The following is a 1,153,433-nucleotide window of genomic DNA, read 5'->3' on the forward strand; positions in this document are numbered from 1 at the left end:
AATGAATTAATCTATGAATACATTAACAGAGTTGTAAATGACCTTCGCTTCAGGGAGTCCCGGTTCGATTCCCAACCGAACCGAGTCGGTATTTTAACTGCGTATGATTTGTTAACGTCTTCCAGCTCGGGGACTAGGTATCTGTGAACGTCGTAACGCATATCTTTATATACACACGACATATCACACTGGGCTTAATCGACCCTGATGCCGACACCAGATAATTGTGATAAAGGCCAGGGAAGAAGGAGAAGAAGAAATAATAAATTATCAAACGAATGAATGAATAAATGAATGGAATAAAAAAGGAGCATAAGGAAAAATAAAATGAAGGAAGGAAAGAAGGAAATAATTTTTTTTTTTTTGCTATTTGTTTTACACAGACACAGATAGGTCTTATGGCGACGAATGGATGGGAAAGGCCTAGGAATGGGAAGGAAGCGGCCGTGGCCTTAATTAAGGTACAGCCCCAGCATTTGCCTGGTGTGAAAATGGGAAAGAACGGAAAACCATTTTCAGGGCTGCCGACAGTGGGGTTCGAACCCACTATCTCCCGATTACTGGATACTGGCCGCACTTAAGCGACTAGGAAAGTAAAACATAAATGAACGGCGTATGGCTTTTAGTGCCGGGAGTGTCCGAGGACGTGTTCAGTCCGAGGCGTTGGCTGAATGGTCAGCGTACTAGCCTTCGGTTCAGAGGGTACCAAGTTCGATTCCCGGCCGGGTTAGGGATTTTAATCGCTTCTGATTAATTCTTCTGGCTCGGGGACTGGCTGTTTGTGTATGTCCCTACACTCTCCTCTTCATATTCATACAACGTACTACACTATCAACCATCACAGAAACACGCAATAGTGATTACATCCCTTCAGATAGGGTTGGCGTCAGGAAGGGCATCTGGCCTTAAAACAGGGCCATATCCACATGTGCTACTCAGTTAGCACCCGTGACCCCACAGGTGTGGGGAAAAGCAGTAGTAAAAGAAGAAGAAGAAGTGTCCGAGGACATGTTCGTCGTGATGATGAAGACACATACACCCAGCTCCGTGCCAGAGAAATTAACCAATGATGGTTAAAATTCCCGACCCTGCCGGGAATCGAACCCGAGACTCCTGTCACCAAAGTCCAGGACGCCAACCATTAGCTGGACATTTAAAGTAAAGAAACAAGAAGAGGGACTGGAAGAAAGAAGATACAAAACGAAAAAGAGAAAAAGACAGAAATGAAAAAAAAAATGAAGAAATGGAAAAGTCCGCCTCTGTGGTGTAGTGGTTAGTGTGATTAGCTGCCACCCCCGGAGGCCCGGGTTCGATTCCCGGTTCTGCCACGAAATTTGAAAAGTGGTACGAGGGCTGGAACGGAGTCCACTCAGCCTCTGGAGGTCAGCTTAGTAGAGGTGGGTTCGATTCCCACCTTAACCATCCTGGAAGTAGTTTTCTGTGGTTTCCCACTTCTACTCCAGGCAAATGCCGGGATGGTACCTAACTTAAGGCCACGGCCGCTTCCTTCTTTCTTCCTTGTCTATCTCTTTCAATCTTCCCATCCCTCCACAAGGCCCCTGTTCATCATAGCAGGTGAGGCGATCTGGGCGAGGTACTGGTCATCCTCCCCGGTTGTATCCTAGACCCAGGACACTGTCCTTGAGGCGGTAGAGGTGGAACCCCTTGCTGGGTCCGTGGAAAAAACCGACCCTGGAGGGTAAACAGATAACGAAGAAGAAGAAGAAGACGTTTTCCTTTGCTACGTCCATGGATCAATTTACAGTGATGACACGCATATAAGGGGGAGCCTTATAAGGAGAAATTTCAAGTTATTTGGTGTTCATAAAACTTAATTATAAGAATCTTTTAGGTTATACGCGTTGCCTGTCTGCGAGAAAACAAGGGGCTGGTGAACCACCCGGTATTTATATAGTAGAATGCATTATTGTTATTATTAGGGAGCAGGGTGTTGTAGCGGCATAGCTGCCTACGGTGGTGGCAGTGGTGATCATTGTTTTAAAGAGGAAGTACAAATGGGAAAACATCCTCTAGATAACACTAATCAGAGAGAAAAAAATGGAAGGGATGCGACACTTCGAAAAATGAAGGTATCGGCCAAAGAAAGACAAGGGCCACGAAGGGCGTGAAGATGAAAGACTCCCTGGGATTCGCAACCTACTACCGTCGGGGTCGAAAAGAACAAGAGTTGACCAAGGGAGGTCGGATAGGATAGACGAAAGTGACGAGCCTGGCACAAGCAAGTGGAAGCAATGCCAGGACTCAGCTAAGGGCGCCGTGGTCGCCAACCCACGCTCAAAAGTTCAGAGCCCCTGGGGCCTCTTTAAGTCTCCTATTCAGACAGGCAGGGATACCGTGGGTGTTATTCTACCACCCCCAACCACAGAGGGATTAGCTGCCTGCCTGCCGTCCAGCAGACCGCGGTTTGATTTCTGCTGTTGCTAGGGTGGGATTTTCAGTTGAAAATTCCGGGGTGCCAGGAAGGGCATGCGACCGTAAATCCCTGGCCACAACTCTTTCATGCCTCAGTGCGCGCCAAGTCCATGAAAAATGTAATGTCTTATGGCTTTTAGTGCCGAGACGGGATCGACTCGCCAGGTGAAGGTTTTTTTATTTGACTCCCTTAGGCGACCTACGCAACGTGATGAGGATGAAATGATGATGAAGACAACACATAGGCTACACCCAGCCCCCGTGCCAGGGAAATTAACCAATGATGGTTAAAATTCTCGACCCTGTCGGGAATCACACCCGAGATCATTGTGACCAAAGGCCAGCACGCTAACAATTTAGCCATGGAGCCGGACGCCGAGTCCATGAGCAAGCGGGATAAGCTCCGAAAGATGATGATGATGATGATGATGATGATTATATTTAATATTATTTGGAATCCAGCAACAATCATTTGCTATTTCTGGTATACCGGTAATCGCAGTATATTCGTACTTCGGGGGTACGGAGGTAAAACAATTGGATTTTGAGGTTACGCCAACTAAAAAGTTTGAATACTACTGCTGTAGACCATTCATGAAATATGTATGCTAAATATTTTATCTTATCTACAGCACAGCTGTAAAATGTCCATACCTATGTCACAGGAGCACTGTAATAAAGTAAAACTTCATGTAGGAACAATAGTGTAATGTTTTCAGAGCCCTCTGACACGGAATGACATGTGTGGGCAGCTCTGGAAGAGTGACAAGTGAAGAGCTCGGTCCGTGACATGGCGGCGGTCCATTTCCACTGCCAACTCGATACGGAGCGCAGTTTCTAAACATTCCAACACGGCTTGTTTTATCATTCACAAAACTGGTGTAGTCTAGCTGTAACGGACATGTTCAGTCAGAGGACAGTCGCGCTGTGAATGTTCTAATTATAAAGTTCAAAGAGATTCATGAAGAACCTAATTTCAACTTCCGATGGGTGTACCTTGCCTAGTATATAAACCGACCGCTCAACTAGCAGAAGCGATTTCCATTTTTATTACTGAAAAATAACAATTTTAATTTAATTTCTCATGCAGCTAAAATACTAAGAGCAATAAACATAAGGATTTAAAGAAGAATGGAGAATTATATTGGTGAAGAACAATATGGATTTAGGCATGGAGTAGGCACAAGGGATGCCATTGGTTTACTGAAAGTCATAGGAGAAAGGTACATAGAGAAGAACAGAAAAGTATACACAGTCTTTGTAGACTTAAAGAAGGCATTTGACAGTGAGGTGGGATAAGCTCTTGGAGATACTTAAAAAACATGGAGTGGAATGGAGAGAGAGAAAGAAGACTGATCAAGGAATTATATTACAACCAAACAGCAAGAGTGAGAATAAGAGGAGAATTAACAGAAAAAATCAGACTGGGAAAAAGTGTTAGACAGGGTTGCTGCTTATCACCAACTTTGTTTAATATTTACTTGGAGGAAATTATTTGTGAATGCTTGGGTGGTAAAAGAAGTGTCAACGTTGGAGGCAAGAGAATTAAATGTATAAGATTTGCTGATGATATGGCAGTAATAGCTGAAAATGTGAAGGACCTCCGCAAAATGCTGAGAGAATTAAACAAAAAGTGTGAAGTGTATAGAATGAGCATAAACAAAAAGGAAACAAAATTCATGATACTTGGAGGTAAAGGTGAAAAAGCGACAAACAAGATAGGGGGAACAGGTGAATAAGTTTAAGTATCTTGGAAGTATTGTGACTGAAGACCTTCACTCCATAACAGACATGAAAGCTGGAATTGCCTTAGCCAAAGAAAGCTTCAACAAGAAGAAAAAAATACTTTGTGGCCCGCTAGAGAAAGATCTGAGGAAGAGACTTCCGAGGTGTTACGTATGGAGTATAGCTCTATATGGCGCTGAAACATGAACTTTAAGGAAGGAAGAACAGAGAAGAATAGAGGCATTTGAGACGTGGATTTGGCGAAGAATTGAAGGAGTAAAGTGGGAAGATAAAATATCAAATGAGGAAGTTCTGAAGAGAGTGGGAATAGTGAGGAGCATGATGACCGTAATCCAAAATAGGAGGAAAAATTGGATAGGGTATAATCTAAGACAACACTTTACCACGAGTAGCAATTGAAGGGATGATAAAAGGAAAACGAGGAAGGAGACGATATCAGTTATTAGACAGCATTAGAAAAAGAAAGGAAAATTATGCAGAAGTGAAGGAAAGGGCACAAGATCGAGAGATATGGAGGTCACAGCCATGACTGGACCTGCCGGATGGAGAACAACCTATGATGATGATGAAATGTGTAAATAAATTATAACCATCCCTTAGTTGTGATCCGATCTAGTTGGTAGTAGTAAACCGCCGTGATGAATCACACCGGGAAGGAAATTTAGTACCCTGCAGTATATCAATTGAACAAGTAAAACAATTTTGCTACCTAGGAACCGTAATCACGAGTCATAATCGGAGCATATCAGAAGTCAAAAAGAGAATAATAATGGCAAAGAGAGCCTTTAAAGATAAAAAAAAGCATATGCTGGAATGTAGATATTGAAACTCGGAAGGCCTTTGCAAAAACCTTTGTATGGAGCGTGCGATTGCGATTGGACGATTGCGAAAGCTGGACATCAGGTGAGCAATTGAAATTTGGATATGGAGAAGAATGAAGAGTTTAAGTTGGACTGGAATGAAGAGTACTACCGAAATCCTTAGAAAGAGAGGAGAAAAACGGAGTCTGGTAACTGAAATTGAAAAACGGAAAATCAAATTTATTGGTCACATTCTGCGCCAAGAGGAGTTTATTTCTAACATCATTGAAGGAACAATTGCCGGGGAAAGAGGAAGAGGATGACCCAGAGTTTTTTATTTCCAGAACCTGCTTCCGAGAATGAACTGCAAGATCTACGCCGAATTGAAAATAGATACGTAGACATCTATGGCTCCGGCGACACAAGGCTTAGCCTTTAGAATATGATGAGGGCAGTATATCACTGTCGAAACTATACTTATGTAATAGAAATTCTTCTAAAAGTCTAAAGTAAATATTATTCCAAAGGGAATAAACCAGGCAAATGTTGGGGCTGTACCTTAATTAAGGCCACGACCACTTCCTTTCCAATCGTAGCCCTTGCGTCACCGAAAACCTTCAATATTTTAGGGCAACGTTAAACCACTAGCAAGAAAATATCACAAAAGTTTGCACTGAATAATTTTTAGATTTCTTACTGATTACTTCGAAGACATATCACTAGCATCCCTTCAACAGGTGTTCTTCATGCTTCCGCACATTTCAGTCCTTTTACCCACATGCACCTGGACAGTTAGAGGTGGGCCAATTATTTGGCCAGCACACTCCCCTGACTTCAACCCTCTGGAATTTACCTTTGAGAACACGTAAATTCTGTCGTGTATTCGACTCCTGTTGATTATGGACCAACTAAAAGGTCAGATAACTCTGCATTTATGCATATCTGGAACGCAAGGTCAGTCTACAGCAGGGCCATCCAAACAGCGCTCCCAGAGCGCTAGCGCTCTGGCCGCGCTCCAAGCCAGTGCTCCGAGCGCTTTGGGGTAGGTAGTGGTGGGAGAAGCTTGGCTGGCTGAGCGAGCGGTCTGCCCGCCGCGCCGAAGAGAGCAGTCGATCTATCAGTCGTAGCCTAGTCTACAATGACTCTATACATAGAGTGTAGTGTCACTGTAGTCTAGTCCAATGCGCTTTGTTAACAGCGTGTAACTAATTAACTAAATCAGTTTCGCAGTCGTGATGGCTCAACATCATACAAAAAAAAGGAGTGGTGAAGCTGCAGCCTTCAAAGCAGAATGGGAAATTTCATTTTTCTGTACAGCTTATAAAGGGCATGCCAAATTTTTAGTGTGCCACCGAGATTTAATGTGTTTTTTAAAAGCACAATTTGGAACGGCACTACAGTGCCAACCACATGGATGATTACGGTGATTTGACAGACGCCAGTCGCCAATCGAAGTTGGAAGAATTGAAAGAAAATTTCAAGCAGCACTGTTCTGGAAATATTATTTTAATTTTTAAATGCTTGTTTACAAATGGGAATGAAGAAATGATTGAATTATCTGAAAAATACTAAAATTGTGACTTGCCGTATTTTTGTCTGACATATGATTGAGGAGAGCGAGGTTGGTGGACCCATTTTACGAACAAGCTTCAAATGTTCGCCGCGAATTGCCAAAGCTGGGAAACCCTTCACGGAAGGGAATGTAATCAAGGAGTGCCTAATGGATGCGGCGGCATGTATTTGTCCTATGGAGCCAGTTGAGAAATTTGATAAAATCTCTCTTTCTCCACAAACTGTGGCTCGCAGAATAGACGACATGTCCGTTGATATGGAACAGCAATTAATGGGGAAGGCAGCAAATTTTGTATCATTTTCCATCGCCCTCGACGAATCAGCCGACATTGCGGACAAAGCTCAGCTCGTTATTTTCATTTGAGGGGTGGATGACGATCTTGGGGTTACCGAGGATTTCCTAGACTTGGTGGCTCTCAAAGACACCACTATCGGTTTCGATATTTTCCAAGCAGTGGAGAGTGTTTTTGAGTCAATGGGATGACAATGGGAGCGGTTGACGAGTGTAACGACGGATGGAGCTCCTGCTTTACGTGGTCTACGCACGGGGTTCCTCAGCTATGTAAAATTAAACATGGCTGAGAGCGGTAGTACCCTAATGGCGGCGATCCAGTGCTTTATACACCAGGAAGCAATCTCTGCAAAAGTCGCCAAGCTTAAAGACATAATGGGAACAGTTGTGCGAATGGTAAATCTTATTCGCTCCCATGAACTCACGCACCGTCAATTCAAAGAGTACTGGGCGAGTTGGCCGTGCGGTTAGGGGCGCGCAGCTGTGAGCTCGCAATCGCGAGACAATGGGTTCGAACCCCACTGTCGGCAGCCCTGAAGATAGTTTTTTGTGGTTTCCCCTTTTCACACCAGGCAAATGCTGGGTTGTACCTTAATTATACCTTAATTAAGGCCACGGCCGCTTCCATCCCATTCCTGGGCCTTTCTTGTCCCATCGTCGCCATAAGACCTATCTCTGTCGGTGCGACGTAAAGCAAGTAACAAAAGAAAAAATCAGAGTTCTTGGACGACATCGAAGCGGAGTATCCGGATATCCCGTACCATGCAGTAGTAAGATGTCTGAGCCACGCGAAGTGCTTCATCGAGCTTTTTGCTTGCGGAATGCAATAGATACCTTTTATGACATGAAAGGGTGGCCCGAAGTTCTTTTGCGTGATCCTAAGTGGGTGGCGGACTTGGCCTCTTTAAGCGACTTTACTGCTCATCTGAATACTTTGAACACTTCGCTTCAGAGCGACAAGAACATTATCTCCGATTTGGTGGAAAAAAATCAAGCGTTCGAAAGAAAATTGATTTTGTGGGAAAACCAGTTGCGTGCAAGGAACACAGGACATTTTCCATTGCTTGAAACAGTGAAATACGGTGTCGACTTTGATGAGTATTTGCAGGTAATTCGCCAATTACAAAAAGAGTTTGAAAAGAGATTTTCAGAATACAGAACTCCAAGCGGTTTAGATGTATTTGTTCGACCATTTTCTCTTAGTGCAGACAGTGCTCCACAGCTATTTCAATTAGAGTTGCTTAAACTGCAGTGCAATGTTCGTATTAAAGACCGCTTTGTAATGTCACGAAGTTTAGAAGAATTTTGCAGCGGCTTTCCGCAAGAAGAATACCCCCTTTTGTATAAACATGCATGTAAAGTTCTGTCAATGTTCGGCTCAACGTGCATTTTTGAGTGTTCCTTTCGGTTCTTAAGTTTACCTAAAGTAAACATCGTGCAACGATAAGCGATAGAAACTTGCGCAATTGTTTAAGAATAGCTGTGTCCAGAAATATTGTAGGCCTACTCAATTTGGAGATGATTATTTGCTCCAAAAGTAAAAGCTCGTGAAAACGACTGACCAAAAGTCACTCAATGTCTGTACTATCTGTTCATATCGGTAAAACGTTGTTGAATTTTCCTCTCAGATATGTTCAAATTTCAGTTTTGAATAAATCACATTGCTGTATTCTTTACTTAGCACTTGATTTCGTTTCCTGCATATTCCTTGCATCGGAGTGCCTTTCGATTTGTAGATGCGGTATATTTTTACGGCAAAATAGCCCTATCAATATGATGTCAACAAACCCACAAAAGCCGTCGGACGCAAGACTGTACGTACGTATCTGGTCAGCGCGGTCCGAACATCGTCTTTCTCAGGTCTCCTCGCTGCCACACTGTAGTGGTGGTAGGGGAAGGAGCGCTAGTCTGACTGCCCAGTGCTCCCCGGGCGCGGGCGCGCTCTCGGAGCGCAATGGCTGGATGGCCCTGGTCTACAGCATTATCATCTCTGAGCTACCCAGCTATTTATCACCAATTAATTATAGCACTACCGTTAATTTAATGGCAAAATTATTATTAATATTACATTTAGGATGTGTTAGTCGATCATTCAGCAAAGTTTCATTGAAATACCGGCCCAACCCAATAGGCGTTTGGATGTCTGTTTTGTTCAGCCGGTCTTTAGGGTTGGAGTTCATGGATGATGTCAGAAGCAACATGCATTACTTATGTTACACCATGCTCATAGTAAAATTTAATATATGTCGACCCAAATGTACAACAGAATCGCAGGGCCATCTCTCGTAGCACTGGAAGCTGACACGGAGGAAGACACTGCATCCAGTACAAATTTATGTCCTTGGCGCAGAGGGTTTCCTGATTAATAATACAGCGATATTTGAAACACTTTCTCTTCAGATAACCTTCCAGAAGAAGAAAACCTATAATACTGGTGACACGTACGTTCGATAAGTAGAGTATTTAAAAAAATATTAAACTGATATATGCTACTACTTCGTTAGACTCCTTGACTGAATGTCCTCGGATCCAGTAAATCCACGCTGTACTTGCTACCAATCAGATCACACTTGATAATTGAAGGATCGGTGAATTCATTGGATGAGACAGCTTTTAGCGCTGCCTGTGAATCGACGTTGATCGCATATTTGTTGTTTGCTTTTAGGTTGTGGATTATTCAATGTATAGCCATCTCAATTCTTTGCTTGAAACAGTGTCTTCAAGTATAGTAAGTCACTTAATAATATGTTATATATATATATATATATATATATATATATATATAGAAATACAATTTTGTGTGTACCTTTCAAATATTAGCATCATACTATGTTTCTTTCTTGGATCAGTTCAGTTTTTGTCAGTCTTTATGTCTCCTTTTTTGTTTATTCGTTCGTTTCAGGGTGCGAAATCGCGGGGGGTCCCCCCTACCGATGATTTTATCTCTAAGGTCCCCCCCCCCCACTAAAATTGCCCAGGGGGGATTCTTTCATTATAAAATGAGTAAAATGTAACACATATATTACTGAAATCAATGTCTTTTACTGTGTACATTTTCATAAAAACGTCAACAATAATACACATAAGATAGAAATAATAGGATGACTGCTAGACCTTGGGCAATAAATCAACCCAGCGGTGACAACTCCGCACATGCAGCCTATGTTTCACGTTTCATTCTGGCAAGTCCATCTGAAACCCGGGAATAACTTTCCATTGAACATAATTCTTTTTACAACAACAGAATTCAAACAACATTTTAAATTTGCATTTTAAGGGGAAGGGGTAATTAACTTAGAAGGGAATTATATACGCCTATATTCTGTTTGAATTAAACATTAGTAGTTAAGCCCTACGATCCTTCTCCCACCCCCCACCCCCGCCACCCACCATTTTTTTCCGATTTCGCACCCTGGTTCGTTTGTTTGTCTATTTGTACATTAGTTTGTTATCTGTCTATTTGTCTGATTGTTGTCTATTTGTCTGTTTGCTATCTGTCCATTTGTTTGTCTGCCTGATCGTTTGTCTGTCTGTCTGTCTGTTTGTTTGTCTATTTGTTCGTCTGCCGTTTGTTTGTCTATCTGCCTGGTTGTGTGTCTGTTTTTTATCTGCCTGTCTGTTGTTTATTTGTTCGTTTGTTGTCTGTACGCATTTCTGGTTTTGCCTGTTTGTTTGTCTCTCTGTCATATTGTTTTACTACTGTTTGTCTGTTTGTATTTTATTTGTCGATTTGCTTATCTGTCTGTTTTTTGTCAGCCTATCTGTTTATTTGTTGTCTGTTTGTATGTGTACTTATTTTCTTTGTTCATCTGTCTATTGATATGTTTGTTTGTTGGGATTGTGTGTCTGTTTTTCTGTTTGTCTGTCCATTTGATTTTTACATCACAGGAAAATGGCTAAACAGAATTTCTCGAAACTCTGTAGTCTTGTTCAGGGATGGTCAGAATTTGCACTGGGATATAAACTATTTGCCCAGTACTCAGTGCTAGCAATGTTAAGGGTGTCAAAACAGGAAATGTCAGATTACTCCTTTAATATTAGCTGTATCGAAAAACGGTACATGATAAAAATTGTACAAAATATTATTGCCGATCTTTTATGTTTCATATGTTTTTGCAGTGTGTTGTGCCGGCTGCCGAAGCCTGTCGCACTCCTCTGGGGCAATGATTAATGAATGATCAATGAAATGAAATGATATTGGAGTGTGTTGCTGGAGGTCATTCTAAAATTGAAGATATTGAAAAACAAGAACCTCAAATTCTTAGAAAAATTTTCGGCTCCGTACAAGAAAATGGAATTTGGATTAAAAGGCGAACTGCAGACCTCTATACAGATAGTTTCATCAATACTGTACGCAGGAGACGTTTGGCATTTTTGGACACATTTTTAGGATGGATAATAATAGACTCATAAATTCCCAAAACAAGAGAATAAATTGGCTTGAGGAAACAAGAAGGGACCTAAATGAATTGAACATCGGAGAAGACATCGTGAAAATTCGCCAAGTCTTCAGGACCTCAGTAAATAAACACACATTTGTGGTCAAAACTAGCAACAGGACTGGTACAAAGTGGTCAGAAGAACGGATGAGGCAACACAGTGAGTTCATGAAGAGATTTTGGAAGAATGTATGTTGGGTATTCAGCCCGAAGGCTGGTTTGATCCTCTACAGCTCCACCAACAGCTGTCATAAATAGCCTAGGCGTCACTGAAGAGGCGTACTAGGGAAATGAGGAGTGAGGTAGTTTCCCGTTGCTTTCCTCACCGAGCCAGCCGTTGCTATTACATAGCAGTCTGCCAAGCCCACTGAAATGCATGCACCAACCGACCCTATGAGCGATATTTTCACACCATTCATAACAGGGACTGGCTGCATAAGGAATAGTATTACTATCACTCATACCTCAGTCACTTTCATATTGTCAAAGCCAAGTATGAGATTGAGACAGGTCAATGAAAGTAACAAATTTGATATAGCCCGTACCAGAAGACATAGTGCACTGTAAACACTACATTTCGCCAGCAAAGGCATTTTGGAAGAATAGGAAGGCGAAAATCATCAAGCCAATGAACAAGTTTTAACGTGTTCTATGAATGGGCAGAACAAAACATTAATAATAATAATAATAATAATAATAATAATAATAATAATAATAATAATTGTATCGGGGTTACACCTTCTCCGACCCGTTGAAGTGCCCGCCTTCTAGAAGGCCATTTGTGCTGTGAATCCTAAAGTATGTATCACAAAATACTTGGACTTTTAACCTTTAGATGTCTCTACTATCGGCCTATGCGCCCCCTCTGGCAGGATTAGAGACAATTAATTTTTAAGGGAATTTTCAATGTTTCTAAACCTTAAATGTTTGCAGATTTTTTTTTTATGTGCTAAGGTTATCAGCTCATCTATGTTTTTCTTCTTCCTGAAGTTATTAACCAATCGGGAATTGTGTGTATTTTTCTCTCGCTATTTAAAATTGTGGGCGTGTACAGGCGTTCTGCCTAGCTGAAGAGAGTTCTGGAAGTTTCCCCTCTGAGATGCTACTGTATCAAAGTTGGGCGCTTTAGGGCCGTATTGTCATCTTCTTCGGTCTAATGAGTGCGGCGAGTTATTCGGAGGCAGGGGCTGCAGGGCGGCGTTCGGAAGGGCTAACAACTCAAGGTAATGGCAGAAATTTCTTAACATGTGATAGGTCCAGGCAGATACCTTGAGGGGAAGGTTTCGAACTTATTTTCTTAATATAAAGTTCTAAGGGAATGGTTTAAATGTAGATTTTCGGCAAGTCTGAGGACTCTGTTCAAATCCCTGCTGGGAAACATGTAAATTATGGGATTCCCATTGAACTTGGTATGGGGTGACAAAATTTTTTTTAAACCTCTAAATTCTTAACACTATTTTGGCAGTTAATATTTCTCGTTTAGTCACCCCTGTGCAGTATAGGCTTAGCCTCTGCAACTTCGGGCCATTTAGGGTTTTAAGAGTTTTTCTAAAATGAGTGCAAGTGTTAAAATTTTTATTTTTATTTTTACATTAAGTCCATTTAGTATGGGCAATCATTGCCCCCGTTTAAATTGTAATTATTGATAGACGAGTGTGCAAAAAAACTGTTGAGCAGAAGCGACTGTAAACACAGTATTTGAAGTTTTATCAGGCGTAATTTTGTAAGAAGCTTGTGTCTCTGAGAGGCTGGACTATCGTAACTTTTGGAGCTCAGTCTTCTAGGATGTAATTTAGTGGACCAAACATGCTCTTATAATAGTGTACCTGTTCAGAGCTATAATGCTCGTACCTTGTTATTGCACTTGATTGCACTTGTTTTTATCAGAGCTGACGAACTCATTTGTTATTCTATTCAACTGTTATTTGTTCCAAATCTTCTATCAATCACATATTTTTTAAAGGAGGAAAGAAATAAAATTTCAACATTTAGTGCTTTAACTTCTACTCTGGTAATTTCCTTGTCCGCCCATTCACACCGACATCTTCATACACCTCTCTGTTTCACGATATTTCCATAACAATAATAATAAAGCATATTTAAATGCGCAGGAGTCCATTTAGTCCGCCTCTGTGGTGTAGTGGTTAGTGTGATTAGCTGCCACCCCCGGAGTCCCGGGTTCGATTCCCGGCTCTGCCACGGAGTTTCAAAAGTCCACTCAGCCTCGGGAGGTCAGTTGAGTAGAGGTGGGTTCGATTCCCACCTCAGGCATTCTGGAAGTGGTTTTCCGTAGTTTCCCACTTCTCCTCCAGGCAATTGCCGGGATGGTACCTAACTTAAGGCCACGGCCGCTTTCTTCCCTCCCCCCTTGTCTATCCCTTCCAATCTTCCCATCCCCCTGCAGAGCCCCTGTACAGTATAGCAGGTGAGGCCGCATGGACGAGGTACTGGCCATCCTTCCCAGTCGTATCCCCCGACCCAGAGTCTGAAGCTCCAGGACATTGCCCTTGAGGCGGTAGAGGTGAGTCGGAGGGAAAAGCCAATCCTGGAGGGTAAACAAATAAAGAAGAAGGAGTCCATTTGATTACAATTTACGGGGGGGGGGGGGTATGAGAAATGAAAATGAAAATCCTCAGCCTGTTTCCAATTTCAACTGGGTCGGAAATGGAATTAATGAAGCCCCCATCTAGGAATTCTGCCGGCTGCCGAAGCCTGTCGCACTCCTCTGGGGCAATGATTAATGACTGACAGATGAAATGAAGTGATAGTGGAGTGTGTTGCTGGATTGAAAGATAGCAGGGAAAACTGGAGTTTCCGGAGAAAAACCAGTCCTACGTCCGCTTTTTCCAGTACAAATCTCACATGGAGTGACAGGGATTTGAACCACGGAACCCAGCGGTGAGAGGCCGGCGCACTGCCGCCTGAGCCACGGAGACTCTTACGAGGTGGATATGCGTAGTAACAGTAATAATACAAATAATAAAGCACATTTTAAACGGATGATTTTATAATTTTATTATGTTTTAGTATATATTTACAATAAGGAGTACAAGCGCCTAATTGGGGAGAGGGCGGGAATATATCCCCCTTAACTACGCCAATGAACAGACCCAAACGATGAAGAACCGGACGAGACCGCCAGTATCACATGCGGCCCTGTCTAAGAAATTCGAGCCTAAATACACACATTCTACTGGATGATTACATCGATGTGTCCGTAAGAGAAATTAAGCGTCCCGTCGTGAACAGAGATTACGGAGAGCGGAAGCTGTAGCGTTAATTAAGGAGACCATGAAAGTGTTTTTCCCACGTCAGGTCGCGCCGTCAATACAATGTGAGGTGCTAATTCTCTTCATCTTCGATGTGAACAAGGTTGCATGCTACTTTCTTCGTCTATAAAGATGGTAGGAAATGAAGGGAGTGATAAAAGCATGATCTGAGCACAAGTTGCTGGCCGAATTTTCTTACCGCCATTAACATTGAAGTGTGCTTATACGAGACACCCGTTTCGGTAGCTTTACCATTAAGCTACTTCTTGAAAGGAAAAATATAGTACTTCAATATCTCTAGAGGGCGATATTCTTCTTCTTCTTCTTCTTCTTCTTTATCTGTTTACCCTCCAGGGTAGATTTTTCCCTCGGACTCAGCGCCTCAACCGCCTCAAAAGCAGTGTCCTGGAGCTTCAGACTTTGGGTCGGGGGATTCAACTGTGGAGAATGACCAGGCGGCCTGACCTGCTATGCTGAACAGGGGCTTTGTGGAGGGATAGGAAGATTGGACGGGATAGGCAAGGAAGAGGGAAGGAAGCGGCCGTGGCCTTAAGTTAGGTACCATCCCGGCATTTGCCTGGAAGAGAAGTGGGGAACCACGGAAAACCATTTCGAGGATGGCTGAGGTGGGAATTGAACCCCCCTCTACTCAGTTGACCTCCCTAGGCTGAGTAGACCCCATTCCAGCCCTCGTACCACTTTTCAAAATTCGTGGCAGAGCCGGGAATCGAACCCGAGCCTCCGGGGGTGGCAGCTATTCACGCTAGCCACTACACCACAGAGGCGGACATTATTATTATTATTATTATTATTATTATTATTATTATTATTATTATTATTATTGCGCTATTGAAAGAAAAGATAAGGAAGATCTCTTCAAAATTCATGGATAGATTTTGCAAGAAGAAGCTATCAGACCAAGCTAACAAGTTCAAACGCTGTCTTTAAATTGGGCATAACGAAGAAATAATAATAATAATAATAATAATAATAATAATAATAATAATAATAATAATAATAATAATAATAATAATAATGTTTTCAAGCTGTTTTACGTCGCACCGACACAGATAGTTCTTATGGCGACGATGGAATAGGAAAGGGCTAGGAGGTGGTGATGGTGATGATTATTGTTTTAAGAGGAAGTACAACCATCCTCTATATAACACTAACCAGAGAGAGAAAAATGGATAGGATCCGACACTTCTAAAACTGAAATGTATCGGCCAAAGAAAGACAAGGGCCACGAAGGGCGTGAAAATGCGAGACTTCTTAGGCCCCGGGTGGTCTAATACCGTCGGAGTACGAACATTTCGGGCCGTAGTTATAACTTAAATAGTTGTTTCGACAGATTGGAAAGCATTAAAGTTTTAATTTCTAAACATTTACATTCGTGACCTTGTCAACACGCCAACGAGATTTTTTTCCTGTATGATGAAATGGTATACTAATTGAGCCCAATGCCGCCGAACACGTTTTTTAGACTTTCTCCAGTGTCTCTCTGACTCTGAACAAATTGAAGAGTACACGGAAGGCTTGAAGGAATGCTGTTTAGCAACGCCCACGGCCTGCTGTGAGTGTGTTTAGGGAAACAGCTACATGATATGTTGGTTTAGCAGGCTGTGAGGAAACAAAAGCACGGACTATTAATTACCAACAGGCCAAAAGCGCGAATTAAGTCAGCTTGGGAACAAGAAAACTCACACGTGGGACAGAAGAGGCATTGTTTACAATTACGTCTTGAAATCGTCAAGGAAACAATTCAATCGGAACAATGGGTCTTGTAATATAATACGATTCAACTGTGTTTCTAAAGGATGTTAAATGCTTGAGTGGAAATAATCAACACTCGACTGTAAATCAGAATCTATAATATGAGATAGGGGTAGTCCGACTCCTTGGTCGAATGGCCAGCGTTGAGGCCCTCGGTTCATAGGGTCTCGGGTTCAATTCCCGGCCGGATCGGGGATTTTAATCGCGTCTGATTAATTCTTCAGGTTCGGAGATTAGGTGTTTGTGTTTGTCTCAACACTTTCCTCTTCATACTCATACAACATCCTACACCACCAATCACCACAGAAACACGCAATAGTGATTACATCACTCCATACAAGGTTGGTGTCAGGAAGTTCATCCGGCCATAAAACAGGGCCAGATCCACACATTCGACACAGTTCGCACCCGCGACCCCACAACTATGGTAAAAGCGGTAGGAAAAGAAGAACAAGAATATGACATATTTTGTTAGGAGAAGTTATTACTACAGAAAGTTGTTAATGCAAAGTTATTCATGCATAGACCTTTATTATTATTATTTCTTTGATTTTGGCCTACTTTGGATCACGGTTTGGACTTTTCATTTTGTTATCCCTGGAACCCCTTGAATTTATCAATTTTAGCTCGAAACATTTCTCTTAAAAATTTCTTTTGGATTGATGCCCACTTCCTCCATGTCTTTTCTTGTTTCTTCTACCCAATTAGTAGTTGCTTTCAATTTGATGATGTAGCTAGTGAACTCTCCTTCATTCTTGTGAGGTGCCCACAAAACTTCAGTCTCCTCTTACTTATGGTGTATGTGATCTTCTCTGTCTGTCTGCATCTTCATTTCTCCTACTCCTCCATGTACCATCTTTTCTTGTTTTGGGTCGTAAGTGCTATCTGAAGATTTTTCTTTCTTTCTTATCATTTCTTCCTGCCTTTTTCCATCCTTTTCATTTCTTCCATCTGGCTTTGATGTCTTTCTTCTTGTTTTCTCTGGTAGCTCATCCATATCCCCTTTCTTGTTCAGTATCAGACATTCTGAACTGTAAAGTCCGTCTGATTTATAACCGTGCTATAGTGTCTGATCTTTGTTCTGTAAGATATTGTTCTTTTATTATTATTATTATTATTATTACCGGTTTTCGTGGATCACAGAGAGGTGAAAGAAGGTGTGGGCTTGAATGGGTCTAACTACAATGTCAAAAATTAATTTAAAAACAAAATAAAGGTTATATTTCTTTTCAGAAAATCAAACTTAACATTTGTCACTTAGTGAAAACAACAAAGTATCAGGTACAATGACAATTTTGATATAAAAATAGACAGCCCCAGAATAGGGAATTTAACACATTTGGGCTTCAAGCCCCTAATTTACAAATTTACAATGTCGCCAATGTAGCGTTTACATAGACAAGGAGAGAAATCTCCCAAGACAGAGCACCTTGCTCCAACCGATTCCAATTCACAGCCTTCCAGAGGCAGCCATCAATGTTGACAATGTTACAGCAATCTCTTACATAACAATGAAAGAGCTTACAAGCTCCACCTTCAAGTTTACATAAAGGATAGATTTACATTACTCAGCCCCTTTAGGCCCAACCTACAAGTAACAATTTTGGTACACAGAGGTATCTAATATCCAAACTACTGGGCTTTCGTGGAAAGAAGAACAGGTTAAATTACTGGCCCAAAACACAAAATGTATGGAGGCGTACACAAGCACTCCTTGAAAACCAAGTATAAAATAATAATTGGGCACGCGGCCCGATGATACAGAGGCTAATCCCAAGCTACTGAGGTGACTGGAATGAAAGGTTAATTTAACACTTTACAGGGAAAGAAACATTTACAAAATCGTAGTCACCTCAAGATAAATTGAAGGGGAACTTGAGAGGGTAACACACTCTCTATCCCTGATTTACAGTTTAAGACTTAATGAAATTTTACATGAGCAAGAAGTAGTTTACATTTTTAGGAAACCGGTGGTTACATAATAAAAGATTAGTACCTTCCCCTCAGATAAGTTTGCGGAGATAGCTACAGAGATAGAAAACTAGTGGCCATTACCTGGGCTGATGTTCTGCCTGCCGAAGAATGAGGCTCCCCGCTTCCTGTCTTAACTCACACTCTCTCAGAAATTTAGCGATCTATAAGACAAGATAGCTTGAAAAAACCGCATCTTATATAGCCGAGGGGAGGGTTTGAGAAGGTTCTGGACTAAATCCGGACACACCCTATCATTTTACTGGCCAAATAAAAATCCACAAGAAACCTGTGATAGGCTGAAAAAAAATACAAAATTTCTAATTGGCCAGATTCAAAAGCTGGCAGAATGAGAAGGAAGTGCTGCAAACCTTGAAATAACAAAATAAATGAACGTTGATTTAGTTTTGAAGACCTAGAAACACAAAACTTCTTTAAATCACAAATTCTTCCACCTTGCACTAGAGTGCATGACCTCAGTTTTTTATAAAGACATCTATGGAGAAAAGTTCAGTCTACTTGCTGTACATCAAAACAAATAAATCCAGTTGGTTTAGGAAACTTTAAAATAACACAATACTCTGTTATTTATGAGTGACATCTTCTGATTAATGTCCCAACTTCATGCAGTAGCTGTTTCACGTTTTGTTTGGTAGGCGCTTCTTTTAAATGTGCGAGGTTGGGGTGTACCTCCCGGTACAGTTATTATTATTATTATTATTATTATTATTATTATTATTATTTACGAAACTTCCCTTAGTTGAATATTACCACAATGAACAAAGCATAATGAAACAAAGTAAATTATAATTTTGTTTTCAATAATTTTGTTGATTACATTATTCTTATAATTTCTTTAAACTGTAAGAGTTATATAACACGTAGCAATGATTTCTCTGTAATGAAATGGAACCTCATAAAGCTAATAAAGAAATAGTTTGTAGTTCCGGAACGTCTAAATTAAATTGCTTCCAAAAATTCACAATGAATCGAGGATAGTCCCTCGAGCTTCTTTCATTAATCCTATCACTTCAATGTCCTTCAGTCCAAATTAATCTTTATAATAAATTATGATCGGTTCATACGAGTTCAGCTTCTTTTTCCTATCAACGTCCTCTGGCTGGTCTGGGGAGATTTCAAAACGAACTTTGGGGTCAATTATATATCCCACATCCTCTGATTCCTTGTAGGCTATGTTGTCAGTTCTGCTGCTAACATTATTATTATTATTATTGCTTTGCTGGCGAGACCTTGTGTTTACAATGCACTATGTCTTCTGGTATGGGTTAGAGCAAATTTGTTACTTTCATTGATCTGTCTCAGTCTTGTTCTTGAAAAAAAAAAAAAAAAAAAAAAAAACAGGGCACAACAGCCCCGAAGGGCCGCGGCCTACCAAACGACCGCTGCTCAGCCCGAAGGCCTGTAGATTATGAGCTGTCGTGTGGTCAGCACGACGACTCCTCACGGCCGTTATTCTTGGCTTTCTAGGCTGGGGCCATCTCACAGTCAGATAGCTCCTCAATTGTAATCACGTAGGCTGAGTGGACCTGGAACCATTCCTCTGATCCAGGAGGTAAAAATCCCTGACTTGGCCGGGAATCGAACCCGGGGCCTCCGGGTAAGAGGCAGGCTACCCCTACACCGCGGGGCCAGCAATCTCATGCTTGGCTTTGACAATATGAAAGTGACTGAGGTATGAGCGATGCTAGTAATGCCATTCTTATGCAGCCAGTCCTTGTTATGAATGGTGTAAAAATGTTGCTCATAGGGTTGGTTGGTGCATGCATTTCACTGGGCTTGGCACACTGGTTTGTCATAGCAACAACTTCTGGCTCAGTAAGGAAAGAAACGGGAAACTACCTTACTCCTCATTTCCCTAGTATGCCTCCTCTGTGATGCCTAGGCCATCTATGACAGCTAATGGTGGAGCTGTTGAGGATCCAACCAGCCTTCGGGCTGAACATACACATCATTATTATTATTATTAATATTATTATACCCGTCGCAAAATCAACTGATGTCAGAACTGGAAAAGACCCAAAGGAAAACAGCATGACTTGTTCTGAGAGATTTCCGACAAAACAATAGTGTTACGACAATGTCGCAAACTTTGGGCGGGGAAGACTTGGGAGAAAGGAGACGAGCTGCTCGATTAATCGGTATGTTCCGAGCTGTCTGTGTAGAGATGGCATGGAATGACATTAGTAGATGAATAAGCTTAAATGGAGCTTTTAAAAGTAGGAAAGATCATAATTATTTGAAGATACATTTGTAATTCAAGAGGACAAATTGGGATAAATATTCATTTATAGGACGAGGAATATAGGATTGGAATAATTCATCAAAGAAAATGTTCAAAAAACGGTGAAAAGGCTAGGTAAACAAGTGATAGGAAATCTGGGCAACAATCACTGATGACTGATTTGAATTAATGAGCTGTTTAAGTTAAAGCCGTTTAATACACCGAAATGGAATAAAAACATACCTGCACTCCGAATCCAGAAGTTTAATTTTTCCACAGTTTGTTTCCATGAATTTTGGTGCATGTTAGTTTCAGGTCATGAATTCTGTCTTTTCAAAAGATATCTGAAGGTCGACTTTCTCTGCTATTTCTTTCAGGAGTTCAATCTGATTTTGGGCTGTTGAAATGTCTTGAGTTAATATTGCTAGGTTGTCCGCAAATGTAAGCAATCTATCGCTAGTTTTCCTCTGCCTAAAGCGATTGTTTGGTGAAATTTGAGGACCAATTTCTGTTTGCACCATTCTTGTATCACTTTTTTCAAGGACGCAGTTGAAGAGCAAACTCCCATTTTGATTTCAAAGGGATCTGAGGTTCCCCCCATGAATTTAACCTTGGACTTGTCTCTGTGTCTGTTTTATGATTGCAAGTGTTTTCTTTTTGCTAGTTGCTTCTCGTTGCACTCACACAGATAGGTCTTATGGCGACGATGGGACAGGAAAGGGCTAGGAGTGGGAAGGAAGCGGCCGTGGCCTTAATTAAGGTACAGCCCCAGCATTTGCCTCGCGTGAAAATGGGAAACCACGGAAAACCATCTTCAGGGCTGCCGACAGTGGGGTCCGAACCTACTATCTCCCGATTAATGGATATTGGCCGCACTTCAGCGACTGCAGCTATCGAGTCCGGTACCAAGTGTTTTCATGTCTAAACTTTGCTCTTTCATTATTTGGAAGAGCGATTTGCGATCAACTGAATCATAGGCTTTTTTTTTTTTTATCAACAAATGTGCAGACTCATTTCTGCTACAAATTCTCTGATGTCTTAGGATTATCGTTATTATCAAATTAACATGTAGAATTTTACATTACAAGGGGTTGTATACGTTGTTCACTGGTTTATTAGCTTCCTCGGTATATCAGTGGTGGTGTCCGACTCATGATCACAGATTCGATTCCAAACAACAAAAGAGAATACTAAACCTGAAAGATTGCATTTCATTTGAGCAGATCTACCTATAAGAAAATAATATTACTCCTATAACAGCAGCCCTGCAGTGTCTTCCTACACGGATGTAGAAATATACAGGTGAGAAATACCAGTGGTCTATATAATTAAGTTAGAAGTATAAGGTGAGGAAGTATATACGATGAGTTATCATGGTTATTAGTTAGCAGTGACGATCTGACAGAGCAAAGCCTAACACACGTATCGCCCGGTCCCCTCATCTATCGGAGATTCAGCAACAAGCCGCTTGAGGTGAGTCGAGGGGACGTAGCGCTTGGACTGCAATATCAGTCTCTGATGCCTTGCTCTCAGAAATACGAGCGACGTTTTTCCTCATTGCTTTCAAATTTTATAAATAGAACAATGTGTCATATGCTTACAGTATAATGTGCTTTAAGATTTCCATTGTACTCATTTGAGGTTTGGGCTTTACTGATAGCCCTCAGTATATGCCATTGTCCAACAGTGTCTAAATCCTTGTTACTCCTTGTAATAAAACAAAAAATGCTCTTAATGTATACAATGGAGCATTCTAGTTTTTGTTCATGAATAATTGTTGCGACTCATGCAGAAATGCCAATTTAATGGTCCGTTATTGGACATTATAAATTTTCCAGCTAACTCATTCTTGGTTGCCTGCGTTTCGCCCTCGTGTGCTAAGTTAGGCTCGTCAGTTGGAACTTAGCACACCACCCAAGACGCAAGGCTAGTGCATACCGTGGAGGCCACTGCATAACAAACAAAAATATTGCCCCAGTCATTCAATCAATGAAATGGAAATGGCATATGGCTTTTAGTGCCGAGAGATCCCAGGACGGGTTCGGCTCGCTAGGTGCAGGTCTTTTGATTTTACGCCAGTAGGCGACCTGGGCATCGTGATGAGGATGAAATGATGATGAAGACATCAACCAATGATGGTTAAAATTCCCGACCCTACCAGGAATCGAACCCGGGTCCCCTGTGGCCAAAGGCCAACACGCTAACCATTTAGCCATTGAGCCGGACAATCAATCAATACTGATCTGCATTTAGGGCAGTCGCCCAGGTGGCAGATTCCCTATCTGTTGTTTTCCTAGCCTTTTCTTAAGTGATTTCAATGAGATTGGAAATTTATTGGATATCTCCCTTGGTAAATTATTCCAATTCAAATAAATGAATATATGCCCTAATTTGTCCTCTTGAATTCCAACTTTGAAAGTAGGAAAGATCACAATATGAAGGTAAAGACGCCACTCAAACTTATTCGTCTACTAATGTCATTCCATGCCATCTCTCCGCTGACAGCTCGGAACATGCCACTTAACAACAATAAAGGTGTTTTAATTTATTCCACCTAGTCGAGCAGCTCGTCTTCTTTCTCCCAGTTCTTCCCAGCCCAAACTTTGCAACATTTTTGTAACACTGCTCTTTTGTCGGAAATCACCCAGAACAAATCGAGCTGCTTTTCTTTGGATTTTTTTCCAGTTCTTGAATCGAGTAATCCTGGTGAGGGTCCCATACACTGGAACCATACTCTAGTTGTGTGAAAACCATGACTGGTATTACAAAGCATCAGCGGGTGAACTTTTAAGTATACTGTTTAAAATTTACTGTAGCTTAAGTTACGACGATGCCGTCACTGCCGTGAATACCAATTCAGAAACGTGCGAGTATGTGGTTGAAAATATTCCTATTCAAGTGAGTTATAATTTGGTAAGATCTTTAATACCTACATTGTCTTATTTACTTATTGTCTGATCTGTTTGCTGGCTGTATTCCATTTAAATTATCGAGTTTATAAAACAGTAATGTTGCCTTTAGTGTGTGCTGGGGCTGCAATTGCTTTTTTTTTTTTTCCAGCTGGAGTAACGAAATGTGTTAATCGCACGCCACTGGTATTAACAGAGGGTAGTTGCCCAGATGTATTTCCTCCTAAAACAATAATCACCAGACTATTTTTAAAGCAGTAGCCACTTTCAACATGTACGCTGCAGCATCAGATTATAATGCAAGCATCTGAATGTTTAAATGTGCTTCTTTTGCCTTGCCTTGCATTCAGAGCCATACACAAGAGCAGATCTGACCTCCATCTTGTAAACTCTCCCTTTAAGCTTAATGGGCATCTGCCTGTTGCACAAGACACACGTCAGTGATCGTTGTTTCAACCAACCAAGATAATTTTTTGCTAGGAACTTCGCACTAATGCATTCAAAGTTTTCAGTGATGCAAGTATGGGAAGGTAATGGGATAGGGATGTGGCATCTATGGCCTTAAGGTACAGCCCCAGCATTTGCCAGGTGTGAAATTGGGAAACCACAGAGAACCATTTTCACAGCTGCCGATGGAGGAATTTGAACCGATCATCTCTCGAATGCAAGCCACAGCTACGCAGCCCTAACTGCACGGTCAACTTGCTCGGTAAAACCAAGATTGATGCAATGCTTGATATTGCTATTGAGCTTGAATACTTCAACAAATTTATTACCTCTCTCAACAGTCTAGATTAAGAACAAAGTTATTTTTACAAGTTCAAAAGGTTCCATATGAAATAACAATATAGACAGATTTGTAAATGCTCATTTTATTAATGATATTAAAATATAATACATATCATTTCCAATAACATCAATGGTAACACAATATATAAAACTATAATAAAGCATACTATAAAAAATAAAAAAAAACTGGCCAGCTAAGTATTGTTGGCATTGAAGAGAGGTTGAATTATATTTGAGAAGACCTCAGCTGCCTTATAAACATACACTAATTTCCACTGAGCAACAAAAGAAAACTGACCTGCAGCTATCAGAGTTAGTGATCTGTACCAATACTGAATAGGGAAAGTGAGCTTGACTAATTAAGAGGTACTTGGTAGAGACTGGCTTTGAAAGAGCTACTGACAACAGTAAGGAGAGGAGGGATTACAAATTATGAGAGTATGGTGACCTTTATTCGTGGCAAGACGACACAAGAACAATCTGAGATATGAGCAAGCAAATAGCAGTGCTACAACCTAGTCAAATACTAAACAATGTTTGATGTTAAGACTAAATTTTATAGGAAATGTATACAACAATCTAGAAGAAGTCCAAGATTTCATATTTTTTTTCTTTAACTTGTGATATACTAATTTGCAGATGAATTTCAACACCACCTTTTCCCTCCTTTATGTGGTGCTGATCGACCATCCAGGTTCAGTTTCCATCCTGTGCACAACCCCTCTAAACTTCCCGTCATTCCTGCCACAACGTCATTTTTCGGATGATCATTCCAACGCAAGATTTCACTAGTATTCAAACCATGAATCATCCTGAAGGAAATCCATCAGCTAACACACTGCACTTATCATGCTCCCATGCGTCTAACATTTTCTTGAAAGGTTTTATTAAACAAGTGTCACATTATTATTATTATTATTATTATTATTATTATTATTTGCATTCAACTCACAAAATCTAATACAGCAAAGATCACTAGCAGATTTCAGAATTTCGAATTAAAAAAAAAAAAAGCTTATCAAGTCTGTTTTTACATACAATACTTAACAAGAGTGTCGACGAAACACCTTTGATAGACAAAGGCATTAATGGGAATAGCAGCGTGGTGAACTAAAGTTTTCTCAATGTTCTCAATGCTGCTTGTCCATATTCTTCCAAAATTAATAAATTTTTTGGACAAACAGAAACATTACAATTTAAAAAAAAGATTGTGTTCTAAGAATGAAGATATGAAATTTTGCATTACTAATGGTATGAATGAATTTTGTGCATCCCATCATTCATGAACGCTACTTTAGGAAGAAGATGGCAGAATGATTCACGTCGGCCAACTACTAACCACGATGGCAAAGGTCTAGACAGTAATGTCTCTTCGTATATCCTCCCACCCACACTAAATAAAAGCAGTCTATAACTAACTTGAGCAGTTGCAACTAACATGTGGTGTAAAAAGTAAATATTTCTCTTGATTTTTGAGGCTGAGGAAAACCTTAAATTGGCACTGATGGTACAAGAAAACTAACTCTACAGCTCTAAGGACATCTCTCCACTAGCTTATTATCTAAAAGCTGGCAAAATATAATACATTAATTGTATTTACCATTTTCTGGTAACAAGGAAGGCACATCATCTTGGAAACAGTGTAACACTCAGACTATATTGTAAACTGCACATACTTGCTGCTCATGAAGGCAGATTTCCAGACATCTGGAACCACTTAAAAAGGGTTCTCTTACACAAACTTTGTAGGTACTCTTTAACAGTTAGGCAAGTGGTAGTCGCGTGACTGACAAACTACATATCCGGCCAGCAAAATTTGGGAGCACATGATGACCAGGCATGCTGGAAATATTACATTAAGAAACAAAGTCTTATAGAAAACAGATAGCAGAAGCAAGACTTTTATGATGAAGAAGGAAATTTACTCACTTTCAACATGAAAGTGAAACATGAAGAGCATCAAAGGAAAGTCTTTGAATGGGGCACTACAGAAGAATGTTCCAAGGTGAAGTGGTAAACTGTAAGACAACTGAAGAAGAAATGAACAAGTTGGTAAGAGGACAATATGGCAAATTTTGATCAGAATAAGTGGTGGATTCATAGGACATCTGACACTCAGAACTTGTTCAGTTTGTATTTGAGGAAAGTGTAGGAGGAGGATGCAATAGTTATGTAGAAAATAAGATAGGTAATATATAGCTCATATGTACAAAAAGTTTCTGCAATTCTGTCTGTTCAGATTTCCAGCAGCAAGCACCTCAGAAATATTATATTTAATGTATAATATACTTTTGGAAGATGGTTCAAGCATCACTAGTTTACAATATACAGGAAAAATAGTTCTGTAACAGGCATGCTTCTCTTAAGGCAATCCTAAACAGCAAGATAAGTAGCCTAAGTAAGACGAGTATTATTTCACAGCACATTCCAAGTACAAATTCAAGCTGAAACAGCACTTCCCTTTGAAAGGTTGGACATACCTCAGTGTCCAGCAGAAAGACCAGATTAAAATGACTATGCTAATTTGCAACAACTAAAATTGTGGCACTTCTTGGTATAGTAGGTTAAAATTCTAGCAAAACAAACAATTTTATCTCTGCTAATTTTACCATCATGAGCCACGAGACGTACAGAATTGTGCGTTTCCATATTTTAAATATCCCACGTACATAGATCAGTATTTAAACTGTAGCTAGTGACTTTATTATTGAGCTAGTCTGATTTCAGGTCTTCGTTTTTGGGTGACTGTAATGTTTCAGCTCATTTTCATTCATCATACAAACACACTGTTAAGAAAATTCTCATGGAAACTAGTGCAGAGCAGCAACTTACCAGCTAAGATTGTGGTTAACAAACATTACAAAGATCCAATTTTACCCTCTTCTTGACAGATGGAGTTTGTATGAAATATTTTCGATATGCTTGAAGCTTTCCTTCCATTAGAAACTTTCTCTTTTACTGGAGAGGTTTAAACAAAAGTTTTAGGTACTGTGTTTGTCATCTACGCAAAAATTTCCCCATGGAATACAAAGCTCATACCAAAAATTCAGCATCAAAGTAGTAGTAATTATTACTATTCCGAGAGCAAATATCGCCCGAGGTCAAATGCAGAGCTGTATTCTAAATTTGAAAAGCTCTTGCTTTACATTCATCTGTCTTGAATGCCGAACAAAAGAATATCTCGAAAAATGTTTGATCTTCTCATGACTTGGGAATGTGCCACTCCACAGGCAAAAAGTAGAGAAGAAGGATCCGGCCAATGTCCCTTCGGACACTGGATCAAGAAAGAAGTAAGTTCAGGACCTGGGTACATGGGATAAAGGATCTTCCGGAAAGAATGGTGCAAAGTGGTCCAAAGAGCTTAGAACTGCTTTCTCCATCATGATGGAGTATTGATAAATATTAACCGTGGTCCTCAGAGGCCGAAAAGATATGTTTGAAAAGAAATAATAATAAAAATAATTTAAAAAATAATAACAATAACAGTAAAATCCTAATTTTTCCTGCTTCGTATACATAATTAATTTACGAATAAAAATAAATGTACTGTAGTGTACATTATTTTTCCTGCTTTTAAACTGGCTTTATCCAAATTAAGACAGCAATACTCCCGCAGCGTGTAACAACAGAATACTGCAACCATCATTATCGGTCTAGTGTGTTTGTGATGTTCAGTTGTTAATCAGTCTTACCTTGTCAAACCAGAATACCCGACAACGAAAGTCTGATTTTTGAAGGGCAGAAGTCCATTAACGCGCCATTTCGTATGATGTCAGCATGTGATATATCTCTGGTAAAAACATCTGGCATTTACCCGAAAAAAATTTGTTATAAACTCAGCCGTACAACGCCCAAGGAAGATTCGGTTGAAATTGAAGAGCAAGCAGCCAGTTGTCATCAAATTAAAGTGCTTGCACACTGTACCTGATGCTATGAAATTATTATTATTAGTGAATTCTCCCAATATTGGAAGATGTTAAGCAAATAACTCAATAAATTCATCTGCGAGTTGTTCTTGAAGTTCCAATAGGCTTTCATTCTTTCCGAGGAGGCTTGTTTACGTTCTGCCGACCACTTTGGTCTGTACTGTTTTTTTAGTGCTTGTTCTGATGTAGCTTCTCAATTGTTTACTTCGTGTCTTAGGGTGTCTCTTTCTATTATTATTATTATTATTATTATTATAGCAGAAAAATGTTTCAAAAATACTTTAATACTAAAGCAAAAATCTCCTAAGTTATAGGAAAATAATAATTCAAGAAGAAACAGTTACCTGCCACATTGGTGGCCGACTACTGAATAGGAGCACAAACTGTCTGCAACTGATCCTTGTAAGTTCAATAAAGTCTACAGGTGAGAAGTTAAAAAGTCTGATTTTTACAGTGGTTTTTTAAAAAAAACCTCATCACCTGTACAATGTGTACAGAGAAAACCACGTTATTCCATGAAATTTCATTGAATTACCTGCGATTTTCGTGCGTATTGCCCATTTCAATAACCCGAATAACCAGGAATTACTGTAATAATAATGCCTCAACTATCATGATAGGAATTTCTACCTGATTCCACTTGAGCTGAGCTGCTTATGTGTCGATTTCAATCAACACTGTCACTAACTCAATAAGATGGCGGAAAATCAAATATATTGGGGGTCACGTTCCTGCGTTTTACTTAATTTTCTCAGGTAAACGCCATATGTATCACCAGGAATCTTTTACAACTCAACATCGTGATAAACTGCCAAATTAACTTATCTTCAACCACTTCCAATATGACACTGTGTACTTAGGGTCTGAAGGCTCACGAAGGGAGATCTCTCTTCTTCTTGACTGCCAAAGGTTATACCAAAAATAGTATAGCTGAGAAGTATTTCCCTTCTACCAACCTTTCCGAACTGGCAAGATGCTGTTCTCTATCCGTCATCTTAACACACACATTTCTTTCACTCCTCAGCCTTTAAGTTCATACTGTTAAGATAGTTAAGTTTCCCAGACTGATGATCACCATACAAAATACACACCCATATAAAAATCTCGTACTCCCTTACAGATACATACATACATGTGAAAAAACACAGCAATAACAAAACTCGTCATTAAGTACATTGCAAATGAATTCGCAGTAATCAATACACCCTTCTGCAACTGATTATGAATGGCCGGACTGAGAAACAGAAGTACGTCACCTCAGCCCAAGAACTCTCTAGAAATTCACATTGCCCGCAATTGTGTAAAATTCTAATTATAAAATTAATTCTAAATATTCTATGGATGTATAATATTAAAAAACAAACAACAATACTTATTCTTTTGTCACCATGCACATTGCAATACAGTAGAACCATAATTATCTGTTGTCTCATCAGAGGAGTGTAATGCCCTGAATCGAGAATCATGGGAGCGCACCCAACAATGCCAAGTCTGAATTCCAGATATAAGAATGGAAATAGATAGCACGCACGCACGCACACACACACGCGCGCGGCTCCTGAATGGAATTCCCAGGGGCCTAGAGGAAGAGCAGGACTATCAGACAAAAGAAACAGAGGCGGTGGCAGTTGGGAAGTCTTTGAAGAACATCATAGCAGTAGCAACAAACTGAGCTAGATGAAGATACAGTTGCCATATTTGTCTTCAACAAAACTGGAGCAATAGTGTATGCGACAAAAATAGGTGAATTATTAAAAAAAAAGAGAGAGCTCTTAATAAAAATAATTATGTTATTGTTTTTACGCCCCACTAACTTACTTTTTTGACCGTTCTAGGAGATGCCGAGGTGCTGGAATTTTGTCTCAAAGGAGTTCTTTCACGTAAATCGACCAACTCGAGGCTGCCATATCTTAGCACCTTCAAATGCCACCAGACTGAGCCACAATCCAACCTGCTGAGTTGGGGTCAGAAGGCCAGTGTATCAACTGTCTGAGCCACTCAGCCTGGTCATGAGCTTTATTTAAAGCAAAAACAATATGAGAATGGTAAAAAACACCTCTTTCACCTCAAAATATACCAATACTGTATTTTTATTTGCAACAGTAAGGCTCCTCATTATATCGAGTTCCGACTCCATGGTTAAATGGTAAGCATGCTGGCCTTTCGTCCTAGAGGTCCGGAGTTCGATTCCTGTCCAGATTGGGGATTTTAACTTTCATTAGTTAATTCTTTGGCTTTGGTGGCTGGGTGTTCACGCCAACTAGAAAGACCTCACCAGGCCTCACCGTAGGTCACACACCATTATCATTCCAATAATATTTTTCATAAACTGCATTATGTCAAAGTACTTTGATCGTTTTTTTTCTTTATGCAGTTAAATTTATTAAAACAATCTGTGCAAGATACAAGTGACTAGTTATACAGAATGTTAAGAATGGCCTTAATGGATGACAGAATTAATACATTCTGTAGGAATACAATCCTGAATCGTGGACAATGGAGTCGACACACCGTGTGCATCAAGCAAAGAGAAAACAGAATGTACCATCTGTTCTACAACAGGAGAGTTATTACTTGAGAGTCTGAAATTATTTCAATATTGTATCGTAATATACAACTCCATGAAGCAACAGCCCCGAAGGGCCATGGCCTACCAAGCAACTCCTGCTCAGCCCAAAGGCCTGCAGATTATGATGTGTCATGTGGTTGGCATGAAGATTTCTCTCGGTTGTTATTCATGGCTTTATAGACCGGGGCTGCTATCTCAACATCAGATAGCTCTGCTAGTGTAATCACATAAGCTGGGTAGACCTCATACCAGCCGCCATATCCAGGTAAAAATCCTGGACCTGGCCGGAAATTGAACCAGGGGCCTACAGGTAAGAGAGGGGAATGCTACCCATACATCGCAGGGTAAACGTAAAAAATCTGGGGCTTCTACAAGAACTTTACTGAACCAGGTATGACAATTTTATAGAACTAGAATGTGGGACAATCCCAGTTTTCTAGTACATATGGCAACCCTAGATAGAGAGCTCCTGTAAGTGCCCAAAGCTAGGAATCAAGTTGAATCACGGAACCAGATAAGCAAGGTTCTACTGTCGTCACTATGCAAGAAAAAACTTGTTAACCTTATCTTAAAATGGAGAAAATGTCATCTCTTTGTCCGTGCCCTCTACCTCAATTATCTCAGCTAAATAATACAGTTTAAGAATGCCTTTTTGTCAAAAGACATAGGTTTTAAGTAGACAAGACTAATAAAAGAGTTGATTAAAATCAATTTCTCTCGACACACATTGCTATACCCATGCCTCCGCCAATGCAGAGGGCAGCCACACCACGTTTTCCTCCTGTGCGCTCCAGGGCATGGAGCAGAGTCACTAGGACACGAGTACCTGAAACAAGCAACATGGGACTGTCAAGTCAGAGGTTCTTTTACATTTCCTAGCCTTACCATCAATATTAATATTACAGAGAAACCTTGCAAGTTCGAATATGCATGATGATCTCAGAAATCATTCAACAGATTTCAGTTTTTCTTTCACCACTGGAGAGTTTATTTCTTCCAGATTATTATAAGCTACAAGTTGCTATGCTAGCTTATCTGGGAAGCAGGTAGACTTTTTTTAAATGTACAGCACATCAGAAATATTTTGATCTAGGATCCTTAAATGAATGTATGTATGTATGTATGTATGTATGTATGTATGTATGTATGTATGTATGTATGTAAAATCTCTACATATAAACTGCCTGTTACAGCTGCCAGACACAGGGCATTATACTATAAAGATATAGAGTATAACCCCAATTTTGTGTGACTTTGAGCGCAAACCTGCATTTAACACAATAAATTTCCAGTCCTGAAAATTATTCCATAATAAGAATGCAATTTTTTATTTGATTTAACGTAATTCACAATAGGGCAAAACACGAATTCAACGTTAAGTAAATATTAAAATTCTCAAATATTTTATTTCTATTCGTTTTGGTTATGGGACATTAAGAACCTATGAAAAAGACTTCATAAGCTTGTTGAGGATGATTCGCAGAAGAGGAGTTTAGAGTGCAGGCACTTAGGGCTAAAGTGAGATGTCAGACTTAGATACACATCTGAATTATCGAGCTTTTACTGTATATTGTACCAAATGCGAATATACTGTTTGCGAGACCATACATGGCAAATATTATACAGCAAGCTATAAGACATAAAACTCTACGTGAATATATATATACAAGATATATACAAGATATAAGGAATTAGTGCATATGCAAAATATGAGTAAAATCACATAAAATTTCTCATATATAGTTGCTTCCAGATAATTCTGTGATTTAACCCTAGAACTGGCAATGTTAAATCTTGTGGTGGCAGCCAGATTTGGCAGCTTTTAACTGTCTATATAAAATGCAAAATATCTGCAAGATATGAAATAAATCTATGAAGTTTTATATATCTACATAAAGCTAATACACTGAGGATTGTTGTACTGACACATTTTCTCACTAGAAAAACTTACTCTGTTCAAAAGGTGTAATTCGTAAATTCAAAATAGTAATAACATTTTCGATCATATGTACACAAAACTCGAACATTTCAACTGAGGTATACAGATTGTCGATAATGCATCTGTAATGCACAAGCAAAGGTTTCATCACTCTGAGAGGTATATTCTTGAAAATACAAGGAAAAATGTATTGGCATGCAATCATTTGTAGGCGTGACTTTGACCACATTATGATAGGTTGCTTTATGGGAAGTTTGTCATCACTTTCACTTCCAATATTTGATGTGAAGAAATAGCCGATAGATCATTCCAAATTTAACTCTTAATCTGTCAATTCATTCTCAATAACCTCAAAGTCAGATCCGTCACTTCCATCTTCCAACAAATTTCACACTAATTCATTACTCAATTTCAATAATGAAGTGAAGATGCAATATTTAGACACACACTGAACTAAATATGTATATAATCAATTAAATAATATATATACACAGTAGTAAATAGTCACACCAAATGGGGAAATTACAAAACAAAATGAAATAGAATAGCAAAGCAGAGCCCGTGAAGGTTTGTTTACAAACACTACATAAATGGTGCTCAAACAGAGGGTCGAGAAACTACACTCATTTATTTCTGTGAAATTGCGCACAAAGAGATTGTAAATACGAATGAAACTGAACTCATGGCTGCTGTGGACAGTGAGAACGACAAGAAGAAGACTGACATGACATCTACTGAAGAAATGAGGAAATTACGAGAAGAAATACGAACATGTCGGATATTTGACAGTGCTACCACAGCAGGGACCAAAGTGTTGAATATTCGACAGTTGCCAGTTCAAGGGTTAAACACAAAGTTTTTTCGCTAGGGGTTGAACATCATACTAACACGTCAAAGGTTTTTGGCATCACGAGGAGGGGAAACGAACGGGTCGTCCACCACTATTAAATTCTGGCTCAGGATGTCTGATCAGTGGCTCCAGGCCTAGCTGAGGCCATGGCTAGGTCGGCAATTTCTAGGGTTGGACGAGGCATTTGGTAATAGTTTATAATCTTAAGATAAAGACACCTTTCGAGTACATTATATAATATGCATGCAGAGAAAAGAGTGAGCTAACAGGCAGGTGGCCAGAAGGATTTGGAAAAAATCCGCACTGAGTTACGAACAGGAGAGAACAATTAATGTCATCCACAAGGAAATCATAAAAGATCACAGATGACATGCAAGACCAATTCTAGAACCTCAAGCTCTGCCGCAACACTGGCTAATCAAAACTGCTGAAGCTCCTTGTTGCTGTCAAACCTAGCGGTCATTTCTCCCTATTCTCATCCATTTCTAAGATCCCTTCCATTGGACTTCTGCCTTTATCGGTGTTATTCAAAATATTGTGGCCCTCGTGGGCAGAAGCTGCCGATGCCTATTTCGACCTTCTTCATGTAAGACTATACAATGTCCCTGTATCATTTTTGCTGTGCTCCCCGATTGAATGCTACATCGTTCAATTAAGAATACATCACTTGCTTCGGAATGTGTCTCTTACACATGGCAGTGATGATTGCTGCTGGTGGCACAGGCCTGTTCGACGGTTCTCTTCCAAAATGGTATTTTTTCAGACGTTCTTTCTTGACACACTGCTTGTTCACTACACTCTGCTTTTAGGTGCTGGGATCTTTGGCTGTCAAGAAGTTCTTTGTAAACACAGTTGCTACCCACGAAGTTTTGAGATTTTGAGTTAACTAGACATACTAGAGGTGGTATAGGTGGTACAGCACCCTATAACCGTAATTTGAGCCCTGGGTGTGACTGCGCGCAATTTCTACAAGTGGCAGGGTAGCACTTGATAATACAGGGGTGTGCGCTGCGGCAGTATTGTTGCCTCGGCAGTGGTATTGTTAGTTGCTGGGATCTCTGGCCATGTTAGAGAGGAGCGGTCTACCTGCTCAGTCAGCATAACTACGCTCAGTTTGGAAAACCTGTTGGAGTGTGGACAAGGATATGGTGTATTCACTGTGAACACTCAAGCAATATTTTCTTGCTTCAGCAATACCATGCTGCGTGCTCGTCACCAGCTGTATATGTTTTTGCACAGCCAAAGATCCCAGCAACTAAAAGCAGAGTGTAGAGAACAAGCAGTGTGTCAAGAAAAAATTTCATAAAACTTGTGTGCCACTGAAATACTCATGCTAGTGATACCATAAGCCTGCTATTCCAGGTTTCCCTGCCTGTCTTTCCTTCCTGTCTATCACAATAATAAACTATAGAAGTGAAAGAGCACTTCCCAGTCTACACTCCCTGCCATATAAGTGCATACACTTACTCTTTCTCCCCTGTTAATACTGAATGTAGTAATTCATAGATATTTTTCAACTGCTTCGCTAACCATACAGTTTAGGGACCCTACTTGCTGACACGAGTCTTACAGTTACTGTAAATCTTGCACTTCGGCACTATACAGTCACGGTCTTTTCCTGACTTGCGAGATTTACGTATTGCCACTGCCGTCCCGTGAAATTCACTTGTGTTACATTTGCGGGTACAAGTGAAGCATGTTTTCTTTTTCTGTAGTATTAAAAATCTGTTTGGGTAATACCAGGTAAGTAGAATTGTTGAGGTCATCGGCCCCTAATGATGCGAAATGAAACGACAAATTAAAAACCCAAAATCCTCCACTGACCACAATTCGAAACGTGAGGATGAAGAATGAATGGACGGATATGAATTTAAAACGATCAGTGGAACTGACCCACAGTGCCTCACATGCTCAGAAGCTGGCGTAGAACAATAGTATTACTGACCAAGGGACTGCCTCTACAGGACGATACTGAAACGATGATGCTTATATTCGAAAGGAGTCCAAAATCTGAGTCATCGGCCCCTCGTAATGGTACTTATCGCTAGAAAAATAGAACCATGGTATTTGTCATGTTGCGGTACTAATCAAGAGTAGCGTAGACTCGCTGGTATTCCACACATTATGGTACTACTCACAAGTAATGAAATTCACACATGTATTACAGACCTACCGTGTTTCGCACATTGCGGCGCCCTTGACAGGCAGCACAAACCTATGGTGTTCATCACCTAAGTGTACTAACCACAGGGACTCGTACTATCCCGTGGTGTTCCTCATATAGTGGGTACTAATCATAGGCAAGCCAACACCATGGGTTCCTTCATCCCATGGTGTCGCTCATATAGTGCTACTAATCACAGGTACTGTAAAAGCCGTCGAGCCCTCGTTTGCTACTAATCACAAATCTATTTGGTACCGTACCCAACATAGTGGTACTACGCGCAAGTAAAAGCGAGCCATGGTGTTCCCCGCATGGTGGTACTAATCACAACGAGTTCCTTGGTTGTATATAATCATCCCTTGATCACCTCTTTTAGTTGCCTCTTACAACAGGCAAGGGATACCATGGGTGTATTCTTCGTCTGCATCCCCCACTCACAGATGGTAAAGTAGAATTGTGGCATGTTCGAATAATACACTTAATAATGTAGTTGGTGTTAAAAATGACGAACGCAGCACTTTATAATACGGTCTTATTTCGTCCAATTTGTACGTACAGAATGCAATTATGATGAATAAGAAGCAAGAACAGCCTGCAAGAACGCTTCCGATGAGGAAAGCAGTGTTACCTCCTCTATGAAGATAAGTTCAGTTGAAACAGAAGGAAATCTCGTAATCAACCTAACCTAATCTTGTCTAGTCACGACTTTGGCACAGTTTGCAGACTCAGCCTTTGTGTATTCTTATTGTCTTACAGCATAGGTACACGTAATATTTAGACTGAGCGCACGGTGTTTGAACTCTGCGCTACAGCAGCTGCCTCAGCCCAACTTACGTCGTGTACAGCCGCCCTGCATTAAGCGTGTATCCAGTCTTATATGAAATCTTACTTTATAAAAGATGCTGGAAGTGTCATCCTCCATAATGAGGGACTTAATAAACACCATTGGGATATTCTGCACAACAATAGCGAGAGGTGACTGTTCACACGACCATTAAGATGCAACCAGGCCTCATCCGAAAGGAACACAAGCCGTGGGTCGAATAAACGATCATTCAATGATGCACGATACCACTCACAACATTTAATGTTATTTGCTTTACGTCCCACTAACTACTTTTACGGTTTTCAGAGACACCGCGGTGCTGTAATTTTGTCCCGCAGGAGTTCCTTTACGTGCCAGTAAATCTACCTACACTAGGCTGACGTATTTGAGCACCTTCAAATACCACTGGACTGAGCCAGTCAGCCCGGCACTCACAGTATCTCACTCTTGTGGCTGGATCAGCGGGTGTTAAACAATGGACACGTGTGAACCTGTATGATTTGACGTGTAACAGCTTTGTAGTTCTGTGTGCCGAAGAAACCAAAACACCAACTTGTGCTAATTTTGTAAGTGATTTATTTGGTGACCGTTCGAGATTCGCACCAATGTCATCTAGCTTTTCCTCCGTTAAAACCGTTTGGGCGCGCACATGTTTTTTTCTTGAGCACTGAGCCAGTAGTTTCAAATTTATTTACAATTATGTGAATCTGTGCTCATGAAGGTGGCACACCAGGAAATTGCTGAACAAATACATAGCACCGACTCGTATTCAAAGTAACTTTTATGAAAATACGGTGTTGCAATGGTAACTGTCTCACCAAGTTAACACCTGAGATTCAGACTGGCTATTGATGCTAGGTTGAAGATGTGCTCGCTCCTTAGAAGGTCAAGAACGATGCGTGCGCCTCCCGTACAGCTGCTTAGGTCTCAGACTAGAAACACCGCTGGACGGTCTGAGTTTACAAGAGAGACACTGTATTTGCTTGTGTGTATTATTACGGTGTGGTTTCAAGTGACCGACAAGTGATAGCAAATTTCAAGAAGGGAGCTGAATTTTTTAAAAATATATTATTATTATTTTACAATTTGTTTTACGTCGCACCGACACAGACTGGTCTTATGGCGACGATGGGATAGGAAAGGCTCAGGAGTGGGAAAGAAGCGGCCGTGGCCTTAATTAAGGTACAGTCCCAGCATTTACCTGGTGTAAAAATAGGTAACCACAAAAAACTATCTTCAGGGTTGCCGACAGTGGGGTTCGAACCCACTATCTCCTGGATGCAAGCTCACAGCTTCGCGCCCCTAACCGCACGGCCAACTCGCCTGGCAGCCAAATTATTCACACCAAGCAAACACCGATGAATATGGCTATATTAATGCATATATCAAAATAAAGGCAGAAATATATAACATTAAGTGAGGATGAGAGAGAGAGTGTGTATTTCCTCAATTCCTCATCGAGCTTGAAAACCAACTTAACTATGAATATCTTGATTGATCATTTACTTGGGTAAAGAAACCTCCATTATAGATACATTGAGTTAGTTTGATGATGGTTATGTCTCGTGATTTCAAGCGGGCAACAGTGATGAGCCATTAAAACAAAGAAAAACATGAAGAGAGAGAGAGATTAGGGTAGCGAGACGAGTACTATAAAAGGAGGTGACTGGAGCAAACATGTAGCAAAACAGGGGGAGGCATTTAGAGGATACAACAAGAGAACAACTTTACAAAGACTGAAATACATGGAAGTACATCATTCGCACAAATCCTGCCTGTTAAATTCTCCCGCTACTCACCCGACGCTCCAAGCGGATGGCCAAGAGCAACGGCGCCACCGCAGATGTTGACTTTCTTGATGTCCACTCCCAGATTTCTTACGCAACCCAGCAACTGGGCGGCAAAGGCTTCGTTCACCTCAAATAGATCCACATCGTCTAGTCTCCAGCCCGCTTTAATGAGCTGAAATAAAACAAGTCATCACATCATTTGTACCTTAACCTACTTGTTGCTACAATGCACTAACGAACCGTACTACTGTGGTACAGGAGGCTTGTTAAAAAAATAACCAAATGTTGATTATACAACCAAGGTTAAGGTTAAAGGAAAAATCCTAAATTCCAATACTTTCTGTTTAATAGCTAGTTTATGTAACTACAAAAAAACTTCAGCTTGAAGTCCACTTGACTGACTGAAAGAATAATACAGATTTTGTCCCTCTGGTTTGGAACATCTTCGTATCCATTATTTTCCTTAAGGCGACACTCCGGAGATAAAAAGATACGGGTTTACACGAAACTTAGTGGGAATGTCACCTACATAAAAGTAGACATATCACAAACATTTCTTTCATATACAATTAATGGTTTTTCCAAAAAAAAATTTTTTTTGAAATTTTTAATTCCATTTTTTCAAGATATTTAATTAACATGTTAATGTAAATTAGTAATTAGGTAGGCATGCTTCTTTTAAAAGCACTACGTATAGATTTTTCTGTACTGAAGTTTTGTGTAATTTTTACGTTCTAAAATTATGGACTTAAAAATCCCTACTACTTGAAAAAATTCTGCAATAAAAAATTCCATACGCAAGTTTCTTAATAGAGTTGTGATACACATACAGTATTACCCCGCATTTATGTTCCCGACTTTTATGTTTTCCAGTATTTTACAACATTTTTTGTTGGTCCCCTGAGATTTCCTATGCTCACAATGTATTAAAATCCTCAAATTTACGTTTGCAACATTATACCTCCCACTATTTAAGCCACGACAGGCCGTTTGAGAGGAAAAAATTTGAGGTAAAATGGCGTTGCAACTAACCTAAAATGCCTTTGAGTAACCATGGCATGGTGACCAAATCAAACAACCATGGTCTATAATAACTCTTCGAACTCTCAGTACTGAACTTCTGCCTAACCAACGCAGCGCATTCTTTGATATCACGTGTTTTCCACAATGTCCTAAACCTTATTTTCAAATCCGACAACGATAAAGTGCCCATTAATCTTTCAACAAGAAATCTGACAATGAGTTGAATTAACAAAACCGCAAAGGAGAAGAAGATATCGGATGTTTGCTCTATTGCTAAATACAGTATAAGCCACAAGAAGGAGACGTTATCAAGTGCGTCAGTATTTGTCTTGTCTGAGTTCATTATTTCACAGTCATTGTATGCAGCTGTGAACTTGCATTCGGGAGATAGTGGGTTCGAACCCCACCGTCGACAGCCCTGCGGATGGTTTTCAATGGTTTCCCATTTTCCCACCAGACAAATGTTGGGGCTGTACCTTAATTAACTCTTCGCAGGCAGAAACGTATATATGTTCCGTTCGAAAATCATGGGTTTATCAGCCGAGGAGGTACCCAAATATGCTCAGAGATGGCAGGAGCTGTTTTTGCAACTCTTCCAGTGAGGGAAATTCCCACAGCATCTTGCTGAGTTTGTTCTGTTTGTGGGAGTTACGTAATACATATGCTGTGTGACACAGTTTTCTCGTGTGCGTACTTCCTATGTATATTCGTGGTTTTCCGGTAAAATGGATCAGGGATACAGACAGTGTCAATATTGGATAATACGGTCGAAGAGTGTCTGAATTTAGAGAATGCAAGTCTGAGGACGAAAATTATTTCTCTAGCTCTTCTGAGTGCAACAGGGACACAAGTGACGTTGACACAGCAACAGAGCGGATGACTGGACGGACGTGAGTAATTATAATCTATTAGCTTCATGTCCGTATTGATAGATACTACAACGTAAAAGTAATTGAGAAGTCTCCACCTTATCAATACATTAATTTATTTACTAAAGTAGTAAATTCTGTCAGTACCGGTTTCGATCCGTAAGGGATCATCCTCAGCTGACACACAAAAAGATTTATATAATTACAAAAACATCACATATGGGAGATTGTACCTTCATTAATAGTCCAATTCAATCAGACATTGAAAGATTGTTTGTTGATATATTAGTGGAGCTTGATCTATTGGCTTAAAAATACCATTGTGTGAGGTATATAACTTTGTTGTGTTCAGGTTATTGAACATCAAGTGGATTTTACACTTATATACACTAGTGTTTGTAATTGCTGTACAGGCTTAAAAATCTATAGTATTGAGGCATATTGTTTCATTGTGTCTAATCTAAAAACACCAAGTTAGTTTTTACATTTCTTGCATTAATTCTGGGACGTTACTTTTTTGTAAAACTAGTCCAATGGACCAGGAGTTAAAAATACTTATTAAAATAGAAAGGATTCTGAATTTAAAATTCCTTGTTGTATGATGCCTCGTGTGCCTATTTTTAACGTAAAATGGGGTTTTACACTTGTTTACATTAATATTATACAATATGTATCAACATTATCAAAAAGTTTTGATCCGACATAGCAAGCCGGTTAAAAATGTTTGTAAACCAGGTGAAATAGTAACAAATGGAAGAGTACAATTCCTTATTCTAATTTTCACTGTTTACATTACTACACTGCACTGGTGAATTAGTAAGTATATTGTAAGTTGAAGCTTATGTTGCTTTATCATTAGTTGCGATTTTCATTTTTGACGTCAAAATTGACAGTGAAAATTAGAATAAGGAATTGTACTCTTCCATTTGTTACTATTTCACCTGGTTTACAAACATTTTTAACCGGCTTGCTATGTCGGATCAAAACTTTTTGATAATGTTGATACATATTGTATAATATTAATGTAAACAAGTGTAAACCCCATTTTACGTTAAAAATAGGCACACGAGGCAACATACAACAAGGAATTTTAAATTCAGAATCCTTTCTATTTTAATAAGTATTTTTAACTCCTGGTCCATTGGACTAGTTTTACAAAAAAGTAACGTCCCAGAATTAATGCAAGAAATGTAAAAACTAACTTGGTGTTTTTAGATTAGACACAATGAAACAATATGCCTCAATACTATAGATTTTTAAGCCTGTACAGCAATTACAAACACTAGTGTATATAAGTGTAAAATCCACTTGATGTTCAATAACCTGAACACAACAAAGTTATATACCTCACACAATGGTATTTTTAAGCCAATAGATCAAGCTCCACTAATATATCAACAAACAATCTTTCAATGTCTGATTGAATTGGACTATTAATGAAGGTACAATCTCCCATATGTGATGTTTTTGTAATTATATAAATCTTTTTGTGTGTCAGCTGAGGATGATCCCTTACGGATCGAAACCGGTACTGACAGAATTTACTACTTTAGTAAATAAATTAATGTATTGATAAGGTGGAGACTTCTCAATTACTTTTATGTTGGACGTGAGTAATAGCAACCCTGGGCCAACAAATATTATTCCCGTTCGTTATACTGATCAAGGGCCAATATTACCATCACACTTTCATTCTGATGCGCCCCCTGTAGAATATTTTCATCTATATCTTTGATAATATTTTCAGTGAAATTAAATTACATGGGAACAAAAGGAAAATACAGGCAACACAAAAAAGTAAATTGAGAAATAAGACACACCCAACATTGCGTGACAAAAGGCATTTATTGGTGTCATCAAAATGGGGCTTCACACCTTGCCAGATGTCAAAGACTATTTTTCAACAGCCTGGGTTAAAAAATGCAATTTTTTATAACCAAAATATCAATGAAAGTAGTTTTTGTACATATATTTCATAATGGTGGACTACAGTGTATTTCTAGTTAACCACTGTCACATCATGAAGTGGAGTGTGCCTTGCGCCGTTCTTCCAATGAAAAAATGATTTTACGATTGTTACTTTGTCTTCAAACGGCTTCAAATTTGGATTTCGACTCCTAAACAAGGTATGTGGTATATTCAGGCATATTTTTATGGTTTTAGTAAATTTCCCAAAAAATTTTGCAATAATTTTTATTTTTGTATTTTCCTTGTCGCCTACGGCCATAAATGACCGCCACCTGCAAAGGGTTAAGGCCACGGCCGCTTCCTTTCCAATACTAGCCGACTGTCGCCATAAGACCTATCTGTGAAGTGATATAAAGCAACTTGTAAAAAAAGAAAATATATATATAAGTGGAGGAAGGGGGGGGGGGGGGGGGGGAACAGGGAAAATTATCTTCAGGGCTGGGTGAATTATTACCTAGATATGTAAAAAAAAAAAGTTACATTCTTTGCATAATATGTAATAAAATGATGTAGTATTACAAATATGTAAAAATCTAATTCAAGAACCATAATTCAACGACATTATTTGCATTTACAGTAGTCTACAAGTAAAGCAATGGAATATGTCATTACATAAAAATCAGGCTCTGAGCAGGCACCAGAAGAAGTACTGTATATATGCGAATACTCTGTATTTTTTAAAAATTTGGCACCACAGAATTCAGATGCACATATTATTCAGGGCAAGGTAGTTACCGTCATAATATCTTGTTATACTTCAGCGCCATGCACGGCGTCTGTAACCTAGTTAGAAGTGAGGTGTGAATCACATGCTAAGTACGGATGCAACTAGTTCTCGTTATCGCTCGTTCACAGCTAAAGAAAAGCTCCTGGTCACTGAAGACACAAAATACTGCAAGCCGTGCAGCAGGAAGGAAAAGAAAAGAAAACATAATAGTAGAAATCTACTTCAAGAAACAAATATTAAAATCTAGGCATTTCATGAAAAAAGCAAAGCATTTGGTCATTGAAAATAGGCTGCATGATTATGTGAATGAAGACAAGTAATATGGATGTGCAGTTACAGGTGAAATGTGTCAGCTAGAAGTTCTAGCTACAGCCCGGGAACTAGGCAAAAAAGGCTTCAGTGGGGCTAGCTAATAAGATTTTTTGATCACAATGGATTGGGCTTTCAGAGGGAACTGTTCACTCATTGGCTTACAGGTGATTATGAAGAACAGGTGTTGAGTTTTCATTGCTATCTAATGAATTTGTGCAGAGAGCATTCTTATAAACTTTCACACACTGGCAACAAGGATCACACGCTGGTCCATTTTGAAATCACACTAAACAACACCGTCATTGAAGAAGAAAATACCACAAGCTGTGCAACAGGAAAAAAGTATGGCATCAGTAGAAGTAGTACAGTAAAACCTTGTTAATTTGAAGTCGTTGGGATGCTAAAATCAGATTCTGAATTACGTGATTTCGAATTGACCACCGCCAACTCGAAATTAAAAAATGCCAACCTTTGCTGCATCGAAAGATCTCTGCGCTCTATGCACTGCTCTTCGTTTGATGAGGGCTGATGTTGGGAATAAGAGAGGGTAGGGTAGAAGGGGGGGGGGGGGGGGTCCAGGGGTAGAGTGGATGGGAAATGGTGTGTCCTGAGGGGTTCTGAGTATGTGATTTTATTCTTGTTTAATGATATCCTTCAAATACTGATTTTTGATTAAGGGAATAGTGGCATCATAAAGAACGTTAGTTTTTTTTTCTGTTATTTAATTAAGACTATGATTTGGGTTGGCGTATTGATCCAGATTTATGCAGTATTCTTCAATGATGCTGAGCAACATACCTTTGGATGTTAATTTGAGAATTTTCAGGTCACCTTCGATATCAGAAAAATTATGTTTAAAATCCACCCTGTGTTGTCCCATGGAGGAGTAACGGTTGTGTTTGACGGCATTAATATGTTTGTAGTGAACAGTTAAAGAAAAGTGCTACGTGTATAAATACAACCACTCAGGGATTTACAGAATGAAATATGTTAACCATGAGGCAAGTGATGTTTGGCAAACAGGTAGGAGTTTTATCATTCATTACTCTGAACGTGTTAATGAAACTAACAACATATGATACAAAACATGATTGTTATAGGTACCTACAGCTTTCTGAATGGCGGGTACCGGGCCCATGCCCATTACAGCAGGGTCCACGCCACTAGTTGCATAGGAAACAATCTGAGCCATGGGAGTGAGTCCTTTTGCTTTGGCCACGTCCTTTCTCATGAGCACCACAGCTGCAGCTCCATCGTTGACACCCGATGCGTTGCCAACGGTTACAGTCCCGGTCCCGTCCTGCAAACAAAGAAGTCGGTTATGGACTGTACTGAAGAGACAGAGATACTGATTAGTTTATTCAAGCCTGTGTTAGTGGTTAAGTCCAATAACTTACATCTGGAGTAATAGTAAACTAAAAAGGAGTCACCATTTTCTGAGTTCTTGATTCAATAGAATTATTTTCATTACATCAGAACATCATTGGTCCACATGGATTTGGACAAAGGAACCCAGAAGGAGAACAACTATTAGATCTGTGCAGAAGAAATGATCTTATAATCAAAAATAAATTCTTCAAAAAAAGAGACAGTCACAGAATAACAAGGTACAGTTGGGATGGCCAGTATAGAACATTGATTGACTACGTAATCACAAATAAAGATGGTGGCAGGTACATCACAGATGTAAAGGTCATCCCTAGTGAAAGCATGGACTGTGACCACAGATTGTTGGTAGTAGACTTCAAACATAAGACAAATGAAACGCAGAAACTTATTACGAAAAAACCAAGGATTAAAACTTGGAAGTTGCAAGAAGTCCAAATAAAGGAAGAATACAAACTAAGGATTCAACAGAGTTTGCCGAAGTGTGAAGTAACCAGCGTTAATGAAGAATGGAAGGCCTTCAAAGACACCTTTGTGGGAGAAGCCAAAAACCTATGTGGAGTTACAAGTTCTATCAAAAGAAAAAAGGAGACACCATGGTGGAATGATAGAGTGAAAACAGCGGTGAAAGAAAGAAACCAAATAAAGAAGGCACTGGACAAGGAGAAACAAAAACAGGGACAAGAACGAAATGAACAAGAAATACAAAGACTTCAAGGAGTATACAGGAACAAGAAACTTGCTGTAAAGAACATTGTAAGGGAAGAAAAAGAGAAGAAATGGAATGAGTTTGCAGACAAACTGGAAGAGGACAGTAGAGGAAATATGAAATTGCTATACAGAGTAGTGAAAAACAAGCGAAGGGATCAAGAGACCATAAAAGCAATAGAACGTGATGATGGAACTCTGGCACAAGAAGAGGGAGAAATTAAACAAGAACTCAAGATCTATTTCGAAAAGCTGCTGAATGGAGATACAGAAAACATAACAACGGATGGAGGAGAGCCAAGTCGAGGAACCACAACTGAACCACCAATTACATGGCTTGAGGTTGAAAATACGCTCAAGAGCATGAAGAAAGGAAAGGCAGTGGGCGTAGATGAACTAAGTGCAGATATACTGAAAGCAGCGGGAGTTCCAGGAATCCAATGGCTCTATAGACTGCTCAACAAGATATGGGAGGAAAATACTATTCCTGAGGACTGGAAGATGGGCATCATTTTACCTCTGTTCAAGAAAGGAAGCCGACGAAAATGTACTAATTACCGTGGTATCACACTACTGTCTCATGTCCTGAAAATATTGGAAAAAATAATAGAGACCAGAATCAGAGATATTGTTGAACCAATTTTGGAAGAAGAGCAGTATGGTTTCAGACCAGGAAGGTCAACTACAGACCTTATATTTGCAATTAGGATGCTAATGGAAAAATACTGGGAGAAGAACAAGCCTTTATTCCTAATATTTTTGGACATTGAGAAAGCATACGATAGTGTACCAAGGGAAAGAATTTGGCAATGCATGAAAGAACTTCAAGTGCGAGATAGCCTCATAGACAAAGTGAAAATGTTGTATAGTGGGAACAGAAGCTGTATTCAAGTAGGATGTGGTTTGTCGGACTGGTTTGAAACAAAGAGAGGAGTGCAGCAGGGCAGCTCATTGTCACCACTTCTATTTATTATTGTAATGGATGTAGTAATGAAATCTATTAAAAGGAAAGAACATGGAGATATCAAAGCCTTCACATTTGCAGATGATGTTGCGATCTGGAGTGACTCAGAAGATGAATTGGGAAAGAGAATACAAAGCTGGAATGAGGAGTTTAAGAAATATGGTTTAAACATCAGCAAGACCAAGACGGTGGTGATGAAAGTGTATGGGGAAGGAGCAGAACCAATAGTCATGTTAAATGAAGCTCAACTGGACAGCGTTCCAGTTTTCAAATACTTGGGTAGCGTTATATCAAATGACAACCTAGCAAAACATGAGATGAACAATCGAATCAATAAGGCAACACAATTCTACCACCAGGTAAGACACCTGCTGTGGGATGAGCAAATACCCATGAAAACAAAAATGACATTGTACAAGTCCTATTATACACCAATTCTTACATACAGTCTCGAAACCACAACACTGACCAATAGAGATAATTCCAAACTTCAGGCAGCTGAAATGAAATTCCTACGCACTATGATCCAGAAAACCAGGAAAGACAAGATTAGGAATGAGAAAATTAGAGAAGTAGGAACAGACAATTCTCTCCTAAATAAGATTCAGATATCAAGACTGAAGTGGTTTGGTCACATGAAGAGGATGCCAGTAAACAGAACTGCAAGGAAGGAATTTGACAGAAAGGTAGAAGGAGGACGACCCGTGGGAAGGCCACGAAGGAAATGGATAGATTTAGTTAAGAGCGATGTAATGCTGAGAGGTCATGATTGGGACAAGTTGGTGGAGGAAGAATGGTACAAGGACAGGATGAGATGGAGGAGGCTCATATACCACACCCGGGAAACTGGAGATGGTTTAGGATGATGATGATGACAATTTGCTGTAATTCATTCTAAATGGTTACCGTGCTGACCTTAGGTCACAGGGGTCCTGGGTTCGATTCCCAACAGGGTCGGGAATTTTAACCCTAATTGGTTAATTCCCATGGCACGGGGATTGGGTGTGTGTGTCATCTTCATCATCACGACATGCAGGTCGCCTACGGGCGTCAAATCTAACGACCTGCATCAGACCTCTCCAAAGGCCACACACCATTATTATTATTATTATTATTATTATTATTATTATTATTATTTATTTTACATACTTTATGCCCCCATTGGAGCACTTTAATCAGTCATATTTAAGTCTAATAGTATTAAGTAATCAGCTTTTAAGCTGCTTTTTCCGCTCCCAAAACTTCTTCATCCTGTCGGACCTGGCCACCGTTTGGTTGTCGGTAATGGTGGACTTCCTTCGTTCAAATGCTATGAGTTTGGATCGTAGGTGTTTATTCCTTAGAATCCTCTACTCCCCTCTGCCTTCAATTTGGACCACTGATAAATTTAATTCTTCTAAATCATTCATGATCTCTGTGAACCAAGTGTTCTTTCTTTTATTTTTACAGAAGTAACTGTTCAACTGCTTCACTAGTCGGGTTTCTGGCAGTCTGAATACATGTCAAACAAAGTCAATCCTCCATTTCTGCATTGTATCTATTATTGATTCGCTTTCACGATATATGACTTCATTAGGTAATAATCTCTATTGGTCATCAACTTGGTGTTTCTTATTGATGACTGTCCTGACGATTCTTCTATCTACTTTCTGCATTTTATTGCTTGTTGATTTAGTATTCAACTAGAAGAGGGTTTCGCTAGCATAAGTTGCTTCGGGTTTTACAACTGTATTGTAATGTTGAAATTCAGCATTCATGGAGAGAGATTTTTTAAAAATAAGTTGCCAGGTGATTCGCTGTGCTCTTTTCAGTTTATATGTTCTGCTGTCGATCAATGTTTTCTCTTTTGTGTTCTAGGTTATAATTCTCCAAGATATTTGAACTTATTCACAATCTTAATTTGTTTGCCACTGTCGAGGTGAATGGCTGGTGCTTCAATTCTGAAGGTCGACATTTCAGTCTTTTCAAACACGATTTGCAGTCCAATTCTTGCATCAATTTTCTAAGACTTCTTCAATCTGAAATTTAGCTTCTTCCCTACTACTTGCTAGTAATGCAAGATTGTGTCCAAATGCTAGGCAATTAAGTTCAATATTTCTGCCTATCTTGATGTTTGAATGACATTTCTTTACCCATTCTCGCATTACTTTTTCCAGGGCACAGTTAAACAATACCGTATTTACGCGAGTAATCCCCGCACATGTTTTAAAATATTTCGAGGCACGAAATTGGGATGTGGGTTTTATTTGCGTCAAGGTTGCCAACACGTTTTCGATGCTGAGTGTACAGTTATGCTTTGTGCAACCGTAGATGGAAGAAAACTGTCCCCATATGTCATATTTAAACGGAAAACAATTTACTCTTAATTCTAAACTGAGTTTACATTTCTTTAAAATAGTACCGTATTTTACAGAGTAATTTAAATTCAAAATTTCTCCGCGTCACGAAAGAACGCGTCTTCCGGAATGTGCAGGGGTAGCTTTCCGCACTTTCACTCACTTTGGTGTTTCTATGGTGTGTTTCATAGTTGAAAATAGAGTGAAATCGTAATTCTTTTGTACTCAGCGTTTTAAGGAACGCCACAATATCACGTAGCAGGCAGTACTTGGAAAAGCAGAATCCGCGAAAATTGGCGAGGGTTGGCATTTCTGAATTACAAGATGGCTGTTAATTCAAAATCACATAATTGGAAGTCCGATTTCTGTATTACAAAGACTTAGAATTAACAAGGTTTACTGTATCGCAAAACTAACATCAGATTTTGCCGGTGTGTTTACATTGCACGAAAAGAATTATCCACCACCGGTCGTGTTACTGTCCAGTGAAAAGAGACGTGTTAGAAGTGTTTTAGGCCCATATTCACCAACATCAGTTACTTTTGCTGTTATCTTAGATTTTCAAAACTCGGATAATCTCATTATCTTGGATAACGCTCACTTCCGTATTCACCACAGAATTTATTATCTCGGTTTACCAAATCTAAGTTTTCGTTTCAATCTGAGTTTGAACCGCAAATTTTTCATACTAACGCATGCCCGTATGGAAAAAAATGACTATGTGCTGCCACCGCTATCGAAATGTAAACCAAGTTTACGATTCCATTCGGGGTTTGCAAATAATTTGCATAAATTCTGTCGGCTATTGAGCAGAAACGAAGAAAGAAGCCTAACATGACTTTCTGAGAGAGTGATTGTTATTAAATCTGGTGGCAGAAAGCATTAACAAAGATAATAAGAAATAAATTATGGCCTACCCATTGTATATTTCACTCAAATTATAAGGCACTATTTCTTCGTTCTTTATTTAAAAGTCACCCAGTCGCGTACCATACAAGATATAATCGAGACTTCATTTTAGGCTTATCTGTGTTGGGAATTCCAGATTATGTTCGATTATACTGACAGTGTCGAAGCTTTAGATAACCTAAAATGTGTCTGGTCGTCGTAGTCCTCAAAATATGCCGCACGTATTTTCATCCATCTAAGACGTTTGTTAATGGCATAATCTCGATCATATTACTTGTCGCTGTGATTTTCTCTAGCAATTAGACATTACAGCCATCTACGAGTAGCCATCTTAGATTTCCCATTCTACCGACCAACCAATCTCCAAACAGATCAGATGTAAGGCTTTTCAGGCGTTTGCTCTATTAACCAGCGTTTCGTCTTAGGTCTGACACTAGACTCATCAGAGTGGGATGTGTCAAACCCTATCCACTGACACTGGAGTGTATGCAGGTGAACTTACCAGAAGCCCTTATAAGAGGCACAGTCTGATAACTGCATACGGGAGATAAATCTCCACAATGGAATTATTGCCCGCCTAGCAATTCCGAATGTAAAATTCTACATTCCCATGGAGGGAATTAGATATTTTTCACCAAGAGCATGTCAAAAATGTCCAAACAGATCAGATATAAAGGCTTTTCGGGCATTTGCTCTATTAACCAGATATAATACTCGTTATCCGAGATAATGTTGTTGGTGAATACAAACTTAACTGTTATCTTGGATTACGTAGCACTAACTAAGATAAAAGCCAACTCCACGAACTTGTAAGTAATTTAGGAGAGGATTCTAGTGATGCAAGAGACAACGAATCTTAACATCTACAGGGAATCCAGCCTATTGCAAATTCAGATTAATGAAATACCTGTCACGCAAGTAGACCTACTTGCTCGTTTTCATAGAAAATATATTTCATAGCAGTGATATTTGCATACGTGGACCTCGCGGAGTGATACGAAATATTTGTTTATGCCTACATTACTCTTTTGATGGAAGGAACTTTGGTCCATTTTATTTTTTTCAAAATGAGCCTTCTTAAAATGAAGGTGCGGGCATTATTCGACGGCGGGGATTATTCGGGTAAATACGGTAATGGCGAGAGTCCATTCCCCTGTCAAAGTCCAGTGTAGATTTCAAATGGATCAGACAATTCACCTCTAAAGTTGACTTTCAACTTGGTAAAGAGTGATTCCAATACGATTGATGAGTTTTTGGCGTAAACCAAATTCTTTAAGGACATTTAGTAGTGACTCACGATGAATACTGCCATAAACTTTCATGAAGTCAATAAAAGTGATGATTAATATCTTTTTCCGAACTCTATGGTGTTTCATGATCCACTTAAGACTGATGATTTGATCGGGACAGCTTCGTCCTGGTCGAAATCCAGCCGGATATTCTCCCAGTTCCTGGTCAAGTTGTTCCTGAATTCTTGTATATATAATTTTAGATAAAGTCTTATAAGTAACATCAAGCAGAGATATACCCCAATACTTACTGGGATCCGATCTATCATATTTTTTGAGCAGTGGCTGGATACTTGCTGTAGTCTATTCCTCTGGCATTTCTTCAGTATTACAGATGTCTATGATATTTTTATGTACATTTTGAAGGTTTTGTTTATTTATTTGCATTCTTCCATAGTTCTGCTACAAATTGATTCTCTCCTGCTGCTTTGTAGTTCTTGAGGGAATTTACTGCTTTGACCGCTTCATCGTAAGTTGGCGGTATAACTTTTTCCAGTGGGGTTTTATTTTTTAGGGAAGGATTTGTTCTTTTGGATCCCCACATTTAAGTAAGGTACAGGTGTATTCTGCCCAAAGGCAGGTCCGAACCTCCGCAGAGGTGTGCCTGAGCCAGAGTTTACCTAGGGTAGGGTGGCCAGTTCCTTTTCGCTCCTCCATTCCCTTACCCTCCACCAACAGCGTGTGGCAATCAATCACAGTTATGTAATTCTTTAAAATAGTCTGCCTTAATTTTTGCATTATACATATTATTGTGTGCCATTTCCCCCTTTTTAATTTTTCATCATAAGTGTAGGTGGAGTGTACTTTGATTGATATTGTTGGAATGTTTTTTACTAGTGTCTTGTTTTATGTTGACTAAATGCTTCATCTGTGATATTCAGTGTTTATTTTTGATAATTTCGTTTAATTCTTCTAATTTCTTTGGCTGTTTGTCTTCTGGCATTCATGAGTTCTTCGCAGGATTTTTCCGTTTTCCGTTGTTGGTCAGATAACCATGCTTTATGCCTTTCTTGAATTGCACTGTCGCATTCCTCATTCCAACAGGCATGTTTCTTTCTCCATTGAACAGCTACAGTTTTCAGTTTGTTAATTATCATCCTCAATTTGTCACTGAGGGGTGTTTTAGATCCCTCCATATGTATTTTATTATTTATTAAATAACTGATATCATAATTTCTTGGTCAAGTGCATTGAAATTTTTTTGTCTCCGTTTAGGTGTTGACATTATTTTTATTTTTTATATATGATGATCTGAATCAATGTCGATGCCCCGGAGGACTTTCACATTATAAACTTCTTTGTAGTAATCTCTATCCATGGTTACATAGTCAATTTGAAACTCCCCCAATTTTACATTAGGACATTTCCAAGTCATTAATTTGTGTGGTTATCTCTTAAATCTTGTGGTTTCCAGAATAAGTCCATGGTCCTCACAAAGTTCAATTAATCTCTGCCCATTTTTGTTTGTGAATTTATGAGCTGGCCATCTTCCCACTACTGTACGATATTTTCTTTCTTGCCCTATTTTTGCACTGAAATCTCCAAGCAATTAATAGCAGATGGTGCAGTTCTTCCCAAAATTTGTCAGTTTCATCATCTTGCTTGCATTTTTGTCGTTTGTTGGGGGGTGAATATTTATCATTCCCCACTTTAATTGTAAATTAGCTATTCTTGGAGAGATTGATGAGAAGTCCTTGATCGAGTCTATTATACTCTTATGGACTATGAATCCTATACCAAATTGGGGAACATTCTCCAGAACTCCTTTTCCCTGGAGGGCCTTTAAAAACGCGATATCCACCAGATTCTATTGGATCTTGATCCGTATTCCTAAGTTCCTGAAGCGCTGTTATTAAAATTTTACGTTGGTCCATTATATAAACGTTTCAATTTGCCAAGTTTCGTTTGTGAGTTTATGTTGAGTGTAGCAAAATATGAAAATTTCTCTGGCTTGTTGAATTTAAGTGTTCTCTTAGTTTGCTGCGACTGTATGCTGCTTTGGGCTTCCAGGTGCTCTAATTCGCCTTGATCATCTACGTGACACCCCACCGTATCCGAATGGTGCCTTTGCCCAGATCCATGATGATGTATGTCTCAGCTGGTGGATTCATTTCTTAGAAGACTCTTCACGATTGGCTGATTGTCTGATCATCGAAATATTTCTGGCCGAGGTCAAGGTTTACAATTCCAGATGTGATCTGGCAAGGCGATTGGTGAGGTATGAATTGGTGATTAATGAGGTTGTGAAGTGTGTGTTTGGTCCACAAGAGCTATTTTATTTCGCTCAAGTCCACCGGTATGTCAGTGAGGCCCCCCTACCCTCCACCAGGGACAAGCCACGTCGGAGTATCGCCTCTCTCCCTATTATGACACCATAACAGGTTCATGGTATTATTATTATTCACCTAAATATTAAAAGTTCTTTCCCTCCAGAAATCTTGTTGTCATGTGGTGTAGTTCTGATATATCTGACATCAATTTTGTGTTTTCAAATGAAATTTGTAATCCAGTTCAAATGAAATTTGTAATCCAGTTTTCACAGCTTGTTCCAGTAATAGTTCAAGTTGCTTTTGTGCATTAGAAAGGTCTTGGGCAATTAATGCCATATCATCCGTAAATGCTAAGCAGTCTATTTCTATACATTTAGACTTCAGAATTGTAATTATTTCTACTACTTTATTTTTTTATTTCGACTGACCACAACATTCAACTTTCTGGCTTAGCGTAGACCTTTGCTCCTGCCCAGTAATCGCACGTTCTCTGGCTATGCTGTCCCTTTTTCTCCTTCATCCAGGGCTGTCTATCCTAGAATCTGTCTTGTCTCAGTATCCTTCTGAAAGATGATCAGCCTCTGATGTCACCTCCTGTTACTGAATAGTTGCTTCAGGTCTTTGTCCATTCTGTTAGCTATCTTGCTATTCTCCCATTAAGTAACAAGCCAGCTGGTTGGTCTAGTTGGGTTCATCCGACACATATTTTCCTGGCCACATCTACGACTTTCTTCCGCTTAATTGTACAGCTATATGTTGGGTTACCTTCTACATTCGCAACCTACCTTAACCTTTTGACAAGTGAGCATGGCATATGCTGTGCAATAATGACGGCTGAATAAGAGTATGTATTTGATCGGAAAACAACCTCTGGGGAGTAAGAATTTTTTTAAAAGTTACAATAAACTTACCGTATAATCTCGAATACCACCCGCACTGTTTTTCGAAAATATTGCTTTCAAAATTTGGTACGGACCTTATTTAAAATCGTGGGAAATTTATCTTTCCGAATGCGCATAAATTGGGCATCACCGCCGGCGCAGCTTGGCTACAATGCTCTCTCCGCTCTCAGTATACGCTACTTCCGCGCTTGGCATCAGTCTCAATTAAAATTGAAATAATTGATAAGGAGATTCCACCTATTCAATACCAAAGAATAAGAAATGTAGTGAATTACATTCTCATTTAATAATAATAATTAGAAATGGTACCGGTTTCGACCCTAGTCCAGGTCATCATCAGCCGATTAAGAAATGGAAAACAATGCATAGGATCAGTAGAAGAGGCAATATGAAAAGGAAATGAACGGGGGTAGACACTGTAAAACTTAGAAGAAGTAAAATACAAGTCATTCAAAAGAAAAACAGTGCGCAATTCTCTTAGCGGCAGCAAGGCACACGTAGCGCTAGGCAAAGTCCCACAATGATTACGAATAGCGGAGAACTGTTCAAAGCCAGTCAGGCATAAAGTCACATCACAATCGAACACATACGAAGGTCCATATTCGTGTAGGAGTTGAAGACGAGCAGATTCATTGAAGCAACTTGCCAGCTCCCGGTGATCAGCGCGAACACATTCAATATAAGGCACTATGGTTTCAAACGCCAAAGTAAAATGGAGAATGGCTTGACGATCCAGTTATTTTCCTTAGTTGCGGGAAAGTAAGTATATAGATAAATATACAATTCAATATAATTGAGTAAGTAATTGTGCTCCTATAGGATTCTTAGAACAGTTGACGTGAAAAAACAATTGTGAAGAGAAAAAATATAGTAAAAAGCGCAATACGGAAACAAATGAAAATGTATATGCATAGTGTGCAATTTTTAAAACGTAAAAAATTTAGGTCTAGATTGAAGTAGTCGAAATCTGCGTAAGGCAGGAGTTGGGTATGGATGAGAAAAATCGAAACGAAGGTGGAAATGATTATTTTTTTTCTTTTCGTATGTGTTCGATTGTGATGTGGCTTTATGCCTGACAGTGTTTAAATAATTGGCTTTGAACAGTTCTCCGCTATTCGTAATCATTGTGGGATTTTGCCTAGCGCTACGTGTGCCTTGCTGCCGCTAAGAGAATTGCGCACTGTTTTTCTTTTGAATGACTTGTATTTTACTTCTTCTAAGTTTTACAGTGTCTACCCCCGTTCATTTCCTTTTCATATTGCCTCTTCTACTGATCCTATGCATTGTTTTTCATTTCTTAGTCGGCTGATGATGACCTGGACTAGGGTCGAAACCGGTACCATTTCTAATTATTATTAAATGAGAATGTAATTCACTACATTTCTTATACTTTGGTATTGAATAGGTGGAATCTCCTTATCAATTATTTCAATTTTAATTGTGATATTCTTCAATACGGAACAATGAAATTTTTAACTTTAAATGGCATCAGTCTCGCGCACGTTCTCAGAGTATCAACATGAATTCCGCAAAGCGTTTGTGATCTCTTACCGCGACTGAGAAACTGAAAGAAGTTCGGGAAGACAAAATTATTGGAAATCGTGCCGCCGGTAGGAAATATGATATTGACGAGTCATGTATTCGTAAGTGGAGAAAGAAGAAAATGAGCTATTAACATGTAGTGGTGATCGTACGCTTTTTGTGGACTGAGTGCACAATTTTCAGAAACTGAAAAATAACTATAAATATGTGACAGAAAGGCAGGAATTGGGATATAGTGTGTCAGCTAAAGGCATTAGAGATCACAAAGGAACTTTTATTGAAAGGGTTTAAGACAGGACGAGGATGGGTTTGTAATTTTTATAAAAGAAATGGGTTGAGCGTACAAAGGCGAACCTCAAGTTCACAACATCTTCCTGGTGCCTACGATGAGAAGTTATTGTTTCAGCGTCACATAATTCTGTTGCGGAAGGAAAATGCATATTTGCTTTCCCAAACTGGCAATGCAGATCCGACACCAGTCTACTTTGAAATGCCAGTGGACAGGACTGTGAATGTTAAGGGTGCAAAAGGTGTTACCATTAGAACAGGTGGTAATGAAAAACAACGGTGTACGGTAATGTTGTATATTCTCGCCGACGGAACCAAATTGCTGCTGTACATTAATCTCAAGCGAAAGACTCTTCCTAAAAATCTACCTGCTGGTGTTATCGTCAGATCTCAGAACTCTGGCTGGATGGACAGTTCACTTGTGGAAGACTGGGTAAAGTGTGTCTGGCAACGTCACCTTGGTGCATTATTGGGAAAAAAGAGCTTGCTTGTTCTCGACAGTTACCGCGGCCACACAATAGACACTGTGAAGAAACATATCGAGGATGGGAAAACCGACCTAGCAGTAATTCCGGGCGGGACAATGTCTATGCTACAGCCGCTGGATGTCTGCATGAACGTCCATTTAAAGCAGCCTTGAAACAGCTCTAAGAGAATGGATGGCGGCTGATAATCGCACACTGACGCCAACTGGTCGCATTCAGCGCCCAGAAGTTCAGCTGCTGTGTTCGTGGATTTTGACGGCGTGGAATCGTATCCCTGGAGACCTCATATGGAAGACCTTCAGGAAATGTAGCATTTCTAATACTATGGATGGCAGCAATGACGACATTTTTTAAAATTTTATATATTGCTTGCAGCAGGATTTTCATTCCAATTACAGCAGCATTCTCTGTGGTACACAGAGAAGTTAAAAATAATTATTACTTGATATTACCTATCCTAACTTAAATCTATTCCAAACTATGTAATGTTAACCTAATCCTTTTTACAGAAAAACTGAACTACTTTCTAGACATTCTATATTGCCATAAGAACAAATTTTAACTACATAAATAAAAGTATCACAATAACAATAACAAAGTATACAGCATCAACATTTGGAAAAAAAAAATTTAAAAAAAATAAATCAAAGAACAATACACTGCTTATTAGGACATTAACGGGAATATAAAGGCCGGCCAGTGTGATGCTCCATTCTGACTGTGGGAAGGTGATGGTGACCAAAGTTCCAAAGTTGGTACTACTGATGATGAATGAACCCGTTTGATATCATTCTGGAAATGTTTGTTTACTTTTATTTGTATTTTCTGATCATTTGATGTGTGTTAGTAAAGATTGTAAATAATTTTTAAGTAACTATTTTTAAAAATTTTGTTCTTTCAAAATAAGGGTCGGGTCTTATTCGGTGGCGGGTGGTATTCAAGATTATACGGTATTTATTACAACTAGGAGAGACTTTCAGACACATGAAAACACATTTTGGATCGAGAAAACACTGTCATTTCAAAATTTTTTAAATTTATGATACTGTTCAAAGCAAGGATGTATGCAGAGAGCGACCTTACAAGTAGAACACTCGTAGCTCGTTTCTTTCCTCTTCTGTCCTGATCGGGTAGTGTATTTGTACACGTAGAATCGCCTGAGAAGTTTACGCTCCTTTGATTCACTCTGTGGGAGTGGCCTCATAAAATGGCGACCTCGTACCTGCCAACTTTTAGAAATCAAAAATAGGAAAATATTTTATTTTTTGGATTTTATCACGTATACTGTGCCACGATCTAAGGAGAAAAAAAAACCAATATAAAAGGCATACATATCTACAGTTTCAATGTGAACTGACCTTTAAATTTAAATCTTAAACTAAGAAAAAAAAATGGTTACAAGAAAATGTAACAAACACTGAAGAAAATGCATAATTGCTTCCTTTATTAGACTGTAAAAGGAAAGGAAATTCAATTTCATAGGTTTTGTGGCCGTAATGTGAATAAGAAACATCAGAAACTGTCAGCAAAAATACTCTCTCAAATACATTCAAGTCACTAAAATTATGAACGAAGAATGAACACAAATAAACTGAGACGCGAAACCACCCCATAAAAACAGATCAATATGTCTCATACATTATTAACATACGACTTTGTCAGGGGAAAAGGCATAGAACTGCAAGAAAGAAAGCACGTAGACTACAATCTAACGAAACTACGCACAGAAATTATGTTAACAGCGGGCAAACCACACAATAACAAAGTAAGAACAAACTCATTTTTTTGTTCCGAATCCCAATTAACGGAGTCGCTAGCACACACTAGCCTTTCTCACTTGAAGGAAGATTTCAGTCTCGAATTCCCAGCTGTTAAGCACACGCTGCTGTAGTGAGCGAGAAACACGATACAATCGCCAAATAAGGCATCAAATAAATACATCTGAAAAAGAGTATTTGCCGCACTGGAGGTTATACTAGTCAAAAACAAGATGAAGTAAAAATAAATTGGAAAATCGGAAGACTAGTTAAAAAAAAGGGAAGTTTGAGGTTAAATCGGAACGGTTAGCAGGTATGCGACCTTCAAGGTGTAAGGGATCTTTTATCTCACCTCCAATCGGGCGTGGAAAATTCCTTCCGTTATTTTTTGCAGTAAAGTGTCCAGGAACTCCAATGCAACACTTGTAAATCACAAAAGAAAAAATACGCACAATTAAATTTACAAAAACCAAAAATATTTACAGCTACGAAGAGCACAAACAGTTATCCACATTAGCGGCAATCATAACACTAGGCTGTAACCTATAGGCTAACAACGTGCCAAACTCATACACTGTAGTGAACGTACACATTCCCGTCAGACCACCACCATACAGAACTAGGATTTGTACGACACTATTCGAATAATTGAAAAAAGAAGCCGCTAGATGGCAGATTACATCAGTAAGCACTTAAGTTCTCAGTACTAGCCTAAAACGACAAATGCCATGAACAGGTTAACTGATCCCAGTATCTTCCTGAATGTCCAATTTATCCATATCCTTTCCTGTTGACTATCAAAGACTCACTGCTGTACAGGGCTTCTGGGCAGATAACTGCATGGTAATGTCTACATTTTATATTGTGCAAAAGACACTTCTTGCTCAAAGTGTTCTTGGCAAGTTGGTACGCCAGTTCTAGCTTGTTGGTCCAGGTTATCTGTGCTGCGCTATCAGAGAGATTGAGTTTGTCATTCTCTCAGGTAACTGAATCTCTTGGTTTAATCTGACCCAAAAGGGGTTCAACAAAGTAAAGCAGAGTAACTAATAATACATTTGTTAGTACAATTTTTAATAAGAACTGCCATGCAATCTCAGTACCAAATATTTTATAATTGTGGTTACGATGTTGTCTAGTTAACTAATGATAATCACCATCGTTCAGACAGATTTATTCATCTATTATGGAACTGTTTTATTTTTCTACAACTGTAGCATTATTGTCATGCACAATTATGGAGTTTAATATATAATGCAACACACTTTTTTTCTACAAGCAGGTTGGATTTATTGAGGATTCAAATACAACATGTTATTCCCCACTCCTTTTGCTACATTACCCTATTTATCAACACAATCTCTGTTCAATGCTACGGCCTTACGCCACCGTAATGCAAGACTCTGCATGCCTGAATGGCACGACTCGACTGGTCAACGTCGAAGCCAACGTTGTGCTGCATCAATAACTTCCCCAGCATCCATGTACTGCTTCCCGCGGAGTTCATCCTTCATTAGGCGAAACAGATGGCAGTCAGAAGGCGCGGGATGGACGAGGAAGAATAGTCCAGATCAGTCGGGTTTGTTCAACGATGTTGTGATGAAACACGCCTCTCCCAATGCTGTTGTTCACTGCCAGGTCTCTGTAAACATTCTGCAAGCACCTACGAATATATCTGTGATGCCCTGGCTTTCCGCCAAAATAAACTCAATAACTGCTTTCTGTTTGGTACGCACTTCCGTAATAGACAAAATTTTGAAGGCTAGTTATAGAGCTGCCAACTATCGGGAATTAATAAAACTCTGAGACAAAGCGGGATATTCAAAGATGTCCCAAACAACATTTCAATTTTTAAAAACCAAAACTGGCCGAGAAATAAAATATGTTGTTTTATATATTGAATGTCCCTCATAGGTTATTATTAATGTAGTTAGTATAATTTTATTATCATCCACACCTAGCTTAATATCAGCGGTATTTGATTTAATATGAATATCTTTCAACTGTGTAAAATATTTCTTCTTAAAACGCTGTCTCCGTACGACAGTTGGTGATCCAGTTGATAATTGTAACTTATGAAACAGCGGCTCAAAATGTTTCTACAGTAGTTCGTCCATACCAGCGGCGCAGGTCTTTAAGCCAGGAATTTCTCCCGCCTCCCATAGTTTTCTCATGTGTGATTAGTTGCATATTTCTGTATTAATGGTTTACGACTCACAATTACAGAGTTTTCCGACGTTCTCACCTAATCAATACCATATATTATGTTGTAAAATTTATTTATTTATTTACATCTAAATTTCAGTACTAGTTTCGATCCATGGATCATCCTCAGTTGCTTACTCTAACAATTAAAACAGTACATCACAATCATTAGAAACTACTTTCAACCTTTGTTGGGAGACTGTGTCCCAAGAAGTAATTTACAGAGTAGAAAGATATTAATATTAAATCAACTTCAGCTATATTCATTAAGCAACCAACCTATCTCCTGGCCTAACTATCAAGAGCTACCTGATAAACCACTTTTCAACACATTCTGGCAGCCAAAATATAAGATATATATACTAGTGTAACTAATTTCATGAAGCCCTATTTTCCTGAGATTTTAACGTAGCGCAATAAGAACAAATTAAACAATTGGCTACTAGATTTTAAGATGGTAAATTTATAGAAATCCGAGAAGTGTGTTTTGAGGCAACAAAATGACATAATCCTGACAGATTTATGGTTCCCCATTCAACAGACAGAGGTACGTCGGAGAAATGAACAGGAGTTTTATTAGATTTTAAGACTGTAATATATAACCATAATTCGAAGAAATGGTTTCTTGATTGTGAATCGTTAGTGCAACAAACCAAACAAACTAGTTACTAGATTTTAAGACAGTGAATTCATAGAAGTTTGAGAAGAGTGTTTTAATTCAACTAACAGCGATATGCTAGTGAAATGAAACATGGACAGTTATTAGATTTTAAGACTGTAATACATGACAAACTCAAAGACAGTGGTTTTTAATGATTGTGATGTACTAGTTTAACAGCTGGTGTAAGCAACTGAGGATGATCCATGGATCGAAATATAGATTTAAATAAATATATTTTACAACGAATATAGTATTAATTGCGTAGGAATGTCAGAAAACTCTGTAATTGTGAGTCCCAACAGATTGTTGTCCCTCAATTTTCCCCTCGATGATGAGCTGGAGAAGTACATATTGTTCATCTCTCACGCTGGGCCTGATGTATCCGAGCTTCCACTCCTTCATGGTTGAGGACTTCATCACTGGTCTTCCTGTCTACCCAGGATATTCAAAGTATTCTTCTGTACATTTCAAAAGGTTCAATCCGTCTCTGCAGCCAAGGACTGAGAGTCCAGCCTTTGCAACCGTAGAGAAGGACAGGGAAAACATAGGATCACAACATCCAAACTCCGAACTGAAGCTCGAGTTCTCTACTGGTGAATACGGCCCGTTACACTGCTGATCAAATTTTTCGCCTGCCCGCTCCTGGATAAGATTTCATTCTAGGGATTGCAATGCTCAGTCACTATAGTCCCAATATGTTTGTAGGATGACACTTACTGCCATTAGGTTAAATGACTTCTTTTTTATTATTATTATTATTATTATTATTATTATTATTATTATTATTATTATTATTATCATCATCATCATCATCATCATCATCATCATCATCATCATCATCATCATCATCATCATCATCATCATCATCTCAGTGAAACCCCTCTAAGTTGGACATGTACGGTTTGTTAAAAATGTGTCCAATGTAGTGGGGTGTCCAACTTACAGGGTGGACGTACAGTATTTCAAACGTACACTAATAACAGTGCAGGAAATGAAACAGTGGTGTTTGAATTTATATAAAGTACACTGAATTTTATGCCTATTAAACGGTAAAAAAAAAAAAAAAAAAAAAAAAAAAGCAGCAGCACTACAGTATTGTCCTGTTTTAATTTGCATATTTTATTGTACAGTCCTCACTCTTTAATGATTAGTAAAAAATCAGCAAAGTCTCCGATTTGATTTTTGGATTTTTGAACGTGCCCATTCTGATTCAATTTTCCGAATAGAGTTTCAATCATTCCTGGTGATTACACACAAACATACAACGTTCCAACTTCTTAATACACTGAATAAGCTTTTTGACGAGGAGGTGGCTCCTTGGGGACATCAACAGTTTCTTCTTAAGGCAATCTTTCTTCTGAGGAAATAACTTTATATAACACTCCACTAATTGTTCCAGGAACATCATCGTGGACTTCCAACACATTATAGAAATTACAAAAAACATCAATGTCTGACAATTTAACGCGAAAAACTTCAGGGAAACATCTCAATTCCTCAGTTAACGAGTTGTAATCTATGTGAGATGATTCTTCCCCTTCAGTTGACTGAGGCACAAATTCTACAGACAAAAAACCCCACGGCGCAAACAGCCCCGAAGGGCCTTGGCCTACCAAGCAACCGCTTGCTCAACCCGAAGACCTGTAGATTATGAGGTGTCGTGTGGGGAGTACAACAAATCCTCTCGGCCATCATTCCTAGTTTCCTGGACCGGGGCCGTCATCGCACTGACAGATAGCTCCTTAATTGTAATCACATAGGCTGAGTAGACCTCGAACCAGCCCTCACATCCAGGTAAAAATTCCTGACCTGGCTTGGAATCGAATCCAGGGCACAAAGTTTGCATGATGGAAACATTTCATAATCGTTTCTTTAGACCAGCAAATAACGTTGAGGACTGCCGTACTCCATGTAAATTCGACTACATTAGTTTAGAACCTGTCCAAACTGTCATTTAAGGGCTGTCCAATATTCAAAGTTGATGGGTGTCCACTGTACAGAGGATTTCTAACATGTAAAAGCATAGGGAATTAAACGGTGTATTCAATATATGTCCAATCAAACAGGGTGTCTAGACTATAGGGGTGTAAGAAACTGGATTCTTCCCAGCATAAACAAATCCAGTCATACCTTCACAAAGGCTGGATTCAACTTCTGGAGACCTTCCAGTGTAGTCCCGTGCCTTGGGAACTCGTCCTCTGTGACGACAGTAGAGCCCTTCCTTCCTTGAACAGTGACTGGAACTATTTCCTTCTCAAAGTACTTCTGCTTCTGAGAGACTTCCGTACTTTGTTGGGATGCGAGAGCCTGCCTGTCTTGATCCTCCCGTGAGATATTGTACAGTTTTGCAATATTCTCGGCTGGAATAACAAAAACATATCCAGTAAGTTTATTTAAGAAGAATGAAGATAAACAAAGCAATCTTTCGAAATAAAAGACAACTTGGGAGAGAAAATTTCTAGAACTTGGACTGTGTATTCTTCCAAGAGGGAGGTATCACAAGAAAACAGATAAAGGGTATCTATATATTTACAGAACTAAAATTATAATATTGACAAACTTCACGTCTTTGCCTTACACTTCGTAAATAATAATAATAATAATAATAATAATAATAATAATAATAATGGTTTTTACATACCACTAACTATATTTACCGTTTCTGGAGATGCCAAGGTACCAGAAATTTGTCCCACAGGAGCTCTTTAATGTGCCAGTGAAGATTGATGTATTTGAGCACCTTTAAATCACGGGTGTCCACAATTAAAGTTATGGTATTCAGCGAGGTATAGCACGGACTGTTCGCAGCAGCCTGAAATTTTGTAGATATGCTAATTAAGCAATGCGCCTGTGAATTATGTCACAAAAATATATTAGTTCCAAGTTCTCCCACTAGGCGAAAATATGGCACTGTAAGCAACGGTAGGGGTCACAGAAAAAAAGGCAGGAAAGATCAAACACATGATAACGGTGGTTCTGGGAGGTTTATTAGCATGTATGGTTACAACAAACAGTGTTCAATATGGCCTCCGAACTCCACAACATGTTGCATCCGTTGTCCGCAGCATATCAGGTGAAATCAGAGCGACATGTCGTGATATGCTAGCCTTGCATCCAGGCAGAGACCGGACATGTCCCTGATAGACATGATCATGATCTTTCAAATATCCCCACAACCAGAAGCCACGTGAATTTAGGTTGGGGGACCTCGAAGGCCGCACATCTGGAAAATGCCTAGAGATAATACCGTCATTACTGAAAATTTCTCAAAGTAATTCTTTCACCTGGCGAGCGATATGTGGGGTTGCCCCATCCTGCATGAAAATAACTGTGTGGTCAGTTGCGTTCCTGTACATCTGGAATCACATGCTGCACAAGAAGGTTCCTATAACGTGCAGATGTCACTGTACACCTCACAGGCCCACAAGGGGTCATCTCCTCAAAGAAAAACACATCGAGAATGAAGAAACTTGTAAAACCACACCGAACAGTCACATAAGCTGAATGCAATGTGTGCAGCATGCAAATCCCATATGTGACAGTTCTGTGCAATCACTGCACCCTCCAGAGTAAAATGCGCCTCATCAGTCCACAGAATATTCCCTGGCCTCGAGTCCACTTCCAAGTGCGCCAGCAATCGAAGGGCAAAGTCATGACGTTGTGCAATATCTTGGGGTTTCAATTTGTGAACAGTATGAAGTTTTTAGGGATATCAGTGTAAAATGCACCGTAAAATCTTGTGAACTATTGACTGGGGTAGCGACACCTGACACACTTCAAGCACTGGTTACAGAATTGGGAGAATGTGTTGCACAGTCTGCTACAGCTACAACAACTCAACAACATCCACGGGGATGGACGGCGGTCCACTCTCTGCTGCGACACCTAATTCACCGGCTTGCTCGAATTTCTTAATCATTTTCTTCAGCCCATTACTTGTCATGGAACCTCTGCTCTGCCGTTTCTGTTGGCAATATTTCCACAATGCAACATTGCTATGGCTGCATTTCTGATAAAACAACTTCGCTAGTAGTGCATAGTCTCTCTTCCCAATAGGTATTATGTTTCACATGGAAAATTTCAACATTCTTACACTACAGCAAAGATTTACTTCACAAAGGGAATCAACATGCATCACCAAGCAACAAGCAAGGAACTGACAATGCAATTCTACCGGAAAAATATTTTGACGTCAGTTACGGAAAATTGCACATTCTGACCGCTTATTTTTGCCTGGTAGCAAAACTTGGAACTGATAATTTTTGTGCGTAATTCGCTTAGATAGCATATCTACAACAACTAAGATCACTACAGCTTGTGCTGTACAGCGCTGAATACCATAACTTTTATTGTGTACACCCGGTACCAATGGACTGAGCTGCGGTCGAACCTGCCAACTTGAAGTCAGAAAGTCCAGAGCTCTACTTGGAAAGGTGAGGGCTTCTAGAACTCCAAGATGTCAACCTTGATGGTTGAGATAAATCCATAACGCAGAGGTTCTCAAACTATTATGAGACTATACCCCTCAATAATGGCTAAAAGTACAATGTACCCCCACAAAAAATAAGCCTAAATAATAGGTTTAAAAAGTACGAGTACCTGGCTAAATATTGGGGCATTTTAAATCGATTATAAAAAAATTTAAGTACATATAGTAAATAAGACGAGATTGTGAAATTAAATACATTTTTACAACACATCGCAAGAAATTTAAAAATGAAAGAAGAACTGATCTGAACTGATCTGCTCCTCAAAACTGAAAGAAGAATTATTAGAACTTGCAAAAATACAAAGTACCAGGTTGAAGGAGACTGGAGAATCCTCCCCAATGAAACTGTCTATCGAGAGATTGACCCAGTTACCAGCACGATGAAGAAGAAAAGAATCTCTTATTTCTTTCACATCTTACGATTACCAGAAAGCAGGATTTTACGACAACTACTGATGAGAAATCTGGAAAAGAAGACAGGAGGGCATTGGATCAAAGAAATTCAAGAGGATCTCCAAACAGTTGGACTCGAAATTACAGATGCAGAGAACAAAAATAAAATTACCACCCTTCTTAAGAATCACAAATGTTCAACTGAAATGATGCACAGAAGGACCGTAAAGATTTCAGATGAATTAAAAACACTGTGATCAGAACGAATGAAGAAATACTGGGCAGATAAGAAGATTCAAACAGTACAACATTCAAAGAAAAAGTGTACATGGAAGACTCAAGTGGTCCAATGTGGCCAATAAAGTTAATAATAATAATAATAATAATAATAATAATAATAATAATAATAATAATAATAATAATAATACAATGATAATGAATTAACACACGATACCTGGTTTGTATGAAAGTTTCACAAAATGCTACATTTTTGCCTCAATATCAAGTTATTAAATAAGAATGAAACATCTTCTATCTTAATTCTGGTGCAATAGAGTAGATTGATGGTAAATTAGATCTTAGTTGATTATGTTATGAAACAATAACCTTTGTTTTACAAAATAATGACAATGTCCTTTATTTCCAGCTAACTCATTCCTGGTTGCCAGCGTTTCGCCCCAGTATGTGCTAATTTGGGCTCATCAGTAGGTAAATAGCACACCTATCAGGACACATGGCTAGTGCATATCGTGGAGACCACTGCCTAGGCTATTTGGAGCCACCGGCAGTGCCAATGCACTATGAGAGACTGGCCATCAAATCCCTATTTGTATAAGAACGTGCTGTATTTACAATGCTAAGATAATAGTAATTGGGTCACTCAATCTGCGGTAAGTCATAGTGTAAATATTTTGAAATACGTAATAAAGTATCGATTTGGTGGTTTTTAAATTAATTTGTTGAAGTGGATGGCTCGTAATCCTTAAGGTACGTGTGAATTTGTATAGGACGGTTATGTAATGTTAAAGCTAGTTTCAAATGATCGTTCCTGTCACATCTCTGAACATTGACCATTGCTCTGGAATAGATTCTATCTTAAATAAATTTAAATACATTCCAGCACTTCTTCACCTACACTCTGATGAGGACATGGGTGTGATCTGTGTTACATAATATACGAACATGTCTGGATTCTAGCCCCACATGGAGAGATGTACGCTGTCTGAGGTGGCTAGTAGTGCAATGCATGTGTTAAAGCAAACAGAATTTCCCAATCCACAAACCAGAGGATTTAACCACATGCAGATAAAATCGCCAGCCAGGCCTGGAATTGACCCTGAGACCTCTGAACTATTCAGTCACAGAACCAGACATGTATTATCTATAACTGAGGTGAGCAATTATAGTTTAGGGCTTTTTCGCTTGTGCTAGTCTACATTTCATACCTTACTTACATCTGCCACCCAGCTAACTACACTTCCTACTATACTGAAATGCACATCGCTAAAATATCAAACACTGAGTACTACCAAAAAAGAAAAAAAGAAAAAATAAGGTTCACAAAACAGTTAAAATCACAACTGCACACCTCAATCTTGATACAAATCAGCATGCAGCAAACAAATTCACTGACCTTCAAAAAATATCTAAGGGACTTATGCTATTATACAGAAAAAAAGAGGCAAAGAACGCACTCAAAACCGTACGGAGTTCTTTCATCACTGACGCCCTTAAAAGGAAATCAACTGTTCATAAAGTAAATTTCCTGTTAAACAAATGCTCTGGTTAAGAAAAGGGTCTAACTGATGCTAAGGTGCTCGGATTTGCCCCGTCTGATGGCAGTGGTTATTGTTTAAAGAGGAAATACAGTACAACTGGTCAACTGCTATAGTGACCTATAGCCCTAATATTCCACATGTAAAATAGGGTTTGTACTTGGATAACCAACAATAATTATAATACCGAGCAAGTTGGCCGTGCGGTTAGGGGCACGTAGTTGTGAGCTTGCATCTGGGAGATAGTGAATTCGAACCCCACTGTCGGCAGCCCTGAAGATGGTTTTCCGTGGTTTCCCATTTTCACACCAGGCAAGTGCTGGGGCTGTACCTTAATTAAAGCCACAGCCGCTTCCTTCCTACTCCTAGCCCTCTCCTATCCCATCGTTGCCATAAGACCTACCTGTCGGTACGACAAAGTCAATTTTAAAAATAAATGCTGCACTAACACATTGAAGGTTTTTGAAAAAATGGAAGGATGTGAAAGGACTGGGATTGTGAAGGAACAGGCCATGGTCTCAATTAAGGCACAGTCTCAGCATCTTCCTCCATCCTGTCTTAACACTAATGGCGAGAGGAAGTAGAGCTCGGCCATCATTCTCTATTAACACTATTTAAAGGGAAAAAATGGAGGTGGCCTGACACTTCACAGAATGAAGGTACTGGCCACACAACACGCGTGAAAATTAAAGACTGCCTAGGCCTTGCAAACATAATACCCGTCAGGATTGGAAAAGAACAAGAGTTGACCAAGGAAGGTTGGCTAGGAAAGATGAAAGTGTGGGACAAGTGAAAGCAGTTTCAGATTCAACTAGGGATCCCATGATCACTACCCCACATTCTCAACATTAGAGCACCATAGATCACCCCCTTCAGTCACCTCTTATGATGGGCACAACCTGCAGGACATTCTAGCTCGCATTCTCCCACATCTTCATTTGTACTTTGCCTTCAAAAACCTCGTATACTTCTACTCGTTCCTCTAAAACGAACCCCCATCCCAAGCTGGTGCAGCTCTTTACAGGAACAGCCCTAGTAGAGGTGAACTGCATGTACCAGCTCTCCTGCCAATCATAAATATCTGGCAGTACCAGGAATCGAACCTGGGCCTCTGAACTCGTCCCACTACCTTGCATGTTATTTTTCTTTCAAAGATCTCCAGCATTTTGTGGCTGTTTTCCTTGGACCAAGATGATTCAGAGCAATAGGTCGTAATTGTATCATTATCTTGGATGGAGATTTTGTTTTTAAGACTTTTTGAAGGGAAAAAAATCTGAAACCTCCCTGGATCATCAGCTCACCCCTCCAGCAGGCCAGGTAGTGGGGGTAATGAATAAGCCTCCTCTAGAGTTGTCCATCTCTGAATGCCATCCTCTCCAGTCCTCTCCTCTAGTCTCGACATCCTCTCAAATCTTGATACTATCCCAAGTTTCAAGATATTTAGTAGGCAATTCAATTGCAGTATGGGCTTGAAATGCATTGATCACTTTGAGATGAGTATTAAAAAAGTATCAGCCTTACGAATATATCCGCTAATACTTTTCCAGAAAACAGACACAAGTAGAATTATGTAACCCAGAAACTAAGGTCAAGATCCTTGATCTACTGACCAGTCAGATGACCTACAGATATTAGAGTAACGACTTTATCAGTCAGCTGCATCGCTTGGCTTTCTAGACCGAGTCTTTAGCTGACCTTAGGGGGCTAAGAGGCTGAGTGAAGCCCAGTCAGGCAATTAAAATTCTTGGGCAACTTGGGGATGGTGTGTCTGTGCAAGACAAACACAGCACCCCCACATTATGAGGATTAGCTTAGCAGCTAGATCATCAGCCCCATTCTAATTTGTATATTCTTGACTTCCAGTGCATCTTTCCCTTTACTCTGATGAGGGGTGTCAATGGGTAGTAACAGAATATATGACAAAGTTAACTGAAATGTACGTTATGAATAAAATAATATTATAGTCATTGGTGTGTACAGCTTCTGTAAAGTGTTTGTTTACCCTCTCTTTCAGGCCTAAATTTTGTTAAGTTGTACACAGTCCGGCCCCGTGGTGTAGGGGGCAACGCGCTCGCCTGTCACCCGGCGGCCCCAGGTTCGATTCCCGGCTGGGTCAGGGGTTTTTAATTGTAATTATTAATATCCCTGGTCTGGGAACTGGGTGTTTGCGACATCCTTAATCTTCCTTTCCGCACACACAACATTCCACACTACCGCCTTTACAATTACACGCAGGTTCATACAATATGGTGCCAGTAGGGGCAAAAGATCCACATGGGCTGACGCCCCGAACAAATAGCATTTTAAAAAAAAACCCTGTACATATATTTTAAGGTTGGAATGAGTGTTAAGATGAGTGCTAAAGGGACAAGATGGCTGAGTGCAGCCATTCAGCACGGCTTCAAGTTTACATTTATCGAATGCATCTGGTTTTATATATTCATGTTTTCTTTCTTCTCTCTCTCTTTTTTTTTTTTTTTTTGCTTTACGTCACACCGACACAGATAGGTCTTATGGCGACGATGGGTTAGGAAAGGCCTAGGAATGGAAAGGAAGCGGCCATGGCCTTAATGTACAGCCCCAGCATTTGCCTGGAGTGAAAAATGGTTAACCATGGAAAACCATCTTCAGGGCTGCCGACAGTGGGGTTTGAACCCACTACCTCCCAGATGCTAGCTCACAGCTGCGCGCTCCTAACTGCACGGCCAACGCGCCCGGTAACAAAAAAAAAATCTTTAAAATTATTTAAGAAAAACTAGGTAAAAAGGCAGGTAGAGAATCTGTCACCTGGGCGACTGCCCTAAATGCAGATCAGTAGTGATCGAGTTATGAGCTCTTTAGAAGAAAAATGGCATGACTCGATTTTAATAGTTTGTGTAAAAGGAATGTTGTGCTTTTACATGATATACTGACTTTCAGGAGCTTTTCACAGTTCTTTATCAGCTAATATCAAATCAATCGCCATTGATGTGCATTTAGACCTTGTGGCCAGGTGGTAGATTCCCTGTCATAAGTTTTCTTCCTACTCTTTTGTAATCATGTCATATAAAGACAGGAACATTAGAGGGAGCACACAATAGGGCGAACAAAATGACAGGCTAGAGGAGGAAGAGCGAGCAACAGAGAAAGAAGATGAGGACAACGTGTTCCTTTTAACGTTTGTATCTTTATACATGGTGGTTAATGGGTATCTATAAGAGTGAGGATCAAAGGGAGAAACAATGGAAGAGCCACATCCATTAAAAGGATTCAAGGAGACAGTCTCACTTCAGATCAAATATCTGGGTAGTAAATACGAGCGCGAGAGAGAGAGAGGGAGAGAGAGGTGGACAAGATGGCGCGTCCCAGACAGACCACATGTTTAGATCAGGACAAAATATTTAACAAACTCCATGCAGATAATTATTCGCAATGCCCCCATGGAACGTTGAAAAAGGTGAGTTCGATATTAAAAGCTGTTCTGATGAAAGTGTGATAGTGAATGTGAAATCTGTGTAAGTTGCTGTGTGCCCCTTCACAGAGATCATTGCTACACAACTTATCACATCAGAAAACATTATCAGGACTACTTCAGAATGTTTCCAATAAATATTATCACAATCAGTACAAGGCTGATGAAGCCGGGCTCATTTGATTCTATGCGTGCATTTTCGCACTAAGTTGCTCTGGAAATGGCTGGGCACAGGGGATGGACAGTGTGAGAAGCACCCGGTCAAGCAAAGCAAAAGCAAAGTCATCTCCGTACAGGTCATGAAGACCCTTGGAGGGGTGGAAGGTAAAGGCTTCCACTATCCGTAACCTCGGCACTAGATGGGGTAGAGTGGTTAGCTCTACGCCTGGCCGCCTTTGCCCCCAGGAATTAACCTGGTACTCATTTTTGGTGTAGGCTGAGTGAACCCCAGGGCCATATGCACCTCCGGAAGTGGAAATCTCTTTTCTTAAATTTTACGACTTCCTGATGGAGATTCGAACCCACGTCCTTCCGGGCAAACCGAGCAAGCCCTTACCGTCTCAGGCAGGCAACCCCTAGCACCTGGTCAGCTATGTGTTAAAAACTCCAGTCAAGTTTATATGTTTACTAATATCATTATTTTCCAATTAGCATATGCAACTTCAATTATAGATACTTTATTCCATAATTAACAACAAAATGACAAAATGATCCTTTGAGATGTGAGAAAATGCCACTCCAGGATTTTTAAAAATAAATGTTACATTGATGTCACTTTGAACATCTTATTTATTAAGCAGTTTATACAGAGTGAGTACAGTTGCACCTCTAGGTGACATCAGGGATTGCCCGTTTAAGGTGAACTTCTCAGATGTCTTGCTCAGTATATCACTAAAGGACTCAATTACTTCAAGTTCATGGTCAATATTGGAATGGGAAGAATGACATTCTGTTATGAAACCGGTGCCTTCAGAAAGGAATTCTGTGGAACAGTATACACACTCGTCGTTTCATTCGTAATCTTGGCCACTAATCGGTAGCTTCCAACCAATAATTTATTCCTCACTGTGTCTTTATCCTTAGGTACTGTGAATGCATGCCCGGCTAGCAAATGGTCTCTCTCAATTCATGACGTGGCCTCCAGAATTGAGATGGAGTAGTAATGTAATTATCGGAGAAAGGCCTGTTCTTGCTTGTGACACCGATTTGCCCTATTAGGTACTGACGTTCCCGATGAGACTCTCCTTAGCATGCCAGTAAGGAAAGAAGGGAGATGCTCAGCTATACTGCCAAGTTAATGCTCATGGTTGGCGTACATATGATCCCCTTGACACAGAGATCCCTCTAAAACCCTGAGGATAATGGAATGTATCTCAAAAAAAGAAATGAAGTGTTTTGTGTATGTACATTTTCTTGTTATGATGATGTTGATTGTTTAAAGAGCCCTAACAGCTAGGTCATTGGTCCCTAATGGTACAAAGTGAATGAAACTAAAATTAAAACTTCAAAATGTATCCACTTACCAGAATCTGAAATTAATTATGATGAAAAGATCGTGAAACAAAAAAGTCAGTGGATCCAATTTGCAACAACTTAATTACTGGGGTCCAAAATCCAGGTCACCAGCCCCTCATAATGGTACTAATGACATGCAATGTAGACCCATGGTGTATCACATTATGATAACGCCCAGTGATACTAATCACAGGTAATGTAGACCCATGGTGTATCACATTATGATAACGCCCAGTGGTACTAATCACAGGCAATGTAGACCCATAGTGTTTCTCATAAAGTGGTACTACTCATAGGTAACGCAGATCCATTCTGAACACAGTGGAACCGACCGGTGGAATACACATGATGGCCATTATCACAAACAATGCCCAGACTCGTAGAGTTTCTCGCATAATGGTACTGCTCCTATGTAACGTAGACCCACGGTTTTCCTCGCAAGTGGTACTAGTCGCAAGGAACGTCAACTCATGACGATCCACACCATTTTCATGGTCCTAATATCATCCCTTGGTCAGCCCTTTTAGTTGCCTCCTAAGACAGGCAAGGGATACTGCGGGTATATTCTTCATCTGCATCCCCCACCCACAGGGTTTTTTCTTATGTAGCTTTTAAATATGACCGGTGGAGAAAACTATGAGAATTTTACTACGAGGGGTAAGGGTTAATGGATAAACTGCAATGATCCAACCAGCCTTAGAGCTGGACACAAAAACCCACACCAGCACACTCCCACAGTCCAAGCACTGAACCAAGGATACTCATTAAACAATGAACATACTGCATAAACGTGAATACTGCAAAGGATCCCTCTACATAGTGAAATTACTGGAATCACATCCCTGGAGGTTTTTAACAACGAACAGCACCAAAACATCTCAAATGTCATGCACACAATGCGTTACATCAGTAAAAAAAACCATTCTTAAACATACTGTGAACTAAAAACATGTGCAAATTAGCTAAGAAACATGCTCAAAACTGAGAAAAAATTAAAAACAAACCAAAAATAGTGTCTGTAGCCTTCTTCAGTCTTAACACTGCCAATAGTGCCATGCTGCTCACCTAAAAAGAATTAACACCTGCAATTCAGAGGAATGTAACATCTGTCATGAACAAAAAAGTCTTTGTCAGAAACTTAATGCAAATTTAGGAGCCTCTAATAATATCGGTCAATTATACTGGGGTGGTGGTGGTGGAAGCAGCAGACTTTGTGCCACTTTGCAAGATTCGCAAGACACTGATTGCCAGCGTACCTAGCGGGATGGCCTTGAAACTGAGCTAGCATTGCTCTATACACTATAAATTACGCCGAACGTGTCAGGTTACAAGTTGTCATTAATTAAAAACTGGTTACATGAATGTTCCCATTTGACATTGGATGGTAGAATTATGTTCTGTGACGTTCGCAGCAGTCATTGCTAGCCAAAACTCACCCTTGTTATCAGCTGTGATCGCGCACATACAGTAATTGCTTTCAACAGTGTTCTCACATGTGAATTGTGCAAAGTGATGGGAAAGAAACACAGTAGTTATGACACACAATTTAAGTTGACTGTAATAGAATTTGCAAGAAATGACGCCAACCGTGCCGCATCTTGTGAATTTTCCATAGCACCATCACACGTGCGTTACAGGCGGAAGCAAAAAGAAGAAGTACTGTGTACCAAGAAAACAACTTCATCATTTTGGGAACCAAAAACTGGGAAGCATTCAGAAACTGAAAAGGAAGTTGTTTCTTACATAAATCAAATGAGAAATGACTGCTTTTCAGTTTCCTGATTTTAAAGCAAGCAGAGAGTGGTTTTGTCAGTTCATGAAAAGGAACAATCTTTTTCTTCGAAGAACGATGAATGAGATGTAAGTCTATTTCTTTGAAGTGAAATACATATTAGCAGAGGCAATTTCACATATTTTACCCTAATAGAGTATTCTAATTTATTTCAGATATCTTCAGCAAATTCTCTCACAACATTAAAAGACAACAGTCTTCGTATAATTATTGCAGGTGACACAGCGTCAGTGGGTAGGGTCTGACACATCCCACTCTGACGAGTCTAGTGTCAGATCTAAGACGAAACGCTGGTTAATAGAGCAAACGCCTGAAAAGCCTTACATCTGACATGTTCGGGTAGTATAGTTTAGAGAATCCTCGGAAATCATAAAGTGCCCTCGACAGTTGAAAGGAGCTCTATATGAAGATGGAACGAGTTTCGTCAAATGTTCGTACTTGCGAAACGTCTACATTATGTCCAAGGTTGGATGTTTATTTATATTTTTTTTAATTTTTTTTTTTTTTAGTGTGTCGCGGAACAGCTTTTTGGCATTTCCCTCAGGGCACGGTATAGTCACTGGGCTTTCAGGCAGGAATCAAAACTGCTCCTTCTTAAGTAACACAAATTTAGTATTTTAATATTATAGTAAACGATTATGTTATCGAGACCAGAAAAGATGTTGCACCTTACATACATAAAGCCATGGGAGGTTTTGGGATTGCATATTACTGTTTTTGTCCTAATATAAGACTTGGAATTTCATGTTTTTGTGTTAAAATGTTATAAAAGCCGCAGTTGTCTTTTTTTTTTGCGCACGTTGCATTTAAAAACTTTGTATCATTTCGCACTTGTACCGACTTGTACAGCGAGCGCGCTTTCCAGCTGAGTTCAAGGTCGCGAATAATCGTAAATTTGGAAGTGTTAAATGATATTTTTCCTCTTTCCAAATTGACTGTGATTAGTGACGGGCAGAACTAAATATAATGCGTTCGAGAACTTGAGGATTGATACGTTCGAAACCATATTCTCGCGTTCAACTTAACCTTTAAAAGTCAATGTAGGCCTAACTTTTGCGGTACATGATTTCCATAAACTGACCAGGAACAGCATACCGGTGACCAAATTACAATGGAAAATTAAAAAAAAAAAAAAAAAAAAGATGTTTCCATCATGTTGGATGCTTTTGTATCTAATGTGCTTTATTTTATTAGATTAAAGAATGTAAAACTACTTGTAGTCGATTGTTGTTTGGCTTGGCATTACGGGTACTGCTACAAGATTTTTCGAAGATTTGGGCTGATCAAAGTTGCTGAACTGAAAGAAGTTTTCAAAGGAATATGGCGAAGTTTTCAGAGGAAGCTGACGAAGTTTCCCCAGTAAAACTGAATGTAAAGTTTCGAGATTTTTAAGTCGGGTACTGGTAATTAATGTTTCAAGCCAACCCCGCGGTCTAACTTGCCTGCCTCTCACCCGGAGGGCTCGGGTTCGATTACTGGCCAGGTCAGTCATTTTTACCTGGATATGAGGGCTGGTTCCAGGTTCAGTCATTCTACAATTACCTTTAACTGAGGAACTATTTAATGGTGATAGGGCGACTCCAGTCTAGAGAGCCAGGAATAAGGGCCGAGAGGATTCGCCACACTGACAACGCGTCACCTCGTAATCTGCAGGCCTTCGGATGGAGGGCGGTCGCTTGGTAGGCGGAAGGCCCATTGGGGCTGTAGTTTGGTATGGTTTAGGGGCGTTTGTAAGATTATAAGTATACATATTTTATTTATGTGATATTTAGCCAAATTGTTGATGGTTCATTCATTCCCGGATTTCCTGTTTTCCCGTGTTGTATTTTTTTCCGTGGTCCCTCCAAAAACAGAGAATCGAGGTTCCACGGTATTGGTTTTGTAAAAGAAATATCAATGTACAAGAACATAAACTTGTTTTTTAAGCTGCCGGGAGGATATTACCGTATAATCTCGAATACCACCTGTACTGTTTTTTCGAAAATATCGCTTCCAAAATTGGCTGCGGGTCTTATTTAAAATTTTGGGAAATTTTTCTTTCCAAATGCGCATAAATCGGGCATCACCGCCGGCGCGGCTTGGCAACAATGCTCTCTACGCTATCAGTATACGCTACTTCTGCACTTGGCGTCAGTCTTACACACGTTCTCGGCGTATCAACATGAATTCCACAAAGCGTTTGCGATCTTTTACTGAGAGTGAGAAACTGAAATTAGTTCGGGAAGCCGAAATTATTGGGAATCGTGCCGCCGGTAGGAAATACGATATTGACGAGTCGTGTATTCGTGATTGGAGAAACATGTAGTGGTGATCGTAGAGCTTTTCGTGGACTGAGTGTACAGTTTCCAAAAATTGAAAAAACTATATAAATATATGACAGAAAGGCAGGAATTGCGATATGGTGTGTCAACCGAAATGTGTCAACTAAAGGCATTAGAGATCGCAAGGGAACTTTCATCAGAAGGGTTTAAGGCAAGCCAAGGATGGGTTTGTAATTTTTATAAAAGAAATAGCTTGAGCGTACAAAGGCGTATCTCAATTTCACACCGCCTTCCTGGTGCCTACGATGAGAATTTATTGTCGTTTCAGCGTCACATAATTCGGTTGCGGGAGGAAAATGCATATATGCTTTCCCAAATTGGCAATGCAGATCAGACGCCAGTCTACTCTGAAATGCCAGTGGACAGCACTGAATGTTAAGGGTGCAAAAAGTGTTACCATTAGAACAGGTGGTAATGAAAAACAACGGTGTATGATAATGTTGTGCATTTTCGCCGACGGAACCAAATTGCCACCGTGCATTGTTCTCAAGCGAAAGATGCTTCCTAAAAATCTACCCGCTGGTGTTATCGTCAGATCTCGGAACTCCGGCTGGATGGAGAGTTCACTTGTGGAAGACTGGGTAAAGTGTGTCTGGCAACATCGCCCTGGTGCATTATTGGGACAAAAGAGCTTGCTTTTTCTCGATAGTTACCGCAGCCACACAACAGACGCTGTGAAGGATGGGAAAAGCAACCTAGCAGTCATTCCGGGCGGGATGACGTCTATGCTACAGCCGGTGGATGTCTGCATGAACCGTCCATTTAAAGCAGCCTTGAAACAGCTCTATTTAGAAAGGATGGTGGCTGATAATCACACACTGACGCCAACTGGTCGCATTCAGCGCCTGGAAGTTCAACTGTTGTGTTCGTGGATTTTGATGGCAAGGAATCGCATCACTGGAGACCTCATATGGAAGAGCTCCAGTAAATGTAGCATTTCTAATGCTATAGATGGCAGCGATAACGACATTTTGTGGGAAGGTGATGGTGACGAAAGTTCCGAAGTTGGTTCTGATGATGATGATGATCGAACTCGTTGGATATTGTTATGCAAATGTTTGTTTACTTTTATTTGTATTTTCTAATCATTTGATGTGTCAATAAAGATGGTAAATTATTATGACTTCACTTTTTAAAATTTTGTTCTTTCAAAATAAGGGTGTGGTCTTATTCGGTGGTGGGTGGTATTCGAGATATACGGTAAATACTACGATTTCCCCACAAATGATTTCGCATTATTGCCACTGTGAATTTTATAATCGTGGTCATAATTTTGCCTTCAATATTTCTGAACAGTCTGTACGGTTTGTGCCATTCAACAAAATGTCTGGGGATGGTCCTTGTACCACCCAGAAGCAGTGTTACTCTTATGTTCCTAATGCTGTAGGCTCTTTGGAAGTAGGGTATTGTTGGTGCATACATATCCTGTTTTTCTTTATGTCATATGGCTGGGAATCTCCGAACCTTATCGTAGGGTCAATAATTTCTGCTTTGTTTTGTCTTCAAATTAATAGCAATACACATCAATATGACCGTTACCTCCACCTACTGCTACACAGTGGAATTCTTCATGAACTTCAAGGATTTTTTTTCTTTGAGACTGCTCACTAATAATGATCTCACTGCGTTTTGACGCTTAATGCGAAGTAACTGTCACCAAGGGCAGCTCCCGAGCACATGGGGTGCGGTTTCATACTCACTGCAGTGACCTGTGCTCATAGAATGTCCAGGTAGTGTGCACTGGGGTGACCACTGTCATCACTTTTAGCATGTCTCACAATTCTGAGGTTGACAGCCCATTGCATTTCATCACCCAGGAGTTGGCAGATGGTACTTTGGCAAATTATGGAACTTCTCTCCCTTTATGCGGATAGTTACTCCAAGCATGAAATTCCTTTAGTCGTAGAGCTTCTCGGATCTCCTTAACCCTCTTGCTATTTTGCTTTACATCGCATCTACACAGATAGGTCTTATGGCGACGATGGGATAGGAAAGGGCTAGGACTGAAAAGGAAGCGGCCGTGGCCTTAAGGTACAGCCCCAACGTTTGCCTGGTGTGAAAATGAGAAACCACGGAAAACAATATTCAGGGCTGCGGACAGCGGGGTTCGAACCCACCATCTCCCGGATGCAAGCTCCTAACCGCACGGCCAACTCGCCCAGTCTTACAGCTCTTGCATTTGTCATCAGTACTTACATGCAGCTCTGAGAAGCAATGATTACTGATGGCTTATAATCTCTGACGGCACTAACATGAGGATCATTCAATACTTCCAGCTTGCGGTTGATGTTTAATGTTGGAGATATGCCTCCCAATATGCACATGGTATAGACAAGTCTTTATATTTGATTCTGTACAACATACTGTTGGGTGTTTCACTTGGTAGCTAAAGAATTTCCTTCACTGCACTCTTGATTAGATTGTCTGCTTTTATTAAAAATTTCTTGGGAATTTTCTCTATAAGTGCCGAGTGGAAAGGATATATTAAAATGGGGCCTTATGAACTGATTATGACAAGGCAGCGAGCTTGTCTAAACTATAAATAGATGTCTTACAGTGCCTAGAACATCAGCGTCAAGGATGACACTAAGTTCCCTTAGCCTTTCTTATGCTATACATCTTTAATCTCAGAGCACAGTTTATGTTGCTGTTTTTGAGTGAATCACAGACCTTTCTGTATAGAATGTGATGTAGGGTAATGGAAATAGCCTCTATTTTCACCAATAAAGTTTGTTTTGTTTGCACCCACAGGAACATAATGAGTTTAATGTGAACTGCACATTTTAAGGAAGTGAAACATGGACAATAACTAGAGCAGAAGGAAAAAGAATAGAACCCACTGAAATATTTTTCGTAACACTACTCTTTTGTTGGAAATCAGCCAGAACAAATCGTGCTACTTTCCTTTGGATCTTTTCCAGTTTTCGAATAATGTAATCCTCATAAGAATCTCATACACTGGAACCATAATCTGATTGGGGTCTTACCAATGACTTATCCACTCTCTCCTTTACAACAACCCTTAAATACTCTCATAACCACATGAAGAGATCTGTAAATGTTATTCACAATCCTGTTAATTTTATTACCTCAATCTATGTCCGAGTTTTAATTAATTTGTTCGGGTAAACATCAAATGTGTCACCAGACATTGTACAATATGGAGTGCTTCATTAGGAATAGGATTCTTCTTAGGATTTTGTCCCATGTCCTGGAGTATGAACGTGTCTTATGAGGATAACTCTCAACTTTATTGCTTTTCGTTCTCAGAGTTTGTTCTTACTATGTATAACAGCAGTTAACACGAGTGACCGATCTGTGTTGCTCTGGAGTAACTATAGAGAGGAGGGGAAAGGTCAGAGCTGTGAAGTTTGCCCATACTACCCGCACTCCTGAGCACTTGAAATCATTGGCTGTATCATCTTCAATCTTACTTTATACGGGAAAGCCAGGCAAACTCCAAAAAATGTACATGCAGCCGCGTGTGTTGGATGCCACAGATTAGTTTCACACTAAAACACAAATACCTTGTGCTGAGTTTGTTTTTACTCCTCTGAGAGCCTCATACTATTTAGTAGGGAAAGAGGTTAGGACAGGATGGAGTGCTACATCAAACCACCCTATCAAATGATGACCCACATAACAGCACATGTTCAGCTGGTTTTTTAACAAGTGTTAGGTTCTTCAGTCTACTGAAACTAATTTTGAGTAATAAATTTATATATAAATAAACTACCTGCAAGAAAACATATGGTAACAGTATTATATTTGAAAAAGAAGCAACTTAATTTATTACTCAAAATTAGTTTCGGCAGACTCAAGAACGTAACCGTTATAAAATAACAGAGGCAAAACTGAAATGAACTGGCTTCAGATATTTAAAAAAAGTTCAGCTGTGACAAGGAATAGACAGTGACCTTGAGACTGAACAGTACCTGTTTCTCCCATGGTTATCTGATTGAAAACATCTGTGAGGCCATCATTCATTATCGAATCTTGCATGGTAAGAGCGCCCAACCTGGCCCCGTTCCTTAGATGCATTGTGTGTGGAGCTTGGCTCATCGACTCTTGTCCTCCGGCAACTACAATTTTGGCATCTCCGACCGCAATGGCTTGGCTCCCCAAGATGACAGACCTGAGAAGAAAAACAGCTAGTTGTTAGCTTCGATCTACATCTGATGGTTTATACAGGGGTGTCGCTTATAAACCCTGACCGTCCAGCAGCGGTTTCACTCTCAGAGACCAAAGCAGCTGTACAGGAGGCGCATAGTTCTTGAGCTTGCAAGGAGCGTGCACGTGTTCGACCTAGAATCAGTAGAAAGTCAATCTCAGCTTTTAACATGGTAAGACAGTTATCATTTACAAGACCATATTTTTGTATGAAAAGTTATTTTAAGTATGAGTCAGCTGGACGGGTACGTGATGCATCTGTTGACCGAATAAATCACTCATAAAATTAGCACAACAAGTAGGGGTTTCGGTTTCTTCTGCACATAGAGCTACAAAGCTGTTACACATCAAACCGTACAGGTTTACACGGGCCCACTGTTTAAAACCTACTGATCCAGCCACAAGAGTGAGATATTGTGAGTGGCATCTTGCATCACTGAATGATCAGTTATTCGACCCACAGCTCGTGTTGTTTTCGGATGAGGCCTGGTTTCATCTTAATGGTCGTGTGAACAGTCATAACTTTCGTTATTTGTGTGCAGAAAATCCTAATGGTGTTTATAAGTCCCCCATTACAAAAGTTGACACTTCCAGCATCTTTTGTAACGTAGGATTTCATATAAGATTCTATAGACACTTAAAGCTATTTGGTTTACATCGCACCAACACAGATACATCTTACGGCGACGATGGGACAGAAAAGGGCTAGGAGTGAGAAGGAAGCGGCCTTGGCCTTAATTATGGTACAGCCCCGGCATTTGCCTGGTGTGAAAATGGGAAGCCACCGAAAACCATCTTCAGGGCTGCCGACAGTGGGGTTCGAACACACTATCTCCCGAATACTGACCGCACTTAAGCGACTGCAGCTTGGTGACACTTCACGTGCGACGTAAGTTGGGCTGAGGCAGCTGCTGTAGCGCAGAGTTCAAACACCGTGCACTCTGTCCGGGTTTATATGAGAGACCCTGTATAGGGTGGTGAGTCAATAAGAAATATTTCTTATAGAGATTAACATTTTGCTTTCATTTTCTGTATTAAGGATTCACAAAACAAAACAATATGCTCTCCTTTCCCATGGAATTGCTAATGACAGAGATATCAATACGAACTTGAACTATAGAGGTTTTATCTATCATAATTATTAGAAGTACCTGTTTGTAGTGAAAATTTTAGCTTAATTTAGTCATTTAAAAAAAATTGTTATTTCAGTATATTTTTGCTATTTCTATTTTATTTTGTTAATAATTTTGCTAAACTGAGGTGGTTGACGTAAAAAGGGCACACAGACCTATGGGCTCGTTTTACGCAGAACACATAGGTTTGTCCCCCATTTTCTCTAGTTAATTACAGCTAAAGATTCAGCAGGATATGTTCAAAACTGATGTTACCCCTGTTTGAAGTTAGCGGTGCAACATTTCCCAGTTTGTGGTCACAGCTTCTCAAAGTGTGATAGGAACTTGGGACTTACCAGACGTACATTAACCAATTGAGGTGTGTTCCTGTTCTGTGTTCTCACACCTCCACTGCAAATTTCAACTGTTTTCACATTTGAAAATATTCTTACAGACAAGAAAACTTCACCACTGAAAAGACCTCTCCCCCAGACATCAACCGAAAGAAAGTAAAGGCTGTACAAATTTATATCTGAAGACGATGCTGCATTTGAGGATATAATAAACCAAGACTGAACAGAAAATTCTATTCTCTGACAATACTGATCTATAAATAGCCACTTAATTTTTTACACAAACTCAATCTTTGGTATTAATACTGGATAAGAAATAAGGTCTAATCGATTGACTTCACCTTTACAATACATTATTATCTTTTTATTTTATTATTTCACTCAATCAATTAGACCTTATTTCTTATTGAGGCCGACAATACGGATCTACTATGAAATTTATTTCTTGCAATTAATACTGGATTACATTTAATTTAAAGCACTGTAGGTTTTGTTTATTGAATTTTTCTACTAAAAGTGCTGACTGTGTAAAAAGGGCTCATGATATTGATTTAAACATTCTTGTTTATTTAATTCATGAGCCACTTAATTCATATTTTACATGAATTATTCATATCTGAATTATTCTAAATAATAACAAACCCTACAGTACGGAAAAGAAACGAACACCGAAGAAAAACAAAGAAAAATATTTCTTTTTTTCTTCAAAGTGAGTTGTCACCTATTTGCCCTTTTTACACCGACTGCCTCAATTTTATTTCCACTTTTCAGCAATAAAAGCTAAACTAAAGAATGTTTGACAGCATATTTGCAGTGTAAAGCAGCGCATTTTATTTTTACATACACTATGTGAGCAAAAGTATCCGGACACCTGGCTGAACATGACGTACAAGTTTGTGGCGCCCTCCATCGGTAATGCTGAAATTCAATATAGTGTTGGCCCACTCTTAGCCTTGATGACAGCTTCCACTCTCACAGGCATACATTCAATCAAGTGCTTAAAGGTTGCTTGGGGAATGGCAGCCCATTCTTCACAGAGCCCTGCACTGAGGAGAGGTAGCGATGATGGTCGGTGAGGCCTGGCACGAAGTCGGCGTTTTAAAACATCCCAAAGGTGTTGTATAGGTTTCAGGTCGGGACTCTGTGCAGGCCAGTCTATTACAGGGATGTTATTGTCGTGTAACCACTCCGCTACAGGCCTTGCATTACGAACAGGTGCTCAATCGTGTTGAAAGATCCAATCGCCATCCCCGAAGTGCTCTTCAACAGTGGGAAGCAAGAAGGTGCTTAAAACATCAATGTAGGCCTGTGCTGTGATAGTGCCATACAAAACAACAAGGGGTGCAAGCCCCCTCCATGAAAAGCACAACCACACCATAACACCACAGCCTCCGAATTTTACTGTTGGCACTACACACGCTGGCAGATGATGTTCATCGGGCATTCGCCATACCCACACCCTGCCATCGGATCGCCACATTGTGTACCGTGATTTGTCACTCCACACAACGTTTTTTCCACTGTTCAATCGTCCAATGTTTACGCTCCTTACACCAAGCCAGGCGTCGTTTGGCATTGACCTGCGTGGACTTATGGGCAGCCACTCGACCATGAAATCCAAGTTTTCTCACCTCCCACCGAACTGTCATAGTACTTGGAGTGGATCCTGATGCAGTTTGGAATTCCTGTTTGATGGTCTGGATAGATGCCTGCCTATTACACTTGACGACCCTCTTCAACTGTCGGCGGTCTCTGTCAGTCAACAGACGAGGCTGGCCTGTATGCTTTCATGCTGTACGTGTCTCTTCATGTTTCCACTTCACTATTACGTCAGAAACAGTGGACCTAGGGATGTTTAGGAGTGTGGAAATCTTGCATACAGAATTCTGGCACAAGTTACACCCAATCACCTGACTAAGATTGAAGTCCGTGAGTTCCGCGGAGCGCCCTATTCTGCACTCTCACGATGTCAAATGACTACTGAGGTCGCTGCTATGGAGTACCTGGCAGTAGGTGGTAGCACAATGCACCCAAGATGAAAAACGTATGTTTTGGGGGGTATCCAGATACTTTTGATCACAGTGTATGTATAAGAAAAATGAGAGTTATGTTTCTGCTCAAAACATATTACAGAGGCCGATGACCTTCGATGTTAGGCCCCTTAAAACAACAAGCATCATCATCAAAACATATTACATATACTGTACTGAAGCTTGGATGATTGGAAAAATTTCATCCTGCCACTTCAACAAGTAGAGCCTAGCCTACATACGTAATTTACACATCGGTCTGTAAAAGAGAGAGATACCATGAGTCCCATATTACTGCGTGTCAGAGCTTTTCTCTTGTCAGATATTACATTACAATATGTTGAAAAAAAAAAAAAAAAAAAAGCATTCACTGCTGCTTCCACAAGATGCCCATATTCTGATTTCAAGGAAAGAAGAATGACTATCACATCAATATCTTTACCAGCTCCACAGGAACTACTAACTAGATTCCTAAATACTGTGTATGGTTGAAGATATACTCATGTTGAAAGTTCTCATAGAATGGGGAATTTGCTCTATTAGATGAGAACAGTTTCTACATCACCTTTCATTACGCTCCTTGTATCAAAGAGTGATTCCACATAATTTTGTCAATTTCACAATTTTGCTTTGAGGTAAACAGTTTTGTGTTTGGAGCCAAATTTGTGAAATTTTGCAATAGTTCCATGATTTTGTGCTTTGCAAACAACAGATGCCTCTAATCATCATCAACATGTACAGCTTCCACACACTGGCCAGATCTCTTTAGAACAGTGGCATCCACAGTGTGCACAGATCCGCACAGTATGTGAATGAGAATTACTGGCCAGCGTCACAACTTTGTCATTATGAGAAAACCAAAATTATTGGTCATAAAATATTAAGCTTGTCAATTATCAAATCGCATTTCACGTGAAAGGAGGGGCTACAAAAGAAGCAGCAATAAACTGCTTTTCAGGTTTTCTTGTCTTTATACGCAACCAGTAGATTGTCACGTTGCCTAAAGTAAAATGTGAGCCTAAGTTCAAAGTTTTATATCTAAAACGAACTGAAACAATCCCTTCGAAGTTTCATTCACTGTTCCAATGAAGTACACATCTCTTTCCACTAGTTCGTTAGCTAAAGGGTTTTTTGAATACCAGTTATCCGTAAATGGTACCCACCGTCTAATAAGAGAGTTCTCTCAAGTAAAGTTAAAATTACCTTTTGCTTAAATGGATAATTTCCATCTTTTTTTGTTATAAACTTCCACATGCAAAACAAGGTTCTGCTGTCGCACACCTCAAATATCTTTTATGCCAAACCGAGCACATCTTTTAATTGACATTTATTTGGAATGAAAATTGAACCACTGCACAGTGGGTAATTTCTAGCATCCAGCTGGCCAAAAATATTTTCAACCCTTGTCTTTGGTACGCATTTTCTGTGAGTCGTGTTTATAAGACTCTTGGGTACAGTAATTGATTATCTAATCTCACCAAAGACCTAAAATGGCTCTCCTCAATTAGGGCATCATATTCTGGCGAGGCGAGCGCGCAGTTATTATTATGTGAGGGCTCAGTAAAGACAACAGAACTAAATATTTCTTTAGCTTGCAATGTGATTATATTAGATGAAGGTATGCATTTTATATAGTTTGTAGCATTTTTTGAAAATTACTATATTGTTGTCCGGAATATGCACTTAAAATTCAGGTACACGGTGTACAAGCGTTATCTAATTATACAAAATTGAGCCGACTTTCAAAATGGATTTCTGCAATGAGAGTCTTTTGGATGAGTTGTCTATACTTTAATAAATAGAAAACTGTGACTTTTTGCTGCGACCGGGTGCGACCATGAGAGTAATAAATTTTTTTCAGAAGCCACGTACTCTGCAACCTGGGGGTCGGTTTTCGAGCTGTTGAGGAACAGCAGGGAATATAAGCAGAACGATGATATTGTGAATGTTGTAATGGAACATTTAGGCTTTGAGGATTGTTCCGATGATATATCCAAGTCAATAAGGAAATCTGTCAGTATTTTGTGTGCTAAAATTCTATCACGCTGGACAAAATATAGTAGAAAAAGGAACAAATTGCTGAACTACAATAAAAGTTGGTTCGAGCAGAGAATGAGCCTTGCAGAAGGACGTGCATCACGACAATGTTAGGATGAGCCTGCCAGTGCTATAGCTCATTCCATGTTAAGAAAACAGTATTGTCCTTATGACAACAGGGTTGCCATATCGAACGGCCCCGCTCAACGCCATCACGGGAAAATGGCGGCACATAAATTTGTGAAATTCAGTATGCAAGTTCAAGACAAAAGGCTGAGGAAACTAAGCTACAAATTACTTTTATGAACTGAAGAGGACGTGGGGTTTACAGGGGCCACTTTTGGTTTGTACAGAATCAGAGGTAAACTATATAACTATATATATAACTATATAAATATAAGGCAAATTGCGAGAGAAAATAGACAAATAATTTTATGGGCTCGAGGGGCGGATGTATTTAATTACATTGAATAAATTTATCCAGACAATAAAAGCTAGAAAATGGACGCAATAAATAAATACTGCAGATGACTACAAAAGATCACAGTATTTATGTCAAAGAAATAAATCACAAATGTAGGCTTATCGCATAACTCTCACTCAACACAATACATTTACGTACTGACTTAAAGCCTAAAATACACACACAATAAATAAATACTACCGGGCGAGTTGGCCGTGCGCGTCGAGGTGCACGGCTGTGAGCTTGCATCCAGGAGATAGTAGGTTCGAATCCCACTATCGGCAGCCCTGAAAATGGTTTTCCGTGGTTTCCCATTTTCACACCAGGCAAATGCTGGGGCTGTACCTTAATTAAGGCCACGGCCGCTTCCTTCCAACTCCTAAGCCTTTCCTATCCCATCGTCGCCATAAGACCTATCTGTGTCGGTGCGACGTAAAAAAATACTGTAGATGAATTCACTACAGAAGTTCAGGGAAGAAACGCACCTATTGGTTGATATCCGAAGCAAAGTGCAGGCAATACCAATGATGGAAACCGCTAGAAGATTCTTAAGAGAGGCTTCCACTTCTGCGGATATTACTGGAGTAGATATAAATTTAATAAACCATCTACGTACCATCGTAGAAACTCTTTCGTGTGGGTATGCCACTGATAAAGTGACATTTGGCATGTACGCAAAGGACACTATACAATTGTACTTACAAAAATACAAATCGTACTTCATGCCTGTAACTTTGCACAAACTCTTGGTTCATGGAGCACTGTATTATACCTATTGGACAACTCTACAAGGAAGCCCAGGAGACCAGGAATAAAGATAATAGGAAACCTTCCAGAAAGACACAAAACTGACCTTTTCCATAGGCTGCTTATATCATCAGACCCTTATATTACCAGCTTAGGGAAATGAGGAGAAAGTTGATTCCGCTTTCAAGAGAAGTGCTCAACTTACTGTCTGAGCCTCCTGTATCCGGTTCTGCCGAAGGAGATAATGACAGTGACGACAGCAATTCTGATGTAACTGCATCTAATGAATAAATTGTTTGGCAAGTACATGTATTCCTGTATATGTTTATAAACATTTTAAACAGCATGTCCCACTATTAACATCTATTTAATTTCTTAAAGCTATAATGAAATTAAAATGACAAAGATTACTAATTCTATTCCTGGCATAGTAATTTGTTCTTTGTACTTGATTAACCACACACTTAATTATCTCCAATAATAGCAGTTACATACTAAGTTTTAGGTAAAACGGTCCATTAGTTTTCAAGATACAATTTTGTGTACTGTGGTGTTAACTGGGCCTTGCAAAACTCTACTAAATCAGCAATAAGAATATAAAGAAGCAAATGAGAGTCACATTTATTACAGAAAAAATGCGAGCAGCACATTTTAGAGGATGTGGTCATACTGTGAGAAGGGATGAGGATTTAACAACATATGACCTAGGACAAACATGAAAACACTACAAGGACAATCTCCACAACTTCACATACCGATGTCTTCAAATAGCATGGGCTCTCCAATCCTTCAGTCTTTTCATATTTTCCTCATCTCCTCTTTCTACACCGACCTGTCATCATGTTTATCCTCTTCATGATCACATCTACTGAAGACAATGAAAACTGTCGATCTATATCTCAATATGGCCCACCGTTGAATGAAATGGACACGGGACAGCCACATACTGGACACCCTGTCACAAAGCGAGACAAATACTGGATAACACAATGATGATGAATAGGGATGTATCACGCAAAACTTGTCCGCCGGACAGCATAATGGTAATAGAGGGTATGCACTTTCCGCTTCTCGATTGTTTGTTTTAATCTTGTCAATCTTATGTTAATTTTAAGGACACTTCATCTAAAGCATTACTTTGTCAATTTTATATATTTTTCATCTAAACAGTGTTATGTGGCTGAAGATGTTGATAATATACGAAACATGTACCACTTTTGACCATTAAAAGTTGCCTTAAGCAATCATTGTATCGACTAGGTGGAAAATAAATAAATACTTAATTGTGAATCTCGATTGTTTTACGTGGAGCATTTCTAAATTTATGACAATCAAAACGTAATTAATTACATGAAAATGAACTTGCCATATTCTGCTGATGTGTTGAAAGAAATGGGAAATAATATAGGAGCAATGAGGATTGCGGATTTGAAGGAAAAGGCCGGAAAGAAATCCGGAAAGAAGCAAGAGTTGATAGAAAGGCAAGGACTAAATGTGGCTACCTCTTCTTTAATGTTCGTAAGACTGAATTCTTTAAGTGCAAATAGCCTTTTGAAAACATGCATGATTTATACATTTAAGTTAGAGGCGTACATAAGGCACGATATTAGTACAACTGCAGTACTAGTGGCTACAACCAGTACTACTGACTTGAATTTTCCTTCAGCAAACGAGTTTCAAGAACTTGTTTCAGGTCACAAGACAGATGAATATTTCAAATTTGGATTTGATGAATTATTTCGTGTTCGGTAAGTCTGAAATTGATGGTGCTCGAGTGTCAGCTTATAGGTCAATGTGATTCAGGGTTCACCATCACACATGGTGTTATAGCTGATTCCCTACTCTCAGAGTTATTTCCAAGGTACTGGTGCCATTCCATAAAAATACTGAAGGCACGACGTCCTCCTTATGTCTTGGTCTTCATGTAAAATTATCGAAATAGGTCATGTTAACTACTCAGAACGTCACTAAATTATTATAAAAATATTCCTTAATTACAACTAATTAGCTTATTTACCCATTTCAGTAATGACAAAATCTCCAACTGCAAAATGCTTCGAGCCTACCTTGATATTACAGTCACTTTTACAAACTTCATGCAACCACTTTTTTTTTTTTTTTTTTAATTTTACAACTTGCTTTATGTCGCACCGACACAGATAGTTCTTATGCTGACGATCAACCACATTTTACCACAGGGCACCTGCTTTGGAAATTTATGGTATGAATACCACTGACCTTGATTTTGGAACATTGGAACAATGCAATAGTCAGGCATAAGTTTTCTTGTTCTCTTTTCTGTTGTTGCGATATCTTAAAATTTTAACTTCATCAATTAACTAGGCAACTTCCATTAAAAACATAGAGGAACAAATGACGATCGACAAGTGCATACCGTCAACTACTCTTAAGATGTCTATCGGCAGTGTTCCAGTACATCCCTATTGTATAGCCTCGGCTACCATATGCAGGCATTTTAATTGGATGCCATTTAGGCTACCTACACGTTAATTTCCATGTTGTGTTCTTACAAGACAGCAGAGAAATAGATTTCTGTTACATCATCTGTGTCAGTTTTTTCATAAATTTTGTCAGGTAAACACCTAACTTCTCAAGAAAGATTGTTGACATGTCACCATCGTACAACACTGAGTGTAGAATGGACCTGTATTGACGCCCTTCAAAAATACAACTACTGGGTTTGTTTCAGCGATCTTAGGATCTGGAGGTCAAAACTCTACCAAAGATCCACACAGGAAGCTAACATTATTACTGTTATTATTATGATTGTTATAATTTCCTCTACAGGAGAAGCAGCACGTTTTGCAATACCAACAAACTTACTTGAGTCCAGATCCACAGAGCATGCTGACGACATAAGCAGGAGCATCGTACGGGATATCAGCCTTCACCGCAGCCTGTCTTGCTGGATTCTGGCCTTGTCCTGCAATCAGGACCTGCAAGTAGTACAAGGAGCTTGACAGAAAAGACATAACACAAGACTTAAAAAAAATAGTGCTTTAATTGCTTCTCACCTGTCCCATGATCACTTCATCAACCTCACTGGGCTGCACTTTGGCCCTGGCCAAGGCTTCCTTGATGACAATAGTCCCCAATTCATGAGCCTTCAGTGATGATAACGCACCATTAAATGATCCTGTAACAAAAGTACATTATTATTATTATTATTTTATTATTATCATAATTTTTCTCTAAAGGAGAAGAAGCACCCTTTTGCTGCACATCCAATTTAAAACTGGGCAAAATATGGGGGATAATGCACAGATATTGTATTGCATATGACTTGACAGTGGAGGCAAATAAATTGAATTGGTGAAGACTTTCACGTACTTGGGAACTGAAGTGGTATAGCATACAAGACTGGATGCTGAGATTAGCAAAAGGATTCAAGCTGGAGGGTGTTTGTATCACAATGAATGAAAGTATGGGATACAGAAGTGTCACTGAAACCAAAAGAAATTACATATAGAGCAGGAACCTGGTTGATGAGAACCACATAGAGGTGGCAAAAATGAAATTCTTGTGAAGTATGGTGTGGTGGAGAAAACAAGAAGAGAAAGTGAGGAATGAAGAAATATGGAAAGAAGAATGGAAAAGTTAAATGATAAAATGGAGACCACTGGGTAACAGATAAGCTATTTCAATGTCATGTTTTAAAAAAAATCTTATAGGACTAATAACAAAACCTTTTGAATTCACAAAAAGTTGACAGTGAATATCATAGATCAGGTGTTTATATCTTGACCTGCCAGGAGTGTCAAAAGCAGTACATCGGACAATCAGGAAGAAGTTTAGAAATTCGATATAAAGAACACACGAATGCAATGAAACACAGAAGATATTCAGCAACAGGGTGGCGCACCAAATGTCATAAAATGAAAATGGTTTATAAAATGTGTCAATCTGGACTCAGAACTATGTCTTTTTGTGAACAGAAACCTTATTCTATGCATGATTCGACAGACAGCAGCACGTAACGCATGTGTACTGGCTTTCAGTTATACAGCATGGTGGACAAAGGGCGGTTGACGCATGAACGAAAGGTGACAATAGTGTAGTTTTATGTGGAAACGAAGAGGTTACAAAAAGGTTGTGTGTTCATTTCGGTACCCGGTGGGTTCCCTGCTGGCAGACGGTGTATAGACAGGCCAGCTGCTATTTCCAGAAACGCAATGATTTGTGCAAGATGAAGCTCGTCCACACATAGCAAATGTTGTTCTGGATTTTCTGCATGAACATTTCAGGTCTCATGTGATGTTCCATCCATATTCCGAACGTTCTTTTTCAGTGCAGCTCAATCTGGCCACTATGTAGCCCATATCTTAATTCATGTGACTTCTTCCTATAGGACATGTGACAAGAGTGATCACAAATATTTCAGTGAGTGTTGTAATGCCACATTTTATTAAATATTTTGTATATTAAATATTCTATAAACAATTTCCAGTTGATAACATTTTGCACTCCACCCTGTATGTGCAAACATACAGATAACAATCAGTTTTATGAATAAACAAAAAGACATGAAATTACTCCACACAGTTCAGAAAGGGAAAATTACATCACCTTGCAGAAACTGTTTATCTACTTGTCACAAAAAGGTAACAGTGACTTAAATTTGAATGAAATTTCGGCAGAAGAAAACTCATAGATTAAATTGGCAAAATCATATATGTTTACAAAAAAAAAAGGAAATTAAATAATAATGAATCTACGACATTTATCCCTATCAAGATTTAAAACACTCCTCCAGTGAGATTTAACACATTCACGCCCGAATTCGAGTTAATGCCTATAGTGCGTGTCCATACTCTGGACTGTATCCAAGTTAGTCCAGATAAGCAGAACCTTGAATTGTACCCGTTCCTAAGCTATTTGCTTTACGTCGCACCGACACAGATATGTCTTACAGCAACAATGGGATAGGAAAGGCCTAGGAATTGGAAAGAAGCAGTCGTGGCCTTAATTAAGGTACATCCCTTGCATTTGCCTGGTGTGAAAATGGGAAACCACGGAAAACCATCTTCAGGGCTGCCGACAGTGGGGCTCAAACCCACTATCTCCCGATTACTGGATACTGGCCGCACTTAAGCAACTGCAGCTATCAAGCTCGGTCCGTTCCTAAGCAGCTGAAGTTTATTTTTTTGTCACAAATGTGTGTGTGACAGACCCTTATGAATGCTTCTACCTGCTTGTGCTCACCAGAAACCACATGGCCTTGGAGATTTTCCCTTCTAATGCATTATTATTGTTTCTAAACGAAGGCTAGTGCTGGCCAAGCTAGCTGCGTAGTTGTTTTGTTATTGCACAAGGGTGTGTGTATAGTCACGTTCTGAAGTGTAACCAAGGCGCTTAGGGACAACATAAGTTTTGACGAAATTGCCGACATCCTATTCAATGAAGACTCAGGTGATGAACTAATTCCTGAACTAAGTGAAATTGACAGTGAGACAGTGAAGGAGATTCACCTGGACACTTAACTGAATGCACGGTACCTGAAGGTGTAACATTAGCTACTATACTTTCCAGAGATACTAGAGGACTTCTTTAAGGTAAGTGCAAACTTTTGTTTCCATATTTAGTTTAGAATTTATTGTGAAAATAATTTGTTGTTTGCTGTGCCACTAACAGCTGGAGTAGCTGGACCAGCCATTTAAATAGCCGCTCAGATGATTGGCGTGAATGTGTTAAGACGTCACCCATACCTGCACTACATTGATTGCCACAGCTGATTTGCACTTCGCAGCTATAGAAGAAAAAGTGCGTAGTTTTATCTGAGGGGACCATTTTAATAGTTTAAGATCTTAGAAGATGAGAAAAATAGACATTATATAATAGCTATATATTCAATTGTTTAAATAATGCTTCAATACTAATTATTTAAATTTTAATCAATATTAGCTCGCTGAAGAAGAGAATGATCTTTTCTTGAAACATGAACGATTAAATTATATATGAAGGGTGATGGCTAAAAATGATCATAGTCCCCTTTGGTCAAGAATTAATGTGCAGTGCCATCTAGTAGCTTAATTCAGATAGGATACATATATGATTCAGTTCAGCACAGAGTCCATAGTCGCACAGTTATAGAAAGAGAAAGATATTAGTAACGGGTAACAGTGATGAAAGTCCACACGCTGATGAGCAACAACCGATCAGGGTCCATATGCCTCCCCACTCCACTCCACCATTACAGCGGTTCAGTTCACACAGAACATAACCTACTTGCATCAGGCTAAGTATATAGTTGACAGAAGAACAATTTCGATAGTGTTAAAGTTGTATTCCCAATACAAGGACATTCGTATGTGGAGGGCAATAAAGATATGAGCCTTGAAAAGTCTTACACTGAGACAACAGATGACTGGAGGGATGTGCTTAGAAGCAGGTAGAACGAAACCTTTGCCTTTCAAAGTAGTAAACTGTGGTACTGAAGTAAACTTTCATAGCGCCTGACACTGTTGTACAAATCAAAATGCCTTATGCAAACAAGACAATCAGAATAGCATAAACTGACAAATATCAGTCGATGTTTATTTTACATATAAAAGTACTTAATTTGGAAGTTACAATAAAGCTGTTGTTTTTTCAAAGAGGAAGACAAAAAGAAAACTCTGGGCCCCACAGAACTAAAAAGGTTGTACACAGTAGATAATTGCCTATAAAATCTGCAAAGTTGAAGGACTTAGTACACCTGAAACAGTTTTTGGTCAATCCCAATGTTCAGCTGTTCTACCAAGCATTAATTCCAGACAATATTCTGAACGAAGACGAAAATGACATTGAGTTTGCAGACAATCCTCCTATAGATGACGGCGCCTAACCGGCAAGAAAAATTAACGTCCTGTATTTGCCCTTATAAAAATTGTGTTTTTCATTCCACAGTACATGTACGCTTATTTTTCTATATACTGTATCATGTGTATTAAAATAAGTTGCTCTATGTAATAAGTTTAATAACAGTATAAATTTTCCCTCACTAGTTTAAAGTAAGATAATTGACTTGACACCTTAAAAATGAAATTCTAGACAATTAACAAAATGTGACTGATCGTTTATAGCAGTAAACCTTCATATATTAAATACAGTCAAAACCGCTTATTGCGACATTGCTTTTAACGAATTATTGGATGTAACGGTGAAATCTAATGGTCCCGCCTAAATTCTATATAAATACTGTATTTAAAAAAACGCTTAGTACGACATATCGTATACAACAATGTATTTTGATTTTTCGGATATGTGTATTAGCTATTACAGCCAATGATGATTTTTGTTTATTACATATTTTGGGATTGGTGACAATGAATTGCTTATTACTGTAGATTTCAAATCAGTCTGTCAAATAGTCAAGGCAAGAATTGCCATGAAGATGTCGCAAAAGGAAAGTGTTTAATACTGAATAAAAGTCACACTTAATATGGAGATTAGAAAATGGAGATACGAATGCAGCTTCGCAAAGGAACTTGGTGTATCACATTGAATGATTTCTACAATTTAGAAGGACAGAGAGAAAAAACAGTCTCTTTTCGAAGAAATGTATTTAAAAATTCAAGGGGGCCATATCATCCGAGCATAAATAATATTGAAGAATCTTTACTTGGATCGTTTAAGCAGCAAAGAACAAAAATGTGATGATCAATAGCCAATTAAATTCCTCGCAGTCCTACTCCACTAATACTGTACTGTAAATACCCTACTATTTTGGTTTGGTTTCCTTTTTTGAAGTTTTAACTTAATTCTGTTAATTATACTTCTTTTCATAAGAGATTAATCCTGATGTAAACAAATAGGCGGAGCACCTTACCTTTGCACGTGGACGAAGACATACTTCACTGGAGAAGCAACCGTCGCACTCACTCGACTGTATGCGAGGTCGAAGAAAAGAAGTACACCACATTCATTTTATTTTATTACATTTAGAGAGTTTGGAAGAAGGAGGTATGAAGGCACAAGACACAAGGTGTGGTGTAATACAGAAAGTCTTCTCATAGTGGGGAAAGTCCCAAGCTGTACAGTGTGGAGATGAGGTTTTGTATCTTCCAGCAGTCAGTGAGTCAGTCAGTATTCATAGCGAGAGAATTGGAGCAAGAGGTAGGACCATCGCGTGTAGGGAAGCACGAAAGAGGAAGACCACTCAGAAGTGACCAAAGGCTGTGCATTGTGAATGTGAATAAATTAAGTGAACAGAATCCAGGTTTAGTCGTTTATTCAGAAGTTCAGATCTTCGCACTGTTGTCGTATGCGATGCGCAGCCCTGTATGTCTGAACACGAGACCCTGACGGGATGGAGGTCGGTACTACACGCTCAGCAAATCACAACTCTTTCTTCGGCAGAGACGTAGACATACCATGTTTACATCAAGATTAAACTCTTGTAAAAATTATTATAACCATGTAAATGAGCAGCATAAAACTTACAGATATGACATTGTCAGAAAAAAGAAAGAAAAACGGCTTGTGCGACTATCGGTTATAACAACTGTTGATTGGCGGTCTCTTCGGGGTTGTTATAACCGACTTCAGCTGCAGTTTTTTGAACAGTACTGACAATCGAATAAGAATGAAATAAAAAACTTTTGCACCTGATTGATACTTTTATTATTTAACCATAGGCTAAATTATGTCATTATAAACTGCAGTACATGTTTCAATTGCTTGGCAATCATCATCAGCTGCTTATCTTATAGCTTAGGCGAAAGAACATAAAACATTTGATAATTAAAATTTGTTGGCAAAGGACACTTAATGGTGAGGGAGGGTGGGAGTGGGGATGTTAAAAGAAGATACACAAATTGAAAAGCTATTTCTAAACTAAAAACTTCACCATTAAGTGTCCTTTACCAACAAATTTTAATTATCAAATGTTTTATGTTCTTTCGCCTAAGCTATAACATAAGCTGATGATGATTGCCAAGCAATTGAAACATGTACTGCAGTTTTTAATGACGTAATTTAGTCTAAGGTTAAATAATAAAAGTATCGATCAGGTGGAAAAGTTTTTTACTTAATTCTTATTTGATTGCAATATCGATACGGAATGAAGTGGATAGTATGTAATACAGTACTGACAAGGCGGACTCAGTGCAGTAAGACTGTCACAATAAGTAATCAATACAAACCACCATAGGCCATTTCTATGGTGAAGTTTATAGGTTCTAATCTATTTGAAGACAGCAATATATGAAGATTTGGAGACTGTCCTTGTCCTTTTGTGTTTCCATGTTTGTCCTTTGTACTCCTCTCCTATTATGTATATTGTTAGTTTTGTAATTTAGGCTGATGACAATTCAGAAATGTGTCGAAACCGGTCCTTTGAATAAAAACATGTTGTAAACACTATCCTGTACAACATACACTTTGTGTTGAAAAGGTGAAACTTTCACTGAAATTTAAACTTTTCTGTGTCGAGGTGTTAGCAAAGGGGCACGAGTTCGTCGTTGGCTGGTGAAGCCTATGCGGTACAGTTGCCTCCTTACAGTCCTGGCAGAAATGGATGCTTGACTCCCAACATTCAACTGGGCGGTGATTTGACTTACAGTAGCCCATCGAGCACCCAGTATGGTTCTGTGGAGGCGCCGTGGTGTCCGTTTGTTAAACACCCGTGGTCTTCCCGTGTAGAGGTTTATGCGAGTGGTAACAATCCCTCTTAGATATTGAAGATCCATCCTCGACACTGTTGACCTTGGAAACCCGAATTCCCGTGTAATCTCCGCAATGCGATGACCCATGCGCCAATGATCATCCCACGTTTAAAGTCGGTTAACTTGCGATGTGTTGCCATCTTAACGACAATGGTGTCTGCAACTGACTGCTCAGCTACGCCACAGCTAGTCGCAACACTCCGGGATCATACACGGCACATTTTCTAATGGGACACCCCTTCTCGTGACTTTTGGCCACTAGTGTATCTAAAGGTTAAACTGTATCTGGAAAAATGAATATGAGAGGAACTTTTGCAACACCATGCACTTTTCCATTATTCTTTTCTTTGAGCGATGTACAAATATAGTGTGTTGAAATGTGCAAGCTATGATTTACATTTTCTTGGATGGGAATGACAGAATTTCCAATAAGAAAAGTATTTGTATTTTGTATTTTTTTGTTTTTGTATCTGTAGGTATTATTATTATTGAACATAACAGGCGTTCAGCCCAGATACATGTCCACAATGAAAACAATTTACAAGAAAAGGAAAAACACGAGACTCCCTGGGCATGCCATGAGGTCCATCAGATACTCCGGAAACGTGACACTCCCTCGGGAGGATCACCACAGCAGTCATCCTCAGTCGCTACATGCAACGTCCATCGACCCCGCTGGATATTAAAAAATTTAAAAAAGTAAACTACCAACCTACTACTACTGCTGTCTGGGCATGTCATCATCCCTGGCAAGAAAAAGGCCACCCTCCCAATTGATGACATGACCAGTCCTATCCGTGGGGCCCAAAAGAAGCCCCCAACAACCCCTACCAGATGACAGCGCAGCTTTCTCACCATTCCATTTGTGGCCGCCTTGTGAGGCTGAAACCGCTTTTCTCCTGTACCCCGCCTCTCTCCTCCTCGTTCTTCATATATCTCTCTTTTACTTATATAGGGTAGGCAAATAAAAGTATAATCCCTATTATCCATTCAGTACAACATAACACATAATTCAATAAGTTTTACGCTTGATTTTGTGCAGTATTCTGGCGTTTTAAGACTTTCCCTGTTCGTTGAGTTTAAAATCTATCTCCAACCATTTTTATGCAAACGATCATGTTTCGCTTTGCAGTGGTGTTATGTGTTATACCTTCTTGATGTAACAGACTGCCCCTATAGTAGACATTTGCACAGTCCACTGCTAGCAAAAATAAAATTCTGTTCTTCCCACTGGCTCTCTGCAGAGAGATCTGGCAAAGCCCATTCTTTGTCATTAATTTATGTCACCATTTCGAACTCGGGTATCACCGCAGTGATCGAGTCTGACAGGCAGGGCTTCGCCTGCCGTTGACCATCACAGCCTGTGACGTAACCACAAAGTCACTGTGGCAGAATAACATGCTCATCACCTGCCCGCCCGCTTACAAGGCTGTATGCCTGCGGGACGAAATGCCAAGCATGAGCAACTTAGTTCTGGAAGGGCAAGGTATGTGGGAGAGAAAAAAAAAAAAGGAGGTCAGCAGTGGGTACACAGGGCTCAAAACAGTAAGGAAGTATTGGAGACCTACAGACTGGAACAAGGTTTATTAATCATTCTTCTGTTCAGGGAAGGAAACAGGCAAAGAGCCAACAACTAGACAATAAATACCCTTCAGCCACAGACAAAATCATTAGAGCAGAGACTAAGCTATCATAGAACCACAGCCAGAAGAGCTCTGCAAAGTTTTAGAGCCTACTCCAGAATGTTAGTAACACAAGGCAACACTATGTGGTGGACGCGAAGTGACTGTCCTATGTTTAATACTTAGGTTTCCACCAGTATCGCTGAGGTAAGTAGAGGTGAGTAGAATAGCACTGCTGCCAACTGTTAGTTGTATACTGCTAATAATAAAAGTTGGCATGCGACATTTCTTAGAGGGAGGTCCGTTTACTGCCTGCCGAGGCGGGATAAAGGGAGTGGCTGCGTGGTTGCCATGGAAACGAGGGTGGGGCGACTATGGTTGCCATGGAGATAAAACTTCAGGGCAGCTCGTCTTGCTGGGAGTTGCCAAACCTGTCACTGTCACTGATAAGAACCTGACTGTTTGTATAAGAGTGATCGCAAGTGGGATGACGCCGCCTGGCCAGGTAGTCTACAACAGATCACAGAGGTCAGAATGAAGGAGGGAACAAGTGAGCTGGAAGCGAGGGGTAAGAGCATGTAGAAAGGAATGCTGGAATGTGGCAACATCGTGAAATGGCACGTGCAGTGCTCCTCCCTCCAACCTTACCTGTCAGACGCCAACTTTAGTTAAGTCTAGTATAGGTTCGATAGGGCTGTACTTTTTCCTTGCTGTGCGGACAATATGTGCCGCGGCGAGAGAAAAGAACCTCTCGAAGGGAGTGTGGCCCCGTTCTCCTGACAGATTGGCCTGGATGTGCAAAAACATGTTAAAGCTAATAAATGACCTTTTTTTCTTGCCATAAGCCCCGAGATTAAAGGAGGGATTGAGAAAGTGTAAAGTTACCGTCCGATGTCACGACACCTTCAATCTTCGCGGGCCTCGTTAGTCTTTATTTTGCCGTGGTTGGTAACGTTGGCCAATACCCATGATCCTTGGCAGAAGCAATGGATAATGATGCCCGGAACACTACTTTAGGTTATACAAGTAAATATACTTCTAGGGGCTGGCGGATTAGTCCATGGTAAGTGTATATGAACACATCTCTCTTCCACAATCATTTTTAGGTGAGAATAACAGCATTTAAAGTAACAAATTCTGTAATAATCCTTGCACAGTAACCTCTGAATTTCTAACCATTGGGATGTGGGAGAAAAGACAAAAAAAAAAAAGGACAGGGTCAGTAGTGGGTACACAGGGCTCAACACAGTAAGGAAAGATCGGGGACCTGCAGACTGGAACAAGGTTATTAATCATTCTTCTGTTCAGGGAAGGAAATAGGCTCCCCAAAGTACATTTACAGTACTTATATAACCTAATAAATGTGCAATTGGATATGAAGTCATTCCCAGCAATCAAAGAAAATACACTCCGTTACCAACCAACACAGAATAAACACTGTCAAAGGCGGGGACTTGTTACACCGAATGCACTGCAGTCTCGATCTCGAGGCACTACCTACCCAACACTCAATGTGAATTGGACGGCACGGGACAGGCGAGGAGATCATATTGTCAACAACATCGCCTACAATCAACTTGTGCAATTCAACAAAGCCTGCCTTTCTTTTAAATCAATGCACTAAGCTAATTTAAATGTGGCATTAATCTTGCACAGTGCATGTATACACTCAATAATGTGTGCAATATTTCTACAATGTTGTTGTATTAAATCTGTGCAATCCACGGACATAGTGATGTATTAACCTGTGCAACATTTGAACGTTGTGATTCACACCATATTCATGTCAGTTTTAAGACTGAAGACTTAACTAGACGCTGTGTCGCACTATAAGATGCATAGACATTGTGTCTAATGGTTTTACTGTATCCTGACCATATTTTTAATAGTTTTTCTTTGTGACTGAAGAAGTCTTGAAAGCGGGACAAAACATGTAGGCTATCATTAATATATTTTAATGTAGCCTAGTATTATCAATAAAGAGGAGTTATGGTTTTGTAAACGTGGAACGTTTGATGTAAAGATTTCACAAGTTAATACTACAGTTATAACACTGAAGATATCCCCCACACTACCACTAGGTAGATCAGTCATCTCCTCAAGGCATGGAGCCAACTAGATCATACTTGAGTCTGGTATTAATTCAACTCTTTTTAATCTTTCGTGTCCACTGGTTGACACTTGTACTCTCCCAAACCAACCAACGGCATTTGGGTTCTGAAACTAGGAGAATCTTTACCTTCTCATGACCAAGTTTTCTTAATCTAATATGCTATATTATTTTATTGAGAAGTGAAAAGTGTTCTTTCAGCAATGGTACAGGCCTACAATTTTCCCTCAGTCAAGACCAGTACAGCCCACCAGCACGCCATTGTTCTCTTCTTCCTAGTCAGGTGGTGGTGATTATCGTTCTAAGAGGAGGTACAACTGGGCAACCATCCTCTATTAACACAAATCAGAGGAAATATGAAGAGGTCCAACAGTTCAAAGACTGAAGGTATCAGCAAAAGAAAGAAAATGGCCACGAAGGGCCAAAAATGAAAGACTCCCTAAGCCTCTCAAATCTAATACAGTCGGGTTCGGAAATGAACAAGAGTTGATCAAGGGAGGTCGGTAGGAAAGATGAAGGCAAGGAGCCTGAAAAAAGTAGAAGCAATGCCAGTATCAGCTAGAGGACCCGTGGTCGCCAACCTACACTTCCCAAGATGAAAGCACGTGGACTCCCTTTTCGTGGCCTTTTACGACAGGCAGGGAGCATGGTGGATGTAATCTACCTTTCCAATCTACAAGATCAACCCTGATAGTTTAGCTTGGCCTATACATTCTTTCTAACTTATTCCAAATATTCCTGAAGTCACTGGAGCCCCCTAGCTCATTTTTTTAAATTTTCTATGATGGTTTAACGTCGGATGACCGTCCTGATATCACATGACACAGATGACACTGGACATCAGCGTAAATTAGGGCGATCTTAAAGGCTACAGACCAACTGTACCCATTGGGCTTTATACCTCACACGTTCGAATATTACATTTTTAAAAAGCTGACACTGACAAGCACACCAGATATCATTTCATGGAAGTACGGATTCAATAAACATGAACATCCACAATAAACATAAGTAGGGTGGACATCAGACCATAAACGTCACGCCATCTTCTCAGAGGATCCTATTGGCATAGAACATAACCTACATTATACAAATATCACAGAGGAGATATAGCAACAGTACACACAAAACATCTATATATATTACCTATTGGTGTGCGAACAGCCGATACAATGACAGTGGTGTTGTCGCTCATATTTCCTGGAAATAAAAGAAAAAAATAATGGAAATCAAGAGCACGATAAGACTACGTAGCTCCCCTGGGATCACCTGCCGGAAATTGAACGTCGCTGCCGGTCGCTGGACATAAGTTCATTTGTTTTTTACCCAGAATGCCGTTCGGTGAGTGACTGGTGCTAAGATGGCTGAAACGAAGGAGATGAATACGGGGCTCCGGGAAAATTCAGGTAAACAGATGTTTTTGTGCTATTGGGCGTGGATTCAGTGATATTATGGATTTTGCCATTAATATTGTAGTATTTCTGTACTATTTGGAAGCCACCAGACTCGTCACTAAGTCATTTCATCCAGATCCTGAAAAGTACGTTCTTTGCACTTAATATTTTACCATAATGGGCATCGAAATTTAATGTTTTCTTCGTGCGCTGAAGTGTGTTATTGGAAGTGGAATTCATCTGTAGGTATGGTGTTAACCTGCGAACATATGGTGACAGCTACTTATTGTGTATTGTGGGAAATATATGCTCGAGTGTGTGTATAAGCGCATCATGATATGTTATAGTCGTGGCCTTGTTGGGCAGGGCAATCAAGATAGCGAGCGTATTGTCGGTGGCTCCTAAATTCCTAATCCTGAGATAAGATGCACAGTAAATATATACAGCATATGGTTGACTTTTCAGTGGTTTCTGTCAAAATTGTGTGTGGTCAGTAAATTTTATTTCGTCTCCCCTTCTACCGAGTACAGATGTGTTCATACGTACCTTGTTGCCTTTTCGTTAACTATGTCCCGAAAGAACAATTGATTTACTTTGGGAATTAAAAGACAATACCTAAATGACAATGCCATTCTTAGTTGTTAATGTTGAAAAATGCTTTTATTCCTTTTTTAACGTCTGATAAGTACTGTATACAAAACCAAGAATGATGTCGAGTTTACTATACCATCCACTGTGATGAATGTTGGTTGGAATTTGTGGTTTAGTGAGGAGTATGTCCAGTTTTGTTTAGTGTTCATTGACAGAATATACCCTTTAGTGATATTCGGGAGTGGATAATGTTTTTAAGACGCTTTGATAGCTGTTGCCGAATAAAATGTATGATTTTCAGAAGAAAACAAACATACTGTCATTAGAAGTGCACAGTAGGTCCATTTCTTGGGGGAAAAAAAACAAAAAGGCAAGTTTTGCAGGTGGAACATATATCATGCCAAAATGAATTTCAGTTACGTCCTACTTGACCGTTAACATTAGGTGTAGTAGTATCGTTAACACTTATGTATCACATGAGGGAGTATCTTAGAAGTTTCTTATTGATCACTGTCTCTCTCTTCCTTGGTTGCAATCTTTGAAGTCCTGTATTATAGTTAGCCTAATAAATTACGTAACAGGTAATATACACATTCCTGATCTTGAAGTCTGTGTGGAGATGGTGTTATCAACATCATGCCTCTATTGGTCTTTGCCATCCCAGATTTCCGTGGTACTCGTATGTAAAAAAAAAAAAAAAAAAAAAAAAAAAAGACAGAGTTGTAACTGGTTCATGATTGTGCGTTATTGTAGTGTGTGTGGCACTACTTGTATAGAGCTATCGGAATTGGGGTAGGTGATGAAGTGTTACTGTTATAAAATATAAAGAGGCTTCCAGTGTGATTCAAACAGAGAGAACATTGCTACTTCCTGGGTTCAGACCTCTGTGACTGCATCTGAAATTTGTGTGAATCAAAGCTTTGACAGAACCGGTTTTTCCAACATCCCATGCCGCCGCCGCCCCCCCCCCCCCCCCCCTCCCGTTTCATTCATTGCAGCAGCATCCAGAACGAACCTCCTTCGTGGGGCAGCAGATCCATCCGGCAGTCTGCTTTACTTTGACACTAGTTGGACCTTCGCATGAGGCGACGTTTCCCTGATTTCAGATGAAGCTTAGCATTATTATTATTATTATTATTATTATCATTAAACATTGAATGTATTCATATCAAGTGCAGACAATAGTGGTACAGTTATTTGTGGTCGTTGTTAATTTTCAAGATAGCGGGTTCGATACCTGCTCACTCCGGTAGTTTTTGAAGGTGTTCAGTTACTCTAGCCCCGTGTCGGTCTATTTACCAGCACGTACACAATCACGTGGGACAAAATGCCAACATCTCGGTATCTCCGAAAACCGTAAGAGAAGTTCATGGGACCGGGCGAGTTGGTCGTGCGGTTAGGAGCGCGCAGCTGTGAGCTCGCATCCGGGAGATAGTGGGTTCGAACCCCACTGTCGGCAGCCCTGAATATGGTTTTCCGTGGTTTCCCATTTTCACACCAGGCAAATGCTGGGGCTGTACCTTAATTAAGGCCACGGCCGCTTCCTTCCCATTTCTAGGCCTTTCCTGTCCCATCGTCGCCATAAGACCTATCTGTGTCGGTGCGACGTAAAACAAATAACAAAAAAAAATAGTGGGACGTAATGTTAACATTATTATTATTCATGATGTAATATTTTTAGGATTATGCCGTGTAATAAAGTATATAAGCACTCAGCGCGCGTTCCGAAAGGCACCGTGCCTTTCTTAATCTCGACGTATCAGTGGTTGCTATGATAAAGGGAGGACTTAAATGGTACTCTTTAAGATTTATTATTATTTACAATCTGCTTTACATCGCACCGACACAGGTAGGTCTTATGGCGACAATAGGATAGGAAAGGGCTAGGAGTGGGAAGGAAGCAGCCGTGGGGAGGTACAGCCCTAATATTTGCCTGGTGTGAAAATGGGAAACAGGGCTGCCGACAGTGGGGTTCGAACCCGCTGTCTCCCGAATGCAGGCTCTCACAGCAGCGCGCCCCTAACCGCACGACCAATTCGCGCGGTATTATTATTATTACGTTTCGGTGTGTTTCAACTGTAACAACTCCGCGTTTTTGTCAACCAGCACGTTAAAGAACTTAGCGGGATAAAAGTCAGACTCATCGGCGTCTGTCGAGACCGTTAGGAGTTAGAATGAACGTTAAACAATATTACGGTACTAGTGACAGTTATGCAAATGCAATATTTAATACTGTTTCCAGAAGAAGGGTATTGTGGCATGTCTACGATTGCAGTTTCATCCTCGTATTAGACTACTACTAAAAACTGTTGAAATGTCTGTCCTAGTCATTTAAAGAAATATCCGGCTCCATGAATGGTTAGCATGCTGGCCTTTGGTCGATTCCCGGCAGGGAACATTAATTGGTTAATTTCGCTGGCACGGGGGCTGGGTGTATGTGTCGTCTTCCTCATCACGCCGTGCAGGTCGCCTGCGAGTGTCAAATCAAAAGACCTGCTTCTGACGAGCCGAACTTGTCCTCGGCACTCCCGGCACTAAAAGCCATTTCATTTCATTTAAAGAAATCAGCCAAGGTAGTTGCATTTATTTATTTAGCGTATAATGAGTTGGAGTTGACACATCTATTATTACAAATCCACCTATCTCAAGTGTGCAATAAAATGACTGGTCCAAATCCAATTGGTAAAGCCACTAAATATATTCGTCATTCACGAGGCAGAGGTCTGTCGTATTACCCTGGTGAGGATAATGGAACACACTGTGATCCCTAGTCTGTATTTGGCCACTACTGCCATAGCTTCATGAAGTCCGCTATACCCATTTCTTGAGTATAACACCGTATCTAACATGACCAGTCCTGATTCGGTGTAGTGTCCTTCCACTGACGCGTGGATAGATGAAACCTGCAGTGTGTATGCATTACTTGTCAGTGATGTATTTACAGCGTTACTCACGTCCGTGACAATACTAGTAACGCTTGTGTCCCGAGGTTGGGTTCTGCTCTCCTGAGTGGCTCAGACGGTAGAGTGCTGGTCTTCCGAGTACAAGTAGCGGGTTCGATCCCAACACGTAAGTAACTCATGCATGACAAAATTTCGGCACGTCGGCGTCTCGGAAACAGTAGAATTAGTGGGACGAAAAAAACATCGCCTATAGGTGGCACAAACCTCCCGGTCGACTAACAGACGCATTCGACAAGATTATAACATTGTATCTTTTGTATTTCTGTCAACTCAGTATCGAAAGCATGCATAGAACAAAACTGTTCTCTTACATTCGGGATATAGTGGGTTCGAACCCCGCTGTCGGCAACCATGCAGATGGTTTTCAGACCAGGCAAACGCTGGGGCTGTACCGTAATTAAGGCCACAGTCCCTTCGTTCCTCACTTCTAGCCCTTATTCCATCGTCGGCGTAAGATTTACCTGTATCGGTGAGACACACGAAGATTGGTGCTCCCTTAAGGTGCGTACACACTTGCGAGCCGAGCGGCTCGCGAGCACTGCTTGAGCCATTTGCTCGCCATTTGGAAGCAGGATCAGTCTGTGAATTCCATGCAAAGATGTCTTCTGAGCATGAAACTCTGCTTGCTGTGATGGTAGCTAGTGGCGTAGCTATGATTATAGCCTATTTAAATAAGTAAAAGAAACCTCGACGGTATTGGCGCACTGAGCTGTACAAAAAAGCGAATTAATGTTGGACATGAAGTTCCAGAGCCGGGAATCGAACCCGGGCCTCCGGGGTGTAGCAGCTAATCACACAAACCACTACACCACAGAAGCGGACATAAAGCCAATGGCAAAAAATAATGTATTAATAATTATTAATGAGAAAATAATAATAGCTCGTAGCACGTTACCTGAGGATTCATTCCCCTAACTTATACACACCACCCGGTTCACTAGACCATGAAGCGAACGGAGAAATAATTGAAGGAACATGGAGACACAATGAAGAGATGACTTCCATGAGACGGCTACGAAATGTTCCTAGGAGATCTTCTGCTTACGTAAACAAAATTAGAGATGAAATAGCTGACTACTGCATGAAAGAAGCAGCTCTGCCATGGCAAAATACGTACGCTTAAACGAGATAAAGAAAAGGAAAAATACTCTGAGTTTAGCGTCTGTCTTGGTTTATATCTTTCATTGAGGAACCCCAAAGTTTCATACGCAAACCATCGGCTTTTGCAAATTTCCGTAGCTCCTTTAAAAGAAAAAGATAATTGTACAAAATATTATTGAATACGGTATTGTATAGGTACTACCTATTGAATTGCAACCTGTGTTCACTTTTGATATTTATTGATTATTATATCATTACTTGTTTACTACAGTTGTTATTTTAAACAGATAATAAATGAATACATCATGTACAAAAAGGAAGTTCAAGCTTCATTTTATTTAAACACGAGAACTTACCTTTTCCAATAGTGCGACTGCTTTTCTCTTTGCTCCTTTCCCTCCGGAGTGATGCCAACAAAGAAATAATTTTCTTTTTACATTCATCCGCGGGTCGTCCAATTGTTGTGCCAATATCCCGCCATGCATCCTCTTTCACATTCTTTTTAAAGTGATCGCCATTTTTCGGGTCCCACAAAACAGAATGTGTCCGATAAGTGTCTATTAAAGTAAGCACATCTTCATCCGACCAGGCCGCCATGCTCACGGGATGCTCACTGTAGCCGTACACACTTGCGAGCACGTTCCTTGGCCGTCCACACTGAACGCGAGCATCCCTTTGTGCTCGCCTAGAAAACCGACTCCAGTCGGCTCGCAGCGAGCGGCTCAAAACATGCTCGCTTTACGCTCGTTACCCCGTACACACTTGCGAGCATCGTAGTGTGAGCGGCTCGCAAGTGTGTACGCGCCTTTACTATGCTGTGAACTTCTTCGGCAACAGTGTTACTACGTTCATAGGTGGTGCAGACAGAATCAGTCTAACATCAGTATATAGATTGTTAATTTTCAAATTTATTTATAAGAATTGTAGGGTTATTATGTCAATTAATAACGGGCACGTCTTGACTCCTGTGCTGAAGCCAACTGCTCCGGAAGTAAATATAAATACTTGCTTCCTCTCCGTTTCGATTGCCTCTTCTGTCCAAACTTGACCGTTTTATTAATTTGTTTGACTTTCTGCTTGTCATACATTTGATTACCTTTTTGCGTCTTTTGTTCATTCGACTGTGATCCAACGAGTAGAGCTCAATACTGATATTGCAAAGTATCCAGTTTCTTCGTTCTCCGCTTTTTCCCCCACACCGTGATGTTTCAGTGGTGGTTGGTCCTGTGGTATTGTGTGTACTGATATTTAACATAAATACCCAGTCCTCAAATCAGAGGAATTAACCAGACGCGGTTAAAAATCTCCGACCTGACCGGGAATCGAACCCCGGGATCCCTCCTGAACCGAAGCTCGTGATGCTGACCATTCAGTGTCAGATAGGACCTACTGCACAAAATCGTACTAAAACATGAAAATTAGTGGTTTGCTGCTCAAAATGTGATTTATTTATTTATTTATTTATTTATTTATTTATTTATTTATTCGCCGCATGGCTTTTAGCGCCTGAGTGTCCGATGACATGTTCGGCTCGCTTGGTACAGGTTTTCCTATTTGACGCACATTTGGGTGTGACATTAGGATATAATTAGTGAGAGGATGAAAGCCTGTGTCTGCACATAGCCTACTCCTGTCGAATAACACTAAGGGGTCTGTTCAAGGATTAACGTCGCTATCCGACGGACAAATCGCCAACAACAGTGACATATTATACCCTCACTCTATATGAACACTGCAGATAGGTTTTAAATTGAATCCAAACTTTAGGCACACAGTCTAGTGATTAGAAATTGTATACTGCCACATCTCCTACATTCTGATATTGAATTTGTTCTACCAACGGGACTCGAACCGGCTAACCGGGTGCCAGTGGCCAGACCGTATAGACCTAGCGCCATAACGATCATGGCCACCAGGGTCCTGTTCCACGAACGAACATTTGAACTTTTTAACTTTTCACTTTTCAATTCTTGCAGACTGCAAAGTCTTTCTGTTCCACCATGATCTATGTTGTACTTTTCAATTTCTTCGCAAGGTGAAAAATCTTTGCGAATGAGTGATCCGATCAAGTTTATTCCATGGGCAAACTGTATAGGCCTAATACTCCATGATTTTAATGCTTTATTTTTCGCGGCTAGCTTCACGGTATAATTGTGGTACCGTTAGTTTTAAACTTTCTATCATGGGAAAGAAAGGTTATTACAAGAAGCTGGTTGTGCTGAAAGTTGTCAAGGAGAAACGGGACATCCTTTTTGGCAACTTTAAAAATAACCTCTCAAATGATGACTCGCATCAATATTAACGAGAGTACCCCCAACACATCCACACACAGAGGGAAATTCACCCTTCATTAGAAATCCCGTTGCTACGTTAAGTGGATTATCAGGCCAACGTACTATGTTAGGAAATATTACATTTACTATAACATCTACGACTTTGGTAACAGTTCTGCAAATAATTGATTTTGATGTCCCATGCATTGCTGCATATAAGAATTTGTTCCTTTTCAGAAAGGGATTGACTTCCTTTTGTTGCATGTGTCAATAAATGACGGATGATTTCAAGAATATTGTCAACCTGTGTTGGAATAATACGAAATCACTCGAGAAATTCCGTCGAAGTGAGGTTATGAAAACGAATCCTGTCTTTGCACGTTATCTTGTTGGAGGATTTTTCATCACTGTCTTCACTTGATGCTAACAAAAGCTCTCGTCGTAACGTGTTTATAATCACTAAACCAAATTCTACGCCTAGGAACTCGCGTACATACTTTTTAATTAACAGATGAAAACTTTTCACTTCATGTCTTTGCACTTTTAATTTCTGTACCAATGGAGGAACATCACAGGCTTGAAAAGTGAAAAGATTCCTTACTTTTCACTTTTCAAGCTAAATCTGAAAAGTGATGGTGGAACAAAATCTGAACTGAAAAACGAACAGTTGCAAATTTCGTTCGTGGAACAGGCCCCATGCTGGTGCGAGTGTCAGATTATAGTATCTGTCAGATAGCAAGAATTTTAGCCTCAAGAGTTATCGCATTATTCCACCCGCTCAGTACGTTGCACTCCGCGAAAAATTTCACTCAGGCGGGCTGAGTGGTTCAGACGGTTATGGTACTGGCTTTCCGAGCCTAAGTTGGCAGGGTCGAAACTGGCCAAGTCGGGTGATATTTCAAGGTGCTCAGATAATTATGTCAGAACTCAACTTCCGGCACCTCGGTGTCTCCGAAAACCGTAAAAAAAAGTAGTTAGCGGGACGTAAAGCCAATAGTATAATTATTTAAAAAGCCCGCTTGGTCTATAAATGATCTGTCACCGAGGTTAGCCGGTTCGTGTCCCGTTGCTCGAAAATATTTTCACCATCAGAATGTTGACCGGCAGGGTAGGAGAGGAGGTGATATACAATTTCTAATCACTAGATTGCATTCCGAAAGTCTGGATTAAATTGCAAAACATCTCCGCAGTGGTCATATGGAGACAGGGCATATCACGCTGTTCATGGCGATTCGTCCGTCCATATGGGGGCGTAAAGACTTGATGCTATTCGATAGGTTCGATAGGCATTGGATTTCACCCTCTTCTTTCCTACTGTCATATATCACGTCATTCATCTCATCTCTTTAACTCCTCTTGAGGAGGTTGACTTCAGGAAGAGCATCCGGTCGTAAAAACTCGCTACGAAGATTCATGTCACTTTATATCAGACCGCGTAGAGACACGGGACGAGGGTTGGGCGTAGAATAATAATAATAATTATTATTATTATTTTAATTTCACCTCATTAAATAGCACTTACACCTGGCCAATTAATTTTTATTTCATGAAAACGACTTGTATGGAAACAACTTCCTATTTGGGATGGACATCATCATCTTTTTCAGCTTTTATTATTCCCGTACTAAGTGGGAAGATGGTGCGGAGTAACTTCCTCCAAATTATTGTTCATGTCTGCGACCAAGTTTTCCTGTAGGTTCAGCTCTCATATCCTCCTTCGTATATACCAATCATCTTTTCGGTCTTTCCTTTCTCCTTTTATCAGATACAACCGCTTCCATTACCCTTCCTCCTACATAGTCTTCCATCCTGTTATCATAACCGAGCCACCTTAGTCTTGCCAAACTTTTGTGCTTAGTTCCTCACCTAAAATGTTCCTCTGATTGTCTTATCCCTTACTCTATTTTTCCTTGTCAGCCCGCACGAATATCTCAGTCTTCATCTCTGCAACACGTATCTTTTTTTCAGTAGCCCTCTCGTGACAGGCTACGTTTCCGCTCTATTTATGAGTGCTGACCTCACAATTACCTTGTGTATTTTCCCTTTCAATAGTGCGGTAGTCCTCTCGCAGGCCTGAGTTTCTATTTTCGAGCCTCATCCTTTCCAACGGATCAGCTCAGTTTGTTTCCAGGGCACAAGCTTTCGTGACCAGATGTTCTCAGTTATCCTTTAGCTAAGTTCAAATTCGAGACCCATGGCAGTAGATTTACTAGGATATTAAATCCGACAAAGGAGTAATGTTACGAAAATGTTGCAACATTTGAGCTGGGAATACTCGACTATGTAGTATGTTTGGAGCTGTCAGTAGAGTGTTGGCGTGGAATGACGGAAGTAGACGAATAAGCTTGAACTGGAGCTTTTAAAAAGTAGGAAAGATCATATGAAGATCAGGAGGACAAATTGGGGAAAATATTCATTTATAGGACGAGAGGTGAGGAATTGGAATACATTATTTAAGAAAAATGTTCGATGAATTTCCAAGTTCTTTGAACATTTTAAAGAAAATCGAGGTAAACAATTGATGGGGTATCTGTCACTTGCGCGACAACCCTAAATACAGATCATTGATGAATCCCATGTTAGAACAGAATCGCGCCACGTCTTTTTATATATATATGGAAAAGATCGTTTCGTGGCTCTACTAACAGTTTCCTTAGTTAAACGTTTGACATCGCTGCCTTGAGATCTACAACTGAGACACTCAGTTTAATTTTTTTTTCCCCGTATGGCAGAAGGGTCAAGTTTACAAGCAATGATAAAAAAGTTATTGCCGTTTGCTTCACGTCCGTAGATTTGAAAGAATGATGGACACGCGTTGTCATCTTTATCTGAGGTATTCAGAGTTTGTTTTTATCCATTCTTCAATATTAAGAATAATAGTAGTAAAGACCATTAGGGATGCTGCATTGTACGAAGCGGAGATCCTGACATTGAGCAAGAGAATTTGTATACGATTGGAGGAGGGAAGAACGATCTTGAAAGATATATGGGGTACCAAAAACATAGTTAATATTGGGTAAATATATTAAAACAGGAGCTGTTACGAGAGCATAAAACCAAATTCGAGCGTAATACAGAAAAGATACGTGGGACTCTTGATGGGGATGGACGACAACAAATTGACCAAAAAGATACATGGAACACGCAGTGTTAACGGGAAGTAACTAGTTGAAGGAATCGGGGAGAATTGAAAGACTTTTTTTTTTTAATGTCCACAGACGACTGGACACGATAGGTCTGGGTACAAGAGACAGGTGGAAGGTCACAAATGGATCGACACTAGGATCGAGATTCAGATCACTGAAACAGAGAGGAACAGTTCACCGAGAGAAAGAAGGGGTATTGGGAAGAGCGAATGCGCGGTAAACTAGTCATTTGCAATCGTAACGAGTCGTAACGAACCAAATAGATCAGTAATAAAGACCTATCCGGCTCCTTGGCTGGATAGCGTCGAGGTTTTCATTTCAGAGAGCCTTGGGTTCGAATCTGTGTTGCCGAGCACTTTACCAACTACCATAGAAACACTCGGTAACGAGCCGGTTGGCTACATGATTTGGCTCTCGTAGCTGTCGACTTGGGTGCGGGAGATAATGGGTGTGAACCCCACTGTTGGCAGCCCTGTGGTTCACAGCAGCCAATTGCTAGGGCAGGGGAGAGCGCGGGTAGACGCCGTCTTGTCCATTTTTTTAGAGGAGAACTTTTTTTCATGGAAAAGATCGTTTCGTGGCTCTACTAACAGTTTTCTTAGTTAAACGTTTGACATCGTTGCCTTGAGATCTACAACTAAGTGAGATATTCAGTGCATTTTTTTCGTATGACAGAAGGGTCAAGTTTACAAGCAGTGATAAAAAAAGTTATTGCCGTTTGCTTCACGTCCGTAGATTTAACCTTAAATTTTACCGTACACGTGATCCCCGAGTGGTGCTAAGAAAGCAATAACATTGGCTGCTGAAATTAGAGCTCTGCTTTTGGATATCCCAGCAATTAAAGGATACACTAGTATGAGGAACTCATAAACATGCCGAATTCACTACGTTTTGTTCCGGTGGCTTGTATAATTTTTTAGGTGACCCCTCCACTTTTTTTTGTTAGAAATTAGACCCTGGCTAGGCCACGTTCGCTCCCTTCGTAATCCTGGCCCTTTCCTATCCTATCATCGCTATAAGACCTGTTATGAATTGGTGCGAGATGAAATAAATAGAAGATAAGAAATACAATAGTGAGTACATCACTCCACATACGGTTGGCGTCGGGAAGGGTACCAGGTCGTAAAACAAGACCGAATCACCGAGCAAGTGGCTGTGCGGTTTGGGTCAAGTAGCTATCAGCTTGCATTCGGAAAATGGAGGGTTTGAACTCCTCTGTTAGCAGCCCTAAAGATGGTTTACCTTGGTTTTCCATTTGTTCCCATTTGCACACCTGGAAAATGCTAGGGCTGTATCTTGAGGCCACGGCCCCTTCCCACTCCTTCTTCGTCATACGACCTATCTGTGTCGGTGCGACGTAAAGCAGATTGTAAAAACACAAGTCCGAATCCGCAAGTTGTGCGACTCTGCTGGGGTGTAGGAAAAGTGGCGAAGGATTAATAATTATTAAGTCGAAGTTGAGAAGGTTCCATGAATGTGAGAAAGATCCGAGATAGATCGGGCTCCCAGAAAATAAAATCTATATCATAGGTGAATGTCGACTAATGATCGATGCTTAAAGGGATAGTTTATAAGACGGTTGTCAGACCTGCCCTCGTGTATGGCTCTGAATATTGGGTAGGGCAGAAGAAAGGCCACAGGAAACGAAAGCTACGGTGGTCTACGAATGTTGCTGTGTCCGACCGATGGCGTAGTGAATAGGTGGCGGATTTTGCGTGCCTGTTCTGTTTGCTGATGCCTGGCCTTTCAATGAAATTTTTTCCCGTTTTTTCCCCACAATTTTATTTGCAATTCGTATAGGCCTGAATTCGGACCTGGCGTGCATCAAGGACCAGAGATCTACAGAACCTCAGACGCGTTCACAAAGCTTGAGATAAAAACAGACCTTTGGTAGAAACTCTCGACGTTGTTTGGCAAATTTCCAGAATCCTTGAGGAAGCGCAAGGTAGCGTAGGCCGAGCAGCGAATGTCAACCTGCAAAGTGTATTTCAGCGTAATCCAGGATGGAAAACCAATGCAGTGATTGGTAGTATTTTATAGGGTAATTCAGAAACTCCAAGACAATTCTTGAACCACGTGAAATTGCTGAACTGTTTCATGTTACTTAGGAAAAAGTTCTTTCGACATAAAAATATTCTGTGCGCCTGTGTGGTGTAGCGCTTAGTGTGATTAGCTGCCATCCCCGGAGGCCCATGTTGATTCCCGGCTCTGCCACGAAATTTGAAAAGTACGAGGACTGGGACGGTGTCCACTCAGCCTCGGAAGGTCAACTTAGCCATCCTCGAAGTGGTTTTCCGTGGTTTCCCACTTATCCTCCAGGCAAATACCGGGGTGTTACGTAACTTAAGGCAACGATCGCTTCTTTCCCTCTTCCGTGCCTATCCCTTCCAATCTTCGCATACCCCCGCAAGGCCCCTGTTCAGCATAGCAGGTGAGGCCACCTGGGCGAGGTACTGGTCCTCGTCCCCAGTTATATCTACGACCAAATGTGTCACGCTCCAGAACACTGCCCTTGAGGTGGGAAAGGTGGGATCCCTCACTGAGTCGGGGGGGGGGGGGTGAACCAAATCTGGACCGTGAACGAATTATATAATAATAATAATAATAATAATAATAATAATAAACAGCGAGAGACCTTTTTGCCGATATCATATTCGCAGATTACTTATCGTATGATTTTTTCTGTTATTCATCGCACCGACACAGATAGGTTTTACGGTGACGATAGGATAGGAAAGGTCTAGGAATGGGAAAGAAGCTGCCGTGGCGTTAATTAAGGTAGAGCCCCCAGCATTTGCCTGGTGTGAAAATGGGAAACCACGGAACACCTTCAGGATTGCCGACCGTGGGGTTCGAACCCACTATCTCCCGCAAGCAAGCTCACAGCTGCGCGCTCCTAACCGCACACCAACTCGCCCGGTCGTATGATTTTTAGTGCCGGGATTGTCCGAGGATATGTTACGCTCCATGGGCAACCTGCGCGTCTGTTTGTGAGACGGTGGTGATTTAGTGAAAAGATGAAACTCTACGTCGGCATATAACCTACTCCAGGGTCTGCTCAAGTCTTAACATCGCCTTCCGGCGGTCGAATGATTATTAGCAGTGTCATATGGCCTCACTCCATGTGAACACAGCGGAGAGGTTTGGAATTGAATCCAGGGTGGCTTTTTTTTTTTTCACGTAATCTAGTGATTAGATATCGTACCCTACCAGCAAACGTTCTGATGGAAGTTTTCTCCCACCAACGGGACACGAACCGGCTAATCAGGGTGTCAAACCGTATAGACTTGACGTCTTAACGATCATGGCCACCAGGTGGGCTATATCATATGATGTGGAGTGCCGAATGGACTTTTTCCGCCCTTCAAATTTCCAGCTACCGCAGCCAAGATCTGGAGACGAACACTGTTTTTCACAGTCTGTTTTACGTCACGGCCACACAGATAGGTCTTATGGCGACGATGAGATAGGAAAGGGCTAGGAGTTGGAAGAAAGCGGCCTTGATTAAGGTACAGCTCTAGCATTTGCCTGGTGTGAAAATGGGAAACCACGGAAAATCATCTTCAGGACTGTCGACAGTAGCGGTTCGGACCCACTATCTCCCGAATGCTAGCTGATAGCTACGTGCGCTGATACTCAATCTCTGATTCACAGACGGATGTTTTTCACTGCACAGAAGGTAGAGCGCTGACCTCGTAATCTCAAGCCGCCAGTTCAATCCGGCTCGCTCCGATGTTACTTGAAGGTGTTCAGATTCGCCAGACTCGTGTCGGTAGATTTTTCTGACAGGTAAAAGAACTGGGGGATAGGATTCCGGCCTCTCCAAAAACCGTGAAAGAAGCACGATCGTCCTCTTCGCGAATGGATCGCTTAAGATCACGCGGAATCAACATTATTTTTTTGGCCTTCCTTTCAGACCGTTATTCTCTCATACACAAAGAGTGAGTGTGCCATGTATGTTTTGTATTCTTCTCAACCCGGTTTTGTGTGATTTTTTGTGATTGCATCTCGGTTCTGTAAATTCGGCGATCCTAAATCCTTGAAGGTCTTTTTCTGTTCGCTTGTTCCAGTTCGTTGTAACGGTCTTGATTTAAGGAATGTCTGGATTTTGTTCGATAGTCTATTTGGGTTGTTATTATTATGTTTTAGGTGTCCCATGAATTAGAATATTCGCATGCGCATTGTATCTGCGATTTTGGGGATTTGTTTGTAGATTTCTGAGTTGGGTTTAGGATAATTTACTCCGTCTTTCGGTTCTTGATCCTGGATTTTTTTCCTCATGATTTTTCGTTTATTAACTTCTAAACTCTCTTTTGTATTAGGTTCTGCTGGCAGATTTGCACTTCCAGGAAGGACAGTTTTGTTAATTGATAAGCAGTTTCCATTTACTTATATTTTCTTCTCCTTTAAAAAAAAATAATGCTGTTCGCTTTACGCCCCACTAACTACTTTTACTGCATTCGGAGACGCCGACGTGCCCAAATTTCCCCCTGCAGAAATTATATTTCTTGCCGGTAAATCTACTGACAGGAGGCTGTCATATTTGAACACCTCAAATACAGTACCAAATACAGTTCAGAAGGCCAGCGCTCTAACGTCTGATCTACTCAGCCCGGCCCTATTCTTTTCCTTTTATCTTTTTAATCTGTATGTCTTTGTCTATCCCGACTAGGAAATGCGCACGTTACCGGGCGAGTTGGTCGTGCGATTAGGGGCGCGCAGCTGTGAACTTACATCCGGGAGATAGTGGGTTCGAATCCCACTGTCGGCAGCCTTGAGGGTTTTCCTTCGCTTCCCATTTTCACACCAGGAAAATGCTGGGGATGTACCTTAATTAAGGCTACGGTCGCTTCCTTCCCACTCCTAGGCCTTCCCCATCCCATCGTCACCATAAAACATATCTGTGTCGGTGTGACGTAAACAAATTGTAAAAAAAAAAAATGTGCACGTTAAAAATACTGTATCATAAACTCGTTTACTATCGACTTGAAAAATCTTTTATAATTTTATGACAACTGCTGCAGTTATGAGAGGTGGAAAGAGAATGAAAATGTTTAGGTTTCTTAACGAAAATTCAGTGAAAGTAAAGATAAAGCACTGATGCTATGATTTGTTTTGATAACTTTTCCTTTACAGTGGTAATCAACGTCATCAGTTACCACTCATCTGTATTTAGGGCAGTCTCCCAAGTGGCAGATTTGCCATCTGTTGTTTACCTAAGCTTTTCTTAAATAATTGCAAAGAATTTAGAAATGTATTGAACATTTTCTTTGGTAAATTATTCCAATCCCTAACTCCTCTTCGTATAAACGAATATTCGCCCAGTTTGTCCTCTTGTTTTCAGCTTTATCTTCATATTGTGATCTTTCCTACTTTTAATAACACCACCCGCACGTTTTCGTTTACTAATGTCACTCGACGCCATCTCTCCACTGACAGCTCGGAACATACTGCTTGGTCGAGCAGCTCTTATCATTTCTAACAAGTCTTCCCAGCTCAAATTTTCCGACATTTTCGTAACACTGCTCTTTTGTCGGAAATCACCCAGAACAAATGGAACTGCTTTTGTTTGGATTTCTTCCAGTTCTCGAAATCATGTCGTTCTGATGAGGGTCCCATACAATTGTACAAGTTTGTCATATCTTTTTTTTGGCAACATAAATCACTTTTATTGTCGTATGATACATTACTGCAGGTTAATGTTCAATATATAGCGTATCTGTGTGCGATCTTCAAACAAATATGAAATTAATTATACATTTATTAGAACGTGAACATTTCTTTGTTTTGTAATTAGCGGAATTTTATACCGCATGTTTTGTAATAAAAATTAATACTCATCAATGAATACAATTTTTTTCACGTTAATAAATTAAAGGAAGAAAAATAAAAGGGAGAAGAACCTTTACATATGAGGGGTTGACACTCCTTGAACCCATGACTCCGGAGAGAAAGTCGGAGCTGAACACTAGACCAGCGATGCTCTAGATACTCTCACACAAATTGCCAACATGTTTGAAGACTGTTAAATTTAAAGCTTTTTGGTTGTTGTTTTTTTCTCTTCTTTTTTTTTCCGTTAAATAATTAGCAATCGGGGTTCACCATATGGTTCTGTTCTGCTCGATGTTTCCCTACTATGACAATATATTGTTTATTCTCTGGTGTATTGTCGTGTCCTTGACATTGAAAATTGATGTGGAAGTCAGCCGAAACTAATTGGCCGTGAATATTATCTATCGTAATTGGAAGGCAACGAAAGTTTAGCTTAACTCTCTGGATGATTGGGACTGAGGATATATTAGCTATCAGTATTGCCAATCCAACCAGTTAAAAAAAGCAAAATATCAGTAGATTGCAGCAGAATTTCCAGCTGATAAAAATGACTTTCTATTTACAAAGTACCATGTGGGACAGGTACGCATTCATTTCAAACTATTTAATTGGTAATACATGAGTAACTAAAGATATCGATAGGTTCTCATCGAAGAAAAGAAACAGCTGTTCATTACGACCGTAAGGGAATTAGTCTTCTTCGCTGTCATACAAATCATTGTGAGTACATTTCTGTCACATTGAATGAATACCGCTGGGATTTCGTCTCAGGTCTCGTAGTATGAAACAGTCTACCTGATATCTTTGTAGACGGTCTACGTATTATTATTATTATTATTATTATTATTATTATTATTATTATTATTATTCTTTTTTCATTGAGTTAACTGATGAGAAAACTCTGTGCACTACAGTGCTGGAGAGAGGTAGCCTATACTCAAGACACCAAATAAACTTTTACAGGAGAGGCGACACTTGCCCTGTCCCCTTTGCGTGCCCTCAAACCAATAGCCTAACGGAGGTATATCCAACCCTTGTCCCATTTCTCTACGGGTTCTGGTATGAAGCGAGATGACTCTTCGTAGAGAGTTTTTACGACCGGATGCTCTTCCTGACGTCAACCTCATCAGAGAGTTACTGATATAAAATGAATGACGTGATATTATTTAATAGTGGAAAGCGTGAGGGGGAAGTCCGGTGGTGGCACATATCCTCCTAATGTTGAATAGCGCCAAGGTGTCTGCTCAAGGCTTGACCTCTCCTTCCGACGGGCGAATCTAGTGATTCAAAATTGTATAGTCTACCCCCACCTCTCCTACCCTGGCGACCAACGTTCTGAAGGTGACCTTTTTTTTTATCAACAGGACTTGAACCGGCTCGCCACTTTGTCAGGTGATATATACTTGACGCCTTAACGATCTTGGCCACCTGGCGGGCACCAATAGTCTAATCTACCTATCCAGGCCAGTGTTCTGAAGTGCTGCCTCTTGATTCACCAATGTTGGCTACCTTTGTTTTATTACTTGTGACGACGTCCGATTCGCGCCATGTTGGATCTCTACCCTATCTTTTGCGAATGGTCAGCTGAAGTTTACCTATCTAAACGGAGAGTATTTTGATGCCTTTCAGTCGCAGAATAAAATGGTCTGAACCGCAGAACAGAAACACTGCAAGGGAGGGACCCAAAATGTGATATTGTTTATATTTACAAATTCGCCATGTAAATGTTCATTCCCGGTCCTCATGAGGGGTCCTGGTTGAAGGCGCGCTGCGAAACCGTGATGGTGATACCATATAGGTTGTCAAGTGACCCTTTGGTACAAAGTTATGCGGGTTCCACAATTTTCCGGGCTCATCCTTTCTTTGTCATATTTACAGCAAGATTTTGTTTCGTCCTTGAGTCTGGTTGATTACGCTTAACACGCTGTGAGATTTGTAATTGTTTAGGTTAGCATTACATAGACTGGTTTCATGCAGAACTACCTGTGCTAACCGGATCACAGTTTACTGAACTGAAATGTACGATCCACGGGATTTCTCACTTCAGGGACGTAATTTTGGTGACCGCAGGTTTCCCCCTAACTGTTGTTTCCCATTTGCTTTTGCCTGACTCCTCATTTGTATCTTTCCTATCCGACCTCCCTTGGTCAACTCTTGTTCCTTTCCGACTCCGACGGTATTAGGTCGCGAAGCGTAGGGAGTCTTTCATTTCCACGCCCATCGTGGCCCTTATCTTCCTTTGGCTGATACCTTCATTTTTAGAAGTGTTGGACCCCTTCCACTTTTTCTCTCTTAGTGTTATATGAAGGATTGTTGCCCAGTTGCACTTCCTCTAGCACAATAATTAACACCACCACCACCTCGTGAGTGCGAACGGTGGAATACTCCCATGGTATGCCCGGTAAGTGATGACTGGAAGAGGGACCTCAAGAGCCGCCCAGTTTGCTCAGGGTCCTTATAGGTGGAGATTGAGCTTGTTGGTACGCAGTATTCTAGCTTCCTGTACAATAAACAAACTTTGCTTGAACAATCCCGCTGTTGATTGCTGTCAACACCTACCGTCTTCAGCAGTAATTTTCTCGCCAAAATATGTGGAAGTTTTCACCCTTTGAGAAACGGAATACGGGATCATTAAAATAAGCTCTTTTGGTTCTGTGGTATCACAAGTAATTCATTTATACTTTCTTGATAAACTCCTCTTCTAATGTTATTGGCTTTACGTCCCACCAACTACTGTACTTTGACGGTTTTCTGAGACGCCGAGGTGCCGGAATCAATCAGTCACCACTGATCTGCATTTAGGGTAGTCGCCCAGGTGGCAGATTCCCTATCTGTTTTTACCTGGATTTTTCTTAAATAATTGCGAAGAATTTGGAGATTATTGAACATCTCCCTTATTAAATTATTCCATTTCCTAACTCCTCTTCCTATAACCGAATATTTGCCCTAATTTTTCCTCTTGAATTCCAATTTAATCTTCATTTTGTAATATTTACTTAAGCACCACTCATACTTATTCGTCTACTAATGTAATTCCACGCCATCTCTCCACCGACAGATCGGAACATACCACTTAGTCGAGCAGCTCGTCTCCTTTCTCCCAAGTCTTCCCAGCCCGAACTTTGCAACATTTTCGTAACGCTACTCTTTTGTCGAAAATCAAGCTGCTTTTCTTTAGATTTTTTGCAGTTATCTAATCAAGTAATCCTGGGGAGGGCCCCATATACTACAACCATACTCTAGTTGGGGTCTTACCAGAGAATTATATGCCCTCTCTTTTGCATCCTTACTACAACCCTAAATATTTTGTCCCTTACGGGTTATTTTACGTGCCAGTAAATCTACCGACACGAGGCTGATGTATTTGAGCACCTTCAAATACCACCGGCCTGAGGCAGGATCGAATCTGCCAAGTTGGGCTCAGAAGGCCAGCGCACCAACCATCTGAGCCTCTCAGCCCGGCAAAAAAACCTTCTCTTCTTTTGGAAATACAGGTACGGGACACGTTTATCTGATTAGACCTGCGTGTTGAGACACTCCATGTAATTCAGGAAATATATTGTTATGACATTACTGTACATAGACGAAAGCTCTTATTACATTCATTTTCAGTCTGTCTGTCTGTCTGTCTGTCTGTCTGTCTGTCTGTCTGTCTGTCTGTCTGTCTGTCTGGCAGTCTGTCTGTCTGTCGCGTGCGCATATATCACTTTGCACACTGTATCCTTCCTTTCCTACTTACGTGTGTTGTGTTATAATGCTGTGCCATCTCAAAATATCCTAGTTTCAACACATCCGAATTCCAGAGGACTGTTTGAAAAGCCAGTTTGCTACCTGAACAACGAATCTAAACATTTCCGAATGTCCAATGGTGGTGCTGTTTTTGGAATCCCCTGCATGTACACAGTATTATATAAACACAAAGTAATACAAAAGGGTGTGAAAGGGTTCATTGTTAACACCAGCTGGAGTGCGAGCCCTCTTCTAAAAATGGTACCGCACTGTCGGCAGCCCTGAAGATGGTTTTCCGCGGTTTCTCATTTTCACACCAGGCAAATGCCGTGGCTCTACCTTAATTAGTGCCACGGCCGCTTCGTTCCCCTTCCTAGCCCTTTTCCATCCCAACGTCGTCATAAGACCTATCTGTGTCGGTACGACGTTAAGCAACTTGCAACATAAATAAAAAATAAAATAAAACTGTACCTACCTCTGCCGGCCTCGCACACTCGTGTAAGACAGGGGATCAGTAGACCTTCGGATGAGATGAACCCGCGCAAAGTTAAGCCTAGACCCATTTCCTAATGCAGTTATTACTTTGTCATTTATTTACTACCCTGATTATTTACAAATGTTAGTATGAACATATTTCTTTTCTTTTTTTTCCGTCAGGTTTCAGTCCATTTTGATGATGTGAGAGATTGTTCTCCTGTTTCTCCTGTTTCCCCATATTTACAGGTTTCAGTCCATTTTGATGATGTTGGAGATTGTTCCCCTGTTTCTCCTGTTTCCCCATATTTAGCTGTAGACCAGGCATGTCCAACGCGGCGCCTGTGGGTGCCATGGCGCCCGGAGTACACGTTTTTAAAGTTTTTTTTAGCGCCCTCCGAGTGTACATATATTTCCATCAACTTTAACCACATCAGAAATTCCTTAAACTTTTCTTATAGGACCTTGATAATATTGTATAATGCTCTTGTAAGATCAAGACTAGAATGTACACCTCGATTTTTTGGAACCCCTACACAGTGAAATATGTCGATCTAATTGAGAAAGTCCAAAGAAAATTCCTTAGATATGTTTATTATAAGAGGTTTTATCCCTGCTACGAATCTACGCCCTAATTCTCAAAGCTGTTGATTTTATTTGTTCGTGTCAGTAGCACAGTATAGATTACAGATGCAAATTAAATAAATTACACGAAATTTCAATGAAAATCCACAGCCTATTTTCAGTCATTCGACCGGGTCAGGGATGGAATGAATGAAGCCCCCATCTAGCGGCGAGGATAGGAAACGTAACGGCTGCCGAAGCCTGTCGCACTCCTCCGAGACAATGATAAATGACTGACAAATGAAATCTTAATAGAGAGTATTGCTGGAATGAAAGATGACATTGAAAACGGGAGTGCTCGGAGAAAAACCTGTCCCGCCTCCACTTTGTCCAGCACAATAACATTTCAGTAATATAAAATTATACAGTTATTTACAAAATACCGGCCCAGAATTTGACCACGTTAACAGCACTGATACTGGCCTGTGCTAGTTCAAGTCTCAAAGCTGTTGATGCTAGGGAACTATCTCGCAGAAAAAATTGTCAGGGTATGTATTTCCTTCATAAAGTAATAAATAACAAAATTGATTATAGTAAAATCAGAGAAAGAATTGACATTTATGTTCCAAATATAACTCCCGTTAGATTCCGGAATATATTCTTCGTACCGAAAACTAACACAGACTCACACAAGAACTCGCCTTTATACAGAATTATGACTCAGTGTAATTTAGTACACCATCTTGATATAGACATCTCTAGCATGTCGAAAAACCAGTTTGCTACAACCTGAGTGCTACAATCTTTGTAAGATAAATGATGTCTTGATGTAACTAAAAATGTCTAATATTAATATTATTTCCTCTTCCTATAGCTCTTTCTTTTGTAATTAAGTACTGTCATTAGTTCCAACCTTTAATTTACCGTATTACTTGCTGTTAATATTTAAAAAGCAGTGAACAGTGGAATTGGGGAGACCTGTAATGTTTACAACAACGCTTATATTAAAGAATTAAGACTATTTTTGAACGTGAAAGTGATCGTTCCATTTTTCCCTGACATACGAACAATTGTGATTCTCCTCTTTCTCTTCTTAGTTGTAGCTGTACTCATTCCAGAGACCACATACCCTGATATTTCAGAATATTCTCTCAGGCATTATGCGCTTTAGAAACACAGTCCACCGTGTAACTGTGACAGCTCCGTACATTTTTATCCCTGCTTTCTATTGAGTGCTGGGCGTTTTCGAGAAAGGCTGAGGGATGAGGTGAATATGTTGACGGTATTTACCAGTTACACCACCTTCCAGGAAACGAACGCATTGTGAGTATTTTATCAATCCTTCTTTCTCAACATTCTTGCAAAGTATCTGCTCTGGAACAGATACATAGTTTCACTGAGTCCTCAGTTGAATTCGGATTGTAACGCGACAAGAAGCAGTGTGCCAGTGTTAAAAAGTATTCAGTCAATATTAGCCTACTTGTTTTATATTATTATTAATATAATTACTGTATTGCGAAAATCGAACGGTGCCTGCGCCTCCACACCCAAAATTTAGCTGCGCCCCATTACATGAAAAGGTTGGATAGCCCTGCAGTATAGACCTTTTGATTCCTTCGTGTAAAATGCAATATTTTTTCTTTTCGAACCTTCGAGATTCATGTTCATCTTGGCTATCTGAAAATCAGATGTTCAGCTTTCTTTTTCAAACAAGATACCAACTCCTTGAAGCAGGGATGAGGCCTGTTATCAGACGGTTAAACTCAGAATACAATACCTTCCTTCGATGGTATTGTTTCTTCGGTATCGTTTTCCATGACAGTTCCCCAGCTCAAGTGGCATTTTTGGATTGTCCACGCACTGTTCGACGAAGTAATTGGCAAAATCAAATATAATTAATCAAAATTCATCCTTACCGTAGCGAAGTACGGGCACCCAGCTAGTAAAAAATGTTTGTTCTTAAAGTCACTGTCACATATGAAGGTACCTATACTATTCAGATATTTTGAGAGTGATTAACTTATTTATTTCATCTACACATTTCTTGCGGATATTTTGGTAGTTTTCTGATAATTTTATGCCTGGATATTTTGAGACTGCACCGGTATTTGCATTCTTCACGTAAAGGTTTACAACAAACCCTGCACATTGTTCTGATTCTCATTTTCGACATCTTAATTGCAGTGGAAATGGTATCTCCGCCTTTTCTGCCCTTCTACATATCAGTGGTCCCTAACATTGTCCAACTTTCGAGCTCTTTTAGAGGAACGGCCTGTAGAAATTCGTCTTGTTTACTTTCGTCAAGCATTAACCTCTTTCAGAAAAAAAATTCGACCTACTCATCCAAGAATTTCAGCCTATTAGGTTTCAAGTTTCCCTTTAGTTATGAAAAGGTTCATTTGTTCGATTGTGCAATTATGAAATTAATAATAATTTTTAGGAATCAGAAGCCTCCGTGGCTCAGACGGCAGCGCGTCGGCCACTCACCGCTGGATACCGTGGTTCAAATCCCGGTCACTCCATGTGAGATTTGTGCTGGACAAAGCGGAGGCGGGACAGGTTTTTCTCCGGGTACTCCGGTTTTCCCTGCCATCTTTCATTCCAGCAACACTCTCCATTCTCATTTCATAGCATCTATCATTCATTAATATAAATCACTTTGGGAGTGGCGACCCCATCGTAATAACAGCCTATATCTGATTCATTCATTACATCCCTGACCCGGTCAAAGACTGGAAAACAGGTTGTAGGTTTTCATTTTCATTTAGGAATCAAGTTCATATAGCAGAGTCAGAAATCGAAACATCTGGAACAGTGAGATACTTCTATATTTATAGAAAGGAGAATCGTAATAAAAGTGGATGCCAGTTGCTCACATAACCGTAAACGTGTTAACACTTAGCGTGACCTGGAAATTACAGTCTGTGGCCATCGGAAGTGATCCGCAACGAAATAAGTCTGTTCAGAATTAAAATTATGAACGGGGACTCCGATTCATTCGAACTTGTAGAGAATACGTATTACAAAAATATGTAATGATAATTAGAGGGATGATATTTCGCGATAGAGATATTACATGAAATCCTTACAAAGGTTTCTACTTGTCTGGCTGAGTAGATCTGTCGGTAGAGTGCTGGCCTTTCTGACCTCAACTTGGCTGGCTCATTTCGGTGGTATTTCAAGGTGCTCGCATACGTCAGCCTCGTGTCAGTAAATTTACTGGGACATAAAAGAACTCCTATTGGACAAAATTCAGGAACCTCTGCATCTCCGAAAATCATAAATATGTAGTTATTGGAGCGAAAAACTAATGATTATTATTGGGTTTCTACTCTTGTCTTTTCATTTTTCATGACCTGTAAACTACAGTACTTTTTAATGTGCTCTGAAAATGCATAACGTATATTAAAATGCGAAACCGGCGACTTTTTTTCTCTCTGGATACCTAAACGGAGGAGTTTGTGCCGCCCCCCCCCCCTCCTTCCCCGCCCGAAATGCTTAAAAATTGCTGTTGAGAGGCAAGCTGCTGCTGCTACTACTACTAAAATGTTTTAATTCCTCCCCTGAAGGGGGAGGCGGGCCTCTTAGACGGTGAAGCCGTATCTCAGGCCAGGAGATTTGTTACGATGAAGGAGATGCTCGGAGAAGGTGAGAGGGTTGGCTGTCGTAGCCTATACTAGGAACTGTCCCAGCATTCGCCTTAGTGCAGGAGAATGGAAAACCACGGAAAACCATTCTCAGGACAGCCGACGGTTGGGGCCAGTCGTGAGGTCCAGCCCTGTCCCGTCTCCCGATTGCAGAGGCGTAGAGCCACGGTGGAGCCGTGGCCACCTCTCATCACAGTCAAGCTCAAATACCCAGAGTTTGTCTAAACAGCTCTGCGAAGTAGTTAGGGGTCTTACCGCGATTATTGAAGCTGAAAGAAATGAAATTTCGTGATGATAATAATAATTTTGTCAGATTTCCCTTTGGGAACATCAAGTGATCATAAATATGTTTCAAGGAATTACACTGAATTGATAACGATTAATTAACTTGCATCTTACGAATCGTTTTCAAGAGACATCTGTATGAAATTTGGAGTAGTCAAGAGTAGGATTCAGTGCATCTGGGGTGGGGTGGACTGACACAGAGTCCAGGAAACTACCACGAATGAAACAATTATTTCTTTAGAATATTATGAGGCGAGGCCTCTTTGATAATAGAACCTTTCATATGTCTCTCATTTATGGCGATCCGTCAGTACTTCACATCACAGTCTGTAAGATTGCATTGACCGTATGTACTCTTTGATAATATACAGTGTATCTCAGTCATTGTCGTACATTAATACGTCATATCCACCGTATGTAACTTGCTCTAACACCCCTCTTCGATAATATGTCTCTCAGTCGTGGCAATCCATCAGTACTTCACATCACAGCCTGCATGGTTGCTAGGTAACATCGCGCCACGCATTTTGTAGCCTATCGCTAATTTCATGCAGCAAATTTTCAGATGACCCCCAGCTGTGAGGCATATTTATTATTTATGTCAGTAATAATTTCGTGTTGTGGTTGCTAGCCTTGTGCAGCCTTTGTAAGGCAAACCCTCCGACGGGGGTGGGTATCTTCCGTTTATGAGAATTCGCATGATGTTATGATGAAGGATGGTATTGCGTATGGTGTAATAAATTGCAGGGATTTTGCGGACGGCACGAACACCCCTCTCCACGAATCGAGGAAATAAACCATTTATGACCAACGACGGTAATGTAAAAGCTTTTGAAATTATTAAAGTGGTGAAAAACGATCAGTTGGACCGCAAGCCATCCAATAGGCCGTGGTTCGGTGAAGCCCGCAGCCAAGGGGATTCCCCTTTCGGGACCGATAATAATCGCAGGAGTAGTTGATATGAACAGCATGCAGAGGAGAGATCCATCTTTTAAAGCAAGCATAGGCTGGCTTGATAAATATACATTTACCAAGCAAGTTAGCTTCGCACGTGTGAGCTTGCATTCGGGAAGTAGTGGATTCGAACCTTATTGTCCGCTGCCCGGAAGATGGTTTTCCGTGAATTCCCATGTTCACACAGGACAAATGCTAGGGTTTTACCTTACTTAAGGCCACGGTCGTTCTGCCCTGTCCTATCCCATCGTCGCTATAAGGCCTCTATGTCGGTGCGACATAAAATCTATAGCAAAAGAAAAAAAAAAAGTTTCGTCATAGTATTAGACGTTGAACATAGGTGGTGAAAAACTGAGTGCGACTTGCGGATTGATTGTTTTCTTTTTTTCTTCTATTAATCGTCTGTTCTCATATCCGTCACGGCTTCGGTGCTGACTCCTAACGGATAATCGAGTTTCTTCTTAATCATTATTATCGTCATTTCCATGTAATCCCATCCCGTTGTGAGTGGGAGCGGTAGAAGAACACCTACGGTATCGCCTTCCTATCGTAAGAAGCGATTCAAAGGGACCCCAGGAGCTCTTAAGTTGGGAGCGTCGGTTGGCAACCACGGGGCCCTTAGTTAAGTCCTAGCTTTGCTTCAACTAACTTGTGCCAGGCTCCTCACTTTGACCAATCCTATCCGACCTCCCTTGATCATCACTTGTTCTTTTCCGACCCCGACGGTATTAGGTTCCCGAGGCCTAGGGAGTCTCATTTTCACGCCCTTCGTGGCCCTTGTCTTTCTTTGGCCGGTACCTTCATTTATCGAATTGTCGGCCCTTCCCATTTTTTCTCTCTGATTAATGTTAATAGGGGATGGTTGTCCAGCTGTTGCCTCTTAAAACAATAGTCACCAGCACCACATGTACATATTGCATTATTAAAATCACTGGCAATGTAAATATTGGTTGCACCGGGTCCCCACAAGTAATGTCTGGCCTCCCCTCCTCCTGAACTATGTAAATTACAGATCACATTACCGCTGGACCAGTTCGTGAGGCCAGAAGTAGCCGAGGGACAGTGCTTTGGGTACCCCTACTATATTTCAAGGTACAGATTTCGACACGCGTCGCGAGTACACCCCGCCCCTCCCTCTCGTACTTCCTTTGTATTCCTGTTTTTTGTTGTTGCTGAAGAGGCGGGCACTGAATGACCTATCCACTGTGGCTTATAGTGGCATAGTTCACGAGGTGCGTGGTTTGCATCTCATGGTCGACAACAAGTTTGACACTTAAGCTCAGGACTACAAGTTGATTGAAGGTCAGGCAAGTTCACTCCCACATCTTGTAGTTTTCGTCATTTATCTACTGTACTTGTATTTTTATTTATTCAGTAGGATCACTCGATTAAACATGTTTTCTTTCGGTTCTGTCGAAGGTTGGCGGCTATTGTGGAATAATTTTCCTTCTTTTCTTTTCCGGAATCGGAGTTGTATCGTCGTTGTCGAACTACTGTCGGAGGTTCTGTGCTTAGGATAATCTCGATTAACCGCCGTCCCCCACTGTCGGCAGTCCCGAAGATGACTTTCTGCGGTTTTCCATTGTCACACCAGGCAAATGCTGGCGCTGTACCGTAAGTCCACGCCGCTTCCTTCCCACTCCTACTCCATCGTCGCCATAAGGCATATCTGTGTCGGTGCGACGTAAAGCCAGTTGTTGTGACCGAGCTCGATAGCTGCAGTCGCTTAAGTGCGGCCAGTATCCAGTAATCGGGAGATAGTGGGTTCGAGCTCCACTGTCGGCAGCCCTGAAGATGGTTTTCCTTGCTTTCCCATTTTCACACCAGGCAAATGCCGGGGCTGTACCTTAATTAAGGCCACGGCCGCTTCCGTCAAATTCCTAGGCCTTTCCTATCCCATCGTCGCCATAAGACCTATCCGTGTCGGTGCGACGTAAAGCCCATAGCAAAAAAAAAAAAAAAAAAAAAAAATTCAAAATTTGGAAGGGTTTGAAGTCGAAAGAACTGCGAAGACGAGAAGAGCCTGGACGGATGAACAGAAGAAACAGAATAGCGCCCATTTGAAGGAGTAGGCCTACTAGAGGAAGAGGAAACTTCAGACGAAGAAAAAAATGAAATTGTAGCGTGATCCTAAGTGCTCAATTCTCAAATATATATATTTTTAAAAATAAGGAGCACTCACGTGACAAGAATGAGTCGTGAAAATCAACCAAGCAGAGTGGTGGTGATTATTGTTTTAAGAGTAAGTACAACTAGGCAACCATCCTCTATACAACACTAATCAGAGAGAAAAAATGGAAGGGATCCGACACTTCGAAAAATGAAGGTATCGGTCAAAGGAAGACAAGGGCCACGAATGGAGTGAAAATAAAAAACTCCCTAGGCCTCGCAACCTAATATCGTCGGGGTCGGAAAAGAACAAGAGTTGACCAAGGGAGGTCGGATAGGATAGGTGAAAATGAGAAGCCTGGCACAAGTAAGTGGAAGCAATGCCAGGACTCGCTCCCAAGTTGAGAACCCCTAGGGACCCCTTTAATCGCCTCTTACGACAGGCAGGGGATACCGTGGGCGTTATTCTACCGGCCCCGCCCACAGGGGGACAACCAAGCAGATCTCCTACTTCCAAGATAACATGATAAACGGGGCCTGGTTCGGTGAAGTAGAAAAACATCTATAAGAGGTGGTCATCACACATGATGATATACTGGAGCACAACCCACTTAAAAAGAAACTTCAAGACCACAAGAGTTTCCAAGAAAATGCGAAGCTGAAAACAGGGAAGGCGTGGACCAAAGAGAGAAAGGCACAACGCCGCCAACGAATGTGGGAGTATTGGGCAAATGTTAAAGCCCGGGGAAGGAGATAGTTAAATTGCGTGGTCCTTAGTTGGCCGAAACGAGATGAATGAAGGAGCACTCAAATAAGTATTAAGCTTAGTGAATTTCACACTTTGCTGGATTCAGTGCTTTTTTTCTGTTTTCACATTGTAGGAGATCGTAACGTCGCTCACATCTTTGCACATATTTTGTGACGGAAGCCATCTGGTTATAACATGTCTTTTTTCTTGAAACGGGGAAAGACGATTCAGATAGTGTTCAGAAAAGGCAGCAAGATGGCCATATACGACGCCATACGTAAGAATTAGTCAAGAAATTCGAATACTTGGGCATCACCTTTCAAACGACCATGACATCCTTCTAGACAGAACGATAGCAGCAATCAGGATCATTCACAACATTAAGAACCTACCTATGCTATCGCTCAACACACGATGCGATTATTCACGACGGCAATAGCCACATTTGTCACACACGGAATCGAAATAATCTGGGACAACCTGACCATTAGTGACCTGGAGGAGATGGAGAAAGTCAAAGTAAGATTCCTCAAGAAGACCTAGGAGTAGGTAAATTGGCACCCTCCAGACTCGTTTATGTTCTGGCCGGAGAAACGTATTTCATGGAAGAGCTAAGACTCAATCTACCGTTGTCATCTACCGGCCCATTCCAAGCACTCGGAAAAAACTTCTAAGGAAACGCGCCGGTAGAGACCTTAAATCCTACGGCAGTGACTGTGATGGAACGTAACTGGATCAAAGTGTATGATTATGACTCGGGTGTGGAAGTTTATGACCTACAGAAGTGCAAAATATGCAAGCAAATATGTCCTAAAAAAGGTAAAATATACGAAGGCAAGTCGATAAGTATCTGCAATCAATTTTTATAATTTACTACAAAAAGAATAAACACTTTTTATTAATATTTTTCAACATAGTCACCCTGCTTTTCATTGCACATGGTCCACCGTTTCACAAGCTTTCTGATGCCCTCTGCGAGAAAGGTTTTTGGTTTCGCAGCAAGCCACGTATGCACCGCCTCCTTCACCTGGTGATCGGAACTGAAAGCTCTTAGAGCATTTTGGTTTGCCACGTCAACAACAGTCGCTCGTCTGTTATTCAGGATCATATCACGCACTTGTTCAATATTGGCATCAGTTACGGCTGCAGGTGGACGCCCGGATCTTTTCTTATCCGTCACGCTCGTTCGACCCGTTTTGAACTGTTCAGTCCACTAGTAAACACTTCGCTGTGGCAAAACATTGTCCCCGTGTTGCGCTGAAAGTCTTCTATGAATTTCCGCTTCTGGTGCACCCTTAGGCCACACAAAAACGGATTACGGAACGCTGTTCTTTCTTGGTGCAAATAGAGAGTGGTGCGGCCATCTTTACGTTGCAACAGCGCAAGCTGTACTGATCTGACAACGCTGAAACCTACCACAGACGTAGACAACGATGTAATCTAGTGGCTGGTGAGCACACAACGCCACAGAGCCAACCTAAAGACAATTAGAGCAAAATTGCAGATACTTATTGACTTGTCTACGTAGGTAGGGGTAGGCATTACTAACATTAAACGTGTCAAAAAGTGATTAGTGATAATACAGCAGACACATTTATTCGCGCAAACTGGAAGAGATACATTGGGTAAGTTAAACTTTATACATCGTGTCCTAGCCCTGAGACGCGATTCTCATTCTTTTTTTTTTTCTAAAAAATAACCAAAAATGAAGTATTAGCATGTTTTTTTTGTAATCTGCCGGCGTACGGTCGTTCACCATCTCTTTCTCGGAGTTAATGTATTCTAAACCTGCTATCTACCTCTTTCGGGAAAAGAAAGAAAAATGCATCTACTACGGTATTTTGAAATTCTGTGTTTGAAAATCGATGCAGGTGACGTGTACCTTGTTAAAAACGAAGCCTCAGTTTGAACAAAAATTCTCAAAATATAACCAAATATGACCTTTTATCACTGAAATATCGCCAAAACAGTAAAAATGGCCGAAATATGCATTTATATAAAACATAAAATATTGCTTTAAACGGGGCCAGGGACTGATCATTCACAGTTATTTCTCAGATTTCGAGTAAAATTACCTCAGGAATGAAATATGACTTTTCCTTAACACCCGAACCTTAATTATGACATACCATTATTTTCTATTTACCTCTGTCATCACTCTCTCCCGTTGGATTACCGTATTCATTCATTTCTGTATCCGCATCAAGTAACATTTTGCCAGTGAGTAGCAACAGTTATGGCTTTAGTACTTGCAGCCTCTTGCATCAGAACATTATTGACCTTCATCAAGGGGCAGACCAGCAAGTGATACCGCAGGCGCAGAGCTCATCAGTGCTATTGAGAATGTTCCACTTCTTCAGGTTGGTCTTGAAGCGTAGAACTCCGGTCCTCATCCTGTCCAACAATTTGCAAATTACATACGGCGAGCTGTGTCGTGACGCCATTTACTCTAAGAAAGGGATGAATGGGTCCTTGACTTCTCCCTTCCAATATTTGGAGAGCTTTTATTCTCCTCCAAAGATTACTTTGTGACTTGAGTCTTGTCGGGCTCGTTGATGGCAAAAAAATGTGTATGTTTTGGGTCAGTTTCTTGCCGTTTCTTTTCAGATGCCGTTTAAAAGCTTTCTACGCACTATTTCCCGTCGGACCACCATAGGAAGTTCTTCAGCTGGCTTCTCTCCCGCCTGGCTACTGTAGACAATTCTTATACGCTCACTTTCATTTCGGACTACTATAGAAAATGCAACCCAGTCTCTGTCGCCGCGACGGAGCAAGTGGCCGAGCAGTTTGGGTCACGTACTGTCTGCGTCTCACGAGAAGTCGCGGCAACTTGTAGGTACGAGTAACACATACTACACTAAGCTACAAACATTAGTCGTGATAAGCTGTGCGAGCTCTCTGAAAGAGATGCGTGTTTATTATTAAATTGTTCATTATGCAAGTACTTGCAGTAAATGTGTAACTAAAGCGCAATTGCACTACCAGTTAGAAACTTCACAGCAGCACCTTAGTTCACAAGAATCACCGCAGACGGAACCGATGTTTATTGTCAGGCCTTGAGACTTGAGATTCGCGCATGCGCAGCAGCCATGCTTACCCTCCGCAACCCCTTACCCCGCATGCAGGCAACTTCCCGTCAGACGATAATAGCTATCAGCTTGCGTTCGGTGGAAAGGGCTTCCAAGCCCATTGTCGGCAGCCCTGCAGAAGTTTCTGTGTCGTTTCCCATTTTCACACCAGGCATATGCTGGAGCTGTACCTTAATTAAGGCCACGGCCGCTTCCTTCCCACCCCTAGCCCTTTTCTACCCCATCGTCGCCATAAGACTTATCTGTGTCGGTGCGACGTAAAGCAAGCTGTAAAAAAAATTAAAATCCTCCTGTGTTACTCTGGTGTGACCGAAGACCTCAAACTAGAATGATCAAGATACATATGTTGCCTCATTATAACATGCCTTGGTGGAAACATTGTATACATGGGTTTACTGAGTACCGGTACATTTTAAAAACATTTCTATTACTGTAGTTCCGGTACTTCTGTTTCGTGCTTGTTGATTTCTTTGAAATACCGCTCCTACAGAATGATGCAGATTTTAGTTACATTTACTCATCACGTGTTTTACAGATTTTTTTGTAAGACAAACACACGCCCAGTCCCGAAGCTGGAAGAAATAAACAGATGCTGCTGAAATCTCCGGCCAGGCCGCCAGTCGAAGTCGGGACTCTTTGAACAAAAGGCTGGTTCACTGACCCTTCAAAGTAGGAGCCGGATATATATGACATCAAACTTAATCTGATTTATTTTTATATTTTTGGGTTAGAGGGAGGAGGAAGATAGTATGCTAACTGTAATTAGCCAGTCATGTTTTTTAGCAACGGAATCCAGAATTTGGTGTAGATCGGTACTTCTACGCGTTATCCTGTTGGTACGGATCAATGAAAGCCACTTCCTTCTGTCGGTCGCATCTTCTGGGCGTGTACAGTCAACTCTAGTTATAATGAACTTCTAAGGACTCAGACATTTGGGTAGGCGGCAGAATAACATTCACGGTATCCTCTGTCTGTCGTAAGAAGTAGCTAAAAGGGACCCCAGGTACTCTTTAACTTGGGAGCGTGGATTGACGACCACCGGGCCCTTAGCTGAGTCCTGGCATTGCTTCTACTTACTTGTACCGGGCTCCTCACTTTCATCTATCCTGTCCGACCTCTAAAGTTCAACTCTTGTTCTCTTCCGACCCAGAGGATATTAGGTTTTCGAGGCCTAGGGAGTCTTTCATTTTCACCCCTTCGTAGCCTTTTCTCTTTGGTCATTTTTTGAAGTGTTGGACCCCTTCCATTCCTTCCCTCTGATTAGTGTTAATAGAGGATGGTTTCCCAGTTGTACTTCCTCTTGAAACAATAATCACCACCACTCAGATATTTGGTTCACTGTACCTGACGCCCACTAAAACCGAACTGTCCTCCCTTAACCTTATCTGTTTGGAATGGGGACGGCAACAATAAACTATCTAAAGCAAAATAAATTCCATCGATTATATGTTACTAAAACGAAGGAAATACAGCACAGTAAACACAACCAGTTATACAGTACCTAGCTTACTTGGCATTGGAATGCAGTAGTAAGTTGCAGGTGTCTGCTTGCTGCGCACAATTGTAATGAATATTTTTTGCAGAGCCTTCCCTAATGTTCGTGCTCTATTTACACTAGAATCCACATTGCCCATATATTCTAGAAATCTTAGAACAGTCCTGATAGATTCTTCTTTCACTTTTGGAGCACTATCGACGTCATTTTCACCCTCGTTTCCTCCCGTACTGGAACCACCTTTCTCAGCTTCAACGAGGGTTTAGTTTGAAAGGATTTCATTTGTTAGAAATGAACGCAGAAAAGTTCTGAGTGCCTTGAATTTATGAAAAAGCATCAACGACTTAATACGGGTGGTCGAGAAGTCATTGGCGACATTTTCCTGATATGGTCCACTCGTTCAGAAAACTATGGTTTGGACAGGTGCAAAGAATGGAAGATGCCACAGTCGATGACAGGATGCAGGGAGATTGTACTGTTGCTGATAAGGTGACGATCTCCCTTGGATGTTACGATTTATAGGTCTACTATGGCCTAAGTTGAGGATTCGCTATAAACGAAATATTTAGAGTAGGTATGTTTTAAGTGAATCTGGAAGAGTGACAGCCGGAAGTTCACTAAAACCAGAGTTGCCTATATTTAAGAATTTCAGCTTGTTTTTGTGAGGAATTCCCTCCCCCTGAACACGAGATTTCTTCATTAAGGGGTTTCCCTAGAAATGAGCTACTAATATTTTTGATATGTATTCATTGCTAGCCATAAATAAATACTGTTGACGTTATCGAACCGAGCTCGATAGCTGCAGTCGCTTAAGTGCGACCAGTATCCAGTATTCGGGAGATAGTAGGTTCGAACCCCACTGTCGGCAGCCCTGAAAATGGTTTTCCGTGGTTTCCCATTTTCACGCCAGGCAAATGCTGGGGCTGTACCTTAATTAAGGCCACGGCCGATTCCGTTCCACTCCTAGGCCTTTCCTATCCCATCGTCGCCATAAGACCTATCTGTGTCGGTGCGACGTAAAGCCACTAGCAAAAAAAAAAAGACATTATCGAGGCATCGCAGCTTTCTTCGTACTCGTGGTTGTCCATCATCATTAGGGTGAAATGCACTGTTTATGACAGTGGGGTGCTGCCGTTAACGGCATGTCCATACCTACGAATTCTTGCACTGACGCATGTTTTCATGGATTGGTGCCACTCCATCCCGCGTCTGATGGTTTTGTTACAGACATGATCATATGATGATATTCCCGTTTTCCTGTGTAAGATACTAATTTTCACAGTTTGGGGAGAATGTTCGGCATTTTTCGAGGTGGCTTAGCATTCGCTGCTGTTAAGTGCAAACGATCTTCCCATAATCGAATAAACATTCGACTTCTTGCGGCATGACATTTGTTTGTCTCAAGCGGCATCTGCGACTCCTCTCCATCGCATCCGTGGTGCGGTGATACTCGGAACTCGCTCCTTCATTCAGACTACCATCGCTTTAAGGGGATTCCATTAACTTATATGGGGCTGGTGTTTGTGATTAGTTAGCGTGCTTAACATGACGATTATTTTACGCGCCGAGATGGACGACATGGTGTGTGGGTTGGACTTTACCGACTTGAGAAATTCACAACCTCGGTTGTAGTTGATACCGCAACCTTGGACACTAGAAGGTACCACGTAAACCATTCGACACCGTCGTGAGGTAACTTACTTACTAGTGTATTATCATACATCCTCTGTATGTCCAACTCAGTGCACTGCTTATCAGCCTTATAGTTTCGCTTCGGCGCTACCATTCGACCTCAACTGATTTTGTTACTTATTCTGACCATAATCCAGTCTTCATCATGCCATGACCACACATCCTACCGAAGGACCACTTGCATGAGAATGAAACATTATGAAACCAATTACTTTAGCCGGCACGAACACCTGAAAGCCCGCCCGATCTATAAAGGTGGGGGTCAGTAACTCTGCTAGGGCCTTGGAGCATTTTCTCTCAGCCGTTTGAAACCTACTCTTTGCGTATTGTGTCGGACCGTATACTCTTCGATATTCTAGATTCTGGAGGTCGTGAAAATTTTACTGGCGTGTCTCATATTCTCCTATGATGGTGATTCTCCTCGTGGTATCGTAACTGTGGTTGCCAGATTTCCAGATGGCAAATAAGGAACACTTCAATTTCTTTGCCATACGGCGCTAAAATGAAACAACATAGCCATTTAATGAATGAGATGAGAGACCAGGAATGTAATTACTAATAAACACCTGTGATAATGTACCAGCGTGAAATATTTATTCTTCTCGATTCGTTATATCCAACTAAGGAGCGCGTTTGAACTTATTAGCACTTTTCTTAGGTTTTCTTCATCTTTTCCCAATATCTCTTAATCCTCTCTCTGCGTTCCCTTTTACGTTCAGTCCATCCCATATTTAGTCTATTGGATTTTACAGAACATTTGTGTTTGTGAATCAAGGTTCTAAATGTTATTCTATCTTGAATGGTTTCTTCATTAACGCCAATTTCATTGATTTTTTTTTTTTTTAGCCAGTTATTTTGATTTTCCATTGATAAGGCAAGTTTAACATTTTCTTTGTGGGCCTATTATTATCCATTGTAGGTAAGTGACCACAAAATTGTAATCGCCGTTTCCTGATTCTATCTTGTGATCATGTGATTTCTTCTTCATCCAAATTCCATTTTCGCATTTTGGTCTTAAGATTGTTCTGAGGATTTTTCTTCCGTGTTTTTTGACCATCTTTATTCGAGATTTGCCACCGGTTGTAATAGTTTCAGATGCATACAGTGCTTCTATTTTAACTGCTACGTTATAATGTCGTAATTTTACCTTTTTTGATATAGTTCTTTTCCCAGTCCAGAAAGCCAAGAATAACGCCCGAGAGGATTCGTCGTGCTGACCACACGACACCTCGTAATCTGCAGGCCTTCGGGTTGTGTTTTATTTTTATTGTGAAATATTTATTATATTATTTCAAACTAATAACGCTTTAGTCTTTGGATTGAAATGTACATTTCACATATGCTTGTCTTTTGAAGATGCAGTTTACAAGAATTTATTACTCAGTACAAGTTGTACAATTCCTTACAATTCTCTTCATAGTTGAAGTACAAAGAGATTGTATTTTATTAAATCTACAGGAGCTTCTCTTTCAGTCACCCCTCCATTTTATTGTCATTATTAAATGCAAACCATGGAAATATAATTAACACAATAGTACCATCGAAATGTTCTGTTGTTTCTAGGCCAATTAAACCTGGTATGGTTTTAACCGGCACCACCCTCCCGAGAAAACAAATTGACTATATTTGAACAACTTTTGAACACATCTCATCCATATTCAGCTTTTCCTCTAAACCTATTGTCTCCACTAACTTTTAAATCTTTCTGAAGTGAGGTGAATTTTTTATAGAGTTATACAGTTCATCAATGCATCAACATTAGAATCACTAAAATCAACCATTTACACAAACCTCGTTGACACGTTTAAAGTCATTTTCACATATTTCTTCAGTAAATAAATTTATTTATTTTTATTTATTTTTATTTATTATTTATTGTGATTTTTCATTGATAAGGCTAAGTTTAAAATGGTACTTTTGTGTTAATTATATTTCCGTGGAATGTATTTAACGAAATATTATATTCAATAATGGCAATAAAATGGAGAGATGACGGAAACAGAAGCTCTCTAGATTTAATAAAATACGATCTCTTCGTACTTCAACTACGATGAGAAATGTAAGGAATTTCACAAAAAAAAAAAAAAAGTAAAATGTCTAAATTTGGCTTTGTGTGTCTAGAGGACAGTGTGTTGTGTTTATTGTGCAGATTCCAATGAGATGCAAGCAAGTGACAATTTGATCTTTTTTTACAATTAATTACCAGTCTTTTAAAAAATATGAACATTATTTCAAAAATCGTAACGGAAGTTTGTTAATCATATGAATGTTTAATTAATTAACATTTCTTTTTGCATAGGTATAAACCTGTCATTTTTACTCAATTTATTTAATGTGTCACTCCCTTTGTTTATAAAAAAAAAACTATTCATGCTCTACATGCACGCTAGTACCGCTAGCACACTGCCAGAGGCGCTGTTCTCGGCTGTGACGATTGATCTTCTGGTCCAGATACAGAACATTTTGTACTCGATCATAACCGCGCTCTTCTTCGATACTGTACTACTGTCTAAACCGCCCGGGGAGGGATTTAAACAAAGACCTCCGAGCTGACAGGATCGCGCTACGGTGACACCGGCTGAAACCCGCGGGGCAGTAGCGTAGCCAGGATTTAAGTTTGGGGGGGGCCCATTTATTTTGATAGGTGACCAAACTTCCAGAGTTTAGGTGGTATAGAATACCTAAAAAGGAAATGAGTGTCCTTGGATCCAAGTAAGAGTGGTGGATATATGCGGATTCCGGAAGCTAATAGTGATCTTCTTCTTCTTCTTCTTCTTCTTCTTATTATTATTATTATTATTCCGTTTTTCCTACATCTGTGGGGTCACAGGTGCGAACTGTGTCGCACATGTGAATTTGGCCCTGTTTTACGGCCGGATGCTCTTCCCGACGACAACCCTATGTGGAGCGATGTAATCACTGTTATGTGTCTCTTTGGTGCTTGGTAGTGTAGTATGTTGTCTGAATATGAAGAGGAAAATGTTGGGACAAACACCAAGTCCCCAAGCCAGAATATAAATACGGTAATTTTATTATAATAATGGTCATGTGATAAGCTATAAAGAAGTGACATTTTATACGATTAATGCGGCAAAGAAACACACACGTCGAATAAAGGTTTCTCGCCCTTCTCCATGGCTAGATGTTGAAACCAAGAGAATGATGGCCCACCGTGACTCGTTATTTCGACATTATAAACAAACCTTAGATAACACAGACTTCGAATCTTACTGCATCTTAAGATATCGCACAAAGCAGTTAATCAGAAATTTTAAAAAATGTGCATATTTCCGGAATTTAGCTAACAACTTTAATTCCAGTCGCGCATGGGACCAATTTAGAGCTCTGGGAATAGGAAAACATCAACAGAGCCAGACAACTCCTGCCATTCTACTTGACGAACTGAACGATTACTCTAGTAGAATAAATATTCAACCTACCCCAATTAACTGCACCGAATCACCGCCCTCCCCTCCAGCCAATCCACCATTCACATTTCACAGTGTCACAGAAAATCAGGTTAAAAAGGCTTTGTACTCGATTAAATCAAAGGCCACGCGTGTAGATGATAATCCTATTACTTTTATACATAACATTATTGGTGCTGTCCTGCCTATACTGACGCACATACTGAACTACTGTTTTCTAAAAGGAATTTTCCTTACTGTCTGGAAAACAGACAGTATTGAATATTACACTGGTACCTAAGAGTTTAGACCCACAATCTCTCTCTGACATTCGTCATGTGTTCATACTCCCTGCGCTTTCTAAAGCCTTTGAACGTTTAGTATATGAACAAGTTCTGGAATACCTAAATAAAAATGCTCCTTTGAACCCTTTGCAATCTGGATTTAAGAGGGGTCACAGTACCGCGACAGCACATTTGAAGGTAAGAAGAAACGCTATAGAGAAACGACTGCTCACTAAACTTATAATTCTTGACTTCAGTAGCACCTTTGACACTATAGAAATTCCGATTATGATAAAGTAAATGGAACTGCTAAATTTCGACCTGGCTGCGCTTAAGTTTCTTAGTTATTATTTGAGTAACCATCAACAGCGTGTAACAGTAAACGACAAGGCCTCTAAATGGAAAATGAAACTTAGTGGTGCCCCGCAGGGCAGTATTCCAGGGCCCTTACTTTTCTGTATTTATATCAATGACATGCCATCCGTAACAGGAAATAACATATCGACACTGCAAGACAAGATATTAACAATGACCTCTGATGACTCAGTATATATTCACAACGAAATTCTCTTATACTAAACTCCACAAAATTTCAGGCAATCGTAATTGGACCACGAAAATTACTGAGCTGCTCAAACAATGTCGCAATCCCGCCTATCCTACTGAATGGGAACATTATTCCCCGCAGTAAACCGGTTAAAAATCTTGGCTTAATTATGAATGAAACACTTGATTGTTCTGGTCACACGAAAGAAATACGTAAAAAGACTTTTGGAGTGCTTCACCCTCTTAAACGGCAGAGGGATATATTTCCATTTGAGCTAAAGGCAAAACTAATACAGACACTCATTCCCCCTATTCTTGATTACTGTTACGTTGTATTAGTTGATATGATGAGAGAAGAAACACTTAAACTTCAACGAGCACTGAGATTTATTTACAAAATCGGGTACGATGTTCATACCACCCCATACTATCAGGCTGTCTCATGGCTGAAGCCTGATAAACGTCGGCAGCTACACACTTTAACGATGGTGTTTAGGAGTGTTAGCTGAAAGTCAGCCACTGTATATTTCTTCTAAATTCACCCTTTTATCATCATTTCACAACTTAAATACACGTTCTAGATCCTATCTTTCTATTCCACTGCACCGCACAAATACAATTAATAGATTATTTGTGGTGATCGGCGTCACATTATGAAATTCCCTGTCAGCTCAGGTCAGAGAAACTAGCTCTTTATTAAGATTTAAAGTCACCTGCCGAGACGTCCGACTCGTTGGCTGAATGGTCAGCGTACTGGCCTTCGGTTCAGAGGGTCCCGGGTTCGATTCCCGGACGGGTCAGAGATTTTAACCTTCATTGGTTAATTCCAGTGGCCCGGGGGCTGGGTGTTTGTGCTGTCCCCAACATCCCTGCAACTCACACACCACACACAACACTATTCTCCACCACAATAACACGCAGTTACCTACACATGGCAGATGCCGCCCACCCTCATCAGAGGGTCTGCCTTACAAGGGCTGCACTCGGCTAGAAATAGCCACACGAAATTAAATTAAACCTGCCGAGACTACCTGCTGAGGACAGCTGACTGAATGGTTGAAGTGTGAATGTGTGCGTGCCTGAGGATGTCATTTTTAAGAGTTTTTAATATTGAAATGAAATGGCGTATGGCTTTTAGTGCCAGGAGTGTCCGAGGTCATGTTAGGCTCGCCAGGTGCAGGTATTTTTATTTGACACCAGTAGGCGACCTGCGCGTCGGGATGAGAATGTAATGATGTTGAAGACGACACATACACCCCGCCCCCGTGCTAGCGAAATTAACCAATGATGGTTAAAATTCCCGACCCTGCTGGGAATCGAACTCAGGACCCCTGTGACCAAAGGCCAACTCGCTAACCATTTAGCCATGCAGCCGCACTTTTCAATATTAATTAGTTTTAATATTAATTTAGTTAGTAATGTATTTAAATTTCTTTTTAAAACTATTAATTTATGTAGTTTTAACTGTTTTACGTATCTCAGTATTTTATTTAAGATTTTGATTAGTATGTGGTTAAGTATACGAGAGGGCCTCGAGCCCTAACTTCGCCACTGTAAAAAAAGGCACTAATAAATAAATAAATAAATAAATAAATAAATAAATAAATAAATAAATAAATAAATATAGAATGTAAGGGGTATGTGTATAAATATTTTGTTGGTAAAGAAAAATATATGTCACAACATATGCTAGGGAGTGTTTACCTTGTCCTATTAGTTTCCCTAGTGGTTAGGGCAGCGCAGCTGTGAGCTTGCATCCGGGAGTCAATGGATTCGAACCCTTCTGTCGGCAGCCCTGAAAATGGTTTCCCGTGGTTTCCCATTTTCACACCAGGCAAATGCTGGGGCTGTACGTTAATTAAGGCCACGGCCACTTCCTTCCCACTCCTACGCCTTTCCTATCCCACCGTCACCATAAGGCCTGTCAATGTCGTTGCGACGTAAAGCAAATTGTTAATTCGTTTCCCTCGCAAGCCTGGGGTGCAGAATATAATAGCATTAAGTTACAGTTTTATGACGCTAATATTCGTATGTATAATTTTTATTAACATGCCAGAAACCAACAACGTGGAGCTGTTGCCATTTCAACACCGTTTTGAGGGCCACCGACCAAAGTCGGGATTTGAACCTGCGAACTCGGACTCAGGACAGCGACTCAACCAACTGAACCACATGAAAAGGAGGCGTTTGTGATTATTGTTATAAATAGATTCAGTTAGTATGTTTACACAGGTTTTATGAAGAGCATTTATTAAGGCGTACGTTTTCCAACTGTCCTAAATGCACGAGACCGGACGGAAGAACTAGCTGGAAGCGAAAGAGCCTTGCAGGGGTGCCGCTTACTTCTCTGTACACTTTTCCAAACCAAACTCCATGGCGTAACAGCCCCGAAGGGCCATCGCCTACCAAGCGACCGCTGTTCAGCCCGAAGTCCTGCAAATTATGAGGTGTCCTGTGGTCAGCACAACGAGTCCTCTCCGCCGTTATTCTAGGCTTTCTAGACCGGGGCCGTTATCTCACCGTCAGATAGCTCCTCAATTATAAGCTCGTGGGCTGAGTGTACCTCGAACCAGTCCTCAGATCCAGGTAAAAACCCTGACCTGGCCGGGAATCGAACCCGGGGCCTCCGGTAAGAGGCAGGCAAGCTACCCCTACACCGCGGGGTCGGCTTGTTACTTTCAGGTCACCTTATTTTAGAATTAGACTTAAGGCATCCTGCATTCGATGCCCGCCACTGACAGAGTTAAGAAAGGCATGGGATCGGGAAGATACAGCCTTGTTTGTGGGTGCAATAGAGTTGGCCATGAGTCTCCCGTGATCGAAATATCTACGACCTGGCAGGTAGTCACCTTTACGGGGCGTCGTACCAAAGTGGTTCTTTTTTTTTAGAAGAAAAATTAAATGAAGATTCTACTTCCTCACAAACGAAGAACGATATTATCAATTTTACGAACAGTTTCAATAATGGAGCCGGTTTAGAGTACAGAAGCTATGATTTCGAATGTTGGATATAATTACATGGTAACAACCAAAACCATCAATATCTACAGAAGATCCGTCACCGCACTCGGTAGGACCGGCTTTCTTTTCATATCCACCGGGCGAGTTGGCCGTGCGGTTAAGGGCGCACAGCTGTGTGCTTGCATCCGCTTCGAACCCCACTGTCGGCAGCCCTAAAGATGGTTTTCCGTGGTTTCCCATTTTCACACCTTAATGACAGCTGATGGCGGAGCTGTTGAGGATCCAACCAGTCTTAGGGCTGAAGACTGAACATACAACATACAATTAAGGCTACGGCCGCTTCCTTCCCACACCTAACCCTTTACTTTCCCATCGTTGCCATAAGACCTACGGTGCGACGTAAAGCAAATTCTAAATACAAAATAAAACATCTTTTCACAACCCCTTTCATGGAAAAGTTGTATCCACGCTACTGGCCTAGACTTGGCCACTGAAATTATTTCGTGGGTACGCCACTGCATCCACTCACCATTTAAGGTACAAGGTAAGCCCGAAGAATGGTTGATACTCAAAATACACCATCATAAATGATGCGGTTATTACTCGAAAGTACTAAAGAAAGGTAAGGCACGCGACCTAGTGTTTTAAGCAGAATCTGTATCAAAAGAACGTGACTTCCCATTTTAAAAATGTTTCACGCATCGACTGCGACTCAAGCCTCGGCCGTCTTGATGAGAAGATAGAACCAATGGAACTGAGTTATCACGTCCGCTAATTACAAGATAGTTACAAGCAGTACAGTGCCATTTGAAGTTCCAATCAGTCCCCGGGCATTTGACAAAATATATGGACCTACCTATAGAACTAAGGTACGCATCTGCGATCTGTCTTGCTATTAGAATTTTAAAAAAATCATAACTTACCGAGGATGCACATTATTTTGCCCTTAGTGACAAAGTTATTATATGGCACAAAATGAGAAACTAACGTGCAGCTCACAATCCTGTCACAGTCTTCCGAACGCTGCAACTTAAACACAGCACATGTTTCAACCACGGTACAACCCCAGTTTCGTGGAACTGATCTTCAAAAGCTGACACGATGTTGTTCAACTGTTTCTGGCTGTGGACCCCGTTATTTCGGTGGTCACGTTCCGGCCCCCTACTGAGTAATCCCTGGCTAATTGCCCCTTTCCTCATCTTTTGGCATTTGTCAACACATTCCCAATACTGAGGCCTCTACAGTGAAATATCCTCGCGCATCACAATCCTAAGTGACTTCCTTTCATTCAAGCAGTACAAATATGGAGAATTATGAATGGCCGTATTGAGCCCTGCTAGTATATTCTTTGTCGCTACGTTAATTCGTCATTTAGGCGTAAGTTTTAAGTTGTTCGTATCGTACGTAAAACAACGGCTGATCCTCGCTCTAGTTTCAGGAGGCATTTTGGGGGGGGCCCGGCCCCAGTGGGCCCCCCCCTTGGCTACGCCAGTGCCGCGGGGTGTTTGATACTGATTTCTCGGCGTTGCTCTCAACACGGTTTTGCGTCACGTACATATTTAGCAACATCGCCTCTCAAAGCTCATTTGAATTCGCTCGCGAAGCGATCTGATTGGCTAACTTCAGTAGCTGATAAAATGACAACGGCGAGAGATATAGAATTAATTATTTCAAATTATTTATCAGTATGGCCAGCCCTCTAACGGTTAACGTTGTTTCCGACCTCCTTGCATATGATGTATCAGGTGTTCATTTTTTGTCGCTCATGCCATACATAAGTATAACTTGTGGTGGTGACCTGATGTTTGTGACTATTTGCTGTTTTCTATCAAAAGTATAGATGGCAGCCTCGTGTAAATGTCAAAACTTGGTATAGCCCCGATGTGTACATATATATTTAAAAGTCATATTTAAAGTCATTTTCACATATTTCTTCAGTAAATAAATTTATTTATTTTTATTTATTATTTATTGTGATTTTTCATTGATAAGGCTAAGTTTAAAATGGTACTTTTGTGTTAATTATATTTCCATGGAATGTATTTAACGAAATATTATATTCAATAATGGCAATAAAATGGAGAGATGACAGAAACAGAAGCTCTCTAGATTTAATAAAATACGATCTCTTCGTACTTCAACTACGATGAGAAATGTAAGGAATTTCACAAAAAAAAAAAAAAAAAAACTAGAACTCTCCAAAATTCGGCTTTTACAGGTATGTCTTATTTTTCTCCTTAATGCCGAACTAAACACAAAACAATATTAATGTTTAAATCTTTCCCTGAACCCCCCAAAGGCCCATGCCCAAAAAATGCTGCCCTCTTTATTTATTTATTTATTTATTTATTTATTTATTTATTTATTTATTTATTTATTTTCCTAAGGTATGTTATATTTTCCTCCAAAAGCCCTTTAAACACACACACACACACACACACAAAAGGGTTTTAAAGTGTCTAAATTTGACTGTGTGTCTAGAGGACAGTGCGTTGTGCTTATTGTGCAGATTCCAATGAGATGCAATCAAGTGACAATTTGATTTTTTTTTTTTTTACAATGAATTACTAGTCTTTTTAAATATATGGACATTATTTCATAACTCGTAACGGAAGTCTGTCAGCGGTACGAATTTTTATTCAAGTAACATTTCTTTTTGCGTGGCTGTAAACCTGTCATTTTTACTCAATTTAAGCTTGTGGAGGGTTCACCCCCGCACCCCTTCAAACAGTAAACGCCACCAACTGAAACCGTCTCATCATTTGATTTACGAGGCCTGCACTTCTCTGTCACTAGTACATAATAATTGCTTTGCATTAATTATGGGTGTCTCCTGCTTCTTTGGATTCGATTTTCAACTTTCCCATGATATTCTGTCTCGCTATCTGAGATATACGTTCACGCCCCAATCATGACAGTCGTCGGCTTCACTCTTCAACTCGAGATACAGCTGATCCAGTAATGCACCACGGAAATAGCTGGTGCATGGTGCACATTCTTGGCTCGTTTTGTGAACTGCTTATTCACCGGCTGGCGCCGATAGTGCTGAGAGCGACGTGTCACTGTTATTCTGGGAACCTTGACTCTCGCAGTTTTTGATCTGGTCCTCACGCCCACGTCTGCAATATTCTAGACGCCGACATCAAACCTTAGGAAGACCGACATGCTGAATAATATGTATGCCGACTAACACTAGGAGGATGGTTGGGATACGAATGTCATATCCGTCTTTCAAACCCGCTGAAATTAATGCACCATTTGATCCTTTGAGCGACATTTTCACTCCATTCATGAGAAGGACTGGGTATATACGGAATGGCATTACTACCATCGCTCATTTCTCAGTCACTTTCTCATTGTCAAAGTCAAGGATGAGACTGACACACGTCAGTGAAAGTAACAAATTTGTTCTGGGCCGTACTAAAAGACATACTGCACTGTAAATAGTAAGTCTCGCCAACAAACTATAGATATAGGATAAAATAAAACACAGTGTTCTCGAAATATTTTGCAGTGGTGCCAGATATTGTATGAGTGAATACCAAGTACATTTCGACAAGCCTGTCGTGGTGAACAGTGCTGGCAGTGGTTTGATTAAAAATCAGCTAAATGCATCGAAAATTGCTCTTAAAACAGGTCAGGTGCTCTTAACAACTGCTAGAGAACTTTCCTAAAATAAAATAATTTATTAATCCGGATGAAATTGTGAAGCAAACAGAGAGAGAATTTATAAATTACAAAGGCCAGGTACAACAACAAAATCAATGTCACGGAACGGTAAATGAAAACACCGTAATTAAGCCTGAACCATTACACGCATCACAAACCTTGATCATTGGAGGCAGATCACTAACTAAAACTTTAGAAAAACAAGAAAGAAAATTCCTCAGGAACCCTTTGGCCCTATGCGTAGAAGGGGTGTGGATGGAAAGGAGGTCTCCTGAATTATACCAGCTCTCTGAGAAAATGTCTGAAATTTTATGGCCATATTCAAAGAATGGGCAATGGAAAACGTACTAAAACTATACTAAATTACTCCTCACTAAAAGTCAAGAGTAATTGCATAACCGAAATTGAAAAAGACCTTCAGGTGAAATTTTTTTGTGACAGGCCTAGCTTTAGAACGTTGGTGAACAAACATCATTTTGCTGAAAAGCCCAGTATGAGAACCATAGCAGCATGGTCGGAAGAACGGGGGGAAAAACAGAGGGAGAGGATGAAGAGATTGTGGGAAAAGAAGACAGCAAATTCATCTTCTAAATAAGTTCAGACGTGCTTCTTAGTTAGGCAAAAAGTTGTGGAAAAAATCGCTAAGTGAAGCAAAACGTGTTATCACAGAAACTCTGTAAGTGAAAGAAATCTTAGGTAAGAAAGTAGTGATGCGGTAATGAATTATCTCCAATAGGTGATCGGTATACAGTAGCTTCCTCTGTTGTTGAATGACAGTGTCCCGGCCACGAGGTGCCAAAATCGCGGGTTCGAACCCGGCAAGGTAGTCGGAATTGTGTAGGATAATAAAAAATCCTTTGGGCACTCCATGCCGTACGATGTCTGGTAACAAATTTGGTGATTACCTGATAAAATGAATTGAAACTCAGCTGCAGGTCGCCCAACAGAGTTCTCGTTTCTCCGGCTTAAAATGGAACGTCGAAAGTCACATAAAGACTTTCGTAAATGATGCCAAACAAAAGTGCTTTCACACTGTCTATTTCTCACAATTTCCTTGTTAACGATCGGCACGCTTTTGAAGTCCACATTGGGGGGCCACGTGGAGTCTCTCATTTACAAGGCAAGCTTGCTACTGGTCGACAGTCGAGCCGGCAGGTGGTTCTGCTTAAGGTTTGAGACGCCGGTCATCAACGAGAAAATTGCGAGGACTTCTATTGAGGCCACAAGATTCTTCTTTTTTCTTGGCCAGTTGTGGACCACGTGAAGGAACATTTCTGCCTGTCTTTCAAGTATGTCTTCATTCTTTCACTATGGTTCTGTCCTCCCTTTTCCCGTCCCAAACTCCGTAATCCTTTTTCTGAAAATGGCTCTATCTAATATCAGTCTCTTTTCTTGTGATACCCAACTCTGCCATATACTGTTTATTGAAAATCCACATTCTTTTTCAAGTCATATGACCAGGAATAGATGAATGAAGTCCCCCATCTAGCGGCGAGAATAGGGATTGTGCCGGCTGTCGATGGCTATCGCACTCCTCTGGGGGCAATGATTAATGACTGACAGATGAAGTGATATTGAGACAATGTTGCTGGAATGAGAGGTGACAGGGAAAACTGGAGTACCCGGAGAAAAATTTGTCCCGCCTCTGCTTTGTCCAGCTCAAATCTCACATGGAGTGAACGGAATTTTAACCACGTAATCCAGCGGCGAGAGTCCCGCGCGCTGCCTCCTGAGGCACGCAGGCTCTATGTCGTTTATTATTATTATTATTATTATTATTTTACAACTTTTACAGTTGTAATATGGTTCGTATTTCTATAGATTAAGTACGGGAAATAGACGTTAATCATAATTTACATATTAAAATAAACTTACGATATACGCATTGAAAATTGTTTATCTGAAAATTTTCATTATTTTCGTCTGTATATAGGTTTTGTTCCCTTCTATTTCGGGAATTTTATGACGATGTTGCGGATCTTCAAAATTGCAGCCTTTTGTGCCACATTTTGTGTGTGGATGGGGAGCTTTAGTATATTTAAGTTTTCTGGAAATGATTATCATCATTATCGGCGGAATACAGTCACATAAATCAAAAAAGCTTGCTTGTTTTTGCTGTGGGTGCGTGAAAATAACTGGAGAATTTATAAAAATAGAAGGCAAAGTTAATTCAGAACTCGGTGTACAGAAAGTCAAATCCACTCAAGGTGTAGTGATGGTAACGCATTGAGCTCCCATTTGTGATTCGTATTGCATATTCTGAGAAGGAAGTTAGTTCTCAGACGAAATTATTTTGTTTTCAACCGAGTTTGCCGTACGCCGGGGATAGTTGAATAGCCTCAGAATACTGTATTCATAAACTTAAGGTAACATACATGAAAGTACCAAGAAGGATTTCTGGTACAAGTTGGCGGGAACAACGATAGGAATACACTTCGAATAAAGTGATAAACGCTGAATTAGAAATGAACTCGATGGATGTAGCTGTACGTGGCTGGGTCATGTGGGGCGAAGAGAATTATGGGCTAACCGTGCTGACTAACAGTGACAGGGGGAAGATATATGTTGAGTTAAAGGGTATTTCCATCGGATGATAATAATAATAATAATAATAATAATAATAATAATAATGGAAATGGTCTGAGGAACGTAAGATTGAATTTAGCCGGAAAATGAAGGACTACTGGGCCATCAGGAAAGCTCGAGGTACCAACAAGAAAACAGCTGCCAAACTAGCCGCTAAGAACACCAATTGTGGCAAACAACGACGATGACTTCAAGAAACAGTTAAAACACAAGCACCGTGGTCCATAGATGGCCCTAACGAATTAAAAAAAAATAATGGCGTCAGGCCTCCGAAGAGGCCTGGTGTAGATCTTTCTCGTTGACGCCGTATAGACTACTTGCGGGTCTATGAGGATGGGGCCCTACCTATGATGAATTCTAAAAGACGTCACCTCCCCTCCCCCTAGCCTTCGGAAGTAATCAATAAAGGTTAAAATCCCCAGCCCAGCCGGATATCGAACGCGGGACCTCCTGGACCAAAGGTCAGCACTTTAACCATTTAGCCATGGAGCCGGACATTCCATCGAATAAAGATTGTATTATGTAGTCCGAGTTTAAACCTTCATCGTAGAACCCGAGTTTTAAGTGTTATGTCTTCTCCACTTTGATTACGGTGCAGAGGCTTGGACGCGCACGGCCGTGATAATTAAACTGTTACATGCCTTTGAGCTCTGGAGTTATCATCGTATGCTCAGAATATTTTGGTTGTATCACTTAACAAACGACGTCGTTATGCAGCGCATGAAAAAACAATTAGAAGTAACAAAGTCCATCACAGACAAGAAGACAGCATACTTCGGCCACATTATGCGTAAAGAGAAATACCACCTCGAACAACTCATACTTCAAGGACAAATTAAAGGAATAAGAGTCCCGGGCGACGACGCATCTCTGGTTGGGAAACCTGCGACAGTAGTCCAATTCATCATCAGCTGACTTATTTAGAGCAGCTGTTAGTAGGGAGGCCTCGACCAGATTGACCGCCAACGTCCATTGAGGATATGCCACTTCCAGAAGAAGAAGAAAGGGTCTAAATGAGGCCACGCTGCTAGTTGGTAATGCTGGTTTCTGGTGACGTTTAGTCCATGCACAGGGGCTTGCAGGCCAACACTGATAGTGGTGATTATTGTTTTAAGACGACGTTACACCTGGGCAACCATCTCTTCATAAGACTACCCCTTCGAAGAATGGGAGACCGACGAGATTTCCGTGCTGTTAGTGTCGCGACGCTGTGAGCATGCATTTCGGGAGGTGGTGAATTCGAATCCCACCGTGGAAGGGCCTGGAAATGCTTTCCCATTTTCACCCCAAGCAAATGCCCAATCCTAGAACTTTCCCGCCCTTGTGTAGCCGAAAACCTTCGATTTGTTAGTGCGACTTCAAAACACTATGAAGAGAAATGTGATCTTCGGCAAAAGGAGCGCGGTGGACGTGAACGGGAAAGAACTGGGCGTCGCAAACGTTAAATACCGCCGGAATCAGAAGAGAGCAAGAGGTCGGGTAAATAAGGAGCCTGCTGCAAGTACGTGGAAGTTATTAGAGCCCCTTTTGGTCGCCTCTTACAACAGGCAGGGGATACCGCGTTATATGAGGCCGATGAGGGGAATAAGTTCCCTCGCAGAGTAAGGGACTCGATATAGCGTGTGCTAGAAACCGAAGAAGACGAGTATAAGTAAAAATAAATATCTACTGCCTGTTCCCAGTCATTCGACCGGGCCAGGAATGGAATGAATGAAGCCCCATCTGGCGAGAATATGGATTGTGCCGGTTGCCGAACTCTGTCTCACTCCTCTGGGGCAATGATTAATGACTGACAGATGAAATGAAATAATATTGGAGAAAGTTGCTGGAATGTAAGATGTCAGGGAGAACCGCAATACCCGGAGAAAAATATATCTCGTCTCCGCTTTGTCCAGCTAAAATCTCACATCGAGTGACCGGGATTTGAACCACGGAACCCAGTGGTGAGAGGCCGGCGCCCTGCCGCCTAAGCAGCGGAGGCTGTACGATTATAAGTATAGCTTTCTAATTATTTGCGGATAAAAGGTGTAACATTAGAAAAGACCACACTGCTAGTTGTAATTAGATGTCTTTGGGGGGGGGGGGGGGGTATTTCATTCACAGAGGCTTGAATAGAAGTCTACCACGAAGATGTATGAAGGTATGCTAAGTGTACGTATGTGTGGACAATGTGAGTGGTGTAGTAGACCAGTGGAGTAAGTTGGAAGAGAAAAAAAGATGTTAACTGGTTTTGAATCCCTGGTTAGTGAAAGGGATCTTTTCATTCATTTGTTCGTTTATGTAGATTTTGATGGTCGAGCTATCGATTGGTGTTTGAAGGAGACAGGCCCGCCTTCTCTGTGAGTTAGAAATAGCATGCAGATGATTTCTGTGAGTAGTGAAAGAAACCTTCGTTCTCTAAGAATAGACTCCATTCAACACTCGCTGTTGTTGGCGTACTTGTTCAGCCTAAAGATGTATCTGATGAAGATACAGTGAAACTTTTCCCTTTAAGTCAACCGCCCCCTATTCTCGACCACTTTATCCAGCACGGAGTGATGTTATCATAAAACCAATGTATTTTCACCCTCTTCAGGATGATCACCCCTTTCCCTTACCACCGAGCTCGATAGCTGCAGTCGCTTAATTTTGGCCAGTATCCAGTAATCGGGAGATAGTGGGTTCGAGCCCCACTGTCGGCAGCCCTGAAGATGGTTTTCCGTGGTTTCCCATTTTCACACCAGGCAAATGCCGGGGCTGTACCTTAATTAAGGCCACGGCCGCTTCCTTCCAATTCCCAGGCCTTTCCTATCCGATCGTCGCCGTAAGACATATCTGTGTCGGTGCGACGTAAAGCAAATTGAAAAAAAAATTTCCCTTACCAACAACCATGAATTTTGGTCATAAATAATCATAAGTCAACAGTGTACCCCCTTTCAGACGACCAGAACAAAATTAAATAGGGGTTCATTAAAACTGTATAAATGATACAAGCCGTGATCATACTAAGTTTCTACCATCTGCGTAAAGAGCTAAGAAATTTCTCCGTTTTGACCGCTCAGAATATGATACAATGCAGTATTGTAAACCAAAGCAAACCAAACTCCGATGGCACAACAGCTCCGAAGGGCCATGGCCTACCAAGCGACCGCTGCTCAGTCCTAATACTTGCAGATTATGAGGTGTCGTGTGGTCAGCACGACGAATCCTCTTGACCGTTATTCTTAGCTTTCTAGACCGAGACCGCTATCTCACCGTCAGATAGCTCCTCAATTGTAATCACGAATGTTGAATGGACCTCGAGCCAGCTCTCATATCCAGGTAAAAATCTCTGACCTCTGCAGTATTGTGTAATCGCTCAAAAAGAATGTACGTATGGTATTGTATGTTCATCGCAGATTGAGTATTTATCAGACTTAGTTTTAATTATTATATATCAAAATATAATTCATGTCCTATGTACATACAATCTTTGTGAATATCCACAACGAACATTATACCTATATGTTCATTTGTTTCTGAGAGGGGTGTGCCTGCAAGAAACGTTCACAATACCATGCGCTCAATTTTTTGTCTTTCTTTTCTTAGCGACTGTTCATCCCTGTACATCCCTCCATGCACTATTCTTGGAATGTCTGATTCTCATTGTTACCAGATAGCAATGAGTGTAAAGCAAAAATGAATCTCCTGTCATGTTTCTCTGGAAGAACGTATTTCTGTCACTGTAAATAGGTACACACCTTTGTCGTTAATGTCGAAATGACGGCTTGTTTTTTTTCTTCATGTGTAAAATCCAGAAAATAGGAAGAAAAAAGAGCAGAAATCAAGATATACATGAATTAAGGAATGTAATATTGAAACCAGGATGTCTACTTGTTGCAGCCACTGAGATTCTAGACAACTCCACAACTCTCCCTTGTCGGTTGGTCTCACTAGACGGAGTGTCCGACTCGTTGGCTGAATGGTCAGCGTATTGGTCTTCGGTTCAGAGGGTCCCGGGTTCGATTTCCGGCCGGGTCGGGGATTTTAACCTTAATTGGTTAATTCCAATGGCTCGGGGGCTGGGTGTATGTGGCGTATTCAACATTAGAAATCATCCTGGGCAGGGCCTTTATCTTCACAGACATGCAGGTGCCTAATGGGCCGTCTACTAGAAAAAGACCTGCACCAGGCCTCTCCGGAGGCCGTACGCTATTGTTATTACTAGACGGACTAGCTCGCTTTGATGAGGATCTGTGGTAGTGTCAGCCTCCGTATTTTAAAATCGCAGATTCATATCCGGCACAGGAGTTAGATTTTTAAAGGGCGGAAGAAATTTCCGGTGACACATTTGATGCTCACCCGACAAAATTAATTAAAACTTAGCCATAGATCATCCAGGAGAGACCCGGTTTGCTTGCCATTTGATATGAGTGAAAAAGGAACGTGGCAGCTTGTATGGCCTCAAATTCAAATATTCGCGTATGGTAGCTGAGTTCAGAATTAAAACCTGTAAACTGGTCTCTGCGTAAGCAATTCTACATCACGGGGCTGGGCGCAAAATATATTGCACTGGATTATAAATCCAGGAGAAAAGAAAATCGCGTAGCAAATCCACGAAACGACTGAGCTGCAATTAACTGCGTCACATCTCTCGTCCATTTTAGTCGCCCACTTGGGTTGGCATATAAACGAAAAGTGCTGCTCATTCAGGATTGGCCAAGTATCTGTCTCTCCCTTCACTTGGTAATACCGTGCTTTCTGTGCATTTTAATTAACGGGTAGTCCTGGACGTTCTGCTAACTATTCTAGCGACTCATTCAACTGCGTTCTGGTTGTGCTTGTGGAAGAAAAACATCAGACGTGAGATCAAGGTCCGCCTCTTTCGTACGCCGAATTGTCTCATAGTCCGAAGCATGACTTTCCTGAAACAACCACCGCATCAACCTCCTCCTCGACACAGGTAGGTGGAGGCAATGCCAGACTCGGGTCACTGGTCACTCCTCCACGCTCGCACTTGAAGGTGCCCAGTGTTCCCTTGTTAATATTTTCTAACAATATTGTATTCATATGATCTTCCCTCATGGGGTAAGAACCATGGAGGCTCAACTTATTTATTCAATACTTTGTAGAATCTATTAGATAATGCACAAGTCAGTAAACCACATCCTTGGTACAGTCTTCTTTCTCGGCTTTATTCACTATTATCTAGGATGCGCAAATGTGTACATTAATCCTAGTTTAACGGCCGGTGCTCTTCCTGACGCCAACCTTATGTGTGCGAAAATATTCACAATCAGCAAGGTACGGTTTGAAACTGAAGGTTCTCTTTCAACGTTCGGTGGAGCCTATAGCATACAGTACATCCTCAGTTCGTATGTCAAACGCTTATGTCTCTGGATCTAACCTTTGTGTGTACTTTGTAAAAGAGCACTGTTTTAAAACGGTTTCTCATTTAACATCTGTTCGGCTCCTTGGTTGATTGGTCAGCAGAGTGGCCTTCGATTCAGAGGACACCGGGTTCGATTTCCGGCGGGGGTCGAGAATTCCAATCTGAAATGGTTAATTCCCTTTGCTCGGGGACTGGGTGGCTTTGCCGACCTTAACATCCCTGCAACTCATATACCACACGCAGCACTAAACACGCATTTTCATATTCACGGTGGGCCGATGACGTTAGATATAAGGCCTCTTTAAACAACAAGCATCAAGCATCATATTCACGGCAAATGCCGCCCATCCTCGTCTGCCTTACCGGGCTAACAATAGCCACACGAAATTATAAATTGCATTGTTTAACATCTAGGACATACAAGCAAAAAAAGAAAAAAAAAACAAGTGAAATTTCAACCTCGCCTGTCAAACATTTTAGAGAATGAATATTTTTGTTTTCGTCTCTTAACCTCCTGTGGAATGGACTTTTTTGAAACTTTGTCGTAGGCATGTTTGACATCTAAAACATATCACCTTCATGTGAAATTTCAACCTCGTAGGCCCTACGTCAAACACTTTCGAAGGAATGAGTATTTTTGTTTTGGGAGATAACCCCCATTTAAACACCTTAGGGGTGAAATATTTCTTAAATGACTTCCAGGATATAAATGAGGACAATTTGAAGTCCGTAAGTCAAACGATTTTGGAGGAGTGAATATGTGAATGTGTTCGTTTTCGGGAATTAACCCTTAAGTGATGATTTTGAAGGTAAATTTACATTCCTCGACAACGGGTACATGGAAAGAACAGTTTTAAGGCGCTTTTAATGTTTGGGTAGAACGCGTGTCACCGAGAGTATTTAACTTACGATTATGTTTAATATCTCAATTGAGAACATTTGAAACGTAGTTTTCATGAAATAGCGCTTCAAAGTAAGGCAGAATTTGTGCTAAATATGCGACGTCACACGCATACTCTGTTATAAGATGGCGCAGCGTTGACTCGCGCGCTGTTGGAGGTTAGCTGTCGTTGTGAATATCGCTATTTTTCTTTCTAATTGCGACTTACGTAACCTCTAGGACATTAAAAAAACCCACATAATGTCAAATTTCAACTGTTCGACGAAGGGTTTCGGAGAAATTAATATTTTGGTTTTCAATCTTTTTCATGTAAGTGAAACCATTTTGCGAAATTTGAACTTTTTACATTAGCGGATTTCGGAAATGCAGTGACTCACTGGGTTTTCCATTTATTTATTATTTATTTAGGGTATAATACAAGTTAAGCTTCGCAAAAATTGAGGAAGAAAGAACATTTGAAAAACACAATGAATAATTAACAAAATAAATATTAAATTGTGACGAAAAAAGAGATATGTACAGTATAGGAAATAGATAGTAAATAAACAACAAAAAAAAGTAAAATTTAAATTAACAAATTGACAAATGAAAAACGTGAATAAACGAGAATGTCTCGTTTTTGCAACCACTGATTTCGGAAATACAGTGACTCACTGGGTTTTCCATTTATTATTTATTTAGGGTATAATACAAGTTAAGCTTCGCAAAAATTGAGGAAGAAAGAACATTTGAAAAACACAATGAATAATTAACAAAATAAATATTAAATTGTGACGAAAAAAGAGATATGTACAGTATAGGAAATAGATAGTAAATAAACAACAAAAAAGAAGTAAAATTTAAATTAACAAATTAACAAATGAAAAACGTGAATAAACGACAATGTCTCGTTTTTGCAACCACTGAAAAACCATTGTTGACGCTTTCAGAAGGTTGACGATAGTTCCGGAGAAGGCTCTATGTGAGCACTTGAAGGTGAATGGGTGATGTGTCGCATTGTCTGGAATTCTTCTCTACAGTCACAGCTTGGAGAAGGCCGTCTACTTCTTCCTTGTCCAACGTGCACTCTGTTTTCGCTTTTCTATGTATAGATAAGTGTTTCTATGGTGGTTTCTACTGTGGTATGTTGTATATAGATGTGTATTAGAACGATCACGAACACTCAGCCTGCGAACTAGACGAATTTACCAAATGCGGCTAAAATGCCTGACCCGGCTTGGAATCGAACCGAGGGCCCTTTAAATCGAAAGTCACTACGCTTACCATTCATCCAAGAAGTCAGACAGAACCTTGGCACAGCGACAGTTGGAAATGGCAAGTTACAACATAAATGGTTCCGGGATGTGATCTCTTTTCTTCGGGGAAAGACCTGCCAACTTTCACACCAGTATTGAGTTTGTATACGGAGAAAATGTGATGTACGGCCAATAAGTGAGGAAGTGGTGCAGTGAATATGCAGAGGCCCGACCGACTGTGTAAGACCGCCCCAGAACATTCGATACATTTCATAATGTCACTGATGAAATGTAACGGGAGAACAGATGTGTAGCGGTGAATCAGCTGAAAGTGTTCATTGAACAGAACGGCACTTTATGTCGTCAAGGAAAGGGGTCGCTCATATTCTATGAAGAATACTTGAATAACTTTGGTAATTTGGAAAAATGCAGCAGTGATGCTGGAATAAAACGGTGTTCTTCATCTTGACCACCTACTAAACATTAGAGAAACTCTATGACTTACTCTCCTAATAACTGCACAGCGAAGTATCAAGTTAACATCAGTCTACTTCCTCATTTTCTTGAATCATGAGAGTTCATTCTTAAAGGTCTTCGTTCGGACTATAATTAGTCGTGGGCTCCAATGAAGCGGTTAGCATCTTGGTTACCCAGTGGGTTGGTGTCGTAGGATCCTCAGTTAACAACCATCTGGCCAGTATTCGACGAGCGTTGGGATTTGTTTCTTCTGATCTAGTCCGCATCTCGACATAAATGTGCCTGTCCAGTGTTTTGATGAAATTGTGATTAACAGGAAGATACATCGTGAAAGTGGAGTCTACTTCAAAAGGGGTTGCTGGAAAACAAATTAATAGTTTCCCTAATTATTCTGCTCAGAAGATAAACAAATACAAAATAAACACATAGTTTTTTTCATGTTCATCGCATTGAATATTTCATCAGACTTAATTTTAATTAGTATCAAACTATCATTCACCTCTCATGTAGATACAAACTCTGTGGATAATCACAACAAACATATCTGTAAATTCAGTTGTTTCTGAGAAAAATGAGCCCGCTAGAAGCGTTGTACAATACAAGGTGCACTTCTTCTTGAGCGATTGTACATACTGTATACGGTACCTTTTCGTACAGTCTTCAATTTCCTTGCTTCTAGCAAAGTGCCAATTCTGCTTTGCTCTTCTGATAGATCGTCTGATTTGACGATGAAGCAAGTCATACTGAGCTTGATCTTTGTTTTTCTGCTTCCTTCGCTCATCCATGAGTAGTAGGATTTCATTAATTATCTAAGGTTCCTTCTTCGTGGGTAACTTCTTTTTTTCAGCTCTTCTTACACTGTTACTGTGGTTATACATGATTTCATTGCGTCCCACAGTTCTTGCACCAGAACATCATCACCTGGATGTACGTGAAGCTTATCATCCAGTCTCTGCTTAACTGGTACATCTTTCAACCTAGCGAAGGCTTTCTTCGAGGTTTATTTGTTGCAAGCAGAAAGGAGTGGTATATGGTTCATTTGCCCTCGGTAAAGTTTTTAGAGATTTGACAGCATACACGTCCAAAATATGCCCATATATGCACGAACAAACATGCCTGATATGTCTTCATTCAATATCAAACATGTTTTTACTGGTACGAAGATTTATTAAGATATGAGCATGCATTAAAGTATGCATTTGTATATATTTCTCAACTGTAGTTATAAAATTCTTGATCAATGCTTCTACAACTGCAATAATACAAGCCTTCTTCTTAAGACGCCGTCTCCGAGCGAAGGTTGGCGATCCACGTAACTAGCTCTGATCCTGACAGCGCAGAATGGAATGCCACTTTTGAAGTACAGCAGTGCCATCTTCGAAGGTCTTTCAGCAATGAATTTCTTCTTCCCCCAACAGATCTCTTCCCCTGTATCTTTCCTTCAGTAATAAGCTGTAATAACTGATACCTCTCACCTCTCATGATATGTCCTAGGTATTTCCTCTGTTTTATGGTGAACAGTAGTTCTTTTTGCTTGTTCATCCGACTAAGGACCTCGACATTTGAGATTTTCATTACCAAAGATATCCGCAAAGGACGGCGATACAGGTACATTTCGAAGGCATCAATACGTTTTTCTATGATTGGATTCAGAGTCCAGCTTTCACATCAATATAGGAGCCTAGATATAGAAATATGAGCCACCTAACTCTTGTGCAAAATCTCCGTAAATAGGATTGTGTGACGTGTGGTTTCACCATCGCGTTCTTGAGCCTCAGACTGAAGAGGCATCGTTAGACTGTTCAGTGCTGTGTGACTTGCATCTCTATGTTTACAGACATTGATATATCTACCTGTCATCCGCCGGTCACGAGGTGTATCAGATGGTACTCAGGAGCTCAAGATAAGGAATTAGTTGTGGAGATAACCACGATGATATACGGTCTGGTCTGATTATGTCAGGGTAATACTGATATATAAGCATTGAATTACTGTGTATTGACTACACCGGAAATATGTATTTATTTATTTATTTATTTATTTATTTATTTATTTATTTATTTATTTATTTATTTATTTATTTATTTATTTATTTATGTCGTAGCAGTGGATAATTTAGTGTTCGTGACCCTCCCTTACACTTAACAACGTAATTATAACATAATAAAGAAATATAATTTAATTAAATGGCTTAAGAAGATAATAGTTTGAAAAATAGCGATGCGCATCAAAGAAAAGCATGAATCACAATAGTTAAAAAGTAATGAGAAACAATATATCATAATGAATTCGTACTTGGTCTATTCATATACGTAATAGAACATGTATATCAGTATATCTTTTTCTTTTTGCAATTTGCTGGACGTCGCACCGACACAAATATGTCTTGTGGCGACAAGGGGATAGGAAAGGGCTAGGAGTGGCAAGGAAGCGGCCGTGACCTTAATTAAGGAACAACCCTAGCATTTGCCTGGTGTGAAAATGGGAAACGACGGAAAACCCTCTTCAGGGCTGCCGACAGTGGGGTTCGAATCCACTATCTCCCGGATGCAAGCTCACAGCTGCGCGCCCCTAACCGTACGGCCAACTCGCCCGGTATATATCGGTTTACAGTAACTACTTAAATTACACGTATTAAAAGATAAATAGTATACGTATATACGGCATTATTTGAAATAATAATAATAATAATAATAAGTGATATTAGTTCGGGCCATGAATAGCGTATTTTAATTGTGAAATCCATACATACAAACCCCATGGCACTACAGCCCATGAAGGGTCTTGGCCTACCAATCGACAAATGCTCAGCCCGAAGGCCTGCAGATTACGAGGTGTCTTGTGGTCAGCACGACGAATCCTCTCTGCCGTTATTCTTGGTTTTTAGACCGAAATCCGTACATACGTATACCATAATAGCACAACCATACAACCTGTCGTACATTACCAGTCACACGAAACAGTCAGCGGGGTTCAGAAGGAAATCTCTGCAAGCAGTCTTTAATTTTGCACAGGTCTTACATTGTGAAGTGTTAATGCGAAGCACGATTCGCGAACAACCTGTGCTTAATTGTTTACGAAAGAGTTTAAGACTGGAAGTGTTTTGGCAAAAACCTCCAGTAAGGTCTGCAGTCCGGAACTAAGTGGCAAAATGGCGTGCAACGGGCTCTTTAGAGAATAAAAACCGTAACTATCCGAAAAGAGTTCGAACACTAGAAAATATTGCTTGATTGAAGGACAACGTGGAACGAAGTCCGACGAAATCTCAACGCCATTTATCTCTGCATGTGATAATTAAGAGATCGTTGTGTCGAACCATTGTCAACAAGGACCTGCATCTGTATCCTTACAAATTTACTGTTGGGTATGCGTTAAAGCGTCCAGACGAACCTTCGCGTGTTGAGTTCTGTCGGTGTTTTCTGCGGGAAGTGGAGTCAGGACTTTCAGATCCTCAGTTTTGCATTTCTTCAGATGAGGCCATTTCCAGCATCTTGTGTGGTGTTCATCAACACGGGTCAGTCCCGCGTCAGTTCTATTGTATATATTTTCCGGGCTAGTTTTATTTTGCCCATCCGTTATATTATTGTGCAGTGTTCAAACTAGAAATGTAGACATACATTTTGAGGTTCGTTTTGCATTATATCGGCTTTGGCGCACACAATTCTTGCCCATAAGCATTACAAACGATGCGTCGGTCAGAAACTCTGACAATCGACGTAGGGTGCACGAAATCATGTTGTTAATTCCTAAAAGTAAGTAATTCATAAAGGAAGTTAAATATCAGTCTTTATTTTACTGAAGTTTGAAGAAATTTCTTGTACATCACCCCGACCTAGACACGTCTTACTGCGACAGTGTTATAGAGAAGTGTTACAAGTAACATCATCTCTTACATTCAACTACACATTTGACCCAAACCACGTAACGTAGAGGATGATAGAGCGGTTGTACTTCCACTCAGACCAATGATCACCACAACCACCCAAACCACGTAGTCATCTTGCTCGATAAATAAACTTTTCAACTTGAATTTAATATTTTTCCTCATAGCATTTTCATAAAATACTTCGCATTAACTCGTCAGAAATAATCCTCTATAATTGACTCGTGTTCTGAAGCTCAACATGTGCTTCGAATTCCGTAATATTGTCTCATATTAAGTACATAAGTACTTGTTCGTCGTGTAATAACAGTTGTTATTAATTTCACAATTTTTTCCTAGTTTTACTTCCAGGCTGATGCCGAGACAGTTCCTATTCATAGGACACAGCCGATTCCTTCCACCTCTTTACCCATTTTCACTCACCATCATTCATTCCATTAGTTCCTCAACTGAGGTTGGCGTCAGGAAGGGCATCCGGCCGAAAAACATGCTATCATATCATCTCTTCCCCGACCCCGTATCAAGTGATGGGACTAAGGGATGGACATATATACTAATTTCACCAATTCTAGCTGCTCGGTGCGTGAGTTTCATTTTGCACAAATAATAGGCAGTCTCTAAAATGTGTTGTTAAACTTTTCAAAAATGCCAGTGTCTGCTGCGATAAAACGCTTGGCGGATCGCTCTGCGCCTATCTTTGATTTCTGTAACGGCATGCATGAACAAGAGCCAGTTAAATAAAGGATAATTTCTGAAATTTTAACTTCATTTCAAACGACAAAAGCTAAAGACAAATGTGTTTTACAGGCAACTTTGAAATTATTGTAAGTCTGTAAGTATAGAGAATAAGGCAAAATGTGTTTATTTGAATTCGGGAGATAGTGAATTCGAACCCCACAAGTGGCGGTCCTGAAGATGTTTTTCCGTATTTTCTCATTTTCATACCAGGCAAATCCTGGGATTTTGTAACTTAAATCAAAGCCATGGGGCTTCCTTCCCACACCTAGTCTTGCCCGACCGTCTCGTCGCAATAAGAACTATCTGTGCCGGTGCGACGTAAAGCAGATTGTAAAGACACACACACAATAATGTGTTCACCAATCGCTCCGTAACTGGCAGTAACTCCTCATGAATCTACAGTCGAACTTCGATATCTCGAAGTGCTTGTGGAGGCTGGGCTGAAAACACTTCGAGTTATCGAATATTCGAGGTATAGAATAACGTGTATACTACTTCGGCTCCACCAATGCCATTATATTTCGTCTGTGTCTACAAGTTGGTGTTTTAAAATAAATTCGTACCGAAGAGAAGTTCGTAATGTTCCTTTAGACTACCGTTTTCTTCATAACGCTGTACACTCTGCAAATTACTCTAGCATGTTGACAGCACCAAGCATGTCCTCGCCAACTGATGACTGTTCTTGAAAATCTGGGCAGAGTTTGGCAAGGCCAGCAGGCCATGAACTCCCAACTTACAACCCCGTACTGTCAACAGTAGCCTGTAGTAGGATTTGAAATAGCCATAGTAAACGGCTACTCAAGGTTGCTGTGTGCAGTACAGTACAGTACAGTTAAAATGGCATGCAGCTAGTTAAGCAGTGCACTCTGACTAAAATTTAGAGACTGCTTGTACTCAAATAAGGAGACACTTAAGTTCAGGCTCCTACAGGAAGTAGTTTTTCGTGGAGATTATTTGTATGCATGAACGTAATGTTTTGAATAAATTCGAGTTACAGAAACGCGTTTGACAACCCAACTGGGCTTCAAATATCCTTCGAGGTATTGAAAAATTCGAGTAATAGGACCTCGAGTTATAGAAAATACTAGCTGCAGTACCCGTCGTTGAGTTATCTAACTCCCCAGCTACTTTCCGCCAATATTCAGGCATGCTGTTTTACTCGGGACGCAGCAGTAGTCCCATCTATCGGAGATGAGTGGCAGCCAAGTCATATCAATCACATCACAACAATGGTCAATGTAACTTTATTCTTGATCAGCTTCATGAGCTTTCGATATCGTAGGCCTTCGCATTTAGTTTTCTTCCAACTCTGGGATATTACGCAGAGCATCTACTGTAAAGGTTCCGTCTTTCATGAATCCCTCTTATTTTATTCTTCAAGCGATCGTTCTTGTACGTTTTTTCCCCTCATTTTAAAAAATAATCATCTTCACAATTTTCCTTGTCGGCATGGACAGATGACCACGCTGTTTTACACCTTAAGACAATCATGACAAAAACCTTCGCCAGTTAACACGATTGAACAATATTTCCATGTTAGCGGTTGACATGGTCTTAACAACAAAAATAGAAATTCATAGCCTTTAGTGTTAGTCTTTCTATTATTGTTTACTACGTTTTATTAAATTGACTCTGTTTTAGTTTGTGTTTGTATATTTGAATGTGTGTTTAAAAAATATTAATTTGCATAATATATTATTGCATTTAAAGAATGCCTTATTCTACCATAATCTATCATCTTTCATTCTACCGAAAATAAGGCATTGCGAATTATATCCAGTGTTTATTTTGTACTCACAATCATTGTTCACCATCCTCTGTTTTAAATTATAGTCAGTGGATATATTTTAAACTTTTAATTATCTTATGTCGTCCATCTCGTACCATTAGGGGCCGATGACCTTAGATGTTAAGCTCCTTTAAACAACAAGCACCGAGCTCGATAGCTGCAGTCGCTTAAGTGCGGCCAGTATCCGGTATTCGGGAGATAGTGGGTTTGAACCCCACTGTTGGCAGCCCTGAAGATGGTTTTCCGTGGTTGCCCATTTTCACACCAGGCAAATGCTGGGGCTGTACCTTAATTAAGGCCACGGCCACTTTCTTCCCACTCCTAGCCCTTTCCTGTTCCATCATCGCTATAAGACCTATCTGTGTCGATGCGACGTAAAGCAACTAGCAAAGAAAACAACAAAAAACAACAACAACAACAAGCATCATCATCATCATGTTATCATAGCCGGTACAGCAAAAATGTATAAAACATAAATGATCGGAAATTTAATTCTATATAACTTTCGGTATGTAGTATTTATCGATAGGACCATTAATAACATAAATAATATTTAAATTTTAGTCCTTGCCCTGAACTGCCATTTCACTCAGCGTGAATAAATTATTTATAGCCTAGATTGTAGTGCCTCATTCCCCGAGTTTACATACCAAATTTCATTAAATTCTCTTTAGCCATTTTCTTGTGATGCCCGTACATACGGGCAGACAGAGGGATACGACGGAAAATTAAAAAGTGCATTTCCATGTTATTGTGGACACGACTGATACAGAAATACCATTATTTTTAAAATTCTCTGCCGGGCTGAGTGGCTCAGACGGTTAAGGCGCTGGCCTTCTGACCCCAACTTGGCAGGTTCGATCCTGGCTCAGTCCGGTGGTATTTGAAGGTGCTCAAATACGTCAGCCTCGTGTCGGTAGATTTACTGGCACGTAAAAGAACTCCTGCGGGACTAAATTCCGGCACCTCGGCGTCTCCGAAAACCGTAAAAGAGTAGTTAGTGGGACGTAAAACAAATAGCAATATTATTATTTAAAATTCTGAGCAAAGTACAGACGGAACTTTTATATATAGAGATATATCACGTAAAACATAAGATTCTGTCGGGAAACGTAAATCCCTTCGAGATGCCGAAAATTCGAGTTACAGGCGTTCGATTTATAGAAATTTGAATCTATCACCCTGTGGAGTAATACTGGGTAATAGGCCTGAAGACCGACCATCGTGTTGCAAAGAGAACGTTAACACTGCTACTCCCAACCTTTCAAAGGTGAGTGAACTCGGACGTTAAGCAATACCTTCAAGGAAATTATTGTATGCCGGGGCGCGCTTCTTGGCTAATTTCAATGTCTTGATGACTCATACAGTAGTGAACGGATGACAGGTAGAAGCGACCAGCATCTTCTTTACACGTGACGAATTATGAAAGGAACCACGACTCGCTTCATGAATGCATCAACGATCTGCGGTTTTACATCGTTAACCTAGGCTAACGCATTTATTGCGTCATCAAAATTCGGACCGAGCCTGTTCTCCGCACGGCTTTTTAATTCTAAATTGACAGTGCAAAACACGTGAGCAGCGCATTACCAATGTTGCCAGCGCTCTGCTGCTGCAAGAACAGCAGACCGAGCTCGATAGCTGCAGTCGCTTAAGTGAGGCCAGTATCCAGTATTCGGGAGATAGTAGGTTCGAACCCCACTGTCGGCAGCTCTGAAAATGGGTTTCCGTGGTTTCCCATTTTCACAAGAGGAAAATGCTGGGGCTGTACCTTATTAAGGCCACGGCCGCTTCCTTCCCACTCCTAGACCTTCTCTGTCCCATCGTCGTCATAAGACCTATCTGTGTCGGTGCGACGTAAAAAAAAAAAAAGAACAGCTGATGCACTACAACCGCCGCACGTAGCCCTCATAAAATATAACACCGTACTCAGAAAAACTAATGAATCACGAGTGAAAACAAATTCATAAAAACTTGCTGCTAGCGCTTCCTAACGATATCCGACACAAGAATCTATATATTTAAAAAAATCTATGAAAACAAGTCAGTCAGTCCGGCTATTCTATCCGGTCGATTTCCTTCATTTCTTTTTTAACTGAAAGGTATTCATGCACAGATTTGTCACCAGGTACTATAAATCACTTAACTTCCGCCTTCCTCAAATTATTTGATTTTTTCAATTTTTATCTCCTTGAAGCAATCATATCTTTGGTTCTAATTGAGGTACGGAGTTCGTTTTGGCCTAAGAACACTCAGTGGGTCAAGCTCTTTCATTTCAGCTCTTAAATTTTCAAATTGGGCGATTCTGAGGAAAGTTATGAGTACATTTGTCTCCATTACGAAGATCTTTGAAGGACTTTTTAACAGTTCGGCGCGTAGTGTTGTTCCAAAGAACGTTTAATTCAATTTCTTTGTGTGATGTATTTTCAAGTGTTTTGTTGACATAATATTACATTCTATTACCACAGTAGATCATGTGCTTTATTTCGTTAACTCGGAACTTTGCAAATACATCCGTGAGGATAGTAACGAACAACGCCATACTTTGTACATTGCGGGCGGAGCCAGCGGGAAACTGCTAGTACGTTATTAAGAATAAAAGCATTACTCGGTTATGGCTGATCTCATCTGCCACTTGCCTTTCACAAACTACACTGAGACATCTAATGCACAGATGAACTATACACTAACCAGCACATGGATGTAAATAAAACTACAGCTATTAAACCTATATAACAGGGCTGGCCACAACGAGGCTCGCGAGCCGCATGCGGCTCTTGAGTCAGTCTCGTGCGGCTCTTGACACCAAGCTTAGAGTAAAATTAATTTATATAACTAATGGAAACTAACATCATCTCGCGGCCGGCGGCAGTCAGTAACAGCGATGTGCGGCTTAACGTTATTCAATGATTTGAGATTAGTCAAACCTTCATTTTCATTCCTGCAAAATCCTATTGCTGTTGATGTTGTTGGTGATGGCTGTCCTGTTTCATCACCAATTACAAAGGATACAGGAGCTGTAGAGTTGGAGCTACTAGAAATGCAAGAGGACGAAAGAGTAAAAGGACTCAAACGAAGTGGTGTTTCTACCATAGACTTTGGAAGAATGCTCCAGAAGAAAAATACCCACTAACAAAAGAGTGTGCTAAGATACTTATCTCAATCTTTGGGACTACATATGTGTGTGAATCACTGTACTCAACGCTTAAATTCATTCAAACTAAATATCGATATTAACTAACTGATGAGCATTTAAGTTAACTTGTGCGAATTGGGCTTACCAATTATCAGCCAGATTTCAAAAAACTAACAGCAAAAATGAACACTCAAAAAAGCACTTCTCAAAAGTATACTTTCATTCCTTGATGTGTACCTGAACAATAACATTCTGTGTAGTGTAGAAAATAAAGGTTACTTCATTTGTTATAAAACGAAAAACGTCTCTTCATTTTATAAACCATTTTCTAAACATGCTCCCTGTTTTGTCGCCTAAATTTGCGGCTTTCAAAATTAAGGTTAGTGGCCACCCCTGCTATATAAACTATAGGCTGTTGTACTATTGCCGGGCTCAGTGGCTCAGACGGTTGAGGCACTGGCCTCATGACCCCAACTTAGCAGGTTCGATCCTGGCTCTCAGTCCGGTGGTATTTGAATGTGCTCAAATACGTCAGCCTCGTGTCGGTAGATTTACTGGCACGTAAAAGAACTCCTGCGGGACAAAATACCGGCAACTCGGCGTCTCCAAAAACCGTAAAAGTAGTTAGCCGGACGTAAAGCAAATAACATTATTATTATTATCAATATGCTATGCTATATTGTAAACTATGCTGTACTGTACTATACTAGAGAGAAAAAGACTATAAATTACAATATGAAAAACACAAATAACTGAAGAAAATGCAAAAGATTACGAACCGTACCGAAATATCACACACCGAACGAGGTAGCTTAACCACGTGGTGAATGTACACAGTACAGTTGGCACAAGAACGACTACAATATATGCAGTATTGTTGGTAACTAGGTGTAGAGATCCCGCTCAACCTATAAAAATCTATATGAATGACAGCGTGGGATTGGCTGGGTGTCTATATTTTCCGTGCACGACCACCAGATAGAGCCAAAATCGGCCAAAACGTCAATTTAGAAGAAATGATGTTCAGAGTACAGTGGAACCTTGGATTGCGAGCATAATTCGTTCCGGCAACATGCTTGTAATCCAAAGCGCTCGTATATCAAAGCACGTTTTCCCATAAGAAACAATTGAAACGCGGATGATTCGTCCACAGCACAAAAATATTTATTCGCATACCATTTCTGAAAATAAATATAACGTAAAACAAATTAAAATGCACTTTACCTTACCATAGAATCATTGTTGGTGAGAGGGAAACGAGAGATGACATGAGAAGAGTTACTGTGTAGCACGAATTTCACGAACGGAATCACTGCTGTCTGTTGGCTCAGTTGAATCGTTTTCTTTTCGTGCGACTTTAACGCGGAACCTGACCAGTGACTGTTGCTTTTGCCTCTTTTTGAGGATTTCACGAAAATGTGACATTACATTGTCATTGAACTGATTCGTCGCTCGAACTGTTATAGCCATATTCGGCTGGTGTTTCTCTACAAAATTTTGCGCCGTTTCCCACATTTTGCACTTCTCCTGAATCTCAGTTGAAGTGAGAGTTTCCATTGATTTTTCCTCCCCTTCTTCCCCGGACGAGATCTCCTCCATAACCTCCTGCTGTTGTTCACGATGCAGGTCCATGAGTTCGTTAGTGGTCAGTTCCTGGCTATGTTCTTCCACTAGCTCTTGAATGTGCACGTCATTCACCTCCAGTCCCATAGTCTTCCCTAAGGACACAATTTCATCAGCAATCGGCGGCTCATTGTCACCAACAATCCCCTCACAGTCCCATCCAAGAACACAGGCCACAGCTTTCCCCAAGCGGAAGTGAGAGTTCGCTTGGTGACTCCATCCCCGGCTTGATCGATGATCTTCAAGCAGTTCACCGATGGGGTTATGATTTCTCCCAAACTCACGGAGGGCAAGGATTCTTCCTTCGGTCACTTCGAAGCATCGCTGAAATAGTGCTTTGGTGTATAGCTTTTTGAAGTTCGAAATGACTTGCTGATCCATAGGCTGGAGTAGTGTTGGGAGGAAGAAACTTACCCTCAACGAACTTGAATTCCTCCAGTAAGTCGTCCTCAAGGCCTCAAGGCCTGGAGGATGAGCAGGAGCATTGTCCATAACCAGCAAGACTTTGAGCGGCAGATTATTTTCTGAAAGGTATTTCTTCACTACAGGACCAAGACCACGTCCATCCATTCAACAAAGGCACAGGGGAAGGGAAAACGTAGGCACACGTGACGCTCGTATTGCGCAACTTCACTCGCTTATCAAGTTACAATTTATTTAAAATGTTTGCTCGTCTTGCAAAACACTCGTAGACCAAGTTACTCTCATTCCGAGGTTTCACTGTATAGGCTGACGATGCAAAACAGTAGGCTGCTGATGGATTCATGAAGCGAGTCGTGATTCCTTTCATAATTCGTCACGTGTGAAGGAGATGCTGGTCCCTGCCATCCGCTCACATTTATTTATACCCCTCAGCGTCCAGTCTGTAATCCTCTCTAAATTAACTGACCACGTCCAGAATCCCCTATTTCAATTAGCTCCGCGACCTCTTTTAGGACCACATCTGTAATCATCAAATTTAAAGCTAAGTAGCCCTGATCTCTCTCGTTGAGTCCATTTTTTTCGTAGATAACCTCTCGTTCTCACTTGGCCCACTCCACCTCCCGTTCCGATTACCCTCCTGCCATTGTTTCCACATGTTTATATCAGCAATCCTTTTTTTTCCGTTACTTTCATGTTTGTTACGTCCACCTTACGCACATGATATCCAGGCTCCACCCAGCTTTCAGTCCCATGCAACAAAGTCTGTCTGAAAACAGACCAATATATAGTTTTGTTTGAGAGATGACCACATTCTCCCCTGTCCGTGAGGGCGGTAGGATAACACCCAAGGGATCCCCTGCTGGCGACTAAAAGGGGCCCCAGGGGCTCTGAACTAGGGAGTGTGGGTTTTCGACCACAGGGCCCATAGTAGCTGAGTTCTGGCATTGCTTCCACTTACTTGTGCCAGGCTTCTCATTTTCATCTATCCTGCCCCGACTCCTTTGGTCAGCTATTGTTCTTTTCTGACCTCGACGGTATTAGAGCATTCGAGGCATAGGGAGTCTTTCATTTTCACGCCCTTCGTGGCCCTTGTCTTTCTTGGCCGATACCTTCATTTTTCGAAGTGTCGGATCACTTCTCTCTCTCTCGCTCTCTCTCTCTCTCTCTCTCTCTCTCTCTGATTAGTGTTGTATAGAGGATGGGTGCCAAGGGCATAACACATTTAATAGGGGCCCGCCTGCTAAAATAAAAATTCAGGCCCCCTCGAATAAAATGTGAAACCTATGAATAACGTAATATAAAGGTAATTACAGCAGGTAGAATTAATCCAATATACTGCGAATTTATGTGAAGAAAGGTTTTATACGTTATTGTATGATCATCAAAATGTAATGTTTAATAGTTTTTATTTTACTGCCTCTGTGGTTTAACGGATAAGCTGCTGAATTGCCAACTATAAACCACTTTAGATGTTCGAATATTAACGTTCATTTCATTTTTCAATAACTACAGAACTGTTCTCTGTGGCCGATACCTATGTCTTGGTTACAATAATTTATTCGATACAACGCAGAATAATATATCAAAAAATTAAATTAAAAACTGTTCAAATAAAGTGTGTAAAATATCAAACTGCACAACTGATAATGTTCTGCAGAATTTGTGCATAATACTCAGGTACACTACACATAAAGAAAGTATCGTTTCATAACTAAAATGTGATATTTTGGTATCAATTTTCATTACTGCAATTAGTTTTATATAATTTGGCGCAGGTCTTTTCTGAAGAATGTGTCGCGGTGTTGCGAGAGACGGCAAGGGCAAGTATTGTTTATAGCTGTGTTGTCTTACACTCAACACAATAAACCGCTAGATGCAACCAAGTACAAATTGTATATATATAAACATTTCGAGTGATTCTGTTAAACCACCCAGATCATTTCCATGCAGAGTAGCGTTAGGCTAGATGTACGATGTATTATTATTTATTATTATTGCAGGCCCTAACGTTATGCTCCTGATGCTGCCAACTTTTCCGATTTAGGCGGGAGACTCCCGATTTTCGACAGTTTTTCCCGCCTTCCTTTTATTCTATTATTTCTCCCGATTTTAGCATTTTTTTTTTTTTTTTTTTTTTTTTGTGAACTTCAAACATTTTGTTTTCAAATCCCGCAATTTCAGCTTTGTACGCCAGTGGCTGGCAGTCCTTCGCTCATTGGCCGCTTTCAAGTGAAATATCGACGTTTAGTAATACGAGAAATACTTCCGAATGTGCGATGTTTATTGAAACCTGTATATCGATTGTCGATATCTCGTTCTCGCGTGCTATGTTCATGTTCGTTCACATCCGTCTAGTCGATTCTGGAGACTTCTCGCTAGATTTGTAGTATATTTTAGTGATTTATAGTGACAGAATTTCAAATACAGGGACTAGTGACTTTTCTAGAGATTTTAGGACCCATTTGCAGATAATTCTGCGGAATTTAAATTTATTACCTGATAAAAATAGCACTGCGTTTCGCATATTCGCGCGGGCGCGTGATGCGATATATTAATCTATGCATTTGCTAAGTAATGGCATCTAAGTCAGTGACTGATTCACACATGTGGAGCATGAGTGCATACTATTTTCGGAAGGCTTATCAGAGACCGATCATCTCACTCACACTCTTCCTGTGAGGGAATAGAGATGTGTAGTTTTTAGCCTTGTAGCCTCGTACAGTCGGGTTTTGAGACAATACGTTATGATATATACCATAGTACTCCTGTATTGCGCAAGACATGTAGAATAAGCACTTTTGACCAATTGTATTTCCTGATTTTCATATCAAAATCTCCTGATTTTGTAAAGTTGACAGGTAGGCTATGATTGGTTGCCCAGTTGTACCAAATACACTATAGATAATACTGCCACTTTGCGAGATATCGTTGCTTACCAGCGCTCCTAGCGGGACGGCCTTGAAAGTGTCAGGTTACAAGTCGTCTTTGATTAAAAAGTTGTTGTACAATCTTCCTGCAACAGCTGCAGGTTGCCCAAAGATAAAGAGTACCTTAACAACAATAATGTAGGTATATGGATATCGTATGATGTTACGTGTAAGCAATCGAGTCAGGCATGTCAAACATTTGTTTGAGGTCCGCAAGCGTGGTACTTGAAGATCATGATGGACTTCTTGAGTATGGTAATCGCGATGTTATAGATGAAATCTCTATTCAGCCCAAAGGTATTGCAGAAGTTGAGAAAAAATGTAGGTATGGTTCCTCGAGCACCTAACATCTAGCCGATTACAGAGATGGATGAGAGCTTATACTTTCCCCATTTCACATCGGATGGTAAAATTATATTCGGTTACTTTTGCAGCAAAGAGGTGAGTGAAGTTTGTTTTGTATTTCGCCCTAACGAATTATTATCAATTTAGCAAGATACACATGGTATTTTAAATGACGCCTATTAAAATACGTAAAAATTGAAGCCGCCTAAAAATATTTTAGAACCTATTTGGGAGTCTTATTTTTAGCAGCTTATTTAAGCACCTAAAAATCCGAGGTCTAGTAATCACTATTGCATATTTCTCTGGTGATTGGAAGTGCAGTGCGTTGTCTGAAGAGTGTTGGAACAAACACAAACACCCAGAAGAATTAATTAGACGCGATTAAAATCCCCCATTCGGCCGGGAATCGAATCCGGGAACTTCTGAACGAAAGGCCTCAACGCTAACCATTCAGCCAGCGATTCGGACAAAACGAAATCATTATCGAGTTTTCATTTCTGGCAGTATTAACATTCAGCTTTCGTAGTAGAACAAAGCAAAAATCATGGTTTAGTTTCATTAGATCTATCAATTTTAACATAAAACTTACGTAGTTTCATTCTTACCGCCTGATGTATAGATTCGGGCCGCCATGTCAACATGTCCCTCAGTTTAGAAATACGGAAGTGTCCAGTATTGTCTATAGTGTATTTGGTTGTACTTCCTCTTAAAACAGTAATCACCACCACTGACTACATTCTTACTGAGTAACGTTGATCACAACTGAGAGCTCACTGCATTAGTAAATCTGCACGTGGCGAAGCGATCTGATTGGCTAATTTCAGCTATGATAAACCGACAACGGCATGAAATACTGATATCTGTTTAAATTGTATATCAGTGTGACTAACGCCCATATACCCAGTTTACGTGAACCCTAAATACAGGGTGGTCGGACCCCTTCCACTTTTTCACCTCCGATTAGTATTAATGTAGCATTGTTCTCAGTTGTACTTCCTCTTTAAACCATCACCGTTATTTCAACCTGAGTTGTTAATCTCAAACGTGTGTGTGTTAGGAAAAGAAATATATTTTTACCTAAATTCCGCTGTCTACTTAAACGTCAGTATATTTTATAATAAATAATAATAATAAAAAGGAGATTGCAATTTTTTGGACATATTTACAGAATGGATGATTCCAGGTTAACCAAAAGGATTTTCAAGTACCTTTGGGACAAAAAGGCAACAACTAACTGGATTCAAGAAGTAAAGAAAGATTTAGAAAGAAATAATGTAAGAGAAGAAGAAGAAACTATGGACAGAGAGATTTTTAGAAAGAGGGTAGTAAGTATGGAAGGATTCCAAGGAAGATTGATCAAGAAACCTGGTGCGAAGTGGTCCGCCGACGGAAAGAAACAGCATAGTGAAAGGATGAAAGAATATTTGGAAGGAACAGAAGAGAAAACAACAAAGTATGAAGAATTGAATTGAAATTGGCACGTGGTCCTTAGCAGGCCTCATCGGAATAAAGAAGAAATAATATTATTTGCTTTACGGCCCACTAACTACTTTTACGGTTTTCGGAAGCGTCGACGTGCCGGAATTTAGTCCCGCAGAAATAGTTTTACGTGTCAGTAAATCTACCAACGCGAGGCTGACGTATTTGAGCACCTTCAAATACCACCGGACTGAGCCAGGGTGGAATCTGCCAATTTGTGGTCAGAAGGCCAGCGCCTCAACCGTCTGAGTCACTCAGCCTGGCTCGTATATTTTATTTCTCTGACTTTAAACGTGCTGTTTGTCCTTATAAACGCCGGCTTGTCACACTACTGTTTGACCTGTCCTGATTCTTTCCTTTGTCTCTCATACAGTTCCTGTCATAAGCTTTCTCTAGGTCAATGAACACACATCTTCACGGTAATGCTCCACCAGCTGACGTGTGGCTAAGATAGCATCTGTCATGTTGTCGAGCAGGCATGAATCCGAACAGCTCATCTCTTATCCCGACATGATTTCAAAGTCTTAGTACACTCTCTGTCCGGCTCGGTGGCTAACTGCTTGTTTGGTCCAAGGAGTTTCGCGTTGGATTCCGGCTGGGTCGGAGATTTAAAACATTACCTGTCTGGGTGTTTGGGCCGTCTTCAAACATTAGATTTTACCGGGCGAGTTGGCCGTGCGGTCAGGAGCGCGCAGCTGTGAGCTCACATCCGGGAGCTAGTGGGTTCGAGCTCCACTGTCGGCAGCCCTGAAGATGGTTTTCCGTGGTTTCCCATTTTCACACCAGGCAAATGTTGGGGCTGTACCTTAATGAAGGCCACGGCCGCTTCCTTCCCATTCCTAGGCCTTTCCTCTCCCATCGTCGCCATAAGACCTATCTGTGTCGGTGCGACGTAAAAGCAAGTAACAAAAGAAAAAAAAAAAGATTTCATCCTAGGTAGGGTCTTCTCCTCACAAACGCGCAAGTCGCCTGTAAGAGACAACTTAGAAGACCTGCACCACGCCTTTCTGGAGGCAATACACCATTATTATTATTATTATTATTATTATTATTATTATTATTATTATTATTATTATTATTATTATTATTATTATTATTATTATTATTCATACGGAAATTCCGTGGTTCACAGATGTGTAAGAAGGTGCTGGGGTGAATGGGTGGACAGGGAAATGACCAGAGTATAAGCACTAAATTTTGAAATGTTATTTCTTTCCTCTTTTTTTATTTTAAAATTTGATAGATAATCTGAATAAACAACAATATTATTATTTTTTTTACTAGGGGCTTTACGTCGCACCGACACAGATAGGTCTTATGGCGACGATGGGATAGGAAAGGGCTAGGAGTTGGAAGGAAGCGGCTGTGGCCTTATTTAAGGTACAGCCCCAGCATTTGCCTGGTGCGAAAATGGGAAACCACGGAAAACCATCTTCAGGGCTGCCGATAGTGGGATTCGAACCTACTATCTCCCGGATGCAAGCTCACAGCCGCGCGCCTCTACGCGCACGGCCAACTCGCCCGGTAATATAATTATTATGAGCTCGGGTAACAACAGCGGACTATAGGTCCAGATATCAGGTACAGTAGAGAAAATTGTCGACACAGTAGTTTTCTTAATGCTATTTATTCGTGGCGTCGACGTTGCCCCTACTTTGCACCATATGTTATGAACCTGCGTATATTTGGAAACGGCGGAAGTGTAAAGTGTTGAAAAGTGACACAAACACCCAGTCCCCAGGCCAGGGATATTAACCATTTACAATTAAAAAACCCTGGCACTGCCGGAAATCGAACCCGGGGCCGCCGGATTACAAGCGGACGCATTGCCCCCTACACCGTGGAGTCGGACGACACAGTAGTTTACAAGGGATGAGCATTGTAGCTCTGAAGGTACACTGTTTTACAAGAGCATATTTGCTCCACTCACTTATATTCTAGCAGACTGACCTCCGAAAGGTTACTGTAGTCCAGCCTCTAAGAGGCACGAGCTTCTTACAAAATGATTTCTTGCAACTTAAAAAAAAGTGTTTGCAGTCACTCCTGCTCAACAGTCTGTTACACACTCGTGTATCAATATTACACTTTAAACCGGGTCAGTGAGTGCCCATACTAAATGGCCTTAATGTAAAATTAAAAGGTTTAAGACGATCGGCCGTAACAAAAGGCTAAGAGGCGAAACACTTGCACTGCTTTTCGAAAAACAACACTTAAAACTCTAAATGGGCTTATGGCCTGAGGTTGCAGAGGCTAAGCCTATACCACAAAGGGGTGACTAGATGCGAAATATTAAGAACCAAAGCAGAGTGAATAATTGAGAGGTTTAGGACATCTTAGTCATCCCATACCAAGTTGAATGGGAATTAACAGAGGGTAAACACTCTATATTCCCTTAATTTACATATTTCCCAGCAGTGATTAGAACAGAGTCCTCAGACTTGCCGAAAATTTACATTTAAACAATTACTTTTGAAATTTACATTAAGAAAATAAGTTTGAAACTTTCCCCTCCAGATATCTGCATTTACCTTGAGAAGTTTGGTCTTCCGATGATGGCAGGCAGCCCCTGCCTCCTTATTACGCCGCACACACACTAGACAGGAGCGATGAAGAAGACAAGCATCTCTGAGGGGAAGATTCCAGAATTCTCTTGAGATACGCAGAATGCCTGTACACACCCTCAGTTTTAATTGGCTAGAGAAATATACACAAACTTCCTGATTGGTTAATAACTTACGGAAGAAGGAAGCCGTAGGAGTATTGACAACATTGATCCATTTAAAAAACAATCTACAAAGACTTAAGGTTTGCCACTTTCAAAAAAATTGAAATTCCCTTCAGAATGAATTGTCCTTAATCCCGCCAGAGGGGCCACGTAGGCCGATGGTAGAGACATCTAGTGGTTAAAGGTCCAAGTATCTTGTGATACATTAGTTCGAGATTCCTACCACAGATGGTCTTCTAGAAGACGCGCAGTTCAACGCGGGACGGAGAAGGTGTACCCCCGGTACAATTATTATTACAATTTGTTTTACGTCGCATCGACACAGAAAGGTCTTATGACGACGATTGGATAGGAAAGGGCTAGGACTGGGAAGAAACCGGCCTTGGCCTCAATTAAAGTACAGGATGCCCACCATCTCTCGAATGCAGTCACACAGCTATGTGACCCTAACCGCACGTCCAACTCGCTCTGTCTTCTTCTTCTTCTTGTTCTTCTTATTATTATTATTAACTGTGTCTTCGTACAGTAGTAGAACAACGGAATTAAATCATAAATAATCAGTGGACAAAGACAAAATGTTTTTGTATATGATGGAGATTCCTGTAACAAATGCAATTAAAACTCATACTCAATCTGTTCGTGTGAAATAATATTGCATTATGTTACGTTTATTTAATTTATGAACTGCGTGTAGACATCATTTTGGCATGTAATATTTCGGTTAATATTCCCATTCTGTTTGACTGTTTGAGAAGTGGATATGTTATCGCGTGTATTTCTTTAAAAATGATGTTAAATAACAGACAAGCTCGAAATCCGGGAGAAAAAAAATATTGAGGAAGATGTCAGGAAGAGGAAGACCAGTCAAGGAAGGGAACGAATAGAAAAGGCGACCCAACCAAGAGCTCTACAAATACTGTGAAAAAATCACGGACGTCGCCAGGAAGAAACGCCTAGCACTTTATGGACATGTTGCATCATGCCAGGTTGACCAACCAGCTTCTCGTTTTGGCAAAAGAGGAAGAGCAAATCACCATGGTTGACGGAAGTAAAGATCTGCTGGAACTGGAACAGAAATAGACTTAACAGAGCGGACATCTCTCAGGAGGATGCTTAAACAAAAGAGGTTCCAGGACAAACCACTAAGAAGGAAGACAGCTTCCCTCTGGCCAAAGGAGAGGAAGGTACAACACAGCTAGAGGATGCGCAGTTACTGTGCAAACATCGAAACCCACCCCAAACGCAATAGTTGAATATCGTGGTCCTTAGTCGGCCAGTACGAAACAAGAAAAAGAAATAACTGAAGTGAGTAAAAGTCGCAATTATTATAATTATGTTCAAACATATTTGAAGTCGGGTTTTTTAGGTACAGGGGCGTGGCGAGCGCGTTACCGTTGTTACGGGCGGTAACAGTAAAACATAAGAGACGGTTGCTTCTAAAATTTATCGTCATGATCGTTGAGGCGTCAAGTCTATAATGATTTGACATTGTGGTTAGTCGGTTCGAGTCCCGTCGGTGGAAAGAAATCACCATTAGGATGTTGACCGGCAGGATAGGAGAGGTGGTGGTATACAATTTCTAGTCACTAGATTGCGTGCCTAAAGCCTGGATTCAATTCCAAACCTCTCCGCAATGTTCAAATGGAGTAAGGGTATGTGATGTTGTTGATGGTGATTCGTCTGTCGGATGGAGACGTAAAGCCTTTAGCAGACTCTAAGCCTTTAGCAGACTCTTTGGTGCTATTCGATAGCAGTAGGCTATGTGACGGCACCGAGTTTCATTCTCTCCCTTCCTATAATATATCACTTCATTCTTAAATGATTTCTAATTGTGTATATATATATATATTTATTGCTATTTGCTTTACGTCGCACCGACACAAATAGGTCTTATGGCGACGTTGGGATAGGAAAGAGCTAGGACTGGGAAGGAAGCGGCCGTGGCCTTACTTAAGGTACACCCGTAGCATTTGCCTGATGTGAAAATGGGAAACCACGGAAAACCATCTTCAAGGCTGCTGACAGTGGGCCTCGAACCCACTATCTTCCGGATGCAAGTTCACAGCTGCGCGCTCCTAACCGCACGGCCAACTCCCCCGGTGATAAAAAGTATGGAACTAAAAGAGTCCACACAGCTAGTTACAAATAGAGGATTATGAAGGCGTGTAATAAATTCACAGATGCTAACAGACTGAACGCTAAAAGGTATAATAGTCTATAGTGAATAAGTATTTATGTATTCATGTATGTATTTTAATACTGATTTACTACTTTTTAGATGAACTGGATGGGGAATTAACGCTTTCACCATATTCGAAACAGCGAAGACCAGCGAGCAGGCAGGAGTGTTTGGTCTGTTTGGCGGATTCCTGAAGCGGTCACGTTTACGCCGTCAGTGTAGATTACCGGTGCGCCTCACGCAACTTGTCCTGTCCCTGCGCCATTACGGGAGAGCTATGTTATAGCTGTTCGCTATCAGTACGACTTCGGCACAACTTTATCCAGCAGTTTGCCTATGTGCCCCTTACCGACGGCCGTTGAAATAATTATCTCCTTTTCGTACAGCACAGAATTTTAATAGATTACGGTTTAATACACTTCAGTAGGCAGTTTGTTTTAGGTGAGTTAACTTCAGTAAGCATGTACACATGGAGGTTGTATAATAAATACTTCTATACAGTATAGTATACCGAGCGAGTTGGCCGTGCGGTTAGGGGCGCGCTGCTGTGAGGTTGCATTCGGGAGATAGTGGATTCGAACCCCACTGTCGGCAGCCCAGAAGATGGTGTTCCTAGTTGTCCATTTCACACCAGACAAATGCTGGGGCTGTACCTTAATTAAGGCCACGGCCGCTTCCTTCACACTCCTAGACCTTTCCTATTTAATCGTCGCCATAACTATCTGTGTCGGTGCAACGTAAAACAAGTTGCAGAAAAAAAAAAGAAAAAAAATCGCAAATGACCGAGCATTTTCTGAGTTTTCTATTTTCTAGACAAGGGTGGGGGAAATTGTGGTATAAGATATTTGACATCATTTTCGAATGGAAGCCCCATAGTGTGCCGGGGTTCGCAGAGCAGCATTCCTTGGGATCCGCTCTGCAGGTCAGACAGCTTCTGCGTGCATTAGGTGCTATATCAAACAATGCATACTCAGAAAATGCTCGGTCGTTTGTGAAATAATTTGTAGGGCACATTTCTTCCTTGCTGATTTAAAATATAATACGTTAGAAAGAATCCACCAGTAAGTCAGAATTGCATCACAGTTAGATATTTTTTATTTTATTGTCAAAAAGTCAAAACATTTTCGGTTGCTTAAAAATATGTACAGTTTTCTACAAGGAGTAGACATCGTCGTAGAAATAACTAGTTTGGGCCAAACAAATACCATAATAATGATAATAATAATAATAATAATAATAATAATGGCGTGTGGCCTCCAGCGAAGCCTGGTGCATGTCATTTATTTTATTTTTATTTGACATCTGTAGGCGACCTGCGCGTCGTGATGAGGATGAAATGATGATGAAAGCGGCACATGCATCCAGTCCCCATTGCCAGGGGATTTAACCAATTATGGTTAAAATTCTCGATCCTGCCGAGAATCGAACCCGGGACCCCTGTGACCAAAGGCCAGCACGTTAACCATTTAGCCATGGAGCCGGATACACAAATACTAATTTCCCATTGTTCAAAACATTGTTATTTAACCTAATAATAGGCTATAGCGACAGGGTCGCCTATGTTCAAATGATAGTCTTTCCCTAAAATTTCTGGAAAAAACTTTATACATGTTGGTAAGTGCCTACATATAGTAGAATAGCACTAAATAGCCTACTTAGCATCGTTAAATGTTTCCTCTTAACACACTCCTGGACACCAGGACTGTAAGATGCACACATTAAAAATACCTAATTAAAACCCAAACGTTGTTGGAACGTAAGACTAAATGAGTCATCGATTCCAATTCCAAAATTTTCAAACTCTGGCACTGTTCAGGTAACAGCAGTCGTAAAACGAGATTCAGTATCCGCATCACTACGGACCCGATCATTTTCGCTCTACGACGGCTACATATGCATCGGCGAAACACTCGGAGAATAGACTATCCAACTTGTCCTTGATAAAGACAAATTTGTTTCGGAATCATGCAGAAAAGAATTTTAGATGTGTTTACTGCAAGGGAAAAAAAAAAAAAAAAAAAACCTCGCCGAATTGAATTGATGTACGGTCAACCGTCGTAGAAGATGGCTGTCTTTCAAAACCCTCTTGTTTCAAATAGGATGAACATATTGTGCAGGTGGTGTGTTACCTCATCGGACACAAACTAGCCACAGTTTACGAATGTCCTCGCGTTTCGAGAATATATAAAATTAAATATATTTCAGTGCTGGCCAGTTTTAGTGAGGGTGAGTGTACAAGTAAACTGAAACCCTGTGTCAGTGTTTTATATTTCAGTGCTGGCCAGTTTTAGTGAGGGTGAGTGTACAAGTAAACTGAAACCCTGTGTCAGTGTTTTAAATACGAAACTTAGCTTAACGTATCATTTTATAAATGGCTTGAGCGGTAATAAGTCTTAAAACTTAATGCAAGGCCATTGTTCAGATATATACTATTTTTAAGTTCCATATTTGCTCTTTTATCATCATCATCATCATCTGTTTACCCTCCAGGTTCGGTTTTTCCCTCGGACTTAGCGGGGGATCCCACCTCTACCGCCTCAAGGGCAGTGTCCTGGAGCTTCAGACTCTTGGTCGGGGGACACAACTGGGGAGTATGACCAGTACCTCGCCCAGGCGGCCTCACCTGCTATGCTGAACAGGGGCCTTGTGGAGGGATGGGAAGATTGGAAGGGATAGGCAAGGAAGAGGGAAGGAAGCGGCCGTGGCCTTAAGTTAGGTACCATCCCGGCATTCGCCTGGGGGAGAAGTGGGAAACCACGGAAAACCACTTCCAGGATGACTGAGGTGGGAATCGAACCCACCTCTACTCAGTTGACCTCCCGAGGCTGAGTGGACCCCGTTCCAGCCCTCGTACCACTTTTCAAATTTCGTGGCAGAGCCGGGAATCGAACCCGGGCCCCCGGGGGTGGCAGCTAATCACGCTAACCACTACACCACAGAGGCGGACTTGTCCTTTTGTACTGAAAGAAATTCAGAATTTTGATGGAGTGTGAGAACTTGTTAATTCCATTGTTATATTTTATTAGTATTACAGTAGAGATAGCATCAGTTTTTACTTTAATAGTATACAAATTTAAAATATATGTGTTACTTTTCAGTTGTCTATTAAAATGTTTACTAAATTATAAAAACGTGATGAAAATAGTTCGTCTCGATTATCTCAGAAGTAGGCTACTGTGTTTGTGTTTATCAGCTTATATAGGTCTTCAGTTATGGTTATTTACGATAGTTTCTCTGCTGTCTTCTATGTTACGTAAAAGATCGACCCTACTTCTGCAACACGACTTTTTTTATCGACTGTTCAACTCTCCCCTTGCTGGTTTATTCCCATTCGTATTGAACACTTCTTCGGCTTATGCTGCCTAAACTACATGCGTGAGAATTGTAGAAGATGTATAAAGTTCTGGAGAAAAGTCCCTGGGACCACATATCCTTCTTAAAAGGTTGCCATAATAACAGTTTTTATATTTATTAACAATAGAAGCCCTGCGCTAGGTACGGGAAAAACATTCCTTAGGCTTGGATTAAAGCTCACTTTTTCGGCTTACGCTGCCTGAATCTCTGTAATTTCGTAAATATACTAATTCCTCATTAAGTAACAAACAAACTCAAACAAAAACATTAAACATTAGTCAGCATTAGTTAACGTGTAATATCTTGACACTCGAGTTTTACCTAGAGTTTACTCGAATCAATTTTACTGCCATAGCTATACCTTCGTGTTTCACTTAGTGATTTGTTTACGAAAATGTAACTTAAAAGCTTTTCAGTCTGTCGAATACACAAGTTAAATATTACACTGGTAATATACCTGTAAAAAAGTACATATTAAACAAGGAATATAATTACACACTACTAATGTTCAATAATGTGTTTTTTTACAGGTATGTTGTAGAGTAAGATGTATATTTAAGTTGTGTGTTCGACGGACTGAAAAGCTTTTAAGTTACATTTAACTAAGTCGATACTGGAAGGTATGGCTTCCTTCTTAGCAAGTTGTTTACGAAACACAAAGGAAACTATCACATGGATTCACAAAGCGTAATTGACCTGGGGGGAACCACGGTTAAAAGCCAGCGTTCTGTATCATCACTTTGTGAGCCTGGTTATGTTGGACCAGGCATTTTTTTTTTTTTTTTTTTTTTTGCTAGGGGCTTTACGTCGCACCGACACAGATAGGTCTTATGGCGACGATGGGATAGGAAAGGCCTAGGAGTTGGAAGGAAGCGGCCGTGGCCTTAATTAAGGTACAGCCCCAGCATTTGCCTGGTGTGAAAATGGGAAACCACGGAAAACCATCTTCAGGGCTGCCGATAGTGGGATTCGAACCTACTATCTCCCGGATGCAAGCTCACAGCCGCGCGCCTCTACGCGCACGGACCAGGCATTAAGTGTACGTATGCTATGTTTCGTCTTAATTGTAACCTATGAATTGTTAATTTAACTTCATTCTGTACGGTTTAACTATTTTGATGCATGTTTCACTAATAAAATAATAAAATAATAAAAAATAAAAAACTCTCCTTTTTTAACCACTGCAGTGAACAGTATTCTAATTATCTGGCGAACTAACCATTCATTCCGCTAGCACTGTAGTTTCTAGATCCATAAAATCTCTCGCCTTGTGATCCTTGTTAAGCCGTCATCTCTTTTTATACCACTTACAGTTATTTATATACAAGGTAGAACATTCGTCATAGACCTCACACAGGGGGGAGGTTTAAAAAAAGGCAGCACACATGTTTCTCCTGTCCGTGATCTGATGGGAAACGGGCTGGTAGCCAACTTGCTTCTTAATACCGTACTCGACTGTAATGAAATAGTGAACAAATTATTCGGTAATTTCACACATCTCACGGGAGAAATGTAGACAATAGAACTTGGAAAATTAAATTTCGAAGCATGTAATGAAAAAGAACTCTGTAATGATTACGGCAGTGTTGTTGGAGCTGTATGGTTTCTTATTTATGCAGGGTTCGCCTATAGAAACATGTATACACATTTAAACAGATGGTGTCTATGTACTGTTATGGAATTATCGTTTGAGTTTGTAGTATGCAGTGCCGGATTACTTAATAGGCAGAGTATGCTGCTGCCGACGGGCCCCGCCCTTCTAGGGGTCCCAAGACACCTTATCAAATGTAGACTCCATTTAGTAAATTGTGAACTGCGGATAAGTTTTTCGAGCCAGGCTGAGACGGTTGAGGCGCTGGCTTCTGGCCCCAACTTGGTAGGTTTGATCTTGGCTCAGTCCGGTGGTATTTGAAGATGCTCATATACTTCAGCCTCGTGTCGTAGATTTACTGACACGTAAAATAACACCTGTGGGACAACATCCCGGCACCTCGGCGTCTCCGAAAACCGTCAGAAGTAGTTAGTGGGACGTAAAAACAATATTATTACCAGGTGTAGGCGTAAGTTTTTGCCGGTTTTTATGGTAAAGATAACACGTATTTTTCAAGGGATTTTTTTTTTTTAATTCAAAATATTGGCCATCGGTTTCTACACACTTCGCCCATCTTTTAGGTAAGTTATGAGTACGATGCCAGAAAAAATGCTTGTCTTTTGCGGCACACCATTCGTCGAGCCATTTCCCCACTTCCTCGAAATTGCTCCCATTGATGCGAAGAGGTGATAGATGGCGCCATAGAGTTAGTATATTATACACTAGAGGTAGCATTGGCGCTGCAGTCGCGTGCGAAGTTGAACGAGCGCGCTGTTTGGCAAAAGCTGGATTGTTTGGCACTGTCACTAACGGAGCTTCCCAATAAATTGAAGTTTATACTTCTTTGAAGGAAAATGTCAATCTCCTGTGCAGCTTATGGCTACATAGAGAGGTTCATAAAGGGCCATAGCATATCATTTCACAGGTATTTTTCCTTGAAATTCATTTTCGTACGTATAAAATAATACTTCGCATGACACTCATTGTCATGTGAATTGGCCTACTTAGGCTGACTTCGCGACTGATTCCCCTGTGGGGCTGAATGAGATCCTTTGGATCTTACCTTAAAGACTGAAATTAATGTTTTACGATATATAAGGGATGGCATTTTCCTTTCACTGAATGGCCATGTGCATGATACCGAGCGAGTGGCTGCAGGCTTTAGGTCACGTAGCTGTCAGTTTACATTCAGGACATAGTGGGTTTGAACCCCACTGTCGGAAGCTCTGAAGATAGTTTCCAATTCTCACATCAGGTAAATGCTGGAGCTGTACCTTAATTAAGGCCAAAGTCGTTTTCTTCCCATTCCTAGCCCTTTCCTGTCCTATAGTCATCGTAAACCTATGTATGTCGTTGCGACGTAAAGCAAATTGGTACAAAAAAGAAAATAAGGAAAGATGTGCATGATAGCCTGGAATTGTGGTCCGTTTTTCACTTTTTGTGTGTATTTATATTAGGCCTATTAAAAGCTATTGAATATATTTTCTATATAGGCCTATACAGTTTTTTGTTTTCCCTTCATACAATGCGTGTAGGAGTCACCATTCATAGCTTACCACATTTTACAATGTAGAGACTAGATGTGCCACACCGTGTGAACATCTGAGTCCTTTACTTTCGTCAATATTATTATTCCTTTAAATGCCATACAGGACTGTATACAAGCATAATGTATAATAGACTGAACGAGTTTGAGGTGCGGTTAGGGCCTCGCAGCTGTAAGCTTGCTTTCGGGAAATAGTGGGTTCAAACCCCACTATCGGCAGCCCCGAAGATGATTTTTCGTGTTTTCCCATTTTCACACCAGGCAAATGCTGGGGCTGTACCTTAATTAAGTCAACGGGCGCTTCTTTCCCTTTCCCAACCCAGCATCGCCGTAAGGCCTATATGTGTCAGTACGATGTAAATCAAATTGTAAAAAATATTGTAACTACTTTTTCAATCCTCTTCAATCATATGTTTTACCACTCTCCCTTTCCATTAACGGAAATCATTTTACAAGTTAAAATCTTAAAGCAAATCATACATTTCAGGAAAAGCTAAATAAAAACTCTATAATAGGCTGAAACCACAACCGAATGTCATATTTCCACTTGTAATGATGTTTAGAAAACATCGACAATAATAATAATAATATTAATAATAATAATAATAATAATAATAATAAAAATAAAAGTGGCTTTACGTCCCACTACGTACTTGCACGGTTTTTGGAGACGCTGAGGTGTCAGAATTTTTTCCCCAAGGGAGTTCTTTCATGTGCTACAAGAGGCTGACTTATCTGAGCACCATCAAGTATCACCGGACTGAGCCAGGCTCGAACCTGCCAATTTGGGCTCAGAAAGCTAGGGTCTAAACCGGCGATGATAATATTTTTTCTACTTTACCCCAAAATCTCGCCAACGTTTTTAGGCCTAAAATTTCGCTCATCCGCTTCGTACGAGAGAGGACATTTTCGGTCGTTGGGCAGAATTATACCAAATTTATGGTAATTTACACAAAAATAGCGAAATATACGAGCCCTCCTTCTAAACGTATGTTGTTAGAAGACTTAATATGAACAGTAAATTGACTTTTGTTACTTAACTGCACCTGAACACCGTCCCCTTTTATTACGCTTTTAATCCTGTATTAATGCTTTTTTGGCTTTCTTTTTTATTGGAGAGAAGCATCACAAGTATACTGTAGTATCTGAGAATATTTACATGTAAGAATTTTAAACCTTGTGTATATCCACACAGTTTTAAAAGGCCCCGATTTAACATTGATGAGTACGGCGGAATGAGCTTTTTGCCAAACAGCTGCGATTTCAACATGCTCCGCTCGCTACATTGATTCTCTCGTAGACGGTGGCGCCAATGCTACCTCTAGTGAATCATTTACTAACTCTATGGATGGCGCCAGGTCGGGGGTTACGGCAGGTGCGGAACGATGGCCCATCCAAGCGATTTCAAAGTGTCTTTCACTGTTTTTGCTGTGTGACACGGCGCATTGTCGTGTAACAAAATCACGTTGCCATGTTTTCTGGCTCATTCCGGTCGTTTTTATATCAATGCATGATTTAAATTAATCATTTGTTGGCGATAGCGTTGTGCGTTAACGGTTTCGCCGGGTTTCAAGCGTCTTCGCACTTTTGTGGTCTACCAGAGCTGGCACTGTCTTTCACATTGAAATCACCACGTTTAAATTGTCGAAACCATGTCTCACATGTTCTAATCGATGGAGCGTGTTGAGTATATGTTTATACCAGCAAACGATGACTTTCTACAGCCCTTTTTTTTATTAAATAAGAAAAGCAATGCGTGCCGCAAATGTTCTTTTTCAGACACAAACATCGACATGATCACTGAACGATACAACACAGACGCTAGTGTTTGGCGGACTCAACTTGTGTGTATTGATAGGTTAATGTCAGACAAACAAACTGACGTATGTGTCAAATTCATACGCTGTGTACTGTTCGCGCTGGCGCCATGTGTTAGTGAAACCGGAAACCTGCTATAAGTTTACGAAGAAATTTGCTAGTAGTTTCTGAAGTACAATTGAGAGGCGAGTTACTTTAAAATAATGTTTGTCGTTTGAATAGCACTTGACTTTTATACTGTTCATGAAGTCTGCAACTGGACACCTGTTACCATACTTGTCACATAAGGATGCCCATAAGAACCAGTTTAAATGTCCAAATTTCCTTCAGTGTCATACAGCCTCATTAAAAAAAAAAATGCAATTGGTATTTCCAAATATCATGTCGGCAATGAGGATTTATAGGGGCCTCATGATAAATGGATCTGCTGAACGGATTATTTTTTCAATTAAAACTACTTAAGAGTTGTCATCTAATTTCACTGATACAAGAACGACTAAATTCTCTTGGCATTCTCTCTCTCGTTCTCCTCAACCTGATGGTTAGTGGGTAGCATGACTGTCTTCGTCCAACGACCTTCTATCTTGAGTCAGCTGCTTGATTAGTTGATACGGACGTCGCCTTTTAATGCCATCGAGAAACCCTGCTCTTGGTCGTCCTCTTCTAGTCTTTCCTTCCAGTTTCCCTTCAAGCAGTGTTGTGCACCATGATGAACGCCGGAGTAAATGACCTATCCAACTACATCTTCTTTTCGTGATCATTTTCTCTAGACTGATGGTTTCTTCAGCTCTCTTGAGAACTTCATTTGTTAGCCTGTTAGTTCAGGATATTCGTAACATTCGACGCCACCACCACATTTCGAATGCATCTATTCTTTTCTTATCACCCTTTAATGGAGTCCAGCTTTCAGAGCCATAGGTCGCAATGCTCCAAATGAAACTCTTAGTGAAATTCTTTCTTACTGATAGGGATATTCCCTTGAAGGTCAACAAGCTTTTTTTTTAATTGAAAGCTTCTTTAGCCTGGGCTATTCGAGAACGGACGTCCTTTTCACACCTCCCATCAGATGCAATGATGCTTCCCAAATAACTAAACTGATTTACTTGAGTCAGTTTTTCTCCTTCCAACAAAACATTAACATTCTGTTTACAATCCGGAGTGTATTTCATTATCTTGGTTTTTGTTTTGTTGACATGTTACATTTTAGTATTAGTAGATCATTCAGTTTCTCTATTGAGGGCAATATCATCCGCGAAACGTATTGTTTGGTATAGTTGGCCATTTGTTTTTATTCCATGGGTGGAGATGGCTGAAAACCTCTTTCATTGCTTCTTCTAAATGCACATTGAGTAATAGAGGTGACAGACCACATCCTTGCCTTATTCCTTTTCTTATTTTCGCGTTGTTTTGCTCCTTTCCTATAAGCGCTGTCTGGTTCTTGTACAGCTGATGGATGACTTTCCGATCTCTGTTGTAGTCCACTTTCAGACTTCTAAGGGCTTGAAACATAATATTCCAGTTAACATTATCAAACGTTTTCTCTATATCAATGAAAGCAATTAGGATGTTCTTATTGATTCTTAGGGCTTGTTCAATAATTGTTCTAAGGGTCAGAATTGCTTCTCTTGTTTCTCTGTTTCTTCTAAATCCGAATTGATCCTCTGAGAGATTTTCTTCTGTTCTTTCCTCCATGCGATGTTAAACAGTTCTTGTAATTGGCATTATTTCCACTTAATAAGACATCTTGTAACAACACAAAAATCAAAAATAACTTTCGAGATAATCTGAATGATTTTGTTGCAAAGACAGGAAAGAGAATCTTTAAAGTGACAGTTTAGATTTAGCATGAGATTTGTATTATATTACTTAACCTTGTTCGTATTATGTCATACTATTTCCCTCTGAAATAACTGGAATTTTAATTAAAACTTAATGATATGGTAATGTTTGGCTTTGTTAGCTGTTTCATTAAAAATTTGGGGAGAAGTTAAATACTTGGTAGAAGGTATTTGTCAAGGGGACCCCGAATAGCTAAACTGCCTATGTACCCATATAGGGTTTAATGCGGCCCTAGTTGTATGGTGGTTCGAACCCCACTATCGGCGGCCCTGAAGATGGTTTTCCGTGTTTTCCCATTTTCACACCAGGCAAATGCTGGGGCTGTACCTTAATTAAGGCCACGGCCGCTTCCTTCCCACTCCCAGCCCTTCCCTGTCCCATCGTCGCCATAAGACCTATCTGTGTCGGTGCAACGTAAAGCAACTAGAAAAAAAAAAGTTGTATGGTGATTTCTTAAAAGATGTGACAGCTCGCTTGTCAGTAAGGACATTTAACGCATTATAGTGAAAGAAGATGGCTGGAACACGGTTGACGTTTGAGAAACGAGAGTGCATATTAGAGTTGTGTATCAAGTTTGAAAATGTCGCTGAAATTCAACGTTAGCATCGGGCGAGGAGGTACACTTGAGTTCATACCATGTTCACCGGATTTAACTGAAGGATGTTGTGTGTGGCAGGAAACCAAGTACGTTAGGGGTCCTATGTGCAGAAAATACAGTGGCCTGAAGCCTTTGACTGAAGTTGCTCAATCAATTGTTCGCCGTTGTAAGTAGGTGTCTGCATCACTTGAGCATTTCCTTTAACTGCACGGGTATAGAGAACTTGTTAGAACTAAGTTTATATTATAGTGCATCACAAGTTGAATACAAGATTTCTTGCGATAACGTGTATATGCATTTTTTTGTGTGTGTTTGGATCCTAGATTAATAATTGCCACGGATAGAGAACCAAATTCTCAGGTACGGCTTTTTGGGGATATTATTCTATATAGAGTAATAAATACAGTAAGTTACGCGATTGTGAGAGGCTGCTAGAAAATCTCGACAAAGTTGTAAAGTGGACAGCAGACACTTGTTTGATGGTAAACGGGATGAAAAGTCAGGTTGTAAGTTTCGCCAAGAGAAAATTTCACTTCAGTTTTAGTTACTGTGCTGATGGGATGGCAGTACATACCTAGGTGTTAATATAAGGAAATATCTTCATTGGGGTAAACACATTAACGAGATCGTAAATAAGGGTTATGTGAGGATATTTAGGGGTTGTAGTAAGGATGTAAAGGAGAGAGCGTGTCAGTCATTGTTAAGACCCCAATTAGAGTATAGTTTCAGTGCATGGGACTCCACACCAGGATTACTTGATACAAGAACAGGAAAGGATACAAAGAAAAGCAGCACGATTTGTTCCGGGTGTTTTCCTACAAGATTAGTGTTACAAGAATGTTGCAAACTTTGGGCTGAGGAGTAAAGAGACGAGTTGCTCGACTAAGCGGTATGTCCCGAGCTGTCAGTGGAGAGATAGCATGGAATTACATTAGTAGAAATAAGCTTGAATGGAGTTTTTAAAAGTAGGAAAGACGATAAAGTTGGAATTCAAATTGGAACAAATATTCGTTTATAGGAAGAAGAACTCAGGATCGGAATAATTTGCCATGGGAGTTGTTCGGGAAACGTTCACGGCCAAATTGTACTCGAAATAAACCTTCAACGTAGGTCCCTTCTGTCTTCCTAGGTTACTTTACGAGGGGCTATGATCCATTCTCCACGTCCAGTAGCATCACCGGTGACAGAGTATTGGGTCTACGGGTACGAGGGGGAGGTAACTACATGACTTTGCACTGCGACCAAATTAGAACACTAGTGCTTTGTCATTAAGATTAAAGTCTGTGTATTTTGATTATCCGGCACATATCTTTGGAAAGTAATAATTATTTTGCTGTGTCTTTGATAGAAAAACGTCACTAGGTTCAGTATAAGTCATTAAAATTGGTAGCATTTTATGTTGGCTACTTAAAAGGTGTGCGTTTTATTGCTTAAAACTAGGTTTTATTGACGAAAGTTTTCTATAGGTACATATTCAGTTGCCTGAATTTTTAAAGAAGAGATCTTTTGTATCTCTTGCGTAAGCAGATATAGAACACTCCTGAGTGATACGCTGAACTCCTCCCCTGAATGGGGAGGCGGGCCTCTTAGACGGTGACGCTGTCTCTCAGGCCAGGAGTTTTGTGACCGAGTTCGATAGCTGCAGTCACTTAAGTGCGGCCAGTATCCAGTATTCGGGATATAGTGGGTTCGAACCTCACTGTCGGCAACACTGAAGATTGTTTGCCGTGGTTTCTCATTTTCACACTAGACAAATGCTGGGGCTGTACCTTAATTAAGGCCACGGCCGCTTCCTTCCCACTCCTAGCCCTTTCCTGTCCCATCGTCGCCATAAAAGACCTATCTGGGGTGCAATGTGAAGCAACTTGTAAAAAAAAAAAAAAAAAAAAAAAAGTAGGGTTTTGTGGTGGTGATGTATGTGGTTGGCGATCGTGGCTTATACTAGGAACTGTCCTGGCATTCGCCTTAGTGGTGGAGAATGGAAAACCACGGAAAACCCTTCTCAGGACAGCCGACGGTGGGGACAAGCCCCTCTGCGTCTACCGAATGCAGAGATGTAGAGCCATGGTCACCCGTCCTCTGGTCGGTTGGAGTGAAGAGCTGTCGGACCGCGGACTAGCCGAAGCTTACTCTGGGACCTTAACAGGAGGTCTTCACATAGTCCATGGTTCGTCCATATGGGGTTAAGTGTTGACCAGACTCTGCTAGGTAGATCAAAACCTCAAACATGTTCTGTAATGCAAATGTAATAAATGTATAAATGAATTGTAATAAACCTAAAAATAATATTATGGTCTCTGCTACCAAATTGCGTACCCTATGATATTGTCATCTACCAGGCGAGTTGACCGTGCGGTTAGGGGCGCGCGGCTGTGAGCTTGCATCTAGGAGATGGTAGGTTCAAACCCCACTTTCGGCAGCCCTGAAGATGGTGTTCCGTGATTTCCAATTTTCTCACCAGGCAAATGCTGGAGCTGTTCCTTAATTAAGGCATGGCCGTTTCCTTCACATTCCTAGCCCTTTCCTATCCTATCCTATCGTCACCATAAGACCGACATGTTCGGCTCGCTTGGTACAGGTTTTCCTATTTGACCGCACATCTAGGTGTGACATTAGGATATAATTAGTGAGAGGATGAAAGCCTGTGTCTGCACATAGCCTACTCCTGTCGAATAACACCAAGGGGTCTGTTCAAGGCTTAACGTCGCTATCCGACGGACAAATCGCCAACAACAGTGTCATATTATACCCTCACTCTATATGAACACTGCAGATAGGTTTTACATTGAATCCACACTTTAGGCACACAGTCTAGTGATTAGAAATTGTATACTGCCACATCTCCTACATTCTGATATTGAATTTGTTCTACCAACGGGACTCGAACCGGCTAATCGGGTGCCAGTGGCCAGACCGTATAGACCTAGCTCCATAACGATCATGGCCACCAGGGTCCTGTTCCACGAACGAACATTTGAACTTTTTAACTTGTCACTTTTCAATTCTTGCAGACTGCAAAGTCTTTCTGTTCCACCACGATCTATGTTGTACTTTTCAATTTCTTCGCAAGGTGAAAAGTCTTTGCGAATGAGTGATCCGATCAAGTTTATTCCGTGGGCTAACTGTATAGGCCTAATACTCTATGATTTTAATGCTTTTTTTTTTTTCGCGGCGAACTTCACGGTATAATTGTGGTACCGTTAGTTTTAAACTTTTTATCATGGGAAAGAAAGGTTATTACAAGAAGCTGGTTGTGATGAAAGTTGTCAAGGAGAAACGGGACATCCTTTTTGGCAACTTTAAAAATAACCTCTCAAATGATGACCGCATCAATATTAACGAGAGTACCCCCAACACATCCAACACACACACGGATTTTCACCCTTCATTAGAAATCCCGTCGCTACGTTAAGTGGATTATCAGGCCAACGTACTACGATAGAAAATATTACATTTACTATAACATCTACGACTTTGGTAACAGTTCTGCAAATAATTGATTTTGATGTCCCATGCATTGCTGCATATAAGAATTTGTTCCTTTTCAGAAAGGGATTGACTTCCTTTTGTTGCATGTGTCAATAAATGACGGATCATTTCAAGAATCCGACTCGTTGGCTGAACGGTCAGCGTACTGGCCTTCGGTTCAGAGAGTCCCGGGTTCGATTCCCGGCCGGGTCGGGGATTTTAACCTTAATTGGTTAATTCCAATGGCATTGGGGGCTGATGTGTATGTGTTGTCTTCATCATCATTTCATCCTCATCACGACGCGCAGGTCGCCTACAGGCGTCAAATAGAAAGACCTGCACCTGGCGAGCCGAACCCGTCATGGGGTATCCCGGAATAATACGAAATCACTCGAGAAATTCCGTCGAAGTGAGGTTATGAAAATGAATCCTGTCTTTGCACGTTATCTTGTTGGATTTGTCATCACTGATGCTAACAAAAGCTCTCGTCGTAACGTGTTTATAATCACTAAACCAAATTCTACGCCTAGGAACTCGTAGACATACTTTTCTATTAACAGATGAAAACTTTTCACTTCATTTCTTTGCACTTTTAATTTCTGTACCAATGAAGGAACATGACAGGCTTGAAAAGTGAAAAGATTCCTTACTTTTCACTTTTCAAGCTAAATCTGAAAGGTGATGGTGGAACAAAATCTGAACTGAAAAGTGAAAAGTTGCAAATTTCGTTCGTGGAACAGGCCCCAGGCTGGTGCGAGTGTCAGACTATAGTATCTGTCAGATAGCAAGAATTTAGCCTCAGAGTTATCGCATTAGGCTATCCTACCCGCTCAGTACGTTGCACTTCGCGGAAAATTTCACTCAGCCGGGCTGAGTGGTTCAGACGGTTATGGTACTGGCTTTCCGAGCCTAAGTTGGCAGGGTCGAAACTGGCCAAGTCGGGTGATATTTCAAGGTGCTCAGATATGTCAGAACTCAACTTCCGGCCCTCGGTGTCTCCGAAAACCGTAAAAAAAGTAGTTAGCAGGACGTAAAGCCAATAGTATAATTATTTAAAAAGCCCACTTGGTCTATAAATGATCTGTCACCGAGGTTAGCCGGTTCGTGTCCCGTTGCTCGAAAAGATTTTCACCATCCGAATGTTGTCCGGCAGGGTAGGAGAGGTGGTGATATACAATTTCTAATCACTAGATTGCATGCCAAAAGCCTGGATTAAATTGAAAAACCTCTCCGCAGTGCTCATATGGAGACAGGGCATATCACGCTGTTGATGGCGATTCGTCCGTTGCTATGGGGGCGTGAATACTTGATGCTATTCGATAGGTTCAGACTATGAGCTGGCATTGGATTTCCCCCTCTCCTTTCCTACTGTCGTATATCATGTCATTCATCTCATTTGGGAGAAAGGAGACGAGCTGCTCGATTAAATGATATGTTCCGAGCTGTCAGAGGAGAGATGGCGTGGGAGGACATCAGTAGACGAATAAGTTTGAGTGGTGTCTTTAAAAGTAGGAAAGATCGCAATATGAAGATAAAGTTGGAATTCAAGAGGACAAATTGGGGCAAATATTCGTTTATAGGAACGGGAGTTAGGGATTGGAATAACTTACCAAGGGAGATATTCAATAATTTTCCTATTTCTTTGCGATCATTTAAGAAAAGGCTAGGAAAACAACAGATAGGGAATCTGCCACCTGGGCGACTGCCCTAAATGCAGATCAGTATTGATTGATCTCTTGATTGATTGATTGATATCTGTGTCAGTGCGATGTTAAAAGCAAATTTGCCGGGCTGAGTGGCTCAGACGGTTGAGGCGCTGGCCTTCTGACCCCAACTTGGCAGGTTCGATCCTGGCTTAGTCCTGTGGTATTTGAAGGTGCTCAGATACGTAAGCCTCGTTTCGGTAGATTTTTGGCACGTAAAAGAACTCCTGCGGGACTAAGTTCCGGCACCCCGGCGTCTCTGAAAGCTGTAAAAGTAGTTAGTGGGACGTAAAGCAAATAAAATTAAAATCAAATTGTAAATATTAATATTTAAAGAAAAGATGTCATCCAACCGTTCTGTTCGACTTTCCACTTTGCTGCCATCTAACAGCGAAGCGAAACTCTTCTGGATGACTAGTAAGGTTTTTGCTTAGTAGACGCAAATCGCCGGGTTTGCGGTTACGGAGTAGTGAACCTTCCTTTTATCATAAGGGCCTGGGTTCGATTCCCGGCCAGGTCGGGGAATTTTTCCCTGAAGCTGGTTTGTGGTCCACTCAGCCTACTTGTGAACAACCGTGGAGCTAACTGACGGTGAGATAGCAACCCCAGACTAAAAAGCCAATAATAACGTCGCAATGACTACGTGTCACCTTGTGATGTGCATGCCTTCGGGCTGAGCAGCGGTTGCTTGGTAGCCCAAGGCCATCGGGATTGTAGCGACATGGGGTTTGGTTGTTTCTTGGACACGGGTGCGAGGTAGTAAAGGCGTGGTCGGTTCACCCGAAAGGACATGGGATCGATTCAGGAAGTTGAAAAGTGTAAGGGTTAAATTTTTTTAAAAAGGAATACGTTTCAGTTTTAAAACAACTCTCGACGATAAATGCACAATGATAATGCCGTCAACTACCACCGACATCCGAAGGATATTCATAGCAGTGTAATTTAAAATTAGAAATGTCACCCGTAACCTCAGTTATGGCGATGGACAGTTTCCAAATGAATCAACCTTTCAGACGCGGACTATTTTGGACAGAAATGGGGTTAAGGTCTGGGTCCACATTCTCAAGTCACGTTTTTTATTGTTCTTCCTCTCTTATTCCAATAGTCCTTTAGTGTTAGGTTTGTTTTACCTTTAGATAGAGGTAGATAATGCCTTTATTGGTGGCGAAGTTAAGGCTCATCCTTTTGCTGTGGCTCTACCTTAATTAAGGCCAAGGCCGCTTCTAGCCCTTTCCTATCCCATCGTCGTTGCCATAAGACCGATCTGCATCGGTGCGACGTAAAATAGATTTAAATAAAAGCTATTGTTTTTGTCTTTCTCCCTCCTTCCATACGCTTCACTTGTCCCAGCCAAACAAGTCGTCGAGAATTCACAAATCTTACAAAATCTTCTCTAACGAATTAAAGTGATGCCTTTATTTGATTTAGCTAGAGTGCGCTGTTACTTCCTGGTAGTCACAGAAAGCTTGTCGGACTTGGTAATTGTTTAGCAGTCGTTAGTTATGCTAGGAAGACATAATGAAGTTCTGGAAGGCTGGGTTGCGAGTTCGATAACATCGTCTTCACTGTCTGCTCCTGGTGTCCTCGCTGCTGTACCATTCTTTATCGTAATATTAAAGCAACGTAAACACTGTACGTTAAGAATACGCAAATGCGGTTCAAAAATGCGGTTATGATGTTCGGTTTGCAGATGTGTTAAACGGACTTAAGGGCACGAAACTATAAAGCGGTGTAATGCGGTACCCTCGAATTTATTAAAGACGGTAACATAGCTGGAGGTCACTGTGTCAAATCCCGCCGCTGTCGGTTTGTATTTAAGATGGCTCGTGAATGATTGCCCATGACGGTGAACATATTTCCAAATTACAATTGAGTATGGGGAAGAGGTATTTAAGGGCTATATGATTTTGAGAAAACTAAGGTGTGTGAATTTTACTGTTGTTCCTGAGGTTAATTTCTGCTTTTTAATATAATTTCGACAATTTAGCAAGTGATCTGACAGTTTTTTTTTTTTAAGGGGCTTTACGTCGCACCGACACAGATAGGTCTTATGGCGACGATGACAGGTTTTAATCCCAACACTGTGACTAAAAGATATGTAGGAAAAAAGGGGTCAGTAACGCGTGCAGTTAACATTTGCATCTGCATTCATCTTGAATTAAATTAAGCATTATCATCTTACATAACCATTATTTTAATCCTATGAAACTGTATGGTAAAAGAGTTGGCTATACTCATGCAGCATAATAACTCAATCACATGAATTCACAACACTTGAGGCCCAATGTACAGTATACTGTACATGCATATAAATGAATAATACACAATTTCTAATGAAAATAACTCGTAGCAATCTGTCACATTATTACATTCAAACATTCTTCTTCTGCTTTTGTATGGTAGTTGACCTTAAATATGGCAATATGTTACAAAAAATATAATTTATTTTTCACACTTACCTAGCTGATTAACACGTTGCTCCACCATCTTTTCTGTTAATCTTCATGATTCACTGAATTGTGTATAGAAGGCACGCTGATCGTAAATTCAGTACAGAGAATATATAAATGTATCAAGAGCAACAAAATAAAATATAACTTGTAGAGTATTCTCTGCACTCTCATTGAATAAATTGCATGTACACTATACTGTACATGGGGACTGAAAGGGTTAAGCAATTATATGATAATAAAATGAAAGCATTCAACATTAACATGTATTACCATTTTTACTGTTTTTATCACTACTTTTTAGTATTTCATTCACTCGATGAATTCAGTTTGTTGTATTTTCCTTGGTTTTCCTCTCTTCTGGTTTGTACTTCTGCTCCCGAACTTACGTGTCCACGAAATGATATTCCATCTTCTTCCGTTTCATCTGGAGTTAGTGGTGTTTTTTCAGTTCCAGTCTACAAACGGCGTTGTTATGAAATCTTTGTCGTTTTCAGTCAGCTTTTATGCCCAGGCTTTTAATAGAGTCGCGTCCATGTTTCTCGTTATATCCTCAAGATCTTGCTTTGAAAAGTTTCGCCTCCAAACACATGGAGTATAATACCAGCCTCTCAGACGTGCACTTAATTAAGCTGTAGCTTTGTATCTTAAACATATCCTTCCCTTCGGGTGCCTGTAGAGAATAGCTTTATTCTTCCCATTTTCGGTTTATTTCTTTGTCATAAAGCACTTCAGAATAATAGAAATTAAGTACATTTTCCTCAATAAGCAAAAACAGCTGATCCAAGGGGAAAAATACTGCGCGCTAGAGGAAACCTAAGCCGGCCCCGTGGTGTAGGGGAAGCGTGCCTGCCTCTTACCCTGAGGCCCCGGGTTCGATTCCCAGCCAGGTCAGGGATTCCCTGGATCTGATGGCTGGTTCGAGGTCCACTCAGCCTACGTGATTAGAATTGAGGAGCTATCTGACGGTGAGATAGCGGTCTAGAAAGCCAAGAATAACGGCCGAGAGGATTCGTCGTGCTGACCTCGTAACCTGCAGGCCTTCGGGCTGAGCAGCGGTCTCTTGGTAGGCCAAGGCCCTTCAGGGCTCTAGTGCCATGGATTTAGGTTTTTTAGAGGAAACCTATTGAAGTAGAATTTGGTGAAAGTTTGAAGGGAGACATGGTTAAAATAACGCATTACGGGAAGAATAGACCAGTAGGACTATGTACCCTTATTCCCCAGAACCCCTCAATCCCAACACTCCCACATTTCTGAAAATATTTAACAATTGATTAGACTCTAAACACATTTTTTAATTATTATCATCATCATCATCATCATCATCATCAGCCCACCTGGTGACCATGATTGTTAATGCGTTGAAGTCTAAACGGTCTGACACCGAGGTTAGGCGGTTCGAGTCCCGTTGGTCGAATACAATTTCTAATCACTAGATTGCGTGCCAGAAGCCTGGATTAAATTCCAAACCTCTCCGCAGTGCTCATATGGAGTGAGGGCATATTACGCAGTTGATGGTGATTCGTCCGTCGGATGGAGACGTTAAACCTTGAGCAGACCCCTGGGTGTTATTCGACATGAGTAGGATATGTGGCGGCACCGGGTTTCATCCTCTCTCTTCCTAATATCACATTGCGTCTGATGAGGTTGACGTCAGGAAGGGCACGACTGATTCATCCCACCTCATACCCGACCCTGTAAAACGGAACAAGGGTTGGACAAACAAACATTATTATTATTATTATTATTATTATTATTATTATTATTATTAGTAGTAGTAGTAGTAGTAGTAGTAGTAGAATAGCTCCCTCTGTGGATCAGTGGTAGTGTCGGCCTCCGGATCCCAAGATAGCGGGTTCAAACTCGGTAGTGGTACAGTGATTTTTGAAAGATGGAGAAAAGTCCATTCGACACTCCATGTCGTACGATGTCGGCATGTCCCTGGTGACACATTTGGTGTTTACTCGACAAAATTCATTAAAAGCTCTGCCATAGACGCCCACGAGAGATTGTAGTAGGCCTGGAGTAAAATTGAACGTCGAAATTGACGAGCAAGCAGCCAGATGGCGTCAAATTATAATGCTTGCACACAGTAGCTGATGCCATGCGATTATATTATTATTATTATTATTATTATTATTATTATTATTATTATTATTATTATTATTATTGCCATTGATGCTTTCACAGCCCGTACTTATAGACATGATACTGTATAGTCTTCTACTACTATTATTATTATTATTATTATTATTATTATTATTATTAGCATGATATCCATTAAATCGGCTTATTTATCAGCCCGTTAGCAAACTCTTTGACTTTGACGAGTGTAGAACGTATACAGTAGTATGTACAGTGTACACTTGACCCATTGTTTGAAATAGGATGAACATATTGTGCAGGTGGTAGGATTCCAAGCTTTATATCTTCGGCCACCATTTATCCACAGTTTACGAATGTATTTCTCTGTCGGCCAGTTTTTGTGTGATTGAGTGTACATTGCCGCTGAGGCGCCATGTGAGGTTGGCGGTACTTCTTACTTGTAGCAGGCTGCGCTAAATATGAACCATCCAGTTGCAAAATTATTTATTTGCGCGAAATTTAAGGTGAAATTCTTTACGTTTCGCAGAGAACTTTACTCTGCGTTTTCAGAAGAAAATCTCATCTGGTCACGAGCAAGACTTTGTTAATAATTATTGGCTTCTTTCCAATTTCGGATTATTTCTTTGTATAAATAACTTAAAAAGAGTAGAAGTTTCGTACATTTTCCTCAATAAGCACAAACGGCTGATAAAGGGGAAAAAAATGCTGCGCTCTAGAAGAAACCAATTGAATTGCAATTTGGTCTCGCTCGTAAACAGTCGGGGTTTTCTTCTGAAGACACGGAGAAAAGTTCTCTGCGAAACGTAAATAATTTCACCTTATTTTCTTGACACGGTATAAGCCTAAAAGCCTATATCATGTCTATATTAATATGCTCTTCAGTATCTGTCGGCGTACGTTCGTACAGCATCTCCATTTTCTTTCTTTCTTTCTTTCTTTCTTTCTTTCTTTCTTTCTTTCTTTCGGAATCTTGTTTCTTAAACCTGCTACCTATGTGTTTCGGGAAAAGAAAGAAAAATACATCTATTACAGTCTTTTGAAATCCGGTGTTATCCTTTGTTTGACACTAGAGGCAGATAGCATGTACTACCTTGTTAAAAATGGCGCCTCAATTTAAACTAATATACTCACATTATCACCAAATATGGTCTTATATCACTGAAATGAGCAAAATATGACCAAAGCATTGAAATGGCCGAAATATGCATTTATGTGCAACGTGAAATATTGCTTTAAACCTGGTCAGGGATCCATCATTCACGGTTATTTTTCAGATTTCGGGTTAAATTACCTAGGATTGTGACGGATGATGTGCTCGGTTTAGTTTTCAGGTACTCGGTCTCCTTAATTTCTAGATGCAGGCTTAGGCGTTCACTCCATATTTGAGTCCTGCAGTTCCTCTATGGTTTTAGCTGTAGGTATGACGTTGTCGGCATGCAATACCGTCCAATGTACACACTCATGCAGGTCACGTGAGCCGGTATCCGTAACAAGTATGAAGAGCGGCGGTGTCAGGGCTGATCCCTGATGTACTATTACTCTCACAGGGGAGCTCCCACACAGGCTAACAGCGCACCTCATTCTGCTTCAAGTATTCGCATAAGGCATCCGGACCTGGTCGATAAGGAGCTGTGGTCGCTCGCCACTTTCAGTTTATATTTCCTGAGTCTGCAGCAGACTTGGAGAAAAAGACTTGGAGAAGGGGTACAAAATGAAAATAAATAAAGCCAAAACAAAAGTAATGGAGTGCAGTCGAAGGAAGTCAGGTGATGCAGGAAAAATGAGAATATTAAATGAAGTCTTAAGGTAAGTAGAATAACAGTAAGGAGGACATAAAATGCAGACTAGAACAAGCAAAGAAAGCCTTTCTTAAAAAAACTATATTTGCTCACTTCTGACATTGATATAAGGATTAGAAAGATGTTTAGAAGACTTTTGTCCGGCGCGTCGCTTTGTATGAAAGTGAAACATGGACGGTAATTAGCTCAGAAAGAAAGAGAATACAAGCTTTTGAAATGTGGTGTTACTGAAGAATGCTGAGGTATCGAGTCACGAATGAAGAGATGCTGAATCGAATTGATGAGAGGACAATGATTTGGCTACAGTTGACCGGAAGAAGGGATTCATTGATAGGACACATCTTAAGACAACCCAAGACTTGTTCGGTTGGTTTTTGAGGGAAGTGTGGGCGGTAAGAGCGGTCGGAAAAGACTAAGATATGAATACGACAAGCTGATTAGAGTAAATGGTAGGATGTAGTAATTACGAAGAAATGAAAATGTTAGCGCAAGGTAGGGTGGCATGGAAGGCTACATCGAACCAGTCTGTGGACTGATGACCCAAACACCACGTTTCCTGAGTTCTCGCACATCTCGCGATTATTATTATTATTATTATTATTATTATTATTATTATTATTATTATTATTATTATTATTATTATTATTATTATTATTATTATTCCCGAGCGGAGTAGTCTTGCATATTAACGAACTGTGGCTGTGGAATGCTCTGCATTCGGGAGACGCGTAGGTTCGAACCCCAACAAGAATAGTTTTCAGTGGTTTCCCATTTTCACTTCAAGATAAATGCCGCTATTCTTAAGCCAAAGCCGATTCCTTCGAACTCCTTACTTCCATTCAGTATCATTCATTTTATCTTCATTAGCTCCGCAACTGAGGTTGGCTTTAGGAAGGGCATCCCGCCGTAAAAATTATCATATAAATTCATCTCACTTCATTTGCGACCCCGTGTCAAATAATCGGAACTAGGGGGGTGCTTATTATTATTATTATTATTATTATTATTATTATTATTATTATTATTATTATTATTATTATTATTAAGATGACGTCGCTGCATACTCTACGGAAGGTGTCTGCTGAGGTCTGTGCCATACTTATTTTTCGTGCGCTAGTGGAGAGAGTGGAATGAATGGCGAATATGAAGGCCGCGCGCTGCTGTGTTTGGAATGTGCCGCGGTCAGCCACACCTCTCATACAGACAGGTTGACTGAACCTCATCTCTCGCACTTCCGTATGAGCTACCTCTGCACTCGCCATTCATTTTACGCCTTCATGCTAGAGACATCCTGGTCAGCAGTCCTGTTCACTTAGTGCTGCCCATCGGGCTGAGTGACTCGGCTGTAGAGCGCTCGCTGTCTGAGCTCAAGTTGACGGGTCTGCCCGGTGATACTTCAAGGTACTTAAATACATCAGCCACACGTAGATAAATTTGCTGGCATGGAAATAGAACTCCTTCGGGACAAAATTTCGGCATGTCGGCGGGTGGCCCCTATCTATAAGCCCAAGAGAAGATACGTCGCCCTGACCTTTCTCACCTCGTATTATAATCTGCAGGTTTTCGGACTGAGCAGCGGTTGCATAGTACGCCAAGGCGATCAGGGCTATAGTGTCATAAAAAACAAGTTACTGCTCCAGCTGTGGATCAGTGGTAGAGTGTCAGTGTCCGGATCCCTGGTTCAAACCTGACAGAGGTAGCCTGACTTTTGAAGAGAGCTCTGGTGACATATTTGGTGTTTACCCGACACAATTAATGAAAACTCACCCATTGATCGCCCAACAGAGTTTCAATTTCTCAGCCACCTCTGTTAAAATGAAACGTAATTTTGAAATTGACACACGGGTAGCCTAAACGGCGTCAAATTAATCTGCAACACAGCGGATGAGGCCACGTGACTGACCGTTACTCTAGTGCCATCGGATGTGCAGTTTCTGTCTTGGCTGGGAGCACGAGGCGGATAGACATCATAGCCTTTAAAGCCGACTCAAAAACTGGCTATATACTAGATCCAACCGCGAGTGCAGACCAGCCGCAGGAGGTTGACGACGAGAAGAAGGCTATCTACGAACCTACAGTGTCCAACTATAAAAACAAGTACAACCTTGAATGTATTGAGGTGATTGGATTGACGGTGGGTGCTCGTGGAGCGATACAAAGCCTTTTTTTTTTCTCAAAGACTTGCAAAATGCTAGGCATCCCTAATAATACAATAAAATGTATTGCTGTCTAGGCAGTTACGGGATCTATCGCGAATTTACGAAATCACTTATATGCTACATCATAATGTGTTATTGTTCTTAATCTCTTCTTCTATTTGCCTATATTTTATCAGCAATTTATAACCATATGTTTTGTCTTTGTTATGCTTTCTCCCTGTGGCAGTCTTGATAATTTTCAGGAAGCTAATAAAATGAAAATAATAAAAATACGAAACGGTTGTGAATCAGACTTCTTTTTTTACAATTTTACGTCGCACTGACACAGGTAGGTCGTAAGAGCGACGATGGGATAGGAAAGGCCTAGGAGTGGGAAGGAAGCGGCCGTGGCCTTAATTTGCCTGGCGTGAAAATGGTAAATCACGGAAAACCATGTTCAGGGTTACGGACAGTGAGGTTCGAACCCACTATCTCCCGGATGCAAGCTCACAGCTCCACGCTCCTAACCCCACGGCCAACTCGCCCGGTACGTTAATTAGACTACAGGCCTACTGTGTTACCTTCATAATCTCCTCCCGAATCATCGCCTTTGTTTCTTGCCATGAAGGAAAGGTTCATCCTGTAGGTTTCGTTAATTCAGTAGAGGTTTAATAGGATGATTAAGCAGTATAGGCCCACCGAAAATTGATAAAGTAAGAACTTCCTAGGAAGCGTTATGTAAATCAGGATCGATCATATTCCCCATCGATTTGTTTATTTTACGCATTAAATCTGTCACACTAGAAACAAATCGCGGTTGTGTATGTTCCTTCAGAAGTAGGATAGGTGTAAAGCGTTGACAGCTAATAAAAGTCGAATAGCCAAGTACGCTTGACCAAGAGACCCATTCCCTTGCCACGCTTTAAGCTCCATTGGTGAAGGAAGGGAGGAGGTCTAAGAGTCTAGAAACAAGGAATTTAAGAATAGATTTCATTTTTATTCCGAAAGGTATCCCGGAAATCGAATGAATATGTCCTCAATGTGCTGTTAATATCTCTTCTCTCAGGAAGATATAGAAGAAAAAAAGCCACGCAGTTTGACTAAAGAGGTTCTGAACATGATTCGGGCACCAGAATTTTGTTCTCCGCTTGATGGCAGCAGAGACGACAGCAACAAAGCGAACGAAGCTGAAGAGGCCCGGTAATAGCGTCCTGTAATTACTCCCCAGACCAGACTTCTGTCGTGATTGAGAATCGTAGTTTCCGTTGTTACATTAGCTTTACGAAAACCAAAAATTACTTTGTATGCATGACAAGACAATACTGCTAAGAATAAGCGGGTTTGGCTTATTGTGCACCGGAGGGGTCGTATGGATAGTGGATTCGAATCCCAACGTCGGTAACCTTATAAAATGGTGTTGTGTGTGTCTGTTTTCACGCCAATTGAATTCCGGCCACGGTCTCTATTGTTAGCCTCACTCCCTATCACTTTCCAGTCTCACTATCGTCGAAATCTTAAATAGGTTAGAGTGAAACGCACTCTTGCATTTGCAGTTCATTCCGCCTTTTTATGCAGGATGTATCATAATTAATAGAACCAATTAGATTACAGAAAATTGTAATGAAAGGAAATTCATAACTTCAAGAATTCAAAAAGATGGAAACTGCTTTCCAACTAAGAAGAACCGTTTACAATAAACAATCTATTTCATGGAACAATAAGATACGACATTATAATACATTAGTTAAACCAGAAGCACTTTACGCTGCGGAAACTCTCAACCTACAACAAAAGGGATTAACGGAAAAATGAGAAATTAAAGAACGAAAATCATGAGAAAAATTTTAGGACCAAGAATCATAAACGGAACTCATTACCCTAAACCTAATAGTGAAATATACAAGCACATTTCCAAAATTACAGATGCAATTCGAATGCGACGAATCCAATTTGACGAATGAACCCTAACAGACTTTCATATCAAATTTTCAAGGCCACTAGATCAAAATGGTACAAATTATTGAAGACCTCACTGAATTAGGATCGCCAAATCTACAAGATCGAAAGGAAATACCAAACATCATTCACACACGGGGATTTGAGGAACAAGAAAGGAAACCCTCACGATCGGCATGGTCGGAGGACCGGAGATGTGCACAGTAATTGAAAACGGGGTTAAAAGTCAGGTTGTAAGTTTCACAAATAGGAAAAGTCCTCTCAGTTTTAATTACTTCGTTGATGGGGTGAAAGTTCCTTTTCGGGATCATTGTAAGTTCCTAGGTGTTAATACAGTATAAGGAAATATGTTCATTGGGATAATCACATAAATGGGGTTGTAAATAAAGGGCACAGATCTCTGCACATGGTTATGAGGGTGTTTAGGGGTTGTATGTATGTTCAGTCCTTAGCCCTAAGGCTGGTTGGATCCTTAACAGCTCCGCCATCAGCTGTCATAGATGGCCTAGGCATCACTGAAGACGCTTACTAGGGAAATGAGGAGTGATGTAGTTTCCCGTTGCTTTCTTCACCGAGCCAGAAGTAGCTATTACATATAAGTCTGCCAAGCCCACCGAAATGTATGCACCAACCGTCCCTATGAGCAACATTTTCACACCATTCATAACAGACTGGCTGCATAAGGAATGGTATTACTAGCATCGCTCATACCTCAGTCACTTTCATATTGTCAAAGACCAATGAAAGTAACAAAATTGCTCTAGCCTATACCAGAAGACAGAGTGCACGGTAAACACTAGGTCCCGCCAGCAAAGGCATTTAGGGGTTGTAGTAAGGATGTAGAGGATAGGGCATATAAGTCTCTTTTAAGACCCCAACTGGAGTATGGGACCCTCATCAGGATTACTTGATTCAAGAACTAGGAAAAATCCAAAGAAAAGCAGCTCGATTTGTTCTGGGTGATTTCCGACAAAAGAGTAGCGTTACAATAATGTTGCAAAGTTTGGGCTGGGAAGACTTGGGAGAAAGAAGACGAGCTGCTCGACTAAGTGGTATGTTTTGAGAGATGGCGTGGAATGACATCAATAGACGAATAAGTTTGAGTGGTGTCTTTCAAAGTAGGAAAGATCACAATATGAAGATAAAGGTGGAATTCAACAGAACAAATTGGGGAAAATATTGGTTTATAGGAAGGGGAGTTAGGGAGTGGAATAACTTACCAAGGGAGGTGTTCAATAAATTTCCAATTTCTTTGCAATCATGTAGGAAAAGGATAGGAAAACAACAGAGAAGGAATCTGCCACCTGGGCAACTGTCCTAAATGCGGATCAGTAGTGATTGGTTGAAGATGAACCACTGGCCAAAAAAGAAGGTCGAAAAATGTTGATTCCGCGTGGTCCTAGGTGATCCATTCGCGAAGAAGAAGAAGAAGAAGAATAAGAAGAAGAAGAAGAACCTATTAAAACAGCTGTAAGTACTGGATACTAGAAGCAAAAGAGTCTTATTAAACATGGGTACGCAAATGAGCCGTTTGCTTACCAGCCACTACTGACTTGATTGTGTGTAAACGTCATCCCAGTTAGGAAAAGGTACCATTACAACATTAAGAAAAGTTGTTTTTAATGCACAAGAAAACAGTCTTAGTATGTTACACAGATGCCGTGCATGAATCACCACATCAGCGACATTTCTCATTGAATGTGTGAAGGGGTACTAGGTGATCGCCTTATCGGGTCGTACGTTTTACCAAACAAACGCAGTGGACGGAATTACCTTCGGTTTCTGTGGTATCATCTTCCAGGATTGTCTGCATCGGTGTACAAGGACGACACTTTGAACACTTCCTTTAACTATGAGTAACTACACTGTTCAGTCATTTTAACATGTAACTCTAACATACTCAGTAAGACTGTTTTCTTGCTCATTAAAAACAACTGCACTTCTACCAAAGTATCTTATAACTTTTCTTAATGTTGTATTGGTACCTTTTCGTAACTAGGATGACGTTTACATACAATTAAGTCAATGGTAGCTGGTAATCACAAATCCTAAATTATCTCGGAAACGGCTCGTTTGTGGTCCCATGTTTACTAAGACTCTTTTGTTTCTAGTATCGTGTACTTACAGCTGTTTCAATTTGCGCTATTAATTTTGATAGACCCTGTATATAATAAATATAGTTTACTTTTTTTCTTTTCTTGTTGGCTGTAACCAGAATACGGTACATAAAACGCCGGGCAGACTAAACACCCGGACTTTAATGCTCCCTGTAGGATAGGCAGTCATGCTCATTTAATGGTACATATGCCCCTTCCACCTTACCCTACATATCTGTTGGCTGGCTTGCCTGCCTGATGTTGTTACGGCCGGCTTCCTGCGCGGGGCGGAAATAGGAACTTCCTTTTAACCCTCCCCGAGAACGCTCTGCTCTGTTAAGGTACAGATACAGTAGATACTCTACTAATGACCTGGTGATAATTATTCGATAAAACACACCACTTTCATTTTCTATACTGAATCTAATCATTTCGCCCTGATGACATTACAATGGCGAATGTTTATTTCCATACAAATGACCTCGAAGCAGCGCTGGTGCTAATATACTACTCTTTATTCGAACAGTAATATAAGTAGATTGTTTGTTTTGATAAGTAATGCAATCAAACCTCTCCTCAGAGGAAACCCAAGGGACCGGAATATTTTTCCGCTGTATACAGGATTCCATTTCATAAGGGTGATTAAAATGTATAAAATCATAGGTACTATCCGCGAAACTTTTAGTGCCACTTCGTTTTATGGGGGTGAGGGGCAAGGATGGAGCTAAACTCTTCCAGTAGAACTGCAGACTGAATGGAATTGAAATCTGAATTGCATCGATAGTGCGATCGATATGAATATTCCAAGCCTTTATTATCTAAAGCCCACAATTGCTTCACACCCGCACATATGTATATAGTCTTGTTGTGACACTTTTCTTTATCATCCATATAATATCAGTCATAGAGAGATAGAGTAGCTTAACTTTAGGGGTGCGTGGAGAGGCAGAAAATGTTTTAATTCTCTTAATTGTGGAAACAGATTTTCCCGTTTATGCGACAGATCGTTCAATCGACTTACTGTGATAGAAGAGCAGCTTTTTTTTTTTTTTTATCACAGCAGTCTTCTGCGTCTGCTATTATTTTTCTGCCTTCATTGTGTATAGACAGTGATGTTCTTTTCCAAGTAGGAGTTCAAGGTGTTCATGTCATATACTTGGATTTTCCTCAGCCATTACAGTAGGTTTCAAAACATTTCTCACCTATGTTTCTTTGCTTTGTTTTAAAAATAACGATGGTATTCGAAGTTTTGTGATTACACTACCAGATGAAATGAAATGGCGTATGGCCTTTAGTGCCGATTGTGTCCGAAGACATGCTCGTCTCGCCGAATGCAGGTCTTTTGATTTGACGTCCGTAACCGACCTGCGCGTCGTTATGAGGTTGATATGATGATGAAGACGACACATACACCCAGTCCCCGTGCCAGCGAAATTAACCAATGAAGGTTAAATTTCCCGACCCTGCCGGGAATCGAACCCGGGACCCCTGTGACCAAAGGTCAGCACGCTAACCATTTAGCCATGGAGCCGGACACACCACCAGACGTCTTACGGCGATGCATAATCGATTTACTTTTGGTGCCATAGGTTGCCAATCCGTATCTCGAAGATAACCGAGGTCTGACGATTGAGCACTTTTTTTTTTTGCTAGGGGCTTTACGTCGCTCCGACACAGATAGGTCTTATGGCGACGATGGGATAGGAAAGGCCTAGGAGTTGGAAGGAAGCGGCCGTGGCCTTAATTAAGGTACAGCCCCAGCATTTGCCTGGTGTGAAAATGGGAAACCACGGAAAACCATTTTCAGGGCTGCCGATAGTGGGATTCGAACTTACTATCTCCCGGATGCAAACTCACAGCCGCGCGCCTCTACGCGCACGGCCAACTCGCCCGGTCGATTGAGCACTAGGGAGCCGAAGTGTCACTAAAAGTTTCGCGGATAGAGCATACCTCCGTTACAGGGGCGTAACGTTAGGACCTGCAGGGCCTTCAATGCAGGCGGGCCCGGGCAGTTTAAGGGGCTCCGCAGACTCCTCGCAAAAACATAAAAATAATATACTGTATGTCTAGCTTAATGTCACTCTGCACGGATATGATCAGGGCGGTTTTTTAGAATCAGTCAAAATAGTCGTTTCAGTCAATCACTACTGATCTGCATTTAAGGCAGTCGCCCAGGTGACAGATTCCCTATCTGTTGTTTTCCTACACTTTTCTTAAATGATTGCAAAGAAATTGGAAATTTATTCATTTTCATGCCCTTCATGACCCTTGTGTTTCTCTGGCCGATATCTTCATATTTTGAAGTGTCGGATCTCCTCCATTTTTTCCTCTCTGATCGGTGTTATGTAGAGGATGGTCGCCAAGTTGTACTTCCTCTTAAAAACTATAACCACCACCATCACCTCCACCACCACCAGTCAAGGAGAGGCTCATGGAAAAGATTAAACGAACATTCTTGAGATACTTCGGCCATATTTCAAGGAGGAAGTAAGCTATGGAGAATGGTGGTAAAAGGAAGGTATCAGGGGGGGAGACCTGAGGGGCGTACACTTGCGTAATGGGTCAGTTGGCCAGCCTGAAGTCGTGTCTGTATATGACTGTCCCTCCTTCCTTGTAGATGTGGAGCTTCAGGATGAACCGATATCACAAGATTTTCACAGATCATTAGGTGTAATGATCGCTGCAGTGATAGATTTTGTAGACATTTCCTCACGTGTGGGGTGATTAAGCTCATTGCTCAGGGACATCGTCAACTCTTTCCGACTGACTGGTTTTTCTTTTCTTGTTTTTAAATCGTAAATGATGTATGCATTCACAAAAGCACTGTTTATCATACCAATGGCCAGTCTTTTAGCTGCATGCACTTGTTCAGCGCCTTTGATCCTTGGCCTCTACAGCATCTTTTGTGTTGTCATACATATGGGATCAGTTTTGCCTCTTTTTTTTTTTTTTTGTGTGTGGGTCTAGCTCTTTTCTTTCATGAGTAGTTGATAGCAACAAACAACTTAGTTTTATTTAGATATTTTTTGTATTATATGAAGCCATCTCTTATCAATTTTGACTCAGCTAATTTATAACTGTTAGGCTCTTCAATATACCGAAACTAACTATGAATAATAGGCTTTTTAACTTTTTGTTTTACAATTTGTAAGTAGAGGAACTGCCACGTGATTGCACCTAGCAGCAGTTTATTGTACTGAGTGTAACACAACGCAGCTGTAAACAAATTACAACAATGAAAATATTGATCCCAAAATATCATATGTTAGTTAGAAAATGATATTTTGTTGATGTATAACGCACCTGAGATCATATTATGCACACATTTTACTGAACGTTTAACTTTTGACACACATTTATTCGACAACTATGTGTAATTCCAATAAGATGTTGGTGTACTAGAAATCAAGTCAACTCTGTTTCGACTGAGCTCCCTCTGCGCGAAGTTAATCATAGATTAGGCTTATCAGTTGTACGGTTTGATAATTTTCACACTTTATTTGAACAGTTTTTGATTTAATTTTGTTATTGTGTGTGTATTTTTTTCAATCGAATAAATTATTACAACCGATACTTCGGTATCGATTACAGAGTTACTGAAGAATGAAACCGGGCTGAGTGGCTCAGACGGTTGAGGCGCTGGCTTTCTGACCCCAGTTTGGCAGGTTCGATCCTGGCATTGTCCGGTGATATTTAAAGGTGCTTAAATACGTGAGCCTCGTGTTGGTAGATTTACTGGCACGTAAAAGAACTCCTGCGGGACAAAATACCGGTACCTCGGCGTCTCCGAAAATCGTAAAAGTAGTTAGTGGGACGTAAAGCAAATAACATTATTGTTATTATTGTTAGCTGAAGATGTTCCATATTAGGAATGAAACATGTATTTTTTTTTTTTTTGCTAGGGGCTTTACGTCGCACCGACACAGATAGGTCTTATGGCGACGATGGGATAGGAAAGGCCTAGGAGTTGGAAGGAAGCGGCCGTGGCCTTAATTAAGGTACAGCCCCAGCATTTGCCTGGTGTGAAAATGGGAAACCACGGAAAACCATTTTCAGGGCTGCCGATAGTGGGATTCGAACCTACTATCTCCCGGATGCAAGCTCACAGCCGCGCGCCTCTACACGCACGGCCAACTCGCCCGGTACATGTATTTTTTAATATTGTAATTAGATTTTGATTATGACCGAGCTCAATAGCTGCAGTCGCTTAAGTGCGGCCAGTATCCAGTATTCGGGAGATAGTAGGTTTGAACCCCACTGTCGGCAGCCCTGAAAATGGTTTTCCGTGGTTTCTCATTTTCACACCAGGCAAATGCTGGGGCTGTACCTTAATTAAGGCCACGGCCGCTTCCTTCCCACTCCTGGGCCATTCCTGTCCTATCGTCACCATAAGACATATCTGTGTCGGTGCGACGTAAAGCAACTAGAAAAAAAAAACAAAAAACTGGATTATGTTACATAAATACATAGACTAGCAATAAAAAACAAGTATTGGAAGGTGGGATTCTCCATTCAACTTAGTATTAGATAAAAGAATGTCACTAATCGCACACTTGCGTACATTAATCAGTCTTCTTCTTCTTTTCCTGCCGCTTTTTCCCCACACCTGTGGGGTCGCGGGTGCGAACTGCGTCGCACATGTGGATTTGGCCCTGTTTTACGGCCGGATGCCCTTCCTGACGCCAACCCTCTATGGAGGAATGTAAGCACTATTGCGTGTTTCTGTGGTGGTTGGTAGTGTAGTGTGTTGTCTGAATATGATGAGGAGAGTGTTGGGACGGACATATACACCCAGTCCCCGAGCCAGAAGAATTAATCAGAAGCGATTAAAATCCCCGACCCGGCCGGGAATCGAACCCGGAACCCTCTGAACCGAAGGCCAGTACGCTGACCATTCAGCCAACGAGTCGGACATTAATCAGTACATACACTTATTTAATATACAATACATGTTTTATAGAAACAGCACCAATAGTAATACTGTACAGTAATGTCATTTACTTCTTCCAGTGTCCGGCTCCATGGCTAAATGGTTAGCGTGCTGGCATTTGGTCCAGAGGGTCCCGGGTTCTATTTTCGGCCAGGTCGTGGAATTTTAACCTCAATTGATTAATTCCGATGACTCGAGGGTTGGGTGTGTGCGCCGTCTTCATAATTAGAATTCATCACAAGTATGACCCCACCCTCATAGAAACGCAGGTCGCCTTTACGATGTCATCTCGAAAGACCTGCACCAGGACTCTTCGGAGGCCACACGCCATTATATTACTTCTTCGAGTAATCCAGAATTGTACGCTGGACATAACTGTCCCTGTAGCACGGTTCTCAATTAAAAGGCGGGCGCGGCAAATAATGTCGATCAATTTCGTGCCATTTTTCGCCAGCGAAATAGACTGAATGTCCTTTACGGCTGATAGGGCATGTCGATAGTATTTCACCTTCTTCAATTTTGATTTTGCACACAAAATGTTGTGTTGGCTTTGAACGCCGAGGAAGATATATTTATCGTCTTATGAAACTATTAAAGGAATTTTCTACGATCCTGTTTATTATTATTATTATTATTATTATTATTATTATTATTATTATTATTGTTGTTGTTGTTGTCCGGCGACAAGAAAAATAATATAAAACACTTTATGTAGCCCATAACGTAAATGTATTAACCTACGTTACATCATCTTATATATTTACTTCGTGCATAACAATTACAGTCAAAGCATTACTTGAGATAACAAAATGTTCTTTGATTAGCATCTACTTCGTTCTTACAGATGGCGCAACAGATACGCCCAGTCCCAATTGAGCCTTGCACCAAGTACAAACGAGCTGAACCAGCTATTTAATATTCCATCAATTATTAACAGAAATTTCAGTAATTGTGGGAATATGTATTGCAGTTCTTTGCGTGAGTGACCAGATTGGTATTGTATCTTGTCTCGAATGCCTCTCATTTGTGGCGTGTTGCGGGATAAACTGGAGTGCTTTGCGTGCCGGAGTATTTTTAATATGGAATTCCAAAGTCCGCGGGCTATAAATGTTAGTCGCCTGCTATCTTTGTGCTACAGGATAATCTTCTAGACTAGATTCCTGGAAAATAAAGGAGAGAAAGTTTAGGCTTCAGATTACAGTATGTCAGCTTTGACTGAGGATGGTGGAGGTGGTGGTTCCTTTAAAACCATTTCATTATTTAGTGTCTGTTACGGTACCAAGTACTTCTACCTAGATAAAAAAATGATAGTTCTACAAATGAAAATTTGAGACTCCTTAGGGTCGTCGAGTACTTAACTAGTCACTAGTTACCGCAGACTTTGAACGACTAATTGATGCTTGTTGAAACTCTAAATTGATCCCCAGTTGTGAACATTTTTGAACTCTTTACGTAAAGATTCCTATTCCTAAATGAGAAAACTGTGTACTGTATTTCTTAGTATGTTTATTGTTCCGACGAATAGTAAATTAAATAGGAATGGATTCGATGGATGAAGCTGTACGCATAAACCGGCTTCGGTGGTGGGGTCATGCTAGGAAGAGGAGTAGAGGGAGACCAAGACGACGATGGTTAGACTCAGTTTCTAAAGATTTAAAGGTAATAGGTATAGAACAAAATCAGGCCGCAGAACTAATTACAAATAGAGCATTGTGGCGGCGTTTTGTAAATTTACAGGGGCTTGCAGACTGAACGCTGAAAGGCATAACGGTCTATAATGAAGTTGTAGGCCTATGTAAATTTTATATGGGTTTGACAACTGTCTGCTTTATAGTGCAACATTTTTTAAATAAATGTTATCTGCGTGGAGGTACGTTTATTCTACGTTGCAGCTGTCACACACTACTTCTTCAGAAGTGTAAACGTTTCTATTGGTCGCTCATTTCTAAATTTTCTAATTCGTAGATATATTATACTTTGTAATGTATGAACCTTCTTGTTTTGATGTGGTTACCGCAGTCTTGATTGGAAGATTTTTAAAAACGGTCGAATACTATTTATGCAAAGTTATTTTTCCAACATTTTAGCGAGTTTTGACATGATTACCGCTGTCGTGACTGGAAGATGTCCCTTTTTTTGTTAAGTCTAACAAATATAACTCCATATGCCGGGTGATTCAAAATGTTGCACAGAAATAGCAGTAGTCCATAGAGAGGTCGAAATACAACTACTTTAGGATAGGAACGTATAGTCTAGCGCGAAACCATGTGTCAAGGCAAGCCAGGTTGTAAAATAAGTAAGTCTGAAAATAGGTTTACGACCTACAGTAGACGATGGCGCTGGGGAGATAGCTCAATTCAAATGCTTCCTCAACATCGACCCAGAAATCCCACAGCTTTTTTTTTTTCACGCTTCCTATTTTCCTGTCATCTTTTCTAATAGCCCTTAGGTTTAAAGTTTCGGCCGAGTAGAAATTTAGTTCCAGTTTTCTTCGTCAATTACTTGGCATCTGAGGCCATAAATGGGTCATTGTTGCATTAGTATCCGTTCAGTATCCGTAAGGTGGGTATTTTTGCGCAAAATGTGCATAATTGTCCCGTTAACTTATCTTTCTACGAAGTAAAATTATAACTAAATATCAGTAACAGCAATGAACAACTTGGTTTCCGTCATCCACACTGGAGAATGTCAAATAGCGGGATAACTGTTATGCAGTAATGTTTAACAGAGCCATCAGCACAGGATGGCAGCTGTCAGATTCACTTTATTTTACGTCAAAACACATGCGTACGATTGCGCGCCACGCGTATTTCTTCCACCCCACTCTACCCCATTACAGCTCAAAAAAGTTAATTGCGGGTTCCATTAAAAATAAATATAAATATTGTCCCAATCTGTTTTAAAATGAATCTTTCTTTCTAGAGGTAAAATAATAAAGCAGTATCAGTAACTTTATTTCTGGAAGTATATTTTCTTTGTAGATCATCCCAGTTTTTCGCAATGATAACGTATAGCGTTTGGGTCCTAAGGATACAACAATCTAAAATATTATAAACATTTATTTTCACATTATTTTACCATATTCGTTCATTGTGTAAAAATATACATGTACTGGTTTTCCCCGTACGTCCGGTACTTATTAATTCCCTTGAAACCGGGCTGAGTGGCTCAGACGGTTGAGGCACTGGCCTTCTGACCCCAACTTGGCAGGCTCGATCCTGGCTCAGTCTGGTGCTATTTGAAGGTGCTCGTATACATCCGCCTCGTTTTGTTAGATTTACTGGCACGTAAAAGTACTCCTGCGGGGCCAAATTCCGGCACCTCGGCGTCTCCAAAAACCATCAAAAGTAGTTAGTGGGACGTAAATATATTATTATTATTATTATTATTATTATTATTATTATTATTATTATTATTATTATTATTATTATTATTATTATTATTATAATTATAAATTCCGTTGAATGTTATACTAGAACTGAACATCTTTTCACAGTTCATCAAGTTTTCTTCCAACAAGTTTATTCTTCTTGGCAGAACAGTTGCAGGTTTTTGCAATAATAAAGTATAGCATTTTGGTCCTAGGGATACAAGTATCTAAAATATAAATTTGTGTTGTGTCGATTTCTTGCTCATAAATGTTAATACAGTTTCATTTGTTGCCTCTGCTAGAATAGTTGTATTTATTTATTTGTTTTATTGTTCACAGGTATGGTGTTCCCTGACAAATCTATCTGATGTCTAGCTTGAATGAGTGAGTACAATCATTGCATAATCTGCTTCCTGTATATTCATCACGCTAGTTCCACACAGAATGAATCCGAAAGAGAGAAAATAAATGGAATTCATTGGTGCTTTGCTGCAAGGTATTGAAGCTTTCAAGTCCCCTTTCTGCAGTCTGCAGGTAGTTTTTAGTAAAGAAACTGAGCAACACTGAGAACTCTCTAAAGATAAAGTACCGAGCTTGATAGCTGCAGTCGCTTAAATGCGCCCAGTATCCAGTAATCGGGAGATGGTGGGTTCGAGCCCCACTGTCGGCAGCCCTGAAGATGGTTTTCCGTGGTTTCCCACCAGGCAAATGCCGGGGCTGTACCTTAATTAAGGCCACGGCCGCTTCCTTCCACTTCCTAGGCCTTTCATATCCCATCGTCGCCATAAGACCTGTGTCGGTGCGACGTAAAGAAAAAAAAAGATAAAGTATACCACGAACCCAAACATTTTTTTTTGCTAGTTGCTTTACGTCGCACCGACACAGATGGCGACGATGGGACAGGAAAGGGCTAGGAGTGGGAAGGAAGCGGCCGTGGCCTTAATTAAGGTACAGCCCCAGCATTTCCCTGGTGTGAAAATGGGAAACCACGGAAAATCATCTTCAGGGTTGCCGACAATGGGGTTCGAACCCACTATCTCTCGGATGCAAGCTCACAGCTGCGCGACCCTAACCGCACGGCCAACTCGCAAATTAGGAAGTTGTGTTATCTATATTGTACTTCATCCTTAGTAGCAAACGTACTTTTTCAAAGTAGGCTACAAGTTGCAACATGAGTAAATACAAAATAAATGCGAAGAACTATGATTCTGGCTATAACATTCATATGCATGCTAAATACATACCTGCCAACTTTCCCGATTTAGGCGGGAAACTCCCGATTTTCGACAGTTTTTCCCGCCTCCCGATTATTTTATCTTTTCTCCCGATTTTAGCTTATTTTTTGGTGAACTTCAAACATTTGATTTCAAATCCCGCCATTTCAGCTTTTTTACGCCAGTGGCCGGAAGTCCTTCGCTCATTGGCCGCTTTCAAACGAAATATCGAAGTTTATTAATGCGAGAAATGTGCGCGAATGTGCGATGTTTATTGAAACCTGTATATCGCGACGCGTATATCGATTGTCAATCTCTCGTTCTCGCGTGCTATGTTCGTGTTCGTTCACGTCAGTCTAGTCGATTCCATCCTCTTTGGTCGATTCTAGAGACTAGTCGCTTTCTTAGTAATTTAGTGACATAATTTCAATGATAACGACTAGTGACTTTTCTAGAGATTTTAGGAGCCATTTGGAGACAATTCTGACTAATTGTAATTTATCTCAGTATAAATAAAATGTTTTGTCTGTACATTGCTCAGAATTTAAAAAGAACGATATTTCCGTACCGGTCGTGACCATAGTAACAAGGGGGAAATACACGTTTTAATTTTCCGTAATTTCTGTCTGTCTGTATGTCTGTACGTACGCAGGCTCATCACGAGAAAACGGCTGAAGAGAATTTAATGACAATCGGTATATAACGTCGGGGAATAAGTCGCTACAATCTAGGCCATAAATAATTTTATTCACGCTGAGTGAAATGGTAGTTTAGGGGAAGGCCTAAAATTTAATTCGCAAATATTTATGTTATTATTGGCCCTAGCGATAAATACTACATAACTAAAGTTATATATTATTAAATTTCCTATCATTTTTGTCTTATGCATTTTTACCGTACCGGCTGTGATAACGGAGATATTCATGAATTTGGATTTTTTTTCCTAAGTCCGTATCAGCGCCGAGGTACAAGAAAATGGGTGATCAGAATTTTATGTAAAGTCAGGGAATAAGGAACTACAGTCTATGCTATAAATAATTTTATTCACTCTGTTCGAAATGGTAGTTGAGGGGAAGGTGCCAAAAATTTAATTTTTAATTACCTATCTTAGTGGTCATATTGAAAAGTACTACATAACAAAAGTTACAGAGAATGCAAATTTCTGATTATTTGTCTTATTCAGTTTTGCAAGAGACAATTCTCATGATTGATTCGTATTGAAACTGACTTAAGCAAATTATCACAAAAAATATACTCTTATTATCACCACGTATTCAATACAAGCCACGTGCTACGTGGATGACATTCAGACATCTGAACTTAAGGTTTCCTAAAGGTTGATGATGCCCTTAACAAGGGGCTAAAAATGTCCCTGAGAAGTGTATATAGTATTACGTAGATTTCATCCATGTAGCACGTGGCTTGTATTGAATAGGTGGTAATAATGGAATAAATTATTTTTGTGATAATTTGCTTATTCAGTTTTACCGTTCCGACTACAATAATATTGGTGGTGATGGTGATTAAATTTTGAAGATTATAAGAATGAGGAAAGTCACGAAGGAACGATCGCTTGAATAATAACACAAGAGGGAGTCACGAAAGAAAGGACAACTCGCTTTACATTAGATGCTCTAATATCACAGATTCGGAAGAAAACTAAATGTGAAGGCCTCCAATATAGAAAGCTCATAAAATTGATCAACAATTACATTGACCATTGTTTGTTGTGATGTGCTTTGTGTATTCTGCTGCCATTTATCTACGATAGACGGGATTACTGCTGTGTTTCAAGTATAACAGCCTGTTTGAATATTGGCGGGAAGAAGCTGGGGAGTGGGGAGTTGGATCTCTCTTGTTTAGCATGCCATTCTTCTGGTTCATAAATTTTCTGATACTACTGGTACGTAACACACTGGATCATCATAGTATTCCAGCTATTCGATCCCTACTCTGAGGTAGTGATTTGAATGAGCAGTGTGCACACTTAAACAGAATAATTACACAGGAGTGTTCGCGGCTGTCTGCAGCCTGGTCATTCTAGCTCTGAAACTTTGAACTGATAGATTTACACTGCAGTACTTTTCGCTAAAAGTGAGAAAATGTTCTGTTTTCATTTTATCGAATATTTCGTATGAAAGCATTGCTTTTAATCGCGACATTCATACTGGCATCGTCGTAATGACATGTTGACTTCAGTTGGGAAAACTATAAGGACAGTCTTTCTGAGAATTCCGTAGCGAAACACGGGAACATCAGCTAGTTATTTGATCCAAATAGCATTGTGCTTCACATAGTTGCGCGGGCACTTGATGCAATATATTAATTTTTGCATTTCTAAGTAATGGCATCTAAGTGCATGACTGATTCACACATGTGGAGCATGAGTTCATACTATTTTCGGTAGGCTTATCAGAGACCGATTATCCCACTCACGTACTTCCTGTGAGGGAATAGAGATATGTAATTTTTAGCCTTGTAGTCTCGTATAGCAACAGTCGGGCTTTGAGACATTAAGTCTTATAAATACAGTATATCGTAGTACTGTGTTGCGCAAGACATGTAGAATAAGCAATTTTGACCAATTTTATCTCCTGATTTCTCCTGATTTTTCCTGATTTCCAAATCAAAATCTCCTGATTTTTGGTTTTGTAAAGTTGGCAGGTATGTAAATATCTATCCGACTTTCAATAATAATAATAATAATAATAATAATAATAATAATAATAATAATAATAATAATAATAATTTCGTGTGGCTATTTCTAGCCGAGTGCAGCCCTTGTAAGGCAGACCGTCCGATCAGGGTGGGCGGCATCTGCCATGTGTGGGTAACTGCGTGTTATTGTGGTGGAGGATAAGTGTTATGTGTGGTATATGAGTTGCAGGGATGTTGGGGACAGCACAAATACCCAACCCCCGAGCCACTGGAATTAACCAATGCAGGTTAAAATTCCCGACCTTGCCGGGAATCGAACCCGGGACCCTCTGGACCGAAGGCCAGTACGCTGACCATTCAGCCAACGAGTCGGGCAATAATAATAATAATAATAATAATAATAATAATAATAATAAATCGTTTACGAACATATTAAAGAAGCATCTGGAAACAAAGTATGGGAAAGTCAGGAGGTCAGATAAATTTAAATATTTTGGTGAATGGATCCAGCCGAATGGGCTCGATAAAGAAGCAACTAAGAGAACGGCCATAAAGATGGAGGTAGCCTATAGATTAGTACAGAATAAATACAATATAAGAACGATGTCTTATAGAGCGAAGATCAGACACTCTACCACGGTTATCAAGCCAGAGGGCCTTTACAGTCCAGAATGTCTGATACTAAATAAGAAAGGGAAAGTGGATGAGCTAGAAAAGAAAGAAAGAAAAATCTTGAGAAAGATCATAGGACCCGAAAACATGGAGGAATAGGAGAAATGAAGATTTATACAGACAGACAGACAGAGAGAGATAATCACAGCCACCATACATAAGTGGAGACTGAAGTTTTATGGGCACTTCACAAGAATGAATGAGTGTCGACTAACAAATGAAATGGTGTATGGCTTTTAGTGCCGGGAGATATCAGGACGGATTCGGCTGGCCTTTGATTTGACTCCCGAAGGCGACCTGCGCGTCGTGATGAGCATGAAATGATGATGAAGACAACGCATACACCCAGCCCATGTGCCAGGGAAATTAACCAGTGATAGTTAAAATTCCCGACCCTACCGGGAATTGAACCCAGGACCCCTATGACCAAAGGCCAGCACGCTAACCATTTAGCCTTGGAATCTTTAACTACATCATCAGATGAAAAGTAACTACTAATGGGTAGAAAAAACAAGTTAAGACATGAAGGAAGTTGGCATGAATCCAGAAGAAATCTTGAATAGAGATATTTTTCGAGTTAAAATAGATAAATTCAAGGGGTTCCAGGAAAATCAGAATGGTAAGTCTAAGAGCATGTGGTCAGAGGAGAGGAAGAGGAACCGCAGCGAAGAAAGAAAGAAAGACTAACCAGCAAGTACATTGTTTACCGTGGTCCAAAATGGAAGAAATAATAATGTAGCAGTTTTAATTGTTTTTATGGAGAAGGAGGGAATTCATGGTACAGGAACACTTGGGACTCAGCGAGTTTATTCGGGAATATTTATTTCGGGAGTTTGTTTTGATTTGTTTACTTTTTTCTTTATTTTGTTTGTTAATGGCGAAGTTAGATCTCTTGCACCCCCTTCCACTGTACACTGAACCACCATCTCCTTACAGGCCATGGAAGTCTTAGGACGAGTGGAATATAAAGACTTTTATTCTCCGTCACCTCAGCGCTAAGCGGGATTGAGTAGTTAGCTCTTTGTCCCCAGGAATTAACCTGGTGTAGGCCATATTCCTCTCCAAAAGTGCAAATCTTGTTTGTAAAGTTTTCTCCTTCCTCCTTGGGAATCGAATCCACGTCCTTCCACGTGCACCGGAAAAGACCATTAGGAAGGAAAAAGATTGTTCTCCTAGAACAGACTTACTCATATTTATTTTTGTATCTTAATTCTGATTTGGTAGTGATCAGTTTTCCGGTTGCTTCCTTCGATTTCTCCAAGATAGTTTCGTAGAATATTAATTTCTACAGATGAAACCCCCTCCATGATTATTACATATATCGGATGTTTTAATGGTAAGCCGGAAGTGTGCATAATTTGTTCATCTTATTCATCATCATCATCATCATTTTCATTTTCATTTTCTCTTGTCCAGCTCCTGCCAGGTCGGGGTATTGATGGCACTTCTCCACCGTTGCCTATCCTTCCACCACTCCTCATCAGTAATTGTATTGCATTGCAACCTTCTTTTTCTTATACTATTCTTGGCAGAGTCTATCCATCTTGCTCTTGGCCTCCCTCTTCCCCTCTTTCCCTCTACCTTAGCCTCCAACACTTGTTTTGGTTAACCTTCCTTCCTCCATCCTCATAACGCATCCGAACCATCTCAATTTATTTTCTTCATCCTATCACTCAAGTTTTTTTTTTACCCCGATTTCTTTTCTTACCTCAATATTTTTTACTCTGTCTGTCCTTGTCTTCCCTACTATGCTCCTCTTAGGCACTTCATCTCGCTGGCCTGTCATCTCTTGCTGTCATTGTCCAAGTCTCTGATACATACGTTAATATGTTCATCTTATTATTTAGATAAAAGTAAATAAATTCACTGTATCTGAATAAAATCAAGAGTTTTGTCTGTTCTGTGATTAGAATGTTTAAAAATTAATATTGTTGTTTCGTTCATGACTGCAATAAGAGGGAAATACACCTTTTAAATTTCCGTCTTGTATGTATGTATGTATGTATGTATGTATGTATGTATGTATGTATGTATATGTATATGTTTGCGTATTACGAGAAAACTGCGGAATAGTATGAAAATCAGTATGTAAGGCACTACAATCTAGGCTATGCATAATTTTATTCACGCTGGATGAAATTGTAATAATAATGTTGTTGGTTTCTACGCACACTAACTAATTTTACTTTTTAGGGTTTTCGGAGACGCCGACGTGACGAAACTTAGTCTCACATGAGTTCTTCTACGTGTCAGTAAATACACCGATACGAGGCTGACGTATTTGAGCACCTTCAAGTACCACCGGACTGAGCCACTATCAGACCTCCCAAATTGGGCTCAAGGAGGTCAGCGGTCTGCCGTCCAAGCTACTCAGCCTGGCTATGAAGTAGCAGTGTAGAGGAAGGTCTAAAAAACAAAAATTCTCAGGCATCTCCGTTAATACTGACTGGTCTTGTCGGTAAATGCTGTATAAAAGAAAAGTTGCAGAAAATTAAAATTTTCTGTCTTATGCCCAGCACAAATGAATTCTACGTTGTGTGACGAATGGTAGAGGAAAAATCTAAGATTTTATATTTTAAATTGATTTGCTTGCCCTTCCGTTGTTAAGGTTAGTAATCATTTGTCTCTTGTAGTAGAAAGGATACCGGTCCCGATATTTCGAATGTTTTTCCTCCAAAGCGGGCCGTGAGCGGACGTCTGCATGTCGCTCCATCTAGGGAGGAGCTGGAAAGTTGGATAGCTTTCTTCTTTAACTTGCCATTTCTCTGGATCGTATGTATTCTCATAACTACTGATCCATCGTAGTATCATGCTGTCGAGGAGCTGATAGGAATAGGGAGTTTACAGCCTCGTGTAGATTGCCCTTTACCCCCTGTGTTTGGGGGACACAAACGAAGAATACACCCACGGTATCCCCTGCCTGTCGCAAGAGGCGAATAAAAGGGGCGACCAAGGGATGATTGGTTTAGAACCATGAGACTACCTACTTGTAATTAGTACTATCACGTGAGGAATACCATGGGTCGCCTTTACTTGCGAGTAGTATCACTATTACAAGTTATTATTTTCATAATTGTTCCGTATTGAAAGTGACTTTATATCAAGAATGTTTGTTTGTTTGTTTGTTTGTTTGTTTGTTTGTTTGTTTGTTTGTTTGTTTGTTTGTTTGTTTGTCCCGTTTCTCTACGGGGTTGGGTATGAGGTGAGATGAATCTGTTGTGGCGGGTTTTATGACTGGATGCCTTTCCTGACGTCTTTATATCAAGAATATTACAGGAATATATATTCCTGTAATATTATTTATATATAGTAGCACTATGTTAAGTACACAATATACCGGGCGAGTTGGCCGTGCGCGTAGAGGCGTGCGGCTGTGAGCTTGCATCCGGGAGATAGTAGGTTCGAATCCCACTATCGGCAGCCCTGAAGATGGTTTTCCGTGGTTTCCCATTTTCACACCAGGCAAATGCTGGGGCTGTACCTTAATTAAGGCCACGGCCGCTTCCTTCCAACTCCTAGGCCTTTCCTATCCCATCGTCGCCATAAGACCTATCTGTGTCGGTGCGACGTAAAGCCCCTAGCAAAAAAAAAAAAAAAAAAAAAAGTACACAATAGGTTTGTGATTAGTAGCAGCAGAGGGTGAGTTCGTATGGGTTATACAGTACCCGTGGTTACTACCACTGTGTGCGGAACACTACGGGATAGTACGAATCCCTGTGATTAGTACACCTATGTAAGGAACACCGTGGGTTTGCGTTGCGTGTGAGTTGCGCCGTAATGTGAGAAACACCATAGGCCTGCGTTACCTGTGCGACGTACAATACTGGTGAGTAGTACCATAATACGTGGAACAGCGTAATTCTACGTTACTCATGATTAGTATCGCCACGTGATAAATACAATGGTTATACTTTTCTAGCGATAAGTACCATTATGAGGGGCCTTTGACCTGGAATTTGGACCCCTTTAGACAATAAGAATCATCGATTCAGGACTGTGCTTTGGAAGCAGCCCCTTGGTTAGCAATACTGTTGTTTTAAGATAGTTTCTGGGAAGGTGGGGCATTTCAGGTCGAATCCACTGATTGTTTGAAGTTCATAATCATTGTTCATCTCTTTTTTTTAATTGTAGTCAGTGGATTACTTGCCTGCGATTAGTTAGTGCCATTGAGAGAAATACCACGCACACCACGGGATAGTACGACTCCGTGTGATTAGTACACCTGTGTGAGGAACACCATGGGTTCGCATTACCTGTGAGTGACGCCGTAATGTGAGAAATATTACGGGTCCGCTGATTATTTTAAATTCATATTCATCCATTCATTCTTCATCATCACGTTTTGAATTCTGGTCAGCGGATGAGTTTTGGACTTTGAAATTGTCATTATATTTCGTCTCATTTCGTACCATTAGGGACCGGTGACTTAGATGTTAGGCCCCTTTAAACAACAAGCATCATCATTGCCTTTTTCTGTTTACTTAAACCACCTACGGTATATGATCGAACTGTCGCAGACAGGTACGATAGCTAGTATGAAATAAAGGACGCGAATGTATTCGTTTCGAACATCTCTTCTCATAAATAACAAAGATCACACCGCCGCTCTGAACACTGGCTGCGACTGTCGGAGCTCAGTGACATTGGCGGCGCTGGACAAGGTTCGGACCTGCGAGGTGGACGAGTAACGCGATCCTGTAACAGATCCAGTGTTCGCGCTTCACGGCCCAGCTGTGTCCGAGTAAGTCTTCCTACCGATCAGTGCAGTACTCTTTCCTGTACTTCCTATCCCCGACTTAGAACGCGACGAGCATTATGTCAAACTCATGGTTACCAAATGACTTCAAGTCATCGGGCCCGTCAAGAACTCACAGTAGTCAACATATAAGTTTGTTGCAGACGGGATATCCCATGTCATAAGACAAAAAAGTGTACTTTTTAAAAGATTTTCTACCTTTACTAGTTCATTCGTAATATTTTTGTAAAAGTTTATCTTTTTTTTTTTTGCTAGGGGCTTTACGTCGCACCGACACAGATAGGTCTTATGGCGACGAAGGGATAGGAAAGGCCTAGGAGTTGGAAGGAAGCGGCCGTGGCCTTAATTAAGGTACAGCCCCAGCATTTGCCTGGTGTGAAAATGGGAAACCACGGAAAACCATTTTCAGGGCTGCCGATATTGGGATTCGAACCTATTATCTCCCGGATGCAAGCTCACAGCCGCACGGCCAACTCGCCCGGTAAAGTTTATCTTTTGGAGAAATGTTCTATATAACTATATTCCGCATTTAGTACCGCGAGTGTCCGAGGACATGTTCGGCTCGCCCCGCGCAGGTCTTTCTGTTCGACGCCAGTGGAAAACCTGCACGTCTGGATGTAGGATGATGATAGTAATGCGGTAGGGAGAGGGTGAAACCCGGTGTCGGCACGTAGCCTACTCCTGTGGAATGACACCAGTGTGTCTGCTTAAGGCCGGCGGACGAACCACGGTCAACAGCGCCATATGCCCTCACTCCCTATGAACACCGCGGAGAGGTTTTGGAATTGAATCCAGACTTTTGGCACGTAATCTAGTGAGTATAAATTGTAATCTCATCCTCTCCTACCCTGCCGGCCTACGTTTTCATGGTGATTGCTTTTTCACTAACGGCACTTGAATCGGCTAACGATGGTGACAGACCAAATAGACTTGACCACCAGGCAGGCTGCTGTAATCAAGTTTGTTGAACATAGGAAACTCATATCGTGCGAAAATTAATATCTCCAAACACTTTGCTTTTTCTGAGATCATTTTCATCTTCATCGTAGATTTTTTCCAACGATTTGGATGAAGCCCAGTTTTCATCCGGATGCCCTTGCTGACGCCAACCCTATATGAGGGATGTATTCACTATTGCGTGGTGGTTTGTTGTGTTTATGATGTGTTTTAAGGCGATTAAAATCCCTGGCCCGACCGGGAATCGAACCTGGATTCACCGAACCGAAGGCCACACTACGCTGACCATTCAGCCTTGACTTTATTTTTGCAATATTATTGTTCCGGCCCCGCGATCTAGCGGTAGCTTGCCTGTTTCTTATTCGCAAACCCCAGGTTCGATTCCCAGCCAGGTCAAATATTTTTATGTGGATCCGAGGACTGGTTCGAGTCCATCCAGCTTGCATGAGAACAGTTGAGGAGCTATCTGACGGTGAAGTTATTCGTCGCGCTGACCACGTGTCCCTTCGTAATATGCAGGTCTTCGGGCTGTGCGGCGTAGGTCTAGGACCATCAGGGCTGTAGTACCATGGAGTTTGTTTGTTTCGAGTCCCACCGTCGGCTGCCTTGAGAGTGGTTTTGTGTGGCTTCCAATTTTCACTTCCAGGCAAATGCCGGGACAGTTCCGTTTCATAGGCCATAACCGATTCCCTACCTCCGTACCCAATGTTATTTCGAGTCTTCATTTAGCTCCTCAACTGAGGTTGGCATTAGGAAGGGCATCTGGCCGTAAATACGTGCCCTTTCCATCTCACCTCATCTCTGATTCTGTATGAAGATCAGGACTAAGGGTTAGGCAAACATGTATTTATTATTTTGTATGTCCTGTTTTAACATGGAAGGTCCCATGTATTTCATTTCTTAATATTTTCCTTTTTAAACGGCGTGATATTCGTATGCCGTGGTCTCTGGCTTCTCACCAAAGCGGCAATGGTTCGAGTCTCAACCAATGCATCTGGGATTTTTTTTAAATTCTAAAATATAACTGAATATCATGTGCATCATGTATATCATCTATATGAAACGTGCAGCCGGATTACGCAAACGAAGTGTTGAATTTTCTGGACATATTTCAAGAATGCCCGACGACAGACTCGCTAAGAAGACATTTAACCATTTCAACAAGCCCAATGGGAAAGGCAACTCTTATGAAAAGTGGTTTCTTAGCACCAAAAAGGATCTGCAAGAAATGAATATCGTGATTCAAGACATCCACAACAGAACCGCTTTCAGGAACAAGATACACACATCTGAGGGATTCCTAGAGCTAGAAACAGTGACCTAGAAGAAACGACATTGGGCGGATGAAAAGAAAGAGACTGTTGGAAAGAGAATGAAGGAATACCGGTGCCAAAGAAAACTCAAGTCATGAAGAGTTATTTACGAGGTCAATAGTTGGCCAAAATAGATTATGAATGAATGAATGAATGAATCATCTGTATAGCAAATGTGAGTGACTATGCCTCTTATTTTTGAATGATCAGGGATTTTCAGATGTAGAGATCTTCCAGTATTCAGGAAAAGAATACCTATATTTATGATCATAAAAACTCCCTGCAAGCCAGTTACAGCAGTGGACAGTGAATACTTTGTTCTCAAAACTGAATGAAATAACTTATTTTGTGTTGTAAATATCGGTGACCAATTAACTGGGAAGTACAATATAAACAAAGCAATCATTTATATTGAAGATTAGGGCAGTCTGTACCGAGTACGTGGCTATGCGGTTTGGATGACGTAGTTGTCAGCTTGCATTCGGGAGATAGTGGGTTCGAACCCCCCCCCCACTGTCGAGAGCCCTGAAAATGGTTCTCCGTGGTTTCCCATTTTCACCCCAGGCACATGCTGGAGCTGCACCTTATTTAAGGCCACGATTGCTTCCTTCCGATTCCTAGTCCTTTCCTAGCATTGTCGCCATAAGACCTGTCTGTATAGGTGCGACGAAAAGAAAATCGTTTTTTAAAGCAGTCTTTATCAGACTGTCGGCACTGAATACTCATGATGAATACTGTCTCTTCACAAGTTCGCATTGCAGTGTGTAAGTGCTTGTTTCGAAACCCAAGTGTCGTGATTTTTTTAAAGTAGTAGGTGTTTTAATTATTAATATGAATAAAATTTGTATGATTTCGGTATTAAAAAATTGTCCTACTGAAGGCATTTGTGACGCAACTACTAGTGACACACCCACCTCAGGGCCTCACGGGGGTTCATCAGGGAAAAATGAAAGAAGAGGAAAACTACCAGCACACAGGAGATTACGCCGTACTTGGTTAATAATAAAAATAATATATGCAGAATTTCCAGCAAAAGTGCAAGAAAGATCAAATTGAAACGGCATATGGGACAATTTCACAGGTATCATATTTTAAATACCTCGGAGAAATTATTCTTCCTTCGGGATTAGACAGTTTGGCCAATACAGAAAGGGCCTCAAAACTTCAGAGGGCATTTCGACTGACATGGGATCCGTGGTAGAGTCTCGGCCGACGGATCCCAAGATAGCGGGTTCAAACCCGGCAGAGGTAGTCGCATATTTGAAGGGCGGAAAAAAGTCCATTCGATACTCCATGTCGTACGATGTCGGCATGTAAAAGATCTCTGGTGACACATTTGGTGTTTACCCGACAAAATTCATTAAATCTCAGCCATAGACGCCCAAGAGAGATCCGATTTACTCTGTCTGCCATCTAGCGGGCCTAGAGTAAAACGGAACGTCGAAATTGACGAGCAGACAGCCTGCTGGCGTCAAATCGAAATGTCTGCACACGGTAGCTGAGGCCATACGATTATTATTATTATTATTATTATTATTATTATTATTATTATTATTATTATTATTATTATTATTATTACAATAAACGAGTAATGTCCCGTAATGCTAAACTGAAACATTACAAAACAGTGTAGATCTCTATAGTTAAACAGAGAGTTTCATCAATACTGTACGAAGGAGACGTTTGAAATTTTTTGGACACATTTTTGGGATGGATAATAACAGGCTCACAAAAAGGTTATTCAATATAATAAATTCCCAAAACAGGCGAATAAATTGACTGGAGGAAACAAGAGGAGACCTGAATGAATTGAGCACCGGAGAAGACAACATGAAAAATCGCAGTCTTCAGGACCTCAGTATATAAACACACATTTGTGGTCAAGATAATAATAATAATAATAATAATAATAATAATAATAATAATAATAATGTTTTATCCCACTAACTACTTTTTCTGTGTTCGGAGACGCCGAGGTGCCGGAATTTTGTCTTGTAGGTGTTCTTGTACATTCCAGTAAATCTGCCGACACGAGGCTGACGTTTTTAAGCACCTTCAAATACCACCGGACTGAGCCAGGATCGAACCTGCCAAGTTGGGGTCAGAAGACCAGCACTCTACTCAGCCGGGCTCTTGGTTAATATAGATATATTACATCTAATTGGTGTACCTGTGCTTCGCTACGGAATTCTACGTTGTATACAGAATAATTCTAGATGAAGTCATATACACGTTGTGAATAAGATTTTATTAAATTGCACAATAACACAGTTATTTAAAATTTAAATTTTAAATGCCTTCCCCTAAACTACCATTTCTTACAGCGTGAATAAAGCAATTTATAGCCTAGACCGTAGTACTTATTCCCCAACTGTACATACCGATTTTAATTAAATTATGTTTATCCATTTTCTCGTGGCTCGGCTTTGATATGGATTTAGCAACAACATTCGAAATTCATTAATACCTCAGTTATAGCCGGTACGGTGAAAATATATGACATAAATGATCGGAAATTTAATTCTTTATAACTTTAGTTATGTAGTATTTATCGATAGGACTACTAATAACAAACATTTGAGAATTAAATTTTTGGCCTTCCCCTAAACTACCATTTCACTCAGCGCAAATAAAATTATTTATGGCCTAGGTTATATATAGTGCTTCATTTCCTGACTTTACATACTGATTTTCATTAAATTCGCTCCAGCCATTTTCTTGTGATGTTTGTACATGCTACATACATACTACAGGACGGAAAATTAAAAAGTGCATTTCCTTGTTACTGTGGACAAGAAAAATGAAAACCTACAACCTGATTTCCAGTCGGTGAGCGAGTCAGTGATGGGATGAATGAAGCCCCCATCTAGCGGCGAGGATAGGAATTATGCCGGCCGCCGAAGCCTGTCGCACTCCTCTGGGGCAATGATTAATGACTGACAGATGAAATGAAATTATAGTGGAGAGTATTGCTGGAATGAAAGATGACAGGAAAAACCGGAGTACCTGGAGAAAAACCTGTCCCGTCTCCGTTTTGTCCAGCACAAATCTCACATGGAGCGACCGGGATTTGAACCACGGAACCCAGCGGTGAGTGGCCGTGCGCTGCCACCTGAGCCACGTATGCTCTTGTGGTCATGACTGATATATAAATACCATTCTTTTTAAATTCTGAGCAATGTACAGACAAAACTTATTTTATATACCGGTATATATAGATTGGCCCGACACAGATAAGTCTTATGGCGACGACGGGACAGGAAAGGGCTGGGAATGGGAAGGACGCGGCCGTGGCCTTAATTAAGGAACAGCCCCAGCATCTGGTATAAAGTGAGAAACCGTGGAAAACCATTTTCTGGGATGCCGACACTGGGCTTCGAAGCCACTATCTCCCGAAAGCAAGCTTATACCTACGCGCCCTTAACCGCTTGCCCAAGTCGCTCGGTCTTCTTTGTTAATACTTCTGTTAGTTAAGTTTAATACAAAGGCAACCGACAGATTTTACTTTTCTTTGAAACATTTGTGATTTGCTTCTCAATCTTACTGGCAGAGTCCGGCACTCGTCAGCAGTCTGTTCGTAATATACAATTATTAAAAAGTGGAGACGTGTTTGAGTGAATATGTTGATACCGCGTCCTCGTCTTGTAGGGCATTTGTTTGGTCGCGGTCTCTCAAAGGTTGAGAAACGCTGGCCTACAATGGCCTGAACCCCCCAAATCGGATTAACAATTAGTTAACAGTGATTGACGGTGCGCTTTCTTTTCTGCTGTCACTGAGCTATACTAGATGGCATTATTGCTGCAATGATAAACAAATGTTATTTGTCAGCTACGGTACAACAGATAACTGATGATGATAATAATAATAATAATAATAATAATGATATTAGCTCTTGTCCGTTTTAAATACCAACAGGCTGCAGGGCATCGGAACTTAATTGCTCTGGAGTTTTTTGTCGGGCTGAAGGAGAATTAATGTTCGGATTTGTCGCATTTAAACACCCTAAAAAATGTTATTACATTACGAACAGACTGCTGACGAGTGCCGGACTCTGCCAGTAAGATTGAGAAGCAAGTCACAAATATTTCAAAGAAAAGTAAATGTGTCGCTTGCCTTTGTATTAAACTAATTCTAGTTGTGTGGTATTATTGAAGTTCACGCCACCGTAACGATGAAGCGCCTCTAGTTTCAAGGCTATATTTGCATCCTCCAGAAGTAGACCGTGCGATATCAGTGACGTAACTGTACTTGCTCATTAAAGATAATTATAATTAGCTGTCGTTTGTGAACACGAACACCTTGTGTGTGTATCAGTCAAGTGAGTGTGCTGTGGCGGACAAGATGATGACGAGCGGCTGTCGTCAGTGATACCTTCCTTGTACGTAATCTCAAACTTGGATAAGATTAAGGAGGTTCAGTTACCTTTGTGTGTGTGTTTGTGTGGATGTCATGTGAAAATGTGTGAAAGACAGTATTTGTGTTGAGGGAAAGAGGGATTGTAGTTTAGCCTATCAGTTATTTGATTTATACATCTTCATTAATATTTTTGTCTCAAAAAACAAAATGTACGCTCAACTGCACAGAAATTGAACGGCAAAGAAATATTTAATTTCATACCTTCTGGAAACTCGAGAATATTCGGAAGCTGTGGATAGCCCGTGACGGAAGACATGATATTTAACCTGCTGCACAATATGTTTATCCGTTTCAAACAAGATAGGCCAATTTTTGTGCTGTTTAGTGTACTACGTTGATGGGGTGAACGTTCCTTATAGGGATCACTGTAAGATTTAGAAAGATCTGCATTGGGATAATAACTTTAACGGGATTGTAAATAAAGGATACAGACCTCTGCACATTGTTATGAGGGTATTTAGGGGTTGTAGTAAGGATGTAAAGAAGACCCCAACTAGAGTATGGTTCCAGTGTATGGGATCCTCGCCAGGATTGACTCGAGAACTGGGAAAACTTAAGAAAAGCAGTTCTATTTGTTTTGGGCGATTTCCGACAAAAGAATAGCGTTACGAAAATGTTGCAAAGTTTGGGCTGGGAAGACTTGGGAGGAAGGAGACGAGCCACTCGACCAAGTGGTATGTTATATATTTATAAGGAGCACTCGAATGAGTATTAAGTTTGTTGTGTTAATTTACATTTTGCTGTATCCTGTTAGACTCTTTAATCTGTTTTTGCACTTTAGCAGATGGTAGCGGTCGCACTTTTCCTTACACAGTGTACAAACACAGTCATCTGTTGGGTTGTGGAATTTTGTCTTTACGCATATTTTGTGGTGGAAGCCATGTATCGCATATCTTGTTACGACGTGTCTTTGTTCTTGAAGTTGTTTGGTCCAGTTAGATCGATCATGGCGTCATTGCCGTAGAATTCGGGGCCTATTTCCGGGCGTTTCTTAAGAAGTTTTTGACCAAGTGGTATGTTCCGAGCTGTCAGTGGAGAGATGGCGTGGAGTGACATTAGTAGACAAATAAGTTTGAGTGGAGTTTTTAAAAGTAGGAAATATCGCACTATGAAGATAAAATTGGAATTCAATAGGACAAAATGGGGGAAATATTCGTTTATAGGAAGAGGAGTTAAGGATTGGAATAATTTACCAAGAGAGATGTTCCATAAATTTCCATTTTTTGGGCAGTTATTTAAGAAAAATCTAGGTAAACAATAAATAAGGAATCTGCTACCTGTGCGACTGTCCTAAATGGAGATCAGTGGTAATTGATCGAGAGCTATACTGGAATATCTACCTAACCAAAGCAGTATAAAATCTGCTTTCTTTTATGTCTGGAGTTATTTTCATAGACAAATGGTGGGTCAGATATTTTGAAAAGTAGTTCTTCTTCATCTTCCTTTTCTGGCCTTTTTCCCAATTTTCTGAAGTCAGTACTAGCCCTTCCTGACGCTTATATGTGGAGGGACGTACTCAGTAATGTATTGCGTAATGTAAGGTGCTCAGGTTCGAGTCTCCTTAAGTTCAGTGTTTATTTTTACCCCGTGCTGTTGTTTTTAACTCTAAATCTTTTCTCTTTCGTCCTTTTATTGATAATTTATTTCCTTCTAATTTCCGTAATTCACTTTCTGTGTGTAACACATTAAGAAAATGGCATCCCCCTAATAGACCATTTGAATTACGAGAAAGAGGAAACACTATTAATGAAGACCTTTTAATTAAGTTCAGAGGAGCGAAAGAAAACTAGAAACGAGAGCGTTGGAATGGAGGGGGAGGGGTGGGGAAGGTTCGACATTACTGAACCATCGCCTTGATCACTACGCTACAATACTTCTCTGATTGATGGCTTATAACTGGTATTTGAAAATTGAAACGCTAAATTATACAAAATTCAAACAGCTATTGATTTTGTACCCGTGTATATTAGCCTCCCGAAAGCTCGATAGAATCGGTGTTTGTTACACTGCAGACTCGCCTCGTTAGCCTGTACATTCTTTGATTCGCACGAGATAGAATGGTAGTTAAGAGGAAAGTCTAAAATTGAATTTTCAAATATCTCTGAAAGTATTTTTTCTTATCGAAAATAAAGTTTAGGGTAACAAAAAAGTAGTAGAAAATGTTATTTCTGATCTCTTATGTCTTATAAACGCCTCTGCTGGCGTGACCTAGTGTTGGCAATGCACCTTGTCTTCTGGTTATGGGTTAGAACACATTTATGGAATTGACTGAGGCATGAGCGATGCAAGTAATGCTATTCCTTATGCAGCCAGTCTCTGCTATGAATGGTGTGGAAATGTTGCTCGTAGGGTCGGTTGGTGTACAAATTTAAGTTGGCTTGGCAGACTGATATGTAATAAAGTCATATTCTGATTCAGTGAGGAAAACAACGGAAAAGTACCTCACTCCTCATTTCCCTTGTATGCCTCTTCAGGGCCGCCTGCGCTTAGGCCATCTATGACAGCCGATGGCGGAGCTCTTTAGGATCCAACCAGCCTTCGGGTTGAGTACCCATTAATTAAACAAACATGTTTTTCTATTTTTCTTATACGAATAATGGCCCCGGATATTGCTCCACCCTTTTTTTTTTTACTATACAGTTTTCGGTGTTTGTGATTTATAAATGATTGACTTGTAAGGGGTTTAATGCTTCTTCTTCTTGTTTTTCTTTTTCTTATTTTGAGACCACATTGGTTTGTCGATTTCTTGGTAGGAACTGTCCGAGCCTTGCGGTCCCCCCAGTACTTCTTCATACGTGTTGATATTCTTGCCCTTTCTTGTGTAGAGAATATTCTACTTGATGTTTTCTTCTTTGTGAGTGTAAAGTGGAAAGTCATATTTTTTAGTGTTGTGTGTGTTATCCATAATGTCATCCGGTGTAAGGCCAATTTCTTTCAAATCCTCCCTAATTTCTTTTATCCATCTGCATCAAGTTGTTGTATTTCTTGAAGCAAGATTGTACTGCACTAGCTGTTTCAGAAGTCGCGAATCTGGCATTCTCAGAAAATATTTTATATCTCTGTAGCCATTCTAGGGGATTTTCTTGAGATTTGGTCGGTATGTATCTCTATACCACAGGGCTGGCATCACATGCAGACTGTTCAGTTTTACGATCGGTTGCTTTTCCTGACGCCAACACTATGTGGAGGGAGGTATTCATTATTACAAAATGTTTCGTATGCTGGTTGGTAGTGTGGAATGGTGTGCTTGTCTGAGTAGCTCAGGGCGTAGAAGCGCTGGTCTTCTGAGCCCATGTTGCTGTTTTTGATACCAGCTTAGTCTTCATGTATTTGGAAGTGCTCACATACTCTACCTTCCATTTTGGCAATTCGATGTCTCCAAACATGGTAAATGTAGTTATTGGGACGTAAAACTAATGGCATTATTGTTTCGCATAGTGTTCTATATATTGAAACAGATACAAATACCCTGTCCCCAAGCTAGAGGAATCGACTTGTCTAAAATCCCTGCCTCGTTCGCTAATCGAACTCGAAACCCTCCAAACCGATGGTCGCTACGCTGACCATGGGTGTTGGTATTTAATTCTTCTCACAAGGGAGCCTTCTGAAAATGCAGCTCATAGCTTAATAACGATTAGTGTTATTAGGTGCTGTCTTCATGGGCCCGGGTTCGATTTCCGGTACTGCCAGGAATTTAAGAATGGCAGGAGAGTTGGTATGTGGTTGGAATGGTAAATGCAGCTCACCTCCATTGCGGGTCTGCCTGAAAAGAGCTGCACCAGCTCAGGACGAGGACACGAGTTTACTTTTATTGCATTTTAATTGAATGTCGTGTGCTGCCTGCTGTCCAGAACTCCTGGGTGAGGTAACTGATAATTGTGACTCCCAAGATATTTCTTTGGAAACGCGTCAGCTTATAATAAGTGTTACACGTCGTAACATCCCCAGTATTATGTGTTATATAACTAAGGGCCGGTTGCAGAAAGGTCCATCAAATCAGTCCTTGATGGGAGATCAGCTGATTGCCCATCAACTTTAATTTCAGAGCGCGTTGCAGGAAACCTAAACCCCGATCAGGTTTCTCCAATTTACTGATTGAGAATCTGAGGAGAAAATATATCTGGCAACAGCGCAACTAGTGACCACTGCCGTGTTGATTCGTTAAGGAAGGTGTGTAGCAGAGACATCAAAGTGGCAGTGAATCAGAGAACAGCTGATCCAGATCGTGTTTGGAAAAGTGAAAAAGAGCGGGTTTTGAAGCGATTGAATTAGTTTTCGGCTTAAAATGAGTGATATCCCCACTAAGAAAGTGAGAGGGCCGAATTTTTCATTAAATGATAGAGCCCTCTTACTTAGTATAGTTGAGGGATACATGCATATAATCGAAAATAAAAAAACAGATGCTGTGTGGGCAGAACAAAAAGAGACGGCTTGGAAGAAAATTGCTTCTGATTTCAACGAAGCCAGTTGCGAATGTTCCAGGACACCGCAGCAGCTGAAAATTGCCTATGAAAATTTTAAAAGAAGAGCGAAGAAACAGGCTGCAGATGATAAGGTAAGTTTTAAGTTTTTATCATGTTGTTGGTTAATTAATTCAAATTCTGAGTGTACAGAAGTTTAATATGCCACAGATAAGTACCAATACTTATTTCAAGGAATTTCATTTGCGATAATTTGTTAAAATCTGAGTTGTTCTGAGTCCAAAACCGGTAGAAGTTGAGGTTATGTTAGATTATTGACTATGGATAACAGAACATTACATAACTCCTTATAAGATAATTACACCTTGTACATATAACATTTCAGTATATTTAACGAAGAATAAACCACTTCAGATTTAAAAAAAAAATGAAATTGGTACTATATAGAGGAACTTGGAAAACATAATGAGCAATTGAAACATTACTTCATCAATTCTTTTATCACCTTTCCAGGCTGAACTCTACAAAACTGGTGGCGGGACATTTAGAAAAAGCTTGGATGCAGATGGGGAAAGACTGGTATCCAGGCTAAACTCCCATTTTGCACCGTTAACCAATCCCTGTGATAGCGATGGCCAATATCAGGTGTTTGAAGGAAGTTCTGAGGATACTTCCAATCTTGAGGCAAGTATAAATACTTTGTATAATTTAGGTTGTAAAATATATGTACCTAACTACATTAGCCTACTTGTCAATGACTACAAAAGGATCAGGGGTAGATGGTAAATAAGACCCTCTGAAGTGTAAATTACATTATAGCAAAAGGTAAACAATGGAAATCTTCCCAGAAGCAAAAAGAGAGAGATATTTCCTTTCTAACTAAGTTACTGTACAATAAAAAGTCCTTTACAGCCACTCATTCCCTCTGAGGGCTGTTTGATGAACACCCCTGACATGTCAGATCAATGTTTTTGTCACTATCCAATACATACATAGTCTAATAATTAAAAAAGTCCTAAACGATACAGGCCAATGACAGAAACAAAATCAGTGTTAAACAAAAATTGATTTTTGTCACTGGCCACAAACCAAAAAAGGGAAGCTGTAGCCCTATTTATTGAAAAACAGTCTATGTCCCATACACCCTTACCTGTTTCTCCCCTACACAACTTCTGGAGTTGTGCAACTAGCAACAGTTCATTGCAAATAAGCCAATGTGAGTGCTGCATGTGGAGCATCTCACTAGCAACAAGACAGTATGTTGCAGAGAGATGCCTGTGCTGCACATGGAACATCTAACAACTAGCCTACAGGAGTCTTATTTTTTTATATTATATAGTTTGCAAGATAAAAATATGTAGGAAAGTCCATATTTTAAATTTATTTTAAGGTGGGGCTATGCTGAATATACATTTTTAAAATTAAAACTTTAGGCCTATAATAATCATGTACCTTAGCATGTATTGCCTGGCTGCACTGAATTCTTAGATATTAAATATTTTTGTGGTTTTTATTTCCATAATGATCACATTTGGAGAGAATGGAGCTCTATTTTTCAGTACCGAGCTCGATAGCTGCAGTCGCTTAAGTGTGGCCAGTGTCCAGTATTTGGCAGATAGTGGGTTCGAACCGTACTGTCAGCAGCCCTGAAGATGGTTTTCCACTGTTTCCCATTTTCACACCAGGCAAATGCTGGTGCTGTACCTTAATTAAGGCCACGGCCGCTTCCTCCCACTCCTAGCCCCTTCCTGTCGCATCGTCGCCATAAGACCTGTCTGTGTCGGTGCGACGTAAAGCAACTTATAAAAAATATATATATTTCAGTAACTTATAGTATAACTTATAGTATAACATGAGATATTTCTATTTTCAATATACAGTATATACATTAAATATTTTCTAATAATAGATCTTAATGATAGTTTATGTTTCTTTGTGATTAACAAACAAAGATCATCTGTAATACAAGAAACAACTTGGACAAAAATGAAAATGCATGCATGACTGGATGGAGTAAAAGTTATACTTCTCCAGATATTCATTAACCAAGTAATAAACTGTATCAGTAAAGAATCTCACTTGACTGTTCCAGAATAGCTGATATTTTGAGATTTAAAACATGCTCTTGCTCATAAATTAAGGGTAATATGAGCTTTTGGTACCATGGGGCATGACTTTGTACTAAACTAGTGCTGACAGCATAGATACAGTCAAACATGCAAGAAAGAACCAATGCACACATGTGATGCATAACTATTCTTTTGAGCATATACACAGGTTTCAGTGTGGTATGTGATGACCGTGCACATAGATGCTGTACATACAGTACAATGGGTAGATGTATTGTGGATCAGGTTGTCGAGCAGCTGTTGGGAGATGGTCTCTCATTCTTGCACCAGTGCCTGTCATAGCTCCAGAAGATTTGTGGGAGGGGAAAACATGCACCCACACATCGACAGAGAGCATTTCAGGCACGCTCGATGAGGTTTAGAATATGGGAATGGATAGGCCAGGCCATTCATCTGGTGTCTTCTGTTTCATGGTTGATCGCAGCCCAATGTAGTTGTGCATTGTCATCCATCAGTAGGAACGTGGGACCCACTGCACTCCTTAAAAGGCAGATGTAAGTTTGTAGATTGACATCCTGGTACAACAGATGTGTTGCAGTTCCCTGCATAATGCTGCTTATAGCAGGTAGATACCTCGTTCATATTTCACACCAGACGATTGCGTGACAAAAAATCACTCTTGAGAGTATACTTGGAGTAGTCAGTGAAGCGAACCTGGGTCCACTCTATACCAGGCATTACAGGCTCCTCTGTGGGCATTGGTCAGTGGAAAGTAAATTGTAGGCCTCCATGCCCGTTGAGTCATCTGTACACTGTGTGTCCAGGAACAGCTGTTCCAGTGGCAGCAGCAAGGTGCCCTTGCAGTACTCATGAACTTATGGTGAGATACCTTTCTTGTACACTGTAGATGTTCTCTGCTGTATTGCCAAGATATATTTTATGCCTGGTGAGATGACACTTCATGGCATATGTAGCTCCCGTAGTACGCCCTTCTGCATTAGGCCAGCCTCTAGTCCCTTCTCTATCCTGCCCCTCATGATATCATCATTATGTGAGTTTTGAGCCATTTCCAACTCACAATCACCACTGACAGCAGAATCACACCTGTGAGTCATCAGTCCAGTTACAATGCCACCACCCATCTGACCAAGATCACAGTTACTGCAAGGTGTTTGGTACAGTGATTTCAAGCCACAACATGCACACCAAAATTTTGTTTGCACCTGCTTCAGAATTAACCTTAACTTATGAGCATGTGTGTAAGGCATAAACATTATTTCTACCCATATAGCTAGGCTTGTTTTTTGAAAATTCTAAAAGCTTGCAGCCTACCAGTGCAAGCAAGTCTTTTTGTCTTGTATTGCAGTAATGAACAGTATAACTGAGTTTTATAACATTACACATTGTTTTGAATGTGTAGGTGTTTGCACAGTTCATTTTATTTGAATTTTGCTAGGTATCCAACTTAATGGCTAGTTTCTGCAAAATTTACAAAAATTCTGCTGGGAAGTATTACCTCATAATTCTGTGCCATATGTTGTGGGGAAATAGATCACTCTTGCAGTGCTGACAGGACCTATTTAACCACTATTCTGAAGATAAAGAGTCCCTTACTGCTTATGTGAACTAATTTCTCTGTATGTTTCTTCAGAGTAAATGTTCATCTATTCTCATTGATTGCATTCTCTCCACTGCAGATGTACAGTTTGAAGTTTCAGATCAAAAGTAACTTTAATTTAACATCAAAAATAGTTATGAATATTACTGGTTTTGAAGGGGAGAGTATCCTTTCATAATTACATAACAGTAACAGGATACAAAAGTGATGTGGAGATAACCTAAAATTGAATAAATAACCAATGAAAGGAAGAGTGTATATATAAGAATATTGAAAAAATGTAACTGAATTATTTACTTGCAAAATGTAAGACAAAGTACTATGGTACAGTCTAGTATGTGTGAAGATAAACAAGTTGGCAAACAAAACAAAGTTACAGATAGTTGAACTGCAGTGCCTGGTAAACTGAATGATGAAGTTCAGTGGTATCTTTTCACAGTGTAATAGAGTTTGACCTAGAGAATAATAACTTATTTCAGTTTAAGTTTAAAAAAATCTAAAGGTCACTTTTGCCCTGAGAATCACAACCTGTTTGAGCATCATAATCTGGATGCATTACATGCTGTAGAAAACTCTCACTTCCTGCAAAACATAAATAGGAAGAACGCAGAGTGCTGATGGTTTGGAAGGGAGCCTGCCATATAGGAGAGTAATATTAAGGAGAATGCAGAAATAAAGAAATAAATACAGATTTTAGTTGTTACCTCAAACTAATTTCAAATATATTATCTCAAATAATGACAAACTATTCTATTGAAAGTTTTGACATCTAATTAATGGAATGCATCTCTTCATTACAGGATACGCAGGAAACCCTGTTAGATGTTTCCATCCCTGTTGTGACACATCTCACTGTGACTGCTGGCTGTGATGATTCTGCAGATCGCGCAGAAGATGAAGTTTCACCTGTTCTCTTGTCTTTGTCTCCTGCAAATAAAAATTCACATTCACAGTCAGCAGTTCAGCATCCGCATGCGGTGTCACAAATTTTGAGAGGAGGCAGAATATCCAGATCCAACTCATGTGTTTCTCCCCAGCATGTAAAGCACAAAAAGAGGAACAGGCTGGGAGACTACACTGCCAGCAAAACAGATTTCACTGATTTTAGACGCCAACTCTTACTGGAAAAGCATGAGTTGGAGATGGATATTTTACGCACAAATCTCCAGGTGGCAAAAACAGAATTAGAAATAAAGAGAGCTATTTTAAATAGAGAAATTAATAAATAATTTCCATTTCAGTGAAAGAATGTGTTAAAACTTTATTTACCTTTCTGCCACTTCCATAAAATGTGTATTTATGAGTGCAGCTCTGACTGCATTTCTCCCATTTCCTCTTCCTCCTGCAAGTAATTCATCCTCATCTGCCTCTGGGTACATTCCTGCAATTATATCTTCATCGAGAGGTGGGGGATCATTTTCTCCTCTCTCCAGTAGTAGGTTGTGGAGTGCAAAACATGCAGTAATGCATTCTAAAGTGATAGATCTTTGCCTTCCCAGTCTGAACCGAAGACCCACTGACAAGCATGGGAACCTTCTTTTTACAACTCCAAATGCTCGCTCGATGCAGTTCCGAGTGTATATCAGAGTAGAATTGTACAACATCTCTGGTTCAGTCCTGGGATTTACTAAGGGTGTCAATAGAAAATTTGAGCATGGGTAACCTCCATCACCTAGAAGGATTCCATTGCCCATTTCTCTATTGACAAACTGAGCACGCAGCCTACTCATTAAAAGTATGGTGCTGTCATGTGTAGATCCCTGCCAACGGGCTACAACATTCCAGAACTTTAATGAAGGTGTACAGACTGCCTGTACATTTATAGAAAAGAAACCTTTTCTATTACGGTACAGTTCTGCATCATTTCCACCTGGTGATATGATGGGAATGTGAGTACAGTCTATACAACCAATCACTCTTGGAAACCCTGACATGGCAGAAAATTCTCTTTGTATTTCCAGACGTTCTCTGTCAGTAGTGGGGGGTTGGATCAAAGTTTCAGCGAGCACTGCAATCTCGTGTGTCACTTGCCTAACCACTCTGCAGATGGTTGATTTGTGAACCCCTACCAAGTCACCCAAAACAATCTGAAAACACCCGGTAGCGTAAAACCGAAGTGTTATTAGAAGCTGGTTCATGGGAGAGAGAGGGTGGTTTCTATTTGTTTGCCTACAAATTCTTTCCTCAATAATTGACAACAAAAAAACACACGCGTCCTTACTTAACCTAAATCTTTTCACGAACTCACTTTCGTTACACATAAAAAACAGTTCATGTCTATCATGAAAAATTCGTCTTCTTAATATAATTTCTTCATATTGTTCAAAGATTTCTTCGTCAGAAGAATCCATGTTAATAAATTACTGTACCAGATACACTTGTAACAACTGACCGGCGAGCAGGCCACGGCAGGAGTAGGAGTACGGCACGGTACGAAAATTACAAAACATAAACAAACATGCTGCGGGATAGGCTGAAGTTTTGTGTCATGTTGGCTTATTAATTCTAAAAAGTCTGGTTTTATATAGATATAAAATGCCAGAGATAAGTATTTATTTCAAGATTTGGGTGGTATAAATTAATCGTTCATGTTCAACATTGAGGTTATATGTGAGAATAATGACTACGGAAAACAAAATAGTACGTCACTCAAATCCCATTTTCTACACGAACTTGAATGTATTTATCACTGAAACGTTAAATCAGATGTATTTAATAAAAGAATAGCATCCTTGTATTTTGACGACTGCAAGAACTGATTGGAGAATCAGTGCTTGATCAGCATGAATTTGCTGGTCAAATCTGATGGGAGATTGATCGTCGATCAAACACTGATTGCTGTTTCTGCAACTCACATAGGATGATTGCCAATCAAACCCACACTGATTGCCAGTCAATCTCCGGTCAAACTCTGATTGGCTTTTCTGCAACCGGGCATAAGTGTTGTACCCGTGCTTCGCTACGGAATTCTACTCTGTATACAGAATTCTAGACGAAGTCGTGCACATGTTGTGAATGCGATTTTATTAAATTGCATAATAACATAGGTATTTAAAAATCAAATTTTAGGCACCTTCCCCTACAATACACCGAGCTCGATAGCTGCAGTCGCTTAAGTGCGGCCAGTATCCAGTATTCGGGAGATAGTAGGTTCGAACCCCACTGTCGGCAGTCCCGAAAATGGTTTCCCGTGGTTTCCCATTTTCACACCAGGCAAATGCTGGGACTGTACCTTAATTAAGGCCACAGCCGCTTCCTTTCCACTCCTAGCCCTTTCCTGTTCCATCGTCGCCATAAGACCTACCTGTGTCGGTGCGACGTAAAACAACTAGCAAAAAAAAAAAAAAAAAAAAGCCCCTACAGTACCATTTCATCCAGCGTGAATAAAAATGGTTTCTAGCCTAGATTGTAATGCCTTATTCCCAGACTTTACATTCCGATTTTCATAAAATTCTATTCACCCATTTTCTCGTGGTTCGGCGTTGATATGGACAGCAGCAAAAATCGAAATTCACGAATATCTCTGTTATCATAGCCGGTACAGTAAAAATGTATAAGACATAAAAGATCGGAAATTAAATTCTACACAACTTTAGTTATGTGGTATTTATCGATAGGGCCACTAACAACATAAATATTACATTTTACATTTTACAATTACATTTTAGGCCTTCCCCTAAACTACCATTTCACTCAGCGCGAATACAATTATTTATAGCCTAGATTGTAGTGCCTCATTGCCTGACTTTACATACCGATTTTCATTAAATTCTCTTCCGCCATTTTCTCGTGATGCGCGTACATACATACATACAGCGATGACGGAATTTTTTTTTTTTAAAAAAGGTGCATTTCCTTGTTACTGTGAACACGACCGATACAGAAATACCATTATTTTAAAATTCTGAGCAATGTACGGACAACATTCGTATTATATAAATGTCACTTAGCGGTCATGAAAGTCTACGTCTATTATTTCCTGCACATTGTTTGCAGTCTTATATTTCTTAAACGTGTTACATGGGTAGTTATTATTTTCAGAATATTTTAGTTCTTCCAAATGCAACTGGCTGCATTTCGCACTGTTTATAAGGTTCCCTTGTCAGTCAGAATGGTAAAACGGAGTGTTGTGTCTCGTGATCTTATCAGAGATATCGTTTAGGAGCTTTCCAGCGTAATTGTTGTTATTGCGCGTACAGGCCGCAGCGACCTGGGTTGAGGAATAGCCTTTCACCTTGTGAATGTCGGTCGGTATGTTGTGTTGGGAAGTTCATTAGCTCAGCTGGTATGTACAGTGCGTGCCAGTCTCGTCTGCTTGGCTTCCCTACTCGGTCGTTTACCGCACCGCCATATCTCAACTTAGCTCATCTTCCTAGGATGGTGCTGATTGTACAGCCTAGACAACCATCCTCCTTAAAACGACCACTTCCATTAACTACATTAATAACATGTTACTGTATTTATAGCCTATTGCCAACAAACGGCACACTTCACCGGAACTGTTCTTATTGACCAGGTACTCGTCATTGACCGGACAGTCATTGAGCATGTGCATGATTACATTTTTGTCGACCCTTCATGTTGTTCCTGAGATTCTGAGGCACGTTGGTGGATATACCTCTCCCTGTCAGTGAGTTGTCGTGACACAAGATGCGATTATATATACTGTAGGCCTACTCGCTGTTGCTCGTTGGGGACTCCGCCCCCAAAACTTTTCATTAGAAGTGGTCATTTGGAAAATTACTGTGGTGAAACGGCACGTCGTATCAATAAACTGATTGCGCCACCGGACGGCTCTTTTAGTGGTCTACGTGTTTAGTTCTATGACATTTTCTCGTATATTGGCTATTAATAGCACTGGTAGAGGTAAACATTTCTATCTGGGGTTTTCACACGTTGAGGAATAACTTTCCTCACCTAATGGACAGCTACAGTCTTGAAACTTGGGAGGCGTATCGTAGATGAAACGAAGTAAAATTTTGGTTCTGTGACGTTTTGTCGTATCTCCATCGGGTACGTCTTTGATTGGTTTAGAAACTTAGATTAGGCTGAAATTTGAGTACAGTTTCCACATATTTCTTTCATTTCTTCATAGTTACACGAGAGCTAGAATCATAAGTCTTATAAGTGTGCCGAACAGTAATATTAATTACGAAAAATGTACAAAATTGAAGAAAGTCGGGAAATGCAGCTCTATGTGAGGTATAAGGGATCGAGATGTGACTAAAAGTCATAGGACCAAAATTGTAGATATCTTCGTGATGGATTACGAATGTGCTGTCGTTTCGGTATAGGACTTTGCGTTTAGCCACAAAATACCGCGAAACGATGGTCTGCAGCGTCATAAAAATTGCCTGAACATTTCGATATTTTTCGGAGGTAAAACGTTGGAACTCTTCCGGAATTTCTCCGTCGGTTACAGGCTAAAAGCTATAATTTTACCAAGTGTCAAATTTCTAGCGCACCTAGAAGTTTGCGTCCGCCATTTTGGATTGGGGGGTTAAAAAAATTGAACTTTTTAGAATTTTAGAACATACATTACTATGACGTCAGGAAGAATGGCGCGATTAAAAGCAATGCTTTCCTATGAAATACTCGATCAAATGAAAAACCACACATTTTCTCACTTTTAACGAACACTACTACGCTACCGATCTAACAGTCCAAAGTTCCAGAGCTGGAATGACCAAGCCGCAGAATGTCGTGAGCCGTGAACACTCTTCGTCCCTTTTCGGCGGGGAAGGAGTTGAATAGTGGCGACTCCCAGGGCCAAAATTATGCCCTTTTACTAACCTGTTTCCAAGGAGTACTAGAGTATTAGAGGACCTGTGCTGTTCCTCGGCATTCGTTTTAAATAAGTGAGATAACTCGTAGTCAAATTGTTTTGCCTGCTCTCTTCAGTTGTCTTTTGGACATTTAATAAGAATCGCGTTATGGTATGCCGCAGTTTGTAGTCAGAATTCATCCACTCTGACGTCATCATGCCGTCTGTCGGGTAAAAAATCTATCCATATACTCGCTTTTTTTATGCTGCAGTTCTTGATGTAAAGCTTGGTGTTGTGTCTTAAAAGGCAATGGTTTTTTTAATCGCAGTTCTCGAAGGAGCGAGGGTTTTTTCTTTTTTTTTTCTTTTTTTGTCAGACAGAGAACATTTTTTTTAAAGGTACATGGTCTTCACTCTTTCTAGTGTATCTAAGTTATCCTTCGATAGGGGTTCCCAGATAAAATGCCTGAGGTGTATGTCATGATGGGGTCTGTTTGTACGTAGGCTTTTTTCCTTTAGCGGCATGTAAGTTATTAGGAACGCTCTGCCATCTCCTGAATATATTTGGAAGGTGCGAAAGGTTGGAGAATCAAAGCGTATCTAGTAGGGAATAGTATTCTTCCGTGATCAGTGGAAGTGTATACTCTCTGTCTTCATAGGTAGTAATCAAACTTGGCTACATGCAATGACATTACTAAGGATCAGAATATTAATGAAAGTGTTAGTCGCTTAGCAACCTGCTAAGTACAGAATGTATTGCGGGTTATTATTGGAGTGATCATTTAATGATTTGATTTTATGGTTGGCTGAACTTAAAGACCTATCAATGTCCCATGATTCACCGACAGGTAATTTCGGAGAGAATAAAAAAAAAAAAATGAAGCAAATTGGTCCAGTAGAAAGGACGGACGGACGGATTTGCCAAACTTGTTTATATTAAATCTTTTAATGTATAGTTTATTATTATTATTATTATTATTATTATTATTATTATTATTATTATTATTATTATTATTATTATTATTATTATTATTATTATTATTTTCAGTGCATTACAAAGGTAATTGGGGCAACATATCAAACGAAATGCAATTACGCTGTAACGAGCCACCGGAGACCACGGGTCCCTTCTACCAATATACTCAGAAGGTATCCCTGAACAACCTCCGAACGTTTGTAGTTGGGGTTGGGATTCACCCTGTACCTTTATCTCCTTGACATCTCGAAATTTTCCCCTAGCACTGTCTCAGCTGACGTAAATAATAGGTCGTTGTTTGCGTTTTGCTTCTGAGTCCCAAATTAGAACGTTCCGCCTCAGCTCCTTCGCGGAGTTTTGAGTTTTCGTTTTTTCTAGGGATCTTAAGGGTTTAAAGTTGTTCGGTACCAAGTTGTTAAGTCCCTAGAGTATATGAAATTGACTCATTAATTCATGACTTGTCTTCTTCTTCTTCGTGAATTGGTCGCTTAGGACTTCGTGGAATCAACAATATTGTTGACTTTCCTCTCACCCAGTATTCTTTCATGCGCAACGAATGGCTTTGTTTCAATTGCTCCGACCCTGTAGGCCTATATCGTGTGGTCTTTCTCTCGTCTTACTCGAATCCCCGTGTTCGCATGATTGTTACATTTCTCTCTTCGCGGGGCTGAGTGGCCCAGACGGTTGAGGTGCTGATTATCTGACCCCAACTTGGCAAGTTCGATCCTGGCGCCGTCCGGTGGTATTTGAAGGTGCTCAAATACATCAGCCTCGTGACGCTAGATTTGCTGGCACGTAAAAGACCTCCCGCGGGACTAAATTCCGGCACCTCGGCGTCTCTGAAAACCGTAAAAAGTGGGACGTAAAGCGATTATTATTATTATTATTATTATTATTATTATTATTATTATTATTATTATTATTATTATTATTATTATTATTATTATTATTATTATTATTTACATCTCGGTCCTGTAGATTTAGGGATCCTAATTCTTGAAGTTTTTCCTGCTTGCTTATACCAAATCGGCCTAGTAATCTTGTTTTTATGTGTATACCTAACCTGTGTACATTGCTGCATCTCGACCTCCAGTATATCTCCTCAGTTTCTTAAAATCACAAAATGCACCATTGAGCACTTGCAACTGCAAGCATTGAATAAAATGGAGGAGTGGCTTTCTACAAAATTTAATAAAAGTGACTTTTTTATGGTTAATAATATTGATTTATGCCGTCTATGATTTCTTTTTAATTGTTCAATTTAGTCATAAATAGATATACTCAAGTAACCAAATTCCAGCGTACTTGATATCAATCCTCACCGGCATCCCAACAGACAGCCGTCTAACATGAACCATTTATCTGTCCCCAATTCGAACTCGGGTCACCGTAGCCATCTCCTTGGAAAAAGTGTCCCAGTCGGTGGCCCGCTGTATTCCAAATGGCCCGTGATAAAATATGGTATTTCATTGGCCCTGATTTATTAAAGTTTTCCTTATGGTTGTGGGAACCAAATTTACATCAATCAGTCAAACAACAGGTATTTGTAATAAATTAGCGTAATTCAGAACAACGCTTGGTTAAAATTACTGAATGAAATTTGATATATCTGGAAATACCTAGTTTTCGCGAGTGACGGATTCGCAAAACATAATTGAATTATTCTCGTATATTCTATTTCGTGCTCTCCTGGGTGGAAACATTGTCGTTTAAAGCGAAATTTTGTGCTCCACACGAAATGAACATCTTAATGCGACATTCTGAGTTTCCTCGACGTGTTTTTGCTTTCTGTGGAGAAGTTCCGACTGTTTGCGTAATATTTAGTCAAGAACTCTGCAATCATAAAAGTTTAGTGCTGCGAAACGAAGGCCGAACTGGTGAACAAGTGAAACGCTATAGCATATAATCGTGATCCGCGTGACGTAAACATCGTGCTTAAACTGTTCGAGTGGATGATAATTTTGTAGACAGTATAGAAAATAAAATGTTCTTTGAATATTGAATTTTCACGACCGCATTGTAATCGATATCTACTTTCAAGGCATTAGGTCGTGTCACTGTACATACATACAGCCTAGTAAGTGTTGAGGAGATGTTCAGTACAGAACAGAAATGGCCAACCGGACATTAGTGGGATCCGTACGCACAACCTCGCGATTTCCCGTCGGTTGCTCTGCCATTGAGCTTTGGTGGCTTAGGTCATATTTGTTCTGTTGGAAAGAATTTAAGGTACATGTCTGGCACTACTGCCATCACACTGTAGAGTGCGTGCAAATCGTCCGTTGTGGGCCAAGTAAATTAATATTGAATGTTCACGACCGCAAATGACATATGACCCAGACCACCATAGCTCAATGGTAAAGCAACCGACGCGAAATCGGGAGTTTGTGGGTTCGGATCCTACTGCTGTCCGGTTGGCCATTTTTGAACTGTACTTAACATCTCTTTAACACGTAGGCCTACTATATGTACGTAACACGACGTGATAGGTTGAAAGTCGAGTTCTTTGTTCACAGATTTTATAACGATGTTATTTTAATGAAGAAATGCGTGAAATATCTTGTATTTTTCTTCTATATGCAGCTTTAATTTTGTAGTTTGTAGCGTAATATACCGGCTTCTCTGTACATGCTAACTACTGTTACAAGCTACAGCTGAAAGCCTCAAGGTTGCCTTCATCATTCAGATCTGTTGCTTTTATAGAACTATGCAGTATATTATTATACCGCGAGGAGGACTTTAAAGCTGTTCTGCTTTTGTGCGAAAATAATGCCGTATTTATGTTTGTTATACGAAATAGTACCGAAATTTAAGAATTGTATTCACCATGAAATGTTCTCCACTGGTATAAAGTCAAAAAATTTCACCAGATTTTGAACATCTGATATGCGAGAAGTGATGCCAGGCTTCCGGTACAAGACTTTTACCTTACAAGCTAATGTAAATCTTTTAAATTGTATGCTCACGTAATGTATTTCTGTTCTTGCAATTTGTTTAATTATTTATTAATGCCTTTTTTTACAGTGGCGAAGTTAGGGCTCGAGGCCCTCTCTTACACTTAACCACATACTAATCAAAATAAATAAAATACTGAGATACTTAAAATACAGTAGTTAAAACTACATAAATTAATAGAATTGAATATAAATTTAAATAAATTACTAACTAAATTCATATTAAGTTAATTGATATTAAAAACTCTTAAAACTGACTACTCTTCAGGCACGCACACATTCATACTTCAACCATTCAGTCACCTATCCTCAGCAGGAAGTCTCGGCAGGTGACCTTAAATCTTTGTAAAGAGCTAGTTTATCTGATCTGAGCTAGCAGGGAATTCCATAATCCACAATTGATCTATGAATTTTATTTGTGCGGTGCATTGGAATAAAAAAATGATCTCGAACGTGTATTTAAGTAGTGAAATTATGATAAAAAGGTGAATTTAGAAGAAATATACAGTGGCGGACTTTCAGCTAACACTCTAAACACCATCGTTAAAATGTGTAGCTGCCGACGTTTATCAGGCTTCAGCCATGAGAGAGCCTGATAGTATGGGGTGATATGAACATCGTACCCGATATTGTAAATAAATCGCAAGCAGGAATTCAGTGCTCGTTGAAGTGTAAGTGTTTCTTCTCTCGTCGTGTCAACTAGAACAACGTCACAATAATCAAGAATAGGGAGAACCAGTGCCTGTATTAGTTTGGCCTTTAGCTCAAATGGATATACATCCCTCTGCCGTATAAGAGGGTGAAGCACTCCAAAAATCTTTTTACGGGTTTCTGTCGTGTGATCAGACCAATCAGGTGTTTCATTCATCATTACGTCAAGATATTAAACCGTTTTACTGTAGGGAATAATGTTAGCATTCAGTAGGATAGGTGGGATTGCGACATTGTTTGAGCAGTTCGATAATTTTCGTGATCCAGTTATGATTGCCTGAGATTTTGTGGAGTTTAGTATAAGACTAGCTGATGTACCCGTGCTTCGCTACGGAATTCTACATTGTATACAGAATTCTAGGTTAGGTAGTGTACGCGTTGTGAGCAAGATTGTCTTAAATTGTATAGCTCTTAACGTTACCCTAGAAACGCGACGGGAGGTCACCAAACATCGTTTCTCATATGAAGGTTGAGGGATTTTCACTGTAATGGCAGACCCAATTTCACACCATCAGCCACAATCAGGTTGGGATGTTTTCATTATAATGCCTTTTTACATCCTCAGAAAGACTGTCTTTAGTGGTTTTCCCAACTGAAATGAACATACAATGACGTCAAGAGGAATGGCGCGATTAAAAGCAATGCTTTCATATTACGAAATACTCGTTCAAATGAAACACCACACATTTTCTCACTTTTGCGAACAGGACTACGTTGCCTATCCAACAGTCCAAAGTTCCAGACCTGGAATGACCAAACCGCAGATAGCCGTGATCGGTGAACACTCTTCGGCTTTCTTCGGCGGGGAGAGGGTCTAATAGTGGAGACTCCCAGGGCAAAAACTATGCCCAATTACTATTCTGTTTCCTAGGAATACCCGACGAATCGGAAAATATCAATTCACTACACTGGCGGCGGAAAAATCTATCTGACTTGAAGGCAAATTTTTCCTCCAATCTAGAAGAGAAACCCCCTCTTCACTGCTAGTTTGGAATAAATTGAATGTAGAATTTAATGAAAGTGAAGGGAAAGAAGCTTTTCTTAAGAAATGGCTCTTTTCAGAGTTGAATTTTGAGTTATTTAGTGAATATTGTGGTGCTATAATTTGGAAAAGTCTTCAATTGTTATTCTAGACCAGGCCATACTACTACTACTACTACTACTACTACTACTACTACTAAGTGAGGCTCTGCCTTAAGTATGCACACTGCCCATTCAAAACAGCGCGTCAGAGTAGGGATCGAATAGCTGAAATACTATGATGATCCAGTGTGTTACGTACCAGCTGTATTAGAAAATGTATGAACTAGAGGAATGGCATGCTAAAGAAGAAAGTTTTCTAACTCCCCGGCTATTTCCCGCCAATATTCGGTCAGGCTGTTATACTCGGTACGCAGCAGTAATCCCATCTATCGGAGTTGAGAGGCAGCATAAGAGACAAAGAACATCACAATAAATAATGGTCAATGTAATGTTATTGTTGATCAATGTTATGCACTTTCGATATTATAGGCCTTCACATTTCGTTTTCTTCCGACTTTTAAATACCACTCTTAGCATAGTCTGTACGGTAAAACTGAATAAAAGATAAATGATCGGAAATTGTATTCTCTATAACTTTTTTCTATAGTACTTTTCGATAGGACTAATAGCATTGGTATTTAAAAATTACATTTTAAGCACCTTCCTCTAAACTACAATTTCATCCAGGGTGAATAACATTGTTTATAGCTTACACTGTATTTTCTTATTCCCCGACTCTATATACCGATTTTCATTAAATTCTGTTAACCCATTTTCTCATGGCTCGGCGTTGATATGGACTTAGCAACACAAATACAAATTCATAAATATCTGTGTTATCATAGCTGGTACCGGTACGGTAAAAATGTATAAGACATAAATGGTCGGAAATTTAATTCTCTATAACTTTGGTTATGTAGTATTTATCGATACGACAACTCATAATATAAATATTTGAGAATTACATTTAGGCCTTCCCCTAAACTACCATTTCACTCAGCGTAAATAAAATTACTCATAGCTTAAATTGTAGTGGCTCGTTCTCCGACTTTGCATACCAATTTTCAATGAAATATGACCACAAATAACGTAAATATTTAAAAATAAAATTTTAGGCCTTCCCTAAACTACCATTTCTTCTGCGTGAATAAAGTTATTCATATGGTAGATTGTAGCGACATATTCCTCGACTCTGAATACCAATTTTTATGAAGATAGGACTATTAATAACATAAATATTTGAAAATTAAATTTTAGGCCTTCCCCTAAACTACCATTTCACTCAGCGTGAATAAAATTATTTATGGCCTAGATTGTAGCCACTTATTCCCTGACTTTGCATACCGATTTTCATTAAATTCTCTTTGGCCGTTTTCTAGTGATGCGTGTTCATACATACATACATACATACATACATACATACATACATACATACATACATACATACATACATACATACATACATACATACAGACAGACAGACAGACAGAAATTACGGAAAAGAAAAAAGTGCATTTCCTGGTTCTTTTCAAATTCTGAGCAATGTATAGACAAAACTCTTATTTTATATATATATATATAGATAATTTCGTTGTGCATATACTGTATACTGAGTCGTCGGAGTTCATTGTTAATATCTTGTATTGTTTCACCTAAGTCAGAAGTCTTGCAGTGTCGATAAATTTGAAGATCGTCAGCATAGTAGTGATGTGTGTTATTTCCTGTCCCAGATGGTATGTCATTGAAATAAATACAGAAAATTAAGGGCCCTAGAATACTGCCCTGTGGCCACCACCAAGTTTCATTTTCCATTTAGAGGCCTTGTCGTTTACTGTTCACGCTGTTGACGGCTACTCAAATAAGAACTAAAAAACTTAATTGCAGCCAGGTCGAAATTTAGCACTTCTATTTTCTTTATCATAGTCTGGATTTATAGAGTGTCAAAGGCGCTGCTAAAGTCAAGAAGGATAAGTATAGTGAGCGGTCGTTTGTCCATAGCGTTTCAAAAGTGCTGTTGCGGTACTGAGACCCTTCTTAAATCCAGATTGCAAAGGTTCCAAAAGAGATTTAGGTATTCCAGAATTTGCTCGTATACTAAACGTTCAAAGGCTTTAGAAAGCGCGGGGAGTACGGACACAGGACAATAGTCAGAGGGTGAATGTGGGTCTAAACTCTTAGGTACCGGTATAATATTGGTTGTTTTCCAGACAGTTGGGAAAGTTCCGTTTAGAAAGTATAGTTCAGTATGTGCGTCAGTATGTAATGTATTATTTTCGCAGCATTTATATTATATCAGTTTCGATAAATTGACGTTGTATCATCTCATTCGGTGGCCCTCTTATGCTCACGTGAGTAGGTTATACGGTACGCACACCAGGTGGAGTATGACACCCCTGACCGGATATCCCTGAACTGAAATAGCTAGTTTTGAAGACATTCTGTCTAGCCAGTTTCCTGTGAAGTTCAAACTAACATCCTTGACGGACAGATAGACAACAATTGAACTGAACGTATCTTTGATTTCGAACTCTTAATCAGACGAAACGAAGTCTGAGACCAAATTGTTAAGTGTATGGACAAAATAATAATTTTATAAATATATATAAGTGAAAACCAGGGCTCCAGATTTTCTTCGAAGAAATTAAGTTCATGGCAAATTTTAAAACTGCACGCTATCACCTATAAGCAAGGTATGGTAGGATTGCGAGAGTTGAGAGCTTCTGATATCTCGCTAAGGTTGTCCAAATGAAAACATGTGCAAGGGTAGCCAATAAAAGCTGGTGAGAAAAGATGGTTCCTGCTTTTCGTATAACTCAACTTTTTTACCCCTGTGGGTGAGGGTGGAAAAATAACACCCTCGGCAACGCCTGCCTATCGTAAGAGGCGACCAAGAGGTGCCCCGGGGGCTCTCAACTTGGGAGCGTGGTTTGGTGACCATGGGGCCCTTAGCTGAGTCCTAACATTGTTTCCACTTACTTGTACCGGGCTCCTCACATTCATCTGTGCTATTCGACCTTCCTTGGTCAACTCTTGTTCTTTTCCTGCCCCGACGCTATTAGGTTCCGAGAGCTAGGGAGTCTTTCATTTTCCCGCCCTTTGTGGCCCTTGTCTTTCTTTGGCCGATAGTTTCATTTTTCGAAGTGTCGGAACCCTTCCATTTTTTCTCTCTGATTAGTGTCTATAGAGGATGGTTGCCTAGTTGTACTTCCTCTTAGAACAATAATCACCACCATCACGATCACCAACGTAGTGCGCGGATCTGACCGATCTTCGCCGTAGTCTAAAACTTCTACCAATCATTCTACGAGATGACGAGCAGTTAGTGGACCTTGTCGTCCGTTTTATGAAGGATAGTGGGCTGTTCTATTTTTTTAAGTGAATTTTTAAAATTTGTTTTTAAGTAAAAGTAGCGAAAATGATCGCTGTTACAAACAGGTGGCAACATTGGCAAGGCGATACTCGGAATGGGGTGATAAAGGCCAAGTTAGGAATTATGTCAGTGGAAGAAGCAGTACGCACAAACCGACTTTAGCGGTGGGATCATGTGAGGCGAATGGAGGAAGATAGGCTACCTAGGAGAATAATGGACTCGATCATGGAGGGTAAGAGAAGTAGAGGGATACCAAGACGACGATAGTTAGACGCAGTTTCTAATGATTTAAAGATAAGAGGTGTGGAACCAAACGTTGTCTCAGGGCTAGTTACAAACAGACGATTGTGGACGCTTTTAGTAAATTGCAGACTGAACACTGAAATACCTAACGGTCTATAATGAAGTTGTATGTATGTTTGTTAACTTTTCTTTTATTGTATACCCCGTTTTTATCTTGACTATGTTTTAATTTAAACCAGAAAACAGTAGGGCAGTGGAAAAATGCAGGGAGGCCAACAAGGAGGTTGCGAAGAAAGTGAAGAGAGATAAACAAGTGTTTGCAGACCAAGTGGCAACGCAAGCAGAAGAAGCAGCAGGAGTCGGCTACAACAAAGAAGTACATGCCATTACGAGAAAGCTTTCTATACTGAAATTCAACTCAAGAGCTTAGGAAAAGTATCCTTCCGCACGTGAGCACGTCCCCTGTTCCCCCTTCCCGTCTCCGTTCGCATCTCCGCCACAACCAGCTTATTATTAACGTCGTGCGTCTATCTGACAAGTACTTAATTCTGAAATAGTGAAGCATCAAACGAAATCACATCCTTTCACATAGCTGTATTTTGTTTATGTACCATACCTATTTATTCCTTTACTAACCATGTAAAACCTACAGATTACTGACGAATACCGAGGCAAGAGAAGCAAGGTTTATTTTTATTGCATAATGCAATTTGTGTGAGGCACATGGGAACTTAGCAACATAATTATACGATTCCGCTCCCGTACAACGACTGTCAGTGGCAGTTTCTTACATTTCAAAAAGCTGAAAAAAAAGCACCTGTGAGTGGGATTGCAAACTACATTGTATCCAGGAATGTTGTAAATATTGTAGTCTGTCATTCGGAAGGTAAAAACGAACTCATGATCCCCTCATGACAACATTTCTGCAGGTAGAGGGCGATTACGAATAAAAAACAAAGTACAAATTATTATTATTATTATTATTATTATTATTATTATCATCATCGAATACGCCAAGGATCCTATTCCCATACCATGTTAAGGCCCTTCCTGTTTTATTTACGGTGAATGCTGAGCTGACACACAGACCTTTCGCTGGAGACTTGGGTTTTTTGTGGAGTTTAAATTCCACGCGAACGGCGTAAACACTGTACACAGAAACGCCGGTTAGCTGCGCGGTGTTTTTCACCACATCTTCCACAGTCCACGGCGGATTCTCATCTCGTAGTCTACTGTAAACGTTTAAAACAATTTGGTTTAGATTTTCTACTTAATTTTTCTCCACTTTTGTTAGCTTTAAAGTATTTCACAGGGGACTCAAGCGTCACCGCATCACACACGTCTTGCTCACAGCTGGCAGCCATTATGAATACTGAACCAGCTGCTGCAGCCAGTATTGCCAACAGTTTTCTTGGATCCATCTTCAACGTCGCACATATTATGCGAACTTATCAGCAATGGAATGAACTCGAACAAATCTTACTAAGTACACAGTGCAATAAGATATCAATATCATAATAAATTATTATTTTGCTGCATACACCACTGAGAACAATAACTATTCATAGCCATCTACGTATGAAATATAAGAGTTGGTAACGAACCCGAATAACATACAACCTGTGGTATATTTTCCATACTTTAGAGGGCAAACTTTTTTAATTCGTCAAGTCAGTTCACCAGAATATCTAACCAAACTGAAGGAAGCTTCTGACTTCAGGAACAAGTAAGAAACCTAGGGAACTATTTGGCGCTGCGGAAGCCTTTTCACCGACCAGAAGTCTGACTAACATCAAAGGGACCGCTAAGGTCTTGAGTTCACTTTCAGTATAGGAGGAACTTTTCAGGGGAGAAACCAGCCAGAGATGCAAACGGAGTAGCCTTTTCATCTGAGATAAATAATTGGAAAGATGGAGACATCAATCACTTCATGGAAGTACTCAATAATCTTGGTGAGGAAACAAGAACTGAAGAAGCTGAAACCATTTTGGAGGATCCAAACATCTCGGTAGAACCATCAACACGACAAGAGATTGCACAAGCAGTGAAACAAATGAATAGTGCCAAAGCACCCGGTGTAGATAATATTATCCCAGAAGCCCTAAAGGTAGGTCCAGATTTAACAGCGGAAATCACAGAGCCACTTCTAACACTAATATGGAACGAAGAACATCTTCCTGAGGAATGGAAGAAGGGTGTCCTTATCAAGATACCGAAGAAAGGTGATCTCTCAGATTGCAATAACTGGAGAGGAATAACATTGCTGTCATATGTGGGGAAAAGTGATGTCAAGAGTCATACTGAACAGAATAAGCAGAGCCGTTGACAGGAGACTACATCAAGAACAGGCAGGTTTCAGAGAAGGTCGGTCTGATGTGGATCAGGTTAACATACTAAGGCTAATCATTGAACTATTTCCTGAGTATCAGACATCTCTGTATATACTTTTCAGTGATTTTGGAAAGGCCTTTATTTCTGTCAACCGGAGGAAAATGGGGAAGGCTATGGAAAAGTTCGGAATTCCACAAAACATAATCTGTCTTACACAGGCAATGTATGGTGGACATACTGTACTTGTCAAGTAGAACATAAAGAAAAGCTGTCTGAACCTTTTGCTGTAGCATCTGGAGTAAGACAAGGGTGTCTACTGTCGCCAATCTTGGTCGTGATGACATTGGACTGTATGCCTAGAGAGGCAACGAATAGAAAGCGTGGCATTCAGTGAGTATTATATAACCGATTGGATGAAATGGATTATGCGGGTGATCTCTGTCTTCTTGCAAAATGTTTTTGGGACATTGAAATCAAACCGAATCACTTAAAAATAGAAGCTAAAGAAGCAGGCTTAAAGATTAATAACAAAAAGACCAAGGAAATGCGACATGTATAGACTTTGGAAATGGAACCTCTATCTTTGTGCAATGCAGCCTTGGCTCTTAATATGCTTATCCCTACCGTGGGGTTAACACGGGAAGTAGACTTGGTTTAGTTTACCTTTTCATATCCGGTATGAATAAGACTCCCCTTGTCCTCGTCTCCCAGAGATACATGACACCTTAAACAGGCCCCAATGCTTATCTCTGGTCTCCAACACCATTCTTTATAAATACTAGATTTCGTGAGATGTGTTTACCATTTAACTTCGTGCATTCTTCAAGTAGGTACTTAAAAAAGTCTCCTGACAAATGGAGTATGAGACTGACCTAATGAGGAGATTTTTCGCTATGTTTTGGATTAGTCGGAAACTCCGTGCCAACTATTTGTCTATGGGCAGACCACGTATCTTAACCCTGGCGATACACACGAGAGCAGCCTATTTTGGTCACATATACCGAGATGGCAAATGCAGCTTGATACAACTCATCACGGAAGAGAAGAAAGAGAGGAGAAATGTGGACGTAGCCGCAGAATATTTTCATGGACGCGGAACTTCCGACAGAGATCCCATATCCACGATACGGGAATCTCGAAGTAGGAAATATTAATCCATGTTGGTCGTCAGCCTTCTATTTGGAGATGTCACCAGAAGGAGAACTGTGTATCTCGCTCTAATTCAGGTTCAACCAGTCCCATAACTTCTGTACAGTGAAGTCATCTCAGTGGTGGTGGTGGTGATTATTGTTTTAAGAGGAAGTACAACTCTAGGCAACCATCTTCTATATAACACTAATCAGAAAGAAAACAAAATGGAAGGGGTCTGACGCTTCGAAAAATGAAGGTATCGGCCAAAGGAAGACAAGGGCCACGAAGGGCGTGAAAATGAAAGACTCCCTAGGCCTCCATACGTAATACCATCGGGGTTGGAAAAGAACAAGAGTTGACCAAGAGAGGTCAGATAGGATAGATGAAAGTGAGGAGCCTGGCACAAGTAAGTGGAAGCAATATCAGGACTCAGCTAAGGTCCCCTTTGTCGCCAACCCACGCTCCAAAGTTCAGAGCCCCTGGGGCCCCTTTTAGTGGCCTCTTACGACAGGTAGGAGATACCGAGGGTGTTATTCTACCGCCCCCACCTACAGGGGGAACAGTCATCTCACTCCTGAGGTATTGGGTGACCCTGCCTGTCGTAAGAGGCGACTGAAAGGGGCGATCAAGCGATGATGTTTTTGGAACCACGAGATTACCTTCGATTAGTACAATTACGTGAGGAATCCCATGGGTCTGTGATCAGTAGCGTTAGGGGAGGAGCTCGATGGGCTTTACATTACCTGTGATCAGTACCACTATATGAGGAACACCACGGGTCTTCGTTAACTGTGATTAGCACCACTATGTGAGCTCTGATTAGCACCGCTATAGCTGCCTCTGTGGATTCGTGGTAGATTGTCGGCCTCCGGCTCCTAAGATAGCGGGTTCAAACCCGGCAGAGGTAGTCGGATTTTTGAAGAGCGGAAAAAAGTCCATTCGACACTCCATGTCGTACGATGTCGGCATGTAAAAGATCTCTGGTGATACACTTGGTATTTACCCGACAAAATTAATTAAATCTCAGCCATAGACGCCCAAGAGAGATCCGGTTTACTCTGTCTGCCATCTAGCGGACCTAGAGTAAAACGGAACGTCGAAATTGACGAGCAGACAGCCAGATGGCGTCAAATCGAAATGTCTGCAAACGGTAGCTGAGGCCATACGATTATTATTATTATTATTATTATTATTATTATTATTATTATTATTAGCACCACTGTGTGAGGAACACCGCGGGTCTGGGCGTTAGCTTTGATTAGTATCACTAAATGAGGATTACCATGAGCCTGTGATTAATACCATTGCGTGAGGAACAGCATGGTTCGATGTTACCTGTGATCAGTACCACTATATGAGGAACACCACGGGTCTACGTTAACTGTGATTAGCACCACTATGTGAGGAGCACCATGGGTCTGGGCGTTGCCTTTGATTAGTGCCACTATATGAGGATCAACTCTCGATGCGTCCGACTCGTTGACTGAATGGTCAGCGTACTGGCCTTCTGTTCTGAAGGTCCCGGGTTCGATTCCCGGCCGGGTCTGGTATTTTGACCTTCATTGGTTGATTCCAGTGGCCCGGAGGCTGGGTGTTTGTGCTGTCCCCAACATCCCTGCAACTCACACACCACACATAACACTATCCTCCACCACAATAATACGCAGTTACCTAAACATGGCAGATGCCGCCCACCCTCATCGGAGCGTCTGCCTTACAAGAGCTGCAGTCGGCTAGAAATAGCCACACGAAATTATTAAACTCTCGGTGCAATGAATATACAATTTTATTTCAAGAAGTAAATTACTAGTAAAAATTACTTTTTTTTGAAGAGTAACGATTATAAATAAAAGTTATAAACAAAACAGTCGTTACGAGTAATTCGATTACTTCCCAACTGTTGATGATTTGGTATGAATACACGAACCAATAAGGTACCCTTCTAGTAACCTTACATTCAAGAAATATTAATGTGGTCAAATTGTTCTTCCTCATAGTAGGCCTACTCCGAAACCTTTCGTATAGCGGACATTGGCAGCTACCTCACGACGAATATCTACCTGGTGGCACTAATCAATGAGAAATACTAAGATTAAGATATTAGCGGATACATTAAAAAGGATCTGATTGACAAGGTAACATCTCAATAAACAGAACTGCTCTATAGCAACAGATGAAAAAGTAAACGATACAGATATCTGAAGTAAATGTGGAGATAGGTTCTTAATGATTAAGATAAGATACCAGGCCAGTTCTAATCCTAGTTTGAGAAGTTCCTCTACAAAGATGTAAACGGCAGCTATCAGGAATTAAGTGTTAGGAAAGGATGTAAGTCATCCTAACACATGAGACATCCAGGGCATTTCCTGGTTAGATAGCCATTAAGATGAACAGCAGCTGGTCACAAGGCAATGATGAGTTTAACATTGACCTAAAGTAGTGCCATTTGGTATGGAGTGATACCGAACGAAAGAGGATACCATATCAAATGATTGTAAGAAAATTAACGGTAATTTCTGCTCTCACGTGGTTTTAAGATTTTTGAATGTGTCCTGCAAGATTTGATACGGAAAATCTAGAGGAAGAATGAAATCCGGATATAGACATCCAGGATCAGCATTGCAAGAAAATGAGTTTCTTCTTCTACAGCTTTTCCCACTCTTGTGAGGTTTCAGGCGCGAACTGTGTCGCACATGTGGATTTGGCCCTGTTTTATGGACGGCAACCCTATATGGAGGGATATGATCACCATTGCGTGTTTCTGTAGTGGCTGGGGGGTAGTGTAATGCGTTGTCTGAATGTGAAGAGGAAATTGTTTGGGAAAACACATTCACCCAGTTCCCAAGCCAGAAAAATTAATTAGACGCGATTAAAAGCACCGACCCGGCCTGGAATCGAACCTAGGATCCTCTAAACTGAAGCCTCAACGCTGAACATTCAGCCAGGCGGTAGTAAATACCTTGTTACATTATGTGCATATCTAATTGAATATTTGTAATGATGTTAAGAATCTTATTGGTAGCCCTAATTTGCTCTCTCTGTTCAACTTGTCTGTCCCTAATCCATCTACTACCGAGCTCGATAGCTGCAGTCGCTTAAGTGCGGTCAGTATCCAGTAGGTTCGAACCCCACTATCGGCAGCCCTGAAGATGGTTTACCGTGGTTTCCCATTTTCACACCAGGCATATGCTGGGGCTGTACCTTAAGTAAGGCCGCGGCCGCTTCCTTCCCACTCCTAGCCCTTCCCTGTCTCATCGTCGCCGTAAGACCTATCTGTGTCGGTGCGACGTAAAGCAAAAAAAAAAAAAAAAAAAAAAAAAAAATCTACACCGGGTGAGTTGGCCGTGCGGTTAGGAGCGCGCAGCTGTGATCTTGCATCCGGGAGGTAGTGGGTTCGAATCCCACTGTAGGCAGTCCTGAAGATGGCTTTCGGTGGTTTCCCGTTTTCACACTAGGCAGATGCTGGGACTGTGCATGAATTAAGGCCACGGCCGCTTCTTTCCCATTCCTAGGCCTTCCCTACCCCTTGGTCGCCATAAGACCTATCTGTGTCGGTGTGACGTAAAACAAATAGTAAAAATTAAAAAAAAATTCTTCTGCATACCTAAAACATTTTAACTTCTTCTGCTCAAGATTAAGAACCCGACAACATTCATACTGTAATTATACGTGATGGTAGTGATGTTATCGAAGATGATGATGATGATGATGATGATGATGATGATGATGATGAAGAGAAGGAGGAGGTAGATGGCATTAATAGAAACCACTGTTAAAGTCATTGAACATTTAATAATATAGCAGTGAGTACAGAGTAGATATATTTGCAACGACATACTCTTCAGTAGTAAAACAGTGTCAAACAAATAACTTAATTGTTTTCTATTCTGAAGTAAAATTCCACTTCATAGATTTAATTAACTTTCTAGTAATGCCATCTACCTCCTCCTCATCATCGTCATCTTTGATAACATCACTACCATCCTGCATAATTACAGTACGAATACAGGTTTAAAGCCGGTAGTAAATACCTTGTTACATTATGTGCATATCTAATTGAATATTTGTAATGATGTTACGCTACTGAATAAAAGTGTATTGTTATTTCATATATGACTTTATTTTACAAGGACTTGCATAGGGGATAATGTAATTTTAGATTGGTATTTGTTTTGGTTTAATGTACGTGAACGAATCGTATCCATTAAATTGCATTATAACTTTTGTCGTAAATGGAAGATAATAATTGCTTTTAAGCAAATTAAGATTAAAATTAGCGGTAAATAATAAATACGATTATTACTAGAGAAATTGTATACATACATACTTCGCTACATTACGACTATGACTTCTACATCACTGCGCTTCACTATATCTTTTGTTCATGTAACACTTCTGTGTGTTCAACCTTTGGTAATTTAACTTCTCTGAACTCCTTTGCTTTGCTTCATGTTACTTGGTGGGGCGAGTTGATGACTTGTGCCCATAACTCATTAATTAATATAATTATTGGTCCAGGGATTATACTATTTTTCTTTCCGCAAAAATAACTTTTGTGTTATTCACGATATACTTTTCACCTGCATTTTCCCGTTTGAACTGCTCGCGCTAGTCATGATGGACAAAGATATTGACAATTCACAGATATAGTACTTCCATTCGTCGGTGCTAGCCCTGGACCTCGAGAAGGAAACCACAGACGGCATGAAGCGGAATGCCCCAGAAGAATCTCGTGTCTACTCAACAGCGAAATAATCGCCGTAGTTACGTGCCTATATTTCTCTAGTAATAATGATATTTATTAATTTACCGCAAACTTTACTGTTGATTTGTCTGAAAGCAATTATTATCCTCCACTTAGGACAAAAATTACAAAGAAATTTCGTGGATATGATTCGTTCACGTAACCGTAGTAGTTTGGGCCTATATGTTTAACATCATTAGATTTGTGCTTGTCTGAAGCACAATAAATAAATAAATAAATAAATAAATAAATAAATAGATCATCTTACGCGCAACCGTGACCTCCGGTGAAATCGTATGTCTTGCGGGTGCTGCTTTACGATGTCGAAGGCTGGACACTATTAGTGAATCGACTACTGGTCTCTGAAATGTGGTCGCATCGCAGAATGTTCACGATCCCGTGAGTAGACCGCAGCACCAACGAGGAAGTACTCTGTGGTGCAGGGAAATCACGTGAAGTCTTAACCCTCGCAGAACACAGGAAAGCAACCTATTTCGGGCAAATCTTCCAAAATAACAAATGAATTTAAGAGCCCGATGGAAAAGAGGCACATGCCACAAAACCTTAAATTTATAGGATATACCAGTTTGTGTCATTCAGTCTGTTACCGTGTAGAAATAAGTCATTGAATTGAAATTATTGAAACGTGTTCTTGAAAGGGATAACATTACACATAAACTATTAAATATTGGTTAAAGTATAATCGTACTGATTAGTGTAATTTGCTGGCACTCCCGGAGGCCTTGGTTCAATTCTCGGCTGTGCCCCGAAATTTGAAAATTGGTATGAGGACTGGAACGGTGTCCACTCAGCCCCGGGAGGTCAGACAATGCGGTGTTCTGCAACACCACGAGTAAAGCTAATAAAAGTTCTTGATGTGCTTTGTAAAGATTGTTTCTAATCGGTTGTCATTTTCATTTATCCCCTCTACTGCCTGTGGTCGCCCACCAAAAGTTGGTGTAGATTGTAGCCTGGTCTGTATTTAGAAAGAATGGCGCACACCTCGGGTATTGATCCTTATACCGCAGTATTCGAGCTCTACTGAACCTCTCTCTGTTCGCAGGTATGTACCTTCTACTCAGTCATGGAGTGGGCCGACGATTTGTGGTTCACGGTAGTTACCAAGAGCTTGGGTGAGTTGGACATTTTTTTTTAATGTGTGCTTTCTGGAACTGAGAATTTACTACTTCACTTATCCGTGACGTCGAGTTTGTTGTTGAAATTATTTTTCTTGGAGTTTATGTCACTGTGCTCAATACCATCAGCCTCTCCATATCAGGGCTGGAAACTTGCTGCGAGAAAATTTACTGAATGGAATTTCCTTCCCTTTGTGGGTCCATTTTTATCTCCCAATCCTTTGTCGTGAACATTGGCAACAAGGAAACTGCAATAACTGTGGTTTCAGTTGAAGTACAGTTATTGCAATGAAATATGGTAGGAAGATCAAAAGATAATAATTTGTTACTCACTTTTAAATGGAATATCGCAAGTAACATTTTAATGAATCTTTGTAAGATGATTAATTAGGATATCAGAACATCGCTGCTCGCCTGCCGTGGTTACTTAGACTAAACAGCGCGACATAATTAGTGGTTCTGAACAGGAAACCGGCACTTTCCTCGTTTGCGCCAATAAAAGATTACTGTATTAATAACATGCACATTTATGTGAAATGACGCAAGATTTCATACTACAAAATACAAATTTTAGCTTCCGTTACAGTTGATACACAAACACTAAAACCCTAATATTTCGATATATTCATACCCTGTACATATTTAATAAAATTTAGTGAAAATCTGTTCGGGTTTTCAAAATCGCATTTTGTGTATAAAGTATTTGACATAACTTGAAAATAGAACTGTCGGTTTATTTCTACAAAACATACGCTATACGTCATCAGCTAACTGCTCCGAATCTCCCAGCAATTTTTCGGCAATTAATTATAACTTAATCGCAAAATGAGTATTACCATTAAATTTAGGATATGCTAGCAGATCATGCACCCAAGTTTCTTCGAAATCTATCTAGTCTAACCCAGACACTTTCCTTGTTAGTGAAGTTCGTCAGTAATTTCAGGATAATTGTATATTTTTACAATTTTGAGGATCATGATACTGTGTTTCATTGTTGCGAAAGATTTGTCCCTGCTATAGGCCCAAGTCTCTTCTTAGTTGATACGTCACCGGGCGAGTTGGCTGTGCGGTTAGTAGCGTGCAGCTGTGAGCTCGCATCCGGGAGATAGTGGGTTCGAACCCCACTGTGGCTGCCCTGAAGATGGTTTTCCGTGGTTTCCCATTTTCACACCAGGCAAATGCTGGGGCTGTACCTTAATTAAGGCCACGGCCGCTTCCTCCCCATTCCTAGGCCTTTCTTGTCCCATCGTCGCCATAAGATGTATCTGTGTCGGAGCGACGTAAAGTAAATAGCAAAAAAAAAAAAATTGATAAGTCGTGGACACAGATCTTAGTCTTCATTGCTCCTGAGATAAATATCACCAAAAAGTGTCTTTAGAAAAGTGTGATTGTAGATTCCGTTTTCTTCGAATGAACTTGACTCGTACGTTTGTTTATTTTGGCTATTTGCTGGCAGGACCTAGTGTTTACAGTGCACTATGTCCTCTGGTATAGCCTAGAGCAATTTTGTTACTTTCATTGATCTGTCTCTGTCTTATCCTTGGCTTAAAATATGAAAGTGACTGAGGTATGAGCGATGCTAGTAATACCAGTCCTTATGCAGCCAGTCCCTGCTATGAATGGTGTGAAAATGTTGCTCATAGGGTCAGTAGGTGCGTGCATTTCAGTGGGCTTGGCAGACTGATATGTAATCGCAACTCCTGGCTCGGTGAGGAAAGCAACGGGAAACTACTTCACTCCTCATTTCCCAAGTACGCCTCTTCAGTGATGCATAGACCATCTTTGACAGCTGATGGTAGAACTGTTGAGGATCCAACCAGCTTTAGGGCCGTGGACTGTACATACACAATTTAGAAAGTACACAGAGTAATAATGAAAGAGAATCAGTACTTGTAGGGCTAGATGACGCGCAGCCCAAACTCTTTACGAATTATGTATGGCATTTTCATCCGTCGAGATTTTCATTGAAATTAGATCTGACTATACAAGATAGCTAAAATGTTTCCTTCAAGCGTTCTTATTGGTAATTAGAAAAGAAGTCCTGCTTCGTTTACACATTAATTTGGCAGCATGTGAAAAACTGGGATGATACGACTGATCAGTTATTAAGCACTGTAAGCATTAACTAATGGACCGATCAGACTGGAATGAATTGGATATGTTGTTTTTAAGCAGTGCCTGTTTAGGCAGTAATAGGTTAGAATACAATTCTAGGCGTTCAAATTGCCCGGGCCCCTGATTTTTACGCAAGTCTCATGGTAGAACGGTTGTCCGGGCTAGAGTATACTTCTTACTTGCTTCAGTAAGTTCGCGTTCTAACACACATTCATGCTGTGTTGGTTAATTTAAAGTTTCAACTGGCAACACTGCAAATAACTGACTGGACAGTCAAGAGTAAAGTCAAGAGTTGGCAGCAGTGCATAGTTTGGTGTTGTTATCAGAATGTGGTTGGTCTTGAGACACGCGTCCGCTTAGTAGAGTAAAAAGAAAGTTGTAGCAACATTTGCGTTTAATGGTCACATCCAAACGAATCATTCCGTTCTTGTGCAGAGGAGGTGCTTTGATCGGGAAATCTGTCACCAGGTAATGCGCGCCAACACACTGCCAGCGAAGGAATGGACAGTCGGCCTTGTTTTCAGTGGGGTCTTTGGATCATCCGCTTTACAGCCAAGATGTCTTCCCTTGTGGCAGTCACGTTTTTGGTCTGTTGTAAGAAAGCCCTTGCGACTAAGCGTTGTGCCACCTGTCAAGCGGTTCCTGTTGCCGTGGGTCAGTAATTCAGTCAGCATCCTTCAGGGTGTGGAGAAACTTGTTCTGTGTTGGGACAGGTCGCTAAACTGTGATGGCGATTATCTGTAGAATCGCGTCACTTTGCTGTCGTTTTGAAATAGTGTTATATTGTCTAATACAAAGGCGGGCACAGTTCGGCTCAATGAGCAGCGCTCCAGCTCAGCCAGGTAAAGGAGCAGAGTATGTACAGCCTGGTAGCTGCTTGCACGGCTCTCAGTTACAACTAGTGAAGGGGCGCGTATTTATTTAAACTTTTAAAGTTTTATAATGCCTAATTTCTCTTTCCGTTCAGTGCATTAGATTACGGTGAGGAAACAAAGTAAATTATTTTGTATACAAACGCTATGTGCTAAGTAAATACGTTTAATTATATCCGTTTCATTAGGTTATGCGTAGGGAACATTTTGACGGGAAAAACTAAATACTCCTTTGACAACAACATGTACTCATAGAAATACTGCAGGCCAAAGGCTTCTTTACCAATACAGCCCAAATTATGATCGAACTGTACGATTGTATTGCATAAATATGATACACTCAGCCAGGTGCATTGCTGTGGCTTTGCTTGCGCCTTGACTCCGCATATTGCCATGTAGTCCATACAGCGCTCTCGGCTCTTCCCGTGCTCATGCCATTGGCTCAAAGAGCGAGGCTCTCTCATCGCCCACCTATGGTCTATGTTTCTGGACACCTTGTCTTTGTTTCAGATGAACAATCCCTATATTTCACAAGAAGGTCTTTTAAGACATAAATCAAAATCGAGGTATTGGATTTCATTAAAGGATTTTTTGGAACGTTCCATGGATGACATTTTAGGCTTCTTAATTCAAAATTCGGTGTTATTGTTCGTACAACCTCTGTAGGTATACACTTTATTTTCCAGATGTTTTCCCTGAAGTGCAAAAAACATCTTCGGTATTTCACAATTTAAATATCTCAATTTTAACCTGAATGAATTAGCCCTACACTACATAGTAGGACTCATATGGCCCAAAACATATTTTCGCTTATTGCAGGTCGAAACGACATCTATCGTGGATGATTGGCACTTCCCTTACACTATAAACATTCCATGTACAGTATAAGTTCGCGTTTTACCCACCAGAGAACATGAAATGATAGTATTGTATATCTTAGTAGATAACCTCTATGGAGTAGGCTATTTTGATTAATGAACAGCATTGCAAAGCAAATTTAATTCACAGGAGTTCATTATATTTTTTTTAATGTCACGCTGAGTTTTTGAAGCTTTTAGAGGTACTCCAAACTGATATTTTGCCCAGTTACCTGGTTTTCAAGTGTCATATTTGATTATACAGGCGTGTTCCTCCTGACACCCATCATGCAATGAGGTCAAAATGACGCCAGACAGTGAATGTAAACATGTGCTTACATATGGGCCTTTGTATACGTGTGTTTTGTAAAAATAGACTGGTGAAGCCTTTATAAATACAGTGCACGCAGAGTATGTTAGTTATTGTTGTTGCTTGAGGGGCGGAACAGTGAAGTCATCAACCCCTAAACAAAGTATACCGGTATTATCATCACAAAAAGTTTGTAAGTTACGGCATAACCTGATATTTTCAGTAGAGTTGTAAGTTGACTATCAGGATGAATGCAGAATACTTAGATGATGATCACCTAGAGTCTGGTTTGGAGGAGATATTAGCTATTCCTTCTGGCAGTGGTTTTGATTCTTCAGATGATGATGATGATGAAGACTATGGTGATGACATCGAGGGCAAAAATCACCATATTCCTGTGTCTGATGATCAATTCCCATCCGCATCAACTGCATCTGTAGGAAAATACATTCATCAGCTTCCTACGAAAAGGCGTGCTCCTGTGACGGATGATCCACCCCCACCTACATCAACTGCATCTGTAGGAAACTACATTCATCAGCTCCTTAAAAAGGCGTGTTCCTGTGACGGATGATCCACCCCATCTACATAAACTGCATCTGTAGGAAACTACATTCATCAGCTCCTTGAAAAGGCGTGTTCCTGTGACGGATGATCCACCCCATCTACATCAACTGCATCTGCAGGAAACTACGTTCATCAGCTCCCTACGAAAAGGCGTGTTCCTGTGATGGATGATCCTCCACCATCTACATCAACTGCATCTGTAAGGAACTACAGGTGGGCTGCTACCATACGACGATCAAGTGACATCAGTTCTCTCCGAGACAGTGCAAAGTACAGACATCCCATATGGAAGATGAAGAACATTCAACGTTCAGATAATGATATACGGTTCCAAAAACGAAACCTGTGGCGCAAGAGTCCCGAAGGACGTTGGCCTACCAATCGACCGCTGCTCAGCCCGAAGGCCTGCAGATTACGAGATGTCGTGTGGTCAGCATGATGAATTCTCACGGCCGGTATTCTCGGCTCTCTAGACCGGGGCCGCCATCTCACCGTCATATAGCTCCTCAGTTGAAATCACGTAGGCTGAATGTACCTCGAACCAGCCGTGATCCAGGTAAAAATCCCTGACCTGGCCGCGAATCGAACCCGGGGCCTCCGGGTAAGAGGCAGGTACGCTAGCCCTACACCGGGGGTCCGGCACCATGCAAGGTTCCAGCCAGTGATATTCGTTATCATCTGAGACATATGGTTATGTCCCATTGGGATATGGATTGGAAGGCGACCTCTCTTCCAATAGTAAGCTCAGAACGATAAAAGGAACCACGAAGGTCTGGAAGGCTTCCCTTCGGGTTTCTTGGAGAGAAGCAGTGATACTATGTCGTCTTCGGATCGGCTACGGTATAGCAACGCACTTCTGCTTAGTGAATGAATTACGGAGTGCGTTGACCTGGTCGATCTGCGCCGTAGTCTAAAACTTCTGAGTAACATCTTCCTCATTCTGCGAGATGACAAGCAGTCATCAGACCTCGTGCTCCATTTTATGAGGGATAGTGGCCTGTTTTATCGTGTATAAAAATGTATTTTCTGTTTGGTTTTTAGTTTTATTTTATGTTAACTACGTTTTATTCTATTGACACTGTTTTAGTTAGTCTCTTCGTATTTAAATTGAATTATATATTTGATATTACTTCAAACGCAATGCCTTATCCTATTCAATCTACTTTTAAATCATTTAATAAGAAAATAAGACATTGCGAATTAGATCCAATGATTATTTTAAATTCATATTCATTCTTCATTATCACTTTTTAAGTGGATGAATTTTAAAATTTTAATTATCATTACATTTCATTTCATGTCGTATCATTAGGGGCCGATAACGTAGGTGTCAGGCCCCTTTAAACAACAAGAATCATCATCTATCTCTACTACAGCTTTTGAGGTAGCTCACTGCACGTGAGTTATCTCTCATATCCGTCCTATGAACTTGGCTTTTGAACTCTTAGTCTGCATAACAGAAGACTAGGAGACAATGGCAAGCTCGAATTAGACCTCTTTTGAAAATGCGCACATTCTCTCTATCAAAGAGCAAAACAGGACTCAAGATGGAGCAGAATCTCTTTGATGCTAACGGAAGGCATCATTTCATGTGGTATCCTGGTACGTTCTGTTCCTGTGTGTTTCCCATGATTAATGTAGAGTTGTAGAAAATGAGTTCTAGCGTGGAAATAAAGCGTTTCCGGACCCATGTTCATATAACATATTTATCTCTTCTACGGTGAGGAATGTATCTTGAAAGTTTGGCTGTACCTTAGTGTTACACTCTGTATTTGCATCATAAACATTTAGGAAGTACTAATTAAATAACACACTCTACGCTGTTAGTACTGACATGAAACTAAACAATCTCGCTTCTTAGTGAGGCTTTTGGATGTCTTTTTGTTTACCTGTTCTTCAGTGTTGGGAGTTCATAGATGATGATGATGACAGAAGCAGCAGGTTTTTAAGATGCTGATCATTGGTGATCGATCCATTCACATATGCATCTCGATCCATACTGCAGCACAGCAGGGCTGGAAACTGACTGGTAGGAAGACACAAGATCCAGTACATATAAGACAGTTTCCATATCATTGGCGCAGAGGATTTTTCCTGATGTATAATGCAGTGGTATTTGAACATCTTCCAGTAGAAAACTATAACAATGGCGGTACGTACAAAACACAGTGACTTATGTTTCGATTAGTAGGGTTAAAAAATAAATGATTAAATTGTTACTTGTTACTACTTTGTGCGTGGCACTAAAAACGTTTTTGCTTGTTCAGCCATCCTTGGGTTGGCCGCCCTTGTGTTAAATCAGTACAGAATTGAAGAAAGTACGATCGGAGTATAAAAGACTACAAATCACGACTCGTCTACCTCCTCGCACGAGAACCATTCCTCATTGAAGACCTTAAAACACTAGAGCCTTTGCCCAACACTAAAGCCTCAGAAAAGCTACTAAACATCACTTTAAAAAAAAAAAGAAAAGAAAAGGAAGATATATCTCCAGTATTCTATGGAACTGGGGCTATGATAGGCAGGACGTGGACAACATCCAACTGTGAGATGAGGTACGTGTTTACAAGATTGGCAGTACATGGTTTTCACTATATTATTTGTACCAACACATCTTACCATGAACCGTCCGTTCTGCATGGCTGAATGGTTAGCGTGCTGGCCTTTGGTCACAGGCATCCCGGGTTTGATGCCCGGCAGGATCGGGAATTTTAACCATCATTGGTTAATTTCGCTGGTTCGGGGGCTGGGTGAATGTGTTGTCTACATCATCATTTCATCATCATGACACGCAGGTCGCATACGGGTCTCAAATCAAAAGACCTGCATCTGGCGAGCCGAACATGTCCTCTCGGACACTCCCGGCACTAAAAGCCATACGCCTTTTCATTTTACCATGAACCAACAGAGACGTGTGAATGTAATGTGGACATAGGCCACGTGTGAACACTACCGATTTGAACTCTCCAGCAAAAGAATGAAATCGGTTAAAGACTGCAAAACAAGTACGCAAATTCAAAGTGTCCTGACCCTTCTTTTACGGCTATTTGTCTGCAATAAAAGTATTATTAATTCAAGAAAGAATACATCTTTGAAACGATGTCCATTAAGCTACCATAAGCCAGTCGGTTGAACAGTGTATAATGAAATAAATGTTAAGACATACGATGGAAGTAAAATACTGTTATGAAAACACAGAATGACATGTTTCGCCCAAACAAGTGGACATCCTCACATTCCTTCCATCCAGTCATCAATTACAAGCCACACACAAACAGATAATTTACATTTGAAAATAATCTGTTGTAGTGCACACAATGTCTAAATTCTTCTTGATCCTAATATGTTGACTATAATTACCTTAGACTGGCATAATTTAATTAGACTACTAGTCTGGATGCTCAAGGTTAACAGTGATAGTGTTGGGATAGTGCCATCTGTCGAAGGCTAGAATTTTGGTGATACATCAGCCCTGCAGGCGCCTCGTGTTCTCAGGGTGGGGGAGACTGTTGTGAACGACGCAGGCGTCGCTCCGATCGTCCAGGACCGACCAGCTATTGACTTTCGGTAGGGAAGCAGGCACACTACTCCACTGGGGTCTGCCATAGCGTCTGCTAGAGGGGGGTGTAGAATAACCAATACATTATGTGGTGCTGTAGACGACTCAATACTGCAGATTCACAGCCTATTACTACAATACTGAAAGGTAACAGCAAGCAAAATAAAAATGATCCCGCATATACAAACCAAAAGTGACCGCACTTGTTTGTGGCGATGTGCCTCTGTCTCTCGCTTCTTTGTGCACCGCTCAGTCTCGCTTCTTTTGTATTGCTGCTTCTTATTACCGCTTTCTTCTTTGTCTCCGGCATGTGTTTGTTATTTATTGTTCGCGATTGTTTCTATCAGTGCAGTATTTTGTATGTGTCTTGTGCTACCCTCTGGTGTCTGGACCAGAATGCAGTATTCATAGGAGGTTTTTCTTAGTCATCCTCTCTGACGATGAGTGTTGATGTTCTTTTTTAAGTGGTATATCATGTGTCTGGGACAGGATTGTCAAAATCGAAGAACGGAAAACAAAAATATTTGAATGTAGGGGAAACTTTCTGACATAGGTTGCTCTCTTATGACTTGTAATCGTATTATGATAGGAAGTAGTTACAAACGGCTTGCTTCTGAAAGCCATAGTATGCTATAATAACCGATAATTCTATCAGTTTCGGAATAAGTTATCGATTCTTGTCACACCGGCTGTTCTATACGCGCTGTTGTCGTAATTCCTCACATCACAGTTTGAAATAAATGTGCTTCATCTGAAGAGAAACGAGCTGAAAATTCTGAAGCGATCGTGTGTATTTTAATTCACAAAGCAAATATTTTATTTTGGGAGTTAAACGATTTTGTTTAAAAAACGAGCTGGATATTCTAAAGTGATTTTGTGCATTTGCTATTAACAAAGCAAAAATCCCTTTGAGAATTAAATTCGTACAAAGACTGAGTTGAACACGTTTTAAACCACGTTTGTGCATTTCTCATTAACGAAACAGTTCATTTTTCAAATTGAATTCTAGCACAGAGACCTAGCTGAACATTCTGAATCGATTTTATGCGTTTACGAACCTAATATTTATTTTGAGAATTATATTCGTACGAAGACTGAAGTGAACATTCTAAAGCGATTGTGTGTATTTCTCGTTTCTTATTTCTTTTGAGATTAAAATTCTAGCTGAATATTCTAAAGCAGTAATTTGCATTTCTCATTAACAAAATAATATGTTTTAAAGAATTAATATCCAACACACAGACCAAGTTCAGTTCTAAAGTAATTTTGTGCATTTTCATTAACTAAGCTAATATTTCTTTTGAGAAATTCGTACAAAGACAGAGCTGAACATTGTAAAGCAATATTGTGCATTTCTGAATAGCAAATCAAATATATCTCTTTCAGAATTGAATGCTAAATAATTTACTTGATGAAAATTAATTGCTGGCGGAAATCTGAAGACAAATCTGTATAAAAGGCCTTATTCCCAAAGTACACTAAATCAAAGAAATGAAATTCTACGTGTTTTCTACTGAAACGTGACCACTTCTGGTCCGTTGCGCTTGAAGGAATTCGTCGGATTCTTTGTTTTTTTTTTTGGGTGCGGAAAATCAATATTGGGTTGTGTTCCCCAAGAACTCTGATGACTTCTTTCGCGTTTTATATTGAACATTGCTCAATTTCCTCCATCCGTGTAACTTGAGAAACTCCAATTATGTATCAGTGTGTTTTCATCTGCAACTTTTTGTCCTAATACTTCCAGAAGTTTAGATGGCCGTTTTATCAACTCTGTTGGTCTTTATGTCCATAGCAACTGATAACCCACACAAAGGGGGCGATCGATGGAACTGCAGTTATTTATTAGCATCTTGGAGGTTTAGGGCAAGATGAAACAATAACTCACTGTTTAGGTCTACGCAAGTAGGCGTACAGATGACCAGAATTGCGTAATGTTATTCAGGTTAAGTAATGCCCTATTGATTTACTAGGCTCAGCTGTAAAGGTTGATAGCTTTGCACCCTCTCCTACTGTTTTGAATGTGCCTTGGCTTGGATGCTTTCTGCGATATATATACAGGGAGAGTAATCTAAGATGTTCATCTCAAATAACTCTCTAACGGTTAAAGTTATCTAAAATATGTTTTCACTGTCAGTAATGTTCTGTAATGTTAAAACGGGTACACCAATCTAACGTGCTGTACTTCTCGTGGGTGTTACTTGTCAAGAAAGCAGTACTAACTCTGTAGCTTTAAGTGGATCTATACTTTTTTTTCTATATTTAGCGTTAGAAGAATGAGCATTGTGAATTCGGGGTGGGGGTGGGGGGATTACTTTTAAAATCTGACAAGTAGTTGTCGACAAAATTGAAACATCTTCAAATATACTTCATTATCATTAGAGGCATGAGTTTTTGTAGCTCTAACGATAAACGCATCATCATCAAATGACGATTTTACTTTTACGAATTAAAGCGATAAGGTCAGAGAACAAGTATTTCTGAACTTCACAGAAATACCTCCTCGTTTTAATATTCTAGGAAATACCTTAGTGGGATGACCATTTAGGATGAAAGGACTAAGTATCCTGATACAAATATTGTCCACGGTTATGCCCTTGCTCTCTTGTCAAGTGAAGTGTTTGGAATGTTGTCCTTGTCATAACTGTCATTTCTGCCCACAGAAGCTAAAATTCTCGGAAATTCTTAATGACGTCCAATACCAGATGTACTGCGTCTTTTGATGTTGTTCCATTGTCTGTGTATGCGAAGGGTCGGTGGATTTATAACGAAATTCTGGTTCAGGTAAAATACATGAAGTGGCCAAAGAATCAGTTGCAAAGATGGTGTGAACAACGAATTTCAAAGTTCTTTCTTATCTTTAATAAAGAATGAATACGATGACATAATCGTTATCAACTATATTGATTAGGCATATAATAAAGTTAAAATATGCTATTATATCTACCTTTCACATAAATAATTCACAAATCATACTAACGAAGCTTTTGTGAATCATTTTAGGACATATTGAAAGCGAAATTTGAGCAATAGGGCAAGCTCTGTTCGTGAAATAAAAACGAAAAATTGTTTCCGTATTAATTTATACGAAAAAGCATGCCTCTAATTATCATTAGTTAGCCGTGGGCCACCCTATTCGAATAAATTACTAACCAGGTGGTCAAGGGATGCGCTGCGTATGCTGTTAACATAGAGAGATCCTTTATCATCTTCTGACAACTAGGTATTCACTCTGACGTCCACGTGAATACACTATGATGACACTGCGTGGTTCAAAACCTTTAATATTGTTGAAGGAAGCAAGTAAAGAAAACAGAATAAGTTTCTAAGGGACAGCATTATTATCCTGACGTGCCCCTTTATAATGTACGTTGAGAATTTTGTATTTTCATGTAATGTTATTACGGAATAAATAAAACGGTTTAATAACATTGTGTGATTAGCTAACCCTCAAATGCTCTATTTATTTCTCTCACATGTTACTTTTTCCATTCCAGAAATAACGCATAATCATCGGAAAAATATTTAAAGAAATATTTCAATTCAATTCGAAGTCGAGATGTTATGAATTCTGAATATTTTGCATATATGCAAAAGTTGTGCAATTAGCTTCAGAGGATACGACACTTCAGTTTTGGGAAAAGCCCATGTTCATGAATGCTCTGAAATAACATTTTAGTGCTGAATTTACCTCACTATTTAAAAATCACACTTCACTCCAGCTAATTACCATGAAAAGCCCTGAAAACTCTTTTGCTTCTCCGTTCAGTTAGAGGTTTCCTTACATTTTTCACATGTGATTGAAGGTGTCGGTTTTACGTAACTTGCATGTGGCCAGCGGGGGCTGAATCTTTCCTTACATCGGTAGGAGGGATTGATGATTCACGAAAGTTAGCTCTCCTTTACTCATCGTTGTTCGAACTTGGGCTCTCCCGCTTGAAATATTAACTTTCCATTCGGACACAGGTTGGTTCTTTTTGCAAGATCAGTGCAAATTATTTCTGGTTGAAGATCTTTGTGCACTCGCCAGCTTTTTGCGTGGTTAGATTCATTTACTTTTCATGCAGCATCCAAGCATTTTCCATTGCTGTGTCAACCATGTGGTGAAACAACAGAAAATAGAACTTTCTTAGTTTCATTTTGTTGCAACACTGAACTGTCTAAGACAGTATTTCCTAAACGTTTCCCATGGCGACACCTTGCCGATGTCGCACATTTTGTGTGACACCCTACCCGTCAAATGAAAGCATCTCATATATTAATAGGCTAATAGGGCAATCTTCGTAAGATAAATAAAACAAATACACGTATTTTCAGGATTATTTATATTTTATTTGCGCTGAAAGAAACACATTTTCATACAATTTTAAGACTAGGAAAACAAGCACGTATTTTCACCTATAGTTTGGCGTATTTAGTGGCTCGCGTGTGCGTGGCGAGTCTTACAGATTTTTATTTAGACGATTATGGGATAAATTCACTCGCGTTTCTTCAAACATTTTTAAACTGCTACGTTTCACTATTTTGATAATAGTCATCACTGCAAATCTTACTTCGTAAGAATATGTTGTCGAAAAATGCAAAATAACCACTGGAGTCCGTTTAGCCACGTGCGGAAATTTTTTCTGAAGTGAAATCCAAAATTAGTTCGTCTCATCTTCTTGGTCATTTAACTTATTCCGATAATTTTAAAATTCTTCTTCTTCTTCTGCCAAGGAATATCCACTAATTTCCGATGAAAAACGATAATTTCTCATCTAGTCATGAGGTTTGTATTTGTGTTCAGGCCTGGGAAATAACTTTCGAGTTTATCTCTGAGTAATACCAGGTAGTTTGTAATTGTTTTTCTTCTTCAAATCACAGTGAGATGTGTTTGGCAATATTTCACGGCTGCTCTCCATGTCCAAGTCCAAATAGCTACCTTACGACATCCCTATGAAACTTTAGGCTACTCTCAGTTTGGAAAGCACCGATCTAAGATGCTCAGAAAGGTGACTTTTTGTAGTGCTGCACATTGAAGGTTTAAGTGGTTGTACGTTTTGCCATATTGCGACACCAAGTTTGGGATGTTGTAATAAGACGCAGTAGACATGAGATGTTCGCCGACGTAGCAGGCTGAATGTACTTGACGAGTTAATTATGCTTTGACACGTCTTTTCGACTACCGGATATAAATCCTAGGGAGTGATGTGATCGATGGAGCTCCCGTTTGTGAAGCCTGGGAGTTCGTTTCGTGGTGCTGCCTTTCTCTCCACTTCTTGTTTCTCCTTCGAGCGGTCTCTCCATCCTTTTCCTTAATCCCTAGCAATGGACTTGGATTATTTTTCCCACTAGCATAGGCGCGAGGTTTCTCATTGACCGCTTAATGTTATTCTGAAGGATAAATTATCAACGAAAGTAGTAAAAGCAAATTTTTGTTAATTAATACAGATCTTTTGCGTGAAAAATTCTGATCACTGCAAACAGACGTGTTCATGGACGTGTGGTCACTCGGACCGCCAGAGCTAGCGTATTCTTCTGTCACAGGTCGCACAGATCCCACGTCCATGGTTAAGGGTTAATTTCTCGAAGGGGAATCTTACTTGCCAGAAATGTCCGCTTTTTTGCTCCTTAAAGGAGTCGCACGTCCAACGCGGTATCGGGGAAACTGTGGGTAAAATGCAAGGACCAGTGTTGCGAAAACCTCCAATATCGTGTGAAAATGAAAATAGAATGAAATGACGATCAGTGATATATGCTACAATATGTATTTTGATCATTAGTATCACTTTGGGAAATGTTTGTCATCACGCGCGCTTCTTGTAGCGCAGATTCAGTCCGCTTGCACGCGGGTAAGGAGGCGAGGCGAGATTAAAGGATCTCGACTTAAACTTGTGCTGTGAAGACAAAGAGTAAGGAAAGGTAACCCGGTACCGCAAGGTCCGGACTGTCATGCGTGCCACTTCCGATAGGTAAGCTCATACTGACAACCTTCGCATATTGTTCACGCGGAGCGCTGAAACACTGCCATTGTCTTACGGGATAGAAGGCGCGAGCCACTCTTGGTTGAAATTCATATCAAGTATTCCGCGCGTAAGAAGCCACGGGTAAACACTAGTTCATACACAAATGTATCAGTAAGATACGGGCAAACTTCCAGGAGGCATTCCTCAGACGTGGAAAAAGGAAAAGAAAAAAGAAAATATGTTATAAGGACATGGGTCCAGAAACACTTTATTTCCATGTTAAAACTCATGTTCTACAACTCTTCGCAATACGTTAATAATGCAAAGCACAGAGGAAATATTCAAAATGCTCTCTGTTGACATTGACACAACCGCCGTCACATTGAATTCCGGACGTGCTGATGTATCCATGGAGTACTGTATGTTCTGTAGAAACGATTAGCATTTCAGTCACCGAGGTTCAGCATGAGCCCTGGGTCCTCCATAGGCACTGATAACTTGTTCTATGCGTGATGGCATCGACGTGTATAAGGCGCGAATGGCGTCCTGGGGTATAGCCATCCATGCTGCACTCACCTGGTTCCACAGTTCATCTTTGGTGGTTGGCACTAGGTCACAGCGCCGCACCCGTCGTTTCGCCATATCCCACATATTTTCGATTGGCGACAAGTCCGGTGATCGTGTGGGCCAGGGCAACAGTCTTGACATCCTGCGACAGCAAGAAGGCATGTGTTCGTGCAGCAACATGTGGTCGCGCATTGTCCTGGTGAAATATAGCGTCTGGGATGTCGTGCAGAAAGAGTATGGCTACGGGTCGCAGGATATCATTCACTTAGGTCAAACTGGCCACAGTGCCCCGGACACGCACCAACTGTGATTTGTGGTTGTATCCAATAGCACCTCACACCATAAGGCCTTGAGTTGGCGCTGTATGTCTTGTGCGAATGCAGTTAGTGTGATGCCTCTCCCCCTGTCTGCGGCGAACCAAAATGTGGCCATCATTTTCAAACACACAAAACGTCCGCAGTGGCGTTGTTCCGTACACCAATGCAGTCTAGCACGTTTATGCACATTAGTCAAAGGTAGGCGGAGAAGTGGACGACGCGCCGGTAACCTAGACCGTAATAAACGGCAACAGACTGTCACTCCTTATAGTGTACGATGTGTTATTACACTGTTCCACTGTTGCGCCAAAGCCGAGGACGATGCAGATCTGTCCTGCAATGCCATTCGGATGAGGTGTCGATCTTCTCGGGGGGATGGGTGGGGGGGGGGGGTGTCTGGGTGCTGCGACCAGACCCATCTCATCGTGTTGTGCGGCTTTCTGTGAACCATTCTGTACACACCCGATGCACTTGCCGACACACTTCGTCCCACACAAGCAGCAACTTCCCCGATGGATGCATCACGTTCTCTGATGCCAATAATGCGCCGCCCTCTTTCAAACTCATTCATTTGACGGCACGGTTCTCGCTTACGTCTGCGAGGCATCCTGTACGTCTGCTCAAGTTACACTGATCCATTTCCTTCGGTTTATAATGACAACGAGAGCCGGAGGCACATTTTACCAGTCGGTGCTGGTGCGCCGAGATACCGATGTGGACCTTGAACCTGACGGTCGACATGGTTCAAATGCTAATCATTTCTTCATGTGAATATGAACTTCCTATCCTTAGTCTTTCAAGGTGTACTGTTTTTTTTATTATTAATATCTGTGTATATACGTGTGAGAAATGTGTGCTGAAAGATCGGCTGTATGTTATTGTTACATTCTGTACAGTCGTACGTCCACTTCTGCAAGCAAATTGCACCAAGATTTTTTCAATGTAGTGAACGTGTTTGTTGTTACTGATAGTGGAAACATACATCATTAGTTAGTCCTCTAAGTCTTAAATCTTCAGCCCACAGGCTAATTGGACATTCAAAATAGCACCAATCGAAGGTTATACAGTCCGCAAAAACCGATGGTGCAATAATGAGGCGTACAAGCTATAAGGAGGGGAGATAGTTTGCCATTATTTTCCTCACTGCGCCGGAAAGTGCTGTTGCACCACGATCGGTTTAACACTGACACAAAATCATGCTCTGAATGTTATTACTTAAGCACTGCACATACCTTAGGAGCTTCTATACTGTCAGCCATAAATGGGACTAAGACTTGAGTAGAAGCTACATTTTACTCTTGCCTGTGTCAAGAGACTGTTAATGTCGTATGGCTTTTAGTGCCGGGATATCCCAGAACGGGTTCAAGAGACTGGTGCAAAAATACTGAATCCCTCAGGAAATAGCAGTGGGTGGATAATCGTGCTTAAAGTGGGATTGGCACTTCAGTTCGTAACACTAGACTTAGTCGATCGCCTTTAATCGGCTTCACGTTGCCCGAGTTATAGCATCACGCCTACGTTATTAAACAGCTCTGTCGATCGATCCGCGAATTGCAACTACTTCTATTTCTGAATCTCCTGCCGCTCGCATCTAGCGAACAACCTTACGACCGTGGATTTTCCAGATAAGTCTCACTAGGTTTTCATTTACTTGCACATATCAACTCCAATTCTCTTTTCGGACCCGAATGTATTAAAAATCTTTCTGCCTTTCGTGAACCATCCCTTCCTTAAATCGGTCATCTTAGTTCCTCAACAGGTGCACTTTATGATGTATAGGTTTTATGAATAACTCCATAATGAAATCATCTGATGAATTCGAGATTTACAGGAAGACCTAAAGCAGTATTTTTACTTTTCTGCAGTAGATATTCATTTTACGAAATAGTTATGGCCTGCATGTCTAAATTTAATACTTCATTGTATAACATTTTTTGCCTGCGTATTTATCGATCGCGCTTATTTTCAGAAACGAGCATGAAAAGGCCTTCTGTTATTAGTAAAGTACTCAGATCTCTTCATATAGTTATGAGATTAGTTAGGGGTTGTAAGTATGGTTCCAGTGTTGGGACCCTCGCCAGGATTACTTGATTCGAGAACTGGAAATGATCCAGAGGAGGAAAGCAGAACGATTTGTTCTAGGTGATTTCTGACAAAAGAGCAGTATTAAGAAAACGTTGCGGTCGTTGAACTGGGAAGACTTGGGAGTAAGGAGACGAGATGTTTCGAGCTGTCAGTGGACAGATGGTGTGGAATTACATTAGTAAACTGATACGCTTGAGTGGAGTTTTAAACGTAGGAAAGATCATAATATATGAAGATACATTAGAATTCACGAAGACAAATTTGGCAAATATGTGTTTATAGGAAGAGGAGTTTGGGGTTGTAATCATTTACGAAGATGTTAAATTTCCAACCTTTCTAAACTCATTTGAGAAAAAGCTAGGTAAGCAATTGATATGGAATCTGCACCCTAAATGCAGATGAATGATGATAATGATGATGATGATGATGATGATGATGCAGGTAAGTAGCTACCACTACGCACGTGACGCACAAGGTATTTATCACAATAAATTGAATTCTGAACTGGTGACGACGGTGGTGGGGGAGAAAGACAACCACATTATGAATCATACTAGTAGGTCATCTGTTCCATTAACGAGACAAGCTGGGCAAACAACTAAAGCCAAACATTTGGAAGGGATCGATAGATGGCAGCTGAGTGGAATTGAGGCGTGCAGTTTGTACAGCGAGCGTTTCATCTTCATGAAGATATTAGCAGTGTGTGCTGGGCTAGTCATGCAGTATTACTGTACTTCTCTCTCCAACACTGCCACAAGCCGGCGAGCGAAATCAATCACACCTTCTTTCTCGTTGAACAAGCTACAAGGACTCTCGCACTCGCACAGTTTTCGTTGTTTAAAGAATGCCTGTCAGTTTTTAAATATGTATATAAATGGCCGAAAAATCAACTAATAGTGAAAGAGTTATAGAAATGTTATCTTCTCCTCACTGTGTCTCAGTCGTTCTTCTTCTGTAGTGGTTGGTAGTGTTGTATGTTAAGAGGACCGTATTAAAACTCAAATGCCCAGTCCCAGAACGAGAGGAATAAAAAGTCATGAGTCTGTACAGAGTTCTCCTCCACATTCAACGGACAATATGAATGAATTGAATAAATGAATGATTGCATGACTGAATTTTATTCATGCATATTTAAATGAATAAAACTCTTCTCTCCCAGTCGCGGATTACTACCAACTGGGGAGAAATGAAATGGCGTGTGGCATTTAGTGCCGGGAGTGTTGGAGGACAAGGACGCGACCTGTGCGTCATGGTGCAGATGAAATATTGGTGAAGACGACACATACCCCCAGCCCCCGTGCCAGCGGAATTAACCGGTTATGGTTACAATTCCCGACTCTGCCGGGATCGAAAACCCGGGCCCTTGTGACCAACGGTCAACGCGCTAACCATTTAGCCATGGAGCCGGACAAGCGGAGAGAGAACATCCGTAATTGAATTAATTAATGAATTAATTAATTGAATACTTTCGCCCTATAGCTTCGGAACCCCAGCAGTTACGGAGAGAATATCATTCTGAATTAATGAACGAACGAATGGATGGACGGAATTAATGCATGCATGAAAAGAAAACGAAACCCTTCACTCGTAATCACGGATAACCAATAACGGCAGGGAGATCCCTCATTATTGAATGAATGCATGTTCTCATCCTGCATGTACCGAACTTCAGCAGCTGAGGAAGAAACATTCCATCTATTGGAACCTAACCCATTACATCCAATGTAACAATTAATTGCATTAAGAAGTAACAACGACGACACTACAACGATAATAACTCTCACTATTCTAATTACCACTATCGACCGATTCTTGTACTAACAGATTAATGGCTCAAACTTAGCTATCTAGCCATAGTCTGGTCTGCATGTATTACAGGATCTTGCAACTTTCTTATGTATAAATTTCTAATTACAATAAATAACTTACCTAAGATTGCTAGGCTTTGACCATTCATTGCTTATAATTCTAGTAATTCTGACCTTCTGACTCCAACTTGGCAGGTTCGATCCTGGCTCAGGTGGTATTTGAAGGTGCTCAAATACGTCAGCCTCTTGTCGGTACATTTGCTGACACGTAAAGTAACTCCTCCGGGACAAAATTTGGGCTCCTTGGCCTCTCCGAAAACCGAAAAAGTAGTTAGCGGGACGTACAAACAATAACATTATTATTAATTCTGTAGCCATTCTCATCGTGACTTAACACATGTCGTTTAATACTATTCATAAATTTCCTTTTAACCGCTAGAGTTTCTTTACAGCAGAGAATGGGAATAAAAAATCTCGCCACTCTGGTTAGTTTCCATGTAATACATTCCGTGATGTGGCCTGTGATGGTCGTTGTACTAAGAGCACGTAAACCTACAAGTTCGTGCGCTTTTAATATGTCATAGAGCAGCCGTTGGATCCGTCAGTAAACTCGCGACCCTCGCTGAGAGTGACGAGGTCAGCGACGATCAATACCGTTTGCTCACTGGTAAGTCACCATTTAATAGTCCGATAATACTAACTGGTGTATTATTGGACTTCTCTACAGATTAACAACAGCGCCGATAGGGGCGCGTAGCTGTGAGCTTGCATTCGGGAGATGGTGGGTTCGAACCCCACTGTTGTCGCTCAGGGGATGGTTTTCCGTGGTTTCCTATTTTCACACCAGGCAAATGCTGGCGTTGTACCTTAATTAAGGCCATGGCCGCGTCCTACCCACTCCTAGCCCTTTCCTATCATTTCGTCGTCATAAGACCTATCTGTGTCGGTGCGACGTAAAGAAACTTGTAAAAAAGAGTTAACAACTGGCACCTCAAAGGACTGATTAGAAGAGAATGGGAAGGGAAGAGGAGGAAGCGGAGTTGTCATTTATCTTTCTGCAGTGCAGTGTTTATTTGTTTCAAGTTTGTTGATCAAGCAAACTATAACACAGTATCAAACAAAACAAGATGTTGCAACACCGCGCGTTACTCTACGCGGAGTTGACTAGGTACTGTCATCCAGCATTATCAGGTTTTCATCAGATATCGTATGGCTCTCTCTTACCGGTGCGGGCTTGAGTCAAGGAATATTTCCCTCTTGTCTACTGAAGCTATCATTGGTGCGGCACAATGCAAGGAACATCGAAGTCGGGCCGCATGGCGATGTTGGGGCCCTTACACACGAGCGTTTTTCTGTTGTCGTTGTCGACTACAAAAATACGCTGGCCCGCCAATTCAGTACGACCACATTTTGTGGCTAGGCCAGCGTCAAAATGTCGTACGGCCGGCTTCACCGGATATGGAGTACGTTCGGAGAGTGGAACTTCGGCCATTCACATTATATGGATTCTGCTCATGCGACGACGCAGAATAAAGGAGAAAAACGCATAGAATGTAGTTACATCCAATTGTAGAAGTCCGGCTACAGTTTGGACAGTTTCATTCTTTATATTACGAACTTTTTGCAGTCATCCGGATAAGTGTGTTCAGTTCTTCAGAATGTCTTAAGAATTCCTCGATTGTGCTACCACAGGAATTGCACCACTTATTTCAAGAAGAGACACTTTGATGAGGAAGGCCATATCAACATCATGATAACTGCCGGCGGGAACTTGTCACGGTGTCGCTGACATGTCGCCCGTGTGAAAAGGAAAGCGCTGCAGTTGGGCTGTGGTCAGTGGACGGGATCGGCTACAGCTGGCGACAGTGGTTCACATGTGGTCAAGAAAGCGTTCGTCTAAAAAGTGGAAGTATTCTTCCGTTTCCAGTATACTGTAATGGCAAAACGGCATCAACCGACCACACATGAACCACTTTTTACGGTCGACAACGATGACAGAAGAACGCTCCCGTGTAAAGGTCCTTAGGGAAGTCCGATAATACCCGTCGTTGATGGCTTGCAAGAGAACTGTCACTACCTTCATGTTGAAATCTACCTTGAAACTTTGGTGTCACGAGAAGACCAAATTATGTTTCCCATAAACTCTCAAAACACGAAACTTGCCCGGTTTCGATGTCAGCTTTTGGAGGCCGTGGTATCTTCAAACTGCCGCCTGAAACCTCTATTTATATAGCAACAATACTAGTTCGTTATTATCAACGCGAACTCCGCTCGCATCCTCCTCCTCCCCCTCCTCCTCCTCCTCCTCCTCCTCCTCCTCATCATCATCATCATCATCATCATCATCATCATCATCATCATTTTCATTTCCCTTTGTCCACCTGCCAGTTTGGGGTGTTGATGCTACTTCTCCATCTTTGCCTCTCCTTCCATCACTCCTCTTCGTTAATTGTATTCGAGTCCAGTCTTATTTTTCTTATACTGTTCTTGGCAGAGTCTATCCATCTTGCTCTGCGCATCCCTCTTGCTGTTTTTACCTCTATCTGAGCCTCCAACACTTGTTTTTGTATCCTTCCCCCCTCCATCCTCATGACATGTCCAAACCATCTGAATTTATTCTTCTCCATCATGTCACTCATTGTTTCTACCCCTATCTCTTTTCTGACCTCAACCTTTCTTACTCTGTCTCTGTCTTCCATACCATACTCCTCAGGAACTCCATCTCGCTGGCCTGATTTTTACCCCAATCTCTTTATAGTTCATAGGAACTACTCTGTTCCATACGAGATTCCTTACATTCTGGTAGAACGTATTTCCCACTTGCACCCTTCTGCTGATCTTATTCAATCTTGCATTATTTCACTTCCCAAATATTTTAAACTATCACCATTATGGACTCTCAAAGTGTTGTGCAGAAGTGACAAAATCTTCAGTGAGATCTCCGAATGAATGGTTACTCGCATGCCATCGAGGACTGTGCTCTAAATATTTACTGTTTAGGTAGCTCTGTAGCATTTATATGGGTTAGGTCTAAAGGATATTGTGGAATTTCATGCACTGACGTACTCTCCAAACGTGGTGTAGAGGGAAGTATCGCAGAAGATCATTAAGATTTGGAAGATAAACATGTCTTCCTTCCATAAAATAAAATGGTAACGAAAAAGTTATTTCATGTCAGTAATAGTAAAATCGAATAATTGTATGTGGAAAGTTACATGAAGTATTAATAAGCAATATATAACGTCGCGGTGAGTTTCGAATTTACGACATGGGGGCTCATTAGTAAAGCACACTGTCAGTGAGCCAGCTTGAATCTGTACGCGTATTGTCAAAATAGACGTTACTATGACTTCTTTCGACGAGATGTATTCTGGTTGGCAATCGTTGACGATAAACCTTCATATTTTCCACGTCGATTAATGTGTGCAGTTATGAGATACGATGACGATCGAGTTAAAACAGCAAATACCATTCCTTTGGTCTGTATCAACTTGTGAACAGTGATTTGCGTCCTTGCGCATGCACTGTGCTTACTATTTTGAACTTTGACAATACACGTGTGTCATTACTTATTTTTAGTACATTGGAATGGTGTTTTCTGAGTGCATCAAGGTTGCCGAATTGATGGCTGAAGAAATCAATTTTAGAACCACAAGCTCTGCCGCAGTACCTGGCATGAAGCTCCTTGTTATAGAACCTGGTCTTTTTTTTCTGACTTTTCCGTTCTTTTCAGCGACCTCTTTCATCAGACTTGTGCTTTCGTCATTGGTGTTCAGAATGTCAAGGACTCTCGTGAACATTACGTCGCAGCATCGGCCGATCAGACGCTACTATACATCTTTCCAGTCGTAGATGTCAGATTTGTCACTTCTTCGTGGATGTTAGAACGTCTTTGGATTGCTTTTGTTCTCTTCCCCGATTGCGATGAACACCCTTCAATAGAGAATACATCACTTGGTGTGGAAGATATCAGTATAATGTATAGGCGCGAATGGCGAGAATTATTGAGTCTTTCTTCTTCATCATTTCTTCTTCCTGTTCTCGCCACAAAAGGCTAGCGACTGTCATGAAGTTGTTATCCCTATTGTGGTATTGCGGCTGCCTCTGTTGGAGGTTCGGCTGCTAGGATAATCTTCCCCGTCCACGTCCATATCTCCCTCCTGTCTTATCTTTTTTGATCAGCTGTATGACTATATTTGTCATTTGGAAGATACAAGTCATGACAAGTATTATTTTCCTCACATTTGCACTGTGCTACCATGCAGTGGTCGTATGTCCTGGAAAGCAATGGCACTCATACTACATGGACACAGCACGAGATGGCGGTGCGTTGGACAGGTACCACGCACAGGGTGATGGGACTGCAGTAGTAAGTTATGCTTCATGCGGAATGGATGTGGCGAGGCAAGAACAGCGTGCGAACATTAAATTGGCTGTTTGTCGGGATCGTAATGTCAAAGAATGTCATAAAGAGCGCGTTGAAGCTAAGGAATAATGCCCTTCCGTTCCGAATCGTTGTGAGATGGACAGCTGCATTTCAGCATGGACGTGAAACAGGCAGCGACATGCAACGGTTCGGAAGACCTCTTAGTGTTCGGAATAATGTGTCACAGTAATTACCCAGTGCATGGACATGTACTACTTGAGTTACTAGCCGAAATATTGTCGTCGTTCTCCATGACAAAACTAACCGCATGCTGCACAGGAGGCAACTTCAGCGTTGGGGGTAGGAAGTACTGGAACGCCCGTCACACTCACCGGACATGTCTCCGTGCAATTTTGACCTCATCCCTAAAGTGAAAAAAACCATTCCGTGCGATGTGGTTTGGAACTCGAGAGGACATTGCCAACGCTATGAAACATGAGACTGCAAAATTCCTGCATGCTGAGGTGACTGGTATCCACGTCTCGCGCATCAGTGATCACGCGTTGTGGGCAATCTATGGGACTACTCTGAAGGTTTACCGTAGAGGTTGCTGTACTCTCTGACAATACACATTACGTAGCGCAAGGATTTCCTGGCTGGCAGTTTCCTCACTTCATATCCTACACCCGGTAAACCTACTCGTCATTGTTCATACATTCCACAGCATCTTACCCCCCCCCCCCCCCGCTCTCATCTGTATATTACCGGGCGAGTTGGCTGTGCGCGTAGAGGCGCGCGGCTGTGAGCTTGCATCCGGGAGATAGTAGGTTCGAATCCCACTATCAGCAGCCCTGAAGATGGTTTTCCGTGGTTTCCCATTTTCACACCAGGCAAATGCTGGGGCTGCACCTTAATTAAGGCCACGGCCGCTTCCTTCCAACTCCTAGGCCTTTCCTATACCATCGTCGCCATAAGACCTATCTGTGTCGGTGCGACGTAAAGCCCCTAGCAGGAAAGCATCTGTACATTCCATTTGCCTGGCGGACCCCGCATTCATGCCATGATTTATGCCCCAACACTCGTATGACCGAAATATACATCTTTCCTGCATTTTGTGAAAGTTAGGATCACGATGTGCAGACATGACAGGAATATCTTCTCCTTGGCGACGTGGTCTACCCTTGACATCTTGGCGGACTGCTATCAGTTTTAATACAAGATAAAGCCCTGGAAACGGTATCTTTTAAATGTCAACTGACTGTACCGGGATATCAGTACTAGACCTATCACAACAGCTGGACGTATTTCAAACACCTTTTTCGAATCATCCAATTTAGGAATAGGTTTAAAGTCTTAAAGGAAGTAGATGAATATTGTTACTTGGGCAGTAGAGGAACCAACGATGGCAGAAGTAAGGAGGACAATAACACAAGCAAGGAAGACCTTTCTTAAGAAAAGAAATTCCCTCACATCGAACATTGATATAGAAATTACAAAGAAATTTTTTAAAGATTTTTATCTGGAGCGTGGCTTTGTATGGGAGTGAAACATGGACGATAACTGGCTCAGAAAGAAAGAGAGTAGGACCTTTTGAAATGCGGTATTACAGCAGAATGCTGAAGGTGAGATGGCTTCATCGAATCACATGTGAAGGGACATCGAATCGAATTGGTGAGAGAACGATTTGGTGAAATGTGATCAGAAGAAGAGACAGCATTATAGGACACATCTTAAGACATCCACGTCTTATTCAGTTAGTTTTGGAGGGAGGTGTAGGCGATAAAAACGGCAGGGGGAGACCAAGGTGTGAATATGACAAGCAGATATAGGATGTAGTAGTTACGTAAAAATGTTTGCACAAGATAGGCTATGATGGAGGGCTGCATCAAACCAGTCTATCAAGTGATGACTCACACAACATGTCGACTTCTCGCTTGTCATAGCGGATTGCCCGCCACAAATGGAGACTCGCGTTTTATATGTTGGTTCTGGCACTACCTGTTTTGATGAGGGAGTTGAGTGGGATTTTCCGATGTCTCGTGTGAAGCCACACGTCATATTGGAATCCGATCTTTGGATCTTCTTATCTCCTGTTTTTGTGTTAACTCATGTCTACTGAGAAATATTTGTCCGGAATAATGTTCTTGACACTTGGGCGTGTACGGTGTTCACAAGACAGCTAGTTTCCCCCATTTCGAAAGGACATTAAGGAAAATTACGGATGTTGGTCATCTGCTCTAAAGAGGGAAGTCCCACCGCCTCCAATAAGACAGTGGTTGGCGTACAATAGCCTAAGCGCATTGAGATACTTTTCAAAAGATAGAACATCAATAATAATAATACGAGGAGGAGGTGGATGCAGCACTGTTCATTGTCTGAATGATCAGTGTATCTCAGGGACTGGGTGTTCTTAAGGAAAAGCTGATGAGAATCAATCAGTTCGCACATTGATTGCTGGAAGCCTCCGTAAACAACACGTTTTTCAGGAATTTTTCTTTGTTTTAAATAACTGATAGGTTCTTCAGTCTGTCGAAACTAATTTTGAGTAATAAATGTATAAACTACCTGCAAGAAAACATATGGTAACAGTATAATACTTGAAAAAGAAACAAGTTATTTAAAATAGAATGCCATGTTTCGTTTTTAAAAGAACAGATTCTCTCAGATCACACTCAAATATTTCGAAAAGTACCGTATAAAGTGCATACATACTTCATAAAAATATACAGAGGAAACAGGACTTCATTAAGATATGTTCCACATTTTCAAATTCAGAAGTATTTAAACAAAAATAAACATATGTTTTTAATTTTCTAATCAGAAATAATATGTTGGCAAAATGTAAAATATTTATTTATTTATAAGTGAGAAAGGAAGTTGCAGCAATGCAATTTGATCAGTGATGTCACACACGGTCTTGGCTAATAAATGAGATGTTCTCTCTGTCCTTTCAAATTGTAGAAATCGTTGAGTGTGAGACACCCAATTCCTTCGCGATGCTGATCTTTGTTTCCCCATTTTGTAATCACCATATTATGTGTGACTTTTCTTCAGTATTAAAACCTTTCTGTTTCTTTCGCAACATCTTCACAGCGTTGCTTGCATTGACTATTTAACAGACTGACTGATTTGAAGCCTACAGTCTACTGAAAATAAGACTTAGAAAATAAGCTTTATATTGTCAGCAATCCCCAAACGCGTAACAAATAAAAATCAACATTGGTCGTTACATCAGATACAGTTCTCCGAAAATATGATAAAATTACGCCGTTTTATACGATATATCGTAATAAGTGATGTCGTACTAAGTGGTTTTTAAATACAGTGTTCATAAACGATTTGTCGTTATATCCAGTACGCCGTTAAAAGCGGTGTCGTAATAAAGGGTTTCGAGTTAATTGTAAACCTGATTGGTCTTAAAATAACATTTTTTAAAAGGAAAGGTACATATTTTCTCCCCAAAATTTGAAGATGTTGCTTAATTTCGAGAGATGTGGAGCGGGAGATTCTTCCTTTGTGTTTCCTGTTGCGTCGCGCGTCAACTATGAGGAGAATTTCAAAGACGAGGTCGGTCGGCCTTCCCCAATGGTCCTGATCTCACACGTACTGGGACTAAATATAAACCCAGTGTCACGGGCCTAAAAATACAGCTCCCCTCCCCACAGGATCTGACAGTCTGGGCGCGGGGGCGAACATCTTGTCTTTATTTCAATATTTACATCGCCTTTGTCAAGAATATATCGGCTGGCTAACTGGTAAGTAACCTTCACTACACTACAACCCTATCTTATACAGAAATGTATTTATTTATTTATCGTATGGCGGAACAACACCTCTTAACTATACGCAGAAATACAAATAAATGCCGTAGAGAAATACACAAAGCATATCGACGGTGCGCGAGCAATACCTCGTATCCCACAATGCTCTTCCGATCTCCTCCTGAAGACTGGTCACGTCTCCCGGCCGCACATGGACATGCAGTCCATCAGCGCAGTGTTCGTTACGTCCATTTTCCGGTGCCAACATGTAAAGGTAAATGAACCTTAAATGCATTATACTGCCATGAGTGCATACATACTTCATAAAAATATACATTCCTGCTGTAGGGTATAATAACGTTCATTGAACGTAGCGAACATTGTGCTGATGGACCACATATCCGTGTTTGGCTGGGAGGCGTGACCAGTCTTAAGGAAAATAATGGGTAGGAAGACCATTGTGTGATACGAGGTATTGCATGCGCACCGTCGATATTACTGAAGTATATTACAAAGAGGGTATATAGAATTCGAAGTCTTTTTCATATGCAAATCTCGGATATTTAGGTGTTAAAAATGTCATTTTAGGTGCCTAACGTAGGCTCTCAAATATGAGAAAATAGGTTCTAAAATATATATTTAGGCAGCTTCAGTTCTACGTATTTGAATACGCATTTATCAATTGAAATACCTTTTTTTTTTTAATTTTGCTAAATTGATCATAACGAGGAAATATAAAACCTATTTCACTCACCTCTGCTGCAAACGTCAGAGAATATAATTTTATTATCCAATGTGAAATACGGAAACTCCTAGAAATATTGTTTAATTAAAGACGACTTGGATGCCGACACTTTAAGGAGAAATGAATACACTGAACAAACGGACTCACAGAATAAAAATAAGTTTTTTTTTCAGCTGGTCAATGGAGACACTCCCCCGGTTCGTGACACAGACTACGGGCGTGTTTACTGCGGCTGGTTCTTAAGCACATCCAGGGCGTGTGGTTTACACCTTCCCGCTTTTAAGATTTTGCTTTGATAGTATCTCAAGAATATACTGCTCAAGAGACTGAAACGAGTTTAGTTTCTCGGAATACATTAAAAGCATTTTTAAATAATTTACGGATACAAATGAGGAATTATAGGAATATAAGCAAGTATAGGTTCTGACATCAATTAGGCATTTTTAGGCACTATAGGACCCCCGTTTTTAGCCTTATAAATACATTAAAAATGTAAATGCAACTTCACTTAAGTTATCTCTTCAGGAGCAAAATAGGTTTTTGCCTAAAATCTGAGGTCTGATCATAAGCTGACATCTAGCGACTGCAGCCTTGGTCAGAGCTGAGAGTGTCGCATCGGTGAGGTCCTGGAACAGTCCATGGTACTTCCATGAGTGACCAGTCGTTTTCGAGATGTTCCAGAGTCACAGGCTGGAGAGTTGCAGAGTTCCCATTTATACATGGAAGCGTTGTTTCGGGCTTGGCTTGTCCCCATTAGGTTCAGTCTAGTCCTAACATTCCTGTAGTTTACTGGTAGGATCTGTAAAACCTTGGTGGTTAATTGGTGCTGAGTTCCAAACATGGCACCATTCTTCTTTGATACTGAAGTATCCTCATGCATCTTGCCATACTGAGTCCCTTCAGTCAGCTTAAAGGGAAGCTCATTTAGGCCCCCCTGGTTTTGGAAGACCTTACTGATGGTTGTTATAATGGTACTGTAATTTGTTTTACTCTATACCGGGTGTCTCAGCTAAGAGTCGCCAGGCCCCTGTTCTCTGGTGTTTCAGAAGATATCTTCAATTTCGTTTTTATAAGGTGTAGGTATAATCGGTCCAGACAAAAACTGCTCATCATGCGACGTCCAGTGGCAACGAAAGACGACGTTTAGGTTCTCAGTAAAAACTAAACGTTGTTTAAAGTATAATTATAAGTGTCCAATCGGTAAAGCAACTTCGGATTAGTCTAGAACGATATTCTGTTCAAAAGTATTTGTTGACGGTGATAGTACAGCTTCCCAGGTCGCACTGCCGTGTAGTGCGCCGTGCTGTCTCCACTCTACTGTCACAAAGCGGAATTGCTGTTGTGCTATCACCGTCAATGAATATTCTTGAACGGAGTATCCCAGTAGACCGATTTGAGGCTGCTTTATCGACTGGGCGCACAAACATATTGCTTTATGTCGCACCTATACAGATAGATCGTACGGCAACGATGGGATAGGAAATGGCTAGGAATGGGAAAGAAGCGGTCGTGACCTTAATTAAGGCACAACTCCAGCATTTGCTTGGTGTGAAAATGGGAAACCACAGAAAACAATCTTCAGGGCTGCCGACTGTGGGATTCGAACTCGCTATCTACCGGATGCAAGCTCACAGCTGCGTGACCCTAACCGCATGGCCCAACTCTCTCGGTAAATTATACTTTAAACAACATTTAGTTTGGAGTGAGAACTTAAAGGACGTTTCCCGTTGACTATGGATGTCGCATGACATGTTTCAACGCCCATATTACAAAAATTACGAACGATGCCAACCGTATGATTAGGTTTATAATAAGGAGCTCTAAATTATTTACTCAGTCATTGATAGTTGTTTTAGTTATTCACTAGCCGTATTAGGGGTAAATGAGAATATGCATCTGTAATTTGGGACCCGCGTTCAAAAGAACAAATACATGCTATTGAAGTTGTTCAAAATAAGTTTTTACGGTATCTGTATTACAAAACAAATACGACATTTTGCCCTTTTGATACATCAACACGGTATAATTTTAACCTCACGTCGCTGCGTCACAGAAGATATTTCGTTGAAAACGTTAATTAAATTTGCAAACAAATTTGATTCCATGGGGCACTTGAATGTTGTTCTCTCTCATTCTTCACAATTTAGAGCTCGCAGGAACCAGTATTTCACATTCAAATATCCAGAACATCTCTTCACTTGAATTCACCTTGTATTAAAAGGCTTTGTTTTTACTACACATTTGCTGCAGGAATAGATTTATTTTTAGAATCACACACTGTCATTAATAAACATTTAAAGCCCTGTGTTTCTAATTTATAAATTTAGATGTTATACTTTTTTAATAATCGGTACTCCTTAAGGTATTTATTATTGTAGTCACTTGTTACTTGAGTAAAATCTTTGTTTTCATTCCTGTATTTTCATAGTATGGAAATATCATTGTACTTTAGATCGCTCTTTTCTCTGTGTATCCACTTTCTTATTTTCATTCTTCTTCCTTGACTTTATTTTGTATTTATGTTTACTCACAGATGCATTAGAAGTATTGATGTGTTAAGAAAGTACTGAACTGGGCCTACTGCCTGTGTACTTTCAAAGGGACAAATAAATAAAGACATAAATGACGTACCTAACGAGCAGTGTTTGTTTGGGCTGACTACCTACATGTTACAAAACAAACGAAGTTGAAAACATCTTTCGAAACACGAGAAAAAGAAGGAACCTGACGACTCTTAGGTGAGACATCCCGTATGCGATTTTTCAGTCAACAGTTTCGCTCGCTAGGACAGACCAACCCACCTTTCACTGTGTCGAGCGGGTATTATTCACAATACTCCGACGTTTTGAGACTACCGACTTGTGAGGAAAGGGAGTGACGATTTTAGTGAAAAGTTCCCCAAGTGCCTTCTTGGATTACGCTGCCTAAACCGTCACCGGTAGATCCCAAGTACAGGTAGACCTCGTTATACGCGATAGTTACGTTCCGCGGAATTGCCGCGGATACCGAATTTGCGTAAGTAGAGTCATTTTATATGTAAAATATAGGGTTAGGTTTCCGTTTACTCACATATTAAATTTAAAATAGCAGAGATTCTTAGGACTTTAAAAAATAGACATTATGATGTTTCTAAAACGCATTTTAATGCAAACTTTATACACTTAAAAATTTAACACTGAAACACACAATAATAAATTAAACTCTGCATACAAGCTCTTGGCTTTAGCTTGAATAGCAGCTCCAGAGGGAGGCATGTGCATTGGTTGTGATGCTGAATCTATTCTATTTTTTCCATTGCTTCCGAGTGAGATTTGGTCACTCCAGTCACACTTAAGTTAGTAGAAGATTGAGCAGTTTTTCGAAATGATTCCGCATTGTCACGAATAGTTCTAGCAATAGATTCAATATGTTCCAAAGTATGCTGAATGTCAACAATACGCTCACCTTTCTCATACCGATCCCAAACTTCTAACTTTGTTTCTAACGAATACGACTTTGGTACACGCTTCTTTCCTTCGACAGGCACACTTTCTTTCCTTTTACCCGGCGTTTTAAATACGAAACCTGTCAAGTGCAACTTCACAGCTCTACTGACCGGAACTGACGATTCACATCTCGACAAACATGACAGAAGGTGCGCGTAGATATGCTCTTGTCGCGTTTAACCTTGGCGTGCGACGTAGTGTACGTTATAGAGTTCGGCACGCATGTGTGTACCCGCCTTAAGACACTACAGCTTCCACGTACTGTTAACAGATGGCAGCAATAGACTTAAAACAAAAATCGTGTATATGCGAAATCGCGGATAACGGGGTTTACTTGTATGTGTGCAAGAATTGTTGAGTAGAGAAAAAGCTCTAAAAATGTCCGTATCGATATATCGCACCTTGGGAAGAAGAGGGCCACAATTTCAAAATGAAACGTCTGAGATAATCGCAATGTAAGATTTAAAAAGGTCGGGTAAATTCAGTTTTAATATATTTTTATATATTTTAAATACATGTTTGCATTCTTACATTGCAATAATCTCAGAAGTATCATTTTTACACTTGTTGCCCTCTTCTTTCCATTGTGCGATATATCTTGTGTTAAAAGGCAGACCTCAATAAGCTGTTTTATTATATATGAGGGGTGTAGAAGCAAAACTCACATTGTCCACTTTTCATGATTTACGGTAAAGCTGAAAAACTCTCAAATGTGCACACCTGGACGAATCTTGCTATATACGTTTCTTTTTACATCTTGAACGTGATAATAAATGACGGACAGCATCTTTTCTTGTGGAATGTGAACGTGAAGGCGGAAAATTACATTTTAAGTTTGGAGAATGTGAGTTTTGCTCCACGTTTTTGGATAATGTGAGTTATGCATCACAAGGCTGTGGATAATGTAAGTTTTGGTAAAAACATTCTTATGTTTAGTAGGTTATACGAAGCTAAGCAATAGGATTCAAACAGTGAACAGAAGGTAATAAATAAAAGAAAACCGGACACTTGGAGGAGAATAATAAGAAAAACACAGTTTATTAAACAGTAATGCATAATATTAAAACATAGTTGTCTAGGGAAACGTTGTCTTTATGCAAATAGAATCTCTCATGAAACCTGCGAAGGTCTTGAGCTCCAATTGTACGACATAAGGAGGCCCCGTGAGTGTGATTGCATTCTGGTAACTTTGGTAGGTAACCTCTTTGAAGAATATATGGAAGAAAACAAATTCAAAACATGTAAATACGAAAAGTTGGAATAGTGAAACCTTCTCTTAATACTCCACCTCCAGAGCAAGAAAGTGCACATCCAAGTCATCTCATTTGTTTAGCCTTGTTTCTTTTCCAGTTAAATTGATCTCTACACCTCTTCCGACCTCTTTCCCCTGGAGAATGATTCACACATTCTTCCATTTATAACCCTTATTTTGGGGAACTATTTATATTAATTCAATAACTGATGTACTGCTGAAACCTTCACCTAATAATATGGCATAACCTGTAACATAATGTAAACATGGGATACCCACAATGCACTCGGAAACAAGTGTATAATAGCAACATGATTGGTGTAACCGGAGAGTGTGACTTTTGCTTCGTGCTGGGAAGTGGATAATGTGAGTTTTGCAACTAACCCCGAATTTCAGAATGATTTTATACAAGTAAAATGTTAGTTCCGCTACAAGTTTTTCATTGGAAATGATGCCCATTAAGGTAGAGAACATGCCTTCTCACAGAACTCAATATTTAAAAAAATGGAGAATGTGAGTTTTGCTTCTACAAGCCTCATATACGCAATGCATATCAGAATAATTTGTTTATTCTCCGGAATAATCATTAGTATGTAATTTATTTGAATGATTTAGAAATTATCGGGGGTTTTTTAAAGTAAAAGTGCAGGAACGTCTTAAGTATCGCCAACAGGCAGACGGCCGGAAGGGCCTTGGGGAAATGCAGCACTGAGCATCGCGAGGAAAAACAGCGAATGCTTACGAGACCTGTTGGCATAAATTCAAAATTGCTTCCGTGCGAATCCGGGGTGAGTCACTGGTACACCTTAAAGGAAGGGTGAAAGCAATGCAGCACAGGCCATTTGACTACGATTCTTAAACGAATTAAATGTTCCAGGGGATATATTGATGGTTATGAATTTCATGTTTTTGGTCCGTATTGAACAATATATAAGTAATAATAATAATAACTTAAATGTTTCCACCTTTTCAATACAATATATTCACAAAATTACAAAATTATACGGTACTAGTTTCGACCCATCTAGGGGTCATCATCAGCCGTATTGGAGCAAAGATCATTTGTGGCGAAATCCTAAGACAATATTATTTTAAAGAATAACAAGTGAAATGAGATGTTATGGTAATAGTTAATAATACAAGGAATATACATAATAAGAGGTTTTTAACAAAGAATAAAGTATAAATGGGGTGTTGTAAAAATTATAATCATGGAAATCAGTAAGTTCTTGTATTGAAATGAAATATGGCTTAGGAAGAGGGCTTAAGGTGGGGCTGAAGGGTGCGGGAGAAAGTGTAATTATCTTCGAAAAGTACCTTTGATTAAATTTAGGATTGAGTTTAGGTTGGCTGCATTATTGTTTCTGAGGAAAGTGATAAATAGATCGAAGAGTATGTTGGGTTTCTCTGAGATTTCATTGAGATTGTGACTGGCATTAAAGTATTGGTCTAGGTGTATGTAGTAATTTTCCATTATGTTCAGTAAAGGGCCCTTGTTTGCTAATACGAGGATGTCCATGTCTTGTTCAATATTGGTGAAATTATGGTTATAATCTTGCATGTGTTGGCCGATGGCTGAAAAGTTGTTGTATTTTATTGCGTTAGTGTGCTCGTGGTATCTGATAATGAAGTTTCTCCCGGTTTGCCCGATGTAGGTTTTTTTACAGGTGGTACATTTGATCCTATAAACTCCTGATTTTAAAAAACTGCTGGTCTTGTTGATGTGTGAAGTATTGTATAAAACATTCATGTTCTTATTGTTGGTTTTGAAGGTTATTTTAACGCCTTGTTTCTTAAAGATGTTGGTTAACTTGTAGATATCATTGTTGAACGTGAAGGTGGAAAATGTTAGAGGTTTGGTTATTTCTTTTTTGAGGGTAGTTTTTGGGCGATGTTTGTGTTTATTGATTATCCTTTCTATAAAATGATTGCTGAAGCCGTTGAATTTTGCGATTCCGCGGATTGTGTTGAGTTCGTTTTTTAGATCTTTATTGGACATAGGTATGCTGAAGGCTCGGTGAACTAGGCTGTTGTATGTGGCTCGTTTGTGGGACTGGGGGTGCACTGAAACTTGGCGAATGGTGGAGGCTGTTTGAGTGGGTTTTCTGAAAATTTTATAACTGAAAGAATCTGAGTTTCTAGTGATGGTTAAATCTAGAAAGTTGATTTTTTGATTTGATTCGGATTCTAGTGTGAATTTGATATGAGGATCAATATTGTTGAGTCTTAAGAGGGTGGTGGGTGCGTTAATTGATTTTTCATTCATGATTACAAAGACATCGTCGACATATCTGGCCCAAAAGAGAATGTTTTCGAATTCGTTGTCAATTTTGGTGTATTCGAGGAAGTCCAGGTATATTTCTGCTAAGATACCTGAGGCCGGTGACCCCATTGCCAAACCATTTTGTTGATATATGACATTGTCAAAAGTGAAGAAGTTATTGTCGATGATAAGTTTTAATATTGTGATAAAGTCTTGTATCTCTAGTTTGCTTAAGTGGCTGTTTTTGTTTAAATTGTTTATAATTATCGGAATTAATTTTGATACTTGTATGCTTGGGTACATGTTTACAATATCGAAAGAGTGGATGGAGTGATCCGGTTGCAAATTGAACTACTTAAACAAACTCTTAAAAACACTTCATTTTTATTTACCGAACAGGAAAAATCCAAACTCATACATATGAACCCAGGACTCCCCACTGCTAAAGCTCTTCCCAAAATTCACAAAACCGGAATTCCCATCCGGCCAATTATCAACTATAGACCGAGCCCCTTATACAGAATATCACAATTCATCCAATGTTTCTTAAGAAAAAATTATCAATTCTTATCCAAAAAGTCTATTAAAAACACATCTGAGCTAGTAGAAAAACTAAACAAGTTCAATTTGCAACCGGATCACTCCATCCACTCTTTCGATATTGTAAACATGTACCCAAGCATACAAGTATCAAAATTAATTCCGATAATTATAAACAATTTAAACAAAAACAGCCACTTAAGCAAACTAGAGATACAAGACTTTATCACAATATTAAAACTTATCATCGACAATAACTTCTTCACTTTTGACAATGTCATATATCAACAAAATGGTTTGGCAATGGGGTCACCGGCCTCAGGTATCTTAGCAGAAATATACCTGGACTTCCTCGAATACACCAAAATTGACAACGAATTCGAAAACATTCTCTTTTGGGCCAGATATGTCGACGATGTCTTTGTAATCATGAATGAGAAATCAATTAACGCACCCACCACCCTCTTAAGACTCAACAATATTGATCCTCATATCAAATTCACACTAGAATCCGAATCAAATCAAAAAATCAACTTTCTAGATTTAACCATCACTAGAAACTCAGATTCTTTCAGTTATAAAATTTTCAGAAAACCCACTCAAACAGCCTCCACCATTCGCCAAGATTCAGTGCACCCCCAGTCCCACAAACGAGCCACATACAACAGCCTAGTTCACCGAGCCTTCAGCATACCTATGTCCAATAAAGATCTAAAAAACGAACTCAACACAATCCGCGGAATCGCAAAATTCAACGGCTTCAGCAATCATTTTATAGAAAGGATAATCAATAAACACAAACATCGCCCAAAAACTACCCTCAAAAAAGAAATAACCAAACCTCTAACATTTTCCACCTTCACGTTCAACAATGATATCTACAAGTTAACCAACATCTTTAAGAAACAAGGCGTTAAAATAGCCTTCAAAACCAACAATAAGAACATGAATGTTTTATACAATACTTCACACATCAACAAGACCAGCAGTTTTTTAAAATCAGGAGTTTATAGGATCAAATGTACCACCTGTAAAAAAACCTACATCGGGCAAACCGGGAGAAACTTCATTATCAGATACCACGAGCACACTAACGCAATAAAATACAACAACTTTTCAGCCATCGGCCAACACATGCAAGATTATAACCATAATTTCACCAATATTGAACAAGACATGGACATCCTCGTATTAGCAAACAAGGGCCCTTTACTGAACATAATGGAAAATTACTACATACACCTAGACCAATACTTTAATGCCAGTCACAATCTCAATGAAATCTCAGAGAAACCCAACATACTCTTCGATCTATTTATCACTTTCCTCAGAAACAATAATGCAGCCAACCTAAACTCAATCCTAAATTTAATCAAAGGTACTTTTCGAAGACAATTACACTTTCTCCCGCACCCTTCAGCCCCACCTTAAGCCCTCTTCCTAAGCCATATTTCATTTCAATACAAGAACTTACTGATTTCCATGATTATAATTTTTACAACACCCCATTTATACTTTATTCTTTGTTAAAAACCTCTTATTATGTATATTCCTTGTATTATTAACTATTACCATAACATCTCATTTCACTTGTTATTCTTTAAAATAATATTGTCTTAGGATTTCGCCACAAATGATCTTTGCTCCAATACGGCTGATGATGACCCCTAGATGGGTCGAAACTAGTACCGTATAATTTTGTAATTTTGTGAATATATTGTATTGAAAAGGTGGAAACATTTAAGTTATTATTATTATTACCAGGGGATATATCCTAAGAGTTGTGCCACACTCTAACAGGTATGAAAGTGTTCTGGTGTGAGGACCGTCTGGCCTTAGCGGCGCCCTGCCTGCCGGCCAGATCAATACTAGAGTGAACAGTTTTCGAACCGCAGTCGGCAGCTAGACTCGACATGATTTGAAATATTCAAATTGTTTGGAACACATTTGACCTGTACTGTATCGCATGGTGTCAGTGATCTGTAGATTTTTCTTTGGTTCCAACGCGCAGAATTTCAAGATCTTGTCGGTTCTCAATTGCTGGCTGTATTTGTTACTAGCAGTACCTGTGCTCTTCGCAACACGTACACATCAGATTGAGTACCGTATACATTTTGGGGAAAAAAGCGTTTTCCCTCAGAGGAACTTGCATATCCACTTACGTTGTGTTGCTCCAGAACTCCAATTTCAATCCGCTCGAAATAATTTTATTTTGTTGAAAATATGTCGCTATATTGTCTTCTTCCTGGCTTTTTCCTCAGTTTATTGGAACCGGCACTTGATGTGTATTGTTCCAGTTTAACAGCCGGATGCCTTTCCTGACACGAAACCTACGTTAAGAGATGCATTATCTGTCGCGTGTTTCTGTGGTGGTTGGTAGTGTGGCGTGTTCTATGTATTAAGAAGAACACAAACACTTAGCTCCGCCCTCCAGCCAGAGGGATCAACCATACGGAGATGAAATCCCTCGCCTGACCGACAATCGAACCCGGGACCGTGTGAAACGAAGGCCAATACGCTGATCGCTCAGCCAAAGAGCCTGACTGTTGTTCAATTTATTTATCGTATTAAGTCAAAGCAGTATAACGAAATTATGTGCATATGATAGTATAAATTGTAAATTATGGAATAGATTCTGAAAAATATGTATCTGAAAATGCTTCTGTAATCAGAAATAATTGATTACTAATGTACGGAAGTTCCGAGAAAGAGAGAAAGAGAAGGATTTTGCTAGGACCAGTAGCCGTGATAAAACTTTTATTAAGATCTGGAAGAACAGAGGAATTACTAATAATACAAAAATGCATCTCGTTAAAACCATTGTGTTTTCTCATATGACTGTGAGACCGGGACAGAAAACGCATCCATGCGTTAGAAATGTGGTCCTGGCGTAGAATGCTACGTGTGCGCCTTGGACCGCAAGAACCAATGCGTCCATTCTTCATGAGCTGAAGATTTTAAAACGCCTTTTTTCCCATCCCCCTGTGGGCGGGGGACGCAGACGAAGAATACGCCCACGGTATCCCCTGCCTGTTGTAAGAGACGACCAAAGGATGATTGCATTAGAACCATAAAACTACTTCTGATTAGTATCATCACGCGGGGAACAGCATTGGTCGCCTTTAATTGCGAGTAGTACCACTATGTTAAGTGCACAGCACGTTTGTGATTAGTAGCAGCAGAGAGCGGTTCACTGTGGATTTCCAGTACCCGTGATTAGCACACTTGTATGAGGAACACCATGGGTTTGCGTTGCCTATGAGTGGCGCCAGTATGTGAGAAACACCATAGGTCTGCGTTACCTGTGCGACGTGCAATACTTGTGAGTAGTACCATAATATGTGGAACACCGTGAGTGTACGCTACTTCTGATTAGTCCACACCATGACAAATACCATGGTTCTACTCTACTAGTGATAAGTACCATTATGAGGGGTCGTTGACCTGGATTTTGGACCCCTTTAGACAACAAGCATCCTCGATTCAGGATTGTGCTTTAGAAGCAGTCCCTTGGACAATATATACTATTATTTATGATAGTTTCTGGGAAGGTGGGGCATTGCTGGTTTAAATTCATATCCATCCATTCGTTCATCATCACGTTTTTTAAATTCTGGTCAGTGGATGATTTTGAACTTTTAAATTGTCATTACATTTCATCTCATTTGGTACCATTAGGGGCCGATGACCTAGATGTTAGGCCCCTTTAAACAACAAACATGATAATCATCGTCATCATCTCTTCTTTCATCAATGAAAGAATACTGCAGATCTTCGGAGACATTGCGGGACGACCTGGGGAAAAATGGAAATGTTAATCATGGAAAGGAAGGACTGCAACCAGATGGATGGCACAAATGAAGACTATCACTGGTTTATCTTTCCAATGTACCCTGAGGGAAACCGAAGATCATCTGGGATGGTGAAGCTACAGCAGAGTAGTGACCAGCAAAGCCAGTGGGGTCACCAGCCCCGGAAATGAGTAAATCAATTTATGATGATGATAATAATAATAATAATAATAATAATAATAATAATAATAATCGTATGGTCTCAGCTACCATGTGCAGACATTTCAGTTTGGCGCCACCTGGCTGTCTGCTCGTCAATTTCGACGTTCTGTTTTACTCTAGGCTTACTAGATGGCAGTCCGAGTAAACCGGATCTCTCTTGGGCGTCTGTGGCTGAGATTTAATTAATGTTTTCGGATAAACACTAAATGTGTCACCAGAGATCTTGTACATGCCGACATCGTACGACATGGAGTTTCGAATGCACTCTTTTCCGCCCTTCAAAAATCCGACTACCTCTACCGGATTTGAACGCGCTATCTTGGGACGATGGTGATGAATGTACTACTTACTCTAGGTCAGTGATATTATCTCAAAGATTGTAAAATGTGTGCACCTAATTTCGTGAAAGTCAGTTGATTACAGTAATTATATTTTGAGCAGATTTTCACGTCCATGTTCCCTTGAACTGTAATGTTATTGGTATTTCGGGAACTCCTGTTGGTCCATTGAGTGTAGCCAAGAAGCTGGGTCGGTGCTACAGCCCGGCGCGGCGCGACACTCAATACACTTACATAACTTTATACCCCGTGTCCTGTCCGTCCGGAGATCAATACAGTCACACACTGCACTTTCATTCACAGCAACATCTCTGTGGGCGGGGTGTTCGGAGCACAGTGGTCTATTATTTCATAGAGTGTCTTCTCTGCATTTCGACTGAGGAGCGTTGCTCGTTAGGCTCTCGTCCTTGGTGCCCAGGGGTTGTGCTGCTGAAATTCTAGACAATCATTTATTAAAATTAGAGAGAATATTCACAAAACTTTTTTGAAATTAATTTCTTTTATCGCTAAATTACAACGTTTCACCGAGCTCGATAGCTGCAGTCGCTTAAGTGCGGCCAGTATCCAGTATTCGGGAGATAGTAGGTTCGAACCCCACTATCGGCAGCCCTGAAGATGGTTTTCCGTGGTTTCCCATTTTCAGACCAGGCAAATGCTGGGGCTGTACCTTAATTAAGGCCACGGCCGCTTCCTTCCCACTCCTAGCCCTTTCCTGTCCCATCGTCGACATAAGACCTATCTGTGTCGGTGCGACGTAAAGCTACTAGCAAAAAAAAAAAAAAAAAAAAAAAAAATTACAACATTTCAAAGTCTAATGAGCCAAGATGCGTGTTCCAGTGTGGCAGTGATTAAAATAAACAAATTAAAATTAATGGACTATAGATGAAAGGGATATAGACCTAATACAAAAACGATTTTTAAAAATTTCTTCTTCTTTGTTGACGTCTTTTTTTATAGTGGAAGCCATTTATTTTCATTTTCGACTTAATAACTCTTAACTTAATAAGTCTGTCGAAACTGTTCAGGATAAATAGTCAGAAAATACTTGGATAAAATGAAAATATATCGAAACAGACTTTCAACGTATTAGGTCGTGTTACGTACATGTAGTACGTGTTGATGAGATGTTAGGTACAGAATAAAAATGGCCAGCCGGACACCAGTGGGATCCGAACCCACAACCTCCCGATTTCGCGTCGGTTGCTCTACCAATTGAGCTATGAAATACAGAAAAGCGATTAAGATCATGTGCTGTCAGTGCATTGTGTTTTCTGGTGGGGGTTGGATCAAGTTTGCTGAAAATGAAATGGTGTATGGCTTTTAGTGTCGGGAGTGTCCGAGGACAAGTTCGGCTTTCCATGTGCAGGTAGGCGACCTGCGCGTCGTGATGAAGATGAAATAATCAATAAATCAATCATCAATCACCACTGATCTGCATTTAGGGCAGTCGCCCAGGTGGCATATTCCCTATCGGTTGTTTTTCTAGCCTTTTCTTAAATGATTGCAAAGAAATTGGGAATTTATTGAACATCTCCCTTGGTAAGTTATTCCAGTCCCTAACTCACCTACCTACAAATGAATATTTGCCGCAATTTGTCCTCTTGAATTCCAATTTTATCTTCATTTTGTGATCTTTCCTACTTTTAAAGACTCCACTCAAACTCATTCGTCTACTAATGTCATTCCACCTATGATGAAGACGACACACACACCCAGCCCCTGTGCCAGTGGAATGAACTAATGATGGTTAAAATTATCGACGCTGCCGGAAGTCGAACTCGGGACCCCTGTGACACTGCCTTCGTAATGTCCAGGCCGTATTGTACCTCTGATGACGTCACGCTTTGGGGGGGGGGGGACTTGAAGGCGATACGCATACGCTCCGCTTGAATAGTACACTCGTTTAAATTATTTAAAGAACTGTTAACACCTTAGAAAACCAAAACCTATCCTCAAGTATTCGTTAATTCTGACATACAATGCATATTCTTCTCCGTAACGTTCTATTTCTCGCGTATATACGTTCGTTTGCGTGAGTACAGCCTAACACTTTGAGACATATTCTTGCGATTTTATCCATTTTCTGGTCTGGAACATTCACATCATACACACTGACAGAAAACATGCAGCCAATTACCATTACTATTTATTACAAATATAAATTATTTCTGTACCTCACTGTTTCCACTGTTTCCATGAACACTGCAGCTTTCCTGGACCTCTTACAGGAAGTTACACCAGTATGGAGTAGTTCTGTTCTCTTTGAAGCACTTTGTTGAATACACAAGCCGGTGTGAATGTTGGAAAAGTTATTTAAATGTATATTCACCCAAATATATATACACTGTCCGGCCAGGTCTTCCAATTTCTTCCCGCAGTCACAAATGACTAGGGAATCTGCCAACTGCATTGACTCCAAAGCCAAGGATTTTGTGACACACTTAGGATTGTCTGAATTTGGAAATACCATCTTATATGTATCTGGCACTAACACACAAAATACTTTGTACACCTCAATTCCAAGTTCTATTGACATGTCTGATGGATACTTTAAGCCCCCTCGATTTAGGAAATTCAGATATCTTACTTCTGGAGGTAATTCATAAATAAGATCTGAATCTGTCAGAAGATAAGATTTACATAAATCACACTGCTGTTTGATACTCATATATATATTTGCTATTTGCTTTTCGTCGCACCGACACAGATAGGTCTTACGGCGACGATGGGACAGGAAAGGTCTAGGAATGGGAAGGAAGCGGCCGTGGCCTTAATTAAGGTACAACCCCAGCATTTTCCTGGTGTGAAAATGGGAAAGTGGTGGTGGTGATTACAGTTTTAAGAGGAAGTACGACTAGGCAACCATCCTCTATGAAAATGGGAAACCACGGAAAACCATCTTCAGGGCTGCCGAGAGTGGGGTTCGAACTCACTGTCTCCCGAATACTGGATACTGGCCGCAATTAAGCGACTGCAGCTATCGAGCTCGGTGATACTCATGAATAAGACTTGCATTTTTAAATACACCGAATTCAGATAAGCCGTAGGTCTGGTTACATAAACATATAGGGCCTACCTAATGTTACCCATTACCCATGTTTATGACATTAAAAAAAATTAACTCACCATCTGGACGAGACACTCTCTCAGGGTGTGATTTTCAGGAAAATGCTTGATACACACAACTGTGTTGTGATTAACTATTAAATTCTCCCTGGGAATAGCCTACTTCCATAACTTACCTCGTTCTTCATCAGAAGGAAACACAAATACCGTACTGTACTCTCCTTGCTTATAATTGGCTTTGCAGCCAGGCACACAGCAACTCTTAGGCATGGTGATTTCTCTCACTGATCATCTTAATTCAAGTATATACAATTCGTGGTTAATAATAAAACACAGAATGCACTAACTCAATTAATTTTACACTATAAATATAACTTTACACAAATAAACTACAAAATTAAAACACTGAAGAACGACCTTCTTAACCTATAGCTTCAAATAAATACACCCTCACACTAAGTTTTCTTCACTAATTAACGACTTTCCACTTAATAATGCAGTCGATGACGACTCATTCTCACATATATCTGAGTGAACATGCGGTCATCGTTAAAAATTTCAATAAAACTGCGAAAATCTATGTTTAACTCTACTAACTCATGTGCTAAACTTCCCCCCTAACGATCAGCTGATTGCTTTCCCGCGCTCGTTACAGTACGGCCTGGACATTACGAAGGCAGTGCCTGTGACCAAAGGCCAGGCCAGCACGCTAACCATTTAGCCACGGAGCCGGCATCAAGTTTGTTAATTTCGTTGATCTCTCTGTCGTATTCGTGGCTTTGACAACGTGAAGGTGACTAAGGTATAAGAGTAGATTAGACCTGGGACCTAGCAAAATATGTACATAAATAGGTAATGAAAAAGAGTGAAATATGTAAAATAAGAAAATATGTAATATTACATATTTAGTGGTTATTATTTTATTCGTTACAACACTCAAAATATACATACATTAAATGTTGTAGCATAACGAACATTAGTGTTTTTTTCTAATCTCGCTGGAGTCATGGAAAGACTTTGTCGCTCAGAATGTTCTTACGTGTAGATATTTCCTTGTCGCATGATGTAGCTCGGGAAAATGTTCCTGCCCTGGCTGAAGTGGCTCAGACGGTTGAGGCGCTGGCCTTCTAACACCGACTTGGCAGGTTCGATCCTGGTTCAGTCCGGTGATATTTGAAAGTGCTCAAATACTTCAGCCTAGTGCCGGTAGATTTACTGGCACGTAAAAGAACTCCTGCGGGACTGAATTCTGGCACCTTAGCGCCTCCGAAAACCAAAAAGTAGTTAGTGGAAATAAAGCCATTATTTATTATTATTATTATTATTATTATTATTATTATTATTATTATTATTATTATTATTATTATTAAAATTTCCTGGAGAAATGTATTTAGGCGGATCAACATCGCCTCGTTTTAGAATACACCACACACACTGTGCCCGTGGAATGTTTGAATATCTAGGGTTTCTCTGCAACACATTTTGCAATTTACTTGCAGTGAGTACACCTGCACCAGTTTCTCCCTGCACAACACTTAGTTCTCATTAGCATCGTCCATGACAGCAATACGGTGTAATCGTCCACGCTCAGACGGTTGAGGCGCCGGCCTTCTGACCCCAACTTTTCAGGTTCGCCCCTGGCTCAGTCCGGTTTGTATTTGAAGGTGCTCAAATACGTCAACCTCGTGTCGGTAGATTTACTGGCACGTACTGTACAAGAAGTTCCACGGGACAAAATTCCGGCACATCGGCGTCTCCGAAAACTGTCAGAAGTAGTTAGTGGGGCGTAAAAACAATGGTAGTTTATTATTTTTCCAGAGAAGGTCCTTGTAGACGTTTAGTGATATCTAGAGGTACCTAGCTGAAGTTGCCCCTGGTTCGGGCAACTGAGCAGACCACTTTGGAATCACTGAAGACGCTCTAAGGATCACGAATAAGCGAACAAGTGGCCGCGTGGTTTGGGTCACGTAGTTATCAGCTTGCATTCGGGAGATAGTGGGTTCAAGCCCCTCTGTCGGCAGCCCTGAAGACGGTTTTCCGTGGTTTCACATTTTCACACCAGGCAGATGCTGGGGATGTGCCTAAATTAAGGCCACAGTTGCTTCTTTTCACTCCTAGCCCTTTCCGATCCCATCGTCGTCATAAGACCTACCTGTGTTGGTGCGACGTAAAGCAAATTGAAAAATAATCACGAATCGATGAAGCACTTCCAGGATCAGAAGAAATTATAGTGTGTATTTGCTCCTGGAAGTTACTGGAGCCATTTGCTGGCGATACTTAGTATTTACAGTGCATTGTCTCTTCTGGTATGGGCTAAAGCAATTTGGTTACTTTCATTGTTCTGTCAACAGTCTTATCCTTGGCTTTGACTGAGGTAAGAGCGATTCTAGTAATGATATTCCTTATGCAGCCAGTCCCTGCTATGAAAGGTATGGAAAAGTTCATAGGATCGGTTGGCGCATGCATTTCAGTAGCAACTTCTGGCTCGGTGAGAAAAGCAACGATAAACTACCTCACTCCTCATTTCCCTTGTACGCCTCTTCAGTCATTCCTAGGCCATCTGTGACAGCTGATGGCGGAGCTGTTGAGGATCCGACAAGCCTTAGGGCTGTTGACTGAACAAACAGCAAACGGAAGTTTCTGCTTCTTCAACGTTCCCTACCTTGAAAACACTTGTTCTGAGGGCAACCATATGTCTGGTAATTGCTGTTATAAGTCAACACTCGTTGTGGGGCTTTTAGAAACATTAAAAAATCTGTTAACTCGTGTAAACTGAGCTGTATATCTTCGGTAAGACTTTGCAGTCCATAGCCATTTACGTAAAATGTAGCGTATTGGGATAAAATGCTTTCAGAGCAGTTACAGCTTTAAGCGTATATGCTGCGGCATTAGAATATAGCATTAATACTTTCTTTTTCATTTCAGTAGGCCACTAAATTGTTAATTCATCATACACAAATCTGAAAATAGTTGAATGATTTGTATGGTCCAGCTCTTTGTAGTAGATTTTTAAAAACGGCATAGAGGGCCTGTCATGTTCTGGTTTTCCCTTCATAAAATTTGCGATAAATCGACCCTTAAGCATCTGTAGTTTCATCAACGGCAACCTACTTGTAAAAATTTCCTATGTACTCTCTTATGTTGCCCAGTGGCTTGTTATAGCAGCTAATTCTTGAATAGTGTAGAATGATCAGGAACATTTTTTTTTTTTTTAGGAAAGATCAGCATTCGGGATTTCGAAGCCTGTACAAGGAATATTGCGGCAATTTTTAAAGTCAAGGTTTACTTGAAATTGAAGGATTCTATGAATCTTTGTTAAAATAATTGTATCTTCTAACTTTTTTTAAAATTCAGAACACGTCATATATTATATTCAAGCAGGGATTTCATTGAACTTACGCTTGTTTGTTGCATGCCTGACAAATTACTACTTTGCCGTCGGTTTGTAAAAGACTCCGTGTACTCCAGTCTATGATTTTAACTTCGAAGCCAACGAGTAGGCAGCTGGCGCCATGATCACAATCACACTAGAGAAAACTGATTGAGCGAACTATTTCCTTCAACTATTGAACGCAGCTCAAATCTACAGTTGTGGCAGCTCGAAAAGTTACCGAGTTGGTCGGAACTTACTTTTGGGCACCCCTGTGACTTGACAGTTAAGAACGTCGCATATATTTAGGGAACTATTTTTGGAAACTCCAATATGGAGGAGGCCAACCTCATTAAAAATCCATTAGTTACTGTCCAAATAGGGATGACATATGTAAAGGTAAGCACACACACCCGTAATGAATATTAATTAAAGTAAGAAAGCAGTATGTTTTCTGCAGATAATTGGAATTTTTGAAAAAATATGTTTTAGAGGTTTCTTTATCTCCTGTCAGTCATCTTAATCGACCTACTGTGGCAAATGACAGCAGCCGTTGCTTGAGCTTTGAACTTCAACACAGCAGTTTACATACATGTGAATACGAAATTGTGAAACTATGTAATATCACTAAACATATGTAAAATGATTATACATGTGTAAAATGAAATTAAATAAATTGTAATAACTCTCAACATAGCGTATTGTGACCATTTGTTCCCAAAGAATACAGCGACAAGCCTTTTCCGCATGAAAACTGTTTAGCTGTCTAAGAAAACGAAAAGAAATCCTGAAATGTAGAAATAATAATGTCTGTAAAAATTAACGTCAACGATGTGAGGAATACATAAGCACTTTAGGCAGATTATTCCGGAGATGAAAATGAAAAATGAAAACCTACAACCTGTTTTCCAGTCATTGACCGGGTCAGGGATGGAATGAATGAAGCAGATATAGGCTATTAGTACGATGGGGTCGCCACTCCCAAAGTGATTTATTAATGACTGATAGATGCTATGAAATGAGAATGGAGTGTGTTGCTGGAATGAAAGATGACAGGGAAAACCGGAGTACCCGGAGAAAAACCTGTCCCGGCCTCCGCTTTGTCCAGCACAAATCTCACATGGAGTGACCGGGATTTGAACCACGGTATCCAGCGGTGAGAGGCCGACGCGCTGCCGTCTGAGCCACGGAGGCTCTTATTTTGGAGATATTTAGAATATTTTGAGAGAACTTGGAAGGTCTTAATACAAACTCTAATAAGAGTAAGTGAAAACAGTATGTGTAGTGAAGCTGGCTGCGGGTAAAATTATTTGGTAAAGTTGAGACGACCAAAAGATAGTCGGCGGTCTTACGGTCGGCCCGCCCTGGTGATAATAGAGGGGGTTGGGGGGTGGGGGGGGTGGCCGTTCGGTGATAATAGACGGGGGTGGCCGTTCGTATGTGCCATTAGCAAGGTTGTCATATTTCGCGTCGGCTGTTAAAACTTGTTAGCATTATGTTTATTCTTAAGACAAAATATAACAGACCGATCATGAACCAGAACACAAACCAATATCAAAGTATATTTTGTTTCGTCCATAACCTGTGTGCTGGTCGCAGATGTCAGACAAAAGAAGGAAAAGGCAAATAAACTCGATAAGGAATTTTCAGATACCCGTACAACGTATATGATCGGCATGAGATATTTATATATCCAAACAGCAGGCCTCCCAAAAATACGTCAGTAAGAAACAGAATACATGAAATTAAACAGAAAACCCAGGCCTAGCTCTCAGTCCCTGTGATGAAAATGAATGAAAATGTCATTTATACGTTTGGTTTTGGTCTAATGCATTTCGGTGGGCTTTGCCGGCTGATATGTAACTACACTATCCGGCTCGATGAAGAAAGCAACGGCAAACTACCTCACTCATACCTTCCTAGTACGCCTCGTCACTGACGTCTAGGCCATCTGCAACGGCTGACGGTTGATCTGTTGAGGATCCAACTGGAACACTCAACATACGGCCGGACGGAGTGGCTCAGACGGTTGAGGCGCTGGCCTTCAGACCCCTACTTGACAGGTTCGATCCTGGCTCAGTCCGGTGGTATTTCAGAGTGCTCAGATACATCAGTCTTGTGTCAGTAGATATACTGGCACGTAAAAGAACTCCTGCGAGACAAAATTCCTGGACTTCGGCGTCTCCGAAAAATCGTAAAAGTAGTTAGTGGGACGTAAAGCCATTATTATTATTATTATTATTATTATTATTATTATTATTATTATTATTATTATTACCCTTACTCGCGGAAACTCGACAAAATCATTGTCCGCCTCTTCTGGTTTGACGACAGTGGAGTTCCAAACCACCATGAGCTACTCGATAATCCCTTGTTTTGTTCCTTAAAACAAGTTTCACCGTCTCTACAACTGGGAGTTGAACCCGGTCCATCCTCAAGACCAGACCGTAGGAACAGGTGGCGGTCTTTGAGGAACGCCCTGTTGAATGAAGGGGACGTAACGTCGTTCTCACGGTGACACATCTGCAATGCGGAGTTGGAATCTTGTCAAGTGGAGATATTACATCGCTGTTCTGCTCTTCTCCTCTCTTCTCGTCTTTTTTAATAGGAAATAAGAAAGTGATTCTCGACCTAGCCAAGCAGAAACAGCAATCGATTTGCTGTTTCGTCCGATAGCTCTCTCCCTCTCTAGTAAAACGTCATGAATTTCAATTGGAAATATTTGAGAAAGGAAGATTGATATTTGGCGGATTATTTTTAGTCAACTATAGACTACTCCCTTTTAGTTGTAAGAATGCATTCGCTAGGAGATTAGTTTGACCACCAGCCTTGAGCATAGTTTGCGTGGTTTCTTATTGTCACAAGAGCACGGCATACCTTGCCTGTCGTAAGAGGCGACTAAAAGGAGCCTCAGGGGCTCTCAGCTTGTCAGCACGGGTTGGCGACCACGGGGCCCTTAGCTGAGACCTGGCATTGCTTCACTTACATGTGCATCGCTGCTATTTTTCATATATCTTATCCGATCTCCTTTGGTCAACTCTTGTTCTTTTCCGACCCCGACGGTATTAGAGAATTCGAGGCCTAGGGAGTCTTTCATTTTCCCGCCCATCGTGGCCCTTGTCTTTCTTCGGCTGATACCTTCATTTTTACGAAGTGTCGGATCCCTTCCCTCTGATTAGTGTCAATAGAGGATGGTTGTTAGTCGTACTTCCTCTTAGAACAATAATCATCACCACCATCATATTTTCACATCAGGCAAATATGCTGGCGCTGTATCTTCTCGTCCTAACCCTTTCCCATCCCAGGTAACTTACCTTGAACGAGCGAGTTGGGCGTGCGGTTAGGGGCGCGCAGCTGTCAGCTTGCGTTCAGGATATAATGGGTTCGAACCCCACTGTCGGCAGCCCTGAAGATGGCTTTCCGTGGTTTACCATTTTCACACCAGGAAAATGCTGGGGCTATACCTTAATTAAGGCCCCGGCCGCTTCCTGCTCAATCTTAGCCCATTCCTATCCCGTCGTCACCGTAAGGCCTATCTCTGTCGGTGTGACGTAAAGCAAATTGTGAATAATAATAATAATAATAATAATGACAATAATAATAACAACAACAAAAACAACAACAACTTACCTTTCTTCTTATTGAAGGTTGTCGACATCATGGAGTAATTACTCCTATTTTTTGTTTCATGTATCAGAGTTACCGTATTGTGAACGTCGAACTATTGTCGGAGGTTAAGTGTCTAGTACAACTCCCACCCGCGTCCTCGCTTCCAGCGTTGGGAATTACGTAGTTGAGTAAAAGTAATCTAATTACTTGCAACGATTACATTTCTAGTAAGCTTTACTTGTAATTGTTACTTTTAATTAACTTTTGGATCGTTGTATGCTAGTACTGTAATTGATACACGTCGCACAAAAGGAGGAACGCGAAAAAAATAAATTATAACTTTTTCAGTTCAGTTTCACACTTCCAAAGACATTCCAACGTTGTTCTTAGAATTAAACACAGGTATTTCTTCAGGTGCCTCTGTAGGGCGTCGTTTCAGAAAATGCACAGATGTACGTACTCCCCTCCCCCCCCCCCCCACCCGCCATTTAAACGTCGAGGATTAGCGATGAAAATTTTAAGAACAAATTAATTCATTGCAAAGTAAATGGACAATAATTTCAAACGCTAAAAGCCATTAACTAAATTGGTGGAAAAAAGATCATTTCGAAAATTCCAAGGTATCATGTTTAGTCTCACCTAGTGATGATAGCCAGCGGCTGTCTGGTGTAGGCGGTAAAGTCTTGCTCGGTTCGCCCGGAAGGAGGTGGGTTCGAATCCCCGCCAGGAAGTCGTAAAATTTAGGAACCGAGATTTCCAATTCCGGAGGTGCACATGGCCCTGAGGTTCACTCAGCCTACACTAAAAATGAGCCAGCTTAATTCCTGGGGGTAGAGGCGGCCGGGCGCAGAGCCAACCACTCTACCCAATCAAGTGCCGAGGTTACGGATAGTGGAAGCCTGTACCTTCCACCTCTCCAAGGGCCTTCATGTCCTGTCCGGAGATGACTTTGCTTTCTGCTTATTGCCTCTATGCTAAAAAAAAAACCCACACAGAATTAAGTAATGTAGGCCTATTCCTTTTCCGTGCAAACTTTTGTATTATTCCAGCCCTAAACAAACAAAAAAACCAGTGATATCATTAAGACTAACATTCTGTAAAGTAATTGTAATTTTTTTAACAATTTGCTTTACGTCGCACCGACACAGATAGGTATTATGGCGATAGTGGGATAGGAAATTCCTAGGAATGGGAAGGAAGCGGTCGTGGCCTTTATTAAGACAGCCCCAGCATTTGCCTGGTGTGAAAATAGGAAATCACCAGGGCTGCCGACAATGGGGCTCGAACCCACTATCTCCCGGATGCAAGCTCACAGCTGCGCGCCCCTAACCGTACGGCCAACTCGTCCGGTAATTGTAATTTTACTGATTACTTTTTTTACTATTACTATCCCATCCTTGCCATAAGACCTATCTGTATCGCTGCGAAGTAAAACAAATTTTAGTGTTTCAAAGTTTTCTTTGTTATATTTTTCATAAATGCCGCGAGAAAAACGTAAAGTCATTAAGGTTTGTCCTAAGTTCTAAGAACTGTCATTGTTTATCGGATTAATGCACCGTACTCGATGGAATGAAATAGCGTTTGGCTTTCAGTGCCGGGAGTGTCCAAAGACATGTTCGGCTCGCCAGGTGCAGGTCTTTTGATTTGACGCCAGTAGGTGTCCTGCGCGTCGTGATGAGGATGAAATGATGGTGAAGACGACACATACACCCAGCCCCCGTGCCAGAGAAATTAACCAATGATGGTTAAAATTTCCGACACTGCCGGGAATCAAACCCGGGACCCCTGTGGCCAAAGGCCAGCACGTTAACCAGTTAGCCATGGAGCCGGACACCATAAACATAACCTAATAATTCCAAGTCAGTTGATGGTGTAGTTGTTGAGGTAATGTATTTTGTTTTTTACGGAATTGAAAGTTGCGTGACATAGGAGTCGAATATCGTCTGCATAATTTTACCAACAGTTGTGACATCTTCCAGTGATTATCTAGAAAAAAATAAACTGTTGTAAAAATCTGCCTGAGTGTGAATCTGTGGCATAATTATGATATATATCACCCAAAACGTAAGTTGGTACTATGTTAAGAGGGGATTCCCCTATCCGACACTTGCTCAGATGGAAGAACATGTAGTTCTCTCCTAACTCCATGTTTAAATCTGTAATGGCTTGCAGTGGGTCGGGCTGGTGCCCTACAAGGGAAGTGGTTTGGGCCCACGCTACCGTGACTTATGGTATCATTGCGGGGCGTATTCAACGGCTTCACGCTTCACTCCTGACGTCTTAACGTCCGGCGTTGCACTTGTTCGATACATTGACCGCTTTTTCTTGTCTTGTTAGTCTTTCATTTCCTCCGGTAGTGATATGTTCTGTGTAACCAACGTTGAGTGGTTCGACCACAGGCTACGCCCATACTCACTCTTGTTTTATCCTAGCACTTCCACAGTCCTACAGTAATAATATTAGTAGTAGTAGTAGTAGTAGTAGTAATGTGGATTAAGAGAACAGTGGACCTCTACCCATTAACTGACAGTTTCACTGATGCCGTTCGCGTGAGACGCCTGAGATTCTAGAGTCATATGTATAGAATGGACAGCGACAGACTCGCCAAAAATTATTTAAAGTAATCAACTCTCGGGGTACTCCGGGTTTCCGTGCCGTCTTCCAGCGACACACTCCAGTATGATATCATCTATCAGTCATTAATCTTTGCTCCAGAGGAGTGCGACAAGCTTCGGCAGCCAGCACAATTTCTATCCTCGTCGCTATTTGGGGCTTCATTCCATTCCTGACCCGATCGAATGACTGGAAACAGGCTGTGGATATTCATTTTCATTTACATACCACACTACCAACTTTCACATAAACACAGATCATCCCATACATTCCTCGTCATAGGAAGGTCATCCGGACTTAACAACTGTGTCAAGTCCATATGCGCGACGCAGATTGCACCCGGCACCTCAGTAGGCTGCAGAAATAGCAGTGAAAGAAAAATACGATTTCCTAAAACAAATTAATTTCCTGTTGTTCCTTATCGTTTCTTTTCTTTTCTTGGTGTCTTCTTAATGGATCTGAACTACTACTTACTGTACTTTGCTTAGCCTTAGTCGATCCTCTTCTACCCGAAAGTGTACAGTAGAGCGCTTTCCATCCAGTTCCGTCTAGAATCTGTCCGGTGCAGTTATGTCTTTGCTCGCTATTATTTGCTTTACGTCGCACCGACACAGATAAGTCTGACGGCGACGATGGGATAGGGAAGGCCTAGGAGTGGGAAGGAAGCGGCTGTGGCCTTGATTAAGGTACAGCCCCAGCATTTGCCTGGTGTGAAAATGGGAAACCACGGAAAACCATCTTCAGGGCTGCCGACAGTGGGATTCGAACCCACTATCTCCCGGATGCAAGCTCACAGCTGCGCGACTCTAACCGCATGGCCAACTCGCCTGGTCATTTCTGTCTTTCATGTGTAATAAGAGACAATTTATATGAACGAATTATTAGCCCATTGCACTTAGCACAGTGAGTGGGTGCTGCTTCCTAACCGCTCTGGAGTGCGGGATTTTCTCTCCGAGTTTTCTTCCGTACTTTTTGGAGTCCACCTCCTAATTGTAAGGCAGCAGGTTGTCTCCACACTGGCAAGGCGTACCGAAGTATCTTCTCCACAATACCTTCCGTAGAGGTCTAGAACCTTTGGTAGCCGTCACTTATCAGCGACGTGTAGGACCTTCACAGCTACCGTGTCGGTTCCAGGAAACACCCCCGCAGGCCATCCCCTAACTGCATGTTTTTGCTCCTCTCCAACGACGTGGACGAGGGGTTGGTCTTCTGGGAAAGTTCTTCTTTAAACTAGACAAAACTAAAGGAGGAAAAAAAGCAACAAGGAGAAAAACGCAAGAGCTAAATAGAGTGCATCTACCAGAAGCGTGGACCAACGTTCATTATCTCCAGGCTGACGAGCGCTGGCTTTCCGAGCCCAAAGCGCTGGGTTCAATTTTGACTCAGTCCAGTGGTATTTGAAGATGCGGAAATACACGAACCTTCTGTCGGTAGTGTTGCTGGGCTCGTAAAATAACTCTTCCGGGACATAATTTTGGCACCTACACGTCTCGGAAAAGCGCAAATGAAGTTAGTGGGGCGTAAAATTAATAACGTTAGTAGTCTTCATTCCAAAAAAGAAAAAAGGGAAGGAAGCTTGTAGTTTTAGGTGAGTTTTAATATCGTGTTCATGGCCTCGGAACCTCTCGTTTTACGAGGGCAGGACTTTTCATTTCGAAAATCGGACATACAGAGTGACCCAAAATTCCGTTAACATTTGGCGAGGCAATACTTCACGGAATATTGGAAGTAAGGAGGTAATAATTGACACACGATTGGTATGACATGGGATTTTATTGACACCAAAATAAAGTGCAGCAAAGCTTCAGTAATAGTGCTTTTTTCTGGTAACGTCAACATACGGCGTTTCCAGGCACACCTGACCCCCTCTCTGACGACAGCTCTTTTTATACCGTACAGGGGTCTCGTGTGGCATCACTGACACGTTGCTGTCCAGCGCCATCTATTGGCCTGTTTGTGCACTCATAGTTGGTGTCGGTAAAACCCCATGTCATGTCAAGCATGTGTGGCCCTTTGTACCTGACATGTTGCTGTTCAGCGCTATCTGTTGGTCATTTTGTGTACTTTATTTTGGTGTCAATAAAACCCCATGTCATGCCAATTATGTGTGTAAATTATTACCTCTCTGCCTTTCAATATTTTGTGAAGTATTGCTTCGTCAAATTTTACCGGACTATATATTGACCGAGATTCGAACAAAGGCTGTCGCACTGGAAAGCCAGTGGGCCATCACGCCCGCTATCGCTCCAGAAGACCGAGCATAGTGTTTTATCACATTCTGTTTGACCATTTACTTTCTAACAATACCTAGTGAATTGCTCGTATTACAACAAATGCTGGATGAAACCTACGTTAAATTGCTTGTAAATGTGTGATGACTGTAATGATGGTGAGGCAAGCACCCCGTGACGTTGACCTTGTTTTGACGCACGGCCTAGTGCTCTAACGAGTAGCTGTCTCTTCATGTGCAGGAGAGTGTAATCTACCAACTGCCCACTCTGTGGAACACTTGCGCTACCCTTTCAGTTTGGATTGGCACAAACCGTGACCTTGAAAGCGATCGTCAAGAGTGACTCTTCAAAGACAAAACAAAAAAATATGGGGTGAGTAGCAATCTCTTCCAATACGGCCTAGCTTCCTATTTGCTTGACTAGGTTTTGACATGATTTCAGACTGTGGATCAAGGTGCCATTGTGTTCCGAACAACCTAACTTCTAAATTGACAGTTTCCAAACCATATGACCAACACCTTACCCGTGCCGCCGGCTATAGAGCACTTGGTGCAATATGACCGCGGCATACAGCTCTTGGAAAGTGTATTGCGAGAACACGTTATAAACACATTCACAAAAAGTACTTTATGCATTTACTAACATCATTAGATACTGAAACAAGAAAAGTAAATTAAGGATAAATACCTCCATGGCTCAGGCGGCAGCTAGCCGACCTCTCACAGCTGGGTCCCGTGGTTCAAATCCCGGTCACTCCATGTGAGATTTGTGCTGGACAACGTGAGGTTTTTCTGCGGGTTCTCCAGTTTCCCTGTCATCTTTCATTCCAGCAATACTCTCCAATATCATTTCATTTCATCTGTCAGTCATTAAATCACTGCCTCAGAAGACTGTGACAGGCTTCGACAGCCGGCACAATTCCTATACTCGCCGCTAGATGGGAGCTTCATTCATTCCATTCCTGATTCGGTCGAATGACTGAAAACAGGCTGTGGATTTTCATTCAAAATATAGGAAGTCGGTGGAATTAGCAATGTCTAAATCAGCTGTTCGTAACCTGAGGTCTAGTGTTGTCAACTTACATGGTATTGTATAGACTATGCTCTTTACCTGCTACTTTGAGTGTGTGTTAACTAATTTGGCATTGCAACTGCATCGACATGTACCGACCTTCGAAACTGCTAGCTCGTAGAGCCATCAGCTAGTTTTCTCTGCACGAAGTAAGCACTCCGGAGTATTCTTCCATAGGACTGAAATTTTCCAGACGGAATTAATTGATATTCAAAGTAACGTTGAGTTTAAAGCGGTTTGACGATGTATCACTCTGATTTCTGTAGGCTGTAATTCACCATCTCAGTGACCGTCCATAGAAAATAACTTCATTTGGACCGAACAATTGGCTGCGCGGGTTGGATCACGTTAGCTAACAGTTTGCGTTCGGGAGATACTGTCGGCAGTCCTGATGATGGTTTTCCGTGGTTTCCCATTTCATCAGGCAAATGTACCTTAATTAAGGCTGATTACGAAATAATGCTAGGATAGATAGCCTATTATTGGCAGCTTCCATACGAAACTACTATGTAATGTTATTGAAAACATTCGTATTTAGACTTATAAATACATACAATTTTGCTGGTCAGACACATGTTGCATAGCGATGTGATTGTTGACCGGGAGAGCTGAAATACGTAACACAGACATTCTAGCCGTCGTTGTAACATTCTAACAAAACGGCCATCTACAACCAATGTGGTCCGTGGTACTAAACCAGTCCATGGTGATAATACATAAACTACCAACCTGCAATGAATAGTAAATATCAATAAATAAATAAATAAATAAATAAATAAATAAATAAATAAATAAACCATATGGCAGCACCTGCGTGTGTGAACACTCATTTTCGATTGGGAAACATTTGAAATCCAAAAGATGATCCCATCATACTGACAAACATTTGGAAGTAAGTATGCAAATTTAAGTAAGGAACATTGAATCTGATAAAAATAAACAACAACTTAAGCATTGCCAAGTTTCTCATCAAATCGTGACAGTTTGAAGTTCATGCAAATTCTCTTTCTTTTGTGTCACTGGCAGATCGGAATTAACACGGCATTTGTGATTAATAATACGCATTTGTACAGGGTGACAGTAAACCACGGCCGAACATTCAAGAGACATTCCTCCTCTTGCGTAGAAGTAGAAAATGTGTTATATGGACAAGGGCCTGGAAAAGCCTTATTTTTCTGTTAGAACTGATTTTGATCAGAATTGCGTGATTAATCTCAAAACACGGTTTCTAATTTTAAGGTTGATTATTTATTGCAAACTATTACATAAAAACCGCATATTGTGGCCTATCTTACTGTTGCGTCGCTGACATTTTTTTTTTTGTAATATTTTTAATGCTCAATAATTCTTCCAGATATAATAAAATTCTGGTCTATTATTCACAGTTTAGACAACGTAAACGTTGAAAACTCTTGGGTGGCTGGGTTTCTTTCTAGTTCCTTCATCACTAAAATTGCCACTGCTCAACTGCCGTTTCTCGTTGAATAAAGGTTTCATACACCTGAACGTTCCTCAATAAATACTCTGTAAAATGGTGCAAACCAAATCAGAATCTCTTCAGTGATTGTCGAGATAGCGCGCGATCACAAACACAAACATACACACACACACCTTCCCCGCGCGCCTGTCTACCTACCTGCCAGATTCCTTCTTAATAGCAGTTTGGTGTATGAGGACTGGCAGACTCGCCGGAGATGGTTTAATCGGCGAACGTTGAGTCAGAACGCGTAACGCGACGGGAAGTTTCGCACATTGTAAAGTCTGACCTTGGGACTATTATAATGAACCATTGTATTCTGTAGAAAAGTGCGCTTCTATGGAACCTGCAATGCGGTCAAGGTTCTCGTACTGTGACACTCGTGAACATGAGGGTTAATGCCAGGATGCGACATATTGCAGTTTTCATAGTTTTGTTAATGCAGTGTTCTTATTTTTGTTTTTAATTACATATTATTAGTATTCATCATATTCTAAAGACTAAGCCTTGTTGTTGCAGCCATAGATGTCCATCTTGAGCCGGTCTTTTCAACTCAGTGTAGGTCGTACAGGTCATCCTCAAAGCAGGTTCACGAAATAAGACACTCTGGCTCGTCCTCTTCCTCTTTTTTCGGCAATTCTTCAGTGATGTTACAAAGGAACTGCTCATGGCGCAGAGTGCGACCATTACATTTTATTTTCCATTTTCAGTTACCAGACTTCGTTTTTCTCGTATCTTCCTAAGGACTTCGGTATTGCTCTTCATTTCAGTCCAACTTATCCTCTGCGTTCTCCTCCAGATCCACATTTCAATTGCCTCTAGTCTTTTATTTTCCTGCTCTACTAATGTCAAGCTTTCGCAACCGTACAGAAGCTCGCCCCATACAAAGATTTTCAATATCTATATGTTTGTTGGTCATCAGATGCTTTTTATCTTGGAAAGCTCTCTTTGCCATTGCTACCCTTTTCGTGACTTCTGATATGCTCCGATTATCACTCGTGATTAGGGTTCCTAGGTAGCAAAACTATTTCATTTGTCCAATTTCATCAGGGCCAGTTTTGATGTGTGTTTTCTTGGATTTACATATTGTCATGGTTTTTATTTACCACAATTCTCTGCAGAAATATGGAGGATCTAGAGAAAAATTGTGAGTCCCATGTACATTCAAAATGTTCCTTAGACCTTCCTTGAGATGAGATATTATTTACAATATTTACATAATTTACAAATAAATAGTACTGTGCAAGATATACTTGTATACTAAGTTTCTTACTGCTCCTTCATTGTCTATATCGACAGTTATCGCCTATTCATTCACATATTCCTGTGCTCGCGTACATACATATATATATAGGACAGACCTGTCCTACTCGTTGGCTGAACGGTCAGCTTACTGGCCTTCGGTTCAGAGGGTCCCGGGTTCGATTCCCGACCGGGTCGGGGATTTTAACCTTAATTGGTTAATTCCAATGGCACGGGGCCTGGGTGTATGTGGTGTCTTCATCATCATTTCATCCTCATCACGACGCGCAGGTCGCCTACGGGAGTCAAACAGAAAGACCTGCACCTGGCGAGCCGAATCCGCCCTGGGATATCCCGGCACTAAAAGCCATACGACATTTCATTTCATAGGACAGAGCTGCACTATACGACCATAAACATTTGTACTTCTCCTCTACGACAGTCTGTATTATTCAGCAATTTCCGTAGATTATCTATATACCCCGATAAAATAATATCAACGGCAAACCGCAGGGTTTTGATTAACTCTCCTGGAACTGTGATACATAATAGCTAGGGAGGATGACATTTCGCGACAACGATATTGCGTGAAATGCTTATATAAGCTTGTAGTGATGCCTTTTCATTTTTCACGACCTGTAAACCACTTTTTTAATCCATTTCGAAAGCGAGATAAAATCCTATATAAATATGAAATCGGCGGTTTTTTTCTTTCATATGCGCCTTTATTCGCGTTTAAAAGAAACTATTCTGTAAACTTAAATCAGTGAGTTTGTTCTTATTGCTGTTGGCTGTTAAAACTCAAATACGCATAGGTAGCCCAAGCAGTTCTGCAGTGTATTTGGTGACCTACCGAGATTGTAGGCCTAGATGCTGAAAGCTATTTCCGAAAATGCAATGTAATTGTAATTGATAGGAGAGCACGAATGGCAGAACATGTGTAGATATGTTCTATGATTTCCTTCACAGTGTCGCTAATTCATGAACATGGTTTTCAGTTTTGTATGTTATCGTTTTATATTCTGATTTGTATCAGTATACATGTGTTCTTTTCTTCTTTAACAGTTTTTACTTTACTATTGAATCTCAAAAAATACATTAATGCAATCAAAGGCATTGTGTTGTTGTTGTTGTTGTTCTTTGAGTCATCGCTCCATAGACTGGTTTGATGCGGCTCGTCATGTCACTCTGTCCCGTGCTAATCTTTTCATTTCTACGTAACTAAAACAGCCTACATCTGCTCTAATCTGCTTGTCATATTCACACCTTGGACTACCCCTACCGTTCTTACTGCGTACACTTCCCTCAAAAAGCAACTAAGTCCGTCCTGCGAGTCTTAAGATGTGTCCTATCATTCGATCTCTTCTTCTCGTCAAATTTAGCCAAATCGATCTCTCATTTCGATTCACTATCTCTTCATTCGTGATTCGATCTACCCATCTCACCTTCAACATTCTTCTGTAACACCACATTTCAAAAACTTTTATTCTCTTTCTTTCTGAGCTAGTTAACGTCCATTTTCACTTCCATGTAGTGCTACGCTCCAAACAAAAGTTCAAACACATCTTTGTAATTCATATGTCGATGTTCGAAGGAGCAACATTTCTTTTCTTAAGAAAGGCCTTCCTTGCTTGTGCTAGTCTGCATTTTATGTCCTCATTACTTCTGACTTCGTTAGTTATTGTGCTACCCAAGTAACAATATTCATCTACTTCCTTTAAGACTTCATTTCCTAATCTAATATTTCCTCCATCACCTGAATTCGTTCGACCGCACTTCAATAGTTTGTTTTGGACATTTTTCCTTTTGTACTCCTTCTCCAAAACTGTCCATACCAATAAGTGATTTTTCCTAATCTTGTGCAGTCTCAGACAAAATAACAATATAATCGGCAAATCTCAGGGTTTTGATTTCCAAATTCCTCTTTGATATCCTTTACAGCCTGCTATTAGTTTTGTATATGTTATGATTTTATATTCTAATATTACATCAGTATATATTTGTTATTTTTTTCTAAATCAATTTAAAATAAATGTGCAGTTTTATTATACTTTAAGCTTTAAACTTTTTATTTTACTGTTATTTTACTGTACATCCAAAACAAATAGAATGCTGAATTACAAATGTATGGACGCTACACAGTGCAGAATGTACAAATCAAAATATTCAGTTTCTGATTTTAAAACGCTAAAAGTAATAAATGGCGTTTTGAAAGTGCATCGATTAACGTGTTGTAGATATGGAGTATCTTTACGTAACCCCGTGAGCCTCCAGCGCGTGCGACTCGCAAGAAGGATGGTCGTTATTATCTCGTAGGTGTCAATTTGCGAGCAGTCAGTTGAAACCCGAGAGCGGGGAGGTGACCGGTTACGTAAATAAAAAGCGCTGGAACTCTCCGCCACTCGCATACCACGGAATAAAAAGTTGACCTATAAAAGCACGCTGCTTGTCTCCTTGTAGTACATGCAGCTGCTCGCCAGGGTGCAGAGCTGTTCACAGTCGTGGCGGCATGCTGTCTGTTCGGTACACGCTCTGGTGGCAGAGTGTGTGAACTATTTGAATAACGCGAGACATTCACAACCCAAGCCAATTATCCCAGTCAGATTTTGATTCGTGCTTTAATGACAAGGTCGGTAATGGCTCAGATTGGATGGGGGGCGTATTGCCCCAGCTATTTTGAGATTACTTATTTCTACTGCGTCATTGACTCTGCCAAATTTAACCACGGTTTTCGTTTTTCATGTTATCTAAGTACAAAGTACTGGTACATAGAGCACTTCGGACTCGTTCTGCCAACTGGCGATGGATGCATCACAAATAAAATATGCTAAGATTACTTGTTTAACACAAACGAGTCCACACAGATAAAAATGTTGATGATAATAATACCGGTAATAATAATACATAATAATAATAATAATAATAATAATAATAATAATAATAATAATAATAATAATAATATCCAAATTCGGCAAAATATTTCAGATGAACCAATTCAGATATTTGGGAGAAATTATTCAGCCCTCTGGTTTAAACCGCGAAGCAAATATAGAAATAATTCCCAAGTTACAGAAAGCTTAGAGGATCAGGATCACCTGGAACTGGTACAATAAAAAATCAGTATATCGGAAAGCAAAACTTAGACACTATAATACAGTAATCAAACCTGAAGCGTTGTATGCTTCATAAACCTTAATCATTGGTGGCGGGTCTCTAACCAAAGACATAAAGAAACAGGAAAGGAAAATTTTAAGAAAATAATTTGGCTCACTTTATATAGAGGTAATGTGGAGGAAAAAATCATCCCAGGAAATATGTAATTCTGAAAAATATATCTCACACTTTTCGGAAAAAGATGAGTAAATTTTATGGACGCATTATCGGAATAAACAGTAACAGACTGACTAAAATAATTCTCAACCTGGCCATTTCATCTAAAACCAAGAACAGCTGACTTCGTGAAATTGAAACAGATCTTCAGGAAATCAATATCTCAGAAGACATTGCACAGGACAGATATAAATTCAGAACCAAAATCGACAATCACCAGTTTGGAGACAAACCCAACACCAAAGCCACTATTACTTGGACAGAAGAACGAAGGAAGCAGCTCAGCGAGAGGTTGGGAGAAGAAGAAGGCCAGCACATCAGCTAAGCTGGTTCAGTCGAGCTCCTAAATAGGAATAATAATAATAATAATAATAATAATAATAATAATAATAATAATAATAATAATATGGCCTAAGCTACCACATGTAGCCATTTTAATTCGATGCCATCTATGTTACCTGCGGTCAGTTTCGACCAGATATCAGCCTAAACCGTATCTCTATTGGGTGTCTGTGACTGAGGGTTTGTTTTTTCGTCGCACCGACACAAATAGGTCTTATGCTGACGATGGGATAGGAAACGGCTGTTAGTGGAAAGGAAGTGACCGTGGCCCTAATTAAGGTACAGCACCACCATTTGCCTGGTGTAAAAATGTGGAAACCACGGAAAACTATCTTCAGGGCTGCCACCAGTGAGGTACGAACCCAGTATCTCCCGAATGCAAGCTGATAGCTACGTGACCCAAACAACGCGGCCACTTACTCAGTGACTTTAATTAATTTTGTCGGGTAAACACCAAATGTACTACCAGATATATTTATTTTACATGCTGACATCTTTCGACATAGTGTCGATTTTTTTTCCCGCTCAAAATCCGCGTACCGCGATTTTGGAATCCGGCGGCTGACACACTAGCACTGCGTTTCCATTGTGTACTGTTAGGCACTTCAGTTTTCAGTTTGCTAGTCTCTGTGAGTTAACTAGCGTCTCAAACAATCCCCTATTACATCTCCTTGTGCAACACTGGTACAGTGTCGACCTAGCAACAGATGAGCCAACGATGGTGTGATGATGATTAGTGAAAGGACTTTAAGGTGCAAACATATAGCCATTTTCATACCGATAGGTGTTTGGGGACATGAAATGAAGCGAAATAAACACATTTTTTTTTTTTTTTTTTTTTTTTTTTTTTTGAGATTACTACATGTTGCCACCTCTTCTCTTTTATGTCATGCTTCGACAACCTCCTCCCCCCCCCCCCTTCATACACACTTTTATCTAAGTTTTAAAAAGATTAGACAGAATCTGTTTTCTCTTCTTCAACACATTTTTGGGGGGGGGGGGCGAAAACGTTGATAAAATCGAATGCTTCATATGTGCCCTAGATTCAACGGACGCAGAGGTCATCAGCCAGGCCCAACTATTACTCGATAACAAAGACCTAGAGTTGGAACTTTTTGCAGTGCATGGCTGCAAGTATTTGCATGATGTGATTCAGAGTTTGGAAAAAGTTGATGAAATGAAATGGCGTATGGCTTTTAGTGCCGGGAGTGTCCGAGGATATGTTCGGCTCGCCAAGTGCAGGCCTTTTGATTTGACTCCCGTAGGCGACCTGCACCTCGTGATGGGGATGAAATGATGATGAAGACGACACATACACCCAGCCCCCGTGCCAGAGAGATTAACCGATGATGGTTAAAATTCCCGACCCTGCCGGGAATCGAATCCGGGGCCTCTGTGACCAAAGGCCAGCACGCTAACCATTTAGCCATGGAGCCGGACGGAAAAAGTTGATGAGTGTTAGGGAGAACGTTGATGGATTTGCTGAAGACAAATTCGAATTAAATGTGAAGAAACTCCCTTTGCGAGTGCTAACAAGAAATGCTCCATTGGTTTCTGTAGATGTCGAGCGGAGTTTCTGTATAAGAATCTACCGAGATCAAAGCGCCAGGGACTTAATGTCAAAAACATTGAAATGTTGTGTGCAATCCAATAAAACAAGTTAATTAAACTGGTTTAAACCTTGCACACATGATATGGGCTTTTGGGCATATGCCGTGTCAAGAACATTAATAACGTGATTTCATCAACACGTTTTTTTTCTTTTTATGCCCCCTTTTTGTATGTATTTTTGGAATCTTCGCCCCCCCCCTTTCAGACAGTACTTTCCGCTTTCAAATCCTTTCCCTAATAATAATAATAATAATAATAATAGAGGGGTTGGCCAACAAAATGACTCATTCTAGAAGAAAAGTGGAAAACACATCCTGGGTGCCTTACACAGGTGCGCAAGGACCTAGCAGAAGTGGGTGTCAAGGCGGAAAAGATACAGGACAGAACAACAGTTAGGAAAAAAGTTGCAGGAATTAGGGATGCAGCTGAAGAGCCACATCGAATGCGAATTCTGAATAACAACTACACACGAACCAGCAACTGGTATCCATCCGTATCGATGAATGAATGAATAATAAATACGCATATTGGAAAGATGTTTTGGAAGACGTGTGTGGTGTGTGACATTGCATGGAAGTGAAACGTGAACAATAACTAGCGCAAAAAGAAAGAGAAGAAAAGGTTTTGAGTCTAGCTGCTGGAGATTAGAAATAGTATGATTTCACAAGAAGAGAGTCCAGGAGAAAAGAAAAAAAATACCTCTCTACCGAGCGAGTTGGCCGTGCATTCGAGAGATAGTGTGTTCGAACCCCACTGTAGGCACTGAAGACGGTTTTCCTTGGTTTACGATTGTCTCGCCAGGCAAATGCTGGGGCTGTAATTTAATTAAGGTCACAACAGCTTCCTTCTCATTCCTAGCTCCCTCGTATCCCATCATCCCCTACCTCTGCCGGTGCGACATAAAGCAACTTGTAGAATAATAATAATAATAATAATAATAATAATAATAATAATAATAATAATAATAATAATAATAATAATAATCTCTAAACCTTAACTCGGAGGAGTCACTATTTCTAACATCTGAATGACCTGTTCTTCGTCAAAAAGACCAGTGGCTGTGGATTCGTCACATTACCCGCCATTTTTTGTGGAGTTTAATACCTGCTCTGCAACATGCGTTAACGGAAGAGGATATTGAAAGCGTATGACTCGTTATGAGTGAATGTCCGAGGTCAGTACGTGACAGTCAGTAGCAAACGTGACGTGACCTAGGAAGAAGCTATTGGCAGTGACTCAATCGACATCGCTCAGAACGTGCCTTAGTCCTCTAGACCTTCGCAGATGAGACTGATATACCAGTGAATTAGGTGACATTAACACGTCGTTACGAAATGAACGTTAATGTATATATTACTACTTTCTATTGTATCCAACCACTGACAGGTTATTTTTTTATAGTTACAGCCTCCGGGGTGGTACACAACGCCCAACTCCCCTTGTGGTTGGGGGCAGTAGAATAACACCCACGGTGTCCCCTGCGTGTCGTAAGAGGTGACTTAAAGTGGGCCCATGCGACCCTTAGCCGAGTCCTGACATTGCTTCCACTTGCTTGCATCTGGCTCCTCACTTTCTTCTATCCTATCCGACCTCCCGCGGCTAACTCTTGTTCTTTTCCGATCCCAACGCTATTAGGTTCCGAGGGTAGGGAGTCTCATTTTCACGCCCTTCGTGGCCTTTGTCTTCCTTTGGCCGATACCTTCATTTTTCGAAGTGTCGGATCCCTTCCGTTTTTCTCTCTGATTACTGTTAATAGAGGATGATTACCTAGTTGTACTTCCTCTTAAAACAATAAAAAACCACCACCACCACTGAGTCTTTAATATTCACTCTTTTCATGGCCTCCCTTCTGTAAATGACACCCTCATTAGCTGGTCACACATTGACAGACTTTGCCTGACAGGACTGGCCAGAGACATGTCAAATCTGTTTATTTAATCGTGTCAGAAACATAACCCATAACGTCAAAGATAGACCTATTGAAATAAAATACATCCAAAAACTTATACTACAGGCATATCATTTCTTGAAACTAGGTTATACCACATCACATGGACCTACCGTACACAATGAAAATGAAAATCCACAGTCTGTTTCCAGACCGGGATTGGATAGTGATAGCTGGAATGAAGGATGGCAGGGAAAACTGGAGTACCCAGAGAAAAACCTGGCAGAACACAAATCTCACATGGAGTGAGCGTGATTTGAACCACGGAACCCAGCGGTGAGAGGCCGGCGTGCTGCCGCCTGAGCCACGGAAGCCTCTATCTTACATAAATAAAATGTAAATGTAATGCGACCTGTATCTAGCCTATTCGCACGCTTCCGTGGGGGCATGAATCAACTTGCAGACAAGGAGATGGTTATTGGTCTGCTCTTCACATAATGTCGAGTCGCAGGCGAATCCCATTTCTCATGGTGGTCTTCGATCTACCAACTCCAATGCGCAACCTGTTGAGTGACTTCCATGGTGACTAATTTTCCTCATGACCTGAAGGGAGGCTTTCAGAAGGTACCATCCGTTGTGCAAGATACACCAGGAATTTATTCGAAATTTTGAAGGTGGTTTATAGAGGCTTTCTGTTGAATGCAGGAAGCTTTTTCAATCAATCAATCAATCAGTCAGTCAGTCAGTCAGTCAGTCAATCACTCACTCTTGACTTAAGCATTCGAGTTGCTGGTTGATATCCATATTTGACAACAACGAAATAAAGAAACATGACACAACAGCCCCGAAGGACCATGGCCTACCAAGCGACCACTGCTCAGCTTGAATTCCTGTGGATTACCAGGTGTCGTGTGGTCAGCACGTGAAAGAACTCCTATGGGACAAAGTTTTGACACCTCTGCATCTCTAAAAACCGAAAAAGTAGTTAGTGGGACGAAAAAAGCCAATAGCATTATTATTGTTATTAATGTATCACCTTTCACCTGTGCTCTTTTTACGCGGAATAAGAGGTCCCATTTGAAATTGAACTTACTTGGCGATAGGATGAGATAGTAAATTAGACCACGCACAGAAGAAAATTAGAATGGAAGGTAACTGGAAAATACCTTGGGGGCAGTAATTTTACTTCAGTGGAAAACAATATTGTCAGTTTGCTTTATAAATGTGGGAGCTTTATAGAATGTTGTAAAAAGACAGATGGTACATCCCTAAAGGGAAAATAAAAGGCGTGGAATGAGTTAGCAAACGAATTCAACAGCCACTTGAATGTGACCACACAGCCAGCAAAACAAATAAAATACATGTACGACAATTCGAAAAGAAGCGAGAAAAAATGGATATAGTCGTAGGACAAGTTGGAGCAGTACAAGACCGGATGTGGTAAATTTATTCCAGCAACAAAATGGATGACTTCGAAGATTATTGCATTAATCGGCGACCAAGCTGAGCCTCTACGTAATAACGACGACTGTGATGCAGAATATCACGGCAAGCCACCGTTATTCCTTTACCACAAGATAGTAATTTCGTTATATGAAACGATGCTTCAGTTTTAAAGCATTGTTGTTATTGTGTAAAATATCTCTTTAGTATTGCCATTCCGAGGTTTTTGAGCTAAATATTATTAACTGGACAGATCATTAATAACTACAGTAGCACAACCATATTAGAAATTGGGCTACCATGTTATACATGGTGTAGGTTACATGTGATTACGATCTTCCTTGCTTTGAATGTATACTTCAGTACGAATGTTTCTTACATATTAATAAGTTACTGGAATATTAGTTTATGTACATTTCTCTTCTACATTTTACAACATTGGTATCTCCCGTAATGATCTAAATGACCCCAGTGCATAATATCTCAGTGCAATCAGCAATTTCTGCATTGGAGATAAAGATGTGAATTTCTTCCTGTAGGGTACTCTGACCTCTCTTCTATCTCTTCAGGTACTTTTCTCGCGACAGACTTCGATAATCTATTTCACTCCGAAAACTGTTCTTCTCTGAGGTGAAGCATATGAACTGTGTAGCTTGTCTCTCAGCATCGTGAACATACTCTAGAGCAACTGAACACGAAACACAAAAATCTTTATTTAAACACGACTTTAAGCAACTTAACGGGACGCGAATGCTACGTTAAATTGACGGAGATTTTAACGCTGCGTGAACGAAGGTTGATGAGACAATCATTTTATTAACAATCCCGTTAAATCCGTTTTTTTTTTACATGTGGCTTTACGTCGCACCGACACAGGTAGGTCTTGTGGTGACGATGGAATAGGAAAGGGCTAGGAGTTTGAAGGAAGCGGCCGTGGCCTTAATTAAGGTACAGCGCCAGCATTTGCGTAGTGTGAAAATGTGAAACCACGGAAGACAATTTTCAGTGCTGCCGACAGTGGGGTTCGAACCCACTATCTCCCGAATGCATGCTCACAGCCGCGCGCCCCTAACCGCAGGTCCAACTCGCTTGGTTTAAATCAGTTTAACGTGATGTTAAATTCTTAACAGAGTTTGATGAAAGCGGTCATAGATGTGCAGGGACCCATATGAAATTTCCACTTCAGCAAGATGAAGTGATTTTCTACGAGAATTTCCAGACGTCGACTGATGACACCCAATTTTTCTTCGATGAAGACCCTACCGCTGCTTTTGTGGTTTCCTAGGCTGGATACTTTCAGTTTCCTGATACTTATTGTAAAGATTATGGACTATTTTACGGCTTGGAATGTCTGCACACCTGGGAATCTTTCTTGAAACCGTCTTTGAACTTCACGAGCTGAAGAGTTAGCACATATGAATTGTGTACATAAAGACACACTGTGCCTTTGAAAACGCAGGAGCCATAATAGCCTTGATGACTACTTACAGAATTGAGAAAGGAAAAAGAGAAGCACAGAGAGAAGGTCAGTCAAGTTTGAGTAATCATAGAATCAAATCATTAATTAAGTGATCAGTCCAGTAATTGCAGGCGAAGGTTTATCCTAGCCCGCAGTGCATACTCTATTTAGCGGGTTGCATACCATTAAGGAACAATATTTTTTTCATGAAGATATCAGTGAAGCTGAACGATTAAAAATGACGGCGACTATAAGCAAACGTGCAGTTTCAAAACTAACTTCGTCGTATACATATGACTTACTGCTATATGGAGAGAAATACCGTGGGGAGTAAGGCCCACCCGGCACCCCTATGGTGTGGAGTGAGCAGTGAGTTACCTAATCGAATATTCGTGTTGAATTCATTCTTTTCGTGGTCACTGAGGTGATTCGTGTCACTGTGGATGCCGTTTAAATTCACGAAATGCGGGTCAGAGGGGGTGAGAAAGAAAATGTCTGAAATGACAGAGATTAGTGTCGAATTCGCAGGTTTCGTGGTCGGGAGGCTAATAGGTGACTCCCGCTCGTGTACGTTATATCCATAGCGCGACGTGTAAATGTGTGCAATTTTTATTTGAAAGGATCGACTACTTCCCACACAATGTAGTCAGCCACAAGGACAAAGTTGCATATGAAAGGAAATAAACTAAATTTTTAAATTAAACACTCAACCGAAACACTCACCCAAAAACTACAGAATAGTTCGTAAAAATGTAATTCAGATAATAATTCACTTGGCTCATAATTAACAGGTAATACATAAATCCTAAAAATAAACGTTCAAAAAAGTACCTGGGCAGCGCATGGAGCAATTTTATATGAAGACACGTTACCTCACCTATTTATAACAACTACTGCTGAGCAGCACGGGTTCTCTAGTTTATGGATTAAAAGAGTTTACTAAAAGCAGCTGTGGCAAATCCGTCCGTCCGGTCCACTGCACCGATTGCTTTAGTTTTGTTTCATTCTCTCCGGAATTACCTGCCGGTGAATCATGAGACATGGATAGGTCTCTAAGTTCATCCGACTTTGATAAGTTCGTCCGACTTTGATTAATCATAAAATCAAATCTTTAAATGATCACCCCAATAATTGCAATACGTTGCTAAGCGACTAACACACTTTCATTAATATTATGATTTAATTCTTCTTCTTCTTCTTCTTCTTCTTCTTCAACGTTTTGCCTCAAGACTGAGGCGTCGTGACTATCATAATATTCAGCCCTCTAGCCGATGAACCATACTCCGCCATTCTTCCCTATCTAAAGCTTTCAATGTGGTTACTCTGAGAGAACACTGTAGGGGGCCGTTCACCATGTCAATCCATCGCGTTGGTATTCGTCCTCGTTGTCTGGTTCCCTGGACTTTGCCCTCAACAATCAGCTTTTGTAGACTACCATCTCGGCGCACAGAGCAATTCATGCTCGAGATGGGTCAAGAGCGGGGAGCCTCAAGCGTCACCAGAATGACTGGTTTTTCGGTTGTGGTACTGCAGTGTGGAAGAGAGAGGGACCTCACTACACTATTATTCCCATGAACACTATCATGATTTAATTACATCCTTAGTAATATCATTGCATGCAACCATGTTTGATTACTACCTATCAATCCAGAGTATACTGTATACTTCCTCTGTTCATGGAGGAATATTATTCTGTTCTATATTTTCTTTGATTCTCTGACCTTCCCCAGCTTCGTAATATACTCAACAGATGCCAGAACGTTCGTAATGACTTACAAGCTGCTAATAGAAAACATCGACTTACGCACAGCCGGGAAGGTATTAAGTCTACTTCCTTCTGTATGACCATTACCAGTAATAAAGCGCAGGGACAACCTCTGGGTGTCTTCTTACCGGAACCAGTATTCAGTCGCGGCCAATTGCATGTTGCTCTTTCGTTATAAAATGTTAATATCCAGATACGGCCGAATGGTCGAAGCACAGTGAATACTGTGTGGAAAGAAGTGTTATAAACTACATAACGAATGAATCAGTTACGTATCGGCATTAAATGTTCATAAAACTATTGAAAAGGGCAGGCAAAACAATATGACTACGACAGGCACATCAAGAAGAGATATCTGACCTGTTTATAGTTTTGTATTATATGAAAACCTTACTTTACAAAACAAGGAATGGTAGCTCTGGTGTAGCGGACATATATGTGGATTATAGGGACTCTCGGCTGACCGAGGCACTAATGAGTGAAGGAAGCCAAACGGTGCATATCCTGCCCTGCTGCAACCAGGTAATTACCGCACATCTGTTCTGCTCTTCCGGGTCTTGAAGTTCGTGCTGACCACCGGGCTGCGAGCACTGAACTTCATTCATTTCCTTCACACAAGGTTCAAGGATCTAGCTGATATGACACAGTGGAGATTTGGTGAAACGTGAAGTTCACTTACTTGACTTCACTTGAGATGCAAATAAACGATATCTGCATGTACGAATATGTGCCAGTTTCTTCCCTTTCATCTTTCCTACCTTAGGTTAATTCCTGTGCACTTCTGACCCCCGACGGTGGTGGTACTGTAAATACCAATCATTCCCTCTTAGTGAGCCGAACGTGTCCTCGGACATTCCCGGCACTGAAAGCCATATGCTAAATAACTAAACAATGAGTGATGATAATCCACGGCCTGTTTCCAGTCATTCGACCGGGTCAGCGATGAAATGAATGAAACCCCCATCTGGCGGCGAGGATACGAATCGTGCCGGCTGCCGAAGCCTTTCGCACTCTTCTGAGGCAGTGATTAATGACTGACAGATGAAATGATACGAAGAGTGTTGTTGGAATGAAGGATGACAGGAAAAACTGGAGTACCCGGAGAAAAACCTGTCCCGCCTCCGCTTTGTCCAGCACAAATCTCACATAGAGTGACCGGAATTTGAACCACGGAACCCAGCGATGAGAGGCTGCCGCCTGAGCCACGGAGGTTCTGGGTGATCAATGACTGTTTTAACTTATTTTGTCCGGTAAAAATCACATGTGTCACCAGAGAACTCTTTGCATGTCCACGTCGTTCATCAAGAAGTTCCGAATAGAGTATTTTCCGCTCTTCAAATGTCCGACTACCTCTGCCGGGTTTGAACTCGCGATCTTGGGATCCGGAGACCGATACTCTACAATTGATCTACCGTGGCGGCTAATGCAATATTGTCTATCGCCTGTGCCCTCATTGAATTATGGTCGTAATAATGAAAGCTGCATTCTAACAGTTCTTAGAGGGAGGTCCTTTTACTGTCGACCTGGGTGGGAAGAAGGGAGTAGGGGGTGTGGTTGCCATGGAAACGTGGGCGTGCTCACTGCGGTTGCCATGGAGATAAGCATGCTGGCCGGGTCTAGTTGTTTGGTGTTGCCAAACCTCTCACTTCTGAGCGGTCTGAACGAACGATCAAGTCGAAAACGAGGCGAAGGAGAACGGAATACAGGGATGTGGCCACACTGTGCAATGCTCCTCCCTGCAGCCGTATCTGTCAGAATGCTTCTTTAAATATTACGGGTAACTTATAGGAACTAACTCTGCTATCAGTTCTTACTGCTGCTTGATTGTCAACATAAAAGGCTTTGATTTTAATTTGTAGGGAGAAAGAACTGCGAAAAAATGTGACTAACCTATACTAAATAAAGAATTCAGATCAAATATTTGGCCTTCGCAGATGGTCTGGTAATTCTATCCAACAACAGGCAATAAGCAATTCATTCCCTAGAAAACCTTCATGCAGTTGCACCTAAAACTGGACTCTAAATCTCATAAGATAAAATCCGATATAGGGAAGGATCTCCTCGATACTTAGACAAACAACCCCTGGTATCTGAGTTTGGCTAAAATCTCTCAGGTAAATATTTTCAAATACCTAGAGGAAATCATCCAACCATCCGGATTAAATCGTGAAGCAAACAGAGAGAGAATTTCTAAATTGCAAAAAGCCTGTAGAATCACGTGTAACAGGTACAACAAAAAATCAATATCTTGGAACGCTAAGTTAAAATACTGTAACATTGCAGTTAAGCCTGAAGCATTATACACTTCAGAAACCTTGATCATTGGAGGCAGATCACTAAGTAAAACTTTATAAAAACAAAAAAGGGAAATCCTTAGGAACATCTTTGGCCGATTATGCATAGAAGGTGCTATTAGAAAAAGACGACTGAAATTTTATGGCCATATTCAAAGAATAACGAATGAAAGATGTACTAAAAGGATGTTTAATTATGCCTCCTCACCAAAGTGAAGAATAATTGGATATTCGAAATTGAAAAAGACCTTTAAGAAATCAGCATAACAGGTGAAATTATACGGGGCAGGCCTAGCTTTTGAACGTTTGTGAACAAACATAATTTTGCTGAAAAACCCAAGATGAGAACGACCATTGCATGGACGGAAGAACGGAAGAAAAAAATACCGAGAGGATGAAGAGATTCTTGTAAGAGAAGAAAGCAAATTCATCTCCTAAATAAGTTCAATCGCGCTCGTTAGTTGGGAACAACGTTATGAAATGAGAAATGCGCAATATACCTTGGCTTTATAAAACACTGATTTATGCTGGGAGCCTGACCCCTGTCATGATTAATGTGTGACGTACTTTCTTGTGAGGTATGTGATGGTTTCCCTGGAGCATGACTAATAAATACATCACAGTGTTTGTGAAAGTTTTGTATGTGTAGTGTGCTCGAGTGTTAAATTGTTGCTCGTGAAAGTGTCATGTCTTTTGTGCTGCTGTTTCATTTTCTTTAGTCTCGGGTTTCTTGTGTCAAGTCATTGACTCCTGCCTTTCTTCACTTCGGTTGGGTCGTCAAATATCTCATTGGCTCCGACCTACTATACTGGTCTCCATGAGCATCTCCGCTCCGTAAATACTGTATTACCGAACAGGGTGAGGGGTGTTTAAGTTTTGAAAGAAATGGGCCAAAAATGGTATACCATACAAATTAAGATTAGAGATATTAAAACAAACAGCCGTCAAAGGCATTTGTGTGCAAATATTTCCCATAAATCGGATATCTTGCGAATCCTTCATAAATTATGAATTAAAGAAATAGCACATGTAAACAATATTGCCTTAAATAAGGCATGAGTAAGTCAGTAAACAAAAAAAAAAAGAAAGCTAACTTAGGGTATCCTATAGCTAAAATTCTTATAAACCCTAATTGACTTAAAGACGACAAGGCAGTAATCTTCAAGTCAAACTCAAAATTAGCCCCCATCCAGCCAGTAACATTACTAACATCAATCAAATGCATTTATGTAGACTATTTGGGATGCAGTGAGAATTGATGGTTTAAGCTACTTACAGGGGATAGACAACGTTTGTTGTTCACAGTTTGCATGGATCATCTACTGGAAGGTATTTAGTGCCAGGGTGGATTTAAGTTACGTGGGAATGAAGTAAGCAGGTCGGCCTATGCCGACGACTTGGTCTTAATGACAGATTGTGCTGAAAGCCTTCAGTCTAATGTCTTGAACTTAAAAACAGGTACAATGAGTATGATACGAAAATTAACCTTTTTCAGGACTCAAGAAAATTGAATGCCATGTTGGGAATACAAAGCTGGAACTAGTAGATCATTTCAAGTATTTAGGCTGTGTATTCTCTCAGGATGGTAATATAGTAAATGAGATTGAATCAAGGTGCAGCAAAGCTAATGCAGTGAGTTCGCAGTTGCGATCAACAGTATTCTGTAAAAAGGAAGTCAGCTCCAGGACGAAACTTTGTTTACATAGGTCTGTTTACAGACCAACCTTTGCTTTACGGGAGTGAAGTCTGGGTGGACTCACGATATCTGATTCGTAAGGTAGAAGTTGTTGTTGTTGTTGTTGTTCCTGTTGTTTGGGTCATCTCTCCATACACTGGTTTGACGCATCCCTCCATGCCACCCTATCCTGTGCTAATCTTTTCATTTCTATTATTACTGTTAATTACATACAGTCGTATCAGCACACACTTTCCGGTTTTCGGACACTAAGGTCCATCATCAGTGTTAAAAATTTAATTTCACATAAGTGTGTTGTCAAAATTGGTTAAAATGAGTTTAAAATGTAGCCCTGTTGGCATCAACTGTAAAAATAGTGTCCGAAAACCGGTTATGTTTTAATAAAGTGTGTGCTGATACGACTGTCTATAATTAATAATAATAATAATAATAATAATAATAATAATAATAATAATAATAATAATAATAATAATAACTACATCAGCACTGTTAATAAGAAATGGCTTTGATATTTTATAATGATTATAATTCGTTTTCATTTCTACTCGATTACTACATCCTACATCTGCTCTAATCTGCTTGTCATATAGGCCTACATACCGTTAGTACCGTCTGCACTCCCCTCAAAAACCAACTGAACAAGTCCTGGGTGTCTTAAGATGTGTCTTATTATTCCATCTCTTCCTCTCGTCAAATTTAGCCAAATCGATCTCCTCTCGCCAAATTCGATTCAGTATCTCTTCATTCGTGATTCGCTGTACCCATCTCACCTTCAGCATTCTTCTGTAATACCACATTTCAAAAGCTTCTATTCTCTCTCTTTCCGAGCTAGTTATCGTTCATGTTTCACTTCCATACAATGCCACGCTCCATACGAAAGTCTTAAAAACATCTTTAAATATTATTTGCGAACTAAGTATTGTAGGACAATTGGAATAATGCATATTTTAAGTAATCATGTAAACTAGGTCTACTGTATAATAGAGTAATAATTATACTGATATTAATTAACATTCAAAGGGAATGCTTACTCCCATTTTATGTCTTCTGCAAGTTCTATTCATTAGGTAGACCTGCATAGTAAACATGTCCATAGGTCATTGGAGAAACTTTGTAACATGATCACTACTTTAAATGTTGACCAGATTGGCTGGAATCATAAGTGGTCGACGTACAGAGGTTTTCGCATATTAAAGATATCGATAGAACTCGCGTTGAAGAAACGAACGATACCTCGCAATACGTTCTATCACATCGCGATCTCAAGTTACACTAATTTTACCGCACGCTCCGAACTATTCTATCTCAAAAAGAAAGAAAGAAAGAAAGAAAGAAAGAAAGAAAGAAAGAAAGAAAAGAGGTTGTTTACACAGGAGGCCATGAACTTACACGTCAGAGCAGCTACATAAAATTTCGCTCAGGATGGCTTGGATGGAATCGTTCCATAAAACTGTTTTGACTTCAGTGCTGTGGCATAAAACTTGACCTGGAAGGCCAAGAATCTGGACTTCAGTATTATGACCGTGTAGCATATAAAATTAACTGCTAGCTCCAGGAACACAATTCAAGTACGTATATACTAAAGAACCCGTGCTGCTTCGCAGCATTCGTTATAAATAGGTTGAATAACGTGTCTGGACACGAAATTGCTCTATCCGTTTTCCGGCTACTTCATTTTAATGCTTCATTTTTAGGATTTATGTTACCTGTTAATTATTTGTCAAGCGAAGTTTTGTTGTAGATTTCTCTATTGTGACGTTGATTGATATTTTAGGAATTATTTTGAAGTTTTAGAGCTATCGTTGTGTGTTTAATCAGCAGTTTTCGTTTTAAATTGTTTTGCGTGGAAGTTAGTCCTTTGTTGTAGCCCATATTGTCTGGGAAGTTGTTAATGCTTCGAAATTATTATACATAATAACATTGATCATTGTATGCATGTCCGACTCGTTGGCTGAATGGTCAGCGTACTGGCCTTCTGTTCAGAGGGTCCCGGGTTCGATTCCCTGCCGGGCTGGGATTTTAACCTTCATTGGTTAATTCCACTGGCTCGGGGGCTGGGTGTTTGTGCTGTCCCCGACATCCTTGCAACTCACTCACCACACAACACTATCCTCACATATGGCAGATGCCGCCCACCCTCACCGGAGGTCTGCCTTATTGTATGCGTTTACGCTTAGGATTTGACGAGCACTATTCCTACTGTCATTGGGACTGTCATCGAACCCGAGTACTGTGGATTCAACGCTAATCTCGATCATTTTGGACATTTTTCTTTTTCTACCTTTCTGACCCCGATGCTGATGGAGGCTGAACTTTTACGGCGCCCAGAGTGTCACTCTTTATCTCAGCGACCCCGAAAAGTGTGGACTCGACACTAATGTTGGTCGTTTCCGATGATTGTTACATATTATTCTTTCCCAACCCCCAACGGTGGTGGACTTGGGTGTGGGTCTTATCCCCACATGATTTTTCTCCAACGCGCCGGCCTTTCATCGCTGGGTTCCATGATAGAAATTCCGGTCACTCTATGTGAGATTTGTGCTGGACAAAGAGGAGGCGGGACAGGTTTTCTCCGGGTACTCTGGTTTTCCCTGTCATCTTTTATTCTAGCAACACACTCTAATATCATTTCATCTGTCATTGATCATTGCCCAAGAAGAGTGCGACAGGTTTCGGCAGCCGGCACAATTCCTATCCTCGCCACTAGGTGGGGGATTCATTCATTCAATTCCTGACCGTGTTCGCAGGACTGAAAACAGGGGGTGGATTTTCATTTTCCACAATTCAGTCTCGCTCTGTTTCGGAGATGTATTTGCACATAGATATTGGTCCTTTTAGAAAAGGACAGATTTTTTGTTTAAACACTAATAATAAATGTCGACTTTACTGAAAACTGAACTCGACTAAAGTAGCCTTTTGTTAACAATAGGCTACAACATTTCTAAATACCGGAACGCAGTTTAGGAAACGTAAACTAATAAGACATTACTGACCCAGCGAGTTAGCTAGCATTTGGGAGATGCTGGGTTTGAACCCTACCGTCGGCAGCCCTGAATATCGTTTTCCGTGGTTTCCCATGTTCACTCTAAGAAAATGCTAGGTCTGTACCGTGAGTAAGGTTACGGTCGCTTCCTTCCTAATCCTAGCCCTGTCCTATTCCATCGTCGCTGTGAGACCTGTCTGTGTCATTATGACGTAAAACAAATACTGTAGTAACAAACAAACAAACAAACAAAATCTACCAACCGCTGAAATGAAATGGTGTGTGGCTTTTAGTGCCGGGAGTGTCCGAGGACAAGTTTGGCTCGCCAGGTGCAGGTCTCTTAATCTGACGCCCGTAGGCGACCCGCGCGTCGTGATGAGAATGAAATGATGATCAATACGATACACACGCCCAGCCCCCGTGTCAACGGAATTAATGATGGTTAGAATTCCTGACCCTGCCGGAAATCGAACGCGGGATCCCTGTAACCAAAGGCCAGCACGCTAACCATTTAGCCGTAGATCCGGACTGCCATCGACTATCGTCATTCGTAACAAGCCGGTATTTTATTTTAAAAAACCTCGGCTGTTTCAAATTGTTGGTCGCCAATGGCGACCTGGCGACCGGAAGTTTCGCGCCTTGCATTACATAATGCATTCAAAAGTTAGGCGTCCAAAAGAGAAATTATAAAAGTGTTCAGTTCATTCTCACAGTGGAAACACTAATTTCACTCATACGGTCGAGTCTAAAATACGGTTTTGACGTGTGGACTCGTACGTCGTCTTACAGCAAGTACAGGTCAGATTCTGTCAGGGGATCAGTGCAGAGTAATTATGTACCAAGCTGCCATCAATAAATTATGATCTGTTCTGTACGTAGAAGAACTCGGCGCAGGTTTGTGAATGGACGTTTCATTCACAAATGTGTTGGTAATTTACTAGACTGCCGTACTTTCCTCCAGTTACCACCAATACCTCTCCCTTCCCGTAACCCATGGCAGAATGTATGTCACCTTCCGCTTTATCTCGGCGTGGAACGGAAACACTCTTGGCTTATGCTGGTGGATGTATTCCACTCGTCAGCTAGAGAAATTCACATGTTATGGATAAACTCTTCCTGGTTTCCTGTTCTCCGTAAAAATTGAGGATTGTATTTTCTTCTTTTTCCGTCATTCATTTCAAATGTGTTTTGTAGATTCTCATTTACCTTCTCTCCTTCCATATCTGTTTCTATATTGGATATTACTTTTATTTATTTAATTTATTACTATTATTACGTGCATAAATATACAATATCAAGTTATGGGAAATGGAGCATAGCATCAAATAAAACGGTTTATAAGGAAATTGAATAGGTATTGAGCACGATTAGGAAAGAAACGTGTATCATTCTTTGGACAACTAATCAGAACACCTGACACCAGAATTAGCTGAAGAATAATAGAAAAAATATGTAATAGCAAGACCAAGATTAAGTGGATTACGGAAAGTAAGGATGATATTAAAGAACTACAAAAACAAAAGGTGATCTTCAAAAGAAATTAAGATACTTCAAGACACACACACGCACACGCACACACCCGAGATCCAGACCAAGATCAATGAAAGGTCTAATGGGAGGGTGTTTTCAATTGAAGAAAGAAGGTAGCATCTCTCAGAATGAAAAAAATAGTGGGCTGATAGGAAATAAAACAGCCTTTGTATAATTGACTAGAGTGGTCCAATTTAGGCCCTTAAATGTAAATAAATTATTGTTATTCTCCTCTTCTTCTTCTTCTTCTTCTTATCATCATCATCATCGTCATCACTCATTTTCACTCAATTGATAAGTATACACATGAAATCATTTGCAACTCTGCTTTTGATATTTGATGAACCGTAAGATTCTTAGTTTTCAAAAAATGGTACCAATTGGCGAACGTGCCAAGGTAATTCTTGGAGGCCTTCATTTGCATAATGTGTCATGCATGGCAGGACATGCAATATTGTGTAGTGACAATTGATTTCACCTTCATTTGTGAAATGTTCACTAATGTGGCATAATAGTGGATAATGAAGTTAAAAACACAAGTATTTCAAGTCTGTGACATTGTCCAAGTGGTCGTGTGAGTATATTCTTATTTCCGTGATTCGTTTTTTTGTCTCTTGTACAAAAATACCTTGAAATGATACCGTAATTGAATATGCCCACAGTTGTGATGGCAGTACTGGCAGACCTGTAGCTCAGATGCTTTTCCAACAGAACAAATATCACCCAGGCCACGATTGGTAGAGCATGCGACACGAAATCTGAAAGTTGTGGGGTTCGGATCCTACTGGTGTCCACTTGGCCATTTTTGTTTTGTAATTAACGTATCTTCTCTGTGTACTGAACACGTCCTAATAAATTGACAGTTTATTTCGACCTTCCAATTGTACTTGATACTGTTTTGGGAGGGTCTGGAACAAATCTGTATATAATGTAAATCAGATTCTTTTCTACTACTACTACTACTACTACTACTACTACTACTACTACTGCTGCTGTGGCGGGCCTCTTAGACGGAGAAGGTGAAGACGAGAGTGTTGGCGGCCATGGCCTATACTAGGAACTGCCCTGGCGTTCGCTTCAGTGCAGGCGAATGGAAAGCCACTGAAAACCATTCTCAGGACAGCTCCTCACCGTGTCCCGAATACAGAGGCGTATAGCCACGGTAGATCCGCGGCCACATCTTCTCTACCGGGCGAGTTGGCCGTGCGGTTAGGGGCGCGCGGCTGTGACCTTGCATCCGGGAGATAGTGGGTTCAAGTCCCACTACCGGCAGCCCTGAAGATGGTTTTCCGTGGTTTCCCATTTTCACACCGGGTAAATGCTGGGGCTGTACCTTCATTAAGGCCACGGCCACTTCCTTCCAGCTCCCAGGCCTGTCTTAAACCATCGTCGCCATAAGACCTATCTGTGTCGGTGTGACGTAAAGCCACTAGCAAAAGAAAAAATAATATCCTCTGCTCGGTTGGTCCGACGGAATGCAGAGCTTTCGGAACACGGACCAGCTGTGACCACTCGCGATCCGACGACTACTTTTGTAACCCAGGTTTACTTACTTCACTGATCGTTGCATAGAATATTTTGTGGTATACAAATGATCCGATATCGCCCTGTCCCTAAGAAGTGTTACGCATCTTTACTTACTGAAGTTTTGTGCTTACCTCTCTGTAATTGAATAGTTAGGTGCAAGATGGGTGTAACTGCAAATTTTCAAAAAATATATGTTTATTGCATGTGTATATAGGGGGATATTTGTGCCATCTTTGGGGCAAGAAAGGAGTTAAACATGATATTAACATTAATTTGGAACTTGCCTAGCTCTTATGTTTGAAGCAAGAGGGGAGTGAATCATTCGAGGGAATACCTAGTGATGACACAGGGAACGCATCTTCATAAGAATGTGTAAATAAATTCCTCGAAGCTCATAGTGATTGCATTTGTAAAACTACTCGTCACGTTCTTACAGATGAGGAGAAATCCGATTACTGACCGTGCGAAATAGCAAATAAAGACATATTTTATTAATAATAATAATATTTCAGACATTTCAGTATATTTTTCGCCGTGCTGAATGACTCAGATGGTTGTGGCGCTGGCTTTTTGAGTCCAAGTTGCCAGGCTTGATCCTGGCTCAGTCCGGTGTTATTCAGGAAGGTGTTCAAATACGTTAGCCCCGTGTCTGTAGACTTACCGGAACGTAAAAGAACTCCTGGGGGTATACAGTTCCGGCACCTCAGCGTCTCCGAAAACCGTAAAAGTAGTTTGTAGGATGAAAAACTAAATAACATTATGAAATATCTGTTTTCATTATTCAGTGCAAGAACAGGTAATTCAGTACATTTTCGTGTTCATATCAATACGATGACGTGGATGTTATGAGGTGAGATGAATCTGTCGTGGCGGTATTTTTGATTGGATGCCCTTCCTGTCTTCAACCTCATCAGAGGAGCTAATGAGATGAAATGAATGACGTGATATATGATAGTAGGGAGAGGGTGAAACCCGATGCCGGCACATAGCCTACTGCTGTCGATTAACACCAAGGGGTCTGCTCTAGGCTTAACGTCCCCTTCCGACGGACGAATCACCATTAACAGGGCCTCACTCCATATGAGCACCGCAGAGAGGTTTGGAATTTAATCCAGGCGTTTGGTACACAATCTAGTGATTAGAAATTATATACCACCACCTCCCCTACCCTGCCGGCCAACATTTTGATGATGAAAATTTTTTTCGACCAGCTGGACTCGAACCGGCTAACCACGGTGTTGGACCGTTTAGGCTTCAGCGCCTTAACGATCACGGCCATCAGGCGGGCATTCGTCGTCATCATCATCAGGATCAATAATTATTTTTATCGGTGTACAATTAAAGAGGGCTAGTTTAAAGTAGGAAACTTAAAAGGAAACTTCCAAACTTCTCCAAGTCTTACAAGATCGTCTCTCTCTCTCTCTCTCCTGAAAACGTCGGTAAATCGGAATTACCCCGATTCGCCTGCCTGTTTCCCGGAGTCCCTGAATTCGTTTCCCGACCAGGTCAAGTATTTTTACCTGGATTTGAGGGCAGATTCGAGATCCACTTGAACAATTGAACATCTATCTAACGATGAGATAGCAGCCCCGACATAGAAAGCAAACAATACTGTTTGAGAGGTTTCGTCGGGCTGATCACGCGTCACCTCGCAATCTGCAAGCTTTGATAGGCGAAGCTCCATCAGGATTGTAGCTCCGTGGGGTTTATTTTGTTTGTTTCATCAATAGTAAAATATTCTTACTTAATGTCGTCCAGACCTGATTAATGTTAAAAATGACGTATAAAAGTAACTGAAAAGTAGCTACAAAAATACCCCTAAAATGTGAAGGAAACAAGAATTCCTCGTCGGATTTGTTTTCAGAACTGTGTGTATTCACTGTAAAGCGATGTGCTGCTAGTTGGGACTCGGATCCGCACCAGTGTTTAATTTACTGATCTGACACATGCTCACTTCGTTTCCATCCTCTTTGAGCGCACAGCGAGGACCAGCTTTTGACAGCCTTTGAACCAACAGAGACCAGCAGGCTGCTGCCGAGTGACATTGCGCTCAGCTAAGGTACGCTATCGTCAGGTTAAATTCTCAGCATTGGCTTTGATCTGTCTACACTTCATTGTTCTACAACTGATTGCATTGTGTTTGTCCGGCCAAACTTGAAAGGAGTTTTCTGCATTACCTGGTACCTTTGATAATATGCCTTCTAAATTTTGCGTTTATATCACCAATTCCGCGTATTTTGTGTGTTTGGTTTTGAGGTAATTATTCCTTTGCCTTCTTCTGAAGTTGCACAGTGTAATTTTGATCTCTTTCTAAAACAGTGTGAACCTCACCCCCTCATCTTCTACATTTCGCACCTCAAAGTGGCTCTTGTAAACTATAAACTTTTAACGGTGCTGCTGTCCATCTCTTATGTATAAACTTTCATTGTCTTGGACCTGCTGAAAAATCTTCCTCACATTCTTTCCGATAAAGACAGTTCTGAGTCAGTGGTAGAGCTCGGTCGGAATGTCGTAGCACCAACCTGCTGAGCAGCGACGTAGAGGAGTTGGAGAGGGGGAAGTATATCAGGCTGTTCATGGAGAGAGACATATTCCACAGTGAAGTTACCAGCTGAACAGCTTGTTACTGTCTGAACTGACACTCTTCTGGCGGGACAATGATGGACGAGTCCCTTACGCAGACCGAAACTACTAAGCCCGTGCGCAAGTGCTGCATCTTCCCGGCTGAGCTCTTTAATAATGTCCGCCTTCGGATCCCAAGATCGCGGGTTCAAACCTAGCCGAGATAGTCTGATTTTTGAATGGTGGAAGAAAGTCTTTCCGACACTCCATGTCGTACGGTACAAGAAGTAAACTCGTGCCCTTATCCCCAGGTGGCGCAGCTCTTTTCAGGGACATCCTCGGTGGAGGTGAGCTGCATGTGCTACTTAATAATATGCAAACCCTCCTGCCATTCTCAAATCTCTAACATTGCCGTAAATCGAACTCGGGTATCGAGGACGGCAGCTAGTAGCTCTAACCCCTGTGTTACGGAGGCGGACATACCGTACGATGTAGGCTTGTAAAAGATCTCTCTGGTAATTATCCGACAGTATACACTGATAAACAATTGAATTACATATAGCTGCCGTTTTGGTAATTTGGCGCTGTGGTCGGCCCGGCAAACGTAATAGTTCAGCTTTTTTACATGACTGCGATGTCGTCAGGCTTTGTACTGGCCGTGTGTGTGTAACAGGTGTCCACAGGATGGGTAAGGCACGAGATTTGTGCGCGTTTGATCGCGGCAGATAGTCAGTACCATTCGTATGGGCCATTCCATCTCGGAAGTAATGTAGTCAATGGGCCTTCCATGGGCGAAACTACTGTACCATCACTGCGGACAACTGCCGTGGAGTTGACGCGGGTCACCGTCGGCTGACTTGGATAGTAACAGCGGACAGACGGGTCACGGTGGAACAGATTACGCGCGAGTTCATTACGGATAACAACGAAGTGTGAGCAGCCATACCATGCCATTTCCTCGCAATGAAGACAGAATCAACCGTCCCACTTGAGTACCATTGCTCACCGCACGCCACAAGGCACGAGGAATAGCATTGGCACAGGAACAGACCACCACCATTGAACTTTCAAAGCATAGAGAAAGATCGCTTTGACTCGTGAGTCGTGGTAGCAGTTGGTATACGCCGATGACTAGGTACGAGTGCGTCTTCAGGATTCTGTTGTCAACAAAGTACAGTTCAGGCCGGAGGTGTTTGTATCATCGCATGGTGACTGTTCGCTTAGAATGAAATGGGATCCCTGGTACATCTGGCAACGTCCCATACTGAAGAACGATACAGAAACCTGATATCAGATCATGTCCTCCTTTTTGTTCACCTCCAACACACTGGATGAGACCTGTGTGGCAGTGCACCGTCCAGTGCTTCCCGAATTGTATTTTATTAGTTCGATGAAGACTCTGAGTGCATGAGGATGCTTGCTTAGTCCCTAATGTCACTCGACCTCAATCCTAATGAGCACTATAGTATGCTGTTGACCCTAATCCGAACAATCTCTGTGCATTACGGGAAGCTGTGCCGCGGTCATGGTACAGTATGACTTCCCACGCTTCCACTATCTAGTGGAGTCCCTGTCACGCTGCATTGCCGTCGTCGTCAGGTGAAACGGGGGGCTGTACGTAACTAGCCAAGTGTATCTAATTCATTTGCCATCTGTGTAAAGTAAAACACATCTATGGGTCACCCAGCAGGGATACGATTTGTCTTGCCATCTGGGAGAAAGAAACGGAATGCGAGGCTATACGATTATTATTATTATTATTATTATTATTATTATTATTATTATTATTATTATTATTATTATTATTTATTTCGATAAGTCGACACTGACAAGCGTGGCTTCTGAACTGACGGGAACTTTTTGTACACACGATTTTAGTTGCCATATAATTAGTAAAATTGGAGTTGTGTTGTTGCATCCAGCCGTTTTACATCATTTAACGCGGGCTGATAATATCTTTCTCTTGCTTTGCTCCTCATTCGGCAGTACCTCTTATTGCGTAGGATGAGAAAGGCGTTGGCCTGGAGGCTCGCTGCTTCACGTCCGGCAGGATACGCGCTCCACTGCCGCGGGTCTTGTCTTAGACGTACTACAACTCAGCTCTGCCCTACTTTAAAGTGCTAATAAATTTTGTTTGTACAGATATTGGTTTCCTCTAACCTTGTGAATAATCCAGTTGAAACTGAGATGGACCTGAGCCTGTTTCTAGCTTGGCGAGCGTTCTGAGGCTTTGTAGCAGTAACCATCTCCTTGGAAGACATCGCTGTCTACCATTGAAACGATTTCTGTTTTAAATATTAATAATAATAATAATAATAATAATAATAATAATAATAATAATAATAATAATAATAATAATAATAATAATAGTTTTATTATTCTAGTTTTCTCCCTCCTTTCTAGAGGAATTATTCCGATTATCAGCCTCAAGGAGCTTACGTTCGGACTTAATTGTTTTATTACTATTATGTAACTATTTACATTGTGTTTAGAAGAGAAAGAAAGGTGGGGCCGATGACCTAGATGTTAGGCCCCTTTAAACAAGAAGCATCATCATTGTCAGAAGAGAAAGAATGATGAGACACATCTTACGACATCCAGAACTTGTTCAGTTGGTTTTTTAGGGAAGTGTGGATGGTAAGGACGGTAGGGGAAGACCATTGTATTGATATGACGCGTAGATTACATCAGATGTACAGTAGTAGATACGGAGAAATGTATAGGCTAGCACGGGATAGGGTGGCATGGAAAGCTGCATCGAACCAGTCTATGGACTGATGACCCAAACATTACATTCTAAGAGACAATTATCATTTGGCCTAGCAGTTTTTAAAATAAAATTCACAAAGATAAAGGAATATTCACAATCGTTGAAATTAAATTATGATTCCATTCTGAGAACTTAATGTTTATTAGCGATGTTGTTGTTTGATCATCGGTTCAGAGACCGCGTTTTCATAGTTTTTCGTGTATTCATGTTTCGGCCTATCCCTGCTGTTCTTACGACCTACACGTAACTCAGAAACTGGGTGGCTTAAGATGTCCCCTATCAATCCAACTTACTTCACCTTAAGAAAGTGGTGAGAAAAGCGCAAGAAACTTAAAATAAAAGGCACATGGATTAACACCAATATTCAGTTCACAATGGAGACGGAAAATGAAGGAAAACTCCCTATCCCCAATGTACTCCAGGATTTAAAGCCTTCAGGTCTGGAAAACCAGGCTTTGTTTACCCAATCAGATTGCTCCCATTTCTACAGCATCTGAATAGTATTAACACCAATATTCAGTTCACTGTGGAGACGGAAAATGAAGGAAAACTCCCTTTCCTCGATCTATGATCGGGTTTGGTACAACTTCTAAGGAATTACTTCTTTCTCATGGCAGTCGATAATATTCAACTACTGTAATGTATGTGGACGAAATACTGATTCATTCTTTGAAACTTGAAATAGCACCTTTTGAGCAGACATTCCTCAAGTATTCGTTCGTGATCCGATCTACCCATGTCTCCTTCAGCATTCTATTGTAACATAACATTTCAAAAGCTTCTAATATCTCCCTTCCTACACCAGTTATTGCCCGTGTTTCACCGCCACACAGTGCCATACTCCATACACTAGTCTTCGAGAGCATCTTTCTAATGTGCATTTCCTTGTCGGAAGTGAACACATCAATTTCCTTTTGATATCGTCCTTCCGTACATTTTCCATCTTTAAACTGTTTTCTCTACTACCGAAGTAGCAGTATGGATCTGCTTTCTTTAAGACTTCATTTCGTAATCTTTATTTCCTGCATCATATGACTATTCGACTCCATTCCATTATTTTTAAATTAATTTCTATCTTCTTCAAAACTTGTCCATACCACGCATCAATTTTTCGATATCGTCTGCAGACTTACATAAAATAATACTATGGGGTCCATGTAGACCTCGAACTTTTGCGTTCTCTTGCATATAAACGATACATGATAACGAATATATGAGTTAGAGTAGAGGAGACGTATCAATATTCCTTGAATCTTTTATTTTGAATTTCTTCTCAACATAAAAAGAAATCTTCCTGGTGGTGTCGCAAACAACGGAGCTCATGGGGAGGAGGAAAATGATGTTGGTGAAATTACGCTTGAAGAAGTGGAAAAGGTGGTAAATAAACTCCATTGTCATAAAGCAGCAGGAGTAGATGAAATTAGACCTGAAATGGTGAAGTATAGTGGGAAGGCAGGTATGAAATGGCTTCATAGAGTAGTAAGATTAGCATGGAGTGTTGGTAAGGTACCTTCAGATTGGACAAAAGCAGTAATTGCACCTATCTATAAGTAAGGGAACAGGACGGATTGCAACAACTATCGAGGTATCGCATTGATTAGTATACCAGGCAAAGTATTCACTGGCATCTTGGAAGGGAGGGTGCGATCAGTCGTTGAGAGGAATTTGGATGAAAACCAGTGTGGTTTCAGACCACAGAGAGGATGTCAGGACCAGATTTTCAGTATGCGCCGGGTAATTGAAAAATGCTACGAAAGGAATATACAGTTATGTTTATGTTTCGTAGATCTAGAGAAAGCTTATGACAGGGTGCTGATGGAAAAGATGTTCGCCATACTGGGGAACTATACGGATAAGGGTAGATTATTAAAACCAATCAAAGGCATTTTATGTCGACAATTGGGCTTCAGTGAGAATTGATGGTACAATGAGTTCTTGGTTCTGGGTACTTACAGGGGCTAGACAAGGCTGTAATATTTCACCCTTGTGGATCATCTGCTGAAAGGTAAAAAGTGGCAGGGAGGGATCCAGGTAGGTGGAAATGTAGTAAGCAGTCTGGCCTATGTTGACGACTTGAACTTAATGGCAGATTGTGCCGAAAGCCTGCAGTCTACTATCTTGGAACTTGTAAGTAGGTGCAATGAATATGGTATGAATTTAAGCTTTTCGAAGACTAAATTGATGTCAGTAGGCAAGAAATCCAAGAGAATTGAATGCCACATTAATGATACAAAGCTGGAACAGGCAGATAATTTCAATTATTTAGGGCGTGTGTTTTCCCAGGATGGTAATATAGTACGTGAGATTGAATCAAGGCGCGGTAAAGCTAACGCAGTGAGCTCGCAGTTGCGATCGACAGTATTTTGTAAGAAGGAAGTAAGCTCCCGGACGAAACTATCTTTGCATCGGCCTGTTTTCATAACAACCTTGTTTTACGAGAGCGAAAGCTGGGTGGACTCGGGATATCTTATTTATAAGTTAGAAGTAACAGACATGAAATTAGCGACGATAATTGCTGGTACAAACAGCTGAGAAGAATGGCAGGAGGGTACTCGGAAAGAGGAGATAAAGGCTAAGTTAGGAATGAACTCGATGGATGAAGCTTTGCGCATAAACCGGCTTCGGTGGTGAGCTCATGTGAGGCGAATCGAGGAGGGTGGGTTACCTGGGAGAAAAATGTACTCTGTTATGGAGGTTAAAAGGGGTAGACTCAGTTTCTAACAATTGAAAGATAAGAGGTATATAACTAAATTAGTTCATAGCACTAGTTGCAAATAGCGAATTGTGGCGACGTATAGTAAATTCACAGGGGCTTGCAGTCTGAACGCTGAAAGGCATAACTGTCAATAATGATCATGTGTGTATGTATGTATGTATGTATGTTCGAAGAGAAGAAATTGACATTTTGTTGAAAAAATTCGCTCTTGAAACCGACGAATTTGAAACCTACAGGTTGAACCACTTTCTAATCCGAACATAACTGAGTTAATTTTAGTACAAATAGTCACGTCAAGATCCATGCCCCCCTGAGAGACGAGTTACGCAGCAGAACTAATGTCAAGGTCCACAGGTCCCTGAGCCAACCCTTATGAAGCAGTACCAGAGATGCCAAATTTCAAAAGGTGGTTGTCCGTAGTGACGTGGAGACCGCTATCAATAAGGGAAGGTTACATTCAACCAAGGAATGTATGAAATAACATTCAGACCGTGTAACACTACGATAGGGGAGAAAAGACGAGGGCGTCTAACATTTCCCCATTGATGTTTCCATGCACACATTGTATATAACGTGAAGAAGATATTATGAATTGTTCCTTTTATAATGATCTACACAGCTGTCGTATTCTTTCGAGTCCAATCAAAATGCTGTGCTTATGACTAGGACAGTAGTTAACGCTGTCATGACTCGGCAGCACCTGCACTAGCTGTCTTGCTTGTGAGTCTTATCTTGTCTTGGGCAGTGACTTATTATTATTAACATCAACACCTGCGCTATACGTCTCGTATTACGCAGCAAGTGGACTGGACTGCCATCCGATATCTGTGCCACATACAGACTTCCCTATTGCTTGCTCATTCCCTACAGCAAGTTAATGTTACAGTGGACGGCTTTTTATTAGGGTGCTGTTCTGCACATCTGAGTCACGCGAGATTGAGAGTCTTCAAGCACATTTCTTGCTGCGTCTTTTTGTTTCTTTTCTTGAAATAAAAGAGTCTGTAAAACAGTTTTTTTCCTCTTATACCATCAGCGAGCGTGAAATATATTTTTATTTTATTTTGCAGTAGTTCATTCACAGCTTAAAAAACGAAGAATGCGAACACGTTCATTCTTCTTATTCTTAATCTTTTCCCAATTACTTGGGGTGGCACTTCTGAATTAATCTTAATGTCATGGCCGAATGTCGGGCTGATTATCTTAGGTGGTAGAGCGCTGGCCTTCTAAGCTAAACTTGGCGGATTAGATTGCGGCTCAGTCCGGTGGTATTTTCAGGTGCTCAAATACGTCAGCCTCGTGTCGGTAGGTTTACTGGCACATTAAAGAACTCCTTCGGGACAGAATACCGCCACTTAGGCGTCTCCGAAAACCGTAAAAGTAGTTAGTGGGACGTAATATAATATTATTATTATTATTATTATTATTATTATTATTATTATTATTATTATTATTATTATTATTATTATTTCGTATGGCAGGAGGATACAGATTTACAAACAGTGATAAAATATTTACAACTATAAACATATTTGAGTACTTTTATGACATACAGAATGAGACTTAGATCACATGATGTGGTAGTGTCAGAGTTGAATGTCGAACTGAAGAAGCTGTGAAATGGTTAAGCATGTTGGACATTATTATTATTATTATTATTATTATTATTATTATTATTATTATTATTATTATTATTATCCGGGGAGAGAGGCGGCTACATATAGAGCTATCCACTATGTCCTAGGTAGAGCCGAGGTTACAGGTTTTAGTGTCGGGAGTGTCCGAGGACATGTTAATCTAACTCGTTGGCTGAATGGTCAGCGTACTGGCCTTCGGTTCAGAGGGTCCCGGGTTTGATTCCCGGCCGGGTCGGGGATTTTAATCGCTTCTTCTGGCTCGGGAACTGGGTGTATGTGTCCGTCCCAGTACTTTCCTCTTCATATTCACACTACACTACCATCTAGCACAGAAACACGCAATAGTGATTACATCCCTGCAGATAGGGTTGCGTCATGAAGGGCATCCGGCCGTAAAACAGGGCCAATCCACATGTGCTACGCAGTTAGCACCTGCGACCTCACAGGTGTGGGAAAAACGGTAGCTAAAGAAGAAGTGTCCGAGGACATGTTCGGCTCATTTTATTTTATTTTCCACAGCTTTATACTGGAGCACGAACACGTCATCCTAACAAAAATTGTTAACACACAAAAAAATGTGCTAAAATTACTTAACTGGTATTTGCAAAAAAACGCTGCCTCAATAATCCCAGTTATAAAAACTCTCGCCGTAGGCGCTTATTTTACCGGGCACATTTTCGCGGCACCTAATTTGATGATGATAATAATAATAATAATAATAATAATAATAATAATAATAATAATAATAAGCTGAGTAGTTTGGACGGTAGAGTGCGGAACCCAACTTGTCCGGTTCGATCCTAGCTCAGTCCGGTGATATTTTAAGGTGCCAAAATACGCCAGCCTCGTGTCGGCAGATTTACTGGCAGGTTAAAAAACTCCTGCGGGACAAAATACCGGCACCTCGGCGTCTCCGAAAACCGAAAAAGTAGTTAGTGTTACGTAAAGCAAATATTATTATTATTATTATTATTATTATTATTATTATTATTATTATTATTATGCGCTTATTTTACTAGGCACATTTTTGCGACACCTAATTTGATAACAAATGTAATCATAATCGTATATGCGCAGACATTGCATTTTGACGCCATTTACTTTGCTTGCACCTCAATTTTGACGTTCCATTTTATTCCACTAGATGGTGGAGTAAATTGGATCTCTGTTAGGCGATTTGTAGCTGAGTTTAAAAGTTAATTTTGTCAGGTAAGCATCTATTCTTTGCCTGTATCGCATGACAAAAAATGTCGAAGGGACTTTTTCCGTCCTTCAAAAATCCATCTATTACTTCTAGGTTTGATCTTGCGATCCGGAGGCTGACGCTTTACCACTGATCCTGATTTGGTGTATTTGCTCTAGAAATGAATGCAATAAGCCGGCAGTATCGTAGTAAGGAAGCTGAGTCGTGTCGCAAGTGAAAGTGAACCAACCAACGGTAGCTGTGAGCCGTGACGCTGCCGGTCTTCCGGGAACTACAGTTTTACTAACGTGCAAACACTCCACTACAGGAAAAGGGAGGCAAATCTTAAAAGACGTAATTAACTTGGACACGGGCCAATTACATTCCTATTTCTTTTATAATTTAACACTGCATACTCTTTACAGAATTAGTAGCGACGGCGGAAGCATTTCCCTGCGAGGAGACACCCTCCCATTACATCTTAGTTTTCTAAACTCAGTCCTGGTATCCAAAGAAGAGGAATTTGGAGAACTGAGGCCCGGAGTCTGCCACGGTTATTTGATTAATGCTGACAAGTTGTTTGTTAACAAATTGAACAGTTCACTAAGATTCTTGCATGTCTACATATTTTCCTCAGAAAAGCCCTTCTACTCCGCTGTAGGTACCGTTGAGGTCTTCACTCGAAGCCCTGAGCTGGGACCCATACTAGATGCTACACACCGGGACTCAGATGGGCAGGGTCACCAGTCCATGAGCAGAGCCTCTTTTCAGGACATCAAAAATGTGAAAATCTCAAGGTGAAAGATCCGGGCTGTACGGAGGATGCTGAAGTGTTTCCCAACCAAATCGCTGAAGCGTAGCCTTCGCCAGATTGGAAATATGGGGTCGAACATTATCATGCAACAGGATGACTCCGTCCGACGGCATTCCAGGGTGTTTTGACTTTATGGCGCGTCGCAGTTTCTGCAAAGCGTCTTCATACCGCTGTGCCACCAGAAAACGAGCCACACTTCCCTGCTTTTTGCTTGCCTCCATTTCTACAGCTGGACGAACACACTGGAACAGTCCGCGCACCAACAAAGACATAACCCAACAACCGCATGCACCTGTGAGTTAGTTGTCACTATGTAGTTCACCTACCACAGCGATGGCAGTATCGATACGTAACAACAGTGTTGCCACCTTTCGCGCGGAGTCTTTGTTATGGCGGATGTTCCATTTTCATTTGACTGCCCATTATGTATAATTATCCGAGTTGGCAGCAGATATTAGACGTAGCGTCAGGGTCATGGCCGGGAGGGGGGAGGGGGTGTTACTGGGAGTTAACCCCTCCATGCAATGTTTACGAAAATGAAATAAACAGAAACTAACAATAAAAATAAACTAAATAAACATTCTGAGACGTAATTGTAGAACCAACAGATCTGTAATTCACTTATAGCAGTGCCCTTGTGATGACAAGTCATGCATACACCTTCATTGTGTTCTACCATCATTTTGTAACTATAACCGCCTCACCATCGGCCGATCCTGGCTACGCTACTGCATAGCGTCTATACCTCAGAGAGGTGGCTACAACAGCAGCAGTTCCCTTAGTTAAGGGCAGGTAATGAGTAGCCTAAAATGGCACTGAGGAAGACCTATGAAAAACACCTCAATTTTCGACGCGTTATAATGATTGAATCATAGTCATGGTTGGGCCTGCCGAAAGATAGAAACACCCATTATGATTTTTTATAATTTATTTGCTGAACATAAAAGGCTTCCGCCCAAATACATGTTCCCATTCAAACCAAATTATAAATTAAAATGAAATTTAAAAAATTCTAAATCTACTATGAGGGCACTCACATGGGCGGGATACGAGCCACAGGTAAGTGCCACCCCTATAACTCTAAATATCTTAACTTAATCTTGTGACCCCTCACACAGGCGGTAACCAATCCACATTGTGAGGCGCTACTGACCGGACGTGCTGTTCCATTATTATTATTATTATTATTATTATTATTATTATTATTATTATTATTATTATTATTATTATTCGTCAGGAATGTTAAGTTTCTCGAGAGCTCCCCGACGTTCGATGAGCTTTAGAATTTACTACCTCCCGATTGTAGTATGCTTACGGCTACACATCTCGTATCGTGTATCTAGCTCGCTCAGTGCGGGTAAGAGAAACTGGTTGGCTTATAAGGTATGTGGAAATGCCAACCTTTCTTTCGAATACTGATTTCAGGACTTGGCCTTCCACCTGTTACCGACTGGTGATACACTTTAGTATTTATCGTTGTCATGCTTATCCGGCAAAGCGTCCAGGCAAAGAGATTTCACAGACAGCGGTTCAGATAATGATGGAGAAAAGGGGAAAAGAGGCTATGGTATTTAATTGGTCGGATTACAAAGGGAAGACACTTCTCTCTTTTTTTAAAAGAAATATTAGCGGTTTTCGCACAGTGACAACTTTCTAATTACGGAGTCGCCGTGGTTCATCTCGCAGATCCTAGGAAGAGAAGTACTTTCCGCTAGGTACTTCCTCATTTTAACAGTCTTTCAGTTGAGTTTAATTAATAGTGAACAGTTTGATGAAAAATGTCTCATTGCAGAAATACTTCCCAGTGTCCAAACGGAAGTACTACTGCAGTGTCATCTGTTGCCAACTTTGAACATTATTTAACTCATACCATCCCGTATTTGAGTAGGGCATCATTTCTCAAATTCGGGGTTGTAATATAAGGGGAACGCGAAATAAAAATTAATTGTAAGAAAGGAATATACCGGGCGAGTTGGCCGTGCGGTTAGGGGCGCGCAGCTGTGAGCTCGCATCCAGGAGGTAGTGGGTTCGAACCCCACTGTCGGCAGCCCTGAAGATGGTTTTCCGTAGTTTCCCATTTTCACACCAGGTAAATGCTGGGGCTGTACCTTAATTAAGACCACGGCCGCTTCCTTCCAATTGCTAGGTCTTTCCTTTCACATCGTCGCCATAAGACTTATCTGTCTCGGTGCGACGAAAAGCAATTTTAAAAAAGGGAATGGAAAAAAATGTGCTGAGAAAAAGGAGCACGCATCACAAATACATTTATTAGACGTAATTGTTTTTAAATCACATTTATAAGAACATAATTATTTTAAAAATACAGTACGGTCCAAAATACATTTTTTAAACATTGATGGATGAGTTTCTTGCAATCGTTCTCTAATCGTGTGGGATTTACTTCTCTTAATGCTACAGGATGGGTTACGTCTTCACCCTGGCTTGCTTTACAGAGAGAAACTTGTTGATTTTCAATATATATATATTTTTTCAAAAATCCGAAGGTTTATTTTAAAAAGACGAATTCAGTTTCCAGTACCGAACTAACTTTGGTGGCTTCATACTTTCGGCGTCCGACTCATTGGTTGAATGGTCAGCGTACTGGTCTTCGGTTCAGAGGGTCCCGGGTTCGATTCCCGGCGGGGTCGGGGATTTTAACCTTAATTGGTTAATTCCAGTGGCTCCGGGGCTGGGTGTTTGTGCTGTCCCCAACACCCCTGCAACTCACACACCACACATAACACTATCCTCCACCACAATAACATGCAGTTACCTACAAATGGCAGATGCCGCCCACCCTCATTGGAGTGTCTGATTTAGAAGGGCTGCACTCGGCTAGTTCTAGCTACACGAAATAAAAAAAAAATTAAAACATACTTTCGGCAGGTAAGACTTGAAAGCAAACAACATATCATTGTTGCGCCTGTGAAAACCGCTATATGGTAATATTTTGGGATAAATACTGTACCGGTTACGACTTGTACATGCATATTTTTTTTGAGAGTTGATCGTATTTTATCACCACGCGTATTATTCCGTGCAAGCCTGGTTTGTTTACATTCAGCAGGACGAGCAGGCAAGCTAACAGCTGTATGCGTGACGTAGACGCAGGGGCTAGTTAGATCACCCGCCTGTCATGCCACGTGCAGCTTCTGGAACATTCGATGGAGAAAAAATTTAAAACTCCCATAATAATTGGGGTGGCGACTTGATCAACATGTCATTTTGAAGGGAATTACATAAACGTCGCAATGCTTGAATTTCAAGAAAATCCGTCGAGGGATTCAGGAGATAACCAGCTTCACGGCATATGTGACGTAGATGTCCCAAACCAAATATAAGGAGGGCTCACTGATCTCTATACATGGATCGCTGATGGCAGGTCTCCGCTGCAGGAGAAAGTACGCCAAGTTGAGCGCGCGGTTCGCCATGTTGGCATACCCAACCTAGAGCTCTCCTTATGGGGAAGCAATGATAATATAGTCAATTTTAAGTCGCAATTAATGGCGCATTGGAATAATTAAAAATATAGAGACATGTTCACTCAAAGCATAAGGACATAGGGATCACTGACACGTCATTCCGAGGTCAGTAAATCTCCGGAATAGCAAAAAACATGAGTGTATAATAACGGCCGACAAATATTAACTTCGGTGCTGAATACATGCAATTAGTGATCGGTAACACAATACGAGTGACAACCAGTTTCTGGAAACATTGCTGTAAATTGTATACATGTATGCCACGAAATTATGCATTCATCCAGTTTAGCCCTGAGAACTATTCCATGCTTGCGTTGAAAATAAATCTTTAAGTCGGGCTCTTTTACTGGTACAATACTGACCCGCAGCGCATATATCATCAAGAGCGAGAATTCTTGGACAATATGGAACCTTGCTGTTGTCAACAGAAACTTACCGGGCAATGTTGTAAGCTGAAGTATTTCGTATTGCGGTTTTCGCAGACGCAACGACGGTATTGTGCCTTGGTTATTTACAATATGGATTTATTTCTTGGAATAACTATCATCGTACAATATCGCCTTCTCATTTACGGATTCACAAGATGTGGACGGCTCGCTTCGTTTTTGACACAGATGTGTCCATTTTGAATTGACGAGAAAATACTTCAACTATTTTTTTTTGTAAGCACACACTAAAAGTTGAAACGTCCGTGATTCTCCACCTCCCGCACGCTTCTCTTGTAACAGTCACTGTTAAACGGGACGAGTTCACGATTGAACATGCCTATTTGTGCGGCCGGGCGCTATCAAGGTATTGAAACACTTCCAACTAGTTGCTCACGTAGAGGGAGGGATTTGTCAAGTATTAATTTTATTTATTATTGGCGTTTAGAGGGTCGCGGGCCTAAAAGGATTGAAAAACACTAGGGTAACCATGTCTGATTTACAAACAAGTCGTTGTGAACTTGGTTGTTAGGTTGAAAGCTCATTGCGTGTTACAATAATTATTTAATTTATAACTGTTAAGTTCAGTCTTCCGAAACTAATTTTGAGTAATAAATTTATAAATTATCTGAGAAAGTAAAACATATGGATTATACTTAAGAAAGAAACAGCTTAATTATAATAGAATGGCATGTTTCGTTGTTAAAAGAACATTGTCAGATTCTAGAATATTATATGCTTGGACGGAGGCAAAAGAGGACTTCATTAAAATAAGTTCCACATTTCAAGTTGATAACTATTTAAACAGAAGTAAGCATATATTTATACATTTCTACACCCCTGTGGGTGGGGGCGCAGACGAAGGATACACCCACAGTATCCCCTGCCTGTCGTAAGAGGCGACTAAAAGGGGTGACCAAGGGATGATCAAATTAGAACAGTGAGACTACTTGTGATTAGTACCATCACGCAGAGAACATCATGGGTCGCTTTTACTTGTGCGTAGTACCAATGTGTTAGGTACAAAATAGGTTTGTGATTAGTAACGACAGTGTGTGCCTCAGGATGCACTTTACAGTACCTGTGATTCGTACTCCTGTATGAGCAACACCATGGGATGAGCGACACCATGGTTCTGCCTTGCCTATGCTTAGTACCCACTATGTGAGGAACATCACGGGATAGTGCGGGTCCCTGTGGTTAGTCCACTTATGTGAGGAACGCCATAGGTTTGCGTTGCCTCTAAATAGCGTCGCAGTGTGCGAAACACCATAGGACTGTATTCCATGTGTGAATTTCATTACCTGTGAGTAGTACCATAATGTCTGGAATACCGCGAGTCTACGCTACTTTGGATTAGTACCGCAAGATGACAAATACCATGGTTCTACTTTCCTAGCGATAAGTACCATTATGAGGGGCGATGACCTGGATTTTGGACCCGTTTCGACTACAAGCATCATCGATTCAGTATTGTGCTTTAGAAGCAGTTCCTTGGTCAGTAATACTATTGTTTAACGCTAGTTTTTGCGAATGTGGGGTATTGCGGGTCGGATCCACAGATTGTTTTAACTTCATGTCCATCCATTCATTCTTCGTCCTCACGTTTTGAATTCTGGTCAGTGGAAGGTTATGGTTTTTTAATTTCGTCTCATTTCGTACCATTAGAGGGCGAAGACCTAGATGTTAGGCCCTTTTAAACAATTATCATCATCATCGTCATCGTCATCAGTTTCGTCAGGCTGAAGAACCTGAGTCGAAACTGAAAAAAGATCGCTTTAGTTATTACAAATTATCATTATTTGTCAAATCTTGATTGTATTTAAGCATAAATAATATTCCAAATAATATGTAGAGACATGAATAAAGAAGCTGAGTATACGCATTTTGAAAAGTAATAGCGGTGCACCTTAATAAATCATATTGACCCGTAATTAAAATAACAAGTTTAACAGTACTCGTTCTTGCTCAAACTACCAGGTTTATCTAAGAACTTCGAAAATAAAACCGACATTGTGAGACTTATTGCTCCTCTCATATTCTGAGTGATTCGTAAACTTTGGATTCCCTCAATCGCTATCTGTTGTCTGGTGAGATGAAACTGCAGTAGCTCAGTACATACGTCTTTTCCTCATATGTGGACACACTGTATGGGAGGGGACTGTCTCATAGCAGGAAGATTCCGAGTGTCCAAACAAAATTACAACTTGTAGTATCAGCTGTTGGCAACATAGACGATTATTTAGCTCATACAGTCCCGTATTTGAACAGGTTAATCATATCTGACTACAAACACGTTGTTGCGAACGTGATTGTTAGGGTGAAAGTTCGTTTGATTACATGTGTTGTGTTATCGCGCTTATTTGTCGATTCATTCTAATATTAAAGGATAGATAATATTCTAAACGCGTAGAAAAATGAGCAAAATAGATGTGTGAAAAGGTGGCTTTAGTTGCGTCCCTTCCTGCACACTTGAATCAATTTTACTGTGAAAAACAATTAATAAACACATGCATATTGAGCTGTGTTCCGTGAAAACATTTTTTGCATACCGGTAGATAACATAACTTTTGTTCTGTTAGATGACAGGATGTAAAACTTAAGAAATGAACGAATTTCATACGCATTTTTTTTCGCAAAGCCTTTGTTTGTATGATGTATGTTAATTTATATCCGGGCGATCGTTTTTCTTATAACAGCACGGATGACACGTCTGTAGGTACGTTGTCTGCGTGGAGTTTAGAATAAAGAAGTCGGTTGTTACCAGGGGTTCTTGATTCATTTTGTCTACACGTTTAGAATATTGTCTATTGTTAAGTATAAGAATAAATGTATAAATAAGCACGATAAGTCCATTCTTCCCCTGCCATCGTTTTACACCCTTCAGCTCAGGAATGTTAATCTACCGAGGTATTCCAATTTAGGAGCATATCTCGCTTTTGGTGCATCTCCTCTGTTATATAGTTATTTATGCAAGTGTCGTCAAAAATCACTGACAAGACTTAGTATGTTGTGCGGGATGGCGGACGGATTGGTTTTCAAGAAGGAGCCCCTGTCCGGAATTGCACGGTTTGGGCGCTGGAGAGCGTCGAAGTCTGAGAACGGTTGTGACACTTTGTTCCGATTTCGTGTTTTAATACGGAATATACGCAACCCTTTGCCCATCTGTGTACTGCAGATGGACGACTTCAGCCTAATAACATCCCTGCTCATACGCTACATTCCTCCCCACAGTCCTTGATGCGCATCCTACTGCGTTACTTGTGTACTGTAGTCTGCCAGTGCAGTAACGTTGTTAACAGCAGTGCGACATTTACCAGTGGACAGCTGCGGAAATGACCAACATGCTGCTTGCATACGGCAAAACGGATTGCAATGGTAGAGCTGCTGCAAGGTTGTATACGAAACGTTTTCCAGAGTACCCCCCCCCCCCCCAATCATTCCACGTTCGAGGCCATCGGGAGACGACTAAGAGAAACCGGACAGTTCCACGTAGGTAGTATGAAGAGTATGGTGTATGGTACTCCTGTAATGTCATCGGAGGACCTTATTGCTCGAGTCCACGCACGGAGCGATTGAAATTCTTCAAAGACAACCGCACACATTGGGTCATGTGCGTGAGGCTCAGCACCGCCCATGTAGGCTCTCCAATGACGTCAGAGGTACATAGTTCGAACCCCGCTTGTAACGAGCCCGATGTGCTACTAATGTTGGGTTTATTCACGACATGTGGAACGCACACACATTTCACACATCGAAGCGCTACAGTGTCCAAGCTGTGCGTTTCCGGATACGGGATTCCTTCTTGAAAACGTCTCATATGTGCCGTCCCGCACAACGTACTAAGCGTTGTCGGTAGTTTTTGGGACATCTTGTGTACAGTATTTGAAGTGCGCACGAATACATTACCATGCATAGTTACTCTTTGCTTATAGTCAACTATCGATCTTTTCTGCTTGCCACATACAGTACTCTTGTCACATAATGTTCATAACACTCGGTTTTTGTATTCTTATCTGGATCAGTTTTGCTGCTTGTTTAGTAGCAGGCAGTGAAAAATTCAGTCGTAGATCTTCTAGGTAGAAATTGTTCTCTGGCGATTTCGTAGGCTAGTCGGAATAGTGCTGTTCCACTTCTCGCGTCCCCAAGCGCTCTTTTCAAATATGCAGCATTTTATTTTCTCTATTGTGGTTAGATCTGTCAAAGATAGCTTCTCCCAGATCAGTTAAGAGTGGGGTAAATTTTGCATGACATAACATTATGGCTGTTTGTTAAGACAGTCTGGTAATGTTCCTCACGTTCCTCTAATGCCAGCTGTTGCTCGAAATCTGTAAGGTAATGCGCCCATAGCTATTTGTATGTCTGTTAGAATTGCGGTAGCTAAGTACGTACGCCTTTTCCTCATATGTGGACACATTGCTTGTGAGTGGCTTCAACGGGTATGTTTCGCGTCATATAATGTTGAAACCTTTGTCACTGATTGATTTCATAATGAACGTCTCCCAGTTTTGGCGATGACTGTACCACGAGGAAAGAGCGGCCGTCACTTAGAGGCTGATCGATTCCTATGTGCATTAAAGTGGAGTTCGAAAGGGGACGTGTAAGGAGATTAGAAGCACCTTCTTCCCCATTGGCCCACATTTTTTCTCTAGAACCTTTAATGGATTTTACGAGCTGAAAAGCATTTACGGTTAATCTTTAAAATGCTGTATGCATAATGGTGGGTGGATCGTTGGGTTTCCCAAGTTTTGTGTAGTATTGTGGAATGTGATTTCGGGCGCTGTTTCATTTTAATATTCTTAAATACAGTGGAACCTCGATATCTCGAATCCCCTCGGGAGATAAATTTTATTTCGAAATATCGAAATTTCGAGATATGGCGAATACCGTTTTGAGCACGTATAGCATAGAATATACGGACTTATACCGAAAACATTATTTTAAAACAGTATTTAAAAATTTACAAACAAACTCTATTTAAGTTATTTCGAGATACTGAAAATTCGAGTAATGGAGGTTCGAGATACAGAGGTTTGACTGTATCAGTGACGTATTCAGGAATCGGACTCAGGTCTGCTATCATAGGCCTTTGCCACAAAGTACAGCTCCCAAACCGAGTACGGTATATATTTACCTCACTTCCGGCGATCAATAGCTACTAATCTGATATGAACATACTGTATTTTCTATTTCCCCTCCGCGAATACTGGTCTGTCTGGGAAATAACGCTACGAATACTTGATTTGCATTGGAATGGGAGGAAAATGGTGTCAAATTTCCTTTCTGGAAAATCGAACAATCATAAATATGTATTTTAATAAATGAAACTCAAATTGATAACGATTCATTTATTTTGGTCTAACGAATCGTTTTCGAGAGACATTTATGGAATTTAGAGTCGCAAATGTAGGACTCAGTGTATCGAAGCTGCCTCTGTGGATCAGTGGTAGAGTGTCGGCCTCCGGATCCCAAGATTGCGGGTTCAAGCCTGGCGGAGGTAGTCGGATTTTTGAAGGGCGCAAAAAGTCCATTCGACACTCCATGTCGTATGATGTCGGCATGTAAAAGATCTCTGGTAACACATTTGGTGTTTACCCAACAAAATTAATTAAATCTCAGCCATAGATGCCCAAGAGAGTTTCGGTTTACTCGGTCTGCCATCTAGTGGGCCTAGAGTAAAACGGAACGTCGAAATTGACGAGCAGACAGCCTGATGGCGTCAAACTGAAATGTCTGCACACGGTAGCTGAGGCCACACTATTATTATTAGTGTATCGAGAGGGGGAAACTGACGGACCTATGAAATTAGAGTATGATGAGACGGTTCCTCTTTTATAAAATAACTTATCTTGGGGAGGGGGGGATAAGTCCGTCCGCATTGTAATCCATACGGCAGAAATATTCTGCCTGGGGGGGGGGGGGGTGCGGGAGACCGTAACTCGCTCTACAGCAGTGATTGCACAGGTGTGCTTGCACTGGAATGGCTAGGAGTTAAGCCGGCAGCGTGTCCGCCTCCTCCGTTAAGTGGATATGCATACCTTCCAGGGGTTCTACATGGCAATACGAACGGACTCCTGTCCCCACCAGATGTCACTCTCTCAATCACGGCCGTTCATCAGTACTTCACATCACAGCCTCCACTTTTGCTTGGTAACATTGCGTCACACATTTTGTATCGCTAATTTCGCTGTATAAATTTTTCAGTTGACCCTCAGTCATATTTATGTCAATAGGAATCATTTGTCAATTGCGGCTAACTGCTATTTTTTGAAAATGCGTGTTCGACTTATTTAACAAGAAAAGCAGCGCGATTGTGCTCTATACACAAACGAATTCAACCAACCACCTCTCATCTGTATTTAGGATGTCAGCCAGGTGACAGATTCTCTCAGTTATATAAATTAGACATTTGTCGAACGTCTCCTTTGGTAAATTATTCCGATTCGTAATTCATCTTCCTATAAAACGAATATTTGCCTCAATATGTTGTCCTGAATCCCAATTTTGTCTTCATGTTATGATCTTTCCTACATTCAAAAACTCCGTTATTATAAATCTTCGATGTCATTGCACGCCATCTCTCTACTGACAGCTCGGAACAGCCAGCTTGGTCGAGCATCTTGTATCCTTACTTCAAAGTCTTCCCAGCCCAGATTTTGTTGCATTTTCATAACACTACACTTTTGTTGGAAATGACCCGAAAATAAGATTTTTTTGTACTTATAATTTTAATACTTAATTTGACATAATCTTCTTTATGGCCTTTTCCGACTTGCATGGGATCGGCACTAGATGTGAACTGAGGCCAGTTTTACGGCCGGATGTCCTTCCTGACTCCAGCCCTATTTGAGTGATGTATTCTTTATTACGCGTTTCCGTGGTGGTTGGTAGTGAAGTGTACATAATAAATGGAATTGATTGAAACGATCACCAACATCCAGCTCTTGAGCTGTTGGAATTCACCACTCGTGTCTAAGGTGGGAAAACAATGCCATAAATATTTGCACTAGAGTGAAAACAATGGAACTCAGTTGACGGTAGCGCAGAGAAACTGTTTTTAAATACTGAATTTTCATGACCGCATTGTGAACGAAATCGACTTTCAGCCTATTATGTCGTGTTACGTACATATAGTACTCGTTGATGAGTTGTTAAGTACAGGACGAAAACGGCCAACCGGACACCAGTGGGATCCTAACCGTAGCTCAGCGGTAAAGCAACCGACGTGAAATCGGGAGATTGTGGGTTAGGATCCCACTGGTGTCCGGTTGGCCATTTTTGTTCTCTACTTAACATCTCTCCAACACGCACTATATATACGTAACACGATCTAATAGGTTGAAGTCGATTTCGATAAACTGACTTTATTTGATAGAACTTGCTTTGTACTGGACCTATTTAGCAATTTTTAATGAGAAACAATTTGATTGTGCAGTGTACAAAGATGAAATACTTCCAGTGTTTTGATTTTATAATACTTCTATGGTACTAAGTTAAGACAGAATCCAATATGTTAACAAAATCGAATTTTCGGTTTTAATGCCAGTATGGTACATTTCGCTGCGAAGAGTATGATGTCAAAGCCCGGTATGATTCAGTTGCCCGCAGAATACGCTGTTCCCAAAATAAAGATTCCGTATGTCCAGTACATAGATACTGAGGCAGCCGAGTGATTTATTCCCTGAACTTGCTGACTAAATAAGAATCAAAAATGTTCGTTTTTTTAAATTACTTTCACAAATGTATTAAACTTCTGTGTAGAGTTCATTAAAATAGAATAAGAATTTCAGCGAGTTCGCCAACTTTTAAAAGCGCCTCCTGAAAAATCAAGTTCTTTGACACCGGGTTCTGCCTTAGTACTACATACTTATGCCTTGTTTAGCATATTAATGAGACAAGAATAATTATAACCGATCTTTATTACCAGTTAAATCACCACTCTTGTAGAGCATATTGAATCGCAGTAATGTGAACGTTCAGGGATTTCTGTTTTGATTTTGTTGGAGTATGTTTTGTAGGCTGCGCGATACGGGCTGCGTCGCTGTATGCTTGCATTCGGCATGTGGTGGGTTCGAAACTCGCCATTGGCAGCCCTGAAAATGGTCTTCCGTTGTTTCCCATTTACACATGCTGAATGTCCCCATCTCTCCCATTCCCAGCCCTTCCCTATCCCATTGTCGCCGGAAACGTGCGACATTGAGCCGCTCCCGGTCTCGGCTCCTCGGGCCACGAAACTAATCTCTGTACCGCTGTCTTGTCTTCCGCGAGTCTATTGGCACCAGTCTGCCAAGCTTCAGATCATTGGTGAATGTTCGCTGCACGCCAGTTGTTCCGTGGGCGACCTCTGCTCGTCCGTCTGTCTTCAGGAGTGACCTAGTGCATGACTTCTGCAGGTATGTGATGTCGAGGGCTATGTAGAACATGGCCAGCACATTGGAGTCCCTAGCGTGCAGCAGTCGTGTGTAGGCCGGGCAAGCCGCTAGTCGGAGCATTTCCTTGTTGGTAATGTGGTCCATGTACCGCGTATTCAGAATCCTTCCCAGACAACGATAATGAACAACCATCGAAAAACAAAACAAACAAAAAAGAACCCAGCATATATTCATATATTTGCTTGCGCTTGTAATCCGCAGCAGAAAAGTAGGTGCAAAATTTAATTTTACCGGCGTACCACAATGAGTTCCATTTATTGACTTCACGGTATTATAAATGCGTACGCCTACGTCTGACTCAGGGTGTCTTTTTCGTGTAGTCACCACAAACGAATGTTGCTCACTGCTAACACCGAACTCGCTTGCGGCCCGCCTCTTTCCGTGGTTTTCTGCTTAAAGTATTACCTTCCGTTTGAACCTCGCTTCTTACGAAAGTCTTCGCTTCCAGTCTTCCATCTCTTGATGAGGTCAAACTCACAAGTCACAATCAAGCTTTCGTTATTGGTTCGAACCCCCTCCCCCTGTCGGCAACCCTCAAAATGGTTTTCCGTGGTTTCCATTTCCACACCAGGCAATTGCTGGGACTGTACCTTGTGTAAGGCCACGGCCGACACTCTCGCCATTCCTAGCCATTTGCCGTCCCATCGTCGCTATAAGACCTATCTGTGTCAGTGCGACGTAAAGCAACTTGTTTCGTTGTCAGCAACGCGTAATGCGGCATCGGTAGAAAATAAAATAGAAAGACAATGAAGCAAGGAATGACTGGCAACGAGGTAAACCGAAGAGAGCAGAAGCAGAAAACTAAGCTTATTTTCGAGTCTACTGCACATCCCCAATTTGAAGACTAAATTTGACCGAGAAAAGAGCGCGCTGGCTTCAAGTAAATACGCTTGTAACATCCTAGTCTAGTTGCGCATTTCCTTGTTAGTAGCTCAGTCGTGACTAAAGAAAACCTTTGTTAGATTTATTTTTTCAAGTTACTCTTGTAAAGTGTGGTGCAATGCACAATTTTAGTGTAGATACAAAACTTATGAGGCTATATCATTTTTATGTAATTGCAGACAGTGAGTAATCTGGGTGGTGAATGTGTTCATTTGGATTGTATGTTGTTTTACTAATTATTACCGTTCTTTATCTTTTAATTTCTGTTTATCTTATGCATTTATTCCTAACAATAGCGTGTGGTATCGAATGTTTTCACAAAAGACAGTCGAACTATACGCACGTGCTTAGGCTTTGTTTACAGTATGCCGAGTCTCAGGTGTTCTGAGTTAGAGAGTAGACATTTCAAGGATATCAAGAACATTGTGTTTTCCCGATCTCCAAATAGGATGTGTTCGTCGTTAGTATATGAGGTCTTTGGGCAGACTTAATATGCATAATCTCGGTAGATAGATTTACCACCAACAGTTACAGCTGGTGTAGATAGGGAGTATGTGTTTCTTGGATTGAAGCCTGTACATTCCGATTGATCTAGACTTTCATTAGGGAATCGCGGAGAGTAGGTTCCGGTCTGAACCTTCCCCGTTCCAGTGTTCTAAATCTGTACGAAATTCTTTGCAGAGCCGGGAATCGGAGCGGGGCTAATGAAGAGACCGACCTAATCTTCTAAGATATATTCATGGCGGTCGATAAATTACTAGAGTATTTAGAATGTCGACAGTTGAAAATAATTAACTTACACTAACATACAATTGTTAGTTTTTTGTTTCCCATATATTTTTCAGCGACATATACCTGTACGGTAATTAATGTTATCTGTACATCTTTACTAGATTCAAGAAATATTTTAAGCACTGCTAATTGATCCTGTATGATGTAGCGTTCCGCTGTTGTTAATTTCGTCTTCATGATATTTCTTCGGAACCTCACTATTGCTTACATTAATTAACTTACTAGAATAAAGAATGCTGCTCCTTTTATTTATTTATTTATTTATTTATTTATTTATTTATTTATTTATTTATTTATTTATTTATTCTCTGTTTCCTCTAGAAAATACTATTGCGAATAGTCTAAATAGTAATGAAACTTTTCGTAGCTTCTGCTAATCACATATTCACAAATGTGATCACTTCATCCTGTCACGTTGTTAGCACTATGTGCAGCCCCCTGTGTGCGGGGGTGGAAAATACATCCATGATCTCCCATGCTTATCAGAAGAGGGAACTGAAAGAGGAGGAATCAGACCTAGTATCATCGCGAACAATGTAAAAACTTGCTCACCTTTTCACAGGATAGGGATTTCTAGTCGTCTCGGCGAGCGTACGTCCGAGCTGAGGCCATATTTCTTGTGTTTTAACAGAACTTCTCAGATGTGAGCTTGCATCCGGGAGATAGTGGGTTCGAACTCCACTGTCAGCAGCCGTGAAGATGGTTTTCCTTGGTTTCCCATCTTCACACCAGACGGATGATGGAGCTGTACATTAATTAAAGCCAGGGCTGCGTCCTTGCCACTTCTAGGCCTTTCCTATCCCATCTTCGCCATAAGACCTATCCGTGTCGGTGCAACGTAAAGCAAATTCTAAAAAGGAAACAAAAGAGAACAAAAAATCAGAACTTCATATAAGAGAAACATTTATTTGGACAGTTATGTCAATTCATCAAGCAATAAAAATAAGATCTAATGGTCAGTATAAAATTAATATTTTCGTAGGAGTGTGCTTTTTGTTGTTTGAGAGTACGCATTTAATATTGAGAAATGACTCGTGTCTATTTCGTTTTTTGCTATTACAATGTAATAAATACTCTCAAGTATACACATGTGGGAAATATGAACAGTACTTCTTCAGTTCCATTGTCCTCTTTCTACTGTTTATGTGTAACTTTCAAAAGAAGATGCCGTCTGTTTAAGTTGTTTTTGCCGGTCACATTTTTACGATGCCGATAAATCTGTATACTCATTGTCCTGGACTGTTCCTTCACCGGGCGAGTTGGCCGTGCGGTTAGGGGTGCGCAACTGCGAGCTCGCATCCGGGAGATAGTGGGTTCGAATCTCACTATCGGCAGCCCTGAAAGTGGTTTTCCGTGGTTTCCCATTTTTACACCAGGTAGATGCTGGGGTTGTTCGTTAATTAAGGCCACGGCCGCTTCCTTCCTATTCCTAGTCCTTTCCTGTCCCATCGTCGCCATAAGACCTATCTGTGTCAGTGCGACATAAAAAAAAAAAGTTCCTTACCCAAACCCGAGCTTGGTGACCTGGCTTGTACCTTTTTCACTACTCACCCCATCCTGATTGACCGGAGGATTACTTAAGGTGGGGTTTGCACATGTGGATCGTTTCCGTTCTTCGTACAAATGATTACCACGCCTAGTATTTCTTAATTTCGGAAATCTCGCGAGATCTGATGTTTCAGTGCTTGGCCCAAGGTGTGGAATTTCGGGGAGGCGCAAAGTTTGCCGACAAGTAATAATTTGTATTGCTGTTTAATAAAGTAATACTATTTTAATATTAATGTTTTTTTGCGCTTCTCTGAACGTCTCCATGCGGTGCGGGTTTGATGTTCCTTGCCTTGTGCCGCACCAATGACAGCTTCAGTAAACTAGGGAGAAATATTCTTTGACTGAAGCCGCACCATCGAGTGCCCTGCGGTATTCAATGAAAATCTGAGAGTGCTGGATAGCATTTCCTTGTTGAGTCCCAGTGACGCGTTGGCTTGCGATATCTAGCCGTATCGTTATTAGGGTACAAAGGAAGTCACAACTCTAAACGTGAAACTCAGTCGAGCAAACCATAAAATTAAATATGAAGTGAACAGCAACTTGAAACAAATAAACATAGCAGTGCCGTCTTGTTTCCTCCTGTTCCCTTTGAGGACCGGCTGTTAAAACCTATAGAGAAGTACAATAATACTTCAACAGTAATATTTTAAAACATGTCTGGAATTTTCCAAAAAATGTATTTCTCGTAATATATGAGGATTATTATTATTTATCTCGGACATTTGAATATTTTTGCCATGTTCCATAGGTATTTATAAATATTGTAGAATATTTCTGGAACATTTAATCATTCTAGGACAATTCCTTGAATATTTCATGCTGTTTGGATATGAGAAGACAGGTTGAAGTAGTTGATCCCGACATTGAAATTTGAGTGTAATTTACCGTAATATTACTTCGATTATGTATCCACTCCAGAACTCACCGGCTTGACACAGACAGACGATCTGAAAAGGCCCACAAATGTTTTTCGTGTGGCAGTAATAATACCAGCGCACTGTTACTACGCTGTTTATAGAGTCTAGATGATATCTCCAAGCCAGTGAGTTAATTAAATATTCAAGTTATAATATTAATGGTTTTCGTACACTAACAATTTATTATGTCATAAATTAAAAAAAACACGTTTTTAACAATTCACTTCGTAATCTAACAAAACAAATGCATAATTCCTAATTACTGAGTTTTATTACTCTTGTGTAGGTTTCACAATAGGAGTGAGCTCCAAAATGGGCTGTGATCAGGGCGCTAAGCACACCGAATGGGATCAAGATAAAGTAAAGGATCGTTAAAACACCATACTCAAGGGTGGTATTTTTGTTATCTCCGGTCAGTGTCAAAACTGCTCATATCTGGAACTTTAATATTTATATTCAGTGCGATGACGAATTAGAGCTTTCCTTCACACCTTTGGATTTCTGTTCTCAGGACTGCTAATATGTTTGATATTACTTCGGTGATTTAAAAATGCATATCCATTGCCTTGAAGTAACTTAAAATATAAATAATTTTACGTGATTGAGGTGTATGGTTTTCAGTGTATAAGCCTACTGCAGTGGTAAGCAGCCTGCACATGGAAACTAAAGCAGGTTTTTGTCCCATCCATGGCCTTGCGTTTCACAATGTCTAATAAAAGTATTCTAGATAATTGCTGCCCCTCTTAATGAGTATGCTCCTATACAGATTCTAAAAACTCATCATGGTCATCAGTGAACATGTGCGCATTAAAGTTCTTTACCCTACACCTCTACTGTTTTCCTTTCCCAGTTGATCTTGTTGTATGTCGAAATTTAAAACCGTCGCGAACCAATAACTTACGTGGCATTGAGAGCGTGACGAAGTTTATAAGGACGAATACCACTAGACAATACTTTTGTTTTTTACCGACAGTGAGACACGGCCATATCTGAGTGCAGACAACAATGGCGTATACTGTCTAGTAGCAGTTCACAACAATGTTGAAATTGACCGTGTGCGTTATGTGACCATGAGACTACGATGTTCAAAATAACTGTGTGCTCAACGTGTTCATTGATTCAAGAGGTCAGATTGACTGTTTCGCTATTGACCTACCCAAGACCTTTGACAGGATAGGACATAGAGATTATTGACGAAAATGAGGACTATTAGAATAGACAAATTAGTGACTGAATGGGTGGCTAAATTTCCAGAAAATAGAATCCAGAGAATATTAGAGTAGGTGAAGTGTTATCCGATCCTGTGATGGATGATTAAGAGGGGAGTCCCACAATGCAGTGTTATTGGACCTCATTGTTTTCTTATGTATATAAATCATGTGAGCAAGGAACTGGATTTGCGGAGGATGTTACACTGTACGGAGTATTGAATAAGTTGCAGGATTGTGAGCAACTGCAAACAGACCTCGACAAAGTTGTGGGATGGACAGCCGACGGAGTGAAAAGTCGGGTTGAGAGTTTCACAAAGAGGAGAAGTTATATCAGTTTTAATTACTGTGTTTATGGGACGCTAGTAACTCATAGGGATGGCTGTAGGTACATAGGTGTTAATATAAGGAAAGATCTTCAAAGGGGTAATCACATAATCGGAATTGTAAATAAAAGTTATAGATCTCTTCGTTTGGTTATGAGGATATTTAGGAGTTGTAGTGAAGATGTAAAGGAGAGGGCGTATAAGTCACTGGTGAGACCCCAGCTATATTACGGTTCCTGTGTATGGGACCCTCACCAGGATTAGATGATTCAAGAAATGGAAAAGATTGAAAGAAAACCAGTGCGGTTTGTTCTGGGTGATTTCCGACAAAAGAGTAGTGTTAGGAAAATATTGCAAACATTGGGCTGGGAAGACTTTGGAGTAAGGAGACGAGCTGTTCGACTAAGCGGTATGTTCCGAGTGGTCAGTGGAGAGATGGCGTGGAATGACATTAGTAGACAAATAAGCTTGCGTGGAGTTATTAAAAGTTCGAAAGAACATGAAGATAAAGTTGAAGTTCACAAGGACAAATTGGGGAAAATATTCGTTTATAGGAGGAGGTGTTACGGATTGGAATAATTTATCAAGGGAATTGTTTGATAAGTGTCCAACTTCTTTGAAATCATTTAAGTAGAGTGGGTAAACAACTGATAGGGAATCTGTCTCCTGGGTGATAGGTAAATGCAGATCAGTGACGATTTATTTATTTATTTATTTATTTATTTATTTATTTATTTATTTATTTATTTATTTATTTGATTGGTTGATTGATTGATTGATTGATTGATTGATTGATTGATTGATTGATTGATTGATTGATTGATTGATTGATTGATTGATTGATTGATTGATTGATTGATCATTCGAAGAATTAAGCAAAAGCGCAAAGGCGGTCAGACAGGTCCCTAGCAGTGGCGAGATGAGGAATAGTCGATAAGTCGTAGCTTTTACATTCTACTGCTAGCCTGATGATGTAGAGTGCCCCTAGGTTTTAAGTTCCCTTCTTCGCCTGTACATCTTCGTTTAGTACTTCAGTTAACGGACAGTATACTATAAATCAATTGAAATATGTTTCCTCTTCTTCTTGTTGAACGAGTAATGCAGTAATTTCTCGAACTCGTTTGACCTGAAGCAGTTGCATGCCCCCCTCCCGTTCCACCCACGCTGAATCTAAATCCGAAGGCTGGGAAGCGTCGCTGTGAGTAGAACCACTTTTCTCTTCTCCATCAAGGCCGTCCTGGTCGTGTGCAGCAGAAGCAACAACCTCTTCGCTTGTTTAACTGTCCACCAGTTCGTCAACGGTCACGACATGGCAGTGTAACTCGTGATCGCTTCCAATCAGAAGATTTTCGTATAATTAAGGACGTTTGAAGGTGTTCAGTACCTTGTTTGCCAAAACATAAAAGGGTAGTAAGCAGCTTGGCATTAGCCGACGACTTGAACTTAAGGGCACATGTCTGTGAAGACCATAGTAAACTGGTGGAATATCACTATTTTTGCCATCATAATTTGGACATAAATACTTATTCTAGGTGGACAAAATTATCATGTGCAATGAATGAACATTGTAGGTAGTTACCTTATTAGTTACTGGTTATACTTCACGGTTAATTTTTTAATGACAGTTCAATCCCTTGCAATGGTTTTTAAGGTTGCAAACTCACTCCAAGCTGTCGGTAGAGTAAAATCGGAAACTACTCATGTAACAGGAATATTTTTACAGTTACTACCCACAGCATGTATATTTGAAGTAGATTACAATCATTTTTTTAGTGTGCAGTTATCGTAAAAATGGATTATAATTATGAATGTAGCTCCAAACCATACCAAACCCCATGATACTACAGGCTTTGAAGGGCTTGGCCTGCCAAGCGACCGCTGCTCAGCCCGAAGGCCTGCAGATTGCGAGGTGTCGTATGGTCAGCACGACAAATCCTCTCGGCCGTTATTCTTGGCTTTCGAGACCGGGGCCGCTATCTCACCGTCAGATAGCTCCTCAGTTCTAATCACGTAGGCTGAGTGGACCTCGAACCAGCCCTCAGGTCCGGGTAAAAATCCCTGACCAGGCCGGAAATCGAACCCGGGGCCTCCGGGTAAGAGGCAGGCACGCTACCCCTACACCACGGGGCCTGCATGAATGTTTATGAAAATTTGAATAACAATATTTGAACCTTTCTTGACAAAAAACTACTTTAGCAAATGTCATAATTGTAGTCTACTTTATACATACATGCTGTGGGTAGTAGCTGTAAAAATATTCATGTCTCACCAGTAGTTTCCGAGTTTACCCTTCCGACAGCTTGAAGTGTTTATACAGCCTTAACATCGCAAGGAATAAACTGTGATAAAAAATTAACCATGAGGTATAACCAGCAACTAATAAGCTAATAACAATCTAAAATGTTCATTCATTGTACATGATAATATTTGTCCACCTGGAATAAGTATTTCTGTACAAATTAGTATGGCAAATTTGGTAGTTTTCTACTACTTCACTGTGTGGTCTTCACAGATATGTGCCCTTATGCAGACTGCTGAAAGCATGAAAATTGATGTAGCAAGTATGATATGAAAATTAACATTTCCTTGATTATAACTGTGTGTCTGTAGGGAAGAAATCTACTGTAAGCGGATTGAATCTTAAGTCGAGATTAAAAACTGGGTTAGGTATTTTGGGATGTGTATTCTCCCAGGATGGTAGGATAGCAAGTGAGATTGAATCGCAGTGCAACAAAGCTCGTATTTGCGATCGGTATTGTGTAAGAAATAATTCAGCTCCCGTACTAGCGTATCTGTATATCAGTGTATTAGAATAATAATTAGACGGACTTTTCTGCATGGGAGTGAAAGCTGGAAGGTCTCGGACATGAGACTGGTTTATACGCACAGCTTGTGCATTGAGCTCATTCCAAACTCGGTCTCCGCATTCCGAGTACCCACTTGTCATTCTTATTCTCGCTACTCTCATGTCTGTTACTTCCAGTTTATTAATACTTCGAAAAGTGAAGGTATCGGCCAAAGACAGACAAAGGCAACAAAGGGCCTGACTCCATAAGATTCGTAAACCTAACGCCGCCAGGGTCGGAGAAGAACAATGAGTTGACCGAGTGAGGTAAGGTACGATAGATGAAAGTGAGGAGCCTGACAAAAGTAAGTGGAAGCAATTTCCAAGAATCAGCTAAGGGTCCCGAAGATGTTATCCTACCGCCGCCATCCACAGGGGGATCTGTTGTAAGAGGTGACTAGAAGGGGACCAGGGGCTCCTCTCGACTGAAAGCGTGGGTTGGCGTCCACAGTTCCCCTAGCTGAGCCTGGCATTGTTTCCACTTGTGCGAAGCTCCTCGCGTTCATCTTTCCTATCCAACCTCTCTTGGTCACCTCTTGTTTTCTACCGACCCTGAGGCCTAGAGAGTTATTTTCAGGCCCTTCGCGGCCCTTCTCTTTCTTTTACCGATATCTTAATTTTTCGAAGTGCCGGACCTCTTGCTTTTTTTTCCTCTTCTAATTAATGTTAAGAGAAGATTGTTGGCCAGTTCTTCTTCCTCTTAAAACAATGATCATCACCACCACCATCCAGTAGAATTCTGCATTCGTCATTAGACAGCAGTAAAATAATCTTTTTTCCCCTGGGCATTTTCGCAATCATCTGCAATCATCTCTAACATGGTGTTACTGCCAGATGTCTTTTAAATCTACCCTTTGAGAAGGACGGTATTCATTATTGCGTGATCCTATGGTGTGTTGTATGTAAATGTGTATTAAGACGAACACAAAGGCTCAGCCTCCAAGCTAGAGGAATTAACCATTCGCAGTTAAAATCTCAGGCCGGTTGGGAATCGAACCTGTAGCCTGTAGCCCTTTGAACTGAAAGCCATAACACTTATACCATTCAGCCAAAGGAGCCAAAACGAAGTTTACCACTACTAAAGGCAAGTAAATAAAATATCTACTTTTACGGTTTTCGAGGACGCTAAGGTGCTGGAAGGTTTGTCCCGCAGGAGTTAGTTTTACGTGCCCGTAAATCTACCGACACGAGTCTGGCACTTTCAGTCCCACCGGACTGACGGGGACGAAACGGCGAAAAAGAAATGGGAACAGGGGTGAGGCGTTATTGTTGTATTGTTATATATAGTGTGTGGAGTAAATTTGACAGTGAGAGCCTTGGAAGGTACAGATGGTATAAGAAAGGGCGGTGGACCATCAAATATGTAGGCGATACAAGGCATTGATAACACAGAGCTAAGAACATATATTTCAGAACATGAACCAGTCTATATACATTTCAAAGGGAATGACACTTGTTGTGTCTTTTAAATACCTGGGAAACTTGATGCCATGGAATGGAATGAGTACGAGGAGATGGAGGGACTGTGGATCGACGGTAGAGTGTCGGCCTGAGGACCCCAAAATCGTCGGTTCAAACCCGGCAGAGGCAGTGGGAGATTTTCAGGGCAAAGAACGTCCACTCGAGACTCCATGTCTTATACTGCCGGCATGAAAATATCTCTGGCGACACATTTGGTGTTGACCCGACAAAATTAATCAATACTCAGGATAGATCGCCCAACAGAATTCCCAGTTCCCTGTCACCTGGTAGAGTAAAACGGAACGTCGGAATTGTTGTTGTACGTATTAAACGGACATAAACTTACATGTAAATAGGAAATAACACTGTGAAGTGTCCTGGAATTACTCTTCAAGTAGGAATTTGGGGCTTGAAGACGCTGCGCGAAAACTGATAAACATCGATAATGCGGTATCGTATTCTTTGGCCTTTGAAATGAATAGTAGTTTCTGTAAACTACTTTGTTATAGATGTCATCTTTAGGACGGAAAGCTATATTCTTAAACCGTTCCTAAAATTAAGAGTGTTAGTTATTTTATGTTCCACTAACTACTTTTACAGTTTTCTGAGACGCCGAGGTGCTGGAATTTTGTCCCGCTGGAGGTGTCTGACGTGCTGGTTAACTTATCGTCACGAGGCCGAACCGGAGGCCCTCTGAACCAAACGCTGACTCGCCTACGAACCAGTCTGTGATCACAGTATTGTCACGTAAAACTAAAATCTTGCTTACGTACTTTTAAAACCATTTCTAAGATTCTGAAATAGTTTCGTTTCCGATTTTTTTTAAAAAATTCAAACTTTCTGAGAATATATATTACATAGTAACACTTCCTCAATTTAGAGGTTGCCTAAAAGACAAAGTATACTTAATACCAATTGATATTGTCTAACAGACAAAAATACGTAAAAGTCTATTAAATGTTAAAGCAAATCACCAAAGATGGTTTCGACAGATATTTATTGATGATTCCAAGGCAGAAAGCCCATGACTTTGATCTTTTTTAGCCTCGCTCAGCCCGGTGGTGTTTGAAGGTGCTCAAATACGTCAGCCTTGTGTCGGTAGATTTACTGGCACGTAAAAATAACTCCTGCGGGACTAAATTCCGGCACCTCAGCGTCTCCGAAGACCGAAAAAGTAGTTAGTGGGACGTAAAGCAAATAGCATTATTATTATTATTATTATTATTATTATTATTATTATTATTATTATTATTATTATTATATGTTTTTTAGCTTGTATTCTTCCTTGTCAACGTTAACTGAGATAAATTTCCTCCTCCTTTTCTGCCGCTCAAGAGACACCTCAAGAGTATTAAAAAAAAACGCCTGTTCTGTGTGAACTAGTATGGTTATCATTTTATTACCTCGCCACTAGTCTAAAATAAGTCACCTACGCGGTTGATAGAGAATGATCTCGGCACGGTACGGCACAGCTTGATGTGCTGTCCTGCTCGGCACGGCACGGTCGAGAAGCTGTTTGCCTCAGCAGACACACAGCTCTGTTCAGTCTCGCGTATGTCCTAGTGTGCGCGGTATACGGTGTGCTGCCAGTTTGTGTTGTGTTCAGTTTTCAGTGTTGCTGTGTGAAGTGCGATCCGATAGGGGTGTCTCCCCATCCAGCCACATCACCCGTTATAGCTGGTAATATTAGTTGAGCAACTCCAGTCTTTAACAGCAGGGAAACATAATATTTTAGTATCTATGTCAATACCGCACTTTAGAATATATGCAGGATTTTTTTTTTTTTTTTCTCGGAGGGAGTCCCAAATAATGTATTACTGGTTGGCTCTTTTTCTAGCATACTAACGTATGATCTGTTAGACTTTCCTAATCTCTGTTCTTTATGAGAACCAACTTAAAAATGGAAATTTATTGCTGACAGCTAATTTATTTTAAGAAAAACGTTCGAACATAATAAATATTAATGTATATCGTTTAGAATTCCGATATTAGCGAAATTACGGATAGTAAATAATCTGAGAACTTTCACTTGCAGTTATTTCAAAACTATGTTTTTAAACACGTTTTCCCGAACTAAATGTTCGGAAAACTTAAAGTTTTACTTTCGGTAGTGTGTTTTCGTACGGAGTGTGTCTAGACGCTCCTGTACCTTTCGTTTGATTACATGCGTGGTAACACATTATTTATATAATTAGCGTTTAATTTATGATCATACTATACCGTGTTAAAGATAAATTATTTCTGAGAATGATTCGGAAGATTTGTAATAATTCGTAGCTAACCCTTTGGCGTACGGTTATTTGGCTTTAAAGGGATCCTGTGAATAATATTACTTAATCATATGTTCAGGTAATAATTTGGCAACTAAATTCCCACCTTTTAACTGAAGGCGTTTAGTGTTATGGAGGAATTTTGTGCACTGATAATCGTTTCCTCGTCCAGCCTCATCCACCGTTCTAACTGGTGATATTAGTTGGAATAGCATATTTGGGAAAGAGAAAATTTTAGTATGTCGATGTGAGTAACGCACTTCAGAATAACATGTGCCTTATGCACGTGAGTTTTCGCATTGAATTTGATTTTAATCATCATATACTATTTGATACTGTATTAAAACGGTCTTTATCTGTAAACTACTTCTGGGAGAGAAATATTTTTAATAAACCATTTGGGAAGATCATGTTTTACTCAGTGAACTGGATAATGACGTATTCTCATTCAACAGTCTTTTCATGTAAATATCAATTTTTACAATTCCTTCAGATTATCTGGAAGTATTATTTTCGAGATACACAGCTGATGTAATAATTATATACTCGCCGATAATCTGTTCCGGGCATTTCATCAGACATTCGCTGGGGTACGAGCGCCGGTCAATTGTGACGAACAGTTGGCAGTTGAGTCATTCAGTTCCTGATTAAGGGCCCGTACACGAGATTTATACTCCATTGAAGTGTACTAATTTGTCATTTTACGTGATATATATAAAGCTTACTGCATCTTTTTTACAATTTTCTTTACGTCACAGCGACACAGACTGGTCTCATGGTGACGATGGGATAGGAAAGGGCTTGGAGCATTTGCGTGGTGTGAAAATGGGAAACCACGGAAAACCATCATCATGGTTGCGGGCATTGGGGTTCGAACTACTATCTCCCGAATGCAAGCTAACTGCTACGTGACCCAAACCACACAGCCACTCGCTCGGTTTACGGCATTAGGTTATCCATTTCAGAGGAAATTTGATTTCTCCTTAAGTTCTTACTGTACAATGAGTGTTGCCATTGTTCAAGTTAGGCAGTGCATGATTCATGCGTATCGAAATGCAGATATGTTTACACACTTATCATTTCTGTTCTGCTGCACAGCTGTTCTGCGTCAGCATAATATGTGTACCTATGTGGTATTAACACTCTTCAATCCAGTGTTAATTTTTTTTTTAATACTCCTAACATTCATTAGCTTTTGTGTGCTTTTAAAGTGTGCACGTACCAGGCCGTCAGATGAAATGAAGTTCTTGTGCCATATTGGCGCCTTATCGTAATTTTATTGGCAGTTAAAACCGCGACTCGCATTCATGGCCTCCTGGCCGTGTGTCGCACAGCGTTATTCCCTTGCTGTGGACAAGCCGGAGGAAGCCTTCTTGTTATAGTTTTTTGGGTAATATTAGCGAACATTTAGTTACCATCTTCGCTAAGGAGATTGTATTTATAACTTCTATCATGGTCAACTATTTGGAAGTTTCTACCAAAAAAGATCAACAGCAATTTGAACTTTTACAATTTATCACTTGTCAGAACCAAATTTAAAATGCAAGCACACATTAACAAGATTAATAAATTTTGGAGTCTATTATTAATTGGTTGCAACGTTATTGACAGTTGATATTTGTATGTTGAATACTCCATGCGGCACAGTTTTCATTTCTTTGGGGTATAATTTTGCAGACTTGTCAAAAATAGTAATATTTTTAAGAACAATTCGGCGTTTTTCAGTCGGGTATAAACTATTGAAGGTTTCGTGCTATTTTCAACTGATAATAAAATGCACATATTCAAACATTCTATGAAAATTTCAGATGGATCTGGTGTGAACTCTGTCGCAGGGAGCATTTTATGTATGGCAAAGAGCTGAGAAAGTTTTAAGGTAGAAAAAAAAAATGAGTTGAAGGTTTTTAGAAACATACTTGCCTTAAAACTGCTCTGGACTGTAAAATACTCCTGCAAATGTCTTTCTCGTCTTACGCACAGCGTAGGCCTACTACAAGGTAAATATATTCCATCGGGAGTTTTGAAATGGTAGTCCGAAAGAACTTGCAAGTTAATGTTGTCTGACAGCGTGAGAGAATGGGTCGTAGCGCTACTCTTAAAAACCGGTATTTAGAGGTTTAAAAACGGCCTTAGAAATAGAAAGAGAAAATGTTGGAGGTTAAAATAGAAATGTCGATGTTTTGGTAAAAAAAAGGCAACTTTTCAGTCATGTCTTCCCTTAAAAATGAAACGAAATGGCGTATGGCTTTTAGTGCCGGGAGTGTCCGAGGACAAGTTCGGCTCGCCAGATGCAGATCTTTTGATTTGACTCCCGTAGGCGACCAGCGCGTCGTGATGAGGATGAAATGACGATGGAGACGACACATACACCCAGCCCCCATGCCAGCGAAATTAACCCGACCCTGCCGGGAATCGAACCCGGGACCCCTATGACCAAAGGCCAGCACGCTAACCATGGAGCCGGACACTTCTCTTTAAAAGAACGTGATGATACATTGGCTCTAGCTAGTGAAGGAGACGGACCATTAGAAGAACTGAGAATGCATCTTTCTCTTGGATAATAGTTAGTGATGAAAACCAAATTAATGAGTACTAGTTATCGATCCGGATGCAACACAGACTTGCTCGGCAAGATGTAGTGTGATGTGTTTGCCATTGCTTTCTTCACTGTGTCAGGAAGTGCTATTGCAGCGTGACTGAGCCTGTATGTTGGATATTCAGCCCGAAGGCTGGTTTGATCCCCACCAGCTGTCATACATGTCCTAGGCGTCACTGAAGAGGCGTACTAGGGAAATGAGGAGTGAGGTAGTTTCCCTTTGCTTTCCTTACTGAGCCACAAGTTGCTATTACATATCAGTCTGCCAAGCCCACTGAAATGCATGCACCAACAGATCCTATGAGCGACATTTTCACACCATTCATAACAGGGATTGGCTGCACAAGGAATGGCATTACTAGCATCACTCATACCTCAGTCGCTTTCATATTCTCAAAGCCAAGGATGAGACTGAGACAAAGTAACTTATTCTAGCCCATACCAGAAAACATAATGCACTGTAAACACTACACCTTGCCAGCAAAGCATGGCTGAGCCTATGTGAGTGACCCATTACATACCATTCATACGTATTAGTCGTACTTTCAGTGCATCATCCTTTATTTTTACAAGTTGCCTTACGTCGCTCTGAGACAGATAGGTCTTATGGCGACGCTGGGATATGAAAGGGCTATGAGTGGGAAGGAAGCGGATGTGGCCTTAATCAAGGTACAACCCCAGCTATTGCCTGGTGTGAAAATGGGGAAACCACGGAAAAAACATCTTCAGCGCTGCCGGCAATGGTATTCGAACCCACTATCTCAGAATGCAAGCTCATAGCTGTGCGCCCCTAGCCGCACGACCAACTCGCTCGGTGCGTCATCCTGAACTCAGCAGCTTCCATACAGCTCTAAATGAGACTGAAACTCCAGTGAAAGCTACATTTTCCTCTGGCCTGTGGGGGGAAAAAACAAAACGAAACAAAAGAACAAAAAATCCTGCATACGTCGAGAAATTGTAACAGGTAGCCTTGGTACTCCGTGTACAAGAACATTACAGTAGCGCAACAATAGTAGCATCGAGCTCCGACAGACACTACCTATATTCCAGTAACCAAAGCTATGTTAACTCTTGAGATATATCCTCCGTGTGTAAACCACTGAAACGTGCGTAGCTTGTGAGTAAGAATATCAGATTTCGTCAAGTTTTCGCTCGCTTGCAAAATGAAGTCGGCCTCAGAACAGTGTCAGGAGAATGTAATCTGCGGACCCACTGCGTTAACTTCCTTCTTCTAATTCAAATGCCATATTCGGTCCGCCAGTGGTTGGCGATGACCCTGGAGAGAGCACCCCTTTCTTCAGCTAACTTGAAAAGTTGTTTGGTTTTGTTTCTGCAAGTTCAGCCTTTGATGTTTCGGAGCCATGACATCGGTGGTCTACCAGCTCCTCGTTTGTCTCTGACTTTCCTTGCGATGTGAGGTGTAGAAGCCCGTATTTTTTACCTCGTAAAAAAATGGGCCTAAATAAGCTGTTTTCCTGACTTTGATGATGTTTGCCAGCCCACGCACAGTTTGCTGCGTCATAATCTTAACACTTCATTATTGGTTACAAAATCTGCCCATCGATTCTGAACATTCTCCTATTGTAACCACATTTCAGAGGCCTCTAATCTGTTCATGGAGGAAGCTTTGAAAGTCCAGGTCTCTACTACATAAAGGTGCATCCTGAGTTATAATGGTCCGTTTGTTTCAGTTCATATTCACTAGCTGAGTGGCTCAAATGGTAGAGCGCTGGCTTTCTGAACCCAGTGCCGTAATATTGAAAGATACTCAGATACGCCGGGCTAGTGTCCTTAGATTTACCGGCATGTAAAAAGAACTCCTGCAGGACATAATTTCGGGCACGTCGACTTCTCGGAAATCCGATTACATTATTACACCAGAATCTCCGTTTAGAACGATTGCACTCCATGTTGCCAGTACTGGAGGTTGTTTATTTATTTGTGAAACGTTTCCGTGTTGCCCGTGGTTACTGGGTGTGTAATCGAGAGTCGATATGAAGGGCTCACTGGTGTGCACAGCACGTTGTTTACCGTCATTAAGCTCAATGCTTTCTGAACCGTCCCCTCCGCGCGCATTCGGTCGATGGTTCACCGACATAGCCTGGCGTTCAATAACAAGAAAACTGTATTCAAGACTGCTTCTTAAGATCGAATGCCGTTGTTCTAAGTGCTTATTTTCCCCATCATCCAATCACTCGCAGCAGTAGGCCTATTTTTAAGTACTGGCAGGCCTTTCAGTAGTAATAATAATAATAATAATAATATCATCATCAAACCTGAAGTTTTTAACGCTAGAGAAATGCTGGTACTCTGCATAAAAAGAGATCTAGAGAACATTCTGAAGGAAGAACAAAATATCATGAGGAGAATTCTTGGTCCATAAATGACTGAAGACAGATACAGATTGAAATCACGTAAACAACAGAGAAACTGTCCAACCTGTCAGCAGATATTAGAAAACGAAGATTGAAATTTTATGGACACGTTCAAAGACTGCCAACAACAACGCTTACACACAAAAATCATGACATACAGCAGAAAATTGAAGAGTCTACCATGGATCCAAGAAGTCAAAAAGGACCTAGAAAAAGACCCGATAGATATATCGGAAATGTTGGGCAAAAATATGTTGGACCGTAAAAAAAGTAAACAGATGGGCAGTGCAGCCAGAAAATGAAGTTCCAAGGAGACCTGGGACCAAGTGGACCGAAGAAAGGAAGAGAGCCCACGGAGAAAAATTGAAAGCCATAGTAAGACCAGAAAGGTGAACCATATAAGCACTGCGTAATCCAACAAGACCCATACGCTAATAATGATGAGAATTTTATTTATTTATTTATTTATTTATTTATTTAATGTGCCCGGGGTATCAATTTTACATAGCGTAACACAGAAATCTGTGTAAGTGCACAAACTACATTACTAGCTGGAATGTGAGGACCAAAATTCAGCAGTCTTGATGATCTTATCATTAGCAGAAATTAGATCGCTCCTGCTGCAACTTTCCGGCGGGTTTCTGCAGATCAGCAGATGCCGTGGGTCCTGTAAATCACTTCACTCGCAACGCTCGGCTTCAGCGATGTATCACCATGTCTTCAGATTCACCTTGCATCGGGACATTTAACGTCTTCGTAACAGTAATAAATCTCAAAAGATTTCAAGAGACGTCGAAGCGCTGGAATTCGGTCCATGTCCCAATCAGACAGCAATGAGGGTCGAATCCAGACACCCTCAGATACCGCTGACCTCGGGCGGTATGGAACGCATTATCCCGGGAACAGAATGGTAACAGTTATTGCACTATTGAGATCGATTGAAGGAGTTTGAAAGTCCTAGTGAAGTGTTACCTACACTGATTAGTTGATTACATCAGCTGCAGATGGTTGCAATTTCCTTGTTTCGGGAGGCGTTCGTAATGTAGAGGAAAAGCCCGCGGTTCATTCCCCGTTGATTACCATGCTAAATCGACCGCAGATAATCAGTGGGTAGCTAATTGCATCTTCCGTCACGTTTTGTCTGGAATGGTTTGGTAGATCCTAACAATCCTTATCGTGATTCTCTCTCCCAGTTGTTCGTTCTTCAGAAATAGCAGTCGTAAATGAAATGGCGTATGGCTTTTAGAGCCGGGAGTGTCCGAGGACAAGTTCAGCTCGCCAGATGCATGTCTTTTGATTTGACTCCCGTAGGCGACCCGCGCGTCTTGATGAGGATGAAATGATGATGAAGACGGCACATACACCAAGCCCCCATGCGAGGGAAGTTAACCAATTATGGTTACAATTCCTGACACTGCCGGGAATCGAACCCGGGACCCCTGTGACCAAAGGCCAGCACGCTAGCCAATTAGCCATGGAGCCGGACGCAGTCGTAAACAGTGCGTGGTATCACAGATATAGAAGTGAAGTTAGGAGCAAAGTGATGGACGAAAGTGTCAGGGGTTTAAAAATTATTGATCTAGAAATGATAATCACATATATACAGGGTGGCACACTTAAGTGTTCCATCTCAAAAAAAGTCTTCTGATTTAGCTGAAGGTAGTGGTGTTCGAATCCTACCGTTGGAAGCCCTGAATACCTTCCCAATCCTATTTCCCATTCTTTAGAGGGGTCATACCATCTGCGTATCAGCGTGACTACGCGCAGTTCAAAAAACACCGTGTTGGAGTGTGGTCCGGCGAACGGTGTGTTGCTTGTGAACACAGAGGCAATGTTTTCTGTTAGATCCATAGAATGCGTACACCGTGGCGTGCATGTCACCAGTTGTTTACCTTTCCACGCGGCCAAAGATCTCAGCTTTAACAGATGTTCACTCTCTCCTGTTAACATCAACACGAGGCGTGAGTTATACGTAGCCCTTGTCTTCTTGACCTACGGGCGTAGGAAGCTTTCTTTAGGTTACTGTTAACACGGGGATCGTTTTACTCTGTTTGGAAGAACAGTAACCTCTCACGAAAACCAAGATCCGACTTTTCAATACTATCGTGAAGTCCTTTCTCTTTTACGACTGTGAATTATGGACGGTCACCAAACAAATCACACACCAGCTCCAAGTGTTCGTTCGTGCGGCGTATGATCAATATCAGGCGGCCTGGGATGATGACAAACGAAAACTAGTGGAAGGAAACCAAACATAAACCCATTGATGTAGAAATAAGGTAAAGAAAGTGGAGTTAGATGGGATACATATTCAGAAAACAGGACGGAGCAGTTGAAAAGTTGGTCTTGGAATGGAACCCAGTAGGAAAGAGGAAGTGTGGAAGATCTACGAACACTTCGAGGCGTACAGTTACAAATCAACGGATTGGGATTAGGAAAACACGGGATTAAGTAAAAGACATGGCTGTAGAACGCATCGAATGGACAGCGTTCCTGGATGTCCGTTGATCCACAAGGAGAAATAAGAAGTACTGTACATAATATTTATGTTGTCTTTCCTGTGGAAAGTTCATTCGCAAAATGAAATAAATTCTCCGCTATCGAAATAGTCCATACGGTGCTCCTAACTCCAGGTCAGCATGCAGACATGAGCACATCTTTTTCCCAACCAAGCGAGTTGGCCGTGCGGTAAGGGGCGTGCAGCTGTGAGCTTGCATTCGGGAGATAGTGGGTTCGACTCCTCCCATTGTCGGCAGCCCTGAAAACGGTTTTCTGTAGTTTCCTATTTTCACATCAGGTAAATGCTAATGGAGATTTGACCCAGTTTTACGGTCAGATGCCCTTCCTGACAGCAACTATGTATGGAGGGATGTATAAACTGGGATGGTTGATAGTGTGGTGTATGCACATGGAGTGAAGACAAACGCTAACACCCAGTCCCCGAACAAGAGGAATGCAACATTCACAGTAAAAATCCCCGGCCTGGAATCGAACCCGAAGCCCTCTGAAGCGGAGGTCAGTATGCTGATCATTCTTTCGCAATCACTACAGACACTAAATACACCATCATACCCTTGCCCAGTAAAGCTTTTCTTTCTCCAAGCCAGCACGTAGATAAGAACGCGAACGTCACGTACAACAAATGTGGAAACCACGAGCTGCAGGCTAAAGTGAAGGTTAGTCCCGAACAAGGCCAGTCAACTGTACTCTTGACTGCACTACTCCAAGGTCAAGACGGAGACCTTACCACTTTGGGCACTAGCTGACTGTTTGGTGGCGGCGTTTGCACAGCCCCTGGCCAGTGCCTCGGATAGTAGAGTGCCATTCTCAGCCAAAGTTCGATCCTGGCTCAGTGCGGTGGGATTTGAAGATGTTCAGATACGTCAGCCTCGTGTCGGTAGATTTACTGGCATATAAAATAATACCAAACCAAACCCCATGACACTACAGCCCCTGAAGGGCCTTGGCCTACCAAGCGACCGCTGCTCAGCCCGAAGGCCTGCAGTTTACGAGGTGTCGTGTGGTCAGCACGACGAATCCTCTCGGCCGTTATTCTTGGTTTTCTAGACCGGGATAAAATAATTCCAATAGGGAGAAAATTCTCCAGCGTGTCCGAAAACTGCTGCTTCTTTTCTTGTGATACCGAGCGAGTTGGCCGTGCGGTTATGGTCGCGCAGTTCTGAGCGTGCATTTCTGGAGATGGTGGCTTCAAACCCCACCGTCGGTAGCCCCGAAGACAGTTTTCCGTGGTTTCCCATTTTCACACCAGGTTGTACCTGTAATTATTAAGACGACGGTTGATTTCTTCCCACTCCTAGCCTTTTCCTATCCCATCGTCGCCGTTAGACCCATCCGTGTCGGTGCGACGCAAAACAAATGTTAAACATTATATATACCGTATTATTATTATTATTATTATTATTATTATTATTGTCCGGCTCCGTGGCTAAATGGTTAGCGTGCTGGTCTTTGGCCACCGGAGTCCCGGGTTCGAGTCTCGGCAGGGTCAGGAATTTTAACCATAATTGGTTAATTTCACTGACACGGGGGCTAGGTGTATGTGTCGTCTTCATCATCATTTCATCCTTATCACGACGCGCAGGTCGCCTACGGGAGTCAAACCGAAAGACCTACATCTGGCAAGCAAAACTTGTCCTCGCACACTCCCGACACTAAAAGCCATACGCCATTTCGTTTCATTTCATTATTATTATTATTATTATTATTATTATTATTATTATTATTATTATTCCCTTATCGGAGGGTCTGCCTTACAAGGGCTGCACCCGGCTAGGAATAGCCACACGAAATTATTATCAGTATTATTATTATTATTATTATTATTATTATTATTATTATCATCATCATTATCCCACGCCCTCCTGGTTGTTACGAACTTTCACACTTGTGGATTTAGTCAAACTTTGCGGCCATCTGATGCTCACCCGATACGTACGGATTTATTTTCTATTACGTGTTTCTGTGGTCGTTGGTTATGTATAGAGGAAGACGAAAGTGTTGAGACAAACACCCAAGTGAATTAACCGAACGCTCTTAAAATTACCGGCGCGGTCGGGAATGGAACCCGCTGCCAAAGGCGCCGACTATTTAGTTAAGGAGCCGGACTTTTCAACTGGTATAAAAATATTACTGACAGGTGTTCAAGTTTTGTCAGTTATTGGAAAGAAAAATTCAAATGATTTCTGTGGCCATTTTTGTAAGTTGACTGCCTGTATTCGAGGTTGGGCACAGTTTAAAATAATCCGCCGCCACAGACTAACTTCGTTGCTGCCGGGGGCGATCTGAGTGTTACCACAAAGGTGAAGGAAGAGTGCAGAAGAATTTTGTCGCCTATGTAGGTGAGTGCCACAGGTCTGTGAAACGCCATTTCGTTTGTTCCGGCTGGTGAGCTGTAGAATTGTGCTTGCACGCGCTAGCTGTCCATTAGGGTATGTTCTTTTACTGGCTGGTCACGCTTTCTCAAAGTGCATTATTTGTGGGCACCCTAAACCAAGCTGCCTTAGTAGTTATAGAACACGTTATTCAGAGCCGGTTTCAGACTGTCCTCTTTTGTTAAAATGTTCTTAAAGGGATACAAATATCGTGTTTTGATTAAAAATTCTGCGTTTTTTATATGTTTTAGGGTGATATTGCTTTATCAAATATCTGTTATAAAAACTATATCTCGACTTTCCTTACTAATATATACATCTGAATGCGGGTCTGTTGGTCTCTCTGCCTTTCTTTCATGTAGGAAGTATATAATCGACCGAGTTCAAATTTGGTAGGTACCTTCTGTGTTAAGTAAGCAAGTAATTCGTTTTTATTCGCGCCGAAGTTACGGCTCAGGACCCTCTCTTACATTTTACCACAACATTTAAAATAAAAGAAGGAAAAAGCAAATACATTTCTAATTTTTATAAAAATATGCTCATTTACACAACTCATTCACACTTCTCTCAACGTACAATTCACCTAGAAGTATTCAGCAAGTGATTTCGGTAATCCATCTTGAATTTCGTACGAGAACACTAATCTCTAATGGTAGCAGGGAGGGTATTCCATAGCCTAGCGGCAGTGACTACAAAGGAGCGGTTGTAAGCCCTGGGGTGACTGAGAGATATTGTTAAAGAGGAGCCAGATCATGTATCGTGGTTTTGATAGGAGGAGAGGTAATTCAAGTTTGATGAGAGATAATCTGGCACACCTGAGTTTAGAACTCCATACAGGAGGAACAATATGTGGAGACTGCGACGCTCATGAACACAAAGCCATGACAACTCCCTATAGTAAGGTGAAATGTGAGAATCATTTCGCAGATTAAATATAAATCGAATACAGGTGTTTAAACTCCGTTCGAGCATCTTATTACTGTCTTGATGTATGTCCGTAAGTACAGTGTCATAGTAGTCTAGAAGATTGGGGATTTTACCAGTTGTATTTTAAGATGTTATATGCTAGGAACTTCCAGGCTTGCAGCGAAAGAAAACCAGTCAGAGAATAAGGTACGCCTGGAACCCTTTAAAATGAATACGCTGCGTGATGGAGTCTAGTGAGTGTACTTATAATTTGATTTCCTATGAAATAAGATTATATTGCATTTTCTTCCTAACTAATAACAGTTTTCCTGGAAAATGCATCTCTGTGTTTCGGCGCGACGATGGTTGCATGGCCTAGGGGTAGCGAGCCTGCCAGGTTCTGTTCCTGACCCGATCAGTGCTTTTTTTTTTTTTTTTTTTTTAACCGGAGTCTGAAGGTTGGATTGAGGTCCACTCAGCCTACATGAGGATAATTGAGGAGCTATCTGACGGTGAGATAGTGGCCCCGGTCTAGAAAGCTAAGAATAACTGCCGAGAAGATTCGTTGTTCTGACCACACGACACCTCGTAATATGCAGGCATTATGGCTGAAAGCGGTCGATTGGTAGGCCTTGGCCCTTCAGGGCTGTTGTGCCATGATGTTTGGCTTGTATTGTCGTCTTGCTTTCTGCCCGCCACAACGATTTGAATGCGAACATTTTTATTATTTTCGCACATTCGTTCGGTTCCTGAGGATCCGATGGTTCCTCGGTACATGTACAGTACTTCGGAGAGTGGTTCAATTTTGTCCTACCCGGCGGAGTAGCTCGGACGGTTGAGCGCTGGTATTCTGAACCCAACTTGACAGGTTCCATCCTGGCTCAGTCCGGTGGTATTTGAAGATGCTCAAACTACGTCTCTCTTATGTTGGTAGATTTATTGGCACATAAAAGAACTCCTGTGGGACAAAATTTCGGCTCCTTGGCGTCTCCGAAAACCGTAAAAGTAGTTGTAAAAACCAATAACATCATTTTAAAATTTCGTTCTCTTGCCCCCCTCCTCTGTCACATTGAGGACAAACAATATTGGGTAGATACATTGCCGGATAACTCGCTTTGTTTTCGAAGTCGTTTCCGCACTTTTATTTAGCTGCTTCTCTTTATATATACTGTTCTTTGACCATTTCCTTAAATGGTTGAACCCATAACGACCTAAAGGTAGGCTACGATTTTAATTTCCACGCACCGAGTGAGATGGCCGTGCGGTTAGGGTGGCGTGGCTGTGAGCGTGCGTTCGGGAGACGATAGGTTCCAATCCCACCGTCGGGAGCCCTGAAGATGGTTTTCCGTTGTTTCCCATTTTGACACCACGCAAGTGCTGGGACTGTACTTAAAGTAAGGCCACGGCCGCTACCTTTCCCACCCTTGCATCGTCGTAAACCTGCGATGTGTTAGTGCGACGTTAAACCAGTAGGGAAAGAAAAATATTCCAAGGACAAGCACTTGCTGTACTGCTGACAGGACGAAGAGGGTTCTTTAGCAACTATTAATAAGGGCGATTGTTTGGTCTACTTAATTGTGATCATGTGGGATAGGTTCTGGCAGTGGTGATTGTTGTTTTATAGGGAAGTACAACTAGGCAACCATCCATATGAACCGTAATGAAATGGCGTATGGCTTTTAGTGCCGGGTTGTGTCCGAGGACTTCGGCTCGCCAGGTGCAGGTCTTTTGATTTGACTCCCGTAGGCGACCTGTGCGTCGTGATGAGGGTGACATGATGATGAAGACTACACATACACCCAGCCCCCGGGCCAGCGGAATTAACCAATTATGGTTAAAATTCCCGACCCTGCCGGGAATCGAACCCGGGACCCCATTAACCAAAGGCCAGCACGCTAACCATGTAGCCATAGAGCCGGACCTGAACTCTAATCACAAGAAAGATGGGCGAGATCCAACCCAATGAGTGTATTGGTAAATGATAGGAAAGGGCCACGAAGGGCACGAAAATGAAAGACTCCCTAATACCGTCTGAATCCGCACAGTAACGGAAGTTAAGATTGCCGATGGGATCTTCGAAATCAGCCGTGATACTCTGAACATGTTGATGCTTTTTTCAATTATTTTATCGAGGTTTGCTTATTGAGGAGAATGTTTAAACTTTAATATTAAACTTAGGCCTTAGAATTCTGTCTTAAGTCCAGACTGGGACCAGCAGCTACGTAGATCTCAGTTACCAGACCAACCCTGGGGATGTGCGCTTCAATGGGAAGTCTTAAAATAGATTTTGAAAGCTTTTCAAATATTAGTTCTAATGGGAGGAAATATTTTTGCAACGAGATTTGATTTTTCAGAATATTTTTAAATTTCGAACTTAAAATGACCCCTTGTCTGAAACCGGCCCTGAGCGACGTTCTGTATCAATTTATACTCACTTTGTTCATATACATGCCGCGCTAATTCGAAAACACACACACTCTTCTCTATCCTCGTATATCCCTACAATTTTCTTTCGAAATAATACATTTCAAAGACAGTGAACTTGAAAATAGGGGAAAATGCAACGGATGATTTTTAAAAATAGTTTCAGAATGTATTCAACTTTCGTCGTTCTAAAATACGAGGTGTTTTTCCTCATACATTTTAAGAAGTCGAAGGATTTTTAAGATCTGTTGCCTCACACAGTGATCTTCGTTATCTTATTCCCTCGCCCATCCTTTGCAACGTGGGTTTGTTATTGTTCGTGATTCGTGTTGGTAATCACAACAGATTGTAAGATATAGAATCTCTCATATTTATGGGATGTCAGTGTAATTACTTGAAAGATCCTTTCGGAGTAGGTACGTAAAAACTTTTTTTTTCTAAAGCGGGTCTAGATTTGGGGTAACGTGGAGGCCTTCCTCCCCGATGTAAACCACGACTGATTAAAAATATACACATCTGTACTGACTTCACATTGATAAAAATACACAACGTTCTTGACCACAATTTCTCACAGTCCTTTCATGAAAGAGGAATCACTTTGATGAGATATTTCAACCTACAATTGAATTTACACCTCTAATCCCGTTGTATATCACTAGAGATGGAGAACGGATCCGAGCTCATATCCGACATGTTCATCTGCCAATGAAACCCCTAGCAGGTAGGCAGAACTTCATGATTATTTTGAACCTCTAATGCATTAGTGCATAAACCTGTTGTGATGCTATGCAAAAGAGTCTCGTAGCTGCATAGATTCCTGCAGCTACGTATTACATGAGAAAGAAGTGGAATGGTACATCATTTGGAACATTCCCTTCTCCCGGAAAAATTCGCCTTTTATTGTCTTTCAGCATCCTTAAACCCTTAACTCTGAGAGAGCAAAATAAAGCAATAGGTACTGATTCACCAGATCACCACTGATCACGAAACAACAAACGAATGCCAAGTCACGCTCTATGCCTCTAGTTACTTTGAGGGTGTTAAAAGTAAAAAAGTCAGTCAGTGTTGCCGTACTGCTCTTGTTTTTTTTTTTGGTTTTTTTTCAGACGTGTGTCCTCGAGAAACTGTCTCGATGCAATATATCGAAAGCGCGGTTCATTTCTAATGGAAATATTAAAGGAGATAAAAATATCGTGCAAAGTATAAAATACATTATTTTAAAAAGTGACAGTTACAAATCTTACAAAATGTGAAGTACCGGTAATACGAAGATTTTCGTAAAATACGACTTTTTTCCCGCCAGAATTGAGTTCTGTACACTGCAAAATAGTTATAATCCTTGTTCATAGCGCCAATAGATATGGTTTAGAATATGAAACTTAATATTTTGTCTGTATCCAGTCATCAGTTTGCTGTATTATTTCAGGAAACTCTAGGGACCTCCTTGTTTCTAAAATTTAACTCCTGCTATACTAGTTCCGGAACTACGTATGAAAGAAAGAAAATATTGTATTTACCGGTTTATATTCCTTGTTCTCTGCAAAGTCCTACCTGCGTGATCAGTATACCCCTGCAAATGATTCGGAAAGTTAAGGAAGTATCTTGAAAGAACTGTTTCTTATTATCTTCCTAGCTTGTCTGTGTCAACCTTGTGGAAGGCTGTATTAATATCTTTATATCGTCTTCCGGTCTTGGGGGGGGGGGGAGAGCAAGAAATTGCACAGTGACATAGTGACATGTCGGGAAAATATGGAGGAACAGAGAGCACAAATATTATGTGACGAATGAGTTGCAATGCTTAGCTTTCGAGACACTGGCGGCAGTGCATGAATTGCGGACACCTTTACAAGTAACAAGAGCTATTGCTCTGTAAGTTGAGTATGATATTTCTTTCAGTAGCAGTCGTGATCTGATGGAAAAAGCGAATGTGCGGTGTTGATGATACTGATTTCTTGATAGATGTTTTCAAAATTTACAAAATTAACCTTACTATTATATCTGATATTGGCGTAACCACTTCGAAAGATGCAGTAGCTCTGAATAGGGATCATTTGTAACATATGTAAGGAATATACGATAACTTGTAAATTATTATAAATGTTAAAAGGTACCTTATCTAATAATGTATTTTGTTAAATGTTGTCCCTATACTTTGTCATTTGGCAAATTCTTATGAGAGGAAATAGAATTCATACCCGTAGTGGTTATTTTGCTCGCCCGCAGTCTATGGGTAGCAAGCTTGCCTCTTACGCGGAGGTCGAGAGTTTTCTTTTCTGGATCCGAGGGCTGGTGCTCTGTCATCTCAGTCTACGTGAGAACAATATTGAGGAACGATGAGGTTGATAGAGGGTGGGGTATGGAAAGCCAAGAATATCGCCCGAGAGGATTGGTCGTGCCGACTACGAAGCACCCCGTAATCAGTAGACCTCCGGATTGAAGTAGCGCCATCTGATCTGGTTTGGTTATTGGTGGTAGTCTTTATTTGAAGGGGAAACAACGAGGCAACCATCCACTCATAATTCTGATCGGTTGAGAAGAAGGAAATGTCCTACATTTCGATGAATGCAAGATTTGGAAAAAGAAAGGAATGGCTTCGAAGGATATAAAAATTGAAGACTATCTCCCAATAAAAGAGTAGACCATGAAAATTTATATAGGAAAGGCGAAAGGTAGGAGCATGGCACAAGTAATTGGAAACAATGCCAGAATCATTTTGTAGTCACCAGAGCCGCACTTGATTCGAAAGCGCCGCGTTGAGTGGCTCAGACAGTTGAGGCGCTGGCCTTCTGACCCCAGCTTGGCAGGTTCGATTCTGGCTCATTCCGGTGGTATTTGCAGGTGCTCAGATACGTCAGGCTCGAGTCGGTAGATTTACTGGCACGTAAAAGAATTATGGGACCAAACTCCGGCACCTGGGCGTCTCCGAAAACCGTAAAAGTAACATTATTGTGATTCGTGAGTCCATGGGAAGACAACACTTTTAGATGCCTCCCCCCCCCCCCTCTCTCTCTCTCTCCGCTGGGGAATATTTTGTTCTCGCTAATCAACACCTTCCCTCCAATAATTCAATAGTTTAATGTAACAGTTTTGACGATTCCCGGATTTATGATTTCCGTCCCGGTATTTCTGACACTCTTTGAATACGCACACCTGTAAGGAGAGATGTCTCCTATTTCACTGACCTGCTCTGAAGAGTAGAGCGTGGCTTTGTGGCCTATGCGGTTGAGTCCCCTCCTCTTTTTTTAATGCTCTAAATGTATTTTTGCTTGCTGGCTGACTGCATGGCCCAAACTGGGCTGAATGCCAGCAGGAAAAAGAAAAAAACAAAAAAAACGCCTGTAGTCGGGCCCGGTATATAAAGTGTTTACAGACAGTCGTTCGCTGTTTTGTAATTAACGTGCATATGAATTTAGATAAGGATGATGGTTTAAAAGTGAAATTGGATCAAGGTGCAGCAGAACTGAGGTAATAAGCTCTCAGACAAAATTGAGATCTGCCGGGCTGAGTGGCTCAGACGATTGACGGCTTTCTGGCCCCATAAAAGAACTGCTGCGGGACAAAATTCCGGCACATCGGCGTCTCCGAAAACCGTCACGAGTAGTTACGCTTAATCAGGCTTCCGTGGTGGGGGTATCTAACGCGAATGGAGGAGGATGGGCTACATAGGAGAATAATGGACTCAGCCATGGAGGTAAGAGAAATAGAGGGAGAACAAGGTGACTAACTACTTACACAAGTTTTCATTCCGTATCCTGGAGGTTAAGGGCCTCTTCTACCACCTACTGATAAAGTAACGGGTAACTTAACCTCCGTGTAGAAGATTATTCCCGTTCGACTACTCCTGGGTAGTTCTACCGGCAGCATAAACCTCAGTTACTTGAAGAGTAAAGAAAGCATCAGTCATCTCGAGGGCCGGATAAGGCAGGCAAGTCTTGAGAGCTGAAAATTATTAACTGTATTTTATGTGGCATACAACTAAAGTTAGTATGTTGATAAAAACATGACACGGTAACCGTGATCGATATTGCATTGCAGGTCTGTAGGCTCTAATCATGATTACTTCTTTTCCGTGATCATGACCACGATAAAGTACCAGTTGGGCGCCAACTAAGGTTAGCTCTCTGTTTAGAGAAAAACAAGGCATAGCGAAACAAATTTACGTCTGCAGGTTGTAATTACGAGTGACTTTCTTGGCATCATTAGTCTTTTCAGATATCATGGAGATGATCAGATAGTAATTAGGGGATCCCAAATTACTTGTAGTAGAACTGAAATAGTTGTGTGGTTCCGGAATGTATGATGATTTTAACGCAACACTTAACCAATAAATTTTCATTCCTGGTTGTTGCAGAACACCAGGCTCTCGGTTAGCCGTGGCGGTGTTATTCAGCAAATGCAAATATACGAATAGACGGTCAAAATGAGCTTCATACTTTTGACGCTAGACAGCGGCTCAATCGACGGCAAGAGAATCTGCTGAAAATTAATCTAGCCAACTGTTGTAAATCGGGAGTTTAACTCCTGGTAGCAACCTGGCGCTTACGTGTAGGCGAGATATAGTTGGCAAATAGTTTATCTCCAGTGTAACTACCATCTAGTTTATCAGTACGTTGTAAAACCGGTGCTTATCCTGACCAAGATGCAGGGGCATATAATGCAGGCGGGCCCGGGTCTTTAAGGGGCCCCGCAGATTCCTAAAAAAAAAAAAAAAAAAAAACGTAATATACCCTAGCTTAATGTCACTCTCACTCTCCCAGAAATTGTTTGGGCGGTTTCGTAGAATCAGTCTTTTCTGTCTTTAAATACAATTTGTTCGTAGAGTGGAATTGGCAGCAATTTATTGTGTTGAATGTAACACTGCCCTTGCCGTCTCTCGCAACACCACGGCACGTTCTTCAGAAAAGACCTGCACCAAATTATATAAAAATAACTACAGCAATGGAAAGTGATACCAAACAGTGGCGAATTTCCCATACATGCGATTGATGTGTTACATCCCTTGTATTTTCAACGGAAAAAAAAATTCACTGCTCATATTTTCATGGAAGTTATGTATATATATATAAAATTCAAACGCACAGTTGTCGATACTCAGAGATGGAAGTAACGAGCGTGGCTGATTAGTGACTGTTACTAATTATTGCCAAACTACTCTAGAGATGGCGGCACGAGAATTGAACCCTTGTTAGTTGTTGATCTCTTCCGTGGGGTTGGAATGCGGAACGAACAGCCACATCCTTCAAGAGGGCGGTGCAAGCTGGAACCCTGTAAGTTGTCACGCGTGGCCGGGGTTTATTTGTTATTTCGTGAAATACTGGAGTTCTTGCTTGTGAGCGGTTCTTTTCTTGTGCTGTAAATGATGACATATGACAAGTGTGTGTTGTAGTGTTATAAATAATTTAGTTTCGTGTGCTTGTAGTGTAAATATCAAACAAAGAAAATGCAGGAATGGTGCGATTTTAAAATGACATCACACCGATCAGAGAGCAGTTCATCAGGCATGGATGTAGGAGTGCCAGGGTCGCGCGTTCCTACCGCGCAATTCGAATTGAATTTTTTTAACCATTGTGTAATCGAACGATTATTAAGAGAAACATTTAGTATGTTTTCTTTTAAGCAGAAAAGCAGAATTATAAATTAAGGACCACCGCGTCCAACTCTGAATGTGTCTACACAACTTAAGTAAGTCGTGTGTTCGTCATTTCAACAGAAATATTTATGAAACAGATCATTGGATTGGTGAATGTGAGATTTGGAAAGTTTTTCTTTCTGTTATATCCTCTAACCCAGAAGTCAGGATTCGCCACTGATAACCAAAATATAATATTTTATTTAGGAAATAGTACTTTCTTGATGTGTAATGCACCTGAGAAAGTATGATTCACAAATTTTGCGGAACATTTAACTTTCGTCACACATTATCAATAAGAAGTTGTAGTAACCGTCAGTCAACTCAGTTTCGAACGAGCTCTCTCTGCGCGAAGTTAATGACAGGTTTATCAGTCGTGCGGTTTGATATTTTACAAATTTTCCTCACGGTACGTGCAAAGTTTCCACTACTTGCTGTGGCGCTATAGAGATCTGTTGGCCGCGATAAGGCTTTGTACAGATTGCCTTTTTTTCTTTAATAATTCCTAAAATTCCTAGTTTCAGCCGGCTAAAATGGAATTAAAATGTGTTTTCCCAACAAAGTGAAGGGGGGCGACTGCACCCCGCCCCCCGCCCACCATACTCGCCGCTACCGGTTACGCCCCTGCCAAGATGTTTACAGTGGCTAGCCTTCTTCGCTGTAGATCTTAGAGGAAATTAAAAAAAGCAATCCACCCTTTTTTAACTACTCATAAAAACCTTGTTATGCCGTTTGCAACGTCTCGCGGATTTCCCCTTACTCAAAATGTGAGTTATATATTTTTGTCATTAAGGTATCAATATCAAGCACTTTTGGTGCGGTGTGAGTGGTCGAATTAGCGTGGCTGGTAGGGAGGACGCCGCTGTCACTTAGTGTCTTGTGTATGTGTGTCTTGAGATGGCAACAACATGCTGAGTGGGCCGCCCATGCCGGAAGCCCTGGACCAGCTGTTCTTGCTGCCAGAGAGGGCTCTGGGTATGGACAGCACCCAACTGCGGCAGGACCTCGCCGGACTCGACTTCTCCAACGTGAAACTGCTGCACACGGCGCCCCAGGGCAACGTTTGGCTATGTGAGTACTTCTCCCAATAGTCCAGTAAGCTTTCTGTTGGCAGCGTTAAGAACTGTCAGTTTTCTGCCTCTGTGGGAGAGAAGCATGATGTTATACTGTACAGGGTAATAAAATACGTTACAAGATTGTGAGCAACTGCAAAAAGACCTTGACAATGTCGTGAGATGGACAACAGATGATGATAAACACGATTAAAAGTCAGGTTACGAGTTTCAAAAAGTCATATCGGGTTTTATTACTGTATTGATGGGGTGTAAGTCCCTTATGGGGATCACTGTAAGTACCTAGGTGTTAATATAAGACAAGATCTTCATTGGAGGTAATCGCATAAACGGTATTGTAAATAAAGGGTAAAGAACTCTGCACTTGGTTATGAGGGTATTTACAGGTTGTAGTAAGGATGTAAAGGAGATGTAAAGACTCCAATTAGAGTATGGTTTCAGTGTTTGGGACCTACACCAGGATTACTTAACTCGAGAACTGGAAAAAATGCAAAGAAGAGCAACTCAGTTTGTTCTGCGTGATTTCTGACAAAAGAGTAGCGTTACAAAAATGTTGCAAAGTTTGAGCTGGGAGGACTTGGGACAAAAGAGAAGACTGCGCGATTAAGTGGTATGTTCCGAGCTGTCATTGGAGATATGGCGTGGAATGACATTAGTAGATGAATAAGTTTGAGTGGTGTTTTTAAAAGTAGGAAACATAGTAATGTGAAGATGACCTTGGAATTCAAGGGGACAAATTGGGGCAAATATTTGTTTATATGAAGAGGAGTCCGGAACTTGAGTAATTTACCAAGGGAGATGTTCAATAAATTTCCAAATTCTTTGCAATTATTTAAGAAAAGACTAGGTAAAAAACAGATATGGAATCTGCCACCTGCCCTAAATGCAGATCGGTGGTGACTGATTGATTGAAGGAAGGGAGAGATTAGATGGGCAGGTCCGTTGTACTTTCTGTATATCATTACATGTTGCAGTTACTGGTATGTTTCAGGTGAGAATTGAGACGTAATAATAATAATAATAATTGTAGAATTATTGTAGAAATCTCTTCAAAGCCAAGAATGTTACACGTTTTGTTGTTTGTATTGAGTTTTCCCAAGATAGAAAGAGATGTTGAGTCCTGGAAATGACCTACTCATTTACAGTACACTATTATTAGCAATATCCATGCATATATCTTGTAAACAGGCAATGTGCTGTGCCGGTAATTGAGGGGAAATAGTTTCAAAATGCTGCAATCTATTATTATTATTATTATTATTATTATTATTATTATTATTATTATTATTATTACTATTATTATTATTTCGTATAGGTCTACTGAGGGCGACGTTATTTCAGCTATCTTCTTTGATCTTTGCCGAGTGCCCCTTTCACTCTTTTCTCCGTCCACGTCTTTCCCGTCTTCAATTTTGGCCTTTCTTGAACACCCTGTTAGTCTTTTAGTTTCCTCCTGAGTGGGATGCGTTTTTTTATATCTTCATGTACATTATCCCCATCTCCCGTAGGTCCGTTTCCACCTTCTCGAATAATTTGGCCTGGTAAAGATCTGTTTCGATAATCGTGTTTGTTTCTTTCTTAGCAAGTGGCCATAAAATGCAGTTTTCCTTTTCCGCAGGACATGAGTATACAGTTCATGATAATGCCGTCGTCTATATTCATCTTTAATTAGGGCTAGAATTTTCCGTAAGATCTTTCTTTGATGTCTAATTCTTCTATCGGGCCTTTCTTCATAGCAAGGCTTTCAGGGGCATACAAAGCCTTTAGTCTTATGACAGTGCAATAATGTCTCAGTTTTGCGTTATAAACGTCTTTGGTCAGTAAATAAGCCATTTCCATTTTATTCGTTATAATAATAATTATTATTAACGGAAATGAAAAGGCTTATGCCTCATACTGCCGGGAGTGTCCGAGGACATGTTCGGCTCGCCAGGTGCAGGTCTTTTTATTTGACGGCCGTAGGCGACCTGCGCGTCGTGTTATTGTTGTTGTTGTTGTTGTTGATGAGACGACACATACACCCAGCCCCTGTGCCAGCGAAATTAACCAGTGATGGTTAAAATTCCCGACCCTGTCGGGAATCGAACCCGGGACCCTTGTGACCAAAGGCCAGCACGCTAACCATTTAGCCATGGAGCGGGACATTATTAACGGAGAAAGAGTGAAATAGTAATCAATTGGATACTTTTTCCTAACAGTACCTCTCACTCTACAGTAGCGGTATGAGGGCAGGGTTCTTATCTCGTGAAATGAAATTTACGTATGTTCGGGAAGTTCTGGGGAATTACGGAGTGAAATATTTACCGGGTGCAGGTGGATGATAGATCCATAATTTAGCATAAGCTTTGTAGGTTTATTTTCTTCCTTGTGTAAATGTGTTTTTTCTTTCATATACTTTTTATGATTTGAATAGTTTGAAAAATGGTAATGTTTAAGTTAGCAGAGGATATTGGGAAACAAACCCTAAAAATTTGAAATAAATCCATTGAGTAGAACTTAAGAAAAAGTGTACTTTATACAACAAGTTTTCAGGAATCAATAGCCAGAGTTTGAGATTATCCTATAGTACATTCCAGCTTGCATGTGATGGGTTGTCTTCACCTCCTGCGAACTCCAGTTTTCGCCTTTCCTCAGTCTTGCCAACATTTTCTTAGTCCTAATTGACCTATCAGCAACCATAATACGCTCCTTGCCCATCGTTGTCAGTGAGCCGATCCTTCACATCTCACTGTGTTACCATTGTTGAAGATCTCTTTGGCATGATGTAAAGTAAAATGCGTTGTTTTGATATGTTCCTCAGAAATTGTTTCTGAAATCCGCCTGCCTGTCTATCAAGTTTCAGATTGACACCTTTAGTAGTTCCACAGAAAAAGGGCACATTTGTCATGAAAAAAGGAAGTCTGGAAAATGACAGTTGAATTTCACAAAACGGAACCTCGCACTGCATCTGTCATATCAAAACAAACTTTCCGCAGTAATCGCCATGTTTGACCAGCCGGAAATGACTCTTCACAGCCTTCTTCAGTACTCCAAAGGGTCATACCGCATACTGCATGACTGAACAGACGTAAAGGGTTGAGCGAAGATGAAAAAGGCAATGCATGAAAAAAGGGGGCGTGGCTCCTGACGCGCACGTATTAGGAATTCAGTGCATTTAAGTACTGAACTCATCGAAATCCTTTTGGGACTAAATTCCCAGCATAATAAGCTAGCAATTTCAGAAAAATCGCACGTTTCCTCTTAAGAGAGAAAGGTTGCCCAATTTTACTTAGTCTTAAAACAATAATCATCACCACTACCACCATCATAGAATGCCACGTTCCTGACAGAAATCTTCAGTATCATATCCATAGCATTTTCGAACATGTTCCCAAGTACTTGAATTACTTGTAACATTCTTAGGCCTTCACTTATGAATAGCCTACAGCGCTGATGACGGCGGCGATGCTAGTTTCTTTTCTTAAACAACATAGTTTCCATGTCGGAAGACGAATCCCGGCTGCCGTTGGTGTCTCGTGATTTGGATGGCGCACTCCACCTGATCACGATGCATGCTGTACATGTCAACAGGCACCGTTGTTTGAGCGGTGCCTTGACCTTATAAAGTGCTCGCTTTGTTTCTTGCATACCTTCGTGTCCTGACCCCTAGCAAGGAGATGGTTGCTGACACCATTCTTGTGTATGACGCACGCATGAGCTTCATCCGCGCCTCCGGATTGCCCTCGCGGCGAGAAACTACTCGATCAATCTTGGAATTCTGACTGCCGCCTTTCTCTTTACCCCTGAGCCACAGGGAGATGACGGAGCAAGTGGCTATGTGGTTTGAGTCACATAGCTGCCAGCTTGCGTTTGGGAGATAGTTGGGTTCGGACCTCACTGTCGGCAGTCCTGAAGATGGTTTTCCGTGGTTTCTCATTTTTACACCAGGCAAATGCTGGGGCTGTACCTTAATTAAGGCCGCTTCCTTCCCACTTCTAGCCCTTTCATATACCATCGTCGTCATAAGACCTATCTGTGTCAGTGCGAAGTAAAGCAACTGTGTTGAACACCTACAGCAATCCCCACGAGGTACATTCATCCCCTTCAACACAGTAATTAATACTGTGAGGACTTCTCTTGGTAAAACTTAAACTGTCACTTCACTCCCCTTTTATCAGCATGCCAGTGTCTGGTGTCCATCTCGCACCTTTATTCGACTTTTTTTCGTGAATTAGACTTAATAGTACCGGGGAGTTGGCCGTGCAGTTAGGGGCGCGCAACTGTGAGCTTGCATCCGGGAGATGGTGTATTCGGACCCCACTGCCGGCAGCTCTGGAGATGGTTTTCCGTGGTTTCCCATTTTCACACCAGGCAAACGCTGGAGCTGTACTTTAATTAAGGCCACGGCTGCTTGCTTCCCATTCCTGGGCCTTCCATATCCCATCGTCGCCATAAGATCTATCAGTGTTGGTGCGACGTAAAGCAAATAGAAAAAAAAAAGAAAGACTTAATAGCCTAACGATCCCTTGCTGCACTTGGTTTTGCGAGGTTTCTTCTTTCAGATCATTAAATTTGAATCTGTTTCTTTATAATATTTTTTTATGCATTTGCTTTTTCTGGTGGTTTGGTGGTTGAAGTAAATGTACAACAAAGTAATTATAGCACGCGAACCTTTTCTTGAGCCGTGAACTCCATAGTGCTGAATGGGAACTAGGGCTCAAGAAAAGGTTCGCGTGCTATACATCTTCTAAATACTAAGCAAAAGATAAGGCTTGTCAACCGTTTAAAGAATGAAGATATCCAGTAAAGAAAGGAAGGGCCACTAAGGGTATGAAAATGCAAGACCTCACATGTAACTGCTATGAACTAAGGACAGGGACCGATACTGTTGCGAAGACAATTTGCACGTTAGAAGTCGTCGGTAGGAGCCCAAAGGTACGACCTAAACAGCGTTTAGCCGATACTCTTCACAGAGATCTGAAGAGCGTCACTCTCCAACCTGATATGGCCTAGGCCGGAAATAAATGGAGACAACGAATCCGCTACCAGGAGGTACAAACGCTGAAGAAATAAAAAAATAAGAGTCTATTTAGCGAAGGAAAAAATTAATACTTTCTGTTTAGAAAACGTAAGTTACAGGTTTTCGGGCTACATTTGAGAAATTGATATTAAAACAGCTATCCCACTTTCATTGTCTGAGATACGCTATTACTTTGACGAAGACATCGAGGGGAATAACGGTATCTGGCACCTAGCTGGGTAGGTCATTACGTCCTCTTACTTGTGCCAGACTTGTGGCGTACCTTTCCTGTCCGATCTCCCTTCGTTAGTTCTATATCTCTTCCGACTCCATCGGACGAGTTGGCCGTGCGGTTAGGGGCGCGCGGCTGTGATCTTGCATCCGGGAAATAGTGGGTTCGGACCCCACTGTCAACAGCCCTGAAGATGGTTTTCCGTGGTTTTCCATTTTCACACCAGGCAAATGCTGGGGCTGCGGCCACTGCCGCTTCCTTCCCACACCTAGTCTCTTCCCATCCCATCGTCGCCATAAGATCTATCTGTATAGGCGCGACGTAAAACAGATTCTAGGAAAAACGAAATAAAATCTTCCGGCTCCGATGGTATATGGATTGCGAGTTCGTGTTCACGTCTTCCCGTTCAATTGTTGATACCTTCGTATGTTGAAAGGTTCTTCCTCTTTCTCCAGTGACAAGGTTAAGAGGGAATCGTTACCTCGTACAATAAAAATTACCATCATCACCACCAAAATAGATGTATGTTAGGTAATCGCTGATGTAATGCGTTCCATTTGATGTGGGAGTAATGTTCGTTGTGTGTGTGTTATGATATGTATATGGTGACGTTTTAATGTCAGCCTTTTATAGAGCGACTTTGAGTAATTCGCTTGCTCTATTTAGGCTGGGAGTTGCTTCACTGTCGTGTATTTACAGCCCTGTGTTAGTCAATGCTATGAGTCAAGTAACATGTGGTTTATTATGACCAAGTGGTTGGTTCATTGTTGAATTATCTGTGCCGGTAGGCCCATTGTCTATGCAGCACATAAACAAATAACCATTAACTCTGCAACAAATTAGTTAATCAACTTCAAATTCTGTGCGGTGCTCTACCTTATTAATATATGCTTGTGTTGTAAGTTTGGTTATAATAAGAGGTAGATTAAGTTCCAGATTTCAGTCAGTGCTCTTCTAACACGTATGTGCCCTGCGTTTTTAGTCATATTTGAATTCATAATTGGTTAATATCTGAATTTGCAAGGAAAATTTTGTATTGTTTTTGCTTTGATCATGAAAGTCGGCTTAAAATTTGCGGAGGGGAATTGTGAATACTTGCAATGTGATTGGTACAATTATTATTCTTTCTTTACTCTGTGATTTTGTTCACTTACCAACGGTAAAGAAAGAGGGTTTTTGAGAATTTTAGGGTAGGAGTGAAACGTTTTATGGTTAACGCTATGTCATGTATGTAGAATTCGTAACTCAGAACTTAGTAACATCAAGCAGACGGACAATGTAAATTTTGTTTTATCCTCAAAAATTGATCGGCATATTATTGTGCATTTTGTACCGCAATGATATTTAATCCGAATGAAACCCTAACATTAAAAAGAAATGCTGGACATCATCATCCAGATCATTGTAAAGTCTGCTGAAAAGTTCGCTGGGGATTGTTAAGACACCATTATTTGTACTCCCTGAACTTGAAATGCCATATGTTCGATTTTTTAATACAATGAAATTAGAAAGAGGAAGTCCACCTGATGGTTGACAATTACAATTTTGAATCGTAACACAAACCCCGCTTGTATCTAATGAAAACAGTTGATAAAGTCATTTAATATTGTTCATATGAATTGATCAGGAAGACAATCATTTTGATTTCCTAACAGGGGCGGCTATCAGGTCCATAATCTGAAACATAAGATGTGAGTGTAATGGGCAGGCTGCGTCTCTTTATGTTTATATGAAGGAAATGTCTATTTGAAATAATGTTACATACTTTGAATCATTAAGAAAGTTGAATACATTTCACTTAATGATGTACTTCGTAAACACAAATGTGCTTTAGTTATAATGAAACTTAAAAGGCCGATGATTTCAGTGTTCTAGAAATGGAACAGTGGGGAAATATGGGTTTTAAAAGGGAATGATTGTCAAGTTGTATTCTTGCTTTAAAAAAGAAAAACACCGCCTGTGAAATGGAAAGGCTATGTACTCTCTAGAAGCGGAATTGTCGTGAGGGGAAAATCGAACCCACGCCCTTCGAGGTGAAAAAGCCTGCTGGGAGGCAGTTCGTACTCGATGTTGGTGACCAAGATATCAGGAGCCACCAGTGATGTGTGTTGTGTTCTATTCATCAAGTAAGTCATGTTGTCGACCTTCTGCTTACTGAGCCGCAATGAGCTTTAATGGGTTCTAATGACACCTCTCTTCCTCTGATGACGTAATAACGCGTTTTTTTTGGTTGAGGAACAATTATGTGTCGTGGTCATGTTTCTCACGACCTAACTAACAGCTCGTCTGCCTGCTTTCATGTACGTGATTATTCACAATTCAGAATGACATTCTGGTTGATTGAATGCAGGATGGTCTTCAACGCCAATTTGGTTTCGATTCTCAAAGGGATTCCTGATATCTTCATTGTGAATCCTCTCAGCTTTTGTTCCCTGACATTCGAGCGAAACACAGACGCCAAGTCCTTTTCTTTTTAAATGTCCGTTTTCTTGCGCCCACTGGAAAAAAAAAAAAAAAAAAAAAAAAAAACCAATTAAAATATGAGCATAAATACACATCCAGTTCATTGTATCATTGCATGTCCACTTTATTTTGGTCACAAAAACACAAGTTTTATGCCCGTTACTTTGAAGTCCAATGCGTGAATGTCCAGTATATTACTGGATGTCCACCTGCGAATTTACTTAACCAGTTACCTACTCACTATCTTCTGCATCTTCATCTTCAGTCTTCAAATGCTAACTTACAGCTTTGAGGTAAGGTCTGGTGTTACTTTCTTCCTTCTAGCGGTTGTAATTCTGAACCCACTCGTCTTGCATTTTCAAGATGTAGGTAGTATTTCGCACATTCCGATGCTGGCCAAGCAGTTGGGTTATTATAATTTCACTGCTTTTTGGACTTTCGTAATAAATTTCATGTCTGAGGCGTGATGTGCAAGGAGGCATTTCTGGGAGCGATTGTGGTGTCTTTCAGCCACGTTGGTTGTTCGATGTTCTTCTTCCAGAACTTGATTACAAGTGTTCCATATTTCAGATGGGAATCTAGGCGGCATTAATATTCTTCTTCCTTGAACAGGTGTTCTTAACCTAAGTCTTTTTCCATGTGCCATATGCAGTGCCAAGTAGCCAATGACTTACTACTAGGTTTTGTTGTATTTACAGTACCATAACTATCGCCGCACCCTCGCGGCTGCACTACACAAAATTATGAAAATGTTTGAAATCCGCAGCCTTTGTCCTTATTACACTGCCAGACAAAATTAATGGAGCAATTGAATTTTCAAAGAAAAATGCATGTTCAATTGTGAAACATTTGTCTTCTTCTCCTTCGTTCGAATGGGCCTACTTTTATCCACGCTTGTTCCAATGTTGGGCTTTAATCTTTGCCCAGTATTCTCGCCTTTTTTTTTTTAATCTGTCCAGGGTGTACCTTTCTTCCGGGGATTTTTCTGAAATCCATGGACGTCTTTCAGAGCATGTCGTACATGCAGCCTATCTTGAAGATCTGATATTTGTTTTATTATTTACATAATTTAACTTTTTTTAAATTGGAAATTCAAGTGATCCATTAATTTTTCCGGTCATTGTATTTTGGTTCATCTGCAAACGTTTCTATGCAAAGGAATTCGCCTGTATTTTGGTTTCGTCTGTGATATATTTCAAACTGTTCATGCTATTTTGCGTCCCATCTTCGCTTTTGACTACATCTACCTTCACACCTCCGTCCCTGATGACGAGTTGGCCGCGGTACGAGTTTCATACAAGTAAGCTTGCTTTCGGCAGGTAATAGTTTTAAAGCCCACCATCAGTAGATTATTCTCCGATATTTACCATTTTCACACCTAGCAAATGCTGGGATTGTGCCTTAATTACGATCACGGATGTTACCTTTCCAGTTTTGGCCGTTTGTGGCCGAAAACCTATTCGCCGGGCTGAGTGGCTCAGACGGTTAAGGCGCTGGCCTTCTAACCCCAACTTGGCAGGTTGGATCCTGGCTCAGTCCGGTGGTATTTGAAGGTGCTCAAATACGACAGCCCCGTGTCGGTAGATTTACTGGCACATAAAAGAACTCCTGCGGGACTAAATTCCGGCACCTCGGCGTCTTCGAAGACCTTAAAGAAGTAGTTAGTTGGACGTAAAGCAAATAACATTATTATTATTGAAAACCTATTCGTGCTAGTGCGAATTTATACTGCTAGGATAAAGGAGCACTTGTCCACTCGGTTTCTGCATTCTGGAACTATTGATCTTGGTGCATAGGTTACATACATACATACATACATACATACATACATACATACATACATAATCATTATAGACTGTTATGCCTTTCAGCGTTCAGTCTGCAAGCCTCTGAGAATTTACTAAACGTCGCCACAATCCTCGATTTGCAACTAGCGTTGTGGCCACATTTAGTTCCATACCTCTTATCAATAAATCGTTAGAAATCGAGTCTAACCATCGTCTTCTTGGTCTACCTCTACTTCTCTTACCCTTCATAGCAGAGTCCATTATTCTCCTAGGTAACCTATCCTCCTCCATTCGCCTCACATGACCCCACCACCGAAGCCGGTTTATGCGTACAGCTTCATCCATCGAGCTCATTCCTAAATTAGCCTTTATCTCCCCATTCCGAGTACCCTCCTGCCATTGTTCCCACGTGTTTGTACCAGCAATCATTCTTGCTACTTTCATGTCTGTTACTTCTAACTTATGAATAAGATATCCTGAGTCCACCCAGCTTTCACTCCCGTAAAGCAGTGTTGGTCTGAAAACAGACCGATGTAAAGATAGTTTCGTCTGCCTAAAATTCAAGCCTCACCATCATCCAAGATCAAAGCATTCAGAGACGGACTTTTCGGCTCAGTTAATTTCTGATTGCGTGTTGTTAAATTTATTTTCATTCTCGATAATAAGCCACGCTGTTTTGTCTAGAAAGCGTCACGGGTTATGGGGAGAACTTTCAATTATGGCGTGTGAAGTCGCGGTGCTGGTATCTAACACGTCATTGGCTCTAAGAGGAATTAATTGTGTAACATCAGTGACCCAATATATTTTATATTATACTTGTGTGCTAACAAGGAATAATGCACACACATTGCAGGTGAAAAAAAGAAAAAAGAAAAGGGAAACACTTGTATAGGTGAACCTGTTTGGAGCTAATGAGCACTGTTGTAGATTAGTGGGATATGAAGGCTTAACGAGTACAGCACTTCCATTAACGCTTGTCAGATCTAACGAGTCCCACAGAACTACTGTAGCGTGAGATACTCACTGGAGGTATCGCTGTCTAAAATCTTGGATTATTCGCCAGTCATTTCAATAATGATGATGTGCATTTGTAATTTCTTTAGCTGAGAATAGTCATGAACGACGAAAGATGCTTCCCTGAGAAGGAATGTTTTATGGATGTTTGAAATCCACGGCCTTTGTGCGTTTTGCTACACTGACCAGCAAAATTAATGGATCACTTGAATTTTCAAAGGAAAATTCATGTTAAATTGTGAAACATTTGTTTTATTATTGACATTGATTATTTTAACGAAAAATTTAACGTTATCTATGTGTAATTGCTAACCTTAGTTACTTCGATATTTTTTGCATGAAAATGATAAAACGAATGTGTCACAATTTAACATGAATTTTCCTTTGAAAATTCAAGTGAACCATTAATTTTGCCGGTCAGTGTATTTTGTTTCATCTGCAAACATTTCTGTGCAAAGGAATTCCCCTGTATCTTGGTTTCGGAAAACCATCTTGAGGACTACCGATGGTGGGCTTTAAACCCATCACCTGCCGAAAGCAAGCTTATTTGTATGAAACTTGTATCGCGACCAACTCGCCATCAGGGACGGAGGAATCAAGGCAAAAGCGAAGATAAGATGCAAAGCGGCATGGACAATTTGAAATATATCACAGACGAAACCAAGATACAGGTGATTTCCTTTGCACAGAAATGTGCAGAAAGGAATCCATAAAGTTTCTCTGATTACGTAACTCTATTCGTATTTATTTTGCAGAAGACGTACGAGTATATTGATATATATTCTCCGGGGTAGTCGTGACTGAAGTTTTGAAATTCTACAGTTCTAACCAGTGCCCTTTTTCTGGGAGAAAAGGTGCCGGTACCCACCATGTAGGTCCTATTACAGCAACTTCAACTTCTAACATAAACTCTGATATACCCTCGTTGTCACCATCCACACCTTTCCCTCGCAGAAGTCCTTTTTTTCGTTCTTTTTTTTTTTTTTCGAAATTGTCCAACGATCTGGCCAATCAGTATATATGATCACAAGTAGATTTGACATTTCCACTTTTTCTGCCGTCCTTGTATGTATGGTCAGTGCCCAGCCGGAAGGCTGGTTGGATCGTCCGCAGCTCCACCATCAGCTGTCACAGGTGGCCTAGGCATCTGTGATGAAGCGTACTAGGGAAATGAGGAGTGAAGAACTTTCTTCCTTCGGCCAGAAGCTGCTGTTACACATCAGTCTGCCAAGCCCACTGAAATGCATGCATGCACCAACTGATCCTGTGAGGGATATTTCCACACCATTCATAGCAGGGACTGACATTAGTCTACTAGCACCGCTCATACCTCAGTCACTTTCATATCGTCGAAGTCAAGGATAAGTAAAACAAAATTGCTCTAGCTCATACCAGAAGACATAGTGCACTGTAAACACTAGGTCTTGCCAGCAAAGGCATCTGCCGTCCTTATTTTGCTCATTGACGTAAAGCAACCGAAAATGAAAATTCACAGCCTTTTTCCAGTCATTTGACCGGGTCAGGAATGTAATGAATGAATCCCCCCAACTAGCGGCTAAGACAGGAATTGTGCCGGCTGCCGAAGCCTGTCGCACTTCACTGGGACAATGATTGATGTCTGACAGATTAAAATGAAATGATATTGGAGTGTGTTGCTGGAATGAAAGATGACAGGGAAAACCGGGAGTACCCGGAGAAAAACCTGACCCGCCTCCACTTTGTCCAGCACAAATCTCACATGGAGTGACCGGGATTTGAACCACGGAACCCAGTGCTGAGAGGCCGGTGGGCCACGGAGACTCCCAACTAAAGTAACTGGAAACAATCCTAATGTGGACAACTTCGTTTTTCCGGCTTCGTTACCAACCTATGAAGCGTGCAAAAGATGTAAGCACGGTGCCAACTTGCGAGAACGAAAACTAATATCCAGGTCGTGAACACAATACCATCTGCTGGAATATTTATAGTAAATTTCTCTGTCAGTTAATCGCAGTTCCTTTTTTAAAAACCTTGGGTAAAAGGTGCCGGTACTGCATAACGTTGCGTACCAACAGACAAAAGCACTTGTTCTAGCCATCGCCGCCAAATTGTAATCACTTATCTAGTCTTATCAGAATTCGTCACACGAAATTTTGATCAGGTAATATTGGTCAACCGTTTCTTGACCTGTAGATGTTGTTGGTTGGATTTTACCATGGAGCTCGGGAAATGCTTTTTTGTGTCACAATTTTATATGTTTGAAATTGAAATTTGGACAGTTGGTCTTTGACGGATAGGTATATACTATAGTCGTCTGACGAGAAGTCACGGGGTAAGGGGTGCGGAGTGTAGGCAAGGCTGCTGCGCATGCGGGAATCTCAAGTCTTAAGGCCTGACAATAAACATCGGTTCCGTCCGCGGTGATGCTGCTGTGAAGTTTCAAATTCGTAGTGCAATTGCGCTTTAGGTACACATATACTGTGAGTACTACCCCTTGGACCAAAGGCGAGCCAACTAACCAGTTAGCGAAAGAGCCGGACTGTTTCTCTTTCAGAGAGCTCGCACTGTTTCTCACGACTGATGTTCGTAGCTTAGTGTAGTATCTGTTTCTCTTGCCGTCCCGCGACTTCTCGTGAGACGCAGGTAGTAATTGAATTGCTTCATGAAAAAACGGCCTCAGTCCACCTTTTGCGAAAATGACATTTTAAATGGGCGTTTTAAACAATCCTCAATGCATGCATTCATGCGGGAAAGGCTTCAGTCCGGCTTCAAGGTAGTCAGTAAACGAGAAATCGGCCAACGCTATTCGAGGCAGAAGGCCGTCAGTCACAGAATCTCGTCTCTTCCCCATAAAGCTAAGGTGCTGCTATCTATAGGTGATTTTTGCAGAAGGGGCCTCAGTCCAGAGACTATAAAAAGTTGAGAGCTTACAAAAATCAATATTTGTAACTCTGAAACATATTTATTGTATCTGACTAACATTTTAAAATTACTGATTGCGTTAACCTTGACATTTTTGTTATATTTTCACTCTTGTTTTGTCGTGATTTGTGCATAAGCGGCCTCGGTACAGTGACTTTTACAGCCTCTAAACGGAAAATGACTTATAATCTATTAGTTTCATGGTCCGTATTGATAGTTCAAGTACAAGTATGAAGGATGAGTTCTCCACCTAATCAATACTTTATTTTACATAGTGTCAATTATTTACAAAAAAACAGTACCGGTTTCGACCCGTAAATAGGTCATCTTCAGCTGCTAGAGAACTTACTTAATAGCGACTGTACAGAATAAACACTACTAAAATTAAAATTAAACAAGAATGCCATTAAATAAACATGATACCACTATTCTAAAATTACTTAATGTTAGCATATATACATATGGTACAGTTTTGGGGTTAAGGGTGTTATTTTCAAATATTACATATATTGAAGCTGGAATCGGATACAATTCTTAGAGTTGATCAAGAATCACTGGTATTCAGATGTCAGGTTATCTGTGTTAAGGCCACTATTATGTCCAACGGTTTATGAGATCTTTGAAGTGCATTGTTGTGCCGTAAATATTCGGGGGTGTCGTGTTCCTTAGAATAAGAGGTTCAGCGACCAGTTCACGGACACATAGCTTATACCCAGTCTATATCACTGCTAAAAAATATGTTAGTGAGTGCCACTATTCTAAAAAATACTTAAAATATATACATATGGTACAGTTATGGGTTTAAAGGGTTTTACACTGGCTCCATGATTACCACATATTACAAAAGTTCCGTTTGCTGAGGTTGAAATTGGATACAATTCTTAGGGACATGGTACCGGCATTTAACATTGGATATCTGAGCCTGACACCAGTATGTCAATGATTCTCCATAAACCCTGTGGGGTATACATTTTTAATACATTCTTAATTTAATTTTGTCTTTCCTTCAATATTTACAGTATTTACTATTTTAAGAGTGAAAGAAAGGTACTAATATTCACTTGATCATGAGAATACATAGTACTTTTAACTCTTATACATAATGGAAGACATTTCTGAAAGTTTCACAAAAATATAGTAGAAAATATGACTCAAGGAACATTTTGTATGTGACGAATGCTGAAAATAGTAGTAATAATGGCGTATGGTCTCCGGAGTGACCTGGAACAGGTCTTTCGAGTTAACGCCCTATAGAAGACCTGCGTGTTTGTGAGGATGGAGCCCTACCTGAGATTAATTTTAATATTGATGACGACACGAACACCCAGTCCTCGAACCAGAGGAATTAACGAGTGAAGGTTAAAATCCACGAGCCGGTGGGGGATCGAACGCGGGACCCCTTGGACCAAAGAAGAGCAAGCTGACCATTAGCCAATGAGCCGGACTGTGTACAAATGAGAAAACAATAATTGAAAGCGTGGACTTGCTCTCTAAATGTATGACCATCTCCTTTCAAAAATGACACCTGGACGTTAAACATGGCGGCAGGGTGAAAGTAATTGCGCGAAAGAGAAAATATTGAAAAAGAAACTTTGGGCCCTCAAGTGAAATATCGATATTTTGGGCGGAAATGGCGAAGTTTCAGTCGTGATTCGTCTTGAGGCTAAAAAGGTTTTTAATTATGTCTAAGTGAAACAAAGGAACTTCAGATGATTACTTAACTGCTTGGAATGGAGAAGTTAAGCGTATGCCTCTCCTAGGCGTATTTGATTTCACTCTCTGTGTTCCACGTCCCAGAGCGAACACTCGATGAGGCCTAGTTTCGTAGAAGTGATTTCTCTTCGTCTTTCTTTGTCCAGTCCGTTGCTCACTCCGAGTGAGCGGCTAGATGACGTGTTTCTTTCAATTCATCCCCTGCGGGTGGGGGCGATAGAATCTCTTGCCTGTCGTAAGAAGCGACTAAAAGGGAGACCAGGGGCTTTCAGCTTGGGAACGTGGGCTGGCGACCACGGTTCCTCTAGCTCAGTCTGGCTTGTGTCAGGCTCGTAACTTTCATCTTTCCTATCCGGCCTCCCTTGGTGAAATCGTGCTTTCTTCTAACCCTGGCTGTATTCGGTTTTCGAAGCCGTTCACGCCCTACGTGACCCTTCCCTTTCTCTTACCTCTTCATTTTTCCCCTCTTGTTAGAGGATGTTTGCCCAGTTGTGTTTCCTCTTAAAATAATCGCCATCACCACCTCATTTCAGTTCAGTGGCTCCTCTTCTTGACGAAAAAAAATCTAGTCAAAAGACCATGCAGCAGAGACTCGAGCTCATACTAGCCGATGACGCGAATACTACTGATCTCGTCATTCGCTGTATGTGTGAGAATGGATTAATCAAAGGCATGTACACATCAAGTGTTCTGTTACTGAGGGAGCTTACGTTCCCAAATGATGCGTTAGTGGCCTTTTCGGCTTAATAATATTTTTTTTTTTAAATTCGCTTTCAAATTCGTCTATTGAATACATTATTTTACGTTGTTTTAATTTCTATCACCATTTAATTTATTCAAAGAGGATGATTGGTTGATTGCCAAGTTGTACTTCATCTTAAAACAAAAATCACCACCGCGGATGTCTACTTTATAGATGTGATATTGGCCGAGAGTTGCTAAAGCGTAGTGCCCGCTAAAGATAGGTCGGAAGGGTCTGATGCACGAACAAAACAGTCGGAACTTACCCGACATATGAGCACACAAAGGTTTAAAGTGTCGTTAAATCCACTTATATAGTGTATCTCTCTTTTTAAGTTCCGTTTGATTAAACTGAAATTTGTTTCCACAACCCTAAACGCAAGATGCCGGTCCCTAACCAGTTCATTACACTGGCGAGTACATGGCTATGAACTGACTGAGGTCGGATTATTGACTTCGTTTTTCATATACGTCTGTTTTACCTACCATAACTTTGCATATGATGTAGTAAATCAGTCGAAGTCAGCTTAGTGCTCTGTAACGACCGTGCTTTCGAGCTTTGTAAATCTTGAGAAACGCAGGAAGAGTAGAAAGAACTTAAGAACTTGGAGAAACTTGGGATGGGCCGAAGAAATAGTCTGTTTGTAGTAATATGATGGGGGAGTCTGCAGTTAGAATTGTATTTATTGGATTATTTAGAGAATAACTATAAAATTAAACAAGTCATGATAATAATAGTACATAACTGTAAATCAAATCAAATACACAGGTATTCATAACCTATCCTGAGAACAAAACTTTCAGCACGGAAATATGCTGTTTTATTTTTGCATTTAGACTCTTTGGGCCACAGTCTTGCATTATGTTGACTACATAAGAATAACACAGGTGATTGTGCGGTCTGTGGGTAATTGTATTATTGAAGGTGAACTTATATTTAAAAAGTGCAGCTGTTTATTAGTCGAAGTTCCTGCTTTTTCTTTAGCGGATTGGTCGTTGGAGCCAAGAGCCCAATCAATAGTCTACCATAATTGCGCGCCAGCTCCCCAGAAAGAAATAATTCTACTTAATCTCTGACAACTATAATCCGTTCACCATTCCGGCTATTCGATCTATTGTCTCTTCACAATTCCCATCTCCTTCTTGGATATCCCATTCCCCTTATTCCTTCTGGCTTGTGATGATTTCCCAAATCTTGTCCGGTGTCTCCATTACGTTGTCAGCCATTGAATATTACAGACCGGTTCTGTCAAACATACCACATACAGCATCAACACATAATCTTATCATGGAACTAAGCCCTTGCCATTAATGGAAGACCCTACCGAAATGCATTTCTGCAATTTTTCACGACATTTTGTAGCTAATTACTATAATTCTAACTAAGAAATTGTAAAAATTAATAATGCCTAAACAGAAATATTTTTGAAATTATGGCTTTAGAGAGAAATCTCCCAGGTTGGTTAAAATAAACTGAGATTGAGGGTTAGATCATTCGCCTCATTTACACCGGTAATCCTTTATCGACAACGGCAGCACAAATTGCCAATGTTGCACGCCATTCTAAGCTGCAGGGAAATACGAGAAATACTGTCGATTTGCTTCTTATGTGACCTTTCTGGCGAGAATCTTTTCATTTCGATATCTCCTGCGTTCTTCTTCAGGTTGTCATGAATGGAATATGTTGATAAGATTGTCGTGAAAATAAACTTACTTGTACTTATCGGAAATAGGACTTCGGAGAAGGCAGGTTAAATCTGTAATGAGAATCTCTCAGCTTACAATGAGACTAATGAACACTGTGTTTTGTTGTGTGGGAGCAGAAGCAGTAGCAGTTGTAATTATCAAAGATACGGTCTGCTTCGCTCCTCCACATTGAAAGTGAAGCTGATGTGGAGCACTGGTAGACTAGGTGAGATTTTATCAAAGACATAGGACGAAATGTGTGTCCATGATCAAGCAACTTCACGTCCCCAAAGGGTCAGTTCTTTTTCTCTTCCGTTTTTCCCAAACTGTGACGGGGTTGCGGGTGCGATCTGTGTTATACACATGGACTTCGGCCCTGATTTATAGCCGGATACCCTTCCTGACGCCAACCCTGTGTGGAGGGGGAAGTATTCACTATTGCGTGTTTCTGTGGTGGTTGGTAATTTGTATATTCGTAGGTAGAGGTATGTGATGGGGCAAACTCAAAGAACCCAGTCCTCAAGACAGAGTAATTGAGGGGGTGAGTTTCAAAAACCTGCCGCGTAACTTTTTCTGTGAAATTGAGTTGTGCATGCCATCTGGTCGTCAATATCAAACTCTACCATGTGCTTAAAAGTAATCTTGCAAAAGTCAATCGTGTACTGTAATATAAGGCTATGAATATTGGGATGAGTTTCAAATCCTGCAACGTGAATATTTTTTTTTTTTTAAGCCTGCAACGTATATGCACCAATCATAATGCTTCGCGTCAGGTCACGCCACACTCGCTTCCTAGCTTATAGGGTGTTAGAGCAAGCATCAGTTCGTTTTAGTGAGCTGTAGTTGTGAGTACTGAATGTGTTGACGGCCAAGATGGAGAGGACCATTACCTTAATTCCTTAACTTGAATAACCACTTACGTTTTCACATTGTTGATTCTGAGGATAGAATAAAGCATAACGCTATTAATGATAAAAGTTATACTTGCTCTTAAAAAAAAAAGTCGTATAACACACTTTTTCAGTGCTCCCTTCAATATGAGTTTGAAAACTGGCAACCTGCGAATAAAATACACAAAATTCTTGGCATCAACGGCTTCAGATCTCTGAATATTCTGGATGCTTGTAGAGATCACAGATGGCAATTAATTCACCAAATTTGAACTTTGTAAGTATAACAGTTTATAGAAGTTACACGTTTTTCTCATTTTTCTTAAAATGTTTAAAAGGTCACGTGGCAGATGTTGCAACTCGCCCCCTCAATTAGAATAGAATACTCGCATCCACTAGTTCCGGATCGCCTGGAACTGGTGAGTGAGTAATCATTTATTGCAATCCAAATTATTTTTATACATGCATGATTTTGTTACTATTAATTTATTTATTAACACCTTAAATATTACAATTATGCCTTCTTACTATTTACACCTGATCTCCAAATTGCAGTTTCCAAGATTGTTTATTTTTGTCCTAGTTGTTAACATTGCCATATAGTCCAGGACACCATGTATTTTACCCCTATTAATTTGTGTTAGTGCAAGTACAGCAAACTCCAGCTTATCCGGTTTGTGGGTTATCCGCGCATCCCCGAGGTGTATTGTATTTCTTTCTTTCGTTTATTTTTGTTACGGAATTTTGAATACGTGTGAACTGCACGCTCTCGACTGCACGTGTCCTAGAGGCATGCTCTTTGTTCGAGAACTAAATACTAGACAATGTACTGTATAGCAGTTCTTTTTTGTGGTATTCTGTGATAGAAGTCACAGCTATAAAGTGAAAGAAAGTGCTTTTAACTTTAAAACAAAATCTTGAATTAATTGAAAAGTTCGAGAAAGAAGAATCAGTAAAGAAGTTAGCGATTGATCATGGGATTGGTGCACGCGTGCGACATGCTTCAGCATTGGAAAGTGTTGAAATTATATTATGATGAAAAAGAGATTTTAATTATAGTGCTGTTGTTGCAGTTCGAAACATTCCTACCTGTATACCACATAACTTAAATGAATCTGGAAAGAAAACGAAGAGTGCTGATTACTTTTTCACCAAACGACAAAAATTGACTTTTTGTATAATTTTTGTACCTCGAGTGTTTTACCAACACTAGACCGAAGTAATTTTTATATTGGCCTACTTTATTGATAAATGTGGTTATTAATTGTGTTATTTGACATTATTGCATTTTCAAACAGTATTGTATGTTCTGTATTATTAAAAGTTTCTTTGTGCATAAAAGTGCACAAACTCGTATTATCCGTGTTTTCAGTTATCCGTGCGAATTTGTCCGGTGATTAGCTCGGTTAATCGAAAGTTTACTGTATTTATTTGTGCCTCGAGTCTAAACAGAGTTTTCCTTATCTTACAATAGACATTATGGACTGAATGCCTGTGTGAATGAATGAATGAATGAATGAATGAATGAATGAATGAATGAATTGCCTGATTGGATTGGATTGGATTCATGCATGGTTGGGTGGAGAGAGCTACACAGTAATTAACCAGTTCCAATTAAAATCCCGTAGCCGGCCGGAACCTTCTGAACCGAAGGCCTCCACCAGACTTCCACGAGAGGAGATGGAGAAACTCTCGAAGAGTGCATCATGTAAGGTAAGATAGCGAATGCAAAAACCCGGGAAAACGGGCAAATGGATGGACTGAGTTAAGCTGCTCACTTCAGCAGGCCTTAAGAAGAGCTGAGGATGGAGAAGTGTGGGTAATGGGATCACGACATTAAACAACTTGTAATGATGATCGTTGCACACCTCGTTTTTCAAAATCTTCACTTCATCTGGGCAACATGTGTAGAACTAGAGATAAACATTGATTGTTTCATAAAATTATGGAAGAGTAAGAGTAACATTAGATGGATCACAGAACTTAAAGAAGACATGACAGAGTTACATATTACAATAGAAGATTTAAAATACAAAACAAATACATTGCGAAGATATTGAAAGATAAACACACTAGACCACAAACGAAAAATTAACAAGCTGAGAATGGGAAGAGTGATTCCAGAAGCAGAAATAAATTACGTTCAGAAAGGATGAAACAGTACAGGGCTGACAAAAAGAAGAAATACCTCCTGACTAAAGTAGTCCTATGTTGACAAAAAAAAAAGTAATAAATAAATAAATAAATAAAATGCGACCTGGTGTATAGATTAAGAATTCGTTTCGTTATCCTGAGCCGGAATGTAGTTTTGTTTGTAAAGATACTGAATTTTAAAGACTGGCTGAAATGCAGTTTGATTACGGGCCTGGTGGAACTTCGATGCTGACAGAGAAACTGTACGGAAGAACCAGCATCCAGCTTTGTGTACTTCGTCCAGCGTTATAATCTGTATACACTTACGACGATTACTTTTCTTCTGACTCGTAATACCAAGTGAACACGCGCCTATCAAGTTAAGTAATCTGCTAAAGGAGATGAATATCGGTCACGTAAACCATGCTTTTTTTGGCCCCAGAAGCCTTTCGAAATAAACCAATTAATTTGAACAAAGCAAGCTTGCCTTGTGTCCTTGTATAGCTCGATGGCGAGGCTTGAAGCCTGAGCTGAAAGCCACAATTGAAGGGAACATACTGTAAAGAGTTATGAAGGGAGATGATGTCATCTCACGGAAATACGGTCGCCAGAACCACGATCTACACAAAGGAAGACCAAGGACTGGCTCTCTCAGCCTTCAACGAGTGCATTTCCTTCTCTCGGGCTCATTCGAGCGAGTGAAGTTAACTATCAACCCCTAGAACATTTATGAGAAGTGCCTTCATCTTAATCGCCGATAACCTCTTTTCAATATATCAGAGAAACCTAAACATGATAAAGTAGCAAAGAACCGGAGGGGTGGTTGACGCTGAAATACCCACACAATTACTTCATGTTAAAAAAGGTACAAGTTTGAATATTGTTATTGATTCCAGGTCACTTCCTTTACGGACAAATTGTCGACGGTCATAAGTATCTATAACCAAAGTTGCCTACTTACAAGGTTAATCTGTTTGTACTTTAGCCTATAATAATTTGGTCTACGCCAGAAAATAATAAACAGTATTGAGACATGTAGTCTAGATTTTATAAAATTGTTACCACGCAAATTGTTTTATTATTAAATCATAGTCGCTGGATATTACTTTTCTTTTCCTGGATCTCTCATATTGCATTTGTGGTTGTGGAGTCTCGTTGAATGGAATCCAACAAAGGTGGGGAAATATTAGTGCATCGATATTACACTTATATGAATCCTCTTACCGATATCTTGTGTTGTATTCCTAACTTGTGACGCTACACATTCCCAGAGGGTATCGACTATCTAGGGAGGCTCATTGTTTAACTATACTGTGCCTCTTCCAGCCCTTGTCTCCATTATTGTTTTACTCTTAGCGTCACTTATATCTTTGCTCCATTCTTCTGTTATTTCTCTCCAAGAATCTAACTGAATTTATAAAGTATGTTCAAAATGTTACCAAAGCGTAAGAGATAGAGTATGGAATGAAAAGGTCCCACGACGATTCAGGGACGTGTTATACAAGACCTGTTTTGTTCCTATGTTGATATAGGGAGCAGAAACGTGAACTACAACATGCAGAGAGGAAGACAGGGTCCAAGGAGTGATAATGAAGTCTAAGGAGGACCGTAAAAAGCAATGCGGCGATACAGGAAAGACTGGGGACGGAGAAGTCCAGTAGACTGGCAGGATGGATATAAAAAGAATCCATACAGGAATGATCGAAGGACAAGACCGAGGGAAACTAAGAAAGAGGTGAATAACCAAAGTAGAGGAGGCATTGGAGAGTAGAGCTGTGAACTGGCCCAGAATATTTAGAGAAGAATGGTGGGAGAACAGGTAGCGGTGGTGGTCACTGGTCCATTACCTCACCCGGCAGGGAGTCGGGTAGAGGGTGCAGAAGAAGAATATTGTTTTTAGTGAAATGGAAACTGCACTTTAAATGCTACAATTAATTGAATATTTGCACGATTGGTTTGCTGAATCGTATCAAAAACATACTCCAAAATCTGCTATTACTTCAGGGAACACATTTTATTGATTATGATTATCTATTGATGATTACCTCGTGAATATAGAGAAAGCCTTTGACAAAGTAAACTGGAATCAACTCTTTCGGAACATGAAGAATACAGCACTGGACTGGAGGGACAGGAGACTCATTTTACTCCTGTACAAAAATCAAAGCACAACAATAGAAATCAATGGTAATGTTAAGACAGCATCCATCAAAAGGGGAGTGAGACAAGTTTGTGCGCTATGTCCATTTTTGTTCAACATGTTCATTGAGGAGGCCATATCAAAACTTAAACAAAAAACCCAAAGGAATTAAAATTAACGGACAACAAATCCACTGTATAAGGTTTGCCGATGACATTGCATTAATTGCAGATTCAGAGAGGGAAATAAGTAAAATGCTACGAGTTTTAACATCAACACTACAAGAATCAAAATTGAAACTGAATACCTCGAAAACAAAAGTATTAGTTGTCAAGAAATCAACTGAGGAAATACCAATAAACATTAAGGTAGGTGAAAATGTACAAGTAAGTCAATTTTGCTACTTGGGAAGCATTACCACTCAGGACAACAGGTGCACCACAGAAATCAGGAGGAGGATTGCTCTAGCTAAACAAGCCTTCAGTAACAAGAAACAGCTTCTGACAAGCAGGAACATTAAAATTAGGAAGGAATTTACCAAAGTGTTTGTGTGGAGTGTTTTGTTGTATGGTTGCGAAACATGGGTCTTAGCAAAACAGGATATAAAACACACGGAAGCAATGGAAATATGGATATGGAGGAGGATGCTGAAAATTAGTTGGACAGAGAAAAAGTCAAACAACACGGTCCTTAAGGAAATAGGCGAAACAAGGGAATTGATCAACACTGTAGAAAAGAGGAAAACCAAATTCCTTGGGCACATACTTCGACATAGCACATTCCTCACGGCTATGCTGGAAGGAAAAGTTCTGTGTAAGAAGGGAAGAGGAAGGCCGAGGAAGAAGTATCTGGATTCCGTGATGGACAGGCTGAATTTGAAAAAAATATGTTGACCTGAAACGTTCAGCAGAGGAGAGACAAATGTGGTTGCAGCGACAATGCCTTGCCTTTAGGATATGAATGAATGAACCTTGCTTAAAATATTCTGAGCTCGCTAAATATCTATGAGGTAGGATGCTACCCTACTGACACATTCGGCAAGTGAGATTTTCTCCACTAACTCTTTAGAGACCATCAGTGGATTGTATAGTCCTGCTTGGCCACGCGGAGTTCCACGACTCAGGATGTCCGACAAGCTCACTTCTATTCTAGTAAGTGGTATCCCAACTCTCAGGACCACTTACTGGGCCACTCAGTCGTCGCCCATTGTTCACGAACTAGGAACACTAACTAACCTGTACTTATAAATCAGCTTATGTGGAGGGGTCATGCGAGGCGAACAGAGCACGATAGGTTACGTAGGGGGATGGTGGAGGGAGGTCAAGGCAATGATGGTTAGATTCGGTGTTTAATGTTTTAGTGGTAAGAGATGTTGAGCTAAAGTAAGCTGCAGTGCTAGTTGCAAATAGAGGATTGTGGTGGCACTTAGTTGATTCACAGAAGCTTGCAGACTGAACACTGAAAGGCGTAACTGTATATAATGAATGTGTATGAATGTATGCGACTCGTGGGTGTGGTTGTCACTGAGGGTGTGGTCTATGTTACAGGGTTGGAACAAGGTGAAGTTTGTCTCACTAGGTCAATCGATACCATGAGGACGGTAAAGACCAGTAAATAAAATAGACGACATGTGTACTTGAGCTTGAAAGAAGTATACGTTCCTATACGCTCCTATTAGGGATTCAAAAGATCGGCCTCCTAATCAGTTCATATGAATAATATTTATTTTATATGATGTTTGGAGTAAGCAGGGATTGAGTCATAACTCAAGATTACTTTTGCCACCATCAGGCAGATTGTCTCTTTCAGATTTTACTTGAGAAAGAAAATCCAATACATGGTTCTTCAAGCTAGGCAGTACAAGTGGGGTCTTAACAATCGCCAATGAATTTTTCAACGCTGAGCCCGCTATGTTCTTGATAATAATGTCCGGGATTTTGTTTATTCTTGAGAAGTTCAGCCGTCTCCTTCGGAATTGTATCTCGAGCGCCAATCATAAGGCCAGTGACTTCCCATTTTGTAATTTCGTACTTCTTTCCGAGATCCTCAAGGCATGGTTCATATATTGCCTTTTACTCTTCACACACCATTCGAGACTGCTGTTCATTTTCCTCAAATCTTACAGTGGGAATCTATAATAATAATAATAATAATAATAATAATAATAATAATAATAATAATAATAATAATAATAATAATAACTAGTGTAGAAGGTTATATGCACTAAAAATACCAAAAACATCCAAGCAAATGTATGTTGGGTATTAAGCCTTGATCCTCCACATCTCCACCAAAAGCTATCATAGACAGCCTAGACGTCACTCTAGAAGTTTACTAGGGAAATGAGGAGTGAGATAGTTTCCCGTTGCTTTCCTCACCGAGCCAGAAGTTGCTATTGCATATCAGTCTGCCAAGCCCACTGAAATGCATGCACCAACTGACCCTATAAGCAATATTTTCACACCATTCATAGCAGGGACTGGCTACAGAAGGAATGGCATTACTAGCATGACTCATACCTCAGTCACTTTCATTTTGTCAAAGCCAAGGATAAAGCTGAGACAGATCAATGAAAGTAACAGAATTGCTCTAGCCCATACCAGAAGACATAGTGCACTGTAAACACTAGGTCCCGCCAGCAAAGGCACTCAATTGAAATATCAGTTTAAATTGAATTCCATGTAATTTTATTTTAGGCTTAAATTTCATTCATAATTTAATTTACCTTCCGATTTAGTGTAGTTATTGTATGACTTAATTCGGAAAAGCTTTGTGTACCGTGATGAAGTGATATTAGCCAATAGCCCAAATAAATACTACTTCAGCTTTGTAATTAGTTTTTTCTTTTACAAGCGAGGATGATGCCTGTGCAATGTCGTGCCATTTTATTCATACTCCTCCTGTGAGAGTGTCGGCCTTCGGACTCCCAACATCGCGGATTCAAACCCTGCAGAGGTATATTTATTTTTAAAGGGCGGAAAAAGTGCAGTATCTCTGCCATCTGGTGGAGCGTTGAATCGGTGATTCGATTGACCAATCTTGGTGGGTTCACTCGCATCACGTGTCCATAAAATGTTATCCTTCTATTTTGGATGGTGTCTGTTTTCTTCTCCGCATTCACCATTTTCTTTGACAGTGTCCAAGAGTTTTCTCAAAATCTTTCTTTCTTTGGTCTCCAAAATGGCCTGTTGTTATTTCTGTTCCCTTTTGAAGAAAATCTTCCTGCGCTGGAACAGCCGTGTTTTGCTTGGCCGTGGGTATCAGTGACTAATCGTCGGTCAAGCTCAACCTTGACCCAACATTGAACTATTATCGCTTTGGCCGTCACCTCTATTTACCCTCTGTCAAGATAAGCTTCTGCATTGTTTAAGGTCTCATCCCAAGTAAGGTTTGGGTCTAGGAATTTACTGTTTTCGTGCCGTAGGATAAAGCCGACGGTTGTCTACCGCAAACTCTCCCACACCATTAACTCTCTCAACTATTTGCGAGGCATCAAACAGGTGCTGCAAAGGCGGTGTGGTTACAGTCACTTGACAATGTGTAAAGCAGACGTAAAGCAGGGCCAGCGCCGTTAAGGGGCGTCGGAAACGTAAAAGTAGAACATTTGTAATTTTTTAGAATTTCGTTTACTAAGCTATAGATAAAAAAATTCCAGTTTCAAAATTAGAATCTCTCCATCTCCTAATCTAACTCATACAGAAGGCCTTGGTTTCTAAGCAGAACTTATTTCATTATGTTGCTAATCTTGTTCTTGGTTCGTATCCCACTGTCGGCAGACCTGAAGATGGTTTTCCGTGGTTTCCTATTGTTCACACCAGGCAAATGCAAGGCCACGGCCACTTCTTTCCCACTCCTAGCCCTTTCCTATCCCATCGTCGCCATAAGACCTATCTGTGTCGGTGCAACGTAAAGCCACTAGGAAAAATCTTCTTCTGCTTCTTCGCTAATGCGTCACCTAGGACCGCGCGGAATGAACATTTTTCGGCCTTCTTTTTTGCCCAGTAGTTCTTCATCTTCAATGATTGTGCTCGTCTTCATGCCGATCGTGTGGGTTTCCCTTCTTGTTCCTCAAATCCCCGTGTTTGAATGATGTTTTGCATTTCCTTTCGATCTTGTAGATTTGGCGATCCTAATTCAGTGAAGTCTTTCTCTAATAATTTGTACCACTTTGGTCTAGTGGCCTTGTTTTGTAGAAATTTGTAAATTTGATGTGAAAGTAGTAATAATAATAATAATAATAATAATAATGTTATTTGCTTTTACGTCCCACTAACTACTCTTTTACGGTTTTCGGAGACGCCGAGGTGCAGGAATTTAGTCCCGCAGGAGTTCTTTTACGTGCCAGTAAATCTACCGACACGAGGCTGACGTATTTGAGCACCTTTAAATACCACCGGACTGAGCCAGGATCGAACCTGCCAAGTTGGGATCAGAAGGCCAGCGCCTCAACCGTCTGAGCCACTCAGCCCGGGGATGTGAAAGTCTATTAGGGTCATTCGTTCTTAATGCCCTGAAAATTGGATTCGTCGCATTCGAATTGCATCTGTAATTATGGAAATGTGCTTGTTGGTAATATATATAAGAAACATAACTGACAATTCAGTTAACATTGAAGTGCTTTCTATACGGGTAGTCATAACCAGACTCCAGATTTCAGGCAAACTAATTTGGTTCTTAGGAAATGTCGTCCAGTTCGCTCTTCCGTAATGTAGCGAGAGTAACGTGAATTCCAGGGGGTCTGATGGGCCGTACTCCTAACGTTTATGCAATACTCATATCATAACCGCTGTGCAGGTAGAGTATACTAACGTGTTACTCGTTTCAGCAAGTTTGCATTGTAACGTATTACTGTCTAAATGATGATTGTTGTTGTTTAAAGGAGTCTAACATCTAGGTCAACGGCCGCTATTTCTGCATAAAAGTCCCCACTCTAGCCATAAGGAATTGGTCATAGCTTCTTGCATTCCTCATTTTCAGCGTACATTAATATGTACCTCCATCTGGCAAATTATTCTACCGATAATTTTCAAAATGTCAACTTAGAGTCTCGCATGCACTAGTGATGCATCGAATGCCTACTTTGTTTTCGAAAGAGCGCTATAGCATGCTGTATTGGATGTTGTGAAACAAATAGCAGTCATTTTTCTGCACACGTTCCATAACAGGTTGCATTTGTAAATACGCCAGAGATGCAGAAAAGAAAATTTAATAACTTATTAATGTATACACGTGTAGACATTCCACTCTTCAAAAGAGTTGTTTGTATGAAGCAAAAAGTAGTACTGTTCGGCGAGATGCGTGTGCAGAAGGCAGACGTCTGTTTGGAGCTCCGGCTGCATTCCGACCAGGTTCTCCATAGATGTCTGTGTATTGGCCGTTGCTGAACACACTAGCCATTGCCGATATGCAGACAGCAAATATAGTGCTGTTGTATCATACACCAGCCTAGTACTTTACGGTCGAAAACGAGGTTTACTAATGCACGGGGTTGAATTAGACGGGTAGCGCTGAGGAACATGCTGCGAGCGACCGTCCGGTTGTTATCTCTTTCTAATCTGACGTAACGTGCCTGCCCCTGTGAAAATCAGTCAGTAGACATCTCATTCATCATTTGTGCACGTGGGACATTTATATGTAGAAAGTACGGCGCTCGCGAGCCGCCTGGTCCACGAGACTTGCAGCAAAATGCAGTTCAATAATAACTAGATTATTAACAACATTGTTCACACATACCGCTGTTTCATTTTACTGATATTATTGTGTGTTGACCTTCGGACCCAGGGACCGCGGTTCAAACCCGGTAGAGATGATCGGGTTTTTCAAGCACGGAAAAAATAATCCATTTCCATGGATATCGTACGTGCGGCATTTAAACTGTGCCTGATGACACATTTAGTGCTCATCCGTCTAAAATGTTCCCCGGTGGATGGCGGCAGTAGAATGCATCCACGGTAGCCGCTGCGTGTCGTAAGGGGCGACTAAAAAGGGACGCCATGGGCTCTCGATTTGGGAGTGTGGGTTGGCGATCATTGTTCCCTTAGATGAGTGACATTGCTTTTACTTATTTGTGTCAGTCTCCTCATTTTCATCCTTCGTATACGACCTCCCTTGACCAACTCTTCTCTTCCGACTCATTGTGATGAGGCCTAGGCAGTTTTTTTCATTTTCACACACTTACTCTTTCTTTTCCTATCCTGATACCATCGCTCTTCGTAGGGCCTGGCCTCTTTCTTTCTTTCTTTCTTTCTTTCTTTCTTTCTTTCTTTCTTTCTTTTCTGATTGGTGTTAAGAGAGGGTGGTCGTCCGTTTGTATTTCGTCTTAAAACAAGATAATCACCACCTGCACAGTCCGACATAATTAATTAAAACTCAGCCATACATCTCCGGATAGAGGTCTAATTTCTAGGCGGGCATCTGGTATAGTAAAAATGAAACTTCGAAATTGATTCGCAGGTGGCATGTACGGCTCAAATGGTTGCAGACCGTAGCTGAGGCCATACGATGATGGCGATTATTATTATTATTATTATTATTATTATTATTATTATTATTATTATTATTATTATTATTATAAACATACTCATGTTCTTAAAGGAAAATAACACATTAATGAGGTATAATCCACAATGTACCAATAGCGACTTCCACGATACGAAATATGAACCTTAACATGTGAGTTTTTAAAAAAACTAATAAATATTGTATCGACAAGTTGGGCCTCTTCACTGTATTCGTGACAACACAGAATACAACCCAGCAGTTATAAAATGAGTATACATCACTAGCTTCTGTAGTAATGGGGGGGGGGGGATGATATTTCTTCCTGAGAGACTAACGTGTTTTACAAGGATCTGTTTCAACAAAGTATGTCGAAGCAAATTTCCGCCATAAAATAGACCGAGGTACAGACTGTTTTTTTTTTTTTCCTCCCAGGATTTCTTCATTCGGTTAGGTCGTCGTCCTTTCTTCCGACTAGAAGCTCGTGGCCCTGTACTTCGCGCTTTTCTTGGAACCCTAATACTAGTAAACCTTCATTTGAAACACCTCTCTAATTTAGATCTCTTTTGGATTGATCTCTGCTTCTACCATGTCTTTCTTTTCTTTTCCTAACCCATTATTACTTTTATTGAACTAAATATTATACTGTACCTGGTTTAAAGCCACTTTTATATTAACGAATCTAACAATAAAATTCGAGCTTTCTGCCAAGTTTCGTTGGCTTTCATCAGGGCAAAGCAAGTGAAGGTTTGCCGCTTACAGCAGATCATGCACATTCACGCACCTTCAACAGCAGACTAATCCAGATGTAATATTTATTTATTTTAATAAATGACAATGAGCTAGGAAAACCTACGTCCATTATGACTGTATTTGCTTGGTTATCAGTTTATTTACCTATACGTTTTCGGATGTGGGTGAGCGAAGACCTACAATGAGAACTGAATTCCGGAATCACCGGACACAACCTGAGATCTATTAACTTCAGTTGTGGCTTATTTAGCTTTATTTTGGTATTCATGTTTATTTGGAAGTTTATCTTTTTGATATCCAGTGCGTAATTTAAATGATTTTGTATGGTCAGAGAGAGAGAGAGAGAGAGTGAGTGAGTGTGGGAGGCAAAAATTATTATAAGCATAAAATTAGCCACCAGATGGTAGCACAATCTCGCCAGCAGTGTTTTAGCAAAATTCTTACCATGTACATCTAGCTACATACGCTTCAAATGACAGTTTGTTTATTTTGTGAAAAATGTGTTGTTTATACTTTGCACAATGAATTACTTTCTTCATAAACTGATGTTAGATTCTCTTTTGTTACAGGTGAGTACCACTCCTGAGTCATCTCCTGAGTTTGATAGTTAAGTACCCCTACCATAGTTACCTTTAGCAATAGAGGAGGACGTTTTCCCAAGATAACTAATATTTAAAGACGACTTTAATTAACAGAGGGAGATTATTATTATTATTATTATTATTATTATTATTATTATTATTATTATTATTATTATTATTATTATTATTATTATTATTATTATTTAACATTCGAATAGAGCCCCTATGGACTACGTGTTAACAACCAACCTCATTTTCAGTGTCTAGTACATCTTGTTCCTCTGCCGGCTTTTACGTCCTGCCATTATCTCTTGAGCCCATCAGTTAGCGCTGTTTTTGGCTCTTCTTGTGAAGTCCCTCTCCGGCTTCTGGGTTCTGACTCCGCCGTGACGACTTTTCACCGTCCTCCTGAAACTATTCCGGTCCTTGATTTTATTCTCCGCAACTGCTACGAACTCTCGCAAATCTTTCTCACACTCTTGGAACCATCTTAACTTGTATGCCTTCGGATTCAGAAAATTCCAGGTTTTCTTCGTGAGACGCTCGTTATTCATAATGAAGATGCGCCCGTAGAACAGCGCTCTTCTCTTTTTAATTGCTGTTGTTATTGGTTCTGTCTTCCTGTTTTTACCTTTTGTTGGACCTTAATCGAACCTGTCCGTCAACCCATCTGTTGCCCAAGATCTTTCGTAGTAACGTGTGTTCTCTTTTATGTAACTGGTTGTCTTGTCCTTTTCGATTCATGCACAGAGTCTACGAATCGTACAAACCTTTTGGGCTAACAACCGTGGCTGAAAGGTCTTAGTTTGGCTCCCATACTAAGCGTCGCCTTATTATAGATGCTTTTAGTCAGTTTGTAGTCTGGATATATGAGCCTAACAGCCAAAAGCATTTGTAGGGAGTCTTGTGTAAATTTTCCTATTTTTTTTTTTTTTTAACTGTTGGCTTCGTATGTTTACATATCACAGTTTAGTGTAAATTTCGCGTTTTATCGTGTTTTCGATACACGTTAAAAAGTGGTTTTCAGGACGTGCGAAATGAAAATACGAAGGTTTAAATAAGCCTTTATAAGCATTTCACGTAATACCTCTGTTGCGAAAAACCACCACTCCTAGTGATATGATTACATGGATTAAGAGTGTATGTATGCCAATAATTTATTAAGACAATGAGTTTATGGGGTCCGAAAACATTTAAGAGATATATATACTCGTGGCAGCGTTGTTGCAGGCATTTGCAGTAACATGAAGTTCCTGGCATAGAGAGTATTAAAATACACTTTACTGAAGCAACTTCTAAGCATTACACCGAATTTGTTTTACACCGTCCTGCCTCATCAATCTTCTTCACCTGTCGCTATTGTCGCCTTATTCCCTTATATCCGATAAATGGCAAAAATCCTTTTCCCCATTATTCTCTGATCCATTGTCGTAAAAGAGAGTTCATTACTCCCCGTACAATAGGTGCAAATATTTAAACCTTGCTTTACATTGATCGAACATGTTACGGCCAAAGTTCATTGACTTTCCGTTACTTTGCCTTATATTGTTGTTCGTTAACATTTTAAAAGTATAATAATAATAATAATAATAATAATAATAATAATAATAATAATAATAATAATAATAATAATAATATATTTTACAATTGGCTTTACGTCGCACACCGACACAGGCAAGTTTTTACGGCGACGATGGCAAAGAAAAGTCCTAGGAGTTAGAAGGAAGTGGACGTGGCCTTAATTACGGTACAGCCCCAGCATTTGCCTGGTGTTAAAATGAGAAACCATTTCAGGGCTGCCGACAGTGGGGTTCGAACCCACTATCTCCCCGATGCAAGCTCACAGTTGCGTGCCCCTAAGCGCGCGACCAACTCGCCCTGCAATAATAACAATAATAATAGATAGATCTGTTGTAGAAGAAAGGTTACGCAAGATGGAAACAGTGTATGGCATCAATACTATTTTTTACAACAAGAAATGCTCAGCTAAAAATCTTAAATAAGGCGCTACTGTACAGGGTTGAAACTGGAATGTTTTTATGCGAGTGAATGTCTAGTTTTGAGCTATAGTTTAGATAAACTTGAAATACTACTCGTAGAAAGAAGAATAATTTAAACAAATCTTATATCCAATAATAATAATAATAATAATAATAATAATAATAATAATAATAATAATGGTGTGTGGCCTCCGGAGAGGCCCGGTGCAGGTCTTTTTATTTGAGCCCGAAGGCGACTTGCGCGTCCTGATGAGGATGAAATGATGGGGCAGACGACACACACACACACACACACACACACACACACACACACACACACACACACACACACACACACACAGTCTCCGTACCAGGTTAATTAACCTATTATGGTTCAAATTCCCGACCGTGCCGGGAATCCCGGACTTACGTCCAATGAAAAATAACAGAACAATGGAAATTAAGAAGTAATAGTAAAAAATACCACTTATGACTGGTGGTGGTAGACTTTTGAGGATCCGATCAGCCTTAGGGCTCACTACTCAACAATAGATCGCCCAACGAAATTCCGGTTTCTTTTTTGGTACCTGATAGAGTAAAACAGAAAGTCGAAATTGACATGCCTAAAGGGCTGCACACGGTTACTGAGGTTATAGTATTATTATTATTATTATTATTATTATTATTATTATTATTATTATTATTATTATTATTATTATTATTCCTTAGGACACACTGATATGATGGTAGTATTTTATGCGATGTACTTGTAAGAAGGCCTCAGTAATCGCGAATATACTTTACCTGTTTTGTATATTGTCATACAGGTTTAGAATAGCGCACTATTATTCTCTTCTTGTGTCTTGTTGCTCGGCTGGCCTTGGTCAGTATTGGAATTCTTTCCCCATGAGCAAGCTGTTTTTGACGGAAGTTTCGTGGTGAACGTCCTTGCTCCTAGCCACCGGATATTTTCAACTTGAATTCCGCTCGACTTTTCCGTTATCCTCTGATGGGTACGTTTCCAGTAGAGTGCTTGAAGCCATATTCAACTGTCTTGTGCAGAATTGTGCTACTTTACGGCGGATTTACTGCAGTCTCGAGGACGGTAAGTCCAAAATATCCTATTAATTTTGGGCGATCTTTACTGGGCGAAATTTGGGGACAGCTTAGATACCAACATTTCTAGAGAAAAATGCCATGCCTTGACCAATCTAGGAAGGTTGTCTAAACAGTTCTGTCAAATTATACGTTATGATCTACTTTACTGGCTCGGTTTATAATCTTACAAGGGTCCTAAATATAAATATATCAAAATAGGAAGGTCCCTTGGCTATCATTAGATCAGCAATTATTTAAAACTGGGGGTCTCGTAGCTATGATCACTATATCATCAGTCACATAAAACTGGAGGTCTCGTAGGTATGAGCACGATATCATCAGTCACGGAAAACTGAATGTCTCGTAGCTATGAGCAGGATATCATCAGTCACGGAAAACTGGAGGTCTCGTAGCTTTGATCACTAGATCGTCAGTCACGAAAAACTGGAGGTCTCGTAGCTATGATCACTACATCGTCAATCACGGAAAACTGGAGGTCTCGTAGCTATGATCACTATATCGTCAGTCATGGAAAACTGGAGACCTCGTAGCTATGATCACTATATCGTCAGTCACGGAAAACTGGAGGTCTCGTAGCTATGATCACTAGATCGTCAGTCACGGAAAACTGGAGACCTCGTAGCTATGATCACTATATCGTCAGTCACGGAAAACTGGAGGTCTCGTAGCTATGAGCAGGATATCATCAGTCACGGAAAACTGAATGTCTCGTAGCTATGAGCAGGATATCATCAGTCACGGAAAACTGGAGGTCTCGTAGCTATGAGCAGGATATCATCTGTCACGGAAAACTGAATGTCTCGTAGCTATGAGCAGGATATCATCAGTCACGGAAAACTGGAGGTCTCGTAGCTTTGATCACTAGATCGTCAGTCACGAAAAACTGGAGGTCTCGTAGCTATGATCACAATATCGTCAATCACGGAAAACTGGAGGTCTCGTAGCTATGATCACTATATCGTCAGTCATCGAAAACTGGAGGTCTCGTAGCTATGATCACTAGATCGTCAGTCACGAAAAACTGGAGGTCTCGTAGCTATGATCACTATATCGTCAATCACGGAAAACTGGAGGTCTCGTAGCTATGATCACTATATCGTCAGTCATGGAAAACTGGAGGTCTCGTAGCTATGATCACTATATCGTCAGTCACGGAAAACTGGAGGTCTCGTAGCTATGATCACTATATCGTCAGTCACGGAAAACTGGATGTTTCGTAGTTAGGAGCACGATATCAACAGTCATGTAAACTACAAGTTTGCTTTGCTTGCATAGACATGGTCGTCCCGAGGTAATTTATAAATTTCGAATACTTCATCCTACCGATATCTTATTTATTACAATTTGCTGTACGCCGCACCGACCCCGAAGGGTCTTACGGCGACGATGGGATAAGAAAGAATTAGGAGTAGGAAGGAAGCGATCGTGGCCATACTTAACGTACAGCCCCCAACATTTGCTGGGTATGAAAATGGCCAACCGCGGAAGACCCAATTCAGGGCTACCTACAGTGGTGTTCGAACAATGCAAGTTGACAACTGCGTGACCCAAACCACACAGACTCACTCGCTCCTGCCGATATCTTGCACAGTACAGAAGGTGGTTGCAATTGAATTTGAACCCTTGCCATCGTATTTTCGTAACGCAGTATCAGTGTAAATATTTGGAATACTTACAAAATAATCCCTCATTGGTCTTCAGTCTGAAACGTATATAAAACGCCAAAACGCAGAATAACTTTGAATTACGGATTATCTTAATGTGATACTCGACGATTTGGAAGTTTAAGGTTCCTGGATCGGGCGAGTTAGCCGTGCGGTTAGGGGCGCGCAGCTGTGAACTTGCATCCGGGAGATAGTGGGTCCGAATACCACTGTCGGCAGCCCTCAAGATCGTTTTCCTTGATTTCCCATTTTCACACTAGGCAATTGCTGGCTGGGGCTGTACCTTAATTAAGGCCATGGCCGCTTCCTTCCAACTCCTAGCTCGTTCCTATCCCATTGTCCCCATAAGACCTACCTGTGTCGGTGCGACGTAAAGGCTCTAAAAAAATAAAAAATAAAAAAAGGTTCCTGGAGCCAGTGGACAATCAGAAGCAGATGGTTGTAAAGGATTTCGAAAGATAGATCGTCACGTTTGGAAGAAAGTTTTGAAAGAAGCGAAGGGTAGTAGTAGTAGTAGTAGTAGTAGTAGTTGTTGTTGTAGTTGTCGACGTTGCCTGAGTGCTCATTTTTCTTCCTGAACGTTGGTTTTTACGTACCGTGAGTATTTCATGTAGTCTACGCCCTGTTCCTTCTCCTTACTCAGCTCACACCATATTGCCAAGGTTGGCAGTTTATATAACAAGTAATCGGGCTAGATCAGCTTCACAGTGTCTCCTGATTCTGTGAGGGAAGTGATCGTTCTTTTTTTTTAGACTATTAAGCGAGATTGGTGAACGCTGTCAAGTCAGCATATGCAGAATTAATGCTCTGCAGGCCGCACACGGTGCTGTACTGTGTGCTGAGATAAGAAAATTGCAACCCAGCGTTTCCATTTACGTGGGAAGCGTGGCTTTAGCTTTTAAACGCAGTGTTGCCAACTTGGGGGTTTCCCCCCTAAATTTAGGGGAATTTAATCGTCCTAGAGGGCAAGTTGGGGGGATAAAAGAGTCGGGGGGAATTTTAGGGGGAAAATTATTTTTTGAGGAATTTTGAGGGGCTGTGCGAAAAACATATTTATTTTTTATTTATTTCTGTAATTATTTTTTTTATTTCATTGCTGTAGTATGCTTGGGTCCGCTAGTGTGTCAAATTTATCTTGAGGTTTAATTTTTCACTGTTGGCCAGCCTGTCTCAGACACTGCAGTTAATCACGCAACGTCATTATTTTCTCTTCTAGCAGCTCTTAACGTACGATCCCTTCACTTGCCTCGGGATTCCCTCTTCTTGTCTCTTTTATGAACCAAACAGCCGCCTTATTCTTTACATTTCTGTTGACTACCAGCGGATAGGTGTATTTATATGAAATCTACTGATTTTTTCAATTAATAAGAACTACAAACTACCGATACGGTACATCAAAACATTACAAATATGCATATCTCTCACTTTCTCTCTGTATCTCCTTCTCCTCGATAACCGCAGCAGCATTTATTCCTATTGGTACATGTTGAGGGGAATCAGAGACTTCGGGTCTTGCACATAGTTCATTGGTCTGTTTTGTCGAAAAAATGTCATGTAGGAGGAAAATCCCCGCAGTACGTGAATGTAACAGTCTGATAGCGTAACTCGAAGCAGTTTTCACTGTGACTGTGCTCTTCATGCAGTTGTAGTGTTATTTGCTTGATGTGTTAATAATTCTGTGGAGTGATGTATTCTTTTTTGTGAATGTGTACCGGTGTAATATATAATGGCATCCAAATAGAAGAAGAAATACGTACAGAAGTATACAAAGATGTGGGAAATATTTCCCGTATTGTAAGGTAAGTTATATATGAAATTTAATCAATTTGAGTATACTTAAAAGATGTTAAATACCACATTACAAAATGCTCTCATGAGATATTTATTTTGTCATCATCTCAAACAGAAAAGTGTACACTTAAATATACGGTACAATATTGCTAGCTAGACATGAGGTGTCATTGGTAACCCACAACTGATTTTCCTACAGTCCTAAGAAATTAAGTCATTATAAACAGCTGTCTTGAGATGTTTGTAAATCACTCATCAGTACACGGACGCAGTGGATCAGTTTTGTTGTTATGGTTAGGTTATAAACATGTTCTTTTTCATCTTTGATGGTTAGTGAGTAACAAATCTCTTCATCACTTTTCAGAATGGTTAACACCCGACACATCTGGCCAAAGCATTCTGCAGATATTTCCACGCTACACTCACAGCTCATAAAAAGGATTTGTTAGATCATGCAAAAACGAAAAAGCATTGCGATGAAGTTCAGATGGAGAGGGTTGCAAAATCGTGCCAAGAGATCAAACTTGTAGAAATTGGCAGGAACTTAAAATTGCTGGTTATGTAGCTCAACGTTCTTCCATTAAGATTGTTGATCATCTGGGGGAACTTATTTCTCTGTTAGATTGTTCTACTTCTACTACTTTACGAAGTGTAAAGATCCATAGAACAAAATATACCATGCTTATTAAGAACGTTATATGCCCTTCTCTGCAAGAAAATTTGGTTCTCGAAATTGAAAATTCACCTTACTCTATTATTATTGATGAAAGTGCCGATCTCACAACTCAAAAGCTGCTTAGCTTTATGTTACGGTACATTTCTGTTGTTGAAAAGACATTGTTTCTACATTTTATTGTATTTTGTAACTGACTACCGGTACTTGTGATGCAGAAACCATTTACTATTCACTGAAAGGATAGCTTGAAAGTGATGGCATTACACTTGAAAACTTAGTAGGCATTGGGGTGAATGGTGCAAGTGTAATGGTAGAGATCGATAATTCTGTAACAGCTCCCTGACCTTATCGTCATGAAGTATGTCATTCTCTTCATGTTTGTGCCGAGAAAGCTACTAAAACGTTTCCTTGTCAGTTGGAGTTTCTAATCAGGGAGACCCGCAAGTGGTTTTCCTAGAGTCCTAAGAGATTAGGCCATTACAAACAACTGTTTAAAACAATGAATAACAATCGCAACCTCAAAAGGATTCAAAGGCTTTGTGGCACTCGGTGGCTCGCGAGATATGCTACCATTGAACCAACTCTGGAACAATGAAAAGATCTGAAATTGCTATTTTCCTTAACAAGAATTGAGGACAAATATTTCATGTCTGAACAACTTTATAATATAATGGACTGCTCTACGTAGCCTATAAAGCCCTTCTGGTGTTCCTCAAAACTGAGTTAAAAGCTATATGCAGGATTAATATGATATTTCAAAGTGAGCGAGTTGACGCAGAGAAAGCCCTGAAGGATGTCTTTCTACTCTTTAAATCAGTACTGAAAAAATTGTTGTACCCACTCAGCTGGAAAAGCAGAAGGATGTAGATCTCCCATACTTTGACTTTGAGAAGTACGTGATGCATACTTCAGGTATGTATTTAGGATATGATTTTGAAAGTTTGGTACAAATTTCGAATCCTGATGAACGCAATGACGTTCATGAAAGATGCATGAAGTTCTTAATTGAATTGTGCAAGGAACTACAGAAAATATTGCCAGAAAATATAGCAACTTTACAGACGATGGCAGTGCTACATCCTTCCACAGCAACATCACAGAAGAAACATGAAACACTTCAACTAGTCTCCAATTACAGTGGTCCTAAAGTGGCTGAAAATATAGATGACATTGTCTCAGAGTGGAACAATCTCCCAAGATAAACAATGGCACAACACATCAAGTACTACGCCTCTGTGGGATGAGGTTCTTCAGGATAAAGATGCAGCTGGAAATGATCGTTTCTCTAATATTGGTAACTTTACAATTAGGCTGCTAACGTTACCAGTATCAAATGCCACAATGGAGCGCGCATTTTAAGTCTTTTCTATTATAACAAACAAATGAAGGAACAGGATATCGTTAGAACTAATAAATTCTCTACTTGAATCTAGTTATTATTTAATAAGGAAAAAATATGTTGTACTCGTTTTCAACCATCCCCTCGAGTGATTAAAAAGTTCAGTGAGTCCATGTATCATTACAAAAACGTTGAAATGAGTGAAAAAGAGGAGGTGCTAGAGGATCTGAGCAAATTTTGATGATCACTCAGCAGGAATACAAGAAAGACAAACTTGTGAGTAGTTTTCTCTTCAACAGTAGCATGCACGGTTTCTAATAATTTTCTTGTATGTTTCCAATCATCCTTTTGTGTACCGTAGTATTTCTGTAGATTTTTTAAAATATTGTGTTTAATCAATATGATGGTGACGAAAATAATAATTATGATTTGGGGGGTTTTTGTCTCATTTAGAGGGATTTTGGAAGTGATCTGGGGGGAATTTGGACTTAGGAGTTGGCAACACTGTTTAAACCCACGTCGTTTCACAGAACAAACACATAAGTATCGCTCCCGCACACGATTATAGCGGTGGACATTTTAGAAGGATTGCAATAATTGATTCCTGCAACAAATATAATGGGAGATTTATAATAGTGACTCTTTGGTACGAATTTCAGTTTCGTTTTCTGCTATACCGCCTGTTATTTTATCTTGATGGACTTAGTATTTTACATCCCTCCCTCTTGGCACAGGCCAGAACAAAATCTAGCTTCCACCGAAGTTTCAGTCTCATTACGACAGTATGAAGGATGCTAAAGTGTGAGTGGTGCTAGCTAAGTAATGACATTGGGAGTGTGATTAATGTGTCTGGATGATGATGATGATGATGATGTAGGGAGAAGGTGAAACCCGGTGTTGCACATAGCCTTCTCTTGTTGAATAACACGAAGGGGTCTGCTCAAGGCTTAATGTCGCCATACAACGGTCGAACCACCATCAACAGCGGCATATCCCCTCACTCCATATGAACATTGGGGAGTGGTTTGGAATTGAATGCAGGCTTTTGGCTCGCAATCTAGTGATTAGATTCCCTGCCGGCTGGCATTCTAACGATGATTTTTATATCGACCAACGGGACTCGAACCGGCTAGCCACGGTGTCAAACCATATAGGCTTGACGCCTTAAAGATCATGGCTTCTAGCTGGGCTTTATTCACATTATTATTATTATTATTATTATTATTAAATTGTAATGGCACAGTCTTGGAGAAGAAGGAGTACAAAAGGAAAAATAATTTCAAAACAAAAGTAATGGAATGCAGTCGAACGAAGTCGGGTGATGCAGGAAAGATTACATTAGGAAATGAAGTCTTACAGGAAGGAGATGGATATTGTTATTTGGGTAGTAAAGTAACTAACGATGGAAGAAGACTAGCACAAGTAACAAAGGTCTTTCTTAAGAAAAGAAATTTGCTCACTTCGAACATTGATATAGAAATCAGAAAGCTGTTTTTGAAGACTTTCGTCTGGAGTGTGGCATTGTATGGAAGTGAAACATGGACGATAACTAGCCCAAAAAGAGAACAGAAGCTTTTGACATGCGGTATTGCAGAAGAATGCTAAAGTTATCGAATCACGAATGAAGAGATACTGAATCGAATTGGTGCGAGATCTATTTGGCTAAATTTGATCAGAAGAAAAGATAGAATGATAGGACACATCTTATGACACCCAGGACTTGTTAAGTTGGTTTCTAAAGGAAATGTTGGCGGTAAGAACGATAAGGGTAGACCAAGGTATGCATATGTCATGCAGATTAGATCAGATGTAGGATGCAGTAGGTACGTAGAATTCAAAGGGTTATCACGGGATAGGGTGCCATAGAGCTCTGCATCAAATCGGTCTATGGAGTGATGAACCACCAATAATATTTATTTATTTATTTATTTATTTATTTATTTATTTATTTATTTATTTATTTATTTATTTATTTATTTATTTATTTATTTAGTTTGCACAAAGTTTTTTTTTAACATTCAAGCACATTTTCCCAGCCAGCGTTACGGTAGGTGTTGTAACATTTTCCGTGTGAATGCTGCAGGAGTATTCACGGGCCACAGGACCTCACGACCTTCACTAAAAGGTCACCACTGGATCAATCGCATACATTGTGCACAACGATCAAAGCGCTTCCTCAGCCCATTGTCAGCTGATGGACTGTCAAATAACTTCCCACACTTGGGATTGAATTCCTGTCACCCAGACCTTCGCAGAAATTCATTCTGTAACAGTCACTTGTATACAGCACGGTTTACGCACTGCAAAATGGATCTAGTTTGAGGTCAATGCCTCTGTAATGGATTTCGTTAACTGAAGGCTTCCTGATGGCACACACTGTTTCCGTTGGCCGCTCCTAGCACACAGATGTTCTGTTGTGCATATTGTGATTGTACAAAAAATGTAAATAACTAGTGACCCGACCTCTGCTTCGCACGGGAGCACTTTCAAATGTGTGATGATTGACCTTATACGATTTCGTTGTAGATGACATAGTTTTTCCTCCCGATGTCAACTTGAAGTAGGTACAAGATTATTTGCGGGAAACAGCTATCGTGCATTGTTATTGATAGCGAATGTTTAAGACCTAAAGCCGCTCAAACATGCAGGCAGATATGTTCTTAAAAATAAGCTAAATATGACCAAACATACTTCCAATGAGTGATTTTTGTCTCTAGTGCTTTTATAGTAAATATGCTATTCATTATACAATCTTATTGCACAACTTCAATTAATATCCTTATTAAAAGGTAGTTATTTTAGCTTAATTCCACTACTCTCTACTATAACTTCAACTGTGTTCAGTACCGAAGATATTTTTAATTAATATTGCAGTCAGTACAGGGGTGACAGAGACCTCAATGAAAATAGCATTAGTTAACGGAGTTATGAATGCGCCGACAATCGGCGTCGGCACAAAACATTTAATTGAAGTAAATTAAGAGAAAAATACCACCTTATTTCTCAACCATCTCAGCATTTTTGTGTCTACATGGCAGTGTTGCTATGCTGCTGGTCATTAAAACTCTTTATAGCGGTTACTTAGCACACCTCGCAGAAGAGGGCTTTGCGATCGGTAGAGAAGAGTTCCTCCCCGAGCTCTTCAACGCGATTTCTTTAGCTATCCTGTATCACTGTTAATGTAACTATAAAGCCTTGAAAATTGTCTCTTGACATTTTTAAGAAAGGTGAGGTGAGAAATGTAATTTAGGCGCTACCTGAAATGGCCATGGGTAGGGATGATATTTTGCCTGTTTTGATTCCTGTGCACGGAAAGTAGGCTTTTAAGATATAAATCCGTTTTAGGCTCTTTCTAGCAAAAATAAATTGATTTTATTGTGACTGTCTATTTGGGTTATGATTGTCTATTTAATGCCTTTTGATAAATTTTCTTCCAATGCAGTGCCTCTTTACGTGCCTATTTTGGCTATTTTTAGTGCCTATATGCCTGTCTATTTGAACTGCTTTAGTGCCCATAAATCCTGGCCCTACCGGGCTGAGTGGCTCAGACGGTTGAGGCTTTGACTCCAACTTGGCAGGTTCGATCCTGGCTCAGTCCGGTGGTATTTGAAGGTGCTCAAATACGTCAGCCTAGTGCCGGTAGATTTACTGGCACGTAAGAGAACTCCTGCGGGACTAAATTGCGGTACCTCGGCGTCTCCGAAAACCGTAAAAGTATTTAGTAGAACGTGAAGTCAATAACATTATTATTATTATTATTATTATTACTGTTAATATTATTATATTATTAATACTGACCCTAGTCATGAGCCACAAGTGTTAAGACAATAATAATATTAATGTTTTTGGCTGTACTGCAAGTCTTACTCTAAAGAAAGTTAAAAATGGTTATCCGCGGTTATTGTAAATATCTAACTGCAATATATTACACACAAGATATTGGAACGAAACTGACAGATCTGTTAACATAATACAATAGGCCTGATACTGTACCTGGCACCAGTCACAGATTTATGAGGAATTTTCTCTTGCGACAACTACCGACGTATTGACGCTTGTTTCTCCGTTGCCTTAATTGCGGGCAGGAGCCAGTTAGGTTTGGGTCAGATATACAGCTTTATGGTCTCAAGGCTTTTTATTTAGCGTCATTCTCCCATACCACTGTCATGGGTCACCTAACCACAAGCAAAACTAAGAATTTACGTGAGTGAAAATCAATAAACTTCATTATTTAGAAATTATCCGCACTGCCAAAAGTCCTGAAAACTGTTTATCTCAAATCCATCCCAGCATTAAAAATTCTAGATACAGATATCCATTATAGTGACACCGTTAACAGTCTAGGACTAATTTCCGACAGAACCCTATTCTGGTCTGATCATACGTCAAATATGCTCAGAAAAGTTGTGTCATCCACGCGTATTTTGAAACGTAACGTGTCATGTACACCACCTTTCATGCGAAAACTACTTGTTCAAAGTCTTATATTCCCAATAATTGACTAAGGATCAGTCGTATACAACGGCTTACCTGAAACTTTGAATATAAAAGTACAGAGGGTACAAAACGCATGTGTTCATTACGTGACAAATGCCAGGCGTGATAAACACATAACACCGTATTACGAACAGCTGCAATGGTTGAAACTCCATGAACGTCGGAAAATCTCAGTAGCCGTTGCTACGCACAAAATTCTCAAACTGAAGACACTTCACCCTACCTTTTTTTTTTTGCTAGGGGCTTTACGTCGCACCGACACAGATAGGTCTTATGGCGACGATGGGATAGGAAAGGCCTGGGAGTTGGAAGGAAGCGACCGTGGCCTTAATTAAGGTACAGCCCCAGCATTTACCTGGTGTGAAAATGGGAAACCACGGAAAACCATCATAAGGGCTGCCGATAGTGGGATTCGAACCTACTATCTCCCGGATGCAAGCTCACAGCCGCGCGCCTCTACGCGCACGGCCAACTCGCCCGGTCATCCTACCTTTATAATGCTTTTAAACCTATGGAGTCAGTACATAACAGAGATAATAGGTTTACAAAAGCTGCGCTTGAAATTCCCTTTCATCTTACCACTAAATTTAACAAATCCTTTGTTTGCACTGTATCACGTATCTTGAACGTCTTTTAATCTTCACCGTTTCCCAAATAATACTAACTGTACCCCCACTAAAGCAGTCCTTAACATCTATCTTCCTGGAACAGTACGCAAGGGGCTGAGATCAGGCATTCTTGTGTCTAACCAGAGAATATTATAATATTATAAATATGTAGTTAGTGTGTTCATAAAATTGTGTTATACGAAGACGCTACATAAAGGGGCTTTTCAGCCTCAGTCGCATGTAAATCATCTATAAATTCAAATTCAGGCAGACACTAAACGTGGGCTAGAAAATTTATATGGTACATTAGTAATGAAGGTAATGCGCTCTTTATATAATTTTTTGACACTGAAATCCAGAGGAACCAAAATGTAAACCTTTCTACGCTGGTATTCCACTAAAACCAAACGTAGTTATCATTTGTATTTGACTGGGGACCTTTCTTCAGCATTGATTTGCTTTTTTTTTTTTTGCTAGATGTGTGTTTACAATCTGCTAATTTATATGTGCGATGTACATACGATTCCAAAATCATTGAAAAGTGAGTGAGGATGACGGGAGCATAAAAATACCTCTTGAGGTATTTTACATTTTCTCTATTATTTGGTTTCTGTGGAATAATGTACATGCCGATGTTTAATCGAATTCGTGTTATTTTTAAAAAAAAATTCACTTAAGAACAATTGCATGTTACCAGTACTCGGTAGGCAGACAGTAAGAAAGGTTTTTTTTTTTAAGCAGCTCTTGCCACCAACTATCAAAGATCTCATTACTGTGTGTGAGAGTGAGGCTTTACTTGAATGGTCATACTCTGCTAGTGAAAGCATTTTTACTTTTGCCATTTTGTTTTGATGTTTGGTTGGATGATTGTCTTAAGGCAGATCTGCACCTTTAGAATAAATGTGGCGCATCTTTTGTGTGTTCCATACAAAAGATTTGTAAAATACAGTTTGGAATATTGCTCATTTGTTCTGTATTGAATCTCAAAAATTCTATTTGATCGGATTGACTGCGAATTTCCTTTGGGGTTGCCATGTGTGCATCGGAATTAAACCATCTCTTCGCAAACATAAACATAATTTTAAAATTACACAAAATAAAGTTGAATTGGCCAAATATACTCGTATCAGTGCACTTCTTGATGCATGACGTTGCCCTGATGAAACATGGGAGTTCTTTGGTAGTATATTGAATCGGTGGAACTCTTTCCATATTTAAATCCGAACCTTCGTCATTAGAAATGATAAGTTGAAGTACTTACATTGTTTTATTTATTCAAATTTTCTTTTCCACAAGTTTTAGGAATATTGTCATAATTTTATTGAACAGTGATGAATGATATGAGAAGAAAGAGATGTTTGATCTACAGTGTATTTTGTTTTCACAAGAAGGAAACACTAAGTTCCGGTCTTACTCCATCCCTTATGGATGTATTTACCTCTTGCATACGTTTTTCTATGGACGTCTACCCGCATATTGGTCATATATTTGGACATCATTTCATTTTGTAAAGTATGCCAAATTTCGTTAACTTTCAATGACAATATTTTTTTAGATTTACGGTTACATTTTAATTTTTTTGGTGTTTGCTGAGATCTTGTCCAGGCGAATCAAATTCCACCTCACGCCTGTCTCCTCAACATCTACTCCGCGCGGACTGCCCAAAACATACCTTAATTGGGCTGTCATCCTGTTTTGACGTCATGCGAATTACATCAGCTACCGCAGTCACATCTTGTTCATGATTAATCCTACTTTAAAGTAATTATATTATACACCGTTTCCGTGCCTGTAATTTTTTTAAAGCTATAAACACATTCTGCGTTACATGGAAAGCGTCTCCTGGATTTTTCGCTCGACCCCAATTTGAAATACATTTCACGTTAAAATTCAGAGTGACACTGTCAGAGGGCCGCGTGAAGTGGTCCTCGAGGAAGACTTTCTCCAATTAGGTGAACCTCACCACGTTATGTGTCTGTACCGGTCTTTTATTTATTGCATGCGGACTCGTTTGAACTGGAATGGCAAATCTGGTGGAAGCATCTGGATTCCTGGGATTAAAACACTTTCTCCATTTATTGAGTTTTAGTTACTTGTTTGGGGGTGTAATAATTACCCTGAACGGGTACGGCGGACCTATTGGAGGGCGACGCTTTGATTTGAATTGGTGCCAAAGATGTACGATGAAATTTCAAATGTGTATAAATGTAATTTAATGCAACTGATTCATGTGTCTGCGAGTGTGTGGATGAATGCGTGAATGATCGGTTGAATGAAAGGAAGTGTGCGATAAAGGAATGGGCGAACGGCAGAATGGTAGAGTGAAAGGAAGTATACGAGCACAGAAATGATCTAACTATAGGTAGAATTAACGAGCAGTAAGGAATTAAGTATGTGCATCTTGCAGGGTACTACTCGAGTATTTTTTAAACTATTAAATATTATAAATAATATCTCATCTTAAGATGGAGTAGGAAACATTTTATATGCACGTGGGGGCTGAACCTTTTCTTTCTTCTAGACCTTCCATATTTCTGAACAGAATTGTGGTAAATAAATAACACTAATACTAAAGTGAGGGGTTTGGCGGCCGTGGCCTGTGCTAGAAACAGTCCCGGCTTTCGCCTTAGTGCAGGAGAATGGACAATCTTTCTCAGAACAGCCGGCGGTGGGGACCAGCCCTTCTCAGTCTCCCGAGTACAGAGGTGTAGAGCCTCTGCTCGGTTTGCCGGTCGGAGTGCACAGCTATCGGACCACGGACCAGCTGTGGCCACTTGTAGGTCGAAGCTTACTCTGTGGCCGCCGCCGACATTGATTAATTGGTTGAATGCACGGATTTCTGCTTCTGCCCCCGAGAGTCGCCGTTGTTCAGTGCATATAAATCATCTCCACTAAATCCTCTATGCTCTATACAACACGTGAAAACCCACATTAAAATCCGTTGGGTGGTTCTTAAGTTGAGCCCACACGAACACGCAGACATCTGCCGGCGACTTTTGAATTGTTTAACGTTGCGCAACGGATCCCAATAAACATAAATATAGTTATATATGTCACATTTGATGTTAATTGGTCTCAGATCGTGATTCGAGAATCCATTTTCGATTGTAAGCTTTTTTCAGCACGCACAGTTCATAATAACTACTTTTACGGTTTTCGCAGACGCCGAGGTGCCGAAATTTTGTCCCGCAGGAATTCTTTTACGTGCCAGTAAATCTACCGGCACTAGGCTGACGTATTTTAGCACTTTCAAATACCACCGGACTGAGCCAGGATCGAACCTGCCAAGTTGGAGTCAAAACCTACACGAGGCTGGCGTATTTGAATGCCTTCAGATACCACCGGGATCGAACCCGCCAACTTGAGCGCAGATGGCTAGCGCTGTACCTCTTGAGCTAACTCGGCCCAGTTTATTATTATTATTATTATTATTATTATTATTATTATTATTATTATTATCATCATCATCATCCCCATCAGAGTTGGTAAATAATTGAGTAAAAATAATCGGAAGACCTGTAACTATTGTATTCTTAGTAATATTTTAGTTTAATCCTTGCTTTTTCAGCCGGCCCCGTGGAGTAAGGGTAGGCTAGCGTGCCTGCCTCTTACCCGGAAGCCCCGAGTTCGGGCTGAGCTGTGGACGCTTAGTAGTCCATGGCCCTTCGGAGCTATTGCGCCATGGGGGGTGGGGGGGAATCGTTACTCTTTACAAAATGTATATTTTTATTTATTCTTTACTCTTGTTACTTTCTAGCAATTGATATACATTGCACGGAAGCAGAAACGGGAAAAAATAAATGATGATCTTTACCACTTCTCCATGAGATATTTTCTTACATATCCAGTACTTCAAAATACATAATTCTTATACCAACGATGTTCTTAAAATTATACACAGGTATTCCTTCACGTACGCTTTGTAAACCGTCTTTCCAGTAAATGCAAAGATGTACTTTCCCCCAAAGAGGTCGGGGCTTAACGATGAGAATCTTAAAATTCAATTAATTTATTTGCAAAGTAAATGACAAATTAATTTGAAACGCTGAAAGTCATTAACTAGAATAAAAAATATTTAAATTTATGCTTTCACAGCCCGTAAATTGTGGACATTATAATAAGCTTTGGGCTTAAAAGAAGGTGACATTATTTAAGCTTTGCAGAGAATTTCGCTCCAAGTCTTCAGAAGAAAATCTTGTCTGTTCACGACCAAGACTTCTGTATAGAGAACGGAGCAAAGTTCTCTGCGAAACTTAAAGAATTTCACTGTGTTTTCTGATATCGCAAATGCCCAGAAGCTTATTGTCATCTCTAAAATGAAAATGATGGAAATCGATTATTTAGAAAGTTCCGATGTATCGTGCTTAGTCTCACGTAGTGCTAATAGTCTCTATGCTTTAAAAAAAACCCACAAAAAACAACGTAATATTTTTTCCTCGCGAACTGTGTATTATGCGAAAAAGTAGCTTATATCAGTGATTTTCTTAATACTGCTGTTCTGTTAAGTAATTGTAATGTTAGTGATTACTTGTTAAAAAAGTAATTTGTAATTGTTATTGAGTAAAATACTTCTCAGGCAATTGTAAATCAGCCCAACTATCTTCTTCTTTTGCTGCTTCTTTTTCTTCCTCTTCTGCTTCTTGTACTCTTCCCATCACTTATCAGTTATCCCATACGCCAAATTGTATGCACTGTGCATCGTACTCATAATTTGGCCTTTGTCCTGCCCCTTGTCGTGTCGTGTCGTGTCGTCATTCCAGTTGTGTATGTTACCCTCGCCCTGTATATGGCACAATCCATGAATCCACTCTTTATTGGAAAACTACTTTTGCTAGATGCTACATTTCCTACGGATGCGTAGCAAAGATAAGGAGAACAGGCCACGGGTTGGAATTGTTAATGGCCGAGCAGTGGGGTGTCATTATAGAACAATTAGCAAGATTAGAGATCATCTCCTAATCTCCGCAATTAACGTTTTTGTTTTGTATTCTTTCTACATAACGTTTAGAGCAGCTGCCTGGAAAATTACTGAATCGATGAAAGGATTTCTCAGCGCTAACTCCTCGGTGAGTAAGACAGTTCTGACGAGAACCACCGGGGTTCTGCAGCAGAAAATCGATTTTTTTTTCTTCATTAATTTGCAAGCTCCTCTGCGATGAACTATTCGAAGACTCTGGAGTGGTTTGAAACTGAATACAGATTTTTGACACGTAATCTAGTGATTAGAATTTCTATACCCCCAGCTCTCCTACCCTGTCAACCAACATTCTGGTGGTGAAATTGTTTTCAACCAACGGGGCTTGAATCGGCTAATACCGGGTGAGTTAGCTGTGCGGTTGGGGCCGCGCATCTGTGAGCTCGCATCCGGGAGATAGTGGGTTCGAACCCCACTGTCGGCAGCCCTGAAGATGGTTTTCCGTGGTTTCCCATTTTCACACGAGGAAAATGCTGGGGTTGTACCTCAATTAAGGCCACGGCCGCTTCCTTCTCACTTCTAGGTCTTTCATATCCCACCGTGCCATAAGACCATCTGTGTCGGTGCGACATAAAGCAACTAGTAAAAAAAAAAAAAAAATATCTGCGGACACAGGTCTGACGTATTTGAGCACATTCAAATACCACCGGACTGAGCGGGCATCGAACCTGCCAACTTCATCTGAAAAGGCCAACGATTTGTTGCCTTAGTTTCTGAACGCAACAACCTTAAAGATTTAAAAAAAAAAAAAAAAAACCCTCTTCGGAGATGTAGTGTCAGCTAACATGTGAGGGGGGCGGGGGGCAGCGGTGCCGCCATATTCAAATATACATTTAAAATATACTTCTGTTGCAGGAACATACATACACATCAGATGTTCTTCTGTTCAGAAAAGCTTACTCTATCCAAAAACGTGGAGAAAAGAAATATTCAATATGTGAACATTGGATAAAATTTCACGTTTAGCTGAATTAAATTACATGTAACATAATATCTTCAAAAGACGCCAATCTTGGCGGTCTAGACTATGCTAGGACAACACATGGAGGCTTAGGTCAGTGCTTCATTGTGGCCACATTGGTGGTGCTTGAGGTCGATGATTATGGGCTTCCTTTTTGAACGACGTTTTGGAATCATTGAAATAACCTTGTAAACCAGTAGTCATGCCATCTCCTTATGCAGACAACTGACCGGTTGTTCACTTCCTAAGTTGACTGCAAGACTCTACCTTGTTTGAGCTCGATTCCTGTATCGTGGTCAAACTCAGCATAGATACGGTGATTGTTGCAACGCACAAGGTTCGTCATCTCCCTTGTAACTGTATAATCATACGAGACATTGGAATATTAATATCCTCTGTTGATAATGAGGATGCCTGTTGACTGTCGAAACGGAAAAGAGGAGCATAGGCCTCGAGTGCCGAGCCGGGTGAGAACAAACTGACTGATGGTCTGCAGTGCCCTTAAGCTCCTAAGAACTGATCACCAGCAACATTACGGTGACCGACTGACTGTTCTTAGTTGACCGAGCGAGTGGCTGCATGGTTTGAGTCTCAGTTTGCATTCGGGTGATAGTAGGTTTGAACCCGCCTGCGGCAGCTCTGAAGATGGTTTTCCGTGGTTTCTCATTTCCACACCAGGCCACGACGCTTCGTTTCCACTCCCAGCCCTTTCCTATCCCATCCTCGGCACAAGATCTTTCTGTGTCGGTGCGACATAAAAGTGAATGATTGTTGTTGTTAGTGTGTCCATTAAATCTTCTGGAGCCACCCATTTCCGTTAGATGGCATTACTACTGTGATTACTAAGGCTTGTCCGTCAGCTGGTTTCTGATAAATCTGTCGGAAATAGTGGCCATCAACTACTGCACAGGAAAACTAATGCTGGTGTTTACTACAATAATAAAAAGACTCAGTAGTAGAGCGTCGGGCTCCGAATTTCAAAGTCACGAATTCAAAAGCGGCAGGGGAATTCGGATATTCAAAGAGGGGGGGAATAATTCTGTTCGGCTCCCTGTGTCGTATGATGATGTCGTTTAGAAGATCTCTGGAGTCGCAGCCAGTGTTTATATGTGAAAATTAATTAAAACTTAACCATATATCGTCCGACAGAGTTCTTATTTCTCTGTCGTGTGATACAGTAAAATGGGACGTCGAAAGTGATACGCAGGTAGCCTAAATGGCGCCAAATAAATTCGCCTGCAACACGCTAGCTGAGACCAAACAATTATTTTTATTAGATGCCTAATAGACCGAATTCTAGAACCAGAAGCTCTGCAGCATTGCCGATATACCAAATCAATCAAAGCCCCTGCTTGTTGTACAATTTTGCGGCGGTCATTTCTTGTCGGTTTTCTTGGTCTTTTTTACAATATGTTTTATAGGACTCGTCTAAACCCATAGAAAAGAATTACCACTAATTTTTGAAGAACCTCTGACGGTATTGGTAATGGAAAAGAAAGGGCCGCGAAGGGCGTGAAAATGAAAGGCTTCTTAGGAATCGTGAACAGAGCAAAAGTTAATCAAGTGAGGTCAGAAAGTGAGGAGCATGGCTCAAGTAAGTTAAGTGGAAACAGAGCTAGACTCAGCTACTGACCTGCGTTCGTCGGGAAGGGTCACAAGTTTTCGTCGTTAAACTAGTCTTCTTCGAAGAATTTTAACTTCGCCCGTGAGTTGACGTGCGCGGTTAGCGAAGTAGACAATTGGACCATACCAAGAATTATTATTGCAGAAAATGCACGCGTGACCTCTCAAGCTACGCGGCCTACGTTAATAAGTCCGGAGGTCAACGGACATGAGGCACGACCCACATACACTGAAATCGGTACGACCGCATCCTGTCCCTCCTCACCAGGGACATTGCACTTGATCAGGGGTTCTGAAACTATTGTGTTTCGAGGCACACTGTTATCAGTCTTTTGGAATATTGCGGTACTTTCGATCCCCTTTGAAGAATTTCGAATGCTCGGAAATAGTGCCAGTAGACCACGAACCCTGCCACAAAATTATACAGGGTGGTCGGAAACAACGTGAACTGGGTATATGAGCATTAGGGTGGGACACGTAGAACGCTGGGAAACCAGTGGACACGTAGAATGCTGGGAAACCAGTGCGAGTGTTGCTTGTGCCGGGCAGCGCTTGTTCCTGCGCTTGCAAGCGCTAACGGTGGACACGTAGAACGCTGGGAAACCACCGCGATTGTTGCTTGTGCCTGTCAGCGCTTGTTTCCTGCGCTTGCAAGCGCTAACGGTGGACATGTAGAATACTGAGAAACCAGTGCCATTGTTGCTTGCGCCGGTCTGCGCTTGCAAGCGCTAACGGAGAACATGTAGAACGCTGGGAAACTAGCGCGATTGTTGCTTGTGGTGGTCAGCGCTTGTGTCTTGCGCTTGCAAGCGCTAACGGTGGACACGTAGAATGCTAGAAACCAGCGCCAGTTTCCTTGGAACGTCTCGTGGGGAAAGATGTCTTCTTCAATTGAGGATTAATTGATCCTATTAGAAAATATTTAGTTTATATGTTCATGTAGAAGGAGAGTAGAAGTCCATGAAATTAATCGTGAGAGGGGAGAATTTGGAGGATACTATTACTTTTTATGGCGACTGAAAAAGAACCGTAAAAAGTTCTCTACGTACAAACGAATGGAGCTGGTGACAATGAATCACATCCTGAACAGTATAGAGGAGGACATGTCAAGGACGTGGTGCAACTGGCATAATCAGCACTTACCTTCAATTTTCATTTGACGGCTGACATCCTTCCAAGATTTTTCGACGTAGTTCCTATTGGATTGTTCTTTGACTCTCCTGTCCCACATAACACGCATACGGCAGCTATTAGTTCTTCGCTGTCAACCGTGCTCATGTCTCTGAATTAAAGGAAACGAACTGTCGCAACTCGCAATGCGAGATAAACACGCACTCCGCTAGGCGACTACCAGCGCGGTGGAAGCCAGCATATTTTTCAAACTTTCTTGTTCGCTTGTCGGCGCCGACTGCAAGTTCCGACAAGCTCGGAAACGCTTCCTTCGTGTTCGGCTATGTTCGAAAGAGAGGCGATATTTCCTGTCGCCGCTTACCAGCGCCAACTCACCTGCGCTGGCAACCAGCGTTCTACGTGTCTCTCCACTTAGAGAGGTGGTCTTGCCGATAAATAATTTGAAAAATAAAATCGATATCTCGCGCCGTTGTCAACTTATTACCTGCTGAACTTTGCCAATCAGGTCGCTGCGCGGGTGAATTCAAATGCGCTTAGTGAGGCGGTGTTCTAAATCTGAACGTGGCTTAAGACTGGCTTGAGAACACCAATCGAAGAAAAAACATCACCCGGGGAGGGATTAAAAGACAGCCCTCCGAGGAGCTGACAGAAGTGCGCTACGGTGACACTGGCTGAAACCCACGGTGTGTTTGTGTTTGCTGATTCCTCGGCTGGGGACCCAGTCGTGCTGTTCCTCTTTCGCCTAAAATAGGAACATAAATGAATCGGTTATTTTTAAAATCCCGTATGTCAAGAATTGTAAATTTGTAGGAAAATAAGAAAACTGAATAATTGTTTACGTAGAGAACTTGAAAATTATTTTATTGCTTCTAAAATTTAAATCTTGATTCAGCACGCCATGGAGATACGTACTTCGCTTCTATTAATACTACGCTTGTTGCAAGACTGGTTTACATGTTCATGACTTACGGGATATAAAAAACTAATGAAAATTGCTTATGAAAATATGGCACATGTTTCGTACAATAATATGTTGAATTGCAGTATTCATCTAGAAAATAATTTTCATGTCAATGAGTAAAAAAACATCTCTAGAAACTTAAGAAAATCGCGTTTATGTGAGTGTGCACACCGTAGAAATGATTTTGAAATGAACAAACTTTTTTATCCAGTCTCTCTGTCAGTGATATCTCAGTCATACATGGATTTCCAGAATCTTTGAATTTCCCTTTCATTCCGTATGTATCCTTCCAATTTTTTCAAATCCTCCATTTTTTGTATGTTAATTGGAAGATTCTGTTCACACGCTGTTGGCATCACACTGTTAAGAAGCCTGAGGTTCCAGCTTATAAGATCATCAACGTAATGGGTACTATTAACTATACCAAAGTGGTCCTAAGAATACACGAAATAGTTACATTGTGACACCTGAAACTTTACTTTCATATCCCGAAGCACTCCTTTCCCGTGGGATTCAATGCACAGGACATACATACTTCTTGAACAGTAGAGGTCTCTGAGTTTTAGTCAACAATAGTTACGTTAGAAAGCCCGAAAATTAATTATTTACAATTTCGAAACCATACCGGTACCCGAAGTTCCCAGACTCCTCACATTCATTCTATTCATCAGACTTACGAGATTTCCGCATACAATGATGCACGTATGTTGCAGCTTTCATTTTCTCGTATAACATGAACATTACGAAATGAGAGACTAAGGGGTTTTACAAATAACCGTTTCAAGTAGTAACCACTGATCCATATTTCATTTTAACAATTTGATAAATCTGCGGACACACACGCGATATACTGAAAATATGAAGTAAAGATCTGTGAAAATGTATCGAAAGTAAAATTACTATTGTGGTTCACCTTCGACTTTATTAAGAGCGACTGTCAAAAGTAAAACTTCTTCCTCTCAGAGGTGGACTCATGACTTTACCCCGGCAATTCCATGCTTGCCAGGTGATATACGACTGCGGCATTATCGCGCTCCTGGGAATACCAGTGCAGTGTGGAGGCTTCCATTTACCACAATTAGATGCCGTGCCGAGCTGAATATCGTGCCGGTTTCTCACTAAGGCAGGCTTATAAGAGGAGGCCACGACGTTCGAATCACGGGTCATGTTCAAACTTTGTACACTTTTAGTAGTCCATTAGAACAATGTAAGGTGCACGAGATGGCAGCGGTCGAGTGGTTAGCGTTCAAGCTCCGTAATCGCTGGACGAACCCCCCTCATCGTTTTTTTCATCACTTGTCATATTCCTTCATATATATTACAATTCAAAGGTAATATAATGCAAAAATACGTGTATTTGCCTGAACTTGTATTGTGTATCCAGTGTTATTCGGTTCTTTACTAATTTCTATTAGGTCAAGCTTCGGGGTGCAAAGCAGTTCCGGCTGCCTTACTCGATTTCACTGTCAGGTTGAGGGATTTCGCAAATCACGACAGGCATACATTTTCAGGAAAACTTTATGAATTTGGTTGTTCACTTGTAGGTAATCATAAATAATGCATTTTTGTAATGGTAAAAAAAAAAAAAGGAAAATAGTGTGACGGGCAGTTGTGTGTCCAATCGTTGTCATTTTACTTTACGGGGTCGGATATGAAGTGAGAGTTTTTGCTACCCCTGACGTCCACCGCATCAGAGTAGTTATGCGATGAAATGAATGACGTGATATATGATAGTAAGAAGGGAGATGGCTGGAACCCGGTGCGGCGAGTTGGCCATGCGTTTATGGGCGCGCGGCTGTGAGCTTGTATTCGGGAGATAGTGGGTTCGAACCTCACTGTCGGGAGGCATGAAGATAGTTTTCCCTGGTTTCCCATTTTCACACTGGGCAAATGCTAGGGCTGTACCTAAATTAAGGTCACGGCCGCTTCCTTCCAACTCCTAGGCCTTTCCTATCCCATCGTCGCCATAAGACCTGCCTGTACCGATGTGACATAAATTTAAAAGAAAATCGATCAGAATTCTCTCGAGAGTTAGAACACGTGATGGTACATGCGGACATTCTTTTCAAAATTCTGGATAATCCCCGCTTTAAATCACTTATGAATGAACACATTCTAGGCGAATCAAGTATTCATCAGAAATTTGACAGAGCTATGAGGTCGAGGATCGTATGGACGAGGAACTTGAGTACGAAATGAATGGTTTATTGTATCGAGGCATTTCTTATACTCAGACCATGCGTCTGTAGGGTGGTCCGTGTCTTGTTTTCGTCGGAGTTTACTCGTCCCGGAACACTCCAGAAGGCTCGCTGTCTAATCAAGAGGATAAGGAATAGAGTGTGACAGCGTTCCTGGCGTTCCTCGAAACAGGATACTTTCAAATCCTAACTCATTCTAAGTTTAATGATGTTGATTTTACGTCCTACTAATAAATTTTACGATATTGGGCAAGTACTAATGGGACGTAGAGCCGATAATATTATCATCATTACTGTTGTTATGACTGGATGAAGCCGTCTGTGAGCTTCAAGAACACAACGACCTTTCATTCTAGTTGGTTTTTTTTTTTTTTTTTTTTTTCTTCATGCCAGAGTTCTTTCATCCTCTCCTTTCTTCTTAGCCTCTCTTCTTCAGAAAAGTTGAGCCCTTCTGCACCTTTCGACCTGAATTTCACACCGTCCTAGATATGTAATTTTCGCCCTTTTCAGTACCTGTAGTCACGGAGGTTGTGGCTTCGTTTCCCTTAGAGGGAGAGTATTTTGTTCGTCGTGTTAATCATGAAATACGATTATTATTATTATTATTTTTCTCTAGCTTACTGATATCGCTTCGATCTAGAGTTGTTTGGCCTCAGAAGGAATGTGAATCCATCTCTGGTCACTTTCCTAGGCCATGGAGCGCTCCTTAAGACATTCTTTTACCGGGCGAGTTGGCCATGCGGTTAGGGGCGCGCAACTGTGAGCTTGCATCCGGGAGATAGTGGGTTCGAACCTCACTGTCGGCAGCCCTGAAGATAGTTTTCCGTGGTTTCCCATAGGCCACGACAGCTTCCTCCCCACTCTTAGGCCTTTTGTATCCCATCGTCGGCATAAGGCCTATCTGTGTCGGTGCGACGTAAATCAAATTGTAAAAAAAAAAAAAAAAACCTTTTCTTATTTTTATTCTGCCTAAACATTTGCTCCGCGTACGTAATTCTGGCTAGGCGGCTGTTTGATATTTTATTTATTTATTTATTTATTTATTTATTTATTTATTTATTTATTTATTTATTTATTTATCGTACCGATATGGTTTTTAATGCCGGGCGTGTCTGAGGCTCGCCTGCTGCAGGTCTTTCTATTTGACTCACATAGGCGACCTGCGCGTCTGGATGAGGGATGATGGGGTAGTAGGGAGAGGGTGAAACCCTGTGTCGGCACGTAGCCTAGTCCTGTGGAATAACACCAAGGGGTCTGTTCAAGGCTTTACGTCTCCATCCGACGGAAGAATCACCATGAACAGCGTCTTATGCCCTCAGTCCATACGAGCACTGCGGAGAGGTTTTTGGCACGCAATCTAGTGATTATAAATTGTATACCACCACCTCCCCTACCTTGCCGGCCAACGTTCTGATAGCGATTTTTTTTTTTTTTCGGCCAACGGGATTTGAAGCGGATGGCCACGGTGTAGGACCATACAGACTTCCACGTCTTAATGATCATAGCCACCAGGCGGGCTTAACTGAGTGGTAGATAGGCTGTAGGCCTATAAAGGAAATTATTGTATAGTCAGAATATTTGGCGCCAGTATGCGTACACGTCCGGTCAGCAATAATTAAAAGAAGGTGGTGGTGGTGGTGGTGATTATTGTTTTAAGAGGAAGTACAACTAGGAAACTATCCTCTATATAACACTAATAAGAGTTAAAATATGGAAGGTATCCGACACTTCGAAAAATGAAGTTATCAGCCAGTGAAAGACAAGGGCCACGAAGAGCGTGAAATTGAAGAACTCCCTAGGCCTCGAATGCTCTAATACAGTCGGGGTTGGAAAAGAACAAGAATTGACCCAGAGAGGTCGGATAGTATAGATGGAAGTTAGGAGCCTGACACAAGTAAGTGAAAGCAATGCCAGGACTCAGCTAAGGGACCCGTGGTCGCCAACCCACGCTCCGAAGTTGGGACCCCATTTAGTTGCCTCTTACGACAGGCGGTGTTAGTCTGCCATCCCACCCACAGGGGGTTGCTGTTTGATAGTTTCTGCACTTGACCTGATGGGAGAGTGAACTAGATTTGTGGGTACGTGGTTTCAGTCACGTATGTATCAGCCTGCCTTCCGGAGATAACCTCTATCGGGGTTGAACCCTAGATCTTTGAATTTAGTGGCCAACACACTATCACTGATCGACTGTGGGAGCTATTTTTGGAGTTATTTACGAGATTATATCATTTCCCAGGTTATTACACGCTTCGACTGCGCATGTCATTGAGGTATATGTGTTACCGTAGCGGTACTTGGGGCTGCACGCCTCCACCAGAGCGGTAAGTGGGTGTAGTTTACCTTACAACGGTACAATCTCAATGTATTTACCTACCTTTTAGGATAGAAATAATACCGTAATTGTACTTACACCGTAACCTTTAGAACTAGTATTTGTTTCTTTCCTGGTAACAGCAATTTGTTTGCCTTCATGGTTCCCACCGATCCAAGAACTAGGACCATCAAATTAGTGCCGTTATGAATATCGAAACCACTGTCGCACAGGAAAGAGTTGTTCGGCACAAATGTTATGCACCATTAATCAGTATTATTCGTTTTCCTAAAATTTGGATTAGAAGAAATTTCGGGAGAGGTTTTTTTTGGGTTTTCTGGTGTGTTGCCAAAAAATGGAGAGAACTCCTGAAATTTCGGGAGACCTGGCACACTGGTTGAGGCATTCGATTCAGATGGACCCAGGTTCGATTCCTGGCCGGGCGGGGATTTTGGTCGCGTCTGATCTGGCTCGGGGACTTGGTGTTGTGTGTTTATCCCAACACTTTCAATTCATATTCAAACAACACCAAATAAACATGCAATTGTGATTACATCCCTCCATATAGGGATGGCGTCAGGAAGGGCATCCGACCGTAAAACATGGCAAAATCCTCATGGGCGACACAGTTTGCATCCGCAACCTCACAGAAGAGACATTCGATAACGTTGAATGGACCAGGCTATTTGTAATTTTGAAGGTAATAATTATAATCGTATACCCTCAGCTTTTGCATGCAGGCATTTTATTTAACGCCATCAAGGCTGCCTGCATGTCAATTTCGATGTTCTGTTTTACTCTTCCAGAAGGTGGAGATGGGGATCTCTGTTGGGCGCTCCATGGCCGAGTTTTGTGTAAATTTGTCAAGTAAACACAGAATGTGTCGCCAGAGATGTTTTACTTCCCAGCATAGTAAGACATGGGGTGTCGAATTGACTTCTATTCTCCCTTTCAGAATCCGAGTACCTCTGCCGGATTTAAACCCGCGATCGTAGGGTCGGGAGACCGACATTCTAACACTATCAGTGTCATCGTGTTGCTTACATGTAACAAGTCGTTGCGCCTGCTAAAACCTCTGTGTAATAATATTGTGGAAGAAATACTAACCCGCAGCACATCCATAATACTGAATTACTGTCTCTCTTAAATTTCCATGTAGTTCGCTTTGATTCCAGAAATATCATAACATTTTTAAATGAACATACGAGGACGTGGGCCCGTTATAACTCTCCGGTGAACAGGCTCTGTAGTATCTTCAACAGTGCCATTCAGAAAAATAATGGCCTTGAGTTCAGTCTGCCAATGCGCGAATTTCTCACTAAACTTCATCGCGCAGTTGTATAAAGTCATACAAATAGGGGAAATCTAAGAACTATGTATTGTAAGGCGAAGTTCCGTAATATTTTGCTTGTAGGCCTTACATGAATTGCTTCATTTGTTTTTACTTGTTGTGTGTTTTTTTCACCATATTAATATGAGGCTCTTTAGTTTTTGAAAAATACTTTGTTATTTTATATTATAGGTGATTAGATGAGATAAAATTAGAATATAGTTTAGATATAAGTGCCATGTTAATTGTAGTTAATATAACATAGATACCACTGTAGTTGCCGCACTAAGCTGTAGTGTGCAATAAATGAAATATAAAATAAATACAGTCGGAAACGAAAGTCTGCATACACTTCAAAAATTCATGTAAATGTAATCGAAACAGAACATTTTACTTATCTGCGCTTACAAAATGAAATGATAGACTTGTAGATACTTGGCATTGATAACTGCATGTAGAACTGAAACGAAACAAAAGTGAACATATACTCACATTTTTTTCACTCTCATATTAGGTTCAGTTACATTTTGCAGCTGCCATAGCTTCCAAACGCAAGAGCATCGATTCCACTGGGTTTTTGTTGACTTCAGGCAGAATTTTCTTTCATTCTGTTGTTACGATAAATTTCAAATCGTCCTCCTCCTTGACCGAGTTTCCAAATCCCCTATCGAGTTCTTCGCAAAGGTGTTTAGTAGGGTTAAAGTCGGGGATCGGGAGGTGAATGCAGTTGCCTTGGAACATTTTAAAGCAGCCATTTCTTCACTGTTGCAGCTGTATGTTTAGGGTCGTTGTCTTGTTGAATGATTCTGTCAGTTCTTATCAACAGAGATTTTCCTTTTACATACAGATACTTCCATTTATCCATTTTATTTTCAATAAACACTACATTGTCTACCCCAGCACCAGACATGCAACCCCAAACAAGAATGCCCCCACCTCCATGTTTCATTGATGGAACAAGATTTTTCTTTTGGAGGCTTTCTTTAGGTTTTCTACATACTTTCTGCTTGCTATCACATTGAAATAAAGGATTGAAGTATTTGCTGTTTGAAAGGACGTCACAAGCGCAAGTCAAAATAATCAACATGTAGCAAGGGTTGTTCAAACAATTATGGAATAAGCGGGCGTATGTAGACTTTTGTTTTCAACTGTATATCATAAAAAACGAGAATTCTTTGACACTATTTGCACATTATTGAACCTTACCGGACAAAGTTCTAAGCTAAAATGTTTCACATAGCGGTCTTCGCAGGCAGAACGACGAAATACACATCTCGCTATGTACTAACAACAAATGTCCTGTTTAGACTGCCATTCCAACGCATTTGGTATCACTTTGTGAAGAGCTTCCATTGGACCCTTTTTTTTAATTAGTGTTATTGCAGGTTGCCTGAGGCCAGCCTTCGTTGATAAATCTCACTAAGTGGGATTTAAAAACCTTCTTCATCATATCCCAATTATTTCTGGGGTTGCTGGAACCACCTAGACTCATTTTGTTTCTGGCCGGATGCCTCTCTTGTTGAAAATCTCAACGCAGCCTCGACCGGAATTGAAACCTTAGTCCTTCCAGGTTGGAAGCGAACAGCTAAGCCACGTCAAATCACTAAATGGGATTGTTCAATGCGATATCAGAAGAGAGATCGCGGCTTGCAGCAAGCTAGGCGTAAATCATCCACGATTGACTCACAGCTACTCTTTGCATATCACCCTACTGAAAGTAGATTCAAACCCAGAAAGAGCTTCGTAACCACTTTACACCCCGTAGAAGGATCGATAGGGACAGCCCAAGTCTGGAGATGGAAAGAAAGAACTGTTGAAATGTCCGACTGGATGGAACCAAAAGAATCCGTACTTTCTGGTCACACGAAGGAGGTCTAGACAGATCGCGTGCTGAAGTCCTAAGTGGCACTCCCCTGCTGACACAGTCTTACATGATTGTGGCGAACTGCAGCAACCTGATATGCCTTGTGTTCTTACGGCTGCACAAAGAAGGACTTGACGTTAGGAACTGTGGAACTTCGACATGCTCCACACAATGCACATTTTAAATTTTAATTTGATGTATAATATTTACACTTTCTGACACGAATAGAGAAAGGAGTTGTTTTCACATTGTTCAGAATTGTTAGTTTTGTATCGCAATCATTCGAATCACTCTCTTTAACACTAGAAGTGCCGAGTGGTTTCTTCCCCTGAATTCCAGGCCATTTACCTATACCTTGCACATTTATTCTTTAAACAAATTTAAGCTCGCTTAGTAAGAGAAACGTTAGACATGCAGCACACCATAATACTCAGAAAACTTTATTTAACATGCTCGTATATGTATTAGATAATTTAATTATCTGGTGATAATCAGGTGATCAAAATTTGGAAAACTTTGTTTTTCATATTTTCAAATTCACCGTTGATGATAAAATAAGTACCCATTAAAAAAAACTATATATAAATAACGCAACATTTCTTCTAGTTTTCAAAACGTTAAGTTCTCAAAGGTAAACATAGAAACAAAAAAAAAAACAAAAAAATTCCGAGCTGCACACAGTTCTGTCGACCGCCGAGCCCTACTCGGAGCTATTCTCTGAGAGTTTTCTTTCCTACCAGGCCTCATAGTTGTCTAGACGTGCTGCGCCCCACAGTTACGCTTCAAAAGAAACAATATAAAAATAAACTCAAATATCGGTCGAAAGATAACGAAAAGAATTCACATAAACTAACAGCAATAGAGAGCGAGTGCGAAGTTGCATAGCAACTGAGACCACCGGGGGAGGAGAAAGGGCAGCTGACTTGATACCTACCCTGACCTTGACTCAGTCATTTTCGGCTAGTGAGGAATTTGTGATGAAATGTCGTACTTTTTATAATAGCATAATTGAAGTTATAACTGATTAAGCGAATGCATGTACTATGCGTCGCTCATGCAATGTTTGGCAGTTCTAGGGTTAAATCCCCAGTTTTTCTTCATGTAACCACACCTCTCTTGACCTGTTCTTATTCGGTTAAGTTAGGACCACTCGCGCCGAGCTCAGACTGTTTGTTTTCTTAAACGAGGTGGTTCCGCACTGGCTACAGTTTGCTGTTTGTGAACACAGGAAGACGTGTGCAGTATTACTGCAACATGGCCCTGAATGTTAGATCAATATCATCGTCTTCGTGACGTACTCTGTAGACAGGCAGTTGGTACATAACTAGAATCGTGTGAACGTTTACATCACACGGGTTGGCTAATGATACACAATGGAACGGAATTTTTATTTCATATTTATGTCGGTTTACACAAGGTACATGGTAGTGACTTATGACTGAGTGTTATCTGTTTATTTAAACAACTGTTGCAAGCATTTTTATTTCCAGTATGTGATACTGGAAGTAATCGTTTGATCTACCAGTATAAAAACTTAACAGGAAGGAATATTGCAAGATCGAGGGCGTGATGGTGTTGATACTTTTGTCAAGGGTTTGTGAAAGTAGAGTATTGTGAAGTGTGTAAATAATTGCTCGAAGCAGTACTTGAGAAAGAAGAATTGCACAATTCAAAAATGATCAAAATTGGGCGCCATTGTGTGATGGATATCTCGGGCAGGGCCTATCAGTAGATGGATGGATCACGGAGAACACCGCACTTACACAGATTATATCTGTATTGGTTGGAAGGAAACCTCATTTCTGTACACTGGTCTTGTTGCACAGTGGCGCGCTCCCACCCTTCTCGCTACATCCATGTCTGTTACTTCAAGCTTATGAATAAGATACCATGTGTCACGTGCAGGAAAATCTATTGGAAAACTTAAATAAAGTTACTTATGTTCTGGAGGTCACTTCTTCCTTACAGAATACCGAGGTACGCAATTGCGTGCTCATTGCATAGGCTTTGCTGCACCTTATTTCATACTTTGAGAACACTCGCCGTTAGTAGCCTGCTTGAAATGATCTACGGGTACGTCCAAGATGCGCGCTGGTTGTCTGAGTCAGACAGTCGGCGCTGACTGTCTGACTCCGAGTGGCAGGTGGGATGTGGCCATTATGAAAGCTGATTGTCAGCGCAGACAGAGCTGTCACAAAAGAAAATATATGAAATACAACTGATCAGTGAAGCATGGAACTAACAAGAGAACAGGCTGCAGTTCTATTGCTGCTAAGTGACAATGTTAAAACCAAGTTAAAGCGAATGAGAAGTGATATAGATCCAATTAATGAATTATGATCTATTTACGGGGAGTACAAACACATTCTTCCACAGTTACTTGCCGACGAAAACAGATTTTTCGAATATTTCAGAATGAGTTCGGATACGTTTTATTTTATTTTGTTAAAAATTGAACACAGGCGATGTTCCTATTGGGATGATCTTTAATTCGCTTATCCCATATCGGAGAATGAAGTTGAACTTTTGAAATCAAATCCTCTATATCCATCGTTAACAAAATGTCAAACACACTCAACACGAAAATCAACCGCCTGAGCGACAGGTTGTCTGAAACCAGAATGAACTAATCATTCCGGTAAACATCTGAGTCAGACTACCAGTGCGCAGGCTTCCTGCTCGCAGGTGTACTATGGCCAGTCCCGTTTAGCAACAACGGATATACTTATGCCGACTCGGCGCCGTCTGTCTGGCTCAGAAAACCAGCGTGCATCTTGGATGTACCCTACGTGTTCCAGATTGATATTCCCTTCCTGACATCCAATCCTTATAAAGACCACCAACATCACCACTTAGTTTATTACTATCATGACTGAACAATATTTTCAGGTCAGTAATGATCGCACCGGGCGAGTTGGCTGTGCGGTTAGGAGCGCGTAGCTGTGAGCTTGCTTTCGGGAGATAGTGGGATCGAACCCCACTGTCGGCAGCCTTGAAGATGGTTTTCCGTCGTTTCCCATGTTCACACCAGGCAAATGCTGGGGCTGTACCTTAATTAAGGACCTATCTGTGTCATTGCGACGTAAAACAAATAGCAAAAAATAATGATCGCTGTTGACGGACTTAATAATACGTAGGAAATGTCATATTTTTTTCCCATCTTCCATTTTAGCAATTTCTTGGAATTGAGCACGAATTATACGTTGCTGTAGGGGCGCGCAGCTGTGAGCTTGCATTCGGGAGATAGTGGGTTCGAACCTCATTGTCGGCAGCCCTGAAGATGGTTTTCCGTGGTTTCCCGTGGTTTCCCGTTTTCACACTAGTCATGGCTGCTTCCTTCCCACTCTTTGCCCTTTCCTATCCCATCGTCGCCATAAGACCTATCTGTGTCATTGCGACGTAAAGCACATTTAAAAAAGACGTTACTTATATTTAAATGTAGGCCTATTCTTTAGGGCGTATTAATGCATATTTTTATCATCTTTCAGTCATTTTAGTTGTTGAAGGTTGTATTTTAGTTGTATTTTTTCACGGACAAATGGACTACTTTGAATGTGATGTCCGATGTTGCTTGTGTAAATATGTTTGTGATGTTTACGTCCACAACGGCACCCTTGTTAACAGAGATGGAAATACCACAAGGGCTTATCTCTCTTTGCACATGTGGCGCCTAAATTACCTTTCTCCCCCACCTTTCTTAAAACATTTCAACAGGCTTCATGGTTATATTAATAGTGATAGAGCTGACATAGGGACACCTAAAGAGTGTGTTTAAAAAATTAATAAATTGCGTTAAAGAGTTAAGGGAGGAATGTTTCTCTACCGAAGGAAAAATCATCTTCTGTAAAATGTGCGAAGCTAAAGTAAGAGCCATAAAGCGTTTCAATGTCCAGCGGCATAGCGACACAGTTTCACACAAAACTGCTGAGATGAATGGGGAATAAGAGGTATTTTCTTCCCTCTATATTGTACTTAAATTCAATATTTTGTGCCCACGGTGACCGTCGGCGCCTTTTTAATTCCGATAACTAATGCGATTTTTATTAATATAATTTAATTTCGTGTGGCTATTTCTAACAGAGTGCAGCCCTTGTAAGGCAGACCCTCCGATGAGGGTGGGCGGCATCTGTGATGTGTAGGTAGCTGCGTGTTGTTGTGGTGGAGGATACTGTTATGTGTGGTGTGTGAGTTGCAGGGATGTTGGGGATAGCACAAACACCCAGCCAACGAGTCGGACACGATTTTTATTGATTTATAGGAACAGCAGTGTGGTCTCTGTCACCATTATGTAAGAATGAAATATTAAAATAAAAATATATTCGGTAGTGATCACAGTTTAATTATGGATAATGAATTTATGATCGAGACTAGTGCAATTAAGTTAGAACTAGGAAGGAAATGTATTTGTAGTGGTGCAATAAATTATCATAATGAACACTATTCTTTAATATACAAGAACTGATGACAAAAATTCAGTTTGGAAGTACATATGGTTGGCCAAATTTTCATTTTTGCGTCATATTTAGCTATTTTTAAGAGCATATTTGGGCTTTTATTTTAAACATCCCAATTTTAATAATGAGAATGTAAATTCGTGAATATTTCCATTATTATGAGCCTCCGTGGCTCTGTGGCAGCGCGCCGGTCTCTCACCATTGCGTTCCATGGTTCAGATCCCGGTCCCTCGATGTGAGATTTGTGCTGAACGAAGCGGAGGTGGGACAGGTTTTTCTACGGGTCTTCGGTTTCCCCTTGGGATCTTTCATTCCAGCATCACTTTCCAATATCATTTCACTTCATCTGTCAGTCATTAAGCATTGCCCCAGAGGAGTGCGACAGACACAATTCCTATCTTCGCCGCTAGATGGGGGCTTCATTTATTCCATTCCTGACCCGGTCAGGTGACTGGAAACAGGCTGTGGATTTTCATTTTTATCTCCATTACTATAGCTCGTTTAAGATATAAAAGTTTGGATTATTTTTTTTCAGATAGAACTAATATTTCGAGAGATATTTGGACCGAGCTCGATAGCTGCAGTCGCTTAAGTCCGGCCAGTATCCAGTAATCGGGAGATAGTGGGTTCCAACCCCACTGTCGGCCGCCGTAGAGATGGTTTTCCGTGGTTTTCACACCAGGCAAATTCTGGGGCTGTACCTTAATTAAGGCCACGGTCGCTTCCTTCCCATTCCTAGTCCTTTCCTATCCCATCGTCGCCAAAAGACCTTTCTGTGTCGGTGCGACGTAAAGCAGATGGCAAAAAAAAAAAGAAGAGAGAGAGACAGATATTTGGAACTTAGTGAACAATACAATTCTAAAGAACATCTCTGTTATTGTTCACCGTGCGGTAAAAACTATGCGGAACACAAAAGGTCGGAAATAATATTTTGCAAAACTGTTACCGTGTACACTTTTTCGATACAGCTGATATTAAGGGAGAAATTAGATATGGTCTATCTAATGTTATTACAGTACTGTAAACAAACGAAATAGTATGTAGATGTTCGACCTGGCTATCCCTGAACTTAAATGCCTTGGTGCCGAAACTAACTAACTAACTAACTAAGAAAATTGCTAGTTTCGACGTTTCTACAGCTAATGCGAGGTATAAACGATAAGTTAAAATTTTCAAGTTTGCAAGCACATTTGTAGTTTTATGTAAATAGATAGTGATGGAGAGGTGTGCCAGAGGGAGATTACGAGTCGAAACATCGGTGATCTTAGGATAAGTGCAGCAGGCAGGTACTTGCTATCTGTTGGCATCAGCCATGACCTCTGTGACGGGGAGGAGAAAAACAAGTTCCTCGCCTCGGCGTGACTCAACAAGGAAACCGGTCCTCGTGGCGTCTAGTCTCCCAGTCTCCGCGCTCTCGACTCAATCTTCTGAAGGAGTTCATTGCCTGGGAGATTCCTAACTTACGAGATTTTGTTCCTATCAAGCAAATTATTTTCAAGAGAATCGGGAGATCATACTTTGCTGTTGCTGCTGCTACTTCATGCTAGGCGTTTGGGATATCGAGCTGATCAGCGCCTTATCTTGTTGCGTGACCACTTTCTCCATACCCTGGTGTGGTCACGGGTGCGTACTGTTACTAACATAAGGATTTGGCACTGTTTTACGTCCGGATGTCCTTCCTGATGCCAACCATGCATGGAGAGATGCATTCGCTATTTCTGACGTAATTGATAGTATGGCGTGTTGTATGTACAGTATATGAAGAGGGGTGAATTAAAACAAACACGAACACCCTGTTCCTGAGTTAGAGGATTTGACCAGACAGTTAAAATCCCCGACATGGCCTGGAATCAAATCCGGGTCTATCTGAACCGAACGTCTCGACGCTGAACTTTAAGCGAAGGATCCGAACAAATTTGAAAACTTTTGCTGGTGTGTGACTTCTTTTTCTTTCACCCATGTTGCGTCGAAGTTTCTGACTACGCTCTTACACCATAGCCCTTTAAATTCAGCCTCTTCCTCAACAAATTCGCTCCTCTCATCCCTGCATTTTGTTCATTCCTTCATATAATGGGACCAGGAAGTAATTTTGGAGTATAATTTATCTTTCTCGACAGAAGTCACGATCGGAGTTCCTAAAGGTTTTGTCTTCGAACCTTAATTGTTTTCTATTTTTATCCATATTATTCTTAAGTAGCAGATGTTAGTCACAGTACTTAACGCGGACACTGGCTTATGTTACATCTTGATTAAGTTATGACTTATCATAGGTATATAATTCGGCTGTGCAAAATGGACTGAAAATTGGCTCTGGAAAGACCCAGATCATCATCATCATCATCATTCGAGCCTACCTTAGTAATGGAGGGTTTCCTATACAGTCGAACCTCGATATCTCGAACCTCTATTACTCGACTTTTCATCAGTATCTCGAAGTTAGTTAAATTTCCCGACCGGTTCTCCTATTCTTCACGTGTATTTATTTCTCTATTACTCGAAATTCGGTTGCACTAATTTCTCGATTTCTCGAAGCTAACATTTCCCTCTTTGAAGCAAAGAATACACTGTAACTCGAATTTTGTGCAACATTAACTGTGCAATAGGACATTTGCGGTTTGTGAGGAACAGTTAACAAATAAAGAAAAGGTTACAGTAATTGTGGGAGCTAATATGCTCGGAACCGAAAAACAAACTTTTAGTGATCGGAAAATCGGGTGTGAATTAATTACCGGTCACGTACGAAAGCAACCGCCAAAGTCGCGGATGACAAGCTCCATTTACGAATCTCGGCTGCGTGGTATTGACAAGAAGTTTCAACGTGAAGGGAGGAAAGTTTAACAGTAAAAAAACAGAAGAGACGAACGGATATTCTTGCAAAGGTGTTAATGGAGGTATGTTTCTTGTTTCACTCTTGTGTCTTCTAAAAAGTTGCTATAATACGGGTTATAATTAAAGTGATGCCGTAAAATAGAGTTTGTATATTTTTAAATACTGTTAAAAATAATGTATTCAGTATAAGCCCGTAGATAGATATGATTCAGTTGTGTGCAATACATGCTCAAAAAACGGTATTCTCTATATCACGAAATTTCGATAACTCGAAATAAAATTTATCTCCCGAGGTCATTCGAGGTTCCACTTATTTACATTGCATAGTACAAAAGTTACGCTGAACACGACAGTTACAATTCTAGACGTTATACCTGACAAACACCTCTTCTGGACATCCAAAAAATACTTTTGGGGAGTGGATCTTATCTCTCCTTCCATTACCAAAAAAAAAAAAAAAAAAAAAGTGGGGTTTCACGCTATAATAACGCTGAGAGTGCTCATGGCCTCCCCAGCTTCATCTCCAGTGAAATACAGTGTGCAGAATGCACTGTGTTCGTGGTATGTGCTGTATTGACCTGTCTCCGTCTCATTCATGGCGTTAATGCCATGAGAGTGAGGAATGAGCGATGCTAGTAATTTCATTTCATATGCAGTCAGTCTCTGGTTTGAATGGTGTAAAAATGTCTTTAGTAGGGTCGGTTGGTATTTCAGTGTACTTTCAGAGACTGATGTGTAACAGCACCTTCTGGCTCGGTAAGAAAAGTAACAAGAAACTACGTCACTCCACATTTGCCTAATACACCTCTCCTGTGACGCTCAAGGTATAGTACGCGAACCTTTTCTTGAGCTCTAGTTCCCATTCAGCACTATGAAGCTCAGGGCTCAAGAAAAAGTTCGCGTACTATACTTAGGACATCTGACGGGCGATCTGTTGAAGATCCAACCAGCCTTCGGGCTGAGGACTCAACATACATAATGCTCATGGTATTCCTGCCATTTTCAGTTCATAACAGTCTCACCTTTTCTTAAGATGACTGTACTGCCCTATGTCGATAAGGTTGAATTAGCCATAATGAACGTTCCTTTTCCTCCTAATCCAGGAGGGTTAGGGTTCTGAGACTCTTTTAGTCGCTTTAGCAGATCCTTAAAATTGTACCGAGCCTTAAAAATGTTTGTATCTGATTGAAATATAGAATTTTGTTTACGAGTGCCTGAAGTTTGAAGAAGCAAAGATAAACTTTTACCTTTCCAGATTTTAAATATTTTGTTACAGATTCAGTTTATGTTCAGAATAATATTATTAAGCTGACATAAAAGCTTTAGAAGCCTGAGTACCAACAATTTTGAAATGTGTCAATTTTCTGAAAAGCAAGTTAAACTTAGAAGTAGTTATACTAGATAACACACTAAAACAATATGGCTTCAGAACTCAAAAAGTCAGTAGGCATTTATTTTTGAGAGTGTAGCTATCTTAAGGACTGTAGAATTCTCGTGAAACAGGTAAAACGTTGTTCGGAATGAAGATCGCTGCGATAGTGACCTCTGAGGTAGAACTCGCATGGGAATTCCTCACAAAAAGTGACTTACAAAAATTAAAACAAGACAACATAGTGGAAGAGAGTCCTCTGTACGAGTAGATCGAAATACTAGTCATGCAGACTAGCCTACGAACTAGCTAGGGAACCCTTCTTAGTAGAAGAACTGAGATTTAGCATGGGACTTCCATATACCATTCAGAATAATGAGCTAAAAGGAGTTGTAAGGGAAAAAAAAAACGTTTATGGATCGATTTCCACTCTGCGGAAGCTATGACATCCAACGCATGGAAGACAGCGAACAATAACGCGATTCGCTGTAGGCCTACATGGTTTTCACCACAAGGTGCGTATAAATGATAAGTTCCAAGAACCAACCTTAAATTGCAAATGTGACCTCTTTAAGTGCAATTATTCGAAAAATATTTTGTTTTGAAGCGTGACATGTCAGAATTTAAATATTTTACTTGAATGCAGTTGCAAAATTTTAAAATTAAAACGAGTGGCTCTGAATTCGGAAAAGTTTCAATAATTTAATGAACCACTTTACAGAAATGGTAATATTTTTCACAGTATTGGCTGGATTAGTTCTCTTTATCACTTGTGAGTGCTTAACATTCAAACGGAAGGGTAACGCATTGGTTTTCTAACTCTCACAAGAACACTCTGAGCATTCATGCACACACCATTATACTAAACTTCCAACAGAACTCGATACCAGAAGAGTTACGGAATCTGGTGTCTGGCTCGTCACTCAAAGTTAATGTAAGAAATGTTTACTTTCTGCTGAGAAAACTACAGTTTTGGCCAGGGTTTGTAGTTTTCGCACAGCGAACACTTAAGATTCACTCAGCATTTACTAGGTGGCTACGGGGAGAGTAAGTCACGTGATGACAACGAGAATTGTTCAGGTATAATCGGGTGGAGATAAAAATGAACACTTTTCATAGGAACCGCGCTTTCCTTATCAAAACACAATAAAGTACATTATTTCCATTTTAATGTATACCCACTACCTTTTATCCGCGGCTCCGACCAGGTTTTACGATCCATGCGATTGTGTCCTTTGGGTTAGGTAAAGAAAAGAAAAATCATAAAATGTAGTTTTGGCTGTTGCAGGGAAATATATTTTAATAAACCTTGGGTAAACCTTCACTGTCAGAGATCAGATGACAACTTTCAGGAGGTAATACTGTATTTCCAGTGCTGACTGATGTTAAATGTATGTTGTTTTTTGCGTTTTATCTGTTTTCAGTGACGAATTAGTGTATTTCCGAAAATATAGAAATTTGAATGGTATTATTTGTAGTTTATTAGTATTAAAGTTTGTCAACGTCTCCATTTAAAAATTAAAACCAAAGCCCGAAGAGCCATGACCTACCAAACGACTGCTGCACAGCCCGAAGGCCTGCAGATTACGAGGTGTCGTGTGGTCGCCACGACAAATCCTCTCGGTCGTTATTGTTGTCTTTCTAAACCGGGGCCGCCATCTCATGGTCAGATAGCTCATGTTGTAATCGTGTAGGCTGAGTGGACCTCGAACCAGCCCTCAGATCCAGATAAACATTCCTGTCTTGGCCGCGAACTGAACACGGGACCTCCGGGTAAGAAGCAGTCACGCTACCCCTACACTGCGGTACGTCTCCGCTTGCTTGGAAATAATTATTCTTCCCCCATCATTTGCTTTAAAACAGAGATTCGTAAACGTAATCTCGTTCACATGAGGGAGGACTTGGTAAAATGTTGCTTTTTTTTTTTGGCTTGCTAAATTTTTCTACTTTTTTCTTTCTACTCGACAATTCTTACACACACACGCACACACACACACACACACACACACACACACACACACACGAGATTTCTTGGACTGTTTAGCCTGCCTAAGCCGAACCCCATGCATAGACCTACGACATAAGCCTATTCATATTGAAGATTTATTTATTTATTTATTTATTTATTTATTTATTTATTTATTTATTTATTTATTTTCTTCTCGTTTGCGCCATTCTTGTATTCCTTTTCATAGGACGCAGTTTAAGAGTCTTCTTGTCGTACACCTGTTTCTATTTTGAAGGTTTCTGAGATTTCCCCCATGAATTTAACTTTAGACGATGTGTATTTCATTATCTGTTTTGAAGTCTATTATTATTATTATTATTATTATTATTATTATTATTATTATTATTATTATTATTATTATTATTGTAACTGTCTTTCGCAGCAGGGGGTGGGTCTGCGTTGCCACTGATCAGTGCCCACTATGTGAGGAACACCACGGGAATACCGGCGCTCGTGATTAATACATCTAGGTCAGTTTGCGTTACCTATGAGTGGCGCCATTATGTGGGAAACACCATAGGTCTGCGTTACCTGCGCGACGTGCAATACTTGTGAGTAGTACCATAATGTGTGGAACACCGTGAGTCTACGCTACTCTTGATTAGTACCGCAATATGACAAATACCATGGTTCTACTCTACTAGTGATAAGTACAGTTATGAGGGGCCGTTGACCTTGATTTTGGACCCCTTTAGCCAACAAGCATCCTCGATTCAGGATTGTGCTTTAGAAGCAGTCCCTTGGTCCGTACTACTATTGTTTATGATAGTTTCTGGGTCGGATCCACTGATTGTTTTCAATTCATATCCATCCATTCATTCTTCATCAGATTTTAAAAATTCTGGTCAGTAGATGATTTTGAACTTTTAATTTGTCATTACGTTTTATACCATTAGGGACCGATGACCTAGATGTTAGGCCCCTTTAAACAACAAGCAGCATCATCGCAGCAGGCGAATGGTCCTCGGATCCGTCAATGCCCCATCGGAGTTTATATTGTACGCGCTAAAAGGAAGGAAACCTCGGAAACGTCCACTTTTAACACCTCATCAAGCCACTGTAGGGCATGGCGGCAACGAGGAATATGCGTCAGCTCACGTGCCTGCTGGCATGATGTGCTGGAAGCCACGACTGGGAAAAGGGTGTGGTGAGGTATAAAAAAAGGTACGTTTCTGTCTAGGTAAATGTTGACATCAGGATGAAACTGGAAAAAACTGGCCCTCTGACAGATCAGTAACACACCATATCCTTTGATGTTGCGAGCACGGGAAGTGGAGTAGGTGATACAGTAGGTCACTCCAGTTCGGGTCCAAGCTGTTGTGTGACCTCCGAAGGTCAGGTAAGAAGGTTGTCTGAAGGGCAAGGCGGCTCGTGTTCGTGGGTGGTTGAGACCAGCGATGTCTAACTCTTAAGACACACCTAGTTTCCCATATCTCACAGGTATCCGGCCGACGGGTAAATATCGTAGGTACACAACAAAGCATTCTGATCGGACAGCCAGCACATTCGAGAGTAACTTATCAGTTTGGACTAGTCTTCACATTTGGTGATTTGTGTTCCTAATCTTTCATTTTCATGCCCTTCCTTATCCTTTCCCAATATTTGCACTTTTCGAATGGTCAGATCTCTTTGTTTCATTTCTGATTATAGAAGATGGTTGCCCAGTTGTAATTCGCTTTTAAACAATAATAATAATAATAATAATAATAATAATAATAATAATAATAATAATGATAATAATAATAATAATAATAATAATAATAGACGATACCATCAAATATCATATAGTCTTTGGAATTCTTATTGCAAATCACAGATTCGCGGAAAAAGCTAAAACGACCACTGGAAAACTAGACAGAAGAGCGGAGAAAACACCACAGCGAATTCATGGAGAGAGTTTGGAAGAAGAAGAAGAAGAAGAAGTTAGCAGAACAAGCCAAGAAGTTCAAACGCGCTCTTTTAAATTGGGCATAAAGAAGGAAGAAATGAAGGAAGAATAATAATACTGATTTATTTATTTTTATTTTGTAGTAGTGAGATACAGGTAGAAGTACTCCATTTTGCATCGACTGTAGGCCTGTAGCATTATAAAATATGAACGGTAAGAAAACATATAATAAAATGTAACATAAAGGAACTTCATATTAACAAATTCTTTAAAAATTAAATAACTAACAAAATAAATAACAAGTAGTAAAGCATATAATAATGTCCGTATTACTTGTAATGTTCTGGCCAGGTTGTCAACAGAGAATCGAGAGCTTAGTTCTTTAGTACGCTCTTCAGTTTGGTTTTTAAGATATGATAGGGAATGAATATGTCAATTTCATGCTGGGCATTTGCTGTTCTTGGAACGCGATAGAATATGGAGGGGGCGTTGCTGGAGTGTTAGGCGCACACCACGAATAAGGAATAGTGGTCTATTTCGGATCCTACGTTGATGGACATGTCATGGGAAATGAGGTAACGGAGATGTGCGTTTAAGCGTACCATTAACAATTCTCTGTAGAAAGCAGATAACAGTGTACTCTAGACCTTTACCCAGGTCCAAGATGTTTAAATACGGCATGACAGAATCTGGTTGATACTACAGTATCAGTCTCAGGTCGGGATTGTGGGCTTTCACGGTGTACGCAGAGGAGTTCCCTTGCCAAGCGGAACAGTTTGTCTGAATATTGGCGGGAAGGAGGTGGGAAGTTAGATATCGTTCCATTTTGTCGTACTGTTCGTGTGGATCATACATTTCTGATACTTGATACCCTGGTCCATGATGGTATTCCAGCTATTCGATCCGTGGTGTGGAAGCGCTGGAATTTGGCATCGGTAGATCGCAACCTTAAAGGAGCGAGTATTGTGTCGCATTCCGTATGGTAGCATTTCTTTTAACCGTAATATTCAGCTTGGAATTATATCCCGACAAGAATACTGACGTCACTTTACCTGAACCACAGGTGCAATGATATCCGTTCATATTTTATAATGTTATAGGCCTACAGTCGATGCAAAATGGAGTACTTCTACCTGTATCCGACTACTACAAAATAAAAATAAATAAATAAATAAATCAGTATTATTATTCTTCCTTCATTTCTTCCTTCTTTATGCTCAATTTAAAAAGAGCGCGTTTGAACTTCTTGGCTTGTTCTGCCGACTTCTTCTGACTTAGAAAGAAATTATTTTCAAACAAGGAAGGGAGTTATGGGAAGAAACTCTGTGTATTACGTTGGGGAAAGACCATACTACTCGTATCATACAGTTTAATCGCGTGGGATATTGGATCGGTCATGCAGTGGGAAATAGTTACCCAGTGATGAGCGTGTAGAAAGAATGTGACTTACATATTATTTACTTATTGCTCCGGGGAATTACATCGATGTAATGGGAATGGAATTCCGAAGTGAACGAATTCTGAAGTTTCTAGTCAAGAAAACATTTCTCTTGAACTTTCAACCGTACGTGCTATGTGCACTCGTCTTGGCGTGGTCAGTTGGGAAAGTAGAAATGTAGTTCACTTCCTACATGGCATAAGAATGAAAACTGACCTGTTTAATTACATCCCCAGTACTAGTGTACTGCTACTAGCGTGGTAGAAAAGTTTCTGCAATGAGTCCACGCTGAGTGGTTGAGCCTGTAAAATGCCGGCTCAGTGTGTTGGCGCTTGAAGGCCAGCATCGATGATTTACCGACACGTAAAGGAACTCCTGCGGGACAAAATTCCGTCATCTCGGGGTCTCCTAAAATGACAAAAAACAGTTATTATTATTATTATTATTATTATTATTATTATTATTATTATTATTATTAAATTCAGAAAAGGAAATTAATAAAATGTTAGAAATGCAGTTGGCACTTTTAAAGAATGGAAATTGAAACGGGATAAAAAGAAAACTAAGGTTATGGTCGTAAGGAAGGAGGTCAGATACGTGAAAACCAACATAGAGGTGGATGGCACCAAAATTAATCAAATGAAGAAGTGTTGTTCTGCGAAATATGATTACAGAATCCAACAGAAACAACAGTGAAGAGAATAATAGCCATGGCAAAACAGACATTTTATGGTTTAAGAAAGTTATTGTGATCAGTAAGCACATAATCATAAAGATTGGGGGAAGTAATTTGCATGGAGCACGCTGCTTTATGAAGAGAAGAGAAGAGAAGAGAAGAGAAGAGAAGAGAAGAGAAGAGAAGAGAAGAACCGCCTTGAAGCACCAGTAATGTAGTTAGGCACAATATAACGAGGCGTTGATGGACTGAAAGAAAAACAAATCGAAAAGTATTAAAGTACTGAGAGAAGTAAAGGAGGTCACAGGGTTGTTATAAGGAATGTACTCTAAGGTAGGGAAAATTACGTTTATTGGACTTAACCACTAATATTTTCGAAGGCAAAGTGTTAAAGAGAAGAAATGTATAGGCCAATCTAGGAAAATATGGCGAAGGAGGCTGTGTCCCACCCACGATCGCGTGTCTTTTGGGCTCAGAATACGTAAATGAATGCGCAGAATTTAGGCTTAGAATATTATTTATTTATTTATTTATTTATTTATTTATTTATTTATTTATTTATTTATTTATTTATTTATTTATTTATTTCAATCACACTACAGTATCTCCAATCTTTATCGATTCGATTGAATCTTCTTGAGTGTCTTCGTGCGTAACTGTGTAACATCATATGTGTGCGTATGTCTACCCCGTAGTCCCATTTCCTGATACGGGGTCGGTGTTGAGGTGAGGTGAAATTATATGGCATGTTTTACGGCCGGATGCGCTTAAAAATATATGTACATTTTTGTAAAAAATAACTTGTTTCTCTCAAGAATGTGTCAACTTAGCTTCGCGAACACAAAACGAGCAGCTGAAGATAGAGGAGAGTGTTTGTGTCGATCTTTAGAATATGAATGAATGCTAAGAAGAAATACCCGTATATTTTGCCTTCAACGTTGGCGCTCTACACGTAGCAAGGATTTTGGTTGGGTTGGGCGGGAGAGCTCTGAAATCTTACTGCCTCTTGCCAAGGTATCGAGGATATATTTAACATGCGCGTAGAGGTTAGGTGGTGAAGCTTTGTAAGACATCCTTGTCTCAACAAAGAGTGAAATTATTATTATTATTATTATTATTATTATTATTATTATTATTATTATTATTATTATTATTATACGTCTATTTATAATATTGGAATTAATTTTCAGTGCATTGAGTAGCAGTTGTATAATACATTGTTTAGTCTATGTGTTTGAAAAGTAAAATATTATTCCGTAATTGTGCTATGTGCTTGCTGACCCTAATTGTGGATTTTCCTTCGTTTCACGTGAGTATTGGTGTTTTCCGGTGTTCAGTAGATAGAATATTACATGCTCTGCTCTAACGTAAGCCATCTAGAAAACAAGGTAAGTAAGAAACATCCAACAAATTTCTTAAATCTGTTGGCGGAACATTATTTTTTCATAGTTACTCCGTAAGCAAGTTCTAAAGTTCTTGAAAATGGGAATAAATATATCAATTATAGTCAAGAGGCTCACGTCATTGTATGGAAAAGCTGGTGAATAGTAGAAAGTACGTTGATTTTTCATGTATGCAAGAATAATCGCCTCCCATAGTATGCACTTCTGGCAACGCGTGTAGAGGTCTCGAATACTTTGGGCGAAGGCAGCCTGAGGGATGCGGTTGAGTTTAGCGTTCACATTCCGTTGAATGTTGGCAATGTCCGAAAATCGCTGTCCTTTCCAATGTTTCTACAAGCGAGGGAGTAATCGGCAGGGGCCAGATCTGGTGAATAAATGGGGTGATGGAGCACGATAACCTCCGTACGTGCCAGAAACTGCCGCGCGGTTATGACGCGATAGGAGCGTGCATTATCTTACAGCAGCCACAAGGATCCATTTGTGGTATACTGGGGGCGCACACGTCTAACCCTCTTCAGGAGGCGATCCAATATATTCAGGTAGGTGGTCGCATTCATGGTCGTGCCTTCTGGTTATGAGCGTTTTCTTGATGCGTGACTTGTCGCACCTAAGCTTTCTTGGATTTCGGTGACCATAGGCCGCGCCACTCCATGCTTTGCCTCTTCGATTCTGGGTACTTCAGGCACCACGACGCATCACCTGTGATTATGCGTTCAAGAAAGGTGGAGTCACTATCCACAATGTCGATAAAGTCTCCTCAATCCTCCATCCTGTTTTTTTTCTCTCTCTCAATAAAGCGCTGTTTCCATCCACCTGGCGCAGCTTGTCGTGGTTTTCCCAAGTTGAAAGCAGAATTTCACATTCGTACGTTGCTCCATTTCGCCCTTTAACAGCGTCCCAGCACTACACCGTACTTCCACAACGCGTACACACAAACTGCACGTCTGGACGACCACGTCAACCTCCTGTGGCTGGTCTGTACTCAGTTCAAGCCTCACAGTTGGATCTTGTACATAGCCAGCTCTTGAGACGGCTTTAGAGGCTATGATGTCTATTCGCCTCGTGCTCCCTTGTCTAGCGATTCCAGAGACTTCCTCATGAGTGTTATATCTTGTTCGTAAAGAGTCGGCTAGCATGGTGACGGGCATTGAGGAGAATTTCACCGACAGTGGTTACCGTCCACACTTCTCCCCGGCACAATACACAATGAAAATGAAATTCCACAGCCTGTTTCCAGTCATTCGACCAGGTCACGAATGGAATTAATGAAGCCCCCATCTAGCGGCTGCCGAAACCTGTCGCACTCCTCTGGGGCAATGATTAATGAATGACAGATAAAATGAAATGATATTGGAGAATGTTGCTGGAATGAAGTATGACAGGGAAAACCGGAATACCCGGAGAAAATCCAGTCCAGCCTCCGCTTCGTCTAACACAAATCTCACATGGAGTGACCGGGATGTGAACCACGGAACCCAGCGGTGAGAGGCCGGCGTTCTACCGCCTGAGCCACGGAGACTAGACATTGCACGACATTAATAATCCTCTTTACCATTATGAGGTAGTTTACACCACGCTTTATATCCCATGTCACGGAGCTCAGTCCCGGTATTTAAAACTTTTTCACATCTTAACTAATTTTAGTTGACGCAGACAGACGTCACTTCCCTCATTCAGATTGCGGGAGTTAGTGATGCATGGATTTTGCACTTTATTTAGTTAAGTTGTTGGAAAACAGTTTCCCATTCGGCTCTGACCAAATAAAGATCTTTATATTTACGATGGATGTACATCATTGAGTTGGGCAAATCTGTAGGCAGCTGTAAAATTTCATTCAACGGTTATTTGTCTGCGTCGATAAGGAATGCGTGAAGTATTTTTCTCGGCTGCGTTTTTTGAAATACATGAATTAAAGAGAGACAAATTGATTAGTTGTATACTTAACTTCTGGTCATGATGTGACATAAGTGAAGATGTGAGCAACGCTGGTTTAGTCTTGAGCGCAGTAAGAGCGGACTTTGGATGAAAAATGCAGGCATCAGGAAATTTTACACGGAGATTGCTGACACTTGATGATTTTTATTTGTCCTGAATTTGTTATTAATACAGTTTTTGTATGTCAGCTTTATAAAACACTTTTGTTGACTCTTGAAATCGTTTGTGTTGAACTTTTATTGAAGTTCTCGCTGCGCTGCATAATTTGAATAGGGCTCTCTATCTTGGCAGAATATTTACGGCAAGTACTGCAGATACAGAAGTGAGTGTGAATGGCTCTTCAGTCCGGTAGAGCGAGCCCGCTTCTCTGGAGCGAACTCAACATTATAATTGGCGCTCTTGTTCGCTGTCGTGAGTGACGTCACGCCGATTGTGAGGTGCGATATTGTGCTTTTTTTTTAATGCCTCCAGGATGAGCTCACACTTGCACTTAACAGACTGCATTCGATCAGGGATGACCAAATAGTAACACTCTGATAGCACGTGGATGTACAAAATGCTGCCCCAGAAATTACTGGCTCAGTTGCTCATGTTTACTGCCGTGATGCACTGGAGAAGTTTATATAAGTATTATTGTCGTGATTAACAGTAATCATGTTGTGTTGCAGTGGTGCCAACTATTCCAAATTATCCTAACTATTACGAATGCCTGCTAATTGTTCCGGAATTACGACCCAAGGGAAAGTTATTACGGAAAAATCGAGTTGGCCGTGTGGTTCAGCTGTGAGCTTGCAATCGGGAGATAGTAGGTTCAAACCCCACTGTCGGCAGCCCTGAAGACTGTTTTCTGTGGTTTCCCATTTTTACACCAGGCAAATACTGGGGCTGTACTTGAATTAAGATCACTTCTTCCCAGTCCTAGCCCTTTTGTAATCCTATCTTCGCCATAAGACCTATCTGTGTCGGTGTGACGCAAAGCCAGTTTAAAAAATATACGTAGTAGAGTCATTAAGTTCGTGGACTGGCCGTCTGTTGTCGCTGTGATGAACCATGGAAGAGAGTTTGCACCCCAGCATGTTGCCGTAACAGTTCTTCGCTAGTCCGAGCAAGAGGCAGTGGTGTTCATACAGTTTTAGCAGAACTACGGTGTCTGTTATGAAGGGTACTTTAATGTCAGCGGCGGAACTTGAGAATGTCGCTGTTTGAGCAACGGGCATATTTCAAGTTCTGCCAAGAATTAGGCAAGTCCGCTAGCGAAACGTTTGAAATGATCAACACGAAATCACCCAAATCACTATGACGGGAAAAAGGTGCGAAAAGACAGGTGAAAAGGCTTTGTGATCCTCGAACTGTTAGCGCCAGTCCACGAGCATATTGACTGTAGTACGTACATAGGTGTACACTGTGTTGCCTGCACTGAAGGCGCCAGTCCACGAGCATATTGACTGTAGTACGTACATAGGTGTACACTGTGTTGCCTGCACTGTAGGCGCCAGTCCACGAGCATATTGACTATAGTACGTACATAGGTGTACACTGTATTGCCTACACTGTAGGCGCCAGTCCACGAGCATATTGACTGTAGTACGTACATAGGTGTACACTGTGTTGCCTGCACTGAAGGCGCCAGTCCACGAGCATATTGACTGTAGTACGTACATAGGTGTACACTGTGTTGCCTGCACTGTAGGCGCCAGTCCACGAGCATATTGACTATAGTACGTACATAGGTGTACACTGTATTGCCTACACTGTAGGCGCCAGTCCACGAGCATATTGACTGTAGTACGTACATAGGTGTATACTGTGTTGCCTACACTGTAGGCGCCAGTCCATGAGCATATTGACTATAGTACGTACATAGGTGTACACTGTGTTGCCTGCACTGTAGGCGCCAGTCCACGAGCATATTGACTATATTACGTACATAGGTGTACACTGTATTGCCTACACTGTAGGCGCCAGTCCACGAGCATATTGACTGTAGTACGTACATAGGTGTATACTGTGTTCCCTACGCTGTAGGCGCCAGTCCATGAGGATATTGACTATAGTACGTACATAGGTGTACACTGCATTGCCTACACTGTAGGCGCCAGTCCACGAGCATATTGACTGTAGTAGTATACAGACCTATAAGTAGTATATATGCCTATATTACGGAAACAAATATCACGGAACAAACGATTATAAGGTATACGATTTGTATGAAAACAGCCAGAGAAAATAATAAAAACGCTGCTTGTTTTTAATTCCGTTTGCAACGACAGCTGTTCTGATGGGCTACAAATCTATATGTGGCTGGGAAAATAATGGATAAGAATAGCATTGTCAGATGCGAGGTATTGTTTCCTAAGCGACGATATGTTTTCCGATTATTTCTCTCCAGTATTTTTCTTAATGCGTTCATGTTGGAAAACTGGGGTCATTGTTTGACCTGTATGGTGTGAATAGCATGTTGCCCTTTTTCTACTTTATGTTGAATACATTTTCTTAGTTGCTGTCTGAATAGAATGAACCTGATGGAAAGGGACGCTGTTCTATAATTTGTACATTTCTTTCGTTCACCATTATTAAACAATGATTGACAACGTACTACTTCCTTTGCTGTTCTATGAACTCGTATTGTTTTTTTTTTCGGCGACGCTGTTAACAGGAAATGATTAGGGCTGAGATGGTAACGGGATTTGTCTGATGTGAAAATGGGAAACCACGGAAAAGGATCCTCAGGGTGTCGACCAGTGAAGAAAAGTAAAGGTATCACATTAGTTCCTAAACACTAGTCATATTTCTTGTTATATAAAGCTGTACTGATCTGGTGGTTTCGTTATCCTTTCCCTTGTTCTTACTAATTCTACACAATAGTTTCTTTGCAGCTTTGTTTCGCAGCTTCAGTTAGGCCTATTCCTTTGACTTGCAGTCTTTCATTTCTTCAAACTGAATGCCTTGCCAGCATTTCACTTGGATGTTCCTTTCTTTTTGCTGGTTCAGAGCTCGTCTTGCCTGGTTTCTATTTCTGACAACACTTTTTACATCACCATTCCATCATGATGCTTCTTTTGGTTTCCGTATTTGGCTCTGCCGCTCACATACTTTCTCTGCTGTGCACACCATTGCTTCTTTCGGGGTCTCTTATTATTCATTTACAGACCTCAGGACTTCTCGTGGCACCATTTTTCTCTGACTTCTCTCGCCTTTCCAAGTAGTTTCTTTTTTTGGTACTCATAAGTTCTAGACTCTTCGAGATCTTTACTCTCCTCTATCCGCAAGTAATAATTTACGGTCTCCACGAGGATTTTCGCTCGGAAATGTATTGGTGATCTTTTTACTCTTCTCGCTTAGTTAGTATGTAGTTCATCACAATAGGGCAGTGTTCCGCAACTTTTTTTTTCATGTTTTTCAAGGAACCCTAGAAATATTTAACTAAACCTAGGGAAACTAGATGCGTGACACAAGAGCCTGAGACAAAACATGAAGTAGTGTTGTACAGTAAGTGACCCAAGTTGCAATTCCTTAATTTTCAGAAGATTTTAGAACAACATTTATTGTTCGCCTCTGTGGTGAAGTGTTTAGTGTGACTAACTGCCACCCTCGGAGGTCCCTGTCGATTCTCTGCTATGCCACGAAATTTGAAAATTGATAGGAGCACTCGAACGGGGTCCACTTAGCCTCGGGAGGACAAATGAGTAGAGCGGGTTCGATTCCCGCCTCAGCCATTGCCGCTTCCTTTCTTCTTCCTTGTCTATCCTTTCCAACCTTTCAATTCCCGCCCCCCCACAAGGTCCCTGTTCAGCATAGCAGGTGAGACCGCCTAGGAGAGCTACTGGTCCTGCTGCCCAGTTGTATCCCCGACCTAAAGTCCAGGACACTGCCGCTGAAGTGTTAGAGGTGGGATCTCTCGCTGTGTACGGGGGAGATAAAGCAATTTATGTCAGTACTGTTTCTGCGAAAATCTCCGGTTCCTTAGCTGAATGGTCAGTGTAGTGGACCTTCTGTTCAGGAGGCCACCTGACTCGAATCCCTGCCGAGTCGTGGATTTTTACTTTGGTTAATCCCTATTGGTATAGCTTGGGTGGGGGCTGGGCGTTTGTGTTCTTCTTAATGCAAATCATCTTCTATGTAGGGTTGGCGTCCGGCCGTAAAACTGAGCTAAATTATTACAAAGTGTCGACCCCAAGTAACTGGGGAAAGGCCAGGAGGAATAATATGAATATGAAGATGAAGATGATGATGATGATGACTATGCTAAAACATAGAACTTGAGTTAATTCGAATAATTAGGTAATATCCTTTGATAATATTTTTGTAAAATGAATATTGATATAATAGTAACCTAAATTAAACACTTCAGTTTTGTTTGCAAATTCCAGCCCTGCTAAGAGGTCCTATTTTGCTTCTTCCCATCGTGCAGCTTTGAGTAGCAAGCTGTCCTTCAAACATTTTAGTTATGAGTGGATGAATGAATGAATGAATGAATGAATGAATGAATGAATACATAAAAATACTCTTGTCTCCCAATCATGGATCACCATTCCAAACAATCAAGTGTTTCAAAAACACTACAATATAATTTACTTATTTGTGTCCCATAAATCCACCTTGGACTTATTTTCAACTAGGTGATGTACCCGTGCTTCGCTACGGAATTCTCAGAAATACTCTCTTAGTGGTTTTCCCAACTGAAGTCATCATAGGTCATTACTAGAGCCCAGATTTCCATGCACTATCAAACCTCAAAATATTCATGCACTATCATATGGCAAAACGTGCACAGTAAACTGGAAAATATGCACTATCAAAATTCAGTTCCTTTTGAAACATTATACAACACCTACCATAATTTCTCCAAATTGTCTTGATTTATGCTCATCCGTTTATCTCTCAGCATATTCTTAAACACAGAAGATGACCTTCCTACGTCATAAGAAGTGGCAAGTGCATACTTTAATAAAGACATTTGGGACAAAGTGAGGTCAAATTGTACGTCTTTTGCATTTTCACCACAGTGCGTCTTGTATAAGTTTGACAAATTCAAAGTCAGGATTTGAACAGATCACTTTGTTTGACCTATCTCTAGCTGCCGCAGCTACTTCTCCATGCGATAATTGCAGATACTTTTGAATATCCTCAATAACTGGAAACGATTGCCTCCTGCAATAACGTGCGACGAGTGAGAATTCCGGGTAGGAAATTCCAGGATAACAACGGAAGAGGGTTCAGTGCAAAACAAATGTTTGTAAGCTGCTATCTCAGTAACGCGGCGTCACAGAAGTGTGACACAAGTGTTGTTTTGTTCTTCTAACAGAGACGAAAATTGAGCTGTTAATGAGTAATGCACAATTTAAGGCTCATTTTCTAGCAGTGCATAACTGGGACACCTAAGAATTGCAGAGATCGCCGTGGGGACTTCTGGCTTACGTCAATGCTTAATCAAGCAACAGTTAAGAAAGGGATTGGTTAATTGGGTTATAGGACCTCTACCGAATATACTAACTTTGGTTGTAACATAGGATGCCAGGAATGCATTGTCCGTCTCCCAGTATTAGACATACTGTATAACGTGGAAAATCGGTCCCAAAGTCTGCAAACCACCATTCATAAAAGGCACTATCATGCATGCTAAGATTATATATGCACCAAAGTCAGAAGAAAAGTCACATTATGCAATATTAAACGTCCAGATATTCGCTATTAAGTCCAAAATCTTCAAAATATGCATTATGCATGAATTTTCTCGTAAAAAGGCCAAAATATGCAAACATGCAGCAGAAGAGAACGGTTATTTGGAATCGTTAAGTCATAAAACAAATATTTGCAAAGTTTGAGACGTGTAACCAGCTTATTAAAAATATGTATTTGAACGGAAATTCCGGCTCTAGTCATTACTCATTACAGTGACGTCAGTAGAAATGTAGCGACCGATTAAAAGCAATGTTGTCATATACAATACTCTATCAAATGAAAAACCGCACATTTTCTCACTTTTAACGATTAGTACTACGCTGCCGATCTGACATTTCAAAGTTCCATTGCTGAGTGCTGGAATGACCAGGCTGCAGACTGTCGCGAACAATTCTCTGCCATTATTCCGTTAAATGTGCACACTGCTCATTCCAATCAGTGCCTCAGAGTAGGGATTGAATAGCTGGGATGCTATGATGAGCCAGTGTATTACGTACCAATTGTATTAGGAAAAGTATAAACCACAGGATTGGCATGTTAATAGCGTCGACTTTATATACCGATTTTCATTAAATTCTCTTCGGCCGTTTTCTCGTATTTAGCATACATGCATGCCGACAGACAGACATTATGGAAAATTTTAAAAATGCATTTCCTTATTACTGTGGACACAACCGATACAGAAATAACAGCCTTTTTAAATTTTAAATTCTGAGCAATGTACAGACAAAACTCGTATTTTATATATGTTTTCAATTTTAGATCGAAGTTAGATTTCATGAGTTATTTCGGTGGTGCTGGTTCTTGTTTTGGTGGTGGTGAGTATTGTTTGAAGAGGACGTACAACTAGGCGACTTCTCTCTCTATACAACGCTAATCAGAGAGAAAAAATGGAAGGGATCCGACACTTCGAAAAATGAAGGTATTGGCCAAAGAAAGACGAGGGCCACGAAGGGCATGAAAATTAAAGACTCTCTAGCAGGGTGCGAAATCGCGAGTGGGGGGGCGATTTCCCACTAAAACTGACCGGGGGATTCTTTCATTATAGAATAATGAGCAAAATGTAGAACATCCTATTACTGAAATTAATGTTTTCGTACTGTGCATATTCTCATTAAAACATCAGGAATAATAGGCACCTAGTTCGAAATGCCTACTGATTGAACTATGTAGTGACCAACGGGGGGAAAAAATGCCTACAAGGAATAACTTCCCAATGTTTATAATTCTTGTTATAACAGGAGAATTTAAACAAAAAGATTTAAAATGTACTTTTTCGGGGGAGGGGGTAATTTTCTTACAGGGTAATTATATACCCCCTCCCCCGCCGGATACTACCTGAAATAAACACTAGTAGTTAAGCCCTATTATCCTCGCCCCACCATTTCTTTTTGATTTCGCACCCTGCTCCCCAGCCCTCGGAACGAAATAGCGTCATGGTCGGAAAAGAGCAAGAGTTGATCAAGGAAGGTTGGATAGGATAGATGAAAGTAAGAAGTCTGACACTAGTAAGTGGACTTACTAGGACTCGGTTAAAGGGCGCCGTGGTCGCCAATCCACGCTCCCAAGTTGAGAGCCCCTGGGGGCCCTTTTAGTCGCCTGTTACGACAGGCAGAGGATACCGTGGGTGTTATTCTACCGCCCCCACCCGCAGGGGGAGATTGTTGTTTTAAGGGGAAGCACAACTTGTCAGGTATTTCCTCAACTTTTTTTTTTTTTCGATTTGCTTTACGTCTCACCGACACAGATAAGTCTTATGGCGATGATGGGGCAGGGAAGGGCTAGAGGTTGGGTGGAAGCGGCCGTGGCCTTAATTAAGGTACAGCCTCACCATTTGCCTGGTGTGAAAATGGTAAACCACGGAAAAACATCTCCAGGGGTGCTGACAGTAGAGTTAAAACCCACTATCTCCCAAAAGCAAGCTCACAGCCGCGTGACCCTAACCGCACAACCAACTCGCTCGGTTTTTCCTTGACTTTAACCAAGCCACAAAGTCTGTGAAACCTTATCATTAGGGACAGTGATATTTTGTAATCGCAACATCACGCGAAATATTTATAACGGCTTGTATTTTCATTTTTCACGACCTGTTAATCGCGTTTTAATGCGATTTGATCAGGAGATAAAATCTGAAATATGCACTAAATTGCAATATAAATGCGAAATTGATGCTGCTTTCAAATAAAACTTAATTGAGTGATTTTTAATCTTGTTCTGGAAACTTTTAAAAGAGGATTTTGTGCACTCGTGCAGTGTCATGTAGACTTTGGTAAAGTGTTTTTAGGGTTCTGTCACCTGTGTCGGTGCTGAAATATATTTCAAGAAACATTTAATTAGAAAAGTGATAGAAGAACAGTAGTGAAATAAAATGTTTACGTACGTGCTACGATTTCTTTCGAAAGAGTCGCTGAATCATGAATGCCACTTTAGTTTAGTTTGTATATTATCTTTCTTCTTGTTTTGTTTGTGTATCAACATAAATTTGTTCGTTAGTGTATGGCATCGTTTAGCCTGTATCAGTTTAAACGCTAGCTGTACAATTTTATTATTTTTTAACTGTTAGGTTCTTCAGTCCGTCGAAACTAATTTACGAGTAAAAGAATTTGGAACACACTTGAAAAAGGAAACATACAACAAGAGACCTTCGAACATTGAAAATGGGGTGTATTATACCTATTTTTTTCTGCAGCAATGGAAATGAATACTAAAAGGGAAATTACTATGACAAATACACGATTCCTTAATGCTATACCTACATATTTAGAAATCATATAAACCTATTCCTTTATATATAATTAATTATTCTAAATGGCGGCGTATCATGGCCACTATTTTGCAATTTTCTTGATAATTTCCAAACACATGAATATTTTTCTGTGATTCTATTTTTGTTATGAGTAATGTTATAATTACAAAGTCCATAAAATATTTTTTTTAAATCTTGAAGTTATTTTCAAGTAGTCAAATTATTGTGAATTTTCATTTCAATTTTTCTAACTTAACCAATAAAGCTAGCAAAATTTCATCTTAATATCTTAAAGTCTTTCAGAGTTATCAGGGAAACTGTTCTAGATGTTAGGCCCCTTTAAACAACAAGCATCATCATCAAGCTCAGAAACAAAAGTTACGGGAAACGAACCACAAACTTACCGATAAAGGGATTGCTTGGGTGACAGGGCTTCACGTTTTTGGTCTTAACTCCGAAAGTATTGGAGATATTAACAAAACTGTTGCACTGTTATAAAAAGAAAAGTTAAATGTTAAATAAAAATTTTAAAAAAGCATTTTTGATCTGTCAAAGGTGTCGGCCCCATTAAATTTGTTGTTATATTTCGTTCATTTTTATTTTACTATTAGCTCTGCAAATGCGATTTTTATTTTCACAATGATATCAAAAGACACCGTGAGCCTCCGTTGCTCAGACGGCAGCGCATCGGTCCCTCACCGCTGGATACTGTGATTCAATTCCCGGTTACTCCATGTGAGATTTGTGCTGGACAAAGCGGAGGCAGGGCAGGTTTTTCTCCGGGTACTCCGGTTTTCTCTGTCATCTTTCATTCCAGCAACACACTCCATTATCATTTCATAGCATTTCTCCGTCATATAGAAATCACTGTGGGAGTGGCGACCCCATTGTACTAATAGCTTGTGTATGGTTCATTCATTTCCATCCCTGACCCGGTCAAAGACTGGAAAACAGGTTATAGGTTTTCATTCATTATCAAAAGACATCATATGTTTGTCACAATTTACTCCAATTTTATGCTTTTCTTGAAGATGTTAAATTACACATGTATAAACATTGCATGTACAAATCTGAAAGCATAATTTCTGATTTTAAAACCTAAAAAATAATCACACACTACTCATCAACCATATCAATCTTCTATTTTTCCACCTTCCTTTGGTTTCCTAGACCACATTCCTCTGTTAATATTACATGTTGTCCTTGGCTTCTTGTATTCCTGCAACTTCATGACCTATGCGGAGATTACTTTCCTTTAATGTCAGTAAATTAATCTTGAGCTGATATCCATGGATAGGTAAGGAGTCGGATAGCAATGTGTGTGTGTGTGTCTCTCTCTCTCTCTCTCTCTCTCTCTCTCTATCACACACACACACACATACACACACACACACATTGATATCTTATCGATAACGATGTAGGGACAGTGTCAACAAAGTGAATTGTAGACTTCGCCTTGATATTCGTCTTACTCAGCGCTCTGATATGTCGAAAGCGTTACATAAAGTGAATGTTGTGCAGGTGGATTGTTATTACTCCATTCGTGATTCCTAGAAACAAGTGAAAAAGGATTGGCTCTATAAGATCACTTCTATTCTTTATTATGCTTCCGTGGCTCAGGCGGCAGCGCCCGCCCTCTTACCGCTGGATTTCGTAGTTCAAATCCCGGTCATTCCATGTGGGATTTGTATTGGACAAGGCGGAAGCGGGAAAAGTTCTTCTCTGGGTATTCCGGTTTTTCCTCTTGTCTTTCATTCGAGCAACACTTTCCAATATAATTCCATCTGTCAGTCATTAAACATTACCCCGGAGGAGTGCGACAGGCTTCGTGATAGTTCAGGGCACATAACGCAAGAACAGTAGGGTCAGCAACTAGTGATGAAGGACCTATTGCCATTACGCCACGAAATAGGCTACCGTTATCTGACAATTTTGAGGGGAGAAATACTTGCCCACAGCGCATGTACCACAGAACGAAAATTCGTTGATCCAGTTCATGCAATACAGAACCTTAAAATGACAGAATCTTTCTGGTCAGAGGTATAAGCTGAAATATTATCACATGCGGCTTTTCTGGGCGCAACGACGATATGTCGTATTTAAATAATAATAATAATAATAATAATAATAATAATAATAATAATAATAATAATAATAATCGTATGGCCTCAGCTACCGTGTGCAGACATTTCGATTTGACGCCATCTAGCTGTCTCCTCGTCAATTTCGACGTTCTGTTTTACTCTAGGCCTACTAGATGGCAGACCAAATAAACCGAAGCACTCTTGGGTGTCTATGGTTGAGATTTAATGAATTGTGTCGGGTAAACACCAAATGCGACATCTTACGACATGCAGTGTCGAATGGACTTTTTTCCGCCCTTCAAAAATCCGACTACCTCTGCCAGGCTTGAACCCGCTGTCTTCGGATCCGGAGGCCGACACTCTACCACTGATCCTCAGAGGCAGCTTAATAAAGGCATTATGTTTTGCGTGTGAAATGGAACTACTGAAGACACATACTAATCAGTCCTGGTTAATAATAATAATAATAATAATAATAATAATAATAATCGTATGGCCTCAGCTACCGTTTGCAGACATTTCGATTTGACGCCATCTGGCTGTCTGCTCGTCAATTTCGACGTTCCGGCTTACTCTGTCTGCCATCTAGCGGACCTAGAGTAAACCGGATCTCTCTTGGGCGTCTATGGCTGAGATTTAATTAATTTTGTCGGGTAAATACCAAATGTATCACCAGAGATCTTTTACATGCCGACATCGTACGACATGGAGTGTCGAATGGACTTTTTTCCGCCCTTCAAAAATCCGACTACCTCTGCCGGGTTTGAACCCGCTATCTTGGGATCCGGAGGCCGACACTCTACCACGGATCCACAGAGGCAGCTAGTCCTGGTTTATAATTTACGAATCACAAAAATAATTACCGATCACTTATATTTCGTAAGTGCAAGTATACCTATCTAATTGCTTTTAATAATCTAATGCAGCCGTTTCCAAATTGTGGTCTGCGGACCCGCAATAATCATATAAGTTGTATCTAAAGAGCGAAATTGTATTTTACACACACAGTGGCCGATGACCTGGACTTTGGACCCGATTCGACTACAAGCATCCTCGATTCAGTATTGTGCTTTGGAAGCAGTCCCTTGGTCAGTAATTCTGTTGTTTAACGCTAGTTTCTGGGAATGTGGGGCATTGTGGGTCGGATCCACTGATTGTTTTAAATTCATATCCATCCATACATTCTTCGTCTTTACGTTTTGAATTCTGGTCAGTGGGGAATTTTTCACTTTTAATTTGTCATTACATTTCGTCTCATTTCGTACCACTAGGGGCCGATGACCTAGGTGTTAGGCCCCTTTATACAACAAGCATCATCATCAAAATCTCTTTATGTAAATGAAGTTAAATATAACTTTCGATTTAAGTAAATATTAGTCCTAAATTATGCAAATAAAATCAAACATAGTATCATTACAAAATTCTGATTTTTGTTTATTGAGTACAGAATTATGTTCTGTGGCTAGAGGGTTCTTGGACACGCATGCGATATGCTCAAGGGACCTCAGAGACAAAAACGTTTGGGAAACCTTAGTCTAATGGATGTATAATCGTCTTTCTGTCTTCACTTTTTGAATAAGTATCGTGTGTCCGCCAGAGCGAAGATCAATGCAGGCAGCTAGACATTTGCTGAGAACTCAGGGAACTAGTATTAAAGTTGAAATTCTTAGTCTGCAATAACGAAGTTCATGATACTTATTCAAATATTTATCACCAACTTATCTACCTGTATCCGAATATATCTCTCTTTACTCTACCGGGCAGACCAGGATAAATAATAGTGTATATCGGATTCAGTTTATTTTTTGTCTGTTACGCCACGGAAGGACTGGATTTGTGGATTTTCATGAAACTTGGAATTCAAGTCAACGATAAGATCCAGTAGAATTTTAGCTATAATTTGCGCAAAAGTAGAATAGCGCAAAAAATCAGCAGGAGATGTATCTCTTTTACGGTTGATTTTTCAGGAAAATGTCGGGTTGAGTAGCTTAAATGTTAGAGCGCTGATCATCTTTGTTCGGGTTGGCGGGTGCTATGGTAATTGAAGGGTGCTCAGATATATCAGCCTCGTGTCAGTAGATTTATCTGCACGTAAAGGAACACTCGCGAGACAAAATTCCGCCACCTCGGCGTCTCTGAAAAACATAAAAGTAGTTAGTGGAGTGTAAAGTGAATAACATTTTTTTATACCATCATTATAGTTCTTCTTCTTAATCTGTTTACTCGCCAGGATTGGTTTTTCCCTCGGACTCAGCGTGGGATCCCACCTCTACCGCCTCAAGGGCAGTGTCCTGGAGCTGCAGACTGGGTCGGGGGATACAACTGGGGAGAATGACCAGTACCTCACCCAGGCGGCCTCGCCTGCTATGCTGAACAGGGGCCTGGTGGGGGGATGGGAAGATTGGGAAGGACAGGCAAGGAAGAGGGAAGGAAGCGGCCGTGGCCTTAAGTTAGGTACCATCCCGGCATTTCCCTGGAGGAGAAGTGGAAAACCACGGAAAACCTCTTCGAGGATGGCTGAGGTGGGAATCTAACCCACCTCTACTCAGTTGACCTCTCGAGGCTGAGTGGACCCCTTTCCAGCCCTCCTACCACTTTTTCAAATTTCGTGGCAGAACCGGGAATCGAACCTGGGCCTCCGGGGGTGGCAGGTAATCACGCTAACCACTACACCACTGAGACGGCATCATTATAGTTAGCAGAGTAAACTGCGAATGGATGCCTTCATTAGCTTGTCTGCTGTAAGATTAACACTAAACGAATATTACATGTTTCTTTCGGGAGAAAACAAGATTTACGGAGTATTTTGTCTCCAAAGAGAGTATATCTGGCCATTCTGTCGTACATTAAATTAATAATAACTGTAGCGGAACTGAAAGAAAAAAACGTAGAACTCTTCATATTTTGATCCCGCCAAAAAAGAAGTAGAAGTAAACTTGAACGAACATTTAGTAATGGAACCTCTAGAAATACTTTCGTCACCCCAACCCCAATCGACACTAGGTAAGGTTCTCGATGACCTGGTTTCTGGAATGTGGTTCTGAATGTTCTTGAGATTATTTACAGGGCGTTATATAACGTTATATAGGTACTCGGTTATTGTAAGCGTTGTGTTCACTTTTTTTTTTTTTTAACGATCATATTATGTTCAGATTTTCCACCTGAGAAGTGATGTATTTTGTCCGTGTAAACTTGTTTGACATGCGGTGAGGTAAACTTTGTTCAGTGGTGTCATCGGTCTTTGCTTTTCGGTATCTTGTTTCCTTCCGCCGACCTTGTTGCAATTTTTCAATCTAGGTTAAAACTGCGGAACTTTCGTCATGACGCTTCCTGCGCGCTCTATGACACAATCGAGGTAGTTTTCGCATGTTGACTCATAGATGGCAGGTACGTAGTGTGCTTGTACCGCAAAGTTCGTATTGTCGCCGCTAGGTGGCTCAGGTAGTGCGAACTTTGCGTGAACGTGGAACGGAGCGAAAACAAACAGGCCAGTGGGTAATAAATATTAGTGAGGCGGATCTCGTGAGACAGATAGCAAAGGCGATGACTGATTGAACTATTGAAGTTACTAGAGAGATAGATATCGCCATGTAGACGATAAAAGTTTGTATCCGACACACTGGCTTGGATCTGACAACACATTCCAATGCAAGAGGAAAACCGCCGCAGTAGGTGGCATCTGCGATTAATGCTGTGATATTTTAAATACCGAGTTGACGGAAGTCCATTTCTTAAAGAATTGGTAATATAGAGCGATAATTTTCAATCTTGAAAATATCCGTGCAGGAAACAGTGTGACTATTGCTAATCTTGAAAAATGTTTTCTTGTGTGTGTGTGTGTGTGTGTGTGTGTGTGTGTGTGTGTGTGTGTGTGTGTGTGTGTGTGTGTGTGTGTGTGAAGAGGAAAAATTGGTTGATGTCATTTGTGCATGTATTTTCAGTCCAAAGGCTGGTTGGATCCTTAAGAGCTCCACCATTATCTGTCATAGATGGCCTAGGCATCACTGAAGAGGCGTACTAGGGAAATGAGTGAGGTAGTTTCCCCGTTGCTTTCCTTAATGAGCCAGAAGTTTGCTATTATATATCAGTCTGCCACGCCCGTTGAAATGCATGCACCAAGCGACCCTAAGAGCAACATTTTCACACCATTCATAGCAGGGACTGTCTGCATAAGAAATGGCTTTACTAACAAGTTAACGTATAAATTAAAGAAAAATATCGGAAGTACGGACTAAATTAAGACTTTTTTTTTTTACTTACATGCTTACAAGGTATTGCAGATGAATTCTCCGTGATGTTGCACATTTCTGGTTTGTTTAAGATTCCTGTAGTGTCCTGCACGCTAATTATAACCCACATCATCATCCTTGTCATTATTCTGCCGGGCTGAGTGGCTCAGACGGTAGAGGCGCTGGCCTCTGGCCCCCACTAGGCAGGTTCGATCCTGGCTCAGTGCGGGGTATCTGAAGGTGTTCAAATACGTCAAGATCATGTCGGTTGATTTGCTGGAACGTAAAATAACTCCTGTGGGACTAAATTCAAGCACCCTAGCATCTCCTAAAACCGTAAAAGTAGGTAGAGGGTCGTAAAGCCAATAAATAACATTATTATGTCATTATTCCGATATTTATAAAACTAGGCTATGTACTCGCCCTCAAACGGTGTCATATCTTTTGCTATACAGGGTTTTATAATGTCTCATTTACCCAGTGTCACTAAATGTTTGAATTTCAAAGTAATGACATAACATGAATACACAATAAAGGCTTAAAGTACATAATATGAGGGACGGTGGTTAACAGTACATGTCATCATAAAATGTTGTCCCTTAGAAGCCGTCTCATATACATGTTTCCTTTGCCTATTATCTACAACAATATTAAAGGGTTTTAATCATACACTGTTGTCATAGCCCTTATTCGTAGGCGTTAGAGCAAATATCTAGCTGTCAGAAGTTGGAGGGTCACTGTGTTGTCAACAGCCTTGAGATTCGTACGTGGCAGGTTCCTTGGACCGCCTAGCTGGTGATTCATTCAAATAGGGCCGACCACGGCTGGCGAATGCAACATGTTTTAAGACATACTACTTTCTGGACAGCTACTTGTCGGGTTTTGAAAATAATGACACGCCTGAATTTATGACCATGGCTCTAATGCTAGGTGTAGAAAACAGTGTAGTTTAGTTTTTAAAACACATTCTAGTTAGATATGAACACTTTGGAAAGGTACTGCAGGTACGATTATAGGCCCCTTGGTGTTCCTTTGCGGATCAAATAGCTCTTCAGTTGTCGTTTTGAGGCTGATTGAACCTGTTCCTAGTTTTAAATTCGTGGTTGAACTGGTAGGCAAAACAGAGCTTCCCTTACGACAGCTGACGGCTGGTGATCAATAAAAAAGACACTGAAATATTCTTGTGTTGAGTTAGTACGAATTCCGAGTTTCATGGAACATTGCCGGAATTAAAAAAACTCTAAACCATGCATTCCTTCACTCTACGCAAGGTACGCATGGAATGCGAGATTATCGAATTTCATTAAAGTCGGTGGATTCATTTCGGAGATACGGTAATTTCACATATCGAGGAATTTAATATCGCTTGGAGTAGAAATGAATTAATGTGGTACAGAACGTAAGGATTTTCGCAATGAGGTTTGAGTTTTACTGTTTCTTATACAATGGCATTTGTTTGTTCAACACGATTTTGGTTAGCCTGAATAAGGTATTTTGTAAATTTTCTGCGCTAAACCTGGGTGCATAAATCTCTCGACTGAACTAACGTGTGAGATGTTTCTTTCTAGCAGCGAAATCATGTTTGATAAGGATTGTGATGGCGATTTGAAAATAAGATGGTTAAGTTACAATATTTTTGAGGAAATTCTCTTTATATTATCAGTTCCTTGGCGTTACTTATTTTCAGTCATTTATTTTCTAGTGGAAACAAATATTTATTTTTATTTTTTTCATTTCAAAAACCCACATGAATTGGTCGGGATTCGAAACGTGGCCTTCTTGATGAGAAGCAGTCGATGATGCCATTCTGTTAAGATCTGTGATACACTGTACTAGGCTCAATGACTAGAGATTGGAAATTTTCGGTGACTTGTGAACCCAAATAGCTGTATTTTAAAGCAGAAAGATCGGCTGTTTTAAACAAACGTTTCAGTATTTTGAGAACATAGTACGTCGAAATTTTAATTTAAAATTAATATATTAAGAGATGGCTGTAAAGGGAATTTTCAAAAGAAATCTCTGAAAAAAGTGTTCAAGACGGTGAACTTTTTTTTTGAAAGACAGTTATTGTAAACATTAAAAAAAAACGTTCTTAGTCAACATTTACATATCTATCTGTCTATATGAAATCCACACTCTCTGTCCAGTTGTGATTCTGTTCCGAGTATTTGCACTAATTTTCCGACGAGGAAGTAAGTTCAAACTTGTTATACGTATTTCCCCTATATTGTAGTTTTGTTTAAAAGTGTTACAGCTGCCGAAAGTTTGTCATAATTTTTTTAAATAATGAATAAAAGATAGTCCGAGTATACCGCACGTTCCCTCTCTTGATCTTATTTTCCGCTCACTTTATCTCGCTTGCACGCATGCGTGTTGCCACACCATCATACCACTTCTCTGACACTGCCCGTACGTAGTACACGGATGAGTAAATAAATTTGAGATAGCTGCGGTTTTGACAAAATGGTGCTAAGGTCGGCCCAGCGAATGTTGTATGTTGTTCAGTTTGCTTTACGTCTCACCGACACAGATAGGTCTTATGGCGACAATGGAATAGGAAAGGACTAGGAATGGGGAGGAAGTGACCACGGCCTTAATTAAGGTACAGTCCCCCAGCATTTGCCTGGCATGAAAATGAGAAACCGCGGAAAACCCCACTATCTCCCGAATGTAAGCTGGCAGCTGCGCGCCCCTAAGCGCACGGCCAACTCGCTGTAATTCGTGTTTTAAGTAAAATGCGTATTGTTCCTCGTGTGTGTATAGTGTTGAATTTTCACTTGTTATCAGGAAAATTTGAAATTGATATGAAATAATTCGGACTTCATTCATTGATGAATACTCGTATGATGTTTGTATAAAAAATGAAATACCGCTGCTGAAGTTAGTATTAGAATAGAATAAATACCCTCATTCCCTAGTACCGCATCGCCTGAAACGGGAAGAGAACATTCTTTTTTTTTTAATTCATTAAATTCGATACATGCATTACATTCTCCTTCTACAGTAATTTGACTATCACTACACGAAATATTATTTATTTTGTCGTAGACGTTAACAATGTTATATAGTCTAGACCAGGGATGGCGAACCTATGACATGCGAACACGACTTGTGTGGCACGCCGCTCAACATACTAACATATTTTAATGTTTTAACATGTACTAAATAGGTGGAAAATCTACCAGCATAGTATATTTTAACATTACGCTACAGTAAAGAAGTACGTCACAATTAATTCTATGGCCATATTTTTTACAAATTGTATTAGGTTAAAACAAAAATTTATCTCATTCTTAAAATGTACCTTTTTTTTTGTAATGCAATTTTCAGTGATGCTTGGAAAATAAACATTCAGTGCAATGGTTTTATATGCAATGTAATGTAATACCTAAAGGAAATCTAATGACGGGGCTTCATAGTGATTTTAAAGGAAAATAACCGATGACACATTACACAGTAAAACGTATTAAACGAGAACTTGACTGACATATTAGTTGGAAAAGGTTGGCCATCCTTGGTCTAGGACACCATGTATCTTCACCTTCCTAAGCTTATTTAGTGCTTACTCTAGTGTCGCAAGTCTTGTAGAGTTATCCTGCAATTACAGCATACATTGTGACTGAATTGGAATGACTGCGTGAACTGACGAATGGTTAATTACATGGTTGAATTGTAGTCGTGCATGAAAGAATAACACTCTTCTCAGTCAGTCACGAATGGCCACTAAATGGGAGAGAGCATTCATTGGTGATTGAGTGATTGATGGAATGAATGACTAAATGGACCGAATTGAACATTCCATTGTGGATAAACAAGACTCTGCCTAAATGAATGAGTGAATGGATGAGTGTGTGTATGAACGGACTGTATTCCAACTCCTATCTCCAAGTCGCGGATAGCCACCAACCTGGGAGAGAGCATTACTGAAACCATTAGTTGTAATAACATTAAGATAAATGCCGTATGGATGAACGTATCACGCCTCAGGATGTATTTAGTGCATTGTTTTGTTGCTTGTGCGCTAAACTAGTTCTACGGTAATGTTCGGTTGGGAAGCGAATTGCTTTTCATGCCGATAGAATGAGTAAGCTGTGATGTGATGTCTACTACATATGTATGACCGTGCTTTGCGCAGCTCATGTGACGCATCGTCAGTGAACGACGCGCATTCTGCGGTGAACGAGCGGAACTAGCGTTCTATGTGAGTGATCTCATAACCGGAAGAGACTAGTCTTCTTTTCCCGATCCCCTCACAGCTCGCTATGCAGTTAATTACAGGGCATGGTAGAGAGGAATTTCCAAGAAAAAAATGTTAATAGAATTGCGAGCCTGCTTGCTTGAAGCTCTCTTGCTGGTTGTAGCCGAGACTTGTGTTACGGGAGCTTTTAACGTAAAATAAGTCTTTTTTCAGAGGACTTCCTTACTCATAAGCTACACACGGATAATAGGGATCTGTCGCGCAGCGTAATTGTAATAGACGACAGGCCCTTCCCGCTTCTCATTTGTCATGCATGGTTTTTTTTAATGGAGTATTCAGAATTTGAAGTTTTCAAACCAAACCTTGTATTTTTGTTCCTAGAATTGAAGTTCGTTTTACTGTGAAAGAGAAGGGGAATATTAGAGGTGCGATGACAATCGCTGATTTGAAATAGCGCATGCGTGTATTCTGCCATTGTTAACTTCAGAGTGTGGAAAAAATATCCTAATTATATTACAGGTTCCCATATTCAAACCAGGCAAATGGTGGGGGACTGTACCTTAATTAAGGCCGTAAAAATAATAAAAATATATTTAAAAAAACCAACCAGCATATTACAAGAATGGCGTCAGTTACTAATGTATACAAGATAGAAACTTGTTCAAACATTTAAGGATTGAGGCAAAGAAGAACGGAGTGGAAATAGACTGCTTAGCTTTCGCGAATGATACAGCAATAATGACAGAGAAATTCGAAACTGCGACAGAAAAAATTAACGTGATGGAAGAAGTAGCAGAACAAACAGGCTTACGGATATCCTACGAAAAAAACACGACCAAACTAAACCCCAAATATGGAACAGTAAATCGTGTGCATAAGTTTAAATACCTTGGTGATTGGATCCAGTCAAACGGACTTGATACAGAGGCCTTAGCGGCCAGAAAGAGAGAATAAAAAGGTGAGGAAGTAGCTTTTTAAACCACCCAGAATGTATATAACTATAGGCGTTTTTCTATAAACACGACAATTCATTATTACAACACTGCTGTCAAACCGGTATTTGTCTATGCGTCAGAATGCCTTGTCCTCTTTCAGTAATGCGCGCTTCACAACATACTTGGCCCAAACTACAAAAACAGGATCTGCATGAGAAAATTCAGACAAGAAATCCACTCTTAAGATACACGTCTATGTTACGCAGCGCAATGGTAATAGACAATAGTCCCTTCCTGCTTCTAATTTGTCTCATATGCTTTTCAAATGGAGTATTCAGAATTTGAGGGTTTCAGATAAAAATGTATATTTTTGTTCATAGAATATAAGTTTGTCATCTATTGATCCTGCGAAAGAGAAGGGGAATAATATAGGTGCGATGACAATTGCTGCTTTGAAATACGTACATTGCGTAAATGCAGAGCTCGCTTCTACGGTCACCCACGAAGAATGGACGACTCCGGATAGGCAAAATCACATTTTAAACTATTTTGACTTAGAAACAACAAATACCTGGTACGTTAATGATTGATAAGAAAGACCTGGAAGAAATGGGCCTACGGCCAGAAGACGCGCACTAACGAGCCTTTTCAGAACAAGCCTGGTGATTTTTTGGGACTTTTTTTACATGAGAAATGGACAACTGGTGCAAAGTGGTCGGGTGAACGCAGTGCTAGATATAGCTAACTAACGAAAACTCACTGGATCAAACAGAAATGGAATAAACGCCAGAATGTATCGTATGGTATAATGAAACTTGCTGCGGTCCGTAATTCCCCGATTAGCGAATAATATATTATTACTTATTTCGTTTATCTATTTGTGCATTTTAAATACTGTTAGGGGAAATAATAATTATAGTGACGTTGGATAATATTATAAAAATAATTACGTCGTTTCATTGTATTACAAGAATATACTCATTGTATGCTGTTTTAATCAAATCTGTTATTTGTTTCTAATTGAAGGAAAAAATTCTCATCAACATGTGCACAATTTCAGCTATTTTATTTTGTGTACTTCATCTACCAAGCTCTCCAATGCTGAATGCCTTAGCACAATATACACCGGTAGCACCAAATTCTAGAATACCATTTTAGGATAATTTTAGACTGGCTGATTTATACACGTCGTTGTTATTGCAGCATTAATGCCGTCTGGCAGAGATGATTGTCCAAATGCAAAGCGCGCCAACAGTGCAACGTTATTGTTGACTAACTGCTGTAACAGTCGTTAAGTGTAATTTCCTGAAGAACCACTAGAGTTACAAAGCCAATTCCTATGCTCTTTTTTTGTTTTTTGTTATTGTAGAAAATTGTGTTTTAAGTACAAATGCTAGGCTTTATTTTGTAATAGTCCTAACATTCGCCCCTTATTAGCGAATAAACCATGCGCAAATTCATGCATTTATTTAGTGTGTGACTTAACATGGTACGGTCATTCGGAAAGAAAGAACAAACAGAGCAAAAACAAACAATCAAACAATACACAGCAAACAAGAATATCCTATGTTCTTGTAATTGTTAAGTGCACCATTGTACCTGCTTCACAATTGTATATCGTCCTTGCACCTGCGAAAACCGCTCCGTGAAATATTTCAGTTTAGAACTTTGGCCGGTAATGTTCTGTCGTCTGAGGTTCAATATTGTGCTAGTAATTTCTCGTCGTGATATCGCATACTGAGAATGACAAGGCCTCATCTCAAAAAAAGAAACTTTTTTCGTTTTATTCAATTACTATCATCATGTAGTCATGGTCTATTTAGTGTAACATTGACATACGTGTAGACTGATGTTCATAAAAACCGGAACACCTTGAAAGACTATAGTTAGGAAGTTCATATTCACAGGACATGTGCATTAGTATGTTCTGAAGAAATGATTAGCATTTGAACCATGTCGGCCCTCAGGTTCAAGGTCCACATCGATATACCGGTGCACCACAACCGACCGGTAAAATGTGCCTGCGGCTCTCCTTGTCGCTATAAACCGAAGGTGCGAGTTGGCCGAGCGCGGCTGTGAGCTTGCATCCGGGAGATAGTAGGTTCGAATCCCACTATCGGCAGCCCCGAAAATGGTTTTCCGTGGTTTTTCATTTTCACACCAGGCAAATGCTGGGGCTGTACCTTAATTAAAGCCACGGCCGCTTCCTTCCAACTCCTAGGCCTTTTCTATCCCATCGTCGCCATAAGACCTATCTGTGTCGGTGCGACGTAAAGCCCCTAGCAAAAAATAAATAAAAATAAACCGAAGGTAATGGATCAGTGTGACATCAGCAAACGTGCAGGATGCCTCGCAGACGTATGCCAGAACCGTAGCGTCAAAGTGAGTTTGAAAGAGGGCGCATAATTGGCATGAGAGAACGTAATGCATCCATACGGGAAATTGCTACTCGTGTGGGAAGAAGTGTGTCGGCATTGCAGTGGGTGTGTACATAATGGTTGACAGAAGGCCGTAGAACACGACGAGATGGGTCTGGTCGCACCACCAAGACCACCCCCCGAGAAGATCGACACCTCATCCGAATGGCATTGCATGATAGATCTGCGTCCTCCTCGGCTCTGGGGCAACAGTGGAACAGTGTAACACATCGTACATTGTCAGGACAGTCTGTCGCCGTTTATTACGGTCTGGATTACCGGCGCGTCGTCCACTTCTCAGCCTACCTTCGACTAATGTGCATAAACATGCTAGACTGCAATAGTGTACGGTATGGCGTCACTGGGGACAGGAATGGCAGCAGATAGTGTTTTCGGACGAATCCAGATTTTGTTTGTTTGAAAATGATGGCCGCATTTTGGTTCGCCGCAGACATTGGGAGAGGCTTCACATTGACTGCATTCGCACAAGATATACAATGCCAACTCAAGGCCTTATGGCGTGGGGTGCTATGGGGTACATCCATAAATCACACTTGGTGGTGTTGTTCAGGATACTGTGACCAGTTTGACCTATGTGAATGACATCCTGCGACCCATAGCCATACCCTTCCTGCACGACACCCGAGACGCCATATTTCAGCAGGACAATATGCGACCACATGTTGCTGCACGAACACATGCCTTCTTGTTGTCACAGAATGCCAGACTGTTGCTCTAGCCTGCCCGATCACCGGACTTGTCACCAATCGAAAATGTGTGGGGCATTGTGAAACGACGGGTGCGGCGCTGTGACCCAATGCCAACCACCAAAGATGAACTGTGGAACCAAGTGAATGCTGCATGAATGGCTATATCCCAGGACGCCATTTGCACCTTATACGCGTCGATGCCATCACGCATGGAACATGTTATCAGTGCCCATGGATGAACCAGTGCCTGCTAGGCAACAGGACACATGCTGAATCTAGGTGACTGCAGAACGTACTAATGAGCATGTCCTGTGAATATGATATCTAGTCTTTCAAGGTGTTATGTTTTTTATGAACGTGAGTGTATTTTAATTTTTTCCAACTGAGGGCACATACAGCCACATTTTGATATAGCCTACGGTTGTATTATACTTACATTACATATCAGTTCACTGTTGTGCAGGTATGTACCGTAAGTTGTGGCCTTATTACAATTATTTTTCTGAGTGGAGGGCCCTTGTTGCTACACTGTAAATTCAATTTCCTTATTGTCTTTATTAATGTACTTATTATTTACATTGAATTGGAGGGGTAGGAATTTCACGGTCAACGATGATGGCCAGAAAGTGAACTGGAATTCCCTCAAAATCATCGAGTCACAGGATTCACCCATTGTTCTGTTCTGTAAAACGGACTACGAAGACAGTACATGTAAGAAGAAAACAAGAGGACGTCCAAATTTGCCATTTCTGGAACAGGTCACCAAAAATATCTAAGGACCCCCTCGACTTGTGTTCAACAGGTGTCATTCCTGGAGTTCATAACCAGTTTTTTTCGTAGCCTAACAAGCTCAGGATCAACATGAAGAGGACAAACATTAGGATGTTAACAAAGCTGATTACGAATGTGATGCGCTGCAGATTTATGTTGATAAAATGATTGTGCTCTGAATACAACAAAATTGAAGGGGAGAATCTGTTCTAAGATAGTCTGGTTTGCTTGTTTGCAGAATACTGTGCAGAAGGGAAGCAGCGTTGTATTTACGTCGTTTAGTCAATCTTAGCTACGACAGCTGAGAGAGGAAAGGGCTAATATGAGTTTGGATTGGGATATTTAATACGAATCGAGCACAGGCATTGAAGGCTCGCTGTAGTTGACATTAAAGTGTTTTGCTCATACTATTATAAACTACATCTCCGTAGTCAAGGGAAGACTTTTTCTATAATTCTAAATTCTATTCTTGTTTCTCGAAAAATAAAATTAATTTACATAGATAAGTAGATAGATTAGAGCCGTGCCGATAAATCAGCATCAAATAAAAAAAACACCGTGGGTTTCAGCACCGGTCGAGTTGGCCGTGCGGTTAGGGGCGCTCAGCTATGAGCTTGCATCCGAGAAATAGTGAGTTCGAACCCCACTGTCGCACAGTGGGTAATTTCTAGCATCCAGCCGACCAAAAATAATATTTTCAACCCTTGTCTTTGGTGAGCATTTTCTGTGAGTCGTGTTTATAAGACTCTTGGGTGCAGTAATTAAGTGTTGAAAAGTCGCGCTGTCTGATTATCTATTCTCACCGAAGGCCTAAAGTGGCTCTCCTCCGTTAGGGCATCATATTCTGGCGAGGCGAGCGCGCAGTGAGAGCTCAGTAAAGACGTCAGAACTAAATATTTCTTTAGCTTGCATGTGGTTATTTTACATGAAGGTATGTATTTTTATACAGTATGTAGCATTTTCTGAAAATTACTATATTGTTGTCCGAAATATGCACTTAAAATTCAGGTACACGGTGTCCAAGCGCTATCTAATTTTACAAATTTGAGCTGACTTTCAAAACGGATTGCCTTTGATTTCCGCAATGAAAGTATTTTGGATGAGTTATCTATACTTTAATGAATAGAAAACTGTGACTTTTTGCTGCGACCAGGCGCGACCATGAGAGTAATTAATTTTTTTCAGAAGCCATGTACTCTGTAACCCGGAGGTCGGTTTTGGAGCTGTTGAGGAACAGCACGGAATATAAGCGGAACGATGATATTGCGAATATTGCAATTGAACATTTAGGCTTTGAGGATTGTTCCGAGGATATATCCAAGTCAATAAGGAAATCTGTCAGTATTTTATGTGTTAAAATTTGATCACGCTGGACAAAATATAGTAGAAAAAGGGACAAATTGCTGAAGTACAATAAAAGTTGGTTCGAGCAGAGAATGAGCCTTGCAGAAGGACGTGCATCACAACAATGTCAGGATGAGCCTGCCATTAGCCTACTATAGCTCATTCCATGTTAAGAAAACAGTATTGCTCTTATGACAACAGGGTTGCCATATCGAACGGCTCCGCTCAACGCCATCACGGGAAAACGGTGACACATAAATTTGTGAAATTCAGTATGTAAGTTCAAGACAAAAGGCTGAAGAAACTAAGCTACAAATTACTTTGATGAACTGAAGGGCACGTGGGGTTTACAGGGGCCACTTTTGGTTTGTACAGAACCAGAGGTAAATTATGGCACATAAGAAACCTGAGCACTGAAATGTAAGGCAAATTGCGAGAGAAAATAGACAAATAATTTTATGGACTTGAGGGGAGGGTGGTGTATTTAATTGCATTTAATAAATTTATCCAGACAACAAAAGCTAGAAAACAGACGCAGTAAATAAATACTGTAGATGACTACAAAAGATCACAGTATTAATGTTAAAGAAATAAATCGCACACGTAGGCTTATCGCATAACTCTCATTCAACACAATACATTTACGCACTGATTTAAGGCCTAAAATACACACGCAATAAATATATACTGTAGATGACTTCACTACAGAAGTTCAGGGAGGAAACGCGTCTATTGGTTGATATCTGAAGCAAAGTGCTGGCAATATCAATGATGGAAACCGCTAGAAGATTCTTCAGAGAGGCTTCCACTTCTGCGGATATTATTGGAGTAGATATACATTTAATAAACCATCTACGTGCCATCGTAGAAATTCTTTCGTGTAGGTAAGCCATTGATAAAGTGATATTTGGCATATACGCAAAGGAAACTATACAATTGTACTTACAAAAATACAAATCGTAATACATGCCTGTAACTTTGCACAAACTCTTGGGTCATGGCACGGTATTATACCTATTGGACACCTCTGCGAGGAAGCCCAGGAGACCAGGAATAAAGATAATAGGAAACCTTCCAGAAAGACACAAATACTGACCTTTTCCATAGGCTGCCTATATCATCGGACCCTTATATTACCAGCTTAGGGAAATCAAGGAGGAGGAAGTTGATTCCGCTTTCACGAGAAGTCGAGAAGTGCTCAACTTGCTGCCTGAGCCTCCTGTATCTGATGCTGCCGAAGGAGATAATGAAAGTGACGATAGCGATTCTGATGTAACTGCATCTAATGAATAAATTGTTTGGCAAGCACATGTATTCCTGTATATGTTTTTAAATATTCTAAACAGCATGTCCCACTATTAACATCTATTTAATTTCTTAAAGCTAAAACGAAAAATGATTAAAATTACAAAGATTACTAATTCTATTCCTGGCGTAGTAATTTGTTCCTTGTACTTGATTGACCACACAATTATCTCCAATAATAGCAGTTACATACTAAGTTTTATGTAAATCGGTCCATTAATTTCCGAGATACGATTTTTGGCCGGCTAGATTCCTGAAATTACGCACTGTGTGTCGGCAGCCCTGAAAATGGCTTTCTGTGATTTCTCCATTTTCACACCAGGCAAATGCTGGGGTTGTGCCTTAATTAAGGCCACGGCTGGTTCCTTCCCAATCCTAGCCCTTTCCTATCCCATCGTCGCCACAAGACCTGTCTGTGTCAGTGCGACGTAAAGCAAATTTTAAAAAAATGAGTGGGTTTCAGCCGAGTTCTCCGTAGAGTACCTACTTGCTATAGCGCGATCCTATCAGCTCGGTGGTCCGTGTTCAAACAGCTCCTCTGGCGAAGTTTTTTTTTTCCTTCGATTGGTACCCTTAAGCTAAGTGCAGGTTTAGCAACACCGCTTCGAAAAGCCCATTTCATTTCGCCCGCGAAGCGATCTGACTGGCTAACTTCAGCAGCTGATAAAGTGACAATGGCGTGAGATATCGAATTTGTTTTCGAATTATTTATCAGTAGGGCCAACATAACACCTGGTTCACATTGTTTCCGACCATCCTGTATATCCATTTTCCGCAGATATGCTTGATATTTCCTTCTATTAACACGAATAACTTGCGTTTATACACTTTCGCATTTCGATCCCGCAACCTGTGATTTAACACGTGTGCCGTAAATAAATGATGCAATCTTAATTGTCATATTTTCGTTGTGTCCCTTCATTTCAACGCCGAAGTTAGACATGCTCTAGGTTGCCAGAGGGAATTGCCCCAGAGATGCTGCTGGGCACTGCCAGCTGATGGGATCGTTTCTCTTCCTATCGATCTTCACGAACGGGACGGCCTTGCTCCATATGAGATCTGTTGCCAGCTGCTGGGTCGTGTGGAATGAGACCAGGACAGGGCCAAAGAGAAAGCTTACTCAACGATGTACTATCATGTGTGTGTGTTTGTGCCTCCGCCACAGTCAAGAGACTTTTCCGCTCTGTACAGATCGAAGTAGGATTACCTTTTTCTGAAATAGCAACATGGTGACACCATTTCCCTTGACCGTGCTATATCATCTGACATAAACTGTGGTTTGATAATTTCAAAGCTTAATTTGAATTATTTTAATGAAACAAATTTCAAATCCAAGGTGCGCAAAAGCCCTTTAAATGCCTTGGCGTGCCAGGACTGTTGGTGCCCAGCCAGATGGCCTGGAGGTACTGAGTCCACGTGGTCAGCGTAACGACATCGTTAACCCTTTCGCAACCTAGTGAATGTGATAAATAATTGTATATTTGAGCTATCATGTGCATATAACTCCTTACTATCAAGAACGTCACTGGCTAAAACCTAACAAAAGACGTAAATATCGCATACACATACTACATATCAACTCGCCTCAGTACATTTCCTCTAAATTACACTTCTTTTCCTCATTTTATAACTGGATCTACCCTTGCAGTTCCTCTTCATCATTCATCTATGTATGATAATTCTTTTACTGTGACCGGTTCCAGACTGTGGAATTCCTTACCAGTCAGGGGCAGTGATTTATTAACTAAATTCAAAAGATCTTGTCCAGATTGCCTGTTCAAAAGCTACCGACTGGCGTTTGCACTGTACAGCTGAGTGTGTGAATGGCGCTAGGTCGTGTTTCTCTGACATATGCAGACCTACAGTGTTACGGTTTATAACTTTTATACTAGGTTCACACACCGTTTATGTGTTATTTGTTACTAATAAAAACCGTGTATAAGCCCTCCCATTTCATCAGCATCAACAGCCTCTTCTTGTTCCAGAACCAAATTATCTACGTCCTTACCTTGATACAACTGTTGGATATGTTCCTGCCATCTTTCTGCTTTGTCTTCTTTCCCTAGAAGTGGCTTTCCATCTGAGCTCTTAATATCCATACACCTAGATTTTATTTCTCCAAAGGTTTCCTTGAGTTTCCTGTATGCAGCATTTTTCTTTGCTAGAACCATACAACCTTCGACATCCTTGTACTTCTCCTTCAGCCATTTTCATAGCTACCTTGCACTTTCTATTCACTTCATTATTCAGTCGCCTGTATTCCTTTCTGCCCTCTTCATTTCTAGTATTCTTGTATTTTCGTCGTTCATCAATCAGGTCTAGTATCTCCTGAGTTATCCACTGATTCTTAGTTGATCTTTTCTTTCTTCCCAACATTTCTTCAGCAGCCCTACTGACTTCATTTTTCATTACTATCCACTCTTCCCCTATTGCGTTTCCTTCAGCCTTTTAATTTAGTCCTTGTGCAACATGTTCCTTGAAACAATCCCTCACACACTTTTCTTTCATTTTGTCTAGATCCCATCTTTTTGCATTCCTTTCTTCAATTTCTTCAGCTTCAGATGGCATTTCATGACCAACAAGTTGTGGTCAGAGTCCACGTCTCTTCCAGTGTCTCCAGGTATTGTCCACGTATACAGCCGTCGTTTGTGGTGTTCGAATCAAGTATTGGCAAGGACTAAATTATGATCAGTGCAGAATTCAACCAGCCGACTTCCTCTTTCGTTCCTTTGTCCCAATTCGATTTCTCCTACTGTATTACCTTCTCTTCCTTGGCCTACCGCTGCATTCCAGTCTCCCATCACAATTAGATTCTCGTCACTTTTTACATATTGTATTAAATCTTCTCTCTCTTCATATATTCTTTCGACGTCCTTATCATCGGCTGAGCTAGTAGGCATATAGACCTGCACTATTGTGGTGGGCATTGGTTTGGTGTCTATCTTGACGACAATAATTCTTTCACTATGCTGGCCGTAGTAGCTTAACCGGTGTCCTATTTTCTTATTCATTATTAAACCAGGTCCTGCATTTCCCCTATTTGATTTTGTGTTGATAATTCGGTAGTCGCCTGACCAAAAATCCTGTTCTTCCTGCCAACGTACTTCACTTATACCAACTACATCTAACTTTAGTCTATCCATCTCTCTTTTCAGATTCTCTAATCTACCACAACGATTCAAACTTCTAACATTCCACGCTCCAACTCGCAGAATGTCAGTATCCATCTTCCTGATGATCGCCCCCCATCTTCCTCATGATCGCCCCCTCTCGTGTAGTCCCCACCCGGAGATCCGAATGGGTAACTAGTTTACCTCCGGAATATTTTACCCGGGAGGAAGCCATCATCAGTACATCATTCATACAGAGAGAGCTGCATGTCCTCGGGAGTTAGTTACGGCTGTAGTTTCCCGTTGCTTTCAGCCGTGTAGCAGTATCAGCACAGCTAAGCCATGTTGAGTATTATTACAAGGCCGTATCAGTCAATCATCTAGACTGCCGCCCTTGCAACTTCCGAAATGCTTCTACCCCCCTTTCGATGAACCACTCGTTAGTCTGGTCTCTCAACCGATACCCATCCGATATGGTTGCACCTGCGGCTCGGCTATCTGCTTCATTGGGACACGCAAGCCTCCCCACCGCGGCAAGGTCACATGGTTCGCAGGGGAGGAAAAGTTAAATAATATGCCTTTAATGAGTATGCACTATTCATAAAAAAAAGAAAATAAGAGTTTTCGAAGTCCCCTTGTGGGTGTAAACTACATCCAGGGTATACGCTGTCTGTTTTCAGAGGACAGAGTGAGTTGGCCGTGTGGTCAGTGGCTGTCGTGAAGATGGTTTTCTGTGGTTTCCCATTTTCACACCAGGCAAATGCTGGGACTGTACCTTGAGGCCACGGCCGCTTCCTTTCCATTCCCAGCCCAGCCCATTCCTATTCCTTCGTCGCCATAAGACCTACCTGTGTCGGTGCGGCGTAAAGAAAATAGTAAATACTACACGTCACGTACGGCTATACACTAAGAAGCAGTTATCACCGGCTTATTCTCTTTTCTTAATGACTCATCACTGCTGCCAAAATAACTCGTTACATAACATCAATGTATCAATGAGGTTCCCTTAGCCAAGTAAATGATCAATCAAGATATTAATAATCAAGTCTGTTTTCAAGTTAATTGGGAATTGAGGAAATACGCTCTCTCTCTCTCTCTCTCTCTCTCTCTCATCCTCACTTAATGTAATGTTATATTTTTCTGCCTTTATTTTGATATACGCTTTATTATAGCCGTATTCTTCGATATTTGCCTGATGTAATTACTTCAGCTCCCTTCTTGAAATTTGCTGTTATTTGTCTGACTTACGCTGTAATAATACGGACAAGCAAATATATTACATGTGCATATGCCGTAAGTTAATAAGAATATACAAAGTCTTGGGGTGGGGGGTACAAACGGTACCAAAGTCGTGACAAGACAAGGTTAGGTTAAGTTAGGTTGATAACGAAATTTCTTTCCATTTCAACTGAACTGATCTTTATAGAGCAGGTAATGTTGCTTTTCTTTTCGGAGGAGTTTTTGCAGATTTTTCTTGCTTCTTATACATCCGGATATTGCTTTGTCTCCACTTCAGCATATAATGCGAGGTTTTTTGAGAAACCGCTGTTCTGTCATGACAGGACTTCATTAAGACAAGTTCCATATTTCAAGTTCCTAAGTTTTTAAACAAAAATAAACATAAGTGTTTATCCTTTTCTAAATATTTGAGTTTGATTTGATAGAATATGATGTTCGTTTGAGAACGAAACATGTCATTCTATTTTTATTGTAAGTTGTTTCTCTTTCAAGTTTATAAATTTATTAATCAAAATTAGTTTCGGCAGATTCAAGAACCAAACAGTTATAAATTAACTGAGTCGAAACAGAAAAAAAATGGCTTCAGATATTACAAAATATTACATAATACATTTGTTTCAATCTTATCACATGCATACGTATAAGTTGTCATCTCATAGCTCGATGTGCCATTCAGTATTCAGTTTCCAATTCGCTGTAATGAACTCACTATTCTGCGTCTGTGCCTCTTACCTTTGGCGAGTCTAATTATCGCCCCCATCTGACCTCTCCACCGATGTTAATTTATACCCAGAAGTCCATTCCTTGCTTGAGCTCTACCGGCAATAATTTCTCGCTACTTTCAGTGGACATGATAACCGGAGGCATCGCTACTGGCTGCTCTCTTAAGGCGACAGCTGTTCGTCATAAGGGTTTTTTGTATTGAAACGCCATATATCTGCACAGTGGCGCACGCTAGGTGGTTACTGGATTAACAATTGAACTTCTGCTTTAAATTAAAACATGAAATATTATATACTATTAATTGATTTATTATAAGTCGTAAAACTCAGTGTTAGAACGAGGAAACAATTGAAATATCGAAAGCAGCATGCCAGCTCCCCGATTTAAGCGGGAGACTCCCTATTTCTGGTCCTTCCTCCCTCTCTCCTGATCGCAGAGACTTTTCTCCCAATTTTGAGAACAGATGTAGTGTTCTTGTATTTTTTTGAAAATCCCAGTTTTCCCTCGTTCTTTAAATAGCTGGAGAGAATTGATGTTCAGTGGACTCTGGCAAGACAGATGCAATCAGCTGGTGGTGTTTTTAAATATGGCAGAATGTCTAACGTAATGCTTTTTATTTCAACATTTCCGTATAGTAATGCTGACTGAGAGACTATTTTAGCATATTTAAAAAGACAAGAACTCAATTCAGATCAAAGTTTTCTGAAAAATCAAGCCTTAAAACCCGTTCAACAAGGCCAGTGCTTTGAGCATAAATCTAGTTCAGAAATGTATGAAGAGGCCTAGGGCAGTTACAATGAAGAGTCATGTGTTCTAAAGCTCAGTTATTTGCAGTATTTCATTATTTATACATGAATTAATATATTACATAACTGTGTAGAATAATGTGGTTTTTAAAAAAATTGATATTTGTTCGTGGCGTCGACCTCTGCAGATCTTTTGCCACTACTTTCACCATATGAGAGGAACCTGCGTGTAATTGCGGAAGTGTAGAGCGTTGAATGTGAGGAAAGGAACGTTAAGGACGGTCCCCAGTCCAGGGATATTAATCATTTACAATTAAAAACCCCTGACCCTGTCGGGAATCGAACCCGGGGCCGCCGGGTGACAGGCGGACGCGTTGCCCCCTACACCGCGGTGTCGGACAGAATAATGTGTTAAATATTCTTTATAGTTACGTCATCAGTGATGTTTCGTAATATGTCGGGATATGCCGCAAAATTATCTCCTGATTTTTGACGTTCAAAAGTTGGCACGTCTGTGAAAGATATTTTAATTTCAGAATCTACCTAAATTGGTCGATGTGTGCTTATGTATCTACGGTATATTTTATTCCGGGAATTTATAAGGAACCAGGTGGAAATAGTTGAATGTGAATCTATCATTGACGTTTCTCTTTGCATAGGAAACAAGGAAGACCATGTTATATGGAAAGTCATCTCCATCTCGTCCTCTGCTAAATATGCAGATTGTGTGGTTTTCTATAGGAGTACGATAGCAATTAAGGACTCATTATCCGTCCTTCCTTGTGCTCCGGCATGCCCTTTGACCTTTCCTTACTCGTCTGCTAGTGCTGCCACCTGGGGTCCGGGCTTCGCGACGCCTTATTGATCCGACAAGCCCGGCTCACACACATGCGTCGTGGGCGACACAGTCACAACAAATAGCTCGGGTTACACTCGCACAGTGACCCGTTTTGATGCTTCATTTCCTCCATAGCCGCGCGCAAGCGTTAATTCGCTTATCACTTAACAGACAAGTGTACGCAAAGGCTGTGCTGGATTTCCCTAAGTGCAGAACTCTGTAAGATCCGAAACGTCTTTCACAATCACCATAATCTTCCATGCATTTTCCCACATTTTGTCTTGCATCCATTTCTTTACTGAAGACGATCCGTAGCATCGTGAGGATTGAGTTATGCGAGGTGCATGTTGTCTCTCACCCTGTCCAGCCAACGCGTGGCTGGTCGTCCTCGAGGTCGGCGACCCTCCACGTTCAGTTGAAGGACAGTCTTCGGTATTGTTCAATAGATGCCCAAACCATCGTAGGAGTGATCCCCGCATTTTCTGTGCTTTTGGAGGTACCTATAATTTCTTACGCACATCGTTGTTCCCTGCATGGCCCACAGCATAATGTAACAACATCAAGTGTGGCCCAAATTATATAAGATGTTCGTATGTGGGAAATGTTTACTTCAAGGAAAACTGGTTTTAACGGAAGGATTTAAGTAGCAAGCGATTCTTGTGAAATGCCTAGACTTTAGAGAATGCATGGTCTTACCGTGATTTAAGCAGGCAGTCCGAAATTCTGAATGATTTGAACTGAAGTGAAGATGATTGTCTTTCAGAATTTGATTCGGGAAGTTAGTATGGAAGTGCTTGAGAAATATTTAGTGAATCTGAAGTTGGAGAAGGCTCCATTTCTTTAGATGAAAATGATTGCCCTGAGTGGGTAACCTACAAGCTTACCTACGCTGATTTTATGAAGTTGCCGCATAATTTGGCAACTGAATGCACAGAGGGACATTTGTAAATTCTGAATATTCAGTGTTTGTATAAGCATATGGCATTTATTCCAGCTTGAGTTTTGCAAAATAAATTGTTTTGGTCTTAAGAACAGATAGCAATATAGCCATACATTTCCAGGGGGGAGGGGGGGGGATTGTGACATGCTAAAACCAATTCGAGTGCTATGTGTTAATGGCTTGTATGAACCAAATATAATTCAATCAGTAAGTCAGTTATGCAATAGAATACCTCTTCTTTGCCACGTATCAGTAATTCATTAATAGTCTACAGTAGGATAATGCACAGTTCAAAGAATTGAAAGAAATCAGCTAACCTATATCGTCTTCCATTCTAATGTCGGAGGTAGTAGCATCTGTTAACTCGTTGAAAGACGACGCTCTGCAGCAAGTAGTTCGTAGTTCACTCTTAAGATACTTTCTGTATTCGGTAACACCTAGTATTTGCGAACAGTTTATCTCCCTCTTAAAGACGAACCAATTGAAATTAGGAATCAGCATACAGGTAAGAATTGTTTTCATGCCGAAAAATTTCACCAGATTTTGTACATCTCCTAAGAGAGAGGCGATGTCAGACTTCCAGTACAAGGTAATTATTTTATCTTGCATGTCAGTGGATACTTTTGGAATTGTAAGCTCACGTTACGGTACGTCTGTTCTTGAAATGTGCTCATTTAATGTATTATTATTGTTAGTTATATATGTTTCTAACTTGACCCGCTGTGCTCTCTTGATTAGGTTATTTGGTCCTCGTAACAGTTTGAGTTTGACTCAAGTCAAGCCGATGGAGCGTCGTGGCATCATCATTTCCATTGCATGAAGGGCCTTGTCATGTTTTGATCTAGTAGACCAGTATTCAGCTCCATAAAGAGCCACCGCAGTCTGATAACAGTCTGGAAGACTTTATAAGATTGTAGATGCAATGGGACTTCCTTGTCACACGGCACCTGGTGCCCATTTAATCCATGTGACAGTGTCGTGACATCGGCTATTTGAACTGGGCGACGATTAAATTTAACCCTGCATACAGCAATTGTGCCGCATTCCAGGTGCAAAGTCTTGAAATTTAATTTCATGCCAAGTTTATTTCACAATCCGTGCGTGCCCTTATGATCAGACAAATCTCCAGAAGGGCCACCAGAGTTTTCATTTGATGGAAAGCGCTCCAAAACTGTTTTCCCTGCAAGAATGACTTTTTCTGTGTGAATATTTGGGTACAGTGTTCCCCAGCTGTACCTTAATCAAGCCCACTGTGGCTTTCTTCTTACTCCTAGCCCTTTCATATTTCGTCGCCATCATAAGACCTATCTGTGTCGGTGCGACGTAAAGCAGATTGTATTTTAAAAACTGTAGGGTTCGGAATATTGTGCTTGATCGTTAAACAGTTGTAACAAATGCAGAAATATATTAATTTAAATGTTATAAAAACCTGTGTCTCGAAACATAATTACCACACCTGAATTCTGTTTAATGGAGATACCAGCTATACAGAAAATACATGTTCAATACACCAACGAAAATACGAGACCAGAATTTCTTAATTTGAAATAGTAGGGACTGTAAATGTAGTGCCAGCTTTGGTTCTCTTGCCTTGTGTTGACGTTAATGGTGAGTTTTCTTTTGTTTCAGGTGAGTACTGCTTGCTGCCGTCGTATGCTGTTGGATAAGTAAAACAGAATATTGCATGTTTATGGAATCGATCTTTTGAGTTTTAACATCAGTAGGTTAAACAATCGCAATTAGCCAAATAGTTGAGAACAAGATTCGTGAACGTAACTCGGGCCGTTATTGAGTCGCCGTCCTAGAAAAATAAACCGTTTGAACAGCTGGTCCCTGAAAAACTGAGAGTACTGGAAGGTAACGGACATGGTTGTATAAAAGCAGCACACCAAGACACCGGTATGCGTACAATGGAGGTCAATCTGGGGCATATAACTCGTACGAACTTTGCAACTTTTCACTTTTCAATTCTTGCAAAGTGCGTAGTCTTTCTGTTCCACCATGATCTAGGTTGTACTTCTCAATTTCTTCGCGAAGTGAAAAGTCTTTGCGAATGAGGGATCCGATCAAGTTTATTCCATGGGAAAAGTGTATAGGTCGGCGAACTTGACGGTATAATTGTGGTACCGTTAGTTTTAAATTTTTTATCATGGGAAAGAAAGGTTATTACAAGAAGCTGGCTGTGCTGGAAGTTGTCAAGGAGAAACGGGACATCCTTTTTGGCAACTTTAAAAATAACCTCTCAAATGATGACACGCATCAGTATTAACGAGAGTACCGTCAACGCATCCACGCGCAGAGGGAAATTCACCCTTCATTAGAAATCCCGTCGCTACGTTAAGTGGATTATCAGGCCAACGTACTGTGTTCGGAAAAATTACATTTACTATAAGATCTACGACTTTGGTAACTGTTCTGCAAATAATTGATTTTGATGTCCCATGCACTGCTCCTACGCACCATTTCTTTTTCGGTAAGGGGTTGACTTCATTTTGTTGCATGTTTCAATAAATGACCGATCATTTCAAGAATATAGTCAGCCTGTGTTTGGGGTAATACGAAATCACTCGCGAAATTCCGTCTAAGGGAGGTTATAAAAATTAATCCCGTCTTTGTACGTTCTCTTCTTGGATTCATGACTATCCTCACTTGATCCTAACAAAAGCTCTCATCGTAACATGTTTATATCACCAAACCAAATTCTACGCCGAGAAACTAATGTATGTACTTGTTTACCGAGCTCGATAGCTGCAGTCGCTTAAGTGCGGCCAGTATCAAGTATTCGGGAGATAGTAGGTTCGAACCCCACTGTCGGCAGCCCTGAAGTTGGTTTTCCGTGGTTTCCCATTTTCACACCAGGAAAATGCTGGGGCTGTGCCTTAATTAAGGCCACGGCCGCTTCCTTTCCAGTCCTAGCCCTTTCCTGTCCCATCGTCGCCATAAGACCTATCTGTGTCGGTGCGACGTAAAGCCAGTAGCAAAAAAAAAACAAAAAAAAAACAAACGTGTAAATTGACAGATCGAACGGGAATCATCTCTTTGCAAGATTTCCGAAAACTTTTCACTGAATTTCTTTGCACTTTGCATTTCTGTACCAATGGAGGAACATAGCAGTCTTCAAAAGTGAAAAGATTCCTAACTTTTCACTTTGCAAGCCTTTTTTTTTTTTTTTTTTTTTTTTTTTTTTGCTGGTTGTTTTACGTCGCACCGACACAGATAGGTCTTATGGCGACGACGGGATAGGAAAGGCCTAGGAATTGGAAGGAAGCGGCCGTGGCCTTAATTAAGGTACAGTCCCTGGATTTGCCTGCTGTGAAAATGGGAAAACCACGGAAAACCATCTTCAGGGCTGCCGGCAGTGCGATTCGAACCCACTATTTCTCGGATGCAAGCTCACAGCCGCGTGCCCCTGACCGCACGGCCAACTCGCCCGGTCAAGCTAAATTTGGAAAGTGAATGTGGAACAATATCTGAACTGAAAAGTGCAAAGTGAAAAGTTGCAAAGTTCGTTCGTGGAAGAGGCCCCTGCTTTACAACTAAGGCTAAGGATAATGATGTTTCCGCATCAGTGAACTTTTTTATAACTTAAAAACATTTCAGCTCGTTAGGCCTTTTTAATCGGGAAATTACCAGCGTTTCGCTCCAGTGTAGCCGTGGGCTCATCAGTTGGATTGCTACAACTTTCCAAGACGCTGGCGCTGAGACACCACTACAAGCTTCCTGTGTACTACAATGCAGTGACGGTGCACTAGGGGAAGCATGTGTAGGCTATAAATGCCTGCCTTTAGCCATTATATCAAAATTAAGTTCCGGGAAGAAAATCATAATTTAATTTCGATTGTAAATGGTAAAAGTATTTAAGCCCTTTAGGCCTTTTCAATCGTATTACAACTTGGTTGAAATACAAAGATCCAGCCAGCTCATGTACTCTTGCCTGACACATTTCTGACTTCAGATAATATTTCACGAGTTTAAACTTTGAAGAACTTATTTCTCCATTTGCCATTGTCGCCAGTTGTTAGCGTTATCAGCTTCATGTGCCACTTGTGAGCCCCCTTGTAATCCCGTCATATTTTCAACAGAAGTTCCATTGTCAAGTTCAAAATAAATGGTTTAAGATTTTCCCTGGCAGGTGCTGGTTGTACGTCAGTGAGGTGTGTATAAAAACAAGCACACTCAGTTCAATTAATTTGAAGTTATCCCATCACTGTTGAGCCAGGAGAGAAGGACGGAAGTAACAGTACTGTTGTACTAAGAGTGTTGCGTGTTGTGAACAAGGCCGTGTCGCAGCGGCGCCAGTTCCCTCTGATCCCCCGATAACACGTAGACTTCTTTTATAACAACATTCGTGCGAATTGTGCGCTGTAACACACTTTGATGTAATCGTCGGTGAAGCAATGTCACAATATAAGTGATCTTATAGTATTTGGAAAAGTATAATATGAACCTTTTATTTTTCTCCAAATTTTTGACTGAGAAGTGTTAGAAAAATCGATGTCTTTATGAAATATGGTCTTATTCCGCCCATTTTTAAGGCAAGGCCAGCCAAGCCCACACACCTGCACGCCTATCCCAACACAAGTGAAGCTCAATCGTTTAATTGGTTTATATTTGTTGTCAAAAGTAAATTCGTGATATAGCCCTTTTCAGGCACGTACCATATGGAGGTGACCTGCATGTACCCTCCTTATCCTATACGTGCCCATCTGTCAGTCTTAAATATCGAATCGAACCCAGGCCTCCTAAGACAGCTAATAGGGCTAAACCTTTCACGACTGTGTTCGTTAATCGAACTAAAAATCTGTGCTCAAGGAACAGGTGGTGTGGTATGCAGATTGGCGTCAATATTGGGGTGGGAAAAGGCTAAGAGTGGCTCTTTCCAACCAGCTGAGAGCGATTAAACGACTTCCCTTCGAGTCTCTCGGAGAGAAGCAGTGGTATTGTGTCGTCTTCAGTTCGTCTATGATATAGCGACGCACTCCTATTTACTGAAGGGAGAATCCCTCCCGATGTGCACTTGTGGCGGTGTGTGGACCTGGCCGAAGTCTAAAGCTTCAGAGTACCATTTACCTCATTCTATGAGATGACGAGTAGTCAGTAGATCTCGTCATTCTTTTTATGAGGAATTATAGCTTGTTTTATCGTGTTTAAAAGTGAAATTCTTATTTGTTTTTATTTTTTAATTTTTTGTTACATACGTTTTATTCTGTTGACTATGTTCTTATCTTTGTTTATTTTTTAATTTGTCGTAGCATTTAAGTTGAATAAAATGCATTATTTTACTTCTAAGTCAGTGTCTTATTCAATGTTATCACATTTTACTCTAGTTCTTAATCATTTTATAAGAAAATGAGGCATTGTGAATTAGATCCACTGATTATTTTAAATTCGTAATCATTTTTATCATCTTAATTTATCATTTTATTTCGCTTCATCTCACACCGTCAGAGGCCTGTGACGTAGATGTTAGGTCCCTTTGAATAATAATAATAATAATAATAATGATAATAAATATGTATGCATTTATGACTGGAAAAAGCATAAAACTATAACCAGTAAAACACAAAATATGGCTATATCATCAAGACATTTCATTGCTATATACAGTATTACGCATCAGTAATCAGTATCAGATATAACAGTCATTGAATGCACGAAATTTTCTGAACTTGACGTGCTTTTTTTTTTTTACGTTGCACCGACACAGATAGGTCTTATTGCGACGATGGGGTAGGAAAGGCCTAGGAAGTGGAAGGAAGCGGCCGTGGCCTTATTTAAGGTACAGCCTTGGTATTTGCCTGGTGCGAAAATGGGAAACCACGGAAAACCATATTCAGGGCTGCCGACAGTGGGGAACCCACTATCTTCCGATTACTGGATACTGGCTTCACTGAAGCCGTGCTAATCTTAGAAAATGAGATACAGTAAGTTAGTTCTCAAGGTTTTAGAATGGTTGCACTGCATTTTCCGAGACAACAGCAAAACCTGTGTGTGAGAGAGAAAGATCTAGTCGCTCTATTAACCTTAGGTGGCGTTTAGTGAAACAAATATTAATTCCTGATCTAGTCATCTGTATTGTTGCAAAGTGTAAAGAACTTTTAACGGGAAAACTCTCTACCTGCTACTTAAAACACTACATTCCATTAGAAACATCCTCAATTATATCCAAGAAAATAAGTTAGACATTTTACAGTATATAGGCCTACTGAAAGATTATAACATGGTTATGAATTCCCTTTTAAATGAAAGCGCCCCAAAACTGACGTTATATTGCGTCTTTTTCCATTGATGTACGTTATAACGTTAAAATGCCAAAATATTTATTTATGAATTCATTTTTATCAGAATACTAAGAATCACGTTTCTATCACTTTAAAAGATAAATCATGGTGAGGTGAAAAAGTAACAAGTCATAAAAATCCCCTTTTATTGGCTGAAATTGAAATAGCGGCTGCCTTCATGGCCGGAGTTGCTCTGTGGTCAAATGGCTGAAAATGTGATCGCCTTTAGAACTGGAACCCTTGTTCTACCTGCTTATTGGCCGGGAGCGTTCAGGACGGCCAAGAATGGTTGCTCGATAAGATTTTGTAAAAGTTTCGCACGTGAGTAATCACGCACAATTCATTAACGCAATGAAACGGAGTCACATAATTAATATCAGGAGATAAAATTGTATAACCTTTACTTCTTCCTCTTCCTCCTTACACTCGTCTTTCATCACCCGCGTGTGTCTCTCTTCCGAAAGAACGTAATTTCTAAACTGGTGTGCTATGTTTCGTGAAATTTTACTCATACCTTCTGAGAGGGAACTGTCGGAAGACTAACCTGTGTTTCATTTCAAAATATTGACCTAAAATATATTATTTGCGAAATATTAGCAAAAAAACATAAATAAAAAAGAAAAAGTCAGTTCGTTTAAATATTTAGGTGAATGGATAAAGAGTGAAAAGCAGTTTAGAGGTAAGAGCAAATAAGATCAACGCAGCATTCCAGATCAGTAGAAATGTATACAAAAAACAAGAAATATCATGGGACATAGACCGGGTGAGTTGTCCGTGCGATTAGGGGCGCAGTTGTGAGCTTGCATTCGGGAGATATTGGATTCGAACCACACTCTTGGCAGCCCTGAAGATGATTTTCCTTGGTTCCCAACTTTCACTCTAGGCAAATGCAGGGGCTGTACCTTAACTAAGTTCACGGCCGATTCCTTCCCACTCGCCTTTCTATCCCACCGTCGCTATCAGACCTATCTGTGTCGCTGCGACCGTAAAGCAACCTGTAAAAAGAGTATTCTTACCATTGGGACTCGTATCGGTTAAAGACAGTGGCAAGCCGTAAATATTGTACCTGACATTTTGACGGCGGGCTGAATGACAAACTTCTGCCTCGTAAGTGGTTCCTTTAAGTTCTGCGAAGAGGACAATCGGAGAATACACTTTAAAGCTGGTGAATCAAGGTGCTCAAATACGTCATCCTCGAGTCGGTAGATTTACTGGCACGTAAAATAACTGCTTCTTTCTTCAAACCACCGGTCAGATTCTTGCCACCTCCCCCCCCCCCCCCAACCCCTACGAATTCATAGATTGGAACATTTCCAAATCATGATAAAATCAAGAATTTTGCATGATATTCTGCTGTTAGGTATTCTAGAGAGGTGACCGTAAAACATCAGACGGCGCTAAACAAATCTAGATTACAGATTCGCAGTTGACCTTGGGAGATATTTCCCCTTAAAATTTTTGTCATGGATACCTTCGCAGGAATTTTCTCTCTTTTATTCGGATCTTTTCTCTCACCACAGTGAGTGAGGGCCTAGTATTTTGTGTTCTGCAGGACTTCGGGACATACTGCTGTCGTCCAGCGACGATATATTATAGTCTGCCCTGGGCCGATAAATGGGTTTACAGAGGTGGAAAGCTATTTCCATTATTATCGTTATTATTATTATTATTATTATTATTATTATTATTATTATTATTATTATTATTATTATTATTATTATTTCTTCGATTTTGGCCATCTAAGAACCACGGAAAGTAACCCTGTGCATTCATCTTAATCCTTTTCTTGACTTCCAATAGTTCTTCATCCTTTCACTTTGCTCTTTCCTCCTCTCTTTTGTCCAGATGTTATTATTACCTTTCCTCTTTTCCTTCCCCTGGAAACCCTTGAAATTTTGTATCAGTCTTCTGAAAGGTGTTCTCTCTCATATTACATCGTCTCTTATTCCAATCTCGGTTACGTCGCGCATTCCTATCTACGAAATGTCACTGTTAAATTTGTCACAAATGGAACATAGTAATTGCTTTTACACAGTTGAAGTCTAAAATCTGCCGTAAATTAAGAAATATGTTACTTTTGGTGAATATTATGTATGCCTACTTTACTACTTTGCAAGTACTTTTGGTGCTACGCTCACAGTAACACACGTATGTCTTTTGTTTGTCTTACACTTTCAACAATTTCGTGTGTGATGTCTGTGTTCACTGAAGTTCTTCGCTTTCGTTTTATTGCTTCAGGTGTCAATGGCACCATTTCCTGAATTGTATCGCGATATGAAAGATTTAATAGGCGACAGAAAGCTATGGCCAATGTACATAAGACGAATTCTGTGGACTAGTGATTTATTGGTCCAGGGATCATGCTACTTTTCTTATCGTGAATACTATTGACCTCCATTTTGTTGTTTCAACTGGCCGCTCTAGTCATATGGACAAAGATAATGAGAGTCCACAGACATAGCACTCCCATTTCTCGGTGCCAACCCTGGACCTCAAGAAATTAACAAAAGACGGCACCAGCAGCGAAATACGACGTAAAGACGTCCTGTTACAGGCCTTAAGTATAAGTATGTATTCATATTTCTCTAATAACGACGGTATTACTAAATTTACCGCAGTTTTTTCACTTCATTTAAGTAAAAGCATTTATTATGTTCCATTTGTGACAAATTTTACAGTGACATTTCGTAGATAGGAATGCGCGATGTAACCCCAATCTCTATCATGTCGTTTTTTACTCCTTGGATCGACTCCATTCTTGCTCTGATTGTAAACGTGGTTAAACACTCGTTTTGTCAATCTACTGTTATCCGTCGTCGTATTATTATTATTATTATTATTATTATTATTATTATTATTATTATTATTATTAATGTCCGATAGTGTGATAAGGTGCCACCCGGGTTCGATTCTCGGCTCTACCACGACATTTGAAAACTGGTACGAGGGCTGCAACGGGGTTCATTCAGCCTCTGGAGGTCAGCTGAGTAGAAAGGGGGGGGGGGGGGGATCCGATTCCATTCTCAGCCATCTTCGAAGTAGTTTTCCGTGGTTTCCCACTTCTCATCCAGGCAAATACCGGGATGGTACCTAACAAATCCACGGCCGCCTCCTTCCCTCTTCCTTGTCTATCCCAATATTCCCATCCCCCACAAGGTCCCGGTTCAGCATAGCAGGTGACGCAGCCTAGGCGATGTACTGGTCCTCCTGCTCAGTTTTACCCCGAACAAATGTCTCACGCTTCAGGACACTGCTCTCCAGGCTGTAGAAGTAGAATCCCTCGCTGAGTCCGGGGAAAAAACAGCCCTGGATGGTAAATGGATTGAACAAAAAGAAGTATTTATTATTATTATTATTATTATTATTATTATTATTATTATTATTATTATTATTATTATTATTATTATTATTATTATTATTATACAAAATTCGTTTTACTTAACGGGTACCAACGCGGGCATAACATTTCCTTAAACTTTGCACCATGTCAAAAATTTCGCCCAATGTACGTTCTCAGATAGTTCGTGGAAACTCCCTACATTTCAGTGTCAATTTGAAATGCATTTATATTACAGATAGTAACGCTGAAATATTTTGTTTTTGGAAGCAGGCCCTCCGTGGACACATGACCACCTGTGGGCACAGTTCGCTCTACAGTCGGCACGACCTTGACGATGACGTCACCACACATTCCGGAGCAATTAGTACGTGCCTGCGCCGTGTGTAAGCGCGCGCGTTCGTACCGTTACAGTAGACTAGCTTCCAGCACATCGCAAACAGTGTTGCCAACTTAGCGGATCTTCCGCTAAATTTGGCGGAATTAGAAGACTGTCGGCGGAGAAAAATATCATTTAGCGGACAGCGGATTTTTTGGCGGAATTCTAGATTTATTTTAGCTGAATTTAGTGTTTTATCAATTTTACGTTTTTAAAAAAATTTGTACTCCAGTCTGTCGCCGAGCTATTCCGTATTTTTTATCAGGAGGTAGTAATCGCTTGAGGAAAACGTGTTATTTGGATTTGATATATGATGAGATCTTGGTACCGGGCGAGTTGGCCGTGCGCGTAGAGGCGCGCGGCTGTGAGCTTGCATCCGGGAGATAGTAGGTTCGAATCCCACTATCGGCAGCCCTGAAAGTGGTTTTCCGTGGTTTCCCATTTTCACACCAGGTAAATGCTGGGGCTGTACCTTAATTAAGGCCACGGCCGCTTCCCTCCAACTCCTAGGCCTTTCCTATCCCATCGTCGCCATAAGACCTATCTGTGTCGGTGCGACGTAAAGCCCCTAGCAAAAAAAAAAAAAAAAAAAGAGATCTTGGTATCATAAATTAGTAATGCGGAGGGAAATGGGTACTTATCTCTTAGCTGACGAATGACGACAGATAATGAAACTGTGAGAGAGTAGCATTTATATTTATGCTTGGAAGGAAGACCGTTTAATGAACTGGCCTGTTCTGTGTGCGGCCCTTGAGGTAGGGGATTCACCTAGTTTCCACCCGGCACTAAAACGCCTACAAGTTTTAGCTCGCCGGCTCGCAGGCAGGGGGTTAATCCCAGTGAAACTCGCAGATCAGGTGAGTGCAGACATTTACTTTATTATTATTATTATTATTGCTCAGTATTTGAGATGGGATTTCTTGGCGGAATTTTAGCGGATTTTTAGTAGTATTTAGCGGATCTTGAAAATATAAGTTGGCAACACTGATCGCACAGCATAGCCATAAACACTGAACTGCAAAAATTTCTGTATGTGAGGTGGACAGTATTCTAGGCCGTGTGTTTTAGCCAGCAGAATTCGACACCAAATAAACATACAATTTACGTTCTACGCGAAGAAGCAAGTTGGACGGACCCGCTGTGGGTAGTGGACGCAGACGAAGAATACAGCCACGGTATCCCTTGCCTGTCGTAAGGGACGACTAAAAGGGGCGACCAAGGGATGATTGAATTAGAACCATGAAACTACTTGTGATTAGTACCATCACGCGGGGAACACCATGGTTCGCCTTTACTTGCGAGTAGTACCACTATGTTAGGTACACTGTGGGTTTGTGATTGTGCGGAACACCCCGGGCTTACGTTTTCTGTGATTAGTACACCTAGGTGAGGAACACCATGGGTTTGCGTTGCCTATGAGTGGTGCCATTATGTGAGAAACACCATAGGTCTGCCTTACCTGTGCGACGTACAATACTTGTGAGTAGTACCATAATGTGTGGAACACCGTGACTCTACGCTTTTTATTAGTACCGCTACATGAGAAATACCATGGTTCTACTTTACTAGCGATAAGTACCATTATGAGGGGCCGTTGACTTGGATTTTGGGCCCCTTTAGACAACAAGCATCATCGATTCAGGGAAGCAGTCCCTTGGTCAATAATACTATTGTTTTAAGATAGTTCCTGGGAAGGGGGGCATTGCGGATAGGATCCACCGATTGTTTTAAGTTCATTATCATTGTCATTGTTGTCGTTTTGAGTTCGTCAGTGGATCGCTTTTGGAATTATTTTCAACTTTCAGTATTGAGAGTTGAATTCGGTGATTAAATAAAATTCATGTCCGCCCATCCATCCAATAATTCTTCATCATCAGGTTTTTGAATTCTGGTCAGTGGATGAATTTTGGACTTTAAAATTGTCATTACACTTCGTACTATTGGGGCCGATGACCTAGATGTTAGGCCACTTCAAACAAGAAGCACCATCATCATCAAGTTGGACGAAACGGAAAAAGAAAGATAGGTAGTTGCTGTACTCGGGGTTGCCACCTTTCACCTGTCAAAACTCTGGGTAGTGCGACCACAGTTTCACGCCTAATCTATGCTTGAATCTTGACAAAGCCTAGGAGCGAGTGTTAACCAACAGTCTAAAGAGTTACATGATAAATTGTGCTTGACACAACTTCTACTAGTTCTGTCATAACTATCTTATTTCTTCACTTGCTTTCGGCTTAACACAGCAACTGCTCGCAGCATGACTCATTTTCTATCGTATATGTTATTTCAGTAGTATATATCCCTTTTGCAGCGTTCACAAGTAACCGATTGTGACAAATGAGCATTCAAAAGAAAGAAAATAGGCATTAGCTGTGACGAATTGCATTCTCATTTCATAAATACCGATAATTTATTTTTTTAAATGTGTTTAAAAATTATTCGTAGTGTGCGATTTTCAAACACTGTTGCTGTAGGAAAATACGCGCCCTCATTGCTGTACAATGTGCTGTAATTATCAGTTAAGAACAGAGTGATAGTAAAACCAAAATTTATTTCCGGAACATTCTTTTTTAAGTAGAGACCATAAATGTTAGAACAAATCAGAAATTGCATGAAGTGGCAAGTAAGATTGTCTAATATTGTAGTGATTTCTGTATCCCTTAGTTTACCAGTAGTGCACGAGGGGGCTACTCCACCACATACTTTATGATAATGGAGATTTCTCGCACGGGTCCCCTAGTTTTTTTTTTTTTTAATGTGTTGAACACTATTTGTATGCAATTTATCATCAGTCAGTCCTTGTGCCTCAGGAGAAAGCTCACAGGTACGCGGCTCTAACCGTATCTTCTTGCCCTCCCCCGCACACACACACAGCGGGAAGAGAGATATACTGTATATGAGTCCCCCCTATCGTATTCTCTAATATTTGTTCGTTGAAGTCCCAGTTATTCCATTGATGGATGTGAATGCAAAATTCTAAACAGAAATAACTCATTAATTCGTTCCTTGTAGCACAACCATGGAACAACCAATAATATAAAGAGAGGTTTCTAACTTTTGTTGTGGCAGAATCATTGGTAAGATCATCAAGGTAATGAATGTTTTGTAGAATCTCGTATTCAGGGCTCATAAAACGTAAGTGTTTTAATCCCCTCCAGGCAAGCTAATTTTGTCAGGCATCCAGGCAGGTATTACCCATCGGACACTCTGTTATTCATATCTCACCACTCCATTATATTGTACGTATTTGGTACCCGTTTTGACATGTTCTTGTATAATAATGATCCAGGGACTTCTTAAGGAAAAGCTAAAGGGATTTTGGAACAATTTCATTGTATCTTTGTTATATACAGTACCTTTGTAAGTTTTGAAATATCCGGCTCCATGGCTAAATGGTTAGCGTGCTGGCGTCTGGTCTAAGAGGGGGCCGATGACCTAGATGTTAGACCTCTTTAAACAATAAGCATCATCAAAATCATCATCGGTGTTAGTTGCCCCGGGCTCGATTCCCGGCCGGTTAATTCCTCCGGCTCGAGGACTGCGGTTTGTGCTGCATTCACCGTTAGAATTCATATTAGGTAGGGCCCCGTTCTCACAGAGGCCTCCGGAGGCCACACGCGGAGTAAAAATACAATAATATCCAACAGTAAACTTCGATCAGCAAAAGAGATCTGTTGGGGAGTAATATGATATTACAAGTAAAAAGAAAAAGGAGTGTATTATTTCATTTGTTTTCCTTGAATACAATTTGCCTAACCGTATCTGTTTTACGTGTAAACCGTGCGCGCAGCTGTTAGCTTGCATTCGGGTGAAGTGGGTTCGAACCCCACTGTTGGCAGCCCTGAAGATGATTTTCCGTGGTTTCCTGTTTTCACACCAGACAGATGCTGAATCATTATTATACACGAACATGTCAAAATGGGTACCAAATACGTACAATATAATGGAGTGTTGAGATGAATGCAAAATTTTAAGCAGAAATACTCGTAACTCATTAATTCGTTCGTTATAGCACAGCTAATAATATAAAGAGACGTTTCCACAATTTGTTGTGACAGAATCATTTGTAAGATCATCAAAGTGAGTGTTTTGTAAAATCTTGCATTCAGGGCTCATAAAACGCAAGGTCGCGGTCGCTTCCTTCCCACTACTAGCCTTTTCCTACCGATCGTCGCCATAAAATCTATCTGTGTCGGTGCGACATAAGGCAACTTGTTAAAAATATAATAGAATATGTGTAAGAATTCCATAAGTGTCTCTTTGAACTCTGCTTGCACAGTTACGTGAGTTGCACGCGAATGAAGCATTTTCTTTGGTGTAGTCGGATTTTTGAAGGGCGGAAAAAAGTCCATTCGACACTCCATGTCGTACGATGTCGGCATGTAAAAGATCTCTGGTGACACATTTGGTGTTTACCCGACAAAATTCATTAAAAATCTCAGCCATAGACGCCCAAGAGAGTTTCGGTTTACTCGGTCTGCCATCTAGTGGTGGCCTAGAGTAAAACGGAACGTCGAAATTGACGAGCAGACAGCCAGATGGCGTCAAATTGAAATGTCTGCACACGGTAGCTGAGGCCATACGATTATTATTATTAAAGCAAATACATTTTCAATATGTATGTGGGCTGTTTGTAAGAAAAGAAATGAAGTCAGGAAGTCTCAGCTTTAACATTTGTTGTTTCTTACTTATTATTTATTTAATAGTTTCACTCCCAAATGTTTAATGCCCGTATATCTAATGCTAAGTGTAGAAAGTAACATAATTCTGTTAAAAATTATCGTTATCTCAGCAGATATTGGTAGTCTATAAATGTACTAAAAGTCCAGTTATGAGCGCCCTAGGAACATTATTGCAAGTGATAACAGATTTTCCATATTTTTAACAGTTTTTGAGTTCGAGTTGAACATCTTAGCTGGCACAACATGTATTGCGGAGAGGTGATTTGTGAACTTCGTGTTAATCTCGTGATCTCTATGAGGATATTGCCCCCGGACTTTTAACTCGCACATCCCGTTCGCTTCCATGAGAGATGGGATTGAAGCTCACTTCCTTCTGTTCGAGGAAACTCCTCTCTCTCTCGTTTATTACATTTCGTTCCTCATTCCCTTTCTAATGTTATTTGGCTCTCTCTCAGCGGCTTCTACTTTAAAATTTCATTCCTCTCCCAGTTCATTAGGACCTGAAATATAAGTTTACATCCAATCAAGGAGGTCCTTAAATAGATATTGTAATATCTGAAACCTGAAAAGAGCAGTGATTTTAATCGAGAAAGCAACGGTGTAACCAGTCGGAATTGCATTGCTATTAACGTTTTGGTACAGTCGCGGGTAGTTCATTCCCTTGTGAGTGGAGGCGATAGAATAACACGCACGATATCTCTTGCCTGTCGTAAGAGGCGAGTAAAAGGGGCCCCAGGGGCTCTGAACTTTGGAGGGAGGTTTGGCGACCACGGAGCCCTTAGCTGAGTCCTGGCACTGCTTCCACTTACTTGTGCCAGGCTCCTCACTTTCATCTATCCTATCCGAGCTTCCTTGGTGAACTTTTGTTCTTTTCCGACCCCGACGGTATTAGAGCACTCGAGGCCTAGGGAGTCTTTTATTATCGCGCCCTTCGTGGCTCTTGTCTTTCTTTGGCCGATTTCTTTATTTTTCGAAGTGTCGGATGCCTTCCATTTTTTTCTCTCTGATTAGTGTTATATAGAGAATGGTTGCCTAGTTGTACTTCCTGTTAGAACAATAATCACCAACATCACCACCGTCGGGTAGTTCAGGAGTTAGCTTGCTGGCTTTTTGTGCCAAAATGTCGAGAACTTCATTCCCAAAAAGGCTGAAGAATTTTTGAAGATAAGAATATCCTTGTCCTTTTTGTTGGCTTGTAAATCTGTTTGTTAAAATAATTATATATTCTGTGTTTCTATCGTCCAGTTTGCGGAATTGCCGTCCTTTTGTTAGTCGTCCCATTGCTAAAGTGTCTAGAGGGACCTGTTGATAATATTATTACTAATAATAATATGACTGAGCGAGTTGGCCGTGCGATGAGGGTCGCGTAGCAGTAAACTTGCATTCGGGAGATAGCGAGTTCGAATCCCACTGATGGCAGCCCTGAAGATGGTTTCCCTTGGTTTTTGCCATTTCACACTATGCGAATGCTGGGACTGTACCTTAATTAAGGCCACGGCCGCTTCCTTCCCAGCCCTAGCCCTTTCCCATCCTTCCGTCGCCAAGAACCTTCCATGTATTAGTGCGACCTTAAACAAAGAGCAAAAAAAAAATGTTAATAGTAAAACATATCTTAGAAAACCATATTTTGATATAGGCCGTATCTGCGACTGTGAAGTAATTATTCATGAAACAATAAAGTCACTTGTTACCAGTCACTTGGTAGTGTTATCAAATAAGTTTCTCAACCCTGCATGGAGCACAACATTCACAAATGGGAAGTCTACCAAGAGGAGGAACGGTGAAAAACCATTGGAATGACTTGAAGGTCTTGCACTGACGCCATAAAGCTAGTTCCGGATCGCCTGATTTTTTTTTTTTCTAGTGGCTTTACGAGTACTTTGCACCGACACAGATAGGTCTTATGGCGACGATGGTCTAGGAGTTGGAAGGAAGCGGCCGTGGCCTTAATAAGGTACAACCCCATCATTTGCCTGGTGTGAAAATGAAAAACCTGCCGACAGTGGGATTCGAACCTACTATCTCCCGGATGCAAGCTCACAGCCGCGCGCCTCTAACGGCACAGCCAGCTCGCCCGGTGGCCTGAAATTGAGGGAAGAGCTTTCTTTTATTGCAGTTCATTTATTTGGTACTTGCATTATTATTCGACTATTAATTACTACATTAAGTATTATACTTACAAGGGGACATTCCCTACTCGTCACCACCGATTTCGCTCAAATTTATAGAACGTGCAGGGCTTGGTTAGAAAGGAAAGTACCCAAAGTGGGAACTCCAGATGGCCAAGCGTATAGGAAAAAAAAAAAACAAAAAAAAAATGTTGACGCGGCTCTCGCACCGTGTAAGCCACTTGCGTTAGTGCGTACGCCGAGCAGTTGTTGGCGTAGCGGGAAGAGCTCGGACTAGCAATTCGATGGTCGTGGGTTCGACTCACCGTGTGGAGAATACTTTTCTCAATTTTTATATTATTCATTTATTTTAATTTATTTCACTTATTTATATGCAAAAGGCATATAGGACGTCATTTTCTTAATGAGCGCACAATTGTAGAAAATTTGAAGTTGCGACGTGTTCAAACGGAAATTCTTCTTTTTTCTCCTTTATTGGCTCTCTCCCCTCCTTGGGTAAAGTGCCATAAACGTGAATAGTCGTTTCGCTGTAAAATTCGTTTTCATCTGACAAGTGAAGGTTGCTCCTGGCGGCTGTACACAAACAGTAGATTCTTGGTGCAGGTAGACAATGACAATGAAATCCCAATTGTTTACCTTTTCTGTCTTTTGCGTATACATTAATAAATAAAATGAATTAATAACCTCTTTGCGTAATTGGAAGATTAATAATATAAAAGTTGACAGAAGAAAAACGGTCTCCACGCGGGGAGTCGAACCCAGGACCATCGAATTATCAGTCCAACCTCTTACCGGTACGCCAACAACTGTTCGGCGTGTGCAGTAACGTAAGTGGTTTATACGGTGCGAGAGCCGCGTCAACATTATTATTATTTTTATTTTCTATGCGCTAGGCCATCTGGAGTTCCCACTTTGGGTACTTTAATTTGTAGCCAAGCCCTGCATGCTCTTTAAATTTGAGCGAAATCGGTGGTGACGAGTAGGTAATGCCCCCTTGTTAGATCTCTATAGGTCGACGCCCCGAACAAATAGCTTTTAAAAATATATGTACTATACCTCATTTTATATTCATTCTATAAGTTATCATCCCTTTTTTCTTTTCTTTTAACTTTCTTTCTTGTCCTAGATGTAGTATAATTCTACATATTCTAGGATAAACTTGTGTCCTACCGTTCATTCTAGACCTTCTTTCCATTTCCTTTGGTCACATTTTTTAAAAATACAAACAAAGCAGTTCTTCTCTGTGCAATCTATTCTTTGTTTAATAATTCAACAATTGTATATCATTCTTTCTCTCTTTCTATTTTTGTTTTACATTCACTACCCAGATATTTAACTCCAAACGTGTCAGTTCCCCTACACATTCTCAGTAGATGCGCCTCTTTCGTCATGTTTCTCTCTCTGAGCCTTAGCCCATTAGCCACCACACTTCGTAGATCTCTGTTTCAAAGTCTTTCTTTCCTTATTGATATACTCGTATTTTTGATAATTTCACATAATTCCGTCATGTTCTTCCAGTCTTACATTCCGTCGTAATTGTGTGCTCCTCAGTATCTTTCACATTAATCGTTACTTTCTGGCTGAATTTCTTGTTTTTGTTCTGAATCTCTTTACCCTAGTAGTCTCTCACTCCTACTCTGTCGAGCATCTTTCACCTTCGTTAGCCAATAATGTGCAGTTAGGGGTAATCTTACCTTAAAATGATGACTGAGGTGGATAAGCAATTTATTTCGATAAGGTTTAGGTGATTAATATCAAAATATGGTTTGTGATTTAAGGTTAACGTTTTAAAATGCAAACTGTAAGACAAAAGCGCTTACTGAGGGACACGTTGTACGGGTAAATATACTGTATACCATCATGGACTTTGTTTTAGAGCATTTTTATGCTTAGCAATTTTCTAGCAGACATACTTGAGGTCTGTCGTTGACTCGACGTTTCAGACACCGTAAACAATGTTCTCTTCGCTAAAATCGCCACTACTTGTCTCTCGGTTGCCATATTAATGTTTCATACACCTGAACCTCCTCGATAACTGCTCTATACAGTGGTGAAAATCTCTTCAAAATCCGCTCTGTAGTTCTGAAGATTAGCCCGCACAAACGCAGATAAACACCTCTTGGGGGAATGTATTTTATTTTCGGGATGTATAATATGACTAAAATTAGAAACACAACGTTTCTGTACACAGCCTGGCTGTACAAGCTACTGCCTTATAATTTATTTATAACCAAGATGGACAATCACTGCAGCACGTCTTAATGCCGCAGTCAAGTTCGCGTGTGCGAGCAGTTTAAACGGGAAAAGAACGCTGCAACTTTCAGTGATTAAAATGTCTCTTGAGTAGTCACGATATTCGGATCTGCTCTTACAAACTTACTCTCCTCTACGATGTACTACATTATGCGTCGGTCAGTGAAGAGCAATACGTACGGACATCGTCAGCAATGGTAGGTCGATGTAAAGCAAATTACCCAATGCATGGGTTCGAAGGGTAGACAGGTGACGTACGTTCATGCTTCAAGCACAATGCTTTTTAGAGGTTAGATGTACATTTGAATTTTTGCCTAAGAAATGTATTAACATATATTTTCAAGCAGAGACAATTGAATTTCAAATAAAGCTTTTATCGTGTATAAGATTTTCATATTATGTAATCAATGGAATAGTAAACCACCGTGAAGGAAAATAAAACCATATATTCTTTCTCCAGTTTGCGTGGTATTGCAGATGCAGTTGTTCTGGAGACGAATGTGCCTAAAGCATTAGAGCCATGCTAGATACGCAGTAACATGTCCACCATTAATGAGGAAGCGAATGTGTTGTTTCTTGTAACTCCGCTTCGTGCAGTAGGCAGGTCAACCTTCGTTGTGGTTACCTCGGCCCAGCATTGCTAACGGTGCTTGTGCATTTTGCAGCGTTTGCACAGACTTTAGTGTTTTATAACATTTTGTAGAAACTCACAGAATTTGAGTTATATCTAATAAATGGCATGTCTTCCGATAATATGAAATAATAATCGCATTTGTGTAAATGTAATAATAAACCAAAAGTGCATAAATTATAATGCAATTGTACATGCATTTTAAAGTGAAAGTCTGAAGCATAACTAGAAACAAAACTAATCCATAGTATACAACGTTAGAATAAAATGAAATATACAAAATTAAATGAATCAGTAACACTGTGCAAGAAAATCATAAAAAGGAACCTGGACATTTTCTTCTATAGTTCATGTTCTGTCACTTGCATTTAAATTGTATTTACTGAAATATTTTTCAGCATCTACAGTCTTGGTAGGTCCCAAATACATTCCAAAGCTGCTTGGGCAAACTGTGGGTATTTGAGCTTAACAGTCAACAACATTTGCAGGTAGTCCAAGGATTGACAAGCTCCTTGGTTTAAATCTCCTAAAGAAAATAATTAATTAAATTTTGGTTTTAAAACATATCGTCGTTTCGCACTCATATCGTAGTTTGCTATAAATTTCACATTTTGATTTAATTTCATGTAGTATCTCTTTTTCAAAACACATGAAAAGTGAACTTGAAAAATAAAAGCACAAAAGTACAAACCTTTAAAACCATTTCGCGTAGTATCGCTATTACGAAAAATCACCACCTTTGATCATTACTAACGTCTGTCCGGTCTGGGCTTTACCAGGCATGCCATAAGACGGAAACCACTATCATTCCTGTGAGATAGAAGCCCTTGCACACGTGTTGGGTGCTAACAAAGGCGAAGCTTTGAGAAATACCTACCATCAGCATGTTCGACTCATGGTCACTGACTGATACGTTGAGGGAGCATCACAAATTATAAGAGGAAATACATGGACAAACGGTAATTGGATATTCTTAGCGGATAGAGCCATTCCAACCGACTCGACTCATGGATTTATAACTGGTGCTATATTTAGAACTGAGAATTCTGAAACCTAACCAGCGGATGTTCATAAGAAAAAGTGCGACATCTACGAAACCAGTATTCCATTCGATAAAGGAAAAATATAGGTTAACATCTGTAGTCGGAAGTAAAGGCACAATGGCAATCCTGTAAGTTGTTGAGATCGGATAACAAATTTGTGAACATTATGTACTTGGTGGCTGTAAATGGTCTAGTTCAACTTGGGAGGAACCATTTGTATAACAGTGACATGCGTAACAGCTGACATATCTCTGCTAGTACACATTATGTACTCTCTCACTTATCTCCGATCATAAGACACGAATGTTTGGAATGCTTTGCCTACAGGACACCCTCAATTTACAGGAACTTGAATGGCATGTTCTGTTGTGTACAAAGTTTTAGTTTGCTCCTAGGATATGATGATCGAGGTGTTATTAATAAAAGTTAAGTTTTTTTTTTCCTTCACCTTAACCTATCCCACTCCATTCTTCCACATTTAATCTGCAGCCTAACCGTCCTATTGCAGACCGCCCGACTCTACAGATTGAGCCTGCCAGTCGCTCGTAGCGAACCAGGCCAGCTCTCCGTGCTCACCTAGGTCATCCCCATCACGCATATCACCTCACCACGACTTCGGTAAACGTCCTGGTCTTCTTCGGAGATAACATGAGCGTTCAGGTAATGCCGGTTGGCTTGGTTTGATGCAGCTTTATCCTGAGCCATTATCTTTATCGTTTTATAACTAACTTATCCTACATCATTTCTAATACTGACCCCTTGGTCCCCTTCCTCCTTTGGCAATTTGTATCCCGTACATCTCCCTCCAGAGCTAAATGAACAAGTTTCACAAAGTGACCAATCAGCCTATCTCCGAGTCAAATATCCTCAAATCGTCCTCTTCACACGTATTCGGTTCAATACCTCTTCGTCTCGTGTCCGCTCGACCTGTCTCGCCTTAAATATTCTTCTGTAACATCAAGGTTCGAAGGTCTCTATTCTCTTTCTTTCTGCAGCTGGTATCATCCATGCTTCACTCCCATATATTGCGTTAGAGAGAGATACTTTCAGAGACGACAGTCTGATGTATCTATGTTGTTGCCGAGTAGAGTTTTGTTTTTCACGAAGGCTTTCTTTGTTAATGCTGAGCTTTCTTATATTTAATGAAAAGTGAATCAAAGTTGTCTTGTTTTCTTCTAAAACAGACACTACTTAGGGATTTAAATATCATGTCAGGGGCCACTAAGAAGAAATCGTTTGGGATTTTGTTGGGCAAAAGATGAAGTAGGACTTGATCATGATTTGCAATGCTATATTTTGAAGGCTGGTCGTAGACAATGCGCATTTATGTTGTGGGAGGACGAGTGTATATGGCTCACTGAATCTCTGTAACGACACATTGTGTGGTGACATTCCCCGCCCCAGGGTGGCGGATCTTAGACTGCGCACTGCCGGAAATGACGTCACTGGTACAATAACGATGCGGAGTGGTTGCTCCTCCTTGGATTACGCCGTTTGCATTTCTGAAGGTTGAGGTCATTGATCTTTCAGTAGTTGAGACGCATTGAGAAATGGGGGAGTATGATGCTGGTTATCGCGATTTTATTTATGTATTTATCGTGTGGTGTTTACCAACGATCTACAATTAAGTTTATATGTAAATATATAAGCATTTTTTAACGTTGCAGTGGAACATCCTAGATATTAGCCAAGACACTGCTAAATAACAAACCCTCACCAGTTCATTTCCATCTCTCTCCTTTTCTAACCATCCGTAGGGGTGTGGTGATATCATGTAGTAAGCTCTTTGACGACCTGTTTCCAGGAGTCTGTATCTTGGTTTTGGTGAATTGTTCGTTGTAGTGCCTTTCCAGTTAATCTCTTGAGTTGATTCATCCATCTCAATGCAGCACGGCCTGTGGACCTTCGGCCAGCGACTTTCCCTTCAGTGATCATCGTCTCCAGTCCCTGGATCTTCTGACGGTATGATCGAAGATTACTGGTTGATAAATGTCTTCGATAACCTCGTTTTGAGCCGAGATGTTTCATGAACGACTCCTTGGTTCGGTGGGCTGTCCAAGGTGTTCGCAATATTTTTTCTGTCCACTACCCTTCCAAAGAGTCGATCGTGCGGGAGTTTGTCATCTCTAAGTTCATGGTTCCTGCTACGTAGGGGCTACGGGAAAGATGAAAGCGTAACTTTCGTCCTTGCGAGTCCATATACGAATAACCTTTGCTGTCGAACACTTCGCCATCGCGACGATCTCATATTCGTTATCCCCGGTGTTAGTGACAGCAGAGATCCAAGGTACCGCTTCGTAGTTACCAACCCTCGCGATGTCGGGTAGGTTTCTGTTGCGGCGATCTATAGTCATCACTTTGGTCTTCATGGTGTTTATTTGAAGTCAATACACTCTATGCTTGTATATCTATCAGTCACCAGGAAACCATCGATTTGATCACTTCTGGATGATGTGGGCAATAATCTGCTTTTGAACTTCGTAAGTACTCTGTGGGGATTCGAATATGTTCCACTTATGGACCGACATATTATATCTCCCATGGTCTGTTCTTGCACGTTTCAGTCGGCACCATGTGGCTCTTGGCGGATTGACTTTTACGAGTTTTTAATTTCGAGAAACCAGTATTACTAATATTACTGTCTCGTTAAGAAATCCATAGTTCCTGCAAAAATATATCATCTGTAGTGTCTTAAAACCGAGAGTTGAAGGAAATTAATAATAATAATAATAATAATAATAATAATAATAATAATGTGTTCAGCACCCTTTCAATTTCTGTAGATGTCGCAGTTGTGCCCTGGAAGGGGGTTTACTAACGTTCCACTACATCTGATCTTTCCATTTAATAACTCTTAAATATCCAGCGACAGTGTTTGGATTCTATACTATGACCTTGAACATAGGAGGCGTTCACATAACTCAACCATTTGCTACAGTCGGTTGACAGATCGTTCATCGCTTCTTCTTCTTCTTCTTCTGATTATTATTATTATTATTATTATTATTATTATTATTATTATTATTATTATTATTATTATTATTATTATTATTATTATTGTTATGAATTCGTTCACTGCTGTTCGTTGTGATTAATATTTTGTCTCAAGTTGAGGGTGCGCACCTTCCACCCCAGTGATCCAGGCGTAGTTGTGGTGATGTCGGTCCTCTAGTTTAACGTAGGGAAGTGTTTTCTGAGAGCGCTGTTTCTCCAGTTAGCTCCAACGAGCTACAGTTATTGGGCTTGGCTGCTCCAATACCTCCCTTGTCTCCCAGGAGTCTCATTTTCTTCCACATCCGAGAATCACAAACCTCGAGGGTTCATAGCGCTCTTTGTTTTATTTCCTCATGTACGTGGATAGCAATAATAATAACAATAATATCGATTAAAAAAACGAATACTGAAATTCTATGGACATTCGTTCAGAATGGGTTAAAACCTTTTGACAAAACTTTCTTTTTTGAAATACAAATCAATAGACGTACATTTTTGTATAACTAGTTTCAGGTCAGAAAAGACTGCAACAGGTTGGACTAAAACGGGATGACATCTCAGATGAAGCTCGGTTGTTGTCGTTGTTTGAGTCCTCAGTCAATTGACTGGTTTAATGCAGCTCGCCATGCCTTCCGGTTCTGTGCCAAACTTCTCATTTCGACATAACTAGTGCATCCTACATCTGCATGTCGCATTCATACCCTGGGCTACCCCTACCGTTCTTACCACCTACACTTCCTTCAAGGACCAATTGAACATCGTGGACTGCATGGAGACGCAAGATAGCAGAAACAGATCCCATTGTAGCGTCTGCTAAGATGATTTTACAGCGCTTCAAACTTGTTGTATTGGGTTTAGATAAGGCGCCAAACGGTGTATTGTAACACCACTAAATTATTGATCTTCCAGTAAACGTTGTATTGAGCCGGAGCGTTATCCAGAAACAACTTCCACGTCATTTAACGTGTGCCCGTTTCCAGCGACTGCTCTCAAACACCACCTCATGAAGTTACGAAATTCTTGCTGCTTTTCTCTTCTAAAATTCCAAAGATGTTCAAGAGATGGATTCTACGATGCGGAGGTTTGGGCCTTCACAACTGCTCGCTGAACAGTACGTACATTACTACGTCTTGCGTACAGATTGAAATTTGTTCCGTCAGTGAGGATTTTATTTCCTAGTGGTTTAACATCTCACTAAAACTTTGAAGGTTTTCGGCGATGCAAGGAAAGAAAAGGGGTTGGGATTGGGAAGGAAGCGACCGTGACCTTAATTAAAGTACAGCCCCAACATTTTGCCTGGTGACCCGAACGAGTTGGCCGTGTGGTTAGAGGCTTGCAGCTTTGAGCTTGCATTCGGGAGATAGTGGGTTCGAACCGTACTGTCGGCAGCCCTGGAGATGGGTTTCCTTGATTTCTCATTTTCACACCAGGCAAATGCTAAAGCAAATAAGGCCACGGCCGCTTCCTTCCCACTCCTAGCCCTTTCCTACCCCATCTTCGCCGTATGACCTAATTGAGTCAGTGCGATCTAAAGCCATTTGTAAAAAAATATCCTGTATACTGCAAGATTTCTTCTTCATACGTTCGTCTTAGTCTCTTGCTCTCTGGGGCTATATTATGATCTTTTTTAAAAAAATATTCTTAGCCAGTGTGAAACGATATCTCGTTTCTGTCTTAATCGTTCACATACGGCTTTCAGAGTTAAATGAGAATAGCTTTCCAACAATCAACCATGTAGTTATAATATTGAATACTTTGTTTGATATTTTACTGTGGCGCTTATCCCCTCCTTGATTCTTTTGCAAAGTCAGTCTTGTGCTGTTTTGTATTTCTCTCCATTTGCTTCCGCCACTGATTTTTAGTCTTCCCCATTTCCTGCCTCTGTCACAATTCTAACTCAATATTCACTTGTATATATTTCCCTCTTTGCTGCCGAATTCATAGATTTTCTATATTCTCTCAAGAGAACAGAAATGTTGCAGAGTGGCCTATATCGCAACACTTGGTCTTCGTAATTGTCAATCCAAAGATTAGTTGGTAGCAATGCTTCTTCACTCCTCTGTGTAATCTGTTAATCTCTTCAGTTTCTCATACGAGCCTGCTCCTGCATCATCTCTGATCTGTCTAGTGTATTGCAGTCTAGTTCTTCCTCTTCCTCTCTTATCTTGAACCATTCATTCCACGACATTAACTGTAAAACTATTGTGCCTGTTCAGATGGTCAATTAATTTGACTCTTCTCTTTGTTATCGTCGATGATAAACTTTTTGTCGTTGATGATAAAGATCTTTTTCACTTATTCTTGTAAGAATTTCTTCATTTGTGAATTTTGCTGTCCCCGAGATCTTGTCCATCCTCCTCCAGCCCAACATCTCAAACGCCTCCAGACATTTCTTATCGCATGCACCAGCAGTCCATACGAGGCCACACTCCAGACGTAGCACTTAATAAATCTCTTGCATCACTCACTGAACGGACTTTATACCGTAGCAGCAAAACTTAATTGTTGCAGTCATCATAGTTATTATCAATTTATATAGTGCGACCACAGCTAATTAAAATGCAATATTATCCGAAATAAAATAGTAGTATAAATTAATTATTGTAAGCCGTAGTGTTAAGCACTGGAAATGCTTAAGTTGGGTGTGAATTTGTATATGATGATGCTGGATTTAGAAAGTTAAACTAGTAGCATTTCTTGTAATATTTTCTTTCCATGGAATTGATTGTTGTACTCTTGTTGTTTTTGTTGTTGTTGTTGGGTAATTATGTTAACTTTACTTTAGTATTACACTGTTGTAAGTGACCACTGCCACCGGGATATTTCTCATTTGTGATGTATTTGTTAATACAGTAATAATAATACGAGGATTGGGGCAAAAGTCATGGCAACTTTTTTTTCTTGTAGATATGTGAACAGATCACAAACGTATATGTGTCGTGTGGAAGTTCTGCAGGCATAGTGTGTATGCAGAACAACAGATGGCTCTGTGATAGCTGGTAGTAGCGCAACGAGGGCTATGAAATCAGTCAGTTGGTGTGTGTCGTGCGAGAAGGAAGCAACCCGTGTTGAGCAGCACGCTTACATCAAAATAGCCGTTCTCCGAAGGAGAAATGCGATGGGATGTTACATTGAATTAGTGGAAGCCCTTGGGAATAATGCCCTACCGTACCGTACAGTAGCACGGTGGGTAGGAAAGTTTCAGCAAGGACGTGCGTCAACCAGTGATGAGGAACGTTCGGGACGACCTGTCAGTGTGCGGACCGACGTGGCACGTGCCATCATCGAGCAGCTCCTGGATAAAGACAGACGATGGACGCTACTGGGGTTACAGAGGGCAAGTGGCGTCGAGAAACACACCGTCCACAGGATATTGCGTAATGAGTTGCAACTGCGCAAAATCGCATCGCGGTGGGTACCGCATGCACTGATGGAAGTTCAAAGGTGGGTGCGCTATGCAATATGCTCCGACCACCTTGCACGCTGGCAACAGGACGGCGATCAATTCTTATCACGAATAATCGCCATCGATGAATTTTAGGCCAGGGCATACGAACCAGAACTTAAACGTCAGTCCGCGAAGTGGCGACATGCTGGATCACCAAGGAGGCAGAAGATCCGTCAGAATCCTTCCCCAGTCAAATTGATGGTGATCGTCGCGTATGACGCCAGGGGTGTCATTGTTTGTCATTTTGTTCCACGTGGCAGAACAGTGACCGCACAGTACTACAGGGACTTCCTGGTGCGATAGGCACGACGTGGCGTTCGGGAGAAACGTCCGGATCTTGTGGACATTGCAATAATCCTGCACGACAATGCAAAACCACATAAAGCAGAGTGTGTAGGGCAGCTACTGCGACGTTGGGGATGGGAAGAATTGGACCACCCACCGTATTCTCCCAACATTTCGCCCTGTGACTTTGATCTCATTCGAAAGATTAAGGAACCACTACGTGGTAGGCGGTTTGCAACACGAGAGGACATTGCTAATGCTGTGCGCCAACAGGTGACCCGATTCACACATGGTGCGGCAAATGCTGAGGCAGATGATATTCAGCGCCTCCCATATCGTCGGCAGCGTGTGGTGTCAGTAGCAGGGGACTACTTTGAGGGTCTTTAGGCCCAGGTTTGTCATGTCAACTTTATGTGTACTGTGTTGTCATTCTTTTGCACCGGGAATGCCATATTGCCCTGTATACCACCGTAATAAATTAGTGTGTTACGATATTTCAGTGCTATTCATTGTCCGCACATGTAATTAACACCTTGTCCTTTCGTCTGTTTATGTCACATTTTCGAACCGGACTGGTATCTTCAAGACAAAAAATAGTTGCCATGACTTTTGCCTCAACCCTCGTATAAATATTGAAGTTTTCCGAAATTAGATGTATATTTTCAGAAATTGAATTTCTTTCTTCCGAAATGTTTACATGTGCCGAAATTTCTGAATTTGAAATTACTTTTTTTTCTTTCGAAATTGCACTGAGTGTTATTGCACTTTCTTTTCTAACTTGGGGTTGAAAGGCTATAGATAACCATCCCCTCCACTCACTCAAAGTAGCAGCTAGTTGGACCAATAACTACCCCTGTCGGTACTCGTACGGTTGAGATAACGCGCTCTGCCATGTCCTTGTACGTTTTTCGTCTGAGGTTTCCAGAACACTTCTCTATCGCAGTATCGAAAAAGTCAGCAGTTGCTTTGCTTCACAGACTGTACCCTGTATAGAATAACAAGAAGCTCTTGTCTTGCCTGTCTCTTGACCTCCCTTCGCCAAAGAAAAGATCGAAGAGCAGCGCTGCTCTCGTCGAGGAGTATCTTTTTCCCTAAAGCTAATGCAGAATTTTACTGTTCGCGGACCGTTCTGTTGAAACTTATATCCAACAACTTCTCGTACGTAGAGATTGTGGCGTTCAGTATTTAATTTATGAATCGTGAGCCAATGAAACGGGACACACATTCCTAATATATTTTGCAAAAGTAACCCATAACCCATTTTAAATGCGGTTAAAATGGTAAATGCAGTTCACCTCCATTGGGAGTGTGCCTGAAAAGAGGTGCGCCACCTCGAGATGAGGACACGGTTTTACTTTCACTGAGCTACCAACTACCACAGAAACACGCAGTAGTAATTACATCCCTCTATATAGAGTTGGCGTCAGGAAGGGCATCCGGACGTAAAACAACCAAATCCACATAATTGACACAGTTCGCTCCAGCGACCCCACAGATGTGGGAAAAGCGGTGAAAGATTATTATTATTATTATTATTATTATTATTATTATTATTATTATTATTATTATTATTATTATTATTATTATTATTATTGTTGCAGATTTTTGCGTTGGGTGTTCAAAAGTCGTAATCTGTTTTCTTTTACGATATCACATGAAAATAGGTGAAAAGAATTTCACGAAAATCGGTATTTAACTAGGGATAGCCGTGGTATTTCTCTCTTAATATTGGCTGTTTTGAAGAATTATACTGTACTCGTATAAAATATAATTTCATATCTTTTCTATTTCATGCGGTTTTTATCGCACGAGCATAGTGACGTAGGTGATCGCGGCAAACGTCCGGTTATCTCCGGAAATATCAGTTCTTGTACTTCAGATAAAGCTGTAGAAAGCTCTAATTCGAATAATAATAATATAATAATAATAATAATAATAATAATAATAATAATAATAATAATGTAGAGTAATTAGAGACGTCATTGAATAATTGTTATATATATATATTGCTAAAAATGTGGTATAACGCTATTTTCTAGGCTTTTCTCATCATTTCCGCGTTTGGAAAATAAGTCTTCACTGTACACTGTGAAGTTAGGTTATTTTACCGCACACTTCATGGCCTCCTATATTGCATCGCTGCCTTCACAACGCGGCCCTAAACATGTCGGTTCGGACGTAAATCTTGTGTAACGTAAGCAACTATTCAGTTCCCCTAGACAATTCATGGTCTACAATACAACATAGTCTTACTCCGTACGCTTTAGAAAACACTCAGTTATGATACATAATACTAAAGAGTACATACTTCCTATAACAATGTATGTGAAGAAATTCCAACAATTTTAATATGTCATACATAACATTATTTTATGCTAATATGTTTCTTTCCATATAATTTATATTTTTTATATGATTTTTACAAGTTGTTTTGCGTCGCACCGACTGGCGACGTTGGGACAGGCAAGGGCTAGCAGTGGGAAGGAAGCGGTCGTGGCCTTAATTGAGTTACAGCCCCAGCATTTGCCTGGTATGAAAATGGAAAAGCGCGGAAAGCCATCTTCAGGGATGCCGACAGTGGGGTTCGAACCCACTATTTCCCGAATACTGGATACAGGCCGTTTTGAAATCTTAACACAGAAAATGATGTCTGCAACTTGTTCGACGTGAACTTCTTTTGCACTCGTGTAATTTAAACAATCTGCTAATGCCTGTTGTTTAATTATTTCCACCCATGCTTAAAAGGTCCACTTTACACAAAGGGTCCGCTTTATGTACAAAATACATGCGCTGGAGTCATTTCACTCATGCAAGAAAGATTCATCTTATGCACAAAGTACATGTTTTCGCTCGTGCAAAAACAGGTCACTTCATGCACTGTGTCAGGGGTCTTCACTTAATTTTCCCTTCGGTCCAGATTGATGGTGATACTGCATTAAAGGTGGACTCTCGGGTCCAAATATTTGATTGAGTAAGGCAGCTGCTTCCACTGTGTAGTAATTACAGAAAGTAAATATAGTGCATATTAGTATCAGTTAACACAGTACTGCCATGCATTTTTAAATTACTACCAGTACAATACATTCACATAGAAACTTTTTTTAGATCAGTGGTATTTTAAATTCACTGACAATATGCAGAGGCAAGACAGGCGTGTTTCAAAGTAACCTATCCTGGATTTTAAGTAGGGCACACAAAAAAAAATGAATTTGTCATCTCAGAAATTAACGAAGAAGAACACAGTTCCCATTCGGATTGAAAATGCGATTTTCATAGTTTATTTTCCGCCCGTTTTAGTTACTCATGACGCAAAAGTCTAAGTGAAAACTTACATTCACATAAAGAAAACAGCAGTATTTTTGAATTCGTTTTAGGAACAAGCAGAAGCTAACTACTAACTGAAGCGGGGGTGAGGCTTCGGACTAGAGAAAACAAATAAGCATTCGCTCTCATCTGGGGAGTAAATACGAAACGTGTTCATTCTCATACTACTTTCAAAATTTGGTACTGCCATTTGTGGAGCAAATACGGTTTTAGGCTATAGAACGAGTAAGTTGTGACATTGCTCTCCAAGATATTGTTACTGTTTTTAATGGCAATTTGTTCCCCTTTCTTACTCTTGACATCGTATAAACAGTGCAGGTTCGGAAAAACAGGCATCGGAATCCAGACTGGAGTCCGCCGTTTGAAGACCGCTGCACTAGGTGCATAAAGAACTATTAACTCACATTACCGGGAGGTCGAACTACGATGATGTGTTATCAAAGGTTACAGTACTATACGGCAATGTGACCTGAATTCGGCGGAGGAAGTCTCAGAAACCGGTGAGCTGGTTGGTCGCTGATACCATTTAAGAAACTTTGACCTAGGTCATTGTCAGGTAAGTTTAACATTCCAGTGTGTTAATGCATAGCATATTCATGACTTTTTCCTCCCACTTTCTTGTCTTGAAGAACCCACTCCCAGGTAACTTTCACTGAGCTTGTCTTTTCTTGTCTTAACGAGTGCCTGAAGTTCCGTCTGATATACGGAACATGTCTATAAAGGCGGCAGATTCGATAGTTTTTTAGATTGTTGCGAATTTTATATTTGGGAGTGATATCAGAATGATAAGAGGTAAAGTGATTGTGTCTAAAGCGGGCGCGGGGCAAAGAGGATGCAAAGGATATATTGGTTTAGGATAGAAGTAATAGTGACACGGTTTTTAAGGAAAGAAATAGCGTTGATTGTTATTACTTTAAACAATTGTATTTAAAACATGAAATTACAATTGATTCACAGAATGCCAAAGAAAGGAAAGAAAAGAATAAAGTATTAGATCATGGACCAAAACAGAAAGAAACAATCTTCAAACACAGGTAAAACAGTAACTTAGAATATTCCACTCTCTGTAAAGTGAAAAACAAGATCAGTAATAGTCGTGTCATTGATTAATGTGAGATTTTTACGTCTAATGTATTCCATTAATAAAACATGAGATGATGCCTGTATGTTTGTTTGTTTGTTTGTTTGTTCCGGGCTTCTAGAAAAGTATGACGAAATGGTTTCTCGAATTTTTTAGAGTCTCCAATAACCTATTTACAAATGAATCGAACATTCTATACAGGTCTAGTGACAAGATGCGTTGTTCTGGACTATTACCCTGTATTGCCCAACATTACACTGGATTTATACATGATATTTACAGGTAATTATAAATGATATACTATTAATTACGTGTTCTTACATTAAATAAAATCATATTAATATTCGTACAGCAGACGTGTCGTGACATAACCTCACATGTTTTGTCACACAGATCATACAACACACATATAATAAATGATACGACCACGATTGTATTTGTTAATCAGCTTTTTTCACAAACCTTCAAGCACAAGTATGAATGGGACTTAAAAACATTTTAACTCGTCGACTGGAAACTGACATTTAATTAATATTTTAGGTAAGAATATGTTTTAATTATACTTTATTAACACCTTAAGTAGTTAGTTGGTGAAAAGGTAGGCCTAATCAGTGTTTTTCAAATACGCTTTCGAGCAGAAGCTAAAAAAGACACTTACAGACGTTTTTATCTTATTGGAAGAAGATAATTTAACAATATTTTTGTTAAGGGCAAGTTATTAATCACTTTTTAAGCATTCTTCCCCCTTCCAACCCCCCCTCCCCTCACCACCAACATGCTCGCCCAATAGACAAAAATTTGTAAGTTTCCCATGAGAAATTATCAACACTAATACGAGAACATATATTGTGCATATTTTTACCTTATTTACACCTAAGCTTATGTAAATATATAGCTGATGATGCCTGCAAAGCAGCCGAAACATGTACTATTAATGTTCTTATACGATTGTCAAAGCAAATAAAACTATCGATTAGGTGGATAAATATGGCTTTGATTGTTAGATTGTTATATCGATACGGACATGAAGTGGATAGTTTGTAATATGTCGAAGAAAGGAGAGAAAATAAAGTGTTAGATCAGTGGACAGAAGTAGAAAGAAACAGGTGAAACAGAAAATTTGTAAGCTTTTTCTTTTTAACTCTTAATGGTTTTAGAAAAAAATCTTCCTACTTGTGTTGTGGCTGTAATCCACGGCGAAATAACTAAAATAACGGGTAAACGATTGGACTTGTCGAAAAGTGAGGCGCACCACGTGGGCTTGAAATTAAATTTTCTACAAGAAACGTCATATGCATTTTATTCGTAACTCGTAACGGTTTTCGGAAAAAGGATAAAGGAAGGTATTCTCAAGTTATGAGCCCCTAGATCGGTTAGAGGTTGTTAACCTGTCGTACGAGAGTGTTAACATTAATTGGAAACAAGAGGAAAGTTCCGCTCTTCTTGTGGGAATTATCTCAAGACAGACAGCCATCTTATGTAACATGATATAACCTTCGAGCGTGTGTGTATGTCATATCCATTTCTAGACTTGCACGACAGTCCCACTTGAAGAGCATTCAAATGTCATTTCTTTACTCTGATCTTCGGACTGGTAGCGTTCATTCTATGGAAATATGAGAGGGGGGGGGGGGGATTGAAGGTAATCATTTAGAGCAGTCTTTCAGACCGGCAAATACCTTTCACAAACCTCTCATATATATTTATTGAACGAATCAAGGACTTCCCGCAATTGCGGGTTGCCACAGTGGACAAAGTATAGCATATCAGCATACACAAATTATCTTATAGAAATATAGCGGTAATATGGTTTTTAAATTGTGGAGTTCCATACAAATGAGATCTCAAAGTGTTAACAGAACCACGTATGGTGGTGGTAGAATAGAATAGATTACTCCCATCGCCCAGTTTCGGATCACCTCAAACTGGTCATGTATGTATGTTCAGTCCGTCAGCGCTTCCGCTGGTGGGATCCTCAACAACTCTGCCATCAGCTATTATAGATGGCCTAGGCGTCACTGAGGAGGCGTACTAGGGAAATGAGGAGTGAGGTAGTTTCCCGTTGCTTTCCTCACCGAGCCAGCCGTTGCTATTACATATCAGTCTGGCAAGCCCACTGAAATGCATCAACCGACCCTATGAGCAACATTTTCACACCATTCATAGCAGGGACTGGCTGCATAAGGAATTGGCATTACTAGCATCGCTCATACGTCAGTCACTTTTATATTGTCAAGGCCAAGGATAAGACAGAGACAGATCTATGAAAATAACAAAAATTGCTCTAGCCTATACCAGAAGACATAGTGCACTGTAAACACTACGTCCTTCCAGCAAAGGCATTCAAACTGGTTAGGGAGTAATAATTTATTGTAATCCAAAATGTGTTTTGATACATGCATTCTTTTCCTATTTATCTGTTACTACATTCTTCTTCTTCTTCTTCTTCTTTTTCTTAGCTTGCCAGTCCGCCTTGGACGTTGGCGATCAACATGGCTATTCTGGCTTTATCCATTGCAATTCGGAACAGTTCTGCAGATGTTTTGTTGAACCAGGTTTTAAGGTTGTCGAGCCAGGAAATTCTTCTTCTCCCAGATCTTTTTTCCTTGCAGAATATCTTGAAGCAGCCCATATATTTTCTTATTCCTCATGATGTGTCCGGAATATTATAGTTTACGACACTTGATGGTGTTGATCAGCTCTGGTCTCTTGTTAGCTCGGCGTAGAACCTCAACGTCTGTAACTTTCTCAGTCCACAATATTATAAAAATTCTTCTGTATAGCCAGAGTTCAAATGCTTCCAGTCTAGCAGTGGTGGCTTTTGTTAGGGCCCATGTTTCCACACCAAAAGAGAACTGAAAACACATAACATCCCAGGAGCCGCATTTTTGGTATCCATGGTAAGGTCGTGTTTCTTGAAGGTTGAGCTCATTGAGTTCAAAACCTCCTCGCTTTTCCAATTAGACATTACAATTCAACTTATTAACTATTTGAATCAAATTTCTAAATTGTAGTATTTTTCTTTAAAGTTTATTTATTTGGTCCTAGACGTTAACAGAGTTTAGTAGGACAAACACGTATCTTACCCTCCTTAAGTTGTATTAGTGCTTACTTTTGTGATAGAGCTATCCTACAATTACAACACACAATTTGAATGAATCGAATGAATGACTATATGAATTGATGATTGAATTGTGTTCATGCATGGATGAATAAAGGCTCTTCTCACCCATTCACGGATATCCACCAACTGGGGAGAGAACAGTGAACATTGAGTGGATGAATGAATGAACTGTATTCTAAAAAAATAGTTTTCTCTCTCTCTCTCTCTCTCTCTCTCTCTCTCTCTCTCTCTCTCACGGATAGCCAGTATGGTGGTGGTAACTATGCTTTCAGTGCTGTTCATAGGCAGCTCGAACTTTTTCCAGAATTCCATGAACAAGGCAGATACTGTACCACAAGCACCATCCGTAAGGTCCATAGTCTCTATTTCATTCGGCTGGTATTTATTTTTCGTAGAACGGTATGGTCGGCGCGTAAATATTCTGTTTCTCAAGGTGGACTTCAGTTGGCTGGCCGACATGGTGCTGAAATCGGATGGTCGGATCGATAATGAAGCCTTTCTTGTCATTATCTTAAAAGGCAATTATCATACCTTGGGAAAAAGGTGGTCACAAGTGCAAAAATACTTCTGAGATAATTGTAACGTATGAATATAAAAATACGTATATTTAAAATATATAAAAATATAACTGGGCTAGAAATCCAAGAATAACTTTCGGGTTGAGTAGCGGTCGCTTGTTAGACCACGGCCCTTCGGGGCTGTTGCACCATGGGGTTTTAAAATATAAATAGATAACTTATATAACTAATATATTAAAATATGAATTTACAACACCTTTTTTTAAAAAAATCTTACATTGCAATTATCTAAGAAGTATCATTTGACACTTGTGGCCCTCTTCTTTCCAAGGGTGCGTTATGTCAGTTCGTCTTGTATTGCCTGTCATAGACAAACCGTGGACTTGGAAGTTTTTACTGCGGAGTTCTTCTTCAATCAATGATCTACATTGTAACACTTTATTTTGGGTTATTGGGCCGTGTAATGCGTGTAATATGCCTACACGTTTCGAACATGCGACCAGGATCGTCTTCAGAGCAATTTACATAATATAATGTAATTTAGCGGTCGTGAAAGTGTACGTCTTAATGATCTATATTTTATCTTTAACGGACCCACCTTAGAATGTCCCTAATAAAACTCGCAACAACGCTTAAAATGTTGAAATAAGCTGATCATGTATGTGTCATATTTAAAAGGTTAAAATGGAAATTACATTATTAATAATACAGTAACACATTTCCCTATATTTAAAGTCACATTATTAGAGATTTTATTTTAAAACTACTTTATTGATCTCATTGTATTGTTTTATGTAGTGTAATAAATTCATACGATTTAAAGTTTCAGGGTAATTTCAGTATCTTAAATTTCTATCTTAAGCTGAAAGCTTTCATTACAGACTTATCTCTTCGTTTTATAGTGAGGAAGATCCTCTTTTGATTCTTATAACAGATTGTAAAAGTTTTCTTCAAAAAATAATCTCAGAATTCGACGCCTGGGATGCATTTTGGTGTACATCTTGCAAAAGTTTGGCGGTTTCGAATCGCAGTTTGGGAAATAATGAATTTAGCTAATGTAGAGCCATAGACTGAGTTTTGGCAGTTCGTGGGAGAGCACTACAAAGCATGGTCAGTTTGTTCTGCGAATCAGACCGTATATCGTAAGTGCTGCTTGTTTTGTTTTAAAGGAACCTTGTAGCTTTGCATGACTGTTGATATCTTGATAACAGCCACGGGACCTCCAGTTTATGTGGCTGTTTATATCACGATCACAGCCTCGTGAACTCCAGTTTTAAATTGAGCAAAACAAAGCGAAACAATATCCATACGGGCCACAGAGACCCCTGGAAGAATACAAGGTTAAGGGTTTTGTTATTCGTATCCTCGGCACTTGGTAGGATACGGTGGTTAGCCCTATTTCCAACCACCTTTACCCGCAGGTATTCATGGTATTCATTTCTGGTGTACCCCAGGCCTAGGTGCCCCATCAGAATTCGTGACGAGAAATCGGAACTGCGTTCTTCAAGGTGAACGGAACACGCCTTTGCCGCCATGACTATGCATTCTCGAATATAATCTTAGAACATTATTATTGAAATAATACTCACCATCGTCGTACCGAACTCGATAACTGCAGTCGCGACCATTATTCAGTATTCGGGAGATAGTGGGTTTGAACCCCACTGTCGGCAGCCCTGAATATGGTTTTCCGTGGTTTCCCATTTCCCACCAGGCAAATGCTGGAGCTGTACATTAATTAAGGCCACAGTCGCTGTTTTCGCACTCATATCCCTTTCCTGTTCCATCGTCGCCATACGATCTATCTGTGTAGGTGCGACGTAAAGCAACTTGTGAATAATAATAATAATAATAATAATAATAATAATAATAATAATAATAATAATAATAATCGTACCGGACTGAGTGGCTCAGACGGTTAAGCGCTGGCTTTCTGAGTCCAAGTTGGCAGGTTCGATGGACAAAATTCCGGCACCTCGGCGTTTCCGAGAATCACAAAAGTAGTTAGTGAGGCGTAAGACCAGTAGCTGTATTATTATTATTATTATTATTATTATTATTATTATTATTATTATTATTATTATTATTATTATTATTATTATTCGTATGTTCTCAGCTACCGCGTTCGAAGATTTTAATTGACCGCCAGTTAGGTTTGTCAGCGTTCCAGTTTACTCTGCCAGATGGCAAAGAATTCGGAACTGTGTTTGATGACCTATGACTGGTTTTTAATTAATCTTGCCGATTAAAGACCTTGTAGCTTTGCATGACTCTTGATATTTTGTCCATAGCCACGGGACCTCCATTTTATATGGCTGTTTATATCGTGATATCAGAGATCGTACACTATGCAGTGCCGAACGACCTTTTTTTTTCTTTACCCTTCAAATATACGACACTCTGGGATTTGGAGACCGATACTCTACCACTGAACCACAGAAAATAAGTAAAAAATCATAAAAATCGGCATCTGTACGATGTATCTAAATATGATCAGAGTTGTGCTTAATTTTCGTTCATGAGAAATAATCAAAACCAGGAAAAGAAATGGCATTTCTCGTACATCTAAACCTACTTGAATTGACTGTAGAGAGACTTGAGGATTAAACAGCCCAGCCCAGTGTTCCGTTTATAAAATTAGACTGCAGTTACTTCCTCTGTCAGTGAAAGTTAGAGGTAATAGGTGTCTGTCTGCCGCCGGCGATACTCAACATTCCTGGGATAATTACTGTTGTTTTACTGCGGTGGGTGACCGTGAGAGCGAGTTGAACCTAGCTACACGGCTACCGCCGAAATGTTGCAGTACCTCTTCAAATTATGGTATTACACATCATTTTAAATCACGTTTAAAAAAAAAAATCCTGTTGTACTGTACATAATGGGGCGTGATATACAATACTGAACTCTGTCCGGGACGATCTGTATATTGTGCAAAATTACAGTTTTGTATGTACACTTTAAATTTTTGCCTCATACTTGGTATTTATCTCGGATTATTTCTACAGAAGTCGACGGTATGTTTAGTTTGTTTTTGTCTGTCAGTGACGACATCTTGGGAAAATGGCGTAACAGAATTGATCAGAAGTCTTTATTTAAGTTTAGGGATTACCGGGGTGTGCACTAGGGTATACATTGATGAGCAGTTGAATTAGAGATGCCTGGATAGTAGCCTGTAGCATTCTCTTTCGTCCTGATGGTGGTGATGCAGCGTGGCATGGACTCAACAAGACTTACTGATCCATGACCGCAGCACATCCCCTGTAATGCATGAGGGGAAGGTCTAAAGTGCGCATATCCTTCTTGACAGCATCCTAGATGCGCTCATTAGGATTGAAGTCGATTAACCTTGGGGGCCTGTGAAGCATTCTCATGTCCATGGAGCTTTCACTGAATTAATCGGCCACAATTCGGGAGTGGTGGGCCAGTAGCTTGTCGGTGTCGTGCCGGATGCCAACATGCCCCACCTTATACACAACTGTGGGGAACACGATATAAATAGGCTAGCAATTGTTAATCTTCGTTGTCACCCCCTGTGGGTGGGGGACTCAGACGAAGGATACATCCACGGTACCTCCTGCCTGTCGTAAGAGGAGACTAAAAGGGGCGACCAAGGGATGATTGTATCAGAACAGTGAAACTACTTGTGATTAGTACCATCACGCGGGGAACATCATGGGTCGCCTTTACTTGCGAGTAATACCACTATGTTAGGTACACAATAGTAGCAACAGAAGGTGAGTCTGTATGGCTTTTCGAGTATACGTGATAAGTATCATTGTGAGAAACACCACGGGTCTATGATTAGTACCACTATATCAACGACACCATGGGTCTGCGTTGCTTGTGATTGGTACCCACTATATGAGAAAGACCACGGTAATGCCGGCGCCCGTGATTAGTACACCATGGGTTTGCGTGGCCTAGGAGTGGCGCCATTATGTGGGAAACACCGCAGGTCTGCATTACCTGTGCGAAGTTCCATCATCACATCGTGAGTCTACGCTACTTTTGATTAGTACTGCAACATGGCAAATACCAATAGTCTACTTTATTAGCGATGCGTACCATTATGAGGGGCCGTTCCTGGATTTTAGGCCCCTGTAGACAACAAGCATCCTCGATTCAGGATTGTGCTTTAGAAGCAGTCCCTTGGTCAGTAATACTAGTGTTTATGAGAGTTTCTGGGTCGGATCCATTCATTCTTCATCACGTTTTTTATTCTGGTCAGTGGATGATTTTGAAATTTAAAACTGTCATTGTCATTACATTTCGTACCAGTAAGGGCCGATGACCTGGATGTTAGGCCTCTTTAAACAACAAGCATCATCATCATCATCATCATCATCATCATCATCAATCCTCATTGTCAAAGCAGTTTTCTGGAATGTTTTTATATAGTGGATGGCTATTGTTAAACTCTGTTAACAAAGCAGTTTTGCTGAAAAAGTTTTTTAAAAAATCAGCGGCTATTAAAAGCCCAACCTCAGACCTCTTCTTGGTAGTAGCTGGGAACTCTGGCGCTCTGACAGATCATAGCCTATCTAAATTTTGTTTCAGAACCTTATTACGCCATTGAATTATGTGGCCGAGTGGATTACGCACTGTACCGCATGCGACGAGATCACGTGCACCTATTTGTTCACTCCAGGATTGGTTCTGCAGAAGTCGAAGGTAGATGTAATTCAGATGCGCTCATTAGGATTGACAGATCATATTTTAATTTTGTTTCAGAGCCCCATATCAGCCTAGATATAAGTTCCCAACTACTACCAAGAGGAGGTTTGACGTTGGGCTTGTAATAGCCGTTGCTTTAGCTTTTTTTCGTTTTGTTTTGAAAAATTTTAGTAAAACTTCTTTGACAACGAAGATTAACTATTTTCTTTTGCTAGTGGCTTTACGTCGCACCGACACAGATAGGTCTTATGGCGACGATGGTATAGGAAAGGCCTAGGAGTTGTAAGGAAGCGGCCGTGGCCTTAATTAAGGTGCAGCCCCAACATTTGCCTGGTATAAAAATGGAAAATTACGGAAAAACATCTTCAGGGCTGCGGCAGTGGGATTCGAATCTACTATCTCCCGGATGCAAGCTCTCAGCCGCTTGCCTCTAACCGCACAGTCAACTCACCCGGTAGATTAACAATTGTTAGCCTATTTATATCGTACTCCCCAATGTTGTGTATACGGTTTGCTGGTCGCAACCGGCACTGTTACAGATTCTGTGGTCGCTAGCGGCAACAATTCTGCCGTGATCGCATCCGGTGTGTAAACAGCTTGTCTTGCTGCAGATACACTCCTGCGGGATGCTGGAGGTGAATAAATAAGTGGACGTGATTTCGTAGCAGGTTCCGGTATTGTTGTCCGGTGAGGAGGATGGCAAATGTACTCGCGGTCCCATTTCATCCCAAGTAAAGAGTCCCCCATACGAGAATACCACCACAATCTCTGCCGTGAGCTGTAGCTGCTGACAAGAGAGATCCATTGTTTTATGTACTTGGCGACGCATTCTTAACCCTACCACTGGTACCTCAACTCATCTGTCCAGGAGTCTTTTTATCGTGCTTGGGTCCAATGGCGGTGATCCTTTGCCCATACCAGTTCGAGTCGTGCAGTGAGCAGAGATGCCCTAGTGGTACCCCATTGCAAGGAGATGATTCTGCATGGTATTGCTGGTCACACTTCATTGATGTCCAGCATAAAATTCGCGAGCGATCTGCTGCACTGTTGTTTATGTCATCCGAGATAGTTGATGGCGACCCCTCTCATTACCACGTTGTTATCCATGGCGAAAGAGGTTTTGCCTGAATCCGCGCACTTATGGTACATTCTTGACATATATGGTGTGGAAAGCCCAGTGCCTATACGCCTTCGGAAATGCAGTTGCCAGTACTTCTGGCACGGAAAATTTGGCTGTGATCAAATGCGCTGAGAGCTCATGTTGTACTCATCCTGTACCCAACTGTTACTCATACGGCCAGTGTAAGTTCTGACGACATCGCAGTCTAGCGCCAGGCTGACCAGAGCATCATTTCGCCCAAACGACAGCTATTTCTAATTCACTTGCTCCATCAGTGTATATTATTAGTACTTGATTAGTATACAGTGGGGTGATTTCAGCTGGAGACTTCAGCTTTCTCCGTTATATTACCTCTATCGAAAAACTGTACATTATAAAGTTGTGCAAAATTCAATTTCTTATCGTTTGTGATTCATGCTTTTTTACGGCAATCACAATTTTCACGAAGTTCGAAATATCTCCAGAAATATTAGTTCCATCCAAAAAGGGTACATAACAAAATGATAGAAAATTTCTCATCTAATATATTTTTACGGTACGAGTTAATGGGGATAATCACGAATTTAGTTTTTGATTAAAAAGTCCATTTGAGGCCCTGGCCCTTTGACCCCAACTTGGCAGGTTCGATCCTGGCTCAGTCCTGTGGTATTTGAAGGTGGTCAAGTACGTCAGCCTCGTGTCGTGGCACGTAAAAGAAATCCTGCGAGACTGAATTCCGGCACCTCGGTCGAAAACCGTAAAAGTAGTTAGTGGGACGTAAAGCGAATAGCATTTATTACTGTTATTGTTATTAAAAGTCCAGTAACAGCGAGGTTCGCTGACTAGTAAAACCTGGAACTCTATAATATTTTATTTTGTTGTCAATTTCATTTCTTTGATTTAGCAATTAATCCTCGCACAGACACTATAAATTTTCGATGACTCTGGAAGACAGAAATGTTTTTAATAATTTAAATGATTCATTAATTGTCCGGCCCCGCGGTGTAGGGGCAACGCGACCCCCTGTCACCCGTTGGCCCCGGGTTCGATTCCCGGTTGGGTCAGGGATTTTTAATTGTAAATGATTAATATCCCTGGCCTAGGGACTGGATGTTTGTGTCGTCCTTAACGTTCCTTTCCTCACATCTTCCTCCATTCCAATTACACGCAGGTTCATATCACATGGTGCAAGTAGAGACAAAATATATCAATAGGTCGGCGCCCCGAAGAAATAGCATTTAAAAAAATCATTAATTGGTGTGATGAAATGGAAATGGCGAAGTTAGGGCTCATAACCCTCTCTTACACTTATCCTCATAGTCTGAGGTCGAATAAGTATGATACAAAATTTAGCCAGTGAAAGAATATCTTTATTTTTAAAATAGTTTTAGAAAGGTAAGATAAGCTACTTACCGACTGGGTTGGATTAAATTCATCACAGTGAAAAATTTAGCCCAGAAAGAGACAAAAATGATGTATCATATTTTGCAGTGTGATTCGTTTTTCAAGTATGATGCATATGGTATTCCCATGTAAGTACTATAGACAGCAACTGAAGCTCTTCAGACTGAGACAAATGTTTGCAAAAACGATGCACTTAAATAACTTTTTTCAGGGCACTATTTGTTGCAATCTCCAAAGAAAATTTCTTATTTTTCACCTCCTCTTTGCGATACAAGAAGTCATATAGCAGTGCTGGTAATTTTGTACAAAAGTGGTTTTAAAGTACATCGTCAGGAACATACTGGTAAGAGGACTGCTTCTGGGTGCTAGAGGGACCATCCCCAGAAATTTTGCCGAATGGCGGCAATCGTACAGACTGGACAGAAATGCTCAAGACAAAATTGTTACCACTATTATAAAATTCTCAGTGGCAATAATGCGGAACAATTTGTATGGAAAGCAGTATAATTTTCTCCTGACAGCATAAAAATAATGTTCATATTCTTCAGTACATTGCTATTTCTTTTCGGAGCAAGAATTCAGTTATATTTTCAAAGAACGTGTGAGCTATTCTGTGTCCTTTGGCAAACACGTATTGGTGTCAGAAATAATAATAAGAAAAATTCTGCCAAATGTAAAACAAGGAATCATTCGGATGAACCTTTTTCTTTTGTAAAAAAAATTAGGCTGTCTCACTTTCAGGAATCCTTGCCGGACAGCTTTTGAGATTTTTATTATATAATCCTTTGCAAGTCACGAAAAAAAACCCGTATGTTTCAAATGCAATAAACGATTATAAAATACCTGAATTAGGCTTGGACTAGACAAAGGTACAACCCGACATTGGTCTGGTGTGAAAATCGGGAAACCAAGGAAGACCATTTTCAGGACTGCCGTGGGATTGTAGCCCACAGCTACACAGCCCATACCAAGCAGATAATTCGCTGGGCAGAATTCAATTATGACGAATTAATCCCGCCATCGTTGGATGAAAACGATCGCTCTGCCCGGTAAAGTGTCTTCACAGAGCATCTCATTTCGAGCGAGCAGTTTTACTGCCTAACTCAGCAATCGTATCCCATGGAGTCCTGATATACACCCAGGCTTTTCATTAAGAGGAACGGAGATTTACTGTACAATATGCTTGGTGAGAGAGGAAACTTTAATACGGCTTTCTCCAAGATTACCAACCTTGTAGAACACCAGATATTAAATTTATGTTAAGCTCCAGTGTTATAATCAGATGCTGTGTTCTTTCCGCTCGCCTTGTTTCAAGTGTTGAATTATTTATTGACAAAAGAGTGAGGAAATTCTCTCTTTTATATGGAAATATGGGGTTTAGCAGTAGAGGAAAGTTCTTTCAGTAACTCGTGGACCTGGAGATTGCAAAGAAAGCGAACTTGCAGCTTCATGTGACTGTTGATATTGTGATCATAGCCACGGGACCTCAATTTTTTAAATTTATTTTTTACATGGAACTGTAACCACAGAAGTCCCGCATGCATTGGTCGAACTTCGAACTGTGGCCACCTTGTTCATAAGGCTGTGACTGTCACTCGGTTATCATGTCCCTGGATTCCTGAGCGTCATAGATAGAACTTGAGCAGTAGCCAGCTGTCCCAAGTGTGATTCCAAGCTATTTCCCGACAGTGCATACTTTAAAACTGTTTCCTTGGACTTCTGTACGCTTTTGCGAGCAATGCTGGTAGTCATACTTCCACGGAAAATATTAGGTCATGTCGGCTCCATGGCTAAATGGTTAGCAGGCTGGCCTTTGGTCCGAGGAGTCCCGTGTTCGATTCCCTTCATTGGTTAATTCCGATGGCTCCGGGGATTTGTGTGTGCGCGCCGTCTTCAGCATTGTAACTCGTCATAGAATCCTCACACACATGTGTAGGTCTCCTGTATTGCGTCAACTGGAAAGACTTGCACTACGCCTTTCCGGAGCCATATGATGATGATGATGATGATGATGATTTATTTATTTATTTATTCATTTATGTATTTATTTATCCTCCAGGGGCCTCAAGGGCAGTGTCCTGGAGTGTGAGGCTTTGGGTCGGGGGATGATACAAACGGAGAGGAGGACCAATACCCCGCGCAGGCGGCCCCACCTGCTATGCGGAACAGGGGCCTTGTGGGGGGATCGAAAGATTGGAAAGAATAAACAAGGAGGAATGAAGGAAGCGGCCGTGGCCTTAAATTAGGTACCCTCCCGGCATTTGCCTGGAGGAGAAGTGGGAAACCACGGAAAACCCTTGGAGGATGGCTGAGGTGGGAATCGTCTGTTCAGTTGACCTCCCGAGGCTGACTGGATCCCTTTCCAGTCTCTAACCACTTTTCAAATTTCGTGGCAGTGCCGGGAATTGAACCCGGGCCTCCGGGGATGGCAGCTATTCATACTAATCGCTACACCACAGAGGCGGTACGTTATTATTATTATTATTATTATTATTATTATTATTATTATTATTATTATTATTATTATTATTATTATTATATTATAAATCTACAAAATTAAAAGGGGAGTACTCAAATTACACAGGGTACTAATCTTCACGCCAGAGTGATCCTTCTCGGCACCTTGTCTACATACACAAACTGGACCGGGTCGACATATAAAGGATAGTACAAGGGAGAGGAATGATAGGAAAACAAATGAAGGAACAGAATCAAAAATATGTTACCAACCTAAGGGGAATATCGGAGGGGAGGTGAATTAGTTTACCAATACCTAGCCATGAATACACGTATGTATTATAACTAGTATGAAAGAGAAAACGAGTACCTGATCGTAAATATAGCACGAGAACGTAAACGAACTATGTGTCAATATGTCCAGATTAAAGTTTCCGATCTATTTTGCTACTTGTAGAGTATATGTTGAATGGGAGTACCGGGATGAGGGGACGCAAGGCTGGAAGGAAGTGGACATCTTCCCGGGCCTCGGAAGTGGTAAGAATTGGCCGAGAGAGGTCAGATAGGAAGAAGAATGGTGGGAGCAATGCAAGGCCCCGTAGTCACGCGTTGTCAGTTCCTGAGGTATACTGTGAGTATGAGATGTGTGTTCTTTAATGGAATCTGGTCGGTAGTGCAGAAAGTCAGAGATAAGTGTGGGTGTCTGAAGGCCGTCCTCTTTTATCGGAGTGACGTACGCGTGACGTGACGAAGTATGTGGTGAGGTCAGCCTCTTGATGGGCGAATAAGGAGTAGCAGAGTTGTGTTGTGTCAGTATTCCTTGGTCTCGTGTCTTGACAACAAGTGAGTGTGTTGAGCGTGTGAGTGAGTGGGTCCGATGAAGGCCGCTTAGCTTTACGATGGGAACCGAAACAGATGACGGCAGAGGAGACCGTTCTATCCCCAACAGTACCCTCGCTACCCTCAGGGGTATCCTAGTGTCATCCTTGTCCAGGGAGAACCTCGGACCGGACGACGCCAGAAGACGCAAGGTCACTTTCCAGGATGGCGTCGTTGACCACGGTAAGCCATGTCCCTAGTGGTACATTAGCATTTTACTTGCTGTTTAAACAGCTAGTCATCGGCCCTGCTGTTGGAGACATTTAACAGCAAGTATGTCTCGGAGCCAAGGATAGCAATGCTATTTACTCGTTGCATTTCTTCGTTAATGACGTAAAAAAAGGAAACTTAATTTCCTTTTAAAATTTATTGATAAAAAATTACTTAATTACCGTATATTACACTAGCGACGCGCCTAATCTTCTCTCAGGAGTAATTTTAAAATTATAGTGATAGGCCTTATATTATTTCCGTGAAGACGATATTAATAATTGTTTTCCCGATGTACGTAGCTCAGTGCGACGATGTTCCAAGGCCCTTCCGGTCGCCTGCTTGTTAACTCCCTTCTTTATGAACTGTTCTTGCACTTTCACTAAAAACGACGATAACTTCTAAACCATTCATGCAAATTACTTACTGTAAATGGTACGTACTATATATTTATTCCAATAAGTTTATTGATGTGAATAAATAATACTTTGGTAATGATTAGAAGATTAATCTCAAAATATGATTTATAATTTCAGGGTTGTTTTTTTACTGCAGACTAAAACCTTATTGATGGCGAACTTATTTTTACATGAAGGTACATACCGTCGCGCCCTTTTTCTAAGTCTTTTTCTTTTCGACAATTATTTCGCTCGTACCTACTTCGGGGGTTTATCGTTGGCGATTTTGGCGCTTAAGCTAAAAAAACGCTCGGATGACTATTTTTTCTGTGACTTCCTTGACGAAAATATCTGCTGCTCTGTAAATGCTGTATACAGCGATAGAAATTGCATCAAAATCTATTCTGTTGTTCTCGAGTTTAGCACAGACATTTCTCGGGGAATTTATTGTATAATATGTATAGATTTTAACATTTCATTTTCTTACTATTTTCTAAAGATTATTTACACGACCGTCTATAAACAGATTATAAGAATATACGTGTTATTTAACATATTCATAACGATTGATAGACCTGTTGATATATAACTCTTGCTCTAGTACGTACGTAGGGACATTTTGTTTGCATTGAATTTCAGAATTTCAGTAACAGCTTCAAATTCGTTCACAATATTATGATTTATATGTGACTGGATACAATAAAATAAACACGTTGATTGTTGTACAGTACTGGAACATATGGTGGTTGAATAGATTATTCAAATACTTGCGTTAAAATCGTCATTATATTAATTTTTACTGAATGAAATGTAATACTCCTTAAGTGTTTTAAAACATGATTGTGACTCATTCGCACCTGAATCGCGATACTTACAGAGGCTGATTTTGGTCTGAATATGGTAGTTTGTAAGATTCCAAAGAAAATATATTTTAAGCCTTTCTTGTTTCCATAACAAAAACCATCGCAAAGAAACATGTTTTATTTTAATGTTTATGTTTATCTCTTGTTTTATACGTAGTTCGCGTTTTTCGCGGTGAAAACTGTTTAAATTGTTGGAACAAATCATAACGATAGATCGACTAATATTTCAACGTTCCAAGTGGCTTATCGAAATCCGGTTTTTTTTTTTTCAAAATTTGTACAGTCAGTTTTGTTTATTTCGGATCTTATTTTACTGCAATGATCAGCTGTTTTTATTTGTTAGTTTTTAAAGATGATTCTTTCGTTTGAAAGAAGTAGACACGTTTGCGCTTTCTCTTTGGCTGCTGTCCAAAAACAGAAACAGATGGTATTGACACACACTGAGAGAGAGAATTCGTTGCCTTCGAACTTGACACATTTACAGCCAATATAAAAGTAAAGAATACTGCGACGTTTATTTATTAGACGATTTACAAATCCCTATACTCGACATTTGTGACGGGGAAGCTTTTTGTTCCTTGTCCTTGAAGAAGATTTGACTTCCATCCAGTTACATAAAAATGACTTACAGGTGCCTTTTTATATAATTATATACCAGCACCAAATGAACTTTCGAAATGAGGGCTGCGTTGTGGATGTGGTGAAGAAACTACTAGATGACCTAGGAATGGGGTACTATTGGAAAAGTAATTTATCCAGGAGTGACATGAGATTGTCTAAGAAGGTGGTCGAAAGAGTTGAAGACAGAAAGGCAAAAAGAAGACAGTTTGCAATAGCAAGAAAACTCGAACAAGTGAAAATATGTCTGTAAGGACTAGAAAATTAACAAAATGAGAAATAAAAGAGATAATTTGGTGGTCGATGAGAGTAAAAGAATACAATAATCAGACACAAAGGTAAGGAATATCATTGCATTTTATACAGTAAAGATATGAAAGTGTTACCGCTACTAAAAGACCATACAGGAACAAAAAAATCAGAGAAGAATATACGGGTGCGAAATAAATGTGTTAAATTTGGAAATGAATCCGAACTTTACAGACTTGTTAAGTTATTAAATAGAGAATGGAAGAAACAGGGGAGAATAGTAAACATGTGTAACATTATAACAAGGAGGTGGAAAATAAATCTCAAGAAGGTGAGAACAGGGAAGATACAAGTAAGGTTATATATGAGGTGGCATCCTAGACTCCATAACCTAGTTAAGTCTAAATGTAACTTAAAAAGCCAGCGGGCAAGTTGGCCGTGTGGTTAGGGGCACGCAGCTGTGAGCTTGCATCCGGGAGATAGTGGGTTCGAATCCCACTGTCGGCAGCCCTGAAAATGGTTTTGCGTGGTTTCCCATTTTCACACCAGGCAAATGCTGGGGCTGTACCTTAATTAAGGCCCCGGCCGCTTCCTTCGCATTCCTAGACTTTTCCTATCTGTGTCGGTGGGACGTAAAGCAAATAGAAAAAAAAACTTAAAAAGCTTGTCAGTCTGTCGAGCCCACAGTTTCAATTTAAGCATAACATACCTGTAAAAAAAAGCATTATTAAACAAGGAATAGAAATACACACTACTGAACAATAAATGACATGTTTTGTTCTTAAAGGAACGTCGTCGGAATCTATTAAGTCACATTCAATATTTGGAAACGTTTATTTTTGGCCAATCATCTATGAATTTGAAATTTCGAACTTATCCATAGAAACCCTGCCTTGCCACCACTCCAGCATACAATGCAGTGAAACTGTGTGTTCGACAGACTGAAAAGCTGAGTCGCCACTGGAAAGTATGGTTTCCTTCTTAACAAGTTGTTAAGTCTAGACAATACTTCAAACTGTTTTAAGATGAGATATATTAGTAAATTATATTTTAATTGTTTCTCGTAACATGTTTGTTGGTTGGAATGCCAGAAGTATTTTGTAGAAACGAAAACTAACTGCATGTATTAGTTACGATGACTGCAATAAGTGATTACTCTCTCCCCAGTTGCTGGTCTTCTGTGATTGGGAGAGAAGATATTATATTCTGTTCATTCATTTCAAAGATGGAACTTGATTCAGTCTTATATGTAATTATTTTATTAATTATATAATTTATTTCTTCTATCCACTGCGGACCACGAGAAACAGTTGGTCTGCCGGTTTTTCGAATCGTTGCCTCCCAGAATTTCTTCGTTCTTTCGTTCAGGCTCCTTCTCCATTCCTCCAGCTAGAAGCTTATAAGGGTCTGTGTTTGGTTTTCCTGTAATTCCTGAAATTCGTAAGCTTTCATTCCAAACACTTCTCTATTACAAATCCCCTTTGGATTGATTCCAACATCGTCCATGTCTCTTCTTGCTTCTTCAACCTATTTGTGTTCTCCTTCAGTTTCATTCATCGTTTTACATTACCTCGTTCTAAAGATGCGCCCTTGAGGCTCTTCTGTTTCGTATCGTATTTGTAATCTTCACGTTTTTGTATAGATCTTCGATTTTCCTCTTCCTCCATGTATCCTCTCTTCTTTTTCTCCGCTTCGAGGATTTAAGATTTTTCTTTCTCTGTTCTCTTGTTCCTCCATTTCCCCTTTCTTGCTCAGTGTCACGCATTCGGAATGAAAGAGTCCTTCTGGCTTAATCATGTTGTAGCGTGTGATCTTTGCGTTGTCGCATTTGTTTGTTAACCACTGTTTTCTTCCTACCTCCAGGTCTAAGGACTGTTTCATTTTCCCACCTTTCTTGGCTCTTTACTTTCTTTACCATTAACCTCATTATTAGAGCGTGTGGAGCTGTGACCCTCGTATACGATACAGCCAAGACCTCACTTCCATACGTAATGGACTTGATGTAATTCTTACTCAATAGGGGTCTTGTTGTTATAAATTCATCTATCACGTATGTGTTATTCTTTATTCTCTGATATCGAAATTACTTTCTATTTTCAAAGTATTGAGCGATGTATTCACTGTTCTGTGATTGGTAGCGTGCAAATGAAGAGAGATGCATAAAAAGGAAAACACACAGTCCCCGACCAAGAGGTGTTAACCAGATGCTGCTAAAATCCCTGTCTTGGCAGGAATTGAAGGCAGGTTCCTGAGATCGGAACGCTGCTACGCTGACCTTTCGGACAACAAGCCGGACAACATAATAATAGCCTAATATTGTGATATTTTGTTTACCTTGTCTACGTAGAAGTATGAACACTGTTGCACTCGAAAGGAGAAATTAGTGAACAGTTTTGGTGTTCTCGCTGATACGGTACAAGAGGATATGAGGGCCGTTAGCTTGAGACCAAAACGACGTCCACGGCCAGACGGCGTTTAAGGACTCGAAGAGCGGACTCTGGACTTGTGGGACAACGCTGAGACGAAGAAGAAGTCGAGTGGTTTTCTATCCAAACTCTAACGACCTCAGAGTGATTGAAATGGCAGCTGTGGTGTGGAGGTCCTTGTGGTCATCTCGAAGGGAGAGCGTTGGTTTGTGCTGGTTGAGTATAGCTCTTGGAAGATCGATGCACTCTTACCTCCAAAGGAGAGAAAACCCTCGGGTGTTTTCATGCGTAGCCGATTTCACCGTGAACGACTTTCTCACCGAGGACGGTACATGGATCTCTCGGAGCTTAGATTAAACCTCGGCTTGCGAGGAAACCCTGGGATCTCATACTAGCCGATAGGGAGAATGCTGATGGTATCGCGATTCACTATATGGGCGAGAGTGGCCTGATAAAAACACGCATGGGCATTTATTGGTTCACGAACGACAAGTGGTTCTTGACCTGGACACAAATAAAAGGTCAGTGTGTTGGATTGTTCATCACTCTTTCGTATCGTAAACCTGATTAAGTCAATGGCGCAGTTCCAGTTTGAAAGTCATGCCATATTAAAAGCCAACGCAATATCAGAACAAAATTATTAAACATCCATGTAACGATAAATATTTTGTAGATGTATTCAAACATGTTTCATTTGCTAAGCACGTGACATTAAGATTATGTGGTGCTAAAATTTTGGCAATATTTGCTTCTACGTATTTGTGTAAGCAATTAACTATCTCAAGTCAAGATACAGATCCCTTTTCACTGATGAACATCTGTTGGTGCAGTTGAAGATAGCTTTTTCCTGATACAAACTTTAGTGAAATAATTGCAAATGTAAAATAATGTAATTCAAAGTAAACTGTTGTAATTTATTGTTTGTTTACTCTAGTCTGAGGTACATACAAACAGGAATCAGTATCAGCAACTACCTCTATCCACCCATTTGTACCTCCGTCTACGTGTTCGATCCGAACTACGTAGTGTTTGCCGGCTTTGCGGGATGCTTATCAAGTGATTAGGAGTTTGCCCGTGCATGGATTAAGGATTCCTCAATTTCAACTTACTGCACTCAGGGATCTCTTTCCCTTTCAATGCACTGTTCGTTTGTTTCCGTTTTAAAATTATGTAAGTTGTGTACTTTTTTTCCAAATTCCTTCTCAGAAATTGTATTTGGGGTTTGTTTTTCTTTTCCATATAATTTCTCAAGAGGGATTCATTATCACTTAAAATAAACATTGCCACCACGTCAATCGTGTGTTGACCTACATTATTTTAGACTACCGAATGCGTGGTATGAGGGTTCTACTGAAATTGGTTCTTCTGTTCATGAAATGAATGTAAATTCAAGATATGAAATGATTGTAATGGTCATTATTATTAACGGAAGATAAAAAAAAAGTCGTACAAGGTGCAGAAAGAAATCCCTCCTTCCTTTCCGCACTTGAAGTAAACCAATAATAGGGATTTTACTGTAGTTGACAGCACTGTCAATACGTCGTGGAGTGGCTTCGTTGTAAGAATGTCCGTGCGTGGACTACACATTTGCAATGTAACCATCGCGAATACAGCACGAACAGTTTGAAAACACGTATTTCGTTGAAATAGGATAAACATTCATTCAGTTTTCAGTTTGTGTTAGCAGGGTCGGACTGTTAAAATAGAGTAGGTTTTGTGTTTTTTCCCCTGCTTGTTTAACGTCCACGAACACCTCAAAGGTTTTCGGCGACGGAAGGATCGGAAAGAGCTAGGATTGCTAAGGTAGTCGCCGTGGCTTTGATTAAGGTGCAGCCCTAGCATCGTAATAGCCTAAGGTCCAACAATCCATAAAAATATGTTCTTAAAATCATGAATGTACAAGGTTTCACAATATATAGATAAATTAACCATAAAACCCATTTAGTTAGAATATATCGGCATTAAACGTCGTCCATTCCCTTGGAATATAGTCTATACTGTAATAAATATTTTATGCTATACCTACAAGTAATATATCTACATACTTGCGCATATATATTTTAAGGAAGCGTGTCTATATTTGAATGGAAGTCTGTTTAAGTTAAGCCTGTTATGGAAGTCACACTCTGAAATTAGCAATACCGTTAAAATCAGGTTAAAAATCATCAAATGTATAAAACTATCAGAGCTTGGCGTGTGTTTTGTAGTGACGTGGATTCCAAATCGAGCGGTTAAACTAAGGGAAGTTACACCTGATGCGCTCATCGCTGCAGAATCGAATCCCGACGGCAGTCAGTTAGGATCAAGACTGGTTCCGTGCGGAAGACACGTTAACAGAGCCCTTGACAGACACTCCAACATTGCTTTAAGATACATTTGAGTAGTTAGCGGCGATCGTTTGCTTTCCTTTAAGCCCATAGTTCTTTGTGGCCTCCTCTTCTGTCTGGTTCGAGTATTATCGGCCGTTTTCTTCGATTTGTCCTCTTGATAAACTTAATATTTTTAATCCAAATCGGTTGTCTTCTTGGGCGATTTTATAGTGCTTTACTCTTGATTTCTCACATTTCGGCTATTTGTTTTGGGATGTGTCAGAGTTCATTCTTCTGATTTGTGCGTAAAACATTAGTCTGCGTTTTCTTATGCCACTGTGAATGTGTATTGTTTGATTTCCTGTTTGATTCTGTCTTGTTCGTCTGTAAGTTGTTGTTGTTGTTGTTGTTGTTGTGGTGGTGGTGGTAATTACTGTTTTAAGAGAAAGTACAAATGGGAAACAATCTTCTGTTCACACTAATCAGAGGGGAAAAATTGAAGGGATCCCACACTTGGAAAAAGGAAGCTATCGGCCGAAGAAAGCCGAGGACCACGAAGGGCGTGAAAATGTAAGACACCCTAGGCCTCGAATACTCTCATACCGTTGGGGTTGGAAAAGAACAAGAGTTGACCAAGGAAAGTCGGATAGGATAGATGAAAGCGAGGAGCCTGGCAACAAGTAAGTAGAAGCAGTATCAGGACTCAGCTAGGGTCCCCGTGAACGCCAACCCACGCTCCCGAGTTAAGAGCCCCTGGGGCCTTAGGCCGAAGACCTAGAATTTTCCTTATGATTTCGCGTTCTTATTATTTTTGATGTCTATTTCCAACTTCAAATTAGTGTTTCCTATCTGGGTCATCAGTCCATAGACTGGTTTTGATGCAGCCGTCCGTGCCGCCCTATACTGTGCTGACGTTTTAATTTCAACGTAACTACTACATTTACTCTGTCATATTTATACCTTGGTGTACTCCTACCGTTCTTACCGCCTACAGTTCCCTCAAAACCTAACTGAACGAGTCCTGGGTGTCTTAAGATGTGTTCTATCACTCTGTCTCTTCTGGTCAAATTTCACTAAGTCGTTCTCCTCCCAGCAATTCGATTTAGTGTATCTTTATTCGTGATTCGATCTTCCCATCTTACCTTCTCTAACACCACATTTCGAAAGCTTATATTCTTTCTCGTGCTATAATAGTTACCGTCCATGTTTCACTTCCACATAGTGCCACGCTCCAGACGAAAGTCATTTTGAGACATTTTGCCATCATAATCATTGCGTGACATCCTATAAATGTGGATGGAATCTGGCATCTTCACACTTAAAGCATATTCTGGGAAAATATCTTCCTTCGAGTCCTTCGACACCTAAATTCTCAAACCTAAAACGTACTGTAACTGGCTTTCAGTGTGTCTGACTGATGGCACAGATAATTAATCAACAACAACATTTATATTAATTCAAAAGTATGCGTATTCCTTCCTCATCCTCACCGACTCGCACATTTTTCTCACTTCCTCGCCCTTTTTTTAATACTACCTGCTTGCCTGTTAAGTTAGCATGGTTGTGTACAGTTAGTGAATCTACAGGTAGCTCGGGAAGCTAAATGTTTTTCACCAGCGGTGAATACGTACAATTTGTAATGTCGCTTCGTATGTTCATGTCTCAAAATGAACAAATTCTCCAGCAAAGTGGATTCACGAAATTTGAGGATATTTTGAGAAATCGACGCATGCCTCTGACGGGACGTATTCTTCGACTGCCAAGAACTAGATGTTCAAAGTGTGCACTCCAAAGGGTACCCTTGGAAACACGGCGAAACAAGGGAGACTCCGAAACACATACCAAGAAGAGGGAAGATTTTCTAAATGGGAGGAGATAGAAAGAAGTTGCTGCTTGACAGAGGTCTCTCTCGAGGAAACTTGTTGCTCCTTGCGGCTGTAGGCTTGAAATGATTTGATGATGATGGTAATGATGATAATACGCTTTCTGTTGGTATTGTTATTACTAATGGTGAAAGAATTGCTAAAGTCGGTTGAGTAATTTCTCCACATACAACAAACCAACAGACTTTCTCTCTTTGTAATAATAGTATAGGCCTACTGTAGATTAACATACATATCTTTTTTGCTGAAGCCCTTCTTCGTGTTGTGGGATGTTGCCTTCTGGAGAGATGCTGCGAAAAGCCAGGCATAACATGATTCGGTCCTTAATAGCAAATTCCCTCAGAAAGAAAAGTCATAGGGCCGCCGAAGTGTCCGGACTAGCCGATAACAGTAGCAGTAGGAGAATTGACATCATAGCCTGCTAGGAATCAGACGGTGTAGAGTATGTAACAGACCCCATAGTTCGTAACCAAGTCTCCACAGGTTATCCAGATGATGTTGATACGGAAAAGAAGCTAATCTACGAACCGACAATACCATGTTATAAAGTCAAATTTGGATTGAAGGGCATCAAAGTCATAGGATTAATGGTAGGAGCTCAAGGGACTGTTCCTCGACTCATAGCAAATTTTTAGAAGCAGTTTAACTTAGACTTTCCAGAACTGATAACTATATCATCAACTTTTCGGGGTTGAATTTCATCCTTTAGAAATAATTGCTACTTGTTATAATTAACAACATAATAAGAATAATGTAGTGAACAAAATTATCATTGTAAGCTGAAATTATGTATTTCATTGCCTCGTTATGCTTCGTCCATTGTGGCATCCTCTAACAGAGAGAAGATTTTGTAAATAAAAACTTTATTTCGAGTATTCTTTACTGTTTTTACGACCGTCAGAATAAGCCAAATGCTCCGTTAAAATATGCAATACTTTTATACTCGTATGCTTCGGTACCATCTGAGAAACTGTAGTTTGTACTTTAGTGTATCCATTGGTACTGGGAAATCAGAACATTGTAGCATGCTGTTCCTCTGACTAGTTAAGAGCCTGCCGTAGAAGACTATGCCATTGTGTATTTCTTTGACCATTTAAGTAGCGGATCAGTTGTTAGGTCAAGGTTTTCGCTGGGTCTTACATAATATCTGGGAGGTTAGATTCAGCTTAATGCAATGTTAGCATTGTCATAAGGCTACTTGCTGCATCATTACACAATTCAGAGTACACCTGTGGTTCACCACCACAGCCATACATTTCTTAGTGCTAAAGCAGTCGGTCAGGACGAACCAAACATATAAATGTAATATTTTTAGTTGACGTTTACTACCCACATGTACAGTTTTCAGAGACGCAGGCGTGCCGAAAATATTGTCCCGGTACAATCACAGACGCGAGGCTGGCGTATTTGAGCACCTTGAGTCAGTCTGCGGTAAAATGAAGCAAAATCAAACAGGGCAGTTGGAATAGACAGCGTATTTTAATTGTAGAATGTGAATATTACTAAACCACGTACAATATTAGCGCAATAACATATCCTACCTTACCTCACATTTATTAGATAATACAGTTTTGAATTTTGTGATTGTCTTAGTGTTCCGCACTCCAGTTGAAAATGAATTCCAATGTCTGGATTAACTCAGAGCGAAGGATTTGTTGCGCAGTAGAGTTCCGAAATTGACAGCTAGCGAAATATTTAAGTTTATACATTCTCGAAACGTGAGAATATTCGTAAACAATGGACCGAAGAGATGGTATTTGGAATCCTGCCACCTGTAGAATACGTTCATCCCATTTTAGAGAAGAGGTGTTTTGCGCTCGAATGTACATGGGGAAACGTTTAACAGAATCAGCGAGGTCCAGTCGAACGATAAGGTAAATTATTCTTCTTGTTGTTTCCTCTTGTTTATTGCTCGACTGCTAAATTTGCTCTTGTTAGAATCAGGAGATTTTTCTCGTTCTGCCACAGAAGATTTGGTAATAATTTTTCGGACTTAGATGACTGCAAATGCATATGAGGCGCTGCAAACTTAACATGGGACGAAATATTTCTTATTCCGTTAAAAGAAACTTCAACTTTAATGAATTCACAATTCTTTCCGTTGGATATTAAGCATTGAAGAAAACTGAGCAACGAATAGGATGATGCGGTTGTGAGTACGAAGAGTGAACTCAGCAGATCTGCTCCTTGTTTACGTAAGCGCCTGTGCGTTTCCGAGTGCTCTTCTTTTTCCGTTGGGCTGCTCAAACCAACATGTACCAGCTAATATGATTTGGAATTAGAAACACTAGCTAAACTTCAAAAGGGAAAGGCCAAAAAAATATCACTCTGAAAAATTATCTTTTGCAAATGTAAATAGCCTCTCCTATAACCATCCCTCCTGCAAAACTAAACATCATTGCCGTACGTCCTTTTACCGTGGAGCAAGCGTTTTGTCGACATCATCGACGCCCAAACTCAGGCAACACAAGAACAAGAGAATGACAACAGTGAAGACGACAAGATTGACTACGACTATGTGATATAATTTAATGTGTAATGTGTTCCTATCGCGAGAGGTATTTGTTATATCTGTGGAAATATTAGTTCTATCTTAAAATTGCGTATAAGGATGTATGCCCAACGCTTGTCACGTTCCTCTACGGGATCTGGTATGAAGTGAGAAGAATCTTCGTGGTGAGATTTTATGGCCGGATGCCCTTCCTGACGTCAACCTCATCAGAGGGGTTAATGAGATGAACTGAACGACATGATGTATGATAGTAGACTCGTAACTACTCCTGTCGAATAGCACCAACAGCGTCATATGTCTTCACTCCATACGCGCAATGCGGAGAGGTTTGGAATTTAATCCAGGCATTTGGCACGCAATCTAGTGATTATAAATTGTATACCATCGCCTCCCCTACTCGGCCGGCCAACATTCTGACAGTGAAAATTATTTTCGACCAATCGGACTCGAACCGGATAATCACTGTGTCAGTCCGTTTAGACTTCAACGCCTTAACGATCATGACGACCAGGCCATAGTGTTACTCCACCGACTAAATCGAGCAAGAATAATGAAATGAAAGCGGCTGTTATTGTCAGTTACTATGTTCAGCGACTGTCTATAAAATAATGTCTGTACATTGTTTTTAATTATGGGGTAGTGTAAAGGGACTTTTCGTTCACACTATACGTAACGTGTACGTTCTTTTTAGTTTAGTTCGCCCTTAATATTCTCTACTCCTCATATTAATTCCCTTTTCGTTCGAAAGTGGACCACGTGTTCAAGAGTTGGATACGGCCGACAATGCCGCTGTGTCCTAAACATCTGTGGTGAGAAACAAGTCCATACATCATTTTTCCCAGGGCAGCCCTAACCGCTCCTAATGGAGCTCTCACTGTTCAAAGAAAATGTTCGGTTGGAACGGAGTCGTTGATGGTGTGGGAATAGTCGACCAGTGGGTGAGAGAGTTTGGAACGAGGTTAGTATAGACCTGTATTAAAGAGGGGTGTGCACACGCAACGACATGTCTGCGCAAATCAAATTGTTGCACACAAGGCTCTGCAAACCAAATGGGTCCACATAGCACAGTTTTCAGCACCAATTATACCACTCAGTTTTGCGGAAATAATCATGGAGGAAGTTTTACTCTGGTCAATTTTCGCAGTTTGTCTTGCAAGAAAACGGCGAATTAAACTTCATCCATGGTATTTGTAGACTCCCTCTGAGTTTCATGTACACTTTAAAATCCGAACAAATCAAAATGCCATAAGGTCGGCTTATTCGTCTCCAGCGCCTGAGCGAATTGGCTTATTTAATTTTTCCAACAATTTTCGGTAGACAGTCCTGTGATTTTTGAGACCGTTTCTCTGTTTGCCGCTTGATCAATGCCTTTGTACATTATCAGCACCAAAGAGTCATAAGCCTGTTTCCTTTTGTACCGGTCACTATATTCGCTTGATTTAACACGCGACAACCACGGAAAGCTCGTGTAAGAATCAATGAACCCCGGAATAAACTCACGAGTACATTAACGAAGATCTGCCATAGTTAAACGGTAACCTGAAAGTGTTTATATACAAAAACCAGGTAAATTGAGCAAGATTTGTGGTGATGTTTGAACTGGAGCGTCCACATGCGACGACTGGTCTGTGATTGGTGCAGATATTTTTGCTCTTGATCTCAAATTTCCATTCCAATCTCAGCGCAGTTCTCAGTGTTCTGGTGAACATACGACGACTTGTCTGCAATGAACTAATTAGCGCAAACATTCGCACAGACAAGTTGTTCCGTGAGAAGGGCGTAGAGGATCATTATAGGAACATTCCGTCTGTTTTTTACTATAGAGGATCGTTACGGGAACATTCCCCCTGTTTTTGATTATAGAGGATCGTTATAGGAACATTCCGTCTGTTTTTTACTATAGAGGATCGTTACAGGAACATTCCCTCTGTTTTTTATTATAGAGGATCGTTGTGGAAACATTCCCTCTGTTTTTATTATAGAGGATCGTTGTGGGAACTTTCCCTCTATTTTTGACTATAGAGGATCGTCATAGGAACATTGCGTCTGTTTTTATTGTAGATGATCATTGTGGGAATATTCTCTCTGTTTTTTTTCTATAGAGGATCGTTATAGGAACATTCCGTCTGTTTTTTATTGTGGAGGATCGTCATAGGAACATTCCGTCTGTTTTTATTATAGAGGATCGTCATAGGAACATTCCCTCTGTTTTTTTTTTACTATGGCGAAGTATATAATATAAACGACTAGTCCAATGATACAAATGACTCTGATAAAGAAAATGAGTCATTTTACAGGTAGGCTGATAAACATTGAAAACTGCAATGTTTTATTTATACTAAGGATTAATTCGATTGATTTCTGTAGTATCCATTTAACAGTAAATTAAATAAATACATACATCTTTATTATAGACTGTTATGCCTTTCAGCGCTCAGTCTGCAAACCTCTGTGAATTCACTAACCGCCGCCACAATCCTCTATTTGTTACTAGTTCTGTGGTCTCGTTTAGTTCTATAACTCTATCTCTAAATCTTTAGATATTCGACTGCAGGCTTACGGCAAATCTGGCATTAAAACCAAGTCATCAGCGTAGGGCAAACTCCTTGCTACATTTTCACCCAACTGAATTCCTCCCTGCCACTTAATACCTTTCAGCGGATGATCGGCGTAAACTATGAATAACAGAGGTGAAATATTACAGCCTTAAATAATTTATATAAAATTTAAATTAATAAATGATTAAAACTGCAGAAACAAATGAGTTACAGGAAAGACGGCAGCTTTGTTTAACCTGATTCTTCGCTTCTTGCGTAGCAGATATGTGGGTTGGGAGAGAAATGTCCCTCTCTATAGCGGCCCACGCTCGTTCAAGAAGTCCGCTGCTTCACAACACGTGATAGTACGTGGACACTCCATAGGAAGATACGGCATGACTCACGGTGGCACTAAATTTGGGTAGTCCACGGCGATCAACGGTATCAATGTCTCGATCTTCCGGGTGAACAGCCCGTGTTCCTTTCAGCGGACAAGTTGCCCAACACACAACAGTGTTAACTGATGGTACCTGATAGCCGAGTGGCGGAGTCACTGCCTTCTTTTCAAGTTGGCCGCGGTTCGATTCCAGGCCATTAATAATAATAATAATAATAATAATAATAATAATAATAATAATATGGCTTCAGTTACCGTGTGCAGGGATTTTGATTTGACGCTGTTAAGACTGCCTGCGTTTCAATTTCGACGTTCCGTTTTGCTCTGCCTCATGACAGAGGAACGGATCTCTGCTGAGCGATTATAGGTTTCATTAATTTTGCCGGATGAACACCATGCTGACCATTGACAAATTATTATTGTTATTATTATCATTATTATTATTATTACTATTATTATTATTATTATATAGGATGAGGCCTGCTAGGACCACGTGGCAATTTCAGTTCATCCTTCTTTCTTGTTTTCTCTTCCGTTCTTTCCAGTATGCCTTCATCTTTGCACTGCCTTTTATTCCTCCTTCCTCAGACAACTTTGGACCGGGTTTCCTTTTCCTTGGAATACTTCCATTCTTAAAACCTCTTTTAGATCTCTCCATCCATAATCTCCTCGTATTATGTTTTTTCTAAAGCTTTCTTGACCTCTTATATCCAGCTTGCTCTTGACTTTTTCTTCCAAAGGTATTCGAATATCTGTTTTGTCTATCTGTTATCATCCATTCTACAGCTAGATATGTCCAAGGAATAGCGATCTCCTTTTTCTTATCGTTTCTGTTATATTTTCTGTGTCCTGGTTTATTTCCTTGGACCCAAGATTTTCCTCATGATTCCTTTTCCTGTTACATCAAGTTCTTACAAACTACAGTTCCAAGCTATAGACACTCTGGTTTCACCACTGTACTGTAGTGCCTTGTTTTTAGATAAACATTTCTTGTAAAAATTTCTAGTGATGCTCTTGCCGTCTTGTGTAACCTTTCTCCTACAGCACATTTTTTCTAAACTGTGTTCTTGAATTATTTTCCCCAGGCGTTTTTTATTATTATTATTATTATTATTATTATTATTATTATTATTATTATTATTATTGTAGCAGTAGTAGTGTTAAAGCGCTACAGCCAGCTACAATCCTACGAGTACCCAAGCTACCTCCAGATGAACCTTTGGCTTCTCCTTTGCTGTTCTTCCGCTGATATGTTCCGCGATTTAGCTTTTTTTTTTTTTTTTTTTAGAATTTTCTCTCGAATCCGCAACTTCCTTTCTAAAATATGTTCTGTCGTGAATTTCAGCTGGTGTTATGCTTCCTTCCTGCAAATCTTTGTCAACGTCCTTCGGTCAGCGGTCTCGCGTGAAGCACAAGTGCATATCTTACATCATCGTTGCGCCTGCGAAGACTGCTATGTGATAATAATATTCGGGAGAAATACTGACCCGCAGCGCATACATTATGAAGAGAGAAAATTCTTTGTCAATCTTCGCACAGTATTGAGCCTTTAGATGACAGAACATTACTGGCCAATGTTCTAGACTGAAATATTTCACAGGACGGTTTTCTCAAGCGCAGCGACGATTTGACAATCTTCCCACGTTGATTCTCTTCAGATGCCCGTTGAAGGTCAACATCTTCTTTCGCATTGCGGTGGATATATGCGCTCTGTATTCGCATACATTTGTGCGGGTGAGGGACGCAGACGAAGATTACACCTACGGTGTCCCCTGTCTGTCGTAAGAAGCGACTGAAAGGGGCGATCAAGGGATGATGAAATTTGAACCATGAAACTACTTGTGATTAGTACCATTACGTGAGGAACACCATGCCCGGGAGGGTGGGGGGGGAGGAACTCGGCTGCGATGGAATGTGTCGGTTCCCCTGTGTTCCGAATGGGTCTGCGTTACTTTTATTTGAGGAATACCATAAGTCTGTGTTGCCTGTGGGTGGTACCAAAATGTGTGGTACAGCGTGGGTTTGCATTGCCTATGATTAGTTCCACTATGTGAGGAACACCACGGGTTTGCGTTGCTTGCGAGTGGTGCCATTATGCGTGACTTACCATGGGTCTCAATCACCTGTGATTAGTACTATTATGAGGGGCCGGTGACCTGGATTTTGGACCTCTTTTTATAACAAGCATCATCTCAGAAAAGAAGGTATTGTGAATTGGATCCACTGATTGTTATGGATTCATGGCCATTTTTTTCATTATCATTCGTTTCATATTTTAGTCAGTGGACACATTTTGAAGTTTTAATTATCGTTTCATTTGGTTGCACCACGTACCATTAGGAGCCGATGACCTGTATTCCTTGTTGGAACTGAGATGGAACGTAATGACTTTTGACCTTTACCTCGGCCCTAAAATTTCCCTGCGGAACTTCCTATTTCTTGTTCTCAATCAGGGAATCTGTTTTGGCCAGGATCTCGGTGGCGTATATGCACTTTGGTCTGATTGCTCTAGGTAGTATTTCATTTTTGTCTTGAAAGAAATGGATCCTTATTTGTCCGTAATATGGCACTGTTTAAAGCCATTTTCATCTCTGTCTCTTTCTCCCTGTGTTTGTTTTTCGTTATTATTGGGGAGAATAAGGATCTTACCTAGGCATTTTTTTCAGTTCTCCAGTCTCGCGGACTGATTCCGCCTTTCTCATTGTCAGTGTACTCTGATCTTTTCAAAGGAGATGCTTAGGCTGGTCTCTGCAGCTGTTGCAGTATTATAATTGTTTATGTTGTTAATGTAGCAGCCCTTAGCACGTGAGCTGCATGCAGCAGAGGAGGACAGCCATGGAGGTAAGATTCCTCAATGGTAAGCTGTCAGGTGTGGACTTGGCAACAGGTGTACGGCCTTGATGACTTCATGATGTTGTTGTTCCACTTTTCATGAGCTCATCCTCCAAAGATGGCGCAACGTAACGCATACCTTCTGGACTGGACTGTGTGACGCTTTCTACAGGGGACTCTCGTGTGTTTGAATTAGAAATTACGTCGTGTGATCCTTACAAGGGAACTCCTCGGCTTATTGGCTCAATGGTCAGGTTCAGTAGGTCTCGGGTTCGATTCCCGGCCGGGTCGATAATTCGTAATAATTTTCTTAATGGTAATGCCTATTATAATTAGGGGATTCGGAAACTGATTACTTCCTCTTATATCCCGTCTGCTAATTCCACGACTCGGGGACAGGAAGGTTGTTTTCCCCAGTACATTCCACTTCAGTTACAGCACACACTACCAACCATTACAGAAACACGCAGTAGTAATGAAATAGCGTATGGCTTTTAGTAGCGGGAGTGTCCGAGGACACTTTCGGCTCGCCAGGTGCAGGTCTTTCTATTTGACTCCCGTAGGCGACCTGCGCGTCGTGATGAGGATGAAATCAGGATTAAGACAACACATATACCCAGTCCCCGTGCCAGGGAAATTAACCAATTATGGTTAAATTTCCCGACCTTGCCGGGAATCGAACCCGGGACCCCTGTGACCAAAGGCCAGCCATGGAATCGGACACACAACAGTGAATATATCCCTCTACATAAAGTTGGCATCAGGAAAGGTATTCGGCAATAAAGCAGGGCCAAATCCACATGTGCTACATCCGCGAACTCATGAGGATGCGAGAAAAGCGACGGATGAAAAATAAGGAAACGAATATATTATTATTATTATTATTATTATTATTATTATTATTATTATTATTATTATTATCGGCCGTCTATGAATCACGTTTGACAGCGTTTGCAGTATTTTTACTATTTTCAGCCTTCTCTGCCTTCACTGCCTTCACCCACTTCCATTATCTTTTCCTCCTTGCTCCTACTTCATTCTTCTGTGTAGGATTCCCCTTTTCTTATCAGTGTTTCCCCAGTCTCCTGGAAACCGCGGAATGTTCGGACGAGTTGTCTAAATCCATTTCTGTCCATGACGTTATCTTCAGTAACTTCGATCTTCGCCAAGTCCAAACTCGCATCCCAAAACCATTTCGGCTCTGGTTTACTCTTCCTGAAGAATTCAAAGAATTTTCTTCGTCGGTCTGTTGTTATTGTCCATTCTCAACAAGTGTCCATAGAACAGTAACATTCTCTTTCTCATCAATTGAACCACTCAATTATTATTATTATTATTATTATTATTATTATTATTATTATTATTATTATTATTATTATTGGGGTTCGTTTCGACGGAACACGGTGCTTGTGCTTTAGCTGTATTATTATTGTTGTTTGGACATTCCGTACCAGTTAGGCCGTTATCTACCTGCAAGCGGTTTTCCTCTAATCCTCAGATATTTACACCAGGGCAATCCGTACCACTTGGTGTCAAATTGGGATTTCATTTCCACGCCAGCGAGCGTAATGAGCCTGACAGACACACTTTAGAATTCATTAAAAAAAATTGCATTTGCTGAAGAAAACTTCTACTGTATATTATTTTAATAATTGTCCTTTAAACTATACTTATCACTTATGTTTATATAAATATTATCATAAGAAAGTCGATTTTTTTAAAGTGTAAGTCCTGAAACGAAATAATACAAGAGATATACAGTACACAACGTGTTGAGCGCAATTTGCGTGGCGAGCACAAGGATGGATAATATTACTATTATTGTGAATATTACCTAAATAAAATAAAAGATTCTGATGAACTATGTGCTTGAAGGTTACGCGGAAGCAGGGTGGAAGTAGCTAGGTCCCCGCGAGTGACGAATACGAGATAAGAATTAACACGTGTGTCAAATAGATCAGTTGCGCCCGACGGAAAGTTAACATCTGTAGTGGTCACACCGTGTGGAGGCTTCTGCGCCAGTAGTGGACAATGGATATACAAATGAAAACATGCAGTAGAACATCGCTTTTACTCCGCAATATTCTCCACTCTTTCAAGTGGTACGAAGTGTCCGGTGGTACGAAATGTTCTAGAACCGGTACCGTTAGCTTTTCTGTCGGCACAGTCATCATTAATTTTCTTGCTCAACTTTTATCTAGCCTTCCTCAAACCATTTCCTGGTCTCGTTGTGGTTAGCTTCTGTAAGGAATGTTAGAAAGGGTCTGGTTTCGATAGGTGAATGGTAGTTACTTCTGCTGGTAACCACCCCTCATCTTATAAATTGCGAAATCCTAGGAAACGATGAGAACTGGATGATAAATAGAACATGAATTACAGAGTCTACATGTTTTTTCAATTACTTGTAGATCCTTTTTTTTCTTTCATCTTTGCTGTTCGAACTCCCTCTCTTTCTCTTATATTAGCTGATACCTTCATTTTGCGAAGGGTTTTAGTTTCAAGAAGGTCTGATGAGCAGTTTGTTTTTCCCATTAAAATAACAAGCACCATTCTGTTTTGATTTCTTGTCGATTTACTCCTCTGCATATCAGTACTTTTCCGCCCTGCTCACTCACGCTTCATTGCAAGCAATTTCAACAACGGTTCGAGGAACGTAAACTATATTAAAAGTAGAGCAGTCTCCGCGCGGCCAGTTAATATTAGGGCCATTCGCTGCTTGTTCTCGTAATGTGAGTTTAATCTTGCTATCGCCTGCTGGATGCCCGTATTAATGTGTCGTCATCAGCGATATCGTTGTGGCTAATGACCGCCAACTTTAAAAACGCTGCACCACATTACCCGGTCATATTTTTTAAACTCTCTGCTCTCACTGGGCCAAGCTCTTGTTCCCATTATCGGGGAGTGATTCCATCTATTGTTGGTATTACTTCACGTTAGGGGTTGGGACTTTGTAATAACCGCAGATTGTGAACATTTGGAGACTAACTTTCTTGCAGATTTTAGTTCTAAAAGAGCCAGTGTAAAAAAAAAATAATTAAAAAAAACTTTTTCGAGCTGTGAGTATTTGAAGTTTTGCTTATAATTATCCATTTTTTTTCAAGAACTGTAAAAAAGTTTACACTTGATTTGTGGAAATCAACTGATTAAATACTAAATTACCGAGCTCGATAGCCCCAGTCGCTTAAGTGCGGCCAGTATCCAGTAATCGGGAGATAGTGGTTCGAATCCCACTGTCGGCAGCCCTGAAGATGGTTTTCCCGTGGTTTCCCATTTTCACACCAGGCAAATGCTGGGGCTGTGCCTTAATTAAGGCCACGGCCGTTTCCTTCAACTCCTAGCCCTTTCCTCTCCCACCGTCGCCATAAGACCTACCTGTGTCGGTGCGACGTAAAGCCCAATTGTACCAAATTATGTATCGATATGGTCAACCCTCTAACGCTCATATAGCCGATTCTAGTTGTTTCCGACCATCCTGTATTTATTTATTTATTTATTTATTTATTTATTTATTTATTTATTTATTTATTTATTTATTTATTTTGCTGAGTATTTCGTTATAAAGCTAAATATGATAAAAACGTTCGACTTATCTGCTAAAATTGTAGATAATTTATGAATTGGGGTGTGAAGTTCTGTTTGGGAACAAGTGAAATGTTCAAATCATACATATGGTTATATTTATTTTGTAATATTTAACCGTTTCAAGTTGGCATCCATTAATGTGTGAGCGTTCATTTTCTTTCTAACTGTGAGTGATTTCCCAGGAAAGTATGGTTCTACGTGTTAAACACACGTTCCAGGGCACTTGGCTGTCGAGTGTTGTACAGCTGTATGGAAATCGGTACTTGTGTCCATCACTGGTGGAAGTTCAACCATCGCTAAAAGAGAAGTTTCTGAGTTTGTATTTTACAGTGACATTGTCAACGCGACTATATTCTGCTGGTTTATTATTTTATAGGTATGCTAATGGCGAGGTAGGCAGGCAGTGACTTGTGTTCTAGGCTTTCAAGATTTTATAGTGGATATAGTGATGTTTGGCTGAAAAGGATGCAATTATTTCAAACTGTAAGTACTCGTGTTTAAACTGACGTAAACACATTTCAATTGTAGCTCAACTAAGTGCTGTAAATCAGTTTTTAAACTGTAGGGGAATTCAGTGCAATTTATAACAGTGTTTACAAAGTTGCTACCAACATAGTGTTGATGTTTCTGTGTTGCCAAGTGAACTATCGATCGTTACAAACTAAGTTACTACCAACTTCAATGCTCAATGTTTCCAAGGAGTAAAAGTGTATTGTATTGAATCGATTGCAACGAGTACTGCCAACATTACGAAAGTTTATCAGTACAGAGCACAAGTATTTCCTGTTGTAAAATGGGTGTGTGTGGAAATTGTTCAAAAGCTGTGGCACGTCAGGATGTAAATGGAAAAATTCAGTTCAAGTTATGCAGTAATCTATTTCATAGTGCATGTGTAAATCTTACGTAAGAGTACGTGAAAAACTTGCGATCCAATGATGAGATGTGGTTATGCAGTAATTGTGAGAAAACTCCCTGTAGTAATGTGAGTGAGCAGGAGGGCAGTAAAGTTGTAGGAAATATACCGACTGTAAGCGAGATATATCGACTTCTGCTTTCAATTAGTAAAGAAGTTAAGGAATCGTGTAAGAATCTTGAGGTAGAGCTCGGTAAATCACTGAACTCGGTTCATGAGAAACTGGAGGAAAACTTTATTTTACTCAAGAGTCATGGAAAAGAACTCAAATCATGCAAGGAAGTTATTGAGAGCCTTAAATCAGAGAACTGTGCATTAAAGAACAAGATCAGCATCTTACAGCAACAAACAGATGATCTAGACCAATATGGAAGGCGGAATACACTGGAAATACATGGGATTCCTGAAACGCCAAATGAAGATGTGATCTCCTTAGTGAAAAATGTAGGTCGGGCATTAGGTGTTACTGTGACTGATAATATGATTGACACATGTCATAGCTTAAAAAAGCCAGTAAGTCAACCTCACGCAGGAGTTATCGTGAAATTTGTCAGAAGATTTGACAGGGATATGTTTCTCCAGAAGCGAAAGATTAAACGTAACTTGAGCTGTGCTGACATTGGACTTGCCTCTCGGGGGCCTAACTATCTCAACCAAAATCTCACTTTAAACAGAAGGATTTTCATTGAAGCGAGAAAGGTAAAAAGGGAGAGAGATTTTGCATATTTGTGGGTAGATAATGCAGGTAATATTAAACTTAGGAAGAAAGCAAGTGACACTTATATATATATATACTTAGAACGATTGATAATGTCAAGAATTGGCATGATATAGATGGCTGTAAGGGATAAATCGTTATCATTTTACTATCAGAATGTTAGAGGGTTGAACACCAAAATAAGTGACATATACACAAGTGTCCTTGCTAGTAATTATGACGTGATCATGGTGACAGAGTCATGGTTGATGAAGAGCGTATATAGTGGAGAAATATTTGATACAAGTCATAATGTTTTTCGGTGGGATCGTGTTCATAAGAAGGGTGGTGGTGTTTTGATAGTTGTTGCCAATACTTTTAAATCTATTCTTGTAGAACTTGATGTAGAGAACATGGAATGTGTCTGTGTTAAATTTATTTTAGGTGAAAAGGTATATCTCGTAGTAACTGTTTACTTTCCACCAAATTCTGATTTAGAAACTTATAATAATTTCTTTGCTGTACTTGAAAACCTCGAATTCATACAACATTATAATGTTATTATAACGGTTGATTTTAACATACCTTTGATCAATGATAGTAACTGTAATTTAATTGTGGACCAAAATACCTTGCTCTGGCTAATTGTATTGCTTTATTCAAGCTGAATTCGTCAAATAACGTAAACAATGCCAGTGGTAAAACACTTGATATAGTTCTGTCCAACTATGTAGGAAATATTAATGTATTCAGAAGAGATTACCCCCTTGTGCCTGAGGATTTTAATCATCCTGCTTTATATTTTGAACTGGTTGCTAACATTGAACGAGTCAAAATATTACCTGTCAGCATCTACAATTTCCAGAAGGCCGATTTTTATGAATTGTATGCATCGTTACAAAAATATGACTGGAATCAGTTACTGTTAAGTGAAGACCCTAATAATGCAGTAAGCTATTTTTTATGAAGTCCTTAATAACCTTTTCACAAAATATATTCCTAAAAAAACAGTGAATAAGAAAAGAATGTACCGTTGTTGGTTTACATTGAAATGTTGAAATTAAAGGAGATTCACAGGAAGCATATGAAGCATTCTGAATACAGTGCTCACATGTACAAACAATTAAGAAAACAGTCTAAGACACTTATCGCAAGGGCATATAAATTGTATATATTACAGTCACAGAATAATATAAAAAATGATCCGAAAACATTTTAGAGTTTCATAAAAAGTAAACGAAATAACAGTTTGTTCAAAGAGTGTATGGCATATGGTGGAAACCATTTGGTATCTGCGCAAGGAATAGCCAACGCGTTTGGATGTTATTTTCAAACCGTTTATGCACTCCAGCCTTCTTTACATATAGCCTCCGAGTCAGTATAAATCATTACTGCTCACAGTTTGCAGATGGGTCCTATACGCGAAGATGAGTACAAAGATGCAGTAACAAACCTTAAGACATCTAAATCGGCGGGAATTGATCACATACCTCCTTCATTATTAAAGGATGTGCAGAGGTGCTAATGGTTCCACTATGTGCCATATATAATTTAATTTTAAAGACGCAAATATTTCCTGAGATTTGGAAAATAAGTAAAATAACTCCCATCCTTAAATCTGGTCATAGTTCGAAAATTGAAAGCTACAGAGCTATCTCAATAATATGTGCTCCAGCGAAGCTCTTTGAACAAATACGCTATGTTAGAATATTTAATCATATCAAACCATACGTATCAGAATTTCAGCATGGGTTTTATCCCAAGCGTTCTACTACGACTAATCTTATGAACTTTATTCAGGATATTTCTGATTCAATTAATGCTTCCTATCGGTGCAGTTTATACTGATTTTTCAAAAGCTTTTGATAAAATTGATCATGGTATACTTTTGAGTAAATTATCATTATTTGGTTTATCTTCTGAGTTTCTGAAATTAATTTCTTCATATCTGTTAGACAGAAAACAGTTTGTATCTTACGCACAAAATACTTCATTCCAGTTCAAAGTTAATTCTGGAGTCCCTCAGGGCTCACACCTTGGTCCATTGCTCTTCTTATTATTTATAAATGACTTACCGAAAGTAATAAAATATTCAAAATGCTTACTCTTTGCTGACGACCTAAAGATTTATAAGCAAATTACCGGGTATGATAATGCTATGGAATTGCAAGCCGATCTGAACAACTGTTACAAATGGTGTGTTGCAAACAGGCTTTTTTTCAATATTAAAGAAGTGTTTTGTGATCACGTTTTCTCGTAATAAGAATGTGACTGTGTATAACTACAGTATAAATGGTGAGATCTTGCAGAGGTGTAATTTAGTAAACGATCTGGGTGTTATGCTTGATTCAAAACTTTCATTCAACAGTCATATTCACAAAATTACAAATGATGGATTTAAACAATTAGGGTTTATTATTAGAAATACTCGGGAACTTAGGGATGCATATACTTTAAAAATCTTATTCAGTCATCTTGTTAGAAGTAAACTTGAATATGCATGTGTAGTGTGGGCTCCTCAGTACATGTGTACAATTAACGAAATAGAAAAAAATAAGTTTTTGCGATATTTATATTTTTTAAAATATAACCGATCATCATTTCATCAAAGAGTTTCTTATAGAACTCTATTAAATGAATTTGGTTTAATGCAGCTCAGTACACGTAGAATATTAGCTCAACAGATATTTCTTTACAAGACAGTTAATGGAATATTAGATAATCAAGAGTTTCTTAAAGGAATCAACTTCAGTACCAAGAGGGTAACTCTTCGTTTGAGACAAACATTTTACTGCTCCTTCTCAAGCACCTCACATCATAAAAATTCACCTGTTGTAAAAATATGTGAAGTATATAACAGAATATCTTCAGACAGCAGACATATGGATTTTGCTTTATCACTTCCTTTATTTTCAAAAATGTTAAAACAATATTTACATTATAATGAATCCTTTATTGGAGGAAATTAATTCAGCACTGAAATATGACGTATGTAATGCCACTATTATTTTTCCATTGTATAGGTGTTTGTGTATTTGCTATTCTTATGAATATTTTTCTTTTTTCTTTGCTAATTTGTTTTTATCTTCTTTAACTTTAATATTTTATATGTTTGTATGTATTATTGAAAATGTGTTTAAATTATTCTTAATTTAGTTATGGCAATCTTGGTTTTTTAATTGTTATATATTATTTTGTACATATAGGTACCAATATTAAATGTATTTTGTACCATCCATTGTAATTGGGGATATGCCCTGTTATGGATGTATTAATAAATAAATAAATAAATTAAATAAATAAATAAATAAATACATAAATAAATAACATGTTTAACAGTACTTTATGAGAAGGAAGAGAGTTAATAGACAAAACTAATCTTATATCACTCTATGTTTAGACCATTGTTTGTATAGGGGAGTGGAAGTAGGAGACTTGATAGTAGATTGTACAGACAAGTGGGAACAATGGCAAGAAGGAACGCTCACTGAAGATATTGAGGCTAATTTAGGAGAGGACATATGCAAATGATTTGGCTTCGTTCATGTGGTCATTGCGAGGTAATAGAGGAGGTTAAGTTTCCTATCGGGCGAGTTGACCGGGCGGTTAGGGTCGCACAGCTGTGTGAGCTTGCATTCGGGAGATAGTGGGTTCGAATCCCACTGTTGTCAGTCCTGAAGATGGTTTTCCGTGGATTCCCATTTTCACACCAGCAAAATGCTGGGGCTATACCTTACTAACTCCCTGCCATATCAGGGGATGCCAAGGCTCGAATCCACCTTCTCACAGGTATGTAATCCAAACCGCAGGGCAAGCTCTCTTGGTGTGTATGTATGACAGGGGAGAGAACTACCCACACATATTTTTAATGGTCGACAGTCAGGTACTGCTTAGTTGACAGTCGATGTCCTAAATTTACATTCCCTCTTTACTATAATAGAAATGCGAACGATGGCGAAAAAGATAATACAAATGTCGATGTATACGTGGTTCACTGAGGCACGAGGCAAGTAGGCGACATAGTCTTAGAGAACGTTTGTGATAAGATTAGACACCTAGATAGCTTAATCTCAACGTCAGTTCTGAGTAAACTTTATATCATGTAAATCTTTATCCGCTTGATCTATTTTGTGTGAAATGTTTTGTAATGTTCTTTGATGAAAGAATTATTAATCATGCTACATGCGATGTGCTCATAATTACTATAAACAAGTGAACTGTTGTCTAATGTTAAACTCTCTTTTGTTGCAGGTGAGTACGATTGCTGAGCCATAACCTGGTTTGATCGATAAGTACCTGTACTATAGTTGCCGTTAGCACTAGAGGAGGACATTCTTTTATGTCAACTCATTATTAAAAAGCTAGTTCTACATACTTTTATCATGGTATTCTACACGTATACTTATGAGAACATCTGGCTGTTTAAAAATATGCATATCACGCGATAGGGTTAAACATTTATATGAACTACAAGATATGTATACTATGAGTTACTCTACCAGTGTACGACATTTAGGAAAAAAAAAAAAAAAATCTCATCTCCGCAGCAAGGGGACTGCGATACCGATCCCAGTCATTGCATACTTACTGTATTTATGAAATGAAGAGTCAAGACCACGTAGTTCGGGTTGCATTTAAAACTGGATGTCCTCTGGCTATGATCATGATTTCAACTGTCATGTAAATCTAATGGTCCTTTGACTAAAATAATGACAAGTATCAACAGTGACTTAAATATGGAAGTCCCTTGGCTATAATCATGATGTGTACATCGACGTATATTTGGAGATCCGTTCTCGCTCTCTCTCTCTCTCTCTCTCAGAATGGAGTTTCATAATTTGGTTCCTGTCTACGTAAGTGATTGATATGATAGACAGCTGACCTAACCTGTTCAAGGGAATGGCAAGGGCGGTAGCAGAACATACGATTACATTACTCCGGTCAAAAGTGGGAAGGTAATTAACATTCTTGAGAACAGGTAGTAGGAAGTTCCACCGAGGAGATTTGTCAATTGCACTAATTTCGGTTGAGAAAGTTGCACGTGGTAAGGTGTGAGAAGTGTTAAGAAAGGAACGTGTTTCTAATGGTAGGTTTCATGGTTCATTGTAACTTCCTAATTAGTTAATTAGTTGCAAAATATCATTACATCATCAGAGTGGTACAATGATAGACACAGTGAATTATAAGCCTAATTTTTATGTTTAATAATAATGTCGTATTGGGAACACAGGAACAAGAGATATACAACAGAGTTGTTTTTAAATAAAAAACTAGCAATTTCCCGCTGACTCCGCTCGCAATGTACGAAGTATGGTGGTGTTCGTTACTATCCTCACGGATGTATTTGCAAAGATTCGAGTTAATGAAATAAAACACATGATCTGCTGTGGTAATAGAGTGTAATATTATGTCAACAAAACACTTGAAAATACGTCACGCAAAGAAATTGAATTAAACTTTCCTTGGAACAACACTACGCGCCGAACTGTTAAAAAGTCCTTCAAAGATCTTCGTCATGGAGACAAATGTTTTCATAATCAATTTAAGTAGTTATTATCTCAAAAGAAAGCGCTTGATCCATTGAGTGTTCTTAAGTCAAAACGAAAAGAGAAAAAAAAATTGAAAAATCAAATAATTTGAAGAAGGCGGAAGTTAACTGATTTATAGTACCTGATGACAAATCTGTGCATGAATACCTTTCAGTTTTAAAAAAATGAAAGAAATGGATTGGATAGAATGGCCGGATTGACTGACTGACTGTAGTTTTGATCATTTTTAAATATATAGATTCAGGCTTGCACATGTTTTCAGGGTAGAACTGGGCCCAGAAAAAAAAATCATTATAGACAGAACAGCGAACAAGGTTGCAAAGTATGAGAATGAGAGAAAGACCAGAAGAAACGAAGTTGGCCCTTAGATGGCCAAAACGGAAAAAAAGGAGAGTCGTATTGGCTCAGCTACCGTGTGCGGCCAGTTACGCTGCTGCGAGTCAATAGTGACGTTCTGTTTTACTGTACCAGGTGTTAGAGGAATCTTTGGCCGAGTTTTAAAATGAATTTAGTCGGATAAACATCAACTGTGTTACTAGAGATCTTTTACATGCCGGCATCATACGGCATGAAGTGTCCAAATGACTGTTTAACGCCTTTCAAAAATCAAACTTTCTGTACCGGGTTCGAAGCCGACATCTTGGGATCGGAGGCCGACACTCTACGACTGGTCAACAGAGGGAACTTTGTTTTATGTGACAAATTTTTATGATATTTCGGAGGATGGGCTGAAAAGGGCACATTTATTCTTTAATCTAGCTGTACACTTGCGTGTTTGGCTGGAAATTACTAAATCCCCGAGTGCAAGCTCAATCGAAGGAAGTAATACATTACCGTAAGGACGTTTCAGCTAAACGTTACACTGACCATCTTTTCGTCGGTGTTTTCAGATTTACTATGCTGTAGGGCATTGTAAGTTGGGCGGCCTCAGGGTATCGTACTCGTGAGTTACAAGTATAACAGACATGAAAGTAGCTGGTACAAACAGGTGGAAACAATGGCAGGAAGGTACTCGTAATGAGGAGTTAAAGGGGTAAGATGTAGATATTGACCCACTGACAAGGCCTACATACCGACAAAAGATCAGCGCCCAAGAATCCCACGGCAAGAAACTTTATATTAAATAACACAGGGACACAAGAAAGACGACAGACCCATAGTGAAGGGATGAGAAAGTTTTGGGAAAATAAGAACAAGAAGAAGGTCAAGATGAAGAATGCCATTGCTATTATAATTACGATATCAACAGTGACTTAAATCTGAAGGTTCCGTAGAGCAGTAGAAGGGTACTCTTAATGAGGAGATGCAGGCTACGTAAGGGACGAAACTCTTCACTTAAACTCGCTTCAGTGGTAGGATCATGTGAGGCGATCCTTAGAAGGCAGAACTCAGGTATAAATATTAATAATAATAATAATAATAATAATAATAATAATAATAATAAGAAGAAGAAGAAGAAGAAGAAGAACATATGTTTTACGTCCTAATAACTACATTTGAATGATTTTCAAAGGCATTCACATTTCACACATTAATAAGTCATCAGCTGGTTATGAATTCATGTATTTAAAACTCATTTACAATAAAAACAGGCACAAAGCTCAATCGTTCAACTGTGTGTCTTCATAATTAGTATTATTATGGTTGCTGAAACTAAAATTTACCGGACACTTTTTAGCTGTTCGTGTAAACATTATACAGAATATGATTGTTACATTTTTATTCTGCTTTAATGAACCTCCTGAAGCCCATCCATGCATCCCTGAGGCGTCCGTGGACACCAGGTTAAGAACCCCTGCCTTAGACCATAGTCGTGGGTGGTACTCTACGTATCGTGTGCTTGGAGTAAGCGAAACGGATTTTTTGTTTCAGCTTGTATGGTACTCTTAAACAAATGTCTTGCTCCCTCACTGAAAAGTAAGAGGTTAAAGTTTGGTTCAGAGTTTATCTTTCTAACTTAAACAACCGCTAAGTGAAGTCTTTTCCATGCCTCAACTCTGACACAGTGAAGTGATTGAACTGGGGAAAAAGAGAAGCGCAAACCTTGTATTTTTCTTTTTTAGCTAGATTTTGCTTTATAAAGTAAACCAACTGCTACTTCTCCCCCCGTGATCTTGCTCCTGCAGGGTTGGAAATTGGTTGTAATAATTATGAAAAGAGAATTCAGGGAGAGACCAACCCTGCATTGCCTGTCTCAGCAGGGCGCATTGTGCTATAAACAGTTCGAAGTACGTTCGCTGTGCAGGAGCGGAAGCTGGATGGACTCGGATATATTATTACGAAGTTGGGAAGTATAACAGGTATAGTGGTACAAACAGGTGGAAACAATGGCAGGAAGGTGCTTGTAATGAAGTGACAAAAGCTAAGAATGGAATGAGCTCGATTCATAAAGCTGTACGCTTCGGCGGTAGGCTCATGTGAGGCAAGTGGAGAGTAGGAGAAGCAGAGGGAGACCAACGTGTCGATGGCTAGTCTCGGTTTATAAACATTTAATGCGAAGAGATTTGGACCTGGAAGAAGCCACAGAGCTAGTTAAATATATGGTTGTGCTGGCGCGTAGTTTTTTTAAATTTCGTGTGTCTATTTCTAGCCGAGTACAGCCCTTGTAAGGCAGACCTTCCGATGAGGGTGAGCGGCATCTGCCATGCGTAGATAACTGCGTGTTATTGTGGTGGAGGATAGTGTTATGTGTGGTGTGTGCGTTGCAGGGATGTTCGGGACAGTACAAACACCCAGTCCCCGGGCCATTGGAATTAACCAATGAAGGTTGAAATCCCCGACCCGGCCGGGAATCGAACCCGGGACCCTCTGAAAACGCCAGTACGCTGACCATTCAGCCAACGAGTCGGACAAGCGCGTAGTTTATTGGCAGAGACTTGGAGACTGACAGGGATAACAGTCTGTTATGAAGTTGGATGGAGGATGGCAATAATAATAATAATAATAATAATAATAATAATAATAATAATAATAATAATAAATTATTTCACTGTCACCACTGCCATTGGATCACGATTATATGATTTGCCTGCCCATGTAGCCTTCAGAATTCCACCTTTCTTTACATTGCTCCCAAATGTCCTTAATATTATTTATTTCTCACTCACGACTTGGCAGGATTATTATTATTATTATTATTATTATTATTATTATTATTATTATTATTATTATTATTATTATTATTATTCCCCATTTTTGCGATCTTAGGTCCACGTAAAACATAACCCACGGCATTCATTTCCGTTTGTTTCTTGCTTCCTTTCTTGCTTTCCAATAGTTCTTCATTATTTCACTGTGTTTTGCCTCCTCTCTTCTGTCCAGATGTTATTCCGTTCCTTCTTTAATTTCTCTCAGAAACCCTTGAAATTGTATATCGGTCTCCTAAAAGTTGTTCTGTCCTGTATTATATCTGCTGTTATTCTCATCTCTGCAATATCTCTCTATACTTTGCATCCATTGATTGTCATTCTTAATCTTGTAAACATTATTAAAAATGTATTTTCTCAGTCTGACATTATCCATCCTCGTTATGTGGCCAAAGAACTTACTGTAACTCTCCTCTTCCTGATCGTGTCAGACATTATTCACTTTCGTTATTTTTGTAGAGGTCTTCGTTCTTCCTGTGTGTGAACTCCCCAGCTTCAGTCTTTTATGGGCCCCAGATTTTTCTTAGAATTTTTCTCGAGTTCTTCTATTTCTCCTGTTTTCATGGAGAATATATACACTATGTAGCATAGATACATTCTGGTTTAATTTGCTGTGTTGTGCCTGATTTTAATTTTGATGTAGAGACCCTTTTTATTATAGGTATCCTTAGTCAGTTGGTAAGTTTGTCCCAATTTCCTTGCTCTTGATTTACTTGCTGCTTTGTCCAGACCAGAGGTTCTCGAACTATTATGAGACCGTACCCCTAAATCATTGCTGAAAGTTGAATGTACCCCCAAGAAAAATCCCTAAATGATAGGTTTAAACATATATGAGTACCTGGCTAATTGTTAAGGTCTTTTAAAATGATTATAGACCATTATTTTAAATGCACATCGTAAATATGACGAGATTGTGAAATTAAATTCATTTTGTAACACATCACAAAAAATTCAAGTGTGTGTGTGTGTGTGTGTGTGTGTGTGTGTGTGTGTGTGTGTGTGTGTGTGTGTGTGTGTGTGTGTGTGTGTGTGTGTGTGTGTGTGTGTGTGTGTGTGTGTGTGTGTGTGTGTGTGTGTGTGTGTCAGGTATAATACAATGATAAAGTAACACGGGATGCCCTGTTTGTATGAAAGTTTCACAAAACGGTAGATTTTTGCCTAAATATCAAATTAGTTAATAAGGATGAAAAGGTTTCGATCTTAATTCTAGAATTCAGAGATTGCGAACCATCAAAATTTCAATGGGATGGGTGTGCCTGCATGGAGTGAATGTTTTCTGATGTGCCGTAGCCCAATTGAAACTTTCAAGCGATGCGTGGCTTCATATATACATAATTAACTTTCTTCTTATTTATTTCCATATTTCAATTTTTCTGCTCGCGAACCCCACGAAAGTCTCAGTCGCACCACTAGGGGTACGCATACCACCGTTTGGCAATCACTGGTCTAAAACATTAATTTGAATTACTCCCCCCCCCCCCAAGTACTTAAACTTTTTATCCTGTCGATTGTTCCATACTCTCTTAACACTATAGGTGAATTTCCAATGTTAGTCATAATTTTGGTTTTCTCAAATGATTTATATTATTATTATTATTATTATTATTATTATTATTATTATTATTATTATTATTATTATTAACTGATTACTGTAATAGTTGGCAATACTGACTCAGAGGATTGCAAGTTTTATGGAGTTCCACTTGTATTACAAACAACGATGTCATAATGGTCGTTACGAAAGGACTGCTGCCTGGCCGTCCACAGCATATTCAATACAATGGTGGAGGCTCATCTTCCGCGAACGTGACGTCACAGTTTAAACGGACATGACGCGAGTGGATGATGTAAGGTTTCGGCCGCTCCCGCCTACCTCTCGCGTGTCAGGCTTATGAGGAACTTGGGACATCGTTGTACCACTTAAAAGGAACACTGGAGAAATAGCTTAAGAATAATGCTGTACTGTAATCTGTAATTTTGTCTGAACACCTCGCATTTCGTATTTATCTCGGATGAGGTATTCAGAAATTGAAACTGGGTTCACTTCAATGTTTGTTTGCTTTTGTCGACGTTATGTTAAATATACAAAATGATTAAATGTTCCGTACCGGGTGAGTTGGCCGTGCGGTTAGGGCCGCGCAGCCGTGAGTTTGCATCCGGGAGATATATGGTTCAAACCCCACTGTCGGCAGCCCTGAAGATGGTTTTCCGTGTTTTCCCATTTCACACCAGGCAAATGCAGAGGCTATATCTTAATTAAGCCACGGCCGCTTCGTTCCCACTCCTAGCACTCTCCTCTCCCATCGTCGCTATAAGACCTGTGTCTGTTGAAAAAAATCCATACGAAGAACGGGTACTTTAGTATAATATAATATCAAAATTGGAAGTCAAAGGAGGGGTTTTCATGGCAATTTTTTAAAGGAAAATAACAGATCACATACTGGGAAATTGAAAATATTAAGCTAGACTTCAGTTGTCACACTGGTCAGAAAAGGTTTGCCATTAATGTATAAGAAAATGTTGATTCAAAGCCGTCATATTTATGCCATTCCCAGTCTCCAAGTTTTCCCTTTTCTCCAGACTTATCTGTAGGACGTAAGGCGGGGAATTGGTAGTCCTCTCTCTTTTGAGGAGTAGCTCGAGGAATTTAAATCGAGCTGGTACGGTGACAGAAGAAGGCGGAAGCAATATCAGGGGCGAGGCGTACTGCCGTGGGCGTGCACACATTAAGCCTCCGGGCAGATACGAGCTCAGGACTCCCTGCAATGCGCTGCTTGCAGGGCAGAGACAAGTCTCGCTTCATACACTCTGCCACTTACCCTCCCACAATCCATTCTTGGTGGAACAAAATAAAACCGTTTTTAAAAACAGCTGGTTTCGATTTTTCGTTGAAACTAGTTGAAAATCGTAAAAACTACTTAACTGTTGTGGTGTTTCAATTTATAGTCATTTCAGTGAGACATAGCATCCTACTTGTCGAGAAAGGCGACTAAAAGAGTGAAATCTTTACGGGCCTCAACGTAGAAACGTGGTTTGATGACCATGAGTTCGCTAGCCCAGAGAGCGATTTCTTCCATTTCGTTGTGTTAGGCTCCTCCCTTTCACTTTTCCTATCCAACCTCCCTTGGTCAACTCTTGCCCTCTTCCGATCCCAACAGTGTAGGGTTTGTGATACCTACGGTGTCTTTTATTTTCACTCCCTTCTTGACCATTCCTTTTCATGACGATGCCCTCATTCTTGGAAGGATCAAACTCTTTAATTTTTGTTGTGATCAGAGTAAAGAGGGGATACCCACTTTTACTTCCCCTTAAAATATGAATCACAACCATTACCACCAGGGGCAGGTTGGTGTCGTCCCATTTGCGATCAGTCCCATTTGCGATCACTCTTATCAGTGGCATACAAAGAGTCAGGCTGCTGTGAGGGAATTCCCTACTGAAGAACTGGTACAGGAAGACATCCCTCCATTAACTGGCGAAACTAGATGCAAGGATTCTTACGAATCGTATGTTGAAACTCATTAAATTACTTATATGTAGCGTTTGAGACTGATGCGTTAATATCGGGACTGACAGAGATTAAACAGGACTCAAAAGAACCTTTTATTTAGAGTTACCAGATGGTTTTGGGTGTAAAGGCGGTATTAAAACCGTTGAATTTTACACTTTCCAATTTCAGAACAAAGGATTTTGCTGTAACGCTTTGCTTCTTCAATAGTGCTCTCCTTTTTGAAGCAGTTGTAGCTCATCTCAAACTTAACAGTTAACTTACACTGTCTTATACAATAGGGGACACTATTACTGCTTAAATAATGGTCAGGCTGTTCAAAAATTTATATTGACACGTTAAGTAAACAGCTGCTCAAAATATAATTAGCCTACTTTCATCGATCTCTCTGTATGTCTACCCCTTAGTCTCGTTTCTTGATACTGGATCGGGTTGAGATGAGATTAATTTATATGGGATGTTTTTTCGGCCGGATGCCTTCCTAGCACCAACCTCAGTTGAGGAGCTAATGAAGATGAAATGTGCTATGGTGAATGAAATTGGGTAAGGGGTGGGAGGACTCAGATCTGTCCTATGGATAGGAATTGTACCGGTATTTGCCTGGAAGTGAAAATATTAAACCACAGAAAAACCTTTCTGAGAACAATCGACGGTGGGAATCGAACCCACGCGTTTCCCGAATGCAGAGTTTGGCTCCATAGGCGTAGCGCGTTATCACGCGCGGCCACTCAGGCTACTTTCACCTGTATAAATAAAATTATAATTTTTTGTCCGTACGCTCGGATTAGATGTACACGATTCCAGAACTTAATGTTGAGAAAATGTTTAGATTAAAATAAGTTGAAGAAATGATAATTCTATAATGATAGCGCGAAAAGATCCCATTGTCGCCATAAGACCTATCTGTGTCAGTGCGACGTTAAGCCAACGATAAAAAAAAAAAAAACATGTCACCAAACATCTCTGACTTTTCCATAAATTTCTGTAAGAGTATCCATTATATAAAGCATAAGGCTAGCCTTTCTTCGTCTCAGTGACCTCTACGTCGTAAGTAAGCACGCAGATAACAACATTACAAGAAAAGCTACATAAACGATTGATGTCTACAGCTGGAATAATTACAGTATGTTAAACTTCTGGCTCAGCGAGGAAAGCAACTGGAAACTACCTCATTCCGCGCTTCCCTAGTATGCCTCTTCAGTGACACCTAGGCTATCTATGACAGCTGTTGGTGGAGCTGTAGAGGATCAAACAGCCTTCGGGCTGAATACCCAACAAAAACTATAGACTAAAATTACCTCAAAAAACCTTCAAGAGAGAGCTTGTGGGTAGTACGCCCTAATTATTAGTCCCCCTGCTGCATGGACGTTGGAAAACCCTGATAGGCTGCTGATAATATTACAGTGGTCGCAAATGGAACACAAACTGGTCTTCCTTCAGATTCTTGTTTTCCATTGTAATGGAAGTGATCGCAAATGGGACAGCTTTTGCTGTGCTCGCAATTGGGACACAACCGGCAGGTTTATGTGGAATCGATGACCGAGCGAGTTGGCCGTGCGGTTAGCGTCGCGCAGCTGAGAGCTTATATTCGGAAAATAGTGGGTTCGAACCCCCATTGTTGGCAGCCCTGAATATGGTTTTCCGTGGTTTCCCATTTTCACACCAGGCAAATGCTCGGTCTGTACCTTAAATAAAGCCACGGCCGCTTCCTTCCCACTCCTAGCCCTCTCCTGTCCATAAGACCTCTCCGTGTCGGTGCGCCGTAAAACAACTTGTAAAAAAAAAAAAAGAGAAGATTCCTGTGGATGGTTACCTAGTTGTACTTCCCCTTAAAATATTGGTCACAACCGCTACCACAACGGGTAGGTTTAGGTGACTGAGTTTTAAATGTTCGGGTGGGATTGGCGACGTGTTTGTCTTTTTGGCAGGGAATGGTCCATTCTGTTTTCGTTGCTTTGGGTAAAACAATAAACCAGAAGCTCTATCAGGATATTTTAAGTCTTTGAGGGAGTCCATCCGTTATAAAGAGTCCCGAGTTGTAGTGAAGTGTACAATGCTATATTCTGCATGACTATGCCAATGCATATCGGTTCCTACCGGTCTCAAGAGTTTCTCGCAATCATGGGACGTTTGTGCGTAATTAACCCTCCTATTCACCGGACTTTGCCCCCTTCGACTTTTACCTTTATCCAAGGATGATCATGTCACCTGAAGGGACATAATTTTTCGTCATTAAATGAAGTAAAAGCAACATTATTCGAGGATGCAAAATATTGCTTTCATTTGATCTTCCATAAGCTTTATCAGCGCTGGCAAATGTGTGTATGCCAAGGGGGTTTACTTGAAGGTAGGTTGTATATCGATGTTTTAAAGGAATTTTTCGTGGACTTTTGTATGCTACCTCATAGTGCCAGGTGTCCTTGTAACGTCACGAAGCTCCACACCTCGGTTGTCACGTGGTCTCCTTACAGACTCCTTGCGGGCCCCTCACCTCAAGCTGTGGCCTTGCCGTGTCGTGGGAAGGTGAGCCGCTCAGCTGATCTACACGCACAACCCTTTGGGGAAACTCGCCAATAATAATAATAATAATAATAATAATAATAATAATAATAATAATAATAATAATAATAATAATAATGCCCGCCTGCGTAGCGTAACGGTTAGTGTTATTAGCTGCCGTCCTCGGGGTCCCGGGTTCGATTCTCGGTACTGCCAGAAACTTAGGAATGGCAGGAGGGCTGGTATGTGGTTGAAATGGTACATGCAGCTCACCTCCAATGGGGGTGTGCCTAAAAAGAGCTGCACTACCTCAGGATGAGAACACGAGTTTACTATAATAATAATAATAATAATAATAATAATAATAATAATAATAATGGACGAAAACTGGTTGATCTAAAGGAACTTCCACTTTTTCACATCTTTGACAGAGATCTTTTCCGAAAAAAGTGACGGACGGGATAATCCGAGACGAACAACCGAAAAGAAGACACGGTGTCTCTTGGTCAGAGGAACGCAAGCAAGTCCACTCACAAAAAATGAGGGAATTCTGGGCGGAAACGAAACTTCCATTGCCAAGTGTAACAAGACAGCGTGGTCCTCTGTTGCCCCAGCCAGTGAATGAATTAATAATAATAATAATAATAATAATAATAATAATAATAATAATAATAATAATAACTGTCGAAATGCCAGTATTCTGGTGTAACACCACTTGGATTACTTGGGTGTCAATTTCGGCGTTCTGTTTTATTAGGTCTCTCTATTGTAGTTACTTGTCGCACTAACGAAACTAAAACTCGGTCTGGTGGAGATGGTGATTGTTGTTGTAAGGCTAAGCAGTATTGTGCTTATAGACCTCGTGCGCATGGATGTTGCTGCGCTCTGGCGGCAAGTTGCTCGAATAGTTCATGTGACTTGCTCTCGTCAGTGAAGTGAAGCAACGCGATTATCAGCCTGCGTTTGTTGAGATACGAAATCAAATTCGAGACGGAAGAAAGTTCTACAAAGAGTAGAACAAATTGGTCTGTGGTTGGATGTAACTATTCCTATACAAATTGTCCTCCTGGAACGAAATTCTTCGTATTCCCAAACAATAAGCACACATTTGTACCTAACTCTTTTAGACAAAATTGTTCGTCTCGTAGGTGTCTTAGTGAACTTCAGTCCTCCGATCAATAAAACAGACGACTAGTATATTTTAGGTAAAGGCCTAAACTTAAACATGATTATATAATTATTGAATTGCACATGATTACATCGATTTAGTTCACTATTTTTAATTAATTTTTTTTACTTCTAACTCAAGTAGAAATTATAGCATGTTTGAAATGTCTGAATAGTGGTAAAATCTATGCTTGAGTATGGTAACAATGTAACACTATGCATAACGCTTGACAATTAGTGGAAGGTAATGTTCGAAATAAAACCTCCGTGCCGTGAGAATAATATTTGAAAGGAATTCTTCTTTTCTGGAGACACCCACTTTCACACTTTTCTTTGGAGAATTTACAAAAAGTCACGGGAGTTGTGGTTCAAAATATACAATGATGCCTGTACCTGGGTGTAATATACGTGAGTTTCCTTAACTTGATATCGCCATCAATGTCAATATACAAATTTGGAACATTACACATGTTCTCATCAATCACGGGCTTTTCCCAACACGAGTAAGGGAACTTAATCTCCAAAAGAGAGGATCAGTCCTGACCTAGCACTATCCCATCCAGGCTACTAGGGTTGCTCTTCGTTTATTTAACAAACCCAGCTGTGACACGCAAAATTGGGACGATAAACAGAACTCCTGAAGTGCCTTCAGCTCATTATCTCTGCCATATCTCACTGCAAGACTGTTTATGTCCTTAGAAAGAAGCTGAGTTGGCAGTTTATTAAAATCTCCACTCTGCAGTGTCATGTTCTTGTGAACACTCTGGCTGGCAGATATGTGTAATTGTCTTTGATCGAACCACGCAGAGCCCTAGTCGCAATCGCAATAGCATACGTCTACGATTTTGTGACTTTTACGTTGTCATAATAAAAATTCAGGATGTCACTTTGCAACGTGCACTCATAATAATTGTTTGGCACTATTGATATCTTACCACTTGACAAGTAATTTATTCCATAGCATCTAAACAGTTTATTAACGTTTTGAAGGTCTAATTGCTGTAGACACTGAAGTAAAAGTCTTGTTTCGCTCTGTTCTACAGCCATCATCCACGGTAGCTTCAACAGTCGAATTGGAGATAATTAAGGATTCACCTTCACACTCGGCCTTCAAAATTCTTGTAAAAGCAGTCTATAAATTTAATTTTATCATATAGTTCAGTTTTGCTGAATGTTTCAAATCCCTCACTTTCCAGTACGCTACAAACTAGCCGCTTACTTAATCTGTCCTTGAACATTTCTCCTAAATGTTCACCTTTAGAATATTCTGCGGCAACATTTTTCGGTTTTTCCCATTGTTGCATAAAGGAAATCTTCGAAGAATCTTTCTGTATTAATATAAATGCAAAGCGCAGCAAAATGCTTACAGCATTTGGGAAGGCTTGCTTTGCATTCACACTCGGCTGGCTGAATATTCCTGTTGCAATCGATCTGTTAAATGTTAAAACAAGACTAGCATTAATTAATGAAAAAATAATTTACAACGGCAATGGACACGGAAAATGTGTACTGTATATTAAAGTTATGTTTGAAATTAATAGTCTGTATATACATATGACTTATGGTGCAAAAAGAAAGGTAACTATTACTGTAAGTTTAACTGCATAAGGCGTTTGATTAATGCTCGTTTCCCTCAAACAGAAGCTGGATATTTCTTCTCCCAATCGTTCTTTCACCTGGAATATGTGATTACTGAAATATGACTTATCCCAACGAATATTCTGAAAGTCCACACAAATCTCTATGGACGACGACAGTTCAGCTTTAAATGGCTTCCTTCACTGTCACACTTGATTCTCCCGCACAAGCCACTACACACAGTCGTCACATGAATGTTCTGAGCGAGTTGCCGCTAGGAGCGCCAGCAGGTAAAATTTCGCCATTCGCACGAGGTCTATAACTATATCCGGAAGAGTGAATGGAAACGATCTCGCCCTGGGAAGAATGAAGGTATCCGTATCCAGGCCAGATGCAGTGTGGCCTTGTCATTTACTTCTAAGATGCCCTGAGCTGTGCAGTGTTCACTATGTCTGCCACAGACCAGAAGGCATGCTTAGTCCTGGATGGCTCCACATTCGCACTGTGTAGAGTAGTCTCAAGGTTTGGTATGGTTCGTACCCTGTTAAGAGATCTCCAGATGGTGTAAGGGAGGTTTCCTCCAGGGGCTAGATCTTCCCGATCTGAATTTCTGAATCATTCAGTTTAATGCGATCCTTGAAATAGTTTGAGTCTCGGATCTAGTGAAGAGGCTCTTCTAGACTTCAGGCGGCGTTTAGTGGGTGGTGTTCATATATAGGGTGGCGTAGATCTGCTATCAGTAAAAGAAAAGGAAGGCTCACAGGTAGGAGATGAAAACAATCCTTCAAATGTAATGTTACTTTTGGGGTTAGAGAAGAACAAGAGTTGAGAAAGGAGCAGATTTCTATCTTTAGTACTTCTAATATTTGGTCTCGTGTAGGCAGAAACTTAATGATTATATGAAACTAACTGCTGTGTACCCGTCGTTGTCGGGTTAGTTGTAATTGCAGCAGAAATGTGGCCTAGGGGAGATGAGTGGCAGCGGTCAGCGAGTCACTTATTGTTGATAAGTTGTAAGGGTCTCTACGACATTGGAGGGTACCACAGTTTTTCTTCTAGTTCTATTATACCAGGGCATTCCAGCCTAGGTTTTCAACAGTTCTCCTCTTCACGTTGCGTGTACAGCAGTTTACTTGTCTGCCAATACGAACGGTCATGACGAGCGTTCGGTGAAATAAGTTATTTTGTGCGGAGAGGCCGCTACGGCTATGGAGCCGAGCTCTTCCTTTGGGTGGCGAGTGGGTTCGTACCCCTCCGTCGTTTGTTCTGACAATGGTTTGCTGTGGTTTTCCATTTTCACTTCCAGGCAAATGCCGGCACACTTCCTATTCATAGGCCACAGCCGATTCATTCCACCGCCTTACCCAGCTTCATTCAAGATTGTTCATATATTTTCCATTAGCCCCTCAACTGACGTTGGCGTCGGGAAGGGCGTCCGGCCGTAAAACACGCGATATAATCTCATTTCAGCTCATCTACCCCGTATCAGGAAACGAGACTAGGGGCAGTAGTGGCGATTGGAAATTTTAAGTGCGGGGCAAAAAAAATGTACAGACAACAAACACTACCGGGTTTGTGTGATATAGCGGACGTCAGGGGGGAGGGAAGGTTATATACACCTCCCCCCCTCAAAAAAAACTGCTACAAAGTGGTAAGTTATTTGATGCTCTCGGAGGAAATTTTGACAGATACATTTTACCAGCTTAAGTGCGGTAATAATAGCTTTGTGAGGTTTTGATTCAATACTATACAATAAAAGTCAACAAAGGAGCAATATTACACATTTATTACAATTAAAAAGAAGTATATAGCGTGATTATACAATTAAAATAATTTAACATTTGACTAAGAAACTAACAGACACTAAAGAGACTACCAGACTGACGAACACGCGCGTCGAGCGGGTGAATCATACCTTAAAGTTCCTGACCTTGGGAGAAAAAAAACCCACCCCTGCTACCCTTCATCACAGTACATGCAAAGTCTGCACTACTTACTGTGGCGGTATACAAATTAGTTAGCCGGACGAACGTCATTTTGTGTGTATTTCCGCTAATAATATTGTTAATAACTAAAGAAAATAAAGGGCAGAATTAGCTGATAAGACAACAGGGTTTGTACAAGCTGCTTTTTTTAGTAATTCCTGTAATCCCTAGTTTCATCCGGCTAAAGAGTTAGAAAAATGTAATATTTTCTCCACAAATTGGGGGGGGGGGGGGTAACTGCCCAACCCCTCGCCCCCCTAATCGCCGTTACTGCTACGGGGTAGACATACGTAATGAACTATGTAAAATACGTTCAAAGAGTTCTAACACTATTATGATATAGCCTAATAACAGTGAAACGAAATTACAAAAAAAAAAAAAAAAGTGCAAACATTTGATGATGCCAGGCATATGGCGAAGCGGAATTTCAGGAAACAGCAGTTACAAGAAAGATGAGCTCATGGTGATTCATTTAATGTAATAAATATGTATTAAAACTGGAACAAAAGTTTTCTATTGTAAAACTGAAATTATACACAGTTGAGTGAAAATACCATCTTAATTTGAACTCTCTTCAGTCACACAGCGTACTACGTCAAAAAATTAGTCTTATTCCGACACAGCGTACACTGTTGTTTTAAATCGTTGTTCATATCTTCAGATATACTGTACATACATCATACGTATGGTAGATTTGTGTTTAAGTTCGACAGGAGTAATTCGTAACTTTCTATGAAGAGAACTACATTCCGTACGCACCTTCTCCTTAATTTACAAGTACTCTGTCTGCCAGGCTCTCTGAGGAGTGCTTGTACGTGCATGAACCGGAGCCAGCGCCACTGTTTCTTATTGTGTGGAATGTGAAGCAGTCTGCAGTGCGAGGGATGTACAGTATATCTCCCCAGGGAGATGATATTCCCGTTACCATGGTTACCTGCTGGCACCATATGCGGCCAGCCCATCAGCTAATTATTATGCGAGGTACACTTCTTAATACAGTAATGGAAGCTCAACTACAAGCCTCAGGGTTGCCAGCTTAAGATTACGAAAATATTTTGCCAAGTCAATTATGGATTTTCGTACGATTTAGAATTTACAAAGGTTTTAATGAAGAGAAGAATTGTATTACTCATCATCAGGATTGATGGCAAAAGTACGCAGGTGGCATTCAGTTAGTGAAATTATGCGAGGCGTCATGGCCAGATGGTAACTGCCTGAATGTTGGTCTTTGAAAGAGGAATTCCGAAATACGAGGCTCACTAGATTACAGCTAGCACTTGCATGGCTTCGACTCTCTTCTTCGGTATGCTTCGGGGTTGTCATTGAAGGCAGTGTCCTGGGGGTAGCATTACCGACGCCATGGAGTCGATACAAAGGGAAGTTATTTCCACATGGTTTTTGTTCATACCTGCTACAACATGACACTTAATCAACCGCCCGACGGCGCTAAGTGTACGAACGTCAGAAAATCGCAACGGTTCCTTGTCTGGATCTTCAGCGTACTGGCCATCCGTTCAGAGGATTCCGGGTTCGATTCCCGCCACGCTTGAGATTTTAATTGCGGAAAGTTAATTCCTCTCACGAGGAGAATGAATGTTTGATTCCATATTAATACACTTTTCCTCATCTACATACTACACGCCACACTACCAAACACCACAGAAACACACACTAGGTCTCATCCAGTACCGACCCCAATAAAGGGTGAAAGGCCGGGAAGAAAAATAAGAGAAAGTGTGGACGATACTTATCAATGGATTTGAAAATTATCGTATATTATTCTGCCAGTATTGTACAATCCAATATCGTACCTATCTCAAAGTTATCGTAACCCCGCCATAGTTATCGTCCGTGTTGGCATCCTTGGCGTGCCTATACTGAGTGCAAAATATTTGTATGGTTGAGGCCGTGGCCTGTGCATTTCTGTATCCCACTTCAAGGAGAATTGCTTGAATCTTCATAATTCAGTGGTATTCTACGCAGTTGGCATTCAATTAGTGAAATTATGCGAGGCGTCAGGGCTAAATGGTAACTGCCCGAATTAGTCTTAAGAGGAGGAATTCTCTTCGGGACTTTAGATCCTGTGAAAGAGTATGGAAGCTATATTTTAGGGTGTGTTGATTGGACGTACAGATTACACACTTTGTGACCTTTCGCTTTCCTCTGACTATATCTTCATGGGGTCAAACGGCCCGTAAACCAAACACCTGCGTTATTCTCTGTGATTTGTTGATATAGGGAGAAACAGACGAGGAAGTAGAGGAGAAATCGGCTATTTGGAACAAGTTTAAAGGATTTGAACAGAAAGTGAGCAAAATAAAGATACTAGAAATGATTGTGAACAAAAGAGGAACAGATTCAAACGTCTATTTGGAAGAAATCAAATTAGAATCAGCTTTCCTCACAAAGTACTGTAATATTTAATACTAAAAGGGTGTGGGGTAATAAGCTTACTTTTGACAACATACCATATAAGTTCTGGGAAAAGGAGATTGGCGTTCGGTTTCCCCATTAAATTTGAGGTTATCTAATTCTGTTATTGAAATAATACGATAAATTCATTTGATAGAACAAAATATATTCTTTAAATTTTATAGAAAAAATAGTAAGTCTTGCTGCGATAAAACAGATGAGAATATAAAATTATGACATTGCAACTGAAAGAAACTAGGCATGAGTTTGAATTCTTCTTGAACGGACATTTAACAATTATACACGAAATTTATTCCTCACTGGTTCACTTGACTGTACCTTCAACACTTTAAGTGTAATTACGACGCATTCCTTTGAGTTGGTGTTTTGCTGCAGGTGTTTCAAGCCTAATTTGGTGATGTATCCTTTCTGTTTCACTGACGAATAAGTATCCATTTAATGACTTCTTGGTAAATCTGTCCTATCTGACTTCATGGAAAGTCTGTCCTATGACTTCGTGGTAAGCCTTTCCGTCCGTATCTTCAACTTAGTGACCGATCAACTGTGGCCTCACTCTCTCAATGACTAATGGCTCACTGAGTCTTCCCATTGACTTAATGACCGACTGAGACCTCTCCATCTCGTTCACTCAATGACTGTTCACTTATCCATTTGACTTCTTCACTGTTCAGCTTCCGTTTAACTAATGACTAATGACCGACTGAGGCCTCTCCATCCCGTTCACTGAATGACCAACTGTGGCCTCCCCTTCCAATTCAATAATGACACGCTACAATATACAGCCACCTTATATACATACTGGTTGACACACCTATGCAATCTCCAGGAATAACTATGATCTACTCTCACCTCGCGACAAATGTTACACCCTATGGTGAAACCGCTGGCGGCACCCTAGGTATCTTCAAGAAAGTGAGCCCACCGCTAAATACGCACGATGACGTAGCAATGACTCGGCAATAACTCCAGCAGTATTTCGCAATATTACAATATCAGAAGTTATTACACACACTAATCCACATCTGATATACAGCAACTCGTACTGTACATATTTTAGTGTTAATCTACACACACATATATACGTAACAATTTGACTACAATAACGCAAGCGACAAGCATTGCAGAATTGAATTGAACAATAATAATACTTACAATAATAGTAATGATATCACAGATGAAATAATAATAATAATACAAATACAGATATCATCTTGTAACGGTATTTGAACCGTTACAGTACCTCGGAACAAAAGGGTGATTTATCCTTCACGTGACCGCTCCACGCGCAGTTGGTCGAGCTGTGTTTTTTTAATGTCCCACGTTTGCAACCCAGGTCAGTATGCACGCACACTTTCTTGTTCTTCTGTGTTAATTGTTCTTTAGGTGACAGGGTATTGAATGTAGTAAGTAATCCTTAGATGTAATGCAGTGTAGGCCTATTAACGAAGATAATATGGCTCATTTCAGGTATTCAATTTCTCTAATCTCAAACGACAGCATAATCAAACAGGAATGCTAACAGGAAGCAATCAAATCGAGAAACTGATCTGTACCATTTCTTATCTACTGTTTGGAAGTGCGTACTGTTATAAACCACGACCTCGGCAGAATTCAAGAACGACCAGAAGGGACAGGCGTCTCCGAAAACCGTAAAAGCGGTTAGTGGGACGTAAAGCAAATAAACATTATTATTACCCGAAGGGAAAAAATCGAAAGTGAAACGAATGGGAAGGAAACCAGTATCTATGTTCTTATCGCCAGTGTTATAAAGAAGCGTAGACTTCTGTGGTATGGCCAGTTAATGAGAATGGACAGTGAGAGAACTGCATGGAAATACTTCAACCTCAAAGACCAAGGAAACGTCCCTTTCTTCTCTTCTAAGGAAAGTGAAATCGGAGGTGGTGGAAATGGGTGGATCTTGTCTCAGGACAAAATGATGTATGAAGGTAGAAAGGAGTGGCGAGTGCTTGTATTCCACACCCGAAAATAATGATGATACCTTCTTCGAAAAATACATTCTTCGAATGATCAGATATTTTTCTGCTTTTCCGGACTCTCTTGTAGAGATTTATTATCAACAATTTGTGTACACTTACTTGGGTGCTCTCGACGGTTTAGGCACATACACCGAAACCTTCCTCGATAAATGCTCTATACAACGGTAAAAAAAGCAATCATCTGGTAGGTCAAGAGATTAGCTCACACATACACAGACACCCACCGGGGACTGGGTTTTATAGTGAGTATGCGGACTTGTTACTTTGGTGCTCAGTATGCAACTATCTGTCACACATGAATTTAAGTACGGAGATCTTTCGAAACAGTAATCACTCCAGTCTACAAACTAAAAATAAATCTCGTTCGACACCCAAGTGTACCGATATTTTTCAACTACAGTAGTTGCTGCTTAAACATTGTAGTATGGAACCATTAATATTTTTTCATGGAGCGTTCTATCCTTGTATGCTCTTGCCGTCAAAATGCAGCTGGCAGATGGATTACCTTTGGTAGAGTGGTATCAAGACAAACTTTCATCATCCGAGAAATATCTTTTGTTTACCGTTGAGACGTGTGCTAGTAAGCCTCGGAGCTTAGCGAGGAATCCATAGCTGTGCGCGAAGTGTGTCTAGCGCCGTGACGTACGTTGGAGAGGCTACTGTTCGTACAGAGAAGTCGAGCGGGTTGCAGCAAAATCTCTTTCTAACCTACCTGTTGTTGACAGCGGGATAGGCAACACTTCATACGGAGGAAATGAGCGGGCTGTATTATCGCTACTCCCATTTCTTCAGAACCACGTTCATCCTGTTTTTACGTGTTGACAGCAGAGTTGGACAAATTATGGAGCTATTTGTTATTGTTTTTATGCTGCATCGTTTTGTCTTACTTTGTCCAACTTATCTGCACTGTATATTTGTAGCCTTTCTCTTTGGTTGAGGACGATTAATATCATCGGAGCTATTGGACGATGCGGTTTTTCAGTATAGTGACGTATTCTGACGTGCACCGAGCGACGCAGTTCGATTCCCGTTATTGGCAGCCTAAATATGGTATTCTGATTCCCCATTTTCACACCAGGCTGTATCTTAATTACGGCCAAGGTTCCTATCCAGTCCTAGGCCTTTCCTATCCAGCCGTAATCAAAAAGCCTCTCTGAATGGGGCAACGTTAACCACGACAATAAAGAACAGCAAATCTTTTGATATACTTGCATTTTCCATTTTTCTTTCGGGTCTATCAGGGCAGTCATTGATCCAGGCTTAAGAATAAAATGATAAGTGAAAAATATACCGCTATTTATGTACCACATTTCTGAACCGAAATATGGAGGATCTAGTTCGTATAAAATGTTTCCTAGTTCAGTGCTGAAGATTAGATTATATTTACCGTGTTTACATAGTTTAGTTAATAAATTATATCAAAAATAGAAATGTGTTCATAATATTTCGCTGCTCATTTGATTTCTCCACGAACCAGTTGACTAACCAGTTCCATTCACTCATTCATTCACTCATTCTCTCACATACACACAGTTCCTTTAATGATATTTTTCCTTTGTATACAATCTAAATTCAGGAGCAGGACGTTGGGAGGCCATAAATAGCTATTTAGCTCCATCGCCAGATTTATATGAATGTGATCTCTCTGACTCTAAAATCTCCAATTATTGTACATTTCATAGTAGAGGTTTTTGTAGGCATCGCTGTTCAGAGTAGTAACTTTCAGTGCAGTGGATGTCGGTTTCGATTCCTGGCCGTGCTGGTTTTAGTCGCGTTTGGTTAATTCCTCTCACTCGGAGTTTGGGTGTTTATGTTCGCCCTTATATGCGCATAGTTCTCACTATACCACCAGTCACCACAGAAAGACACAAAATTTAATTCATCCTCCACATATTGGGACATCTGGCCGTGGGACACAACTCGTACCCCGAATCTCACTAAGATGTAGGGAAAACGACAAAAGGGCCGATGCCGTAGATATTACGTCCTTTAAAGAATAAGCATCATCATAAAAATCGACAGCAGCAGCAGCAGCAGAAGAAGAAGAAGAAGGAGAAAGTTATTCAGCTTACACCAACCTTAATTGGAGAGACTACATAGCCGAAGAACACGACATTCAAACATTCCCAGATTAATATCAAATAAAGTAGTTGGATGGCTGCAGCCGAGGATTGTGCAAGCCGAGTCATTAGCATGGCGTTGGCGGTAAAGTGATTACCGCTCCGCACAAATCGGATTGTTTCTGTTCGCGTCAGTAATAAACACACTAATTGGCATGGACTGTCTCCTACTTCAGTCCTGGAGCATACCAAGTCCAGTGTAGAAGGAATCGTGATTCGTGATTAACCTCACAGATATCATACTGAAAGGTGTTAATGGTTTATTGGTTTTAGACGTAGCTTTTGGTCACTATGTTTGTGGTTAAGGAGTTGTTTGTAAGGCACAAACCACGAATATATTAGCAGCAGTAGTCAGGTGAGGAGATCTGACCTTTAAATATAAAGATATTGATCACAGAAAGGGAAGGGTTCAGAAAATAACAATTCAATAGGCCTCGCCAACATAATACAAGCGAGATCTGAATAGAAGAGCTGACCTAGCAAGATTGGGCAGGGAAGGTGACTGGGGCTGTAGAAACAATGCTGGGTTAAACTATCACAATAATTTTCACACGTTGACAACCTCAAAGGCTATTATCATAAGCAAATAATCTACAGTGCAGTATATTTCTAGTGGTTAGCGTCGTACTAACTCGGATAAATATTCGGCGACGATGAGGTGGTCTGGGACAAGAAATGAAGGAAACGAGGTTGACCTTAAATAGCCCCACCATTTTTTTCCCCGCAATTTTCGAGTTGATACCCAAGGCGAACTTCTGAAACTCGATTTGGTTCCTGTTAATTTTGGGTCTTGAATTTAACTTTACTGGATTTGGTTCCTAGACGTCTTCGGCCTTGAATTGTAGTTATATCGACAGATGACCTCAAGGAAATTCATAAGTTCATTGTGACACATCAAATTCAGGAGCAGAGAAAAATAAGAATACTGTATGTGGACATTTGGATTGAGAGGTTTGAAGGCGGCCATTTAGCTGTATATTCAGTATGTTTTAAAATTTTACCCCTCAGGAATTAAACATAATTTTAGACCTAATATCATTTTCGCGTATAGTTTATTTTATCCGGAAACTGGGAATTAATTTTGATACTGTATAGGAACAGTCTTAACCATACCCACTGCACTAGCAGAAGAGAGTTTTCAGTGTATTAGAAATGGGAAGACAAATGTTGTTTACAACTCCAACCAAACCCAACCCAGCCCATTTTGTTTCCAGACCACCAATAGAGTTTTAAAAATGGTCAGTTTTGACGTATAAAGTAGTATCATCAAATAATATGTGCTAACTCCTATTTCACGTTACTTTAGGCACTATCAAACTCTTCTTTTGTCCTTTTTTTGTGTGTCATGAATATTAAAAGAGTTTACTAAAAACAGATTTGGCAAACCCGTCCATCTGTTGTACTGTACCGTTTTGCTTCATTTTTGTTTTATTATCTCGGGAATTACTTGCCGGTGAATCATGAGACACTGATAGATCTCCAAGTTCAGTCAGCGTTGAGTAATCACAAAATCAAGTCATTAAATTATCCCTCCAATAATTGCAGGCGAAGGCTTACCCTAACCCGCAATACATTCTGTACTTAGCGGGTTGCTAAGCGACTAACACGTTCGTTAACATTCTGATATACCGTATGTGATTCTCATCCTTAGTAATGTCATTGCATGCAGCCATGTCTGATTATTACCTGTCAAGCCAGAGAGTATACACTTTCTCTAATCGCGGAAGAATAGTATTCCCTGCTAGATACTCTTTGATTCTCTAAACTTTCCCAGCTTTCAAATATATCCAACAATTGGCAGAGCGTTCCTAATAACTTACATGCTGTTAAGAGAAAAATGTCTGCGTACAAACAGACCCCGTCATAACATACGCCTTAGACATTATCTGGGAACACCTATCGAAGGATAACCTAGCTACACTAGGAAGTGTGAAGGCCATTCATTTTTTAAAGTTCTTCGCGTGGCAAGAAACGCTCCTTCGGGACTAACCTATGAGCTCACAAGACAACCGTTCTATGTAGAAGATCTGCGATTTTTAAAGAAACCATTGCCTTCTACGATACAATAACAAACTTGACAACTGCAGGATAAAAAGTGAATATGTGGACAGAAGTTTACGAACCAGGCGGCATGACACGAACTGCGGCATACCATAACGTGTTTTTTAATTAAATGTTGATAAAACCATTGAAAAGGGCACGTAAAACAATAAGAATACGACAGGCATATCAAGACGAGTTTTTGAAAATCCACAGCCTGTTTCCAGTCATTCGACCGGATCAGGAATGGAATGAACGAAGCCCCTATCTAGTGGCGAGGATAGGAATTGTGCCGGCTGCCGAAGCCTGTCGCACTCCTCGGGGACAATGATTAATGAATGGCAGATGGAATGAAATGATATTGGAAAGTGTTGCTGGAATGAAAGATGACAGGGAAAACCCGGAATACCCGGAGAGAAACCTGTTCCGCCTCCGCTTCGTCCAGCACAAATTCCACATGGAGTGACCGGGATTTGAACCACGGAACCCAGAGGTGAGAGGCCGGCGTGCTGCCCCCTGAGCCACGGAGGCTATATGAAGACGAGTTATCTGACCTATTTATAAAGAATTCTGCGGAGCAGTTCGAGTCCTCTAGTATGTTATTATTTTTCATTACCCCTCTTTATCCTCTTCTTCTGCTGCTGCTTCTCCCGGTTCCGTCTCCCAGGAATATGAGAAGTGATCAAGGCGTGGATTGTATCCATCAAAACAACACGAAACATCCCTGTGAACATGCGTCCTATGGTCACTATTCCAAAGTGCCCTATCTGGCACATCCACTTCGTGTAGCTGTACCCTTGTTTATGTACAAGAAGTGCTTCAAATGTCACAAATATAATGACTTTCGGCTGTTGAACAAGGTATTTCCGAGTGATGGGAATCGCGCATGTTATCAGCAGTGAGAGAATCTTCCGTAGATATCATGGAAGTCGTAATGATTCTTCTTCTTGTAATGCCTTCTCCATTACTGAAGGTTGGCCACAATCACAGCGAAGCTTGAGCGATATTCCGCTGTCCTCGTCAGTCTACTCGAATCTCGTAATGATTCGTTGGTAAATTAATTGACAGGTGATCTTAAGACAGACTTCCTGACAGCAACGTTAGTCAGAAATATCCCCTCAATTCCAGCATATAACATAAACAGGTATTATAACCCATAACCGATCGACCATGTTAATAGGGACGTGTTGTGTTGTTTTGGGGTGTACCAACCAAGCCTAAATTACTTCACACATTTTTGGGAACGCTCCGTATTTGTGTTGGTTAGCGACATTAATATAAATTTATATAGCATTTTCTTTGAATGTCTTGCCGCTTAAAACGGGAGAGATTCTTCTCACGCGGCCAGCACGGGGACGTGTTGTGCTGTAATTACACTCGACTTCTCTCGGAGATAAGGGATGAGCACGTTAGCTGCTACACAATTAAGCGCCGTTATGAAGCGAGCTTGTTTAAATAATAATCTGGTGTTAATTGTTTTTACTGGAAATTAATGGTGAGCGAACAAAAGATAAACCTCCATTAGCTCACGCTGCTCTAAAGGTATGATTGATAATTATTGTTTCTAGCGTAGAACAATTTGAGCAACGCTGAAGTTCTTACCAGAAATCAACCATGTAACACATCTCGTTGCTCGCTCATGTATTTGTCACAAGAAACAATACAATAATTTTCAACATGCCATGAATTGTTTTGAAACGAATATATCTTATGATTTTATTCCTTCTTATTAGTCTTCTTATACTGCCATCTTAATGTTGACGTTCTGTTTTACTCTTTATCACTTGGCAGAGTAAACTTGATCAGTGGCTGGTTTTTAGTCAGTTTTATCGGGTAAACTCCGGATGTGCCACTAGACACATTTTACGTGCTTACATCATACAACATGGAGCGAAGAATGGATTTATTTCCGGCGTTCAAAAATATGACTACCTCTTCCGGGCTTAAACCCGCAATCGTGAGATCTGGAGGCGTACACTAGAGTGTGACAACGCTCCGGGAGTCTTGTCCCGCAGCGCGCGTTCGCCCTGCAATGTGATAGCTGAGAAATACGCAGGAATGCTTATGCAACACTGCCATGCCGGTTACTTTTGAACTTGGGATGCCTACAAATGGAGAATGGTTCTTTCAACGGGCCATTGATATGTTGTCAGTCGATATAGGACGTTAGGAATCTATTCCAAAAGTGAGTTCTGCCAACATAATTCTATAAAATCACCAGAATGGCACTGGAAAACAAAGAACAGGTGAAATCAAAACTTACTGAAAAGAGTTATATTTTACAAAACGCTTCATCAGTGTCCCCTTCTTCATCAAGTTGTATCAGACTATATTTGTCATCTCTGCAGTTCTCACCGAAATACTACGAATACGAAACCGAAGCTGGCAAATGCTCGGAATGCAGAAAAGTGTGCTGGGATAACCCGGGTTAATTTTGAGATAATAAGTCGGCTTTTGTAAGATTGAAATGCTTAAATGGTAGTTTACAGATTGATTTAGGTAAATATGAAGAGTGCACGAAGCAACCTTTAGACTTACTACTTACAGGAGTGTTCTTGGTACTCTGTGAAGGAAAATTATAGCCTCCAATACACTCCCTATATGCCAGTATTCAGAGGAAGCACAAGAGGCTGGAATGTCAGGAATACATCTCGGAAAGATGCCAACTTGGATAGTTTGCTTCTTTCCTCACATACAACTAAACATGGACAAATGATGTCAAAGGTTTTAGATTTCTTGAAAGAACCAAGGATTGTCATGTTACATCAGGCCATTCGGATAGGAGTGATGATTAGATTAAGTTTATAAGCACAGCTCTCTCTTTTGTAAACTCTTTTCTTTTAACTTTGAGCATAGCTTTGTTTGCTTTGTGTTGTCTAGAAGCAAGGGTTTCTTATTTCTTGCCTTTACATTTGGTATAAAACCTGTAGCATCATGAATGGTGCACCGTCATAGTATGTTTACCAAGCTAACTCCTGTGTTAAAGTGATGTTATTAGTGTACCTTTGTACTTCGCCTGTCGTGGACAGACTGTAGAATGTTTCAGTCTTCCACGTCGAATACGGGCAACCTTGAATCGGGTTAGAACAAAGCTTGGTACATGGAAGGACTTGCTGAAACGGGTAACTAATCTGGAGTGTGATAGCAGACAATTCAGACAATTGAGAATATCCCGCGTGGAATGGTGACTATCATCAAGATCTCCCCTGAGGCAGACACTAATGTAACTGTGAACTAGATGTCCAGCTCTGATAATCATACGTATGGTTATACTTCTCTTGTATTTAATGTTTGCTTATTTGCTTTGACTTCTGTTACGTATATAAATTTTCAAGTAAATAAATAATGCAATCAGGAATGAATACATCACAGAAAGCACATGAACATCGGGTATTGCCTCTTTAAGATGAAAGGAAATGCCGTGTGTAAGATTCTCGCTCCGGTTGTTTCTCTACCAAGCGAGAGTGAAGTGCTCTCCCCCTGCAGCACATATATCATCGCTCCCCAGAGCGGGGAACCGAACTAACTTGTTCCATTACTACAACCCTTGCCGTGCTCAAATCTTTATTGGAATATTATTTCAGCTATTCGTCGAAATTTATATTTTTGCTGTCCGGAATAATAGACATAGTATATCTTTGTGTAGTGTAAAACTGTACAAACGGCTGGCAGAACTTAACATTTCGCCAAGACGTTGCTACTCTTCCTCAGGAGTGAACCAATTCCGACTATAATTATTCTAATTATGAGATTATTCGAACAGTAATAGCCAAGTCTACAAAGTTCATCTGTGCTCACGATATCGCATTTGTAGCACAAGGCAGGAATTTTGAAGATGGAGAAAACATTCTTGGAGAAAATGTTAGCATTTTTCAAGTCCTGGAGTTTGATTCCGAGTACCACCAAAGCTGAAGTTTCTTGTTTCCATCTGAAAATCGCGTTTTAAACTACGAACCAGTGATATTGTTCGGCAGACAAGAGTTGAAGCCATTTTTTTTCAAAATCGGACTCACTCTGGATAGAACTTGACGTCACGTGATCCTTAAGCGTGAAATGAGTAGCCTATTCACTAGTGAAGGTGACCACAGCCGAAACACGAGCGTGTCGTCTCAAAACTTCCGAATTTCAGAGGACAGTCTAACAAGCAAGTTTGCTACCTGGACGACGAGTATCAAAGTTTTCGTATTTCCAGTGGTGGTGCTGTTTTAAAATACCCTGCATGTACACTGTATTATCATAATAAGCAAAATTAACTGTAAGAAAGTTCGTTGTTGGCTTTTTTTTTTTTGTTTTTTTTACAAGTTTCTTAACGTCGCACCGACACAGATAGGTCTTATGGCAACGATGGGACAGGGAAGAGCTAGGAGTAGGAAGGAAGCGGCTGTGGCCTTAATTAAGGCACCTTCAGGGCTGCCGACAGTGGGGTTCGAACCCACTATGTCCCGATTACTGGATACTGGCCGCACTTAAGCGACTGCAGCTATCGAGCTCGGTATTGTTAGCATCGGCTGGGGCTGCGTGACTTTTCGTAAGATTTGTGCCTCGATATTGAGGTACGCCTTCCATATAGCCTTGCACAAACATATACGACAGGGGCCACTAGACCGAATATGCAAAATCTTGCGGCCTACAAATTAATAATACATCTCTTGTGTTGCTAGATATGAACAGTCTTGATCATTTACTAATTTTACTTTGAAAATATTTACAATATCTTCGTCAGTTTGTTGCCACAGGTTTCAGTCCATTTTGATGACGTTAGAGGTTATTCTGAAAGCAATAATACAGTTGGCTGTCACTGTTGTAACGGCCTCAGGGTTTTGAGGGCTTCGTAGACCATCTTATTAAACTATTTTCGTTGTTTCAGCTAACCTCCAAGTGTTAACACAGCGCCATCTTATAACAGAGTATGCGTGTGACGTCACATATTTAGCACCAATTTTGCCTCACTTCGAAGGGCTATTTCTTGAAAACTTCGTTTCATATTATTTATTTATTTATTTATTTATTTATTTATTTATTTATTTATTTATTTATTTATTTATTTATTTATTTATTATTTATTTATTTATGTATGTACGTAGGTACGTATTTATTTATTTATTTATTTATTTATATCAGGTAGCCTTCTCTTTTTTCTGTCTGTTGAGACATTAAACATAATTGTAAGTATACTCTCGGCGATATGCTTGTTCTACCCAAACACTACAAGCGTCTTCAAATTGTTCTTTCCATGTAGACCTACCCCTTGTCGAAGTCTATGTTAAAAAATTCGATATCTCCAGTTTTCTCATATTTAGCGTTATTCTTTCGTCTAAAATGCAGTCTTTCTTTCTTCTCTTCCAACCTTCGAGATTCATATCCATCCTGGCTATTTGAAAATCGCTTTGTTCTACCTTCTTTTTTCAAACAAAATACCAACTCCTTGAAAAAGCCGGGGATGAAGTCTTTTCATCAGACGGTTGAACTTACAGTACCATCCTTCAACAGCATTGTTTGTTCTATGTCGTTTTCTATGGCAATTCCACAGCTCAAGTGACATTTGTGGATTGTTCAGCCACTGGTCATCGAAGAATTCGAAATAATCTTTCAAATAAAATGAATAATGATAACAAATCTACCTCAACGTAGCGAAGTACGTCACCCAGCTAGTAAACTTAAGAAGTCTTTGTTTTTTAAAGTCCCTGTCACTTATGCAGCTACCCACACTTCTCGGATATTTTGAGACTGCGCCAACACGAGAGAACTGATTTTTCTTGAAAAACCATTAGAGTTCCGAAAGAAATACATATGTCGTTTCTTGTGGAAATTTTAATTTTATTGCCATATGGTGCTCTTCATTCATCCACAGAACCAACCGCTTACCCGTTATTTTAGTTGATGTAGGGCAAAAATAACCCAAATTGGGGATATATACTCCTGTAAAATCCCCCACTAGTTCGAAATGGGAAATATATCAGAATCAAAAGCATTCATTGGGTGACTCAGGATTTATAGTTATATCCGTACCAAATTTCAGCTTAGTCGGTCCATTAGGGGAGCGTATCCGGAACAGGCACCATCTCATTTTTACAATAGTATAGATCTAATGGTGAGCCCGCTACGATTCTTTTTGTAGCTTGAAAGATCATTAATCGCCTATAGATTCAGTGGGATGAGCGCGACTTGCCGTTGGAGCTCTGTTATCAGGAGGTCTATTTCCAAGCCACCGCTCACTTACGTCCACTCCATTACCCAGCACCGATAACTATTTTAGACCCTTGTTCTGCTTCACGCTGAACCTCTTTGAGCGCCATCCGCAGGTGACGAGAAACTTTTTAACAAGGCGACAACATAAAACTGTCAGCATATTTATAGCGGCAATTGGGTGGTCGTAAGAAATTAATTTTACAGAATTAACCCTCGGCTGTCACTTTTTGGAAAGATAAATGAAACGCTCCCAGCCTGTATTTGTGCAGCCATTCTCAGTAACTGTCTAAAATTTCAAGTGTTCGTGTTGGATCGAGTATACGACGTAACATCGGAAGATCAACATCAGAACATTGAAGTTAAACTGGTGATTCCAGTCTCCGACGAATTCTCGTAGTAAATTCCACAATATGTAGCACAATACAAGCTGAAAGAAATTCAAAGTTTATAGGAGTGTGCTGTGTGGCACCATAATAGGGAAATAATGGTAGTGGTGGTGGTTGTTACTGTTTTATGGAGTACTACAACTAGATGATCATCCTCTATGATCTGTAACAAGACGACAAAAGGGAAAAATGCCGGAAGTTCAAGCTGGCTCATAGCCAGAGAATGAAGTACTTGAAGAAGAGAAAACAGAAAGCCCGTGTGACGAGAAGATACGAGCCTCGTGGTCCTCAGTAGTCCCAAACGAAGAGAAGAAGAAGAAGACGTTGAAGGGGCTTGAAAGATGGGTAATTGAAAGAGTGCCGAGCGAGTTGGCCGTGCGGTTGGGGGCACGCAGTTGTGAGCGTGCATTCGGGAGATAGTAGGTTCGAACCCGACTGTCGACAGCCCTGAATATGGTTTCTTGTTGTCATACCAGGCAAATGCCGGGGCTGTACCTTAATAAAGGCCAAGGTTGACTCCTTCCTACTCCTAGCCTTTTCCTATCCCTTCGTCGCTGTAAGACCTATCTGTGTCAGTGCGACGTAAAACAAATTATACAAACAAAAAAACAATAAAAGTGTCAACATTGAAATGTATGATGGGGGAACAGCTATTTGACAAGCGATGCACAGATTAAATTAGGTTATATGAATCTCGTCAGTGATAAATTTGTATTCCACGATTATTAACATTTGTACAATGTAGTCTGATCAGGCATTCGAGTCATTTAAATGCTTTTATCGTTTATTTGTCAATGCAATATTTCACTTTCAAACGAACGTAATCTCTGCTGCAAAACAATATCAATTAAATAGTTCCAAAAACCTTAAACGTTTATTGTACTCAGATAATGAGTTAAAATGGAAATTTATTCATTTATTGTACTCACGCGTATTGACATCACTACCGGTACTTTCACTACTACTAGGCCAGATATTTCATTCATGTATTCCCTTGAATCACACAAACATGTATTAAAATTGTAGACCTGTAGAGAAGTCTATACAAGTTACAACATAATGACATACTTCTGTCGAATACAACGATGAAAATTAACGTGGGCTGTTGTAAGTGTGGAGTAATAAAGTACAAGAAGGTGCTCAGATACGTCAGGCTCGTATCGGTAGATTTACCAGACGTTAAAAGCCTCGGATAGGACAAAATTCTGGCATCTCGGCGTTTCTGAAAATCGTTAAAGTAGTAATAGGAACGTAAAACAGTAAAACCTGCCCTCAGTGGAAACCCAAGGGACCGGATTTTTTTCCCGATGTTTGCAGGATTCCCTTTTTGTAAAGTTGGTTATGAAATAAAATAAAAGTCATGAGTAGTACGCGAATCTTCTCTTGATCCCTGTGCTTCTTACGCTGTGTTATTGCTGGTCCCTTCCTATTTCTGACCTTTAAAGGTGGATTTTCCACAGATACGTCCCATGTTCAAAGTTCGGTAACGCAATGTGAATTTAGTGGATTACAAATTTCCTTTCACAATTTTATCCTAGTATAGGGTGACCAGACGTCCTCTTTTATCCGGACATGTCCTTTTTAGACCATCGTCTGGGGTCCGGGTGGGTTATTTGAAAAACCCGAAATGCCCCTTTTTTTTTTTTTTAATTGCTTATTTTAGTCCAATCTGTTCGACTACTTCCTTTTTACAAGTAGGCCTAGTCTTCATTGCGCGACGGCATCATCGATATCGTATCGATGTACAGAAATGTGATTATCGATATACAGTACATGCGATTGTTCTATTCATGCATGTATTTCGCTATTTGCCACTCTGTATACTGCATTCTTCTCTGTCACCTACACCCCGTCAGAACACTGCTATGGTAATAGCTGACAACGTGACAAGCGACAGGAGATAACCGGGATTTCAAGAAAGCCTGTTTTAAATGGATGGCGCTGAAAAGTGATAAATGATTATTGTGATGTTGAAAAACTTATTGTGAATTTACAAGCTAAGTCTAAATCCTTTCAAATTGATGATGTGAAATATTTTGATCAGTCCTGCAATTTCAAACAGTTTTTGAATGAGAGTAGTCATGACCCTGAATTTAACAAGGTACCTTGTAGTCAGAAATAGGCGAAGTATTTCAATCAGTTTATTGTAGTTGCGAGTTATTAAAACTTGCAGAATACTTTTTTCCCTATACGAGGGCACAATGAAAATGTAGAAAGACTATTTTCATTTATCTCAGCACAATTGACCCATAATAGGAACCGTTTCAAAGTAGAATCTGTGAAAATCCTGTTAATGGTTCAATACAATGTATCTTTTATGTGTATCTTTTCATAAGTATATATCATATACACCAACACTCCCGAAGGCAACTTATTCTTCAGAAAAGTAACAGCGAGACGTGTAAATTAGTTTCATTGTTCAAATTTTGTAAGAATTTACTGTATAATAGAATATATGTCTAAATTCAGACTCTCAGTGGAGGATTTTTGTATCCTTTTAAAAAATCTATTTGCATCTGGTTACCACTCCATAATCATTCGTCGTCCCGGTGGCGAATTCCTACACATTGAAACTAGTTGGGGCCTCATCACAGGACTCAAGCCGTTATCAGAGTCATTTTAAATAGTTCTCTTTCTTTTGTACTTCAAAAATGATTTACCTGGTTCATGTCTTTCTGAAGTCTTACGAGATTATTGTATTTATTGTTAATTGAAGTCATTGAACCTGTTTTCTGCGTTCACTATGAAGTACTTGGACTTAGTTGACTGTTCCATGCATGTGGGTGTCCGTTCTAAGAATCCATTGTTATTCCTGAAGTACAAGAATAAGAAGAGAGAGCAAGTAAAAACCTGAATCTGAATCCAAGACATCTCTAACATAGAAACGATGTCATCATAGAAATAATTTAACGATAACAGTTAAACTAATATTATTGTAATTAACGTGTAGCTTCTCGTGAACTTTGCTTTCGGCCGTTAGTAGCTTTTCTGATGACTATTGTTTTCTCTCTTTTCAGGTGAGTACTCTACTCTCTCAACTTAGTTTTCTGAGCTATGGTAAGTAGGCTGCTGTTTCGATTTAAAAAGAAAAGTGAGACACGTTGCATGGCTCCAATGTTGTTATTTAATATAAAAGTAGCTGTACGCCCGGGCTGAAGATAATCATTTTCCCAATAAATGACTTCAGCTAAAGATTATACGATGAGTTTCGGGTAATAAGGGCGAACTCCGCAAAAGCCTGTTTCCGGGAAACACATTTTAAGAGATAGGCAAAATCGACAACAATTCGTTAATATAAATTGCATTTTCCTTCTTCTTCTTCTTCTTCTTCTTCTTCTTCTTCTTCTTCTTCTTCTTCTTCTTCTTTCGTTTTGGTCGACTATGGGCCACGTTAGTTCAAATTCATCTTCTGTTTGTTGGCTTTAGCCTCTGTCCTTTCACTCTGCAATCTCCTTTCTTCTGTCCACACCGGGCGAGTTGGCCGTGCGCGTAGAGGCGCGGCTGTGAGCTTGCATCCGGGAGATAGTAGGTTCGAATCCCACTATCGGCAGCCCTGAAAATGGTTTTCCGTGGTTTCCCATTTTCACACCAGGCAAATGCTGGGGCTGTACCTTAATTAAGGCCACGGCCGCTTCCTTCCAACTCCTAGGCCCTTCCTATCCCATCGTCGCCATAAGACCTATCTGTGTCGGTGCGACGTAAAGCCCCTAGCAAAATCTTCTGTCCATGGCGCTTGGGTACGGGTTCTAATTTTTTCTTGAAAACTCTTTGTGGTCTTGATCGTCTACTTGTGAGCATCCCTGTTGCTGATTTCCGTTCCTTATATTCCCATTTCTTCTAGGTCCTTCTTTACCTCGTGGTAAAAGCGCACTGTAGGTTTCCAGATCTCAAAATATCTTATTTTCTCATTGGTCAGTCTTCGCGGGTTCATTCTGTGGATTATGTCCGAAGAACATGGCTTTCCTCTTTCGGATGGTATCTTAAGATCTTTTTCATCTAGGAGATATAATCCTTGGGTTCCTTTCTTTCCGTATGTTTTCCAAGTATCATATTTAGAATCTTTGTCGTATTGAAATATTCATCTGCATATGAAGCCTCTGGGCGGTTCACTGTCTGGTAGTGTACGAATTTGGCATTGCCACGAACCTACTACGCTGGCGTAGCAGGGGGAGAGGTGATACTCCCACGTGGCGCGTCCCAGGTGGTGGATAGGGGGGTCCTAACCAGCTTGCCGGCGGACTTGAGGGAAATAAAATAGCTCTCGCGGACCAAACACACAACCCCCTGTGGGTGGGGGACGCGGACGAAGAATACACCCACGGTATCCCCTGCCTGTCGTAAGGGGCGACTAAGGGATGATTGTATTTGAACCATGAAACCACTTGTGAGTAGTACCACTATGTTAGGTACCAAATAGGTTTGTGATTAGAAGCAATCCAGTGCGTTGCCGGCTTTTACAGTACCCGTGATTAGTACCGCTTTAGGAGCGACACCCTGGTTCTGGCTTGCTTATGATTAGTACCCATTGTATGAGAAACACCGCGCGATGGTGCGAGTCCCTGTGGTTAGTACCCGTATGTGATGAACAACATAGGTTTCCGTTGCCTGTAAATGGCGCCACAAGGTGCGAAACACCATATGTCTTATGTTTCGTGTGCGAATTTCCTTACCTGTGACTAGTGCCGTAATGTGTGGAATACCGCGAGTCTACGCTACTTTTGATTAGTACCCCAACATGAAAAATACCACGGTTCTACTTTCCTAGCGATAAGTACCATTATGAGGGGCCGACGACTTGGATTTTGGACCCCTCTAGACTATAAGCATCATCGATTCAGTATCGTGCTTTAGAAGCAGTGCCTTGGTCAGTAATACTATTGTTTCACGTCAGTTTCTGTGAATGTGAGGCCTTGCGGGTCGGATCCACTGATTGTTTTAAATTCATATCCATCCATTTATTCTTCGTCCTCACGTTTTGAATTCTGGTCAGTGGAAGATTTTGGACTTTTAATTTGTCATTCCATTCCGTCTTATTTCGTACCATTAGTGGCGGATCACCTAGATGTTAGGCCCCTTTAAACAACAAGCATCATCATTATCAATTTTGCATTGATCGAGATCATATTGTTGTAAGTGTTCACATTTGGTTTATATGCCAAGTTCATCTTGTTGATAGTTTCATTTAATAGTACTAGTACAGACCGTGTATCTCCTACTATGTTGATAAGTACTACCTCAAAGACCTGAAAGTCGTGGTTGGTCGGAGGCAGGGGTACGATTTTGTTCTTCGTCCAGACTCGGAATCAACAAAGATGTCATCCGCACCTCTGCCCCCACAGTATTAAAGGGACCAATCAAAATCTTGAGACACCATCTGCATGCATCTTCATCTTAACGCACTCTTCTTCTTCCTCCTCTTCTTCTTCTTCTTCTTCTTCTTCTGGAAGTCCCATATCCTCAACGGACGTTGGCGGTCAATCTGGTTCAGGTCTCCCTACTAACAGCTGCTCTAAGTAAGTCAGCTGATGATGAATTGGACCACTGTTGGAGGTTTTCCAACCAGGAAATGCTTCTTCTTATTTTTATTTTTTTCTTGAAATATGAGTTGTTCGAGGTAGTATTTCTCGTACGGTTAGTGTCAGTCAGGTTTTCTTGGATGTTCTTTGTTACTTCTAATTGTTTTCTCATGGGCTGCGTAACGTGATACAACCAAAATATTCTCACCATACGACGATGACATCGACGCTCAAAGGCATTCAACCGTTTAATTATTATGGCCGTGAGTGTCCAAGCCTCCGCACTGTAAGACGAAGTGGAGAGGACATAACACTTACGGACTTGGGTTCATAACACAGAATACTTTCTTCATCCAGTAGAATGTCGCTCGTGCTTTCTCAATTAGGGTGTTATTTCTTGATAGTGGTACCGTCTGTCATTTAGTGCTGCAAGTCAGAAAATGAAATTTGTAATTATACAGTACGTAGAATAAGTTTTATGTCTCATTAACTACTTTTGCGGTTTTTACAGACGCCGAAGTGACGGAATTTTGTCCCGCAGGTAAATCTACCGACAGGAGGCGAGCATAAATTAATACCTTCAAATATCTCCGATCTGAGGTGGGATCGGATCCGCTAACTTATAATAATAATAATACTAATAATAATAATAATAATAATAATAATAATAATAATAATAATAATAATAATCGTATGGCCTCAGCTACCGTGTGCAGACATTTCAATTTGACGCCATCTGGCTGTCTGCTCGTCAATTTAGACGTTCCGTTTTACTCTAGGCCCCCACTAGATGGCAGACCGAGTAAACCGAAACTCTCTTGGGCGTCTATGGCTGAGATTTAATGAATTTTGTCGGGTAAACACCAAATGTGTCACCAGAGATCTTTTACATGCCGACATCGTACGACATGGAGTGTCGAATGGACTCTTTTCCGCCCTTCAAAAATCCGACTACCTCTGCCGGGTTTGAACCCGCTATCTTGGGATCCGGAGGCCGACACTCTACCGCTGATCCACGGAGGCAGCTAGTTCTTAAAGAACAGCTGACACTGTTTTGAATTTCTTAAATGTGATCAGCTTCTACTGAAGTAATATTTTGTGTAAACAATGCCGGAACTCAGGTAAGGGCTTCGTGGTCGACAATCCACGCCCTGGGGCCACTTCAGTCGCCTCTAACGACACAAGAAATACTGTGGATGTTATTTTACCGCCCCCACCCACAGAGGGTGGACAAGCAAGAGGTTTCGTGCGGATGGCGTCATGGCTAAACAATAGAAAAGCGTGCGACGAGAATGTAATTTGTCAGTCTTTTGTTTTACAGTATAAGAGACCTGTGACATGGTCGATGATCAACGAAGGCGCTTCTTGCTCAGAGCGGCCATGGACATAACACGCGAAGATTTCTGGAATGTTGGATTGTAGGTGCTTTAAAAAAAAAAAAAAAAAAAAAAAAAAGAGGTATATGTTGCAAGTCGTGCCCATTCTTTTTCAAAGCGTCCCAAAGGGAGGGATTGTATAAGACTAGTTCCTAAAATAAATTGCCAAAGCCCACGTGGTGGCCATGATCATTAAGACGTGAAGTACATCACTGGTCTGACACCGTGGTTAGCCGGTTCGAGTTCCGTTGGTCGAAAATAAAATGTCACCATCAGAATGTTGGCCGGCAGGGTAAGGGAGGTGGTGGTGGTGTACAATTTCTAATCACTAGATTGCGTGCCAAAAGCCTGGATTAAATTCGAAACCTCCCCGCAGTGTTCATATATATGACACAATTGACAGTGATTCGTCCGTCGGATGAGGACGTAAATCTTTGAGAAGATCCTTTAGTGCTGTTTGACAGGAATAGGCTATGTCCCCTCTTTCCTTCCTCTGATGAGGTTGACGTCGGAATGGGCATCCGGTCTTAAAAAATCACCACGAAGATTCATCTCACTTCATACCCGAGCCCGTAGTGTGGACACACACCAAAATACATTGTCACAGGTTTACGTGATATTCGAGCAAAACTAACCTCTCCACAGCCTTGCTCAGATCGATATACATGTTCTTCTTCTTCTTCTTCCGCTTGTCTTACACCTGTGGAGTTTGCCGGTGCGAACTGGGCAGCAAAAATGTGGGTCCCGCCCTGTTTTACGGCCGGATGCCCTTGTTGACACCGACCCTGTGTGGAGGGATGCAATCACTATTGTGTGTTTCTGTGGTGGAGTGTGTTGTCTCAATATGAAGAGGGGAATCTTCGTACAAACACAAGCACTCGGTCCTCAAGCGAAGAGAATTAGTCAGGCGTGATTAATATTCCGACCCGGCCGGGAATCGAACCAAGGGCCCCTCTTGACCGAAAGCCTCAACGCTGACCATTCAGCCAAGGAGTCGAACCTTCCCCTGTATTTCGCTTCATATCTAAAATCAAGACTTTTGCTTTCCTTGCACTTTTTATTTTGTATTAGACTACTGCGTCTTTTACTTTTAAAGAAGTATTTCATATAATTTAATTGAGTTTCAGTTTTTAGCTATTTAAATTATCTGAATTGGCTCAAAGGAAATCAATCACAGCTGATCTGCATTTTGGGCTGTCACCGAGTTAGCAAACTCCATGCGAGTTGTTTACTTAGTTTTTTCCTTAAGAACCGAGCGAGAGCCCCACCGTCGGCAGCCCTGGAGATGGTTTTTCGTGGTTTCCCATGTTCACACCAGGAAAATGCTGGAGTTGTAGCTTGATTAAAAGCCACGGTCGCTTCCTTCTCACTCCTAGCCCTTTCCTATCCCATCGTCGCCGTAAGACCTATCTGTGTCGGTGCGAAGTAAAGCAAATTGTAAAATAATAATAATAACATTTCATAAATGATTTCAAAGAAGTTTGAAATTTATCGAACATTTCCTTTGGCAAATTATTCCAATTTGTCCTTTTGAGCTCCAACTTTGTATTATAATCTTTCGTGCTTTTAAAAGAACCACTCAAGCTTATTGTTCTTCTCATGTCATTCCATTCCATCTCTCCACTGACAGCTCGGAACATGCCACGCTTAGTCGACCTTTTCGTCTCCTTACTCCCAACAAGTCTTCCCAGCCCAAAGTTCGCAGCGTTACTTGTTTGTAGGAAATCGCCCGGAACAAATCGTGCTGCTTTCCTTTGGATCTCTTCCAGTTCTGGAATCAAGTAATCCTGGTGAGAGTACCGTAATAAGTAGGTTCAGCTCCAGGAAACAACTAAAAATGTTTCTTTGGAAACTGTTGATTAAAGTGGGGAAATATCGAAATCGATCTGTAGGGCGTGACAGTCGAATAGCTTGGTCGCTAGCTTCTCATCTAAGGGGCCACGGTGTGAATCCCGGCCAATGTACGTGGGATTTTTGAAATGGAAAATCGGGTGCCTGTGTTCGAATTGCACGCAAAGTGATATTTAAAAAAAAAAAAAGTGAAGCTACACAAACATGTAAGTGGAAATTTGTATTTATGGTACCTTAATTTAGGTTTGTCAGTGATAGTATGTATGCTGTACAGTAATAACAAATAATATAAAAACTAAATGAAAACAAATGCATTTTAAAGTTGGCTGTAAATAATCCGGAAAATATAGTGATAGACATGACAGCTTATTAATTTCATAGTTGGTTCCGCATTGACTTTAACAATGTGCAAAAAATGAATTCTTGAAACATTGTTGTACAAATTAAAATAATAAGGCTCATCATTCTATTGAAATAATTTCTCTTCATATTCAGACAACACGTAGCACTACCGACCATCACAAAAACACGTAATATTGATTACATCTCTCAGGCAAGGCACCCGACCGTGAAATAGGCTCAAATCCACATGTGCGACACAGTTTGCACCCGCGACCCCACAGGAGTGGGAAAAGCAGTAGAAGAAAAGGAAGAAGAAGATTCTCTAAAAATGTGTGATTGTGTATCATGTTTTTTAATGTGTCGCTGTAATGTGATTAAAATAATTAATAGAATCTAGCTGAGGATGGACACAGGAAGACCGAAACATGTTCTAGTTTTAAATATGACATTTAATTGTTAAAGGTCGATTTTAAGTATTTATTATTTTTAAGAATTAATTTTTGCGTACTGATACACATGTGTAAGCCCTGGGTTCAGTGGGGCATCCCCTAGTTCGTGTTTAATTTTTACACGCTTTGACTGTAACACATTGTGGACAGGCAAACTTCCAGCTGGTGACACTGTACGTTCAGTAACATCATTAACAGTTGTAAAGAATTCTATTCAACATAGTAAGTTTGAAGATAGCTAGGGGTTCGCCGTGGCAGGTAGTTGGCAATGTGCGTGCGACGCGCAGCTGATCGATTGTTGAGGAGGTGGAGGGAGTGGGAGAAAGCGCTGCACGGCACAGCGGTGCTACTAGCCTCAGTAGTGAGCCCGAGCGGCCGCCATGGGGCCGCCATGTTCTCCGAGCTGTGTCGCGAAACTCTCCGGAGGGCCGTCGTCGTGCACACCGAAGGTAAGATGTGCGTCGTGGGACATATTGTCCTTTTGGTGCATCAGTGGAAGGACAAAATAACCGTTAGTTTTTATGCCTATGTCATCATGCTGCTATAGCCACTGGTTGTCTTTCTGGGGCGTCATGGAAGGCTAACAGTCCCTAGGTGTCTTTCTGGTTCGTCGTGGAAGGCTAACATAGTCCCTAGGTGTCCTTCCGATGCGTCACAGACGGTTAACAGAGCCGTTTGGTTGTCCTTCTGGTGCGTCATGGAAGGCTGACAGTCCCTAGGTGTCCTTCTGGTGCTTCATGACAGTCTTAACTCCATCCCTCATTCTCCCTTTGGTGCTTTGTGAAAGGAGTAGCCTCTCGTCCCGTCTTCATGTTATGAAAGACTAATTTAAACAATGGTTGCTCGTTCTCGTGGAAAACGTGATATGATTGAGTCAACAACGGTGTATCTTTGTTAATTTGGTTTGTGACCGGGAAGTGTACAGTTATAATAATAATAATAATAATAATAATAATAATAATAATAATAATAATAATAATAATAATAATAATAATAATAATACCGAGCAAGTGGCCGTGCGGTTAGGGTCGCGTGGCTGTGAGCTTGCAATCGGGGGATAGTGGGTTCGAACCCCACTATCAGCAGCCTTGAAGATGGTTTTCCGTGGTTTCACATTTGCATACCTTGATTAAGGCCACGGTCGCTTGCTTCCCACTCCTAGGCTTTTCCTATCCCATCGTCGCCGTAAGGCCTATCTGTGTTGGTGCGACGTAAAGCAAATTGCAAAAAGAAAGTTAATATTTTTTACGTCTCATTAACTAGTTTTGACGGTTTTCGGGGACACCGAGGTGCCGGAATTTTATCCCGCATAAGTTCTTTTACCGAGACGTATTTGAACACCTTGAAATATCACCGGACTGAGCCAGGATCGAACCTGCCAAGTTGGGGTCAGAAGGCCAGCGCCTCAACCGTCTGAGCCACGCAGCCCGGCTGTGATTTCTTCATTTGTTTGGGATTGAATGTGTACCCGCGAATATACAATGTATTCTAGTGCGTTCATAACGTGCAGTTTGGTCCTTCAATTAAAATGTAATAAACGCGTAGGCCTATGCTCGAAATACACCTCTCCAATCGCCATATGTTCGTAGTATGGGTAGCGTTTTTACACTTCTCAGACAGATAAATGTCAAGAATATCAAGAAAGTTTGTGAAATATCTTGATTGTTACGTGTTGGGTTCTAATGATCTGTTCGACTGCATAGATTGAAAAGCCAATCCGTGCAAATATTTGCGTGGTAATAGATGTTAATCGAAGAATAATGAAACGCAGAGGAAGATAAACGATGGAAGGTACATACGTAACGTAGTATAATGCCTCATCATCATGCGCGCGATTCAACTTCTATACCGTTGGCTTGTGAGGCTCAGTAGATATATCAATACTTTCTGTTTACTCAGTATAGTATGTCTTTTTCTATGATACTCCCTCTACTACTTTTTATTATTTTTGTAGTATTGTTAGTTATTTCACTGTATTTGTTCATATATGTGCTTGGTCGTTTTATTTTGCGCCGGTTGCGATGCAGCTGCAATGCCTGCGGCAAGTGTCTTCACTAGTCGGGATTTGCGAGATTCAGCGGTGCTTCTTGTACGTTTGGTGCGATGGAAATACTTTTGAATTTAGTTTATTCGTAAAAATTAGCCATAAACTATGAGCTACTAGAATAGCAAATATCCTGGAGAGGGTTGTTATGCGACAGGTGGTGGGAAGTAGGTCGAGCGGTCGTTAGAGGTCGCAGGTCGTTCAGAGAGAGTTGAAGACCATCTGGTGTGCTCATTGACTGATTTAAACAGTTCTCTTACGTGCCTAATCATACTGTGAGGTTATTGAATCGAACCAATCACATTAGTATTTGAAAGACGTGTGCTTGAACATTTACTGGCACAATCGCGGACAACTTTCAGATAAAATAGTAGAAAAATGGGCTCACTCCAACCTACTAGTGCGATCCTCAACCTGAAATCACGCCGGCTCAGGGAGGGAGGGGAAGTCTTGTGTTAAAAGACCAGAAATCCTTCAGCTGCGGAGAGGAGAGTAAGTATTTTACTTCACTGTCCCTGGTACCTCTTGGTTGCTGCTTGTCGTTTTAAGGGGCCTAACATCGAAGGTCATCGGCCCTGTACCTCTTGGATCCAGCGTACTTTGGTTCTCTTGTTCACAAGAAACTATTATTTGCAGTGTTAACCTCCCTGGTCCATTCTCAGGATGTGTCCGAAAAACACGCTCCTTCTTTTCCGTACGTCGTCCCAGATTTTCTCTATCTTGGTATACAGTTCTTGGTTCGCTCGTTTTCTGAATTGACCGTCCTCTGTTCTTCGCTGTCCTAATATCTTCCTGAGAATCTTTCGTTCCACTATTTATAATCTCTTAAGTACTCCTGTTCTTTCTAGGTTAAGAGTTTCTACTTCGTACAAGGCTGCACGACGGGGATCACCGTCTGGTTGTGTTAATGAAGAAGACACATTTATCACCCCCGTCATACCTTAAATCGTGGAATTTGTTGTTTCACCTACGACCGGAAGTAGGTATAATAAAAAACTAATGTCGCCGAAATTGGAAGAGACCAAGCCGCTAGTAAGTGAAAGCCTTGGGGACACGTAAGGTGCACGGGCATATCTCAATATGAATCCACGGGTATATCTGTGGCCACCGCGGTGTTGGGATAGTATGCGTACCTCTTACCCGGAAGCCAGATCTGGGCTGGTTCACTCAGCCTTCAATTGAGGAGCTATCTGATTCTGATGGTGGGATAGTGGCTGCGGTCCAGAAAGCTAAGAATAACAGCCGAGGGGATTCGTCGTACTGACCACACGCTACCTTGTAATCTGCAAGCCTTCGGGCTGAGCAGCGGTCGCCTGATAGGCCAAAGGCCCCTCGTAGCTGTTGTGCCATGGTTTTTGGTTTGCTTTGAGGAAATTTAGAAAGATGGAACATAATTATTTTCCACAAAAATTCAGAGTAACATTGCATGTTAACATATTAATACGCACACGCATAATAAAAAAAAATATGTGCAGGGCCTAGGAAAACGCCGTTCAGTGCTGTTTGTGAAAAATGAGACCAGTTTTCCCATTTTCTCACCAGGCAAATGCTGGGGCTGCGCCTTAGTTAAGGCCACGGCCGCTTCCTTCCTACTCATAGCCATTTACTTTCACAGCCTCGTCATAAGACCTATCTGTGCCGGTGCGACGTATAGCAGATTGAAAAAAAAGAGAGAGAGAAGGAGACCAGGGCAATTAAAATAAAATGTAGAACAATTTCCATCTAGGTTCAAATAGAACAAGTTTTGGATGAGGTCTGCGCTCGAAATGCCTTGAAAGCAGCCCAGTCGCTTAAGTGCGGCCAGTATCCAGTATTCAGGAGATAGCAGGTTCGAACCCCACTGTCGACAGCCCTGAAGATGGTTTTCCGTGGTTTCCCATTTTCACACCTGGCAAATGCTGGGGCTGTACCTTAATTAAGGCCACATATGCTTCCTTCCCTCTCCTGGCCCTTTCCTATCCCATTATCGCCATAAGGCCCAGCTGTGTCGATGCGACGTAAAACAGCTTGCAAAAATAAAAGAGCCCTCGCGACGACGTAGATCACGGTATGTTGCAAGAGGTGTTTTTATTTTTATTTTTTTATTTTTTTTTTCAGAGTGTAGTGGCCACGAAACGTCAGATCCGTCAAAAACCTGGCATTGAAGTTTTCCACCAATACGCTACTTCTCCCTTTACTTGCCCCGTCGTTCGAAAAATAGGAAAGAATGATACTTATACCAAGCAGAACAACCATGGAACTTCCACCTGATAAATTATAGTTTCAAAACTACGTTACGGTACTTTCTTGTATTAACAATGCGTGCAAATTACGGCAAGTCATAAACTTCATAACGGTTCCCGTATTGCTTGATAGAATTGTTTACAACATTTTCTTAAACAATGACATTTTCGAGTCAAAGGTTGATTCCTATTCTAATTTTAATGGTCCTGAACCTCTTTATCCTGACTTTGATTGTTGGAGGTGTTTTTTCTGCACGCTGTACAATATCAAATTGTATTTATAGTTTACATACTGTTTTCTTTATAGGTTGTGTAAATTTTGACGTCCGTCTGTAAGTCTCTATTTGCGAATTATAAACTTGTAATTGTAATTTACTTGATGTAATATGTAAATTTTGCACATTGTGCGCAATAAAATGTATTATTATAAACGTCCATGATCCTCATATATAGCAACATATCCTCTCGGGTATCGAACACTCTCGCCTCGAAATAATTAAATGTGGACGGTTAACCAGAAATCTTTCGAATGTATTTATTTGTATTAGGTGTAAAAGGAAAGCAACTAAAGGAAATGGTGCATTCAGTGTTAAAATAACTGAAGGAGAAGGCGAGAGGATTATTGCCATCTGAAACCGAGGGCGGAGTAACAGCTCTTTTTAAGGAACCTGCTGTCGTGGAAAATGTGTAGACACCCGAGTTAATACGTTGATAAAAAGTTTATCCTTCGTCCAACATTGAAACAAGCTACAGCAAAATTTAGCTTATTTTATTCTACGTTTAATTATGTGGAGTATAAGTTTTTATCGTACCCAGTTAAAATTTTAACGCAGTTTGAACAACAAAAGTGCCAGTAATATTTTTTTATTTCCAATACTTTAAAAGTATTGATCTGATAGTTACCAAACTGTATACATCTTAAGGTAACTTATTGTTCATTTGTACACCAAGTTTTTATTTCATCTAATATTTGTGAAAAGTGATGTAAATTTTACGAAACAACATTTTCTCATTATTGGGTGATCATAGCCGTAAAAAAAACCCGGCTTGTTATGAAGCTCATGAGATTGTCAGGCTAAAATTAAAACTGCTGTTTGCCTGTTGATTTTATATTGACAGCTTAAACGCTTGAACATAAACGAAATTAGAAACAGCGTCGTTTGTTTTACTTGCCTGTGAGGAATGTAAAGTTTATTGCAGTAATCCGAACGAATTACACTTTTATCCTCACTATTTATTACTTATTATAATTCAAGGTGTATGTGGCTTTATATAAGCTGTAAAGGAAATCAGAGGAAAATTTGGAAAAGGACTCACAATCCAAGGAGACGAAATCAAAAGTCTGAGATTATTCGATTATTTTATCTGACTCTACACAAGATGTGGAGAAACTGTAGAATGATATTGGCACAGCCGTACAGAAGGAATACACTGAAGTCCCGAACCTGTTTTCGCATTCAATATGTTATATTTTGATTAAATAACTTTAAAATGTTCACCAAAGAAAATAATCTTTTGCTAGTTTTTTTAATGACGTGCTACATCAGGAGTCAAGAGTTTATTTTTCTACCATTATTTATCTTTTCCTTATACTGTATTGTATTATTGCAAGTAATTGGAATGACATGCAGAGTATATGCTACATACGGACTGCGGAGGTTAAATAAATCTAAAACACACGTAATGCAGTGCAGTCGAACGAAGTCAGGTGATGCAGGGAATATTAGATCATGAAATGAAGTCTTAAAGGAAGCACAGTGACGCCAAACAGTCTATTAGTAGTTCCTTCCGTTTGTGTCCCAGATAAATACCGCTTTTGTTCTTCCAGTTCCACTCTCTGATGTCCTAATCCAGTGCACAGTTAAACCGATGGTCTTATGGCGACGATGGGTTAGGAAAGGGCTATAAGTGGGAAGGGAGCCACCGTGGGCTTAATTAAGGTACAGTTCCACCGTTTGCCTGGTGTGTAAATGACTGGCGTCATTGGGGTTCGAACCCACTGTCTCCCAATTACACGCTGATAGCTACGTGATTCAAACTACACACCCACTTACTCGGTATTATTATTATTATTATTATTATTATTATTATTATTATTTGGAAAGTGTTAGGAGAGGGGGTGGGGGCGTGATTATCTCAGTGGCTTAGCTGTTGGCTTCGTACTTACAAGGGTTACATTCTAATCCCGATCCATCCTGGGTTAAGATTTTTTGCTCAAACGTCACGTGTCTTCAGGAAAGGCATCCGGTCTTGAACTTCCGGCCAATACTAAAATTACCCCGGGAGGTTCTGCCGACCCCGGAAATAACTGGGATAAGCTGAAGAAAGTAAATTATTTATTATTATTATTATTATTATTATTATTATTATTATTATTATTATTGGAAAGTGGCAAGTGGTGTTTAGGGTAATTTGTAGCATATATCATTTCAACTCGTTCTGAAAGCATCAAACTTCCTGATATTAATTTGCCAGGAAGTTTGTGATGATCTTGCCTGTACTCGGACCGAGCGCCATAGCTGCAGTCGCTTAAGTGCGGCCAGTATCCAGTAATCGGGAGATAGTGGGTTCTAACCCCACTGTCGGCAGCTCTGTAGATGGTTTTCCGTGGTTTCCCATTTTCACACCAGGCAAATGCTGGGGCTGTACCTTAATTAAGGCCACGGCCGCTTCCTTCCCATTCCTAGGCCTTTCCTATCCCATCGTGAGTTACTTGGAGCTCGCAATACATGTTGATTGGCCCAGTTTCACGGCCCGATGCTCTTCCTTACGCCAACCCATTGTAGATGCAACACCCTGCCCGTGAATCGGAGGACTAGCCTGCCCTGCGTGGCTGAAATCCCCGGCGCGATCGGGAATAGAACCCTGGCCCGTTTGAACCGAAGCTGGCCATTCATCCATAATAATAATACGTAAGAAATAATAATGTGAGAAAACACAATGGATCACGAATATCAGTGGATCTCCTTGTACACTGCATCTGGAGGAAGGAACGATCAAGAAAACCAACAGGTTTAAGTGCGAGGGAGAATGGCTGGAACTCAATCTCTCCGAAGGAGTAGCATTATCAACTCGATTAATAAGCTAGAAGTATCATATATCCTAGAATACCTACAGTAAAAAGTGTCTCTCCCGTAACACTCAAATGAAGCACTACCAGACACTCGTCCAACCTGAAGGCTTATATGCTTCACAATGTCTAATATTCAGCACGAAGAGACTCGCGGACAAGCTCGAAATCCTGGAAAGAAAAACACTGAGGAAGATATTTATAATTTGCTTTACGTCGCACCGACACAGATAGGTCTTTTGGCGACGATGGGATAGGAAAGGGCTAGGAGTTGGCAGGAAGCGGCCGTGGCCTTAATTAAGGTACCGCCCCGGCATTTGCCTGGTGTGAAAATGGGGAACCACGGAAAACCATCTTCAGGGCTGCCGACAGTGGGGCTCGAACCCACTATCCCCGGATGCAAGCTCACCGCACGGCCAACTCGCCCGGTAAGGAAGATATTAGGACCAGTCAAGGAAGGGAATGAATACAGGTACAAGAGCTCTACAAATACTGTGAAAACATCATGGCCGTGGCCATTAAGAGATGCCTAACATTGTATAGACATGTCTACAAGATGAATCATGCCAGGTTGACCGACCAGTGTCTCGTTTACTGGCAAAAGAGGAAGAAGGAGGAACAGAAGGAGATTTAAAATACCGGACATCTCTCAGGAGGGTGCTTAAACAAAATATGTTCCAGGGCAGACAACCAAGAAGTACGAGAGGAAAGGAAAACAGCCACAGGATGCGCAGTTACTGGTTAGACATCAATTCACCCTAAACGCAGTAGTTGAATATCGTGGTCCTTAGTCGCCCTGTACGAAATAATAATAATAATAATAATAATAATAATAATAATAATAATAATTTCGTATGTCTATTTCTAGCAGAGTGCAGCCCTTGTAAGGCAGGCCCTCCGATGAAGGTGGGCGGCATCTGCCATGTGTAGGTAACTGCGTGTTACTGTGGTGGAGGATAGTGTTATGATGATTAATAATAATAATAATAATAATAATAATAATAATAATAATAATAATAATAATAATAATAATGTAACTGTTAAGTATGGGAAATGGTGAGTTGATAGCTTTTCGTGTCGAGCAGTGCGCGAGACAGCACTCTTACCATAGAAATGGTGTATTTTAACAGCGTCATAATCAAGGTCATGATTGCTTGAGTCTATGTTTCTGTAACGTCTTTGAATGGGCCTTGAAAACTCGTAAAATGCGATTCGAATCTAACCGATCATTGCATATAAATCCTCTCTTTACGTGATCACTTCCTCATTCCAGATACTGAGGTAGGCAGGCAAACTTTCTGGGTGACTCAAACAGGTGTTACATCTCCTTTTACGGCCCGCCTTCCTTTCTGACACGTTCCACGTCTTGTCTCGTCTTGTGTCTCCTCCCGAAATGATGCTTCTACTAGAGAGGGAGTGAATCACTTGCTGGAAAATCTGCGACTCGTAGGTGAGATGTTCGGTACAGCGTAGTCAGCATTGCAGGTCTGGTTACACTTTAGGCTGACTGTCGGTGATCTACAAGGGATTCAACAGTTAGTATTCACTGTATTTTTCTCTATTTCAAGGTGAGCTTTAATAGAAGGGAATGCAGATCATGACTTGTATTTTGGTATAAACTCACTTTACGAACAGTTAATGCTTTGGAATGATCTAGGTCTATTTAACTACAACTTAATAAGATACCGGCTGTTATTTAGGTCGCCCGAAGTTACGTGGACGATGCTGGTGTGGTGCTATGTATGTAATGTTGGTGAAAGCTGGCCAGGTCACATTGTGCCGTATATGGCTGTAATTCGGCCTCTAAACAACAACTGGTCTCGAAGTCTAGCTCACTGGCAGTGTTCCCAACCTCAGTAAACATATCCTCCTCTTAAAACTGAACAATTGTTAGTTATCTTAAGATAACCACCGCTAAATGACATTATAACATATAATTTTGGGCATGTTAGTTGGTGTAAAACTTACTGTGAAGTGACGCGTTTCGAACCTGCAGTCAGAATAGTCTTCAGAGTAATAACAAAGATTTTCATTTTCAGTAACTAGACTCAAGACAGAGAGATCCTGTTGGAAATGTAGTTCATTCCAGAGGCAAGGAGAAAGATGTTGGAGAGGGTAGTCATAATCTACTCAGGGCATAGCCATTCACTTTGTTAAAATTGTTCGGGTGTTTAAGCAATTTCTGTCGCCTCACGAATGATTCTAGGTATAAAATGTTTCTCTTTACAAATGTCAGAAGTTGCATCAAAAATAATTTGATGGTTATTATGTATGGACTTGTCAGGCTCGATCCTGGCTCAGTCCGGTGGTATTTGAAAATGCTCAAAAAATTAATCCTCGTATCGGTAGATTTACTGGCACGTAAAAGAACTCATGCGGCGCTAAATTCCGGCACCTCGTCTCCGAGAAACTGTATAACTAGTTAGTGGGACGTAAAAACTATTATTATTATTATTATTATTATTATTATTATTATTATTATTATTATTATTATTATTATTATTTATGGCATGTTCTGCCACAGCAAACTTTTCTGGCTGGCAAAGACGTAAGTGTCTAACATTCTCAAGATTATATATTTGGTTGTAACATCGTTCTTAGTTGTGGTGAACTATTGTTTCTGTGTGTGATGATTTTACTTTGATTGGCCGCACGTAGCATAGTCAAAATGGACGTGATACAACTCGTTAAAAATCACTGAATGCTGTTTTACGAGACCTGCACGTAATACAGGAACAGCAGACAGTCTTTTAAAAAGACCCTACACAGTCTGCATTAAGGTTGTCGCCGAGGTGGCAGATTCCCTATCAGTTGTTTACCTCGTCTTTTCTTAAATGAACTTTGTAATCTATCGAACATTTCCCTTAGTAAATTATTCGAATCTCTAATTTCTCGGGTTATGCACGAATATTTGTCCCAATTTGTCCTTCTTAATTCCAACTTTATCTTCATACAACTTTCCTAGATCAAAAGACTCCATTCAAGCGTATTTGTCTATTGATGTCATTCTACACCATCTGTCCACTGACGGCTCAAAACAACGGTTACCGGGCGAGTTGGCTGTGCGGTTAGGGACGCGCAGCTGTGAGCTTGCTTCCAGAAGGTAGTGGGTTCGAACCCCACTGTCGGCAGCTCTGGTTTTCCGTGGTTCCTTTTTTTAACACCAGGCAATTGCTGGGGCTGTACCTTAATTAAGGCCACGGCCGCTTCCTTCCCATTCCTAGGCCTTTCCTGTCCCATCGTCGCCATAAGACCTATCTGTGTCGGTGCGATGTAAAGCAAAATAAAAAAGTACTGAGCTTACTCGTCAGTATTACGGCAACCGTATACAATTGGTATTTCAGTTCAGTATTTCCGTCTACATTTTACAGGATTTAAAACGAACTCCTCGAAAGCAGGTAGCATTGTCGGTCTCAAAACAACGTGTTACGGTGGGTAAAAGAATAGTTCAAAGAGCAAGGGAAATACAGTCATTTGAATCTCTTTACCGAGCGAGTTGGCCGTGCGGTTAGAGGGCCGCAGCTGTGAGCTTGCATTCGGGAGGTAGTGGGTTCGAACCCCTACGGTCGGCAGCCCTGAAGGTAATTTTCCATGGTTTTCTGTTTTCACACCTGGCAAATGCTGGGGCTGTACCTTAATTAAGGCCACGGTCACTTTCTTCCCACTCCTAGCCCTTTCCTATCCCGTTGTCGCCCTATGACCTGTCTGTGTCGGTGCAACGTAAAGCAACTTATAAAACAAATTGAATTTCTTGATCGATATAATACTTTCTGAAGCGAAGGGTTATAGGAACTACTACGGAATGAGTGGAGGCTACTTTAATTAGGTACTGAACATGGTTAAGCTCGCAGTATCAAGGCAGAATACAATCATGTCGTCATGTATGTAATTTGAATAGAGAGTAGCATTGGCCTGGTGGTGTAGGAATGTGCATTAAATTCGAAATTCAATATTTTATGAGAAGTCATCGACAAAAACGATCATTTAATTTAAAAAGAAACAACGCTCGTATTCATTGGTGTCAAAAAAGAACTCCCAGGATGACGGATTACATATTTCATCTCTGCTGATTCTGGAGCATTTTGTAGTTCAGTTCTTTCCGCTCACATCACGGCTAGCTGTAGATTTCATTTTGAATATACACTGCTTAGACTTTGTTAGATCCTATGTTTCGTTTAATTTATTCACCTAGGACGGATGGGATGAAGCCCATCGCTCCGGAACAGTTTAATATTTCTCTATAAACTTACGTAATAACTCTCGGTTATCATGTGTCTCGCCTAGCTCCGAAACGAGGCGGCATTGGGAACAGATGAACGCTGTGTAAAATCAGATGCACTTGCTTTAGCCAATCACTAGCGCGACACTTGCTTTGCTTTCTTTCTTCGTTATATATTCTCCAAATCTGTTATTTAGCTTAGTTATCTCTGATTTTATAATAGAATAATATATTTCTCCTAACTTTGCTACTGCTGAAGTCAAGAATGAATAAAAAACGGTACTCTACGCGACGATGAAGGCATGCGGCGGAACAACTGGAGAAGAAAAAAATCTGAGAAATGTACTGGGATCAAAAAAGAGGAATGTGGGAACGAAGATCAGGGGACGAACTGTGCCGAAACATGAGGATGATATGACTCAAACAAGCAAGATTTACTAGGCATGTGACCAGGACGGACGTGAAGAGTACGGGAGAGACGAGAGGAAATACGGGAACTAATTGGGTTGTCGAACTCCTGAAGGCCTAAGCTGAGGAGAGAGAACTAGAGAAATAAATGTACACCAGCCAGTATGTCAGAGCCCAGTGGCAGAGACACGTACCGGAACAGGATAGAGAAGCACCAGTGGGGGAGACAAGAGAAGAGGATACTGAAAATATCAGTTGAGTATTTTTGTTTTACAAATTTCTTTACATTGCACCCACAGGAAGAGTTGTCATTCTTGGTAGGAAAATTCAAACAATTCAGGCCTATATTAAGCTCATCTACACTAGAATCATTTATGGTTCCGAAGACGAAAATGTCCTCACAGGGGTAAGGAATTTTAAAGAAAACCTACATTGAACAGCAACAGCTGCTGGGTACGAAGCAACCTACAAAGAATGTTTTTATCACAGAACTGACAGGTAATGTGCAAAGTTTTGTTGTGTAATATCATATACTTTGTAATAGATTGCTGTCAGGAAGAGAAAAGATGGTGTCATTATCGAGAAGGGAGAAGCGTACTTTCGATTTGACTCGAAAATTTTCTTTGGTGGGAAGGGGATGGGGGGATTACTGATAACCAATTTCAAAGGTTGGCATCTCTGTTTATATATATAAGAAAACATAAAGGTCCAATAATACTGCCTTGAGGAATTCCACTCTTAATGATCACAGGATCAGATAATGCTTCACCTACCCCTTGTGGGTGGTGGACGCAGACGAAGAATACACCCACAGTATCCCCTTCCTGTAGTAAGAGGCGAGTAAAAGGGGCGACCAAGGAATGATTGAATTAGAACCATGAAACTACTTGTGATTAGTACCATCACGCGCGGAACACCATGGGTTGCCTTTACTATGTTAGGTGCACAATAGATTTGTGATGGTAGCAGCAGAGAGTGGTAGACTGTGGGTTTACAGTACCACTATATGCGGAACACCACGGGCTTACGTTGCCTGTGTTTAGTGCCATTCCACGGACCCGGGCGTTGCCTGGATTAGTGCACCTATCTGAGGAACACCGTGGGTTTGCGTTGGCTATGAGTGGCGCCATTATGTGAGAAAGAACATACTGTAGGTCTGCGTTACCTGTGCCACGTACAATACGTGTGAGTAGTACCATAAAGTGTGGAACACCGTGAGTCTACGCTACTTTTGATTAGTACAGCAACATGAGAAATGCCATGGTTCTACTGTACTAGCGATAAGTACCATTATGAGGGGCCGTTGACCTGGATTTTGGACCCCTTTGGACAACAAGAATCACCGATTCAGGATTATGCTTTGTAAGCAGTCCCTTGGTCAGTAATACTATTGTTTTAAAATAGTTTCTGTTAAGGTGGGGCATTGTGGATTGGATCCACTGATTGTTTTAAGTTCTTAATCATTGTTCATCGTCGTCTTTTTGAATTCTAGTCAGTGGATCGATTTTGGAATTATTTTTAACTTTCAATATTGTGGGTTGGATCCGCTGATGATTTTAAATTCACATTCATGCATTCATTCTTCTTCATCACGTTTTGAAATCTGGTCGGTGGATGAATTTTCACTTTTTAAATTGTCATCACATTTCGTCTCATCTCGAACCATCATCATCATCATCATCAATGCTTCACCTACTTTAATTTTCTGAGTTCTATTTTCTAGAAATATAGCACTGAAGTTGTTGGTATGTCTGAAGAAAGAAGAAAGAAAGAAAAAGGTGAAGGCAACACCTCAATTCCCTCTGAAAAGGAATTGGACAGCTGAGTAGTAGACCGCGGAAACATTTAATGGCGAGGCGGGAATCGAGCAGAGATTGAGTATCGATCACGAGGTAGTTCGGGAACTGTGCCAGCTTCCGGCAGTTGGGAGTGAGAAAGGAGAGGCTGGAATTGGTTTTTCATTCGAAACCGCGCGGCTGTGCGTGAAATCTTTATGGTTTATCGTAAGTGAGTCGCTGCAAGCCATTACATGTACCCAAGTGCTGAGTGTGCACCCGTCTTTCCAATAAAACACCACTGTACTTTGTCTTGGGCACCAACCAAGCCCGTGGCAAGGGAATCGACTTGGATTGGGCACGTGTATGAAAGTGTTGCTATCAGATATGAACTGCGGGGAAGAGTTGACCACAAATGTTAACTACAGCCAATGCTGACATTTACTATCTTGGAATAATTCCTAACTAAAATTACGTAACAGTGAACTGCACGCCGTTTCCAGTCCGACATATCAAAGAATTGTCAGAGAAAGATGATGATGATGATGATGATGATTTTTATTATTATTATTATTATTATTATTATTATTATTATTATTATTATTACATTGTGTATAAAGTGACGAATTGAACTAAATATGACTAACAAGTAGTTCGGTTACTTTACTTCCCGATTATTATTATTATTATTATTATTATTATTATTATTATTATTTATTATTGCTAGCCTCAGGAATAATTATCATTCATGTAATAAGATGTTACGTTACAGCCCTGTTTCTTCAACGAATGTTAAGTGTAAACACTAACAAATTAATACATACCTACTTGTGTTAAATTGACATGGCACCAGCCCTGTGTTAAACCTCTTAACACCTATTAAATTTCATCTAGAAGACTTATGTTTGAAGCTTTACTGTTGTACGAAAACTGTCTGTGAAGTGAAAAAGGTAGAGGATGACCCATACTAAGAAAATACTACTTTTTATGAGAGTTGTCAGAAGAAAGTTTATGAAGATAGATTCAATTCGTATAAAAGAATTGTATTAATAGGTCTATTTTCTTCGGACTTGAATTTATTGATTTGTAAGATAGAGAATGTTCTAGTAAATTTTTCCTTGCGAATCGAATGACACAGTGTAAAGGCGGACGTCACTCTTAATAAATTTCTGGCATGTTGTTGTGATGAATGCCGGTCGTGATATGACTGGTAGCATTGGACTTTTGAAACCTTAACAAGTTTTCTGTGGCAATGTATTAGATCATGTTGCCAATTCGGAACTTGATGGCATATTGATAAAGTGGCTAACTTCTAATATAATCATCTCGATATTTCTCAAATGTCTTGTCTTCCAGCCCTCGGTGGTGTTATTGTCTAGTGAGGTGATCGTCTTTTCTTTATAAGAATTGAATCTCTGTACATTATATTGTCAATACTGAATCAAACACGAAATTTGTAACTTGTAAGAAGAAAGTTTTCTACACATATCTCTAAAGTCATAATGAACAAGGAAGCAGAATAAATTGAAAATAGCCAGAAACTAATCAGTTTCTCCACTGCAGCAGTTTCTTAGAGCTCTTAGATATCCTCCAGACGCTTTCCATGTAACTGTATGCGACCATGTTCATGTGTGCAATAGTGTATAGAATTGCTCAAAGAGATTCTGCAGCATTGGCAAGGAATGTCCGAAAACCAATCCAAGATTTGTATCTATTATCAGTTTTCACATTAATTCCCAGTGCTATAGGAGCCCTAGACTGCACCCATAAAAGAATACTGATTGTGATATAACCATCCGTTATTTTATTCCTCAAGCACAACCGCTTACTTTCAAATAAAATCTATAGCAACTTTTGTCTCGTATACATGATAATAACACTTCTGTTGTCTCTCACTGCATATGTTCACGTCTTCGCGGATTCCGTTAATCATAACCTATATTAAGTGTGACAATAAGCAGGTTCTGCCCTGAGCGCATTGAGCAAAGAAACAAAAGACGCCCACTGTCAAACACGCTCAGAAATCACACGGAAACGTGTTAGTTTGTGTCTAAGAGTTGTTTCGTAACAAATGTTGGAAATGTGTTCGTGAAACAGGTGACTTTTAACCTAAGTGCGAGCCGGACTGAGTGGCTCAGACGGTTGAGGCGCTGGTCTTCTGACCCCAACTTGGCAGGTTTGGTCCAGGTGCTCAAATCGGTCAGCTCGCTTCGGTAGATGAACTAACACGTAAAAGAACTCCTTGGGACAAAATTCCGGCACCTCGGCATCTCCGAAAACTGTCAGAAGTAGTGGGACATAAAAACAATAACATTATTATTATTATTATTATTATTATTATTATTATTATTATTATAACAACGCAAGTATTAAATTAATAACAATTAGCTAACATTTGTTAAGTAAAATTTAACACAGTTAAGGAAACCGCGCCTTATGAAAGAAATATAACTATCTGTAAATATGCAAGAATATCGAATACCTTCATCTATTTAACGAACGTAAAATTTCCAGCCAGCGCAATTACAGTCTCTCTCTCTCTCTTGGACGTGTCATTACTTCACTGCCGCCCTCCAGCTAAAAATTTGAAAAGTCTTCTCATAATTTTGGCACTGGGGCTAGGGAAATCTACTGGAATGAGTGGACCGTAAAGAGTCAACAATCGATAAGAATCCCAGAAACTCGTTCCCTAAGGGCTCGCCTTCCGTGTATTCTAGGTATTAATATCCTGGCTTTCATCTGATGCACTCCGATTCGATTCAAGGACTTCAGTCGTAGTGTGAAGGTTGGAACGTGCTGTAATCAATGTTTACAAATAACTAACGGTGGAGGGCGGGATTTTAATATGTCAAGCTTCTCCTTTGAATAGTGCAAAAGCCCTGTGTTGATATATACAGCGGTGGACAAAAGTAAAGGCACACTGGTATATAATAATGAACACGCATACGTAACATAAAATCTATTAAGCGTAAACAACCCAAATTCAGCGCATCTATAATTCATTCACTGCACTACAAGAATATAAAAAATAAACATATATTAAAGCACTTGAGCACTGAAAATAAAGTGTGTCTTTTTTGTCCTCACATCCCTGGACAGAAGTATAAGCACACCAACATTCGGGACTAGTTGTTTTTTTTTTTTTTTTTTTTACAAGTTCCTCGCCTTCGAATGACCACCTTCAGTCTCTTTGACATGGATTGAACTAGGTTTTCGGTTACTTCGGTACCATTGTTCTTCCACTCCTGCAGAAGTACCTCCTTCAGTTGAGATTTGCTGGAAATAGTGTGTTTTCTCACTCTTTTTTTCCCATGCCTTTTCTGTGATGGGTGCAATGCCCATTTGCTAGTGGGTTCGAACCCCACTGTCAGCAGCGCTGAATATGATTTTCCGTGGTCTCCCATTTTCACACCAGGCTAATGCTGGGGCTGTACCTTACTGAAGGCCACGGCTTTCTTTCCCACTCCTAGCCTTTTTGTTGCATATGCCCTCTCTGATACCAACTCTGTGTAGAGGGACAAATACTACTATTACGTGTTTTCCAGTGGGTTTGGTAGTTTGGCTTGTGTAAAATACAAAAGTGTGTGTACAGCACAAAAATTAGGAGGAAAATCACGTATTCACATATGCTCTCCGAGTATGCTCAAGTGTATGTTCGCCCAGCATCATCATGCGTTGCTCCTAATCCATTTTATTTACAGCAATCCTAGTTTTGAATTGTATCCATTAGGCCTACAAAATGTTATGTTGGACTTTTTTAATTTCATGTACATAATTCTTGAAGAATATATCCCAAATTATTGTTGAAATCTCAACAGACATGTTCTGAATAGGTGTGACATTTCTAATTAGGAAACTAAATTCGTAGGTATTTGTTGACAGTGTTGTTATTGTGGTAGTTTAAAAAAATAAAATATCAGCAGGTTGAATGAATTTGTGACAGCGCGAGTTGGCCGTGCGGTTAGCGGCACGCAGCTGTGAGCTTGCATTCGGAAGATAGTGGGTTCGAACCTCATTGTCGGCGGCCCTGAAGATGGCTTTCTGTTGTTTCCCATTTTCATATCAGGCAAGTACTGGGGCTGTACCTTAATTAAGGCCATAGCCGCTTCCTTCCCACTCCTAGCCCATTCCTCTCCCATTGTCCCCATAAGACCTATCTGTGTCGGTGCGACGTAAAGCCAATTGTAAAAAAATTGTGTGCAGTCGAGAGGATTGAAAGGATTTTAAACAGTAGAACTGCTTTCATTTACTCTTTTGGATAATTCAAAGCGTTGTTACAGACCTTCGACTGTCTGCTTGTCATTTTATTAATTTATGGACCTTTAAATAATCTGCAAAGGGAAGAACATTAATGTCGAAGTAAATGTTGATGGTCCATCACGAAGAAATAACACAAATAACGATGAGCCTAGAATAGATCGTTGAGGAATATCAGAACCTACAAGGGACATGAAGTCCCGAACTGAACGGAGCGTAAAAGTGTGGAACGTAATCGAATATAACGAGCCTGTGCTATTGGAACATGTGGCGGTGCTTCATAAATACATCATCACACGTGGTTCAGTAATTAATTCAGGAACTACCGTTTGACTTTTATTGCTACTGTTATACGCCGCGGGTGTCGGCTAGGGAGAGCGTGGTCGAGTTAAAGTGGGGTCTCTCTGGCCACACATTCGCACACCAGTTGATCCACTGCAGCTAATGATATGTGCTAGCCGAGGTATTGATCCGCAGTGGGCCCTCCTCGTCTGCTACAAACTTTAATACCCAGGCTGATTTCCTGCGGGACACTGGCACACGGGCATTCAAGGAACAACATTGCAAAGTCACACCGAACATCTCGCTCTCATATCAGATTAGTTGCATGTGGTCGAAATCAGACAGCATGAGTATCTCAACTCTAGGACACGTGAAGAAAATACTATGTAAAAGATTGCGTTGCCGAAAGTTGGGAAATATTGCTTCTGTAAGGTTAATTATTTGCATAACATTGCAACACATCACAGAAAAAAGTAACTGTGCTCAAATAAATATTTCTTCTTTTAAAGTTTCTTATTTAGAGTATCTGGGGATTGGTATTTCTGTAGCATCTCCTTTAATGCCAGGAACGTTTTAAGTTTCTTGGTTTCATCAGAAATGTGTAGTTTAACTGTGGCGCTGAGTAGCGCAAAGTTTACCGGCCAGCGGATGAGTGCTAGTGCGAGGTCTGAGTAGTGCTACTGTACAGTCAGAGAAGAAAAAAAAATCCGCTGTGCATTCTTTCTTACTTAGCCGGGCTGCAAACTGATCGTATTTTCAAGAGGGGACGCATGTTCGGAATGTGTTGTTTGGGTGCTTGCGTTGTTAAAATATAACATTTCGTATATGACGATGGGTGTGCGTTTCATATTTTGTAAAGAAGCCGCTATTAACTCAACAAGAGCATAACTTTGTGCATGCCATTACAAAAGGCGACCACATAGCTGTCAGCTGGCATTCAGGAGATAGTGGGTTCGAACCCCACTGTCGGCAGCCTCGAAGATGGTTTTTCGTGGTTTCCTGTTTCCACACCAGGCAAATGCTGGGGTTTTACCTTAATGAAGGCCACGGTTGCTTCTTTCCCGATTTATTTATTTGTTTATTTATTAAACCAAAACAGCGAGATGCCGAATTACAGAGTTCCGCTGTGAAGAATATATTTACAGTAGACTAGCACAGTGCAGTCTTAAAAAATAAATGAAAGGACTACGAAGAAAAATCAACTAGAAAATTAAGAACTAACATGATAACTGTAGGGAAACAGCAGTTAACAATAAAACAATGACAAATGGAAAGAACGAGGAAAATTATTTAAAAGTAAAGCGAAGAGAAGAATTTATAACTATGTATAGTAAGATAAATGCAGATGTGGCAAATAAGTAACGGTATAGTAGAGTAAAAAAAATGACATTATGCACAATAGAGGGGACAGCAATAAGAAGAGAAAAGAGGAATATGGAGCAAAGGAGCTAGGTTAAGTTGAGAATGATTCGATTAAAGGACGCATATGAAAGAATAAAGTCCAAGCCTGTTAGAAGATCAAGGAAGGTCGGAATGCGGATAAATGAAGTTCTTTGTGAATGAGTGGATTTATCTTGGTTTTGTGATTTGGGACATGTGGGGCAAAAGAAAGATGCAGGTTCGGGAGAACGTAATAAACCATTAACAGCGTTGTGTAGGAAAATCTAAGGTCGACCTCAGAATCCTTCTGAGAGGTCATCGGTCTTTGATGTCCCTTCCTATTATTTCCAGTTTCCTTAGATCCTTAATCACTTCCGTTAATTCCGGTGTCGCTATCTTCCTGCTCTGCCAGTTAGTCATCCTCCAGGTAGTGTATATGTGACCGTTAAAGATCAGATGCATCTTACTGGCCATGTTTATGATCTTCTCCGTGTAGGTATAGAGCTCCCGGTTGTGTCGCCTCCTCAGCATCCTCCCCTCTCCGACGTCTAATTTATCAGTCAGGCCTTTCCTGAGGCTCAGCGGTATACAGGGCTTTTGGGGCGGATGATTGCGTGATAGTGTCTGAGTTTGGTATTGCGGGAGAGATACCTCCTTATGTACATCCATCGGTATTGTATACAGAGGGGTCCAGAAAAATGTAGACACTCTTTAACAGTGAATATCTTTGGAACAAAATGACATATCGTTGCAATTCTTGGAACCCTATGTATTTATTGTTAAACTTTTTTCTTAAAAAAACACTCCCATTTTTGTGTGTTTCGCTAGTATAAAATATGCTAAGAACTGAAGCCAAAATACGCACCGCGCATTGCTTAATAAATGAAATTCGTTGCTATTGTCAATGCAATAGAATGTAAAAGAGTTCAGTAGAGTGTAAAACTGTTTGATCCCAGTGTGTTTTGATGGTGACAGGCAGCTCGCTAATGGGTGTCCGGAGTGAAGACAAAAGTAATTTGACTTTCATCAGCAGTGGCCGGGATTGGGAGAGACATGCCGTGCTAAACTCGTTTACTGTTAATGTCTGTTCAACTATGTTCGTGTTACAAGGCAATTGGCTTTAATTTTGACACTACCGTGGAAAGGTAATAGATGATTGATGAGATTGAGTTGCATTGTCGGTATCTTGCAGCAGTCTTAGTGAATATATTCAAGCTTAATAATTGCAACTTCTTTATACGAGGGCGAATTGACAAGTAAGGTACATCTTGTACGATATATTTAATGAATATGACAAGCAATAAAATTATGCACAAAAAGAATTAACTGGTTTTGCGTAACTTTCAGCACATGAACTCTCTTAAAGATATTTTTCCATCGTGACACAAATTTGAATATGCCTAGTTCATAGAACTCTGTTCTCTAGGAGTATAGCCACTTGCTTACGACCGATTTCACTTCTTCATCTGAACCGAAGTAGGCCTAAGCATTTCTCGAGTGATTCGAAGAGGTGTGGTGGATAATTGACGATTGAGCACCTCCCAGCCATACTTCTCAAGTTTTGCACGATCAAAAGCCGTGACGTCATTTTACATTTCATTCAGGATTTTTCCTTCTGTCCACTAAAAGCGCACTGCACCTCGCTACCGGTATTCCTCACTCGTGGACGGTGCTTGTAAACGCGCCATTTTTGCTCACTAGTTGCCGCTTGCTCCACGTGGGTAGCACATGATCAAGATATAAGGGGCGATCAAAAAGTATCCGTTCGACGGCCGTAGTCCTGAATCGGGATGCCAGTCAGGCAAAATCGCTGTGAGCATTGAGACATTCATCCCACCGACGCACCAGTTGAAGATCCTCGTGTCCTGCTGCGTGAAGAAGTCCTTAACCGCCCGCTGCACATCCTCGTCCGGCAGGAAGCGTCGACCTTTCAAGGCCTTTGGGCGTGATAATCGCACGGGGAGAGATCAGGACAATAGGTTCCTTGAAATCGATCAGCAATGGACCCCAACAATAAAAAAACAGGGATAGCGTCACCTTTTCGGCCGATAATTGGCTCTTGAATTTCTTGGGACAAGGGGACAGTGAATGACACCACTGCACGCAACTTGGTGCACCATTCCAGAACGGTGGTTTTCGGCAAATATGCTGCCCCATACTCAGTCTTCACATAAATGGGATTGTAAATAAAGGGTACCGTTTTCTGCACATTGTCGTGAGGGTATTTAAACGTTGTGGTAAGGATGTAGAGGAGAGGGAATATAAGTCTATGGTAAGACCCCAACTAGAGTATAGTTCCAGTGTACGGGACTCTCACCAGGATTACTTGATTCAAGACCTGGGGGAAAAATCCACAGAAAAGCAGCTCGATTAGTTCTGGGTGATTTTCGACAAAAGGGTAGCGTTACGAAAATGTTGCAGAGTTTGTGCTGGGAAGCCTTAGGAGAAAGGAAACGAGCTGCTCGACTAAGTGGTATGTTCCGAGCTGTCAGCGGAGAAACGGCGTTGAATGACATTAGTAGACGAATAAGTTTGAGTGGCGTCTTTAAAAGTAGGAAAGATCACAATATGAAGATAAAGTTGGGATTCAAGAGGACAAATTGGGGCAAATATTCGTTTATAGGAAGGAGAGTTAGGGATTGGAATAACTTACCACGGGAGATATTCAATAAATATCCAGTTTCTTTGAAAGCATTTAAGGAAAGGCTAGGAAAACAACAGAGAGGGAATCTACCACCTGGGCGACTGTCCTCAAGGCAGATCAGTACTGATTGATAAGTTAACAAGTTGTTTTCAAATTTGACGGTTTTTTAACTGCAAACTATAACATAAAAACAGTTATAGTGGGTTATGTGTTAATGATAGTGAACACTTTAGGTCCATAATGAAGGATACCTACCTTTCTTACCTATCAGCTAAGCTCATGAGATCTGTCTCTTGGGTCGTATCGGGTTCTTCGTCACTTGCTGAGGTAAAGGTAGGGTTCAGTAATTCTAATCTATCTACTGGAATGAAAGGTCTGTTTAAAATATTCCTATTTATTCAGGAAAATTCTGAAGCATTTTGATATGTCAACGGTATCATAGAAGTCAATTGTGTCCACTGGACACCACAATCATTTTTACATAAACGTCAGAACACTGGTGTGAGACTTTAACGTAACTGCCTGACGGGCATTCATACTAGAAACCATTGTCTCAATTATTAATCATTTAAGAAAGGAAAGTCTGGAAATCCTTAAATTCGGCTTCCATGTGAGACTTATGGTCCAGCCCTCGTAACACGAACTCTGGACTCTGGGTATAATTAAGGCCGTCCAATCGGTGTGTGCCACACAGTGGTTCTACGGCATGGACCCTTAATTGAATCGATGTGACCTGCGTCTATGTCATGGACCGACCTCTAATCTTCTAAGTTACTTTAAAGTCATTGTGGATGATGACCGCAAGGAAATGATGCTACAATGGCATATGGCCCTAATCTAAGTCACTGAGGTTGATGACCCCCTGACCATCCAAGTTTCTAGGCTGAAGGATAAACACAATTAAGTTACATCGGTTCATGACCAAAGTTTCCACTTTACTATCCCAGCACATTCACTGCTCAATCAATCAAAGTTCAATAATTACAACAATAGCAATGCTCACAAACTTTGTGGCAGTAAAATCCATTTCCTTCGGATATGTCACCTTAAACGTTACTTTATATTTTAATATTCCCCCAGAAAAACAAACTAAAATTTCCAGAATGCATCTCCAAGTTATTCGCTTGATTAAAGTAATTTCAAAATGCGGTTTCACTGAATTTAATAATTAAATAAATTTAAATAATTTAGCGAAATGTTAAAGAACAGTAAATTTTATCTCCGCGGACTCTGGTTTCTTCACAAATTTCTACGCAGCTGTGATGTGAATTCAATCTTATGATATTTATCTGGCTGGAAAAGAATTGTTGCATAATTCATGTCCAGTTATACATCTTGTCTCCTGATCTCACACTTTTAAAATATAATCTAGTCCTAACCGTTATTAACACTTGGATATCCTAATAATCTACGTACAAACCAAACAACTCGCCATATAATTACGATGTCATATCTCGTCATTACCATTTATGAATTTTGCACACCCCTCACAGACAAACCGATCATCACAACCATCGCTCTATATTTGGACAACCCTGAATTTGGTTACTCTGTTCCTTATACTCAAAGTTCGTGATTTCAAATGTTCATTACGTCCCCAATTACAGTATTTCACAATACTCAGATGATTACCGGCTATGAATTTCAACTAAATCCAGCATTTTAACGTTTTCCCTGGCCGAAAAATACAATCTCAATTCCACGCGTGTCCCGTTATATCCCCGCTGTTTCCCCCTATCAGCTGAGGCCTCTCACCCCCAAGTTCGCTTGGCAGTCACATGAAACACCTGGTTTATTCCAGTCGACTGGCTTCTCAAAATTCTCTCTTTAAACTCTGCCGACAAAATTAAACAAATACGATATTCTAACCAACAAAATGCACAGATTAAGCTTCAAGATGCCCATACTAATTATACGCGTCGCCAATTAATACCGCTATGGATTTCTATGAATTTCTTTCCATTTCCAACATTATAAAATATACCTCGGGCTATCGTGTCCCGGCTTCAATGACAGGACTCTAACCTGATTCGCACATCTCATCTCAACTCATATAAAACATTCCTCGGGCTCCCATGTCCCGGCTTCAATGACAGGTCCAACCTGATTCACAAATCTCATATCAACAAAACTAACCTCTGTTTCCCGGCTCCACAATTATCATCGACAAAGAACTGGAATAAAATCCTCACTAGAAATCTCGACGTCTAATATCGCACAATGCATTAATCATGAATAACTTCGCATAAAGGATATCGTATTTAATAACTTGATTTTTACGAGAAATGACTGAAACATTCTACTAGATCTTTTTATTGTCAGTCAGACACAGTTTAAAATGGGCATAGAAAAACGTTTCTCTCCGTGACCAAATTCATCACCCTAGGTTCTCACCCGACAGCGCGCTTCCACTCGATTGAAAATGAGTGACCATGGATTATTAACGTCAAATTGCAGACAGAAAAATTTTACGTCGAATGAATATCTTAATTTGACATCACAAAAATATAGGCAGTACACTCACACGGATGACGATCTACATTGGACGTGATATCACTTCGAAACCCTATTCAATAACTTTTACAACATTATACGGCACTCGCAAGACTTCAAATTTTTTATCCAAGTGGAAAATAAAACAAATGACTCTTTTAGTCGTATTCTCACATTTACAAACTTAGTAGGGGTGACCACTGCGTATATCCCCATTCAAATACACTTTTAGAGATCATGAGACAAGATATAAGAGGTAGTAAGATGGAAAGTCACCTACCTCATGTAGTCACGCCAGTGTTCGTCATAGGGCTCACCTGCGACCCTGGCATTTTATTTAGCCATTTTTACATTCATGGCTTTACAAACCATTATGTTTCTTCAGGTTTCCTGGAATAAAGCATAAAAAAAAGAAAATACCCTTCACTTGTTTGCTGAGCGCACACGATGGACTATAATTATTTCGGCACACGAATTACTTAATCACATTAGAATTTATTCAGTACTTTGACCGTCCTATCTGGTACAATTATTTCACTCAAGAAAACTATCTCCTCATGGACTCAAGACCTAGCCACACTGGCTGAAATCTGCAGTTGAACTCAGTCTACTTTCGTTGTTTGATTTCGCAGAGCAGCTCAACAATTTTTCGTCCGCTTTGTATCACAAATGCCGGAGAAGGAGACTTCGTCATGGCGTCCCTTCATATTTATAGCAGTTACCCCCTCTCTTCGGATCTCTCCCTTTGCCGCCAAGAAAATTTCTATAAATTTTCTGACTTACCTAAACTGTAATTTCAAGAGTTTTGAAAATGACTACATGCTTGCTACATTTCTGGCGGTAGTGTTCATGGACATTTCAAATGTTTACGGGTTCGATTTGCGAGATGATTGACCCCCTTTGATAAGCACTATATTTTTTTGACTTGGCTTGGGTCACGCCATGTACACGCGCTTTGAAATAGTTCACAAAAATGACTTGAGATTCTTCCGCCGTTGACACGTGTGGCTGACGTCACGTACCCCAGAGCGTGGGACCGAAGGTCGCGTGTCAAATCCATGCTATCAAGAATCCAACTTTTAAATGATTGTCGATTTATGCATAATGTTCTTAGGGCAAAAAGGTTCAATAGATATATGCTGTCACGGGCATTTTTTTTCTGTAAAACTTTTTTATGCTGAGCACTCTGACTTCGCCGTATCATGCCTAAATAATTGTACCGTCGTTTGATCTGTAGGGCATGAGTTACAATTATATTTAACAAAAACATATCGATAATTTGGAGATTTTTTACTAAAACGGACATGTAGGCCTATAAGGATTTTGTCACATGCGCCTACTATCTCGTTGATCACTATACAAGCGTGGCCTTTAATCCATAGGAGATGTACTTCCTGAGCTGCTTTCTGGGCGGTATAAATAAGGTTCAAAATGTCTAATAGATACTGATGAGTTGACAGGTCCCAGCATGAATGTTGTAGCTTTTGAAGGACACATTGTGAGTTAGGAAGTATTAGTATCTTACGGGAGTGACGAATTCCATAGGTAATGACTGAATGGATAGCTAACATTCCTGCAGTAACGGTAGACGTCTCTTGAAGTAAAGAGTACTCTATGAGACATGAGATGCAACACAGAAGGATTGATAACCCCACGCCTGTTCTGGTCTTGGATCCATCAGGAGGAGGGTAGCTTAGAGAAATAGAGGGAGACAAAGACGATGATACTCAGTTTTTTATTATTTAAGGAAATGAGATGTGAAAGTAAACGGGGTCACAGAACTTATAGCAAATAGAATTGTGCATGTACATCGTTAATTCACAGAGGCTTGCAGACTGTAAATGTATCTGCGAATAATCTTTTTCACAACAGCTTTAGAATTACTTTCAAATAAGGTGGGCCTTCTTTTATTGCCACTCACCAGTTAGACCTCGTGATGTAAAAATTATTTTTGAATTTAAAAGCGAAATGCCATTAATTTTGGCGCTAATCCAGGAGCCAGTACCGTGCGCTGATAAGCGGCACACTGCATGACCTAACAAAAGAGCATTGTGTGAATTGGATTACCAACAGCGGGCGGTGCTATCTACGAGCCTATTGTTCTCCTAAAGAGGTTAATTCTGCTCGGTATTAATCCCCTTAATTCCACAGTTCAGCTTTAATTCGGACTTGTTGCAAAGGAAATTCAGTTAAAACATTTAAGATATATTGGTAAAGCTCTGCAGTTTCCGTATGTAGTTAATAAGTTACACTGTCTGCGTGCAAGGACTGTCATGCGCAAAGGAAGTATAATTCTCGGCTGTTTGACAGTAGGCCTAAACAGTACGTTATTGCTAAGCTCATATTCATTTCTGGTGAGACATAGCGTTTACAGTGCACCATATCTCTTGGTATGATGTCGGCAGTTGTGATTATTGTTCTAAGAAGGAAGTACAAGTGGACAATCATCCTCTATCAGTAATCAGAGGGAAAGTTGGAAGGGGTTCTGCACCTTGTCGTCTCAAAATATCCGAATTCCAGAGGGCAATTTAACAAACCAGTTACCGGGCGAGTTGGCCGTGCGCGTAGAGGCGCGCGGCTGTGAGCTTGCATCCGGGAGATAGGGGGTTCGAATCCCACTGTCGGCAGCCCTGAAGATGGTTTTCCGTGGTTTCCCATTTTCACACCAGGCAAATGCTGGGGCTGTACCTTAATTAAGGCCATGGCCGCTTCCTTCCAACTCCTAGGCCATTCCTATCCCATCGTCGCCATAAGACCTATCTGTGTCGGTGCGACGTAAAGCCCCTAGCAAAAAAAAAAAACAAACAAACAAAACAGTTTGCTACCTGGACGAAAATTCTCAAAATATCAGAATTTCCAATGTTGGTGCTGTTTCAAAATACCTTGCATATACCACAAACTATAAATTTCATGTTTCCGTATATTCTTTAAATCACTGTAACAATGATTTCTTGTTGAACAACATCCTCCTTATTCAACACCTTATAGTTAATTTGAATTTTAAAAACTTAATCCTAATTGGATCATCTTCAGTAGATTGCTAAAATTGACATTACATATTGTAGTTAAAAACATTTAAAACTGAAGTGAGGATGATATTATGAATGTTGTTCTCATTAAGAAAAAAAATTCTTATATGGTCGTGGTTTAAAATCTTCCGTGTGCAGTATTGTCTACTTGTCGTGATGTCCTCTTGATGTTATCATTAGTTGCAAGTCTGATTGGACTAGGCGGTATGTGATTAATGATTGATATTGACGTGATTTGGTGTGCTGCCAATAAGGATTATCGTAAGTGCATAAATCTCGGTGGTATGATTGCCAGTAATTGGAAAGTTAAAGTAAATTGAATGCCAGAGAAAGACACATTGCTTCTTCCGTTCTTCTGACCACTTTGTACCAGTCATGCTGCTAGTTTCGACCACAGGTGTGTGTTCATTTACTGAGGTCCTGAAGATCTCGCGATTTTTCATATCGTCTTCCCCGATGTTCGATTCGTTCAGGTCTTGTTTCCTCGAGCCAATTTATTCTCCTGTTTTGGGAATTTATTACACGGAATAATCTGCTAGCGAGTCTTATTATTATCCATCCTAAAAAGTGTCCAAAATGTCAAACGTCTCCTCCGTACAGTATTGATGAAACTATCTGTGTTACTATAGAGGTCTACCGTTCGTCTTTTCATCCCAATTCCATTTTCTTGTGAATGAATGAAAACCTACAACGTGTTTTCCAGTCAGTGGCCGAGTCAGGGATGGGATGCATTAGATGGATAGATATTTATTGAACATATCAGGCGAATTTGCCCCGATACATATTCACATGGACAACTCACATCCAAAGAAAAGAAAAGAAAAGGAATACCGGATTCCCCGGGCATGCCATGAGGTTCATTGGATACTCCGGAAACGTGACACTCCCAAGGTAGAATCACCACGGCAGTCATCCTTAGTCCCTCATGCCACGCCCATCATCTCCACTTAATATTAAGACACAAAATAAAATGAACAGTAAAGGATAATAAAATAAAGCAAGAAATAATATTGGTAACTCCTGTTACTGTCCGGCCGTGTCATCACCCCTGGTGAGCAGAAGGCCGCCCTCCCGATGATGACACGACCGGCCCTATCTGTGGGGCCCTAAGGAAGACCCCAACAATCCCACCAGATGACAATGCGTTTCTCTCACCATTCCATTGTGGCCTGCCACGTGAAACTGGAGCCGCTCTCCTCCCAAATCCCGCCTCTCACATTTCTCTCTTCTTTTACTTATTTGGAGTGGGCCCGTCCCACCCCGTCTTCTTACGGGTATGTCCTACTCTCCCTTGCCCATCATTCCTTACCAGCTCCTACCATGCGTGAGGATGGGATGAATGAAGCGGCGAGGATATAAATTGTGCCGGCTCCTATGGGGCAATGATTAATGAAATGATAGTGGAGAGTGTTGCTGGAATGAAAGATGACAGGGAAAGCTGGAGTACCCGAAGGAAAATCTGTCCCGCCTCCGCTTTGTCCAGCACAAATCTCACATGGACTGACCGGGATTTGAACCACGGTATCCAGCGGTGAGAGGTCGGTGCGATGCCGCCTGAGCCACGGAGGCTCACTCCATTTTCTTGTATGGGGCCGAAAATGTTTCTAAGAATTTTACACTCTTGTGTTCCAATATCTGAAATTCTGGAATCACCTCCCAAAGTTTGTTTCTGATGCATATAGAGCTTCCGGTACAATAACTGTTTTGTAATGTTTCAATTGAGCATTACGTGACATTAGTCGTTTGATGTAGTGATTATTGTTAACCTCAAAATGAGGCATTGCACTACTGTAGTGAGACCGTCAGTATTACGGCCTGTACGCCTCAGAATGCCTAAACATGGTAAGAAAAGAGCAACTGAAGCTGAAGGAAAGGAAGATCGTGAAAAAATCACGGACCCTATTAAAGAAGAAGGCAAGTACAGAATCAGGCACAACAACGAACTGTACCAACAATTGGAGAGCATTACAACATCTATGAGGAAGAGGAGATTGAACTACTATGGTCATGTCATGAGAATGGACAATCAGAGGCTCACCTCCAGAATCTTCCACACCATCTCTAGAGGGAGAGCGACTAATGTCAAGTGGGCAAGACTCGCCAGAAAAGACCTTCAAGAATTGGACATTGCTCCCAGTGAAATTTATGACAGGAATAGGTGCAGAACGTTGATCAGAACATCAAACTCTCTCCAGTCCCTAACAGAAAAAAACAGTACGTCCGGGAGGAGGTGTGAAATGAACTCAGACGCGAAAAGACATTCACAGTGCAAGAATGAAGGAGTACTGGTCAAAGAAGAAAGCTGCTAGAGATAAGAACCACGTGGTGCATAGCAGGCCCAAATGGAACTAAATAATAATAATAATAATAATAATAATAATAATAATAATAATAATAATAATAATAATAATATACTAAATGAACCTTGAAAGAACGTCATATAAACTAAAAGAGGCTCATCCGAAAAGTGCTTACTTGCCAGGACAGGTTGATACCGTACGTACTGCAGGCTCAACTCTTCTTACTGTACATCACTAATTCATCCCCTGACAGGTGTCATACAAGGAACGCGTTGCTGCAGCGCAACCGGTATAATTATTAAGTTCTCGACGAACCCGTTCATTTCAGTCTCACAAGTTCAGCTACTGTGCGTACACGAAGCGCTGTGTGCTAGGAGTTTGCACACAAACGTAGCACATCTGCCGTCATACTTGAAGCATGCAATTAGAGAAAGCATAATTCAAAATACATTCCTTTTAATCGAGGATCCGTTTTGCCGGACGGGTTGGATCCGGTGATATTTGAAGGTGCTTACATAACGCCATGCTCGTGTCGTTACCTTTACTGACAGGTAAAGAACTCCTATGCGTCAAAATTCCGATACCTTGGCATCACCGAAAACCGTAAAAGTAGTTAGTGGGACATAAACATTATTATTATTATTATTATTATTATTATTATTATTATTATTATTATTATTATTATTAACGTTGAGGCCTGCTAGGGACTACATGTCAATTTCAATCCATCCTTCCTTGTTGTTTCCTCTTCTGTATTCCTTCATAATTGCTCTATGCTTTATTCTTATTTCCTTAGACCACTTTCGGCAGGGTTTTCATTCTTCCTTGGAATACTTCCATTCTTAAAACTTTCTCTTCAAAGATCTCTCTCTCTCTCTCTCTCTCTCTCTCTCTCTCTCTCTCTCTCTCTCTCTCTCTCTCTCTCTCTCCGTGCCGGGCTGAGTGGCTCAGACGTTTTTGACACGCTGGCCTTCTGACCCCCACTTGGCAGGCTCGATCCTGGCTCAGTTCGGTGGTATTTGAAGGTGCTCAAATACGTCAGCCTCGTGTCGGTAGATTTACTGGCACGTAAAAGAACTCCTGCGGGACTACATTCCGGCACCTCGGCGTCTCCGTAAACCGTAAAAGTAGTTAGTGGGACGTAAAGCAATTATTATTATTATTATTATTATTATTATTATTATTAAAGATCTCTCTTTCTATAGTTTCCTCTTCCTTTATTTTATTTCTTTTTTAAATCTTTCTTGACCTCTTGTATCCATCTTTTCTCCCAAATTTACTTCAGTATGTGTTTTGTCAATCTGATATCATCCCTTCTGTAGATAGGTATGTCCAAAAATTAGCTACCTCCTGTTAATTGTTTATGTTATATTTTCTATGTTCTGGTATATTTCCTTATTACTTCCTATTTTCCATTGTTCTGTTGTTTTTATTGGTCCTAAGATTTCTCTCATGGTTCTTCTTTCTAGTACTTCCAGAGTATCTAAACTGTACTTCAAAACTAGATATTCACTTGTAATAAAGACTTTCTGGTTTCACCACCGTTTTGCAGTGCCTTATTTCAAGATTGTTATGACCGTGCGGTTAGGGGCGCGCAGCTGTGAGCTTGCATCCGGGAGATAGTGGGTTCGAACCCCACTGTCAGCAGCCCTGAAAATCGTTTTCCCTGGTTTCCCATTTTCACACCAAGAAAATGCTGGGGTTGTACCTTTATGCGGCCACGGCCGCATCCTATCCACCCCTAGGCCTTTCCTATCCCATCGTCGCCATAAGACTTATCTGTGTCGATGCGATGTAAAGCAAATTCTAAAAATAAAAATAAAAGTAAAGCCGGGCTGAGTGGCTCAGACGGTTAAGGCGCTGGCCTTCTAACCCCAACTTGGCAGGTTCGATCCTGGCTCAGTCCGGTGGTATTTGAAGGTGCTCAAATACGACAGCCCCGTGTCGGTAGATTTACTGGCACGTAAAGGAACTCCTGCGGGACTAAATTCCGGCACCTCGGCGTCTCCGAAGACCTTAAAAAGTAGTTAGTGGGACGTAAAGCAAATAACATTATTATTAAAAAAGTAAAAAATAGATAAGCATTTCTTATTGTAAAATTTCTTATATATTTCAAGCAATAAAATACATGTTTTCATCTTTTTTATTCTCCTAGCAAACTTCTCATACATTTCCATTCCAAATTCACAGTGCGGAAAAACTAAAACATTTCTGTCCTCGACTGTACCAGGTCGATGTTCATCAGCTGAAAATGAAAGACTTTTTAATAGCGATGTGCGGTGGGACTGATACAAGTGTCGTGATCTCGCATATGTAGTTAGCGGCCGGGTAATGGTGTCGTCTGGCTGCAGTCGATATGTACTGCGGCCTCAAATGTCAGAGGGCACTGCAGTGTTCACGGATTTGAAGAGTTGATTGTTGTAGTTCCTATAGTCATGATATCCCAAGAGCGTTGCATTGTCTCTTACAGTATTAGTTACGTCAGGAATATGGTGTTGTAACACCTCTTATCACCTCCTCGTCTGAGAGCACGCCATTCAATGTCGATGGTATTTATTGTTTTATGGGGATATACATCCTTACTAGGTCAGGATTTATAGGCGTTAAAAACAATTAACCCTTAAGTACTCGCGTGACAGAGTGGTGCATAAACACTCGCTTAAGGTCTTTTTGACCCAGAGTTGCAAATGAAAATTTTAAGTGTATTCATAGCTTAAAATGAGGGAAAGTATCAATGTTTATACATAATAATGAAGTCCCGATCTTTAGCTGATTATCGGCGTAGTGACCTTCGATTCAAAAGGCTCTGGGCTCGATTCTTGGTCGGTCCGAAGATGTTAACTTAATCAGGGACTGGATGTTTCTTTCTTTCTTTCTTTCTTTCTTTCTTTCTTTCTTTCTTTCTTTCTTTCTTTGTCAGTGGCTTTACGTCGCATCAACACAGATAGGTCTTATGGCGACGATGGGATAGGAAAGGCCTAGGAGTTGGAAGGAAGCGGCCGTGGCCTTCATTAAGGTACAGTTCTTCCAAAAACAAAACATGTCATTCTGTTTTTAATGATATGCCATCTTTTTCGGGTATTGTCTACATTTGATTAACCTTGCATTAGTTTCAACAGACTGAAGTGTAGGTACTTTACAAAAATAGGTCTTCAGAAATGCCAAATGCAGCCCGAAACAAATGATGTACAACGTTGACGTGGGCGGAGTTGATCCTCCGAGCGCGGAACCTCCGACCAGGGGCGTACGCAGAGGGAGGAGGGGGGTAAATAAGCCCCGCCCCGAAATTTTGAAGCTTAGAACTTGCGATTAATTGTGGCGACCATGTAAATGAAGGTTTTAGGTAGCTCATTGTCATCATACGTTTTTTCTCATGTGAAGACTGGGTGAGGGAATTTTCAGTGTCACTTGTCTACTTCCAGTCCCAATCGAGTTGGGCAGTTTTCGTTACAACTCACTCTCCAAAATTAAATTTTAGGCACCTTCCCCTAAACTACCATTTTACTCAGCGTTAATAAAATTATTTATGGCCTAGATTGTATTGGCTCATCCCCCGACTTTACATACCGATTTTCATTACATTCTCTTCAGCCGTTTTCTCGTGATGCGCGTATAAACATACAGACAGATAGAAATTACGGAAAATTAAAAATGTGCATTTTCCTCTATACTGTGGACACAACAGATACAGAAATACCATTCTTTTTTTAACTTCTGAGCACTGTACAGACACAACTCTTATTTGATATACATAGATTACAGTGACCTTGACCTGGCATTTCCTTCAGTCTGTGTTGCATTCTGCAATTGTTAAGACATCCCAGTTCGCAGGTAATTCCCGTATGTCATTAGTCATCTGCAAAAGATAAAAAGGATAGTAGACGATCTCTCCCCGGTCTTTTGATTTTAAGTGAAAGCGTTTTACCCTTACCTTTAGCGCCAAAGAGTTGAGCGAGAGGGAATGTGAACGTGTGGAGAAAGGGTACGGTCAAGTCGTAGTTGAATGACCAACAACGCAGGGCTTTGTGAACAATAGATGCCACGAACAGGTAAAATACTTGTGATGTGACGAGTTCAGAACTTAAGACGGAGACATGAAAATAATTCTCCCACCAATCAGTTGTGAAGGCATAGTATGATGAAATAAATGTATACTGCTGTTTATGCCATTAAGACTCAAATGGCAGATGATGTCAACATGAATAAAAATAGTATTTTCCAGTGAACTCAAAATGTGAAAAAGAAGATTTTCTTCTAAAAGCAATCATCCTGAGCATTTCTGCACTTAACATTTTGCGACAGTGGTATTTTCCCAACAATACATCGAGTACTGAAACTGTTTGCTGTCTTAGTAACCACTGCCACACCAGAACGCTTTTTCATCCCTGAAATATTAAAAAGGTTATTTGCAGAATATGACTGCACAGAAAAGATTGATTGGGTTAGCTCTTTTGTATATAGACAAAGAACAACACGTGACCGTAAAAAATATAATCCGTGAGCTGGCCAGACAAACCAGGAGACGTCTGCTATTGTAATCTTCAACATGTCTTAATTAAATAATTGTGTTAGTTTGAAAGTTTTAATTTAGTGTTTCTAATTTCACAATATCACACCATTATTTTATAGAAAATTTTAATATTTAATATCCAAACCAAACCCCATGGCACTACAGTCCTTAAAGGGCCTTGGCCTACCAAGCGACCGCTGTTCAGCCCGAAAGCCTGCAGATTACGAGGTGTCGTGTGATCAGCACGACGGATTCTCTCGGCAGTTATTCTTGACTTTCTAGACCGGGGCCGCTATATCAACGTCAGGCAGCTCCTCAATTCTAATCACGTAGGCTGAGTGGACCTCGAACCAGCCCTCAGGTCCAGGTAAAAATTCCTGGCCTGGCCGGGAATCGAACCCGGGGCCTCCGGGTAAGAGGCAGGCACGCTACTCCTACACCACGGGGCCCCTCAAAAATAATTTCTACTCCCTCTGGATGGGGGACGCATACGAAGAATACACCCTCGGTATCGCCTGCCTGTCGTAAGAGGCGACTAAAAGCTAAAAGATGTGGCCAAGGGATGATGAGTTACATGTGACAACTTGTTATTAATACTATTACGTGCGGAACACCATGGGTCGACGTTACTTGCGAATATTACCAGCTTGTGAGAAAAACCATGGGTCTACGTTACCTGTGAGTAGTACCACTTTATGAGAAACACCATGGGTCACGTTGCCTGTGATTAGTACTGTGTGAGAAAAACCATGGGATTGTGTCTCCTGTAGGTGTTACCATAATGTGTGATACACCGTGGGCCTACATTGCTTATGATTAGTAGCATTATATGAGCAACATCATAAGTATACGTGGTCTGTCATTAGTTCCACTATGTGAGGAACACCATGGGTTTACATTACCTGTGATTAGTACCACTAACTTATATGAGGGGCCGTTGACCTGGATTTTGGACCCCTTTAGGTAATAAGTATCATCTCAGTAATTAAGGCATTATGAATTGGATTCACTGATTATTGTTTCACGATCATTTTTTCATCATTCATTTTCGATTCTAGTCAGTGGATACATTTCGAAGTTTTAATTTTCATTTCGTTTCGTTCACCTTGTACCATTAGGGGCCGATGACCTAGCTCTTAGGCCCCTTTAAACAACAAACATCATCTTCAAAACAATTTCTGCGTATGTCCCTGCCTTCGACAGGAGATCGACATCCACGATACGGGAATACTTACTCCATGATGGTCCCAGAATTCTGTACGGAGACGGCACCAAAAGAAGACGAGGCATCAAACCCACATCTTTCCAGGAGAACCGAAGACGCATGTAGTGACTGAAATCTACTGTTCGGAAGTCAGATAAGTGTTAATGATTTAAAACAAAGAAAGATGACGAAAAGAATGTAGCACTGAAAATGTCAACGAAAAGAATGAAAGGTCTCTTGGAGATGCCCCGCCCTCATTGTCATGAGAATTACTGCATTCTGTGAGAAACAGAATTACGAAGGAGGAGAATTCAAAGTTCAGTAACACACAACAAAAATAAATCCCTCCTCTCCTACTCGGTGGAGTGAGGCCCTGCATTTCGCTAGATTATCAGCTTTCCCATCCCTGAAGCAGTTTCCATCTCGTGTTCGTAGACGCTCCGCGGAAGAAAGTGTCTTATGAATGCTCGTGCGGTTATTGCAGTAATATATTTCAGCTTGAGGTGAAGGGGAAGAGAGTTGTGATGAAGAACTCTCTCTTTCGATCTTTTATAGGGCGGCTACACCACTTTGGTATTTACCTGCCGTCAGCAGTGAGTACAGTTACTACGAGGTGGTTCTGTTATTTGTGATGGACTGTCCTGCCATTAATAGTCATCGTTAGATCTCGGATTTTTAGCTGCTAAAATAAGCATTTATCAATCTTTAGTTGCCAAATGTCGGCTCTCAAAATTATAAAAATAGGTCCTAAAAGTATATCGTAGCCAGTTTCAATGTTAGGTATAAACAAGCATTTATAAATTTAAATACCATTATTATTCGGCTAAATTAATGGTAGTTATTTCGGGAGAAATATAAAAAATCATTCATTGCTGCAAATCCCCTGTAGGTTGGGGACGCAGACGAAGAATACACCCACGGTATCCCGTGCCTGTCGCAAGAGGCGACTAAAAGGGGCGTCCAAGGAATGATCGAATTAGGACCATGAGACTACTTGTAATTAGTACCATCACATGGGGAACACCATGACCTAGATGTTAGGCCCATTTAAACAACAATAATAATAATAATAATAATCATCATCATCATTGCTGCAAACGTTTCTTTTATGTACTGGCAAATCTTTCTACAGGTGACTGGCATATTTAAACACCTGAAAAACCACCGGACTGAGCCGAGATTAAATCCACGAACTTGAGCTGAAAAGTACAGTTCTCCACCGTGTGAGTCACTTAGCCGGCATTCTTCTTCTTATTCGTCTCCTTCTTCCTCTTATTCTTCTTCTTCTTCTTATTATTATTATTATTTATTCGCTGGGGCCATCGAGGACCACGTTAAGTCTTGTTACATTTGGCAGTGAACTTTGCTTTCTTTTGAGCCCAGAATTCCCTCATTCTTTCTGAGTGGACCTGCTTGCGTTCCTCTGTCTTCTTTTCGGTTGTTCGTCTCGGTTTAGCCCGTTTCGGAAAAGACCTCTGTCAAAGGCGTCTTCCGGTTTGATCTGTAGCATTTGAAGGTCATATTTGGTGTTTCTAAACCAAGGCGTCGTGGTTTTAGGTTTTGAATCAAATAGGTGAAAAATCTGTTCGGTCAACCTGTTTCCGTCCATTCGTTTGAGGTGACTAAAATCGTGCTCGTCTTTTGCGGATGGTGTCTGTAGTTTTCTCTATTTTGTTATATAGACTTCCTTATTGGATCTTTTTTGGTGGGTGCCATTCTTTTAGTTGAATCCCATGATTCCCACAGCCATTCTGCGCTCCTTTTCCCCCGGTTCTTCGAGGATTCCTTTCTTATTATTATTATTATTATTATTATTATTATTATTATTATTATTATTATTATTATTATTATTATTATTATTATTAGAGCCCCCATGGCTCAGACGGCAGCGCACCGACCTCTCACCGCTGGATACCGTGGTTCAAATCCCGGTCACTCCATGTGAGATTTGTGCTGGACAAAGCGGAGGCGGGACAGGTTTTTCTCCGGGTACTCCGGTTTTCCCTGTCATCTTTTCATTCCAGCAACACTCTCTATTCTCATTTCATAACATCTATCACTCATTCATAAATCACTTTGGGAGTGGCGACCCCATCGTACTAATAGCCTTTATATGCTTTTTTTTTGGTTTTGCTTTACGTCGCACCGACACAGATAGGTCTTATGGCGACGAAGGGACAGGAAAGGCCTAGGAATGGGAAGGAAGCGGCCATGGCCTTAATTAAAGTACAGCCCCAGCATTTGCCTGGTGTGAAAATGGGAAACCACGGAAAACCATCTTCAGGGCTGCCGACAGTGGGATTCGAACCCACTATCTCCCGGATGCGAGCTCACAGCTGCACGCTCCTAACCGCTCAGCCAACTCGGCCGGTAGCCTATATATGAGTCATTCATTACATCCCTGGCCCGGTCAATGACTGGAAAACAGGTTGTCGGTTTTTTCATATTATTATTATTATTATTATTATTATTATTATTATTATTATTATTATTATTACTTACGGGGTACTGAATATATCTACCGAGATATAAAATAGGTGGAACAAGACACCTCAGTGGTGTACGTATGTTACTGGGTCAGGTTGGAGATGCAATCTCACGACGCCTGCTTTCTAACTAAGATGCATCTCCAAACCGTGTACCCTCTGCGGCGCTTGGAATGTTTGCATTAGAAATCTGTGATAACTTGGTGCAGCAGGCACATTGACTAGTGTGTGGGGTAATATGTTCACACTCTGTTTTGGCGATGTCTAAAAATGATCATATCAGTTAGAGAATTTCGACAACATATGTTATAGTGTAAGAGAAGTGGTTAATGAATGGATTTCTTTTGCTTTAAAGATAGGCGTAGTATTAAAATGAATGGCTGTTTTTCCTCTCGACTTTTAGCTTGTCCCGTGTGGGCGAACCTTCGCTGCCGACCTAACTGAAATGTAATTGGCTGCTCTCGTACGTGCTGAGCTTATTTCCGACGTAATTTCCGTTGTCACGGCAACCTCGCAACCACTCGTGTGTCAGCTAGGCTAAATGCCGTGAATAAGAGAGATACGGATGGCTCGAAAAATTATGTCGCACTCTACCACCAATTAAAGGTGGACAGACAAAGACAGCCCCCGGAAAAAGACTCGCTTGCCCCAGTGTGACGCCTGGCTTGATTTTTCACTTCCAATTTCCTAATGCTGAATCCTAATAAAAATAATGTGGTGAACTTCGATTTTAAAAGGAATTGCAATGATGATACAAGTATTCAACTACATGGCACATACCCTCAAACAGTAGATATTACCAAATTGTTATTCTAGATACTCATAGGTCTTGGAAGACGCATGTTAACTATTTCTGTAAAAAGTTAACATCTGGAACATTTTTATAATGTAGGCTATCAAAAATTGTAGATACAAATGTATTACCAAAAGTATACTTTGGAGTAATATACCCTCACTTGAGCTGTGGGATAGTTTGCTGGGGTTGTATGCCAAATGAATGTTTTCAACGGTTTTTTATTGCGCAAAAGAAAGCTCTAAGGATCATCTTTCGTATTCCGAATCGAAGTATTTTCATAACTCATAATATTATGATACTTTCTTCAATATATATCTATAAATCTATTTCTATTCTGTTTATTAAGCACAACAAAATATTCCATAAATGAACTGTAAATCAGAATCTGTGGTTTTCATTTGTATATAAATTAGAATATATGTTTTGTTGTATATAGGGTATAGCTTGACGTTGTCTGACAACTGTAAAATTCTATAGACAGTAAATAAAAATTGAAATTGAAATTTTCTCAACGATCTAAAACGGAGAGGGAGCAGTTTACGGATTCGAAAGTGGGAGATATGTACAATATATATATATTTTTTTTTTGCTAGGGGCTTTACGTCGCACCGACACAGATACGTCTTATGGCGACGATGGGATAGGAAAGGCCTAGGAGTTGGAAGGAAGCAGCCGTGGCCTTAATTAAGGTACAGCCCCAGCATTTGCCTGGTGTGAAAATGGGAAACCACGGAAAACCATTTTCAGGGCTGCCGATAGTGGGATTCGAACCTACTATCTCCCGGATGCAAGCTCACAGCCGCGCGCCTCTACGCGCACGGCCAATTCGCCCGGTGTACAATATTTTCGTGAGTATGTTTTCCTTGGAGGTATTTAACGCTCTTTAGTATAGAGAAATTATGTTTGTAATCCTTATCTCCTCTGGGTGCGGGAATATAATATGCTTTATCCACCCCACCGCTTAGCATACACCCTTAGCATTCCTTTAATAATTATTACCGAATAAATACAACTTTGTTATAATATTTAAGATATTGACTTAGGGTAAATGGTCCTGACAGGTGGAATTGTTGTGAAATAATCCATTGTGTTTCCAGGGAACGTGGATGTTAATCATGAATGATAAGTATCCGGACACCCGTATGTAATGCGTAATTGAACCCTAGATGTCGCGAGAGGCGAGTATAAAAGGAGCTAATACCAGAATGGATCGGTCTGGAGAGCTCAGTGACTTCGAACGTGAACTTGTCATTGAATGTCACCTGAGTAACGAATCCATCAGGGACATTTCAACTATTCTAAAGCTGCCCAAGTCGACTGTTGCTAATGTGATTGTGAATTGGAAAGGTGAAGGAACAACCGCAGCTAAAACCAAAACCATTGCCGAGAGTGGTGGTAAAAAAAATCGCAAGAAATCAGCGGAAAGGATCATTCGTGAGTTGCAGAGTGCCACCAGTAGTGCTGTCAGCACAACGGCTGCGCGTCGGGAGTTGAAAAGAATGGGGTACATTGGTCGGGCTGCTGCTTATAAGCCAAACATTTCTGTAGTCAGTGCTAAGCCACGCTTGAGGTGGTGTAAAGAGTGACTCGACTGGAAATTAGTGACTTCGAGTGATGAATTACGCTGTACCCTCCGGCAATCTGATGGAAGGGTTTGCGTTTGGCGAATGCCTGGAGAACATTACATGCTGTCATGTGTAGTGCCAACAGTGAAGTATGGTGGAAGGGGTATTATTCTTGGTCATTGAGCTTAAAAAACTCTAATGCGAAAGAATATGAACTCACTTTAAACAATTGTGTTTAAGTGCGGTCAGTATCAGTATTCGGTAGATAGTGGGTTCAAAGTCCCTTGTCGGCAGCCCTGAATATGGTTTTCCGTGGTTTCCCACTTTCACACCAGGAAAATGCTGGAACTCTACCTTAATTAAGGCCATGACAGCTTCCTTCCCACTCCTATTCCTTTCCTGTCCCATCGTCGTCATAAGACCTATGTCTGTTGGTGCGACGTTAAAACAATTGTTAAAAGAAAACCCATTGTGTACTGTGTCCAGTAGAGGAACAGTTCGGAGACGATGATTGTATCAGGATAACAACACCCTGCCATAAAGCTCCATCTGTGAGACAAATGTTTGTGGGCAGTAACATTCCTGAAATGAACTGACCTGCCCAGAGTGCACAATGGTACACTTTTGGGATGAGTTAGAACGTCGACTTCGCTCCAGACCCCAGCGGCCTTGTCTGATTTCGGCTCATGAGGAAGAATGGGCTGCCATTCCTCCACAGACATTCAGGCACCTTTTTGAAAGTATCCCTGGCAGAGTTAAAGGCGCCACGATGGCGAAGGGTGGACCTTACCACATATTAATGTCTAATAATAGGGAACGTACACGGGTAAATTCTAAGTTCGATTTCAGTTAAGTGTGTGGATACTTTAGTCAGGTAGTGTATTATTCTGTAAACGTGATAACATGACAGGTAGTTGTAGTTGATCAGTGACTAATCCTGGTCTCTTCTTGTGTTGCAGCTGGAGCGGCTCCTGTGGACGCCAACCAGCGACAGAGTGCACGCTCCGCCGCCGCCGCCAAAGGTGAGCTGAGCACTACCACAGCAAATCCTTTTTCCTCACTGGCAGTGTTTTCTAGCTAGATCTTTTCCCTTGCTCTTCTGGAATGCTGAAAGCCCCTACCCTCCTAAATTTTTGGTACTTCAATAGGTGATAAGAGCGATTAGTTCTAGTTTTTCTTAAATACAAATGATATTAGTTTAAGTAGAGCAACTACTGTTCGGAAAAATCTTGATGTTAGCTCTAAGTCTTGAAGAGTGTATGTTAGTGGCTATGCTGCTAGTTTGTAGACGGGTTCAATTCATATGCCATCAAACTCCAGAAACGTAACTGGTAGATGCTTACAAGTATTCAAAGATGTCTTTATTATGATTATTTTTTCTTTCTTTCAAAACTTCAGTCTTACCGTTCCTCCAGTGCAGGGTAGTCGGTAACAGCGTCAATGAGCGTTAGAATGTTGTTGATAATTCCGTATCTTGCGCCGATGTCGTTTCATCAGGTGCTGAAGTCAGCCAATCAGAAGCGGGCTTTGCGAGGCGGTGTTGCTAAACCTGCGCATGGCTTAAGAAGGGCTGGAGAGAATCAGTCGAGGAAATAAGCTTCTCCAGGGCAGGGATGTGAACATGGACTTCCGTGCTGACAGGATCTCCCCATAGCAAGTACGCTACGGTGCAATCGGCTGGAACCCACGGTGTGTTTGTGTTTGATGCTGAATTCTCGGCATGGTTCTCAAGTTAAGCTTACCCCCTGTGGGTGGGGACGCAGACGAAGAATACACCTACGGTATCTCCTGCCTGTCGTAAGAGGCGACCAAGGGATGATTGAATTAGAACCATGAAACTAGTTGTGATTAGTATCATCACGCGGGGAAAACCATGGGCTGCCTTTACTTGCGAGTAGTACCACTGTGTTAGGTACAGACTTTGTTTGTGATTATTAGCAGCAGACAGCGGTTCCCTGGGGGTTTCCAGTACCCATGAATACTACCACTGTATGCGGAACATCACGGGGTTAAGTTGCCTGTGATTTGCACCATGATGTGAAAAACACCACGGGTCTGGGCGTTGTCTGTGATTAGTACCACTATATGAGGAACATCACGGGATAGTACGAGTCCCTGTGTTCAGTACACCATGGGTTTGCGTTGCCTACGCCATTATGTGAGAAACACCGTATCCCCTGCGTTACCTGTGCGACGTACAATACTTGTGAGTAGTACCGTACTGTTCGGAACACCGTAAGTTTACGCTACTTTTGATTAGTACCGCAACTTGAGAAATAGGCCTACCATGGTTATACTTTACTGGCGATAAGTACCATTATGAGGGGCCGTTGACCTCGATTTTGGACCCCTTTAGACAGCAAGCATCATCGATTCAGGATTGTGCTTTGGAAGCAGTCCCTTCTTCAGTAATAATTTGCCAACGGTGGAGTTTGAACCCGCCATTTCTCTAGTTTAAGCTTTCAGGCACACGCTCCATATACCGCGTAGCTGACTCCATCGATGTCTTCAGCTTAGGTAACAAGCAAAACTTGCCGGCGAAAGATCTGACAGGTAGTCTTCAATAAATGCGAGATAGCTGAGACACAAACGTTTGTGACCTCTGTTCGGACTGGTAAAACGTTTGGAATGGGTTCACATAACTCTAGTGAATATGCTTCTGGTGTCATTTGAGCTGTACTAAAATCTCGGGTAGAAATATCTCTACCGAAAAACAAGAGTGGCTAACAAGTCTCGATGTTTTGTCCCAAGCTCACTTCCTCCTGCTCGTTCTGTGCTCTTTTTGGCAGAACTCGTAGATAACGGTGAATCTGTGAGAGCTATTGTCCTATCCTCCACGGTATTGACGTTCACCAGAGTGGTGATGGCGCTGCGGTTATGTGGAACATGTCGAGCTTTTGTCACAATGGCTGCTTGTATTGTGTTCCTTCTCCTTTTTGTGTGGTCTCGGAGTTATTTACATCTTTCTCAGCCATATCAGTATCGAGCTTTGGTTCTTCTACACCTCAGTGAACACATTTTGAGATTTCTAACATTTCTTAACGCTGGATATGATAGGCTGTACTTGGTTCAGAGGATTGTATATATAAGTAACTATGACATGAAAGAAGGATGGCTCTTTTACCATTAAAATTTAGTCAGTTGCTTAAATGCGTTAGGAAGGGCTCGTAAATAATTTTTTTTTTTAAACAGTTAAATAGACTTCAAGGATTTTTTTTTTTTTTTTTAGATTCTAATATGGAGTGCCAAATATCTTCGACTAATGAATGATCAACTCATGTTCATAAAAATAAATACTATCTCCGCAAAACCTTAACTGAAGTAGAAAATCGATTGGAAATAATAATAATAATAATAATAATAATAATAATAATAATAATAATAATAATAATGAATGAATGAATGAAGCCCCATCTAGCGGCGAGGATAGGAATTATGCCGGTTGCCGAAGCCTGTCGCACTCTTCTGGGATAATGATCAATGACTGACAGACCAAATGAAATGATATTGCAGTGTGTCGCTGGAATGAAAGATGGCAGGGAAAACCGGAGTACCCGGAGAAAAAAAAACATGTCCTGCCTCCGCTTTGTCCACTACATATCTCACATAGAGTGACCGGGAGTTGAACAACAGAACCCAGAGGTTATAGACTGTCGACTGAACCACGGAGGCATATAATAATAATAATAATAATAATAATAATAATAATAATAATAATAATAATAATAATAATAATAAAGTAGAGCCAGGATGTTGAGGCTGTAACAGTTTAAAATGAGAACATACAGTATTAAAGCAAAACAATTATATTCTACCCGGACAGCAGTTTTTTGTTATGAGATTTGCATGAACATAGGGTCCCGGCGTATTAGAACCCCTGAAAGTTATGTTATTCTCGCGACACTGCGGAAGAGCGGGTAGACGATGGTAAGTTACTTTGTATTCTAACCTATCATCCGTGTTATAATAATAATAATCACGACATTGCAAGGCAGTTGTCCCCCTGCGAGTGGGGGCGGTAGAACAACACCCACCGTATCCCCTGCCTGTCGTAAGAGGCGACTAAAAGGGGCCCCAAAGGCTCTGAACTTCGGAGCGTGGGTTGGCGGGCACGGGGTCCTCAGCTGAGTCCTGACATTGCTTCCACTTACATGTTCCAGGCTCTTCACTTTCATCTATCCTATCCTACCTGCCTTGGTTAACTCTTGTTCTTTTCCGACCCCGACGGTATTAGAGCACTCGAGGCAGAGGGAGTCTTTCATTTTCAAGCCCTTCGTCCCCCTTGTCTTTCTTTGGCCGATACCTTCATTTTTCGAAGTGTCGGATCCCTTCCTTTTTTCTCTCTGATTCGTGTTATATAGAGGATGTTTGCTTAGTCGTGCTTTCTCTTAAAACAGTAATCGCCACCACCACCACCCCAAGACAGTTGTTTTGCCGGAAGCTTTATACGTCTAAGAAACCATATCCCTTGGAGGTCACTCTAAAATTATAGACATTGAAAAACAAGAAAAGAAAACCATATCCCTTCGAGGTCACTCTAAAATTATAGACATTGAAAAACAAGAAAAGAAAACCATATCCCTTGGAGGTCACTCTAAAATTATAGAAATTGAAAAACAAGAAAAGAAAATGCTCCGGACAATGTACGGTTCCACGAGAGAAAATGGAATGTGGATTAAGAGAACAGCGGACCTCTATTCATTAACAGACAGGTTCACTGATGCCGTACGCAAGAGAAGCCTGAAACTCTATGGTCATAGAGTGGACAGCGACAGACTCACCAAAATATTATTTTTAAAGTAACCAACTCAAAGGAGGACACTAAGGAGAGAGTAAGGCCGACCTCCAAGAAATGAACCTCACGGTCAGCATCATACAAGATAATAGCACCAGGAGGCTTGCTCAAGGCTTAACGTCCTCATCCGAATCGCCATCAGGGAGATAGTGGGTTCGAACCCCACTATCGGCAGGCCTGAAGATGGATTTCCGTGGTTTCCCCTTTTCACACCAAGCACATTCTGGGCCTGTACCATAAGGCCACGGCCGCTTCCTTCCCACTCCTAGCCCTTTCCTATCCCATCGTCGCCATAAGACCTATCTGTGTCGGTGCGACGTAAAGCAAATTGTAAAAAAAAAAAAAAAAAAAAAAAAAAATGTAATTGACTCCAGGCTTTGGCCTGTAATTTTATGGATTAAACATTGTATACCACCACCTCTCCTCACCTCGCGGGGACCATTCTGAAGATGATAATTTTTTTCGCCGGACGAGACTCGAACCGGCCTACCATGGTGTCAGACCTTCTAGACGTGACGCTTTAACGATCATGACCACCAAGCGGGCTGTTCGCTGAGTAGTGGTGAAGATGGGTATTTTCATATTCTGTGCTGTAGGGCGTGGTCAGACTCTACTACCGTGGCTGGTTTGATAGATCTTCCGCAACCCGAACAACGCAAAGGTGGGACAAGTGTTGGAGATACATGCAGATCCCGCTGGTTGGGCGACTATGTTTAAGTTTTAATGAATTTTTTTAATGAATGTGTCACCAGAGATCTTCCACATGCCGACATCGTACGACATTGAGTGTCGAATGGATTTTTTTCGCCCTTTAAGAATCCGACTACCTCTGCCGAGTTTGAACCCGCTATCTTGGGATCCGGAGATCGAAACTCGACCACTGATCCACAGAGAGAGCTTACATTCCCATTTAGATGTATAGATAATATTGTTATTGGTTTTACGCCCCCAGTGGCTACTTTTACGGTCTTTGGAGACGCTGAGGTACCGGAATTTTTTCCCACTGGATTTTTTTTACTTAAAAATGGGTTTGCCTGACGTAATTGTAACAAGTCATTTTCTGTTTTGGAGTGGTTTAATGAAGGGCATATACATTTCAAGTGTTCTGTTACGTTTCCATTTGATGCGTTAGAGACCTTTTCGGCTTAATTATATAATTTTTGTTTCATTTTAAATTTCGTTTTCTCCATTTAATTTATTCAGAGGGGATTATTACCCTTGGTCTACTCTTGTTTTCTTCTGACACCGTTCGTGTTAGGTTTGCCAGGACTACTGTGTCCTTCATTTTCAGGCCCTTTCGTGACCCTTCCTTAATTTTGCCGACATCCTCATTCTTCAAAGGATGGGACCGCTTCCCTTCCCCCCTTTAGATTCGTGTTAATTGAGGATGTTTGCCCAGTTGTACATCTTAAAACAATAATCACCACCATCACTGTGCAGACAGAATACCAAATAGCCTTTTGGTAACTTGTGTGATATTTAAATTCGTTGGCAGTTATTCTGCCGCCTTCACCTTCTTTATCCGGTTGTGTTCAAGCTTTCACTCCGTGTTGAAATGAAATGTCGTATGGCTTTCAGTGCCGGGATATCCCAGGACGGGTTCGGCTCGCCAAGTGCAGGTCTTTCTATTTGACCCCCGTAGGCGACCTGCGCGTCGTGATGAGGATGAAATGATGATGAAGACAACACATACACCCAGCCCCCGGGCCAGTGGAATCAACCAATTAAGGTTAAAATCCCCGACCCGGCCGGGAATCGAACCCGGGACCCTCTGAACCGAAGGCCAGTACGCTGACCGTTCAGCCAACGTCACTCCGTGTTAATTTAGTACGTGAGGACATTTCAGCAGTTTCGTAATCTAAGAAATTGCTACCCAAATCACGACAAGTTACATTTATGTCGATAGGTTTCGTCACGACATCCAACATAGACCCTGGAGGGCAAGCAGTGTTCTCCGAACTGGAGACCCCATGTAACTCAGCGCAAACAAATGGCAATGTGCTGAAAGGCCTCTATACAGACACTTCGTAATTCGGAGTTTTGGCTGTTTCCCAATAACCTCATCTTTCTCGGTGCAGTTTGAGGAGCCAATTAGTCTTCAGGTGGATGACCTAACACGTTACCCCCGCGATGTAGAGGTAATATCTCTGCCTCTTACTTTCAGACCACCACGAGTTTAATTCCTAGTTTGTTGAAATGTTTTAATCCTCATCTGAAGTTTGGAAAGGATAATTGCAACTAGAAAGCATCCTCTTTGAGCTCTATTCGGTAGGGAAACGGGAAGTGGGCCGATCATTCGAAGATGAAGGTATCAACGAAAGAAAGGGAGAAGTAACAGAAGGCATAAAAATCAGAAAGGGGAAATGATAAGTGGAATCGTTCTCTCCTGTCAACCCTGTGCTAAGTTATAGAAGACGGGCAGTAGAGCCAGGACCTTATAATTTCAAGGAGCCTTGATAAATCTTGAGATTATGTGAACACTAGAATTCCTGCGCTGAGTGGCTGAGACGATTGAGGCGCTGGCCTTGCAACTCCAACTTGGCAGGTTCGATCCTGGCTCAGTCCGGTTGGTATTTGAAGGTGCTCAAATACGTCAGCCTCGTGTCGGTGGATTTACTGGCACGTAAAAGAACTCCTGCGGGACTAAATTTCGGCACCTCGGTGTCTCCGAAAACTGTAAAAGTAGTTATTGGGTCGTAAGACCAATAACATTATTTGTTATAAAACCAGAATTAACAGCATAACTTTTCTCTTCATCTTGATTCTTTCGATTCGTTTACTCTTCTTCTTAGGAGGTACGAGTGCGCAGACCTTCCAAAACCTATCGTTGGCCTGCATAAAATTATGGTTTCCTTCCGTGAAAACTGGCGCGAAGATCGCCACACTGCATCTGTCCTTTCTGTAGTCTTCAGCTCGTTGGGGATTCGTATAGCCTGCCACTTCGACTTCCAAGACGTTAGGATGGCGTAGCTGAAGTCAGATATCTCTAGCAGGAACGTCTAGAGGTCCCCCCTACATGCAGTTGCTATCATGGTGCCATCTTGGAGGCCGCCATGTTTTAAATGTACCTCAGCAGGCGGAGCGCTGTGTAAGCGAGTGCGGAACACAGCGGAAAAATGAGACATTTTCATACAGATGTTATTCGTTAGGTATAACAGTTGGAGATTGAGAAAATATCGGATGAAAGCGTAACTACTCTATTTGATGCGTATAAGTTTACGTTAAGCAGACGTTTCCTGCAGAATCGCAATGTACTGTAACATAAAATAGAAGAAACAAAATACGTAACAAATTGTTTTTCCTTGAAGCGATATATTGTTGAAAATGATTTTACCAATAATTAGTTGGGCCAGACCGATTGTAGTGAAACTTCGTAGGATGATCAATGAGGACATTAAAGTTATCTGTAACAGTCATTTTCCCGTAAAGTAATATATACGTTGTTAAAGAATAGTAAATTGTTGCTGCAGTTTTGAACGGAACGTGGTGTATCAAAGACATCGATTGCAATGAAACATCAAAACATCGCTGCACGCCTGCTGGGGTTACATCAGCGCATTCGGAATTCAATGCGATGGCGGGTTGAATCAATGCCAACGGAGGGCATTTTGGTAATTTCATGTCCGGCTCCATGGCTAAGTGGTTACGGTGCTGGCCTTTGGTGACAGGGGTCCCGGGTTCGATTCCCGGCAGGGTCGGTAATTTTAACCATAATTAGCTAATTTACCTGGCACGGGGACTAGGTGTATGTGCCGTCTTCATCATCGTTTCATCCTCATCACGACACTGGTACGTTCTGTTCCTGTCTGTTTCCTATGTAGAGTTGCAGAAAATTAGTTTCAACATGGAAATAAAGCGTTTCCGGACTTATGTCCATATAACATATTTTCTTCTACGTGTGAGGAATGTGCACTGAAAGTTTGGTCATACCTTATCGTTACACTCACCGGGCGAGTTGGCCGTGCGGTTGGAGGCGCACAGCTGTCAGCTTGCATCCGGGAGATGTGGGTTCGAACCCCACGGTGGGCAGCCCTGAAAATGGTTTTCCGTGCTTTCCCATTTTCACACCAGGCAAATGCTGGCTGGGGCTGTACCTTAATTAAGATCCGACTTGATGGCTGAATGGACAGCGTGCTGGCCTTCGGTTCAGAGGGTCCCGGATTCGATTCGTGGCCGGGTCGGGGATTTTAACCTTCATTGGTTAATTCCAATGGCTCTCGGGGGCGGGTGTTTGTACTGTCCCCAACACCCCTGCAACTCACACACCCCACATAACACTACCCTCCACCACAATAACACGCAGTTACCTACACATGGCAGATGCCGCCCACCCTCATCGGAGGGTCTGCCTCACAAGGGCTGCACCCGGCTAGAATTTGCCTCAAGAAATTATTATTACCTTAATTAAGGCCACTGCCGCTTCCTTCCCATTCCTTCCCATTCCCAGGCATTTCCCATCCCATCGTCGCCGTAAGACCTATCTGTGTCTGTGCGACGTAAAGCAAAATGTATTGTTACACTCTGTAGCACATTCTACGTCACCATCAGTTAACAGCTTCGAGCTGCCCAGTAGAGATCAGAAACGGAGCGACAACGAGTCCGGTGTTTCGGGTTGTCTACACGTGAAGAGTGCAGGAGCAACCCTGTCTACCTCTGAAATGTTTATTAATGTATCTTGTGGAGTGAATTTGGGTGTATTCGCTGTCAGAAGACAAGAAAACTTGCGGAGGACAAAGATTTTCCCTTTTTCTGCTTGTTACAAACGGACTCTGGCGGACAACCTATGCAGACGGGATCTTCTATTGCAAGTTAGGCACTCGCCTTGCTAAACGTGAACAGTAGAATGAGAGAATGAACAATGAGGTTGCGGAATTATAATGTTTATATTTTTATGCGTACACACTACGCGCCATTTCTTACTGTCAAATAGCAGGAAACTAAATTGACACGAGCGTTTATTTTTAATAAATACGTATTGTCAGATAATAAGAATATCCATACGAAAAATGTAAAACATGTATTTTATACCGACTGTTAGAGAAATGAACACTTGATTGCGATGATTGCCGAAATAAAAGTTCTCGCTCATGTGAGACTCTGTTTAGAAATAGAAAACAAAATCGTCTGCTTTTGATTACTGGTCACTGCCGAAATAAATGTTCCTACTGTAAGGAATTATATTCCAAAGATATGTCACTTTCAGCAGAAAATAGAAAGTATGGCCTCTCTCCAGGCTACCATACAGTGTTCTAGCAGTATTACGAGCAGGCTTTGGATGAGGCAGAAAAGTCCCACACGTGACGGTCCAAGCGTACTCTTCTGAAAAAGGCTTTGCTTTACATCTGCTCACGCATCAGGAGGGTCTTAGACTGGTGACGTAGTATGATATTAAAATGGATACTCGCTTCTTGCCAAAGACGTGTTTAGCTGGCTTTATAAAATCGTATGAAACATTTCCATGCCTGTGAAGATAAAGTTAGAATAGAAGTGTGAACAAATGAATTTTAAAAAAAGCATATTTACGCAGAGGCTGGTTTGAAGTTCATAAAGAATAAGATTCAAAATTAGCGTAATCATATTTTTAAAAGAAATGAGGAGAGTCGTCAATGCCTGTCGAAGAATGGAAGTGGGAATGAATACGAACCACCGCTGTGGTTTTACAAATTACTGATGTTCGCAAGGGGCAAAGAAATGCTTTATGACAATATAGTACATATCAGAAGAAATTAATGAACATTTTACAACATTGTTAAATTCAGGAGCCGGGCTGAGTGGCTAAGACGGTTGAGGAGCTGGCCCTTTGACTCCAACTTGGCAGGTTTGATTCTGGCTCAGTCCGTTGATATTTGAAGGTGTTCAAAAACGTCAGCCTCGTGTCGGTAGATTTACTGGCACGGGCAAAATTCCGATGTTTCCGAAAATCGTCAAAAAAGTGGTTAGTGGGACGTAAAAGTAATCATATAATTATTATTATTATCATTATTGTTGTTGTTGTTGTTAAATTCGGGATATTTACGGAGGTTTAACACTTTTGGTTTAATGTTCGCAGTCAATTGATACGAATAATTTGAAATTTAATGTCATGGGATTTGCAGAACAAAGTCCATATTTGAAGTATTTCTGCTCATTTTTAAAAAATATATAGCTTGCTATATACTCGTCCCCAGTATCACTTTTCACTATTATATAGCTTTTCTTTTCGTGCTGTTCATGTTGTTCCGTATGCTTTATGCTCGCTAATACACTGGCCCCAGCAACGTACGGGATTATCTGACAGTTTTGCAATAAACATGAACTGCTTTGCCAGCTTTTTTCTTTTTGTGTTAGTGGTCAAATAACAGCCATAGTCTGTCACGGGCCAGTTCTGTCAACCAAAGCCTGTCAGCAATACTGCTAATGTATGGATAAACATTACTGCCAACATGGAAAGACGAGAAAGCGCCGCGGGTTATACAAAATTCCGCTACGTAAGTAATCATTCTAATGAACTTACAAAATCTATAAACAGCACTTACCTCTTATGGTGTAATCGACGTAGATCGCAAATCGCTGAGTAGTCGCCAGTGCTGCTGTAACAGTTGTAATTGTTTATGATAATATACTGGTTACTATTCATTCATACTCATATGTTTTTGGGCTTAGAAGACGACAGAGCGAATACAGATTTTTTGGTTGTTCCCCCTCTTAGTAACCTCGTACGACATGCAGGAATCCACTCACAAGGGAGATAGTTCCGATAAATCGAAAAAGATGTGTATCCTCAAAAGAATGGTAAGACTAATGGATTGTGAGAAAATGAAAGACAATCCAGACCTCGTAAATATATTATTATTATTATTATTATTATTATTATTATTATTATTATTATTATTATTATATTTCTCCATTAGGGGACCACGTGACAAATTCAAAGCTTCATCCCTTGTTGTTCTGCTGCTTCTTCTTCCAGTACTCCTTAATCTGTTCACTATGCCTCCTTTTCCTTTCCTCGGGTCATTTCGAGACTGTTTTCTTTTCGTCCCGACTTTGCAATCCTTCCATTTTTAACTATTTTTCTCCTTCTTCTTCTTCTTCTTCTCGTCTTCCCTTATGTTGTTTTTTCCAGGTCTTTCTCGACTTCATGAATCCAGGTTGTTGTTGACTTCTTCCAAAGATATTTCAAAATCTGTTTAGTTAAGCTGTTGTCATCCATTCTGTATAAATGTTCAAACAGTAGCAATCGCTTCTTGCGCGTTGTATCTGTTTTATATGTTCCGTTATGTTTCATCATTACTTCTTGATTTCCAGATCTGTGTAGTTCTGAGCGGACCGAGTATTTTCCGTATAATTTTTATTTCCAGTACCCGCACTTTTAATTAATTAATTAATTAATTTATTTATTTATTTATTTATTTATTTATTTATTTATTTATTTATTTATTTATTTTCATCTATGGACCATATTTACACAACCCACCAGACTTTCTATCTCTCAGAGTTCCTTTTCTATACTCTCCTTCCGGACGTCGTTACGTCTTTGACTTCTTCTTTGTCGCCCTTCTACCGAGATGTTCCGTGACTTGACGAGTTTCTCCGGTGCATCCCTCATTCCCGCACTTTTCTTCCTAAAGGTTGTTCTTTCCTGTATATCTTCCTCCTTGATCCCCACTTCTTCTAAATCCTTGTGAATCTCCTTCAGCCGTAAAGGTTATTATGCCTTTATTATTATTATTATTATTATTATTATTATTATTAGCCAGCCCATGGTGTAGAGGTAGCATATCTGTCTCTTTTTACAAGGTTCTGGGTTCCTTTTCCGGCCAGTTAAAGAATTTATTTCTGGACTGAGGAGTATAACGGGGTTCACTTGATACGAGATTTTCTCTAGCTGTTAGTTACAGGAAGAAAGCGCACGGTGAGAATACGACGCTACCATCATGAAAAGTTTTCATTCCCCTCCCTGAGGGGGAGGGCGGGCTACCGAGAAGGTAACGTCTTCTATCTGGTACTGACCTGAAACATAGACGAACATTGGTTGCTATGGTTACAGTGGTGTCGGAAAGCTAATGATGCTAATTCCAAATAGAGAGCCTCAGCCCAAAAACATATCCATGTTAAAAATTAGTTAATTTCTTACGGCGAAAATAACACACACTTATAAGAGTTCAATGAAATTTACTCTCGCCGGGAAGGAAAGTTTCGATTTCATGTCGCTACATATAGCGCATACATACTATTGTCAAATTTCTTCTGTTTGTGTTTTCCCGATCATCTGGCCAGTTCTTCGCGGTATTCTCTATTTTATGCCTGTGCGTGGAACACCCTGCTTCCTCATTATCGCTCAAGATATAAAACATACTGAGGTGATATTGAAAGAACAGGATTTCCTTCTCTTTTGCTTGATCTGATTGGCTGTTCGATTACATAGGAGGTGCGTGTTGCTGTCTGAAGGTTTAGAGTCAAGGAAAGAACCAGTAAACAAAGATTTTATTACTAAGATAAAGCAGAAAAGAAATGGCAAAAATCAACAGTTCTAGCCCTTCAGGCAAGCAACTCAATGTTGAAAACATATCAGGTAAATAAAATATAAGGTATGAGAATATACCTATTCCTAAAAATTGCAATGCTTTTCTTAATCATAGTTATCCGTTCGCTTACTTCAACAGTTCGCCTACCGAGCTCGATAGCTGCAGTCGCTTAAGTGCGGCCAGTATCCAGTATTCGGGAGATAGTAAGTTCGAACCCCACTGTCGGCAGCCCTAAAAAGGGTTTTCCGTGGTTTCCCCATTTTCACACCAGGCAAATGCTGGGGCTGTACCTTAATTAAGCCCACGGCCGCTTCCTTCCCACTCCTAGCCCTTTCCTGTCCCATCGTCGCCATAAGACCTATCCGTGTCGGTGCGACGTAAAGCAAAAAAAAAAAAACAGTTCGCCTTTTTCTACCACAAAGTAGGCAAGTCATCTCTGTCGAGGCCCTTGGAGGAGTGGAAGGTAAAGGCTTCCACTATCCGTAACCTCGGCACTTGATGGGGTAGAGTGGTTAGCTCTATGCCCGACCGCCTTTGACCCCAGGAATTAACCTGGTACTCATTTTTGGTGTAGGCTGAGTGAACCTCAGCTCCATGTGCACCTCTGGAGGTGGAAATCTCCTTTTTTTTAAAAAATTTTACGACTTCCTGACGGGGATTCGAACGCACGTCCTTCCGGGCGAACCGAGCACGCCTTTACCGCCTCGGCCAGGCAGTCCCTTTTTTCTACCACTACGAGCGCTAATGTGAATCAGTGCAGAGTTTCACTGAAGCCCTTATAACTAACTACATTCGGTGGGAACATTTTTCAAAAAATCAATAAACACCTGAGGGTATTGAAGCAAGGAACACATTACAGAAATAATTATGTTAATAAATTATTTTGACTAGGATTTGAATCAAACGGAAAACGAGTAAGGAAACAAGCTATTTTAGACTGTTTTCCCAGAACTGCAGCTAGGCCAGAAGTGATTCTCGAGTTTTTTTTTTAAAGTTTGATAGAGCTATCCAAGACTCCTCACAATTTGAAAACTTTTCGGGCCCTTTAGCCCTTCAACTTTCGGCACAATAGAAGAAATTGCTTAATTTACGTTTTTCGTAGTTTTTCTGTTAAGAAATGTTCTTAATATTAAAAGCCGCTACGTTTTTGATAATTTTTACATTATGCCGCGCCGCCTCCCAAGGGTTCAAACGCCACTATGGTTGGCAACACACCAGCGCGGCGTACGCTTGCCCTGGCAGGGTAAGAAGGGATGGAAAAAAGTCTGTGGAGTGGTAAGTTTTTTCTTTGCCCGCGATTGTACGTTGCTCTGACGTTAATGCCATAAGGTAGGATCTGTAGTTCTATAAATTGTCACTCGCCGCTTCAGTAAGTGTATTCTAGTGTTTTTATGTTAGTATGAACATAGCACCATTGCGACTTCTGTAAGATGTTATCCTTTGTCCAGGGGCACCTGGTACCCTTCACTGGTTTGCATACGTTGGCCAGGAGGCCGAGTCCCTTCACAATGAAAATGTTAGCTCAGGTAAAACCAAGCATGGTGCCGCTTAAGCATGGTCTGCCTGAATCTAGTGTTGGTTTAAAAATTGTGTTTTTCTTTTATTTTTGTGTTTGTTCTGCAACTTAATATCGTTGAAGTGGTATTATTCAAGTATATTGCATGGTTACTGTTTGTCGTATTTGTCAGTTTGATAGCACGGAGTTAGTGCATCTAGTTTGTTTTTCTTGTGTTCTCTTTTTGTGTTTTGCTCTAGTAGAAAAATTGAAATGTCCCTTTAAATGCTTCTACAACGAACGTGCTGGAGGAAAAGAAATTTAATTTCTTTCCTAGATCGAAGTTGTATTTTAGAAAAAAGGTTCACTCATTTTTTAGAAGCAGATATCTTCATGAAATATTACTAGACTCCTGTTTACAGCGGGGAGGATAATTTGTGGGAACATGTGTGTGGAGATTTTCCACGCAATGAAATGGTCTATATTTCGTAATGTGAATGGAATTTCGCTGCGACGTCCCTCCATTAAACTTGCTTTTGTAGTTCATACACGTTCGCTAGTGAAATTTAATAGACCAGTGACCTGTTGCCGAATGTTAAGAATGTGATTTATATGCAAGGAAAAAGGAAGTCATCATCGTCGTAATCATTAATATATTGCATGAACCAAACACATGCGCTTACGAACATGCGTAATATAATACAGTACTACAATCGATCTCTCTTAATTCTAGTTTATATGGGGTTCTCTTCCACATATCGGTTTCATTGCAGACTATAGAAGGTTATTAGCTGAGGAACTCTTGCAGTTCGTTCAGCGGGGCGTCATAGTCCCGTGACATTGCAAATGAAAAGGCACGCACTGTAGTTCGAATCCCGGGTAAAACTGCATTTCCTGTGGCTACGAGATCGTGATATTACGTAAAAACACACACTTTCTTTTGAAGTTCGTTTACTATTAACTTTATTTAAAAGAATATTAATATTTTTTTGTTTTATAAAATTTGTTAAAATTGTCAGAAAATATATTGCCGACGTTAAATTTGTCACCCAGTCAAAGGAACAAAAATTTAAAAAATTGAATTCGTGCCCCATTCAGGTCGATATAGCAGTTCACTGTTTCTTCCGTCATATTGTTTGACTGGGTCCGGTACCTCTCATATCAATCGGCTCCTCAGTTGACTTTAGGATGAATGAGCTTCATTCCACTTGTTTCACTATAATCAAAATCCGTAGACGAGCCAGGAATTGAACTCGAGGCGTCCGGGTAAGAGGCAAATATGCAACCTTGGCGTTGTGATATATCTCGTCACTAAAGTATTTTATACGAAAGTAAATATTACTCTTCTTCAGTATAATCCTATTCTTTGCTTCGATTAGAGTCGCTCGAGACCACGAAAACAACGTCAGTAGGAAAATAATAATAATACTTCAATATTAATGATAATTATTCATATCTTATTATTATTATTATTATTATTATTATTATTATTATTATTATTAGTATGAAGTAATCTTGACTTCTCGCTTAGGCAAATGAGCATCGGAAAGCCTGTGTATCCACTGTATCGTCTAAAAAGCGTGAAACAGATCACGATTTGGTATCGGAAATTTGTACATTTGCATAGAAGCCTGGGTGGACGTGCTGTAATTTGATTTTGCGAGACTGTTTGTATTCGTTGACGACCATTCTTCCAATATAAAACAAAGTGCTTGTCTATCGAGGTACAGTAGCGCACTTCCATTCAGTGAGTTTGCTACATTGTAATGAATCTGTGCTCTTCCATTTCATGGAAATGAGTACAAGATCCTTCGTAGACTTAATTCTCACATTCAGTTCTCTCCATGATAAACAGGGGCAAGTTAGTAATCTCAGTTTCAAACAGGGGTTTTAAATGTCCTTTGACATTTATCCAAAATATTGCTTTACTCTTCTAAATCCTTCGACAAGGATTTACAGTTTAGGTTAGACTGCAACATCATGACAGGTGGAAAAGCTTGTTGTTCAATTTACATTTAGAGAGCAGAACTTCACCCGCATATTACTAATAATGAAATTAACGGTGTTTCGTTCATGTTAAATTGTGAGGTGATTGCATTATGATTGCCTGCCTCTGTTCATTTTGAAATTCATGAGTTTAATTTACTTCTCTTTTTGAAGTAAATTTACGCTATTCTAGGCTTTCAGGATTAACCTAACACCGAACAAACATTTCACATTCGATTATCTTGCCGTTTTTACATTTGTTTGATGTTGCAGTCTGATCCTGTGGAAGACTAACGTCAAAATATCAATGAAGATCTTCATCAACTTTTCATAACAAAAATATGTTTAAAAGTTTGGAATATACTGGACACTAATCTTGTTCTTTGTAGCTTGTGTTAAATCTGACAAATCATGGCGCATCTGCTTCTAAATTACTAATATTTTGTTTGAAATGTACTCACTTTGTTTGTGGTTTTGTTCCGTATGCTGCGCTCTTGAGGAAAGGTGAGAGGACTGGTGGTCTGTTATTATCTTTAGTAAAGCAATACTTAATTTTGGCTTCACACTGGCTGTGAAAAGACGAGAAGAGGGTGAGACGTACGGACTGAAACATTGTCGATGGAAAAAAATTGCATTTGTGGATGACCTAGAAAATACAGTGAGAGCATTTGGTCTAAGAACCGGCGCGCGGTGTTTTTCCTCATCGGCGAACGCGATAGTCGTTGCCGTTTGTCGGCAGAGTTCCGAGGCGGTGATGCAACAGTACTGAAGTTTTCGAAACAGACTTTCAACGTTTTAGGTCGTGTGTTCGGATCCCACTGGTGTCCGGCTGGCCATTTTTGTTCTGTACTTAACATCTCTTCAACACGTACTACATGTACGTAACACGACCTAAAACGTTAAAAGTCTGTTTCGATTACAATGCGGTCGTGAAAATTCAATATTCATAGTACTGAAATTTGTTGCTTACCAGTGTTATGAACAGAGATGCAGAAACTGCCCACCTTCATTGTGCACACATTTGTGGCATATTTTTGAGAAATGATACATCTCATGTTGACGTTCGAAAATTGTTCGAAAATGAGACGTTTAGGCATCTTTCACAACAGTGTCATTAATTTTTCTTCCATGAGAACTGTACGCTGCCTGTCTGTTGTTTTAGCTGAACACTTCTCGTTCTGGAACTTTTATACCCAGGATTCTTTCTTGACATTGTGTTTGGACTTGACGGGCTGACTGAGTTAACACATATGAATCATAAATACATCGTACAGTAGTGCGGCCGGTCGCTCTCTGTTGGGCAGCAGCAGCGAAGCCCGAGTATGTTCTACGCGTGATGGAAATGCGAATGCTCCGGTGGTGTCGTGGACTAACGCGATATGACCATTCCATGAACAGTGATGCTGGACTAAGGATGGGAGTTGCGCTGATTGGGGCGAAAGTGCGGTAAACCAGGCATAGATGATATGGACATGTGGTACGCAGCAATGGCGACTCAGTGCAAGGACAGCCATGTGCCTTGACCCTGGTGGACGGAGACCGCGTGTTAGATCCAAGAAGCGGTGAATGGATCCTATCAGGGAGACTATTGACGTTGTCTTGGATCGGGCCAAATGGAGACGGATATGCTGCCAAGCGGACCCCGGTACACTGCGGGAATAACGCTAGGAAGAAGAGGCTGGGATAATATGTTAGGTCATCAGCCCGAAAGCTGGTTGGGTCATCAAACAACATCGCCAAAAGCTGTGTCATTATAGAGAAACAGCAAAAATCGGTGGTTACGCCCAAAATGAGGCGTACTAGGCAGGACGAGGACTGAGGTAGTTTTTGCCAGTCCTTTCCTCTCTGCGCCAGAAAGTGCTATTACAGCACGACCAGCCCTATAAGTAGCACTTTTCATAGCATCCAGACGCACGTAGCACCATACATACTGTCACAACTGTAAATGGGAGTGGGACTTCGGAGAAGGCTATTTTTAAATTATGACCTGTGCCAAGGGACAGGTGGTAGAAAACATAATACACTTCGTGATTTAATACACACAACAGAACAGCACAAAACGCCTTGCTCCAAGACCAATACAAATGCGTGCTCCACATCCCATCCATCGCATTGAACCTGGCGGATGGCTAACGTTCCTAGTTCAGATGCTGTCACTAGAATGTTAGCTTGGAGGCTCTCATCAAAGTATGTGTGCTTAGTGTAATTATCACATATTAACTAATACATTGCAATATCTCGGTGGCAGTGCTGCTGACAATAACACAGCAGCGAAATTATATGAAAATGCGCGATGCATAACAGATTACAACTAAAGAATGATATGAAAACAGAATATTACAAGAAAGTATACCAAAACAGAGGGTTACACGATGAGGAAAGAAGTGTTTGGTGGCATAATAATTACAATCAATCGCATAGAAATCCACACGTAATTTGCAAAATATAACTTAAACATTCCACTACAAGTAGTATGACAGACGTTGAAATCACGCACACACAAGTCCCTAGAGCCGTCTTTACTATTCCAGTTTGCACTTTATAAAATTAAAGCTGGAAACAACGCCATTTTTTAATGAATTGCACACTTGCACTCAAAACAGTTCACATACACCACTGTAGAAATTATTTTCTTCAAACTTGCTTATACGCAGCTCCTTAAAGATGTGTAATATAACATGATTATTATCTCCTGGACTGCTTGGGTTTAAAAAATCCCCCATTGGCACTAGCCGGGGTCGTATGAAATCGCTCCTGATAGATCAGGGTCCATCATCTCCACCTCGTTGGGCACCATGGCTACAGACATATTTACAGCACGACTCTCCACAAACAACTGAGAGAAGGAATAGGGGTTCACCTCCCCAGGCAGAAAGTAGATCACGCGTACATTAGCGAGCACTCGGTACAGGAAATGTGCACTAGGTAGCGGGCAGATGTTCATTTGAAACTAGCTGTCACCACATAAGTGATAGTTCAGTAAATGCAATACTGATCACTCCCCACCGCTGAGAGCTCTGCGGGCTGCTCAACTGAAGAGGAGTGAGTGCTATACATTGCTCTTATGGGACTAACCCAGAGCAGGGTTATTCTCGCGTCTTTAATGGCAATTAATGAAACTTCAGGCGTTCAACCAATGACACAAATTTCAGATAGAGAGTTTCCGTCCAAAAGCATAATAAGGGTTTCAGTTGTAATGTCTGATTTTATACACTTGAAAATGGAAATCGCAACACCATGAAGGCATTGGTCGTTTGTATTGGTTTTCAAGATATGGAACGATGCCGTGTAGGTATGTAAACGATCAAAGTTTCAGACCCATTGGATTGTTGCTACAAGTCTCCCCACATGATTGTTCGCGGAGGAATCAACTCCAGTATACGGACTCTGGTGTAGCGTAGTTGACTTGCAGTGTGTGCAATGAAGTGTTCCCCGTCAAACATGCCTCGACGACAGAGAAGAGCACGCTATCAACAACTCTCGCCGTTTGAGTGGGCTCGGATAATTAGGCTGTGTGAGGCTAGATTATCGCTAAGGACTGTCGCTGCACGTGTTGGCCGACAGGCATCTACGGTACAACGTGTATGATAGCAGTGGTCAAATGAAGGTACCCACACTCGTAGACCTGGCACAGGCCCAGCGCGACAGACAACTGTGGGAGAGGATCACCGCATCATTCGGATGGCCCGGATGGAACCCCTTGCAACAGCAGCGAAAATTCGAGCAGCTGTGACACCCCACGTTACACAACAAACAGTTGGTAATCGCCTGCGTGCAGCTGGCCTGCAAGCCCGTGTCCCTGCAGAAGGTGTTCCATTGACCCCACAACAGCGACGTGTAAGGCTGACCTGGTGTCGAGAAAGATCTACGTGGGTCGACGAATGGCATAGGGTCGTCTTTAGTGATGAATCGCGCTTCTGTCTTGCCCGCAGATATCGCCGGAATCGTGTGCGCCGACGTACCTAGGAGAGGGGCCGCCCAGATCTTATTGTCGAGAGGCACACAGGGCCAACACCAAGCATTATGGTCTGGGGAGCTATTGGCTTTAATGTGAAATCACAATTAGTGATTGTTGAGGGCACTATGACTGCTCGACAGTACATTGATAGGGTACTGAATCCAGTGGTTGTCCCTATGATGGCGAACATTGCTAATGGGATGTTTCAGCAGGACAATGCTCGGGTTCACACTGCACGCATCTCCAGAGAAGCTCTCCACGACATCACAACCTTAGAATGGCCCGCCAGATCCCCGGACCTCAGTCCTATTGAGCATGTGTGGGACATGATGGGTCGACAACTGGCCAACCGTCCTCAGCCACCCACAATTCTGGAACAACTGACCCGTGCATTGCAGCAAGCATGGGCCACAATTCCTCAGGAAGTAATCCAGGGCCTTATTGACTCCATGCCTCGACGAATTCATCAATGTAATGCAGCTCGTGGTGGGCACATCCTGTATTGATTGTTGTCCAAACTTGTGGTCAGAGGGACCTGAAAGTCTAATCATCGAATCACAACCGAACACTCGTCATGCATGTTCAATTGCAGCAATGTAGTGCCACTCTTTCTGGGTGTTGCAATTTCCATTTTCTTCAGTGTAGAACTAAAGAAATGAAAACAGAAACCAGCGAAGTGAGGAGTGTTTGAGTGAAGCGATAGTGGACAGTTACGAGTGAGGTCGTGAGTTTGGAGCAACAGGCAAGAGCCTCATTATCCACTCTTGCTCTCAGAGTCACGTTTTGTACATGTCTGGTGTGGAACAGTGTGGCAGCCTGCAGGCCTCATTCTGCCCACGGCCCGCAGGGTAACTTAGAAAGTTACAGGTACGTTATTACCGAAACTTGACGTTCAACAGATAGTATGGTGTCATTTTCATTCTCCTCACTCAGCTGTGCTATTAATAACGTCTACCTCTGGAAGCACTTTATTTATCCAGTTATGTTTTACAGAAATATCTATTTCAGTTTTAATCGAAATAATAAAATATGATCTCAGCTGCTGAAATGAAAGTCTCTGAACTAACGCCCGTTGGGCGTGTCATTCTCTGCTCTACCTAACAGCTCGCGCCACTGTAGTTAACTACAGTCAACGCTCCTAATACCGAAACCGAAATTCTACGTTGGCAGATGAGAATGCCGAGAGAAGTTAGCAGAGTGAACGCCAAATAGGTTCACCAGGATTGTTTTACATGCCGATATAACGGCATGGCGTGCTATGAAGTTCAACGTTTCAAGAAAACCAGCGACGTCGGCCGGGATCTAAACCACGATTTTATTACTTAAAAAGTAGTACACGAATCACTCGACTACAGGAGCCGGCACCAGAACAGCTATTCTCCCTTCACCTAGATATCGGTTAGTGGTGTATTTTTGAAGTTCTGCGGCCTGCTCAGTTGAGGAGGAGGTGGTGGTGGTGGCTGCTGTAGATTTTTTTCATGGGGCAGACTCTGAGGAGGGTTCTGTTACTTCTTCATTTAGGAAGAGGAGAAGAACCGACGTATGTGGGCTCATCCATAGGTCTACATACAAAGTGTGTCTAGTCCATCCATACACATTTGTGTCCTCCTCCTTCGCTGTGATTTCACATATATGTGTGGATGTACTAGACAGTCTTCGTTTGTAGACCTAGGGATAAGTCCACATACGTGACGTCCTCCTCCTCCACCTTCTCAACGAAAAGTAGCGAAACCCTCCTCAACTAGTCCTATAAAAACAATCCATAGCAGTCACTCCTTCACCTCAATTGAGCAGGCGGCGGAACTCCTAAAAGTACACTGCTTGGTCGCTATGGGTTTGAGAATGAAACGTATGTATTCCGGGCCGCGAAACATATTTTAACTATAATTTAAACCCCATGCTGAAAGAAGTTAGCCCTCAGTGGTGTTAAGAGATGTCCAAGGACAGTGTACACAGCAACCAAGATCAGCTGGACATATTGGCCGTCACAGTTCTGAGCTAAGGAGGCAGTCTTAAAATTATCCTCCAAATTCCTCCAAGATCTTTTATATTGTTTAAATTGCATACCGTTCACTTTCACGTTGGTGTTTTTTTAGAATCTGTGTATGATATCCTTGATGTCTTCTTTTCTTCTCATTATCGTTTTGTAATTGTACAACCCGCATGTGTGTCTGAAGTGCACAATCATTCCTACTGCATCGCTGAATTACTTTTTTGTATCTGAGTAAAACGGATTAATGCTCTGGTCGACAGTCGTAGGTAAGTTTTGGTTGTTTCAGTAAATTAATTTGTTGAATGTCAAAATTTTTCTTACCCCATCCATTTCTGTAAAACGCTCTGCTCGATTGCGCTGTTTTTTGAACACGAAGGTAAAACTACACACATAAAATCTCTGCCAAAAGTCTTTCTTGAACTGTATCATTGACGAGTTTTAATGCCCCAGAAACATCTTACGGCTAACATAGTCATCTCCGTACAGGCCTTGAACACCCTTGGAGGGGTGGAAGGTAAAGGCTTCCACTATCCGTGACCTCGGCACTTGATGGGGTAGAGTGGTTAGCTCGGCTGCCTTTGCCCCCAGGAATTAACCTGGTACTCATTTTTGGTGTAGGCTGAGTGAACCTCAGGGCCATGTGCACCTCCGGAAGTGGAAATCTCGTTTCTTAAATTTTACGACTTCCTGACGGGGATTCGAACCCACGTCCTTCCGGGCGAACCGAGGACGCCTTTACCGCCTCGGCCAGGCAGCCCCTGAGTAGTAAGTGTGCTCGACATAAATCTCTATACTCGTGAGTTTAGTTTTAGTTTTTTCGTAATTGAGGTATCCTACAACGTCAAACTCAATATTGGTTGATGTAAGGCGGTCATAAGTGCGGATCCCAGCTTTTGATTTGGGGGACGGAGTTCATGATTCCGTCACAATTTAGTATTGCGATGTTGGAACATACCAACTATTTTAAATACTCATACCGTTTTATTCATGTGTCAGGCAGTTATAATTGATGGTATCGAAGGAAAGTAAAGCATTCGATTCCAGGTTCCATTTTGAACCCTGTATTGAAACGTAGTCTACACAATGCATACTGCGTGACGTGATAGCTGAAGACATCAAAATGAAAGTAACAAATGTTGTTGAAAACCATTTTTTTAAAATGAAAATTGCGCCGAGATTCGTTAATACAACAGATCCAAGCGCACAATTTGTTCAATAAAAAAATCATCAAACATTTGTCAAAGAAAATCGCTTCTCAATATTTAGCTCAATAGTGTACGTATTACCTCAGTTTGAAACGTCGAAAATAGTCCAAAATTAAAACCAAACCAAACCCCATGGCACTACAGCCCTTGAAAGGCCTTGGCCTACCAAGCGACCGCTGCTCAGCCCGTAGGCCTGCAGATTACGAGGTGTCGTGTGGTCAGCACGATGAATCCTCTCGGCCGTTATTTTTGGCTTTCTAGACCGGGCCCAAAATTAAACAATATTTATATCTTGCAGTTCAATGTTCGTACATTGATATAATAAATTCGTGTACTCGAAAATAATCTTACAGTACGACAAAGCGTCTTATAAAGTTGCAATATGCAATTGCAGTATGAAAATCAATCAGTAACAGCATGATATTAAAATAACACGTAACGTGTCAGTATAGTTACACACATCATACAACAAAGTGCATGTGCAATTCAATGAATCACTTTCAAATAACTTGTTTCTTGCCATAAGGATTTTGGGAGAAAGTGTTCGTGACTTCCCCTCTGTATCCTCACCTGAAAAATGGCCAATATGTTAGGTGTTGGTTGTCTGGCTCCTTGGCCGAATGGTTAGCGTACTGGGGCTCCTGGTTCGATTCTCGGTTGGGTGGGGTATTTTTAAACTATGTTTGCTTAATTCCTCTGACTCGAGGACTGAGTGTTCGTCTTAATACGTACCTTCGTTTACATACAGCACATCACACTACCAACCACCACAGAGACACTCGATTGCGAATAAATCCCTCCTCCTACGGTTGACGTCAAGGAAGGGCATCCGGAAGTAAAACTTGGCCAAATCACATTTGCCGGGCCCCAATAAGGAAGGTAATAAGGCAGGAAGGAGGACGTTTTTGTTTTTTATATAAAGAATGAATAATAATTTGGGGATTCAGAGGTAAAAATCTTCGTGAATAGACTGATTTAGGCGTCGATTTTGAAACTTGCTGACCCGATTATTTATTAAGACGGGTATCGACATCTCTCTCAGAGAACACTTAGTACTATTGTGATTTCCAAAGGGAAAGAAGCTGTGATTATCTACAGCTGAAGGTAATTATTGGGACAATATTGATCCACACCTCACAAACGTAATCCGTCAACAGTTAATGTCTTTATAAGTATACGATCGTGTTGACGGGAAGAACAAGTTTTATTTCATTTGAAGGAATCTTGTATCTAGGAACAGCTCTCAGATACTGTAAACTCAACCCCTCCCTTCAGCATCATGCTCGACTTTCGACGGTATGACAAGAACAATGTTTAAAATACGTTTAGTAATATGCCACGAGATTGAAAATAAATGACTCGCTAATTGTCAGTTCAGTTTGTTTTGCACTTCTCAACCGATATTCTGAATGTGTTCTCTGGGGCTTTCCACAGACCTCTTCGACAAACAATATATACATTCATATTTAGATTGATGCTTTCACGGCCTGTAATTGTAGACATGATAATAAGCTTTTGGCTTTTGCTGTGTTAGAAAGCAAGATGAAATTCTTTAAGTTTCGCAGAGAACTTTTCTCCGCGTAAGAGAAGTCTTGCTCGTGAACAGGCGAGATTTTATTCGGAAGTTCTCTGCGAAACGTGAAGAATTTTCCCTTGTTTTCTGACACGGTAGAAGCCCAAAAGCAATATTGATCCATGTTTTTCAATATCCACATTTTCTCCACATTTAACCCTTAGTACACTAAACTGCTAGTGAGCGTTGTGTTTTTTAGTTCGTTGAAATAACAGTCTTGGTAGTAACAAAGTATGAGTGTTGGCTCTTGAGTTTTGTGTTGTTAAAATATTACTAATACGCATACGTGGAATTAAAAAAATTGTGTCCTTTATCTAAAGACATACGATGGTCGTTCATAAATGATAATGATGAATGCGGTAGCTAAGATAGAGAAGCATAAATTCATGTGAGTCAGGCTTCTTTGTTTTGATTGATTCGAAGACGTTCGTGCGTTAGGAGAACTATCATCCTAATAAACAACGTATTGTTAGACTCTAGTAGATCAGATTGCTAACTACGCACCAGGTATATCTCATGTTCGTTTCAACAAGCAGTACTTGAGGCCCACTGGCAGCTCGTGCTAAAATTCATCTGTGTGCTACACCGAACAAACAATGAATAAACTCATCGAAATATAATATATAGTGCTTATGAAAATGAAGTCCATACTTCGCTGTTTTCTGCCGCAAAACTTATCGATGACCCCTCGGCGTTAGCAGCCATATTCTTATCGGTTCAGAGCGAGAGCACTAAGCCATTGCTGTGGCATGACGTTTTGAAGAAAGGTCTTGATTCTGTTGAGGGAAGACCATAATTTTCCGGTTCAGCAGTTGTCATGAGGTGCTGCAAGTCTAGTAGCACAACATGTGACTTATCGCCTCACTTGGTGCACATACGCAGTGGGAGGAACCCTGCGTGAAATCATAGCTTCTCTTCAGAATTTCAGCACGCAGTGGTGCGGCTAATTCCTTGTGATCCGAAGCCAAGCCAGACTTAAGAAATTTCTGTTTCTTCTTTTGAAAATAAATGGCTCATAGAATGAAGGGAATAACATTGTGTTTTGTAAGATAGAATGATCGGTGTGCTACAGAACATTAGGGTAATAAGAAGCGGCCGCTATTGCTAAGTGATGATATTTAGGCTGCATAGTACCAACGTGACAAATAAAAATACAATTCTTCGGACATATTTTCTTGACGCATGCCACACTACTCACAATTGTTGGCTGCAGTTTGTTGTCACTGATGTGCTTTAAAGCACGCGAGTTCAGTTTTTTTAAAACCATATCACCATCTTTTCATGAAATGGTGAACATCCACATGGTACGGTATCTTCTTCGCTGATGTTATTTCTCCATAAAACACTGCGAACTGGTGTATAAACAACAGGCATAATTTTTGGAATAGAATACTCGTATCCCCTGAAACTAGACAGAGAGCCTACGTGCGTTACATTCTCCTTCTTACAGTTATTTCACTATTACTAGACTAAGTATTATTTATTTTGTCCTATACGTTTTGTCTGGGAGAAAATGTATCTTCCCCTTCCTACGCTCATTTGGTGCTTACCTTTGTGTCACAAGTCGTGTAGAGTTGTTATACAATTACAGCATACAGCATAATCTCTACTCTGCTGTCTGAAATCTGTTCTACAGATGGCAGGCACGGGTAGAGAGTACATTATAATGCTCATATTTTGCCATCAGACCTTCGTGTGCCTCTCGCAAGTGGGATGCCGATCATTTATGAACTACCCTCGTAAACAATATTCACTTGTTTAGAGCTGCAGTCTTGTTCAATATACGCTGTGTAGGATAATTTGTACCACTTGCGTTTGACATTCCATTTCTGTATGAACTAGTGTACATGAATGTTCTGTATTGTGCACCCCTGCAGAGATGATCAATTAACTCATGTCCTTGTTTCTACCCGCCAGATGCTCGCAACTCATTAGCTCCTGGGGATGATGATGGTCAGACTGCAGACCCCTCGTTCGAGGATCCAGGTAGTCAGCTAACAGTGTTTGGAGTGACCACTATGTTAACACGCCAAGGGTGACTTGACATTCTTGCATTGCATAAGCGATCACAGGAAGTGAATAGAAGTTTTGGAGTCAGTCTCACTATTTTGGTAGTGCGTATCTAAACCCTCTTTAGGCTCTCGCTTGTATAACTATCGCCAAATTGGCTTCGGTATTATTGATGACATAGGAAAGGGGGCAGACTACCAAAATGGCGATAACTGGCTTCAGCTGCCCGAGGCAGTGTTTCGTCCATTTATTTTCTGTATTCGCTTGTATACATGAAGTAGCTTGCACGGAGCCATGTTGCATAGCAGAACATACAGTGTATTTTGATATAAGATACGCCGTATGGATAGTCCATGCAATCTCTTTTCTTTGCCATATAAACTTCAGAAAATACATCATTATTCTCGGATTAAGTTAGGTGGTACAGATCTTGAACTTACCGTCATTTTAACGACAACTTGGTTCAGTACACGGCGCCGTGCTTATTCTACTTCCTTTTTTCAACATTCGTTGATCCAACTAGACAGAATAACATGCTCTCTCTCAACATGGTTCCACGACATTTATTTTAATATCGTCTCCTATACTAAATCATTTCTTCAGCACAAACATTCCCACACTCTTTCATGGCATAATAGAAATGTCTGTTCATACGTATTTAAATATTTTAACGGTAGTAGAGTGAGAATTGCCGTATTTCCTTTAAAATGATCCGACTTCCTCCTTCCCTACCTATGCTTCAAAGCTGGCATCTCAATATCGTAAGCTGATTACTCTCTTTCAGAACTTTCCCTGTTATGTGCGTGAATAGCGTAGTGGCTTTCCGCGCGGATGGCCGAGGCTCGAATCCTGGTCGGTTCTCTGTTCGATTTTTGCTCATGAAGAGGGCACGGGGCCTTAAACCCCCGGTCAAAATCAAAAATAAGTCTCTATGGCTTCAATGACCGTAGAAAAGTCTCTGCTAAGCATAAGAAAGTCAGTCATTGTTCCCCTTACATGGCAAGTGTCGTGGAGACTGAGTGAATCTTAGGGCTATGTGCATCTCCAAAAGTGGAGGTCTTGTTTCGAAATTTGTCGTCTTCTTGATGATGGGGAATCGAACCCACATTTCTTCCAAGCTACCTTTATTTTAGCCAGTACTAATTTCTTATTTGTTTTTGACCCTGAGCGTTAATTGAGATATATTCAGATTAAATACTAAACCTTTCCAATGAATATTTTTACATTAGCTTTGTAGTATGTCCGATCGATCATGAACATGAATTAGTTTGTAGCCATCATTTTTAGAGTTGACTTGCGTCATTCAACATACAAGGAACATGGGTATCAACGAACTTCCGCCACAATGATTTATATATTTATTGAGAAACTCAGTGACTTTCCGGACAGTCTGAACTGCCACAAGGACGAAACATTTAAATGTGAAGGTATAATGTTAAAAATCATCTCATAAATAACTATAAAAAATGAAATACTATTACAACATTTAAACATTGGTGGAGATAGGCTTGTAACAAGAAAACGAAGAACGGTGCACTCAGTATTGAAATATTACCGGGAATAAGAAAGGGGTATAGAAGACATATAGATGCTATTTTAAAATAGACAAAGAGCCCCATAAAGTAGCGATAGATTCTGGACTTTTGTAACCCGAATATGTCCCAGAAGTGTACGTAAGAACCTACGTATCATACCATTAAACTCTGATCTCTTCTAATTGATACGTGCTCCTGTAGAATTCCATTGCAGGTGTTCCTTTCTTCAGTCTGGCGGGTGTGATGCTCCATTCTGTTAGGTCGATTGTGTAACCTTACTTGCTGTCGTGTTTTAAAGGCTATCATGTCGATTCTTCTGGTTCTACCGTTCGTTGACTCGCCGTGAACCTCGTCACAAACGATGTAACCCTTTCCCACGAAGCTCTCGGCAATGAAAGATCTTATTTTCTGATGCTGGATGTTTCTCAGTACGGTATATCACCGTAAGAACACTTTTCCAAAACGTGGCCCAGTTAGGTCTCCAGTTCCTTATCCAGTCTTTCGTGACGGACTGGCTGGTTCAGACGGTAGAGCGTTAGCTTTCTGAATCCAAGCTAGTGGGTTCGATCGTGGCTCCCCTGGTGGTCTAATACGCGAGCCTCATGTCTTTCGATACAAAATTATTGGTACGTAAAGCCAGTAACGTTATTCTATCCTTCCACTGCTCTACTCCGCTTCCAGTGTGGTTTCTTATCTCTCTCGTCCCCTCCATTTTTCCTCTCATTAGTGTTAAGAGACGATGATTGTCTAGTTGTACTTCCTCCTAAAAACGACCATCACCATGTACTTCATAACTGTTGGCTTCTTTAGTCTGTCGGAACTAAAACTACATGAAAAACAAAACATATATAACAGAATTATTATACCTGAAAAAGAAACAAATGAATTAAAGTATAATTCTGTTAGTATATCTCTTCTTTTTCGTGTAGTTTATAAAAGTATTTATTAATAAATTCGCTTCGACGACTGAAGAACCTAACAATTATATTTAAGTGACTCGAAACTGAAAATAAATGGCTTCAGATATCACAAAAAAAATTCTAGGAAGGAAAAAAAAAACTTTCTGACGAGAAAAGAGAGACGTATTGATGAAAATTAAAATCATGATTGTCTGGTGTGTTTGGTGGTCACTCCAACCTGTATAAAAGCTACTTTTATTTTATTGATGTCTCTGCCGTTTCACCCTCCTCCAATCTGTAATGTACATGTACTTCTTTCTTGTAATTTCTTTACTGCATGGATGCAAGGCAAAGGTAATATATATGGTAATGGTATGTTCATTCTCTTCATTGCTCTGTAATGTGTATGGTAGAAGCTGGGTTTACTCCGTATATTTTTACCTGTAACATGGAGCACGAGAAAGGTAGGCCATGCTTGTTTTCCTAATACTTGTTCCTCTTCACTTACGAGCCTGAGGTTACAGATTAGTGAAGTGTCTTATCAGAAATGTTGTAGAAGTGTCAGTTTCTTGCTGTTCTGTCTTATCAGTTCGAAATATCCCCTGTTGCAGTATAAAAGAGAAGGTCTAAAATGCCCGTCTGGCTTATTTATAACAAAGTAAATGATGTCTGTGAGTTTTGAACACACGTATATTTTCAACTAGTCTGGCCATAAATGCCGTTATATCGCACCTCCGCAAGAATAGTGGCACAACTAAAGAAAATACCGTTTTTTAAGTTATGACCTGACAAAACTAATCACTCTTTCCATCTAGAAAACTGTCATAAGTGTAACTCCTTTCTTTCTTGCGAAACATTACAAATGGCGTTATACCACTTTAGTGTACTAAACATCGTCAGTTAAGAATATTGACACTTCTTAGTTGTGATTTATTTGATTGAAATTCCGAATCAATTTCCTATGGAACAGCCATTTATATGAAAGTTTGAGAATTGCCTTAGTTAATTGAGAGTTTAGTGACGCACAAAACACCGGAATTCACAAAGACAAAATTACTTCTCGAATTTAAACTGAAACGTTGAAATTTGCTACGGATTACTGGTAAGAGGGAATTGTTCAGTCGGTGATATAAGACAGTTTAAGACTGAATTTGAATTATCAAGTAATAACTTTGGATCCAGGATGAAAACGAAATTAATGCACGCTATATGGATTGTTACGAAGATGATTAATAACGCAACTGGCTATCAAATTTCAATCACTGATACAACTTTCTTCATAGCATGAAGCAGAATTGACTAAAACATTACGTTTGCGACAGTTAAATACATAAAATACACCAACTTGAAGATATAAATAGTCTACCAGATGTCACGCACGAACTGTAACAAAAAGTGACTTTCCCAAAACACTCAGATACGTCACTGTTATGTATGCAGTCGAAACACTGCCCGTATATGCCAATAAAGGACTGCTCGAAGAACTGGAGAAAGAGCGCAGAATTATTACAGGAATCATCAAGTATATGGCAAAATAAAGAAAATTATAGACACAATCCGCAAAAGACGGACATAAACGATCACCTCAAGCGAATGGACGACGGTAACAGGTCGACCAAAATGACCTTTCACTTTATTCATTAAAAACTCGAAGCCACGATGTCTTGCTTTTAGAAACACCAAAGACGACCGCCAAATGCTACAAATCAAACTCGAAGCTGTCGTTGACAGAGCTGTCTTTCGAAAAAAAAAAATACTGACGAACAGGCTAAACCGAGACGAACAACCGAGAAGACACGGTGTCCCTTGGTCAAAGGAACGCAAGCAGATCCACTCACAAAGAATGAAGGAAAACAAAATTCACCTGCCAAATGCAACAAGATGGCCCCAGTGAATAATAATAATAATAATAATAATAATAATAATAATAATAACAATAAGTAATTATGTTGAACATATTCTCAGTAATGATAATCGATCAATAATCTGCATTTAGTGCTGTCGGCCAGGTGGCAAATTCCCTATCAGTTGTTTACTTAGCTTTTTCTTGTTTTCAAAGAACTTGGGCATTTATCGAACATTTCCCTTGATAAATTATTACGATCCTTCCAAAACATGCAGATGATGTTCACCTCCATGGTTGAATTGGTAATGTAACAGCCTTCCCATTCAGAGATTCGCGAGTTCAATTCCCTATCGGGCCGGAGACTGAACCGCGTTTTGTGAATGGAATGTTTGTGTTCGTCGTAACACACACAACGCAACACACTGCCAAGTATCAGAGTTAGGCGTAAAACTGGCACAAATTCACGCGTAGTGCTGAGACGGGAAAATTACGGGAGGGAGAAAGGAAGAAGAGGGTCACTGATTTATTGAGCAAATGGGTGTACAGTGCATTAGTGGCAACTGGTACCGATTAAAGCCAGTAAAATTTAATGCACAGTAATTACGGTATCATCTTTCTTCAAGGAAGGGAGCTGCGTGTACCGTTTGAACCAGATACTATCACCCTCTCCCAATGTCTCTGACACGGCTGAGAAACGAAGCCAGGCCTTCCGAAGATGGTAGCTAATACAATAATGTCAGCCTCTGCCGGCACTCACTGGAAATGAGGGATGGAGTACAAATCTACTTGTTTCCTGAACGCATGGAGAGGTCAGTGATCAGTCCAGCGTTGTGCAGTGAGTTTCTCTCATCGGTTGGCCGAAAGGCGCGCCCAGCTTATCTGCCTCCTGTTGACTCATCACTTCCTGTTACAGCGCGGGAATGCCCGCACTTCGCAGTTCAGGTCCGTGCTTAGAACGTGTTTTAAGTGTTGATCGCTCGCTCCACCTGTTCTCGAGTTGTGAAGTGTTACTTCGGGGGTATAATTCTCATGTCTCTTCATGTGTACACGGTAGAGGAAAGGGTATTTATGTACGATAATTATGTGGAAACGGAGTCTTGCAGGGAAGTCGTTAGGCGATTTGTAACACGATTTCCAGGTGTACGCCCCTCGAGAGAGAGAGAGAGAGAGAGAGAGAGAGAGAGAGAGAGAGAGAGAGAGAGAGACCGTGCGGAAACTCGTAAAAATATTGAGAGGAACTGGTTCTATACTCGATAAAAAGCGAAGTGTTAAAAAACATGTATGAAATCGCAGAAATATTAGAACATACGCCTACAAGAAGCCGGGGTTTCGAAGAGCTCAGCATAGCGGACTACGAAAATATTAAAATTGAATCGGAGTTTCCTGAGATGATGCCAGAAATGTGTGGATGCAGGAGGAGAACATTTCCAATATATGTCATAAGGTACCGGCTTATTTTCTTAATTCTTAATTGCTAATTTTCGTAATTCTTATTTTCATTTTAATTGTTATCTCATGTCATGCACGGATGAAGTGAGCGAGGTGCCGTCCTTGTTGTTATGCTGCGGAGCGGGGAGTGATGAGTCAAGGGGAGGCAGAGAAGTTGCGCGCGCCTGCCGGCCAACCGATGACAAAAACTTAATGTAGTTAAACACTATTTTTAATCATCCAAGTCTGATACAGAATGTACGAGAGCGAGTCGAATTCAAAACCTTAAATATCTTTTCCAGTTTATTTCATTGAGTGAAAGTGTCGCACAGCTGTATCATTTTTCTACATAATCTCCGCTACGTTCAGTGCAGAGATTCCTCTAGTGAAAGAAAAATTGCGTGCCATGCGCACTCACTCGTGCACTGCCTTCATTCTTCATCCGCATGGAACATCTTTTCTCCCAGTGCCTCCTTGAGTGGCCCAAACATGTGATAATCACTAGAGGCGATGTCCGGTGAATATGGAGGGCACTCTGAATGCAGGTATTTGATGGTCGCAACTGTTTTGTCATGCTGCTACTGTGGCAAACGTGCATTGCATTCATCTCGGTGAGTTTCAATAGATTTTACACTTTCGCTGTTCAAAAACCGAATAACAATCCGCTGTCCTTCTTTAGTGCATGTCTGAAGTGGAGTGGCCATTGTTACATTTTGATGGTGTTTGCTTGTCTGCACGTTGCGGCGTGTATAGTATACTCGTTAAAGCTTATGTGACAGTACTGCCAGCTAGAGATCTGAATTCCCCGTTTGGAGTGCGATGGTGGCTGGTGTAGTTACCTCCTACTCCCGTGGCTTTCGCGACCTGACCGACTGTTTGGCCTTAGTTGGACACCACCTTCGGCCGAACTGATTCACTTTCACAGTCGCTGTGACATTTATGAAAACGGGAGTCTGAAGACACGGTGAAAGCAAAACGTGAGAGAAGGGAATGTGGATTACAAGAGAAAGAAGGGATGAAGAGTAAAGTGTAGGAAAACTTCTTGTTATCTAAAGCCGTGAATTGTGAACAAGTAGGATATGTGTCATATAAACGTTTCTTTATTGACGTTTGCTTCTACTACCTCACATATGAAAACCCACGTGTGTGAAATGCGGCCAAATACAAATACCACATGATCTCAAACGTAACATTACACAGAAATGCGTCAGATGTGCACAACAGATCTTCGGTTGTTTCGGGAACAGGGTTCCAAGATATGCGTCAAGAAACTTGTTAATGTTGGTGTAGACTATGGACGAATGGATGTTGTAGATATTCTCCCCACCGCAAAACAATTTCCCGGAACATCGACTTGCAGGCCGCCCAGATACGAGCTAAAATGCAGCCTGAAATTGTTCGAGCTACAGAGAATGATGTTTATGCAAGTAACGGATCTATACGAGAAAATACGCGTACATTACTTTACTATTACCGTTGTCTTCATTGATGAAGTCTTGAAGCTTAAAATTGCGTCCTCGTTACTGCTAAATCTCCTGACAGGGCAAAAGCACATCGACTGACTGGGGGGATAGAAAATCAGCTGTCGGAGATTGGAATATATCCTGAATGTATGATGAAGGAGCAAATATTGATAAAACACTTGAGCTCTACTGCCATTATCTGTGCATCGTGTGCTATCTAAGCACAATGCTAAGACAGGTTTTCCAAGATAAAATCATGACGGAAGAATTGCTAGCATTCCAATCATCGTCGCTACCAAACACAAAGTGCGTTATACTACGAAAATATTCCAGGATGCGAGAGATGACCTCGAAGTAGATAAATATCCAACTCTGTAGCTCGTGCTTCTTTGGTTTCGCAAATTGAACCTTTGTTGCAAGTTAAGATACCGATGAGATTCGGAAGCTTAAAGAACCTGTGCTCTGAATACTCGTCTACTAACACTCAGATAACACGCGTGAATTCGCTGACCAAATCGGTTTGTTTTCCCTGCGGATTGGCATGATGATACGGATGAGAAACTCTCTTCGAATAACGAAGTTGGTATTCATGTATTAAAAGATCACCTTTCTGGTGATAATTCTCTTGCATGGTGGAGAAATAATAGTACAGAATATCCCAGACTTGCTCTCTTAACGAAGGAAATGTTGACTATTCCAGCCTCCGCTGCAGGTGAAAGAGATTTCAGTTGTGCTGGTAACGAAATCAGTGACAAAAGGAGCTCGTTTAACCCAGATAAAGTAAATTACTCTCTCGTATTCATTCTGCACTAAAACGAAACAATAATGTTGAATGTTTTGCGATGATGGGAAAGACGGTACAAGTTAATGTTCTCTGTCTATTAACGAAACAAGTTAACACCGAGCTCGATAGCTGCAGTCGCTTAAGTGCGGCCAGTATCCAGTATTCGGGAGATAGTGGGTTCGAACCCCACTGTCGGCAGCCCTGAAGATTGTTTTCAGTGGTTTTTCCATTTTCACACCAGGCAAATGCTGGGGCTGTACCTTAATTAAGGCCACGGCCGCTTCCTTCCCACTCCTAGCCCTTTCCTCTCCCATCGTCGCCATAAGACCTTTCTGTATCGATGCGACGTAAAGCAACTAGCCAAAAAAAAAAAAAAAAAAGCAAGTTAACCTCACATTGTTTATAGCAAGTTAAGTTTGTTTGTAATGAAATTACTTCCAAGTGCATATTTCATTATAATATTCACAGGCGTCCAACGTTTTGTAATCAGAAACTCAATTTTCCTCGCTCCTTTCAAGTTTGTTCTTCGTAACTTCGTCGATACCATCCGTAGAGACGTCAACTACCTTTCCTAGCTGCTAACAAGCCCGCTCAAGATCGACCGTTCGAGGGTCGAACGAGCGTGAGCGAACCAACTGTTAGTTTGCAGATCTCTACTGCCAACATACAGAACCGTGACGCGACATTTTGAATTTTCACTTCACTTTTAACATTTTAATTTGACTCGTCCTCGTATTTTACCACCGTTGAATAAAAGTATAGTCTATAACTTCAAAGTGCTTACGGCCGCTAATCTGGTTTGAACACAAGGCACATCCTTGAGATCACCAATTACAGCTGCGGATCCTGCGCACTGTCGACACGTGATTGGTTTCCTCAAGGGGCATTACGCGCAAAGTCAACGGTGAAGACGTTGCCACCGGTGATTTTATTGCCTCCCTCAAGTTGTCACTGTTACCAGAGAAAGTGACGGTAACGGCGATGTGAGGCCGTACATCCTGCTTCCTTTGCGGTGCTATCAATGCCGAAGATTCGGAGTGATCTATCTCGTTATTTGAATCAATCTGTGGGTGTTGCATGTGGAAGAGAAGCTCACGAAGCGGAAGAGTACGCACCTCCGAACAGGTGCACTAACTGCCCGGTCTTCATTCTCCTCGAGATAGAAACTGTCCGGTACATCTCACTGAGAAGATGATCCAAGAGATCAAGACACTGTATGGTTTTTCCTATCAGGAAGCGCACCGTTAGTTTAAATCCATTAATGCGCCTTTGAAAACACTGGACTTCATCGTGACAGCACACTGTTCCCCAGGTTCATCGTTTGTTTGGTCAACACCTGCGAAGATCGCTGCGCTCAAGGCGGCACTTGCTCTTGTGAGCAACGCCGGAAAGAGTAAAAGTTCAAAAGCCACAAATAAGCCTGCACCGGCTAGAAAACCCAACCTGGCAGAGCAGGGGAAGTAGACAAGTCTCCCTACCCCAAGAGGTCAGCGAAAGCCGCGTCTAAGCGGACGGAGGTGGCATCGTCAGCCGGGGCTGGGAATTTACCTCCCAGCCCGTCTAAACCAGAAAAAAAGGCTGGAAGAAGGACGCCCTTAGCAGGCGCTCCTTCATCCCTGCGAATGGGGAATGATTCTCTCTATCCGGAAAGTACGTGGCGGCGCCAAGAGGTTCATATGCTATAAAACCTGCGCGTTGCCTTCATAGGAAGAGACCCCGCAAGCGAAGGGCATCGAAGAAGCACTCGGCGTCCATCACCTTGTCCCTTGGTTAGGGGATGGACGTCGAGCTTTCATTTATATCCACGGATGTCGATGTTGGGTTTAAAAGCGTCTCGCCGCTTATAACCTAAACCTCCTCGAAAAAGTCCACACTATGGCACTGTTACAGTGGAATTGTAATTGTTATGATAGGGATCTTACTGAGTTGCGCCAGCTAGTCAGTCAGTTCGCGGCGAGTATAGTGTGTATTCAAGAAACTAATCTCAGACCAGGTCATCATAATTTGACATTACTCTACAGAACAGGGTTATGCTATCCGAGCTTTCGGTGGCGTTAGTATTTTTACTCGTTCTGATACCTACAGCGAACAGGTTCCACTGAGAACCCATCTGAAAGCAGTAGCTTTACGTACTTCGTTTCCTGTTATAACTACAATCTGTAATGCTTATTTCCCACCAGTCTAGCTTCTTAATATCAATAATGTAATTGATCTTATAGATCACTTCCCACCTCCTTTATGCTTATGGGTTGATTTTAACGGCCATCGCCCATTATGGGGCTCTGAAATGCCTAGCCCCAGAGGTAGGGAGTTGGAATAGTTAATAGGAGAGCTGGATTTATGCATTTTTAATAAAGGAGAACTAACACGTATCAGCGTAGTGCACGGTACCTTCTCCGCATTGACCTCAATCGGTTCAGCGGTGCACTCGTTCCCCTGCTTCGGTGGGATGTACACGATAAACTCTGCGACAGCGACCATTTCCCCACTTTGTTGAAACAGAAATCCATCGAGGCTCCTCCCAGATGTATTCGTAAACGTACTGATTGGCCAAAAGTTCACATCACTAGCTGTCTTTAACGACGCGAATAACATACTTGTATCATACGAGTTATTCTTGCTGCTGCTGAGGAGTCAATTCCATCTTTTTCTGGGACTCCCCGACGAAAACTTGTTCGTTAGTAGAATGAAGAAATAGCATCAGCTATAAAAGAAAGACATCGCGCTCATAGACGCTATCGTAGGCAGCCTACTGTGGCAGGTTGATGACATTTTAAAAACTTAGCGCTAAGGTGCTAGAGTAAGAAATCTTCACGGGAAAGATGTGTGTCGTCTTTGATGTCTCATACACCGTCATTTCAAGTGTGGACTAAACTTTGACGCATTTCGAGAGTACAGTGAACATCCTCAGTACCGGGAATTTCCATTGCAGGTAGTATCGTCACTGATCCACATTCCCGGTTGCTAACCATCTAGCAAGTAATTTCGTAGACGGTAATTACCATTCGGATTTTCTGGCTCAGAATGAAGCGGGAGGCAGAACGTCGTCATCTCAATTTTGTCACTCACGCTTCAGAGAACCATAGCGCGCCCTTCACGGAGTGGGAACTTCGTAGCGTCTCGGCGCTTTGCGAGGACACTGTTCCCGGACCAGATAATGTTCATAACCAGATATTGAATACCGATGTGGTTTTCGATCTGCCCGCTCTACCTGATACGTCTGAAGAGTTTTATCCAGGACGCGTTTCCCTGAAAACAGCATTTGGTAGCTGTTTATTTTCCGATTTAGAAAGGGCCTATGGTACCACAAGGCGATATGACATCCGTTCAGATCTGCATCAATGGGAATTCCGAGGTAACTTGCCGGTTTTTATTGTGAATTTTTGTCCCTCCGTCTATCCCGTTATCAAGAAGAGAGTGCATATTCGCAATATCGTGTTCAGGAAAATGGAGTCCCACAGGGATCGGTTCTCAGTGTCACTGTGTTCGCGATTGCCATAAACAGTATTGTCGCTGTTGCTGATTCAGCAATAATACCGTCGTTATATGTGGACGATTTTGCTCTGTATTATACAGTAGCTCACAAAGTATGGCAGTCGCAGAGGGACAATTACAACAAGTTATTAAGAAATTGGATCAGTGGACCTTAAAACATGGCTTTCGATTCTGAACTGCAAAGACCTCTGTTGTTTACTTCTGCCGGAAGCGCACTCTTCAACCCCATCCTGAGCTTTATTAAAGGGTTTCGTTCTTCCTGTAGTTTGACACATTCCGATTTCTCGGGCTCCTTTTCGGTAGTAAAGCATCGTGGGAGCAACACGTGCGTCAGTTAAAAGTCACATGCTCTAAGAAACTGAATATTTTGAAGTTTCTTAGCGGCGCTACGTGGGGGCGGACTGCACGGTGCTCCTATGATTTTATAAGGCACATATTTTATGCAGTTTAGACTACGGCAGTGCAGCGTATGGACCAGCAAGGTAAAGCGTCCTTGTGGAACTGTATAATATCCACCACAGCGGAGTTAGGTTGGCAACGGGAGCTTTCTGTACAAGCCGCATTGCTAGCCTGCTCGCCTCTACACCTGAGGCGAATTTTCGACAGATGCCACTTCACTCAAGCTATCTCTGCGTATTCAGAAATCGAAACCGTCACCTGTATGTTGCTTATCCACGAGCAACGCAGCCGGTTGGTATACGCTTGGATAGCAGTAATACAGTAGTTTGATATACCTTCAGTTCCGTGTCTTGTTAGACGACCAAGTAAGGTGCCTCCGTGGTTAAATCGATGACCTGAAATCATCCTAGATTTACACACCTGCCCTAAAGTAAACAAGGACCCCTCCATTTATCGGATGCTCTTCGTGTCCGCTGTTGCCCGCAATCCAGGTTCAGTAGTCATTTGCACAGATGGTTCGAGGGTAGAAGCGAAAGTAGGCTGTGCGTTCGTTGTTGATAATAAGATGTTTCTTTTCCCTCCACCGGAAATCTGTGGCGTGTACACAGCAGAGCTTTATGCTATCCTTGAAGCTCTGCCGTACGCGCTGTCCAGTGAACGTTGGCACTTTCTGCTGTGTACTCACTCCTTGAGATTGTTACAATCTATTGATTATTTCCCGCGACACCTTCTCGTGCAGCGGATGCAGGACCTGCTGGCCGGGTGTTGGAGTGCTAGCATCAGAATCAAGTTTTTCGTAGCGACAGGGTTGTAGCGGAAAACGAGTTAGCTAATAGGGCTGCCAAGGAGGCGTCACATTGCCCCCATTGCCTTACAAGGTTCCAGCCAGTGATATTCGTTCTTAGCTGAGGCATTTGATTATGCCCCATTGTTAGATGAAGTGGCAGGCCACCCTTATTTCAAATGAGCTGAGAGTGATTAAAGGAACTACGAAGGTATGAAAGACTTCCCTTCGGGTAGCAATGGGAACGGTCATGGTATAGTAATACACTCCTACTTACTGAAGGGAGAAGCCCCACTCCCACCGTGTGTGTACTTGCGGCGGTCATCTGACCGTAGTACACATCCTTACAGAGTACACGGACCTGACCGATCTGCGCACTAGTCTAAAACTTCTGAGTCCCTATCACCCTCATTCTGCGAGATGACGAGCAATCAGTAGACCTCGTCATCCGTTTTATGAGGGATAGTGGCCTATTTAATCGTGTTTTAAAGTGACATTTCTATTGTTTATAATTATTTTATTGTTAACTGTTTTTTATTGTATTAATTTTGTTTTAGTCTTCTTTTTGTATTTTCAATGTGTTTTAAAATTTCTGATTTGACGAAATGATTTCAGTTCTCATTCCATTTTAATTAAAAAACCAAGCCCCATAGCGCAACAGCCCCGAAGGGCCGTAGCCTACCAAGCGACCCCTGCTCAGCCTGAAGGCCTGCAGATTACGAGGTGGCATGTGGTCAGCACGACGAATCCTCGCGGCCGTTATTCTTGGCTTTCTAGACCGGAGCCGCTATCTCACCCGTCAGATAACTCCTCAGTTGTAATCACGTAGGCTGGGTGAACCTTGAACCAGCCCTTGGATCCAGGTAAAAATTCCTGACCTGCCCGGGAATCAAACCCAGGGCCCCCGGGTAAGAGGCAAAGCCAATCCTGTGCCAGTCGAACGAGGTAACTTGAGCATACGCACGGAGCATTATATCTGTCTCCATCATACACCCCACTTCCCCTTCTCACCCCTGAAGCACGGGTGCTCTGGCGTAGCAAATACGGCGAGTTCGTCAATTTGAATCGCGCGCCTGGAAGTAGCAAAGTAACCTCATTTTGTCGAAAAAGAACAATTTTCTCCGCCAATCCGATTGCACCATCGTTCTTAACATAAGACGAAGAGCCATTCCTGATTTTTGTCAGTATAGTGTGATACTGCCTGTATACACTTGCGCAGTTATTAAGATTTACAATAAATTGAGCTCATTGGCTCATATCATCTCTCTCTCTCTCTCTCTCACACACACACACACATTTATATGGTCTCTCTCAAGCGACACAAAAACATGACGTATTTAACTCTATGGGTTTTGCCATCGCATGGCATTCACGTGTTATATTCTGTTTGATCTTCTTCACATTGTGTTAGAACTCAGGTCGTCCGGCTCCGTGGCTAAATGGTTAGCGTGCTGGCCTTTGGTCACAGGGCTCCCGGCAGGATCGGGAATCTTAACCATCATTGGTTAATATCGCTGGCACGGGGGCTGGGTGTATGTGTAGTCTTCATCATCATTTCATCCCCATCGTGACGCGCTGGTCGCGAACTTGTCCTTGGACACTCCTGACACTAAAAGCCACACGCCATTTCATTTAATTTCATTTCATTTCAGAACTCAGGTCGGGACCGTTGTTTCATTTCTGCTGGTAGGATGTTCGTATGGTGAACTGACGTACAATAAAATATTGAAATGTTAGCTGATGTCTCCCTGTGTTATTCATTGTGTATAGACCGGCAGGATGACGTGTCAGGACATGTGAGGAAAACCACAGGATGTCGTCACGACCCCAGTTCTAGCATTCCATACTTACTTCCCAGCTATAGGACGTCCGGTTAGTTTAGTTTGTGGCTCTCACTGCCCATTCATTCATTCATTCATTCATCATACATTGTAGCCTATATTTTAAACCTCATTGCCTTGAATTTTATTCAGCACTCACTTCGGAGTTTTTATTGTTATATCGTGGACGGGAAAGTCAGGTACTGTACTTTTGTCGCATATTATTTATTATTTTATTGAACTTAGTTTGGTAGTAGGCAATCTTCGAACAATTTTTTGGGTTATGTTTGATTTCAGGAGAATTTTAATTTGTTTATACGCTAGTCCTGCTGTCATTACTAATTATTTATCTGTGAAGTTGTATTGCAATAGTGATTTTTGGATACAGAACGAACTACATCGTAACTGCCTGTAATTGTCCTTGTTTGATTTTTTTTTTACTGTCCTATACAGAATAATATTGCTCAAATACAGACGCACAGTGAAGAAATTGATAGGTGAAATTACGTCGTCAGAGTTTAGAATTCCTGTCGTTGAAAGTCATTTGCTGTGTCGGTGCGACGTAAAGCCCCTAGGGGGGGGGGGGAAATAAAATAAAATAAAATTGAGATTTCGAGAGGCGTCAAAGAAGTTAATGGGGCATAAAACCATGATTATTATTATTATTATTATTATTCAGGGCATCGCGGTTACCAGTCCCATGTATTTATTTTGTGAGGACCATAAATCTTTTAACAGGGTTCTACAAACTTATCAAAGAAATTATCCTGCTGCTGAAAGGGAACATGTTACTGACCCTTAGCACGGCGTGACGTATTCGAGATTGGTTTATTTTCCTATTCTAAAATAACTTAAGACCAGCCCAAAGTGTCTGTATTTTACTTGCCTTGCTCAAAAGTTGAATTCATAGTGTTCAACAATCATATAAACATATGGAGAATTAATCACCTGTTAATTCGTGGTGAAAGCACAGCACTACTGTCTTCCTTTTGACCATGTAATGAGTAAAATGTGAGTGCAAAAGTGTTAAGCATCTTGAAAAGCCACAGATTCTCTGTCAAGACCATCCTAAAAATCTGAATGCAACTTACACTACTGCAGACTGTTTATTTATACATTTGTTTTATACTTAGGATCCTTAGTCACCTTTAATTCAGGCAGATTAATCTCTCGTGAGAATGCGATAATTTTTAGTTACGATTATTGATTATCAGTTGATATCTCAAAACTTCAGGAACAGAAGCATGTCTAGCAATTATTTTTAAAATGTTTAGAAATTAATTTCTAAGTTTTGACACTTTGCCTGTAATATTTATTTGCCTAAATAATAATGCCCTTGAATATTGTAGAGGTTGTTTATTGGTTTATTGAATTCTTTAAAATCATAAAGAATAGTCTGATAAATCTTATAATTTACTGAGAAAGTCTTAGCCTAATTCTTTCTATGGCATTTGTAACAAAAAACAAATTACCTTAATTCAACACAGTATGTTGAACATGTTTATGGAAGTCCACAATGTGAAGACAGGTTAACTTAGTTCATGATTATGAACTATGTACTATGTACCATATTTACCTTCACATGAGTTATGAGCAAGTTCATACAGATACCCTTGGACAGTGTGCAAATGTTCCAAATGCTTCTGATGAAAGGTGCATTTTTAGGAACTAGTCCTATTTAACTCAAGGTGTTGTTTTCACTAAGAGGTTGTTAAGACTATTGCTGGGTAATGAATGAAATTAAGATTAGGTAATAAGTTCATGTGGAATGCAATATTATTGGCTTAGGTATATAAGACTATTCATTTAGGTGTTAAGGTAAAATCACCAATGACTTGTTATGGTTATTATGACTAACAGATTATTGGTCTGCTTGCAGTATATATGCTGAACAGAGCAAGACATAATGGGTTAGACTTTGTCCAGGTTTATGTACGACAAGTAGGTTCTGAGGAATAACAGTTCAGCATAACTTGTTGCTTTATTGACACCCATTCTCTTAGGATTTTACCCACATAATATAATATGGTACACATCATGAATGTAGCACAGATTTGAACATAAATTGGATACAGAATGTTACTTTCATGGGCTTATATTGGTCCTTTCAAAGTGAGCAGAAGTGCAGGCAATTGGTCTGTTACTATCCTAAAGTGCCAACTTCTACATACTATACTACCTACCTTTTTTTGATCGGTCGAAACTGTCCAAGAATTGCCAGGAGCTGAATCCGGGCCTCGTAGACTAATGAACAAAGTGTAAAAGGCATGCCCCCAAAACAGAGAGATAACATAGAGCAAAGGTCAATTTAAATGAATTAACATAAAAGCAAATAGATGCGGTGTGAAGAATAGCATAAAAACAAATTAATGGGGATACAGGGAATCAATTACTCACATACATAATGTGTAACAATACCCCAACAGCATTAAAAATCACTTATCAGTCTGTTTTCTTTGTATCTGATCCAAAGTATTTCTTTCTTAAAAGGGGACCATTCACTGTCTCACGGTGAAAGTAACAGCCTTCGCACAATAAAATCCAACAGCTCTGCAGATGACATCAAGGTTTAAAAAAATAAATATATGGCTTCCGATAATCCCCATAGAGATTACATCCCCATAAATCAGACACCAGTGAATCAAGACTGGCAGAAAAGTAAACAAATATGGAATACACGAGGGTAAGAAAGGAGTTGCCATAGTTACAGAGACAAATAAACATGATTCAGAAAGTATGTAAAATGAGAGCAGAATCCTGAAATAAACATATTAATTGGCTGAGGAAACCGGAAGCAATAGCAAGATAAAATAAGAATGACAAAAAACAAATATCCATAAATACTGAAAAGTAACACAGGTCCAATAACCACTCCACACCCACAAACACTCAGAGACCAAACATGCGAAGCAGAAGGTATAAAAATATAATAGCAAGACACGTTACAACAAAAATCGTAAGAGCATGACATGACATGACATGATTCAGTCAACGGCTCATGAGCTTGACTTAAGTGCACAGATCAGAAACCTGGGTCGCCGCAAAGAGGCCTGACCCATCCGGTCTAAACACATAACGTGAATAAGTTGCACGCCACATAACACATATTCATATTGCACATCCAGGCGAACATGAATCGTACGGTGTCAGTGTTAAACCACACTGAAGAACATAAGCTTGAGCTAAAGCGTCGAAGATACAGAGAATTAAAAGGTCTCCAATCAAAACAACAAGCAAACTCATCACACACACAAAATAATTGGATTGGTGCCACCTTTTGCTCTCTTGCAGGAATGATACACATAAGCAGACATGCAAAGAAAGGAAGGACAGTGAAATAAGTCTGCAGCAAAATTATAAAGAATAATACATTACACAAGGGATCTCTCAGTAAACAAACTAGCATAACTGTGGCAAGCCAAGAAAGGTTGCAGATGAAGTTTGGAATATCATAATGTTTATATACACCTGCTATAAGATATTTTTCTTTTATGATTATGGATTAGCATTTTCTGAATTACTAGCATCAAATCTGATGTGAAGAAAAATCTGTCTTGAATAGAGAGGCTAGACCCAGTGGTATATGGGTAACATCTCTGCCTTTTCACTGGAAGTCCTTGGTTTCAATCTGTGGCGTGTCAGGGCTTCAGTCATAGTCTAAGGGCTGGAGTGAGTTCCACCCTGTCTAGTGAGGTAAACTGAGGAACTCTCGATTCCAGACGGCAAACTCTATTCCGGGAGCTCAGAATTGTTTATCAGGCTGACCACATAGCTCAAGACACCTTGGGTAATTTGGTGAAGGAGACTTGAGTAAATGATTAAAAAATTTTCTTTACAAGGAAACCCATCTCCTAGGCATTAGTCAGTGATTATACAATGAAGAAGTTGTTGCAGAAAAGCCACATGATGAAAACTGGTTTTGTATACAATTTACACTGACATGCCAGAACCGGGCGAGTTGGCCGTGCGCGTAGAGGCGCGTGGCTGTGAGCTTGCATCCAGGAGATAGTAGGTTCGAGTCCCACTATCAGCAGCCCTGAAGATGGTTTTCCGTGGTTTCCCATTTTCACAGCAAATGCTGGGGCTGGACCTTACTTAAGGCCACGGCCGCTTCCTTCCAAATCCTAGGCCTTTCCTCTCCCATCGTCACCATAAGACCTATCTGTGTCGGTGCGACGTGAAGCCCCTAGCAAAAAAAAAAAAACAAAAAAAAAAAACACACATGCCAGAAGTCGTGTAAGCCCTCTTGTAGTTCAGCCAAGTGCAGCAACCTACTGCGGCATCTATCCTACAGCTTCCTGCTATTTGTAGGTGGAGGGTCTTTGGTATAATAGACTTCACCACCACATCCCATAAATGCTCAACAGAGTTCAAATCAGGTGAACTAGGTGGCTACCGCAGTCATTGAAACTCTCCAGAACACTCCTCGAACCAATTCTGGACAACTTGGTCCTGATGATACGTTGTAGTATCCTGATGGAATACCTCGTTGTTTGGGTACTTTAAGTCCTTGAAGGGCTGTAAGTGGTCATCAAGCAGTGAATGTAATAATTGTGCATCTGCGGATCCATCTCATGGCACATGAACCCACCCCACACCATTATGGAGATACCAGCAGCCTGTATGATGCCTTGTTGACAGCTGGGTCTGTGGCTTCACGGAGCCTGCACCATATCCAAACCCTCAGCTCAAAACGACTAGGATAGTGACTCATTGGACCAAGTTATGCATCTCCAGCCCTCCAGTGTCCAATGAGCAACGTTATGTGCCCAGACGAGGTGTTAACTGAGGCACTCTGTTAGTTCTACTCCCATATCCCATTGACATTAAAGAACACTGCACTGACTTGCTGGATATGTACCTGGTATCTCCTGCATTGAATGTGGATGTGATTTGAGCCAGTGTGACTCTTCTATTACAACAGACAGTACTAGCCAGGCTCCTCTAATCACGATTATTAAGCATCCATGATCGGCCACTCCACTGTTTACTGTGGATGGCAATGCCCTGCATGAGGTATTCCCGATTCACGGGCAACGCTGTTGATCGAGGAATATTAAATGTCCGCACAGCTTCAACAATGGAACGTTCCATTTCCACTATCATGCTCTGTTCGAAATAATACAATTCACGTCACCTTGCCATGACCGGCACAGGTGGTGTTTACACTCGCTCTCGATGTCGGATCAGACCGAATACAGGTCTGGGCACATCCAAGACGTCACGGTACAGTGGCTCCACTGACTGTTACCTTTAAATAGAGCTATGTCGTGATTTTTAAGAGAATTTAAGAGTAAAAAAAAAAGTGTGCACATTTTTGTATCACCTTCTGGACTCAAGTGACCAGCAGCAATTTTGATCAGATTTCTCTCTAGAGAAATATATACAATACATTAAATAAACTTGTAAAGTTGCTGACATAGTCAATATTTAAAAAAATTAAACATTAGGTAATTTCAGTGAGCTGTTTCAGATTTGTCTTAAAAGTCCAATTGTAGCTTTACATAAAAAATAGCATTCTTGAACAAATTGTCAATTTGCATTTGGAAGAATGAGACGAAAATAGCCTGTAGATATCCAATCACTGTAAATAGAACAAAATTCCATGCACTTTATCAAAACAAAACAAAAAAGCACTCTTCATTTGACTGTTTTTAAATAGAATTTCAGTAGTGTGGTGAATTCTAAATAACTTCACCTTTTCTGAGTACCCATCAATTTTGCATCTACCTTAATATAACTTTGCACTCATGCACTTAAAAAGACATTGGAAATTTTCAGTCCTCTCCTAGAAATGTATTTATGATTATGTAAATAACTTTTTGCTTGTAAATGCTTGTTGATTTAGTTTAGTGCCAGTGTGTCAAAACATTGTGACATGCAGAGACTAATGGGAATAAAACACTACAGTATGGTGGAAATATAATTTTCAGTAGAAAAGGCATGTGACAGAGTACCGAGGGAAAAGATGTTCGTCATACTGGGTGACTGTAGGATTAAGGGTAGATTAATATCAATCAAAGGCATGTGTGTTGACAACTGGGCTGCAGTGAGAATTTATGCTAGAATGAGTTCTTGATTCAAGGTACTTACAGGGGTTAGACAAGGCTGTAATCTTTCACCTTTGTTGTTCATAGTTTGCATCGATCAGCTGCTGAAAGGTACAAAGTGGCAGGAGGGGGGGGTATTCACTTAAGTGAAAATGTCTGGTCTATGCTGACTAATTGGTCTTAACGGCAGACTGTGCCAAAAAGCCTGCAGTCTTGGAACTTGAAAATAGGTGCAATGAGTATGATATAAAATTGAGCCTTTCCAAGACTAAGTTGATGTCGGTAAGTAAGAAATCCAAGATAATTATATGTCAGATTGGGGCTACAAAGCTGGAACAGGTGGGTAACTTCATGTATTTAGGTTGTGTGTTCTCCCAGGATGGTAATATAGTAAGTGAGATTGAATCAAGGTGTAGTGAAGCTAATGCAGTGAGCTCGCAGTTGCGATACCAGTATTCTTTTTGAAGGAAATCAGCTCCTGGACAAAACTATCTTTACAATGGTCTGTTTTCAGATCAACTTTGCTTTATGGGGGCAAAGGTGGGTGGTCTCAGTATATGTTATTCATAAGTTAGAAGTAACTGACATGAAAGCAGCGAGAATGATTGCTGATACAAATGGGTGGGAACAATGACAGGAGGGTACTCTAAATGAGGAGATAAAGGTAGAACTGAACTCGATGAATGATGCTGTATGCATAAACTGGCTCCCGTGTTGGGGTCGTGAGGTGAATGGAGGAGGATAGGTTACCTGGGAGAGTAATGAATTTTGTTATGGAGAGGAAGACGACAATGGTTGCACTCAGTTTCTAATGATTTAAAGAAGAAGAGGAATAGAGCTAAATGAGCCCACCTAGTTACAAATAGAGCTTGTGGCAGCGGTTAGTAAATTCACAGAGGCTTGCAGACTGAATGCTGAAAGGCATAACAGTTTATAATGAAGACATATGTATGTTCATATTGACAGTAACATGAGTTCTATACTTTAAATATTCATTCATACATTTGTTGGGGACATACTCCTAACAAGAAATCCATCCCACTTCTGGGACAGGAAAAACACAAAATTGTTGATCTCTTAGTATACGTCCTATAATGTACAGTTCACATGTGCCATATCAGCTGTGCGAGGATGATGAAAAATTTACCTTCAAGTCATATGAAGAGGAACTGCCTCTGAATTGCTGTTTCTCAAAATGGCCATCATCAGAGTTCACAAAATGATCAAAGTAGATTTTGAACCTGCAGCATCAGCAGGCAATGAAGAATGAGTCACTGCAAAGTTAGGAACACACAGTAGGGTAAACTTACTGGAAGGTCAGAGTGGACAGGGGTGCAACAGAAAAGAAGACAAGGACAATTTTCATATCTGTATACTCTCTTCACATAGCCTCTTTCTTAATTAATCCCAGTTGTTATGCATCCACCTTTTCTCAGCCCTGGAGAAGCTTCTTTCTGCTCTGCAGCTTCATCAAGAAATTGAGACATGCAACACTCATTGAGGGGGTATCTTGATAGATCTTGATGTGCGTAGGGTAAGGTTTGATAAACACAGGAAAAGAGGAGAGAGAGAGAGATGAATAAAAGTGGCAAAAGACTAGGAGCACAAGAGGAGAAAAGAATCCCAACAGGAAATATAATTAACGGAATGGGACAATGAAGTACCAAATTTTGTTTTATGTATGTATATATATAAATTACGATTTTATCATCATAGGCATTTATTCGTCAAACAAAATCACCCACACGATTTTTCTTTTTCCTTTAACTCGTGGAAGAATGAAGAATATACCGGATGTCTTATACAAACTCGGACAGAACACACAGTGTTTGTACTCTGCGCCATGGCGGCTGCTTCACCTGAACTTATGTCGCGTGTGGCTGCCCTGCTTTGAGCGTGTATACAATCTTATATGAAGATGCTGGAACTGTCATCCTTCCTGAGTTACACAGACATTGTAACTGGTAACCAGATCAGCACTGATCACTCTGTCTGCAAACACTTCCGAGATTGTAAGAAGGGAATCTTCTGCTGTATGAGCAGGGGCTGAATCTTGTTGAAACCACCCACACGATTTTTTCTTTTTCCGTTAACTGGTGGAAGAACAGCGTCAAAATGTCATCTTGGTACCTGTCTGCATATACTGCCATCTCAAAGAGAGAGAGAGAAAAAAAAAAAGACTCAAGTATTCGTTTTGCACTAACAGCACACGAAACACCAATCTTCCTATCATAATGAGGGACTTCATAAACACCACCACGATATTCTGCCCACCAATAGCGAGAGTTATGACTGTTCACATGACCATTAAGATAAAACCAGAACTTTTGCATAGAAAACACGGTGTTACAGTGATAACTGTTTCACCATGATAGCTGAGATTCAGACTGGCAACTCATCCTTGCCAGGTCGAACACGTGCAGGCTGCTTGAAAGATCAAGATGCTAATGGCGACCACTTTCAGTACTTGCTGGAGGTCACCATGTTTCTCATACACAGTTGTACGCCCGCAATAGGTTGTATTAAATTATGACCATTACTTTGATTTTTCTGAGTGAAAATCAGGGGTCAAATGCTAGTGGGACATCCTGTAAGACATCTCATAAATGAATAGCTTACAAGAACAAGAAGCTGTTTAAAAAGTGACAGATACAAGTAAAACTGGTTTTATTTCGCACCAACACAGATAGGTCTTACGGGGATGATGGGACAGGAAAGGGCTGAGTGGAAAGGAAGTGGCTGTGGCCTTAATTAAGGTACAGCCCCAGCATTTGCCCGGTGTGAAAATAGGAAACCATGGAGAACCATCTTCAGGGCTGCCAACAGTGGGGCACGAACCCACTATCTCCCTAATGCAAGCGCATAGCTCTCGGTAATACCCGTAAAAGAGTAAGTAGTGGGATGAGATTGTTACCAAACTAACAAATAATTGCCAAGGAAATAATGAGTTATTGGTTGATTAGGTGTCAAGTCAACGTCGACTCCTGATCGATGTAGTACCTCCAGATATTCCTCTTCTCCACAAAGCCTTTTAGTTCTTTCAGTGATATATTCATTATAGGTATGTTTGATGGTTTATCCATTTCAGTACCTGCCACCCTTATCTCCACTTTCCTGAAGAATCGCACAGTGTCATGATGTATCCTAAGTATCACTTTGTGATAAATGCCTCAAGAGACAGATCTGAATTCTGAATGATGACTTGTTCATCTTCATGGCCATCTGTGGTAGATGTTAAGTTATTCTCCAGATGTGATACACTTCCAGCACTTTGCTCGGATCCATTAGTGTGGTTCTTATCTTGCTTTTTTTATGGTCCAGCTTGTGCAACCATTCTAACCTTAATATGAGTAGACGGAGCTGAGTATCTGTGAACTTACATAGGCCCTTGAGTCCTCCTCCTCCAGCATGATGACTGCTGCTGACGCACGGGGTCGCTGATGCGGATGCATCTCCTCCATTCATTTCTCTTGAAAACTAGATCCTCCTTCACCTCCAGTTCTTTGAGATCCGAGATGACATAGTGCAGTGTAATGGGTCCGTTGTTGGACATCATAAATTTTCAGGCTAAAGTCATTCCTGTTGCCAGTGTTTCACACCAGTGTACTTATTTGGGCTCACCAGTTGGTAAATAGCACACCTACCAAGGCTCATCGCTAGTGCATACCGTGGAGACCACGACGTGGGCTATTTGAACCTACCGGCAGTTCCAGTGCACTATGAAAGACTTTGTCGCTTCTGCAAAAGTTGAAGCTTGCCAGGCTATCAGATGATACGGGTTTAGATTTCCTTGGGCCTCCACGGACCCATTATATTGGTATTATAAATTTACTCATTCAGGACAAATAATTCAGGTTCCTTAAGAGAATCTATATCCATATCATCACAGAGTCATTCCATCTCCTGCAATGCTATTTCTTCTTCTGTTCCCAAGAGGCGACATAACTTAGATACTTCTTACCACATACTCGCTTACTTTCTTCATGATGTGGCCAAAACACCTTAGTCTCGACTCTTGGATGTTGTCTTTAATGCAGGTCACATTTACATAATTATAGTTTAATTTCTGATTCCATTCTTCCTTGACACACCACATGTTCATCACAGCATTTTTGTTTCTGCCACCTCCAACTTTCTTTCAGAGGCTGTTGTCATTGGCACTGTTTCCAAACCATATATCAAGGCAGGACAAATCATACTCTTTTAAGTGAGACTCTTGAGGTTTGGGGGTATCCTCTTGTCACACAGAACTCCATAGCTGTTCTCCATTTATACCAGCAGACTGGATTCTTCTACTGATTTCAACTCCTATTTCACTATCATTTTGCATCACTCAATGCAGATATTTGAAGGTTTCTGTCATTGGCACAGGTTTCTTTTGGAGATGTACCAGTCCAGTTCTTCCACATGGCAAGTACTAATCTTTGGTGAATTTCTGGACCTTTGGAGCTGTTATGACTGATGATTGATCCATAGGCAGAAATTACCCACTACTTTCATGACTTTCTTTTTTGAAGTTGTTATACAAAGTAACAACGAATGGGGAGAGTGAACATAGAAATATCCTGACAGTGGAAACAGATGATTAATGGGGAAGGGCAGGTGAAGGAATTACAGAAGAGATAAAGAAATATTTCAGCCTACTGTTAAATGGAAATGTCCTCAACAGCAATGACAGTTTCTGCAGAAGAGATACAAGCCGTTAAGAGCAACACCTTCTTACATGTCTGGGAGTGGATACAGAACTGAGCCAAAAATGAGTATGACATACTCATCACAATAACACATTTTAAAATTTAGAATAAAATTTTCCCTAGCCCATTATTGGAGAGATTCTCACTGGAACTATATGTAAGCAGATAGCATCCTGCTTCACAGAATTTACAGAGTTCAGATCATTTTAAGAAAGCCTCAGATCTATAGGAGTAATGAAGTCCTACTTTCATTTGACAGGCAAGGAACTCCTCGGAAACAACTTGGCAAACTAAATGGAATTCAATGGGGAGCTATCATTGTTAATAGGGCGTATGGAAGAAAGAAAGTAGAACTGACGGAGTCAGCAAAGAGGATCTTGATGTGTTAGGAGTTAATGATATTCAGGTAAGGGGAGATATCAAGGAGGAGGTAGAAGATTATGAAGTGTTCTTAACAGGTGTTAAAAGGAGAAGGGCAGAGTGTGGGGTAAGACTGTTATAATATATCTGTACTGACGTGCCTCTACTTTTCCATTTCTTTCTTCAGATGGTTTCCTTAGTTGAAGTCAATCTGCAAAAATGGTTTATCACCACAAGTGTTCCAAGCTTAATGAAAATTCTGCAAACGTGGTTCATACTCTAAAGAATGCACTAATGACCTGACATCTACAAAACAATCACACATTTAATGTTAATATTATGTTTGTCAGTTCACCTAGTTTGTTCTGGTGAAATGGCTGTTTAGTTTTCACTTTACAAATAAAAACATCTTATACTGTCCTCCTTTACAATACAAAAATCCATCTATATTAGATGGGGTAATGTCTAAACATGTTTCAGCCTATCTAAAGGCCATCTTCAGTAGAAGCTAAAATATTACCATGTATATGCAAACAAATAAAAACGCTTTAAAATGTGTGGAATTAAAAGATAATGATCATGATTAACATATTAAAAACACTTTTAAAAAGGATTAGCAAGTGTAATGTTGACAAGAAGAGTTTTTAGACGGGCAGATTTTTTTACCTCAAAATTCACACGTTTTTAATATGTTAATCATGATCATTATCTTTTAATTCCAACATTTTAAAGTTGTTTTTATTGTTTGAATATACATGTAATATTTTAGTTTCTACTGAAGAAGATGGCCTTGAGGTAGGCTTAAACGTGTTTAGACATTATCCCATGTAATGTAGATGGATTTTTGTATTAAAAAGGAGGACAGTATAAGACATTTTTATTTGTAAAGTGATAGCTGTCAATACAGAATGAGGTTTATAACATGCCTTGTATAGTTTTCTCTTAACTATTGAAGGAATCAAATTGGCATCAGATTATAGTACCTATTAGTAAGGATCTAGGTTTATTAGCATAAACATATTTTAATTCATTAAGTATTATTGTAGTTAAAAGAATTTTTAAATACTGATTAATGTATGTTATTTGTTTGTGGTACCAGGGCGGGACGCAGGTGGTGCGGTCCAGAAGGATCGCGAGGACCGGGTGCGAGCTCTGAAAGAGAGACAAAATGAGGAGAGACAGAAGAAACTGGAAGAACTGAAACAACAGGCATTAGCGGCACAGAAGTTCCGTGAGCAGAAAGAGGAAGAGCGTCGGCGGCGCATGGAAGAGTTGAGACAGCGAGACAACGACCGGCGCCTACAGGTGGAAGAACGTAAGAGAATGATATGGGAGGCAGAAAGAGACCGACGCGAGGCCATCCTTCGTAAGAATCAGGTATGCTCTTAGTTCATCCATTCATTCACCCATTCATACTTGCTCAGTCTTGTTCAAGAAAAAGGCATTTTAGTTGCCTGCAAGGTTTTTCCATTGGCAGAGAGATGTGGTATGAATTTGAAATAAACTGTCATCATATTAGGTCATGTTGAGAACATGGTATAGCACTCAGTACTTAAGAGTATACTCTATAAAACAAATATCACCACCCTGTTCTAGTTTTTTTTAATGGCTCACCACTGCTGCCAACTTGACTAGTTACATATTGAATTCACCAGACCTGACTTTAGCAAACAGTAATCTCATTGTACACATCAGTAATTTACCCAAGTAAATGAGAAATCAAGATATTCATATTTAAGGGAATAAGCACACTCTCCCACCCTCACTCAATTTACTGTTATGTATTTCTGCCTTTATTTTGATACACGCATTACTATAACCGTATTCTTCCGGTGTTTGTGTGCTGTAAATGATAATTCAGCTCCCTTCTTAAAATTTGCTATTTCTTGTCAGACTGAAGAGAAACCATGCTGTATTAATACACACAAGCAAACATATTACATACACATGCCGTAAGTCGATAAGAATACACAAAGGCTAAGTCTGCAAACCGTACCAAAGTCATGACAAGACAAGGTTAGGTTAGGTTGATAACGAAATTTCTTCCTATTTCATCTGATTCTCAGTATGTCAGAAACTTATCATAGAATAGAGGAGGTAATGTAGCTTTCCTTTTTGGAATAGTTCTTGCAGATTTTTCTTGCTTCTTAGGCATCCTAATAGGATACTATATATAACAATTGGACGAAATAAGACCGTATTAATAAAATGCGTTGGTCATTTAACACCAACTACGTTATTAAATACATTATTCAAACATGCCATAATTCTACTTACCTGGTATTATCCAGATAAGTTGACAATCCTACAGGAAAAGAAAATATGCTTTACTTATTCTCGCAAATGTAACACTTGTGATTTTCACAGCACGGCAGTGGTAGTAGGTATAGTCTATAAAGTCGTGAAAAAAATATGACTATGTAGTGCCAATGCGCGAGATGTATGGCGACTGTAAAATGTCGTATCAGCAAGTAGACTTCCTCGACTGCATGATTAGCGATACTGAACCCCCTCTGGGTGGGGGACGCAGGTGAAGAATACAACCACCATATCACTTGCCTGTCATAAGAGGCAACTAAAAGGGGTGACCAAGGGATGATTGAATTAGAACCATAAAACTACTTGTTAGTACCATCACGCGGGGAAAACCATGGATCGCCTTTATTAGCGAGTAGTACCACTATGTTAGGTACATAATAGGTTTGTGATTAGTAGCCATAGTGGGTGGGTCACTATAGGTTTACATTACTTGTGATTAGTACCCACTATGTGAGGAACACCATAGGTCTGCGTTACCTGTGCGACACACAATACTTGTGAGTAGTACCATAACGTTTGGAACACAGAGTCTACGCTACTCTTGATTAGTACCGCAACTTGAGAGAAATACCACGATAGGTACCATTATGAGGGGCTGTTGACTTGGATTTTGGACCCCTTCGGACAACAACAATCATCGATTCAGAATTGTGCTTTGTCATCAGTCCCTTCGTCAGTAAAACTTCATTTATCAGTATAGTTTCTGGGAAGATGAGGCATTGCGGGTCGAATCCACTGATTGTTTTAAGTTCATAATCATCTTTTTGGATTCTAGTCAGTGCTTTGATTTTGGAATTATTTTTAACTTTCAGTATTGTGAGTTGGTTCCGCTGATTATTATAAATTCATATTTATTATTTTACTCTTCATCATCACGTTTTAAATTGTAGTCAGTGGATGAATTTTGGACTTTTAAATTCTCATTGCATTTCATCTCTTTTCGTACCATTAAGGGCCGATGACCTAGATGTTAGGCCCCTTTAAACAAGCATCATCATCAGCAGCAGCAGCAGCAGCGACACTGAATCGAACCCAACAGTTGGATAATAACCTTCATTATTAACAGGGGAGAAAAACTGTTGTACCCTTAGTGTATAGGCTTACGTGCCAGGGAGAATAGTTGCTGTCATTTTTGTTCTGTTAGCTGGGTTGTGAGGTACAGGCCTGGCTCTACTGTAGAATGCACACTGATCTTCCACTGTGATATATTCGAATTGAATATTTAGCCTTCATGACTGTTTTGTACATGAAGTAAACTCTCTGCTTGGGTAGTTTTGATGAAATGCTGAGAAGATGTCAAGTACAGAATAATAATAGCCATCTATAAATGTCATCTTATCGGGTGAGTTGGCTATGCTGTTTATGGCGCGCAGCTGTGGGAGATAGTGGGTTTGAACCCTACTATTGGCAGCCCTGAAGATGATTTTCTGTGGTTTCCCATTTTCACACCAGGCAAATGCTGGGGCTGTACTTTTATTAAGGCCACAGTCACTTCCTTCCCACTGCTAGCCTTTTCCTATCCCATCGTCGCCATAAGACATATCTGTGTCGGTGCGACGTAAAACAAATTGTTTTTAAAAATAACTTTTTTTCTTCTAAGTGTTTATCCTACTGGTCTAGGATCTGCTTCATGGATCAAGGAACGCCATTTTTGTGATCAAAAATGTCATGTACTGTTGGCGGAGTGCTCGTATGTCAGCATCAGTGGCATCCTTTACTTGACAACTTGACTTAATTCCTTTTGTTTTTAGGCAGAACATAGGCCCTCAGCATATTCTGTCCACTACCAAGGATTTTGTGTGATGTCTGTTGTTGATATTGGATAGTTTCTTGTTAATAGTTCTCTCCCATGTGATCCTTGGTCTACCTTGTGTGCAGCTACCTTGCAGGTTCTAGTTCATTGCCTTTCCTGCGATGTTTTCTTGTCTTATCGCTCCACCTCCATATTCTTCTGATTATCTGTTTCTAAATGGGACTCTGCTTGTGGCCTTGGTGTTGACCCTCCATATTGTCATTATGTACAGTACCTCAGACAACATTTTATGAAGATCAATGGCCTCGTGGTAATGCCTTTGATCACTTTTCAGGTCTCGCATCCTTACAGCAATGCAGATTTGACATTTTGGTAAAAGTCCTGAGTTTTGTTTTGCTATGAATGTTGGGGATCTCAGAATGAGTCATAACTGTGCATGTGCTCCATTTTCTTTAAAAGCACCTCCATCCCAACTGACCCTGGACAGCTACCTTTTCCTACCTCTTCTATATCTATTCTATCTAGTGCCAAGCTAGAATTATTGCCTGGGTCTTTTTTTCTATTGATCTTTAAGCCTACTTGATTTGCTTCTACAGTAGGTATGGGTTATTCTGCCTGAAGGCAGGTCTAAACCTCCGCAGAGGTGTTCCTGAGCCGGAGTGTACGTGCGATAGGGCGGCCAGTTCCTTTCCGCTCATCCATTCCCTTACCCCCCCCACCACCACCAACAGCGCGTGGCAACCCATCCAACTTCTGACCACGCCCAATGTTGCTTAACTTCGGAGATCTCGCGGGATCCGGTGTTTCAACACGGCTACGGCCGTTGGCTGCTTCTACAGTAGTACCTCATTCATTCAGACCCCTCCCTCATTAGTCCGGATTTCACTTAATCCAGACAAGCGTTCAATAATAATACATAAATGCAATTACAGTATAAAGCTGAGTTACGAGCGCAATGTTGTAAATTACGCAGGAGAAATTACGCTGCAGAAAGCTCTCAAATGGATTAATACAACCAGAATGAAACAGGTGATATTATTAACCATAAGCCAAAACATAGTGAAATTTAAGACCATCTAAACATTGTCATTAAATATGTTGAAGTTAACGATGAAAACATATGAAAACAAAAGATCAGTAGTTTCATCATACCAGTAAGCATTGTCAAGTACGGTCAGTGAAGGTGTGCCTTGATTGCCATGTTCTAATTCTATACTGCACTAGTTATTCTGTAATTTGTAGGGCCTAATACCTTATTGCATTATATCTTGTATACTAAATAACATTCATATTCCTTACATTTAAAATACTGTACTGTACACGAGGCAAATGCTGGGACTGTACTTTAATTAAGGCCTTCCCACTCCTAGCCCTTTTCTGTCCCATCATCGCCATAAGACCTAAGCCAAATAAAAAAAATAAAAAAAAGCCTTCTTCCTCTTCTTCCTGCTGGTCTGGGGTCTGCATGATGGATCAAGGAACATCATTTTCTGCGATCGAAACATCATTATGCTGTAGGTGGAGTGCTCTTATGTCGGCGTTAATGGCATCCTTGACTTGACAACTTGACTTAATTCCTTTTGTTCCTAGGCAGATCATAGGCCCTCAGCTTATTCTGTATTCTTTTTACTGAAGAGAGTGTTTAAATATGTACCTTGGCTTATTTCATGAGTTATTTTGTTTAATCCGGACCTCCGTTAATTTGGGCAACCTGGAGCCTCAGTTAGTCTGGATTAACAAGGTTCTACTGTATTTTGAAGTCCTGCTTGACTTCCATGTCTTAAAACTTTCTGAAAGAAGGCACAGATCATGTGCAAAGCCATGTTCTTCCAACGGCTATTTTTTAAGCCCAACTGAGTACTGTACTTTTTATAGCTTCCTCTCATAGTAAGGAAACAAAATCATATCAAAGTGAAGGGAACTGCCTACTTGCCTTACATTCACAACACCACAGATCGAATTGCCAAGGTCCTCCGCAAACACAATATAAAAACCGTGTTTAGCACCGCCACTAAAATTGCTCAGAGTCTGAGTAAAACCAAGGACAAATTGTCCCCCCTTTTACATTCTGGGGTATACAAAATTCCCTGTACGTGCGATAAGGTATACATCAGCCAAACATGCCAGTCCATTGGTACCCGTATCAAAGAACATCAACGTAATATTCATCTCAACCAACCAGACAAATCGGCAATAGCTGAGCATGCTCTATTGTTGGGTCATGATGTCATGTTCCAAGATGCTCGAGCTCTTACCCCCACTAGATACTACAGGTCCAGGATTATACGGGAAGCTGTGGAAATACATAAAAATCCTAACAGTTTCAATAGGGACACTGGCTATCAATCAAGTAATACATGGTTGCCAGCCATTATGAATTTACATAGGTAGTTCCCTTCCCTGTCCCTTCACTATTATTTTGTCTCGGTGTTTTCCAAATTCGTACGTTCCTCGTCGCCAGATGTTTCATTCCAGGCTTGTGTCTATATCATACACCTGTCTGTCATATGTTTCGCAAACCCGTTATGTGAACCGCTTAGTCTGTGCAACTTAAGAAGTTTCAACACCAAGGGTGATATTATTATGATAAAATTACTGCATGGCTCTGTCACAGCTAAAGCCAGTATCAGTTGAAAGTAAGACCACGAATATTTAAAGTAGAATAAATTGAATCAGGCTGGGTTTTCAGTAAAATAATTGTTTAAAAAGTACTTTAACAGGAAAGGGAATTTACTAGCATATACTGAAAACTCTGGCTTTTGCTTGCTGGAAGTATGAAGTTATCTTTTCCATTGATATATTCATAATATTTAAGTAACATGAAAAGAAACCACACTTACATGAATGATAAATAAATATGCAGCAGTATAGTAGTATATGAGGGCTAAGCACGGTTTCCCAATAAAGACCTCCCTTTTTTTTTTAAAATTCTATTCGGCATACTTTAGCTACTTTTCCACATAATTTCATGCTTATTCGTGGTTGTGGAAAGCTACCCCTTTGTTTTCCTCCCAGTACCAGGCCTAGGATCTTTCTAAGAATTCTTCTCTCCGACTTCCAGTTTTTTTATCAAACATTTTCGTCGTCTTCTTTCTTTCTCCTTTAGGATCTTTTAGGGACCACATGCCAATTTCATTGCTTAAACCAGAGCTGATCAACTCCATCAAGTGTTGTAAACTACAATATTTTGTACACATCATGAGGAATCAGAAAAGATATGAGCTGCTTCAACTTATCCTGCAAGGAAAAAGACCTCCTGGGCGAAGAAGAATTTCCTCGCTCGACAGCCTTAAAACCTGGTTCAACAAAACGTCTGCAGAATTGTTCTGAATTGCAATGGATGAAGCCAGAGTATCCATGTTGATCGCCAACGCCCAAGGTGGACAGGCACGCGAAGAAGAAGAAGAAGAAGAAGGAGAAGAAGGAGAAGAAGAAGAAGAAGAAGAATCCTATGTTGTTCTTTCTCTTTTCCTTCACTACTCCATCTTCTCTCTGCCTCCCTTTCCTCTCCACAGACCATTTTGAGCTTGTTTTCTTTCTGTTCCAACCTTGGAATCCTTCCATTTTTAACACATTCTTTCCAAAATTTTCTGTTTTTCCTTCTTTTTCTTTTTCTTCTCCTTTCCAGATCTTAACGTAATGAATCAAGTTTGTTGTTGACTTATAGTTCCAAAGATATTTGAAGAGATGTTTGGTTAATCTGTTGTCATCCATTTTGTATAAATGTCCAAAAAATATCAATCGCCTCTTCTGTATTGTTGATAAACTTAACCATAATAGGAGTTTGATTTGATCCTGAATCGATTTGTCTAAATCTATTAAAGAAACTATTTTAAAATAGTTTATGTTGGGTCCACACTTTTAATGATTGAAAATTCTTTATTCTCTCGTAAATGTTTCAGGAACAGTATGCATTTCCTTCATCATTTAAGTCAAATCAAAGGAAAAAAAAAACAGTATAGTGCTATCTTTTGTTTAGTCCACAGTTCAAAGCAGTATTATATTCTGATTCACCAAATCAATGAATAAACAAACATTAGCGAAATATTATGAAAATTATCATTACATAAAATGTTAATAATTTGATGTTGAATGAGAATACCTAAATAAATTTAAGATACTAGTTTTCTTCTTTTTTCTTTATCTTCTTTAAATGATTAAATGCTAGTTTATACAATGGATTCTCATCTGTACTTCTTACATTTAAACTTGATTCATAGTCATTTTTTTGAGCAAGATAAATTTCTAAACTTTCTAAAAACATTCATGAATTTTCTTTCTTTTGGCGGAATGTATTAATTACATGTCATTAGAAATATCTGTAAATTTATGATTCATTTTCAACCATATGCTCTCCCATTGCCGAATATCTTTTTTGTTTGACTGCATTAACAAATTTATTAATAGAATGTTAAATAAAATGAAAAATGAAAAAAAAAACTTGTAGTTAAAGATGAAAAGGAGAAAAAGAAATTTGTAGTTCTAACTTTTCGAAATAAGCACTCTTATCAGCTGGCTAAAATTTTCCGAAAAAAAAAAAACATCAATGTTTCATACAAAACTGATAATACTAATAAGATAATTTTCAATTCAGATAAAATTGAAAATAAATACGTATTTAATAAATCAGGAATTTACAAATTGACATGCCTGCGATACATAGGACAGTCTGGAAGAAGTTTGGCTATAAGGTGCAAGGTGTTATATTATTTTTAGTTTTTGATTTGACTTCACCCATGAAGGGAATACATATTGTTCCTGAAACGTGTATGAATGAATAAATAATTCTCAATCATTAAAAGTGTATTGACAAGGTGGACCCAACATAAAACTATTTTAAATAGTTTCTTTAATACATTCTTCTGTATTCGTTCTGTTATGTTTTCTATGTTTTATTATTATTATTATTATTATTATTATTATTATTATTATTATTATTATTATTATTATTATTTACCTGTGCAGCCACCCTGTTATACCTCTTGTTGATGCCAGTAGTTTTTTTGTAGAGAAATTGCATGGCACAATAATGTTGCACAAATTGGCAGTATGTACTTTCTCATATCTCACTCTCATTTTTTTCATTTTCAGGAACGAGAAGCACGCATCGATTCGAAACGAAAGAACGAACGTAGTTCAATCGTATTTGCCTTTGGCAGCTCGACTCCTCGAATGCTTGAACCTGCAGATACAGGTGGCTCCTTCTGGGGACCTAGAAGGTAGGTTATCATGCGTGTTATATGCCTGGAGTTTATTGTGGAGTAATTTAGGTAGGATGCCCTATTAGGTTGGTAGGCAGGCTGGCATGTACAGGTATGAGAACATAAGAACGTAGTTATAATCATGCAGATAAAAATCTTACCTTGCTAGTGATAATTCTTGAAATTTTTTTATCTGCCTCCATATGCCATTAACACTTGCGCATAAATGGGCTGTGAAATGAAGTCGCTTTCCCCAAAAATTTGTTCTCAGTTTTCATACTTGTTCATGCATAAAGTACACCACGTGTAAGTGGTGGAATTTGGCAACTATGTTGTTTGTGTTTATTGTTAAATTTTTCTCAGTGTTGGGTTGTCATTGTTCATCGTATTTTGTCTGCATTAACTGCACAAGTTTTTTGCTGTGAATTGCAAATTAACCAAAAATACATGTCTTTTTGATCTACAATGTTGCTGGAAACACAATAAAAACATTGCATTTTGGATAGACTTTGAGAAGAGATTGTGTGATGTGATTTTGTGATGTTCCTATCAAGCCATGAGAGATTTGAACAAACTGTTTGAGGAAACTGGTAATGTTACACATCTGTCACAAAGCTGACAGCCATGAAGGAAGCTGGCAATTGAAGAAAATGTTAATCGCATGGCTGAGAGTTTTGTCATTGGCCCACGGAAATCCACCAGAAAGAGGTCTTTTACTTTAAGAAGCCTGTTCCACGATAAGAAACTGGACTATATCCACCAAAAGCTTTTGCAGATGCTACATCAAAATGGTGTGGACTCTCGTTTGGACCTTTCCAAATGGTTTGTTATTTGATACATGTAGTCGATCCTCGCTTTTAAAAAACAATTTTGTGGGCCAATGAAGCCTCATTTAAACTGAAGGGCTGAGTAAACTAGCAAATTATTCACTGTGCAACTGAAAATCCATACGAATCCATAAGATGGTTTTCCGTGGTTTCCATTTTCACACCAGGCAAATGGTTTGTACCTTAATTAAAGCCACGGCCGCTTCCTTCCCATTCCTAGGCTTTTTCTATTTCATCCTTGCCATAAGACCTATCTGTGTCGGTGCAACGTAAAGCAAATAATAAAAAAAACTGGAGTGGATAACACATCTCCATTTAAGATATGGTTATTCCTGACTTGGAAAACAGTTTTGCTGGTATGTAATTACAGTATTTGCCTCCTTGCAAAAGCCTTTCACAATAATGGGTGAGAGGTATACGAAGAATTGAACTGCTAAACTGAAAATAGTAGCACAAGAAGAGTAGATGTTCTAGCCATCGATAAACAGAGAGATCATTCAATAATAATAATAATAATAATAATAATTGAATACGTAACTGTAGAAAGGTGCAAAGTGCCAAATTTATGAAGATGTTAATCCAAAAATCTGTCTGTAGTTCGGTGTTTTAATTATGTATTCCTCAAATGTTTCAAAGTTACAAATGAGAGTGTATCATACATTATTGGCAGTTTCTTGACAAAGTTGGAATATTTTGGTGCTGAAGGAAATTCAAACTTAGACATTTTATGAAAGGTGCTAAGTCCCATCAAATTATTTTAGGTGTTAAAATATTCTTAATGTTCATTCCTTTCCAGGTAAGGGATCATAGCCTTTAAATCCTTCTTTTTTTCTTCTGTAATGGAGTTCATTGAGAAACTAGATTCGAAGATAGCAGATTGAATGTTTCTTGCATGTTTCACTTTGTTGAGGACCCTTTCTATGTAGAGATTATCTCATCTGTCACAGGTTGAATTTGAAGGGGAAAAAAAAAAAAAACTCTTCTTGGAAATTACTTTGAACGGTTTTTAGAACCTTTGCTTCCTCGACCATTTTGCACAGGTCACTGGATACAAATGCCTTCGTCACTGACTTCCTTCTCTCTATCAGGGCGAACTCAGAGTCACAGGGAATATTTATACACATACTTTATAATTTGAAGAGCAATTATTCACAAAATAGGACAGAATAAAAAGTGTCTGTATACACTTATCATGCCAGGAATGAGAAACAAAAACAATTGAATGGCACATTGCACCGTTCTTAAGTAATCAGGCAGCTTTGCACTATTGCCATCTAGCGGCGGCATTTATAACCGCTTGGAATTCTCATTGGACATAGCCCTTTTCACATATAATACTCTTCGGTATCCTGCACCTTTCAAACACTTATCACGTTTTTGATGAATTTGGCACTTTGCACCTTTCTACAGTTAAGTATTCAATTGACTGAAGTGTATGGCTTAGAAGCTGCCTCTGTGGATCAGTGGTAGAGTATCGGCCTCCGGATCCCAAGATAGCGGATTCAAACCCGGCAGAGGTAGTCGGATTTTTAAAGGGCGGAAAAAGTCCATTCGACACTCCATGTCGTACGATGTCGGCATGTAAAAGATCTCCGGTGACACATTTGGTGTTTACCCGACAAAATTCATTAAAATCTCAGCCACAGACGCCAAAGAGAGATCCGCTTTACTCTATCTGCCATTTAGTGGGCCTAAGTAAAACGGAACGTCGAAATTGACGAGCAGACAGCCAGATGGCGTCAAATTGAAATGTCTGCACACGGTAGCTCAGGCCATACAATTATTATTATTTGTATGGCTTAGAATCAAGCAAACAATAGCCACACGATATGCACTCTGAGAAGCAAGCAATTTGTGTTCCAGTGTCCAGTTATATCATGGAGAAATACCACGTAAACTCCAACACTGTTTATGGATTGTTAGTGGACGCAACAGATTCCATATCGCGGATGGTGCATGAGTTGTGGAAGAGATTTGTACTTAAGGAAAGCTACCCAGCCAGAATTGCCAAGGCAGCTGTGCATGGGTCTGTGCTTCTTTTAAGGAACCGTTTGTTCTCCTTACTTGACTTAATTCCTCTTGTTCCCACTGGAATGTAGGGCATCTGTGAAACGTTTCCATTGTGGTCATCGACTTGCCAATGCTTTAACTTCCTTCCAAGTCTCCCCTACTTTCAAGGGCCTCCTCCTCTTCAGTCCTTCCAGGTCTTCCTAGAATGATGTCTCCTCTGTGCACCTTGCGGATTCCATTCCAGCGCTGTGCGTTCTATAGATTCCGCTGGCTTTCTCAAAGTATGACCTATCCATTTCCTCCTCTTTGATTTCCACTGCAACTGGAACTTGGTTTGTTGTTCTCCATAGCTCGTCATTGGATATAATTTCAGGCCATCTGATGTTTATGATGCTCGTAAGCAGTGGTTTATGAATGCCTTTACAGTACTGTGTCGTATGGCAAACCTGCTGAGGGTCAGTTCCCTGAATAAATGATTATATTCATAACACAATGGAGTATCTTCTCACATTCGTTTAGAGGTGAGGAACTTCTTGAGCTAGCAATGCTATCGATGGATTGGCTATTATGGCTCAACAGAATTGCCATCCAGTTCATGTGACCCAATACTGTGTGAAATATTGTGAAAGATGACCTTTTCTCAGGAACCAGTGGATCTGCCATCACTTGCAACAGCTGGTCTGTCATTTGAGAAAATCAATAAAGATCGTCGGTGATCTTCCACCATCTATAAATCAGTGTCTAAAGGATGTGAATTGTGTATCACAAAACAGGGTCTCCATTTTGAACAAACTCTGAAGAGAAATGACCTATCTATGATTTTAAAAAATTTGGGAAAATCAATCTCCTGCCCTGTATTCCACTATATTAGATTGAATAATTCACTCAAGTAGCCTGCGTGATGGCTATGATTGTTAAGGAAGAAAATGTACTATCAGATTGTTCAGCCTAATACAACTGATCATAGAAGGCAACATAGAAGGGAAACAAGGACGTGGTTGGAGAAGATTATCCTCAAAGCAGAACTTTCGACAGTTGTTCGGCATTACACATTATAAGGCTGAAGATGGGCGAAACATGTCACTGTAATTAATATGATAAGATTTAATTCTTAATTACTAGATCTCTCTTTGTACTGAATAGGTGGAAATTAAAACACTTGTAACGTTCGTTGTATTTAGTGGTTCGGCATCCATGAAATGGTAAATATGATGCGGAAAACAGTGTCCAGACAATCACACCTTCCATGCCGGCCTGTCTCTCCTAACAGTGCTACCAGGTGTGATAGCCTCCGATTGTAATTAGCGTCTTGACACCAGGTAAATGCTGGGGCTGTACCTTAATTTAGGCCACCGCGGCTTCTTTCCCACTCCTAGTTCCTTCCTGTCCCATCGTCGCCATATGACCTATTTGTGTCGGTGCTACGTAAATTTACGTAAAAAAAAAAGAAAAAATAAGCGTACATGTGCTTGAGTGTTAATATCATGAATTAGGAATCTGGTTTCATCAGACTTCAACCTAGGTTTGAAAAGAAGATTCAGTCTTCCTATACTTAAATTTATAGGCTACCCTATGCAATTGATACATATGTTTAGCTTAATACCTTGTTGTCAATATTAGTACATGTTTCATTCCTTTTTCGGACCGAGCTTGATAGCAGCAGTCGCTTAAGTGAGACTGGTATCCAGTATTCGAGAGATAGTGGGTTCGAACCCCACTGTCGGCAGCCCTGAAGATGGTTTTCCGTGGTTTACCATTTTCACACCAGGCAAATGCTGGGGCTGTACCTTAATTAAGGCCATGGCCACTTCTATCCCACTCCTAGCCCTTTCCTGTCCAATCGTCGCAATAAGACCTGTCTGTGTCGGTGCGACATAAAGCAACTTGCCTTTTTCGCAACATCTTCAACTAAGACAAAAAGGGGTACATTACTAAAATTGACATTACAGGTAAAGCATGAGATGATAAAAAAACATTTCTGATCTATTTCATTTATAAATGAGTTTGAGTATATTTTATATTGAAATAGATCAGAAACAGAACCCCAGTTTCAACATAAACAAGATTATGGATAACTGAATATACTTTTAGAAGAGGCTTCTGATTTATATTTACAAAAGAAATTTACTAAAAGGAAACTGGAAAAACATACTAGTACCCCAACTTCCGTTACTTCTGTTCTCCACAACACTATCCTACTTTTCCCTCCAACTACCCTCTTGTCCCTCTCACAGATCAGCTGCTAGTCACACCCACTCAGCCAGTGGATGGCATATATGGAGCAAGCACTTCAGAACGTACGAGGAGGTGAGCCATTCAATCGTTTTTCAATATTTCCAACTCCACCACAAGGTTTTCTCCAATTCAAAAACCATTTTCTCTCGGCCTTTTTTTCTGACTCCCAGCCAATTTATTATCTTAGATAAAAATACAACCAAAGCGTATTAAACTAAGTTTCCAAGGAGTTTCTCACAGTCCATATAAAAAATCCTATCAGAACTGAAGTCAGCGGTGCAATTTTACTTCTGAATAATTTGTTATTTGCCGTAAGTGTTACTAATCTACATGGCAGTGTTAGCAAGATTGGTTTTTCTCTAAACAAAAGAAATAAGATAACATGCAAAAAATACACCTCACTTGTAGATGTAATTTGTCATGGACCTAACATCACTGTAGCCCATTTTTAATGTTTTTTCATCCATTTTTATCAGTGTTAAACTAAAATATTTTTAAGCTATGTTTTTATCATCTAATCTATTTTGTGTCAATTTTTGTAATGTACACTTTTTTGTCTTAGCTGAAGATATTCCGAATATAATGTACTAATATAGATGGCAAGATATTAAGCTAAACATATGTATTAATTGAATAGGTTAGCCAATAAATTTAAGTATTTGAAGGTCGAATCTTCTTTTCAAACCTGAGTTAACCCCAATACGGTATTCTACAATGAGATTCATAAATTGTTCATCAAACTAGGCAACCTTTTCCCAGTTATTCACAGTCCCATGTTGATGATTTGTACCAACCTCATGCACTGCTGTTGGTGGAGTGCAGTCATCGGGGTTTTGACTGGGTCTTTGACTCTGCTTTTCTATACGTAGCAGTTGCTGAACCGTGTGCTATGAAACATTGCCCTGATCAGCACCATTCTACCCATGGGCAGTTTCTCAAACTGTGCCCCTACAGTTGTTCCGAACAGTGCGTGATAGCCTACGCTGGCCTCTGGCATTAATGAGCTGCTGTTGACACACTCCTGGATGATGTATCATATGCCTATCATTGCACCACTTACAACACATGTCCATAAGAGCAGCCAACAAGCTGTGTTGTTTTCAGAGTTACTGGTACCAGGATACCATGCCATCTCAACTTAACTTCTATCAAACTCTTGAGAAATTGTCTGTTTTTCCCATTCTGGTGCCAGAGAAATAACTGACAGTAAGCATGTAAACCCTGCCCCATATCTACCATGCTGCCAGTGTGTCAAGTGTAAACGAAATGTGTTTCTGTAATAAAATAATTCCTTGAAATGGAATATTTTATATTTTCCACCATTCAGTAAAAAGATATTATTACATATAATAGCATATGTTTCAAAATGACTATCATACAGAAGCGAAACTCTTTTTAAAGTTCAGAGAAACGGAATTATTGACAAATTCTAAAAGAATAGCTAGAACATCCGTAAATAAGAAATATTAAAAAGACTGACAATGTTGGATAGTTCCAAATGAAGTGGAACCCATCAGAGGTACTATACGGAAAAGGAGGATCTCATTTATTGGTGCCGGGCTGAGTGGCGCAGACGGTTCAGGCGCTGGCCTTCTGACCCCAACTTGGCAGGTTCGATCCTGGCTCAGTCCGATGGTATTTGAAGGTGCTCAAATACGTCAGCCTCGTGTCGGAAGATTTACTGGCACGTAAAAGAACTCCTGCGGGACTAAATTCCCGCACCTCGGCATCTCCGAAAACTGTAAAAGTAGTTAGTGGGACGTAAAGCAAATAACATTATTATCATCATTTATTGGTCACATTGTAAGGACACCAGAAACCAGATTACCAAGAAAAATTATAGAGAAACTCCAACTCGAAGCAACAAGTAGGATGCATTAAGGAAATTGGAAGAGGATGTGGAGGAACTAGAAATAACCTTGGATGATTTGTGAAACAAAACAGAAAATTTGAAGAAATTGAAAAACATACAAATAAGATTTAAATCAAAAATAGACAAACGACATACAATGAAAAGGGCATTTATAGATGAGGAACGACAGGAAAGATCAGAACTAATGAAACACTACTGGGTAATTCGAAAAGAAATCTTATCGAAGATGACCAGAAAATGATTGGCTGAAGTGGTGCAGTGAGGCCGTAAAAGAAGAAAACACTTAATATATAATCTTCATATTATATTTTACAACTATATAATCTTCATATTATATTTTACAACACACATTTTTCAAGGAACATTTGCTGTTAGGACGAATCTGTTGTGTGATGTTCCATTATAGACTTTCTAATAATTATATTATTTCCCTAGGGCAACGTCCACCACAAATGTAATGATGTTCACCGCAGCTCCTCCCCTGACTCGACGGGCGTCAGAACGTGAGCTGGATGGTAGTAAGAAGAGAGCCACTTCAGCGAGCGGCCTGGATCGTAAGCCAGGGGAAGGTGAGTCGCTAACACGTTGGTGGTATTCTTGAACTTCCACATTCAATTGTCGACTTCATAGTTAGGAAAGGAAGAGCAAAGAACTGTTGTTGGTGGTAGGAAAGGAAGAGCAAAGAACTGTTATTGGTGGTAACATAGTTCAAACATATTTTCTTGCGCTGTATATGCACATGGGTGAAATAAACTTCAAAATACTTTGTGCAAAATCTTAGGATATTTTCATTTGTGACTGTAGGTACCTTTAAAATCTGATGCCAGCATCCTTATCCATCTCCATTAACTCACCTACTTTGAGAAAGAAATATATTTGAAACCGTACAAAACTAATCTTGGCATCAGTGACCAGTTCGAGCGTGGGTTTTTTATTCTAGGATGCAGTCAATGCAACATCTATAATATAAGCCTTGTGTACAAATTACTACAAACTCCTCAGTAAGACTGACTACCAAACCGATTTACTGCATGTGAATGGCCGTAAATGAAGCGACAATAATTCTTTTTTAAATAATGACATGTAAAATTTCTGTCAATTGTTTTGCTGTGTGGGCAGTACAGTATTTTGCTTACGTATAGTTATACAGTTCGATTGTGTAGTATAGTTGTTGGTTACATACTCCCCCCCACCCCGTGCTTAGGATTTGTAATTGAATCCTGGCACAATAAGTTTATATTTAATTGTGTATAATCTGTTTGCCGTTAAGTAAAAATAAAATCAGTCTGCATGTCCCACCCAATATCATCCCCAAAATCCTATTGTTAGTATCGACACAGCATGTGGCATTCAATAGCAGATTATTGTACCTCCATATTTCGTATTTGGTTTTGTAAATAAAGAGTATTTTAGCAATGGCTGATATATTTTTTAGATTTGTGTTGTTTCATTCTCAAGCTGCAGTTGGTAAAAATGTTTCAATCGTGGTTAGATGGGCAGTGCCACATGAATCGTATTCTGTGTCTGTGGATGAGTTTGACACTGTAGTTGTCATCTGGTGTTTGATTAAAGTTTTCAATATCCCATACTTCTCAGCATTTAATATTTAACATTTTAAATTGAACATTCCAGCTTTAGTTACCAAGAATTAATAACTATATGCAATATTTCCAGACTAGAATGTTGGACAAACATGAAAACCATCAATGAGTCCATAAATATCTTGTATAAGTTAGTTTTTACATAATTTCATTTTGAATTTTACTATGCAGGATCATATGAAATGTTTGGGATCCATTGTGTAACTGTTAGCATTGTTAGCTGCCGTCCTCGGGGGCCTGAGTTCGATTCCCAGTACTGCCAGAGATTTAAGAATGGCAAAAGTGATTGTACATGGTTGAAATGGTACATGCAGCTCACCTCCATTGGGGATGTGCCTTATGAAAACTGCACCACCTTGGGACAGGGACACAAGTTTACTTACCTGTTAAGGTCTATGTTATGATACAGTTTATTAGTATCTGTATGACATTGATCCAACAAATTGCACTGAGGAAGCCCTGAAAGAGAATGAAACATGTCTGCATAATATTTCAATAAAAATAAAAAGTATTGACTGGTAGATCAACTTTTAACTTCAAATTTAAACCACATAGGATCATATTCAAGCAGGAGGTACTAAACCACGAAGTTGAACCCATTTTTGTTATTTAAAAACAAAATTTGGGGTTTGCCCATAGTTGAAAACGTGTTACTTTATATCTGCGTTGAAAGCCTACTGCAGTCAGTAGCACATAGCATTGACATATAAAACCGTTCACTAAGCAGAACAATTAAAATATAACAAAATTACACACTGTTAAGTCTTCGAGGAGAATGTAGTATTGATGACAATTGAATGTGGAATGTAACTTGAGTTTAGAAGATCCAAATGATGCTGAATGATGTAATGTTTACAGAGTCATTCTACCTTTGTAGTGGCCATGTCTTTTGTGAATGCCTTGTCGCAACTGCTGTATTACCGTGGAATGAATTTCTGGCTTGTACAAGTTGTGAGGTTGAGCCATCTCCTCTGAATTTGTCGTAGAATGTGCTCTGTTGTTTTTGCTTCCCTTTGAATTGGTGATCTCTGTTTTGTTCCTTTATTGTAGCTGTATTTGGATTGGATCAAGGAGTTATGTGACCCAATATATGGAATCTGGGAGATATGCTTTGGATAACGTTTTATATCACTGGTAAAAGGAGCTTTGGTACTATCTTCAAAGCAACTGCTTGGATTTGCCTCTGTTACACATACATGTGCTTGTTGGGTATGGGAGAAAAAGGCCTGTTTCATCTCGTACACATTTTAAACACTGTCTTTTCCTCTGTAATATTCTCACCTCACATCTCGTAACCAGTGGCGTTATACAGGGCGTAGGAAGAAATTCCGTTTAGTAATCGCAGATCTTGATAAAGGTGATATTAACATGAAGAGAGCAACCCACCCTCTGTCACTTTGCATTGAGGGTCAGCTGGGGGAGAGCAATGTGATGTGGTTTTGCAACCGTTATCTGATGGAAGTCTCCGCAGTCATTCTGTTGGTCTTAGTCTGATTTTTGACCTTTTTTTTTTTTTTTTTTCTCTGGAACTTGTTTCATGATCAATAGACACCGTGGAAGTGGGTTTCATTACTTAACTGTGATTTAATAAATCATGGGGACTCGTTTCAAGATGCTTGGACACAGACAGACCTAGTCTATAATAATGTTCTGTTAAGTTGGAAGCCTGTTTTCTATCCTCCTGTTAATTGTCCCTTTATCACTGTGAGCGATTATAGGACGGTACTGTTCCTAGACCCTATATATTTGAGAAGAAATTCAACTCAAGATCAAAGGAGATTTTAATGGGGATACTAAAAATTAAACTCTTTAGCTTATTTATTTATTTATTTATTTATTTATTTATTTATTTATTTATTTATTTATTTATTTATTTATTTATTTATTTATTTATTTATTTATTTATTTATTTATTTATTTATTTATTTATTTATTTTATCTGACATATTGCAAGTTAAATAGTGGCACTATATTATGTGACTAACACATTACATTAATTTGACTTCATAAGTTAAACTTAAATTGTTTATCTAATTTGATAGATTTTTGTCTTTAAAACAAATATGGGTCTTATGTTTTAACAGTTTTAACATGTTTTTGTTACACTATGACTATAATTTATTTAGCTTATGGTAAAAGTTGAGTTGCACACAAATTGAGGAGAAAGGACATAAAGAAAACACAATATGGAGATGGAGGAAGATTTGTACAAGAAAGAAAAATACATAAACAGAAATGAAACAAAACATAAATCTACGTGAATTAACAGATGAGAAATGTGAACTAAACAAGTGTCGCCGCCACTGAATAGCCATCATTAATACCATCAGAATGTTGTTGATAGTTCTGAAGAAGGCTCTGTGTGGGTACCTGAAGGTGATGTCATATTGTCCGGAATTCTTCCCCGCAGTAAAAGCTTGGAGAAGGCCGCAGGTGCCAGGAATGCATCACAGAGCCACTTCTTTCATGCCCAGGGGAACTTGTACACTCCACAGAAGATGAGATCCGGGCAGGTGCTGCTTAGGGTTGAAGACGGAGCTCCATTCATTGGGAGCCTTTGCTGTCCATTCTTCATTCCAAGTTCACAGCCCAGTGTAATTTTGTTTCATAGTCCTTGAGCCAACAGCAGAAGAGGGCATCTGGATTGCATTTGAGTCTATGTAATTCTATGGCGGCCTTGATGAAATAATGGAAAGGATCAAACAAGTGATAAAGTTCCCTAGAACACATAATAGGATAAACACAGTGATGGGTCAGTGTGAAAAGAGGAGACAAGGATAAACATCATAACACTAGAAGATAATGTTGACATCTTCATACTCTGCTGTTTTCTCACAGATTAGCTTTTCCCCCATTAATACCAGTTGTACAATAAGTGTTTCTCGATCTCGGATGAGCTCATTTCTGATTCTACAGCGAGTTTCTCTCATTAGTTGGCCGGCTGGTGCCCACCTTATCTGTTTCCCATTGACTCATCACTCCCCGCTCCGTGACATAGCAACAAGGACAACACTTCACTTGCTCACTTTATCTGTGCATGACATGAGATAACAGTTAAAATTAAGAAAATAAATTCGTACTATATGACACGAGATGTTGGGAATTTTCTCCTCCTGCATGCGTACATTTCTGAATCGGTTCACACGCATAAGTTAGTCTTCCGTAATTGAGGCTATTTCTCTCTGGATTTTAACATTTTTGCAGCCCGCCATGCTGAGCTCTTCAAAACCCTGGCTTCTTGTACAAGTCGTCCTAGGGATTTTGAAGTCACATGTTCTGATCTTTCTGCGATTTCATTTACTTTCTCCTCGTTAAGTACACTTTTTTTTAACACTTCGTTTCTCATTGAGTAAAAAACCAGTTCCTCTCGTTTTGTTTCAGAGTTTCCGCACAGTCTCCATGTGGAGGGTGTACACATGGAAATTGTGTTAAAAATCGCCTAACGACTTTCGTGCAAGACTGTTTTCCCATAATTATCCTACATAAGTACAATTTCCTCTACCGTGTACACATGTGGAAGCATTATGAGAATTACACCCCAAAGTAACACTTCACAACTCAAGAACAGTTGGAGTGACAGATCAACGCTTAATACACGTTCTTAGCACGGATCTGAACTGCGAGATGCTGGCGTTCCTGTCCTGACGCTGTGCTGTGTAACAGGAAGTGGATGATTCAATAATGGGAAGCAGATAAGCTGAGCATGCCTGCTGGCCAACCGACGAGAGAAAATCACTGTATATATATGCTTTTGTTTTGTTAGGATGGCAGTCTTCAAACATGTTTTGTTGTATAGTGGAACCTGCATTTTCTATAGGAACTGTCTGGTTACTGTCATTAGTACAGTCTTCATCCACACTGCCATCAGTTAAATATCACATCTGTAAAGCTACTTAGGTCAGTCATTGCCTTTCAGCAGTGTTATGGAATGCCCAACTACACTTTATGTAGTTTCTCATTTGGTGTTCTGTTGGTCATCATTGTAGCATATGCTTTGGCAAAACTGTTGGCTGAAAATTCTCTTATCCTCCCGTGGTGGAATAGAAACCTCTTGATATTTGAACCCTCAAGAGCTAGAAGTACAATAGTTATATGGGGCTGACTGAAAATCTATGAAGATTACCCAGGGACTGAATTGTAGTCCCTCGGTGTTTGATGTGTTCACGGTGAAAAATGAAAAATCCATAACCGGTTTCCAGTAATTTGACCAGATCAGGAATGGAATGAATTAAGCCCCCATCTAGCAGCTAGGATAGGAAATGTGCCAGCTACTGAAACTTGTCGCACTCCTTTGGGGAAATGGTTTACTGACAGATTAAATATTAGAGAGTGTTGCTGGAATGAAAGATGACAGGGAAAACCGGAGTACCCGGAGAGAAAACTTATCCCGCCTCTGCTTTGTCCAGCACAAATTTCACATGGAGTGGCGAGGATTTGAACCACAGGACCCAGCGGCGAGAGGCCAACACGCTGCCGCTTGAGCCACGAAGGCTACTGTGTGTTGACAATATTTGAGAAAAGTACGTTGACTGGGCGAGTGTACTGTGAAGTACAGGTTGTGTAAGCTTCCAGTTAGAAGATGGTAGGTTTCATCCCCATTGTTGGCAGCCCTGAAAATAATTTTCAGTGGTTTTTCTAATGTCTCAGCAGGCAAATGCTGGGACTGCACCTTAATTAAGGCCATGGGTGTACCTGACAGTCCTAACCCTTTCTTATTCCACCATCACTGAAAACCTGTACCAGTTAGAATGATGTTAAACAGGTAACTAAAAGATTGTTGAAAGCAAATTGCCTGCTGCATGTGCCAACTGACATTCGTCTACAACTATGTGCCATGAACAAAGAGCATGCGATGAGTGATTCATTTATGCAGAGATGAATGAGATATCTTAAAAAAGTACACTGAAATGTGCACAGCGATCTGCAAAATCTGACAATTGCTGTTTTAAGAGACAGAACTTAAATGCCATTCGGCCAATCCTCAATAGTGTGTTAATACATAGTGTTTATGAGAGAACGCCACAATACAATGGCTGACAAGGGCATTGGCTTTTTTTGACATGATCTAGTAAGCACATTTTTAGCCACATTCTCTCGGGGAACGATATATAGGTGTCTCACATAATCCGTAAATTGGTACCGTAATTAGTAAACAGTGTGTACAGCTGAACTTGTCTGATTTATTATTCCATTGTCTGTTGGTCACTTAATGAGCCTATCTCAGGGCCTCTTAGGGTACATGCACCGGTGCATTGTTGCGGCGCAAGGTGCAAAAGACAACTTTGCTAGGTTGATCAGAGTGCAGACCCCCCCTACTCCTCGATTTTGAGCAATAGCGCTGTCTCTCTCTTGCCCTACAGTCGTCTTCCTCGCTCCGCCTGTCTCCCCCTTCCTCACTACACTGCAGCGCTCTACCACCCAAACAGATTTGAGCCGAGCTTAGCAGAGTTGCCCTGACACAAAATGCTGGTCCGAGCAGAGTCGGACCGATGCATGGTGTACAGGACCTCTGCGCCTCAATTTGCACACCTGAGGTTTTGGACGTTTGAGAGGCCCTGGCCTACTTTGTTAGTAAATGTCAAGAGGTTTCTTCTATTAGTGCAGTTGGTGGTGCCTCAGTGATGATAAAACTTAGACAATGGGTCTACTGTGATCGTGATGTATTTAGAAGATGACAATGTGCTTTTTTAAATTCCTTTTAATATTTGGTCACTGTTGGGTGACTCTTGTCTTCTTCTCAGTCTGGAATGTGCAAGCTGCCTCTTTTTCTTTCGGTGCAGTGATTTGGTTTTATTTGTACTAGCTACTTTTGTATGTATATCAGAATTTTTTTTAACAATTTAATGATTCATATTTATGTATCTATATTTTTTTCCTCCTTCAAGGAATGATGTCTTTGCTGTACTTTTTTTTTTGAAAGCAATGCCAACCTTGTACTTCACTGTTCCCTTACCGGCTCTAGTTTCAGCCATCGCATAGGATATGAAATACTTTGCATGAGTGTTGTGAGACAAGAGTAAAGAACAGCTGTTGGATGCTTAGGTCCCAGACAGTACAGTTTTGAGTACCATATTTACATGATGATTAAATATCCACTTTGAAAGAAACAGTGCTAAAGATTTAAAACATATATTTATTGTTATTTATTGTAGTACTCATACCATTGTAGTAATACCTACATCCTGTAACATACTATCTTCGTAAGCCAGTTTATGCGATACTTCTAATTTAGGATGTGCACTCGTAGTTTTTAATTGCAGTGGAAATTATACAATTTGAAGTAGTGATGTGATCTCACTTCTGAGTGAAACAGGGAGTCACGATTCATCATGAAGACCAAGCCATTTATCTGCATGGCAACAACCCATCTATTGACTGAACTTTGGCGACTATCATGGAGTAATTTTTTCCTATTTTGTGTTTTCCGTATGAGATTTTGGAACCTATGTTGGAGGTGCCACGCTTGAGATAATCTTCTCTGCCCACGTCCGTGTTTCCCTTCTATCTTGCCTCTTATAATCGGTTGTAGCAGGCTGCATTTGTCGTTTCAGAAGATATGATCAAAGCTTTCTTGGGTTTTGCAAGTGTTAAGCTTTCAAGATTTCCTGACTATATACAAGTAACTCATCATTGGTGACATGGCCTACCCATGGGTTTTGCAATAACCTGTGATATGTGCACATTTCAAAAGTTTGGAATTGGTTCATTGACAAAACCTTCAGTTTATAACTGTTAATATAGATCACGTTGTAATTTGTAACTAGTTTGTAATTAAAACCTTTAGCGTCCATCTTCGAAACCATAAAGCAGCATGGATAACACGTAACACAGAGTTTTGAATTGGAGGTCATGGTTACACACATACTGATGTTTTAAATTCAAGAACACGCTTCTTTCAGTGCCGTTTCTGGCTTTGACTTCTACATCTACATCCCATTTTTGTGTTGGCCAACGTTCTAAATACTTGAAATGTGACACCCTGTCCAGGGTGATAACAGCGTTGGTGATTTCCTGGTTGCTATTTATGACTTTCCTTATTTTATACTATTTCATCATTTCCAGCTGCAGTTCCCTGGGTGAGGTGGAAGGTTTGCTTTGGTTTCGAAAGCAACAAACTCACCAGTTCTGTTCAGCTGGCTAGCTAGGCTTAACACTGGAGAGAAATTTTCTGCAGGGGTAATCTCCCTTAGCCGTTGGTCCTCCCTTATTTCATCAGATTTGGTGCTAGCTGCCCGACCCTTGGCCAGTCAACTGTCACGTGCGGTAGCAGGATGCTACTGACCTGACCTGACCTGTGATTTATCTACTTGCTATAAATAAGCAACTTGGAGTTTTCCGTATTCCATATTGTTGTGGTTGGTATTTGACACAGCACTGACAGTGTATTTTCGGTGCTTTCTTGCTGATTTTTTAAAAATGCACTTTCATGAAACACAACGGTCCACTTGAAAACCAGGCTCGTACTACTGGTGTTACATGCGTAATCTACTTCTGTTTCTCATCAAGGCTACCCCATATGATACCCCAGATTTCTTTAGGAACATTAATTTGAGTAATCATTAACCCAGTTGGTAAAACTGGAGAGATTTGTACACTCTTCAATTTTTCTCACCATTATTGATGGTTTTAGGAGTTATTTCTTGTCATTATAAAACCCTTATTGTCACTACCAGGCACTCGGGCTCTGTTACTAACTGGTTAGCATGCTGGCCTTTGGTCAAAGGGATCGTAGGTTCTGCTCCTGTCCAAGGCTATGATTTTAATCTTCATTGATCATTCCTCTGATCAGGAAGAGGGTGATTGTGCTATCTTTAACATTAGATTTCATCCTAGGCGGGGCCCCCTCCTTCTTGACATGTAGGTCACCCTTGGGCATCATTTCAAAAGTCATTCACTCTCTGGAGACCACACACATAATAGTGACTCCAAATACTCATCCTTGAGCTTTATAACAAGGATTGAATTCCACTAGCCAAGGCGAACGTATTCGAAATATGTAAGCATGTACCATCGCCAGTGGTACATGCTGTTATGAACATATTAATAATATGTAGCTCTAATTCAAGGTGAAAGCATGGTTTTGGATTTTGCCACAGTTTTTCAACACGTTCAGCTCCTTGGAGTGTTGTTTGATAAATCATGCTTCAATAGGAAACAGTCCTGAAGAGAATTTCTTTTTGTGTTTGAGGTTTTTGTTATTCAGAAGAGAGAGTGGTGAATTAGGTGAAGTGGTGTGTATAAAATGCTCGATGGTACAATTTTGTAATTTAATAATTGTGTTAGAGGTAGAGTAAGTGAATGCTGAAGGAATGGTTGTGTGACTTGCCATTTAGTATCATTAATATAATTTTATTTGCAGATATGAGAATGTCCACGTCCATGTATGAGATATTCCACTGGGACTCCCAACCTGTGGGTAGATCTAAACCTCAAGTCCCAACCGACTTGGCCTTGAATGTAGAAGGGCAAGCTGCTCCTTCTTATTCAAGTGCCCCTCACACGCCCTCACCCCGTACTGTTCGCTATTTCAGCGGTTCTCCCATCGGCGGTGGTGGTGGTGAGTTTGAGTGGTGACTCGTACCCAGTTCTGAGCAACTAACTTGCTATTACAATGCTATAATAACTTCTCTGTGCATGTTGCACCACACAGAGGAACTTCCTGATATGCTCTGGCCCACACAGCTAACCTCTCGTTGTCAAGAAGCAACAACCTTTTCTCGTGGGCTTAATTTCCAAAGGAAGTCATACAGTATGTCTCTCCCCAAATTTGTCAGGTGGTCCAAAATTCATTTCCTGTTTATTACTATTAAGTTTTCTTTTTTGAGTTGTGTTGCTTTATGTCGTCGGGTACAGGTTGCCAACGTTCTGAATACATGGCAGTATTCTTTATCTAGGCAATCGATGTATCCCTACTCAATCTGGGAAAGAAAATTCACAAGGGATAGCTGCCATAGAATGAGGGGTACCGTACAGTAATAGCATGAATGTAATGTACTGTAATACTGTTCAAATTTTCATACATTGTTTATAGGATGAAATGAGCTTACATCATTTTTAATTCTGAAATTCCCCTGTTTTCTTTTTTAGGCATGGTTTCATTAATACCACCTGATGTATGGATTATGGCAAATTTCTTCTCATTCCAGACCCGGATAAGTAAGAAAGAAAGGAATTGTATATAGGGAAGAAAATGTTACTCTTTCTCTCTAAGTACATGCGACTGTATTCCAAAATATTCCAACCTCTTCATCTGTAACAGAAACAATAATGAATAGTAGCATAATCTGGGGAGAAATTTATTTGGGTTGCCAGTTCAGGCAGTGGAGTGCAGGTCTTCTGAACTTAAATTGTCGGGTTTGATCCTGACTGTCTAGCCGAATTTGAAATAGCTCGGATACGCCAGCCTCATGTCAGTAGATATACCAGCATCTAAAATAACTCCTGTGGGAAAAATTCCGGCATTGTCATATGTCGAAAAATTGTAAAATTAGATAATGGAAAATAAAAGAAATAACATTATTTGAGACAGTACCTAATGTGTAGACCATGGCAGCTCTTCTTAATCTAAGTCAAAATAAGTTAATGATGATAATGTTATTGGTTACGTCTCGCTAACTTGTTATGGTTTTCGGAGACACCGAACTTTTGGAATTTTGTTCTGCTGGAGTTCTTTTATGTGTAAAGAAATCTACCGACACAAGGCTGATGTATTTGAGCACCTTTAAATACCACCGGACTGAGCCTGGAGCGAACATACCAAACAAATAAAGTACATAGGACTATTGCCCAGGATTTCTCGAATCCCCCATATAACACACTCCTAGCAGTGATAATAATTAGGGGAGAAATTTATTTGGGCTGTTCCAATTTCCTTTTCCGTGTTGGGTTAGAGCATATCATGTCCTGCAGTGGTCAGTTTTGTATCATCTCTCCCTTGCATTTTCAGTGTTGATGATCAACTGTACTATATTTGTGTGTGAGGGAGGGCTTGGGGGGTAAAGAACCAGCACGTTCGTTGTCATGTCGAGGAAGATGGAAAGCTTGCCTGTGTTATGCTTGTCCTCTCGTTCATTCTTCTTGCTCGTCCTGAAAGAGAGCTTTGTTTTGTGATGCTTCCTTCCCCACTCCACTTGAATGCTTACCTTCTCTAGACTAGACTGTGTCTAGCACAGACTTTCCTTACTGTGATGTGATGCGAGCTTTGACTGTGTATACTCTCTGTATGTGGCAACGAGCTTCAGGAACATATATGTACTGCTCCTTTTATGTTAGTTCTTGCTTAGTGTTTCTTTATATGCATGTTGTGTTTATTATTGTTTCCTTGTTCTTTTTCTATGTGAATTGTGCCTAAGTTTATGGTTTGTCTGAAAAAACTCTTCCTAAGTTTACTGAGGAAACAATCTTTTATTTTACTGTGCAGATTATAGTATTCTCAGAGATAAGGATCAATTTTCGAGTCAGTATGTTATTATATAGACATTTATTAAGAGTATTTTACGTTTCTCATTCTTGTTTTAAACTGTTCTAGAAATTTTGTGTATTTGTTTAAATAACATTTATGTATATGCAGGAAGAAACCATGTATTTCAACTTGCACACTGGAGGAGACCTGGAGCACGTCTGTAACATGTGATATTTTGAGTAAATTTTCATTGAAAAATGCCAGGTATCGATTCTCCTTGTGGACTATCTTAAGAAAATAATATTGTTTAAAAAAAATTTAACATATTTGTGTATTTATATATATTTTATGTAAAATAGTAGTCCTGCTTTGGTTCAAGGAATGCATTTTGGAGTTTGGAGGTCGAGGGAAGGATGTAATTTCTGTGTCGGAGTGGATTTGCTGTCATGTAATCCAGCTCTCTCTGTGAAGCTCCAAACTCATGAGTTAGTAGCTTGTGATCACCGACTGCTGATCTACAGCAAACCTATCTGGCAGCCATAACCAGCCTCCGTTATCCTGCACCTGGTCTTTTCTGACCATTCTTGGGTGTTCAAAAGTCTATAGTGTACTTCATATTTGAAACTCATTTTGCTTACTTTGGTGCCAAAGGTTTTTTACTGCCACCTTCTCATTAGCTTTGTATTTTTTAAACATAACTTAAGTCATTGACTTTGGATATTTTCCATCTTCCCCTTAGAAGGCATTTTAAATTAGGGCCTTTAACCTTTTCACTGCTGAGTTTTGATGATCAGACAAACCCTCTGGGCCAGATGAAGGGAGATTATATTTTACAGCATATTTTTACGGCCAGATGCCCTTCCTGACGACAACCTCATTTGAGAAGGTAATGCATATGAAATTAATGATGGTGAATGAAACTGGGTAAGGAAGCTGAAGGAATCGGCTGTGGTTTGTGAATAGGAACTGTCCCGGCATTTTCTTGGGAGTGCAAAAGGGAAACCACCAAAAAAAAAAAAAAATAAATAAATAAATCTAAGGACAGATGATGTGAGGTTGGAACCCACTCGCCTGCCGAGTGCAGAGCTTGGCTCCAAAGCTATAGCATGTTAACACGCACGGCTACTCTGCTCAGTGATATTATTATTGAAATGTAATAAAAAATTGTTGAGCCAAGAAATGGTATTATCAAAAAGAATTTATTTGAGGAGGAGATGACAGTTATGCATGAGATTCATCATTACTACTTTGTCGCGCACTTTCTTGTTGTTCAATATCGTCCTCTGTAAATTCTCCATCTTCATTATCAAAATGTAGCTCTTCAGAATCATTGTTTATGAGAAAACATTCAATTTCTTTGTCAACAAGAGTTGAACGTATACTTTTAAGACGCCATGATGGCTGCACGTTAGCGGGAAAAACGTTCCACTCCAACGAAGCTGAAATAACGTAAGATTGCTTTCAAAACACGCAAATTGGATTTGTATATGTGCCGTGCAGAACTTCTTTGAGTATTTTCATGGAATTTCAAAGCATGACACTATATCCCGTTCATTTATGAGATCGGTGAAGAACACACTGCACCAAAACCTATATATATTAAGGGTTTTGCGGATGCAGCTCGGCGTTCAGTAACGTATATATACGGTTTTGGCATTAAATGGGTTAACACTCGTTCCACTTCAGGCTATGCAATGCATTGTAAGAAGGGTAGAACCTAATATTAGTATACTAAATTGGGATAACATAATTCCCAGTCCATTTTCTCTAATTCTTGTATGCCTAGAATGTTGATATATTTCTTAAATTTCGACCATAATTGAGTCTCATTAAAGATTTAAAGTAGTATTCTGGTTAAATCCACCTTGTCAGTACACTTTGTGTTAATGAACCTTTATTTATTCATGTTTCGAGAACAATAAACATTCTCTTCATTGGTGACCAAGAGCAAGAAAAGAAGCGGGAATTGCATGGTAAAAATCACCAGTAAGTTTTTTTTGCTATGGGCTTTACGTCGCACCGACACAGATAGGTCTTATGGTGACGATGGGATAGGAAAGGCCTAGGAGTTGGAAGGAAGCGGCTGTGGCCGTATTAAGGTACAGCCCCAGCATTTGCCTGGTATGAAAATGGGAAACCACGGAAAACCATTTTCAGGGCTGCCGATAGTGGGATTCGAACCTACTATCTCCCGGATGCAAGCTCACAGCCGCGCGCCTCTACGCGCACGGCCAACTCGCCCGGTGCCCAGTAAGTTCTAACGATTACTTTACATAGTCCTTCAGTGGCCAAATTTGAAAAAAGAAGAAAACTAGATAATGACCCAGAGTGATAAGAGTAGAGTACAGGCAGCTGAAATCAAAATCCTGAGGAGTGTGGTACAGAAGACAAGGAGGAACAGTGTGAGCAATGAAGACCTACAAAAGAAGCTAAATGTGCAAATGACAAACTGGAACATAACACATTGAGGTGGTTTGGTCATGTCAAGCAGATGAAAGAAGAAAGAGGGAAAAGAGGAGGAGGAAGACCAAGAATACAATGGATGGACTCTGGGAAGAACAGCGTAGGACAACGGAACCTGGACTGGAACACAGTGTTGGATGAGGAATGGTGGAGAGACAGGACAAAGTGTGGATAGAAACCACATTTGCCCCCACCCAGCGTTTGCTGGAGAATGGGAGGAGAAGAAAAGACAGTCTTTCCTTGCCCACTATTCTGGACCATGAAAGCACAAATTAATAACTTGTAACATTGATTACTGATCAAAGATCTTTGATTTGTCACCATAGGTGATGTGGCTCATTGACTTCAGTGTGCTGTTTCTGCCACCAGGTCAGTGCTCTTGCTGGGAATGTGAAGAACTTTTAAGTGCTTGTATTAACATGCCAAGGGATAGTAATTGGTTAGAAGATTACCTAAGGATTCTTTCATTTGCCAATATAAATGACATAAAAAATTGTGGATTTTACTGTCTTATATGTTGGAAATAAAAGACATGAAGGTAGCAAGAATGATTGCTGTTACAAACTGGTGGGAACAGTGGCAGGTGGGTACTTGTGGAATGAGGAGATAAAGGCTAAGTTAGGACTTAATTCAATGAATGAAGCTGGATGCGGAAACCGGCTTCAATGGTGGGATCATGTCAGGTAAATGGAGGAGGATGCATTACCTAGGAAAATAATTGTCTCTGTCATGGATATTAAGAGAAGCAGTGGGAGACCAAGGTGTTGAGGATTAGGCTTGATTTGTAATGTAGAGTGATAGGAGATGTGGAACTAAATGAGACCACTGAGCTAGTAGCAAATAGAGGATTTTGGAGGCGCTGAGTAATTTCACAGAGGTTTCCAGAATGAACATAAGTCTCTATTCAAGATAGACGGATATTTGTGTGGTAATCCACAAACTGTGGCTGGGATGGAACTAAGATTTGGATTTCAAGATTTCACTAACTATTTGAGCACTGACTCTAGTTATTTGTTAATATTGACAAAATGATTGACCGTGTCATTTCAATTTTAAAACACCTTAATGAACTTTACTAAGGAACAAGAAATGGAGGAAAGGATAGAAATAAAATAGCTACTGCTACAGTGTCATTTGTTGGATTTCCTTCCTTTATTAGTTGTAAGGAAAATATTGAGCATGTCTGGCATTAATTTGTTTCTTGAACCAAATGTAGGAGTGCTGTAGTTTTGGGTGTAGTACTCATTTGCTTTGTTCTGACTTTAGGCGAGGAGGTGGACTCTCCGACCTCTGGAGGTTCCACGGCTTTCAGTTCGTCTGCCCGGGTGAATCGTCGCAAGACAGACTTGATGCCCACCATACCTTCCCCGAGGGATCTGACCCCGACTTCCGTGAGTTCACGACCGTCGTCCGCCCACGTGCAGAATCGCCCGTTCAGCAGATCTCCAGGTAGGGCATTCTCCATGTCCCGACTGGATCAGCTGGCCCAGCCCCGCATCCGACGCCCGCTCCAGGAGAAAGCGCCTGCCCCACCGCCCCCTCGATTCTCCTCCGCCTCCACCAAGAGCATGTCCCGTAGCATGAGTCACTTGGCAGGAAGTAACCTCCGTCGAACCGATGCCTCTCGCAGCATGTCGCAACTGCTCGGCACCCCGATCCCACCCGTCCCGCCGCCACGGCTCACGCGTGCCGAACGGCTGCGTCAGCGTGCCAGAGAAGCTGCAGCCGCTCGTAGCCAGGCGGCAGCGCAACCGGTCCCAGGTAAGTACGGCTTGCGTGGGCACACACAGGGAGACTTGATCTGTACTGCTTTGACTCCGTATCTCATAAAGGGCTTCATAGACTGTTGTAACCAAGTGATACGTTAACTGACCACTATGAATAGTTGGGGAGTTCAACAAATCCAGTCAATAATTCTGGTAGTTTTGGTGCCTGACAACACTGAGAGACCGTTTCCAACTTTGCTCATTTCAAAGTGATTAACGTGAAGACAATAGAGTAATATTAGATGGGACACACAATGGATGTAGCTCTTACTTAGATCCTTACTCAGCCACTGATGACAGGAGATTTGATGAGGTCACCTTCACGTGGGCCACTTTATCAAGTCTTGTAGGTGAGCAACAGTCAGAAACTCTATTGTGAAAAGTCCAAGTTGCTCTGTGGAAGAGAAGTAATGTACAGATCACAGTCTTTCCCTTGCATGACATGTCCATTGTTTTAGTTGTTTGTCTCGCTTGTCAGGCTCATTGGTCAAGAAGTGGCAGCTTCAAGTTGCAGAGGCAAGAAGGTCATGATAGAAGCAAACGTCAGGGAGTTAGACTTGATTGAATCGCTTGTATCAAGTCCTCTTTTGTACTGATAAAGACTTGTCATCAAAATATTGGAGATTTTGTGTCGTCCTACTCATTAATGCAAGTCTTTATTGTGTTCTTTCCCCTCTTCACAGCTTGGAGACAGAGTCTGACAAGTAGGGGTGTATTAGAGTGTTTGTCTAGAGTGCGGCATGTAGTCAGTGTCTTGTCACATGGGAAAGTCAGTGTTCGTCTTCACATTGTGTGATACGTGTTCGAATTGTGGCTGTAGGGGAAATATAAAGAAAACCTTGAAAACATAAGTTTATTTGCTTGTATCCTCCATGGTTTACACTGGGGTTGTCTGTGGCATTCTTCTTTCATACCCTCTCTAGATCACAATCATATGAATGCTCAGGTAGGAGAGATAGCTAATAAATATTATTTCTGGATTAAAGCCACATACGTGCAAGTCTTTAATAAAAAAGCCAAGCTTTCAACCAAGTGTCATTGGCTTTTGTCAGAGCAAACCATATGGAGGACTGCTGATGACAGTCAGCATAGAAATGCTTCAAGGAACATGGAAGTCTGTTGAGCGAATCACAGCAACATTATTTACAGCACCCCTACTAACTGGACTCGAGAGTCATCGCACTGAGTTGTGGTATTACATGTTATAAATCTCATTTTTGGTCCGCATTGAAAATTTACAGTTCAAAAATAATAAAGGTGTTCTTTAATCCACCTATTCAATACTTTAAAGTACTAGTATCAGACAATATCTGACCATCCTCAGCTAATATAAGAAACTTAAGAACTAAACAGTGACGTGACAAACAATGTGTTTATATGTAATGTGTACTACTTCTAATGAGGTAATTAAGAATTTATATCTTAGTTATAGCGTTGATTAGGTGGAAGTTTTAACAAAGTCCCTTGTTCACACGAAACTGTACTGTGGTAGTCAGGAGGCAAGTTACTGACTCACCACCCTCTGCCGACAGTTTCTGTAGTGCGTCGAGCTATGCTGTGGTGGCGTTACATATGTATTTCTGGAGTACAGGTCTCCAAGTATGAGACAGAAATTGTCTGCAGAGGCTGGTGAGTCAGTAACTTCCCTCCCAACCACCACAGCACAGTGCAACGATCCCTGAGTCCAGTTTGTAGGGGGGCCATGGATAATGTGGTCATGACTTCCATGTTCCTTGAAGAATTTCCATGTTTACTGTCAGCAACAGACTTTCATATGCTTTACCCTGTCAAAAGCCACTGAAACTTGCTTAAAAGCTTGGCTTTTTTGCTATAAAGACTTGCTAATACAGTATATATGTGGCTTTAATCCAGAAATAGTAATATATATTTAATAACTCAAAAATCTATGTTCTTTATTTTGAGAACTATACAAGTTCAGGAATTAGGATTGACGAGAATATGGGTCAATAGTATTCCCATCATGAAGGTCCAAAAGTTTCGATACATCCTTAATGGCGAAGAGAAGAACAGAAGTAAAAGTTCTCTAAACTGTTTTATACCCAAACTCCGCTAAGGATATTAGAAGAAAAATGTATAAAAAATGGGAGCTGTTATCTGATCTTGGCCTGGTCCTGTGGTCTAAGGGTACTGAATCTGCCACTTACCATGGGGCTCCAGATTCAATTTCCAGCCAGGTCAGGGATTTTTACCTGTAACTGAGGGCAGATTCAAAGTCTACTCAACTTAGGTGAGAACAGTTGAGGACCTATCCGACAATGGTCCAGAAAGCCAAGATGGTAGCCGAAACGATTCGTTGCACTTGCCATGTGTCGCCTTGTCGCAGTGATTGGTTGTTAGGCCAAAGCCCACCAGAGCTATAACACCATGGACCTTGGTACCAGTGCATACCAGGCTGAGAGGATAAATGCTTGACTTCAGTCAGTGGCACTATTTTTATGGACCTATCAGAAGATTGATGGTGGTGGATATTACTGTGTTAATGATAAAGCTGTAGCTACCATGTGCAGACATTTTTTTATTTGATGCCATTTAAGCTGCCTGCATGCCAGTTTTTCTTTTTACTCTACCATACAGCAGAGAAAACCTATTTGGGGGAGCTGTGGCTGAGTTTTAATTAATTTATTAATTATATGCCATCATCAAATTTCAAAAATATTTTTTCCACCCTTCCAAAATCTTGTGCAGTTGTGGGATCAGGAGGATGACACTTCGTTCCTGTGATGACCTCCTAGTTCTTTGGCCAAAGACCTTATCAGGCCAGTGCTCAGTATAGGACTGGCAGTCTCAACAACTTCCTGTAAGTTAAGACTTATTACAGGACACGTATTGTTGATAAATTATGTTCTTGGTGGTATGAATTTGGAAGATATATTTAATATGGTTCAATATGAGTGGAGATTTTTTTTTAGAACATTTTGAGAATAGGTCCCGAGTATTTTCTTAACTTGAATAATCTCACACAAAATCACCTCTATCAAATCTTGAAATACAATGAGGGGTCATCATTGGCTTTCCTATTTGAGAAGAAAATTACTCTAATTATGCCCTATTATAGTAGCATGTAAATGTTTGTCTAGTTTTAATAGAATTGCTCCTAGATTTGGCTTCTTATAATAGTGCGAATAACATCAGAAGTTGTAGAAGTGTTAGTATAGCTAAAGGAAACTGCATGTCTCAGATGTACGACAGCGAATAGATATTGAATTGTGAAGAAACAATTTGGGTTGTGATTCTGTATCTTCACAATTATAATAATGTGTTTGTTGTCTGAAATCTGTGCTAAGCAAGTGACTGCATGGTCTTAGTTTGGTCATGTGTTTAGTTGTAGGATGGTAAAGTTACATAAACATATCCAAAGGATCTCTTAAGGTTTAGTTGGAATTTGAAATGTGAATATTAGAGGACTATATACATTACTTTGAAATTTCTTGTGGAAATCCTCCTCAGAAAACAGCATTGCTGAGATTGTCATTGCTGTTTAAATGCCATGTATAGAAATATGAATTCTGTATTATTTTTATCCTTTAAAAGTCTGGAACTACTGTACAATCTTTGGTGTATTTGCAAATTTCAATCATTTCACTTGTAATTTTTAAGACACGGTACATGGGCTAGGAATTGTATACGATCACAGAGTGAGTTGTTCGTGCAGTTCGTGGCGTGCAACTGTGAGCTTGCATTCGGGAGATAGTGGGTTTGAACCCCACTGTCGGTGGCCCTGAATGTGGTTTTCTATGGTTTCCCATTTTAACACCAGGCAAATGTTGGGGCTGTACCTTAATTAAGGCCATGGCTGCTTCTTTCCCACTGTCGCTATAAAACCTATCTGTGTCGGTGCAAGGTAAATAACTGGGGAAAAAAATAGTATACTATAAATGTCTTTGATATCCAGTACCACTAAAGGTTGGAAAACCAGCTGAGGGCCACGTGAATAGTTGGGATTGTTATTGATAGCTTGTGTTGAGAGTTGAATGTGCTTATAGACAATTGTCTTGTCAAGACCTTGGCAAGGTACCTCCGTGGCTAATTTCACGACCAGATGTACAACTAGATATTCTCTGTGGACCTAAAGTGAACACAGATGTCTCTGTTCATTGGAGGTGTTTCTGTGGTCTCGTTCACCAGTATTTTGACATGCAACTTATCTTCACAGATGGCTCTGAGGTTTGGGGATTAGTGAATATTTTAGTTTCCAATGATATCAGCGTCAAGACCTTGCTACCTAGCGTCTGTAGCATATACAATATACCACAAAGATTTTCACCATCTTAGAAGTTATGCAGTTTGTGCTGAGGCACGAGTGGGGCTGCTTGGTCATATTTACAGACCCTTTAAACTCTTTACCGTCTATAAATTGTTTCCCTCAACACCTGCTGCTGTAGCAGATCCAGGATCTTTTAGCCAGGTTATATAATGCTGGAACCAAACTTGCCTTCACATGGCTTTGTAGCCATGTGGTGATTGTGGGTGATGAACTGGAGGAAGTGGTGCTACTACTACCACCTACACCTGTGAATGTATCTGTTAAAGATATTTGTTCTCGGTTATGTTGAACCATTTTGATGTCCTTGAGGAATCAGAGTGGCTAGCTATCTGAACTCCCAACGAGCTGAGGACAGAACCCTCTTTTTTTCCTTCCTGGAGAAAGGCCATAGTTTTGTGCACGTTGAGAATAGGTCATGGAAGATCTCCGCGCCCTTACCTCCTGAAAGCTGTGTTTTTGATTGTCTGTCTGTGCTCTGAAGGATGTTGATGTAAATATTTTGTAGCCATTCAGTAAGTTACTGTCTCCAGATCTGAATCCTCTAAGAGAAGATATTTGTTACTATAGCTCATTCCACATTAAGAAAACAGTACTGTTCTTATAGACCTACAAGGAGTGAACACACCCCCTCTGAGACGCCCATAATTCCTTGTGATTAAGGGTGTTTATACTGTACTTCGTAGTGTATTACGAAAGGCAGATAAAAAGGATGAGGCATTTTTGCCCGTGAGTTATTACAATAACTATATAACTTTGTCTTTTTCATATATATATATATATATATATATATATATTCATAGAGAGGAAGCACAATGGCAGGAACAGCCATCGCTTCGTTGCCGTCCTTAATTTTCCTTCTTCTGAGTTGTTCTGGTACAAGCCTCGTGTAGTTCCTCACTCTGTGAACTGCCGGCAGCTCACTTCTGTATATTTGGCTAGATGTACAGTATTCATTTCATTAGGAGTCATATTGAAATTGCTCGACACCCGTGATCCCTTTACGTCAGTTGTTTCATGGGGAGGATATCCACGGGAAAGTGAAAGTAACTGAGTAGAAGACGCATCAATATGCTGTTGCTGAAGGTGGGGGAAATAGTTTGGTTGCAATGGCTCACTTATGACAGAAAAGGAACTGTTACATGTAATATTTGGTCTCTTCTCTCTTGTGCCAACACGTACCCAATTTAGTCCAGATTTAGAATTTTGTTTTGTGCAACTTTCTTGGCTGCACATTGATGCTGCAAGTTGTGTATGGCTATTAACAAAGAAAATACAAGTAGAAGGTGTGTAGTCTTCTGCCTGACTATTAAGTTGAAAGTAAGGACTTTATGAAAAGTAAGGATATTCATTTCCTGGAAACAGATTACAATTCCACTTAAGAAAGCTCTTTTTGCGTATAAAGATGTTTTTTCGACCAATATGATAGTGTATTCAACTCAAGGCAGACAGTTTCCGAGTTGATAGCTTCAATCGGAATGGTGACTTTGCATAGCTTATTCATTAATTAGGTTAGTCAATCTGCTTCCAGCATTGTATTTCTATCGTTTACAGGGACGTGCACATTCTCTCTTCTCTTTGCTCTTGGTTGACACGGAAGAGCATATCTTGGGAGTTGGCTAGTTTTCATTCTGTGTTCCATCCATTTCCGTTTACATACGGATCAAAATTTCTAGATCCCTGATATTTGTAGATCGTGTCTAATATTCTCACTTTGGATCCTGTTTTGAAGCCTGCAACCTGTGACAGAGATGGAGCATTCCAGCTCTCATCACTGCCAGTGCCAAGCCTGGATAAATGGGGAAAGCGAATGGCTGGTGATTTAGCTTTACCGGGTACACCGAGTATACTCTGCAAGAGGTGGGCAAGAGCAAAAAACTGGCTCCACAAGACGGGTCTCCCTCGGCAAAGATATGGTAACCCTGATGGAAGAATCCTTGGTCTTCCAGGTTGGAGGTTTTTGTGGAGAGATTACTGTAGAATATCTCTCAAGTAAGAAGGAATTACAGTAGAACCCCATTTATCTGAAATAAAGGGGGCGGAGTCACTTCAGTTCACGTTTTTTTTCGGATGACACATGGCAAATATTTTCGAAAGTTAAATGTTGAAATAAAAATGCATAAACTCTGTTAAGCAAAGGTGCACACTCTATATTAACATTAAAATTTTTACATACTGTCACTCATTGTATAAAATCAGTGACTGTCTTCTGAATTTTCTTGGTGCAGTGCTGTCGTGGAGCTACATCGCGCCACCGTTTAATCAACAATACATTGGCTGGTGTAGATTCATTGCTTTGTTCAAAAAAGCGCAAAGCAATCTGAAATAATGAAACATTTTTTGTTACTTGAACTGAATACTGTATACAGTTATGTTATTGCAGTATTGTAATTAAAGAGTGTGGTACTGTTATTTATTTACATATTTTACGCCCACATTGGAGCACTGAAATCAATACATTTGAGTTAATTTCTTCTTCTTCTTCTCCCAGAACTTTTTCATCCTCTCCGACCTGGAAGCCCTTTGTGTGTCCGATATAGTATATTGTTTCCGTTCAACTGCTTTTAGTTTGAGACTTATGCTTTTGTTCTTCAAAATCCTCTTCTCTTTTCTGTCTTTGATTTGTTGCCGAGTTATACCCAATTCTTCCAAATCGTCCTGAACTTCTTTGAACCAATTATTATTGATTTTATTCTTCAAAAAGTAATCGAATAGTTGTTTCAATATCCTGGTGTCTGCTAATCTTGATATGTGACAGAAAAAGGAAATTCTTCTTTTACGCATTGTAGATATTATTGATTCACATTCACGATAGACAATGTTGTTAGGCAACAATCTCCACTGTCCATCAACTTGGTGTTTTTTATTAATAATTGTTCTAAGAATTCTTCTCTCAGTTTTCTGTAATTTGTCTGTTGTAGATTTTACATTTAATTTGAATAAAGTTTCACTAGCATAGGTTGCCTCTGGTTTAACTATGGAATTATAGTGTTTCAGCTTAGCGTTTATCGAAAGAGATTTTTTTTTATAGGTTGGCCAGGTAAGTCTTTGTGCTTGTTTAAATTTAGTTGTTCTGTGTTCTATTGCTTCTTTTTCATTTGTGTTCCATGTTATTATTTCCCCAAGATATTTGAATTTCTGAACAATTTTAATCTCTTTATTACTGTTCAGCTGAATAACTGGTAAATCAACTTTAAATGTTGGCATCATTTCTGTTTTTTCAAATGAAATTTGTAATCCCATTTTTTTAGCTATAATTTCTAGTTGTTCAATTTGAAATTTAGCCTCTTCTATTGTATTTGCAAGTAATGCTAAATCGTCCGCAAAAGCAAGGCAGTTGAGTTTAATATTTCTACCGATCTTGATAGTTGGTTGGCATTTCTTGTTCCATTCACGCATAACCTTCTCCAATGCACAATTAAATAACAATGGTGAAAGTCCGTCTCCTTGTCGAAGTCCAGTTCTTATAGTGAATGATTCTGATAATTCACCTCTAAATTTAACTTTTGCCTTCGTATTTTTAAAAGTCATATTAATGAGGTTAACAAGTTTTTGATGTAAGCCAAATTCTTTAAGGCTTTTTAATAATGAGTCACGATGAATACTGTCGTATGCTTTTTTAAAATCTACAAACGTGATGACCAGACCCTTACTTCGAACTCTTTGGTGCTTCATTATCCATTTTAAACTAATGATTTGATCTGGACAGCTTCTACCTGGTCGAAATCCTCCCTGATATTCTCCAAGTTCTTGGTCGAGTTGTTCTTGGATTCTTGTGTATATAATCTTGGATAAAATCTTGTATGTAATATCAAGTAAGGATATCCCCCGATAATTATTTGGATCGGAGCGATCACCTTTCTTGTGCAGCGGGTGGATTATCGCTGTATTCCATTCCTCAGGAAGCTTCTCCGTGTTCCAAAATTCGAAATCAATCTTTCCTACAGTGCATTCAATCTATCATCTACTGCAACTAGATTCTCAGAACTGCTATTGTCAAAGTCGGAGTCGTCTGCATAATATTCGTGAAGAATAATACAGTAATAATAATAATAATTCCTGCTTGTTTGAGAAAGATGTATCATGGAACGAACTAGAGGGTAAGAAACTGTTTTGTTTTATGCTACACGTTCATTCTGGCATAAGTCATAATATAAAAATAGGGTTTGCCTAGTAGCTCTCAGCACGTATAGTAAGAGAAGTACTAATATCGACAGCTAAGAACGAGAGGGTAAAAACAAAATGTTAAAATGCAATTTTGCCAGAGCATTTCGGTTATGCCGGGTTTTGGTTAAGCGAAGTTCGGTTTAGCGGGGTTCTACTGTACTCAGAAAGCAACAGTATCAGATGAAATACAGTATACATATTCAGTATCATTGAAGTTGGAGGACTGATGTCGTCCTGCTCAAGATGTGAGGTCTGCCATTTTACATCATGTCCTTTACTTTGATCTGCGGCGTTAGCAGAACAGGTGCATACGGCTCGCAGATTTTCTCTCACAAGCAATCCATCCAATCACTTCCTTGGCTAACCTTGAGTCGTTTTCCGCCTGGAATGAGCACAAGTTCGCATCTTGCTATGGCTTCTGCATCTGTTCTGACCGTGTGACCATAGAAGCAGTGTTGGTTAGTGATCGCTATCGACTGACAAGGCAACAGGTTTAGCAGCCACAGAAAATTGGTTCTTAGTCAGCTGTGGGACACCAAAAGAGGGGGCGTGATTAGTGCAGTGTCATAGGTGCTTGTTTTCCACCGAGAAGGCTGAAGTTTAAATCCTGGGTTGGAATTTTCACCTGAAAGATAATGGGCTGTCAGAAAGCACGTCCGGCCTTACTCGTCAAAACCAGGGCTCCAGGTACTCAAAATCCCTGGGATAAACTGAAGAAAGTCTTGTGTGGTACGCTGGAAGCGAGTGTTTGGCTTTCAGGCAAAAGGCGAAATAAAGTCAAATATTACATGGAAATGAAATGTTTCTTTCATAATTGAGCTGTTGTAATTTAAGTGGTGGATGAATTTTTGTTTCCTTTGCCTTGAGAAATATCCTATGTAAGCTGTGAAACTCGTCCTACAAACCTGGGTGATTTTGAGGGAGAAATTGGTTAGTTGGAAGATTATAAAATTTAATGTAGCCCATCACAACTTGTCAGAGTTCTAATTACATGTACACACACGTACAGAAATGGTGTCCCGATATAAGCAAGCCTGCTCCTTGCTTAACGCATTGCCCGCTACGAGACTTCTTATTGAAATTGGCATAGTGGTGGATGTATAGCAATACACACACTCTGTGCCTTCAACACGACTCGTTCACTCCCTTCCCTTCCTTTTCAATACCGGAGTGGGGCAGTGTTGATTGTTTATGTCGGGACACCATTTCTTTGCATGTTTGTTCATTGCCCTTGTTCTCCTAAGAAGCAGTCTTAGACAGTCATATTTCTTGAAAACAAAAGAAATAATGTTTTTATATGTGAAAATAAACCAGTCTCAGTATGAACTCATTTCTTATAATCTCTTTAATTGTCATTACTCTCTGCCTCATACGCTAAGAGATCTTGTATATTTGCTGGATACATACATCAAGACAAGCGTGTCCAGTCCAAAACAAACAAAGAAATTTCGTTAAATTACCGTGAATGTACAAAGTATACTGCTTTGTTAGTTATGTGTATTGTTTGCAGCGATACTTGTTTATGTTTGCTGGATGAATTGTAACTGCGAATGCTGTTTCATATAACCTGAACACAATCGCATTGGAATGTTGTGCTGGGCCACTTGTGTCATTCCTTCTCTGGGCTAATTTAGAAAATTGAATGGATGCTTCCAAAAACAGGCTAACTTGCAACTTGCTAACATGGGATGGTTATTTCAAATTTTTCTTACAGTAAAGAGTGATGTTGATATATTTTAGGTTCAGTAATTTTATGACCTTCAGCCCTAGAACTGGCAGTCTTGTGGTGGCAGCCATATTTGGTAGCTTTTACTTGTCTAAATAAAATACAATGTACAGTCTATTCAAAAAGTATAATTCTAAAATAATTTAAGGTAGTTTATAAATTTATTACTCAAAATTAGTTTCGGCAGCCTGAAGAACCTAACAGTTATATTTAAAAAAGAAAATTATAATAGTTGTAGATGTTTCACTAGCCTGTTTTTTTTTGTAACATCCTGTATTGTTTCTGGTGAAAGTTGATGTGTTTTGCTTTGGGGATTCTATAATATTGATTAACATCTATTGCTTTCCTTGTAGAAAATGTTAGTTTAGAGCATGATTGCTATGTAGCTTTGCACTCCTCTAACTGCATTGGTAACGTCAGTCTCTGTATCTAGGTTACGCAGTTAAAACATCCTCTTTGTATTTTGCTGTATTGGCAAAAGTGTCATTTGCTTGTGGCTGAAGGAAACTTATTGTACTCATTTTGTACAGTTGAAACTTAACTGAACGTGTAGAATTTGTTTATAAAGTTTCATGGCATTTGTACCTAAAAAATATATCCTAGCACCAAAAACATCTCTATAGCATTACAGTAGAGCCACAGTAATCCAAACTAATTGGGGTTGTAGTCTGTTTGGATTATCCGGGGAAGAAATGTGTAACGCTGTATATTAAATTGGTTTTACACTACATAGAACAGCAAACTGCTGCCACATCAAGTGTCATGATGTCTATCACTGAATCAAACAGGTTTAGTTTCTAGTAAAGTGAAAGTTAGTGTGTTTTCGTACACATGTGAAACTTTCCTAAAGTAAGACAAAAGTACTATTTTGTTAATACACTTCTTCTACATGCCTGTCCAGTCTCCAGCACTTTGGCAATCTGTATGGAGAGTGCTCTTCAATATTCAGCAACACTCCTCAGCGCCCTTCAATTTTGCCTCTCAGTAGGTGTAAAATTGCATATTTTTTGTCATGCAACACAAGCCATAGATATGTAATTACTCTGCATTTGATGGTGGTTGGCAGGTTTACTCTGGGAATTCTTGCTCATTAGAGGTCAGTTTGACCCACAAGACTTCGAGCATTCTTCTATGCAAGTCGTAGTTCTAGAGCTTCCATTCATTTGATGGTAGGCTGTTTTTAATGTTCCAACTTCACCGCCATAGAGTGGAGTAGACCAAACAGAACATTTAACCATGCATTGCTGAAGTTCTAAATTTAAAACATTACACACAAAAATGTCTTTGTTTCCTTGAAAGTTGATCTTGTACTTTCTATTTGACTCTGAATTTCTTCAAATCATCTGTTGCCTAACAACATACTGAAATTTATTCACTTGTTGTATTTGTTGTCTTTAAGTTTCCAGGTAGTTACATTTCTTTCTCTGCCTAAAATCTTCTTTTTTATTTGTGTGTGTGTGTTGGTACTTAGACCAATCCCTTTCCCTGACTTTTTTTTGTCCTATTTTACAAGAACTGTAGATATTCAATGTGAGAGGTCATTCATATGTGTACCCATGTCTATTTTGTAAGTTTTCTCCCCGATATGTGTGTCGCTAAAAATGCTCCACTCAGACCCAAGGAATTGTAGATATGTGACTACACTTTATTGGCTTGTTCATTCTCTAGAACTGGTTCCTTTAACTGAAGAATGGAGGACTATGATTGCTGAACATTACATTGTTTTCAGCAACAAACTGTCTGCTACGGAACACATTCATTCGAACACTGTTACATTATGTACATATTCTGCCTCCCAAGTCTGTAACTTACTTGAACTTAATGCCTTCGCCTTGTTCTTATTGAAGCTTCATGTGTAACATTTTTTGCTTGTTCAGTTTCTGAGGGTAAAGAGCTATTCTTGTCCGAGTTGATTACCTTGCAACATAATATTGACACGCTCCTTTTCTGTTATCTGTAACACGTATGTGGGTTATTGATATGTATGCACTATCAGCTACATCGTGTTGTACTAGTAATTTCAGCCGCGTCTTGCTTGGACAGAGCATGCATGATAACTGTTGGTGATTGCTATTAAGAAATAGTCAAAATGTCTGCATGTGACAGTGATTTATTCTAATTTCTTGCAACACAAAATATGCAATTTCTTGCTTTTGTAAACTGTAGGATTGGCAAAAGGTAGTGATCGTGAGGTCAAGGGCCTTTGGTACTGCATGTTCTGCATTGCAGATATGTGTTATTTTGCTTTAGTTGTGGGAAAGACATGTATAAAATGTGTGCCCCACACTATGCTGCTTGATGTGCTTCAAGAGGAAATTGCATGTTATGTATACAGTTGGGATGGATTCCTCCTTCATCAGCTGATCTGTAAGTACTACTATATTTCTTATCTTGATTGTCAAGTAATGAGGATAAACCCAGCCTCTCCTGATTTCTTCAAGGGAAAATTTTTCAGCCCATTCCCTGCTATCAACAGTTCTCCCAATTTCACTGTTTTTGCTGTAGATTTGCCTGATCTTTAAGGTCACTTATTTTATTTCAAAATTGCAAAATTTATTGCCCAGCTTGTCGTCATGGTCTAATTTTAAAACATAATTAAAAAATTCAGTATTCATTTATTACCAGTATTGTTTTGTAAATGTAAGAAAATCCATCTAAGGAAATCAGTACGGTCCACTTTTTCTTAGACTATTTTTTAAGCAAGCATAACCAGTTTGCCTTGTATTGAAAAGACCAATGTGTTTTCTTAGAAACAAGATTTAAATCTCCTGAGCTACATGTTTAAACCTCACAACATCCCTGCACTATGGTGTACATCAAAACAAAACTTAATCACATAGGAATATTTTCATGCTATTTTTTAATTTAGCATGTAGGGGATCTATCCTGACGTATGGCTTTTAGTGCCAGGAGTGTCAGAGGACATGTTTGGCTTGCCAGGTGCAGGTCTTTTGATTCGACGCCCATAGGCGACCCAGCGTCGTGATGTGGATGAAATGATGGTGAAGATGACACATACGCCCAGCCCCCGTGCCAGAGAAATTAATGAATGATGGTTAAAATTTCCGACGCTGCCAGGAATCAAACCCGGGACCCCTGTGACCAAAGGCCAGCACGCTAACCATTTAGCCATGGAGCCGGATGGTAATGGTGGTGATTTTTGTTTTAAGAGGAAATGCAGCTAGGCAACCATCCTGTATATGCAGTAATATATCAGTCAAAGGAAATGAAGGGCCACGAAGGGCGTGGAAAAGAAAGACTCCCTAGGCCACCATACTTAATATAGTCGGGGTGGGAAAAGAACAAGAGTTGACCAAGAGAGGTCTCTTTTTCTTCCCCATAAAATCTGCTTACGTCGCACCGACACAGATAGGTCTTATGGCGTCGATGGGACAGGAAAGGCCTAGGAATGGGAAGGAATCAGCTGTGGCCTTAATCAAGGTACAGCCCCAGCATTTGCCTGGTGTGAAAATGGGAAACCACGGAAAACCATCTTCAGGGCTGCCGACAGTGGGGTCGAACCCACTATCTCGCAGATGCAAGCTAACAGCTGCGCGCCCCGAACCACACGGGCAACTCGCCCGGTAAGAGAGGTCTGATAGGATAGATTAAGGTGAGGAGCTTGACACAGGTGAAAGCAATGTCAGGGCTCAGCTAAGGGCCCCTCGGTCACCATCCCATACTCCCAAGTTAAATCCCTGGGGCCCCTTTTAGTCATCTATTACGACAGGGAGGAGATATCGTGAGTGGTACTCTACCATCCCCACCCACAGAGATTGACGGTTCAGAATAAAGATTTGGTGTGATAAACTTCCAGACACTGCCGGATATGAAGAAGCAATATCTTTGCTACAGTACCATTGAATATCATTGCTTTTTCACCTGTGGCATTAGATTGCAGAGAACGAAATAAGCCCGTATCTCATCCTCTAATCTCAAACCAGCTAACATCGCTGTTTCCTTGCGTATGATATAAAAATACTAAATACTCTTGGCAGAGGTTAATCCTGATACTTATTTTGAAGCATTCAGGCACCTCACAGTTTCCAGTGAACAGTTGGTTATCCGGTTACTGTTGTACTTTCTCATACATTTTCATTATGGTTGTGCTAAATCAATAGTAGACTTTCAGCAGATGAGCTGTTAACCTCACTTAAATTAGTATAATCTCGCACACTCCCTTTAACATCACTTTTGCTTACTTTTGACCCACTGCCTAAAACACTATCAAGTAGACTCTGAATGTGGTCATTTTCACTACCCCAAACCATAGTGAACTGAAAAGCATTCAAACGAAGGGAATATTGCTGCTAATTCTAAGACTTAAAGTAAACAGAAGATAATGTATTTGAAAGGGAGAATAAAAGTGAATGGACTAAAAAAAATTCCATCACTACCTAGTGAATGAGGCTTCATTACTTGATATCTGTAGTGTGATTCAAGATGTTGCTTCAGTTGAGCACAACCAAACAGTCCTGTATAATTATAATGTAAATTGCTTTTAATTTTTCTGTGGAATATAAATTATTGCTATTTCTGTAGGATTGTATTTTGCGTGAAATAAGGACTACTGTATTTTGAATAAAACCATAATTGTTTAGACTACCAGAACCTTTAACATCTCTTCCTTGATTGCCAAACTCTGTGTGTACTTCAGTCTTCTAGGCAAACTGTAGGTAGATTTCAGCAATGGGACCTCCTTTTCCTGCATGGAATCCAAACCGCATAGATGCGATTGTTCATTTTAAAATCTTGTGTACACCGGCTGGGATTTAAATCATGGTTACTTCGTTGAGAATCTAGTGGCCATGTAATGCAGCTGTCTTGCCACCCCCCGACTCCACAGGCTGGAAGAGTGTTGTGGGCTTGTGTATTTACACAAACATACATTTGTATGAAATAGGTATACTCGTACTGTTTCAGAGTATCTGAAGTGGTTCTAAAATACTGTAATAGTTATTTTTATTATAGTTTAGACAATTAACACACATAAGGGAGTTCGGCTGCCCATCCTCTACTGTTTTCAGCCTTCAAGGATTAGTTTGGCTTAGTGCTTATAAATCACTGATCACGGGCTTAATTTAGGCTCCTTTAACAGCACTGAATATTAGTGGTGCTCATAATAAATGCCCCAAATATAAGTTGTCAGTTGATCTTGATTACCTAGTATGACTACTAATAGTTTCAGAACATTTATGAGAAGATTAAGTTTTCAGATGGGAATGTTACGGATAAAGTGGAATAATAGGAATCAAGAATTTAACAAACTTTACTAAAGTGTAGAACAGGAACTGAAAAGCTGTGTATTGTGTAGTGTTATTGGCAAGACATGTCCTTTAAATGTAATATCATAGACAGTCCTTGTGCCTCCCAAGCAAAAAAAGGGTACCATCCAGTTTCCTTACTTGGCACTGTTTCTGTATGGTGTAAATGGCTTAAATCAGGAGTCAGAGTCAGTCATGGATTTATATACAGTATTCCAGGGATTGAAAGTGATAAATCTCGCCCTGTTTTACGGTAGTCAAGGAATTTCCATGTTAATGTGTTACAAATTGATTTTGATTGTTCATACGAGGTTTCTAGGCACAAGGTGAGTTGTTTCTGGTCTTATCCAAATAGTTTTGATTATACAGATGGTTTATATCTCAACTGAAGCAGGCATATTGGTGGTGGTGGCAGTGAACTCTCCCCTTCCCACACCATTCATTGCGCTATCTGCACCTGTAGTTTTGGTAAAAGGGTTCTGCATGTAAGTCATATGTAAACAGGGTTATGATTTATATGTCAATACACGTACCTAGGATGTTTCTCTAAATTGTGTATGAAATGCATAATGTAGTCTTGGAAATCCTCATCTTAACGTCATTACGCTTTTGAAAACCGGTGAAAAATGCTGTGCTAATTCTTCTTTCACTTACCAGTAACATGCTATAAGTTTTCTACTGAAGTTAATGAGAATTAGATTTTTTATGTTGGTCGAAGTTGCCTGTATTAATTTTTTTAATGGAACTTCCGTTAATTTCCTTCCATAACATACTTTTCGTATATCAGGAACTTTGAAAGTTCTACTGTAGTGAAGTAAATCCTTCTCTCTGTTGACTGTTTAGAGAGGCAAGTTACCATCTGTTGAATGAAACCAACTCTTCTGCACTTGTCTCTAAGCCAGTGATATATAAGATTGCTCATTGATATCGAAGCACTCCAGTTATGATAGTCGTTTCATTTTCGCAGGATATGTTTCCTAAAGAAACATCTGTGAAATGTTCAAGGGGTGCAGAATAAATCAGTGAGTAGTGTTTCAAAATGTAGCTTGTACAACCTGCTATATTTATCTCATGGTGTGGTAAAATAGCCATCCGTACACCATTCTGATTGTATTTCTCACCATATCGTCGTCTGGTGAAGATGTGCCCATTCATATTAGCTTGGACAGAATCATGATGTATTGGAAAAACACCAGTCATGCAGTAAGATGGTTTGTTGCATCTTAGCAGTCTTATAATGGTTTATCAACCGTAGACTGTAGAATGATAAAAATCAGTAAGTTACGTTAAAAAATTGCAAAGACATTTGATAATATACTGCAGTAACATAGCAGGTGAAGTAGAACACATACTGACTGAAATCCTTGCAACATGATAATATTTTCTGTCATCCATCCTTCAGACTATACTCTGCAACATAGAACTGTAACCCACTGACCATGCAGCACATTACACTCCAGCAAGCTAACATTGTAACTTCCTTCAGACTTGCCAAGTTGGCTGTACGCTTGTGAACGAACATTGACAGTTTGACCCAGAACTAGGATGTATTTAATAGATTATCGTCCAGTTTGTCATGTAACATTGTGCAATTTGGTATCAGGTACAAGGAGACTACAGTGCTGATTATTTTATCAGTACTCTTAGATGTTAGGCCCCTTTAAGGAACAAGCAACAACTTCCGTGGAATGTTGCCTCTGGAGTTGACACCCAGTGGTGACTTGCACATCTGAGATTGGGGCCCTATCTAGGATCAAATCTAGCAATGAGTATGGCACAAACACAACCTCTAAGCTGGTGGAAATAAGCAATAAAGGTTAAAATACCTGATCTGGCCAGGAATTGAACCCAAGACCTATTAACTAGTTAGCCACTAAGCCTTCACAAGCACTGAATAAGTCTTGTCTTAAAAATTCAGACTTTTATCATGACTTGAATTTTTATGAACAGCAGTGTACTTCTCTTGAAAAATAAGTTTGAAATGGCAATAATATAATTCAACCTCAATTGATGAATTTCATCTTTCTTATTATCCGTGTTGGCTATATCAAATTATCAAATGAGAAGGTCCGCCCAATTCAACACAATTTGTATAGCACTTTTCAATTACACTTTATTTTACAATAGAAGTACTTGTTTCTTCTTGTGATGGGGACATCTTCAGTTCTGTAATGCGAGATTCAATACAGTAATACAAAAAATACACCAAGCACATTTAAGTACTTAATGTTTTGTGTGTGTTAAATACTATTTTTAAAAAATTTGTGTTATATTGCTCATTTAAATTCTATGAAAAGTTTTTGTTTAAATTTCTGTGTTGTCACCATCCAGTAGTTGTTAAATAATGTAATTAGTATCAGTCAGCACCAATATTTTTAATCTATGTAACACTTTGTCACATAATTTGTTTGAGGAAATTAATGGATTTGAAAAGTCATGAAATAAAACTCATGATATAACAGTGCACATGTACCACAGATTATCAATACCTTATTTAACAACTGCTGAACAATAACAACACAGAAATTTTTAAGAACTTTTCCTAGGATTCACATGTTCAATATAACATAAAAAACATTAAGTTTTTAAATGTGCTTGTATGGAACTGATGATGTCACCTCGAAGGGACGAAACATGTATTACTATTGTAAAATAATGCCTAATTGAAAAGTGTGATGCAAATTGTATAGAATTGGGTGGGACCCTCTCATTCGATAATTTAATATAATTTAATTCAGACCATTGTTTGTATTTTCTTTATTTACTCTGCTCATACTACATTTTCATCTATATTTTGAGATATATAAAGACATAAGTACCGGATACATAATTGTGTAGTTCATATAACTCATAGCCCTGAGATGAACTTTTACTCTGCTATTGTATCTCAAAACTTGCGTCTCTAAAATCCTTGGAGATGTAACCATGAGCAACATGACTGAAAGTCGTGTGGAAATTTGAGCTTCATTTTGCAAATCATTTGTTTTCAGTGTGAATTTGTTGGTAGGTATTCTGTTTCATAGATAAAAATTCTTGTATAGCTGTACTTGACTCCAATACTGTACCATGCATTCACTTTTCTATACCATTTGATAAAATTAGATACTTTTCTCAGCATTTTCTTAAAGAAGAAAGAGTGTAATGAAAATTGAGGTGGTCTGATTTGGTTATCATAATTTTTATTTAGTGGTAAACATATAGTTCTTTAGTTATTTTTAGAGTCTTAGATTTAAATTACAAGGAAGTAAACGAGCCTGGCTTGTAAATAAAGCTTTCCTTTACTTCTGCATTTTCTTGTGTATATATGTACTTGTAGTTCTACTTCCCACATATTTGCAGCTTTTAATTGTAATAGCTCTGAGAACTGATCAGAGAAACTGAAGTATTGTTCTATTCAGTGCTGTTCCAATTTTAGTGTTCGGAGACACATAAAACATTCTTGAGAATACCATTACTTCAAATTACTACTTGTATGTTGAGCAAAAAATGTTCCAGAATTTTATTCCCGTGTGTGAAGGTTTATCAATAAAATTACACAAATTATGTTTAGTTATTGGGAAAGTCCAATTTACAGATAAAATACCCTTTTTGTTCTTTATAGCTCCATGATTGAAAATAAGTTCTTACTAGCATACGATAAATAGTTATAGCCTAGCCCATTCTTAATTTTTCATGTGCTATTAAATGTGCTAAGTTTGAGTGAAAACATAGAATGAAACCTTTTTCTTCAGTTTTGTGAATTTCTCAAGATATATTGAATTCAGCTGATTACAGTATTGAAGAATTCGTAAGAGCCATGTTGGCCATCTACAGGTGTTGGGGTTAGTATTATTTATTTACCACAGTTCTCTGCCAGAAATATGGAAAGTGCAGAGAAAAAGGGTGAGCCCATACATACATACATATAAAATATTCCCTAGACATATTGTTTGTTAAGGAGATATTATTTACAATATTTACATACTTAATAGGGATGCAGTAACCATAGGGTCCTAAGTGGAGTCTGGTGATATTTTTGTTTACTTGTGCGAGGCTCCTCATCTGGTGGCCATGGTCATTAAGGCATAAAGTCTCTATGATCTGACACACTAGTTAGCTGGTTCGAGTCCTGTTGGTTGAAAAATTTCACCGTCAGGCAGGGTGGAGGAGGTAGTGGTATACAATTTCTAATCAATAGATCGTGTGCCAAAAGCCTGGATTAAATTCCATACCTCTCCACAGTATGATGTTGTTGAATGGGGGCATAAATCCTTGAGCAGACCCCCTGGTGCTATTCGACAGGAGTAGGCTATGTGGCGGCACCAGGTTTCACAGTCTCCTTTCTCAGTGTTATATATCACATTATTCATTTCATCTCATTAACTCCTTATGAAGTTTAAATCAGGAAGACCGAGCACGATAGCTGCAGTCGCTTAAGTGCGGCCAGTATCCAGTATTCCTAGGCCTTTTTTTTTTTTTTTTTTTACGTCGCACCGACACAGATAGGTCTTATGGCAACGATGGGACAGAAGGGCTAGGAGTGGGAAGGAAGCGGCCGTGGCCTTAATTAAGGTACAGCCCCAGCATTTGCCTGGTGTGAAAATGGGAAACCACGGAAAACCATTTTCAGGGCTGCCGACAGTGGGGTTCGAACCTACTATCTCCCGAATACTGGATACTGGCCGCACTTAAGCGACTACAGCTATCGAGCTCGGTATTCCTAGGCCTTTCCTGTCCCATCATCGCCATAAGACATGTGTCGGTGCAACGTAAAGCAAATAGCCAAAAAAAAAAAAAAAAAAAAAAAAAAAAAAAAAAAAAAAAAAAAAGAATCGGGAAGGGCATCCGGTCTTAAAATCTCACTATGAAGATTCATCTCGCTTCATACCCAATACAGTAGAGAAATGGGACAAGGGGTGGATGAAGTTCAAGTTAATGTTTATAAATTTGCATCCTTCTTTTAAATCCTTAAATTTTAAACATTTGTTGTTTAGGCAATCCATCATGAGTGAAATAAGATTACTTTGTATGGAATAAGATAAAGATTTTAAAGATTTGTTTGTCCAGGCTGTAGTATTTCTAAATTAATTCTACAAACAACACACAACCATAGCAGAACAGCCCATTAAGAGTCGTAGCCTCCTAAGACAACTGGTGCCCAGCCTGTTGGGCTGCAAGTACTGGAGTGCCATGTGGTCAGTGTGACGACATCCTCAGCTGTATCAGGCAGCTCCTTAGTTGATTTCACGAAGCTGAGTGATTCCTGTTTCAGCCCTCCATTCAGAATTCAAATCTCTGGACTGGCTGAGAATCAAACCTGGGGCCTCTGGGTAAGAGGCAGGCTTGCTACCCCTATACCACTGCCGCGGGGCTGACTGAACGAATTCTATGTAATGAAAAATATTGGTGTACAAAGTAATCTTTGCTCTTTGTTTCTTTTTGCATTATTATTTTAAGTGCTGAACCTCAAGGCCAATATCTCTTTCCTGCACATTGTGGAAAGTACGTTCCTGTATCCTTGCTGTACAGCACACGTACATTGGTGACACAACGCGGCAGCATTCAAACCTCGGTTATTTGCCTCTAAACGCACATATGGGCGTAAAGATGCTAATGGTATCTGTTGGTGAACTTGAGAACTGTGACAAATAAGTGATTCATGCGTTGCATCACTGTGATGGTAATGCCAAACCATTACGCAGGATGATGCAGGTGATGCATAATATGCATCACTATGCCTCAAATAAAAAGGAAATAATGATTCAAAAAGTAAATTTTTGAGAAAGAGATGTTCTGCACTTGTGAGGTTGATGATGGTTTCTTACTTTAATCCTTCAAGCCAGTATTAAATGTTGGTTAAATTTTACCCTACAGCGGTAATACATTTTAGAAATATATCACATTTTCCATGATGTCACAAACATTGCTATAAGTTCTAATCGACTTGTCTGATTTTAATCAAAATAAGTGGATACGCAGTTCATATCATGCAGATGTTGTATCTACATACAAAAAGGTGGCATGCAAGGTAAAGAAAAATGCCTAATTAGCTTCTTGTTCGAATAAAAATCGAATCAACAGGTCTCCATGACCACTCGGGTGAGCATTCACTTATATTACTATCATTATTTAAATCACACATAATTTCCTGCTGTGTATAATCATCATCACTAACACTTTAATTATCCCTCTGATAATTCTCCTCATTACTTTCACCTAATATGTGTTTGAGAGCTGCATTAGATAAATACAGACGATGCAAGGATGCCGCTATGTTGTTTACAATGATTGATGTTGATGAAATAAATTAGTTTTACGCCAACACAATGCCACATTACAGAAGAACATACTCCCCTGCATAGAATGTTACCCTGTGCTGTGAGCCTTGCTATAAGTTCACGTTGACAACCAACAGTTGGCATGCAGATGTTATGTTTTGTAGGTCCGTACACGTACACGTCGAACTGGCTTGAGCGGTTAAGGGGCCTGTCTGAGAGGTTATCAGCTCCGAAGACTAAACGTGGTAAAAGAAAATACAGTACTGGTACAAAATGAAAAGAAAGGTTTCATTCTTATGGTGTCATGGGTGCATAGGCCAAACTTCATGTTACTTTCCCATAAGGATCTTGTTTTACAGACGTCAGTTCCTGCCAAATTTAATGGGGAACGATGAGGGACTAATGATTAATGTACTCGCAATTCATGGAGTGTTCTCCAAGATATGGTGCATAATGGAAGACTGGCAGCCCTGTCCCGGAAATTAGTTCCATTAAGGGAATGTTTATGCTAAGTTTCCCTCCTCCCTAGTGTGTTGTGTATTTTTTCACATTCTCCCGTGTTGACTAATCATAATTTGTTAATGTGTAATAAAATGAGGCTTATGGAACAGCTCTCAGGAATGTTTGAGAAATAAACCATTTTGTGTGGTTTTCAGTGTGCGTATCACTGCATTCATGTGGGGACTAGTTTCTTTCTGTCTCTGCACATGTGAGGAAGTGTTGCACCTTCACTCCTTTCTGTTTGCTCTGTTTTTGTTATGGTAATGAATGTTGGTGTTCTTTTCACTATTAGCATGTAAGATGAGTAGTCTGAAAGCATGTTTAAGAGCCCAGTCTTGTAATTCAGATGAGTATTTCAAAAAGCCAAAGGGTTGCTTGAGGAAGAGAAAAACAAAGGCAGTAAATAATGTAGATAGGTCATTTGATCCCTATTTGTTTTTTTATCTTGCTTAGTTAACATTTGTAACAAAATTGTATTTTGAGCCTACTTCATATCGACCTAGCATGACAAGAGAGTGGAAATTCAAAGTTGAGTAGCTCATTTTGAGGATTTTAGTTTCTGCTATTCTATATCAAGGCATATGCTAGAATAGGTCCTTACTATTTAGAGGACATAAGTTGTACACACAAAATAATAATAATAATATGGCCTCGGCAACTATGTAGAGACTGAGCAAGTGGCTGTGCGGTTTGGGTCGTGTAGCTATCAGCTTTCATTCGGAAGATAGTGGGTTCGAACTCCACTGTCGGCAGCCCTGAAGATGGTTTTCTGTGGTTTCCTATTTTCACACTTGATAAATGCTGGAGCTGTACCTTAATTGATTCCATGGTCACGTCCTGTCCACTCTTAGCCCTTTCCTATCCCTGCCAGGCTGAGTAGCTCAGACGGTTGAGGCGCTGGCCTTCTGACCACAACTTGGCAGGTTCGATCCTGGTTCAGTCCGGTGGTTCTTGAAGGTGCTCAAATACATCAGCCTGGTGTCGGTAGATTTACTGGTACGCAAAAGAACTCCTGCGGGACTGAATTCCGGCACCTCAGCGTCTTTGAGAACCGTAAAGGTAGTTAGTGGGACGTAAAGCGAATAACATTATTATTACCTTTCCTATTCCATCGTCCATCTGTGTTGGTGTGACTAGAAGAAAAATTGTAAAAACTCCCCATCTAAGCTCCCTGTGCTTCAGTTTTAACGTTCCTTGTGTACTCTACCAGATAGCAGAGATTGAATCTCTTCTGCAATCTGTGGCTGAGTTTTAATTAACTTTGGCTGGTAAACAGCAAATGCTTACCAGGGATCTGACGTAGTACGACATGGAATGTCGAATCAATTCTTTCTGCCCTTCAAAAATCTCACTACCTCTACCAGGTTTAAACTTGCGATCTTTGGAGCCAGAGGCTGTCACTTCCTGTGATCCAGAGACAGCTACACACACAATAAGCTTACAGCATTGATGACCCCAAACAAAGGAAGTAGAAATAATTGCACTAATATTCTGAATATTTCTTTATTTCATCCATCATGCCCCTTCTTGAGCTATCTAGTGCTTGATGCAGTAGAGTTGCAAAAGCCTAAGAAACATAGGTTTTCGTTTCCATGAAACCATTTTCTTCACATTCATATTATTTATTCCCCGAGTGAATTTTCCACCTCCATAGCATAGCGGTTAGTGCTATTAGCTGCCGTCCTCGGGAGCCCGGGTTCGATTCCCAGTACTGTCAGAGATTTAAGAATGGCAGGAGGGCTGGTGTGTGGTTTAAATGGTACATGCAGTTCACCTCCATTGGGAGTTGGCTGTGCAGTTTGGACTGTCTAGCTGTTAGTGTGCATTTTGGAGGTGTTGGGTTCAAACCCCACTGTTGGCAGCCCTGTTGATGGTTATGCATGGTTTCCAATTCTAACATCCTGATTAACCCATTCAACGCTAAACCCATATATATACATTTTGGTGCAGTATGTACATCACCGATCTCATTTATATATAGTGTCGCTTTGAAATTCCGTGGAAATGCTCAAAGAAGTTCTGTACGGCAGATATACCACTCCATTTTGCTTGTTTTGAAAGCGATCTGATGTTATTTCAGCTTCGTTGGAGTGGAACGTTTTCCCCGCTAACATGTAACCATCATAGCGTCTTGAAGTATACATTCAGCTCTTGTTGACAAAGAAATTGGATGTTCCCTCTGGAGAGCTACATTTTGATAATGAAGTTAGAAAATATAAAGGGGACGCTATTGAACTACAAGAAAGTGTGAGACAAAGTAGTAATGATGAATCTCGTGCAGAATTGTCACCCCCTCCTCAGATAAATTCCTTTTCTCCCATATATTCATGATTTTGTTAATACTAGTTCTTGGATCAACAATTTTATGTTATATTTCAGTAATAATGTCACTGAGTGGAGTAGCCATGTGTGTTAACATGCAAATGCCGGGACACTTCCTATTCATGAGCCACAGCCAATTCCTTCAGCTTCTGTACCCAGTTTCATTCACCATCATTAATTTTATATGCATTACCTTCTCAAATGAGGTTGGCATCAGGAAGGGCATCTGGCTGTAGAATATAATTTCACTTCATCCCCGACTCTGTATTGATAATAGTATCAGTAAAATATTATCTCTAAAAGTGCTTCTTCCTTTCTAAAAAAAAAAAAAAAAAAAAAAAACCAGCCCAGAGGGTTCTCCTGGTCATCAAAACTTGGCACTGAAAAGATTAAAGCCACAGTCACTTCCTGCCAAGTTCAAGCCCTGTGCTGTCTTTGTCACCATAAGATCTCCTTTAGCCGATGCAACATAAAACCAATAAAAATGATTCATATTAGTTTTGATGCCGAACTGAGTGGCTTGGAAGAGAGTCCAAGTTGGCAGGTTTGATCCTTGCCCGGTCTGGTTTTGAAGGTGCTCAAATATGCCAGCCTTATGTAGACAGACTTGCCAGCATATAAAAGAACTGTGAGACAAAATTCTGGCATTGCAGCATCTCCAAAAGCTGTTAAAAAATGGTTTTCTATTTTTTTTAAATATAAAATCTGTTTCCTTTAAAAATTTGGAACATAATAAAATGTCAAAAGCTCATTACGTATAGGTAATAATTTCATATTGTAATACAATGACGGATCAAACTGTAATATCTAAGAAAACAACAAAAAGTTAGAGCTGAAGAGTTGTGTAAATTTACCAAACATGAGCTGCTTCCAATAGAACAGGAATTATTCTTTCCCGAGAAGTTTTATGGGCTGTAGATTGAGGATGTTGTTTTATTGTTAGTCGTCAGTCCAGACTGCAGATTTCAACCTGTGCAAACGTCTTCATTTCTGCATAACTATTGCATCTTATTCTGTTCATGCCTTAACCTTACTCTAGCATTCTTACCCTCTTATACTTCCTTTCAAAACCAGAAATCCATCTCTTCTGTTGGTTAAATTTTGCAAACTGTTCTCCTCTTACTGTGATTCAGTATCTCTTCATTTGTATTTTCTTTCTACTCCAGTTATTGTCCATGTTTCACTTCCATGCAGTGCCTCCCCTGTAGGCTGGGTGTGCAAAAGAACACGACTCCTCCATGCGATCCAAGGCTTGTTCTCTTCATGTTGAAATCAATCCCTCTTTTTTTTTTTCTTCTTCTGGTGACTTGTTAAGCCTAACAGTCTTAAGGTTTTTTTCTGTCAAGGTGAATTCCCTTATGCTAGTAATCCCCTATTTCTTTAAGGCAGCAGATTTGCTTGTGCTAACAGAAAACTGTACATGTCATGGTGCAGTCAAAAGCTTCTGCATAGTTCAACACCTTGGTGTCACGTTAGACTGCAACTATCCTGTAAACACCACTGTTTCAAAGTAAAGCAAAGGCTGTGCTCTCGTAAGCTGACAGACAGTGGATGGGGTGTTTAGCCATCTATGATCAGGATATCTTGTCTGAGACTCTACTTTTCAGCAGGAGAATATATAAAACCTTTGTGAAATACACCTTGTTATGCCAGTAAGTAGGTACTGACCTCAACAAAATAACCAGAGTAGAAACTGGATGTCTGCGACCAACTCCCGGAGAATGACTGAGATACATAATCTGTCAACTGTACCGTTCCTAAGGACTCTTCCTCAACTGAAGTTGCGATTAAGGATTTCATCTACAAGGGGCCTTTGCAAGGCACTACCAGCTGGACCAGCTGGATCAAGGTTTTCTAAAAAGCTGTCGCTCCTCTATCACTTGCCCTTTGTCCTGGCTTCTGATGGCGTCCTATACACTAGGCCAAGCTGACATGTTTAACTTGGGGAAGAATTGATAATTAACATACAACACATTTTCTCTTACCCAGTATTAGAATGAGGAATAAAACAAAGTGTTGTATATACTTGCTTAATCCCTGATGAGCAACAGACTAAAAATTTTGCAGCAAACAAGAACAATTTTAAAGATGATTTCTAATTCAAATCAAACCTTTTTTCTTTCATTTCTGGAACATGTCAAGTTGAAAAATCATTTTATGACCATGGATATCAAAAAGCAAGGTTTCTTTTGCCCATTAATATCAACAGTTTGTTCTTCTTAATAGGCGGTGCCCTTGAAATTATTTACAGTTACCAGTCCTAATAGTTACCTTATATCATGTCATTCATCTCGCAACTCCTCTGATGTAGTTGATGTCACGAAGGGCATCTGGTCATAAAAACTTGCTGCGAAGATTCATTTCACTTCATACCCGACCCTGTAGAGCAAAAGGGCAGGTTTGGTCATACTCATAATAATAATAATACCAGAAACTTGTCAAATGCTAAGAGAATCTTGTCCAATATGTTCACCAGAGTTCTTTTAGATGTTCACGTAAACATTGCATGCTGTGGATTGTCTCTTCTTCAGAAATCCACTTTCTTCAGTGAGGGTAAGAATCTGATATGTTACCACACTGCTACTTGCTCACCGGGCGAGTTGGCCGTGCGCGTAGAGGCGCGCGGCTGTGAGCTTGCATCCGGGAGATAGTAGGTTCGAATCCCACTATCGGCAGCCCTGAAAATGGTTTTCCGTGGTTTCCCATTTTCACACCAGGCAAATGCTGGGGCTGTACCTTAATTAAGGCCACGGCCGCTTCCTTCCAATTCCTAGGCCTTTCCTATCCCATCGTCGCCATAAGACCTATCTGTGTCGGTGCGACGTAAAGCCCCTAGCTACTTGCTCTTGGTAATGTAGCGCGGCTTGTGCTATGAAATGTTTATAATGAGAATAATGGTAATTTAACAACTGCCCTCAATCTCCTTTCCAACATCCTAGGAAAACTTTTTTTCCCCTCCCCCTCCCTTCACAGTGGACTCGAAGATCTCCCGTCAAGTCCAATATACTAAGTACCTACTCTCTTTTTACATTGTAGAGGTAATTTCATGAACACCAACAACATAACTTCTCTTCTGAAAACTAAATTTTAGGCTTCATTGGCCTAAAGCACAGAGCAAGCTAGGTGTGAAGGTTGCATTACTCTTCAGACAAAATTATGCACGTTGTAGCAAGCCTTAGTACTATGCTTTGCGGCTTGTGGCCGTCTCGCTCTCCAGGGTTGCGTTCGGGTGAGGCGACGCCAACTCCCCCCTCGCGGCCTTTGAGCGCCCTCAGTCAGCAGAGCACAACCAGCATCGGCTCGGGCACGGTGAACCTGCGCTCACGACCGCTGTCCGCTCCCAGAAGGCCCCGTCCCATCAGCATCGCCGTGACGGGTGTCAGCCAGGATCAGGCAGCGGAGCAGGCGCATGCAGCTCGCGCAGCCCATAGACACAGTGAGACTCTTCTTCTCGCTTCACGGCAAACTGCTTTCCTTTTAGTGCTTTGAAAGATCAAACACGATTAATATTATGTAATAACTACAGCACTTGTCACTGGCCTTTTATCATTGGAAAATATTTTTTTAATTTCCCATTTTAATTGGCATGCAAAAAAATGTTTAAATTTTAAATAACTATTTGATCATGTACCACTCCCCTCTGTCAGCTCTTGTCATTGTTTGACGTAGTGAAAAGGCTTGACCACCATTTTATTTTTGTCTTTGCTTTTCAGACACATTCATCTTTTGTATACTTGTATCTTCAGTCTTTAAGAGTATGAGGGTATTTATTTTGCTCTCTTCATTCTCAGTGTTAAGCCCCATAAAATGGATATTCGTGGATAATAATAATAATATGCCCTTGGTTATCGTGTGCAGGCATTTTGATTTGTTACCGTATCAGCTGCCTACGGAGCATTCATTGAATTGCTGAATATCGTAGTATATCATCCACAAAAACAAAGAGAACTGCAAAAAGCTTCTCAATTTCAGTTTACAATCCTGAAGAAGAAAGTTTTCTTTGTGTAACCCTTAATTTTTTTGGATATTTTATGATTTTTTTAAATATAACATTTAAAATTGTCCATTTTTTTCCCCTGAGACTGTTCTATGCAGAAATTAAGTATTTTGAAAATCATTATCATTGTATTCATCAGAACATTTGCACAGTGTAAAAAAGAAAATCAACAATAAATAGAAGGATAGAAGTCTCATGTTGTCTGTTAAATATGGTACAACTCATTCCTTCATATGTCATGTTCAAGATTCTCATATTTTGAATATTTTAGTGGGCTGAAGACAACAGGTTTTTTTATTGTGTATGTTAATGCTTCATAGTGATTTTTATAAAATTCCAGAGATGGTATCTCCTACAGCCGATCATATCTAATAATTCAAGAACTAAAAACCAGTGTTGCTGCTGTTGTTAGTATATAATATTAATAAACTAAATTTGACCTTTACCTACAATTACTATCAATTTCTGGTTTCTCACCATTTTACTTCATATTCAGATAAATATTCAGTCGTAATTTCTAGAACCATATTGAAACAAAAATTACCACTTTCAGATGGAAATAAATTGTTTTGCTTTATATTGAAATCATTTAAATGTTTTTCCATATTTGAATTTATTTTTGAGATCATAATCTTTAGACTTTTTTTTCACTAAACTGAGAGATGAAACTTTTTTTTTTTTGGTGCTATTTGAATATTCTAGAACCATTTGTATCTCTCTTTAACAGTACATTCCTGTTTTTAGTCAGATGTAGAAAGTTAGGAACATAGGAAAAACACAATGAAGAGGAAGCAATAGAAAGAGGAGATACGGACGAACATAAAAAAGCTAAAAAAAAAAAAAAATCATCACAATCTCAATTACCTTTAAATAGGTGGGTCTCTTCTCATCTCAAAACTCATTTCTGCTTCATCTGGAGAGCAGGCATGAATGCTTCTTCTAATCCTCCACATCCCATGTCTAGACTGATGATCTGTAAAAATGAACCCTCAGTGATGTTGAACCCAGCCCTCTGTCATGAAGTTAGGTAACAGAAACGTGCTCGTCTGGGGCTAAGAAGAAATAGATGACTCAATATTTGTTTGTTTCTTTCCATTATTTACGTTCCATTTTTCTTTCATCTGTGCACTTCCTTTATTTGCTTCTATTTTCTTTGTCCGAAATTTTTCAGTAAATTATTGTTTTAAAATATAATATTTATGTTTTGGAAATGTTATCTTCACTAAAGAAGATTCTAGAGAGATCAGTAGGGCACTATAGTTGTTTACATTAATATTGAAAGCAAAACAAACTGCTGAAAGTCGTACTTTCTGTTTTTTCTTGTGATTTAAAACGCTTGCAAAACATGTTGCTAACTCAAAAGACTGTCATTTGCCTGGAAAAACCAGTTGTTAACAAACATTCAGGTTTGAAGAAAAGAAATGCAGGTATTTTGGCTCTCAAACAGGTAAATTTCACATGTACAAATGGTGAAAAACAGCATGTCACTTTACAATCACTGGCCTTGCACACTGTCAGAGCACTAGAAGGCAATGAGGAGGTGGTTGGTGGCTTGATGCTCCCGGCTGTGGTTTCCAAACTATGAAGCACTAGTGTTGTGGAGTTGGTCTTCAGTCTTTATTGCACTTTCTTCTTGATCATCGATAACCATTGTTCATGTATATAACGTGGAACCTCATTTCTCGGCCACACCAAATGGGACAATTTTGTTAGTATGAATATTGTCGATAACAAGTGCAAAAATATAGATGGGTCGCCTCTTCATAGGTAAGAACTAAAAAAAGTATCTCATTTTGTTAGTAATACTTCGTGTAATGAAAAATATTTGATTAGGAACTTGAAACCCGAAGTTATGCAATTGAAATCTGCACCAAACAAGTTCCTGTAGCCATCCTGAATATGTTTCCCCCATGGATTTTTGTAACAAAATACTTATTTCAAGTTCCTGGTCATGTCTCCCAACCATAGTCCAAATTATTGAACTCACTAGAACAGTAAAACTGTTTCTAGGATGTGGAATTGATGACTATTCCCTAGTAGCTTACTGTAACATCTTTCCCTGTTTGGTGGTAATGTAATTTCAAACAGATTGTTCCTTTTTGTTAAAAATTAGGGTCTAGCCTTACACTATGGATTAAGTATGTTCATGTAAGAAACAGATGGGGAGCACCAATTCACGATGTAAGCACGCATTGGTAAAGAGGACACACAAAAGGAACTCAGGGGTCAAATGTTTAATGAGCAGTCTTCATTAATGGAGGGTAGAATAAGAATTGTTGACAAGGATATGCTACTGTGAGGTAAGGAGATGGGATGATAGGCAGGACAACAGAATGGAAAAGAGAAGCAGTTATCTCATAAAGACTTCCCTAGACTTGAGCATCAGTATCTGCAGTGATTGTTTCATAGTTAATAGTCTTCAAATATTCACCCCCATCTTCCCACCCTCTTGAGAGATTCTGAAGTTGGACATCACCTTGTTCCTACTCTTAGTGGCAGGCGTGCTGTAATAGCACTTTCTGGCCGACTGAGCAAGGTACTTGTCAACTACCTTGCTCCTCATCTTGCCTGGTATGCATCGTTCTAGTGCCGGCATGGGTTTTTTTGCCGTTTTCTTATAACCCCTTAACTTCAGGGTGTACTGTTCGAAAATCCAGGCAGGCAGACATTGAACGATATCCTATCGAGTGCTTTGCACTTGAACACTCAAAGGAGGAATATTTTGGAGTAGAGGCGATAAGGTAGACAACTTGTGAGGTTTACTGAAATGAAATTAAGTCTTTGTTTATGTTCAGATAGGGATACAATTGGTCCTTTTAGGTCGGACACCAGTTTGGTTAATCACAAATCAAGAAATAGAAATAAGTTATTAGTGGAGCTCTCAGGCCTTTGGTCTTTTCTTATTCCATTCCCAGTTGATTCTTTTATGTGTAGAAATTGTAAAATCCCCTGAATATATTTTGTGATGCTGTAAAATATTCCTGTAAATATTGATATACAGTATTTCTACATTTTTTATGTGTTATGTTGTTGACTTTGTATGGAATGGAGACCCTCCTGTACATTTATGCTGTACCCCAATCTGGATGTTGTGACAGTAGTTTGGAAACCATTGCTGCTTGCTGCCTTATGTTTAGCTTGAAAACTGAGATTGATTTTATATACATAGCTTCATCATTTCTGTACTGCTGTAGAAGAGATTTCAGTTCTTGTCTTACTGTTCACCAGTGGGAAAAAAAAAAAAAAAAAAAAAAAAAAAAAAAAAGAATGGAATAGATACATTAATAAGCTTTTGGGCTTTTGCCAGGTCAAGAATGCAAACAGAGAACTTCCCTCCGCATCTTCAGAAGAAAATTATTGGAGAAGTCTTTGAACAGTAGAGATTTTCTTCTGAAGACAGAGCAAAGTTCTCTGCAAAACAAAGAATTTCACCTTGCGTTCTCGACACGGCAAAAGCCTGTTAGCATGTCTACAATTATGGGCCGTGAAAGCATCGATCTAAACAATGGAATAGATGTTTTAGGGTCCTGTATTGTAGAACATTCTAAATCCAGCAGTTGATATAAGGAAGAAAGCTGACGTAGTGTAATTGTATTATAGAATTACAAATTTTAATATTGTTAACTTTTATTATTAAGTAGATTCATATCTAAATCCCAAATTAACCTTTTGTTTTCAGATCATTGAACAAATAAAGTAATTTTTATTTAGCTTTTGAATTTAAAAATAATTAGTAATAACTTTTTTCTGTTGACAACATGAAAATTTCCTATTCAAATGTCCTACTTCTATTGCAGTAATCTACAAGTTATAAGATTTGAGCATATGTCACATCATATACTTTTAATTTTCATGGAATCTCACAAATGCAGCAAATTTAATATATTCTTGGCTTTTTGTGTAAGCTATTGTTTAAGTTATGTCTCAAAATGGGTAAGAATTTTTCTAGTTTTTGTGTGATAATTGAATCCTCTATGAATGGTACCAGTAATGATTTTCACCCTAATCCACCCTCCTATACCATGCTCAGTGTGTGACCCCTCCTGGCCGTATGCCCAAAGAAAATACATATGGCAATTTTATTAGGAAGTTTAATTCTAAATTCTGCATGTATGCTCATTTTTTGATACGACTAACAGTTTGCCCATTACTTTGTTTTTTATTGGACAAAGCATGCATAAAATATACAGAAAATTATATTATCTTGGAGAACTGCTCAAATCAGGAAGAAAATGTGTATAATTTTTATTGTACCTATATTTTTGAATCTGAATTGGTGGGCTCTATTTCTAAATGGGACTAACAGTTCAGGTGGCAAATTCACTTTTAGGGGTCCTGGATGCACTGGTCTCCTGCTTCCCTAATAAGTTTACATTATTAAAATAGTCTGTAATAATGCAGAAGAAATAAGCTTTCTAATAGCTAAAGAATTACAGGCATCGGCTGAATGATTTGAGAGTTTCTGATCCTCCACATACAAACACAGACTATCTCTTAATTTTAGTATAAATAATATTTTTATGTTTATATTCAATCTAGAAATTAGCAGACCCTGCCACTGTGTGGGAATAACACTAGGAAGTTTATTCACTCTAGAAATTGTAGTTTCATACTCTTGAAATATAGCTGTAGAAGTTGCATAAGTTATAAATTTGATTAATATACACGTTAAATACAATTATATTATTTCATTCTTGGAGAAGTCTTCCTCGTAAACAGTCCAGATTTTCTTCTGAAGACGCAGAGCAAAGTTCTCTATGAAACATAAAGAATTTCACCTCATTTTCTTGACACGGCACAAACCCAAAAAGCCTATATCATGGCTATAAGTACGGGCCATGAAAGTGTCAGTGGTAACATTTATAGTAATTTTAAGCAGTATAAGGGATTGAGACACAGTATTACCTTTAAGAATCAGTTTATTGCTAATAAAGTATATTATATCTTGAATATTGAATTTGCTGTATTTAATATGAATCTTGTTAACTTAATTAAATAAAAGTGGATTTTGGGTATTTGGTTGCACTCTGAGGAGAGTTACAATTTTGTTGTGTGGCTCAGGTATAGCAGGCGAGGTTCGAGCTCCCAAACCTCAGGATCGAGAAGGAGCTAAACCTCCACTACCTAAAGTTCACTCGACCAAGAAGCAGCCAACCAGTAGACCCGAGACGCCAGCCAAGAAGCCGACCGATAAGGTCCTCAAGTCTGCAAAGGTAACTTTATAAATATGTCTCTTATCTGCGGGCACTTCACTGAACAGAACGGATCAGCACATTATGTTCCATGTACCCTGCGGCTATCCTGACTGATTCTCACAGCTTCAATTTTAGTCTCGACCTGTTCATTTAAATGTGATGTTGCACAGGGGATATCAAAAAGTGGGGGGAGGAGAGTTTGAAGATACACTGTATATCTAAAAAGACGCACTAGGAAGGAATTGTCCGATTGTGATAAAAATTGGTGGATGTGAGGAACAGGCATAGGAAAACAAACAATCAAACATGCAGAACAATCGAATGATTTATTTCAGAGTTAAAGTGTTACACAGTGAGGACGTCAATAAGGTGTTGGTCCACCCTTGGCCTGGATGCAAGCTGTCACTCGACATGGCATAGACTGATAGAGTTCCCGGATGGTGTCCTCTGGAATTTCGTTCCACATGGTCTCCAACTGTTGGGCTAAATCGGCGACATTCCGGGATGTTTGCAATCGCCTTCCCATGACGTCCCAAATGTGCTCTATGGGAGAGAGATCCGGCGACCAAGCTGGCCAAGGAAGGATAGGGCAAGCTTGAAGACAGTTCATAGCAACACGTGCCGTGTGTGGCCGGGCATTATCCTGTTGGAACACTTTATTTATCTGAGGTAGAGGAGTTTATGATGGTTTTTTTTTTAAATCGCACACATGCCAATGTTTCTCAGCAATGCAAGTATGGCCAAGGGCTAGGATTAGGAAGGTAGTCACCATGGCCTTAATTAAGGTATGAAAATGTGAAACCACAGAAAACCACCTTAGGGTACGTTTATGCTGCAGCTTCGCTGCTGGCTCATGGATGCTCGCCCTAGCACTTCGCTGCTGGCTATAGCCTGGCTGCTTGCCATGGAGCTTTTACCCTGCAGCAGCCCCGCGCGCACGCTGCTGGCAGCTCTCAGCTGTAGTCGAAAATTCAAAACAGAGGAACTGATAGTTAAGGCGGTTTGTATTTTGCATAATTTGATTATAGATATAGAGGGCATGAACACTTAGACTACCGAGCTCGATAGCTGCAATCGCTTAAGTGCGGCCAGTATCCAGTAATCGGTAGATGGTGGGTTCGAGCCCCACTGTCAGCAGCCCTGAAGATGGTTTTCCGAGGTTTCCCATTTTCACACCAGGCAAACGCCGGGGCTGTACCTTAATTAAGGCCACGGCCCCTTCCTTCCAATTCCCACCATCGCCGTAAGCCATATCTGTGTCGGTGCGACGTAAAGCAAAAAAAAAACACCTCTTAGACTATGAAGACGTAATTCCAAGAGCTACCCCGTCGAGGAGAAACAACACAGCTCCAGCTGAAGCTTCTGAAGTGCGGAATAAATTCGGAGATTTTTTTAATGAGTAAGTCGCAGTTCTGTTGGCGAGTGTATCTTACAATAATTTGGTGTACTGAATGTGAAATAAAAAGTGTAAAATGCTTCGCCTGGATTTTTCAGTGCATTTCTACTGCGGGAGTTGATTGAAGAATGAAGCTACAAATGCTTCATTTCATAATTTAATAGTGTACTTTTAAATAATGTAAAATAGGGGGTTATGGAGTATGTCATTTTGACTTTAGTTAGGTCTCCTTAACAAAATGTGTTTACAGTTTGAAAAAATAACTGTCGAACTTTCCATGAAAAACGAGGTACTTCATATAAATCACCTGCTTGTAAAAATAGAGGTACCCAAAATGGCAAGATTGAAAGAACAAAGTTGATGTAATCGTTCCGCATTCTTTTGCCACGTTATTCCATAGTTTGATGATGATGATGCTTGTTGTTTAAAGTGGGCTAACATGTAGGTCATCGGCCCCTGATGGTACGAGATGAGACGAAATGGATTAAAAGTTATAATTAACCCACTGACTAGGATTAGGAAAATGCTATTTGCTTTACGTCACACCGACACAGATATGTCTTACGACGATGATGGGAGAGGAAAGGCCTAGGAATTGGAAAGAAGCGGCCGTGGCCTTAATTAAGGTACAGTCCCAGCATTTGACTTGGCGTGAAAATGGGAAACCAAGAAAAACCATCTTCAGGGCTGCCAACAGTGGGGCTCGAACCCACTATCTCCCGATTACTGGATACTGGCCGCACTTAAGCGACTGCAGCTATCGAACTCGGCAGATTAGAAAAATGATAATGATGAGGAAAATTATTATGAATTTAAAATAAACAGTGGATCTAATTTGCAATGCACTGATATTGAAGTAAAATATTATATTTAATTCCAATTAAAAATACACAAAGGTAAACACACAGTTTTTTTTTTATTTGTTTTACGTCGCGCTGACACAGATAGGTCTTATGGCGACGATTGGATAGAAGAGGCCTCTGAATAGGAAGGAAGCAGTCGTGGTCTTAATTAAGGTACAACCCCAGCATTTTCCTGGTGTGAAAATGGGGAACCACTGAAAACCATCTTCAGGGCCGCCGACAGTGGGGTTCGAACCCACTGTCTCCAGGATGCAAGCTCACAGCTGCACTCCCCTAATCGCACGGCCAACTCGCCCGGTAGGGTAAAATAGTAGTTAACAATAAACCAATTAAAACACAAATAGTTGCTTTACTTTTAAACACGATAAAACAAGCCACTCTCTCTCATAAAACGTAGGAAAAGGTCTACTGGCCGCTCGTCATCTCGTCACTCCTTTTATCTCATATGAAACTCCTGTGATGATCCGCATGCCGCTGGCTCCAAATCGCATTGCGTTCGAAGACAGGTTCAGGTAGCAAGTGAGCAAGTGATCACTGAACGTGTGTATAGAGTGCGAAGAGAGGAAGAGTGGGAGAGCGGGTGACCTTGAAAGAACCAATCACAGTCCAAGTTACAGGATAGCCAGCGATGGGCCAGGCTCAAATATCAAACGTGTTTGAGACCATGGATGTGGCAAGGATAGCAGCCAGCAACACAGCTATAAGCCGGGCTCCAGGGTAAAAGCACTGATTGAGATTCATTGGTTTGTTTCATCATCGCTTAATATCGAGCAGCGAGGCTTAGCGATGTGCCAGCAGCCAGGCTGCAGGATAAACGTACCCTTATGGTACATGACCTAACCGCACGGCCAACTCACTTGGTATATTGTTTTAAGAGGCAAAAATATGAGATGATCAGAACCTACAAGTATTGAGAAAGAACCCCACAAACAGCTTTTCAACATTAAAGAATTGAAACTGTGGGGTTCTCTTGTGTTGAGTACTGAGAATGCTCGCATTTGAGCTTTTTCACAATGGACATTATCTTCATGTTTTCTAAATTTAGTCGTGGGTGCTTAACAATAGTGGTAAAGATGTCCTCGGATCTCCCAGGAGGATGTGGGTTCAAATCCCTATCAGAAAGTTGGAAACAAAACTTCCAGTTTTGGAAAGGCACATGGCACTGGGGTGCACTCAGCCTACTCCAGTACCAAGCAAGAAAAGCATCTGGACACACTATCACACTTATTGCATTGGTTATAAATAGTCAGTGTCTTAACCTTTCGAACCTCCAAGGTCATTCATGGCCTGTACAAAGATGGCTTTGAGTTATTTTTATTCTTGAATACAAAGCTGAAACAGGTAGATAATTTCAAGTTGGGGGTTCTCCCAGGATGATAATATAGTGAGATTGAATCAAGGTGTAGTAAAGCTAAGGCAGTGAGCTCACGGTAGTGATCAACAGTATTCTGTAAGGAGGAAGCTGGCTCGCGGACTAAACTATCTTTGCATCGGTCTGTTTTCAGACCAACTTTGATTTATGGGAGTGAAAGTTGGGTCTACTCACGATATCTTATTCATAAGTTAAAAGTAAGACATTGAAAGTAGTGAGAATGATTGCTGGTCTGGTACAAACAGGTAGAAACTGAGTCTAACCATTGTGTCTTCCCCTCCATAACAGAGTCCATCCTATCCTCCTCCATTCGCCTCACGTGAGCCCACCACCAAAGCTGGTTTATGTATACGGCTTCATCCATCGAGTTCATTCCTAACATAGGCTTTATCTCCTCATTCCGAGTACCCTCCCGCCATTGTTTCCACCTGTTTGTACCAGACTAGCAATCATTCTCACTACTTTAGCTGGGTTGAGAGGCTCAGACAGTAGAACTCAGCTTGGCTGGATCTCAGCTCAGTCCAGTGGTATTTAAAGGCATTCAAATATGTCAACCTCATGTCGTAGGTTTACTGGCATGTCTCATAGCAGGACAAAATTCTGGCATCACAGTGTCTCCAGAAAGCATAAAAGTAATGCGCTTCCATAATTTGAACATTGCTGCTGAAAAAACAACAGCAAAAAATAGCAAAACTATCAGGGGAAGGCTCAGAAATGAGGAGCTCAAAAGCTGGTGCTCCCATCCTAAGGAAATAAATAGTTAGCAGAAACGATAGGCCTGTCAACATTATAGTGGACTGAAAGCATCACAATGATCGCAGGCATGGCTCCAGTACGAAGCTTGTATGGTAGAAGCCAGGAGAACAACCCCTGTGGAGATTGAAACTTTCGGTCGTTCTCGGCTACTGTCCGTTCGGCTCATTGCTTAGGAATACTCGCCATCACACAATTCACGGCCTTATTACAAAAGCCTTTCACAATAACAGGTAGCATGAGAAGAGTAGATATTCTAGCCATCGATAAACGAAGAGATCGTTCTATAATATTGGACCCAACAGTATGGCTAGAATTAGGCGAACAAGAGCCGCAATGTCTGCACTCTGAGAAACAGGTAATTTACATTCTAGTGTCCAGTTACATCGTATAGAAGTACCACATAAACTCGGTCACCATTTACGGGTTGTTAGTGGGCACAAGAGGTACCATACTGGGGATGATGGCTGAGTTGTGGATGAGGTTTGCCCTCAAGGAAAGCAACCTGGCCAGGATTGCCAAAGCAGCTGCGTGTGGGTCCATGCTTCTTTTAACGAACCATTTATAGTCATTAAATAGATAAGTCTTACAAGACTGTGTCTTATGACAAACCCGTTGGGGTCAGTTTCCTGAATAAAGGATTATATAGTACTATTCATTTTCTGTTTTTATATGCAAAAAATTCTCATGAGATATTACTATAGATATTTTTATTTTATTTTTTAGCACCCCACATAGGATGTTAAGAGCCATTATGGTTTAGTAAGTAGAATGAAAGTCAGTATAATTTAGAGGAACTTCTGTCTTCCCAGGCTTCTCCACGAGTCACTCCAAAAGCCACGCCGCTCCAGTCTCCGGGCTCGGAAGCTGCTCCACCTCTGCCGCAAGAGGAAGTTAAGGCTCCTCCTGTGGACACCCAACCTGTTCCGGAGCCTGGGCCAGAAATAAAACCTGAACCTGGTCCCACCGCGGAGGAGCTGGAAGAAGTTGCTAAACCGGTAGAAGAACCAAAAATGGAAATAGAACCTGTCATGGATGAAGTAAAGGTAACACCACTATTTTTTATCTAATGTAGGTTATACAGTACGTTGCAGACAGTTCCGGAATGTGGCTGTTAACCATCTATAATATGGGACCCAACAGTACGGCTAGAATTAGGCGAACAACAGCCTGTGTGTGCTATGCTCCTATCCTATTGTCTTCGTCCTTTGGTATTTCTTTTTCATGTGCCCATATTCTGGGTAAATTTTAGTATTGGGAGGAGCTGCAGAACTGTCTTCACCCTATTCATTGTGAGATAATAGTCTAGAAGTTTCTGGCCTGGTCACTGATTGAAATTCCAGGCATATTGTAATCAGTGAAGTGTATATATTTATATCAGATCCCTTAGTAGTTTCTTGGTCAACATGGGCATCTTAATGATCAGTTTAAGTCAGGAGAGAGGGAGAGGGGTGGGAGGAATAAGAAAGGAGCACATGGGTGGTGATTCCGTACCTGGTTCAGGGTTGGAAAATATATATAAATTATGTTTTAATAGAGTACCTGAGAATTTATAACAGGAAGGAATAGGAGCAATGAGGGAATAACAGAGAGGATAAAGAAGATGCGATCAGCCTTCTGTATGACCAGAGATGTATACAATAAAAAGAATATATCTACAGACGCAAAGATTAGACATTACAAGGCAACGGTGAGAAATGCTGTATTATATGCTGCTGAGACAATAGCACTAGGAAGAAATGGTGCCGAACAACTAGAGAAAGAGGAGAGAAAAATATTGAGGAAAATACTAGGCCCTAAGAGAGGAGGTGAGAGATGGATGAGGAGACAAAGGGAAGAACTATACTGGAACATGAGGACAATCTCAGAAGAAATCAGACTGAAAAGAGCAAGGTTTGCGGGACATGTAATCAGGATGAATATGGATAGAATGACGAAAAGAGTATGGGAAACAACAGCGAAGACACGAGGAAAGACAGGAACCAAGTGGGTAATTGAACTCCGGAAAGACTGGTCGGAATTGGGGATCAAGGTGGAAGAAAAGGAAAATTGGAGAAGCAAGTACATGCCGACTAATATGCCAGAGATCAATGATAGGGATGGATACAGGAAAAGGATTGAGAGTCACCAGTGGAGTAGACAAGAGAAGAGGATACTGAATATCTCGGAAGAAGAGCGGGAGAGAAGAAGAGAAAGGATGAAGAGGTTCTGGGAGGAGAAGAAGAAAATGCAGTCCATGAAGGAGCTCTCCGTGGTCCTACAGAGGCCGTAACGCGAGAAGAAGAAGAAGAAGAAGAAGAAGAAGAAGAAGAAGTACCTGATGTAGCAGAGAGGAGGGATCCTTCCTGTACGCTTGCTTGTGACCATTCTACCCGCCCTAAAACGTTCTTCTATTTAATAGTAGAATTAAAACGGGGACTGCCGAAAACTGAAGATTGCTGCCATTTTCTTTGTTCCCGTTGGCTAGCATCAGTCAGCTGTGAAACGCTTTGACAAAAGCAATCTCTCCAATAGGGTTCACATAAATTGTAGCTACAGCATTACCACATTCGGTGAAAGAAGGCAAGAGCAGTTGTTTGTTCGAAGGCCTGGTCACTAGCCTGACCTAACCTATCTAGACCAATGGTCTTGTCACTAGCTGGACCTAACCTGTCCAGACCAATGGTCTTGTCATGCCTAGCTCTGACCTGCTTCTCGCGACGCTACTGCGCGTGTTATAATTATGTTTCCTCTCGCCTGACGGAACTTGGCTGGGAGTGGTAGGAGGAGGAGTAGCGCTATTAGTAGAGGAAGGGGAAACTGCTCTGCCTAAATGTAGATGACTTAAAGGGGCGACCAAGGGATGATCGGAACTACTTGTGGTTAGTACCGTCACACGGGGAACACCATGGGTTGCCTTTACTTGCGAGTAGTACCACTATATGCAGAACATCTGGCTCTGCGTTGCCTGTGATTAGTACCAACTATGTGAAGAACACTACAGGAATACAGGTGCCCATGATAAGTACACCTATGTGAGGAACACCATGGGTTTGCATTGCCTGTGCGATGTACAATACTTCTGAGTAGTATCATAATGTATTGGACCCCGTGAGTCGATGTTACGTATGATTAATATCGCAACATGGGAAATACCATTGGTCTACTTTCCTAGTGATAAATAGCATTGTGAGGGGCTGTTGACATGAATTTTGGACCCCTTTAGACAAGAAGCATCATCGTTTCAGGATAGTCCTTTGGAAGCAGCCCCTTGGTCAGGATATACTATTGTTTTAAGATAGTTTCTCAGAAGGTGGGTCGAATCCACTTATTGTTTAAAATTCATATTCATCCATTTGTTCTTCATCATCACATTTTGCCGGGCTGAGTGGCTCAGACGGTTAAGGCGCTGGCCTTCTAACCCCAACTTGGCAGGTTCGATCCTGGCTCAGTCCGGTGGTATTTGAAGGTGCTCAAATACGACAGCCCCGTGTCAGTAGATTTACTGGCACATAAAAGAACTCCTGTGGGACTAAATTCCGGCACCTCTGCGTCTCCAAAGACCTTAAAAAGTAGTTAGTAGGACGTAAAGCAAATAACATTATTATCATCACATTTTGAATTCTGGTCAGTGGATGAGTTTTGGACTTCTAAATTATTACATTTCATATCATTTCGTACCTTTAGGGGTTATCATCATCATTTCTGACAGTATTAGATTTGCGAGGTCTAGGGAGTCCGTCATTTTCACGCCCTGGTGGCCCTTCCCTTTCTTTTGCCACTACCTTGATTCTTCCAGGTGTCGGACTTCATCCATTTATGTTCTAATCAGTATTAATAGAGGGTGGTTGTCTACTTGTACTTGCTCTTAAAACGGTAATCACCACTAACCTTGAGAACTGATCTGCCATTGGAGTATGTTCCCTCTTGTTTCCTAATATGATCATGTGGGTAAACTCTGTCTTATGGTTCTAGGAGGCGAAGGTGAAAGAGGAGGAGGAACCATTAGCTGCTCCCACGTCAGCAGCAGCTCCGGTTCCAGCTCCAGCCCCAGTACCAGTTACAACTGATAAGAAAGAGGAGCCCCAGAACATCCTCGACCAGACTGAGCAAGAAGTGGACATGACAGGTCAGTCCAGAACTGTGTGTATTATCGGTGATCACAAGTGTTGAGTGCATTTAAAATTCGCCCAGAAAGTAACCATCACCGAGCTCAATAGCTGCAGTCGTTAAAGTGCGGCCAGTATCCAGTATTACATGTGATAAAATTCATTTTTGGGTCCGTATTGAAAGTATTCTAGTATGTTTTTAATATTCTCCCAGCTATTCAATACAATACAATCTTAAAAGTTAGGACTTTATTCTTATAAAAATGTTAACATAAAATTAATACATTGGATGGTACATGTTTCGCCTATCAATAGTAGGCATCATCAGCCATTTTTTTACCTTAGAAATAGAACATGTACCATCCAGTGGGTTAACATTTTGATAAGAACAAAGTCCTAACTTTTAAGATTGCATTGTATTGAACAGATGGGAGAATAATAAAAACATACTAGTGTTATTTATACAGTATCCAGTATTCGGGAAATAGTGGGTTCGAGCCCCACTTTCGGCAGTCCTGAAGATAGTTTTCGGTGGTTTCCCATTTTCACACCAGGCAAATGCTGGGGCTGTACCTTAAGGCCACGGATGCTTCCTTCCCAGTCCTAGCCCTTCCTTGTCCCATCGTCGCCATAAGACCTGTCTGTGTTGGTGCGACGTAAAGCAACTAGCAAAAAAAAGAAAGTAACCGTCATCATCTGTTCATCACTCTAGCAAGTCAGGTGCGGTTACTGAAAAGACTCTTCCCATTTGTTCTGTCCATCCACAGCTGTTGGCCTATAACATCATGGCTTTTCAGTGTCTGAAAGTTTGTTTCTATGACAGTCTGTTCAAAGTATGTCCACTTGCAGCCATTCTCTTTACACAATCATACCACTGCAATCTCTTCAGTTCTAGTGTTTGTCAGACATCTTTCCAATCCAAGTTGCTGTCTGGTATCATTTCTTACTTTACCCTTTCTTGTCTTTTGTAGACAAGAATGGAGAAACTTAATTTTGGTTGCCTGGAGACTAGTTGGCTGATTCAGTCTGTAAGTCAAGATTCGTACAAAATCAAAATCGACTTTAAATCTGTTCGGTCGGGTTTCGTACATGTAATACGTGTTAAAGAGATGTTAAGTACCGGTACAGAACAAAAATGGTCAACCGGCATATTGACTTGACCGGCAACGGGCGATTTGCATGCCAGTAGTGCCAGACCTGTAGCTTAGATCCTTTCTTACAGAACAAAGATGACCTAGGCCACCATAGCTCAATTGGTAGAGCAACCAACACGAAATCGGGAGGTTGTGGGTTTGGATGCCACTGGTGTCCAGTTGGCCATTTTTGTTCTGTACTTAACTTTTCAATACATGTACGTAACACGACCTAATAGGTTGAAAGTTCTATTTCAATTACAATGTGGTCGTGAAATATCAATATACATTAGTACAAAATGTTTTGTGCAGGTTAATCTTAGAAGACATATTGGTAGAATTGGGAAGCTGTTATTGTTTTGTTTCTGACTTCTTGTTATTTGGTATTGTCTGAGGAAATGAAACCACTTAAATCTTCAAAGTTGGTGACATTTCATTACTTTAAACCCTCAGATGAACTGTTTCAGCATTCCTACATATCAACTGCCATGGTTCTGCAAACTTTTCCTCCTTTATATTCTATGTGCCCTTTCAGATCGTCGTGTATAGGAGATACAGGGATAAAGGAAAACTTTGTTTCATAATGACTGTGAAATATATCTGAACTTGTAAAACAGACAACTGATGAAGTCTTAATGTATTATAAAATCGATTAACCAGATTTTAAATTTAAAACATTTCTTACTGATTGATTATGCAAATGATTGCTAAGTTAATCCTGACTGAAATAAAATAAAAACATGGACAAGGCTAAAACAAATTGATAGCTAACTAAGGAAGTGAGTTACAACAAAATGCTGATCTATTCCATCTAATAAGTTTTGTTTTCATTACAAAATTAATTACAAAGTTATTTAATAATGAATTAGTTTTTCAAATTAATCAGATGCTGTGGGTAGGCAAATTTAGAAAATCTTCAAAAAATTAATTAAAATTACTGTAATTAACACATGGTAAATAATCACAAAATTTATTTTCATGACTAAATTTGTTAAACATATTAATATTATTTATCTTCCTCTTATTGACTTGGCTTAGGATTTACTTGATCAACTCGTCATAACTCAAGTAAAATAAATTAACTTTAATGGTTAATTCAGAGTCTGGAAAAAAAATGTGGAACTGAATAAAAGAAATATCAATGCTGGACAAAATCACAACAGTGATAACAGAAAAGCAAAATAGCAAAGCACAAAACAACAAGCAGATTACACATGTTGAAAACACATGACTTGAAATGGGAATAATCACTCACAAAAGTGCTATCTACAAAATATCTATTGAGATTGCAACAGTATCTACAATAAATATCTCAATGTGTCCAATATTACATGGAGGACACTAAAATAATAATAATAATAATAATAATAAATAAGTTAAAGGTTTTAAGAATCTGATTGGTATTGAACAAGATGGAACCAGAATAATTTTCTTTCGAGATTATTCTATGATATTAGAATCAATACGAATATGAGTTTTATAAACCGCACTCTCGTCCACATCGTACTTTTCCCCTGCAAGTGCAGTCATCAATGTACTCTCTTCAATAATGTGGAACTTTTCTGTAGCCATGAATGACCTTCAAAGAGAACTCTCTCCAGCCATCCTAAGCATGTGCTTCCATTTAAACTGACTTCACACAAATTGTGTGATGTGTACATGACATACTTCTCATTTCTGACAGGAATAAGTTCCCTGCAAAGTGGGTGGGAAAATTCCAACATCCAGATTTCTGTATTTCAGGAGTACTGTACCAACCTTGACACAAATAATAACTGCAACCCAGTTTTTCACCACCAAATTTTGAAAAACATCATCATGAATTCCTTCCAGTGATCCGGGTAGGATATTTAAGAATGATGTGCCTCCATTTATTACGGTCCTGGCATGTTTCTTTTCTCTGGGCATCCCATCTTCTCTTCTCTGGGTGTTCTTTTATCTGGTCTAACCACCTTTTTTGTAAGGCGCCCAACAGGTCTTCGTCCTGGAACGACCTTTCCCAAATACTTCCTTGATAATGTACCATATTTCACGGCATAATCGTCGCACTTTTTATACCAAAATTTTCGAAAAAAAATTGTAGGGTGCGACCATTATACGATGAATATTTAATACCAGTATTTGTATTACTCAAAAAATGTATTTATAACTAAATTGTATTTGATACAAATTTAAGATGCATATAATACTCGCGTTTATACATCAAAATAATTAAAATAGTCTAAAACAAAATTCATAATTTTTCGCAACAATTCGGCGAACGTTTTTCCAACCAGAAAATAAAAATGAACGTATTAAGTTAATTTGTCATTAATTTGAGTATTAAAGTTAAAATATTACACTTGCAAAAAATTATCGCTTTGTTGTGAAATGCGGACTTACCGGTACGCAATTTATTCCAAATCTTTGGTGTCGCTATCGCAGGTTTCGCTATCTGATGCGCCGTCCTCGCCTCTGTTAATACCAGTATCAGATTCGTCTCCCTGCCACACTGCGTCATCTTCGGAACCGTCTAGTGCCTTCGAACTCCCAGTCCTTTTGAAGCTCTTGGAGACTAGTTCAGGTGGTATAAGATCCCAACTCTTCTTCACCCATGAGCATAACAAGTCCAAGGGTGGACGCCTGATATTTCCGGCGGGCGTCAATTGCTGATCACCGCTCATCATCCACTCGTTGTAAAATCGACGTAAGTGGTCTTTAAAGGGTTTATTAACACATACGTCTAGTGGCTGCAAAGCAGATGTGTTAGGCCACCAGGAATGACTATCTGTCGTGTCTTATTTGTAGTGAGAATTTGCTTCACTTCGTTCACGAGGTGACCTCGGAAACTATCTAAAACAAGCAGAGCTGGTTGTTTTAGTAGTGCACCAGGTCTTCTGTTCCACACAGTTTTAACCCAGTCCAGCATGAGTTCTACATCCATCCAACCCTTGTGTTGCACTCGTTCATGAATTCCACGGGGAAACTGTATATTCTTAGGCATCGTTTTCCTCTTGAAAATGATGTAAGGCGGCAACTTTCTCCCGTCAGCTGTAATGGCTAGCATTGCCGTGCATCGCAACTTCTCACTACCGCTGGTTTTCATTAATACACTCCGTGATCCTTTTAGCGCAATAGTGCTGTTGCGAGGCATATCAAAAAAGATTGGAGTCTGATCGGCATTACCGATTTGAGAAAGCAAGTACGAAGTTTCCTTTCGCAATCGTATGACCAATCGGTGAAAATTTACAATCTTGTCCGTGTAATCAGCAGGCAACTTTTGGCTTAGTGTTGTTCTCCTTCGCACTGACAGATTGTGTCGTCGCATGAACCCCTTAATCCACCCACGAGTCGCCTTAAACTGAGTTACCGGTATGTTGTGTTTGCGCGCTACCTCCTGTCCCTTAATTTGTAACATTTCATATGATACACTGCAGCCATTGTTACGTATTTCACTGACGTACCTAAACACTTCTTCATCAATTATAGGAAACTTCCCTGTTTTAGGACCTCTAAACGCGCGTCTAGAAGGGTTTGTGCTTTTTAGCTTGTTTTTTACTTTCTGCCAGTCACGCACCAACTTTTCACTCGCAGAAAATTTTCTTTCTGCAGCTCTGTTCCCGTGCTGTTCAGCGAAGGCAATTACGCTTAGCTTGAAGCCCGCAGAATAGTTTCTATATTTACCCATAATCGCTTATAAATGCTTCACACGTTAATGTTTTGCGATATAAATGACTTTCCGTAATTATTCGCTATTAAAACAAATTATTTCTGCAAACACCCAAAACACAAATTAAAAACTTAAATTCTCACGCACACATGTCTACAGTAATCACGTAAATCTGAAACAAATAAATGCATTTGTGATCTGTCCATTCCAGAGCAGCCAATACTGTTAGGCAGCAAGGAAGCATGCAACAATTTATCAGTTTAGCTCGTTGGTTGCGATACACTACTGCGCTTGCGCAAAGCTCGCAAACCGGAGCTCTAGCTAGCGCGGTGTAAATCTACTGTATAGTTGACTGTATTCCGAGACGTCAGTAACAAACATTCATTTTTTTCAATTTCTTTTAAACATACGGTAATTAGGTTAATATTTCTTCCCAGTTATTGATGATTTTACATTACATTACTGACGAGTTTATAAAATAAAACTTTAATAGCATTGGATAATAATTATCTTGACTGCTTGGATAAAAGTTTTCATCCCATGCCCGGACACTTATGACGTAGTAGTAAGATAAGAGTCTAGCGATGACAACTGAGACATCGTAAATAATTCGGCTGAATAATTCCGTGGAAATCTGCGTTATCGTCTTGGATTTCACTTTGTGCGCAATAACACAGGAGCCGGCCCCATGGTGTAGGGGTAGCATGCTTGCCTCTTACACGGAGGCCTCGGGTTCAATTCACGGCCGGGTCAGGGAATTTTACCTGTCTCTGAGGGCTGGTTCGAGGTCCATTCAACCTACCTAGCCGGTATTTCCTGGCGACGTTGCCGATAAGCGATAACTTACAGCCTTACGTATTTCAAATGGGAACTCATAATATGTAGGTGGTGAATAAATAGTACACTGTCTCGCGACCACGTTGTCAAACTGCCGATAGCCTACCGGTAAGCATAATATGTAGGTGGTGAATAAATAGTACACTGTCTCGCGACCACGTTGTCAAACTGCCGATAGTCTACCGGTAAGCCATGCGTCGTACATATACCGGTATTATTTATTTATACGTTGTGCAACATGTCACAAACGTGACTGTGTTGCCAAATTGCCCATAAACCATACACGTATTTAAATTGCGCATTCATGTGCAACTTAAGTTGCAGTTCCATTTACCTTTTAACCAGATTAGTGAACAAAATTTGGACGTGCGACGATTATGTAATTAAAGGTTTAAAGTCCGATTTTTGTATTGAAAATAAAGGATGCGACGATTACGCGGTGGCGACGATTATGCCGTGAAATACGGTACTCCCCAGATATTTGAACGATATTCACACTGTCCATCTTCTCTCCTTCGAGGGTGAGGTTACAGGGTGTATTTGTCCTGCTAACTTTCATTACCACTGTTTTGCTCTTGCTCACAGTTAACTTATATTATTTAAACTTGGTGTTCCAAAGATGTATGGTTAAACAATTAGGTCACTTCTGTTAATATTTCTAAGCATTGCTGGTACTTTAATCATACAGAATCTTCCCTTAAAAATACATTTTGTTATATAAGGAAGATACTGAGTAGTGGGATAGATTTTGTTCCAGTCTAGAGCCAGTGCAATCGGATATAACCTCTTTATTTTTCTATTTCTTAAATATAAAGGAATAATATTTAAGGAAATTTAAGGCTTACCAGTTTTAAACAAATTTTCTATTGTGTGTCTGCATTTCCCTAAGTTAATGGATGCTGTAACTATTTTATTTTCTACAGCTTCCATGACGGCTAAGATACGAATCACTACAGAGGAGGAGGCTAAGGCGGCACTGGCAGAAAGAAGACGTCTAGCTCGTGAACAAGCGGAAAGGGAAGCCGAACTAGAACGCCAAAGACAAGTGAGTACAACCAAGACCAGAGTAGTAAAAGTGAATGATTGTCTTGTTGTTCTTCAACTTAAAACAGAAGTCACCTCTGTTACCATCAGAATAGTAAAATGGATTTGCAGAGTAATGTGATAATGTGCTAGACATACTTTCATCTTTTTTTTAAAGAGGAACCTCTTCGGCATTTTCTGAGGCCTAGATTCACCAAATTTCGTTATATAGGCTATCAGTTTGATGGGTTCGCCACACCCAAAGGCACTGAAGACCTGCTGCCAGCAGCAGCTGATCAAACGATTCCTAACTCGGGAGTGAAGGCAAATATGTAAAGCAGAAGATGGGAAGAAACACAGTAAAGGCCCTACATTCCTCAGATTACTTATGTTACCACGTAAGTTTTTGGGATTTAGTTTTTTACATATATGTGTATGTGAATGCATAGATAATCAAAACGTTCAAATAATAAATCAGTATGAGGTCAGACATCAGGAGCCCTTGAGGCCAAGGTCACGCCTTATAGAGAACACCAGCCAAGTCGCACATGTAATGTTTGGGAGCTCGAGCACCAAGCGACGAAAGAAATAGAACGAAGCATATGATCAAAACAAACAACAAGACTTCAGCAGAGTTCGCGCAGGAATTATCTGGACCTGTGCCCAGGAGGTATATCGTGGTAGGTACAAGTGAATAGGAAAAGAAGGGAAGTAAAAACACCTCAAACCACAAGGTTCAAACCACAAGAAGAATTAAGAATTTCAGAACTACAGGACAGGATAGAAACAAGCAGCTCCATCACTTCATTTGGTACGAACACATGATATGAATAGGAGAAGACTGAGTTCCAAAGAAAGTATTTAAAGAAACACTAACAGGAAAGAGACCACAAGAAAGGGCTCGAAAGAGCTGGATAGTTACAGTAGAGAAGAATGTAGAGAAGAAAGGAGGGATGATAAAAGAAATACTGAAAGCAGGCAAAGAGCAATGGAGAGACAGGCAGTGAAGGCGTTCCTTATCAATTAAGTCGAAGCTGAAAAGAAATGACTTGCACAATTTAAAAAACAATCAAGGAACTTCCGGAAGTTGTGTGATCTGACATGCTCGACAGCACTGGAATTCGTACCTTCACTGTCAGGTTACTTTTCATTGACTAGTGGGCTTTTGATGTGTTCAATTTTACTTTAGTAAGTTGCTGTAAACATGGCTCCGAGGAAGTTTTTAACCTTATAAGAAAAGGTAGGCAGAATAGACTATCATAAACTTGAGAAGTGTGGTGTGCTTAAACTGTCTGAAGTGTTTAAGATTGGAAAGACACAAGTAGCTGAAATTGTGAAAAAGCAAGAGGAACTAGTGGAAGAATGGCATTTAAATGGCAACGAACAGCACATAAAACTGTTTCAAAGTGGTATTGGAGCTCTCATTGACAAGGCAACGCTAGAGTGGTTCGCTAAAATAAGAAGTCAGAATGTCCCTGTGTTAGGACCAATAATACAAGCAAAAGCGTTAGAATTCGCGACAGAATTAGGTATTGGAGATTTCAAAGCCTCGAATGGCTGACTAGAAAGATTCAGAAAGCGACATGGTATCAACTTCAGAGTGATTTGCGGAGAATCATCCAGTGTTAATATGGAGATTGTTGACAACTGGCAAGAAAAAATACCTTCAATCATAGATGGGTATGCTCTGGAAAACATTTTGAATGCCGATGAAACTGGATTATTTTTCCATGCTTTACCCGACAAAACTTTGTGTTTCAAAGGAAATCATTGTACTGGTGGAAAAGTTGCGAAAGAACGTCTTACGGTCTTGTTATGTGCATGAGTGGAGAACGGGAGGAGCCCCTTGTGATAGGAAAAGCTGCAAAACCAAGGTGTTTTAACCGGGCGAGTTGGCCGTGCGCGTAGAGGCGTGCGGCTGTGAGCTTGCATCCGGGAGATAGTAGGTTCGAATCCCACTATCGGCAGCCCTGAAGATGGTTTTCCGTGGTTTCCCATTTTCACACCAGGCAAATGCTGGGGCTGTACCTTAATTAAGGCCATGGCCGCTTCCTTCCAACTCCTAGGCCTTTCCTATCCCATCGTCGCCGTAAGACCTATCTGTGTCGGTGCGACGTAAAGCCCTTAGCAAAAAAGAAAAAATATGGATGTTACAAAGTTTGGCATTCAATGGAAAGCGAATAGGAAAGCATGGATGACCAGAGAAATAATGACAGAGTGGCTAGGACAATTGGACAGAAAAATGATACACCAGGAGCGAAAAGTGTTATTATTCCTCGATAATGCAGCATCGCATCCAGATAAAATGAAGTTGCAAAATGTGAAGATCGTCTTTCTCCCACCAAATGTAACATCAGTTTCTCAGCCGCTTGACCAAGGAGTGATCCAGAACTTCAAGGTTATGTACAGACAGTTAGTGATGAAGCACATAGTATCAGAACTTAACGGGAATGAAGTAACCCTTCAAACACTGCCAAAGGGGCTGAATGTTCTCCAAGCAATTTCATGGATAACCAATGCATGGAAAAACGTCACGGCCTCAACAATTCGTAACTGCTTTCTGAAAGCTGTGTTTCCCGCTAGTGGTGGACATCCCGAAATAGAATCAGATACCCTTCCTGACAGCATGGAAACAACACAAGAGTTGATTAATGCAGCAGGTTACAATGTACGATTAATGCAGCAGGTTACAATGTACAAGTGAACACCTATATCGAAATTGATTCAGATATTCCAACAGAGTGTGAGAGTGGAGACACGAAAACGATTCTTCAGTCAATCCAAGGGAAGAAAGACAAAAATGAAGATTCTGACGAAAGCGGGAGTGAAGGTGATGCTAATGACGACTTTGAAGAAAATACGGAAATTAATGTGCTGCCAATAACCTCGTACAGTGAGGCTCTCGGCTTTGTTAAGCGACTGAAAGAATTCTTTTCTAAACAAAACAATGAAAAAGGTGTAAATTTGACCCAGGATTTAATTGCACATAGTGAAAACATCATTGCTAAACCGAAATGGACAAAACAAACGAACATTAAGGATTTTTTTCAAGTGCTAATGTTTTACTGTAGTGTGCTAGAGATTGCTACATCTACATACTGATTTGAATTTCAAAAACTCATACCTTCTTCTTAATTTTAACATGGTGTACGGTAATAGTGTACATTGTGCTCAATAGAGGTTTCCATAGAAGTGTTTTTGTCTCTTTAATACAGTGCATCGCAGCTGCAGCAGCCCATCTACAACTCTCTCATTTGAGTACAGTGCATTATATTGTACAATACTGTATACAGTATACAATTAAAGGTACATTTGCGAGAATTGTTAACACATACATTACATGGGTTATTGTGTTCCAACTTACGTTTAATGGTACCGGTTTCATAACCTCTCGCGGGCGGACACCCCTTCATAATGGACATTTTTTCGGTCCCGAAGGTGTCCGTTATAGGGAGGTTTTACTGTATATAGACTAAGCTTGAAATAAAATCATCCCATTCCTACACAAGTGAGAAATATTTCATTAGAATGGCTTACATACATACAAACACTTTGTAGCCTTACTTTTGGAAATTTTCTGCTTTTATTAATTATTAAATTAGATTGCAAATTAAAAGTCTTGTTTATTGTTTGTTTATTTTTATTTGTTTCTTTGCAGGAGGAGGAGCGACGTCTTGAGGAAGAACGGTTGCGTCAAGAGGAAGAAGAGCAGCGTCGGTTTGAGGAAGAACAATTACGTCTTGTGGAGGAGGCCCGGCGTGCCGAAGAGGAGCGTCTACTCATGGCTATACGGGTATGTGGATAACAGTAACCAAGCCTCCTCTCAGACTAACAGCCAGGGCAGTATGATTAGACGGTAACCCTTGTAATGTATACAAATGCCTTAAGGCCACGGACGCTTCCTTCCCACTACTAGCCCTTTCCTGTCCCATAATCTCCATAAGACCTATCTGTATTGGTGCACAAAAAGCATATTGTAAAAAAGTAAAAAAAAAAAAATGAAAAGAAGAAATTGTATACAAACCTGCTGAAGAAAATAAATAAAATAAATAAATAAATAAAAGAAAATACGGTGTGATACCTTGGATTGTCCGTAAATATTACGGATATCACCATACGATAACTGCCTCTGTAGATAAGTGGTAGAGTGTCGGCCTCCGGATCCCAAGATAGCGGGTTCAAACCTGGCAGGGGTAGTCAGATTTTTGAAGGGCAGAAAAAAGTCCATTTGACACTCCATGTCGTACAATGTTGGCATGTAAAAGATCTCTAGTGACACATTTGGTATTTACCCAACAAAATTCATTAAATCTCAGCCATAGACACCCAAGAGAGTTTTGGTTTACTCGGTCTGCCATCTAGTTTATCATTATTATTATTATTATTATTATTATTATTACCGCACGATTACGGCATTTCGGTGATAGGTGAAATTATTGTGGAAAAGTATTGCGAAAAATAATTTTCTATAGTGGAAAGGGGAAAAAGGAAAAATGTTCAGTCGTTTCTAGCACGACTGACCTTGTCGTTTTAATGCTTGTTAGTTGGCAACGATACTTATTCGATCGTCACTTCCTTTTGCGCTCCGTAAGCATTAGAAATTCATTGTGTATGAACGAACTCGACTCTACTCTTCTCCACCATAAAACCTTAAGTAATGTTGTATTTGCGTTATTAAGTGTACCTGACAGTATCTCTCCCACGGAAAGAGTTTTCAGTGTTAATAGGAAAAATCAGACAGAATACAGGCCTACATTAGCACATTGACGACGGGGCCCCGAATGGAGGCTGTCACCCCATGTAGGCCGGATAGTGCAAGCCTCCAAGAAAGAAATTACACTGCTGCACTCAAACTACTGTAACTCAAAAATTATTCAAGATATCATCCTCAGACTTGGAACAGGTATTCACTATGTTGTTCAGTAGTCTGTACGGTGTGGTACCTTTCAAAGCAATACCATTTGTGGCTCCATTTAAGTCTTTCTAAACACTGTGTAGTATGAATGCCCTGTTTGTGCCTTTCGTGTACTTACTGTATTCCGGTATAGAAGGGTTTCTCTTTACATTTACTCCCCGTTTAGTGCTAGCCGTTAATCATTAGAAATGTCTATTTCAATGTTACTCAGTACCTATTATAACTGTTCTGTACATAATTAATCACAATTATCGGTAGCCGTCGGCAGCTAAATACGCTGCACCATGTTGACATCCGCACCAGGGCGCAGGGAATAGCTCTACATATCAAAAAAAAAAAAAAAAAAAAGATTTTTTAAATACATGAAAGTTTAAAGAATGAAAGATAAGCGATAATTATAAGTTTAAAGAATGATAATTTATGTTCCATGACCGCACCGTTTGGAACTCCTAATCTTGCCCACAATTTAATTAATAATCAAGAAAATACGAGGTGCATAAAAGCGAGAATTCTTGGAGCCCAGCACCTACTGTTGGCTGTCACCTATCATCAGCTGAGAAATTACTATAATTCTCAGGAATCATCACCCATGTGGCACATCAGACAATGAATCTGAATAAACGGTGAAATTCTTTGTCGTCACATAGGGCACGTAGCTGACAATTTAATGTCAAAAACCTCATTTTTAGTCCGTATTGAATCTAGGTTTACATTAAGGAGTAAGGGTAATTGTTTTCACCTATTCAATACTACAGCAGTGTGACTCTTGAACTATTTTGTATTACTAGCATATTTCTTATGCGATATATGATAATTTGTTAACTCTGTACAATCTTTTGGATACAAATAGTTAAAAGTCAAGTCCTTGTAGTTGTTGCAAAATGCTGATTAAACATCTAGTTCAGTTAAAATCAATCTCTTGAAAAGTTTTTTACAGCTGCTTAGACCTTAAGGGCATACAGTTTTTCTTGGCCAATTATACGTTCTAGTTACTAACATACATTAAAATTAATTTGTCTAATGTCATATTTGGAACATTAAACATATTTGTACTTGGTATGGAGATTCATTGCAGTACAAGTCTTTGGTAAAACCTGTCTCTTAAAAATTACTGCTTCTGACATTAAGGGTATTCAGTGTTTCTTGGGCAATTATACAATTTAGTTATTGACATGCATTAAAATAAATTCGGCTGATGTCATTTTGAAATATTAAACATTTTTATGTTTGGTATGGAGGTCGAGTATAGTAAAGATTTTTAGTGAAAAGCAGTTCCTCATAAAATTAATGTTAGCGAACTATAAAAAGGGGTTCCCCCTGTCTTGGTAGAATGTGAAGTTAAATGACAATACTTGTAAATACACTGCCATTGAATATTATTAATATGCGTAATAGTCTATGTTTTGATTGTAGTGTCCTTAATTATGGATAGAATTGATAATAGTAGACTGGTGAACCAGATTTCTTAAAAACATTACGTTCAAACGATTAAGATCCTAGAATTATCTCGATCCAAGACGGACCTCTAGCACCAAGTTGTCAAGAGTAAAGCCGAAGAAGAACTGCCTCTTTTTTTTTTTTTTTTTTTTTTTAATATACAAAATTTAATTTCAATAAAAAGTTTTGTTGTGTACATCTAATATACAAAATAGTTCAAGAGTATGGTTCAATTTGTATATACATATATTTTAAAATTGTGTTAATATAGATTTGTATAAAGCCTTGTAACAATTTTCCTTTGGCTGATGATGGCAAATACAAATGCCGAAACTGGTCCCTATGTTGAAATCTAATAAATATGTGATGCATTAATGACATCACACTGTTGTAGTATTGAATAGGTGGAAACAATTACCATAGGTGGAAACAATTACCCTCACTCCTTAATGTAAATCTTGTACAATGCTTCTCAGCGCGTAAGAACACCCGTGTATATACGAAGTTTCCATGGCTACAAAGACCGTACAATTAAACAATTACGTTGACACTAAAATCTGTGATCTCTCTACTCCACGACATGATTGAAGGTACAGTAGTTGAAATTAAAGCCAATAGATAGCGAAGCTACGAACGATGCCCATATGTAAAAAGGGAGATATCGGGGGCCCGTCCACAGCAGGTGGCCGCAGTACTACGGAGATCTCTGGGGCCGGTCGTTAATGTGTTATGAGCATCTATAGGGTCTGTCTTATAAACTAAGATTGAACGCATGGTGTTTGTACTCTGTGCTACGGCAGCTGCCTCAGCTGAACTTATGTCGTGTTTGGACACCCTACTTTAAGCATGTATACAATCTTACATGAAATCCAACGGACACGAGTGAGTTCTGCCATTGTAATTTTTCTGATTTCATTCTTAATATTTTCTTTCAGTTCCTCCCGTGTGTGAGGATTTGTTCGATACACTTTTTCTTTCAGTATACTCCACAAGTAAAAATCGCACTCTGTTAGATCTGGAGTGGGTGGGGGCGATAAGCCAGCACTGATCACTCTGTCTGTACACTTCCGAGATTTTAAGAATTGAATCTTCTGCTGTACTAGAGCAGGAGCTGAATCTCGTTGAAACCACACTCGTAACTTTTCTTCTTCCATTAACTTGTGGAAGAACGGCGTCTAAATGTCATCTTGGTAACTCTCTGCATTTACTGTCATCTTGAATAAATTGGACCCATTTATTCATCTTGCGCTAACAGCACACCAAACACCTATCTTCCGGCTCATTTATTCATCTTGCACTGACAGCACACCAAACACCTATCTTCCGATCATAATGAGGGATTTTATAAACACCAGAAGGATTTTCTGCATGCCAATAGGGAGAGTTATGATTGTTCACACGACCATTAAGATGAAACCAGAACTTTTACATATGAAAATACGGTGTTGCAATGATAGCTGTCTCACCTGGTTATTTATTTATTTATTTATATCATGTCAGAAGCATACATAAGTTTAAAATTAAAGATAAGGAAAAACATAAAACATAATATAAATACTCCAATGGCGAAGAGCCACATTAAACTATGTGAGCCCAAAACCTTGCAACATCAAGTGCATTTGGCTTCGCTTTAACCAAGTCTTCTGTTGTGCAGCTGAATGGGCATGAACTGCATTGCAGCAAATGGGCTGTGGTCTGCTCTTCTCCACATACACACAACGTACTGTTCACTTCGAAACCCCATTTCTTCTGGTTTACCCTGCACCGCGTAACACCAGAGCGCAGTCTGTTCAGTGCTCTCCAATTCACCCAATCTGTGACATGGCCAGGAGGGAGTTCCTCTTTTGGGGTCATCCATTGACTGATCCTCGTATGTTGACTCCTGACGCGCCATTCTTGAATTCTTGCTTGCTGCGCTGTTCCTGCAAGTGTTTCGGTTACTCTCAAGAAGCTTTTCCGAGACTTAAGTCGCTGGCGTGGTGGCTCATATCCAAACAAAGGGTGGGCTTTCTATGTCAACACCTTTCTCTTTTCTTTCTTGGCTGCCACTTCACGGCGAATATCGGGAGGTGCTATCCCTGCAAGGCAATACACTTTTTCCAAAGGTGTAGGTCTCAAACATCCAGTAATAATGCGGCAGGTTTCGTTGAGTGCTACATCAACTGCTTTGGTATGGCAAGATTTGTACCACACCGGGCATGCGTATTCAGCTGTGGAATAGCAGAGCGAAAGGGCAGATGTCCTCACTGTGTCTGGTTGTGCTCCCCAAGATGTTCCAGTTAGCTTCCGCACAAAATTGTTTCTAGCAGCCACTTTCTGCTTGATGTTCAAACAATGTTTTCTGTAGGTTAAGGCACGATCCAAAGTGACTCCGAGGTACTTCGGGGTAGGATTGTGTTGTAATGCTATGCCTTGCCAAGTGACCTTCAGAGTTCGGGAAGCTTCTCTGTTGTTTAGATGGAAAACACAGGTTTGCGTCTTAGTTGGGTTTGGTGTTAGTTGATTCTTCTTATAATAGCCAGCAAGAGTGTCTAGAGCTGTGGACAATGTTTGTTCAATCGCCTCGAAGTTATCCCCCTGAGATGTGATGACACAATCATCAGCATAGATGAAACTATTTGTCCCGGCAGGAAGAGGCTGATCATTTGTGTAAATATTGAAAAGCATTGGTGCCAACACGCTTCCCTGAGGTAGTCCGTTCTTCTGTATCCTCCACCTGCTTCTTTTCCCCTGGAACTCAACAAAGAAACTTCGATTTTGAAGTAGGTTTCTAATGGCACAAGTCAGATGGAAGTCCTTTGTCATGCTGTATACCTTTCCAAGGAGAATTCGGTGTTTAACAGTATCATATGCTGCCGAGAGATCTATAAATGCAGCTCCTGTGATTTTCTGGCTTTCAAAGCCATCTTCTATGTGTTGACTTAATTTCAACACCTGCGATGTGCAGCTTTTCCCTCTCCTGAATCCAGCTTGCTGTGGAATTAGAAGTGGCTCGATTTTATCAGTCAACCTATTGAGGATTAGTCTCTCCAGAATCTTAAAAAGATGGCATAATAAGGAGATTGGCCTGTAGCTCCTAGGGTCATTTTTATCTTTGCCTGGTTTTAGAATGGCTTTGACCCTAGCCTTCCTCCATATTTTAGGTATCATGGAAGACTGAATGCAGTTATTCATGAGTTCTAGCAACCAGCACTTCGCAGTAGGACCAAAGTTCTTAATTTGTTCCATTCGAAGGTCATCGAGTCCTGCTGACATCCCAATCTTACACTTACTGAGAGCTAATTCCAGTTCAGTTAGTGTGAAATGCTTAGATAACTCATTGCTCTCGTCTGGTTGTCTGACTATAGGATTCTTCCCTACTTTCATGGAAAGCTTTGGTTTTCCATTAAGCAAAAGTTGGTGTGCTATTTGATCTGCACTCACATTGACATGTGTGTTACCTTGCGTAGGATCATTGCTCAAGCGTTTTAAAAGTCTCCAAGCTTCTTGACTGCTCCTACCCATATCGACTTCAGACATCAACTTCATCCATGTCTCCTTCTTTGCCTGGGAGATAGAGGAAAGAACACTTTGTGCTGCTTGAATCGTTTGCTCACTAAATGGGTCTTCTTCATGAAGCCTGTAATCATGCAGCAGAGCAGTTGTTTCACGAGTTATACCTTGAAGGTAGCGTGTCCTGCAGCCTCTGGGAATTGATGCCCATGAACAGAACTTCACGATATCAATGAATTTGTCATAATCTTGGGGTATAGGAGAGACAGTTTTTATCCTCTCATCCAACATACTGGAAAACCTTTTCCAGTCAGCCTTTCGAAAGTTATATCTCCGTCTGAACCGAACTTCGTGTGGTCTTATGGATGAAGAGAGGTGACATATTAGTGGCCAGTGTTGTGTTCTTGGGATTGGTGCACCCATTTCTTTAGAACATTGCTGCACAAAGCAGTTGCTCACCAAGAGAAGATCTGGGTTATACCCTCGGTGCCATCTTCCACTGTTGAAGGAGGAGGGAAGCTTACTGTCATGAATAAGGGAAAGCTCCTGGTTAAAAGCCAAGATTCAGAGTGGCATCTGATGCTTGCAAGGTCAAGAACTATGCGCATGCCTCCCATACTGCAGCTTACATATCCGAGAGTGAAAACGCCGCTTCGACGGTCTTAGTTTACGTGCAAGACCCTGCACACTGGAATAGAGTACACATCGTGGGAGGAAGCATGCTTCAAGAAAACCTGCAGTGTTGCTAGGTGCAAAACAAGCTAGAAAGAATGTTTTATCACTGTTGTTGTATAATATGATATACTTTAGAGTAGGTCACTTTTCACGAACATACTACGCTGGCGTAGCAGGGGGAGAGGTGATATTCCCAGGTGGCGGATAGGGGAGTCCTAACCGGCTTGCCGGCGGACTTGAGGGAAATAAAATACCTCTTGTAGACCAAACACACAACCCCCTGTGGGTGGGCGACGCAGATGAAGAATACACTCACGGTTATCCCCTGTCTGTCATAAGAGGCAACTAAAAGGACCAACCAAGGGATGATCAAATTAAACCATGATACTACTTGTAATTAGTACCACCATGCAGGGAACACCATGGGTCGCTTTTACTTGCGCGTAGTACCACTATGTTAGGTGCACAGTAGGTTTGTGATTAGTAGCGACAGTGTATGCTCAGAATGCATTTTCCAGTATCTGCGATTCGTACCACTATATGAGTGACACCATGGGTGAGCAACACCATGGTTCTGCCTTGCCTATGATTAGTACCCACTGTGTGAGGAACACCACGGGATAGTGCGAGTCCTTGTGGTTAGTCCACTTATGTGAAGAACACCATAGGTTTGCGTTGCCTGTAAATAGCAACACAATGTGCGAAACACCATAGGTCTGTGTTACATGTGCGCATTACATTACCTGTGCGTAGTACCATAATGTGTGGAATACCGCGAGTCTACGCTACTTTTAATTAGTACCGCCACATGACAAATCCCATGGTTCTACTTTCCTAGCGATAAGTATCATTATGAGGGGCCGATGCCCTGGATTTTGGACCCGTTTAGACTACAAGCATCATCGTTTCAGTATTGTGCTTTAGAAGCAGTCCCTTAGTCAATAATATTATTATTTAACATTAGTTTCTGAGAATGTGGGGCGTTGCGGGTCGGATCCACGGGTTGTTTTAACTTCATATCCATCCATTCATTCTTTGTCCTCATGTTTTGAATTCTGGTCAGTGGAGGATTATGGATTTTTAAATTGTAATACCATTTTGTCTCATTTCGTACCATTAGGGGCCGATGACCTGGATGTTAGGCCCCTTTAAACAACAAGCATCATCATCAGATCACTGTCAGGAGGAGCAAAGGGAGTTTCATTATCGAAAAGGGTAGAGGATGCTTTGGACTTGACTCGAAAAGTTTCTGAGAGAAAGGGTGAGGAAGGGTATTGCAAGCTTCTGTCAATGAACTAAGCACTTCCACAAATTTCTGTTCGTTACCAGCTCTGTGGCCTCAGTTAGTTCCACACCTATTACCTTTAGATAGTTAAAAATGCGAGTCCAACCCCATCACTACCTTGGTCTTGCTCTGCTTCTCTTATCCTCCATGCCGGGCTGAGTGGCTCAGACGGTTAAGGCGCTGGCCTTCTGACCCCAACTTGGCAGGTTCGTTCCTGGCTCAGTCCGGTGGTATTTGAAGGTGCTCAAATACGTCGGCCTCGTGTCGGTAGATTTACTGGCACGTAAAAGAACTCCTGCAGGACTAAATTCCGGCATCTCGGCGTCTCCGAAAACCGTTAAAAGAGTAGTTAGTGGGACGTAAAACAAATAACATTATCATTACTTATCCTCCATGAGATATAGTCCTAAAAATAAATTGTCAGTGACCCTAGGAGAATAATGGACTCTGTTCTGGAGGGTAAGAGAAGTAGAGGTAGACCAAGACGACGATGGTTAGACTCAGCTTCTAACAATTTAAAGATAAGAGGTATAGAACTAAATGAGACCACAACACTAGTTGCAAATCAAGGATTGTGGCGACGTTTAGTAAATTCACAGAGGCTTGCAGACTGAACGCTGAAAGGCATAACAGTCTATAATGATTATGTATGTATGTAATGTATGACAGCAAGGATATTTACAAAGAAATAACACTACTTAGCAGTTTGCCTTCAACATCAAAATGAACAAATAAGGTATTCTAGATAAATTTATTTGTTACAAAATGAAACCTGTGACATCCAGTTTTCACACCACCTTAATAGTAATAAAGCCATTGCCGCTTCTTTTACAGTCCTAGCCCTTTTCCACCGTTGCATCGCCAAAAACCTTCAGTGTGTTTGTGCGATGTTAAAACACTAACAAAAAAAATGTACGTCTTCACACAATTTACATTATCCTTCTTCATCCTTGGAAGGGAAACACAATGGTTCCTGTTTTTCATGCAGATGAGATATGTTTATTTCTCCAAAAGATCATGCATAATTTTAAGTTGAACTTTATATTCTCAGGAAAATGAACGGCGTGAAGAAGAGGAGAGGAAAAGGCGGGAAGAAGAGGCCCGGTTGAAGGCAGAGAAAGAGGAAGCTGAGAAGAAAGCCAGGGAAGAAGCAGAGAGGTAAGTTATCATCATCATTATTTAACCATCTCCATTCTCCTGGGTGTGGTGTAAGAGCACTCTCCACTTCCATCTGCTTCGGTGCATTGCTTCTTCTTCATTGCAGATCCTCTCTTATTTGGGATATCTGTCTTGTCCTTGGCCTGCCTCTAGGTCGCTTGCTGTCCAAATCCCTTTCAAACCATTCCCTTGCTGCTCTCTTAGGATCCATTCTCTTCAAGTGACCAGACCCTTTCAACCTTGATGTTGCAAGAGTAGCACAAAGTGGTTCTATTTGAAGAGAGTTAAGTATGATTCCCACATACCAGGATGTGATGAAAACAGAGAAGGGTGTGCATTATATAAATCTTTCAATCTTTTTTTGCAGGCAGCGTCGTGAAATGGAAATTCGGCTGAAGAAGGAAGAAGAGGAGAGGATCGCTCGGCGTAAACGGGTAGAGGCCATCATGCTGCGCACACGTGGCAAAGGGGCTACGCCTACAGGTACTCCCACTAAGGTATGTACATTACAATTTCCCCCAACTAGATTCATATGTCCTTATTTGTTTTTGTTCTATTTCTGATTTCTCCTTCTTCCCCCACTGACATTGTTTTTATTCTATTTTGTGTATCTTTCAGTGTTTCTATTCTATACACTCAACCCACTATACATCATCACCCAATACTTCGCTATCTTCAATTATCGCCAACGACAAGCAGATAAATTTGTTTCTTACAAAATACCAGGTGTATGCATAAGTGTTTTCCAGTTTCACTAAGAGATGGCGCCAGCGAACAGTACACAGCGTATGAATTTGACACATACGTCAGTTTGTTTGTCTGACATTAACCTACCAACACACACAAGTTGAGTCCGCCAAACGCTAGCGTCTGTGTTGTATCGTTCAGTGATCATGTCGACGTTTGTGCCTCAAGAAGATGATTGGCGGCACACATTGCTTTTCTTATTTAATCAAAAGAAAAAGGTCTGTGGAAAGTCATTGTTTACTGGTAGAAATATATGGTGAATACGCTCCATCGATTAGAACATGTGAGGCGTGGTTTCGACAATTCAAACATGGTGATTTCAATGTGAAAGTCAGTGCACTCTGGTAGACCACAAAAGTGCGAAGACGAGCAATTGTAGGCGTAACTGGATGATGACCCAACTCCAACTCAATGCTATCGGCAACAAATTATTAATTTAAATCATGCATTGATCGAAAGATGACCGGATTGGGCCAGAAGACATGTCAAAGTGATTTTGTTACACGACAGTGTGCCGTCTCACGCAGCAAAACAAGTGAAAAACACCTTGAAATCGCTTGGATGGGACATCGCCATGATCCCCCGACCTGGCGCCATCTATCACCTCTTCGCATCAGTGGGGCACGCGCTCGCAGAGCAGCACTTCAGCAATTTGGAAGAAGTTGGAAAATAGCTTGACAAATGGTTTGCCGCAAAAAACGAGCAGTTTTTGTGGCATGGTATTCGTAAGTTACCTGAAAGATGGGCGAAGAGTGTAGAAGCTGATGGCCAATATTTTGAAACAAAAAATGAATTTCCCTTGAAAATTACATGTTTTCTTTACCACAAAAACCAGCAAAAACTTATGCATACACCTGGTAAAACCTATAACCTCCAATTTTCACACTAGGCAAATGCTGTGGCTGTACCTTAATTAAGGCCACGGCCACTTCCTTCCCATCGTTACGTCACCGAAAACTTTCACTGTATTAGTGCAATGTTAAACCACTAAAATAAAAATCAATACATTCTCCCATGATTCACATTATCCTTCTGTCATCCTTGTCTGTAGAGTTTGTTTGTGTGCCTACATTTTAGGTGTACATGAAAGAGAAACCATATATGATTAGGAAGATGTTCATTGGTACTAATCTCATTCGTAATGTTTTTATTCCAGAGTCAAGGTGATGGAGATGGTGGTGATATAGACATGGGAAAAGATGATAGTCCATCAGAGGAGCATAAGCCCACTCCTGGCAGTGGTGGAGAACAGGAGTCGGCGGTTGCTGTCGACAGTCAGCAGGTTCAACTGCAGGAGCAGCAGCAACAGCAGCAGCAAGAAGAAACGACGACGATGGCGACGGCGCAAGAAAACGGCCAGCATCCGGGGAAGGAATCCCCACCTAGGTTGAATAATAGTGAATTATTATTAATAGACAACAGCAATGTTATAAAACCGATGGAAATTAGCGAGGACTTGACAATTTCTAGTGCAACAAACGGATCGGTACAGCAAAGTAACGGCCATCGAAACGGCATGGACTTTGTGAATGTAGATAATGTGTAAGTATTGAAACAATATACACTAACACTGGGTATGGTGGGGGAGAGGAGAAAGTCAGAGTTCTTTCCTGTTTTGTTGATTCCCATCAGATGCTCTGGCTAAGGTGTTAGTTGGCTCTAGCACGCAATTCGTTCTCCTATTCTGCCACGTGTTATGTCCCTAGTGGTTTTGTTTCTGGAGCCCACAACCAACAAGAGTTCCATGCGCTTCTCTTACCTTACCACATATGGCTATGTAAGCTTATGAGTGTACCTGGATATGCCGAAAATAGGAAGTTGTGTGATCCATATCCTGTAATGAGTCTTTAGGGTTAACTTTTACTGACAGTTGACCTTGTAAGTGCTGGATTGCCTGTTTACTGTCTGCTGTCTCAATGCCGAGTTGTTTTTCATTCGCAGGTAAAATATTCTTAGAAGCTATAATTTTTAACTTACCGTGAGCTTAAAATGTCAAGAAATATTGGGTCTGCATTAATCTAAATGCAAGAAACCTATAACTTATTATTGTTGAATTTATTTTTAGAAATTTTCTTTTCTTTCCTGCATTTTCTTTATAGAAGATACACGTCCCAAAATAAAATTATTTCCTAAACTAATATGTTGCCTCTCCCTTACAAACAATTGTACAGATTTAATGAAGTAACTGTTGACCAGAAAATCACAACGTGGCATGGAGAACCGGGTTGTATTTCACGTTACACGTCTGTGTGGACATCTCAGCGAATTAAGGTTTGAATTTACTGATATTTTAATAGTTACCTAAACGGATGTTCATTTGTTAAAACACTCCATGTGAAATCTGAATTATCAGTTTCACATTGCCTTAATGATTTTCACATGGTAGATTGTAACTTATGCTTCTGAATCAATAGGACCTACCTGTTCACCTAAAATATTGTATATTTCACATTTACTTAGAAGTTGGGATGTACCATCTGACATGGGTAACTTGATGAATATAATATATGCATCAGAAACAAGTTGAGAGCTGCAGCTTACCATGGTAAAAACACGTGGCTAGAGTAAACATAAAAGAAACATCAGAGTCCAATATTCATAAAGCCTTCATGTCCACATATCACGTGCTTACATGGTAAGTTGCTGCTCTCTGTCTGTTTCCTATGCATGTATATTTCACTCTTGTTAGCTTTCTTATTTGAGCAACAGTGAATCAGAGTCGTCGTCTTTCCTGGCAGCATGTGTGCCCACAAAATGGGCGGGTCCCAAGCTCACTCAGGGTATCTTCTGACGTGACCATACCAGCAGAGCTGTTTTACCTGCATCTTGTCGCTGATGGGCACGACTGAAAGATCCTCGCATCTACTCATTGCACACTTTCTCTTGCAGAGTGACTCCTGCCGACTATCGCAACATCCACATCTCTTTGACATGCATTCCCTGGTCACGCTTTTTCTACCTTGCCCAACATGAGGGCACGTCAGACAGTGGTTTTTTTGTACACTTTGCGCTTTAATTTGACCGGGATTCATTTATCACACAGAGCACCAGTAAGAAACCGCCATTTGATCCAGCCAACATTGATACGGTTCTTGACATCTGCATCGATATTACCGTCGGTGAATTAGAGTAAAAGGAAAAATATCAGGATTTCCTACAACTCTGAAATTTTTACAGATCAGTAGCTTGAATTCTGCTTTCTTCATCTTTTTTATGAATATTAAGTTCATAAACCAGCCTAAAGAGGCAACAGAAAGCGGACACTTTTGCGACAGTTGTATGAAACAGTGAGGCCCTATTTCAAAGACGTGTACAAGTACAGTACTTCACAGAACACCACTCTTATCAGTAGATAGAAATATATATAAGAATAATCACACTACAATTAGAAATAGGAAAGGATTTCCACCTATCAATACTTGTTTATTGCACTTATAATGCTACAGGACCAGTTTCGACCCCTTACATAAGGTCATCTTCAGCTGAACCGTGCATACATGTCTATGTGATGAAGCTATGATTAAGATTGTATTGTCAAAGGAATGCCATATGATAATAAACATTTGGTCACATCCAAATGGGGCATGTCGTAACGTGAACTGGCGTATATGTCACTATGTGCAACAATGCAATTGTATGTCTAAAATAGTATGTTTAAGGTCTTAAAATTAGTTTATAAAACACATCTCTACTTTAAACTAACTTATATATACATATATGTACAAGATGAATACAATATATAGGAGCACTTCATGCACATGAATGTTCGTGTCTTGCTTGTTGTTCAGTTCATTGGCTGACTCCCGTGTTCAAGTATTATTTACACAGTTGTACACTCAGCTGCTGTTCCTGGAGTTTAAATGGTATGGTTTGCTTCTAAAATTGTATGAGTAAAAGATTTTGTCTTCATGTATATACAGTGGAACCTCGATTCTCCATTTTTGGAGGGACCCCGGAAAAAAAACGTACATGGGAAAACGGAAAATCCGGGAACAAATGAAGCATCAACAATGTGGCTAAACATCACAAGAATGAAATATGTATATTTATAATCTTACAAACGCCCCTAAACCAAACCAACCTACAGCCCCAATGGGCCTTCCGCCTACCAAGTGACCGCCCTCGGTCCGAAGGCCTGCAGATTACGAGGTGACGCATGGTCAGTGTGGCGAATCCTTTCGGACAATATTCCTGGCTCTCTAGACTGGGGTCACCATATCACCATTAAATAGCTCCTCAATTAAAGGTAATCGTAGAATGAGTAAACCTGGAACCAGCCCTCATATCGAGATAAGAATGCCTGACCTGAGCAGTAATCGAACCCGGGTCCTCCGGGTGAGAGGCAGGCAAGTTAGACCGCTGGGCTGGCTTCAAACGTTTATTACCAGTACGCGACTTAAAAATCTTGAAAATTTACACTGAGTTTTACCGGGGATACTTCGTCAGTTTCCTCTGAAAAATTCGTCATATTCGTTTGAAAACTTCTTTCAGTTCGGCAACTTTGAACAGCCAAACTCTTCAAAAAATCTAATACCCGTAACGCCAAGCCAAACAACAATCGACCACAAGTAGTTTTTCATTCTCTAATCTAATAAAATAAAGCACATTAGGTATAAAAGCGTCCAACATGATGGCAAAATCCTTTTTTTTTTTAAATCTGTTATTGTAATTTGGTCACCGGTTTACTGTTCCTAGTCACTTTATGGAAATCTTGTACCGCGTAAATTAGGCCTTGGCTACATCGACTTTTAAAGGTTATGTTGAACGCGAGAATATGGTTTCAAAAGTATCAATCTTCAAGTTCTCGTATGCATTATATTTAGTTCTGTCCATCACTAATCACAATCAAATTGGAAAGAGAAAAAATATCATTAACACTTCCAAAATTACGATTATTCGCGACCTTGAGCTCAGCTGGAAAGCGCGCTCGCTGTACGAGTTGGTACGAGTGCGAGATACAAAGTTTTTAAATGTAATGTGCGCAAATAAAGCGACTGCGGCTTTTACAAAATTTTAACACAAAAACGTGAAATTCCCAGTCTTATATTAGGACCAAAACAGTAATAGGCAATCCCAAAACCTCCCATGGCTTTATGTACGTATGTAAGGTGCAACATCTGTTCTGGTCTCGACAACATAATCGTATTCAGTAATATTAAAATACTAAATTTGTGTTACTTAAGAAGGAGCAGTTTCGATTCCTGCCTGAAAGCCCAGTGACTATACAGTGCCCTGAGGGAAATGCCGAAAACCTGTTCGGCGACACACTCGAAAAAAGTAATTTCAAAAAATGTTTAAAATATCTAACCGTGGACATAATGTAGACGTTTTGCAAGTAAGAACATTTGATGAAACTCATTCCATCTTCAAATAGAGCTGTTGAAATGTGCTCTGTCTCCTTCCAAATGTCAAGGGCACTCTCTGCTTTATGATTTCTGAGGATTCTCTAAACAATAGTACTCGAATGCGATGTTAAGATGATCCCTTATGCAAGTTCACTGCCGATCGCTTTTCCAGTACAGTACTGTTACGTCTTCAAATTACCACAATGACGGGACGTCAACACCAAGATCCGTGCCGTAGTCCTTTCATAAGATACAGTTTCTTGGAAAATGCGTGATCGAGGATTTAGCGTTGATGGGACTGAAATTTCTGGACGGTTGATCCGGGAAATCATTTCTTCAAGTAACGGATAATGCGGGATTTTTACAATGTGATTTAATTAAGATGCTCGCGGGACCACGTAATTTGAACGAATAATACGGGAAAACGTAGTTTCCGGGAATGTATAATCGAGGTTCTACTGTACATAGAATAAAACGCTTTCCAATTTTAAAAAGGTGCCAGACGTATGAATAGAATTAGGCTAAAATATGTTCAGCTCTGCTGTGTGTTGAATCTGTTGCCTTGTGTTAAAATCAAATCATGTTGTCCTGTGTAGTACACAACAAGCTTGCATATCAAACACAACTCAGCCACACCAACAACAATAAATATAACATCACTGCACAGCTACAAATGGGAAAGGAGCCACTACTCTAAACCCAATGTCGCTCAAATTTTATGGACGTCACAGGACAACATGATTTGATTTTAACATAAGGCAACAGATTCAACACACAGCAGAGCTGAACATATTTTAGCCTAATTCTATCCATACGTCTGGCACCTTTTTAAAATTCTATGTATATACATGAAGACAAAATCTTTTACTCGTACAATTTTACAAGCAAACCATACAATTTAAACTCCAGGAACAGCAGCTGAGTGCACAACTGTGTAAATAAGACTTGAACACGGGAGTCAGCCGATGAATTGAACAACAAGCAAGACACGAATGTTCATCTGCATGAAGTGCTCCTATATATTGTATTCATCTTGTATATATATATAAGTTAGTTTTAAGTAGAGATGTGTTTTATAAACTAATTTTAAGACCTTAAACATACTATTTCAGACATACAATTGCATTGTTGCACATAGTGACATATACGCCAGTTCACGTTATGTGTGTTTATTTTATTTGTTGAACTCTGCTTTCTTTCTTCATTATGTGTTGTCCAAATCTGTAATTTTTAGCTTATCTTTGATTTTATGGTAGAATAGTACATTTCTTTTATATATGTATTATCTGTAGATTAATTATGTGGTTAAGTGTAAGAGAGGGCCACGAGCCCTAACTTCGCCACTGCTAAAGTCAATAAATAAATAAATAAATAAATAAATAAATAAATAAATTATCATATGGCATTCCTTTGACAATACAATCTTAATCATAGCTTCATCACATAGACATGTATGCATGGTTCAGCTGAAGATGACCTTATATAAGCGGTGGAAACCGGTCCTGTAGCATAATAAGTGCAATAAACAAGTATTGATAAGTGGAAATCCTTTCCTATTTCTAATTGTGTAATTCGTCAATACGGAAATGATGATTATAGATTACGATAATCACACTACTCGACAAAGTTTTATCTTACAAGTTTTATCACCCGTATGCAGTTATCAGACTGTGCTTCATAAATAAGCTTCTGATAAGTTCACCTGCATACACCCCAGCGTCAGTGGGTAGGGTCTGACACATCCCACTCTTAAGAGTCTAGTGTCAGACCTAAGACGAAACGCTGGTTAATAGAGCAAACGCCGGAAAAGCCATCCATCTAATTTTTGATCTGATCAATATCATGTGGCAGCTTCGAAACCAAAGTGATGATTAATTGAAAAATGGCATATTAAATGTAATAGACAAATTAGGAGGAATGTAGTCCCAATAATTACATGTAATCCGTGGAATCCTGTTGCTATAAAGAAAGTTGATCCATATACAGCATCACTAATGGTAAAAGGGGCTTCAATATATTCAGAGGCTTGTAGAATGGTAAAGTAGATACCTAATAAGATTGTAAAAAAATAATCTTTGGGTAGCTTGACTATAATTACCTTCTATTAGGCTATGATGTGCTTAGGTAACAGTTATAAGGATTTCACTTTTTTTTTTCAAATGGGGGCTAGAAAATGAAAAATCCACTGGCCGTTTCCAGTCATTCAACCAGGTCGGGAATGCAGTGAATGAAGCCCCCATCTCGCTTTGACTCGACTCGAATTGGGTCACCTCTTCATTCGTACTTTTGTGTACCCTTGTATTGTTTCCAAGAAATAGATGATAACCCCCTAAGGGGCCAGTAGTGGTGATTGGGAGATAGAAGGTGGGGGGCAAAATTTATGAACATCTAAAAGTTTTGGGGTCTGAGAGTTATAGCAGGAAGAGGAAGGGAAGGGGGAGGGAACATCATAATTGAAAAACAATCTACAACATAGTAAGTTTTTTGATGCTCTATGAGCTAATTTCGATATAGACATAAAGGTTGAGTCCAACAACTTTAGTGCAGTAATAATTCAATACTGTACAATAAAACTTTCACCGAAGGAAGAATAATTGTACATGTATTACAATTAAATAAAAGTAAGACGTGATTATACAGTTAAAATGACATTCAGTGTTCGACTACACACTAACAAAGCAACAGACACTAAAGATAGAACTACACATACACATTTACTGAGTGAGACTGCCAGACTGACGAATGCGCACGGAAAGTGGGTAAATCATACCTCAGTGTCTATGACCTTGGCAAGAATATACCCCTGCTATCCTTCCTCACAGCACATGCAAAGTCTCCACTACTTGCTGTGACGCTGTATGAATCGGTTAGTCGCAACGAATATCATTTTGTGCTTGTTTTTCATAATAATTAAAGAAATTAAAAAAGAATAGGGATAGAACAAATCTTTTTTTAAATTATCATTATTCCTAGTTTCAGGCAATTTTTCAAAATAACAAGTTCTTCACTTTGCTGAAACTACGAGGCGTGTTTGTTTAAGTAAGGTCCGTGGTAAGTACACAATGAAAGGTTATTTCAAAAAAGTAAATTTATTTTCAGAAAGTACATACTTCACTCTATTTTTTGACATAGTTGCCAAGTTTGTTCACACTTATCATACCTCTTAACCAATTTTAAAATACTCTCTTCATAGAAACTTACTGCCTGCTCCAATAACCAAGAGTTCACTGCCGTTTTCACGTCGTCATCATTGTAATGGTTGCCACTGAGGTGATGTTTGAGGTGGAGGAACAGATGGTAATCGCTCGGCACAAGATCAGGACTGTAGGGTGGGTGGTCTAAAACTTCCCAGCCAAAGCTGTCCAATAAATCGCGGGTCTGACCTGCAGTGTGAGGTCTTGCATTGTATTGGAGAAGGACAATTCCCTTTGTCAGCATGCCGCATCTTTTGTTTTGAATCGATCTGCGTAGCTTTCTCAGGGTTTGGCAGTATGCTTCTGCATTGATAGTGGTTCCTCGTTGCATGAAGTCGACCAACAAAACACCATGCCTATCCCAAAACACCAACGCCATGATTTTGTGCTGGGACAGAGTCTGTTTGGCCTTCACCTTTACAGGTGAGTGTGTGTGTCTCCATTCCATGCTCTGTTTCTTTGATTTGGGCGTGATATGTGAAACCCATGTTTCGTCTCCAGTTAGGATCTGACTCAAGAAGCCATCACCTTCTTTGTCATAACAAGTTAAGAATTTCCTCGCACACTCAAATCTTCGGTTTTTTTGGTCCTCTGTTAGGAGTTTTGGGACCCTACGGTAGCACAGTTTCCTAAACTTTAGGTGTTCTGAAACAGTGTTATAAAGCACTGATCTCGACACGTCAGGAAATTTGTTTCAGGTACCTGTTATTGTGAAGCGCCTGTTCTCACGAATCTTCGCTTCAACTGAAACCACCAAATCGTCTGTAATCAAAGAAGGGCGACCGAAACGGTCTTCATCATAGACGTTGTCACGGCTATCTTTGATTTGTCGTACCCACTTACACACTTTGCTTTCACTCATAACAATATCACCATACACTTCGCAAATCTGTCGATGAATTTGTGCAGCAGACAGGTTCCTTGTTGACAAAAACCGTATCACTGACCGAACCTCACACACGGCGGGCGATTTGATAGTCTTAAACATTTTGAAAGCACAGAACAGAACCGTACAGGTTAGTTACAGAGCTGAAACTGAGCATAGTTGTTCCCGAGGCATGCCGGTACACGACGCAGGCGCTCATTGCGATATGCGCGCGAACTACTAGTGTCTACAACAAAACGGACCTTACTTAAAAAACAAACTTCGTATATAACAAAAAAGTTGGCTAAAATTTATTTTTTCCTCCATAAAATGATATGGGGCAACTGCCTCCCCCCCCCCATCATCATCCCCCTCTCCCTATCGCTACTACTGTGTGAGGCCACTAAAGCATGAGTTATATGTAAGGTAATAGCAGCAAAATTACAATCTAGATTGCAGCAGATGTAAAACTGTAGTCATTGTTAATGCTGGTTGTGGAAGGTGTCCAATATAGGAAGTCCTTTCCTTGCATCTTCTTTCCGAGTCCATCCTTATACACTCCAGGAGGGGTCCTAAAGTGCATCTTATATTCACTGCCATGTATTTTTATATTTGCATTGTGTCTAGGTTATGCATAAGAGTAGAGAGCCCTGTAAACTTTGTGGGTGTCAAAGTTCGTGTGGGAGAAAGCAAGATATTTTCCTTCCTTCGATTGAATGACAAAAGCAAAGAACCCTTTATTGATGTGTTGTGATACAATCACTGTAAGGGGGCATTAACTGTGAGGTTCTGATCTCCCAAGAACCATCTGTCCCTTTGCGATGTCTTAATGAATTACCTATTTGTTTCTGTGATAAAAGAAGCCTTGATGTGATGCTGTTGAGTGAAGTACATTGAAGGTGACTCACCATACCCAGTCAGGTCTTTTTTATAGCTTTTTCTTGGCTCTATGATGCAAAAGTAGACAGTATGTACGTTACATTCATGATTACTTTTGCTTGTTTCTGCGGAATGAGGTATCTGACTGACACAGCAAACTATTCAGATCTGAATAACAGGATGACATTTGTATAGGATGGACAGTAGAGCTTCATCTGTCCCTAGCAAGCCATTATCAACAAGTTATGATGTAAATGTGAAGCAGAAGTTGGTAAACGTACCAGTATTTTATTAACATTATTCTGGGATTACCAGGATTATGTCAACAATCTCTCTACTAGTCTTGGCATCAATTGATATAGACTTTATTATGAAAAGTCTTCACACGTCAGGAGTGTGCATGTTGATTTAAATTCTAGAACAAAAATGTATTCACAATAATATTTAAGAAGCTTTAAAGTATACAAAACCATATTGGAAAGCTACAGTAGTTTGATAGGCAAGAAAAATCGCTAACCACACTGTCAGGTTGAAGCCTGTATTTTACAAAATGAGAGATGGTTTCTCTCTCTTGATGCAGTATCTTTTCCAGTTTTTTCTTTCTTTGAGGTGTAACTCTGTTCCCATATGCTTTTATTTTTTTAGAGAGTTTCTAAATTTATTTATTCAAAATTAGTTTCAGTAAACTGAAGAACGTAACATTTAACTTAGATCTTTTGGCGACATTGGCCTAGGACTGAAAAGAAAGCAGCCGTGGCCTTAATGCCCTAGCGTTGGCCCGAAGTGAAAATGGAAAAACCACTGAAAACCACCTTCAGGGCTGATAATGTTGGGGTTCAAGCTCATGATCTCCAAATTCCAAGCCCACAGCTATTTGACCTGAACTGCATATCCAACTCACCCGATGCGTTGAAATGAGAACATCTGTCTAGCATTGTTTACGAAATAGTGATTAGTTAATTTGCGGTTTGGGGGCTTTTAGGCTAAAAGAAATATCTTGTCTGTCTGAGCTGGACGGATAGCTTAGATCTTGAATTCTCCATTAAGATTACACCTATTGAACAATTTTAAATAACGAAAGTGGTCTGTCTTGTGCTACTTTCTCGCATGACAAATGATAAGATATATACTATATAATTTTTTTTAATGTTCATTAAACTTTTTGGGGGTGAGTTGGCAGGTTTGAGTCTGGCTCAGTCTGGTGGTATTTTGAAGGTGCTTAAATACCTCAGCATCATGTCATTAGATTTACTGGCATGTCAAAGAACACTCATGGTACAAAAAACTTCAGCACCTCGGCATCTCCGAAAACCGTACAAAATTAGCAAGACATAAAACGAATAATTTTTTTAAAATTATCATTACGCCCAACTAAGGAGCGCGTGTGAACTTATTTAGCACAACGTTTCTGCTTGTCTTCTTAAAATCTCTTCATCCTTTTGCTGTGCATTATTATTATTATTATTATTATTATTATTATTAAAGTTTCTTGCTATTAACTAAATAAATTGCTGACAGGTAGTGAGTGACAAGTAGTTTGATATATTATTTACCCTCATTTTAAGTATTTACTCGTGCTTGATACAAAGTGAACTCTATAGTAACTAAATGCTGCTAACATAGGATTTTGCTTATATATTATTGCTTCAGTTCTTGCTATTGATGATTTTCAATGTGCAACATTTGGTTTGCTACTGGGCCAAGGGAAATGTGAAATCGAAATGTGCCTCCTCTCCCACTTTCACCCCCTCGCTGCCAGGCCACACCTCTTGGTCGCTTATAAGGGCATTTCCAAGAAAATCGAACTTCAAGTAAGCTTTTTGATACAGTGTTCTCTCCAGAAATTTTCTTCAGTCGGGTGGCAGGAATTAGTAGCCGGGCAGGGAATACTGCTTGTAAAATGTATGTGATAAAAATTCAATTTATTCCCCTCAGGGCATTAATAATAATAATAATAATAATAATAATAATAATAATAATAATAATAATGTGGCCTCGCCTACCGTGTGCAAGTATTTTAATTTGACGGCATCTGGCTGCTTGCTCATCCATTTCGACATTCCGTTTTACTCCAGGCCTACTAGATAGCAGAACAAAACCGAATCTCTCTTGGGCGTCTAAGGTTGAGTTTCAGTGAATTTTGTTGGGTAAACACCAAATATGTTACCAGAGATCTTTTACATGCTGACATCGTACAACATGAAGTATCAAAGGGGCATTTTTCCGTCCTTCAAAAATCCAACTACCTCAGCCGGATTTGAACTCAGTTATCTTGGGATCCAGAGGCCGACATTCTACCACTGATCCACAGAGGGCATTAACAGTAATATCAGAGAGGTAAACATTAATTGCAAAATTGATTTTAGTGTTATCACAAACAAGACATAACGGAGTATTATGAACTTCTAGTGTTCTACTGCTCATTCATAATCGCGTAACGCCGGGACTTACCACTCTGTTGCTGTGAAGTGCCATACGGGTTTGTGATGTCATAAGGAATAGAGTGCTCTTGTGTGATTTAACGCTAATCCAGACACTGCTCGCGCATGACACTATGTTATATTCAAGCTGAACCTTTAAACTCCGATGTAACTGATGCAGTTATGCTGATATCATTTAAATAGACAGTTTTACAATATTTACTTTTAAGTTTAGAGCACTTAACGACTCAAGTATGTATTAATATTATGTAACTAGCATGTGTCCATCTAATGTTAGCTGGGCAGTCTGTTAAAACAGCAGTGCGGTGCGCCCACTAATATGGTCCTAGGGAGAACACTGTGATATATTGCTAATATTGGTTAAAAGTGGCATTTTTCATTTTATACATACTTTATAGCACTTTGAAAATATAATTGTATTTCAAGAAAAATAACTTCATGCTGAATTATAACCTTCCATCTTGTACATATTTGTAATAAATGAAAGGTGAAAGTAAGCACAGGTTAACTTTCTCAGATTATGAGTTATGCAAATTGTATCATTAAATTTTACTCGTGAAAGACTGTATTTTGCTGAGGGAGGTCTATGAGCGTGTAGAACATCCTGTTATTCAGTTCAGAAATGAATACAGAATGGAATGCTATATGTCCTTGAGGAGAAATGAATGCATTGTTGTATGTACATAATGTGACAATATATATTGTAAATATCTGGTGGCTTGCTTTGGTTTTTCACCAGTTGCCTACTGTGCTTTTAATCCCTCCATTTTCAGTAAGCACACAGTTTACTTTGCTCTAGTTAAGCTTGTTTCTAATTATATAGGAAAGATTTTTACTTCTGGAAACATGGTTTTGTAATTTGCAAACATTTTTTTTGTGAGATGCTGCTGCTTATGAAAAATATGTTTTTTAATCTGGTAATAATTCTGGGAAAATTACAGGAATGGATCTCAGTGAGTGTGTGTTTAAATTGACAAAAAGTGTTCTGCAGTATGTAACATATCTTAGTAATGTGCTGTTCACATTTTCCTGCTCGATCGTTTCTTACCCAAATGATCTAATGTGATGGGGGAGGATAATCCAGTAAATTTAACTTCTGTTACGTTATAATATTAATTTGGGGATATTAGGTCGTGTAATGTTTATAATCTGCTGGCGCATTTCGATCCTGCGACCAGGATCGTATTCAGAGCAATAGCAAATAATGTATTGGCAACTGTCACTCCATAGTAACCAGACCAAGACAGAGAGAACCTGTTACAAATATACAGTGAAACCTCATTATAGCGCATTCCTCATTAACATGTTTTCCTGCTTAGCACGTCGTAAATTCGAAATCCCAGTTCTCATCATATTAAATCTATATAAAAATACCTCACTTATCACGTCACGAATTTTCGCTATTATCGCTTAGTAGATCACATTTTTCCTAGCCCTGAAAATGTTATTCGTCATCTCTTGTGGAAGGAATGTGATTTCCAACTCGGGTGAGAGCCCTCGCCACAGTTGCGTGATAATGGGAAAAGGCCTTGAATTCTTGAATTTCGCAGGATAAATTGCCCCTTCGAGGAGCAAGCCATTAGCCTCAGAAATGCTCAGTTTTGCTTGCTGGTTAACAGTCAGACTGCGAATTAATACAATAAGCCTGTTTGTGCTTGTTTTCGCATTCCGTTCTGAAATTAGAAATGTATTTCGTGTTTAGTTATACAGTGAATGGTAGTGAATAGCGTGTGATAGCCTCCATCTGGAACATAATCGTGTGAAGTTGGCCAGCGTAGTGCATATTTGTCTTGTGATAGCCTAATTATGGATACGGAAAAAGTTGTGAAATTCCTTACTAATGAAGACAAAATTAAAGTTTGTCGGCAAGTCGACTGTCATCTATCTACATCTTTAAGCGTGCAGAGGTGGCGGAATGTTGAAACTCGCACCTTCCAGTTTCGACTCTATCATTCAAATCAATCTTGGTCAGTGGAAGTTTAGTTTGATTCAAAATGGCAGCCAAAGTCATTCTGTTGCATTCGCACATGGCTCCAATTCATTGCTATGTGTGTGACCAGAAAAATAATGTGTAATAACCCACTGGTCCGAAATACAAGGCTTTCTCTAACATTTGCTTTAGAAAGAGTGTGATCTGCAATAATACTTCGATATTTTTATGGGTCCTGTTCAAATGTTTTCATGTTTGTTGTTTGATGTTTTTAAAACTTTTCACTGCACTATTGTTATGTTATAGCCTAAGCCCTAGTGGAATGAGTTATTATATTTGTTCTCTTGTGTTTTTTCACCTCTTTTAATATTCTCTTCTTATAGAGTTTCACTGTACCCACGGATATACGACATAAAATCCCCAAATGACGGAAAAATCTTATCTAGTGTTTCCATGTCCTTGTTGGATAGGTTTTACTCGTATATTCAGTAGTACGTTTTCCCGCCTAACATGTTTGTTTTCCTTGTCCCCAGCAGTAACATCTTAATGAGGTTTCACTGTAGTTCATTCCAGGGCCTCCAGAGTCAAGGAGAAAGATGTTAACTATAGAGGGTAGCCATGATCTTGAATATCTTCATTAAGATTATATCATTTTTGATGCAACTTCTGTCATTTATAAGAGAAACATTTTATACCTAGAATTATTCGTGAGGCGATAAAAATTGCTAAACCACCCGGATAATTTTAACAAAGGTGATGGTTATATGAAGCTCACGGGGAGGAGGAAAATGATGTTGGTGAAATTATGCTCGAGGAAGTGGAAAGGATAGTAAATAAACTCCATTGTCATAAGGCAGCAGGAATAGATGAAATTAGACATGAAATGGTGAAGTATAGTGGGAAGGCAGGGATGAAATGGCTTCATAGAGTAGTAAAATAGAGTGGAGTGTTGGTAAGGTACCTTCAGATTGGACAAAAGCAGTAATTGCACCTATCTATAAGCAAGGGAACAGGAAGGATTGCAATAACTATCGAGGTATCTCATTGATTAGTATACCAGGCAAAGTATTCACTGGCATCTTGGAAGGGAGGGTGCGATCAGTCTTTGAGAGGAAGTTGGATGAAAACCAGTGTGGTTTCAGACCACAGAGAGGCTGTCAGGATCAGATTTTCAGTATGCGGCAGGTAATTGAAAAATGCTACGAGAGGAATAGGCAGTTGTGTTTATGTTTCGTAGATCTAGAGAAAGCATATGACAGGGTACCGAGGGAAAAGATGTTCGCTATCCTGGGGGACTATGGAATTAAAGGTAGATTATTAAAATCAATCAAAGGCATTTATGTTGACAATTGGGCTTCAGTGAAAATTGATGGTAGAATGAGTTCTTGGTTCAGGGTACTTACAGGAGTTAGACAAGGCTGTAATCTTTCACCTTTGCAGTTTGTAGTTTACATGGATCATATGCTGAAAGGTAAAAAATGGCAGGGAGGGATTCAGTTAGGTGGAAATGTAGTAAGTAGTTTAGCCTATGCTGATGACTTGGTCTTAATGGCAGACTGTGCCGAAAGCCTGCAGTCTAACATCTTGGAACTTGAAAATAGGTGCAATGAGTATGGTATGAAAATTAGCCTCTCGAAGACTAAATTGATGTCAGTAGGTAAGAAATTCAACAGAATTGAATGTCAGATTGGTGATACAAAGCTAGATCAGGTCGATAATTTCAAGTATTTAGGTTGTGTTTTTTCCCAGGATGGTAATATAGTAAGCGAGATTGAATCAAGGTGTAGTAAAGCTAATGCAGTGAGCTCGCAGTTGCGATCAGCAGTATTCTGTAAGAAGGAAGTCAGCTCCCAGACGAAACTATCCTTACATCGCTCTGTTTTCAGACCAACTTTCCTTTACGGGAGCAAAAGCTGGGTGGACTCAGGATATCTTATTCATGAGTTAGAAGTAACAGACATGAAAGTAGCAAGAATAATTGCTGGTACAAACAGGTGGGAACAATGGCAGGAGGGAACTCGGAATGAAGAGATAAAGGCTAATTTAGGAATGAACTCGATGGATGAAGCTGTACGCATAAACCGGCTTCGGTGGTGGGGTTATGTGAGGCGAATGGAAGAGGATAGGTTACCGAGGAGAATAATTGACTCTGTTATGGAGGGTAAGAGAAGTAGAGGGAGACCAAGACGACGATGGTTAGACTCTGTTTCTAACGATTTAAAGATAAGAGGTATAGAACTAAATGAGGCCACAACACTAGTTGCAAATCGAGGATGGTGGCGACGTTTAGTAAATTCTCAGAGGCTTGCAGACTGAACGCTGAAAGGCAAAACAGTCTATAATGATAATGTATGTATATGTATGTGTATGTGATGGTTATATACTGAGTAGATCATGACTACCCTCCATAGTTAACTCGTCAACATCTTTCTTCTTGACTCTGAAGGCCCTGGAATGAACTACATTTCTAACACGGTCTCTCTTATCTTGAGTCTGGTTACTATGGGATGACAGTTGTCAATACATTGTTATTGCTCTGAATACGATCCTGCTCACAGGATCGAAATGAGTCGGCATATTATAAACATTACGTGACCTAATATCCCCAGATTAATGTTATGTCATTTAGCGGTCATGAAAGTCTATATATTAAATTAACTTCTGTACACTGACAATTTTTGGCATTATTGGAGAGGTGCAACTTCCCAAGACAAGAACTGCAATTCTGTGATGTAGTTCTTGCAATTTCCTCATTAATGACCAGCAAGCTGTTGAAGCCTAGGTGGTCAACTGTGTTTATATTCCTTGTCCGCGGAGTGCCAGGATTTCTCCAACTTGAGACGCTGCGTTGTCAACTCTCCGTTTTAACTATATAGCCACTGAGAACAAGCAGCGAGGCTGGACAAAACTGCATACAGCTTTACAACACTGAAGACCTGAGAAGCGAGTCGGCTCTTCCGGACCAAAGTACATTAGACTCTCAGCTATCTGGCTCATGACTATCCGGCTTACTTAGTACTATAACACGGTGCTATACTTTTCCAAAGCTTGAGCAAGCGGGCTCCTGCTAGAAACCTATGTGATATTTCAAAATGTTTTATACAGATCTTGTGCTTCTGTGTGAAGTCACAGTTAGGGGAAGGTACAGTATAGTATTATTAATATGTTGCCTGCAGTTCCGTAATCCTGAGTCCGCACAGTGAAGGTAGCGCAGATGGCTTATCAGACCAATTCTTGCTTAAAACATCCGGCCACACACATTGCATCCGATGGAAGCTGGTGGACGTAGCAGTGTTTGACATAGCTTCTTTCTCTGGTGAGTTTCCTCATCCTTTGACATTCCTGCTCAAACTGTGCAACTGCAGCTGAGATGGTAGCACACCAGCGAGGGCAATCCAATGCAAGAGTATGCCAAGTATTTGGGTTTATATCTATCTCCTCATGGCCTGCTTAAGTTGATCTTCATATCACTTCAGCGGAGCACCACGAGTCGTCTTGCCAGTGCTGATTTATCCATACAGGATTTGCCGAGGGAGTCTGCTGTCACTCAACGGTGGATATGGCCTGCCCATCTAAGCCGATGACCAACGATGGTGGCTTCAATACTGTTTAGTTTTGCTTTCTCGAGAACTGCTATATTAGTTTTATAGTCATCCCATTTGATGTTCATGATGGATCTAAGATTTTGTTGATGAAAGCGTTCCACTTTCTTGATATCCTGGCAATATAGGGTTCAGGTTTCACACCTGTAGAGTAAAGTAGAAATAACAACAGCTTGGTACACCATTATTTTCGTGCGGATACTTAGATCTTTGTTCTGGAATACATGATGTGAGAGACGTCCAAAGGCCACATAGGCAGCCTGTATTCTTTCTTCCACGTCCTCAGAGGTACAGTGCATTGAGACAATACTCCCAAGGTACGAGATGTGCCCCACCCTTTCCAGAGCTGTGCCAGATATGGCGATATCAAAATTTTCGGGGCGGGGGGATTCCAGGAGCAGGCTGAGTAAGCACTTTGATCTTCTGAATGTTGACAGTCAGGCCAAAACGTTCATAAGCTCTGTTGAAGCAGATGACAGATTGTTGAAGCTCTACTGGCATGTGGGCTGGAGAAGCATTGTCATCTACATATTGCAATTCTGTTACCCGGGTGGAATAGGTTAATCTTTTGGAGCAAAGTCTGGCCTGGTTGAAAAGGCCCCCCCCCATCATACTGATATTTGTTGTTTGCAGGCGTTGTCTCATAAAGCATAGCTGCCAGGTACAGGGCGAAAAGTGTAGGTGCAAGTACACATTCTTGCTTGAGTCCATTTGTGATTGGAAATTCTTTTGAGATATTCTGATACAGTACCTGACCAACCATACTATCATGGAGAGCTTGGATCAGGCCAACGAAATGCCCGGGGCATCCAAAGCGCCTCAAAATCATCCACATAGTGTTTCGAGGAACTGTATCAAAGGCCTTTGCAGGGTCATAGAACACCAGGAACAGAGGTGTCATTTGTTCTCTGCACTTCTCCTGGAGTTGTCTTCTCAGAAGATCATGTCAATTGTACCACGAGAAGCACGAAACCCACACTGAGATTCAGGTAGTAACCTCTCGGAAACAACCTGAAGTCGATTCAGTAAGATTCTAGCAAATATTTTTCCAGCTATGGAGAACAGGGATATACCACAGTAGTTTCCACGATACTGCGATCACCTTTTTGAAGATTATAACTATTCTGGAGTTTTTCATGGCAACAGGAACATATTTGTTTTCCCAGATCAGAAGAATCAGATAGAAAAGCCTGGTTTTTAGAGGTGAGTCTCCACTTTAAATGAGTTCAAGAGGAATATTGTCTGATCCTGGAGTCTTCCCTGTTTTCATTCTGCTGAGAGCTTTGATAAACTCTTGGAAGTTTGGAAGTGTGTCCATCTAGAGTTGGGGATTATGTTTAGGAACATGTTGAAGAAAATCTTGAGCAGCAGCAGGAGAACTACGGTTCAAAAGTGAGCTGAAGTGCTCTTTCCATCGTTTCAAGATGTCCTGGCTGTCTGTAAGAATGGTGGTATTATCAACAGCCTTCAGAGATCCTGATAATGAGCGGACAGGACCATACAGCTCTTTCAGTCCTGCATAAAATTGCATAAGTCCCTGATACCTGAGAATTTCTGAAGTTGCTTTGCTTTTTGCTGCCACCAGTTGTCTTGAAAACGCATTTTCTTCTCTCTGGAGGATGGATCTCGAGAATCGGATGGATAGACATCCCGTTTAGCCTTGATGAATTTCAAGATTTCTTCATTATTATTATTATCAAACCTATTAATATGTATGTATTGAATAAATAATGGGCGGTGAGGGACTCTTGAACAAATGAGACATAGACGCCCTATTTCAGCGCTTGCAAGCAACAATGTACACAGGTAGAGAACGGCTCTGTTGGCAACTCTGTATTCTTTGTTTAGTCAGTTGTTTATCAGATGTCTGAAGTGTGTACATTGGCAAATTGTTGTTTTGTGCACTCCGTTGTGTTTTAATTAAAGATTGCAAAATGGGTGATCAACGAAAAAAGCTGTTGTGACTATGGATGAGAAACTTCATGCAGTACAGTATGTGTATCCATAACAAACACTTATAACTAGCATGTACTACGTAAGAAGTCAGGAAATATTAATAAAATTGGGTTTTGATATAAAAAGGGTATTTTTAATGGTACAGCTGGGGTCGTTAGAGAGTATGTATAGAACTCCGACCTATCCAGCTTGATCTTCTGCCGCATTAATCCGGATAGCCAAGAGTCTATTGTACTCCACATGGCCTGTCACTGACAAAGTAAGCATGCTATTGATCACAACAGAGGCGAGTGTAGACAAGACATAAATCTGTTGACTGTGGGGGGCTGGGGTAATACTGATTTACTTTTATAAGTTGCTGGTCGTTAAAGAGGAAATTGAGAGAACTATACAGAAACATATACAGAGAGAGTCATCTAAAATGTGCTCTTCAAATAACTCGTAAACTATTAACTATCCTAACTTTCAATAATCTTACATTAGGACTCATTATCAAACGCAAGTACATTTCCTCAGTGTCTATATCTACTGAGATAACAGGACTAACTTCGGCTTTAATGGAACTGTGCTGTTTTCTACACATAACTTACGAGTTGCAGACATTGCAGATTCAGAGTATGATTATTTTCAAAATCTTCTTGAGAAAATGGAATGTTTTCAATCGTGCTCTGTTCATCAGATGTGAACCACCCTATCAAAATGAAAATGAAAGATTACTTCTGGAAACATGGTTTTGTAATTTGAAAACATTTTTGTGAGATGCTGCTGGTAATGATTTTTAAAAATCTGTTTTTTGTTTTTTAATCTGGACAGTCAGATGACATGCTTGCTGCGTATGAATTCTGAGCTGTTGATGTAGAGTTCCTCACATGCCTCTGACAGCTAGATATTCATTCTGTCGCGCCTGTAAATACACTATAACATATCATCATAGGTAACGCGTAAAGGGAAAATGGATATGCAAAGTCTTCTGAGGGAAATGGCAAATAGAGTTTTGGAACTCTCTTGACCTTGACCTTCCAAAATTGTAAAGATACTCTCAATGGCACAAGTTCATAATTTGTTACATCAAAACATTTAGATTAAAGTGAAGTTTCTAATCACATCATTTTGGCTTATGAATGATATTGGCAGTTTGACTGGGCTCGTCTACCATGTTTTGTTTTGTAAATTATATTAATATTTAAATTTAGAGTCCTTGTTCTTGTCTCCAGCAATTTCTGTAATTTTCCTTTTGTTTCTTTTATTGTGGAGCACAAAAGCCAGCAGTGTCTGAGTAAAAATGTAAATCTCCACCACAAGAAGTTACTAGACAGCTCTTGTACATCACAAAATTAAATGGAATAAACGGCGTCTCATTTGATTTGGCACTGTTCAAGCTAATGCGATGTATTAGCCAGGGCAGGACAAACCCTAGTGAACGCAGTTGCAGAATTTTTTGATAAAAATATTTCCTTTTTTAATATGTATTTTGTTAATTTTTATGATTTTATTCCTTTATTTGTTGAGTCTTCATAATGTGTTGAACTTTATTATTCAAAGGCTCAAGTTGGCAAAATATAAAAATGTTCACTGAGTTTGATACGGTAATTGTTAGATCACACTAAAATATTCCTTAATATTTCATGTTGAAGCAAGATTGTTTCCTATGACAAATTTTGACTCCCTGAAATTTTCTCGGTAGGTGCTGTTGGTTTGAGAATAGTTCTGTTAAGAATTAGTATTTCAATAATATCGTCAGTAATCTGAGTTGAATATCAGTTTTCATATTAACGTAAACATACAAGAATTGATTTGAACGTGGTCTAAGTGGCTCTATTCTTTCTTGCTTAAGCTTACAAGCTTCCCGCATCAGTTGGCAATTAATATCGCAGACATTTGGCCAGTGTTACTGCGGTTTAAAAAAAAAATCAAAATTGAACTTGTAGCAGTCCTGTGGTTGTAGTCAGGTTTCTCACAGACTTGCCTGCAATTAGCTCATCTGCCCAGTAGTGGTTGTCACTGGATGTAAAAAAAAAAAATATATATATATATATATATATTATGGGAGGGTTATCTGGAAAGTATAATTGATCATGGGTCTAAACAGAAAAACTACTTTAGTGTGCTTTTCCTCTTCTTTTTCGCTGTCAGAGTTTGGACATTCTGAGATATGAATTGTAAGAAATCTTGGATGATATTAGAATTTCGTTCACCGGGCGAGTTGGCCGTGCGCGTAGAGGCGCGCGGCTGTGAGCTTGTATCCGGGAGATAGTAGGTTCGAATCCTACGATCGGCAGCCCTGAAGATGGTTTTCAATGGTTTCCCATTTTCACACCAGGCAAATGCTGGAGCTGTACCTTAATTAAGGCCACGGCCGCTTCCTTCCAACTCCTAGGCCTTTCCTATCCCATCGTCGCCATAAGACCTATCTGTGTCGGTGCGACGTTAAGCCCATAGCAAAAAAAGAATTTCGTTCAGAATTTTACCACCAGATCCTTGAATTGCTCTAAGTTTATAAGTGGAGTTGCAGTGTGTTCTGATATATGCCTTAGATTCTCAGTTTGATACTTGGAGAATTTGGAGGTAAGGCCTTTATATTTTTTTGAAACTGACATTCGTAAAGTGCATGTTTACTGTAAAGAAATGTATATATTAGTGATAGTCTAATTATATTGCTCAAATGGGTGGAAAAGAATCCAGGAAAACACAGTCCAGAATAACGTGCATTATTTACTAGATTCCTTCCTCTGAATGGTGTGTCCTGCAGGCAGTGATTGCCGTATTTGCTCACACATAACTCGCCACCGTGTATGTCTCGCACCCCATTTTTAACATTTGAAATTGCAGGAAGAAGAATCCCCGCACATAACTCACATTAATTTCTGACATCATAAAGACAAACGGTACATACACGAAATAAAGTTTGAGTATTCTGTGGACGTGCCTACATTAAATATCGGAACTGTACCCATTGCTGTTATGGTACTTTGTTCGTGACAGTACAAGAAGAAGCTGTATTTCTTTCTACCTGCAGAACGGTTGAGGCTAGCTGTTGTAACAGAAATACCTAACCCTCAAACCCCCGCCCCAAGGCCGCATTCCTAGGCAGTCAGTCACACTCAGCCATCCCTCTCACTCTTTCATCTTTGTCAGTATGTTTATCGCTACCCGTCCGGCAGAGCTGATAATGTGAATTGGGAGTGTTTCCTTGTCCATGCAGTCGAGTGATCACAGTATTAGGTTTCATCCATCTGTTGTATTGGAAAATTCTAAATTCCCATGGAGGGAATTAGATATTTTTCACCAATAGAGCATGTCAAAAACATCGGATGTAAGACTTTTCAGGAGTTTGCTCTACTAACCAGCTTTTCGTCTTAGGTCTGACATTAGACTCGTCAGAGTGGGATACATATGCAGTTATCAGATTGTGCCTCATATATAGGCTTCTGATAAGCTCACCTGCATACACCCAGCGTCAGTGGGTAGGGTCTGACACATCCCACTCTGACGAGTCTAATGTCAGACCTAAGACGAAACGCTGGTTAATAGAGCAAACGCTTGAAAAGCCTTACATCTGATATGCATCTGTTGTATTGTCGACAAGTGCCAGTATTCTGTCTTCACGTTTCATTCTTGTTTCTCGGTTAAGTTTTCTTGTGTAGGTCGATCTTTAAGTTATGGAGAACTGTGGGAGTTATACAGCTGGGTTTAAACTCAGTGATAAAATATGCTGAAGAACATGGTAAAAGAGCTGCCAGTCAAGAATTCAGTGTGACTGAGTTTCATGTTCGCTACTGGCATAAACAGAAACTGGAACTGAGGGAAAAGTTTGAAGGTATGGATTACAAAACAGGGAGCCCATAAATGTTCACCTAATTATAGTGTCTATAGACATCTGACCAACTCCATTGAATGGGTGGGCAGTGTTGTATTTTAAATGCGTAAGGCATATTCTTGTGCAGCCTAAATTCTGACAGCAGAGGAAATATTATGCATTAGACAAAGAAAATCCTATAGAGAATAAACCACCATGGGATTATATTGTTACACTGGTCAAAATGTCTGCACAGCTAGCAATGAGAAAGAAGCCAAAGCTTTGGTAGCCAGTTGTCCTGCCCTGGTCAATCCCCTGTCCCCCTTGTACATACACAGCAGCAGAAGCCACCACGGTCTCTCCAGTGTGTAAGTGAAAAACCATTCTCTCTACTGTAGACTGCTGCATGTTTGTGTTTGATGGACAGCGCTGCACACATATTCACTTGCCAACACTTGGGTCCATCATTATGTTGTATTAACATCGCCTCCAATCTCTGTCATGATTTATTAACTGGGGTTTATTTCATCAAGTCAGATCGGCAACGATTTTACCTGAATGTGGTAGATTTCTAACATAATAAGTTCTGGTAAGTAATGGATAGTTATGTTTCCTAGAGAATGTGTGAGAAATATTTCCTGGCTGAATTCCTATATATCGTCTTTATATGCCATATCTGGTCCCCCTCATGTTTGCAATCTCTACAGCATACACATTTTGGTTTCTTGCTAGGTGAAAAAGCTGCTGGGCATTATGGATGTTTGTCCATTCCTTTTTACAGGAACAATTGCAAGAGGAAACATACCATCTTTTAAAACCTACATTACAAAGGAAGATCGAGAGTTGTTGTGGAATTGAATGCAGGGAGAGAGGAAAAAAGAAAGCACTCTTTATTCTTATATTTGTTACAAACTCAAAATGATTTATGGATTAAATGGGGCAGAAAATGTTTATGGATGATAATTACTTAACAGAGAGAAACGTACTAGCCTTAAACACCTTTTCCGGCCTGTTTCTGCTTGAGTTTACACCACATCCTTCGGTACATTTTTTACTATGGTATATATGAAATAAAAGAGAGTCCATTCTTGGATTAAAGGCAATATTTTACTGGATTAACCCAGTAGGTGGTCACACATTTCTCGTAATTTCAGTGGCAACATATGAAATGAAATAGGCCCCAGGAATTCTTCCCATAGTACACATCAACATTCAGCCTCAACCAAAAGAGATTTACCTCGATACAAGAGATTTAAAAAATGACTGGCATTCATCTCGGGCACATGTCACTAGTAAGCTGACAGAAAATATATGGCAAGTAAATATGGTTGTTGCAATGCTAATGTCAAGAATTCATTTTGTAAGACTTGATGACATTCTCTGCTTGTAAGTTGAATGTGTGAATATGAAATGTGTCACATCCAATATACTGCCTACTTTTGCTGTCTACTTTTATGCCCAATGTCATGCATGGTATGTTGGTTTTAGAATCAATTTCTATGTATGTATTCTACTTACAGTTCTTTTTACAGGAACAATTCTCTCAGTGATTTTTTTCTTTGCTATGCATATATTGAATTCCCCTCGTAATCAAAAATGCTCACCGTATGTGCATTTATTTTCATATTTATATGTCAGTTTTACAACTGTTCTTTAATCTTTGTCGCTAATAACTCTATAAGATTCTACAGATGGTTTCTGAAAGATTTTTGCTCTGAAAATAATTAAGCGAGATGTCTTAGTAGTAGATGGGAAGCAAGGCTGTAGTGTCAACAACACTGTTCTGTCTTAATTAGCAATTATTTCTCTCAAAAATGTAAAGCTGTAACTAAGAAATATATGAGAATTTGGTACTGCAATTAGGGTTACCACATTCTGCAATCCCAAAATGAGGACACCCTCAACAGGATTGATCAAGATGCTCTTAGGACTGCCAAATCCTGAATGAAACATCATTAGTTCCATTTTATGTTGTCAAATAGCTATATTTACATAAGAAACAAAGAGAATTAAAATATTACACACATTGCACATATGTACACTTTAGAGCCCATGTCCGTGGAGTATTTCTTACTGGACTGAATCTTTAACAGTTACTTTTGTTGACACAGATATTCAAAATAGTTTTGCAATTCACAGGTCTAAAGTTAAATTTTACCATTGCAATCCCCTTTTACAGTATCATCTTTCAGTCTGTTTCTTTCCTTTGTCCACTGTTCCTGTATTAAGAACACCCGCTCAACACAAGTGTTATGGATTGACACAGTTAAGTGAAAACCAGAAGGAAGGAGAGCTATCACAGCTATCTCTAATCTTGCTAAAAAGTTTGATACATCGATTGTAAGTAACAAATGGTGTAATTCAATAATACTTGTTGACGAAACGCGATGAAAACAAAAATCAAAAAGATCTTACTTCCCAAAAATTTAAAAAAAAAAAGCAGTCATTAGCAGAAATCTTAAAAATGAACGTAGGCGCTGCATTATACGTCAAAAATGCAGATGTATGGTAACTCTAACTTCAGTATCATACAATAAAGTTGTATGTAGTAGACATTCGCACTGAGCTTGATGAGGAAGTGGTGGTGGTGATGCAATGTAAAATACTAACATTCCAGATTAGCTAATACTGATTTCTAGAAGTGTGTCAGATCAGGAGAAGAACTAGACCAGCAGTGTGGTGTACACTCACATGACACTGAAAGGAAGGAAGAAAGTGCTTACAGAATATTCCCCGCTAACGAGTGATCTTTGCTGTCCTAGGACAGCATATTCACTCAGAATTATTTCTGTTTTTGAAGGATTGATTCTGTATGTCCAGCTGAAGTTAAGCAAGGAAAAAATTAACTTGCTCAGATCTTAAATGAGTTTCAAGCTTCCACGGTCTGTTACTACTACTACTATTACATTCTTTGTCCAGGTTGGACCGTCTTAACCTTATACATATTTTATATATAGGCAGTCAGCATTTTAAATTAATGTACCCCTACTCGATCCAGATCAACACTGAAGGTGGTCTGTGTACTTCGCCTTGCATCACATCTCTACCCTGAGGCTCACTTGAACCCCAGATACATCTTTGGAACATCTAGAACATTTGTATCTCACCTGGCAGTTAGATGGTAAATTACTGTTCCGTAACTTGGGAGAGTTCTATGCTTTCACGTGCTATCATCATCATCATCAATTCCTTTCAGTGAGCCGGGTAAGATGTTTTAGAACAATCTGCCTCCATTCCTTATGGTCTTGATATGCTGCTTCTCTCTCTGAGCATCCCATGATTCTCCTCTCTTCTCTAATCTGGTCTAACCACCTTTTTCTAGGGTATCCAATCGGTCTCCATCCCGGAGTGATCTTCTCAAAATACTGCCTTGGAATTTGCTATTTGCTTTACGTTGCACCGACACAGATAGGTCTTATGGCGACAATGGGACAGGAAAGGCCTAGGAATGGGAAGGAAGCGGCCGTGGCCTTAATTAAGGTACAGCTCAGCATTTGCCTGGTGTGAAAATGGGAAACCACAATGGGAAACCCACTATCTCCCGGTGCGAGCTCACAGCTGTGCGCCCCTAACCGCATGGCCAACTTGTCCAGTCCTTGGAATTTGAGTCTACTGCACCTGCTTAATGTATCCTAGCCACTTCAACCTTGCAACATTCGGCCTTTCTTCCACGGTCAGGTTGACCTGCAGGTCTCTTCATATCTGGTCATTCGTAATTGTCCTTCCTTGTTTTCTGTACAGCTGATCTAAGGAACTTTATTTCAAAAGCTCAAGTTGACTTTCTTCTCTTTTATGTAGGACGCAACTCTCCAGACTATATGTCATGATGAGTAGGAGGTAAGTTTTAAACATGGTCTGTTCAGCCGTTTGTGGAACTCCTTTGTCCTACACTATGTTCTGTAGTTGATGAAAGATGTCGGATGTTTTGCCCTCCGTAGTGGTAATTTGTGTATAGGTATCCAATGATTGTTGATTTTTTAACCATGCTCTACATTAATGTCGAAGTGTTTGTTCATTTATTTATTTATTTATTTATTTATTTATTTATTTATTTATTTATTTATTTATTTATTTATTTATTTATTTATTTATTTATTTATTTATTTTACGTCGTATTTACACAGATAGGTCTTGTGGCTATGATGTGATTGGTAAAGGGTAGGAGTGGGAAGGAAGCAATTGTTGCCTTAATTAAGGTACATTTGCCTAGAGTGAAAATGGTAAACCACAGAAAAGCATCTTCGGGGCTGCTGAAAATGGTTCGAACCCACTATCTCCAGAATGCAAGCTGATAGCTACGTAACCCAAACTGCACAGCCACTTGCTCAGTCAAGTATTTATTTTTATGGCCTTCTTTTTGCTAAAGCATTCCTCTCGAACAAATTACAAATTTTCATTTGATAAAACAAAGATTTTAATATCTGTGGCCTAGAACCTCGAAACACGTGAACGACATGAATTTAGAGGAAGGTTACGAAATCACAAATTGTTGTATACTTATTATTCATAAAATATCACTGTGCAGGACGGAATATGAAAATACTGGAACCCCAAGTTACAGAACAGCACCAGAAATTCCCTAACTGACCATCGGGTGTGATACCTGTTTCAGATGTTGCAAAGATGTGGGATCCATTGGGGGTATGGAGATACAGTATAAGGCAATTAGCTGCTTGGGGAGTCCAGTTACATAGGATTGAGGGGGGACACATCATCTGTAAAATGTACAATGTGGACAAATGACCTAGTAATATCCAGAATTGTTTTAATCAAAACGTCATCAGGGACTTGCTTCAGGCAGCATTGGTTGCTTCTTGTACCACCAGATTGTGCAACTAGCTGCTAGTCTTTTATATTTCATGCAACTTTGGCTCTATTTTTGACATGTAATTCCACTTCCAAGGTAGATATTGTGTCAATGAATCTAATATTTTACCACAATGGTAGATAGCTTAAGGTACTTTTAGAAAAATGAAAGTAGTAATTTCTTTATATCTGAGGAATTTATAAATTTTTAAAAAATTTTTAAAAGAGAATTTGTGGTTGTAGTAGAAGAGGGGACAGTTGCCACTCTGAGATAACATAGATTATCGCTAGATTCGCAGTGCTTATCCTGTCTCTCTGATGAGCAGTAGGCGAAAGCTCAAATACAGCAAACTTTCGATTATCCGGTTTGTGGGTTATTCGTGCACTCTCGAGGTTTGTTGTATTCTTATGTTCATTTTATTTCCCTTATTTTTGTCATAGCATTTTGAATACGTGTGAACTGTTCACTTGAAATTTGAGCATGCTCTCGATTGCAAGTGCCACGGCGCTTGCTTTGTTCGAGACTTAAACTCGAAACAATTTATTTATTCAATACACAACATGGTAGACCAGTGGCATGCAACTTCAACTGCGTTTGGTGTTGCATGGAGAAGATCTTCTCCTGTACAAGATGCAGGACACAGTATGCAATCCAGTAGATGATCCATTGTCTAAGGTTCTCGCAGTCACAGTTAATGTTGTCGACAGGGAAGCGCTATTTCTGGAGATTGCTTTTGGATTGTCCATCTCCAGGATGACGACAATTGAGTGATCTCCACACAATCCAGATAGGAGACTGATTCTGCACATACAGTAGTGCCCCTGCATAGGTACATGGAGTAGAATTTCCTGTACCGAATTATCAGCAATACAGAAGCAAATCAATGAGAGATATGGATGATAAAAAAACGGCCCTTTTCAACGCCAAAATTGACAGTCATTATTCTAAGCAATGTAATGTATAGCAGTTCTTTTTTGGTGTTCTTTGATAGGAGTCATGGCTAGGAAGTGAAAGAAAGTGCTTGTAACTTCAAAACAAAAGCTTGAATTAATTGAAAAATTTGATAAGGGAGAACCAGTAAAAAAAATTAGCGAATGATTACGGGATTGGTGTTCAGACAGTTCAAGTGACTTTAAAAATAGCAAACAGGAACCCTTAGAATTCACTAGAAGGTTACGAAATCAGAAATTGTTGTATACTTATTATTCATAAAATATCACTATGTAGGACAGAATATGAAAATACTGGAACCCCAAGTTACAGAACAGCACCACAGAACATTCATCCTTGTATACGAAAGAACTTAAATGAATCTCGAAAGCAAAAGAATATTACAGATTATTTTTTGCTGAACGACAAAAAGTGACATTTTGTCTATTATACATTTTCTTTTTCTACCTCAAGTGTTCTACCAGCAACAGATGGTTTAAATGATTTTTACATTGGCCTACTTTATCGATAAAAGTGGTTATCGAATGTCTTAATTGTTTGTCAAATTGGCAGGTTTCGATCGTGACTCAGTCCGGTGCTCAAATACTTCAGCCCCGTGTTGGTAGATTTACTGGCACGTAAAAGAACTCCTGTGGGGCTAAATTCCGGCACCTTGGCGTCTCCGAAAACTGTTAAAAAATAATTAGTGGGACGTAAAAAATAATAACACTATTAATTGTTTGACATTATTGCATTTTCAAACAGCATTTTACATTCTGTATTATTAAAAATTTTGTTTTGCATTAAAATGAACAAAATCTTATCCATGTTTTCGGTTGTCTGTGAGAATTTGTCTGGTGATTGGTCCAGATAATTGAGAGTTTGCTGTATCAGAAAGAAAGAAAGAAAGAAAGAAAGAAAGAAAAACCTGTTGTTTTGCATGCTTTAACCTTGTACTTTTGGCTACATTGTGAAGGAACTCACAATAATGATATAAACTCAGTGCAGTGTTCCTTCTGTTCTGTTAAAGCAGTGTGCAGTTTTTCCTCATCAGTGCAGGTTAATATTAAACAATTCTTGGTAGTAACTGATCAGATGTTCAAAGTGCTCTAGAAAACATGAATTAAAGCTTTCCTGTCATATTATATTTTCATGTTACATTGTGTTCATAACTCTCAAAGCTGATCAACATGCTGTTCCAGTTACTCTCAATAGAATTTAACATTGTGGCTCTTACAATGGGTGATTTTTTGTTAATGACTTGTCCAAGGTTGTCAAACATCATTAAATGTTGATCATTTGGAAGACATTGTTGCTGACAGGTTCTACTACACACACCCAGAACACAGATTCACTTAAATCATCCAATTCATTTCTTTCATTCTATGAAGCATTGTTTGGCAGACAGGTGGGAACCAGCTGGAATTGCATCTCTGCTACTGTACTGAATGTGGATATAGGACATCTTATTTTCTCTTCTCCTTTATCTTTTCCGCAATGGTGCGGTGGGCTTTTCTGGTCACCTTCCACCAGTAGCTTCTGTCGTGGACTTTGTTCATTCTCATCAGTATTGGCATTGTCCAGGTTTCTTCTAACACTGACTGTCTTGTTTTGGGTCCTGCTATTGCAAGCCTGACCTCAGTTCATCATTGAAAGTAATTTAACCATCTCAATCAGTATTCTCTGAGATTGATGATGCTCTAAAATATTTGGATAGTGTCATTTCAACCAGAGTCCGGTGACTCCAAGGGCACACCCTAACATCTCCCAACATGGCTACATGGAGGTTCTGTTTGTTCTCTTTGCAACTTAACATTCTGAGCCATATAGAATGGCTGAAGAGATGGATGAACAACCGTTTTATGAATTCTTTACCCTTGAGGTTAAGTCGGACCTTCTCATCACATAGAACTTCTGTAGCTGCCTGCCGTTTGGCCCAACTGTTGTTTATATGATTGGTAATATTCCCATCAATGTTGGTGTTTTCCTTTGTTACTGATCTTAAATCTTACCTCCTGCCAATCATGACATATGGGTTGGAGACCTGTGTGTTATTGAAAAGAGACATTAGCAAACTGCAAGCATGTGAAATGAAATTGTTACGATCTGCCATGCAAAAAACAAGAGGAGACAGAATTAGAAATGACATGCAAGTGACCTGTACGATGGAAGAAAGACTACGCATTGCACAGTTGAAATGGTTTGGGCATGTGCAAAGGATGGAAGAGGCTAGAACCCCCAGACAATACTTGGAAATGGCAGTACCTGGAAAGAGACCTGTTGGATGTCCCAGAAGAAGGTGGCTGGACCAAATAAATGCAGACCTTGTCGAGAAAGGAACAACACTGCAGGATGTGAAACGAGAGGAGCTCTGTAATGACAGGAACCGATGGAGGCATATTGTCTACAAAAGTCCTACCCAGCCTGCTGGAAGGATACCCATATGATGATGATGACTGATCGAAGATATTTGGACTTATTTGTCGTCATGACCTCTTCGTCTTACAATTTTTAATCCTTCATGGCTAAGTATTGTCATGGAAAATTTGAAGTACAGATATGTTGTCTTCATTCTGATCATTTTAAGCCCATTTCTTTCTGACACATTCTGCCACAGATCAACCTTTCCCTGTGTTACTTTCACTTACAATCACTGTATTATCTAGAGAGATTATGCTCCATGTGTTTCTTCAGGTATCTTAAGGGTTTGTTTATTATTATTAATTATATACAATCGTATCAGCACACACTTTTTTAAAACATAACCAGTTTTCGGACACTAAGGTCCTTTGTCAGTACTCGACCAACAGCCTGAGCAACAGGGCTACATTTTAAACTCATTTAACCAATTTTGACGACACACTCATGTGGACTTAAATTTAAATTTTAATACTGATGATGGAGCTTAGTCCGAAAACCAGTTATGTTTTAAAAAAGTGTGTGCTGATACGACTGTATATAATTAATAATAATAATAATAATAATAAAAATAACTACATCAGCACTGTTAATAAGAAATGGCTTTGATATTTCATAATGATTATAATTCGTTATGTTAAGGGGGTATAAATTCTCACATTCATCCATGTGACACTGCCATAGGCCTTTTCTACACAGTTGGTACATTTCTTTGACATTCTGCGAGCGAAAATTGCATCTGTTGTGGATCTGCCAAGCATAAAACCAAATATATTTTGTGTAATCTGGGTCTCTTCTCGCATTCTTCCATCAGTGACATCTAATGTGTGAATTATGGTAAATTGAAGCAAGCATGGAAGTATTGCTTGGGGAAAATTATCTACAAGTTCAGGACATATTGTTCGTTAACAACATACCTATCTACAGTTTTTTACTATTTTGTTGGCTTAAGTTTGCAATGTCAAATTGTCAACATATTGTAAGTTTTTGTAGAGTGCTTAAAGTAGGAATTTTAATACAGATTATAATGAGTTCAAGAGGCTAGGCGATTAAAAGGTATTGACAAAGTTTGATTGTGGCTTGTCACATGATAGCTCTACATGTCTTTAAAAGTTTGTAACAAAACCCAAGAGAGATGCTTGATAATCTTTTTGTTTTGCCTCTTAAAACAACAGTCAGAATAATGCAAGCCATTGCCTGTGGCAGGAGAAATTTAATTCATGTTCTTCATATCTGTTTTATAGAATTTACAAATTGTATAGTATGGAGCTTATTTACAGTCAGTAAGCAGAAAAATAGAATACCATTTATAATATGACCAGTGTAACTCATTATAAATGGAGCTTTTTTAAAAATTATTTAGTATACTCTAAAATTCTACCAAATGCATGTTGTAGAAATGCTGTCCCCACCACCTAGAAAAGAATTCTCTTGACTCACCCCGACCTGTACCAGTAGTTACCATATATGTAGTTTGAATGTTTTATTCTAGGGTCAGGTGTAATCTGAAGCCTTCTGCTCTAACAAACTCTGGCAGAACTAAGTAGTTATAAATTATGCTATAGATAGCGTATCTTGCTGCCTTTCTCTGTGTTATTTTTTTAGCAGAGCTTGCAAATACTTATTGAGTAACAGGTATAGTTTTTATACATGTGGTATCTTTGTACGTGCCACTGTTGAGGAAGCAAATGTAAATTTTCGAGTTCTGTTTCCATGTATAGGTTTTATAAGCACTACATAAAGATGATGTGGACCACGCTTAAGTTCTGTAAATGTTGTATCAGCCTTATCTTGACTTTTGGAAAACCATTTTATAGATTGATGATTACTTATTAAGCTAAATGGCCATGTAAAGCAACATAATTTTGTTTGCTGGGCCATTGAGAACCCTTACAATTCTCACATAAGATTTAAGTGATCTTAGAGACTGACTGAGAAGGTGTTTGCAGTGGAAAGGTCATGGGACTTGTTTTATTGTTTTGCAGCAATTCCACAAATGGATTGGCCATTGTGACACAACAGTATGGCTATATGGGTCATACAACCTCTCCCATGTGCATTTTTGCCTTTGAGGAATCCTGGAAGAATAGCTTTTGCTTAGAATCTACATAATCTGAACATTTACAACAATTTATCAAACAGCTCTTCCAGAACTTGGATATGAATCATCAGTTTTATTGTACCTTCTGTGATTTAATGGCTAAACAACTTGAATTGTGTCAAGGCTCATGTTTTTTGTTATAAACTTATTGGTTCCTCGAGCCAAAGGTTGATAGGCAGCGATTCTTCTTCTCCATTCCTCTGTTTTTCTGTTAATCGTTTCATTCGAGCCTAGGATTTTACATTCATATCATCAGTGATCTGGTTAATGAAATAAATATTAGCCTGCCTTTTCTACTCTTTTCCCCTCCAAAACGTTAACCATAAGAACATTGTAGAGGCGCGCGGCTGTGAGCTTGCATCCGGGAGATAGTAGGTTCGAATCCCACTATCGGCAGCCCTGAAGATGGTTTTCCGTGGTTTCCCATATTCACACCAAGCAAATGCTGGGGCTGTACCTTAATTAAGGCCACGGCCGCTTCCTTCCAACTCCTAGGCCTTTCCTATCCCATCGTCGCCATAAGACCTATCTGTGTCGGTGCGACGTAAAGCCCCTAGCAAAAAAAAAAACATTGTGCTGTACAAGTGGCAGAATATCTGATCTCGTTTCAATAGCTCTTTCCAAAGACCTCTCTTTTCTCCAATTGTTGTAAGCACATCCGCACTAGTCACTTTTGCCATGAAGGACATTCTTCCCACTCATTTCCAGCACCACTTCTCAAATGCCTCTAATATTCTCTTTTCAATTTTGCAAACCGTCCATGTTTCTGAGCCCAAAAGAGCAACACTCAAGATGTAAATTTTTATCGATTTTACTTTCAGAATGTTAGATTTGTCCTTTTGTGGTTGAGTGTAACATTGGCTTGGCCAATTCTGCTCTTTATGTCAGTTTTGCTTCGTCCGTCTGCAGTAATTTGTACCTTGCCAGAACGTGTAAAATTGGATGCACAGTTTTGTAATAAGCGTTGAAAACTATGTACATGGGAACAGTACTTAAAAATTATTTAGTCTAATCTAGATGTTATTCCATCTAATAATAATAACAATAATAATAATAATAATAATCCAGATACAAGGTACAAAGAACTAAACTTAATTTGTCATGTCTCAATTAAGGCTAGGCAAGAAGACTTGAAGAATTGAAATTATGACAAATGTTTTGAGATTTTTTTCACTAAGTTCTTGTTAATATCTGATAAGTAGGGAATATTGGATTTTTATAATATTTGTAATCTCTGTTAATGCTTTCTTTCTTGTCTCTGTTTTCAGCAAACAGTTAAATAATACAAGTAACAATCTCCTAGATTTATCAGAATTTGATGCGTTTAGCACAAATAATCAGAACAATCAGCCGCCTACTACGTTGGTAACGGAGACAATGGGGGAGTTTGAACAGATTCTGGATCTAGCCAACGAGAACGTGACAAGCAATGGACCTACTCCACAGCCGTTTATCGCATTCCAGGACAACCTGGGAAAGAAGCAAGACACGTCCGTCACTGGTCAGTACAGCTTGTAAAACATCTTGCAACTAAAAGTTTGTAAGTAAATTGGTTTAGTGCCTATAATGTTGCTGGTTGCTTTTTCATGCTCAAGGGTGTGGAATTGAATCTCAGCACAGGGTTGTTTTGTGTTTGAGAGAATTTGAATGTGACAAGATTTATGTTCCCCTTATCTTTCTGCTGTGTGCATCAGCAACAATATTACACATGCTGAACAACATAGTCAGTTGCTGAAAATGCCTGGAGAAATGCTTTTGTATAATCTTCAGAACAAATTCTCTTTTTGCCTCATAAAACAGTCCGTGCAGTGTGGTTTGCCCCTTCTTTTTTCGATTTGCATTAATGATGTCTCCCAAAACCTAACGCATTGCAAATACCATATTTATGCTGATGATGTACAAATGTACCTTCATACATCTCCAGATCGAATATTTTCGGCCATAGACAAAATAAATCAGGATCTAACATAGTTTTCTTCTTGGTCTTTGAGATGTGGTCTTACATTAAACCCAGCAAAAACGCAAGCCATCATCCTTGGATACCTGAAACAACTTGCAAAGGTCAATTGACCAGAGATTCCATCTATAAGATTATGTAATACTAACATACTGTTCACGTCATCAGTAAAGTCCTAGGCGTTACTTTCGATGATAACATGTCATGGAAAATGCATATTACGAACATCACTCAGAAAACATTCTTTGCATTGCACATGCTGCGCAGGTATAAATACTTATTTCCTGAAAAACTAAAAAGAAATGTTGATAGAATCTCTGGTTTTCCCTCATTTCGACTATTGTGACCTGATTTATAGAGACACTGGGTGCAAGTTATTGAGCAGATTACAACGTGGTCAAAATTCATGTGTGAGATACGTCTGTAACCTACAGTAGTATGACCATGTAACTCCTTCATATAACCACTTATCTTTGCCCCAACTAGAAATCCATCACACTGTGCATACCCTATGCCATCTCCATAAAATACTTCATTCTTCACAGTCATTTTACCTTACTTCATGTTTCAAAATACCTATCTTCTTATCACAGTCTTAACACCAGATCTACTAATAATTCTATCCTTGCATTACCTACCCATAGATCTGCCATTTACGATAAATCATTCACGGTAATTGCCTGCCGGGAGTGGGACCTCCTTCCCGAAAGTATCAGAGGTTTAAGCGCTATTCGCACTTTCAAGGAAGCTCTGTGGAGACATTTTATGCACCAGTAAGGTTCACCTGTAAACTTGATGCTGCTACTTACAACCATTCTATTGTCATGGATGTTCTGGTAGAAGATTAGTCTAAAATTCTTACCCGATCTGTTTTTCAAATTTTATTAAATTTTATGTACTACCTCCTTTTACATGTAGGATATTAGTTTTAAGAATTTATCCTTTTATTATACCTAATTTATTTCATCTTCATTTAACCTTATCACTTATCATTCTCCTACTACTATTAATTTAATTAGTATTAAATCTGTTATTGTAAAGTGATACAATGTAATATATGTATATTTCAGTGCCTGGTTAGATGGAAGAGAAGGCCTGAAGGCCTTAATCTTGCCAGGTAAAAAGAAACATTAACTAACTAATCACAACCCTCATCAATGCTAATTTCTTGTTCTGGTGCCCCTCAAAAGGTTGGCCGCTATCTTGGAATAAGTTTTTTTTCTTATTTTGTGTGAGAAGCTGGATGGGAAAGGTTAAAATTTCTAGAATGCTTTTCATACGTTTTTCACCTTTCCTTGTCCCCTGTGGGTGGGGGCAGTAGAATAACACCCACAGTATTCCCTGTTTGTAAGAGGTGACTAAAAGGGGCCACAGGGGCTCTGAATTTTTGGAGCGTGGGTGCGCAAATACGGGGCCCTTAGCTGAGTCCTGGTATTGCTTCTACTTACTTGTGCCAGGCTCCTCACTTTCATCTATCCTATCCGACCTCTCTTGGTCAACTCTTGTTCTTTTCCGACCCCGACGGTATTAGACTCTCGAGGGCTAGGAAGTCTTTCATTTTCACGCCCTTCCTGGCCCTTGTCTTTCTTTGGCTGATACTTTCATTTTTTGAAGTGTTGAATCTCTCTGATTAGTGTTATATAGAGGATGGTTACCTAGTTGTACTTCCTCTTAAAACAATAATCACCACCACCACCACCACCTAGGATCTAAGCTGGTTTCTTTACCCACATCCACATTTTTCTGCTGCTATCATTTATACCTAGTTGTATTCATCATTTCGGAAGATGCGAGTGAAATGCACTGCTTTTCTGTGAGGGTCAAGACTTCTCATGATTTTCCAGCACAGCTGAATACCTCTTTGTTTGAGATATGGTCTATCCATTTGGAGAAGCTTGCAACCTACAAGATGCATTCTCATTATCTTTGCTTTTGATAATTAACCTTTTCAGTACCACATTTTACTCACCCTCATGCATACACATCCCGAGTTTTTCTGGATGTTTTAGCAATGGCTGAAATGGGTTAATTAGTTGGAAAAAATAGTACAAATATTTACAAAATTACAAATAATCATGGAAGGAAAGCATTAATCATTGTTGTCTCTTTCCTCTTTTGCTGGAACTGCATAACTGTGTGATCAGTTTCCACAGATTTATTCACGACAATATCCTAAATATTATCCTCAATCATGCTTTCATTACGCCTGGGAAGAGACAAGTAAGCTGTCAACATTAAACACAAGGCATAGAATTACAGTTAAAAAAAAAAAAAAATTAAGTGATTGCATCAAATTAACTGTCGCTTTCACAGGGCACTGCCCAACTTCATGGCTAAATGGTTAGCACGCTGGCCTTTGGACAAGAGATCCCGTGTTCTAATCCTGGGCAGGTCAGGGATTTGAACCTTCTTGCAGAAAGATTGGATGTTTGTGCCATCTTCAATATTAGATTTCATCCTCACAGGCGCACAGTCGCCCAAGGGCATAAACTCGAAAGTCCTGCACCAGACTTGTTCAGAGGCTGTACGCTATTACTATTCACAGGACACTGTCAGATGATAGCACCTCGCATTGAAAAACAGAACTGCAGCGTCAGACTAAACTTGGGACTGGGAGAGGCTGTTACATTTAAAATCCAAGTTAACTCGTGGTTGGGATGGTGGAAAATGTGTTGAGCTCAGAGTTAACTTGGTCGTTGCATGGGGAAGGTTAAAATTTCTAGACTGCTTTTCATATTTTTTTCACCTTTCCTACGATCTAAACTGGTTTATTTTTATTAATGCTGTAATCTTCTGTATTATTGCACATTCATCATAATATCATAATAGTTGCAGAGTTATAATCAGTTTGGATATTCTGTTTTATGCTACCAAGTGGGAGGACCTGTTACAGGGTTATTTTGGCGAATAAACAAAATTGAATGTTGGATGGGTGGCAGTCCTCTTAGGAGTTTAGCCATGAGTTTGTTTTTGTATACACACATTTTGGTGCCAATGATTGTTAAGACTTTGAAATTTAAATGATCTGACACCATGGTTAGCCAGTTCGAGTCCCGTTGGTCGAAAAAATTCTCCCCATCAGAATGTTGTAGTACCAATATAATGGTCCATTATTGGACATTATAAATTTTCGAGCTCACTCATTCTTGGTTGCCTGCGTTTCGCCCTCGTGTGCTAAGTTGGGCTCGTCACTTGGGACTTAGCACACCTCCCAAGACGCAAAGCTAGTGCATACCGTGGAGGCCACTGCAAAGGTTACTTGAAACCACCAGCAGTGCCAATGCACTATGAGAGCTATGTCTCATTTCCAAAAATTGATGCCTGCCTGGCCATCAGATGATATAGATGTTGATTCCCATAGGGAACTTAAAATATTTGTCCTGAATGAGTAAATTTATAATACCAATATAATGGTCCGTTATTGGACATTATAAATTTTCCAGCTAACTCATTCTTGGTTGCCTGCATTTCGCTCTCGTGTGCTAAGTCCCAACTGATTCCTATCCCATTATCGCCGTAAGACCTATCTGTGTTGATGCAACGTAAAGCAGCTTGCAAAAAAAAAATATATATATATATTGAACCCTGCGATTACTTGTGATTAGTACCATCACGCAAGGAACATTATGGGTCGACATTACTTGCAGTTAGTACCACTATGTGAGGAACACCATGAGTCTGTGTATAGTATCATATCATGGGTGGATCAGTATGGGTGTACAGTGCCCATGATTAGTACCACTATATGTGGTACACCATGGGTTTATGTTGCCTGTGATTAGTACCACTATGTGAAAAACACCATGGTCTGCGTTACCTGTGAGTAGTACATTACGTGTGATTATTACCACTATCTGAGGAACACCGTGAGTCTACGTTACTTGTGATAGGTACCGCTACATGTGAATCGCCATGGGCCTGTGTTGCCTGTGAGTGGTGCCGTAATGTGTGATACGCCGTGGATCTACAGTGCCTATGATTAGTACTACTATGTGAGCAACACTGTGAGTATACATGGCCTATGATTAGTACCATTATGTGAGGTACACCACAGATCTAGCCAGCGCCCATGATTAGTTCCATTAAGTGAGAAACCCCAAGAGTCTGTGTTGCTTATAAGTATTACCCTTCTGTGAGGAACACCATGGGTCTGTTGTTAGCTGTGAGTGGTGCCATTATGTGTAACATACCATGAGTCTCCGTTACCTGTGATTAAGTACTATTGTGGGGGGCCGGTGACCTTGATTTTGGACCCCTTTGGACAACAAGCATCATCTCGGAAAATAAGGCATTGTGAATTGGATCCACTGATTGTTTTGGATTCATGGTCATTTTTTCATCATTCATTTTAGACTCTAGTCAGTGAATACATTTTGAAATTTTAATTATTGTTCCATTTCGTTGCACCTTGTACCATTAGGGGCCGATGACCCTGCTGTTAGGCCCCTTTAAACAACAAACATAATCATCCAGCCATGTGCAGATGCTTCTGGCCATGCGGCAAGGTGCATTATCATGATGGAAGATCCCATCCTCCCGAAGCAAGACAATCGTCATGTGTGGATGGATGCGAGTGCAGAGAATTTTCCCCAACCATAACACTACCCTCACTGCTTTGTTTGTCCAGCAATAATTGCAGGGTGTTGGTTCTGAAACATTTCTCACCAGATATCTGTTCTATCCAGCTGAAAACATGACTCGTCGAAGAAGGCTACCTGTCTGCAACCAGCACAGTCGTCCAGTTGCCATTTTGTTCAGCAAATTCCAGTCATTTTCATCAATGCACCTGTGCTAGTATGGGTACAGGTAAGCTCTGTCTACTCAGGAGCCCCATTCTCAGAAGGGTTCACTGAGCTGTTGCGATAGAACTGGGTCTGGATGCCCCCTGGTTCATTTTGATGGTGAAATATTCCACTGTAGCCTGTCGGTTGGCCTTCGCACCTTCGTAGTCAACGTTCACCTCGGACATCAATGGTACATGAAGTTCTACAGTTTCTACAATGGTTATCTCCACAATTATTATTCCCAGTGGTGCCATTTATCCACTCTCACTATACTTTCACTACAGGCACATGAATAGTTCCAAAATGCTGCCACCCACCGCTCAAAATCCGATCACCTCCTTTTTGCAATTCTGTTAACCCTTTTGCTTTCAAGCTCTCAGCTGAAAACTGTCAGCCATATTTACACCACTATGCACACACTTCTTTTAAAATTACATGGAAGGCACACCAATAAATATATCACATGACAGTTTGTAAACTTACAGTGTATATATCACTTATAATCACTGAAAGTGAGTCTTGTCTCTAAACCAGAAGGGTTCAGTTTAAAAAAATAACAGTTGTGGAAACAAAGTTACAAGTTTCAGATTTTGAAAGTTTTGAAGTACTGAGAAAGGGTGTTCACTGCAGAGGTCTGTGATTGATGTTAGTAGAAAGGTTATATTATATATATATATATTCGTTTACGGCCATTAGAGACCACGTTAGATAACAATTACATGTTTCTGGAAGCCTTCCTCACAGCCCAGAACTTCAGCATCCTCTCTCTGGCAGCCTGTCTTCTTTCGTCCGTCCACCCACGGTTAAGTTTTGGTTCGTCATGGAATCCCTGAAATCTGTCGATCACTGACCTAAACTTTGTTCGGTTTGAGATGTCTTCCGAATTTAGTCCTACCTGTCTGAGATCCTTTCTCACCTCCCTGAACCATTTGTCCGACACTTTAGGTCTGCTGTCTAGTATTGTGAAAATCCTTTTCGTTAGTCTCTTCTCATCCATTCTAAATAAATGCCCATAGAATTTAAGTCTCCGTTTTCTCATGCACTCAGTTAGCCTTTCATTGCCTCGGTAAAGTTCTTCCCTTCCTCGCAGCCTATACTGTCCATCCACAATCTTTGGACCCATTATTTTGCGAAGGATCTTTCTTTCAAATTTCTCAGCTTCTCTCAGTCCCGCTTTTCCTTTCATTTGGAGGCACTCACTAGCATACAGACATTCCGTTTTAATCACTGTATTGTAGTGCCTTAGTTTAGCTCGTCTGGAGATGGTTTTCTTCTTGTATATAGGATATGTCCTACGAAAAGCCGCAGCCATTTTCTCCCGTCTGGTGTTGTTTGCTTCTCTTTCATTTGTTTTCAATTGCACTATTTCACCCAAATACTTAAAGCTATCAACTCTTTCTATTTTACCGTGTTCTGTCTTCAGGTACCGAGGGGCTGTTTTGATGTTTGTTATATATTTAGTTTTTTCGAAAGAAATCTGTAGTCCTGCTTTTTCTGCTTGTAGTTTTAGTACATTCAGCTGTTCTATTGCTGTGTCAGTATTCCTAGATAGCATCGCAACGTCATCAGCAAAGGCAAGGCAATTAATCATGACACCACTTTTTGACCCTCCAATGTATACTTGGTTAAGTAATCCTTTTCTGTCCAGTTCTTTTTCCCACTCCCGGATAATCTTCTCCAACACACAGTTGAAAAGAATTGGTGACAATCCATCACCCTGCCTGACTCCTGTTTTAATTTCGAACTGTTTGGAGTTCTCTCCCATGAACTTAACTTTCGAATGTGTCCCAGTTAAAGTCTGCTTAATAATTGCTGTTGTTTTGGCGTCAATTCCAAATTCCACTAATATATTGAATAGCACTTCCCTGTCGACTGAATCATACGCCTTTTTAAAGTCTACAAAAACGACTACCAGATCCTTTGAGAGATGATTCTCTAGTACACGTTTCAGACTCCAGATTTGATCAACGCACGATCTTCCCTTCCTAAATCCCGCTTGATACTCGCCTAGTTGATGATCCACTTGTTCCACAAGTCTCCTCTGTAGTGCTTTAGAGAGTGTCTTATAAGTTACAGATGTGATGGAAATGCCGCGGTAGTTGTTAGGATCTGCTCTATCTCCTTTTTTGTGTAGAGGATGAATGATAGCATTTTTCCAATCTTCAGGGATTACCTCCATTTCCCATATTTTTTCCATTTCTCGCCTTAAAATTGTTATTGCGATTTCTCCACCACTTTTCAGCATCTCTGCTGTGACAGAGTCTTCCCCTGCAGCTTTGTTGTTCTTTAAGTCTGTAATTATTTCACGGAGTTCTTTTTCGTCAGGGGGTATTGAGTTTTCATTCCGTTGCTTTGGATCCTCTTTTGGCCATTTATTTTTAGGTTTTTCACAGTTCAACAATTTCTCAAAATATTTAGCTAATATCTCACAATTTTCATTCTTATTCACTGCCAATTTTCCATCTTCCCTTCGAAATCCCATGGTAGATGGTTGATATCCATGTATGTGCTCTTTAAAGGTCCTATAAAAGATTCTAGTATTGTTCTTCTTAAATTCTGTGTCAATACTTCGAATTTCTTCAGATATTTGATTCCTTTTGGCTTGCCGGAGGATCTTTGCTGTCTGTTTGCGTACCTCCTTGTATGTCTCAAATTTATCTTCTGTTTTATCTGCGTACCATGCTTTATAGGCTGCAGCTCTCCTATCAATTGCTACATCACAGTCTGTAGTCCACCATCGGTGTCTGCGAGTTCGTCGCAATGGTGCAACATCCTTAGCTATATTAGCCATATTCTCTCGAATATCCTCACAAGTCTCCATTTTCTTCTCCCGCATACGTCTTTGAAAGTCGTTTCTGTTTTCTTGAAGTTTTTCATGGTTTACTTTTATTGACGCATTCGGAGAGAGTCTCTTCTTGTTTAGCGGTAACGGCTTGAATTTTATGCGGGTCAAGAAGTGATCAGAGTCAAGATTGGCTCCTTTCCGTACTACCACATTCATAATTTCTTTAGTGTTTCTCCTTGAAATTGCAACATGGTCCAGTTGATATTCACCTAGGTCTTTCCGTGGAGCGCACCACGTTTTCTTTTTCCTTGGCAGTCTTTTGAAGTACGTGGACATTAATTTAAGATCGAATGTCTCACATAAGTCAATAAGTCTCTTCCCATTCGTATTTGTTCTGGTGTGAGCTGGATAACCACCCACTATTTTTCGGAACTGACGTTCTTTCCCAACCTGCGCGTTGAAGTCACCCATCAGAATTTTGACATGATTGCTTGGCGTCTTTAGCAATTCATTCTCCAATTGATCCCAGAATATTTTCACCTTATCAGGATTGTTTCTGTTGTCTTCATTTATGGGGGCGTGTGCATTGAATAGTGTGTATCTCTTGTTTGCACATTTCAGTGTTAGAGTGGAGAGTCTATCAGAAGGAGAAGAGAAGTCCGTTACGGAGTCAATAACCCTTTTGTTTACACAAAATGCTGTGCCAAGTTGTTGCAGATTTCTTCCAATTTTTCGTCCAGGTTTACCCTTAAAGATTCTATAATTTTCTGAATCAAACGTATTAATATCAGTAAAACGCGTCTCTTGCACTGCTAGTATTAGAATATTCTGATTTTCCATTTCATCCAAAGTCCGTTTTAATTTCCCCGTCCTAAGTAGAGTCTGTATGTTGATAGTTCCAAAATAGTGATGTTTCTTTGTCCTTAGATTTTGTTTTAGGTTAGTCGTGTTTGTCGTTAGTACGTCATCAGTCTGGCTACCAGATGGCTCCGACTCCATCTTGCATGTTGGTACAAGCTCCCCAGAATCCGAAGGCTTGTTTGCGCCGCCTGGTGCGACGGTGGATTTCCATTGCTGGGTACCACCTGGGGTAGTTTTCCTTGAAAGTGTTTCCATCATGCATAATGTTACCTCATGGTAATGCTTGGTGGGACAGATTACTCTGTCCGTGGTTAGAACTACGGTTGTTAGCCGTAGAGCCAGTTCTTCCGCCCTCTCAGCCGTTGGGAAATATCCTCATCCGCCATCGAGACCGTTGACTGCAGACCTTTTTGCCTCAGTTGATCCGCGGGTGTTTATTTGGCTAAGCCTTATTCACACCTGTCCTGCATATCTACAGGAACATTCCCTATCAGCCATATGGGACGCGCCGTGTCGGGGTTGAGGCCCCCCGCCCCAGTGTCTTCCGTGAAGTTATGCCAAACACTTACTCAGTTCAGTGCGTGACCCCCACGGAAGCTAACCGGGCACGGAGAAAGGTTATATTATTGTTTACTATCATGGTAAATATCATTTTCCTGTGTGCATTAGATCCAAGGATAGATTAAATTGTGTAAAGTGATGTATCACTGAAAAAAAACCCAGCCATTTTGCATAAAATACCAGTACACATTTCTTACTGGAGGTGCTGGATTATTATCGTCGTCACACTTTCTGATTCGGACAGAAAAAAATCACCACTTGAATAATTGTCAAGATATTCCATGATACCATCGTGAGCTAAATGAACTCTCTTCATTATGTTGCACACGGTAAACAACTAGGCCTAATCGAAATAATTTATATCAGACTAGTCTAACTTCACATTTTATTGTATTATATTACCTCCCATACATGTTCCGAGAGTTCAACTGCTCCCTTCTTCAGCGGTGCAAACATCAAACAAATTTTGTGTCTTAAATGTTCACTTATCCTTTCTATGTCATTTAGTAAAAACTTTTGAAAAAAAAGGTAAGGTCAATGGAAGCAAGCACAGGAGCAAGGACATGTTTGTTTGGTTCAAACAAGTGTAATTTTTGTTTTAATTTTAACAAATTTGGTGCCAGCTGGAACTGAAGTAGGAACTTGACAGTTAAAAATGGCTTGCATGGTCAGGCGAGATTAAGAGGAGAAATTCTGGTTTATATGAAAGGTCTTAGAACTTTAGCAGTGTAAATAAGTATTTAAGGAAAGGAGAAGTTTTCATGAACAGAGCAGACAGCCTTTCAAATTTTAGTATATATCGAATAACTTAACAGATTTTATTCATTTTGTCATTTTAATATTTAAAAAAAAAATTTTTTCTAAATAACATAGTAAGGATAAATGAACATTTTAGACACAAAAGAGAGTTTTAACAATTTCAAGATTTTATGTATAGTTTAATTGATGGCTGTATTGTACAAATGTCACAGTAATAACGAAAATTATGTTGTAATGGTTCACCTTTTCAATACTATATTGTGCAATGTTCAGTTAATGATCGGACAAATGGGGACGCAGTCTTGTGTATCTTGGGGAGGGCTTTAGCGATGGGTAGACCTGGGTTCATGCTGTTGTTTGCTGCTCGTTTGTGAATTTGAGGGTAATTTTAAAAGACATCATTCTTCTTTTCAAATTACACAGACCCAAATTAGAACAAATAAGATTTGACTGAGAGAGAGAAGATTTTTCTACAAGAAAAAATCCTTTTTAAACCATAGATTATGAGACACACCTCGAAACTACAAGTTTACTTTTGGCTGCTCACTGGGACAAGTTTATATCGTATGATTGTACAAATGTGTTCTGGTCCAAGGATTTTGTGTGATGTTTTGCACCGCTGAGGAAGGGAGCAGTTGAGTTCTTGAAACATGTACCGGAGGTAATATAATAAAATGTGAAGTATCAACAAGGCGGAAAAGTATATTCAAAATCGCCAGATCATTGCACTAATCTTGATTTGTTTGTTCTTTTTTCCAGATCTGCTCTCCTAAAACTTGAAGATAGTGTATTATGTGGGTTGAGGAGCTTCTATCGAATGTTTCTGTAAATAGAAGTACTAGTAATTATATAATATTCTACTGTAGAATGGAAATATATGAAGAAGACTGACTGCGAGCGCGAGAGAGAAGAATCCGAGTCTAACAAGTGGAAATCTATTTTTGTCTCACAGCCTTCGTCATCCCCCTCGAGCAGACCTGACAGTAGCTGTGCACAAAAGGATAGTCTGTGTTACCTAAATCTGGTTACTTCTGTCATAATTTTAATCACACGTATTTAATTTAAAAGAACTTACCAGGACTCGTCACCCCCACCCCCCACCACTCCCCTCCCCCTCCTTCTATATAACAGTTGTGTATCTTGATAAAAAAAAATCTTCCTAGTCAGCATGTGTTGTATACAGTTTTTAGGATGATTGAAGATGAAGGATTTCTCTTATCTTCTGTGCTGTTGTCGGTGCAGGGACGTGCCGACCTCCCTGTAGCTAATATGAGATTTAAAAATCAGTGTGATCTTAACCTTTATTTTACTGTACCTGAATAAGGTAACCTTATGCAGCTGGAGAGTAATTGAGTGCAGTGCACTCTCAAATATCAATCATAAATTTAGTTTCCCAGAGTTTGAGAAAGCAATAGAGGTCAGGTTCTTGTTGTTTTTCTCTTTTATTTTTATTTTCTTTTAACAAGAAGACATATAAACTGTTCTTTGCTGAGTATCAGTCTACAATCATGTGTATTTTTACTTGCTGAAAAGAACTCCCCATGTTTTTAAGAGTGATTAATATCGCCACCCCCTCCACATCTTCATAATTCCCGAGCAATTGGCACGTCCCTTTTGTGACAATGTAATGATAAAGGCAGTGCCGTTTTTTTTTTTTCTTCACTGGACTTTTATTATATTGAAAGAAGCTGCTTTGATAACTTCTTTTATTATTAAAGGCAGGTTTTAATCACGCTACTGCGTGCGCCCTAAATTGTGTATAAAAAAACCAATCAATCATTCACAATTTGCTATGTATTATATTATTATATATAGAGTGGAAACAACAGGTTTGTGAATCAATATTATTCCTCACAGCTATCATTAACATTTATAGCATTTATTGAAGGAAAACACATATGTAATAAAAAAAAGTGATGTAGATAGAAACATTTCTTTCAAATTGGACATTATTTTTGGAAGAATGAGTGCGCTCCCCTCCCCCTCTTCTCCAAGAGTATGAAGAAGACTAACGAATTATGTAACAGAAAGTCTCCCATCGAAGAACTAAGTTTAACCAAAATTGTTTTGTTTCTTTCCACCACCTTCCTAACCTTTACATGAGAATTTGTGGCCCCATTGTTGCCAGTTGTTGCTGGGCCCGACTGTGTAGAGTTGCATTAGACCTAATAATGGAATTAATCTGACTTGTTCTGTTTGGTATATGCCTGTTCTCTATTCATTGTACATGCTTGTATTAAAGGTCTATTAAAATCAGTTCCCTTTTCTTTGTAAGACTACCCTTATAATTATCCTTGACCATATGTTTTTGTCTAGCTGGAAAAGAAGGAAACAAGAATGGAAGACATGGTCATAGCTAGGAATTGGATACAAGAGTGCATGCCTCTTTTCGATGTCTTGCAGAGGTGACATGTCAGGGAGGCTAACAAGGAGAGGTCAGACCCTGTGTCCAGCCGATTTCAACGAGCTTCAACGTACCTGTTGAGGGACACTCAACAGTAACTCGTGTAGAAGGGTTTAGGTCAATGCTTTTGTTTTTTAAAAAATTGAGGTCTAATGCCATGATGCAAGTTCATCTTCGGGCCAAATGGAGGTGATAGAACACTAAAAGGCGAACAAATCTGACTTAAACGTGTCAGGTCCGCAACTTAATAATTGCCTAAAAATTGATGAATACACGATTCCAATGCAATGCATATATACCTGGAGAGTTGCACCACAGTCAACTGGAGTGGTGGCAGAGTGGTCACCGTGCTTGCCTGCGAAACTTGACAACGGAGTTTGATTCTAGTCGCACCTGTATTTTTTGTACGTTATATATATATATATATATGTATGTACAAGTTGCTTTATGCCGCACCGATGTATGGCTTTGTGGGAATGTTTAGACCTATATTAAATTCAGGTAGAAAATGGTGTATGCAATTTGCGTAATATTTTTGTTCCATTTTTATTCCATTTTTATCTTCATGTTCCCTCGAGTAATAATTTATTTTACTGAACAAGTTGGCCGTGCAGTTAGGGGCACGCAGCTGTGAGCTTGCTTTCGGGAGATAGTGGGGTTCGAACCCACTGTCGGCAGCCCTGAAGATGGTTTTCCATGGTTTTCTATTTCCACACCAGGCAAATGCTGGGGCTGTACCTTAATTAAGGCCACGGATGCTTTATTCCCAATTCTGTCCTTTCCTGTCCCATTGTTGCTATAAGACCTATCTGTGTCGTGTGATGTAAAGCAAATCATTAAAAAATATATTTTGTACAAAAATGTATAGCTGCGATAAGACTGGTACTCACTTCATCGAGGTTCACAGATGGGTACTTTGACCACTCGGCCACAACTCTGGTTGACTGCAGCATAACTCTCCAAGTATATATGCGTTGCATTGGAATGGGGGATTCATCAGTTTTTCGGAAATCATTAGGTTGCGGGCCTGACATGTTTAAGTAAAACTTGTTCGCCTTTTAGTGTTCTATCACCTCCACTTGGTCCAAAGTGGATCCTGCGTCATGACATTTGACCTCTTTTTTTTCTTTCTTCAAAAACGAAAACATATTGACATAAATCCTTCTGATATACAATAATAAAGTTTTATTATGAATCCACCTGTTCAGTACATTATAATGTTGGCACATTTAAAATAACTTCATTAGTTAAAAAACTTTTAATGTGACAACATTATAATGTATTGAACAGGTGGATTCATAATAAAACTTTATTATTGTATATCAACAGATTTCAATATGGATTAAAACATGAGATTAGTCACTTGCAATAAATCCTTCTACCAGAGTTCTGTTGAGTGTCCCTCAACAGGTACATAGAAGCTCGTTGAAATCAGTTAGACACAGAGTCTGGCCTCTCCTTGTAAGCACACTTTGTTTGTAAAGCTTTACACTAGAATTTATTTTAACCTGTTGGTGAGTGCACCAAAGTACAGTCAGTAGAGTGAGCACGGCATTTGCCGTTTGCTCCCACATGAGGGAGCACAGAATTTGTCGTTTTAGGCTAGTACTGAGAATTTAAGTGCTTACTGACGTAATATGACATCTAGCAGCATTTTTTGGAACTTTTTCTGTTATTGTAATAGTGTTGCTGTATATCCTAGTTGTGTATGGTGGTGATCTCTGACTGGAATGCATATACTCACTACAGTGAAAGAGTTTGGCACGCCGTTAGCCTATAGGTTAGATTGCTGCCTATTTGAATAGTAGTTTGCACTTTTCATAGCTGTAAATATTTTTAGTTTTTGTAAATATAACTGAATATATTTTTGACAACTGCCTGAAAAACACTTTACTGCTAAAAACAACGGAAGGAATGTTGCACGCCCGATTGGAGGTGGGACACAAGATCCATTACGCCTCGAAGGTCGCCATTTTATGAGGCCACTCTCACAGAGTGAATCAAAGAAATGCCTTCCACCCTCCTCAATCTCAACAATATTGACCCCCATATTAAATTTACCCTTGAATCTGAAAACAATTAATTTCTTACATCTGACAATAAATATGCTTCCATCCTCATTGTCGTATTAGGTGTCCGGCTCCATGGCTAAATGGTTAGCATGCTGGCCTTTAGTCACAGGGGTCCTGGGTTTGATTCCCGGCGGGGTCGGGAATTTTAACCATAATTGGTTAATTTCTCTGGCACGGGGGTTGGGTGTATGTGTCGTCTTCATCATTTCATCCTCATCAAGACACGCAGGTCCCCTACGGGCATCAAAACAAGACCTGCATCTGGCAAGCCGAACTTAACATCATCCTAAGACAACATTATTAAAAGAAAAATCCAGTCCTTTCCCTTTTTCCACTTCCACTTTCAATAAAGACATCTATGGAATCGCAAACATTTTTAAGAAACACAGTACTAAGTTTTCCCTTCGAACTAACAGGAACATGGAAGTGATACACAACTCCACCTCATTGTAAATAGAACTAATTTTTTTCAAGATCAGGTGTTTACAGATTCAAATGCAATAACTGCAATTCTTCTTACATAGGACAGACCGGACGTAGCTTCAAAATTAGGTATTTAGAACATGTCAATGCAATCAAGTATAAAAGATTCTCAGCGGTGGGGCAACACATGCATGATTCAAAACAGCTTCACTAGCATAGATCAAGATGTATAAATCCTATAAATCCTAGAGACATCAAGCAAAGGCCCCCTCCTCGACGTAACTGAAAACTGTTTTATACACCTTGATCAATATTTCAACCCTAATCTAAACTTAAATGACATATCAGAGAAGTCCAACATCCTTTTCGACTTTCTCGTCAGGGTTTTAAAAAATACCAAGTTTTCAGGTCAGGGCTTGATCTTACATGCAGTACACAACAGCTTTTCACGTTATTTACCCCCATTGCATCATCCCCCGCTCCGCCTTAAACACCTTCCCCTTACCCCAACTCCCTCTGTCCTCTCCCCTCCAACTCTGCCTCTGCCCTGCTCTTGCTTCCCCACACGACACTTCATGGCACGCTGAGCAAGGTGAGTTTCATACTATTTTTCTTTTGTTTCCATTCGTTTTCAGTCAGTCTTTCTTCTTCCTCTCGGTTACCTCTTGATGTTTTTCGCATACCTAATTAGGCCTTGTCTTTCTTCAGGTTGTTTACGCTCCACATCGAACTGAGAAGCCTAGGTCTTATACAGAAAGAAAGGGCCTTCGACCTTTATAGCTTTCTACTTCTCGACATACCGCAACACGTAAAACTTTAAAGCTGCTGTTGTACATCAATTGCATTTAAAAGTTGTTTCTCTATTTAGAAATCCATTTTATTCTGTCAGAACAAGACAACAATTTCAAGATTTTAATGTGTATATTCAAGATTTTAAACACATACCCAATTAAGACTCGGCATTAAAGCTTGGCTTTCCTCTTCACATCAAGATTAATCAAGACTATCATGTCTTAAATACGTTATAACGAGAAGAATCATGTTTTTAAACTTTACTGTGGATTTTTCGTCAAAGACTATCTTACTTTTAAGTGTTACACTTGTCATTTGTGTGCCATATGTGTGAATATTTTCTCGTATATTTTGTTCTTTTGCTCTTTTTAATGATCGGCTGATGATGACACAAACGTAGTGTCCAAACCGGTACCATATTAAACACGTTGTGATACATTGTACAATATAATTGTATTGAGAAGGTGGAACACTTAAATTTACCTTATTTTATTGTAATTCTCAGTTCATGAAGTTTTTAACTTTAAAAAATAATATATATAGGAAAGTACAGTATCACACGCCAATTCATAGTTGATTTGATTCATGTAAAAGATATCCACATTATATGTATTTAATTTATTATAAATGATTCAGATTTTTTACAATATTCAGGAAACTGAGCATCAAATCAGATCTCTGCAGGAAATAGCATAGAAAATAGGACTTAGAATTCCTTTTGAAAAAAACTGAAATCATGTTAACTGATCCACCGTTTGAAAATAAAATCGATATTGATGAACATGAAATAAAAATTGTTGATAAATTTAAGTATTTAGGTGAAATCATAACCTATAATCTAAACAAATAAAAACAGCCTGGCAAAATAAATGAATTAAATAAAGCAAATTACGTTAAAAAAAAAAAAAAAAAAAAAAGCTAATTGATTGCAGCAAAATTAAGACATTATCCCTTTCAGACAGAGTACGCACAATTGTGCGGGTTCGTATTTTCGTTATCCCTGACCGTATTTGATGTTTTTTCGGCGCTACACCGGACTGCAGTGATTGTGCAGGACACGTGGCGTGTATTTCAATTGATTTTAGTATGCGCTTGACTGCCAGGGCGAAGGAAGAAGAGTTTAAAAAGCACAGTTGATCGGCGAGATGGCAGGAAGCAGTAGTGCCGAAAGTAAGTATTTATTTACTGCGTTTATATTAATCTAGAAGCTTTACTGAATACCGGAATATATTCAATGAAGTGTGTACATTGGTTAGTGAACGTAAATTTTGAAGCTACACCATCGTACGTGATACGAGGTTTTGAATTTTGATACGCACAATTGTGTGGGTCCTGTTTTTCGGATGTTAGTTTTTATTTTGTAAAATAAACTATTAATATGTGTATTGAGGAGCATTTTAGTCAGTTCTTGACGTACAAACAAAAATTCACACCTCCAGTTTTCTTTCTTGTCTGAAAGGGATATAAAACAGCCACACAGTCAGAGGTGACTTATGCAAGTGAAACTATTTTCAAAACTACCAGTACTAATACAACTGAAATAGATAAAACACTTAAGATGGAAAGAAGAAGAAGAAGAAGAAGTAGTATTAGAACATAAAACAATATCAAATTAATGGCCATTGGAGAATTGCTTCAAATAACACAGTTTATGAGAAAATTGAACCAGTATTGAGCACAATTAGAAAGAAGTGCATCTCATTTTTTGGACATCGTATTGGAACACCAGTAACTAGAATTAGTAGAAAAATAATAGAAGAATTTTGGAATAGCAATAGCAGGATTAACTGGATCATAGAAATGAAAGAATATATCAATGAACTTCAATTAACACTAAATGGTTTCAAGAACAAAACAGACAAAGTGAAGATTCTCAACGACTTACATGTGAGACTACAAACCAAAATTAATATAAGGGCAAAAGGTAGTGTTCTCAACTGAAGAAAGGATGTCGACATCAGAGAGAATGGAGAAAGCTACATTTTCTTCTTATAATTGACTGGAGTGGTCCTACATTGGCAATAAAATGTAAAAGAAATAAATAAATAAATAAGAATGGGACCGGAACGCCTAGCAAAATAAGATCCTCATCTTCCAGGAAAGAAGAAAGACCCAAGTACCATGGCTGAAAGAAGTTCATCAGGATCTTAAAAAATGTGGACTTGAGGGAGATACTACAGACAGAACAGTGTTCAGAAGGGAAATTGTGGAGGTGACGGATCTGTTCATAGAGAAACCCAGGAGAACAAGAAGGGTATTCTCAGATGAGGAACAAGCAAACGCGAGCCAGAGAATGAAGAAGTATTGGCGTAAAAAGAAAGAACATTAACAGTCGAGGAAGTTGTGCAATCGTAACCCACAGAAGGTTGAAACGATCCTAAATAAATAATAATAATAATAATAATAATCATTTATTTATAAATATTCTTACAAGGTTAAATGATAACATTGTTTATAGTTGAAGATGTTCAAAATATAAATGAAACAAGTCCTATGTTTTAATATTTAAGCAATAAAATAAGGATGAGATCCTAATTTTATATTTGCTTTTAATGTGTTGAATAGGTGGATACAAAAGTTTTATTGTTTCTTTTTAAATAGCAATACTTATTAAGATCTTTAACTCCTAAGTATAATCGGGTTTCCACAGGGTCGTAATAATTAAACGGTTAAATACCTTTGAGCTCTACAAAGAAACTGCGAAGGTGACGGATCTGTTCATAGAGAAACCCAGGAGAACGAGAAGGGTATTCTCAGATGAGGAACAAGCAAAAGCAAGCCAGAGAATGAAGGAGTATTGGCGTGAAAAGAAAGAAAGAAAGAATCTCTTAGTTGCATCATGTTATGAACGATATGCTTACATAGTACACGAGTAAACAGAAGTAACAAAGACCACCAAAGAAAAGAAGGAAGACAGCATACTTTGACCACATTGTGCATTACAAGAAATATCACCTCCAGCAACTCGTACTTCAAGGAAAAGTAAAAGTCAGAAGAGGCCCTGGGTGGCGACGCATTTCTTGGTTGAAAAACCTCCGCCATTGGTCCAATTTATCACGCTGGCTTATCTAGTGCAGCTGTTAATACAGAGGTCTGGACCAGATTGACCACAATCATCCATTGAGGAAGAAGAAGAGAGATATACTGCTCTTCGAAAGTTCTTATATAAGACTTCTGAAGGTTTTCAGTGGAAAAATTGTTTCTTAGTATTTGCATCCTCATCATAAATTTTGTATAATTCCCAGACTTGCTTTCAATTCAACTTGTGAAGAAAGATGAACATATTAACAGATAGAGGCATAATTTTTAGCATTAATGATAAATGCGACAAAAAATTATTTGAAGCGATTCTTCTTTTCCTACTGCTTTTCCCTCACCTGTGGGGTCGTACATGTGGATTTGGCCCTGTTTTACGGCCGGATGCCCTTCCTGACGCCAACCGTATATGGAGGGATGTAATTACTATTGTGTGTTTCTGTAGTGGTTGGTAGTGAAGTGTGTTGTTTGAATATGAAGAGGAAAGTGTTAGGACAAACACTAAGACCCAGTCCCCAGGCCAGAAGAATTAATCAGAGGCGATTAAAATTCCCGACCCTGCCGGAAATCGAACCCGGGACCCTCTGAAGCGAAGGCCTCAACGCTGACCATTCAGCCAAAGAGTTGGACAATTTGAAGCAATTCTGAGATATATTAACAAATCATATTATTCTGGTTATGAAAATAGTAATTTTGATTTCGCGAATTACAGTACTGGGAAAGACTCCAATGATGTAACCACGCAGGTCAGTTTAAGCTGCAATGATGAGCCTGACCAAGAGAGTCCGCCAACATGGAAGTAGAGACGGCCCTTAATAGTATGCCCAAAGAAAGATCTACAGGATTTGATGAAGTCAGTGCAGATATGATCAAAGCAACTGGTGCAATAGGAATACAGTGGCTTCATAGAGTAATTAATGCAATATGGAAGGATAGGAAAGTCCCAGATGATTGGAAAAAGGGAATAATAATAGCTCTCTTCAGAAAAGGAAGCCAGAAGAAATGTAGCAATTATAGAGGGATCACTTTATTGTCTCATGGTTTGAAAATATTCGAGAAAATACTTGAAAAAAGGCTAAGGAAAATAATAGAACCACGACTACAGGAAGAATAATATGGATTCAGAGAACACCGATCAACTACCGATCTCATATTTGCACTTAGAATACTGTTAGAAAAGCATTGGGAGAAGGGCAAAGACTTTAAGAAAGAAGAATGTACCCAAAGGGCTTATCCAGAAAGTTAAAATGCTTTACGAAGACTGCTGCAATTGCGTACACATAGGAAACGGTAATTCTGATTGGTTCCAAACCACTAAAGGAGTGCAACAAGGCAATACCCTTTCACCATTACTTTTTATCACTGTCATGGATGAAGTCATGAAGTCATGAAAGAAATTAAGCAGAAGAACAATATGGACATCAATGCATTTGCATTTGCAGATGATGTAGTAATTTGGGGAAATACAGAGAAGGAAGTCCAAGAGAGGCTGAACACCTGGAATGAACATTTGAAAGCACACGGATTAACAATAAATAAATCGAAAACTGTTACTATGTCTGTCAACAGGCAGAAGAAGAAAGGAAAAATAATGCTGGAAGGTACACAACTGGAAACAGTAGACCAATATAAATATCTTGGGTGCATCATTTCAAGTGATAACAGAATACAGCATGAGATTAACAACCGCATTCAAAAATCAGCTCAGTTTTACCATCAAGTTCGGAACCTCCTCTGGAACGAACAAGTTCCCTTGAGATCAAAGCAGATTCTATTCCAATCATACTTCACTCCCATAATAACATATGGCCTAGAAACCTGCACAACAACCCAATAAGTGGACAGCAAACTACAAGCCGCAGAAATGAAGTTCCTATGAACTATGGTACAGAAGACAAAAAGGGACAGGGTAAGGAATGAAAGAATAAGGGAGCAAGCTGGTGTGTACCCATCCCTGAATGAAAAAGTGACAAGGGCCCGTTTGAAATGGTTTGGCCATGTCAAACGAATGGACGATGGAAGGACAGCAAAACAATGGCTACACACAGTCATGGCCGGAAAACGACCGGTAGGAAGACCTAGGAAGAGGTGGCTGGACCAAGTGAAAGAGGACATAGGAACAAGACGAATCAGCAGGGGTGTCATCTTGAGAGAAGAGTGGTACATGGACAGACAGAAGTGGAGAGTGCTCGTAAACCACACCCGGGCAACAGGAGTGGAAAACTGATGATGATGACAGTGAATTAAAGCGATAATGCCAGTTTCAAGTGAAATGTAGGCCTATTTATTGTATGATAAGTGCAAAACTGCAGCAAAATTCATGGAAAATAACGAGTTTGAAATTGTATTCTAGTATCACCTGTGTGAGGAGAAATGGAAGTCAGAATAAGGATTTCTCAAATTGACGGAAATACCTGTTAGTTGTAATATTCTAGGAACTCCCTTAACAGTATGGTGGTGGTGGTGGTGGTTGTGGTTATTGTTTTAAGAGGAAGTACAACTCCTCTATATAACACTAATCAGAGAGAAAAAATGAAAGGGATCCGACACTTCGAAAAATAAAGGTAACGGGCAAAGCAAGACAAGGGCCACGAAGGGCGTGAAAATGAAAGACTCCCTAGCCCTCGTAAACCTAATAGCGCCGGGGTCGGAAAAGAACAAGAGTTGACCAAGGGGGGGGGTCGGATAGGGTAGATGAAAGTGAGGAGCCTGGCACAAATGGAAGCAATGCCAGGACTCGGCTAAGGACCCTGTGGTCGCCAACCCACGCTGTAAAGTTCTGAGCCCCTTTGGCCCCTCTCAGTTGCCTCTTAAGACAGGCCGGGGATACCGTGGGTGTTATTCTACCACACCCACCCACAGGGGGATTAATGGTATGGTCAGATAGAGTGAAAGCTATGTTGATGTTAGGTGAAAGGGTAATTCATTCTGTAATCTTGATTAGGGCTATTATACATAAGCAATGAGACATTTTATGACTAGTTTTAGAAAATGAGTACAGTGACATTAAAGCAATGGGTCAAGTCCTATTTCGCGAAAAATTGTTTTCTTTTCACGGAAATCGAACATACATTAATACGAAAAAAATCATGGGTAAGAAGCTGACTCGCTAGTCCTAGATCACAGGGTGGCTATAGGTAAGGGTTATTCTGCCCGAAGGCAGGTCCGAACCTCCGCAGAGGTGTTCCTGAGCCGGAGTTTACGTGCGGTAGGGTGGCCAGTTCCTTTCCGCTCCTCCATTCCCTTACCCCCCACCAACAGCGCGTGGCAACCCATCCAACTCCTGACCACGCCCAATGTTGCTTAACTTCGGAGATCTCACAGGATCCGGTGTTTCAACACGGCTACGGCTGTTGGCGGGTGGCTATAATAATAATAATATTCGACACACACTGGTAATTTTGTTTCTATATACTCATTACAGTTACAATATACTATAATGTTTTCATCATATCTTTGCTGTTCTCTTCTAGACCTCAACTCCTAATTCCATTAATTTTCTTGGACCTTCTTACTCTCTCAGCTCATGCACTAATTCTAACGAGTGACGACTACGTGTATATCAAAACATATGATTGGGGTATACAAGTTCCCCATTGTACGGTTAATGATATTTCTTTGTAGCCAATTTCGTTTTTCATACTTTTTTAACATGTACCATTGTACTTTGTGTTAAGAGTGTTTGATATAGCTTCCCTTTAGAGCGATGAACAGATTTTACCAGAATTATATAGGTCTGAGCCTGACATCCTTAATGATTTTGTCGATCTTCTAGATGACTATGGAGATAAATGTTGTGCTTAAGGTGAACTTACTTTCACATTAGCAGAAAAATGAATGAGATCCTGGGTATTACAAGGACTGGAAATCCCATCAACACACAGAGGAATCCACCATTCCATTGTGTCAGCCGACACCAATCAGTCTCAAGTCTGGAATACATAGAGTTTAAAATCATTATCATTTTGCAGTGAATGAAAGATATTTGTAAGCAACAATCATATGCTGGAGTTGTGTCCAAATTGTGCTAAGTGAACCTTATAGTAGTACCAAAAACGAAAATGCAGAATATGCTTAAAATGTGACCTTTTAAATTTATTTCATTACCAGCGATTGAAAAGCTCTTCTAATTTGCTAATATATATTCATGTATGGATAATAATCCATTTCACTGATTTCATTACATTTTAAAATAAATCATAAGTATGAATGTGAAAAGTTTGTTTCTTTTGTGGGGTACTCAGTGCCCCGGTGTACAGTTCCAGTGTTAAAATATATGGTATGCTCTGTCCATTGTGGCAGTTCATATTTTTGAGAAGCCTGAAATAAAATAATAATAATCAGTGTGTAACTTTCCAACTGGATTAGCACGACATGCCAGGACACAGGGGGTATGGATGCAACTACTACTACTACTACTACTACTACTACTCATTCTATGCTTAAATTCCTCCGCATAAGGGGGAGGCAGGCCTCTTATATGGTGACGCCGTCTCTCAGACCAGGAGATTTGTGGTGAAGGTGAGAAGGGTAGCGGCCATGGCCTATACTAGGAACTGTCCCATCATTCGCCTTCATGGTTGTTTGGTCGGAATGGAGACCATGAATCCAAGCTATGACCGATTCGAGACACCCCTTGGTCCAAATAGAATCTCTAATCATCCATGAAATGTTTTCCATGGTATCGCATTTCTCCTCCACACACATGCCGGGGTAGTAGGTAGAACCTAATTTTCTAAAGCCGCTTTCCTAATGTTCATAGCTTGAAAACCATCATCTCATCCGCTTTATTTTAAATAATCCCTCCGATGAAGTTGACACTAGAAAGGCCATTTGACCCTAAAGCCAAGTTTATACGGGGACAATACCACTGTTCTCTGTTCTGTCAACAGCTCATTAGTTGCACAGGACAAAACAATGTTCATACATCCTCAAAACAGATCCAAGAAAATTTAAGAAAATGTTTACATATTTGTTCGCAGAAGTATTAAGATATAGTAGGAGATGAATTAACCAAAATAATAAAAGACTGTGGATACAGAAATGGATGGCATTAGGATCATCTATTTTATTATTAAAGGAATTAGAAGATGATCCTCAATAATACAAAGTGTGTATGAGGAGGCCAACAGAAAATTTTGAAAACTTTCGAACCACAATATTTCTTACTTAGAGCCACCAGAGCCTGACCGCATAAGAATTCTGTCAACTATGTCGATCTGAGGCTCTTGATCATTTTCTTTACTTCCTTTCAATCTAAATCTAATAGCCATGCCTTATGTATATTTTCCGATTGTGTTGTGACATATTCCTATATTATTTTAGTACAGTCAATTCTCCACAGGTATTCGTGCTCTCTACAACCACTAATGAACTTGGAATTAAAGTTGGAATCCTGCTTTGGTGGCATTTTGTTGAACGCTTGTGCTCCTATTCTGTCTTTATTTCCTTATTGTTTTGTCCTGAGCGCGTTCACACGAGGTCAACACAGAAATAGAGATGGTGGGAGCAAGATATTGTCCCACGTACATAAGAAGCAAGGCTAACTCGCAAGACATTAGTTGTTGTCCGATCAGATCATTCGTACACATGAGGGAAATACTGTCTTGTCTCGTTTATTGTCTCCGTGTGAACTCTTAGTAACGATCCGTGTAACAATAAACGTAGGGGAGTATTAACCATTTCCATATCAAAGCTTGCTTTAGCTCCGAAGTGTTCAGCTGAGCGTCCATTGAGGCTAGTCCATGCAGCCGGGCTGGCCTGACGTACATGCAGGCAGCTTATGAAGCATGCATACGTCACAGTGAAGCAAGAGAGCGACCACACTTGGCAGGGAAGTGAAGTAGTGTAGTTCGATTGTGACTACGAAGCTCTCCTTCAATACTCAGCGAAATGATCGGATAGATATTAAAAATCACAAGAGAACCAACATTTTCAATATATTCCGGTTTGATTTATACTCTCTTCATTCAAACATTCAATTTTATTTTCTTATCTTTATACACTCAAAGAAAACTGACCTGTTATAATTTTTGTGTTACAGTTTAAAAGGGTACAGGGTTTAAAAGTGTACAAGATATGATTTACAATACCTTGGATGGAAATGACAATATTTCCAATAGTAAAAAGTAAATTCCTCTTATTCATTCAGTAAAACGTAATATACTTACATAATTCAACAAGTTTAATGCTTGATTTGTAGCATTATGTGACTTTTGCTAATCAATGAATTTCTGAAAATATCAGGCGTCCAATGATAATAGCAAGCCTCTAAATGGCGAAGGAGTTTCATCATGAGTGAGAACATACATATTTACTACTATATCCAAAATGAAAGTACAACAACAACATTGTAAATACATCTACCAAAACTAAGCTTGATAGCTGCAGTCGCTTAATTGCGGCCAGTATTCAGGAGATGGTAGGTTCAAGCCCAACAGTTGGCAACCTTGAAGACGGTTTTCTGTGGTTTCCCATTTTCACACCAGGCAAATGCTGGGGCTATACCAAGACCAACTACAATATCTCCGACCTTAACCGTCCTATCGAAACTGTCCATAATGGCGGCAGCTGGAGTGCTAGCATGCGTTTGTTTTGATTTGTGTAAGCCGTGTTGTTACAAAGTAACTTATTTACGGAAATTTGAGTATTTTAATCGTAGGTACATTATATTTATTTATGGTCTTAAGAAGGTTATAGATCATCTTTCAATGCCGTAAGAAGCTGTTTATTCTCAAAGAGCTTATTTATTCAAAAAATATCGGCGGTGATTAGGTTAATGTTGATTCTCGTGCTCTTCCCTGAAAGTATTTTCTTCATTTTTAGTTACCGTAAAACGGGGTAACTTCGGCCAGTTTTTCGTATATTTTTAAAATTAAAATGTGAAATATTTCCTCTAATTTTCTGAAAAATTTAATATAAGTTCTGCCATGTTTATTCTTCATTTCTAAATATGAACATAATTATAATTGTTATTCAGTAATGAATTATGATTATCGAAAGAGTGGCCGGAGTTACCCCATGTTTTGGGGTAACTTCGGCCGCCATAAAAATAACTCAGGAAAAGAAGTTTTCTTCGATATAGTGTTACTTCGTCCTCTGTGAATGTTTTTTTTAAACCTGCAGAACGCCCAGTATCAACAATCACAAACAAATTAAAACGATTTGCATTGAAACAGAAGTATAGTGATCAAATTCCCATTTTTCACAAAGAATGGACTATTTTATTTAACCTAAGCGTACAAGCATTTTATGATATTACAAATTACGTGTTGCATTGCGTAGTTACTTGTAATGGTAAAAAAGATAATAAATAAAAAGTAGGTACCAAAATCATAAACCAGTATGGAGAGAAAAGGAGATCGGAAAAGAAGCAATCTTGTAGACTGTTCTCATAATACACCGTCTTCTAAATTAGAAAATATCTGGGCCGTCAATCAAGTTCTTAATTGCGCATCGTCTGTGTCATCTGATATCCGTCTATTTATCATTGAAAATAGGAACGGTCTTTCCTCTCCCTGTCGGGATAAACTTCCCCGTTTATTGTTATTGTAGCTTTATTAATCTCTTCTAAAGCATTCTTGAAGTAAACAGGATTGTAATTACAACACCCGCGGCCGCGTAAAGTTTTCCCGTACGTTCTTGGCTTGGCCGAAGTTACCCCGGAAGAGGACAACTTTTATCACAAAACTATTTCCTGAAAAACCTATTTGACTAAAATTCATCAAATTAGGTTGATCAGTTACCAGACGTACTTACATTTTGACCCCATAAACCAGGGCCTCTCAGGGTGCATGCACTGTGCACGGTGCAAAAGACGACTTCGCTTGGTTGACCAGAGTGCAGACCCCCCACTCCTCTCTCCCTACACCTGTCTCCCCGTTCGGCCTGTCTCCGCGTTCCTCACCTTCACTGCTGTTTCTCCCCCACTGCGAAATGTTTACGTGTGGTGAGCGGAGACGCACAGTTGTATGGGACAAGGTTACCAGTGTTATTAAAAAAATTTAAAAAGGTGAATTAGAAATACACATACATGTTTGAGAGGAATGTAAACATAATTTTAAAAAAATGCAGAACCCGTAACCAAAATGAAAATGCTACAGTACTGGAACAAAACTCATTTGTGGATATAGAATGCTCTTCTTCAAGCTGTTTCAACTTCCTTAATTCTTTCTCTCTGACGTCTCCTATGATTTCACATTAATTTTCCGAATGTAGTCTGTTGTAGTGTCTTTCAATAGATGATTTTCTTACGCACGTAATTATCGTCCCACAGATTAAGCATTTGGCGTTATCGTCACGACAAACAAACAAAACAAAAAAAAATACGAAAGTTCCCAGTTCGATTGAAATGGACTTTCGGAAGTCTTTGCTTTCTTCGAAACAGGTTGCTCCATTATTATGTTGTTGTCGTGCGCTTGTCTATTTCACTGATAAACGCGTCGTCTACCACCAAACGCTTCGTCGCTCTCAGCACACTACACCATCCGAGTCAAGCCGAGTTGAGGCGAAGCGTACCGATGCACAGTGCACAGAGCCTATGCACCTCGCTCTGCACGCGTGAGAGTTTGGGCGTTTGAGAGGCCCTGCCATAAACCTTTGAAATGGAGAATAGAATGCTGGGGCTGGAGAACAGTTTGTTTTCTGCTGTTACCAAACAAGACAATAGTCGGGGCTGCGAAAAAAATTGATTGATTCAAAAATGAGCCTGCCAATGTTCTTTGGACTACCGAGTGTTGATAGAGCATTCTATTGTACATGCATTTTAGTTGTTGCAAGTGGTTCATCTTTTTCCGTATAGGCAGGAGAAAATAAGTGTTGCTATTTGTCAGTGGCCGAAGTTACCCCACTTTACGGTACCTATGCAATATGGTTATAGTTTAATGTGCTGTGTGCCTGGATGTAAGTAAGAGCTTCAATGTTCCCGTTTCCAAAAGACCTAGTATTAAGGCAAAATTGGGTTAAGAGCATTCGTAAGGAAAACTTCGAACCGAATCATAGGTGTGTGCATTAATCGTTTTATCATTTTTGAAATCAAATTTATTGTTAGGGAAGATATTGTACACCCATAGAAGGTGGTGATCTAATTCGAGTGCCGCGCAAACTTCCGAAGTTAAAACTAATGATGCCTATCCTAGCATTTGCCCTATCAGCCAACGTACCTGACTATAAAATTAAATCAGTCCCAGGAAGATCCGGAAAATCACGACCAAGATTTATGATTTAGAGACTGAATTAATCTTAAACGGTGGTGCAAGGATGGTGTCATTAATTTTCAACGTTTTACAATGAACATGCGTAAACTAAACCTAACCCCATTTCCCGTGAGTGAACATGAGGATTTTCTTTCTTATATAAAATACAATACAATTATGCTGTCCATTCTGGTGAGTTTTAAGGCGACGAGTACTTTAGATTGTCAAGTGTATCATACAAATATCGCCTGTACCTACTCAACAATACAGGTGGATTTTGGAGGGTTGAAATTGTGTTGAAGACATTATTTTGTTTGCGTGTTTTACATAATGGGCTGTGGTTAATGGTGGTGTTTAATAGTATTTCATGCACTGCCGTCTCAATTTCTATATACTGCCTGTTGTGTGCCGCGAGAATTGCGTTTACGGCGACATTGCAGATGGCAGCACTTACCGCACCCAGACCACATTTTGATTAAATGAGAGTTCGTCCGCAACACCAATAAAAAAGGAAAAATAATCCTTAACACGTTACTAATTGAGAAGATAATGCACATACAGAAACTAACATTTCACATTTGAGCTTGTCTTAAGATATAGATACGTAAAATGTATACAATCTTACCAGTTACAGTAGTTATACTAGGATCACCCCACTACTGCATGGTACATAAAAATTTCAGAATTTTCTCGACACGAGTAACGGAGCACCTTTTCAGTCCTTTTCTTACTGTTATTTACCAGCAGTGGACAGTAGATAAACTGGGGGGGGGGGTTCGGCCGCCTCCGCACGGGGAGCATTCCCAGGGGCCCGCTCCTCCACCCGCGGGAAATTTGAATTTGTAAACAAAGCCACGTGCTTTTTGACAGCTGTCAACGACAACAACACATCGCTAACCTCACTGCTGCCATCTCGACGGGCCTAAACCTCAGTGCTGCCAACTAAACCTTACTAGCGCAAGATTTGCATGGGTAAACAAATCCACGTGCTCTTTGACAGCTATCATCGACAAGAACGCATCGCTAACCTCAGTGCTGCTATCTTGACGGGTTTAAACCTAAGTGCTACCATCTAAACCTTACTAGCGCGAGATTTGAATGGGTAAACAAATCCACGTGTTATTTTGACAGCAGTCATCCGCCATCTTGCATCGCTAACCTTTGTGCTGCCCTCTTTACGGCACTGCTGGTAAGTCCGTCAACTGTCATCCACCATCTTGCATCGCAAACCTCAGTGCTGCACTCTAGCTACTTACCCTTGAGGAAAGCAATTAGAAAAAATTATATTTAACAGCAGCCATCTTTAATCAAAAAAGCACCGTGCTGCCCTCTTTAGCTACATACCGTTGAAATGTGGTGATGGGTAATTCCACGTGAGAGATGTTGCCCGCCATCTTGCATCGCAAACCTTAGTGCTGCACTCTTTACGACACTGCTGGTAATTCCGTCAGCTGTCACCCACCATCTTGTATCCCAAACCTTAGTGCTGCACTCTTTAGCTACTTACCTTTGGAAAGTGGTGGCGGTAATTTCTACGTGCTTTACAAACCCACGTGCTTCTTTGACAGCAGCCATCTTTAATCAAGAGAGCATCGTGCTGCCCTCTTTAGCTCCCTTGTTTGGAAACAAACCCACGTGCTTTTTTGACAAGCAGCCATCTTTAATCGACAGAGCACCGTGCTGCACTCTTTAGCTACTTACCTTTGAGGCAGGCAATTTGAAAAATTATATTTGACAAACTGCCATCTTTAATCAACGGAGCACCGTGCTGATATCTTTATCGTAGTAGTAGTAGGTAATTTCTACTTAACAGCTGCCTTCCGCCATCTTGCATCGCTAACCTTAGTGCTGCCTTATTTAGCTGCTTACCTCTGAAATGTGGTGGCGGCAATTTGAAAAATTCCACGTGCTCTCGTTTCGAAACAAACCTACGTGCTTTTTTGACAGCTGTCATCCGCCATATTTAATCAACAGAGCACCGTGCTCCTATCTTGCGAGCTATTCCGTCAGATGTTATCCGCCATCTTGCATTGCTTACCTCAATGCTGCTATCTTTACGCTACTAAACCTTATCATGGTGGTGGTGGAAAATTTAAAATATACATGCTTTTTTGACAGCTGTCATCCGCCATATTTAATCATGAGAGCACCGTGCTGCTATCTTTAGCTACATACATTTAACATGTGGTGGCGGATAATTTGAAAAGAAACTTCCGTTAGCTATCATCCGCCATCCTTAATCAACAGAGCATCGTGCTGCTATTTTTAGCTACATATATTTAACATGTGGTGGCGGCAATTTGAAATTCTATCCAGATGCCATCTTTAATCAACATAGCACCGTGCTGCTATCCCTTTGAATTGTGGTGACGGATAATTTGAAATTCCGTTAGCTATCATCAACTTTAATGCATTTGCGAACCTAACCTCTCATCTACCATCTTGAAGGAGACCATAAAACAAGATGCCCCCTCCCGACGCTAATTACTATTTAGAGGTTACTACACAAGATGGCGGTGGCTGTTATGGCTACCTCCTCTACCACCTCCTCCTCCCCTACCTCCTCCTCTGTCAAAGCATAGCTTTATCAAACACGCATCGCGAAGGCAAGAGTGTGCAGCGATAACATTATTGTGCATGTTTAGACTTGCGGATTACAAAAGAAACATAACAAGACTAAAATCGATGTTGTTAACTTCAACATGTGATTAGAACATTGATTGATGTGTTGACAACACTAACTAGAACCGAACACGGTACAACATGTGTTTAGAACATGACAGGGGATACCTTTGTTCTAAGATTAGATTGAAACATAACAAGACTAGAATCGATCGATGTTGTTAACTCCAACATGTGATTAGAACATCGATTGATGTGTTCAGATCACTAAACAAGTGATCAAGACTAGAAACGAACACTGTACAACATGTGTTTAGAACATGTCAGGGGATACCTTTGTTCTAAGAAGATCAGATTGAAGCATAACAAGACTAGAATCGATGCTGTTAACTTTAACATGTGATCAGAACATTGATTGATGTGTTCAGATCACTAACTAGAATCGAACACGGTACTCGATACAACATGTGTTTAGAACATGCCAGGGGATACCTTTGTTCTAAGAAAATCAGATTGAAACATAACAAGACTAGAATCGAACACTGCACTCGATGTTGTTAACCTCAACATGTGATCAGAATATTAATTGATGTGTTCAAAACACTAAATAAGTGATCAAGACTAGAATCGAACACTGTACAACATGTGTTTAGAACATGTCAGGGGTTACCTTTGTTCCAAGAAGATCAGATTGAAACATAGCAAGAATAGAATCGAACTCTTTACTCGATACAACATATGAACAGAACATCGATTGATGTGTTTAGAACATGTCTGGGGTATACCTTTGTTCTAAGAGAAAAAATAATAAGACTAGAATTCTGAACAGCTTGCGTAAGATAGCGATTGTTATAACCTCCTTTTCCTCTTTCTGTTCTGTCAAGGCATAGATTTATCGAATATACAACGCGATCTTATGCATATCACGTAGCTAACTTGCTTAGTAAACGATATAGCAACACTTCAATGATTTGCCTAGTGCGAAAATCAAAAACACACTGTGCACATACTGCGTAGCTAACTCGCCCAGTAAACGGTATAACTTCAATGATTTGCCTAGTACGAAAAATCAAAAACACACTGTGCACATATCGCGTAGCTAACTCGCTCAGTAAACGATATAACCAATGATTTGCATAGTGTGAAAATCAAAAAAACATACTGCGTAGCTAACTCGCTCACCGCACTGCTAAGACGCTCAGTAATTGCAAATACACTGATATATGTCATGCGAAAATCAAGAAAGCCAACTCGCTCGGTTACTCGCTTAGTAATTGCAACACGACTACAACACTGATACACGTTACTCATTTTTTCGAAACACACACACACGGACAAGAATGTTGCGAGATACTACATACTTACATGTTTTAAAAAATGGGGGATGACAAATCATAAATTATATGTACGTATGTTGTCTCCTCCAAGTTGTAAGACTAAATAGACGCAGTACTGTGAGTTTCCGCTATGGCAGGCGAACGGAAGTGACATGTTATCTCAGCAAAAAATACGCATGACCTTGTCCTATGCATACACGCAAGTCAGACAATGTTGGATACCGCGATTCAAATCCTGGCAACTTATGCCGTCAGGAAGGGCATACGGCTAGATCCTTATACACGTCGTGACGATGGCGCAGGAAAGGGCTAGCTACCCCGCCTAGCATTTGCTATCTTCAGGGCTACCGACAGTAGGGGTTCGAATCCGCTATCTTCCGAAGTAGCGAGAATGATTGCGGGTACAATATGTTGATGGTGATTCATCCGTCGGATGGAGACGATAAGCTATGTGCAGGCTTCTGCGGCAGGAGTAGGCTATATGCCGGCACCAGGTTGTACTAGGACATCTAGTTATAAAACCCGCTACAACAGATTTGTCTTACTTCATATCGCGTATACTGCGATTTAAAATCCTAGTCCTTTAACGTTAGGAAGGGCAATCTCACAACTGATCTGGGAATATACTGTGACGTCAGCAAAGGAAGGCAAGCTTGAACCTTTTCAGTAATAACACTGCAATGAGTTTGGCCATGTAACACTGAAATTAGAAGAGTTTTAATTCGTTTAATGATGTTAATTGCTAATACCATTGTACGTAATGGTACTGATGTGTTGCGTACTCAACTGTAAGGAGAATTTCGACAGTGATAACGAAGTGCATGCATTAAGTTTACGAAAGACGAGGTTATGCGGCAGATATGTGTACGTGCAATTCCAAGACAAGACTACAAATTTACTAATAACTCAATGGTGAGTAACTATTATTATTACATTCTCACACAATCATAATGCGGCCTACGACGTATTTAACTACGCGCAACATCTGGTGATATATAGGCATATTTACTCTTCAATGATATAAGGTTATGTTAGCTCACAATCATGGGATACAGTATTTGAACGGTATTATTATTTTAATTATACGCATTAAAACATACCACCTACAAGAGCTGTTGGTGTAGGCCGAATCACTCTGTAAATGCACGAATTTCGCTCACGGTGATACATTATTTTACAGGTATGCCACAGACATTTCAAAGCCGGTGATATTTTATGGGAAGTAACTGGAACTGATCCTCAGAAAAAACTTTTAACTACTCCTCTTCCAAGACCATGACTGTCAGAGACTGCAGTGGCTTATATCTTTTCCAACTGCCCATCATATTTATATTCACCTTTTGGCTGGTGAGGAGAAAAACCAGGCAAAAATGTAAAATAGAATGAGGAGTAATAAACAGAGCCACTGAAGATAGTTCATATCTCATACACAGAATTTCAATCCACAATCTTACACAGCTGAAAAGTACAATAAACATGTTGTTACCTGATGGTTGTTGTACTGTGATGAAGGGAACGTAAGTAGTTTTTCTGTACGTCGATACATCAAGGCAACCATACTGCATAGCATATGTAATCATCTTATAGGACATGGCCTTTATTCTAAACGGGTTTTATTAAAGTATAAAATATTTCTAATGCATACGTGGACAAAATTACCGATACAAATCCGGTATATTCTTTAGTTACAAAACATCATAGCTGTATCACAAGGAATGAGTGTAACAATGTGTAGAAAGATTCAAGAGATAAGTTAATTCTAGTCCAAGTTGGTGAATTGAACACCGAGGATGGTGTCTCCACAGTTCATTTGATAGTCATAGTTAAAACATTTCTTAGATCATAAAGGAGTATGTGTATGATTTTCTTGTTATTTGTTGAACCTTCTGTCTGATATCTCCTCATGTTTACAAATTTATAGCCGACCACGTGGCGAAGGGATATAATGCCTGCCTTTTACCCGGAGGCCCCGGGTTCGATTCCCGGCCAAGTCAGGGATGTTTACGTAGATCTGAGGGCTGGTTCGAGATCCACTCAGCCTGCGTGGTTACATTTGCGAGCTATCTGACGGTGAGATAGCGGCCCAGGTCTAGAAAGCCAAGAATAACGGCTGAGAGGATTCGTCCTGCCGAACACAAGACACCTCGTAATCTGCAGGCCTTCGGGCTGAGCAGGGCCAAGGCCAAGCCCTTCAGGGCTGTTGCGCCGTGCGATTTTTACAAATTTATGAGACATAGAAGCAATTTAATGTTGCCACAATATGTCAATACTTTTAAAAGAGTAGGCTCCAGTCTGAATGGTAGTCCAATATTAGGACAGAAACTTACATACTTTCTGGAATACATAAAACATAAAGTTCAAGGTTTCGAACAAAATGACAAATTGGTAAAATCGATGGTAGGTGAAATTCTCATCAAACCAAACGTGAACTTCAAGGGAGGAAATACCGTACTTCAAATACTGCCAGTGATGTTTCATCAGATTAGATGTTAGGCCTATGCTAATATTATACGTGCTAGTTTTCTTTTAAAATCATGTAATGCCTCTTTAAATTGAAATATGTTTGTAACACCCTGTTGTGCTGTGAGCAATTCGGCCTAAGTAAGTTAACATTGCAAAATGCTGTGATGTTTTACAACTGTTTGCTCTTTTTTTCTTTAACGGCAGAGTCACTACAATACGGTAATAACGACAGTATAATTCAATATCCTTTAAATTTGAAATGCTATTTCTTAGTAAATAAATTATTCCGTTGGCAAAAAATATTAAAATCATGTCTGTGTTTAACCATGTTCCGCGTTTCTCTGCATTGCCATCGCCTCCTTAGCATGACGTCACCACGCTGTTGTTAGGCCTTGTTATCTAGGAAGTGTTGATTGGAGTCGGTCTTGGAACGAATTATTACCTCGAATATCGTCCAAACTATTTCGATTGATGAGTTCACCCTTATGGATTGTAATTTTCGTGTTCATTTCCTCACGTAGCATATTCGTTAATTTTATAGTTAAAGTATCCATCATGGCATGTAAGCCCTGTGTTATTTTTCTTGTGATTCTATCTTCCATTTCATATTCTGAGGAACTGACTATGTTGCCCTACCGAAGGTTATCCAGCTGACCTCTAGATGGCATCTGGCCCTATTCGCGCTGTTCTAGATTCGATATCTCATCTCTCTGATCATAGGTTGTTCTTCCTGCGCCATCGCTGCTGTCCCTAAAGCTGTTCCGCGGATGTCCGCTAGATAGAACCTGTCCCTCATCATGTTGGTCATTATTCATAACTTCGACTCGTTGCTCGGAGAGTGATATCTTTGTGTTACCTCCGTTATTCTCTTGACTGCTCTGTGGCCAATCAGGATATTGCGTGCTATTAGCTGTTTCCTGCGAGTTCTCAAGAGATGGCGCCACCAGTCCTTTAGTTAAACTATCTGACGTTGCTGTCATATCATTTTGTGAGTGGGAGAGAAGATGAGAATAGCGATCAGAAGTATATACGATTTTTTTTAATTTTAAGGGGGGCTCCCGTAGCCCGCTCCCCCACCGTGACCATCGACTCAATCTACATGGCCTCCTACATGCTATTAATTTCTAAGAAGAAAGAGATAGCAGGGAAGAGTGGGAAAGTGATACAAGGAGTATCTGCCGGTTTCCGAGTTAGTCTCGCTACCACGGCAAGAGTTTGTATTGGTAAGGTAGTGTTGAGGTGTGGTATTGAAAGGTCAGGGAAAAACCACATAGGCAGAAAGAGCCTACATGTAAAACCTGACATTTTGTGATAGCACATGCAAGGATGTGGACTGGGAAAGGTCCAGTAGTAGTGTTAGTTGAGAAGAGTATCATGCACCAGCTAGCCATGAACCATAGTCTCGCCGTTCCATCGGCCAGGGGATCAGTCCGTCTGGGCACTGCCGTGACTAGCGCGGGCCTTGCCGGCTGCGGAGCCATGCGTCGAGTACCACTAGGGCCTGCCGCACCGCACCACCTCCTTGGGGTCCCTCGTACCCAGTCTCCGATCCCGGAGAATGAGGCCAAGCCCGCCGAGGCGGGGGCCTCATGGAAGGGGGTGGGTCATGACGCCGGGCCTCCTTCCTCTCTGCCCGCGCCATGGCCCGGTAGACTGGGCAACTGCGATGGGAGGCCGGGTGGCCCCCCGCGCAGTTGGCGCAAACCGCCGCCTCCTTAAGTGTCGCGCAGGCCGTGTAGTGGTGATCACCCCCACAACGGTTGCACTTCACTTTGAGCCCACAGCTATCCTGCCGGTGGCCCCACCTCAGACAGCGGAAACACTGCAAGAGCTGCTGAGGGGGACGTTTCCATCTCACCTGGCTGCCGCTACCCGCTGAGGTCCTCTCCTGATTTGTTCCTCGGCAGACTGCTGTCGTGGGAGCAGTCCTGGGTTGCGGCTGGGCGGCCCTCTCCTAGTGGCCCGGCGTCGCCTTTTGCTTCCTGGTCCGGCGTCGTCTTCTTCTTCTTTCCAGGGGTTGCTTCTCGGCAGGGGAAGGGGCCTCGTCCTGGTGGCCCTCCTCCTGGCCTGGTGACCCCGGGGTAGTTGGTGGCTCCGCTGCGTCGCCGTCATCTTCCATCTCCTGGTTGGCGGCGGCGGCGTTGGTCGGTGCTAACACTCGACTGCGTTCCCTGTCCTGAGGGGCGCATATCGAGGTCTGTAGCTCGACAGACATGCAGGCAGGCTGGGTCTGGGCAGCAGTCTCAGAACGCCAGGGGGCGTCCTTCTCCACTGCTGTGCTGCTGTCCACCATCACGGGCGCGTTCCTGGCTTGCGCCCGGGTAACAGGCCCCTCCTGGTAGGCCTGCGTCTGCGGCCACTTCGCCTTGGTAGGTGGTCGACGATCCTGGTTGACGGCCTTGTTGGTCTGCGTGTACTTCGTAGAGTACAGCCTTCCAACTGGGGTCGCGCCGTCGCGGCGCTCGAGAGCGCCGCCGTCGTACTCGATCCTCGGCTCCGTCTGCGAGGCTGCCTCCTGGTAGCCTGAGACGTCCAGATGCTCCCTGAGTCCTGGTAGCCGGGCAACCTGGAACTCCTGGGACGCGCGCTCCTCGTAGACCTTGAAGCTAGCTGCGTCATTAGGGCGAATGATGATCGCCCAGGCAGGGATCATATGGCCTATGATCTGCAGGATTGGCTCCCCGATGGACTCCGCGACCGCGTTGAGGTGGTCGAATACTCTCAGCGTCCCCTGGTGGTTTTCCTCCCCCCACCGGTTGAACACCACCAGCCCCGGGCGTTCATAGTGGGGGGCTTCCATCGTGTAGAGCGCGTCTTGTAGTTTCTCGAAGGCTGCCTCGTAGTCGTGGTCGACCAGTCTCACTGGTAGGGTCGGCTTCTCCATCCTGGTCCTCCTGAAAGAGAAAAAGCGAGCACTGAAAAGTGCTCAGCTCTGACAAATGCTCTTTCGAAGATGTACTAAAAGTACAGCTGCCTGACTAGTACTGGGAAAGTACAGAGCGCCTGGCGAGGAGAGAGAGAGCGAGCGAGAGGAACACGTCCTTCCGCTACGGCTGTCGAACTCGTCCTTAAGTATATACGAGAAAGTGTATTGTAGCATTAGGGCGGAGGAAGGGGTGGTGAGTGGAGTGATTGACTCGAAAGCTGGGCTGAAACAGGAGTGAAAATTGTCACCAATCCTTTTTCTATTGTTTATTAACGATCTACTAGGTGGCCATGTAGAGAGGAAATGGGCTTACACGGTACTAGGCAATCAAGTAATTCCAGGCTTGATCTTTGTGGATGATGTATTGTTGCTGTCGTTGACAGCGGGAGGTCTGCAAAGAATTCGAATGAAGTAGGGAGTTTTGCGAAGAAATGGTCATTGAAGATCAACAGTAAGAAGTAAGAAGGTGATGGTATGCAGGAAAGGAAATAAAAAGAAACCGGAGATGAAGTGGGTAATAAACGGGGAAATGATAGAGATGGTGGAAAAGATGGAGTACCTGGGGGTGATGTTGAGTAGAAAAGGTAGCCGGGTCGAGCAGATTATGCGGGTCAAATGGAAGGGCCAAGCGGCACGCTTAGTAACTAGGATATTGGAAAATAAATTTGGGGCGCAAGCTATGCTATACAAAGTATGGTGTTTAATGCGGTGGTGAAGAGTAAAATGCTGTGTGCTTCGGAGGTCTGGGGCGTAGAAAAGGAGTGTGTGATATTAGAGCAGGTAGAGAGTAGGTTCTGTAAGATTGTTTTGGGCCTACACTTGTGCGCCGCGAGTGCAGGGGCGAAGATGTTGTGTAAAGAGTACATCAAGATTGATATTTTTAAAAGAGTACTTGGTTACTGGTGTACATTAAGAGAAGGTGAAGGGGGCCTGATTCTACAGTCGGACTACCAAAGTCAAATGGAGGATAATTATGGTGATTACTGGGTGGACAAGGTGAAAAATACCTTAGATAGACTGGGGGTGGGCGAGTTTTAAAATGTGGGAGGAGTAGGGGCACGTATTGGAAGCGTGTGATTAAGAGGGCGAGAGATATTGCTGACCAAGAGCTGGAGGCCGAATGTCGGATGAGGGCTACCCTAAAAATGTTTGTGAGGGTTAAGCAGATGGTAAATTTGAGAGTGGTAAATGTAAATAGGGTGGCGAGAAAAGGGCTAATCTGGTGGTTGTTAGGTGTATATATTAATAAATGTTCGACGAAGTTAAAAGTAAGCACGTTGTGTGTATTACGTGGTGAAGAAAGGAAGTGCTTTCATTTGCTGACAGATTGTAAAAAAAACTCCGGAAGAGAGACGGGTGTTTAACAAACAACAGTTGGAGTGGATTTCTCATCCGTGCAGCGGAGATAAGCTTTTGAGGTGGTTAGTGTCGGAATGGAAGAGTGCTGGAATTTTGTGTAGGTTTTCGACAAAAATCAGAAACAAATGTACAGCCGCCTTAAAGGCAAAGTCCGTGTTGTGCCAAGAGGAGGAAGATCTTAGTAGTGGTTTGTCATGACACAGGCAGAGTGTTAAATCCCGCAAATCAGCACAGAAGAAATGTCCGCCTTCCTCGCTGCTGGCAAGAGGGGAGATGCTGGCACGTGCACCACAAAGAGGCATCATAGCATATGTAATAGATGTTAGATTAGGAGGGATCGGGTGACACATGCCATCACGTACCCAGGAAGTGAGGTTGTTTAACCTTGGTTTGCCGTAGTTTGCCTTTTTTGTTTTCGATTTAGCACAGTTGGCTGCGAGGCCAGTGGGTTTACATTTTCTTGTTTTTGTGTTTAGTGTTGTTATGCATACCAGCGAGGGGTATTATTGTATCGTTATAATGTATTGTCTATCATGTTCTTTTACTTTTGCTTGTAACTTTCCTACTTTTGAATGGTTGTTTTTTCAATTGAGAATTTCCATTTTTCTCCGCTAAGATCGATTAGGTTGTGAAACTGTAAGATCAGGAGAAAAATAAAGGTTTCTATTCTATTCTAATACAATTTGATATTAGCTTAAAGTATATTTCTAACAATGTTCTTTTCTTATGTCGGCCCCGTGATGTAGGGGTAGCGTGCCTGCCTCTTACCCGGTGGTCCTGGCTTCGATTCCCGGCCAGGCCAGGTATTCTTACCTGGATCTGAGGGCTGGTTCGAGGTCCACGCAGCCTTCGTGATTACAATTGAGGAGCTATCTGACGGTGGGATAGCGGCCCCCGTATCGAGAGCCAAGAATAACGACCGAGAGGATTCGTCGTGATGACCGTAAGACACCTCGTAAACTGCAGGCCTTCGAGCTGAACAGCGGTCGCTTGGTAGGGCAAGGTCCTTCCAGGACTGATGTGCCATGGGGGAGTCTTATTTTCTAGGTTTATTACTTACTAGGAAATTGAATCTTGCAAAGAAGCCAGCTAAGTAAAACATGAAGACATGCATAATTGGCAGTCATACAAATTTTAGTGAAAATTGGAAGGGTACCTACGTATAGGTACTTTAAGGCAGAAACAGGTTCCAAGAAGGACATTCCAGGAATAATTAATGAACAACGAGAGTGTGTATGTGAGGATCTTCAAAAGGCAGAATTTTTCAGTCAGCAGTATGTAAATATTGTTGGTTACAAGAAAAGGTCCAGATAGAGGAGTCGTTTAATGCTTAAGAAGTATTAACATTTACATATGATAACAATGATATTTACAATAAGATACAAAAGTTCAAATCTAGAAAAGCGGCTGGAATTGATAAGATTACTGGGGATAAACTAAAGACAATGGGTTGGGATATTGTACCATATCTGTACTTATTTGATAATAATAATCGTATGGCCTCAGCTACTTATTTGATTATTGTTTGGTTGAAGGAGCAATACCAAATGAATGGAGAGTTGCTATAGTAGACCCTGTGTATAAAGGAAAGGAAGCTGAAAACTACAGGCCAGTAAGTTTGACATGCGTTGCATGTAAGTTTGGGAAGGCATTCTTTCTGATTATATTAGACATGTTTGCCAAATTAATAACTGGTTCGATAGAAGGCGATTCGGTTTTAGGAAAAGTTATACCACTGAAGCTCAACCTGTAGGTTTCTAGCAAGTTATATCAGATACTTTGGATTCTGGATGTCAAATGGACTGTATCCCGATTGACCTGTCTAAAGCATTTGATAAGGTGGATCATGGGAGACTACTGGCAAAAATGAGTGCAATTGGACTAGACAAAAGAGTGACTGAATGGGTTGCTATATTTCTAGAAAACAGATCTCAGAGAATTAGAGTAAACGAAGCTTTATCTGACCCTGTAATATTTAAGAGGGGAATTCCTCAAGGGAGTATTATTGGACCTTTATATTTCCTAATATATATAAATGATATGAGTAAAGGAGTGAAATCAGAGGTAAGGCTTTTTGCGGATGATGCTATTCTCTATAGATTAATAAATAAGTTACAAGATTGTGAGCAACTGCAAAATGACCTCGATAATGTTGTGGGATGGACAGCAGGCAATTGTATCTTGATAAAAGCGGTTAAAAGTCAGGTTGTGAGTTTTACAAATAGGAAAAGTCCTCTGAGTTTTAATTACTGCGTTGATGAGGTGAAAGTTCCTTTTGGGGATCATTGTCAGTACCTGGGTGTTAATATAAGGAAAGATCTTCATTGGGGTAATCACATAAATGGGATTGTAAATAAAGGATACTGATCTCTGCACATGGTTATGAGGGTGTTTAGGGGTTGTAGTAAGGATGTAAAGGAGAGCGCTTATACGTCTCTGGTAAGATTTCTGATCAGATTTCTGGAGATATACTAAAGACAATGGGTTGGGATATAGTACCATATCTGAAGTACTTATTTGATTATTGTTTGGTCGGAGGAGCTATACCAGATGAATGGAGAGTTGCTATAGTAGCCCCTGTGTATAAAGGAAAGGGTGATAGACATAAAGCTGAAAATTACAGGCCAATAAGTTTGACATGCATTGTATGTAAGCTTTGGGAAGGCATTCTTTCTGATTATATTAGACATGTTTGTGAAATTAATAACTGGTTCGATAGAAGGCAATTCTGTTTTAGGAAAGGTTATTCCACTGAAGCTCAACTTGTAGGATTCCAGCAAGATATATCAGATATCTTGGATTCTGGAGGTCAAATGGACTGTTTCGCGATTGACCTGTCTAAAGCATTTGATAGGGTGGATCATGGGAAACTACTGGCAAAAATGAGTGCAATTGGACTAGACAAAAGAGTGACTGAATGGGTTGCTATATTTCTAGAAAAAAGATCTCAGAGAGTTAGAGTAGGTGAAGCTTTATCTGACCCTGTAATCGTTGAGAGGGGAGTTCCTCAGGGCAGTGTTATCGGACCTTTATGTTTTCTTATATATATAAATGATATGAGTAAAGGAGTGGAATCGGAGGTAAGGCTTTTTGCGGATGATGTTATTCTCTATAGAGTGACAAATAAGTTACAAGATTGTGAGCAACTGCAACGTGACCTCGAAAATGTTGTGAGATGGACAGCAGGCAATGGTATGTTGATAAACGGGGTTAAAAGTCAGGTTGTGAGTTTCACAAATAGGAAAAGTCCTCTCAGTTTTAATTACTGCGTTGATGGGGTGAAAGTTCCTTTTGGGGATCATTGTAAGTATCTAGGTGTTAATATTAGGGAAGATCTTCATTGGGGTAATCACATAAATGGAATTGTAAATAAAGGGTACCGATCTCTGCACATGGTTATGTGGGTGTTTAGGGGTTGCAGTAAGGATGTAAAGGAGAGTGCATATAAGTCTCTGGTAAGACCCCATCTAGAGTATGGTTCCAGTGTATGGGACCCTCACCAGGATTACCTGATTCAAGAACTGGAAAAAATCGAAAGAAAAGCAGCTCGATTTGTTCTCAGTGATTTCCGACAAAAGAGTAGCATTACAAAAATGTTGCAATGTTTGGGTTGGGAAGAATTGAGAGAAAGAAGAAGAGCTGCTCGACTAAGTGGTATGTTCCGAGCTGTTAGCGGAGAGATGGCGTGGAATGATATTAGTAGACGAATAAGTTTGAATGGCGTTTATAAAAGTAGGAAAGATCACAATATGAAGATAAAGTTGGAATTCAAGAGGACAAACTGGGGCAAATATTCATTTATAGGAAGGGGAGCTAGGGATTGGAATAACTTACCAAGGGAGATGTTCAATAAATTTCCAATTTCTTTGAAATCATTTAGGAAAAGGCTAGGATAACAACAGATAGGGAATCTGCCACCTGGGCGACTGCCCTAAATGCAGATCAGTATTGATTGATTGATTAAGACCCCAACAAGAGTATGGTTCCAGTATATGGGATCCTCACCAGGATAAATTGTTTCAAGAACTGGAAAAAATCCAAAGAAAAGCAGCTCGATTTGTTCTGGGTGATTTCCGACAAAAGAGTAGCGTTACACAAATGTTGCAAAGTTTGGTCTGGGAAGAACTGGGAGAATGGAGACGAGCTGCTCGACTGAGTGGTATGTTCCGAGCTGTCAGCGGAGAATTGGCGTGGAATGACATTAGTAGTCGAATAAGTTTGAGTGGCGTCTTTAAAAGTAAGAAAGATCACAATTTGAAGATAAAGTTGGAATACAAGAGGACAAATTGGGGCAAATATTCATTTAAAGGAAGGGTGAGTGAGGGATTGGGATAAGTTACCAAGGGAGATGTTCAATAAATTTCCAATTTCTTTGAAATCATTTAAGAATAGGCAAGGAAAACAACAGACAGGGAATCTGCCACTTGGCGAGTGCCATAAATGCAGATCAGTATTGATTGATTGAGAGGTATCCTTTCGGTAGCTGGCATTTCCTTCAGGATGGGAAAATCTACGGTTAGTTTGATAGTGAAAGAAACCTAGGAGGTTGTCTGGAATGAATTGGTTGAAAAATTCATGCCACAATCAACATAAGAAAGACTAAACAATTCGGGAGATAGTGGTTTCGAACCCCACTGTCGGCAGACCTGAAGACGTTTTTCCGTGGTTTCCGATTTTCACACCAGACAAATACTGGTGCTGTACCTTAATTGGGACCGTGGTCGGTTCCTTCCCACTCCTAACCGTTTCCTATTATCGTTGCCATACGATCTGTTAGTGTCGGTGTATGACGTTAAGCAAATAAAAATCAAAACAAAGTAACCACGCTCGTGGTTTCCTAATTAATTCGGTGCAATCGACGAGAAGCACTGTCAGATGAACGAGGCTGGGGCAGAGTTTGCAAACGGCGTCCAATGAGATCCCACACGTGTTCGATTGGTGAGAGATCCGGAGAGTACGCTGGCCACGGAAGCATCCGTACACCTCGTAGAGCCTGTTGGGAGATGCGAGCAGTGTGTGGGCGGGCATTATCCTGCTGAAACAGAGCATTGGGCAGCCCCTGAAGGTACGGGAGTGCCACCGGCCGCAGCACATGCTGCACGTAGCGGTGGGCATTTAACGTGCCTTGAATACGCACTAGAGGTGACGTGGAATCATACGCAATAGCGCCCCAAACCATGATGCCGCGTTGTCTAGCGGTAGGGCACTCCACAGTTACTGCCGGATTTGACCTTTCTCCACGCCGACGCCACACTCGTCTGCGGTGACTATCACTGACAGAACAGAAGCGTGACTCATCGGAGAACACGACGTTCCGCCATTCCCACATCCAAGTCGCTCTAGCCCGGCACCATGCCAGGCGTGCACGTCTATGCTGTGGAGTCAATGGTAGTCTTCTGAGCGGACGCCGGGAGTGCAGGCCTCCTTCAACCAATCGACGGGAAATTGTTCTGGTCGATATTGGAACAGCCAGGGTGTCTTGCACATGCTGAAGAATGGCGGTTGACGTGGCGTGCGGGGCTGCCACCGCTTGGCGGCGGATGCGCCGATCCTCGCGTGCTGACGTCACTCGGGCTGCGCCTGGACCCCTCGCACGTGCCACATGTCCCTGCGCCAACCATCTTCGCCACAGGCGCTGCACCGTGGACACATCCCTATGGGTATCGGCTGCGATTTGACGAAGCGACCAACCTGCCCTTCTCAGCCCGATCACCATACCCCTCGTAAAGTCGTCTGTCTGCTGGAAATGCCTCCGTTGACGGCGGCCTGGCATTCTTAGCTATACACGTGTCCTGTGGCACACGACAACACGTTCTACAATGATTGTCGGCTGATAAATCACGGTACGAAGTGGACCATTCGCCAACGCCGTGTCCCATTTATCGTTCGCTACGTGCGCAGCACAGCGGCGCATTTCACATCATGAGCATACCTCAGTGACGTCAGTCTACCCTGCAATTGGCATAAAGTTCTGACCACTCCTTCTTGGAGTTGCATTTGCTCTGTCAGTCAGTGTATATTCGGTACATTTTCGAGAACTTCACACTGATAGGACATGGAGAAAAGCGTTTCCGCGGGATTGGAGGACGTATTCACACGAGCTCAGCTGACACTTCCTGTATACAATACGAATTTAGATTTGTCTATTACACTTACTGCAATGGACTGGGCATCACAGAGCAGAACGACCAACATTATTCAGCACGAGCCGCCACTGGATCATATGTTTTCTTCTCGGCAATATGTTAAAAAAATTAAAATTATAATAAAATAATAATATTAATATATTAAAGGCAATATTGTTTATATCCATTGGCGTGTTTATTTTTAGTTGAATTTACCTGGCATAAATCATTCCTCGTCACTGGTAGGATTTTGAAGTTCTTCTCTCTGCCATTCCATAGCAAAGTTCAGGTTTGAACTTCAGAAATAAGTACTTTTGTGGTTTTATTTCAGTTTGGTTTTGTTAGTTTGTTTGTTTTGGCTGCTGACGTACAGTAGAGTTGGAAGAGGCGGGGATAGGCCTGACCTATCTCAAGCTAAAGTGTTGATTCGGTACGTCTGCACATGTAAAGTAGAGTAAAGTAGTGAATAGTGTTAGGTTAGAGGAATTAAGTTGTCAATGAGACAGTGAAAGATGAGCCGAGTTACGGAATCCGTCTCGGCAGTGAAATATAGGTGTGACAGCCTACATGTAGAGCTAGGCAATCCGCACACATGTGGGTTGTTACAGGAAGGAGTGGTGAGGAAATAACATTGACAGCTTAAAGGGTATATGAGGTATCGGTTTCCGAGCCTCATGAGACATGTCTGGTCGTGACATCCCAGGGAAGGGTGGTAGCAGTTCCTCACCAGGGGTGATGTCGCGGCCAGACAGATTTAGGATAGATTTAGTATATATTCATGTAGTAAAGTAGTGAGTTTAGTTAGGTGGTGTGTTGCATGTGGAGCTGGCGATCCGCCCATGTGCAGGATGCTACAAAGTAGATTTAGAAGTAGTTAAGTAGTATATTTATGTAGTAAAGTAGTTAGTTTAGTTAGGTGGTGTGTTGCATGTGGAGCTGGTGATCCGCCCATGTGCAAGATGCTACAAAGTAGATTTAGAAGTAGTTAAGTAGTAAGTAGTTAGTGTCTAGCTATAGTCTGTGGGTGTTTATTTTATTGGAACATTGTAACTGGGCGAAAGCCTGTTATGTTCAGTTCAATAAATTCATTCATTCATTCCTTCTCTTCTCTTGATAATGCATGAACAGGAATTGAGACCGGCGCTGCTGAAATCTCAAACAGGAGTGAGCGGCTAGCGATGGGCTGCGTTGTCTTTGAAGCGACTTCCCCTCCAAAATGACGCGCTGGTGACAATGTTTTGCACTATAGCCAAATATGCATTTACTAACGTAGGTTTGAGTTTCATCTACGTTGCCTTATTGTGACCGAAGCCCGTTGAGTATTCGAAGTCTAGGGAGTCTTTCATTTCACGAATTTCGTGGCCTTGCCTTTCTTATAATGCAAAAGGAGGTTAACTTGTTAACTCTTGTGGTTTTCCTCGGACTGCCTACGTAGTTATTGTCAAATACAGTGGAGTCAATACGCGACACTTCCAGATTTATCCTTGTTAAAATGGGAGACAAGTAGTTGTGTCTTGACCTGAGAATTCGCGCTAAATTCAAGTATCAATGGAAATGTATATACGGAAATGGATAAATAACGTCTAGAAATAAAGTGTTACTAGGTTATTAACTTCATAGTTGCTAAAGCAATTCTGGATAAATGAATGAAGTATTATTTAACGGGTTATTATTTAAACACTGAAATTAGACATACCGTATAATCAAGGTGTGAAATGGACTGCTGTGAAAGGGCTTGATCCTTCATTTATGCATTACTTTTTTAGCTTTAGAATTCCTGCCTGAACGTTCCCGGCTAGATTTTTTTTTCTCATTAGAAGCATTGTATCGTCATATTTAAACACTTGTCAACAAAAATATCGGCACATTCCTTACACACATGATTCAATGAATTTACATTAAAGAGCTGGACAATTTTCCTTTTAACTTGAAGCCTACTAACAGAAAGAAAATCTATAAATTTAGCCTCAGAAACATTCAAACTTTCCTTATAAGCAATACTTGCCATTACATTAGGATGAAGCACAGTTGCATCATCATATGTATTTTCCTGAATTAAATCAAACTTACAGATCACACCTACAATAACACATCGGTATTGAAGGTTAACTGTTGCACTATACAATAAAATATGCGAATTAAATTTTTAGCCAGTTAAAATATGGGTCGAGCAGGTCAGAAAATGATGAAGTACTATAAAAATCTCTTTGTCTCTGGAAGAATATATAAGCAAACACAATATTACTTACATTTTCTTGTCACGAGGGAAACGGAAGAAAGACCGCGGATTCTTCTCTACTTCATAGTTACTGCAGCCAAACACAGCACATACCTTTCTCCCCCATGTTGAGAGGAGATTTCAAGGAATGACACACGCTACTATTTAATTTTGTCAACTCACTGAAAACGCATAAATAACACCAAAAACTTCACACACATACACGTGCTCTTATCACAGAATCAGTAGTTCTCAGGTCAATCCGCTAGAGAAAGCTCTAACAGCTGTCCCTTGATATATCGCTGAGTGTCGCGTGTTGTCTCTACTGTATTTGGTATTGTCACGTGGTCTTGTACACTACATAAGACAAAGGAGGGATTTAATATATGTTAATATTGGCTGCGTTGCTCTGACAAATGTCAGTTGTGTTGTCGGCGATTACTGGGTAGGGAGTCGCGGGATGAATGTTTTGATTGTTTTTCTTGTTGATGTGTCTTGAAACATGACTGGGATAAGTTAAATTCAACAGTACTGATGTGGGGAACGGCAAACTACTCTCTTATGATTAATATGTTATGTTAAAGAAAAGATACAAATTATACTTACGGTAGTATAAACGAATTTATTATGCTGATGTCGGCGAAATTTTACTAGCAATTCAGTTGAACTCTGAAAATTCATCATGTGGATTAAAACTTCTGAATTTATCATATGGTTAGTATTGGTAAATATTGATAACACTGAATGCTGCGTTTTGAGACGTATTGATGGTAAATTGAGCTTAAAAGGGTTATGTGTGTTTTACTTTAAGGTGTAATTTTCTTTATGTAAAACAAAGCTAGATATCTATTTATTTTAAATTAATATTTCCATTCTGGCAATTGAACGTGGAGAAGTAGTATACTGTACCTTTTACGTTCTATTTGTCAGCTGTTTTGTTAGTGTTACTGGATTGGTATGAGTTCATGTTTTTCAAAACTGAGTGGCTCAGATGGTTGAGGCGCTGGCCTTCTGACCCCAACTTGACAGGTTCGATCCTGGCTCAGTCCGATGGTGCTTAAATACGTCAGCCTCGTGTCGGTAGATTTACTGGCACGTAAAAGAACTTCTGTGGGACTAAATTCCTAGTTATGAGCATATTATTGCCATAGGAGACCTTAACACAGACTTACTTAATAGAATATATGAAATCAAACAATTTATTGACATGTTTTTTCCCTATGATATGACCATCCTCCGTCTAGAGCTTACTAATCACAGTTACACAGATACCTACGCAACACACACGCTAATAGACCAGATTGTGACAAATAACCCAGACAAGGTCAAAACTCACAGCCAGATTCCAGTCCCAGCCATCTCCACTCATGACCTTATCTACCTTTCCTACTCCCTCTAAATGCCAAAATATAAACCTAAGTACTTTATTTCCAGAAACACAAAAGGCATTGATATGAACGATTTAAGACATGAGACTTACAATTTACCCTTGAATGACATACTTCTATTGGATGATATAGACGTGATAATAGACAAGTTTAACTCCCTTGTAATCACTCTGTATGATAAACACGCCCCTAAACGGCAGATAAAAGTTACAAACCATTATTCTCGTCATTATTCTGTATTGAAAATAGCTATATTACTAAGTTTACACAAGGAGTAATTTAAATACCACCTGTTCAATACAATTTTTTCCACTATTGTGTGGTTAAATGCACATAGAAATTACCAGAATTTTAAAGGTACATGTTTTGCCCACTTTTTATTGGGCATCATCAGCCTCGTTCAATCTTAAAACACATATTGGTCTGAGGAATCTTACCAAATTACATAAATTGTATTGATGAACTCTTAATGGTATTGATACTGTGGTTACTTAATAATTACAGCACAAAAATATTGAATAAAATATCTACACGTACTAAAATCACTTTGAAAAATTAAAATGTTCGTCTAAAAGTAATTGTATCACATTGTATTTTAAAAATAATCCATGCCTGACACTGAAATGGATCTTCTTGATAAAAAACTTGAACAATATATATCACGCCTGTGGAACAGATTATCAAACCCAAGGCTTCACTGGATAGGAATAATACGAATAAAAGATACGGTATATGATGAGATGAAGTCTATTACGTAATTACTACATAACCACAGTATCAATACCATTAAGAGTTCATCAATACAATTTATGTAATTTGATAAGATTCCTCAGACCAATATGTGTTTTAAGATTGAACGAGGCTGATGATACCCAATAAAAAGTGGGCGAAACATGTACCTTTAAAATTCTGGTAATTTCTATATGCATTTGACCACACAATAGTGGAATAAATTGTATTGAATAGGTGGTATTTAAATTACTCCTTGTGTAAACTTAGTGATATAGATAAAAGTTACTCGCCCGTCTTGTCCTTGGCTAAATAATGAAATTAAAAACATGATGGCCCACTGGGATGCACTTTATCGATGCTTTAAACAAACTTGTGACCGAAGTGACTTTGAAAATTATCGGGTCCTTAAAAATCAAATTAAACAGCTTGTTAGAAACTGTAAATTTACTTCCTTGGGAAAAATGACAGCAGATATGAATTCTAGCAGTGCTTGGAACATGCTTTGTTCCTTAGGCATAGGAAAACCTCAGCAATAACCTCATGTCCCAGACATACCCCTCGATTAGTTAAATGAATTTTATACTGAAGAAAGAAACACCACCTAATGTACTAAATTCCCCAAACTCAGTACTCAACTCCATAATGAACCTGACCAGCAACATTTCACATTCCACCCCGTTACTACTAATAAAGTTAAAATAGTAATTATATTCTATCAAATCAAAAGCCAGAGGAGTGGATGATATCCCTCTAACTATTTTATACAACATTATTGGTGCTGTTTTACCAATCATTACCCACATTTTTAACTACTGCTTTAAAAATGGAACCTTTCCTTCACTATGGAAACTAGCCAATGTTATCCCAGTGCCTAAGAAACCCGACCCCTCCCAACCATCCGACTAGAGATTAATTTCTATTTTACCTGACGTTTTCAAAGCACTCGAGCGTCTGGTTCGTGAGCAGGTGTTGGAATACTTAAACAACCATTCTCTCCTAGACCCATTGCAATCTGGCTTCAAGAATGAACACAGCTTAACAACAACCCTGCTCAAAGTGACTGAGGACCAAGGCTACGACACACAGTGGACCAAAGACTGGTGACAGTACTTACCCTCCTCGATTTCAGTAGCGCATTTGACGCTCAGCTGTCACAAATATAATATGTAATATAAAGTTTGTTGCATTAGTAGCACCATGTGATATGTTGTGGAATCAATCTTATCCTTGATTAATATTAAATTTGCAGCAACAATGAAGAGCCTCTATGGCTCAGGCGGCAGCCCGCCGGCCTCTCACTGCTGGGTTCCGTGGTTCAAATCCCGGTCACTCGATTTGAGATTTGTGCTAGACAAAGCAGAGGCGGGACAGGTTTCTCTCCGGGTACTCTGGTTTTCCCTGTCATATTTCATTACAGCAACACTCTCCAAAATTATTTCATTTCATCTATCATTCATTAATCATTGTCCCAGAGGAGTTGGACAGGCTTCGGCAGCCGGCACAATTCTTATCCTCGCAATTCATTCATTCATTCATTCATTCATTCATTCATTCCATTCCTGACCCGGTCTAATGACTGGAAACAGGCTGTGGATTTTCATAGTGATAATGAATAGTTTGTTTGTTTGTGCAACCGTTGTCCCCTTTCTGTACGGGGTCGGGTACGAGGTGAGATGAATCTGTCGTGGCAGGTTTTTTTAATAACTGGATGCCCTTCCTGACGTTATCCTCATCAGAGGAGTTAATGAGATGAAATGAATGACATTATATATGGTAGTAGGAAGGGAGACGGTGAAGCCTGGAGCCAGCACTTAGCCTACTCTGTCGAATAGCATGAAGGGGTCTGCTCAAGACTTAACGTCCCCATTCAACGGACAGATCACCATCAACAACATCATATACCGTCACTCCATATGTGCACTGCAGAGAGGTTTGGAATTTAATCCAGACTGGGTGAGTTGTCCATGTGGCTAGGGGCATGCAGCTGTGAGCTTGCATCCGGGAGATACTGGGTTCGAACCCCACTGTCGGCAGCTGTGAAGATAGTTTTCCATGGTTTTCCATTTTCACACCAGACAAATGCTGGGGCTGTACCTTAAGCCACAGTTGCTTCCTTCCCACTCCTAGGCCTTTTCTATCCCCTCGTCGCCATGAGATGTATAGTGTCAGTGCAACATAGTCAGTTGTTAAAAGTAAAATTATAATCCAGGCTTTTGGCATGCAGTCTAATAATTAGAAATTGTATACCACCACCTCCCTTACCCTGCTGGCTAACATTCTAATGGTGAAATTTTTTTTGACCAAAGGGATTCGAACCGGCTATCCACTGTGTCAGACCATTTAGACTTCAGTGCCTTAACATCATGGCCACCAGGCAGGCTAGTGCCAATGAATAGTGTACTTAAGAAATTCACAGAGGGGGATATCTATGAATTAAACCAATGAATGCAGTAGCCCTATAGTTGTTTGAACTTTCGATATGGATCATGTGTTTAAATCCAGAAAAGTTATCTGGAAAATGTAAGGATATACCGCTGTGTTGTAAAAGGTGAAAAATATATAGTCTTTATACGAGACTTACCCCCTCCAACAGGTATAATATATTTACCGTATGTTTTCTTGAAGGTAGTTTAATAAGTTTATTACTCAAAACTATTTTCGGCAGATTGAAGAACCTATCAGTTATAAAATTCTGTACTTTGTCATTTGTATTGGCTGCAATACTGAACCAGAGATGTTATGATAGGCAGATGAGGGCTGGGGAGGAAATATTTTGTATAACATTATTATTAACTGAACATCATTCCATGAGACTGTGACTGATAGTTGTTACATACCCTGTCGCCAAGCATTTTAGAGCTGCTGCCAGCATCTCCCTAGATGTTTAGGGTTGAGGGCAGGCATTTCCTCGTACCTCAAATCGGTATGGTTTTCCCACCAATACTGGAGTGGCTAATTGCAGTGGTTTGCTACCGGGCAATGGGGTCGCCACATCCCGACGCCGACACCCGGAGGATGAAAGATAATCTCTAATAAAAAAATTATCGTACTGTCATTCAACCTGTTGCACTGTATGGTTGTGAACGTTGGCCAACTATGACCGAGACAGAGCGACAACCGACAACTGGGTGTCGTGGAGACTTAAGATGCTGAGATGGACAGCTGGTGCTACTAAACTGGATTGCATCTCCAATGAATACATCACAAAGAGATTTGGCTTTGCACCAATTTAAGAAACAATGCATGAGAATCGTCTATGATGGTTTGAGCATATACTAAGGGCAGATGCCGACACCATCTCAAAGACGGGTTACATGTTGGAAGTCGCCGGTAGGAGATCAGAAGGACGAACAAAACAGTGATGGGCTGATACCCTTCACAAAGATCTGAAGAGCATCAATCTTCATCCTGACATGGTCCAGGATAGAACTAAATGGAGACTACGAATCCATGTAGCGGACCCCGCCAGCAGGAGGGACAAACACTGAAGAAAAAAAAGATTAACTGAACTTCTGTAGAGCTGTTTATTACCACTTGCTCTTTATTCCATTAATTAATTTCAGTTCTATGGTAAACTTTGAACTCATTTATCTTAGAACTTGATCTTTTGAGTTGTGCCATCATTGCAACCCATGAGTATGAGTAAATGGAGCTGTTGACTACAGTGCCTCAAACCCTTATCAAGCAACAAAAATAACTCTACGTCTTAGCCTATTTGTTTGCTTGGATCTGTTAGGTACGAACTGAACATTGGAATAGCAATCCTAAGCTTTTTATAACAGTGCAGATGGAATGACTTACCTTGTTACATTTAAAAGGTTATATGTTTGTGTGACCTTGTGGAGTTTGTTTGGTCTTCTGACATGTTCCTGTGTGACCCCGGACCACAACATACCTGATACTGTGTGAACATTATTACTTCTCATGAATACAAGTAGTGAAAGATGTCCATGAGGTGAGTCTTTTCAGTCTGAATCATACTGCACATTTATTACCCTTTCAGCTTGAGGTTTCTAGACTTCTTCCTGTAGCGGGAGTTAATTAATGTGCCGGTTTCCTCTTCATGCAAGTTCTCAGCTTCTTACAATGTCAAGTATTTTTTTTTTTTTTAATTTCTATTCAGCAACCATCCAACCAATGAACTGAACCACACAGCTAACCTGGTTTAGTGATGGTGATTTTTTTTTCCAAATTTGCTTTATATCACACCAACTCAGATAGACCTTATTACAGTTTATGCATCTCATATTCACAATGTTCTGTATTGATGATGTTGTTTGAGTTATCAGTCCATAGACTGGTTTGATGCAGCTCTCCATGCCACCCTATCATGTGCTAACCTTTTCATTTCTGTGTATCTGCTGCCTCCTATATCTGCTCTAATCTGCTTGTCATATTCATTCCTTGGTCTAACCCTACTCTTCTTACCGCCTACACTTCCTTCAAAAACCATCTGAACAAGTCCTGGGTGTCTAAAGATCTGTCCTATCATTCTATCTCTTCTTCTCGTCAAATTTAGCCAATTCAATCTCCTCTCACCAATTTGATTCAGTATATCTTAATTCGTGATTCAGTCTATCCATCTCACCTTCAGCATTCTTCTGTAACACCAAATTTCAATAGCTTCTATTCTCTTTCTTTCTGAGCAAGTTATTGTCCATGCTTCACCTCCATACAATGCTCTAGATGAAAGTCTTCAGAAACACATTTCTATGAAGGTAATCCCAAAAATAACGTCTCCTGTTTTTTTAATAAATACATAGACCTGTTTATTTCTACAGTAGTTTACATCATTTTACAGCTTGCACGTTTAGTTAATTTTCTACATAATCACCATTTCGGTTGATGCATTTTTGTAGATGCTATGACAGTTTTTTTATGCCCATGTCATACCAGCTCGCTGCCATGCTGCTCAGGAAGTTGTGAACCTCATCTTTCACCTCGTCGTCGGTGCTGAATTGCTTTCCAGCCAAATGTTCTTTCAACTTAGGGAACAAGTGACAGTCACTGGGCGGTTGAGTATTAATTTTGATCTGAATGGAACTTGCTTATCCCAAAGACGTTAAAGATGATAAAGCTGTGCTCCATTCTGTACTCTACTAGTGATTTGTGAAGATAATGGCTATATGTTGTTACTACACTGCCAGTATAGTGGAACTGATGTACTTGTTGAAACTTTGATCCATCTACAGTAGAGTGATGTTAGTACGGATGTTCTGTCTACTAACACGCAACACCACCGTTTTGAACTTGCTTATCTCGAGACCAAATTGCTGGTATATAGCATTCCAGTCATTCAGTTTCTGTTGTACTTCGGCCTCACTGTCACCCCATGTCACGTCATCATCTGCAAAGGCATTTCGTCCCTTACATTAATGAATAAAATTGGCGATAATATGTTGCCTTGTTGTACACCCTGCATAGTTTCAAACCACTCCAAATATCCATCCCCTTTTTGGACACAGCTCTGGCAATGTTCATACAGCATCTTGACTTTATTAATTAAAGCACATGGTATAGATCTATTCTCAAGGCATTCGGAGTGTGTATCTTAAAGATAGGATAGGAATGGTAGGAGGGGGAGTGTTCATTCTGGTAAAAGAAGAATTTGTAAGCTACGAAAAAGTTAAAGATGACAAACATGAAATTCTAGGTGTAGGATTCATCTCTAAAGATAATAGGCAACTTGATGTCTTTGGAGTGTATAGACCAGGGAAGGGTAGCGCAGACAGTGATGGAAGCAACTAGAGGGAAAAATATTCTGGAGGTGGTGCTGGTAAAACCAGATGAGCTCTATAGAGAAACCGAAGTAATAGATGGTATTAGTGATCATAAAGCTGTTTTTGTGGTAGTTAAAAATAGACGTGAAAGATAGGAAGGTATTAAAAATAGGACTATTAGGCTGTACCATATGGCTGATAAAACAGGCATGAGGGAGTTCTTAAAAAAAGTAACCATGATAAAGGATAGGGTAATAGACATAAATCTGAAAATTACAGGCCAGTCATTTTGACATGCATTGCAGCTGTGAGCTTGCATTCGGGATATAGTGGGTTCGAACCCCACTGTCGGCAGCTGTGAAGATAGTTTTCCATGGTTTCCCATTTTCACACCAGGCAAATGCTAGGGCTGTACCTTAAGGCCACAGCCGCTTCCTTCCCATCCCTAGGCCTTTTTTGTCCTCTCGTCGCCATGAGACGTATCTGTGTCGGTGCGACGTAGTCAGTTGTTGAAAGTAAAATTATAATCCAGGCTTTTGGCATGCAGTCTAACAATTAGAAATTTTCTGTTAGAAGATATAAAAGATGCATTAAGATTCCTTGCGACTGTGGACATTTCCAGGATCATTGCTTCAGGAAATGTAAAAATATTTGCATACGCAGACGACAAGGTACTGGTGTCTTGTGAAATAAAAAACCTTCAAGAAGCATTCAATAAACTTACATCATGGGCTACACATAATGGATTGAAACTAAATGAGAAGAAAACAGTGACAATGACTTTCAGGAAAGGTGGCGAGCCAGCAGCCAGTGATATAATATACTACAGACGAGAACCACTAACAGTTGTCTCACAGTTTAAGTATCTTGAATTAACAGTACAGAAAAATGTAAATACGTTCAGCTACCACATCAAGGAAAAAGTAGCAATTGCCATTAACTGCCATGAACAGCATTCAGAATATACAACTAGCAAAAAAAAAAAAAAAAAATCCATGTTAAGAAAACAGTATTGCTCTTACAGTATAACAACAGGGTTGTCATATTGAATGGCTCTGCTCAATGGCATCACGGGAAAATGGTGGAACATAAATTTGTGAAATTGAACTCAGTTTTTAAGTTCTGGAAAATAAGCTGCAAATTAAGCAAAGTTTACTTTTAGCTCCATCTGTAAAGTAAATAAATCATTGTATTAATGTTAAAGAAAAAAATTACAACATCAATAATAATAATAATAATAATAATAATAATAATAATAATAATAATAATAATAATAATAACAACATTTAATGCAGTCAATGGCCATATAATAATACAGTTATAGCCATAGTGGTCAATGTATAGTTCTATAGTTTATATAGCACTTAACTATTAGAGAATTTTGTCAATGAGATTTGTCTGCTTTTGCATTTTATCACATAGTATCTATCACGATGATGATGGTGCTTGCTGTTGAAAGGGGCCTAACATCGAGGTCATCGGCCCCTAATGGTACGAAATGAAATAACTAAAAAGTTCAAATTCATCCACTGACCAAAATAAAATAAAAAATGTCATGAAGAATGAATGGATGGACATGAACAGAAAAAAAAACACTGGATCCAACTCAAAAAATATCATAAATAATATTATTACTGGCCAAGGGACCACTTATAAAGCACAATAATGCTTGATGTCTAAAGGGATGCAAAATCCACGTCTAAGGCCCCCCAGAATGGTACATGTCGCAAGTAAAGTAGAACCATGGCATTTGTCATGTTGGGGTACTAATCAAAAGTAGCGAAGAGTCGCGGTGTTCCACAGAAGATGGTACTACTCACAAGGATTGTACTTCGTACAGGGAACACAGACCTATGGTGTTTCTCACACAATGGTGCCACTCAGAGCCAACGCAAACCGATAAGGTTCCCCACCTAGGTGTACTAATCACGGGCGCCAATATTCCCGTGGTGTTCCTCACATAGTGGGTACTAATCACAGGCAACGCAGACCCACGGTGCCGCTCATATAGCGGTACAACTCACAGGCTACGCCCAGACCCGCGGTGTTGCTCACATGGGTAGGATGCACGGGTACTGGAAACCCCCTCTTTACTGCTACTATTCACAAACCTATTTCGTACCAATTTAGTGGTACTACTCGCAAGTACAGGCAATCCATGGTGTTCTCACGTGATGGTACGAATCAAGAGTAGTTTCATGGTTCTAATTCAATCATCCCTTGGTCGCCTCTTACGGCAGGCAGGGGATATCACGCGTGTATTCTACATGTGCGTCCCCCACCCGTAGGGGGTTAGTGTGGCCTGGGGGTGATGATTTTTCTAAGATATTTAATTTGTGGAACTACCGGTATATTAAGTTTTTGATCATTTATGCTCAGGAGTTTAATGGACATGATCTCAGTTTTCTCAAGGGATATTTGTAATCCTATTTTTAGGGCAAATTTTTGGAGACTGGTGATCTGGGCATGAACTTCTTCCAAGTCAAGGTCTAAGAGAGCTAAATAGTCCACAAAACCCAGGCAGTTTGTTCTTTTTGAGAGTTTTTCTCCCATTTGGATTGGAGGTGGGTTTTTTTTTGCCATAGTTTCATGATTTAATCAAGAGCCATATTGAAAAGCAGTGGAGATAATCCATCACCTTGTCTGAGACCAGTTTTTATTGTAAAAGCTTTTGACACTTATTATTGTTGTTAGGCCCTAAAGCAACTTTATTATGAACTATGCCCTAAAAATTTAAATCTTTTGTTTTTCAGCTTCTTCGTACTGGGCACGATATGTGTCAGCTTCTTCATGACACAGCTGCTGAAGTTGGCAGTCGACGTCGATAATGTGTCGACTGCTCATACTCCTGGTTTCAGGGACAGCTGGTTCTTCCGTTTGCTTCTCAACATTTTAGGATATGCTACAATTTTTGTGCCAGGATTTCTCATCTTCACGTACGTCAAGAGGAGTAACTACCTGGACCGTGCAGGTGAGGTACATTCTTCAGTAAAGGAGATACCAGCTTACGGGTTTGATTCTGACCGAGATCTGTAATTCTTAGGTTCTTCAGATTGTCGAAACTAATTTATGATTAACCCTTGTCATAACTTAAAAGCTTTCCTGTCTGTCAAACGCACAAGTTAAATATTACACTATAACATACAGGTAAACCCTGTTATATGCGGATTCGTTATCCGTGATTTCGCATATGTGCGATTTTGGTTTTAAGTCTAATGCTGTCATCTGTTAACAGTACATGGAAGCTGTAATGCCTTAAGGCAGGTACAGACATGCGTGTCGAACTCTGTAACGTACACTATGTCGTGCGCCAATGTTAAACGGGACAAGCGCGTCTCTATGAGCATCTTCTGGCGTGTTTGTCGAGACGTGAATCGTAAATTTCGGTCAGTAAAGCTGTGAAGTTGCACTTGATAAGTTTTGTATTTAAAACGCTGAGTAAAGGGAAAGAAAGTATGCCTGTCGAAGTCGTATTCGTTAGAAACAAAGTTAGAAGTGTTGGATCGCTATGAGAAAGGTGAGTGTACCGTTGACATTCAGCGTACTTTGGGACTTAATGGATCCACTGTGAGGACTATTCGTGTCAATGCGGAATCAATTAAAAAAAGTGCTCAATCTTCTACTGACTTAAGTTTGACTACAGTGACGAAATCTCGCTCGGAAGCGATGGAAAGAATGGATTGGTTTGAGCATTAAAACCAATACATGCCTCCCTCTGGAGCTGCTATTCAAACTAAAGCCAAGAGCTTGTACGTAGAGTTTAGTTTATTATTGTGTGGTTCAGTGTTAAAGTTCTAAGTATGTAAAGTTTGCATTAAAATACGTTTCAGAAACTTGATAATGGTTATTTTGTTGTAAAAATACTAAGAACCTCTGCTATTTTAAACTTAATATGTGAGTAAATGGAAACCTAACCTTATATTTTACATATAATATTATGACTCTCGATTTACGCGAATTCAGTATGCGCGGCAATTGTGCGGAACGTAACTATCGCATATTACGAGGTCTACCTGTACCTGTAAAAAAAGCACACTATTAAACAAGGATTAAAAATACACACTGTGTAATGAAGAATGACTTGTTTTGCTCTTGAAAGAACATCATCAGATTTTATCAAGTTGGAGTAGAGACAAAGGAGGACATCATTAAGATAAGTTCCAGATTTCAAGTTCCTAAGTATTTAAACAGAAATAAACATAAACATTCTAAATATTTGAGTGTGGCTTGATAGAAGAAGAGATGCTTATTTTTATGTAATTTTAAATATTTTATTTAGATGATAATTCTTGTATTTTAATTATAAATTTATAACCTATTTTGAATGAGGACCGCAAATTATTCGGTGGAATGTTTAGTCGCTGATAAAGAGAATGATTGAGAATCTTAAAACACGTACTACGTTTTAGTTAACATAGATTAAATAGCTTAATAGTATTAACAAGGCGGACATAGATCTTTACCACTGATTTTCAGTGTTGTTATTCGGTAACTTTCAGTCGTTTTCTGGGGCCATGTTGTTTACAAATGAATCTCGAAGTCGAGAGAGAGCCCATTTCAAACTAATATTACCAAGCACACTATTGATGTATGTTAGCAAAGGACATGTAACATTGGAGGGAAGGAGTCTGTACACAAATCATCAATGCATCTCACTCGGTGATCTCTTAAGGGAAATTTGAATTACATAGTAAAGCGAGACAGTGGAACAGTTCCGTGTTCCGCCATTCAGTCCACTAAGACAAAGAACTGCTCGGGCACAATGAGTTAAGCAGCTCAGGAACCAGTGTCAATTCTCCTTTCTCTTCCCTTTTAGCATTTATTTCATGGACCCGTATGCTTCTACTGCAAAACATATAATACATTATACAAAAATGCATTCAGGCTTTTAGAATTAGCTAGTACTTACCTCTACCATTAGAAGTCATGTATACATTGCTTTACAAAAGAATTAAAGCACCTAGAAGAATGGTCGGTTGTCAATGTAATTTCGTACACATACACACCATCGGCTGGTATGTAAATGATTAGAGTTGAAATTCTCTGTGACAGTTAGAATGACCACCAGAATGCATTAGAGTTTTTCATGTTTAGTGTTGTTACCAGGCCTAGTAGGGTACGTAAAGGGCGTGAACAGCGTCGGATATTGAATGATCACTGTGAAGGACACGGAGATGCTGCGTACTCGTGTGAGACAGCATTATCATAACCTAACAGAGTTTAAAAGGGGCCTCGTGGGTCTCCATTTGGCCAGCTGGTCAAATCGTGCACTATCCAGGTTTGTGGGACATTCGAATGCGAGAGTGGCCCCAATGTTGGACTGCTTGGTAACGTGAGGGCAGGCGTACTCTTCATCGAGGTTCCGGTCGACCACGTCTGACCAGCACAAGGGAGGGTCGCCGTATTGTGCACCAAGCACATCGTAATCCTTTCACTTCTGCGCCTGTCATCCAAGAACAAGTAATGGACTCCCTGCAGCATTTTGTGTTATCCCGCACCATTGGTCGGAGACCAGCAGCAGCCGGACTAGGGAATTACCACTGCCGTTAACACCACAACACAAACGGCTGTGTTTGAAGTGGTGCCGTGACAGGAAGCATAGACGCTGGTGAATGGCGTAGCACTGTGTTCAGCGATGAATCGCGGCTCGGCGAGTATGGCGGCGACCTGGGGAGAGGTCCCAGCAACGTTACTCCTGGCGTCATGGTGTGGAGAACCATTGGGTATGACTTCAGGTCTTGACTGGTAGTGATTGAGGGAGCTCCAATGGCTCAGCAGTACGTCAGGACATCCTGCGTCCTCATGTGTTACCTCTCATGCGACAGTATCGTGGTGCCATTTTCCAAGAGGACTTTGCTCGTCCATGCACAGCATACGTCTGTATGATCTGTGTGATGTGAAGGCACTCCCATGGCCAGCAAAATCCCCAGATCTGCCCCCGAAAGTACATATGGGACCAGCTCAGATGTTAACTTCGTCCCAGTGTCAGTATCCAGGATATCAAGAACCAGTTTCAACTTGTGGGTCAGCTTGCCTCAGGAGAGAATGCAACGGCCTTCACAACCGAATCAGTGTGTGCATCCAGGCCAGAGGGGGTGCAACGTCATGCTGATAAATGGGCTCATACCACCAAGTTCTTTGTAAATTTGACTCAAATTTGTAATCACTGAAATACCACATACCCTCTCAACACGTGAAGTTTCATTTCATATCCTCTTCTGGGTGCTTCAATTTTTTTTTTTTTTTTTTGTCAGGTAGTGTAATTCATATTATATTTTAGGCTTCGTTAGAAACATTGAACTTTCAGTTGTGTACTGAATATTCTTATCATCATCAAATAATATGGGATGATTATGATTCTCTGTCTTTATCCTTGGCCATTGCCAGTAGTAACAGAACTTTGAGGAACACACAGCTGAAATGACGGGTGGTACTCATTGCCAATTGTGCAAGCAGTGTTAGTACTGCGATAGCAAATTGCATCGCAGTAGTAGTGGTATTACCATACCAGTCTGTTCACCTTCACATATCACCGCTGTGTGGGATTCCTTAAAATTTCTGATGTTCAGCTCTGGTTATGTAGTGGAACTATCATCTTAAACTGGGTTATTTTTCAGGATCTGGTTGTTTCCCCACATGCATACGGCTGTGCCTGGCTGGTCCAGACCCCATCATCGGCACGGACCCAGCTCCGTCGCCTGCAGCTCTCGGCTCTGCTCCTATTCGCAGCACGTTACATGAGACTGTCCTCATCTTGTTTTGTTTCCTGGGACTCCAGTTCTCCTACCTCACTTGGGGCTTGCTTCAGGAGAAAGTAATGACACAGGTAAATAGCTGACTTTACCCTGATATAAGAGTGAAATTCTAATTTTTTGAACTTTGACTTTGGACTCATAATATGCTTGCAATTCCCATGCCTGACTATAGGTGAGAAAAATGTTTCGTGTGTTGTGAATTCTGTGTTCGACCAGAATTCAGGTTTGGATTACCATGAATATTTTCACTGGTCTTTTCTGTTTGATAATTCCAATATAACGGTAACCGGTCCATTATTGGAAATTTTAAATTTTAAATTTCCCACCTAACTCATTCTTGGTTGGCAGCATTTTGCCCCAGTGTACCAGTTTGGGCCCCTAGAACCTTTTTATAGCACACCCGGCTAACATAACCTAGATGTGTGCTAGTTCCACAATATTAATATATTTTTGAATCATTGGGTGTTTCGAATTTAAATGTAAGTACCGTAAAACTGTTTATTTAAATGACAAATTTTCAATATTGTCAGAATAATTGCACCAGAGTTTAACTGTTTAGCTTGACTACCACATAGTGTCATGCATGACCGATGCCTGGATTAACGCGGAATCGGAAGTTCAAAATACTCTGTTATGTCTTCATTGTCATAGCACTAAAGTAGTTCAGTTTTGCAGTTAATATTTACCTGTGGAATATTATTCATCCTGAGGGGAATAAACTGAAATTTTATCATATCCACTTTTTACGCCCTTTTTCCCGCCCAGCTACTCATTCCTGTCACCCGGCTGATGAAACATTTCTGGACAGAACACTGAGGTGGTAACTAGCACCTCCATCAATATGCATGGCTAGAGCATATAGTGAAGGCTACTACTATTGAAATGTTTTCATTCTTCCCCTGAAGTGGGGAGGCGGGCCTCTTAGACGGTAATGCCATCTCTCAGGCCGGCAGATTTGTTATGGTGAAGGAGATGCTCGGAGAAGGTGAGGGGGTTGGCGGTTGTAGCCTATACTAGGAACTGTCCCAGCATTCGTCTTGGTGCAGGAGAATGGAAAACCATTCTCAGGACAGCCGGCGGTATGGACTAGCCGTGAGGTCCAGCCCTTTCCCCTCTCCCGAATACAGAGGCGTAGAACAACAGTAGGTTGACCGGTCAGAGTGCAGAGCTGTTGGACTACGGCCCAGCCACGGCCACTTGTGGGCCGAGACCCACTCTGCATCTACCAACCTAGTGGAAGCCACTGCACAGGCTGCTTGGAGCCACAGGCAGTGCCAGTGCACTACGAGAGACTTTGTCTTGTTTACAAAAATTGATGCGTGCTAGGTCATCAGATGATGCAGATATCAATTCAGACAGGAAGCTTGAAATATTATTTTGTCCTGAATTGCTGGTAGTACTGAAGGTCTTCAGCACCTGGTACACAGAATCTTAGAAGAGGGGGATAAACTTGGATTCAAAATTAACACTGACAAGACAAAGGGTATGGCCATCACCAGACTGCGTAACATGTACATTCTTATGAACTTTCATGAGAAACAAGTTGAGTAAGTGCGAAAGTACCTTGGCAACTGGATTACTGAGGACTTAGACCTGGATTTAGAGATCCGTGTGTGAATATAAACGGTTCATGCTAGTTTTCTGAAAATAAGGTACTGCATGACAGAAGCCTCACCTTGCAGACACGTCACAACTTAGTCAGATGCCATGTATATTCAGTGTGTCTGTACGGCACTGAAAGATGGACTCTGAAATGTAACACCATTAAGAGGATTTGGGATGCGGGGGTTCCGAAGGATGTTAAGGATCTTGTGGACTGACCACGTCACAGACACATGAGGAGTGAATGAATGTTGATGTGTACAATCAAGAAAAGAAAGTCTACCTTGGGCATGTCATGAGGAACGAAAAGTAGGCTACAAGCTACTTAAATTGATCAAGCAGGGAAAAATCGATGGACGTAGAGGACGCAGTCTAAGGAAACACTCTGGTCTGAAGAACTTACGTGATTGGACAGAACTAGATTCTAGTAGACGGATGAGGACAGCTGAACATTGTACAGACTTCGCTGTGAATGCGGCCAACGTTCAGCAATGGACATGGCACAACAAGAAAAAGAAGATAATTCACCGGGCGAGTTGGCTGTGCACGTAGAGGCACGCGGCTGTGAGCTTGCATCCGGGAGATAGTGGGTTCGAATCCCACTGTCGGCAGCCCTGAAGATGGTTTACCGTGGTTTCCCATTTTCACACCAGGCAAATGCTGGGGCTGTACCTTAATTAAGGCCACGGCTGCTTCCTTCTCATTCCTAGGCCTTTCCTATCCCATCGTCGCCATAAGACCTATCGACGTAAAGCTCCTGGCAAAAAATTCATAATTCCAGTATAATTGGTCCTTTATTGGAAATTATAAATTTTCTAGCTAACTCATTCTTGGTTGCCATTTGGGGAGAAACAGAGAGATGTTCAGAAGAGACTGGATCTTTGGAACACCAAGTTTAAGGAATATAAGTTAACTATGAGCAAGAGCAAAACAGTGGCAATGAAAGTTAGCAGGACAAATACAACTTGTAACCTCACATTCGAGTGAGAGAAGATTGAATGCCTGGGGAGTACAATATCAAAGGACAGAAGTGCCAAGAACGAAGCGTTGAACAGGGTGCGGGAAAAAATTAAAACTGGTGGTGGTCCACAGACAACGCACGTTGATGATGTATCAACAATAATTATTGAAATAATGCCCCAGGTGTTGGATGGTATTAATTCATTTTATGACGATGATGCGATAGCTGCTAACCACATGGAAGACAACAACAATAATAAGCCTATACATGGAGCTGATGACACTTACGCTGATCATCTGTATAATGATAATAAGTAGGCCCAAGTTAAGACATTTCGGTGGATCATGAAGTTGAAATTTCTATTACTGATTCTGCTGGAAATCTGAAAGTTGGTAAGTATAAAATTAACTTTTATTCGACAAGAAAATTCTGTTGAAATTGTTCATAAACTTCTTAAGTGTATGTGCTGAAATTCTTATGGCTATACTATGGTAAAGACAAATATTTTGTTGTATTACAGATCTTGGAGGTACTGAGAAAATTAGAAGACGCCCTAGCAGACAGGACAATGAGTTATATAAGCAGCATGAAAAGCTACCTACATAAGATGCATCTGTACTTCCTTTGCATAGAGCACGAAGAGAAGATGTCGATAATGAAAAGAGAGAAATGCAAGAGGAGGTACACAATAAGAAAATGAACGTTTTAGAACTATTAAAGAACAAAATATGTTTTATGCCCGCAGAAAACTCCGTCAACTTTGTGACTTATTTAAATCACACGAGTCAAGTATGTGAAAGTGTATCGGAAACGGCGGATTGAAGTTTAGAACAATGTGTAACTATTTTTACTGTATATCGTTTACCAGTTTTGTCAGTAATTTCATATAAAATATGGTTATTTCCAGTTTAAATATTGTCATCCTTTTATTTAGTTCACATTTTATTTAGTTTAATTTAGAGTAAAGATTTCTCATAATACTGTCTTTATTTACAAGGGAACATGGAAAAATTCACTGACTGGTTTTCACATTCATGAAAAGTAATCATTTATAATAATTCGCCAAATGGCATTTCCTGCTATATTTTCTTCATGATTCACAAATTGAATGTTTTCATTGTTATTGAACAAGTCTCTTTCTTCATACATATCGCCTACATCCAGAGCGAAATTTGTGGAGGACTGCCGTAGCTACTGTTGTGTTGCCGCATGCTGTAGGCGCGAAGCGCATTTCCTTCTCAAGATTTGGAAAAAAAATTTCCACACTCCGAAAGTGTGTTACTCAACATTGCAGGTTTTTGCATGAGTAGGCCTAGTGTTATACCGGTGCTCAGCTGGTGTATTTGGTTGTAGGAGTGGTGTCATGAGGAATTTTGTACAGACATAACCCTTATCTCCTACTGACATTCCATTATATAAACCATGCTGAAAGTTCGCTGCAACAGCACTATTGTCGCATATTTGTGCATCGTGAGTAGAACCAGGCCATTGGCAAACAATATTCATGATCTTCACACTTGCATTGCGAATAACTTGTGTGTTTATAGAAAAATACCCCTTCCAATTTCTGAAAAGTTTGCCGTTGTCACCAGGAGGGTACAAAATGGGAACATGCGTACAGTCAATTGTACCCACGATGTGTGGGAAACCAGCCAACGTGAAGAATTTCCTTTTATTTTCAGAACATTCATCATCATTTGCAGGCATATTTATGTACCTCCTTTTTAACCTCACTATTGCTCTAACCACGCAATAAAAGATATGGCCAGCAGTCGTGCAGTGAACGTTTATTAGATCACCAGCAACTAACTGAAATGTTCCAGTACAAACACTCGCAGGGCAACAACAATTTGGGAGATACAGCTGAATTTCTGTCTGAATTTTGTTGTAAATGATCTACAAGTTGATTTAGAAGGAAAGAAAAGGATTCCTTCCTAAGGCCAAAACATTCCTTAAACTCTCTCTCCATGTACATATCATACGGATCTCGCCTTTCACGCACTGCATGCACTATTATATTCCCATCGTTTTCTTCGTCGAGATCGTCAATGTAATCCATAACCACATTTGAAACGTCTTCCTCTCTTATACAATACAGTATTCAATTAGTCAAGAAGTCTGATCCTGCACGATGTGAAAATAAATTCTAACCTATATTCGTGCGTGATTTACTTCTTTAGTAATATACTACAAGATGGTGCTCTTCAACATTTTACTCTTGTAGTAATTTAGTCCGGGAGTATCTGACAGGACTAAAATACTTCGGAAGTAATTTACTCTCGCATGGAAGTCGCTGAATGCTGACTTCAACAGTGCTTTACTACAGAAGTAGAACTTAATCTTGGTTGGTGCACGCCACCCCGAGAAAATATTTTGAAAAGACCATTATGTGACAAAGACCAATTGGATGATGCCCTTGAGCGGAAAGAAACATACCAGGACCGTAATAAATGGAGGCACATCGTTCTTAAATGGATCGCTGGAAGGAATTCATGATGATGATAAAAAAGGTTGGTGAAATCAAAAAGGTTATAGAAGGGAAAGAATGGAGGTTAAGAATGCGTGCAGATGATAATGTGGTCTGGGAAGAAGATGAGGAAGAGGTACAGCAACAATACTAAATAGAAGGATTGAACAGTGGAGATTGAAGATCAAAGTGGAAAAGAGCAAGACGATAGTGATAAGTAGAGGTAGTAAAAGAAGGAAAAGGAGCTATCAGAATTGCAGTCAACGAACTGGAAATAGTAGAACACTTCAAGTAATTGAGAAGTGACCTGAGAGAAAATGAATAGAAAGATGCAGCTGGGAGTGCCTTTTACCACCCGGTATGGAGATTAATATGGAATAAAGATGTACTAATGAAGGCTAAAAATTAATGTGCAAGGGATATTACTTACCTATAATGACACATGTAGCAGAAACTTGGACGATGACTCAGAGAGATGAGAATAGAGTACAGGCAGCTGAAATAAAATTCCTGTGGAGTGTGGAACAGAAGACAAGGAGGGATAGAGTTAGAAATGAAGACATACGAAAAGAGCTGAATATACAAAAACTAAATGACAAACTGGAATAGAACAGATTGAGGAGGTTATAGATGTCAAGTGGATGAAAGAAGAAAGACTGCCAAGACGAGTACTGGAAAGACAGATGACAGGGAAGAGAGGACGAGAAAGACCAAGATTACGATGGATGGACTCTCCGAAGAACAGCATAGGAAACAAAACCTGGACTGGAACACAGTGATGGATGAGGAATAGTGGAGAGAAACCACATTTGCCGGTGTCGGCAGGAAAATGGTAAATGATGATGATCAGATTGTGGGTTCAACGAACCCTAGTCCTAGCGTTAAGTTTGAGTCCTGGTTTGGCCACAGAATTAGTCTCTTCTCATGACGTGACCATACTGGCAAAGTTCAGCCTTCTTACTTTCCCCACAATTGAGGCTACACAGAGGCACTAAGATTATAATATTCAAATTTAAGTGTATACTATTGAGCGAGTTGGTCATGCGGTTAGGGACACACAGCTGAAAGCTTACATTCAGGAGATAGTGGGTTCAAACCCCACTGCCTGCAACCCTGAAGATAGTTTTCCGTGGTTTCCCATTTTCACACCGGGCAAATGCTGGGGCTGTACTTTAAGTTAAGGACACGACCACTTCCCACTCCTAGCCTTTTCCTGTCCCATCGTCGCCATAAGACCTATCTGTATAACGTAAAGCCAGTTGTGAAAGAAATAAGTTTGTACTAACTTTCAGAAGGAAATTTTAACTCATTAAAATGGTAACGGTTTCTATGGATAACTCTGTATGAGTCGCATGTATTTTCTACATTTCTACAATTCTCTGTTTCAGGAGTATGTGGATGCCAACGGTGTGAAAGGTCGCTTCAAGGACTCCCAGTTCTTAGTGTTTGTGAACCGTATTTTGGCTTTCATCCTGTCAGGGTTGTACATAGCTCTGACTCGTCAGAATCGTCACACGGCTCCGCTCTACAAGTACGTGTATTGTTCCTTCTCCAACATCATGAGCTCTTGGTGCCAGTACGAGGCCCTCAAGTACGTCAGCTTCCCCACACAAGTGAGTCCACCTTTAATACCTTGTCAAGATCATAAATCCATCGATACTGAAATTTGGTGGGTCATGATCACAAGTTTTTGGGTTTGATGCAGGGTGGCCCCATATTTATATACTGTGAAACATCGCTGGTGAGTTCCTCATGAAGCCGTTTCTTTGCGTAGCACGTTGTAAATTCAAAGTCCCGATTCACGTCGTAATAAATCTATATAAAAATACCTTGCTTACCGCGTCACAAATTTTTGCTGATACCACTTGGTACGATCAAATTTTTCGTAGCCCTGAAAAAATGTTCTTTTGTCTTCCCTTGTGAAAATAATGTGATTTCTAACACATTCCTGTAATGAGGTAACCATTCCCCTTCTATGTTCTGGAGGCTATGTAAAACCACAGTGTTCTTTTGAGTGGTGTGAATCCATAAATAATTTTTTTAAGACCTCATTTTAATAAAGTTTAGCAGGAGCTTAAGTTTACAAGCGTGTTACAATGATTAATCAAAACTAAAAGGTATTTAATTTCAGTAAAGTGATGCATTTTAAATGCGAGTAAGTACCAAGCTTTTATTTAACTTGTCAGTCATCTTCCCAGCTTGTATGCCCTTGGCAAGATTTGCTAGTATGCTGCGAAGAAATCCACCATTTACAGCTAGCCAACAAAGTTGTGCAATAAGAGCATTGAAATACACTAGAGTCCCGTTAATATGAACCCTGTTAATCCGAAAGTCCGGTTAATCCGAACTGAAATATTCAATTTTTAAAAAATTCTCCTTATTGAAATGAAAGAATATATTATAGAATACAGACTTACTTGCATTTTATTAGTCATATTTTACTAGAATAACTTACATAATTACACATCATAAAGCATCAAATACGGGTCGTATATCTTTACGAAGCATGTTAGTTTCTTTTGCCGTAGTGATTGGAACCTACTCGAAGATGCAGTGTTAAACCAGCATCTCATAAACATCACATCAGTAGGCATAGCAGGGGAGTGTTGCTCGGCGTAGCGTATGGCAAGGTTAGTTCTAAGGCGGCTGTGGCACCTGAATGGGACACTAGTTGTTCATTGTGGTCTTCTTCATCGTCACTCTGTTCCTCATCAACTCCAGATTCTTTCTCCACCATAGCTACAATTTCTAGGTCTGTTTGTAATTGATGACAGTTAGCTTCCATCCAATCGCTATTAAATAAACATCACAAGCAGCTCTTCGCATCCTGGGCACAATGCAAAAGTTTAACCCGTTACTGTTTAGGAAACAAGTTTTAACCTGCTTTTAGTCGTTTTCTTCTCTACGGGTTCTGAACTACGCTACTGTAATTTTATACAATATTTTATTGATGTAACTGCTAAAGAATGGACATTTCAAATTACAGTATATACTGCATTGTAGAAACTATTATCCTCAGACAGTTGAGGCGCTGGCTTTCTGACCCCAACTTGAAAGGTTCGATCCTGGCTCAGTCCGGTGGTATTTGAAGGTGATCAGATACGTCAACCTCGTGTAAGTAGATTTACTGGCACGTAAAAGAAATCCTGCGGGAGAACATTCCGGCACCTAGGCGTCTGCGGAAACCGTAAAAGTAGTTAGCGAGACGAAAAACAATAACATTATTATTAGAAAATATCTTCCGGTTAATCCGAAAATGTCGTAATCCGAACAGACTCCGGTCCCAATTAGTTCGGATTAACGAGACTCTACTGTATAGTAAAATTTCTTTTTTTTTTAAACCTTGTCAAAGTTAAATTAAGAATATTGCCTTAAATTCCAACAATGTTAAACCTTCCTTTTTCAAAGTAGCAGCATATCATGAGAATATTTTCTCACTCACACTCCTGAATTTAGCAAAAAGGAATTCATCTGTTTCATGCCTGTTCTCATCTTTCAGTTCCTGCAACATGTGAAGATGAGATGATTCTCTGTGTCTTTCTAAGTACCCCATAGATAATAATCACAGTTGAGTAAATCAGGTGGAAGGCCTCCGTGGCTCGGGCGGCAGCATATCGACTTCTCACCGCTGGGTTCCGTGGTTCAAATCCTGATCACTCCATGTGAAATTTGTGCTGGACAAAGCAGAGGCGGGACAGGTTTTTCTCCGGGTACTCCGGTTTTTCTTGTCATCTTTCATTCCAGTAACGCTGTCCATTATCATTTCATTTCATCTGTCAGTCATTAATCGGCAGCCAGCACAATTCCTATCCTCGCCGCAAGATGGGGACTTCATTCTTTCCATCCCTGACCCGGTCACTGACCGGAAAACAGGTTCTAGCTTTTCATTTTCACAATCAAATTTTTCATAGCCCTGAAAATGTTCTTTTGTCTTCCCTTGTGAAAAGAATGTGATTTCTAACACAGAGCTCTCGCCACAGGAGGCAGGTCAGGCGAAATTTGCACAAAAATGGGAAAAGGCCTTGAATTCCTGAACTTTACAAACTCTGGAGCAAGCCATTACCCTGAGGCAAGTTCAGTTTTGCTTGCTGGTTTCCGGTGATATTGCTAAATAACCCAGTAAGCGTGTTCGTGCTTGTATTTCACATTCCATTCAGAAGTTAGAAATTAATTCTTTGTTAAGTGATGCAGTGAAGGGTAGCGAATATTTATCGCTTGATAACGTGTGTATTGTTAAGGAATATAATCCTGTGATGTTGACTAGCATGGTGCATATTTGTTTTGTGGTAGCCCAGTTACGGATACTGAAAAAGTCGTGAAATCACTTACTAATGGAGACAAAATTAAAATCCAGGAAATGGACAGGCATCAGCATCTTTCAGCGGCGGTGCGTTTGTTGAAACTCTTACCTTCGAGTTTCGACTACTCGATTCAGTCGAAGTGTTGTCGCATTCAAGATGGCCATCAAAGTCATACTTGCACATGGCCAAGGTTACTCTCCAAATAATTCATGGTCGAAGAGTGTTACCAGAAAACAACAAACCCACTGGTCCAAAATATAAGGCATTAGCTAACATTTCTTTTAGAAAGAGTGTGGTCTGCAATAATACATTGATACTTTTATGGGCCCCAGTGCAGATGTTTTCATATTTGTCTGATGTTTTGCACACCTTTTAATACACTATTGGCTCTCTCTGTGGATTAGTGGCAGAGTGTCGGCCTCCGGATCCCAAGATAGTGGGTTCAAACCCGGCAAAGTTAGTCAGATTTTTGAAGGGCGTAAAAAGAATCCATTTGACACTTCATGTCGTACAGTGTAGGCATGTAAAAGATCTCTGGTGACACATTTGGTGTTTATCCGACAAATTCATTCAATTTCAGCAACAGACGCCCAGGAGATATTCGGTTTACTCTGTGTGCCATCTAGTAGGCCTAGAGTAAAACAGAATGTCAAAATTGATGAATTATTATTATTATTATTATTATTATTATTATTATTATTATTATTATTATTATTATTATTATTATTAATGGTTATGAATTTCATGTTTTTGGTCCGTATTGAACTGAGAATATATAAGTAATAATAATAACAACGTAAACGTTTCCACCTTTTCAATACTAAAATATATTCACAAAATTATAAATTATTATTATTATTATTATTATTATTATTATTATTATTATTATTATTATTATTATTATTATTATTATTATTATTATTATTATTATTATTATACATTGTTATTATTTAATAAGCTCCAGTGGAGAAGTTTTCATATTTGTCCTCTCTTCTTTTTTTTAGGCCTTTTAATTCTTTCGTCTCATCTTTCGAAATTGTAGATAGCCTACATCTTTCGTTGTACACGTACATACACGACGTAAAATGTACACTTGTAAAAAAAAAAGGAATAGAGTACTTTCATATCTATGTTGGATAGGTTTTATTTGTGTACTCAGTAGTATATTTTCTCACACTTTCTCTTTCCTCGTTACCGCTACTACAGTTTTTACACAAAACAAAGCACTAAACACAATAAGGGGGAGAAGTAAGAGCAACTACACAATGTCAGAAAACACTACACACTCAGCGAAACATCAGCTGGATACGCGGATATCCGCCAACAACAACATAATACGTAAATATCAGTAGGGCCAACTAGTGGACAATAAACCAGGAAGGTGGAAGGAGCTAGGACTTTACCAAGGACATGGACATGGCTTAGGTTGCGGTTTCCGAAATAATTCGCCGTGATCCTTAAATTTGAAAAATATTATTTACAAATGAAGTTTTACAAATACATTCCGAAACAAAATCCACCAACTTGCAACTTACGAACTATAAGCTCTGTGATACACATAACTTAGAAGTTCTTTCATAATGCTTTTCTGCAAGTTCAAAATTTCAAACCAACTATACATCTAGTTACCAATGCAGTTGTACAATGCAATTTACAGTGAAGTAAACGTACTCTCCAAAACTCTAGCGTACATCAAGTGAGAGTGAACTACCAGAGGCAAACCCCAAGGTAAATATATTAAACTACAATCTGCATATTTCGTGAAACAAGAAATGGGAATGCCTCGAAAACAAACTGGCAAGCCCAGCTGAAAAGCTAAGGCGTCATAAAAAATTAATTTGGCGAATCGAGGTTAGGCTAGGGCAGACTCCTATACGAAATAGCAACCGAACATTACGGAAATTTTAGCCGGAATGAAATTCAAAAGTGCTTACCCGAAGGGGGCCTATCCCAGAAGTGAGGTGTCGCACACGACGTAAAACTTCAGACAGACTAAGGCAGACCGGGCCAAGACAAGACAAGACAGACCGAATTCTCACGAACGCAGCTTCGCTCTCTATATATAGGTAAACCCTGGCCTTGGAGTGGCCAATCAGAATGCATGAGTCCGCCCATCCCCACCTAGTTTCACCAATCACAATTCCTACTTTCAGTCGCGAACTTTAAAACTAAACTTCTCGAATACGCGTGTTCGCGAATCTTCCATTTCCAGAATAGATAGAAAATGCCTTCTAGAACACATAACCAACAAAAGGCAACACACCCTGTTCAAAAATTCATGTAACTTTCTGGATACTTCCATTAAGTACAGAACTGAAATCTACTTTTTATAAATACATATGTTACAAATATTACACTGTACAGGTTAGGTCGTTTCAAATACAACATTACCGCACTTTACAAATAAAGGCTTCAATAAACCATTTTCCACTTCCACTACATTGTTCACCTGTGACACTCGTCACCTGCAGAAACATCTTAATGAGGTTTTACTGTATCTGATATCTAAAATTATATTACACAATTAGTACTGTTGAAGCAGTGGTTTCCAGTGTTTTTGGTGTTTTAACTACAAGTGCAGTGTCACCTGCCTAACTGTTGAATGTTGCAGGTTTTGGCCAAAGCATCCAAGATAATACCAGTGATGGTGATGGGTAAATTGGTGTCCAAAAAGAAGTACGAGTATTATGAGTACGTGACAGCTGTCCTCATCTCTGTCGGCATGACTTTCTTCCTGCTGGGAAGTGCCGATGATCTCCAAGGTACTGGTGATTATTATAGTGTCTTTGACCAGTGTAAAATATTAAATGTTTCTGTTTAGAGCCTCCGTGGCTCAAGCGGCTTCTCACCCGGTCACCCCATGTGAGATTTGTGCTGGACAAAGCAGAGGTGGGACAGGCTTTTCTCCGGGTACTCCGGTTTTTCCTCTCATTTCTCATTCCAGTAACACTCTCCAATATCATTTCATCTATATTTATTTAAGTAAAATTTACGATTCCACCTATTCAATACAATATACTTTTGCAATGCAGTTTTTTACATTACAGTTTAATATTTGGTACCAGTTTCGACCCTGTTCAGGGTCATCATCAGCCATAAACATTCAATTATACAATTCAGTCAAACTGGCTGATGATGACCCTGAACAGGGTCGAAACTGGTACCAAATATTAAACTGTAATGTAAAAAACTGCATTGCAAAAGTATATTGTATTGAATAGGTGGAATCATAAATTTTACTTAAATAAATATATGTAATCTCAGTTCAATATGGACTAATCAAAATGAAGTTTCTAACCCTTAATCATTTCATCTGTCAATGAGCTACACTGGCTTCGGCAACCGGCACAATTCCTATCCTCGCCACTAGATGGGGGCTTAATACATTCCATTCCTGACTCGGTCGAGTGACTGGAAACAGGCTGTGGATTTTCTTTTGATGTTTTTATGTATTTATGTGTGCACGGAGCCGGTGAACTCTATAACTCTTTTCCCTGATTTCACGTTTCTCCTTGTTACTCCCTCTGGCCACATTGACCTGTCGTGGTAAACCGTCTTGTTCCTCTCCCTTTTTTCCATTTTATCGGAGCTCACATCTCCTCCTATCTCGGTCTTGTCTTGCCGCTGGTGATACGTGGGTGAAGCTGATTTCTTATTCTATGTTTGTCCACTACGTCACAGTCGAGCTGCTTCTTACCCTCAGTGGATGAAGTTGATGATATTAGAATCATCCCTCCTCCTAGTGCAGGAGAATGGAAAACCACGGAAATGCATTCTCAGGACAGCTGACTGTTGGGACCAGCCCCTCTCCGTCTCCCGAATACAGAGATGTAGAGTCATGGCCACCCCTCGTCTGCTCGGTTGGCCAGTCGGGGTGCAGAGTTGTTGGAGCACGGACCAGCCCAGACCCACTTTGCGTCCGCCGACCTCATTGTCAAGTCGTATAAAGATAGGAATATGAAAAAGAACATACAACAGGACAGATGCATTGAATGGATATAGAAGAACAGGGATCCGTGAGGAGAGCACCTAAATATTAAAAGATGTGGAGATTATTCTGGTCCTTTTGTGCTTTCCTGTTTGTCTTGTCTTCTCTTTCTGTTGCTCCTTCTCCTTACACTGACCTGTCGTTGTTTGTCCTGTTATATGACTTGATTTGACACGTGTTCCTTTCCAGTACTGCTTATCATTGCGTTTTCCCTTTATATCCAATCATATTCTCTTTCTTAGCTTTTTGTCTTTTGATGTGTACCTTTTCGCTTTAAGTTATTGCAAACTGAATATCTTGGTGTATTTCCCCTTTTGAACAGCAGTCATCATCTTCTGTCACACTAGGAATAGAGGGATTTCTATCACTTTTAGAAAAGTTCAAGAAGAATTCAAGCAGCAGGAAGGTTCTCATTAAGAAGTCACATTATCAGTCATTCAGCAGTGACATGGATGAAGAGGAATGAGATACCGTGAAAGAAGAACAAGAATACAGTATTCTTGATGTACGGTTGGTGAGTCAGCAGTTTAGTAGTAGGTGGATTACAGCTTGGCCCACCCTTTTCACCTCGGATATCTTCTGACTTGTTTTCACCAAAGTGAATAGCAATAAAAGATGTATGAAACCATGTGTAATGCATGTCTCATGCTTTAATAAGCACTGAGGCTGCGATGTCAAGTTCATTTTAAAGGGAACTACAGTGGAAGTCTATTATAATGCGTATGGCATATAGCAAGAACCCTGTTGTAACGACAGTTTTTTATGTCTGTCGAAAATTCCTATATAAAACTGTGTATGTCCTGTTTCATTCCAGGCTTGTGTTAATGTCATTCTTTCATACGTATGCATACCTGTTATGCCCCCTCCCAGACCAACTCTGGTGGTACCGTCAGCTGCCACTTGGAATGCTGGCACTGTGACATCGTGCGGTGAGTCATCTGGTGATGAATGAGCGTATCACTTCCTATTACTAATAGCTAAATTCAAACCTGCATTATTGGATACGTCTTCCTCGTGAACAATCAAGATTTTCTTCTGAAGACACGGAGCAAAGGTCTCTTTGAAATGTAAATAATTTCACCTTATTTTCTTGACCCAGCATAAGCACAAAGCGCCGATATCATGTCTACAATTACGGGCTGTGAAAGCATTGGTAACAGGAATGGGTATATTCAGAATGAACTACTTGATTATTAAACCATGCGACAAACACATTGTCTTTTGTGCGCCCCTTATTTTTATTTACCATGGTCAAAGCTGCCTATCACTGTCTGCAACTAGTCAGAAGATATCTGGAGTGAAATCTTAGGTAGTTCACCGTGAATACAATTGTAATGGTGGTGGTTATGGGGTAAAATAAGAATATTTGTTTCCCCTAAAATTAATTTAATAGCTGGGCACTATCAACTTGTTCGGCAGTAGCATCTTTCAACTATCAACTGAGTACTAGAATATTTTCAGTCGAAAGTATTACTTAGATATCGTAAGTTGGTGGTAGTTTCATGTATAAACATTTGAATGTTCCTAGTTGAAATTCTCTATAACAAAAGTGGACAGTGCCACATTTTCTAATTAGATACCAGAAGTGTAATTGATCAATAATTAGAAACCACCGGTATAGAATAGAGAAACTTCATTTTCGTGGCCTGTAAGCGACTTTATGCTGGTCCAACTGGCACTGCTATTTAACCTTTTCACTGCTGAATTCTCGGACAGACTAGTGAGACCCCAATACTGGATTTTTTTTTCAGGTAACCACCTCATCAAGTATTTTTGCTGGTTTAAACATAAAATACAAGCATTAACTACAGAATAATATTTTGAGACGATATTTTAACTCGCCAGTTTGTTCCTGCAGTGTTGGACACAGTTCATGTTTGGGATCCAGGGTTCGATTCCAAACGAGGTGGAAAATAAATAAATAAATAAATAAATACTTAATTGTGAATCCAAATGAGGTGGCGAAAATTGTGTCCATTAGGAAGATGCTTAGAAATGTTCATTTGCATTATGGGATATGGCTACTATATTTACGCACGATACCAAACCATCCACACGATTAACAGCAGAGAGGTTAAATTAAACACACAGTATTGGTAAATGTAGGGGGCCGATGACCTTCGATGTTAGGCCCCTTTAAACAACAAGCAACAAGGTAAATGTAGGACGGAAATTGTCATAAACTTGGCATCAACTGTCTGTTTATAAAATCTGTTTGCTTCGTCCGCTGCCCTCGCCGACGTCTCTTCATTCACAACTACCCCAAAATAATCCATTTCAGGGAATTCAGGGGTCAAATTATTATTTGACATAGCTAGGTTTTGCGTTTGAAATGAATGCGTCTTTGAAGTAAACTCGTTGTTCGAGGACGTGTGCAGGCCTAGATCAGTGTCATTTCTTCCTCTCTCTGGTAGCAAATCGTCACCTCTGTCAACATTATTATCACTATCACTGCACTGATATCCTCAATATCAATACCATCACTGTCGAAATGCATATCAGATTCAGTCTCCTCTAAAAGCCATGGGATCCCATATGAAAGAGTCCAACCACAAATTCACCAATATAAAACAGGACCTTCAAATTATCTGTATGATTAATAAAGGTAATCTTATGAACAACCTGGAAAACATCCACATCGTTCTTGATAAATTGGAAAACGGTGAAGAGAATCTCAACGAAAACAACGAGCATAAAAACATCTTATATGAGAATATTAGCAAATACTTAGAATGGGTAGACATGAAACAGACTAGACGAACAAGAGATATAATCAAACACGACATCGCAGAAGCACAGCCCAATCTCCCTCCTCCCTCACATGTTATTTTAGATGACGATGAAACTCTACTTCCCTTCTCTCCAGAGCTTTCCATGAACTGTCAAACTGTATCACATCGTTACTTCACCAGGTCGCGCTCAAAGACAGACCCTCTAGACAGTGCAGAATAAACATCTTTTCCAAACAAGAACGAAAGGCAAGATGACCTATTCTGACGACCTCCATTTTTATCAAAGGAGTCTCCAAAGAACTTTTATTTGTGCTTATTGTCAATGTTTTTCTTTTCAGTTCTTTATTTATACAGCTGAAGAGGACCACTAAGTGGTCGAAACATGTCCTGTAAGTTTTAATTTTATTCAATTTTGCCTGAGGCATTAATAAAGTATCGGTTAGGTGGTTATTTATACTTACTTCTTCATATTTCTTTCAAATTATGTATCAGCATGACCAATCCTCGAACACTCATATACCCAGTTCACGTTCTTTCTGTCCTCCCTGTATGTGTACAGTGTTCTCCCCAGAAATTTGCGTCATCTGGGTGGCAGGAATGAGTAGCATGGCGGAGAATACAACGTAAAAAATGAACATGCTAAAATTTCAGTTTATTCCTCCCAGGTATTGACAATAATCTCAGATAGGTAAACATTAACTGAGAAATATAACTATTTTAGCGTTATTTTCATGAACAAGACATAAGAGTATTTTGAACTTCTGGCGTTCTACTGCTCTCTTTTTTCAATATTTTATTTTCAATTTGGTTTACGTCACACCAACTCAGATAGATCTTATGGCGACGATGGGATAGGAATGGGCTAGGAGTGGGAAGGAAATGGCCGAACAGCCCCAACATGTGCCTGGTGTGAGAATGGGAAACCACGGAAAACCATTTTCAGGGCTGCCGAAAGTAGGTTTAAACTACTGCTCGTTAATAATCATGTAACACCGGGGCTTACCACTCGGTTGCTGTGGAGTGCCATACGGGTTTGTGACGTCATGCGGAATTGAATGCTCGCATGCAATTTCACATTAACCCAGGCACTGCTCGAGCACTACACTACATGACAGTCAAGCTAAACGCTTAACCTCTGATGTAACTGAAACAATTATGCTGATAATAATGATTTATCATGTAAATAAACAGTTTTACAGTATGTACAATTTAATTTGGAGCGCCCAGTGATTCAAATATGTATGAATATTGTGTAACTAACAATTACCTAGGTTATGTTAGCCGGGCGGCCTGTGAAAAAGAGAGGGCGGTGCGCCCATCAAAAAGGTCTTAGGGAGAACACTGGTGTATATAGATGTTCCATAGTTCGTTACAGTGGAGGTGCTTTCTACTAGGTTGCTATATTGGTATTTGTAAACTTACAATGCTAAAAAGAGAAAAATGTTCCACTTTTTCAATACAATAACACTGTTGCACGAATCATAATAATACCAGTACATAAGAAAGGAGACAAAAGAATACTGGATAACTACAGAGGTATCTCACTGCTAAATATTGGGTACAAGATACTCTCGAGATTATTGCTGAACAGAGTGGAAGCACAGCTTGAATCGACCATAGGAGAATGAATACCAGGGTGGTTTCCGGAAAGGGAGAAACTGCGTAGAACAGATCTTTGGACTAAAGAGAATCATAGAACACAGACACAGGAAAGGAAAAGAAAAGACACAATAGTTACATTTGTAGACTTCGCAAAAGCCTACGATTCAATAGACAGGAACACACTACTGAACATCCTACGCGACAGAGGATTGGATTCTACGACACATGCATTGGTGGGGGAAACATTGAAGGATACAACTGCTAGAGTAAGATACCGGAGTATGTTGTCAGACAGCTTTGAAATTAAGACAGGAGTCTGACAAGGGGATGGGCTGTCGCCAATATTATTTAACCTAGTTTTGGATGAAGTGGTGAAGCAGTGGAGACAGTTGAATAGAACCATGGGAATTGAAGGTGTACATATATAAGATCAAAAACAATGTCATAGTGGATTGCCTTGCATTCGCAGATGATATGGTGTTGTTACATGAGAAGGAAGAAGAAGCAAAGTTGGCACTAGCAAATCTAGCAGAAACTACAGCAAAGGTTGGTCTGAAAATAGCCTACAACAAGACGAAGGTACTGAATACGAAGACCGATTGGAATGTAAAAGGCCAAGTGGTAGAGAGAGTCGACAGCTTCCGGTACCTAGGTGAGAACATCACGGGTAAAGTACAAAGCAACAAAAGTACCACAGACAAAGCTCAACTGCTGCTGAAACTACGATATGCAGCTATGACTACATATGGAAAGAAGAACCTCTCGAGGAACGCCAAACTGCGACACTACATGATAACCATCAGGAATGCTGCATTATATGCAACTGAAACGCTGACATTAGGCAAGAGAGCTTGCATACAATTGGAGAAGGAGGAAAGAAGAATCTTGAGACATATATGGGGCACCAAAAAGCAAGGTGAAATTTGGGTACACAGATCAAGGCAGGAACTATATGCGAGTATAGAACCAATCTCGAGTGTGATAAGAAAGAGGAGGTTAGGATTTGTTGGACATCTCATGAGGATGGATGACAGTAGGCTGACAAAGAAGATATGGAATGCAACCTGCTTAACTGGAAATAAGTGGATGAAAGAAGTCAGAGAAGATTGGGAGACTATTGGCATAAAGGAAAAATATCCACTGATGACAGTACAGGATAGGTCCAAATACAAAAAGCTCGTGGAAGGTCACAGATGGACAGACACCAGGATCCAGATTCAGATCACGGAAGCCGAGAGAAAGAGGAGGAGTGAGAGAATGAAGAGGTATTGGGAAGAAAGAAGACGTACCGAACAAGTCACTCGTGATCCTCAGGGGTCTTAACGAACCTAATAATAATAATTTATTAAGGGACCTTTTTCGACATCTGTCCATGTCATCATCAGCCTACACAAAAATGGCAAGAAGTTAATTGCAACACTTGTGACTTTTTTTTAACCTCAAGATCAGCAAGAGTGCTCAAGAACCTCTACATGAACTTCTATTTTTAATTCAAGAAAAGTGTCACAAGTGTTACAATTGTGTTAACTTCTTGCCATTTTTGTGTAGGCTGAAGATGACATGGACAGATGTCGAAACCGGTCCCTCTATAAATTAAATATGTTGCTACATTGATTCGTGCAACAGTGTTATTGTATTGAAAAGGTGGAACATTTTTCTCTTTTTAGCATTGTAACTTATTAGTTCATTACGGATCAGTGATGAAGTTTTTAACTTTAAATTTGTAAACTTGTCATGTTTGTTTATTTTTAAAAATAATAATCCTTATAATTACACAGTTCAAAAAAAATATTTACGATAATTATTTCACCTTCAGAACCTGCATCTGGCTTGCTGGAGTGGAGAATTAATGGTGATTTTGCCTTCAAACCAATCCTCAATATCTGAGCATTTATTCAGTTTTATTTAGCCTTTTTTTACTTTGTTTCTTATGTTCTTACATTAACCAGAATCCTTTGTACTTTTCCAGTTTGGTGTGAATGGACTTATGGTCCTTCGACTCTCTTGCTCAATTTTATATACCGTTATTTGCAATGGTCTGTCTGTCGGTTAAAGAAAGGGTGGCACTTCCTCACCCAGCGGGCATACTTAGGAAAGAGAAAAGTTGTATAAAAATGACGTGTAGTGATACCTTAAGTGGTTAGAAGGGAGAGATCCTTCCTTTATGCTTGCCAGGGACGCACCATTCCGCCCATAGAAGTATTCTTATTTATATAGAAAAACTGAAACATAGACTGTGTACATCAGTTGAATATGACCATTTGCTGTGTTCCTGTTGACCAGCCAAGTTTTGTATCGTCTCTGGTAGAGCTTGCATCGTGTCCAGGAGAACACCAATTTGGAAATCGGCATAGTGTGTGTTGGGTGCAAATGCTCTATTCGCGATAATGTTAAGTATTAACATGGTGACATTCTTCTTCTTTTTCTCCTCCTCCTCCTCCTCATTCGTCTTCTTCTTCTTTACCAAATGTTGACTCCTATCACAGTGAAGTCTGTACAGTGTTCGGCTGTCCTCATCAGTCTGTTTGAATTTAGTCCTGTCCAATCCCGTAAGTTCGTCAGTTCCTTCGACCGTGACTTCTACGTGCATCAGTTTTATCGTGTAATCAATTTTAGTAAGTTGTACTTTTCATTCCTCATAATATGCCCAAGGTAGGCATATTGATTGTACACACCAACATTCGTTCCCTCCTGATGCGCCTGAGTATGACAGCATTGGAGATGATGTGAGACCACAAGATCTGTAACATCCTTTGGAACATCCACATCTTAAAGGCATTTACTGTATTCTCTCAATGGTGTTACATTTCAGACTCCATATTTCAGCACTGTACAGAAGCATTAAATATACTTCGGATCTGATGAAGTTGTGACGTGCTCCAAGTTGAGGCTTCTGTCACGCAGTAGATTCCTCATTATTTTCAGAAACCTAGCACGAGCCATTTCTAGTGATACACGAATCTCTAAATCAGGGTCTAAGTCCTCAGGAATCCAGCTGCCAAGGTACTTAAACCTTCTCACTTGTTCAACTTGTCCCCCATAAATGTCCATAAGAAGAGGTCTGATAATGGCCATTACCTTTGTTCTGTCAGTGTTAATTTTGGCTCCAAGTTTATCCACTTCTGCTACAATTCTGTCTACCAGTCGCTGAAGATCTTCAGTACTGTCAGTCAAGATGACGGTGTCACCTGCGTCAGCCTACCGTTAACTTTTACTCCATCTTTCGCTTCTTGAAGAGCAGCTTGGAAGATCTGCTCAGAGTATAGATTAAATAGCAGGGAAGATAATGTACATCCTTGCGCTACTCTATGTTTAATCCTAGCAGAGCGAGTCTTGGAGTTCCCAATTCTCACAGAAGCTTCTTGATGTTCATACAGCTTTTTGACAAATGTAAGATCTTCTCTAGAGAGAGAGAGAGAGAGAGAGAGAGTAAGAGATAGATTTATTAAAGAAATAAATCGTCCATCCTCCAATGAGGGTGATCATTTGGATCCGAAATACAGTTTCAATTTCAATGGAGTTTAAAAATATCAAGAAATGAAAATTTAATCGTTGATGCTATTCACAGAATTTGACACAATCAAATGCTCAGGCAGAATCAATGAAGCAAATATATACATCTTTAGACTGGTCTCTACAATTTTGTAAAAGCGTCATCAGGCAGAAGGAGGCCTGACGTGTCCCAATGCCCTTACAGAAACCAGATCGTTCGTCACCTATGTCCAGATCTATTAAAGAAACTATTATTTATGTTGGATCCACTTTGTCAATACACTTTTTATAACTGAAAAATTATTTATTTGTACATGTTTCAGGAACAATATGCATTCCCTTCATTAGTGAAGTCAAATCAAAGAATAGAAACAATATAACATTGTATTTTGTTTAGCCCACAATTTAAAGAATTATTATATCTAAATAAATTTAACCCATGAAAGCCTAGCATTGCATGTGTGCAACGGCGTGCCGGTGCTCTTTTCTTTCAATCTATGAAGTTGTTTTCCAGTAAAGGAATGAAAATTGAGTGCATATTCCGTAAAGGGAAGTGTTGTGCTTTGTTACGAGCCGGTTAATCAATAGTCACTGCTTGATTCTTGACGAGGCGTATGTTTGAAGTTCGCCGTGTTTTCCAGCTATCACAATGGCATACCATAAGAGATAAGATTCGCCATATAATTTTATGATTTAGATATTAATTAACCTCTTTTAGGAAATCCAGGAAGTAAATTCATCAGAGTTTGAATGTAGCACGATTCCTTTTACAATTGATAACTCGTGGGCGAGTGAGATCTACATATTCCCAGCGTTGCATATTCGCAACGCTAGGCGGATCCGTTGTCAAATCACTTCCTTATATACCATTTTGGTATTGAAGGGTTTGTTATTGACGTAACAAGCCTTCGTTGCTGTGCATGCAATTCAAACTCATTCAAACTCATATACCAGTTTTGTGATGCATATTATTATTATTATTATTATAAGTGGCGGTAGGAAATTTTATATCGGATATATGGGAGGAAGTCATAGTTGAATAGCGCCATTTATTCGATTCACATTTATTTTAGGGGCTCGACATTAGCAGAAATTCTCGAGGATGTAGAGAAGCGAGATGAAGGAGTAGATACTATTTATATAGAACCTCCAGAGCGCAGTACTACGTCAAATCCTACGGCACGGAGCTCAGGGGAGATCTCGCGCGCGGGGGAAGGTCGCGTACATTAAGTTGTACGGTACGACGGACGAGACCACCTTATGACGACGCTGTGCATATGAGAAATGCTCTAGCATAGTCCGTGCAGCGTGTGTTAAGTGTGACTTTGGGCTCTGCATAAGTTGCTTCACTTCGTTCCACACAAACGGACATACAGATCACTGAGTCTTCAGAGAAACCCACAGCAAATGATCACACCAGTAAACTGAAGAACTCTGAATACCCCGTCAGTTTTCAATATAATTTTCCAATAAATATATTTATTTTGGTTACTGTATATATATATTGTACCAGGAAAAGTTTTTGGGTAAAGGGCATGAGTAGGACCTCAGGGAGTGGAACTTGGTTTTGGAGCCGATACAGAGTAGGATAGACTCGCAGAGTGAATAATAGATGGTTAAAAATTTTTTTCAAAACAATTTGTTAATTCTTCACCCTGCAATATGATTATTGGACTCAAATCTGGCATTGAAATTAAAAGTTTGAACGTAATCTTCCTGAATTCTGTTCATGAAAATGGAATAAATATCACTGATTCCAAAGTCTTTCATATGTGAGAATATGAGGTATTGAATTTCCACCTAAAGTCTTTCTAAACCTAAGCACACACTTGTAATTGTAAGTTGATATGAGAAATTAAATTTCTGTTAAAAGTTTTCAGTTTTCAGTTTGTAAACCTTGATATATAGCACACTTGAAAAGCCTAAAGTCTTTCTGTGAGATATAAAACTGAAATTTGAAATTAAATTAATCACTTCTGAGAAATTATGAGAACTCTGAAATATTTGTTCACACGCGGCACTGAAGTTTCCACTGTTCAAAATTAATGAAAAAATTTTAGTCAGTTTGTTACTACTCACTTACGGAAAGAAATGTTGCTACAAAATGTCGAAGGATGGACATCTGGAATGTTCCGTGGAGAATCAGGATCGGCGATGTTCCCTTAACACACCATGTTGACGTTCCCGATGAGGTGATGACGGCTGGAACTGGATCATGTAGAATTGCAGCTTGTTAGGGTGATTTTTCGCACACGAAAAATTCACTTAGTGCGAGTAGTTACCACTGACACTGTCATTTACTGTTGAACACTATTTATGGCGTAATTGAATTTCAAGACGTTAAATGAAGAATCACAGTCCTTCCTGTATGAAATACTATTTAAAGTCGTTACTGAAACGTTCATAATTACACAGTTCACACTTGAAAAGGCAAATCATAGTCGATAATCACAGTCTTTGAACACAGTCATTAAGTCACTAAGGATTATTTTCTGCTTATCTTGTTATTATAACGTCATATTACCTCAGAAAAAGTTCTTAGTTTTCACTCAAATTACTACTGTAAGTCGTATACTGTTGTGGCGTAAATAAAGAAATACAGTTCAATACTCGAAAAGAAATGAGTTCTGGTGATTCTACACATTAGTTTCTGTAGAAGTTCAATATCATTTGAAGTAACCTAAGTCTACACGTAATGACATATTCTGTGAACGTTAAATATTTGATATTTGCACTTCAATAAGTTCACTCGTATTATATTCTTAAATGTCTTTAGAATTAGACTGTAGTCGCGACGCGATGTACTAAATACAGTGCGACGTCTTTTATAATTCTGTCGGCGATATAACTTCGTGTTCCGGAAATGCGACGGCAAGTACTTTCACAGTGACTGCGCGAACATACTGTACGCGGGTCGGTCTCTCCTCTGTCTCACTCACACACATCTGTATACTCGTCCTTGTACTGGCCTGCTTGCTGGCTAGCCTTGACATATATAGATACCAGCGCTGGGAGGGGTAGCATCTCTTGGCCATGTGACCGTGAGTGCGTAATTTCTTTTAGACTTTAAATTATTATAACTCAACAACCATGGGATGAATTAATTCGAAATTCACAGGGATTAACTTTTATGACGTCCGCTACGATTCAGCGTTTGTCCCGTTGAAATTGGTTAAGGCGTTGAAAAGCTGGCAAAAGAAAATTCTTTTCGAGAAATATCTCTAGGGGAGGTGAGCTTCGAGCGACAGGTGACGTCACTTGACTCCGCCTAGTGCACTCGTGGGGTCTGGCACATACTGGAACATTCTTTACATAGATGTTCGTACGTCGGTCGGATCTTTTATGCTGGAATAACGTTTCTTTCGATTGATATGGACTAGGACCTAGGCTTTCCTGGTACAATATATATATAATAGGTACTGTAAATAATGTCTTATTGCATATAAACTATTTTATTTTGTCTCTTAGTAAATAATCAACTCAACAATAACTTACATCTTCTTCTCCACGCTCTTTGTCCTGTTACTTTCATTATTTTCTCGAAGAAAACAACATGCGTGTTGGTACCTTGCAGACTACTACTTAAGCGCCTAGCGTTGCGTATATGTAACACCCTATATTTCTGAAACGAAACATGTTTGCTTCAAAATAATGGATCTTCCGTGAATAATACCCTATCCTAAGAATGTTTATTAAGAAAAATTTAACATTTCAAAAAATAAAAAATTTGGGCATTCAAGGGGTAAGATCTTAAAGTTTTTCTTCTTTTTTAGACAAGACAGGATCAAATCAAATACCTATTATGTTTAAGTTTATCAACGTATGTCCAGTTCATATTTTAAAAAAAAATGAATTCTGTAATGTATTATCTTTAGAAATTCACTGAATTTTTAATAAGTTGCAGGATAATTAAGAGACTTACTCCCTCTGGAGTTTCACTTTTCTTAATTTTTGTGTTGTGTCGCTGTTTATTCCCGCAGCCCATTGGTTTTGTCACTAGCCGGACCTAACCAATTCATACCAGTAGTGGTGTCACACAGGATACTAGAGATCTTTTGGCTGCTTTGTTGATCTAACCTGTAGTGTAGTTGGGATTTTTCTTTGTGTGCGCAGGTAGCACAGTGACGACTTTCTCCGGGTTGATCCTGCTGGCATCGTACATGCTGTTCGACAGCTTCACGTCCAATTGGCAAGGCGCTCTCTTCCAGCAGTACGGAATGAGCTCCGTCCAGATGATGTGTGGGGTCAACCTGTTCTCCTGCCTCTTTACAGCTGTGTCACTGGCGCAGCAGGGAGGCTTCATACATTCGCTCAACTTCATGACTCAGGTACTATACCAGACATTTCCTCTATCAAGTTGGGAGGTGATGTTTCCATTGTTTTTTGCCCATTAAAACGTCAGTTTTCACACTTGACGAATTATAATTGAAGACTGCCATGCCAAAATATACCAAACACATTTCCTTGTGATAATGTATTGTAAGTGCATCTCTTTACAACATATAGAAAACTGATGCAGATGGTGCTTTTCTGAGTGAGTGATAACTGAATCTCTGTAGTGGTGCAAGCCTTAACGTTGTATGTTCCGTACCGCAGCTGTAACATGTTTTGCCATTGGGTTGTTCTCGCTTCACGTTTCGGATGTTGTAGTTACTTTTTTTTATCTCTAGTGCTTAAAAACTATTAGTTGGCCATGCATTTATGGGCGTGCAGCTGTGAGCTTGCATCCGGGAGATAGAGGGTTCGAGCCCCACCGCCGGCAGCCCTGAAGGTGGTTTTCCGTGGTTTCCCATTTTCACACCAGGCAAATGCTGGGGCTGTACCTTAATTAAGGCCATGGCCGCTTCCTTCCCATTCCTAAGCCTTTCCTATCCCATCGTCACTATAAGACCTATATGTGTCGGTACGATGTAAAAAAAATTCTAAAAAAATCATTTGGTGGATCAGTGATTTTGAATTGTTTAAAAACAAGAAAATGCTTCCACTGAAAACTTAAGTTTTTTTACTTGTCTTGTTATTCCCTGAGACAAGTGATATTTACGTATGATTAGTCATAAAGGGTACTATGGCTCGTGCGTTTTCAGTGGTACAATGTGTCTTTATGTATGATTCATATGTTTTGCAGTTCAAGAATCTCATAATTGATCTGTATTAACATTACAGTACAGAAATATGTAAATTAAAAATCTAAATTAAATATTTCTGATTCATATGTGTGAACTCATTCAGCTCGTGAAGTTCAAAGATTGATTCAAGATAGGTTCCCGGGTGTAGATGTTCCAAGTCATAAATATTAACTGATAATGGAAAACATTGTTCACAGAAGAACGATGGAAAGTTAGCCTCCCTTTAGATGGTGCAAACAGTATTTGCGTCTGAATAAAGAGATAAAGGTTACATGTCACAAAATAAAATAATTGAAGTTGATTTTTAATTCCCACCATGTCTATCTCTACATCTTGCTATTTTCCTTGACCTAATGTGTGATTATTTCTTTTGCCCAGTTTCCCAAGTTTGTGTTCGACTGCCTGGTGCTGTCGGTGTGTTCTGCTGGGGGTCAGCTCTTCATCTATTTCACCATCTCAACGTTTGGTCCTGTCGTCTTCGTAATCATCATGACCATCAGACAGGTGAGTGACAACTGCAGAACCAGGTAACCAGAAAGATAATACCGTTAAAGATTGGACTAACCCAATGTAGATTTTACACTTCGCAATAGTTAGGACCAGATTTTTGGGATGTGCCAAGTTGCTGAGAAATGCTCTACTGTTGAAAAGTTCTCAATCACTTTTGGAAACAAAATGAAATATAACATAAATGTTGTTAAAAGCTACCCAAGTGATGCAACATGCTTCTTTGAAATAAATAACCCCCCTTTGCTTTTGACCCTAGAATTGCGAACCATCGTCCAGGAAGACTGTGTGGTATTCCTACATGTGTGACCATCTCTGAGACACACATATCTAAATTTAAATTTACCTTTGTAGTCAGTCATCAGATGGCACCAACTTCAAATTGTGGTGGTCTTCTACTGTATTTGAAATGTCTTTTTGAAACAAATTCATTCATTCATTCCTCCTACCTATGTTGTTGTTTTGGTCATCAGCCCCTAGACTGGTTTAATGCAGCTCTCCATGCCAACCTATCCTGTGCTAACCTTTTCATTTCTACATAACTGCTACCGGTACCTCCTCCATCCACTCTAATTTGTTTTTCACCGGGTGAGATGACCGGTTATGGGCGTGCAGCTGTGAGCTTGTGTCCAGGAGGTAGTGGATTTGAACCCCACTGTCGACAGTCCTGAAGATGGTTTTCCAATTTTACACCAGCTTGCGCTGTACCTTAATTAAGGCCACGGCCGCTTCCTTCCCACTCCGAGGCCTTTCCTATCCCATCATCGCCGTAGGACCCATCTGTGTCGGTGCGACGTAAAACAAATTTTTTTAAAAAATTGTTTTTCGTGTTCATACTTCGGTCTACCCCTGCTGTTCTTACCGCCTACATTTCCCTCAAAAAACCCAACTGAACAAGTCCTGGGTGTCTTAAGACGTGTGCTATCATTCTGTCTCTTCTAGTTAAATTTTGCCAAATCGTCCTTCTCTCACAAATTTGATTCAGCATCTCTTCTTTTGTGATTCAATCTACTCTTCTCACCTTCAGCATTCTTCTGTAACACCACATTTCAAACGCTTCAATTCTATTTTTTCTGAGCTAGTTATCGTCCGTAATGTTAATAATAATCGTATGTCGTCAACTACCGTGAGCAGACATTTCAATTTGGCGCCATCTGGCTGTCTGTTCGTCATTTTCGATGTTCCATTTTACTCTAGGTCCACTAGATGGCAGACCGAGTAAACCGAAACTCTTTTGGGCGTCTACTGAATTAATGAATTTTAATTTATTTTTTTGGGCTAACACCAAATGTGTCACCAGAGATCATTTCATGAAGCGTCGAATGAACTTTTTTCCGCCCTTGAAAAATCCGACTGCCTCTGCCGGGTTTGAACCCGCTATCTTGGGATCCGGAGGCCGACACTCTACCACTGATCCACAGAGGCAGCTGTTTCACTTCTATACAATGCTTGTGCTAGTCTGCATTTTATGACTTCCTTAGTTATTCCACTGCCCAATAACAATATTCATCTACTTCCTTTAATAATTCATTTCCCAATCTAATATTTCCTGCATCACTTGACTTTGTTCGACTGCACTCCATTTACTTTTGTTTTTGGATTTATTTTCATCTTGTACTCCTTCTCCAAGACTGTGTTCATACCATTCAGCAGTTTCTCTAGATCTTCTGCAGTTTCAGATAAAATAACAGTATCATCGGTAAATCTCAGGGTTTTGATTTCCTCTCCTTGGATTGTGATTTCCCTAGATTCCTCTTTGATTTCCTTTACTGCCTGTTCTATATAAACATAGAAAAGGATGGGGGATAAACTGCAACCTTGCCTCACTCCGTTTTGGATCGCTGCTTCTTTTTCAAAGTCCGTAATTCTTATGACTGCAGACTGATTTTTACACAGTCGGTAGAGAATTCTTCTTTCTCGGTATCTGATCATGATTGCCTTCAGAATCCCAAATAGCTTGGTCCGGTCAACATTATCAAATGCCTTTTTCCTAGATCTACGAACGACATGTATGTGGGCTTGTCTTTTGTAATTTGATCCTCAAATATATGTGTGTATATATAATTCGTAATTCATTAATTAATTTATTCATTTACCATTGATCTACCTTTAGGGCTGTCGCCCAGATGGCAGATTGCCTGTCATTTGTTTACATAGCCTTAAATGATTTCAAAGAAGTTGAAAATTTATTGAATATTTCACTTGGTAAATTTTTCTAGTCCTAATTCCACTTCCTGTAAACAAATATTTGCCATACCCATTTTTTTTACATGTCCGAACCATCTCAGTCTTGCTTTCTGTATATTCTGTACTAACGGTTCTATATTTAGCTCTTTTCTGATTTTAATATTTTGAATTCTATCTCTTTTTTTAACCGATGACGTATCAGCAGCTTGTTAATTGCGCAGTTGATTTCAAGGCTTAACTAAATGAAGACTCTGACATTATAGTAGTGGTTGAGCATGCTATGCATAGAAATATTGTTGACGCTGCTGTCAAGTATGAAGGAGGAGATGATGATGATGATGATGATGATGATTTCCAACAAGATGGCTTACAAGTGTTGGAACTGCATAAGCCCACTCCTGTACAGTCAATAGACCAAGCGTTTAGTGCAGTGACTATTTTTCGATCCTACATACAGAGTCAATCAATTGTAAATGACAGTGTTTTCACACCAGTAGCTGTTGTTCAATGGTATGTGGAAAAAAAAAGAAGAAATTAACATGTATGTATTCTGTTTTCAACAAATTCTTATAGTAAATATCTGAGACGTTTACGATAAAAGCAGGGTTAAGACAGGGAAATGGTTTATCACCATGGGGATGGTTTATCACCATTACTTTTCAACTGTGCTCTAGAATACGTGACGAGGGACTGGTACAAGGAATATCCTAAGAGCATAAAAATAGGAAACAAGAATGATCAAATAAACTTAAATTGTTTGGGATTCGCAGACGACAAAACATTTCTAACTAATAACATTCAAGAAGCCAGAAATCAAATAAGTCTTCAATATGTAGCACAAAACATTGGTGACAACAAAATGAAAGTCATGCTATTTGCTAATGACATCTGTATGTGGGGTGATTGCAAGGAGGTACTTACGGATCAGATCAATGCATGGACAGTAACAGCTAAAAGGTACAGCCTATGATTCAGTCAGGAAAAAAGTGAAGTGTTGGTTATGCAGAGAAATGGTGAACCTGATGGTTAACAACAGAAGATGTCCAACAAATTCAAATATCTAGGAAGTATGATATCAGAAACAGGCTCCATTGAAGAGGAACTTACCAGCAGGATTCAAGCTCGAGGAACATTCTATAGAGTTGTCCCGAAGCAATTTATCTGACTTATTACATGCCAATTTTGACATATGGGAGTGAGACCTGGACCATGAGGAAAAAGGATGAAGCAAGGATTCAGGCAGCTGACATGAGATTCGTCCGAGCGATGGTTGGCAAAACACGACGAGATAAAATTTGTAATGAGAACATCAGGGACATGGCTCAGGTTGGCAGAATGCAGGATAACATAACTCTGCTTAGACTCAAAGGGTATGGTCACATGCAAAGGATGGATCCTGATCGCTTACCCAGAAAAATGTATGATCTGCAGTTAAAATATTCAAGACCAAGAGGGCAGCCAAGAATGTGATATACAGACATGGTCAGCAACAACGAGGGGACCGGGACAGCATTGAAGAAGGAGGAAAGTACGAAGACAGAAGTTGGTGGAGGGGCTTCATTCGCCTACCCATCATATCGATGGAACGATGTGAGATATGTATGAAGCACAAAAAATAGGACTCCAGATATCATTCGAAAAGATTGAGATTGGCCGTCATCTGTTACACTAGCAGAGCCTTTGGTAGAAGAACTGAGAACTAATTGCTTCATAGTCAAGTGTAGTCAAAACACTGCCGTCTAAGACAAACGATTATGCAAGAATTAGATCATTGTTTTGATCTTATCATATGAGTTTTGTAAAACAAAGCTGACACAAGCATTTACAGTTAACAGTCCTACTATAGCTCTTAATTTAATATTTCTGGACAGATTAAATGTTAAGATTAGAAAAATGTAATATCGCATTCACCGCTAAATAGCGCAACTCGATTATTTATAGGTAGCAGTTTGGTAGGATTCTTGCTGGCTCCTTGATTCAGAGAAATTTTCTGCATCCCTGGGCTATTGAAATGTGTTCTTTCTCATGTACGAAGCAAAATTATTTTTGATTGGCGTTGAAGTCTCGTTATCACATGAAATGTTTTTCTTCCACAGGGACTTGCCATCCTGCTGTCCTGCATCTTCTATCAGCACCACATCAGTGCAATCGGCGTGTTTGGTGTGATCGTGGTGTTTGTGTCCATCTTCTTGCGAGTGTACTGCAATCAGCGATTGCGAGCTATTCGCAAAAGGACTCAGGTGCTAAGTGCTGTAAAAGTATAAGTTGGTCATTACCATCTGCGAGAGAGAATAGACACAGGGTTGGGAATTCCACCCTTGGTACAATGACACTGGTTGAAACTAGCTTCTTAGAAGTTGCCAAAGAAGCAAGATTTTTGCAGATCTAGAAACAATTTCATTGGTCTGATTTGTAATTGCCATCAACTGAAATGAATCAGATGCTACTTGTTGGATCCACTGGAACACTTACAGTAGTTGAGGAATATTCCACAAATGTACAGTAGTGTGCAAATTAATCTAAACACAGTCATTTCTATGACCATTTATAACTTTTGTTGACAGAATCATCATATGTTCCTGCTAAACACTGTTGCACTTTTAACCTAATTGCGTTGTAGATGTATGGCGGCATTATTGTTAACACATTGGAGATACAGCCCGTAAAAACTGAAAGTATGTCCACCCCTTCTCCCGTTCCTCTACGGGCTCGAGTATAAAGTGAGATGAATCTTCGTTTTACATAAAATCAACTTCATGGTCCGTATCGCACTTTAACAGATTCACAACTAAGTATATTTTTAATTTCCACCTTGTTGATACATTAGTTGCTTAAGGCAACTTACTGGTTAAAAGTGGTGTACATGTTTTGTGTATTATTAATATCTTCAGCCACATAACACTGTTTATATGAAAAATTCATATATTGACAAAGTATCAATGCTTTGAGAGAAAGTGTCCTTAAAATTAGCATAAGATGATTAAATGACAACATTGTCATTTGAAAAGTTCGAAAGGATTGGACATTTTCCTTCTTTTCTTTTTTCTGTAGAAAATTATTTTTTTCATGATAATGTCAGCTTCTCCATAATAATTTGCCCTTTAACTGTAATTATGAGGTGAAATCTGTAATAATTACGGACAATCCGTAATAGTTGGCACATCTGTTGTAGTTTCTATGGGCGGTAAGCCTGCCTGGTGCCCATGATTGTTAAGGCATTGAAGTCTATTCGATCTGACACCATGGTTAGTCGATTCGCGTCTCAATGGTCGAAAAATTTCACCATCAGAATGTTGGTCGGCAGGGTAGGGGAGGTGGTGGTATACAATTTTCAATCACTAGATTGTGTGCCAAAAGCTTGGATTAAATTCCAAACCTCTCCACACTGCTCATATAGAACGAGGGTGTACGATGCTGTTGATGGTGATCCGTCATTCGGATGGCAACGGCAACAATACTTATTCGATCACCGAGCTCGATAGCTGCAGTCGCTTAAGTGTGGCCAGTATCCAGTATTCGGGAGATCGTGGGTTCGAACCCCACTGTCGGCAGCCCTGAAGATGGTTTTCCGTGGTTTCCCCATTTTCACACCAGGCAAATGCTGGGGCTGTACCTTAATTAAGGCCATGGCTGCTTCCTTCCCACTTCTAGCCCCTTCCTGCCTCATTGTCACCATAAGACCTATCTGTGTCGGTGCGACGTAAAGCAAATAACAAAAAACAAAAAAACAAAAAAAAAAATTATTCGATCGTCACTTCCTTTTGCTACCCATAATCTTTGTGAAATTAATTGTGCTCTGCTCTTCTTCACTGTAAATCCTTAAGTAATGTTGTATTTTCTATAGTACCTGGCAGTTGATAGAAAGAATTGAGGCCTACATTAAGCACATCTACACTGGAATCGCTTATGGTTCAGAAGACGAAAATGTCATCACATGGGAAAGGATGCTTCGAGAAAACCTACACTGAAAAGCAGCTACTGGGTGAGAAACAAGCCACAAGAAATGTTTTATCACTGAATTAACAGATAGTGTGCGAATGTTATTGTGTAATGTGATATACGTTAGAATAGATTGCTGTCGGGAAGAGCAAAGTTGGTGTCATTATCGAGAAGGGAGGAGTATGCCTTGAATTTGACTCAAAAAGTTTCTGGAGGGCAGAGGGTGATTACGGATAATCCACTTCAACATTTGGCACCTCTGCCATAGGCGTGTTATTTCATTGCTGCTGACGGAGCTCGGGGAATCTATAGGCGCATGAATTCACGGTAGCTCAAAATAGTAGGCGGCATTTCAGAGAGCTGTGACAACCAGAATACTATTGGATGCTTCGATAGGCATAAAATGTACTGGTTATGAGCGTAAGTCGAGAGCTCTTCTTTAAAAGCATTGACAACACAACCAGTTCCTGCATAACCTGAGGCTGCATCATCTTTCACTCTCAGCTGTGAAATGAACAGGAAAGTATGTGTGTGCGTTTGAGAGGCAGGCTTGTTTGTGTGATTCTTGTAAATATTTAGCAAGCCTAATTTAATCGTACGAAATTTAGATGATGAATCCATACCAGATATTCTTATTGACGACTTGGGTGCTGAAATTGAGGACGAGGATAACAATTACACACCAGTTGAACAAGATGATTCTGACACTTCAGGCAAGTAAACTTAGATAATGAGCAAATTTCAAATTGGTGTGAAGTGGGTTCTGTAATACAGTTTTATACTGGTCCCAAAAAATTTGGGTTGTTTCCCGTGTACAGATGACTGCCTGCAACAACTGGATGTGAGCCTGCCGTCACGAAAATAATGATGGAAAAGCAAATTACTGGTTGTAAACAAGGATATCCATGTCGTTGACCAATTAGTTTAGAATCTGTGTTACTAGGTGAATCAAATATAAACCGGAATTATGTTTTACAATTTTACTGAATCCACCGACAAATACACAACAAACACCTCATTTTTCTACATACTCTCCTGAATTTCACACACTTTTTGCCACCAAAATGGCAACATTTTTATGCCGTCCTCAGAGAAAGAAGAAGAACGTTCATGCAGCCAGTTGCGCACGTACTCCTCTACTGCTGCATGATCATGAAATTCCTTTCCTATCAGTTCTTCTTTCAGTGGTCTAAACAAGTGCTAGTCACAAGGTGACAAGTTTGGACTGTGAGGAGGATGTTCCAGAGGTGTCCAATGTATTTCCTCCAGTTTTCCCCATGTTACGACAGCCTTGCATTGTCGTCCAGAAGAACATCTCGGATCGGTTGCCGGCGACATTTGTTGCGACATGCAGCTTTTGTCTCGACCAAATGACGGCAGTAATTCGTGCAAGAAATCCACAAGCAAAATGGCCACATAGTCCCAAAAAACAGTTGCATGCAGAAAGGCTTGGTTTGGCCTTGACTGGGCCAGCTACACCTTGTTCCTGCCACTCCATGCTTGCTTGTTTTGACTCTGGGGTGTGATGATGAACCCAAGTTTTATCAGAAGTCACAATGTGATGCAAAAATCATATCCTTCCTCTTCATAATAATTCAGATGCCTCCGACAAACTTCCTGGTGGAATTTTTCTTCCTGGGTGAGAAGACGAGGAACCCACAAGGCATACAATTTCAAAGGTTGAGTTCATCATTGATGATTGCTTCAACACTTCCAAAGCTTATTCCTATGAGTGAAGCAATTTCAGGAATGTTTATGTGTCAATCTTCTTCACTAAGGTCACGTACAGCACGAATGTTATCTGCAGTGATGCTTGTCCGCAGTCATCATTGGTTGGGCTCGTTTTCCACTTCTTCCCCTCCTGCCAAAAATGGGTTTGTCCAATTCATACACCTGGGTCTTTGAAAGAGTTGCGCCCCCAAGCTGTGCATGGAGCCTTCTCAAAATTCCCGAAGCTCTGGTGCCTTTTTTCACCAGAACCTTGATGATGATGCGCTGTGCAATGGACATGCGTACCTCTTGCTCGCTCGTGGCGTACTGAAGCGAGCAGCGGTCACTCTGTGGTGTGTGACGCATCATGACCCCTACTCCAGACATTCCCACCAACATCTTTTCAAAGCCCCACCCACTTCTGTTCGCTACCGGAGCCGCTAATTTTAAATACCGGTTTATATTTGATGCACCTAGTAGTATGTTTAGTAGATGTGTCCTCAAAATTTGTCAAATTTCAAAATATTAACCTAACTGGCATCCATAGCTACGTCAGAATTTTTTTTTTCATATGTAGTACTTACTATCTTCATAAATTTATATTCATTCATTCATTCATTCTGAGTATTGTCCCAATAAGCTATTAGTTCGAGTTGCGACTTTACAATTAGTGGTAAAAATGTTTAATATTCATAATATACGTTGATCACAATATAAAAATTGCTGCATTATTGTGATAATTAACTCATTTGGTGTAGAAGAAAGTGTAATCTTTCCAAATATTCCAAAATGTATTACGGTCATTGCCTTCTGTTGCATTGAAAGAAATTCAAAAACCATGAAAATTCCTGCAATATCTAGAGGGGAGCACATTCAAATGTGGTCATCTCCAATGTGTTAACATTGTAGGGCATTATTGCATGTTCTTTGTAACGCAGGAGTTAGTTGAATGTTTTCGGGTAAGGTCATACATGTTTTCAGTGTTATGTTGTGTTATTGTACCACAAATTGGTAATAGATACCCCACAGAAACATTAAAAATTGTGACATTAGCTGAGCATGACACAAAGAAAAATTGCTTCACAATGTAATGTTAGTGTGGCTACAGTAAATTCAATTTTGAAGATGAAGGGAAAGTGGGTATTTGCTTTTATTTTCGCGTTGGTGTCAGCGGAAAATGACATAATGGAAAATTACCAGTAGCCCATTAAATGAAGAATACCTTAATAGTTTACAAAACAATTTTAATACAGTAACAACAACAATAAGGGGAACATTAAAATTAATAGTAAAAAAACATAAAATTACAGTTCAGCAGCCGGGCTGAGTGGCTCAGGCAGTTGAGGTGCTGGCCTTCTGATTCCAACATGGCAGGTTCGATCCTGGCTCAGTCTGCTGGTATTTGAAGGTGCTCAAATACATCAGCCTCGTGTCAGTAGATTTACTAGCATGTAAAAGAACTTCTGTGGGCAAAATTCTGGCAACTCGGCGTCTCCAAAAACCCGTCAAGAGTAGTTAGTGGGACGTAAAAACAATAACATTAATTACCATGCAAACCATAGAAAACAGAGTTGAGAAAAGTATTTTGAAGAATAAATGCATCAAGCTTCCTCTGACCACTGTACAGAGGAAACAATATGTTATAACGGATGCGGAGAGGGCAGCCAGGTCAACCAGACTCAAGACTTTTTGGGAGAAGAAAAGGAAGACAAATTTGTTGTATTCTGATTTAAGTGCTCCAGTGTGGGCGTAAACTCTGTAAATAAATAATAGTTCATCATGTCATTGACCTAGTTGGGGGCGGCAAGAATTCATTAATATAGGTTCCAAATTTCAATTTTTTAAAGATTGAAACATAAATATTTAACATTTCTAATTATTTTTAGTGTAATTTGATAGAAACTGATGATGTTCTTTCAATAACAAAACATTTAATTCTATTTTAAAGACAGATTGAGAAACGAAGATGTGACAAAGGAGGTCAGAATGGAAAACCTAAATCAGAGAATTTTTTGGCAGACTGAGAAACATAACTGAGTTGAAATTGGAAAGAAATGGCTTCAGATAGCATTTTAAAAAAAGAAGTGTTATGAGAACACTTTTCTATATCTTGTTTGGATTGATTTGCACGCTGTTATACTGGAAGTTTCATGGTAAAATGACCGACTGTCTTCTTTAGGATCTTATGTACTTAAATAGGAAATGATTAAGTCCCCATAATCTGAGCTCTTATGACATTAGAATTTAACTCTAAACAGTCTGGTTCCTTTAAGTTGTTGGCCCACTGTTTTCTTAAAGAATGTCAGTGTATTGAATGCCATGTTACCATAGTAAAGAAATTTCCTTTTATCTCTACATGATGCAAATATGATTCCCTCAATTTTGCTCTCTCTACACTTCCTTTTTTCTTTCAATCACCTTGTTCTATTAACTCCCACTGCGAATCATTACTAGTGAGTTGGCCTGAGGATCCCAGTATTGCAGGTTCAAACCTGGTACAGGTAGTTGGAATTTGGAAGGGCAGGTGTCCATTTGGTACATTATGTCATATGATGGTCAGTGTGTAAAAAGATCTCTGTTGGCACATTAATTAAAACAGCCATTGATCACCCTGCAGAGTTTATTTTTCTGTCATCTGATGGAGTAAAACAGAACGTCCCAATTGACCCGCAGGCAATCTAGGTGGCGACAAATAAGAATGTCTGCAGCTCAGTAGCTGATGGATTATTATCATAATTATCTTTGTGAGCTGTTACTTTACACCAAATAAGACCATATTCGACTTCCAGGTGAAATTAGATGGACTTCAGGATGCTTTTTAGGGGTAAACAATTAGTTAGTAGTTGCTGGTGATTTCAACATCTAGGCACTGGAATGGGGCATGCCTCAACTGGACTCCAGAGGGCAGTGTAGAATCGAGATGGCTGCCAGATTGGGTTTAATGGTAATGAACATTAGGAATGTGCCAACTTTACGACGACCAGGCTGTCGTGGAACTATACCTTATGTGACTTTTATGACAGATGACGTTACTTCATCCGGAATTACTGCATGGCATGTGGTTGAAAATTATACTGGCAGTGACCATCAATATTGTTTTTTGTGTGTCAAGAAACTCAATAATCGAGGATGACTTCTTGCAAACCAGTAAGGTGGAGTACAGCCTGTATGGACAAAGATAAGTTCCTTGCTGTTTTTTGGAATGGAACACAGAGTATTGCAAATAAATGTCATGGTCACAATGGAAAAATGGCAACTGACAAATGTGTTGAACTCACTATGGTGCTTATTCAGCAGGCATGTGAATCGTCCATGACTAGGCATAAACAGCAACACAATGAGCATCCAGCATAATGATAGACTGAAGAAATTGCTGAGCTGAGAAGACAGTGTCTACGAATTAGTCGAAGGGCACAAGGAGCATAAGACAGTCGAGAAGATAACTCACTTTTAGTGGAATACAAGTCTATGAAGAAAGAACTTCAAAATGCAGTTACAGTAGAACCTTGGTTATACGTTCCCAGAAACTATGTTTTTCCCATATTATTTGTTCAAATTACTTGGTCCTGCAAGCATCCTAATTAAATCACGTTGTAAAAATCCCGCATTATCCGTTCCTCAAAGAAACTATTTCCTGGATCAACCGTCTAGAAATTTCAGTCCCATCAACGCTAAATCCTCGATCATGCCTTTTACAAGAAACTGTATCTCACAAAAGGACGGCTACGGCGTACTTACAGATCATGGTGGTAAGTCCCATCATTGCAGTAATTTGAGGAAGTACTATACCACACTGGAAAAGTGACTGTCGGTGAACTTGCATAAGGGACCATCTTAGCATCGCATTCGGATTGTATTATTTAGAGAATCCTCGGAAATCATAAAGCAGAGAGTGACCACAATTGGAAGGAGACAGAGTACATTTCAGCAGCTCTACTTGAAGACGGAACAAGTTTCTTCAAATATTTGTACTTGCAAAACGTCTACATTATGTCCAGGGTTAGATGTTTAATTTTTTACTTTTCTCGAGTGTATTGTCGAGCAGGTTTTCGGCACTTCTCCCTCAAGGCACTGTATAGTCACTGGGCTTTCAGGCAGCAATTGAAACTGCTCCTTCTTAACCCAATGGATTCTAATTTAAATTCCCCTGTGTGTCACACTGGCTCAGATTTAAATTCCAGTAGAAAAGCTGTTTGTGCAGCACAACGGAAAATATATTGTCAATAGAGATATTGACCTGAAATTTTGTCATAAGGTGAATGAAAACATGCACTAACCTGAAATGATGTTCTTGTGTGATAGATTTCAAAACAAGTTTTAGTTGTGGAAGCTTAGCGCGAAGGTTTTGCTCATCATCACTCTGAGTCACTAGTGATATATACATTTCCTGACTCATTAACACTATTTACACTCAACACTCTTCACACAAATGATCGTCTTCTAATTCCTTACACTATCGTTGGAATAACTAACTAAAACACTGTTAATTAACTTCACTAATTCTTCGTGTTCAGAAACGCGTACGCTGCTAGTTGCTATATTGACTACTGGCTTGAAAGGAATTTGAAATATTTCTGAGTCACCCTATATATGTGATGTGAAGGTCAAACAAGGGGAACTTTGACATACCCTCGCCTCAACCATTTAGTATACAAAAATATTAACGCAAGAGCCATCTCTTACAAACTGAGCGGACTATAGAAAAAAATCTGAGAAATGGCAATGCGCGGGACCAACTCGTCATCCGAGTTCATTGGGTTAAGCAACCCAAATTTAGTATTTCAATATTATCGTATACGATTATGTTTACAGAAAAACAATATATATACAAATCTCCACCTTATCAATACAAATTTATTTTACATTAAGCAAGTAAATATAGTCAAATAGTCAAGACTAGTTTCGACCCCTAGGGGGTCATCCTCAGTTGACATGCAATAGAAATTGTATTGTTCATAAAAACATCACATATAGTGGTAAAAGTTTGGACTAATTTAGACTGATCATTAATGTTGGTATGTCTAATGCATGACTAGTGTGCATCGTTCATGAAGACACATATCACCTTACTGCTACTACCATCCAATTTTAGGTTATATAATATGGAACACACATATGTTTGTGTAACTCAACAGTGGCAAGTTCAACTATGTACACAATTGGCTATTGATTAGTCACATGAAAGTACAGAACACTGGCTTGAACATTTCTGATTGAGGTATCAATGCAACACCTTGCTTGCATACATCCTAGAAGCTAAATTCAGTTTGTAAGGCCCATTACTTCTGATTGAAACTTAGTATGAAGTTAAAATTTGAATAAAAATATTTGCTAATGTAAACATTAAAATGTTGTTAAAATGGGCATATAGTCAAAAACAGTGGTATGTATGCCACACATGTCTAGTTAAAAATACATTACATTAATGTTGTTTATGTGCGGTACAACATGTACACTGATTTGGAATAAATGAGGTTTGTATATATAGTGTTCCAACAAAATGGATCCATAAAAATATTATATGTAAAGACAATTGGTATTATAATGATCCGCTGCAGATCAGGTAATGCTGTTTATTTATCTGGAGATATTATTGGCAGCTACAGATATTGGAGTTATTAGAATATTAATGGAGCATGTTTTCTTCCGTAGTCGCGATGTTTATAGTTGGTGGCATTAGTCAAATATGTTGAAAGTTATGCGTCTTGGTGCACGTTGATTTGTCCTGGAAAAATCAACGTGCACCAAGACGCATAACTTTCAACATATTTGACTAATGCCACCAACTATAAACATCGCGACTACGGAAGAAAACATGCTCCATTAATATTCTAATAACTCCAATATCTGTAGCTGCCAATAATATCTCCAGATAAATAAACAGCATTACCTGATCTGCAGCGGATCATTATAATACCAATTGTCTTTACATATAATATTTTTATGGATCCATTTTGTTGGAACACTATATATACAAACCTCATTTATTCCAAATCAGTGTACATGTTGTACCGCACATAAACAACATTAATGTAATGTATTTTTAACTAGACATGTGTGGCATACATACCACTGTTTTTGACTATATGCCCATTTTAACAACATTTTAATGTTTACATTAGCAAATATTTTTATTCAAATTTTAACTTCATACTAAGTTTCAATCAGAAGTAATGGGCCTTACAAACTGAATTTAGCTTCTAGGATGTATGCAAGCAAGGTGTTGCATTGATACCTCAATCAGAAATGTTCAAGCCAGTGTTCTGTACTTTCATGTGACTAATCAATAGCCAATTGTGTACATAGTTGAACTTGCCACTGTTGAGTTACACAAACATATGTGTGTTCCATATTATATAACCTAAAATTGGATGGTAGTAGCAGTAAGGTGATATGTGTCTTCATGAACGATGCACACTAGTCATGCATTAGACATACCAACATTAATGATCAGTCTAAATTAGTCCAAACTTTTACCACTATATGTGATGTTTTTATGAACAATACAATTTCTATTGCATGTCAACTGAGGATGACCCCCTAGGGGTCGAAACTAGTCTTGACTATTTGACTATATTTACTTGCTTAATGTAAAATAAATTTGTATTGATAAGGTGGAGATTTGTATATATATTGTTTTTCTGTAAAGTAATATCCATCAATACGGAAATGAAACTTATAAATAACAGTACGATTATGTTATCGAGACCAGAATAGATGTTGCACCTTACATACATAAAGCCGTGGGAAGTTTTGGGATTGCCTATTGCTGTTTTGGTCCTAATGTAAGACTCGGAATTTCACGTTTTTGTGTTAAAATGTTCTAAAAACAGCAGTCATTTTATTTGCGCACGTTACATTAAAAAACTTTGTATCATTTCGCACTTGCAGCGACTTGTACAGCGAGCGTGCTTTCCAGCTGAGCTCAAGGTCGCGAATAACCGTAATTTCAGAAGTGTTAATGATATTTTTTTCTTTCCATTCTGATTGTGATTAGTGACGGGCAGAATTTAATATAATGCATTTGAGAACTTGAGAATCGATACATTCGAAGCCATATTCTCGAGTTCAACATAACCTTTAAAAGTCGATGTAGGCCTAATTTACGCGGTACAAGTTTTCCATATACTGACTACGAACAGTATACCGGTGACCAAATTACAATGGAAGATTTAAAAAAAGGGATTTTGCCATCATGTTGTGTGCTTTTGTATCTAATGTGCTTTGTTTTATTAGGTTAGAAAATTAAAAACTACTTGTGGTCGATTGTTGTTTGGCTTGGCGTTACGGGTACCATATTAGATTTTTCAAAGAGTTTGGCTGATGAAATTTGCTGAACTGAAAGAAGTTTTCAGAGGAAAATGACGAAGTTTCCGCGGTAAAACTGAATGTAAAGTTTCGAGATTTTTACGTCGCGTACTGGTAATTAATGTTTGAAGCCTGAGGATGATGTTTAGCCAAATTGTTGATGGTTCATTTGTTCCCGGATTTTCCATTTTCCTATGTTGTACATTTTTTTTTTTTTTTTTTCATGGTCCCTCCAAAAACGGAGAATCGAGGTTCCACTGTAAAAGGAATAAAATTAATAAGTGGTGGGAATTGTCTAAGGAAGTGGATGCCGACCCATGGGAACAGGTTATAAGATAGTCATGAAGAAATTAGGAGCACTCAAGTCCGATCATGGAATCACAAACCATCAGAGAAATAGTGGATAAATTATTTCTGGATAATTCTGAGAGGATTGATGATGATGATGATGATGATGATGGAGGAAAGGATCCAGAAAATGAGCCACTCTTTATCACTTACTTCTGTTGGAATACCAACTGGTCCAGGAGCCTTCTTGTTTCTAAGAGAGTTAATACCTGTCATCAGTTCTTTGGATGTGAAAGTGCTATTCTAATTGGGACTATCATATTTACAGAGAAACTCTATATGTGGTTCGACCTTTATATAACATTTCATTTACAAGACTTTTTATTTATTTGAGAATCTCATGGTTCTAAGTCGAATTCAATACTTTCAAAGTTCTAACATGAGTGAAAAGAATGAAGTTGTGGTAAGTGTCGTTCTAATCGTGACTTCAAGATTTTGTAATTGTGATTATTTGAAGTTTTCTCCAGATACTTTTAGGGGCATCATAAGTCCCATATTAAGAGTGTTTATATGTGCATTATGCCTTTACTGGCGAGATGTAGTGTTTACAGTGCACTATGTCTTCTGGTATGGGCTATATCAAATTTGTTACATTCATTGCCCTGTCTCATCCTTGACTTTGACAATATGAAAGTGACTGAGGTATGAGTGATGCTGGTAATACCACTCCTTATGCGGCCAGTCCCTGTTATGAATGGTGTGAAAATATCGCTCATAGGGTCAGTTGGTGCATGCATTTCAGTGGGCTTGGCAGACTGATATGTAATAGCAACTGCTGACTTGGTGAGAAAAGCAATGGGAAACTACCTCACTCCTCATTTCCCTAGTACGCCTCTTCAGTGACGCCTAGGCTATTTATGACAGCTGTTGGTGGAGCTCCAGAGGATCAAACCAGCCTTCGGGCTGAATACCCAACATACAACATACACATACATATGTGCATTGATATGAAAATGCTATATTTATTTATTGCCTGTTCTCATATTTGGCTGAAAACGACGCTCACCAGCATCAAAACTAGTTCCATGTAAGTGTTACAACTTGTTTAGTTTAATATTAGTATTGAAAAGGTGGATTTTAAATTTTACCTATCTATTATTTTTGGTTCAATACGGACTTAAAAATCAAATTCTTAAATTTAAATATCTTATAACCTGTTCTCACGGGTTGCCATCCACGTCCTTAGACAATTGCCACCACTTGTTAATTTTATTCCTTTTAATTGCATTTCGAAGTTCTTTCTTCATAGACTTGTTTTCTTCCTAGCCATCCTGAGAAACATGGATGGGTAATGGTTGGCTTTGCGTTCCCTTGATAGAAAGTTCAATCTCACCACGGTTGGGGGCATATAAAGAGTGACACACCAAATTCCATACACTGGAAATTGTTTTTGGCCACATTGAACCACTTGAGTCTTCCATGTACACTTCTTCTTTGAAGGTTGTACTGTTTCATTCTTCTTATCTTCTTATCTGCCCAGTAGTTCTTCATTCGTTCTGATCACAGTGTTCTTAATTCATCTGAAATCTCTACAGGCCTTCTGTGCATCATTTCAGTTGAAAATTTGTGATTCTTAAGAAGAGTGGTAATTTTATTGTTTTTCTCTGCATCTGTAATTTTGAGTCCAGCTGTTTTGAGATCGTCTTGAATTTCTTTGATCCAATGCCCCCCTGTCTTCTTTCCCAGATTTCTTATCACTAGTTGTCGTAAAATCCCGTTTTCTGGTAATTGTAAGATGTGAAAGAAATAAGAGATCCTTTTCTTCTTCATCGTGCTGGTAACTTGGTCAATCTCTCGATAGACAGTTTCATTGGGGAAGATTCTCCAGGCTCCTTCAACCTGGTACTTTTTAATATTTAATATGTGTACAACATATTTAATAAAATTGGCATTACAATACTCACTGAAATGTGCACAATTAGTCAGTGTGCTCACCTTCTCGGTGTACAACAGCTTCGAGACGAACCTGCATGTTTGTGACCACTTTGACACATTTCTTCACTCAACCTGTGGATAACAGGTCTGAATGGCTGCCTGCAGTTGCAGTACATTAGTCTGTGTCTCTCTCTTGCTCTCCCTCCATAGAACTGAGTTTGCATCATCCGTTTCTGCATCCTTCCCTCTTTTTTAACATGCCCAAACCATCTAAGTTTATTCCTCTCCATTCTGTCAAAAAGCTTTTTCACTCCAATTTCCTTCCTGACATCCTCATTTCTTGTCTTTCCTTTCATACTTGTCAAAAATGTAATTTCATTTTGGCCTGGATTTTATTCTCCTGGTTTTTTTTTTTTGTCACTGTCCAGGTCTCTACTGCATACATCACCTCTTTACACTTTATTGGTACTTCCTTTCTCCATCAGGCAAATTGGCCGTGCGATTAGGGGTGCGCAGCTGTGTGCTTGAATCTGGGAGATATTGGGTTCGAACCCCACTGTCAGCAGCCCTGAAGATGGTTTTCCGTGGTTTCCCATTTTCACTCCAGAAAAATGCTGGGGCTGTACCTTAATTAAAGCCACAGCCGCTTCCTTCCCACTCCTAGGCCTTTCCTGTCCCATCGTCGCCATAAGACCTGTGTCGGTGCGACGTAAAGCCAGTTGAAAAAAAAAATTCCTTCCTCCACCAGGTTTCTCACACTCTGGTTGAATGCATTTCTCTGTTGAATCCTTTTACCATGTTCAGTGCTGCATCCTGCATTAGTTCCATATGGTGCGGAAACATGGCTTTCCAGAGAGGAAAGCAGACTTCAAGGAATGGAAATAAAGCTCCTAAGAAGTGTATTGGGGAAGACACAGAAAGATTGAAATGAGAAGAAAAAGGCTAGGTTTGGAAAAGAGAAGTTACTGGATAAAGCAGAAGGATCCAGGATGAAGTGTGTGGTCATGTGAAAAAGGGTGGAAGATACAAGAACTCCAAAAGCAACGTTCAGGTGGAATGCAGAAGGTAGGAAACCTAGAGGTAGACCAAGGAAAAGGTAGGTACACAAAGTGATGGAACAATAGACAGAAATGAAGGTTGCTGATTCATTACCCTACCCGAAGGCATGTAGATTGTCCTGTCCTTTTGTGTTTCCATGTTTGCCCTCATCTCCTATTTCTGTTCCTCCCTCTTCCTACACTGACCTGCCACTGTGTTTGTCTGATTATGTGTGTTCCTTTCTTATTTATCTTCTCTTTGACTTGATTTGACACTTCTTTGTTTCTTTCCTATACTTATATATCTAATATGATAACAATGATACTGTGGCATTAGACAGCTGGTGATTGGTTGAAGTGCCCAATATTCTCGTGCTAAATTCGTCATTGGAACCTTGAGATAATTATGAATAAAGGGATGAATGAGAAAAAGACACGCAGTTATAAACAGAAGCAGGGGGAAAAATAATTTTAAAATTTAATATAAAAAATGACTTGATGGAGACTCAAATCCATGTCTCACGAAGCCATCATCTCAACTACTATACTCTAACAATGCTTCACTAAATAGTGGCTTATAAATGGTGTTTGAAAATCAAAGCGCAAGTTAAACTTACATTTAAACCTAGGAATTTCATTTTTGTCCGTATTGAACTGAGAAAGGATGATAGGAAAACTTAAAACGGTCCACCTTTTCAATACAAAAATGTTATATTTATTTATAACATGTATTTGCACTTGGAACTAGTTTTGACGCTGTGTTTGCGTCATCATCAGCCAAAATGTGGGAAATAGGCAAGATGTAGGCATTTATATTACACAAGGCGTTACATTAAACAATACACATCTTACAAGGAGATAAAAACAGGGACGAATATAGAAACAAATGAATCGTTCAGAAAACAAAAGTTATACATATTAAAAATAACCTTAACCACACATCTTGCAGTGCGAAAGTGTTCTTCTTGAATGATTCCTGAATATAAAACACACACGCACACATTTCTGAAGAGCCAGCAGGCAGAACAAAGTAAAGTGAAACCTTAAGAGTTCTTCTGAGAAGAGTTCATCATTTTTTCTATGTTCCGACTAACTAATGAAGTCTCCCTTGAGTTCCTGATAAACATACACAACAGGAAATTCTCCTTCACTCTCAACAATAGCTCTAAAGACCAACGGTAAAATTTTATTTTAAATATTGTGCAGAGACGTGAAAGCATGATTTTGAACATGATATAACTCCTTCATATAACCCAGTTTTTTACACAAGGTGTTACATTAAATAATACACATCTTACGAGGAGATAAAAACAGGGACGAATGTAGAAACACATGCATCGTTGAGAAAGCAAAGTTATACATATTAAAAATAAGCTTAACCACACAACTTGCAGTGCGAAAATATTTGCCTTGAATGATTCCTGAATACAAAACGCGCGCGCACACACTTCTAAAGAGCCAGCAGGCAGGAAAAAGTAAGGTGAAACCTTAAGAGTTCTTCTGAGAAGAGTTCATCATTTTTTTTTTTTCCCCCATGTTTTCCCATTTTCACACCGATCCTAGACCTTTCCTATCCCACCGTCACCATAAGACCTATCTGTGTTGGTGGGACATAGAGCAAAATTGTAACATTAAAAAAAAAAAAAAAAAAAAAGGAAAGAAGAAATCAACTGTGAATAACTGTCATTGTATTTAATCATGTGTCGTGTTTGTGACGGCCAATATAAAAACAGTTTTTGTATGTTCATGGTGTTGGAAGGTACTTACCATAGTTGATTGTTCCATTTCTCTGATTCTCCAATCACAGGTGTCTATTCTCTTCTCTCCAGAACTGAGCTGAGCAATGAGGTCGCATGTGTAATGAAGATCTGACTCTATGTTATAGTACAATAAAACATTAGTTGAAACTAACCAATGATTAATGACACCCTAAGTCCTTCCGATGCACTTGAGGAGCATCATTTCTGAAAGATGTTTTTCACAATTTAAACATGATGTAAAGAAATTTCAAACCAATGAAGAACCTGCTGAATAAGTCAGGTTGTTAGGTGCTTGCCAGAGTTCTTGTGTTGGTTCCGAAGCTGAACTTTCAGTGCTTGAGTTGGTTCCTATTAATGTTGGGTCTCGAATTTAGCATGGCTCAATTTGGTTTCCTTAAATTTTGTGCCGTGTATTATAGTTAATTCCAATCAGAAGGGGTTATAAGGCTCACCCATGTAACCAAACTGTATTATGCAGATGACATTGCTTCTCCAGCTCATACACCTGTCTGGCTGCAACTCTTAGTTAACTGCATCAGTAGAGCATTGCAAGATCTGACCTTACCAATCAACATTCCAAAGCAAAGGTACTTGCACGGCCCACTCCTAGAACTGCCTTTCTGAATTTCAGTATTTCCATCTCCAACATGCCGTTGGAACAAGTAGATCACTTCCTCTATCTAGGAGGTATACTTTCAACCAACTGTTCACCAAAGAAGGATGTGGAGAACAGAATTTGTGCTGCCTATGAACCTTTTGGACGTCTCACACATCAGGTCTTCTGAATAAAGATCTATGAATATACAACAAACTGATGGTGTATCGACAAGTTGTCATCTCTACCATGCTCTATGTTGTCATGAAAGAAAGAAACCAGAACGCTTCCACGAACAGATGCTCAGATCCATTCCTTTTCTTCTTCTTCATTTCTCATTTCCAGATTTCTGGGTCAGGTTGTGAATCAAGTTCCTCCACAGTTTTCTATTTTTCACAGTTCTCCCAGGATGAGAACACCAGGAATTTTGCGTCGCTTTTGGCAGGCGCTGTGACCGTTTCTGAGGCCTTGACTGGCTCTCAAACATTTTATAGACTATTATTACAAGGAACTCGACACACCCAAGGGCATTTCATACTTGCTGCCAGGATTTTTTTTCACGTTGCCCCAAACATGGAGGGCAGTTGCTGCTAGATGGTCTTTTGTGGCCATCAGCCCTCCTAAAGAGCCTCATCTGCCTGAATCCATTGGCATCTTTAGATTGTACTCGTATTTATACCCGATTCCAGGGCTGCCTCTTCCGCCATCTGCACCGTACCAAAGTCCACCTTCTCTGTCTTAGATGCTGTTGAGGTCTTCACTTATAACCCTGAGCTGGGACCCTTACCAGATATTACACACTGGGTCAGTATGCTCTGGGACTTACATAGGCAGGGGCACCACTGCCTGGGTGGGGTTGCTTCCAAAAAGGGTTCGTACCTGCTACCATTATGAACATCAGTGGGGTGACTACGTACCGAATGCAACAGTTATTGAGAGGGCAAAATTGAATAATATAGGGCTAGCATCATTGGTCACCAACTCAGATGGATTGGGCACATTCAGTATATGAATGAGAAAAAGACATGCAGTTAAAAACAGAAGCAGGGGAAAAATTAATTTAAAAATGTAATTGAAAAAATGACTTGATGGAGACTCAAAGCCATGTCTTATGAAGCCAGCATATGTTGTATAGTGAACCTAGTACAAGTAGGAGACCTCATGATGCCCGTATGAAGCACTGTATAAGGTGTGATCAAAAATTTTCTGTTTGAGGGCGTTGCTGCAGCGGACATGCAACAAAGTGTGACTCCGATGTGGGTATATAAGCACAGACATGTAGGCAAAGGAATTAGTATGGCAGTTGTGTCGTGCCAAGGTGCATGTGTTAAATGTGGCCACATGAACTATGGCGACGTTATTACCGAATTTGTCCAAACAGGACCAACGTGCTGTTATTCTGTTCTTAGCTGTCAAAGGACAAATACCGGTGGACATCCATCAGAGAAGGAAGACTGTGTATGGGACAGCATGTCTGTCGAAAACCATTGTTGTCAAATAGTTCACCAAGTCCCATGCTGGTCGTATTTTGACGTAAGATGCAACTTTATCTGGGAGGCCAGTCTCATCCATTACAGACAACAACAAGCAATCGCCAGCTGAAGTGGGAGGCACTCGAGCACCCGCCGCTGTAGTCCTGGTCTCTCCCCCATGCGATTATCACGCCTTCAGTCGCCTCGAAAAGGCCTTGAAGGATCGACCCTTCCTGTCGGGCAACGAGGATGTGCAGCAGACGGTTACGGACTTCTTCACGCAGCAGGACACGGTGTTTTACCACACGAGGATCTTCAACCTGGTTCATCGGTGGAATGAGTGCCTCAATGCTCACGGCGATTTTGCCTGATTGGCATCCCGTTTCAGGACTGTACGGCCATCAAACGGAAACTTTTTGATCGCCCCTTATATAAGGATCAACTCAAAACAGACCTTGGGGAGCACAGTTGATGAGCCATCGCAGAAGATCGTACTCGCTGGTGGAAAACCACTTGAGCTGCTGTTGCACAATTTGAACATGAACATTGAAGACAGGAAAAAGAGAAACGTCAGAACTGTAAACTATGCCAGGCCCGGCCACATACCCCACCTTCCATTAAGTGCAATCAATGTAGACATCTGCATAGAGCATGCAGATAATGAATCATCACATCAGATAGCAGTGATATTTCACTGTATATTTTTGAATTGCGCAATATGAGAAGTGGAAAAGATACAAAGGAAAGCAGCACATTTTGTTGTGGGTGATTTCCGACAAAGGAGTAGTGTTACGAAAATATTGCAAACTTTGGGCTGTGAACACTTGGGAGTAAGGAGGTGAGATGCTCGACTAAGTGGTATGTATATCACAAATATTACAACAATATTTATTGACCACCTATTCAATACATTCCTCTATTTTACATGGTTAAAATTTCACACCCTTTTTATGGGCATCATCAGTCTAACTCAATCTTTAAAAAATGTAGAATAAAAATGTTGAACAATGATCTCTTAAAATATTGTACAAGAACATCTAAAATAAGGACAATGCACAGAGAGTTTTGTTAAGTATACTGAGAAATAACAGTTTTGAAAACTATAACGTGGTCAATCTTGAATATGTGAGCGTCTAAAACCAAAATGGATCTTCTTCTTCTTCTTCTTATACACATTTTAGGACATTGACGGCCTTGAGTGTGGAAGTACATTCAACCTATGGGGACATTTGACCCACTCCCATAGCACGAGTTCAAGATAACAAGACCAATGTCAAATATGAAGTGTGAACATATCAAGCGTGTTAAAAAAAAAAAAAAAAATTACGACCCTTATATCAGAAAGTCGTAGAAAAATGTAAGGGACTTCTTGTTGGAGATGTTGTTAATGATAAAATGTTGAGGTGTCAAAGCTAGCTGATGCCACTGCTATGATATGTTGGTAATCAACTGGATCCAAAAGACTGTCAAGTGGGTGTGATTATCCCTGTTGAAATATGTAATCGAGGAAGTGATTGTGTTTTATTCGTACAGAGCGTGTTAAGTACGTCAGACTGTTCCAGCAGCGCTAGCTTGATATACATCATCTTCAATACGAAACGAAATGGGGATAGTCACTTGTAAGTGGTATGTTCCAAGCTGTAGCGGAGAGATGGCGTGGAATGGTATTAGTAGACGATTAAACCGGAGTGGAGCTTTTAAAAGTAGAGGAGGTCATAGTATGAACTCATTCCTGGTAGCCAGCGTTTCGTCCCAGTGTGCTAAGTTGGGCTCATCAGTTGGTAAATAGCACACCTACCAAGACGCATTGCTAGTGCATACCATGGAGGCACACTATATTGGTGTTATAAACTTTACTCATTTGGAAGAAATATTTCAGGTTCTCTATGGGAATCAACATGTTTATCATCAATTTAGTCTTCATACCATACTCTCTGCACCTATTTTCAAGTTCCAAGATATTAGACTGCAGGATTTCGGCACAATCTGCCATTAAGACCAAGTCATCGGCATAGGCCAGACTTACTACATTTTCACCTAACTGAATATCCCCTGCAACTTTATACCTTTCAGCAGATGATCCATGTAAACTATGAACAACAAAGGTGAAAGATTACAGCCTTGTCTAACCCCTGAACCAAGAACTCATTCTACCATCAATTCTCACTACAGCCCAATTGTCAACATAAGCATCTTTGATTGATTTAATTACTGACAAACATTTTAAGTAATAATGTAATTATGATTTATTCGGTTTGTTACCCCAATCATCCTTGTTTCTGTGATAATACCTTCACAACAGTGAAAAAGCCTGTAATATGCAATAACCAAAACATACAACACAAAACACAGAGTAATGCAACAGCCCTCGGCGAAACCACATACACTTTTGCCACATTGTGTTCAATCTATTCTGTTAGTGTACTGTACAGTACAGTATGTAACAAATGCAGAACTGTTTCCTTACAGGTATTGTTCAAAATGTCTACCACCATGATCACGGCACCATTGGCTTCTGGCGTGTTAAAGAACTAATATTCTTTAAATCACTATAACAATGATTTTGAATGTATTGAATAAGGAGGATACTGTTCAACAATAAATCATTTTTATAGTGATACAATATTAGTTTAGCTGTCAATACAGAAACATGAAATTTATATTTCGTGGTATGTTAAATAATTCCCGCAGGACAAAATTCTGACACCCTGGCATTATTATTTTAAGTGCAATACAGGTGCAAAGCTAACTAGAGCAAGAAACCAAGTGAAATGAAATTTCTCTGTAATGAGCCAGTGTAGACCATGGGTCCCTTGTACCAATATACTCAGAAGGTATCCCTGAACAACCTCCTAAAGTTTGTCAGTGGAGTTCAGCTTCACCCTGAATATAATTTATCTCTCCAGTGTAATATCCAAAAATTCTTTCCAAGATAGGAGCTCAGAGAGCACTCTTACACCAACAAAAAATCAGGATATTTGTGAAAGTCTTGAGCAATCCCCCCCCCCTCCCAAAAAAAAAAATCTTTAAGGTAACAGGGTTCAACAAAGTGAGGTTTCATATATTTCTGCACAGTGGGTGGCAATATAACATTATTGCAATTTGGTTTCTTCACTTCAACATAACTTTAAAGCTTTTCACTCTGTCAAAAACTGAAAAAGCTTTAAAGTCACATTAATTGATTCGACACTGAAAGGTATGGCTTCTTCTTAATGAACAAACAAACAAACAAACAAACAAACAAACAAACAAACAAACAAAATCTTCAGTCTGTTAACAGTGGTGAATTAAATACTGAACTAATACAGTTTTCTGATGAGGTGTGGTTTTCTTTGCATGTATATTCCCTATCCTCTCTGCATTCACACCGTTCGTATATTAACACAATGAACAGGGAAAAGAAAGGAAATAAACCAGTGTTGCCACTTATATTTTCAAGATCAGCTAAATACTACTAAAAATCCGCTAAAATTCTGCTAAGAAATCCAATCTCAAATAATGAGCAGTAAAATGAGCAATAATAATAATAATAATTATTATTATAGTAAACTCGTGTCCTCATCCCGATGTAGCACAGCTCTTTTCAGGCACACCCACAATGGAGGTGAGCTGCACATGCCATTTCCACCACATACCAGCCCTCCTGCCATTCTTAAATTACTGGCAGTACCGGGAATCGAACCCGGGCCCCCGAGGATGGCAGCTAATAACACTAACCCTTACGCTACGGAGGTGGAAATAATAATAATAATAATAAAAGTAAACGTCTGCACTCACCTGATCTGTGAGTTTCACTGGGATTAAGCCCCTGCCAAAGAGCCGGCGAGCTAAAACTTGTAGGTGTTTTACTGCCGGATGCAGACTACGTGAATCCCCTACCTCAAGGGCCACACACAGAACAGGCCAGTTCATTAAACGGTCTTCCTTCATAGCATAAATATAAATGCTACTCTTCTCTCTCACAGTTTCGTTATCTGTCGTTATTCATCAACTAAGAGATAAGTAACCTTTCCCCACGCATTACAAATTTATGATACCATGATCTCATAACATCAAATCCAATTAACATGTTTTCCTCATGTGACTGCTAATTCCTGACAATAAATACGGATTAGCTCGGAGACAGACTGGAGTCCAAATTTTTAAAAAAAAGTAAAATGGATAAAACACTAAATTCCACTATAATAAATCTAGAATTCCGCCAAAAATCCCCTATCCACTAAATGATATATTTCTCCGCCAAATTTATCGGAAAATCCGCTAAGTTGGCAACACTGAAATAAACTGCTTCAGTCAATCAATCAATCATTCATAACTGATCTGCATTTAGGGCTGTTGGCCAGGTTTTTAAAGAACTTGGAAATGTATCAAAAATTTCCCTTTATAAATTATTCCAATCCTTAATTCCTTTTCCTGTAAATCAAAGGCAGCCACAATTCAGCACAATGAGCAGCACTTCAGCTCAGGCAGGTAAAGGAGCACAGACGGAAAGTACAGCCTAGCACCTGTTTGCATGGCTCTCCGTTACAAGCAGTGAAGAACATATCAGAACTTATTTAAACTTTTAACAGTTCCACTGTGCCTAATATCTTGTTCTATTCAGTGCATTAAATTATGGTGAGGAAACAAAATACGTTATTTTGTTACAAATGCCATGTTCTAAGTAAATACGTTTAATTATATTAATTTAAGTAGGTTAAATATAAGAAACAAAATTAATTATTTTGACATGTGACTAAATACTCCTTTGACTACTACCTGTACTCTTAAAAATACTGTAGGCCAACATAAAAGCTTGTTTAGGAATACAGCATAAACAATGAACAAACTGTACGATTGTATTCCATAAACATAATATACTAAGCAGGGTACATTGCTGTGGCTTTGCTTGTGCCTTACTGCACACGTTACCATCTAGTCTGTACAACACAATTAGAAGTCGGTTACTCTCGCCTCTTCCTGTGCTCATGCCGTAAGCTCAAGGAGCGGGGCTCTCTCATTGAGCTCCTAAGCTATATAAATGAATATTTGCCACAGTTTGTCCTTTTGAATGATTTAATTGCTACTTTGTGTAGCACAGTAAGCAAGTAGCCTGTACCGTGACCAAGTCAGGCTGACAGGAGTGGAGAAGCCTGCCTGTACTGTTTGTTATGTTTGACAAGCTTACCTGTATGCTTTTCCGGTAAGCATGAGCAAGTTAATAATAGAATTTGTACATCTCTGACGTAAATACATTAATACCAATATACTCATAAATGATCCGTTATTGGACATTATAAATTTTCCAATGGGCCGATGACCTTTGATGTTAGGCCACTTAAAACAAGCAGCAAAATTTTCCAGCTAACTCATTCCTGGTTGCCAGCGTTTCGCCCCTGTGTGCTAGGCTGGGCTCATCAGTTGGTCCCTAGCACACCTACAAAGACGCTGGCTAATGCATACCGTGGAGGCCACTGCGTAGGCTAATTGTAGCCACTGGCAGTGCCAATGCACTATGAGAGACTTTGTCTCATTATCAAAAATTGATGCCTGCTTAGCCATCAGATGATATAGATGTTGATTCCCATAGGGAATCTGAAATATTTGTTTCAAATGAGTAAATTTATAATACCAATATAAATGGTCCGTTATTGGACATTATAAATTTTCCAGCTCACTCGCTCCTGGTTGCCAGCGTTTTGCCCCCGTATGCTAGGCTGGGCTCATCAGTTGGTACGTAGCACACCTACATTATTCAACAGTTCTATTACTTTAAGTGTCAAAACATGTGCTTTGTTCCCAAGCTCATGATTTCAGTGTATCTTATACCATGTTCCAAGGTTATTAATAAGAATACGTTTTTTTGGGTTGGGGGTCTACCTGGAATTTGCGTGGACAGAAAACGGACACCGTGGTACGAGGCAACCGGTGTTCGTCATCTATCTATACTACTACGCCTTCGTCATCATTTTCCTCACGTTATTACCCACAAAAGTCCATAGGACAACGCCATGGATATCCAGAAGGAATTTTCTCAGTGTGTAGCAGAAGGATGCGGGGTGGGGTAGGCAAATTAAAAGTAGTAATAGTTATTTGTTTATTTGCCTACCCCACCCTGCTTTCTTCTGGAACACACTGAGAAAATTCCTTCTGGATACCCATGGCGTTGTCCTATGGATTTTTGTGGGTATTAATGTGAGGAAACTATTACTACTTTCATTATTATCTATCATCATGTCCGGCTGCATGGCTAAATGGTTAGCATGCTGGCCTTTGGTCACAGGGGTCCCGCGTTTGATTCCCGGCAGGGTCGGGAATTTTAACCATAACTGGTTAATTCCCCTAGCACGGGGATTGGGTGTATGTGTCGTCTTCATCATCATTTCATCCTCATCACGACATGCAGGTTGCATACGGGCGTCAAATCAAAAGCCCTGGACCTGGCGAGCCGAAGTCCTCGGACACATCCTGGCACTAAAAGCCATACGCCATTTCATTTCATTATTATCCAAATCACTTTTACTGTAGCTGTCATGAACCAGGTCTATGAATAGTCTCCAGGACTTCAAAATCATTTAACATTTTCAATTCTAAATGAACCAGCCCTACAGCCTGGAAGGGCCTTGGCTGACCAAGCGACTGTCGCTCAGTCCAAAGTCCTGCAGATTACAAGGTGACGTGTGGTCAGCACAACGAATCCTCTCGGCTATTATTCTTGACTGTCTAGAGCGGGGCCTGTATCTCACCTTCAGCCAGCCCCTCAATTGTAATCACATAGGCTGAGTGGACCTCAAACCAGTCCTCAGATCTGTGTAAAAAATCCCTGGCCTGACCAGGAATCAAAACTGGTCCCTTTGGGTGAGAGGGCAGGCATGCTACCCTTATTCCTTTGGGCCAGCAATATTTTCAGTACCTGTAATATCAACTGATAAAGACATAGAATTGCTCGCGCGAGAACAGAAAACACAAAATTCTTAATTACTGTGTGAAGTTAAATTCACCATTGCTGGAAAGATGTACCAGAGTCTTTAAGGAGGAGCTGCAGCCTTCTTGATGTCTGCCAAAATAACTTCTTGAATACATTCATTCTTTCGCTTGATAAAAGAGAAAGTAAACTCGTGTCCTCATCCCGAGGTGTTCTAGTTCTTTTCAGGTTCACCCCCAATGGAGGTGAGCTGCACATACCAGCCCTCCTGCCATTCTTAAGTTTCTGGCAGTACAGAGAATCGAAACCAGGCCTTTTAAGACGGCAGCTAATAGTGCTAATTGTTACGCTACGGAGGCGGACCTTTTCCTTGATTATATTTTCTTGCTGCAAAACTCATCATACAGGCCATCGAATCTATCATCAGTCATCATGATTACTTATGACAAGCTCCTTAATCTCTTGTATTCGACAACTCCTCCTATTCTCTTCTGAAACCAGGCCAGGTATTTGGCTTGTGAGGTTGACGGTGCAATTTAAATGCCCTTTTCTGTTACCGGAACCTATATTCTTTGAAAACACTAACTACTTTTTTCTTTCTCTTCTGATGTCATTTATGAGGGTATAATTGCACCTCCTTTTAAACAATTATCACTGAGAGGGAATTGAAGGTTAAAAATAAATCAAACATTAACACAAAATATTTTACAAATAAATTATGTATTATAAATAGATGGTACAAAAGTTACAAAAATGATAAGTATTAAAAAAATATCATACAAAGTAACATTCGGTTCAGTTTTAAATTACTCAATAAATACAAATTATACATAAAGATCAATGTATGGGAATAAAAGTCTAATAAACATACATTAACATTGCACATATAAGTATGTAGTAGTTTCCTCATTATTTTCTTTAGAAGGAAGGTTCGTGTACAGCCTTGCGATTGCTGAAGACAATGAGAGGAAGTTTTCTTTGAAAATAAGACTAGGAAACTAGACCTCATCATTGCAAACTATTGTACTGTTGTGTAATTTATTCCATATTTGTAGTTTATTTTTATCTCATCTTTTAGTCATTATAAACAGACTAAGTTCATTTATCCAAATATTCTCAACTATCTTTTACTTTTGTCACATTTCTTACATAAAAATCTGGAAATTGGGTTTATACCATTATACAAACACAAAATTACACAAATTCCTGCAATTTCACAAATATAAATACAATATGTGACTCAAAATGGTGTAAATGTAATATCCAATACTCTAGCATGAAACCTGCACTAAAAACTGTCAAAATGCACCTCATGTTAAACTATATTACAGCTGCTATTAGATACAATACACTGAAACCTAAAAAATTCACCTTCAATCTAGTTCTTAAAAACATTTATTATTTGCAATCAAATTTATCATCCAGGTAGATTTAAAGAAAATCAAAACACATGTCTCATGTCATCTATATAAAATGATTTATTAACTTAAATTTTTATGCCTATGGGCTCTCTTATGCTCAACCATGAGGTATGAGTAAATGACTAGAAGAAACAAGTAAGTTTAAACAAGTGACTAATAAAAGTCGTACACGGGGTGTACCAATAATGTAGGCCAAACTTTCAGGACATATTCTTCACACGTGGAAGAAGTAAATATGTCATATGAACATGGGTCCAGAAACACTTTATTTCCACGTTAGAACTAATTTTCTATAATTCTACATGATATATTAATAATGGGAAACGTACAGGAACAGAACGCGCCTGCATACCACATAAAACTCTTGCGTATGTAATACTCCAGGGATACATCAGCACATCCGGGATTCAATGCGACGGTGGTTTGATGTGTGTATCAACGCCTACGGAGGTCATTTTGAACACTTCATGTGGTATGTTGGTACATTCTGTTCCAGTGCGTTTTCCATTATTAATGTAGTTTGGTCGTACATTATTGTTACACTCTCTATATAGAAAAATAAGACCATGTACAGTAATAGAATAAACTCAATGTCAGGTCAGCATTAGAAGAGGGAGTAATAGAAAGAGGAAACATGAAAAGCAAGAGGACGAAGACAATCTCCACATCTTCATACAATGCTGTCTTCTCACAGATGGATTCTCTCCTCATCAAGCCGGGCTGAGTGGCTCAGACGATTGAGACACTTGCCTTCTGACCCCAACTTGGCAGGTTCGATCCTGGCTCAGTCCAGTGGTGTTTGAAGGTGCTCAAATACGTCAGCCTCGTGTCGATAGATTTACTGGCACATAAAAGAACTCTTGCGGGACTAAATTCCGGCGCCTCAATGTCTCCCAAAAACCATCAAAGTAGTTAGTGGGACGTAAAAGCAATAACATCATTATTCTCCTCATCAATCCCATTTCTTCTACACACATTTCTCCACAACTCCCGATGAACTTGTATCTGTTTCGCAGCTTCATCAGGAGGTTGGGTATCAACACTCATTGAGGAGGGCACCTTGACAGATCTTCAGTTTTGATACAGAAAGAATATGATACAAAGAAAGCCAAAAATTCTCTTCCATTTTCCCAGGTTAGTCTTGCTGAAGCAAGGAAGCAGAAATGAACTTGTAGCTCATCGGGGGCTAGAAGAAATGAATGTAGAATTTGGATTGGTGAGAGAGCGATAATGTATGGAGATGGATACTATCCTTATCTTCTCTTTTTATTGCTTCCTCTCTTTCACTGACCTGTCATTGTGTTCCTATCTTTCAATATAATGATTTAACCATGTGATGTAAAACCTGACAGCTAATGCTAATCTCATGTCTATTAAATACACTTTACACTGAGTTTCCTGTCTTGTATCACATGACTGTGCCTGATAGTTGAGAATGCATCATGTCTAAAGACGACCTAACCAATCAGTAGAAACAAATGTTTGATTGAACCTCTACTTCTTCCAGAAATTTATCTGCAACTGCGTCAGACCAGCTTCAGTGAGATGGCAGCATTTCTCAAAACAAACCCCATAAGATTTTTATTCTATCATTACTAAACAGGTTCTATTACATTAGTGATATTTTTTCTTCTTCTTCTTCGTTTTGCCTCATGACTGAGGCGTCGTGACTATCATAATATTCAGCCCTCTAGCCTATGAACCATACTCCGCCATCCTTCCCTATCTAAAGCTTTCAATGTGGTTACTCTGAGAGAACACTGTAGGGGGCCGTTCACCATGTCAATCCATCGCGTTGGTATTCGTCCTCGTTGTCTGGTTCCCTGGACTTTGCCCTCAACAATCAGCTTTTGTAGACTACCATCTCGGCGCATTATATGTCCGAAGTAGCGTACAATTCGTTGAGAGACCTTACACGATAGACGAACTTTTATCTGAAGTTGGTTCAGGATTGATGTGTTCGTGCGATGAGCTGTCCAAGGAATCCTTAACATTTTCCTCCAGCACCACATTTCAAAGCTTTCTATCCGTTCACGATCACGTTTGAGGATGGTCCACGTCTCTGCGCCATACAAGAAGACTGAGAAGACTAGAGATTCAACGAGCTTCTTTTTTGTCTTAATGGTGATGTTGTTATCTTTCCAGATCTTCCGCAGACGGATCATTGCTACCTTTGCTATTTCAATTCTGCGCTTTATTTTATCCTTGGAACCACCAGAATTGGATAGTAAGGAGCCTAGGTATACATACTGATGTACAACTTCACACCCTCCAATCTGTTTGATATGTGGACTGTTGTTGTTCTTACGATATTTTGCAAACTTGAATTTAAAAAAAAAACCATTGACTATCAGATGACTCGTTAGTTTTCATGCTGTGCCTGCAGGAGCATATTTAGAGTATGATACAAGCTTGAGAAAAATGTCATAAATTAATGACATCTGATGAAAGGTTGTAGTGATACTAGTACTTCTTCTCAGAACATCAGGTAAACTGTCAGCAAGTAGTTTATGAAATATTTAGTCAATCCACAAGTGTTCAGGCCGACACTGGCTATTCATGTTAAGACACACGGTGTTGCGAACGACCATACAGAAAGTGGGCAGCAATCTGTGAGTGCGGCAGGAAGGAGTTCAATCTATATTTCATAAGACTGCACTATCCTCATCAGACAGATGGCAGGTTGACGCTGGCTGTTACTTGATATCAGTCCCTAACCTGTTATATTCTACATCCTATTCTGAAAGGTGGAGGGTGTTCAACATTTTTGGTAATGAGCCATGGATATTTTCATGACAATCTGTATTATTGTGATATCTGTAGCAATGTGCATAACTGTAATTTATTTGTCCTAGGAATTTAGTATTGGGAACCAAGTTCATCCCTTCATGTCAACAGTGTTCCCCCAAAGATGATGACCAAGCATCCAACAAGACAATGCTCCATGCCACACTGTCAGGACTTTGAAGGACTGGTTTGAGGAACATGACAGTGAATATGCTCTAACACCGTGGCCCCCAAACATGAACCCAATCAAACATTTGTGGTTCAACTTGGAGAAGCAGGTTCATGCTACTTCACCAGCACCACCCCGCAGTGCACGCCAACTGTAAGACTCGCTGTTACGCTTGTGATATGAGATATCCTGAATACCCTCCGCTACCTCCGCCTTGTTAAGGTGGTCGGGCTACAAGTGAACCTACACCGTGTTAGGTAGGTGGTCATAATGTAATGGTTTATGGTACAGAGCAAGTGTAAGATGCAAAGAGTTCAATGTGGTGTAGTAGGTTTTTGTTTCATTAATCAAAAATACTGCTTAGGCTAGGGTGACCACATAGCCTGTGTTTAAAAATTTACTTGAAGCAATTTTTATTAATACAACATTAACCTTGTTCAGTTTAACAGCTTCATGTTCCCTATCTCCTCATACAAAATACCATAGACTACAAGTCAATACTGATTCTACTGGACTTTTTTTTTTTTTTTTTGTGTTGATTGTTCGTGCTGTAAACTGAATAACAACACAGTTTAGTTGATTTATGGAAGGTATTACTTAGGAGCTCAACTGTCCAAAGTTTACTTGTAGGTGCTCTAAAAGACGAAAACGAGGACCCTTACGAGCCTGACATGAGGAAGTTGAACCAATGCTCGGTTTAACAAGAATGCCATGCTCCCAAGTCGAGAAACACAAGGAATGACAAATTCTTTGGAGGGCTAGATGATGAGGGAAATTAATTTACACTTAGGATAGTTCCCCTAAGAGACATGGCCTGAGAATTCTTTTTCTTCTACTTAGCATTTTCCCGCAAGTGCATGGTCAGCTCTTTGGATCACGAGCACTATTTTACACGATTATACCCAATGTAGTCTAGGGACTGAACAGCAAAGAATTACAAGAACAACTTGATGTACTGAACGAGAAAACTGTAAAGTATGGTATGAAAAATTAGTGCAGATAAAAGCAAGACCATGTTGATATCAAGAAGGGAAAATCAAGGGAAAGGTAGGGTGGAAATCAGTGGTCAACGCCTTGAAATCGTTGACAGTTTCAAATAGCTAAGGAGTGAATTAATGCAGAATACAAGGTTGGACATGGAGATTAGCAAGAATGTGCAATAGGGCAATGCCTTCTACCAGAGTGTAAGAAACCTTGTCTGGAATAAGGAAGTACTAAGGAAGTGTAAAGAGATAGTGTACAAAATGTATTAGATGTATGTGGCTGAGATCTGGACAATACAAGTAGGGAGGAGAGTAGAACTCAAGCCAGTGAAATGAAATACCTATACTCCGCACGGCTCTACTTCTAAATTGACGTTTTGGGAGATTTTGGCTCCGTCTGGTGATTATGCACTGAAGCATAGGCATCCAACCAATCCCAATCTGCCATTCATATCGATTTATATCGGCAGAGCACGATCTCGAAACCCAGTTGCCAATTCTAATATTTACATTCGCCACGTGGTTAACCTATCTCACGCAAAGCCCATCAAATGATCAAGACAAGGCAACCTATTTCGCTCAGCGTGTATGGTATTTGGTATGCTTCGCGATCTTTTGCATTTTCCTTCAGTAATTAGTGTGTTTTTCATATTGCTGGAGGGTTCTAGTGACTGAGATCAGTGGAGTGTTCCCTTTGTAGGCCATAACCTCCTTTCTGTGCCAGCCATTAGCGGTGAGTAATGTTTTATTTCCTCATTCTCATTTATTCTTATTAATAAATTCTCTTATTAGTGTCAGATGTTGTTAGTAAGTGTAGTTTTTGTGAATTTGTTTTCAATCCATATTCATTAGTTTTTCTGAGTACGGTATTACATTTTACAAGGGCTGTTTACCGTGGTCATATTGCATCAGCTGTTCTTGCGGGCGTAGCGCGCTGGCAACAGAGGAAAGGCGATGCTCATTTGTTTTGCGAAACTTCAATTTAGAAGTAAGGCCGTGCGGAGTATAAGTATGATAGGAAAGACAACAAAAGACAGATTGAGAATTGATAGGAGTAAACTAAGATGGTTTGGACATGTAAAGAGGATGGAGATGAAGTTTGAGGGAAAGAACGCGATAGGGAGACCTAGAACAAGATGGATCGATTCAATAAAGAGGAGTGCAAGAAGAAGAAACCTGGACTGGGACAAAATGATGGAAGGAGAGAGGAAGGTGGAGAAGTGCTATAAATGTCCCAACCCAGCACGGAATGGATAAGGGGAAAGGATGAAAACGATGATGATACACCCAATGTTTGGTTCAAGCTGAATAATCTTCATGTCGCTTATTAAGTTAGTATGTCTTGCCACAGTTGTCTTCGCCTACTGCTGGGACGCTTGCCCTCGACAGTGAAGTTGTAGGCATTGTAAGTGATGCTCTCCTAAACATAGCCGTACCACCTCAGACACCCCTCCCGCCTTTTCTCCTCAATGGGAACAACTCCCATCCTCTGTCGATAATGTGATCACCGATAGAAACTTCAAGAGACCAGTGTAACTTGCACATCTCTATAGTGTGAAGAAGGCACTTGGCACTTTCAGATACTGGCCAACTCTTAAGCCAGCTGGACAGATCACAGTGAGATTTATACGTCTGATTTAAGGTGGACCAGAAACTACTTAATTAAAACTATATCCAGCGCATCTCAATATTAGTACCACTGGGTCACCACATATATCGCAAACATTACACGCGGAATGACTAACGGTTGTTTCCTTCGCGTGGCTGATATGATCAGGTGGTGCACAAGGCAGCTAACCTGTCTACTTAAAAACTAACATAAGCACTAAATGACCTTCTTTCTTGCCGTGTGGACAGTATGCACTGCGGCCATAGAAAAAAGCCTCTCGAAGGTCCCTAATGGGTCACAGTTTTCTTGACAGAGATTGGCCTGGATGTGCAAAAATAGGTTACAGCTAGTAAATGACCTATTATGCTTGCTGTGCAGACAGTGTGCTCCTTTACAGGTTCTATATTTTAAAAAATCCCTGACCTGGCTGGGAATCGAATCCGGAACCTTCTGAACCGAAGGCCAGTACGCTGACCATTCAGCCAACGAGTCAGACGCAAGTTCTATTAACTTGTGCTTTTATTCTGCAGGGGTTGGTAAGGGAATGTAATTCTCATCATTGCTGGGTATGATGTTGCATCCCATTTTACGTTGGCCAATAGCAATGCTAGTAGCTACTTAAGCAATGGAGAATGCCGTGTGGTACTGCTTTTTATTAGGTTATAAAAGTAAATGTACTGCTGGGGGGTGGGCTGGTGATTCCCTGGACATTGCAATGAATATATCTCTCCTCGGAAATGAATTCCACGAAAGATTTGCATACTTTCTACTTCCTTATGTTATAAAGCTTGCAATGCACAATGGATATTTTTACCCATTTGGCACTATCAGGTACTGGCCAACTCTCAAGCCAGCTGGACAGACCACAGTGAGATTCATACCTCTGATTTAAGATGGACTGGAAATCACTTATCACACAGTACTGTACTTCTGTGACTCCAATCGATCTAAGCCGCTTTTACTCACTTCCTGATCAATACCACCATCACTCTGTAGATTGGATCCTAAATACTGGAAGCAGCTATTTTTCACCAGTTCTACTTGGCAAGTTGGCTGTGCGGTTAGAAGTGCGCAGCTGTGAGCTTGCATCCAGGAGATAGTGGGTTGAACCCCACTGTCGGCAGCCCTGAAGATGATTTTCCCTGTTTTCCCATTTTCACATCAGACAGCTACTGGTCTGTACCTTAATTAAGGCTATAGCCGCTTCCTTTCCACTCCTAGCTCTTTCCTGTCTCATCGTCGCCATAAGACTATCTGTGTTGGTGCGACGTAAAGCCAATTGTAATGGTAATTTTCACCAAGTTGTGAACCCTTAACCTTGATGGTGAAAGTGCTCAGGCCAGTTTCCAAATATTAAATCTTTAAACATTTAGGCACAGGTTGAACTGGCTTAGGTGCCATTCCATATTTGAACACAGCCTTGCTTACAGCAGTGCCTACCGGGCGAGTTGGCCGTGCGCGTAGAGGCGCGAGGCTGTGAGCTTGCATCCGGGAGATAGTAGGTTCGAATCCCACTATCGGCAGTCCTGAAAATGGTTTTCCGTGGTTTCCCATTTTCACACCAGGCAAATGCTGGGGCTGTACCTTAATTAAGGCCACGGCCGCTTCCTTCCAACTCCTAGGCCTTTCCCATCCCATCGTCGCCATAAGACCTAACTGTGTCGGTGCGACGTAAAGCCCCTAGCAAAAAAAAAAAAAAAAAAAAAAAAACAGCAGTGCCTGAGAATAAAATTGTACTAGTAAAATCTTTATCTTGATGAGCTTGCAAATGACATAGGCTTGAAAAACTAAATAGTGAAGCATGGGCCCCAGCAGGATCTTTTTCAGTGGGGGGGGGGCGGGGGTAGGGGGGCACATTAACAATTTTCTTAAATATAAAAACCAGTATAACGTCACCAACATTAAATGGTTTACAGAAATTTCCGGTTATAACAAATGCTAGATGACTGTCAATAAGTTCAGTTTATGAAATACTCTGGTATGATATTAAACAATTGAACATCAACCTTTTTAGAATTCCAGCGAGGGGGCAAACACCCCGCCCCCCCTTGTGGGCGGCCATGAAATGAAGCATTAGAGGCATGACAATATTTATCATCTATAGGATAATATTAAATGGAGACTGCAGGGGAAGAAACTTGACTGTAAATCCATTTGTGTTTATTTTTAAATTATGATACAATTTACTGGTTGAAAGGGTAGACTTGTTAGTACAACTCAACAGCACAATAACTTTAGCAACCCAGCAGGATAAGGAATTTGGCAATAGATTTACATGCCCTTGAAGATTTCACCCGTATAGAATGTTTTTTTTTTTTTTTTTTTTTTTAAATCACTATATGGTTTACACGCACACATTCTCTCTCTCTCTGCAGTCTCCATTGTTCTCAAAATATGAGAAATAATGTAAAACTATAACTATTGAAAATTTAGAGTTCAAAAACAAAAACCTAGATGGTGTTTTGAAGTTCAAAATGAACTGCAACTTCATGTTTTCACTGTGGTCTTCAAATGTTTATCAGTTGTTGTTTCAAGCACAACTCAACTCAACAATGTTTTCTTTTCCAACTAATTATGGAAACAGATACTTATCCAAACAACAAGTCATTAATTACCAAGAAATGCATGTAAATTACTGTAAATTAGACAGATCCTAACTACCGAGACTGGAGGTCATATCCACTATGAAGGTTCATTTTAAAGGCATCTGGTTCTGGTCAGCATCTTGGCTTTCAATCCTCGGGGTCCCGAATTCAATTCCCGGCTGGATCGGATTTTAATCTTGTACGCTAGGTAGGCTACATCTCTTGGCTCGGTAACCGAAGTGTTTGTGCTGTCCCCAGCATTCCTGCAAATTGCACACCATATACAACTTTATCTTCCACTAAGTTACATTCACGCTCGTCAGAGTCACACAAAATATTTTAATTTTTTTAAATATTCAATCGTCAAATGTTTAAAATGAGCCCGATTTGGAAAACGAAGCCAGACAAAACAGGGCAAGCAAAGTTTCCAGAGCTTGAAACGTCAACTGAATTCCGCACAATATAACTTCTAGTCTCAAAATATAAGTCTGCCACACAAGTAAATAGACTACACCAAGGACTGAAGGTACCGTCAGGCCCACAGACTTAAGTATAGTTGCAACCCTGCGAGTAAGGTTCCCTTTACTAGCAAGAAAAATTCTTGTGGATTCATTACAGCAAAGGAAAAAAAGTATAGAAAATTCTGTTGCGAGAATTCCGGTAGGATAAGGGAGGTTAATAGCTTTGAAAATACCCATACCAAATTCACAAAATGCAAACAGTCCAAAGTAGAATGAGTTGAGGTATAACAGTATTTCATATGTCAAAGAAGAGTTCACCATTGCAGGCACGTTACACAAACATGAAGAACGAGAATCTCCGACAGCTAATTACGATTCTTCTTCTTAGTAGAAATTTTTTGAGCACTGCTTTAAGCCATTGCCTAGTCACTAAGCTAGTTAAGATTCACTGACAACACTTCTTCGCTGCTCCGGCTCCGTGCACATCACACATTTATTATTATTGTTATTTTGAATCAGGAATTCCATAATTCAGCTGTTGTTCCGCGCTGCCAACATATGTGTACCAAAAATGAAAATTCTCTGACAATTTAATACATTTTATTTAGAGATTATCTTGTACGTTTTGCGGTTCAGAATTTTCAGTTTCATGTAATTTTCAATATTATCTGATGTAACACCATTTGCATGAAAATCTATGCTCTTCTTCGATTTTTCATTACAACCGAGAAATAAGAGAAATTTCTCGAACATATTTGGCTATGTTGGTTTGCTGTTTATGTTGACGTTTTCACAATCGTGTACTATGGTGCCTATGGTTTGACTGCTAGATTTTTGGCTACGTTGCTTAGAAGTTAATAGTGTAACATTTATTTGTTACGATGTCGAAGGATTCTGATACATACACTCTTCCAGTTGGTCCCAGTGATTTGTGTTTTGACAAGAATGAATTCATTAAGGTAAGTTAGGGAAGTAACACCCTGAGTGGTGGGTGTGCGACATCTTTTAGAGCAATTAATTGTGTTAATTAGAGTGTAGGTAATACTGTAACGTACTGTACGAGGAGTTTTTACTTTAATGTTAGTAATAATAATGAGTGATATCCACTTGATTGGCAGAGTGCTTCTTTCAGTGCGAAGTTCGCAATTCGCACAAGGATAATGATTCGAACCCCGGCTTCTGATTACCATAATATAGGCCTAGTTGTAATGAACCGGAGATCTTACATAGATAATAATTCGAATCCCAGCTTCCGTAACTCGGTGACAGGGTCACCGTAATATAACTTGGTTCTATTCCATCGCAGATTATTGTCCCAGGAAATGTGTAAAAATACGAATGAAGTATTTATTGCAGCCAATGACCATAAAAAATATAGGCTACTAATGTAGGGCCGATGACCTAGATGTTAGGCCCCTTTAAAACACAAGCAAAATATAATGTATATAACAAAAATAGCACAGAATTACAAATATTTTCATTTCAAATTCAGGTTAGAAATTCTTTGTTCCATTGAAACAGAAACACACAAGATTTTTTAATGTACAAAACCATGTCCAAGTTTCATGTCTCTCTCTATACCAAATTACATGATATCTTTTGCACCAGTCTCCACGTAATTTACATTTACTGTTTTTACCTAGTAAGTGGTACCTACTTCGCTGTGCTGCAGATTTGGTGGTGAAACCCATGCACTGCAAAGGGTACGATGTGCATTCGTATCACCCCCAGTTGCAAAGAAATCATCCCATATTTCTGTTCGTTTATTGGTCATTTCTTTCATTATCTCATTATAGCTGGGGGCATCTGGGAGTAGGAAATTTGACCTCAACTCCTCGACATAAAATTGTTCTCTCGCCAGGACATATACAAGGCACGATGGTATGAACTTGGACACACATAGTACTTTTTTTTTTTTTTTTTTTTTTTAGAAAGTTTTCTTTACTTTCTGAAGTTCTTTCAGATGAGTTTTTGTGAGGTGCTGCCAGATATTTTGTAGTCCATAAGTGGCAAATGGGGACACTTTAACCAGGAAAATCTGCATCACAATTTTTAGATATAATTTCCTCTGTTGATTGATATCGTTCTTAGCTCTGATGACAGCAGTGATTCTGTCTTTGATGTGTAGTGAGAATTTATTTCCACTTGGTTGAAGAATCACACCTAAATATTTGATGTGTGTCACAGTGGCTAGAGGTTTGTTCTTATATGTAAATACTCATTGTTTTCTGCCCCTTCTGAAAGTAATGGATACAGTGTTTTCTCCATTTATTTGCAACTCATTTCTGTCTGTCCATTCTAGTAGCTGATTAAAAGGTGTCTGGATCTGACGATATTGAAGGTATCACTATACCATCCAAGTACCTTGACCCTTTCTTGGATAAAAAGTATGATGTCTGCTGTGGTTATTATGTATAAAAGGGAACTAATGGGGTCTCCCTGTAAAACTCTTGTCGTCTGCCATATAGGTCCTGATCTTGATATTCCTTCATCTGTCTTGATGTAATTTTAATTTAGAATATAAAATATCATTTCCCCTTAACAGCTATCATCTCCACCACTGCCTTGTACCATTACTGCTGTGAACTGTCATGATAGAAATAAGTACAGTACGAGGTATATAAATAAAGTAATGAGACTGGTAGCAGAGTGTTCATTCGGGCAGTGCTGGTGACTTGGAGGCAGGTGAACATGTTATAAGCCATCAGTGCGAGTAGGAACTCACTCGAGTCATGTTGGTTGTCTGTAGTGGTTGTTTTAACGAAGCAGATTTTGCTTGTGCGTTCCGACAATGAGTGACAAGAATTTCGAGCAACGGTGTACTTTGCTTCAGATTTGGACACATTGTAATGGAAACCCTTGCAAAACTTTGGCAGGCCTACAAAGACAGTGTTTTGTCAAGGGCCTAGGTGTTTTGGTGGTTTAAGGGATTTGCAGAAGGAAGAAAGTTGATAGAAGATGAACCTTGCAGCGGAAGGCCTTCAGTTTCAAGAACCGAAGCAAATGTCGACAGAGTTCAGGATCTTGCATTTTCAGAAATAATGTTATTGTTTTAATGTTTCACTAACTATCGTTATTGTTTTAATGTTTCACTAACTATCTTTTTGGCGGTTTTGGGGGATGCTGAGGTGCCGAATTTCGTCCCACGGGAGTAAATTTACAGACACAAGGCTGACGTATTTGAGTACCTTCAAATACCACCGGAGCCAGGATCGAACCTGCCAAGTTGGGGTCAGAAGGCTTGTGCCTCAACCGTCTGAGTCACTCAGCCCGGTATTGTTGTGTGTTCAGGTCATCAGTTGACAGTCAGAATGATCGGGGCTGAGTTGAGTTACACCACTATTCATCAGATTTTGAACAATGAGTTGGGAGTGAAAAAAATTGGTTCAAAAATGGTTCTGAGAAATCTGATGCAGGACCAAAAGGACATGAGGAGGGACAGGTGCATTGACTTCTTGGAATTGATTGGAAATTTTCCCCATTTTCTTTCCATTACTGGTGACAAGACCTGGGTGTTTGAGTATGACCCGGAAATCAAGCATCAGAGTATGGAATGGCACACTCCAAGCTCTCCCAAGGCAAAAAAGAAAAAAAGCAAGTGCGAGCAAGTCAAAGATCAAAATCATGCTGATATGCTTTTCTGATAGCCAGGGAATCATTCGCAAAGAGTTTATGCCTCCTGGCCATAGGGTTAATCAAACATTTTCACTGAGAGGCTCTTGAAAGACTTAAAGGCTCATGTGTGTGAGACTGAACATCAAAAAAGAACTCGGTATTGTATCACAACAATGTGCCTTGTCACACAACAATTTCAGTAAACTTTTTTTGGCCAGTTAGAACATTCCTATGGCTCCTCAGCCTCCTTATTCGCCCGACTTGAGTCCTTGTGACTTTTTTGGGAATTGTTCCTTTTTCCGAGATTGAGAAAATGCCTCAAGGGATGTTATTTTGGGGCACTGGACAATATTGAAATGGCTGTAACCGTCCAGCTGAAGACTATTCCAGTATCTGGGTTCCAGCACTGCTGTGAGGAGTGGAAGAACCATCTCCAACGCTATGTGACTTTCTAAGACAGTTACTTTGAAGGGGACAATATTGAATTATAATGTTATTGCGGAGATATGTGCAAACAATCATTTTCATCACTTTATGATGCACCTCATATATACAGTAGTATTTACTGAATAATTGTTACACATTGCAGTGTCAGCAACATACAGTATTGTACAAACGGTTAACAATACTTTGATCCTCTTCAAATATGATACCACAGTGCATTGAAGCTGCCTGTAAAATTGCTAATACGTTCATAGTGAACAGCAGTTATTACAAGGCAAGTGGCGAACCTGAAGGTCACTCAAACCCTTACCTTCTAACTGATTGCCCCTGACATCTGGTGACTCTACGACTAATTATAGACTCGGAGGACACCTACTAGAGATCGAGAAGTTGGAACTTCTCAAGCAGTCTACTGTAGCAAAGCACAGAAAAGCGGAACACCGAGCTTGATAGCTTCAGTCGCTGAGGTGCGGCCAGTATCCAGTATTTGGGAGATAGTAGGTTTGAGCCCCACTGTCGGCAGCCCTAAAGATTGTTTTCCGTGGTTTCCCATTTTCATATCGGGCCATTTCCTTTCTACTCCTAGGTCTTTCCTATCCCATCATCGCCATAAGACCTATCTGTGTCGGTGGAACAACACATGACTGTTACAGCAGTTCACCAGGGTGAGAACGTTAAGAAGGAGGTGTCCACTGTAAATACACAGTTCAAATAATTTAGAGGAACATGTTTTTGAACGTATGCCATGATCCATAAAACAATACCTCACACCCAGGTATATTACCAACTAAACCTTTATTCTTAACCGTTGAAGTATACAAAAGAACATCGATGGATTTGCGTTCATTTTCAGAACACAAACAGAAATGTCCAAATAGGGGAAAAAACAAAGTGATAACAGTCCTCCAGGATGGATATTTATCACAGTTGGAGAGCTTCAGTATGGTGTATGTCCTCCACGAGCATTTATGACAGCTTGGCACCTACGTAGCATGCTCCGTGTAAGTCAACGGAGGTCACGTTGCAGTATCAGATCCCATTCTTCAATGAGAGCCGTTCGAGGTCTTGGAGAGTCTGTGGTGGAACAGGACGCCCACGGACACTTCTGTCAAGTCTATACCACCATGCTCGAGGGGATTAAGGATGGGACTCACTGGTGGCCATTCCATCTCTTGAATGTCCAGTTCTCGCAAGACAGCTCTGGTGATGCGCGCTACATGAGCTCTGGCATTGTCGTGCATGAGTACGAATTCAGGGCCAACACCGTATGCAGCAACCAACACATGCTGTAGCAGTATCTGCTCAATGTACCCCGCAGCGGTAAGATTACCACAGACGACGATAAGATCCTTATGGCCATCAATACTGATGCCACTCCACACCATCACAGAACCTTGTCCGATTCGGTCGCCTTCCTGGACAACATTTGGCATGTACTGCTCACCACGGCATACACATTGATGTTCATCACGCTGTGTCAGGAGAAATCTGGACTCGTATGTGAACAACAGAGGTCTCTTTTGGTGAAGTTGCCAGTTGACGTACGTACAGGTAAACAGAAGGTGAGCTACGTGATGTTGCTGCATTAAATGGGGCACTCAAACAGGACGTCTGGATCGTAAGGATACTTCTCTTAACCTGTTCCCTACTGTCTGGTCAGACACCGTGATTTCAGTGACCCTCCTGAAGTCTTGTTGCAGTTCTCTGGCAGTTGCTGAATGGCACCGCAACGCACAGACGGTCGGATATTGGTCATCCTGTGGGGTTGTCATGCATCCACGACCTTGTCCAACCCTCCTTGTGACCTGGCCTGTCTCGTAGCGATTCCACAAGCAGTGAATAACTCACGGAGAGACATTGAGATCCACAGCAACACGACGAAAAGTCCATCCTTCCTGGATTAAAATGATGGCCCTTGCGACTTGGACCTCGTTAAGATGTCTCATGGGATGTGCTGGTTGATGTACAACGTGCTCAAATGACCGCAGTAGTCTGTGTACCTCACGACGACACACGGTCGCACCGCTATTCACTTTGTTTTGAGGTGTCACCTGACAGATGGAGTATAACTTCAATTTAACATACCCTGAGTAGCTAAGGTTTCAAGGTATGCTGTACGACCATTGAAACCCCATCTACCAAATTAACGTTCACATACCAGATGTTACAAAACATGTTCCCCTATTTTTTTTGAACTGTGTATATTTTTGATGATGATGCTTGTTTTTTAAAGGGGCCTAACATCTAAGGTCATCAGCCCTGTATATTTTTAGGGGTATGTTGGTGGACTCCCATCATTGGCATTGACACTTCTCTTTCCTATTTGCAATACGAGATAAGATATCGTCCTAAACTATGTACTTTATGCTGAGGAGCTAATAAGAAGTTTATCGAATGGCAGCTGCTCGTAACAATACACCCAGGAAACAGCAAGCATTGTAGGAGGGTATCATAGGATATATAAACTTCATGGTTTTGATATGTATTGAATTATGATCACAATAATAATTATTAAATTAATGTTGTATGGTCCACTTTTTTCAGTACTATATTATTCAATATTATTGAATTACATTACTAAACTAGGGACTAGTTTTGGCCTTGGCTGGCCATCTTCAGCCTTAATGTAATACATCTAATAACTAAACAAATGTAAAAACACACAGTTGACATGAAAACTAATGTACAAACACAAAATTAACATTAAAATCTGGGATGAACTAAGTGTAAAATCTGAAAAATAAATTAGGCTCTAAATTCTCAGCATCTGGAGTATGCTGAACATACTAATGTTACAGTAACTGTGTGTTTGTACATTCGTTTTCATGTCAGTTGTGTGTTTTTACATTTGTTTAGTTATTAGATGTATTACATTAAGGCTGAAGATGGCCAGCCAAGGCCGAAACTAGTCCTTAGTTTAGTAATGTAATTCAATAATATTGCATAATATAGTATTGAAAAAGGTGGACCCTACGACATTAATTTAATAATGATTATTGTAGGGAGGTAACATTCTAGGTTTGTAGTAAGTGGAAAATGTTATGTGTGGGCTCAAGGCAGTTTTGTTTTCTGTTTTTCTTAGCAATCGTTCTCAGTGGACCAGTTCCTCCAGGACCACAGAAAGCGAGCTGACCTGGAAACGATGCGGGACGATTTGGGTGTTTACTTGAAAGTATTGCGCTCGGCGATGATCGAGTTAATCAACAAGGACTACCAAGATTTTGTCAATTTGTCAAGTAACTTGATTGGGTTAGACAAAGGTATCCATGGCATCCAAGTGCCCTTGGGTCAGCTGAGGGAAGAAGTATTGGTAAGCAGCAATTTTTTTTAAATTTTAAAGTATACAGATATGCTTTTATAAGACCAACTTTTTTCATGAATTAATGCTGCTGTTCACCATTTCAATCTGAATATTTGATTGTGATTTGTCAAAGCTGTTATATAAACTTTCTGTTAGTACACAGAGTCCTGTGGGAGTACTTTTTGTTGGAAGGCAGGTTTGAAAATAAATGTTTATTTATCTATATTTATTTCATTCATTATTAAAAAAAAAAAAAAGACAATATTTACATTGTAGGAAATGGTAGGACAGTCAAACTTCGATATCTCCAAGTACTTGCAGAAGCTGAAAATACTTTCAGTAATTTGGTTTTTCTTTCGGGTTGAACTGTGTTGTTGTGTTCTGTACATTCCATGCAGTTTGCCGATATTTTAAATACACTGCAGTCTTTTTTGTCAAGACGACTGAAATACCCCTACTCATTCCGAAGTAAAGATTACTAATCAACTTGACAAAGAGTACTGCAATGAATTCAAAACATCGGCAGACAGTAGGGATGTACAGAAAACAACAACATGGGTCAACCCGGAAGAAGAAGCAAATAACTCTACACATCGTGGAAGCTTCACATCTAAGATACTTTCAGTTATTGAAAATTCGAGGTATATATATATTTTTAAAAAAAAATCCTTGTTACTTTGGCTATACAAAAGATGGGTGATCTACACGACTGCTTTTTCCACACCATAAAAACAGCATTAAATTATAGCCTGTAATGCCTCCTCATTCTATGACAGTTTCTTGGTAAACAGGCTCCATGTTGTTTTATCTTACAAGACTATCATTGGGCACTGACATCTTGGTGTATTTTTCAAGAAATCCTTTGAAAGCTGGGCGGTTTATCTTGTTGAATGCAGTTCCCGCTTGTGTACGAGCAGCACACAAATCACTGTTGAATTTGTTCAAATTTTGAGTTTTTGAAGAACACTGTTCAAATGCATTCCGTTATAAAGGGTGTTGCGAGTTTTTTGTTTGAAGTGTCTTGTTCTCTGGATGCTTAGAATTGGAAATGTGTTGTTTGATGTGGTCTCGCTGGTATTTTTTCATCTAACAAAATTCCAGGATCGCACATACTACACCGTATTACAGTTTCATCTGTTTCTATGGAATCTTGTTTGAATTCCTGAGACAGAGAAGAAATTGGGCCCTGAACACCTTCGACATGTTAAAATCTAGTAATGTACTCCTTTTGCACTCACGATCAACAGACTACTGGTTCTGGTGAAATTAAGAAGATGGAAGTGAGAGAAAGAGGATTTGCACATACACAATATTATTTTCCATTGTTGCAGGTGTGCTTTCAGTCCTGCGTTTACTGGAAGTAAAATGGAATGAAACTGACAAGCAAGTTATATCTCTTTATAAATGATGAAATGCACTCTTAGAATATTATTTCAAAGCTACAATATATAGTGCTCTCTCCAGAAATTTTCATCAGCCGGGTGGCAGGAATGGGTAGCTTGGGGGGGGGGGGGGGGGGGATACTGCATAAAAATACATTTTAATTTGACGCCATTTGGCTGTTTGCTCATCAATTTTGATGTTCCGTTTTACTCTAGGCCTACTAGATGACAGAGTAAACCGAATCTATCTTGGGCATCTAAGGCTGAGTTTTAGTAAATTTTGTCGGGTAAACACCACTACCTCTCCCGGGTTCGAACCCGCTGTGTCTACCACTGATCCACAGAGGGCATTAACAGTAATATCAGACAGGTAAACAATTTTGGTGTTATTATCACGAATAAGATAATCTAGGGTTCTACTGCTCGTTCATAATCAAACACCAGATCTACCATTTGAGTTTGTGATGTCATGAGGAATCGAGTGCTATCGGGCGATTCCACGCTAATTCAGACACCCCTCGCGCACGACACTACGTTATAGTTAAACTAAACATTTAAACTCCGATGTAACTGATGCAGTTATGCTAACAATAATGTAGATATATCATTTAAATAAACAGTTTTACAGGATTTACATTATAATTTGGAGCACGCATTGATTTAAATTTGTAGCAATATTGCGTAACTACATGTATCTAGGTTATGTTAGCAGGGCAATCTGTAAAAACGACAGGGTGGTGCGCACACTAAAATGGTCCTAGGGAGAATACTGAGTATAAGAAAACATGGAAAGAAAAAAAAGGGGAGTATGGCCTTTGTTGAGAAAAAAGGGATAGAAGCACCAAAAAAAGGGAAAGAAGGTGCTAGAAAAATGCCTCCTTTCTCAACTAGAGAGAAAAGCTCACACTGTGGTTTCTTTCCAAAGAGCTTTAATTTACCCTTAAAAAAAAGGTGCACACCTAAACATCCTAACTCTGGTATTAATAATAATGAAAAAAATGTTTTTTTTTACGTCCCACTAACTACGTTTTGACGTTTTTCAGAGATGCTAAGGTGCCCGAATTTTATCCCGCAGGAGTTCTTTTATGTGCCAGTAAATCTACCGTTTCTAGAATTAATGTTTCAAGTTTTTTAACTTTGTATTATTTTGTGATCTCTATTATGTAGTTTTAATTCTACAAGTTAGACCTGAACTTTCTAATATACATGTGTGACCAGATACATTACATAATTTTGTCCCACAAGGAATCTTGATTGCTGGCCCCACAGTGTAGGAGTAGCGTGCCTGCCTCTTTCCCCGGAGGCCCTGGGTTCAATTCCCGACCAGGTCAAGGATTTTTACCAGTACCTTAGGGCTGGTTCGAGGTCCACCCCAGCCTACATAATTACAATAATTGAGGAGCTATCTGATGGCGAGATGGCGGCCCCGGTTTAGAATGCCAAGAATAACGGCAGTGAGGATTAGTCGTGCTGACCACATGACACTTTGTAATCTGCAGACCTTCGGGTTGAGCAGCGGTCGCTTGGTAGGCCATGGCCCTTCGGGGCTTTTTGAGCCGTTGGGGTTTGATTTGGTTTTAGGAATCTTGGTTCACCGGTGAGTGCGTGCTGGAACAAATGAATAGGCGGACATGGCTTCATTTGTATACAATTGTCTGCCATCTCTCATTTGCGAGTTTTGTTGAGATTATGTATACTGAGTTATTTTCAGGAACCAGTGGTATGTTACATCAAATAGATGTTTTGTCCTTCTTTAAAAAAAAGATGAAATCGAAAGCATTGGTTGTAGTAGTACATCATACATAAAGGTACCATGTAACATTTCTCATGTTATTGTTTCCAATAAATTCGTCAATGAATGGACGGAAAGCATTACAGGTAACTCCAGTTGAGAGGGTGACAGAAATTTTAGGCCCACACAGGTGCAGCAGACTTGGTTTGAGAGATTTGATTGGTTTTGAACCCATTCAAAACTGGTTTCTCAAGAAATCATACTGGCCTCACTATATGCAGTAAATCATTTCAGAAAAATGGTCTTGTAGAGTTTTTTTATGGGCCTTTAAATATTCTGTCCTTATTTGCATCCCTGAATCAGCGGGACGTAAAACCAGTTACATTATTTTTTGTGCAATTTGAGCATAATTTTGATTCAGCATCCTTATGTCTGTAATGAGGAAACAAATTGTCAAATAGTTGTGCGTTCTGTATAGCAAGTGAGGTCCACCCTGGAAGAGGCAATGACGGATGTGTCTGCTAAACTGGAGGAGCGGCGCCAACTGCGCGTGAGGAAGCGGAGCCTGCAGAGCATAGCCACGGTGCGTAACCTGCTCCAGAAACTGAACGCCCTGCTGCAGACGGAGAGCGAGGAGCTGTTGGAGCCTGAACTGGTGGAACGAGCTGCTTCACAGTACAACCAGTTGCAGTTCAGCATATCCAAGTGTGAGGAGCATCTCAACGCTGGCTATAAACAGGTACTTGGTTTTAAATCACTGGCACCCTGCTGTTGAGAATTGGTGCTTTTTAATGCTAATGTCAACATTTAGTTTCAAAGCCCACCGTTGCCGGAAACCTTCAGTGTGTTAGTATGACATTGAACCACTAACAAAAATGTTTCAAAGCTTTTTCTTGTCACAAATCTGAAGCTCTAGATGGGCAAGAATATCTGTCATGATTGAATTTCCTTTACAGTAATTTTGTGCACTATGAATAGATGAGTCTGTGTGGCTAATTTGTTAGAATGCTGGCCTTTGGTCCAAGGGGCCCTGGATTCAATTCCCAGCTGGGTCTAAGATTCTAACCTTCTTTGGTTAATTAACAATAATGTTCTTACTTTTACACCCCACAAGCTTTTTTTTTTTTCTTTTTACGATTTTCAGAGACGCTGAGGTGCCAGAATTGAATCCCGCAATTTAAGTTCTTTTACATGCCAGCAAATCTACCCATACTAGACTGACGTATTTTAGCACCTTCAAATATCACCGGACTGAGCTAGGATCAAACCTGCCAAGTTGGGGTCGGAAGGCCAGCACGTCAACCGCCTGAGCCACTCAGCCCGGCTCTCTGCTTAATTCTTCTGGCTCGGGGACTGGGTGTTTGTGCCATCTTCAACGTTAAATTACATCCTAGGTAGGAGCCTATCCTCACAGACCTGCAGGTTGCCCGTGGGCATCAACTCCAAAGACCTGCACCAGGCCTCTGGAGGCCATAGATTACTATTAAACTCGAATATATGTTTTATTTGCAGTCGATGAAAATAAATTACTGTCTCCTGAGTAGAGACCCTCATATTTTGTGCTTATTAACCCTCAAGCCTGACTGTGTAAAACTCTGGGCTACATCAGCAGCGTGCTATATTTCTAGCATACTCCCAATGCTGAGTGTGGTATCGTATGAATTTCCAAATGGGCAGGTGAAAATTTTTCAGAAAACTCTCAATAAAATATAAACATATGCTAACCTGATTATCCCTGGACAGCTGGATGTCAGTACTGTGACCTTGTATAGTAGCCGCCCTATGTGTTCGCATTTCTCTGTGTATTATCACGAATTGCATCAGATTCGAAACGTTTGTCCCTGGACCCATGCCCGGGAGACTTACTGACGAAACATCTACAAACATTAAAAGGCTGACAGCACAGTGTTGTAAACACCCACTCTTGGGATTTGTATGCTCTAATTCATTTTCTTCCTACTTGCCAGTAGGATTTATGAGTTGCGAAGCACTCATAAAGTATGCCATTTTTAATTCTCTGTTTGTCACTGACTAGATTGTAAATGGTTCCAGTAGCAAGCGGAAAAGATCTGCAGCCGTCTGACATCCAGCCTGCACGAGATGTTCCTGAAGAGCGTCCAAGAGCACAACACCAAAGACATGTCCCGCTGTCTGCGCATCTACGTGATGTTGGATGAGATATCAGCGGTGGAGACTCTGTTCCGCAAAAAAGTGGTAGCGAAGGTCATGCAGGGGGTCATCAGTGAGACGGCCCTCAACTCTGATCCGAGAGGTCTGCAAGGTGTTTACGCTGGTGTGTTGGGCTTTGTAGAGAACACCATGAAGGAGCTCCTAGAACTCACCACAGAGAGTACCAAGTGAGTGCCACAGAAAACATTTAAAATGGAAGTGGGTAGTAGTGGTGGTGGTGATGATCACCATATCCAATTCTCCTCAGACGTTGATATTGCTCCTTTATGAAACTGTTACTATCTCATTGTCACAGACTGTGTTGTTATCTTGACACCGAGCTTCCACAGGGTAATTTGGGTAATGGTATAGTCTTGAAAAGTACCGCAGTCACAAGTACCTTTTTTTGTGTATACCGTAAAATACAAGTATAACAAAATTTAGGAACCTGAGAAATTAATTTGTTGCAGTGAAATTTTGTTATACTGACACAATTACCGATCACGTACATGTATGAAAAATAGCTACCAAATATTCTAGTAATTCACATACCTTAATTTTAGAAGTTTTGGCTTTATTTTGTGTTTTATATACAAGAAATTAATCCTACATAATGATGTTCTCAAGTGTAGCTCCGTTTTGTTTTTAGAGTTGACTTAGTTCTTGCCATGCCAATTCTTATTTCATTGAGCGTTCTCTGACTATGAAAGTGAGACATGAGTTGGTGCCCTCTCATGTTTTCTTGCCTCTGCCTATCACAGTATGTCTTTCTGTTCGTGTTGCTATTTTTCTGTCTATGACATCATCATCATCATTTCCCAACTCCAGTTTCCTGGGTGTGGTGTACAAGCGCTCGCCATCTCCTTCTGTCTTCATACATCTTCCGATCCAGTACATCCTTCCATTTGTATCCTCTCTCCTCCACATCTGATCTTACAGTCTCTATCCAACGTTTTCTTTGTCTTCCCTCTGGTCTTCTTCCTACGAGGTTAAGGTCAAAATATTTTCTATGACTTAAAATCGGGAATAGTGTTCTACCCTGTACATTTCACCATTTGAAATTGATGCATTAGAGAAATACTTAGACATAGTGAACACTACCAACAACAAGCCAGTAGGTGTCACCAACTACTTCATGGTTTTATTGTTTGTATGCTTGGAGAGTGAAAACTGCTAATAATATTTTGTTGTTTCAGTCAGTCTGCAAATCTACCCACTGTCAAGGGATTTGATTTTCTGGTAAATAGCTTCTGGCCAGAAGTGGAAGAACGATTAGAAAAGCATGTACCGTCCATTTATTCCCCAGGAAATCCAGATCTCTTCTACCAAGTAAGTTATACAACTATGTTATAGACTTATAGTTTTTATGCTTTGTTGTTGTGATAAGCTGTTAAGATTACAACCGCCTTGCTCATATGGCGTTTTAAGTGCAGTTCTTGCCTTTCCAAGGCTAGTAGTCTACCAGACCTTTTAACAAATGCAGTAATAGTTTTGAGGATATGAAGCCTGCTGAAAAATATCCAAACTGTTTCCTATGAACCATAGAGTGGCAATACTTACGGAATTATCACACACATCTGAATGTTTTTAATCTCGTCAGTCTGATCACTTGCTCGTAGGAAGCCTGTATGATTTGTGAGTTTGTCGTCATCACCACCTTCCACAGATTACCACCCCAGAAAATCATGCACTGTGTACTAATCTAGTACATCCCTCGTTTTATCTCCCTTGGCGCCGAAGTAGTTTAGGTCTCTTTTGCTGCTCATCTCACCATTGCAGCCTTAATCTGCCAAGGGACTAAGATTTTTGTGGGATTTGTTCCATCACAGTTCAATTCAATAAAGAGGAATATAAGAAGAAAACTTGGACTGAGACAAAATGATAGAAGAGGAATGGTGGAAGGTAGAGAAGTGCCATGAATGACATGTCAGGAGCTGGATAAGGAAAAAGGACGAGGAGGAGGACGAAATAAGATTAACATAAAGCGTATTGGCAAGGTGGATCTTTCCAGCATCCTATTTTAAATCATTGTTTATGAGATTAAGAGAGATGGCAAGGAATAACATTAGTGGACAAATAAGCTTGAAAGGAGTTTTTAAAAGTATGAAAGATTAAATATAAAGTTGGAATTTAAGAAGACAAACTTTGGCAAAGATCTATTTATACGAAGAGGAATTAGGGACTGGGATAATTTACCAAGGGAGAGGATCAATAAATTTCCAACCTCTGTGAAATAATTTAAAAGACTAGATAAACAAATGATAGGGAATCTATCATGTGGGTAACATCCTTACATGCATATCAATGGCAATTGATTGAGAAAAGCAATAAAGAAATAATTGCTGTATGAAGATTTAGATTTGGTTTGATTAGCACAGGGCACAGAGAGTTCAGTGTCAGGAATAATCTGTGCTTAACAAGCCAAACATTTCTTTGAACTTCTTGGTTTAAAAGGCAGTTTCAGTGCTTCTTCTGGCTGGGTAACACAGTTTAAGCAGCGGCATCGCATTCACAAAATCAGCATACGACGAGAGAGATTACTCGAAGATGTGGCTGCGGTTAATAATTTTTGCTCTGAATTTGGACAGTTTATTCAGACAAAATGCTTCTTATTGGAGCAAGTTTACAATGATGATGAAATAAATTGAAAATTTTTTATGACTATTTTCGTATTATCCATGGGGTGACTACCACACGTTACCATGGATGATTGACATTTGACTATACTAGAAAAATGCACAGTAATATTTCCATCTCGGGTCTTCCTCAGTCTGAGAGGAAAAAGTTCTGAATAACGTAATGTAACTTATATATGTTCTTCTCAGAGTTCTGTTATTGGCAGCTTATTGTATCCCATGTATTGAGCTGGTGTAATGTTTCCCTAAGTAGGTATGTTTGTTTACAGCGTTACTGTGACACCATGGACTTCTTGTCCAGGCTGGAGAAATATTGTGGCACTCGGACCAAAGTGAAGAAGTTCCATGCACACCCTCAGTACACTGCATTTCTCCAGCATTGGAACCTGCCCATCTATTTTCAGATCAGGTAGGATCATTTTGTGTAAAACATCATAGGTGGAGCAGTAAACATAAACTGGGTACTTGTAGGACGTGGGTTTGATTCGCATGTAGGAAGTCACGAATTGGGAACAGGTACGGGATCTGCCCCACTGGGTTGTCGTGTTTTTGAACTAACTTGTTTGACTGGCAGATGGCTAGTTATATAGCCCAAGCATGTGTGAATTGTGCTAGTACATATCAGTCAGTGTGTGCACTTATGTAAGTCTTATGTTTCTGACAGCTGATAGCGGAGCTGTTGAGGTTCAAACCAACCTTCGGGCTGAATACCCAACGTACAAGACACTGAGCCCATTTTGCTATTTGGTAATACAAGTTTTCTTTTGTGGTGACCGAGGTTAAAGTATTAGTTTAAGTGTAGTCCATGCATAAAATAATTATTCCTTTAATTGAAATGTTTTATTTTTCCATCATTCAGTATTTAGTAAGATATAAATACATATATTAGAACATGTTTCAGTGTGTGAAACCTTCTTCAGCTAATGAAATAATATGATATCCATTAATTGTAGTCCATGCATATTGCAAGAGGTGATTAAGAGGGCTACCCTGAGCCTGGGAGTATATCTGGGCCACCATGTATTCAGGGGAGGTAAATATGGAGGCTAGGGAGGTAACCCAACAAACCATCCACACTGGGCTAATCCCTGATCTGGACACACAGGAGTATCAAACAGAATGTGAGATTTTGGAACATGGAATATAAGGACAGTCCCTTGTGAAGAAGTAGAACTGATACAGACACCATAAACTGGAAATACTGGGACTTAGCGAGTCTGCAGAATGAAGAGAGTCCAACAGAAGTATATTTTGTGGTACTCAGGAGTTGGAGTGGACAGCTAGGCAAAGGGTGGTTTAGGCATAATAAACAGCAAGCTTCATGAAACTCCTCCTCCTCCTTCTTGAGGATGTTGTCAATCTGGGCTGAGTTTAAGTGCTCGCTTCACAATAAATTCTGCTCTGGTTACGTGACCTTACCACCTCAGATGACCAATATGTGTAAAAAATGGTAAAAGAAGAGGGAATTTGGAAGATAGGAAATATTGGAGAGACATGTTCTCTCAACAGATCCGGTGGATTAATGATAAGGGTTTGCTGAAATGCACAATGTGCATGGAGCTGTTAACTCCTGTATGCCAAACCTGTTACTCCATAACGTACCCCAGGTAGTGATTTATAAAAGAAATGTATTTGTTTGTTCATGTTGGAACTATTTTTCTTAGCGTTATATTCTTTCATGTTCCTATAGGTTCCAGGAAATAGCTGGATCCCTGGAAAGCGTTCTGAGCGATGTGAGTTCGGCAACCATGATGGACACCAGTTCCGAGCTCCAGCTGTTGGCCACTGCCACCGTGTGGGATTGTTTGCTGCGCTGCTGGTCTGAAGGTGTTTTCATCTACCACCTTGCCCACAGGTGATCCTCTAACATCAGTTACTAATCGCTTGTTTTAATTGGAAGTACAACTGGGCAACCACCCTCTGTTAACATTAATAAGAGGGAAAATATGAAAGGAGTCCAACACCTTGAAAAATGAAGGTATGGGCCAAAGAAAGAGAAGTGTCATGAAGGGCGTGAAAGTGTAAGACTCTCTAGGTCTTGACACCTAATACCATCGGGATTGGAAAAGAACAAGAGTTGACCAAGAGAGATCAGATATGATAGATGAAATTGAGGAGCCTAGCACAAGTAAGTGGAAACAATGCCAGGGCTCAGCTAAGGGCCTCATGGTTGCCAGCCCATCCTCCCAAGTTAAGAGTCCCTGGGGCTGTGTACCACATCGATTGTGACTGTGACCTCACCAAGCTGTGGGAAAAGCAGCAGAAAAAGAAGAATTGTAATGTATTCTGGCATATCAATATGATACTATTCAGGCTGCCTGCTTGTCAGCCTTGTGATCTAGGAGTAGCTAGCCTGCTTCCTACCAGGAGGCTTTGATTCCTGGTAACGTGAGGGTTTTTTTTACCTGGATCTGAGGGCTGGTTCAAGATCCACTCAGCCTAGGTGAAAACAGTTTCTCCCTATGGGAGGGGGCAGTAGGATAACAGCCACAGTATCCCCTGCCTGTCGTAAGCGGCGACAAAATGGGGACCCAGGGGATCTTAACTTGGGAGTATGGGTTGCCGACCATGGGGCACTTACCTGAGTCCTGGCATTGCTTTCACTTACTTGTGTAAGGCTCCTCACTTTCGTCTATCCTATCCGAATTCCCATGGTCAACTTTTGTTCTTTTCTAACCCCGACTGTATCTTGTTTTTGTTGTTGTTGTTGTTGTTGTTTTAAGGGGCCTAACATCAAAGGTCATCAGCCACCCAACTGTGTCAGAGCAATGATTTTCATTTTCATTACTTGTAATGTATCAGAGCATTTGAGGTCTAGGGAGTCTGTAATATTCACACCATTTGTGGCCCTTGTCTGTCTTTGGCCGATGCCTTCAGTTTTCAAAGTATTGGACCCCTTCCATATTTTCCCTCCAATCAGTGTTGATATATGTAGGATGGTTGCCCAATTGTACTTCCTCACAAAACAATAATCACCACTACTGTGAGAACAGTTGAGAAACTATCTGACAGTGAGGTAGAGGCTTCTGTGTAGAAAGCCAAGAGTAACAGCCAAGATGATTCATCATGCTGACCACACGTTGCTTCATAGGGCTTAGCCCCAGGGGCTCTGAACTTTGGAGCGTGGGTTGGCGACCACGGGGCCCTAGCTGAGTCCTGGCATTGCTTCCACTTACTTGTGCCAGGCTCCTCACTTTCATCTATCCTATCCGACCTCCTTGGTCAAATCTTGTTCTTTTCCGACCCCGACGCTATTAGGTTTGCGAGGGCTAGGGAGTCTTTCATTTTCATGCCCTTCGTGGCCCTTGTCTTCCTTTGGCCGATATCTTCATTTTCCGAAGTGTCAGATCCCTTCCATTTTTCCGTCTAATTAGTGTTATATAGAGGATGGTTGCCCAGTTGTACTTCCTCTTAAAACAATAATCGCCACCACCACCTCATAGGGCTTAGCAACGGTCGCTTCGTAGGCCACAACTTGTTAGGGCTGTAGTGCTATAGGGTCTGATTGTACTCTATTATAATAATGTTATTGGATTTACATCCCACTACGTACCTTTTTTTGGATATGCCAAGGTCATAAAGATGTTGATTCCCATAGGGAACTTAAAATGTTTGTTCCAAATGAGTAAATTTATAACACCATTATAGTTGGCAGCTGGAAAATTTATAATGTCCAATAATGGTCCAACTATATTGATGCCAAGGTGCTGGAATTTAGTCTTCCAGGAGTTCTTTTTCGTGCCAGTAAATCTACCGACACAAGGCTGACATATTTGAGCATCTTCAAATACCACAGACTGAGCCACTCTGCCTGGCAATTTTTCTCTATTTGATGGCAAGAAACAGGAGCTCTGTTGGACAAAGGAGCATATACAGAAGGAGAAAAGAAACCTACTTTGGTCTGTACAAGATGTTAGAAAAGTACTATCCAGTAATTGCAGACAGTAAAAAGGAGGTTAGTAATCAATCTTCTCCAGAGTCAACTGGGAAAAGTAGTTTTACAGCCATAATTTTCAGGTGGGAGTTTCCATGATTCTTCTACATGGTCTGAGTTCCATTTCACTTTTGAATGACAGTGTGAATTATGAGAGTTTTGCATTCGTACCAAAATTCAACATCCGCTTTTTGATGGATATTGATGTTTCAGATCCACTAGACATGAAAATGTGGGATTCACAAACATTTGTGACATAAGACATCTTGGAGGCTCCTTTTAAGGCATTTAGGATGCAGACCTTGTCTAAAAAGATACAACATAGATATGTTTTCTTGGGCTGCGGTCTATCTGGAATTAGCATCATCAATGAAGCGTAGACAGTTTTGCGTGGACAAAAAACCAACACGGTGGTAAGCGGGCAACCATTGTTCGTCATCATCCTCCTCACGTGTGTCAGAACTCTGTCCTCTATACTGTATGCAGTGGGTACAAATGGCACCGTGTTTTAAATGATTTTCCACTGTCTCCGACCGGCGTTTCGTCTAGGTCACAGCAAAGCCCCTTACACATGGTAGCATCATAGAAGTCAGCAGAATCTCTCTCATAATATGGTATCTTGCGAATGTTTATGGCCATGAAATTGTGCGCTAAATTAGTGGCCATTTTATTGGACGTAGCCAGGGATATCTCGTGACATGGCTTGGGAATGTTGTGTGCTGGATCAGCTGCCATATTGTTGCACGTAGCTCACGATGCTACATATTTGTTTTGTTTTATTGCAACTCTTTGTCTCCCCTGTGAGTGACATCATATGGTGTAAGAGGCTACTAAGAGGGGAACAGCCAAAGAATCTGTACACTGCCTCTCTCTCATCTTCTAAGCCCAGAAACTTATCCATGATTGTATGCTTTTCTGTGTAGCAGAGAAATTTACATATACAGTAAAACCTTGTTAGTGCGTTCCTCATTAACACGTTTTTCTACTTTGCATGTCGTAAGTTAGAAGTCCCAATTCTTGTCGTATTAAATCTGTTTAAAAATACATCGCTTATCGCGTCATGAACTTTCGCTTATTACTGCTTAGTACAAGCACATTTTTCCTAGCCCTGAAAGTCTTATTTGTCATCCCTTGTGAAACAAACGTGATTTCCAACTTGGGAAAAATCCATTGCCACAGTTGCGTGATTACGGAAAAAGGCCTTAAATTCCTGAATTTCACTGGATAACTTGCACATTCAGGGAGCAAGCCGTTATCCTCAAGAATGTTCAGTTCTGCTTGCCGGTTAGCAGCAAGAATGCTGAGGAACACAGCGAGTCTATTTGTCTTGTATTTCGGATTCCATTCAGAAGTTAGAAATTTATTTTGTGTTGAGTGGTATAGTGAAGTGTAATGAATATTTGTCATGTGATATGGTAGCCTATATCTGGATTAGGAACATATAAACATACCTATCGCATGACGAGTTTTCACTATTACTGCTTACTATGCGTACGATCACATTTTTCGTAGCCCTGAAAATGTTATTTGCCATCCCTTGTGAAAGAAGCATGATCTACAACTCGGGTAAGAGCCGTCACCTCAGTTGTGTGATTATGGAAATGTGAGCCTATTTGTGCTTGTATTTTGCATTTCATTCAGAAGTTTGAAATTTATTTTGTGTTGAATGGTACAGTGAAGTTTTGTCGCGTGATACGGTAGCCTGTAGTTGTATTAGAAACATAATCGTGTGAAAGTGACTAGCATGGTGCATATTTGTCTTGTGATAGCCTAGTTATGGATATGGAAAACGTCATGAAATTCCTTGCTTATGATGACAAAATTAAAATCTTTCAGAAAGTGGACTGGCATCTGAATCTTTAAGTTTGCAGAGGTCGCGAATGTTGAACTCGCACCTTCAAATTTTGAATTGATCGTTCGACTTGGTCAAAGTTTTTTTCAAAATGGCGGTAATAGTCATTGTTCCCAATTCCTCCCATTCGCACATGGTCACGTGTAACCTCCAATTCATTATCTAAGAGTGTGATATGTTGGATATTTTTATTGTTTTCATATTTGTTGTTTGGTGTTTTTCACACCTTCCAAGTGCACTTGTTATTTTATAAGCCCCAGCAGAAAAGTTTTTCATATATGTTCTTTCGTGTTTTTCACACCTTTTAATACTTTCCTCTCATCTTTTGAAATGGTAGATAGTTTTCACTGTACCCGCAGATACACGACATAAAATGCACTCATTATTTACTTCAAACTTTTATTTTAAAAATGTCCACCTTTTCAGTTCATCATATTTTTGTATTGACATACAAATATTCTCCATTATTCCCTCAATAATTCTAATACCAAAGATGATTTGGCAATACGTCATATTTTTGTATTGATGTATTGAAAAGTTGGTCAGTTTTCAAATAAAAGTTTGAAGTAAATAATATATTGTCGCTCAATACGGACCAAAAAAATTAGATTCATAACTTGTAAATGCACTCCTGTCAGAAAAAATTGTATCTAGTGTTTCCATATCCCTGTAGGATAGTTTTATTCGTATATTCAGTAGTATATTTTCTCGTTTAACACGTTCTTTGTCCCCTGCAGAAACGTCTTAACAAGGTTTTATTGTATCTTTGCCAGTTATTTGTCCTTATGAAATGAAATGAAAATCCACAGCCTGTTTCCAGTCATTTGACCGGGTCAGGAATGGAATGAATGAAGCCCCCCATCTAGTGGTGAGGATAGGAATTGCGCCGGCTGACAAAGCCTGTCGCACTCCCCTGGAACAGTGATTAATGAATGACAGATGAAATGAAATTATATTGGAGAGTGTTGCTGGAATGTAATATGACAAGGAAAACTGGAGTACCTGTAGAAAAACCTGTCCCGTCTCCACTTTGTCCAGCACAAATCTCACATTGAGTGACTGGGATTTGAACCACGGAACCAGCGGTGAGAGGCCGGCGCGCTGCCACCTGAGCAGTGGAGGCTTTTACTTTTCCTTATCTCCTTGTTATTATTCAACGGCTTTTTCCTACCCCTTGTATATATAGCTGCTCAATAGCTACAGTTGCTTAAGTGCGGCCAGTATACAGTATTCGGGAGATAGTGGGTTCGAACCCCACTGTCGCAACCCTGAAGATGGTTTTCCATAGTTTCCCATTTTCACACCAGGTAAATGCTGGGGCTGTACGTTAATTAAGGCCACGGCCGCTTCCTTCCCACTCCTAGCCCCTCCCTGTCCCATCGTCACCATAAGACCTATCTGTGTCGGTGCAACGTAAAGCAGCTCGCAAAAAAAAAATTCTAATACCAAAGATGATTTGGCAATAAAATTTGAATAGGTCTCACCTCATTTTGTTTGCATACAGAGAGGTTTGAATCCGACACACCATGTTATGGGAAGTCCTTGCCATGGTATGTCAGCTGTCGTTATCTTGGGTTTCTTTGACAAGTCCCAAATAGTAGACTTTCTCCAAATTTGTCTTCAAACTTTCCTTAAATTGATGTTGACTTGACTTCATTGACTCATTTTGTAGTTCTTGTAGTAGTAGTAGTAGTAGTAGCCCTTAGTCCTGTTTCTGATATTGGGTCAGGGATGAAATGAGATTAAATCATATGGCATGTTTTTTATGGCCAGATGTCTTTCCTTATGCCAACCTCATTTGAGATGCTAATGACAGTGAATTAAATTGGATAAAGAGGTGGAAAGAATCGGCTGTGCTCTATGAATAGGAACTTTCCCAGTATTCTCCTGGAAGTGAAAATGGGAAACCACAGAAAACTATTCTCAGGGCAACCCACTTGTCTGCCAAATGCAGAGCTTGTCTCTCTAGCCATAGTGCGTTAACATGCGCAGCCACTCTGCTTGGGTTTCCAACAACAGCAAGCAACAAACACTCACTCCTCCAGAGTATATTTTCCAACTATCCTGCAAACTTGCATCTGCACTGCACTAACACTTGCAAGCAATAAACATCTCAGTTAAATGACAGAGAGGCAGACTAGCTGGCAGCGACTCCATGTTGGAACAATTAGGTGCTGGAAACATTTCTCTCTCACAGGACGTATTGTTCAAATTTTGTTGTAATATCTTCATTGGCATTGGCATTATTGAGAAATTACCAGATTGTGTTGTGAGTGGGACACTGTATATTTCCCATTCTTCATATTTTTCTTTAATTTGTTATTTTTCATCTTATTTTGAATCCTTTTATGTAGATATGCTAATAAACATGTTTATCTACCTCACAATTAAATGTGGATGTTGCATTTTCTTTGTTTCAGGTTCCTTAAATTAAATTTACAGATTCTTGCTCGATTCTACACCTGGATCTTAGAAGTTTTACAGGAAGTAAGTTACTTATTATTACAGATTATTTTATTGAAGAACATACCGTATTTACTCGCGTATTAGACCCCTTTTTCCCCCCCACTTTTACAGCCAAAAATAGTATAGTAATTGCCACATAAGGAAATACCCCAGAAAGTAAATATCGCCGCCCGATGCTCTTCTTTTCTGTTTTTTGTAATGGCTGATCACTGCTGCCAACCTGCCTGGTTACATATTAAAATCATCAGACATAACCATAACAAACTAACCTCAATGTAAACACCGATAATGAATGTTTCCCTACCCTAGTAAATGATAAAAGATAAGATGAAATAAATCAAGATAATTATGAATATCTCCTCAATTAGGAATTAAGGAAATAAACACACTTTCTCACTTAAATTATCTGTCTTTAATTTGATATACAGTAGGCGTACTATAACCATATTCTTGAAAAGAGGGGCGTGTTAAGCGATGCAATTTATTTAATAGGTCTTTGCAGTGTGATTTTCGAAAGTTCCAGACATCCAATGTCTTCCCTTTCTTTTGCGCGAATATTTCCTTCTCTCTTCAATACCGGTAACCAGTAAGGAGAGAGATTATTGGGCATATTTTCAGCCTGCAGGCTGGTTATATCTTCAAGCTTATCAGGAAACATATAGGAATACTAATGTGCCAAGCTCCGTGAACGGAATTTAGGTCAGCTTTCAAGTTCGCTGCGGATTTGAAAATAATAATGTTATAAGTTCTACTGCCAAAATTTCGTCCCGCAAGAGTTATTTCATGTACCGGTAGATCTAGACATGAGACTGACGTATTTGAGCACTTTCATCATTTCACACAAACTATGTTATTAAATGCATTATCCGAACATGCCACAATCCTACTTACCTGGTATTAGCCAAATAGATTTACAATCCCACAGAAAAAGAAAATATGCTTTAAATATTCTCGCAAATGTATCACTAGTGACTTTAACGGTGATGCGGTGGCAACACGCACTTCACGCTAGAGCAGTGATTGAAGGTTGCCAACGTGCCAGATTAACGGTAAATGTAAGACGTCGTATCGGCAAGTAGGGTCCCTAAACTGTATGGTTACTGACACTGAAAAAGACCCAACAGCAAGAAAAGTAACCATAAATCAATATCTTAATATTACAGGGGAGAAAGGGTAAGGTTGCACCCTTAGGGTACGTCCTTACACGGAGAGGACTATAAAGGGGAGTCCAATATGCAATAACCTCAAAATTTTGTGCAGCGAACACATGATTTCTAGGTTATGAAGAGCTTTAAATTGTATGTGTAAACATTTTATACGTACTATTATTTAACAAACTTAGAATGTATTTGAGTTATACTGGCTATTTTCGTTGGAAGGCATTATTTCTAAACATAAAAAGACAATGAATGGTGAACACGACTTTTAGGCCTACGGTACATATAAAAGTACGTATTAGATACTCGTATCACGTCATTCGTTACATCTCTTTAGTTCCTCTGGTGAGGCTGACGTCAGGAAGTGCATACAGCCGTAAAAACTCACTACGAAGATTCATCTTGCTTCATACTCGATCCCGTGGAAGAAAGGAAAAAGCGTATCGTGTTATCATATAATTAAATATTGATACAAAAGAACTTGATGGCCAGTCATTTGTTTCTGTCAGTTCAGCAATAGGCCTACCACACAGTAAACCTGATCACTGCTTTCATTTGAATTATCGCCTTGCGCCGCCAACTTCCCTGCCTGCTACCAGCGTGTCGGCATTCTAAGTGATGTCATCTTCACTGCTATCTCTCGCCAGTCCCGTCAGCCGTGCTTCATTCTCTTTGAGCCATGCACTGCAATCAAGAGCATACGAGGTCCCATATTTTTGAACCTTTTAAAAATAATTTTGTTCCCGACTATAGAGTCTAAACAGTGTAAATCTATTCCCAGATTGTCTCTGACATTCCCAGCTGGTGTATATGTAGCAGAAGCCACTCGTTCCGAATAACGCTGTGATGTAGATGGCATGCCAAACCATCAGCTGATAACTAGCATATGTTACGAGTTGTAGTTCCGAATGTAATACATAGTAACTGGAAACATTCTTTTGATAACTGCGGCTGTTGAAAAACAGACCCTTATTTTTAAGTATATTTCATGCTTGTTCTCTACATTTATCACATCAGGATTTGCGTAAACAGCTGTCCATGAGAAAAGACAGACCACATTGTTTAGGTTAGGTATATTATTGCCCTGATAGTGCCAAAAGTTCGACAGAAAAAAATAAAAATAAATGACAGGAAAATATACCTCATTTATGGATATCTACAGGTGTGGCGGTAATGCGTTTTATTATCATAATGTTTAATTTTGTACGTTTGTTGTCTCTTTTTATTAATGCATACCCTAGTATGTTTTGTTTGCCGTCTCCGAAAATCATTTAAAGTACGAGGGGACATTACATTAATTATTATTATTTGTTAGGTACGTTGGCGAGTAAAACAATCATTTTAATTGGATAGCTTTTATCTCGTTTTAAACTTACTTCTCTCCAAATATATACCTATATTGGCCCGACTTACGAGATATTAAACGACCACTTTGTTAATGACCTCGCCTGCTGTATAAATAGCAACAACTGCAAATATTTCTCAACTAAAGTAAACTCGTTTCCTCATCCCGAGGTGGTACAGCTCTTTTTAGACACACCCCCAGTGGAGGGGAGTTACATGTACCGCTTTTACCGCATATCAACCTTCCTGCTGTTCGTAAATCTCTGGCAGTACGGTACCGGGAATCGAAGTCAGACCCCTGAATACAGCAACTAATTGTGTTACCCATAACGCTGGCGGACATTATTAACTACAAAACACAGACATATAGCATGACTGATACATGCTTGCAATGTGCGGGTTGGACACGAAGCTAGGCCTATTCATCTATTTGTGCGATGTCATCAGAGCTGCAATAGACCTACGCTACAGAGGCGGACATTTCTTAACTACAAAACACTGATGTACCGCTTGGATTCGACGCGTTTTCGTTGCGTAGGTCGTATGGACAAACTATTCACGAATTTGTGCGATGTCATCAGAGCTGCAATAAGACTTGTGCCTGCTTTGAAGCGGAATCGTCGTCGTTCTCTGACGAATTACGTTGAGGGGCCTTATAGGCGAGATTTATACAGTGGTAGGGTATGATGCGCAAAGGTATCACCCAAATATCACTATAAAATTTGTCACAAATGGAACATAATAATTGCTTTTACACATATCAAGTGAAAAATCCCTGGCAAATTAAGAAATACCGTCGTTATTTGAGAAATATGAAAACATACTTAAGGCTTGTAGACAGGACTGGTTTATGTCGTACTATGCTGCTGGTGCCGTCTTTTGTTACTTTCTTCGGGTCCAGGGCTAGCACCGTGGAATGTGAGGGCTATGTCTGTGGATTCTCATTATCTTTGTCCATTCGCTGCTGGTGCCGTCATTTGTTACTTTATTCAGGTCCAGGGCTAGCGCCGTGGAATGGGAGTGCTATGTCTGTAGATTCTCATTATCTTTGGCCAGTACAAACAGCAAAATGGAGGTCAAAAGAAAAATAGCATGATCCCTGGACCAATAAATATTTTTATTTCTGTTCGAACGATAAATCACTAGTCCACTGAATTTTTCTTATGTACATTGGCCATATCATTTTGTCGCCTAATAAATATTGCATATCGCGATACAATTCATGAAATGTCATTGACAAGTGAAGAATGAAACGAAAGCAAAGAACTTCAGTGAACACAGATATCACACACGAAATTGTTCAAAGTGTAAGACAAAAGACATACGTGTGTCACTGTGAGCGCAACACCAAATGTACTTGCAAAGTAATAAAGTACGTATTAATATTCTCCAAAAAACATATATTTCTTAATTTGCCAGGGATTTTTCACTTGATATGTGTAAAAGCAATTATTATGTTCCATTTTTGACAAATTTTATAGTGATATTTAGGTGATACCAATGCGCACTATACCCCAGTGGTATTCTCTATATTGTTTTACCAGCAACAGGTGGTGGTGATGATGGGACTTCGCACTACCGTAAATTCCCGATTGATGTTGTGTAGACCAGAATGATGTATGTTTCGAAGGGTTACTGTGTTAGGTTGTAATGGGAACCTCGGGACAGAGTTCATGGCAACAATTGGGTGAGGTAATTGCTAGCAGTGAAGTCCTTCCTCAGGTTGTCATTGTTGGAGGCATTTCAGCAAGACTTGTAAAGAGGTTACTGTATGTGTCCCCAAGCAACTGTTATGGTAATGGAGTTGACAATACAGCCAGTGACTCAACGCCTAGTGTTGGGCAGTGAGAAATAATTTGACACTGAGAGAGTCAACAGCTTCAGGCGGAGGAGTCCTCTTGGGAGGGTGATGGTTCCCCAGAGGAGGAAATGCCTCTGAAACCCATCAGGTAGAGTCTGTATCCTAGTTTAAGGTCACTGATAAGGGAAGCCACTTAGATCCTATGAAGGTTTGTCATCAGCAAGGGCTTGCACTTGTAAAACTTCACTCCAGAATCAACAGTGTACCCAGCCGAAACGTGGAAACTCTTCAAGATGATGATAATGAGGTCGGGAAGAGGGAGCATACAGTGACATATAAAAGAACAAAATTCAAAAACAGTTTCTAAATCTTCATCTTCTTCACTGATGCAGAATCTTCTCCTCCACTTTATCCTGTCATACACTTAATCTTCCTCCAGATCAAGCTTTTTCAGGTCTACGATAGCATCACTGCATCTCATTCTTGGTCAACCTTTCTTTCCTTTCCCCAGTAACATTATGTTTGTTAGTCTCTTTCCCATGTAATTATAATTTGTGCTCATTACATGATCATGCCATCTTAAGCAAGACTTGTGCATTTCTGTGCTGACATGTCAGTTAGAAGCACCATTCGCTGTGGTATTTTGCCTCTCCTTGACACCATCTTAACCTCTAGTTTATTTCCCGGTGCTTTAGTCACTGACACTGTTCCTAGCCCATAAGTTTGCAAGAGGCACGTGATGCTTTTGTACACTTCGCCATCTGTTCCAGATAGACTTACTCTTTTTATTCTGCTGCCGCCTTTACTAACTCCCTGTCACATAGGATAATGGATCAGTGACCTCCATTTTTGCCTGTCTTTTTACCACTTCTCCCTGAATACTCTCGGTTCATCAACAACTCTTCTCTCCACTCCTTCCTTCCTTCACTTTCTGCATCGATCATCATCGTGGCGTACTTTATAGTTTCCTTCCACTCGTCATCTATTCAAGCAGTGTTCCTGAAATTCTTGTTTCTTCCAGTCCAGCCTTTTGACATGGCCATAACATTTCAGCCTGATTCTTTATATTCTGTCCTGTTGTTTCTCTATTCCCAGTCTTTCTTATATCTCTGTGCTCCTTAAATGATCTTTCCTTGTTTTTTGTAGCTGAGTGACTCAGACGGTTGAGACGTTGACCTTCTGACCCCAACTTGGCAGGTTCGATCCTGGCTCAGTCTGGTGGAATTTGAAGGTCCTCAGATACGTCAGCCTCGTGCCGGTAGATTTAATGGCACGTAAAAGAACTCTGGCGGGACAAAATTCCGGCACTTCGGCGTCTCCAAAATCCGTCAAAAGTAGTTAGTGGGATGTAAAAACACAATAACATTATTATTATTATTATTATTATTATTATTATTATTATTATTATTATTATTATTATTATTATTATTCCGAGATACTTCATTTCAATTCCCTGTATTTTGCTTTCCTCTATGGTAATTATAACCCATGTTTATGCTCAGTATGTCAAGACGGCAACAAAATAGGTCTTGATCACTTTTTTGCATTGTCTTGGTACTTGTCAGTTCCACACTAGGTCTCTCAAACTCTGACAGTTTCCTGCTGGTTGATCCCTATTGCGCCAGGCTGAGTGACTCAGACGGTTGAGGCGCTGGTCTTCTGACCCCAACTTGGCAAGTTCGATCTTGGCTCAGTCCAGTGGTATTTAAAGGTGCTCAGATATATCAGCCTCATGTCGTTAGATTTACTGGCACGTAAAAGAACCCCTGTAGTACTAAATTCCGGCACCTCTGTGTTTCCGAAAACCGTAAAATTAGTTAGCCAATAACATAATTATTATTATTGCTTCTTGTTGTTGACCACCTTCTCTTCTATGTGTGATGGGTCTCACCAACTGATCCTAATTTCTCGAAGTTATTCGCTGTTGGTAGAGATTTTTCTTGAAGGTGTACCTGTTCTGCGTTTCCTCTACAAGTTGTATATTCTACCACGAACCTACTACGCTGGCGTAGCAGGGGGAGAGGTGATACTCCCACGTGGTACGTCCCAGTGGTGGATAGGGGGGTCCTAACCAGCTTGCTGCCGAACTTCAGCGAAATAAAATAGCTCTCGCAGACCAAACACACAACCCCCTGTGGGTGGGGAATGCAGCCGAAGAATACACCCACAGTATACCCTGCCTGTGTTAAGAGGCAACTAAAAAGGGTGACCAAGGAATGATCGAATTAAAAGCATGAGACTACTTGTAATTAGTACCATTATGTGAGAAACACCGTGGGTCTGGTCATTGCCTATGATTAGTACCACTGTGCGAGGAACACCACGGGATACTACGAGTCCCTCTGGTTAGTACACCTATGTGAGGAATACCATAGGTTTGCGTTGCCTGTAAGTGGCGCCGCAGTGTGAGAAACACAATAGGTCTGCATTATATGGTCCTGTTACATTACCTGTGAGTAGTACCATAATGTGTGGAATACTGAGAGTCTACGCTACTTTTGATTAGTACTGCAACATTACAAATATCATGATTCTGCTTTACTAGCGATAAGTACCATTATGAAGGGCTGATGACCTGGATTTTGGGCCCCTTGAGACAACAAGCATTATCAATTCAGGATTGTGCTTTAGGAGCAGTCCGTTGCTCAGTAATACTATTGTTTTACAATAGTTTCTGGGAATGTGGGGCATTGCGGGTCGGATCCACTGATTGTTTTAAATTCATATTCACCCGTTCATTCTTAGTCATCACGTTTTGAATTCCGGTCAGTGGATAATTTTGGACTTTTATATTGTCATTACTTGACGTCTAATTTCGTACCATTAAGGGCTGATGACCTAGATGTTAGGCCCCTTTAAACAACAGGCATCATCATCATCGTATATTCTATTTTGGTCTCACTAATTTTCATACCTCTGCACTTTAGTTCTTGTCTCCATCTTTCCAGGTTGGCTTCTAGTTCACTGTGTTATTTAGCACTCAGCACCTTATCATCTACATACACCACTGTCCTGGAAGCTCTATTCTGTATAACAGCTGTCTTTGAATCCATGAGCAGTGCAAACAGCTGAGGACTAAGAGGTGACTGCCATCTGCCTTGTACAGGGTTCTGCCCAGAATTTCTGAGAATATGAATATCATATGTGAACATGTAGGGGTATCAAGTTCTGATGCTAGGTGACTCTTGGTGCATATTTCAACTATTAGTCTGCTAACTGGCATCCTCGTAAGTACATGTGTTTCCGAATGTTGATGCTTTTCTAATACCGCATTCTTGTGTTTCTGCAAATTTTGAAATGGCTGATATTAAGAAGCAAAGAACCTGGATCAAATTTTGCTTCAGGCTCAATAAAACTTGGCTGAAAACCATTAAATGCCGAAGGAGACTTTTGGTGACAACGCTTTTCAAGCTAAGCAAGTGATTTTGAAGTTTTTCAAAGAAGACGAGGAATCTGTGGAAGAGGACGAACATTCAGATCAGCTGTTACCATGCACAGCTCTTGAAATGATCACGGAAGTTTTTTACAAAGACACAGTGAGACACCTGAGGGAAGTTAATGGCCTGACATGTGAAACAACGGGGACACACCCCCGCTCGACCTACCCCTCTGTGTCTTCTAGCACTTCCCTAAAATGAAACTCCATGTGAAAGGGCAGCATTTTAACTCCATTGATGAGATCCAAGTAGAATCACAAGCCAGAAGACTTCCATTAGTGCTTCCAAAAATAGTTGGAATTGCCATTTTCAAGCCTGCTTACTTTGGAGGAAGTGGTGGATATTTGGTGTTAAATGTTTTAATGAGTAAATTCTGTGATATTTTGAGTAGCACCTCGTAGATACAACATGCAACATAAAAATATAGGACCACCATGTTGAAGTAGTACACCAATTCAGATATTTATGAAGCATTATGGCTAGTAATAATAGAGCTGAGATAGAAATAACAAACAGAGTAACCAAAGACTCTAACTTTTGCAGTATCATTAGACACCTACTATGGGATGAGAAGGTCCCACCAAGAAGAAAAATGACCCTGTACAAGTTATATTTCATTCCCATTCTTACATATTCTCTGTAAACCTGCACACTAACATCAAAGGATTGTAGTAGTATTCAAGCCTGTGAAATGAAATTTCTTAGAACTGCCCTCCAAAAGACACGACTTGATCACATAAAAAATGATGAAATCCAATTTAACCTACGTCTGAATGAACTGATGGAGGAAAGACTTAGATCATCTAGACTTAAATGGTTTGGGCATGTTAAACGAATGAATAGCACAAGGTTACCATGTGCTTATTTGGAAAAAATAATAATAGCTAGAAGACCAAGAAGAAGAAGATGGATGGACCAACTGAGGGAAAACGTGGAGAGAAAAGGATGGAATTGGGAATCTGTCTTGGACAACGAAATGTTTTTAAATAGGCAACTTTGGAAGATGCTCGTTTTCAAACACCCTACCCGGCTCGCTGGAAGGGCAAACCGATGATGATGACCTTGTAGATGTCACTAATTACCTTTACAGTTTCCTGAGTCACTCAGGTGCTGGAATTTTGTTCTAGCTGAAGTAGAGAAGTAATGATGATGATGATGATGCATTGCTGAACATGGTAATATACATACGAGTCAGGTTTTTGTTATATATTGCTATTTTTCAAATATACTCTGATTACACCTCCTGACACAATCATTTTTCTACTTCCATAAAATATGTCCTTCAGTAGTCAGAATTGGCAAGAACACCTGTTATATTATAAAGTGCATTAAAAGTTTCATTTAAAGAGACTTATATTTTATGCCTATTCTTACAATTTTTTTTACCTGTCTATTTTAATAACTTGCGTACCTAAGCATTAATTTGTGTATCTTGTTTCAGCGATGGCCGTCAGGAGATGGCTCCAATACTTCTCCCAGTAAGACACAGTTTTTGGTCTGTCTGTACTTAGACATACAGAAGTTGACAGCGAGGCTTCCTGACCTCGAACAAAGAGCTCTGACCAAGATGACAGACTTATCTCCACAAACTACAAAACTGGTTCAGAGTAAGTGGGTGTGTGTTGCCTGTGATTATGTTATAGAGGTGAAATACAAGCTGTAATCGTTAGCACAGTGGTTCCCAAAGCGAGCTCGGCGGGTTTCCAGGGATCCGCCAACAGTCATCAGAGTGGTGGTCCTTTGTTCTTGATCCAAACAGTTTTCCTCAATGCAACTGTTCAAGACCATGCCCGAGTACACTGGAGAAAGTTAATATAATCAGCAATGATAAATGATCATATCTCGCCCTTGCATAAACTGGCTTTCATTGTGTTTTAGGACAACTTCCTGTTTTCATTTAACATCAACTCTATTGAAAATTCTTTTGTGTTAATGGGATGAACCTGGTGATTGACTGATTGTAGTTCTGAGATGTTGGGTATCATCTGCTCTGTGTGTGTGTTTTTTTTTTTAAATTCTCTCGAGACCAAAATTATAAGTTTCTGTATTTACTTATTTTGTTAAGAAAGAAGGCATATTTTTTAAATGTTGTCTCAGTTAATACAACTTTAAAGCTTTTCAGTCTGCCAAAGCAGTAATTTTAACACATATAACACTATAACATACCTGAGAAAAGAAAATACAGTGAAACCTCGATATCTCGAATCACCTCAGGAGCTAAATTTTATTTCGAGTTATCGAGATTTTGAGATATAGAGAATGCCATTTTTGAGCATGTGTAGCACGTAATTGAATCGCATGTATCTACGGGCTTATAATGAATACATTATTTTTAACAATATTTAAAACCCTACAAACCATTTTATGGCATCACTTTAATTATAACCCTTGTTATAGTAACTTTAGAAGACAGGATACAGTAGACTACATACAGTAGTGAAACAAGAAACAGACCTCCGTTAACCTTTGGAAACATCCATTAGACTCTTCTGTTTGTTATTGTTAACCTTTCCTCCCTTCACATTGAAACTTCTCGTCAATACCTCGCAACTGAGATTCATAAATTGAGCTTGCCATCCGCAACTTTGGGAGTTGCTTTCATACGTGACGGGTAATTAATTCACATGTTATGAGTCTCATTATGATAGCCGTATTGGAGTACAGAATGTAAAAGTTTCAAACAAATTAATTAAAAAACCACCATTCCATTGAAACTTTTACAAATTAATTCACACTCGAGAAACAGCAAGGCTTCACCGATTTTCCAATCACTAGAAGTATTAGTTTTTCAGTTCCCGACATATTAGCTCCTAGCATCATTGTAACCCTTTCTTTACTTGTTAACTCTTCCTCACAAACCACAAATGCTGTATTGCACAGTTAATATTGCACAAAAGTTGAGTTACGTGGTATTTTTTGCTTCAAGGAAGGAAATGTTTGCTTTGAGAAATTTGTGTAACCGAATTTTAAGTAATAGAGAAATAAATACACGTGAAGAATAGGACAAATGGCTGGGAAATTTAAGTTACTTCGAGATACTGAAAATTCGAGTAATGGAGTTTCAACTGTTTAGTGTCACTTTTTTTCCAGTTTTGCTAGAAGATGAACAGGCGTTGGTCAGTCTGTTGATAGACAATCTTGACACATGACCATAGATAGCTACCCTCCTTATTTTGGCATATTCAGTGAACTTCTCTATCTAGAAATAGAGTTCTGAACGGTGACGTCTCTGGTATTCCCCATCATTGAGTACTGTGCCTAGGATATTTCTGAGAATTCTTCTCTCTCTCTCTCTCTGTCTTCCAATTTTTTAATCAAGACTTTTCTTCTATGAACAGACACTCCATGGCATAAAGGGCTTCCGGGCGGATGACTGTTGTGTAGTGTTTCAGCTTCAGATTGCAAAATAGGTCTCACTTGTTATAGGTGTTTTAAGCCAGTCAATAGGCCAGTTCCAGTTGTTAACTTTTCTGGAAAGGGCTACTTTCTGTGACAAAAAAGATTTCAAAATGTAAAAAAAACCAAAAAAATGTAAAAATGCACTACCGTCACCGGATAGACATCCTCCTCCTCGTTGCCTCTCTGTACTCCTTGGCTTTGGCATCGAGCATTGAGAGCATGATATTAGTTGGTTGAGTCTGATGTAAGATTATTTAGGGCCTGTACTACGACTGTCAGATAAACAGCCAGATACGTAGGCTGCAGTTTTGCAAACTAGAAGTTAAATATTTTCTTGCGTACTACCAACAGATTTTAACTACGGTATTGTAATGCGGAAGATGTAGTAACATTTTTATTGGGTTGGTAGTAAGGTTACTGAAAATATAGTAAAATTTAGCGCAGTGGTATACGTGTTCCCTGGTGTTTTCGTTTGTTTAGCTCTATTCCTTTTGAAATTGTATTACTAGAATCCAATATCAGACTCTTATTAAGCTATAATGTGGAAGTCCAGGTCAAAAACAGAATTAGGACTGAAATATACACATACGAAGAAATGTTAAAATTAATTAACTGTATAACGAAACTGAAACTGTTATAGAAAATAAAAAGACTGAAAATGTAACCTGGACGCAAAAGTTAAGATTTAGGTTATGTATATTTTTTGTCTAGTACTATTTACGAGGTTGCGCGTTACGACGAAAGTAAAGTTTATATTCGTAATTAATGCCACTGATGCAACGTGGGATCATTAATTTTATTATTAATTCAAAATTGTTTGCTCATTGAATAAGTAGTTAGTTTCTTTCTTTTCAATACAACGTGGGAATAGTAACTGGCAAGCATTTATCTCACTTTAGCGTAAATACTTTTGTAGCAAGTTGTTATGAAGTAAAAGAAATATAACCTCCTTAACATCCTCATTCGATGGACGAATCACCATGAACAATGTCGTATACCTTTACTCCATATGTGCGTCGCGGATAGATTTGGAATAGAACCCACACTTTTGACACGCATTTTAATGATTAGGAAATGTGTGCTATCACCTCTAGTACCCTACCGACTACCATTTACAAGGCAAAAAAATGTCAGACTATTGGGACTCGAACCCACGAAAAACTGCTCACCACCAAACTTTGCTGCCCTAACGACCACGGCTACCCATGAAGCTTGCGGTTGACTGCTTGTGTACTACTGATATAGTCAGTAGCAACAACTTGCTAGCTTGGGAAATCTTTAAGAATTCTGTGACAGCTGGACAGGAAGCATGACATACTTCATAAATATATACATAAATTACATTGTAACAACTTAATTTCGCACAGCATCATGCAGATGTAGATTCATCTTCATGAGTAGCCGTCTTGATTCTTTACGGTAGCGTCCCAGATAAGAGCGTTAACAGCCTCTCCAACTTCGGCATAGCTATACTCGAGAATATTTTCCCAGATTGCACATAAACGAAAGTCGTAGTACGCGGTTTCAACCGAACTTCCAGATAAATGTCCAAACTGCCAAATAAATTTATACCGCACTTCTATCTGGCTGTCGTAGTACAGGCCCTTAAAGAATTATTAGACTTGCTGTATGGTTTTTTACTGTGACTTATATTTATTTTTATATGTACATTTATTGTGCAGGTAGTCTGATGGAGTCCAAGAACCAGCTGTTATCACGGCTATCCACAGTGTCGCAGTTCATTCTGAGCGAGGTGAGCAGCGAAGGCCTTACTCAGCTCCGTCAAGTGAGCGACATCCCCAGACTGTTCCGAAGGACAAACCGTGAGGTTCCCACAAAACCTTGCCCATACGTGGCTCTCGTTCTGGCCGTTCCCATAGCGTTCTACAACCAACAGAAACCTATTGTTGACAAAGAGCTGCTGGAGCAGTGGTTGACACTTATATTCTCAGCCATCACCAATCAGTAAGTACTCGATACTCCATAGGTGTTAGTGACATATGGTAGGACAATGATCTAACAACTGTGCTAATTCAGATGTCATGGATGTGAATACCAACAAATTGAAGTAGGATTTTCAATGGCACAGGAAGAGTCGTGGCCCAAATTGAGTCTAGGAGCTCTGCCAGCCCTAAATAATGCAAGGTACTGAGCTCGATAGCTGCAGTCGCTTAAGTGCGGCCAGTATCCAGTAATCGGGAGATAGTAGGTTCGAGCCCCACTGTCGGCAGCCCTGAAGATGGTTTTCCGAGGTTTCCCATTTTCACACCAGGCAAATGCCGGGGCTGTACCTTAATTAAGGCCATGGCCGCTTCCTTCCAATTCCTAGGCCTTTCCTATCACATTGTCGTCGTAAGACATATCTGTGACGGTGCGACGTATAGCAAGTAGCAAAAAAAAAAAAAAAAATTGCAAGGAGATAATAAACAAGCAAAAGCAACAAGGGTGTCCTTGGAAAGCGTTCCAATATTTACATAGGAGGCAGCATGTAACACACACAGGAAAAAAAAAGTCCTATAAACATTGGTTGCAAATCGAATATCTTCAGAGTTATGGTTCGCTACCAGAATGTTCTAATAATTTACAGCGGGTCGTATGCAACAAAAAACAGAAATATGTTCGTACGTAAACATTGGTTGTAAACCTACAAGCACGTTGTGTTATGGTCTATTATGATGGGGCACCAGCCCATCTTCATCGCAGGGTTAGGCGACACGTAACATGGGTCTTGCATGAGCGATGGATTGGTCAGTGAGGGCAGCAAACTACAGCTCTACACATCATATTCTAAATGCACAAAGTATGTTTGTTTCATAGTAGCAACGATGAAAATCAGAGAACGTATGCCATGTGGACATTGTTCTCCGCAATAAAAGACATGGCCCTTACAGAGTACGACCTTCAACCTCAGTGTCCTGTTGTTGTGTCATGCAGGTAGAGTTTGTACATTTCCTACATTGTTTGATTGAGAATGAAGCATGTGACCTACATGATATGCTCCTGCTTTTTTTTTTTGCTTCTGTTGGACCAAGGGTAGCTGTCGTTTGGAATTTCTTCTCCTCCCTCCTCATGAGATTTTTAGTATTCTCTTCTCCCATTTTCTCTATCCTGTTCCTGTCCTATGTTATTGAGTTCCAGCATGTTAGTTGGGGTGTATATTTTCTCAGTTCCTCATCTCAGTCTAGTCATGTCCTCCCACCTCCTCATGTTGCTCTCAGTATCTTCCTCAGGATTTTCTCTTTTCTTTCTCCACTTGCTCTGCCCCATGTCTTCCTTGTGTCATCATCTCGGTCATGTAGAGTACGGCATTCTTCACAGTTATAGTGTCTGATCTTCACATCCGTTGATATATTAAGTTGTTTCTTTCTCTGGTATAATTCTATTACCATTTACTTTCTTTTTCAGTTAGTTTACAAAATTATTTTTTCAAAATTAGTTTCGGCAGACTGAAGAACCTAACAGTTATAAATTAACTGAGTCGAAACTAAAAAGAGATGGCTTCAGATAACACAGGCTTTTAAAGTATCGGGCCCTTCAGAAATTATCTTTATTATTTTGTGATTATAATCCATAAAACTTCACGTTCAATGCACTTCCATATCCTTTCTTGTTTTCTTACCTTGTCTTTTATAGCATCCCGCCCTTTTATTTAAGTTTATATATGAAACGTTGTACAGCCAAGACTGTTTGAAACGTTTTTTTGGGGACTGAGAAAAATGTCATAAAGAGGGAACGTGCAAAAAAAATTTAAAACAATTACGCTGTTAAATACAAGGTTAAGGTGGAACGTAAAAATAATTACAATGAAAACAAAGAAAGAATATATTTAATGAAATAAATAAAGAAATAATACATTTTAAGAACACCAACATACTAAAATATCAAGAAAAAACAATCTTAGAAATGCGAACTATACACGTTGTTTACAATATGTTTAAAGTTGTCATAGGAATGCCCAACATCTGGGTGATTTGCACACGTTTCATTGTGGATTAGCATCTGCTTTCTCAATAAACTTTAATTTTTCATCATTTGTAAATTGAATAGCTTTCTTCTTCTACATTACTGAAAGTCCTTCAAACCACTATGTGGAAGTACAGTAGGCCTAATTTATGTACGTTGTTACACAGTTCGCTTACAAACATAAAATTAAGCACCAACACGTCACACAAGCTACTGTTGCATGATCCAGACAAACATATGCCCACGTCAAAGACTGGCTTGAGACTGGCACTCCATGCAATTGTAGGCCAACATGCTAGGGATGTGAAATTACGTTCTCTACCAAATCCTTACCCAATTCGCTTACAAACATAAAATCAAGCACCAAGACGTCACACGAGCTACTGTTGCACGATCCAGACAAACATATGCCCACGTCAAAGACTGGCTTGAGACTGGCACTCCATGCAATTGTAGGCCGACATGCTAGGGATGTGAAATTACATTCTCTACCAAATCCTTACCCAAGCTAGTTGTTGCTGGCGCATCGTGCGGCAAAGTGGCCAAAGACGCTAATTTACTATTTTTTGAAGTTATGAACATTCTAAACAATGATATAAATATGCTATCCAGGTTTCTGTAGCATGTATTTAATAGAACAAATACTGGAACTTTGCAATGACGACATAATAACCAGTTTCGACTGTATATTGTTTGTTTGTAAACACTAAACACGACAGTGTTCAAATTAGGTTTCCAATCCATCGAGACTTTCTGGTTTAATGTCTGTATTTCAATGTCTTATTTTAGTGTATTTGGAAATGCATTTTTTTTGTTGTATATATTTTGGGCAATTTGACATGCTGTTAACATTTTTTAGTATCTATTTTCATTGGCTTTTGTTTTGATTTAGTTTTTCTTATGATGTTATTGTTATTATTACTAGACATTCTTGTTTAGTATTTACGGGATTAGAACATACTACAGGATAAAATCATATTGTGCTATGCTATTGTGATTACACTTGAAAATTACTGCTAGCCATGTAGTATATAAATATATATTTTTTTAGATTTTACAGCGCTGTGGCAGATGTTCTAACTTCCGTTCAGAAAACAGAAGAAAGCCTTCGACGTCTTAAAAAGATAAGAGATCGTTCTGCTTCGGCCTCTCCCGGAGAAAACAAAGGTGTTGGTGACGATGATAAGATACGCCAGCAGCTGGCTTTAGATGTCCATAGCTACTGTCAAGGGGTAAGTTATTTAGCACTTCAGATGAGAATATGACTGCATGGTTGGTAGTACCTTCTCTTTAGCGGTTACGTCATTCTTTGAAGGCCTGATCTTTTTCTTCTCTGATTATTGTTAATAGGGACTGAAAATTTACCCCACCGCCTGTTTTTTTTTTTTTTTTTTTTTTTTTTTTTTTTTTTTTTTTTTTTTTTTTCCCCACAAAATAGAATGAGTCCTATGTTCTTCTGGGGATATGAAGTGGCGAAGCTCCCTGTATGACGAAGGGACTATCTCATTGGTTGTAGTACAGCATAGACACCATCAATGAGTCAGTGGGCCTTGATTTAACAAAAAATGCAGAACTCTTTCACAGAATGTCATGAAAGATTGTAATAGTGAACTTAATCACCACTACCTGCAGTTTCCTCTGCAAAATCATCCAAAATATTTAACAGTGATTTGTTCTGGAATTAAAATCAGTATGGAAAATGGTAAGACACTGGTGTTGACACGAGGAGAAAGGGAAGGTAAAAGAAATTATAAAAATAAAGGGACAAAACCTTGAAATTGTGGAGAGCTTCAAGTACTTGGGAAGTGAATTGATGTAGGATTCAGGGCTGGATATGAAGTTCAGTAAAAGAATTCGACAGGGAAATGCATTCTACCAGTGTGTGAGAAACCTGGTGTGGAGGAAAGAAGTACCAGAAAGCGTAAGGAGGTGATGTATAAGATGTGACATATGGAGCCAAGAACTGGACAATGATACAAAGACAGAAGAATGAAATCCAGGCCAATGAAATGAAATTTTTAAATGAGAAGGGATAGATTAAGAAATGAAGATGTCAGGAAGGAAATGCTTTATGACAGGATGGAGAAGGATAAAAATGTCCGTGTTAACGGAATGGGAGAAGGCAGGATGCCAAAGTGGATGATGGATGCTCAGATAGGAGGAGGGAGGGCAAGAGGAAAACTCAGTCTAAGGTCGTTGAAAACGATCAGGAGTACCATAATTAGAAGAAACCTGGATTTAAACACAGTTAAGGAGAAACAGGGTGGTTGCATAAAGGAAGTTGAAAAGACACCATAAACATCCCAACCTAGGGGGAGCTGGACAAGGGAAGTGCATGATGATGATGATAATGATGATTTATATTTACGTATAATTTTAATAGTTAATATTCCAATATTTTCTGTTATAATGCAACGAGAACTCCAGAATTTATCTGGAAAGTAGGCCTATTTGGAGCTTCAGTTGTTATTAGCTAAATAGTCACAATAAAATAATTATGTTAAAAGTGCATAAATGTAAAACAAATCAAAAACATGGGTATTTATAACCACTACAACTCTCAGCACAGAAATATACTATTTTATTTGTGCATTTAAACTCTTTGGACACCTGTCTCTCAATATGTCAATTTCAGGAGAATAATGTAATATTTTGTACTTCTGATTTTGTGGTCAAATAAATTAATGAAAAGGTTTCAATGTACAGTGAAACCTCGATTCTCCGTTTTTCGAGGGACCATGAAAATAAAACGTACAACACGGGAAAACGGAAAATCTGGGAATGAATGAAAACCATCAACAATTTGGCTAAACATCACAAAAATGAAATATGTATAATTATATTCTTACAAAAACTCCTAAACTAAACCAAACCAAACTACAGCCCCAGTGGAACTTTGCTTGCCAAGCGACCGCTGCTCAGCCCGAAGGCCTGCAGATTACGAGGTGCGCTTGGTCAGTGCGACGAATCCTCTCGGCCGATATTCCCGGCTCTGTAGATCGCGGTCGCCATCTCACCATTAGATAGTTCCACAATTAAAGGTAATCGCGTAGGCTGAGTGGAGCTGGAACCAGACTTATATCCAGGTAAAATTGCCTGACCTGGTCGCAATCGAACCCGGGCCCTCTGGATGAGAGGCGGGCATGTTAGACCGCGAAACCGCATTAATTACCGGTACGCGAGTTCAAAATCTCGATAGTTTATATTCAGTTTTACAGGGGAATCTTCGTCAGTTTCCCTTGAAAACTTATTTCAGTTCAGCAACTTTGATTAAGCTAGCCTAACTCTTCGAAAAATCTAATAACGCCAAGCCAAACGACAAACGATTACAAGTAGTTTTTAATTCTCTCATCTAAGAAAATAAAGCACATTAGATACAAAAGCACCCAAAATGATGGCGAAATCCTTTCATTTCTTAATCTTTCATTGTAATTTGGTCTCCGGTATACTGTTCGTAGTCAGTTTCTGGAAATCTCGTACCGCGCAAATTAGGCCTACATCGACTTTTAAAGGTTATGTTGAACTCGAAAACACAGTTTCAAATGTAAGTATCGATTCTTAAAAGTTCTCGAATGCATTATATTCAATTCTGCACGTCACAAATCCAATCAAATTGGAAAGATAAAAGAAATATCAAAACTTCGGAAATTACGTTTATTCGTGACCTTGAGGTCATCTGGAAAGCGCGCTCGCTGCACATGTCAGTACGAGTTTGAAATGATACCAACCATTTAAAACGTAACGTGCGCAAATAAAACGACTGCGGTTTTTGGTATTTTAACACGAAAACGTAAAATTCCCAGTCTTTCATTAGGACCTAAACAGTAATAGGCAATCCCAAGACCTCCCATAGCTTTCTTTTTTTAAATATAAGGTGCTACATCTATTTTGGTCTCGCTAACATAATCATGTACGATAATATCAAAAATACTGAATTTGTATTAAGAAGGAGCAGTTTCGATTCCTGCCTGAAAGCCCAGTTACTCTGCAGTGCCCTGAGCAAAGTGCCAAAAACCTCTTCGACAGTACAATCGAAAAAATGTAAAAATATAAACATCTAACCATGGACATAATATGGACGTTTTATAAGTGCGAACATTTGACGAAACTCGTTCCGTCTTCAAGCAGAGGTGTCGAAATCCGCCGTGTCTCCTTGCAATTGTCGTGACCACTCTCTGCTTTATGATTTTCCGAGATTCTCTAAACAATACTACCCGAATGCGACGCTAAGATCGTCCCTTATGCAAGTTCACCGCCGATCGCTTTTCCAGTACCGGTACAGTACTTCCTTTAATAACGCCAAGATCCATAAATATGCCACAGCCGTCCTTTCGTGAGATACAGTTTATTAAAGAACGATTGATCGAGGATTTAGCGTTGATGGGACTGGAATTTCTGGACGGTTGATCCGGGAAATCGTTTCTTCGAGGAACGGATAATGCGGGACTTTTACAATGTGATTTAATTACGATGCTCGCGGGACCACGTAATTTGAACGCATATTCCGGGAAAACGTATTTTCCGGGAACGGATAATCGAGGTTCCACTGTATTATTCTGAAGAATTTGCAGCATAAAACCCTACTATTACATTCCTGGAATTTACACACAAAAATCTTGGTCTCTTTAGATTCCCTACGTTCACAGTCCAATCCAGTGTCTGCTTTTGCCAGAGTGAGTAGCTTAGAGTGCTGGCTTTCTCGTCTCAACTTGGCAGTTTTGTTCCTGGCTCAGACCAGTGGTATTTGAAGGGGCTCAAATACTTCGGCCCTGTGTCGATAGATTTACTGGCACATGAAAAGAACACTTAAAGGACAAAATCTCAGCATCTCCAAAAACCATAACAATAGCCTCCGATTTTGTATTTCCTGCATCTTTTCTTTCTTGGCCGTATATGTACCCATAAAGTGGACACTCCCGAGCTCTCTTAGAGCCGGATCATCTGTCTCGGAGAGAGTATGTCTGACGTTCTTGCACCATATCTAATGGCACTTCATTTCTCCTTAAAGCAGCCTCAGCAGCTCGTTTCCATGTTGCCTTAGGACGCCCTCCTCTTATCTTTGGCTCTTCGATGGCAATAGCTTTCTGTACTAAATGGTGTTCATTTTTATTTCTGGCGTGACCATACCAGAAGACTTGTTTTTCCATCTTGTCACTGATGAGCACATGCCAATTGCGCACTTTGTGATGTAGAGTGACTCCCACCGATCATCGCTACATCTGCATCTCTGTGGCATGCATTCGCTGGTCGTGTTTTCCTCTCTTGCCCAATATTTGGAGCCGTACATGAGGGCAGGCTGGGCAGTGGTTTTGTACATTTTGCCCTTTAATTTGACTGGCACCCTGCATAGATGTAGCAAAACCCTAGTTGATGATATTGGAAGAAAAATATTAGCTCTGTATTTACTGAAGGTTCTAATTTTCTTTTACTTTCAGATACTGGATGTAGGAATAAGGAAGGAGAATGTGGAGAAGCTAGAAGAACTTGTAACCCTAGTAGAGACAGCCAGGAGCTCCAGCAAATGATCTTACTTATTTGTATGTATCATATTGTTTCTAGTGTACATAATTCAGGTCCTCATTAATTGGAATGGTGACAAGAAATAAACATTCCCATTTTCACCTCTCTGTACATTTGATTGTATGTGTTGTATATATGGAATGAAATGGAAACAACAGAGTGTACAAATATATATCATTTGTACAGTATATGTCTTGCTGTATTATCTTTAAGCACTCGTCAAACCTCATTCTTCACGTCATATATATATAGATGCAGTTCTTCTTCTTCTTCCGTACCCTCCATCCGACACTGTGCCAGGTGGGGTAATGGACCAGTGACCACATCTCTGCCTGTTCTTTCACCATTCTTCTGTATACACTCTGGGCCTCCATTGCTTCCACTACTTTGGCTATCAACCTTTTCGTTGGTTACCCTCTCAGTCTTGTTCCAGGCACCTTCCATTCCATCATTGTTCTAGGGATTCTCATTATTTCCATAATGTGGCCAAACTACATCAGTCTGCTGGTCCCTATTACTATTATTATTTTTTTTTTTTTTTTTTAAACTTCTCTGTCCCCGGCTTTTCCCATATCTCTCTGTTCCTTACAGATAGTTGCATAGTTGTACTTCCTCTTAAAACAATAATCACCACCACCTGTGTTCCTTACATGATCCTTCTTAGCCTACCCTGTGGAAGGCTGCTTTTTAGTCTCCATCTACTATTCCTTCCTTGGTACTCAACGAAAAACCTGCGGTTCTGTAAGTGTGTGTCAGTGATCTTTGTGAAACCATAGTCCTCTGTTATGTGGTAATGCTTGCACAACAAGCACCATATCATGTACCACACTGAGGTCCACAGAGGCCATGCCAATTACCATGCTTTTCTCGAAACCATTCTCGATATACTGAGTGAAATTTAAGACTTGTGATGTGCAGTTCCTACCAGGTCTGAAACCTACTTGTTCAGGAATAAGATTTTGTTTTGCCTTTGATGTCATGCGAAATCAAACCAGAGTGTCGAACAAAAAAGTGAAGAGGAAGAATACAGTTATGGGGGATATTCAAACTTTGCACTGGCAGCTGACCGAATTGCTTCTTTCAGCAATGACAAATCTATTATTCTTAACTAGGTACTTTCTTTTACTTCCTTGAACACAAACCAACCTTGCCATCCTGAAACACCTAACTTACAATATATCCTTACTGAAATTAAGGTGTCACTATTTTTACAAGAAATGATTACCTAATATTCATAAATAAACTCAACACCTAGGCACCAACCGAAGCCCACCTTGTGAATAAGTAAACATTACAGACATGCTGAATTTGTTACATACCAGACTGCCGATCAAAATTCTTCTCATTACTTCTTTTTCTTCACCATTTCCTGTTTCCAGTCTTCTGCATTGGGTTGTGAATCAAGGACCTCCACAGCTCTCTCTCCCACCCCCCATCCTGCCAATATTTCTTCTACTTTTACCCCTCTTTTCTTTATACTCTTTTTCACCGTATCCATCCACCTCTTTCTAGACCTACCCTGTTGTTTTCCTCCTATTATTTTCTCCATAAATACTCGCTGGTGGCCATGATTGTTAAGATGTTGATGTCTAAACAGTCTGACTCCGTGGTTAGCCGGTTCGAGTCCTGTTGGTCGAAAACAATTTCACCATCAGAATGTTGGCCGGCATGGTAGGGGAGGTGGGGGCATACAGTTCGGATTAAATTCCAAACCTCTCCGTAGTGCTCATATGGAGTGAGGGCATATTATGCTGTTGATGGTGATTTGTCCATCGGATGGAGACGTTAAGCCTTGAACAGAGCCCTTAGTGCTATTCGACAGGAGTAGGCTAGATTCACAATTAAGTACAGTGAAACTCGGTTAAGAAGTTCCCACATAAGAAGTTTTCCCGCCTAAGAAGTGTGATATTCTTGGTCCCTTGATCAGTTGCATTAAGATATATGTATATTTTTCCCGTTTAAAGTGTTCTGTTGTAAATATATTTCCCGCTTAAACAGTTCAGATTTTAGAGCCCCTTGAGATAGAAAACGTCCGCCCAAAGCAGCCCGTGGTTAGAACCCTCCAGTCTCCGCGTAAGTTGCACCCTGTGTTAGACCGTTCGCGCGCTCACGGTGTGTGTCTGGTGTCACGGAACATGTGCGTGCCTGCCACGGCCATATGACGTCACGCTATGACAACACGGACAGCAGATGCTCACTCTCGACTTGTGGAATCGAATCGAACCCATCAGTCAAAATTTCCACTCCACCGTTCCATCTAGCGGAATAAAATCGAACGGGATTCTACGTAAGAAACATAAAGTACGCAATGGATGATTTGATAAAACTTTAATGCAGTGATTTGCGGGCCGCGACAGGGTGAAGTCATTAATGGAGGTGGCCTAAACATTAATTAAAAACCGTAAAGTGCATTTGTCCACAACATTACTGTTAACCTACCACAAAACTGAATATTCTAACCTGTCTGATTTTTCATTCCCTTGCTTATTTCCTTCCAGGCATTCAGTCTTACGTTGTTGCAATAATACTTATGGGCCTTGCCGTTTTTGAACTAAACTGATAAGATTTTCCGTGTCTATTATTAGTGAGGTGAATAAAAACAACTTCGCAACTCTATGCAGGAAACAGCCGATTTGCCACCAGCCAGCTGATACACATGCCGCCAAACAGCAGGCCGAAAGATCCCGATCGTTTACGAAGTTGAACGAATGTTGATAGCCAACTGGGTGTTGAGGGAGGCACACATAGGCATTGCAATACCACGTGTTATTTTTAATTTTACCTTTATACGAGCTAAACTCGTAATTATTACATCGCATTATTAGAACGTAGCACAAGGATGAGGAGACATGAAATAAAATTCTCGCGGGGAAAGAAACTGTTTACGTTTAGATGTGCTAGCGTTGCTACTGCGCCTTTATCTCTCCCACGTAATACCCCAGATACATTTCCATGCACTAATTTCTGCAACTTCGAACCTGTGTTTCTTTTTTTCATTACCTATAGCATGAAGAGGATTGAAGCGGGAAAATAAACTCAATAATGGCTTGGCCATGCGGTACTTGTGAAACAGCCAGAAACTACGCCCGTTGCCGTGACAACCAGTAGGAATGCAGGGGCGATTTAGGCCTAGGTTCTAAGAATCTCTAAGAGTAAGTTGCTAGATTTCCCATTTGCTGCCGTTATCCTTGAAGCAGGTGTCAGGGGTGTGAGGAAGATAGAAAGCACATGCTAACAAACTGTAGTACACGTCTTGTCTTTGCTTCTTGTAAGCCTAAGCTACGGATTGCCAAGCATAGTGTAGAGTCGTAATTAGTATGAATAGGAGTCGGTGAAGTTAGTTGTACTTGTAATATCAAAGTACAAGCTTTTTTTTAAGTGAAAATGAGCGCAACTCAGAGGAAAGAGATCAAGCGAAGGGCACTAACAATAAAAGACAAAGTGGAGATTATAAGGAAAGTGGCGTCATCTACACTTTCTCGTGTTGCCTTTGCAAAGGAGCTGGGGATGCCGCCGTCTACTTTGAACAGTATTATAGCGAAGAAAGAAAAGATCTCTGCTTCTGCAGGGAATACTTCAGCAAATTGTAAGGAAGTTAAATATGAAAAGTACGATGAAATAGAACAAGTTCTGCTAATATGGTTTAAACAGCAGCGAAGTTTAAACATACCTTTCAGTGGGACTATTGTGCAGGAGAAAGCCTCATGCAAATTAAGGGTACCTTTTACCGCGTCGAGCGGGTGGCTGGAACGCTTTAAAAATCGAGCCGGCATCGTTTACAAAGCCGGCCCCGTGGTGTAGGGGTAGCGTGCCTGCCTCTTACACGGAGGCCCCGGGTTCGATTCCCGGCCAGGTCTGGGATTTTTACCTGGACCTGGGGCTGGTTCGAGGTCCACTCAGCCTACGTGATTAGAATTGAGAAGCTATCTGACGGTCAGATAGCGGCCCCGGTCTAGAAAGCCAAGAATAACGGCCGATAGGATTCGTCGTGCTGACCACACGACACCTCGTAACCTGCAGGCCTTTGCGCTGAGCAGCGGTCACTTGGTAGGCCAAGGCCCTGCAAGGGCTGTAGTGCCATGGAGTTTTTGGTTTTCATTTACAAAATAATTTGTTGCGAAGCAGAGAGTGTAAGTTCGGAGGAAAGGGAAGTGTGGAAGGACATGGTTCTGCCTGCTAAAATAATCAAACCTTGCAACGTTTTTATATAACTTAATATGTTCCCTTCTCTTATCAAATATATTTATAATATGGTATGTTCAATTATTTTACTTTATCTCTAAAAATATTGTCATGATAATCGAATTTTTATATTGTGGCTTTCTGTAAGTAGCTCTTATATATCGGCCTATTTCGGTATTGTTCACAAACAAGGAAATCTGTTGGCTGTGTGTTTCACATGTATTTCGGGTACAGAATAAGTTTTTGGGCGTTACCCCTTTTAAGAAGTTTCCTGCTTAAGAAGTTTTTTTTTTTTGTAGTCCCTTAAAAAACTTCTTAACAGAGTTTCACTGTATTTATTTATTTTCCACCTAGTCGATACAATGATTGCTTAAGGCAATTTAATGGTTAGAAGTGGTTACTTTGTCAATTTATATATTTTTCATCTAAACAGTGTTATGTGGCTGAAGATGTTGATAATATACGAAATATGTACCACTTTTAACCATTAAATTGCCTTAAGCAATCATTGTCTCGACTAGGTGGAAAATAAATAAATAATTACTTAATTGTGAATCTATTGAAGTGGGGTACGGACCATGAAGCTGATTTTATGTAAGGAGTAGGCTATGCGCCGGCACCGGGTTTCACCCTCCCCCTTCGTACTATCATATACCACGTCATTCTTTTCATCTCGTTAACCTCTTCAGTGGCACGCCTGAGAAATTCTGGATTGCGCACGCTTGCTCATAACGTCACCGCCCGAGAAATTCTTGTTTAGCAGCAGTGTTCATTTCGCGATCGCCCAATAATTTTTCGGGTACTGAAATCTCTTTTGAAAATGTTTTCCAGCATTCTCAACAGATGGCGGGAGAGTTTCCAGCTGTATTCATGATGTCTCTGACCTAAAATATGCCTTATCCTCTCCACTTTACATATACAATCTCTGGCCAGCTGACGAGGTAAACAGAAATGGCGAGCGCGAAACGGAAAAGATTATTGTCTGAAGACAAAATAAGGAATTACATCAAAGACGAATCTCTAAATGCCATTAGTATTTCTGATAGTAGTGATAATGATTCTTCGGATGATTACCTTCTAATTATTTATAGTGAAAGTGAAGAAGATATTATGTCAGAAGCTAAGGTGATGGTAGGAGGTGTTGAATATACATTTGTGCGGAAAAATTGTAAGCCTGGGGATAATGCGCGATCTAATATAATTCCATTTACGGGAAATCCTGGTGTGAGGGTTGGATTATTACCAGAGGTGAGTGCGATTGACTGCTTTGAACTGTCTCTAAACGGATGAAATTGTAAATTTGACAGTGACTGAAAAAAATTCGTAGGCCCTATGCTAAAAGTAAATAAATAAATTTCCGCATGCAAGGGCACAGTTTTGAAAAAAACAAACTCTTACAAAATTTGGCAGTTTATTGCGTTAGTGTTGTTGGTAATAATAGAAAAGCCTGAAATAAAAATGTATTGCTCACAGGACCATATTCTCAAAACACCAATATTTTATGAAACTACAGTATATCACAGGCCCAGTGTAAAAAACATGTAAATAGAGTGTAAAGTAAAATTTTTATTAACCTTGAATAATATATGAATGTGTTCCCTTAATAATTGTTACTCATTCCTTGCTTCCTGAATATAAATAATTTCCTCTGAAAAAACCTCACTTTCCTGGCACACGAGGTCTGCCAGAACCTGCCACTGAAGGGGTTAACTCCTCTGATGACGTTGACATCAGGAAAGGCATCCGGTCATAAAAACCTGCCACAACAGATTCATCTCATCTCATACCCGACCCTGTAGAGAAATGGGACGAGGGTTGGACAAACAAACATTTTCTCCATAAATACTTGTTTTGGAACTCTATCCTCTTCCGCTCTCATCATGTGTCCATACCATTTCAGCTTACTGGTCTCTACATTGTCCTGTAGCTTAGGGAATCCAATTCTGATTGCTGAACATTGGAAATAACATTTGGCAGATCAGGAGGCATGGCTCCTGCAAGACTTCAAATTTTAGATAAATTAACCCATTAATTTTATTCAAGACAGGAAATTTTCGGAATATGTTCTTGTGCATTTTTTCAAACTTTTCTGTCATCATCTCCCCTTAAATTTTTCACTTCTCCAGATTCTCTGATTTTTGTTGTTTTACTTTTTCCACAATAATTCTTATCCTGCACTTCTGAATATTAAATAAGCCACACACACTATTGTTTCATATGCAAGTACATAGAGAAAAGAGATGTTTCATATACATAAAGATTATTGTACAACAAAGGCTTTTTGAACAAAAACATTTTTATTGCTTTCATTGTCACAATGAGTTACTTTTACTACCTGCACAGACAGAAATGAAAGGCAGAATTGGTGAATGGATCAATGCAAAATCTCAACAATATCTGGTGGAAATCCTGCGGATGATTTTTCCACATGGTGGAAAAATAAAATAATAAGACTGTTAAAACCCAGGTCACCACTCTTAAGTCTAAAAGCAAATAATTAAAGCTGTTCTCACATTACTACAGACATCCACTCAAGTTCGAATATAACATTTCCAGAGGGTCAGTCTGAAGGGAGAGCCTTTTAGCATTCCGTGTGGTCTTGTTACCAGATAGACAACACTTCTGTCAAGAACAGTAATAGTTAAAGTATTTCTCATTTGGCACAAAAGGGCTCCGGGAGAAAACAACATAAATCTTCATTAACATTCTACAGGCGTATGCCAATGTACTGTCGATATCTCACTTTTTCCGTCCTGTGCAGTTGTCGCTTGTCGATTATATATCACAGCAGTCCCAATGGATGCATTCAAGGAGCCATGGATTAGTTTCTGCTGCCATCTTCACGCAATATTTGTAATTACTAGGGAATCTGTACAGATAATACAGTAAACTACAAAAGCAAGCATGTTTAGTGCTTGACTACATAACACCAGACCAGGTTGCAGCTTGTCCTTCCGGACTGTGATATAATATTTTAGGCGAGGAAGAGATAAATGAAGTTTTAACCAGCAGTGATGATAGCAGTTCTGAGAATGAAATGCAAGTGACAAAAAAACAATCGAGCGATGAAAGTGTCAGTAGTGACAAAAGCACGAGAAGTTGAAGAGTTGAAGGAAGTAAAGTCTGAAAACAGGAAACCTAAAGAACATGTGTTCTGTGATAATTCCGAATTTATAAAAACAAACCTACCACACGATACAGAGTCCAGTGATTATCTTATCACTATTTTTTGGCCACAAGTAGTTTGGGGTACCTTATGCATTGGATCTTAACTGGAAAGATACCCATTTTGGAAAGTATACAGGTTTTTAGGCACAGAAATAAGTCTTTTTAGTACGTATCAATTTCTACTAGATAGAAATAATAAAATGTAAAACTGTAACATTTTATGAACTAGCTTGTTTACCCCAAAACATGCACGTTCTGGCTGCCAAAATGTCTCGGATCCATACTTCTGCAAAGGGTTAATAATGGTATGGCCCAAGCTAAAGTTATTGTAATTTCCTCGTTTATGACTGGTGCAGTGATGGGTCGAACCAGTTTATTCGTATGAATTATTTCACTCATTCACACTCTCTACCGCGAATCGTTCAAATGAAGTAGTTCGTTCATGAAGTAACGAAGCCTGACAAAGCTGCTCAATAGGTCATTCAGCAGTGACTTCGTTCACAGTGTCTCACTTGCTCAATTAAGCTTCATAATACTTAATAATATTACAAACAGATGACACAAGTATTTAATTACAGACATCCAATGGCTTACCTGCTTACAGCATCTACGTGATGGTTGAAAGGGACAAGCTTATCTCATGTAAAGAAAGACATACATGTAAGAACACAGTTGACAGGTAGGATGGGCCTGGGAGTGAAGGGGTAATGTATGACACAGATAGTGGGACGGGGAAGAAAGCGAGTGAGCGAGCGACAGAGACTAACGGAATGAGTTGTGAATGTTTTTCTTTTTAAAAAGTTGTTTTACGTCGCACCGACACAGATAGGTCTTATGGCGATGATGGGATAGGAAAGGGCTAGGAGAGTGAAGGAAGCGGCCAGGGTCTTAATTAAGGTACAGCCCCAGGATTTGCGTGGTGTGAAAATAGGAAACCATCTTAAGGGCTGCCGACAGTGGGGTTGAAACCCACTATCTCCCAAATACTGGATACTGGCCGCACTTACACGACTGCAGCTATCGAGCTCGGTAAAGTATCTGAACTACCAATTCATTGAAATTGAGTAGATAGTTTACACTTCACAGGAGTGAAGCATTTATTTTGAACAACTCGTTCACAAGCTACCCATCACTAGACTGGTGACTCAAATATTAAGGAGGAGCACACTCCGGCATGACTATCAATAGCAGGTGGCTTGCCTATCGACCAATAGCAGACAGCTCTCAAACAATAGCAGGCTTGCCTTGTAAGTCACAGATTCCACATGGAGTCCAGTGTAGACTTCAAAAGCATGCCAGTTTTTAACAGGGAAATTTCAAGAAATATACAGCACGCAGGCATTTTAATTTGACATCTTCTAGGCTGCTTGCATGTCAGTTTTGACATTCCATTGTACAATATAATTATGATGGTTTATCACATAATGCCCAGACTAATTACACTGTACTAGTAGTACCCACAGCTCTGCCTGCATTGGAATCAAAAGCCACTTGTTAGTGCAGGAGGAGGTTGCTGCTCTCCAAGAGTTAGGAGTGTAGAATGTGCAATATTGGAACCTAATGTTACCCTGTAGTTTTGGCACATTTGCATACAAAATTTTGGTACAATATAATACACTCCTTCTACCTCCCTCTGCACCACTTAATTAGACTTACCTTCCAAATGGAATGCACAGGCACCTAACGCACAAGCGCATGTCTCAACACCACTCACCTTGCTATCGCCTCCATGTTCGGCATTCATTTCTGCCACAGCATCAATTTATCAACAAACTATTATTGGAAATAAGACGACCATCATGTGAGCCTCTGTAACTGTTCTTCAAAAGCACACAAATACTTTCATCAGAGATCCACACTGTACAGCTTCCATCCAAGATCAGGTGTCACACCAATAAAATTCCTGACTCTAAGGCTGCTCAAAGGAAAGGAAATGGAACGGTCGATAAAAAGAGTTGATATCTCCACCAAAAGACAGAGGAAACAATACACTATCCTTACGTAAAATAAATACAGTCTTTCTTTCTTCTTTCCCTGCCGCTTTTTCCCACACCTGTGGGGTCGCGGGTGCGAACTGCGTCGCACATGTGGATTTGGTCCTGTTTTTACGGCCGGATGCCCTTCCTGACGCCAACCCTCTATGGAGGGATGTAAGCACTATTGCGCGTTTCTGTGGTGGTTGGTAGTGTAGTGTGTTGTCTGAATATGATGAGGAGAGTGTTGGGACGGACATATACACCCAGTCCCCGAGCCAGAAGAATTAATCGGAAGCGATTAAAATCCCCGACCCGGCCGGGAATCGAACCCGGGACCCTCCGAACCGAAGGCCAGTACGCTGACCATTCAGCCAACGAGTCGGACACGTAAAATAAATACAGTAACTCTCCAAAATCCTCAAGCAAGCATAACAACTATGTAGCAAGACCCTCACTACTCTTACACAATAGAAGAGGATACAAGAGAGGCTGTTTCCATGTCTAACTCCTATTGGATGGGGATACTCTTGGAGAGCTCACCTTCGAACTTAACTTTGGAGGTGGTGTTCCTTAGAGTAGCCAGGCAGTCTTCTCATCTGAGTCCAGATTGTTTTGTGTTGGTCAAAGCATGAGTCAAAAAGACCAAAAAAGCATATTTTCCTGGAAAACTACTGGAAGCACTAATAAGAGGAATTAATGCCAGGCTCAGATGGGGTCACTCATTGCACGTATTTTCAAGTTCCAAGATATTAAACTACAGGCTTTCGGCAGACATACTACATTTCCACCTAATTGAATCCCTCCCTGTCACTTTATATCTCTCAGTAGATGATCCATGTAAACTACGAACAGCAAAGGTGACACTACAGCCTTGTCTAACCCCTGTAAGTACCCTGAACCAAGAACTCATTCTACCATCAATTCTCACTGAAGCTCAATTGTCAACATAAATGCCTTTAATTTCATACCCCCCCAGTATGGCGAACATCTTTTCCCCCAGTACCCTGTCATATGCTTTCTCTAGATCTACGAAACATAAACACAACTGTCTATTCCTCTTGTAACATTTTTAAATTACCTGGTGCATACTGAAAATCTGATCCTGACAGTCCCTCTGTAGTCTGAAACCACAGTGGTTTTCATCCAACTTCTTCTCAACCACTGATCGCACCCTCCCTTCCAAGATGCCAGTGAATACTTTGCCTGGTATACTAATCAATGAGATACCTCGATAGTACCTATAAAGGTAAGTTCATTGAAAATCATTGATCATAAGTTATCATATATTTTGATATTCATAGCTCAGTGCTAGTCGTGTAGTTTTATAATTATTATTTTTGAATTAGATTTTCAACAATGCAGTCATTTTACTATTTTCTGACTTTAGAAGTTGCGAATGAATCTATTTATTCCTTGTGGCATTTATTATCCTTTCTTAGAAGTACACCAATGTAGGAGAAATAGTTTAGGATATAGAAAATAATTCTAATGAAGATCTGATTTTCATAATTATAACATCAACTCTATTAGTTTCCTTCCTATTGCAATCTACGAGAGCAAAACTTGGAAGATGATTACCAGGATTATTAAGAAGATTAATGTTTTCCATTGTTGTTGCTTGCAACGAATCCTTGTAACACGGTACATCGACTATGTTACGAATGAGGAAGTGCTGGGATGCAGTAGCTTGTCTAAGGCATCTCATTTTCACACTCTCTGGGGCTCTCCTTTCTTTTACATACAGCGTCATTCCTCAAAGGGTTTCAACTCTTCCATTTTTTGCTATGATAGTGTTCAAAGATGATGATTCTCCAGACATACTTCCTGTTAAGACAATAATCACCACCTGATTTTTTAGTGTGGCCTGTGGCATCAAATCAGAGGACTTGCTTTAAGTGAGAATTGTACCAAAAATTGCCTGCCAGTCTACGTACTATTACTTGACAAATATAAGTTAACAGATTTATTATCTATTGCCAGTCCCATGGTCTAAGTGTAGTGACCTGCCTCTTATCTGAAGGCTGCGTGTTTCATTCCTGACCAAGTCAGGTTCTTTTTCTTTTACCTGGATCTGAGGGCTGAGTACTAACCAGCTGATAGCAAACCACACAGTACAGGCTCTTCTCTCCAAAACCTTAAGGTATAAAAAGGAATTAAAGTTCTAAAATTCAACAGTTTTTTTCACTACACTGCCATTGTCTGATTCTTGCCCATCAAATGTTCTGGAAGAGGTTCAAGACGAGCTTTCGTCACTTTCATGGCGACGCCCTCAGGCAGGTTGCGCTGGATGTACTCGAGGAAGGTGTCAGAAGTTGAGCCTGTCAGCTGGTGGAACTGCATGAACCGGAAGTACGTTCTCACCTCGTACTGAACTCTGTGCTTCTTGTAGATGTGAACGGATTTCAGAAGCGTCATCCGTTCGTGTATGGGCTTCCGCTGTGCCCAGCTGTAAACAGTAGAGGATTATGTAAGTTAAGCAGGTTATTTTCACAGGCCAGTTATGTGTCTCAGCTAGTTAGCTGCTTGCCACCCACACCCAAGGTTATGGGATGGCATTTACTTTCATTTATTTATTTATTTAGCTTTCATAGACTGCATAATTACATATTATGAAATATGCCAACAGTTCTAGGAACTGTCAAGTGATTTATTAAAATTAACAATAATCTATGCACAACGATCAACACTTTGTAGATAAACAAATATCTTGACATTAGAACAGCACTTAATTAATTAATGGTTGTTGATGACATTTATAAACATTAAGAAGGCCTATGACAGTGAAACAAGGGAGCTAGTTTGCGAAAAAACAAGTAGACAGAATAGAAGTGTAAATGACAAAGGCTTTGCACAAAAAAAAGAATGTTAATAGTATAACAACCACGGCAGGAGAAACAGAATGGTTTGACATGAAATAAATTTCATTTTGGATCCGTATTGACAATTATGTTATATCCAGTAAGTTGAAAAAAACAGAAGGAGAAAGAGAAAGAGAAGGAATCATTAGTGTCACAGGACAAAACCTTGAGGTTGTTGAATACTTCAAATATTTGGGAAGTGAAATGATGCAAGGTGCAAGGTTAGATAAGGAGATCAGCAAAAGTGAACAAGCGGCAAATTCGTTCTACCAGGATGTAAGCAACCTGGTGTGAAACAGAGAAGTTCCTATGAAATGTAAAGAGATAATGTACAAGATGTATTACACCCCTATATTAACGTATGCATCAGAAACTTTGACTTTGTTAGCAATAAATGAGAGTAAAATACAGGCCAGTGAGATGACATTCCTAAGGAGTATGGTAGAGAAGACAAGGAGGGGGAGAGAGAGAAAGTAAAAAACTGTTGAGGTCAGAAAGAGACAGGGGTAGAAAAACTGAGTGATAAGATGAAGAAGAAAGAATTGAGAGGCTAAGATAGAAGGAGGGAGGCCGAGAGCAAGATGGATGGACTCTTGTCAAGAACGGTATAAGAAAAAGAAGACTGGACTGGAATACAATTACTGAAGAGGAGTCGTGGTAGGAGAGGAAACAGTGGAGAAGTGCCAACAACACCCCAACCTGGCAGGAGCTGGACAAGGGGAAATGGAAATGATGAAGTTTAAAAAAATTAGTATACTTGTTTTTTCAAAAGGGTCTGAAGTGAAAACAGGACTTTGGCAGGGAAGTGTAATGTCCCCCATACTCTTCACCACAGTCGTGGATGAAATCCACATGTGTACAATAGGAGATGAGAAGAAACACAGGAAAGGCCCTACTGTTTGCAGATGATCTATTGTTATGGGGAGAAAATGAATTCAAAGTACAAGAACAAGTTAATGTGTAGAATCAGGTTTGGAATGAGAATAAGCATAAAAAAGAGTAAAACAGTTGTGATGACAAGAAGCATTAAGGAAGGGGGAAGATATCGGTTAATGGAAAACCAACAGAAATTGTGAAAAGTTTGAAATACTTGGAAGTATTTTTTGTTTGTAATATCTGAAGTCAGTTTCAACTCAGTTAATTTATAACTGTTAGGTTCTTCAGTCTCCCGAAACTAATTTTGAGTAATACATTTATAAACTACAGTAGAGTTTTGCTTATCCGACACTGGTAGGCTTAATTTGAACTTTAGGTGGATGCAATTCTGGGACACGGGGTGTGGAGGGTGCATCTGTGGGACAAGCACTGGCAGTCATGCGGTAGGATTGTTCAATGTAGTATTGGTTGGGTGCGGATGTTTAGTTTTCATATCCTCTGTGAGTATGGCAAGTAAACGTAAGAAAGTGATTGTTTCTGTGGAAGACAAGTAGAGTGGGTTAAAAAGACTGGACAAAGGGGAAACTCTCCAAAAACTCGCTTCAGATTATGGTGTTGGACGTGTTACGGTGGAAGACAGGAAACATACGAGGGAATAAATTGAAAAGTGGTGCTCTACCAGAGCAACAAGTGATGCACTGAAAATTAGAAAAAAACAATGGAAAATGTGAGTACGAAAAAGTAAGTGAAGCACTATTTCTTTGGTTCACTAAAAACCAGGAAAAGGGCTTGTCAATATCTGGCCCCATTCTGCAAGAAATGGCGGTGTATATCCAGAAGGGGTGTAATAAAGGGACCCTAATTTTACTGCCAGTGCTGGGTGGCTTGATCGGTGGAAAAGGTACGGCATTGGGCAGTTTAATATCTGTGGAGAAAAACTCGGCTAAATCCGATAAGGTTGTGAAATTTAAAAGACAATTTCAAGAAATAATTCTTGCTGAAGGATTAACCGGTGATCAGATTTTTAATTGTAATGAGACTGGGCTGAATTTCAAGACATCAAAACTCTTGTAGCCCAAGCCAAGACGTCTGCACCTGACTACAGGCGTAGTAAGAAAAGAGTACTGCGTCTACTGTACAATTGAATTAATAAGTCAATAAATAGAGTCCCGTAAACATAGTACGTATTACAGTATAGCCTTCCTGTTTGTTTTAGTTAATTTTCAAAGTTATTCTGTATTATCCGACATTTTCGATGATCCGACGTACTCCAGGTCCCGTTTAAGTCGGATAATCGAGACTCTACTGTATTTGAAAACGAAAACATAGTAACAGTATTATACTTGAAAAAGAAACAAATTAGAATGACATGTTTCGTTCTTAAAAGAACATCACCATAGTCTATCAAATCACACTCACATACTTTTCTAAACATAAATGTTTATGCTTTTCTTAATATTTGAATGCGATCTGATAATGTTCTTTTAAGACCGAAACATGTCATTCCATTTTAGTTATTTCTTTTTCAATGAGTTAGCTGGAAGATTTATAATGTCCAATAACGGACCAACTACATTGGTATTATAAATTTACTCATTCGGAACAAATATTTCAGGTTCCCTATGGGAATCAACTTTATTACGAATGCAAGCTAACAGCTGCGCGCCTCTAACCACACAGGCAACTCACTTGATTAAGAAGTTTCAAAGGAATTCAAGAAGCTCTATATTTGACCTATTATGCACCGATATTGACATACGCAGCAGATACATGGACAATAACAAAATGAGATGAGAGTAGAGTTAAGGCGGCTGAGATGAAATTCCTTAGAAGTTTCATAGAAATGAAATGAAGAGATTAAAAAGAGGATTGGAGTTTCAAAACTACAGTACAGGATAGAAACAAGCAGGTTGAAATGTCTGCAAAATGGTAGCTGAGGTTGCAAAATTTTACAATAAAAATTCCACAGTGAACACTTGAAACAACAAGTATAGGGCTCTCAGCGCAGATACATACCATTCTCCAACTCTTATTCCCAGTTCTCTCGCAGCTGTAGTGGCAAACCAGGAGTAACTCTTTAAGACAGCGGGGTCATTGCCTCTGACCTCCACTTCCAGTAGCCGGTATAACTTGTCGAGTTCTTTTTTCTGTGGATAAACAAGACTACAATTCAATGTTAAATTTTAATAGAACACAACTGTACAATTGCCTACTAGCCTATATTATGTGTGTGTATGCTGCTCTGTCCCCATGTAAATGATAGATTAATGATTCAGGATAAGAGCCATGAACAAGGTAAAGATAATTAAACTTTTCCCTTTACGAAAATCTAATGATCATGAATATGTCTTTCAATAAACATCAAGAGAACTGTAACTCTACGTCAAAAGAACTTAACTGCTAGCCGCAGCATCTTTGGTGACCAACACCTACGGTAATGAATAATGTTCCTTTGAAGAATTTCTTTGCTCACTGCCGGAGGCAGAACTTCACATGCTCTGGTAAATGCCAATTTAATTTGGCCGAAAGCTCGGCTTTGTTATATATATATATATATATATATAAAAGAGGCTTTAATCCAGTTAGCATGAAAAACTGGCAAATAATGTAAAATATACATCAACATTTTTGTACAACTTTCTTGCAGCTGGTGAGGGCGCTGAAGAAACGCCGAAACTAGTACTGCTAAATAAAGTTAATATGTTATAATACATTCAGGCAACATTGTTTTGTATTGAATAGGTGAAACCTCTAAAAACGTTATCAGTATTTGTGATTATGAAAATATGTCGTAAATTTCACAAGTTTTTTTTTTCAAAGACACGTCCTTCACTAACGATTTCGCCAACTGAAATGATTTTTAAGTCATTTTGTGGGGTATTATATAGGCTTCTAAATGGCACTTACTTTCCAAAATCGGACTGATGGTTCCGAAGTTATAATTACTGCCCTCAAGTGCAGTACTGCCAAAATGTGGGTAATAAGTGGTGGCCATCTTGTTTTGAAGAAAGAGTTCACAGACTTTTTCTTTTGTGTGTCAAATTGTAGTCCAAGAGTTGTTCTTTGCAACAATATAATTACAATAGTAATATTGTTAATAGATAAGGAGATATCAGCATTGCAAAATAGCATCGCATCATATTTTGTGAGGTGCATTTAATGTAGACTCAGTCACATTAAAAAGATGCATGAAGGAAAAGTGGTGGTAATGGACAGCATTGCCTTATAAGGAAAAACAACAAGATTAACACCTTCGCTCCCGTAGCAGAGTATGGTCGTTTAATTAAGCCACATTTTGTGGTCCATAGAGGAGTCAAGTCATTTAGTGCTCTTTTAGTGTAGTGTGCTCAGATATGCTTGTGTCTTTGGAGACCAGAAGAGTTCCACCTAGAAGTTCCTTTTTCTTCTGATAGATGACTCGAGTGTCCTCTCTCCTCGATACTGTACACCTTTCCTTTGTGTTCTTTTACTTGGTATCTACAAACCAATTTTGTCGCTTCTCAAACTGAGTAAAATAGCAAGTGACAGTGGTTGTGTAGCAGACAAAGCTTCAAAAAAGAGTAAATGTGTAGTAATAGAGTGATTCAAGAAGAAGAAGAAGAAGAAGAAACCTGTGATAATTTGCACAATCACGGTTCAGATGATTATGTGAAACTGAGTGTGATTATGTGCACAGTGAAAATGCTGGAAGGGTGAATTGTAATCCGAACAGGAACAATCTCTCTGAGACTCCTTTTTATTGCCCATTAGCTCCAGTACTTGACATACATGAGTTTCAATAAAAACAGTACCTGGCGAGTTGGCCGTGCGCGTAGAGGCGCGCGGCTGTGAGCTTGCGTCCAGGAGATAGTAGGTTCGAATCCCACTATTGGCAGCCCTGAAAATGGTTTTCCGTGGTTTCCCATTTTCACACCAGGCAAATGCTGGGGCTGTACCTTAATTAAGGCCACGGCCGCTTCCTTCCAACTCCTAGGCCTTTCCTATCCCATCGTCGCCATAAGACCTATCTGTGTCGGTGCGACGTAAAGCCCCTAGCAAAAAATAAAAAATAAAAACAGTGAGGAAAACAATGTTATGTCTTTTGTAAAAAAAATTCAATAATGATTTCTTTAATATGCACTAATGCAGAACTCAGCTGTCACAAGTAGGTTGCTTTTTAAAAATGGCTGGGCTTTGGCAGTGGCAAGCTACTCTGGCAGCTGGTAGTGAAAGTGTTACGAGAAGGGCCTTTGATCAGGTAGGAGGCTGCAATCCCTTCCTTTTGCAACAGAATATGAAAGCTGATTTTGTGTACTAAACAGTGTACACTACAGTACCCTATTTACTTAAATGTTAGATTATCTGGTTGCAACATACAGTCATCATCATCATCATCATCATCATCATCATCGAAACCCTCCAGCGTGCCAGGTAGAGTGGTGTTGAACAAGTCTTCGCCATCGTTGTCTGTCTTCTCTCTCACCACTGACTCCCAATTCCCTCGTCTTCTCTCCTGGCGGATCAAGAAAGTCCGTACCACATGGCTGATGGAGACTGAAAGGGACATAAAAGAACTAGGGCTGACAGACAGAAAGATTTCTGAATTTCTGAAGAAAGTCTGGTTTCCAGAAAGAAAAAAGAAAAAAATTCTGAAGAAGGAAACTACACCAGAAGTTATCACAATACTGGGGAAAGATCAAAGCCCATTGGTTTTATAAGCATGGTCCCAAGCAGATCTATTTGAAAAGAGAAGAATATTATAATAATAATAATAATAATAATAATAATAATAATAATAATAATAATAATAATAATAATAATAATAATATTTACTCTATTCATTATTATTTTATGCCCTAACTTTTATTCAATAGGCAGAGTATAAACATCTTCATAGGTCACTAAAACAACCTCTTTAAGATGACTGCATCTATAATGTTGACCATGCTGACCTGAATGAAGGGTGGTCAACTTTCATAGATTTTACTGTACAAACCATGAGCTATAACCACTTTTTGTGTTACATGAAAATCACTGCATTGATTTTTTTTTTAAAAGGAAACAGGCGATCTCAATTTGAATGATGATTCTTATAAAAAAACTCTCAGAAAATTCTACCCCCCTCCCCTCACCTCCTCCCAGGTGGGGGCGGTCTGGTAGAATACATCCATGGTATCTCTTGCCTTCCATAAGAGGTGACTAAAAGTTGGACCAGCGGCTCTGACCTTGGGAGCACGAAATGACGACCCTGGTTTCACATAGCTGAGTCGGCACTGCTTCCACTTACTTGTGTCAGGCTCCTTGCTTTCATCTTTCCTATTAAACCTCTCTTGGTCAACTCTTGTTCATATCCAACCCAGATGGTATTAAGTTTGCAAGGCCTAGACAGTCTTCCATTTTGACACCCTTGTCTTTCTTTGACCGATACCTTCATTCTTGAACGTGTCCAGCTCCATGGACAAATGGTTAGCGTGCTGGCCTTCGGTCACGGGGGTCCCGGGTTCAATTCCCGGCAGGGCCAGGAATTTTAACCATCATTGGTTAATTTTGCTGGCATGAGGGCTGGGTGTATGTGTTGTCTTCATCATCATTCCATCCTCATCTTGACGCGCAGGTCGCCTGCGGGAGTCAAATCAAAAGGCGTGCACCTGGAAAGCCGAACATGTCCTCGGACACTCCCGGCACTAAAAGCCATACGCCATTTCATTTCTTTTTTCATTTTTGAAAGTGTCAGATCTCTTCCATATTTACCCTCCGATTAGTGTTAATAGAGAATGGTTGCCCAGTTGTACTTCCTCTTAAAACAATGATCACCACCATCTCGGAAATCTTTCAGTAACATCGGTAGACTATTTCCATTCTGATTCTCAATAGGTCTGCAATCTCTCTTTTAAGCTTGGCTTTGTTTCAGTTAAGGGTGAAGTCAAAATACCTGTTACCGCTCAAGTTGGCCGTGCGGTTAGGATCACGCAGCTGTGAGCTTGTATTCAGGAGATAGTGGGTTCGAACCCCAATGTTGGCAGCCCTGAACATGGTTTTCCGGGGTTTCCCATTTTCACATCAGCCAAATGCGGGGGCTGTACCTTAATTAACATCACAGTTGCTTCCTTCCCACTCCTAGCCCTTTCCTATCCCATTGTCACCATAAGACCTATCTGTGTCAATGCAACGTGAAGCAAATTGTATTTAAAAAAAAAAAAATAATAATAATACCTGTTCTTTAGTTTCCTCCACTATCTGAGGAACACTAGCACTGGACAGTGAGCATGAGACACTTGATGTTGTCCACTGCCTGTTGCCGAGTATGCCCGCTAGCCACTTGCTGCTTCTCGATGGGTTGCTCTTGACCACACTCTGAAAGAATAAAACCAGACAAATGTATGAAAATCAACATTAAATTTCCCAAAGGAAGAACAGTCAAACAACAGTACATCTTCTTGGTCTTTCTCCCAATTTATTAGGGTAGGAACTTATGGTATTTCGGCTCAGTTTTACAGCTGGATGCCCTTTCTGCAGTCAACCTTATATGGAGGTATGTATTCATTATTGTGTGTGTTTCTGTGGTGTGCTGTATGCAGAAAAAAAGAACTATTAAGCAAGAGGAAAAAATTAACCATATGAAATTAAATTCCTTGACCCGGCTGAAAATCGAACCCGGGGCACTCTGAACCGAAGGTCAGTATGTTGATCATTCAGCCGAGGAGCTGAATTTGAAAAAAACCCTACGTATGTGAGACATTAATGTTTTAGAGTCTCAGGTCAACTTTAGTGTTTCCTTTGGGTGCAGTGTTTTAAAGAAGGCCAGGAATCAATTTCTGAGAGTCAAATTCTTCTTCCACTTTTTCCACACCTTGATCTTAATGGGGTCACAGGTTTGAATTGTGATCCACATGTGAATTTTTCCTGTTTTACGGCAGGCTGCCCTTTCTGATGCCAACACTATGTAGAGGAATGTGTTCACTATTGCACATTTTCTGTGGTGGTTCATAGTGTAATGTGTTGTAAGTGTGCGAAGAGGAGAGTATGGAGATGAATACGAACACCGAGTCCCCAGGACAGGTGAATTAACCATGCGTGATGAAAATCACCGACCCCATGGGGAATCGAACCCGGGACCCTTTGAACTGAAGGCTTATACGGTGATCATTCAGCCAAGGAGCCGGACTGCTGACAATCAAATTATCTATTCAGTATTCATTTTTGAGCAGGCCCCACGGTGTAGGGGCCTCTTACTCGGTGGCCCTGGGTTCAATTTCCAGGTGGGTCAGGGATTTTAACCTGGATTTGAGGGCCAGTTCAAGGTCCACTCAGCCTGCAATTTTTTTTTAATTTTTTTTTTTGCTAGGGGCTTTACGTCGCATCGACACAGATAGGTCTTATGGCGACGATGGGATAGGAAAGGCCTAGGAGTTGGAAGGAAGCGGCCGTGGCCTTAATTAAGGTACAGCCCCAGCATTTGCCTGGTGTGAAAATGGGAAACCACGGAAAACCATCTTCAGGGCTGCCGATAGTGGGATTCGAACCTACTATCTCCCGGATGCAAGCTCACAGCCGCGCGCCTCTACGCGCACGGCCAACTCGCCCCGTCAGCCTGCAATTGAGGAGCTATATGACAGTGAGAGAGTGGCAAACAGTCTAGAAAGCCAAGAATAACAGCCGAGAAGATATGTCATGCTGACCACACGCCACCTCGTAATCTGCAGGTTTTTGGGCTGAAGAGTGGCCGCTTGGTGGCCATAACCCTTTAGGGCTGTAGCGCCATGCAGTTTGGATAATTTTGTATTCATTTATAAGGATATTTCATATCATTTATAGGAGTCCATCAACCATAAGCACCCTTAGATATAGTGGAGTGGACAGAGCTTCTGTATACTGGTCCTCACTGATCTCAGAGTTTCTCATTGAACATCAAATTTCTGTGGTTCATCAGGATGGCTGAGCTTCTTTCTAAATTTCCCACATCAGTAAGGAAGAAATCTCAGGAATGGTTCCACGAAAGAGTGTGGATACCTGTTCCTCTTATCAAAAAATGAGTTTGTTGTGGGCTGAGAAAAAGTCGATCTTGAAGAACTTTGATTTAATGCAGGGGGAGCTTGTTTATGAAGATGTGGCATTTATCTCCTTTCTGTACCTTACTCTCTCAAGGAATGAATAGATAAGGTCCTTTCAACTGATAGAGAATGAAAATATAAAGGTGAACAAGAGGGCTATGTTCAGGATTATAGGGATAACAGGGGGAAAAAAATTAACTTTCTGCCAACAAAAATAGGATCCTTCCAACCAAAAGAGAGGCAGGGGTGAGGGATATCAGGGAGCTACACAGAACTTCTCTTCCTGAAAATTCAATTTTCCCGTTTAAGAGCATAGTGGAGGTGAGGTATATTAGGAAACTAGACAGAACTCCCCTCTCTGAAAAAGTTGCTGAAACTCTGAAGGTAACACAAGGTCATGAGTATACTACTACTACTACTACTACTACTACTACTACTACTACTGCTGCTAAAATGTTTTCATTCCTCCCCTGAAGGCGGGCCTCTTAAGACAGTGACGCCATCTCTCAGGCTGGGAGATTTGTTCGGTGAAGGAGATTTTCGGAGGTGAGGGAGTTAAAAGGACAAAAATAAAACTTTGATTTTCACCTGTTCAATTAAAAGCAATTATAAAATTAGGATCTCATCCTTATTTTATTGCTTAACTGTTAAAACATAGGACATGTTTCGTATATATTTTGAACATCTTCAGCTATAAATATTCTTACAAGGTTAAATTGATAACATTGTTCCAGAACTTACACTTATGGTTCGTCAATAACAAACTTATCCATACTAAACTTTAAAAACCTCTTAAATATAAATATATATATTACGTCGTCTTATTGAAAATAATATGACTATTTATTGAAACTTTAAAACCTTATTCTAATATTTAAAATACAATGCCTTTAGTTAATCTCTGTATAAATACTGTACATTTACAATCTGTTAAATTGCTAAATGTTTTTCCAATTGTAACAAAATGTTTTAATGTGTACCCACAAAAAATAATTTCAAAACATTTAGCAATTTAACAGATTGTAAATGTATTTATACAGAGATTAACTAAAGGCATTGTATTTTAAATATTAGAATAAGGCTTTAAAGTTTCAATCTCAATAAATAGTCATATTATTAATGTTATGGTTGTAAGCAAATCTAAAATGAAGCCAGAGGCACAGCTCAGAATTGGAAATATTTTAATAAAACAGGTGCACAAGTTCTGCTACTTAGGATCAGTTATTGCCGATGACAACAGATGCACTGTGGAAATAAAAAGAAGGATTTCCCTGTGTAAGAAAGCCTTTGAGGAGAAGAAACAGCTCTTAACTAATAAATCCTTAAATACTGAACAAAAGAAATTATTTATCAAAACGTTCATTTGGAGTGTGCTGCTATACGGCTGTGAAGGATGAACTCTCTTGAAGGAGAACGTGAAACGACTAGAGGCAGTGGAAATGTGGCTATGGAGGAAGATGACAAGAACTAGCTGGATTGAGAAGAAAACTAATGAAGCAGTGCTTAGAGAAATAAACACCCAGAGACATTAAATAACAACGATAAAAAGGAGAAAAGCGTCAGTTTTCGGTCACATTCTCCGGCATAATAACTTCATAAAGAACTTGTTCGAAGGCAAGGTGATGGGAAAGAAAGGCAGAGGGAAACCACGGAAGAAGATCATAGTTGAGATGATGGGATGCCAAGGTTATGGAGAGATGAAAAGGATCGCAGAGAGAAGAGATCAATGGTTGCAGCAACAAGGCGAAGCCTTTAGATAATGATGATGAAGATTATTTTCAATAAGACAAATATATAAACGCTTTATATTTAAGAGGTTTTTTAAAGTTTAGTATGGATAAGTTTGTTAATGACGAACCATAAGTGTAAGTTCTAGAACAATGTTATCAATTTAACCTTGTAAGAATATTTATAGCTGAAGGTGTTCAAAATATGAACGAAACATGTCCTATGTTTTAACAAGTAAGCAATAAAATACAGAGGAGATCTTAATTTTATAATTGATTTTAATGTATTGAATAGGTGGAAATCAAAGTTTTATTGTTCTCCTTTTAACAGACTTTCAATACAGAAAAAATGAGGATAGTCTCTTGCAAGGTGAGGGAGTTGGTGGTTGTGGCCTATACTAGGAACTGTCCTGGCATTCGCCTTAGTGCAAGAGAATGGTAAACAACGAAAAACCATTCTCAGAACAGCCGACGGTTGGGGCCAGCCATCAGGTCCAGCCCGGTCCCGTCTCCTGAATGCAGAGGCGTAGAGCCACGGTAAAGCCGTGGCCACCCCTCCTCTGCTCGGTTGCCCGGTCAGAGTGCAGAGCTGTTCGACCACGGACAAGCCATGGCCATTTAAGGGCAGAAACCCACTCTGCATCTACCGACCTCATGAGTAGAGTGAGATAATGCTTCTACCCACTTTAGTGTCTTACTTCACCTATAAGTGGTTAGGTGTATGCCTTTTATAGCCAGTAAAAATCCACAGCAGAAAATATTACTATAGTGGCGGTCTGTTCTCTCTTCGTCCATACTAATTCTCCTCCAACATTGGCATTGTAATATTTACAAGACAGTCTTCATTAAAACTTTGCATAGTTATACATCTTTAAACCCGAATATTTTCTTTCCGAGGGAATGGGCCGCTAATCGTGGGCCTACATCGAGACCTTGTCCTTTGGTTTATTAAAACCTTTATAAATTGGGCAATGGTAGGCTACTGAACGAGTGAGCTTCCCATACCTCCGATATGCTCCGATATTCGATGAGCATGGTAATCAAACAACGCCCAATGAAGTTTATATCAGCATGCAAAAGGGAAAGCTCGACTGCAGAGCAAGGAATTACATGAAGTCGTACTTACCAACACTGTGTTCATGTTTGACTTTCTTGTATACAATTTCAATACATCTTAAGCATAAAACGTTGGGGGAAACTAGATATGTCTCTTTTACTCAAGATTATTAAATTCGCAGCATTTAAAACAAAGATTTAAAAGGCAACATAACCTACTCTAAATGCGATGAATATTCGCTCAGCATCCTTCATATAAATAGACAATGTCGCCACAACGTGCTAATAAAATTTCCCATACTGTAATTTCACTACAAGATAAGGAACTATTTATCAACGAAATCTTGTTCTGCGGTCTGAATCATTCCTCTAATATCACGAAATATTATAACTATCTTATTTCATTCAAAATTTCTGCTCCTTTTTTGTTTGATAGGAAAATATAATTTAATGAACTGCCATTGGTAGTCCTGTATTTGTAAATAAGAGGTGATTTCTGTGGGTAAAATCTGGTTAAATCCTCCATCCGTTTTTTTGTTATCAACATCGGAAGGAGGTTACTCAGCGAATTTTGTAAATTATGTGAAGAAGGTATTCATTCTTACGGAAGAAATGGCTAGCAAGGTTTGTGGTTTAGTGTATTTGATAAGAAGAAAGAGATGTCACGCCTTTATTTAATGGTATCAAACGCATTTATATTCGTGAACTCACATAACCTTTCTCTTCCCGTTGTAATAAAATGACTATTATCATGTTTCCAGATTGAATTTGCAGTGCAGATGACCTGCGAGTCGTGTGCCAATAGTGTTAAATCAAGTTTGGCCGGTGTTCCTGGTGTAAATAATGTTACAGTCTCGTTGCCAGAAGAAACTGTCATAGTAGAAACGACACTCCCATCCTCCGAAATACAGAAGCTTATCGAATCTTCCGGAAGACGTGCCATCTTAAAGGGTTACGGAGGTAAACCTCTTGTAGTAATTATATATAATGAATTACATTGTCGGTCTCATTGGCCGAGTGGTCATCCTTCTAGTTTTCAGTTCAGAGGGTTCTGGGTTTGATGACAGACCGGTGATTTTAACTGCATGTGGTTAATTTCTCTGGTTCGAGGAGTAGGTGTTTCATATCTACATACAACACATCTCATTGCCAACCACAGGAAGCACACATAATTGTGAATGTATCCCTTATAGGATTGAAGTCAGGAAGTACATCCAGTTGTTAAACTGGGCCACATCCACATCAAATGCTAATAAATTTGGAGAAAAAGGCAAGGAAGGAAAATAAGTTCTTCTTGACAGCAGTGCATGAACCAGTCCATTCCATCCCAATGAAACTCAAAGCTGTTCTGTATGAAAGAGGAATAAATATGCCTTTGCATAATTAGGGCGAGAAAATAAACTCTGTTTAACATAAATCAAAGAAGGACATATAGGGACATCTCTCCTCTAAAAGCAATTCCAAGTAAATTTTGCATCATTATAATGTTATTAAGCTTGAGGCATGGATAGTAAAATTTTACCTTTGATGTTCTCTAGGGAGATATATTGGATTGGTTGGACCTATCCATTCTCACCGGGCGAGTTGGCTGTGTGGTTAAGAGCGCGCAGCTGTGAGCTCGCATGTGGGAGATAGTGGGTTCGAACCCCACTGTCGGCAGGCCTGAAGATGGTTTTCCGTGGTTTCCCATTTTCACACCAGGCAAATGCTGGGGCTGTACCTTAATTAAAGCCACGGCCGCTTCCTTCCCATTCCTAGGCCTTTCCTGTCCCATCGTCGCCATAAGACCTATCTGTGTCGGTGCGACGTAAAACAACTAGCAAAAAAAATCCATTCTCAGTACATGACATTTTTTTATAATTCCTGTGCTGTTAATCATCAACAAGAGTTGTTTGTACAACAGTAATAAAATTGGTGATAATTTCATTTGATTAATGTGCCACTAACTACTTTTATGGTTTTTGGAGACACTGAGATGCCAGAATTTTGTCCTGCAGCAGTTATTTTTTTGTACTCGTAGGTCTATCAGTATGAGGCTTGTGTATTCAAGCACCTCAAAATACTACCAAACTGAAACAGATTAGACCTGCCGACTTGTCGAAAGGCAGTTTCTTAGCATCTGAGCCATTGTCAGGAGTATTAACAAACTTATTAACCAGTTTTACATTGCTATTTTGGCTGATCCAATTAGTTCATGCGATGTACATAAAAAAAAATATATAGCTGTTCCTGGACTTCACTCTCTGAACTAGGGTACATGACCATGTAGTGGATAAGCACTTTCTTGTTTGGCTCCTTGTTATTTTTATCACTGATCATTTATAATTTTTTTTTTTTTTTGCTAGGGGCTTTACGTCGCACCGACACAGATAGGTCTTATGGCGACGATGGGATAGGAAAGACCTAGGAGTTGGAAGGAAGCGGCCGTGGCCTTAATTAAGGTACAGCCCCAGCATTTGCCTGGCGTGAAAATGGGAAACCACGGAAAACCATTTTCAGGGCTGCCGATAGTGGGATTCGAACCTACTATCTCCCGAATGCAAGCTCACAGCTGCGCGCCTCTACGCGCACGGCCAACTCGCCCGGTCATTTATAATTTATATTCCACCTAGTCAATACTCAGTAATGTTCTAACCTGGCTGGCATCATCAGTATTTATTACGAGGGTCGAGTCATAAGTCATGGCAACTATTTTTTTTTCTCGCAAACATGAGACAACACGGAAAATATAAAATACGCATTTGGAAATATAGAGCATGTACTTAAGTATAGTGCCTGAAGACAAATTCTGACTTCAGGAGATTCTCGTAGGAAAGTGACAGAACACAGGTCATTGGTAAGCATTGTTTTATTATGGTATAGGCAGCAAATACACAAGACTACGTACAAAGAACAGGTCTCCACTGGTTACAGACCTTCGAAATAATCACCAAAGTTTTCCACTGTGCATTGCCAGCAGTGGGGCAGGAGCTGAATACCATTCGCTGCATTTGTATCGCTAATTTGTGACACCTCTCCTCGAAATGCTGTTACGATGTCCTCTTTGTTAGCAAACCGTTGTCCACGTAATGGCTTCTTGACTTTGAGGATTAGATCATAGTCACATGGGCTCAGATCATTTAAAGTTAAAAATTTCATTGTTCCGTATTGAAGAATATTAAAGTTAAAATTGAAATAATTGATAAAGAGATTCAACCTATTCAATACAAAAGAATAAGAAATGTAGTGAATTACATTCCCATTTAATAATTAGTAGAAATGGTACCGGTTTCGACCCTAGTCCAGGTCATCATCAGCCGATTAAGACGAAAAACAATGCATAGGATCAGTAGAAGAGGCGATGTAAAAATGAAATGGGGGTAGACACTGTAAAACTTAGAAGTAAAATGCAAATCACTCAAAAGAAAACAGTGCGCAATTCTCTGAGCTGTAGCATAGCACATGCAGCACTAGGCAAAGTCCCACAATGTTTACGAATAGCAGAGAACGGTTAAATGAGCCAGTTTTTAAATACTGTCAGGCATAAAGTCACATCACAATCGAACACGTACGAAGATCCATAATCGTGCAGGAGTTGAAAATGAGTATATCCGTTGAAGCAACTTGCCAGCTCCCGGTGATCAGCGTGATGCATTCAATATCAGGCACTGTGGTTTCAAATGCCCAAAGTAAAATGGAGAATAGCTTGACGGTCCAGTAATTTTCTCGGTCGCGGGAAAGTAAGTATATAGATAAATATAATACAATTCAATATAATTGAATAAGTAATTGTGCTCCTATAGAATTCTTAGAACAGTTGATGTGAATAAACAATTGTGAAGAGAAAAAATGTAGTAAAAAGCGCAATACCGGAAACAAATGAAAACGTATATGCACAGTGCTTAATTTTTTAAAACGTAGAAAAACTCAGGTCTTGATTGAAGTAGTCGAAATCGGCACAAGGTAGGAGTTGAGTATGAATGAGAAGAACCGAAATGAAGGTGGATTTTTATTTTTTTAAATTTTTATTATTTTAAGATCTGGCGAATAAGGTGGATGTGGAAGAACCTCCCATCTTCACCGTTGTAAGCGACATTGAATGATGGCTGCTGTGTGAGCTGTTGTGTTATCATGTAGGATTATGGCCTTGTCCAAAAGATCCAGACGCTTGGTTTGCATGGCATGCACACCTAATGCTTCCCGCAGCTCTGCTTGGCATGCATTTCTGCTGCAGAGAACTGCTATTTTAATATACAATTGTTGCTCCTGCTTGTTGACTACCATTTTGTGACGTTCTCACTCACACACTGAACTTGGGGGCATGCTTAGACTCACACTGTTGTTTACATACACCATGTAGTGGCATCATACGCAAGTACATATCGTACATTTCCAAATGCATATCTTAGATTTTCTCTGTTGTCTCCTGTTCGTGAGAAAAAAAATAGTTCCCATGACTTATAACTCGACCTGCGTATTTACATTACATTGACTAGATGGAATATAAATGATGGAACATAAATTATCTGTGATAGACTAGTTTGTTGTCAAACAGACCAAATAAATTAAACCATTATGGTTAAAAATAAACTCCTCTCCTTGTTCTCGGCCACTTCTCTTTGAATATGTGCTGACGCAATCCGTGATAAAACTTGTTGACTAGAGTAGACTTTAAACAGCCTTTCACTGACCCACAGGTCTTGTTGAAGGCCACATCCCCTTGTTTGGCATGAGATGACAAGTACCAAACAGGATATGCATATTCTGTGAAGGAGTATCAAAGGGCCATTGCTGATTTGCCCTTTGATCCAGACAGTTTCCGCATCAGTAGAGGAATGATTTTTTCGCATTAACGATAAACGCGGCAAAAATATTTTGAAGTGATTTTGCGATATCTTTACGAATCATATGTTTCTCGTTAAGAAAACATGGATATTATGTCTGTGAATTAAAGCGATAAGGCCATTTTAAAGCGAAATTTCATTATTTCATGATAAGCACGATATTACAGCGAAATTTGTAGTGAATGCACTTGCGTTAGTATACCCAGTAGCCAAATACTGCTTCCCAGTATGGTTCAACAGTGCCCATACAAAGAAGATAGACACTCAGTTAAACGATACAATGAGGACTATATCAGGAACCATCCAATCCACACCTTTGGATTGGTTACCAGTTCTTTCAAATATTCCACCTCCTCATCTCCGAAGACAAATGGCACTGAAGAAAGAATGGGTTAAATGCTGTGACAATCCTCTCCTACCAATACATCAAGACTGCCTACGTGAAGATCTCAGGCTGAAATCTAGGAACCCTTCTTGGTTACTAGGAAAGAGGCTAGCCCAAGATGAATTTCATACTAACACTGCCTGGCGCGATGGGTGGACAGCTTCAAACCCTGACAGATTAGGTCTAATTTCGGATCCAGTTATGCAACCTCCTGGTTTCAACTTACCCAGAAAAATCTGGTCATCACTTAATCGGATCAGAACTCAACATGGCAGATGCAGCTTCCGGAAACAAAAGTGGAAGATTACCAGCGACCCTTATTGCGACTGCTCTGGCGTGCCTCAGACCGTTCAACATATCGTCACAGAGTGCCCACTCTGACGATTCAGTGGGACAATAAAGGATATCCACGAGGCCAGTGATGAAGTTATGAGTTGGCTAACAAAACTGGACATTTAGCTTTAGCAGCAATGCAGATATTGATGAGCTCAAATGTATAAATATTGTTTGTTTATTACGTACTTGTTCTGTGTGTATAGATGAAACTTTTTTTTTCGTGTAATTGTACATATTTGTAAATAACCAAATTGTAACAATGTATCCTCATGCCATACGAAATATATATATGTAGTGAATAACAAACTTGACATTTTGTTCCAAGATTACAGTATGTATGAAATGAAAAGGAAGAGCGAACAAAGATTCATCAACAGGAAAGAAATATGTTATCATTAATGTTCTGGAAAATCTCTTTAAGACGTGGCATCAAAGAAAAGGGGTTGGCTCCAGGCTTCTTGCCAAGCTAATGTTTGGAATGTTGTTCTTGTGGTGACTGGTAATCCCACCCCAACCTGTGTCCTCGCGGCATTGTGCAATCCTGGAATCCCTAATGACGTCTACAAGCAGCACCATTGACTGGTGTATTTCAGCTTCGTGGTCAGGTGAAGTTAAGAAAGTGATCGCAGAGAGTAGTGAAGATGGGTCACTCGACAAGTGTTACAGTGCACAGCAGAGCTAAACAGTTTGCGAGTGAGGGTTTATACGTTTTGTAAAACCAATATTTTAATGAGTAAATTTTGTAATGTTCGTATCGAGTGGGAAAAAGAAGATACTGTCTCAAAACATTGTTTTAAAAATAAGGAGCATTCAGAACGTAAATTTAGCACTCCAACAGTGAAACAGCAGGCAACAATAGAACTCTCATTAGATATGCAAAGGAAAGATAAGAGTGAAAAAATAGAATTTATTCATGAAACAACAAACAGCGATGCTACTCAAAAGCCAACATCCTGCTGGAGAAGGTAGACGACCCTGCAGTCCGGAAATGGCTTCAAAAGTATGTACCAGGTATGTACAGTCTATCACAGTCTATCAATTAAACCTCCACAATCAACGATCAGTGATAGTAATGAAACCTTTAATGAAATTTTAGAATTTCATTACAGCAGTACGGCAATATCTATTTTGTGAAATAACGTGAAAATTAGTATCCTTCTCACGAAATCGTTCAAAAATTAATGTGAGGAAATCATGCCTCTACGCATCAGCTTATTCCAGGTGGAGACTTTCTATTCACAGTTCATACAGCGTTTCATGAAAGTGAGAGAGAACTCTGTCAAGCGTTACTCCCAGATATTTACGAGTGTCACAGAACTCTAGCTCATTAATAATAATAATACATATATCATCATTATAGACCGTTATGCCTTTCAGCGTCTGCAAGCCTCTGTGAATTTACTAAATGTCACCACAATCCTCTACTTGCAACTAGTGTGTGGCCTCATTTAGTTCTATAGGCCTACCTCTTATCTTTAAATCATTAGAAACCGAGTGTAACCATCATCATCTTGGTCTCCCTCTACTTCTCTTACCTTCCATAACAGAATCCGTTATTCTCCTAGGTAACCTATCCTCCATTCGCCTCACATGACCCCACCACCAAAGCCAGTTTATGCGTAGAGCTTCATCCATCGAGTTCATTCCTAACTTCGCCTTCATTTCCTCATTCCAAGTACCCTCCTGCCATTTTCCCCACCTGTTTGTACCAGCAATCATTCTCGCTAGTTTCATGTCTGTTACTTCTAACTTATGAATAAGATATCCTGAGTCTACCCAGCTTTCGCTCCCGTAAAGCGAAGTTGGTCTGAAAACAGACTGATGTAAAGATAGTTTTGTCTGGGAGCTGACTTCCTTCTTCCTGTTGATCGCAACTACGAGTTCACTGCATTAGCTTTACTGCACCTTGATTCAGTCTCAGTTACTCGAATGAGGTTCTCCCAGTCTTGTAATATCAATTAAGGAGTTAGTATGAGAGGCTGCAGTCCCAGTCATGAAAGCCAAATAGTACGGCTGAGCGTCTCATGACACTCTAGTATCTTGGTAGACCAAGGCTCTAAAGTGCTATTGTGTCACAGGTGTTTGTGCATCAGTGTTTTAAAGTTCTCCCATTAATGAACTATATGCCAAGTGCCAGAACTCTTGGATCATTCAGCTCTGCCTTATCATCCTGTCACTTGTAAAGTAATTTAGGAGATATTTTTGATATTTTATAGACTCTGCAAAGGCCGGTCACCAGGGAGCTGCTGTTGCCATGCTCGGAGGACTGACTGGGTCTGCGCTTGGTGACGTCAAGGGCGTGGTACGCTTTGTCCAAGTGGACGAGGATACTTGTGTTGTGGATGGCACTTTGGATGGGCTTTCTCCAGGACCTCACGGTCTTCATGTCCACGAGTGTGGTGACTTATCCCAAGGTTGCGACAGGTAAGAATTTTTGTTGCTGTTATTATTAGCCATACAAAGCCCTTGCTCTTAAAAATACCAGACTATACCCTATTTCAAATTACATGGGAGATAAGCATAACAAGTCTGGCCATGTGCACATTGTAGTACTAGTCGCATAAAAACATGTCAAGAAATCGTGAGATCGATAACTAGTTCAAATAATCTGTAACATGGAATAAGAAGAATACAACAGTTATACAATCACCAGAATGAATCAAGATGATATACAATACCGTTCTGAAGGTTAATGTACTCATCAATGTCGCGTATGGAAGAAAAATAGGTTACTCAGTTCCCTTCATGTCGTCGTCATCACTGTCGAATGATATAGATGTTGATTCCCTTAGGGAACCTGAAATATTTGTCCTGAATTAGTAAATGTATAATTAAGAACTTTGGTCCTACTGCAAAGTGCTGGTTGCTAGAACTCGTGAATAACTGCATTCAGTCTTCCATGATACCTAAAATATGGAGGAAGGCTAGGGTCATAGCCATTCTAAAACCAGGCAAAGATAAAAATGACCCTAGGAGCTACAGGCCAATCTCCTTATTATGCCATCTTTTTAAGATTCTGGAGAGACTAATCCTCAATAGGTTGACTGATAAAATCGAGCCACTTCTGATTCCACAGCAAGCTGGATTCAGGAGAGGGAAAAGCTGCACATCGCAGGTGTTGAAATTAAGTCAACACATAGAAGATGGCTTTGAAAGTCGGAAAATCACAAGAGCTGCATTTATAGATCTCTCAGCAGCATATGATACTGTTAATCACCGAATTCTCCTTGGAAAGGTATACAGCATGACAAAGGACTTCCATCTGACTTGTGCCATTAGAAACCTACTTCAAAATCGAAGCTTCTTCGTTGAGTTCCAGGGAAAAAGAAGCAGGTGGAAGATACAGAAGAACGGACTACCTCAGGGAAGTGTGTTGGCACCAATGCTTTTCAATATTTACACAAACGATCAGCCTCTTCCTGCCAGGACGAATAGTTTCATCTATGCTGATGATTGTGTCATCACTTCTCAGGGGGATAACTTCGAGGCGATTGAACAAACATTGTCCACAGCTCTAGACACTCTTGCTGGCTATTACAAGAAGAATCAACTAACACCAAACCCAACTAAGACGCAAACCTGTGTTTTCCATCTAAACAACAGAGAAGCTTCCCGAACTCTGAAGGTCACTTGGCAAGGCATAGCATTACAACACAATCCTACCCCGAAGTACCTTGGAGTCACTCTGGATCGTGTCTTAACCTACAGAAAACATTGTTTGAACATCAAGCAGAAAGTCGCTGCTAGAAACAATATTGTGCGGAAGCTAACTGGAACATCTTGGGGAGCACAACCAGACACAGTGAGGACATCTGCCCTTTCGCTCTGCTATTCCGCAGCTGAATACGCATGCCCGGTGTGGTACAAATCTTGCCATACCAAAGCAGTTGATGTAGCACTCAACGAAACCTGCCGCATTATTACTGGATGTTTGAGACCTACACCTTTGGAAAAAGTGTATTGCCTTGCAGGGATAGCACCTCCCGATATTCGCCGTGAAGTGGCAGCCAAGAAAGAAAAGAGAAAGGTGTTGACATCTGAAGCCCACCCTTTGTTTGGATATGAGCCACCACGCCAGCGGCTTAAGTCTAGGAAAAGCTTCTTGAGAGTAACCAAAACACTTGCAGGAACAGCGCAGCAAGCAAGAATTCAAGAATGGCGCGTCAGGAGTCAACATACGAGGATCAGTCAATGGATGACCCCAAAAGAGGAACTCCCTCCGGCCCTGTCACAGATTGGGTGAATTGGAGAGCACTGAACAGACTGCGCTCTGGTGTTACGTGGTGCAGGGTAAACCAGAAGAAATGGGGTTTCGAAGTGGACAGTACCTTGTGTGTATGTGGAGAAGAGCAGACCACAGCCCATTTGCTGCAATGCAGTTCATGCCCATTCAGATGCACAACAGAAGACCTGGTTAAAGCGAAGCCAAATGCACTTGATGTTGCAAGGTTTTGGGCTCACATAGTTTAATGTGGCTCTTCTCCATTGGAGTATTTATATTATGTTTTATGTTTTTCCTTATCTTTAATTTTAAACTTATGTATGCTTCTGACACGAGATATAGTAAATGTATAATCCCATGAAAGCCAAATAGTACGGCTGAGCATCTCGTGGGACTCTAGTATCTTGGTAGGTCAAGGCTGTAAAGTGTTATTGTGTCACAGGTGCATCAGTGTTTTAAAGTTATCCCATTAATGAACTCTACGCCAAGTGCCAGAAGTCTTGGATCACTCAGCTCTGCCTTTTCATCCTGTCACTTGTAAAGTAGCTTAGGAGATTACCGTTATTATAAATTTACTCATTCGGGACAAAAATTTCAAGTTCCCTACGGGAATCAATATCTATATCATCTGATGGCCAGGCAGGCATCAGTTTTTGGTAATGAGACAGTCTCTCAAAGTCTCTCATAGTGCATTGGCACTGCCGGTGGCTCCAAATAGCCTACGCAGTGACCTCCATGGTATGCACTAGCCAACGTCTTGGTAGGTGTGCTATTTACCAACTGATGAGACCGACTTAGCACACTGGGGTGAACACTGGCAACCAGGAATGAGTTAGCTGAAAAATTTATAATGTCCAATAATGGACCATTTATATTGGTATCACTGTCGGAATCGTTCGCATTTATCTCTGATTGTTCAGTGTCATCGTCTACTAACTGGTCTATATCCCACATTCGTTTTTCTTCCGTCTCAATGACGTGTTGTACACACATTTCCCAACATTGAGAGGTCACTAGTTCAATCCCTTCCAGCAACAGTTCTCTTACTTCCGCAAGGGTGAAAGTTTTGGGTTTCCTAGCCACATGGCCCTTAACTTGGCTCCACACACTTTCAATTGGATTTAAAGAACAATGGTATGGAGGTAACCTTAAAACGGGCCTTCCTGATTGCAGTGCGATATCATTTACTCAATACGCGCCACACAAGTCCTTAATATGCTGTGGGATAACATTAAGAAGTAGCGGCTACTAACCTCATCACATTTTCGAGAGTACTACCAGGATTTGCATCACTAAACTTCTGAAAAACGTTGAGAACACACTGTTTTTCTCCACTTCTTATGCTTTACGTGGGAATGGCAGGGCTCACCCATCTTCACTCCACGTGGAACTTTAACAAAGGTTATGTAAACTTAAATTAAAGCAGTTAACTATATCCTGAACACCAAGACAAAGACTGACTTCCAACTTAATCAATAATGATATATTACTAAATATTAGCACGAAAGAAACTCATAATATGCACCAAGATCGATAGCTGCAGTCGCTTGAGTGTGGCCATTATCCAGTATTCGGGAGATAGTGGGTTCAGATCCCACTGTCGGTAGCCCTGAATTCCGTGGTGTCCCATTTTCACACCAGGCAAATGCTGGGGCTGTACCTTACTTAAGGCCACGGCCCTTTCCTGTCCCGTCGTCGCCGTAAGACCTATCTGTGTCGGTGCGACGTAAAGCAAATTGTTGAAAAAAAAACAATAATATGTAAAGTCACTAGCGCGCCAATAACACCCGAAACAAAGCAGTAAACAGAAAGCACATGGGTTGTATGTTAGCTAAATGAACCGCTACTGAATACAGCAATGGCTGTTCCGCTGTTGACACATACATCGCCCCTTTCAGAAGGCACTTTAGTGCACAAGTATCAGTTATAAATTGAAACTAAACAGCTTTTTAAAAGTGAAAAGTGAAGATAAATGGATTTAGATGACTTACAGAACTTTTACGCAGAAATAACTGCTTTCCTTAGTGGAGGATGGAATAAGAACGGTAGTGATCGTTGTTTGCATGTAGATGCCATTGTATAATGAATGGAGGTGGCGAGATAGGCAAGATAAAAGAACGATAAAAAAAGGACCAGTTATCTAATGTGTTTCCCTAGACCTGCACACCAGTTGATGTCCATTTTCAGAATCTCTTAGGGTCAAAAGGGTGAGAACTGTGAAACAATCCTCAAAAGGGGTTTTATGGTGCCAAGTGCAAATTGGCAATGGTCCGTATATTATGGGATTTACAGGTACCACAGTGGCCACATATTCATTTGGCTAGAGTGTTGATAACATGAAAGACAACCTGTGGGAAGAGATTCATATCCAGCAAGGAGTCCATCAGGGTTATGTGTTATCTCCCCCAGCATTTTAACATCTATTCACAGGCAATACTAGACAAAGCACTAGAGACAGCCACAACAGAAAGTATATGTATCAATGGAGAGTGCATCAACATAATTTGCTATGCAGATGATACTGTGCTGCTTGCAGACAGTGCAAAAGATCTTTAAGCATTGTGGGAGAGAGTCAGCATTGCTTGCAACAACTGGTGACTCAAGATGGACGTGAAAAAGACTAAGTTCATGATCGTGAGCAAGCGGAGATCAGTTCATGCTAGACTCATGCTAGGAGATCAAGCGTGTTCAACAGTTCAAGTACCTTGGTTGTAATCTGAATGATCAACGGCAGCTCAGGCAAGACTCGAGCATGGGCGAAAGACCTTCATTAAAATTAAGAAGCTCCTCTGCAACCGCACTCTCAATCTAGATCTGAGGCTGCGAGTGATCAGGGGCTTAGGATCTAACCCAAGCCCAGTGCAAGAAGCTGGGGAACCTTTGGAATGTGGGTCTATCGGCGGTGTTACATATCTCATGGACCAAAAGAGTAAGGAGTTTAATGGAAAGATTAAACAAGAAGACCGAAGTACTCCTTTCCATTAAGAGGTAGAAACTTAGTATTTCAGTCACTTGATGCAGAATTAAAAATACAGGATCCTACAGTTGGTGATATAGAGGAAGATATCAGGGCAATGGAGACGTGGCTAAAGAAGAATTTTCTGGCTATAGAACCTTAGGGACTGATTCGAGATGAACGTGTTGCCGCTTTTCCATGTGGCAGACTTAAGGACTAGAATAGCCATGATGATTGCCAACCTTTGATAAAAGATGGCACTGTAATAATAATAATAATAATAATAATAATAATAATAATAATAATAATAATAATAATAATAATAATAATAATAATAATAATAATAATAATAATAATAAATTTATTCAATTAGTTTTTAAGTCCATGTTACATCCAATGATTCTACGCATTTGTATACACACTTCTTGCACACCATTTACGGTACCAGGACCGCCTCCATCTGGTCCATCATTGTTTGCAAGTCCTCCGTCCACAACTCGTTATCCAAGTTGCCTCGTCTGAAGTCGATTAGCACACTCTCACATGTTCTTTTTAGTACAATGGTCTGTAGGTAGGTCTGTAGCTGTTTGCTCACTTCCAATTTGTCCATGTGCTTCTTGTACAAGTTGGTAACTAGCCCGTCCCACGTCATTACCACAGGGACCATCGTCACCTTGGCCCCATTGTACATAAGTGAGAGTTCGTTGGCTAGCATCTCGTACTTTCTTCCTTTAGTGGTTTCAGTCTGTTTTAGGATATTTTTGTTTGTGATTCCAACTTCAATTAATAGGATTTCATTCTTTACAAGGTCATGTATCATCAGATCCGGTTTATTGTGTTCAATGCGAAGCTCAGTCTGTATGATGACGTCTGACTTTATTCTAATTCGCTGATTGGATATGACATTTTCAACTTTATAGTTCTTTATTTTCTTAGAATTATTCAGCCCATACTTTTTGGTGAACATGAAATGCAAGCATCTGACAACATCATTGTGGCGTTTCTTGTAGTCCAAATTAAGCATTCGTCCACATTGTGTTGCCAGGTGATCTAGTGTCTTATTGCCCTGGTTGCAGTGTGGGCACCTCTGGAATATACTCCCATGACTAAAGAAGATGTTTCTGTCTTGTATCTTACAGAACATTCCTTCTTCCTGTGGAGATATATTCCCCCTCATTAGCCATAACGATGATAATAATAATAATAATAATAATAATAATAATAATAATAATAATAATAATAATAATAATAATAATAATAATAATGTTGATAGTCAAGTTGGACAGAATTCTCATTGAAGGTGCAGATGATGTTGGATAAAGAGCCACCATGATGACTTTATATGGCGTAAGACTTGTTGGTGATGCTACTGGTGAAAGTAGTGGCAGGTCTTACAACAGCTGTCTTCTCGGGAGAAAGAGATGGAAGGGACTGAGGATTGGTGTGGTTCACAGAGAGTGAGAATGAATGCGTTTTGAGGTTTGGTAGATGCCTAAATGTAGTTGTGGGGCGTTTTGGAAGATGATCACGGGAATGATTGTTTGTTCTGAAATGTGACTGATTATGTGAAGACCAGGATGGTAAGTGTTTATGAAGGGTTCTGGGTTAGGTGGCTTGGGGAGTCTGGGGATAGAGTTCATGATTCGGGAAATCTGCTGATCAACCAATTGGTTGGGGTTGTCACCGTAGGAACACGGATTTTAGGGGTTGAACAGATCCGTTTGTCCTGGATGGCAAGACTGAATGGTAAAGATTGTTTTGTGTGATATGGAGGAAAACTGTCAGTTGATGGTTGGTGGGTTTTATGTGTAAAGATTCCAAAGTTGGACATCAACTAGTGCTAAGACCTAGGGAAGCACGTGGTTTTAACATCAGATAAGCGCAAGTAATAAAAAAGTTAGATAACCGGCCGAGCAAGTTGCTATGCGTTTAGGATCATGTAGCTGTGAGCTTGCATTCAGGAGATAGTGGGTTCAAACCCCACTTTTGGCAGTCGAAACCAGTCTTCTTATAAATTAATATATTTTACAATGTGTTGAATGGTGGAACATCCCTCAAACTCTATCTTATTAGTTAAACGTCAACACGGAAATGAAGATCATAACCTATGAAAGCCCCTGGAAGTAGTGGAGTAGTATAAACTAAACCAGCAAGTTCTAAATAATTTCATTGTCAAACATATTTTCATTTCTTATATCATGTTGTTTAAATCAGGGCCAACGATCAAGTACCGTGCTCCACAAACACATGGTAATAATTATAAATTAGACCCAAGACCTTTCTATAATACTAAGCATCTCAAGTCAACGTATAATTTCTGCTGATTACCAAACATTTCTTGTGATCATGTAGTCGTAATGGTTAGCAAGTTTTGTTCTTGTTTGTTCACATATTCCAGTTGTGTGTGGCAAGACCGCTTGACGGGTCTGTGCCAAGTTGTACGGACAGTCATGAGGTTGGTTTTCCATTGTTTCCTCTTTTCACACCAGGCAAATGCTAGGGCTGTACCTTGATTAAGGCTTCCTTCCCACTCCTAGCCCTAAGAACTATCTGTGTCGATGCAACAAAAGCAAATTGTAAAAAAAAAAAAAAAAAAAAAACAAAACTGTTTTAAAGCTCGGCATTTTAGCGAATGCACTAAGAGAGCAAACTTACTCTTTCTCCCCTTCTAATACTGAAGGTAGTGATTTATAGTTATTTTCTAACTGTTGGGTTCAATTCACTCTTGCTAACAGTACAGTTGTCAACAATGACCAGCACCGTTCTTATTCCATACTCCACTATTGTAGGCTGTAGTTGAAAATTTTGGTCTCATGTTCTCCTTTTTCATTTGTTCTCTATCCATCTGAACAAGTCAACCTTACTCATGAGAGAAAAATCTTTTTTGTTTCAGCATTGGCGAGCACTTTAATCCTTACAAAACACAACATGGCAGTCCTAAGGATGAGCCGCAGATGAGGGTAAGTGTAATTTTATTATCTCTCATTACTGTGATGATAATTGAACTTCTAATGAACATTCTATACAGCAGACTCTCATAGAGAACATATTTTTCTTAAATTTTTTATTTCACATTCCTTCGCTGAAATACATGGACAGATATGAGGAGTGCCCAGGCAAGATTAAAGACGTCCTTCAGATTCAGACTTTAAGGGGGAAAGAAAGGTGTAAATTAGCAGCTGGGGGCAACTTTCAAATGTGCAACTTTTCTATGCGAGATTTCCAACAGAACAGAGGAACTATAACCCTCCTCTTTAACGCTTCGCTCGTGAACTTGGTGTTCGAGGTCTGTTTCATTCGAGATCTTTCCAGATCCACAATAATCCACCTGAAAATAGCGCATTTTCAATGGAATCTCATCTATCAATTCACGGCCTCAAGTTTACCACATAGTGTTGGATATAATATTAAAATATAGGACCTAAACTATTGACACTCTATTAAGTTAAGCTGATTCAGTGAATCCATACAAGATATATGTCATTAAATCTTTTTAATCTAACAGCCAGAAAATGTGAGCAGTATAGATGGTTCATTGATTACATTCTATGAGGAACCTTTTTTCTATAAAAATTGGTCACTGAAAATGGTCTGCTACCTACTTATATTTTACAACAATACTCTAGAATGAAAGCAGCTGTTAGTGTATTATTGTACAGGTCGCTCATGACAAAATGTTTTAACATGTTTTTATACCTCTTCAAAGCTAGTTGTACGTCTTTAACAGCTGAGATACACTTTAAAAGGAAATTTTATCCGAAACTAGGTGTTATAATTAATTTTATGTATAGTTACAAACAGTTGACAATGCAAGGAGATGTACATTTAAAATATTGTACATATAAATTTTTTTAATGACTTTTCTATAACCTCATAAGGAGTGATTTAGTCTCTGTTTTTCAACTACATAAGTTTTACGGTATATACGCAATTGTAAATAACAAAACTTATTTTAGGTTTTGTTTATGTACATATATATGTTATAAATATTTTAATGTAACTATCAAAATGTCCTGCAACAATCTCCTAGGCTGATGATGGCAAATAAAGTTGCTGAAACCAGTACCAAAAATGACAACAAAAATGTGTTTTAATAATTTCACTATTTTGTAGTATTGAATAGTTGGAAAACCCTACCTTTATCTTTGATTGTAAGTGCTGAGGTTCTCACTGTGTCTGGCTGTGCTCCCCAGGTTGTTCCAGTCAGCTTCCGTACCACATTATTCCTGGCAGCTACTTTGTTTTTGGTGTTCATACAATGTTTTCTGTAAGAAAGTGTGGTCTAAAGTAACTACAAGATATTTTTGGGTCTCACAACACGCCAGCTTGATCCCTCCCTCATGATGTTCAGGTATCTAGCGGCTTGTTTACTTTTAAAATGGACAATGCAAGTTTGAGTTTTTGCGGGATTTAGCTTCAATTGATTATTCCTATAGTATGTAGCAAGATCGTTCAAGGAGCTAGTTAAAGCCATCTCAATCTCTTCAAAACTGTCAGCTTGAGCAGTGAGAGCAAGGTTGTCAACATAGATGAAACTCTGTGTTCCTTTGGGTAATGTTTGATCATTTATGTAGATGTTAAAAAGGGCTGGTGCAAGTACACTACCTTGAGGTAATCCATTTTTCTGCATTCTCCACCTGCTTCTCTTTCCCTGGAATTCCACAAAGAACCTTTTGTTTTGTAGAAGGTTTCTGATCATACAGAAGCAAAGAGGTTCTCATTGGGGGCTGAAAAGAAACAGATATTAAAGGAACTGAGATGAAAGAGGAGATAGCCCATCTGTTTGAAGATGTTGAGATTGTACTTTCCTTTTGTGTTTTCATATTTGTTCTCATCTCTTTCTCTTTCGCTTCCTCTGCGCACTCCGACCTGTCATTATATTTATTCTAGTATCTGTTTCTGTTCCTATCTTTCTATATGTGACTTATTTTATACTAAGTTATGTTAGGTTAAGTTAGTGTAAAATTCAACAAGGAATTAGTTCTTAAATTGATGCATATTAAGTCTTGGCCACCCTGTTTGCACACAGGGTCTCTCATATAATCCCAGACCAAACACACGGTGTTTGTACTCTGTGCTACGGCAGCTGCAGTATGGGAGGCGCGCACATACTTATTGACCTTGCAAGCAGCCTGCACGTGTTCGCCTGGCAAGCTACATCCATGTGTTTTGACGTCTTTCAATACCTTATAAAATACGACGTAATCTTCTTCGAATATACAACGGCTAAGAAGAAGCCAGCATTCAACCTACTCTTCTTCTTTATTGCATCATTTAGTGCACGGTGGTCTTTTATAATATACGGCGCACCGAACTTTACATAACTTCCGCTCAGTGCTTCGTCAATTGGAAGAGTTATTATTTTTAATATATCTCTGCTCAAATTCCCACATGGTATGTACCTTTAAAAAGACTGTACTTGTGTTTACATTGTTTATGTTTTTCTTCGATATTTGCGCTTTAATTTACTTCAGGCTGATGATGACCTATTACTAGGTCGAAACTAGTCCCTATGTAATTTTCATTTTGTATTGAAAAGGTGGACCAATAAAAATATATTATTTTACTCTATTGCAAGCTACAGTTGCCAGTCTGAATCTCACCTGTTAAGATGGTGAAATGGTTATCATTGTAACATGGTAGTTTAATGTGTAAAAGTTCTAATTTCGTCTTAATGGTCATATGAACAGTCATAATTCTTGCTATTGGTGTGCAGAAAATCCTAATGGTGTTTATGAAGTCCCTCATTATGATAGGAAGATCGGTGTTTGGTGTGCTGTTAGTGCAAGACGAATAATTGGGCTTATTTTTTTTTCAAGACGACAGTAAATGCAGAGAGGTACAAAGATCATGACATTTTGATGCAGTTAATGAAGAATAAAAATTGTGTGGGTGGTTTCAGCAAGATTCAGTACCTGCTCATACAGCAAGATTCCTTTTTTACAATCTCGGAAGTGTTTGCAGACAGAGTGTTCAGTGCCAGTCTATTTCACCCCTTGTTCTCCAGATCTAACAGTATGTTATTTTTACTTGTGGGGTAAACTGAAAGAAAAGAAAAGGTGTATCAAACAAATCCTCACACATTCGAGAAACTGAAAGAAAACATTATGAATGAAGCCAGAAATATTACACTTGCATCAACCAGGATGTGTTTACCAGATACAATGACTCTATAACCCAGTAAGGACAACACTTCCAGCATCTTTTGTAAGCTAAGATTTCATATAAGATTGTATACACGCTTAAAGCAGGGTGGCCACGTGCATTATAAGTTCGGCTGAGGCAGCTGCCGTAGCACAGAGTACAAACCCCGTGCATTCAGTCTGAGTTTGTACGAGAAGCTTTTCGTGTGGGCTATGGAATTTGGTAGCCGATACTAAATACTTGTGTTTTCCAGCACGCAGGTGATCTGGGCAACATCACTGCCGATGAGAATGGTCGAGCTACCTTCAGGCTAACAGACAGAGTTCTTAAAGTCTGGGACTTAATCGGGCGGTCTGTGGCAGTCACCGAGAAGGAAGATGATCTAGGACGGGGCAACAGTCCCGAGTCCACCGTGAATGGAAATTCTGGTACTAGGTACGCTTACATAATTTTATATATTATTTTCTTTGAATTTCCAATAGCATTTTTATTCTATTAATGCCTCCCTGTGGGTGGGGGATGCAGACGAAGAAATATACTCACGGTATCCCCTGCCTGTAGTAGGAGGCGACTAAAAGGCGCAAGCAAGGGTTGATAATATTTGAATCATGTGATTACTTGATTAGTAACATTACGTGCGGATCACCATGGATCAATGTTACTTGCAGCTAGTACCACCTTGCGAGGAAAACCATGGGTCTGCGTTACATAGGAGCAGTACCATTTTGCGAGAAACACTACGAGTGTGGGCATTGTTTGTGATAAGTGTCATCATGTGCATTCCATCACTCAGTTCCACTGTGTTCAGAATGGGACTGCGTTATCTGTGAGTAGTACCACTTCATGAGGAACACCATGGGTCTACGTTGCCTGTGGTTGGCGCCACTTTGTGAGAAAAACCATGGGTTTGACTGGCTCGCATGATAAGTACCACTGTGATGAAAACCATGGGTCTACATTGCCTGAGAGTAATACTATTATGTGAGTAACACGGTGGGTTTGTGGGCGTTACCATAATGTTGGTGTACATTGCCTATGATCAGTAGCACTATGTGAGCAACGTCATGAGTATACGTGGCCTAGGATTAGTTTTACTAAGTGAGGAACTCCATGGGAATACCAGCGCCCGTGATTAGTCCCACTATGTGAGGAATACCTTGGGTCTGCATTGCTTGTGAGTAGTACCTTATGTGTGAAACACCATGGGTTTGTGTTACCTGTGAGTGGTGCCATTGTGTGTGACATTACGTGTGATTAATACCACTATTAGGAGAAACACATTGGTTTTGCTTTACCAGTGATTAGTACCATTATGAGGGGCCCGTGACCTGGAGTTTGGATCCCTTTAGATAAGCATCATCCCATTACTTACATCATTGTGAATAGGATACACTGATTTTTGTTTCACAATCATTTTTTCATCGTCATTCGTTTTAGACTAGTCAGTGGATACATTGAAGTTTTAATTTTTATTCCGTTCACCTTGTACCATTAGAGACCGATGACCTAGTTGTTAGGCCCCTTTAAATAACAAACATCATCATTCTATTAATGAAATGATGGAGTTTCTATGAGTGATATGAAATAAAGTGTTGTACTATTGAAGTCAGTACCAATCAGGATCTTCAGAAGATATGGGCTAAATCACTTTAGAATTTATGTAAACCTGCTGAAAACTGGAAAATTCCACATCATCTGGCTCCCTCAGAATTAATGGAATTACTTTATCAATGGTAGACAACTTCCGATACATAGGATCTCGCCTGCAGGAAGATGGCTGCATAAATGAAGACATACGAGCAAGGATAAACTCAGCAAGGATTATTAAATGGAGAGAGTTACGTGTGTACGTTATGGCAAACAAATATCGGCATGTTTGTAATCAGATACATTTGTCTCTGACTGTGGTCAAGAAGTGCGTTGCCATCACTACAGCAAGAATGAAACCCTTGCACGCGTTCTTGGCTTCTGCCATTGAGAGGAACTTCACAGGCTCAGGAGTACTATTGCTGAGTGTCTGAAGAAATGTTGTGGATTTGAAGGGTGTGAAGAAGTGAACTGTTTATCATCTGAAGGTTGTACTAAATCATCATCATTTTCCAGCTCCAGTTTTCCCAGTGTGTTGTACAAACGCTCGCCACTTCTTCCTGTCAAAGTATAGTTTCTGTTCCTCTATGTCCTCCTACTTGGCATTCCTCTTGCCAACCTTCGATTTCACAGTGTGTATCCAACGATTCCTTGACCTCCCTACTTTCACTTCCCTGTCAAAATAATTCCTTACTGTTCTCGTTCTGTCCATCCTCATAACTACAGCCCGGATTATATGTAATTACATATTCTGTTCCCATATATATGTAGCTAAAAGAAAAGCTAAAATGTCTGTGAATCACACTAAAAGGACCATTATTCCAGGAGTTTAAAGTTACATATTTTTACATATTTTGATGCATAATAAATGTTTTGATAAATATTACATATTTTAAATATGTTTAAGAATATTGCGCATTTGAAAGAAAACACAATTCTCTTCACTAATTTTACTTCGCTGTGATTGTGGGTAACCTTCAGTAGTGGAAAAGGCACTAAAAGAAGAAGAAGAATTAAACACTTGAACATAGTTTAAAAAGCCTGTACAACTCTAACATCCAAAAATAATGTAATAATTTAAAGTGAGGTATTCTCTCTCAAAGAATCGCATTCCTTAGTTATGTTGACGGTGCAAGTCTTGGGTGTCTCGAGCTGTGACTTTCAGTCTTCCCTTGTACAAATTTTGTCACATTGTTCTCTTATCAGGTTTAGTGACCTTTCTGTTGTGATCCTTTCACCAGTCCTCGGTTTAATGTCACATGTCAGAAGCACCTTTTCTCTTTCTTTCTTTCTTCTAATAATTATACCTGTTTTTCATGAGATCAAATTTCTTCTTAATAGGGACCTTCCTTGCTTGAGCAAGTCTACAATTAAATATTTCTTTGCCGGCAATTTGAAGTACGCACCAGTGACTTCATGTGAAGTTGAAAGGTCTTTTTCTCTATATAATAACATCCTAACAGACAGAAGGCATTTGGTGACCGCAGAATATTTGGAAAAATATTGAGTTATTAATTGCACCTTCAAATGGAAATTAGAGGTTGATTAATATCTGCACTTCCAACTTTCTTCGGTTTTGTTTCCTTTTGTGTGTACAAGAATACATCAAATAAAACTATTAAGTTACATATTTATTACATATTTAACTACATATTTTGTAAATTTTAGCTACATATTTATGTACATACTTCTCATTTGTATATTACATATAATCCGGGCTCTACTCATAACATGTCCAAACCATTGTAGCCTGAGTCTTCCTAAAAGTACGATAACAGGTATTTTGATGCCAGCCTCCCTTTTTGCTTCATTTCTAATTGTGTCAATATAATAGCTAGCTATAGAAAGCAGAACAACTGTTTAATATTCAGCTCTACAATAAGATTTGAAAGAGACAGCTCACAAGACAAGGAGTTTGATGATTTTATTAATTAACATAAATAAATCAACTGGATTAAAGCCACTATATATATTTATTTAATCTTGGTTTTATTATTAAATAAATATATATATAGTGGCTTTAATCCAGTTCATTTATTTCTTTATGTTAATACAATAAGCTACGAAAAACTACGCTCATTAATTTTATTAATTTATTTATCCAAAATCGGCACTTGCCTCACAAATACGTTGAAATCCAGGACTACAAAGCAATAAACAATAAATTAAGATACAGTAGAGTCTCGATTATCCGACCTAAACGGGACCTGGAGTACGTCGGATCACCGAAATGTCGGATTATACAGAATATCTTTGAAAATGAAGTAAAACAAACAGGAAGGCTGTACTGTATTACTATGTCTTACGGTACTCTGTTTAATGACTTATCAATTCAATTGTACAGTAGATGCAGTATTGAACGAAAACATTCCAAATGTCTTACGAAAAGAAACTTGTCAATAATGTCTACTTGCCTGCTGATTCACGTTGTCTTGGTGCGAGATCCCGCCATCGACGATAATCCTTCACTGTGAGTCATCATTTTCTTCTTTTGTTCTGCAGTGCCTCGTTCTTCTTCATCACCCACATTTTCGTTAGCATTCACAAAACGAATATGTCAGGGTCAGTTAGTTCAAACACCTGATCTTGTGCACAGCACTTACATCTTGAGTCGTAGCATCCTCACAGCCAGGAATGCAATTCAGTAAGGGAACAATGTTTTCCATGTCTTCTTGTACCACCTCCTGTCGATGTTCAACCTCGCTCAACAATATGTTCCAAAACTTTCTAATGTTGTTGTTTCAACTTCTTTCCAAGACTGCGCTATCCAATATGCAACGTCTTTCATGTTGTTTCGTTTTAAATTTTCTATCATGTCGTTGCCATTGTCCATTTTCTCTATCTGGGATGAAAGGAGTTTCCGCCGATATTTCCTCTTCAATATTTCCAGCACACCTTGGTCCATTGGCGGTATAATGACGTCACGTTAGGGGGGGAAGAACATGAACAGGAAAATTAACAGAAATGTTTTTAAATGTCCTTGGCTTCTTTGCTTTGCCGATCATAAGCACGGTTGCTTTTAAGTTCCCAGTAATATTACTATAGGCAAGAACAGTAAAACTCTTTCCTTTCTACGCTTGTAGCCAGGTGGAGACGTCTTGGCTTGGGCTGCGAGAGTTTTGACGGCAGCAACTTGAAATTTAGCCCAGTCTCATAACAATTAAAAATCTGATCACCGGTTAATCTTTCAGCAAGAATTATTTCTTGAAATTTCCTTTTAAATTTCACAACCTCATCGGATTTAGCTGACAGTTTTTCTCCATAGATATTAAGCTGCCCAATGCCGTACCGTTTTTTTTCCACCGATCAAGCCACCCAGCACTGGCAGTAAAATTAGGGTCCCTTTTATTAAACCCGTTCTGGAAATACACCGACATATATTGCAGAATGGGGCCAGATATTGACAGGCCTTTTTTCCGGTTTTGAGTGAACCAAAGAAATAGTGCTTCACTTACTTTTTCGTACTCACATTTTTCATTGTTTTTTTAATTTTCAGTGCATCACTTGTTGTTCTGGTAGAGCACCACTTTTCAATGTCCGATTCGTTGGCTGAATGGTCAGCGTGCTGGCCTTCGGTCCAGAGGGTCCCGGGTTCGATTCCCGGCCGGGTCGGGGATTTTAACCTTCATTGGTTAATTCCAATGGCCCGCGGGCTGGGTGTTTGTGCTGTCCCCAACATCCCTGTAACTCACACCCCACACATAACACCATCCTCCACCACAATAACACACAGTTACCTACACATGGCAGATGCCCCCCACCCTCATCGGAGGGTCTGCCTTACAAGGGCTGCACTCGGCTAGAAATAGCCATACGAAATTATTATACCACTTTTCAATTTCTTCCCTCATATGTTTCCAGTCTCCCACTGTAACACGTACAACACCATAATCTGAAACCACTTTTTGAAAAGTTTCTCTTTTTTCCAGTCTCTTTAACCACTCTACTTGTCTTCCACAGAAACAATTACTTTCTTCCGTTTACTCGCCATACTCCTAGAGGATATGAAAACTGTAACATCCGTACCCAGCTAATACTACACTGAACAATGACTGAAAACTCGCTGCACCTGTCCTTGAGGAAAACCCGGTCCTTCCACATGACAGTCAGTGCTTGTTCCACGGTCGCACCCTCCACACCGGGGGTCCCAGAATTGCCTCTACCTAAAGTTCAAATTAAGCCTACCAGTGTCGGATAACATGGAATGTCGGATAAGCGAAGGTCGGATGAGCGAGACTCTACTGTACTATAATTAATTATAATAGAAAGTGACACAACAATAAGAAATTTCATACATTGTTGTACAAATGGTGATTTAAAATATCTGTGGAATCTTACAAAAGTACCCTTGAGAATTTCTGTATACTGCTGGGCACACATACCAAGTCGTCGTTCGGCTCCATGGCTAATTGGTTACCGTGCTAGCCTTTGGTCACAAGGGTCCCGGGTTCGATTCTCGGCAGGGCTGGAAATTTTAATCATAATTAGTTAATTTCGCTGGCATGGGGGCTGGGTGTATGTGTCGTCTTCATCATCATTTCATCCTTATCACGACGCGCAGGTCGCTTACAAGCATCAGATCAAAAAACCTGCATCTGGCGAGCCAAACTTGTCCCCGCACACTCCTGACACTAAAAGCCATGCACCATTTTTTTTTCCAAGTCGTTGAACCTGCCTTTTTTGTCCAAGGAAACAATGTCTCGTGCAAACCAAAGAGGAGACCTCTTACTTTCCATGCATTATACAAGGACGGATCAAATATAAACGAGAATTATTTTTTAAAATTCATTGAATCAACCATACAAAATACACATATAGAGATCACTTTTCAGCAGTGTCCTGCCTTCGATGCACATTTTCTCCATTGAATTGGTACGTTTATGATGCCGTCCTGATAGAGAGAAGAGGGACGTATGCAGAGCCAGTTGCGCACAAACCCTTCTACACTTGCATCATCATCAAACCACTCTCCTCCTTGGTCTTGTTTGAGTAGTCCAAACAAATGGTAGTCGCAGGGCAATAAATGTGGACTGTACAGAGGGTGTCCCGTGAATTTCCTCCAGTTTTTCCCACATTAAAACGGCAGTATACGGGCTTGCATTTTCATGGAGAGGAATGACGTTTCGGATTGGTTGCCAACGTCGCTTGTTGCGATACGCAGCTTTTGCTTCATCCAAAAGGTGACAGTAATAGGCTACATTAATTGTCCTTTGTTTGTAAAGAAAATCCACCAGCAAAACTCCCGTGGAATCTCTGAAAACATTTTCAAGCACCTGTCCAGCAGATGAGCATATGTACATATTAGTAGTAGTAGTTAGGAATTACACTTTTCCAACAGACTGTACATTTTTCTATTCAAAACATTTATACAATTTCATGTCAACATGACAGTCCTCAGTGTATTAGCTTTACGCAGATATATAAAACTTTGTAGATTTATTTCATATCTTGTGGGTATTTTGTACTTTATTTAGACAGTTAAAAGCTGCCAAATATGGCTGCCACCACAGGACCTAACATTGCCAGTTCTAGGGTTAAAGGAGTTAAAAAATTAACCAAGTGAGTTAGTCATGCCGTTAAGGTCGCTATGAGCTTGCATTTGGGAGATGGTTTCTCATGCTGGGGATGTTGCTTAATTAAGGCCACGACCGCTTCTTTCCCACTCCTAGCCCTTTACTACCCTGTAGTTGCCATAAGACCTATCTGTGTTGGTGCGAAGTAAAGCAAAGTGTAAGAAGAAGAGAAGGAATATATTATTAGTTAATTTTCATGAAAATGCTTTTTTAAATATCACTCCAGAGAATGTTTTTGTCTCTTTCAGACTGGCCTGTGGCATCATAGCTCGTTCTGCTGGGATGTTCGAGAACAGCAAGAAGATTTGTGCCTGTGACGGTGTGTCTTTGTGGGACGAGAGAGACAAGCCTCTCGCAGGACCTGGGCGCCGCACAGAGACCTACACCGCCAACCTGTGATCTCGAACTCTGATTACTACATTCCAAATTCATAAAAAGACTTCAGGAAGTGGCCATCAGTGGAGAAAGCAAAACCTCTTCTTCAGCATATTGTTTACATTGGGTATATTCCTTTACTTCTGTGGTTGTAAGTGAAAGTGAAGTGTAAAATAAAATTATTTTCCAATACAGTAAAATGTCATTGTAACGAACGCCAGTTTAACGAAATGTTCAGAAGAGCAAATTATTTTTAGGCCCCTTCCCTTTTCCCTATTTAACATGTGTTAAAGTATTTCATTGTAACATATTTCAAACTTTCAGTATTACGAATTAAAATGTAGCCTTTTTCTTCAAAATATAATTGAAATTCATCCTGTTTTAATCGCCGAGTATTTCGCACATGTCTCTATACAGCTAATACCCGACGGCACACACTATACAACACACAGGCGAAACAACCCAATTACAAACCAGGGGAAAGTAAGCAAATGCATCATAATTCGGACGAGCAGGTTGCCGACCCAACAGCACGTGAAGATTATCTTATTCAGTTTTGGTGTACCGGTACTGAACGTCAGTACAATAAAGCCTTGAAGTCCGATTTTTGCGTCCCAACGACTTTGAATTAACTGTCAACTCGTAATTCAGAAATGCCAAACCTTCCGCATCACAAAATATTCTAAATCCCGTTACTGCATGCAATTAAAGTTGATTCACAGTTTAAACCTTTCAAATGTCATGGAAAAAGCTATTTCCAAAATGTATCCAACAAGGTACATTTACAGTATTCAGATAATGCACTCAGATAACTCACCGACAAACATAAACTTACGCAACGAAAGAAAAACAACGTATGATTCAAAGACGAGGAGAAATGTATGCTGGTTCTCGTGTGCAAGTGCTTTATTCATTGGATTACTGTATTGTATGCATTTTATATGCCCTGTACTGCATGGAAAGTGCCTGACGCTATTAAAATATCGTGGCTTATCGAAGTTTCCTATGATGAGGTGATAAAGTCTCTTGCTTCCATGTGCATTGCAGCACAGTACAATTTCCCGGCCGACACTTCTCTCCTTTAAAATCATAAGTCCATTTGGGCTCGGCATTAAAAGAAACAATACAGTTTCATCGGCATTGACAATATCGTTCGGTGCGTACAAATTGATTATATGAGCCGCATTTTATCGCCAACTGTCGGCATCGCCAGTGTTAGCGGATTCTGCTTCTTGGCACATTGCCTACTACATGATATTGTGACGTTCCTTAAAATGCTGAATACAAAAGAATTACGATTTCACTCGAATCTAGCAAATATGAAGCACACTGGACACACTGAAGTGAGTTAAAGTGCGGAAAGCTACCCTGTACGTTCCGGAAGACGCGTTCTATCATGATGCGGATAAATGTTGAATTTAAGTTACTCGGTAAAATACTACTTTTTTAAAATGTAAAGGCAGTTTTGAATTAAATTCGTGTTAAATTCAAGTGCAGTGGTTGTTGTCTGCCTTGAATATTCGTTTGTCTCTGGGAGTGTTCAGAAGAAAGTCACAGACTTCTTCAAAAAATAAAGTCGAGGAAATATAATTTGAGATGCTGAAAACTTCTTGCAAGTTCCTGTACTTAATATCATTACTTCTTGTAAATATATGTATCCTAATATTCCTCTCATTTAATAAATACAGTATTAAGGATTTTTATGTGCAAAGTTAATGTCATGGCAGATGCAAAATGTATGGCAGTGTGGATAATAATTTCTTAATAATGAGGTTTAATGGTTTTCACTCAGTTAAACTTTTGCTTGTGGTTGGGTGACCCTTGTCATTGATATGGGAGAATGATGATATAAAATAGCCTTGAGACACAAAGCCGTAAATCTGACCTAAGCTTAACTGGCTCCTGCTTGCAATTAATGGAAGGAAGGAACAAAAGTCAATACGTCCGTAGTTGTCGCAAGAGAAATCCCTCATTAACCTGTGACTCTAGGGGTTCTTGTGACAGGTACCAGGCCTATTGTACTGTATTATGTTACCAGATCTATGTTTCAATACCTTGGGTGGTGTAATATAATGGAGTTCATTATTTACAATATCAGCAGATAATCATTCGCAGATGCGGGTAGCCATGCCAGTACGCAGATGCGGATAATATTTTGTGTGTCCACGCATGGCTTTAGTCATATAGTGCCTAAAAATGCCTGAATTGATGTTAGAACCTAAATTTGCCTATATACATCTATAATTCCTATTTTTATCAGTGGTGTATGCTAGGATTGTCATGAGCTACCACTAGAGTTAAGTTACCTATTTTCGATGGTTGGTTTAGTGAAAGTCAAGCCTTCAGCGTTTTGAGCTGCAGCCAGTAGCCAACAGAGAAGCCTGCTGTGTTGTCAAGGCTGCTTTACAGGCTACTGCCCCGGCCTCTGCTACTGCCAATGCTCAACTCCTGATCAGTGAAGATGGTAGCCTAAGGTTTGGCAAATGAAAGTCCGGCTTTGTGGCTAAATGGATAGAACGTTTGCCTTTGGTTCGATGGCCCCGGTTCAGTTTCCTGAATCAACCCGCTCATACTGTTGATTCCCCTGGCTTGGTGTTTATAACATCTTCGCCATTCATTTTACCCCCATTAGGTCAACATTAAGCCTATATAGATGCCATGCCCCATTATTATTATTATTATTATTATTATTATTATTATTATTATTATTATTATTATTATTATTATTACTGATTTTCATTTTTTCTATCAGTATAAATATTCAACTTTCGTAGTAGAACAAAGCAAAAATAATTATTTAGTGTCATTATATCTAACGGTTCAAATCCTTCTCATTCCTTGTGAGATTTGTGCTGGACAAAGCGGAGGCGGGACAGGTTTTTCTCCGGGTACTCCAGTTTTCCCTGTCATCTTTCATTCCAGCAACTCTCACAAATATCATTTCATAGCATTTATCACTCATTAATAAATCACCTTGGGAGTGGCGACCCCATTGTAATAACAGTCTATATATGTTTCATTCATTGCATCCCTGACCCGGTCAATGACTGGAAAACAAGTTGTAGGTTTTCATTTTCATTATATCTACCGGTATCACTTTTGACATACAACATTTGTAGTTTCAATCTTGCCGCCTGATGTTTAAGGTCGGGTCCCTAAGTGCGCCACTGTCAAAATTTCTCTCAATTCAATAGTGGCGATTGGGAGTTGCAAGGGGTAGGGGGGTTTGGGCAAAACAACAAAAAGTGCACGGATCTAGAGCTATAGCGAGGGAAAAGGGAGGGCAACAAAATTGAAAAATCTACAAAATGGTAAGTTTTTTTATCCTCTCTGAGCGAATTTCGATAGAGACGTACAGTTTTAATCAAATACAGTAGAGACAATATGCGACACTCAGCGAGATATCGAGGGATAGCTATTAGAGCTCTCTCTAGCGGGTAGACCTGAGAACTACTGATTCTGACATAAGAGCACGTATATTTGTGTGTGAAATTTTTGGTGTTATTTATGCGTTTTGAGTGAGTTGACATAATTAAATAGTAGTGTGTGTCATTCCTTGATATCTTCTCTCAACATGGGGGGAAAGGTATGTGCTGTGTTTGGCTGCAGTAACTATGAATTAGAGAAGAATATGCAGTCTTTCTTCAGTTTTCCTCGTGACAAGAAAATGTAAGTAATATTGTGTTTGCATATATATTCTTCCAGTGACAAAGAGGTTTTTATTGTACTTCATAATCTTCTGACCTGCTCGACCCATATTTTAACTGGCTTAAAATATAATATGCATATTTTATTCTATAGTGCAGCAGTTAACCTTCAATACCGATGTGTTGTTGTAGGTGTGGTATGTGGGTTTTAAAATGTCACAGAAGTGATTTGGATAAGGTGTACAAGAAAGAAGGGATGTTACGCATATATAAGAATTATAAGATCTGTTTAGATCATTTCCAGGCCAGCGACTTTAGAAATCCTCGACTATACAGCCAAGGGTGTTACATTTTTACCCTAATTGTACGTAAATATTCCTCAAAGCATCACTATCGACAACATTTTCACACTTTTCTTTCTCTTATCCCTCTTCTCACATTAAAGCTGGGATTTTATAGATTTTCTTTCTGTTAGTAGGCTTCATGTTAAGAGGAAAATTGTCCAGCTTTTAAATGTTAATTCATTGCATCGTGTGTAAGGAATGTGCCGATATTTTTATTGACGCAAGTGTCTTAATGTGATGATACAATGCTTTTAAATGAGAAAAAAAGACAATTCTAACCGTAAAAGTTCAGGCAGGAATGCTAAAGCAAAAAAGTAATGCATTAATGAAAGATCAAGCCATTTCACATTAGTCCATTTCACATCTTTTTTATATGTCTAATTTCAGTCTTTAAATAATAACCTTTTAAATAATTCTTCATTCATTTATCCAGAATTGCTTTAGCAACTTCGAAGTTAATATCTCAATAATACTTTCTTTCTAGACGTAATTTATTTATCCATTTTCGTATATGCATTTCCATTGATATTTGAATTTAGCGCGACTTTTCAGGTCAAGTTACTAGGAGCGCCACCGTCGAATTGTCTCCCATTTTAACAAGGCTAAATCCGTAAGTGTCGCGAATTGTCTCTACTGTATTTGATTCGACCAACTTTAGTTCGGTAACAATAGTACTGTACAATAAAACGTTCATCAAAGGTACATTAATTAGACATGTGATACAATTAAATAGAAGTTCGGCGTGATTACACAATTAAAATACAATTTAGTATTTGCTTACACACTTTAAGAAAGTAACAGACACTAGATAGAACTGCACAGAGACATTTACTGAGTTCTTCAGTCTGCCGGAACTTTTAAAAATCAGGTGGCTGAAATAAAATATACTTTTCTCCATAAATTGGGGGCCCCTAAACACCGCTACTGTCTCAGTTTAGTACGGGAGAATACGGAAGTGTCGACTGCCCAGTATTGTCTATAATAGTGTATTTGGTTCAACACTATGGGTTCAACGCTATACACTTCTATACATCTATTTCATTAAGTGCACAAAAAGAATCGTATTACAAACTCGAATATTCACAGATACTTTTTGATCGTAATTTACAACTTAGAATGTGGTAGCATTCACAGCGTTCAGTACAAAGTTCACACACACATAAGCACTGCAGGGGATGTGATACTTCTTATTTATACACAATTTGGTATGAAACCCGTGCACCGCCATCCTGGTCACCACATGTCGTAATTTCTGGTTTGCTTGTCTCCATTTGGCAGTCATCACTGCTTCTGTTGTATGGACGTCTTCCCATATTTGATCTTCCTTCTCCCGTCTGTTCCGCAGAGCCGTCTTCATTGCAGGTGTCTTTGGTAACAAGTGGCTTGAAGTTAGATCTTCCAACAAAAATGTTTCTTTGCCATAACATAAACTAGTCGAGACGGCGTGTATTTTGATAAGCCCATAGTTCTTTTCAAGAATCTGGCTTTTAGAGCCTCGATATCTTCCAGTTGTTTTGCAGTCAGGTGTTCCCACATTATCTCTATTCCGTATGTTAACGTGGGTAGTATTTTGGTCTCGAACAACTTCAAGGCAGTTTCTAGGGAGAGAAGCTGTAGATTTTAAATGTCGTTAATTGCTTTAACTGACGCGATCAGTCTTTTTTTCTGAGGTGTACTATTTTGCAGTCATATGTATTGTAATTCCTAAATATCTGTACCGTACATGTTCTTCTTTTTAAGCGGTAAAACTTTGCAGAAGGTGTCATCGTTCGAGGCTAGTCTTCCTGCTTCCCTGAAAATTACTAGCTCCGTTTTGTCTCGATTCATCTGTTGTTCGTTCGTTTATATCCATTCATCTAAGGAGTTTAGTCCTCTTGTTCGATGCCAGTGCCATATCGTGAGTAAGAATATTGAAGAGCAAATGGGCTGAGTGGATCACCTTGCAGTACTCCATTAGTCTGATCTCGAAAGGATAGAGAAAGTAAAAGCACGCTTTCTTAAATGTACTCTACGAGTTGGAAAATCGGCCCCATCACGTCTAGTATATGAACTGGCCAAAGAAACTTTTTACATTCAGGACCTCAGAATGAGGCTCCATCTGCCATCTACTGGAGCTTACAATGAACTCCTACGCAGAAGGGAAGAAAAGAAAAAGGAAATCGACCCCGACTTCTATACCTCAGATGCCATGTTGGTGAGAAACTGGACCAAAGAAAATCAAGATCAAAGACATATCATAACACGTCTTTCCATTCATGGTTTTCACCACAAGATATGCACAGTCAACGAAGTCTTTTCATAATCCAGATGTTAACTGTATTTGCTTTTTATGTGGCAAACAGTGTGACAGGTATCACATCAAGACTTGCAACAAGAGAACCATGTCGATAAGTGAATATTGTAAACCCTAATGCCCATTCGGGTGCCCTTTCTAATAATACAAAAATTAGTCTGATTTAACCATTCAGACTGTCCAAAACTGTCGTTGATTTTCACAGAATTTTCCGACATGATGTTTGGTATAAGTTTTATTGTCCATGGGTCTTTTGCAATACACGACGGCCGATATAGTTCGAATGTTAGATAAAATGGATAGACGTTCCTTCCAAAGAGATTATATGTTGTTCAGTTGTTTGCAAGCACAAAATCATGGCTGCAGTTGGTTTGCGTTAAATCATCTTTGACGTTACTGTGGCGGTGTTTTTCGGGATAATGTATTGTGCGAATGCTCGGGAAAAGTACCTTTTCTTCAATAATTTAGTTTGTTTAGTTAACGGACTATGCGGAAAGTATACCACAGTAGATCTTCGTAACGAATCTTTTGTTACTGGGAAAATAGATCAAGTCGATGGGTATGTTAATGTTCTATTCTATTTGATTAATTTGTCGCTTTAAAGTTAACTTGCAGATTTTAAAATATATTTGAAACTATTTTTTGCTATAGCCTGGAAGCAATGTCAGAATGTTGGCAAGTGTTTGATCGCTCCCTGACTGTTTTCGAATTTTAGAGGTCTCTTGTTAAGTTTGGTAGTTTTACCAGGATGAGGTTAGGTATACACGTTACATCAAATCTTGCCATGTATTTGGATGTATTCCCTTACTATTTAAGTCTAGATAGGACCCATTAAGTAAGAATTTCAGTAATTAATTTGTCTTCCGACTTTGCGTCGAATGCTCTACCATTGAGCTATGGTGGCCTCTTCTGTTGGAAGGATCTGAGCTACATATCTGACACTGTTACTTGTAATTAAATGTCAACTAACTGTCAGTTTAATGTCATATTAAACTGCCAAGGAAATCATTATGCTTATTTAAATGATACTTTGTGTTAGAAGACCTCAAAACTAAAATGTGTTATCTTCAGACTTTTTATTTTGGCCTTACTTTAATAAACATTGTCAATCATTTTATGTCCGAATCGTTGGCTGAATGATCAGCTTACCGGCTTTCGGTTCAGAGGGTCCCGGGTTAATTCCAGTGGCTCGGGGGCTGGGTGTGTGTGGCGTTTTCAATATTAGAAATCATCCTAGCTAGGGCCCTCATCTTCACAGATATAATAGGCCTAATAGGCTGTCTACCAGAAAAAAAGACCTGCACGAGGCCTCTCGGGGGCACCAGTTCTCTTCGACAGCTAAGAAGACGGGCAGACACGGGGAGAAGGGAAACGTGCGGTGGAGAACAAGAAGGAGGGGAGGAGGTGCAGAGGCATGTCTCCAAGCACGCAGTGTGCCGGCTTAGCATTGGCCAGCAGGTATTCATCGCTGATCGTGCGGAATTTGAAATGTCACAAATTTTAGGCCCTGTAGTTAATGCTCTAATGAATGTTTGCACCCAAAATTGATGCCGACATAGTTTTTACGTGTACCTCAATTTGTTTTCCAAGTTTCATCGCGATCAACGACTTAACCATTGCCGATGTTCCCTTGTTAGCATAATTTAAATTAGCTAGGATTCCAGGATCTGATTGAGACCTTCATTCTATACATTTCTGAATAATATATGTAGCTGAATTAACAACCTTACTTATCAAACCTACTGTATAACTTTTCTATTTTTAAACTTAAGAACAGAGCAAGTTGGCCATGCATTTATGGTTGCAAGGCTGTGAGCTTGCATTCAGAAGATGGTAGGTTTGCAGGTGTTACAGTGTGTTTTAAAGTTGTATTGTGTTTGCCTGATTTGACTCGTTGGCTGATGGCACAAGTTTAGTGCCGAAACTAGTACCTCATATGAACTAGGCCTACATGTGATTAATGCACATTAATAAACGTCTTTGTATTGAATAGGAGGACCCCTATCAATTTCAATTATTGTAATCCCACTTCAATACGGATCATGAAATTTCTAAATATCTAAATATCAATGTATAACGCAGCCTTTACGTCTCATTTCCGTAATTTGTTTCACTCTTACGCCCTGCAAAGTTATAGAAGATATATTTATTTTAATGAAGTTTAATCTGAGAGAAAATCTCACGTGCGACCACTCGCGGGTTAATTAAGGCCACAGCCACTTCCTTCCCACTCCTAGCCCTTTCCTATCCCATTGCCGCCATGAGACCTATGTGTTGGTGTGACGCAATGCCACTTGTAAAAGAAATTTGATTGAGTCTTAACAAGTTAGACATATTTGGTATTAAAATAATGTCTATGATTATCATGCAGATTGTTAACTTCTTATTATTTTTTTCAGGTACATGAATATTGTAATGACGGACACTGTATTCACCGATGGACGAGGTCAGGAGCATCCTTTTGAAATGTTTTTCATTCAGGCTCGCAACATTCGTTATGTCCATATTCCTGATGAGGTGAGTTGCTTTGTTTAGCTCTTCCACATGTTGGGTTAGAGCAATTTTTCTTACTGTACAGTACGTGATTTGATTACTTGTTGCTTAAAATTCTAATTGGAGACACCCTAAGTATCAAGTTTGTGTACTTGTGTGTGAAACATAGTAATTATTATTTTTGTGGCTTGTCTGCTAATGAATATGATGCTAATTCTTTTGAGTCAGAAATTAGGAGTCTAAGGCTGTGGAGTGACTATGGTAGAACTTGGGGCAAAGCAAAATCCAGGAATTCTGCAGAAAGTCATTATGCTTATGGATTAATTGTTGTTTTAGTTTTTTACAATTGGCTTTACTTCGCGCCGACACATGGTGACAATGGGATGGGAAAGTCCTAGGAATGGGAAGGAAGCGGTCGTGGCCTCAAGGTACAGCCCCAGCATTTGGCTGGTGTGAAAATGGGAAACCATGGAAAACCATCTTCGGGGCTGCTGACAGTCGGGATCGAACCCACTAATTCCCGGATGCAAGCTCACAGCTGCGCACCACTAACCGCATGGCCAGCTCGCCCGGTGTTTCGTAGTACATCACTGTTTCTATTTATTTATTTAATCGTGTTAAGAAACATGACATATAACATCAAAGATACAAAAATAAAATGCATCCAAAATTTCTAGAGACTAGGTAATACCATATCACATGGGCCTACCCTACACAATGAAAATTTTAATATAGTGTGACCCATATCTAGCCAATTCGCACGCTTCCTTGGTGGCATCAGTCAGGTTCTAAAGAGAAAATGTTGTTGGGCCCAACTTGCAGACAAGGGGATGGTTCATGGTCTGTTCTTCAGCACATTCACTTATTGTTGAGTTGTAGGCGAATCCCTACTTTCTCATGTTGGTCTATGATTTGCCAATTCCAGTGCACAGCCTATTTAATGCCTTCCATGTTGACCAATTTTCCTCATGACGTGAAACAGGCTTTCAGAAGGTACCATCCATGCTGCAATGTAGCTGTATTTGGAACGCCATGAATTTACTTGGAATTTTGAAGGTGGTTCATTGAGGCTTTATGTTAAATTAAGGAAGCTTTTTCTTGAACTAAGTCTTCAAGTTGCTGATTGATATCCATATTGTTTCTATTGCCTAAGTTTATAAGTAATAGGAAGCAACAGACAAGTGTCAGATCAAGTCATATTTTGTCTAGTGAGATGGGAATAGTGAAAGATAATAGGATAAACACAATAATGGGTCTGTGTAGAAAGGGGGAATGACAGAAAGAGGAGAGGACAAATTCGAAAACACAAAATATCAAGAAAATCTCCATGTCTGGTAGAATTTTACTATCTGCTACGCAAACTGTATAAAAAAGTTGAAATGATGCAAATCTTATGTGAAATTCTTTTTACAAGAGAGATGTATTCTTTGACTCACCAGCCTGCTCCCACAAGTACATCTACTTGTATAACCTAACCTACCCCTTTCGTATACTTTTGTCACCATAAGACCTACCTGTGTCAGTGTGACTTAAAGCAAATTGAAAAAAAAAAAAGCCTGTTTTACTACCATTTATTACTGGAAGAGAGAATTTGAAATACTCTTTCAACCTATTATGTTCAGTACAGTACAAAGATGGTCGACCAGACACCAGTGGGATCCAAACCCACAGCTAACACACCCCTGGAAGAGTGTGGAGGGGGGGGCAGTAGAATACATCCACAGTATCCGTTGCCTGTCGTAAAAGAGACCTAGGGGCTTTTAACATGCGGATGTGGGTTGGTGACCATGAAGTCCCTGACTGAGTCTAACGACATTGCTTTTACTTGAATCAGGCTTCTCACTTTCATTTTTCCTAGTTAACTTTTGTTATCTTCCGACCCCGATGGTATTAGATGTGTAACACCTGGGCGTCTGCCTCTTACCTGGAGGCCCTGGGTTCTATTCCCAGCCAAATCAGGGATTTTTACCTGGATATGAGGGCTGGTTCGAGTTGCACTCAGCCTAGATGATTATAATTGAGGAGCTCTCTGACGGTGAGATAGCGACCCCTGTCTAGAAAGCCAAGAAGAATGGCTGAGAGGATTTGTCAAGCCAACCACACGACACCTTGTAATCTGCAGGCCTTCGGGCTGAGCAGCAGTCGCTTGATTGGGGGTCTTGCGCTGTGGGATTTGGGGCTTAGGGTGTGTTTCATTCTCCCACCCTTCGTGGCCCTTCCAATTTCTTTACTGATAGCTTCATTCTTTGAAGTGTCGGACCCTTTCCGTTTTCCTTTCCAATTTCTGTAGAGTGAGGACGGTCACCTAGTTGTACTTCCTCTTAAACCAAGCGAGTAGACCGTGCAGTTAGGGTCGCGCACCTGTGAGTTTGCATTCGGGAGATAGTGGTTTCAAACCTTACCGTCAGCAGTCCTAAAGGTAGTTTTCCACGTTTTCCCATTTTCACACCAGGCAACTGCTGGGGCTGTACCTTAATGAAGGTTACGGCCACTTCCTTCCCACTCTTGGCACTTTCCTATCCCATTATCACCATAAGACCTATCTGTGTCGATGTGATGCAGAAAAAAAATCTTCCTCTTATAGCAATAATCACCACCACCACTCTTCTAAGTGCCCTTTTTCAATTAGTTGTATCAGGCTGTACTTCTCTTTTTGACAGCTGTGACAGAAATAGGCTACTTTCCCACATTTCCTGGCATGATGGAATACCTCCTTGTTGGTGATGAGGTCTAGCCATGAGTTGTATACTAGTACAGTAAATTTAGGTAATCATTCACATTTTGGCCTTCCTGTTTTCCAAGGTAATGGCAAGATGCAGAGTGAAGAACTACTGATGTCTGTTTTCGTTTCAGTTTTTTATATTGATAAATTATTCTTTGGCTTTTGAATTTTATAGGAGGATCGTGATACCCAAATGATCTAGTCACTGGTGTTCACGAAGGCGGTCATGATTTTGAATCCCCATCAATGTATGTGGGATTTTTGAACTGAAATTCATGTCCCTGTGGTTCAGATTTCATGTAAAAACCTTTAAGTCCCATGGCTATGATTATGATATCAACCAATGTAAAACTACATGCTTGCTTACCACATTTTTCAGACTATAAGACTCGCTTTTTGTTACAAAAAATACTGCCTAAAATAAGGCTGTGTGTATTGTCAAAAGGTCTATCATACTTACATTGAGTATACATGATTTGCTTTACCAGTGCTCAAAATATTCCTTACAGTACTCTCAGCAGTTGATCCCTTTTGTTACTGCATTTAAGAAACAGCAGCTATGGTATACCTGTATTTGTCTGACAGGAATGTGAGTTGCCAGGGATTTCCTAACAGGACGGCTTGCAACTCCTTGCTCATTCACTTCCTTATCGTACCAGGCAAACACAAGGAGCTGCAACCTTGACTACTGTTATTGGTAACCTTCAAAGAAGGGTCGAAAAAAAAACCTTTCACTTTGTAATCAGTAGCAAGTAGCAAGTTCCAGTAGTGATAATTTACCATACTCAATGTCAGTTGTACAGAAGAGGTTTCTTTATATACCATTCAAGTTATAGAACACTCAAAATTACATGGTAATAGGGCAGCAGGAAGATAATGCCTACTTGTGATTTGTAACAGTGACAGTGTTGTCCTACCTACTGGTAATTTGTGTTTGTACACAAATTAAATTATTTTTGACAGTGAAATTATATTTTTTTCCTAAATTTTCATCAAAATATTAGGGTGTATTATGGTCCAAAAATGCCTTTTTTTTTTTTTTTTTTTTCACTTTGCAAATAATGATCATTGTATTTTAATTCCACTTCATCAGTATTTTTAATTTGTTTGTATAATGTAATAATTGAAAATCTACTGAGGATGGCGTTTAGATTAGGCGTAACATGTATAGATATCGTCCCGTCTAATATAGATGATTGTTTTGTATTGAAAGGGAGGATCATATACTGTTTTTTTTTAAGTGATAACTGTCAACACGGAATGAGATTTATAACATGCAAAATGCCTAATTTTTTAGTGTAATATTAAAATCCTGCTCTTCCCTGGGTATGAGTAATGCGGTTCATATTTCTGTAATTTTTCTGCATGAAGATGATATCAGATACATTTATCACAAGATAAAGAAAATTCATTTTTAGATGAGTTGTGGTGTCAATGCTCTATTCAAATCGTTCCAAAGGAAGAATGCTTTGCTGTTTAACCCCTCGAGTGCTGGCATTTCTCACAGCATTCCGGATCGTTGCTATTCTCATGTGGGTGGAGGCGGAAGAATACATCCACGATATTTCCTGCCTGTCATAAGGGGTGACTGAAAGGGGACACAGGAAATTTCATCTTGTCTACCATGGGTCTCCTAGCTGAGTCTGGCGTTGCTTCAACTTACGTGTATCAGGCTCCTTGCTTTCATATTTCCTGCATTATCTCCCTTGTTCGATTCTTGTTCCTTTCCGACTCCAACAGTGTTACGCTTGCGAGGCCTAAGGAGGCTATCATTTTCACGCCCTCCTTTGCCTTTGCCTTTCCCTTTCTTATGCCGATGCCTTCATCCTCCATCACCTGACCACAATGAAATTAAAAAGAATGATTAAGCACTTTTTCCAATTTCTTTTACATCTCGTCATAATAGCAACCCTTTAAGGATGGTTCTGTTATTACAAATTAATGCTATAAATGGATATTATGGTGATAAACTCAATTTTCAGCCAAGTAAAAGTGATTTTGAAGAATGCATTTTTTAAAATTGAAAGTTGAGAAAGAAAGTTTTCAAGCTCTGTTCTTTATGTATAACATTGTTAGAAACTTTTATAATGAAGTCAGGTCCTGGCTGGTGAACAGTAAACCGCTCATGTGCAACATTGATCTTCGCTTTTGTCTGCTGCGGAGCACATAGCAGTAGTTCCTTGTGAGTGGTGAGGTGGTGGTTTTTGTTTTAAGAGGTAATACAGCTGGGCATCCTCCTCTGTTAACATTAATAGAAGAAAAATGAGAGAAGAATGAAGGTATCGGCAAAAAAGGAAAAGGAAACGGCCGTGAAATGCATGACAATTAAATGCTCCTTAGGCCTTGCAGACCTCATACCATCAGTGTCAAAAAAGAATAAGAGTTGACCAAGAGAGATGAAAGCAGGGAGCCTGACACAAGTAAATGGAAGCAATGCCTGACTCAGCTAGGGGAACTGTGGTCATCAATTCACACCCCAAGTTGGAAGACCTTGGTCCACCTTTAACTCTTACATCAAGCAGGATATACTGTGGGTGTATTCTACCGCCACAGCCACAGGGGGATATGGAGAGAGAGAATGGAAATAGTTGAGTCGAGTTTTAAGTGTCACCAATCGTACTACGATAGAAAATTATCGAGGTATGGTTGAATGTTACGGTTGATGTTTCAGATAAAATTTTCTATCTATTTGTATTATAATGTAAGGGGGAATGTTTCATCCTTGATCAATAGTGCTGCTGGACGAGTCATTTTTGGATGTTCATTTGTTTCAAAGGACAGTGAGAAGTAAAAAGATTTAAATAAACAGGGAGTAGAGAATGCAGGGAGCTACCCACTACTCCACTCTCTGTGGCTATCGCTTGAAGCCAGCGGCCACACCCACCATGCAGAACAAAACGTGGCAATTCTTACATTGTGGATATATACAAACTGACATTTTCTCAGAAGTAGGGAAACTTCAAATTGCACATTTGTGTATCATTTTCAAAATAACACTGCGATTAACTGTAACAAAATTCTCTGGCCAACAGACCTACTAATGATTTATTACTAGGCTCTACAGAAGAGTTTCTCACTTCTCGCAGGTTTAAATCCACTCTCTCTCTAGTTGAATATCAGTACTATAAATTGAGTAGATGATGTAAATCTTCACCAGATATTGGTAAAAACGAGGAGTAGGCTGGCTATTAATAACAATATACTGCAGTCTGAATGCTTGAAGGGAATGTGCAATGTATCACCAAACTGGGCGTAGCAACATTGTTTACTGTACTACATATTTTAAAGTGGTGGTGGTGGTGATTATTGTTTTAATATGAAGTACAACCATCAAGTAAACCATCCTCTATTTACACTAATTAGAGGGGGGGAAAGTGGAAGGGCTTCAATACTTCAAAAAATGAAGGTATTCGCCAAAGGAAGACTGGGGCCACAAAGGACATGAAAATGAGACTCCCTAGGCCTCCACGCATAATACATTTGGGGTCTGAAGAGAACAAGAGTTGACAAAGTGTGGTTGGATAGGATAAATAAGGAGCCTGGCAAGTGAAAACAATGCAGGACTCAGCTAAGGGTCCCATGGTCGCCAACCCACAATCCCAAATTAAGAGCCCATTGGGGCCCTTTTAGTCGCCCTTTACGACAGGCAGGCGATACTGTGGGTTTTTCTACTGCATCACCGATAACGGGATACATATTTCAGAAGCGGTAAGCAAGTCTAACCTAAAAATTCTTACGTAATGTGGACGGTGCTTCTGGGATTCCGAAATACTAGCACAATAACAACGGAGGTAATATATTATACTTTACTACATATTATAAACCATACTTATAATCTTAGCTGTGAAATGTTATTTCAGGAATATTTTTGGTTTTCCGATTTGTGCAACACGACAGTATAATAGCTTCTCTTTTACTTTTTTGTGTCATAATGTTCATGTCTGAAAATGCCCGCAATTACAATTTGCGTTCATCGTATTTACTTTTGTGAGCTATAGGTTTTGCTTTCAAAAAACAATCGTTCTCGCGCCTGTATACGACCACGCCCCCTACGGTAGAGGGCTAGCATTGGGCTTTTTCTCCTTGGGCTTCACTCTGAGCTCCAAGTTATCTCCCTGTAAATACGTGATAAGTACCAATCATTGAAATTGCTTTATTATTTAAAACACAAGAGAGAGGTAAAAGGAAATCGCGTTACGGTATTGTAAATTCGCAGCAGAAACGAAACTTAACCACTGCACTAAAGCTGTTCTTAGCACAACTCTATAACCAGGGTTGGCTGTCCTTGCCGATGCTGCACTGCTCGTCCAGCATCTGTTTGTAACCATTTATATGATTTGAGACCATACTTTTGAAAAAATTAGTTCGAGCCAATGACCATGACCTCTCGGAAAGTTATTATTTTCTTTTATCAGTCCACCTCCGTAGTGTTAACGGTTAGCGCTATTAGCTGCCGTCCCCACGGGCCCAAGTTCGATTCCCGGTACTGCCAGAAATGTAAGATTGGCTGGAGGGCTGGTATGTGGTTAAATGGGTGCATGAAGCTCACCTGCATTGGGGGTGTGCCGGAGAAATAAAAGAATCCTGTGCCACCTCGGGATGGGGACTCGAATTTGGATCAGTCTCATGTCCACACGAATACAATATAAATTACCGAGATTAAGTCTCCGCCTGGTCAGGCCGATTTGAACGAAGAAATTCCACTGCTCATGATGTCTCCCTGTGAAAACGTCCATTATATAGGTTATTTTCATCCTCCCGACGCACGTATACTTTTTTTTTTCATGGCCTTATCTCACATTTTCTGCTCATGAGGGCATGTTTTTAGAGTACTGGTAGCTTTCGTTTGTAACTCGTTAAATGTATTTAGGTGAGGTAATTTTTATTGTTGCTTCATTTAAGTTTTTGAAGGTAGCGTTCCTGTTGACGACATTGTGAACTAGAGTTATTGTATCAGGAGTGCATTTTGTTTGTCTCTGTATAGGTTAATACAGAGATGCTAATGCCCATATGCATTTGATCATACGAATCTCTTAATTAATTGTGTTCAATCAAGTAAAGCTATTATTTTATGCAATATTGGGTACAACGAATTTTGAACTACCACCACCATAGTCATTGGCATGCGTAAATTGTTGAAACGTGATCAATTATTTCGCTTACTTGTGTAAAGTTTAATAAAGAAAGAAAATTATGTCTTGGAAGTTACCTTCTTTGTTATTGCCTCGTATCGATACATTTTCTAAACTGAATACCTGTCGATCTCTTATCAGAGCAGGTGGATGCAATGATAAGATTTCACTGTCTGATTGGACATGCACTATTACCTCTCCAGATACCAGGTCTGTTTATCGGTCTGTCAGCGTGTGTTCTTATTCACTTCCAGTGGTGTATTCGTGTATTCGGCAGTACCACAGTATGGCTAAGTTCAGCTCTCTAAACGTCGGTGACGCGAAAGTGTTTAGGTTAAGTGATTATGATTGTGTAGGCTTTGATTTAGATAATACAATATGTAGGTATAAACTATCAAGCATGGTCAAGATGGAATATGAGGTTATAGCCGATTATCTAGTTCGAGAGAAAGGTTATAATCCAGAATATCTCTTGAAACCTTTTGAAGCTAATCTTGATTTTGTTAAGAAAGGACTGCTGTTGGATTTTGCTCGCGGTAACGTCGTGCAGATAAGATTTGATGGTTATATTGCTAAGGCTAGTCATGGAACACGATTTTTAAGTGAAAAGGAAATAATTGAAGTGTACGGTCCTAATCGAAAGTGGGATGTGGCTGAAAAGTTCACACAGAACATGCTTGAAGCTTGGAATGGGCCTCTGTCGGAAAAGGTTAGGACTCTTCTAGATTACTTTGACATGCCTGCTTCATTAGCATTTGCTCGTGCCGTTGATTCGGTGGATGCTGCTGCAGAGGGTAAAAGTGTGGAAACCTACACAGTATGGCCTGATGTACATGATGCTCTTTTATACATGTTTAAAAGAGAGAGGTTTAGTTTAAATGAAGGGGGATATTTCCCTGCTCTGAAAAGTGATCCAGACCAGTATATTATCAAGTGCAGTAATAATGTACTTAGCTGGTTAAGGTTATTGAAATCTAAAAAGGTGACATTTCTTATAACTGGTTCTCATGTTGATTTTGCATCCTTTACTGCAACTCATTGCATGGGTGAAGATTGGAGGAATTTGTTTGATGTTGTTGTGTGCTATGCTCGTAAACCAGGTTTCTTCACAGGAGTTAGACCCTTCATTGCATTGGATGGCTTTGAGGAAAGAGACAGTATCACTGCAGCAGATATGAAACCTGGAAATATTTACAGTCAGGGCAATTGGCAAGATTTGCAACAATTTTTGAAGATGGCAACAAAAGAGGAGACTCCGAAATGTCTATATGTTGGCGATAACCTCATTCAAGACATCTATACTCCATCAGAATACACAAGATGCGATACTGTATCAGTGGTTGAAGAACTTTCCGCTGAGGGTATGGTGGGTTCTCACAAGAAACACAGTGATTCTCAGATCTTGGTATCTGATACTTGGGGTTCGTACTTCTGTTGTGGTGGTAAGGGAAGTTTTGATGCCAATTGCACGTTATGGAGCAAAATAATACAAAATCATTCCCAAATTTGTGTTCCTGACTTAGAATGTTTGGCTAATCATAACCTGGATCACTGCTACTCACCATTTGTGGTGGAGGAAGACAGTTGTAAACAAATGGGTTATTATCCCAGTTGTCCTGCAAGTTTAGCTGTCCTTTTATAGAATGCTTTTTGTCTCACTGGAAGCAATATATATATATGTACAAAGCTGAAATTGTAGCAGTGGATTATTTTTCTGATTTATTTAATATTACAGTTTCTTTTCTTTCTGATGTGAAATTTATCAGAGATAGTTGATTGTAATTGTATTAAATTTAAACTATATGTCACAACAGTTAATTATACGAAGTATAGGTGTCCGCTATTAGTAGACCAATATGAAATTTTTAAAACTCTGATATAAGTAGAGTGAGTAATTGTATGAAAACCTTTTACCCGATATAACAAAATATTTATGAATGAAATTTTAACCCATTCACCTCTGTTTGCTGGCTATTTAAATGACCTCTGTATCCACAGAATTTATAGGGAGTTTGTTGGAGTGACAGATTTACAAAATTGCTGTATTCCTTGACATTTTTCATTATAATTTTGAGTGCTTTGAAATGTTGCCTATTGAAGGGAAATGTCCTTACAATATCTGTAAGTTATGGTATGAATTTTTAAAAAAAATTGTGGTGGGGGGGGGGCTCTGGTAGTTGCACCTGTTTGGAGAAGCTGTACACTCCTTACTATTCTTGAGTTTGTGATATGGCATGGAATGATCGAGGCACAGAGCAACTCCACGTACATCATGTTGCTATTTTGTCTTTCTTCTTCAGACTGACTATGCAACATTTTGTTGTCTTTGACAGCTGTTGGTGTGACCTTTACTGGAAAGCATCTCCTGGTCTGGAGAAATTTCTCTTTGCTTATGTAACTAGTCGATACATTTTCCTTTTCCAAATTTCTTTCATGATCATCGCAATCTAATAAGGCAATCACTTTACTTATTTCTTCTTCACTTATCAGCCTGATTACATGAAGCCATGATCAAATAACGTGGGATTCACCAATTTTTTAATGATATATCTCAATATTTACAAGCTAAGATTTCTTAGATTTTACTCTGTATATGTTACTACAAGCCTGAAGTAGGTTTTTTTTGTGCAAGTCGTTTTACGTCGCACCGACACAGATAAGTCTTATGGCGACAGTGGGACAGGAAAGGGCTAGGAATAGTATGGAAGCGACTTTGAATTAAGGTACAGCCTGATGTGAAAATGGGAAACCACGAAAAACCATATTTAGGGCTGCGAACATTGGAGTTCGAATCCACTATCTCCCGAATACTGGATACTGGCAGCACTTAAGCGACTGCAGCTATCGAGCTCGGTTCTGAGGTAGTAAGGGACTGATTTAGTTACCCAGAAGACATGATAGAATGCAAGCTACTTCAGTCACTACGGATCTGCATTTAGGGCAGTTACCCAGGGGGCGTATTCCCTATCTGTTGTTTCCCTAACCTTTTCTTAGTTGGTTCACTTACAGATGTGAATGGGTCAATCTGTCATCTCAATTTTAATTTAATGTTATGGTTTATGCTTTCAGAGCCACAATATCAAGACTTGTTGATATTTTAGGTTTATAGCCTATTGTATGACATGAGACAACGTGTTGGAAAACTTACTGTTTCACAGAGACCTTGCTTTGCTTGATTAAAAGAAGCCACAACTGTTAACTCTTATGGGTTTATGTAGCCAGTCCCTGTTATGATCATCGTACTTCTCCTCCTTTGCCCTTGTCCATCTTCTGCTGGGTCGGGGCATTTATGGACCTCTCCGTCTATGACAGTTGATAGCGGAACTTTTGAGAATCCAACCATCCTTCGGGCTGAGTACTCAACCTACATTCAGTTAATACATAACTTGTGTTATGTATTCATAGAACAAAACCTTCCACCATTCCTCTTCCATCATTTTGTCCCAGTCCAGGTTTCCTTTTCTTTCACTCCTCTTTTTCGAATCGATCCACCTTGTTCTAGGTCTCCATCATATGTTTTTATATTCTTTCCTCCTCCATCCTCTTTATGTGTCCAAACCATCATAGTTTACTCCTATCAATTCTCTCGTTTAGGTTTTCCATTCTGACCTTTCTCAGATCTTCATTTCTCAATCTGTCTTTGCTGTCATACTTATTTCGCTGGCTTGAATTCTACTCTTCTCCCTAGTTGTCATTGTCCAGATCTCAGCCGCATAGGTTATGAATGGTGTGAAAATATTTCTCATTGGGTTGGTTGGTGCGTACATCTCTGTGGACTTGGCAAACATGTAATAGCAAGTTCTTGCTGGGCAAGGAAACCAACAGGAAATTATTTCACTCATTTCCCTTGTACTCCTCTTAAGTGACATCTAGAACATCTATGACAGTTGATAGCAGAACTTTTGAGAATACAACCAACCTTCGGGCTGAGTACTCAACCTACATTCAGTTAGTACATAACTTGTGTTATCTATTCATAGAGTAAGAACTTCCAAACACACCTTGATCTTTTCACCACACCACCTGACAAACAGCTGGTCTTTGTAGATGCACTCTTCTTAAATATGCCCTTCCTACAAGAGTTAATAATGCCAAAAGGTTTTAATTGAATTACATCTTTCTTCACCTGCTTTCAATTGCTCTTGATTTTATTTTTTGTAACATCTCCACTCTTTCTTATTAGGCTGATGACCTGCTTACTATCTGTTGGTATTAAGACAGAACTGTACTGGACACATCACAGACAAGACTGGCAGGCTCGGTGCCCTTTTGTTCCTACATGTTAGTTGCTTACGTGTGATGCCGACTATTGACGAGATGTGTAGGTCTACTTGATTGGTCTAAATCGTGATGGGTGTATAGTAAGGAGCCTTCCTGGCAATTAAGAGTGGGGAGGGCCATTTCAATAAATTTCCTCCTTTGCTTGTGTGGTTGTAAGAGTACCCTTCGAAGGAGAAGTTCGGAACTCCTGAGGTATCTGTGATGCTGGTGTCATAACAGCCATACTGAATATCTAACCACTAAATCAGTTCAAAATTACTACTGAAAACTAGCTATTACTGTCAGTACACAATGCACTAACATGATAAGACTGAAAGCTTTGTAGTAGAACCATGAAATGGGGCAGTTAGAGCGCTTAACATTTCAATGTGAAGTTGGCCAAAATCTATGGAGCGGAGAACTGCGGAGCCAAGCACTTGAGAAAACTTGCATGTATAGTTTTTTTTTTTTGGAAAGTTATTCCATTCTGGCATTTGGGAGGAAAAAAAGAAATATTTTGGAGGATGTTTTCTAGAATTTCTGTTCAAAAGTGCATTTTCCTGAAGAGAATTGAATGCACAATTTCTTCTGGGCTGCTGCTGAACTTGTATCTTCACTGCTTTGAAGCACATGTTATATTTCTTGTTTGGGATTGTTTATCATGGCACAGTTTGTAATATTATGTTGAATTACCGGAATGGTACTTTTTATGAATTTCAGCCAATGTTAGTTAATGTTGATGTGAGTGGTATGTATAAAATCACACGGTTCAGGCTACTTCCTTCTTCAATCACCCTTATCCAGGGAGCTCCCGGGTTGGGCTTCGGATGATTGACCACCATCCACTCCTTGGAGACAAGAGATGCATGATATTTCCTTATAAAAGTTATAAAAAACCTTTTGGGCGAGTTGGTAGGTCCATACCGTTGGCAATAAATGTGTCATTCTCTTAAAAGTAATATGCCTTACCTTTCAAGATAATTTCGAGGGCTCAGTGCCAGAGGCGACTAAGCACCATCTGCCACATTTTGAGTAAATGAAGGATAAAGTTAACAAGGAATTTAAAATTATAGCAGCTTTCCAAATCGTTTATTGAAGAACCTGGACAATAAGAAAAGTATCCTCTTTCAGAATGAAAAGTATTCCAGAGTTACTCTTATGCTAGTATGTGTATCAGTACTACAAATTATGCCCACTGACAGTCAGGATATTTTAGGGTTTAAAGACAATGGGGAGTTTTTTGGTTTTTTTTTTCCTGTTTGGATAATTGCACATGCACCATCACAGGAATTAAACTATAATATGCCCTCTTCGTCCTGATCTGCTGTTGCCAGATTTCTGTAGAACTGATGATGAATGGGAGGGATACCTATACTTCAACAGCTCCAATAGGTCAGTCTTTTTTACAGTCGTTATCCTGTGCCATTGAGGATACAAGAGTGGGGTTGTGCCCCTAAATCCACTTGGGCGATCGACAGTCACTGGAACAAGTTCCGGTTCTTGAGAGTTGTAGAAAGCTGCGAAGTTAGGTGGACTGTCTTTTTGTAGAACAATGTGTCAAATCTGAAACTACTGTACTTTTTGTCCTGCGAGAAATGTTTTCCTGTTAGTGATCTCATTCTGGAGTTGTTTGCAGGAATAGAACATCCTGCTATCCGTGTGAGTGATACGGAAATGAGGTTTCTTCTTTTTTTGATGATGCAATGACAGTCAACCAGTTTTCTGATGTAAAGACATTACACATGCCTGATTCATCAGTACAGGTATTTTCTTACCTCCGATATGTCTTGTAATCGTCGCTAACAGTAGATAAGTCAGATACTGGTGAGCTCTCGTGTAGTATCACCACCATCTCAACACTTACTGTAGTCATGTATGGCTCACACATCACCGTCATCTTTTATAGTGCCAGACTTGCTCACTGGTGGCAGAACGTTACAGAAACAGTAAGGTTGTTAGTCATAAGTGGTATAGATAGAATACGATCTTTTCTACTCATTACACTGTAAATATCAAAATGACCCACGATGGCGTTTGGTCACCTTTGGCACTGAGCCGCTCATTTAGCTTATGCTGTGGTGCGTATAGTACAGTTGTACCGGTTATGAACTAACGCACTGCTGAGGAAGCATTAGCCTTCTATGCGTAATGGTGACATGAACCACTTCTCCATGTATAGTGAGCCTTCTGTTGATGATTCAGGGGGTATCTTCTCATCAATAGGGCACACAGGAAATTTATTTTAAAATATTTGTCATTTAGAACAGTAGTTTTTTGTTTAATTTCACAGGGTATAACCTGTGATGCCAGGAATTTTGGTGCTAAGCATTAATTTGTATTAAGCTCCCTCAGTGGAACAGAGGTAGTGTGTCCGAATCTTAATCTCAAACTTGCAGGTTTAGTCGGCCAGGGTTATAGACTTTTTGAGTGTTGAACAGAATCTTGGCACTCAACATCATGATTGTTGATATGTTAGAGACCTGTAGTGGTGCATTTTGTGTCTGACAAAATTATCTCAACCTTAGGAGTGCTCAGAAGGGTTCTGTTGTGACAGTGAAATCAGAATCTCGAAATTTGTATGCAGGTCGTCAATTTAGGTCTGCACCCCTGTAACTGAGGGCATAAGATGATTATTATAATTTACACATGATATATTTGTTTAGGATTTCAATATATTGCTTTGCAAGAAACTTCATCAACTCAATGACATCTTTAAATATAAGAATTTTTCAAAGCCAAAATTTACAGTAGGCCTACTTGACTGTTTTTTATGTTTTCTGGCTCGCAGCTAGGGTCATATAAACTGAGAACTTGTGGCGTAATAGATGTGATGTTATAGTCCAGAATTTGTAATTTTAAGGGGTTTTGATGGTGCTCATTCTTAATGCTTTGATCTGTATACTTTAATTCTCTTACATGGCCTGTTTGTGACTAAAGCATTTTCAGTATGTGAAACTTAATTTTAGGCACAAATTTTTCATTAATTAGTAATGTGAAGGTATTAATTTATTCTTTCTTGAATATTTTGCCAGTAATCCTTATTCATCAGTTATGGACTTAGGGTGGAAATACAGTAGAACTTTGATTGTCTGTCGTAATGAAGGGATAGGGAAAAATGTACCGGTATAGATGATGAAGACGGATTATCTGTTTGATTTATTATCATTGTATTTTCATGTTCTTTTAAAGACTTCTGACTTTCTTCTTAACTTTAATACCAGCAATTTTTTAATGCTTTTTATTCTAATTCTCTGGAGTAAAATAATCATGGAGAATAAAGTGTCATAGTCTTGCTCAATGAACTATGTGTTGGGTTCTGCTGACTCAATTGCGATGTGTAGAGGAATATAGTATCGCTGTCATCACTGTCACTCAACATAGTAGCCTCGCACACAGACTCGCCAGTAATGTAATCACTTTTTTATTTCACACTCAGGAAGCGCCAAGTCGCGTATCCAGCCACTGGTTAAGGTTTTCTTTATCCATATCAATAAACTGGTCATTTTCTTCCTCTAAACTTTTTACTGCTCAGTCTGCATGCCTCTGAGAATGAACTATCTACCTTCACAAACCTCTATTTAGTCTCTTTTAGTTTCACACATCTTGTCATTAAATCGTTGAAAAACTAGTCTAACCAGCATCACCTTGGTCTTCTACGTCTCTTGTCCTCCAAGGTTGAGTTAATTTATCCTACTCCATTTGCCTCACATGACCAACACCACCAAAGCTGGTTTTATGCATGCAGCTTTGCCCGGTTCATTCCTAACTTGGCCTTTTCTGAGTACCTTCCTGCCATTGTTCTCACCTGTTTGTATTGGTAATCATTCTCGCTACATTCATGTCTGTTGGCCCCAACTTTGAAAAAAAAAATCCTGAGTTCACCTTGCTTTCACTCCCATACAGCAAAATTGGTCTGAAAATTGACCGATGTAAATATCGTTGGAGAACTCTCTTCTTTCGTAGAGAATACTGCTGATCGCAATTATGAGCTCATTGCGTTTACAGTAAACAACAAAGAGAAATTCCCAGGTATTCAGCGGAAAATTATATACAGTTTTTGCTTATTAGCAAAGCTTTTAGGAAGGAACCACTCATCTACGAAGGTCACAAAGGCATTTTCAGATTTAGAATTTGTGTTGGAAAGTAACATTTTTCCCATTTTTATTACATTTCCTCCAACAAAACATTCACTATTCTCATATGTATGCTTATGTCATCACTATTTGTGAGAATTATGTGCACTAATAATTCCTAAATATGTACTGGGCCCCGATAACCTAGCTGTTAAGCCCCTTTAAACAACAAACATCATCATCAAAATATGTACTATGAAATGCCCAAATGTGCACTAAATATTGAGTCTACAAGCTTACTCTTGTCTAGGTGATATGTGAAACATTTTTTAATTTCTTCTTTATGTCCCATTTCTGGTCTTCTGGGTCAGGTTGTGAATCAGGGACCTCCAGTTTTCTATTGTTCACAGTTCCCCTGAGGATGAGAACACCAGGAAATATGCGTCACTCTTGGGGGGCGCCCTAACAGTTTCCAAGGCCTCAACTTGCTTTGTCATTTTACAGGCAATTAGTACAATGGGCTCGCCACAACCAAAAGCATTTTATACCTACTGCCAGAATTTTTTTCAGGCCACCCCTAACATAGAGTGCAGACGCTGCTAGATGACTTTTGTGGTATTATCTCCACCAAGGGACCATCGGCCCTCCTAAAGAGCCTTATCTGCCCAAAGCCATTGGCCTCTTTAAATTGTACTCGTATTTATCCCAGAGTCCAGCGCTGCCTCTTCCACCATCTCCACCGCACCAAAGTCCATCTTCTTCGCCGGAAATGCCGTTGAGATCTTTACTCGTAACTCTGAGCTGGGACCTTTATGTGATGTTACAGACCAGGCCAGTGTGCCCTGGGACTCACATAGGCAGGGGCGGCACTGCGTGGGAAACTTGATACTATAATTTTCTCCATATTTTCTGGTTCCAGTTTATTCCTCCCATCCATAAGAATGTACTGAAGTACAGTCCACTTTTTCCCACAACCCATGCTTTACACACTTTGCACAACATTGCCAATATTACCATGGCATTACTGCCGAACAACAAAAGGTTTGCTGCATGTTATATGATTTGGCTATACGGTACCCATAAAGCTCGTAAAATGGTTATCTCCACAAGAAATTATAAATATGCTCTAAACTTGTTCTTAACATCAAATTGAGTACAAATCTCCAAAATATGCACATATATGGATGCACAAACATGTTTCAGTCAACTTAATTTTGCATGAAATATGTAATTGCCTACTTTTATTTCAATATCCAGCTGCATTAAAAATACATATTCATATTTATTTCTCAGCACTAGCTATCACAATAATGATGAGTTTATATTCATTGTTACTAGAAAACAAAATTGCAGGCTTACTCTATAACTTGAAATTTGACCTCAAACAACACTGCAGGTATTTGTTGATATTTAGCTGTGCAGAAGAAACTGCTGGGCAATCTCAAAATCTCAAGCCATTACGCCAATTTACTGTTCAACTTAAATTTAATCATTTGTTTTCTCCATTGAATATATTTAGAGGAGCTGATCATCCTCTAGTTTTGTCCCTTAAAACGATACCACCACTAGAAATCCAACTGGTTTAATGAAAGGTATGTGTGAACGAACTACATAATTGAAATAGGCATCCTGTTATTCACTAGACCTCTGAATCAATAAATTGTCATTCTAGTCAGTTATTTTGCTGCTGCTCTTGGGATATATTAAAGTACTTGCATTTTTCTCGTGCAGTATCAAGAATTATGAATTTGGGCAAATCAACTGCTGGAGATGTCTTATTGAGTAATTGTCCATGAAGGGGGAGGGGTAAATAAATGAACTTCTGATGTGATTGTAACGTTTTAAATCTAACGATTTGTAAATTTTAATGACGAGTTCGGTATTAGTATATTAAAAGGAACGTAGCAAAAATCTATCTTTTGCAAACTCATATAATCAATAGGTTGGAAAAAGAATCTAAGGAATTTTTTTTTAAATCTCTACATCAGTAGGATTGATTTTCCTTGGTGTCAAACATGATGATACTCATGTTGGGCATATTCTGTGTATGGAATGTGTAATATATTTCAAATTTATTAAATTAGAGCAGAGATTTGTATAATGCAATGAAACGTTATGATCAGTATTAACAATGATGAAATAAAATATTTTAAATGATATTGCCCAGTATGTTTTACTGGTTCACGGATGCATTTGAATTACAAATTACGGTACCTTACTATGATGGAAACATTTACAGCTTCACCTGGTTCTTGTCAGTAGAGCCTATGTGTTGGCCGTAAAATGTGAACTTATATGAAGTGACTGAACGTGAGAATCAAGCTCAGCCGAATCAGCTCATAAATAGAATTTATACCATTGTCCATACTTTTACACAATATACTCAAGTTTAGTTAGAATGTAGGAAGTTATGTTGCAAAGTATGGTACATCGAGGAAGCAAGTTCTGATTGCCTATTTAATTTTAATAAATTACTTTGTTTCAAAATATTTATGTCCATTAGATTTCTGCTTTCTGTAAACCACTTTTCTTTCTAATTGTCAAGTAAAACACTTGCCATTTTGTAGTCATCTCGCATTGGATACTAAGGCTCCTTGCTCACTGTCAAATATTTTGTCAAAATAATTTTACAAATAATTTTCCTTTTCTTTTTAGAATTTGACTTCCATATGCCTTCATTTGTGGGTGATTTTAATAGAAATGTCACCTATTTGGCTCATTTTTTTTTTACTTTGCACTCTTTCCATTTCTGCCTCTCTTCTTGCATTTCAACTATAAAGAAGCCTTGTTTGACTGTAAACACTTTTATATTGTGGCATTGTTTAATAATGAAGCTCCATCCTTCCCTCATACTCTTGGTGTCTGATGCAACAGGTTTTGTCAAATAGAACCAGGCCTGTTTGGTCAAAGTTATGCAAAACTTAAATTTGACATTAGTTTGACTGTGTTGTAGACATGCAGTATACATTTTAATTTTTTATAAATTACTCATCAAAAAGGATTCAAAGAACCATTTTAAAAGGAATATATGAAAAATTTCTAGGTGCTATTTTTTGGTTGTAAGGGAGAAGATGAACATTGTCAAATTTCATGACTAATACGTTGACAGCAATTTGTCATTGGAGATTTTCATGAATAATCACAGTATCGCAATTAAGGTGGGTTTTTTCCCCCCTTAGTCTCGTATGCCCTTGTTGGTTAAGTTTGTAGCCAAACATTCAACAAACTGAACTTATCTCTAGAACTGCGCATGTGATCCATTTGTAGAAATGACTTGTTTTAATTTTGTCCTCATTGGTAATGGAGTGTGCATATCTACTTCATATACTGCTGCTTCAGTTCAGAAGTAATTTTTATTATATTTGTGTATTGTCTGTGATGATGTGATTCATCAGTCTTCATAATGGCATTGTATTAGAAAATTCTGTGCCCTAGCAATGGTGCTCGCAATGAGAAATTTGGAAGTCCACATGGTCCGACCTAGCTTGAAATCTGCTAGAAATGGTGCAGAACAGAGTATGAATTAATTTATTTTTAGCATATGGTTAGATCACTAAAAAATTAATATTTACAATAATTATTTCCTAATAAAGTTATAAACTAATATCCAGGCCACAGATATAGTCTGTTCATCCCTCTGGCAAAACTAGGAACTGTGCTGTTGACTGCCAGAGAAAGTTCTCAAAGGACATTCTTGGACTATATGATGAACAGTCTGCTTTTCAGCATCACAGTCACAACTTCGAGGAGTTCTTCCGCTTGTGCAGAAAATCCTTGTTAATTACAGGTAGTTCGCTACTTTGCTTTGTTTTCATATTTTTAAAATTTTAACTTTACAACCCATGTTTTCTTTGAATTTCTTACACTTTTAAACCGTATTGTTTATTATGAATGCCTGCCATTTAGACATTTCTTTGCATTCAGAAAATCAAATCAAATCAAGGACTGCTGTTCCCAGGTTAATAGACTGCCTTAAACAAGTTTAAAGTACAGAATGATATGCAAACACAATCTTAAAATGGCATCTGTTACTTGCCAATGGATATAGGAAAACTGTACACTTGCAAATTGTCAAGAGTGAACTTGCTCTCTGGATACCCTATTTGCAATATTGATATTGGTACATATAATAGCAATAAACTTTTTAAGTATATGTTGATGTTTCTGATATTCTATTCTATTAGGCTATTTATGTTATTGTATAGTATTCACATTTTTGAAAAATTGTAAAAAATATTGTATTTTTGCTGTTGTTTGATATTGCTCAAGTTTACTACCAAAGTGTTTGTAACAGCCAAAAGATATGTGATGTATTATCCAGACTGTAATGAGGATGAAGTCATTGTATTGCTGCTTATTAATACAATTCGAGTGACCTCGTCTGTGCCCATGCATGTTTGTGATGCTTTGATATAGACTCTGAAACTAAGTCCTTGGGCACAGTGGTACCTTGATGCAAAATGTATTAAGCGTTCACAATAAAAATAGTAGGTTACTACTTTCTATCTGCCCTCCACCTTGGTGCTACAGTTTTGATGCACATTAGCCTATCAAATGACTGTGCAGCTTAGCCTGATGGCTTGCAGATTATGAAATAACGCATCGTCAACGTGACACCATTATTCTGACTGTATAGACCGGGGCTACAATCTCACTGTTTGATAGCTCATAATTGTTCTTGCGTAGACTGAGTGGATCTTGAACCATCCCTCAGGTGTAATAAAATAACTGATTTGGCTGTGAATCGAACCCAGGACCTCCAGGTGAGAAACAGGCTCCCTGCCCCCAGCCATCTACCTCATAACAAGTTACTTGGTATTTTTTCTTTTTTTCTTTTATTTTATGTACTGTTATTCTTGTATCAAATATAGTATTTCTGAAAGAGTTTTAACTTGAGTAAACAGTCTTTCTTGGTATCAGGATTTCTGAGAAGTTCCTCTGTGAATATGTTGTCTAGCTTGTTTCCGGGTAGTAGTTGAAAATTCATACCACCTCGCTAGCTGTATCTTATTTAGAGAGGGGACATTATCACTTTCAGAAAAAGACTTTGAAAATATGATCTACACCTACCAATGTTTACACTAATAAATGGACACAGAAGGTACCGGTATATATGTCTTGTATGTATACAGTAATTACATCACTTACTTATTTAGCAACTGCTGAAAGTTCTAGGGTTTTACATTCTTTCGATGTGGGTTGTGTGGAGACATCTTTTTTATGGCAGTATGTATAATTCTGCTTAGCATTCTGTTCCCTAGCATCAACTTTCCTGTGTTGCATTTGTTTGAAAAGAACACCTCCACAGCCATCAGATTTTATCCAGAACATAAATTTTTTATTCATATCTGAAAGTAGGCCAGTGGGTTGTGTTACTGATATGCCCTGAAGTGCGCTTAGCAATAATATTTGAAATGAGTTGTGTCCATATCACTTAAATCCTCTTTGAAGCAGATTTCTTCTGCTCCTGTTAGTATGGTCTAGCGTTGTAAGCTAGAAACTAAGGATATACTACTGCTTTATTACTATTTCACTTGTGTACTGTCGAGGTAGATGGAATTTCAGGGAAATCTTTCAGCAGACTTTTACTTATTTGCTATCCAGGTATTTTCAGAGCACTCATTCCAATATGTTGAATGTGTTAATCTCTCAGGGAAGGAATATGTTGTTACAGCTTGTGCATGCGTACAATGATCCATTCTTGAACACTAACCTTGCTGTACCCCTTTCGTAAAGCTGGATCATTGATAAGTCAGTAGTGAAAAGTGTTGAAAAGAGGAACATTTGAACGATGTACTGAATATATATAATTCAAATATCCTATGTTTTATAGTAATAGTTGTGAAACGAAACATTGCGGGGAGGGGTATCTACTAGCGACAGCTGCCCAAAAACGATTACTGGACAGTTATACAGCCTCCATGGCTAAATGGTCAATGTGCTGGCCTTAGGTCGAAAGGGTCCCTGGTTCAATTTCCGGCTGGGTTGGAGATTTTAATCTTCATCGGTTAATTCTGATGGCTGAACCTCGTAACTGGCCTTGGATGAACTGGCTGACCAGAAGGATGTTACTTCTGGTTTCCCACAGCTATTGAAGAGCATTCACAACTCATTTAAGAAAAGACTAGGAAAACAATTGGTAGGGAATATGCCGCATGCACCCCTAAATACAGATCAGTGGTGATTGATTGATTGATACTGAGGATAAGAGGTAAAGAAATTTGTCTGCTATAGATATTAAGTTTATACAGAAATTGTGTAACTTAGCCCTCAAAAAATTGTACACAACGAAGCAAAAAATACTCACTCTTAGACCACTTTCAAGTAAATTTGATTTCATGTCTTCAGTTCATTTTATTTGTGTTGTAGCTTTTAACAGTTTAATGATAGAATCTAATTTTTTTTTTTTTAATTTACTTTGGTAAATAAGCGTTTATGTTGTGAAATGTAAAATACAGTTGTTGAACTATGAACTGGATCTAATATGGCAGTCATGTTGGTATGTCCGTAACTTACTCTTATACTATTTTTTCATGTTAAGAAAATTTGTAATACTGTAATTTACTTTAATCAAACTTTATAAGCCCAAAATGTTTTCAAATATTGTTTAAGACATTGTGAAATATGTTAAAGAATTACTATAAATTGCGGGATGGGCTCTTTATTTTTATATTGTTGCATTTACCAGCCATTTCATTATCCAACCAAGGGCCCAGTTCCAAGCATGAAAAAAAAAACCTTTTATTTTGGTTTACAACCTGCATTAATCCTCAACGACAGAACAGTCAACACAGACAGTATTTTTGTTGGCACAAGAAGAAAACAATGGATATAAAACGAAGCAGTCTGATTGGCTAACTTCAGTAGCTCGATAAAATGACAATGGTGCGAGATATTGAATGATTTTTTTCAAATTATCAGTATGGCCAACCTTCTAACCTTTATACCTGGTTTGTGTTTGTTTCCGACCACCCTGTATAGATATAAGAAGCAATGGAGAGTGAGTGAAATTATTGGAATAATATGCATTCATTGATGAAGTTAAATTAAAATTGAACTAAACACTGACTTTCTGAGAAGGTCTTTGTCTAACATATATTGTGGGAATTAAGAAAAGCATTAACACAGACAAGCTGTCTGTGTAACCGCAGTTAGTATACTATGTCCTAATATCCCCAGTACTACGTGAAATGCACCATGCAGTTAGCTTCCTGTCAGAAAATAGATAACGGACTCGCAGCCGTAAGGTAGCAGGAATGGGTTGATTTAAACACTTGAAATTTTGGGATGTCTGTGGTTGAGGGTTAATGTAGTCTATTTTCATAATTTTTTCTTACTTTAAATACTGTTTCATATTTGCTGCCTATTCCCAATAAGGGAGTTATTTACAAATGATATAAAGTAGTGATTTATAATTGATGTGAATTTCTTTAGAAAGATGTAATTTAATTTTTCTAACAGATAAGTTACACAGTCATTATCCTCTTATATTTACACATACAGCAATACTGTCATTTAGTCAGGATGAGTGGTGACAGAATAGACCTTGACCTTAAGCTGTCCTATTATTCAACATTTCATATGCTGGATATGAAATTAATGTGCATTTTACATGTAAGTCACAGTTAAAAAGATACAGAAATAACTATAAAATCAACTGCTGTTTTTGGACACTCCCTGGTACAAACATGAATATCTGTTTGAAAGTCCCAGGGCTTTTTTATCTCTTTGACTATGGACAAAATGGGGATTTCAAGAAATGTACTGTATTGACAATAAGGATTATCTGCTAGCCCAGCTGCTTAATAGTTCCCTGTACCAGTGGGTGGAAGCAGGTGAATAAAGTTAAAAAGTTATGCTTGAGTGGATGAGTCCAAAATCCAGTTTCTGTGGTCAGTCCAACATGTACTATAACTTTATTTTTCTCTTCTCAATTGTTTTGTTTCTAGTATCATGACATCTAAACATGCCAATCCAAAAAAAAGAAATTGAGATTGTCGAGTATTCAGAAAAAATTATATGCAGTGTTCTTGTGCTTGCAACCCCACCTGGAGGCCATAATCATTAAGGTGTCAGGTCTGTATGATTTGACATGGTGGTTAGCCGATTCGAGTCCCATTAGTTGAAAAAAAGAATTCACCGTCAGTGTGTTGGCCGGCAGGGTAGGATGGAGTGCCAAAAGCCTGGATTCAGTTCCAAACCTTTCTGCAGTGTTCATATGGAGTGAGGGCATGTGATTTATCCATCGAATGGGGGCGTTAAACCATGAGCAGCCCCCTTGTACTATTTGACAGGAGTAGGTTATGTGCTTGCACTGGGTTTTGCCGTCTCCCTTCCTATTATTAATTTATATATCACATCATTCATTTCATCTGATTAACTTCTCTAATGAGGTTGGCATCAGAAGGAGCATCCAGTCATAAAAACTACGTAGTGAAACAGGATAATCCGGTGGTATTTGAAGGTGCCCAAATACGTCAACCTCATGTCGGTAGCTTTACTGGCACATAAAAGAACTCCCGCAGGACTAAATTGCTGTACCTCAGCATCTCTGAAAACCGTAAAAGTAGTTTCTGGGATGTAAAGCCAATAACATTATTATTATTATTATTATTATTATTATTATTATTATTATTATTATTATTATTAGAAACAGGACAAATGTTGGACAAAACAGTGTTTGTGTGCTTGCAGATAAATTCTGTGAAGGAAAGACTCAAATAACAATTATTTTGCAACAAAGAAAGGCAGTGCTATGAGGAGAAAAAATAAATTTCCAAAAACTGAAGATAATTAAAATTGAATTTAAAGAGTGAAGGTGTATAATACATGTAAAAACATGTACAGTTAGATTCAATGACCTCCCTCCCAATAAGGAATGCCTCCCAGATGTAAATAAATTGTGTCAGGCCCCTTCAGGGTCTATAAATGAGAGGTTTCACTGTACTTTGTTAGATCCCTTTTAACAACCTGGCTGTCACTGCTCTGCAAAGTTTTAGATTTTGAAATCCAATTCACTGTTCTGTTGATTTACTTTCTTCACCAGTATGTTATGACAAGAAATAGAATATGCTGGCAAAAAATTATCTCCATGATAGTTTCACATTATGATGGTAAAATGATATTTCTTCCTAGAGAAATGTGTGTGTGAATGTAAAATTTGTTAAAATTTGTTATGCTGGTGCTTAATGTTTTATGAGCTGTTAAGTAGGAGTAAACCAAAGTAATATAAATACTGAAATAAATGTTCATTTTATTGAATATTGTGAAGGTTTGTGACAATAACATTTATATATAGTTGGGAAGTTATGTTAATATATTTCTAAAAGTATTTGTTATGTTTTTTTAATTATTTAATAAATATTTTCTTTCTGTGTAATTTCTGTTCTCTGGTTCCTTACCTTGAACTTCTGTTTGTAATCTTTAATTGCTGTTGGTTGACCAGCCAGTTGGCATAAGTTAGGCACTATGCTTATGGAATCAAATTGTCACCGGTGGTTGACGTTAAGAGCCCTTAAATGTTAGATTTGCCATTTCACTATAGCAGATTTTTGTCGAAAATATGCATTCCTTTCAGCATACAAACTGCAAGTAGGGGAATTAATCTCTTTTGATGTATACGTCATCAAATTAACTTTTGCTTTTAGTGTACCAGTAAATTCTAACTTTCTGCTATGGTCAGTTAGCATAAAATGGAACAAGTTGAAAGATGGCACATCTGAACTGAAATATTGTGAAATCTACTTAGGTACACAGTAAGATTTTGTCACATGTTGGAATTGTTAACCTCATGAGAGCCTATATTAAACACTGGCACTTGTTACAACATAATATGTTTCATTTAATAGGACCTAGGTCTTTCAGGCTTATGGGATAAGATAAAAACATTACAGAATATAAGCCTTCTTGGAGGCTTAAGTGTCAGACCCTCCACCAAGATCGGCTGTTGTTAGCTAATATCCTGCACACCTTTAAGGGGACCGCTGACTGAAATTTTCAACTTCCGCAATTTTGCAGATATCAGCATAAAATTTTGTGAGCACATTCATGAATAATTATGAAGTTTTAAAGCAGTGGGTTGATTCCATCTTCCAATTTTTATTTATTTATGAGTTAAGGGAAAAAGTTCCCCGAGTCACAATTTTGGTTTATTTAACTTCAAAATTTGATAATCACATTTACATACATATATAAACATAACTTTAAAAATATATTTCTCCTCTAATGTGTCTATAAGACTATACATTTTTGAATTTCTGGTTACCTAATTTCTATAGGAAAAAAATATACTGTCATCAAATGCATGAAGCCTTCATGGCTCAGGCGGCAGCGCGCCGGCCATGGTTCAAATCCTGGCCACTCCATGCGAGATTTGTGCTGGACAAAGCGGAGGCGGGACAGGTTTTTCTCTGGGTACTCTGGTTTTCCCTGTCATCTTTAATTCCAGCAACACTCTCCAATATCATTTCATCACCTGGTGAATGGGCAGTGTGGTTAGGAGTGCGCAGCTGTGAACTCGCATCCGGGAGATAGTGGGTTAGCGAATCCCTCTGTCGGCAGCCCTGAAGATGGTTTTCCGTGGTTTCCCATTTTTACACCAGGTAAATGCTGGGGCTGTGCCTTAAAGCCACGGCCGCTTCCTTCCCATTCCTAGTCCTTTCCTGTCCAATCGTCGCCATAAGACCTATCTGTGTCGGTGCGACGTAAAGCAAATAGAAAAAAAATCATTTCTTCTGTCAGTTACTAATCATTGCCCTAGAGGAGTGTGACAGGCTTCAGCAGCTGGCACAATTCCTATACTCGCCGCGAGATTGGGCTTCATTTCATTCCTGACCTGGTCAAATGACTGGAAGCAGGTTGTGGATTTTCAATCAAATGCATGTAACGTTGCTTGCAATCAACAAATAACATTCTTTGTATGTTTTTTTCGTTGAAGATGTTACTATAACTTCAGAAAGTTTCATATCATCAGACAAGAACTGCAGCACATGGATGGGGCTTTTCGCAAGAAGCAAAGCACTGATAAAATGAAAGATGCGAAAAAGGCATCTGAAGTTTTGCATGCACTATTATTTTTTCAAGATTATGAGGTAAATAGTGGAATATCTTAAAGCGCTGACACCATACTACTGTCATCTGTCAAACCTTGGGGCCAAATTTGAACGGAAATGGCAAAATACACCAAAATGTGCGGTAAAGTGCCATCATTGTGAGGTGAGCGTGACAGACGCATCCACACGGCAGCCCATTAAAATGTCCGCAAGGCCTTTAAAATGGCGGGACTTGAAATATTCTGCCATTTTCTGATAAAAAAGATTGGTGTTTCTTTTTTAACACTCAATTCTGAAAATCGATCTTTTGTAAGGAAATCACAAAATTTGTCATCGCTCCCCTCAATATCTAAGAAACAAAGACTATCCATGGTCCTTAGTATGCGGCTGAGAATTGGCCTGTCACGAATAGGGCCATGCGCCATGTTACGCTGGGCTCTTCGAGTTTGTATCCTTGAGCATATAACCAACGGCATGATCTGGGAAATAACGATCATTCAGCTTGTACCGAATGTTGGTATATGATCGTGCTAAATGAGCAGCACGAGGAAGTCAGACTAATTCTATGTTGATGAAATTGGCCTGAAACATAAAATACGAATAGTACCTATGTTGAATTGTAAGCACATTAAGAGAAAGGCTTCATACTTGTGGGCTGGATATTCTGCAAATTAGTGAAAACATGCCACTAACTCGTGGAAGGTTTTTAGGAGGCACGGGCCAGAGAAGCTAAATGATCTTCATGGAAGCCAACCGTGGGGTTCGAAATCACCATCTCCCGAATGCAAGATCACAGCGATGTGACTCGATCCGTGCAGCCAACTCGCTCAGTGATGGAGTTTCTAATAAACCATACATACCAGACACTTAATTCTTGGAAAGAACAAAAAATATTGTCCGTTTTTTGTATATACATGTAACATGTTTTGTAGTCAGCTTTACCAGTAGAGGATTTGTATACAAGGCCACAGGGAGGTTTTATGGAAGCGATTGCTGTAACTTTTCTCTGGTCTTCGAGTTGATATACAAGATCACTGTTTTTCAGGATCTTCCTTTCACGTACTTTTTCATAATGGGAAAGAAATGAGTAAAGTTAAAAATAACCTGAGCTTGTACACTATTGTTAAAGATCATATCCAAGTGGTGTTTTTACCAATATTTCATCAGTTGTGGACTGGTCCAATGTAGTTCTTCAAATCATCATTCAGTCGCTACTGATCTGCATTTAGGGCAGTCACCCAGGTGGCAGATTCCCTGTCTGTTGTTTTCCTAGCAGTTTCTTAAACGATTTAAAAGAAATTGGAAATTTATTGAACATCTCCCTTGGTAAGTTCTTCCAATCCCTAACTCCCCTTCCTATAAATGCGTATTTGCCCCAGTTTGTCCTCTTGAATTCCAAGTTTATCTTCATTATATGATATTCCCTACTTTTAAAGACACCACTCTCGAACCCCACTGTCGGCAGCCCTGAAAATGGTTTTCCGTGGTTTCCCATTTTCACACCAGGCAAATGCTGGGGCTGTACCTTAATTAAGGCCACGGCCGCTTCCTTCCCACTCCTAGCCCTTCCTTGTCCCATCGTCGCCATAAGACCTATCTGTGTCGGTGCGACGTAAAGCAACTAGCAAAAAAAAAAAAAAAAAAAAAAAAAAGACACCACTCAAACATATTTTTCTACTAATGTCATTCCACGCCATCTCTCCGCTGACAGCTCGGAACATACCACTTATTGCAAGTGACTATTCTCATTTTAAAACCCTGTATTGAAGATCAAATGAAAGTAAAAACAAAAAAAATTATTATTCCACCTATTCAGTACTCAACTAGCTTACAAAATTAGGATTTCAACCTTATTTTATTTCCAAATTATTAAAACATGGTACATGTTTCGCTCATTTTCTGAGCATCTTCAGCCACAATCTTAGGGCTAATTAGGAATATTGGCATAGAACTTATTTTTGATTTGTCATTAGGAAGCTTAAAATCAATGCGATTTTTAAGAAACTTGGTTAAATACAATTTTCTTGTATATTGTGTCAAAATGGTTGTAATCTAAGTATAACAGTTATTGACATTCAATTAAAACTATTACAGCTTTCTTGTATAAACGTCAAAATGGCTGGTCTAAGTATAACAGTTATTCACATTCAATTGAAACTATTATAGTATAAAAGTTTGTTGTTTTACTAAAGTCTTGAAGAATCGTTGTCACTTCTTATAAACTTGAAAAAATGACTATATTACACTCTCTAATCACTGAGGGCAGGAAACCCTGCTCTTTTTTCTCATCTGATGGGGAAGTTTGCCAGTGTGCACCACAGATGAACTAAGCTGACGGCTCTTACAAATTTGAAACTTGCGGATGATATTCATTAAATCGCATGAATATTCTTAGTTAACACATGTAATTTTAAAATAAAATATATTTTAATGCAAATCAATCATCTTCGGCAAAATATGATTGTAGTCTGCTTAAGAATGTGAATTCTGTCACACCAGAACTAATTATTGGCGTTGGCATGTGATATGGATTTAGCCTAGTTTTACGGTTGGATACCCTTCCTGACGCCAGCCCTTTATAAAGGAATGCATTCACTATTGCTTGTTTCTGTGATGGTCAGTAGGGTGCTGTGTTGTATGTAACTGAAGAGAAGTTTATTAAGGGGGGAGACCTAGCTTAACACAGGGAAAATAGGCCAATATTCATTCGATTGTTATATATGCTACAAACGTAGTTGACAAATGCTGCACAAAACCCAGTATTGGCATGCTTCACAGCAATCAGAAGCAACTTCAATAATGTCAAAATTCTAATTACAACATTTCAAAATAAAATGTTCAAATTTCCCACCTTTTTAACGGTTTCCTTCATAACTCCCTTACTGTATCATGGATAATTATGAATTTTTCAGAATTTCCTCCCATAGTGTTGTACTACAATCTGTACCTCATTCAGATCACTGGGATTGAAATTAGATTGTATATAACATATTTATTTACAAAAATATTAACATTTTCTGGTTCTCGAAATAAAAACCCAACCAAAAATCCGAATTACAGTCTATTTTAATGATTGAGGTTCATTTTGTAGCTGGAGGTTAGATACACTTTAAAAAAGGTAAAGTACGAACATTCTTACAAACTTGGAATTTATAAGGGAAACAGTGATATAGTGTTAAAAAGGTGGGAAATTTTGAACATTTTACTTTAAAATATTAAAATTATTAAAATTCTGACATAATTGAAGTTGCTTCTGGTTGCCAGGAAGCATGCCAACAGTGGGATATGTGCTGGAATTGTCAACAACAATTGTAGCATATTTAACAATCGAATGAATATTGGCCTTCTTTTTTCCTTTGTTAAGCTGGGTCTCCCCCCTTAAGACGAACACAAACACCTAGTCTCAAAGTCGAAGGAATTAACCATACGCAGTTAAAATCCCCGACTTGGTCTGGAATCGAATCCGGGACGCTTTGAATCGAAGACAAAACCGCCGACCATTCAGCCAAGAAGCCAGACCAGGTGGGTTTTGGATGGAGCGGGGAGGGTGAGCGACTTCTGTGTTAACAAACACGGAAGGATGCATTGAAAAGTCATAGCCTGTTTAGTCATTCGACCGGATCAGGAATGGAATGAAGCCCCCATCTAGCGGCTAGGATAGGAATTGTGCCGGCTGCCGAAGCCTGTCGTACTCCTCTGGGGCAATGATTAATGAATGACAAATGAAATGATATTGGAGAGTGTTGCTGGAATGAAAGATGAGAGGGACAACCGGAGTACCTGGAGAAAAACATGTTCCGCCTCCGCTTTGTCCAGCACAAATCGTACATGGAAAGACCGGGATTTGAACCTCGGAACCCAGCGGTGAGAGGCCGGCGCGCTGCCGCCTGAGCCACGGTAGCTCTGGAGAATGCATTGCCCGCGAGAAATAGACAAAACAGCTTCAGTGTATTCATTATTGATTAAATGTTTTCTGTACTCTGAGTAATGTGTTGTTGGAAATTACTACTACTAGCCATGAATTACTCTATCATTCATTAATGTTTGAAAACATCCTTACTTTTCATGCCATTTTATGAAATCATTCGCTACAGTCGAAGAAATAATGTCCGTATGGTTGCCAACACTGTCCTAATATTTTGTTATATTCATATACTGTATGTGTTAGTAAAATTTAAATTATCTTCATGTTGTGAAAATATCATTTTCGGTCTAAGGTGATAACTTTAAAATAGAACTATCGATATATTTCTATAGTGATGGTGCGCGATAATCAACTAACTGATCGGAGCAACCTAGCTATGTTTCTGAGATTTATTATAACGCTACCGTTGATTTCACGGCAAACTGATTATCGTTACATTTAGGTTGTGTTAATTGATCACTCACCCAAGTTTCATTGAAATCCGCGTGGTCCAATCCAGTTTCCTTCTCAGTGGAACTCCTGTATACGGTAGGCTACTGTGTGTAATGTCGAATAAGTGACGCCACGCACGTTTTAGTATGCTGTTGTATCTCTGGTCTATACAGACGTATTGTCCAGGTATGAGAACAAATGTTTTGCAATTTATTTTTCCATTGTTTTTTGCTCTACGTGGAACTGATATTTTAGGCTGGATTGTTCCTTCCATTTTCTAAAGATTCAAACTAGATCAGTGCCTGTAAGAATGGAGATCAACTTATGAAGTGACCGCGAATAGTCGCATTATTCTACTAAATAACCACCAAAACTACCCTTACTCGTAATTTAGTGCACGCAGTATCCCTCGATATGGGCAGAAGGTGTCCTCCTGTTGAGGATACAAGACTCCATAAACGTAGCCAAGTTTTGGTTTAATGTGATTTTAAACGCGTATATATGTACGTACGGAGTTCGTGAAACTACGTAGAAGGGAAGGACGGGGGACACCATTTACAATAAGATACAAAAGCTGAAAACTAGAAAAGCAGTTGGGATTGACAAGATTTCTAGGGATATACTAAAGACAATGGGTTGGGATATAGTACCATGTCCGAAGTACTTATTTGATTATTGTTTGCAGAAGGACCTATACCAAATGAATGGAGAGTTGCTATAGAAGCCCCTCTTTGTAAAACGAAAGAGTGATAGATATAAAGCTGAAAATTACAGGCCAGTCATTTTGCCATGCATTGCATGTATACTTTGGGAAAGCATTCTTTCTGATTATATTAGCCATGTTTGCAAAATTAATAACTGGTTCTGTAGAAGACAGTTCGGCTTTAGGAAATGTTATTCCACTGAAGCTCAACTTGTAGGATTCCAGCAAGATAAAGCAGATATCCTGGACTCAGGAATTCAGATGGATTGTATCGCGGTTGACCTGTGTAAGGCATTTGATAGGGTGGATCATGGGAGACTATTGGCAAAACTGAGTGCAGTTGGACTAGACAAGAGTGACTGAATGGGTTGCTATATTTCTAGAAAATAGGTCTGGGAATTAGATGAGGTGAAGCTTTATCTTACCCCGTAATAATTAAGAGGGAAATTCCTCAAGGCAGTATTATTGGACCTTTGTTTTCTTCTTATATAATTGATATGAGTAACGAAGTGGAATCAGAAGTACGGCTTTTTGCGGATGATGTTATTCTATATAGAGTAATAAATAAGTTACAAGATTGTGAGCAACTGCAAAATGACCTCGTTAATGTTGTGAGATGGACAGCAGGCAATGTTGTGATGATAAACGGGGTTAAAAGTCAGTTTGTTTCATAAATAGGAAAAGTACTCTCGGTTTGAATTACTGCGTTGATGGGGTGAAAGTTCCTTGTGGGAATCGTAAGTACCTAGGTGTTAATATAAGGAAAGATCTTCTTGAGGTAATCGCATAAATGGGACTGTAAATAAAGGGTACAGTTCTCTGCGCATGGTTATGAAGGTGTTTAGGGGTTGTAGTAAGGACGTAAAGGAGAGGGCATATAAGTCCCTGGTAAGACCCCAACTAGAGTATGGTTCCAGTGTATGGCATCCTCACCAGGATTACTTGATTCGAGAACTGGTAAATGTCCGAAGAAAAGCAGCTCGATTTCTTCTGGGTGATTTGCGACAAAAGAGTAGCATTATTAAAAATGTTGCAAAGTTTGGGCTGGGAAGACTTGGAAAAAAAGGAGGTGAGCTGTTCGACTAAGTGGTATGTTCCGAGCTGTCAGTGGAGAGATGGCGTGGAATTACATTTATAGACGAATAAATTTGAGTGGTGTCTTTAAAAGTAGGAAAGATCACAACATGAAGATAAAGTTAGACTTCAAGAGGACAAATTGCGACAAATATTCGTTTATAGGAAGGGGAGTTAGGGATTGGAATAACTTACCAAGGGAGATCAGTAGTGATTGATTGAGGAATATCTCCAGCTAGATGTTAGAGGGTTCAAGATGATCCTTCTGTTTTACTTGGGATCCTGGTGTAGGAATGGAGATCAGGCGGAGGATAGCTGTTCGGTCGAGTTGCAAAGAGGCGGTCAACTCCAAATCATTCTCAGCGAACGCTAAAATGAGAATATGCCTAGTAGCGCTAAATGGCTCGAAGACTAGGGCTTAATTAAGCGATAAAAAGACAAGCTACCTATTTTGAAAGAAATGGTATGGGGAAGATCTGGCATCCTGTACTGAAAGAACGAGACATCGAGAAGGGATATGCAGCAACAAATTACCCTGCAGAAATAAGAGCAGATGAATCAAGTAAACAGTCCATATAGCTTCATGCCCGAAGAGAGACTAGTGGGATCCAGAACACCTGGCGCCTGCTAGGACGGTCACAACTACGCTGGAAGGACGACATGGCGAAGGGCCTGACAGCCTTCGACGACACTTGGTGGAACCAGACACGGAGCAGAAAGTTTGTGGAAGCAGGCCGTGTGATCGCTTGATATTGTTATAGCTGTTTCTAACGCGATTTTTTTAAATCACCCCACTAAGTCTACAAATCGACATTTCAGATGATACTCATGCTCACCTTCTTTTGTAATCTTGGGGAATCATGTTGTATTTTTCGGAAGAAATGTTGAATGTTAATTTGAAACGTTGATTGTATGTTATTTTAACACTTCTGTTTTCGTTTTGAAGGTCAGAATAGTCCCGACCATTAAGGAGCAGGTCCAGAAGATGAGGCAGCCAGCCCGTAAAAAACCCATCCCAAGGACTTATAAGATGAAGCGTCTGATGGAGCAGCAATCGGAGACACTCAAACTTATTCAGAAGAATTAAAGGTTCCTGACTGTTGGATCAAACCTGTAAATAAACTTTGTATATGCCTTTAATAAATTAGTTCTTTTGTTTTTGTAACATTGTATCTGATTCACTCCGACACATTTTGTTACTCCTACAGGAGTATTGGACATCCGTGAAACACTCCATCCAGGTCTAGACCCTTCACCTCGCTCTACGTCTTTCCACATGAATGTATTGAGACGTGCCAACTCCCCCGATTTAAGCGGGACACACTCTATTTTTTATCCTTCTCTCCTGATTGCACAGACTTCTCCCGATTTTGAGAGCAGATTTAATATTTCTGTATTTTTTTAATCCTAGGTTTTTCCTCGTTCTTTAAGTAGCTGGAGAGAATTGATGTTCAGTGGACTTAGGCAAGACTGATGGAATCACCTGGTGCTGTTCTTAAATTTGACAGAATCTCTAACGTAATGCTTTTTATTTTATCATTTCCACTAGCAATGCCGACTGTGAGACTATTGTTTTGGCATATTTACGAGGAGAAAGGCTCAATTCAGTCCAGAGCGTGCCGAAAAAGAATTCTGGAAAATTGTAAACCTTAAAACCCATCCAACAAGGCCAGTCCTTTTAGATAAATCTAGTTCAGAAATGTATGAATAGGCCTAAGGCAGTTACAACGAAGAGTCATGTTTCCTAAAGCTCAGATGCAGTGTTTATACACTGACTGACAGTGACAATGCAACACCAAGGAGGAGTGGTTCGAAAGGGATGAAAGTTGGGGAAAAAACAGAGACGGCACGGACGAATAATTGATGTTTATTTCAAACCGATATGCAGGTTACACAATGCGCACGGCATCGACTCAGTAGGATGTAGGACCACCGCGAGCGGCGATGCACGCAGAAACACGTCGAGATACGGAGTCAATAAGAGTGCGGATGGTGTCCTGAGGGATGGTTCTCCATTCTCTGTCAACCATTTGCCACAGTTGGTCGTCCGTACGAGGCTGGGGCAGAGTTTGCAAACGGCGTCCAATGAGATCCCACACGTGTTCGATTGGTGAGAGATCCGGAGAGTACGCTGGCCACGGAAGCATCTGTACACCTCGTAGAGCCTGTTGGGAGATGCGAGCAGTGTGTGGGCGGGCATTATCCTGCTGAAACAGAGCATTGGGCAGCCCCTGAAGGTACGGGAGTGCCACCGGCCGCAGCACATGCTGCACGTAGCGGTGGGCATTTAACGTGTCTTGAATACGCACTAGAGGTGACGTGGAATCATACGCAATAGCGCCCCAAACTATGATGCCGCGTTGTCTAGCGGTAGGGTGCTCCACAGTTACTGCCGGATATGACCTTTCTCCACGCCGACGCCACACTCGTCTGCGGTGACTATCACTGACAGAACAGAAGCGTGACTCATCGGAGAACACGACGTTCCGCCATTCCCTCATCCAAGTCGCTCTAGCCCGGCACCATGCCAGGCGTGCACGTCTATGCTGTGGAGTAAATGGTAGTCTTCTGAGCGGACGCCGGGAGTGCAGGCCTCCTTCAACCAATCGACGGGAAATTGTTCTGGTCGATATTGGAACAGCCAGGGTGTCTTGCACATGCTGAAGAATGGCGGTTGACGTGGCGTGCGGGGCTGCCACCGCTTGAGGGCGGATGCGCCGATCCTCGCGTGCTGACGTCACTCGGGCTGCGCCTGGACCCCTCGCACGTGCCACATGTCCCTGCGCCAACCATCTTCGCCACAGGCGCTGCACCGTGGACACATCCCTATGGGTATCGGCTGCGATTTGACGAAGCGACCAACCTGCCCTTCTCAGCCCGATCACCATACCCCTCGTAAAGTCGTCTGTCTGCTGGAAATGCCTCCGTTGACGGCGGCCTGGCATTCGTAGCTATACACGTGTCCTGTGTCACACGACAACACGTTCTACAATGACTGTCGGCTGAGAAATCACGGTACGAAGTGGGCCATTCGCCAACGCCGTGTCCCATTTATCGTTCGCTACGTGCGCAGCACAGCGGCGCATTTCACATCATGAGTATACCTCAGTGACGTCAGTCTACCCTGCAATTGGCATAAAGTTCTGACCACTCCTTCTTGGTGTTGCATTTGCTCTGTCAGTCAGTGTAAAATAGATGTAATATTTCAGCATTTATAAATAAAGAAATAAGGGAAAATACGTAATTGAGCAATATAATGTCAATGTGTTAAATAGTCTTCATTGTTACGTCATGAATGATGTCATAACATGTTGGGATATCTCGAAAAGAAAATGCTGATTTTTGACGTTTGAAAATTGGCACGTCTGTGTATTCTACCTCCACCGTCCTCTTCTAGGTCTTCTATGGACGACCACACTTTCGAGCACCGTACATATTCCAGTGGCTCTGTATTGTTGGCTCCGGTGAATTTTCATAAACAGATATTTCTTTTCCCCTTTATTTGGACTCGGGATGTTCTGTTTTCACCCATAGTTCATTAGCCATCGTGTGTTAATCATTCGGCGCAGACAACTATTTTTGAAGAGTCGGTGGTGGTTATTGTTGTTTCAAGAGTAGGTTCAAGTGGGGCTCTATCTTGATCCCTGAACCGTTAAATATACGAAAAAATATTCTGTATAATTAATGTTTACGTCACACCGACATAGACAAGTCCCGCGGTGACAGCGGGGTAGGAAAGACCTAGAACTGGGAAAGGAACGACCCTGGCTTTAATGAATGTACAACCTGGTGTGAACTTTGAAAACTACGGCAAATCATCTTCAGGGCTGCCTACATGAAATTCGAACCCAGCCTCCGTAATTCATATTGACAGCTACGTGACGCAAGCTGCGTAGCCAACATGCTCGCTTTACCACCTCTAAACTTAGAAGGAAAAGAGACAAATGTTGGTGTATTTTAAGTACAGATCGGCCCATTAGTTCAATATTTATAGCAGTTTTTTGCTGTACGTCGCACCGACACAGGTTTAATGACGACGATGGGATAGGAAAGGCTTAGGAGTGAGAAGGAAACGGTCGTGGCCTTTTTAAGGTACAACCCCAGCATTTTCCTGGTGTGAAAACGGGAAACCACGGAAAACAGGGTTGCCGACAGTGGGCTTCGAACCCACTATCTCCCGAATGCAAGTTCATAGCTGCACGCCCCTAACCGCACGACCAACTCGCCCGGTTTATAGCAGTCTGCATAGTTTTGAATCTGACTGTACTTGCATGCTCCTACAAATTCCAATCGTTTTCAGTGGGGGGGGGGGGGTAGGTAAGGTCCAACAACGGAATATAAGATTGTCAGTTTATGCACGCGACCCGAAATAGGATTTGGGTGCTCTTATTATTATTATTATTATTATTATTATTATTATTATTATTATTATTATTATTAAAAAATACGGGGTTCTTCGGTGACCTCTGGCGCCTATTTACTTGCATTTTAAGAATATTATAAGTAATGAGTTGTGATAATAATTATGATGATTGGTGTTTAAAGGGGCCTATTATTAACGAGCGGTCATACGCTAAGGGGACAATTGATGCCCAACTTTGTAGTAAGTATATTCGGTGACAGTGTACAGTTTAATTATACCGAGTGGTTCGCCAGCCCCTTATTTCTTCAGAAATAGGCAACCCAAATAACGCGTATAACGGAAAGATCCTTATAATTTAGTTTTATGATAGCAAGCATCATGTATGTTGGTTTCGTGGCTGAATTGGCTAAGGACTGAAGCACAAGGTGTGTGAATATCGGCAGTGTAGTGGTTCGAATCCAGCAATAGTCAAGTTTTTGAACGACAAGAGGATAGCGGGGATACAATAATAATCGATATTTGTTTTCTGTTGGTTGCGCTCTGATTTGGCGTTTGCTCCTAAGGTGGGTGGGAGAAAAAAATCGGCGTGGTCTTTTATTAAGGTACCGTCCCGGCATTCGCGTTGTGGTGGAGGAAATGGGAAACGGAGAAAAACTATTTTCAGGACGGATAGCATGGGGTTCGAATCCACAACCTCCTGAGTCCAACGGACGCAAATAATAATCCATACCTGCCACGTCACATCACATCACAGCACTTATTAATTTCCTCACGATGTATTCCTATGAAGAGTACGTTGAATTGTTGCTAATTTGTGGATCAAGTACAGTCGAATTAATATGTATGCCACGTACTCCGTAATGGTAAACAGTTAAATGAACACTGAAACGTGGTCAACTTTTCGAACACTTGTTACTCTGAGTATGCAGGGCACCCTATTTCCTACCTGTAGACCATCATGTCGCAGTCCAACCTGGCTGGCTACGTAACAACGGATAAAAATTGCCCTTTTCAGGACCAAATAAAAATTAATTCTATGGAACAGGATGATATGCGGCCATACTACAGTCACTGTAAACGGCATTAATCGAAGAAAAAAAAAAAAAACTACCATCCTGTGAATCGAATCGTAATACCTGATTTAGCCACTTTACCTACTGCGAGCTGTTATTCGCAGCTGTGATCGTTTTACATAGTCATTGTAGTTTATGTAATAGAAATAACACTGCCACTAATGATTTCTACCATATTCGCGAGCATTATATAAATGGCATGGTTGTACTAAGGCCATAAAGAAGCCGGTACTAATATTTTTCGGATGAATATGATATACGCGTTAGTTGGGTTACCTACCTCCGTAAAAAATAAGAGGCTGGTGAACCACCCGGAATATAATGGCGTGTGACCTCTGGAGAGGTCTGGTGCAGGTTTTTCGAGTAGATCCCTTATAGGTGACCTGCGCGTCAATGAAGATGTGACCCTATCTATGATGAATAATTATTATAATGCTGAAGACTACACACACAGTCCCTGTGCCATCGGAATTGACTCGAACCGACCCGGGACCCCTTGGGCCAGAACGCTACCATGGAGCCGGACGCTGTGGCCATAAATACGCCATGATAAATGGTATGGTTTAACATTGTAATTTCGTAAGGGGAAAAGTGATACGCGATAGGTTTCCTCTCCTACCCGATTTCCCGTGTTCAACTGTGTTTCTTTTCCGACCCCAATTACATTAGGTTTGGGAGTACTGTGTTTCTTTACCAGTACTACTAAAATGTTTTCATTCCTCCCCTAAAGAGGGAGGCGGGCCTCTTAGACGGTGACGCCGTCTCTCAGGTCGGGAGATTTATTACGGTGAAGGAAATGCTCGGAGAAGTTGGGGGCGTTGGTAGCCGTGGCTTGTAGTAGGAACTGTCCCTGAATTCCCCTTAGTGCAGGAGAATGGAAAACCAGTCCCAGGACAGCCGACGGTTGGGGCCAGCCGTGAGGCCCCACCCTGTCCCGAATACAGAGGCGTAGAGCCGTGGCCACCCCTTCTCTGCTCAGTTGGCCGGTCAGAATGCAGAGCTCTTAGGCTTGTTTCACACCTGTCCTGCTGCCGGGTAACCAGTAGCCGGCTCCGGCAGGAATGGGGATCCTTTTCACATATACCCGGCAAGAACACGGCAGCAGTTGTGTACACATCGCGGGTTGGAATGGATCGCAATAAATTACTAGCGTTTATGGTCTTGTATAGGCGTTTGAAGAAAATGAGAAAAAATAGACTGCTAAGGGTGCATCCAGTCAATATGAGAAGAGACGAGGTTGGGGCATTATTTATACTTTTTAAAGACTTAAGAAATGAGAGCGACAAATTTTTCAACGATTTTAGGATGAGTGTGCAAACTTTCTGTGTCAATTTCTGCCATAAGAACAAATACGTAATACACTACAGAGTGTAAAATCAAGGAAACTCAACACTCGAGAAGACTGTAGACAGCTGCCGTGCTGGCTAGATGTGTAAACTTACACTGATTCACAGCCCGCACTACCCTCCCAATCTGGTTTTGTTCGCCCGGCAGCCGGCCTGTACAGTGGGGGCTGCCGGCTTCCTACTACAATAGCACGGCAGCCGGGTGTCGTTTATACGGCAACGACTTTTACCGGGCAAGTGTGAAACGTCTCGTACACTTCTCGCCCTGAAAACCGTGTACACGGCACCAGTTACCCGGCAGCCGGGTAGGTGTGAAACAAGCCTTAGTCCATGGTAGCCACTTATGGGCCGATACCCACTCTGTATCTATCGACGGTATTTCATTGATACCCTTCGTGGTCGTTGTCTTTTCTGCATTCTTCGAAGAGTCGAACGTTTTCCTTTCCCCTTCTATTAAGCTTAAGAGGTGGTGATTGCCTAGTTGAAAAAAAACTGTGGCGCCACAGCCCCAATGGGTTATGGTGTGCCAAGCTATCTCTGCTAAGCCGTTGCCTACGTTAAACACAAGGCCGTGAAGTACAGGTCTTTTCATGCTAAAATCGCGGTCACCGTTTCCATTTTTCTACCGCTAGGTGGCAGGTTTTATCCATGTCCTTGGCAATATAGCTCTTCAAAGAAGTCAGCGCGTCCTTCCTGGCTTGTTTAATGTAAATATCTAGATTACATAATTCCTTCAATTGCCGGGTACCTTGGGATCACTATGCAAACGACAATAAACTCCTTCAGAATACACATAAGTGAGAGAGCAGCAGCATCTGTCTATTAATGACCTCCATGAACACCCTATAAGAGTAGCGCTAAAACTATTCCACGCTACAGTCAGGCCCTAATTTCTATTACTACCAATGGTATCGAAGTTATTTGGAAAAAAACTCTTTAGCCGATCTCAGAATTTTAGATAAAATAAAGGCAAGTTTACCAAAAGGGAATAGGTACCTTTGAATACGCAATCGAGATTAGTGTACTAACTCTGTAAAGAACCATTCTTTATTGAGGAGGAGTTCAGATTTCGCCTATCGCTGCCATTCACGAGGCAGAGCGCTTAGCTTCTTGAAGTAAGGGGGAATAAGTGGGGCATAACATGATAGAGAGGAAATGGACTGATCCGAACTTGGACATGTGGTCACAAGGATGGTAGTCCAGCTTAAATTATGTACGACCAACGATTTCAGGAAGCTAAAGGGCCCCATAGACGGTCCGTCTTAGCGTCCGTCTTACCTGCGCAGTTCTAAGACGACAGGTAAGACGGACCGTGTGTGGTAGAATTTTCATCCCTGTACCGTCTTAGGCTTGGCTCGAAGTGAATCTGGCAGCGCCTGATTTTTCTGTGCGTGTACAGGTAAGTCGGCGAGCAAGTTGGAGCGTGTGTGGGGTCTTCAGACTTAGCGTCAGTTTTAACCAATTGCTCCTACAGTGCAGTTCGCTCGTAGGACATAACGTCGGATTTAAGAATCATGCCTCGAGCGTTTCTAATGGAATTCATACAGCTATACCGTTGTAATCCGTGCTTGTGGAAAATCAAAAGTAAAGAGTACACGGTACAGGGTTATTTTTACATGTTTTCCATCAACCGCACCCAGACAGTTTGGAAAATTCAATTTTCTTTCAAACTGCTGTCCAATACATATCCATTCATCTTCTTTTGTTGGAAACTGAAACAAAATAAAATTATTATTATTATTGTTATTATTATTAAATCATGCAACTAAAATATAATTTAACCAATGTAATTAATTATATTTTTTGTTTTTAGGTTGGTTGGACGAAGACTGTTAATTTTCACACTCCGTTATATAATTGTTTCTTATTGTACTCTAAGCATACATTATACCTTGTTTTATATTAAATTAACATGAAATACATTTCCTTTTACCTTGTGCAAGAAACTTATAAATAAATTTTACTTACTTTGAGATACTGATTCTTGCGCACCTTATATATTGCAGAGCAAGTCTCAGTCTCCCAAAGACTGGACTGAAATTGCAGCGGAAAATTTCAGATCTTTGTAACTTCTACCGGTTGCTAGGAAACGAAGTGTGACGTTGAGTCTTCATGCGGTGTTACTGCCCGTCTCATTACATTGTCACTCTTTCTGATATGGGTCGCTACCAGGTGAAGAAGGTATAAATACGTTTCACTGTCCATCCTCAAATAATTGTCCGACTCGTTGGCTGAACGGTCAGCGTACTGGCCTTCGGTTCAGAGGGTTCCGGGTTCGATTCCCGGCCGGGTCGGGGATTTTAACCTTAATTGGTTAATTCCAATGGCACGGGGCTGGGTGTATGTGTTGTCTTCATCATCATTTCATCCTCATCACGACGCGCAGGTCGCCTAATGGTGTCAAATAGAAAGACCTGCACCTGGCGAGCCGAACCCTTCCTGGGACATCCCGGCACTAAAAGCCATACGACATTTCATTTCTCAAATAATTGTACCAGCCACCTAGTTCAATAGTTAAATCTTTCATTAAATTTATATGCGACAGTGTATCTCGTTTAACTAACCAAGCTTTTGCCCATTTTGATCAAGCCCTTTTCTTTTTAGCTTTTGATCTCAAAGCTAATGCTAGAGCGGTGTAAATTAGAAGTTCCTCTAGCATGTTATCCGTGCACGACTAGCGAAAACTGATCGCAAGTCTGACAGCAAAACGGAGCGTCTGTGTCTTCTTTCGTGTTCCGTCTTACCTCTCATCTTAGAACTGCGCAGGCAAGACGGACAGTAAGACGGACCGTCTATGGGGCCCTTAATGGCAACTGTGTGTTCTCCCTGTGTGAGGAAAAGTGTGACCGATATCATATCGTAAGGTGTAAGCAAATTCATACGAACATTTATACGAAGGTTATCCCAAAAATAAGGTCTCCCGTTTATTTCTGCAATGGTTTACATAATTTTACAGCTTGAACATTCAGCTATTTTTTCTACATAATCACCATTTCGATCGATGCATTTTTGTAGACGCTGTGACAGTTTTTGTATGCCCATGTCATACCAGCTCGCCGCCATAAAGTCGACCAACAATACCCCTTTTCGATCCCAAAACATAGTTGTCATGACTTTACCGGCAGACTGTGTTTGCTTGAATTTCCGCGGGATGCCGCCACTGGCGTGATTGTTGCTTGGTCTCAGGTGTAAAGTGGAACGCCCAGGTTTCGTCACCCGTGACAATTGAGTCCAAAAAGTTGTCCTGTTCGGCTCCAAAGCACGACTCACCATACACTACCGTCAATTGGCGATGGATTGCAATCGGTTCAGTGCCTTTTGCGTTCAGAATCCGAACAACTGCGCGCACTTCGCACTTGGCGGTAACATCCAACGGGAGCTCTACTCTCAACGCCTGCCACGCCATGACCGAGTGCCTCAGCGCGGCGTGCGCATGTTTATATGCGAGCGCGGCAAAACACTCTTCACTATATTGTGACCAACAGCCACACGAACAGAGTTTTGTATTTATAAAAAAAAAAAAAAAAAAAAAAAAAAAAAAAAGATAATCTTATTTTTGGGATTACCCTCGTATGTGAAGAGTGTAATCAGGAGCAGTGGCGGTGATAAGGACCCCGCGAGGCCGGGGGGCCCGTAACTGTTTCTTAAATCAGTTGCTGACGAGTGATTTTACTTCTTTCTTTGTTAATCTGTTTACCCTCCAGGATAACTTTTACCCTCGGACCCAGCGAGGGATCCCACCTCTACCGCCTCAAGGGCATTGTCCTGGAGCATCAGACTTTTGGTCGGGGATACAACTGGGGAGGACGACCAGTACCTCGCACAGGTGGCCTCACCGGCTATGCTAAATAGTGGCCTTGCATGGGGATGGGAAAATTGAAAAGGATAGACAAGGAAGAGGAAAGGAAGCGGCTGTGGCCTTAAATTATGTACCATCCTGGCATTTGCCTGGAGAAGTGGGAAACCACGGAAAACCACTTCCAGGATGGCTGAGGTGGGAATCAAACCCACCTCTACTCAGTTGACCTCCCAAGGCTGAGTGGACCCCGTTCCAGCCCTCGTACCACTTTTCAAATTTCGTGGCAGAGCCAGAAATCGAACCCGGGCCTCTGGGGGTGGCAGCTAATCACACTAACCACTGCATCACAGAGGCGGACAGAGTGGTTTTACATATTGATCAATCTACAGTACACAGCAAAGTATTAGGCCTATTTGTATTGCAGAGGGCCGTTTAGTGCAGAGCTGCTTCCGTCAATAGGACTACGGCAGTTATTCCTGTATGGGTTTCCCAACCTGTTCCAATAATACGCATCTCTTGCTGCCACTCACAACAATCAACAAGGCTTTTGAAGTAATTAGCCACAAGGTTAATAGAGAACAGCCAGTTCTGAGAACCCAGTGGTAGCGAAGATGCGATAACAAAGACATCTAAATACTGAAGTTTCGAGCCTGTTTATAACTCTCAGCAGTCAGTGACAAGAGTCTAGCTCATGAGAGAGCAATAGTTTCGTGTTTTGCCGCATAGCGCTGAAAGAAAACAATCAGAGCAGCAGTTTAAATAGTGCCACTAGATGTCAGGCTATTCCTCCGTTCCTCAGCACGATTCCAATAATTAGTATTACGAGAATAACTTGCCCGCAAAAGCAAATACTTGTTCAGCTTTATGTCATCATTACCACCATTTCACTGGATTCTTCGAAGATGCAGGCGACTCAGAATGCTAGCGTTGCTGTACAGACGAAGTCTAGTGTCGCTCCAAAGTGACGTTTTATGTAGAAGTGGTATTTCTGTGACGTTTAATAAAGATAAATGTATCACGCAGTAATTCAAGAAGAGTTCATATGAGTCAGATCGTTGCGACCTGTTCTCGTCCTGGTTGAAATGAAAATACTCCATAGTGTGTGTATAGGCGATGCGATAGGAAAGGGCTGGGAGTGGAAAGGAAGCGACCGTGGCCTTAATTAAGGTAGGCCTACAGCCCCTGGTGTGAAAATGGGAAACCACGGAAATCCATCTTCAGAGCTGCCTACAGTGGGGTTCGAACTCCCGAATGCAAGCTCACGGCTACGTTCCCCTAACTGCATTGCAGCCTCGAAGAATTACTTCTTCTTCTTCTCTTCTTGATCGTTATTGGACTCCGCGTTGTATATAGCCTCCATCCAGTCACCGATCCTATTTTCTGAAAATGATTACATTTGTTAATTTACACTACCTACAACTGGAATATATAAAAAAATATTCTTTTTTCAGACATTTAATGAACCAAGCTGGAAATAGAAGATAATATTATTGTGGGTTACCATCAGCTGAGAAGAAACTGCTTAATATTATCTTAAGGTTTGTCCCGAAAACGACTATGGCATTCAACTTTTCTCTCAATGAAAAAAAAGAAAACCAACGCAATTTCTTAGGAACAGTTCGACACCAATACTAACTATAAAAACCGATATATTGTCACAGTTTATTTCACTTGAATAGCACACAGCATTTAATATGTCTGCACTTGCCAAATCACTACAGCTGAGTGTTACAAAATCTCATACCTCAGTAAGTGAAAGAGTCCAAAGATTATACCTGAGCGGGGAACAAAGGAAAAACCCAGAACACCCAGTGGCAACAGACGAGCTTAAAAACAGAACAGGTTTTGTGCTGGCATTCGTTTAAAACATTATCACCATATACCTTATTTCACCCTACTGTTGATTGCAACTGCGAGCTTGACTCAATCTCGCTTACTATATTACCATCCTGGGAGAAAACACAACCGAAATATTTGAAATTATCTAACCTGTTCGAACTTTGTATCACCAATCTGACATTCAGTTCTGTTAAATTTCTTACCTACTGACATCAGTTTAGTCTTCGAAAGGCTAATTTTCATACCACACCCATTGCACCTATTTTCAAGTTACAAGATAGACTGCAGGCTTTCGGCACAATCTGCCATTAAGACCAAGTCGTCAGCAGAGGCCAGACTGCTTACTACATTTCCACCTAACTGAATCCCTCCCTGCCACTTTATACCCCTTACCGCACGAGTTGGGCGCGCGGCTGTGAGCTTGCATCCGGGAGATAGTGGATTCGAATCCCACTGTTGGCAGCCCTGAAGATGGTTTTCCGTTGTTTCCCATTTTCACACCAGGCAAATGGTGGGCTGTACCTTAATTAAGGCCACGGCCGCCTCCCTCCAACTCCTAGGCCTTTCCTATCCCATCGTCGCCATAAGACCTATCTGTGTCGGTGCGACGTAAAGCCACCCGCTTTATGCCTTTCAGCAGGTGATCCATGTAAACTACGAGCAGCAATAGACTATCACCTAATCTGTAGTATTTGGTTCTGCCTGTCATTCAAAAGAATGGTGGTAAAGCGTAACATAAGATAATCGTTTTGATATTTACGCATTTTGCTCTTGGGTGTAGAATTAATGTCGCTGGTGGGAGCTGAAGTTGAAGCGGAAGAACAATGTACAGTACTTTGATTAAATTCGAATCTTGTTCTTTTTACGGCTGAATATTTCCGAAGGCGGGCAAGCAATCGTTAAATCACTTCCACGGGATTTCTTTTTACTACTGCTAATATGCCACTTATCCATGTGTACGGCGATACTTGTACTGCATCAGTTTATTGTATATCGAGCTAACCACCTCCACTAAACACGCACTAGAATTCACCTGTTCACTCACTGTCTTTGAACTGACTGCAAAGGCCTGGCTGCTGGCTCAAATCGAGTCGACAATGGCAAAAATAGAAGAATCTATTCATGTATGGAAGTGGCGGTCACATATTGTCAAGTTTCCTTTTTTTTTCGGTTGTTAAGTGTTTTGGTAAAGTGATACCGCTGCGGGTGGCGGGTGAAAGGGTGCTGTGTTACCTTTGTGGTAAATGTTACTCGCATCTTTGCTCAGAATACGCGCTAGCAGGATCTACAGGTCAAGTGTTTGTGAAATAAGACAGCAAAAGTACGAGTTTATTAGTCTTGAATGGCGAGGGAAGAGCTTCCTGCCTAGGTTCATGGATGTTAAAATCTGAGTATAGTAATATTTGTTACAGAATATGAAATATAAATAGTGGCCTATTTCAATCAGTGCCGGCGCCGCCATTTTTCACTCTCTGCGCCCCCCACTTTGAGGACCACTGATCTATGTCATCCATTTTTACGGCCAGATGTCCTTCCTGCCACCAACGATGTGATTTTTTTTCTAAAATTTTAACGTTCTAATTCATGAATGATGTTCGACGACGCGAGGATGACAATGGACCAGGATTGGGAAGATAGCGGCCATGGCTTTAATTATTGCACAGTCCCCACAGTGGTGTTGTTTAACAACAAAAAATAAAACCGGTTTGCGCAACTATCGACTATAACGACCGTTGATTGGTAATTCCTTCGGAGTAGTTATGACCGATTTCGACTGTATTTACAGAGGTAGAACGGGAGATAACTTACGAATATTGGAAATCAGTGGCTTACACGGAACCCCATCTACCCGAGCGCTGCTGGGGTAAAGAACTTTGTATTAATATTTTATAATTAGTCCGTAGAACGCTTTTTATAATGTTTAAAAAAATTGCGAATATCTAAGCCAAGCCAAGTACAGCTGCCTCGAAAATCCCCTCGCACTACCGCAGTTCAGCTTCTTCAGCGAGCTGGGTTTCCTTGCAGGCGCAAAAGAGAGCTACCCCAGAGTCATTTAAGGTCGCTTGGGTGACGCATGCACTTGATACTTCCTTGTCCTGGAAACGGGGCGGAGCTGTTGTCCCTCCCCCGACAGCAATTTACGGCGACAGCTAGCTTATATAAGTAAGGTAATGTTAATACTTGACACTAGAAGTCTTCAGCGCTAAACACTAGGGAATGCAAGAAAAATACCAGCATCTTAATAGAGATAAAAATAGAGCCTGTATATGAAATCAATTGTAATATAGAATGATATATTTTAGGCTTGGGTTTCGGCATATATACAGTTTTTTCGAGCAATTCGTTGATGGCACGTGAGAGTATATGTTCCGATAGCCGCAGAAAAATATTTAGGTTGCCCAGCATGAACACAGAGTTAAGTACGAATGGTTGTCTGTGATGGTGGTATATAGTGAATTTTTGTAATGTTCCTCTTGGATTATAGATGAAGGTTTCGCGAATTCTGTGATATTTTACATGAATATAACGTGTGTTATACGTCGTGACAAATATTTTCCCTCGTGTGTCGATGCACGTACACTCAGTATGCGAGTGAAACTATAAAACTTCAGCGACGGTAAAATGCCAGTTAAATTTTGCTGATTAGTTTAGATTAGTAGTCCCAGTGTATTTTTGTGAAAACCATGACTGTACTGTCACGAAGCGTCACCGGATGAAACTGTAAGTACATTGTTTAAAATCTCTATAGATTAGGTTGTGATGGTGTCGTCACTGCCGTGGATATCAATTTTGGAAGTATGTGTGAGCGTGTGGTTGAAAATATTCTCGGAAGATCTTTTTCGGGTAGACCTTTCCAGCCTTATAAAACGCAGCCTTATAAAATGGTAATGTTGACTTTAGAGAGTGTAGTGGGGCTACGATGTTTATATTTAAACAACATTTTTTTGCAGCTGGGGTAATGAATATGTTCACCGCACGCCACTGTTGGAAATACATTAAAATTGATGTTTAATCGATTCAGTAGAAATAGAGATGATGCAGAATACTTGGAGAACATGAGCATTCTCCTTAAAGAATGCAACAGAGACACACACACACACAAAGGCATTTTTCCAAGTCAGGAATTTATAAACTCAATTGTCAAGAACCAAACTGCAACGCGACATACATAGGCCAAAGTAAACGCAATGTCCACATCAGATACGAAAAACACAAAAATGCTATTAGATACAATCGACTTTTAGCCTTTGGAGAGCACGTATACAGCACCATTCATAGACATCAACACAGTCTAAACATTTTACACATCGAAAATAAAATAAAATGTTTTCCGTTTTACACCAGGCAAATGCTGGAACTGTACCTTAATTAAGGTCACTGGCGCTACCTTCCCAACCTTATCAACTTTGCTGTCCTTGCCTCGCCGAAAACCATCGATGTGTAAGTGCTAAACAATGTTTTTCCCAATCAACTATTTTATGTAACTTATGCCTGGGTGTATTTAAAAGTCATATTACGGCTGCTGATTTTTTTAAGAACATAAGACGGTATTTTAATTTTCAGTAAACCAGAGTTAACTAAATGAAATTCACCTTCTTCCGTTTGAAATACAATTTACACATTACAAACAATTTTATATCGCGAAATCATTGTTACATAGCATAGAGTTCAGCCAAATTATCATCCTCATGACATTCGACCTTTTTTTCAGCTTTGTCACACTGCGAGGCTGCCGGGCCGGTAGATGTCCACTTGGAATGGCCTGCCCTATAGAGCAACAGAAGCAGCCTAGTTTTCAATTACCATTATCTTTGAAAATGAGAAACGACCCTGAATTTAAGACCATACTAGTACAGGCAGCAGAAGAGTGAAGATTGCCCATCAAGTAACTACTCAAATAAGTAATACAGAAGAAAGTGTGGAAAGAAGTTGTAAACACACACACACACACACACACACACACACACACACACACACACACACACACACACACACACAAGAAGATTCGTACATCGACTTAGTTTCTAGTTCAATATTATTTAAATAATTTATATAATCTTCTGCATAATTGCGTTGCTATGTTGCAAGTGCCGCTATGTCAAAATGACCTATGCGGAGGTTTATATAGCGCAAGTTTTGAAAACTAACCTTAATGTTTCGGTACTGCATTTGGAACTTTTTGAAGTTTTGAAACGTCCACTAATAACCCGCGCGGATAATCGAGAATTTACTGTAATATGTAGATTGCAGATGTACATTAAGAAAAATTGTTTGGATAAAAATTACAAACATTATTTCGTTAGTATTTTCTCTATGTAGCCAGCTGGGATTGGATTTGCAATGAAGTACACTGCTAGCAACATAATATCCCCTTTCTACAGAGGGCATTCTGTAATATTTACTGGAGTTACGAAATTTTTTTACACAGTCGTGCTTATTTTGGCGGCCGTCAGTTATTTAACTTGGCAACCAATAGTTATGTGTGCAGTATCAGGTTTTGTCACGTAGATGGCGTATCAGCTGCGCTACAGAACAGATGTGAAGCTACCATAGTCTGATTCATTTACCATTTTTTTTTTTTTTTATTAAGATAATTTAGAGTCACTTTAACCCTAAGGTCTTATCGTGACTTCTAACTGTAGAATTTACATTAAATTACAGTAGGGTGAAGAATGGAAAAAAAAAAATATAAAAGTGATATTTTAAACTGAACAGTTAAATTTTTGAATACAGGCCAGTGTCTTTGAAAAACTTGATAATTTGTTTGCACAGTGAAGGGGATGAGTGTGTCCCCTTAATATCCTTAGGTATACCGTGGTACTGGCGCCATTTGTCATACAGTGAACAGTCTGTTATGATGTGCTTCACAGTCAGCACACTATTGCATGTTGTACAGATGGGAGGCAGTTTCTTCTCAAGGAGGTAGCTGTGACTTATCTTGGAGTGGCCAATCCGTATTCTAGTTATTAGGACTTGATCTTGCCTGTGAAGGTTGTGAAGATAGTGTTGTACTGTAGATTCCGTTGTTACTTCGTGGAGTTTGCTGTTCGAAGTTTGAAGCCATTTTATCTTCCACTGTTGGTATAATTTTGTTTTAGCATAGGCAATAATGTCAGTGTGAGGGGTAGCTATTGTCAGATCGCCTAACGGGAGGTAAGTAGCGTCTTTGGCTGCTTGATCAGCAGATTCATTGCCTTGAATACCTCTATGAGAGGGTATCCACACAAAGATGACTTGTTTGCCTTCTTTCATGATGTTGTTAAACAACAGTTGTATTTCTTGTACAAGGATGTGTTTCGATGATGGACTTTCTATTGCGTTTAATGCACTTTTTGAATCAGAAAAAATGATGGTGTTATTACAGGTGCTGGTTTTCAAAATATATAGCATAGCCTGCTTTATTGCGTACAGCTCATTAGAGAATACTGTATAGTAGTCAGGCAATCTGTATAGCATGGTACGTTCAGGATATATAATCCCACATCCATTTCTTTCCTCACATTTTGATCCATCAGTATAGATTGCAGTGTGCCTTGGGTATTTATTAGAAATTTCAAGAAATAATTGATGGTAGTGAGATCTGTCAGTTTCATCTTTGACACTGTAATTTATTTCAAAGTTAATTTTTGGAAGGGTAATAGTCCATGGTGGGACATTAAGAGAGTTGTCTGTGAGGAGTATTGGAGGGATATTTAAATTTAGTTCTTCAAGAAACTTGGCTATTCTGACATTGAAAGGCTGTGGTTGTGATCCTGATTTAATGAGTGTACCTTGATGCTTGTTAGGAAAAGCATACAACTTAATTCTTGATTCACTCATAGTTGCTACCTTGAGCGCGTAAGTCAAACTTAGTTGTCTACGTCTAATTGTGAGTGGTGGTTCATTTGCTTCTATTTGAATGCTGGCTACTGGACTGGTACGGAAGGCTCCTAGAGCAATTCGAAGAGCTGAGGACTGGATGGAATCAAGGATTTTGAGTGAAGACATTCTTGCGGAATTGTATACAATGCTGCCATAGTCTAATTTAGCCCTAATAATGGCTTTGTACGTGTTCATTAGCACTTGGTAGTCTGCCCCCCAGTTCTTGGCTGCCAGGATCTTCATTATGTTCAGCCTTCGCAAGCAGTCATCTTTAAGGTTTTTCAGGTGAGGTATCCAACTTAACGTAGTGTCAAATAAAACTCCTAAGATTTTCATAGTTGTTACTGTTTCAATTTTGTGATTGTCCATGTACAGCTCAGGGTCTTGTACAGTATGTTTACATTTGGAGAAGAGTATGCATTTGGTTTTAGTTTTGGAAAACTTGAACCCTGTAACTTTAGCCCATTTTTGGATATTATCAATTGATTCTTGAAGTAACTGTTGAGTAGTTAATTTATTTCTTCCTGCACTTAGTATAGTCAAATCATCGGCAAAAAGGCAAGCCTTTACTGGTAGGTGAATGTTGGAGACAATGCCATTTATTGCAACGAGGAATAATGTGACACTGATGACTGATCCTTGGGGAACTCCATTGTCAATGGTTACTTCATGTGAAAGAGTTCCATTTGTCCTGACTTGAATTCGGCGATCTTTAAGGAAATTATAAATGAAGTGAAGCATGTTTCCTGAAATATTATGTTTCATCAGTGTTTCAATTAGATAGTCTTTCCACACCATGTCATATGCCTTCTCAATGTCTAAACTAACAGCTATGAGGTGCTGATTATTTAGGAAAGCTTCTCGGATTTCTGATTCTAAACATATCAGAGTATCTGTTGTTGAACGTGCTTGACGAAAACCATTTTGTGCATCACTAAAAAAGTGTATATGTTCCAAATACCAGCGTAATCTCTTGTTAACAATTTTCTCCAGTAGCTTACACATTGTATTTGTCAAGGCGATGGGACGATAATTATCTGGGATCAAAATGTCCTTTCCTGGTTTGAGTATAGGCACTACAATAGCACAACGCCATTGGTCTGGAAATAGTTTGGAACTCCATATGTAGTTGAAAATAGCAAGTAGATAATTGAGTGCACTATGTGGAAGCTGTTTTAAAAATTCATATGGAATGGTGTCTGGGCCAGGACTAGATCTGCCGCATTTGTTGAGTTCTGTAACCATTTCTTGTAACTGTAAAGTATCATTATAAGCATAGTTCGGTGTAGGTACAGTTTCACTTAAGTCTATTGGATCTCGAGTTGTTTTCATGCGAAGAAATTCAGGTTCATAATTGTTATCGCTAGAGATTTCTGAAAATGATTTAGCCAGTTGATCAGCTATTTGTTGAGGTTCATTTACAATTGACCCAGCGACTGGATCTCTTAGAGAGGTAATACAGAATTTATTGTATTTGCCACTTATTCTTTGGATTTTATTCCACATAACTTTTTGTGAAGTTTGGCAGGTTAAGGAGGAGATGAATGTTAACCAGGAGGTTTTCTTACTTAATTTTATTTTATTTCGTGCTATTGCTCGGTGTTTTTGAAAATTGATTTTATTTTCAGGCGTAGGATTTCTTTTGTATAGGTAGTAAGCACGGTTTTTATTTTTGATAGCCTCTTTACAGGAGTCATTCCACCAGGGAACCGTTTTCTTGAAGGGTATAGGAGCTGTTTTTGGGATGCTCTGGTCAGCAGATTTAATTATTACTTCTGTGAAGTCTTGAACAATATCATTGATATGCTTAGAAGGAAATTTATTTGTTGGAGTTAGATCGTTTAAATAGTTATTTACAATCTTTCTAAATGATTGCCAATTTGCCTTATTTAAATTCCATTTACAGGATTGGAGTTTTGATGTGTTGTCTGAAGAACTTTGATCATCATTAATTATGATGGGGAAGTGGTCACTTCCTTGTAGAGTTGAATAAATGGACCAGTTAAATAGTGCAGCTATGTCTGGCGTACATATAGTTAAATCTATGCTACTGTATGTTCCGTGTGCTATATCAAAACGAGTTGGAGCAGTTGAGTTCAATAATACTAGAGTAAATTCATCTAGTATCTTCTCTATTTCTTTCCCCCTTGCATCAGTATTGCGACTACCCCATAAACTGTTGTGGCTATTAAAATCACCCATCAAGATGAAGGGTTTGGGGAGTTGGTGTATTAGGTTTCTTAAATCATCAGCGTGAGATGTACTATTCGTAGGAAAATAAACATTACATACACATATAGCTTGTGGAAGGTATAATAAAACTGCGACTGCTTCTAAATCAGTAGTTAAAGGAACCTCTTGATGGTGTAAATTATTTTTAACATAGGTGGCTACGCCTCCACTTGCATGATTTGGATTAATTCGGTTTTTATAATGTACGTTGAACTGTCTTAAATGGGAAACAAAGTTGTCTCTAAAGTTAGTTTCTTGTAGACAGACAACTGAAGGCTGATGTTTATTTAGTAGAAGTTGTAAATACTCTCGCTGTGATCGAAAACTGTTGAGGTTCCATTGAAGTAATGATATAGTCATAAGAATGACAAACAAGTGTAGAGGGAATTTTATCATTATTATGAGAGGGAAGTAGAGTCATCACTGGAGTAATCTGGAACTAAACTGTTAATTGCTTCACCTCGGTTTTCACTGCTAGCCTTAAGCAGTTTCTTGACTATTCGAGTACTCCTGTTCTTAATAGATTTTTCAGTGTAGTATGGATATAGTTTTTGAAGGGCTTGGGCTAAACCCTCTAGATCTTGGGTGTAATTGGAAGCTATTGCTGCAATATCATTAACTCCAATACTGTTTTCAAAAAAGGATTGGAGTTGTAAGTAATTGAGGGGAAAGGACTGAGGGTTGGCTTCTAGAACTTGCTTAATTGGCTTAAGCATATCACTAATAGTTGTGCTTTCTTTTTCTGTCTTTGGTTTCTTGTAAGTTTGTTTTGTCTTGTGTTTCCCTGTCTGTTCACTTGTCTTAGGTTCAGTTGTTAGGGGAGGTTCCTTAAAATCAAGGTCTTTTTTGCCTGTAGTTTCACTGCTAGATAGTGATATTGGTCTCTTTGATCCAGCAAGATGAACATATGAGGGGTTTTGAGGGCATTCCAAATGAGAGGTTAGAGTCGTTTCGCCTGAGGGTAAAGGCCCACAGTTTTGATTTTGAGAACACTGAAGAGATGTAGATGTAGCAGTTGTCTGAACAGTAGTTTGTGAGGGAGTACAGGTAATATTTTCTTGACAGTTTGTTTCAATTTTTTGTGTATCCTCTACTAGTTGGGGAAATTCTGTTAGATTGATCTTGCCACGAGAATGACTGTTTTGATTTAATGAGGAGCCTTCATTTATTATTTCATCATTATCAGGACAGTTTCTAGCTAAGTGCCCCTCAGTTTTGCAAAGAAAGCAGGTGGGTGTGTCAGAGGATAAATAAATCCAGTAATTGGTACCCTCATATTCAATTTGGAGTGAGTCTGGAAGTTTGTTAAAGTCTTCATTTTGAATATAAATCTGTCTCCGAAAACTGAGAATGTGAGAAAATCCGGGGATTGTTAAACCTGCTCTAATAGGTGATATCTTTGACATTGGTTTAATGCCGAGTTTGAGAAATTCTTCTTCAATAACAATATTAGGAATCACAGGGCAAACATTGGATAGAATAACTCGTTTGTTTTTAGTTAGGAGAGGTCTTATTTCCAAGGAGACATTATTTATGAGAATCTTAGGATGTTTTGAAATTAATTCTTCAACACACTTTTGACTTGCAAGGAAGATACATATTCTTCCATTAGATATCCGTGAGACAAATCGGATGTTACTAGGGCTAGTGACTTTTCCAATTGCTAGTATATAATCTCGGATACTAATACCATCGCAAGATTCAATAACAATAGCTTGATCTTTGGTAGGGTAGGATTGCATTGCTGCAGAGTAACTTAACCTTGGGTTGTTAGGAGATTGATTAAGTGTGTTAGGAACAGTAATAGAGGTTGTCATGAGGTTACCTGGTTCACCGGTACGGGTGGGAATTATGCTTTCTTTATTCTGTCCATTCGTGAGGTTACTTGAGACTTGCTGATTTTCATTATTTAGATTCATTGAGGTAGAAAAAACTTGCCGACCTCCATCAACAGAGGCGGCCATTATCGGTTAGCTAACAAGATGAGGTTATAGGTATGAGAGTGATCCTTTAATGAACACTAATCTCCACAACGCAGATTTAAAACCACACTCACTACAAAAGTACTTAGCAGCTTCACTCTGGTGCTTCAGACGGTAAATTTTAGCTTAGAATGACCGATTATTCAATAGTTCCAAGCGACAATATTACACGCGAACATCATGTAAGTCACTGCCATCTTGACTGTCATTTACCATTGTCGAGTACTGTGCTATCCTTATTACTTACAAAGTTTCTGTGACGTATGTTCTGCTCACACAAGACCAATATTAGCAGGGTCTTTTCACCAAATCCTTATCGTGCTTGTAAATGCGTACAAAATAATGGCGGTACCGGTATTTGACTTTCTCATTTATTGTATAGATAAGGGGTTTCACGGCGTCTAAGAATGTACCAAATATAGAGTAGCCTACCGTACAGTATATTAAAGTACCGTCAACGTGACAGCCCACTCGTTACGATCATGTTACTGTCCGGTGGATATTATTTTATTTAGAGGGTGTGTTCGAGGACATGTTCAGCTCGCCTGGAACTGGTTATTCTATTTGACTTCGCGGCTGGGTATGAGATTATGACAATGAGCTAGAACGAGGGTGAATACCGGGGTCTGCTCGAGGCTTAATGTCAGCATACGACGGACGAATCACAATTAAATGCCCTCACTACATATGAGTATTAAGGTGAGGTTTGAAATTGCTCTTGGCTCACAATCTAGTGGTTATAAATTGCGTACCACCACCTCTCCTACCGTACTGGTTCTCGTCCAATCGCCCCAGTTAAGCAACATTAGGCGTGGTCAGTACTTGGATGGGTAACCGCTTGGGAACACCACGTGCCGTTGGCTCAATTCCCTGTCCGGCCGCGCGGTGTAGGGGGCAACGCGTCCGCCTGTTACCGGGCGGCTCCGGATTCGATTCCCGGCCGGGTCATGGGTTTTTAATTGTAAAAGATCAATATTCCTGGCCTGGGGACTGGGTGTTTGTGTCCTTAAAGTTCCTTTCCTCACATTCAACACTCTACACTTCCGCTATCACATTTAAACGCAGGTTCCTATCATATGGTGAAAGTAGTGGCAAAAGATCTGCAGAGGTCGACACCACGAACAAATATCATTTAATTAAAGAAAGAAGGCGCGCGGCACGACAATTTTACCATATGCAGACAGCGGCGATATTGCATCATCCGATAACGTCAGTCATTTACCACTACTACGGCAGTCGCCAAAGAATTTGGAAATTTATCGAACATCTTCCTTTGTAAATTATTCCAATCCCTAATTCCTCTTCATATAAACGAACATTTTCTCCAGTTTGTCCTATTCCAACTTTATCTTGATTTACGAACTTTCCTACGTTTAAAAGCTCCATCCAATCTTGTTCAATGCCATCTCTCCACTGACAGTTCGGAACATACTGCTTTGTCGAGCAGCTCATCTCCTTACTCCTAAGTCTTCCCAGCAAAGTATGAAACATTTTCGTTACACAACTCTTTTGTCGTCCGCCTCTGTGGTGTAGTGGTTAGCATGTTTAACTGCCAACCCCGGAGGCCCGGGTTCGATTGCCGGCTCTGCCACGAAATTTAAAAAGTGGTACGAGGGCTGGAAGGGGGTCCACTCAGCCTCGGGACGTCAACTGAGTAGAGGGGGGTTCGATTCCCACCTCAGCCGTCCTTGAAGTGGTTTTCCGTGGTTTCCCACTTATCCTCAAGGCAACGGCCGTTTCCTTCCCTCATCTTTGTCTATCCTTTCCAATCTTCCCATCCCCTCACAAGGCCCCTGTTCAGCATAGCAGATGAGGCTGCCTGGCGAGGTACTGTCCTCCCCAGTTGTGTCCTCCCGACCCAATGTCTCCCGCTCCAGAACACTGCCCTTGAGGCGGCAGAGGTGGAATCCCTCGCAGAGTCCGAGGGAAAAGCCAACACTGGAAGGTTAACAGATTAAGAAAGAAAGAAGAACTTTTTTTTTGTCGGAAATCACCCACAACAAATCGAGCTGCTTTTCTTTGGATTTCTCTTCATTTCTTGAACCAAGTAATCCTGGTGAGGGTCTCATAAACTGGAACCACGCGCTAGATGAGATCTTACCAGAGACTTACATGACCTCTCCTTTAAATACTTACTACAACTCCTAAATACCGTCATACAGGATTGCAGTGGTAACAGAAATAGCTTTCAGATCCACTCGTGAAATGACAAATTAAAGATGAACAGGCGTGTAAAGGGTTACTTAGAAGCGGTTTTCACCAATTAAAACAGAAAAATAATTGTATTAATTTAGTTGTAAATATTTCAGTTTTTCATATGTTAAGAAAATGCAAAATCAGAAGGGCAAGAAAGCTGTACACCACCGCTATTGCAAAACATCATCATTATTTTGCTGTGTTACCGTAACTCAAAAGTTGATCAGTTATTTAAAATAGCTTTGTCAGTTACAGTTGATTTCTATACCTATATTAATGAAGTTGTATGGGGTCCGCTGTCTGTAATTTCGTTTATTTTGCCAGTTTTTCAGATTTTTATCCATTTTAGGTCAACTCAAGACCGTATCAGTGGCTTTTAGCGTTCGTGTCTGTTTGCCCGACTGTTCCACCATCATGGCGAAACGGTTGAATAGATCTTGACCAAACTTCATATTTAGAGAATACTCATCCAGGAGCAGATATACTGTAGATATGCGTGTGATTTTTAAATCACAGGAAGACCAGAACAGTTTTTTTTTTCAATTTTCTCTCATACTATTACTTTTCTGTAAAATCCGTAGACTATGTGTGGAACGTACCTTCATTTTAAACAACGTTTGTTACGTACATAATTTCCCTTACTCTTCAGATGACGGAGAAAATTACTATTTTCTGCGGGTTTCATGCTTTACATTGAGTGACCGACAACGAACCTACCGGTTACCATGGCAACGTCTCCGGCTGCTTGCCAGCTGGGATTACGTAATGTAATGCCGTTTTCGTCATAATTCCTGTAAACTCGTGGTTGTTCGTTGGGTAGAAGGTAAGAGAGACGCCAAGTTGTCATTCTGCTGTGTATTTTTCTCTTTATAACGAAAACTCCCCATCTCCATTGTGAATGATATTAGGCAAGTGAGCCTGCCGTTATAGTAGAAATTCCCGAACTCGATTATGAATGGTAGTAGGAAACGTGACCTTGCAATTATCATCAAAACTTCCCAACGCGCACCGTACTTCGGAAGTAATGTATGCGGTCGTCCACGTGATGTTTCTCGGATAACACTAAGAGTCATGCAATTTAATATATAATCTTTCTCACTGCATATACAGTTATTTACGTAGAAATCCATATACAATACAAAATACCGTACCGAATCACGGATAGGCCTACATTTGCTAGTCAATTATACATTTTTTGTTTCTGTGTTATCCTTTAGTCTGTATCATTTAAAATGTACAATTCAACTGTACTTCATCCTTTCTTATTTTACTATTAGGTCCATGCAAATTACCGAAAGGTTGGATTAATTTACGGCTACTGAATGATTATTGAAATTAAACGTATAAGCGAGAACTCAAGCCTGTACACATGTTAAAATCAATTTTATGTTATTTATGATTGCTTCTGATATAGGGTGAGAGAAGAACATTTTATGTAGTTCTTTGAGGGAGTTTTTAGATTTTATGGGACATGCATGTGGACTCTCGGATCGATGAAAACATCGATACGGCCTGTATATCACGAAGGAAGTGCTCTGAATAACCGGAAATAATATTACGGTTCAGTGTTTGGAAGCTTGATATGTCGGACTTGTTTCTAAGGAAACTTACAAACTTATTTTTGCCACAAAAACTTATTATTGTATGAGGAAATGACAGCTTGTAATATATGTGATAGATGGTTTTCCGTAGTTTCCCACCAGGCAAATGCTGGGGCTGTACCTTAGTTAAGGCCACGGCCGCTTCCTTCCCACTCCTAGCCTTTCTCTGCCCCATCGTCGCCATAAGACCTATCTGTGTCGGTGCGACGTAAAGCAACTAGCAAAAAAAAAAAGTGATACATAGTATTCACTGTTCCTTGTGCGTGATGCACCATCAGCAGGATTGAGGTAGTAACACTACTGCAGTATCTCATGTCCTTAAAGAAATATGTGTCCAGAATAGAATGCAAGAGCAGGAATTTCACAGCCCAATTCAACAATCTTCCGGTGGGGAACAGTATAATATACGAGAGAAACTCAGTTCTTTTTCTTACGACCTTATTCCTTAGTGTAACATAATTTTAAGATACGGTAGGAAATATGGGATTGGAAGAAGCCTTCATTCTGCTCTATATTCACAACACATTCTGTGCACAGGCAACACCAAGACACAACAGAAACATACTATTGTTGAACACGTCGCTTACTGTGCAGTCCGCTTTCAGTTAATATAAGAAGGGTAAGAAAGGTTTTCGCTATTCCCCGTTCACCCAGCACGCGTCCGTAAGGATTCCGGGGGCAATCAAGCGTGCTGACTCTCTGGATGGTTGCCACGGGTGATGGCGGGGAGGGGCCATCACTATGGGGAAGCCTGCTGCGATCGCAGCTGGTACTCCCCCAGTGTATTTGTTAATATCGTCGGGGTTACAGCTGGACTCGACACGAGGTCACTGCTCCTCAGAACAGGGGTTTTCTCTGTTTGGGGATTCAGTCCCGAGTGTCGGGAACGACTGAAACTTCGAGCATATTAGCAAATACGCGGGATGAGGTGCGCGTCCGAGAGGATTCCGGGGGCGACAAAGCGCATCGACTTATTGGATGGTCGCCACGGGTGATGGCGGGGAGGGGCCATCACCTCTACGAAAGCTTCCTGCGTTAGGTCAAGGAGGCAAGACACACTCATCGTATGTGCTGGTGTCCTTGATCTGTTTTGAGGATCAGTCTGCGACCTGTCGCGAGTACAACTGAAGCCTCGCAGGCATCAGCAAATGAGTGTTGGGTACAGTGCGCGTCCGAAGGCAGACAAAGCGTACTCCCACTCTCTGAAGGGTAGCCACTATCACAACTTACTGCATTAGTCAGACTCAACGAATTCTCCTTGGTTGATTGGTTATGTCATCATAACCTACTTCCTTTGGCTGCGAGACCGCTGATGTCTTCCAGCTTCCTCCTAACTTCCAAATTGGCGTTCGAAAACATTCTGAAGAAAATCAGCTCTAACTCTAGATCTCCACGTTTAAGAGCGTGGACCACCTTCACAATGAAGACAGATATCAGAGTACCTTTCTCTGATAGCTTCCATGTAAATCTGCTAAAAGGTGGTGTGTAAAATGTTTCTTCAATGCTTTTCTCTGCTCTAATTGTTGCTGCTGCTCTTCGTGGGTTTATCACATACTACAAATACGACATGTGGACTTAGGAGAAGTTCCGCCCAATATCTGACAAGAGAAAAGAAACGTGTGGTGAATCGACAAAATGACACGTATTCAGTTGCTGTGAAGAGCTTCAATCGTAAATTTTGGTATCAATGGATGGTCATAAAATCCATGTATGGATAATTTTGTCAATCCCTATGATATTCGCTAAATAAAATTCAACATCATTCTTCTTAACTGCAGACGTAGATAAAGAAAAATAGGATATATATCAACAATACCCCACTACCAGAGAACCTACAGCGTCAGGAACATACGAGTAAGATAACTGCTTCTGGGTGCTAGGTGGACCATCCCCAGAAATGTTGTCGAATGGCGGCAATCTGTACAGACTGTACAGAAATATTCAAGACAAAATTGTTACCATGATTACAAAATTCTCAGTGACAGTAATGCGGAACCATTTGTATGGAAAACATAGTATTTAATTTCCTCCCGGCAGCATAGAAACAAAGTTCATATTCTTGAGCGCATTGATATGTCTTTTACGAAACCAACAATTAATTTTTTCAATAACCTTTGAGCTGTTCTGTGTCCTTTGGCAGACATGTATTGTTGTCAGAATGAATAATTAAAAAATATCAAATATAGAAAGCTAAATATATTTACACTATTTGTACTCCGTAACTGATGGGTTATAGAAGATAATACCCATCTCCCTATATCTCGGAAACCATAGATCCGGGAGAGGGCATTGATTATTTTTATCTTAATTTTCGGTACATGCAGTTTGCAAAACTGAACATAGCATAAAACATGCTGTAAAAACATAAATAAAGTATAAGGGGTCCGAAAAATATCCTGAATGAATATTGAACACTTGTAAATGATTTAGAAATTGAATAAAGAAAGAATTCTGAAAAGTGTGTTCGAAACATTATTGTAAGAAGTGAACATTCTCGGACATGCTATCGAGGTTCATCACATAGCCTACCCCGGAAACATCATCCCCCCCCCCCTAAGAGGTCACCACAGCAGCCATCCTCAGTCCCTCCATATCATGTCCGACTCATGAAATGAATATATCGGTAGAAAAACAAAAACTTGCAGACTAATGGAACTACGACGATAAATTAACTAACTTCTCTAGACTTCAACGGAGTTATTTTTCTAGGTTGCCTTAGGCACAATTCTGTTACTAACTAACATGTATCACTTCTTTTCCTTCCACCAATTTGATACTCCACATTACCCTAATAATGATGAATAATTTTGCAATTCTTCCCGGATAAATCCACTCTCTGTTCAATAACTTTACAATCATATACAGCTGATTTTGGTTAGCAGTTTTACTCATATCCTCCTTATCTATAAACTTCTCTCTTATTTCCCTTGTCTCTAAACAATCTTTTATAAGTTGTGCCCATCCCATTTCTTCCGAACATAGTAAACATTTATTTTCATCTCATTTTTGTGTACCCCCATTAACCACCATATTATGCCGCTCATTCCCTTATTTGTTATATTATCTATTTTGTCCTCATTATCCCAATTGCATTACAAGATACTTCTAGTGACGTTTTATTTTTACACTGTGAAGCAATTTGTAGCTTTTCAATATCATTAACTCTTACAACTATTCGATTTTTTACAAACTCTTAGTTGCTCTGTGCAATCCCTTTCCCAGTAGTTAATCCCATTCCTATCGTATTCAAAATGGTTCGTACCCCATCTACGCAGTATCCTTGATTCTGATATCTCTTTCGGTGTTGGTAGGCCATCTGTAACACTTCACCACCTGATTCCAACTTCAGTCTCAGCCAATTATCATTTTAACAATTTTAACAGTCTTACGTCATTGCACATGATTCTCACTCCACAGTTAGCTGTATAACTGGGTAGCCCCATAAATATTTGAGCAAATCTACTCGTAATTACATCAAGTGTATAAACTTTTCTTCCACTCACCAGATCTCTGCACCGTACAACACTCTAGATTTAATTAATGCATTAAAAGCATTTTTATACACTATGTAATCAGTGTTGGACTTTTAAATCTGAAATGTTCATAGCTATCAGTGAACTCACACCCTTTAGTTTTCGCTCTTTTTATTTGTTCTGGCCATTTTCCATTTCCACTTAATATCATACCCAAATACTCTGCTTTCCTGACAACTTCTAATCTCGTCTTGCCCATTCGCCATTTTTCATTCTTTGACAATTTATATTCTTTTTGGATTTTCTGTACATTAATTTTAATTCCACTCTTTACAGTAATTTGCCACTTCGTTTATACTTCCCTGCATACGAACGGGAGTCAATGTGAGCAGAAGGATACCATCCGCAAAAATGAGACACGGAATAAATATTCTGTTTCGCATGACTTGGGTAAACCTCTGACTAAAAGCCTTTCGATTGAAAAATATCATTATCTATATAAATAAAGTTGTAGGGGGTCCGATGTCTGTAATTTCGTTTATTTGCCATTTTTCAGATATTTATCCGTTCTAGGTCGACTCAAGACCATATCAGCTTTCGTGTCTATCTGTTTTTGTGTTTGTCTGTTCCACTATTACGGAAAAACGGTTGGATAGATCTCAACCGAACTTCATATTTAGAGTATACTCATCCAGGAGCTGGAATGATATGCTTACGCATATTATTTAAAAATCACGGAGCAGACTGGGGGTTTATAGGGAGAACCAGTTATTTGATATTTTCTCATATTCTATTGATTTTCTGTAACATCTGTAGACTACATGTGAAACGTCCCTTCATTTTAAAGATTGTTTGTTATCTTCGTAATTTCCGTTACTCTTCAAATGACGTAGAAAATTACTATTTTCTGCGGGTTTCGAGCTCTGTCGCAGACCGACAACGAACCTATCGGTTACCATTGCAACGTCTCTGGCTGCTTTCCAACAGGGAAGTAATATAAAGCCCTTTTCGTAACCATTCCTGTAAACTCGTGGTTGTTCGTTGGGTAGAAGGCGAAAGAGACGTGAAGCTGCCATTCTGCGGGATATTTGCGAAATACCGTTAGAGGATACAATCGACTTCGAATAGCACTAAGGGTCGCTGTAAATATTTCAACAGTCCCGCAGAGTGTAGCTTTTTGGCACAAACAATGGCCATATGTGAGCCAATGTTTATGCCACGTAAGTATGCGAAAAATAAAGCAGTGTGTGACAACTCTACCCAAATTTCACCCTATTCATAGTTTCTAACTCAATCAAACGTATTGTTACGTTTTGGCGGAGTAAATAAATGAGCACAAACCTGGTAGCGTCCTATTTCTAAGATTTATTAACTAAGCACTAAACTACACACAACTTTTGCTCATAAGACACAATTAAAGAGTTTGCGCATGCTCTCTCTCCCTTAGTTTTTCACTTGTTCTCACACTACACAGTTTTATATTCACACACAAGGTCCCACGTCGCACGGCTACACGTTCTCTCCTTCGCCGTCAGCCCGCACTGTAGCACACTAGTCCGACAATCACGGCAGTTCACACACTTTACAGCACCGGCAGTCACTCACGAATGAACCACCTGTGTCTAGCGCCTGACAATGAGGAGCCACTCAGAGCTCTGATTAGTGTTATATAGAGGATGGTTGCCTAGTTGTACTTCCTCTTAAAACAATAATCACCACCACCATCGTGCTTCGTTTTGGCATTCACATTTTCACATGAACTGGCGCCTACAGCTGGTTTTATAGGCGCAGTTTCCCGCTGAAGCGTTGTTGTTTAGTGTTGAGAATTGGTGAGTGGAGTATATAAAGAGAACGGTCTAGAGTCTTCTAACTTAAATAGTAATTGGAGGTGACAAGCTATATAGCACTGTCTGTCAAACCTTATTTGTGCTCTCCTTTCTCTCGCAGGTAAAGCGGCTCCGTGTATCAGATTTGTAGCGATTTCTACTGCTTCATCTAGGTGTTCTCGAGCTACAAGTGCTCTTGCTTTTTGTATATTCGGGTGGTCTTGCAGTTTCTTTCTATCAATATTTATTGAAAGTGTGATACCCTTATCATCGGGGATTAGTTGACCCTGATGACCATAGACTTTCCTGCTTCTTTATTATAAATCTTTCCCCTCTGTAGAATATAAGATCGATGGCGCTGGAGCCATTTGGAACAAAGTATGTTTTAAGAACTTCTTTGTTTATCATTGTGAAACCTTCTTCTCTCAGGATTTGGATAACTATCTCTGATTTTGCGTTCGGCTTGTCGCTCCTGCAGTTGAGGTCACCCACGATTATCACTTCTTCCGCAGTATTTACTTTCCCTATTGCATTAAGTACTGATTCTACTACATCTTCTGTTGGGTTATGTGGAGCGATATATATTCCTATTAATGTTAGGTCAGTGGTCTTAACTATGATTGTGTTTTCACTTCTCTGGATTTCATTTACCCTTCCTACAGTTGGTTTGAGGAAGCATGAAACTCCACTACAAGCTGATATGGCATCAGATGAAAGCAAGATTCCATCAAATACAGTAGAGACAATACGCGACACTCAGCGAGATATTGAGGGACAGCTATTAGAGCTCTCTCTAGCGGATGGACCTGAGAACTACTGATTCTGTCATAACAGTACGTGTAGTTGTGTGTGAAGTTTTTGGTATTATTTATGCGTTTTCAGTGAGTTGACATAATAAAATAGTAGCATGTGTCATTCCTTGATATCTTCTCTCAACATGAGGGGAAGGTATGTGCTGTGTTTGGCTGCAGTAACTAGGAAGTAGAGAAGAATGCGCGGTCTTTTCTTTGTTTACCTCGTGACAAGAAAATGTAAGTAATATTGTGTTTGCATATATATTCTTCCAGTGACAAAGAGATTTTTATATTACTTCATAATCTTCTGACCTGCTCGACCCATATTTTATCTGGCTTAAATATACAATACGCATATTTTATTGTATAGTACAGCAGTTAACCTTCAATACCGATGTGTTGTTGTAGGTGTGATCTGTGGGTTTTGAAATGTCACATAAATTATTTGGATAAGGTGTACAAGAAAGAAGGGACGTTACGCTTATATAAGAATTAAGAGGAATATTGTTCTGCTTTTTACAACGTAAATGTTAATTCATTGCATCATGTGTGTAAGGAATGTGCCGATTTTTTTCTTGACAAGTGTCTTAATGTGATGATAATATGTTTTTTTAATGAAAAAAGACAAATCTAACCGTAAAAGTTCAGGCAGGAATGCTAAAGCAAAAAAAGTAATGAAGCCATTTCACAGCAGTCCATTTCACATCTTGTTTATATGTCTAATTTCAGTCTTCAAAATAATAACCTTTTAAATAATTCTTCATTCGTTTATCCAGAATTGCTTTAGCAACTTCGAAGTTAATATCTCAATAACACTTTCTTTCTAGACGTAATTTATTTATCCATTTTCGTATATGCATTTCCATTTATTTTTGAATTTAGCGCGACTTTTCAGGTCAAGTCACTTGGAGCGCCACCGTCGAATTGTCTCCCATTTTAACAAGGCTGAATCCGTAAGTGTCGCGTATTGTCTCTATTGTATTTGATTCCATTCTCTACTATCGACAGTCGGATTTTTCACTGTTTTGAAAATATTTCCTCACGTAGGCCTACATAAAACAGAGCACGAGAATAAGATTGCAGTTAAAATTTTCTTATCAGTGAAACTTACGAAGTACCGGTACTCAAAATGACGACGTACTCTTCCATTTTTCCCTCTGATTAGTTGCCTTTCTATTTGGTTGTACAGTACTGTTGCCTACGCTATAATAGAAGGCTTGGACAAGCCGACACATTTCTGGGCGAACAAAGTAGTTCAGGCAATGGCCGCTTGGATCGCGTTTATGTTCTGTTGTTCTGTCTATATCCCTATATTGAAGATTCATACAATAACAGGAAATAATACATTTTATTATCATTATGACCGGTCTGAATCAGATATAAGCAACTTAGACACTATACTTCATATATTTCTTTCATTTAGCACTTGATTATCACACAAGAATAAAGAATAGGGAAATAGGCCTAAATAGAAGTACTCACACGATTTCTCCCTATTTCTATAATTTCAACACTTTTCTGCTCAGAGGCTTGCTCTTGAATTTGTTTAATAAATCACAGTCTTTAGTCACTTTCTTTGCATTAGTATCAAGAACAGGCATGAAAAATGTTGTAAGTATAACGTATGTGATGTGTGCTTGATCACAGTCGCGGCACTGAAACGTCTCTTTAAACTTTGGAGCTGTAAGGAATATCAGCTTTCGGACAAGGTAACATTTTCCGAGATATCCTAACGCCCGCGTTGTAAATATTAATACATTTTTAAGAAGACGAATTTGCGTCGGCACTTTGTCGGGGAGCAGAATTCCCCTCACAGTAATCTGATTCAACAAAGTGCAAGCTACATATTCTGGAGTTATCATTAGGAGCCCAAAGAGATTCTTTTCTGCTGCCCTGTCGAGATATAGCAAGCCTCCATTTGTCCCCTAAACTCGGATCTTTAGGAAAAAGATGAAAATTTAAATTTGTGTATATTTCTTCGCTGTGTCAGATGTGCAGTTATGCACGCAACAATAAACCACCTTAACCTATAGAGTTGAAAGAGAAACTTGATGGCAATTGGACCCAGGGGCTCTGAAATTTGGATCGTGGGTTGGCGACCACGGCACCCTTAGCTGAGTCCTGGCATTTCTTCCACTTACTTGTGCCAGGCTCCTCACTTTCATCTATCCTATCCGACCTTCCTTGGTCAACTCTGGTTCTTTGCCGACCCCGACGCTATTAGGTTTCCGAGGGGTAGGGAGTCTTTCATTTTCACGGCTTTTGTGGCCCTTGTCTTCCTCTGGCCGATACTTTCATTTGCGCAAGTGTCTGGTCCCTTCCAGTTTCTCTCTCTGATTAGTGTTATATAGAAGATGGTTGCCTAGTTGTACTTCCTCTTAAAACAATAATCACCACCACCACCTTGACGGTAATTTGGAACCACATAACTAAACAAATGTTAAGTGCATCTCAGCAACCATCCATATATTGCAATGAGACCAAATAAATTAAAAAGGGACAAAACTCTTCATATTTCATGTTAGATACGGCCTTTCCTTATAAAATGATGTTTAATATGTAATTTCTTCTCGTAAAACATGTTGCAGTAACACACGTAATCATAGAATTCGCGCCAAACAACAGAACATAAACGCGAACCTAGCGGTGGAAAAGAGAAAAACTATTACCCCGCTTTTAATGCAAGAAATTGGCTCTCTGTCCAGGCCTTCTAGTATCTAGTAGGCTTTGACAGTACTTCCTCTTACAACAATAATCACCACCTTCGTAGAAAAAGCGTCATGTCTGTACAAGATGGCGGCTTTAAATAGGAGTGCAACGGATTCGTTCCAAGAAAAAAAAATCATTATGATTATACTATTTATGGTTGTTTATTTGCAAGTGATGGTGAATCTGCTGTTGAGGATAGTGACGAGGATACATATTATCAACCGAACTGGTTCCTTTAAAGTAAGTGCTTATAAAGTATACCGTAACATGGGGCTACTTGGGACGTTGGGGTAACTTGGGACATTACAGCAACTCATGTTTTAGTTCTCCTTATTGGCAACACTGTTTTAGTTCGCCTTCTTGTAAGTACACGGATGTGTGTACCATAAGTGACTGTTACTGTGGGAAAATTCATATCTTCTGCGACTTGAAGGTAAGTTTGCAATACACGTTTAAATTTTTTACATATTTATCTAAAAATATCTGTAAGAAATAACTTTGTCTCCACACAAGAATCTATTAAGGCTTAATAAGTTTTCGCGCTTTCATGCATAACCTCATACTGTTCTAAACAACCTGTAACAGTGACAAAATCATATTGCCAACTGTAATTTACTAGAGATCGAAATTTCGCAACAGTGTAGAAGTTGGGGTAACTTGGGACAGAAGCATACTATCTAAACTGCGCATTATCTAAGCTTCACATTATTTAAACTTCATATTATGTAAGTGTCAGAATGTTTAATTTTTGTTTCTTCTTCTTTCAGCTTCAAATATGGTACGTGATTATAAATGAGTGTGTGGCGCACGTACATATCAGGACTATTCTGCAAACCAGCTAGAAAAAGCAGTTGACGCTGTAAAGAAAGGGACATCTCTCCGTAAAGCAGCTGAAGAATTTGGGGTATCAAAGTAACTTAATGGGAAAAGTGAATGGGCCCTTACATTTGAAACGTATTTGGAAGAATCCAGGAAAAGAGAAACTGAGCCTTTGAAGAAGATGAAAAGGAAAAAGTTAAATGTTCCACCAGGAAGAGGAATACTGGTAGAATATCTTTCAGTGAGCCCTAATGCTCCAGAAATACCGGAAGATGATACACCAATGCTGCAACAAAGAAAAAGAAATAGGCCTAAAAGGAAATTTGATGAGACCTCTAGTGGTGATACAGACTCTTATTCTGTCCACAACTCAGCCTCCGATCTTGACCTAAGTGACTATGATGAGGAAACATCCGTACCGGTACCAGAAAACTTAGGAGTGAACATAAATAAACTTTCTGTTGGTGAATTTGTGCTTGTAACCTTGATTTTTAATGAGAAAACAAAGAAAGAAGTGATGAAACAATATTACGGACAGATCACACAATTAGATGTTGAAAACGATAAAGTGACAGTGAAGTTTCTAAGAAAAAGTTCGAAATCTTTCGGAAATGTGTATATTTTTCCAATTGTTGATGATATTATGGAAATTGATGTAAATTTAATTCTAACTTGTGTGCAGCCAGTCAGTGTGAGGAGGGACAAATTTACATTCCCCTTTGAAATTAAAAACTAAGTTTATGGTAGGGTCTGTATCTAGTATTAAATATGTTCAATTATTGTAAAATATATCATTATAAATAAATGATGTTATTAATTTTTCACTTATATGACCTCTTTATATATTTGAAATGTCCCTAGTTATCCTGCAATAGGCTAACTTGAGAATATCAGCTGTTTTAAATCAGTGTCCCAAGAAACCCCAACTTGGGGTATAACTTGGGACACCCATTAAATTCAAATTTCTCCATTTCTGTATAACTGTAGAAATGATACTACCTCACGTTTAGGAAGTATAACTGTAAACCCAAGTTTTCAAAAAGTTACTTTATCACAAATAACATTTTTATGAAAATGGCAAGTGTTTAAATAAAAAAAGTGTCCCAAGTAGCCCCATGTTACGGTACATATGTGGCATCACATTGTTAACTCCACATATTGTAGCTTAGCTGTTAAA

General features: G+C 40.2%; 9 protein-coding genes across 29 annotated transcripts; 6 read left to right on the forward strand and 3 right to left on the reverse strand.

Moving 5' to 3' along the window:
- Positions 1 to 29,699: 29,699 nt before the first annotated feature.
- On the reverse strand, positions 29,700 to 102,217 carry Acat2 (Acetyl-CoA acetyltransferase 2). Its single transcript, XM_067157531.2, has 8 exons — positions 102,089 to 102,217; positions 90,581 to 90,702; positions 90,390 to 90,502; positions 80,569 to 80,768; positions 63,028 to 63,257; positions 44,307 to 44,498; positions 38,309 to 38,471; positions 29,700 to 31,556 (listed from the first exon to the last, which is right to left on the reverse strand). Exons 1-8 carry the CDS (start codon positions 102,135 to 102,137, stop codon positions 31,438 to 31,440), a joined length of 1,188 nt encoding a protein of 395 aa, XP_067013632.2. The 5' UTR covers positions 102,138 to 102,217; the 3' UTR covers positions 29,700 to 31,437.
- Positions 102,218 to 102,261: 44 nt separating this feature from the next.
- LOC136885088 (ensconsin) lies at positions 102,262 to 864,529 on the forward strand. Of its 20 annotated transcripts, none has more exons than XM_067157513.2 (21): positions 216,899 to 216,987; positions 264,858 to 264,927; positions 669,199 to 669,261; positions 682,990 to 683,067; positions 695,669 to 695,737; positions 722,418 to 722,695; positions 730,482 to 730,609; positions 737,972 to 738,105; positions 747,497 to 747,694; positions 753,269 to 753,763; positions 781,505 to 781,723; positions 787,346 to 787,497; positions 792,676 to 792,909; positions 795,818 to 795,971; positions 802,494 to 802,615; positions 806,252 to 806,386; positions 815,449 to 815,555; positions 815,923 to 816,052; positions 817,459 to 817,844; positions 851,835 to 852,067; positions 863,033 to 864,529. In XM_067157513.2, exons 1-21 carry the CDS (start codon positions 216,922 to 216,924, stop codon positions 863,044 to 863,046), a joined length of 3,465 nt encoding a protein of 1,154 aa, XP_067013614.2. In that variant the 5' UTR covers positions 216,899 to 216,921; the 3' UTR covers positions 863,047 to 864,529. The 20 variants fall into 20 exon arrangements, with proteins under 20 accessions (XP_068086258.1, XP_068086260.1, XP_068086259.1 ...); XM_067157510.2 differs by lacking the exons at positions 216,899 to 216,987; positions 264,858 to 264,927 and adding exons at positions 380,792 to 380,916; positions 401,226 to 401,399; XM_067157529.2 differs by lacking the exons at positions 216,899 to 216,987; positions 264,858 to 264,927 and adding exons at positions 380,792 to 380,916; positions 401,226 to 401,399 and having other exon boundaries at positions 753,269 to 753,451.
- A 35,146-nt stretch (positions 864,530 to 899,675) lies between these two features.
- Positions 899,676 to 950,808, forward strand: sll (slalom). Its single transcript, XM_067157442.2, has 8 exons — positions 899,676 to 899,958; positions 909,838 to 910,055; positions 913,702 to 913,910; positions 920,258 to 920,482; positions 925,782 to 925,932; positions 939,098 to 939,312; positions 940,489 to 940,614; positions 944,901 to 950,808. Exons 1-8 carry the CDS (start codon positions 899,927 to 899,929, stop codon positions 945,066 to 945,068), a joined length of 1,344 nt encoding a protein of 447 aa, XP_067013543.1. The 5' UTR covers positions 899,676 to 899,926; the 3' UTR covers positions 945,069 to 950,808.
- Positions 950,809 to 978,871: 28,063 nt separating this feature from the next.
- Positions 978,872 to 980,243, reverse strand: LOC136884933 (transmembrane protein 216). Its single transcript, XM_067157255.2, has one exon. It carries the CDS (start codon positions 980,086 to 980,088, stop codon positions 979,678 to 979,680), a length of 411 nt encoding a protein of 136 aa, XP_067013356.1. The 5' UTR covers positions 980,089 to 980,243; the 3' UTR covers positions 978,872 to 979,677.
- Positions 980,244 to 980,563: 320 nt separating this feature from the next.
- Cog2 (conserved oligomeric Golgi complex subunit 2) lies at positions 980,564 to 1,024,107 on the forward strand. The gene is made up of 12 exons (XM_067157604.2): positions 980,564 to 980,726; positions 986,909 to 987,136; positions 990,720 to 990,980; positions 992,297 to 992,598; positions 993,607 to 993,739; positions 995,316 to 995,455; positions 996,737 to 996,901; positions 1,003,253 to 1,003,319; positions 1,012,479 to 1,012,644; positions 1,016,119 to 1,016,401; positions 1,019,451 to 1,019,631; positions 1,023,835 to 1,024,107. The coding sequence occupies exons 1-12, from the start codon at positions 980,649 to 980,651 to the stop codon at positions 1,023,922 to 1,023,924; spliced, it is 2,094 nt and encodes a 697-aa protein (XP_067013705.2). The 5' UTR covers positions 980,564 to 980,648; the 3' UTR covers positions 1,023,925 to 1,024,107.
- A 10,539-nt stretch (positions 1,024,108 to 1,034,646) lies between these two features.
- Positions 1,034,647 to 1,065,557, reverse strand: mRpS10 (mitochondrial ribosomal protein S10). 2 transcript variants are annotated; one of them, XM_067157236.2, is made up of 4 exons: positions 1,047,863 to 1,048,042; positions 1,043,172 to 1,043,312; positions 1,038,996 to 1,039,126; positions 1,034,647 to 1,035,691 (listed from the first exon to the last, which is right to left on the reverse strand). In XM_067157236.2, exons 1-4 carry the CDS (start codon positions 1,047,875 to 1,047,877, stop codon positions 1,035,430 to 1,035,432), a joined length of 549 nt encoding a protein of 182 aa, XP_067013337.1. In that variant the 5' UTR covers positions 1,047,878 to 1,048,042; the 3' UTR covers positions 1,034,647 to 1,035,429. The 2 variants fall into 2 exon arrangements, with proteins under 2 accessions (XP_067013337.1, XP_067013338.1); XM_067157237.2 differs by lacking the exons at positions 1,034,647 to 1,035,691; positions 1,038,996 to 1,039,126; positions 1,047,863 to 1,048,042 and adding exons at positions 1,064,652 to 1,064,779; positions 1,065,120 to 1,065,557.
- Positions 1,048,289 to 1,074,385, forward strand: Ccs (Copper chaperone for superoxide dismutase). Its single transcript, XM_067157235.2, has 6 exons — positions 1,048,289 to 1,048,416; positions 1,048,554 to 1,048,752; positions 1,055,553 to 1,055,760; positions 1,063,408 to 1,063,474; positions 1,066,912 to 1,067,093; positions 1,074,067 to 1,074,385. The coding sequence occupies exons 1-6, from the start codon at positions 1,048,405 to 1,048,407 to the stop codon at positions 1,074,215 to 1,074,217; spliced, it is 819 nt and encodes a 272-aa protein (XP_067013336.1). The 5' UTR covers positions 1,048,289 to 1,048,404; the 3' UTR covers positions 1,074,218 to 1,074,385.
- A 6,447-nt stretch (positions 1,074,386 to 1,080,832) lies between these two features.
- On the forward strand, positions 1,080,833 to 1,117,507 carry Lsm10 (U7 small nuclear RNA associated Lsm10). Its single transcript, XM_067157239.2, has 3 exons — positions 1,080,833 to 1,081,036; positions 1,082,877 to 1,082,994; positions 1,117,289 to 1,117,507. The coding sequence occupies exons 1-3, from the start codon at positions 1,080,897 to 1,080,899 to the stop codon at positions 1,117,427 to 1,117,429; spliced, it is 399 nt and encodes a 132-aa protein (XP_067013340.2). The 5' UTR covers positions 1,080,833 to 1,080,896; the 3' UTR covers positions 1,117,430 to 1,117,507.
- Nt5a (5' nucleotidase A) lies at positions 1,091,100 to 1,092,941 on the forward strand. The gene has a single exon (XM_067157137.2). The coding sequence runs from the start codon at positions 1,091,111 to 1,091,113 to the stop codon at positions 1,092,464 to 1,092,466; it is 1,356 nt and encodes a 451-aa protein (XP_067013238.2). The 5' UTR covers positions 1,091,100 to 1,091,110; the 3' UTR covers positions 1,092,467 to 1,092,941.
- Positions 1,117,508 to 1,153,433: the final 35,926 nt, after the last annotated feature.

This window comes from Anabrus simplex, chromosome 13 (assembly GCF_040414725.1).
Source record: "Anabrus simplex isolate iqAnaSimp1 chromosome 13, ASM4041472v1, whole genome shotgun sequence".
Taxonomy (NCBI): Eukaryota; Metazoa; Arthropoda; class Insecta; order Orthoptera; family Tettigoniidae; genus Anabrus; species Anabrus simplex.

What these genes read in the sequence shown, in the direction of transcription:
- Acat2 (XM_067157531.2), bottom strand. Translation starts at nt 102,137, where the DNA reads ATGAGCGACAACACCACTGTCATTGTATCGGCTGTTCGCACACCAATA. An exon ending in GGCTGTTCGCACACCAATAG is followed by an intron (nt 90,703 to 102,088) that starts GTAATATATATA and finishes CTTTTGTTACAG; the next exon opens with GATCATTTAATGGTGCGTTA. An exon ending in GATAACCATGGGAGAAACAG is followed by an intron (nt 63,258 to 80,568) that starts GTACTGTTCAGT and finishes TTGTTATTCCAG; the next exon opens with CCGAGAATATTGCAAAACTG.
- LOC136885088 (XM_067157510.2), top strand. Translation starts at nt 401,237, where the DNA reads ATGCTGAGTGGGCCGCCCATGCCGGAAGCCCTGGACCAGCTGTTCTTG. An exon ending in CCAGGGCAACGTTTGGCTAT is followed by an intron (nt 401,400 to 669,198) that starts GTGAGTACTTCT and finishes CTTGTGTTGCAG; the next exon opens with CTGGAGCGGCTCCTGTGGAC. An exon ending in AGGTCCTCAAGTCTGCAAAG is followed by an intron (nt 787,498 to 792,675) that starts GTAACTTTATAA and finishes CTGTCTTCCCAG; the next exon opens with GCTTCTCCACGAGTCACTCC.
- sll (XM_067157442.2), top strand. Translation starts at nt 899,927, where the DNA reads ATGTGGATTAAAACTTCTGAATTTATCATATG. An exon ending in ACTTCTGAATTTATCATATG is followed by an intron (nt 899,959 to 909,837) that starts GTTAGTATTGGT and finishes TTTGTTTTTCAG; the next exon opens with CTTCTTCGTACTGGGCACGA. An exon ending in CGCTCAACTTCATGACTCAG is followed by an intron (nt 939,313 to 940,488) that starts GTACTATACCAG and finishes TCTTTTGCCCAG; the next exon opens with TTTCCCAAGTTTGTGTTCGA.
- LOC136884933 (XM_067157255.2), bottom strand. Translation starts at nt 980,088, where the DNA reads ATGGTGAACTCTTCTTTGACATATGAAATACTGTTATACCTCAACTCA.
- Cog2 (XM_067157604.2), top strand. Translation starts at nt 980,649, where the DNA reads ATGTCGAAGGATTCTGATACATACACTCTTCCAGTTGGTCCCAGTGAT. An exon ending in CTCACCACAGAGAGTACCAA is followed by an intron (nt 992,599 to 993,606) that starts GTGAGTGCCACA and finishes TTGTTGTTTCAG; the next exon opens with TCAGTCTGCAAATCTACCCA. An exon ending in ATCCAGATCTCTTCTACCAA is followed by an intron (nt 993,740 to 995,315) that starts GTAAGTTATACA and finishes GTTTGTTTACAG; the next exon opens with CGTTACTGTGACACCATGGA.
- mRpS10 (XM_067157236.2), bottom strand. An exon ending in TGGAGGAAACTAAAGAACAG is followed by an intron (nt 1,039,127 to 1,043,171) that starts GTATTATTATTA and finishes GTTTATCCACAG; the next exon opens with AAAAAAGAACTCGACAAGTT. An exon ending in GGAATAAGAGTTGGAGAATG is followed by an intron (nt 1,035,692 to 1,038,995) that starts GTATGTATCTGC and finishes TACTGTTTACAG; the next exon opens with CTGGGCACAGCGGAAGCCCA.
- Ccs (XM_067157235.2), top strand. An exon ending in AGGATGAGCCGCAGATGAGG is followed by an intron (nt 1,063,475 to 1,066,911) that starts GTAAGTGTAATT and finishes TGTGTTTTCCAG; the next exon opens with CACGCAGGTGATCTGGGCAA. An exon ending in AATGGAAATTCTGGTACTAG is followed by an intron (nt 1,067,094 to 1,074,066) that starts GTACGCTTACAT and finishes TGTCTCTTTCAG; the next exon opens with ACTGGCCTGTGGCATCATAG.
- Lsm10 (XM_067157239.2), top strand. Translation starts at nt 1,080,897, where the DNA reads ATGTATTGTGCGAATGCTCGGGAAAAGTACCTTTTCTTCAATAATTTA. An exon ending in AAAATAGATCAAGTCGATGG is followed by an intron (nt 1,081,037 to 1,082,876) that starts GTATGTTAATGT and finishes TATTTTTTTCAG; the next exon opens with GTACATGAATATTGTAATGA. An exon ending in ATGTCCATATTCCTGATGAG is followed by an intron (nt 1,082,995 to 1,117,288) that starts GTGAGTTGCTTT and finishes TTCGTTTTGAAG; the next exon opens with GTCAGAATAGTCCCGACCAT.
- Nt5a (XM_067157137.2), top strand. Translation starts at nt 1,091,111, where the DNA reads ATGGCTAAGTTCAGCTCTCTAAACGTCGGTGACGCGAAAGTGTTTAGG.